The 1,134,185-nt window shown below is 40.1% G+C and overlaps 3 protein-coding genes across 8 annotated transcripts; 2 read left to right on the top strand and 1 right to left on the bottom strand.

The window, feature by feature from the left end:
• Positions 1-87,342: 87,342 nt before the first annotated feature.
• LOC124591170 (splicing factor U2AF 50 kDa subunit) lies at positions 87,343-111,776 on the top strand. The gene is made up of 11 exons (XM_047131713.1): positions 87,343-87,511; positions 96,147-96,291; positions 96,575-96,687; positions 96,763-96,890; positions 96,969-97,085; positions 97,242-97,380; positions 98,756-98,838; positions 101,386-101,508; positions 110,511-110,669; positions 110,881-111,045; positions 111,292-111,776. The coding sequence occupies exons 1-11, from the start codon at positions 87,490-87,492 to the stop codon at positions 111,421-111,423; spliced, it is 1,326 nt and encodes a 441-aa protein (XP_046987669.1). The 5' UTR covers positions 87,343-87,489; the 3' UTR covers positions 111,424-111,776.
• Positions 111,777-302,447: 190,671 nt separating this feature from the next.
• LOC124595114 (dual specificity mitogen-activated protein kinase kinase 6) lies at positions 302,448-351,851 on the top strand. The gene is made up of 8 exons (XM_047133712.1): positions 302,448-302,634; positions 302,727-302,849; positions 302,959-303,010; positions 304,221-304,386; positions 335,807-336,043; positions 347,844-348,023; positions 350,005-350,222; positions 350,877-351,851. The coding sequence occupies exons 2-8, from the start codon at positions 302,843-302,845 to the stop codon at positions 351,013-351,015; spliced, it is 999 nt and encodes a 332-aa protein (XP_046989668.1). The 5' UTR covers positions 302,448-302,634; positions 302,727-302,842; the 3' UTR covers positions 351,016-351,851.
• Positions 351,852-484,169: 132,318 nt separating this feature from the next.
• LOC124596296 (transmembrane protein 94) lies at positions 484,170-977,683 on the bottom strand. 6 transcript variants are annotated; one of them, XM_047135395.1, is made up of 28 exons: positions 977,438-977,571; positions 977,172-977,281; positions 899,738-899,864; positions 899,501-899,647; positions 899,273-899,409; positions 897,892-898,085; positions 884,880-885,131; positions 870,441-870,644; positions 854,620-854,784; positions 837,437-837,540; positions 825,775-825,878; positions 796,671-796,911; positions 789,850-789,943; positions 770,416-770,630; positions 738,667-738,884; positions 714,799-714,923; positions 685,004-685,152; positions 616,858-616,989; positions 589,019-589,159; positions 586,937-587,087; positions 577,912-578,120; positions 563,091-563,265; positions 550,624-550,744; positions 538,333-538,457; positions 520,798-521,044; positions 496,181-496,274; positions 491,772-491,939; positions 484,170-485,021 (listed from the first exon to the last, which is right to left on the bottom strand). In XM_047135395.1, the coding sequence occupies exons 3-28, from the start codon at positions 899,851-899,853 to the stop codon at positions 484,949-484,951; spliced, it is 4,101 nt and encodes a 1,366-aa protein (XP_046991351.1). In that variant the 5' UTR covers positions 899,854-899,864; positions 977,172-977,281; positions 977,438-977,571; the 3' UTR covers positions 484,170-484,948. The 6 variants fall into 6 exon arrangements, with proteins under 6 accessions (XP_046991351.1, XP_046991349.1, XP_046991347.1 ...); XM_047135393.1 differs by lacking the exon at positions 977,172-977,281 and adding an exon at positions 958,701-958,851 and having other exon boundaries at positions 589,019-589,156; positions 977,438-977,564; XM_047135391.1 differs by lacking the exon at positions 977,172-977,281 and adding an exon at positions 958,701-958,851 and having other exon boundaries at positions 977,438-977,563.
• Between the last annotated feature and the right edge of the window lie 156,502 nt (positions 977,684-1,134,185).

The following is a 1,134,185-nucleotide window of genomic DNA, read 5'->3' as shown; positions in this document are numbered from 1 at the left end:
GGTGTTGTGTTGTCTTCATCATTATTTCATCCCCAACTGGAGTGCAGATCGCCCAATGTGGCATCGAATGTAATAAGACCTGCACCAATGCGGCCAGACCTGCTCCGCAAGGGGCCTCCTGGCCAATGATGCCAAATGCTCATTTCCATTTCCGTATGTGTCCCAAAATGATATATTCAGATAACTTCTGAAAAATATCTTTGTATATTTTTTTATAATGTGGTAACGCTGACATGTATTTTGCAGACCTCTTGCTGATAATTTCATACATAGCACATATTTATCGAAGTATGATGCCAGACTTTTCATACATTGATGTGTAATTCAGAAAGCAAATAGGACTGCTACATTTTAAAATTAATAAAGAAAGTAATGCCCTAGTAAATCCTCCATTGACCACCCTAAAATGGTACAGAACGACTACCCCTCTGTAGTCATATTAAACATGTTACATGTTCAAATCTGCATAAAAATTGAATCTGAGTAATGTGTATATAAATATGAACTAAAAACATGAACAGTGCTCACTAATTTTATGTGGCTGGTTCATAAAACTTTGTCAACATAAAAATGGCTAATATTGTCAAACCATCAACTCTCAAGCTCACATGCTTAGCAGTTACTTACAATTCTGAGAATGTTTATGGAGCCATCAGCACTGCTCATCAAAATTTCTGGTATTGGCAATATGTGAATAGGCACTACAGACATTCAATATATTGACAGTTTGACAATATTATTGAATGTGTGAGGGACCCTTAATATCATCTGTAATAGCTGAATAATTGAAATGTTTTGGGACAAAATTAGAGAAAACCTGGTCTTACTAGAGGGCTGCCAACAGAAATAGACAGGTATGTTTTGTCCTCAAAATGTAGCTATTTAAGAGTAAACATGCTTCATTTAAAATTTATTTTACTTTGTGGTCTTACTGTAGCGTCTATTCTTGTTACACAAGTGAAGATTTAGCGTTCCTGTAGTGCTCTTTAGAAAAACATGAATCATTTAAAATCCCAATAGCCATGATAACAGGTCGAAATTTTGCATGATAGAAAAATTTAACATTCTGTTTAAATTTTTCTTAAGTGTGTAAAATTCTTTAAAAGAAGACAGCTAATAGTTTCAGTAGTCCCTGCTCTCTTCATAAAAGTCAATTAAACGCTTTTATGGACACATTTTAAATTACTTACCAGTTGGATAGATGCAATCAAGGCCTAAATTCTCTGAGCTATAAATTTTGAAAAACTTAACAAAACAATACCGGTAACATCCACTCTCTCAAAACATAGGAACTACTAATTCTTTCTTCTGTCGTTATATCCCTAAATCAGCTCAAAAACAGCGGCAAAGTACAAGACACTTTAGTATGGTTTTCGGTTACATAAGTCAAACTCATGTCCTTGACAAAGTAAATACATTCTTTAAATTTAAACTTACACCTTCTTTCGAAATTGATCGTGAGTGGAATTTGTGGAGGTGTAAAGGTTGCCAAACTTGTAAGTAATAAAATTTGGTGAGAACGACTCTCGCCTGTTATTGCAGAATATACAGCAGGAACATTTTGATTTGGTAGCCAAAAGGGAAAATTTGCGCCCTTCAGACACAGATGGAGGAAGTAAGGAAGGCACTGGTCAGGCCAATGGGAGACACATGGGAGAAGGGTGATTGAGAACGTGGCTGGCAGGAAGACAGGGAGAAATAGACTGTAAAATGACAGTTTCAACATCAACACAACAACTGGTATGTACTATCACTAGGGTGCAGTGGAGAAGAGCCTCAGGTAGAACTACAAGCATGTAATGTCCAGCACACTTAAGCTGAAATCAGGAAGTCGTGAAATATGTGAAGTATTGGGAAGAAGAAAGCAGTAGCCATAGGCGAGGTGTAAGCCCTCAGATCCAAGAAATTTAGGAGGCAACATACCAGGACACCAGTGTTTTCTGGCCAAATCCAGGGTTAAATCAAAGAAGAGAGGACTTTGTGTCTTTATATAAGGATTTTTCAAACCAGGGCTATTAGCGATAATGGATGGGGTGGGAAACAGTTAGGACAGGGATGATACATATGACAAATGTGGTGACGGAACCAAGATAGCTTTTCTAACTCATGATACCAATATATACTTTGCTGAGTTGTTTTGGCATCATGATCCTTAATGAAGTTGTGTAGCAGATTAATGTAGAGTTAGAGATGGCACTGATGACAGACAATATTGTGCATGTTGCTCTGGTACCAGTCAGGACTGTCAGTAGAAGTAGTTTCACTAGACAAGGCCAACACCAAAACATGACTGGGAACATTAGATTGATTTAGCTGATTCATCAATGTACAGTGGTTGGATTGTAGGCCATGCTTGGTCAAATACTTGTTGTCGTGGGTGGGAGAAGTAGATCTTTCTTTAGGGTAAATCCAGACAAAGTCTCCAGAAGTTCAAAGAACTGTACAATATGCACTCCCAAGACAGATTTTGATACATCAAATGACAGACATATTACAAGCTTCAATGAAACAGAAACCACTGGAAAAAGTAATATGGGATATTTCACAGACTTAAAAATCCTTCATCAAAACACGCAGCCAATAAAAAATAAAACGCTATGATTTGAAGTTGAGCTCCAGTCTTTGAATTGCACACTACTTTGTGTTATTGAGCACTGATGTGAAAGCACAGACATCTAACAAGTGGTGCTATTTTTATATGAAAGGATAGAGTCTTTTCACAAGACTATTTTATAGGTTGGGAGATCGTCCATTTATGTTAAAAAAGGAATACAGTTGACATCAAGACACGACAGTTTAGTAACTATAGACAAACTCTTTTTTCAATTATGAATGGAAGTTCTGGATATTCAAATGGCTCTGAGCACTATGGGACTTATCATCTATGGTCATCAGTCCCCTAGAACTTAGAACTACTTAAACCTAACTAACCTAAGGACATCACACAACACCCAGTCATCACGAGGCAAGGAAAATCCCTGACCCCGCCGGGAATCGAACCCGGGCGCGGCAAGCGAGAACGCTACCGCACGACCACGAGCTGTGGACAGTTCTGGATAAAATCTCAACTATGACAGTCAACATAATTTTTTTTGAGTGGAGACATGAACATAAACACAAATATAGTACATGGAACTAGTAGTACCCTTATAAACAAACTTCATAGTTCTGGCAAGTCCCTGTTGGTCAATAATGCAACAAGCCTTACCTCAGTGATTGCAACAGCAATTCCATTCCATATTGCTTTGCAACGTTATGCCCAGATATTTCATCGGCACCACTGTGTCAAGCAGCATAGCACTAATATTATATTCGAGCGGTACAGGATTGTTTTTCCTACTCATCCGCATTAACTTCATTTTTCTGCGTTTAGAAAAACCTGCCATTCATAACATCAACTAAAAATTCTGTCTAAGTCATCTTGTATCTTCCTCCAGTCAGTGAATAATGATTCTTTCCCATACACTACAGCATCATCACCAAACAGCTGTGAACTTCTATTCACCATATCCATCAGATCATTTACATATATAAAGAACAAGAGTGATCCTTCCACACTTGCCTGGAGCACTCCTGACGACACTCTTATCTCGCCATTGAGGACAATGTACTGGGTTGTAGTACTTAAGAAGTCTTTGAGCCACGCACGTATCTGTGAACCAATTCTCTATGCTCATATCTTCATTAACTGTTGGCAATGAGACACAGTATCAAACTCTTTCTCTGAATCTAGAAACTTGCCTGTTGCCCTGCTCCATGATTTGCAGGATAGTGTTCAAGAAAAGGGCAAGATGAGCTTCACACGAATTATGCTTTCTAAATTCATTCTGTTCTGTGAACAGTAACTTTTATATCTCAAGGAACTTTATAATATTCAAACTTAGAAAAAGTTCAAATGTTCTGCATCATGCTAATGTTAAGGACATTGATCTGTACTTTAGCACGCCCATACTTTTACACCTCTTACATACAGGAGTCACCTTGTAACGCCGGAAATGCATATCCTCCTATTTCCATCTATTGTACTATAAATTTTTTTCTTTATTTTGTTACCAGAAGATATGACATTTCTGTGTATTTATATATTGTAATTGTTTTACTACTTGTACACACACACACACACACACACACACACACACACACACACACACACACACACACATATATATATATATATATATATATATATGTATATATATATATATATATATATATATATATATATATATGCATTTATGTCGATGTATAATTGGTTTGTTTTGTGAATACTATTTGTATTTTTACGCTGGGTCTTGCCTAGGGAAAACTATGCTATCGAACGATTACATCGATAGGTCGTGTGGAGAACCAAAGTGTTTAGGATCTTTGGTAGTGTTAAGTCTGCCGCATGGAGCGCGGGCAGAGAGAGTCTGGCAGGAGTAGGGCAGTGGAGCAGGTGTGTTGTGTGACGTTCCCGCAAGCTGCCGCACTTTCAGGGTTTGGCAGCATGTAATTGCGCTCGACTTGCAATGATAGTTTCTGACATGGTGTCGCAGACGGGATGCATTAGCTGACGCACATCAAGAGCCCATTTCGCCTGGTGACCGTGTCGAGAAGAAGGCGCGCCAACATCCAGCTTCTGCAACAGTGACGGCCGACAATGAGTTACTGTCGCCACCTCCCCGATCGACAACTGCAAACCTTCGATCACCCAACAATGAAGACTAAAACCACATAAAGTTTTAGAACTGTATGGCAGACCTCAGCTTTTCAAACTGTTGCATCACAAAAGTACAGCAACTTAGCATGAACCTTTGTTGCTCATTGTCCCAATTGCATTACCAAGCAGGGTCCCTTCCTTTTCTGGATTGAACACGAGTCTCGTTGAAATTCATACGCTAGCATTAAAATAATATCATTCCATTTCACTGCTTTAATTTCAAAGTTCAGTTAAAGTATTCATAGCTGGCTACAATATTTAGATTACACAAGCAGAAATTAAGAGTGAGAGTTTTGTTACCATATTTTAGCTTACCTGTGACTGCAGCTCAGCTTGGTACATACTAAATTTTACTATTGTTAATTGTTCAGAATCATTTAATTCAAGTTCAAAGTTAAATCTCTTATTTCTAAATTGCGTAGATTCAAGCAGCTTTTGAAATGATTGTTGAGGTAGCCCAAGACTAATCTTATTTTATTGAATTTCGTAGTGCTTCAGAAATAAAGTTCACTATTAATTCCAGTCACTAAATTAACTTTCAATTTTCTAGTTTTATTAATTCTTTTGCTAAATTAAGTCAAAGTGTATCGAAATTTATTACTTCTGACAAACATTCAGTTTTCACACAACACGTGTCAACCTTCAGTGGTAATTATATGTGCATTAATCTTTCATTTTCAGTTATTATAGAAGTTGTCCATAGGACTGGCGACCATAATTTTCCCCAAATCTCAAATATCTAATTAACGCCAATTAATTTTTAACGTAATGACCGCATATTTACTTTCTTTATTAATTTTACCCTTTACTCAAAATTAATTTTCACCAATTTCATTTGCATTTTTCCTTTCATTTAGATGTAAACCTTTCCTCCCTCTTTACCGACAAATTAGCTTCGGTGACGATTGCTTTTCCCAAATTTCCATTAGGGGCAGGTGGTTTAATTTTTCACTGTCATTAAGGTTGATAAGTGAGGGGGAGGTTACAACCTGCACTTTTCCTATTCTCTTGGGACTTTGCGCTGGGCAAGTGATTCATACGAAATGCAAGCTAAGTAATCCCATGGAGTAATCTCTGTGGCTTTGTATGCGCATTTGATTAACAGTATGTTTCCAGGTGTTCTGTAGAACTGTGGTTTCCTTCTTATAGACAATATTTCGGCGACCAACCCAGCTGCCTTGTTCAGGTGCTGCGAATTTTGCTGTTATGTGATTTCGCTGCCTGGATTCCAACGAGACTTTGAATTATTGTTGGTCTCAGGCTGCAGTCTACAACAGAGTTTGGTTTCTTATATCCACTATGCCCCTTGATGCTCTTTTGTTTTTCAGAGCTAGTGCTGGTTTTCCGTGGAATCCAAAATTCTCTCAGTGCCCTCCAGTTCAGGTCGACTTGGAGGTCGGAGAGTTGTTAATACACACATCAAGTAAAGTTTTGCATCACCCCGGTTTCCACAACTCCTGAAGATAGACGTTGACTCTCTATATTGTATCACTAAAGCCGACCAAAGATGCAAACAACCATGCATGAGCAGCGTCTATTAGACGGAGGGGGTCCGACAGCCGATCAATTCCAGTCATTCCATCAGGAAGGAGGTACACAGCTCGTGTTGTCTGTAGTTCAACCATGCCTAGACGGTCAATACCGCCATTCAATCGCGTCCGCATTGTTACTTTGTGCCAGGAAGGGCTCTCAACAAGGGAAGTGTCCAGGCACCTTGGAGTGAACCAAAGTGATGTGGTTCAGACATGGAGAAGATACAGAGAGACAGTAACTGTAGATGACATGCCTCACTCAGGCTGCACAAGGAATGGCAGTGGATGACCACTACCTACAGATTATGGCTCGGAGGAAACCTAAAAGCAAAGTCACTATGTTTATATGCTTTTCGTGCAGCCACAGGACGTCGTGTTACGACTCAAACTGTGTGCAATAGGCTGCATGATGCGCAATTTCACTCCCAACGTCCATGGCAAGATCCATCTTAGAAACCAGGATACCATGCAGCGCGGTACAGATGGACCCAACAACATGCCAAATGAACCGCTCAGAATTGGAATCACGTTCTCTTCACTGATGAGTGTCGCATATGCCTGCAACCAATCGTCAGTGACGTGTTTGGAGGCAATCCAGTCAGGCTGAACGCCTTAGACACACTGTCCAGTAAGTGCAGCAAGGTGGAGGCTCCCTGCTGTTTTGGGGTGGCATTATGTGGGGCCGACGTCGCTGTTGGTCATGGAAGGCGCTGTAATGGCTGTACAATACATAAATCCCATCCTCTGACCTATAGTGCAACCATGTCGGTGGCATATTGGCGAGGCATTCGTCTTCATGGACGACAATTCGCGCCCCCATCGTGCACATCCTGTGAATGACTTCCTTCAGGATAACGATATCGCTCGACTAGAGTGGCCACCATGTTCCCAGACATGAATCCTATCGAACATGTCTTGGATCGATTAAAAAGGCCTGTTTATGGACGATGTGACCCACCAACCACTCTGAGGGATCTACGTCGAATCACCATTGAGGAGTGGGGCAAAATTGGACCAACTGTGTCTTGATGTATTTGTGGATAGTATGCCAAAACGAATACAGGCATGCATCAGTGAAAGAAGACGTCCTACTGGGTATTAGAGGTACCAGTGTGTACAGCAATATGCACCACGACCTCTGAAGGTCTCGCTGTATGGTGGTACAACATGCAATGTGCGGTTTTCATGAGCAATAAAAAGATCGGAAATGATATTTATGTTGATCTCAATTCCAGTTTTCTGTACAGGTTCTGGAACTCTCGGATCAGAGGTGATACAAAGCTTTTCTTGATGTGTGTAAATTGAGTGTCGGATCGCAAGTCATGTTTAAATTGAAACCTAAACCACATCATCTCACTCTAAGGAGAGGAGATATTGCACAGTATATGTAAGTTGGATAAGCTCCTCCAGAAGAAAGGTTGACTTCAAAGTGTGCTGACATTTCTAAAGGTGACGAGATGAATAGGTTGGACGTACATTCGCCAAAATCAAACATCACATTAATACATCAGCAGAAAACAGCATTAAGTGCCACGAAAGTCTGGCAATAGTACGAGATAGAATTCGTGACACTTGATAAATGCTAGATGACACTTCAAAAGAGTTCTTCATCTCCAACTTTACATTTCCGCTAAACGTTCTGCAGTTCTTGGAAATAGGATGGTAATTTGTGTGAATCTAGGGAGAGAATTCAGGCTTCATTCAGTCGTCTACTGAAAAACATACCAGTACATGGTTTATTGAGCTACAAGTATTTAGGGTTGGTAATATGAACAGTGTTGTAAGAATACTGTTACAATACATCAGAAAGTTAGCTGTATGTGAAGTATACTAGTGGGCTGTCAAATCAGTGGTTTGATGGGAGTAGACACTAATGAGGAAATGTGCATCAAATTAGCAACCGAGGACGCATGCAAAGCCTGAAATGGAAACATTAAAGAAGCAAGATACTGTGTGATCTTACACTACTTAAAAGATGTGTTATATACGAGTGCAAAAAAATTCCTGGAAAAGTTTTACAGAAAGTGGGATCATTTGTTATCTTACCGCCGGCCGAGGTGGCCGAGTGGTTCTAGGCGCTTCAGTCCGGAACCGCGCGACTGCTACAGTCGCAGGTTCGAATCCTGCCTCGGGCATGGATGTCTGTGATGTCCTTAGGTTAGTTAGGTTTAAGTAGTTCTAAGTTCTAGCGGACTGATGACCGCAGATGTTAAGTCCCATAGTGCTCAGAGCCATTTCTACATCTACATCTACATGACTACTCTGCAATTCACATTTAAGTGCTTGGCAGAGGGTTCATCGAACCACAATCATACTATCTCTCTACCATTCCACTCCCGAACAGCGCGCGGGAAAAACGAACACCTAAACCTTTCTGTTCTAGCTCTGATTTCTCTTATTTTATTTTGATGATCATTCCTACCTATGTAGGTTGGGCTCAACAAAATATTTCCGCATTCGGAAGAGAAAGTTGCTGACTGATATTTCGTAAGTAGATTTCGCCGCGATGAAAAACGTCTTTGCTGTAATGACTTCCATCCCAATTCGCGTATCATATCTGCCACACTCTCTCCCCTATTACGTGATAATACAAAACGAGCTGCCCTTTTTTGCACCCTTTCGATGTCCTCCGTCAATCCCACCTGGTAAGGATCCCACACCGCACAGCAACATTCTAACAGAGGACGAACGAGTGTAGTGTAAGCTGCCTCTTTAGCGGACTTGTTGCATCTTCTAAGTGTCCTGCCAATGAAACGCAACCTTTGGCTCGCCTTCCCGACAATATTATCTATGTGGTCTTTCCAACTGAAGTTGTTCGTGATTTTAACACCCAGGTACTTAGTTGAATTGACAGCCTTGAGAATTGTACTATTTATCGAGTAATCGAATTCCAACGGATTTCTTTTGGAACTCATGTGGATCACCTCACACTTTTCGTTATTTAGCGTCAACTGCCACCTGCCACACCATATAGCAATCTTTTCTAAATCGCTTTGCAACTGATACTGGTCTTCTTGAACCATTTTTTTTGTTATCGTACCTGTGTAGGCGTTTAGTGGATGGACCAGTGTAACAGAGGGGCAGAGAGGACGTGGGATGGAACACGTGTCTCGAACAAACATTCTGGCTCTCCTCCTGAGTAGTAGTGAAAAGAAACTGACCTGGTTAAAGGCTAGCTTGAAGATGTCCCTGTTTATGGCTTTTAGGGGCAAATAAGGATTGTATTGATTTGACTCCAGAAAGAATCTGGGCATTGTAGGACAGCTTGGCCAACATATGGTGTTGAACCCTTAAAAAGTACCCCCAGAGAATAGGTGACTGTAGTGTTCCCAAGTTAAGAAAGTTGCAAGTGGGAAAGCAGATGATGGCAGAGCGAAAACCTTGTAGTATTCTTTGGTTGGACTCTCTTTCAATAAGCTGCAAAAACTCAAATCCCAAAAAAGTTTGGAGTCAACAAGTTTCAGTTCACAACGAAGATGATGTGAGTACGAATACAATGGCGACTCTGGACCAAAAGTGGACTTGAACATAGTCACTGACCTTCAAGTTCATCATGTGACTCCCAAATGATGACAAAGTTCATGTATTACATTATCAATGACTGAACACACGGAATCATAGTCCTTATCAGTGGTGTCACCAATCAATGAAATTATAAAATAAAATGAATTAGAAACTACAAGTAGCTCAATTATGCTTTATGTTACCTTCCCTCCCCCTCCTCCTGCTCTCCCATCCCTTCTATCTCCAGTCAGTCACAGTGAAGCATTAAAAATCACAAAGCAGAAGGTGGCGGAACTAACCCAGTTAAGCTATTGGGAAATTAAAATCCCTCCCCCCTCCCCATCCCCCTCCCACTTGCCTCGCCGCTCCCTTCTCGCTATCTCCAGCCAGTCACAGACTAGTATTAAAATGGAGTACAAAAATGGTGTAAAATTAGATGATTACCTAAAGAGATTTTTACTTATACATCAAGCCATTCTCCTTCCCCACCTTCTCACCATCTCTGACCTGTCAGAGTGCTGAATTAAAATGAGGTGTAATAATGGCACCAGCTATGAAGAAGTGTATCTCCTTCGTATGTGGGGGCAGGAATTCGAATTTCAAGTATTGCTGCCTGAATTAAACATAAGTGCAGATGTATTTATCTCTGTTCTGGACAGAGTGCTAGGGTCCAGACTTTTGAGTAAGATAACAGTATACGTGGACGACCTGTTAGTCGCCACACCCACTTGGGTAGAACACTTAAGATTAGTTGAACAAGTATTGACCCACTTTTCTGAACATGGAGTAACAGCAAATCTCAAGAAATCTAATTTCAGACACGAAAAGGTAAAATTTTTAGGACACATAATCTCTTCGGAAGGCTTACTGCCAAATCCTAAAAAACAAGATGCCATTAGCAACTGTCCTGTTCCCTAAAACAAGAGGCATTTAAAGACATACTTAGGCCTAGTCTCATTTTTCGGGAACTTATGAACAGTGATGCTTTACTCGATTTTCTTAAGAAAAACAGACCTTGGTATGGGCAAGCAATGTGAAACCAATTTCGAAAACATCAAGCAAGTCATATTAAATGCTAATACTTTATGTCAACCAGACATGAAGAAGGATTTTTATTTATGCACCGACATGTCTTCTCAAGGTCTAGGTGTATGCCTTTTTCAAATGGTAGAAGAAGGGGGAAAACTCATCCCTAAGGTAATTGGCTTTGCCAGCCGCACCTTGTCCGAAGCTGAATGTTCATATTCATTTATGGAGTTGGAGGGTTTGACTGTAATTTTGACCTTTAAAAAGTATTCTGAGACCATCAGTCCCTATCGTTTTTGTTGGTTCGTAAATTGCTACACCAACAGATAGGCAGGTAGTGTATGTATCTTCAAGAATTCGACTTTGAAATAGTGTACATAAAGTGAAACCAGAACGTAATAGCTGGTGCTATTCCTCGATTACCACAAGGCTTAGAGCAATTGAACGATCTTTTAGAGGAGGAAGTTGAAATAAGAGCTATGTTGATGGTAGTCAAAACACTCCAACCACATTATGTCCACATGTGTAAACACGTGGTGTAATTACAGCAGAAAGACACTCGATGGAGTAAGATAAGAGTGTAACTTATGCAAATCTATGATGGAAAGTCATAAAGGTTTTTCACTATTCACAAAGGTGTTCTGTTCCATAGAAACCACCCCGAACAAGAACAATGGGGCGTGTGTTTGCTAGAGAAATATGTGGACGATTTTATCTTATACATACACAATATTTGTGGTCATTATGACAATGCAAAGTGCACAAAGAAAATAGATAAATATTGTTATTTCCGCAATCTTAGACAAAGAGTACTACAAGTGGTAAGAAAGTGCATTGTCTGCTCGAAAACACAATATTCTAATTTCTCCAAACAGATTGAACTACAATTCATTGTGGCTAAAAAAAACCTCTAGAAAAGGTATCTTTGGATGTGGGTGGACACTATTCCAGAGGTAAGGGAGCTATAAAGTACATAATAGGTCTGTATGATATTTTCACCAAATACATAAAATTGTATACTGTACAGAACGTTACAAGCAGTTCAATTAAAAGACGAAACAAAGAGGATTATTTTGCAAGAGTAGGAAAACCAGAAGTAATGTTGACAGAAAATGTCTCAAATTTTGTTGCATGTAAATGGAAAGGGTTTGTCGATTCTAACCAAGTCAAATACATTTTGCTATCCAAATGTCATCCTGAAGCATCCCCTACAGAAAGGATGTTTAGGGAATTCAACAAGTTTGTGAGGATTTATATACCTCCTAAACATACCAAGTGGATTGGAAATGTCACTTCCTTCTTACAAGTTGTTAACAACATTCCCGATACATCAATTGGACTTACACTAAATGACCTGGCGTCCAGAGTGGCCGTGCGGGTCTAGGCGCTACAGTCTGGAGCCGAGCGACCGCTCTGGTCGCAGGTTCGAATCCTGCCTCGCGCATGGATGTGTGTGATGTCCTTAGGTTAGTTAGGTTTAATTAGTTCTAAATTCTAGGCGACTGATGACCTCAGAAGTTAAGTCGCACAGTGCTCAGAGCCACTAAATGAGCTGATGTTCAATTGCAAACAAGTAGACTAGTCGGAGAAACCTTTGAACAAGATACGAATACAGGAATTTTCACTGGATGATAAAATGCGGCAGGCAGTAATCAACCTTGAAAGCTGGGCTATATACAGGAAAGGAATTTACGACAAAAAGCTGATATGTACAACACAATTTTACATAGGACAAAAGGTGTTACTTAGAACACTTCCCAAATCCACATAAATTGGAAAACTGAACTGTAAGTGTGTAAGGGATCCGTGATCCCACGAACATAGATGCTAGTATCCGACACCCAGGTCGATAGCAGACATGAGTCGATGGTCAAGCGCTGCAAGAGGCAGTGAAACTAGTGTCGAGTGAGCAGTAGTGCTGGAGAGACGGGCTCGAATGGTTGTCGAGTGAGTAGTAAATGGTAAATTCACCGGAGTGTGACAAATGAGCGCATCCCCTTGATCGTCGTGGGGTTGTCCCTCATCGATACCGATTCACGAGTGATATGAAACCAAAAGTGACAAGTGCTGAAATACGTGTTTCGCGTCAACCGCGTCGGCCAGCAACAACCATGGATTGCAGTGAAGATTGTTGAGAATGTTAACCATCATTGCATGTGACGAAGTATCTAAAATCAGCAACCAATAAAAGATATAACCGTAATTAGACGTGTAAGGCGAAGGTAGCAACTGCCTCAGAATTTGTGTGTTAGTAGAAAATACATGTACATCGCAACCTTTGTGGTCCTTAATAATAGACAAACTTTCAATCATTCCACTACACAGTCTCAGAACAGCCACACTCGGTTGAAATATCCCTGAAAGCACATGGTCATATAATCATAATAATTAACTGTTTGACAGCTTCAGTAAATCACACAAAACCCAATAAAGGGCATAAACTGGGGTGTTTCAAGTGTCAATTACTGTACCATAGACAATCGCTAAAATCCCTTACCCAGGAGCATACAGATTGGTACACATGATCACAGGTAAAGACAAGAGCCTTTACCCACACAAAGACTTGAGAACATTTATATAATGAAGAAGGGCTGTATATCCTCTAATTTATATATATGCATAATATTACATTTAGGCTGCTGAAAAGCCACATTCCGGAATTTATGTTGTTCGTTGTTATGGAAAATTTTGACTGTGTTTTTTTTATATGTCAAATGTGTAAACAATAAGATGGGTGTTTGTAGCAAGGGAGAATTTTATTTTTATGTGTCTGGAGACGACGATACTCTAAATACGATGCTTCACCTTGCGTGTAGCCCAGTTGTAGCAAATAAATGAACTTGTGAAATGCGCAGTAGCGTGCAATGCAATACACAACTCATCGCGACACAAGTAGTATCAGAGTGACACAATGCATGTGCGTTGGGGAGCAAGCTAGCCAACAAACCACAAGTGCGTGTGTGCCAGACAGGTACAGCTGGAAGTGTTGGAGCACCCAAAACAAACAAACCTGATGAGCTACAGCCTGCACTAGCATTTGTAAAGCCTATTGAATAAACAGAGACACAGAAAATTAAGGAGAGTCTATACAACAACTACGACTGTCTACACAATACACATGCACAGAAACAAGCTAAGGGATTATATACATAAGAAAGGAACGCTAAAATGCGCGATATTAACTTCAGCTAAGCTACTGTATACATTATATCCATATACATACAAAAGTAGTGAAAGTGCACACACTAATCATACTTGATAAACAAGAAAAGTCTTACTGAAGGTAAACAAGCAAGTACAGTATAAGTGTCAAACTGAATAAGAGGTCGCACCACTCCTCAAATACACACTATCTTTCAGATTTATAAGGTAAGTAGAAACGCACACATGATATGAAATACATTTTGTGATAACACAGCTGCACACTGAAGTGAATGAATACATAGTTGAATATATGAAGAAAGTATTAGTAGCCATGGAGCCACTATACACTTATCTGTGAAGATTTAGTTTTAAATTAGTACTAAGTCTTTTTTCCAGGGAATGATGCATCGACATGTCCTAAAGTGAAGAGTGTTAAATACCATATAAACATAAAAAAGGACTGCACTACAAGTGAACGTAGTTGCAAGTTTATGATGTGTATGAATGTGATAGTGTGAAAGTATGTGAAAATGCAATGTGTTACATATCACAATGCTGAAATAAGGTTGAGTACTGCAAAACAATCAAGGGGTAGAAACCTAACTTCTGTGAGCATCGACTACCCATGAAAGTGTCATTGTAACACGTCATCTGAAAGATACAACTCTGTAAACCTCAGCAAATTAAATGGTCATCCTTTATATAGTGAACACAACAAGGAAATATTGAGATGCAATTTAAACACTGAATAAGTATTTGATACAATTTGTCTCATCAGATTTGAATTGTGCTTAGAAGCAACAAACTCTTTTGTCCTTGGGATCCAAAATCGAAGTTTTGTCGTATTCCATTGAAAGTCCGTTAGTAATACAATGTTCCGCAACTGCAGACTTACTGGGTTGCAGTAGGCGAATGCAACGGTGATGTTCTGTACAACGCCCTTCCACTGTACGCATTGTCTGTCCTGTACATCAACGTTGTATTGACCTAATGCAACCCAGTAAGTCTGCAGTTGCGGAACATTGTATTACTAACGGACTTTCAATGGGGTACGACAAAACTTCGATTTTGGCCACAGAAACAACTTTTTGGGCCTCCATTATCAAAGAACCCGTTGAAATACGCATTGCGGGAAATCAAATGAACCGTGCCAGTGGTTACCAATTGAATAACGCATGGAATCCCGTCATCTCCGAAATTTTCTCGAGACGAAGAAGCCAGAAGACTTCGATAGTTCCGGCCAGAGACAATACCGACGGCAGCTGAGTATTGCAGTTCCACCAGCGAGGGCGCTGTTGATGGGTGGTGTGGCCCTTCTGTCTCCGCTACTGCAACGCATGCGAGGCACTACTATTAGCGCACTATATAAGACGGACTGGAGAACGTCTTCATTAGTGAGATTCCGCTGCTCGACTCGCTGCGACTCACTTCGTCACTGTCACGGCGCACGCAACGCCATGGCTGTACGGAAAGGGAAGCAGATTGCCGCGGCACTGGATGCTCTCATCCCTGCGATGGGGTTCAACGGCGGCCGCCAAAGCGCAAGCGCAAGCAGCAGAACAGCAAGAGCCTGCAGTGCTACAATAGCCAGCAGCTGGGGCATACTGCGCGCGAGTGCAAGAACGCCGTCGCGTGCTTGAAGTGCGCGGCGGCTCATGACACCCGCAGTTGCACGAAGCCTCGTGGGGTGGCCAGCAGCTGCGCGACACGCCGCCAACTCGCGTAGCTGCAGCTAACTCAGAGAGTCACGCCGTCTGCCCGCCGCACCACGCCCTGCGGCGGCATCAAGCGCCACGACGGCCGCCCTGCCTCCCCCCCCACCCCCCCGGTCCGGCGAGGGTTGCGAGCCGCGCCGCCTTGAAGCCGCCACCGACCATGCTATGGCCGGCTTCCAAGCCGCCTTTGCGGCCGAAAGGGCCGCACTGAAGGAGGAGCTCGCAGCTGTGCATCGCCAGCTCCAGCAGCTGCGCGATGAGCTGCGAGCTATCAAGAAGAAGCCGCCGGTTGCCGTCGTCGCCCCCCCCCCCCCCTCCCCTCTCCCGTGAGTCGACCGGTGGGGGTCGATGCAGCCACGCAGACAACCGCCGCTCCGCCCCCTGCAGCAATGCAGGAGGTGGCGCCTATGGAAATCGACGATGTGACGCCACAGTCGTCACACTCCGCCAAGGCAGCTGCAAGCAAAGGTGCTGTGGCAACGACCGACTCCTCCCATGTAGAGAAGTCTATCGCAAAGAAGTTGCAGCACCTGGAAATACCAGATTCACACGAGTTGCAGCCGTTCCTTAAGAACATTGCGGCGTCGCTACAGGACGGGTCCTACCCATTCTCTGAACAACCGTACCTCTTCTCAGTACCATGTGCTAGGCCTCCCCTCCCCCATCGCCCCAACCGCTTTAACCAGTCTCAGCTCAGGTGCCTAAATTTCATGACAAAGAAGGAGTTAACCCTAATTAACAAATATCCCGTCTTTACGCCAAACGACTGGCGCTTATTGGCATGCCTAGCAGAACTACACGTGACGGGCAATATACCTACCGACATGTATAGTCCCTGAACCTAGGTAGCAAAGCAGTGAGAGATCATCATAACTTGGCGTGAGTCATTCTAAACCTACCGGCCAGCCATTTAGGCCGTTCGTTTTCAGCGTCTCTTACTGTCTCTCTGACTATCCTTTCATCTTTCTTTTATTAAAAAAAAAAAAAAAACCAGCACAAAAGTCAAGCAAACATCTAACCGCCATGACATCCCACACCAATCTTCATGTAAGAAGGAGAAGCGCCTTAGTTGCGCTAGAACTTCGCCAACTGCAGATGGCACAACCCTCAGTCAAGTGCGTCTGCGTCGTCTTCGTTAGTCCTCGTTCGACTCAAGTGAAGATGGCTGGCAGTTGTCCAGCCGAAATATCGTGCAATGAAGTTTACGACGACCGGCTGCATGCCCGAAATCATTTTGAACAATTGATTCGCCGAGAAAATTTCAAATTTTACAAGAGTCATTGTACTGGAATGTTCTGTAACTGTATATATGCTATATGTGTTCTGGCCAGAGGCAGTTCGCTCCGCGCTCTTGTACTTGCAAGTGCTGAATAAACCTTCGTTAAGTGAAGTTAGTGTTCGTCATTCAACTAATTACACCTTCTTCTGCGTGGTATTATTCTGGTAGAGACGTTGGGTATTGGAACTTGTCATACAGTGGCTCCCATCAGGCCACGACAGAGCCGCCATTTATGTGGCGAGAAACCCGAGTTCGAGCCATATTCAACAGATCGCAATGTATAGGAGACAGAAGAAGAAGAGGACCATACGATGACTGCAGCTGTGTACCACCACATGAGACATCTTTCCGGGTTCTCTGGTGACGATGGCCAAGATCCAAACAAGTGGCTGAAGGTACGAGGGCAGTTCAATAAGTAATGCAACACATTTTTTTTCTGAAACAGGGCTTGTTTTATTCAGCATTGAAATACACCAGGTTATTCCCCAATCTTTTAGCTACACAACACTATTTTTCAACGTAATCTCCATTCAATGCTACGGCCTTACGCCACCTTGAAATGAGGGCTTGTATGCCTGCACGGTACCATTCCACTGGTCGATGTCGGAGCCAACGTCGTACTGCATCAATAACTTCTTCATCATCCGCGTAGTGCCTCTCACGGATTGCGTCCTTCATTGGGCCAAACATATGGAAATCCGACGGTGCGAGATCGGGGCTGTAGGGTGCATGAGGAAGAACAGTCCACTGAAGTTTTGTGAGCTCATCTCGGGTGCGAAGACTTGTGTGAGGTCTTGCGTTGTCATGAAGAAGGAGAAGTTCGTTCAGATGTTTGTGCCTACGAACACGCTGAAGTTGTTTCTTCAATTTCTGAAGAGTAGCACAATACACTTCAGAGTTGATCGTTTGACCATGGGGAAGGACATCGAACAGAATAACCCCTTCAGCGTCCCAGAAGACTGTAACCATGACTTTACCGGCTGAGGGTATGGCTTTAAACTTTTTCTTGGTAGGGGAGTGGGTGTGGCGCCACTCCATTGATTGTCGTTTTGTTTCAGGTTGGAAGTGTTGAACCCATGTTTCATCGCCTGTAACAATCTTTGACAAGAAATTGTCACGCTCAGCCACATGACGAGCAAGCAATTCCGCACAGATGGTTCTCCTTTGCTCTTTATGGTGTTCGGTTAGACAACGAGGGACCCAGCGGGAACAAACCTTTGAATATCCCAACTGGTGAACAATTGTGACAGCACTACCAACAGAGATGTCAAGTTGAGCACTGAGTTGTTTGATGGTGATCCGTCGATCATCTCGAACGAGTGTGTTCGCACGCTCCGCCATTGCAGGAGTCACAGCTGTGCACGGCCGGCACGCACGCGGGAGATCAGACAGTCTTGCTTGACCTTGCGGCGATGATGACACACGCTTTGCCCAACGACTCACCGTGCTTTTGTCCACTGCCAGATCACCGTAGACATTCTGCAAGCGCCTATGAATATCTGAGATGCCCTGGTTTTCCGCCAAAAGAAACTCGATCACTGCTCGTTGTTTGCAACGCACATCCGTTACAGACGCCATTTTAACAGCTCCGTACAGCGCTGCCACCTGTCGGAAGTCAATGAAACTATACGAGACGAAGCGGGAATGTTTGAAAATATTCCACAAGAAATTTCCGGTTTTTTCAACCAAAATTGGCCGAGAAAAAAAATGTGTTGCATTACTTATTGAACTGCACTCGTATATGAGCGTATAGTCAAATTTAACAAATGCGATTACACCGTGTGTTTGGCTAACGTATTTTTCTACTTGGAGGCAATGGTATGAGAACAACGAGGAAAAGTTCACAAACTGGGAAGTATTCCAGACGGAACTTCGAAGGTATTTCGGCGACACACAACGACAGAAGTGCAAGGCTGAAATTAAAGTGCAGGGCACAGCGTCCAGGGGAAACTACAACATCCTACATTCAAGAGGTCTTGGAACTGTGTAAAATAGTGGAGCCTAGAATGAAGGAGAAAGATAAGGTTGCACATTTGATGAAGGGTGTTGCTGAGGACATGTATCAAGCCCTACTCCCTACTCCTGAAGGAGGTTTCGAAAGCAGACAACCTCATAAAATGGTGCCAGTATATCGAGACAATGCATCAAAAAAGAATTATATGTAAGAAGTTTGAACGGCTTCCAAACGTCGTATCGATGTCTGTGATGGAGGAAGCAACTGATTTCACAAGCGTTCTTCGTCAAATAGTGAGAGAGGAAATTCAGAAGGCACTTGGATTGCGCGGCGAGCAAAAAACCGAGACACTTCAAGAGGTCATAAGGGAGGAAGTGGAAAAAACATTGAACCCAATCTCTCGTCCTCTATTTCCCTTTAAAACGGTGAAAAAGTCGCGAACCAGGCGGAGTTTTGTTCCTGCAATACCGCATGAGAAACCTGTTTGGGCTCCAAGGAAGACTGACGCCTGGAGGACCCAGGATAACCAACGTGTATGTTTCCACTGTGGACGACCAGGACGTGTGGTGCGCTATTGTCGAGAAGGGCGGCGGATATTTGATGACGCCCGCGCCAGAAGACAGCAGATTGATCTTATCCGACGCCAGTTCCGGAACGACGAAGATGAACAAGAAGATTTGGATGCAGGACGACGTAGGCCACCATCGCCGCAAGCCAGGCGCTCGAGAGGACGCTCCCCAACAAGCCGATCAAGGTCTCCATCGCCATTTGGAAGCTCCAGCCGATCACCTAGCCGCCACAACCTGGAAAGTTAAATGGTGCGACTTCCTTGGAGGTGAGGCCGCCAAAGAGAAAAATACTTCGCCGTCGATCACTACAAATATGATATGAAACTACGTCGATATCCTCATGAATGGCCGAACAGCCCAAGCTCTTGCATCATATTCAGTCATTTTGGAGAAGTACTGTCGCCAACTGCAGAAAACCGTATTCGTCGACAACAAAACATCTCTGCTGAAGGTGGCTGATGGGAAATATATAAAACCTACACCGAGATGTACCATTCGTGTGGGTATATGTGGCCTTACAAAGCCTTAGAATTCATCGTCTGGCAAGAGTATACTCATGGCATCATTCTGGAATGGGACTTTTTGAAAGCTTCTCCGGCAGTTATAGATCGTGGTCGCTCGGAGATTATGCTAGATGAGATGAGATACTGTGGACAGGAAGATAAGCACCCGAGTGTGCAGAGACTATGTGTGCTGGAGGAAGTGATCATTCCTGCAGTCAGCGCTAGAAAGGTAACTGTCAAGTGTCATGCCCTGCATCGCCCATGGATCTTGTAGTGGAATGTAAGAGAAGCATACCACTGAAGAATAACTTGTTCATCCCAGCCTCTGTCGTCTCGTTTAAGAACGGATTCGGTGAATTGTGGATAGTTAACTGTCGCCAAGAACCGCACATCCTTCTAAGACTCATGTGCATAGCAAACACTGAGCTGTTAAGTGAAGAACAGCTGAGCATCATAGAAACATCCCTTGCCGAGTCTGTGGGCGAAATTAGTGCTACCACTACGAGACAAGATCTTCTATCTGGACTATCACCAGACCTCACTAAGGAACAACAGAAGTAGCTACTTGCCATTCTTCAATAGTTCTCTGAATGCTTCAATCCACAGGTGAAGAGCAAATCAGACAAATCAACGGTGAAGCAATGGATTAGCACTCGAGACCATCAACCAATAAGCCAGAGAGCATACCGTGTGTCAGCAACGGAACGTCGAATAATTCGCGACGAGGTAGAGAAAATGAAGAAGAATGACTTAATTCAGCCTTCTCAGAGCCCATGGTCGTCACCAGTGGTCCTCATCAAGAAGATGGATAGCAGTTGGCGTTTTTGTGTTGATTACAGGAAGCTTAATAAGATAACTAAAAAGGACGTTAATCCTCTTCCACAAAATGACGATACACTAGATTGGCTGAAGGGGGTAAAGTTTTTCTCAACCATGGATATGTACTTGGGATACTGGCAAATCGAAGTAGATGAGGCTGATCGTGAGAAAAGTACATTCATCACCCCTGATGTCCTGTATGAGTTTACGGTAATGCCATTTGGTTTGTGTAATGCACCAGCAACTTTTGAAAGGATGATGGATAATCTTCTAAGGCACCTGAAGTGGAAGATGTCCCTTTGTTATTTAGATGACATTATAGTGTTCTCAGAGACGTTTCATGAACATATAAAAAGACTGAGGGCCTTTCGTAAGTGTCTCCAACAAGGCGGACTGAAACTTAATCCAAGGAAGTGTCTTTGGAGCAAAAGAAATCAAAGTAATTGGGCACCTTGTGTCGAACGAAGTTGTGCGGCCAGACCCAGAAAAGGTGAGATCTATAACGGAATTTCATATCCCTAAAAGTATTAGAGATGTGAGAAGCTTCCTCGGATTATGTGCCAAAAAACAGACACCATAACCATATAAGTATATAGTTCTGGCTATACCGGCCATGACCTTCTTCTTCCGTGCAGATGCACACATATTACCCGAACTCTTATGGGACTTGGTAAGAATGTCGTCCACGAGTAATGAGTGTGTTGGGTAGGGACACTACGAATGTAGTGTGTGGACATATCAGGTGAGGATGTGAGTCTCGCAGGAGGCATGCGCGAGATAGTCCCTTCAGTTGCACTATCATCTGTGCCCTCTGTGGCTCAGATGGATAGAGTGTCCACCATGTAAGCAGGAGATCCCGGGTTCGAGTCCCAGTCGGGACACACATTTTCACCTGTCCCCATTGATATACATCAATGCCCGCCAGCAGCTGAAGGTATTATATAATTCTAATTTTGTTCTAGACAGCTGAAGGTCATCAATGGTGTCTGTTCTTTCAGACATGTCCGAAAGAACAAAAAAGTGGTTCAAATGGCTCTGAGCACTATGCGACTTAACTTCTGAGGTCATCAGACGCCTAGAACTTAGAACTAATTAAACCTAACTAACCTAAGGACATCACATACATCCATGTCTGAGGCAGTATTCGAACCTGCTACCGGAGTCGAAAGAACAGACATGATATTCATATAAGTATATAGTTCTGCCAATACTAGCCATGACTTTCTTCTTCTATCTTGCGGCACTTGGTAAGAATCTCTTCCTTGAGTAATGAGTAATGAGTGGGTTGGGTAGGGACACTACAAATGTAGTGTGAGGACGTATCAGGTGAGAATATGGGTCTCGCGGGAGACATGCGTGAGATAGTCCCTTCAGTCACACTATCCTCTGTGCCCTCTGTGGTTCAGATGGATAGAGTGTCTGCCATGTAAGCAGGAGATCCCAGGTTTGAGTCCTGGTCAGGGCACACATTTTCGCCTGTCCTCCTTGATATATATCAACGCCCATCAGCAGTTGAAGGTATTAATATATAATTCCAATTTCGTTCCAGAAGGCTGCAGGTCTCCAATGGTGTCTGTTCTTCCGAACATGTCCATACAAGTATATAGAAAGAGAATTTCTTGCTGTGATCTGGGCCATGTGCAAATTTCGACAGTACCTCTATGGAAGGCCATTCAGAGTTGTTACAGACCATCATTCACTTTGTTGGTTGACAGGTCTTAAGGATCCAACAGGACGACTCGCCAGGTGGGCACTACGTCTTCAAGAGTATGACATTACCATAGTGTCCAAAAGTGGAAGAAAACACCAAGATGCCAGCTGTCTCTCAAGAAACCCTGTGCAAGACCATCAAGACTTTGATGAAGATGGTGACTGTCTCTCTGCACTCGAGGATTTCTCTGCTGAATAGAAGGAAGCCAAGATATCTCAAATTAAGCTTGCCTTAAATCGATTAGAGGATGTGAAAGGACAATTTAAGGTTGTTAATGGATTACTTTGCAAGAAAAACTTTGATCTGTTTGGAAAGAGGTGGCTACCAATGATTCCTAAAGACATGTGCTTAGATGTTCTACAGAAATTCCATGACACACCTCAGGCCGGACATCTAGGATTAATTAAGACATATGATAGAATCCGCAAGAGATTATTCTGGCCAGGTTTATTTAGGAGTGTCCGTCACTATGTGTCGCACTGCCCAGAGTGCCAGAGGAGAAAGGCAGTTCCTCAGAAACCACCTGGCCAACTCATACCAATTCCACCAGCCGAAACGCCTTTCCGTGTTGGGATTGACCTCCTCAGACGATTTCCAACGTCTGCCAGTGGCAATAGATGGATTATTGTTTGCTCTGATTGTCTGACACGCTATAGCATTACAAAAGCCGTGAAAACAGCGGAAGCATCCGAGGTAGCCAAATTCATCGTGGAAGACATTGTATTAAAACACGGTGCCCCAAGGTCGTTAATTGCGGATCGAGGGAAAGTTTTTCAGTCGCATCTTTTGACAGAGATAAACCGTCTGTGCAACATTACTCATCAGAAGACGACTGCCTACCATCCGCAAACTAACGGGCTTACTGAACGCCTCAATAAGACCTTAGCCGACATGCTATCAATGTTCGTCAATGTTAAGCAGGGCAACTTGGATGAGGTGCTATCTTTCGTGACGTTTGCCTACAACACCGCCAGACAAGATACCACGGGATTTACGCCATTTTTACTTGTGCATGGGCTTGAGGTGACTACGAAGATGGACACTGTGTTTCCGTTACATCCTGATGACGTGGACGACGACTACATCGGCTAGGTGTTAAACAGAGCTGAGGAAGCTCGGCAGTTAGCTCGACTGCGCACGCTGCAGGCTCAAGAAAGCGATCGCCGAAGATATAACGCGAGCCGCCGCCCTTTTGTCTACCAGCCTGGTGACCTAGTCTGGATCTTCACTCCTGTTCGGAAGGTTGGTCTCTCTGAGAAACTCCTCAGGCGCTACTTTGGACCTTATAAGGTTGTAAGACAGTTGTCTGATGTTACTTATGAAGTTGAAGATTTCGACCCCGACACAAGAAGAGGAAAGATCAGAGATACGGTACACGTCCTTCAAATGAAGCCCTATAAGGGATCCTGCACCCAAGGTAAATTCGAAGCTACAGTGGCAGGCAACAAGCGGAAAGGTGACGAAGAGCGTAGCGGCAAAAGACGTTATAAGAAGATCACCACCAGGGCGAGAATCAGTCATCAGGAGTCGGAGTATGCAGAACCAGTGACTCGTTCCTGGACTAGGACGTACACCGAGACGCTGTTCTCATCAGGAAGGAGCAATGTTGTGGAAGAAGCTGTGTAGGTCTGTGGTGTAGTGGTGATGATACTAAATTGTTGCATGGAGGGTCTTGAGTTCAAACCTCATCTGCACTGTACAGTTTTAATTTCTGTATTCGGTTCGAGTACATTCTAGAAGTATCCACAAATGTCAAGAATCATTGTACTGGAATGTTCTGTAGCTGTGTACATACTGTATGTGTTCTGCCCGGAGGCAGTTCTCTCCGCACTCATTTATGTGCAGGTGGCCAAAAAACCTTCGTTAAGTGAAGTTAGTGTTCGTCATTCGTCTAATTACACCTTCTTCTACGTGACATAAATGAAAAACAAAATCTGTTATTGTATGAATTTTATATGAAGCATGTATAACCAAACGAAAGTAAAATGTGTACTCATATTATTGTAATCGAATAATGTAACGAAATTGTAATGTGACAAAACGTACTAAAACCAAATGACGAATAATGATCCCATATATATGTAAAAACAGAAGAGAAAATGTAACATACAATAATGTATATGAGAGTCGATAACGGCATGTCAGCAAATGCTTAAGATAAGTGTATTTTGTAATTGTATTTGTATTTTATTATGTTATGTGTACAGTATGTGGAAAGGACACTACAGAAAAGTAATGCAACTGCATGAAAGACGCTCAGAAACAAAGAGCAAAAACATGAAACCTGACTGCAAATTGTTAAGTGTACGTATGCTAAAACAAAACGTGCTTGTGCGAGTGATAAACTAAAAATGACGATTCGTGTTACAAGAATTTTCCGTGATCGACAGCGTCGTAAGGGCAGCACGAAACTTGTTGACACATGTCAGATGTACGGCTGTTCTCCCCACTGAACAAGTGAGAACGACGAGATGAAATAAATTCCATGGGCCGGTGATATGGTAACCAGTTGTCACCACATTGAAGATTTCACAAAGGATCACGCCGCTGAACACGAGCTTCACGAATTTATGCAGTGACAGCCACTATAAATGCACGACACAGACACTCTGGCCTCGTACTGAACACGTGAGCGTGATCTGTGGTGATAATGGACGTTGGGTTGCTCTCCCATACGTTGCAAGTTAAACACTGTGCAGATGCTGACTGACAATATTGGGACTACATGGTTACAGCTTTAATTTTTTAGGAGAGAAAATGTATATAAGTATGTGTTAAAAGAAGCTGACATGCCCTTAACCTTTCAGGATAACTCCAATGGCCGAAAATAAAGGCTATGTCCATACTGGTCAGGATTATCAAACCTCATAAAGGGAAATAAGCTCAGACACTGTGCACCTCCATATGCCGTCAGTGCACAGTGGGGGGGGGGGGGGGGGGGGGGGCAATTGTATTGAATAATATTATTTTTCATTCTTTTCTTTTCTTATATATTAGCTGTATGTAAACTGAGTGAGTAAGAAATATGCTCTTCAGTTTATTAATTCATGTATCTTCGCAGTTTTGTTTTGAGAAGAGTTATCACATGGACATATGTTGAATCCATCATACCAGCATTATTAAAAATGTGTATTTTAACTGTTAATTAAAAATATTATAGTAAGTTATTAGAAAAGGAATATTTATTTGCACAGTTAAGAGTTCAAATCCTCTGTTCATCATTTCACTCGCCACAGAGATTCTGCATCAAGTTGTTCAGTGCAGACAAGAAAAATTTACACAGTATCTAGAGGAGCGTTCCTGCGTCGACATTGTCACAGCCGAGACTAAACACAATGGAATTAATGTAACGATATGCAATCCAAATATTGTTTATTGACCTAGAATTTATTGATATTAAAGGTCTGTTGATACTGGTAACAGTTAAATTTCACACAGATTTGTGCGCAGGTCCATAAATTATGTTGAAATTTCTTTCAACTATTCTTTCTAATCAAGTTTTCCAATTATGCAAGCAATTATTAATACATTTCCATCTCCACACATACCTATTCAACGCTGATTTGCCATTTTGTCTGGGGCAACTACTTTCACATGTAAAGTGTCGGGATTTTGGGCACCTTACATGTTGGGCGCCTCAGTTCCATGTGTCGTTCATAGTGTTGCAAGACACTGGTTTTGCAACATGGGACAGTTTTTTTGTATATATTTCACTTGTTTGAGATTTAATACACATGGCATTGAGGGTGACGAGATAACTGCTTTACATAAATTTGATTGTTTAAGTTAGTTAGAAATATGGTGGAAGCATCACTGGAGGGGAAGCAAGTTTTAGTTAGCCACACTGTGACACAATGGCCTGCAGAGCTGCAGCCTAGTCCAGGTCAAGCGCAGGTGATGGGTATGGCTGAGAACTGAGGGAAGATTGTGTATGCTACAGCTAACAATGATTTTAATGGGCAGAGCAACCACACTGTTGCAGTGTGAACTTCGAGAGCAGAAGAAAGCAGGCGTTTCTGCTGTACTTCCAGCTGACCAGTCTGGCAGAGAAAGAAAAGGTTGTTTCGGGTAACAGAACACAACATGGCACAACAGGCGAGTGAGCAAAAAACGAGCAAACGGACCACTGTTGAAGGTCGCGCGCATTGGCTAACTCACAGGCAATCAGGGCCCATTCTAGAAGTCGATCAAGGGGGGGGGGGGGGAGCTAATGAAGGGTAGATGGTTTTGGGGAATGGAATATGGCTTACCAAAAGGAGAGTTGAGGTCCTCTACTGACAAACCTGTAAAATTTGGTGTTGCTTAAAGTAGTTTTTAGTAAGTGTTTTAGAGTTCAGCGGAAAATGTGTATCAATAAATAATAAGACGCCTATTTTAAGTTAAATGATATTTATTGATTTAAGAAATTATTGAATCTGTTGGAGTAATATATTCGCTGATTTCTGAAGTCATTTTATCCAATGCAATATGATACTCCACGGGGGGGCTATAGTCCCCATAGACCCCCCCCCCTTTGCCACCGCCCCTGCAGGCAATGAACAAGGAGACAAAGCAGATGGAAGTTTTGAGTTGAGGCTGTCACAGGCCCAAGAATTGGCTGTCTATGGATGAAAGTGCTCATGCTGCATAGTGCTCCACAAAAATAATTAGACGAGAAACGGGAAACCAGCATTGATGAAATTTAATTTAATATTCTTACCAATACATTCCTGATAAATTAAATCATAATCCTTCTCATACCCGATCCAGAGAAGAGAACAAGATAGTCAAACTAGAAGGAAATAAGCAGAATATCGTGGATGAGACAAGATGGGCCTGAAGTGTTAGACTACCTTCCTATTCCATCCTAGAATGACCAAGAATTTTATAATCACTTTCAATGAAAATAAAATTCGCAATCTGCATTATCATATCACTGTTACGAACGCAATGTCTATATACGGCAAGCAAGAAAGCAGTTAATTACTGATCAGCAGTTGATTTGAGCATCACTGATGTGAACAAGCACTGCACCGAACCATTATATTGGCGAGAACCAGTCCCACACTAGAGCTAACCAACACACACTAATACGCACAGAGTCAATGGAGTAAATAATCTCTCACATTCTCTGCACCTCATCAGTGTGTGTCAATTTCATCACAAACACGACTTCAATGAAACTATGTGACATCTTTGCAATGTCACAGCAGGGTTGTGAAGAAAGACATGTGACTAGTCCACAAAAGAATTAAGAACAATTCATATAAATACAAACAAACTGAAACCCACTCATGGGAAAACCGATGGGCAAAAACATTAAAACTGTTTATGTCATCTTGATAAACATAATTTAAATAATTTCTACATACACACACACACACACACACACACACACACATATATATATATATATATATATATATATATATATATATATACACACAATACTTGAAATTACATCGTTAATTCCGTCTCTAATGACCTCGTTGTCGACGGGACGTTAAACACTAATCTCCTCCTCCTCCTACATCGTTAATTGAAAGAGATTCAAGCTAATAGAATTCAGCATTTTCTATTTCATTTCCAGTTAACTTATATTAGGTAAATGTAAAGATATTCAAGAAGTTAAGTATGCAGAATGGTTTTTCAAGAATTTTAATTTTTTAAATCGAAAGTCTTGCAAGGAGTAAATTTTGTAGAAGGATTGTAAAGGAATTTAAATTTATAAATATAAAATCAGTCAAAGACTTAATTTTAGAAGCAATGAGATTAAGTGTAGATATTTAGAATCACTCTGGACAATACATGAGTAGACACTTGATACCAGGACGAAACTGAAGCAGAAGGGGGCGGATATATAAGGTGTCGGGATTTTGGACACCTTGCATGTTGTGTGTTTCAGTTTTATGTGTCGTTTATAGAGTTGCAAGACACTGATTTTCCAACATGGGTTTTCGTTTGTATATTTCACTTGTTTGAGATTTAATACACGTGCCATTGAGAGTGACGAGAGTAACTCCCTTGCATAAATTTGCATGTTTAAATTAGGTAGAAACAGGGTGGAAGCGTCACTGGAGGGGAAGCCAGTTTCATGCTGTGACACAATAGCCCACAGAGCCACAGCCTAGTCAAGGTCAAGCGCAGATGATGGGCACGACACAGAACTGGGAGAAGAGTAGTATATCACATGAACAGTGCGTGAAGACGTAACTTATCACTCTTGTGGGTGATGGAGTGTTAATAAACGGGAGTAAAACACCTGGCTGTTCGCTTGAAAGCCAACCAATTATATGACACTATACTTATTAAGCCATTTGCAGATTGGGCAACCATGGCTACTAGAAATGAAAGAGCAACTGCCATTGGCTGTTCCATCCAGTGTCCAACCCCACTGTAGAAGAAATGGAAGCTAGGCTGAGAAGATGCACAACTGCCCAACATGACAGGCACTTTCCCTTTAGACGTCGTCAAGTGTGGTCGGAGGGCATCCCTCTCTGACGTGACAACAGGCAAAGGCGATATCTTGGTGTGAATACTTTGTTCACCTGGCTCCAAAATTCAGTCAAGAGCTAATGAATTCTTTTCCTAAATCTCCTGAGCAGAGAACGAAGATAGCCAACAAAGTTCTTGCAAGAACAGCGAGGACAGGGGAACACATGGCGCGCCAGCCTTGCGCATGTGCTTAGCCATTAAAAGCAGATTGGGGTGAAGTTAAGGTTTTTCGCTGTAGGGCAAGTCTGCTGATATCGAATCTGCCAGGCTCAGTATAGGATTCTGATAGATTTACATATATATCTAAATGGTACACAGCAGCAGCCAAGCCGACGATGCTCTGGAAAACAAGGTAAAGAAGGCAGTATACCATTAAATGTAAATGTTATGTCACAAGCAAGTTTTTACTCCAGTGATACGAAGCTCAAAGTAGGAAGAACTGTCCTCCTTGAACTATTTCCCGAAATTAACATATTTCCTTCATGCAATCGCTGGCCACGTTTGGTTAACATTTGTGGGGAAAGAATAAAATTTGTTGGAGCCAGTAACATTGTTCAGCTCGACATTAGGATAGTCTTCCACCAAAGAGTCTTTCTCTCAGTTAAAATAATTTACTATACTGAATTTTGTGATACTATTGATCTTTTATATTTCATTATTTGAGAAATTTAATACCAGGATCCCCTAGTCGGAACAGGCGATACCTGAAATTGCTCTTGTGTATTGTAATGACCCAACATCTGCAAACGTTATTTCAATAAATACAATTAGAGGGAGTAGTTGTTGTTTACTCTAAGACAGAGGTACCCTTCCCACCTCATTGCAGTATTTTAGGAACTTGATGACAGCTGTTCTTCTGAACTCTAAAACCTTTGTGAGTAGTAGCATGTTTCCTTACAGGTCGGGTTCAAATTGTGTTATGAGTGCTGAGTGGGATCGTGCACACAATGCAAATATAGCATTCATTTATTATCAACCAGAGGCTTGTTTCACATGAGGAGGCTCCAACCTAAAATTGATGACAACATTGGGGAATAAACGGAGATATGTTATTCATTATCGTAATCTCCAGCAGTGTCTCAGCTTGGGATGCAGCTGGTTAGAATCATCTGGGCTGTCTCCTTCAAGCAGTACCCCTGGTTGAAGGAGTATATTGATTTGAATACGAGACAGAGAGCTTCCACGTCATGCGACTTTGAGAAAGATTTTTATAAATTTATGAATAATTCAATTTTCGGTAAGACAATGAGGAATTTGAGAGAACGACGTAAAATTTTGATTAGAACAGAATGGGATGGGCGTTCTGACGTAAGAAAATGCATTGTCAGGCCAAATTTTAAGTGGGACAGCATATTCAATAAGAATTGTGTTGCTGTGGAGATGGCGGAGACTGCAGTACAGTTTAAGAAACTTATTTATGTGGGGATGTGCGTACTAGACCTATCCAAACTCCACATTTGATTATAACTTTGTGAAAACTCGTTTCGCAGATCATAAATTAATTTATATAGATACTGATAGCTTCATCTACTGGGAGAAAAATGCGATACATATGAAGTAATGAGGTACAATGGTAATGAATTTGACCCATCCTCATAGACAGCTGATAATCTTTATGTTATTGTTCCACAGAAAAAGAAGATTATCAGCCTCATGAAGGACTAGGCGAATGGATTGGCAATTGTGGAGTTTGTAGGTCTGTGATCAAAAATGTATGCGTATCGCACACTAGAAGGTGCCACCCAGGTGTGGGTTAAGGGTGTTCACTGTATGGCTATCGAAGACTATCTGTGGTGCCTGTACAGAGGTGTTCGCGGTGCTGCAGCACAGCCGCCACATATGGTATGGCAAACAAATAATCGATTGAGAGGACACGAGGTGTACACTGTACTGCAATCTAAAATCGGCCTTTTGCCTCATGATGATAAAAAGGTCATTTGTGGTGACAGGAGTAAAACTCTTCCATACTCACACACTCACTTGCAGCGACAGAGGGAGTGGGGTATTCTGATTGAGGGAGAGAATGAGAGAAAGAGAAAGAGAGAGAGAGAGAGAGAGAGAGAGAGAGAGGGTACGTCTGCAGTGTAGTAGTCTGACCCTGTTATCATAGGGCAAGTAATTTTGTGTATGTGTGTGTGTGTGTGTGTGTGTGTGTGTGTGTGTGTGTGTGTGTGTGTGCGTGTGTGTGTGTGTGAAAGAGAGAGAGAGAGAGAGTGCGCTGTAAATTGTACATGTGTATACAAACACACACACAGACAATGTGTGGGAAAAAAAGAAAAAAAAAGAAAAATGTATATATGTGTGCAGCATAATTGTGAAAAAAGTTGAAAAAAGTTAAAAAAAGAATAAATAAAAAATATATTCATTATAAAACCATAAACAGACAAAAATATATGTATATCTGTTTATTCTCACTTAATGTATGTGTGCCCTGTAAATATATATCTATGCAACATGTACATTTCGTAAATAGAATAGTTTTTAAGTTTTCACCTGCCAAAAGCCATTCAAGTCAGATTACTTTTTAAGCGTATATATATATGGAAAAATTGTAAACATTCTCATCCAGTGCTACTGCATATAAAAAAAAAATATTTCTCAACCAGTGTTACTGCTGTAGTATGCAAGTTAGAAGTATCTCTGCACTGGAACAGCAGAGTCAAATTGTACCTCAAGAACAATACTGTAATCTCAAGAACTAAAATGTGTTTGTGTGAACTGAATAAACGAAAAAAAATCCTTACCATATGTCTTCGTTGTTACTTATAAAAAAGAAAACGTATCCCGTATTCATTATGTATGTGTATATATAAAGGCTGTGCAGGTCCCAAATGAAATTATTTTTTCTGAAGATGAGCACTATTAAGGAGGCAAAGTTGAAGATGGAAGGTAAAAAAATATATAGAATGGTTGCATGGAATTACACCTATCGTGCAGCACGGATTGGGTTATGGGAGGAGAAGGCATGTGACTGTGTGGCTTCCAAAGTCGTATAATAAACGTACCTAAAATCATATCTCCTGTTGTGCATTTTCAACATCTCGTGGCGTAATGAACAGTCCTTTAAATTTTGGGCATGTAACCTGTGGTGGCTAATTTATTCATAGAAGACTTCAAGGACAAGGCACTGGACTCAGCAAGTTTTAAACTAATGGTCTTCTGGAGGTACGTGGACGACACATTTGTCGTATGGCCACACTGGATGGATGAATTACATCGATTTCTTGAGCATTTGAATTCTATCGATGCTAGTATCAAATTTACTATGAAAATAGAAGAAGATGGCTGCCTCCCCTTTTTGTATGTTGTCGTTCGCCATAAAGTTGATGGCACATTAGGACATGCCGTATATCGGAAACCAACACACACAGTTCTATATCTACATGCCAGTAGCTGCCATCACCCTTCACAGACCATAGGTGTCCTTAAGACTTTAGTGAATAGGGCACACTGTATACCGGATAAAGATAATTTGTAAGAAGAGCTCACATACATCAAGAGCATTTTTAAATCAAATGGATTTTCCCCGCAACAAATTCATAGAGCATTCAATGCAAAACCTAGAATGCAGGTATGTGATGGGGAAGGAGATAGTAATTCCTTCAGGCCTAGTACATTTTTGCTCTATGTGGGTGCTCATTCCTCGAAGATAGGCAGTATTCTTGAGAAACATTGTGCTACGGTGATCTTCCGGCCCCCCACGAAGATTGCATCTTTACTCTGCTCTGTGAAGGACGATTTACAGCTTCGTAACGATGGTGTGTATCAGATTCGTTGCGGAAATTATGAGAAGTCGTACACAGGTCAAACAACACACACCGTTCGTGAGAGATGTGTTGAGCATCGAAGATACACACACTTCTTACAGCCAGACAAGTCAGCTGCGGCCCAACATTCTATTGATACAGGGCATTCCATTAATTACAGTGATGTGAAGATTTCAACATCCACCTCTTCTTTGTGGGAATCTGTCTTCAAGGACGCTAGAGAAATTACTTTAGCTAATAATTTAATAAATGGAGATAATGGTTTTAATTCGGACAAAGCATGTAATCCTGCTCCTGGGGTAATTAAACTACAGAGAAGCTGACGATCATACATCGATAAGCGAATCGAATGTCTGTACGCCTTTGCCACAGGCGGCGCATCATTTCTTTGCCGCCGATCAGCATGTGTGACCCACATGCGCAGTACCGCCTCGGTGGATCATGTAAGTCCGCGCTTGGCATCTTGTCGTCAGTCCTGTGACTCAGTCTGAGGGTGGCCGAAAGATACGCGGCCGAAATATCAGTGGAGAAAATTTTTTTTGCGCTGCTGCATGCACGACATTTAATGGACTATAGCTCCTGTGATTGAACAAAACAACAGACATTGTATCTCGGTAAAACAGTCCATTGTCAAAGTGGGAAAAGGGTTGAAAAAGTTACACAGGGTTATGAGGTAAAAATCCATTTATTTCTTATCCAGCTTAAACGTAATTTTACATTTTCATAAGCAGACACAGCAACACTGTTTTCATATACGCTCTGCTTCCTGAATCGATGGAGAGCAGGACACCAGTAGAATTCCAGGTTTTGTTTTGCAGCAAACTTAAGGATTCGATTCATCCATGAGATATTCTTCCTCTTCGTGCAGATGATGGTACCTGTGTTCACCATATATTTATAGGGTATGCCAGGATAATGCCAGTGAATTTCATGGTAGAAATGTGTTAACCACTTTGTACTCTTCCGTGTTCTACTGCACTTCAGATGCTTGAAAGACCTCAGTGACGCAATGTTTGCTGAGAATGTCCCTCTTATTCCTGCATTTTCTGTGTACACTACGAATGCATCTTTAAATATGAGCTGCCTACACTCATCGTCATAGAAACACTGAGTGTCTACAATGATGTTCACACCTTGAGATGCCATTGTGAAGTGCTCTAGGTATGACGCAGCACCTATTCATTTATACATCTCGTTACACATCAGCAGTTAGCAGGCAGTAGTTGATCATATAGTCGCATAGAACTGGAGTATACAGTGCAGTGTGTTCTGGGGAATTTGCTGAAGATTCAAATCCAGTTCCTACATCTATTGGTCCAGACTTAATTATCTCGTTCTGTTTTGAGCAGTCTGTTACGATGATTGGTGATAGCTCCTTCGATTACCATGGACTGAGTAGCTACCTCCTCCATTTTCTTCTGCACTTCCATATCAAGAAACACGAAACGTCACATATGTGTCATATGCTAGACTGTTTACATTTTCATCCCTCTACAGGTGTAAATCGTCACATGGGTAGAATTCTGAATTCAGGTAGACTGACATTAGTTAACTTGCAGTTGAATTCAGTGAAATCATTTGCTATATTCCCTCTTCTATCTGTCTGAAACGTAAGTACGATGAATCTAGGTGTCTCTGGCTATGAAAAGGTTTCAATAGCCCGTGTTTGTCTGCTTGCAGTCGGTAGTGTGGTGTCACCGCCAGACACCACACTTGCTAGGTGGTAGCCTTTAAATCGGCCGCGGTCCGTTAGTATACGTCGGACCCGCGTGTCGCCACTATCAGTGATTGCAGACCGATCGCCGCCACACGGCAGGTCTAGAGAGACTTCCTAGCACTCGCCCCAGTTGTACAGCCGACTTTGCTAGCGATGGTTCACTCACAAAATACCCTCTCATTTGCCGAGACGATAGTTTGCATAGCCTTCAGCTACGTCATTTGCTACGACCTAGCAAGGCGCCATTACCAGTTACTATTGACGCTGTAAAACATGTACCGTCAAGAGCGATGTTCACCATTTATGGATTAAAGTTAAGTATTCCACAGCTACGTCCTTTTTTGCTAGTCTCATTTCCTTGACCTATTCCAGACCTCACGCCAGCCTGCGTGAGCTAAAACGCATGCCTTTTGGCTTCCTCTCATAGTGGGTTGGCTCTCTTGCCAATCCACAACATTTGGCGACGAGGCCAATTCGCGTTCGTATCGATATATCCCTGATTTACTTGTGTAATGGCTTCGCCACCATCTCCAGATGTACTGTCCGAATTTTATCGCTTACAGAATCAGCAGACGCAGGCCTTACTGGATGCCCTTGGACAGCTCGTCCAGGGTCAACGTGCAATGCAAAACGATGCGGCAGCCGCCGCTTCACCGCTACCGCAGCCACAACACGCAGTTGCACCAACTTTTCGTCCTTTTGATGCGGCACTGGAATGCTGGACGGAGTGGTCACGCCAATTTGGATTCCATCTCGCCGCCTACAGAATTCAAGGTAATGAGCGGTAGCCTTATCTCCTTTCGTCCGTCGGCGTCCACACATACCGTGTGATAGTCAAATTATTTCCCCGACGCGACGTAGCAACTCTGTCCTACGACGAAATTTTGTCTGCATTAGATGCCTATTTCAAAGAATCAGTCAATGTAGTTGCGAAACGGTATACCTTCTTTCGTACAAAACGTACGGCAGGTCAGACTAATCGGGAGTGGGTTGCAACCTTGCAAGGCCTTACTAGGGATTGTGCTTTTGAGTGTGAATGTGGACTCCCTTATTCAGATACTATGGTGCGTGATGCAATTGCACAGAACGTTTCTGATGTTCGTATACAGGAACAGATTTTGAAACTAGTCAGTCCTTCCCTTCAACAAGTGATGGATATATTGGATCAGTAGGACACACCTGACTTTGCTCAGGAATCATTTGAAACTTCGCCACGCGTGTGTCAGGTTAACCGGCCCGCCGTCCGAGCTGCACGGAACGGTAAACAGTCCTCGCGCCCGGCCGCACCAAAGCCGCCTGGCTCTCGGCCACGTGTACCGCGCCAGCAAGCAAATGCAGTGCTAAAATCATGCCCGCGGTGTGCTACTAAACATTCGCATGAGAATTGCCCATCACGTCAAGCCATTTGCTTTTTCTGTAATAAAAAAGGACATGTTCAAAGTGTTTGCCAGAAAAAGCTCAGCTCGGAAGCTCAAAACCATTCCAGGCCCTTTGCTTCGCGCCGGAATCGGAATCGAACCAAGGATACTCAGGCTCGTGACACTTCGCCCATGGAAATTCATGTAGTTCATTCCACTCCGCCCAGTGCTACTCTCTCTAACAGTGACTGTGTTCGTCCCGCAAAAAGTGTGCGTCGACATCGCAGGCACTCCCATCAAGTCGCAAGTGATTTTGTACCAGTGTCACTTCACGATGTACGAGACAGTCGCTCTTGTCGGCAAAGTGATACCATTCCAGCTCGATACCGGAGCTGCAGTTTCACTGATCAATCAAGACATGTACAAACAGCTGGGCACACCTCCGTTGCGTGCCGCAAATGTTAAGTACCTATTTAGGTCAAGAGATCCCTGTGTTAGGACAGTGCAGCCTTCTTGCAACATACAAAGGACAAACAAAACTTGTGTCATTTTACGTCCTTCGTTCTTCTGCTGCAGTGAACTTGTTTGGTTTCGATTTATTTCAGTTGTTTAACTTGTCTATAGTAAATCAGGTCCAATCAGTGAACCAGACTGTGCCTTCAGACAGTGTTTCTCGTCTATGTGACGAATTTGCAGACAATTTTGCATCGGGCCTCGGTTGCGCTAAGAACTATAAATCACAATTGGAACTGGAAGTCAACGGGCAACCGAAATTTTTCAGAGCGCGCAATGTTCCCCACGCATTGTGTGATGAGGTCGCAAGAACATTACACGATTTGGAATCACAAGGTGTAATTGAACGGGTGCAGGCTTCTCTCTGGGCATCAGCCTTAGTCATTTTGCCAAAACCTTCCGGAAAATTGAGACTTTGTGTGGACTTCAAGGCAACAGTGAATCCACAACTAGTGACTGCAACTTTTCCTTTACCCCACCCGGAAGATCATTTTGACAAACTGTGCCCAGGTAAATATTTCTCGAAGTTGGACCTAGCAGATGCGTACTTGCAAATACCGGTGGACGAAGAACCCCAGCGCGTTTTGGTGGTTAACGCGCATCTTGGTTTGTATCGATTCCAACGTCTGCCATTCGGGTGTGCATCCGCCCCTGCATTGTTTCAGCAATATCTACAGACTGTGCGTCGGTCCCTATTGCAGCAAACTATCTGGACAATATTGTGATCTCCGGAAAGACGGAAGAAGAACATTTAGCCAATCTCAGTACATTATTTCAGGTCTTACGACAAAATGGTCTTCGCCTGCGGAAGGACAAATGTGTGTTTTTTGCTCGTGACTTACCCTATCTGGGACATGTACTCAATGCTCAAGGCATACATCCCAGTCCAGAGCACCTCCGTGCCATACAAGACTTGCCCTCGCCGCAGAATTTGAAGCAGCTACAGAGTGTGCTGGGAAAAATAAATTACTATAACAAATATGTTCCCCATGCCTCTTCCATTTCAGCTTCGCTTCATTGCTTACGCCATAAAGGTGTTCCGTTCGTCTGGACGACGGAATGCGAACGCGCCTTTCGCCAGTTGAAATCGGCGTAGCTTTCCAATACTTGTCTTACACCATTCGATCCCCGGAAGACCCTTTTGTTGATGGTGGATGCATCGGATTTCGGGATCGGTGCTGTGCTTGCGCACAAAGATGGTTCGCACGATCGCCCTATTGCCTTTGCGTCCAAATTGCTCTCGTCTGCGCAAATATTTTATTCACAGATCTCGTATTTGGTGTTACAAAGTTTCGTGATTTCTTGTATGGTCGTCACTTTACCATCATCACCGACCACAAACCTTTGACACCGCTTTTTCATCCGACCAAGCCTGTACCTCCACGTACAGCGCAGAAGTTCATTCGCTGGTCTATTTTCCTCTCGCAGTACCGCTACGATATCTTGTATTGGTCCACTGCTAAGTACGGAAACGCCGAGGCGTTATCCCATTTGCCTGTTGTTGAGGATAGAGCATTCGATTCCTCCGAACTTGCTTGCATGTTCATTGTTTCGGAAACCGATGACGTGGTCGAATCGTTTCCGATTGATTTTCGTCGGGTAGCTACGGCCACAGCTGCCGACCCTGTCCTTGCTACCGTTCTGCGTTTTGTTGCTACGCAATGGCCCTTGTCAAAGTCACGGATCGGGGATCCGTTGGTTCGCCGATTTTTTGCTCACAAGCAGAGACTTTTTGTACAACGTGGTGTTTTGCTGTTGCGTTCTGATAATCAGTCCAGGGTCGTGGTCCCACGTTCGTTACAGTCCTCTGTCTTACGGCTTCTCCACCAAGGACATTGGGGTATAGTGAGAACGAAACAACTTGCTCGTCAGCACTGTACTTGGTTCGGAATCGATGCCGCGATTACGAATATGTGCTCTTCTTGCATGGCGTGTGCCGAACAACAATCCGCACCACCGCGGAAATTCTTTGCATGGCCAAAAGCCACTTCCCCTTGGCAACGCTTACACATCGATTTTGCTGGTCCATTCTGGAATGCTCGATGGTTGGTTGTGGTAGATTCATTCAGTAATATTCCTTTTGTTGTCCGGACGTCTTCCACGACGTCATCTGCCACCATCCAAGCGTTATCCGCTATCTTTTGCATTGAAGGTCTTCCACAGACTGTTGTGTCCCACAATGGCGCACAATTCATGTCCGCAGAATTTCAGTCATTCTGCAAGGCCAATGGTCTTCAACATCTGACGTCCGCGCCGTTTTCGCCACAGTCAAACGGTGCCGCTGAACGTTTGGTCAGGACTTTCAAGTCACAGATGTTGAAGTTGAAAGAGTCGCATTCTCGGGAGGACGCGTTATTGCTCTTTTTGTCCTCGTATCGCTCTCAGCCCCGAGATGGTCGCTCGCCGGCTGAATTGCTCCACAGTCGTCCTCATCGCACCTTGCTGTCTTTGCTACATCCGCCGCATCAGGTTCCTGTGCAGCGGCAGACACTTGCTCTTGCCCCAGGCGACGTTGTCTACTACCGCAACAATCGAGGCTCACGGCGTTGGCTCGAAGGGCGCATTCTTCGCTGCCTCGGCCGCGCTATGTATCTGGTTTTGGGGGCCTCTGGTGAGGTTTGTCGGCATCTCAATCAGCTGCGCCTCTGTCGTCGCACGGGATCTGCCGCTCCCCGTCTGCTTTCAGTGACGGTGCTGTCCGGTCAGAGCCCTGGGGACCCATCTACTGGCTCGCCTCAGCCCCAGGTGTTACCGACGCTACCTTCCATTTTGCCCCATGGCGACGCGCCGCCGCCGCCGCCTGTTCTCCCGCCGGCGACACCCGCAGTGTACGCGTCGCTGCAACCGCCGGGCGCCTCCCTGGGTCACGCGCCGCCGATCGCTTCCCGTGACCAGTTGTCCTCCTCCATGGAACTCTTGCCCGCTCCGGACCGTATGTCGTCTTCGCCCGTCGGGTGCCCCGGCCCGATGGAGGTCGACCCTTCGGCTCCTCCTGACTCTCTACGGGCGCGTACACCGCATGTTGGCGTGCACCCTGGAGCAGGTTTTCAGTCGTTTCCTAGCTCCCCTCGGTCCGAATGGCAGGGTGCGGGTGGCACAGCCTCGCCTGTAGTTAGGCTCCCCACCTCGTCGCATACGTCAACATGGGGTCCTCCCCACGGCGGGCGGAAGCCTTATGCCACAACCATCCGCCGATTTGCGGGGGAGGAATGTGGTGTCACCGCCAGACACCACACTTGCTAGGTGGTAGCCTTTAAATCGGCCGCGGTCCGTTAGTATACGTCGGACCCGCGTGTCGCCACTATCAGTGATTGCAGACCGATCGCCGCCACACGGCAGGTCTAGAGAGACTTCCTAGCACTCGCCCCAGTTGTACAGCCGACTTTGCTAGCGATGGTTCACTCACAAAATACCCTCTCATTTGCCGAGACGATAGTTTGCATAGCCTTCAGCTACGTCAATTGCTACGACCTAGCAAGGCGCCATTACCAGTTACTATTGACGCTGTAAAACATGTGCCATCAAGAGCGATGTTCACCATTTATGGATTAAAGTTAAGTATTCCACAGCTACGTCCTTTTTTGCTAGTCTCATTTCCTTGACCTGTTCCAGACCTCACGCCAGCCTGCGTGAGCTAAAACGCGTGCCTTTCGGCTTCCTCTCATGGTGGGTTGGCCCTCTTGCCAATCCACAACAGGTAGCACTGGGTATTCCAAAACCTACCAAGATGAAAATGTTAGTGACAGAAATGTACTGGAATTTAAGAGTATTGGTTAAAAACAGTCTTGGTTGCAATTTTAGTTTTTTATTTTTCAGCGACGCGTTTCGCCTTATTTAGGTATCTTCAGGTTATCTACATAGAAAACAGAGAACAAATACATCTATTTAAGAATCGCGATCGCGTTGTGCAGACTTGGATAACCTATAAGCATGTATAAGCATATCAAATATTGAAAGACCAAATACCTTAATTTGACATTTCTTAGAAGTATCCTTTAGTCAGTGTAGCCAAAGGGCATAGTCGAATATATCAGGCCAACATCGCCTTCGTTATATGCTAAAGTGTTACGTGTAAGCTTCGATCCCACTATAGCGCTGACGGTTTTCTTGAATTATCCCTTCAAATATCTGAAACCCTTGCATGGAATGTCAGTGAATTTTGGTGCTGGGTGACAATCCTAATTTCGTCATTCTTGTTAAATGTGGTTGAAGCATATGGTTTATGTGAAAAGTATTCCTGACGTATAAATCGCTCATCATCCTCTATTGGACTGGTTATATTGAGTATGGACGTCTTTTCGAGGTTTCAAGCCAACTGATTTAAGAAACTCATAGTTTGCACGTGTTATCACTTTGCCGTTTGGCAGCAAAGTGATGTAATGTGGGCTGCATGCACTCGTTTTTTACTGTATGCCCATCCTGCTTCATATGTAATCATTCAGTTATTTCCTCACCACGAAAGTCAACAGTTTGATTACTCTGGTCTACAATACACAACTCCAAATAGTGTAATGTCTGAACTGTCACCGGAAGATATATTGCACTTGTGGGAGTCTCAACAATCTTACCCCTGTTGCAGATGAGGGGAAGAATCCGTAAATAGTATGAGTTAGACTGTTGTTGAAATAGGAGTTCGTTGCAGTATTACACTCGACTCGGAATGTGCTGACAGACAGTATGCCCACAGTCTGATCTGACTCGTAAAATTTACTAGGATCCTTCTTCAAAACTAGTCCTTTTGTGAAACACAGTAGGCATCCTATTGAACCTTTCTGGTTAAAGTCAATCGTTGCATTCACAGTCGTTATTTGAGATTTAAGTGTATTGATGTTTGCACATAGCTCAATACCTCTCATATGCACCAGGTTCTATTTCCACAATATCTTTTTCACAATTAACATCTGGATGCAGTTTTTTGTTAGCCTCAGTGACATTCGGAATGCTGTTTTACGTCTCCAGTCCACTCAATGCAATACTCCATTCATCAATGCTCAAATGAATTAGCATGAAGTAATTTGCATGTAATACAGATGATAGCTCTTTTACAGTCAAAGTATACGACATTGCATCTGAACCTCAACTGATGAAGGAATGTTTAAAGCTCTTCCTTATATATTCTTCTTTGTAAACGTCAAGAGAAACACGATGCATAGATCTCTTCAGAGGTGTGTATTAAAGCCCTGATAGCGCCGAAAATTTTAGAACACACGTCTTCTGCGAGTGAAATATTGTTGTAATTCCTCTTGTGGTTGCAATTCACCAAATGAGTCGAAGTAGTAGACAGTGTCTGAATTTTTGACAACATGTGACACCCAGAGGGTGCTGGGACCTCCAGTAACATCTAAATCAGTAGTACCACATACACCAATTTCCTACGTAGTCTTCAGTAATGTATCCCACTTAACCACACCACAGAATCTTGGAATGTTGAAATTGTTTCCAGCAAACTTAAGAAGATCATTATTTGTGAGTGACCGATCTGGTTGGACTGCTAATGGCCTTATTTTTTCTTTATGAATATACCAAGCCCTTTCCTGTACAGTTTCAAATACAGTCCTTTTCCGATGGCTGTGGCTTCCATCATGCAGTTATGTCTTCTTGCTTTTTCAAACTGAGCTTGACAGTTTTACGCGTTCTTCACTGTTCGAGCAATAGCTGCAGCACCACCACCAAGGGACATTACCGCTGAGATAGCGGACAGGGCAGGGATGAGGAATGGAAGAAAACCACCAGACATCTTGGATACTGGTAGAACTCGAGGTGCTTTAACCGATCTTCTTCTTCTTGCACCCTTCTGCTTCAAAGCGTTTTTAGCTGTGTACATCGCTATCAGCATACAGTTCTTCGATCATCTCTGCTTCCCGCCCTTGTTCTTCTTGTTTAGAACACAATGTGCAGCAGTCACAACTCTCTTTAAATTCATTACTCCTAAACCGAACTTATTTTTTCCACACATGGTTATATCAGCTACAAATGCTGCAATTCAATGACCGAAACCAATATTCTTTCTTCTGCAAATCACCTTCGCCTTAGGCAATATCCTATCTGCAGTATGATGATTTTGGAGATCTTTATTAACAGTGTATGCAATGTCGTGTTCCATACACACTTTGTCGAGCAAATTGGACCCCTTATCACCTCATGCCAAGTGTTTCTGAAGCTTTGTTCCAGGTCCACAGTTGCTATACCCCACTGGCAGTTTGTCCACCTCCACTAATTTGTCTCCTAGAATGCATGTTACGCTACTGCGGTGGTTGGGGACTGCGCACCCCATTACGCAGCAAATCGTTAGCATGAATCATCGATTTGACTAGCGCTTTATTTCCCTGACGTCTTATGGTTGTCTCCACAAGAAATACATCCGGTTCTGATCTTTTCTGCAACTCCTCAGTGTAGCAGCAACCTGCCCCTTCTTCATCTTTACTACCCTTCAAGATATAAGTTCTACATTCACGATTCATTCATTGCACATTTGAAACTGTAAACATCTGTGTTGACCAATTCGGTAGGTATGATTTCGCAAATGCTGTCTTGAGTTTTAAGATACATACCAAATCACCTGCATTAAATTTCTGTTTACGTGGATCCAGCATTTTTGTGTGACGGTATACCGTATCTATGAGTCCATTAGCACGAACATCGATTGGCCTCATTTTTATTGTGCTATGTTTGGTTCAGTTATACTGAGCAGCTACTTCTGGGAGGATGTCTGTCCATTTGTATTAGTCTCAAGGTTAAAACACATCCCCATTAGAGCTTTTATTGTTCTGTTCAGACACTCTGTGATACTTGCCTTCAGGTGGGTGATTGTTGAGTAGTGATGTATTCCACACCGCTACATCATGATCTTGAAATATCTATTGTAAAACTCACCACTGTGTCGGTTGGGGGGTTTTTCCAGGCATCGATTCGTCCCTGTCTGTAGCAAATGCTCAAACACATCTGCAACATTTCTACCATTTTTGTTTCAACAGGTAATGCCCAGGAAAAATTTGGAGTATTTATCAATAACCGATAAAATATATTTGAATCCATTAGTCACATGTGAATATTCCCCCACATCTATAAGATCAGCCTGCCACAAGTCCCGGCTGGTCCCAGCGGAGGTTCGAGTCCTCCCTTGGGCATGGGTGTTTGTGTTTGTCCTTAGGATAATTTAGTTTAAGTAGTGTGTAAAATTAGGGACTGATGACCTTAGCAGTTAAGTCCCATAAGATTTCACACACATTTGAACATTTGCCATAAGTCATCCAAACCTTTATTTATAGCATGCCTACGAGGATATGTTTTGTGTGCTGCTTTGAACAATCCTTGAACTATCCTTGAACTATCCTTGAACAATCCTTGAACTACTGTCTGCATACTTATTCGATGGTACTTCTCTCTCTAAGCTCAGAGATTATTGAAACAGCCTCATTCGAATTAGCTGTATTACCTGGAGCAGACATTGTCGGTCTATTATATTAGCTTGCTGGGGTCGTCATAATATATATACTGCAGGATTTGATTGTTCACTGCTTTATGTTCAGTGTCAATACCATCGCCACTGCTGCTGTTGTTTTTGTTTTTACCATCAAGTATTGGTTTTGTATAAGTTGGTTACTTTCTTACCGATTTCATTAACTAACTCTCAGAAGAGTCTGGTAATACATCTTCAGCTCCCTCCACACACCTCCAACTTTATGCATGATGGCCTGAATTTTCGCATCAATGTAGATCCAAACGTTCTTTCCATGTACCCCCATCTCTCAGGTTGAGAGCTAGACACACGCGCAAGTTTGTCCATGGTGCAGCGTATACTGATGTACTCACCTCTCTTACGACGCTATATATACAGAAACTCTGGGACGTTTCGCCTGTACCTACCATCATTCACTTTTCTTGTGTTATCAATAACGAGAAATCCATACTGTGAATGGTACCAATCGGCACACATCTTTAAAAAATCATTAAACGACTCAGTTCCTACCTGTGCCTGGTAAATGTGTTTGAAATTCAGACTGTCTGGCTTGAAGGGTATAACGAGGTTTGCGTTATCCCTAACCAACTGTTTCGGGATTCTGGAATGTGTTTGGCTTAGATAAAATACGTCAGCACCCATATGACTTGCGAAACAGAATGTTTTCGAATTTTCTCTTGGTTTTGCACAGCAGCATCATCAAATATAAAGACAGTGTTTGCCTTTGTTTTTTCAGCTGGGCGGATATCCCTGCTTTCACTGAAAGTCATGTATGTAAAGCCTTTTACACCACTCAATATCTCCTCTAATAGCTGATACTTGGGCTGAAGCAGTGTTTTTGAGAATACACAAAACTGTTCAAATCGGACTCCATCTACATGTGTTAGCAGTATCATGAGGATATTAGTCTTGCCAAGGACCTACAATAATTGCTGGTATACTATCAGGAAGGAGTATTCCATCTTCTTCTTCAGGTCTTCTTATGCATCTTCACAGGACCAGTCACCGACAACAATGTCCTTGTGATGAGGATGTTTCCCCACCCTGCTGTGATACCAACTACGTCAGGAACTGACAAAGTAGTTGGCATATATAGAAAGATACACTTGTAAGGATGGTAATAGAAAATGTAGCCACTACAGCTCCATCACTTAACCAGCTGAACTATATTGGATACATAGAGAATTCAACCATATATTTTACCCATGAATAGTAACATCATCATTAATTTTGTTGATGACTGGTGAGGAGGTGTCTGAGGCAACTGTCTGCTGCTGCATAATTATAGGTGCAGAATTGAAAATTATGATATTAATAAATGTAATACTTGGATTATAATGACCGAGATATGAAATAAAACACACACACGCAGTTTGAGATTATATATTGTAATCTTATCCTCCCTCACATCACCAGTAGATTTTCATTCTCCTAAATAATGGATTCGTTTCATAAGCTTCGAGATGAGTAACATGTACAAATAACTTTTTTTACTTATCTTCATTTTCTAGTTGTTGGCTGCAGTTTGCCACATCTGGGGGTAGATTCTTGATGCTGAAATTTTTGCCTTTGTGGGTTCCTAACGATGATAACAGTTAAGTAAGTCTGCTGCGTAATTTCTGTTTCTATGAATTTTTTTATTTCATCCCATTTTTCTATGTCACACTGTCTTTACAATCCCCACATTAAAACGAAAATTTACATTGTTATTGTCAAACATCAAAACACATCCGATTCCATCAATGTCATGCTCACTACTACTTCTGTGATACTGACAATATTCCAAAGAGTTTACAAAACAAAAAGAGATTACAAACTTTCTTGACAAAAGAAGAATCATCACCAAGTTATATCATTATTTTATAAATGAGTCCAGAAGAAAATTTAATAAATATCATCAGATCGTGCAATTAACAATAGGTATCTTAAGTATGCCAGATATTTCGTAATTTCAAATGTTTCTAAAAGAAGAGTAATTTTAACTGTACATACAGAGTTAATACATACCGATTGTAATAAAGCAATTTCTTTTTATACATTTTAACCGAAAATATAATACATCATATGAAATTCATTTAGTTAAACAGCTAAGATTATCGAAAATATTCCTGGTATCGATTATTTCTGTTAAAGAAAGCTTATGTTAGAGGAGTGTGTCCCATTTCAATATACACACATTATTTACTTAAATTCCATACGTCAGATGCAGCATTAAAAAAAATCATCAGACTCTTTATCTTCTCCTTCACACGCATACAGTATTTCCCAAACAAAGCCTTTTGCTTGCAATAAATGCCGCACATACCTCCTTCAAACTGATGGGTGCCTCATAATTCATACTTTGATTTTTTACATGCACATTTAACCTGTTTCTCTTTTCATTCTGCGCTCATGTGCAAACAAAGGTATTGGTCCAAATCATCAACATGTACACTATGCTAATGTAGAAAGTTTACAATATCACTGCATGTGGAGTCTATGCTCAGGAACCAGTGACTCATTCTCTCCAATGTAAGATGTAATGCAGCGTCCACATTGTATAAGTTCATAACTGAGGCTTGACATAGATTAACACTCTTGTCACCTGATTTCACACATAATGCAGAGTCATCACACACTAGTCCAGGGGGATACGAGTTGGATAATACTATATAGTCATCTGCTAATTGATGTAGCACTCTGTGAAACATATTTCGTCCCAGGGAACCTCAGAAATAAGCGCTTTAACATCCTTTGATTCATTTTCCTCATGCAAACCCCAGTCATGATGTGCTTCTATACCCACACTTACACATTTCATTCCAGTAGGAGTTAAATTTAATATAGAACTGAAAAGCATAGGTACACTTGATACCTTTTTATCCACAGCATGTGCACTCTGAGCCTGCACTAGCATAGGAATGTTCTGCTGGGATGGGTCATACGTTGGTAACCAGTACTGTTCTCCATGTTGGTGTTGTTTAGGACCGCCAGCAGCATTTGATTTGTTGGGAGCAGGCTGCTTGTCCTCGCCACACAAATTGATGGGTGTGACAGACAAAACACAGCTCCATGTCCAGCTCCAGCAAGTGGGCTATGTGCACTATAGGATCCCACGTGGTCGCTACAGGTTCAGACACGCTGGAGGTTATTGCTGCCACAGGTCTAGAGGTCGGTGCAGGTCTCGACAAGATGGTGGCTGAGGTTGCTGCAGGTCCTGATGTAGTAGAGGCCGACATGTTGGCGCTCGTCCCTGCAGGCTTGGATGTATCAAAGCCTACTGCTGAACAAAGAGGAGCAAGCGTTACACACGGACCAAAACACGAGAACAACAAATAATAATGTGCTAACTACAGCTACAGATGTGATATGAGACATTTTCTTGAGCATTTCTTTCTGTTTCGCAGGGCTGTGATGGATCACAACTGCTGTCGACACATCAAGCTGCTTCTTCTTCTTCTTCTTCTTCTTCTGCTGCTGCTATATCCCCTCTGATGCAGTCACCAGATACTGCCATCCTATTGGCTGGAGCCTAACCTGCTTCAGATTTTCCATTGGTTCCCACGCTTTTTTTTCTGGACTGCTATCTTGGACTACATCACAGGAGGGGAGTGGTGGAGGGCCGACAAATGCACTCTGTTGGCGGTGGTATGGACAAGGACAGTTGGTCTCCAAGCCTCAAGGTGAACACCTATGGCTCATTGTGGAATAGGGAAAGTTGATGTGGGTTGTTAGGAAATTTCAAAAGCACAAGCATCTATCTGTGGGAGTACTGAATTGAGTGTTCACCCCATCCCACTGCACTGTCATTGTTTGTTGAAGAGTATTTGCTACACACTCGTCCATTATCTTTTCTTTCCACTGACTGACAGGACTCTACAGTTACAGCACACACATTTATCATTAAGAGCTACAAAGTATAGCTTAGTCCCATCCTACTGGATATCCACTACTTCATGAAACATATTCTTCTTCATAAAATATCACTGCTAACAACACAATTCTCACATGCATGGTTACAGTTAAAATACTCCTTCTCCAGCACAGACATCTCATCCACTGAACACAGTAAACAATTACGTCCATCCTCTCAGTCCAGCAGCTATAGGCAGATTGATCCATTTCCTGCCATTTTTTGCCCAGACCACCATCTCTGATTAGGTCACGGTAGGGGAGAGGGAGGAGACAGGAGGGGGTGACAGCACCAACTGGTGGCAGTATTGTCAACTAGATCAGTTGCACTCCAGACCTCAAGGTCGATTAAATAATACATACAAAATGAAGAATATGTCTTCCCTGTATGGCAGCCCAGTACAGACTAGGTCTTTTTCCCGCCAATATCCTGATGGGGAAGGGGCGGGGAAGGGGGATGGGAGGGGGCTAGGTTAGTGGAGGTAGCCCAATTGACCTATTTTCCTGACAAAATTTGAACTTCCTGCCATGACATCACTGCAACATTGTCATCTTAAATAAATTTGGCAACAATGCAACACGCTGTCTTTGTCCCTCTACTTGCATAATCTGACTTGCGGTTTGGTAAAAGAAACCAATTATTATTTTATTCTGGTTCTCAGGTATAATCTACACCCATACTACCTCATAGGAACGACTTACTTAGATATCACTACAAGGTAAACTATTTGTGGCCGCAATAAGCCCCCCCCCCCCATCACAAACTGTATTTAATCTGTCGTTTCTGAACACGGTTGGGTTCTTTCTAAGCATTTCAGCTTAACTTGTTGCCTGCTTTAGCTAGCTTTCCTCTCCTGTAACGATTTGAGCTTCAGTGCTTTCTATTAGCGCTTGGAGCTCCAGTTCTTTGCAGACACAGCTACGACATTTCACAGTTACAATACCTATTCTTGGTAGATCCACCTTCATTCTGTGTTTCCCTGCACCCTTTTAGACTGACGCCTTTTCTGTAGTTTTCCAAGACAGTGTAACCTAAAAATACGACCAGTCCCTGCCACACAGCCCCCGCTGCCTGTGTAGACGCTTCCACTGCCTAGTGGACGCCTGACATATCAAGGAGAATCCTGAAACCCACCACATTATGGCGCAAGTCCATCAAATCTGCAGCCTACATGGTTGCGCAACCATCTGAGCCTCTGATTCAGTCTATCCACTCAGTTTTGTTTAGGGTGCTCCACACTATCGCTAACTATGCTCTTCCTGTAGCTGTGTAATTTATTTCATGCTAACAACCACATTCAGTTCTGTTAACGATGCTACAGATAGATCTTCATCTCGCAATAAAGACTGACAGTCTTTATCACTTCAGCTAGTCTCCCAAAACTGGAGAGAATCTCTTCTGATCCAATGTGACACATATCATCTTACTAACATGAAACATCATCTGCAGTTGGCGGCACCCTGTGCTGTTCGTTGCATCTGGGAGCAACAATTCGACATCTAGAATGACTTCTCCTGGTATGAACACAGAGTGCACACTAGATTCCTTCCTCTCCTTGGCATTCATATTCCTAAGGGGCCCCATTACTCTTATAACGCTGTAGCTCCCAGCTATCAGTAATCCCATCCTCTGTGGAGTCCAGACCTTGCAGGCCAAGAGGCTTTCTCTGGAGCAGGGCGAATGACTGCATCTGGCTCAGGATCTTTGTTAGCCTCAGACAGTCCCCACAACTTATTCATCAGAAGAACCGGGGAGGCCACCAGAGAGATGACATTGTGGGTGGTATTTCAAAATGAGCATCTTACAATGCTAAAAATTCTCTAAAGTCGTGAATTACAAACTAAGTTCAATTGTTAGCATGTAAGCAATCTGGTTTTCCCACATACTAAAAATATTCTCTTAATCAATTAATAATGGTGTGAGGATTTGCTGACTTTATTGTGTACAGTTTTATGTGTTTGGACTAGCAATGTTTTTGATATAACAGGGTAAAATTTATATGTTATTTGACTGTTCTCTTGTTTAACTTACAGCATAAGTCACATATTCACACAATGCTCTTGACACTGCCACCTAAGTGTTTAAAATAATAACATTTAGTCATGTGTGAGCCGTGTGTGGCTCGTGTTCGTGCCATCTCTTATTTAACATCCTATTTTTACTGTACTACCACCTCGTTATGTTAATTTCAATTACTGATGTCACTGAGTTCCTGCCTTGCCTGCCCAAGAGCGGCAGCAGCAGCGCTTATCGATATAGGCCCTGCTGTTTTATCTTTGCTGGACTGCTATTACTTCCCAGTCATTGTTTGTCGTCGAGGGAGTTGCAACGCGCCAGCAGTGGAGTTCGTACCTGGCAGTCGGACAGCTGGGACATGGCAGAAGTTCTGTCGGGTTGGAGCGGCAGTGACGTTCCGATAGCCATGACTCGCCCGACCGTTGCCGGCACACACGGCTTGAGTGGGGATGGTCTTGGTTGATCGTCGGTTGATCGTCTTACCGGACAACGTGTATTTGCTCACCGATCGCTTATGGAAGGGCGGTGTGTGTCTCAATTCATGGTTCGTCTTTGTGATTGCACAGTCACTGCTTTAGCATTGGTCGCGTTCTTCGTCCAAGTGTTTGTGAAATTGTGTGTAGCCTGTGATGTTGACTGCCCAATTATTTTAGTGCTGTCTCCGTGCTGATATGTAGCAGTTGGTCAGTTGGCGCGGTCGCGTAGTAGCTAGAGATGGGGGATGCACTCTTGAACTAATTCATAGAGTTGAATCTTTCAAAGGAGTGAACAATCAGTGATTCAGAAAAAAAGAACGGTAGCTCCAAACGTTTCCGACGGCAGAGAGAGAGAGAGAGAGAGAGAGAGAGAGAGAGAGAGAGAGACGGAGCATATCAGCGGCGCCTCTGCTGGTCACAGCACAGTGTGCACGCCACACAACACAGCCAGCGCCGGCCTCTGCCCTGCTTCTACCTTGGCTGCCTGCATTGTGCAGTGCCCCATTGGATTTTGTGTTTCACATATGCCGTGCCGTCTCTGTGCGTCGTCTGCCGCGCGCAGTGTCTGGCGCAGCTTGACTTCGCATCGCACTCTGTCGGCGATCGTTTCAGTCGCACGTCCTGCCCTCTGGGCAGTTGATGCGAGCAACAGGACAGAGTGCCACCTAGCGGATAACATAGGAACTACTTGCAACAACCTGCTCGCAAGAGAACAGACGATTTGACTCGGAGCGGGTGAGCTCACCGCTCCCCCCACCCTCGGAACTCGCCCGCTCAACGCTCACTCCACCGTCTCGACTCTAGCCAGAGCGTTGAGCAAAGCGACTCAGGTGTCACTCTGGTCTCTGCGGTCTCGGCTCACGCAGTAATACAGCTCGCGGCTCGACCTGCTCGACTCAGCGGCTCTGCATCGGCGTTCGTCTCTACTGGATATTGTTCTTCGTAGTAATACCGCTACGTATATTACATTGTTATGTATACATCATTTGTTTTTATTTTATTTTTACTTGTTTAAACTGATTAGATTAGGTTCCTGACGACTCCTCTTACTATAGGATTTTTATTATGGACAATCGAATTTACGCTTTAATTACGAGCGAACCGATAAACGTATCGCAAAATGTGATACACCAATATTTTCCTAGTTTTATTCTGCGTAAGGCTATATGCAGCACTTTCGTTTTACAGTCAAATTTATAGTTTTTTTCTTATTCTGGTACGGATTTTGCGATTTTAGGCGTCTTCGGAAGGAAACGTTCACTTTAAAAATATATGGCTTGCGATGTATTTGTATGAGGTTAATGAAATTTTAATACATTGTAGCCAAATATATTGTTAATGTAAATCTGAAGTTACAACATTTTCCGATCACCCAAAAAACCACGATAGTACAAAATAAATCAATAATCAAAAACTTTGTCATATCGTGGAAATTTCAATAAACAATACAAAATTCTTACTCATTATCTGTGCTAGTTCAAAATAGGATCAAATAAGATCAAAATACAGGTATAGTAGTGGAATAAACCAAGTTTAAAGGGCAATGTGCCTTCCATTTATTTTCTATTGTAAATGAGTGGTGAGTCATGAAAAAGAGCTAATTCATTTCAGGGAGTGAACAGTTCTGATCCGATCTCTGAAAAGAACAGTTTTGCCCATCTCTAGTAGTAGCACCAGTGGGGCATGCAGCGTCAGGGAGGTGCGGATAGCCGTCACTAGCCGATGATTGCCGACACACATGATTTGAGTGGGGACGACTTTGGTTGATCGTCAGTCGGTCGTCTTGTTGGACGACATGTATTTGACCGGCGATAGCATATGGGTTGGTTGTGTGTGCCGACTCGTGATTTGTCCTTGTTATTGCACTGTCACTGCCGCTATGATCGTCTAGTTCGTGCAAACGTTCGTGAAACTGTATGTAGTTCATATGGATTTGACTGACAAGTTAATTTAAATGTTGTCGGCGTACTGGCTCTGTAATGGTCGGTTGGCATGGAGTAGCAAGGTAGGACAGGATAGGCATCACTCACCCAATGATTGCCGATAGACACATTTGAGTGGCAACGACCTTGCTTGGCCGTTTGGTCGGTCGTCTGATTAGACGACGTGTATTTGGGTCGTCCACCGCTTATGGATTGTCTGTGATCCATTTTTCTTGTTGTTCCAGTATCCACTGTTATCATCGTTTGAGTTTTGGTGCAAGTGTGGAGCGGAACTGATCTTGATCATTGGTCTGTTGACTGTTTGTCGGTTGGGCTGTCGTTGGATTGAGAATTGTTGGCCTGACTGCCTGTCCCACCTACGCCAGCGTTAGTGTTTGAATTCCAGGTCGACCCCCGAACTTCTGAGTGCCCTTGAGTGTACTACCCCTTTTCCTTATTTTTTCTTGTTGTTTGTACATGTGTGGCCGATTTTTTTAAAAATTAAGGTTGTTTTGCCTAAGAACTGTTTCACGTAAGACCTTTGGTATTTTAAAGGTTGTAATGTTTTTGGATTTTAAGTGTTGGGCCTTCAGCCGGTTTTGGGTTTTAATTGTTTTGCTCTTACGGTGTTCAGCCTAGATCAAAGAACTGTTTCACATAAGGCCTTTGGTATTTAAAAAATTAATGTTATGGGGTTTTAAGTGTTAGGACTTCGGCTGATTTGAATTTAACTTGTTTGCTCTTGAAGTATCTGATTCTTGGGCCTTCAGCCTAACTAAACAACTGTTTGAAGATAAGGCTTTGCCTTTTAAATTTCTGTTTTGGTTGAGTTTTGCGTACTTAAGAACTGTTTTACATAAGGCCTTTTTTTTTAAAAAAAGTTAATATTGCTTAGCCTTAAGTGTTGGGCTTTTGAATTCAAATTGTTTGCTCTGAAAATTCAGATTCTTTGGTCCTCCAGCCTAAATAAAGAAGTGTTGTAAGATAAGGCTTAACTTTTACATTTCTGATTGTGCTTGTGTTTTAAGTTATTGGCCTCAGCCATTTTTAAATTAAAGTGGCTTTCAGCCAATAATTAAGTTCCAAAGATCAAAGCTGTGTGACCCCTCAGTCTCCATGGCAAAACGCATCATATCCTTCTAAGAAAGTGTACGTTGCTTACATGAGATAAATATGTTAGTAAATTTACTGTCCATCTTTGTTTCTCCATATACTTTTCTTTCTAAAACACATATTTCATTCCTAATGTAAGTAACTGGCAGAAAATCAATTGCAAATATAAATAAGGGATATTCTGTTTTGGTTATTACATTCATACCTAATGTTAGCCTGGATAAATCATCTGGTACTACATTCTGTGTGACCTTCATGTAATTTATTTCTGTTTCAAATTCTTGTAAGAAAAGGAACTGTCACATTAACTTGCTGTGCAGTAGTATGCTTGTTGAAGACTTCTGGCAGCAAACCTTGTGGTAATATGTTACCCTTTTTTCTGGGTCCTACTCTGCTTGGAACAATTCTGCCCCTAGGTCTTACTCAGACACATCTGTGACCAATTTAAACAGTTTGTGCATCCTGGCATGACCTAAAATTTTTGCTTTTACCAGGGTGTGTTTTACAGTCCACCTCACCGAGCCCACTTTGATCATTCCTGTAATAGGGCTAGAAGACATGAATAATTCATTGATTGACTTTTTATTAATCGCCTGTAGAAGCCCACTATGCCTAGGAATGAACCTATCTGCTTTATGTTACGTGGTTACTTTCTTTGATTGGTCGAACTCGGTCTGGGTCAGGCTGTACTCCTTCTACTCCTAACACATGTGCAAAAGATTTCAACTCACATCGCCCAAAAGGTGATTTGGCTAAATTCATAGTCAATCCCTTCTTCAGCAGATTCTGTAATATTTTTATTAGTAGTGCACAATATTTCGGCCAGTTCTTTGAAACCAATAAGATGTCATCTGCATACATTATTAATTCCTGGCCCCAAATAATTGTGTACGGCTTGTGTAAAAATAGCTATTGATATCTTTAATCTGAATGGTAGCACCCTAAACTGATATGACTTGCTGTCAAACAAGAAGACCATATAGGTTCTAGATTCTTCATGCAGTGGAAGCTGCCAGTACGTGGCTGTAAGGTTCATTGAACTGAAAAATTGTGGTTGTTCAAACCATGGTAACTGCTCCCCAGTAGCTACTGAGCGATCCCTTTGTGTCTCAATATGCTTGTTTAAATTTCTCACTTGTAATCCTATGCAGATTCCACCCATCGATTTTCTTACTATTATACCCTTCTGCTACCTTCAGTGATACCTTTTTCAGTCATCTTATAGATTTCTTCATGGACGTCTATGTGTAGACTCATAGGATCTCTGGTCGATTTGAAAGTAAGAGGCTTGTCATGTTTAACTTTAAACTTAGAAACATAATCACCATTTACCCCTGGTTTGTCTGTAAAGACCTGTTTATACTTTTTTATAAGAGACATTGGCAAATTCCAATGAAATTCTATTCACGTCGAAATCCGAAGAAGGCTTTTAGTTCAACAACCTGTCCTGTCCCAACAATATGTTTAACTTTAAATCACGCAACACTAGTAAAGTTTAAGTGAAAACCTTAATTAATCTGCCTTACTCACTTTGATATCTACCACAAAAACTCCATTTACAGGAAATCAGGAGCATATATTTACGTTTTAGTATCGACATTAACTAGTGTAATGTTGCTGCATTAAGTTGTTCTGAAAGCGGTGCTGATATTCAAGACAATAAAAGCGGGTTAAAAGCTATGAGCTCTCTGGGGAAGTTAGCCTTGCATTACTGAGTAGCTGTTTCACCAGGTATCCAGTCTAGCTTACCAAATTCCCAACCAGACTAACATTAATTATAATCTTTTGATAGTCATCTTACGACAACTGGTGATATATATATATATATATATATATATATATATATATATATATATATATATATATATATAAGAGAATTTAAATAAAAAGAAATAAATCAGTTTATATTTGGACATTTATTTTAACATTGATCATTGTTCCGTTAAAATTCCAGCATATTAAACTTGATTCACAACTAAACTGGTGCCTTATTTAGGATTGTGAACATGTGAGTTTGCAGTCTTACGGAACACATCAAATATGGAGCCAAGATTGGGAGACTGCATTCAACACTGCATTCATAACATAACACACAAAGAACGTTGAAACATATTCAAGAGGAAATTAACCACAACCAACCGATTCAATTTTCTCCCAAAGAAGTTACGTTCGTAGCGCATTCCTGTCTGTCACGAAATTACCACAAACTGGTACACTAAATCCATACTAACTCTCTGTGAAATATTCCTGAAAAGAATAGCTGAGGGCTACTTTGAAGCTTACACCACATGCTTCACGTGGTCAACTTGGTTTACACAAAGAGTGTAACTCCACAATAATTTTGATAATTAAAATAAATTACATCGAAACGCAATTTACAAAAGAAAAACCTCGAACTGGTTACTATCGTCTTACTATTAAACTGATGGCTCAAACAATTGTATAAGCACATGGTACTGGTCTCACAAAGTACACCCCACGTGGGTTGAACATAAAGAAAAGATGCTATATTGAAAAATATTGTCAAGACGAGACGTTATAATCTCATGCACATTCGCATTTAAGATTGATGATCTTAGTTAGAATTACAGGTCATCAACACGTGGTTCCACTTTACTCACAAAGTAGTGACAAAGCAACTACTGGAAGATATTCTGAACTTCACACTTTAATTACACTGTGTTGCAATTTAAGATAACATAAGATATTTTAGATCTAAACCTGAAATAAAGGTGATTAAATTTTCAGTTAGGCTGAACTTAAGAAATCAATTGTCCTACGGACTTAGCAGAGACGCACTTAGCCGGAGATCTTACCACTTCAGACGCTCGCTGTGGACTGACTGCCGTGGGCTCCTACCGAGGGTGCTTCACAGATACAAACGGAAGTGACCAGAGAGGCAGCTTCCTCTACCAACATGACAAGGGACGGACAGGACCATACTAAGAATAGAAACCTCTTTGCTTTTAGAAAGCGTAGCTACCTGTTCCGACGTTGGTCCTATCGTTCTCTAGCAGATAGGCTTGTCTGCTACCATCAAGCACGCAATTAGAAATACATTTGCTCGTTCATCTTTCACACAGAAGGGAAGGAGGATGACAGTATCTTATAATATACAGTATATAAAAGAAAGCAGATGTAGGTTCCCTATGAGACAGTGTTTTAAAGTGTAGTAGTGTGACAGATCGTTCTTGTTTGTGTGCAAAAGTATCATGTTCCACTGCTCAGTCTCCTCCCAGATAGTCAGAAACACCACAGTAAATTTAGAAGTGGAATGTATGCCGTAAATGACAACAGTTATAAGGAATTAACATGAAAGGAATCCAACAGAGACCTTTCATAACCCCAACGCTCCGGGAAAAGACTGTGCAGGGAATTTTCTGGCCATGCTGGGACATTCCCAAGCAGGCTTCTCACACCCAACTTAAATCAAAAATGTAAAGGAAAGGCAAAAGGTCACCAGCTGTTTGCTAAAACACAATAATTTCAACACATCTTTAGAATCTACAAATTTCAAAGAGAAAAAAAAACAATCTGTGACACCTATTTAAAAGATAGTGTAGACCTAATTCGGTCAGCAAGTAAAAACAATGGTCCCTGTGTCATTAATATGAAAACAATTTCTGGTTGTTACCCTTATGGAGTTCACCAGTATTTGCTCATTGCAAGATCCAACTGATCATAGGAAAATTTATGACTTTATTAATTAGTAAAATTTACGAAAATAGCAAAGGTGCCACAGCAGTTTAAAAAAACATGAAAATAACATCAGTATTATAAAGCAGAACATTACAATGTACAATCTGCAGAAGTAAAAAAATGATAATAAGAGACAAAACATGTTTTACAAAGTGGTTACCGCAAAAAAATTCTATATCTTATGAAACTAATTTGTAAAATTAAAATAACTTTGGGGCAGTAATTTAATCACTCTACTATATTTCAGTTAGTTAGCAATCAATGATCACTGTATCGTTATACCAAAACTACAATTAATTATGTGATTGTTACCCTTATGGGGTTCCTTATTATAAATATGCCTCATGCAAAGGCTAATCGATCACAATTCAATGAGAATGAATAGCTGTCTGACTGATAAACGAAGCAATGCCACAGGAATGGATTTATGAAACAAAATATCACAAATCTAATACACCACACAAAAACAAACATTGATAAATAAAACAGCTCTGAAAGTTCAATAGTCAATGTTTAAAAAAAACACCAATAAATAAAATACCTGCAAAATACAAAAGTCAGAGTCTAAAAAAACAATATATATAACACTTGCAAAATACAAGGGTCAGTCTAATAAAAAACACCAATAAATCGAGCCCCTGCAAAATACACGAGACAAAGTTTCTCTGGAAGAAACATACGTATATGCATTGGACTAAGAACCGTATAATCACTGTTCACTGGCACACTCAGTAGATTCACTGTTCTGAGGCACAATATAAGGGGGGGGGGGGGGGCTCGTCACCGCAGCTGTCAGTAGGGATTTTTCTCCATCTGTTGCGTGCAATCCTGCCGTCTCTGCCCTCTCATGAAGTTTCTCTTAGTGGCTCGTGTTACGTACATCTCTATTTGGTTCCATGTCTGTGTTGTCAAATTCGTGCGGTATCCTCATTTGACTCGCCAGTTTGATATTCCTGGGCAAGGATGACACTTAGTGGCTCTTCTTTGTGCCACGCTTAGCAACCAGAGAACACCGACCATGATTTACTGTCACTTGACAATGGGCTTCCGCCGGGAAATGTTGACAGGCGTCGTTGACATCTGCAAGTTTCTCTGGACAGTACACGTAAATAGGCTCCACGCCCCTTTATCCCCTGTCTTCTGTCGTTTCACCGCGGCCGTCTCGTCACGGTCGTGTGCGTGTGGTGCGTTTCCAGCAGATGGATTTCCGTGTGGTGGACCGCTCTGCCATCTCAGGTCATCACCTCCATGAAGGGTCGCACTGGTGTGGCTGGCCATTAGCTCCGGCTGCAAGGGAAAGTGTTCAGCCCACACCCTTCTTTTGTTCTCGTGCGCACTCCATAAGTGGCCCGGCTGACAGGGTGTCCTGCTCGGAAACCCGACTGTTTACAACTAGTCCTCCTCCTCGCTGCTCCCGATGTCTCGTAAGAGTTTAGCCGGTTCGCTTTCACGTTCTCAACTGCATTCACAGAAATTGTTCATCATAGTTATGTGATTACAAAATGTCATACATAATACCACTTAGTATTGTCTTTCACAATTTTTAAGAACAAAAGTGAGACTTAATTTTTTTTGCAAATAAAAAAGTTACATTAATTGACAAAAAAAAGGTTAAATGACTTGACAATATAAAAAAATAAAAGTTAAATGACTTGACAGTATGAAAATAAAAATTAAATGAACTGACAATATAATATCTAAATCCACATCACTAATGTGGTATGCTTCAAATTTAAACAATTCACTTCTGCTTTTAATAAATCAAATGCTACTTATTAATACACTAAAATGAATAGAATTATGCCTTGTGCAAGTATAGGTCAGGACAGCATAGGGTTCACATTTTATTTACACACACACACATGCACACCTGTTATCTGTTCTACAAACTAACTACCCATATACATGAATTACTCAAAATTTTACTTCAATCCACTACTAGTTAATCCAACAAGCTACTTCAATGCAACTTCAACACAGTGTTTATACCACTACAACATTGTTCTAATTCGTCCTCTTCTTGACGCTCGCGGCATATGTCTTGTCACATGATAAATATGGAGAAACTTTCCTTAAACATACATAGTAAAAAGAACAATGGTTATTTACACGCCGAAACATTTATACCAGTTGACACACCTGATAAGAGACTCGCAATTATACACTAATCATACTCATATGTTTATACATAAAACAGTAAAAAATTATGGTATCACAAGAATTAATCACACAGATGACTCTGAGAAGGGTAAAAATACTTTCATCATACAGGTTATACTACATTGTCTTACCCATTTTGCTCCCATTTCGTTCCTTCTTTAAGTTACCTTTCGCTTCCAAATCAGTTATTTCACCTATGGTAGTTATTCTGGATTCACTTCTCGCAAATGGCAAAATTTTGGTCTCCTCTATTCTGTAAAACAGTTTCATCTTAACATCTTATTGAACTTACAACTGACACAAAAGATCTGATCCTCCTCTAGTTTCAATGACAAATGTTTTGCTTCGTCCTTATTACATTAAACCAAGCTTTCCTGCGGTCCCATAATGAAAATTATTTAATTTTCCTCTACCTTCAAGCGGGAAATTTCTTCAGTTCAATTCATATAGGCGGCAGTGCATCCTGCGCCAGCGAAAACAGTAAGCTGTAATGTTCACAGCATCAGCAAAACACATAAATTTCACTTTTCTAGGAGAAGAATTTATGCAGAATAATTTTTCAGGCTCTGGCTCAACATCAATCAAGACTACATAAAGGATCCATATTTCTGTTCCATTCTACATTTGCTGGAAAACTGCTCGTCATTTGACTACCGCAATAATATTTCAGGGCCATGTAAATTACACAAACCACAATTCTTCTTTCACCTTGAAAGGAATCAATCCACTTACGAAATCCACAGATAGCACTTTACGTACTCAGCTGTAAAGAACAAAAAGACATATACCATCAATATTAACATATCATCGCATATTGGGAAGCCATTGGTTAAACAATCGTATAATTGCATACTGTTTTCAAAACTCTAAACTTACTCATTCCTTTCTCAAGAGTTCTCTTATCTTAAAATATTCATACAGCACGCATACTATAGTAAGAGATCCTCATTTATACTGACAGATATAGAATAGTAATAGATAGATAGTAGCACTGAAAATCGGAAACAAGGCTACTAACAGCTGGGGACCTGGGTTTGCCAGACCTATAATACCCACAGATCGGATATTCCCCTGAGTTTTGCATTAAATCAACACAGATCTTGCTTCCCTCAGGAGCGACGCTTTTCAATCTACATAAAAAAACCATAAACAGCATTTCACTCGTTCACGAAGAAACCTTTCATCTTCACATTTGAGCCAACCTAAATCCTAATTGCACAAGGAAAGAAAAAAAACTACAAACATCACTTCAACCAATCACATAGAAACATCTTTATCATTATTTTTACAAACATATTATTCACAATGCATATGTCACAAATGTAAACTAATCAATTCATTCTCCTCTCTATGCACCCTATGTACTCATTTGCCATGTTACTCATTTGTTCCGATTGGGCGCCTTCTGCGCTGATGATTTGTCATGGCCGGTTTTGTTCATTTCCATTTGCTGAATTATGTCTTGGGTTAGCCGGCCGAATTTCAAAATCATGTGGTGCTCCGCCTACAATCCTATTCCCACCATGTTCACCGTAGTATCGATTCTGGTTGTCGTAACTGTTGCGTTCACGATCTTGTCCACGTCCTCGATCATTTCCGTTGTTCCACCTGTGTTCACGACTGTTACCCCAGTTCCTATACGGCCGGTCCCGATTATTGCCCCGTTCGCGTCGCGACGACCAGTCACGCCGTTGATTAGTACTACGGCCACGACTGCGGTCTCGCTGCTGTGCCCCGTAATAACTTTGTGCCTGATTAGGCTGGCATTCTCCTGTATTGTATTCCAACTCTTGGAGAAGTGTCTTAAACGTTTCCATGTCCTCTTTTCATCGTCCCGCAGGAATGACGTGGCGCAAGTGCATCGGTAATTTGGTGATGCATATCCTAATTAGTTCCGCAGGTCCGTATGGATCGTATAGAAATTGATTCGCCTGCAACATCTGGTCGAATAGGCGTGCTGGGCTGCCAAAACCAGACTGGTTCAAATTTTGCAGCACAATTATGCCATTCTTGACCCTATCTTGTGCCTCTTCCGACAAATAGGCGGACAGAAAGGCTTGTCGAAACTGCCGAGTGGTGTTGCAGTGTCGCGCTGCCGACCTCATGCGAATCGCCGGATCGCATTCCAAATAGCCACACATATATTCTATCTTATGTGAACTTGCCCATTCGGGGGAAAGACAGAATTCAAATTGCTCGAGCCATGCTCGTGGATGTATTCCTTTATGCGAATTTCGAAATATCTCAAACCTCCTCACCGTAAGGAAATGTTTGAAATCAAATCCCCACATTTCCTCCCGGCGAGGCCCTTGAATGTTTCTATTTTTGTCATGGCTGCCCCTCAAAATACATTCTTCCCTGTTGTCAAAATCTCCCTCGTGGCCGGAGTCCCTTTCTGCACTGTTCGTACGACTCTCTTTTGTGCTATTGGCGAGTTCGGAATCACACCCCATGCGGCTTTCCAGATGCGCCACGCGTTCTTGTAATTCGCCTGTTTCAGTTTTTTGCCGCCTGTTCACTTCGAACTGTCCTTCTGAAATCTAAGAACCGAACGCACTTCTTCAGTCTCTGCGACCGCAACCGGTGTAGTATTGTTATCGCTCTCCATCACCTTCATCGTGGCTATGATGTCCGCTAATGCCGCAATCTTATCGTGTAATTGTCTGTTGTCCTCCGCCCCAGTCTGCTTCAATTGTTCTACTTGCTGTTCGAGTGGATGAATTGCTTGACTGTTTCCGCTACTGTGTTGCTAATGGACGTGGGGCAATGCGTTTCCGCCTCCTGGACCCTGGAAAGTACCTGCTCGTGTTTCCTTTGGCATTCTTCTCTCAGCGCTTGGAAATTCCTAAGTAGCTGTTCCTTGCTCTCTTTCGATTCCGCATCGCGACTTCGCTTGCCCTATTCTAAGGCTTGCAGACGATCATCGATGTAAGGCCTACTTCTTTCATAATATCACTTTTTATTTCACTTGCCAGATTGTTTATTCTTTGTGAGATATCATCGAACACTCTCTGCATCGACTTGTCGACTTTATTTGTCTGCTGGATTAGTTTTTCGTCTATTTGTTCGCCTAGCTCGCGGATCGATTTTTTTGATGATTTTTTTTGTTCTCAGAACGATTTTTCTGATTTCTCTGCGTTTTCTTTATTTTCTGCCTAATCAATTTCGTTAGTTGGAGGCAAATTAATTTCTGGCTCTGCTGTGTGCCCGTTCATCCTATTTTGCATTTCCTCTGAAGTATTCCCCATTGCATTTTCGGAACCGTCCGACGTGTTAATATTCGAAATCAAATTATCCCCTTGCTCCATGTTGCTTAAGTTGTTGGACCGCCTACTTTTAGCTTGGTTACGTGTCTACATTAGTTCAATTTACATCCGGTACGCAACACACTAATCACAATAAATGTATCCCCCAAAAATTACGACAGTTACACGTAAAGTACCCAACTTAGTACGCACTTTTTCCCATACAAATCAAATTTATATTTTTGATTGAAGTCAGTGCAATTTACAAGCGAGAAAAAAAAACACACACATATAAAACACACAATAATAAAAAACAAAACAACAAGACAAACAACACAACGCCGCTCAACAATGCCATGAATCTTTTGAAAGTCTGCTCAGAAACAACGCAGAAGTTGTTTGAGAGCTGCAGGGAAAAAAAATTAAGATTATACAACGCTCTAGCTGTACCGCGGAACAGGGTCGCCATGTGTAATGTTGCTGCATTAAGTTGTTCTGAAAGCAGTGCTGATATTCAAGACAATAAAAGCGGGTTAAAAGCTGTGAGCTATTTGGGGATGTTAACCTTGCATTACTGAGTAGCTGTTTCACCAGTCCAGCTTACCAAATTCCCAACCAGACTAACATTAATTATAATATTTTAATAGTCATCTTACGACAACTGGTGATATATATATATATATATATATGTATATGTATATATATATACAGGGTGAGTCACCTCACGTTACCGCTGGATATATTTCGTAAACCACATCAAATACTGACGAACCGATTCCACAGACCGTACGTGAGGAGAGGGGCTAGTGTAATTGTTTAATACAAACCATACAAAAATGTACAGAAGTATGTTTTTTAACACAAACCTACGTTTTTTTAAGTGGAACCAGGCTAGTTTTGTTAGCACATCTGAACATATAAACAAATACGTAATCAGTGCCGTTTGTTGCATTGTAAAATGTTAATTACATCCGGAGATATTGTAACCTAAAGTTGACGCTTGAAACCTCCGACGTTCAGTTGCGTGTTGTAACAAACACGGGCCACGGTCGGCGAGCAGGATCTGCAGAGGCATGTTTACGATGACGACCGTGTTTACGAGTGTGGCTGTAGTTCACTGTTGTGGTTTGGTCTAGCTGTCGCAGTGTCCGCATGTAGCGCTTGCTGCTAGTGTTATTCTGCATTCGTCTCCGCACGCAAACCAACTGTAGTACACCGTGTTACCAGACGTCTGTGATAGTGTAGTGTTGTAGGAACTGTGACCATGGTGTATTCGAACTCTGAAAAGGCGGAGATGATACTCATCTATGGCGAGTGTCGACGAAATGCAGCTGAAGCCTGCAGGGTGTATGCAGAACGGTACCCGGACAGAGAGCATCCAACGTGCCGCACATTGCAAAACATCTACCGCCAACTGTATGCAACAGGTATGGTCGTAGCACGCAAACGGGTCCGTAACACGCCCGTCATAGGAGAAGCGGGTGCAGTTGATGTGTTAGCTGCTGTTGCCATGAACCCACACATGAGTACACGGGACATTGCGAGAGCCGGTGGACTGAGTCATGCGCATACTGCATCGTCGCCGCTTTCACCCGTTTCATGTGTCGCTACATCAGCAATTACATGGTGATGACTTTAATCATCGAGTGCAATTCTGGCAATGGGCATTAACAGAGAATGCGTTGCAGTTCTACCTGTTTACCGATGAAGCGGGTTTCACAAACCATGGGGCAGTGAATCTACGGAACATGCATTACTGGTCCGTGGACAATCCTCGCTGGCTCAGACAGGTAGAGCGACAGCGACCGTGGACTGTAAATGTATGGTGCGGAATCATTGGCGACCACCCCATTGGTCCTCACTTCATTGCAGGGGCCCAAACAGCTGCAACATACATCGCGTTTCTACAGAATGATCTGCCAACGTTGCTCGAAAATGTCCCACTGGAAACGCGTCGACTTATGTGGTATCAGCATGATGGTGCACCTGCACATTCCGCAATTAACACTAGGCTGACCCTTGACAGGATGTTCGACGGGCGTCTCATAGGACGTGGAGGACGCATAAATTGGCCATCCCGTTCTCCTGGTCTTACACCTCTGGACTTCCTTCTGTGGTGTACGTTAAAGGAGAATGTGTACCGTGATGTGCCTACAACCCCAGAAGATATGAAACAACGTATTGTGGCAGCCTGCGGCGACATTACACCAGATGTACTGCGGCGTGAACGACATTCATTACGCCAGAGATTGCAATTGTGTGCAGCAAATGAGGGCCACCACATTGAACATCTATTGGCCTGACGTGTCGGGACACACTCTATTCCACTCCGCAATTGAAAACGGAAACCACATGTGTACGTGTACCTGACCCCTCATGGTAATGTACATGTGCGTCAGTGAAAAAGACCAATAAAAGGTGTTAGCATGTGGACGTAATGTGCTGTTCCAGTCTCTTCTGTACCTAAGGTCCATCACCGTTCCCTTTGGATCCCTACGTAATTCGGTGCTCTCCAATACGCACGATCGAACAGCGGAGGAGTGGTACTCAAGCGTCAACTTTAGGTTACAATATCTCCGGATGTAATTAACATTTTACAATGCAACAAACGGCACTGATTACGTATTTGTTTATATGTTCAGATGTGCTAACAAAACTAACGTGGTTTCATTTAAAAAAACGTAGTTTTGTGTTAAAAAACATACTTCCACGCATTTTTTTATGGTTTGTATTAACCAATTTCACTAGCCCCTCTCCTCACGTTCGGTCTGTGGAATCGATTCGTCAGTATTTGATGTGGTTTACGAAATATATCCAGCGGTAACGTTAGGTGAGTCACTCTGTGTGTGTGTATATATATATATATATATATAATATATATATATATATATATACACAAGAGAATTTAAATAAAAAGAAATAAATCAGTTTATATTTGGACATTTATTTTCACATTGATCATTGATCCGTTAAAATTTCAGCATATTATCCTGATTCACAACTAAACTGGTGCCTTATTTAGGATTGTGAACATGTGAGTTTGTAATCTTACAGAACACATCAAATATGGAGCCAAGATTGGGAGACTGCATACAACACTGCATTCATAAAATAACACACAAAGAACGTTGAAACATATTCAAGAGGAAATTAACCACAACCAACCGATTCAATTTTCACCCACAGAAGTTACGTTCATAGCGCAATCCTGTCCGTCACGAAATTACCACACACTGGTATACTAAATTCATACTAACTCTCTGTGAAATCTTCCCAAAAAGAATAGCTGAGGGCTACTTTGATGCTTACACCACATGCTTCACGTGGTCAACTTGGTTTACACAAAGAGTGTAGCTCCACAATAATTTTGATAATTAAAATAAATTACATCGAAACGCAATTTACAAAAGAAAAACCTCGAACTGGTTACTGTCGTCTTACTATTAACCTGATGTGTCAAACAATTGTATAAGCACATGGCACTGGTCTCACAAAGTACACCCCACGTGGGTTGAACATAAAGAGAAGCTGCTATATTGAAAAATATTGTCAAGACGAGACGTTATAATCTCATGCACATTCGCATTTAAGACTGATGATCTTAGAATTACAGGTCATCAACACATGGTCCCACTTTACTCACAAAGTAGTGACAAAGCAACTACTGGAAGATATTCTGAACTTCATGCTCGAATTACACTGCGTTGCAATTTAAGATAACATAAGATATTTTAGATCTAAACCTGAAATAAAGGTGATTAAATTTTCAGTTAGGCTGAACTTAAGAAATCAATTGTCCTACGGACTTAGCAGAGACGCGCTTAGCCGGAGATCTTACCACTTCAGATGCTCGCTGTGGACTGACTGCCTTGTACTCCTACCGAGGGTGCTTCACAGATACAAACGGAAGTGACCAGAGAGGCAGCTTCCTCTACCAACATGACAAGGGACGGACAGGACCATACTAAGAATAGAAACCTCTTTGCTTTTAGAAAGCGTAGCTGCCTGTTCCGACGTTGGTCCTATCGTTCTCTAGCAGATAGGCTTGTCTGCTACCATCAAGCATGCAACTATAAATACATTTGCTCATTCATCTTTCACACAGAAGGGAAGGAGGATGACAGTATCTTATAATATACACTATATAAAAGAAAGCGGATGTAGGTTCCGTATGAGAATGTGTGACATGAGTTACACATAAACTGTGTTTTAAAGTGTAGTAGTGCGACAGATCGATCTTGTTTGTGTGTAAAAGTATCATGTTCCACTGCTCAGTCTCCTCCCAGATAGTCAGAAACACCACAGCAAATTTAGAAGTGGAATGTATGCCGTAAATGACAAAAGGTTTAAGAAATTAATGTGAAAGGAATGCATCAGACACCTTTCACTAGGTGATATAACTAAAATCTCAATTCCTGAATCTGTAATCTGTAATTCTGTAATGTAATGAATCAGTAATCAGTGATTATGTTTTGTCCTTAATTAATCTACCCTACTCCCTTTGATATTTACCACAAATACTTCATTTACAGGAAATCAGGAGCATATATATATATATATATATATATATATATATATATATATATATATATATATACGTTTTAGTATCGATATTAACTAGGTGATATAACTAAAATCTCAACTCCTGAATCTAAATGATTTCTGTTTCAAAAACTGTACCAAGACTTATAGGTTTAATTAATTCCTTCTGCCCTTTCTTGTCCTCCTCCAACAATCATTCCCTCTTATAAACTGAGTACACTATTGTTACCAACTTTTCAGTATGTGGCTCTACACTTGCAATTCCACATCTTGAAGCAAGGCCCAGGCCGTAGAATGATCATTTTTAACCTGTATCGGAATTGGCCTATTCTTTCGCTCATACATATCCTGGCTGTTAACGTTATAAGAAACAAACTCTTGTGACTGATTACTTCTTTAATCATTTCTACTACTAGATTCTTGCTTTCTTACATTATAGAATTTACTTGAATTCTTCCACTGAAATCAAGAATGGTAACAGTTACTTCCAGGATTTTCTGAAGCACTATTTGCCCCTTGTGCTCTTTGTTGAGCTTATCCAGTACCTCAACAAATGTTAGAAGATCCCGTGTACCACATCTCTCGTCACACATGGTATTGCAGAGCCACACAGCAGACAGGGTACAAAGGCTGGCCGGTGCTTTATGCAGGTGACACAGGTTTGCAATGAGCTTCGGTATGTGTGTACGTGCGTGGCAGCCATCAACAGTCAGAATGCAGCATTAACAAAATTATGATGGCGCGGGCCGCGTGTGGCGCAGTTGCTTTAGCCGACTCCTCGAGACTATTCTAATAAACACGGCGCCTCATAAACGGTGGACTCAGCTGCGGTCTGCATTATTTAATGGCATCAGAGGTGGGCAACGGCATCGGTTCGACCGCTTGGGCGTTCGGTCGCTGCTACGTCGTCGTCATCAGTGCCGCTGTGCCCGAGAACCGGCCCGCAGAGGACATTGCCCGCTGCTGCACCGGCGACTCCCGGCGTCGTCACGAGCCGCAGCATGTGCAGGAGGCGAGCTACGTCGGGCCTCGTGCTGCTAACCTCCTACCGCTTGCGCAGCCACTGACCGAGTATGGCATCGCATTCCCCAGGCTGCGCACATCAGCATGTCTCCACCACGACACGAGCGGTGGGGCTGAGCTACCAGAAAATGTATTGGAAGAACCGACAATAAAGAGGAAAATTGCTAAATACATCCACCTTCTTCTACCCAGCCACATCGCACAACCCCGACCACATCACCCGCTCTGGTCATTCTATTACAAGTGGTGTGTCAGGCAACCTGTACATCACAAACTCCTGTAACAATTGGTGACAGTAGTGGCCTTCTTCCTGGATTTGGAGGAAATTTTGGCTGGTAATCGAAGAGCATATGTAGCACCTGAGAAGGGCAACAATGGATCAGCAGTTGCTTCAACATGACAAGTAAGTGCCAATTTTTCGTTTGGTGGTTTGTCTGGACCTGTGGCATAGTCTGTCTTCCCTTCCTGTTCTTCTTTCTGGGCTTAATGTAGTCTTGATTCGATAGCTGGTAGTGATGGAGCAGTCTGTGTCAGTCAAGGTGGCTATTCAGCAGCTACTTGAGTGAGTGTCGGAATCAGAGATAGAGCTTGGTCGGTCTAAAGAAGCGAGCAAGGAACGGTTTCCTGTTAATGCAGTAATTATTGACACTAACGCTGTGTCTTTGGTCACTCCTTTCTCGGGAAAAGCTGGGGAGGATGTTATGATTTTTCGGGAGAACCTTAGCACGACCACTAAATTGGGAAACTGGGGTGCAGAAACACTTTTGCATGTGGCTAAGATGAAGGTAACTGGGGATGCCAGAGTATACGTTACATGCCATGAAGAATTAAGGGATGCTCGGACATTTGAAGTATTCAAAAATGGGTTGCTGGAAAGGTATTGGAGGAAAAATACGTCTAGATATTATCGGCAACAATTGAATAGAATGTGTCAAAGGAATGGGGAATCAATAGAAGCTTTTGTAGAACTAATTCGAAAAATTAATGTTAATACCTATGAGCTAACGGATTCCGATAGGGTTAATGAAGCCATTCTGTAGGAAGATGAGCAGAGGGCACTAGACGCACTTTTGCGGGGAATACAACCCAAAACCTCAAGCAAGATTATGATGGAATTCCCTAAGACTCTCAATCAGGCAGTCGGAATCGCTGTGGCGTTAGAGGAAGTTGAAGCAATAACAAAGATGTGGGACAGGAAAGCAGTGTTTAATGCAGAAATGCAATGTTTCAGATGTGGTCGGATGGGACACATTAGACGCGATTGCATGGAAGTGCAGAGCAGGAAATGTAGATGTCAGCTGATAGGTATTCCTGCTTAAGGGAAGTCTCTCTACCAAAGAAACCACTTTCGATGAAGCTTAGGTATCCGAGTAATGAGGGAATTAGTATATTTCATCAGAATATACAAGGTATTAGAGATAAAGTTAGTGAACTGCTTATAGATGTTGACTCTGAAATTATTGATATATTTGAACACTTCTTAAATAAGGAGATAATTCAGAGGCTTCCTTTACCAAGATACGTATTGGCTGGCAGCTTTTCTAGGAGCTCTTTGAGGTGTGGGGGAGTAGCCATGTATGTGAAAAACGGTATCCCATTTGAGTCAATTGATGTTTCAAAGTACTGCACTGAAAAGGTGTTTGAATGTTGTGCAGGTGTGGTTAAATTTAGTGGAGTTAATCTTCTAACTGTTGTTATTTATAGATCCCCAGACTCCAATTTCACAACATTTTTGCTAAAGCTAGAGGAGGTTCTTGGTTCACTTTATAGGAAATACAAAAAGTTAGTTATACCTGGTGACTTCAATATTAGTTGTATAAGTGATTGTGCAAGGAAAAGGATACTGGTAGACCTCCTTAATTCATATAATCTTATGCAAACCGTATTATTTCCAACGAGATTACAAGGGAATAGTAGAACAACCATAGACAACATTTTTGTTCATTCCTCATTACTAGAAGGGCATTCAATTAGCAAAAAAGAGAATGGCCTTTCAGATCATGATGCACAAGTTTTAACTCTAAAATATTTTTGTGCTGCAACACATGTTAAATATAGTTATCAACTTTTTAGGAAAGCTGATCCAGTTGCTGTAGAGACCATTGTAAACCTTATCAAGGAACAAGAGTGGCAAGATGTTTATAGTGCTGATACAGTAGACAATAAATATAATGCTTTTCTCAAGACTTTTCTCGTGCTCTTTGAAAGTTGCTTTCCGTTAGAACGTTCAAAACAGGGTACTAGCGCAAACAGGCAGCCTGGGTGGCTGACTAGAGGGATAAGAATATCCTGTAGAACAAAGTGGCAATTATATCAAAACGTTAGAAACAGTCAAAATCTAAATGCAGCAGCCCATTACAAACAGTATTGTAAGGTGCTTAAAAAAGTTATTAGGAAGGCAAAAAGTATGTGGTATGCATATGGTCAGTCATAAAGGAAGTGGCTGGTCTGCAGAGACAGGTCGAGGATATAGAATCAGTGCGTAGTGGGAATGTCTGTATTACTGATAAGTCGCATATATGTACAGTATTTAATAATCACTTTCTGAATATAGCAGGTGAATTAAATAGAAACCTAGTCCCAAAAGGGAATCATATAGCACTCGTAGAAAAAAGTGTTCCGAGACTCTTACCTGAAATGCTCCTCCATGATACTGACAAGAGGGAGATTGAGTTAATAATTAAATCACTAAAGACCAAGAACTCTCATGGATATGACGGGGTATCCAGCAGATTACTGAAGTATTGTTCTACGTACATTAGCCCAGTACTTAGCCATATCTGTAACTTTTCCTTTAGGAGTGGTCGGTTTCCTGACCGATTAAAGGACTCGGTAGTGAAGCCACTTTATAAAAAGGGAGACAGGGATAATGTTGACAATTATAGATCTGTTTCTATGCCATCGGTGTTTGCTAAAGTTATTGAGAAGGTTGTATATACAAGATTACTGGAACATTTAAATTGACGTAATTTGCTGCAAATGTACAGTTTGGTTTTAGAAATGGTTTAACAACTGAAAATGCTATATTCTCCTTTATCTGTGAGGTTTTGGACAGATTAAATAAAAGGTTACGAACGCTAGGTGTTTTCTTTGATTTAACGAAGGCTTTTGACTGTGTTGACCAAAAAATATTACTGCAGATGTTGGAGCATTATGGAGTAAGAGGAGTAACTTACAATTGGTTCGCCTCTTACTTTAAGAACAGAAAGCAGAATGTAATTTTCCCCAATATTGAGAGTGGTAGTGATGTTCAGTCCCAATGGGGCACTGTTAAGTGGGGCATTCCCCAAGGGTCGGTGCTGGGGCCACTCCTGCTTCTCATTTATATAAATGATATGCCTTCTAGTATTACAGGTGAGTCAAAAATATTTCTGTTTGCTGATGACACCAGCTTGGTAGTGAAGGATCTTGTGTATAATATTGAAACATTATCAAATAATGTAGTTCATGAAATAAGTTTGTGGCTTGTGGAAAATAATTGATGCTAAATCACAGTAAGACACGGTTTTTACAGTTTCTAACTCACAATTCGACAAGAACCGATATTTTGGTCAGACAGAATGGGCATATTATAAGCGAGATAGATAGTAAGCTGTTGTGGAAAGCCCATGTTCAGGATCTTGTTAAGAAACTAAATGCTGCTTTCTTTTCCATTAGAACAGTATCTGAAATAAGTGACAGTTCAACACGAAAAGTAGTCTACTTTGCATGTTTTCATACGCTTATGTCATATGGTATCATTTTTTGGGGTAATTCTTCTGATTCAAAAAGGGTGTTTTTGACTCAAAAACGAGCTGTTCGATCTATATGTGGTGAAAGTTCGAGAACCTCTTGTCGACCCCTATTCAATAGTCTGGGAATTCTGACATTGCACTCACAGTATATATTTTCTTTAATGTCGTTTGTTGTTAGCGATATTAGCTTATTCCCAAGAGTTAGCAGCTTTCACTCAGTTAATACTAGGCAGAAATCAAATCTGCGTGTGGAATGCACTTCCTTGACTCTTGTGCAGAAAGGAGTGCACTATTCCGCTGTATCCATTTTCAATAAGCTACCGCAAGAACTCAAAAATCTTAGCAGTAGCCCAACCGCTTTTAAGTCTAAACTGAAGAGTTTCCTCATGGCTCACTCCCTCTATTCTGTCGAGGAGCTTCTGGAAGAGCTGAAAAATGAAGCAAATTCCAGTGTTACATTGTTGATTTTCTTTATTTCAACTTACGAATTGTCGCCTGAATACGTTTCTCATATTTCATTTAATCTGTTTCTACTATCATGTTATAATTTCATGTATTGACTCGTTCCATGACCATGGAGACTTCTCCTTAATTTGGTCCCACGGAACAATAAATAAATAAATAAATAAATGGGTCCTGGCAGAAGCATGATAGGAAACCGCTAGGTGGGCCTCACCCACCTCAGTTAAACGGGGCAGGGGGTGGTGTGTCCACTGTGCAACACCCCCAGTAAGGATTAATGCTAGTGCAGAATCAGTGGCAGACTTTTTTCTGACCGGCTTGGTGAGGAGCAGACCGTGCAAATTTTTATTGGATACCAGGTCTCAGGTATCCATGGCGATTAGGAATGTACTCGGTAAAGTAGAATTAAAACCAACACGCTGGGCGTTAAGTGGCGTGATTGGGGGACAGGTGAAGTCACTCGGATCAGCGGTGTTAAACTTCCGAGTGGAAATGAGGAACTTCCAGGTTAAGGTAGAAGTTATTCCAGTTGTTGGCAGCAGCTATGATGTCATACTCGGATTGGATTTCATGGTTGTGCATCACGCAAAAGTTAACCTGGAACGGCGTACAGTATATACAATTTCCCCTAGGCTCTGCAGCCGAAAAACCATTACTGTCGCAAGAAACCGCCCAGACGTCGGGTTGGCCACCTAAACTGCGTACAAGGTCCCTTAGGGTTAACTCGCGAGATACTATACTGAAGGGTACAGGGAAAATAATCTGGGCAGATGTTGGAGCTAGCGTGCCGGTAAATTCGTTGTGTGGCGTTGAACCTTCGTGTGAGAATGAGCCGCTGGATAAAATGAAGTGTTTTACGCGCCATAGCGTGTCCTACGTGCAGGAGATAGAAGGAAAAAAGGTTGTGCCTGTCAGTATTGATAATTTTGGCCTTGAAGAGGTGCAGTTAGCACGGGGTACCGTAATAGCGAATCTGGAGATAATAGGGGAAGATGAACTGGATAAGAATTTCGCAGCAGATTACACAATGCTGGGAGAGTCTGTCAGCTGGTCCGCACTGAGGGGTAAAGTAGAACTTTTAGAAGGGCAAGACAGAGAAGTCATGGAGAACCTTTTGGCGGAATATAAAGAGTTATTTAATTCTCATGGTCCACTGCCCGCCACACCGTTAGTTCAGCATTACATCCCCACTGGGAATGAAGCACCAGTGTATAGACGTCCATACCGTGTTCCAAAATGTTTACAGCCTGTCATGGAAGAATTTATTAATCAACAGCTTAGGGATGGGATAACAGAAACCAGTAGTAGTCCCTGGTCCACTCCTATCGTAATAGTGGGTAAAAAAATCGCATGATGGGAGCAAGGCATACCGTTTTTGTTGTGATTATCGTTTCCTGAATCAAAAACCTGTATCGGACGCATACCCAATGCCTAATATCACTGAAACTCTGGATAATTTGGGTCAATGTCGGTACTTCACGACCTTGGATCTTCGAAACGGGTACCACCAGTTGGAGGTCGCCCCAGAAGACTGACCGAAGACAGCTTTCTCAACACCTACAGGTCATTTTCAGCATTGGCGAATGCCTTTCGGACTCAAAAATGCTCCGGCAATCTTCCAACGGTTTCTAGATAGCGTGTTATGAGGGCTGAAACCTAATCAGTGTATGGTATATTTGGACGACATAATTGTTTTCTCGAAGGACGTGCAAGAACATGTGCGCTGTTTGCGCGAAGTTTTCGATCATCTGAAAGCAGTGCGGTTAACTCTAAATATGGAAAAATGTCATTTTTTGTTGCAAGAAGTCCGTTCTTTAGGTCATATTATAGGACGGGAGGGTGTCTGCATGGCTCCAAAACTTGTAGAGGCAGTAATGAATTTTCCGACACCTACAAAAGTAAAAGAGTTGCAGTCTTATTTAGGTCTCGCCAAATTCTACAGGAGGTATATTCCAAAATTTGCGGAAATTGCAAAGCCCCTCACGCATTTGTTGAAAAAGGGAGCAAAATTTCACTGGTCAGCAGAATGCGAAGAGGCTTTTCAAAAGTTAAAAAATTTGTTAACATCTAGTCCGGTTTTGGCTTTTCCAGATTTTAGTAAACAGTTTCTATTATCTTGTGAATCTAGTAATCTTGCTTTGGGTATTGTATTATCTCAGGAAATAGATGGGCAGGAACACCCGATAGCACATGCTTCCATACAGCTAAACAATGCCGAAAAAAATTACTCAACAACCAGGAAGGAGTTATTGGCATTAATTTTCGGAATAACCTGTTTCAGGTGTTATCTGTATGGACGACGTTTCAAGGTGATTACTGACCATGCAGCACTTAAGTGGTTGTTAGAGCTTAAAGATTCAACGAGTAGATTAACTAAGTGGGCTTTGCGTCATAATGAGTACGATTTTGAAGCGTTTCATCAACCAGGTAAATCGCACGGAAACGCGCATGGTCTGAGTCGTAAAGTATGCGCCATAGAATGCACAGGAATAAATGAGAACGATTTGGAGGAGGCACAAACCGCCGACACAGATTGTCAACGATTTACCTCGCAGCGACAGTTTGTCGTGGAACACGGGATATGGTACCATAAAACTAGGAATGGTCCACACATAGTCGTACCAGAAAAATTGCGAAGCGAAATTTTAAGGCAAGCACATGATTCAATGTTTTCTGGTCATTCGGTTCGAAGAGCAACGGAAAGGAGGGTAGCACAGAGTTACTGGTGGTCAACGTGTAAGCAAGATGTCGATCAGTACATAAAGAATTGCATTCCGTATGCTCAACGGGCGGAATTGGGTCATCAGAAAATTGTGTTGCAACGACTACCGGAAGCGGTTAGATCTTTTCAATTACTTTGCTCAGACGTCTTGGGACCGTTTGTCCAAACACCAGTGAGTAATCGCTATGTTTTAACAATAATAGACCATTTTTCGTGCTATGTGTCTATGACCAGCGAGCTGAAACAGTGGCCCACGCCATGGTACATCAATGGATATTGAAATTAGGAACACCTGAAACTATAATTACAGATCAAGGGTCAAACTTTATGACAGATTTGATAAAACAGTTACGCATGTTGTTGCGTGTAAAGAAATTGAGAATGAGTGCGTTACACCCGCAGGCTAATGGTCGGACTGAGAGAGTTCATTGTACAATACCTAAGATAAGTTATTACATAAATTCGCAACACAACAATTGGGATACCCTATTGGCGTTTGTAACCACGGTGTATAACTCAAAAGTGCATGAAAGTACAAGATAGTCTCCGTTTAAATTTATGTTCGGTCAGAAGACGCCATCTCCGTTTGAATTGCTCAAGACCCCACCAGGAACCGATATTTCGGCTGTTAAGGATTTATCCACAAAGTTGAAAACAATCTGGCGGCAGGTGCAAAAAATTAACACTAAAGCATTGGAGAGACAGGACAAAGTTCACAATAGAAAGGCGGCTTTACTCAAATATCGTGTAGGACAATGACTGATGATGACTAATCTGTACGTGCCAAAAGGCAAAACGAAAAAAATTTGTATCCCGTTATCAAGGTCCTTTCCATGTGATCGAGATGACATCGCCGATGAATGTAAAATTACAACTTACAGCTCGCTCTACTATTGTGCATGTGAACCGAATTAGGCCTTTCAAGGGAAGTTTTGAGGAACTTCCCTCATTGTCTGCAGTAACTTCTGGTGGAGAGAAAGATGAATCTAAGAAAAAGAATAAGAAAAGAGTGGATAAACAAGAGAACCAAGTTAATTGTGGAAGCGATCAGACATGCTATTATGCTCTTAGGCCACTCGTAAGAAGGAAGAGTTAATGTGAGTTGTTTTAATTTTGTTTCTCAGGAGGCGTGACGTTCTGGTAAGACCAGCAGTTCTAGCGTCATGGGTTGCGCTGAAGAGGGAAGAGGGAAGGTGTGCTTTATCTCCCAGCATAATTATTCTGTTTTGCTGTTGCAACTTAGCTGAAGCCTTGAAGGTACGTCCTATATCAAGTGGTGTTTTTTTCTCACGACAAGCGGACGTAATTATGTCTGGACATCAATGGACCTTAAGGGTGGACTGTAATATTTGGGCGGTTGAAGACGAAATCTGTAAATCAGAGGATACATTTAATGAACTTCATTCCATGGTGACTAATCAGTCAAGGTTTAATGACACACAGGGTGTAACGTTCCCTGGCAACACACACACTATTAATAAACTAAAATTTAATTGTACTATATACACCGCTATGAAGCAATTTGTATATACTGTAATTATTTAACAAAAAATATTATTTAATTTTGTATAAAGGACATTCGTTATTATTGTAATATTTTCTGTAGTAATATTCTCGATGTATTTATGATTGTAATATCTCTATACTCATAATGTAATTACGAAATGTGTCAATATCTGCGATAACAAAAATGTAAAATACAGCCGCAGATTGCAAAGAGACATTAACGGTTGATAGTGATATAAATAAGGAGGAAGAGTGTGCATTCTTTGTCGTCTTCCTCGAGAGCTGAGAGAGAGAGGAACCTGTGACGTAGCATTTTATGAATGGGTAGACTTCATTTGTCTGTATCTAGGTTTAGCCGCCATTAGAGGAGAAATTACAAACTAATGTAAGTTGAATTATTGTTGTGGTCTAAATACATTATAATTTATCAAAAGTATGTATTACTAATGTAAATTAGCTTGCCCATGTCATCTATAATATTTCTTTAAAGAATTTTTAGCAATTATCGCTGGTATTGCTGGGCTGTGCCGCGACCGAGCGATTTGCAGCGGCGGCACATTTAAAAAATTGTTCCGCTAAGAAAAATTAACCAAACCCGTAAATCGGGAGCAGATAAAAATTAGCAGTGAATTAAGAAAATGTTTTTCTTTTACAACGATCCTGAGACTGACGGAATTTATTACTTGTTTCACATTTGTGCATTCATAGGCGGATAGTTAACGTTGAAATTTAACAATTTGTTGGTTCTTTCAAATAACTTAAATGTATTATGAAGTGTGTTTTATCAATGATAATTAAACATTCAGGTCGGCTTGGCAATATTTAACCATTTTCTGCTAATAGAGACAGTCTTGTGTTCCATAGCTAAGGCCGGGAAAGAATTCAGTAAATATTTAAAAAAAAAACACTGCATTTAGAAAATGTCTGCCAAGGCCGAATTATGTAAAAGATTTAATTCTCAACTAAATATTCTTAATCAGTTAATATGAATTTATCAGCATAAGAGGGTTGACTAAGTTCACGTAATTTTAAAGGTACTTAATTCTGTCTAAATGAATTTTCATTACCACACGTAAATAAGAGGTTCTACAACAAAGTTCGTACAAAAAGAAGGAAAAAGGCAAATTAACTAAAAACAAATTTTAAAAAATGTAACTATTTATTTTTTTTTAAATTTCATTAAAAGGAGGAATATCAGCTACTACGATCAGTTTTTGCACGCTTACAAGCTCAGTTGCGGCAAACTGCAGAGTTAATCCTGCACATCCATAGGTAAAGAGGATGGTTAGATGCAGGTGGCCATATCTTAAAAACTGTTTTTGGGGCTGTTGTGGGTTGAAAAGAGAGCCAATAACATGTTATTAGAGGAAGCCGAAAGGCACGTGTTTTAGCTCACACAGGCTGGCGTGAGGTCTGGAACAGGACAAGGAAATTAGAATTTAGAAAAACGGACGCAGCTGGTGGAATACTTAACTTTAATCCATTAATGATGAACGTCGCTCTTGACTGTACATTATTCACAATATCAGTAGTAACTGATAATGGCGCCTTGCTAGGTCATAGCAATTGATGTAGCTGAAGGCTATGCTAACTATCGTCTCGGCAAATGAGAGCGTATTTTGTCAGTGAACCATCGCTAGCAAAGTCGGTTGTACAACTGGGCCGAGTGCTAGGAAGTCTCTCTAGACCTGCCGTGTGGCGGCGCTCGGTCTGCAATCAGTGATAGTGGCGACACGCGGGTCCGACGTATACTAACGGACCGCGGCCGATTTAAAGGCTACCACCTAGCAAGTGTGGTGTCTGGCGGTGACACCACATTCCTCCCCCGCAAATCGGCGGACGGTTGTGGCATAAGGCTTCCGCCCACCGTGGGGAGGACTCCATGTTGACGTATGCGACGAGGTGGGGAGCCTAACAACAGGCGAGGCTGTGCCACCCACACCCTGCCATTCGGACTGTGGGGAGCTAGGAAACGCCTGAAAACCTGCTCCAGGGTGCACGCCAACATGCGGGGTATGCGCCCACAGAGAGACAGGAGGGGTCGAAGGGTCGACCTCCATCGGGCTGGGGCACCCGACGGGCGAAGACGACATACGGTCCGGAGCGGGCAAAAGTTCCATGGCGGAGGACAACTGGTCAAGGGTAGCGATCGGCGGCGCGTGACCCAGGGAGGCGCCCGGCGGTTGCAGCGACGCGTCCACTGCGGGCGTCGCCGGCGGGAGAACAGGCGGCGGCGGTGGCGCGTCGCCATGGGGCAAAATGGAAGGCAGTGTCGGTAACACCTGGGGCTGAGGCGAGCCAGTAGATGGGTCCCCTGGGCGCTGACCGGACGGCACCGTCGCTGAAAGCAGACGGGGAGCGGCAGATCCCGTGCGACGACAGAGGCGCGGCTGATTGAGATGCCGACGCACCTCACCAGAGGCCCCCAAAACCAGATACATAGCGCGGCCGAATCAGCAAAGAATGCGCCTTTCGAACGAACGCCGTGAACCTCGATAGTGGCGGTAGTAGACAACGTCGCCTGGGGCAAAAGCAGGTGTCTGCCGCTGCACAGGAACCTGATGCGGTGGATGTAGCAAAGACATCAAGGTTCGATGAGGGCGACCATGAAGCAACTCAGCCGGCGAACGATCATCTCGGGGCTGAGAGCGATACGAGGACAAAAAGAGCAATAACGCGTCCTCCCGAGAATGCGACTCTTTCAACTTCAACATCTGTGACTTGAAAGTCCTGACCAAACGTTCAGCGGCACCGTTTGACTGTGGCGAAAACGGCGCGGACGTCAGATGTTGAAGACCATTGGCCTTGCAGAATGACTGAAATTCTGCGGACATGAATTGTGCGCCATTGTGGGAAACACTAGTCTGTGGAAGACCTTCAACGCAAAAGATAGCAGATAACGCTTGGATGGTGGCAGATGACGTCTTGGAAGACATCCGGACAACAAAAGGAAAATTACTGAATGAATCTACCTCAACCAACCATCGAGCATTCCAGAATGGACCAGCAAAATTGATGTGTAAGCGTTGCCAAGGGGAAGTGGCTTTTGGCCATGCAAAGAATTTCCGCGGTGGTGCTGATTGTTGTTCGGCACACACCATGCAAGAAGAGCACATATTCGTAATCGCGGCATCGATTCCGAACCACATACAGTGCTGACGAGCAAGTTGTTTCGTTCTCAGTACACCCCAATGTCCTTGGTGGAGAAGCTGTAAGACAGAGGACTGTAACGAACGTGGGACCACGACCCTGGATTGATCATTATTAGAGGTACAGGCTTGGTCGGATGAAAAAGCGATGTCAAAGGTTTGTCGTCTGTGAGGATGGTAAAGTGACGACCATACAAGAAATCATGAAACTTTGTAACACCAAATACGAGAGCCAATGCTTCTTTCTCGATCTGTGAATAATTTCTTTGCGCAGGCGAGAGCAATTTGGACGCAAAGGCAATAGGGCACTTGTCCTGCCTTTTGGTAAGAGCGAGTCTAACTGACCCCTCTGTATTAGCCACACTGGTGGGAGTTAAATATTGGACTTGCAGTCTTATGGGGGAGGTAAAACGAAACTATATGTGTTTGTGTGTGAGGTTGGAGGTGTGGAAAATTTCGGGCACTTGTCCTACCTTTTGGTCACAGTGAGTCTGAATGGCCCTTCTATATTAGCCACACTGGTGGGAGATTAAATATTGCTACTAAGATTTTGATTCAGAGCTGTGTCTGCCATCTGCACAGCTATTGGTTGTGGGTAGGTAACAACATGGGCTACAGTTAACATTTTAGGAAACTTCAGAGTCATTATTTTGGAACATCTGGCTCGCAACTTCGATAGAGACACTTCCTATCATGATGCCGTTAGAGACTCTTTAACGATAACACTTCATGTTTGAGCATCTCCTTGAATGGAATAAGTTTCTGGTGAGCTGTAGCTAGCCAGGTCTAAAATCGTCATTTTCGCGGGGTAGAACACCGACTTCATCCAGCAGCAGCGATGATATGCAGAGGTGTACAGCATTAGGAAGCGATTTCCATATGTTGCTCGCTGACAAACTGAGGGCGCGGCTTATAGTCACAGTCTGTCGTCTGCTGCCACAGCTGCAGATCCATCCACGGTAAGAATGATGTGCACTACAAAGCACCGAGTGTAGCTTTGCGAAGTGATAGGTGAATTTCAGGGTAGGTAATGTGGTGTTAAGCAGTCAGTAATATGCCTATAGCAGAAGACAGGACTCGATGTGGTGCTACAGAAGAATATTGGAGATTAGTTGGGTAGATCATGTAACCAGTCAGGAAACACTGAATGGAATCGAGGAGAAAATACATTTGTGGCATAACCTGAATAAAAGAAGGATTGGTTAAGACACCTTCTGAGACATCGACAGACCACCAACTTAGTGCTGGAAGGAAGTGTAGGGGAAGAGAGAAAAGTAGAGTAATGGCAGTAAGCAGGTTCAAATGAATATGGGTCACAGTAACTATTTGGACATGAAGAGTCTTGCACAGGATAGAGTAGCGTGGACAGCTGCACCAAACCAGTCTTTGGACTGAAGACCACAACAACAATGACAACAACAAAATCCGTTTAGTTGTCAATAAGCTCACTGAAGTTATTGACATTAGTATGGTCCTATAACCACAACTTAGTACCATAGCCACAAGGATTTGCAGATCAGTTCCTAATGCATGCAGGTTTAGTAATCATTAAAATTTGTGGAGCCCCTGCAAAATAAGATCCAGACCGTCAGTGGATTGGTGCAAATGATAACTTGTGTACAGGTTTGAATGGATATACTAACAATATAAATAGGTCTGTGTGGAGCTCTTCACTGTTATAATATTTGTACACATCTATAGAACACTCAAATCAACTGTTGGCAATCAATGTCAACACTGAAGTACTGTATTTTGAGATTGTGTGCTTACTCCCACCCTCACAAGTGTTGCGTCACAACATACGTATATCAGTATCTGTATTCCATTTAACAGTCATATTAACATTCTTTTGCAGAGTTTCCTTGTGTATTTTATGGGGCACTAAAGTAGAAACTAAATGTTGAATAGATTTCTCTCCATCTGACAATTATTCATGTATCAAAATTGGCTAAATGTATTTTTAATAGATTTGGTTTTCCCATTGGAGTAGCCCAACAGAAAGATTTTAGTTCAGTCTTAAACTGCACTAAATTATGTACATGACATCAATGTTCTTTTGCTGGTTGTAGAATACATTTCCACCTATGCATTTTACTGCTTTCTCTATTAACCTTAGTTCCTCGAAGTCTCTGTAGATTTTTGGTTCGAGAGTTGTGCTTCCCTCAAAAATGATTCTGTAACTTATTAGCTAATGAAAATATTCAGAATAAAATATGAAGTTCTTAATTGTTGTATCACTCACAGCAGTAATCGTGTGTCACAAATATTGATGAACACAGACACTTGATTAATTCTAAGCTGTTATTTATTAAGTTTGTCACTTATCTGTAGTTCAAAAAAGTTAAGATTCTCTAATATTCATATTTCACTGTTTGAAATTAGTTACTGTTTTCCTTTCTTCTGCATAATATGAGGCGTATTGAATTGTGTGTACTGAGTCTTGTCAGTATGGCTTTTTTGGTGGTTATCCTCTCACAACAACTTAAAACTTTCTGATTTGTTAGTTATTTATTCTTGCAACATTACAGTAATTGAAGGTGGATTAATTTGGACAATAAACCCGACTGTTTTTTTTCCAAAGTATAAATGAACCTATTTATTCAAAAACAGTTATACAATATTCAGAAATACATTGGTTACTATTTTTTCTTTGACCTTTCTTTGTGCAGCTTGCATAGTGTACAAGAACCAATTATTTCTTTTAACTTGAACTAGCACTGAGAAAACATGGTAATAATACCATAATCGAAACGACACTGATAAAACATGGTAATGGTACCATGATTGAAACCATTGGAATTCCTAATGTAATTTCTCCTTATGCTGATGATATAAAGCCAGATTCACACACTCAACTAATGTGGTGCCACAGCTTGTGATTTTCTGTTGTTTCATCATGAGTTACTGTTCAGACAGGAGGCCATAAATTCCATGAAGCTGCACAGCTTTCAATATTGCGGCAACTGAAATTATATGAGCACATATTAATGGTATAGTGCAGGTTGTGGCACTACAGCTGTGACAACAGTTAAATATGCAGAAGACAAAACCCAAATGTTGGATCCAAAAATAGATTTTGCAGAGGTATAAGTCAAGGACCACAAATACGTCTATAAAATAAATAAAACATTGAGGCGAAAATGCCATCTGCAGTGGCAGACTATTGAACAGCTTGCATGTTAATATTATCTGCAGATATGCCACTCTTCCAAAATTTTACAGTCTTATTTTATTCATTCATATAGGCATTTCGAATAAATAATTTTTAGTTTAACAGCTGCCACATCAAATTTGGGAGTTATTTTCTGCATATAATCCACAATTTATACAATGTTTCATCCCGCAAATTACGAAGATTATACGACTCGCTTTTTTTGCTACATATATAAAGCTTCTTTATCCATTCATCCGAAAATCTTAAGATTGTGGTATGTCATTGGTACACACACACACACACACACTACTGCAAACATAGGTTGCTGTTCTTACTCTTCCAGAAGCTGTGAATGTGTGCCTGTCAACCACTGTTTTCACTTTTTTAAGGAATACAATGAAAACATACTGAGATTGAATGGAGTACAGCAGCAATTACTGCACTATTAATACGACAGAATACTTGTGTTTTGAAATACTGCCACCAGAGAGCAGTGGTGCCAACGGCCTCGCTGCAGTGGTAACATCAATTAGCGTCGGATCACCAAAGTGCTGTCAGGCTGAGCTAGTTCCTGGATGGGTGACCATGTGGTCTGCCAAGCGCTGTGGGTAAGGAGGGTGCACTCAGACATTGTGAGGCAAGCTGAGGAGCTACTTCATTGAGGAGTAGTGGCTCTGGTATCGTAAACTGACTTACGTCCGGGAGAGCAGTGTGCTGACCACATGCTCCTCCATATCAGCATCCAGTGATGCCTGTGGGCTGAGGATGATGCAGTGGCTGGTCAGTACCGTTGGGCCTTCGTGGCCTCTTCGAGTGGAGTTCTAAGGAGCAGTGGCGGAAGAAAAGTGGTGCAACAAAGTACAATCAAGTTGAACTTTTTGTGGTATAACAAAAGTGGCTTCTATTAATTTGCGCCACAGAAAACTGGTGTTCACATGTGCAACTGAAATATGCCACCACCCTTTTGTTACGTGTGTGAACTGTCGCAAGTAATTTTCTCATCTCAGATTTTTTTGCGCGTATTGTAGTATAGTTGCAGTGTTACTTTTGAGGAAAATGGCAGAAACGGTTCCCTCATCGGCTTCCTGGTAATGTAACTCATAGGGCCAGCTGTACAATCCCCGGTTAGAGTCGTTTAAGCTCTATTCCCTGAATAGCGCGAGAAATGCATTGTACAGACGCAGAATAACTGCTAACCAGAGAATAAACTCTGGATAACTTAACCGACGATTTCTCGCGAATTAGCGAACTTAACTGGGATATAAGTTTTCAAGATGGCAGGAATAGTGACATGCACTTGCAAACAGCAATGATGAGATTTTGTCAGAAGTATGAACAAGGGGAGAAAGTGAGACAATGCCGATTCTGAATTTATATCCAGATTTTGCTTATCAAAAGAAGCTGTAGTTCATCTTCTCAACCTTGTAAGTGAGAAACTGTTTTCTAAAGTAATACTGTTTATTTGTAACAATGAATTTGATTTCAGTACTTCTTGAGATTCGTTATGCTATTTATGTAATCTACACACATTAAAATGACGATTGGTGCCAAAATAGTCTTTATTTATGTGGCGTGTGTTACAGCTCTTGCTGTAGTGGAAAAGACTGTTTCCTTTAATTTAGCAGTGCCAGAATGGACTTAACCAAATCAAAAACCACACCACTTATGGGTACTATTTGTATTAACAGTTGTTTCAGTTTTAGAGATAACATTATGATGTTTCATGTTGCAAAACGTTTTGACAACACGGTAGTGTTCCAATTTGATCCAGTTACGTTACGTCAGTAAAAGAAAATATTGTTCTACTCTACTCTCGCCTTTTAGTGAAAATATTAGGATTAAGACCCATTAATGTTTAGAGCAACAACATTGTCTCCCACCTACCAATATTCACGGAAGCTTGTGAACTATTTGTGCTTACTCAAGCTAAGTTTAACACAGTAAGATTAACAGGAAAGGTGGTATTTAAAAGGAGGGTGTCGCCACCTCAGCTACAGAATATAGCAGTTGTATTTCTCAACAATCAGTATTATTCACGTAAGGCTATCCATATTTATCATAAAATAAAAGTTATATATGATAAGAGCAGAGCAGGGATCCAGATAATGAATCCACATAGTTGTAGTATGTGGAAGAAATGCCTGGAATGCTATGTTTTTATCTTTCTTTGAATATAAATGTATTTCCAGATCCGCTTTTATTTAAAACTGTAGCGAATTGAAGGTAACTTAAACAGAAATATGTTATATTGCAGTTATGTGAAGTACCATTTTTTCTGAAATTGGTGGCTTATTATAATCGTTTAACGTAACAAAAGATTTGATACAACCCTGATGTCTCGAGTTCACTGAGCCACATCTATAGCAGAAAATATTGTTCACTATTATCTCCGATTGGGACTACATGTAGATGTAGAACTTTCCATCTTTTAATGAATGCTTCAGAGTAGCAAAATTGTCCATCATCTAGCATTATTGCCATGAACATTTAAATTATTTTTGCTTACTCAAGCTAAGTTTAACACAGTAAATTAACAGGTATGGCTGTTGTGTTTTGCAATTATTAGTGTCATACACACAACTTCATCCATATTTATCATAAAGGAAACGTTATCTCTGTGTTATAAGAAGATAAGTACTTTTCATTCAACTAACAGGAATCTTTAGTTATTGGATGTACATAATCTTAACAGTGGCTGGCAAGTTATGTTTTTAAATTTCTCTTGAATTGTCACACAACTTCTCATGCCATTCTTTTCTTTCTTTCAGAAATTACTCTGTTCCATCAATGAACCACCTACTATCCACACTCATATATTTTGCCTCAGGTAATTTCCTTGTGTTGATCAGAGACTTCATGGGTATTAGCAAGGGTACAGCAAACCGGATTATTAAAAGGATGTGTATGACACTGGAATACATGCATAAGAGATAGTTTTATTAATTATTTCAGTTCTCTGATGAAATTAAATAAAAATGAAATGAAGAAATGTATACTGATTAATATATTTTAATTCTGAAATAATTCTTTCAATTTTCTTTTTCTGATCCTAATTTTGAGCTATATGCTCTTCTTTTAACCAGTACAGTTCTTCCTCCCTTCTTTGGTTCTTGACATGCTATTTTTGAAGCACCACCATCTGCAATTCTGCTAATTGTTTCACATTTGAGAACAGGTATTTTTATTGTAAAAACAAAACTGGCAGTTTAAGGTTGAGAACTGTAGAAAAGGTAGAACACAGTGAAAGTGTCATGCATCCAGTTACTTCCTCTTCCCTCCCTAATTACAAACAGCTGCTAAAGTTCATTGCAGAAGCCAAAATTATGTATGAAAATCGTCACTGACCCTCAAACTAAGGTGAGATACAGTAACAACAGCCTCCAGTATGGATACATGCCATATATATATTTCTACCCAGGATTATAAAAAAGATTGCGGCTTTTATTGTAAATGTTGGTATTTTATTCTTCACACATGTGCTTATATAATTATTAATAATGTCATGGAAGCATTGACACATATATATGCCTGAAAACTGCAAAAGTGAATGCACAATGTTCGATAATTCAGCAAAGATACTTTTTGTTGAACAACCCTTGCTACTATAATGTATTATCATTCTAAGATATAGATACAACAGCAAGCTATCCAGTGACACCTCATAAGATTGTCAGTCAAATCAATCTCAATAGTGACTCAGTTGTCACTGTCTGTTGGAGACTCTAAAAAGGCCAATTATTTCACAAAGCAGATGGCATTTCACAGTTGCTTTTATATTATATCCTACTTGGACTGCGGTGTCCTTCCCTTGACAACTTTATCAGTTCGTAAATTTCATTGTACGCAATTTGCAACTTACATTCCACATATGGGGTGCCACAGATCTGTAGCCTGTGCTACCTTTTCTATGCATAATATTTATGTGTTTCTTTCTTGGTAAAAAATCGTACTTGTTTTGTAGCTGCTTTATCGATCCATGTGAAGTTGTTTACCAATGGAAACTGTTGCATTTTTCTCAGTACCTTATTTGGAAACCTAGATAGATCTCTTATTAGTCAAACAACAAATACTTGATCCTTTAATTAATTTTACAATAGATCCTTGTACTGTTGTACATCCAAGTACTTTAAAAACATAGTTAAATGTTTGCACTAATGTTTTCATTGAATGAGACCGCAGCAGTTTTCGTGTTTTCTACTACACTCTTGAACTCGTTTACAGTATCCACCAGCTTCAAAATATTCTCAAACGAATAATTTTGCAATCTGGAACGCTTATCACTCACCAATGAGTTCAATACTGATTGAGCTCATTGGTTAGACACGCTATTCCTGCAGACGACGACTAATGTAAATATGAAATGACGTACGCGCACTTACCAAGTGTGCAGTTCAGCTATTCCGAGAGTAACCAACCAGGGAATGAAATGGTGTCCGTACAACGCGCAGTCCAAGTTAACTCGTGGTTAGTGTATTCCTCGGTTAGTTATCCCTGCATTTAGCCCTAGATTATCCATAGTCTTGTAGGCTAAATGATATGCTACAAATTTAAAATGTCGTCACTGTAGCTCTCTTAAGGAATCTCTCAGTGTAGAATGGACAGAAACACTATATTCTAAACTGTCTTTATCATTCGATACAGGATTTTTACGTTAAATTTCGACGTTTATGTTGTACGGCAATAGTGTGACTGGTTTGTTGAGCATCTGAGTGTTTCTGATTTCAGAGATAGCTGTTGAGAATACACAGGAAACAATTCGATCGAACTAGCCAAGTGGCGCCTCCAGCCATCTTATTTCCGGTTTCGTGCGTCCATTTGCCGGGTTGGAGGTCTTGGACGCTGAGGTAGCTCTTGTCGTTGGGAAGTGTAGTATGATTTCCCGCAGTCACATTTGAGCATCAATCTCTTTATTTGAGTAACCGTCTTTGAAAATGGGCGAAGAAAATAAAGGCGGTAAGTTTTTGCTATTAAATATGCTTCATCGTTTTTCATTTATAAAGATGGCTACTTGTTCCATGAATTACGCGTAAATTATCTGCTTGCTTTGTAGCTATGTTTTTAAGCAATAAGATTACGACTGCATACTGCCCCCCCTTTTTTTTTTTTTTAAAATGTGAACTGTTGACTTGAAATAGTCTTTGAAGGAAAGCTAATATGAAATGCCGTCGAAATGTGTGGGGATGATTGTGTTAGTTTAATTACCGCTAATACATAAAATTTGTGAAATTAATATTTTGGTATTTTATAGACCCATCCTGTTAAAATTGTATGTTGTGGAGGGACCCGAAAATTTTGATAAGTTATTGTTGAGACCTTGAGCTGGGGTTGTGCCGTAATCTAATATTAGATTCTATAAAATTCAAAACATAGTATGTTGGGATAATACGGTAACAGCTTTAAAGTTGCTTCTGCTGGTTTACCAAAATGTAGAATTCTTGCCTGTAGCATATAGTGTACCAAGAGAAGAAAGGTTCTTGAAATTGTAAAAAGGTCTGTTTCATGTTTTGGTATTTGTAAGGAAGTAGATTTATGTATTATTGTGGCATTTGCTGTAAAGCTTAAAGAATTTCTAGATGGTGACGGGGATTTTTCCATCGAGTTAAGTTTTACAGATTGCATCTCAATACTTTACCATTTCCCCAATCAACATTTTTTCCAGAATGTTGATTATAATAGAGGGAAAAATAAAGTTGATGTATAGAAACATGTTTGTTAGCTATCAGGCAACAAAGTAAGACCACGTGGACAATTCTTTCTCTGTAAGAGGAGTTCTAGATGTACACTGATTTAAATTTGTGGAGAGAGAAATCAGCAGTGCATAGACAAAGATGGGAAACTCCCAAGCAGGAATATGCTGTCTAGTGATGAACATTGGCACATGCGCGTCAACTGATCCATCATTGTTGTTTGGTGTTGGTTGCGTGTTCTACGTAGCTTTTGCCAAACATGGTGGAATGATCTCAAATGTGCATCTGATAAGACAGTAAGTTAGTGCCCCAAAATTAATGAAACTGTTGAATGCTTAACTATCTTGATACTTTCATTGTTATTGATGGCAAACTAATAGAAATGGTGAGGGTATTCAAGATAGAATTCTGCTATTTAGTGATGAAAAACTTAGTGTAATATTGGACCCACTGAGAAACTTAAATGCAAGACTGATGTGCATAGTAGCCTGATGTCTTGGTTCAGTTGAAAAGTGTCCCATGGATCATTTTGGTTAGCTAGGGTTTGGATTTTCATGCACTATCAAATGGTAAACCTTGTGAATTCATGCAGTATATCAGTGAACCCATGGAACGAGGCAGCAGAAACTATAAAAACTTGGTGTATCACAATTCAGTTATATATTTTCTTTGAAAACAATGCAAAACAACAAATTTCTCTAAACTTTCTTCCTTATTCATATGTTTTCAAGGCAAGCCACGCTAGTAACTCCAAAAGTGTCCACAACTCGAAACTTAAGGAGGGGGGAGAGATTAGGTGGCAATAACTTAAGGATTTGCAGCAGAAGGAAGTAAACAAATGTTAAACTTGTGTTAATTCATATTTTTTAACTCTTAAAGCTGGCAATATCGATCTAGGTATGCCAACTGGTTAAAATAGGTTGTCGTGGCAGAGCTACATCTGTAAATGAGGATTCATGGGTGGGTATTTCAAGAATACTTACCAGTGATAAGAAAGGAGGTCAGCATATGTTTATCAATATGCTGTCACAGTTATCAAACCCTTGGACTGAAGTTTACAATGGGCCACTCATATTCAGATGCTGACAACTCCTGTATGTGTATGGTTGGGTGAACATTTATACTCTACCCTTCTTTATTTAAATTTATTGGTGTGAAGTATATTGGCTTTTATAGTGAACTGAGCTAGGGTGCCTCAGCTAACATGTTTACGAACCAACAATTTGTGAAATTACTCGTATTCAGCATGTTTGGCATAATTCATATAACATAATAAAAGGTGCTCTCATGCAAATTATTGCGCTGTATGTGCTGAGGCCAGAAATAATTCTTTAAAATGTATGAATTCATTCAGTTACATTGATGAAATCAATGAAATATGCATATTCTCCCCAAGGGGTCAAAGCATGCATTTGTGTGGAAATCAAAGGTATGGGAATAATTTGAGTTGGTAAAGCAAATGAACTTGAAAGTCTCTTTGGGTTTGCTACCAGATCCTAAAATCAACTTGAGTGCTCTCCTGAAGATAGTGAACAGCAGGATCGCTGGGGACTAGTGCAGCAGGGGATACAACCCGTCGGCTTTGGACATTGACGTCACAAGTCGCCAATCGAGAAGCGATTCTTCTTAGTGTTGTAGCTCCCTTCAGTGGCTAATAAGTGTTTTTTGGCTTTAAAAAAAAAATCTCACGAGATAGAATAAACAGATCCACTTTATTAAGCAATCAGTAAAAAAAACGAAACTGAAACATAACAGCAAAAGCGAAAATGGTAAACTGCTATCTGGCGACTTGTGACGTCATTGTCCAAAGCCGACGGGTTGTATCCCCTGCTGCACTAGACCCGATCGCTGAAGTATTGAACAGTTGATTTTAGGATCTGGCAGCAAACCCAAAGAGACTGAAGACTTATTGCACCTTTGAAAGCCTGTGAAGAACTTGACTGCTACATAAAGATAGTGGTAACAGGTGTGTCTGCAGTATAGGCTTTGCTTACGTTCTAGCCATCTTTAATAAATACACTTTCTGTCATAACTAGAAATGCATTAAATTCGGTAAACTTTCGTTAGCTAATATATTTGAGGGTTTTGATACATTTCTGTACAGAAAAAGGGTGATCCACTACAAAACTTTTCTCTAGTATTGGAAACTAGGACTCTAGTACAGCCTATACAACAGGATAGCCAGATTCGGCATGCTGTTAGGTTCAGTCTGGCCGTGGAAGGAATTTGTGGCACCCACGTTGTACTCCGCCTATGACATTCACCATTCTGTTAATTTTATTCTAGTTTGGCTTTGTTTATAACAAATTTATAAGTTCAAGTAATTCAGACTTTTAAACTTTTTAAAGTGAAGAAAGAAATGGTGACTTCATTTTAGTGTCACAGAAGCAATTCGTGGCCATGTGATACATATTTCTGGACAAATATTTAAAAAAAAAAGTGCTAATAGTGTCTGTGAAAATTAACTTACTAAATTTTGAACACACTAAGGACCTGCTTATGGCCAAACATCACAAAGATACTCTTAAATTCCGCATCAATTGTGATTGCCTGTCTCATTGTTTCGTGTGTTAACATTAGCAAATAATTCTTGTCTATTGTCGGTGTATTGTAACCCTGCAACTGTTAATATTAAAACTATTTTATAATGTAATCGCTGCAGTGAGTTACTTTTATTGTTTATTTTTCCATGACATTTCAAGATGCATGGCACCCCATTTTCACATGTTTACACTTATTTGTGTGTGTTCCTTTACTAATGGCATTGCAGAATTTTGTAGTGGAAGTTTTTAAGGCTGCAATTGTGAAACATAAGGCAGTTCATGACCCGGGAATTAATGTAAATGTTGTCAGCTACTATAAGAGTTGGCTCCAATACAAACAAGGAAGGAGAGAAGTTATGGCTGGTTGCAGGAATCCAAAATGACTTGCACATAATACTTTAAAGTTAAGACTACTTTATTTCTAAAAAAAGAATATTAACTTATCCTTGTGAGATGGTTTGATGTTCTCCTTTGTCTCCGACGTGCAATTACATTTACGCTTTGTTACTATGTGCAGAACACAGGCGAAGTATCATCTTCCTATTACTCGGTATTGATGCTTTTGATGTCTGCAACCAAACTGGGCCCAACCAGTATGGGTGGCTGGTTAACTCTGGTTAAGCCAACTTTGGCGTGGGTTGCTGAAGAATCTTCCTGGAGGTATGGCACTGCGTGCTCTTTCCATTGGTGCATGGGTCAGCACCTTCTTGATTTCGTTTCATATCACTGTGCTGGTCGATTGGTGCATGGGTCAGCACCTTCTTGATTTCGTTTCATATCACTGTGCTGGTCGGCGTGCAGTCGATGCTTCATGACTGCACAGTAAACATTTGAAGATGCGGTGAACATAAAATGAATTTTGAAACACAATTTGTTGGCATTGTGTATCAGGGAAGGGGTGACATTTGCATTGTTTTGTAACTCCATAAATGTTGTCACGGGCGCCATAGCTTTAACTTTGAGCTAGGAGCACTGCTGTCATGTTACACTACGACCTGGCCCACAAACTCACATAAGTATGTGAATCAGGTTGCCCATGCCTGCTTTAATCCCTTGAAATTTTCTAAGATAGGGAGTTCTCTTTAATGAAGTGTTGCAGAAGTGTAGTTTAACATTTTTTACATATTGATAAGATTCTGGAGTACCTCTTCATCGGCATCAGTTTAAGGGCATTTCTTGTTTCCAGTCATTTAAAGGCATCTAATCAGATATCATCAAATATCTCTTGTAAAAAAGACATCCTGTAAAATCTTTGGTGTTCTGGGTACTCAGATCACATCTTGTACAAAAGACAGTGTGGTGCTAGCTGTTATAACAGATTAATGAAAGGACTTTGAAAGTATTACAAGAGCATTATGTTCTACGAGACAAATGATTGATATTGACAGATCACACAGGCAGATTAACAATGTTGCTGGTCTTGGCTTACGGCGTCACATGCCAGGCCACTATACTAAGGCTACAGACAAACCTCGACAACATGCCAGTTGTATTTAGTATTAAATATGCCAGAATAAGAGGTGTTTCGTTATTTTGTAGTAGAAGTGCAAACAATTTTTACAGTCTAGGAGAACATTCAGAATTTTTTGTTAAATATTTGCAGTAACTACCGTATTTACTCAAATCTAAGCCGCACCTGAAAAATGAGACTCGAAATCAAGAAAAAAAAAATCCCGAATCTAAGCTGCACCTGAAATTTGAGACTCGAAATTCAAGCAGAGGGATAAGTTTTAGGCCACACGTCCAAATCGAAACAAAGTTGGTCCATTGTAATATGAGACACAATTTAGGTCGAATAAATGACGATACAGCTACAGTAGTTTGGTTAGAGTCGTAAGCTTAGCAGTTAAGCTGTACCAGGTAGCCATTGCTACGCGTCAGGCGCTCTGTCTGTATTTATACGGGTACCCTTCCTTTTTCACGTGCTTCATCTGGTTTGAATTGACTGCTTATTTTTCTTTGATCTGATAAGTGCCGTTATCTTTGTTATTGGTGTTTGTCACTCTAAGCTGAAAATGCATTACTGTACTGTGTCCTGCATTGTTTGTCGCATTCTGATAATGAGTGTTTACGGCCTGTCACTGCTCACGGCATGGCTTGCTTTTGTGCGCGCTACCGCCACTTACAATTATTTTAAAAAGAGAGAGGAATCGTCTCATTAGCGAAACAATGGCAAGAGACTGCTATTTGTTGTTACTTACAGTGCTACTTTCTTTGATAATGATCAACAAATAATAGGCTGCATATGATAGAAGATGTTCTGAATGAGAGTTCAGCGAAAAATTTTCTCCGTTTGAAAATCTTTGCAGACGCCTCTTTAGTGCATTATGTTCTGCACAGAAATTAGTCATCTTAGATTTAAAAATCTAGTCAATTGGCGTGCTTCAATTCTGACTGTATCACTATTAGGCATAAGAATAATACAAATATAAACATGACATGATATGTATATTCTTCCGCGTTTGCTGTTGTCTCACTCTAGTTTCGTAGTTCATTAGGACGACAGGATTTAAATGAGATAGCAGCAAACATGAAAGAATACATGGCAAAATGTTTATATTTGTATTATTCTTATGGTGAAGAGAATACTGCATGTGATTCACAATTCATAAAAGTTCCTATTAGCAACCATCTCTTCTCACAGATAGGAAAAAATTCAGAATGTAGAGTTGGCCATATTGGCAAAAACCCCAAACAGTCTTGCCAGTCGGATTTTCGTAGTACATTGAAATGCTGCTACATTCGAAGATGAAAAATACGGAATTTGTATTTACTTCGTTGGATTATGTACGAAAATGGGGCGGAGAAAAAAAAGCTCGTCTTCCACCTTTTTTATTTAATTTTTTTACTGACGCAGAGGTTTTGGCGCCAGTATTTATCTTTGTGCCTGTAAAGCATGCCTGTGTAGCACTACATATATTAGACGCAGAAGTTAGTTGTGGTGGCACCTATCAACATTTTTCAGAACTTTCGCTTACTTTGCACTCGATTCTAAGCCACAGGCGGTTTTTTGGATTACAAAAATTGGAAAAAAAGTGCGGCTTAGATTCGAGTAAATACGGTAATTCTATAATTACAGGCTGATTGTCAGTATGTTTACAGTTATCTGGAAAGTACTTGCAATGAGATGACTGTCAGTCTGCTTTCAAATAGTTTTCTTCTGCACTGCTTCCTGTCATGTGTATAATTAAATTTCCCACTCATTCTCCCACAATGTCTGCATTTTCAGCTGCCTCAGTGATGACAGTTTCTGGTCTCACGGGTCACATTGACAGTTTCACAGTGGTGTAAGATTCACAAATAATCCTTTTCATTTTTGTTTGGAATAACATTAGTTATTTGCACCCATACACCTTCAGTTGTTGGGAAAAAAGTGAGATTCCATTCTTATGACTTTTAGGGAACTCATCAATTATATATGTTGAAGACCGTAATTTTCATGCCACAGTTTCAAGGAATTCAGCCTTCAAGTCTTCTGAGATCCACGTCTACTTTTCAGCTGCAGTTTGTGCTACCAAAGTTAGTGACCAGTTGTGAATAATGTGATACAGGGCATTATCCATAACAGGCACTGATCACCTTGTCAAATTTGTAATAAGCGATGTGTCTAACCACTTCTGAAAGACTATACTGCTCATATCGTCTTGGTCATCACCTGTCTTTTCCAAACAAATCATTAATGGACAGTTTGGCACAAAACTGTCATGCACGTGCATGTAAAACTGTAAATTCCCCACCATTTCCAGCAGGCACTGCCATTGTCTCCATGGGTGTTCATCACTCCAGCCTCTATATAATGAATGGCTGGCATTTGGCATTATTCAGTCTCATCTAGCCACATTACACTTTTCAATGTCACACTCATGATCTTGCACTGAAAATCAGTCATGCAGCACCATCTGTCCTTTCAATAAACATTTTACGTCTACTAAACACTGGATACATGAAGCCTGTCTTTGAGCACTGTACGCAGTGAAAATTTACTGCCTTTGGAAGATTCTTTCGGAAGTGATGAACAATTTAGTGTGGTGTGTTCTCCTTTGTTATAGTATATGAATGACAGTCTCTTTGGAAGTTGTCGCAAGCTGTCACTTGCATCATATTTGGCTGCTTATTTCCTGGTGTTCTTGGTATCAAACCTTCCTCTGCAACCTAACAGGAAATAATGGCTCATCTTTTGTTCTCTTTCTCATAGTGGTCCCTTACTGAACACACACATTCACAAGTCTGGCTGTATTTTTCTTCTTCAGTTTCACTTCATCTCAGGTTAGCACTAATTGATACACTGGATGAGGGTTGAAATGAAACAAAGTTAATAAACACCAAAAATGAAGTATACTACAAACTTAAGATGTCTAGCTAGACAAATGACAGCAGTGGTTACAAGCAAGACACTCATTACTACATTTCAGGCAAGTGCGTCAGGTTTGCAGTGTGGCATTGTGGTTCATGGTATCTGCTCAAGTGCTTTCAGCCATTGGCTGGCTTCCTGTGGTTGACAGGCAGCAAAACAATGTTGCTGAGCTGTCAGAACCAATGACTCGTCTAACAGATTGTAGGCGGGACATTAACTCTGTGGGTTTTATTTTGTATGTCTTATTGTAACTAATTTTCTTTCTGCACTCCAAAACAAGTCTTCTTGTTCCAGACAGAATGTAGTGCATTTGTCTTAAAATTTGATGTCCCAGCTTATTAGTGTTGCTCTAAGTATAATAGTAATTAGAGCATTCTCACTACTCATTTATGGTGGGCTTCGTGTTTGGCTTCGGAATGGTGGATAATTTGATATTATGATAGCCTGACTTTTAATAATTTGTCACAAGTACAGTGAACACTATTAAATTACTTATCACAATTTTTCAGAAGGTAATATTTACCTGAAATCAAAGAATTTGGAAGAAACTTGTAGAAACAACTTAAAAAACTATTTGCTTCTGTAGTCTTTCCCAAAACCTATGTATGAGGCCTTCATTTGTTCAGTCAGTCCTAACTACTTCAGTTACTATGGGATTAAATTTTATATTTCAGATAGGATATGCTTACACACACACACACACACACACACACACACACACACACACACACAGGTTTGAGTGCTGCATATCAGGAATTAAAGCTTTTGTCAGCGTGAAATTGTGTATATGATGATTATTCGCACATGCGCGTCATCTGATCCATCAGTATTGTTTGGTTTTGGGTGTGTGTTTTACATAACCATTACTAAATAAGATGGAATGATCTCATTGTGCATCTGATAAAGACAGCAAATCGGTACATGCATAAAAAGTGAAAACAAATTAAGTATATTTTTAAACTTTAAAGGAAATAGTTCATATGACTTGTGCTTATGCTTTTCAGAGAGAGACAGGGACAAAGACAGAGATAGAGATAAGGATAGACGAAGAAGATCAAGATCTAGAGAGCACCGAAAGAGGTCCCGATCAAGAAGCCGTGGTAGACGGTCTCGTAGCAGAGATAAACGTGACAGGGATAGACGGAGCAGGTATGCACCTTCTGTTACTTTAGTACTACTCCCATAGCTCAAATAAAATATAAATAAAATTCCCATTGTCTGTGGGGGAGGGGGAGTACAATATTGCTTGTGTGCAACCAGTCAAGCTTTAAAGGATGTGTATTCACCTACAAAACACGTTAACTCGAGGAGGACATAGTGTTCAGAACTGAAATTGCCTGGCCCAAACTAGTCTAATCATTGAAATATCTTATCAGTAATTTTAAGCAATGGGTATAGCTTAGCAGGTGATAATTAAATTGTTACTGCACAGGTCACCCAGCAAAAAAGAGAAACGATCAAGACGGAGGAAACCATCTTTATATTGGGATGTACCTCCACCAGGCTTTGAGCACATTACACCCCTCCAATACAAGGCGATGCAAGGTAAGCTTGGCTTAAAAATTGGGTCTGAAAGTATTATGTTAGCTCACTCTAAAAAATTTTAATTTTATTTTGTAGCTGCTGGCCAGATTCCAGCTAATATAGTAGCTGACACACCTCAAGCAGCAGTGCCTGTGGTTGGTTCAACAATTACTCGCCAAGCTCGTCGTCTGTATGTTGGCAATATTCCATTTGGGGTCACTGAGGTAATTTTAGTTGAAATTTCAAAATTTGGCTTTGCAGTGTCTTTGGTATTGTTGATTAATGCTTTTTTATGTTTGTAGGAAGAAATGATGGAATTTTTTAACCAGCAGATGCACCTTTCTGGTCTTGCTCAAGCAGCAGGAAATCCAGTTTTAGCTTGTCAGATTAACTTGGACAAGAATTTTGCATTTCTAGAGGTGAGTACTACTGTAATGAAGTCTGGTTAATTTATATTTTAAGATGATATTAATAGTAGTACTCTGTAGCAGATAGTAAATATTATATAACTGTATTAAATAATTTCCAAAATAATATAGTATTAAGTATAATTTTTTGCAATTCTTTTTTTACAGTTTCGGTCAATAGATGAGACCACACAGGCAATGGCCTTTGATGGAATAAATTTCAAAGGTCAAAGTTTAAAGATTAGAAGGCCCCATGACTACCAACCAATGCCAGGGATGTCAGAGAATCCATCAGTTAACGTTCCTGGTATGCTTGAGTTCTATGCTAAAATACATCTTCAGAGCTCACTAGCATTTCCTTTTAATAGTTTTCTTGTGCTTGAATACACAAGTATGTTTATAAAAGGTAACCTCTTTGCCACTGTGATTTTTGAGGAGTCACCATTTTAATTTAAAAAAGCAGTGGTTTTGCTGTTACTCATAGCCAGCAGTGGTACAGTGGTTAATAAAAGGACAGTGCTGTGAGCTGTACAGTAGGACAATCGTATTTGGATATAAAAATTCTGCTGAAGGTGAAACAAAACAAAGATAGTCTAAAGTACGTTAACTAATAATTGAGTGTTTGAAAGCTGAGAGACTTACTTAGAGATTACATATACAACTGATGTCTTCGAACAACATATTGTGTTTAACATCAGAACTTCATAAGTGTTTCATTTCATGTCCCTGCACTGCCCCCTCATAATATTTTTCTTCTGTACTGTATGTCCACAAATCTCTTTATTTCAGTCGTCAAATTGTTTTCCTTTACATTGGTCACTTCATCATCTATCTATTTAATAAAATTTCATCTGTGTTCTCTCACTTCAGTAGTCTTGTGTAATAGTGACTTGGATAAAATAGAAGTAAATATGAGAATTTTTTCTATTTCTTTTGGTGTCTTGTTAACACTTTCCCACTTTAATATATTGTAAATTGTATCCAAAAATAGAAATATTCATAAATAGCAGTATCCATATTCCTAAGCATGTTCCCATAAGGGTCGTTACAAATTTTACGTTATCAGGCCCTCACTTCATTATTTCTGTGTTCTCATTTGTTCATTTTTGAAGTGGTGTTTCAATCAATGTTGAGAAAATTGCAGCATATGTGATTTATGTATATTTTGGTAGAGGAAAGTCCTGTATGTTGTGTGATGTAATCTTTTTGTTTATTTACAATACATGGTCATGCTGTACTGCATTTTAGATTCTACTTAAATGTAAGATCAGTTCCCAGAGTTTCTTTTCATGTCCCTGCACTGCCACTTCGTAATATTTAAAACATTGATTTGCTAAGTTGAAACTCGTTGATACCATTTGTGACCTGAGGGTGAAATATATAATTTCGCAAGGCAGTCACAGTTCTTCTGCAAGGCAGTAAGTCTAGTCTGTGTAATGGAGGAAGCTTGTGATCCTTATTGCTGAAGTAGATAGATGTATGAAATTGCCGTGTAATGTTAACTGCTATTAATGTGGTTTTTAAATTTTTGTAACTAGTAATATTAGGTTAATAATTGTACTTTGTTTGTTTCACCTGTCCCAAATAAGATTGTTCTATTGTCACACTATATTTAGTGTAGTCTCTTGGTCAGCTATGAAGCAGTGTTTTGCCACTAAGGTGTTGTCTTGTGTATTGCTTAGCAGGCGTGATTAGCACGGTAGTCCCGGACTCACCGCACAAGATCTTCATTGGTGGCCTTCCCAATTACTTAAATGAGGATCAGGTATGGACAGACATTTTTGCTTTCCTGATAAATGTATCAACAAATATTCTTAAATTAGCTGAGCTTGAAATGTTTCTTTAATTTTAGTTGAAACCATAAATGTTAAGCTAACGAAAGCATATATAACAAGATATTAATTTTGATTCTTGAGTCTTTATGAAGGTTGATGAAAACCATTTCATGTAAATGCTAGTGTAAAGTATTTTAGAATTGTTTCTTAAAATGTTTACTTTTACTTTGTTTATGAGAATTTGAACTGTTATCAACCTTGTTGGAAGAGATTGTTTAAATTGCTTGTCTGTACAGTTGTCAGTTTTCAGCAAAATGGTTTTCTCTAATCTTTTTGTAAGTAGTTGGTCCTCTTCGAGTGTCACACTTCATTGAATGTATAACATTTGGATACTGTTTTGACAATGTTAAGTTTTAGACCCATGAAAGGACCATTGGAAGAGCAAACAGTTTTGCTGCAGAATTCTTGTTTGTTTTGTTGATGATCTATGCCGAGAGATGTTGGGTCTTCATAGTGCAGTGCCTTAATGAAGTTATGTGATGTATTAATTGATAGCTTGGGGCAGTGCATGTAATCTGGAGTTTTAAGATCATGTAGCTGCTAATTTCCTGTCTTCATGTGTGTAATTTTTTTTCTACCATCATTGAGTACTGTGTTGTGATCCCTCACTGCCCCAAGTTCATATATCCCAGGTGAGTACAAATTTACAGTACAGAATCCATTTTGCTTGACGTCATTATTGCCCAGCGTTGGTGAGACTTTTGTCATGCTGCTGTCTACATTTAGAGCAGTGTTGTGTACTGTTTCCATCACAATTCTTCGTGGGAAACCTTATCATTCGAAATCCATTTTGTTTGCTATTGAACTATGTAGTTGTGTATTGGTACATGGTAACACAGCAGCAGTTACTGGAGATAAGGAATGGAATAATATGGATTGCTGCTGGGCTCTTCATTCGTTTTAACTATTTTATCATGCTGATACTTCAAGCCCCTCAGTCTTTAACCTTGATCTTGGTCAGAAAAACTCTGCATCTTTTGCACAAGATTCTCATTATTTTGCAGGTTGATGAAAAACTGAACGAGAGGCAAAATACTTTTTCAGCAAAATGATATTGTAGCTCTCCAGATTTGTTTCATTTTTTTTCCAGGCCAGTGATGTTAAACCTAACATTTTCTTTCAGAACTGTTTTGTGGCCTATTACATTAATGAAATATAGGCCTTCCAGGTAAACACCTGTGGCAGTTTTCAGGATACTTTATTATTTGTATAAAGTTTTATGAATTTCAGCAGTACTTTTCTTCCCATTTTGACGTTGACACGTCTGCATTTTTTCCAGCAATTACATGTATGTGTTTGGTGCGTACTTAACAGTACAGTGATGTGGATGTTAAATTTTCCTGGTCTGTCAAGGATATAAATTTGTCACTTTCATAATGTAAATTTGTTTGATATTTTTCCTTCTGTATTAGGAATAATATTGAGGTTATATATTTCAGTTTAACAAACCTTGTATTATTCTTGGTACGAGAAAATTGGCCAGTATGTTACATCCATGTACCCATATGTCTAAGTAGCACTGAAACATTTACATGTATTAGTTCATATTATATAGATAATTATAATTTAAGAGTTTCGTCGATGTTTGAAGTTATTTTTGTAAAAAAAAACTCGGATACTCATCTATGCCTCTGCTTTCTTCCCCCCTTCTGTCGTAGCTAAGGTTTCGCGGGTAGTAAGACCCATCCTTTGCTTGTCGATAATATGAGAGAGCTACAAACACGCACAAACACATTATGGGATCATGAAAGGCAAGTTTTCTAAAACATTTTATGTTTTGGGGGAACTAGAATTTTCCAGCCCCCATTGTGGAACTCATGACAACATTATGGTATGTATGTTTAGTTTTGTGTGTGGTTCATTGTGACAAGTGTTTAGGTAAAAATAAAGTGATTGGTTGGAGAGGCACATGAAATGTGCCATAAGTTTGTCATTTAGCAGCTAGTACTTCATATGAAACCCATGTGGGCTACTAATAAAACTTGTCACAATGCAACCTTAAAATTTTATCTTTCAGTCCATGGCTGCAGCTGGTACAGGTGGGTGGTTTAGTTAATAAGTTTTTGTTATTGATTGCATTGTGTTTTATGGGAACATAATTTTATATGAAGTAGTTTTAATGAGTGAAGATCAATAAAAATAATAAAGCATGTTAACAGTTTGAGATTTACATTCATTTCTTATTCTTAAAATTTATTTTGATCATTTTACTATTTGCACTTCATGCAACTTTACTAAAAGCGATGGGGAAGGGATATCATTTTGAAAATTATTATTGTATTCAGTTCCAAATTTATTATATAATTGTAATATCACAAACATCCATGATTTTGTTAACTGTGAATTTATATTGCTATTTTCATTCAGAGGTCACTTGCTCAATGTAGTGTTAATTCAATATAAAATGTTTAATAATTCATGGGTGTTTAAAGTGTTGCAACAAATATTTTTGCTATTGTTAATATCTCCATTTTCAGGTTAAAGAGTTACTTATGTCCTTTGGACAGTTACGTGCTTTCAACCTTGTGAAGGACTCAGCCACAGGGTTAAGCAAAGGCTATGCCTTTTGTGAATATGCCGATGTGACGATGACTGACCAGGTATGTCTGCAGTGACATTGACATTTAATATCACTGTATCAAGTAACTGATAGTGATTTGCCATTGTTGTTTACTGTATGTGACACAGCTTTTAAGTGGAGTCTAACAGTTTAAGTTGGATTATACTAATTGCATAATAGATATTAGAAAAAACGTGACGCTTCAGTGCCACGTGGACATTAACCCTTTGCATCTAAACAAAAATAATTTTTTTTATTAAAAGATTTTGTGTTGACTTGCGGACAAATCCAACAATTTTATTATGAAATTCTACTAAATTTTGTGATCTCCAAAATCATTAGGTTGCTAAGAGAATTGAGATTTACTGTATAATATCATTATGCACTTGACTTGTGTGATTTATCACATGTTCAAATGTTATGAAGATAACACATCAATTTATCATGATCTACTCACATTTGCATCCAAGTAAATATATCTAAACTGATCTTTATGTTAATCTTTGGCTACAAATATATGTGGTGTGCCTACATGTTGTCAGAGACTGCTTTCCCACCTTTCATTAGGTCACTTTCTCGCTCTTCCCTTACCTTGGAACCCAGCTTCTTTAGCCCATCTGTTATACATTCTTCTGGCATCAGGACTTTCCAATCTTACTACCACAGTCGTCTTCTACTCTGGTTATTTACTTGGAATCCCTGCCTATTTTCAACATTTGACTCGGGAGGGGGGGGGCTGATATCACATTGTTGAAGCACCAAAGACACATTTTTGAATATTTCCCCCATATTGATGGTACACACTGATCGTAAACTTTACATTTCACACACTTTAAAAGCTTAGTTTGGAAAACTTATCAGAATCACTCCGGGCCATCAGGTATTTTACTTTCGCTGTCTATACAGTTCTCTGAAATACAAAACCTTAGTTGGTTCTGTAGTTTCATTGTCAATATTCAGATAGGGGGAATGACGTTTAATTCGTTTTAATAACATGTGTAAGTGTTGTTCTTCCATTTTCTATTATTTGAGCACATATTCCAGGGACACTTTAATGTAGCAGATCTAGGAAGCCTGGGATAGAGGAAGGGGGTGGGAGATTGAAAGGGTTGAACTACAGTTGTGTAAGATACCAGTACAAGTGGGCATGTGCTATCACGTTTTGACACTCCCAAATCTGGCAAGCAGTTGTGCAGTAGCTGTTGAAGACTTTGAGTATTCTACTTTGCTGTGTGTTGTGCGTTGATTTTTTGTGTCTTATTTTGTAATGAGTAGAGACTAGTCCTGGTCCATCACTGGGCTCGTGTGTGTCTCACCAGAAGGGATTGACGACCATTTTGATGGATTGAAGACCATTGTGACCATATGTCTGGCTGCATTTGCAATTCTCCTCTCCCATTTAAACTAGTGGCCAACTGCCACATTAGTGTTCGCATTTTACCAAACAATTTCTATCTGATCAAGGAGCTCTTGAAATAGTTTGTTGCTAATATACAGTTTTTCTAAAAATCTATTCTGGTAATATTACCTGTTATGTAAAGAAAATACATAAAACACATGGGTGACCTATATTTTGTCTTTGATTGAAAGAATATTGTCCCACAAGATATCCTAAGAAATACAAAATGTTACAGTAGCACCACAACTTTCTGACTTGGATCCAAATAGACCTTCAGCAAAGCAACAGTAGCTTTAAGAACATTGGATGCGGCATTCAGATATTGACCAACACAGTAAAACAGAGTTACCATTTGCAGACATTGTCTTCACATAGGATGATTGAAATAAGCAGCTCTGCACATGGTTGATGGCATAATTGACTTCTACTTGAAAAATTTATTAAATCTGTTTTCAGTACAATATCAAAATTCCATGTGATTTAATGAATTTATAACAGTTTGTTTCATTACACCAGTTGTCTTGCTTATTATTATAAAAGAAAGTTGCTCACTGGCTGTGTGCTACTTCTTGCACTTACGTCTCTTTCTTTGTAGAGCATTTGTGTAACCTGAACCAACTGATTTTTATAGAGTTTTGAGAACCCTGAACCTTTCAGATTGTAAGCAGTACTGAGAGATTGTGGATTTATTATTAATGCTCTGCACTCAAAAGTTAGCCTGCATGTGTCCCATTGGTCACTAATTGCTTTATCATGTGACAATCTTTATAAGGGTACTAGTCACCAAATCCAAGGTGTTCGATAAGTCACATGTACCCACCGGGTCATGCTAAATACTGAGAACCTCGGGGAGCTCATTTGTGTAAACACATGAGCTTGGTGAGTTTTCAGGAACTGGGGACTGGTCAGTGTTTCCAGACCTGTCACTGTATGCTCTGGGAATGCTTCAACAACCACCATACAGTGCTGCAGTGGGATGTTGTGTGCCACAGGTATGGAGGATTTTGGCTTAACTGCCTGGATCACAAGAATGATAAAAATCTCTATAAAACACTGCATGATCTCAAGGTGTGCTGTTGAAGAGGGACAGTCTTTGAGGGGTAACCTGTGAGCAGTCTGCTACACCTAACTTGTATAAGGCTTGCCCAGGCAGTTGGAACTCTATTGAGGTGGACCCTAGATGCCTGTGGGAACGCCAGGGCAAATATAATCAATACTTCCAGTCCCAACATGATGGGTGTGTTGTCTGGGAATTCTCACAATTACTCACCCAAATGAATGAGGGAGGCTAGTCCTGATAATCAAATTGTACTTAGTGCTGGGGCTCATTTTGTGATCAAGAGGAAGGAGGGGACATTTGAAAAAGTGCCCCCCTCCTGTATTCATTAAGTATTGGAAGGACTTGCTGGTATCTTGGCATATTAAATGTTTGCAAATTGGTTCCTTATTGATTGAGGGTAACAGGCAAAGCGGGTGCAACTTCTTAGGAAGTCATAAAATTGGGTTACAGTGATATAATTGTCCAGTTGTCTAACTCACAAGTCAAGCACGGGTGTGGTCACATGCTGTGATATTATGGACATAGACATCTCGGAACTCGATGCGGAGCAAATGATGCGAAGGCATAATGGCAAAATTCATTGTGATCTTCAATTCTCCAGCACTACCTAACACATAATGGCAGGGTTCCTCGGAGTTAAGGTTAAGCTTTATGTACCTAACCATAGACATACCAGCAATTTGACCCTAAAATGCCAAGTTGCTGAGGTTGAAGTGACCTTTAGGAAATGTGGAAAGGCAGCCCATGATTCTCTGTATCCAGCTGTGGGAGCCACCCCACCTGGAATCAAGACTGCCCCATTTTTGCTGAGGAATGCAAAATTCAGGAAGGTGGATGACATAAGCAGAAGCCAAGCTTCTGTGGAACCTGTTGAAAAGATGGACATTGAAATGCAAATGACATCCAGCAGCAGCTCCTTTTGCGTGCCAAAGCAAAGTGGGCATAGTGAACCATGCGATTATGACAGGAGAGACTGGTGACATTTTCAGTGAGCATTGAGAAGACACCCCCCCCCCCCCCCCCCAACAGCAAAGTACCTGTCAATGTCCCCTGTCCCCCAACATATTCGAAGAGAGTCACAACATTTGAGTCAAAAGCTGTCCCAGGCACCATTCTGACACATTTGACGGGTGAGGACATCATAGGAGGATGCCTTGTCACCAGACCCAGGCAGCCACTCCCGTCCCCCTCACTCTACAGGTTCCTCACCACTCAAGCACCAGGATACCAGTATATCAAAGGCACTCTGCTGAAGTGGCTCCCTTACTCCAGTAGAAAATGAATGACTACAGAATTTGTGTGGAGGAATTGAAATTCCTTATACAGGGTAGACCTTTGTGTGTCTTGTCTAAGAGACTCATTGTAAACAGACTAACATGACTATGCTTGCAGGCTGTTCTCACAACAGAGAAGACTACCTTGCTGGTGACAGGGTGAAAGGTGGGATAGTAATGTTTGGCACATTTTGCTCCTTGCCTGTGCCTTTAACCACATCACAACAAATTTCTGTTTGGATAGTCTTACCATGTTGTAAGAGTCTGTTGACAGTGAGACCCACATACACATTCTTGAACAACTGCCCTCTCCCATTCTCCTTGGAGGGTAGTGCACAGATTACTGTGGGGACTAACACATTTTGCCCCAGGTGTTGAATACTTGAGATTCTGTCACAAACTAGACAACATATTGATGGATGTGGGTCGAGCTATACATTTTAGCACTGTTGTGTTCTCTCTACAACCATGGACCTCTCCTTCTGCTCACCTGCCTTGCAGACAATGCTCAATAGGGAGTGGATGATGACCTTCATGGTAACAATCATTACCATGTCTGGATCCATCTGCCACGTGGAGCAGATCCTGACAGGAAGCTGCCAAGATGTTACTTTGGAAAGGCTGACTAGGTGCTGTACAAGCAGTTAGCTGTTTTCAAGCATGGTGGAGGTTTCTGGAATGAGTGGGTCGCATTACAGATTTGAATCGCCATACCACTGACACATCCATCCCAAAGTCCAAGGCAACACCTAGGAGGCAGCCTGTTGTTCGGTGGAATGATGAATGTCGTTTTGCAGTTGGGGGACAAGAGGGGGCCTATACGAAGCTTAAATTAGTGGCCTACAGACACGAATTCTTCAACTTTTCAAATGGCGAGGGCAAAGGTAAGCAGAATGGTTAGAGTAAGCAGAGGTCTTTAGCAAGAGTTCCTAAATTCAATCAGTAGGTCCACACCCACAAGTAAAGTATAGTGAAAATGAAATGTCGTGTGGCTAGGGCATCCCGTCGGGTAGAGCGTTCGCCTGGTGCAGGTCTTTTGAGCTGACGCCACTTCGGCGACCTGCGCATTGATGGAGATGAAATGATGACAACATAACACCCAGTCCCTGAGCGGAGAAAATCTCCAACCCAGCCGGGAATCGAACCTGAGACCTTAAGATTGACATTCTGTCACGCTGACCACTCAGCTACCGAGGGCGGACAGTAAAGTATAGCAAGCCATCAGGAGGATCTCAAGGTGGAACTCAGGTCTGCCAGTCCTGAGAGCAGGTGTGCCGTAACTTCAAGGAATGTTGCTCAGACAATTGCTGAATCTTATAAGACTATTAGGACCAATTCTACTCATGATCCAGCTTTTTGTCCTTGTCTGGAGATGCAAGAGAGGGTTGGCTGTGGTCTCCAACCCACCAAATTTAGGACTGTAGCCAGCCTTTCTCTTTGTGGGAACTGAAATTCCATCCATAGTGAGTAGTTTGTGGTAATGGACCCGGTCATCAGCTGACAGTGTGCAGAATAGTGTAACAGTTTGACTCACAGTTGGAGCAAATCCTCTTTCTGCTCTTTAATGATATTTGGACGACATGTGACTTTTCCAACTCATGGAAAGTGACTTAATCCAGATATTAAAACCAGGGAAGGATCAGACTAACCCATGTAGTGATCATAGCATTAGTCTTCTAAGCTGCATAGGAAAGACTGGTCAATTGGTGCCTATTATGGGTTCTCAAAACTAAGTCCCTACTATGTCACCCTCAGTGTGGTTTCAGGTGGTGTCACTCCACACTTGATAAAGTGACACTGCTCAAAGCAGCAATTCAATAAGCTTTCCTCTGTATGCAACACCTCATCAATGTCCAATTTAGTTTGAAAAAGGTTTGTGATACATCACTACCTGGAGGAAAGTTTATTTGTTGCAGCTCTATCAGTGTGTGTTCAGTGGATGACTACCCACTGTCATAAACTCATTCCTCTCAGACAGGTATTTTCAGTACAAAGTTGGGAATGTCCTACCGTACTGTTTTAAGGAACATTGTTCCTAGTTTGTGGATGACTTCTCCGTCTTCTGTGCATGCTCGAACCTTTCAAGCTACTCGGCAATTGCATTTGACAATAAAGTGAGTGGAGGAATGGTCTAACACTATAGGTTTTAAATTCCTGTTTATTGTAATGACTTCTGGAATTTTACCTGTTTTGAAACTGGGGATACTTTTCTCACTTTTAAGGAAAAAATGAAGTATCTTGGCCTCACTTAAAATGAGATGTTATTGTGGCTGCCACACAATAAAGAACTAACACTAAAATAATGTAAGGCTTTAAACATCTTAAAGGGGAGTGTGCAGAGCCTGTGCAGCTAATGTTTAGTTAGCAAAGTTTATGTATCTCAGTCTCTGGAGCCAGTGAAGATAAAACAATCTAAAAACATGTCCATGTTATTTTCTACTGAAGCAGAATTATAGAGATGGGATACAAAAGAACAAGGTATATAAATATTTAGAAGTATGCAACTCTTGTCATGAAAACATGTACATATAAGTCCATAGATTCACACCTATTCAAATTGCTACTGAGATTCTGCTTCAGTAGGTACAGTGTTATCATAAAACAAGCCACAAAGTTACATGTGGCTACCAAAGTAGTTTTCTATATATAAAGTACAAAAATTTCATTTTGAAAAATCGGCAGTTCCAAATGCCGATAACTGGCTTATATTTTTAAATTAAGGCCGAAAAACACCCAGTAGCATAATCAGGATCATCGTCTTTGCCAACCTCCTTCTCTAAAAGATTATTTGTTCAGGTTGATCTTGCTTCTTTCATGATGAACTCTGCTGCATGCTGTGTCTTGGCGAGTCTCTACTTGTCTTATAATTTCAACCCATTTATAGTAAAACAGCCTGGAATGTTTTAATAAGGGGTAAAATTTTTAATTTATTAAATTAATTTTAATTTAATAAGAGGTAAAATTGTCCCCATGTTTTCAACATTAAATGTTAATACAGAATCACTAACTCCCTCCTTCAGTGTATTTAACCCTACAAACACATTTTTTGTCCAGATAATATTATCAGGATTCTGAGTCTGTCCATGTATAAAAATCAGAGGTGGTATGAGTGTATTAGGTTCCCATAAATTTCAAACAATGTAAAACTCAGGATGGTATGTAGCAATATTATGAGAAGGAAAGTTGCTACTCGCCATATAGCAGGGTTGCTTCATCGCAGACAGGCACAAGTAAAAGCCACACAATTATAGCTTTCAGCCGTTAAGGCCTTTGTCAACAATAGACAAACATATGCACATACCCCGCACACTCATGCAAACGCAACTCTCACAAGACTGCAGTCTCAGTCAACTGGCGCACAACGAAGTTCTGCAGGGATGTAGCGGAAAAGGAGAAAAATAAAAAAACTGGGTGTGGTGTTGGAATAACGGCTGCGTAGTGCCAGGGTGGAAACGGGGGAAGGGCTGGATGGGTGAAGACAGTGACTAACAAAGGTTAGTCATGTGTGCGAGTCGTGTTTGTGTGTGTGGGTGTGTGCGTATGTCTGTCTATTGTTGACCTTCGTTAGTCACTGTCATCAACCATCCAGCCCCTTCTCTGTTCCCATCCAGCACTACCTCCCACCATACTATCCCTCCCCCTCTCCACTCCAAACCTCCTCTGTACTCCCACCCAGTCGTCACTCCCATCATGCACTGGTGCTGCTGCCCTCAGTCTGGTTTCAATTGCCTTAGGCTACAGTCGTGTGTGTGATTTGCGTGTGTGGGTGGGTGTGCGCATATGTCTGTCTATTGTTGACAAAGGCCTAAATGGCCGAATGTTATAATGATGTCTTTTTGTTGTGCCTATCTGTGACTCAGCATCCCTGATATATGGTGTGTAGCAATATTGTTCCCATAAATTTGTTTGATGGCTTCCATAACAGCTTCAGGAATGGAGTTCTAATGTTCAACACACACTTCCTGGAACTTTAGTCTATTGGAATTTACACTATGATTCATGTCCAGATGGGGAAAGTGAATGTATCAGTTTTCTGTCGGTTAAGAGTTTGTGAAAGTATGAAGCCAAGACTGCTTTCTTCATGCTTTCCAAATCATTTACATTATTCCTGAATGTTATTCTATAATACTGCTGAAGCTGATGTATTATTTTGTCAGTTGACCCTCAGTGACTTTTCCATCTGACAGTATGTTGGTGCAAAAAGTTTCTTTTAATTTTCTGAGGCCTGTTCCCATCCTCTTTTCTACATGTCCAACTCTCTCCAGTTTCTTTGTATTCACATTTTCTTACGGATTTGATTCAACAACTGTCTTACAGGCTTTAGAATTGTATTTAAAGAGAATTTAGCATGGGTAGGTGTAAACAGGTGGATTTTATTGGCTGCTGTGTCATGTTCTTTGGTATTGCCCTCAGGGTAGGGCTCCCAGAGCAGTTTTCAGTATATTATATGGTATTGTTTGCCATCCAAAGCAGATGAGATGATGCTGTGGCAAGAAATTCATCTCCTCAGATTCCTGAAGTGCCCTGCTTGCTATTCAGCAGGCCAGATGTTGCAAGAATTGCAGAACACTCACTTGCAAACATGGAAAAGAAAATAATTTTCTACTGGGTTCAAGGCTTATAGGAATCCAAGGAAATGAACTCACTTACGTGACCACCTAGAAGGCTCACGGATTGTGCTGCAGGGTTTTATATCCTTTGTGATCCAGAAGACCCTGTGTTGATGGCAGGCTCAGTGGCTGGAAGTGTAGAATAAGAAGCTACTTCCAGTCAAACCTTAAGAGCAACCCTGGCTTATCACCTTTGTACCACAAAGAGCTGAAGTAGTAACCCTTACTACACTTAAAGTAGCATATTGCTTTTGACAGTTAGCTTTCTTCTAAGTCGTGAGGAGCCCATAATGTGTCAGTCACCCAGCTACAATTTTTTCCCTTTTGTCTTTCATGGTGTCTTAGCCTTGATTTTTATCTGGTTATTATGCAGTGTTTTGTATGACTTAGATTGCTCATTCTAACTCTGTAATGATTATGTTTTCACTGATTGTGTGAGGATACCACATGGATTTATATTTTTTGTTTTTCACCTGCCTCATTATTCTAACCAGGTGTGACTAAGATTTACCATTTTCAGTTGGTTATTAAAATTATCAATAACCATTGAATTTGAAAACTAGTACTGTACTTGCACTGTTGAAATGCTTTCTTACACCGTTGTTAGCAGTGTTGGATGCTTCCATAAAAGTTTAAATGTTTCAAACACAGTTTTTATTTTAATTCTAATGGGAAACAATGTTGTTTCTTGTATTTCAGGCTATAGCTGGACTAAATGGCATGCAGTTAGGTGATAAGAAATTGATTGTGCAACGAGCAAGTGTAGGTGCAAAGAATGCACAGATAGGACAGCAAGCCCCTGTTCAAATCCAAGTTCCAGGTTTGACAATGGTAGGAGGTGCTGGACCTGCTACCGAAGTAAGTATCCTTGAGCATATTAGGAAATTAATTTTTGCTGTTGTAGAATAAAAAGTACAAATTAATTGATCATTTTTGTTTTGCCTTGGAAATGTGAAGTATTGCCATAGAGTTCATTAAATAGTGGTCGGTGAAATACATTAATTACTGGAGTAAATGAAACAGCTAGGTACATTATTTTCTGTAGCTAATGTTACATTTTGCTTTCTAGGTCCTCTGTCTGCTCAATATGGTCACTCCAGAAGAACTTCGGGATGAGGAAGAGTATGAAGATATTCTTGAGGATATAAAAGAAGAGTGTAACAAATATGGAGTTGTGAGATCGGTGGAAATTCCAAGGCCTATTGAAGGTGTAGATGTACCAGGATGTGGAAAGGTACATGTAATTGTTAGTTTTGTGAAAACAGTGAAGCATAATGTGTTATTTATTGCATGTTGTGATGACAGATATTGACAGAAAACTTTTTGCTGATTTAATTGGCTTAATCTTTTCTGAACATGCATAATTCCATGTTTACATTACATTAAACATGTGAAAATTTGATAACTATATGCTTCATTAGTGTGAAACCAAATTCTGATGTTATACTAATATCCTTTGTTACTCTGATTCTTGTTGCAGGTTTTTGTGGAATTCAATTCAATTATAGATTGTCAAAAGGCCCAGCAGTCACTGACTGGCCGAAAGTTCAACAACCGTGTTGTGGTGACGTCTTACTTTGACCCAGATAAATATCATCGCAGAGAATTTTAATGTAAACAAAACTAAATAGCCTCTCTTGATGTGTATGGCATTGGCTAGAATGTCCACATGGAATATTTACAGCCACTGCACTTGGGTAATCATACTTGGCTGCTGAAGCATAGTATCATGTTCTGTAACCATTACTATCAGAACTTTTTAAAGGGCAGCCTTGATTTGATATGGGGAAGTTGCAGTTATTTTTTGAAATCTGAGACATGTACACCAGTATTTCATTTTTGCGCATCTTCAGTTAAGACTATATGCTAAAATGAAATCTGTTTGTTCTTAATTTAGTAAGAACTGTCTGGCCTGCATTTTTTGTTACTTTCCCTTGTGTAAATAAAGAGTAATTTACCACCTCACTTTCTGTCTCTTTCCTTATTTGTCTGTCTACTAGGTTCTCATATGTTAGACTGAAACCAAATACAGTTTAACCTCACTTTTATGTTCCTGGAATCAATGTTTTCCCACCTTTACGACACTTTTTATCGTTCCATCACATTTCTGATGTCCACAATGTTTGTTTGCACCCAGTTTTGCGTCAACGTATTTATAATTTCCCACAATTTACACGTTACGAAAAAATATTCGTTGAGAAAAAAAATGGGCTGCCAAGCACAGCTTTTTTTTTTTTGGGGGAGTAACTAGGTTTGTTCGAATAGAGGTATCATGACCATTCACAATCATTTCCAAACTCTCTACCGTGCAAATGCTGTTTAGTGATTGTTGTGATCATCGTGACACCTTTGTTGAACCATGTTTAGCATGTTTCTGCGTTTGGCCTCTTGTAGCGCTAGTTGACACCATCATTCACTGTGTGTTGCTGAAATGTTTTTAGTTTAAACACAATGCTGGTTACATATTTTTGTATGCTGAACACAAGGTCTTTAGAGAATTCATTCTCGTGTCAAGTGCAGCATTTTTGTATTATTTTTTGTGATGTTACATAAACCGTGTGAATGATAGTTTGCGTGTGTGTGGTTTTCTACATAACTGAGGTGGCGCAGTACCTGGTAATCTCAAAAAGATGACTCCAGCGCATGTACATATTTGCACTTAACAAGAAATAATTCTCAAAGTGCGTCATTAAGCATGAAAAAATATGTAACTACTGCAGTATTTCATTATTTAAATAATGAATGACAGCTGCAGGCTTTCCAAAAACATTGTTTACGACGTTTGAAATTGTCAAATGTTTCTACTTCCCAGACAGTTACCAATTCCAGTAACATCAGTGGTTTTTATTAGATGATAAGTCCCTGACAAGTCTTTTGATACCTGTTATATACATATCATACATAAAGTGCGAAAAGGCAGGGGGAATCCAGTACGTAACTTTTATAGTTTAAAATGTTATCTCCCATATTTTACATTTTCCCACATTTTACACCATTTTTTTTTATATCGCTTGAAAAGTGTAAAAGTGGGCTTTCAATGTAGTACAAATGTGATTTAGTTCGACAATTCTTTCAAACTATGGGCATGTGTTTGTTGACTCTATAGTTAACAATGCACCACCAATTACATGAAGCACTAATTTTAAACTGAACTTTTGACAGTTAAACACTCTATGGTACATATTGCTGTCTGGTTTTTCTGAAAAGTTCGTTAGCCATTTTGCAATGGGATTAAAAATGTTATGGGACTATGCGCTACTCGATGAAACCTGTGTAGCAACTGAACTGTAGTTTCATAGTCTTCGTTAAAGGTCTGTTTCAGCTACATTGTATTGGCTACAAGTAAATCAATGAATAATTTACTTTTACAGTTTGAGGATTCTATTTCACTTTGCCATTCATGCTCAGAATATTGATGACAGTCCTAAAATTGAGCTCTGCCTGGGGCAATTTCAACATTTCAGCACTGTCATTTGCAGTCACAGAATAATAGGAATTTCTGTAGGCACAGTCAGCTTTGCCATATGTATGTACATTATTTCGTAGATAATATTCACTACCAATAACTCCTGGCATTGGTCATGTTTGGTGATGTGGGATGCTAGATAGTCCCACTTCTCAGTGATTTAAATTTCCTTGTACTGGGCTCTCATTACATTTGTGCCATTTTGAAAATATTGAGCCATTCACCTGTTGTAATATTGGTATTTATTGTAGATGTCAGAGTAAGGGATGCTAGAATAGTGGATTCGGTGGGCTGGTCAACATGCTGTAGTGTACTAGTGTTTTGTAAACCTGTGTGTGTGTGTGTGTGTGTGTGTGTGTGTGTGTGTGTGTGTGTGTCAGTCAGTGTCATTCTCATGAAGGTGAAAGTAAGACAGCAGTTGTTTATCAAGAATGAATAATCCTGCTTCATGTTCACTGTAATTTGAATGAAAGTTCAAAAATTAATGGAAGGAACACCTCCCCCCCTCCCCCTCCCAACATCTTGCAACAATTGGACATAGACCACACCCTCCAAACTGTATTACAAGTCTCATTGCTTTTGGGAGGGGGGAGTAAAGTCATGTGGTCCTGTATTCCCTGCAAACATTTTATCAGTGTGGTAACCTGCTGTAAAATCACTGTGGAGACATGACAGTAAGACATGTCATTGTCATAAGGTGCAGTCTCAAAATATGTTGTTCTGTGGGTTAGGTTTTCAGTGTTACTTTTGTAATGAAAACTGGGCTGCTGGCATAGCTCTACTGTCACTCATTACAATGATGTTTCTATTAAAATATAATGTTATGTTTACGATATTAGGATAAAGGTAACTAAAATATAATGTTATGTTTACGATATTAGGATAAAGGTAACTCTCTGTAAAGACCTTTAGAGCTGCAGGCAGGCACAACAAAAAGGCTGTCACATATTACAACTTTTGGGCAAAGCCTTCTCTAGCAAAGAAAACATTCACGCAAGCAAGCACACCTCATATACATGTGACTGGGTTCTTTGTAGGAGCTCACTATACTCTGAATAAAAAAACTACTTTGCAATTGAGTATGTCAAGTGGTGGGGCAGTCACCAGCCAGTTGTATGTCGTTCTTGAGTACCACATTCTCACTGTGTTGCTTGTTTTATTGGTTACGTCCTGTGCCACTGCAGTCTGTCAATTACAAAGTAACTGTAATCAGAGTATAATCATGTCGAAATCAGCACATTGTCTGTTTCCAAGCTGCAAATAGGCTATGGGCCCTCACGTGAAGTATCACATGAGAGCTCTCTCAATTATCAAATTCATTTTATTGAAATTGAGTACACACACCTCTTCCTCTAACTCTTAAGCTGCCTCATCCACATTTGGAGTGTTGAATTTCATGTCAAATGATACTTCTGTCTCATCAAATAATTGTATGCTTTGGGAGAAACCAATGCGAATTATGGAAATTCTCATTGCACTCAGGTATGCATCAATCCAGGTGCTAATTTAACTAGTAATTTGTGTTATAATAATGCAAAAGGCAGAAATGAAGCTAACTTGTTTCTAAATATTGCATTCAGTTGTTCAGTATGTCCCTATGAAGACATTGCAATCAGTGTATTGAAATACCTGACAGGATGCAGTGCCTTCAAATGCTAGAACATTCCAAGTTCACGTCGAGGTCAGAAATGAAATTGTCAGCCAACTATAAAAGATATCGTGGATCATGACTACATTATTTTGATTACCAAATCATATCTCACATCCCCATCACTAGAATGGCAGATAACTTTGGTTTACAACAAATAAAGTAAGCAGCAGTAATTTGAAAATATATTGGTTGAAAGTTATTATGATCTGCACAAAAAATAGACATAGCCTCATCATGATCACCACTTAACTCATTGTGATTTCTCGGCAGTGATGTCAGAACACTGGCCATTGGCAGTGTTATTAGCTTGCAATAGCCTACTTGTTATTTCTATCCACTTTAGCCTCAACAGCTTGTTGGTCTGGGTGTCCAGCATCCTGGAAAACTTGGAAATTTTTTGTTCTGGAAAACCCAGGCAATTTTTGCATTTTGCCTAAAAACCCTGGAAGAGCATGTTTCTTTCACTTAATTTTTTTTGGGGGGGGGGGGGGGGCGCAGACATTTTCTTGCCCTGTTTAACCTCAGCTCCATGCTGTGCAAACACCTACTACTGTTGTTTCCGTATCCTTCATCCCTACCCTCCACTTGAATGCAACGGCCACCCAAATTAACATGACTACAGCCGGCCAAGCTGAGCTGTGCCAACCATGCTGCTGTGCACAGGTTTGTCGTTGCAGGGTGCATGCAATCCGGGAAAAACCCGGGAATTTTTTAGAATTCCGGGAATTTTGCATTGTTTTACTTATCAGTTAAATGTTTGTGATTTTGATCGGTAAGAACCAATACCCTAACGAAGGATATTACTGTATCCCGCTTCTGTAGAATAATACTGTAGCAACAAAACAAACGAGAAGGAAAAAAACAACTTAAGTCGCAAAGGAAATGCGCCATATACAACAAGAAAATACAGTGCTCATACAAGTGTCTGCCAACAGCAAAGTGTGTCAAAGGCTTTAGGAAGAATATGCAATGCTTCCTAACAACAAATTGCCTCCGATGAGTGTGATGCGACAGCTGTTGTAAATAGATTCGTTTGAGCAGTTGCGGGCGGGCTCTTGCGTGTGCGCAGTTGAGTTGTGTATGAGCAATACCTTTTCCCGCTTCTGGCTAACAGATGTGTGGCTGGAGGCCACTGCCTAATAGTGCCCTGGTTCGGAAATATCGTAGATCTGGGGCTGACGCACAGGGCAGTCTTGAGTTGTAGTGAGGAGGTTGGTAGTCTCCATGTGACCTGTGTTTACGTTTAGTGATTGTGCTGTTTCCTCTGTTTATTGCTCTCACGTCAAATGAGAACAAAACGGATTTCTGTGGCCTGGAGCTACCAAGTGAATTAAAAAAACATTCACGTAATTACAGAAGCCTAAAATGTGTTATTAGTTTCAGATTTTATTTTATTTCCAACTTTCTGACTGTCAAGGATTAATCGCCTTGCAGAACAATGAAGTTATTTTTGTCGGTTTGCTGAAGAAATTTGGCTTTTATTAATCTTATCCGCAGAGTCTGTCAATTTATTATTAATTTCACACTGTTGGCTAGTTTCAACTGTTCGCTGCATTTCAAGTGCACATTTTCTAGCTCGTGTGGAATTATGCCATAATAAAGAATCAAACACGAGATAATACAGTCCCAGTACTCAAGAAAATTTACATCCGAATCTGGACATATGAATGTGCACTAAATAAGCCGAATTATGCATTTTAGTATGGTTCACGAAATTCCGATGCTCTTGAAGTATCCTCTGATGTCTTGTTTCTTTCATGACATAATGCAAGGTCTTTTAATGTTTTACACGTATGAACATACCGGCTTCCTGCTTCATGGTAACTATGCAAGTGCAGTGACGCCTGTTATCTGGTGCTCTGGCAACTGCTGAAGTGAACCAATTTCTAACAGGTCATGGGAAAATATTGCAAATGGTGGTTTGAAAAGTTACTTTCAAAGTAAATTTCCTTTTACGCAAGATGAACTGTGTGTGAGAACGTACAATGAATTTCTTAAATCACAAGAGCGTTTGACTCTCATTTAAAATTCAACTCTTTGAGGACGATCATCTAGAAGAATTTCGAGCCCAGATCAGACATTTACTTCGTTACTAAAATTTTACTGGCACAATTGTGTGATGTATTTTAAAGTGCAACACGCACAAAAAGATCAACATTATATGTGGAAGCTTCGATTGTCTTGTAGCTTAGTAATCTTAGAGATCAATATTATATGTTAATGCTTTGTTTTTCTTGTAGCAACACCATGTATATTAATTTAAACCATTAACTTTTCTTATTTGTGTGTTTGCACTACTTAAGACTGATCTTGCTATTGGTTGACTACATCAAGTGTCCTATGCTGTCATCAGCTGGTGTGATCACGTGATATGAGCTATGACTGGCTTACAAAAGCGCGTCGCAATATCGATTTCAATGCTTCGGAAAGTAACATGCAATGTTTGATGGAATTCGAATTTATATCTTCATAACGAAAAAATGCAGCGTATATGTTGCTGCACATCAAAGATCTTTCCAAAACGTGTTTGTTCCCCCCCGAGTTTTGTTTTCTCAAGTGCTGGGAAATTCTACGTTGATGTAGAAAACCATAAACATTCTAAGGAGTGATAAGTTTTACAGTGCCGAGGAAAAGTACACTGTCACTTAACATGGAAAAAGTGTATTTTCACGCTGGAAATCCGGGAATTTTTTCCCTTGTCCATCTATACACCCTGTGTTGACATGGAACATCTTGTGCACCTGTTGCTGCGGCCTGGCTGTTCTTCCCTTAACTATTGTTGTGCCATGGCTTTGTGCTTCTATGAAGTGATGTGACAACCAAGGAGATGTAAATAGTATTTAGTGTGATGTACGCCTGTTCAGATGTAAATATTGCTTTGTTTACTAACAGGATGTGTCATTTTAGGGCATTTGGGGGTCCATTTGAATCTGGGATACTGGGCATAAAAGGTTTGCATACGGTGTATTATTCTGGATGTATATAAAAAAAAGTCTGTTTTAGCATGCCAATAGCTTTTGATCTGATTGTTGTGTATGAATAAGACAAATTACAGAGCTTAAATACTGTAATTAGAACACTGACAGGCATGTAAGGCTTTGTTTTTGATGTGCGGTGTTTGCTTGAATTAATGTTCACTTAAAATTCCTGCAGTTGGGGCAGTAGGGTGACTTCATATCATTTCTTTCATCACAGGCAAAAATTTCCAATGGTACTCTTGAGGCTCAGTCCCCACACTCCATTACCAACTACTTGCATGAAAGTAATAAATTGTTTTCCTTTGCACTCAAGAAGGGATGTAGGAGACGGGGTAGAGCGGAGGTTATTCATAGAAAAGAAAGTAGCATTGGTTGAGGGATGTTTAGTGACTTCTGTTTTCATGAATTGTGCATGTCCCATTATATTGTCTTACGAAGAATCCTGTCAAAAGTAGAGGGTTCACCTGAAGAAATATAATTGTGCAGTCAACATTCAGTGGGGTAAGGATCCAGAATTTTGGTGGATCGCAAAGCATACTTCTTAAAAATTCAATGTTCGGTGCATGCTCTGTAAAATTAATTTCTCTCTCAATAATACGGGAGATCAAGGCCTGTCCTGTCATGCAAGGGATAAGGAGCACACTGGGCTCAAGGCTGCTAGGAAGGTTACAGTGTCTGTATCCACACTAATTGGTGCAAGCAGCTGTAACTCCAATGATACTCCTTCAGGCAGCACTTGCAGTACTGCCTGCCACTGCTGGATGCACTCAGCTGATCGTTAATTTTGGCGATGGAAAGAACAATCATAATGCTGCCCTCTGCTCTGTAATTGCACTAGAATGCAAATTACCAATATCAATAAAGAAAGGTAGGATATCTAACTAGTTTACATGTACATTTAGTCTGCTGCAGCACAGGCACGAAGTGTCTGGCAATCACATGATGTCCTAGCCCGAGGCAGTCACATCAGGCTGATAACTGCAGGGACATCTGGGTGATGGCCAGCGATGCTAGACTGCATGCAGAGGACTGCTGTGAAGAAGTCTGATATCCATTTGTCCCTGTAGGCTGCTGTGAGAAACCAATCTTTTAGGGACATTCACAGCCCAGTTACTCTCATACTGCATATGTTCCCAGGCAGTGACATTGCCTCCAAAGTGCAGCTTCAGATATCAAAAGTAAATTACAACACTGTTTGGACTGGGCCACTTTTCACTAATCTACAGGATACTTATAACTGCATGTGACACTGTTCCAATTGGACTTGATGCAAATTTGGATAATGTTAGCCAAAAACAGCTGTAGGATCTGTTTGTACATGTCCACGGTAGTGTGTTGGGCCAGGGTTTGAGCAGATACTTCATCAGTGTTTTTGAGAAAAAGTGCTGCAAAAGATTTAGTTGAAGGGTTTGAGGCAAGCAGAGCCCAGAGGCTAGAGCCTAATGTTAATAAGGCGTTCCTAACTGAAAAAGCAGCTTAAAGTTGTGGGTAACTCAGAACACTGTGTGGACTTCAGATCATGTGGCTTACATAACAGTGCATGGCCCCGTTAATATGGGTTTTACTAGTGTTTTTTGGAACCTTATTCAGTTTCTGAGAGGTTTATGTAATCTATTTAAAAATATTCCTTCCCACCGATGTGATATCACAAATATTACAGACACCTCTGTTTTCCCACAGCAGTTTTGCACCGTTTGGTTGGCGGAAAATAAAATTGTAGTAGCCTCCGCACAATAAATATTAACAGGGGTTGAAAAATAATGAAGAAAGTAGGGGGTTTAAGTAAAACTAGAGATTCTTTTCTTTCAATGCAGGTATTCTGTAGCAACAAACTAGATCTAAAATAGACCTGAGAGGCAACATAAATCTGTTGCTACCTCAAAAAGTGGACATCTGTTACAGAACCAAAAAACAAGATGTCATTGTGATGCATGAGAGAAAGATATAAAACTGCTGTATCATTGTCATTGTTTAAATTCGTTACTTCCGTGTTACTAACCTTGTTTGCAATAAAGTTCTCAGACAGTATTATCTGCATACGCCGCCAAATGCACCTACAAAATTATGTCGTGGTAAAATGTAGTTCATGAGATATGACGTAAACACTGAGATGTATGAAAAACTGCATCATGCATGATTTTTAAATTTCAAATGGTGCAAACAATATTATGAAAAGGAAAGCTGCCCCTCACCATGTAGTGGAGATGCCGAGTCGCAGATAGGCGCAACAGAAAGACTGTTGCAAATATAAAGTTTTTGGCCCATAAGGCCTCCGTCAATTACTACTTTGCTACTAACTCAGTTCACAACATTATCGTAGGCAGTATCCACATATGCTGCTGAATTTACCTACACGGATACTGTATGAGAGACAGTTAAAGATGTCATAAACACTGAGATGCATAAAAAAATGCCGTGTCATGCATGAAGTTTTAATACCTCTGTTCCTTAGTACTAAGATACTATAGTTGAGTCAACTTTTGGCGGTGCTTTTAACAGTTTTCAACTGCAAATGGCTGCAGGCAAAGACAATAGCTGTCTGTGTAGCTATGTAGAAGTGTTGCCATAGACAATTTTCAAAATTGCATTGTAGGCTTGGAGCAGCTGACCCAACCATGATATTATCGCATTGGGCCTCTTGTGGTCGCATGAAATGTTTTGACTGTCGCATACACTGTGGAAAACTGTACAGCTTCCCATGCAAGTTGTCTGGTTACTAGAACAGCAGAGCACATTCCGATCGGCATCAAGCACATAGGTCAGCACACGAGCCTACCTAAATGCTCTCACCCTCAGGTGCAATAATATTACGGCTGACTAATACGTATATATTTCGATGTTATGCACATTTCTTTGTAGGACTGTTTCATAATTTCAAAGGTGTTTTCGCAAGTATGTGGAAATTAATTTTTTTACATTACAGTACAAAAACACTTCAGTTTTTGTTGTTTGTTTCTTACAGAAAATTGGCAAAATTAACACTTGGGCAGTGCCGGGTTTGTCGGCCAGTTCTGGATAAATTGCCTCTCATACTACTTCACATAGGACGTCACATGTTTATGCCCATATATTGCAATTAATGCCAACCTCTTGAAAATTTGGTTAGCATAGCATTGAGGCACGGCACTACCTTAAATCTAATTGGTGCTCATGAGACTGATTCCATTACCCAGAAGTTCGAAAACATTTGAGATCGGGTCAGTAATGGAAATTCTTCATTGATAAGACCCAGATACAAATGAGTTTGGAGGATGGCCACTGGACATAAGAGCACTGTTGCAAATTTGAAGAGTTTTATTGTGCTTGCTTGAACCTCTTCTGTGGCAATGCCATTCTTGAAGCAGATTTCTGTGACAACTCCTTTCCAGTCAAAAATTTGAAGCCTCTCACAGTCCTATGTTGACAATACAGTCAACATTGCTGGAGGCGTTCGATGTCTAACCATTGTGGAGCAGTTAATACACGTTTCTGAAATATATGCTATAGGTACAATGAAACAGTACCAGAGGAAAGGGCAACAGAGAAGTCCTCGAAAGAGAATGAGGGCGAGGAGAGGAGAGGAGAGCGGAGCTACAAAGTAAGAAAACAAAACTCAATGTAAGTGCTGATAAAGGTGTGTGTGTGTGTGTTTGTGTGTGTGTGTGTGAGAGAGAGAGAGAGAGAGAGAGAGAGTTCTGTCACTAAAACCTATCTGCTTATGACTGCACTTAATGGTCATGTGTGTTATTACCAAGCTAGTCCTCCTGTAACTGTTGCTTATTATTTATTTGAAATTACTTCATAAATCTCTGTGTAAAAAAATGTAATTCTTTACTCGAGTATAAAAAGACTTAATTCGGTTTTGCAGTATATTTCAACAAATACACTGTTGAAAGATCCCAAGAGGCAGTAGTGTATTTTTAAAATATCTGGAATCACTGGATTACAACATGGTCACAGATTGCAAAATCATACACTGGATTGCAAGATGTACCCGGTAGCAGAGATAGACTTGTGAGGACCCAGCAAATGGATTTTTGTAATTTTTGACATTTATGGTAAAGAAGTTAAGAACTCGATATCAAAACGCCAAAGCAGATCAATGCAATTCAAGGAAATCGACGTAGAAGTTTTCCGAGGAACTCACTAAAATGAAGGCATTTTTCGTGCCAGGCACCATGGCTCCCAGTATTGTTGGAGAATGATAATAGACTGATCAAAGGACTGTTGGTTCGAATCTCGCTGTGGTCTTTTTTTCATTCATTCCGAATAACTACATCAATTAAAAGAAAATAATTGCATTTTGCAAACAAAATACCAGTTTTCATTGCAAATATGCATTCTTAAGTATCAGCATATACAAAAGATTGTTCATAAAGATGTTTAAAACAATTTTTATAGAGAAATCTAAACTGAGGTACAAGTCCTGGGATAGCAATATGCACGTATGCAGACAGTGGTAGTATCATGTACATAAGGTATAGAAGGGCAGTACATTGGCAGAGCTGTCATTTCTACTCAGATGATACGTTAAAAGGTTTCCAGCATGATTATGGTTGCTTGATGGGAATAACAGACCTGTGAATGCGGAATGGTAGTTGGAGTTAGATGCAAGGGATATTCTATTTTGGAAATCAGTAGAGAATCAATACTTTTGAGAGCCACAGGTAACGAGTGAGCCGAGAATGCCGAATTTCAAGCATTACCTCTCACCACAGACAATGTAGTGGCCAACAGCCTTCACTTAACAACTGAGAGCAGCGGAGTTAGCTTGGAGTTATTAGTGTTACTGTACAAGTGACTCTGTGTGAAACTACCACAGAAATCAATGTGGGACACACTCTGAACAGCCAAAGAAACTGATACACCTGCCTAATATCGTGTAGGCCCCCGTGAGCACAAAAAAGTGCCGCAACATGATGTGGCATCGACTCGACTACTGTCTGAAGTAGTGCTGGAGGGAATTGCCCTGAAACCTGTAGGCCTGTCAATTAATCCTTGGGATTACAAGGGGGTGGAGATCTCTTTTGAACAGCACATTGCAAGGCATCACATCTTGCTCAATGATCTTCATGTCTTAGGAGATTGGTGGCCACCAGGTGTGTTTAAACTCGGAAGAGTGTTTCTGGAGCCACTCTGTAGCAATTCTGGAGGTGTGAGGTATCACATTGTCCTGCTGGAATTGCCCAAGTCTGTCAGAATGCACAATCGGCGTGAATGGATGCGGATAAGGCAGGATGCTTACATATGTGTCACCTGTCAGGTTCGTACCTAGATGTATCAGCGGTCCCATATCACTCCAACTGCACATGCCCCACACCATTAAAGAGCCTCTACCAGCAGGGTCCATGGATTCATGAGGCTGTCTCCATACCTGTACACATCCATCCAGTTGATACAATGAAACGAAACTTCTCCGACCAGGCAACATGTTTCCAGTCATCAACAGTCCAATGCCTGTGTTGACAGTCCCAGGCGATGCATGAAGCTTTATATCGTACAGTCATCAAAGGTACATGAGTGGGCCTTCAGCTCTGAAAGCCCACATGGATAATGTTTTCGTTGAATGGTCCACATGCTGACACTTCTTGATGGCCAAGCATTGGAATCTGTAGCAATTTGCGGAAGGGTTGCACTTTGGTCATGTTGAACGATTCTCTTCAGTCATTGGTCCCATTCTTGCAGGATCTTTTTCCGGCAGCAGTGATGTTGGAGAGTTGATGTTTTACCGGATTCCTGATATTCACGATACACGCGTGACATGGCTGCATGAAAAAATCCCCACTTCATCGCTACCTTGGAAATGCTGCGTCCCATCACACCTGTCAGTGATCCGTATCCGGTTCACCCTTTCGTGCACCGGATCCAACGCTCTCTTCAGCAGCTGGTGGACGTTGGTTCTCCGGTTAGCTTTATGTGAGTTCCTGGCCATGTCGGTATCCCTGGGAATGAAGCTGCAGATGTCGCGGCCAAGGCTTCGGTCCTCCAGCCTCGGACAGCTTCTTGTTGTGTCCCTTCGTCAGATTGTAGCAGGGTCATTTGTCGGCGCATTTTATCGCTGTGGCATGCCGATTGGGCTGCACTTACGGACAACAAGCTTTGGGCCTTGAAACCTCTTCCCCCGGCTTGGACGTCCTCCTCCCGCCCTTCTCGACAGGAGGAGGTCGTTTTGGCCCGGTTACGAATTGGACACTGCTGGTTCAGCCATCGCCATCTGCTGACGGCTGCGCTGGCGCCGGCGCCGTTCTGTCCATGTGGGCAATTGCTGACGGTCCGCCACATTTTAACGTCCTGTCCGGATTTTAACACACTGCGTCTTGATCTTGGCCTGCCTTGTACTCTAGATGCTATTTTAGCAGATGACTCACGAGCAGCTGCTCGCATTCTTCGTTTTATCAACTTGACAAACCTCTCTAAGGACATTTGATTATGCTGTTTTTTTTTTTTAATCATATGCCTGTCAGTCTGTCTTTTATCGTGTTTTCCCTTTTAGTTGCTGTTTTAAACTTGTGCCTCGCGGTGCATTCCTAACGTAGTCTGGGCGCTAATGACCATTGAAGTTGTGCGCCCTAAAACCACAAAAAAAAAAAACAAAAAAAAAACCATCGCACCTGTGCCGACTATAACACCACGTTCGAGCTCACTTAAATCTTGATAACCTGCCATTGTAGCAGCAGTAACCAATGTAACAACTGCACCAGACACTTGTTGTCTTATGTAGGCGTTGCCGACTGCAGCACCGTATTCTGCCCATTTACATATCTCTGTTTGAATACACATGCCTATACCAGTTTCTTTGGCACTTCAGTGTTCAACAAATGCATCCATTAAGACAGTGCAGCAAAATTTGGCATTAATGGGCTATGGCGGCAGATAACTGATGTGAGTGCCTTTGTTAACAGCACATCATCGTCTGCAGTACCTCTCTTAGGCACGGGTGGACTCTAGATGATCAGATGAGTCCCAGTTTCAGCTGGTAGGATTTGAGTGTTGTGCAGATTCCACGAAATAATGGACCCAAATTCTCAATAAGGCACTGTGCAAATTGGTGGTGGGTTAATAATGGTGTGGACTGTGTTTACATGGAATAGAATGGACTGGGTCTTCTGGGCAAAGTGTACCAATCATTGACTGGAAATGGTTATGTTCAGCTACTTGGAGACTATTTGCAGCCATTTATGGACTTAGCACCCAAACAACAATGGAATATTTACAGATGACAATTGCACCACTCCACAATTGTTAATGACTGGTTTGAAGAACATTCTGGACAATTCAAGCGAGTGATTTTGCCACCCAGATCGCCTGACATGAATCCCATTGACATAATCATGAGGTCAGTTTATGCATAAAATCCTGCACTGGCAACATTTTTGCAATTACAGAGGGCTTTAGAAGCAGCATTACTCAGTATTCCTACATTGGACTTCCACCGACTTGTTGAATCCATGCCACATTGAGTTGTTGCACTTCACAGGGCAAAAAGAGATCCGTCAAGATATTAGGAGGTATTAAGAAGTCATATTTACAATGAAAATTTGAAATTTGCTTTTGATATGTAATTACAAAACAAGAGGACATGTGTCATAAACATAAAAATGAACTTTATATTTAAATGTGTAGGTATTTGAACTAAACGAAAAAATAAAATAGAAAAGGCTCACAGCAAGATCCCAACCAGTGACATATTGATGACCTGATTACTGTTCTCAAAAACTACAGAGTGAGCCATACTACCTGCCGTAAACAATAAACTTCATTTTAGAGACTTAAAGTTTGTCAGAGCACTTGAAAGTCGATTTCCAAGAGTTGCTTTGAAGTTCTTTGGTATTTTGAAATTTGAGTTCTGAAAGTTATGAGTAAGAAACATAAAAAAATTACAAAAATTTGATTGCTGGGTGGTCTCCTTGTCAGATCACAGTTTGGTAATGATAATAGTAGGCAGAAGCTTAAGAGAAATGTCTGGAATAATCAGAACAGAGATTGAGACTGATTTTTTTTGAAAATGTTTATTATTCCATTTCAATGTTTACATGATCTATTTCCAAGTACTGCCCTCCTACTTGAATGAACTTTTTATAGCATGACTGCCACTCCTCAAACACATGGTGCAGGCCAATCTTCATGAGGGCCTTGAGAATCACTTCACTTCTCTTAAGCACTGCTTCAGAGTTCTTAAATTGAATGCCCCAAAGCTTTGCCTTTAATGATAGGAAAAAAAACACAGGCTGCAGAATGGTGCTATAGGGCAGATGCGCTACACAGGTAATGTTAAATTGTGACAGAAACTGCAGGATTTAATTTGCGATGTGAGGCCATGCATTGTCATGATGAAGTTGCCACCCAGTCCGAGAAAGTTTTGGTCATTTCCTGGGAATGTGCTTGCTCAGTTTAATCAGTCTGACATGTAGTGTGCTGCTGTAACAGTAGCAGGAAGTGGGACTGCATGCTGGTAAGTCAAAAAATATGATCACAATCACTTTCACTGCAGATGGAACAATTTTTGCCTTTTTTGGTGTTTGAGAACCTGACAATTTCAACACTGCGCTGGCTCTCTTTCCCGCAGAATCACCATACGCTTGCTGCAGCTTTTCGTAATTTCAGTGGCTGTATGGTTTAAGATCACAGAATTTCATTGCACTGTACTGCTCCTCTCACGTCACCTACATTGTTTGGTAATCGAAATGCAAAGAGCTTCTACAAAATAGAGCATTGCTACCAACCAACCAATATGAGAGAGCTGCCATCTATGGACATTACACAGAGAAACCCATTCTTTACAAATATTCATGCTACTGGCAGGAAACAGTAACAGAAGTTAAAGGAAAAAATCAGACTGCCATCATTGATCAGCCCTCATATATGTACTATGACAGTAAATATCAGAATGGGCAGTTCATCAGAAGAGGATTGGGCATCTTTAATAAGGGCAGTCACTGATGAATACAAGTGCAAGAGAGGTAATTGCAAAGAAACTTTGAATGACATACAATCAAACTTAGGAAGAATATCGACACAATCACAAAGTTAGTAATGACAAATATGTGTCAGGAATATCACTATCATGCATCCAAGTTGCTGACAAGAATAATGTACCAGAAAATGGAAACGAAGACTGAGGACATGTTAGACGACAATCTGTTTGGGTTTAAGAAAGGTGTAGGGAGCAAAGACACGTTCATAGGATTTGTCGATCTAGCAAAAGCATTCAGCAATGTAAATAGATGTAAAATGTTTGAAATTCACAGGAAAAAGGGTGTAAGCTATAGGAAAAGATTGGTAATTTATATTAAGTTCTATAAGGAAAAGTAAGAAGACTGAATGAAGTGGAACTTCCTGGAAGATTAAAACTGTGTGCTGGACCGAGACTCGAACTAGGGAACTTTCGCAGGCAAAGGTCCCGAGTTCAAGTCTTGGTCCGGCACACAGTTTTAATCTGCCAGGAAGTTTCATATCAGCGCACACTTCGCTGCAGAGTGAAAATCTCATTCTTGAATGAAGTGCTTGAATTAGAAAGTGTTTAAGACAGGGGTGTAGTCATTCACCCTTATTGCAGAATCTACTTCTATGTGATTACTCTGCTATTCACAAGAAAGTGCCTACCAGAGGGTTCAATGAACCACCTTCATTCTGTCGCTCTACCGTTCCTCTCTCGAACGGTGCGCAGGAAAAACAAGCACTTAAATTTTTCTGTGTGAGCCCTGATTTCTCTTATTTTATCTTGATGACCATTTCTCCCTATGTAGGTGGGTGCCAACAGAATGTTTTCACAACCTGAGGAGGAAATTGCTGATTGAAATTTCATGAGATCTCGTCACAACAAAAAATGCCTTTGTTTTAATGATTGCCACTCCAATTCACATATCATGTCTGTGACACTATGTCCCCTATTTCGCGATAATACAAAACGCACTGCCCTTCTTTGAACTTTTTCCATGTCATCCTTCAATCCCATCTGATGCAGATCCCACACCGCACAGCAATACTCCAGGATAGGGTGGACAAGCGTGGTGTAAGCAGTCTCTTTAGTAAACCTGTTGGACCTTCTAAGTGTCCTGCCAATGAATTGCAGTCTTTCGTTTGCTCTACGCACAACATTATGTGATGGTTCCAGTTTATGTTATTTGTAATTGTAATCCCTAAGTATTTAGTTGAATTTACAATCTTCAGATTTGTGTGACTTATCGTGTAATCAAAATTTAGCAGACTTCTTTTAGTACTCATGTGAATTACTTCGCGGTTTTCTTTATTCAGTGTTAATTGCCACTTTTCACTCCATACAGATATCTTATCTTAAAGCATTTTGCAATTCGTTTTGATCATCTGAGGACTTGACGGCATCATCTGCAGACAATTTAGGAGGGCTATTTAGATTGTCTCCTATGTCCTTAATATAGATCATGAAAAGTAGAGGGCCTACAACACTTCCTTGGGGAACATCGGATACTACTTCTGTTTTATTCGACGACTTTCTGTCTAAACACGGAGGGGGGGGGGGGGGGGGATAATAATAATAATAATAACTGAAATGAAAAGAAGATGAAAGAATATCAGTGATAAGATTTGCTAATAACATTACTATCCTCAGAGGAAGTGAAGAAGAGTGCAGGACCTGTTTAATGGAATGAAGTGTGATGAGCATTTATTATAGATTCAGAGTTAACCAAAGAAGATGAAAATAATGAGGATAGGCAGAAATGAGACTAGCAGTAAGCTTAGCATATAACATGGGAACTACAGAGTAGATGAAGTAAAAAAATTCTGATTCCTTGGAGGCAAAATAACACATGATAGATAAAGAAAGGAGGAGATAAAAAGCAGATTAGTACAGGCAGAAATGTACTTGCATTGAACATTGTCTTTAATTTGAAAAAGAAATTTCTGAGAATGTGTGTTGTGGGCACAACATTGTATGAAAGTGAATCATGCACTGGGAAGACCAGAAAAGCAAGGGATTAAAGCATTTTGAGATGTGTAGCTGCAGAAAGGTGTTGAAAAATCAGGTATACAGATAAGATAGGAAATGAGGAAGTTCTTCACAGAATTGGGAAGGAGGGTAAAATGCAGTAACATTCACAAGAAGAAGGGACAAGGTGATTGGACATGTGTGAAGGCATCAAGGAAAAATATTCATGGTATTTGAGGAAGCTGTACAGGGTAAATACTGTAGAAGATAAGATTTGGAATATCTTATATATAAAAATTCAGCCTGGGTATGTTGTGCTTGCACAACTCAAAAAGTAGTTGGATCAGCTACTTGAAATTTTGACACAATGTTGCTTTCGAATAAGTGCATGGACCTTGTCATTGGTGAGGAGGCTTACGTGCCTCAGCGACACAGATAGCCGTACCGTACGTGCAACCACAACGGATGGGTATCTGTTGAGAGACCAGACAAACGTGTGGTTCCTGAAGAGGGGCAGCAGCCTTTTCAGTAGTTGCAGGGGCAACAGTCTGGATGATTGACTGATCTGGCCTTGTAACACTAACCAAAACGGCCTTGCTGTGCTGTGCTGGTACTGCGAACGGCTGAAAGCAAGGGGAAACTACAGCCGTAATTTTTCCCGAGGGCATGCAGCTTTACTGTATGGTTAAATGATGATGGTGTCCTCTTGGGTAAAATATTTCGGAGGTAAAATAGTCCCGGGCGGGGACTACTCAAGAGGACGTCGTTATCAGGAGAAAGAAAACTGGCATTCTATTGATCGGAGCATGGAATGTCAGATCCCTTAATCGGACAGGTAGGTTAGAAAATTTAAAAAGGGAAATGGATAGGTTAAACTTAGATATAGTGGGAATTAGTGAAGTTCGGTGACAGCAGGAACAAGACTTTCGGTCAGGTTAATACAGGGTTATAAATATAAAATCAAATAGAGGATATGCTGGAGTTGGTTTAATAATGAATAAAAAAATAGGAGTGCGGGTAAGCTACTACAAACAGCATAGTGAACGCATTATTGTGGCCAAGATATAAACGAAGCCCACACCTGCTACAGTAGTACAAGTTTATATGCCAACTATCTCTGCAGATGACAAAGAGATTGATGAAATGTATGATGACATAAAAGAAATTATTCAGATAGTGAAGGGATACGAAAATTAGACATGGGTGACTGGAATTCGACAGTAGGAAAAGGAAGAGAAGGAAACGTAGTAGGTGAATATGGATTGGGAGTAAGAAATGAAAGAGGAAGCTGCCTGGTAGAATTTTGCACAGAGCATAACTTAATAATAGCTAACACTTTGTTCAAGAATCATAAAAGAAGGTTGTATACATGGAAGAAGCCTGAAGATACTGACAGGGTTCAAATAGAATATAATGATAAGACAAGAGATTTGGAAACCAGGTTTTCAATTGTAAGACATTTCCAGGGGCAGATGTGGACTCTGACCACAATCTATTGGTTATGAACTGTAGATTAAAACTGAAGAAACTGCAAAAAGGTGGGAATTTAAGGAGATGGGACCTGGGTAAACTGACTAAACCGGAGGTTGTACAGAGTTTCAGGGAGAGCATAAAGGAACAATTGACGGGAATGGGGGAAAGAAATAAAGTAGAAGAAGAATGGGTAGCTTTGGGAGGTGAAGTAGTAAAGGCAGCAGAGGATCAAATAGGTAAAAAGATGTGGACTAGTAGAAATCCTTGGGTAACAGAGGAAATATTGAATTTAGTTGATGAAAGGAGAAAATATAAAAATGCAGTAAATGAAGCAGGCAAAAAGGAATACAAACGTCTCAAAAATGAGATCGACAGGAAATGCAAAATGGCTAAGCAGGGATGTCTAGAGGACAATTTTAAGGATGTAGAAGCATATATGACGAGGGGTAAGATAGACACTGCCTACAGGAAAATTAAAGAGACCTTTGGAGGAAAGAGAACCACTTGTATGAACATCAAGAGCTCAGATGGAAACCCAGTTCTAAGCAAAGAGGGGAAAGCAGAAAGGTGGAAGGAGTATACAGAGGGTCTATACAAGGGCGATGTACTTGAGATCAATATTATGGAAATGGAAGAGGGTGTAGAGGAAGGTGAAATGGGAGATATGGTACTGCGTGAAGAGTTTGACAGAGCGCTGAAAGACCTGAGTCGAAACAAGGCCCCGGGAGTAGACAACATTCCATTAGAACTACTGACAGCCATGGGAGAGCCAGCCGTGACAAAACTCTACCATCTGATGAGCAAGATGTATGAGACAGGCGAAATTCCCTCAGACTTCAAGAATAATGTAATAATTACAATCCCAATGAAAGCAGGTGTTGACAGATGTGAAAATTACCGAACTATCAGTTTAATAAGTCACAGCTGCAAAATACTAACGCGAATTATTTACAGATGAATGGAAAAACTGGTAGAAGCCGACCTCGGGGAAGATCAGTCTGGATTCCGTAGAAATGTTGGAACACATGAGGCAATACTGACCCTACGACTTATCTTAGAAGATACACTACTGGACATTAAAATTGCTACACCACGAAGATGCCGTGCTACAGATGCGAAATTTAACCGACAGGAAGATGATGCTGTGATTTGCAAATGATTATCTTCTCAGAGCATTCACACAAGGTTGGCGGCAGTGGCAACATCTACAACGTGCTGACATGAGGAAAGTTTCCAACTGGTTCCTCATACAGAAACAGCAGTTGACCAGGCGTTGCCTGGTGAAACGTTCTTTTGATGCCTCGTGTAAGCAGAAGAAATGCGTACCATCACATTTCCAACTTTGATAAAGGTCAGATTGTAGCCTATCATGAGTGCGGTTTATCGTATCGCGACATTGCTGCTCGCATTGTTCCAGATCCAATGACTGTTAGCAGAATATGGAATCGGTGGGTTCAGGAGGGTAATATGGAACGCCGTCCGGGATCCCAACGGTCTCATATCACTAGCAGTTGAGATGACAGGTATCTTATCCACATGGCTGTCACAGATCATGCAGCCATGATCCCTGAGTCAACAGATGGGGTTGTTTGCAAGACTACAACCATCTGCACGAACAGTTCGACAACGTTTGCAGCAGCATGGTCTATCAGCTCGGCGACAATGACTGCGGTTACCCTTGACGCTGCATCACAGACAGGAGCGCCTGCGATGGTGTACTCAACGATGAATCTGGGTGCACGAATGGCAAAACGTCATTTTTTCGGATTAACCCAGGTTCTGTCAATAAATCCTGTAGGCTTCTCTTGAACTGAATTTCATTGGTTGTTAAGCTTTTTATGGCTGCTGGCAAGTTATTGAAAATGTGTGTTCCTGAATAAAGCACACCTTTTTGTACAAGACTAAATGACTTTAAATCCTCGTGAAGATTATTCCTATTTCTGGTATTGATTCCATGAATTGAGCTGTTGGTTTGAAAAAGTGATTTTCATTAAGGAATAAATATATTGGGAAGCAGTAGTTAGTATCCCTAGTTCCCTAAACAGGCTTCTGCAAGATGTTCTTGAGTTCACACAACATATAACTCTTACTGCACATTTTTGTGACCAGAAAACTTTAGCTTGGCTAGATGAATTGCCCCAAAAAATAATCCCATATGACATTGTGGAATGAAAATAAGCATAGTATGCCAGCTTTTTCATTTTTATATCCCCTATGTCTGACACAATTCGCATTGCAAATAGAAATTTGTTAAGACGCTTCAGCAGTTCTGTGGTGTGCTCCTCCCAGATGAATTTCTTATCAAGCTGTAATCCCAAGAATTTAACACTGTCCACTTCTTATATCTGCATGTCATCGTGTTGTAGTTGTGGTGTTCAGTCCTGAGACTGGTTTGATGCAGTTCCCCATTCTACTCTATCCTGTGCAAGCTTCTTCATCTCCAAGTACCTACTGCAACCTACTTCTGAATCTGCTTAGTGTATTCATCTCTTGGTCTCCCTCTACGATTATTACCCTCCACGCTGCCCCCCAATACTAAATTGGTGATCCCTTGATGCCTCAGAACATGTTCTACCAACCGATCCCTTCTTCTAGTCAAGTTGTGCCACAAACTTCTCTTCTCCCCAATCCTATTCAGTACCTCCTCATTAGTTATCTGACCTACCCATCTAATCTTCAGCATTCTTCTGTAGCACCACATTTCGAAAGCTTCTATTCTCTTCTTGTCCAAACTGGTTATTGTCCATGTTTCACTTCCATACATGGCTACACTCCATACAAATACTTTCAGAAACGACTTCCTGACACTTAAATCTATACTCGATGTTAATAAATTTCTCTTCTTCAGAAACGCTTTCCTTGCCATTGCCAGTCTACATTTTATATCTTCTCTACTTCAACTATTATCAGTTATTTTGCTTCCCAAATAGCAAAACTCCTTTACTAATTTAAGTGTCTCATTTCCTAATCTAATACCCTCAACATCACCCAACGTAATTCGACTACATTCCATTATCCTCGATTTACTTTTGTTGATGTTCATCTTATATCCTCCTTTCATGACACTGTCCATTCCGTTCAACTGCTCTTCCAAGTCCTTTGCTGTCTCTGACAGAATTACAATGTCATCGGCGAACCTCAAAGTTTTTATTTCTTCTCCATGGGTTTTAATACCTACTCCAATTTTTTCTTTCGTTTCCTTCACTGCTTGCTCAATATACGGATTGAATAACATCGGGGATAGGCTACAACCCTGTCTCACTCCCTTCCCAACCACTGCTTCCCTTCACTCTTATAACTGCCATCAGGTTTCTGTACAAATTGTAAATAGACTTTCGCTCCCTGTATTTTACCCCTGCCACCTTCAGAATTTGAAAGAGAGTATTCCAGTCAACATTGTCAAAAGCTTTCTCTAAGTCTACAAATGCTAGAAACGTAGGTTTGCCTTTCCTTAATCTAGCTTCTAAGATAAGTTGTAGGGTCAAGTATTGCCTCACATGTTCCAATATTTCTACGGAATCCAAACTGATCTTCCCCGAGGTCGGGCTTCTACCAGTTTTTCCATTCGTCTGTAAATAATTCGCATTAGTATTTTGCATCCGTGACTTATTAAACTGACTGTTCAGTAATTTTCACATCTGTCAGCACCTGCCTTCTTTGGGATTGGAATTATTATATTCTTCTTCAAGTCTGAGGGTATTCCGCCTGTCTCATACATCTTGCTCACCAGATAAAAGAGTTTTGTCAAGGCTGGCTCTTCCAAGGCTATCAGTAGTTCTAATGGAATGTTGTTTACTCCCGGGGCCTTGTTTCGACTTAGATCTTTCAGTGCTCTGTCAAACTCTTCACGCAGAATTGTATCTCCCATTTCATCTTCATCTACATCCTCTTCCATTTCCATAATATTGTCCTCAAGTATACTGCCCTTGTATAGGCCCTCTATATACTCCTTCCACCTTTCTACTTCCCCATCTTTGCTTAGAACTGAGTTTCCATCTGAGCTCTTGATATTCATACAAGTGGTTCTCTTTTCTCCAAAGGTCTCTTTAATTTTCCTGTAGGCAGTATCTATCTTACCCCTAGTGATATATGCCTCTACACCCTTACATTTGTCCTGTAGCCATCCCTGCTTAGCCATTTTGCACTTCTGCCGATCTCATTTTTGAGACGTTTGTATTCCTTGTTGCCTGCTTCATTTACTGCATCTTATATTTTCTCCTTTCGTTAATTAAATTCAATATTTCTTCTGTTACCCAAGGATTTCTACTAGCCCTCGCCCTTTTACCTACTAGATCCTCTGCTGCCTTCACTACTTCATCTCTCAAAGCTACCCATTCTTCTTCTACTGTATTTCTTTCCCCCATTCCTGTCAGTTGTTCCATTATGCTCTCCCTGAAACTCTGTATAACCTCTGGTTTAGTCAGTTTATCCGGGTTCCATCTCCTTAAATTCCCACCTTTTTGCAGTTTCTTCAGTTTTGATCTACAGTTCATAACCAATAGATCGTGGTCAGAGTCCACATCTGCCCCTGGAAATGTCTTACAATTTAAAACCTAAATCTCTGTCTTACCATTATATAATCTATCAGAAACCTGTCAATATCTCCAGGCTTTTTCCTTGTATACAACCTTCTTTTATGATTCTTGAATCAAGTGTTAGCTATGATTAAGTTGTGCTTTGTGCAAAATTCTATCAGGCGGCTTCCTCTTTCATTTCTTACTCCCAATCCATATTCACCTACTACGTTTCCTTCCCTCCCTTTTCCTACTGTTGAATTCCAGTCACCCATGACTACTAAATTTTCATCTCCCTTCACTATCTGAATAATTTCTTTTATTTCATCATACATTTCTTCAATTTCTTCGTCATCTGCAGAGCTAGTTGGCATATAAACTTGTACTACTGTAGTAGGCATGGGTTTGGTGTCTATCTTGGCCACAATAATGTGTTCACTGTGCTGTTTGTAGTAGCTTATCTGCACTCCTATTTTTTTATTCATTATTAAACCGACTCCTGCATTACCCCTATTTGATTTTGTATTTATAACCCTGTATTCGCCTGACAAAAGGCTTGTTCCTCCTGCCACCGAACTTCACTAATTCCTACTATATCTAACTTTAACCTATCCATTTCCATTTTTAAATTTTCTAACATACCTGCTCGATTAAGGGATCTGACAGTCCACGCTCCGATCCGTAGAACACCAGTTTTCTTTCTCCTGATAACGACGTGCTCCTGAGCAGTCCCCGCCCGCAGATCCGAATGGGGGACTATTTTACCTCCGGAATATTTTACGCAAGAGGACACCATCATCATTTAACCATACAGTAAAGCTGCATGCCCTCGGGAAAAATTACGGCTGTAGTTTCCCCTTGCTTTCAGCCGTTCGCAGTACCAGCACAGCACAGCAAGGCCGTTTTGGTTAGTGTTACAAGGCCAGATCAGTCAATCATCCAGACTGTTGCCCCTGCAACTACTGAAAAGGCTGCTGCCCCTCTTCAGGAACCACATGTTTGTCTGGCCTCTCAACAGATACCCCTCCGTTGTGGTTGCACGTACGGTATGGCTATCTGTATCGCTGAGGCACGCAGGCCTCCCCACCAAAGGCAAGGTTCATGGTTCTTGGGGGGGCTTGTCATCGTATGTTAGGCATATACTCGTGGGACACCCCTTACAAGTTCTGAACTGCATGTAGTGTGTTTTTTCAAAGTTTAGTGACTAAGAATTGGCTAGGAGCCAGTGATTAATGTCCACAAATATTTTGTTAGCAGAACTTTCTAAGACTACACTTGATTTGCTATTAATTGCAATGTTTTTATCATCAGCAAACAAAATGAATTTGGCTTCTGGTAATGTTACTGATGAAAGGTTATTGAAATACACAAGAAAAAGTAAGGGCCCTAAAATGGAACCTTGTGTAACCCCACATGTAATTAGTTCCCAGTTGGATGATGCCTGATAGCTTGATACATGTCTCTTTCCTAATAATTCCCTTTGTTTCCTGCCAGAGATATAAGATTTGAACCATTTTGCAGCATTTCCTGTTACACTATAATATTCTAATTTACTTAAAAGGATATTGTGATTTACACAGTCAAATGCCTTTGACAGATCACAAAATATGCCAGTTGCCTGCAATTTTTTGTCTAATGAATTAAGCTAATTTTCACTGTAAGTATAGATAGCCCTCTCAATATCAGAACCCTTTAGAAATCCGAACTGTGACTTTGAAAGTATGTTATTTGAGATAAGGTGGTTATAAAGCCAATTGTACATTACTTTTTCTAAAATTTTTGAAAATACTGGCAAAAGTGAAATTGGACGGAAATTTGATGCTATTTCTTTATCTCCCTTCTTAAACAGTGGCTTAACTTCAGCATATTTCAACCATTCAGGAAATATTCCACTGATAAATAACTGGTTACAGAGATAGCTTAATATGTTACTTAACTCAGAATCACATTCTTTAATTAACTTTGTTGATATTTCATCATACCCACTAGATGTTTTTGATTTTAATGATTTTATGGTGGATATTATTTCTGCTGGGGTAGTGAGGGTCAAATTCATATTATGGAAGTTACTTGAAATGTCTGGTCTGAGGTATTCAATAGCAGCATCTACAGAACCTGACAACCCCCCCATCTTGTCAGTAACAGCTATAAAATGTTTGTTAAAAAGTTCTGCAACACTATACACATCTGTCACCAATCTATCATTTACTCTTAATGCTATATGCCCTTCTTCATGTTTGGTTCTACCGGTCTCCTCCTTCACTATATCCCATATAGTCTTTATTTTGTTATCTGACTATCTTTTCCTTGTAATATATTTGCTTTGATGTCCATATTACAGTCTTTAATATTTTGCAGTATTTCTTGTACTGTGCTATAGCATCAACATCGGAACTGTTTCGGATTGACAGATACAGTTTTCTTTTTGTTTTACAAGATACCCCTCTTCCTTGAGTAATCCATGGCTTCTTTGTAGATGTTGCTCTGACCTTGGTACGTTTTGGGGGAAAACAGTGTTCGAACAAGGAAAGCACTTTATTAGCAAAAGTGTTATATATTTCATTCATGCCATGAGCACTGTAGCAAAGGAGTTTTGCTATTTGGGGAGCAAAATAACTGATGAGGGTCAAAGTAGAGAGGATATAGAATGTAGACAGGAAATGGCAAGGAAAGCGTTTCTGAAGAAGAGAAATTTGTTAACATCGAATATAGATTTAAGTCTCAGGAAGTCGTTTCTGAAAGTATTTGTATGGAGTGCAGCCATCTATGGAAGTGAAACATGGACAATAAATAGTTTGGACAAGAAGAGAATAGGTGCTTTCAAAATGTGGTGCTACAGAAGAATGCTGAAGATTAGATGGGTAGATCACATAACTAATGAGGGGGTATTGACTAGAATTGGGGAGAAGAAAAGGTTGTGGCACAACTTGACTAGAAGAAGGGATCGGTTGGTAGGACATGTTCTGAGGCATCAAGGGATCACCAATTTAGTATTGGAGGGCAGCGTGGAGGGTAAAAATCGTAGAAGAAGACCAAGAGATGAGTACACGAAGCAGATTCAGAAGGAAGTAGGTTGCAGTAGGTACTGGGAGATGAAGAAGCTTGCACAGGATAGAGTAGCATGGAGAGCTGCATCAAACCAGTCTCTGGACTGAAGACCACAACAACAACATGTAAAGGGAAAATGTTGTTACCAAAAATCTGATTTACTTCAAATTTTAAAGGATACTCTGTAGATTTTCTGCTAAAGCTGACTCCAAAAAAGAAAATGCTCTGCTGTAAAACTGTGTACTTTTGTTTCCTTAGTCATAGGCAGTTTTAACTACGAGGGTGGGGCAATGAAACCATCAGAGAAATCGTTTCTCCCATATGTATTCTTTCTCATTATAAAGGGTGTCCCTGGAATGTTGTGTCAAACTGTGAGGGGTTATAGAGGTGTCTTGAGGAACAAATTGAGGATAGGAACCCATCTCTGTAAATGTCGTCAAAGATGCTACAGAGTTTTGAAGTTATAGTCCCCAGCACCTGCCATTAGGCCAACTCTTTGGCAACAAACATGAGTTCGTACATGAGGGACTGTAGGTGGAACATTTCGTGATGTTTGTTATTCAGTGATTGCCACAATCACCACTGGAGAAGAAGGAGCTAGCTGCTGTGTAGAAGGCCGTGCATCCTATGAATGTGGTGTTTGTGGCCTCAAAGGATGACCGTTTTGGACATGGTTTTCCATCTGCAGTTTATTTTTCTCCCGGGACCTTCTAAAATCTCCAATGTTTTCCAGAATACAGGAGAAAAATAAACTGCAGATGGAAACATGTCTGAAACCGTTATCACCAAGGCAACAGAGCATCGTATTCATAGGAGACAAGGCTTGTCTACAGACAGTTAGCTTCATCTTCTGTGCAAGATGTTCTGCCTGCAATGTGTCAGCATACAAAGTTACATTTGCTGCTGAAGGGGTGGCCTAGTGGCAGGCTGGCACCTGTAAGTTTGACAGCCTGTAGCATCATTGGATATTGTTTTCTTGACATGGGTTCCTATCCTTGATTTGTTGCTCAAGACATCCTCCACAACACAGCAACATTTCTGGGATATCCTGTGCATATTTTTAAACATAAATTGTATACAAAATAATGTACCATTTTGTTTTCTTTCTCACAGACCTTTTCACAGAAAACAGGAAAGTTATATTTATGGCTTATTTACACGTGAATGGAGTACTACTATACAGTCTGAATTTGTAATAACAATAAACAATGCTCGAGGTCAGATGGGGAGGGGGGGGGGGGGGGGAGATGAGTGAGAGGTAATGGACACAGAGAGTGGAAAGGAGAAGATGGACATAGAGAGGGCAGGGTGCCACATGTTCTGGAAATCAGAGAATTTCATACACGTCAGGGAAATATCAGTGAAATTTGAAAAAAAACACTGGAAAAATCTCATTTTCGTCTCAGTAGATGAAATGGTTTGTTTACTGAGGTGTCATGCATCATTGCTTGCTGGGTGCAACTAAGTACATGCACTGCTTCCCTAATCCCTCCTTGCCATTGCTTCTGCCGAGGAGAGGCAAGGAGGTGTGAGGAGTGGTTTGTTTGGATCTGATTCTCAGAGGCTTAGGGACAGTGGTCATGTGTGGATGATTGTGTCCGAGTGATTGTGTGAATGTGTGTGTGCTCTCGTTTTCTGACAAAAGCTGTGACTGAAGCTTTAGTTGTTGAGTGTGACTGTCTTTTCAACATGCCTGTTTGTGGCTCAGCAATAATCATTGTGGTGAGTTGCTACCTATCCTCATTATTGTTGATTCTCAGAGTATTTGAAAAAATTATCTGTTGCATGGACTGATCACTGTGGTCTCATTTCATCAACATACTGTCTGTGGCTCATGAATAAGTGGCCACACGGGTGGATTTCCATGACATGCCAAAGCCGATATGAAGCCATCCGGTTCCCATCATCATCTTGCACAGTCTTGCCCGTCGGATGTAGTCTCACTGATCTGCCTGCAGGAAAGGTCTGTTTGTGCGTGGTGTTACGCAGCTGATTTCTCCATGGACCCAGGGCTGCGGTGCTCCTCAACAGGCCAGAGACCATAGGCGATGGGTTTCAGGAATTGCAACTGTCTCACGGCAAGTGCAATTTACAGTGTGGCATTTTATTGACATTTTATTTGTTCTAGTACATTTTAGCACTTCAAAACTAGTTTGTATGTTAGAAAGTATGGACCATAAGAGGAAGAAAATTGTTCAGTCATTGGCAGTTGGTATGCTATGTACTTATACATTTCACGAAAGAAAAATTACACAATACCTGTAAAATAATAGATACAACACAGTGGATAATAACTGACAACAACGAACATAGTAGAACCAATAACACAGAGGGTAATAACTGCTTATAACAAACAGAGTAGAACCAAACTTTTGTTGGCGGTTGTCTACAATGTTGGTTTACACAATTCTTCCCCACCTTATACACTTCTTTCAAGTGGCCTTCTTTTTTCTGAGGTTAATTCTGAAATCAATGAAGGTATTTTAAATCCATTTTGTGACTCCAAGGAAATTTATATTTTTGTTACCAAATGTATTTCGTTTTATTGAAATAAAATAACGTCAGTGGTTGTAATGAAACATATGTACCACTTGACTTGCTTTCTCCACCTATAAACAGTTCATTACAAAAGATGTTGATATTAGTACTAAAGATTTTTGCTCACATCAGGAAACGCCATCTGCTTGCAAGTTTTTTAGGTATTTCCTCGTTTGCACTATTGCTCTTGTACTGTAGCTTCAAAGACAGATTGTCAACTTATGTCTTAACTTGCCCTTGAGATCTCAAAATTTGTCAGGGAAAAATGCTAAAATTTGTTTGGAAATCAAAGAATTTCACTTGTGGCAACCCTGGAGAGGCAGGAGGAGAGGGGGGGGGAAGGAGAAAATAATGAGAAGGTGTTGGACGCAGATAGGGGGAAGGAGGAGGAGACGTTCAGGGACAGGGGAGAGAAGGAGATTAGGACATGTATCCAAGTCTGATACATATTAGAAATGTGTACTTTCTCTCATTTCTGTTTAATCAGACTGAACCACAGCAACATATAGCTGGGCACAGCTAATATGCAATGAATGATTGAGGGCATTGGATGCAAGTGAGAGGAAGAGTTAGGCACAGGTAAGGAATTTGTGGCAGGCCTCCACATCATACCAGTCAGGAGACTGATAAGGAAGTTTTTTTATTGTACACATGCAGGAAACTAAAAGTACAAGCATCAAAACTAGTTGAACACCAGTAACACATAGTGTAATATCAGCCTGTTACCTTCATTCACAGCCATTTGTGCTGTGTTTTTAAAATGAATAGATAAAGGCAATTAAGAGCTAAACAATATCTAATGGGTACAAGAACTATGCTGTGATGTTTATGAAACAGCAGTTACCTTTTTCCAGATTTTGCAAGATTTTCTGTGAGGAAAATGTGTGTATGGATAGGGCACCGTTGTGTGGAATGAAATAAGGTTGGCAGCAATGCTTCATTGCCTTGGTCACTTTAGGTTGCTATGAACAGTTTAAGTTATTCCAAAGAGTATGTCTCTGCCTTCCTGAAGCTGAAGTACATAACTGATGGTCTTAGTGACTGGAGGTTAGTTGATGCTTATTACACTTACTATGGTGATTTGCTTTTGTATATTTAGTTGAAAAGTACAGAGTAATACAATAAAAATTGTATGTGTTTTCTTCATACCCTCCATGAAATGAGTGTTGTGTCTTTCAGCATCAAGACAGACATTGTTTTTCAACCTATTTCCCCACTGTTGCTGTTAAAAATTCAACTTTTGTATTGCAAATGTTTTGATTGCTAAATTTTTTGGCTGAAAAGTCCTAGAATCCTGAATATTCATTCATTGTTTATAAATTATTAGCTCCACTGTATTAGTTCAGATATCTTTCTTAATTCGTTTTCTTCCCTTTTGTTGACTCAACGGTTGCAGCACAAACAACCATTACTGGAATTATCCTTTCTTGTGTACCTCTTACTGCTTCCACTTGCATGATAATTAAGATTGTGTAATGTTTCAGCTTCCAATGTTTGTACTGGAGAGCTGTCAAAATTTAGTGCCCAGAGACCAATCGAAGCACTTTACTGTTGTACTTGATGACAGTTATTCATTTACTTATTGTAGTATGCGATGCAAGATAAAATTTCCAACATATTGTTCAAAAATACTGTGTTCAGAAAAAAAATTATCAAATTTTTTTAGGCAGAGCTGTTCTTACTATATGTTCTGCTGGCACAACCCTATTATTCCAGAATGTAATGAAACTGTTTGGTGTTGTTCTGGGAAAAGGTTTACCAAATGAGTACAGTTAAGACAACAGAGTTTGTCAGTTTATAGAAATGCTTAAAGTTTAATGATCTCTGTGTTTTGGACTTTTATACACTTACAGAAAAAATCGCAAGACCTAAATGGAGTTGTGCGACACTAACAAAAGTTGCTAGGCGTGTTTCTACATTTGAAAGATTATGTCTATTCAAGTTGTACACCAGTCGCATAAGAGTGGTACTGGTAGCACGACTATTAGGATGTGAATCATGTTTGCTTTAAATACACGATGTAATGGTCATGAGTTTTAGTTACATTTGAGATTAGATGTGGTGAGTTGATGTTAGTCAAGAATGCCATATGGTGACAAAGATGCTGAGTTTGAATGCAGTCATGTAATAGGGCTACGGGAAGCTGCGTGTTCCATCTGCAATATTGCAGAAAGACTTGGTAGGAATGTAGTCACTGCACATGACTGTTGGCAACAGGGGTCACAAGAAGACTGGGATCCAGATGGCGATGTGGCTCTACCAAGAAGGAAGACCATCATGTTTGGCGTATGGCTCTGATGCATCATACTGCATCTTCAGCAACAATTTGAGTAGCAGTTGGCACCACCGCAAGACAATGAATTGTTACAAATTGGTTACTTTAAGGACAGCTCCAAGCCAGATGCCCTGTAGTGTGCAGTCCACTGACCCTAAACAACCACGATTGGTGCAGTAGTGTCATGCGAGAGTTCATGGATGGAGGTCTATTGTGTTTTGTGACAAAAGCTGGTTCTGCTTTAGTGCCAGTGATGGCTGTGTGTTTGTTAGGAGGAGGCCAGTTGAGGGCCTCAACCAATGCCTCTGCGTGCTAGACATACTAGAGCTGTGGCCTGAGGAGTGATTTTGCATGACAGCAGGACAGCTCTTGTGGTCATCCCACACATACTAACTGCAAATTTGTACATCAATCAGGTGACTTGACCTGTTGTGCTGCCATTCGTGTACAGCACTCCGGGGGTGTTTTCCAACAGGATAACACAACATCCTCTACATAGTGTCATCATGTTGCCTTGTTCTGCTCGATCACCAGATCTGTCGCCATTCAAGCACATAGTGGACATCATCGGGCAACTCCAGCGTCATCCGCAAAAAACATTAATTGCCGCTGTATTCACCGACCAAGTGCAGCTGGCATGGAACTTTATCCCATAAACTGACATCCAGAATCTGTACAATACAATGCATGTATGTCTGCATGCACAAGAAGAAGGGACCGGTTGGTAGGACATGTTCTGAGGCATCAGGGGATCACAAATTTAGCATTGGAGGGCAGTGTGGAGGGTAAAAATCGTAGAGGGAGACCACAAGATGAATACACTAAGTAGATTCAGAAGGATGTAGGATGCAGTAGGTACAGGGAGATGAAGAAGCTTGCAGAGGATAGGCTAGCATGGAGGGCTGCATCAAACCAGTCTCAGGACTGAAGACTACAACAACAACAACAACAACAACAATACATTAAGTATTTTTTTGATGTTGTGATTTTTTTTCCAGTCAGTGTAGAAACTATGAAACAAAAAAGTGGAAAATGTTATTGGTGTGGCTTTGCGTTTATTTGTATAATTTTATTTACAGGTAATCAGCATAAATATGCTCCCTTCATCTTACTAGATACTGAGTGCAGTAGGTATAGGATCATAGAGAAACAGAACTATATGTGGATTAGGAAAGGAAAGTGATTGACAGTCAAGCATAGAAGGTATTTCCTGTGTTATCTGTGCACACACCATATTACTGTGGCATCAACAGCTGTGATATTCAGTACACTTATGTATTTCCCATTCATGTACATTACTGAGTTCATCTTGCAGGATCATAACAGATTTTTCACTTTTCAGTGCAGTTTTACTGCCAGTTTCAGGCATTCTGTTTTGTCAAATGAAAACTCTGCTGAGAGGTACCATGTCAAAAAATGACAGCAGAGCAGAACAGGTACATTATTGGTGGCAAGTGTCTGCATCTGACTGTTAATGGGACCTGAAGAAACAGAGTGATATGATAAAGGCTTAACCAGACACATTCTCTGGCTGGCTGCAGGTAATTGTTGCCGTGATAGCAGTGACCAAAGCAACTAACAGTCAAATCAGTTTGTTATTCTGATGAGGGTATAGGTCTGATGCCTGTATGAGGTACTCCTCCAAAATTTCCAGCTAATGTCAAAAAAATCAAACATGTTTTAAGAAGGGGTTGGTTCAGATGATAATCGGAAAGGTCTTTCTTCATGCACAGTGGCACCTTTCCTGAGAGCTGTGTCTCAAATTTATTTGTTCAAAGTAAGTGACTGCAGTAAGTGTGTGGAGTTTTCATGCCATGTTTGTGTTGTTGAATAATGAGAGTAGGGAGAAGGCTAAATTACCTGTGTCAATATACCCATTCAACAGATGGATCACTATCAACTCGCTTAACCAGCCTTGTCACACTCTGGACCCCAGGGTGGGACAAATCATGCAATGACAAGACTGTGTGCTGACAAAAGTTCCTTCTCAGAAATGGGCGTGTGTTATGTATGAACATCAGAATATAACATTACATTTTAGTGAGGCATCTGAATACAATGAAGCTGTAAACCAGATGGACATATTAGTCAACCACAATATTATTACACCTGGGGGTGAGGGTGCTTATTGTGAATTTTTGTTAGATGTCTATCCTGAGAGCTGTACATCACTGAAACATCATCAATATAGACAGAAGTCAAGATCGCATGTGACTTTGTTCATAAAACACTGGAAGGCTTACACAGCATTGCATAATCCAAAAGGTATCGTAGTGAACTGAAATAGGATGAATGGAGTACATGTGGCAGTTTTAGGTATGTCTTCCAAAACAATGAGTATTTGGTAGAAAGCATGTACCAACTCTGTTGTTGAGAGGACATGTTTACCCTGCATACAGAATGATAAATATCCTACATACAGAACAGGATATCAATCGGAGAGTACCATCTGTTGGTCTTCTTTGAAACTGCACGGGCAGGCAATGTCCAACAGTTGAGATCCCTCTTCCAAGCTTAAAAGGAAATTCAATCTTTGATTTATTAGGTGGCAGTCAAAGAGGTTAAACATGAATCGGTGGTTAGAATACAATGTATTATTGAGTTCTGCACAGGCACTAGTATGGGTAGCTGCTGAATGGCCTTTGGCAACTGTTTAAGGAGTTCTAAATCACAAGAAATACCAATGATCATGCTTACGGCAGTGTTATCTACACAGCATAAATGTCCACAAATAAATAAGTTATTAGTTGTATGAATACTTCGGCGGTGGTAGCAAATGTCCTGGAGCAGGCTATAAAATGATAAAGATGGGGTACATTACATGTGCCACAATGAATTACAACATAAAGTCACAACGAATGCTTAAGTACTGTGAGAGTGTAACATGCCCATTTGTCTTAATTATGGAACCATTGGCAGTCACTACTGCGGTGAGGTAGTTGAGAAAACTGGTATCCCAGCACCTGTGTCCACTAAAAACTGCATTTTTTTACACTGTTACGCGACTGATGTCTTTGCGAATACATAGAAAGAAGGATCCTTTATTGTATGATTATATGATAGCGGAACAAACACTGGTAGCAGTTACTTCTGTAAAATATCTGGGAGTATGCGTGCGGAACGATTTGAAGTGGAATGATCATATAAAATTAATTGTTGGTAAGGCGGGTACCAGGTTGAGATTCATTGGGAGAGTGCTTAGAAAATGTAGTCCATCAACAAAGGAGGTGGCTTACAAAACACTCGTTCGACCTATACTTGAGTATTGCTCATCAGTGTGGGATCCGTACCAGATCGGTCTGACGGAGGAGATAGAGAAGATCCAAAGAAGAGCGGCGCGTTTCGTCACAGGGTTATTTGGTAACCGTGATAGCGTTACGGAGATGTTTAATAAACTCAAGTGGCAGACTATGCAAGAGAGGCGCTCTGCATCGCTGTGTAGCTTGCTCGCCAGGTTTCGAGAGGGTGCGTTTCTGGATGAGGTATCGAATATATTGCTTCCCCCTACTTATACCTCCCGAGGAGATCACGAATGTAAAATTAGAGAGATTAGAGCGCGCACGGAGGCTTTCAGACAGTCGTTCTTCCCGCAAACCATACGCGACTGGAACAGGAAAGGGAGGTAATGACAGTGGCACGTAAAGTGCCCTCCGCCACACACCGTTGGGTGGCTTGCGGAGTATCAATGTAGATGTAGATGTAGATGTAGACACTCAACAGCTGCTACCTGGCAAGCCAGTTGCTGATATTACTGACTTATGGGCACATTTTCCAGCTCAGATGGGGAGCAGCAATTTTGAGCTTGAGAGTCAGGTCATCTGTGGTACCAGAATATCTTAGCAGCTGGAGGTGAATGGCAGCGACTCCATCATAAGTGTTGATGCTATGTCTGTCGAATGGAATGTTGTGTTTGAAGAGTGGCGACTTTACACTATGTCCAGCAATTTGTGCTTGAAATGAGTTGAGGGAATTGTCCAATTGTGATCATATGCCTGCATCACATGTGGACAAATACATCTCAACAATACAGTTGTTTGTGCTACAGCATCAAGATCACCGGCATGTTCCATATTTTCTGTGTGTCTGGTGGTGGGCATGACAGCCAGATGTTTTGTGAATCTCTTTATCAACTGCATTGCTTGCCAGGGTCTGTAAGCGAGACAGCAATGGTGAAAGGGTGTGATCCCCAAACTCTTCCGTCCAGAGTTACTTTTCTAATCGTTTGGCTAGAAATTGAAACAGGCACCTGATTAGAGCGTTTTTAATGGGAGGAGGAGGAGGAGGAGGTGGTTAGTGTTTGACATCCCATTGACAATGAGGTCATTAGAGATGGAGCTCAAGCTCAGAGGAGGGAATGGTGGGGAACTAAATCAGCTGTGTCCTTCCAAAGGAACCATTGCAGCATTTGCCTGAAGCAATTTTGGAAAATCACGGAAAACCAAAATCAGGATGATTGGATGTGGGTTTTAATGGGAGTGCCTTGGTCAGTGTTTCATGATGAGGCCAAAATATCCTGAACATCCATGGACATGTCCTTGTTCAGCGCAGTGACAATGTAACTGTGCTTGGTTTTGTTGAAGATTATGTGGGCTAACACTGACTGGCCTTCAAATTGTGTAAATCATAGAACAGGATTTTGTTTGCCAGAATGGTAGTGGTTTAATTGTGATATGGGTGAAGAGTACATTTGTTTGCACCTAAACAGTTGGTAGTGGATCCCACATGGTTGATGTGCAGTTGTTATATTTGTATATATGATGTGGCATTGGCTTGAGGCATTGGTCGTCACCAAAAATGTTGCAGTTTTAGAATGAATGTGTTATTAATATTTAATGCATACACACACACTTGAATACAGTACTTTTAGTACATATTGATTGCTACCAAATGGAAAATGTAGTTACTGCAAGGAAGCTACAAAGAACTCGAGACATACTGTTTATACTAAAAGCTGCACTTATAATGTACACATCATATTGTTCACCTTTTTTACGTAGTAATGAACAGTTGGAAAATGGGAAAAGTAGAGTATCACAGCATTTGAGATATAGTGCCATACAAAGATGTTGAAAATGAGATGGATGGGTAAGGTAATAAACAAGGACTTTCTACACAGTATGTGTGAAGAAAGGAACATATGAAGAACACTGACAAGAAGGCATGGAATGACAGGACATGTGTTAAGATATCAGAGAGCTGTAGAAAGTAAAAAATGTAGATGATGGGAGAGATCTGAATACATCCCACAAATAACTGAAGATATTGGGTGAAACTGCTGCTCTGAAATAAGGAAGTTGGCACATTAGAGGAAGTTGTGATTTGTGTCAAACCAGTCAGAAGACTGGTAAAAAAAATATTATTGTTAACTTGAAGTTTTGAATGGAGGAGGGAAAATAGGATAGTTCAAGGGAAAACTGACACACCGTTTTGCAATTTTATGGAAGTCGTCCTCTCTTCCACTCCTCTCGTCCTCCATCTCATTCACTGTGACAAAACCCCTCACCACAGGACAATATAGAGTGTATATTCTTGTTTGTTAAGTCAGTCAGTTGTGAGAAGGGAAATTTTCCGACAGCTTAGCAATGATTTCAATATTGTTTATGTGTTGCTAAAGATACATTAACTGGAATTGCCTTTATGTCATTTCTTTTTCTAAACAAACAATTTTTTCATATTAAAGATGAAGTCAAAGGAGATGTTCTGTGCCACGGTAGATAAATGGAAAATGTACTTTGTTTGAAGCAGCCCACCTGATGTGCTCCATTAGAATATTTCATACACATTAAGTGTACTGAATTCATGTAATGTCCTCAAGCACTATCCTCTTTCAAGATGCTTTGTGAGATTCTTGAGAATGTTGTCTATTTTGCTTGATGGAGTACTATTTTCGCAGAACACCTTGAATACTACAAAGTAAGTGCTATAGGTTTCACCTCTTCCTGTGAGATGGAAAATTTGCCAGTAAGACATGTCAGCAGCTATTGCTTTGAGGAAGAGAGAATTTTTATGTTACCTTAAATAGCGGTCAGCAGATCATGTAGGCTGTGAATAAATCAGAGTTTCCAGCTGGCTGACAGCCAGTTGTCTTCAGTACTACTGTAAGAAGCCACAAGCAATTTGAATAAAACCAGCCAGTGGATGTAAAGTTACTGATAGTGTTCTCTGAAGAGATATTTGTAGTACTGTCATGGGATGCTATAAGAAAATGGACACATTCTTTTAATGAAAAAGAGTGACTGGGTTTTACCACTGTCATTTATCACCTCTGGAAATGATTTTTTAATATGAAAATTTGCAGAGTTCTGCTATGGTATAAAATCAATGTTAACCCTTTCGTGAGCCGTGGTAAACATGCTTCCCACTACAATGAACTCGCCCCTAGTCCCATGGGATTCACAGTTCCCACCTCTGTCTGGAACTGCCACCTAGTGAACAGTATAGGGTACTACTTCCAGCTGGAAGTTCCCACCGTTTTTGCTGTACCGTTGCTCAGAGGCTTTGTATGGCTGAGTGTTGCACAGTGGAGGAGCTGTTTGCATGACATTTTGTGATTTTTTCCTCAAAGTTATAGTATAAGGTAAATACTTTTTGTTTTGCTATGGTTTCTTATTAATTGGTGTTCCTTGATTGTTGTAAAATGTGTTTTACTTACAGTCCTTGTGAACTTTATTTGTAGTATTTGATTTTGTTGGTGGTAAGAATCCTTCCCACCACCTCTTTGGTAGCCCGTTGTTTTACGTCTCTAGAACCAATATTTCTATATTTTGCCACATTTATTCGACATTTTTGACTTAGTGGGTTTCAGAAATAATGCACAGATCGTTACGTTACTAAAGAATGTCAGGTTTACCATACCAAACCAAGTGCTTGCTTCCGTTGAATCTGTCGTAGTATTTTTTACACTCTCCAGTTCTCTATTGCTTTACATTGCATGCCTTTCAGATGTCCAATTCCCTAGACCTCAGCAATCCTAAACATGTTGATGAAATTTACAACATATTATTTTCATTACCTGATGAAAGTGATTCAGAAACTGAAGGAGGTGAAGGTGCTGCAGACGAACTGAATGTTCTAGATAACACAGTCACCAGTGATTCAAGGCGTGTTTCTGTGGAACAAGACATTTATGGTGATGAACATGACAGTGAATCATTCATGCTTCCGAGTGTTGCCAGTAGTGATACGTTGGAATAGTGAAAGTGAAGAAGACTGGTATGGTGACTGTTCTTACTTCAACAATGTAAAGACAACTTTGAAACACAAATGGAAGGAAAACCAAAATTTCTCTGTAGTGCCAATGATTGGGAGCTCACTTATTTTTCTACATTCTTTGATGATGATGATGTTTTCACTCTCCTTGTAAATGAAACAAACTTGTATGGAAAACAAAATCATGGTAGTAGATGTCCGTCAAAAATCTGAGTGGACACAAATACTCAAGAAATGAGAGCTTATATTGGATGTAGCTGCATTTGACAGTTCTTCATCACCGTGAAATTGATGTCAACACTTTAGAAGATTGGTGTGTATGGATGTGGAACAGTGAAGACCAACAGGAAACATTTACCCAAATTTATGAAGGAAAACGTAAAATTGGAATGAGGAGAATTCCAGTTTGAAACAAAAGGAGCCATTTCTGCAGTAAAGTTGATGGATGACTGTCCAGTCACTTCCCTGTCCTCAATTCATGACCCAAGAGAAACAATCACAGTGAAGAGGAAAAACAAGGATGGTACTAGGACAGAGATTTCTTGACTGAAGTTGTGGCAGAATACAACAAAATAATGGGTGGTGTCGATAAGTTTGATCAATTGTGAGAAAGGTATGCTATTGGCAGACGTTCTGTAAAATGGTGCCGGCCGGTGTGGCCGAGCGGTTCTAGGCGCTTCAGTCTGGAACCACGCGACCGCTATGGTCGCAGGTTTGAATCCTGCCTCAGGCATGGATGTGTGTGATGTCCTTAGGTTAGTTACGTTTAAGTAGTTCTAAGATCTAGGGGACTGATGACCTCAGATGTTAAGTCCCATAGTGCTCAGAGCCATTTTGTAAAATGGTGGCACAGAATACTTTATTTCCTGGTGGACGTTGCTATAATGAACAGTTTTATCCTGTGGAAAATAAGTAAAAGAGAACGTGGACAGCATGATCGGCTCACATAGAGGATCCATCTAGCCAGACAACTGATCACTGGCCTCTCATCCTGAAAAAGGCGTGGACAAAAACCTGTCTTCCTGGTAAAAAGGGATAAAGTACCTGAAGATGTTTGTCATGTGGCTGTAGGGGAGCATCAACCCACTTTAGGAGAATCCTACAGGAGGTGTCGTCATTGTAGTACCAAAGCTGCAGAAAAGTGCACTTGTTGTGTTTGTAGATATTGTCAAATACCACTTTGCATAGACCCATGTTTCAGAAAATTTCATGGCAAGTAATTGAGAACAGTCATTGTAACAAAAGAAGTAAATTTAGTAAATAAATATATATAGAAAAAGTTGTTTTTATCATTTAACTCCAAGGAAGGGCAGTGGGAAGAATACTTCCCACCTTGTTGCGTGACCTCAACTTCACAGTTGTAGCAAATTTGACATTCTGTATGACAAATATACCTATCTGTTAACTACTATCTGCTCTCCATTCATTAAAAAAAATTGCTCAATAATTTTGCCCACAAAAGGGTTAATCAGTAGGTCTCCCTGCAAATGGCTGAGCAAGTCAGCTCTAAGGCTAGAGGAAGGCAAGGGTGTCCCACCTCTTATACACTACAAAGGTCACATGTAGGAGATGGCTGATGCATGTCTTCTACAGCACCTTGGAAAACCTGCAGTAAATGTCTAGGTCACCTACAAAACTCATAACACACAAGAAAATGGAAAGGAAAAAGTTCATACTTCAGCTGGAGAATGAACTCAAGGGAATGAAAGTGGAAGAGCAGGAAGAAATACAGACGAATGAAGAAGATAGGGAACCAAAAACATCTAAAAAGCAGTAGAAGCACCAAATGAGCCTTTGTAGAGCAACAAGACCAGTGAGAGCTACATAAACTGCCACAAAGCTGTCTGCAGAAAATGTGAACCTATAACAGAAATCACGTATACTAAATGTGCCCAGCAGATTCCCATTAGATTAAAACTGTGCGCCCGACCGAGACTCGGAACTCGGAACCTTTGCCTTTCGCGGGCAAGTGCTCTACCATCTGAGCTACTGAAGCACGACTCACGCCCGGTCCGCACAGCTTTACTTCTGCCAGTATCTTGTCTCCTACCTTCCAAACTTTACAGAAGCTCTCCTGTGAGCCTTGCAGAACTAGCACTCCTGAAAGAAAGGATACTGCGGAGACATGGCTTAGCCACAGCCTGGGGGATGTTTCCAGAATGAGATTTTCACTCTGCAGTGGAGTGTGCGCTGATATGAAACTTCCTGGCAGATTAAAACTGTGTGCCCGACCGAGACTCGAACTCGGGACCTTTGCCTTTTGCGGGCAAGTGCTCTACCATCTGAGCTACCGAAGCACGACTCACGCCCGGTCCTTACAGCTTTACTTCTGACAGTATCTCGTCTCCTACCTTCCAAACTTTACAGAAGCTCTCCTGCGAACCTTGCAGAACTAGCACTCATCCTTTCTTTCAGGAGTGTTGACAGCTGTGCCCTCTAATGATGCCTCCCCCATGCTCTGCATTCCCGGGGAGTGTGGGAGGGGGGCTCTGTGAGGCCTCACTGTCAGTAACACAAGTGCGAGTGAATAAGACCCTTTGGGCAGTGGGTTGCTCTCCTGCCCACTGAGTACCTTTGATGCTTTTAGTTTGCTATGAACAACTATCTAGTGTACAATTCAATTCAATTTATTAGCATCCTTGTAGTACATCATCAAAATGACATAGGACTTGTCAATAAACATTACAATTTAAAATACACTCCTGGAAATGGAAAAAAGAACACATTGACACCGGTGTGTCAGATCCACCATACTTGCTCCGGACACTGCGAGAGGGCTGTTCAAGCAATGATCACACGCACGGCACAGCGGACATACCAGGAACCGCGGTGTTGGCCGTCGAATGGCGCTAGCTGCGCAGCATTTGTGCACCGCCGCCGTCAGTGTCAGCCAGTTTGCCGTGGCATACGGAGCTCCATCGCAGTCTTTAACACTGGTAGCATGCCGCGACAGCGTGGACGTGAACCGTATGTACAGTTGACGGACTTTGAGCGAGGGCGTATAGTGGGCATGCGGGAGGCCGGGTGGACGTACCGCCGAATTGCTCAACACGTGGGGCGTGAGGTCTCCACAGTACATCGATGTTGTCGCCAGTGGTCGGCGGAAGGTGCACGTGCCCGTCGACCTGGGACCGGACCGCAGCGACGCACGGATGCACGCCAAGACCGTAGGATCCTACGCAGTGCCGTAGGGGACCGCACCGCCACTTCCCAGCAAATTAGGGACACTGTTGCTCCTGGGGTATCGGCGAGGACCATTCGCAACCGTCTCCATGAAGCTGGGCTACGGTCCCGCACACCGTTAGGCCGTCTTCCGCTCACGCCCCAACATCGTGCAGCCCGCCTCCAGTGGTGTCGCGACAGGCGTGAATGGAGGGACGAATGGAGACGTGTCGTCTTCAGCGATGAGAGTCGCTTCTGCCTTGGTGCCAATGATGGTCGTATGCGTGTTTGGCGCCGTGCAGGTGAGCGCCACAACCAGGACTGCATACGACCGAGGCACACAGGGCCAACACCCGGCATCATGGTGTGGGGAGCGATCTCCTACACTGGCCGTACACCACTGGTGATCGTTGAGGGGACACTGAATAGTGCACGGTACATCCAAACCGTCATCGAACCCACTGTTCTACCATTCCTAGACCGGCAAGGGAACTTGCTGTTCCAACAGGACAATGCACATCCGCATGTATCCCGTGCCACCCAACGTGCTCTAGAAGGTGTAAGTCAACTACCCTGGCCAGCAAGATCTCCGGATCTGTCCCCCATTGAGCATGTTTGGGACTGGATGAAGCGTCGTCTCACGCGGTCTGCACGTCCAGCACGAATGCTGGTCCAACTGAGGCGCCAGGTGGAAATGGCATGGCAAGCCGTTCCACAGGACTACATCCAGCATCTCTACGATCGTCTCCATGGGAGAATAGCAGCCTGCATTGCTGCGAAAGGTGGATATACACTGTACTAGTGCCGACATTGTGCATGCTCTGTTGCCTGTGTCTGTGTGCCTGTGGTTCTGTCAGTGTGATCATGTGATGTATCTGACCCCAGGAATGTGTCAATAAAGTTTCCCCTTCCTGGGACAATGAATTCACGGTGTTCTTATTTCAATTTCCAGGAGTGTACATGTAAATGAAAATTTATAATTGAATTTACTTGCCACTTAGACATTACAATTTTAATAGAACTATAAGAACATTAACATAAAAAATATACAAGTAGGATATCAATGTACAAAAAACAGCTAGTGATTCCCACATCAAAGATTATTTCCATTCTTACATTAACACTGTTTCACACTTTCATAGAAACAGCAAGTATTTAAATGTGAGCAATTACACATATTTATTATGTCAGGGAAATATTAACTGCGCTTTTATTGTCAACGATTCATAAACTCTTGAATACTGTAAAAACTATTGCTCAATAACATGTTTTTTAATTCTCTTTTAAATATGTGCAGTTTTGGTATTATTTTTAGTTCTTTGGGGAGAGCACTGTAGAGGATTTTGGGTTGGTATAGTACACTTTTGTGATACATAGCTGTTTTATGAATTTCTCTGTGGAAGTCATTCCTATTCCTTGTTTCGTAGTTGTGAAATTCTCTGTTTAATGTAGAAAATTCCTTGTGTTCTTTTAAGAAACATATGCTTTCATATATGTAAAAGGATGGTAGTGTCATGATTTTTAATTCTTTGAAAGCATGCCTACAAGAGTCTCTATATGCTATACCTTTTATTATTCTGACTGCCTTCTTTTGTAGTCTAAATGAATGTTTTGTTAGACTGATGTTCCCCCAAAACTGTACACCGTATCTTAATAAACTGTGCATGAATGAGAAATAAACACATAACACTGTTTTAATATTACATGACCTTTTCAGCATTCTAAGTATGTAACATGTTTGACTTAATTTTTTGTTCAATGATATAACATGCTTTTCCTATCTTAAGTGTTCATCAAACCATACTCCCAAGAATTTAGTGTATGATGCTTCTTCAATCTTACACTTACCCAGTTCTACTTTAAGGTTAGTTTTTATTTTATTTGTAATATGTCTGAAGTTGATCCACATTGTTTTTTTGGCATTCACAATGAGTCTGTTTTTATTAAACCATCTGTCTGCTTCGTCTGTTGCTAATGTGACTTTTTCCTGTAAGTCAGCTTCACTATTTGCTTTAACAGACAAACTTGTATCATCAGCAAACAGTACTGCCTCTGCTTCAGATAGTTGATTTGGTAGGTCATTGATAAATATTAAAAACAGTAATGGCCCTAATACAGATCCCTGGGGTACTCCGTACAAAGCTCTCTCTCGAATCTTGATGAAATTGTTCTATCTGCATGGCTTATCTCCACCTTCTGATACCTGTCCGACAGATATGATTCAAACCATTTGTGGGCAACTCCACGTATCCCATAGGCATATAACTTCCTAAGCAGTAACGTATGGTCGATGACATCAAAGGCCTTTGATAAGTCTAAAAACAATCCACAATTTAATTACTTTCTATTTATGGAATTTAGAACAAGTTGCAAAAAATTGAAGATAGCTGTTTCAGTTGATTTATTTTTATGGAAACCATTTTGCGCATTAACCAATGTTCTATTCTTAATAAGAAATTTGTATAGTCTATGATACATTATCCTTTCTATTATTTTTGAGAAACCTGACAAGATTGATAAAGGCCTAAATTTACTAATATCATATTTATCACCGTTCCTGTAAAGCAGCTTTATAGTTGACATTTTAAGTTTTGATGGAAACACCCCTGTCTTAAAAGATTCATTTATAATCTCAGTGAGATGTGAGGCTATGTTTCTTGCACTTTGCTTAATGACTTTGTCAGGAATCCCATCACACCCACATGACATTTTATTTTTTAACTTATTTATAGCATTTAGTACCTCTGATTCAGTTACTGGATAAAGGAACATTGTCATGTCATTCATGGGGATTTTTACCTTGCTATTGGAATTGCATTTAGTTTTAATTAAATTTGTGGCTATATTTGTGAAATGTTTGTTAAATATGTTGGCAATCTGAAGTGGGTCCTTAACAGTTTTACCCCCACTTTTAATGACAAAGCTGTTATCTTTTCTTTTGTGTCTACCTATATTTTTATTTATTACCTCCCAAGTTGACTTCATTTTGTTGTTACCTTTCTCAATATATGAATCACTATCAAGCTTCTTAGCTGCAATTATTACTTTCTTGTACAGGCCTCTATAACATTTCACATGTGCTTTCAGTGCTACATTCTTCCTGGCTGATTTATTTAACTTTCTGAGAGTGTCTGATGACTTTCTAATCCCCTTTGTAACCCATGTTTTGGTTTTATGTTTAGTTTTGACTCTTTTTATAGGAAAGGCAACCTCGAAGCAGTGTTTATAGCTTTCAAGGAATGAGTCAAACTTTGTGTTGACATCACCACTTGATTCACTACCCCAGTTATCATTTTCCAGAATGTAACTAAAAATTCTTATGCTGTCATCATTTATAAATCTCCTTTCTGTGTAACTGTTATTGATAACAGGGTCCTTGTAAGATGTGACATTTAAACTCAATTTGATATCCTTGTGATCCGAGAAACCAGTGTCAATTACTTCAGTGTTATATTCACACTTGTCCTTGCTTATAAATACTTGATCTATTATAGTTTCAGACACATTTCCGCATCTGGTAACTTCATTTACAGTTGCCATCATATTATGACACAAAAACAGATTGCACGGTTGCTGTTGTTTACTACAATCATTCTTAAAGTTAAAATTAAAATCACCAAGAACAATTACATTATGTTTAAGTTCATTCAGTAGTCCCTCAAGGTTTTCCATAATAATGGCAAAGTTGCCCAATGGTGATCGGTACAAATACACAATAGTAATTTTTAATTTGGTCAGCTCACATTTACTGTATTCAAAATCTTTTTCTATGCATTTTAGTTTACATTTAATTTCTTTTGATTCTACCCCTGTCCTAACATAAATGCATGTCCCACCCCCTTTATGGTTGATTCTACAAAATTTGCTAATCATTTCAAAATATGGAATAATTATGCTAGACGCTTGCATTTCTTTTACCCAGTGCTCACTTACGTATAGTATGTTAATGTCTTTTAGATAATCAGTTAATAGAACTTCTATTTCAGCTAATTTACTTTCTAGTCCCTGCACATTTTGGTATACAACTGTTAAAGTTTCATGTAGTGGATTTGCTGCACTATTTACCTTTGTACTTTCTTGTTGGTGACACTGTAAAGATTCTGCCTTTTCTTCTTCTTCTTCGAATTGCGAAGATCCCATAAAAAATAGTCACTACGCACAGCAGCTCTTCTTATCCTGAGGCTCTTCCTTTGAGATGTCTGCAGAGCAGCTGATGAGTTTCTGGATCTAGTAGAATGGTTCTTGGCTGTTGGTGTGGTTGCAGTCCTAGTTACAAGTGAGCATGAGGCATGAAGTGTGTCAAATGTGCTGACAGCTTCATCCTTGGAGGTCTCAGGTGCACATGAGTTTACACTAGGTTTGTAGGCTTTCTCATCTGAAGAAATTGTTTCCTCTTCAACTCTGATGGATGTTCCTGACATTTCTGCTGGTACCCCATATTCTACCACTCCTTCAGATACTGGTACCAGTATGCTAGGTATCTCTCTCATCTTAGGTGTTTCCTTGCAAATTTCCATTTGCTCAGTTACTGCTATGGTGAGGACACCAGGCAGTTTGTGTTGATCATTGAGATTATTCATTGTTTTCATAATTTGAGCACAGACATACAGTTGTCCTGCTCTATTTAGGAGATGGCATTGTTTATGAAATGTTGTTTTCTGAAATCTAGCTGGACAAATGTTGAATTTGGGTAGCACTTTGTTATTTTGTGAAGCAGTCTGTTAGTTTTTTTGATTTCTTCGTTAACCCGAGATTTCTTAAAGAAATCATATGGAATACTGGTTACCATCACATGTACATTTTTGAGCTTTTCTAGCGTCTCTCTTACCGCTCGTCTTGCTGATAATACATCATTGCAGCGGACATCTACTCCGCCCCCTAGGATTAGAACACAATCATTTTTCTTTATCTTGATACTCAGATTTTCGCAGTTATTGACAATCTCTTTCAGTGGAGCATCAGGTTTTATTACGCTAGTAACACTGCATCCTGAGTTATATAGGGTTTCTGCCAGTCTTTTTCCAAGACTGTCGGCATATATATATATATACAGTAAAAGCATTATTTGTTGTGCTCAAGTCTTCCAAAGTTTTGCAGTCTATTATACGATCTTATTTCTTTTCACAGTCTCCATTTGGCTTGTATCTTCATGAAGTGTTTTGATCAACATCACTCTGCCCTTCGCATTTCAGTACAAGAATTTCTTCAAGGAAATTCCACAACTCAAAAGACATGAAAGGGAAGCAGTAGTTGACAAAGGAGTGAGACAGTGTTGTTGACTATTCCTGATGTTATGCAATACATACATTGAACAAGTAGTAAAATAAACCAAGGATAAATGTTGAAAGTGTATTAAAGTTTATGTAGGAGAAGTAAAAAACTTTAAGGTTTGCTAATGACATTGTGATTCCACCAGAGACAACTAAGGATTTGGAAGATTAATTGAGCAGACTAGATAATATCTTGGAAATAGTTCATGAGATGAACATCAACAAAATAAAACCACAGTAATGGAATGAAGTTGATTTAAATCAGAAATTGCTGCGAGAATTAGACTAGGAAATGAGCTCTAAAATATTCACTTAGGTTAGCTATTTGTGCAGCAAAATAACTGATGATAGGCAAAGTAGAGGATATAAAATGCAGACACAATAGCAGAAAAGAATTTCTGGAAAGGAGAAATTCAGTATAAATTTAAGCGTCAGGAAGGACTCATCAGTTTGGTAATGGAAGCAAGTGTTTGTGTTTGTGTGTGCAGGTGGGTGGCGATAGAATGGATAAAAACTGTAGAGGGAGAAGAAGGTTTGGCTACAGCAAGCAGGTTCAAATGGGTGTAGGCTACAGGGGTTATGCAGTCATGTATTTATTTGCTTGTTCTATGACAACATTATCTGTCAGAAAAATAGTATCTCAGCATGGTCTATGCCAATGACATGACACTAATAACAGGTGAAAATTTACAAAGTATTCAAAATTATAGTGAAAAATAATTGAGGTGATTTATTACTTGTATATAGTAACCATCTGTCCCAAAAAAAAAAAGAAGAAGAAGAAGAAGAAGAAGAAGAAGAAGAACTTTATGTCATTCTCAAACAACTAAGTCTGTGAAATTATTTGGAATTACATCTGATAAAACTGATAAAAGGCTGTTTGGGACTGACAAATAAATTACTTAAGCAGCAAACTAAGGACAGTACTATTCTTGCTACATAAATTAAGACAAAATATCAGTAGAAAACTTATTATGGATTCTTCCACTCTCACCTACAGTGGGGAAATGCATCAGAGTCAGCTCACATTTTACAGTGGTAGAAGAAAGTTATTAGATCTTTTCTAGATTTGCCTCCCAGAGAGACTTGCAGAACTCAGTTCAGATCATTTTACATAATTACAATCCCAAGCCTTTATATCCATAGTTCATTAATTTATGCCAAAGAAGATTTACACAAATTTAGAATAAGAAATATGGTTAATTTGCAAAGTACAAGAAATAGTCACAAGATAAATTAGCTCTACTCCACACACACACACACACACACACACACACACACACACACACACACACACACACACACATACATTAATGTTATGTGAGCCTCACTGCCCTTTTTTTTTAACTAATTTGTGTCTGATTTTATTCTGAGAAGCTCAGTAATGTGTGTAAATACCGTAAATGTAAATTTGATTCAAAAAGTACTTGAAGTGAAATGAAGCGCAGCTGGGCAGCAACAAACTCTTTAGTGCGCAATCCCCGCAATGATAGTAGTTGTGAATCTTTGAGTATGAACTCTAAAAAAAAAAGTACAATTGATTTATTAAAAAAAAAAGAAAAAAAAGAGAACTGTTAATCTGTATCTTGTGGAACGAGGACGTGTTGCTAGGCCGTCACTCAGAACGTATTGTTTCATTTAATGAAAATTGATATTTTAGTGATAAAACCAAGTAAAGTATGCGTAAGAGTTGCCAAAGATTTATGTATACAAATTTTCTGGAAGTGAAGAATAGAAATACCTTGTTTTTGGAAAAGGAGGTGAACTTCATTGTCATTGCCATCTATCAATCAACAGAATTGTAAGTGTACAAAGTTCACTGAAATACAGGGGAAAAAATGAAGCATGACAACACACACACTAAAGCCATAAACACACGAGTCTGAATTTGTTCAACAAACTACCAAAAATAGCACACTTGATTCTGTTACAAAGGTTTTAAAAATTTTAGAAACTTGCCTAAAAGAGTATGACTGTTACTCAGTGGACAAGTTGATGGAGATTGATATACACGAATTTTGCTTGGAGTAACTGTAACTATTTGTAGATGTGCTTATATATACAATCCATCATATTTAAGCTTATATATGTGTACAAATCTGTATTATTTACTGTAGTTATTGACAAGGCAAATTGTGTGAAAACATACTAAGCAGCTGACAATAAACGTCCTAAACATCAAACATTCTAAATTATTAGCGGTCTGTGACAGCCCATTCAATGGAAGACCTGCAATGTGTGGCAAAATATTTGCAAAGCATCAATCTAAACTGTCAAGGCATGTGGATAGTGATGACTGCATATAGCCTTTCATGTTTTTATTGTATAAAATCATTAAAATATTGTACAAATCATGCTGTAAAGAATAAAGAACAGCAGAAATGGTATAATATTTCTTCAAATTTCCAAAATTTTTAATATATTTAATAAAGAACATCTTACAGTTGAGGGCTGATGTACAAAATGGTTAATTGTTATTCTCATTCAGTCTATAGTATAAGGAATTATTAGAACAATTGATTTAAACATCTATCTTGGAATTTAGTTTTTGCTAATTAGTGACATCATAAATAAAACTATATGCAGTATACTTTGAACCAAAATAATATATAATTGTGTAGTGATATATTTCTGACAGGTATTTTATTGTGTACAGACAAAATATTAATTTGAATATTCTATGATACATTTCCAGCTAAGTTAGAAACCTACAATTGGCTGCTACTCAAATATATGATAATCAAATTTATGAGATGAAGCTTTCACAAAAGTAATTTAAAAAAATAGTATTCATCTATCTTCTGAATATCAGAAAAATGCAAAAAAAGTCTGTTTAAAATAAACTGTTTACACAGATTAATGCTGTGAATAATGGCCCTTCCTCACAAAACATGCCCATACTCCCTGAACAACACAATCCAAAGAACAGCGAAATAGTTGAGTTTGTAAGTTATCTGTTCAGTAAGCAAAACTGGAACATTATTTACAATAGATTGTCTGTTCAGTAGGCAAAACTGGAACATTATTTACAATAGATTATTAAATGAATTTTATTGTATTATATCTAATTCCAAATGCAGTGCTGGGATGAGAAGCACTTTTGAAACTGAACTGAAATCCTCAATTGAATGAAATTCAATTTATTTTGATTCCTTGTGTCTAGCCTGAAAGAGAGAGACATGTATGATAATTACTGTAATTCTTTAGTGTATGTATTATACAGTTTCATGCTAAGTGTATGAATATAATTTTAATAACTCCTTAGTATAAGGCGTCTAACTAATGCTTTTTTAAATTACTTTTTATTTATTTTTTTCCCCAGTCATTTTATTATAAGGTAAACACTCAGTATCTGTTGCAACTTTCCAGTAAAGAAGGGCATATGTTTATTTGCATTGTGGTATCATCCAAATACCACATGCTATTTTTATGTAATCAATAACGAACACTAACTATTGTTATATATCTTGTAAAAATGGTGCTTATTACATGTTTCTGACATGTTATGAAAAAGCTACTCTCAATGAAAAAATAGTTCTGTTGCTGTACTTCATCAAAGTTTTCTGTAATCATTTCATTGAAATTGCAGTTCTGAAATATACAAATATCCAAGTACAGACGGACATAAGTTTGGAGGATGTCTTGAACAGAAGTTTTTAATAACTATCTGCATACATACTTTCTTTAGCATATTCTATTATGAGTTTGTAAAGAGAGAGCAAAAGATATGGAGTAGGAGTAAGAAACAAGACAGTCCACTACCAAAAACTACAGTATTTGTTCAAATTTTCAGTTGTTTATTTTTGTTTAAAACTGCCCTTTGACTTCAAGGAAATTAATCGCATGCCCATTGCAGTAACGTCATGTATCTGGTTTTACATAATGAGCTGGCCAACTTATAGATATATGAACTTACTGGAAATTTTTGTTGCAAGTGTTTCTTAAGATTCATTTACTGCAGTAGGAGAGTAATCTGTGTTACTGCTTCCTAGAACAATTTTCCTCATAATAGCATACAGCCCACCTCCTAAGACGAGCATGATTACTCCAACAATAACTATGATGGCCCATGCTGGTATGGCTGTACCCTCTGAAACAGAAATACTATGTTCACTATTGAAAGATTAAAAATCGAAAAACAACACACACATATAGTCTTGATATTACGTGGGATCCAATTTCTAGTATGAATTACTGATACTCAAAGCTGGTATTCCTGTGAATCAGAAACAAAATGTACTGAGAACTAGGAAGATGCTTTAGTGATACTAAATAAAGTAAAATTCCAAAGCTTGGGTTCAGTTGCACTCCACAGTTCTGTACTAGGATGATGCTGTTGGAGATAGTACACCTTTGCATTCATCTGACCTCCCCCATCCCCTCACATACACTAAAATTCAACTGAGGCTTGGAAAAAATTTGAGGATCATCCAGGGGTGCAGACACAGGCCTATGGATTTGTGGTCTGACAGCCAGTAACACACACTTAAAACTGACAACAAACCTTATGTTTGCTGTTATGGTGATAGGCAGACTGCTGTAAAAGCTTTAACCAGTGTCCGAAAAGAAATGACAAAAATTTTCTGTAATGAGAGGAGAAGTGCTCTCACACTCAACTTTTAGAGTTGGAGCTTGTGCAGTAGGAATCTCGGGATCCTGTTTAGGAGAGAGACAAATAGCTGTTGATCTCTTCTCACTTCGTCGTGTTTCAGGAAGATCATGTAATATAATGTGAGTTACATAAAGACCATAAGAGGAGGTGAAAATATGGATTATGACATCACTGATGTCATATCTTAGTAATACAGTGCAGGAGGATTTGAAACTACTATTACAGTAGACAATATTTTGCTTGTAAATAGTGTATATTAACTTTTTAATGACCTAGCACTTTGCCCCCAGGATTGTTCGCATATGCGACACATGTATATCATACAACTTATACTCTTCCCTCTTCATATCCACCTCTTCCTCACCCCATCTCTCCGTTCATCTCATCCTCCCACCTCTTTCTGTCCATCTCCTCATCCCCTCTCTCTGCTCATTTTCTCCTTCACCCTCTGTCTGTCCATTTTCTCCTCCCCTTCTCTCTGTCATCTCCTCCTCCCCCTCTTTTTCTGTCCTTGTGCTTCTCCCCCCCCCCCCCCTCTCTCTCTGTCCATGTCCTACTGCCCCTATCACTCTGTCATTTTGTCTTTCCCCTGTCACTATCCATCTCCTTCTCCCTCCTTCCAACCCTATACATCTCTTCTTCTTCGCCCCCCCCCCCCATTGTACATATGTCTTCCCCCCTCTCTGTGACTTTCTCCTCCTTCCCCCTCTCTTTGTTCATCCCTTCCTTTCCTACTCTCTTCCTATCCAACCCCTCCTGCCCCTCTCTCTGTCCTTACCCTCTTCTATCCATCTCTGCCGTCACCCAGCCATGCCCAACCACACATGTAGTCCCAGTAAAACAGCTCGATAAACAGGCTGGTACTACTACAACAAGGAGCTAGTTGTGCGGGGCAGCCTGTATGACGGGGGCTGGAAGACTCTTTTGCTCCCTGATGTGTAGGCTGTTTTGCAAAGCAGGTCGATTCACATGACATGCGTGTCGTGCAGGGCAGCCTATATGGTAAGGATTTAAAAAAATGCATTTTTCCTCCATCTCTCTGCTCCTACTGAAGATAGGAGGTTATAAGCTCCACAGTGAATTAGTAAGATATAAACAATTTAAATGCATTCCTGACTTGCAGTCTAACTAGCTTACTTCCTGTAAGTGACAACATGAACACGTAATGTAGGGACCTCACAATTGATTGTATGGGATCTGTATATGATGGTTAATCTTTTACATAAATACTTTCAGATTTTTAGGCCTTTTTCTAATTTTGGTTGTTGAATACAAAAATACTCCATTACTTACATAATGAGTACTACATGAACAGTAATTGTTCACAATCATTCAGCCTTTTACTGTCTGAAGGATTTAGGATCACAGATCATCAATCAGTTGTCGAGAGCAAAATATAATTGATCATTATGGGAGCAAATCAGGTAAAAGTGAGAAGGATTAAAAACGCACCACTGACCACACAAAAGTGATAATAGCTTTTGTGGAGAGAAAGGAACAAAAAAATGTGGGGAGAAATTAATAGTGAACAGAACAACAGGGAAGGCAGTGATTTGTACAAGAGGACATAGGTGGACTGAAGGGATGATAAAGCATGTGAGCACAAAAAGTATAGGGTAATTAGTAACAAAGTAATGGAATAGACAAATGAATCATATACAGGTTGAAGCAAAAGAATGCTGAAAGGCAAGTATGAGCTTTATTACTACAGAAAATGGTGTACGTAAATAGTTGTTAATTAACCTCTTTAAAAACATAGTTGTACTGTGGAGATCTCTAAAAGATCGGATTACACACAGTACTTTTTATTATGATACAATAAAAATTACCATACTACAAGCACACTACAATATCTGGAAATTGTGCTTTATTTCTATTGAACTTTTTGGTACTAGATTAAGTTGTCAAAGAAGAAAGACTACTGAACTTAGGAGGTGAGGCTCAGCATTACTTTACACATAAGGCAAGCTTAGTAGTTGCAGTAACATAATGTATGATCCTCGGTTTGACAACTTTTCCTGGTGCAGGTAGACCACAAGCTATAGTACAAATTAGATTTACTCTACCTGCTCACATCTTTTATGAAACCGAGAACTGATCTTATATAGGCAACAGAAAATTAAGATCAACTCCACAAGGATTTAACCAAAAATTATCAGATTATAATAGTTTTTGGAATGAAAAATCATTTGGCTGAGTATAGTATTATCCCTTTAAGATGTAAGAATATATGCAGCTTTTTATGTATGTATATACTCAGGAAAATATTTGGACCCAAGATTCAAGATGGTATCTGGATGCGCAAAAGCTCTGAAGAACTGTACTCAAGGACTGAATGTTTCATGTCAGTTGCACAGAAAAGGTGATTGAAATTCTACAGACATTTAGCAAGACTGGATGCCTCTAGAATGACCAAGAAAATCTTCCTTATCATCAAAGGAACTCGCCAAACCAGGGCACGCTGGCTAACAGAAACCCAAAATGGCCTCACTGAGCTCAGTATTGACCCGCTGGAAACCACACAGGCTGCATACAGACAGAAAATCAAATCTCATAAGTTCACAACCAAAAACCTGATGGAAAATAATCTGAAATTGAAAAACGCATGAACACAAGAAAGAAGACAGGCCCATAGTGAAAGGATGAGGAAGTTTTGGGAAGAAAAGAAGAACAAGAAAGCTAAGAAGACCAGTGCTAACTAATGGTTCCATGTGCTCCTTGGAAGGTGAAACAAATAAATAAATAAATAATAATAATATAAAATTGTTTTTCATTGATGTTTTGTGGTTCTACATCCAGCTCTGTGTCAGCTCTACTTTAAAGTGAGTTAACATGAAGTTGAGCATCCTCCTTTTTGAGCTACAAAATATCATACTGGTATTGTTTCAGTGGATTCTAAAAGTGTAATGGGGAGATACAATCAAATATAGGCAGATTCCAAATGTTGTTTGTGTGAAGATCTCATTTTCCTTATTTCTAGAAATGTAAAGTATTGAGGAATTGATGTTTCTGCTCCTTGCCTCTTCATTTATTGAGAGTTGCAAGAACTGTGGAAATGTAAGTAATACAGTTTGTATTTTGCACAGTTTGGTTAAAAAGGGGCATTCTGATTCTCAAACATCTTTACTGTATATCTTTGATATCTTCATTATTCTCCTCAAATATTATGAGACTAATTCAATAATTGGCTTCGGAATGGAAGTTGATTGGATTACATCTTTATTCTCACATGACTTGTCATGCAAAATCATTATATCAAGACAATGGTGATGCATCAGTTGTGTTTTACTTATGTTATGGCATACTTTAGTTTTTGCATTCAAACAACACAGAAAATAACAGATATACACATTTAGATAATAATATCAGCTTTTACAGTTTAATTTACAGTGATATTTCGATTCACAATGTTGAAAATTTGGAAATAATTAAAGAATTTTAATATGTGAACTCATCAGCCATGAGTTCTTCTGCACTATACTAACACTAAATTTTTAAAAAGTTTTTATGCTTGATTCTTCAAATATTGTAAATTTTTACACCTGTGCAAGAGACAACTATTCTCAAGTACTTTGTCACTGATTGGTGGTTTATAATCTGTTCTGTGTCTTTTTCAAAGGACTTTCATACAAATACTTGGGGATTCTGACTTGAAAAATTCAGTGTTTTATATGTTGCTGTGGTTGTTATCTTCAGTCTGAAGACTGGTTTGATGCAGCTCTCCACAGTACTGGATCCTGTGCATGCTTCTTCATCTCAGAATAACTACGGCAACCTACACCCATATGAATTTGCAGTTTTTCTATTCTTCTGTAAATAATTCATGTCAGTATTTTTCAACGATGATATATTAAAACTCATAGTTCAGTAATACTCACAAACGTCAGCACCTGCTTTATTTGGAATTAAAATAACTACATTCTTCTTTAAGTCTGAAGGTATTTTGCGTGTCTCATACACCATGCACAAAACATGAATTAGTTTTATCCTGTCTGGCTCTCCCAAGGATATCAATAGTTGTGAGGCAATTTTGTCTACTTCAGGGGCCTTATTTGGACTTATATCTTTCACTGCTCTGACAGATTCTTCTTGCACTATCATATCTCCAACATCATCTCCCTCCACTCCATCTTCCATTTCTACAATACTGCCACCAAGTTCACTTGTCTTTTATAGCCCCTCCATATATAGAGTGTACATAAAGTCCGGGAACACTTTCAGTTGTTTATTGCACAATAACTAAACATGGTACAGATGTCATACATATTGCATTTTGAAGAGGAACTGTGAAAGTTTATTTTGCAAACATTTGATATGTGAACCATGAGTGACCCGGCAGACGCCAGTACGGTAATGGAATTCTTGCCATACCTGTCCCAGCATGGCATCATAGACTTGACAGTTGCTTCTCATATTCTCTCTGGAGCTCTGCTACATCACATGGTAGATGCGGTACATGCACCAGATCTTTAATGTGTCCCCACAGAGAAAAGTCACAAATTACCCAACTACGCTGTGGTAGTATACATGGAAAAAAGCTTTCAGTGTATCTCTTTAAAATTATGCATGTATGATATCTGTACAATGTTTGGTTCTTGTGCAATAAATAATGGAATGTGTTCCTGGACTTTATGTACACCCTTCCACATTTCAATTTTTCTTTTTTTTCCCATATGAGCTCTTGATATTAATACAGTTGCTTCTCTTTTCTCCAAATATTTCTTTAATCTGCCTATAGACAGTGTCTATCTTTTCCCTAGTAACATATTTTTCTATATCCTTATATTTGTCCACTAGCCGTTCAGGCTTCGTCATTTTGCACTTTATATAATCTCATTTTTTAGATGACTGTATTTCCTCTCACCTGCTTCATTTGCTGCATTTTTATATTTCTTCTTTTATCACTTAAATTCAGTATCTACTGTGATATCCAAGGATTTCTAGGCCCTGTCTATTTGCCTATTTGATTCTATGCTGTATTCACTGTTTTGTCTCTCAAAGCTACCCATCCATCTTCTACTGTGTTACTTTCATCTGTTTCAGTTAATCATTGTGTATTGCTCCCACTGAAACTTACATCTTGCTTCTTCAGTTTATCCAGGTCTAATTCCTTAATTTCCTGCCTTTTTGCATTTATTCTATTTTAATCCACAGTTGTAACCAATAAATTACGATTAGAGTCTACATCTGCCCCTAGAAATGTCTTACAGTTTAAAATCTGGTTCCAAAATCTCTATCTTACCATTGTATAATCAATATGAAAACCTTCCAGTGTCTCTTGGCCTCTTCCGTGTATACAATCTACTTCCATGATTTTTAAATCAGGTGGTGGCGATAATTAACTTGGATTCTGTGCAAGATTCTACCATCCAGCTTCCCCTTTCTTTCCCCCGGTCCATGTTCTCGTACTATTTTTCCTTCTCTTCATTTTCCAACTAATGAATTCCAAATGTCAAATCACAGTTTAAATTTTCCTATGTTTTAAGCATCTGAATAATTTCTTTTACCTCATCATACATTCTTTCAATCTCTCCATCATCTGAGGAGCTAGTTTGTAAATAAACTTGGCACTAGTGTGGTCGGCGTTGGTTTCATGTCTATCGTGGCTGTATGATAATATGTCCACTATGCTGTTCACTGTAACTCACCCACTTTCCTCTTTTTTTTATTTATTGCACATATCTCCTCTTACCCCTACTCTCTCAGTCCATCTCCTCCCCCCTCCCTCAATCTGTCTGCTTCTACCCCTCTCTCTGACCACCTCCCCTCCCCTCACACTCTGTCCATCTTTTCCTCCCCCCTCTGTCCACCTCCTCATCCTTGTCCTCCTCCTGTTACTACTACTACTTCTACTACTACTATTACTCCTCCTCTTCTCTCTATGTCCATTTCCTCCTTCCTCCATTGTCTCTGTCCATCTCCCCTCCACCTACTTTCTGCCCATCTCTCCCTCCCCCTCTTTCTCTCTCTCTCTCTCTCTCTTTCTTTCTTTCTCCACCTCCTCCTTCCCTCCCCCCCCCCCTCTGGCATTCACCTCCTCCTCCCCATCTATGTCCATATCATCCTCGACCTTTTTCTGTCCATTTCTACCTACCCCTATCTCTGTCCAACTCCTACCCCTCTCTCTCTGTCTGCCCATCTCCTCCTCCACCTCTCTCTCTGTGTATCTCCTTTCCCCCATCCCCCTCTCTCTGTCCATCTCCTTTCCCCCTCCCCCTATCTCTGTCTGCAAACCCTAATTGGAACTAGGTGGTTCTTACCTCCACAGTACTTCTTTCCAACAATAAGTATTATAGTTTGTTTGAAACTGATACATTGGTTCAGGAGGAGATGTGGAACATAACACATTAACACATACATACATACAGCCTCCCTTTGCCCTCATATGCATATGTCACATATACTCCACACACATGTATGTCTTTTTTTCCCACTATGTGACCCCCAGAGAGGATATTAAATTTATCTGTGGTATTCAGCTATTGTGACATGATCTTTGGTCTCTAAATACACTGGCAAAAGTTATTGTCCATTCTTATGACCTGATTGACACAATAAGCAGCACAAATGAAAGATAAACAGCGTTTCATACTTTAATAGTGTTCCAAGTCAACTAAATACTGGACAGAAATACTGAAAGGTACTTTTAGAACAATTTTAGTTATCATCACCTTCTCATCCTCATTCCTATCCTTATTGATAGTAGAGATATCTTACAGCCACAACACTTCCACCTGCCTCCTCACACCTTTCCACTACCCCTCTCCATCGACCACCTGCCTCATAAACCTCCCCCTCCTCCCTCTTCTCTCTGTCCACCTCTTCTTCCCTCTTTCTCTGATCGTCTCCTCCCCTGTTTCTGTGTATCTCCTCATCCCCACTCTCTGACCAGCTTGTGTTCCCCCCTCTCTCTTTCTATCTCCTCTTCCCCCACTCTCTTTCCATCTCCTCTTCCACCCTCTCTCTGTCCATCTCCTCGTCCCTCCGTTTCCATCCATTTGATCATCACACATCTACCTGTCTATCTCCTCCTTCTTCCTCTCTCTGTCCATCTCCTCATCCTTCACCTCACTACTCATCTCCTTCTCCCCCTTCCCTCTGGTCAGCCATGCACATCTGCCTGTCTGCCACCTCAAATGCATTCTGATACTACCTGCATGATATGTTGATGCAGCAGTGATGTCAGGCAGTGCCAACCTTTTCACTCTTCCCCTGCTTCATATGGATTCTATCCAGACAATAAATGATATGTGTTGCAGGTCTAGTTGAAATCAATCTGGATTAGGAGGAGATATGGAACATATACACACAAACACCCTGCAGCCATTTTTATACAATGAAGCACCAAAGAAGCTGTTTTAGTCATGCGTATTCAAATACAGACATACAGAAACAGGCAGAATATGGTGCTGCAGCTGGCAACATCTATATAGGACAACAAGTGTCTGGTGCAGTTGTTAGATCAGTTACTGCTGCTACAATGGCAGGTTATCAAGATTTAACTGAGTTTGAATGTGGTGCTACAGTTGGCACACAAGCGATGGAACACAGCATCTCCGAGGGAATGACGAAGTGGGAATTTTACCATATGACCAATTCACGAGTGTACCGTGAATATCAGGAATCTGGTGAAACATCAAATCTCCAACATTGCTTCGGCCTGAAAAAGATCCTGCAAGAACGGGACCAGTGATGACTGGAGAGAATTGTTCAACATGACAGAAGAGCAACCATTCAGCAAATTGCTGCAGATTTCAATGCTGAGCCATCAACAAGTGTCAGCATATGACCATTCAACAAAACATCATCAATATGGGCTTTTGGAGCCAAAGGCCCACTCGGGTACTCTTGATGACTGCATGGCAGAATGCTTTACACCTCACCTGGGCCCACCAACACCAACATTGGACTGTTGATGACTGGAAACATGTTGCCTTGTTGGATGAGTCTCATTTCAAATTGTATCGAGCAGGTGGAATTGTACGGATATGGAGACAACCTCATGAATCCATGGACCCTGTATGTCAGTGGGGAACTGTTCAAGCAGGTGGAGACTCTGCAATGGTGTGGGGCATGTGCAGTTGAAGTGCTATGGGACCCCTGATACATCTAGGTATGACTTTGACAGGTGACATGCATGTAAGCATCCTGTCTGATTGTCTGATCACCTGCATCCATTCATGTCCATTGTGCATCCCAATGGATTTGGACAATTCCAGCAGGACAATGCAACATCCCACATATCCATAATTGATACAGAGTGGCTCCAGGAACACTCTTCTGAGTTTAAACACTTCCACTGGCCATCAGACTCCCTAGACATGAATGTTATTGAGCATATTTGGGATGCCTTGCAATGTGCTGTTCAAAAGAGATCTCCACCCCCTCGTACTCTTACGGATTTATGGACAGGATTGCAGTATTCATGGTGTCAATTCCCTCCAGCACTACTTCAGACATTAGTCGACTCCATGCCGTGTTGTGTTGCAGTGCTTCTGCATGCTCACAGGGGCTGTACATGACATTAGGCAGGTGTACCAGTTTCTTTGGCTCTTCTGTATGTATGTTTACAATTAGACCTACTCCTGCTTTATTCCTATTGATTTTGCATTCATAACACTGCAGTCCCCTGACCAGAAGTCCTTTTTGTCCTGCCACTGAAGCTAAGAATTCCCACTGTATATAATTTGAATCTATCCTGTTTCATTTTCAAATTCTCTAACATACCTAGCCAATAAATAAATCTGACATTTCATACTCTGACCTGTGGAATGTCAATTTTGTGGTTCCTCATGATGACATTCTCCTGAATAGTTCCTGCCTCGAGATCCAAATGGGGAGCTATTTTGCTTCTGGACTATTTTACCCAAGAGAATGCCATAATCATTTAACCATACATTATAGCTGCATGCTGTTCAAAAAATAATGATTCTAACAATAATGGAAATTTCAGGATAGAGTTATACATAAAATAATAGAAAGACAATCACTCACTTATAGTGCACTAACGAGGGGGCTTAGGAACATGTTGTAGGAAACATTATTAACACCTGGATGTTTTTATTTTTGTTTATTTCATCTTCAAGCATTTTGGCATGCCATTGATATTAATAGTTTGTACAAACTGAATAGTACATAATGGTACATACAATAATGAAGAAAACAGTTAAATAATGTAGATTTGTGTACAAACATACAATGAGTATATGTTAAAGTTTTAGATCCTCCTTTGAACAGTAAAAAAATTCCTCTATGACACAGAAAGCCTTCTTTGAAAACCAGTTTTGTAGAACATTTCTAAAGGTTTTTAATGAGGTATGTGTGCTGCTGGCAGCATTGCTTTGAACTGTTTTACTCCAAGGTATATATAGCTATTGTGAGTCTTGCTTAGTCATGTCAAAGACTGGTCAAACTTTTTCCTTCGTGATGTGTATTATGACAATGGAATTATTTCCTTAATCTGTAGCTCTTGTGGTTTTCTTTTGTGTAGGCTAGGCAACTAAGTGTAAATAATGATGGAACTATCATGACATCCAGTTTCTTGAAAAGTGCCCTATAAGATATGTTGTTTTTGAAAATACTCACTACACATCTGATAGCCTTTTTCTGCCATATAAAAACTCATTTTCTCATAGTGGAGCTGCTCCAAAGCAGTACGCAGTATACTATGTGGCTATGAAGAAATGCGTAATAGGCGATGAGCATCGTGTTTTCATTCACACACGTTCTAAGTTTGTGGCAGGTATATGACTCTTGACAATTTAGTGCATATAGAAATTTGTGGAGGTTCCAAGTTAATTAGAAATCCAAGTGTACATGAAGGTGTTAAACAACATAAGTCATTATTGGTTTTGCATAAACCAAATATTACATTCTCAGTTTTATTTTGATTTACAGTTAATTTATTGTCCTTAGACCAGTTACTAGAAATTCTTATGTTGGTTTTGCTTTGTTCCTTTAGATCCTCTACTACATTTTGCAAAATACTGGGAAATGATGTACACTAATAAACACCTGTCAAGCCTATGAAATTTCAATAATAGAAACTAATGCTACTTTTCCATTGAATGGGGCAAGTGAACAATCTAAAATTACCAGATGGCTTGTCTCCCAAGGGGAGCAGTTGTCCACCTTTGCATTTATGCTCTACTGAGCACATTATAATTTTATCAAGGAAGAGAGGTGAAGGGAAAGGACTGTAGAGATTTAGGAAAAGGGGCAGGGTTTGAAAAAGTCACCCAGAACCCCAGGTCAGGGGAGACTCACCAAATGGGATGCGAAGGAAAGACTCCCATCCGGAATGAGAAGGAAAGATTGAGTCTTTCCTTCGCATCCCATCCAGTAAGTCTTCCCTGACCTGGGGTTCTGGATGACTTTCCTGAACTCTGCCCCTTTTCCTAAACCTCTCCAGTCTTTTTCCTTCCTCCCTCTTTCTTACCCTTCAACCCTTCTGCTGGAAGAAGGATTCACTGGCTCCGAAAGCTTTCGTACCTAAAACCTTTTTTTATGTGTGTGTTCTCCTGCCACCACTTGATGAGTACATTTTTTATCTATCCAATTACTGTTATATTGTTTTTTTTATCATTACATTTCCAGAATATACATACACTAGTCAAGGGTCTTACTATATTTACAGCTTCCGTTTCCACACTGCATTATTCAAATGTTATTTTGTTGTTTTTAGTACCAATTTCTAACTTTTCATTCAAAACGCAGTCAAATCTGATATGGATTAAAGTAGAACTGTTTCACTATGGGTAACTTGCCTCGGCATTTATTTTTTCTAAATCACTTTTCTCTCTCACCAGAAAATTCTTGTCAAAATGTCCTTAGTACACATGTTCCAGCAGATTGTGCCACAGCTGTAATATGTATTATCATGCAACACTGCCCCATTATCTTTCATTTTCCAATTGCAATGAAAGTGGTTTCACCAGCCTGCAGAACCTATTTACATGGCTTTATAGTAGATAGGTTATTAATATGGATTGAAAACAATAAGGGCGTCAGTACAGAAACTAGAGGCACACCTCATTTAGGAACGCAGAGCTCATATTATTAAAGAGTACCTTCTGCTTCCTATTGTCAAGATACGATTCTATATGGGTGAGTTCTGTACCCTGAATGCCATAGCACCTCAGTTTATCTATTAGAATCTGATGAGTTGTAGTGTCATATGCCTTGCTAAGATCAATGAGCAGAGCATCAACAGCTGATTTTGCTTCAAAGGCTCTGAGTTTCATTGATACAACATTTCCAACAGTTTTCAGTGTTAGATGAATTTCCCTGAAGGCATACTTAGAGTTTGTCAGTATTATGTTGCAGGTGAAATATTTGTAAATTTGTTGATATATGCGATTGTCAGCTATTTTCAAAATTATTGGTACAATAGACATAGGACAGTAGTTATCAATGCATGATTTGTATCCTTTTTTATGTAGAAGGTTAATTATTGTTATCTTTAAGTAGGCTGGGAAATAACAACTCATAAAAATCCAATTCATTAGTACACAGAATGGTTGTAGTATAATGTCCACTATCTTTTTAGTAACAAAATTTGAAAGACCATACAAGTCTTCTAATTTTGAATTACTGAATTTTGCTATAGCTGCTGCAACATCATCAGTGGTGGATACATATGGAGGGTGCACACTCCCGCCCCTTGTGCCCTTGTGGGGCCACTTGCATTGCCACTTGCCACCCGTGCCACTCCTGCCAATCAGCCCACACACTATTCGTTCGTTTCTTTCATCAGTCGACTTGACTGAATTGAGTTATCAAGTAGTTTTACTTCCATTTGTAGCAAGCGCGTCTGCTTCATCGAATTTTATATGTTTCTGTCAAGCACATAGATAGCTAACACGTACCTAAGAGAAAAGCCATGGCCATTCTAGTGACCTCAATATGTTACTCTGTCTGGCATTTGTTCGAGAAAAGTCGTGAATATTCTACTGTTTTCTTGTACAGAGAACCTTTGATATGTAGTGTTATAATATGGACTATTCACTGAATAGGAAGCTAGTTTACATTCAGAAGCAGAAATATTAAGACTGAAGAACGAATAAGTAAAAAATCCTAGTTGTAGCAAGTGCAATTGTGGAGATCAGTCAAGAGTGAGAGTGATCAGTTGATTGTGAAGACAAAGACATGGCGAGGTTGACACTGAAGGAGGATTGACTTAATGGTGTACCTCTGTTGAACACTCACCCTGAAATTTATTGTCCTATTGACGATGTAATTAAACAATTTTCCAGGAAGAATAGGTGCATAGAATTCATCATTTAAGGAAGAGAACCACAACTGTAACTTTTTTATGTATATGTGTATAATCAGTTTAAATGAAACTCTTAATCTTTGCATGCGACTTGATTATTTTTTATTACGGTAAAAGTAAAGGTATCTCAAGATATCTTTAGTGCCCCCTCCTCGAGGTTTTTCTGTATCCACCATTGAACATCAGTGATAATAATTTGTGCCCACATGAATGGGGATGTTGCTGGTTTGTTGTGTGATATGAATGAATTCATTTTTTCTAAATGTTTATTACTGCTTGATTCATGGTTGCCATTTTGTTGAGTTGGGTGTCCTTTGTCACAAGAATTAATAAAGAAGTTGTTTATTTCATTGGGTGTGACAATGGTAGTGTCACAAGTGGCTCTATTAGTATTACCCAGTTCTGCTTTGATGATTCTCCAAGCAGTCTTGCATTTGTTTTGCAATTGCTAAATATAGTTATCATTGCCAACTGTTTCTATTTCATAATTTATGATCTGTACCTTCCCTTTAGTTGAAGATACTGAAGTCTATCTTCTTCAGTGTTCTTTGGTATGTTATAGGTATTGATGACCTGTGTTCTTAACTTTTGGGGTCATGTGTGAACCATCATTGTAAACTATGATTATTTTTGCTTGGTTTCCCCTTATGTCTTTTTAATACTTTATGACAGCACTTATTAAACATATGAGAAACAAGAGTGACAAAGTTGTCAAAAGCTTCATCAGCATTTGTAAAATGAGACAGGAAGTTGGACCATTCTATCATACAGAGCTGTGATCTGAAAGAATCGATACGAGAATCATTAACAATTCCAACACAATTGAGTTGTTCACTTTGCTCTCTGGGATTTTTTGTCAGCAATTTCATCCATATCCCCTCATGATCTGTTTGATACATGGTATTAAAAAGCCCTATTTCATGCATATTTCTTCCTACATTTGTTATAAGATTGTCCAGATATGATGGCTGTCTTGTTAGCTTGTTATCTGCACAAAACATATTGAGTGATCTGAGGACGTTAAGCAAGTGTAAGTTCTTTGTCATTGTAACCCTAATGTCAATGTTAATGTCCCCAATAGCTAAAATTTTATGTTGATTGTATTTCTGCAAGTGGGAGATTGTTCTGTCTAGTACCTCTATGAAGACTTCAATATTGCTGTCCTGGCTAATAGTATACAGACACTGCAGTCAGTTTGAGACCTGGAAATATTATAGCAGCTGCCTCAGATCACCACCACCTAAAGATAGGTTGTGGTGCTCAGATACACTTTCAGTGCAAAAATTACTTATGCCAAGATTAGCGCTTTCTGCCAAAACATCATTGCTGTCACATACTGAAGTACCTCCATAGTTGTCCACACTTCTACAAAAACTTGATACTAAAAATATCCTGATGGCTTGTACAAATATAGTCGATTCTCATGTAGCCAATGTTCATTAATACACAGAACAGAATTTTTACTTTCTTCTAGTAGAACACTGATGTCATCTACCTCACTTTTTAATGTCTTATGTTGACATGCAACAATACCATAGAGTTATTACAAGAATAGGGGAAAGTCTGTTCTGAATGAATGTAATTCACTTTGTACTTGTCTACACACTTAGTCTCTACACTTAAACTAAAAAAGAATTGTCATGAAATTGTTGATCCCATCCTAAGGTTATTCTCTGTGCTTTTAGTTCATGAGGCTTGTTTACTATTATACAAAGTGCTTTCTTGGTTACTAGATGTTTGCCCAGGCTATTCAGATGTAAAACATGGCAAATATGAAATCTGCATCCATTGACATTAATCACAGTAAAATTTTTGAAGTGTTTACATAGGTTTTATAACTGTTCATTTGCTGCAGTTATTTCCTGGTCAAGACAGGACCACCATAGCAGATCATAGTGGTGGGCAATGTTGAAAACTAGGACATTGTGTAGTGTTTTGAGAATTTGTGCGTAAATTCTAGAACCACTCGGCCTTCTACCATCTTGAACACATGATATTATAGATGTGAGAGTGGGATGCTAGAATCCTACCTACTGCGTGTCACATGTTTGTGTGTGCAGTTGTGAAATCAGTCATGAGCAGAAGGTAGACGTGGCAGACAAACAGTACTGACAAGTACTTGTCGGGCGATCCATGGAAGTCCTAGTGAAAGTATATCGAAGAACCATGGAATTTCTAGGTTATTCTGTGATAATTGTATCAGTGACCATTGTTATAAATAACAAGAACAATTGAGATTCTGAAGTCTAAAAAAAGAACTCTTATCTTGGGCTTGCTGGAGGCAAGACATAGTTTACAATTCATTTGTAATAGAGTTATGGTTGTTAAGCCAACTCTTTGCTAAATGTACTTAAATCTATTTCTAATGTGAGATAATACAAGTGACTTACAAAAAGTCTAATGTTTATGTCTGAAGTGTGAATTTTGTTCTTTATGAAGCTCAAATATACCAATAGTATTCTTCGGGTACCTAATTATTTTGCAAGTAGAGAGAGAATCTTTAAGGTTCCTGTAACTAGCATCATTCTTCAGAGAAGAAGTTTATAGAGATTCCAGAAGCTGGCTATCTATAGAAAAAGATCGCTGTGTACACCAAGTAAGTCAACTCGTATAAGAGAAGTGGGAAGTTTGCATACACACTTCACACACTCTTAGTCGTCAAATCGTTAAAGTTGGTATATGTTAGCAGATTCAAACATTTCTTCAGTTCCTGCATAGCAAAGAACATTTTGTTCTTATAAACATTTTTCACAACTCCAATGAACACAAAGAAATTGCTGGAAGAGAGCTCACCTATTTCTGACAATTGCTATTTTTCTAGCAACAGTACACACATTCACAGGTATAACCACACAGACACCCAAATGAACATTGCCATCGCCATGACATGAGAGAGAGAAAGAGAGAGATAAATACTTTCAGTAGACTTTTTCCTTCAAAAATCAGGAAGATGATTCCATATCTGACAATTGGTGTCAAATATACATTATATAAAGTCGTCTTTGTGACATCAAATTCAGTTACATTATTTATAATTTAAACAGACCTCCACATGAAAAGTCTGTGTCAAGTTTTTATTCATAAGAATATTAACAAATTTCTGTAGTTTGTAGTAATGAAATTTTTATTATTCTATTTTGTTTCTGATATGGATTCTAGATCTTTATTTGTATCAAATTACACAATTAGAGTTTTAGCAAAGTTTAATATCAGATTTTACCTTACTGAAAATCACAAATTCCCTAAGTGTATCTTTGAACAACTGCTTCATTGGTTTCATTGGAAACCAGTGATTTAAATCATTTGCATAAAGAATCATGTCTATGATTATCTTATGTGATATACCATCCAAAGAGGACAAGAAGTGGAATAGTAAAAGATAGCAAGCACAACGATTTTTCTGCGAAACCATAGGCAGCCATTTTGCAAATGGAGCAAGTCACAGTTTACCATATCAAATGCAATCGGAGTATAAAATTCCTGTTACATTGGTCTTATTATCAAGGCACAAGATTACTTTTGTGACCAGTTTCTTAATTACCTCTATCATAGTATGATCTTTCTGAATCCATATGGGTTATCCAGAATACTTTGTGTGTTTTATTATACCTTTCTATTTGTAGTGCAGACTTATTGAAGATTTTTAAAATATTGGCAAAAAAGAAATTTGCCAATAATTTCATTGAATTGAATTGAACTGAACGGTAAAAGTAGAAAACATTCATTATCACATACTTCCTATCCATTTTTCTTATATTTTAACATCATTGATTATAAGTAACAATATACATTTAAGTATTCTTTAACACTAAATTTTTGTTCCACCAGACAGTCTTTTGAGTTTCTTTGAAAACTTATTGTCATGTACATTGTCACACAGTTTTTAGGCAGACTTCTTAGTAATTTGACACCTGAGTACTGGAGCCCTTTCTCAAGCATTGTTAGTTGGTGGGGTATGCTTCATATGTCATTCTTCCTCCATGTGTTGTGGGTGTGTACACTCTGCACTATCTTTTGGGACATATATTATTGTTTTATATGTGTACAAGGATGTAAAAGTTAAGACACCTAGTCTTCTGAAGCAGTTTCTGCATGTTTCAGAAGTCTTTCCTCTTAATATGATCCTGGTTTTTTAAAATTTAATTTTTTTTATGTGAACACACTTTTTACTTCTTGAATGTCTGAGTTTCCCCACACTATCACTCCATACTGCAGGTATAGTTTGAAGAGTCCATGGTATACTGTGCACAGAAACTCTTTGTCTGCATACTGTGATAGTTGCCTCATTACAAATATGATAGAGGTGAGTTTCTTACAGACAGAATTAATATGTTGCTTCCATTTCAGCTAACTATCCACAGTAACACCTAAGAATCTAGTGGATTCTACTTATTCCAGTCATTTTATCCACCTCTAAACCCATGTGCACAGCCCTCTCTTTATTTCTGAACAATGCATACATAGTCTTTTTTAGGTTTATAATAATTCCATTTTTAAAGAGCCACTGAACAGTGGTGTTTGTAGATATGTAAGCTTTTCTCTCAAACTGTACATCACATTGGTCATTGTTCAATGTTGTCATGTCATCTGCATACAACATTTTCTTCTCCTTCTCTTCAACATCCATGTTATTAACAAACAGATCAAACAGCAGTGGCCCCATTGCAGATCCCTGCAGCCCTCCATATCTGATGGTTTGATTTCTGATTGATATGAATTCCCTATTGATAAATAGTGTTGCATAAGTATGATTCTATCTACTCACCTGCTTGTCCTTGAATACCTTAGTTTTCCAATTTTCTTGTAGTACATCATGGTCAGTAGTATCGAATGCTTTGGAAAGATCCAGAAACACTGCAGGTACAACTTGTTTTTTGTCTAAGGACTGTATAATATATTCTGTCAGACTGGCAACTGCTGATTCTGTAGATTTACTCTTTCTGAGAGCATGCTGTGATGATATAAGAATGTCGCATTTATCCAGACAATCAACTAATCTATTATACATAACCATTTCCAAGATTTTTAAGAATTTTTTAATCAATGAAACTGTCCTGTAGTTGTTGGGGTCATCCTTGGCTGTTTGCTATGTCCTGCAATGGTGAGATTATTTGCTCATTACTTTCTTTATTATATAATTTGATATTTCACCATCACCAGCTGATTACTTGGATGCAGTTTTTGTATAGTTTTCCTCAGTTCATCTTTTGTGACAGGCTTCAAGAACATTGTTCCACTTGATTTGTTGATAACTTATTAAGCTTCTTTTGCACACTATTTCTTTCCACTTTTAAGTTCCCTATGTACATATATTGAGTATGTTAGCTATATCTGTAACCACTGTGTTGTCTATTTTCATTGACTTGATATCTGTTTCTTTGTTCAAGCCAGTGTTTTTTCCTTTCTTTCATCATTAATAGCATTCCAGGGTGCCTTTACCCTGTTTTTTGATTACATTATGGTGGCATTAATTGCTCTTGCTTTCACCTGTCTTATTATTTTTCTATACTTCCTTCATAGCATTTTATAATTTTCAGGTTCAACCCTCTACCTCAGATCCTGCAGCTTCCTTCACAGTACTATTATTTCACTGGTAACCACTTTGTCTAATCCTGCAGCTTTTCTCGTCTCTTTACTTTGTGTCATGCTATGTTAAAATTGTGTTTAATTGTAATAAAGGAATCATACTTTTCATTTACATTCTGCATCTGTAGGGTTTCATTCCAGTTTTTCCTGCTTAATATTGTCCTAAATATGATAATATTTTTCACTAATGTTCCTGATTTCTTTGGTTGCCTGTTTTGGTTTTGATATTATGTTCTTACTTCTGCAGAAGCAGATATGCTGTCCATGATGATCAGATATTTCAGTTTGGTCTACATGTTACTGATAGTTACTCCTATTAATATTAGTAATGATGTTGTCAATAACTGTCTGACTTTGAGAAGTCACTCTTGTCGATGCAGATATTGTTGCCTCCATATTGGATTGTATGAACAATTCTTTAAAATCTCGGCTTTGATTCTTTTCTCATGTCAATACTGAAGTCTCCACAGATAACAATATTTTTCTTCTTTCTTAGTAAGTTGGCAATTTTTTTTCAGTAAGATGCTAATCTTGCACTTGGTGATCTGTATACACAAAACAATATAAAGTCATCAATCATTACACCAGTAATCACAAAGTCTTTTTCTCTAGCTGCAGGTAATCTCACACCCTTACTGTTTGCAGTCCTTAGGAGCTTTCCTGTCAGAATTACCTTATCAGTATGTTCGAAACTTCAGATTAGTCCACCACTATTCTAGGAAACATTACAAAGGTGGTAGAACTTGTATATACATAAGAAATAGCATTAGCTGTGAACCTTTCCATCCCTGTGAAGTGCATTCCTCAGACAAAGACATTGAAATAGCTGGGGTAGTACTTGCTGACCTAAATATGTATATAATGTGTGTATGAAATTTCCACAAATCTCCTAACCAACTCTTCAGATACTGTTCACTCTCCTCCCTCAAATCTCCTGACTAACTCTCCAAACATTGCACACTCTTGTTTCAAAAATAATACTCCTCTGAACTCCTTTTTCCTATCTCCTACAACACCGTATGAAATTGAAAATATTATTAAAAAAAGAGTCAAAAAGATTTATTCTGCAGGGCATGATCTGATACCCTGCTTCTTAATTCATAAGTGTTCAAATTATGTCAGTGGACCCCTGTCAAATATCATTTCTAGAGGGAACATTTCCAAACCAGCTAAAACTTACTAAAATTATACCTCTCTACAAGGAGGGAGAGAAAACGGACATGAAAAACTATAGGCCAATTGCTATCTTATCTGCCTTCTCAAAAATATTTGAATACTGTATGTTAACTAGATCAGAAATACACTCCTGGAAATGGAAAAAAGAACACATTGACACCGGTGTGTCAGACCCACCATACTTGCTCCGGACACTGCGAGAGGGCTGTACAAGCAATGATCACACGCACGGCACAGCGGACACACCAGGAACCGCGGTGTTGGCCGTCGAATGGTGCTAGCTGCGCAGCATTTGTGCACCGCCGCCGTCAGTGTCAGCCAGTTTGCCGTGGCATACGGAGCTCCATCGCAGTCTTTAACACTGGTAGCATGCCGCGACAGCGTGGACGTGAACCGTATGTGCAGTTGACGGACTTTGAGCGAGGGCGTATAGTGGGCATGCGGGAGGCCGGGTGGACGTACCGCCGAATTGCTCAACACGTGGGGCGTGAGGTCTCCGCAGTACCTCGATGTTGTCGCCAGTGGTCGGCGGAAGGTGCACGTGCCTGTCTACCTGGGACCGGACCGCAGCGACGCACGGATGCACGCCAAGACCGTAGGATCCTACGCAGTGCCGTAGGGGACCGCACCGCCACTTCCCAGCAAATTAGGGACACTGTTGCTCCTGGGGTATCGGCGAGGACCATTCGCAACCGTCTCCATGAAGCTGGGCTACGGTCCCGCACACCATTAGGCCGTCTTCCGCTCACGCCCCAACATCGTGCAGCCCGCCTCCAGTGGTGTCGCGACAGGCGTGAATGGAGGGACGAATGGAGACGTGTCGTCTTCAGCGATGAGAGTCGCTTCTGCCATGGTGCCAATGATGGTCGTATGCGTGGTTGGCACCGTGCAGGTGAGCGCCACAATCAGGACTGCATACGACCGAGGCACACAGGGCCAACACCCGGCATCATGGTGTGGGGAGCGATCTCCTACACTGGCCGTACACCACTGGTGATCGTCGAGGGGACACTGAATAGTGCACGGTACATCCAAACCGTCATCGAACCCATCGTTCTACCATTCCTAGACCGGCAAGGGAACTTGCTGTTCCAACAGGACAATGCACGTCCGCATGTATCCCATGCCACCCAACGTGCTCTAGAAGGTGTAAGTCAACTACCCTGGCCAGCAAGATCTCCGGATCTGTCCCCCATTGAGCATGTTTGGGACTGGATGAAGCGTCGTGTCACGCGGTCTGCACGTCCAGCACGAACGCTGGTCCAACTGAGGTGCCAGGTGGAAATGGTATGGCAAGCCGTTCCACAGGACTACATCCAGCATCTCTACGATCGTCTCCATGGGAGAATAGCAGCCTGCATTGCTGCGAAAGGTGGATATACACTGTACTAGTGCCGACATTGTGCATGCTCTGTTGCCTGTGTCTATGTGCCTGCGGTTCTGTCAGTGTGATCATGTGATGTATCTGACCCCAGGAATGTGTCAATAAAGTTTCCCCTTCCTGGGACAATGAATTCACGGTGTTCTTATTTCAATTTCCAGGAGTGTATGTTTAAATTCTAACAACATAATCATATCTTCCCAATATGGATTTCGGAAAAATAGGTCCACCACACATGCTCTGTATGCATTTATAGAAAAGTGCTCAAGTTTTGTTGACCATAAACAACCTGCTGTCGGTATATTTCTTGATCAGTCCAAGGCCTTTGACATGGTCGACCACAAGCTGCTGCTTATGAAACTCCATAAGCATGGGATTAGAGATGTAGCCCACAATCGGTTCCATAGCTACTTTAGTCAAAGAAAGCAATATGTAGGAATAAGAAAATCAGAGACATTCAGGCACTGCAGGTCAGATATACTACATACAACAAATGGCGTCCCTCAGGGATCTGTCCTTGGCCCTGTTCTTTTCATATTGTTCATAAATTATCTCCCAGAACACATACCAAATGCCAGCACCTTTCTGTATGCAGATGACACAAATATTCTGATAAGCAGTAGAGGTGACACACTGCAAGATGCAGTTAATGAAACTACTTGTCATTTACAATCATGGTTTGAAGCAAATAGACTACCCATAAATACTCAAAAAACTGTAAGGATGAACTTCCATACTAGACAAAATCTAACCCCCTTCAGTGCAGTTATAGTTATCGGCAAAGATGACATTACGAACAGGCAGGACACCAAATTTCTTGGACTTACCATCAGTAACACACTAAATTGGAAACCACATATTGAGGCATCGTCACAAAAGCTTAGTAAAACCTGCTATCTATTACGATCATTAAAAGACACACCCAGTGTAGATACCTTGAAGCTGGTGTACCATGCCCTGTTTGAGTCTGTCTTGAGCTATGGCCTAATCTTCTGGGCAAAGAGCTCTGATTCTCTCACAATTTTCAAGTTACAAAAATAAGTAGTAAGAATGATGAAATGTAAAAAAAGAACTGAACACTATAAACCACTATTTCAACAGCTAAAAATCCTGCCACTGCCATGCCTCTATATATTGGAACTAGCTTGTTTTACATACAGCACTTAGACGCCCTCAACAGAAATGCAGACCGCCTACACATGACATCAGAAACAAAACACAGTTACAAATTATAGCCCACAACACAAAATTATATGCGAGTGAGGTTAAATGTATGGGCATTAAAAGATCCAACCACCTCCCAACAGACATAAAAACAAGCAAAAACCCAAAAATAATGAGAATTAAATTAAAGGAATTGCTACTAAATCACTGTTTCTATTCTGTACATGAATTTCTTGAAACAAAATTTTAATTACTTGCAATAACCTGTTTATTCAGTTGTAGATATTTCTACTTAGTAAGATAATTTAATTATTGTATCTTATCTATATTCTGTCTGTATCTCATATATGTATTCTGCTATGTGAACTATGTACCACAATATTTTAATTACTTGTAATAAGCTGTATATTCACTTCTAGATATTTTTACTTAGTAAGATAATTTAATTATTGTTTGTTACTCATATTCTGTCTGTATCTCTTATATGTATTCTGCTATATGCAGTATGCCACCGTCATCTCTCATCACACACCACCTTTTTTATATTTTGTCTATATATCCTGTATGTATTCTGATATGTGAGTTATGTGCCACTACTGTCATCTCTCATCATATACCATCTTAACATAATTTTTCAAATTGACTTGTCCTATATCATGATGTGCTTTGATGTACAAATTGTATGATCTACAGGACCAATAATAAATCAATCAATCAAATCAAATATAAATGGAAACTCCACCACCTTTATATGCCTCGTGGTGTCTGCCACTTTGTTGTAACAGCCATACATCCATGTATCTTAGGGTATCAATAAAGGTACCTTTCTCATATGACCTAAAGATCAGGAGAGAGAGCAGGTATATTCTGCCATAACATCCGGCCTTTATTATTTTAGCTGATATATTATTTTAGCTGATATTTTATCCCATCCTACTGCATTAGGAAAAACAAAAGTGCTAATTTTTTTTTATTCTGAAGTTTTTTCACTGAAGGAGATTGCTTTATATATCTTTCTTTTAATTACTTGATGGGCACAAAAATTACAGACACCAATATAAATCATAGCAGAAGTGAAAAACAACTAAAGCCTCTCAACAGGAGAACGTAACTGGATACCTATTGTGTTCTACACTGATTTTGAAAATGTGTGGCTTCTCTTCTACCAGCTGTTTCTCATCAGTTTCTGGTACTGAATTGTTGTAATGTAAAAGTTAACGGTCAGTCTTTCTCCCAAACCAACAGCAGCTACAGAAGTAGTAAGGGTACAATTATGCTGGTACACTATGTATCTCCTACCACAAACAGTACAGTGGTCCACATGGTGCTGATATAGCTGTGGGTGTGGATGCAGCAGCCTTAATAGTTTCAGTCAAATTTCAGATTCAGAAAAAGAACTTCAATGCAAGAACAGAGAGAGGGAGAGAGAGCATTGAGATGAACATTATTGACAAAGATGTGTGCAAGGCCAGGAGTTCAAGGTAAACCTCTGGTTGATAGAGGCAAGTGTGTTGACATTTCACCCTTACTACATGTTTGTATGACAAAATGGTTTTCATGAAAGGGAAAGGCAAGGATGTGGTGCAAGTCCTTCCCCTCCTTACATTTTAATCTCCTAGAAAGATGCTCTCCTCAGATGAATATTAAAGAGAACTTGGGGTGAATGTATTTTCTACAAAAGTATATAATCCAATATTCTATAAACACTTTAGGAGTAAAGAAGACCACTCACCAAATAGCAGAAGCACTGAGTCATTGACAGGGCAGAGGAAAGGGAAATTATTGACTGGAGGGTGTGAGGACACTGGGTTGATGGAGATTGAGGCCAGGAGGGTCACAGGAGCAAAGAATGTGTTGCAGGGATAATTCCCATCTGTATAGTGTAGAAAAGCTGTTGTTAGAGGGGAGGGTCCAGATGATCCATGTTGTAAAGCAGCTATTGAAATTGAGCATGCTGTGCTTAGCTGTAAGCTGTGCCAGTCAGTAGTCAATTTTGTTCTTGGCCACAGTTTGGCAATAGCCATTCATTCTGGTGGACAGCTATTTGGTTGTAATACTGCCATGAAAAGCTGTACAGTGGTTGCAGCAGAATTGGTATGTGATATGACCGTTTTCACAGGTGGCCCTGCCTCTGATGTTTTAGGATAATCCTATGACAGGACTGGAGTAGGAAGTGCTGGATGGCTGGATTGGGCAGGTCTTGCACGTTGGTCTTCCACAGGGATATGATCCCTGTGGCAAGGGGTTGGGAGTGGGAGTGACATAGGGATGGACTGAAATGTTGTGTAAGCTGGATGGGTGATGGAATGCCACATTAGTAGGGGTGGGAATGATCTTGGGTAGGATATCCCTCATTTCAGGGCATGATGAGAGATAATGAAAGCCCAGACAAAGGATATGGTCCATTTGTTCCAGTCCAGGGTGATGAAGGCAGCATTCCTTTGTAGCTGATTCTTGGTGGTGGTGGGAGGATTAGGGGTATGTGAGGATATGGCACAGGAGATTTGCTTGGAGACTAGGTTTGAGGGATAGTGCCTTTCTGTGAAGGCCCTCATTAGACCTTCAGCATATTGGTCAAGCAAGTTCTCATCACTGCATATATGCTGGCCATAGGTGGTGAGGCTTTAGGGAGCAGCTTTTTGGTGTGGAGGATGACCAGGTAAAGCAGCGGATGAGAGAGAAGGTGTTGTGGTTGTGTAGGAATCAGGACACGATGTATTGGCCTTGAGTCTGGATCATGAAGATATCATTGATGAACCTGAACCAATCAAGGGGTTTGGGTCTTGGAAGGCTAGGAAGGTTTCCTTTAGATGGTCCAGAGAAAGGTTGAGAGTCACAGATATGATGTGCAAGTTGGTGTGGCAATCATTAAAACAAAGGTATTTTTCATTCCAGTGAGATCTTTTCATGAAATTTCAATCTTCAACATTGTCCTCCGAATGTGAAAATATTTTGTTGACACCAACCTACACAGGGAGAAATGATCTTTGAAATAAAATAAGAGAAATCAGAGCTTACATGGAAATATTTGTTCATTTTTCCTGCAAACTGTTCATGATTGGAATGGCAGAGAACAGTGTGAAAGTGGTTCAATGAACCTTTCACCAGGTAGTTCAGTGTGAATTGCAGAGTAGTAATCTAGAAGTAGATTTCAGTGTAAAGGTTGGCATAGGAAGGTACTGTGTGGGTGCCCATGGCTGTGCCACGGATTTGTTAATATATCTTCCCCTCAAAGTAGAAGTAGTTGTGTAATGGGATATATTTGGTAAGATATATAAAGAATGATATAATGGATTTGGAGTCTGAAGGATGTTGGGAGAGATAGTGTTTGATAGCGGCAAGGCCATGGACATGAGAGTGGTTGGTATATACGGAGGTGGCATCAACAGTGACAAGCAGGGACAGAGGAGATGAAGGGGTGAGGATGTGGAGAGTCAGTGAAGGAAGTGGTTAGTGTCTTTGATGTGGGAGGCTAGGTGCTGGGCAATCAGTTGGAGATGCTGGTCAACAAGAGCAAAAATCCTTTCAGTAGGAGCCAATAACCAGTTACAATTGGACACCCAGGGTTGTTAGGTTTGTGGATTTTGGGGAGCATGTAGGTTGTGAATGTGCAGGATGGACTCAGGGGAGAGTGTCTGGGATGGGTCTAAGGATTTCTGGAAGGGTTGGAGGTTATGCTGGACTTCTGGGATGGGATCACTCCAACAGAGCTAGTAGGCAAATGAATGAGACATTTGGCAGAGGCCTTCCATCAGCAGTTCATTGTAACAGTGGTGTAGTCTTTGTCTGCAGGGAGGATGAGTAGGTGAGGATCTGTTTTGGGGTTGTGAATAGCAGTCCTTTCTTCTGCTGAGACATTAGTGTTTTTAGTGAGGGAACTGGAGAAGGATGGTGAGGCCAAGTTAGGGTTCATCTCTAATATCCTGTATTAATGTAAACATCTCTCTAAGAATTGCAGAATAATGAAAAACAAATAAGCACAATTGATTTTTATGCCATAAATTTTATTTTTATGCTCGTAAGTTCCATGAATATAAAAAGTATTAATTATTTTAAAAGATATACTTACCATAATAGTATCTTGAAATAGTTCTGCGCCCTTTTAAAATTTTTCTCCTGCACTCAGCTTCATGTATCATAAGACCGAGGATCACTGCAATTAATTGGAAACAAAATTAAGTCAGTAATAAAAATTTGTAATAGGAGAAGTATTAAAATTTTCATATAACTAGAAGATAATTCAAAACTTTCAATAATTTCTTAAATAAGTGAAACTATTGTGCATGGCTGCAATATTTAAACTTAATGATGCTCAAGTGTAACATTTTCAAATGCTGTTGGGTTAGAAGCTCCAAGAGAAAAATTAATATTTCAGTAAAGTAATGATATTCCTGAAATAAGAGCAGGTTTTGCAGCCTTCTGCTGAATAAACAAGCTATCCACCCCACATGTTTAGCCAATAGGACGCACAGGAATGGGGTCATGTGGCAGCTCCTGATTGCACCGTGGCGAGCAAAGTGCAGTTGAGTCTCCCTCTTGTGATACAGCTTTCCAACAGAGTGGGCAGCTCCTTGCCACCAGCATCTTACTCAGCACTCAATAACCAGCCACTAGCAGAACTTGACATGGACCACATTCTCTCCCTCTTCCTATTCCCATATTACATGACCACCTAGGCTGGCACTTACCCTTTTCTCTCACTCCAGGCATGGCCATTGTATCCTTTACTATCACAATAAATTCCTATTTTTCTTTATTTCTCTCTTTTATTTCAAAAAACCTCCCTTCCAGTGCCATCCCCTCCCATCCTTGACACAGGCCACCTCCAGTACTGGTATGGCCTTTACACCATTTTTCAATAAGCTTTTATGTATTCTAGCTATTCCTTACTTCTTAACATATGTTTACTAATCTACAGATGTTAATTGAATTATTGGACTTATTTTCCACCAAAGATTTTCAATTATTGCATTACCTATTAATTATTGTTGTTATGTTGGTGATCTAACAGCTTATTTCATTTTGCTGTAACTCTTTGTGAGGCATTACTATCTTTGTGTTGTTCTTTTTTCATTTGTGTATATGATGTAACACTGATGTGTGAATACAGCTATTATGAAAAATGGACTTGGTATTTATCATATCATCACCAGCCTGTTCTAAAAGGTTATGGACCCAGGGCAGTAAATCTGTGCAGTGAATTATGTGTGTTGTACTGGCAGGAATATAAATAAGTGACCTGCTTTGTCAAACTTAGCACTGTTTAAACTTCTTTTTTGGAAGAAATCCTTTCCATTATTTAGTGCCTGTGAGTTAAGGTTTTCAAAAAATCCAGTGGCACACAATCTGAAGGACAAGGTTGATTACAACACATGAAAGTTCATGATGAACCTGAATTTATGTCTGAAAAATTATAGGACTATGCCCTGGAAGCAAGTGCTGTTATGAACACAAAGAAAGATACAGGTGTGTGGACACATACCCTTTTGCATGTGAAAAAATCTTTGTATACACATGTTGAAAGCATCAAATGCAAAGGAAGCTTTGGATGCCCGGGAAAACATGCTTACTATTAAGAACAAACCAGGTGGATAAATCTCTCGGAAGTTCATCTGGGAGACGTCAAGTCACAACAAGTATAGTAAGCACTTGTTGATATTCAAGCTGTACACTTTATTAAAACAAAATGAGAGATACACAAAACATTATAACAGAAATCACTCAAACTAAACATCTCAGTCAACACTGTGTGTTGTGACAGTGCCACGACATTTAACAGTGCCGCCACCACAGTACGCACAAACGGCGATAGAGGCGCTCCACAACTCGGCTGAGCGCGGGAGCGCCACCTAGCTACGAACGGCGCCGGCCGCATGTCATGGCATGGCAGTCGAATGAGAGATACTGAGTTGTTATCATGTAACCAGCTATTGTTTCTAAGTGCGTGTGTTTGAATATCCACACAATTATTGGTGATTAAAGATTATAACACTTTTTGGCGACAAGGTCGGATATTTTCACTGCATTGTGGATTTGTGTGTTCGTGACGGGACAGACATGGAACAGCTTATGCAAGCGCTCATTGAACAACAAGCACAGCTGACGGCTGCTATTCACGCGTTGTCGACGTCGCTTACTCATCGTCTGTCTTCCTCTTCTCCGCTTCCATTCCCTCCTTACGACGAGGCTGCTGAAGACTGGGAGGATTATGAGAAGCGTTTGTGGCAACACTTCTTGGCTTTCAGCGTTGTCGATGCTCCTATGTGTAAGTCGTTATTTCTATCTTGGATTTCCCCACGGATCTATCAGCTGCTATCTCAGTTAGCCCCTCTGCGGGAACCTGCCTCCCTGTCCTTCCAAGAAATGTGTGACTTATTGTCTAACTATTACCGCAAAAAAACACACGTCGTTGCCGCCCGCGTGGCGTACTACCGGTGTCGTAAACAGCCCCATCAATCTTACCGGGCTTGGGCGGCGGAACTACATGGTCTGAGTAGGAAATGTCAGTTTGTCACGGACACTCATCATGAGTCTTATGCTGATTCAATGGTTAGGGATGCTATTCTATGGCTTGCTCCTGATAAAGAAGTTCAGCAACGTGCCCTACAACTGCCAAACCCGTCGTTGTCGGAAGTTCTAAGCATCGCTCAATCCTTTGAAGTGTCTCACACTGCTGGCGCGCAAATAGACGCGTGGTGTGATGTAGGCACTGTACAGTCAACTTTCGACATGGACAATTTGCCTGTTTCACAGGAGAATGAAGATGTGGTGGCGGTTCACTCGCGTAAACAACGTCGCGTTTGGCCGCAACACTCGCAGCGAAAACAGCAACCACAGAAGCAGGTTCGTTCCGCACTTCCTTCTTGTCCACGTTGTTTCGTACAGCATGACAGGGCCGCGTGTCCAAAATGTTGGGCCATGTGTAGTTCATGTAGGAAAAAAGGCCACATTGCTTCTGTGTGTCAGTCCCCTAAAGTTCCTGTCGACGAGGACGAGGCATCGGACATGGATGTTAACTGTGTGCTTTCTCAAACAAATAAGTTGTTTGTTACCGTTCGTGTTCTGGATAAAGACATTCGCATGCAAGTGGACACTGGCTCTGCAGTAACTCTCATTAATTCTCGCACGTATTTGGAGTTGGGCTCCCCTCCCTTGTCTCCAGTTACGCGAAATCTGAGATCTTATAATAAACAGAAAATTCCTATCATTGGCCAGTTTGATGCTTCCACTGCCTACAAGTCTGTTGTTAGGCCCCCCACGTTTTATGTGGTGGATCATGCGGGCACTGAAAGCCTGTTCGGTTATGATGCTTTCCAGTTGTTCGGGTTCTCCATTGATGATGATGTGCACCTCATATCTGAGGATATTCTGTATCAACAGCTGGATGGATTGTGTTCTGAATTTTTGTCCGTGTTCTCTGCTGGTCTGGGTCATGCCAAGGATTTGGAAGCCCACATTACTCTTAAACCTACAGCTCGCCCTAAGTTTTTCCGGGCACGCCCTATTCCGGTGGCATTGCATGCACCTGTCAAGGCTGAGATAGACAGGTTAACAGCTTCAGGGATTCTCCTTCCTGTTACCTCCAGCAAATGGGCATCGCCAATCGTGGTGGTTTCTAAACCAAACGGGAGTCTGCGATTGTGTGGTGATTTTAAAGCCACCGTCAACGCTCAGAGCCTCATTGACACTTATCCTCTTCCCCGTCCTGAGGAGTTATTTACCAAGCTCGCTGGGGGCCAGTTCTTTTCCAAACCTGACTTATCGGAGGCGTACCATCAGTTGCCGTTGGATGCTTCTTCCAAGGAATTTCTCATCATCAACACTCCTTGTGGGTTGTATCAGTACCAGCGGTTACCATTTGGCGTCGCTAGTGCACCGGCCATTTTTCAGTGGTTTTTGGACCAGCTCACGGCTTCCATTCCCGGCTGCATAAATTATCTGGATGACATTGTTGTCACGGGGGCCTCCACTGAGGAGCACCTTCGCAATTTGCGTTCACTGTTTCGGTTTTTGCATTCGGTTGGGTTGAAGTGCAATCTGGACAAGTCACAGTTCTTCCAACCTTCCATTGTGTATCTTGGTTTCCACTTGTCCCGTGAGGGTATACGTCCTCTACGTCAGCACATTGCGGCCATTAACGCTCTACCACGGCTGTCTACGGTCAAAGAACTTCAGGCGTTTCTAGGCAAGATTGCTTATTATCACAAATTCATTCCATCCCCAGCGGCGATAGCTCATCCTCTGCATCAGCTGTTACGCAAAAACGTCCCTTTCTGTTGGTCCAACGAGTGTGAGCAGGCTTTTGTCCGCCTGAAGACTCATTTGCAGTCGGCGCCTTGTCTTGCCACTTTCCATCCGGGTCAGCACTTGGTACTGGCGACTGACGTGTCACAGTATGGCCTAGGGGCTGTTCTCGCCCATCGGTATGAGGATGGGTCGAAACGACCCATCGCCTATGCTTCCAAGACCCTCAACAATGCGCAATGGCGTTACTCTCAAATCGAAAAGGAGGCACTTGCTATCATTTATGCTCTAAAAAAGTTCAGCGTTTTTTTGTATGGTTCTAAGTTTCACCTCATCACTGACCACAAGCCGCTGGTCTCTCTGTTCAGCCCATTGGCGCCGCTTCCGGATAAGGCAGCTCACCGCCTGCAATGTTGGGCCTTATACTTGTCTCGTTTTCACTATGAGATTCACTATCGCCCCACGGCCCAGCACGCCAACGCTGACGCATTGTCGCGATTGCCGATGGGCCCCGACCCGGTTTTCGATCGTGGTGAACTACTCTGTTTCCACATTGATGAAGAAGAACGTCGTGCGGTCGAGGGTTTTCCACTTACAGGTTCGCAGGTCGCGTCGGCTACTGCGCGGGACCCGGTCCTGCGTCAGGTGATCGGTTTTGTTCAGCGGGGTTGGCCGGACAGGACCAAGGGCCAGGCATCGGATCCCCTTTGGAACTACCATGCCTTGCGCCTTTGTCTGTCTGTTCGTGATGGTGTTGTTCTTCTGGCCATGGATGGCGCATCTCCACGGGTCGTGGTGCCAGCCTCTCTTTGCAAAGATGTTCTCACACTGTTGCATGAAGGCCATTGGGGGATTTCTCGGACTAAGTCCCTGGCTCACAGGCACGTTTATTGGCCCGGTATTGATTCGGACATTGCCCACATGGTTGCTGCGTGTGGTCAGTGTGCTCAACAACTGGCTGCACCTTGTACAATGCCCTCTCCGTGGCCTGATTCGGCGCAGCCATGGGAACAGGTGCACGGTGACTTTGCCGGCCCCTTCCTTGGTACTTATTGGCTACTGTTGATTGACGCCTTCTCAAAGTTTCTGTTTGTTGTTCGATGTCTGTCGCCCACCACTGCGGCGACCACGCTGGCTTTGTCCAAAATCTGTGCGCTAGAAGGTCTTCCATCCACGATCGTCACGGACAATGGCCCTCAGTTCTCTTTGCAGGCCTTCCGTGATTTTTGTACTGGACAAGGGATTCATCATGTTACAGCACCGCCCTTCCATCCGCAGTCGAATGGGGAGGTTGAGCACCTTGTCCGCACTTTCAAAAGCCAGATGAAAAAATTCCTTAGTGATTTTTCCACAGATGACGCTCTGCTGCAATTTCTGAGTTCTTATCGCTTCACGCCTCTGGTTGATCGCAGCCCTGCTGAACTCTTGCATGGCCAAGGTCAAGGCTCTTCGCGGCCGCCGGCTTTGTGAAATACGTACGGACGATGGCATGGTTGTTCGCCATTATGACCAGATGTGCCCACGAGTGGTGGCCACGCCGGTGCCACCGCCCCTTCCTTCGCCTCCACCAGCCCGAGAACGAGAAGCCAGTCCTGTCGCTGCTGCCGATCTACCGTGCGTGTTGATGCAGCTGACGTCCCTACTGCTTCCGAGTACGCCGGAACCGGCCCCAGTCGCGACGCCGCCTTCTCCGGGACCCATCTCACTGGAGCACACCCCCAGGTCCACAACACCTATGGATCCTGCTCCGGAGTTTTCACCCATCATCTCGTCCAGGAGGCACGTTCCATGCACGAGCTTCCATCCTGGACATTTTCGATCATACTCTCGTGTCTCTCCGCGGGATCTTCTCAGGGCCTCACAAGAGGCCATGGATGTCTCCGCACTGTCCATATCTCCAAGGAAGTGAGTGTTTTTTTTTTTTCTTTCTTTTTCAAGGGGGGAAAAGTGTTGTGACAGTGCCATGAAATTTAACAGTGCCGCCACGACAGTATGCGCAAATGGCAATAGAGGCGCTCCGCAACTCGGCTGTGTGCGGGAGCGCCACCTAGCTACGAACGGCGCTGGCCGCATGTCACGGCACAGCAGTCAAATGAGAGATACTGAGTTGTTATCATGTAACCAGCTATTGTTTCTAAGTGAGTGTGTTTGAATATCTACGCAATTATTGGTGATTAAAGGTTATAACACTGTGGGAAGGCAGAGAACATAATAACAAAGATAATTTACACTTCACATCTTTAGCAATGATGATGATGATGCTGATGATGAGGTCCCATACTCCGACGAGCATAGGCAACGATGCAGGAGACCCGCACCGCTGACTAGGCATGGTCGTAGCAGAGGTGATTTGCCATTGCCTTTCTCTGACCATAATGGGGATGAATGATGATGATGAAGACAACACAACAACACCCAGTCATCTTGAGGCAGGGAAAATCCCTGACCCCACCAGGAATCAAACCCGGGTCCCCTTGTGCAGTAAGAGAAAACACTACCGCAAGACCACGAGCTGCGAACTCTTTAGCAATAGTTTTCGACTAATTGTGTCACCACATTTCCCCCCCCCCCCTCTTCCTCTCTGTAGAGTGGCACTCCTGGAACGAAGGGATATTTGATATTCGCAACTCTACCAGCTCCTGTGCAGGTTGGTATTAAAACAGATGAAGCTGGTTGAGTGTATGACAGAGATTTGTCTGTTGATGGTCTAGTCTCAGCAACGGCTGCAGGATGTGAGGTAGGCAACAGCTGATGATACATGACAGAACACAGAGTGTTGTTCTTTTGAAGTAGTTAGGCCATTAAGACACGTCCCAAGGACAGCGTAGTGGGCTTGCCATTAACCAATAATGAATGTTGTCGTAGTCTGTTTTTTCCATGCCAGTAGAGGCTAAGGACCTGTATAAGGTGTTTGCAATGAAGCTTTGACAGAGTCAGCACACAACATAACATGAGAATTCACATGTAGGTCTTCATGTACAAAGATATCCAGTTGTGCCTACTCCTGGTCACTGTTGTAATTTGAGTAGATGCACAGATGTGGTCATTTTGTTGCTTTAGAGGAGTCTTGTGTTCTCAGGTGACACCAGAATTTAAATGGAGGCTTATCACCAATAATCTCTTTTTAAAACTTACTAGATGTACAGGTCACTTGATTTGTGAACACTGTGGAGTACATGGCCTTTCAAGTGTGCATACTAATATACAGAGGGAACGTTATGAGCAATATCTGGCACTAACAAAAGTGTTTGAGTGTCTAGAGTACTGATGGTCAGGAAAAAAATTAGATTCTCATCACATACACCATATGCAGTAAATGAGAGTTAAAGTAGTTTGAACCACAGGTCCAGCTGCTGTGGCATGTATGGTGGTATGATGATTTTGCTACCAGCATGGAAGACACAATGCAGCTAATTGGTAATTTGTCCATGGGCTGCATATCTCATGAATTATCTGGTAATTGTCCATCTTGTGGGAGCACTGGAGGGAGATGGGTTGCAGAGACTTCCTCCAAATTTCATGTTAACTGTTCTGATGAGATGGTGTCTGTTGTTGTTATCATAGTATTCCTACAATTAATGTGTTTCTTATGGTCCTGGGCTTTCTGTAGGGTCACTACTTGAGGGACAAATCAATCCACAGTAAGTACACTAAGTACATGTTGATACTGAAGGTACTCACTTTATTAAAACACATTGAGAAATACATGAAACTCTACAACAGACCTCACTCAAACTAAACATGGATGGCAGATAACCTAAAAAGAAAGATATTTTACAGTTCACTTTTTCACTGATAGTTTTTGAGTAATTGTGTCACTGCACTCTGCTGAATGGCATGTTATCCAAATTTGCAGCAAATGATCAAAATTATGTCACTCACATTCTTGATGTAGCCAACAAACTGCAGAGCCTGGGCAAAAACAAATGATGATGCACAAATTGCACTCATTCTGCTGAGAGATTTACTAAAAGTTTATCTCTCTTACTAGGAGGTTATAGAGGCCAGTACTGTGGATGAAACTCTCACATATGAAAACATCAAAGTAAAGTTGCTAAGTGGATATGTGGAAGAATACCTCAAGTTGGACAAAGATGGTGGTGATAGTGCTTTATTCACAGAGCATTGTAAGAAATCACACAAGGGTTTTTCCAAAGAAAAGAAGAAAATAAAATGTTTCAATTGCTGGAAGAATGTCACTTCAAGTCCATTTATCACCAAAGACAAGAGTCATCAAAGAAGGATTCCAGGGGAGCAGACAAGTCATTGTTTCATGCAATTGGTGTGTGGAATTCAACTAGAATGACTGGATCATTTATTCCAGAACATCATCACTCATAAATTCAAAACAGGGATGGCTTCGAGATTTGGTACCAGAAAATTGCAAACAAAAAATTGTGAAGTGTGCTGATAATGTTGAATTAGTAAATGAATGGTTAGGAATTGTATTGTCAATTCTCCAGGTATATCTTCAATCAAAAATGTTATTCTTGTCCCTGCCTTAGCCATTAATTTGTTGTCAGTTTCTGCTTTGGTTAAAAGAGGCATAAACATTGTTTTTGACAAAGATGGAAATGTTGGGCCTGTGTCAACTGAGCATGCTCTAGCTGTTAGTAAAATTAGTTACTAGGAAGACTTATGGTATTGTAGACTTACTCATGTAGAAGTGGACACTGGATTTTAGTTATGTTTAAAGATAAGAGACATCGAGTGACATTATACTGAGTGCACTATCCGAAAATTACCTCGAGCAATTAAACAGAGAACCGACTCGTGGAGATAACATCTTGGACCTACTGATAGCAAACAGACCCGAACTTTTCGACTCTGTATGTACAGAACAGGGAATCAGTGATCATAAGGCCGTTGCAGCATCCCTGAATATGGAAGTTAATAGGAATATAAAAAAAGGAGGAAGGTTTATCTGTTTAGCAAGAGTAAAAGAAGGCAGATTTCAGACTACCTAACAGATCAAAACGAAAATTTCTGTTCCGACACAGACAATGTTGAGTGTTTATGGAAAAAGTTCAAGGTAATCGTAAAATATGTTTTAGACAGGTACGTGCCGAGTAAAACTGTGAGGGACGGGAAAAACCCACCGTGGTACAACAACAAAGTTAGGAAACTACTGCGAAAGCAAAGAGAGCTCCACTCCAAGTTTAAACGCAGCCAAAACCTCTCAGACAAACAGAAGCTGAATGATGTCAAAGTTAGCGTAAGGAGGGCTATGCGTGAAGCGTTCATTGAATTCGAAAGTAAAATTCTATGTACCGACTTGACAGAAAATCCTAGGAAGTTCTGGTCTTACGTTAAATCAGTAAGTGGCTCGAAACAGCATACCCAGACACTACGGGATGATGATGGCATTGAAACAGAGGATGACACACGTAAAGCTGAAATACTAAACACCTTTTTCCAAAGCTGTTTCACAGAGGAAGACTGCACTGCAGTTCCTTCTCTAAATCCTCGCACAAACGAAAAAATGGCTGACATCGAAATAAGTGTCCAAGGAATAGAAAAGCAACTGGAATCACTCAATAGAGGAAAGTCCACTGGACCTGACAGGATACCAATTCGATTCTACACAGAGTACGCGAAAGAACTTGCCCCCCTTCTAACAGCCGTGTACCGCAAGTCTCTAGAGGAACGGAGGGTTCCAAATGATTGGAAAAGAGCACAGGTAGTCCCAGTCTTCAAGAAGGGTCGTCGAGCAGATGCGCAAAACTATAGACCTATATCTCTGACATCGATCTCTTGTAGAATTTTAGAACATGTTTTTTGCTCGAGTATCATGTCATTTTTGGAAACCCAGAATCTACTATGTAGGAATCAACATGGATTCCGGAAACAGCGATCGTGTGAGACCCAACTCTCTTTATTTGTTCATGAGACCCAGAAAATATTAGATACAGGGTCCCAGGTAGATGCTATTTTTCTTGACTTCCGGAAGGCGTTCGATACAGTTCCGCACTGTCGCCTGATAAACAAAGTAAGAGCCTACGGAATATCAGACCAGCTGTGTGGCTGGATTGAAGAGTTTTTAGCAAACAGAACACAGCATGTTGTTATCAATGGAGAGACGTCTACAGACGTTAAAGTAACCTCTGGCGTGCCACAGGGGAGTGTTATGGGACCATTGCTTTTCACAATATATATAAATGACCTAGTAGATAGTGTCGGAAGTTCCATGCGGCTTTTTGCGGATGATGCTGTAGTATACAGAGAAGTTGCAGCATTAGAAAATTGTAGCGAAATGCAGGAAGATCTGCAGCGGATAGGCACTTGGTGCAGGGAGTGGCAACTGACCCTTAACATAGGCAAATGTAATGTATTGCGAATACATAGAAAGAAGGATCCTTTATTGTATGATTATATGATAGCGGAACAAACACTGGTAGCAGTTACTTCTGTAAAATATCTGGGAGTATGCGTGCGGAACGATTTGAAGTGGAATGATCATATAAAATTAATTGTTGGTAAGGCGGGTACCAGGTTGAGATTCATTGGGAGAGTGCTTAGAAAATGTAGTCCATCAACAAAGGAGGTGGCTTACAAAACACTCGTTCGACCTATACTTGAGTATTGCTTATCAGTGTGGGATCCGTACCAGATCGGTCTGACGGAGGAGATAGAGAAGATCCAAAGAAGAGCGGCGCCTTTCGTCACAGGGTTATTTGGTAACCGTGATAGCGTTACAGAGATGTTTAATAAACTCAAGTGGCAGACTCTGCAAGAGAGGCGCTCTGCATCGCGGTGTAGCTTGCTCGCCAGGTTTCGAGAGGGTGCGTTTCTGGATGAGGTATCGAATATATTGCTTCCTCCTACTTATACCTCCCGAGGAGATCACGAATGTAAAATTAGAGAGATTAGAGCGCGCACGGAGGCTTTCAGACAGTCGTTCTTCCCGCGAACCATACGCGACTGGAACAGGAAAGGGAGGTAATGACAGTGGCACGTAAAGTGCCCTCCGCCACACACCGTTGGGTGGCTTGCGGAGTATCAATGTAGATGTAGATGTAGAAAGTTAGAGTGCTGTGATTCTAAAGCTGTCAAGTGTAAATAGTATGTGCTAGGTAAGACGTCAAATTTTTCGCTTCCTAAGTGTGGAGGATGATGTGCATCTGAGGCGCTTGACTTGGTGTGTATGGATTTATATGGTCCCATTGAGCAGATATCACATGATATGGTTGAGCGCGTATGTACTAGTGGGTGATTATTTCACATTCTGTTATTTTCTCAAGGGTAAAAACAACATTTAATTTATCTAACAATGAAAATAATCAATTTTTGACATTATGATGTAACTGGATAGATAAAAAAAATCTACTCATGAAGCAGCAGCAAGAGAACATACACAAAACAGAAGGTTATACTTATGCAAGTTTTCAGAGCCAGTGGCTCCTTCTTCTGGCAGAGGGGTTGAAGGGGAAGGAAGGGGGTGAAGCAACAGGACAGGAGAGGTTTAGGACAAGGGGTATATTTTGAAAAAGTCACCCAGAACTGTGGGTCAGGGGAGACTTACTGGATGGGATGAGAAGGAAAGACTCATCCTGTCAGGTAAGTTTCCCCTGACCTGCAGTTCTGGGTGACTTTTCTGAACTCTACCCCTTTTCCTAAATCTCTCCAGTCTTTTTCCTTCACCCCTCTTCCTTTCCCTTCATCTCTTCTGCCAGAATAACGAGCCACTGACTTCAAAAGCTTGCATAATTATAACCTTCTTTTATGTGTGTTTTCTGCTGCTGCTTCCTATCCAATTAAATTACATTTAATTTTTTCTGTTTGTTTGAAAGTTTGGCAGGAACATCACAGCTATTAGATCAGACAATGGCACTGAATTTGTGGACTCTATGATTGATTCTACAGGTTAGAGCATCAGATTAGTGTTCCTCATAGCCCAGAACAAAATGGTGTTGTGGAAAGAACTAACAGATCAGTTTGTGAGATAGCACAGTGAATGTTGTTTGATTTTGGTTTCCTAAGTGATACTAGGCAGAGGCAAGCAGTATGGCTGTGTGCATAAAGAACTGTGTTCCTCGTATAAAACTTAATGATGCAGTCCACAGGAGTTCTGGGAAGGTAAAGTATCTCTTCTGAACCATTTAAAAGTGTTTGGTTCTCAAGCCCTTCTCTAAATACCAAGTTAAAATACAACACAGTGGAATGCCAAGGATAAGGAACTTGTATTTGTAGGTTATGGTGAACTGACTAAAGCTCACAGACCAATTGATCTACAGAAACCCAAGAAAATTATGAAAAGTAGGAGTGTTGTTTCTGTGATGAATGTTTGCAGAAATGACAGTACCAGGGCATCAACTATAAGTGAAAATTACTGAAAGTACAGCATGCCAAACAGGGTGAGACAGAGGAAGTAATGGAAGTCAGCAAGTGCTGGGAGTTACAGTGCAGACACTGATCAAAACCTGGAAAACATCATTGGTGCTCTATTTGTGATAAACATAGAGGAGACTGAGGTGCTGTCAGTGGATCCTGATGCTCCATAAGTAACCAGCCAGTCAATATGTCAGCCCATGTACACATTGATGCTTGGGGATATGGGCCCACCAAAGATTAAAAGTATCATATGTAACAAGTGGGTGCTCAGGTTGAAAAGGAATGGAAATGATGCAGCACACTATTTTGCTGGACTTGTTGCTAAGGGATTTGGTCAAAATTTTGATGTAGATAACAATGGCATCTTTTCACCAGTTGAACCATTTATGGTTTCTAATAGTCAGCTAGACAGTGGAATGAAAAGGCAAAAAGTGTACTTTTAGACATATCAACAATATTATGAAAAGGATAGAGTGCCACTCACCATAAAGATGAGAAGACGGTACACATTATATCTTTAGGACAAAGCTTTCTTCAGCAAACAAACTACATACACATTCACACAAGCAAACACACCTCAAGCATGCATGACTGCTACCACCAGCAGCTGCTCCAACCGAATGCAGTTTTTAGACATAGATTATTGTTGAGAATACAGGCCAGTTAAAAGCCTTGCAATTGTTGCTTCGTATGTTGTTGATTTTGATGCCTTTTGTAATAATGGTGTAAGGATAGAGAAGTTGTACCATGGTTTATCTGAGCATTTTGAAGTTAAAGTCCTATCTAGGCACACACACACACACACACACACACACACACACACACACACACACACACACACACACACACACACACACACACATATATATATATATATATATATATATATATATATATATATATATATAAAAACTGGGAGGCCACCTATGGTAAACTAACATACGCAAACAAGTGACAAACGTCAGCAAGCCCCTGCATATTAGCAACACTGACTGGTAACTACCAGCTGCTATTAGAGCCGACCAACAGGCCACAGCAGGGACACCGACGAGCTCACCCACAGATGCACAAACAATCTGCCAACATTCCCTCACACTGTGCTTCCGTTATATGACCTATTGGACACAAGATCGATAATAAACCTAACTGTTGCAGGTTGCTGACCCTGTACAAGGACTCTGCACCAGCACCCAACGCCAGCCGCCGAGCAGCACAACCGCACAACGTCAAGGTATCGACATGCATGATACCCACTACTAACAAAACCTATCCTTGCACGACCTATCACAGACAGCAAGACAACCGCTACTGCTCTTACCACCTGACCAACTGAAGGAAGAGAGGTGCATGAAAAGTACTAGAGAGGTTTAGGAAAAGGGGGTGAGTTTGGAAAAGTCACCTAGAACTCCAGGCCAGGGGAGACTTATCGAACAGGATGAGAAGGAAAGACTCCTTTAATGCGTTAATCTGCGCTCCTGAAGGAACACCAATAGAGACTGGATTAAAGCTTTGGGATGTACAGGCAGATGAGGTACAAATGCCATATCAGGAACTTGTGGGGTGTTTGCTGTATATCTATACTAATACAAAACTTGACATATCTTACGCAGCCAATATTTTAAGCCAATGTAATTATAAGTTTACTAGTGTGCATTTTGGAGGGGATGGGGCAGGAAAACAGTCCTTTTTTATGTTAAGGTTACTAAAAACTATAGCATTATGATTAACAAAGGGGATTTTAAAGTTTTGCATGTAACTTGTTTTCTTTACTTGAATTTTGTAGGTGATTTAACATTTAGGTTGCCACAATATGGAAGTGCTTTTCTGCTGGGAGGGGGTGGAACTGGATGATGTTCCTAGTCCAACTACCAAAGCTGAATATGCAGCTGTAAACCGCACAGCCAAAGATGCAATGTATTTGAGATGGCTGTCATGAGAATTGTTAATTTGCATCAGAGCCCTGTAATCATTTTTCATCACACCTAGAGTTCTATTAGACAGTCACAAAACATTTTGTTGTGTTCTAGATTGAAATGTGTTTGTACTGAATGATGTTTTATTAGCAATTGTGTGAGAAGAAGTGAGATTGCCATTGTGAGTCCTTGCAGTTAAAGGAAATGCCTGCTGTTGTATTAAATAAACCACTTGCTAGGGAGCCTTGTTCATAAGTTGAAATTGTCACCAGATTAAGTGGAAGTGTTGTTATAGAGCCAAAACAAAAATAATGGGCTAAAATCATACAAAGTACAAAATAAATTACATATTTCTCATTTACTAAAATAATTGTTCCTATTAAAATCATTAGCGGAGAAATACTCAATCCTCACCATGAAAAAACCAAAAATAAACTGAATTTGTGCTTCCATAACAAAAACTACTAGCTGTTCTAGGAATGCTTTATGAAGATTATACCATACTTTTATTAGGATGCCAACATCGAGATTTAGTGATAGTCTCTTCATAAAGAGAATGCGGCATACTGTAGTTGCATAAGCGAAAGGTCTATATTAATTCTGTGCTGAACAACAGCTGAGGTGACAATATTAAGAAAAAGTTACATATTTCATCAAGGTATAGGAACTACAGTCAGGGACAATATATGGAGATGTGTCCAAATAAATAAGATAATATGATATTAACATCCCCAGAGGGAGAGATGAGGAGGAATAGATAGCAAAACTTAGAGGGACTTAACACTTTCCTACAACAGGTGTAGACTTCCTTGGATATACTATACATAGCAGTCCATTTTCCAGAACATGCTCTGATACCTGGGATAGGGGGAAAATGCTGTCCTATGCTCGTCTGGTTCTCAGTCACAGATAATGAATGTTTGTGGTAAGGAGACTTACACAATTTTGAGAATATTGGGCTTCCAAATATCCTGTAATCTTTCTTGAGAACAATAGACTGCAGAAGGTGTCACTTGAAAGTAGAGTCTATGGGATCATATCTGATACGACCCAATCGATTTTGTCGCAGATGCAAACAACTCCAGTGACATCACTGGTGGGTTGGTGGAGGGAATATGATCTGTGTGAGGAAAAAATTTTTAAGCACTGTGCTGGACAAACAGCATTGGCTGGACAGAGCTGACAGTTGGCAAGTGGGCCATGATGTGGTGCGGAAGACCCTGGTGCTGGAAGCACCTCTGTGTGTGGCAGTCACAAGTGACCGGTGAAGATGACGGAGTGAGCAAGCACTGCAGGCTGGGTTAGATGCCTTGTTTAGATGAGATGCAATGTTCAGACATCTTGTGAGGTGTGAGGCATTCAGCAGCAACTTTGAATTTTGGGAGACTGTGTGGCATCACAGCTCATTAGACATGTTATACAGTGCTTTAGCTGCAGTCACTGGTTTTGAATTTATGTCCTTGTGGTCATTTAAGGCTTTAGTTGCTAGCGCTAATCTCACCTCACACTCTGTACAAGTGGCTGCTTGCATATTCCTTTGTTAAAGGTTGAAATTATGGAAGAAACTATTTTGGAAGAGTTGACATATCTTGCCACCTTGCATGACATTTCTGAAAGAACCATTTTTGGCTTGCTATGTTTTGTCAGTTGTGTACACTGCAACTGCTGATTAGGCTCACGTATGGAAGTGTACATTATTTAGATTAACTAGTTTCACTTCTCTGTTTGTTGCAGAAGGCTAATAATACTCTGTGCACTAATTTCCTATGCTACTGCAGGAGTGTTGGGTAATTACAAGTGGCCTGCAGCCAGTTTTTCCACTTTTGACCAGCCAACGGCATGGTGCATATTCCGGCTCTAATCCTGTAATGTTTAACTGAGCTGGATATCTTGGTATAGTGGTACACACATTTTGCAGGCTTAAGCGAACAAGGGTATTTTACTGCTTTGCTCTTACTTTGTGTTATTGCAACCAATTGCCAAGGATCAAAGTCATTTATCGTTAACAGCGTATTGTTCTTAGATTGGAAGTTATTTGATTTTATCTCTTGTAATGTGGTACTAAAAGGTGGTTAAACTGGCCTTATGCAGTCACCTAGAAATATCTGTTAATGGTAAAAAAATTTCCTGGTGAATATTTTAGAATTTTCTTTAATTACTTCTTTTTCTGGTGAATATTTTAGAATTTTCTTAAATAACTTCATATTTCAGGCAAGGACCTGTCAAGATTTGTTTCAGTGTTGCAATGTCTTATATTGTTTGGGCAAGGACCTGTCAAGATTTGTTTCAGTGTTGCAATGTCTTATATTGTTTGATGTACAATGCCTCAAACAAAATTGTATTCTTTTGAAACATGTCTGTAGATTAATAGCTTCTGTTTGATTCTATCATTCTGTTTTACATTAATGTTACACCTGCTGGGACTTGGGCCTTTGTGTTCTGGTTTTCAAAGAATAATATTTCTACTGATTAGCAGTGTTGAAGTTTTATCACTGTATCTTTTGAGTACCAAGGAATGAAAGCTTTTACTGTAATAAAGTTTGCATTAATAAGTCTAAGATCTTGAGTGAATGTTCAGCAGCTTTCCACTGAAGGGACCCTGTTTCCTAGCCAACCTGCTCAATTGGTGTAAAATCTTAATAGGGAGTGCTATCAGTATCCCCCTACAATTCATAAAAGTGTTCTTTGTTCCAGATTATAGTACGCATATCAACAAGAATTTCTTAGCTGACTCTGTAAGGTAATCAAACATGACATAACAAACATCTCATCGTGTGATGCCAGAACTACATATACAGATCACACAATTCATTTAGGTTATGATGATCTGCAGTCTGCAATTTACTATGTGTTTTAAATTGGGAAAGTTGCATCAGTGTGACATGGCACACTTGCTGCTGCTGCTCTTCAGATCACAAAACCAGAGTCTGCCCATTATAACTTAGCCATCACATTGAAGTGGAACTCCCACCCTCAATGTGTTGTTTGTAGAACTAGTCAGTTGATGTTTAAATAGTTATGATTCCCATTAATGAGTGTTGTTCACAACCAATAAATAGATCAGCCCTATTCAACAAATCAACACACACACACACACACACACACACACACACACACACACACACACACACACACAAAATGATGAGCCAGAACTGCTTAATAGCATGTTGGTCCAATAGGTTTCCACAGGTATGTGATACCAGATATCAGGTTATGTAGTTCCTGTGAATTATATGCCAGCAGTTTGTGGGTGTGAAGCTGACACCCAATAGTGTCTCAAAGTAGTTCCCATAGATTCAGATATAGGTGAATTTGGTGGACAAGATATCAACATGCTCTTCAAACCACTATAGAATGAATCTGGCCTTATGACATGGATAGTTATCCTGCTGGGAGATGCCATCACTGTTGGGAAAGACATCATGAAGCAATGTGCATCATCTGCAATGATATCCTTGAAGTCCACAGCTGACATGGCACCTTTGATTACTACCATAGATACCAAGGAAGCCCAGATGAATGCTCATACTATAATACTGCCCTGCCAGTCAGTGTCCGTGGTACGGGGCATGTTTTGAGCAGCTGTCCGTCTGAATGACATCATATCCAGACATAAACGTCTACTTGTTGTAACAAGAGATGTGAATCATCTGACCAGTCAACTCGTTTCCATTGATTCGTGGTCCAATCTCAGTGATCCCTTGCTCACTACAATTGTAACTGACAATGTCACTGGATCAACATAAGAACATGTAATTGCAGCATCTCATGTGTACTGAATGGTGTGCTCCAAAATGCCTGTTTCCTTCAAACACTTTCCATAGATGTTCATTATAGTAACATGCAAGCATCTGATTAGTTTTGCTGTTTCTGAGATGCTCTTTCCCAGCCAATAGGCTACAACAATCTGCCTTTGTTAAAGTAGCTTATGCTATGTATAGGCAATTTTCTATCTCTATCACCAACCCCTCTCCTCTCACGTCAGCGCATCATGTGAGTGGCCTATATGGCAAAGCCACTGGGGCCATACCTATAGGCAACAGTCAGAAGACCTCACATGCCTGCTAGGCTGACAGGCAGTAGGTGAGCAGCACCAGAGGTTGATGGCTCCATGGACATGCTTGCTTCCATAGAGTCATGTGGCCACAGATAGATCCAACTGTACCATGGCCCTACTAGGAGATTTAGGCTAGCACCGAGCTGTGCTAGGATATTTCATTCCTTTGAGTCCTCTGTTTTCCCTTAAATGAACCATGATAATGTCTCCACTAAATGATATATAGTATCGTTTCATACCTAACAGAGGTACTGATTTTCAAATGGAAGTATAGAAATTACTGTTACTAGTACCGTGGTTCTGAAAAAGACAAATTCATTGGCATTTTACTCTTCAGTATCCAGTTAGTAGTTTCAGGGAAATTAGAATGTCGATAACTTAGGATTTATGTTTTGAACCCAAAACTGATCGCTGTCTAATGTGGAATTTTATATTGTTGTAAGGAACTGTTGCATCACGCTGATGAGAAGCTCCAGATGGACACAGCTAAGAGAAAGGGAGTCTACTTGCAAAGCAGACAAATGGAGCAAAGTTTAATTTGAAACTTATACTAATCACCATTCGATAGGTGCATGTAGTTCGACTGACACACCAACCAGAATTCAAGTGATGTGGCTTCTAAGGATGATTTACCAATCAGCTATGGTAACAACTCTGGTCTTGTTTCTGCCAGGTCTTTGAAAGAAACATACATGTTAAAAATGGAATGGATTTGTAAAACTGGGCATCTCTACACACATAAAATGAAGTCACCTGCTTGCTACCGTCACTATATGCAGGTTAATACCAGGAATTTCCATAGGTATTTTGATCTGGTTTTGACTAATAAATACATTGATTCACAAGGAAGGTTTTAGTGCACAGTTTATAAATATTTCGTAGAACCTTTGTGAATTAAGACGAATTAAATTTTGTCACCTCTGTAAAAAGGTGCCAAAGCCAATGCCATCTAGCGAACAGCCACCGTAACTTGAGAGAACAGCAGTTTCTTGAGAGAGCAGCAAGCATAACCCAATTTGTATACATAGTAAAATGGAACGCCTGCAGCCATCTTTTCGATGTTATTTATTATATAGCCACCAGTTTCGGTGATTCAATACACTATATTCAGGCCTTAACTGATGCCGAGGAGGTTAAGTCCAGTCATATACAGGGTTATTACAAATGATTGAAGCGATTTCACAGCTCTACAATAACTTTATTATTTGAGATATTTTCACAAGGCTTTGCACACACATACAAAAACTCAAAAAGTTCTTTTAGGCATTCACAAATGTTCGATGTGTGCCCCTTTAGTGATTCGGCAGATATCAAGCCGATAATCAAGTTCCTCCACACTTGGCGCAGCATGTCCCCATCAATGAGTTCGAAACGGTAAGGCTTCTGCTTTAGCCTTTTCCGTAAGATTTTCCAAACTGTCGGCTGTGGTATGTTTAGCTCCCTGCTTGCTTTATTCGTCAACATCCGCAGGCTACGCGTGAAACTTGCCCGCACGCGTTCAACCGTTTCTTCGCTCACTGCAGGCCGACCCTTACAGAGGCATCCAGAAGCTTTAAACTGCGCATACCATCGCCGAATGGAGTTAGCAGTTGGTGGATCTTTGTTGAACTTCGTCCTGAAGTGTCGTTGCACTGTTATGACTGACTGATGTGAGTGCATTTCAAGCACAACATACGCTTTCTCGTCTCCTGTCGCCATTTTGTCTCACTGCGCTCTCGAGCGCTCTGGCGGCAGAAACTTGAAGTGCGGCTTCAGACGAACAAAACTTTATGAGTTTTTCTACGTATCTGTAGTGTGTCGCTACCATATGTCAATGAATGGAGCTACAGTGAATTTATGAAATCGCTTCAATCATTTGTAATAGCCCTTTATGATTCCATCAATAGTCAACATCTGTGAACTGACGTGAAATTTAAAATTTTCCCAGCAATTTAAATGTTCGAAGACATTTCGGCATTGCAGCCGGTCGTTGTCAACTTCACTCCCAGATATTCTGACTGGACACATGCCAGTCAACTTCAGGTGGGCCATAAAAGACTGACAAAGACGTTCTCTACTCCGCTCTATGTAGTGCGCTGAGAGTATTGCCGTGCAAGCATCAGAATCATGGTGACAAAGGACCGCATTGCCCAGCAGCAGTGCCCTCGCTGATGGAGCCTGTGAGGATCAGCTGTATTCAACGTCGCCATTGGAGTAGTCTGGCGTCTTTCTCTGGAGTAAATCTTGGAGATGATGGGATTGCACGCATTATACAGCTGGAAGCCCCTGTCACGGTTCATTAGATTTTCTGCTATGCATATTTCAACAGATTGTTTTATAATGGAGTCGCAAAAAGATATTGATGTGCCCAACATTAATATTCTGGGACTCCATTATAAAAGAATCCATTAAAATACGCGTTGTGGAAAATCTAATGAACCGCAATAGCGTCTACCAGGCGGATAACGCGTGGAATCCCGTCGTTTCCGAGACTTGCTCCAGACGAAGACACCAGAGTACTCCGATGGCTGCAGCGAGCAGCAGCGCCGAAGACAGCATCTTCTCAGTTCCACCAATGAGGACTCTGCCGCCACGTGGTGTGGTCCATCTGTCACCGTGACTCTGACGCATGTGCGGCAATACTCTCAGCACACTATATAGAGCGGAGTAGAGAACGTCTTCGTCAGTCTTCTATGGCTCACCTGAAGATGACTGATGGGTGTCCAGTCGAAATTCCGTGGAGTGAAATTGACGACGACTGGTAGCTATCATGAAATCTCTTTGAACATCTACAAACTGGTTTCTGTGGACTATAACAACGATGTTGTGTCTCCAATTCGCTGGTAATTGATTTTTGGAGACACATCATCATTGCTACAGTCTATGGAAACCAGTTCACAGATGTTGGCCACTGATGGAATCATGTATACGATTGGAGTTAATCCCCTCAGCGTCAATTAAGGACTGAAGATAAGGTACTGAACCACCGAAACTGGTAGCTATATAATAAATAACATCGAAAGGATGGCTGCTTGTGTTCTTTCCATTTTATTACGTATGTGAATGGCTGAAATCCCTCAATCCTTCAATCAGATGGATGGACATACAAAAACAATTTGTATGCGGCATGGTGGTCTAGTGGTAGAGTGTGTGGCTGGAAATTGAAAAGTTGTGGATTCGAATCCCTACTGGACCATTTTTTTCACCTACTGGACCATTTTTTTCATTCTCCCTTTTAACCTAGTATTCAACTCTCATAGATGTGGAGAATTGTCAGAGCCGGCCAATGTGGCCGAGCGGTTCTAGGCGCTACAGTCTGAACCGCGCGACCGCTACGGTCGCAGGTTCGAATCCTTCCTAGGGCGTGGATGTGTGTGATGTCCTTAGTCCTTATGTTAGCCACGGAACGTGGCTCGGATTCCACATTACATTGTACCTCCCCTTACCCCGGCCAGGATGCAGCTTTGCTTCGTTTATATAAAGAAAGTTTTGCAGTAACGCAGCAGATGACTCACCTTTAAGCTTTCTGCTTTCTTTGAGGCATACACAGATGCAAACACGATTCTTTGTGTAGTGGAGCGAAAAAGTCTGCCACAAAGAGTCCGCGACAAAAAATTGCGGCACTGAGCCCCAACATGAAACTGCGCTTACTGAGCTTCACAACAGGAGTGCCGTCACGGACTGAAAATCAACATCAAACTTTTTTCTCTTTTTTTTCCATCTTCGACTTATCCACTCGGCCAGCCTGCGATATATGAGCCCTTACGAATCTTCGCTAGATAAATAAATTGAAGTCTCCTGTTCGCTTCATTTTATATATTTGGCCAAATCTCAGGAACTACAGCAGAGATTTTGATACGATGTTTATTAATAGGTAGACTGATTTATGAGGAAGGTTTGTATATGTAATGGATGTCAACAGTCGCTGTGAAAACGATGCCGGAGGGCCCCCCCTCCCTACGGTGGGGGAGTCCCCCCGCCCCTACATACTGCATCTAGTAGTGCAGTGTGCACGCGCCTTAACATACTCAGATATTAATCGTCTGGAAACTTTCAATTTGTACAGAAGATGGGCAAACGAGTCTCCAGTGGCGAGAAAGAGATTTAATCCTTTTAAAGATCATGAAGACATGTGCAAAATTTTTTTAATGGGGTTCAGAAAATTTCTTGCGGTTGAGTACCAAATATTTCGAAATACTTCTACAGACAGCTGAGGGATGCATTTCGAAATATGACGACAATTTAAACTGCCAATTTCTGCTTCCCTCAGATTTGCAGTCACAATTCGCACTCTTAATTCACTGCAAATTCCTCGATCAACGGGCAGTGAGTTACTCAACTTTGAAGTACCGTAATAAATATTATTGAAAACGAAATGATAACCTCCTCGTCGTGAAGCTGTGATTGAATTGTTTGAGAACCGGCGACCTTCGGATTACGAACCCGAGCGCTTACCGCTGCGCCACGAGGCTGTAGAAAATTATTAATCGTAGAGAGTATTTCACCGCAACGGTTTCTTTTAACTGTCGATTTTCTCGACAACGGCTGAGAAGTGCATCTTGGTGCTTTGCCACATTACACCTCTGGTCATGAGCTTTTATTATGCGCAGTATGAATCGAATCTGAATTTCACAATTGGCGGCCTCCCCTTGTGAGTACGTCTGCATTCATGCGTCATCTGACAACCCAGCTACACTAAAGGGTAGGAGAAGTCTTAACATCCAGCAACTGTGGATTTGTCAAAGCATTGCAGGTGCTTGGAAAATAAGTCTGCCGCAAGTAACATTACAGTTTTCCTTGTCTTGTGTAATAAAACTCTGCCAGTAAAAGTACGTAACTTAGCATGCAACAGTATATCCAAACTAAAAAACGGAGTTTCCATGAGCAAATACCAAGTGAGCAGTGGATTCGCACATCCGTCTGGCGAAACTGATTGATTGAGGACAGGAAATGTAATGCTGACTGTACATTTTTAGTGTAATTGTAACAGGAATAGTGTTAAATTTTTCTCTATCTGCTCCCGCTTGTGCAAATTTATATTACAGTAAACATTACGAGTTTTGTTTTGTGTTGTTGTACTCTCTCAATATAAAGTTTCTATTTCTGCAATACGTAACACAGAAAAACCAGTGTGTTTCAGCAGCACAACGTTGTAACTGCACAGATTCAACGTTGTTCGTCCAGGAAAGTAAAAATGATGGTGCTAATTTTTCAAAGATAACATAAACAATTGTGTAATAACTGTTACGAAAATATGCGAAATAGCGATTTTCATCATACACACTGCCTGCATCAAGGAAGTGCAAATATGTAAGCCTAAAATAGATAAGCAAGTAGGTAAGCATAAAACATTCAGAATACAGAACACTTTAGATGCATGAATAGCAAAATACCATTACTCAATCATTGCTCGATCGAACGCAGGTCATTTGTTCGACAATATGTGAACGAAAATAGTTATTGAATGTTTCGTCAACGAAACCGTTGTTGTAGACAAGAAAATTTATGTATACAGTGTATACAAGAAGCTGAATCTCTCGCTGTATCTGTGATTGTCTATCTCTAGTTTTAAAATGAAAATAACTCTTAATGCAATATTAAATGACTTCATAAGCCATGCATGAAAGAGAAACACGGGCCACAAATTGGGAAACTATCTACAGAGACGGATGTAGCTTTGCTTCATCTAAGCAAAACAATTTTTTTAGGCACGCTGGATGTCTTCAGATTAATGAAAACAGCTGCAAGCCACTTGGACGTAGTATTCGCCACGCGTCGCTTCGGTGCGCTACTCGCGGCGTCCCCGCCGCTCCACCTCAGTGTGAATTGGGCCTTATATTGCAAAATTACATCAGTAACAACAACAAAAAGGAAATCACAAAAGAATGTGCTGTTATACACTTCCTCAAAATTCCATTTATGACATCAAGCGCCCACTGTCTACCGCATGGTCCACTACAATACACTTTACAGTCACTGGTGCAAGAACTTTGGACAAACTAAAGATATTCCTCCGATATCCTTGCACATGCCGCAACAATGCGATGCCTTGAATCATCTCAGGTTGTCCGAACTTGTGTGTAGACTTCGTCTTTGAGTTTACCCCGGAGATAAAGTCCAGCTGGATCAAATCTGGCGAACGTGCAGGCCAACTGATAACTCCTTCACATCCTATGTAGCGCCCAGGAAAGAGTTTGGTGACCGCTCACTAGCGAGCAGTGAGCCAGGTACTCATCGTAATGGTATCATATACCTCGTGTTTCTTCTAAGAGTCGTCAGGCGTATTTTCTCTCGTCTTTCGGCAGATATTTGCAGTTTCGGTTTTGCATTGTGTAGCTACAGTCAAGACCAAACAATTATTGCTCGTCGTGTCTTTCATGCGATGCCCAGAGTCAACAGAAAACGTCCGTTTGTTTCCCATTAGAAACAAAAATAATTTTTAAATCGGAATTTTACGTGCCCATTCGAGAGAGTGTTCCCAAATTAGGTTACTTCGATATTCGTTTGATCAGTATGTATTAACAGGGACAGTAAAACACGAAGGATAAACACCCATCCAGCAGCCATTCAACAGCGTTGCATACTTGGTGGTAGCAGTCAGCGCGCGTCATGGCGGCGAGTATACACGTAGTTTCAAATCGCTCGGTAATTTGTGATAGTATTTCGTCAGTGAAGTGTACCATATGCCATAAAATTGTGTTAAATGGATTAAGAATTTGCGCGTTCAATCATAAGTGGTGCCATACCCATAGTTTCTCACGATCGGAAGTTCTAAATAAGTGCGACTGCGGTATAGAATGCAACGGGCGGGACAAAGCCAGTGAAATGCACAGGGCAGGTTTGCAAGTGAATGTAGAGAACGAACTTAGGAAAGAACTCGATTATATTATAAAATACGCAAAAACGCTTGAAAACTTGGTAATAAGTGTGAGAAATTCCTCAAAATCTAGCCTACAAGAGTTCTCAAATACCAGTCAAATAAGCAGCACACGACCAAAAACAAAAACAGCGGAACTTACTTTAAAACTAAGTAATAGGTTTAGTGTGCTTGAAAATAGCACAGAGGAGAAAGAACAATCAAATTGTACCATCATCCACACGGACAGTTCAGTGATCAACGCTAAATTGCTCTCATAAAGCAAAACAAATCGGCCTGCTATTTGTAAACAAAACAAAAAACACACGTTGGGAAATAGACATGAAATCCTTATTCTAGCAGACAGCCATGGAGGAGGTGTAGCCGAAATTATGAGTTCTAAGAAAACAGGATTCAAGGCAACTGGCGTAATCAAACCAGGAGCGCCACTATGTGAAGTTTTAAATAGCTGTAATCAATCTATGACGAATGGCAGCACATGTGTGATAATTGGAGGCGCCAACGATGTATACCACAATGAAACTAGACGTGCTACAACAGTTTTAAAGCAGGTAATTTGTAAAATGCCTTAAGTGAAATTTTTTGTTGTCAGTATCCCTCATAGGTATGATCTCATGGAAAACTCTTGCGTGAATACTGAGATTATTACCGCCAACAGACTTTTCGCTAAGATATGTCGAGGTTATCCTAATGCTACATATGTTGGGATAAATAGTGATTGCAGAGAGCATTTTACAGAGCATGGACTTCACAGAAACATGAAAGGGAAAGAAGCCATGAGTGCTGAAATATCTAATGCTATTAAAGACTCTAAAGTAGAAGGAAACACTATTACACTGTCTGAAAACGGCCTTATTAAAGTATAAACATTAGCGGAAATAGGAAGAGCTGATGTCCCACAATCATTGGTAGCAACAGAAGATTCTTTGACGTTAGAAGAAGTAAAAAAATCTGAAGTGTCGTCCAGTACAGCAGCCACATCAGCCAAATTATCAGTAGTGTCGAAATCATCATAAACAGCTGAACCATTATCATCAGCAGCAGATGTACCACCCTCCCCAGCAGGTTCAAAATCAAGTCCAGAATCTGTGACTAGTCAGTCCATCAATCAGAAGAACAGAGGCAAGAACAGTGGTACAAAATGCCACTCAGATATCATCAACAGAAGAAAAATCAACACCATCAGAGCTTCATTTATCAGCTTCATACGCAGCTTCAACGTGCACAGTAACGTCAGTGCCAACTGTAGTTCAAGATTTAAACGAAAATACAGTTTCAGCAAAAGTTCCAGTTTCAATTGGAACATCACTTCCAGTATCAATTGGAACATCACTTACAAAACCAGACTCAGCATCAAAACTGGCAGCATCTCCAACATCCGTTGAATCATCAGCTTCAGAAACACCTCCAGCATCCACTGAAACAGCAGCTACAACTACAGATACAAGAAGTATGGTGGCACGTCCAGGGGTAAGAAATACAAGGAGCAGGAAACGTGTAATTCTTAAGGATTTTTGGTACCCAGCCTCGGCAAGGAACAGCCGGTAACATTGGGAAACATGAGTACAAACTCCTCTCAACCTAATTTCAATAACTTAAAAATAATGAGCCTTAACATACAATGCATTAAAAATAAAATATTAGAACTTGAGATTGCAGCCAGTGAAGCTAGTATAGATTGTATTTGCATTCAAGAACATTGGTGCATGAGTTATGAACTAGAAAATATTTGCTTTTCCCCATACAAATTAGTAAGCCATTTTTGCAGGAAGGAAACAAGACATGGCGGTGTTTGCATTTATGTAAAACCTGGAGTAAAGGTTAAAAATATGACTGTAACTGAATCCTTGAATGAAGAAAAACATTTTGAGGCTGCAGCAATACAGTTGAATATGCAAAAGAGTAAATTAATAATAATGTCAGTGTACAGATCACCATGCGGTGATCCTGAAATTTTTAGAAATAAGTTAGAGGCATTGCTCAAAATATTACATCATAAAAAATTAACAATAATTATAAGTGGAGATTTTAATGTCAACTTATTGACTGAAGGTGCATCCAAAGATCAGTTCCTGAATGTTTTACATAGCTTCAATTTGTATCCACATATAACTAACCCTACAAGAATAACAAACTCTTCAAAAAGTCTCATAGATAATATCTTTACAAATATGGATGCCATAGATATAGATGTAATAAATGTTGACCTAGGAATATCTGATCACAATGCACTTATCCTTAAATTTCCCATAGCCCCTGTGACCAAAAATAGTTCATACCAAATGTACAAAAGAACCTTCTCCACAAATAGTTACAGTCACTTCATAAATACACTGACTAACCAATCATGGGCAGAAGTACTGTTACAAACTAGCACAAACACTGCATACAATGTTTTTTCTTCCCTGTTTATGTTGAATTTTGAAATGTGTTTTCCTAAGAAACTTGTCAAAACAAACACATATGGGCATACACATGCTAACTCCTGGATCACAACAGGTATTAGAAATTCCTCCAGGACCATGAAAATGCTTAACTATAGACTGAAAAGTTGGACTGACCCCAAGAAAAGTAATTACAAAAGCAAAATCACTAAGTAATGATAAATTAATAAGAAAATCAGGCAATAAATCAAAAACTATTTGGGAAATTGTGAAAAGGGAAACAGGTAAGGGCCTCAAGGATCAGGAAATAATACTCAAAAATAGTGAAAATATTGAATTAAAAGATGAAACTCTGGCAAATTACATTAATAATTACTTTTTAAGTGTACCAGTGTCATTAAGTAAAAACTTTACTAAACATGAGAAATTAACAGCCCCAAAAGTAGACAGTAGTATGTTGTTAACTCCCACAAATGATAATGAAATATTAAAGGTGATAAAGAGTCTAAAATCAAAAATGTCTGCAGGTGTGGATGAAGTGCCTGCGTCAATAATAAAAAAAGTTGCCCAACAAATTATAAAGCCCCTGGTACATATTGCCAATTTGTCTTTCAGCGAAGGTGTGTTTCCTGAGAGGTTGAAAATCTCTAATGTTAGACCTCTGTTTAAAAAAGGAGATCCATACAAGGTAGAAAATTATAGACCAATATCCCTTCTCCAATCATTTTCAAAAATTAATGAAAACCGGACTCATAAATTACTTAGATGCTCACAAACTTCTGAACTGCAATCAACATGGCTTTCGCTCAGGCCACAGCACAGAATCAGCTATCCATGCCTATACCAAAGAGATTGTCAGGAGTCTCGACACTAAAAAATGTGTAGTGGGAATTAACGTAGATTTACCTAAAGCTTTTGATACAGTAAATCACAAAATTCTGTTAAACAAGATGGAGGCAATAGGTGTAAGGGGAGTTGTGAAGCAGTGGTTTGAATCTTACCTTCAAGACAGAACTCAGGTGGTAGAAATCATCACAGAGCATAAAAATCAGAAAATCAAGTGGGTCTCAGATGCACAGGGCAGTGTTCTCGGTCCCTTATTATTCTTGCTCTATATAAATGACATAAAAATCCTAATATTTCTACCAAAATAATGTTGTTTGCAGATGACACTAGCATAATTATAAGTGATGATAAAAAATCATTAACCACCACAACTGATATAGTCCTGAAATATATTCAACATTGGTTTAATGCTAATGAGTTAACACTTAATCTAAGTAAAACAAATTATATACAGTATGGCAAAGCAACTCAAGATATGGACCTCCAGTTAAAACTAATGGATAAGAAGATAGAGAGTGTACAATCCACAAAGTTTTTGGGCATGCACATTGATCAAAACTTAAGCTGGAAAGACCATCTCAAGTACTTATCCCACAGGCTCAATTTGGCATGTTTTGCATTGAGGATATTATCTAGAGTATGCAGCACAGACTGTACTAGACTAGTGTATTTTGCTTACTTTCAGTCCATCATGTCTTATGGCATAGTGTTCTGGGGTAAAACTAAATCAAGCTTAACAGATATCTTCAAATTTCAGAAAAGAGCTGTACGAATCATAACACATAACTCTCCAAGAACTCATTGTAGGCCCCTTTTCAAAGAACTGCAAATACTCACAATACCATCACTGTATATTTTTAAAAGCATTCTGTGTACAAGAGCACATATGAAAAATCTACGTACAAATGAGGACTGCCATAATTATAATACTAGAACTCGTAAGAATTTGTATGTAGAAAGGGTAAGGACAACACAAACCCAAAAGCATGTAAGTTATTTTGGAATAAAACTCTACAATGGTCTGCCAGTGTACATGAAGGCAATAATAGACGAAGTAAAATTTAAGACTGAACTCAAAAATTACCTTTTAAGCAAAACTTTCTATGACATAGATGAGTACTTTGACTGTGTGTAAATTTATTACCAAAAATTTTAATTTGTATGTCTAAACTTGTACTTTTAAAAAATGCCTTGAAAGTGATATTCCATTATTATGTCTGTAGTACTTGTACTAGTATGATAACTTTGTTGTGACAATTCCTACATCATGTAAATGATATACAGGAAGATAATAAAATGAAATGAAATGAAATGAGGGCAGCGCTGTCGCTGCATCAGTGATGGTTATTCTTCGAGTTTGTACTGTCTCTTTTAACAAGATCAAATGGCTCTGAGCACTATGGAACTTAACATCTTGAGGTCATCTGTCCCCCAGACTTAGAACTACTTAAACCTAACTAATCTAAGGACATCACACACATCCGTGTCCGAGGCAGGATTCGAACAGCGACAGCGCGGTTCCAGACTGAATCGTCTAGAACCTCTCGGTCACAAAGGCCGGCCCCCTTTTAACACATACCGATAAAACAACCCGCTCTATCGAATGGGCATGTAAAATTCCGTTTTGAAAATAATTTTGTTTGTACGGGAAACAAATCAATGCCTTTCGTCAACACTGGGCGTCGCCTAAAAAACGCGATGAGCACTATTTGTTTGGGCTGACTCCAGCTGTGCAACTGAAAAACTAAATTGCAAATATCTGCTGAAACATCAGAGAAAATGTGCATCACATCTCTTAGGAGAGACACCCAGCGTATAAGGGGTGATCAAAAAGTTTCCATTCGAAGCCGTACAGTACAGAATCGGTATGCAAATCAGGCAAAATCGCCGTGAGCATCGGGGTTATCATTCCAACTATGCATCGGGTTGAAGATACCCGTTTGGTAAAACAGCGTGTCCTACTGAGTGAACTGCCAGCTGCACATCCTCGCCTGACAGAAATCGTCAATCCATCAAGGCCTTTTTTAAGGGACCTAAGGCACGACGACTGCATGGGAAGAGATCAGAGGCCCTATTCTGTATCGTTCATACTGATCGGTGCAGTATGTTAGCCTCGATAGTGACGTCATTTTCGGTTCTTTATCCGAAGTTCCTATTCAGTAAGCTTCTGAAACCTGTTGCCAATCGGTCCTGCCACTTTTTCGACAACTGTACGAGAGGTTCGGTGTGGTTTATTTACAACTAGAATTTGTTATTTTAAACATATTGAGCGGTTTTAGCTTCGGATTTAGTGATTATGTTACTGAATAATGACCACGTAATTTATCCTGGGGGCGACTAGGAACACACGTCAAGGATTTACTGAACGATTAATTTGGGTCTGGGAAATGATGATGAGGAACCTCAGGCTAAAGAAGAAGAAAATGTGCATGCTGAACTGCCACGGTTGAAGGCGACAGTGAAGATGCTAGCCATTTTTGTTACTGTTTTTGTGGAATAAATTTTTTTTAAAAAAGTCGGTAAGGCAACGAATTGCCATGTCGAAGTTCATAGGTTCGCATACCACTAAACTTTAAAATATTTGTTTCCCTCTCCGTGTTTGTAGCATATTCTGAGACTTCGTTAATCGTTAAAGTTAAGCATTTTTCTGAAATATTCGTTGTTATTTACACGTAATAGGGCGCTTTCTCAGTACCGAATATCTCCGATTTCGTGACTTCCATATGTTTAAGAAATGAAAGGTGAAATTGCTGCGCGTGAAACAACTGACAATGATATTTTTACATTTTCTTGTTACAAATAATTCATCATTTTTTTCTGAATACGTAGCGATTTTCGAGAGTGTGGTCAGGCAGGAAACCAAGAGCACAATTTAATTACTGCGAATGAAACTAGCTGCAATCGTCATTGTACTTAGCTTGTCACAAGTACACTAGGTGATCAAAAGTACCCGGACACCCCCAAAAACATACGTTTCTCATATTAGGTGCATTGTGCTGCTACCTACTGCTAGGTACTCCATATCAGCGACCTCAGTAGTCATTAGACATCGTGAGAGAGCAGAATGGGGCGCTCTGCGGAACTCACGGACTTCGAACGTGGTCAGGTGATTGGGTGTCACTTGTGTCGTACGTCTGTAGGCGAGATTTTCACACTCCTAAACATCCATCCCTATGTCCACCGTTTCCGATGTGATAGTGAAGTGGAAACGTGAAGGGACACGTACAGCACAAAAGCGTGACCTCGTTTGTTGACTGTCAGAGACCGCCGACTGTTGAAGAGGGTCGTAATGTGTAATAGGGGGACATCTATCCAGACCATCACACAGGAATTCCAAACTGCATCAGAATACACTGCAAGTACCATGACCGTTAGGTGGGAGGTGAGAAAACTTGGATTTCACGGTCGAGTGGCTGCTCGTAAGATACACATCACGCTGGTAAATGCCAAACGACACCTCGCTTGGTGTAAGGAGCATAGACATTGGACGATTGAACAGTGGAAGAACGTTGTGTGGAGTGACGAATCACGGTACACAATGTGGCGATCCGATGGCAGGGTGTGGGTATGGCGAATGCCCGGTGAACGTCATCTGCCAGTGTGTGTAGTGCCAACAGTAAAATTCGGAGGCGGTGTTATGGTTTGGTCGTGTTTTTCATGGAGGGGGCTTACATCCCTTGTTGTTTTGCGCGGCACTATCACAGCACAGGCCTACATTGATGTTTTAAGCACTTCTTCCTTCCCACTGTTGAAGAGCAATTCGGGGATGGCGATTGTCTCACATGGAGCAAGATTCGCTGTAAGTTTCCTTGCAGGCTCGCACGACGGTTACCTTGCGGGCTCCATCGTCTGCTAGCGGGCTAGCTTGCTGGGAACCTTGTAAGATTTCCAGGATAGGTCCGGTGCTATTTTTCTTGTAAGGTTCCCTGCGTGCTACCTGCGTTGGCCAAGACGTTTAGTTTGTGACGTCAGACGCGGAAAGCTTGGGCGGGAAGCCTTTGTTGATAGTCACTTTTCTGCTGTTGTGAGGTGCGATAGGAAGTTCTTATAATTATTAAATAATGGCACCGCAGTGCTCCAAGGAAGCGATTGAAGCATTGATATGTACTTATAGGGAAGAACAGTGTCTGTACGTCGTGAAAAGCGCAAACTATTATAATAAACACTTGCGTGCAGAAGCACTCGAAAGAGTTGCAAGTGCCGTGTCTCTTGTTCGACCATATACGACGAGCACTGAGTGCTATAGCAAAATATATATATATATATATATATATATATATATATATATATATATATATATATATATATATATATATTGTATTTTTTTGCATGGAGACACCAACTGGTGCCTTTTGCAAACGTCATAGCATTTTGTTACAAATTTAGTACAGTCATATATACATATGTGATTACATATACATGATACAAATGTACCATTGTACCTAATAAGGCACAATATTGGGTGTTACATCGTACCTATTACAAATATTCAGATTTTACACAACTATACATACATACATATATATATATATATATATATATATATATATATATATATATACAATAATTTATTTTAGTTTAATATTAATATTCACTTAAAGAATATAAACACTTGTCAATCAAGAAATATTTCAGTTTCACTTTGAATAACTTCCCTTTGTGGCACCTTACAGAGCTCGGTAATCTGTTGTACCATATTTGACCACTAATGCATGGACTATGGTCTGTTGTTTTTCATTTTGTTCTTTGTCTATAGTAGCAGTCTTTATTTCTTGTATTATAGGCATGCATATCAGAGCACTTTGTTGCTTTGTTTTGATGTGTCACAAAAATATAATTAATTTGTAAAGTTGCAGTGACTAGACTGTGAGGTATTTATGATGAACAAAAATTTCCCTGCATGAATGCACAATTTACATACTCAATTTAAAGTAGAGTACGTCAAAATAAAATCATCGAAAAGCAGTGGTGCTGGGATGAATGATGTAAGTACAAAACTATGAATTTTGTGTTGAATGTAGAAACCTACTACATGCAAAAATCGGACACATTTAAGACTATTTCCTAGAACTATCACACTGAATGTTCACCCGATTTTTGAAAGCACATAATCTTGAATGGTAATGGATTACGATGTAGCTTTCCCATGTACATTTTACTATGTTAATATGAACTTACAATTTTGCAGATATATGCAGATTTATGGTATTATGATAAGTTACTGTTTTTGGCGGATCATTGCTTGCCAAGAAAAAGCACATCCATAGGCCTGACTCAACATTCCATGACTGAGGACAATGAAAGTGAAGAGGTAAGTTACCTATTTACTTACGACAAAAACTGAATTTCATGGGTGTTAGACACATTGCACGTACAGTTAGAATACTGTGCTCCACTGCCGTAGTTATTCATACAAAATCATGTAGTGGGTGGTAGTTTTGTAAAATTACTTTTGAAAATGAGGTTATTCTGTTCGAATCTATTTAAGAACCATAGTAAACCCTGAAGGAATTATTTTTTTAATTTTTTAACCTTTTAAAAACTGGAACAAAGTAGCCCTAGTGTGGATTAATTTGCTTGTGGATAGGTATCAGTTTTCTCTGTGGTTTTGATATGGTTTTATTTCTTCTGTATGATTCCCAGTCTTCATCTGAACTTTCTCATCTGCAATTTGTTCTTATGATAGGTCTTCATCACTAGAATAATCAAGCACTGCCTGGTTTCTTCCTTCTATCAGGTTGTTTACTAGTACCTTTCACTGATTCAGAAGCATTTTGTGACATTTTTAGCAAATGTTCCATTTGTTATGGATTACTGGAATTCTTTCAGATTTTGTGTGCATTGTAATTTGCATATTGGTGTGCTCTTGGCTTTTGTTTGCATTCATACCCACTGTAACAACATTAATCTCTTAAGCAGTACTCCTTTCAATGTGTTAAGATTCATCCCAAGTTGCTTCAGGTGTAAAAGACAGAAATGAAAATATGGTGGAGCTACTTTGATCAAATTTGTCAGTGGGAAAAAGTTGCCTCAATTTTTCTGAAATTGGGGCTAGGAACACCCCCCCCCCCCCCCACACACACACTTTTATAATAACAAAATGTGATTTAAATAGAAGTCACCCCTTATGTAGTAACTGTTTCTTACATTATTTACAAAACTTAAGTGTGCTCAACTGTTCATTGTGATGTTATGCATTTCATTCAGTACAGTATTGCAATAAATTTCAGACTGTTCTGCAATTTACAGACATGCAGTCGCTCATCTTCCCAAAGTGTGGATATGCAGCCATCTCCACATCAATACATGGAAGAATGTTATAGTTTTAGTGTGGATGTGCTGAATGATGTCTGCATTGTGGAACAATGTGCAGAAGTACCAGCACAAACAACGGCAACAACAACAACAGCATCACCATCACCACCACCACAACCCCGTACCCATGCCACTCAAAGCAGGGATAGAAGAAGGAAGAGGCCTGGTGATGGGTACATGAGTGCTGTTGAAGTAATAGCTGATAAAATATGTGCCACCCAAGACCGCCAACAACCCTCGGCAGAGTTAACAATGGATGGTTGCAAATGAGCCAACACCATATTGAATTTCAGCGTTACCGATGGAGGGCGCCACGAACATGTAAGTGATTTTCAGCCACGTGTCCGGATATTTTTGATCACATAGTGTATTTATCTGTGATTGAATCCTTAACAACAGTAGACGAGATGAATGATCCCTGCCACAATATTTTCAGACTATACTACAATATATGAAATATTTTATTTCATCAGATGCATGTTACAAACTGCAACGAACGTTTATAACTGCACTCGCCACATGCTCTCGAAAAGGCGTTTTCTTTTTTTAATTTTTGTTTTTATGAGTCAAATCATTGATGTATCATATAGAGAAGTAGGCTACTTCATAATCTGGATCTCTAGGAGCGAGCTACAACCACATTCTATGCATCTTCTTATTCTTTTACACTCTCTTAAACAATTTTTTGGGTTCGTGAAGATGTGTTTCTTCTGTGCAATCAACTGAAAGCAGTTTCGCATTTGTGACGCATCTTCACGAATAAAAAAAGCGAAACGTGTATATCAATCTTCACGAAAAAAAGAGTAAAATGCGTATGTCAAGAAAGAAGCTGCTCTCAATTAATTGCATAGATGGAACATACCTCGACGAATTCTGAAGCAACCAAGGAACGACAGAAAACAGAGAATGACGAATTTTTCGGGTGTTTCTACAGATGTATTTGCACAATGTGGTACTACACTCCATTCCTAGCTCATATTCTGAAACGTAAAATCCAAATCAAGACGCCGATGTGAACGAGAATAAAATGACATAATGTGAAATTTATGACAATTTCCAGAACACAGTCAATATTCTATCGTTATCATGAATTCATGGAAGCAAGCGGTCAGCGAAATTTAAACAGTATTACATACTCTAACCACACTTTTTGGTACTGTGAAGAATGGTGTGCCTTTGTCGGCTGCTAGCCGCTTCTAGTCCGTGCCGCTGTGGCGCTGCAGTGTGCATGTGCGAATCTGAGGCAGATTGCTTTTGTCTGGTTGGTGCCAGAAGTGACAAGAGCGTTCAGGTTCGCTAGGACCCTTCGACATCGCTTCCGAAATGCTTGCAGAATAATGTTGGGTCTCTCCTTCGAAAACAAGACCGTTTGGGGCGCTCTCGTACCGAACCGATCGGCAAAATGGCTGAATGATACAGAATAGGGCCCCAGGACTGTAGGCCGGGTACATATGTGTCTCCCACTCGAGTTGGCGTAACTTACGCAGCACGATATTTGCGGCATGTGGACGTGCGACCAACATGGAACTTGGCACACCATACCACAATAGTGGTCTTCGACAGACACATTGCCTCACACACATTCTTCATTCTCCAATGGATGTCTACTGGTGTTCGTCCTTTGGCAGAGAAGAAAGGAATAACAGCATGTTGGTCCTGTTTGGACACATTTGGTAGTAGCATTGCCACAGATCACATTTCCACATTTGCCATAGGCACACCAGAACGACACGAATGTTACACCGACCTCTTGCCTACATGTCTGTGTTTATGTACCCGCATTGGAGTCGAATATACGCTGCAGATACGCCCTCAAACGGAAACTTTTTGACTGTCCCTAATATCTAAGTATTTCAAGTGGTATCATCTCCAGGTGAACCAAGAGCACTTCTATAGGAAATTGTGCATGTTTTACCCATAGAGGTTTCTTCCTTTAAGTATGCGCCAATCAGTTAATCTCCAATAAATCCATACCAAAAGTTCACACTCCACTATCTCTGATGTTCAACTTGCCTCAGCCAGTGCTGATACTCAGCGGCCCAAAATGGGCATTTCTCACATTCAACTTTCTATGATATGTAAAGTTTGCTGCATCGATAGAGATAATTATTTGAAGGAAAAATGGGTCAAATGGCTCTGAGCACTATGGGACTCAACTGCTGAGGTCATTAGTCCCCTAGAACTTAGGACTAGTTAAACCTAACTAACCTAAGGACATCACAAACATCCATGCCCAAGGCAGGATTCGAACCTGCGACTGTAGAGGTCTTGCGGTTCCAGACTGCAGCGCCTTTAACCACACGGCCACTTCGGATTTGAAGGAAACACATATTGTCCTTATGTCGCACCATAACAGAGCAGTTGAATTCCATCTGTCTTTTGCAGTCCTGCTGGTTAATCTGCTGGGAAGTGTCTCACTATATGGATGGAAGCAGCGCGCAAAATACGAACAACGTTTGGCTGGCTAATGAGGTCAGAGCCGTTCACAATTTCTCTGGAGCTAACACATGGATTACGAATAACAGTTGTTCATCTATTTCGTTCGCACTATTCATTGCAGGCTTCTTTCTTACCTTCTGGGTAGCAGTAGAGTGCCCTTCTAACGACAATTTTTTCTACTTACATTCACTGAATTTTTATTTTTGTTGGACGCTTTCCGTCGGGTTACCTTTGTGACTACGACTCAGTTGTCTTCGAGTTTCTTGTGCATTCTTCGTAAAGAAGTAGCAGAGCAAATTATTTTTAGTTTCTTAAAGACTTTTATTTTTTGAAACTAACCAGCACTCGACATACGTGAACGATACAGACAGAATGAAAGACTGTGTGCCGCTTTTATATAGATTTCACTACGGTGCAACACTCTTTATTTCTTATCCGAGGTGAAGCATTCCCTTATTTGGGTATGCAATCACGAATTTTCGCAGTAAATTCATGTTCGAAACAGATAATGTCTCCACTGAAGCGCAAGACAAACTGGCATAGACATGCGTATTCAGATACCTGTGTAAGACAAGTGTCTGGCGCAGTTGTTAGATCGGTTACTGCTGCTACAATGGCAGGTTATCAAGATTTAAGTGAGTTTGAACATGGTGCTGTAGTCGGCGCATGAGCGTTGGGACACAGCACCTCCAAGGTAGCGATGAAGCGGGAATTTTCCCGTATGACCATTTCACGAGTCTACCGTGGATATCAGGAATCCCGTAAAACATCAAATCTCCGACATCGCTGGGGCCGGAAAAAATTCTGCAAGAACAATCAAGAACAGGACCAAAGACGATTGAAGAGAACTGTTCAATGCGGCAAAAGTGCAACCCTTCCGCAAATTGCTGCAGCTTTCAATGCTGGGCCATCAACAAGAGTCAGCGTGCGAATCATCCAACGAAACATCGTCAATATGAGCTTTTGGAGCCGGAGGCCCACTCATGTACCTTTGATGACTGCACGACATAAGGCTTTACGCATTGCCTGGGCCCGTCAACAGCGGCATTGGACTGTTGATGACTGGAAACATGTTCCCTGGTCGGACGAGTCTCGTTTCAAATTGTATCGAGCTGATGGATGTGTACGGTATGGAGACAACCTCATGAATCCATGGACACTGCATGTCAGCAGTGGGCTATTCAAGCTGATGGAGTTTCTGTAACGCTGTGGGGAGAGTGCAGTTGGAGTGATATGGGACCCCTGATACATCTAGATACGACTCTGGCAGGTGACACGTACGTAAACATCCTGTCTGATCACCTGTAGTCCGCAGCTCGTGGTCGTGCGTAGCGTTCTCGCTTCCCACGGCCGGGTTCCCGGGTTCGATTCCCGGCGGGGTCAGGGATTTTCTCTGCCTCGTGATGACTGGGTGTTGTGTGATGTCCTTAGGTTAGTTAGGTTTAAGTACTTCTAAGTTCTAGGGGACTGATGACCATAGATGTTAAGTCCCATAGTGCTCAGAGCCATCACCTGCATCCATTCACGCCCATTGTGCATTCCGACGGACTTGGGATTGGAATGCCTTGCAACGTGCTGTTCAAAAGAGATCTCCACCCCCTCGTACCCTTACAGATTTATGGACAGCCCTGCAGGATTCATGGAGTCAATTCCCTCCAGCACTACGTCAGTCATTAGTCGCGTCCATTCCACGTTGTGTTGCTGCACCTCTACGTGCTCGCTATGGCCCTACACGATATTAGGCAGGTGTGTCAGTTTCTTCGGCTCTTCACTGTATGCTCTAAATATTGTTCTTACTCCGAAACTACTAATCGGATTTTGAAAAGTGAAATACCATTGAATTCATCTCTATTGTAACTACGATATTAGTAGCAGAAATTACAGTAGTTTCATTTGGATAAGCGAAGCTGATAACGAAAGCTCTGTAATTTATGTAGGCATGAAATTCTCAATTCATTTGGGGCTGCAAACACAATTACAATGTATCAAATGATCCCGGAAATATTTGAGGGGCACAACTTGTCCGAGTCATCCTCTACATAAAGACGCAATATTTATATAGGAGGCATTTCTTTGCCTCTCAATTGCCGCTGGAATTAACAAAATCAAATATGGTGATGCTGAATAACTCCATTACCTGTACTTTGTAGTAAGGTGATTACAATTGCATCCGCTACACGTCTACGCCGTTAATCATCTCTAAACATGTTTCTCTATACAGTGCATCACCGAAAACTTTCATTTGCTTTAAAAACGTTTGTATAAGGTCTGTCAGCGTTTTGGGTCACGTACGGGAAAGATAATAATAGTAACAGTAATAATAATGATGCTTTTTTGTGTGGGTGAATGGATTCAGTCACCGTAATGTTCCTGGTTTATTCATTGAATCATTCCTCTTCATTCGTACCTACACGGGAACACATTCACTGTCGAACTCACACACATTCATTTGAAACTTGCACTGGGTCGCTGGTAAATGGTTGCACAACTTATATTGACTACTGTGAGCACCTTTCCCAGAAACTTGCTAAAATAACATAGAAAAACAATAAATGCGACAGTGTCAAGTTGAAACTTACCAAAAAGAAGACTTGTGTAGAGAAGAGAACGTCGACAACGGTACATTTCGGAAACGCAATGAATCAAACACTTCCGCGCAGAAATGCGATACCAAGCTGCGTTGTGCGTTGGAAGCCTAAGGCGTGACGTTTCCTTTATCTACTGTTATCGTATAGGTGTATCAGTCTTTATCTGTCGGTTCGTGGGTGCGTCGGATAAACCATGAGTCAGAAGCTGAGCTGGTATCAGCAATAAAAATGGGCTTACCCTTATGACGCCTCTTACGGAAGACCGCGAAAAATCTGTTGTTCGACGTGCAACACCACAGCTTTTCCTCGGATACGTTACACCTTTGTGATCATACACGAAACTGGAGACGTCGCTCTCTTAAAATGGGTCACGTCTGTTAGTTTATAAAAGACATAACAAGGATGAAAAAACAGTAAAGGCCATATATTTTGTACGTGTCTTTTACAATATATAGAATCCAAGTAGGTACCATGAGAGGGAGGGAGTGATTAAAAAGATAAACTTTTCCATGATTAACCTAATGTAATAAGTGTCCTTATAGAATACCACTTACAAGTTATTTTGCGACGAGAATATAGGTCCCATTCTGCTTCTTTATCTGCAGTTACATACTTTTCACTTATCCGAGGATAAACTAACTTCATTTAAAAATTTATTTTTCCATTGTCTCCCTGATACGGTACACATTACTCCGTACCGTCTCTCAAAATATTTCAGTATTTAGTAGGAAGGTTGACTTTAAAATATCTGTCTGGCTATTGCGGTTCGATTTTTTCCTAAGTCACTTAAATGAAAGTAAATACAGTTCCTTCAAAAAGATCCCTGTTCTGTCCTTTCCTGAGTTAATGCTCAACCTGTACTAAGGCGTCATCTACAGAAAGTTAAACTCTCATCTTTCTTCACGCACTTCAGTTCTCCAGATTTATATTTCTCGTGCAATGTGTAAAAATTACCGTTTGCTGAAATATGCCTCCCAAGTGCATAATTGCTCTGTTATGAAAATTTCAAAAAAGTCTCACAGTTCCACATCCGAAATGTACAAACAAATTGTACCTCATAGGGCCGGTTGCACAAACTCCAGTTAACAGGTAGTTATGCTCTAGTCTCGGTATAGCGTAAGAACCGCGGTGTACCAACCGGAGTATAAACTTGGGTCAAGTTAACTGGCGATTTGGGGCCGGATAAGCGAGATTATCTGGAGAATAAGTTTTCACAATCGAAGGAAAGAATGAGACAGTGATAACGAGATTTTGGCAGAATTGTTGTTAGAACCTAAAAAGGAGAAGAATGTGAGACTTTTCCTCAGTTATTACGAAGAATATGTTTTTTCCGAATTTGTATCTAGATTTCGTCTCTCGAAAGAAGCCATACTTTGTCTTTAAGATTTTATAAGTGAGAGGATGTAGCACACGACTAACAGGTGAGGCTATTTCAGTGTTTGCTGACATACGTGTACTGATTATTTGTAGACATATGCATTTGAAATCAGTACATCTTGTTATTTACATAGCTAGGTGCATAAAACATACTCTTTTATTAGGCGTTTGTTACTACTGATTCCACACTAGAAAGAAACATTTCGTTTTACTTAGACAATGCCAAAATGGACCAAATCAAGTGGAAAACCCACGCCGTTCTTGGACGCTGTTTGTATTACACCCATTTCAGTATTGGACGACAACATTATGATTTTCCATGTAGCAAAAAGTTTATAGAACACTATTGTCCCGAGTTCACTAGCTATATGTTATACACGGTAACGCAGTTAAAAGTAGCTCGCCTCCACTTTGAATACGAATGCAAAATTTCTACTTCTGAAATAGAGGAACCAGCAACAACAATGGACAGTTTCTTGCAAAATCGATTGTTAGCATTCTTCTGTCAGCATTTTAGTTTATTTCATCAGTGAAGCTAGACGTTTGTCTTTGCGGTTTGCAAAAAGACTTGCACGATAGAAGAAAGAATTCAAATTGTGGAAGCATATGTGAAAACGAGTTCGGTTAAGCGAACTCGCGAAATTTTCGGGGTTAAGTATCCGGACAGAAGACTACCAGCAAAGAGAGCAATACAAAGCCCGTAAAAAATTGATGCACCTACGGAGCAGTGAAAAATGTAAAGTGACGAAGAATTCCTTCAGTTCCCACACCAGAAGTTATTGCAGACAGTCTCCGAGGAATTATTCAGAGCCCTAAGAAGTCAACAAGTAAAAAATGGTTCAAATGGCTCTGAGCACTATGGGACTTAACTTCTAAGGTCATCAGTCCCCTAGAACTTAGAACTACTTAAACCTAACTAACCTAAGGACATCACACACATCCATGCCCGAGGCAGGATTCGAACCTGCGACCGTAGCGGCCGCGCGGTTCCAGACTGTAGCGCCTTTTTAACCGCTTGGCCACCACGACCGGCAGTCAACAAGTAAATTGGCCTAACAGGTGTATGTAAGCAGGACTTGCCAGAGGATATTGAACAGTCTTAATCTGAAGCCATATCGTATGACGGTTGTGCAAGAATACGGGAGGATGACAGAATCGTGTAGATTACTGCACGTAGCTTTTGAATAACATCAACGATGATTTGTTAGACTCTTTCCATTACATCATGAATGATGAAGTATGGTTTATTCTATCTGATCATGTGAACTCACAGAACACGAGGTACTGGGCAACTGACAACCCTAACATTGTGTGTCAGTAACCACTCCATGATGAAAAATTCTGCGGTTGTGGTGTGTAACAGGAACGCGCATCATTGGACGGATATTTTCTGAAATTACCCTCAACACGTTTGTGTACATGGAAATTTTTTACAATATTTCGTGCTCATCTCACTGAACATGAAAGTGAAAGATAATACTGCTTCTTCCAGCAAAATGGGGCTACATGCCACACATCTAAGGGATCCCAGGAAGGAGCCCATTATGTTTCACTGAGAACGAACTGTCAGCAAACATTTGTGGCCATCACATTTGCCGGACTTAACAACATGTGAGTTTTTTCCTGTGAGAACACCTAAAGATTAACGTCTATGAAACAAATCCACACACAGTACAGGAACTGAAAGGCAACACCAGCCATGAAGTTGCCGCATCGATATCCGGACTTCATGCCTAGTGTATCTGAATATGCTTAGATGTGCACAGCTGTGTACTGATGTTGCAGGGGGTTACTTTCAATATCTTCTACAAATGTATTTTTCATTGTGAATAAATAATAAGCCCATTTGAGCTTTTTGTTTGTGTTATTTCACCGCATTTCCTCTATACCTATATGGGCTCTTTTTATCTGCGCCATCCTGTATCTGTAGCAGAAAATATTGTTCACTCTGTCTCTAATTAGCAATGATCCTTTTTGTAGACACCACAGCAGTGTAAGAACAACTTTCCATATTTTCGTGGGAATATTAGGGCCACAGGTCCACTTAGTACTTCAGAGCAACAAAATTGTCTCCTGCCTAACATTTTTCTCACAAAAATGTAAACTATTTATGCTCACTCAGATTTAAGTTTAACGATAAAATTAACTGGAAAGTGAGTACAATCTATGGACATCAAAACTGAATACTGATCAGTTTCCTCGAGTAATGTCTACCGGTAAAAGGGAATTAGCCCCTTCTGCCATTGGCGGGTTGTCTTCTAGGTATTGTGATAGTATAGAACGATCATAAACATCGACAGAGTTATTTTTCCAATATTCTTCTGCTCTCGTCGAGACCCTTAAAGGATCAGATGCCAATTACAATTCAGCACAGAAGTCCCATGGTTGTTCTCTTTTCCTTACCCGCCATTGCCAGCACTCTATGATCCTTCCTCTGTGTTTTATTCATCTTTCTGTCCTAGCATAAATTTTTTCTAAAACTGTCTTTCTTAAAAGTTGCACATATGTACCATCTCGGTAACGGAAAAAAATGAGGGTTTTCCGACTGCCGACTCTTGAGCTTCTTCTTCACATGCCTCCATAAATATATTGGCGTAACTGCCGTTCGTAAACATCTTCTGAAGCACTGAAGCGTTCAGCGGAAATTTTGTTCCGAAGTTCTCCTGCGAGACTCTCCCGTACTTCGTTAGGGACTTCGAAGCCAGTACCAGGGACCCGTTCATGTCGGCCACACTCGCGTGCTGCAAGCCTTCTTTCTTCCTACCGCGCTTCCTTTAAGCGCCGCACATTGGACTGTGCACTAACAAGTCAGAGGTATCTCCCACTTACCTAGGGCACATTTTAAATCTTTTTTCGTCTCACAAAAAAGCAAACTATGTCGGATCTTTTCCAACCAAATAAAATTCCTTGTGCTGGGATATATCGGATCTCCTCAGCCTATCCCACCCAATAACCCGCAGCATAACTGCAGTACAAGCGGCGGAGTTGGCAGCTGATTCCGTCAGCATCATAGTCCTACTCACCACGTTTCAGTCGGCAGTGGCCTTGAGGGATCGGCAAATTGCCGACAAGCAGGAACTGATCGAACTGCTCGTGGAATGTGACTTTACGAAACACACACCACAAACACAAGCACCTGCCGCAACTACACTAGACATGCCCTCTATAACACCTCTGGCGACTCCCGCCCCAAAAGAGCAGGAGCCGGAGCCGACGGAGGACACACACGACACAGGAGACGGATCGTGGCAGCAGGTCGCTCCAAAACGCAGACAAGCCACTAATACACAAACAAGTGAGACCACAAGCTCGCGAGGCAACCACGAGTGTTGTTGCCAACTCCACCAACATCAAGCAGCAACACCAACAACACAGGGAACAACACAAACAAACCTGCGACTGCATCACACTCACACACACACACACACACACACACACACAGCTACGCAGAGGCCAAACATGTCGTCAGCTGTCTTCCCACCAGTCATTGTACGCAAATGCGGGGACGTAAGTCTCCTAAACAAAGAGTGTAACAAAACGCAAAATCCCACAACATATTACTCAAAGCTCACTGGGGAACACACCACGCTGTACGCGGCGAACAAAACAGTCTTCAGACTTCACGAATCTACTGAACTTTCTGAAAGAAAGGAAGGTAGAGCACTTCACGTACAGAACCGTATCTGAAAACACACAGCAATACGTAATCAAGGGATAGATGCAAAAACCCCGAGCGACACAGTACTGTGTGTGAAATCTTATGGGACTTAACTGATAAGGTCATCAGTCCCTAAGCTTACACACTACTTAAGCTAAATTATCCGAAGGACATACACACACACACCCATGCTCGAGGGATTACTCGAACCTCCGCCGGGACCAGCAGCACAGTCCATGACAGCAGCGCCTGAGACCGCTCGGCTAATCTCGCTCGGCTGACACAGTACTCAATTAACTCACTGCCCTAGGCTGGAATTGCATTCGCGGAAATCGAACGACTGAGTTCACCACTGTTACACTTTCACGCAACTACGTTGTGGAACTGGCTGACGCGGCCAAATCACGAGACCTGTTGAAGATGAAGTTCTTTATATGGTCGTGGATGTAGAGATTTACAACACGCCATGCACTCCCCAATAATGTCACAACTGCCAGCATTTTGTGCATGCGGGTATCGACGTGGTCTGGTTCCCTACCGCCGCAAATGCGCTGGTGACCACACAACATTACAGTGTAAGCTCCCCCTAACAGCACCACCCCATCCGGCCAACTACAGGGAGAGAATTGCCTAAAAGGAGGCTCTGAGTCATAAAACAGCAAAACACGCAAAACCTATCGCTGTCACAGCTCTAAACTCCGCTCTCGCCCTCCCCCCCCCTCCTCCACCCATGCCCAGGAAGGAATGGAAAATCATTTGCTAGAGTGGTTGCTGACAACCTCAACAACAGAGAATGGGCAGAGGAACCTCAGAGCTGTGCACCCACACAGCAAAATCCCCCACCAACAAAGACAGAGCCAACTCAGAGAACACCCAATACCTGACAGACCTCGGATTGCAGCCCACGACAAGCCACAAAAAACCCTCACAGGGACAGTAACAACCACAGAGAAGGTGGACGAAGGGAAACAACTGGAACAAAGGGAACACAACTACACCACAACAAGAACACAGGACACCAATATGCAGGTACACAATTCGGACACCACCCCAACGACTCACAGTACACATCCATCCACTACGGAGGCGACACAAGCGCCCACAACAACTCCACAAACAGCTGACTCACAAGCCAGACCAAACCCAATGCCAAGACAAGCACCAGCAGTTGTCAGCACCACCGATAACACACGGGCTGGCACATCCAACATCAACACTACATTCTGAAGAATAATGGTGACATTATTCCCAGGACTCACAGCCGCCAAAATGATAATGAAGATTATCACACAACTCTTCACGTAATTTGTGTAGGGCTCACTCAAATGGACTAACATACAAACTGCTCTCACTCCACTGTTAACACCAATTTATGGATAACACACTGCACCAGGCCCACAACACACATGTTAACACTACCACACAGATCCTGTTTTGGAATGCCAGTGGGATCTTACCCAAAATAACCATGGTTGTGTTCAGTGAGTGCAAAGGCATACGAATCACACTCATGAATTATACACTGCTGGAGCCTCACAAACAGCTGAACATTCCAGGTTATTGAGTCTATTGTCCCAACCAAGTGGGTGGCAGGCAGGGGGTGGCACAGCCATCACCATACACAAAGACATAGAACACATGATCATCAAGCTCCCTGCACTTGAGAGACTAGAGGCTACAGCCGTCAGTGTCAAGTGCAATGGAGCTAACACTACACTGGTATCGGTTTACAACCCACCTAAGAACATAGTAACACACGATATCGGAACAGTTCTCAAAATAACACCGCCAGTAGACATTTAAACGCAAAATGCCCCAACTAGAATTCACCAATATGTACCTCCAAAAGCAAGAAAATATATGAACACGCACTAGGCTGAAACCACATTATACTAGGGCTGGATGTCCCCATGTACATGTTCACACCGGCCCGACTCAGACCAGACATGTTACACATAGCCTTCATCAAGGGCACACTTAAACTTATGGTTGAAAACGATTTGGACTTATACTACAGGCCTGTAACACTTTACATGGAAGAAACATTGCAAGTCATGGAACCACAGGGGATACTGAACTACAAACACGGAAATTGGACTCTCTTCAAGGAAACGCTTGATAGTCGTATTCCTGATACTCACAAAATTAACAACACACAATAAATTGATGAGGCACTGGAGGTTCTCACTACTGCTGTCATGGACAGAATGTCTAATGCTATTCCGCATACACATCTCAACAACACTCGATGGCCCTGCCCCAGGAAATTCCGGACCTTATCTCAATGAGGAACCGCCTCAGGAGATACTGGCAGCATACCAGGCGTCCATTCTATAACCTGCACGTTAACAGACTCTAGGGTCTAATATGGGAGAAAATATAAACAATTAGAAACGAACAGTGGGGGAAAAAACTTGCAGGGCCAGATGCCACATGTCCTGGCGTGTGGAAGCTAGCCAGATACTTCACCAGGGAAAAACACTACATTCCTACTCTACAAGACCCAGACGGCCTGAAAACTCCACGAAGGAGAAGGCAGAGTTTATGGCAACACTTTCAGCGTCTTTAATGTCGATTCTGGTTCCATCAGACCTAGTTTCACACTTGAAACGCCCAAGGGTTACACTACTTGTAGCCCAGCCCACGCACAACGAGATTAGATGTACTAGCACAAACGACATCACATGGGCTATCAAATATACCAGTGCTAGGAAAGCTCCTGGTCACTCTGGTACTGAACGCTGCGGGTTTCGAATCCGCGCCAGACAGCATGGAACTCGATGACCAGTAGGTGTCCCTGCAACAGTCGCTCCGTAAGCCATGGCTGTGAGCACTCCTGGCCCCGATTCTAACGTGAGGGCGCCACTGTGGAGCATGTGGTCCCAGCGGAAAATAGCGACATGCCCTGCCATGTATTTAGGCGGCTGCCTCTCACTCAGCGAGGCAGTCTGGTATTCGCGTTGAGTCGGTTGATATCTCGCTTACAGACATCGTGTCTACATTGAGTGTGCTTACTTTCTGTTTATGAGTGGATGTTGTTTTGATTTCGTGAGGTTGTCTCTTGTGACCCCTTTGCTTAATAATTTGTTGTTGATCTTGGTGTCTTGCTCGGTTGTCTGTTGTCATGCTTGTCCTTCCATTCCCGTTCGTCCGTATTATTTGTTCGCGGGCCGCTCCCGTTCGGCCCCACCGCGTTTTCATTAGCAGCAACCCCACGACTGTTCCTGTCGCGGTTACAACAGTCATGATGCCATTCCAAACCCTGTCCTCCAGTTCATGGATAGAGCTGTGGAATGCCTTACACGCGTAACGAACGCCATTGTACAACACCAACACTTAGCTGACATTTGGAAGGCACCTAAGGTCCTGATGCTCAGGAAGCCAGGGAAAGATCATGCCCTCCCATAAAATTACCGACGCCTCAGTCTGTTGAGCTCGCTCAGAAATATTGCCAAGAAGGTAATACTAAAATGCATCATTAGGCACTGCATCACCAACGACACACTAAGGTTGGAGCAGTTCAGCTTTAGGAATCACCACTCAACAACAATTCCTCTGCATAGTTGAATACATAGCACATGGCAACAACATGAACAAAGACACAGGGTTTGTGTTCCTGGACATCACAAAAGCTTTTGACCATATCTGGTTGGTTTGAAGATTAAAGGGACCAAACTGCAGAGGTCATCGGTCCCGACCATATCTGGCACAATGGTCTTATACACAAGCCAAGTGATGCTGGTTTCCCCGAAAGGCTTGAACATCTCATACACTAATATCTCACCAACAGATGTTTCAGCAATGATGTGCAGTCGACACGATATGGTATTCAAGTCTGAGTACTCCTGGGTAATATATTGCGTCCAATCTTGTTCAACCTCTACATTAATGATCTCCCTGCAACACAGGGAGCTATCTGTGTGGATGACACAGCCAAACTTGTACAGGATTGGAAACCGTTGACGATTAATTCACGATTATAGACAGCACACAGAACTGCCAAGCCTTGGTTTGAATGATGGTACATTAAAGTAAACGTCGACAGCTGTGAAGCTGTACTGTTCACATGCAGACTGAAACTATTGGGCAAACATCGCAAACATCAACACTGTAGACAGGCAACACCCTAGTATGTTTCCAAAAGAAAGTTAGACACCTTGGTGTCAGGCTAGACCAGATACTTACATAGAGAGACCACCTAAAATAGTTTGCTAACAGTGTGCACATGAGGTTCAAACAACTCTATCCTATTCTCAACAGGAAAAGTACCCTAAACAGGAGGGTATTGAGGTCCATATACATGACACTAATCAGATCTCTGATGATGTACGCAGCTCCTGTCTGGGAGTGTGTGGCTCCTACACGTCTGCACCGCCTGCAGATCATACAGAACAAAGTCATTAGCAATGCTCCACGTTAGACTCGCGCTACGGATCTTCACACTCAATACCGCCTTGAAACTCTCAAGGAAATATTTAAAAAACTCGCCGCACGTTTATACAGGAACTCGAGACACTCAAACAATCCTTTCATTCTTATTCTGTGGAACTATGATCACAACCATAGGTGGAAGCATAAGGGACCAAGGACACTCTTAGCTAGGGCTTAACCACCTATGACGAGCTAACACACAAGCGACAACATGGGCGAGCCCCTGCACATTAGCAATATTCACTGGACATGCCAGCTGCCATCACAGCCCACCAATAGGCAACAGCAGGAAAGCCAATGAACTCGCACACTAACGCACAAACGATCTACACTACCATACACCAAGTATACATCAAGTATATGGTCTATCAGACACTAGCCGATGGTGAACTCAACTCTTACATGTATGCTGATGCTGGCCGAGAAGACGATGCTAGTACCCAACTGCAGCTGCCAAATGACAATGCGTCGGAGCCTCACAGTTATCTGCCTGTATGATACCCACTACTAACTTACCTAACGCTTGCATGATCTTTCACAGAGAGCAAGTAGTCCGCTACTGCCTTGGCACTTTTTTCCCTCTGCCTTTCAAACCGCTACCCTTCGTTCAGTTTTCGACACAATCTATCTCCAGATGAGCGAGCATTAACGATTAATCATAACCAGACGTACGCAAACATTGCAGTACCCACATCCCGCAAAGACCTCACTTAGTGAACACTAACCTCTATGCAGAGATGGCAGTAGACCTTTTGTGTTAGCCATCATGCCGATGTGAGGGCGGAGGGGCTCCACCCTATTAAAAAAAAAAAATTTAAAAATCTCGTGATAGTGGCCATCTCATCGCTATTCTGTGGGTTAATCTGTAGTAATTTCCGTCAAACAGTAACTAAGTTGACGAGAGAATGAATTCAAAGAGTTTCGTTAGTGACGGCCCGAACTTCTCTCCTATGAGGTTAAGATAGTCTATTAGAAGTACCCTAGTAAAACTAGGGAAACTACATCAAAGCTCACCATGAAGTCTTTCGGCCTATTTGGAAGTTCTGAATCTGCTACAGGAAGTGCTCCGAATCTACATCTAACGTACATGGGATATGTATTCATTGGGAGAATGTTCAGTGCTGCAGACCAATCCTCCAGTCCGACGTGCCAGTGGGCGCTACTTGGTAAAGGGCTTGGGTGCGCCTGTTGATGACCCTACACGTATGGGTAGGCGCCTGAAGGGTGTTTTGCGCCACAAGGGGAACAGCTCTGTGCCTTTTCCACCCTCTCCAAACCACGCCCACTCGAGGAAAAGCATCTGTGCCCCAGCTTCCTCTCTCAACTGAACCAGAGGTTACTTGTGACTACTTGCGATATCTCTCCTTGAAGGGGTAATTTCCTTCTCTTTACCTCTGGGGCCATATGATGGGACTATTTGCCTTTAAACAGCCAGTTAGCTAATAAATAATTACACTTAAAGAAGGGTACCTGACTGCTTTCTGAAACAGTCTGAAGTATTGTATATGTCCACCAATCTCCTTATGTATAGTGATGTCATCAATGACATCTTGCATTGTTGCCAAATATCCCCTCCCGTACTGCTCCAATATCAGAGGCCAATTGCCCTATGTAAAAGATGGCGGGAAATTCATAATAGCCCTATTCCCATATGTATACAATGGGGAGATTCAAATAATCCAAAATGAGCTATTGTACTCAATATAAAATCGAAGACTGCTGATCTTAGGGAGATCTAAAGTGCCATATACGTCAACAAATCTAAGATGGTTGAATCCAAGATGCCTCTGTGACTTCAGAATCCAAGACAACGATCCAACATAGCGACGTGTGCATTCTAGAAGAGTCAGTGTGATGTCAGACTCCAAAATGGTGACCTGAGCATACAAGGACAGTCTACATGGTTTCCAGATCATTTGTTCTAAGTGCAGAGTCCATGATAATCAAGAAGGTTTTCTCTGATGTCACAGACCACTTGTGCTAAGTTTAAAATTCAAACAGTCCAGTTTAAAATGACATCTAAACTATTTCCCCACGCCACATGCCAACAGCAAGAGCCCAGCTGCCCTAAGTTTAAAACTGTGCACTGTTTAAAAATTGCCATATTGCTGGTATAGGATAGGAATTGCATTTTCAGTTAAACAAATGCTGCACAAGGAAGAGCCACTGCCCCCACTGCCCTGATGCCCAATCACATGTGATCAACTATGGGACTGCATGACAAAGAGAGTGACATCGGACTGCACTGCTGCTGCCACCAGCCAGCTGCATACTAGCAGTCAAGTCTGACTCCTCTGGCACTGAAAGCACTACTGAATTGTACCTACCAACGATCTGGTGACAGGTGTGTGGAAGGTTCTTGGCAATCATATTTCAACCCAACAACACTTTAAATGAAGTGCAAGTATTTCTCTTCTTATATAAAAGACAAGTGTGCAGTGCAGATGTGCCTGCCCATTGTAAAATTGAACACTGTTAATGAAGTCTAAATGCATTCAATCTTGTACAAAAATTCGCATACCATGATGATGTAATTGCAATCTGATATCATATATAATTATGTGGTACAGTTGACACAGAAAGAAAGAAAGGAGATGGGTGACTAGAGTCTAACAAAGTAGATTTATAGATAATACTTTTTTCTTCAAAAGTATATTTTACGCTTTACAAATCAGTGTAATTTTTTTCTTCAAAATATAGAGGACCCAGGAAAATGTATGAGTAGACACTTTTTTATAGGTAATATCTTTGGAACAAAGCCACATATAAACTAGGCCCTCTTCCTACACATCAGTCAGGGGGCCTGAAGATGACTAACGCCAAAACTGACTGCTCAGTAAAATAATGACGGTTTGGAAACTTAGACGGCTAAAAGATGTTTTGATTTGACATTCTGAACTGACATATTGTTACAATTTTGCGTGGTAGCGTAGTGCAATTTTTTCTCAACAGATCTCGGCGCGCGTTTCCCAGCAGATAACTTCAGATTGTCTTTTGACGAACGCAAGACCGTATTGAAGCGGTACTAGAAGAACGAAAATACACTCCTGGAAATTGAAATAAGAACACCGTGAATTCATTGTCCCAGGAAGGGGAAACTTTATTGACACATTCCTGGGGTCAGATACATCACATGATCACACTGACAGAACCACAGGCACATAGGCACAAGCAACAGAGCATGCACAATGTCGGCACTAGTACAGTGTATATCCACCTTTCGCAGCAATGCAGGCTGCTATTCTCCCATGGAGACGATCGTAGAGATGCTGGATGTAGTCCTGTGGAACGGCTTGCCATGCCATTTCCACCTGGCGCCTCAGTTGGACCAGCGTTCGTGCTGGACGTGCAGACCGCGTGAGACGACGCTTTATCCAGTCCCAAACATGCTCAATGGGGGACAGATCTGGAGATCTTGCTGGCCAGGATAGTTGACCTACACCTTCTAGAGCACGTTGGGTGGCACGGGATACATGCGGACGTGCATCGTCCTGTTGGAACAGCGAGTTCCCTTGCCGGTCTAGGAATGGTAGAACGATGGGTTCGATGACGGTTTGGATGTACCGTGCACTATTCAGTGTCCCCTCGACGATCGCCAGTGGTGTACGGCCAGTGTAGCAGATCGCTCCCCACACCATGATGCCGGGTGTTGGCCCTGTGTGCCTCGGTCGTATGCAGTCCTGATTGTGGCGCTCACCTGCACGGTGCCAAACACGCATACGACCATCATTGGCACCAAGGCAGAAGTGACTCTCATCTCTGAAGACGACACGACTCCATTCGTCCCTCCATTCACGCCTGTCGCGACACCACTGGAGGCGGGCTGCACGATGTTGGGGCATGAGCGGAAGACGGCCTAACGGTGTGCGGGACCGTAGCCCAGCTTCATGCAGACGGTTGCGAATGGTCCTCGCCGATACCCCAGGAGCAACAGTGTCCCTAATTTGCTGGGAAGTGGCGGTGCGGTCCCCTACGGCACTGCGTAGGATCCTACGGTCTTGGCGTGCATCCGTGCGTCGCTGCGGTCCGGTCTCAGGTCGACGGGCACGTGCACCTTCCGCCGACCACTGGCGACAACATCGATGTACTGTGGAGACCTCACGCCCCACGTGTTGAGCAATTCGGCGGTATGTCCACCCGGCCTCCCGCATGCCCACTATACGCCCTCGCTCAAAGTCCGTCAACTGCACATACGGTTCACGTCCACGCTGTCGCGGCATGCTACCAGTGTTAAAGACTGCGATGGAGCTCCGTATGCCACGGCAAACTGGCTGACACTGACGCCGGCGGTGCACAAACGCTGCGCAGCTAGCGCCATTCGACGGCCAACACCGCGGTTCCTGGTGTGTCCGCTGTGCCGTGCGTGTGATCATTGCTTGTACAGCCCTCTCGCAGTGTCCGGAGCAAGTATGGTCAATGTGTTCTTTTTTCCATTTCCAGGAGTGTATGATTGAGGTACAACGTCAGTGACGTGATGTGTACCGAACTCAGCCACCAAAATATGCATCAATTTGAGATAAATTTGACGCCGACGGCACCGTTCAGGATTAGCATAAGGAAAGGTCTGGCCAAATAAAAACTTTAAGTTCAGACCCCAGAGCTGGTGTATTGCACGTTTTACTAGGTTACCTCAAAAATTTGTGAAGCTGGGTGTACGTGAAAGTAGGGTAAGCCGATCAAGCGTACAACGAATTCTGAACGCTGCAAAGTGGAAAATGTACATTCCATGATCGCTGGGAATGATCTGCATCGATGGATGGATTACTGTGACTGGTCTGAAGGCATGTTTCGTAAGGATGATCGATTTGCAGGGATGGTTATCTTGTCTGACGATGTGCGTTTCAAACTGAACAGTACTGTAAACTGCCACTACTGCATGCTCTGGGCTTCTGAAAATCCTCACGTTTACGTGGACAAACATGTTGATCTAGTGGGTGTTAGTGTGTGGTGTGGACTGTTGTTTCATGGTTTGATTGGCCCATTCTTTTTTGAAGATACCGTGACTGATGAGGTGCATCCTCATGTGCTGCAATCATCGCTTTTACCTGCCATCTGAGACGTGTTTGGAAATGAAAGATTTTACTTACAACAAGACGGCGCACCATCACACTACCACAGAGGAGTCAGAGCTTACTAGGATGAAAATCTACCTGACTGATGGATAGGTCAAAGGGGAGCTGTTGAGTATCTACCACACTCTCCAGTCCTTACACGTCTTGACTTCTACATACTGGAGACCTTGAAAAATAAAGCTTATCAGTACTAGCCAGCTAGAGATCATCAAGGTGTCCTGTGTGGCTATCGCAGTGGCAACACTGACACTTGTAGTTTGGCAACAGTTCGGGGGCATCGACGGTGTTTGGGTGTAATGGGGATCACTTTGAAGACATAAAATACCCTTCCCTTCTCCCTGTGCAAGAACTATAACGGTATGTCATTTTGACTATCAAAGAGTGTCTATATTTTTCAGGACCCTTTTATGTATGTCCCAGAAGTCTGTCATTTCATACAATCAGTTTTCAAAATGTGTGTCCCACAAGCTGGGCCAGTTCACACACTTGTGGGGACACCAACACTGGCAACATCAGTGACCAGAGAACTCACGCAGTGGAGTGGCACATCTGTGTGGTGGAAAGACTGGGTAGTTCAGTTTAGAAACTGACTGTGCGATTATGTTGCATGATGTACGTATAAATAAAGTATTACTGTCACACTATCATGTTGCTTTTGTTATCAGTCCGTTTCCTGCACTCAGTAGGCATAGTTACCTCACTGGAGACCTGCAACTATAAAGAAAACCTCACGACACTGACGTCTCTTTCTGTACCATGATTATACATGGTCACAATGCAGGCATCTTCCATTGGTTGCACCACATCACCAGCCACTCAAGACTGTGCCTCAGGTATTAACGCGAGCAATGTGTATCATCGTGGTTATCAGCATTAATAACAGTCAACCATTGCTCAAATACCAACTAAAAATGATTACAGATGTTGCTTCTCAAAACAACATATGCACTGACACGCGATGACAGTGACTGCACTGAATGATCTACTGTTGGACTTTGAACAGGATTTGACACCAAGTGCATCAGCTCAAGATCCAGCTGGACAAGTCGGACTGAGTATGAGCAGCAACATGACTCCTGTGCCAACATCATGAACGCTATCTGCAAATACGGTTGCTATATATCGTGGAATGCTATAGGCTCATACTACCTGAACACAATGTCTGAATCTGCAAACATGCTGCAGGTGTTCCACAGTACTTCAATGCTTATAATGTTTCACATGACAGCATGAATGCAACCACAACTGGGTCATATCCAATTCAGAGACTCGGAACACACTCCAAGCTGCCACCATTCTGCGCAGAACAATCAGCACTTTCGTTCAACACAGTGGAATTCATGTTTACTTCAATGGGCATCTTGGACGACAACTCTCGTTTCATGACTCTAATTTGCCACTTAAAAGAGCATGCTGACATTATTAGTGATGGCATCCTTGCACTGTCTTAACGAAACAAATAACAAGTGCTTAAATCTACTTTGTTCCAACGATTGTCACGCACCTCAGAACAATGACTGCAACAAGCAATCTATGATGAGCAAGTTGCTGACAAAATTCTGTCCCATAGACACTCCTCAATGTCAAATAGCTTTTTCAAATGGTTCAAGTGGCTCTAAATACTATGGGACTTAACATCTGAGGTCATCAGTCCCCTAGACTTAGAACTACTTAAACCTAACTAACTTAAGGACAACACCCACATCCATGCCCGAAGCAGGATTCGAATCTGCGACTGTAGCAGCAGTGTGGTTCAAGACTGAAGCGCCTAGAACCGCTGGCTTCTCGATGACACCTTCATGCCAGACACTACATTATGGACTCTATGAATTGTCAAGCTTCAGCTGCAGCTACAACTTGTCATGATCACTCAGGAGGCAGAGCTGTTAAAGAAGAAGCTCTCCCTGGCACACAGGATGTTCATCATGTTGCAGCATAGACAACACATCAATGCTGTGGACAGTGACCTAGTAGATAGTGTCGGAAGTTCCATGCGGCTTTTCGCGGATGATGCTGTAGTATACAGAGAAGTTGCAGCATTAGAAAATTGTAGCGAAATGCAGGAAGATCTGCAGCGGATAGGCACTTGGTGCAGGGAGTGGCAACTGACCCTTAACATAGACAAATGTAATGTATTGCGAATACATAGAAAGAAGGATCCTTTATTGTATGATTATATGATAGCGGAACAAACACTGGTAGCAGTTACTTCTGTAAAATATCTGGGAGTATGCATGCGGAACGATTTGAAGTGGAATGATCATATAAAATTAATTGTTGGTAAGGCGGGTACCAGGTTGAGATTCATTGGGAGAGTGCTTAGAAAATGTAGTCCATCAACAAAGGAGGTGGCTTACAAAACACTCGTTCGACCTATACTTGAGTATTGCTCATCAGTGTGGGATCCGTACCAGATCGGTCTGACGGAGGAGATAGAGAAGATCCAAAGAAGAGCGGCGCGTTTCGTCACAGGGTTATTTGGTAACCGTGATAGCGTTACGGAGATGTTTAATAAACTCAAGTGGCAGACTCTGCAAGAGAGGCGCTCTGCATCGCGGTGTAGCTTGCTCGCCAGGTTTAGAGAGGGTGCGTTTCTGGATGAGGTATCGAATATATTGCTTCCCCCTACTTATACCTCCCGAGGAGATCACGAATGTAAAATTAGAGAGATTAGAGCGCGCACGGAGGCTTTCAGACAGTTGTTCTTCCCGCGAACCATACGCGACTGGAACAGGAAAGGGAGGTAATGACAGTGGCACGTAAAGTGCCCTCCGCCACACACCGTTGGGTGGCTTGCGGAGTATCAATGTAGATGTAGATGTAGTAGCACACCACTCAGTGTTAGAACCCAGCTGAACACTGCATGTGCTGAACCACTCTGACTCATGCTGAAAATACACAATGGTGATATCACTGCCGCCTGCCATTATGCCAACCTACACAACACACACACACCACTGCCAGCCCAGCTTGCAATGATGTGCGTATCACTGCCACCACTACAAGGTCACTGAATTGTTGGTATAACACACAGTTTGCCAATACTGCACAGAACTATCAATCTCACTGCAGCTTCCCAAACCACACAAGTGGGCTTGCAATAGGTGTACTAGCTCATACCAACACATTAAGCCACCAATGCCCACTACATGTGGGTCAAACATCCTCTGCACTACTCACTGTCAGCTGGAAGGCCCTGTATATTTGATCAAAGCACACATGAATTCTTCCTCATTGATATGGAGTCAGACATTAGAATAATACAAAAGGACACAGCTGCTATACTGTTCAACACAACATCTCTACAACTCTGTGCCATATATAACACATGTTACTGTGTACTGAAATGTTAATTGTCCATTGGAACTAAGCCTGTTCCCATGAACCTTCTGTATTACAGACGTGAGCAAACCAGTGGTAGGAATCAACTTCCTACAGCACTTTCACCTCTCACCAGATTTAAAAAACGCAGCACTGCTATATCATGACACTGTATGACACATGAAATTACCTCATGCTCTGTTAGACATCAAAAGGATGCTAATGCGTATTCTAATGCATTATCAGAGAGCGTTAAAGTGATGGAGAGCCTAATGGTGAAACACCAGCTATGTGTAGACACCTGCAGAGCATCAGATGCCCTACATGCTCACAACATAGTGCTACAGCAATGCATGTATGATGTGTTCACTGCAGTCGTGAATGTGCACCAGCAATGCAAGAGCCTTATGCTTTTGCACCATACAGCCGATATTGGCCCTACCTCTGTCATGCCTACTTCAGTCAAGCATGCCTTATCGACTATATGAGCCACAGACATGCAGTCAATGACAAACTGACTAAACACAGATGGCATAGTCACTATCACGACCCCAAGAGAATCACGACAGTCACCACACAGACAGCCACATCACAGACAGCCGCAGATCTGTTAAGCTGTGCTAAATATCAGGTACTACCACCGCCATTTCCGTCAGAGTCAAGTGTATCCCGATATGGATGTCCATGTCTATCTCCTTCACATTTGGCACCATATCACATATACAGCACAAAAGCTGTGAGCCACTTCACAAAAATAAATGACTCAACTGTGGCTTGCTCTACAGCTGGCCACAGCACAGTTGGTCACTATCACCACATCGTCCCTGTGGTGTCACCGCCAGACACCACACTTGCTAGGTGGTAGCCTTTAAATCGGCCGCGGTCCGTTAGTAAACGTCGGACCCGCGTGTCGCCATTATCAGTGATTGCAGACCGAGCGCCGCCACACGGCAGGTCTAGAGAGACTTCCTAGCACTCGCCCCAGTTGTACAGCCGACTTTGCTAGCGATGGTTAACTGACAAATTACACTCTCATTTGCCGAGACGATAGTTAGCATAGCCTTCAGCTATGTCATTTGCTACGACCTAGCAAGGCGCCATTATCATTTGCTATTTATCTTGTGATACATGTACCGTCAGACCGATGTTCACCAATTATGGATTAAAGTTAAGTATTCCAGCAGCTACGTACTTTTTTTGCTAGTATAATTACTTTACCTGTTCCAGACCTCACGCCAGCCTGCGTGAGCTTAAACGCGTCCCTTTCGGCTACCTCCTAGTGGCTTGGCTGTCTTGCCAAGTCACAACAGTCCCTACACTGAGAAACGGCCCAGCCATGTATTACTCTGCAGTCGTCCATAACATAGCTGGTCAGGCACACCTGTACACAGTCATCCCATTCAATGATGCCAGTTGCCTAGCACCCACTGCACCACTCTAAACTAAAACTACACCTCCCAAACAGGCCATGAAGGCCTAATGGTACTGAGCAGCCACCGTGTCATCCTCAGCCCATAGGCATCACTGGATGCAGATATGGAGAGGGCATGTGATCAGCACAGAGACTGGATCTGCTACTTCTCAATCAAGTAGCTCGTCAGTTTGCTTCACAAGGGCTGAGTGCAGCCCACTTGCCAACAGCGTTTGACAGACCGGATGGCCAGCCCGACAGCAATTAACTTCAGTGATCTGATGGGAACCAGTGTTACCACTGCTGCATGGCCGTTGGCACTGCTCCTCTCAGTGCTCCACAATACAGAGGGTGGGGGGTGGCTCTGTGAGGACACCAGCCTCGGCAATGGTGTGACCAGAAAACTCATGTGGTGGAGTGGGATAGCTGTATGGAGGAGAGACTCTGGGCAGTTTGGCTTAGAACCTGTGACTATGCGGATCTGTTGTATGATGCGCGATATAAATAAGGTATTATTGTGACACGAGCGTGTTTTCTTTGCTACGTGTACATTCCCTGCATGCAGTGGGTGAAGCTACTGCACACTTTACATTTCAGATATGCTTTTTACAGAAAAACAAGAGACAAAAAGTGTATACTGACTTACAAAATAATTTAACAATCGTTGGAAGAGTTATATACAAAATAGCTCCAACAGGTTAATACGGCTTTCAAAGAATGTTGCATTTGATGTTTTTAAACATCTTGGAACACACTTTAAACACAGTTTACAGTGTCAAAATAGATTCAACAGTTGATGCACCTAGATATTTTCAATAGAATTAAATACTCTTTAACCATTGTTTACAACTGACATTGTAATACATGATATCGAACATTTACAGTTTGACTGTGAGACATAACGTAAATAAAATAAATACAATAATGATTAGTATGGCCAGCAGCAGTGTGCAACAATATATACAATATACTATCTAGTGCACCCACACACGTAGTGTGCACTCTAGCGAGTACATACACTGTATGCACTCAAACGCATGTGCCCTCTATCACACATATGCAGTATGGAGTCTCACATATGTAACATGTAAAGTATACAGTCTCTCTCTGTCTGTCTCTCTGTCTCTCTCTCTCTCACACACATATATATATATATATATATATATATATATATATATATATATATATATATATATATATATATTTCAAGATTTTAAACATGGCTGCAGCAGCAACTGTTAAAATTCTTCACAATAAAGGATGGCAGCCAAAAACAGTTGCAGGATAGAATTTTTTTATTAAAATTCTTGACCAAGGTTTCGGTACATATAAATATACCTTCATCAGAAGTAAACTTCCTGAATAGAAAGACACATTCATTAGAAAAGCCATATCAACGAAAGTGTTTTTTTTTTTTTTTTTTTTTACTTTATTGTTATTTGAAAACCTGTACAACTCAGGTAGGCTGGCAGCGGCACACTACGCCGCTCTTCAGCCATAGCGTTTTACAAGCGTATAAAACATGGGAATGACAATGAACAAAGTGACGGGCAAAAGAGAGAGGTCACAGAGACATAAAAAACACGGAGTCGTTCACATGTGACGATAACAACACTGAAAACACGTTGGCACGGCGCACAAAACACTGAGGAGTCCGACGGCACAAGTGAACGTAGGAGTGGGACGGCGGACACCAAAAACACTATACGATGTCACACACACGAGACACAAAAGGCGACGATCTCCGGCGCGCGAATGTTCACTATACGTGTGCGAGTCCGGGGACCTGCCAAGAGAGGAGGAGGAGGAAGGGGAGTGGGAGAGCGAGAGGGGAGAGCAGAGATGCCACGGGCAGGGGAGATAGGGGGGAGGGAGGAAGGGGGAGAGGAAGCCCGGGGGAAGAGGGGGAAGGGAGGGGACAGGGAGATGGAAAAAGAAGGGAAGAGAAGAGAAGGGAGGGAGGGTGCCGAAAGGAAAGGACACGGGAAGTGGGGGGGCGGGGCAGGGTCAAAGTTGATAGGAGGGGTAGATGGAGGGGACGAGGACATCATCAGGGAGAGGGAGCTGGCGGAAGCCACCTTGGGAGAGGGTATGGAGGGTGGAGAGCGGGTGGGTCGTGGGAATACAGGCGCGGCAGCAGGCGGGGGTGGGAGAGGATCGGGGAAATGAGCGGGTGAGGAGGATCAAGTTTACGTGAGGTGTACAGGATTCAACGAAAGTTTTTTTTTTTTTTTTTTTCCATTTATTGAATTTCAACTCCCCCCGAAGGGGGCGGGCTGGCAGCAGCTTAGTATGCCGCTCTTCAGCCGACAGATTTTGTGACAACGAAAGTGAGAAACAGAAGCTTAAATAACGGTGAAATTGCTAAAGTAATACAGGCACACAATCTTTAGTACTTACTAAAATTACATCATGCACTGGAGAATAATGAAACAATTATGCCAAAAGGCGTCGTCAGTAATTAAAATATCATCTCCATTTGTACAACATGTGTAATGGGCACAGGATCAAAGCGAACAGTTTAACAATGTTACTTCGCCTATGAACTGTTGAGACACGAGTGTGAAGGCACTAAGGTAGATTGTTTCGCCGAGAGAGGGCACTTGCATGTGCCAGACTCGCGCATATTACAATCCATAAATACATACATAAGCGCATCAAAAATTATTAAAGGTTGTGTTAATTCAAACTTTGTCTTAATAAATAAAGCGTATCATGCCAATTAAAGACATTTATGTAAACTAGAAATATAGAACCAAATTTACCTGTGTCTTAGTGTCAAACGGATAAAGCTTGCGCTTGGAACATCTAACGAGAGAGGGCACTACTGTAATGCGCGAGAGTCTCGCGTAACGTAGGCAGTGAAATACATACTAGCGAAACAACCAAAATGTTATAATAAAACGAAACCATCTGTCTGTATGAATAAAACATAGTAGTCATTTAACCACACATACACATTGAAGTTCATAATTAACAAACATCACAATATGTAGATCCCAACAAGATAGGAAAAGCGCATTTCACCGGCATCAACAAGCAAGAAAATAACTCCTAGTCAGCCAGACTATATTACATTAAGGTAATGAGGGGTTTGAAACTGTCTAAAAAATTTTTGTTTCGAAGCTGCACCTGTTCATTAAGAACAAAACCATCTTTTAGAGACAGATGCTTGAAAATCTCTAATTCTTCGAGCAAGTCTAGTTTGTCACCTTTATCAGCTTCATGAAGCAGCTCTACGTCGTCCAGTTATCTTGGCGTGTGCTGTAAGAGCCATAGATGTTCAGCAAAGGTGGAATTATATACGTTTTCCCCATTTTTACCTAACTTGTGTTCTTTATACCTAACTTTAATGGGTCTACCTGTCTGCCCTATGTAATAGTTTGGGCAGTCGTTACAAGTAATTTTGTATACACCGGACTTAGTGCTGAGTTCTTCTCGTGCTCCAATATTATGAATTACTCTACGTTTGAGGCTATTATTTACGGAAAAAGCAACTCTATAACCGTATTGTTTCTGTAAAAGTCTTTTAATCTTATATGAAACGTTCCCTAAAAATGGAATAGAAATAAAGTTATTACTCTCATAGTTTTTTGCCCTGTTATCTCCTAAAGTAGAAAATTTTACAGCTGTTTTTTTCTTAGCAATTTGGTCAATTAATTTAGGGTCGTATCCATTGTTAGTAGCTATTGATTTTAATAAAAATATTTCATTTTCAAAACAATTCTGTGCTAAAGGTGTGCTCACAGCGCGATGAACTGCAGAATGAAAAAAGGCGATCTTGTGAGCGACTGAAAATTAAAAATATTTGCATTTTATGTGTCTCGTAAACGGTTGGCCCTGACTAGTATTATTACGCAATCTGACTGCATAGAACAACATCAAAGAATGAAAGAAAATTTTCGTTAACACAACTAATTAATTAAGTCCCCAGCAACTATAAAACCTACGAAACCAAAGCACAAGTGTAATTGTTCTGTGTGTGGGAGTGTGACTCAACGTACACATCTGGCACGGTTTCTCTTCAACAAGACAAGAAATTTCAAATATCATTTATACTGACGTGATAAAAAAAATTAGAAATACTATAATTGCGCAAGAAAACCAGAATTACACTCTAATACAAGAACACACGCCAGATGCTTTGTTGACTGAACCTGTAATGACGCATTATTCAGGACACTGAAATAATGAGAGAGAAAAGAAAAAAATTTTTTTTTTTTTACCTTCGTTTATATTGATGAAAAGCACTCTAGACATTACAATCTCTCCACACCGACTCGCTACTATCACATCTCAACAAGAACTTTTCAGTATCACATCTCAGCAAGCACTGACTCCCACGAGTTCTCCCCAAGCACTCTCTGCTACGAGTTCTTAACAAGCACTGACTACTACGAGACCTCGACAGGCACTGCCAGTGGAGGCGGCTGAATAATACTCTTTGGCGCAATCTCTGGCGCTGTGGCTCAGTGTAGCCACCTTTCAATAGGTGTATAGTTTTGCACATGTGCTGGACGACCCTTCTAGAAGACTGGGACTACCTGTGCTGTTTTCCAATCATTTGGAACCTTCCGTTCCTCTAGAGACTTGCAGTACACGACTGTTAGAAGGGGAGCAAGTTCTTTCGCGTACTCTGTGTAGAATCGAATTGGTATCCCGTCAGGTCCAGTGGACTTTCCTCTGCTGAGTGATTCCAGTTGCTTTTCTATTCCTTGGACACTTATTTCGATGTCAGCCATTTTTTCGTTTGTGTGAGGATTTAGAGAAGGAACTGCAGTGCGGTCTTCCTCTGTGAAACAGCTTTGGAAAAAGGTGTTTAGTATTTAAGCTTTACACGTGTCATCCTCTGTTTCAATGCCATCATCATCCTGAAGTATCTGGATATGCTGTTTCGAGCCACTTACTGATTTAACGTAAGACCAGAACTTCCTAGGATTTTCTGTCAAGTCGGTACATAGAATTTTAATTTCGAAATCACTTAACGCTTCACGCATAGCCCTCCTTACGCTAACTTTGACATCGTTTAGCTTCTGTTTGTCTGAGAGGTTTTGGCTGCGTTTACACTTTGAGTGAAGCTCTCTTTGCTTTCGCAGTAGTTTCCTAACTTTGTTGTTGAACCACGGTGGGTTTTTCCCGTCCCTCACAGTTTTACTCAGCACGTACCTGTCTAAAACGCATATTACGATCGCCTTGAACTTTTTCCATAAACACTCAACACTGTCAGTGTCGGAATAGAAATTTTCGTTTTGATCTGTTAGATAGTCTGAAACCTGCTGTAGGGAAGCAGCCCACTCAAGCCTTATAAAATTCTCATCAGTCTTTCCACTGTGTGCCAGCCTAGTCCGCTGTAACTAGCTCTGACGTCATAAATGTTGTGCAATACTTTAAAAATCAACTAAATAACCTGAAACGTTTCTAGAGTGTCAGGAGTAATACTAAATCAATATGTGTTGAATGTCAGTTCAATAACTTTAACCATTTTTAAAATTTGGACGTTTTTCTGTAAAAATCATTAGCGCAACACAAAAGAGCTAGAGACTTAAAAATTTATATTTAGATTCCTTTTTCATAATAATTTAGTAGAAACAGTCTTCTGGATCTCACAAATTAAGATTTTAGTTGAAATTCATGATTTTCTGGTTTTTGTCTTAAGAATTAAGGAAGCAAGATAGATTAAGTAGGCGAATAAACAAGGCTAGGATGTTTAAATTTAAGTAGAAGGGAGATCCGCAATAATCATAATGATGTGAGAAGTTTCAATTGAATAACTATAAAACTATAGCGATAGCGTATCTCCAAAGGGCACGTTCAGAGCTCGTCTACTGCGTGTAGTGTAATTAAATTAATTCTCTCGCCCAAAATATTTGACTTAGCCACATCAGACTTTTATTATGATTGCTTACCTGTGTGCTGAATGCACATTTAAATTGAGAGCTTCATCGGCCATCAGCAAAGGAAGCGATGACTTATTCGATAACTTGAAGTGGTGCATTACTAGGCCAGCGGCTAGTCGGGAGAGCAATTTTGATCAGGCGTTCCCTTAGCCGTCCGCACCGGGGCTTTATATATAAGAACGCTGCGCGAGGAAGAAAGGCCCCAGTTCTCTCCAGACGCTGAATAGCACACAATCTGTGTCGGGAGTCGCGTCGCGTCGGTATCATTGCTATAAACAGCCTCGGATGCCGTAATAAGTTACTCGGGATACGCGTAACCATGAAATCGTTTTCGAGTGAAGTGTTAATTCTGGGATGACATTAATGATCTATCTTCAGTTTGCGTATGTCGTATTTTCACGTGCCGCCGTGGGACAGACATTCTACCATTATTTAGCGTGGCATTTGATGAACATTATCATCAAATTATGGCGAGATTCATTTAAACATTTAATTTGAACAGTTATAGTTGTATCAGCGCATTAGACTCTGAACTGCTCTGGTAGTTGGATTGTGTGGATTCTTCTTTTTTTTTTTTTTTTTATCTGTGACTTTCAGAATATAGCGAACGTTTTTACAGGATCGTTTTTGATTATGAATCCCAAACAATCTCCTAATTCCTCACAGCTATAAGCCGTAGCTATAAGTGTATTTCTCAGATGAAGTGGGCACTAGGAATTATAATTACAGGCTTCACGTTTTGCTAATCACTTTCTGGTTGCCAATATTGTAGTTAGAGAGCCAGTGTTGAGAACGGCAAAAGACAGCATAAATAATAGGAACATTTTAAATAACATCACTGCCACCCGCTGCCCCACAATTGGTGCATCGGCAGGGAAATGCATTCTTTACTACATTACAAATCAAACATTTATATAACAATAATAATTCCACCCGCAGCCCCACATATGGTACATCGGCCGGGAAATGCATCTTTTCTATATAACATTCTACATATATTTATAAACAGCAATAATTCCACCCGCCTTCTATTACTCTTGCTAAACAGATAAACCTTCCTCCCTTTTTTTATATTCCTATTAACTTCCATATTCAGGGATGATGCAACAGCCTTATGATCACTGATTCCCTGTTCTGCACTTACAGAGTCGAAAAGTTCGGGTCTGTTTGTTGTCAGTAGGTCCAAGATGTTATCTCCACGAGTCGGTTCTCTGTTTAATTGCTCGAGGTAATTTTCAGATAGTGCACTCAGTATAATGTCACTCGATGCTCTGTCCCGACCACCCATCCTAAACATCTGAGTGTCCCAGTCTGTATCTGGTAAATTGAAATCTCCACCTAAGACTATAAAATGCTGAGAAAATTTATGTGAAATGTATTCCAAATTTTCTCTCAGTTGTTCTGCCACTAATGCTGCTGAGTCGGGAGGTCGGTAAAAGGAGCCAACTATTAACCTAGCTCGGTTGTTGAGTGTAATCTCCACCCATAATAATTCACAGGAACTATCCACTTCTACTTCACTACAGGATAAACTACTACTAACAGCGACAAACACGCCACCACCAGTTGCATGCAATCTATCCTTTCTAAACACCGTCTGTGCCTTTGTAAAAATTTCGGCAGAATTTATCTCTGGCTTCAGTCAGCTTTCCGTACCTATAACCATTTCAGCTTCAGTGCTTTCTATCAGTGCTTGAAGTTCCGGTACTTTACCAATGCAGCTTCGACAGTTTACAAATACAATACCGATTGCTGCTTGGCCCCCGCATGTCCTGACTTTGTCCTGCACCCTTTGAGGCTGCTGCCCTTTCTGTACTTGCCCAAGGCCATCTAACCTAAAAAACCGCCCAGTCCACGCCACACAACCCCTGCTACCCGTGTAGCCGCTTGCTGCGTGTAGTGGACTCCTGACCTATCCAGCGGAACCCGAAACCCCACCACCCTATGGCGCAAGTCGAGGAATCTGCAGCCCACACGGTCGCAGAACCGTCTCAGCCTCTGATTCAGACCCTCCACTCGGCTCTGTACCTAAGGTCCACAGTCAGTCCTGTCGACGATGCTGCAGATGGTGAGCTCTGCTTTCATCCTGCTAGCGAGACTGGCAGGCTTCACCAAATCAGATAGCCGCCGGAAGCCAGAGAGGATTTCCTCCGATCCATAGCGACACACATCATTGGTGCCGACATGAGCGACCACCTGCAGATGGGTGCACCCTGTACCCTTCATGGCATCCGGATGGACCCTTTCCACATCTGGAATGACTCCCCCTGGTATGCACATGGAGTGCACATTGGTTTTCTTCCCCTCTCTTGCTGCCATATCCCTAGGGGGCCCCATTACGTGCCTGACGTTGGAGCTCCCGACTACCAGTAAGCCCACCCTCTGCGACCGCCCGGATCTTGCAGACTGAGGGGCACCCTCTGGAACAGGACAAGCAGCCATGTCCGGCCAAAGATCAGTATCAGCCTGAGACAAAGCCTGAAACCAGTTTGTCAGACAAACTGGAGAGGCCTTCCGTTCAGCCCTCCCGAATGTCTTTCGCCCCCTGCCACACCTCGAGACGACCTCCCACTCTACCACAGGTGAGGGATCAGCCTCAATGTGGGCAGTTTCCCGGTCAGCCACAGTCGTAGTCCGATCGGGGGATGCGTGGGACGAGCTGGCCATCCCCGACAAACCCCCATCCGGACCCCCACAGTGATGCCCATTGGCAACACCCTAAGCAGTGTGACCGAAGCCAACACTGCCTGAAGCTGGGAGCGAAGGGATGCCAACTCAGCCTGCATCCAAACACAGTCACGGCCATTGCCAAGAGTTCCACTAACATTCCATTACCGTAGAAACTAACTTCTGCTGTACAATGGGTACTCTAGTGTCAATCGTTAAACCCTACAATTACGACTCTCTTTAATGTCATGTTATTACTTTTCTGTACACGATTTCCTATCCTTAGTTTGTTCTTCAAGATACAAGCTGCAGTCCATTGCAGTTTGTCGGTATAATTTGGTTACACCTTGTATAGAATGCAATTTACGCCCTAATGCACGTATCTCCTTCAACCTGCAGCAGACAAATTTCACAGGAACAACTAGGGCAAAACGTATGCTACGGACACTATCGTCTGAGAGGCATGATGACATACAGAGTAGTTGGATATTAGAAAATAAGAGATGTGTGGCAGTGAACAAAAAATCGATGCACGAACATGCTGTTTAAGCACCTTCAAAATGTGGTAGACAAACACTCAACTACTTAGAAAATCGAAGTTTTTCTGATGTAAAAAAGAAAATATTAAAATGGTTACTTAGCAAGTAAGGTCTGGTCAAAAAATTCCGGAACATCCGTAATTTCTCACCAATGGTGGGTTGGAGCGAAATGCAGTTGGCATCCTTGCACACGCCTGTGTTTAATGTGTATGTCTGTTAGTTACTGTACAGTGCTGTACTGAGTAGAAGCTGTGTCGCACAGTTTTCAAATTTCTAGATGGCAGAGTTAGAGGAGCAAAGCGTCTGCCTTAAATTTTGCGTGAAACTTAAGGAAACCTTTACTGAGACACACCAAATGATGCAGGAAGCTTACGGTGATGAGTGCTTAAGCCGAACACGGAGTTACGAGTGTTTCACACTGTTTGAAAATGGCCGGACGGAAGTTAAAGATGACCCTCGTTCTGGATGCTCTTCGACAACTACCGAGGACGCTCATGTCAGTAACGTCAACGACATTGCGCATGCCATTCTGAAACTGACTGTCCGAGAGATTGCAGAAGAATGTAACATTATCAATTTGATCATGTCATGAAATCTTGACACATCATCTTGGAATGCATTGTGTTGCCGCCAAGTTCGGCCCATGGCACATGAGTCAAGACCAGAAAGACCTTCGCCTCGCAATCTGTGAAGAGCTTTTGGATAGCGCAAATGACAACAAGATGTTCCCTAACAGAACCATAACTGGTCGTGAGACGTGGGTCCACAGTTATGACGGTGAGATCAATGTTTAGTCTTCACAGTGGGTCGGGAAAGGTTCTCCAGCACCAAAGAAAGCTCATCAGGTCAGATCAAATGTCAAAGCTATGCTGATAGTTTTCTTTGATGTTGAAGGGTTACTTTATCATGATTTCGTGCCACAGGGACAAACTGTTGATCGATGGTACAATCTGGAAGTGTTGCGATGCCTGCGAGAAAATGTGAGACGGAAACGACATTAAGTGCGGAGGCTCGATTCGTGGCTCTCGCATCACGATAACGCACCCGCACGTTCATTCCCGTTGGTGCGTGACCATTGTACAAAAAACGAAATCACTGAGCTGCCATATCCTCCGTTCTCTCCAGACCTGGCCCCTGCGGACTTTGTTTTTATTTCCAAAGTTGAAAAACCCGTTGAAAGGACGAAGATTTGCAACGACAGACGAGAAAAAATAAAGTTCGCAGACGGCACTTCGTGTGATCCAGCAAGAGGTGTACCAAGGCTGCTTCCGGAGGTGAAAACAGCGTTGGGAGCAATGTATCAGTTGTGGAGCAGAGCATTTCGGAGGAGACCACGCACAAATGTAAAAGATAAGCATAGAAAAATTTTGTGGACATGGTTCCGGAAATTTTTAAAGAGACCTCGTATCTGTCTTTAAGAGAAAATATCGAGACGATACAACTATCTAAGGAAAGGACAGTGGAAGATAACTAATTCTGAAGTGAAAACGAAACGTAAACCTTTCACATGCACCTTCATATAGATACACCCAAGACGCCATGAATGGTTGTAGCTCAGCTCAATAATACAAAATCATATTTAACTGCTAAGTAAAATGTTAGAAAACTGGTAGTCAGTTTACACATATACAGGGTGATTCAAAAAGAATACCACAACTTTAAAAATGTGTATTTAATGAAAGAAACATAATATAACCTTCTATTATACATCATTACAAAGAGTATTTAAAAAGGTTTTTTTGCACTCAAAAACAAGTTCAGAGATGTTCAATATGGCCCCCTCCAGACACTCGAGCAATATCAACCCGATACTCCAACTCGTTCCACACTCTCTGTAGCATATCAGGCGTAACAGTTTGGATAGCTGCTGTTATTTCTCGTTTCAAATCATCAATGGTGGCTGGGAGAGGTGGCCGAAACACCATATCCTTAACATACCCCCATAAGAAAAAATCGCAGGGGTTAAGATCAGGGCTTCTTGGAGGCCAGTGATGAAGTGCTCTGTCACGGGCTGCCTGGCGGCCGATCCATCGCCTCGGGATAAGGTTTCATAACTAACCTTTTTCGTAGGACTCTCCATACAGTTGATTGTGGAATTTGCAGCTCTCTGCTAGCTCTGTGAGTCGATTTTCCTGGGCTGCGAACAAATGCTTGCTGGATGCGTGCTACATTTTCATCACTCGTTCTCAGCCGTCCAGAACTTTTCCCTTTGCACAAACACCCATTCTCTGTAAACTGTTTATACCAACGTTCAATACACCACCTATCAGGAGGTTTAACACCATACTTCGTTCGAAATGCACGCTGAACAACTGTCGTCGATTCACTTCTGCCGTACTCAATAACACAAAAAGCTTTCTGTTAAGCGGTCGCCATCTTAGCATCAACTGACGCTGACGCCTAGTCAACAGCGCCTCAAGCGAACAAATGTACAACTAAATGGGAGATTGATCTGAGACTGCAACAAGGAGATCTGTTACGATCTTTGAGAGGACTCGGTATGGATTTTCATAATGGAAGCTACCAGAATCATTACCACAAAAGTATCTGGCTGATCCCAGAATGTCCCACCGATGTTCAGAGATTAAGGCATCAATCAAGCAACTTCAGAGGTATGGGCCTTGAGATTTTCGATTTAAATATGAGGGGAATGTTCAGTACGACCTACAAAAATACAGAAACCAAATGAGAGAGTTTAAGAAACGCGCTGAAATACATTTGTTAGAAATGCATATGCGAGCTCAGTAGAATAATGTATCTGGACGACTATTGCTTATCCCATTGTGATGACCTCTTTCCTGTCAGCCACTACCATGGAGTGTACAATCTATAAGCTTTTATCATTAAACCAACTGCGATGGTTTCGGGCGCCACTGCAAAGCACTTTCAGTCTCGACTTTTACCCATTGAGAAACCGAGGTACTGCCCCTCCGTCTGATAACTCCAGATATCATATTTCAGGAAGGTATTGAGGGAGAATTCATGGAGAGCGGCATGCAGGCTTCTTCAGAGTATGACAGGCACCACTACTGACAATAACTTGTTCGTGATGCTCCTCCTGAACACTCTGTGGGGGTGGAACGGATACAGAGCGATTTTGACTCCATGCCACGGAGATCAAATACAGTTCTATGCTCCAAACCTGTTTGTGTGTTATCACGCATTTCATCTGTAGTATAACATTCCTTTCAGTTATATGTATCCTTCTTGGTACAGCAATATTTACATTATTTGGAGTGCACAGACGTTACTAAAATACATGATGAGATGTTCAGTGCAAAAAAAAAAAAAAAAAAAAAAAAAAAAAAAAAAAAAAAAAAATGGGAAGATTAGAGTTTAACATCCTGTCGCCGACGAGATGAAAGACTGAGGCAAGCTCGAATGTGAGAAAGACAGGGAAAGAAATCAGTCCGTGGGTGGCTATTCAGAAGTAGTTGGTCAACCAGCACTTCAATATTTTCATCTTACCACGCTTTAAAAACGTTTATTTATGTTACCAAGTTTTCTGGTTTTTACTCCAAACATATTTCTCAGAACTCTCTTGTAGCAGTTTGAGCGCGATTCTGAGAAGGCGAAATGAAGTAGGCTCTCCTTTCCCGCAGCTCAATCTCTTGGGGGGAACCACAGGCCCAGCGTAAAGCCTAGTTTACACGACGACACAAGGTTGCAGGCAACTGCGCTACCGGCCACTGCACATGCGTGCCGCGCGTTTCCTCAACTCGTCGGTGAAACTAAACAGTTTCTGCGTGTTCCAACATTGGCGACACTAGTTGGATGAGTTTTGAGGTTATGTGTGTTCATATAGTGTAGACAAAGTGAAATATGAAGTAGGGAACGGAGAATAATGTTCGCTTTTTGGATATCTATGCTTTGCATAGGTGTTTGTGGGATTTCAGTGATGTTGTTTACAAAAATAAGCAACATACTGCTGCTCCTGAGACGCTCATGTGCGATCAGAACATAGATAGTTTGACAATATCTGAGCCGCAGGACAAAATTTATTAAATTAGGAGCACATATACAACTGGATTATGAAAAATGCAAGCAAATATAATTCTAGTTGTAGAAATTCTCTCGTCTACAAAACTAAAATCCCGTCGCTCGAATTGGCCCACTCTTTTTTTTAAGGAATATTGTTGAGAGGAGGGAAGGCTGCGCAAGTCAAGGATCTACATTCTTTATTCAATATTAATCTATTTAAAACGACGCAGCAGTGCTCTCCATTCACATATGTTTAAATTTTGAAATTTTGCCACTGAACAGATCTATCTTCAAGAGAGTAGTTTGCAAACCATTCTCTTCTTAATGTAGCCTGCTTCGAATGATTACTGCTGTTAATGTTAATAATTATTACTGTTAATACCTATTGGTGTTAATGAAAAAGCGTCAGCACCAACTAAAACCGCATCTTATAGCATGCCGAGTGTTCTCGATTGCAATGCATGCAATGTGATATGTAATTTCAGTTCTGGCGACAGTGCTTCATGCATTACAGTATCTTTATTCCTTATCGCATAATTAACTCTATTTAGAAGAAATGTTAACAGTTCTGGTGACATTCTAAGATAATTAAAAGAATTTCTTGGATCTTCTGTTATAAATTATTTCAGCAAGGATGCTGAGCAACCGAGCTGACGTCTTCATCCAGTCACGAATCCAAACACGTTTCTAATTTTTTTCTTATGCAGCGATTCCACACAACAAGCTTTAACTCCATCACAACTCGTGCGACGTGCAGCTGCTAAACTTTCAATTCAGATACGACTCAGGAACCCACAAAACGACGAAACTGAAGTATAAACTGGTTTCGCCGTGTCTACAGTCAAATACGAAACCATTTGCGTGCAACTCATTCGATGCAACGAGTGGCGCAACCCAATGTCGTCGTGTAAACTAGGCTTAACTATATGGGTGCTATAGCGACAGCGACGTCACTTTTTTGCGTGTGTCTGTGGAGGGGGCATGCAGTGAGGTAGATTTAAACGTGAGGTAGATTTCAGCTTCCCAGCTCCTTCAGTTCCAGACTGTAAAGCAATGGTCGTTGGGTGCATAGAGCACGCTTCTGTCTGTAGCATAGTGCATTTAGTGCTGTATATTTTAGACATGATTATGATATGTTATGGAACAAGAGGAACGAACAGTATTTTTCTATTATCTTTCAAAAGACCGGCAAAATGACAGATATAGGTCTCTCAAGAACGTACAGTTCCTTCTATCAGTATGAATATGATCAAATGTATCGAATCTTGTATTACGGAATTCTAGCTCAGGTTTTGATGAAAATGAGTGAGAAATTTATCCATTATGAAAAAAATCATTTTGCTGCGTTACCAACGTCACAAAGTTTGAATATCACCACACGTCTTCTTCAAGTGCATTTAAAATCTTACAAACTTTGTTTGGGCCTGTATTCTCCAAGAAACAACGAATTCTCTATTTTGTATGCCTATGACAAAGAAAGATTTTCACCAGAAAGATGTTAGAAATGATAAGTGAGACTACGGACGTCTTTACAGATACTTACAAAGTGTTCTCCCCTATTCTGTCCCTCTTTTCTATTACAGCGTCTGTGTAACGATGTTTTTCTTGCTTGAAGCTTGTAAAAACATACCAGTACCTGAGGAATACAGTTTCAGAAGAGAGATGTCCTCCTTTAGCAAATATTTCAATTTAGGAAGAACTTACAGCACAGTCAGTAAAACACAGCCATTCTATTAAGACATCATCGAGAAGTTTATAGCCTTAACGTGAGGGGGGGGGGGGGTGGATGTAATGGATTTTGTTCGAAAAAATAAATTTTTCAAAAATATTTTTTTCTTGATCTACACAGTTTAATCTATGTTGTGGGTTAATTTTTTCGTGATAGCAGCTGTAGATATGACTTTAAATTGTTAAACTGATTAACTCTGCAGTGGCAGCCGCTTACCTCCACATTTTCCGACATTTGCGAAGCTGCTTGCTTCAGCGGAATTTTTGTCAGTGTGAGGGCCATGCTCTCCCAATATCTTTGGCTGACATCATATCTCTGGCTGATATCTTTGCCTGAAAACTTCGTCGCTTGCTGAAAGAGAAGAAAGGTGAAGTACTTGAGGATGGAAAAACACTAGGGGGAAAAGGCAGGCTTACTCTGAAGAAAACTGATTCTCTTCAGTTATTTTATGGGAGAGCTATCACGAAAAACACTTATCATTTAGAGCCTATAAGGCGTGCTGTGTTGACAACTTTTTTCCACAAACTGTCCACTGACCAAACACCAATGCACAATCTGTGTCTGAAAGACGATTAGTGTGAGTTCAAAAACGGAAGTGAGACGTATTCACATAAACACTCATTACCAGAACCTGTTAAAAAATACAGTTTAGCTCATATTCAGGTGTCACGGAAAGACACAAAAATCAAATGAAAGCCTCAATAATTTAATTTGGATTATATGTTCAAAAAGGACATTCTGTGGACTTTAAGTACTCAAAATAGGTGTCTGTGAAGAAGTTTTATGTTACAATAACGGAAATAATGGCAGAATAGAAGTGCTGAAGAGAGTAGGAACAGATCCTGGTGTGTGCACAACAAAAGCATTTTACACCATCGACGAGAGCAGGGTCAAGAAAGCTAACAGATCAGTGTCTTACCTGCAAATACAGACCTGGCAGATTCAGAGACGACAGAAGAGAAACCTGGAGGATGAGGAGTATCAGTATCGAGGATTTTAAAATTGAAGTAAGCTTATTACATGTGGAAGTATGAGAAGAAAATCTTTGAACCTAATTTCCCTATTTTACATTTTTTACGTTAATAGAAGCTTTTCCTCAAAAAGTATATGTGCTAATGCTATGAAATGTTTAGGACCTGTTTGCAACGTGTTGCTGTCTCCTTGGAACTAAAAAATACTAGATCCTGCAATGACATTCTGATTTTCATATGATTTTATGCAGAAAAAAGTTAATCTTGGATGTGCAAAATTAAAAACTACGTTAATGATACAATTTGTACCATTAATTAATAACTGTAATTCAGTGATCTTATAACCTTCTCAGGACACTACAATACAATTTTCAGATTAATTGCATGATTAAATTTGAGTTATGGCTTTTTATAAAAAGACAGTAAAAAATTAAAAATTCAAATTTGTGGCAAAATATTAATCTTGCATATTTTATTATATTTTTTCTGTTAAAACACAGCTCTTTTGTTTTACACATGCAAAATTTTAGATTTGTGCCTTAGTAAATATGGCTGTAATTATTTTTTAAATAAATGTTTACATTTTCCATTACATCCCCCCTTAAAAGATCGAAGGATTGATTGCGTGTGCAATAAATGATTATGTTCGATTATTAAGGTAAGCTTGTCCAAATATAGTTGTATCATTCTTTCCTGCTAGCTCTCCACGTAACTCCACAGCACGAATAACTACTGAATCAGCCATGTACTTTTAAAAGGAGCTACTCGTCTTTGGTCTTAAGAGATCTATGGAAGCCATGAAAGACCTAAATGTGGATGGCCGGACAGGGATTTGAAACATCGTCCTCCACCACCTCAGTAGAAAATACCAATAAACCCCCGATTCTTTAAACAATCGAACTCCGAGGTACATAACAGCTTCATACTTCTGATTATTTTGCAAAAGAGTTAATGTGCTAAATTTGTTGTGTCCCAGGTACAAACTACCAAATGGAAAGTCGTAATTGATTACAACTTAGAGGATTTATTTTGAAAACAAGGTGAAACATAACTCAGGGTAATTACTCGTGTTCAGTTCCGTAGCCAAAGTTCATCTCCAGTAAACACTACCACAATAACAGCGTCGCGACTCAGAGGAGACATGCTCCATACTCCAGGAGACCCACCAGACTACTCCCCTTCGGGGCGTGACCATGCGACTTAATTATTTGGGGCTGCATCCTGATTGGCTCCGTCGACTCCAGCAGTATGACTGCTGCATCTCTTGTGGCGCCTCCATTGTGAGCACTATGAAGCATGCCACGCTGCTGCCACTGGAGCGTTGGCACATGGTGCTCGAGAAGGCAGCGGTCGCGTCTTCCGTGCAGCGACCGCGCTGTATGGATGCACGGCACAACAAAATTTTTGACGTTAAGCATGTAAGCGAGCAAAGGGTTTAAAAGTTTTGAAATTATGTTGCAGTTGGTAAGTGCTCTCAGTACCAAACACTGGGTGACTATGGTCTAGGTAATTTCCGTGCCATTCTAAGCAAATGCTAGTTTTTCGCGCAGCTCAGTGTTTATGTCGTCATACATCCTGAACTATGTGTCATTCAATGTTAAAATGTTGCAGATATATTCAGCAGTATATTTGGATATTGTCTGCAAAATGCTTTTCGAATAGAGTTAGTAGTAAAGAAGTAATAAATTGAAATGTCAGGCCCAATGCGATAGTTGTACTGCACGAAAGCTAAAATGTAGCAAGCGATAAACTTCTGTGGGAGTGTCAGTGAGGAAAAATTTCATAAAAGTTTAAAATTATGTGTGAAGTTCGTTGGCAGTCACTCCCAAACACCGGGTGAATATTGTAGCCTGGGTGTTTGGGCACGATCAGTTACACTGCCTCGATATACATAAACAGTATATGTATAGATTCTGTCTGCAATACTTGCTTTACTGTATGAAAACATTAATATAAGATTATACCTCTTAATGAGTAGGTTATAACAGTATTTTAATGTTTTTAAATTCGGTTAATAGCTAAGTGAAATATTGAAAACAATTTTTTTCTGTTGCCCCTGGAAATTTTTAGATAGGGAACCTACAACTTGGGTTGAGATACCATGAATTGCGTTAGCCATGTAGTAGTATGTAAAGGGCAGTCAGACGAAAACGACTCAAATGCAACAAAGTCAGTAAAGAAACGTCATAACTGTTAATATATATATCCGACTGTGAGACAAGACGGTCAAAGCATTCGTGGAAAAAGTGTTTCCTGTTACCTATAAAGCAATGATTGCACACAGGCATGTACTTCCTCATCCAAAGTAAAGCGGTGGCCACATATCCCTTTCTTCAGGGTTCCAAAAATATGGAAATCGCATGATGAAAGATTAGGACTCTATGGAGGATATGTAAGGACTTCCCAGCGAAACTTCCGCAGCGAAGTCAAAGCAACCTGTCAACAAAGTGTCCCCCATAATGTTGCCTAGATTGTTTCAACTACGCTGCAGAAGTTGACTTCCATACTTTTCGAACCCTGAAGGAATTGTTTGTGGCCACTGATTTGCTTCAGACAAAGAGTTGCACTCCTGGATACAGTCGTAGTTCCATAGTTACACACCAGACACATTTTCCATGAAAGCAATGATCATCTTGGCTCACAGTGGGATAAATGCATTAACAGCTAAGGCGATCATTTTGAAATAATGAACAGTTTACTTACTTTTTCCATCTGCGTCATTTTCATTTGACCGAGTGGGGTAGCGCAGTAGTCGGTGTATTGCAGCTGCATTCGGGAACAGTTCAAACCCGCGTCCAGCCATCCTGATTTAGGTTTTCCGTGATTTCTCCAAATCGCTTAAGTAATAATAATGGCGTGTGACGAGGGCCTCCTGTCGGGTAGACCGCTCGCCTGATGCAAGTCTTTCGATTTGACGCCACTTCGGCGACTTGCGCGTCGATGCGGATGAAATGATGATGATTAGGATAACACAACACCCAGTCCCTGAGCGGAGAAAATCTCCGACAGAGCCACGAATCGAACCCGGGCCCTTAGTATTGACAGCCTGTCGCGCTGACCACCTTTTTTTTCATTTTGTTCATTATTGATCGATGTGTTTGGTCGTTGCGGATGTCACATGACATCCGGTCAAGTTCGTTTTGTTGATCCTTCCACTCAGTTTTGTTATTACACAGGCCAACCAGCTCTCTGACCAAACACGCTGAGCTACCGTGACGGCTGAACCACTCAGCTACCGGGGGGGGGGGGGGGGGGGGGAGGGGGGGGGCGTCAAATGCTGGGATGGTTCTTTCGAAAGGGCACGGCCGCTATTCTTCCTCATCCTTTCCTAATCCGAGCTTGTGCTCCATCTCTAATGACCTCGTTGTCGACGGACTGTTGAACACTAATCTTCTCCGCCACCTCGTTTTCATTTGACTTCACCTTACAGATTAGTAGTGGTACTGCATATACCGCTAAAGAGGATCGTCTGGTTCACATAGCTCAGCTAGTCTGCTTGTGTAATGAGATACACGATTTTACGGCAGTGTTATGTGACTGAGACGAACTATACATGTTTCGGTACCTGTATTTTCACAATTTTCAGTTGAGTGCAAAAAGCTGCCTTTCGAGAGACTCACAGTTTTCTTGAAAGATAAAGCTGAAGTGTACCCAGCAATCGCAAAAAAGGATTGCTCCTGGCTGCATACACAACACACAGAATTATTGACGGTGTAGGTCTGGATGACAAATAAAGTAACTTAAATCATTGTAATTTTTTGTTATTATTGTTGTTGTCAGCCGTGTACACAAAAACGATATCTGTAGCTATGACAGTCACACGCTCAATGTATATCGCTTGCAAGTGATCTTGGAAATTACCCAGCATCATCCGTGAACAACCTCACAGATCCTCCACGTTGTCTACTAGATCATAAATATAAATAGTAAATAGTAGTAGCCCTGTAACATTTCCTTTGGATACTCTCAAAATTAATTTTATATTTGTTGATTTTATCCTGTTGAGAATGACGAGGTAAGTTCTGTCTGCAAGGAAGTCCTACAAACAGTCACATGTTTGATCTGATGCTCAGTAAGATCGTATTTTGTTACTAAATGACAACGTGGAACTGTACTGAATGTTTTCCAAGGGTGAAAGGACACGACTTGAACACCTTCTCTATGGCGCTTTGGATCTCATGGACGAACAGGGCGAACTGAATTTTGCAAGACCTGAGAGAATACATACTGATTTTTATAGAGGAGCTTTTCGTTCTGCATAAACTTTATAATGAATTAGCATAAAGCATATCCCATTTCATCATGATGTAAACGATAAAAAGCATGGTTAATTTGTCTTAAATGTTTGTTCTGATTAGTCTGGAAGTAAATAAGACTTTGCCTGCAAAAATGGTAAGGGACAGTCAATGAGAAACGAAGTTATTTTATGTAAAACATGGTAAGTGATGTGCCGTATTCAAATTAGTTCTAACTTCCATGATAATCCGAGAAATGGTAGCTGTATCTCTGATTTCATGTCCTCGGTACTGGAAGCTTTGTCAGGATGTGTCCATGTAAACAGTAGTAAGTGCCAAAGACATATCTCCCAGTAGTAGTAATGGATTCAGTGTTTGTGCTACGAAAACGCTTTAGAGGAATGATTTATACAAATCTGAGGATGATGTGGACAATTAGTACTCACATAAAGATCCTGAATACATTCCTGAATGCAAACAATTTGCAAAAGACAAATATTTATTTAAGCAAGTATACTATGTTAAATTGTTACACTTAGCACTGTGTCTACATCTACTTCTACATCCACACTCTGCAAGCCACCCGACGGTGTGTCGCGGAGGGTACGTTGAGTACCCCTATCGGTTCTCCCTTCTATTCCAGTCTCATATTGTTCGTGGAAAGAAAGATTGTCGGTATGCCTCTGTGTGGGCTCTAATCTCTCTGATTTTATCCTCATGGTCTCTTCGCGAGATATATGAGGAGGGAGCAATATACTGCTTGACTCCTTGGTGAACGTATGTTGTCGAAACTTCAACAAAAGCCCGTACCGAGCTGCTGAGCATCTCTCTTGCAGAGTGTCCCACTGGAGTTTATCTACCATCTCTGTAACACTTCGCGATTACTAAATGATGCTTTAATGAAGCACACTGCTCTCCATTCGATTTCTCTATCTCCTCTATCAATCCTATCTGGTACTGATCCCACACTGGTGAGCAGTATTCAAGCAGTGGGCGAACAAGTGTACTGTAAGCTACACCCTTTGTTTTCAGATTGTATTTCCTGTGAGTTTACATGACAGTGAGATGTTAGAAATGTTAACATCCTTTGCATGCTGCATTAAGATGTTCCCTAAAATTAATTTTATGTTGTGCTAAATCATAGATTAATTTTTGAGGGTGTACTATGTTATTGCAAATTTGAATGAAAATCCTAGTGTCAAGGACTGAAACAACTTGGTCCTTTTTAATCTGTATTTGTGAGAGGTTATGTATTAATGTCTTGTCAATTCACCCAGCAAGTAAACAGTTGTAAAAGTCATTGCTAACCAATGCAAAGTGCACTCAGTTTGAAAGTAAACAATGTTACTGATGTTATGTTACTGACGAATTTCTTTAAAAAAAATGGCTCTAAGCACTACGGGACTTAACATCTGAGGTCATCAGTCCCCTAGACCTAGAACTACTCAAACCTAACTAACCTAATGACATCACACACATCCATGCCTGATGTAGGATTTGAATCTGTGACCATAGTAGCAGCACGGTGCCGGACTGAAGTGCGTAGAACCGCTCGGCCAAATCAGATGGCGAATTTTTAAGAATAAAATTTTGGACATAATTTACCATTTTAGAAATATGTCGTTACTGTACATATATTTGAAAACAATGATGTACCTGAATTAAAAAAATCACATTGCATGTGACTGAAATATTTTATTTATGAGATTTTATTGAAACTTAACTCCACAATTTATCAAAACAACCAGCACACTCCTTACTGTTGCTTACAGCCGAGGTTATCATAGAAGAGTATTTAAACTGTTTACTTGCAGACAAGATGACAGAAGTGGATCCTTCACAAATGTCCTGGCTGGCACTATATGCAGTCTTAGCATAATACCTCAGAGTACATGCCATTTGGCTCTAAGGCATTGCCAGTTTTTAATTTGGAAAGCAAGGGGAAACTACAGCCGTCACTTTTCCCGATGGCATACAGCTTTACTGTATGGTTAATGATGATGGCGTCCTCTTGGGTAAAATATTCCGGAGGTGAAATATTCCCCCATTCTGATCTCCAGGCGGGGACTACCCAAGAGGACGTCGTTATCAGGGGAAAGAAAACTGGCGTTCTACAGATCGGAGCGTGGAATGTCAGATCCCTTAATCGGGCAGGTAGGTTAGAAAATTTAAAAAGGGAAATGGATAGGTTAAAGTTAGATATAGTGGGAATTAGTGAAGTTCGGTGGCAGGAGGAACAAGACTTTTGATCGGGCGAATACAGGGTTATAAATACAAAGTAAAATAGGGGTAATGCAGGAGTAGGTTTAATAATGAATAAAAAAAATAGGATGGGAGTAAGCTACTACAAACAGCATAGTGAACGCATTATTGTGGCCAAGATCGACACGAAGCCCAAGCCCATGCCTACTACAGTAGTACAAGTTTATATGCCAACTAGCTCTGCAGATGACGAAGAACTTGAAGAAATGTATGATGAAATAAAAGAAATTATTCAGATAGTGAAGGGAGACGAAAATTTAATAGTCATGGGTGACTGGAATTCGGTAGTAGGAAAAGGGAGAGAAGGAAACGTAGTAGGTGAACATGGATTGGGGGTAAGAAATGAAAGACGAAGCCGCCTGGTAGAATTTTGCACAGAGAATAACTTAATCATAGCTAACACTTGGTTCAAGAATCATGAAAGAAGGTTGTATACATGGAAGAACCATGGAGATACTAGAAGGTTTCAGATAGATTATATAATGGTAAGACAGAGATTTAGGAACCAGGTTTTAAATTGTAAGACATTTCCAGGGGCAGATGTGGACTCTGACCACAATCTATTGGTTATGAACTGTAGACTAAAACTGAAGAAACTGCAAAAAGGTGGGAATTTAAAGAGATGGGACCTGGATAAACTGACTAAATCAGAGGTTGTACAGAGTTTCAGGGCGAGCGTAAGGGAACAAATGGCAGGAATAGGGGAAAGAAATACAGTAGAAGAAGAATGGGTAGCTTTGAGGGATGAAGTAGTGAAGGCAGCAGAGGATCAAGTAGGTAAAAAGACGAGGGCTAGTAGAAATCCTTGGATAACAGAAGAAATATTGAATTTAATTGATAAAAGGAGAAAATATAAAAATGCCGTAAATGAAGCAGGCGAAAAGGAATACAAATGTCTCAAAAATGAGATCGACAGGTAGTGCAAAATGGCTAAGCAGGGATGGCTAGAGGACAAATGTAAGGATGTAGAGGCTTATCTCACTAGGGGTAAGATAGATACTGCCTACAGGAAAATTAAAGAGACCTTTGGAGAAAAGAGAACCACTTGTATGAATATCAATAGCTCAGATGGACACCCAGTTCTAAGCAAAGAAGGGAGAGCAGAAAGTTGGAAGGAGTATATAGAGGGTCTACACAAGGGCGATGTACTTGAGGACAATATTATGGAAATGGAAGAGGATTTATATGAAGATGAAATGGGAGATACGATACTGTTGAAGAGTTTGACAGAGCACCGAAAGACCTGAGTCGAAACAAGGCTCCAGGAGTAGACAACATTCCATTAGAACTACTGACGGCCCTGGGAGAGCCAGTCCTGACACAACTCTACCATCTGGTGAGCAAGATGTACGAGACAGGCGAAATACCCTCAGACTTCAGGAAGAATGTAATAATTCCAATCCCAAAGAAAGCAGGTGTTGACAGATGTGAAAATTACCGAACTATCAGTTTAATAAGTCACGGCTGCAAAATACTAACGCGAATTCTTTACAGACGAATGGAAAAACTAGTAGAAGCTGACCTTGGGGAAGATCAGTTTGGATTCCGTAGAATTACTGGAACACGTGAGGCAATACTGACCCTACGGCTTATCTTAGAAGCTAGATTAAGGAAAGGCAAACCTACGTTTCTAGCATTTGTAGACTTAGAGAAAGCTTTTGACAATGTTAACTGGAATACTCTCTTTCAAATTCTGAAGGTGGCAGGGGTAAAAGTTAGGGAGCGAAAGGCTGTTTACAATTTGTATAGAATCCAAATGGCAGTTATAAGAGTTGAGGGGCATGAAAGGGAAGCATTGGTTGGGAAGGGTGTGAGACAGGGTTGTAGCCTCTCCCCGATGTCATTCAATCTGTATATTGAGCAAACAGTGAAGGAAACAAAAGAAAAATTCGGAGTAGGTATTAAAATCCATGGAGAAGAAATAAAAACTTTGTGGTTCGCCGATGACTTTGTAATTCTGTCAGAGACAGCAAAGAACTTGGAAGAGCAGTTGAACGGAATGGATAGTGTCTTGAAGGGAGGATATAAGATGAACATCAACAAAAGCAAAATGAGGATAATGGAATGTAGTCGAATTAAGTCAGGTGATGTTGAGGGTATTAGATTAGGAAATGAGACACTTAAAGTAGTAAAGGAGTTTTGCTATTTGGATAACAAAATAACTGATGATGGTCGAAGTAGAGAGGATATAAAATGTAGACTGGCAATGGCAAGAAAAGCGTTTCTGAAGAAGCGAAATTTATTAACATCGAGTATAGATTTAAGTGTCAGGAAGTCGTTTCTGAAAGTATTTGTATGGAGTGTAGCCATGTATGGAAGTGAAACATGGACGATAAATAGTTTGGACAGGAAGAGAATAGAAGCTTTCGAAATGTGGTGCTACAGAAGAATGCTGAAGATTAGATGGGTAGATCACATAACTAATGAGGAGGTACTAAATAGGATTGGGGAGAAGAGAAGTTTGTGGCACAACTTGAGTAGAAGAAGGGATCGGTTGGTAGGACATGTTCTGAGACATCGAGGGATCCCCAATTTAGTATTGGAGGGCAGTGTGGAGGGTAAAAATTGTAGAGGGAGACCAAGAGATGAATACACCAAGCAGATTCAGAAGGATGTAGGTTGTAGTAGGTACTGGGAGATGAAGAACCTTGCACAGGATAGAGTAGCATGGAGAGCAGCATCAAACCAGTCTCAGGACTGAAGACCACAACAACAACAACAATTTGGAAATTGCAACACTAACTTTCAAAGTGCAAATCACAACAGTAATAGCTGACGATCTTACTTGTTACCATCAACAGATGTTCTGCAGACTTCTTCCAGTCATTGCCTGTATGAATGGTTGTTATAACTGTAAGCCCTTTAACCTTTTCTATTGATTACTTATACAGTCTTTCCCAAATTTCCAGTTGGAGTTGTTGCCTAAGATATTTTCCTCTGTATAGTGGTTTAGATTCCTGGAGCAAGGTTATGTAGTGAACTTGACTGACTCATATTTGCAGAGCCTTGTCACTACTATTTTTTTTACCTCACCCTATGCCTCAGTATGGCCTGTGTCATGTCTCAAAGGATTGTACCCTAATGACTCCTCTTTATCTTGGGGTTAAATATTTGTGTTTTCTGACAGAGTTCTGTTAGAAGTTATATATTCAAGTCTACATGTACTAGCATGTTTTTATTCTAAAAGTTGTAATATAGACTATTAAACCATCACACTGCTTCCTGATATCCAAGTTTATATCACTTAACTTACATATCTCCCTGTAACATTATCACCTTCTGCTATCAGGTGGTAATGCAACCTGCTGCATTCTGGCTTACTGGAGTGTCTACCATACTACCGGTGGTTAGTATCAACATCCTCTTGTACTTCAAATGTATTCTCCTGAGGGTCTGCATTTAGATGATGTCTGACTCCAGTGTATGATTCTCAATTACTTCACATATTTGCCAGGTCAAAGAGGCGTTTGTTTGGAAGAGTTATTATCTGAGTCTCATTTTGATTCGGCAGGAGTCTTTTGGAATTATCGCATAGATGGCCATACCCTGTTAACATGCTGCTGTAGGGCAGGCAAACAGTATACACTGAATGTTGTGGATGGATCTGCCAGTCTCATTTAGGGCTCAGAGACTTCCCTCGAGTTTACTTTCCTTCAGGCATACTCCCAGGAGCATTAACAATATAGCAAGTTGTCCTAGCAGTAGGTACTACTGTCTAGTGAAAGACTGCTGATGAAAGAAGGCAATGGCCAGGGACAATGCCAGGTAGTCTGCTCCAGAGGATTATTGGCTGAAAGGACTGAGTGTTCAGACAGTTTTTCGAGAACCTGGAGTTTGCGAAATCTAGGGATCTGCTTGCAGTGCTACTGGGTGTGGAAGGCAGGCAAATAATGGGCCCACAGGGGAGGAGAAAGTGTTTAATGTCTTACCTGTTTATGAAATTGAGCCTTAATTAAACAGTGTGATCAATTAAGTTAGCTTCCCAGTGTGGAATACTAAGAGGAACTGGGATTTGCATTCTCTCACATGGGCGTGGAATCCCATTAGTAATTTTTCTTACTCATTGTAGCGTAAGACGCAATTTTATTGGCGAATCAGGAGGCATATGCCTTTGTGGTATGGTGTTCACAATGGCACAAGGCACATCCCAGGCGTCAGGAACGCCATCTAAACTGCATGCACACTCCCTTAGACTCGACTTGTGGTATAAAATACGAAAAGATATGCGGAAGCTGCCAGCCAGTGTGGCTGAGTGGTTCTAGGCACTTCAGTCTGGAACTGCGCGACCGCTACGGTTGCAGGTTCGAATCCTGCCTCGGGCATGGATGTATGTGATGTCCTTAGGTTAGTTAAGTCTAAGTAGTTCTAAGTTCTAGGGGAATGATGACCTCAGATGTTAATTCCCATAGTGCTCATAGCCATTTGAACCATTTTATGCAGAAGCTCATCTGCGCAGTGGTAGGAACAGATTCGAGGGTCAGTATGTTGAACCCCTGCAGAAAACGAGGAACTGGGTGAGGCACAATGGTTTATGTGCCATAGTTTGCTGTATGTGCAAGAGGATGACAGAATCTGGGTAGTTTCCATCAGCATAGATAATTCTGGGTCAACGGAAGTGGAGCTATGATGAGGTGCTCTGACAGTCAACCTAGAAGTGTTGGAGGAAGAAGAGTTATTCAGAGATCTCAGTACATGGGAAATAACCACTGGTATAAGGAAACCAAACCAAGTTCCACTTCATCTTCAACTGATGATGAAGGAATTTATAAATCAAAAAGTCCATGGTGGAACAAGAGAAGAGAGTATAGGTGCCAGTAGTTATTTTACCAGAGAAGAGCTCATTTGGCAGTAGGAACTACAGATTTTGTTCTGACTATTAATTTCAAATCAATGTAGTGTCACAGGTGCTCACCAAATACTAAACATCAGAGAATCTTTCGATAACCTGGGGCAATGCCATTATTTTATGACCATGGATTTGCAAAATGGATACCATCAGTTGGAGTCAGTCCCAGGGTGCTCACCTAAGACCTCATTTACAGTTCAGTATAGTCATAACCATCACTGCCAAATAGCATTTGCATAGAAAAATGAGCCAGCTACATTCCAATTTCTATTCAACCGGATGTTATGAGGCCAGAAACAGCAACAGTGTATGATGTACTTAGAAAGTATTATATCCTTCTTCCAATAACTAACCCATTATCAACAAGCAGTACTATAATGATGCTTCTGTCTTCATTATAGTACATACAAGGACCACTGTCAGTGTTAATAAATACTTATCACATCAGATAATTTGAGACTTTCTCATTCTCATTCTTTGGAGCTAGTTTTAGACTATAAACTCTTCGGCAGCTTGCAAACTCTATTTGTACAATCGTTTAATCCATCGGGTTAGTTCATGTAGATTTCCTCTTGCAGACCAAAAGTTGTTATTTTCATTTTATTTGTAGCCACAATGCCAAAAATCAGTCCAATTAATTCATAATGTACGACAGGACCAAAGGTTTCTGAATAGTCCAGCTCTTCCTCTTGTTCGAAACCTCTTGCAACTTGTCTGACTTTACAATCTTCGTGTTGCATTTTATGCAATACCCAGTGGCAGGTCTTACATTTCTTGGAAGTTCTACAAGGCTCCAAGTTTTCAATTTTATTAGGGATTTGTATTTATCAGACATTACTTTGTAACAATCTTTGTCTTTCAAGGCATTTGATATAGAAATGGCTTCAACTTCTCCTATCATTTCAAAGTTTGCATTCAAATGCATTGCACAACCATTTCGTAGTCTGTAAATCTCACAGGCTTTCAAAGATTTTGGGGGCAAGACCATTCTGTGTTATGTAACCAGATGACATGCTGTACTCTTCAGAGATCTCCAGTTTTCTTCTTCTTTTCTCTTGTGGAATTCTTTACTACAGCAGTTTTTTCTGTATTTTCTATTCTTTCATCAAAAAGACATTATCAGAGGTAATGATGTCCTTTTCATCAGGTAGGTATATTTCATACAAAGGCGAATCTAAATCATGTCTGACAAAGATTCCTTTCTTTGTTTTCTTTTCAGCCTTTCTTCGTTTGTGATGCTGAATCAAAACATAGCAGTCATAATCAAAACTTCTTAATTTATTGAGATCTATTTTTAATCCAAACCACAATTCAGCAGCACTTTTTTCATTGAATGTCTTCCAGTTTGATTTAACGTAAAACCTAGACAATTTATCGCTTCGGCGCACGGACTTCTGTTCAGTTTTCATGCATATATTGCTGGTCGCACTGACTCGACAACTGTGCACATTTCTCTTTGAGCTCTTCTCTGTTGTTAGGGTGTGTATGTTGATCCTGATGTGAAACACTTCCCAACTCATCTATAAAATTTTTAGTGTGAGTATTCTTGATTTCGGTCCCATTATCAGTCATTAAATATCTTACTTTCTTGTCAAACCGATTTACTACCATTTTCATGTGAGTTTATAATTTGGCAACAGCTTCAAATTTCGTCTTCAGAAAATAAACAGTTTGGAATCGAGAAAACTCATATTTAAACAATAAAAAATACTTCACTCCTACTAACGACATGAGATACACTTCACACAAGTCAACTTGAATTGCATCCAGGGAAATTTACAGCTTTATATTTGTTGGATAAGATTTGCGGTGTTCTTTGCTGTAGATACAGCTAGCACATACAAACTCATTTCAGTCATCAATATAATCAGTGCCATTTCTTTTTAGTATGTCTATAATGTATGTGATGTTTTAATGTGCGAACTATTCACACTTTAATTCAGATTGTTGTCATATATTTGTTGGATTCTTCTGTGTGAACCTACATTTTGCACAGTTACTGATCATGTCTGCCAAAGTAGTAGGGCAAAGGGAGTATCAGCACGTTGTGTTAGAGTGAGTTGCATTCAGTCAAGGGAAAACTTGAGTGATTTATGAGCGCCCCTCTCCTTAAACTGTTGTTCTGTTAATTTATTTATGAACCCCTGTGGGTTGATTTATTCTTGTTGCCATTTCAATAACAAATGCCTTAAAAGACAAAGACTGATACAAAACTATGTCTAATGAGTACAAATCCCTAATAAGATTGAAAAGTTGGAGTCCTGCAGGACTTCCAAAGAATGTAAGACCTTCAACTGGCCACTGGGTATTGCAAAAATGCAACACAGATGTTATGAAGCTAGACCAGTTGCAAGAGGTTTTGAAAAAGAGGGAGGACTAAACTATTCAGAAACCTTTGGTCCTGTCGTACATTATGGATTAATTGGACTGCTTTTTGGCTTTGTGGCTACAAATAAAATGAAAATAACAACTTTTGATGTAAAGATAGCATTTCTATACAGTGGTCTGCAAGAGGAAATCTACATGAACCAACTCGATGGATTAAATGATGGTATAAATAGGGTTTGCAAGCTGCTGAAGAGTTTGTGGTCTAAAACAAGCTCCAAGGAACTGGAATAAGAAATTCTCAAATTATCTGATGTGATTAGCATTTGTTAACACTGATGATGGTCCTTATATGTACCATAATGAAGACAGAATCATCATTATATTACTGATTATTGATAGTGCGTTAGTTATTGGAAGAATGATAGGCAGAACTGCTGAAGTTTTGAACAGGCTAAATCAGAAGTTTGAAATAACGCTTGACAGAGTATTTGGAAATCAAATGCCATATCTTGAGATGCAAATTAAAATAAGTTCAAAGAGAATTATTGTAAATCAGTCTATATATACAAAGAAAATCTTACAACAGTTTAAATGCAACAATTTTAAGCCAGTAGCTACACCTCTGGAGTGTGGAATGGTGACAGATGAAGAAAATCTTGTGAGTGATGCGCCATTAGAAAGGACTGAGGTCTAAGGAGACACAGCTGTGAGTCTGCTCTACCTTGCAACAACATCTTGCTCAGATATCAGTTTAGCTGTTAATCCCTCAGGGGAGTGACAATGTTCTATCCTGATAACGTTAAATTTAACATATTTGCACCTGTTTTCTCACAAACTATCCCAGGTAATAAGACTAAACTTTGCCATATAGAGTCATGTCTTATACACTCACTGATCTTATATCAAGTATCTATCTTTGGCAGGTATCAAGACACGATTTTTTTAATGAAGCTCTTAAAAAGTATGTAATTTTTTTACAAATATTTTTTATGATCAAACTATTACTGCTATCCCTACTGTTGTGGATCCACATACACATAATGCCTTTTGTCAATAAGAGGTAAATTTTTCAGAGCTATAGCTTCGGTATTTCCTGAGATAATGGAAAGCATTTGCAAAAATAGTAATTTTTTAGAAATAGCAATTGAAAGCTGAAGTAAAGGAAAACTCAGTATTCAATTAAGAGACAGTCTAAAACTCTTTGTCATATTTATCTTCTTGAGGATCAACCAAATGCACTCCCTTTCTCCATCTGAGGAATCTTACTGCTCATATTTTTGACCATAATTTCTACCTTGGAGATGCGCTGTCTATCCACTTCTTATAGGATTGCTTCTGTATTATGGCCAGACTTCAGTGCAAATTGCTTCAGAACTTGCGTGAATTTCTATCACTGGACGTGATCACAGCATCTTTGACACTGATCTTCAGTGTTTTCAAGACTACAAATACGTTTTTTGGCACACTGGTCCATACAACATTGTTGACAGGCTTATTTACATTTTGAGTTTTTCCTGTGAGATATTTCTTCAGAGTATCTAGACGTGATAGATCTCTAGATACTGGCTTTATTACTGCTCCATCAACTTCAGTGATTGTGTTTCTATAGGTGGGTGTATTCGGTTCCTGCTGCCTCAGCCTTGCAATATTTACACCAATTGAATGCAAGCTGTGTAGTGGATTCTCACCACTTGACATCTTGTGGAAAATGTTGCCCATAATGCTTTTCTCATTCCTTCATTGTTATTTGTACTGTTTCTAATGGATTGGCCATAGGATTCGTTTAGCTGATTGTTTTGTCAGTGAAACTCCTCTATTAGTCTTGCATTTTCAAGATTTTTTGGTAGATGAATTCTGCCCTATTTTACACAGTTGGAGTTTTGTGGTGTTAGATCATTAGTGTTGCTGCTGTCAGTTATTGATTTAAATGAACTGGAATCACCATGACCAATGAATTTAGGATAATGAACCCAACACCCTTGAGTGTGCTGAAAAATCTTCACAGCTGAGACACTTTTCATTCCTCCACTGGATCCCTCATATCTCTTCCGATAGTTGTGTTCATGCAGTTGTTTCTTTTCATTATTGGTACCCACTTCTGTGCATCTATGGCAATTTTTTGACAATACTTCAACATCAAGCACTTTCCTAGTATTGATACATATGGCAGCTGCACAAGAATGTTTAGATTGATAGCTCCTTTTCTGCCACGATCCGTCAAATGCTATGCAAATGCCATTGTTTCCATAATTTTCTACAACTGCTACCACTGTTGCAGATTTCATTGAGTCTTCTGGAATTATATTTACTGTTTTCCCTAATTCATCTGTGTATCTTAAAACATTAGTAGAGAGGCATGGCAGATTCATAAGAGCGCAACAAGTTTTTCCAGCCCTAGGTCCTTTCCTGATGCCCATAGAAATATGTGACGTTCATCTCAAAAAGACCATTGTTTTTACATTTTTCAGATGTCCAAAACTCTTTCATACTCTCACAACTCGAACAAGAGACCGTCAGACTAAAAACTAAACCATATCTCTTAAAGACATTTTCGGAAATTATTATCTCCACACCAAACAAATTACAACATGCAGTTTGATACAACATTGTTTTTAATACTGTTATACATAATATTACACTGATATCACTCACACTGGTTTCACTGTACACTTCATTACTGTTCACAAGCCTCTTCTTGGAAACACTAGGTGGTGAAGAACATTGTTCAGTGTTGGATGTCCTGACCTCATTCTCTGGATGTAAACTTCCAACAGGGCATGTTCTGCAGAATTTATTTCCCATATTTCTACTCCTCTTAAATACTCCCTTTGGTAGAGTTATATTAAAGAGATGAGCAACAAGTCCAAATATACACAATGAAAGGTGTAATGCACCTCACAAACTGTGGATGATGCCATGCATTATACAACAAACAGGAAGTAATGTGTGTGTGTGTGTGTGTGTGTGTGTGTGTGTGTGTGTGTGTGTGTGTGTGTGTGTGCATGTGTGCACTATACAGTATAAATGGAAATGCTATGAGCAAAACTGTAGAAAAGTTATTGAATGATTTACTTTAATTTTTTACACAGTACTGTAATAAGTGATCAGATGGTCATAGGCAAAGTATTTTTAATATATATGATATATCAAAACATACCTATGCATATAAAAGGCAATATCCTGACTGAATGACTCATCACTACCCAGCACAAACTGCTAAGGATAAAAATTCGAAATTCCTCCCCTAGAGGATAAAAGACTTTTTGAAAAATGTCGCTTTTAAGCTAATTTTGAAGTTAGAACTATGAAAATCGGTATTTGGATACTCAGTCAGAAATAAAAACATATGTGTTTCAGCATTTTTAGAAATTAAATCCTATGGGGGTGAAACAGTGAGAGACTTTTTTAAAAAAAATCATTATTAAAGAACTAATGAAGAATTTTTGAAGCTGCATCTACTAAATTGGCATTTGACTTCTCAATTACAAATAAAAAATATGTGTTTCGGTGTTTTTGGAAATTCAGTCCCTAAAGCAGAGAATAGGGGACGAAATATTTGATGAAACTATTTCATAATGAAAGTATTTTTAAAGCTAAAGGTATGAAAATGTTCATGTGGCTTCCAGATTAAAAATTTAAAAAATGCATTTTTCACTGTTTTTGGAAATTTACCCCTATGGGGGTGAAATAGAAAATGAAATATTTTATGAAAGAATTTCATTGTGAAAGTATCTTTAAAGCTAAATCTTTAAATCTAGTATTAGGCTTCTCAGCTATAAATGAAAAAATATGTATTTCACTGTTTCTGGTAATTCAGACCCTAAGGGGGTGAAACAGGGCCAGAAAGATTCACTGACTCATCACCCAATCCAAACTGCTCAGTATCGAAACTTGAAATTTGGAGGTGTTGAGGATCTTATACTGTAGTTATTGTTTAAGAACAGACTGTCCAAAATTCCACTCCAAAGGAAATGAAAAAGGGGATGAAAGTCTTTTTGAAAATATGTCGCTATTAAGGCAATTTTGAACCTACCATTTTTATAATTTCAACTATTAAGGGGGTAAAATAGTGCATGAAAGTTGTTTTGAAAATAAATAATTATTAAAGAACTACTGAAGAATTTTTAAACTTACATCTATGAAAACTACTTTTTGACATCTTGGTTAGAAATAAAAGTACGTGGACACAAGTTTCAGTGTTTTTGGAAATTTAATTCCCCTAAGGGAGTTAAATAGAGGATGAAAAGTTTTATAATGTTATCTCGTTATGAAAGCATTTTCGAAGCTAATTCTATGAAAGGTAGTATTTGGCTTCTCTGTAGCAATAAAAAATTATGTTTCACTGTTTTTGGAAATTCAGCCACTAACAAGGAGAAATAGGGGATAAATATATTTCGGAAAATATTTGTAATATTGAAAAAATTTTTCAATCTAAATCTGTGAACATTAGTATTTCACTTCATGATTAGATATAAAAAAATACGTGTTAGTGGATGGAAGTTACTATGGAAATATCACCACAGTCACCACTAGAATGCAAAAGGCACCATTAACAAAAACTTTCGACTTCATCTACCAGAATAGCTGTTTGGACAGAAACACAATCAGAAAAGATCATACTTCTATGGCCTTATAGGCGTCCTCCACAGGGTGAGTGTGGACCAGGGTGGACTCAGGGTGTTGTACCAATTTCTCCAACCAAAAGGTTTGTTGTGCTCTCTCTCACTGAATCTGAGCCAGTAGTACTCACTTCACCTGTTTTGCGGAAACCTGTTTTGTCTGATGTCAAGAGGAGGCAAACGCAAAAGGGTAAGGGTCTATTAATCATTGGAGGTTCAAAAGTATGCCAGGTGATGGGACCCCTTAGGGAAATGGCAGCAAGGGACAGGAAAGGACACTAGCTTCACTCAGTATGCCTTGGGTCCTCATTCACGATGTTGAAGGGGGTATTCCAGTAGACATTGAGGGCACTGGGTGCGACCAACTACAGGTTGTGGCACACATTAGAACAAATGATTCCATTTGTCTCTGCTCCAAGGCCATACTTGGATCATTCCGGCGACTGGCAGAGAACGTTAAGAAGACCAGCCTTGCACATGGAGTTTCAACAAAGCTCAGAATTTGCAGCATTTTACCCAAAGCTGATTGTGGCCATTTGGTTCTGAGTGGAGTGGAAGGACTGAACCAGAGGCTTTGAAGGTTCTGTGACAAGCTAGGCTGCGACTTCATGGACTTAAGCATAGGGTTGAGAATCGTAGGGCCCCCTAAACCTGTCTGGTGTGCACTACACATCAGAGGCTGCTACTAAGATAGATGACTGCGTGTGGGGGGGGGGGGGGGGCATGGGCACACACACAAAGGTTTTTTAGATTAGATGACTCTCATCCAGTCCAGATAACGATAGCTGTGGTAAACCCAAACGTATCTGTGTAAGATCGAAAGAAATGCCTTCCACAGGTGAGAGTATTAATATCTTTATGGTAAATTACTATCACATTCGCAAGAAAGTGCCAGAGTTTGAAGCGCTCATGAGAAACAGTGTAGCTCACATTATACTTGGTACAGAAAGCTGGTTGAAACCTCAAAATGATATCAGTGATATTTTTAGGGAAAATTTAAGTGTATATCGAAAGGATAGGCAAATGGGAAATGGAGGTGGTGTATTTGTCATAGTAGACACGAAAGTCCAATTTACCAAGACAGAAATTGAACCTTCATGTGAGATTGTTTGGGCAAGGCTCAATATCAGATTCAAAATGGCTCTGAGCGCTATGGGACTTAAATTCTGAGGTCATCAGTCCCAGAGAACTTAGAACTTCTTAAACCTAACTAACCTAAGGACATCACACCCAACCATGCCCAAGGCAGGATTCGAACCTATGACCATAGTGGTCGCGCGGTTCCAGACTGCAGCACCTAGAACCGCTCGGCCACACCAGCTGGCTTCAATATCAGGAATGGTCATAAAATGATGATTGGATCCTTCTGACAACCACCAGATTCGTCTCCTGACGTAACTGAAAACTTTATGGAAAACCTTAATTCACTTGTACATAAATCCCCCAATCATACTGCCATCATTGGTGGAGACATTAATCATCCAACAATTAATTAGGAATATTACAGTTTTATTAGTGGTGGACGTCATAAGACATCGTGGGAAACGTTACTAAACATATTCTCTAAGAACTACCTAGAACAGATAATTAGAAATCCCACTCATGCTGGAAACGTCTTGGATCTAACGGCAACAAAGAGACCTGACGTCTTTGAGGAAGTCCACATTGAAATTGATATCAGTGACCAGTGACCAGTGGCCAGTGACCAGTGACAATGATTACCAAAGTACAAAGGACACCTAAACCAAGTAACAAGGTATATATGTTCAGTAAACTAGATAAAAAATCAGTAGTGTCATATCTCAATGAGGAACTTGAAACTTTCAGCACAGGGTAGGAGTATCTAGAGGAAGTATGATTCAAGTTTAACAGAATAGTTGACCATGCACTGAACAGATGAGCATCCAGTAGAATAGTCCATAATGGCAGGGACACACCATGAGACACAGTCACTGTGAAGAAACTTCAAGAGAAACAGAGACTACTGTATAATAGGTGTAAAACAAAATGTAGGGCTATAGATAGAGAAATGTTGAATGAAACGCATTTGTCTGTCAAGTGAGCAATGTGTGATATCTTCAATGACTACCATAGCAGACTGTTGCCAAATGACCCTCGCAAAATCCAAAGACATTCTGGTCATATGTAAAAGCTGTTAGTGGGACCAAAGTTAGTGTCCAGTCCCTAGCGAATGAGACAGAAGCTGACATTGAGGGTAGGAAAACAAACACTGAAATGCTTAACTCCGTTTTCAAATGCTCCTTTATAAACCCAGGAGAACTGCCTCAATTTAATCCTTGTACCACTGAAAAGATGAGTAAAATAGGTATTAATGTCTATGGTGGTGTTGAGAAACAGCTGCAATCGTTAAAATTGAACAAAGTTGCTGAGCCCAATTGAACCCTTATCAGATTCTATACTGAATTTGTGTTTGAGTTAACCTCTCTTCTGACTATAATATATTGTAGATCTGTTGAACAAAACGGAGTTGTAGAGGTGATCTACAAAATTACCATCAAATATCCTTGACATCAACTTGTTGTAGAATCTTAGAACATATTCTGAGTTCAAATGTAATGAGGTATCTTGAACAGAATAACCTCCTCAATGCCAACCAGCGTCGACTCCGAAAACATCGATCATATGAAACCCAACTTGCACTTTTCTCACAAGACATACTGAAACCTTTGGGCCAAGGCAGTCAGGTAGATGCAGTATTTCTTGATTTACGAAAGGCATTTGACTCAGTACCACATCTATGCTTGTTGTCAAAAGTTCGATCATATGGTGTACCAAGAAAAATTTATGACTGGATTGAGGCCTTCTTGGTAGGGAGGACACAGCATGTTACCTTGGATGGAGAGACATTGTCAGAGATGGAAATAACTTCGGGTAACTGGCGTCAGGGAATTGTTTTGGGACCCTTGCTGTTCGTATTGTATATTAATGACCTTGCAGACAGTATTAATAGTAAAATCAGTCTTTTTGCATATGACACAGTTATCTATAACGAAGTACTATCTGAGAGAAGCTGCATAAATATTCAGTCAGATCTTGATAAAATTTCAGCATGGTGGTGAGATGTAAAATTTTGCGCTTCACAAAACAAAAAGCGTAATATCCTATGACTGTAATATCAATCATTCACTGTTGGAATCGGCCAACTCATACAAGTACCTGGTTGTAACACTTTGTAGGGATATGAAATGGAATGATCACACTGGCTCAGTCATGGGTAAGCAGGTGGTAGACCTTGGGTTATTGGTAGAATACTGGGGAAATGCAACCAGTCTACAAGGGAGATCACTTACAAATCACTCATGCGACCAGTTCCAGAGCTGCTGAAGGAACTGAACAGGAAGACTCTTTAAGATATACGTAAACCATCCCAAGAAAATCTATTTACAAAGTTTCAAGAACCAGCTTTAAATGATTAATCTAAGAATATACTACAGCCTCTTACATATCGCTCACAGAGGGACCATGAGAATAAGATTAGGATAATTACTGCATGCACAGAGGTAATCAAACAATCATGTTTCCCTCACTCCATATGTGAATGGAATAGGAAGAAACGTTAATAACTGGTACAGTGGGATGTGCCCTCTGCCATCCATTTTACAGTGGTTTGCAGAATATGGATGTAGATGTATATGTTTGGATTAATATATTTTTGTTTTATATGTATGTATACACATACATACATACACAAATACACACACATACATATACAGAGTGAGTCGCTAACTATTGCCACCTAGAATAACTCCGAAAGTATGATAGGAGCTGAAAAGTTAGTGGGACAAATGTTGCATACGAAAATGGGGGCCATAATATGACAGAGAAGAGCAGCATGAATGGTCACAGGTTTGTTTAATCTATGGGAGAATGTCACAGAGCTGCTGAAGGAACTGAACAGCAAGACTCTTTAAGATAGACATAAACCATCCCGAGAAAATCTATTTAAAAAGTTTCAAGAACCAGCTGTAGATGATTAATCTAAGAATATTTTTTGTTGCTAGGTGGGGTCGCTTCAGAGATATGGAGGTCAACTTTTTTTAAATTTTAATAGATGCTGTAGTTTGGTACTTATTTTCTGACAGTGGCTCTCGAGAAGAATCCAGTGACGTGTAACAGAGAGTCCTTTGAAGGTCAACGAAGGTCACAAAGGTGGCGTGAACGTCCATTTACAGAAGGTGTTGGAAGTGATGACCATTGGTATTAGTGCAGTGCTGCAATCTTATTATCATGGGTTCAGTGATATTCCTCATCACTTTGGCACTTATTGAAGCACTTGCTCTGAAATTGTCTCTCGTATATCGTTCAAATAGTAAATATTCGCCGAATACGTCGTATCCATGTAACGTGCCATTGACATGTAAACACCATTCGACGGTTTCGCAATATAACACTAATAGGACTGGTAAGACTAGTATTGTTGAATCAATCGAATGTGAATGATGTATTCCTTCGAAGAACAAGTCGATGTGCTTCTCATTTACAAAGAATGCCAACAAAATTCATTGAGGGCTGGACACTTACACCTTGAAAGATATCCTCAACGTACTCATGCTACATGTCGTACATTTAAATGTGTGTATGATAAATTGAGAACAACTGGATCTTTAATGCATCGGAAACATAACCGGCAAAGGAAAGTTACTAACGAGGAATCGCAAAATTGGTACTTTTGCCATAGTGGTTCGAGATCCTTGTGTTAGTTCGTGTCAAACAGTAAGGGAATCTGGCATGAGCCAGAGTAGTGTTGTTCATGTTCTGTATTGCCGTAAATATCATTCTTACCACATCAATCTCCATCAAGGATTAACTGTTACAGATTATATGCAATGCATTGAATTCTGCCGATGGGCTCAACTTCAGATTCAGAGGGATGACATATTTATTAATTTGATTTTATTTACTGATGAGGATACACTCAAGAACCATGGAAATGGTAATTTGCTTAACATGCATTATTGTGCAACTGAAAATCCATGTTGGCTGCAGCTAGTTGCACTCCAAAAACTGTGGTCAGTGATTCTGGAGGACAGAAGTATAGGGACCTATTTCATCGAAGGGAATCTTAATGGTAGGAAGTACACAACAGTCCTGCAAGAAACATTGGGTCTGTTATTGGAAGAAATACCTTTAGGAACAAGGAACAGAGTGTGGTACCAACACAATGGGCGTCTGGCACATTTTTCGTTGATGGCTAGAAATGAGTTGCAGAGACAATCCCCAAATCGTTGTATTGGATGCGGAGGAGATGTGTTGTGGAAGCTCGTTTGCCAGACTTGACGCTTCTGGATTGTTTTCTTGTGGGGATTCGTAAAAGACATTGTTTGTAAAGATATTTCCAACTACCCCTGAAGATATGTGAAAGAGAATTGTCAGAGCATGTGCATATATATATGTATATATATATCCCAGGGGACTCACACCTAGTAAGTATGTGACTGGCGACCACGGGGCCCCGAGCTGAGTCCTGGCATTGCTTCCACTTACTTATGCTTGGCTCCTCACTTTTATCTTTCCTATCTGGCTATACTCGGCCAAATCATGTTCTTTTCCAACCCAGACGTTATTAGGTTTCAAGCCTAAGGGTCTTTCATTTTCCAACCTATACTTCTCATGCCTAGGTGGCGTCTGTACTCCAGAGGAGCAGCCTGCCAAAGGCATCTGTACCTCATGTTAGGGGCGGCCTGGAAAGTTATATCGTCAACCATTCTGAAGCAAGCGAGGCGATTATGCTCCTCACCTTCGAGTCATGATGTGTGCCAGTAAGGTAAAATGTTCTGAAGTTAAAATAGCCCCACGTTCGGATCTCACGGATGGAGCTGCTTTAGTATTACAAAATCCCAAGGCTACAAAACAAGAGAAGCAATGCCTTCATATGTGTATATACAATTTTATACGCTAGTGGGGGATGACAGATTAACGGAAATGGAAGTGGAACTAGAGAAAATTAATTGGGACATTGTTTGTTTAAGTGAAGTGCGCCATAAAGTCGAAAACTGTTTTCGCTTGAATTCAGGGAATCTCTTATATTGCTGTGGAGAACCAAATGGAAAATTAAATAGAGTTGGATTTTTAGTAAACAAAACCATTATCGACAAAATAACAGTGTTAGAAGTAATTTCAAGCAGAATTGCACTCTTAGTCCTAAAAATATCAGACAGGTATAAGAGCCACTCAAATGAACAGATAGAATCTTTCTGCAAATGTCTGAAGGAAACCTATGAGAAAGACGGACATTGTTTTTTAAATTCATAATTGGAGACTTTAATGCCAAAGTTGGAACATACAAAGAAGGTGATTCAATTAATGGCAAATATGGAATAGACGAAAGAAATGATGGAGATGTGAGATTGATACAATTTGCAGATTGCATGAAAACACCTATTATGAATATGTTTCTCAAGAAGCACTCAAGTCGCAAATGGACTTGGAGGTGTCCTAACTTTGATGTGAAAAACGAGCCAGTTTCCAATGAGGATTTAGCACAGTTCACCATGTCTTCACACTTCGGGAAATAATTAGCAGAACAAATAAGTACCATCTGCCCCTTTGCCTTGCTTTTATAGACTTTGAAAAAGCCTCCGATTCGATCAGTCACCCAGACATGTTTGCGGCTCTAGAAGAACAAAGAGTAGAACAGGGTTATATCAAATCCTACATAACATTTACAAAACCTCCACAGCCTTTATGTCCATTGCGGAAGATATTGATGAATTTCCCATCGAAAAGGGTGTAAAGCAAAGTGATTCTATATCTTCCAAACTATTTTCAGCAGTCTTAGAAAAAGCCATGTCTAAACTGAATGGAGTAGAAAAGGGAATTCAATTTCTCACAAAAAGACTAAACAACTTGAGGTTTCCAGGTGATATTGTCCTATTTGCAATAGATACAGAAGAACTTCAAGTGTTAGTTGACAAACTTACATTAGTGTGCTCTGAAGTTGGACTAAAAATGAACATTCATAAAACCAAGATAACGATCAATGAATGGACACCTGAGGGAAGTATACCAGTTGGAAGTACACAACTCGAAAGAGTCACAGAAAATATCTATCTGGGTCCACTGATAAACATGAAAGGAGATTTAAAACCAGAAATATTAAGATGAATTAAACTGGGCTGGCTAGCTTATGGGAGATTTTGAAATCTAATATATCAGTTGAACTGAAGAAATCAAGTTTTGACCAATGTATATTGCCAGTAACAACTTATGGTTGCGAAACATTGACATTAAATGAGTTCATTGTTAGGAAGATAACAGTAGCCCAAAGACGAATGGAGAGACCAATGTTGGGTTACACGAAATAGACAGGAAGAGAGCAGTTGAAATAAGATGAACAACGAAGGCCACTGTCATGATGGAAAGAGTGAATACATAGAAATGGCAGTGGACTGGTCATGTTGCTCGAACAAAAGATGGTAGATTGTCTAAACAAGTCCTAGACTGGAGCGAAGTTTACCCTAAAAAGACCTAGAGGAAGACCACCATATAGATGGGACAGGGATATAAGGAAGACAGTGGGATTCAGTTGGTAATGGGAAGCTCCACATCATTAAGTGATAGAACTGGCTGATGATGATGATGATATATAAATGTCTGTGTGTGTGTGTGTGTGTGTGTGTGTGTGTGTGTGTGTGTGTGTGTGTGTGTGTGTGTGTGTGTTATGAAGGGATCGTTAGCAAAATATTCCGAAAAGTTCTTGACCACTTTACTTCATTACATAATACTCTAGTAAACAGTGGAAAACACATATCCCATATTTTTTTTAAATATATGGAACATATAGCTTCGCATTTCGTATAACAGGGAAATGTTAGCAAAAATCTCCAAAAGTTCTCAACCAATTTCCTTCAAATATTTAAACATTCAGTTGCACACTTTTTAATATATGTGGCGCATAAATACATATGTAATATACAAAGAGGAACTGTTAGCAAAAAATCTCGAAAAGCTCTTGATTGATGTACTTCAAATTTTTACATGACACTCTAATAAATATTCATACTGGTTTATTTTATATATGTTTTTAAATAACAATATACAAGATTTCTGTTAAAATCGACTACAAGAAAGAAAATGCTGTGGTGTGCTTTGCTGTGTGCTTTTCCATTCCTTTCTTACAGTCAATTTTTAACTACAACAGCAGGGTATCTATTAGACAAATCGCTTTTTCTCATATATCTTCTATCTCGTTATCTATAATTTTAAACAAAAATTGTATATATCTATTTGCTGTTTTGTTTCCTTCCCTGTAGTCGGTTTTAACAGCAGAAAGAAAGATGTGTTTGTGGCTTATCAGTTTATGATTAGAATTCTATTATGGAATCTGAATTGTCTGAAAATTTGTAATCCTACCCATTTGCAGATTAACACTGTGTGGAATACTGTCATTGAAGCTACTACCCTCATAGATCCAGCAGCAAGAAATATCTCTCGTACCAACTGCAACCATTTTATCTTTTCATTTTAAGTGACTTCAATTCCCAACCAAGAATTTGCTGGCAAGACAATAACTAAGGTTCAAATGTGAAAAATGGTAGGTGCCTGAACAGTCAAAAAGCTACACAGAGTTTTTCTTGAAGTCTGGGGAACAGAAGACCAAGCAGAAGACTGGAAAACAGTATTAATTCACCCAGCCCACAAAAAGAGATAAAACTGACCTTGACAACTACAGAGTAATTTGCCTCCTTCAAGTGATTTACAAAATTCTGTCAAAAGAATTACAACATAGCCTGGAAAGCCAACTGGATCAGCAGTCAGGGATACCAAGGATGGTTTAGAAGAGGAAAATCTTATACAGAACGAATTTAAATCTGAAATTCATAATCAGGTACAGAAGAATGAGATCCAAAATCATTTATATAACATTCATAGACATTAAAAAAGCATGTGATTCGAATGATATCAGAATATTACTCAACAGCTCAAAAGAGTTTTGAGCTGACAACAAATCAGTTGCAATCATAAAAGGCAAACTAAGGAAAACAAAACTCAAAATTAAATTTTTAGGTGAAACACTGAAGGCTTTTTAAAATCTAAACTGGGGTAATAGAAAGGGATGAATTGACTTCACTGCTTTGCAGTTTTATTCTAGAAAATGTAATAAGGGACTGGAGGAAAAGAATAGAAAAAGCGGAATTTTAAAAAATCACAGTTAGAAGAAAAGGGGATAATGTGAGTTTTGATTGTTTAGCTCTTGCAGATGACCTTGGCATCTTAGCTGACTCCATAGAAGATGCAACAATGTGGGGAACCTGGTACAGGAGACAGCATCAAAAGCAGGCCTACGTATATAATTAGAAAAAAAAACAGAGGTTTGCATATGCAGATGCAGAGGAGGTGTCAAAATACATGTTAAATGAATAGGGGAGAATAAAAAGACTATAAAATTTAAATATTTAGATGAAATAATACAAAAATACTTTGGACAAAGTAGCTAACTTAGCAAGAACAAGGAAAATGGAGGTGGCTTTTCAACTAACAAAAGACCTGTATAACAAGAAATCTAGTTTCATAAACACAAAACTCTGGCACAATAGCACTGTTGTTAAACCAGAACGGCTTAATGCTTCAGTACGCTTTTTGTTAAATACAGCTAGACAATTAGGTGAAACAGAAAAGAATGAAAGAAAAAAAAAATAATGGGGAAAGTATTGGGAGCAAAATATAAGAATGGAAAATGGAAATTAAGGAGTAACAAAGAAATTTATGGAAAAATAGAAACAATATCAGATACAATTACAAGAGAGGAGCTGTACTCTGTGAACATGGGTAGATGAAAAGAGGATAACAAATAGAACTTTTAACTTTTTTGACAGAAACATGAGTGACATAGGTCAGAGAAATTAAGGCCGACCAGAGAGAAATGTAAACAATGGAGTAAGAAATAGGAGGAGATAAATGTTCAGAGAAAAAGTAAAATTGTTTGAAGGGCTTACAGGAGAAAACAATGAAAAATTCAGGTACAGTAAGGACAGAAGAAAGAAGAATAAACATAGGGAAAAACTGAAAAACTACTGGAAAGAAAAGAGAAAATATAGAATATAAAATTCTTCAGGGTATCAGACCGCATCGTCATAATTTTAAATGCGCCAACGTTTCGGCCAGCGTTGCAGCTAGCGTTCATCAGGGCCTTACGTTAACTGCTAAATGAACACACTTGGTTCCTTAAATAGCTGCACGAGAAAACCGTGTCGTTACTTGATTGGCTGTAAAAGGAGGAGGAGGAGGGGTGAAAGGTATGCTTTATTGGTGTTTCCTTTATTATCTGTCATTGGCTGAAATAGCTGTTTTCTATTGGTCTTTATATTAATCCACCCCATTGGAGGAGACAGACGAATAGCGAACAGGTGATGGCTGTGATGTCACACTGTTTCCATGCTGTCCAGAAGCTGGCTGCGGCGTGCCATTGCTTTGTGTGCTCGCGACCACTACTGCGGCTCTCCGCGTGTCTGCATGGGCCGCCACGGCTCTGCCGCCGCTCCGTAGCCCTGCTATTGCAGGCAGCCAAGACCTCGGAAGCTTGAACCCGTCCTCTCTATTCATGTTGGCGGGTCTTTTGGCTATTTCTATCGCCTCTCTAATCTTTCTTTTGAAAGTGAGAGGCTGTTTCGCCAGGACGCGGGCTTCTTGAAAAAGTATTGGTTTCCCGCACTCGTCTCGGTGTTCCGCCACTGCTGACTTAGTGTGTTGTTTCAGGCGGATATATCTTTCATGTTCCGAGAGCCTTGTGCTAATCGGACGTCCCGTCTCACCTATGTAGACTAATCCACACGCACAACCAATTTCATACACGCCAGCTGCGTGTAGTTTGTCAAGTGCATCCTTGGTAGAACCGAGCATGTCTGATATTTTGTTTCTGCTTCGGAAAATTGGTTTGATGTCGGCTTTTCGTAGAATTTTGCCAATACGTTCGGTGACCCCTTGTACATATGGTAACACATCAATGCTCTGTGCCTCCTTCTCCTCTTCCCTATTAGTCTTCTCCCTTGTCGACATGGTGCTGTCTATCATCTGCTTCAGTGAAGTGTGGAAGTTAGGAGCTGAGGTACTGGTGGAATTAGAGCTGCAAAGATGGTTTCTGGGTCGTGGTTGGGTAGCTCACCTAGTAGAGCCTTTGCCTGCAAAAGGTGAAGGTTCTGAGTTCGAGTATCATACCAGCACACAGTTTCAATCTGGTGGGATGTTTCATATCAGTGGGCAATCCGCTGCACAGTCAGAATCTCATTCTGGAACCCCCCCCCCCCCAAGGCTGTGGCTAAGCCACGTCTCTGCAATATTCTTTCTTCCAGGAATGCTAGTCCCTCACATTCCACAGAACAGATTCTGTGAAGTTTGAAAGGTAGGCGATGAGGTACTGGCATAAGTAGAGCTGTGAGGATGGGTCATGAATCATGCTTGGCTAATTAAGTTGGTAGTACATTCTCCAGCTAAAGGGAACGAGCCCGAGTTCGAGTCTTGGTCTGACACATAGGTTGAATCTGCCAGCAAGTTTCATGTCAACACACAAACCATTGCAGAGTTATAATCGCATTCTGAATATTTATATACTTCTAGATGTGTTTTGGACTCCATATATTTTAATAAATTATAGGAGTGGTCAGTGAGGTACCTTTCATTTTGTTACTACATATATGGAAGTTTCAAATTCCCTGTCTGAAGTCTATCAACAATCTGTTATACTCTTTTACATCATAATACAGAACTGCATTCTGAGCTATAGATAAGGATTCATTGTTGTATGAAAAGTTTTAACATTGTGGTAGCAAACTGTACAGTTTACCTTTAATTAATTCTTGTTATGAACCACAATATTCCATTATGAAGTAAATGTATTGGCGCACATAAACAATAATTCCTCTGCCCTGAAGTGGCAGTACACTAGCAATCAAGGTCAACCTAGCAGGAGGGGTTTCTAAACATGAATGGCAGCACTAATACTTTTTGTTAGGTGTGCAACAATTTACTTCTTTTTGCTACAGTTTCCCTGTTTCCTCTATTAAGGGATTATGAGCAGCTGCATCCTTATCTCGATCGCTGTAACCCTTGGTCTTCACTTTCTACAAGTGTGTAGCTTCTATATACTGTATCTCAATAAATTCACTAATGAACTCCACAAACACTGAAGTGTATCAACCGTTTTAGAATTTGCTGCATACGCAAAGACAAGTAATACTGGACTGAATAAATAGCTGACTGAAACACGTTTTTTGCGCCAGATTTGCGATGACCTCCGATTTGTGTGCGCGCATGTGATTTGCGCCCAAAGGTTTGAGTAATTTCGCTCAGACCTCCATCCTGCAGGTTTGCGCACATCTCATATCTGGGAAAATCTGCTATCCATACGCTACGTTCTGTCTTCCCAGATGTGATATGAGCAGACAGATCGTTGCATGTGGTCCGGTCTTTATACAACAGACAAGATTGTATATCGTAAGTCGCTATCAATCTTAGAGAGCAGGTAACATTGTGTATAGTGGATTTAACATTTCAGTAAATAAGATAATTCCAAAACATACACAACCTTAAGCGATCATTACCTCAGCCTATCATTTCTACTCTAGTAGGTGTAAATGTACTAAACTGAATTGTGTTATCCCCTTATTCACGTTATCAGTGGCGAGAAATCATTTGATTTCTATGGATTCAAGTAGTCTCAACTTCCACTTTCCTGAAAGTCTTTTTGTTTTTGTAGTTTTCATATAGTACATGACAGTCAACAACTCAAAAATCAGAAAAGTGCTTAGGAAGTTATGGCTTCATTATATTCCAGATAATGAATTAGTGATACACGGTGCGAGGAATTTGATAACCCCAACAGTCAGGCTACACACCTTAGTCAAATTCACAGCAGAATGTCGAAGGCAGTATTGGAAGCCAGCGTGTACGAAAAGCCGCTTTTTCCCCGCATTTCTTTGTTGCGCGGCGTAGTAAATCTTTACTCCATTGTCAAGAATTTTGTATTGACTTTTATCCCTACTTCTTGTGTCTCCTATAAAATGTAGTTCTTATGGGTCAACAGAAGCGTCCGATCTTACCCGTCGGCTTTGACCCGTGACGTAAGCGTGTTGTGGTGTGTGACGTCATTACGGCGCGGAGTTTGATTTGCGATTGTGGCGTGTTTGTAGATGTCTTGTTTTTGTTTGTCGTGCTCTCTGGAAGAGTGTCCCAGAGGGCTATTGCATTCTTCGGGTTTTTTTAAGGGCTGTGGGTAAAATGTATAGACCGAAAGTGGTTAGTTAGGGTGGGCTGGGTAGGTGGGTGGGTGGTTTATTTTGTTGTATAGTGTTTGTGTGTTGTATTTTGGAGTTGTGGGGGAGGGGGTTGACGTTTGGGTGGGTTGGGTTTTTATTTTAGTTCAGTATTTTTTCGTTGGTGTGTGTGTGTGTGTGTTTTTGTATGTGTGTGTGTGTGTGTGTGTGTGTGTGCGTGCGTGCGTGTGTGCATTTGTGTGTGATTGTGGTGGCCAATCTAGTTTGTGGAGCTGGAACTTTTTTGAGGTAAGTTCCGTTTTTTTTTTGGTTATTTATGTATGTTTTGTGTATTGGGTATGGGTTGGAAACATCCGATCTCACGCGTCGGCTTTGACCCGTGACGTAAGGGACCTACACATTGATCTGTAGCGTAGCCCTGAATACGAGGTTAGGTTGGGAGTTTTTTTTTGGAATGCGGCCGCGGCAGCGGCCGCCTATGATTCGAAAATATTGATTTGACACTAATGAACATGTATACGTAATATGAAGCAATTTGATGAACATATTGATCTGTAGCGTAGCCCACTTGAGGTTAGGTTGGGAGTTTTTTTTTTGGAATGCGGCCGCGGCAGCGGCCGCCTATGATTCGAAAATATTGATTTGACACTAATGAACATGTATACGTAATATGAAGCAATTTGATGAACATATTGATCTGTAGCGTAGCCCACTTGAGGTTAGGTTGGGAGTTTTTTTTTGGAATGCGGCCGCGGCAGCGGCCGCCTATGATTCGAAAATATTGATTTGACACTAATGAAGCCTGTGGGGGGATGGGGGGGCACTGCAGACTCCCCCCACCGCATAACGACACATGATGATCAAATTTTGAAAAAAAATGAAAAATTTTTTCCGTACCTGCTAAACTGCATAAGTGCCGATGTATGTAGGTGTAAGGGAAGCTTTCGTTTCTTAGTTTTCTATTGGGGGATGTGATCGGTAGGTTCTGTTGAGCTATATAGGTTAAGGGAAGTGTCCGATTATGGATAGGAATGTGTTTTTTGGTATTTGGTCAGTTTTGTGATGTTGATTTATTTCGTTGTTTTGCGTGGTTTTGAATGGCGGTCGGTGGCTACATTTCTGTATATTTAGTTTCTCCGCACCCAAAAACCCCTAATTTCCCACGCTTGTCCCGTTACAGTCATTAGGCTTTCTGTGAAACTTGTGTATTTCAGTGTTTACAATACGTATGCGATGTTTTTATATCCGCCATATTGGAATTGTTTATAGTCGTTTCCGCGGTATTTGTGACGTCATGGGTCAAAGCCGACGGGTAAGATCGGACGCTTCTGTATTTCCGTTCTTATGGTACAATACTGTTAAAGGATTGTAAATAACATTGCAAGTTCATATTTTTTTCTGTTATATGTGTGCAAGTATCTTTGATGCAAAGGTAATGTTTGATGTATTTGTTCTTCGTATTAGAGATCTGTGAAGTTTTAAAAAATATATAGTTGTTCTATTGTTGGTCTTACGTTAAGTTCTGGCACTTTAAAAAATCTTTGTGAGATCATTTAGACGTCGGATGTATATTTTTTTATCCTAACATGGTAGCAAAGTTATTCGACGTGTTCGTAAGCGTAAACAGAAAATAAGGGCAAAATATTGTGACTGAAGAAAAACAACAGGTTGAAAAATTAAATGGCGAAGAAAATTGGGGTACCTGGCGTATTCTCATGAAGGCTGTCTTAGAATGTGGCCATGTTTACGATGTTGTAAGCGGATTTTTTGTGAAACCAGAAACAAATGTTGAAGATTGTGTAACGAAATTAAGTGCTTGGACGAAAGCGAATTCAAAAGCGAAGAAACGTCTAGTTTTGTCACTAGAAACAAAATCGCTACTTTGAGTAGCTATATCTGAAACTGCAAAAGATGTTTGGGATAAATTACACCAGATTTATGATATTTAGTCTGCCGAAAATATCGACTTGTTGCATTTAGCAAAATATGATGAAGTATGAATAAAGATGCCTATGCTAAATAAACCAACAGAGGAAGCTGATATGTTTGCACATTTGCTTCAGACACTGCCAAAAGAATTTGATCACATTTATTTAGCTTTGCATGATGTACCACAAGCTGACAAAACATGGCATAAACTACAGAAAAGGTGTTTGAAATATGGGCTGCGAATTCAAGACAGAGAAGAAACAAATGTAGCTGCTGCAATGTTCAAGAACCAAGGGAAGTGTATCTACACAGCAGCGAAGCAAAATTAAATTGGGTAATGTGAAAAAGGTGCAAAATTCAAGCTACCGCCATGTGAAGAAATGTTTTTCATGTGGTAAGATTGGACACATTTCGAAAGACTGCAAAACGGGCATAGTGTGTTTTAAATGCAAACGCAAAGGTCATATCTCCAGGAACTGTCCTAGTGCTGGTGGTGGTTCTGCAACGTTATCGGCTGTGAAAACAGTCACGAGAAATTCCAGAAGAAACTTTGTTTAAAGTACATAATTTACGTACCAATATAGATGTATCAGAATGTGACAAGTGATATATTGATAGTGGCGCGACACATCACGTTACAAATCGTCAAGACTGGTATGTTTTATACACTCCTTTTGATGTACCACAGAAAATGGACAGTGCTAAAAATGATGTGCATATCGAAGCACTTGGGAGTAGTCGTATTGAAGTTGAAACTTTTAATGGAAGAGAGTGGACCAGACGATATTTTGGAGATGTATGTTATTGTCCAGATGGTTCTTGTAATTTATTTTCTGTTAAAAAGGCTGGAGAAAAAGTTATTGATCAAAGTATCAAAAATGATGGTAAAATATGGCCATTTTACAGAGACAATATTGCAATTGCTATTGCTCTATCAAAAGCAAGAATGAACTTTATCGCTTGGCAGTGAAAGTGATTAAGCAAGGAAAGTCCTGTGTAGTAAAGGAAGCTTCTGATACTCTTCAATTGTGGCATGAAAGATTTGGGCTCCAGAACAAACAACATGTACAAACATTTTTGACTGCTCTTAATATCAATGTAAGGTTAGACAATGAAATATGTGAAGATTGTATGCTAGGTTAACATCATAGGCTAGTTTTTGGCTCATGAGTTGACAAGGTGAATTAATCTTCGCTGATGTCTGTGGTCCAATGGAAGAAAGTGATTTAGCTGGCCATCGATATTTTCTTGTTTTTAAAGATAACCTCTCAGCTTCAGATTGACATATCTTTTACAGAAAAAGGATGAGTTAAAGGAGAAGTTGCCAATATTTATTGAGATGGTGAAAACACAAGCTCAGTGTACCATTAAAGAACTGTGGACTGATGGTGGCAAGGAGTCTGATAATAAAGATGTGAGAAGATATACTGAGTCAATTGGATTAAGACATTCTTTGACTGTGCCATATACACCACAGCAAAATGGAGTTGCGAAGCGTGAAAACAGGATTATCTGCGAAATGGTACGTTCATGGCTTCAGTCAGCAAAGCATATTCCAACAGCTTTATGGGGAAAAGCTGTACTTGCAGCTACTGCTACTCTGAACCGTACTGGGCTAACAATGGTTAAAGAAAAGACACCAATAGATTAATTTTTGGGAAGGAACAGTCAGTTTAATCATCTAAAAGTATTTGAGACAGAATGTTTTGTCTGGATTCCAGCACAGAAAAAGTTTGATGCCAAATCTTTGAAAGGTTATATAGTTGGTTATGATGACTGCGGCTGTCGTGTATACCTTCCAGATAGGCATTCAGGTATTGTTAGCCAAGATGTAAAATTCAAGGATGTAATATTGAAGCAATCATTGAAGAGTGATGTTACGAAATTAGTTGACTTATCGACTATGAATGATACAGAAACATCTGATTCTAATGATGACGAAATATCAAAAGAAAACATTACAAGGCTGGATTATCAAGATCATGTAGAAGAGAATGAAAATGCACATGGTCATCAAGTTTTGAGGGACAGGAAACAATTTGAAGACCGATGCGTTATCTCGACGAACCTGAGCGACCCAAGATGATGATGCTGAGAGAAGTTCCAAGGAACTATGATGAAGCAGTGAAATACTCAGATGTAGAAAATTGGAAAGCTGCAATGGATGAACTCACATCAAAAGGTTGGTACTTGGAAATTAGTTGGTTTACCAGCTGTAAGGAAGGCTATTGGAAATCGATGGGTGTTTGCAATTAAATTGGATAATAACAATGACATTGTACAGCACAATGACATTGTACAGCACAAAGCAAGGCTAGTTCCAAAAGGGTTTAGCCAAAGGCCAGGGCTTGATTTTTCTGAAACTTTCAGCCCTGTCATTAGGTTCGAAAATCTGAGAGCTCTCTTGTGTGTTGTTGTGCAAAGAAATTGGAACATCAAACAATCTGACATTAAAACAGCATTCTTGAATGGTAAACTGGAGGAAGAAATTTACATGCAACAACCACAAGCTTATGATGATGGCACAGGCCGTTTTTGCAGATTGCTTCGAAGCAAGCAACAGAATATTGGTGTGAGTGTTTAAAGTTATATCTTAAGAAATCAAATTTGCGAGAGAGTAGTGCTGATCCTTGTTTGTATTTTAATGAAAATGTAATCGTTTTATTTCAAGTGGATAATGGATTGATAATAGGACCTGGTGAAATAGTTCATAATTACACAAAACAATTACATGACGAGTTTGATACGGTAGTATGTGAAGTGGATTGTTATCTTGGCTTGCAAGTCCAAAGATTTAATGATTGTATGAAGATTAATCAGACTGCATATGTGAAAAGTGTTAGCCAGCTATCATATGACTGATGCAAAGCCAATATCATTACCAACTGAGCCTGGATGGATACCTGGTAATTCACCACCAGCTACTGATACCGACACTTACCGAGAAATTATAGGCAGTCTCACATATTTAACACTGGGAACATGTCCAGATCTAGTTTATGCTGTAAATGTTGCTTCAAGAGCACAAGATTCGCCTACTGAAGCACACCTAAAATTAATTAAACGAATTCTTCGCTATTTGAAGGGTACAATAAATGATGGAATTCAGTATATGAAAACGAACAATTCTGCTATAGAAGGTTATAGCGATGCTGATTATGCAGGTGAAAAATTGACTAGACGTTTTTAATGAAGTTATATTGTGGAAAAAGTAATGTGGAAAAGTAAACTACAGAAATGTGTCGCACAATCATCAATGGAAGCTGAATTTGTTACTGCCAGTGAGGCAAGTAAATCTTTAGTATGGCTTGATCTTTTATTGAAAGAAATTGACATTGTCGAAAAGAGTTCAGTTCCTACTTCACACATTGACAATCAAAGTGCTATTAAATATATCAAAGGCGCAGGATTCTATGAATGCTCTGAGTATATTCAAACATGCTGTCAGTATGTATGACAGTTAGCCAATGAGAAGAAGATCAATGTCGAGTATGTTTCAACACAAGTTCAGGCAGCTGACATTCTTACTAAGGGCTATCAGCAAAGAAGCTATCAAGAATGAAAACTTTGATTGGGATGGAAGTAACTAATGAAAATAAAGATTGAGTTAAATTCTTGATTTTGTGATGAAATATGAACTTCTGGGAGAGTGTTAAGGGATTGTAAATAATATTACAAGTTCATGTCTGTTTCTGTTATATGTGTACAAGTATCTTTGATGTTTTCGTTCTTTGTATTAGAGATCCGTGAAGTTTTAAAAATTTTTAGTTCTGTTTTTGATCTTACGTTAAGTTCCGGCCCTTTAATGTATCTTTGCGCAATCATTTAGAGGTTGTATATATATATATATATATATATATATATATATATATATATATATATATATATATATATTTAACATAACAGATACATATCCAAATGTTCCAATTCTCCATATAAAGATAGCAACCTTTTATGTCCTTGCACACGCAATGATCAGCCTACGCAAATTTCTTTGCATGCTACAAATTGCTGCAAATGTCGTGTGTGCATACGACACTAATTCCAATCTACTGCTCGCCTGCCATCTGTCGGTCTAAGAAAGAAATTTCAGCGACAAGCGATTACATTCTCGCAGCCTCAGAGTGTAAATTCGTAATGGAGAAAATTTGTTGTGGTCTGTGTTTCACAAAAATGGAAACAAAATTGAAGAAACAAAAATACCGATCAAAATTATCTACACAGTGGCTGATTCAGTGAAGGTAATTTTCGCACATAAATTTACCTCTAGGGTTTCACGGCGTACCCGACGACTGACGTACTTATTTTCGGATGGACTGGGAAACGTATAATTATCTCTTAACCTTCACAATTTCTCGTATGATACGAAAAAATACTTCTTTGACGACGGCAATTTCTCCACCTGAGAGGCTGGCGATTACAAAGTTCCTGGTAGCCAGAGACACTCCAAGGATCTAGAATTTTGTAACGCACTTTCGAAACAAGTATGGAGTGAAATCATACCCAACATATGCGAAGCTATTTAGGCTGTTCTGAAAGAGGACTTTATGTAGCCATGTAAAGCACTTCAATCTCCTAATATATCAATTCGACATGTTACACATGATACTTTTACAATTTCAGACGTGTTTGAGACTTCGTATAATTCGCGTTCTTGTCTCGATCGCTGTAGTCCTTGCGTTTAATTTCCCGGAAACATGCGTGATTCGTAGACCTTTTACTCAGTTCACCAATAAACTCTCTAGAGCACTGACGTGTATCTGCCAATTTCAAATTCCCTGTGGAGACACAGACGAGAAACACTAGACTGAACAAACAGCTGACTCAAACTCGTTTCGCGCATCAGATTTGCGGGGATCTCCTGTCCACTCGCTACGATTTATCTGCGCAGATGTGATTGGTGCCCTAATATTTGGGTACTTTTGTTCAAATCTACAACGCCCACAGCCAGGTCTACGCGTCTCGTATATCTGAGCAAATCTTCTTTCCACATTTAACAATCTGTCTGTCAAGTTGTGATGTTTGCCTTCCTTGGATAAATTTCTGTGAACTCCCAAGGCTTTTAGCCATTTATTTAATTATCAACTATCATATGGTCTATTAGCCTAAGTAATCAGTTGATTATGAGAAATATGTTCTTAACATAAATCCAGGCTGGCAATATAGTTAGCTGTTCTTTGAGTTTCGAGGTATTCTGTAACATAAGTGAAAGAGTAAAGATTCCATACTTCACTGCTTTTCATTACCTCAGCGTTAGATTTGCAATGTGATTATTATTACTATAATAACTTACCATTTGTTTTTTAAAAGTGAAAAAATTCCTATTTTGGATTTGTGATTCCGACTTCAATTGGCACCAAGAAACTTGAAAATAATAAAAGACTATTCAAGAAATGTGCTGCCTTGTGATATGCCGCATTGCAAAAATGTTCTGCGCCACGGCTGCCTGGGCAGCTGGTCATGATTCCGCGCTAGAAGCTTATCTTTGGCCACAGATTTGACATTGAAATATAATAAGTGGAGGCTTGTTAATGGCGGTGAAAATAGTGGCGGTGTATATTCGTGTACCCTTATTTGTTGTTATTTGAGGATGTAGATGTAGGTGGTTGTTTAAGTTCTATGTTCGTGAGGGAATGACTGTGTATTTCTACTACTACATGCATGGAATGTTTGTCAAAATATTCTGGTAGTGAAAATTTGGCGTTTTTCTTTATATTTTACTGTGACTCGTTTGTTATGGTTGATTAGAAAACTTACTTGGTATTGACCAAAACGTAGGCAGGAGAGCTACGCATGTAGAAAATCGCAAAATTTACGAGAAATTTGAAGGTTGCTGTGTATAACGGAAGTAACGAGGCTCCAGTTTACGTCGCTGCCAGACGAAAAAATAAATCATGACAGGTGTAGTAATTTATCTAAATACATTTATAGATTTTAGTAACTTAGTATCGAAAAGACACATTTTCATAAAAAAGCTCTCATATTAAATTTATCTTGTTATTGTTTCTAGCTCGAAGAAAGACGGTTTTGAAAGTAGTTGTACCCGATTCACCGCCAGTATTGTAAGTGCCCTATATTTGTAAGGAAAATTTGTTTAGCCATACAGTTTTTAAGTTTAATGAATTTTTCGATGCATTAGTTTCGTATATCTCATCAATAAATTGTCACGTTTGTGATAATACATTGAGAACAAAAAGATGTGCTGATTGGCTTGACACTGACGATGCCTCTTTTAACAGTAGTGTTATCGTTGGCCGAATAACTGAATCTGATTTGATTTGATGGTAATGTCAGGTGCCCTCCCCCCCCCAATTCAGAATAATGTATGATGTTATCAAGATATCCTATAGCCTTAAATTTTTTGTCAGTCATTAATTTTTCCTTTCATGGCAGAGGTTAGGTTTAACTTCATTAAACTAGTGTTAAGTGTGAGCTGATATTAGGAATTAAGCTAGTCCAGTAATATATATGACTGTGAAGACTCCCTTAAATTGTCTGTCAGGGAATTGAAAACTTACTGACAGTAGCCTTCCCAACATGTTAATCTTGTGTGTAATACATGATACATTTCAGTTCATGTGAAATTATAATTTGTTTGAGACTGTTAGTTTTCTGATACAGTATTATAGCTCAAGAGTGCTCAGTCACCAAACTAGATCTTTTGCATAGTATTGATATCTGTGGAACACACATGCATTTATTTTTCAAAGTAAATGTGTATTGCGCCATGTGTACTGTTTTCAACAAATTCCTTTCGGAGACACAGCAGGCTATGTGTTATGCAGAACACAGTGCTTACTCCTAGTATTGAAATTCTGACGGCAGGTATTCTAAGACAGTTTAAAAAATCCCCTTTGTTTCATGTGTATATCATATATAATGACTGACATTTAAATGAGATTTTACTGCTCACACATGTAATAGAAGGGACTAGAAGATACTGATGTCTAATTTCTATCCTTTGACACAGACCTACATCATTTGATGGTTTAAGTACAAATGCAGATGCTTCCAATTAGGTGTATTCCTCAGTTGGATGCTTAATGTCCATGCAGGAATTTTCTAGAAATTCTTCATTAGACATTCAGCAGATTACTGTATGCTGTATACTTTCTCTTTTAGGTATTATTAAGGGCTTGCATTGTAGAGTTTCATGGAAGGCCCCAAATAAAATTTAACTACTTATTTGTTATGGTCAAATGTTTGTTCCTAGTTGATATGATGATTAAAAATATGACGAATGTATGGATGATTAGAGTTTTTATGATGTAGAACCCCGCCACGAAACCTTGATAAAAGAACAACAATTACTATTGGAGAGAAGACTTTTGTTGTAGAGGCTGATGATCTAGAGAAAATTTCTGACCTTGGCAGTGGTGCCTATGGTGTTGTTGAGAAAATGCGTCATATTCCTAGTGGAACAATCATGGCAGTAAAGGTAAGTCATAGTTCTGATTTTTCTGGAATTGTGTCTGAGACTGGGAAAATTTTTCGTGGGATGAATTATGCAATGTATGCGCCAAAATTTTCTGCAGTTTCCTTTATGCATCATATGCTTATAGATGTACAGTAAAATTGAGTAATTGAGTTGTTGAGGTGTGCACATTGTTTTATGTATAGAAATGATGATATGGTTATGAAGGAGAGTGAATGTATTACTAATAGCCCTATATTTTTAGTTTGCAAAATGTGTGTACCATTGAGTTTATGTTTACTGAGAAAATAACAATAATTGACACTGTTTATTGTGGATGGAGCTGGCTGATGAGCAAGATCCTGGCTAGTGTGTAGTAGTCTCCTCCTTCCCCCCCCCCCCCCCCCTCTCTCTCTCTCTCTCTCTCTCTCTCTGATATGTTGGTTTGTGGTGAGTGATTTGTAGTGTAGCCTGGTGTCATGTTATGCTGTGAAGTGAAAATGTGGTTAGTTGGCAAAGCCCATGAATGTGAGTGTGAAATGACAGTTGTAACTGGTCTGTAGTATTGGCTAATGTCTAAATTCATCCATATTTAACACACTTTTCAGTGTAAAAACCAAAACTACAGGATAATTAGCAATGTGTCTTACACAGTGAACAATTTTGATGCGCACTTTGTGTATGTCATTCATAAAGTATGAAAAATATGTGGAGTACACTATGTGTAGAACTTTTGCCAAGTACTGCTTACATATTAAGGAATGCATTTTTCATAACAGCTTGCAAAAAGTAAACATGTCACTGCCAGCACTAATAATCAATTAAACAGTCAGAGGAAAACGAAATCTTAAGACAGCCACCAGAACAAGCACAAATAGAACACGAAGTGACACACATGTTAGATATAGAAGGAAAATTTTCAGCTGACATATATAGAATACAAAGACACAAATACAGACATTAGACCATTCTTGCATAGACCGCCAAATAACCCACAAGTCGAAACAACAATAAAAACTATCAACACAATCATACACAACAAAATAAATGAAAACACTAATATGGAAGAGTTACAACTACTGTTTTATATAGGAGCACTCACTACACTAAATATACACACTGGGCAGAGATCAGAACCAACCAACACACAGAAGAAACCCACAAAACCAACATGGCAACACAGGCTACAGATCAGAATAGAAAAACTGAGAAAAGACATCGGACAGCTAACACAATTTATAACAAATGAAACGTCAGAAAAAAAAACGAAAAAAGGTTAGGTAAAATCTCACAACAAGAAGTGATAGAGCAATTAGATGAAAAGAAGCAGAAATTACAAGCATTGGCCAAACGACTTAGAAGATACAAAAAAAGTGAAAATAGAAGGAAACAAAACCAAACATTAAACACAAACCAAAAGAAATTTTAGCAGACAATAGATAACACACACATTAAAACAGACAATCCACCAAACATAACAGACATGGAACACTTCTGGAGCAACATATGGTCAGACCCGGTACAACATAACAGGTATGCACGGTGGATACAAGCAGAAACAGATACATACAAGATGATACCACAAACGCCTGAAGTGATAATTTTGCAACATGAAGTCGCCCAAGCAATTAATTCTACTCACAATTGGAAAGCCCCTAGAAAAGATAAAATAGCAAATTTCTGGCTAAAGAAATTCACCTCAACACATTCACATCTAACTAAATTATTTAACAGTTACATTGCAGACCCATACACATTCCCTGATACACTTACACATGGAATAACTTATCTGAAACCTAAAGATCAAGCAGACACAGCAAACCCAGCTAAATATCGCCCCATAACATGCCTACCAACAATATACAAAATATTAACTTCAGTCATTACACAGAAATTAATGACACATACAACACAGAACAAAATTATAAATGAGGAACAAAAAGGCTGTTGCAAAGGAGCACGAGGATGTAAAGAGCAACTGATAATAGATGCAGAGGTGACATATCAAGCTAAAACTAAACAAAGGTCGCTACACTATGCATACATTGATTACCAAAAAGCTTTTGATAGTGTACCCCACTCATGGTTACTACAAATATTGGAAATATACAAAGTAGATCCTTAATTGATACAGTTCCTAACAAAAAATTGGAAAACCACACTTAATATCCAAACAAATTCAAATAATATCACATCACAGCCAATACAGATTAAGCGTGGAATATAGCAAGGAGACTCATTAAGTCCTTTCTGGTTCTGCCTTGCTCTGAACCCACTATCCAACATGCTAAATAATACAAATTATGGATACAATATTACTGGAACATACCCACACAAAATCACACATCTGCTATACATGGATGATCTAAAACTACTGGCAGCAACAAATCAACAACTCAACCAATTACTAAAGATAAAAGAAGTATTCAGCAATGATATAAATATGGCTTTTGGACTGTAAGAAAAATAGCATAGTCAAGGGAAAACACACTAAACAAGAAGATTATATATTGGATAACCATAGCGACTGCATAGAAGCGATGGAAAAAACAGATGCCTATAAATATCTAGGATACAGACAAAAAATACGAATAGATAATACAAATATTAAAGAAGAACTAAAAGAAAAATATAGACAAAGACTAACAAAAATACTGAACACAGAATTGACCCCAAGAAACAAGACAAAAGCTATAAATACTTATGCTATACCAATATTGACCTACTCATTTGGAGTAGTGAAATGGAGTAACACAGATCTAGAAGCACTCAATACACTTACACGATCACAATGCCACAAATATAGAATACATCACATACATTCAGCAACTGAAAGATTCACACTAAGCAGAAAGGGAGGAGGAAGGGGATTTATCATCTCTACATTATGGACAGGTAGACAATTTAAGAAAATTCTTTATAGAACGAGCAGAAACTAGCAAAATACACAAAGCAATCACTCATATAAATACATCGGCTACACCACTGCAATTTCATAACCACTTCTACAACCCTTTAGATCACATAACTTAAACAGATATGAAGAAAGTAAATTGGAAAAAGAAAACACTACATGGCAAGCACCCGTATCATCTAACACAGCCACACATCGATCAAGAAGCATCCAAGACATGGCTAAGAAAAGGCAATATATACAGTGAGACGAAAGGATTCATGATTGCAATACAGGATCAAACAATAAACACCAGATATTACAGCAAGCATATTATTAAAGATCCCAATACCACAACAGATAAATGCAGACTTTGCAAACAACAAATAGAAACAGTAGATCACATCACAAGCGGATGTACAATACTAGCAAATCAGAATATCCCAGAAGACATGACAATGTAGCAAAAATAATACATCAACAGCTTGCCTTACAACATAAACTTATAAAACAACATGTTCCCACATACAAGTATGCACCATAAAATGTACTGGAGAACGATGAATACAAAATATACTGGAACAGAACCATTATAACAGATAAAACACCACCACATAACAAACCTGACGTCATACTCACCAATAAAAAGAAGAAATTAACACAACTAATCGAAATATCCATACCCAATACAACAAATATACAAAAGAAAACAGGAGAAAAAATTGAAAAATACATCCAACTGTCTGAGGAAGTCAAGGACACGTGGCATCAGGATAAAGTTGACATTATACCAATTATACTATCAACTACAGGAGTCATACCACACAATATCCACCAGTACATCAATGCAATACAGCTACATCCGAACTTATATATACAACTACAGAAATCTGTAATTATTGATGTGTGTTCAATTACCCGAAAGTTCCTAAATGCAATGTAACATATACCGTACAGTTAAAAGGAAGTCACGCTTGATCAAGGTCCACGTCACCTTCCATTTTTAACCAGGCATAACGTCTGAGACAAGAAAGAAATAATAATAATAATAAGTTTGTGTTAATAGACTGCTTTGTAGTGTAACATGAAGCCAGATTAGATTGGAAGGTGACAGTTCGCGAGATGGTGAAGCCAACAAATGTCATGAGACTAATTTTTAAAATACGTTTCACAGTCCTTAGTTACATTTATATCACTGATGAAAACTCCTATTTTCTCACAGTGGTTTGTTATTATCAAGTTTTTATTGTGCTTGAAAGCATTAACAAGACCATCCCTGCCCTTGTCCTCCATATTCCCATGGGAGTGGTGCTAGTTTGTTGGTTTTTGTTTTGCTATTGGTTTGCATGCTTTGATGTCATTCATTGGTAACATCTTGAAGTTTGTGTCGTACTATGTTAGTAATAGTATCACTTTGTTTACTAACCTCATCCTTCGATAATATCACAACTGATACTTTGCTTTCTTGTGTCAAAGTTGTTTTTCTTCAGAGTCTCTCTGATGTGTATGTAAATGACTTCTCTACAATCATTTCTGGACTCAGTCCAAAAGACATTTTGAACGGAGGAAATAAAATTGTATACATGATCCACTTAATCATTTTATGATACTACACTTCTGTCTCCTCCATAGGTTGTTTGGCCATTTGGTAATGGTATATGGGAACATAAATTGTAAAGAGTAGACCAGAATAATTGGAACAGCTTTCTCTTGCATGAGTAAAGTAAGCAAGGATGGTCAACCACGTTTACCTACCGCCTAGTTTTGTGTCTTTTGCGTAGTTAAATTTTCTAACCGTCTGCCGATGCCTTAGTAATGGTGATTTATAAAGTATGGAAGTAACTTCACAAAATTTGTGAAATTGAGTTAGAGTACCTTAAAGCATATGATCATAATTACTTACCAATCACTTTGTCAAAATTTTATGGAAACCTAATTAAAATGTTTTTAAATACCCTAGCACCTACCTCCTACTATGGAACCTGGAACACCCACTACTGAGTGGTAGGAACCAGGTTGACTACAACTGATGTACAGTACAGTCTCAAAGGTCTGATGTCACTATTAGGTCATTGACAAACTAGTGTCTGCACTCCCTATCTCCTCGCTGACCACTGAATTTTCTTAGTTGTTCTGGACTCCACCAATGCGATGTTGCACCAAAATTTCGTGAAACATTTTTGTCTGTCTGCAGATACAGTCTATTATGTGGAATTGCGCGTGCCAAATTAGTGCGGCTAGGAAATGGGGCGCTCATACATCCCATTGTTCCGTTAGCTGTGAGAAATTACATTCTCAGATCTTCTGACAGTTTTGGCTGGTCACAGATGACAGTGCTGACATATGTTTGGTGTTGGTTTCTGTCGCTAACACTTACCTGATTGGAATAATATTCCACAATTATCCTTCATGGCTCATTATTAGAGACTTGTTTTTACGTGACAACATAACTTATTGCAGTGAATTATATTTTCTACCATGTACAGAAAATGAATTAATAACTCGCAAAACCGTAGTTATTTATCTGTATTGTTAACAGTAAGTCTTGTATCACCACCCAAAAAGGAAAAGAAAGTAGATCTATTGCAATCAAACCCAAACCATCTAGGATCTGCAGTTGTAGTTGCTAAAGTGCAACTATTGAGAGCGAGCGAGCGCACTGTGATTTGGTGGAGACTCGTCTGTGCAAACTGAACTTTCTTTCTACCCAGGCAGACAAGTGTACCAGTTCAGTGTCAATATGAAGAAAGCCAGAACATTTTATGGGTACTGACCAGTAGAAGAGCATACCTAAAATCATTTCGTCAGAAAATCACAAAACTATTTTGTCATTCACTGCAAGACTTCGGTTAGTGGTGCCACTCCCCAGCCCCCTCTGCCCCTTTGCTCCACCTGTCGCCAACTGAGGTCCTGAGCGCACACTGGATGATGGTGGCTTGTTATCACAAGACAAGTGTGTCCTATAGATGTACAGATCCAAGATGCTAAAACTAAGGGCCGTTACAGGGTGTGTCACGAAAGACACCCAGGAGGGACCGCAAGTTGTGGAGCGCATTTGCTGGCTGTTGCTGCTGCATCTGCGTAGTTCTCGGATACAGATACTTAGCATGTGCCCCCTACACTGTGTGATTGAGTGTACTGGTGTTTTCTTTTGAGTTTTTTTGTCAACATTTCAAATATTGTTGCTAGACGTCATTATTGCAATTGCGTCGAATCTACATGCACATTGACATTCTGCAAGCCTCCATACAGTGTGTGGTGGAGAGTACCCTGTACCACTACCAGTTATTTCTCTTGAAAAGGCTATCTATATGCCTCCATATGAGCCCTAATTTCTTGTATCTTATCTTCATGGTCTTTGTGCACAAGATGTGTTCACAGCAATAGAATTGTTCGGCACTCGGCTCCAGATGCCTGTCTGTCTCTAAATTTTCTCAGTAGTATTTTTCGAAAGAAATGTTGCCTTTGATCCAGGGATTCCCATTTGATTCCTCTAGCATCTCCGTAAGACTTACATGTTGTTCAAACCTACAGGTAACAAATCTAGCAGCCTGCCTCTGAATTGCTTTGATGTCTTCCTTCAGTCCAACCTGGTATAAATCCCAAACACTTGAGCAGTACTCAAGAATAGGTTTCACCAACATCCTATATGCAGTGTCCTTTACAGGTGAACCAGTCGTTCCTAAAATTCTCCCAATAATCTGAAGTTGGCCATTCACCTTCCAACCACAGTTCCCTCATGCTCATTCCACCTCATATTGTCCTGCAGTGTTACACTCAGATATTTAAACGACTTGACTGTGTCGATGAAGACACTAGTAATACTGTATCCAAACATTACAGGTTTGATCTTTGTTCTCATCCACATTAACTTACATTTTTCCACATTTGCAGCTAGCAGCCATTCATCACACCAACTGGAAATTTTGTCTTGAGTTATCTTGTATCTTCTTAAGGTCATTCAGCTTCAACATTTTACTGTGCACCACGGCATCAGTAGCAAACAGCGACAGATAGCTGCCCAAATCATTTATGTGTATAGAGAACAACAGTAGTCCTACCACACTTCCCTGGGGCACTCTTGACGATACCCATGTCTCTGATGAGCATTCGCCTTAGAGGACAACATACTGGGTTTTATTATTTAACAAGTCTTAAAGTCGCTCACTCATCTCTGAACTTACTCCACATGCTCTTAACTTCATCAACAGCCTGCAATGCGGCATTGTCAAATGCTTTCTGGAAATATGGAATCTGTCCATTGCCTTTCATCCATAGTTTTCAGTACATCGTGAGAAAAGGGTAAGCTGAGTTTGCAGAAGTGATGCTTTCTAAAACATGCTGATTCATGGACATAAGCTTCTCTGTGTCAAGGAAGATTATTATATTTGATCAGAGAATATGTTAAAGTATTCTGCAGCAAACAGAAGTTAGGGGTATTGGTCTGTAATTTTGCTTGTCCGTTCTTTTACCCTTCTTTTATACTGGAGTCACCAGCACTTTCTTCCAGTTGATTGGGGTTTTGTGCTGGGCAAGAGACTGACAATAAATGCAAGCTGGATAATGGGACAGTGCTGTAGTGTACTCTTTGTGAAATCTGAGATTCTGTCTGAACATAGTGATTTATTTGCTTTCAGATATTTCAGTTGTTTAGCTATGCAAGGTATGCTTATTACTATGTTGTCCATACAGGAGTCTGTCCGGTGGTCAAATGGCAGTAGGTTTGTACAATTCTCCTGTGTGAACGATTTCTTGAATGTGCAATTGAAAACAACGGGGGACTGAATAGACGCCTTAGACCTGCCTAGCGATTTTACATAGTCTGGGACTTTCCTTGTCAGTGGGCCTAGTACTTGGACAGAAACACTGTGCGTGTCTTCTATGCTGTGCGAATGAATGTTCGGGTGTTCTGTATTGCGTTTCCTGTCAGCTTGAATTCATACAAAAATATCCTGGTGTGCAATGTCCCCCAATGATTCAGTGACACACAGATTAGTGAAGTAATTTCAAGAGACTGTATCTGTGTTACACAAACAAAGGCCTAGAAAACCTAGTGTTTTAAATGAAAATAAATTGATGAAATAGGGGAGGCCTTGAAAAGAAGTCGGAGAAAAATCACTGCACCTTTTGGCACTTCAGACTGGTGAGTCAAAAGCACCTGCTCACAGAGCTGTGCGCAAACTGAAATTGAAACCATACAAAATAACAGTAGTGCATCAACTGAGGAACTCGGATACTGCTGCTTGTCATCGTTATTGCAACTGGCTGTTAGTTAGTCTGTGTATGATGGGCAAGTTGGTCCTGACCTGCTTTATTTCTTCTGAAGAAGTATGGCTGCATTGTCAGGTTTTGCAAATTCTCAGAACAAATGATGTTGGAGCTCTGAAAATACTCATGAATTACATCAACCATCTCAGCATGATGTGAAAATGGGAGCATGGTGTGCAATTAGGGCAAGACAAATTATTGGACCACTCTTTTACCATGAAACAATTCATTCTGACAGGTATTCAATCAATCATTCTTTCCATGTTCCACATGTGAATGGAACAGGAAGAAACCCTAATAACTGTTACAACGGGGTGTACCCTTTGCCACACATCTCACGGGGGTTGCAGAGTTTAGTTGTAGATGTAACGAAAAGATATATGTTATTTCATGCAGGACAGTGCAAGACCACACACATCGCCAATGCTTCTATGAAAGCAATTCAAAGTAGTTTTGATGATAGAAGGGTTGTCAGGCCATCTCGTTCTCTAGATCTAAATACAAGTGATATTTATTTTTGGGGAATGTTAAAAGACAAGATATCTACAACCAATCCCCACACGCTTGAAGAGTTGGAAGACAGGGTTCGGCTAGTTATCCCAGATTTTGGCAGCCAAAATTTGTCGAGTGTTTGCTAATGTGTTCAGGAGATGTCAGGCTGCTCTTACATCTACATCTACATTTATACTCCGCAAGCCACCCAACTGTGTGTGGCGGAGGGCACTTTACGTGCCACTGTCATTAACTCCCTTTCCTGTTCCAGTCGCATATGGTTCACGGGAAGAACGACTATCTGAAAGCCCCCGTGCGCACTCTAATCTCTCTAATTTTACATTCGTGATATCCTCGGGAGGTATAAGTAGGGGGAAGCAATATATTCGATACCTCATCCAGAAATGCACGCTCTCGAAACCTGGCGAGCAAGCTACACCGCGATGCAGAGCGCCTCTCTTGCAGAGTCTGCCACTTGAGTTTGTTAAACATCTCCGTAACGCTATCACGGTTACCAAATAACCCTGTGACAAAACGCGCTGCTCTTCTTTGGATCTTCTCTATCTCCTCCGTCAACACGATCTGGTACGGATCCCACACTGTTGAGCAATACTCAAGTAGGTCGAACGAGTGTTTTGTAAGCCACCTCCTTTGTTGATGGACTACATTTTCTAAGCACTCTCCCAATGAATCTCAACCTGGTACCCGCCTTACCAACAATTAATTTTATATGATCATTCCACTTCAAATCGTTCCGCACGCATACTCCCAGATATTTTACAGAAGTAACTGCTACCAGTGTTTGTTCCGCTATCATATAATCATACAATAAAGGATCCTTCTTTCTATGTATTCGCAATGCATTACATTTGTCTATGTTAAGGGTCAGTTGCCACTCCCTGCACCAAGTGCCTATCCGCTGCAGATCTTCCTGCATTTCGCTACAATTTTCTAATGCTGCAACTTCTCTGTATACTACAGCATCATCCACGAAAAGCCGCATGGAACTTCCGACACTATTTCCTAGGTCATTTAGTAATATAGTGAAAAGCAATGGTCCCATAACACTTCCCTGTGGCACGCCAGAGGTTACTTTAACGTCTGTAGACGTCTCTCCATTGATAACAACATGCTGTGTTCTGTTTGCTAAAAACTCTTCAATCCAGCCACACAGCTGGTCTGATATTCCGTAGGCTCTTACTTTGTTTATCAGGCGACAGTGCGGAACTGTATCGAACGCATTCCGGAAGTCAAGGAAAATAGCATCTACCTGGGAGCCTGTATCTAATATTTTCTGGGTCTCATGAACAAATAAAGCGAGTTGGGTCTCACACGATCGCTGTTTCCGGAATCCATGTTGATTCCTACATAGTAGATTCTGGGTTTCCAAAACCGACATGATACTCGAGCAAAAAACATGTTCTAAGATTCTACAACACATCGACGTCAGAGATATAGGTCTATAGTTTTGCGCATCTGCTCGACGACCCTTCTTGAAGACTGGGACTACCTGTGCTCTTTTCCAATCATTTGGAACCTTGCGTTCCTCTAGAGACTTGCGGTACACAGCTGTTAGAAGGGGGGCAAGTTCTTTCGCGTACTCTATGTAGAATCGAATTGGTATCCCATCAGGTCCAGTGGACTTTCCTCTGTTGAGTGATTCCAGTTGCTTTTCTATTCCTTGGACACTTATTTCGATGTCAGCCATTTTTTCGTTTGTGCGAGGATTTAGAGAAGGAACTGCCCTCTAACCACAGAGGGACATCATTTTGAGCGCATACTGTAAATAAAGGTAAGCTTAAGTAACATTGTTTGTGCTTAACTCTGGGGAAGCCTACCTGCAGCTGACTACCAGTAGATTAGTGTCAGGTTATCGGGCGCAGTGGCGGTGGCCATGCCGCGAAGCCTGCGGACCCGTCCCCGGTGTCTTTTGCGAGACGCCCTGTGTATATACGTTGCTGACTAGAGGTCAATTTTGACTTTAGTTCAGAAATTGAGCTCTGTTCTCGGGTCCACTCTAATGTGTAACACTAAACGTGAATCCACTGAAGGAGTTTGTGTTGATCTAAAGTAGCACATAAAAAGCTTGGCAAAACCACAGAAATCGTCTAACATGACTTTCACACTTTGACCACAGATGGTAATGCAAAGGTGTCGTGTTATAATAGAGAAATGTAAGCAGAAAAAAGGGTAATCATCAAACTTCCCTTCAGCCACAGATGATTTACTGCTGGAACTCATATTTGGTCGGTATAAAGAATATTATAAGGTAAAAAATGGGTGGTTGCTATGGCCATCAAAGAAAAGTAGTGGAAAGAAGTTTCTGTTGACTTTAATTCACGGAACATAGGACAAATAGTGACCGAAAATGTTTGAAAATCTTCTAACAATGTTAAGAAGAGGAACAAGAAAGCATTCACACATGTCTGTATAATTGTAAGATGAAATTCACAATTATTACATTATATGGAGAAAAGAAAGTGTCAAAACGTTTGAGTGTTGAAACGCATGAAACTTGAAGCACTAATTTTATCAGGCTTAGTGTTACAGAAAATAGACAGATACTAATTGGATGCCTGAAACCACAATTTATGCCTATTTCAAACCTGTACGATGACAATAGATATTTATCCCGAAGTTGTATGCGGTGGTTTGTATAAATTTTAATGCGCTTAAATAATTTTTTAAAATGAATTTGCTGTGTAAATGGTAGTTTATAATATTTGTTACGTTCTTGTTCATTTCTTGTTCCAATACAGATTTAAATAACACTGAAGATAGCAGTTAATTCACATCATCAATGAGTAGACAACTGTAACTTCAAGTGAACAATATTGTTCACTTCGTTGATGACAAGAAAATGGAGGAAGAGAGAGTAGCTTATGTTAAGTTGGTAAGAACGATAGTGTTAAGTTAACTATGGCAGTAATACACCCTACTGGAATTTCTTCATAGACTCTTCTCCTAACAAACATAGTGTCATCCATTTTGTGCTCATTGTCTGACACACTGATAGCTATGCATTATTGGCAAGTAAAATGCTGCAACTATAACAACTGCCACACAATTTAGTTTTACTCTAAGTCTTGAACATTGCCAGAGGTGTGAGAAATGACAAGTGGGGAAAAAAATTTTGAGAACTGATTGGGATCAAACCTATGATCCTCCAGAGTATATTCTAGGCCACAACCACTGAGCTGCCACCTGTTTACTACAAATTCTCTTAAGTATACTTTTTACCAGTTCTCTTCGTCAGCATATGTGCAGTTGTCATAGCATTTTAAGGACTTGTTTTTTAGTTGAGAATTTAATATGAATTCTGTATTTATTGCTATTAAAGCCTATAGAAGATTATTTTTTTCTAAGTAGTGCTCAGTTGCTATTGCATGCTGTGAGACTCCACGTACGAAACTTTTAACTACAAATATTTAGAATTTACATTTCTTTCTCTACCGTTAAGTATCTGTAAAATGTTTTAAACTAATCACATTAATTAAGTTGTCACAATGAACTGTTGTGAAATCAGTTTTATCTGCACTCATTACATACATAGCTGATAATTGCCTTACGTTAAAGCTCAAAAATGCTATTTAGAGCTTCAGCAGCTTGAGAGTGGTGCATTCTTAACATTTTTTGTGTATTGTGGTGGGAGGTCAAAGTGGCTGATTGAGAGCAGGAAAGGCATCACAGGGCATTTTAATTTCCACTGCCAGTACCTTTCCGAATAAATTTATATTTTTTTCTCAGCACATCAGGAAGGATTCCATGTTCACACTCGTAGCAGTGAAAGTTCCGAAACCTAACAGATATTTTTTTCACCCTCAAGTAAAACTGTTCATTTTTTTCACTGACTTTTGGATGCACCTGATGATGTAGTTACCCTTCTCTTCATAAGTAAGAGTTTCTTCGATGTGTACAAAGCATACTTGTAGATGTTTGAAACTCTGGAATTTATTTAATTGATGAAGAAATAAATGAACACTTACATTTTAAGCTTGATGTTTAGAAAAAACTCAGAATTTGTTGTTAATTATTTCAATTTCTGCTACATTTTTAATAGATTCGGAAAATTCTATTTTGCATTTAGGAGGTTGGGTTTTGTAAGCATACCAAGTTTGGAAGTAATATGACTTATACTTTGTTATATGTACCTATATACACAAATTTGTTTTGCGGAAAATGCCCATTAAAGTTTCTGCTTGTGTTTTGGATTCTTTTAGAACCGTCCAGCACCATAAGCTGCTTCTCTTTTCACTTTGTGTAACAGTTTTCTTCCTTTTCACATTTCTATGAAACTCTTCTTGATTGTGTCACCCCCAAAAACTATGCCCTCTCTATCACACACAAAGCTTTCATATCATTCACTTCAGGCTTAGTTGTATTTTCTCTAAAAGATATTTTCTGCTTTGCACACCATCATTAAAAACATGAAACTGTATCATAAACACCAATAGCAACTGCATTTCTTCCCAGAAAAATGCTTTTTGGCAATCTTTCCCATACACATTGGTTAAAACTCGCATTTGGGTTTTGATATCACCATGAAGACATTTATTGAATAAGTTTTCATTTGAAAGGTCTGTGAATATATATTTGATGACTTCCGTTACAGCAATTGGTAGAGAATTCTTGTGATGATATTCATCATCTCCAGCAATTGACCTTTGGAAGCCGCACCATTATTAACTTCCCTTCAGGTACAAGTTGTGGATAGGATTATTGTCTGTGGACATTTTATCGAAATATAAGGCCCATGTTTTTCAGGTTCCCCGCATCCTTTCTTATAGCTAAGCAATGTATGTAACCCTCTTGTTTTATTCCTTTCATCAGATAATTTTTCCTGACAGATCTTGCGTCAGCTTCTTAACTCTAGGGCCAAGTCTTTCCCGTACATGTCCCACACATTCTAACTTCTGCACATTAGTGTCAGTTGCAAGTGGAGCACATTTTTGATCCTCAAGGAAAGGTTCACTGTCCCATGACCAGGGTACTTCCCTTATATCAGGAAACAGGAGGCAGCTGATATGGTAAACAGGCTGGCAACTCCCTGCACTTGATTCTCTATAGTTCATATTGCGTTTCATGATCTGGGATCCGTTTCACACAACTGTGACAAAATTTGCTCAAACCTTTGACATCTAGTACTTTACTATAGTTGAATTCTTTTATCTTGGCGGCTCGCGCATGCCCGCCCAGACGCTGGAGACTGCTGCGTTGCCAGTTGCACGCGCCAATAGAAGCAGCGCCATAGTATAGCATAGTGCGCAAGCTTACGTGTAGGGGGGAGCGCGCAGTTCATGAAATAAAGCCACCACGGCAGCATTAACCCTTTCGCTGCTACAAAGACGTGCTCCCTGCATTCCGCGCTGTGGGCGATTTTGTCACTGCACTGCTCGCCTGTGCAGACACATTGTGTTCCGACTGCTTTGACACTCTTTATCATTCGATTCCACAAAAACAATTGGGCTCAAAAATTAGATTTTTACCTATCTTCTTGACTGATACCTTCCCCCCCATAAATGACTTAATTTTGTTTCGATGTTCAACGCAGTTATTATGCAGCATTAAATATAGTAAACCTTTGCACGAAATTTTGAAGAGTTTGCAGAGGTAAAAGTCCATAGAGTATACTTTCCGTCTGGTCGATTTTAGTTGCCACAATGTTGAGAATGAAATGTGGACAAGATAGCTATATATTTTATTTAATTTAAGTACCACATAAGTGTCGTATGTAATATTGAGAAATATTCCACCTTTCGCTATTGTAACAAAAGTTTTACTTACACTGGGCACGTTTGACTTTATTTTAAAGCACTTCAGTCAATCAAAAGGAAGTAGACAAAATACATTAAACAAAACTGTGGACTTACAAAAACATTAGGACTTGAATATACCGTCTGTCAGTGAAGTGCTCAGAGCTATGTCAAATATAATTTTGTGTGTGGCACACACAAACAGCATTTATTTGCTAAAACACTGATGAGCCAACACAAACGTTGAATATTGTGCTACCGCAGCACAAAACTACGAAAGGTGACTTGGCACACAAAATACAGTCCTCTTATGATGCTTCAAAAGAGAGAAACGCATCTGGTGTAAATAAGTTGCTTATTACAGTTGCAGAAGAGGGATATATTTCAATACCATTGGTAAAACTGCGACTGTGGAACAAAAACAAGAAATAGAACATGAATACCATTGTGTATGTGCCATACCTTTCATCGATGGAAGTGCTTTAAAATAAAGCCAAACGCGCCGTGTGTATATAAAACTTTTATTACAGTCGCGAAAGACGGAATATTTCTCGATATTACATATGACACCTTTGTGGTACTTAAATTAAATGAGATGTTGTTATACAGTAAATATTATATGAAATTTAGGTATCTTGTCCACATTTCATTCTCAACATTGTGGCAACTAAAATCGTCCATACGGAAAGTATACGCTATGGACTTTAACCTCTGCAAACTCTTCAAAATTTCGTGCAATGGTTTACTACATTTAATGCTGCACATCCAAACAAAATTAAGTCATTTATGGGGGGAAGGTATCAGGCAAGAAAACGTGTAAAAATCAAATTTTTTGGCCAAATAGTTTTTGTGAAATCGAATGATAAGTGTGTCAAAGCAGTGGGAACACCATGTGTCTGCACAGGCGAGAAGTGCAGTGATGACAAAATCGCGCACAGCGCGGAATGCGGGGAGCACGTGTCTGCAGCAGCGAAAAAGTTAATGAAGAGGCAAAGCACTAGAAATTTCATTCAAACGAATAAAATTCGTGAAGTAAGGCACTCCAATATTGTTTTTAAATAAAGAAAATATTAAGCACCACACAAGGATTGAACTCGTAACCTCTCACTTGTCAGCCCAACACCTTAACCGTTCCGCTACCCCAGCTCATCGAGCAGTGTAACTTTATAAAGACTCTAACACCTCATGCAACTACTTATAAACACTGTTGGTATGACTATGAATTACTCACGCTTCGTCGAAGTACAATAGGAAATAAACAATTACCGCTGTTCTTTATTGCGAAAAAGCAGTTCGTGAGATTGGAACAAACACCTTTCCTTGCTATCGCCTGAATTAGGAGTCTTATTGCTTGTTTGGTTTAATTAATTAGTAGAATATGAAGCCATTGGTATAAAGAATGCTTTTTCCAAACTTTCTGTAAAAGAAAGTCTGCTATCAAGACATTGCTTTTGTTCTATTACTTTATTTATGACTGAACGTTTCTAAAACTGAAGACACTCGTCCGTGCTCTGCACTGCTGTCGAGATCTGGCAACGTCGGTCTCTGTTCATTGGCTGACTGTGTTTTGTGACGTCAGATGCGCAGAACGAACCTAAACTCGGCCGCCAAGATATGTGACGCGCACTTTAGTATCAACATGGGCCACTATGTCCGTGTCACCATAGTTTTCAGCAGTAGATTCTTTACCAGCAGTTTTCATTGATAATTCTGCAACTTCTCTTACTCCATTGAGTAGTAAGCTACATTATCTCTTAAATATTGCTGGAAGATGTGAAAGATTCGTAACAGCACAAAGCTTCCTTGGTGCCTTCTGTCCTCTACTGTTGGAATTTAGAATTGATGCCTCTGCTACATATTACCTTTGCTGCAGTTGCTACGGACATTTTTATAGATGTTCCTATTTATGTGTATGTGTTTTGCGTACCCTTGTTACATTCGTTGTGTGTGTGTTAATAAAAGCTTTTATGTTTACTTTCAAACTGTAAACCCGTGTTTATTTCAAGTTCAATAACAGGTTGTGGGCCCAGGCACAGTCACACAGCAGTTTATTTGAAGTGAATAAAAACTATGTTTTTTTCGTCACGTCAAGACACAGGTACAGAACGCCGATCTCATGAGTTCAGTCAGTGCTAATTCCTTGCCGTTAATTGAAAAAAAACTGAAAGGAAAAGAAAATTAAAATACATGGCAATTTGCAATGAAAACTTATTTACAGCACAAACAATTGTGGCAATGTATAACGGCGAGATCAAAGATGAAGTTAAGATATGCACCACAAGGGCCAAAATAATCTTATTAGTTGGTCCTGCTATTTATGTGCATCTGCAGAGCACGTCGTCTGCAAAAGAAGTGTGGGATAAATTAAAACAAACTGGCGAGGATTCAGGACTTTATCAAAGAATAGGCTTGTTGAGAATGCTTTTAACAACACGATTAGAGAACTGTTCATCTGTGGAAGAATGTGTGTCGAGAATAATTTCAACGTCAAATAAATTGACTGATCTTAACTTTGAAGTGAAAGACGAGTGGATAGGATGTCTCTTGTTACCTGGGCTACCTAATGTGTACAAACCAATGATAATGGGTTTAGAGAACTCCAACATGCCGATAATGGGCGATTCCATTAAAAACAAATTACTACTGGAAGTAAAGGATGAAGCATGTGGCAACTCGTATGTTAATGATGTGGCTCTCCAGGCGAATAAAAAAAAAGCGAATCAGCTCACACCACAATCCCAGAGGTCCAAGATGTTGAAACTGTAACAAATATGGACACACAGCGCAAAACTGTCACAGTAAAAACAAGACAAGCAAAAAATCAGTAACTAAAGAATCTGGTTACAAGGGATTCTTCATGATGCCACCATCAACTAAAGCTATATACAAAGACTGATTTGTGGATTGTGTTGCATCAGCTCACATGTCAAACCATCCATGTGATTTAAATTTCGTATCGTTAGTTCCCAGTTCACAAGTGGCTGTGACCAACAATGAAAATTTTCCCATTAAAGGAACAGGTTGCACATATATTAAAGCTGTGACAGGCAGAGAGAAAATAAATATTAAGGTGGCAGATGTATTTTATGTTCTTCAGTTGAGTACAAGTTTACTTTCTGTAAGCAAAATAGTGCAACAGGGTTACTCAGTCATTTTTGACAATAGAGGGTGTAGCATTTGAGATACAGGGAAGAAATTGATACCTACAGCATCGTCAATCAACAGAATGTATAGGCTGGACCAACCAAGTAATCAGTGTGCAGAAACAAAATATGCATCCTTGTCTATTGATGCGAATCTATGGCACAGAAGATTAGGCCACCTACACTCAGATGCGATAGAATAATTATGAAACGGTTTGGCTAATGGCATGAAATGTAAAGGAGCCGTCGACACTCCGTGCGTTACGTGCCTAGAAGGTAAGCGAATTAGATTTTCCTTTCCTCACTCCACTTCTAGAGATAAAAGAATTTTGGAGTTAGTGCAATCAGATTTGTGTGGTCCAATGCAAACCACATAGATTGGTGGAGCTAAATATTTTCTAACTCTGATTGATGATTGCTCTAGAAAGATTTTTGTACACTGTAAGCAATAAATACCAAATACCTGACATTATGCGCAATTTTATAAATTCATAGGGAATCAGTCAGGCGAAAGGCTTTGTATCTTGCGACTGATAATGGTAAAGAATATGTAAACGAAAGACTGATGAAATTTTTAAGGGAAGAAGGAGTTAAGCATGAAACCACTGTTCCCTACACTCCAGAACAAAATGGTGTTGCAGAAAGGTAAAATTACCTACGAATTTATGGGGAGAAGCAGTCTCCACCGCAGTTTCTCATCAACAGATCACTGACAATAGCTTTGAACAACATAACGCCAGAGGAAGCTTTCTCAGGAAAGAAACCTGACCTCTGATATTTAAGATTAATCGGCAGTAAGGCATCTGTCCACATACCAAAAACCATTAGGTGCAAATGGGACAAGAAATGTGTTCAGAGCATACTTGTCCGACACTGTGAAGACAGCAAGGCATACCGGTTGTTCCATCAGGTTCAACAAAGAATCATTAAATCCAGAGATGTGATATTTACAGAAGAAATAATCCGAGAGAGTAATAACAAGCCAGGAACATGTGATCGTTTGCTGGAACCAAATCATATATTTATTCCATTCACAAATAAGGAGGAGAACATTAGGATTCAAGATGACTCAAGGGACAAAAGATCAGATAACAGCATTTCAGAAGAAACAGGCTCAAGTGAAATAGAAGGAGAATCAGAACTGCCTCAAGTGCTAAGATGATCTTCCAGAATACCCATATCGAAGAAGATGGATGATTATGTGACCTGTTGTACTAAAGAAGATTCACAAGAATCAGAGCCATCAACTTTGGAAGAAGCTTTGCAAACCAAAGATTCAGATAAATGATTTCAAGCAATAGAAGAAGAATTGAAGTCGCATGCGGAAAATAAAACTTGGCAATGAGCTATCCTGCCTCAAGGCAAAAAAAGCAATTGATGCTAGGTGGGTCTGTAAGATAAAAAGATACTTAAAAGGACAGGTAATTTGCCATAAAGATCAGCTTGTAGTTAAGGGATGTTCACGAGTTAAAAGGTTTAGACTATGAAGAAACATACTCACCAGTGATACAATACAGTTCACTCAGATATTTGTTTTTATTCTAACTGCTAAATACTACTTGGACATTGAGCATTGTGGTGTGGTGACAGCATTTTTGCAAGATGAGTTGAAAGAAGAAATTTATGTTAAAATTCCCACAATTGACTACGTGACAAAAACAGTCAAATATGAAGGTATTAAGACTCAAGAAAGCAGTGTATGGACATAAACAGGGAAGTCACTGTTGGAATATCAAACTGGACGAAGTTCTACTAAGTTTAAATTTCAGCCGATCCACCACTGATCCATGTGTATCACAGAAACCAAGGAAGTGATATATGAAGTGTAGCTATTAACATAGATGGCATGCTGATATTTTGTAACGGTATGCAACAGAAAATTGCATTTAAAGAACAACTAAAGGAACAACTTAAACTAAAGGACCTTGGAGAAGTATCCAATTGTCTAGGGATCCGAGTGACAAGAGATCGTAAGTTTGGACTTTTATGGTTGGATCAGATTCATTACATAAATCAGATTTTATGAAAGTATAACATGGAAGACTGTAATCCAGTATCCACTCTGCTTGACAATAACAAAGTATTAACTCATGAAATGAGCCCAAAAACAGAGAGAAAAAGAGATACCACGAAGAAAGTCCCATATAAAGAAGCCATAGGTAGCCTGACTTTTGCACAGCTAGGTACTTTACCAGATCTAGTTACACAATTGGAGTTGAGTTGGTTTAATAATAACCCTGGAATATCCCACTGGCAAGCTGTAAAGCGAATCCTAAGGTATATAAAGAGAACTAAATACTTCAAGCTACAATTTTCCAAATAAGATCATGATATCACAGGATACACTGATGCTGACTGGGCTGGGGACATTGGAGATAGAAAATCAACCACTGGTTTTTTATTTATGTCACAAGGTGCAGTAATTTCATGGAATAGTGAAAAACAACCAGCAGTAGCTCTCTTGGTGATAGAAGCAGAAAACATAGTTTTAACTTCTGCATGTCAGGAAGCACTTCGGCTGCAAGGTCTGCAAAGAGAGATATCCCCTTTCCCAAAAGAGGGTCCGATAAGATTGTTTTGCGACAACAAAGGTGCACTTGATCTGTCAAAGACAAGTGGATGCAAAGGTCGCACTAAACACATTGACACCAGGCATCATTTCATCAGGGAAAAGAGAGATACAGGAGAAATCACAGTGGAGCAAATTTCCGCAAATGGAATGCCTGCAGATATGATGACAAAGCTATTGCCAAGAACCAGACGTCAGCAACCAACACAAGAATTTGGACTCGGAGAATGAAGTACTGAGAGACATCGCTTCTAATGGGGGCGTTGGAATTTAGAATTGATGCCCCTGCTACATATTTATCTTTGCCGCAGTTGCTACAGACGCTTATAGATGTTCCTATTAACATGGATGGGTTTTGTCTACCATTGTGTTACATTTGTTCTGTGCATGTTAATAAAAGCATTTATGTTCACTTTCGAACCGTAACCCCGTGTTTATTTCAAGTTCAATAACAACATCTACCAATACAGCACATGCCATGCACTATCCTCACATTTACATTGTATCCTTTGTTTATGATTGTAGATGTCATGCAAGATGCATCCCTGTATTCAGTGTGCTGCTACATATCAACATGTTTACATATCATAAAAGTTAATTTTTGATTTATTAAATAGCATGCAAATGAAATTTGCCCGAATGCTACCAAAATTAAATTGGCTGTTTGGATGAAAATGACTGCAACATTTTCTAACAGTTACTTATGATTAATAGAATATCATCTTTCCATTGAACTCAAAGGAGAAGCAGTTCTTTTCTTCCTAGAATAGTATTTCTGTTCAGTAAGCAAGCAAAATGAGAACTAATTTGTTACTGACAACTTTTGGCCTTTGCGCGCCATTTTGTGCAGTTGGTAAGCTCTCATTTGCAGTATTAGTTTTATGTAGGGAAAGGTAGTAAATAAAAAAGCGAAATTTTTTAAGAAGAAGCAAAAAATAGTTTGTGATGACGCTGATACCAAATGAAAGTGCTGGCATGTTGATAGACACACAAACATCACACAAAATTCAAGCTTTAGCAACCAACGGTTGCTTTTTCAGGAAAGAAGGAAGGAGAGGGAAAGACGAAAGGATGTGGGTTTTAAGGGAGAGGGTAAGGAGTCATTCCAATCCCGGGAGCGGAAAGACTTGCCTTAGGGGGGAAAAAAGGACAGTATACACTCGCGCATGTGTGCGTGAGCACGCACGCACGCGCGCACATCCATCCGCACATTGGTGTGTGTGTGTGTGTGTGTGTGTGTGTGTGTGTGTGTGTGTGTGTGTGTGTGTGTGTGTGTGTACGTACCTGTCCTTTTTTCCCCCTAAGGTAAGTCTTTCCGGTCCCGGGATTGGAATGACTCCTTACCTTCTCCCTTAAAACCCACATCCTTTCGTCTTTCCCTCTCCTTCCCTCTTTCCTGAAGAAGCAACTGTTGGTTGCGAAAGCTTGAATTTTGTGTGTATGTTTGTTTGTGTTTGTTTGTGTGTCTATCAACATCATCTTTGTTTTTAGATATATTTTTCCCACGTGGAATGTTTCCCTCTATTATATATAATGTAACTTACCAAACGAAAGCGCTGGCAGGTTGATAGACACACAAACATACACACAAAATTCAAGCTTTCGCAACCAACGATTGCTTCATCAGGAAAGAGGTAAGGAGAGGGAAAGATGAAAGGATGTGGGTTTTAAGGGAGAGGGTAAGGAGTCATTCCAATCCCGGGAGTGGAAATTAGTTCATACATCCACAGAATAGAAAGTTCAATTCAGTCAATTCTCCTACATTAAACTCCTTGTTAGGTACAAGTTCCCTGTAAAATAGAAGACACTTTTCATCCACAAAGTCCGTTATTAGTAATAAGTCTTCTCGTTTGCCACATTCAGGAATATTCTTCCCCTAAGGACTGCAAACTCTGAAGATTGATGATGGCCTTGATAACTGATAGCTTTTGAATATGTTATTCTTTCCATATTTCAAGCTGATTGAATGGCTGCCTCGCTTTAATCATAAGGAAATATTCTCTTGAAATTTGAATCCAGCTGAGAGTGCTTATCTTAAGAGAAGTCACATCCAGACATTTATCGGCTACAGTAGGAGAGTCAAAAAGTCTTCTAATGTTAGTATCATTACTTCATAGGGCTGGTGGAAGACTTTAGCACTGTGAATCATTTCATCTACTTCTCCTGGAATCATATTCCTACACTACTTTTTTGTCTTTTCAGTTATGTAAAAGTCCTGGTCAATGGGCACATGGAATTATTCAGAAACCCGGAATTTAAATATTTTTTGCAACAGCTTAAGTCATAACAATTGATATTATTTGATTCTTAGTCTGCCCAGCACATTATCACACATTATTTGCAAATTTCATTTCTCATTGATACTGGAAGAAAGAACTTTCAGCACACAAGAAGTGATCTCGTTCACACCACATTCAGCAATACTCCATGCCACAGCACATGAAATTTTGCCCTGTGTCATCAATGTGAAGGTGCAAGCTATAATTTGAAAGTTGCTGACAGTAAAAAAAGTTGGAATGTATTAGTATAGGAATGGAAATAACTTATTGCATGTCGACACTCAAAGTTGATGATGTACTCAAGGGCATACATGATTCGGTGTTATCAGAGTTGAGAGCTTTTGTAGCCTTTCCAGCTTTGTATGGATGTAGTTTTTGCCACAGTGTAGAAGAAAACTTTTCTGACCCAACTGCACATTTGATTTTCATCTTTTTCAGTCCCAAATCATACAAGTATCATCATGATACCTACGAAATAACAAGCTATGATCATTGTTTTTGTTGAGTTTGAACACCCTGTACATCCTGTAAATGTTGAGGCCATCACTAAACTAATGTTTTGAAGATTTAGGAGAGGAGTATAGCTTTCTTTTTACAAGTTTCAGTTTGAGTTTATTTCACTTTGTGACTGTGTGTGTTAGGTTTATTTCACTGGTGTTTCTGAAGACGTGTTCCCCCCCATCAGTTTTTCAATCGCAGTGAACACACATTTGTGTGTTAGTCCTAACATGTCTTTAAATGATATGCTGCACACCTCCAAGTTTTCATTGTCAGAGGGTAAACAGTAGGTTACCAAAACTTGCCTTTTACTTCACTCTTGATCATTGTGTTTCATGTTCAGTCTTCTCCGAATGGTAGAGATGTGCCTTCAACATTAGTCATTTGCCTCAAGAACTTAACATGGACTTTTCTTAAAGCCTTTTGAGTGAAACTGTGGCACTTTTAATGACATTTAAAGAGCAAAATATATGTTAGGTTATGTTTGTTTGCAAAGTAGTTCCTTATAACCCCATCTATAAAAACAGCAATAATAAAGTGATGATATAAATTTCCAAAATAATGCTATTTGAACTTACCATTTTAAAAGAAAAGGCCTTGGGCAAGGTTATTTGCAACAATACATTCATTATCACTTCCAAGCATCACACTGCCAGCTCCCATACCCAAACTTAAGAGATCGAGTTTCAGGCATCAGAGATGTACAGATTAAACAGCAATGGAGCAAGGACAGATCTCTGATGTAGTTTGCCATTTAATATCTTTGAAGAGCTTATCTTGTTGCCAGTGTGACCCTGAATGACCTGCCAGATAAGCTCTTCAAAGACACTAAATGATAGGCTACCTCATGGATTTGTCCTCACCCTATGTTTAACCTTTACATCTCCAGTATGCCTGAAATTAGATGTCGAAAATTTTGATACACCGGTGGATAGGTGCTGGCAGTGCGACATCAAATTTTGAAGAAATGGAAGCAGTCTTTACATGATCCGGCAATAAATGGGAACGCACTTTCCAGTATCGAGACAGAAATCAAACCCCACCAGATTTGTGAATAGTTGGCTCCATGTCTATTTTGGTGACACAGCGCTTCACCACAATCACTAGTCTCATTCTGACTGAATTGTGGTTGTCAGGTTTATGGCTCTGTGGCACCTTCAGCTTTGAAATTGTTTGACCCAGTCTACCATCACAGTGTTTAACTGGCCACTGGTCACTGGTGCCTTACAGATTAGTCCCGTAGACAGTTGCCTTGCTGAAGTGGAAGTCTTCTCTCTTCAGCTGATGGTACCAACTGTTGTTATATGCAACACCATCTGACAATTTCATCATCCAACGTATCATGTTCGTTTTGCATAAGAGGGGCATTGCCCCTGCCGTCTGCCCTCGACGGAGTCACCAGTTGGAATGCACCCTGCAGTCATCTGCCGAGATCTCTGCCTAAGCACCTTGAAATCTACTCCTTGCGTTTTTCCACACTACCCCCCTTGGTTGGTACCAAGGCCATGAATTAAGGCCTGCATATTCCACAGTCCTCAAATTCCGATCCCCCCCCTCGCGACCTTTAGACATGTGACCCTTTCAGTTCTCCTAGGCTAGCAAGGTGCTACCATCATTTACACAATGGCTCTAAAACCATGGATAAGGTGGAATATTTTTTTCTTTTACTTATCTCACTTGTCAGGTGCTGGAAACACACAGTGTTTGTATTGTGGAGATGATAGCCATTAACAAAGCCCTGCATTTTATTAAACAAGCTGCCATTGACTGCGTTTTAATTTGCAGTGACTCACTAAGCAATCTCAACATTGACCACTGTTTCTCTCATCACTCTGTGATATGTGCTACTCATGACCTCTGTCATTAGTTATACTGCCTGCTCAGCTGTTTTTTCTCTAGGTCACAGGTCATGTTGGTATTCCATAGGAATGAACTGACTGACCATTTGGCTAAATAGGTGATAATCCACCACACACTTGTTTCGATGATCACAGGTGTGGATGTGCGGGTGCAATTACGGCCTTTTCTCGTATAGAGGTGGAACATTATACAGTGGGCTACTGCCCTTCTAATAAAACTCTGTACTATCAAGGAGACTACTGTTGCATGGCGTTCCTCCTCCTGTTCCAAATGGAATCCACCTGCATTGGTCATACCAGACTAACCTGTAGTTTTATTATACCCAACAAACAATCTCCCACATACTTACAGACAGTAGCTCCTGTCCTAGTGGAATGCCCCCCCCCCCCCCCCCTCCCTCTGGCCCTCCATGCTGCCTCTTTCATCCCTTTTTTACTCTGTTTTAATTGCTTTCAGCTGTGGTTTGCCTCTTTCTGCTGCACACAGTTTCCCCTCTTAGGGATTGCTCTCTGTTGAATAGTGGGAGCTGTTAAATGCCTTGATTGTATGGATCAGGGATGGGACAGCTCTTGTCACATACAGAGCCCCAGGGTCATCCATCTGCTGCCATTGTTTTATTCTCGACAGTCCAACCTGATGTCCACTATATTTTTAGCTTCCTCACTGTTCTGAATGTCCCACCTAGAATGCAATCTATGCTATATTACTGCCTTAACCCGTAATTGGGTTGGTAGGAGTCAGATGCATATGGGGTTTCTCTCACCATAATTGAGTTCTGAAAAACACACACACACACCTACCTCCGCTCCTTCAATCGATGTATTAGCCCAGTACACATACATCTCTGTAAATTATTTCTCAGCCATGACATGAGTGTTGTCTTCAGTGCTTAGATTTTACTGCTCCTGTACATCAGAACATGACCCTGGTAGACGTCACAAAATCCAGATGAACTATCCCTGGTCCAAAGGAATGATGACCTCACTGTTTAGTCCCTTAATCCTCAACCAACCAACCAATCCAGATTAATGTTGGTCAAATACTTTATATATAGGTGGTATCAGTAGCTGCTGTGTCGATATCTATTAATATTAGTACTGTGTATGCAGCAACTGAAATGATTTTTCTCGATTCACTGTCCTCCAACCCTTGCAATAAATGTTGTTTTATTCAGTTAAATATAGGCTTTTGTCATTTATTTCTTGCTTGTAGTGTGTATATGATGTTTGCATGTACATTTTGCTAGACGTTTCCCCATTTCTAATTGCTGCTGTACATAAAAAAAGTCAACTGGGGGATCATAAATGACAGTGAAACCCAACAAGGCTGACATTGAAGTCTATTGGTAAGACAGTATATTCAGGATGGCCAGTAACACAGACCAATGGCAGCCACAGGGTGGAAGGGTGCGAGGGTAAGGAGTGTTTCTCCACTTCAGCCCTCACTGGCATATTTCTCAGCTGCCTACTGCTTTGATAATGAAGCTGTCACAAGTTAGAGTTCTTGCATATGGTGTTCAAATAGTATCTCACAATATTCTTCATGGATTATCATAAAAGGGGCAGAAAATATCAGTAGTTTCGATCCCATTGGCCCTCTGTTAGTCAAAGCATCTACTCATAAACACTCCATGTAGCTGCAAAGGATATGTTTAAATGTATGTGTGTACAAGTGTGTGCTTAAACTGGAAGAAGTGGTAGCTGAAAAGCTACTCTCTGTACTGCTTCACATCTCCATCTGCCATGTATCAAAAAGTTTAAGAGTGGTTGACTTGCTTAATATGTCATGGCCAAACTAACAATAGAATGAGGTGGTGCAATGAACCATTTCAGTGGCCCCATCATTGACACCATGTGTACCTGAATCTTTCTTCATTCCATTGCAATATTGACATTTTCTGTCATTGTTTCTGAGTAAATTTTAAGTCTGGTGTATTTTTGGAAAACTGCATTTAAGCTGTCCATTTGATGACAGTACATTATGACCATGTCAACCATGATTATTGCAGTATATTTCTTTACTCAAACTGGACTAGTGCTAAAGTGCAAGAATGTAATTATTATTTTTGTATCCAGGTCAGGAAAGTACAATTACATACAAATTCAAAACATATCTATAATAAATACACAAGACTTTGTACGTGTCAAATTGATTTCAGGGAACAGAATATGGCAGTCTTCATTGCTGGAACATTTGCTGAAACCATGTCATTCAGCATGCAGGCTTCAGGCAGACAAAGATATGCTCAGCATGCTCCCCATTTGCAAGTTGCGTCTCCACTATTGCAGCCGCACCACTTCAAGTTTCGTTTGCACCACATCACACCAGTTTGCAGTCTGTTCAGTGTCTTCTGCATGTGCTAGTTGTAATAGGAAACCAGCAGCAGACTCTTTCTTTAGGTTTTGGCTATTACTTCAAGTTGCATTATTCTGCCACAGTTGTATTTAGTTGTTCGAAGAAAGCTCTGTCTAGACTTCAGCCTAGAATGTGTGATGTGGTGCTTTGCTTCCAAATATGAAATGCCCGAAATAGTTTTCCCGTTTTTTCTCAACATCTGCCACTGTTATTCATCTAATATCCGAGGGTGCTAAGCCTGCAAGATGGTAAACTATGTCAACTGGAGTCGGTTGTAGGCAACGAGTTACGATGTCGCCTGTCTCATTAAGAATGGTGTCAATGAGCCTGGTGTGCTGTAGTGAGCGCGAGTATAATATTAGTGCAGACTTTGAACTTCATGTAACCACAATGGTAGTGGAAAGTAATTGTGCATTAGTTTTACTCAGAGGTATGAAGGGATGTCCCAGTGTTGTAGCTGTGTTCCCGTCCAAGTTACTTAGTTTTTTTCTTAGCTTATCTGTTTCTCAAGTGAAATGCACAGACGTGCTTTGGATGGTTTAGGCTTTAAATGGTTGTTGTCATAGTATTCTGCAGATCTTGAAGGACTGCGGTCATTTTCATTTTTACCTCCTGAAACAGTCTTCCTCGGACTGCAACTGCTATATTGTTGGCATAAATTATACTGTGCAGCAGTGATGACAGCACACTGCCTTGATGAAGACTGGCCTTCTTGATTCTCCATCAGCTTTTGTTGCTGTTCAGTGTGACAAAAAATGGCCTGTTTTGTAGTAGGCTTTGGAAGAACTGCATTAATTGGCTGTCCCTTGTGACTGTATACATCTTTGCGAGTTTGTGATGGTCTAGCCCCATCCGAATCACTTTGTGCAACTCGTAGGTCGTCTAGGCCTGTAGCTTTGTTATTCTTCATCCTCTAGTTCCACGAAAGTGAAAGGGCAGTCTTTTATTCGACGTATGTTTGTAGCTTCATCCTTTCAGATCGTATTTGGTTTTGCCATTTAGTAGCAAATAATGAGCTGCGATTGCATTATACATTTCGGCGGAAACTCCGGTGTGGTCATCACTGAGGGTTTTCGTGAGTTTCTGTGCTTGATGACTACTGTGCTTCGTGTCTGTGTCACTAGTTTGCACCGATTTTCTTTTGTGGAGGAAGATAATTGTTCACCTGTTTGAATTGTTTCTACAGAGGAGGGTCTTCATTGAATAGTTCATGTTTCTCCAGCAGTGCTTTTGCAACTTTGTCAAGTCCTGGGATGTATGTAGTTCTACAGACCCTACAGGTGAGATGTTTTTCACTAGGGTGGGAAATTGGACAAATTGATCATACCTTTCTGGGATAGTGTCCACACGGTTCAAGAATATATCACTGATCGTATATAAAAAGGAAAAGAAAAAGAAATGTGTATATGATATTTTTTCCCAGGAGTCCCCTTCTGGTCAGTTCGGCTGCCTGGTACAAGTCATTTTGACGCCATTTCGGCAATTTGGGTGCTGATGGTGAAATGATAACACATCCAGTTCTGAAAAAGAGAATTTCCTGCCCAGTTGGGAATCAAACTTGGAGTTTTGTGATTGAGAGTCAGCAGCAGTATCCCCCGACCATGGGCTTCTGATTGATCTAAACAGTGGTTGATAATACTGACTACTGCAATTATGTATGAAATCATTTTGAAGTGTTACAGATAGACGTTTATCTGAGCATACTGTCAGCAGAAGTATTAGTTATCCATGATAAAATGTGAAAATATTTCTTCCATGTCAAATAAAGTAATGTTTTTAGGCATTCTCTCATAGATTAAGAGTGTAGTGGAAAAATATTGTTTTTTAATTATTTTTTTATTACAATATACAGGTCTTTGCCTATTAAGTGCTTTTGGTGATAATGTTGACATAAGATGATATTCAGCAAAAACTCTAGATTTAGATTTAATGAATTAATAAAATCAACAGATACCACATTTCATTATGTACTCTACACCATTGACAGGGACTTGGTGCTTGTGAACTTGCATTTGGGAGGTGCGTGGTTCTTATTACTCCAGGGAATGCTGATTTAGCTTTTCCACTTTTTATCTGTAACCTATGTTTGATCACTACAGATGGCAACAGGTGCTCTCTAGAGATCTAGGGGCAGGGGAGTAGTCAAGAGTTTTTTATGAGCGTTTGTTTGGTGAACACGAGCCCAAAGTCCCTACAACATTTCTGTTTGTGTCTTGAAAGTCTAATTTCTGTCTATCCTTTATACTCCAACTAGGCGTTGAGCCAGTAATGGTTATGTAAAAGCATGGCAAACTTGGATTTCCTGAGCTGGAGGATACTAAGTGCTGTCAGTCCCCTACCACTGGGGTGTGGCAGTGGAATGTTGCATGTCTCGGACAAGAAGTTTTGGCTTAAATACCCAGACCATGGGAGGGTGCAATAAATGTCTTCGTGTGTTCTGAGCTGATGTGATGATTGTCTATTGAGTTCAAGTAGTGGTTGGCAGAAAATGTCTCTTGTACCATTTACACCAAAGTTATATTAGGCTTTTCAGGTATGCAGGACCTTAAGATCTTAGTATTGACTGTTGATGAAAGGTCAGCTGGACAGGTTTCATGCTTTCTCAAAGAGTGTGCCTTTTATTTAATGATAAGACAAGACAGTACTCAAGTTGGCAAGTGGGATGGTAGTGTAAGGGATACCTCCTACTGCATGTTGAGTCACGGGGGAACCTTTGACTGTGCCTAACCCACTTGCCAATTGTAGCTTAAAGAAGTTGTAAGCCTATGCAATATTTACCATCTTTTTAACAGATCTTTTGGGAAATACTTGCTGTATGAACCACAGCTTTTGGTCTCTCACTTTTTTGTGGATTGGATTTTGTATTACAAGTGAAATAAAGCATGTTAAAAGGGGGGGTAGGACGACAAATGGGCCAACTTAGAGCAGGAGAGGCACCACAGGACATTTTAATTTCCAGTGTCTATACTTTTACAAATAAATTCATAAAACTTTGTCAGGGTGACCAGGAAGGATTCAGGATTCACTCTCATAGAAGTGGAAGTTCAAAAACATAACAAAATAAATATTTTTAAGTGTGGAATTTCTTCATTTTTTTCACTTACTATTGGCTGCATTTGTTGCTACGGGTATACTTTTCTTTATAAGTAAGAGAAATTCTTCAATGAATATTGCATAGCATACAAGCCATACTTACAGGTGCATGAACTCTAGATTTATCCAAATCTGTTAAAAACTATGGTAAAAATTTAGATACTTAAATATAAAATTGGAGTTAATTCTAAAAGCAAAGTTTAAAATGTAGCAGCTCATTCATTTTTTCATAAATTCAATAAATTCTAGAGTTTCTTACACCTGTAAGGAAGGACACTCTTTCGTTCTCATCCTGTACGGTAAGTCTCTCCTGACCTGTGGTTCTGGGTGACTTTCCCAAAATCTACACCTTGTCCTAGACCTCTCAATTCCTTTTCCTTCACCCCTCTTCCTTCCCCTTCTGCCAGAAAAAGGAGCCACTGGCTCCGAAAGCTTGACAGTTACAACTGTCTTTTATGTGTGTCTTCTACCACCACTTGGTGAACTACTATTTTGCTTTATAAAACTGAAAATAAGAGTTTCCTTATCTTTGGTTGTAAAATTATTCTCGGTCTCTGTCTCCCGTTGTTTTGTGTAACTAAAGCAAAAAGTGCCCTGTGATTACTCTGCAATTCACATTTAAGTGCATGGCAGAGGATTCATCGAACCACAATCATACTGTCTCCCTGCCATTCCACTCCCGAACAGCGTGCTTTGTGAACATGGTGCTCCATTCCTGGCTAGAGGAAGGGGTTTTCGAGGTGCTGGGTGGGGGTGCCGGATGTATTATGGTTAAAGGAAATATGACTTTCCAAGGAGTAGGTGTGAAAGTTGCCCAGGAACCAATGGTATGACCAGACATGATGACACTGAACTATTAACAAGCATATAACCTGCAGGATCACACTGTTTTGTTCAGAGTCGTCTGGCTTATGCCAATTGAAGACTAGAGACAGAGGAAAATATGTTGCATGTAAATATTATTTGGCAATTTGAATAAGACTGGACATAAACTCCAATGATTTTTTTAATTGCAGTGAAAAAATATGAAAATCAAAATTTGCGTTAGATGCCTTTAAAAGTATTCTCCAGAAAATGAATTTATCTAGTTCTGATGTAAATGGAATTCTGTTCATAGCTTTGTGATTTTCCTTTAGACACTATTAATTTATTTAGATTTGAGATACATTACATGTATAAAAACAGTTAATTTGTTGTTAATTTAAGTCAAAATTTATTTACTTTTTGTGTCCGTTTTCCAGAGAATAGCTGCTACTGTGAATACCCAAGAACAGAAAAGACTGCTTATGGATCTAGATATCTCGATGCGCTCTTCTGATTGCCCATATACAGTTCAATTTTATGGTGCATTATTTCGAGAGGGTGACGTATGGATTTGCATGGAGGTTATGGACACAAGTCTTGACAAATTTTATGTCAAAGTATACAAGCATGATCGCACAATCCCAGAAGATATCCTTTGCAAGATAACATTTGCAGTAAGTATCTACATCTAAGTTTGTTTATAACCGTGTTTTGAAAACTAGTGGTTGCTTAAAAATGAACTGTTGAATCTGTATTTTATTTCATACTTACATGCACTGTCAATTGCAATGTAGGCAATGTTATCGGACTAGAGTACGCAAGTTACAAGGGAATACATAGGATAAAGTCTACTTACTGATGAAAACAGATTGACAAATGTGTATAGAAGTGGACAAGTGGATTGATAAATATGTATAGAATTGACCTTTTTATGTAACTTCGTGAACATGGTGCTCCATTCCTGGTTAGAGGAAGGGGTTTTGAAGGTGCTGGGGGAGGGGGGGGGGGGGTATTATGGTTAAAGGAGTAGGTGTGAAAGTTGCCCAGGAACCCATGGTATGACCTGACAGGATGGCACTGAAGTATTAACAACATAGAAGTATAGAAGAAACAGAAATGGGGAAATGAGGTTCTTTGCATGTTTGCATGCATGCAGGATACCTGAACCTTTTTCTGATTACTTATAATTAGTTACTTATAATTTGAAAGGGAAGAAAATTTGAAACATATCATTTGAGACTCTCCAGAGATCTATGCTACTTAATGCTGTGTTCCACTTTCTTCTATCTGCTTGATGATTTGGGAATGTAGTTGCCCATAATTTTGTAGTATGCACAACATTTCATCTGGGCATCTGCCAGACATCTTCGTATTAGCCGTCAGAGATGGTTTGGTAAGAAACAATTTGGTAATTCCCATTATTGAGATATAGCACACTACCTTTATTCATACATAATAGATGAGGAAATAAGCATTGAAGAGGCACAACCTTTGTAGCTTCAGTACTTGATCACTGCCTTTCTTATCAGGCATATCTAGGGGACAGTGGAAGTCCTCCTCCACCTCAAATAATAATGGTTAAAGCCAAACCTGATACATGCAAAATTCGTTGGTTGATGATGTCAAATATTTTAAGTGATCCCCTATTTACTTTGTCCACAGTACTTTAATAGTACCTAAATTTTTCATAACTTCAGCCTCAGAGATTCAAATTCACTAAAAATACTTTTTGTTTTTTTGTAGTTCCTCCTGTTTTATGTAATCGTCATGTTCCTGTTTGTCTTCAGTCCATTTCAATCGAGGTTCTGTTGTTGCATTTTTTTTCTGTTCTTGATGGAGAAGTTTATACTTACACACTTTTCAGTCACAAAATAGAAATTTAAAATATTTAGAGAAATGTTACACTGAAAGACTACCATAATGTCATTGTGTTGTGTAATTCTTGAGTACAGCTAATCAGTTACTGATGTCAGTGATACTAGTCATCTTCTCAGCATTTGGTTCTCCACACTTAGCAATATTCTTCATACCAAATAGTGGCATGTTGTAGAGGGAAACAAGTGAAAGATGGGATAATTTGTGGAAAAAACTGAGATGAAAATATAAAAGGGATTTATGTCAATAAGACTAGCAGCACCACAACTTCAAAAAATTTATTGTAGGGCCAGTTTTTTATCATTTTTGTTTTTGAATCCTCTACATTATTCAAGTTTATGTTCATAAATCTCATTAGATAGTGACAAATAGTAGGTGCAAGAAGTCCAGGAGAAATTAACCATGAATAATGTACAATTTTGCCCTCTGCAGCAAGCAAAACAATGAGACCAAAATGATATTTAATTTGGACACCATATAAAATTTGATATAAATAATGAGTTCATAAGATTTCTTTGAGGTTGTGTGAAAAAAAAGTCTGGGATCAAATTTCATGTCTTCAATTTGTAGACTTAGTTCTTACTGATTCTGTATGGGTCACACATTCCTCTCAATTTTCTGTCAACTCCAGTTTAGTTATTGTCTCCTGCTCTTGAAGTATTTGAGGCATTGGAATGTCACTTCTTTCACGTTACACCCCTTGATGACCCTTGGCCTCCTCAGCAAGATACCTACATACTTCACTCTTCTCTGGTTTTCTCTTTCATCCTTGAATTTTCATCTTTGTGAGATCAGCCAACACATTGTCCAGCCATCCAGCTCTTGGTTGGCCCTTCCTTCTGGTGGAATACAGTGTGCTTTTTATCAATCGTTTAGGAATCCTGTCATCTCTCATCTTCTCCACATGTCCTAACTGCTGTATTCTTAGAGATTCAACCAACTTCAGTATGTCCTTCACTTGCATAAGACCTTGTATTTCATGGTTGTAACTTCAAACATTCAGCATTTTATAAAGCCCTGAAAGGCTTGGGGACATGAGATGAGCAAAGGAGGGTAGGTGAATTTACATTGAAGGCCACAAAGGCAAAAGTAAAGGTGAACAACAAAATGACAGAGCTTTTAACGTTAAAGATGAGTGAAACAGGCTGATTGTCTCCCTGCAGTCCTGTTTAACTTACCACTGCTTGTCTGATAGGGGGAAAAAAAGAAAAATAGACGATAGGAACAGTAATGATGAAGTACAATCAGATATGTGCATATGCAGACAATATTGCAATTGTGGTAAGAGATGTAAAAATCTTTAGACACATTTATGAAATAATGGAAACCAAAGGCTTGTTGTTGTTGTTGTTGTTGTTGTTCTTGTTGTCTTCAGTCCAGAGACTGGTTTGATGCAGCTCTCCATGCTACTATATCCTGTGCAAGCTTCTTCATCTCCCAGTACCTACTGCAGCCTACATCCTTCCGAATTTGCTTAGTGTATTCATCTCTTGGTCTCCCTCTATGATTTTTACCCTCCACGCTGCCCTCCAATGCTAAATTTGTGATCCCTTGATGCCTCAGAATATGCTCTTCCAACCGATCCCTTCTTGTCAAGTTGTACCACAAATTTCTCTTCTTTCCAATTCTATTCAATACCTCCTCATTAGTTATGTGATCTACTCATTTAGTCTTCAGCATTCTTCTGTAGCACCACATTTTGAAAGCTTCCATTCTCTTCTTGTCCAAACTATTTATTGTCCACGTTTCACTTCCATACAAATACTTTCAGAAACGACTTACTGGCACATAAATCTATACACCATGTTAACAAATTTCTCTTCTTCAGAAACGCTTTCCTTGCCATTGCCAGTCTACATTTTATATCCTCTCTACTTCAACCATCATCAGTTATTTTGCTCCCCAAATAGCAAAACTCCTTTACTACTTTAAGTGACTCATTTCCTAATCTAATTCCCTCAGCATCATCTGATTTAATTTGACTACATTCCATTATCCTTGTTTTTCTTTTGTTGATGTTCATCTTACATCCTCCTATCAAGACACTGTCCATTCCGTTCAGCTGCTCTTCCAGGTCCTTTTCTGTCTCTGACATAATTACAATGTCGTCGACGAACCTGAGTTTTTATTTCTTCTCCAAGGAACACACATTTTTTTGTTTCCTCCAAAAACATTCTGCTCCGAGTTACAGCCCTCCAAAGGTAACACTGCGCATACCATTTTGAAGATGCGAATTTTGGTAAAATTTTTTAAATGCTGTGTCTCTGAGACAGTTCTAGATATTTTATTGTAAAGTTCTTTTACTATAGTGTTCCGAACTTTTTTATAATTTATGGAAAAATTTTAAAAATGCAAATCAATAAAATTTTGATTTTTTTTTTTTTTCTGTTGATTTGTAGTATATGGTTCTACATTCACTGAAAAGGAGAGCTTCCACTTTTAGGTTGAACAGGTTTTATAAACAATCGAATTTTTTGTCGTACATAAAACCTCTTTTACTACCACATTATCACATGACAGGCTCATAAAAAATCATAACCTAGCCTTATTTAACATAATTTTAGTTTTGAAAGATGAGTAAGGGACTCATTTTTAAAGCATTTTAAGTGGTTCCTAAATGTATTTGTGAAGGGTCCCAAGACTCAAAGGTTTCAATTTATACAACTTCTGTGCACTCTGTTTTGTACTGAAATTAGCCAGTCAATGAACTGAAAATGTGTTCCACTGCTTCAGTATCTTCCTTTGATATAGAGTGATGCTGTCCTATTGAACCATTAAGAACTGGAGCAATTATAGTCTTCAAAACATTGTAAGCAGGAATTGGATACTGATAGCATTGTTGCTGTCCTTCAGCTGGAAACCTATATCCAGCAGCTGATACCCATGGTAGCATAAAGTTCACTACAATTTCGTTTAACTGGTGTCTATAATCTCTGAAATCCACCAGTCATACACACGCACCACAAACATCCCCCTTCTCAGGTTGTGAATCAGAATATTATCCTGCTGTTTCTGAGATGTTGGCCAAATGAACGAAATTTCTTCTTTCTTGGTCTTTAAAGTACATGCAATATGAGTTTGCCCATCACTGTGAGTCCAAAAATGTCTTCTGAATTCCTTTCACAGGAGCTTGTTTGGACCATTCTTCTTTTTCCTGCTCACGAAATTCTTCGATTTCCTCTTTGTACAAAAGCATTAGGGCTGTGGATGTGTAAGATTTTACGACTCTTGTAAAATCCTCAGCATTCTGAATTGCAGCTGTATTTGGTCTTGAAAGATTATGTTTTGTAGCATGGTGCTTCAGCAGGCCTCCTACACCATCACAAGGCTCCTTTCTGTGACCAGTGGCACCGTACACCCAGTCAGTTAGCACAAGCGACTTAACTCAATTCAAACAGCTGGTAATGATTTTTAAAATGATTAGGAGCTCCATGAGAAATAATGATCTTCTCTGCCTCTGTTTGCAGTTGAATTTTGCGCATTTTTAGCAAAGCATGTGCCGAGTCATGTCGTGTGTCATCACCTGTAACTGCAACGCTTGGGGTCTTGTTTTGAAAATGTCAGTCACTCCTTTAAAAAATTGAAACCTGGTCATTACTCCAAAGATAACCTTGTACTTCTTGTGGCAGAATTACAGACATGTTCTCAGCAAAATCACAGTGAAGCACTAAACGTAGTTCTTCAGCCTGTACACACCCTTTCACTTCTGCAATGTGCTGTTGTTGCAATTTCTTCAGATGCTGGTGTGTTACTGCTTTCACTGACCATTTGCAAGTTGATCAATGAAACTGTCAAAGGCAACAGTTTTCTTAATTAGTTTATTTTCCTCCCATGCCACATATATAATTTCTGCAGAGTTATCTGCTATGTCTTCCAGGCCAAGTGTATGTAAAGACAGTCTTCCCTTTCCAAGACAGTCACCACATTCTTGAAACAAACAAGTCTCTCCAGCACTACATTCATGAAACAAACAAGTCTCTCTCTTTGCGTCACGGACTACTAATGACTTCACACGCCCAATCAGTGTTGGTCACTTGCTCCAGTGAGTTCTTCAAAATTACCACACACATTTCAAAATTAGCACAGTACACACACAAAAAATTTTCTCTAGGTGTGTGTGGAAATACCCACTTAGGTCGTAGTACACAACATTTTGATCTTCTAATATCTGAAGTTCTATAGTTGCTCTTATAAATTGCAAAAGTTTCTTTAATATTGCGAGTCATGTACTTCTTCACTTTCACAACTTTTTGACTATCAACTGTTACAGTTATTAGTGTCTTTTTGTTGGTGCTCTGGTGAGAGCAGTCCCATTTGTCTTCCAGATAAACTGACTGCACTATTTGAACGTGAGCTGCATTTGCAGAATGACAATAATAGGAATCTGGTCTTCCAAAGATTCCTTTTACAGACCTCACATTTCTTGATTTGTTTGCCATGTACTTTGATACTGATAGAATGTGTTTCAAAATTGTGTTCTTTGAAAATACCTCTGGAATAATAGTTAAAACTTGCACCTTTTAACTGTAGGATGCACAATATTCAACAGCTGAGTTGATATTTGTGAAAAATTCGTGGCAAGAGGTGCAAGAATGCTTTGGTTCATTTTCTTCTGAAGATGGAATTTCTACTTTGAAGAGTGTAGTCAGTTTTACTGTAGTGTATTCATCCATAGCTTTAGTAATTTCTCTGCACTGTCTTCAACACACAGAGCTTATGACTCGACTTTACTGACCACGGTTTCTTAACAGGACTAACACCTACCTCTGAGTTGACTGATAATGGGTATTTAATTCAGAGTCTTCAAATGAAAACACTTATTTCCAACCCGAACAAAGTCTGTTTTTTTGTTTGTATTATATATCACTCTTCTGTGGATATGTAAATAGTCAGCACACTTCACTGTCCTGTAGCCCCGGTCAGAAGACATTTCAAACAGTCTGTTTCACAAAACACACTGCAACTGTGTCAACTGGCAAATTCCTCACAAAACACAAAACTCGCTGGATGGTCTCAGATTTCTTAGAAGCCTCTTCACTAAACAAATCGGCACTGAATGGCTACAATACAGAAACCCGCAATGAACAACCCAGACAAAGAAACTGACAAGAAACTACAACAAAGTGTACGAAATATCTGCAACAATGAAAGTGAAAAGAAGTAACTGCAACAAAGACAGTAGAAACAAACATTGTAACAAAGAAATTAGTAAGAAACAACTTCCGTGAAGACATACTCTTAAAAGCTTTTTTAAAAAAAAAAATAAATAAATAAATAAATAAATAAACCTGTCCAACTTAAAAGTAGCTCTCCTTTACAGAGAATATAATACTACATAGTACTAATCAACAGAAAAAACTCTAACTTTTCTGGATTGGCATTAAAAAAATTTTCTGTAAATTATAAAAAAATTCAAAAGGTGGCAGTAAAAGAACTTTGACAGGTATGTCTAAACGGAGCATACCATTGTAATCATAAAGCAATTATCACTCAAATAAAAAAACTCTAACAAAATATCTAGATTTGTACAGATACAGCATTTAAAAATTTTTTCCAATATTCACATCTACTTAAACCTAACTAACCTAAGGACATCACACACATCCATGCCCAAGGCAGGATTCAAACCTGTGACCATAGTGGTCGTGCTGTTCCAGACTGAACTGCTTAGAACCGCTCAGCTATACCAGCCGGCTCGTGTGACTTCCAATTCTCTTATTGGCCTGGACTGGAAAGGGAGTTTCTTCTTGTATATTGTATTATCCAAATGCTCTGTCCAGCATTTGATTATCTCTGGTTTCTCCTCAACATCAATGATGACAAAAGGCGAAGGGTGTGTGCGTGAATTCTGTAAAACCAGACACCAGTCCTTTGGAATTTGACATTCCTGAGTTTGGTCTATCATACCAACATTTTTATCACATTCGAGGTACGGATGACCTCATATGGGGAATGTCATCTTTACATAGTCCAATCGGTTTTTCTGTATCGGCAGATGGTGAAGGAATCTGAACTCAGTGGCATTCTTGTTTTGCCCTCTGCTGAAGTCACAGAAGATCTCCAGATGTCTGACTTCTGGATTTAGAAAATTGCGCACAAAATAATGAAGGAATGATGAAACTTCGTCTGCTCCTTTTCGGTCTGTGCTCTCTGGATACATGTAAAAATAGCTGTCCCCTGTTGCCAAAACATGAACATTGAATATAAAGACAGAACGCTGTTGTTTATAATAAACTTCATTTGTCATCATATTTCGACAAGGGAAGTTCATCATAAGTGCAACCTTTGATGGATTTTTTGACATTCCATCTTTGACTTTTTTTCCTGTCATAGAACACTTTTTGTTTTCTGAGATGCAATTCATGGGCTGTTTCATTGGGTCGAAGTTCGGAATGAAGCCTTACTTTATTTTCAACAGATGATGTTAAAGTCTGTTCCTTCTCCACATTTTTCTTCTTGGCTGGATACTCCTCAGAGGAGCCACAAGTATCAGATCGTGGATATCCAAAACTTATATTGAAATCTGAATTGAATATAGTGCGGTATGTTCTGATCCTAATACGTCTCCTTGAACATATGGAACATTTTTTTTTTAAATATTCAAAGATTCTGGTAGATAAATTTTTTCTGACTTTGTCAAACTGTAGTGGCTGTTACGACCTTTAAATGATTTAATGTGCCCTGTTATTATTGCACATGTTTCATCTTTCAAAGCCTGTGGGTGGAATCTGTGTTTCCCTTGGCTGTCTCGTAGAGGTTGATCTCCGGATTTAAGTTTCTTCAGTAAATGATCTACACTGCCCTTCTTTATTCTATGTAATGACATAAATGCTTGCTTGCACACATGTACTTCTTGGACACTTCAATTAATGGTAATACAAACACTGAATTTATATGATGCATCACGAAACTTTGCTTCCTGCTCTTCTCTTCTAACAAGGGAACTTCCCCATCGCACCTCCCTCAGATTTAGTTATAAGTTGGCACAGTGGATAGGCCTTGAAAAACTGAATATAGATCAATCGAGAAAACAGGAAGAAGTTGTGTGGAACTATGAAAAAATAAGCAAAATATACAAACTGAATAGCCCATGCGCAAGATAGGCAACATAAAGGATAGTGTGAACTCAGGAGCGCCGTGGTCCTGTGGGTAGCGTGAGCAGCTGCGGAACGAAAGGTCCTTGGTTCAAGTCTTCCCTAAAGTGAAAAGTTTACTTTCTTTATTTTTGCAAAGTTATGATCTGTCCGTTCGTTCATTGACGTCTCTGTTCACTGTAATAAATTTAGTGTCTGTGTTTTGCAAGGCCTATCCACTGTGCCAAGTCATAACTAAATCTGAGGGGGGTGCGATGGGGAGGTTCCCTCGTAAGACGCCTGCACTGTACAGGGACCACTGTGATTAAACCACTTGAACAGAGGTTTAGTTAGTGATTTTGAAAGTGGTTCATGTTATTAATTATATTCCTTTTATTTTCATCACTGACAATATCAAAACAATTGTTTTTGCACTTTACATGGTTCTCCTGTTTCATATGACTGCAATTTTAAACATTTGGCGGCATCTCTAATGTGATCATGCTTCTTCCTTTTCTTTGTCAGTTTCTTTGATGACATTCTATGTTTTCTTTGCAAGTGGATGAGTCACTGTGTTCTTTATTCATTTTACACATACAGAAAAGAATGCTAGATCTAACTTCCTTCACTAGCTCCACAAAGCTAACAATAATTGTCAACTTATACGCAACAATGATAAAACGACGATAACATTAGTGAAAACAAACCTGCGCAGGCTGGGAATCATTGTCATAAAATTTTATTGTTGCGTTCTCTGGGGTTGTCAGGATATTCCCATTTTGCATGGACTTAAGTTTTTTGCCTGCATATGCTTAAAAGATATCAGAATATATCTTGACTCGTCAAGTTTTTGACCAGTTCTGTAAAACCAGCTGAAACTACACTGGCTGGTCTATTAAATTATGAAAAAAACCAAAATTTTGGAATTTTGGACTTATCAGGTTTTTCCCCTGGACTCTTCATATGCTAAGTTCAATAACATTGGAGACTATGAAGGTAACCCCCTGCCTGAAGTCATTATGCTACAAGAAGCCAAAATTGGACTTGCTGTAAATGAAAACAAGACAGAATACATCGTAATGACTGATTGTATGGCCAAAAAACCACCGCATGACCTGAAGGCATCTAATAAATGTTTCAAAGTTGTCAGTTGCTCCCATTATTGATCAGTGATAATAATGAAACAATGGATTGAAGAAAAGATAAAAGCAGGAAACAAAGCCTATAACAGTATTTGAACTTTTAGGTATTTAAGAATTGTCTACTTTCAAAAACAACCAAGTTACAAATATACTACTCCTTTGTTCAGACTGTTGTTGCATACAGGGCAGAAGTGTATATGAACAACCAAAGGGCATTCTCTTGGAAGAAATGTTATTAAATTCCACAGCAAAATATGCATTTGGCATCCGTACAATTTGCTGAAATCTGTAGTGTAGTTTGCACTGGTAGAAACTCTTCATTCACAATAAGAGGTAGCAAATGAAGTATCCAAGTCTTGTATCATAAGTTAATACTAAGACTTGAGTGTGAAGACAATTGCATTTACATCCAGAAAGCATTCAAAACAGCCTCAGATGGTTATAGTAAATGTCAGAGTACTGTGGAGGTTGATTGAAGATGTGGGCAGACTTTAGCATTGGCTGACATATCAACCTCCTCATGGACCAAATGGTTTTTGACGTCTGAGGCATATAAAAACGTTCATTTCATTTTGTGAACAAAAAATGGATTCACTATGGAGGTGAGGCAGTGAATGAAATATTGCTTAATTTGGACATGATTAAAATTGGTGTTGGTCATGGAGTGGTTTTCATAAGGTGAAGCATTTGTGCTATTTGTCTGAGGTGATCCAGTTGAATTTCAAGCAATCGGTCTCATTAGCCTTAGAGGAGTGTCAGCCCCAAATCCCACATATGATAGGGAGTGAAGCATCTGTTTCAAGGGTTGATAATGTGTTTGAATTTCGATGAATAGTCACTATGGCCCCACAAAACAGAAAAGTGTGATGTTATAATTTTATTAACAAGTGAATTACTTCTTTCAAATGAAACTGCCTTTTCAGTTCCAGAATAGTAATTCCATCCGGGCTCTTGGGATCTTCGCATATTCTCAATATATTACTACATAATTACCTAATTGTTCTTTAACTAAAGATCATTGTCATCCTAAAAACATTTACAGATTTATACTGCTAAGACACTAAATAGCTTATGAGCAGCATAAATTAGCTGAACTTCGGTATGTTGTCATGTCGTAACCACAGTCGCATCCAAATCAGAAAACTGGGTCATCAATGTTAAGTACAGCACTTAGCTCTTAAAGCACCTTTATTATGGATGCAAATATTCGGACAAAACAGCACTACCTCCTGGACATACACCACTGTTATTTATAGAAACATAAAATATTCCAAAATATGCAAACATTGCAAACGTAAGAAATCTTGGGTACCTTCAACAAATGATAAATGCTAAATAACAAGTAATTGCTCAGGATTGGATTTGAACTGGCAACTTGCACCGTGCCAGCCAGTGACACTAACCATTACTCGAACATTGCATGCAGCACAACTCGTGGCATTGCTGCTCCTTCTGGAGAAGCAGTGACCCAATGTTTCAGAAGTTCTCTCTGGAACTGACTACAGCATCCTAGATCTAGATCACGTCAGTTTCCTCTATGTGGCGCTGCTGTAAGATACTTGCATTTGAGGCTTGTCACATCCTCTTCACTATGGGTAGCATCAAATGTAGTCCCTCCCATCGAATCTTTGTGATTGTTGGATGAGCTGTCAGTTTCCTTAAACAAGATGCCACCATCATTAGTATGCTCATCAGGACTTTAATAGGGCCTCATACTGAGGTCATGGGTGATCTCTTTGCACTTTTGTCTTCTTGATGAAGGGTCATAACCTTAGATGGCTGTCATGGAAAATTCCACAGTCCATACTAGTGAACAAATCCATACCAAGTCTCCTGGACAGTACCTCAGTGGCAGGTGCTTAGCATTATAGTGCATTCAGTCCTTCTCCTGACTGTCCAGGATCCATCTTTGATCCTGATGATGTGGTGTTTCACATTGTCATCCTGAGTATTGCCCCGTTGAAATGGGGGCAGTATATCCAGTGTTGTCATTTCGGCTGCAGGATGGTGAATCAGAACGTGACACCTTTAGTGTCATTGATGGGCATTATTGTATTCCAACCTCTCCATATAACTTCAATGTACACTGAGAGAATATCTACACCAACATCTTGTGAAAGTATCTTGTGAGGCCAGTTGTCTGTGGATGGTAGACAGTTGTCAACCTGTGGGTGACATCATAACGATAAATTCTCTTATACTAGTCTTAGCTGGAAAAGTTTCCCGTGATCAGAGATCAGCGCATGGTGTACTCAGTGCTTCTGAATGATGTCTTCCACAAGAAACAATTAATAAATCATTTTAGTGTAAGTGAAATACTTTAGCATTATTGCTATTCATTTTAGTTTTGTTGTTTTCTAATTTGTTTATTTCCTTTTATTTAGGTTGTTAGTGCATTGCATTATCTGCACTCAAAGCTGCGTGTGATTCATCGTGATGTAAAACCATCAAACATTTTAATCAACAGGAAGGGCGAAGTGAAAATGTGTGACTTTGGAATTTCTGGTTACCTTGTTGATTCAGTTGCAAAGACTATTGATGCAGGATGTAAACCCTACATGGCTGTGAGTACAATGACCCTTACTGTATAAGTTGTCAATTCTTTATTTAGTGTTCAGAAATAGCTGGGCCTTGATCATTGAAAGCATAGTGCACTCCAAATTTTTTAGCCTTGAGATTTAGGTTATTTGTGACTTCAGTCAAGAGGACCACCCCTAATGCAGTTAATTCAACATTCATTAGAAGCTACACATTCTTCTCTATAGGATAACTAATTTCGTTTTGGTATGTTTTCAGATATACCAAGAATTATCTAAAATATGTACATGCAAAATTTTACAATTGAAGAAATTTGCAGTAATTATGTCTTATTTTCTGGAAAATCTAACTTTCATTTATCTCAAGGACATCCCATTCTTGAAAGCTAAATTTTACGTTTTCCACAGAGAAACCACCCCAAAACAAATACCCCAAATCAGAGCTTTCTACAATTACTTCAGGAAATAATTCTACCTGACCTTTGAACATTTTCCATTACAGTGTAACTTCCTGATAACTTTGAATGTTTTTGGTGCAGTGAATTCTTCTAAACCTTTTACAACCCACAATATTGAACTAGTATACCAATTATCAGGGATGTATGTTAGCCATTTTGTGACAGGCACCACCTGAAGAATGATGAAAACTTTTGCATCTTCTTCTGAAATTTCTACAGTTCTCATGTAAGCAGCCCCTAAGGACAAGTATGGCATAGTGAGAGCCAAGAATTTGTTTTAATTACCTATTACACGTTTAGGGAACTTGACACATTGTATAAACATAATCGGAGGTGGTAAGGTGGGGATTGTTCTAAAATCTGACCACTTCACATGGAATGCCCAATACATTTCTTTTGTCATTCACTCATTAGTTTGATTTGTGTGATCTGATGCTTTCATGGCACAGAGATTACTTGAAAATGCTCTTTGTAGTGTGTGAACGTGGAAATGTGTGATAGCAATATCCGCTTTGGTTGCTAGTCAGATGGGGGGCAAGTGCAGAGTTCATCAGAAGTATTGCAGCACAGGCGCAAAGGGACCAAATATTAATATTTTTGTTGCATAATACTTCCATTTTGTTTTATTTTGAAAATATTTTAACCTCAAAACAAGTTTCTAGTGTCCTCATTTGCTGTTATCTCATTCAAATTAGCCTAAATTTGATAATCACTATTTAAAGCACCACAGCTGGCACATCTCATATCTCATGGTGTCCTAAATTTTCTCAGTAAATAGAATAAAATCAAAATTACTTTTTTCCTAAGTAAAACTAGGCAAACAACTCTGATGGACGAGTTCTTTTGAGTGGAGATATAATGACTTAAAACACATGTAGTGTAGTGTAAACAGTTAAAAGAAAATTTCAGATTCTGTCAGTCAGATAGTTCCACTAATTACCCATGCAGCCCCACTCCCCTTTCCCTTGCTGCATTGAGAATCTTACGTGGTGTGGAACAATGTGGTTACTGCCAGGGTAAGAACATGATTGGCATGAGAGTATATCATTGACCTCCAAGCATGAAGTGTTAAAGCTGGTGGTTGTGTGGTATCATCCCATAGTCTCTAATTAAAACAGTAAATTTGATATATGCAAGTGCTGTTCATGAATACAGTTACCTGAATTTACTGATTATACTGAAGAATAACTGTAGTGTGTGATCTACAAGGATAATTTTTTCCAGTGTAAACAAATCGCGTGAATATTCATGTAATATGTAGAATTGTCCGGTAAAGTAAACTTATAATTTATTTTTGAATTTGTGGGTACTCTCAAATTCCTATCTGATGGCTGTGGGCTGCTTGTAAAGGACGTTTATGCCTAGAAAACATCGCTTTATACCTTAAACAAGAATACAGAATCTTTATAGAAGTTATTTTGTATCTTTATTGTGGGTGTATATAATACAGACTTTCGTATTAGTAATAAGTTCATTTGTGTGCAAATGTAAGAGTGCAAATTCCCTTAGGTTTTCTGCACGCATAAATAAATATTATTTTTCGTTTGCAGCCAGAGCGCATTGACCCAACAGGCAATCCTTCACAGTATGATATTCGCTCTGATGTTTGGAGCCTAGGCATCTCTCTTATTGAACTTGCCACAGGCAAATTTCCCTATAAAACATGGGGTACACCATTTGAACAATTGAAGCAAGTTGTGAAAGATGATGCACCAAGACTGCCTCCTGATACATTCTCACCAGAGTTCGAAGACTTCATCTGCCAGTGGTAAGAGAGAAGTTGTCACATTTTTATGTGTCAGGGAAAAATATTTATAAAAGTATTATTTCCTCTTTGAAAATAGTTATTTGTTATTAAATTGAAAATTTGCTTGAAAGATGTCTAGTTGTTGTATAATACAGAATTAAAATGCTTGTTTGAGAACCATAGACATTGTTAATAGTATGTGTGGATGCAACACAATGTTCATAAAGTGCACACAGGAGCACAGAGTGCATGCAGTGCTTTTCTCAGATCACAAATGAGTTGTCATTCCTCATGGATGCAGAAAAAGAAGAGAGTAGCTGCAAAGCTGTAAATTTGCAATAGCAAAAGATATAATACTATTAAGTTATGTAAAATGTAATAGTACATGTATTTGGAACACATTCCAAAATTGCTATATCCTTTCCACAAAAGGCACTTATGCCTTCATAAGTAAAGTATTCAGTGCTGCTGCTTTTTTTTTTCCATTGGTGTTTACATCATGCATAGAATAAATGGATTATTACATTCAGTATGCTTGGCAGCTATTTTTGTATATTTGCATTAGTTGAATAGCGCCACTATCCATTGTTTAGATATCTTAAGGTTGTGGGAGAACCATTTTGGTGCATACTAGTACAACCTTAAAGGTGAATGTGTTGTTTCATTGTGTTTCAGCTTGCAGAAAGACTTCACAGAGAGACCCAACTACGAAAAGTTGCTCAAGCATCCTTTCTTAACTCGGCATCAGAATGTGGACGTAAATGTTTCAGAGTTTGTGAGTGAGATTTTAGACCTGAAAGATGAGGAAGCATAGTAACTTCACTCAGGCACATGAAGTACAATATAGAAATACATTGTGCTCAGTATTCCTCAGTTTTTGGAAAACTGCATGTTGTTAAGTTTCTAGTATTGCACCACAGCAAAGATTCCAAAATTTTTCTACTGCCAGATGACACATTGGTGTTAACACTTTGTACATTTGATTCACCTTTGTTTAATAGCCTTGTAAATAATATAGAGGTATCTTACTGTGTAGAAGTGTGCCTTTTGAGTCCAAGCAATTTTAAACAGTGTTTGAACATCTAGAACGTAAAGTTGTCAGTGTTCTGATCTGTGTACTGTGATATGTGTAATTTAGGCCATTACTGATTTTCAGTACTTCTTCATAACAGGTGCCTTTGCACGGTGCATTCTGTTGTGGGTTTAAAGTATGTGTTACTATCCTGCAACTTCCTGTTGAATCACTGTAGTGATCAAAGACAGTTTGTAATGATCTATTGCAAATTCTTGAGGTTATCAAATTTTGTCTTGAACTTCGTAAAGCATCTATCTAAGAACATAAAATCCTAACTGTAAATGAGTATCACACTGCAGAAACCAGTATTATTATTGGTTATGTTGCAGGACAAAATTTAAGCATTTAGAAATTTGTTGTTGGAAGTGTGCAGTTTTGACACCAGACAACTGTCTCATTGATTTATCAAATTTGTTTTGTATACTAATATGTCAACTGTGGCAGCTGTGCCTGTCTGCAATGTACTAAGTGCAAAACATAAAGATGTATTTTCGTTGTTGTTGTTGACAAATAAACTGGCATAATTATTGTAGCCAACATAAGAAATATACCACTTGTGCCAGTCCATTAGCATGCGGTTTCTAATCTGTAAAAAAAAAATCAGCTTGTGCAGTTACTTGACTTATTAGACTTTTTTTTAATTGGAGCCAATTAAAGAAATGAATATCCATATTAAACATGGTTCAAATAACATACTACTATTTTTCATGTCTTACAATTTGAACTGATATACTTACTCGATCTTCAAAAGTTTTAACACTTCAGATCATTTTGATCAGCCAGAAACACAAAAAAGTCATGTGTCTATACAAATTAGATGAATGCCTACTGGGGCTCTCAGGTTAACAGTTAACAGTGAAAATACACGCCACAAATTACTTTGTTTGGGACACAACTGCACATCTGACTCTTCAGTTATCAACTGGGTGAAATTCTTTATAAACACTGTATGTTGCAGAAAGTTGTACAATGAATGGAAAATGAAAACCAGTAGGGGGATCGGTGAAAATATGTTGACTGTTCAGATTGCTAGACTGACAGTTGGAAGTAGGCTATTTTGCTGCTTTTCTTAGTTAACTGTGTGTCTTTGATTTTGTTCTTCCAATATAACATGCAAGTTTTTGGAATTTTGTCATATTTCATAGAGGTTTGAAGAGGTAGCACTATTTTCAGTGCCTTTATTTTGTTTGTGCTTAACAAAAGTAAAAATATCGTGACTTTTAAGCTCTTACAAAAGGGGTGCCTTATTTACTCTTTTTAGTTAAGGAGTCAGATTTAAATTAATTTATTAAAGACGAGTATCTCCTCCTTGGATGTATTATTCAGCTCATTCATTTTAAGCTTCAAACCAGTTATTTTTGCAACATTCTACATTGTCAACTTAACTGAATAATGCAAAAAGAAGCATTGTGGCACTACTGATACATTTAATCTATCTGTATGTATTATATTTTTTAGTTAATAAATCAACACATACAGTAATGTTCTTTTAAAATTAACAGAGACTTACCTGCCTTGAGTTGAGACAAACAAGCACAGCCTTTAACAATGAGACTCAAATTCTTAATCATGTCCTTTCAACCACGCCTTTGAACATGCATAAACAAAAAATGATTGGCTTCAAGTCAAAAGGACTAGTCTATTATTGATTTTTAAGTGTTGTTTTGTCTTGGATGCCTCTTATGTACTGAAGATAGGAATTCAGATCTTTTACAGTATATGATGCACATGCACTTGCATGCACCTCCCCCCCTCTCTCCCCTCCCAGTCCCCCTCCCAACTCGGAAGGCAGAGGAATAGGTGTGTGTGTGTGTGTGTGTGTGTGTGTGTGTGTGTGTGTGTGTGTGTGTGTGTGTCATTGGAGGTGTTCTACCATTACCTGCAGTCTCATTTTCATTTGCTCCTATAATAGAATGAATTCCTCATATTGTAATAAATTATTGTTGGATATGAAAATAAAAATTCTAAAATTATATATAAAAACAAAGATGAGGTGACTTACCGAACGAAAGCGCTGGCAGGTCGATAGACACACAAACAAACACAAACATACACACAAAATTCAAGCTTTCGCAACAAACTGTTGCCTCATCAGGAAAGAGGGAAGGAGAGGGGAAGACGAAAGGAAGTGGGTTTTAAGGGAGAGGGTAAGGAGTCATTCCAATCCCGGGAGTGGAAAGACTTACCTTAGGGGGAAAAAAGGACAGGTATACACTCGCACACATGCACATATCCATCCACACATACAGACACAAGCAGACATATTTAAAGACAAAGAGTTTGGGCACAGATGTCAGTCGAGGCAGAAGTGTAGAGGCAAAGAAGTTGTTGAAAGACAGGTGAGGTATGAGTGGCGGCAACTTGAAATTAGCGGAGATTGAGGCCTGGCGGATGACGAGAAGAGAGGATATACTGAAGGGCAAGTTCCCATCTCCGGAGTTCGGATAGGTTGGTGTTGGTGGGAAGTATCCAGATAACCCGGACGGTGTAACACTGTGCCAAGATGTGCTGGCTGTGCACCAAGGCATGTTTAGCCACAGGGTGATCCTCATTACCAACAAACACTGATTGCCTGTGTCCATTCATGCGAATGGACAGTTTGTTGCTGGTCATTCCCACATAGAATGCATCACAGTGTAGGCAGGTTAGTTGGTAAATCACGTGGGTGCTTTCACACGTGGCTCTGCCTTTGATCGTGTACACCTTCCGGGTTACAGGACTGGAGTAGGTGGTGGTGGGAGGATGCATGGGACAGGTTTTGCATCGGGGGTGGTTACAAGGATAGGAGCCAGAGGGTAGGGAAGGTGGTTTGGGGATTTCATAGGGATGAACTAACAGGTTACGAAGGTTAGGTGGACGGCGGAAAGACACTCTTGGCGGAGTGGGGAGGATTTCATGAAGGATGGATCTCATTTCAGGGCAGGATTTGAGGAAGTCGTATCCCTGCTGGAGAGCCACATTCAGAGTCTGGTCCAGTCCCGGAAAGTATCCTGTCACAAGTGGGGCACTTTTGTGGTTCTTCTGTGGGGGATTCTGGGTTTGAGGGGACGAGGAAGTGGCTCTGGTTATTTGCTTTTGTACCAGGTCGGGAGGGTAGTTGCAGGATGCGAAAGCTGTTTTCAGGTTGTTGGTGTAATGATTCAGGGATTCCGGACTGGAGCAGATTCGTTTGCCACGAAGACCTAGGCTGTAGGGAAGGGACCGTTTGATGTGGAATGGGTGGCAGCTGTCATAATGGAGGTACTGTTGCTTGTTGGTGGGTTTGATGTGGACGGACGTGTGAAGTTGGCCATTGGACAGGTGGAGGTCAACGTCAAGGAAAGTGGCATCGGATTTGGAGTAGGACCAGGTGAATCTGATGGAACCAAAGGAGTTGAGGTTGGAGAGGAAATTCTGGAGTTCTTCTTCACTGTGAGTCCAGATCATGAAGATGTCATCAATAAATGTGTACCAAACTTTGGGTTGGCAGGCCTGAGTAACCAAGAAGGCTTCCTCTAAGCGACCCATGAATAGGTTGGCGTACGAGGGGGCCATCCTGGTACCCATGGCTGTTCCCTTTAATTGTTGGTATGTCTGGCCTTCAAAAGTGAAGAAGTTGTGGGTCAGGATGAAGCTGGCTAAGGTAATGAGGAAAGAGGTTTTAGGTAGGGTGGCAGGTGATCAGCGTGAAAGGAAATGCTCCATCGCAGCGAGGCCCTGGACGTGCGGAATATTTGTGTATAAGGACGTGGCATCAATGGTTACAAGGATGGTTTCTGGGGGTAACAGATTGGGTAAGGATTCCAGGCGTCCAAGGAAGTGGTTGGGGTCTTTGATGAAGGATGGGAGACTGCATGTAATAGGTTGAAGGTGTTGATCTACGTAGGCAGAGATACGTTCTTTGGGGGCTTGGTAACCAGCTACAATGGGGCGGCCGGGATGATTGGGTTTGTGGATTTTAGGAAGAAGGTAGGGGTGCGGGGTGTCGGTGGGGTCAGGAGGTTGATGGAGTCAGGTGAAAGGTTTTGCAGGGGGCCTAAGGTTCTGAGGATTCCTTGAAGCTCCGCCTGGACCTCGGGAATGGGGTTACCTTGGCAAACTTTGTATGTGGTGTTGTCTGAAAGCTGACGCAGTCCCTCAGCCACATACTCCCGACGATCAAGTACCACGGTCGTGGAACCCTTGTCCGCCAGAAGAATGACGATGGATCGGTCAGCCTTCAGATCACGGATAGCCTGGGCTTCAGCAGTGGTGATGTTGGGTGTAGGATTAAGGTTTTTTAAGAAGGATTGAGATGCAAGGCTGGAAATCAGAAATTCCTGGAAGGTTTGGAGAGGGTGATTTTGAGGAAGAGGAGGTGGGTCCCGCTGTGATGGAGGACGGAACTGTTCCAGGCAGGGTTCAATTTGGATGGTGTCTTGAGGAGTCGGATCATTAGGAGTAGGATTAGGATCATTTTTCTTCGTGGCAAAGTGATACTTCCAGCAGAGAGTACGAGTGTAGGACAGTAAATCTTTGACGAGGGCTGTTTGGTTGAATCTGGGAGTGGGGCTGAAGGTGAGGCCTTTGGATAGGACAGAGGTTTCGGATTGGGAGAGAGGTTTGGAGGAAAGGTTAACTACTGAATTAGGGTGTTGTGGTTCCAGATTGTGTTGATCGGAATTTTGAGGTTTTGGAGGGAGTGGAGCTGGAAGTGGGAGATTGAGTAGGTGGGAGAGACTGTGTTTGTGTGCAATGAGAGGAGGTTGAGGTTTGCTGGAAAGGTTGTGAAGGGTGAGTGAGTTGCCTTTCCGGAGGTGGGAAACCGGGAGATTGGATAGTTTTTTGAGGTGGAGGGTGGCATGCTGTTCTAATTTACGGTTGGCCTGTAGGAGGATGCTCTGAACAGCCGGTGTGGATGTGGGAGAGGAAAGATTAAGGACTTTTATTAAGGATAGGAGTTGACGGGTGTGTTCATTGGCTGAGTTGATGTGTAGGTGAAGGATTAGGTGGGTGAGGGCAATGGATTGTTCAGTTTGGAACTGGTATAGGGACTGATGGAAGGAAGGGTTGCAGCCAGAGATGGGAACTTTAAGTGTGAGGCCTTTGGGGGTGATGCCAAATGTCAGACAAGCCTGAGAAAATAGAATATGGGAGCATAATCTGGCTAGGGTGAAGGCATGTTTGCGGAGGGAATGTAAATAAAACTTAATGGGGTCGTTGCGGGGGTGTTGTGAGGGTGACATGGTATTAGAAGGTGGAAAGTGTAACATGAGGTGAAATGAAATCTGGACTCACAGTGAAGAAGAACTCCAGAATTTCCTCTCCAACCTCAACTCCTTTGGTTCCATCAGATTCACCTGGTCCTACTCCAAATCCGATGCCACTTTCCTTGACGTTGACCTCCACCTGTCCAATGGCCAACTTCACACGTCCGTCCACATCAAACCCACCAACAAGCAACAGTACCTCCATTATGACAGCTGCCACCCATTCCACATCAAACGGTCCCTTCCCTACAGCCTAGGTCTTCGTGGCAAACGAATCTGCTCCAGTCCGGAATCCCTGAATCATTACACCAACAACCCGAAAACAGCTTTCGCATCCTGCAACTACCCTCCCGACCTGGTACAGAAGCAAATAACCAGAGCCACTTCCTCGTCCCCTCAAACCCAGAATCCCCCACAGAGGAACCTCAAAAGTGCCCCACTTGTGACAGGATACTTTCCGGGACTGGACCAGACTCTGAATGTGGCTCTCCAGCAGGGATACGACTTCCTCAAATCCTGCCCTGAAATGAGATCCATCCTTCATGAAATCCTCCCCACTCCACCAAGAGTGTCTTTCCGCCGTCCACCTAACCTTCGTAACCTGTTAGTTCATCCCTATGAAATCCCCAAACCACCTTCCCTACCCTCTGGCTCCTATCCTTGTAACCGCCCCCGATGCAAAACCTGTCCCATGCACCCTCCCACCACCACCTACTCCAGTCCTGTAACCCGGAAGGTGTACACGATCAAAGGCAGAGCCACGTGTGAAAGCACCCACGTGATTTACCAACTAACCTGCCTACACTGTGATGCATTCTATGTGGGAATGACCAGCAACAAACTGTCCATTCGCATGAATGGACACAGGCAATCAGTGTTTGTTGGTAATGAGGATCACCCTGTGGCTAAACATGCCTTGGTGCACAGCCAGCACATCTTGGCACAGTGTTACACCGTCCGGGTTATCTGGATACTTCCCACCAACACCAACCTATCCGAACTCCGGAGATGGGAACTTGCCCTTCAGTATATCCTCTCTTCTCATCATCCGCCAGGCCTCAATCTCCGCTAATTTCAAGTTGCCGCCACTCATACCTCACCTGTCTTTCAACAACTTCTTTGCCTCTACACTTCTGCCTCGACTGACATCTGTGCCCAAACTCTTTGTCTTTAAATATGTCTGCTTGTGTCTGTATGTGTGGATGTGCGAGTGTATACCTGTCCTTTTTTCCCCCTAAGGTAAGTCTTTCCGCTCCCGGGATTGGAATGACTCCTTACCCTCTCCCTTAAAACCCACTTCCTTTCGTCTTCCCCTCTCCTTCCCTCTTTCCTGATGAGGCAACAGTTTGTTGCGAAAGCTTGAATTTTGTGTGTATGTTTGTGTTTGTTTGTGTGTCTATCGACCTGCCAGCGCTTTCGTTCGGTAAGTCACCTCATCTTTGTTTTGATATATAATTTTTCCCACGTGGAATGTTTCCTTCTATTATAAAAATTCTAAAATTTATATATGGTGGTTTCCCAATTTGTCGTCATTTGAGAATAGTGCAGTCTGCTTTATTAAATCATGTATGCTCCCAAAGATGAGCGAGAATATCAAAATACTAGCCGTTAATTGCCATGGTATTCACAGCAGTCTCACAGTTCACATGTAGTCATTCTTGCATGTACTTTTAACTGCTAGAACATCATAATGTAGCAAAGGTGCTGTAAGATAATAGTGCTAAAGTGTCAAGTTTGTAGGTGTGATACCCTTACTTTAATAAACTTGTATTTCGTCAAAATTTTTTCTTATTCTGTTTCAGGTCATGACAGTCATAACAACATAGTACAGAAATTATGCACCAAGTGCCTTTTGGATCATACTTGGTGCAAAAAAAATATTTCATTTTAATTGTCAGAAAATAAGTTTTAGTTGGGTCATCAGTTCTACCAGTGCTGAGACACATACTGGATGTACATCATTTCAATGGCATTGAATCTTTCCTATTTGCATTGTATGTATTGAATCAGTCAGGGCATATGTAACTCAGTTCACCGTCATCTGAGATTGGTGGCCATGTGCCTTATTAAATTATGTATTTTCCCAAAGATGAGTGAGGATCTGAAAATATTAGTTATGTCAGGGTATTCACAGCAGCCCCAGAGCACTCACCTCATAGAAAGCTGTTGCTTCACTTCATACTAGGAACTGAGTTCATTGAAACCCAAAGTTGAGAGTAGAAATTTTCTACAATATTTGGAACATACACTGGAAAGATAGAGGAGATTCTCAAAGAGTAGTGCTTTAAAATAGCTTCAGGAATAGTAAGTATAGTGAGATCCAAATAAATCTGATTAAAAACTAATACAACAATAGTTGGGCTTGGTGGACTTTTTAAGTCATGAAATGTGTGTACTGATCACCAGATTCAGCTGCCTCGGTAATAGAGCTAAACACAATACTACAAAAATACTAGCACTGTACTGATGTAGTATGTGGTGACATTAACCTGCCAGCTCAACTGTGAAAACTACACATACATAACTGGTGGGTGTGAAGTAGTCTTGTGGAGTAGTACTAAGTATACTGGCTGATAAGTGCTCGAACAAGTAGTCTGATAATCCACAAAAAATTTGACATTTTAGACCCGATGGTTACAAACATATTTTTTTGAAGATGTCACCAATGAGCAAGGGGTTAGTGAACATGATGCTCTTAAAAGAACAAGAGTCACCAAAGGCAATAAGATCTCAAGAAATCTAAGAAACTTGGATTTGAAGAAACTAATGAGATTTTTTTTCTGTAAATCCATATAACACCCCTACCAACACAGTCAGCTGTGTGTATTAGTTTTATTTAATTGCAACTGGTTTCAGAGGTAAGATCTACCAAATTCAGGCTCTTCTGATACAGATTGATCACACTTTCAATGGGAATCATCACTATATTTGTAGTAATAGGACCAGAAACCATTGGCTTCTGTGGAACTTATCTTGTGTGGTGTGTCTGGTTAAAGCTCATTAACTCAACCCAGTTGAGTTGATGTTCTCGCCTCAATAAGCAAGCCGCTTTGCTCTCTCCCCCCTACGACTTGAGATTCCCCACCCTAACTGTTTCCTGTAACCTAGCAGCCAGCCCCTGGCTGCTTATGGCTCACATCAGTGGCCTGGCTGCTCTGCTGAGAGCCACGCCTAACTAACTTATTTCAGCCACAACATGACATCTTGCTGGCCACAAACCACTTAGCCAGATATTTTGTGCTCATACAATTCTTAGCAGGCTATTTGCTGTTCTTTGCATGAAGCTCTCATTTGTCACCCATACATTTGAACCCAACACCTGCCGTTCCAAACTGAAACCTTCATGGATGGAGGATTGAAGTCTGCCATACCAAGTAATCCCCATGGAGCTGTGGAGAGTAAGTTGTAAAGTTACAATGGCACACAGACACATACCGTGCTTAAATATATTATATATATTTATTCTGATTTTCAACACCGCAATACTGTACACAAAAGCAGACTTAACAACAGCTGCTACACCCCCCCCCACTCCTCCTTCCCTCCCTCACTGTGTTGTGTGTTTGTTAAATTGACAAAATATTTAGCAAGAATTAATAAAAGTCTTTAAATGTATTGTTTTGTAATGCGAAAAGTTTTCTGTTATAAATTTTGTAAAATAAATCGATTTTAAGTTAAGATACACACATGTAAGATTTCATAAAAAACTAATTATCATTCTAATAATTACAATAATACTAACTAGAATGCCAAATCTTTATTATTTTGTACAAAAAAAAAAAAAAATCTCCAACATGTACCTAATACTACACTGGTATGCTAAACTTCAGGACGCAAGAACTTGCACATGATGTGCCACTGCCAAGTAACACAGCTCAATGAAACTTGAACCATGCATTGCAGTACAGAAGGTAACTGAAACAAATACGCAGTGAGAGGAATATAAATGACACTTTCCTTCAAAGATAATAAAAACACCGAAGTCATCGTGATTTATAATGACCCCCTGGACCTAACAAAAGGAAGGACATAGTTCTTAACACGTTCACTGCCATCGGCGCACCAGCGCGTCCGGCCGATACTAGTGCATATGCCGTCGACGCGCCTGCGCGGCGAGACACTCAGCTGTTTCTCAGCGCCACAGTTTAGTCGGGCACAGCCATTCGGTGTGGTTCATTGCGCAGGCACTCTAAGAACGTATTGTTTTCAATTTTTGCGGGTGCGGTTCGTGTGTTTTCCCTACAGTTTTTCTCTGTTGTGGGACTGAAAATGGAAGACAATCGTGACACGGCGGGCCCTTCAGAACCTAAGAAACGTAAAACACAGGACACAAGAAACGTACAAAAACTAACGGATGCGGAATTATTACGAATATTAGAAGAAAGCGATTCGGAAACGGAACTGGCCAGTGAGGAGGACGGCGTGGAATCCAGTGAAGAGTCTGACGGAGCCGAGTTTGTTTTAGATGAGACTGTAGAAATGGCTGTGAATCCTAGCGACAGGGAAATGGCAGAAGGAGTGGTAACAAGAGATAACGCAGCTGATACAACTGTTGCGTGGGAAAGAGAGCCAGTTGGAATGATAAATTGCCCATTTATAAAAAATGAGGGACTGCTTATTCAACCGACGGAAAACACTCCCTTAGATTATTTTCGTCTTTTGCTGACGGACGAATTTCTATTGACAGTTGTAGAAGAAACAAATCGAAACGCGATTGAATTATTCCTTTCTGCGGGAACCAAAGGACAATCACGAATAAACTGTTGGAAAGATGTGACTGTTGGCGAATTGTTAGTGTTCTTGGGAGTTTTCCTGCACATGGGAAATGTAAAGATGAGGAATTTGCAGGACTATTGGAAAAAGGACGCTTTATTCAACGTGAAAGGAATTGCCGATAGTATTTCACGAAATCGTTTTCTGCTAATACTACGTGCATTACACTTTTCTGAAAATCCAAAACAGGGCAAACCAACACCATCCGACAGGTTGTATAAAATACGTCCCGTTATCAATTTTTTCAATGAAAGGATGTGCCAAGTTTACTACCCTGGACGGGAACTGTCTCTGGACGAATCAATGATCCTTTGGCGTGGACGATTACTTTTCCGCCAATACATCAAAAACAAAAAGCACAAATATGGCATAAAGCTATATATTTTGACAACTCCCACTGGAATGGTCCTAAAATTCGCGGTATACACTGGCATGCTGGACGATTTAGGAGGAAGAGGCCATGCGCAAAAAATTGTTCTTCATTTACTAGATGAAAAGTTGAATGCTGGTCACCATGTGTACATGGACAATTACTATAACAGCTTCGCATTGGCAAAGCTGCTCCTGGATAAGAAGACCCACTGCACGGGAACTCTGAGGGCGAATAGGAAGGATACACCCAAGGAAATACAGGAAGCAAAACTACGAAAAGGTGAAGCCGTTGCCAGATTTGCGGAAGGAGTTATGATAGGTAAGTGGCGTGATAAGAGGGAGGTTTGCTACATTTCTAATGCATTTACAAATGAAATGGTTGAGGTTGAAACCAAAAGAAAGGAGAAGAAATCTAAGCCCTTGGCCATTGTAAACTACAATAAATTTATGGCGGGAGTTGATCGGCACGATCAGATGTTATCATATTACCTCTCGGAACGCAAAACCATACGCTGGTACAAGAAACTTTTTATCCACGTTGTGGAAATGATACTGACAAACGCACATGCCCTACACAATAAATATTGTGGCACAAAAATGCCCCTCCAAGAATTTAGACTCAGTATTATAAGAGCACTATTGCCACGAAAGCAGGTAGAACGGCCAGTCCGAAATCCCCAACATGTTGTGGTAAAACGAGAATCAAATGGAAAATCAAAAACACCGCGAAAAAAGTGCAGATCATGCGCCAGCCGTGGACAACGAACAGACACGATTTACGAGTGCCTAGATTGCCCAAATAAAGCAGGATATTGTTTGAATTGTTGTGTTATTCACCACCTCTAAAGGCAGATAGCACTTTCGTTGCTCATTTATTTTTCGACAGTTATGTGTCGGTACTATTCGTAAACTTTGTATTTATTTTATTTGTTTGAGAGTGTAATGGATAAAGCTCTAGATTGTATTTTTCTTAGATTTGACATACATTTTATTTCAGAAGTTTCTTCGAGATCTTGTGTTTGTATTTGAATGTTTCTACTATATTTTTTGTCCAATAAATATGTCGTTTGTCAGTAGGATGTTTCGTTTCATTTATGAATATAAAATGAAATTGTAGTAACCTAAACTGTCACACTAACCAGGAACAATACACTAGACGCATTGGCGCGTCCACGGCCACCCGCTACAGAATATGGCCTGATATGCCACTGACGCCTTAGTGCGCCCCAAAACAACTTTGATTCACGAGAGTAAATTTGAGTGTGTACTTATAAAATAAATACATGTTATATTACTTTTAGCAATATATTTTCAGATTCTATTAAGAAAAATATTGGTTACGTGGCAAAGCAAGGCCAATTACAGTGGCAGTGAACGTGTTAATAGGATGTGTGATCACCATGGACAATAGTGCATGCTCTATTAGCTGCTGCCATCCTGACAACAAGGTTAGTAAAGCGTTCTTATGGTAGGGCATTCCATTATCCACCAACATGGTTTCCAACTCCAGGATGGTCATTGGTGCATGTGTACATACAGCAATACATCTCCCTAACGCATTGCACATGTGCTTGATGGGATTTAAGTCAGGGGATCGAGCAGGACAGTTACTTGCTAAATTTCCTCTTGTTCCAAGAGCTGCTCCACCTGCACTGCTAGGCACAGCTCCACATTGTCATTCATAAAAATAAAGCCATGGCAAAATGCAACCTTGAAAAATTTGTTATGGGGAAGTACAGTGTCATGATGTTGCACAGTCAGTGTACTGTGTTCAATGAATTGGTGTCGGTATGCCCATGCAACGTTAGGCCTCTTAACACCATAACAGTTGGACCACCAAAACCGTCATGTTCGACAACGTGCCTGGGTGTATTGTGTGTTCCCACCCCTTGCCATATGACAGTACATCCAACGCCACTGCTTGTACTGGATTTCTCTCATCCGAGAGCAGCACGCAACCCCGCTCTTTGGTGGTCTGTTCCTCACAAGTGACTCCTAATCGGACTGCGTGCCTTTGTAGTATAGCTTCAGTTGTGTGGCTGGATTCGTGAATTCCCGTCAGAAAGGCCACCACACATAGTAATCGATGGAAAATAGAATAAAACAGAAGTGATATCCAGTGTTCCCTAAGGAAGTGATAATAGACCCCCAGCTGTTCCTAATCAATATAAACAATATAGAAGACACTCTGAGCAGCCCTCCTACATTGTTTGCAGATGATGATGTCATATACTATCTAAACACATCGGTTCTGAGCGTTCCGGAAAGTGTATAGAAAATTGGAATAGAGATCAACATAAACATCATTTCCGCCCTTTTTATTGCTCATGAGAACCACATGTTGCATGTTGTACCACTATACAGAGAGACCTTCAGACGTGATGGTCCAGATTGCTGTACACATGGGTACCTCTAATACCCAGTAGCATGTTCTCTTGCATTGATGCATGCGTGTATTTGTTGTGGCATACTATCCACAAGTTCATCAAGGCACCGTTGGTCCAGATTGCCTCACTTCTCAATGGCGATTCAGCGTAGATCCCTCAAAGTGGTTGGTGGGTCCATAAACAGCACTTCTCAATCCATCCCAGGCTTGTTCGATAGTGTTCATGTCTGGAAAACATGCTGGCCACTCTAGTCGAGCGATGTCGTTATCCTGCAGGAAGTCATTCACAGGATGTGGACGCGAACTGTCGTCCATGAAGATGAGTGCTTCGCCAATATGCTGCCGATATGGTTGCACTATCGGTTGGAGGATGGCACTCACATATCGTACAGCCATTGGGGCAACTTGCATGACCACCAGCGACATATGTTGGCCCCACATAATGCCACACCAAAACAGCAGGGAACCTCCACCTTACTGCACTCGCTGGAAAGTGTGTCTAAGGCGTTCAGCCCGACCAGGTTGCCTCCAAACATGTCTCTGACGATTGTCTGGTTGAAGGCATATGTGACACCTATTGGTGAAGGGAACGTGATGCCAATTCTGAATGGCCCATTCGGCGTGTTGTTGGGCCCACCTGTACTGCACTGCATGCTGTCGTGGTTGCGAAGGTGGACCTCGCCATGGACATCGGGAGTGAAGTTGCACGTCACGCAGCATATAGCACGCAGTTTGAGTCATAACACGACATCCTGTGGCTGCATGAAAAGCATTATTCAACATGGTGGAGTTGCTGTCAGTGTTTCTCTGACCCATAATCTGTAGGTAGCGGCCATCCACTGCAGTAGTAGCCCTTGAGCTGCCCGAGCGAGGCATGTTATCAACAGTTCCTGTTTCTTTGTATCTCCTCCATGTCTCGACAACATTGCTTTGGTTCACTCAGAGGCGCCTGGACACTTCCCTTGTTGAGAGCCCTTTCTAGCACAAAGTAACAATGCGGACGTGATTTAACTGCGGTATTGACCGTGTAGGCATGGTTGAACTACAGACAACACGAGCTGTGTACCTCTTTCCTGGTGGAATGACTGGAACTGATCGGCTGTTGGGGTTTGGTCATCTGATGTTTTTAATACAAACTGATTACGCACGATACCTGTATGGTGCAAAAAGTGGCAATTGTCTCTGAATAAGGAAAAGAGTCCACCCCATGAACCATGGACCTTGACGTTGGTGGGGAGGCTTGCGTGCCTCAGCGATACAGATGGCCGTACCGTAGGTGCAACCACGACGGAGGGGTATCTGTTGAGGGGGCAGACAAACGTGTGGTTCCTGAAGAGGGTCAGCAGCCTTTTCAGTAGTTGCAGGGGCAACAGTCTGGATGATTGACTGATCTGGCCTTGTAACAATAACCAAAACGGCCTTGCTGTGCTGGTACTGCGAACGGCTGAAAGCAAGGGGAAACTACAGCCGTAATTTTTCCCGAGGGCATGCAGCTTTACTGTATGGTTAAATGATGATTACGTCCTCTTGGGTAAAATATTCCGGAGGTAAAATAGTCCCCCATTCGGATCTCCGGGTGGGGACTACTCAAGAGGACGTTGTTATCAGGAGAAAGAAAACTGGCGTTTTACGGATCAGAGCGTGGAATGTCAGATCCCTTAATCGAGCAGGTAGGTTAGAAAATTTAAAAAGGGAAATGGATAGGTTAAAGTTAGATATAGTGGGAATTAGTGAAGGTCGGTGGCAGGAGGAACAAGACTTTTGATCAGATGAATACAGGATTATAAATACAAAATCAAATAGAGGTAATGCAGGAGTAGGTTTAATGATGAATAAAAAAATAGACGTGCGGGTAAGCTACTACAAACAGCATAGTGAACGCATTATTGTGGCCAAGATAGACACGAAGCCCACACCTACTACAGTAGTACAAGTTTATATGCCAACTAGCTCTGCAGATGAAGAAGAAATTGATGAAATGTATGATGAGATAAAAGAAATTATTCAGATAGTGAAGGGAGACGAAAATTTAATAGTCATGGGTGACTGGAATTCGAGTGTAGGAAAAGGGAGAGAAGGAAACATAGTAGGTGAATATGGATTGGGGGTAAGAAATGAAAGAGGAAGCCGTCTGGTAGAATTTTGCACAGAGCATAACTTAATCATAGCTGACACTTGGTTCAAGAATCATAAAAGAAGGCTGTATACATGGAAGAATCCCTGAGATGCTAAAGGGTATCAGATAGATTATATAATGGTAAGACAGAGATTTAGGAACCAGATTTTAAATTGTAAGACATTTCCAGGGGTAGATGTGGACTCTGACCACAATCTATTGGTTATGAACTGCAGATTAAAATTGAAGAAACTGCAAAAAGGTGGGAATTTAAAGAGATGGGACCTGGATAAACTGAAAGAACCAGAGGTTGTACAGAGTTTCAGGGAGAGCATAAGGGAACAATTGACAGCAGTGGGGGAAAGAAGTACAGTAGAAGAAGAATGGGTAGCTCTGAGGGATGAAGTAGTGAAGGCAGCAGAGGATCAAGTAGGTAAAAAGACGAGGGCTAGTAGAAATCCTTGGGTAACAGAAGAAATATTGAATTTAATTGATGAAAGGAGAAAATATAAAAATGCAGTAAATGAAGCAGACAAAAAGGAATACAAACGTACCAAAATGAGATCGACAGGAAGTGCAAAATGGCTAAGCAGGGATAGCTAGAGGACAAATGTAAGGATGTAGAGGCTTATCTCACTAGGGGTAAGATAGATACTGCCTACAGGAAAATTAAAGAGACCTTTGGAGAAAAGAGAACAAATTGTATGAATATCAAGAGCTCAGATGGAAACCCAGTTCTAACCAAAGAAGGGAAAGCATTAAAATGGAAGGAGGATATAGAGGGTCTATACAAGGGCGATGTACTCGAGGACAATATTATAGAAATGGAAGAGAATGTAGATGAAGAGGAAATGGGAGATAAGATACTGCGTGAAGAGTTTGACAGAGCACTGAAAGACCTGAGTCGAAACAAGGCCCCGGGAGTAGACAACATTCCATTAGAACTACTGACAGCCTTGGGAGAGCAAGTCCTGACAAAACTCTATCATCTGGTGAGAAATATGTACGAGACAGGCGAAGTACCCTCAGACTTCAAGAAGAATATAATAATTCCAATCTCAAAGAAAGCAGGTGTTGACAGATGTGAAAATTACCGAACTATCAGTTTAATAACTCACAGCTGCAAAATACTAATGTGAATTCTTTACAGACGAATGGAAAAACTGGTAGAAGCCGACATCGGGGAAGATCAGTTTGGATTCCGTAGAAATATTGGAACACGTGAGGCAATACTGACCTTACGACTTATCTTAGAAGAAAGATTAAGGAAAGGCAAACCTACGTTTCCAGCATTTGTAGACTTAGAGAAAGCTTTTGACAATGTTGACTGGAATACTCTCTTTCAAATTCTAAAGGTGGCAGGGGTAAAGTACAGGAAGCGAAAGGCTATTTACAATTGGTACGGAAACCAGATGGCATTTGTAAGAGTCGAGGGGCATGAAAGGGAAGCAGTGGTTGGGAAGGGAGTGAGACGGGGTTGTAGCCTCTCCCCAATGTTATTCAATCTGTATATTGAGCAAGCAGTAAAGGAAACAAAATAAAAATTTGGAGTAGGTATTAAAATCCATGGAGAAGAAATAAAAACTTTGAGGTTCACCGATGACATTGTAATTCCGTCAGAGACAGCAAAGGACTTAGAAGAGCAGTTGAACGGAATGGACAGTGTCTTGAAAGGAGGATATAAGATGAACATCAACAAAAGCAAAACGAGGATAATGGAATGTAGTCAAATTAAGTCGGGTGGTGCTGAGGGAATTAGATTAGGAAATGAGACACTTAAAGTAGTAAAGGAGTTTTGCTATTTGGGAAGCAAAATAACTGATGATGGTCGAAGTAGAGAAGATATAAAATGTAGACTGGCAATGGCAAGGAAAGCGTTTCTGAAGAAGAGAAATTTGTTAACATCGAGTATAGATTTAAGTGTCAGGAAGTCGTTTCTGAAAGTATTTGTATGGAGTGTAGCCATGTATGGAAGTGAAACATGGACGACAAATTGTTTGGACAGGAAGAGAATAGAAGCTTTCGAAATGTGGTGCTGCAGAAGAATGCTGAAGATTAGATGGGTAGATCACATAACTAATGAGGAGGTATTGAATAGAATTGGGGAGAAGAGGAGCCTGTGGCACAACTTGACGAGAAGAAGAGACCGGTTGGTAGGACATGTTCTGAGGCATCAAGGGATCACAAATTTAGCATTGGAGGGCAGCGTGGAGGGTAAAAATCGTAGAGGGAGACCAAGAGATGAATACACTAAGCAGATTCAGAAGGATGTCAGTTGCAGTAGGTACTGGCAGGTGAAGAAACTTGCACAGGATAGGGTAGCATGGAGAGCTGCATCAACCCAGTCTCAGGACTGAAGACCACAACAACAACAACAACAAGGAAAAGAGTGAGGTCATCCGTATGATTATGAAAACAATTCCTTTAAATTTTGGTGCAACAATAAATTGCATAAATTTAAAGACTGTCAGTTCAACAAAATACCTAGGAATTGCAATTACCGCCAACTTAAACTGGAATGCTCACATTTGTAATGTTGTGAGGAAGGTAAATCTGAGGTTACGTTTTGTTGGCAGAACACTTAGAAGTTGCAACTTGTCTAGTACAGAGATTGCGTGCACTATGGTTGTTCATCCTGTGCTAGAGTATTGCTGTGCTGTATGGGACCCTCACCACATAGGACTGATGGAGGACAAAGACAGTCCAAAGAGGTGCACCTCATTTTGTGTTATTGCAAAATAGGGGAGAAAGTGTTATGGGAATGATAAGCAAACTGAGACGGCAATCATTAAGCAAAGAATTTTTGCATTGTCGCAAGATCCTTTCATGAAATTTCAATCACCAACTTCATCATCTAAATGTGAATATATTTTATTGTTGGCCATGTACGTAGGAAGAAATGAGAAATCACAGCTTGTACAAAAATATTTAAGTGTTAATTTTTCCTAGGTACTATGAGAGAGTGGAATGGCAGAGAAATAGAAGTTTGTCCGAAGAACCCTCTGCCAGGCACTTAATGTGAATTGCATAGTAGTGATGTGGAGAAGATGGTCTAGTCCTTATACTCTTGGCATCATTACAAACTGTGCCATTGATGTGTGAGTGAGAATGGAACACATGCTGGTTGTTGGGCAACGAGACCACCCCAAGCCAGTAAATATGGAGTATGAGATTTTGTGTTGTGCAGTCCTGTTAAATGTGGTTACAAATAAACACCATTTGTCATGGGTCCCTTCTTGCCTATTGCACAATATAGTGGCCATCTGGTGCTGTAGTTGACCATGGTCGACTGCGTCCTCTCCTTCAAGCAGCAGTGCCTGCAGTTTGGAACATTCCTCTCGCACATGTAACAATGCTGTGAGCAGTAGAGACGGGCAAACATATTCATATTTGGAAACTAGTTTATTGGTGATCATGCCTTTTTGGGAACTGTTAGTTTTTATTCACACACCAACCCTGTTTTATCTTGATTGTGCATGCTACATGGATTTTAGATAAATTCCAAGATAGAATGTATAACATTAATTACTTGACTCAACATGCCAGTGACTGCAGGCAGTAAAGAGAGGCCAGTACAGGCTGAATAGAAGTACGTATCGCAGAACCTGTTTATGACAACATGGACCACCACAGCCGTAATCCACTTTCGAAGCAAGCTTGTAATCGTAGAAAGTACAGTTTGTTTTTCATTCATTTACAGAAAATACTGTGTACTCACGTCTGCTTTACTAGCATGAAATAATTGAAAGTAAATTGGGTGTGACGTCATAAGCGCGTGACTGCGTGTGAGATTGCTCACTAAGTTTTCATCTATTTTTAGGTTGCAGATATATATTTTAACGGTTTTTGTGATAATATTTACTATATAAGTGACTTATTAGTGGGTTCTTCATTCACCTCTGCCTTTCTTGTGTTGTGACCTGATATTTGTGAGTGTTTCGTATCGAGCAACTTAACCTCTTACCCGTGTTTACATTCCGCGCTGACCAGTTGCAGCTGTAGCGGCGCATCAAAAGCTAAGTACTAATTAATTGTTTGTGTATAGTAGTTTATTTAGGAACTTTAGTAGTCTTCAACCGGTGTTCTTGGTGTTTTCCGGTGAAATAACTTCAGAAGAAATTTTTGCAAACTGCTTTCAGTTTCGTTAGTGTCATTAGACGTTTGATTTTCTTTCTGTGTTAGTATTTTGTTATATTCTCATTTGTTGTTGAGTAATACTGTCAATAATAGTAGTTACTTTCCTTGTAGAGCAAGTTTGTGATTATTGTAGTCAGTTCTTAACATCTTCTTATTGTAGTAGCGGAACTTAAATAAAGTTGTTTTCTTGTTTCAATAACTGTAAAATTTTACCATGAGTGAGAAGTGTGGGCTTTGCCGTAGGTTCGTGAGTAGTGGATTGCGGTGTGAGACTTGTTTGAAGTATTTTCACTGGGGGGGGAATGCAGTGGGGAAGCCAGTGGGCATTCTGGTGAGATCCTCTCCTGGAACTGCAGGTTATGTAGCAAGAGAAAGTTGATAGAGGAGCAGGAGTGTAAGATCTGTGCCCTTCAGGTGCAGTTGAAAAATGCACAGGAGGAGCTAGATAGGATGAGGAGGGAGAAGGGGGTTGGGGAATGGGAGCTGGGTGTTGGCAAGAGATCTGCTAGAAGGAGGAGATTTTCAGATAGTTTTGCTATTGGTGTTGGCAATAGATATGACCAACTGTCAGAGTCTAGTGGAGAGGAATCTCTAGTAGCTGTAGATGTAGGAAGTATGCAGCAGACCTCAGCAGTTACGGTGGCTAGGACAGTTGCAAAGTCTAAGAGAAAGAAGAAGGCTCTGCTGTTAGGTAGTTCTCATGGTAGAGGTGTAGGCCAGCAGTTGCAGGAAGTTTTGGGGAGTGAGTACCAGGTCACCGGCATTGTGAAGCCTAATGCAGGATTCGCTCAGGTGACTTTTAACATAGGGGGGTTATGTAGGGATTTTACAAAAGAGGATCAGGTAGTGATTATGGGTGGGGCTGGTAATAGTATTGATAGGGATGGGGAGTATGACATAGATGGTGACCTGGAAAAGATAGCCACTCAGACTGGCAACACGAATGTGCATTTCGTGGAACTGTTTCAGCGTCACGATCGGCCACATCTTAATACAGCCGTCAGGCGTAATAACATGAGACTTGGGGGTGCGCTAATGACCGAAGGCATGAGTCACATTTCAGTGGTGTCGGTGGAGTCTATCAGCAGGACGGGTTTCACTAGACGTGGCCTGCACCTCAACAGGTATGGAAAGGGGAGGTTGGCAAAGCTTATAGGTGACAGCATAGTTGGGGGTGGTGGGATCACTCATGGGAAAATTCCGGTAGTTGTGGGTGTTACAGCTGTATCTTTTTTAGATTGAAGTCAGCTGACAGGTTTTCCTGTTTAAGGGAAGTCTCTCTAACAAAGAAACCACTTTTGACAAAGCTTAGGTATCCGATTAATGAGGGAATTAGTATATTTCATCAAAACATACAAGACATTAGAGATACAGTTAGTGAACTGCTTATAGATGTTGACTCTGAAATTATTGGTATATCTGAACACTTCATAAATAAGGAAATAATTCAGAGGCTTCCTTTACCAGGATACAGGTTGGCTGGCAGCTTTTCTAGGAGCTCTTTGAGGTGTGGGGGAGTAGCCATGTATGTGAAAAACGGTATCCCATTTGAGTCAATTGATGTTTCAAAGTACTGCACTGAAAAGGTGTTTGAATGTTGTGCAGGTGTGGTTAAATTTAGTGGAGCTAAACTTCTTACTGTTGTTATTTATAGATCCCCAGACTCCGATTTCACAACATTTTTGTTAAAGCTAGAGGAGGTTCTTGGTTCACTTTATAGGAAATACAAAAAGTTAGTTATATGTGGTGACTTCAATATAAATTGTATAAGTGACTGTGCAAGGAAAAGGATGCTCGTAGACCTCCTTAATTCATATAATGTTATGCAAACCGTATTCTTTCCAACGAGAGTGCAAGGGAACAGTAGAACAACCATAGACAATATTTTTGTTCATTCGTCATTACTAGAAGGGCATTCTGTTAGCAAAATGGTGAATGGCCTTTCAGATCATGATGCACAAATTTTAAGTCTAAAAGATTTTTGTACTGCAACACATGTAAAATATAGTTACCAACTTTTTTAGGAAACCTGATCCAGTTGCTGTAGAGACCTTTGTAAACCTTATCAAGGAACAAGAGTGGCAAGATGTTTATAGTGGTGATACAGTAGACGATAAATATAATGCTTTCCTCAAGACTTTTCTCGTGCTCTTTGAAAGTTGCTTTCCGTTACAACGTTCAAAACAGGGTACTAGCACAAACAGGCAGCCTGGGTGGCTGACTAAAGGTATAAGAATAGCTTGTAGAACAAAGTGGCAATTATATCAAAATGTTAGAAACAGTCACAATCTAAATGCAGTAGCCCATTACAAACAGTATTGTAAGGTGCTTAAAAAGTTATTAGGAAGGCAAAAAGTATGTGGTATGTAGATAGAATAGGATAAAATTAAAACCATATGGTCAGTCGCAAAGGAAGTGGCTGGTCTGCAGAGACAGGTCGAGGATATAGAATCAGTGCGTAGTGGGAATGTCCGTGTTACTGATAAGTCGCATATATGTACAGTATTTAATAATCACTTTCTGAATATAGCAGGTGAACTAAATAGAAACCTAGTCCCAACAGGGAATCATATAGTGCTCGTAGAAAAAAGTGTTCCAAGACTGTTACCTGAAATGCTCCTCCATGATACTGACAAGAGGGAGAGTGAGTTAATAATTAAATCACTAAAGACCAAGAACTCTCATGGATATGACGGGGTATCTAGCAGAATACTGAAGTATTGTTCTATGTATGTTAGCCCAGTACTTTGCCATATCTGTAACTTTTCCTTTAGGAGTGGTCGGTTTCCTGACCGATTAAAGTACTCGGTAGTGAAGCCAATTTATAAAAAGGGAGACAGGGATAATGTTGATAATTATAGACCTATTTCTATGCCATCGGTGTTTGCTAAAGTTATCGAGAGGGTTGTATATACAAGGTTACTGCAGCATTTAAATTCACATAATTTGCTGTCAAATGTACAGTTTGGTTTTAGAAATGGCTTAACAACTGAAAATGCTATAGTCTCTTTTCTCTGTGAGGTTTTGGAGGGATTAAATAAAAGGTTGCGAACGTTAGGTGTTTTCTTTGATTTAACAAAGGCTTTTGACTGTGTTGACCACAAAATATTACTGCAGAAGTTGGAACATTGTGTAGTAAGGGGAGTAGCTTACAATTGGTTCGCCTCTTACTTTAAGAACAGAAAGCAGAAGGTAATTCTCCACAATATTGAGAGTGGTAATGATGTTCAGTCCCAATGGGGCACTGTTAAATGGGGCATTCCCCAAGGATCGGTGCTGGGGCCACTGCTGTTTCTTATTTATATAAATGATACGCCTTCTAGTATTACAGGTGACTCAAAAATATTTCTGTTTGCTGATGACACCAGCTTGGTAGTGAAGGATCTTGGGTGTAATATTGAAACAGTATCAAATAATGTAGTTCATGAAATAAGTTCGGGGCTTGTGGAAAATAATTTGACACTAAATCACAGTAAGACTCAGTTTTTAAAGTTTCTAACTCACAATTCAACAAGAACTGATATTTTAATCAGACAGAATGGGCATGTTATAAGTGAGACGGAACAGTTAAAGTTCCTAGGCATACGGATAGATAGTAAGCTGTTGTGGAAAGCCCATGTTCAGGATCTTGTTCAGAAACTAAATGCCGCTTTATTTACCATTAGAACAGTATCTGAAATAAGTGACATTTCAACACGAAAAGTAGTCTACTTCACATATTTTCATATGCTTATGTCATATGGTATTATTTTTTGGGGTAATTCTTCTGATTCAAAAAGGGTATTTTTGGCTCAAAAACGGGCTGTTTGAGCTATGTGTGGTGTAAGTTCGAAAACCTCTTGTCTACCCCTATTCAATAGTCTGGGAATTTTGACATTGCCCTCACAGTATATATTTTCTTTAATGTCGTTTGTTGTTAGCAATATTAGCTTATTCCCAAGAGTTAGCAGCTTTCACTCAGTTAATACTAGGCAGAAATCAAATCTGCATGTGGAATGCACTTCCTTGACTCTTGTGCAGAAAGGAGTGCAGTATTCTGCTGCATCCATTTTCAATAAGCTACCACAAGAACTCAAAAATCTTAGCAGTAGCCCAAACGCTTTTAAGTCTAAACTGAAGAGTTTCCTCATGGCTCACTCCTTCTATTCTGTCAAGGAGCTCCTGGAAGAGCTAAAAGATTAAGCAAATTCCAGTGTTACATTCTTGATTTTCTTTATTTAAACTAACAACGTGTCGCCTGAATGTTTCTTATATTTCATTTTATTTGTTTCTACAATTGTGTTATAATTTCATGTATTGACTCGTTCCATGACCATGGAGACTTCTCCTTAATGTGGTCCCACGGAAAAATAAATAAATAAAAATCCAACATTAATAGTTTTCTTTTACAATTAACTACACATCCCCTGCAGGGGGCTCACAACTTTTTTGTGAGCACGTGCTTGGCTACCACAGGGCCTCAGCCTTTGCAGCATTACTTCCTTTCCGTGCTGCAAGATTATACTTCCACTATCCTTTTCCCCTCTGCTCTCCATTGGATGGTTTCCTTGGTGCAGACCCTGCTTGGATGTGGTTTATGACTGGGACTAGTTTCCACTTCTGTCATTTGCTACAACTTTTCATTAAATAAATACGTGTCGTCCCCCCCCCTAACCCTCCCCCCTCCCCACCCCCAATGTTTATTTGACCTGCTGAGGCGAGGCGGGTTAAAATATATGTCTTCAACATTCGTCGTACTGTTCATATTAAATGTCCACCTACCTCAGTACGGCTTCCGCTCGATGTCTCGTCACTCTGCAATTGTAGGTACTTACTAGACAGTGAAAAAACAGCATTGAAGTAAACGTCACCTAATATCTACCCAGCAGAGTCCGCTTAACTCTAGTGGTGGAAACAATTCCTGAAAGTTCCTATTTATCAAGATTTCGAGTGGTAGTATGGTGTATTTTTGACTGAAATAAGCATCCTAAAATGTCAAGACCAGTAATGTTTGTTGCTTAATAACACACGTTTGTGGCTATCAAGTCCACATTTAGTGAGGTACTGTTCTATCATTCTCAGTTCCCAGTCAAACAACAAATTTCACATGCAAAGCAGCCAGAAGTGCGATCCGTTCATTTTGGGATCTCAGTCTCTGATTCACCACTGCTTGCGAGTTCTACATTTGGTCTCATTCAGTGGTCTTACATAAAAGACATGCTCGCCAAATACTCCATAAATGAATACAGAATATGCCATGTGAAATTTTCACTAAGGCTGAAAGTTCCCCCACTAGTGACTTTCCAACAAAACCGTCCAGAAACTTCATATTTTCATCAAAATGTTTGTAACTGCGACAGGTTTAGTCACGAATTGTACTAAATGCGAGAACTCAATATTTCTTCATTTTACACATAAAGAGCACCATGACATTTACCCTGACCTTTCGCGTCCGGTAGCTGGCGATCGACTCTCTCGATGCATTCCCACTCCCTGCATATCTAACTTTCGGTGTGCAGGAAGATGTTAATTCTGATTAACTGATAAGTCTGACTGACCAATCAGAATGATCCTTCTAGATCAGTGGTCGTCAAACTTTTTTGCTCAAGGGCCAAAAGTAACAATATGTTGTGGCACATCGGGTCGCAGATTTCCAGGTCTTTTTATTAACTGGCAAACCATGTAAATTGTGTGTTATGAACCTCCAATAGACTAGCTATAGTAATGAAGCGAGAGGTTTACCATTGACTTTCTAGCACATATCGTTAAAGTCTACACCATTCGGACCACTACGTGTAGAATGTTCTCGGTTTCAGATTGTAGCCACCCTCAATGACCCGTAAATTGTAATACTGTAATTGCACGACGAAATGTTGCTGCATTGTCGTTGTGAACAGATGGACTTATACTTAAATGTATTATGTAACATGAGACGTGATCACAACTGTTTTCTACATGTTTTGAAAGTCATTTTTCTTCAACTCACTTGACTGAACTACAACAGCCTTAATTTTATGTCATACTAGGTGAGGTACCTGGCATTGGCTAGATATGTATTTATTCCTATCTTATGTTCTTCTGTCTCTTCCTTCCCTCACTCTGTCGTCCATCTCGACTTTCCCCTCATTCACCATCTCTTCACCCCTTTATCTGTCCATTTCGCACTTCCCCTGTACGTGTCCATGTCATCCTAAATTTTCGTAATTTTGACTGGTAAGAACCCATACTCTAACAAAGGATATTACTATATCCTGCTACTGCAGAATAATACTGCAGGAATAACGGATTAAGGAGAGAAAATAAAATAAAAAATTGCTTCCGATGAATGTGATGTCACAACTGTTTACATTATAGAGTCGTTACAGCAGTTATGAGCAGGCTCATGCGCATGCGCTTCTGGCTACAGAAATTTGGCTATTGGCTGTGTAAGCAGTCGCAGTAAGCACCTAGATGCTACCAGAAAAATTTTACTGGCATGCCCAAGCTGCCAGCCTCACACATGCAGAGAATCTAGGAGGGGCGAGGGGGGCTCAAACCGTGGTATCTGAACCAGTTGGCAGTTTCGGGAGGGGGGGGGGGGGGGCATATTCATATTCTTGAGGAAAAAAACTTTGTTTTACAAAGAGCTTAGCATCCAGCGCACGTTGATCTACCGATTATTCATATGAATTTGAACGCATCGATGTTGGTTTTTTAACATTTTTGAACACCTTCTAACTTGATTTATGAATGAATCATAACTTGATTTTTCAATGCGTGCCTAGTGTGTGTGATGTCTGTCAGGGGAATTCTCGTCATACCTAGAAATAAACTTCCCTGCAGACAAAAGGGGACGGAGCTATGCGAGCTGAGCGGAATAAAGCCGAGCGAATGAATGCCAATCGCTGTCTGATTACGTGGTTGATTGGGTTTGGAAATGATCAGCGTTGTTATATTTACTAGCAAAATCCATAGATTGAGACTACCAGAGTGGAAATGAATGACTAACAGGTAAGAAAGATTACATATCATCTTCTCAGTGTATCCAAGAAAATGAAATTTTGACAGAAATTTTTTGGCCAGATCCCAGTTGTACCGTCCCAGGCTAGCAGCTGCGTATGTTCTGTTCTAGAAGCAGTGCGGAAAACGTGTCCTATGAACATTTAACAACCCCTGACCGGATAATAATCACGGGCTAACGAAATTGATGATTCTGTCAGGGTTAGTGAAGTTAACCAGCGAAAAAGTTTATACAATGGCAAGAATAGTTACAGAATTAGTGATAAGATTGTTTGTTAGAACGAGGAAGGAGAAGAAAAGGGGACATCACACAAATTATGGAAAAGTATCACGATTCCAAATTTATAGAAAAGTTTCATACTTCTGCTTTTCTATCTTATGCTCGAGAAACTGGAGCGTATAATGAAATGTGAAACTATTACCTTTTTGTTTGTAGTAGGCTAACAGGCATTTGATACTGGTACTTCGTGAATTATATTCTGTCGTGTTATAAAAATGACCATTTGTTTCAAAACAGTCCCAGTTATTTGATGTGTGTGAAAATTGCTGCAATATTACAAAGGCCTATTTTGTTTTATCAAGCAAACAATGACAAAATAGACATAATCAGATCGAGAAACCACAGAGAGTCTTGGGAGCTATTTCTATTATTTATTTTATTTATTTATTTATTTATTTACATGTCAAGTTCCATAGGACCAAATTGAGGAGAAAATCTCCAAGGTCATGGAACGTGTCAGTACATGAACTTACAACATAAATGTAATAACAGATAAAAATAAATGCTCATGAACCTGAAATAAAATCAGTCCATAAGTTTAAGCAGACGCTATCAGCATTACAATGAGAATCAGCTTAATTTTTCAAGGAACAGAGTAGAAGGAGTGACCCATGAGGAAACTCTTCAGTTTCGATTTGAAAGCGTGTGGATTACTGCTAAGATTTTTGAATTCGAGTGGCAGCTTATTGAAAATGGATGCAGCAGTATACTGCACACCTTTTTGCACAAGAGTTGAGGAATTCCGATCCAAATGGAGGTTTGATTTCTGCCGAGTATTAACCGAGTGAAAGCGGCTTATTGTTGGAAATAAACTAATACTGGTAACCAGAAACGACAATAAGGAATATACATATTGAGAGGCCAATGTCAAAATACCCAGACTCGTGAACAGAGGTCTACAAGAGGTTCGTGAACTCACACCACTTATTGCCCGAACCACCCGTTTCTGAGCCAAAAATATCCTTATAGAATGGGAAGAGTTACCCCAAAACATAAAACCATACGACATAAGTGAATGAAAATATGTAAAGTAGACTAATTTACGTGTCGAAGTATCACTCACTTTTGATACCATTCGAATAGTGAAAATGGCAGTATTAAGTCTTTGAACAAGATCCTGAACGTGGGCTTTCCACGACAGCCTACTATCTATCTGAACACCTAGGAATTTGAACTGCTCAGTTTCACTAATCATATGCCCGTTCTGAGAGATTAAAATGTCGGGTTTTGTTGAATTGTGTGTTAGAAACTGTAAAAACTGAGTCTTACTGTGATTTAATGTTAGTTTATTTTCTACAAGCCATGAACTGCACTACTTGAAACCGAGTGAATGTTACACACAACATCCTTTACTACCAAGTTAGTGTCATCAGCAAACAGAAATACTTTAGAGTTACCCATAATACTAGAGGGCATATCATTTATATAAATAAGGAACAGGAGCGGCCCCAACACTGATCCCTGTGGCACCCCCCACTTGACAGTACCCCACTCAGATCCCACATCACAGCCGTTATCAACATTGTGAATAATGACCTTTTGCTGCCTGTTGCCAAAGTAAGAGGTGAACCAATTGTGAGCTACTCCCCTTATTCTGTAATGATCCAACTTCTGGAGCAATATTGTGAGATCAACACAGTCAAATGCCTTTGTTAAATCAAAAAATACACCAAGCGTTCGAAACTTTTTGTTTAGCCCATCCAGTACCTCACAGAGAAAATAGAATATAGCATTTTCAGTTGTCAAACGACTTCTAAAGCCGAACTGTACATTTGATAGCAAATCGTGTGATATAAAATGATCAATTAACCTTACATACACAGCCTTTTCGATAACTTTTGCAAACACTGATGGCATAGAAATAGGTCTAAAATTATCTACATTATCCCTTTCTCCCTTTTTATAAAGCAGCTTTACTACTGAGTACTTTAATTGCTTAGGAAACTGACCATTCCTAAAGGAAAAATTACAAATATGGCTAAATACAGGGCTAACATGTGCAGCACAGTACTTTAATATTCTGCTAGACACTCCATCATAACCATGAGAGTCCTTAGTCTTAAGTGATTTAATTATTGACTCAATCTCCCTCTAGTCTGTATCACAGAGGAGTATTTCAGACGTCAATCTCAGAAAGGCATTTTCTAAGAAATTTATATGGTTTCCTGTAGAAACTAAATTTTTATTTAATTCACCAGCAATGCTCAGAAAATGGTTGTTAAATACTGTTCATATATCTGATTTATCAGTAACAGAAATATTATTACTGCGAACTGACTTTATATCATCAACCTTGTGCTGCTGACCAGACAGTTCCTTCACAACTGACCATATGGCTTTAATTTTATCCTGTGAATTAGCTGTTCTATTTGCATACCACATACAGGGTGTTTCAAAAATGACCGGTATATTTGAAACGGCAATAAAAACTAAACGAGCAGCGATAGAAATACACCGTTTGTTCCAATATGCTTGGGACAACAGTACATTTTCAGGCGGACAAACTTTCGAAATTACAGTAGTTACAATTTTCAACAACAGATGGCGCTGCAAGTGATGTGAAAGATATAGAAGACAACGCAGTCTGTGGGTGCGCCATTCTGTACGTCGTCTTTCTGCTGTAAGCGTGTGCTGTTCACAACGTGCAAGTGTGCTGTAGACAACATGGTTTATTCCTTAGAACAGAGGATTTTTCTGGTGTTGGAATTCCACCGCCTAGAACACAGTGTTGTTGGAACAAGACGAAGTTTTCAACGGAGGTTTAATGTAACCAAAGGACCGAAAAGCGATACAATAAAGGATCTGTTTGAAAAATTTCAACGGACTGGGAACTTGACAGATGAACGTGTTGGAAAGGTAGGGCGACCACGTACGGCAACCACAGAGGGCAATGTGCAGCTAGTGCAGCAGGTGATCCAACAGCGGCCTCGGGTTTTTGTTCGCCGTGTTGCAGCTGCGGTCCAAATGACGCCAACGTCCACGTATCGTCTCATGCACCAAAGTTTACACCTCTATCCATACAAAATTCAAACGCGGCAACCCCTCAGCGCCGCTACCATTGCTGCACAAGAGACATTCGCTAACGATATAGTGCACAGGATTGATGACGGCGATATGCATGTGGGCAGCATTTGGTTTACTGACGAAGCTTATTTTTACCTGGACGGCTTCGTCAATAAACAGAACTGGCGCATATGGGGAACCGAAAAGCCCCATGTTGCAGTCCCATCGTCCCTGCATCCTCAAAAAGCACTGGTCTGGGCCGCCATTTCTTCCAAAGGAATCATTGGCCCATTTTTCAGATCCGAAACGATTACTGCATCACGCTATCTGGACATTCTTCGTGAATTTGTGGTGGTACAAACTGCCTTAGACGACACTGCGAACACCTCGTGGTTTATGCAAGATGGTGCCCGGCCACATCGCACGGCCGACGTCTTTAATTTCCTGAATGAATATTTCGATGATCGTGTGATTGCTTTGGGCTATCCGAAACATACAGGAGGCGGCGTGGATTGGCCTCCCTATTTGCCAGACATGAACCCCTGTGACTTCTTTCTGTGGGGACACTTGAAAGACCAGGTGTACCGCCAGAATCCAGAAACAATTGAACAGCTGAAGTAGTACATCTCGTCAGCATGTGAAGCCATTCCGCCAGACACGTTGTCAAAGGTTTCGGGTAATTTCATTCAGAGACTACGCCATATTATTGCTACGCATGGTGGATATGTGGAAAATATCGTACTATAGAGTTTCCCAGACCGCAACGCCATCTGTTGTTGAAAATTGTAACTACTGTAATTTCGAAAGTTTGTCTGCCTGAAAATGTACTGTTGTCCCAAGCATATTGCAACAAACGGTGTATTTCTATCGCTGATCGTTTAGTTTTTATTGCCGTTTCAAATATAACGGTCATTTTTGAAACACCTTGTACTTTTTGCCTTGCTAATAACATTTTTAAGTACCTTACAATACTGTTTGTAATGGGCCACCGTAGCTTGGTTGTGACTACTTCTAACATTTTGATATAATTCCCGCTTTGTTCTACATGGTATCCTTATCCCACTAGTCAGCCAACCGGGCTGTCCATTACTGCTAGTACCCCGTTTAGAATGTTCTAATGGAAAGTAACTCTCAAAGAGCATGAGAAATGTGTTATGGAAAGCATTGTATTTATCATCTATATTATCGGTACTATAAACATCTTGCCACTCTTGTTCCTTGACAAGTTTTAAAAAACTCTCTATTGCTGTTGGATTAACTTTCCTACGTAGTTTGTAATTAAATACGACGTTGGTTTGAGTACAAAAACCTTTTAGTGTTAAAATTTGTGCATCATGGTCTGAACGGCCATTCACCCTTTTACTAACAGAATGCCCATCTAGTAATGAAGAATGAATAAAAATATTGTCTATGACTGTGCTACTATTCCCCTGCACCCTAGTTGGAAAAAACACAGTTTGCATCAGATCATATGAATTTAGGAGATCTACCAACATCCTTTTCCTTGCACAATCATGTACAAAATTAATATTGAAGTCACCACATATAACTAATTTCTGGTACTTCCTACAAAGTGAGTCAAGAACCCTCTCTAGCTTAAGCAAAAATGCTCTGAAGTCGGAGTTAGGGGACCTATAAACAACAGCAATTAGAAGTTTAGTTTCACTAAATTCAACTAATGCTGCACAACTTTCAAATATTTGTTCAATGGAGTGTCGTGATACGTCTATGTACTCAAATGAAATACTGTTTTTTATGTACAGAGCCACTCCCCCACCCCGCAAGGAACTCCTTGAGAAACAGCCAGCTAATCTGTAGCCTGGTAAAGGAAGCCTCTGAATTATCAAATTATTTAAGTGGTGCTCTGATATACCAATAATTTCAGAGTTAACATCTTTTAGCAGTTCACTAACTTTATCTCTAATACCTCTTATATTTTGATGAAATATGCTAATTCCTTCTCTACTTGGAAACATTACATCCTCTGGAGGTGAGCCCTTAGTTAGAGGCACTTCCTTTAAGCAGATGTACCTATCAGCTGATGTCAGTCTAAAAAAGGTGCAGCTCTAACACCAATTACTACAGGAATTTTTCTATGAGTGATATCACCACCACCACCACCACCACCACCACCACCACCACCCACTACACTGTCACCTATAAGCTTAGCCAGCCTCCCCTTCCCATACCTATTGAGGTGCAGGCCATGCCTAGTGAAACACCATCTACTGATAGACCCAACTGGCACAACTGAGATGTGATCCATGCCCTCCGCCATCAGTGCCCTCCCCAGCCCCACATTAACGTGCCTAACAGCCGCATTAAGGTGAGGCCGATCATGACACTGAAACACTTGCACGAAATGCACATTAGTGCCACCAGTTTGAGCAGCTATCTTAACCAAGTCACCACTGACATCGTATTCCCCGTCCCTATCGAGACTGTTCCCTGCTCCACCCACTATCACTTCTATTAACAGCTTTCTCAATATTAGACAATGACATTTCGATTTTCACGTAGAAAACGTTTGACGACCTTTGATGAGGTAACAGATTCTTTCACAGAAAGGAAAGCATGCCGTGTAAAGCTGTAGCAAGATTAGAAAGAAAAAAATGCTAGGAACTGAGGACTGAAGCAATGTGTACTGTCCTGCTTGTCTCGTCTTTACTGGTTTTATGTATCCTACATTTAATTTTATGTCACACAAAACAGCAAGTTACTAGCTAATAGGCAATAAAGAGTGCAGATTTTCTGAAGAGTTCTTGTCCTACTGTTTACAAATATTCCCATCCAATATTAATTGCGAGCTTCTTTAAAAAAAATGAAAAAGAGGGGCAGGATGTCAAACCGGCCAACTGGAAGCAGGAGAGGCACCACAGGGCATTTTAATTTCCACTTTCCTGAATATAGTTTGTTGGCATCCATTACAAAATATACACGTTTCAATTCCACAGAGCGAAATACAGTGACGTGTGATTGAAGAATGCTGTGTGAAGAGGCACGTTGGCGCACTGTCTTACATTTCCTCGAACACACGTTTTACGTATCAGATTCTTCAGAAAGATGTGTGATGCAAAACAAACATATATTTTTGAAAATTCCATTTTTTAAAATTTTTTTACCTCCTATCTCAATCGCTCGGGGGGGTGGAGGGTTGCTATCAACTATTGTCCCGGTTCAGAAATATCATTGATCCAGGGCTGATGCGCAGAGCAGTCAGAGTTATAGTGGGGAAGTGGGTAGTCTCCACGTGACCCGTGATTTTGCTGCTTCCTCTTCGTTTAATGATCTCACATCAAATGAAAACAAAACGAATTTCTGTGGCTGGAAGCTATCAAGTGAATTAAAATACATTCACATAATTACGGAAGGCAAAATTTGTTGTTAGTTTCAGATTTTATTTTATGTCCACCTTTCTGATAGTCAAGCATTAATCTCCTGGCAGAAAAATGAAGCTGTTTTTGTCGGTATGCTAAAGAAATTTGGCTTTTATTAATCTTTTCTGCTGAGGCAGTCAGTGTATTTGAAATGAAGTGTTTAATTCCACACTGTTGGCTAGGTTCAACTGTTCGCTGCATTTCAAGTGTACGTTTTCATCTTCTAGCACGTGTGGCGTTATGCCATAATAAAGAACCAAACATGAGATAATACAGTACTGGTACTCCAAGAAACTTTACATCCCGAAACACACTGAAAAGCTTATAATATCAGGTCAAGGACTATTTGATTGGGAATCTGGACTTAGAATGTGCACTTTAAGTATGCACTTTAAATGTGCACATTCCGATGCTTTTGGGGTATCCTCTGATGTCTTGTTTCTTTTATGACTTAATATAAGATCTTTTAATGTTTTACAATTACTGTCATGCAAGCTGAGATAGATGTATTATTAAAATATTATATTACATTACTCAAATGGCCACAAAAACTTTATTATAATTGCATTAATCTCAAACTTTCAAAAAATGTAGAAATAAATAAAAAATTTAAAAAATAAGAAAAGGACAGATACACTACACATGCAACAGGCTTCATAAGAAAGCTACAGGTCTCTTATTGAAGCTGGTTGATAATTCATTATAATTGCAAAACAAAAGTAAATAAAAATATATAATTTTTCATTAATGTGACTTGTGATGTTGAACTTTTTGGCTTTGTCATCTACATCTGCATCGTTTGGGCTGCATACAATCCTCATTGCATCTTCTAAATGACTGAACAACCGATTACGATATTTATTTTTCAGGTATTTCAGTTTTCAAAATGAAGCTTCACAAAGGTAAGTTGAAGGAAATAGTGTTAAAATGAACTGTGCACAGTCTTGTAAATTTTTATAATTGTTAGGCACACATTTCCAAAATTCAGTGTACTGTTGTGTTTCACAATGTTCTATAAACAGAGCTTTAAGCTGGGTGTCATGCTGAAGTTCGATTATTTCATTTGGCAAATTAGTTTCAGGAAATCCAAATTGGCTGAATAATTTGAGATCATTATGTCCAACATTCCAAGGGTTCTCTATGAGAATGAAACAGCTTCGTATATTTCTAACATCTGCAAATCTGTTTTTTATTTCTTCCAAATAGGCTTCAAAATATTCTTCCATATTTTGGTAAATAGTTTCAGCGATAGTACAGCCTGACTGGAACATAGCAACAGTCGGAAAATTAGACAGATCTTTTACTTAAAGCTCATTTATATATAATTGCAGTTTGGCTTCAAACGAAAATATTTTGTTAGTCATTTGCCCCATTATCTTGTTTGGTCCTTGGAATTCCAAGTTAAGTGTGTTGAATTTTTGTGTAATATAGGTAAAAAAAGCTGTAAGTATCCACCATTCATCATCATCAAGTTCAGGGTAATTTTTGCCACTTTGTTGTAAGAATAAAATAATTTCAGATTGACAAACCGTTCCAGCACTTTCCCTTTGCTCCATCTGACAGTAGTATGTAGGAGAACATCACTGTAATAAGCTTGGAATTCGTGCAGAAGTTCTTCAAATTTTCGGTGATTAAGTTCACGGGCACGAATGAAATTTATAACGCTTATAACCGTTTGCATAAAATTCTTCAATTTGGTATTCGAAACCAGAGGCTCAGACGACTCTGCGACTATAATGGTTGCAAATTCATCGACCTCCGTTATTGGGTGGAGAACTGTAGGGCCCCCCTAGACAGGTCAGGCGTGCACTACACACCGGAAGCAGCTACTAGGGTAGCAGAGTACGTGTGGCGTGCACACGGGGGTTTTTTAGGTTAGAGGGACCCCCCCTTGGGCGAAACGATAAAATACCTGACGGCTTACCAGAGAGGACATTATCATCGTTGATAAAGAACGTCCATCCTCAGAGACCAAAAACAGGAAAAGTCAACGTAATATTGGTAAACTGCAGGAGTATCCAGGGCAAGGTTCCTGAATTAGTATCTCTTATTGAAGGAAATAGTGCGCATATAGTATTAGGAACGGAAAGTTGGTTAAAACCGGAAGTGAACAGTAACGAAATCCTAGACACAGAATGGAATATATACCGCAAGGATAGGATAAACGCCAATGGTGGAGGAGTATTTATAGCAGTAAAGAATTCAATAATATCCAGTGAAGTTATTAGCGAATGCGAATGTGAAATAATCTGGGTTAAGTTAAGTATCAAAGGTGGGTCAGATATGATAGTCGGATGCTTCTATAGACCACCTGCATCAGCAACCGTAGTAGTTGAGCGCCTCAGAGAGAACCTGCAGAACGTCGTGAAGAAGTTTCGTGATCATACTATTGTAATAGGGGGAGACTTCAATCTACCAGGTATAGAATGGGATAGTCACACAATCAGAACTGGAGCCAGGGACAGAGACTCTTGTGACATTATCCTGACTGCCTTGTCCGAGAATTACTTCGAGCAGATAGTTAGAGAACCAACTCGTGAAGCTAACGTTTTAGACCTCATAGCAACAAATAGACCGGAACTTTTCGACTCCGTGAATGTAGAAGAGGGTATCAGTGATCATAAGTCAGTGGTTGCATCAATGACTACAAGTGTAATAAGAAATGCCAAGAAAGGAAGGAAAATATATTTGCTTAACAAGAGTGATAGGGCACAAATCGCAGAATACCTGAGTGACCACCATCAAACGTTCATTTCTGAGGAAGAGGATGTGGAACAAAAATGGAAAAAATTCAGAAACATCGTCCAGTACGCCTTAGATAAGTTCGTACCGACTAAGGTCCAAAGCGAGGGGAAAGATCCACCGTGGTATAACAATCATGTACGAAAGGTACTACGGAAACAAAGAAAGCTTCATCATAGGTTTAAGAGTAGTCGAATCATAGCTGATAAGGAAAAGCTGAACGAAGCGAAAAAAAAACGTAAAGAGAGCAATGAGAGAAGCATTCAACGAATTTGAACATAAAACATTGGCAAACAATCTAAACAAGAACCCTAAAAAGTTTTGGTCATATGTAAAATCGGTAAGCGGATCTAAATCCCCTATTCAGTCACTCGTTGACCACGATGGCACCGAAACAGAGGACGACCGAAGAAAGGCAGAAATACTGAATTCAGTGTTCCGAAACTGTTTCACTGCGGAAAATCGTAACACGGTCCCTGACTTCAGCCGTCGCACGGACGCCAAAATGGAAAATATTGAAATAAACGATATCGGAATTGAAAAACAACTGCTATCACTTAGTAGCGGAAAAGCATCCGGACCAGACGAGATACCCTTAAGATTCTACAGTGATTATGCTAAAGAACTTGCCCCCTTTCTATCAGCAATTTATCGTAGATCGCTGGAAGAACGTAAAGTACCTAGCGACTGGAAGAAAGCGCAGATCGTTCCCATTTTCAAGAAGGGTCATAAATCAGATGCGAATAATTATAGGCCTATTTCGCTTACGTCAATCTGTTGTAGAATAATGGAACATGTTTTGTGTTCTCGTATTATGACGTTCTTAGATAATACAAATCTCCTTCATCATAACCAACATGGATTCCGCAAACAGAGATCATGTGAAACTCAGCTCGCCCTATTTGCCCAAGAAATTCACAGTGCCGTAGACACTGGCGAGCAGATTGATGCCGTATTCCTGGACTTCAGGAAGGCATTTGATACGGTTCCGCACTTACGTTTAGTGAAAAAAATACGAGCTTACGGAATATTGGACCAGGTTTGTGATTGGATTCAGGATTTCCTAGAAGAAAGAACACAACATGTCATTCTTAACGGTTCAAAATCTGCAGATGTAGAGGTAATTTCGGGAGTACCGCAGGGAAGCGTGATAGGACCTTTATTGTTTACAATATACATAAATGACTTAGTTGACAACATCGGTAGCTCCGTGAGGCTATTTGCAGATGACACGGTTGTCTACAAGAAAGTAGCAACATCAGAAGACTCGTACGTACTCCAGGAGGACCTGCAGAGGATTAATGCATGGTGCGACAGCTGGCAGCTTTCCCTAAACGTAGATAAATGTAATATAATGCGCATACATAGGGGCAGAAATCCATTCCAGTACGATTATTCCATAGGTGGTAAATCATTGGAAGCGGTAACGACCGTAAAATACTTAGGAGTTACTATTCGGAGCGATCTGAAGTGGAATGATCACATAAAACAAATAGTGGGAAAAGCAGGCGCCAGGTTGAGATTCATAGGAAGAATTCTAAGAAAATGTGACTCATCGACGAAAGAAGTAGCTTACAAAACGCTTGTTCGTCCGATTCTTGAGTATTGCTCATCAGTATGGGACCCTTACCAGGTTGGATTAATAGAAGAGATAGACATGATCCAGCGAAAAGCAGCGCGATTCGTCATGGGGACATTTAGTCAGCGCGAGAGCGTTACGGAGATGCTGAACAAGCTCCAGTGGCGGACACTTCAAGAAAGGCGTTACGCAATACGGAGAGGTTTATTATCGAAATTACGAGAGAGCACATTCCGGGAAGAGATGGGCAACATATTACTACCGCCCACATATATCTCGCGTAATGATCACAACGAAAAGATCCGAGAAATTAGAGCAAATACGGAGACTTACAAGCAGTCGTTCTTCCCACGCACAATTCGTGAATGGAACAGGGAAGGGGGGATCAGATAGTGGTACAATAAGTACCCTCCGCCACACACCGTAAGGTGGCTCGCGGAGTATAGATGTAGATGTAGATTTGACATGCCAGACTTTCTTGATGCAATAAGCAGTGAATGGAGAGTAAATTTGGCAAATTCCATTCCTTCTTAATCAGTGCTATCAAACCATTGTTGACGCCCGTCATTGATGGGCACACATATGTACATACTGATATTAATTTGCTCATAGATAAGTCATTTTTGTTTACAAATTCTTTAATTGCATCCACAAAATCACATCCTTTTGTGTGACCTTTCATGGTTATAATTGCTGACAAATCTTCCTCTATTACCCCATCTTGTGCAGTAACACACAAATAATGAAAACTGAGCCATCGAAGCTAAATCTGTACTGGAATCACACGCAAGACTGAAGTATTTGCATAGTCTGACTTTATTAATTATTGCCTCAAACATATATTTTAAAATATCTTCTATACAATGTTGAAAGGTAGATCCTGAAAGTGTGAACTTATTTATTTCAGCTGATATTTGTTTACTGTTGGAGAAATTTTGAAACAAAGTTTCAGAAACAGCCATCATACATTGCTTCACTAATTCAGCATCAGTGAAAGCTTTCATATTTTTTGCCAGAATTGCTAACATAAAGTTTTGTTGACGACGAATGGTAGATTTTAGATGAGCATTTTTTTCCTTTCTTTCATTTGAACTCAAAGGAAAAGCTACTGTAAATGAATTGTGCTTGCTTGTGTAGTGGCGAATTAAATTGTATATCTTCAGTCTCACAATTGTATCCCGGCATATTAAGCAAGTAGTAGTACCTTCTGTGTGTCCACTTATAGAGCAAAACTCTTTTTCCCATATTTCTTCGTAACTTCATTTCTCTTCACATATTTTCATCTTAGTTACTGTCCTTGAGGGTACATCAGACATTATTTATTCCACTAATAATTATATCACCAAATATGAGCACAAATACACTTAATACGCGACGAACGCTCAGGAGCACCGAAACTTAGTTCACGGCTGACACACTGACACAACAAAGCTGACAATGAGGCGGCTGCGGGACAAGCCCGCTGCCGACAAACAAGCAGCAGTGGGCATGCGGTGCGTTTGATGCATGGCTCACATTGTTGGCCTGCAGGCCGCTCACACATTTAGCGCTGCAGAACACCGGCAATTGGCGCGTTAAATTAAAGTGGTGGATGGTTTTCAGTTACCTAATTACTACCCCGACTTTAATCACAATTTTACGCAGTTTCCATAAACAAAACACCACTATGCCAGACAAGCAGATAACTAATGCTACCCGCTCAAAGCCGAGGAGGGTCGTGGGCCGCACGAAAACATGATATGGGCTGCATGCGGCCCGCGGTCCACAGTTTGATGAACACTGTCTAGATAGTTCTAGCGGCAAAACTTGCCTTAGCCAATCCGTAAACAGAAAGTCATTGTCATTCTAAAATGCAAATATTAATATAATGTTTAAAAAAAAGACTGAGAAGAAAAATAATCTTGAAATTAATTTAGAAACCAATTACACTTTAAACTGATATTTTTGCTGCCTTCTTACAAAAGCAATCACACCTTGACATACGTCATCAGCAATGTGGGTACAATACAGCTTTCCCATGATCCAATTATGTAATGTTTTACAGAAAGTAATATCAAATTTTACCTATGTCCCACATACACACTCTCATTCATTCCCGTAACAACATAATAAACAAATATTAATTTTTCATGAATTTCATACTACCAAATGCGAAATAAGTTTTTGAGAATAAAAATCCCAATTAAATGATTCTACACATTGAGAACTCTGGTTATGATTTCAATTGATAACAAAAGACAAATGGTTATTGTTCCTAACTGAATTTTATACCATAAGTGTCGTTTTATGGTTTTTAGGCAATTTTCTCAATCTCTGAAACTGTAATAGTTAGAAAGCTGTAATTTGTATGAGATCTTCTACTGATCTGGGGGGGGGGGATCATCAAGTACCCGCAAGGTGGTAGCCCCCAGGCCATGCAGGTATCAAATTGTTGGTGCCTGAGCTGAAAACTCCCCATGTATGCCAAGGAGTATGTGCGCATCATGACTGGGGCACAGGGACTCTGAGCAACAGATTACTGGCCTGGCAGTTACTGCTGAGGCTTGGTGGCGCCCATAGAGGAAGCCCCCATTCCGAGTGGGTGGCATCATGGCAGATGGCTGCAAATGAAAGGGATGAAGTTATCTCCCGCTAGTGGCCATGTGGCTCCCGAAGTCTCTGTGGAACGAAAGTCCTCTTTCTTAATGCAGATTGAGATGATCCTAAAATGTTCCCTTCCCTGGCTGCGCCATGGGAGGAACACAGAGCAAAGCGAAAAGCAGAGAAATAGTCCCCCCAATACTTAGTTTGCGCAATGACTGATGGGGATTACTTCTCAGTCACAAAGCTCTTATTCTCTGTGGAGAACTTATAAGACAAATTTGAGGAAGTGGCAGCCATTTCTAAAATAAAACGTGGGTTAATTTTGACCAAAACAGCATCCCCAGCCAGTCACAGGTGCTGCTTGTTTGTAACAAGTTGGGTAACATAACGGTGACTGACACTCCCCATAGTATTCTAAATATGGTTCATGGCATCATTTTCCACCAAGACCTGCTCTTGCAGTCTGATGATGAGCTACGTGTCAACTTGGAGCAACAAGGTGTATATTTTGTCTGTCATGTACATAGGGGGCCAAAGGACAATGGGGTTGCCACTGGTGCCTTACTCTTGGCCTTTCAGGGTGATTCATTGCTTGAAATGCTCAAGGTGATGGTATATCGATATAGTGCTTCAAGTGTTTGAAATTCGGGCACATGTTTTCACATTGGAATGGTAGATCCATCTGTAGAGATTGTAGATGAGCGCTGCATGCGAGCACTCCATGTGCCCCTCCCCCCATCTTTGTAAAGCACCATTCTCCCTGCTCACCAGATTGCACTGTTTTTCAGAGAGAGAAGAAAATACAAGACTCTGGACAAGCTAACTTATCAAGTGGCCAAGCAGTAGCATGAGTGGTGGCAACCAGCTTGTCAAACATTGTCTTATGCTACAGCTAAAACGACGTCACCTCTTTTGGAGAGGGTAGTCATGCCTGTTTCACCTCCTAAAGTGGACTCTCTGGACTGCTCAACCATGCCTGCCATCCTCATGGTTGGGGACTCCCCTCTTGCTGCTCCCCCACACCTTCTTTGGGATCGATGGCTTCCCAACCACCAGAGCCATTGGTCCTCACCTCTCAGCTGGAGACAAATTCCTACAGCTTCTTTGGCAGGAAGGGGTCCGTAGGGACACTTCCTTCCAAGGTTTCTGTCAGTCTACAACCATACACCAGCCCAGTGATCAAAGGAGCCATCTTTGCCTGAAACTGAATCATCGAAATCCTCTAAGGAGAGGTAAGAGAAAAGAAAAAGTTATCCAGGAAGGACAGTCAGGTGGCTCCCATGCCAACAGATCCTGCCTTCCCACCGCCCCCCCCCCTTCCACTTTCTCTCTGGCAGAGATTCTGATGGCCCCTGTGGCCCTGGTTTGCACCACACAACAGAACTTGGAACCTATGTGTACTGATGCCATAACCCCCCAACCTGTGACAGCAGGTGACCAGTGGGCATAACCTGCCTGCTTAGTCCCTTCATGGCCTTGCAGTTCAGCGACAACATTATTCTCCATTGGGATTGTAGCCGTTTTCTATATCACCTGGCTGAGCTACGACATCTTTTGAGTGCTTCCCCAGCCTTCTGCATTGCCCTTCAGGAGACGTGCTTTCCAGCAATGTGGGCCCTGGCCCTTGGTGGACACCAGGGATCAGGGATGTTATAAGAATTGTGCTACGTATGACAGGGTGTTGGGTGGAGTTTGCTCATATGTTCTGGACACTCCATATAGCGAACTTGTGCCACTTAATATACCCCTGGAGGCTGTGGCTGTTTGGGTAAGGGCATTTCAGGATATTACCATTCGTAACATTTACCTCCCTCGATGCTGACATGTCTCAGAACATACTGTCTGCATCGGTTTCTCAGCTACCCCCACCTTTCCTAATCTTGGGTGATTTCAATGCCCATAACCATTTGTGGTGTGTAGCCAAAAACTTACTGGTACAACTTGACCTTTGCCTCTTGAATACTGGTACCCTATACACTTCAATGAAGCACACAGAGCTTTCTTGGCCAATGACCTTTCCGTTGGCAGCCCTTGTAATCTCCCATACATCCATTGGAGAGCCCAGTATGACCTGTGTGGTAGTGACCACTTCCTCATCTTCCTGTTTCTCCCTCAGCATCACTCCTTTGGACGCATGCCCAGATGGTTTCTCCGAAATGTTAACTGCAGTGCGTCTGCCTCTACTGTTGTCTTTGGCTCCCCATCACATGGAGGTATCAATGAGGCAGTCCAGAATAAAACTACAGCCATTCTGTTGGCAGCTTGATGATCCCCTGTTCCTTTGGCCCACCCCAATGCAAGACAGCACCTTGGTGGGCATCAGGAATTGCAAAGGACATTAGAGGTTGTAGGTGGGCTCTCCACTGCCACAAGTGGCACCCATTGATGGAACACCGCATTGCCTTTAAATGGCTTAATGTCCAGTTCCACCACCTAATAACATGACAGAAACAACAACATTTCAACCGTTAAACCATGTACCTCCCTTTGCGGGTTTCGCAAAAATCAAGTGTATGTACAGATACCAGACACCAGTAGATGTACCTGGTATTACTTTGAATGGAGCTGTTGTAGGGAAGCAGCCTACTCACGCTGTATAAAATTCACATCAGTCTTTCCATTATGTGTCAGCCTAGTCCGCTGTAACTAGCTCTGACATCATAAATGTTGTGCAATACTTTAAAAATCAAGTAAATAACCTGAAACGTTTCTAGCATGTCAGGAGCAATACTAAATCAATATGTGTTGAATGCCAGTTCAATAACTTTAACCATTTCGAAATTTGGATGTTTTTCTGTAAAAATCATTGGCGCAACAGAAAAGAGCTAGAAACTTAAAAATTTGTATTTAGATTCCTTTTGCATAATAATTTAGTAGTAACAGTATTCTGGATCTCACAAATTAAAATTTTAGTTGAAATTCATGATTTTCTGGTTTTTGTCTTAGAAATTAAGGAAGCAAGATAGATTAAGTAGGTGAATAAATAAGGCTAGGATATTTAAATTTAAGTAGAAGGGAGATCCGCTATAATCATAAAGATGTGAGAAGTTTCAATTGAATAACTGTAAAACTATAGCGATAGCTTATCTCCAAAGGGCAAGTTCAGAGCTCGTCTACTGCGTGTAGTGTAATTAAATTAATTCTCTCGCCCAAAATATTTGACTTAGCCACGTCAGACTTTTATTATGATTACTTACCTGTGTGCTGATTGCACATTTAAATTGAGAGCTTCATCGGCCATCAGCAAAGGAAGCGATGATTTATTCGATAACTTGAAGTGGTGCATTACTAGGCCAGCGGCTAGCCGGGAGAGCAATTTTGATCAGGTGTTCCCTTAGCCGTCCGCACCGGGGCTTTATATATAAGAATGCTGTGCGAGAAAGAAAGGCCCTAGTTCTCTCCAGACGCTGATTAGCACACCACCTGTGTCGGGAGTCGGTATCATTGCTATAAACAGCCTTGGATGCCGTAATAAGTTACTCGGGATACGCATAACCATGAAATCATTTTCGAGTGTAGTGTTAATTCTGGGATGACTTTAATGATCTATCTTCAGTTTGCGTATGTCGTATTTTCACGTGCCGCCGCGGGACAGACATTCTACCATTATTTAGCGTGGCGTTTGATGAACATTATCATCAAATTATGGCGAGCATTCACTTAAACATTTAGTTTGAACAGTTATAGTTGCATCAGCGCATTAGACTCTGAACTGCTCTGGTAGTTGGATTGTGTGGATTCTTTTTGGTCTGTGACTTTCAGAATATAGTGAACATTTTTAGAGAATCGTTTTTGATTTTGAATCCCAGACAATCTCCTAATTCCTCAGAGCTATAAGCTGTAGCTACAAGTGTATTTCTCAGATGAAGTGGGCACTAGGAATTCTAATTACAGGCTTTACGTTTTGCTAATCACTTTCTGGTTGCCAATATTGTAGTTAGTGAGACAGTGTTGAGAACGGTAAAAGACAGCATTAAATAAATAATAGAAACATTTATATGACAATTAATTCCACCCGCCGCCCCACATATGGTTAATCGGCCGGGAAGTGCATCTTTTCTACATTACACTCTACATTTAAATAACAACATATATTCCACCTGCCGCCCCACATGTGGTGCATCTGAGGAATGTAGAACATTAACATTCTCAATAATTCCACCAGCCGCCCCACATATGGTGCATCGGCCGGGAAAGACAAACAAAACATTTATTATTAACAATTAATTCCACCCGCTGCTCCACATATGGTGCATCGGCCGTGTAATGCATCTTTTCTACATTACATTCTACATTTATAAACCAATTAATTCCACCAGCCGCCCCACATATGGTGCATCGCCCGGGAAAGAAACTGAGTAAAAGTGAAAGTGATTTTTAAATATTCGGATTTGGGAGTGAAATGCGACACGCAACTGAGTAATAGAACAGTGATAGTGTTACGTGTGCATGTGGATGACGCAACTGGATTAACAACGCATCTGGATTGACAGAGCTGGCACTGAGTCTAGCAGCGCTGCCGGCATCGTGAGAAGCCAGTTTCGCCTCACTGCAGTCGTCTGCCGGAGCAACTGGAGTCGCGCCTGCAGTTGCGGGCCATGCAAACACATAGCAGCCGTCGAAGTGCCGTCTGCAGTTCAACGCACCGCGTCGCATCAGTAAGCCCGGTACGCCGCGCCAGCAATGCCATACGTCGTGCAGAAGGAACTAAGTTAAGTGAAAAGCTGTTAAAAATTTTACTAACCTGCACTAAAAGACTGTCGGCGATGGAACCGCCAGAAGAAACTGAGATTAAACTTAAATCAGAACCTATGTCTGTTGAGGGAACTGCAAATCCAGACAACGGTTCAAGTGTAAATATGCATGAAAATATTAATGTTAAAGTGAAATATGAAGTATTGTCTCCTGACAGTAGTGTGAAAAGGGGCAATGATTCAATAATAGAGACCCCTGTAGTAAAGCAGAAATTGTTAATTTATTGGATGATAGTTTCTCTGATGAATTAAAAATGAAACAATCATCAGAGATGGTAAAGTTTAAGAAGGAGAAGTTAGATATGGCTGATCAATCAGAAGTTTCATTTAGTTTTGATGATTCTGGTGTTGGTGTTAGCTTTTCGTCACCTGAGTGTGATAAAAAGCCAGCTAGTGAGCAACCCAAAGATACTGGGGCTATTGATTTAAATGTTATATTACAAGCAATAGCTACCAGTAATGCTGAATTAAAGTCTGAAATAACTGAGGTCATGAGCAGTAATGCAAAAATGTCAGCCAGTAATGCTAGAATGACAGCTGAGTTAAAATCTGATATAATTGAGGTAAATAACAGGATTGTGGCCAGCCAAACCAATTTTAATAAACGATTGGAGGTAATGGACAGTACCTTCAAGGCTGGTTGCATTAAGTTGAAAGAGGATCTGGACAGTTTGAATTATAAAATTGATTACAATCATGAGGATATTAAGAAAAAGGTTGCTCAACAATTTTCTGAAATGTATAAAACAGTAAAATCCGAAGTTGCTGAGGTTCGCAAAGCCTTCCAAATGGAAGATACGAAGCTGGAGCACAAGTTAACAGAAAAGATCAAGGCGGAATCTGAACTGTGCTCAGACAGGTTTAAAGATGTTAATATAAAAGTAAACATATGTCAAGCAGAAGTAGACGCAATCAAAACTGATATTACTCATATTGTGCAAAGAGTAGATAATGTTGAAATGAGAGTAGAAAATATTAGTACTAACATTGCTAACATTGAGAGTAAAGTAGCTTCAGTAACTTCTGGTAATGGTAGTATGCAACAAATTGTAGCTGCAACCGCCGCTTTTATCGGGTGTCGGCAGTTCTTGCGGTTCGATCCAGATAAAAATATCCACCCGCTAGATTTCTGGAACGATTTTGAAGATGTGATTCCACCAACTTGGTGTGAATGAGAGAAAATCTCATTTATTAGAAGCCATTTAGCAGGTGACACCATGCGTTGGTCAGCTGATGTTATGTTGAAGTGTAAAACATTAGCGGAATTTAAAACAGCTTTCATTAATGAGTATTGGTCTAAATAAGCAAAATGAAGTGTTGAGAGAATTTTGGAGTGGAAAACGCTTCAATGCAGGCAAGGAATCTATTAAAGAGTTTGCTAGGTCATGGATCTCACGTTTGTCACAATTGGCCGAAAAGCTAAAACCTGAAATGATAATACTAGGTCTTGAAGCCAAACTGCCATGGTATTGGCAAACTAGAATTATATCTGCCCCTAGAGACAATCTGGATCGTTTCATTGAATATTTGGAACGTGTAGAGTGTGTGGCTGCCAATGAGGAGCAAGCACGTAATAACAGAAATACTAATAACACTAGTAGTAATTTTAAGAACGAGCAGAATGGCAATGTAAACATCATAACAGTAGGTGTTCACCATCCTAAGAGAGGTAGGAATTGGAGAAACAATTGTCAGAACCAACAATGGCATCCAAATGATAGTAATTTTGTTCCAAACAAGATTATGCAGGTAAACAACAGTGCGGAAAGCAATGCTGTGCCAGTTAACTATAATGGAAATAAAGGAAACAGTAGTAGGCCGAGGCAGGAAAACTAGTTCCCGTCTATGAGGACACTGGCGCTCACCAGGCGGTTACTTTTCCTAAGCCGGTAATTACAGTAATTGGTAGGACAGATCAGAATACTCAAACTGAACATGTGGATGAAGGGTCGGTAGCATCTAAGGATACAGCAGAAATATTAGATCACTCACAGTATTTGATAGATACTGTGTTAGAGACGCTTTCTAAGTGGGAAGAGAAAGAGAAGGCGCAGCAGTGTAACGGTAGGGAAGAGCTACAAGATACTGAATTGTCAGGTGAAGAAGCAGAAGAAATTCATGCTTATATTTACGATGAGGATGATGTGCTCTTATCTAAAGTGCCTGTGCAGGATGTTGATACTGTACTAATAGATTTAGGACAGGAGGTAAGTGAGAATGTAGAGGATAGCCTGTTGGGGGTCGATGAACCCAGTAGCTGTGACCAGTTGTCACTTAAGAAGGAACCCGACGATAATAGTGAAAGTGGTTTAGCTGTAACTAGTGTTATGCCCGGTCTGGAGGTGCAGAATCGCTCAGACTACAGTAATTTGGGTCATGTTCAGCAAACTAAATGTAATGAAGTCGTGCGGTGTTTCGATTTAAAATTAATAGACCGACTGGAAAAGGCAGCTGAAAATGTAATTCAGGAAACCCCTACACACTTTGACCTAAATGTAATGAAGTCAGATGTCGATCACTTTAGTTGGAGACAAATCCAAAAGGAACTATTGGATGAGTTTGAGGAACCACCTGTACAACCTAGAATAAGCCACCCTATAATAACAGTGAATATGTTGGGTATCAATGTACGTTGTCTCTTTAGACAGTGGAAGTGAGGTGAGTGCGATATCTCAGTCCTTCTTTGATGCATTACCTGGTAAAGACAAGGTTACAGTAATGAGGAAGTCAGGACTAAGAATAATTGGTGCTACTGGCAAGGTGTCAAAAACGGTAAAGCAAGAAGCTTTGCTGCCCTTTAACATTAATGGTAATTTAACTGATCATCCATGTTTAATTGTAAACAATCTCAGTATTGAGGTTTTAATTGGCATAGATTTCTTGTCGAAATATCAGAGTGTTGTTGACTTTGAAAGAAGCCAGTTAAAATTGGTCTTGCCGATAACTGGAGTAATTACGGTACCTTTTATTGATAAACATGTAGTAACTAATGATCAAACTTGGGAGCTGCCTATACGAGTTCTGAAAAACAGGAGATATTGGGACGAAGGTGTTAATCTTAGTAAAAGTAAGCTAAACACAGAAGAAGAAGAAGCAATTATTTTGGACAAAATAAAAGCTAAATTGCAGGAAATCGATAAAATTTCAGATAATCAGAAGAAAGAACTGAGACAGGTTTTAAAATGGCATCATAAGGTATTTTCAAATCGACCTGGCGTGGTCAAAGATTATGAATGTCACTTAAAGGTGAAACCTGGCCAAGTGTTTTTCAGGAAGCCATACCAAATACATGTAGCTAGGAAGGAGACGGTTCGAAAGGAGATACAGAGAATGCTAGAGTGGGGTGTGATTGAAAAAGTGGTCAGTGAGTACAATAATCCTCTTGTTGTTGTACCAAAAAAAGACGGGAGTGTCAGATTGGTCTTGGACGCTCGTTGGCTGAATGAAATAGTGGTTAGGGAAAGTGATAGACCGCAGAACATGGACGAGTTATTGCAAAAGTTCCGGGGAGTAAAATTCTTAACTTCTATGGACATCACGTGTGGATATTGGAATTTGCCACTGGCGGAAAGTTCAAGGAAGTACACAGCTTTCTTGTACGAAGGAGTTTGTTACCAATACCGTGTGGTACCTTTTGGACTTAATATCTCTGTTTGTGCCTTCGTACGTGTGATGTGCCATGTTTTAGGACCAGCCTTAATTAATAAAATCACAGTTTACGTAGATGATCTGTTAATAGCAACTCCTACCTGGGAAGAACACATAGTTTTATTAGAGGAAGTGTTAGAGGCTACTGAGAGAGGTGGCATGAAACTAAAGATTGAAAAGACAGAGTGTGTTAAAGAGGAAATAGGTTTCTTGGGATACATGATAAGTGGAAAAGGTATTCTGCCTGACGCAGGCAAGCTAGCAGTCATTGAAAAATTTGAGGCTCCCAGAAACAAGAAGCAGTTGAGATCGATGTTCGGTCTTTTCGGCTTCTATAGGCTTTTAATGCGCCCTGTCTTCACCTCCTGCTGAAAAAGAATACCCCTTGGGTTTGGACAGCAGAATGTCAACAGGCGTTAGAGGTGCTTAAATAATCTTTAATTAATAGTCGTATTTTACATCATCCTGATTTTGAAAAACCATTCTGTATGTCTGTTGATGCTAGTGGCTATGGTATAGCTGTGGAGGTATTCCAAGTAGAAATAGAGAATGAACAAGAAGTGTACAAGACTATAGCTTTCGCAAGTCGATCTTTACAGGCAGCAGAGAGAAATTATGGCATCTCAGAACTGGAAGCATTGGCAATTGTATTTGGGGTACAGAAATTTGAGCAGTATCTATTAGGTCACAAGATAATTGTTTACAGTGACCATAAGGCGTTGACCTTTTTAAAGACCTGTAAGTTGAGGAATGCTCGTTTGGTAAGATGGTCATTGTATCTCCAGCAGTTTGACCTTGAGGTTAGATATATTCAAGTGAAAGATAATTTGGTAGCTGATGGGTTATCTAGAAGTGCGGAGCTCTGTAATGACGCGGGAATTACAGCAACACACCTAAGTGAAGTACGAATGTTTGCGTTGCACGAAGTAAAGGAAGAAAGTACATTGAAGAGGGTGATTAAGAACTTGAGACGTGCGCAGAATGCAGATGACCAGCTGAAATTAGTAAAGAGCTATTTGGGAGATGTGAACTATCATAAGGTTTCGCAATACTACTGTCTGCATAAAGGTTTTCTGTTTAGAAGGAAAAAGGTAGGTGTTTCTGAGCGGAAGCTGTGCTTTCCCTCAGAATATGTAGACTTACTAATCGACTATGTACACCTGAGGTATGGGCACCATGGGGCAAAGAAGTGCATTGCAAAATTAAAAGAGAAAGTTGTGTTTGACAACATGTACCGCCGTGTTGCCAAGCATCTAGCATCTTGTGTAGTGTGCCAGAAAGTCCGTGCTGCTAACACCAGAATACAAGGGGATATGCATTCAGTAGAGCCAACTGAAACCCTAGAATTACTGGCTTGTGTGTGTGTGTGTGTGTGTGTGTGTGTGTGTTTGAGATTTACGGGCGCTAAACAGCGGGGTCATCAGCGCCCAAACGCATAAAAACAGGAACACATGCAGTGAAGGGACTAAGACGAACAGCGAACAAGGGGAACAGCTAAAAGACACAGACCTGACGCAGTTCCAAATCCTCACATACAGAGGCAAAACAAGAGGAGAAGGAGTGCACTAAAAAAGGAAAGGAAACACAAGGAAGGGAGGACAGAAACCGAAGGGAAACAAGGAGGTATTCGTGACTGGCGGACCTCTTACCTAAAATCTGGGTGAGCCAGTCATCCAGCAGCACATTAAAACCCTCTCCCTAAAATCCGTGGCAACAAATTGGACAGGACACAAAACCGTAAGACCTTAACCACAGTTGTTGGGTCGTCTTGCAAAATAGAGGGTAAATCCGGTGGCAAAGAAACCACCGCCCTCTGGTCAGAGAATAAAAGACAGTCAAGTAAAATGTGGCGGACAGTAATCTGGACGCCACAAGCACTGCAGATTGGGGGATCCTCCCGCCGGAGTAAAAAACCATGCGTGAAGGGACTGTGCCCGATGCGGAGGCGAGTGAGGAGAACCTCATCCCGCCTGCATGACTGGTAGGACGTACGCCATGGCCGCGTGGTGGCCTTGACCAGACGCAGCTTATTTTCACCGACTGCCAGCCACTCCTCTTCCCACTGACGCATAACGCGAAAACGCAGGAGGGAGGTAACAGCATGGAGGGGGACGGCACATTCAACAACGTGAGGGAGGGAACATGCATCTTTGGCAGCCACATCCGCCAGCTCGTTTCCCCGAATACCCACGTGCCCCGGCACCCAGCAGAAGGAAACCGCCTTCCCCTGCCGCTGCAGGTGGAGTAGGGCATCATGGATGTTCTGGACGACCGTATCCGCTGGGTACAAGTGTTGCATGGTCTGAAGGGCACTCAGGGAGTCAGAACAGATGAGGAACTTACGACTGGGGGACACATCTCATCTGCTCCAATGCCCGCAAGATCGCAAACAATTCGGCATCAAAGATGGTAAACGCCGCAGGCAGCCGTAACTTGACGACTCGATCAACCAACAGAGTCCCCCTGTTTAGAGCCATCCGTAAATACTGGTACATGGTCGGGATGCTGGTTTAAAATATCGTAAAATAAGGAGGTAAAAACAAACGCAGGAGTGCAGCTCCTCCGGTACTCCGACAAGTCTAAAAGGACGCTGGGCCTCTGGAGCAACCAGGGAGGCCGGCGAGTAAAACCTTGTCTTTGGAGGGCCACACGCTCCACACCAAGGGACTCAAGCAAATGCTTGGCACGAATCCCAAATGGTCTCGTTGCCCTGGGACGACTGGAAAAGAGACGTTCCATAGGCGGTCGGGCAACGGTAGGGTACGCAGGGGAGGTAGGACAGGCAAGGAATTGACACACCCGTTGCACCATGAGGAGTTTCCGCCGGATGGCGAGCGACGGTTCCCCTGCCTCAGCACACAGGCTGGGGATGGGGCTAGTACGGAAGGCACCAGTGGCCAGCCTGATACCCTCATGGTGTACTGCGTCAAGAATCTTCAGATACGAAGGCCTTGCTGACCCATACACGGTGCAACCATAGTCAAGACACGATCGGACGAAAGCCCTATAAAACTGCAGCAGACGCGCCCTATCTGCTCCCCAGGACCGATGGCTCAGACACTTCAAAATATTCAGTGCCTTCAGGGCCCGCACCTTGAGGTCCTTAAGGTGAGGCAACCACGACAACTTTGAATCAAAAGTGAGGCCGAGGAACCGCACAGTGTCGCTAAAAGGAAGAATGGTGTCCCTCAGACGCAATTCAGGGGAGATAAAAAGATGTCGAGAACGATTAAAATGAACACACACACATTTGTCTGCAGAAAATGTAAAACCCGTCTTCGCAGTCCATGCCTCTAATCGCTGTATCGTAAGCTGCAACTGCCGACTAGCAGTGACAAGACTGGAGGAAGAACAGAAAACAGCAAAATCGTCCACAAACAAGGAGCATTGGGCAGGACTCCGGATAGTGGACGTGATACTGTTAATGGCGACAGCAAAGAGGGTGACACTTAAAACGCTTCCCTGAGGAACACCATTCTCCTGCACATACAAATCAGATACCACATTACCAACCCTATAGCGAAAGAGGCGGTGGGAAAGAAAGGACCGAATGAAGATGGGGAGACGGCCACGAAAGCCCCACTCATGGAGTTGATTGAGGATATGGCGGCGCGAAGTAGTGTCATACGCCTTATGAATGTCAAAGAAGACACCTAGACAATGCTGGTTACGCAGGAAGGCCTGCTGGATGGCCGCCTCAAGCAGGGTCAAGTTGTCTATAGTGGAACGACATCTCCGAAAGCCACACTGAGAGGGGCTAAGGAGCTGCCTGGTCTCAAGCAGCCAAACCAGGCGACGATTGACCATGCGTTCCAACGTCTTCCCGACACAGCTCGTCAAGGCGATACTTCGATAACTACTGGGATGCGTTCGGTCCTTCCCTGGTTTGAGGAGGGGTATCAAAATCGCCTCCCTCCACGAGTCAGGGTACGTGCCTGATAACCATATCATATTAAAACAATTCAGGAGAACTTCCTTGGAAGGCAGTAACAAGTGCTGCAGCATGCTATACCGGATTTGATTATGACCAGGCGCAGTATCATGAGCCACAGACAGCGCCGAATCCAGTTCCCACATTGTGAAGGGGCAGTTGTAGGGTTCAGAATTAGGAGACCGGAAGTCCAAGTGACCCCTCTCGATGGCAGTGCGGTAGCGGCAGAAATCTGGATCACAGTTAATAGTGGCGGTAGATTCGGCAGAATGCATGGCCAGTGTCTGGGCAATGTCTCTCGGTGCCATGAGGAGACTTCCCTGATGCAGCAATGCCGTGACAGGCAGCTGGCCGAGTTTCCCGGAAATCCTCCTGATGGCTTCCCATACTTTCGTAGAACTAGTGGAGCGGGAGATGGAGTTCAAGAACGATTGCCATGACCGTCGTTTGCTCTCTTTAATCACTCGCCGCGCCTTGGCCCTTGCCACCCGAAAGGCCACAAGATTGTCAGCTGAGGGACGGCACTTGAAGCAGCGCAGAGCTGCACGGCGGGCTCGGATAGCTGAGCGGCACTCAGTGGTCCACCAAGGGACAGGACGCCTCTTGGGATGACCGGATGACCGTGGGATTGACAATTCAGCAGCATGGGAGATCACGGCTGTAACATGGTCTACCCATTCGTGGACGCTGGCACGGTGTTCCAAAACAGCCAGTTGGCTGAAAAGTGTCCAGTCAGCCCTGTAGAGGTGCCACCGTGGCGGTACCGGAAATGCCATAGCCTCATCCAGGAGGCGAATCCAAAGGGGGAAGTGGTCACTAGAATGGAGGTCAGCAGCAACCTCCCACAGAGCAGAATCCGCGAGTGCTGGAGAGCAAAAGGAAAGGTCAATAGCTGATGACGACCCAGAAGCAGTACAGAAATGAGTGGGAGCACCAGAGTTGAGGATGCACAGTTCTTCAGACATCATAAGGCTGTCCAGAATGCGACCCCTGAGGCAAGTAGTCGAAGAGCCCCATAAGACATTATGAGCATTGAAGTCCCCCAGAAGAAGAAATGGGCGGGGAAGTTGGCTAATAAGGTCTGTGAGAGCCTCAGAGTCTATCGCATCCTGAGGGGGTAAGTAAAGTGAACAGACTGTCAGCCTCCGACCCACAACCCACAAGAAGGTCAACTGCAACTGCTTGCAAGTCTGTAACGAGAGGGAGCTCAGATGAGGGGTGCATGTCACGGACAAAAACCGCAACACCACCCTTTGCCCTTTCCCCTGTCAGATCATCTTTCCGATAGACGGTATAGCCCCGTAAAGAAGGAGCATCAGTGGCCCGAAAATGTGTCTCTTGGAGACATAAGCACAAAGGGAACTCACGTACAAGGAGTTGTAATTCGGCCACATGCGTCCTGAACCCATTCAGGTTCCACTGTAATATGGGAGCCAGTGATCAGGGTGGCTGAACTTTCACCCTGCCTCTGTGTTTTGGAGGAGAGCCCGTACTGGCCGGAGATTTATTCCTGGGGCGAGAAGATCGCCCCCGGTCGACATCAATGTCCATCAGCTCCGATGATGACCCACGGGAGATGTCAGACAGTACGATGGCCTCGTCATCGGACCGACCCTGACCAGTCTCCTCAGGTGGCAAAATCTTCACCTTCGGCGTCTTTGTCTTAGGGGGCTTAGAATGCAGAGCCTTGTCAGCAGTTGGAGCTTTACTCACCTGGGCAGAAGGCGCCATAGGGGAAGAGGCAGGAAGTACCCCAATGTCAGCAACCACGGCCTTGTCCGACGTTGCGGGGAGAGCCGCAGGTTGCAAAACAACCGCAGCAGCACAAGTGCACTGGCAAACGCAGGTATTAGTGCTAACACTAGCAACCTCCGTTTGCGTAGCAACAGTGGCCATTTGTACTGGTTTTTTCAGGGCGGAAGCGAAAGATGTCGTAAACACAGGAGGTTGCATGGCCTTAAAGAGCTTCTTGGCCTCACCATAGGGGATGCGCTTAGATGTTTTGATCTCCTGTATCTTCCGTTCCTCGAGATAGATGGGGCAGACCCGGCTCCAGACAGGGTGACTCCCAAAGCAATTCACGCACTTCACAGGCGATGAACAATCGGCTCCTTCATGGGCAGGCTGACCACATTTACCACAAGTGGCTATCCTATTGCACCCCAATGTAGTATGCCCAAAGCGCTGACATTTAAAACAGCACATTGGGTTGGGGAAATATGGCCGTACTGGCAAACGTAAGAACCCCGCTTTAACATGCTCTGGAAGTCTCGGGCACCTGAACGTGAGAATAAACGAGTCGGATTTGACTAGGTCCCCATCGACTCGCTTCATAATATTCTGCACGTCAACAATACCGTCGTCAGCCCACTCAGATTTCAACTCGTCTGTGGAGATATCTACCAAGTCCCTACATGTCACAACACCTTTACTATAGTTGAGTGTGGGGTGGAGCTCGGCCTCGATAGCGTACTCTCCGAGACTGGGTGCTTTCCGAAGAGAAGCGACTTGGCGGGAACTAGAAGTCTCAACTAAGAGAGTACCATTGCACAGTCGCTTAACAGATTTCAGTGTACCTGCAATTCCCTCAAGACCCTTGTGGATGTAAAAGGGAGAAACCTTCTCAAAGCTACCCTCCTTCCGTTTAATAATCAAAAACACATTCTGATTTTCAGCATGTGCTCTGTTACGACAGTCTGATAAATCTCTAGCAACACCAGGAGCTGGAGGACTCGCAGCATGAAGTCGCTTTTTTGATGGGGTGTGTTTTCCTACCAGTGGCCCACCCAATCCACTGGTAGGGGGAAATGTAGAGGTCGAAGGGTCCATTGCGGTCCCACGAGCAGCTAGGGAACTAAAGGTCTGCTCAGACAGAGCCCCGCGTGCCTGAGTAAGCCATATACAACTGGGGTGCGGCAGGTGCCCCAGAGGTTGCCCGCTTGCGACTGTTCCACCCCAACAGCCATGCATCTTATAGGCGCGCAGCACACCGTAAGATTGAGGGGTTTTTATAGAGGTTTACCTTCCTCGCAATCCAGGCGGTCAAGCCAAGATTACCATTCCCCGCAGCACACAACATTCCACCGCCGCACCATACGGTGGTCGCTGAAGCATGTCCGGGGGTTACGGTGACAGGAGACTGGCGGCGCTGACCAGTCCCCAGCTCAGGACCCCGGGGTCGCCAAGCCCGTACTCAGCAAATGAACGCTGAGCCCCTGGGGGCACTGGCTTGTGATTTGTTTGGCCCTCTTCCTGCTTCGACAGGTGGGTGCACCCATGTTTTTGTTGTTGTAGGTGGATTTAGTAAATATGTTAAGCTATACCCAATTAAAAGAGCAAATGCAAAAACGCTGGTAGAAAAGTTGGAAAAAGATTTCTTCGTTGGCGTTCCGAAGAATTTGCTGTCAGACAATGGGCCTCAATTTACTTTTGATAGATTTAAAGAATGTCTGGATAAGGCCAGAGTGAAACATCTGAAAATATCTGCGTATTTCCCCCAAGGAAATATGAGTGAACGTATTATGAGAGAATTGAATAGGCTTTGCAGGACTTATTGTGCTTGGAAACACTCAAGTTGGGCAGAGCACATGAAGTATTTTGAGAATGTAATTAACAACTTAAGGCATGATGCAACTGGTTTTGCGCCTTGCGACTTGATGTTTGGCCAAGAACCGCATAATGTGATTGCAGATATGGTAGAATTCCCTATTCTAACGCAAATATCCACAGACGAGAAGAAGTTAAAGGCTAGGGCAAATATAAGAAAAAGAGCATTGGAAAGGAAGAAGCGTCATGACGCAAAAGCTGTACCCACCAGTTTTGAAATAGGTCAGTTAGTCCTTGTCAAAACCAAGGAAAAATCAAAGGAAATAAATGCAGAAACAAAGAAATTCATGTTCGTATACCAAGGACCTTTCAGGATCATAGGAAAACCACATGCCAATGCATATAGGCTAGAGTACCCTAAGAGTAAAAAGCTATTAGGTCTCAGGAACGTGATCGACCTAAAGAAGTTCATAGGTAGTGAATGAATTCTGTAGGGAGGAAGTTGTTCTGTAACCTCTACACAGTGTGGCAGCTGTGCAGTCCCAGCTGTGTGAGATCTTCTTTCCTTTTCAGGTCTCACTCGCTCTTCATCTTTTCTATCCACCTAAAATTTTGACCCCTTCTTTCCAATACGAAAATTTTCTGAAACCAATGAATTCTGTAGGGAGGAGGTTGTTCTGTAACCTCTACACAGTGTGGCAGCTGTGCAGTCCCAGCTGTGTGAGATCTTCTTTCCTTTTCAGGTCTCACTCACTCTTCATCTTTTCTATCCACCTAAAATTTTGACCCCTTCTTTCCAATACGAAAATTTTCTGAAACCAATGAATTCTGTAGGGAGGAGGTTGTTCTGTAACCTCTACACAGTATGGCAGCTGTGCAGTCCCAGCTGTGTGAGATCTTCTTTCCTTTTCAGGTCTCACTCACTCTTCATCTTTTCTATCCACCTAAAATTTTGACCCCTTCTTTCCAATACGAAAATTTTCTGAAACCAATGAATTCTGTAGGGAGGAGGTTGTTCTGTAACCTCTACACAGTGTGGCAGCTGTGCAGTCCCAGCTGTGTGAGATCTTCTTTCCCATTTCAGATCTCACTCATTCTTCATCTTTTCTATCCACCAAAATTTCGGCTCTTACTCTTAAATACTAAAATCTTCCGGTATGACTATCAAGCCAGCTTTAAGCTAATGAATTCTGTAGGGAGGAGGTTGTTCTGTAACCTCTACACAGTGTGGCAGCTGTGCAGTCCCAGCTGTGTGAGATCTTCTTTCCCATTTCAGATTTCACTCTTTCTTCATCTTTCCCATCCACCAAAATTTCGACTCCTTCTCTGCAATACAAAAATTTTCCGTCATGGCTATCAAGCCATGAGTTCTGTAACCATTCTGTCCACCAATTAGTGAAGAAAATACCTAATGTGACATAAACAATAGAGAAGTATGATGTAATTATGATACAAATGTATTTGAGTAAAAAGTATGTATAGAACCCTGGTAATATTGTAAGTACAAAGTGTTGTTTTATTGGAAATGGTCCTGCAATAATATTTAAAAAAGATATACAAATTCGTGTACAAGCAGGATCTGAAGTGGCAGTGAAACCTATTGTATGCTGCAGAGCTAAGAGATTGCTTAGTGTTATGAAAAATATGCAGATAAGTTGTAAGAATGAACTCACCTTGTGTAGCAAGGAATGGCAGTGTAATAGAATTGAACAGTGTTTGTGGTTGAGACGTGAAGGACACGTCTTTAAAATATTTATAAGGTTGGAGCTGGCCGTTATTTGGTGTAGTGTGTGACAGGACACACCTACATGTATTGAGGTTATGAGTTGGAGGTGTGAATGCAACCGTAGGTACCCTTATGTTACATGAGACAGAGCAGCTCATAGTGTCCTATAGTTTTAAGGAATTTAGCATTACACTCGTCCATAATTACTTAATGCACTTTAGTGGTAGGTCGAGAGAGACTACCTATGGTTTCAGCGTCCGATCGAGTGGAAATGGATTGCCACGTGAGCAAACTGATCAGCTGCAATACACTATAGATATGAAATAAATGTGCTATCCTATGCTTTAAATGTTAATAGAGTGAGTGTTAAATAAGTACATACACTAGCAACATAATTGAGTAACATAATGGCAGACGTGAAACATTATTTATAGCTCAGCATAAATACACTTCGATGAAGTAAGTACATAATTGCAGATGTGGAACTGACACAGCAGCAGAGGAATAATAAGCTGATTTAGTAGTCAACTAAGCGTAGTGTGTTTTGAACACTCAGAACTGTACTATTACCACAAGTTACTCACATGTACAAAGAGGCTGAGAAGACAACTACTAATCAAATATACTCATACTATCTCTAAGAATAAGGTAATCGAAGATGAGTCAGCTAAGTAAATAAAATACAAATGTATCAGGAATGTACAGAGCATTGGTTCAGTGTTCCGGCACAGAAATAATAAATTGAAATTAAATAGGATTTATGATTGTATGCCTTGAGCATAAATTTTCTCTAGTACATGACTAACGGCATTTTGAGCCATTTGTTTATCGATTTTATGACAGTTAAGTAACCGCGAGAGTAAAATTGAAAAAGTTCTGTTGACTTTGTTCCAGTAACATATTGAAAGATAAAATGTATATATCCCCATTTCATTGTGACCCACCCTTAGATATTAAGTGAACAGAGTCTGAGGCGCTCCCTTTTTTTTTTTTTTTTTTTTTTTTTTTTTTTTTTTTTTTTTTTTTTTTTTTTTTTTGTTCTACAGGACAAACCAGATAATGGCAGCCTGGTAGCTGCGTGAAAGCGTGGAGTGACTTGGACACAACTCACAGTGACCCCTCCCCTTTCCCCATGTAATTTAGAGTGAACATGAAGGACGCACACCATAGCAACTTCCCCTCCTCTACCCTTGTGAATGGAAGTGTAGAATGCCAGCCAAAGCGGCTACAACCACGTGTGTAAAAATGAAATTGTCATGATTTGTGAAATTTTCTTTCAGGTTTAGAAAAGACTGCTAAGATATAATTATCTGTTTATGTATAATGAATAACTGTGTTATTTTCTTTGAATCTGTGTATGTAAAAATGTATTTAATGGATTTAAGATTTTCATAATTTTACATATTTTGTGTGTTTGTCTGTCTAAGGCAATATGTGTGCCAAAGTGTTTCATTGATTTTGTGTAAATTTTGAGTGATAATGCTGCTTAAGAGGCAGTGAACATGCCAGCAATTTAAATAATTGAAGTAGGTAATCAGTTTTCTTTTTAATATTTCTATATGTTTACATTTAAATCTTAATTTTTTATAGGGATTTAAGCTGTACTCTTGCTTCCCTTTTGTAATTAATTTTTTTCTCTTCTTTTTCTTTCCCATTTACATTCAAAAAAAAAAAAAAAAATAAATAAGTAGAGGGTGATATAGGGAAGCAGCCTACTCATGCCGTATAAAATTCACATCAGTCATTCCATTATGTGTCAGCCTAGTCCGCTGTAACTAGCTCTGACGTCATAAATGTTGCGCAATACTTTAAAAATCAAGTAAATAACCTGAAACGTTTCTAGCATGTCAGGAGTAATACTAAATCAATATGTGTTGAATGTAAGTTCAATAACTTTAACCATTTTCGAAATTTGTACGTTTTTCTGTAAAAATCATTGGCGCAACAGAAAAGAGCTAGAAACTTAAAAAATTTGTATTTAGATTCCTTTTGCATAATAATTTAGTAGAAACAGTATTCTGGATCTCACAAATTAAAATTTTAGTTGAAATTCATGATTTTCTGGTTTTTGTCTTAGAAATTAAGGAAGCAAGATAGATTAAGAAGGCGAATAAATAAGGCTAGGATATTTAAATTTACATAGAAGGGAGATCCACTATAATCATAAAGATGTGAGAAGTTTCAATTGAATAACTGTAAAACTATAGTGATAGCGTATCTCCAAAGGGCAAGTTCAGAGCTCGTCTACTGCGTGTAGTGTAATTAAATTAATTCTCTCGCCCAAAATATTTGACTTAGCCACGTCAGACTTTTATTATGATTACTTACCTGTGTGCTGAATGCACATTTAAATTGAGAGCTTCATCGGCCATCAGCAAAGGAAGCGACGATTTATTCGATAACTTGAAGTGGTGCATTACTAGGCCAGCGGCTAGCCGGGAGAGCAATTTTGATCAGGTGTTCCCTTATCCGTCCACACCGGGGCTTTATATATAAGAATGCTGTGCAAGAAAGAAAGGCCCCAGTTCTCTCCAGACGCTGATTAGCACACCGCCTGTGTCTGGAGTCGTGTCGCGTCGGTATCATTGCTATAAACAGCCTCGGATGCCGTAATAAGTTACTCGGGATACGCGTAACCATGAAATCATTTTCGAGTGTAGTGTTAATTCTGGGATGACTTTAATGATCTATCTTCAGTTTGCGTATGTCGTATTTTCACGTGCCGCCGCGGGACAGACATTCTACCATTATTTAGCGTGGCGTTTGATGAACATTATCATCAAATTATGGCGAGCATTCACTTAAACATTTAGTTTGAACAGTTATAGTTGCATCAGCGCATTAGACTCTGAACTGCTCTGGTAGTTGGATTGTGTGGATTCTTTTTGGTCTGTGACTTTCAGAATATAGTGAACATTTTTAGAGAATCGTTTTTGATTTTGAATCCCAGACAATCTCCTAATTCCTCAGAGCTATAAGCTGTAGCTACAAGTGTATTTCTCAGATGAAGTGGGCACTAGGAATTCTAATTACAGGCTTTACGTTTTGCTAATCACTTTCTGGTTGCCAATATTGTAGTTAGTGAGACAGTGTTGAGAACGGTAAAAGACAGCATTAAATAAATAATAGGAACATTTATATAACAATTCATTCCACCCGCCGCCCCACATATGGTTAATCGGCCGGGAAATGCATCTTTTCTACATTACACTCTACATTTAAATAACAACATATATTCCACCTGCCGCCCCACATATGGTGCATCTGAGGAACGTAGAACATTAACATTCTCAATAATTCCACCAGCCACCCCACATATGGTGCATCGTCCGGGAAAGACAAACAAAACATTTATTATTAACAATTAATTCCACTCGCCGCCCCACATATGGTGCATCAGCCGGGAAATGCATCTTTTCTACACTCTACATCTTCCTTATTATTAACAAAAATTCCACCCGCCGCCCCACATATGGTGCATCGGCTGGGAAATGCATCTTTTATACATTACATTCTACATTTATAAACCAATTTATTCCACCAGTCGCCCCACACTGTCTACACTGATACAGACGCTGTCGCTGAACATTGTGTGCTGTCTTACGGTTGAGTCTCTGCATCTTAGAATTAGCAACTTGCCCTTCGTTTCCTAAAGCAGCAGGTGGAGCAGAAGCAATTATCTTTTACTATATTCCACCTGAGCCATATTGTCACGTAGAGGAAGGTGCAAGTAGATGAATGACGAACACTAACTTCACTTAGCGAAGGTTTATTCAGCACTTGCACATACAAGAGCGCGGAGCAAACTGCCTCTGGCCAGAACACACATGGTATATATATATACAGCTACAGAACATTCAAGTACAATTATTCTTGCCATTTGTGGATACTTCTACAATATACTCGAACCGAAGATAGAAATTAAAATGTTTAACTTCAGGTGAGATTTGAACTCACGACCCTCCATGCAACAATCTAGTATCATAACCACTACACTACGACGACTTTGCTACTCAGCTTCTTCTGCGACATTGCTCCCTCCTTAAGAGAACAGCATCTCGGTGTTACATCCTCCTAGTCTGGTAACGAGTCATTGGTCCTGCATACTCCGACTCCCGATGACTGATATTCACCCTGGCGGTGATTTTCTTAGAACTCCCCTTCTGCTACATTCTTCATTACCTTTCCGCTTGTTGCCTATCACTGGCACTTCGAGTTTACCCTGGGTTGCAGGATCCTTATAGGGCTTCATTCGACGGACGTGGACCATATCTCTGATCTTTCGTCGTCTTGTGTTGGGGTCAAAATCTTCAACTTCATAAGTAACATCAGACAACTGTCTTACAACCTTATAAGGTCCAAAGTAGCGCCTGAGGAGCGTCTAGAGAGACCAACCTTCCAAACAGGAGTGAATATCCAGACGAGGTCACCTGGCTGGTAGACAAAAGGGCGGTGGCTCACATCGTACCTGCGGCGATCGTTTTCTTGAGCCAGCAGCGTGCGGAGTCGAGCTACTGCCGAGTTTCCTCAGCTCTGGTTCTTCTTCTGTAGTGGTCAATCCAAGGATTGGTTTGCAACAGCTACAATGGCAGCTTGTCTCCATTCTGTGCGTCTTTCAGCTTTTCTCTTCATTTCTTTATAGGTGTTACATCCCACATCTTTCACGATTTGATCCATGTACCTCAGTCGTGGTCTTCCTCTTGGTATTTTTCCCTTGACATATCCCTCTATGATTGTGTTCAGGAGTCCTCTGGTTAACACCTGGGTAATGTAGTCGTCATCCACGTCATCAGGATATAATAGAAACACAGTGTCCATCGTTGTTGTCGCTTCACGCCCATGCACCCAGGAAATATGGCGTAACTCCTCTGGTGTCTTGTTTGGCGGTTTTGTAGGCAAATGTCACGAAGGGTAGCACCTCACCCCAGTTGCTCTGCTCAACGTTGATGACATTGATAGCATGTCGGCCAAGATCTTATTAAGGCGTTCAGTAAGCAGGTTAGTTTGTGGATGGTAGGCAGTCGTCATGTGATGAGTAATGTTGCACCGACGGTTTATCTCTGTTACAAGATTCAATTGAAAAACTTTCCCTCGATCCATAATTAACGACCTAGGAGCACCGTGTTTTAATACAATGTCTTCCACGATGAATTTGGCTACATCAATGTTTCGACTGTTTTCACGGCTTTTGTAATGGCATAGCACGTCAGATAATCAGTGCAAACAATAATCTAGCTATTGCCACTAACAGACGTTGGAAATCATCTGAGGAGGTCAATCCCAATACGCTGGAAAGGCATTTCAGCTGGTGGAATTGGTATGAGTCGGCCAGGTGGTTTCTGAGGAACTGCCTTTCTCCTCTGGCACTCTCGACAGTGCGACACATAGTGAGGACAGTCCTAAATAAACCTGGCCAGAAAAATCTCTTGCTGATCCTATCGTATGTCTTAATAAATCCTAAATGTCCAGCCTCAGGTGTGTCATGGAATTTCTGTAGAACATCTAAGTGCATGTGTTTAGGAATCACTGGTAGCCACCTTTTTCCAAATGGATCAAAGTTTTTCTTTCAAAGTAATCCATTAACTACCTTAAATTGTCCTTTCACATCCTCTGACTGATTTAAGGCAACATAATTTGAGATACCTTGGTGTCCTCCTGCTCAGCAGAGAGATCCTGGAGTGCAGCGAGACAGTCACTATCTTCATCAAATCTTGATGGTCTTGCACAGGGTTTCTTGAGAGACAGTGGGCATCTTGGTGTCTTCTTCCACTTTTGTACACTATGGTAATATCATACTCTTGAAGACATAGTGCCCACCTGGCAAGTCGTCCTGTTGGATCCTTAAGACCTGTCAACCAACAAAGTGAATGATGGTCTGTAACAACTGTGAATGGCCTTCCCTAGAGATACTGTTGAAATTTGCACATGGCCCAAATCACAGCAAGACATACTCTTTCTGAATCTGAGTAGTTTCTCTTGGCTTTTGTAAGTGTCCTAGAAGCATAGCTATAACCTTCTCTTTTCCGTTCGAAATCTGCACCAGAACAGCACCAATCCCATACCCTCTGGCATCTGTGTGTAGTTCTGTAGTTGCTCTCTCTCATCATACAGACAAAGTACAGTGTCAGTCGTCAGAGCTTTTCGCAGCACATCGAAAGAATCTTGTTGAGCTCCACCCCAGATAAATTTAGCATCAGCTTTTAACAACTCTTGGAGTGGCCTGGCTTTGATACAAAAGTCTTTGATAAAACGATGGTAATCAGAACACAAGCCGAGGAAGCTTCTCACATCTCTAATACTTTTAGGAGCAGGAAATTCCGTTATAGCTTTCACCTTTTATGGGTCTGGCTGCATACCTTCGTTTGACACAAGGCGCCCAAGTATTTTGATTTCTTTCGCCGCAAAATGACACTTTCTTGGATTAAGTTTCAGTCTGGCTTGTTGGAGACACTTAAGAACGGCCCTCAGTCTTTTTATGTGTTAATCAAATGTCTCTGAGAACACTATAATGTCATCTAAATAACAAAGACACATTGTCCACTTCAGGTGCCTTAGAAGATTATCCATCATTCATTCAAAAGTTGCTGGTGCATTACACAAACAAATGGCATTACCTTAAACTCATATAGGCCCTCACGGGTGATGAATGCAGTTTTCTCATGATCAGCCTCATCTACTTCGACTTGCCAGTATCCCAAGTACATGTCCATGGCTGAGAAAAACTTAGCCCCCTTCAGACAATCTAGTGTATTGTCAATTTGTGGAAGAGGGTAAATGTCCTTTTTAGTTATCTTATTAAGCTTCCTGTAATCAACACAAAAGTGCCAACTGCCATCCTTCTTCCTGGCGAGAACCACTGGTGATGACCATGGGCTCTGCGAACGCTGAATGATGTCATTCTTCATCATTTTCTCTACCTTGTCACGAATTAATCAACGTTCCGTTGCTGACACATGGTATGCTCTCTGGCTTGTTGGTTGATGGTCTCCAGTGCTAATCCGGTGCTTCACCGTTCATTTGTCTAATTTGCTCTTCACTTGTGTATTGAAGCATTCAGAGAACTCTTGAAGAATGGCAAGTAGCTTCTTCTGTTGTTCCTTAGTGAGATCTGGTGGTAGTCGAGCTAGAAGACCTTGTCTCATAGTGGTGGCACTAATAACGCCCACAGTTCGGCATGGGAGGTTTCTATGACGCTCAGCTGTTCTGCAATTAATGGCTGAGTGTTTGCTATACACATGCACCTTGGAAGGATCTGCGGTTCTCGGCGACAGTTAACTATCCACAATTCACTGAATCCATTCTTAAACAAGATGACAGAGGCTGGGATGGCCAAGTTATTCTTCAGTGGTATGCTTCTCTTACATTCCACTGCAAAGATCCATGGGTTGATGCATGTTATGACACATGACATCTACCTTTCTAGTGCTGACTGCAGGAATGATCACTTCATCCAGCATGCATAGTCTCCACACACTCGGATGCGCATCTTCCTGTCCACAGTAGCTCATCTCATCTAGCATAATCTTCGAGCTACCACAATCTATAATTGCTTGAGAAGCTTTCAAAAAGTCCCATCGGAGAATAACATCATGACTACACTCTTGTAAGATGATGAATTCTAAGGGCTCTGTATGGCCACTTATACCCACACGAATGGTACATCTTCCTGTAGGTTTTACATATTTCCCACTAGCTACCTTCAGCAGAGATGTTTTGTTGTCGACGAATATGGTTTTCTGCAACTGGCAACAGTACTTCTCCAAAATGACTGAATATGGTGCTCCAGAGTCCACAATAGCTTGGGCTGGTTGGCCATCCATCAGGATATTTATGTAGTTTCCTATCATTTTTGTAGTGATCAACGACAGAGGATTTTTCTCTTCGTCGCCCTCACCTCCAAGAAAGGCTGCACCCTTTAATTTCCCAGGTTGCAGTGGCTAGGTGATCGGCTGGAGTTTCTAAACAGCAATGGAGTTGTGTTGGGTAGCATCCTCTCCAGCGGCTAGCTTGCAGCGATGGTGACCTACGTCGCCCTGTACCCACATCCTCTTGTTCATCTTCGCCGTCCCGGAGTTGGCATTGGCTAAGATTGGTCTGCTGTTTTCTGGCACGGGCGTCATCAAATATCCGCCGCCTTTCTTGACAGTAGCATACCACATGTCCCAGTCGTCTGCAGTGGAAATATACTGGTTGGTTATCCTGGATCTTCCAGACATCAGTCTTCCTTGGTGCCCAAACAGTTTCCTCATGCAGCATTGTAGGAACGTAACTTCACCTGGGTCTTGACTTTTTTACCATGTTAAAGGGAAATGAAGGACGAGAGATTGGGTTCAATGTCTGTTCCACTTCCTCCCTTATGACCTCTGGAAGCCTCTTGCTTTTTTGCTTGCTGTGCAATCCAAGTGCCTTCTGAACTTTCTCCCTCACTATCTGACGAAGAACACTTGTGAAATCATTTCCTTCCTCCATCACAGACATCGATACGATGTTTGGAAGCTGTTCAAGTTTCTTGCGTGTAATTCTATTTTGATGCATTGTCTCGATATACTGGCACCATTTTATGAAGTCGTCTGCTGTCAAAACCTCCTTATGGAGTAGGGCTTGATACATGTCCTCAGCAACACCCTTCATGAGATGTGCAACCTTATCTTCCTCCTTCATTTGAGGATCCACTGTTTTACTCGGCCCCAAGACGTCTTGAATGTAGGATGTTGTCGTTTCTCCTGCACGCTGTGCCCTGCACTTTAATTTATCTTCAGCTTTGCACTTCTGTTGTTGTATGTCACCGAAATACTTGCGCAGTTCCACTTGGAATACTTCCCAGCTTGTGAACATCTCCTCGTTGTTCTCATACCATTGCTTGGCAGTGCCTTCCAAGTAAAAAAAGACATTACCCAAATACACGGTGTCATCCCATTTGTTAAATTTGGCTATATGTTCATACACCTTCAGCCACTTGTTTGGATCTTGGCCATCGTCACCAGAAAACCCAGAAGGATGTCTCATGTGGTGGCACACAGTTGCTGTCATCGTGACGTCCTCTTCTTCTTCTGTCTCTGACAGATTGCGATCTCTTGAATATGGCTTGAAATCAGGTTTCTCGTCACGTAAACGGCAGCTCTGTCGTGGCCTGATGGGAGCTACTGTGTCATTGATAATGTAAGGAAGGTGTAAGTAGATGAATGACGAACACTGACTGCACTTAACAAAGGTTTATTCAGCACTTGCACAGACAAGAGCGCAGAGCGAACTGCCTCTGGCCAGAACACATATGGTATATACACTCCTGGAAATGGAAAAAAGAACACATTGACACCGGTGTGTCAGACCCACCATACTTGCTCCGGACTCTGCGAGAGGGCTGTACAAGCAATGATCACATACACGGCACAGCGGACACACCAAGAACCGCGATGTTGGCCGTCGAATGGCGCTAGCTGCGCAGCATTTGTGCACCGCCGCCGTCAGTGTCAGCCAGTTTGCCATGGCATACGGAGCTCCATCGCAGTCTTTAACACTGGTAGCATGCCGCGACAGCGTGGACGTGAACCGTATGTGCAGTTGACGGACTTTGAGCGAGGGCGTATAGTGGGCATGCAGGAGGCCGGGTGGACGTACCGCCGAATTGCTCAACACGTGGGGCGTGAGGTCTCCACAGTACATCGATGTTGTCGCCAGTGGTCGGCGGAAGGTGCGCGTGCCCGTCGACCTGGGACCGGACCGCAGCGACGCACGGATGCACGCCAAGACTGTAGGATTCTACGCAGTGCCGTAGGGGACCACACCGCCACTTCCCAGCAAATTAGGGACACTGTTGCTCCTGGGGTATCGGCGAGGACCATTCGCAACCGTCTCCATGAAGCTGGGCTACGGTCCCGCACACCGTTAGGCCGTCTTCCGCTCACGCCCCAACATCGTGCAGCCCGCCTCCAGTGGTGTCGCGACAGGCGTGAATGGAGGGACGAATGGAGACGTGTCGTCTTCAGCGATGAGAGTCGCTTCTGCCTTGGTGCCAATGATGGTCGTATGCGTGTTAGGCGCCGTGCAGGTGAGCGCCACAATCAGGACTGCATACGACCGAGGCACACAGGGCCAACACCCGGCATCATGGTGTGGGGAGCGATCTCCTACACTGGCCGTACACCACTGGTGATCGTCGAGGGGACACTGAATAGTGCACGGTACATCCAAACCGTCATCGAATCCATCGTTCTACCATTCCTAGACCGGCAAGGGAACTTGCTGTTCCAACAGGACAATGCACGTCCGCATGTATCCCGTGCCACCCAACGTGCTCTAGAAGGTGTAAGTCAACTACCCTGGCCAGCAAGATCTCCGGATCTGTCCCCCATTGAGCATGTTTGGGACTGGATGAAGCGTCGTCTCACGCGGTCTGCACGTCCAGCACGAACGCTGGTCCAACTGAGGCGCCAGGTGGAAATGGCATGGCAAGCCGTTCCACAGGACTACATCCAGCATCTCTACGATCGTCTCCATGGGAGAATAGCAGCCTGCATTGCTGCGAAAGGTGGATATGCACTGTGCTAGTGCCGACATTGTGCATGCTCTGTTGCCTGTGTCTATGTGCCTGTGGTTCTGTCAGTGTGATCATGTGATGTATCTGATCCCAGGAATGTGTCAATAAAGTTTCCCCTTCCTGGGACAATGAATTCACGGTGTTCTTATTTCAATTTCCAGGAGTGTATACAGCTACAGAACATTCCAGTACAATGATTCTTGCCATTTGTGGATACTTATAGAATGTACTCAAACTGAAGATAGAAATTAAAAAATTTCAGTTCAGGTGAGTTTTGAACTCACAGCCCTTCATGGAACACTCTAGTATCATAACCACTACACTACGGTGACTGCGCTACTCGGCTTTGTCTGCGACAATATAATGCTCCATTCAGCGAGTGAGAATTCATCAGTGACCTAGCCCACTGTTCTGATACAGCCTCAGTGCTGGACCACACCCACAATGAAATGATCAATTACCTATCAGTGGACTCTCAACCTTACCCTTTAATTACATCTGGTGTGAGGCGAGTTCCCACCACAGTGGCAAGAAAACATAATTTTCCAAGTACTGAAATCGGGTAAGCATCCTCTAGAGACGGAAAGTTTTTTCCCAATAAGTCTCTGTAAGCTGTTTGAATGCATGGTGAGCTGGAAAATGTGTTTTCTCCTCGAGTCTCAGGGTCTTCTGGCTCTGTCCCAGGGTGGTTGTCACCAAGACCATTCCACTACTTATAATCTGGTTTACCCGGAGACTGCCATCCAAATAGCTTTTGCCTGTCTTCTTCAACTTGTACAAGGCGTATGACACCACAATCTTGCTATCTTACATGACTGGGGTCTCCAGAGTCCACTTCAGATTTTTATCCAGAACTTCCTGTCACCTTGTACTTTCCGGGTTCAAGATAGTGCCTCCACAGTACCCCCATACCCAAAAGAATGGTATCATGCACAGTTTTGTACTGAGTGTCCCTTTCTTTCTAGTAGTCATGAATGGTCTAACAGTAGCTGTGGGGTCCTCAGAATTACCCTCCTTGTATGCTGATGATTTATCTCTACTATTGCTCCTCTAGTGTGGGTGTCACTGAACATCGACTGAAAGGCACAGGCTTGGGCCCTTGCACATGGCTTTTGGTTTTCAGCTGCCAAGACTCACGTCATGAATTTTATGTCAACGACCAACTACTGAATTTGGTGGGGACTTATTGATTGCTTTTTAGGACTGGTCTTCGATTCTCAGTTGACATGGAGACCCCATCTTCACCACCTTAAGCAAAAGTGCTGGTTGCACCGTAGTACACACCAGCTGGGGTGAAGGTTGCGTTACCCTTCTGCAGCTTTACAAAGCCCTGATACAGTCCTGTCTTGATTACGGGAGTCTGGTGTACAGTTCAGCATCACCCTCAGCATTGCAGATATTGGATCCAATACACAAGTGGGGCGTTTCGACTTGCGATAGCAGCCTTTTGGACTAGCCCTGTGAACAGCTTACTCATGGAGGCTGGGGTCCCGCCAATACGGATCAGGCACCAACAACAGCTTTTCAATTATGTTACCTATGTTTGAAGTTACCTAAGCTTCAGAATTACCATCTCCTCTTTCGAAACATGGAAATCTATCTCCCGCAATGGCGGCCCAGATCAGGGATAATGATCGCAATCTCCATCCGGTGCCTCTTCTCTGAACTCCAATTGTTTCCTCTTCCACTCCTCTGGGCCCACTCACATACACTTCTATGGTGTATCCCTTGGCCACAGCTTTGCCTCGACCTATCACGAGGTCCAAAAGACACAGTTCCTTTCAAGGCCCTCTGCCACCAATTTTTCTCCATCCTTAGCACATCTGAGGGTTTAGAAGTAGTCTGTATTGATGGCTTGCTGGTTGCTGGTCACATGGGCTTTGGTTATGCTTACATGGGACATGCTGAACTGCACTCCTTACCGGATGTCTGTAGTGTTTTCACTGATAGCCATCTCTCATGCTCTTGAACCTATCCACTCTTGCACTGGTGGATTGTTTCTCATCAGTGACTCCTTGAGCAACTTGCAAGTTCTCGACCAGTGTCACCCTTGCCTTTCCTTGGTCATTACCATCCAAGATTCCCTGTATGCCCTTGAACAATTAGGACGCTCAGTGACTTTTGTCTGGACCGCAGACCACATCAAGATCCCAGGGAATGAACTCGCTGATAGCCTGCCCAGACTCACTACCAGTAAACTGATTCTTGAGATCAGTATTCTGCAAACAGACCTCCAATTGGTATTATTTCATCAAGTTTGAGGAATCTGGAATATGGAGTGGCTCACACCGTCTTCAGCAAACTAATTACATGTGATACAGCAGACTACAAATCTGTGAAGGTGGTCCTTGCAGGCCTCTTGCAAGGACTCTAACATCCTTTGCCAACTCCTCATCAGCCATACTTAGAGTCTCACAGTCATCCCTGTCATGAGGACCCACCCCACTGTCATTGTGGTCCCCGTTTGTCAGTGGTCCACACTTTGTTGGAATGTCTCAACCTAGCTGCCCCATGGCAGACTCTTAATCTCCGTGACTTGCTACCCGTGGTGTTAGGAAACGATACCTCAATGATTGACATGGTTTTATGTTTTATTTATGAAGGGAGCTCTTTACGGAAAGGCCACTTAACCTTTCCGGCCCATTGAGGGTATTGTAGAACACACTGTTGCCTTCTGTGCCCAGACCAGGCTGCGGCTGCCCGGATTGGTGGTCCAGCCCAGCTCTGACCCTACCTGCTCTTTTACTCTTCTTCTACCCTCTCTCATGGTGCACTAGACTTGTTCATCTTTTGTCTCTCTGTGCTTCTATTGCCTATTCCGTATTGCTAGTCTTCCGCAGGCCATTTCTGAGTGGGGTACCTCTGGTAACTCACCTTTGTTGACCTTTCATAGACCTTGGGGTTTTCTTCCCCTGAGTTTCACGCAGTAGGCTATCTCTGATCTACAGTCATGTAGACCTGTCTGTTCAAGGAAAAAAAAGAGACTGATGGCTTAGTAGTTTGGTCCCTTTAATCAACCAGCCAACCAACCAACTACACATCAACTACACATCTTCGGACACAGAAGCAGAGAAATTGTGTACTAAAATTAGGAGCTTTATACAAGCAACTGGGGTGACAACATAAATATTCTTGGAGATAGTCAAAACTTACTAAGTGAAAAGAAACGTTTTTCAAAACCTTCTAGTGTAGCACACATCATTGTGTTGAAGATCTTTACAGTTGAAAAAGATGACCAGTTTTTGATCAGTCACCTGCTGAAAGGAGCGCCAAGGTTCATGCTTAAAATCAATCATCTGTTATTTTAGAAAGAGCAGGCCGCCATTAACAGACAAGAGTGAAACAAGTATGAAATTCAACAAATCATTAAATACATATTCATTATCACCAGTCATTGTGCTCATTGTTGAGCATCGTGACCCCATGAACTAAGCATTTCCCTCCAGGCCAGTTAACAGCTTCTCTAAGAACCTGTTTTAAGAGGTAGACGAAGATGATCTAGATCTGATCTGTCCACCTGGTCGCTGCTCCTCCCCTCGGTCTTCCCCTCTATGATCATTTTCTCTAGGTTTTCTCCATCTGTTCTCACAATATAGCCAAAGAAACTGGAGACATTTTGAAGAAGGGTGCCTGGAGATGTGCAGCATCCTATGCTGGCACCAAAGCTCAAATGTATCGATACGCCGCTTGTTTCTGGCCTTAAAGGTCCATGGTTCTCAACCATTAAGGAAGACTGAAATCACAAGTGTTTCAAGAAGCCAGACCTTTGTAGTGTTTGCTATTGCTCTGTTCTGCCAGATCTTGGTGAGGCACTTGCCCTGGTGTGATCCGTCTTATCTCATCTTCACTGCTTCCCATGTGGCAGGTGTTTGACCCAAGATAGATAAGAGAATTCCTGACTTCCAGTTCCTTTACTTGACCTGTGAGTTGAACGTGTGCTCCTCAATCAGTTATGATGAGTTTGGACTTGCTGATATTGAGGTCCAATCTATATGATAGACTAATGTCTGTTGTTTTTGTTAGAGGCTCGGTAGGTTCATCTTCACTGCTGGCTAAAAAGATAATGTCATCAGCAAATCGGTGGTTGTCAATAGTTCTTCCACCAACTGAGATGTCTTTATCCAACCATCGAGCATTCTTTAATGGCATGTTGTGCATAGAAGTTGTACAGTTGTGGGGTTAGAACACAATCCTGTATTACACCTTCTGACATACTGAAGAAAGCAGACATGCTAACACTTATCATCACAACTGTGAGATGATTACTGTATAGATTTCTATTTCTGATCTGTGCTGTCAGGTGTGGTTTTCTGAGACAACATAGTCAAAGACTTTCCTATAGCCAAGGAAGAAGATGAAGACAGCAACTCAGAACTCTCATGATTTATCAGTTATTTGTCAGAGGTTGAGAACCAGTTCATGAGTTCCTTTTCCTTCAACAAAAACTGCTAGTACGGTGGCCATGTGAGGCTGAATGTATGGCTTCAAATGCTGGTTCAAGATTTAGAGCAAAATTTTGTTGCATGGTGTATGGGAGCAGTAGTTTGGTAGCTGGAGCAGCTCCTGATTGACCTTTTCTTTTGTAGGGAGATGACAAAAGATTTCAACCAGTTTTCGTAATGTAAATAAAATATCAATTTTGCATATAAATGTGTGTGAAAATAAAAGAGAATTAAAGTTCACTACCAATTCAGCACTGACAATTTTACACATATTTTGGTCATTTCACTTCCTACAGAAAAGGACAGGGAAAAGTTGTCCACGAAACTTGTGCTGAATAGCTTTAGTTTCTTTCACAACAGCATAAAATAAACCACTTTTTAGTGGTGCATGTATTTTGATTAAAAACATTTTGTAAAAGGACCTCTTGTATTTACTTTCAGGTATAAGATGTGTGAGAGGATTGTATTTGTATTTTTTCAGCTAACTATGAATGAAGAAATATCTTATGGACTTAGTTTTTCATGCTCCAAGGGGATTCACCATGCAACATGGATGGCGAAAGACACATATGTATTGAAAAAGTTTGTTTTGTGATGAAGTTTAATTATGCCCACAATTTTCAATTTCCTTACCAGTATTAAGTCGAAGCATGATGTTGTGCTGCTTCAGAAGCCAAAACACCATATTTGGATTCCCAGAGTCTTTCAAAACTTTATATATGTACATCAGATCATTGGCAGTGATACCCAGTATATGGATTCACAAAAACTGAAAAATGATTTATGGTTCCTGTCTTCTGTTCTGTCGCCTTGAACTTCTGAGACAAAAATGAAAACAGTCACTACACTGAATCATTAAGCAGAACCGACAAATGAAATTATGTAAGAATTCAAGTAGGACAGATACCAAAATAATTGACTAAAGTGACTGAACAGTTCCTTTACAATAAAATATGGTATATTTTTAAACATTTGATTTGAGTGACATGATCCTTAACACAGGTTCTTCACAGTGACATGAAAAGGAAGATATCACACAGTACACCTAGTTACTAAACTAAAGATGGTAAATTATATGGCTCAGGCACCAACCTCATGGAACACTGCAGGCCAGCCCTGTTCGGTTCTGTAGCCATGTTGACCTCATGCCTTGTGACATCCAACTTTCTTTGCATGACTGGGAGATCTGCAGCAACATGCTCCCACACCAGTTTTCATTTTCACCAAGTATTTAATATATAGTGGCAGGAGGAACAGAACCTCTGGTCAGATGAATACAGAATTCTAAAGAGAAAATCAATAAGAGCTCTGCAGGTGATATAGTGATTGAAAAATGTATGATGAGGTTAAAGAAATTACTGAGTTCATTTTTTAAATTTTTGTTGTGATGGGGGACTGAAATTTGATTGTAGGCAAAGGAAGAGAAGGAAAAAATATTAGGATAATATTGACTGGGGAAAGGAATGCAAGAGGAAGATACCTGGTTGAGTTTTGCATAGAGCATAATCTAATCATTGCTATGACTTGTTTTAAGAACCACAAAAGGTTGTATACATGGAAGAGACCTGGAGACACTGGAAGGTTTCAGATTGGTTATATAATGGTAAGACAGACATTTAGGAATCAGATTTTAAATTGTAAAAGATTTACAGGGACAAATGTGGACTCTCATCACAATTTATAGGATATGAACTGTAGATTAAAACTGAATAAACCAGAAAAGGGTCACACATTAAGGAGATGGGATGTGGATAAGTTAAAAGAACAAGAGGAAGTTGCTGAGAGCTTCAGGGGGATTATTAGGCAATGGTTGACTAGAACAGGGAAAAGAAATACTGTGGAAGACGAGTGGTTAGCTTTAAAAGATGAAATAGTGAAGACAGCAGAGGATCAAATAGGTAAAAAGATAAGGCCTAGTAGAAATCCAGGGATAACACGAGAGATATTGAATTTAATTGATGAACGGAGAAAATATAAAAACGCAGTAAATGGACCAAGTGAAAGGGAATACAAACATTTAAAAAATCAGATTGACAGGAAGTGTAAAATAGCTAAACAGGAATGGCTAGAGGACAAATGTAAGGATTCAGAAGTATATTTCACTAGGGAAGAGACAAATACTGCCTAGAGGGAAATTAAAGAGGCCTTTGGGACAATGAGAAGCAGCTGTATGAATATTAAAAGCTCAGATGGAAAACGAGTTCTAAGTAAAGAAGGGAGAGGTGGAAGGAGTATACAGAGGGTCTGTACAACCAAGGTAAACTTGAAGACAACATTATAGAAAGGGAAGTGGGCAATGAATAAGATATGATATTGTGAGAAAAAGTTGAGAGAGCTGTGGAAGATCCAAGTCAAAATATAGCACCAGTAGTAGACAATATTCTGCCAGAACTACTGATAGCCTTTCGAGAAGCAACTGTGAGAAAATTCTTCCATTTGGCATGCAAAATGTATGAGGCAGGTGAAATACCCTCAGACTTCAAGAAGAATGTAGTAATTCCAATTCCAAAAAAAGCAGTTGCTGACAGCTGTGAAAATTACCGAACTATCAGTTTAATAAGTCATGGTCACAAAATACTAGCACAAATTCTTTACAGAAGAATGGAAAAACTAGTAAAAGCCAACCTTGGGGAAGATCAGTTTGGATTCTGGAGAAATATAGGAACAGGCAAGGCAATACTGACCCTACGACTTCTCTCAGAAGATCAGTTAAGTGAAGGCAAACCTATGATTATTCTAGCATTTGTAGACTTATAGATAGCTTTTGACTGAGTTGACTGGAATACTCTCTCTGAAATTTTGAATGTAGCACAGATAAAATACTGGGGCTAAAAGGGTATTTACAACTTGTACAGAAACCGGATGGCAGTTATAAGAGTCAAGGAGCATGAAAGGGAAGCAGTGTTTGAGAAGGCAGTGAGACAGAGTTGCAGCCTATCCCCAACATTATTCAGTCTATACAATTAACAAGCAGTAAAGGATACCAAAGAAAAATTTAGAGCAGGAATTAATGTTCAGCGAGAAGAAATAATAACTTTGGATGTTTACCTAAGACATTGCCTAATTGTGTCAGAGACAGCAAAGGACTTTGAAGAGATTGAATGGAATGGACATTGTCTCAAAAGGAGGATATGAGATGAACATCAACAAAAACAAATTAAATCAGATGAGGGAATTAGATCAGGAAATGAGACACTAAAAGTGAAATAACTAATGATGACCTTAGTAGAGAGGTTATAAAATGTAGACTGGCAATGGCGAGAGAAGCATTTCTGGAGAAGAGAAATATATTAACATTTAATATAGATTTAAGTGCTAGGAAGTCTTTTCTGTGCAGGTATTTATCTGGAGTGTAGCCATGCATCAATGTGAAATGGGTACTGAACAGTGTAGACAAAACAAGAATAGCAGAATGTGGTGCTACAGACGAATGTTGAAGATTACGTAAGTATATCACAGGAGATAATGAATAGAATTGGGGAGACAAGAAATCTGTGGCACAATTTGACCAAAAGCAGGTATCGGTTGATAGCACACATTCTGAGGCATCAAGGGATCACCAATTTAGTATTGGAGGGATCTGTGGGAGAGGGGGATTAAAAATCACCAAGAGATGAATACAGTAAGCAGATTCAGAAGGATGTAGCTTGCAATAGTTATTCAGAGATGATGAGCCTCACAGAGGGTCTACATCTACATCTACATATACATATGTACTCTGCTAGCCACAAAGCAGTGTGTGGTGCAAGGGCACTATTCATGCCTCTGTTCCACTCGTGGATCCCGCATGGAAAAAAACGACTGCTCTAATTTCCCTTATCTTTGAATGGTGATCATTGTATGACTTGAAAGATGGTGGTAATAATATATGCATCCTCAGCGAAGATCAGATTTTGGAATTTAGTGACCAGCCTCTTCCATTTAGCACCTCATCTATCTGTAAGTGTGTCTCAATTCAAACTTTCTACGAGATTTGTAATGCTCTCGTGATGGATAAATTTACCAGTCATGAATCTTGCCAATCTTCTTTGGACCTTCTCAATCTCTTGAATCAGACCCAACTGGTAAGGGTCCCATACAGACAACCAATACTCTAGACTGGACGAACTAACGTATTGTAAGCTATTTCTTTTGTCGAAGGAGTGCATTACTTCAGATTCTACTAATAAAATGCAATTTAGAGTTTGCCTTACCCGTTACTTGTGCAATCTGATCATTCCATTTGAGATCATTTCGAATAGTCACACCCAGATACTTGACAGATGTTACCGCTTCCAAAGACTGGGAATTTATCTTGTACTCTTACATTAATGGGGATTTTCACTTCATTATATGCAGGAGGTTACACTTACTAATATTGAGAGATAGCTGCCAGTCATTATACCACACATTTATTTTCTGCAAAAAAAAAAAAAAAAAAAAAAAAAATTAAGAGTTCAAATGTGTGTGAAATCTTATGGGACTTAACTGCTAAGGTCATCAGTCCCTAAGCTTACACACTACTTAACCTAAAGTATCCTATGGACAAACACACACACCCATGCCCGAGGGAGGACTCGAACCTCTGCCGGGACCAGCCGCACAGTCCATGACTGCAGCACCCTAGACCGCTCAGCTAATCCCGCGCGACTATTTTCTGCAAATCCTCATTGATTTGTTCACATCTTTCATGTGATACTACCTTCCTGTAAACAGCATCATCAGCAAACAGTCTAATGCCACTGTCAATACCATCAGCCAGATCATTTATGTAAATCATAAAAAGCAGTGGACCTATTACACTGCCCTGGGGCACACCTGATGTTACGCTTGTTGCTGTTGAAGTCTCCCCATTCAGGACGACATACTGCTCTCTGTCTGTTAGAAAACTTTCTATCCAACCATCTATGTCATTGGATAGAGTGTAAGCACGCACATTTGGAGCAAGCGGCAGTGCAGAACTGAGTCAAACGCCTTTCGAAAGTCGAGGAATATGGCATCAACCTTGGAGCCGCTATCTAGAGTCTGTCGTATATCATGCACAAAGAGGGCCAGCTGTGGCTTGCATGACTGCTGTTTCCTAAAACTGTGCTGGTTTCTGCAGATTAGCTTCTCAGTGTCTAGAAAGGTCATTATGTCTGAACACACAATATGTTCCACGATTCTACAACAAATCGATGTTCAGTGAAATTGGCGGGTAATTATGTGCATCTGATTTTCTACCATTTTTATAGATTGCTATGACGTGGGCCTTCTTCCAGTCAGTGGAACTTTCCACTGTTCCAATGATCTCTGATAGATGATGGATACGAATGGTGCTATATTTGTAGCATAGTCAACATAAAATCTTACGGGGACGCCGTCTGGCACAGGTGCCTTCCAGGCATCCAAGGAACTTAACTGTTTCACAATCCCAGATACACTAATCACTAGGTCAGCCATCCATGCGTTTGTTCGATAATTGAAAGGGGGAATGGTGCTGCAGTCCTCTACTGTAAACAAGTTTTTGAAAGCTAGGTTTAGAATTTCAGCCATCTGTTTATCACCATCCGTTACATTACCTGAACTGTTAGCAAGTGAAGGTATTGAATTATTTGTAGCATTCATAGATTTTATGTATGACCAAAATTTTTTTGGGTTATTTTTACAATCTGCAGACAAAATATTGCTTTCCAATTCATTAAAAGAATCTCTCATTGACCTTTTGACAGCTGCTTTCATTTCTCATAATTTCTGTTTGTTAGGGGGGCAGTGACTATGTTTAAAACAACGGTGCAAAATTATCTGCTTTCTCAGTAACTTCCTAATATGTTTGTTGAACCAAGGTGGATCCTTTCCCTCCCCTATACTTTTGCTAGGAACATATTTCTCTAGCACGTAATGGACAATGCCTTTAAATTCCAACCAAAGGTGCTCAATATCTTTGTGTCCCGGCGGTGAAAGCTTGGAGCTGACTATGAAGATATTCATTAATGATACTTTTATTTGCTTTCCCAAACAAGAAAACTCTATGCTGTTTCTTTGGTTTTTTTGCAACTTCCACTGACAGAAGCCACAATGACATTATTGTCGCTAATACCTTCTTCTAGGTTAACTTCCTTAAAAAGATCAGGTCTGTTTGTTGCCAAGATATCTAATATGTTCCATCTCGAGTTGGTTTTCCAACCAGTTGCTCAAGGTTGTATGATGATCAACTGCTCAAGGTTGTATGTTGAGAGCACTCCCCAGGGGCGCCGATTTATAAAAAATATAAAACATAAAATATTGTTGTTGCACAGTAGCAGCACTTTGATTAATAAGTGAAATAGCTAATTTAAGCTTACTTTGAATAAGGCTCAGGGTTCATAAATTAAAAACAATATCTCAAAGTTAATGCTTTAATAAAGTTGATACAGTATGCCTAATACTTTCAGTCAAAAATTATGTAAATAGCGGGTTTTAATTGGGTCTTACACCCTAAAAATATTTAAGTATTTGAAAATAACTAATACAGTACTAAACTAGTACTAATATTTCAAAACTGAAAATTTAACATTATGTACATATTTAATTCTCTATTTTATAAAGATTTTTAATATTGCTCTAAATTCCATTATTAGGGCCAGAGTGTCTTTATAAAGGTGCAAATGTCGACTGTCTGACTGGATTACTGTATATGAAGTTGCTGATGACTAGTCAGATATCCAGTTCACCCAAAACATCTCATTGGGATGAAGAACAGCCAAGTTGTTCAGAACAGCCAAGTTGTTCAATCACTTCTGTCCCATTGTTGACCGGATATATGACTTCAGACATCTAAGGGTGCTAAATGATCATTCTGCTGTTGCTGTCGTGATTGGAACTACTTGGAGAAGCTTAATGCAGTTCACTACTTCACACAACATTTCTCCAATGGCAGACTCTTGTGTAATGTACTTTCTTACACCATACATGTTTTTTAAGACCAGTTGTTTTTTATTAGTGATATTGACTAACATATTCAAGTACAAGTACAGACTCTCAATGTCTAGGTCATTTATGAAAAACTCAGTTGATTTTTCTAAATTTATTTCACCTCTGTTTACTAAAAGCAAGCACTCTTGTTCAACTGCAATGACCTGTGTGAGTCCAGTTGAAGCAAACCACTCAGTAATGCAAGATTGCACCGTTTCACAAACTTCAATTTAAATAGCTCTGTAGTATTCCTTTGGGGTTTTGAAAGTGTGTGATGAGCTGGCTTCATTGTTTTCATACTTCTTTGGTATACTTCGATTCCGAGGAAGCCAAGGATCATCAACTTGTGAAGGTTTTTCTTTTGAACACAATTCCCGAAAGAGTTCAAAACTATCACACCTTCCATTCAATATACAATCAAGCCCTCATATATTTTTTCCAGAACAGCAACACTTAGATGAGGGCATTGAATTTTTTCATTGACATCTTCTACTGGGTTCATTGCATGGTAATAAAGACGTAAAAAGAAATAAGTCTTGAATTGTAACATTGGCTCAATGTAGCCTGCACATTTGTAACCTGCCTCTGTTTTGTCCTGTGTAGAAAATGTTTCAAAAAACTCTAGAAGTTCTTCAAAGTTTTTCAATACTTCAAGATACTAGAAGCTCGCATAGTCCATCAAGTTGGGCAAAGGAGTCGCAGACCATCTTCGTCACTGGCCCTCTCACAGCGTATGCCTCTGAAAAGTCCCATCCTTTTGTTGGATTCCCTTATGGTGTTTAATAAGTCCTTGGCTAAAGCCGTAATATCCCTCACAGATGTAAGATGGTGGAGATTGTTTACAACTGCCAAGTCTAAACTGTGAGCAGTGCAGTGCACATAACGTGCTTTTAGTTGTATATCCAAAACTAACTTTCTTAGTCCTTTGAACTTACCTCTCATATTTGCGGCACCATCATAGTGCTGTCCTCTCAAGTTATCCATTGACAAATCAAGATGACTAAAAACGTCTTTTAAAATACTAAACAGAGTTTGTGATTCAGTGTTGGAGGTCTCGTATAAGCCAATAAAGTCTTCATTGATGATTAAGGAATATCACTATCTAACTGTTCATTCAATTGGGAGGCCACACTTTAGTTAGTGATAGAATTTGGTTTCAGAAAATTTTCTTTATGTATAAACGTATCTTCATGAAGATGGAATTTTTCCAAAGCCTTTTTCCAGTTAGAAAGCCCTACAAGAGTAAATGCATCTTCTTTTTCTGAAGGAAATTGTAATAGATTTTTAGCATCTGCCTCTATGCAGGTTTTGCAAACCACTTTTTTGGTAGATGCTTCATATTCTAGCCATGTATATTTGATCAACCAAGACTTCTGAAATGATCTTCCCTTACCGGATTGTCCAGGTTTTTGCTGTGAACAGTTCTCACCTGAAGACGCTGAAGCAATTGATGACACAATAATTGTTGGAGGTTGACTTGCAGTATCATCAGCTTCCTAGTGCACCTTTTTGGTAACAAATTTATCCATTGCAAACTTAATTCACAATACTCAAAGAGACTAAAATAAATGAATAAAATATAGTAATACAAAATAGTCCACTAGACACTACAGTCGGAACACTAAATATGTTTGCAGCGTGCACTGAACGAAACTATCCACACTGAATGACTGCAAGATGGGCTTTATATAGCCGCGGCATCGTACAGTCTCAAAGCGTCAGGGCGATGTAGGCAGAGGGTTCCAGGCACTTCTGCTCCAGTCCTTTTAATGTCGCCGCGACCGCAGTGCTGGCCTCAGACTGTACCCGAAGGTTTACACACCAGGACAAATTCTAAGTGTGCCTGCAGCACTGTAACATTATCATGATTCACACTACTCATTTTCAGTTAATCTGCGTACTACCATAATAATTATTTGTTTTAACTCATTACTGAATGTATTTTAAAAGGTAACTATCGTCAAACAAGGAAAATAAAAAATTCCAACATAATTTTGTGATTTTACAAAGCATAATATAACTAATACTTTCCTTAAATTATTGGGGTCTCTGCCCCCCCAAACGAATTTTTGAGGGGGCTCGGGCCCCCTCAGGCCCCATGGAGTCAGTGCCTGTGGCGTTCCCAGAATAACTTCACATGAGTCTTTGCTTCTGCCCCCTGTGATGAATGTGTAATTTTCCCAGTCAATGGACGCCAGATAAAAGTCTCCACCTATAACTAACGGATAATTTGGATATTTATTTCCTGTGTACTCAAGGCTTTCTCTGAAATGTTCTACAATGTTTGTTGCAGATGCTAGTGGTCTATAAAAACATCCTAATACAATGGTCACTCCTTTTCTGATTGCCAACTTTATACAGTCCGATCCAGTATCGATCTCAACTGCATTTAAACGGCTTTTAACTGCAATGAACACACCATGTCCCATAGCATCAGTCCTATCCTTCCTAATCATTGTCCAATCCAAGTTCAAAATTTCACTTATGTCTGGTTTCAACGAGCTTTCGGTAACTAATACAATATTGGCATTACAACTGCTTATTTTGGAGAGTAACTCGGGGATCTTGCTACAGGCGCTTCGACAATTTACTAACATGAGATTTGTTGTTGTTGTTGTGGTCTTCAGTCCTTAGACTGGTTTGATGCAGCTCTCCATGCTACTCTATCCTGTGCAAGCTTCTTCATCTCACAGTACCTACTGCAGCCTACATCCTTCTGAATCTGCTTAGTGTATTCATCTCTTGGTCTCCCTCTACAATTTTTATCCTCCATGCTGCCCTCCAGTACCAAACTGGTGATCCCTTGATGCCTCAGAACATGTCCTACCAACTGATCCATTCTTCTAGTCAAGTTGTGCCAGAAACTCCTCTTCTCCCCAATTCTATTCAGTACCTCCTCATTAGTTATGTGATCTACCCATCTAATCTTCAGCATTCTTCTGTAGCACCACATTTCGAAAGATTCTATTCTCTTCTTGTCTAAACTATTTATCGTCCATGTTTCACTTCCATACATGGCTACACTCCATACAAATACTTTCAGAAACGACTTCCTGACACTTAAATCTATACTCGATGTTAGCAAATTTCTCTTCTTCAGAAACGCTTTCCTTGCCATTGCCAGTCTACATTTTGTATCCTCTCTACTTCGACCATCATCAGTTATTTTGCTCCCCAAATAGCAAAACCCGTTTACTACTTTAAGTGTCTCATTTCCTAATCTAATTCCCTCAGCATCACCCGATTTAATTCGACTACATTCCATTATCCTCGTTTTGCTTTTGTTGATGTTCATCTTATACCCTCCTTTCAAGACACTGTCATTCTGTTCAACTGCTCTTCCAAGTCCTTTGCTGTCTCTGACAGAATTACAAACCTCAAAGTTTTTATTTCTTCTCCATGGATTTTAATACCTCCTCCGAACTTTTCTTTTGTTTCCTTTACTGCTTGCTCAGTATACAGATTGAATAGCATCGGGGAGAGGCTACAACACTGTCTCACTCCCTTCCCAACCACTGCTTTCCTTTCATGTCCCTCGACTCTTATAACTGCCATCTGGTTTCTATACAAATTGTAAATAGCCTTTCGCTCCCTGTATTTTACCCCTGACACCTTCAGGATTTGAAAGAGAGTATTCCAGTCAACGTTGTCAAAAGCTTTCTCTAAGTCTACAAATGCTAGAAACGTAGGTTTGCCTTTCCCTATCTTTCTTCTAAGTAAAGTCGTAGGGTCAGAATTGCCACACGTGTTCCAACATTTCTACGGAATCCAAACTGATCTTCCCCTAGGTCAGCTTCTACCAGTTTTTCCATTCGTCTGTAAAGAATTCGCGTTAGTATTTTGCAGCTGTGACTTATTAAACTGATAGTTCAGTAATTTTCACATCTGTCAACACCTGCTTTCTTTGGGATTGGAATTATTATATTCTTCTTGAAGTTTGAGGGAATTTCGCCTGTCTCATACATCTTGCTCACCAGATGGTAGAGTTTTGTTAGGCCTGGCTATCCCAAGGCTGTCAGTAGTTCTAATGAAATGTTGTCTACTCCCGGGGTCCTGTTTCGACTTAGGTCTTTCAGTGCTCTGTCAAACTCTTCACGCAGTATCATATCTCCCATTTCATCTTCATCTACCTCCTCTTCCATTTCCATAATATTGTCCTCAAGAACATCGCCCCTGTATAGACCCTCTATATACTCCGTCCACCTTTCTGCTGTCCCTTCTTTGCTTAGAACTTGGTTTCCATCTGAGCTCTTGATATTCATACAAGTGGTTCTCTTTTCTCCAAAGGTCTCTTTAATTTTCCTATAGGCAGTATCTATCTTGCCCTTCGTGAGACAAGCCTCTACATCCTTAGATTTGTCCTCTAGCCATCCCTGCTTAGCCATTTTGCACTTCCTTTCGATCTCATTTTTGAGACGTTTGTATTCCTTTTTGCCTGCTTCACTTACTGCATTTTTGTATTTTCTCCTTTCATCAATTAAATTCAGTATCTCTTCTGTTACCCAAGGATTTCTACTAGCCCTCGTGTTTTTACCTACTTGAACCTTTGCTGCCTTCACTATTTCATTCGTCAAAGCTACCCATTCTTCTTCTACTGTATTTCTTTCCCCCATTCCTGCCAACTGTTCCCTTATGCTCTCCCTGAAATTCTGTACAACCTCTGGTTCTTTCAGTTTATCCAGGTCCCATCTCCTTAAATTCCCACCTTTTTGCAGTTCCTTCAGTTTTAATCTACAGTTCATAACCAATAGATTGTGGTCAGAGTCCACATCTGCCCCTGGAAATGTCATACAATTTAAAACCTGGTTCCTAAATCTCTGTCTTGTCATTATATAATCTATCTGAAACCTTTTATTATCTCCAGGGTTCTTCCATCTATACAACCTTCTTTCATGATTCTTGAACCAAGTGTTACCTATGATTAAGTTATGCTCTGTGCAAAATTCGACCAGGCGGCTTCCTCTTTCATTCCTTGCCCTCATTCCATATTCACCTACTACATTTCCTTTTCTTCCTTTTCCTGCTATCGAATTCCATCACCCATGACTATTAAATTTTTGTCTCCCTTCACTATCTGAATAATTTCTCTTATCTCATCATACATTTCTTCAATCTCTTCGTCATCTGCAGAGCTAGTTGGTATACAAACTTTTCCTACTGTAGTAGGCGTGGGCTTCGTATCTATTTTGGCCACAATAAAGCATTCACTATGCTGTTTGGTTTGTAGCAGATTTTTATTCATTATTAAACCTACTCCTGCATTACCCCTATTTGATTTTGTATATATAACCCCGTTTTCACCTGACTGGAAGTCTTGTTCCTCCTGCCATCGACCTTCACTAATTCCCACTATACCTAACTTTAGCCTATCCATTTCCCTTTTAAAATTTTTTAACCTACCTGTCCGATTAACGGATCTGATATTCCATGCTCTGACCCCTAGAATGCCAGTTTTGTTTCTCCTGATAACAATGTCCTCCTGAGAAGTCCCCGCCTGGAGTTCCAAATGAGGGACTATTTTACCTCCAGAATGTTTTACCCAAGAGGACGTCATCTTCATTTAACCATACACTAAAGCTGCATGCCCTCGGGAAAAATTATGGCTGCAGTTTCCCCTTGCTTTCAGCCGTTCGCAGTACCAGCACAGCAATTCCATTTTGGTTAGTGTTACAAGGCCAGATCAGTCAATCAACCAGACTGTTGCCCCTGCAACGTATGAAAAGGCTGCTGCCCCTCTTCAGGAACCACACGTTTGTCTGGCCCTCCATTGTGGTTGCATCTATGGTACAGCTATCCGTATCACAGAGGCACACAAGCCTCCCCACCAATGGCAAGGTCCATGGTTCATGAGGGGGCCTACTACTACATTATGCAAGAAAATATCAGGGTTGGGGAGTACAACAGTGGGAGCAAGTTTTTATCATCAGTGAGTGAGTTGTGATTACCTGACAGTAGATGGTTTGTGGAACGTCTGGGGAAAGTTATTCCTCATGCACATTCCCACCCAGGATGATATCTGAAGGTAGTTCTCTGACGGTTTTGGGAAACTACAACGTAGTCCTTGCTATGAATTTTTTCACTTACTTAACACATGAAACTGTTTGTATACGATGTATTGTCTAGTGTAAATATGTATTGCAAATACTATGTTTAAATTATGTAATATTTAACACTGGCAAGTCAGGGCATATTTAGTTAACGTTGAAGTCAGAGAGATTGTTTTGTCATGCCACTGGGCACGGGAGCGCGCCAGCGGGTAGTAGTAGCAGTGACACCATGCTCGGAGTAAGACATACAGTTGAGTGCTGCTAGTCCTAGCTGTGTTACATCTAACGGCTAGTGTGTGGATCTAAGTACGACGGGAAAGTAATGGTCGGCATATATGGAAGCATGGCCGGGCAAGTTATTACGGATTAATGGGCATAGTGCTGAAGAAACGAGGACTTAAATGTGAAGCGCACTGTGGACCCAAGTCGCAACAGTAAAAGCCCGCTGCCACATTGTGTCGCCGCCGTGGACTTCCGTCGATCCACCGACAATGAGGGAAATAAGATCTACGTAATTTTCGTAGGATAAAATTGTAGAAGGTTTGCCAGTGACTGTGCTTTTCTCTGAAGTTGAACAATTAATAACAAGCACTTTATAATCGAAGTGTTGCAGTTACATTCCACACGACAATAACACCAAGTAGGTTCCTTCCGATCCTTACCTTATTGAACCGAGTGTGTCACGCCATTATCAAGAGAAAATTTGTTAACTATCAAATTATTTGCATAGATGGTGAAGAGTAAATTTCAGACCGGTTATCGTAGTTAATTGTTGCACTTAATAAGCTTATGCCAACCGTAATAACTTAATAATAGACTGAAGTAATAAATTTGATTATTAAGATTTATTTCAATGCATATTCAGCTGAAGTTAGTTCAAGGATATTTCATGAAACTATAAAGCTTATTCCACCTGACAATCCCCCAATTAATGAATCATTATCATTCAAAACATAGTTAATCAATTATTGGCAATATATTTCATTATCAGTAGATTAAACTGTGCAAAGTACCTAATTTTAAAGACAGAATGACAGTCCATTATTCAAAATCTTGATAGTTAATTATCTGTGTTGTCAGCATTGCACTTAGCAGACAAATTATGAACAAAATAATCATCAAAATACTTATTGAAAGTTAACCATTAATGTTTAAGTGTAGTTGGATTGTTATGACATTGTATTATATGACTACTGAGCCTGACACAGCATTTGCGTAAAAGTTCCCATTCCACCTGCTGCACTACAAACAGGTAAACTTTATTTTATTATTCACGTACTTAACAGTACTGTCGCTCATCAGTTGAACTGGCGACCGATTTTTTAATTGCTTTTACAACTTAATCATTTCTTTTGGCAAAATGTCCACTGGCAAAATTTATTTCCAAATTATTTCCAATATTTCATTTACCGATCATTATTGAATGAAATTACTCATTCAATAACGATCAAGTTATAACGTCTCCTGTTTCCCGTGGAATAATCATTATTTACTTCGGATTCGGATGCCTTATCCCGACGTGGGTCAAAATTCATAATTCACGGTCATTGTCAACTAGTAATTTCGCAAATCCCGGGAAGCAGCAGGGTGTTATAGTTTGTCTATGGAATGAGTATGGCTACAAAGACAGATGTGGTCTTCATGGAGCATGGGAGCTTACAGCTTATCAGTATGTAGAGGAGATCCTTTTTGACAGTGTTGTACCTCTTGCTCCATTTATTAGTGATGTTTCTATACTAAAGCATAACAATGCACGTGTACATGTTGCAAGAATTGTGGAAGAGTTCTTAAATGAAGCAGAGATTAATGTAATGGCTTGGCCTGCTTGAAGCCCTGATTTGAAGCCTATTGAGCATGTATGGGGCAATCTGAGGAGAAGGGTCCATCAGCAGCATTCAGGGATTGTATAGGACCTATGGGAGACTCTCATGAAAGTGTGTCCATGTCTGTGTATGTATGTGTGTGTGTGTGTGTGTGTGTGTGTGTGTGCGTGTGTGTGTGTGTGTTTGGTGCTCACAGGCACTCAATGGCAAGATTATCAGTGCCCTTACACATACTGAAAAGAACGAATGTGGATAAAAAGACAAAAATTGTTGTCACACAGTGAAGAGGAAACTATAAAATGAGACTGACTCATTCATTCACTAACATTGACCCACACAGTCTCTATTTCACCCACCGTGAGATAACGAAGAAAGGGTGAAAGATTTGATATAGCTTGGAGTAAAATTACAAGAGGAGCTACAAGAAAGGCACAGGGAAATGTGTCTGGCTGACCACTTACAAAAAGCATGGGTGAGCCAGTTGCCCTGTTAACACATTAAGAAAATCTCCCTAAAATTTTAGGAAACAGGTTGGACAAATCACAAAACTAAAATTCTCACTGCATTATTTTGAATGCTTCGTAAAATAGAGGGCAGATCTGTCTGCAAATTGCCACTGCCCTCTAGTCTGAAAATAAAACAGCGACACACATTGGAGGGTCCTCTTGCTGGAGCAAGAAGCTATGAGTCCTAGGTCTGTAGCCTACGTCAAGACGAGTAAGGAGAGTCTCATTCTATCCGTGGGGCTGGAAGGAGGTACACCACAGCCACATTGTGAGCCTTACAAGATGGAGCTTATTGTCTGTCAACTGCAGTCATTCATCTTCCCATTGATGCGTGACTCTACCTCAACAGTGAGATAATAGCATGCAGAGTGATGGCATACTGAACTAAATGAAGATCATGACATGCCTCCTTGGCTGCTACATCCGCCCTTCCATTCCTTGCAATACCCATGTGCCCTGGCACCCAGCAGAAAGACCCCTCCTTCCCCATACTTAGTAAGTGGAAAAGGGCATCTTAGATTACTTTATCAGCTGTATACAAGCATTGCAGAGACTGAAGGGCAGTCAGGGAGTCTGAACAGATGAGGGATTTAGCAGGTACCACACATCTTATCTGCTCTAGCACCCTCAAGACTGTCAATAATTTGGCATTAAATATAGTGAACTCTGGAGGGAACCGAATCTTGATGAAATAATCCAGGAAAGTCACAGATGGGATCCCCATGTCTAGTCCCATTGGTGAACTCAGCTACATAGTTGTGATGCTCAATTAAAATGTAGGAAAATACCATATTAAAAACAGAATCTGGAGTGCAGTCTCTCCTGTACTCCACTAAATCTAACATTACTGTAGACCTCTGCAGTAACCAAGGTGGCAGTCAGCTAAAATCCAAGATTTGAGCATGTACATGCCCCATGCCCCACAACAAGGGATTCCAACACACACTTCATGCAAATGCCACAAGGCATCATTGCCTGTGTACAATTAGTGAAGAGGTGTTTCGTAGCTGAATGAGCAACAGTATGGCATGCTCGCAAACTGGGAATAGTGAGGAGTGCACATACCTGACGCACCACAAGGAGCTGCTGTCAGATGGTAAGTGGCGGTTCACCAACCTCAACACAGAGACTCAGCATGGGGCTGGTCCCATAAGTGCCTGATGCCATCATGGTGTACAGCATCAGTTATCTTCAGGTAAGAAGGCTTCCCTAACCTCTTCCCTGTAAATTGTATCTAAAAACGTGTCTTGAGAGGGAGGACTGAATCAAGATGGGGAGATGATTATGAAAGCTCCATTGGTGTAGCTAACTGATAATATTGTGCCTCTATATAGCGTTGTATGCCTTACTGATGTCAAAAAATCCCTCTAGACAATGCTTGTTATGTAGGAAAGCCTGCTGGCCTTCCACCTCTAGCAGGGTCAGGTTAGCGACAGACTGAGGCGATGAAGGAGCTGCCTGGTTTCTAATATGGTTGACCATGTGCTCTAGGGTCTTTCCTATAAAGCTAATTAAGGTGATGTTCCGATAAATATTGGGATAGGTTTGGTTCTTTCCTGCTTTGAGGAGGGGGATTAAAATTGTCTCCTGCCATTAGTCGGGAAATTGGGGGCCTGTCATCCATACTGAATTAAAACATCGAAAGAGGATTTCCTTGGCATTGGCTGTAGTTGTTGCAAAATGCTCTGCCATTGTCTCAGAAATGTCTCTGGGTGTTGTTTGGAGACCCCTCTTTCAACACCACTGCTATAGCTAACCAATTGCTTTTATTGGAAATCCTCCTGAAGGCTTTCCACACTATTGTAGAACACGAGGAATGGTTCATGAGTCCAGGAACAATTGCCATACCCTTTTCCTGCACTCCATGACGATGCCCTGAGCCTTGGCCCTCAATAACCAAAAGGATGCAAGGTTTTCCACCACTGGTCAGCACCTAAACTGCCACAGAGCTGCACATCTGACCTGGACTACTGAACGACACTCGGCAGTCCACTAAGGGAAAGGTTGCCTTGCAAGATGATCTGAGGACTTCAGGATGGAGAAGTCAAGGGCCTGATGGATCATGTGATGTGGTCCACACATTCATGGATCACGAAATTCAAACACAACTAGCTGGCTGAACAGCATCCAGTCAGCTCTCCTGCTCATCCATTGTGTCTGCGTCCTTGCAGAGAGGGAAGTGGTCACTGAAATTAAGGTCATCAATGACTTCTCACTGAACAGAGACTGGGAGGGCTAGAGAACAGAAAGAGAGATGGATCGCTTACAATGACCCAGTAGCAGCACAGAAGTGAGTAGGAGTGCCGGTGTCGAAGTTGCACAGCTTGTGAGACACCATGAGGCTTTCCTAAACAAGGCCCTAATAGCAATTAGAGGTCAAGCCCCATAATACAAGATGAGCATTGATGGCTCCCAGTTTAAGAAATGAGGAGAGTTGTGTTATAAGATCTGTTAGAGCCTCTTGTGGAGGTAAATATACTGAGCAAACAGTGATCTGCCGACACACGTGAACTTCAAGTGCAACTGCTTGTAGGTCAGTAACCAAGGAGACAGCAGAGGATTGGTGTGTGTTAATAACAAAAACACAGCAATCCCTCCCTTGGCCTTATCCCCATCCAAATCATCCTTGTGATGAGTTTCAGTTCCTCTACATGTGTCCTGAACCCATAATGTTCCATTGTAATATAGGAGCCATTTGCCAAGGGGTGCACTTTCACCCTGTCTTTCCACAGGGAGGAGAGGCCATAGTGGGTAGGGGTTTGGATTTGGGGCGAGATGAGTGCTCTAGGCTGACATCAAGGTCCATTGGCTCTGAAGATGAAAGGTGATTGATGTAAGAGAGAGTGACATCAACTTTGTCAAACTGTCTACTTCCCATCTCTGTCACTGGCTAATTCTCTGATTTTAATTTTTTTGCCAGTGGGGGCTTCAGTGCCACAATGTGGAGGTTGTAGTGGCAATGGTGGGACAGAGCGAACTTTTTGAGAAACAGCGAACTCCACAACACGAGCTACCACAGCCTTGTCTGATATTCTGGGAGGAGTAACTGCAGCATTGACAGACACAGGTATTAGTGCTGGAACTAGCAACTTCCATTTGTGCAGCAGCATCAGTTTTCTGAACCTGCTTTTTAACAACAGAAGTAAAGGAGGTAGCAAATAAGGGGGGCTGCATGGCCTTGTAGATCTTTTTGGCCCCATAAAATAGGATGTGTTTTATTTTTTTATCTCCACTGTCATACCTGCCAGACAGGATGATTCCCAGAGTAGTTGACACACTTCAGTGGAGATGAACATCTGACTCCTTCATGGGCAAACTTATCACATTTGCCACAAGTGGCTTCTGCCTTACATCCTAGAGTGTTGTGCCCAAAGTGGTAGCATTTAAAAGAGCACGTTGGGTTGTAGACATTGGGCCATGCATTTAAGCAAAGAAAACCTACCTTGATATGCTCTGCCAGTTTTATGTTCAATGTGATGTGGAGCTCAGTTTCAATGGCATATTCCCCAAGGTTTTTGGCTTTTTGCAGGTTTGTCCCTTGTTGGGAACTTAAGTTTTCGACCACTATTGTCCTGTTTCACAATCACTTAACAAATTTTAATATACCTGCAATCCCCTCTAAACCATTTTTAATGTAAAAAAAGTGAGACTTTATCAGAGCTTCTGTTTTTCCTTTCAACTAATAAAAACTAATTCTGACTAGGAGCATGAATTCTGTTGTTAAAGATACCAGAATTCTGAAATATTCCTGAGTCTGTAGGACTGGTTACACGAGTCCTCTTGTTAAATTGTGTGTTAGCACCTACCAGTGGCCCACCTGTCCCACTGGAAGGAGGAGGAGCAAATTTCGAGGGTTCCATCTCAGTGCCACAAGCAGGTAGGGAAATAAAAGTCCACCTAGACAGAACTCCACATGCCTACTTAAGCCTTGTACACCTACATACGGTAGATTCCCCAGAGGTTGCTTGCTAACAGCTGTTCCACCTCAACAACCATGCATCTCATTGGCTCACGGCACACCTTAAGGTGTAGGGGTTTCTTATATTGTTTTTTTACCATCCTCACAGTCCGGTCGGTCAAGCCAAGACACCCATTCCCTGTGACACACAACAGGCAGGCAGCACACCTTGAGATTGAGGGGTTTCTTATAGAGGTTTGTACTATCCTCCGGTCAGGCTGTCAAGCCAAGACACTTGTTTCCTGTGACACACAACCTTCCACCAGCGCACCGCATGGTGTTTACTATGCATGTGCAGAGCTTACAGTGACAGATGACTAGCAATGCTTACCAGTCCCCAGCTGAGGAACCCTGGGGTTGCTAGGCCCATACCCAGCAAACAAATGCTGAGCTCCTGGGGGCCTGAAAGAATGGATGCCACGACTAACAGAAGAAAATGTAATACACACTTTGGAAGATGTGGACAGAGGCCCATGAAGCATAGAAAACCAAAATAGATGTGTTACCTTCATGAACATCATCAAAATTTGTTTGAAGTGTGATTCCATTTGTGTTACCTCTGAATTTATGACTTACTTTGTTTATAATCTTCTTTTTTATTGTTGGGTACTTGCTTGTGGTTGTACCACATAATTTTATCATAAAATATTAGGTTTGTGTTATAAAAATAAAAATTTTCTAATAAGTTGGAGTGTTGCATATTTTGTGCTGGTCAGTATGTTGATAATTGGAAATGAGTTTCACAGCTAAAACTACACACATACATATATACCAGTATAAGTAGAATGAAATCAATGTCCTAAGTAAGAAATTTATAACATTTGTTTCCATTAGTACTAGTCTACCCTAATTACTTGATTACTTAATTTATAAGTTACAAATACATCTATGCAAACTTTGAGTGGCATGTGAGTGTGTAAAAAAAAAATTGACAATGTGAACAGACAACTCACATTTTTTAAGAAAGATGTGCATATTATTTACAAAACATCACAGTGTTGAAAGCAGTACATACGTCTTACAAAAATAGCAAAGCTTCTTCTTAAATATTATCCAGGTTAATATGTTAGTTATGTTGCTCATTGTATGTGAAAATGGTTGATGCACATTCTACACATTTTACATCTACATCTACATTTATACTCTGCAAGCCACCCAATGGTGTGTGGCGGAGGGCACTTTACGAGCCACTGTCATTACCTCCCTTTTCTGTTCCAGTCGCGTATGGTTCGCGGGAAGAATGACTGAAAGCCTCCATGTGGACTCGAATCTTTCTAATTTTACATTCGTGATCTCCTCAGGAGCTATAAGTAGGGGGAAGCAATATATTCGATACCTCATCCAGAAACGCACCCTCTCTAAACCTGGCGAGCAAACTACACCACGATGCAGAGCGCCTCTCTAGCAGAGTCTGCCACTTGAGTTTGCTAAACATCTCTGTAACGCTATCACGGTTACCAAATAACCCTGTGAAGAAACGTGCCACTCTTATTTGGATCTTCTCTATCTCCTCCGTCAACCCGATCTGGTATGGATCCCACACTGATGAGCAATACTCAAGTATAGGTCGAACGAGTGTTTTGTAAGCCACCTCCTTTGTTGATGGACTACATTTTCTAAGGACTCTCCCAATGAATCTCAACCTGGTACCTGCCTTACCAACAATTAATTTTATATGATCATTCCACTTCAAATCGTTCCGTATGCATACTCCCAGATATTTTACCAAAGTAACTGCTACCAGTGTTTGTTCCGCTATCATATAATCATACAATAAAGGATCCTTCTTTCTATGTATTCGCAATACATTACATTTGTCTATGTTAAGGGTCAGTTGCCACTCCCTGCACCAAGTGCCTATCCGCTGCAGATCTTCCTGCATTTCGCTACAATTTTCTAATGCTGCAACTTCTCTGTATACTACAGCATCATCCGCGAAAAGCCGCATGGAACTTCCGACACTATCTACTAGGTCATTTATATATATTGTGAAAAGCAATAGTCCCATAACACTCCCCTGTGGCATGCCAGAGGTTACTTTAACGTCTGTAGACGTCTCTCCATTGATAACAACATGCTGTGTTCTGTTTGCTAAAAACTCTTCAATCCAGCCACACAGCTGGTCTGATATTCCGTAGGCTCTTACTTTGTTTATCAGGCGACAGTGCGGAACTGTATCGAACGCATTCCGGAAGTCAAGGAAAATAGCATCTACCTGGGAGCCTGTATCTAATATTTTCTGGGTCTCATGGACAAATAAAGCAAGTTGGGTCTCACACAATCGCTGTTTCCGGAATCCATGTTGATTCCTACAGAGTAGATTCTGGGTTCCCAAAAACGACATGATACATGAGCAAAAAACATGTTCTAAAATTCTACAACAGATCAACGTCAGATATATAGGTCTATAGTTTTGCGCATCTGCTCGATGACCCTTCTTGAAGACTGGGACTACCTGTGCTCTTTTCCAATCATTTGAAACCTTCCGTCCCTCTAGAGACTTGCGGTACACTGCTGTTAAAAGGGGGGCAAGTTCTTTCGCGTACTCTGTGTAGAATCGAATTGGTATCCCATCAGGTCCAGTGGACTTTCCTATGTTGAGTGATTCCAGTTGCTTTTCTATTCCTTGGACACTTATTTCGATGTCTGCCATTTTTTTGTTTGTGCAAGGATTTAGAGAAGGAACTGCAGTGCGGTCTTCCTCTGTGGAACAGCTTTGGAAAAAGGTGTTTAGTATTTCAGCTTTACGCGTGTCATCCTCTGTTTCAATGCCATCATCATCCTGGAGTGTCTGGATATGCTGTTTCGAGCCACTTACTGATTTAATGTAAGACCAGAACTTCCTAGGATTTTCTGTCAAGTCGGTACATAGAATTTTACTTTCGAATTCACTGAACGCTTCACGCATAGCCTCCTTACGCTGACTTTGACATCGTTTAGCTTCTGTTTGTCTGAGAGGTTTTGGCTGCATTTAAACTTGGAGTGAAGCTCTCTTTGCTTTCACAGTAGTTTCCTAACTTTGTTGTTGAACCACGGTGGGTTTTTCCTGTCCCTCACAGTTTTACTCGGCACGTACCTGTCTCAAACGCATTTTACGATTGCCTTGAACTTTTTCCATAAACACTCAACATTGTCAGTGTCGGAACAGAAATTTTCGTTTTGATCTGTTAGGTAGTCTGAAATCTGCCTTCTATTACTGTTGCTAAACAGATAAACCTTCCTCCCTTTTTTTATATTCCTATTAACTTCCACATTCAGGGATGCTGCAACGGCCTTATGATCACTGATTCCCTGTTCTGCACTTACAGAGTCGAAAAGTTCGGGTCTGTTTGTTATCAGTAGGTCCAAGATGTTATCTCCACGAGTCGGTTCTCTGTTTAATTACTCGAGGTAATTTTCGGATAGTGCACTCAGTATAATGTCACTCGATGCTCTGTCCCTACCACCCGTCCTAAACATCTGAGTGTCCCAGTCTATATCTGGTAAATTGAAATCTCCACCTAAGACTATAACACGCTGAGAAAATTTATGTGAAATGTATTCCAAATTTTCTCTCAGTTGTTCTGCCACTAATGCTGCTGAGTCGGGAGGTCGGTAAAAGAAGCCAATTATTAACCTAGCTTGGTTGTTGAGTGTAACCTCCACCCATAATAACTCACAGGAACTATCCACTTCTACTTCAATACAGGATAAACTACTACTAACAGCGACAAACACGCCACCACTGGTCGCATGCAAACTACCCTTTCTAAACACCGTCTGTGCCTTTGTAAAAATTTCGGCAGAATTTATCTCTGGCTTCAGCCAGCTTTCTGTACCTATAACGATTTCAGCTTTGGGTGCTTTCTATCAGCGCTTGAAGTTCTGGTACTTTACCAATGCAGCTTTGACAGTTTACAATTGCAATACAGATTGCTGCTTGGTCCCCGCATGTCCTGACTTTGCCCCACACCCTATGAGGCTGTTGCCCTTTCTGTACTTGCCCGAGGCCATCTAACCTAAAACACTGCCCAGTCCACACCACACAACCCCTGCTAACCGTGTAGCTGCTTGCTGCATGTAGTGGACTCCTGACCTATCCAGCGGAACCCGAAACCCCACCACCCTATGGCGCAAGTCGAGGAATCTGCAGCCCACATGGTCGCAGAACCGTCTCAGCATCTGATTCAGACCCTCCACTCGGCTCTGTACCAAAGGTCCGCAGTCAGTCCTGTCGACGATGCTGCAGATGGTGAGCTCTGCTTTCATCCCACTAGCGAGACTGGCAGTCTTCACCAAATCAGATAGCCGCCGGAAGCCAGAGAGGATTTCCTCTGATCCATAGCGACACACATCATTGGTGCCAACATGAGCGACCACCTGCAGATGGGTGCACCCTGTACCCTTCATGGCATCTGGAAGGACCCTTTCCACATCTGGAATGACTCCCCCCAGTATGCACACGGAGTGCACATTGGTTTTCTTCCCCTCTCTTGCTGCCATATCCCTAAGGGGCCCCATTACGTGCCTGATGTTGTAGCTCCCAACTATCAGTAAGCCCGCCCTCTGCGACCGCCCGGATCTTGCAGACTGAGGGGCAACCTCTGGAACAGGACAAGCAGCCATGTCCCGCCGAAGATCAGTATCAGCCGGAAACAGAGCCTGAAACCGGTTTGTCAGACAAACTGGAGAGGCCTTCCGTTCAGCCCTCCGGAATGTCTTTCGCCCCCTGCCCCACCTCGAGACGACCTCCCACTCTACCACAGGTGAGGGATCAGCCTCAATGTGGGCAGTATACCGGGCAGCCACAGTCGTAGTCCGATCGGGGGATGTGTGGGACGAGCTGGCCGTCCCCACAAACCCCCATCCGGACCCCCACAGAGATGCCCATTGGCAATAGCCTCAAGCTGTGTGACCGAAGCCAACACTGCCTGAAGCTGGGAGCGAAGGGATGCCAACTCAACTTGCATCCGAACACAGCAGTTGCAGTCCCTATCCATGCTAAATACTGTTGTGCAAAGAACGTCTGAACTAATCTACAGAGAGCACAAACAATTCGAAACAAAATTTAAATGGTTATTAAAATACAAGATTGCCTAATAAATGCAGTAATGCTGCTACTTGCGCACTGCTGACACACTGCTTGGCAGCGGAAAGAAACTACGTGATTTTACACTATTCAGGTACTAAAACGTGATGCTACAACTCTCAAATACTATAATACGCCCGAAATTTATGAATTAAACAATGCAAGTACCAAAAACACGCAAAGAAATTAAGAATTAAACTATGTATTTTGTTTCAGAGACACTTCTACATCTTTCATTATATAAACAATTTTGTTCTTCACAATACTGGTGAATAATAGGAGTCTCCACAACACAATGAAATAATTTCAACATTTCCATTTGTTTCTAATGTACATATTGTACAAGCAAACTGAATCACACTTATGAAAGGCTAATTCTAGAACTAGCAATTAGATACTAATATATACTGAATATGTAATCAAAAGGCAGCAATGTCTGAAATGTATCCTCATAATATGTGCTATAAAATGTATAATTACTTCATCTAAATTATTTCATGGGAGTCAGTCTTCCATATCATTCCAGTGATACTAGCCCTCCAGTACCCTTTTTACATTCTCCACAAACTGTAACACTTTTGTTTGGCAGGCCTTGTTTCTATTTTCTTTTTAGATGGTACTCACTATGAACAGCAATGTAGCATCTTGTCAATAACTATCCATCTAATCATCATTAACTCATTCTCCCATATTCTTATAATCATAATTAAGTTGGCAGTTGAAATCAAACACCTCTATTCATCATCTTGACAAAGTCAACAAATACAAAGATATCATTACATTTCATGTTGTCAGTAAACATACTTAATTATTGTCATAATGTTCTTCTACTGCATGCACTTTTTCATATGACTCAGCGAATACAATCAAATGCATTTTCATGATAATCAATTCCCAACCCCAACTTCTTCATACTCCTCATAATACTTCCAATTACAACATATCGCCGTCATCAACATTATTATTCACGTATAATCCTGTAGTGCCGATGAAATCGACACCAACATCGATATGCATTCATCTTTGGACTCTAAGCATTATCTTGGGCTGTTCCGCCTTGTTCAGTTCAGTTCTTTGTGATCCTTGTATGTGTTAAGGTTAATAAATGAACTATTGCTAAATGGGTGTGATTATTGGTGCAACCAACCCGGTAATCCTCCTCACTGGTGACCCCGAGTTGTAACATTTTCTGTTTTCGCCATTTTACTGTGTCCGCAACCTCTGCGTCGGTTATTTTTGCGTGTATTACATCGACACAGCATTCGAACAATGACTTCGGCCCAGCGCCTAATGCCGGATTTTGTGATCGACATGCATCGTGTTGCAGGCGATGTACACCCACCAGGACTGCAACACGATGCCTCTCACTCGATGATTCCGCCGATTTCGCCGGACGATTTCAAGCCTGTAACAATAAGTGAGGTTAAGGAGTGCGCATGGCTCCGGCTATCAAACGCCTTTGTTCCCACCGCATGTGCCCTCCCTCATCGACTGTGCAGTTACCTCTTACGGATCTCTGTGCAGTGCGGGACCGATGCCTATTTCTGCAAATGCTTCGTCGGACAACCTACTACTGCCAGGACAACGATTTGCCACACCACAATCCGTGCAGTACCACGCGGATACCTGCCACGTGGCCGGAACTGCTTCGTTCGCAGGTCTACCTCCTCAGCATCCGACCACGCCCGCGCCTGCCTCGATTCAGCATCAGCACATGCCTTCCTACTTCGATACCTCGACCTGCAACAGGAACAATAACTTGTTATCTGTGCCTGACCTCCACCTCCGTCCCACTGCTGTGCCTCAGTGTTTTGTGCCACAACATTCACCTTATCTGCACACTGTTTTGCATGGAGTGACTATGAACGGTGAACATTAACACATTCCGTCCCACTTTCGACATCTTTTTCCACACTGTGCTTCTGGACAGCCCACACCTCAGCAGCCTCCCTGCAACACAGGTGGCCCTGGCTCTGATCATACGTTGAGCTTTCCACAGACTAACACGCGTTCTCAAACCTTTTCTCAACTGTCGCCCCCACACTGGCTCCAGTCAAGCTTCCGCTACTGTTCTCGGCACATCTCGGTGCCTCATCCGCAACTGTCTTCCGCGACGCATCAATCCGAACACACCTACAATGTGTTGAGCTTCTGCAACTGCAATCGACACATTACGGTGTCTCACCTGCGTCGGCCTTCCACATTGCAACGGATCGCGCTCAACCACAACGTGTCACCTTCACGCTGTCACCTGAACAGCCGTCGTTGCCACATCCCCTGGAAGCACACTCTCCTGGAATACTACAGCACCAACAGCTCAATTCAGGCAGTGCCCTGACGAACTCAACTCAACCTGTTCTTCCGAACACTCTACAACGCTTACCAACGCTGCCGCCATTTAATCCCGACAGAGCAACAACCTGGTTCAAAGTTGTAGATGAAGTGTTCGACCATTACAAACTCGATGAGTCAACCAGACTTCTGTTCCTCATCACCACCTGTATGACCAGGAGGACTTGATTGCTGACCTGGTTGACGCCCCATACTCATCTACCTGGTACACTTTAGCCAAAAAGACAGTTCAACGCCTGACTTACACAATCGATCGAGTGGCTTCCAGCTTCAATCGTCGACCTCTCCTCCGACCTCGCCCTCTACGCCAGTCTCACACACTCCGTCGAGTGACTTCCAGCTCCAATAGTCGAGCTCTCCTCCGACTTCGCCCTCTACTCCGGTCTCACGCACTCTGTCGAGTGACCACATGCTCCTCACGCTGAGCTTACCTATGATCATGCCCACGCTGCTGGGCCCTTCACCGGTCCCTTCAACCTCTCCATCGTCGCCTGCCTCGCCGTGTCAAGGTTTCTCATGCCCCCCTCTCCCCCATCTTGAACGTGCCCTCGCTTGAGGTGTTTGTGCCTGTCCCCCCGGACATAATCCATGACATCTCAATAATACTGCATGATTATACACTGTTCGTCGTGTGTTTCTCTTCATCCAGTGCTCATGACACAACCTCCACCATTCCCTGCCACCTGGTGAAATGAGTTACCCTCCTGCCCGATGTTGACCTGGACATGCTTTGTGTGTTCACCACGCCCACCGGAGACATCGTCTTCGTCTCTCCGTTCCACCCGCAAACTGCCGACCTACCTGTAGCCGCATGACCAGCAAGCCCAGTACGACGCCCAGCTCGCTTCATGGACTTCCAGGTTTGGTGGCCGAACCTTCCTTCACGACATCTACCCAGACAGCTCCCCAATGACGCTGTCCAGCTGACCGTGGTCCGGCTCCCGTGGACCACCCCTGCCAACGCCATAGTCACCCCCCCCCCTCCCTCCGGTGTCTCACGAGTACTCCGTACTGCTGGGGGGAGGGGGGGGGGGGCTATGTGGTGCCAATGAAATCGACACCAACATCAATATGCATTCATCTTTGGACTCTAAGCATTAGCTTTGGCTGTTCCGCCCTGATCAGTTCAGTTCTTTGTGTTCCTTGTATGTGTTAAGGTTAATAAATGAACTATTGCTAAATGGGTGTTATTATTGATGCAACCAACCCGGTAATTCTCCTCAATCCTAACATATCATTATAATCATTTCAACTAATGATAACTCCCCTATACTTCACAATAAACTTCAATATTTCATCTCTTAGTTATCTCTCACCTAAGTGCAACATCATGAAAATAGTGCATTAATATCCATCTAAACAAGTTCTCATTAGAGGCAAAACACCATCAGCAGAGCATATTCAATAGTACTTTATTCTAATCATGATAAGGTTATTCATCATTTTATATGGTCTCTCTTTGCACAAAACTTTTCTCCTCTTTCAATATTTAATTCATACTTCAAAGTTTTAATGGAATAATTAGTAAAAACAGTGTTACATGTTAAATATTTCCCTTAAGTTGGACAACACACCTGCTCTAACAAATAAATGACCATTACATACTGACTTAATAACAATACCACAACTGTAGAAACAACATGGTATTGTGGTGCAATGTTTCTTAAGACATGCATGCATGTCCAAAGAAACAAGCAATGAAGTGACTACAGCCATTATGAAATACATGAAATGTTCTCACAGCTGCGAATCTGGACAACCATCAGCTGTATAATGGAAAGACAACAATGAAAATTTGTGCTGAATCAGGACTCGAACCCATATTTCCTGCTGATCTTGACAGGTTGCCTTACCATGAGCCTATCTGAACATGTATCATAGACAGACCCGAACTTCCATAAAGTCATCAACTATGTGTCTGCAACCTGCACTCGTACATCCATTATGTATATTCCCATACAGGGTAGACAGCTTAATTTAATGTTGATTGCCCGGTGTCAATGAATAAATATCATATGCATGCACGCATGCATGCATGCATGTCCGAAGGAGCATTGTATCATAATTGTGAAAATGCAGGCACCACAATACTGTATTTTTTCAATGAAACCAAGCAAGCAACTTCAAATTACTCTGTATCCCCTGAACAGGAATATACATACTGGATGTATGAGTGTAGGTTGTAAGCATGGTTGACTACATATGGAAGTTTGGGTCTGGTGGTGACACATGCTCAGATAGCCTAATGGTAAGACAACCACTCACAATAAGTGGGAAATCCTTGCTTGAATCCCAGTCTGGCACAAATTTTCATTGTTGTCATTCCTTTATACAGCTGATGTTGTCTCTATTCGCAAATGAAAATAAATTTCATGTAGAACCAACAAGTTTGACCCCCCTATCTTTGCAATTGTTGGCTGACACAGCCAATGAAACATAGCATAGTACTTGTTTCACTGTAACCCAGACAAGTAGCTAAATGTACTGGTAAGCCACACAAAGCATAAACACAGTGAAAAAATAATATAATAATTAAGAAACACTGGACTGACTGAAGTGGCCAAATTAACTTTCCAAGCTTTTTTTTAAAATTATTCAATATCTGTGAGGTTATACCATATTAAATCATGTAACATTAAAATGACTAACCCCTGACTCCAAATTAATAGAGAATGAACAGCAGTGACAGTTAAGTAACTTTGATATATGACATGATAGAAGAAGATATGGACATTTCAGTATACAAAATTGTATTAAGCACATGATAAAATATTACTACTTTAAGAATTGAAGTAGAGAAGTAAAGGAAGTTTTAAAAATGTGTGCATTATGTCAAAAGGCTAAAGAAGATTTCAGTCCAGTGACACCAAAACCTCTAAATGATTTAACAACAGCAGATTTATTCAGATCACTATCAAAGTGTAGAAGTGGAGTATCATATATATTTGTTGCAATAGAATCTTGGTCAAAATATGTTAAATTATACCCCATAAAAATGGCAAACTTGGCCACTGTAATAAATTGTTTAAGGGAGGAATTTATGGATTTAGGCAAGTGCAACAGATTGCTCACTGATAATGGAACCTAGTTCACAAGCAATAGTTTTAAGGAGTTTCTAGCATCTATTTCGAAGTATCATCCCAAATCAAATACCTCCAAGAAGATAATGAAACAGATTGGACGGCTTTGCTGTCCCTACTAGCTAATAGGCATACTACCTGGGCAGACCACAGAAAATGAAATTAGAAATGGTACTACAACAGCTTTAGGCTCTGTGCCTGCACATATACTGAGATGACAAAAGACATGGGGTACCTCCTAATTTTTGTTGGACCTCCTTTTCCCTGGAATAGTGCAGCAGTTTGTTGTGGAATGGACTCAGAAAGTTGTTGGAAGTCCCCTGCAAAATTACAGAGTGATGCTGCCTCTAAAACTGTTCATAATTGCAAAAGTGTTGCCAGTGCAGGATTTTGCGCATGAACTGACCTAACGATTAAGTCAGTGGGACTTACATTGGGCAACCTGGGTGGCCAAACCAATAGCTTGAATTACCCACAATGTTCTTCAAATCAATCATGAACAATAGTGAAATGGTGCATTTTCATCCATAAAAATTCCATCATTGTTTGGGAACATGAAATCCATGAATAGCTGTAAACGGTCTCCAAGTAGCCGAACACAACCATTTCTAGTGAATGATAAGTCTATTTCACATAAACACACTCCACACTGTTATGGAGCCACCACCAGCTTGCACAGTGCCCTATTGATAACCTGGGTCCATAGCATCATGTAGGAACTGATGACCTCAGCAGTTTGGTCCCATAAGACCTTACCACAAATTTCCAAATTTACATGGCATCATGTGTTCTGCATCACACTCGAATACTATCATCAGCTCTTACCAACCGAAATTGGGACTCATCTGACCAGACTACGGTTTTATAGTCATCTAGATTCCAACCAATATGGTCACAAGACCAGGAGAGGCACTCCAAGCGATGTCATGCTGTTAGCAAAGACACTCGCATCAGTCATCTGCTGCCGTAGTCCATTAATGACAAATTTCGCCACTCAGTCATGCGTACATTAACTGTCTGCCCTACATGGATTTCTGTGGTTATTTCACACAGTATTGCTTGTCTGTTAGCATTGGCAACTCCATGGAAAAGCTGCTGCTCTCTGTCATTAAGTGAAGGCCTTCAGCCACTGCGTTGCCTGTGGTGAGAGGTAATGCCTGAAATTTGGTATTCTCAGCTCACTCTTGACACTGTGGCTCTTAGAATACATAACACCTTAATGATTTCCAAAATGGAATGTCAATGCGTCTAGCTCCAACTACCATTCCACGATCAAAGTCTGTTAGTTCCCATTGTGTGACCATAGTCACGTCAGAAACCTTACCACATGAATCACCTGAATTCAAATGACAACTATGCCACTGCACTGCCCTATTATACCATGTGTATGCAGTACTACTGCCATCTGTATATGTGCATAGTGCTATCCCATGACTTTTGTCACCTTAGTGTATCATACCAAGTACAAGCCAAACACAGATTATTTCAGGCAAACCCTATCAAAATATGAAACAACATAATTATTAGGTCATGAAGTTGTCATACAGCAACACAATCCCTAGCACAAAATCATCCACAGCAATTTAATATGTCAGTCAGCATTAAATGTCATATCACAGACAAAGGAATTATTGTACGACATCAGTTCTAGTGTAATATTGTCTGACACATTGTATAATCATTAGGTGTTCATAATGTAACATAAATCTTAGCATAAACCATAATACATCAAAAATTGAAAGTTCTTTCAGTAAACAAGGCAAAGATAAAATCTTTCAATTCTCCATTTGTCTACATCACAGTTGTTTCTCTGCCACACACCAACCTATATGATGGTTCTGACACACTTAAATAATACGTTCTACAGTACCCTTTCCATCACAGTTCCATAACTATACATAATCTTACTTTCACATTTAGGAGCTAGTCTTACCCCTAAATTTAGTGTATATCTTTTGAACAGAGGTAAACATAACTATACTTTCATATATTTTAGTTACTCGTTACCTTGATGTTACTGATAAAAAATTATGAATTTTCTTTAATGATGTGCTTCCAGGTATTCTGCCAAGTTAATGTTCCCATTTTGTGCACAGTATTTTGACAACTGACCCAGCATCTCCTGCAGGTGCTGAGAATTTTGCTGTTACGTGTACTTGCTGCCTGGACTCCAACCAGACTGTAAACTGTTGATGGTCTTGTACTACTGTTTATAGCTAAGTTCAATTCCTGACACTCCCTGTGCTCTTTGATGCTCTTTTGTCTTTCAAAGCTCTCACTTATATTCCATGAAATGTAAATTCTCTCAGAATTTCTGTACTCTGATGGGTGTGATGGCTGGCAAGATTTTAATAAACTGAGTGCCAGACACCAAATGTTATTTAAATTGAAATCTCTACAGATGTTTATTAGTTTTTCTCAAATTGAGCTTCCTCATCTCTCCAGTCCTATGGAACACCTGAAAAGCAGGAGCTTGTCTGGATGATGTAGTGACAGTAAAAAAGTGCTCAGCTATAACCTGAGCCATGTGTTCTGGGGGTCCCCCGAGACCCCATCACTTGACAAGGCTGTAAGGGGACATGTACTGCCCTTGCCTGAAATCCAACTTATTGAGTCCCAGACTTGTGCAGTGGAAGTAGACTGATTAATGGAAGTCGTGAATTCCTTCCAGGAAGACTTCTTCCATTCTTTTATCACTTGCCTCACATGTGATCTCACAGACATGAAGGCATGAAGGTTTTCTGTAGTTGGACAATGTTCGAAGTTCTGCAGAGCTGTTCATCTGGCCCTGATTGCCAATCCCCAGTTGTCATTCCACCAAGGTACAGGCTATCATCTGAGGTGGTTACTAGACCGAGGGATGGACTCTGTGGTAACCCGTTGGATCTCACAAGTGATGTGGGTCACCATCTCCCACGCACAATCCTTTTGTTCAAAAATAGCCTGTCGACTGTACTGAAACAAATTTACCCTTTGCACCATGCATCTTTATGGTCTCCTGTCAGCCACCATCCTAGTCGGGAGATGGATCCACATTGTAAAGTGGTCAATAGAATGTAAATCTGTAGCCACTTCCCACTGAACTGTGTCTGTAATAGCTGGAAACAGAAACAAAGACCATATCCTCAAGAGCATAGTCACCATCAGAGAAGGAAAGAGCTGGCTGATCCAAAGGTTTAACTGACACTTTCTTTGATTTGGAACTACCACGTCTACTTACAGGAAGAGTTGGTTGCTTGGGTTGAGGGGACAGCTTAGCAGCTTCTGATGGTGGGCAGTGGTATGTGGCTTAGGTGGTATGCCTTTCTTCATGGCTTCTGAATGACTTCTGTTTCAAGTGTAGTGTTTTCTCCACAAGTACACTGACAAGTGCATGTGCTTGTACTTGAATCTGTGGTCTGAGTTTATGTGGAGGCACCACACTTGGCAGTTAGCATCTTAAGGGCAGATGCAAAAGACGTAGCTAAAACCAGAGGCTGCATAGCTTTCAAAGATTTTTCAGTTTCACCAAAGGGTATGCACCTCTTGACTTTCAACTCCTGAATTTTCTTTTCCTCATTGTAAACCTCCCACTTTCTGCTACACACTGGGTGATTCCTGGAGCATTTACACATTATGGAGGAAGTGTACAATAAATGCCTGATTCGTGAGCTAAGCCTCCACAATTGCCACAGTAGCCCTCCCATTACAACCCATAGTGGTATGGCCAAATATTTGACATTTGAAGCATCACATTGGGTTAGGAACAAATGGACGAACCTTAGGATGGATATAGCCTGCAAGGATATGTTCAGGTAATTCTGGAGTACTAAACTTTAGAATAAATGTTGCAGATTTTTCCAATTTGCCATTGACTTTCCTCATATAGTTCTGCACTTCCACGATACCCATATTTTTCCATTCTTCATTTAACTCTGCGTCTTCCATCTCCATTATATCGAAGCAGGTAACCATACCCTTACTAAAGTTAGGGGTAACGTGCAACTCAGCCTTGACTGGGTAGTCACTTAGGGCCTTACATCCCAGAAGCTTAGATACTTCTATTACAATGTCATTTGCCACTTTTTAGGGACTAAGAAATACCTTCCAATGCCTTGTAAATATAGAAATGGGAGACATTCTCTTGATTACAATGAAAGTGTTGTGACTTGGCAAGACAGCCAAGCCACTATGAGAGGAAGCCGAAAGGCACGCGTTTAAGCTCACGCAGGCTGGTGTGAGGTCTGGAACAGTTAAAGGAATAGAGACTAGCAAAAAAGGTACGTAGCTTCTGGAATACTTAACTTTAATCCATAATTGGTGAACATCGGTCTGACGGTACATGCATCACAAGATAAATAGCAAATGATAATGGCGCCTTGCTAGGTCGTAGCAAGCTAACTATGCTATGCTAACTATCGTCTCGGCAAATGAGAGCGTAATTTGTCAGTGAACCATCACTAGCAAAGTCGGCTGTACAACTGGGGCGAGTGCTAGGACGTCTCTCTAGACCTGCCGTGTGGTGGCGCTCGGTCTGCAATCACTGATAGTGGCGACACGCGGGTCCGACGTATACTACCGGACCACGGCCGATTTAAAGGCTACCACCTAGCAAGTGTGGTGTCTGGCGGTGACACCACAGAAAGTGTTATGGCACACTAAAACCTGTTACTATGATTCTGAGACTTCTTTTTGGAAGGACTCACCAATCAATCTCTCTTTGATGAGAGGATGTAGATACTACCTGACAGTACACCCGTCCTGTTGGGAGTAGTAGTTTGATGAGACCATTCAATAGGAACCCCATGAGACGCTAAGAAAACAACTACCAAGCCAGGCAGAGCCCTAAATGCCTCAGCAAACCCTATACAGCTGGAGGGGCAGCTGGTGCCCTGTAGGTTGCTTGCTAGATACTGTTTTATCTCAGCTGCCATTCATCTCATCAGCATGTAACACACCTTGAGGTTGAGTGTTTTTTTTTTATAGAGGTGTGTATCTTCCCCATAGTCCAGGAGATGAAGCCAATATTCCACTGCTGGACTGCACGGTGGTCACTGAAGATGCTCACAGCTTATGGCGACAGAGGAATGATTGCGCTTACCAGTCCCCAGCTCAGAAACCCGGGGTGACCAAACCTGTAACCAGAAATCAAATGTTGAGCCCGAGGGAGAGGGGGTGGGGTGGGGGGGGAGATTGCGTGGAGTTGGAAATAATCACAAAGATGAAGCTGAACCCAGGACAAAGAGACAACTGCATGAAATACACATAACAAATCTCAGATCTGATCTGCAGGGTATTGACTGGCATTCCATTCTCAATAGTTATCAGTTCTCTTGCGAAGCATCTTATATACTTTATTAGCCACCATTAATAAATCATGTTGTTGTTGTTGTTGTGCTCTTCAGTTCAAAGACTGGTTTGATGCAGCTCTCCATGCTACCCTGTCCTTTGAAAGTCTCTTCATCCCTGAGTAACTATTGCAACCTACATCCTTCTGAATCTGCTTACTGTATTCATCTCTTGCTCTCCTGCTACAATTTTTACCCCCATACTTCCTTCCAGTACTACATTGGTGATCCCTTGATACCACAGAATGTGATACCTTCTTGTAGTCAGGTTGTACCACAAATTTCTCTTCTCCTCAGTTCTGTTCAATACTTCTTCATTAGTTATGTGATCTATCCATTTACCCTTCAGCATTCTTCTGTAGCACCACATTTCAAACGCTTCTATTCTCTTCTTGTCTAAACCGTTTATCATTCATGTCTCACTTCCATACATGGCTACACACCATACAAATACTTTCAGAAAGGACTTCCTGACACTTAAATCTATGCCTGATATTAATAAATTTCTCTTCTTACCGTTGCCAATTTACATTTTATATCCTCCCTGCTTTGACACTTATCAGTTATTTTTCTTCCCAAATAGCAAAACTCCTTTGCTACTTTAATGTCTCATTTCCTAATCTAATTCCCTCAGCCTCACTTGATTTAATTCGGTTACATTCCACTATCCTTGTTCTGCTTTTTTTATGTTCATTTTATATCCTCCTGTCAATTACGTTCAACTGCTCTTCCAAGTCCTTTGCTGCCTCTGACAGAATTACAATGTCATCAGCGAACCTCAAAGTTTTTTTATTTTTTCTTCCTGGACTTTAATCCTACTACAAATTTTTCTTTTCTTTCCTTTACTGCTTGCTCAATATACAGTTTGAATAACATTGGGGATAGGCCACAACCCTGTCTCACTCCCTTCTCAACCACTGCGTACCTTTCATGCCACTCGACTCTTGTAACTTCCATCTGGTTTCTGTACAAATTGTAAATAGCCTTTTGCTCACTGCATTTTATCCCTGCCACCTTTAAAATTTGAAAGAGAGTTTTCCAGTCAACATTGTCAAAAGCCTTCTCTAAGTCTATGAATGCTGTAAATGTAGGTTTGTCTTTCCTTAACCTATATTCTATGAGAAGTTGCAGGGCCAGTATTGACTCGCATGGTCCTACATTTCTCTGGAATCCAAATTGATCTTCCCCAAGGTCAGCTTCTCCCAGTTTTTCCATTCTTCTGTGAAGGATTCATGTTAGTATTTTGCAGCCATGACTTATTACATTGATAGTTCAGCAATTTCCACATCTGTAAGCACCTGCTTTCTTTGCAGTTGGGATTATTATATTCTCCTTTAAGTCAGAGGGTATTTCGCCTATCTCACATATCTTGCTCACCAGATGGAAAAGTTTTGTCTTGACTGGCTCTCCCATGGCTATCAGTGGCTCTAATGGAATGTTGTCTACTCCCGGTGCCTTGTTTCGACTTAAGTCTTTCAGAGCTCTGTCAAACTCTTCACGCAGTATCATATCTCCCATTTCATCTTCATATACATCCTCTTCCATTTCCATAATATTGTCCTCAAGTACATCACCCTTGTACAGACCCTCTATATAATCCTTCCACCTTTCTGCTTTCTCTTCTTTGCTTAGAACTGGTTTTCCATCTGAGCTCTTGATAATCATACATGTGGTTCTCTTTTCTCCAAAAGTCTCTTTAATTTTCCTGTAGGCAGTATCTACCTTACCCCTAGTGATATATGCCTCTACATACTTACATTTGTCCTCTAGCCATCCCTGCTTAGCCATTTTGCACTTCCTGTCGATCTCATTTTTGAGACATTAGTATTCATTTTTGCCTGCTTCATATACTGAATTTTTACATTTTCTCCTTTCATGAATTAAATCCAATATATCTTCTGTCACCAAAGGATTTCCACTAATCCTTGTCTTTTTACCTACTTGATCCTCTGCTGCCTTCACTATTTCATGGTATCCTGCTACAAATACCAAGGGGCCGCATTCACAGATAAACAGGAAAGGATGTATTATTGAACGGTACACTACTTATCTATATAAACTAAACATGCAACTAAATTCATACTGTTAAATGTCATGTAACAATAGTAAATACAAGCCAATCTGTTTGAAACTGAAGTAGGATTACTGATGTAAATAAGTAGCTAATCAAAAAGCAAGCCAATGACAACTTCACATATCAGTCAAGTAACAAATGCAAGCCAGCATGGAATATAATAAAAAGCAGAATTTATAAATTTAGAGAAAAAAAGACTACCTATTCCCATTTGCTCAGATTTGTCTATTCAGGGAAACATGCTGCACATCATAATGAGACAGTAACCAATAATGGAAGTGAGCCAGCCACAGTTATCTCACTTGTTGTAGAATTTGAAACAAACCATCAGAGTAATAGTGTGTTTGAATGGAAATCTCTTCCCCCTTAGGATATAGTCAATGTAGTAACAAAACTCAGTAATTCACAAACTGAAGACAGTTATAGTCTTTCCGAATTTATTGTAAAACAGCTGTAATTATGTCTGTTCATAAAAAAGGAGGTAGGGAATCATCAGAAAACTGTAGACTCATCACTACAGTTCCAATATTATACAGGGCGCCACAGCATTCATAGCGTAATTTGACTATCATAGTACAATAATGTACTGCAGGAATGCGCGCCAGCTCATGCAGCATTTGTGTATTAATGAGCTGCCATTTCGAGTGTGGAGCGGTGGAGGGCACAGCATCGTGCCTTTGCCGTTGAAAGTTATTTCAAGAATAACAACTCTGTTATTGCTACCCAGCGTCTATTTCAGCAACATTTCAACTTGGGACATCATGGGAATGTTCCAGATGGACAGACTATTGTGAGGTGGGTACGTGCATTTCGAACAACAGGTTCTGTTTGCAATGGCAAACCGGGAAGAAGTGAAAGAACTGTGTGGACACCAGAAACCGTGGAAAATGTTCGTGCTGCACTATTGTGAAGCCCAAAAAGATCTGCTCGTTATCAAGTGCAAACTGTGCATATGTCTGACCACTCATTCAGGAGGGTTGCATGAGGATCTCCATTTTCACCCATATAAGCTGCAGATTGTTCAGGAAATTAGGTCACGCGATTGGATTTCATGCAAAAAATTCTGTTAATCCATGCGTGATCTCCTTTGCCAAAATCCACAAATGTTGCACACCATCCAGATGTGAGATGCACACCATCCAGATGTGAGATGAAGCTCATTTCGAGTTATGTGGTTCAATGAATAAACAGAATATGCATTATTGGATTGATGTAAACCCGCATGAACTGCACATCAAGCCCTTGCACAGTTCTCGCGTCACAGTGTGGTGTGGAGTTGCTTCCTTTGGGATTATTGGCTCACCTGACCTTTTATGTGCAGACTTTTTCCTTTGGGGCTACCTGAAGCAAGAAGTGTTCCAAACGCGTTGTGCCACCATTCCTGAGTTGAAGCACTGCATCAGAACTGCCGTCAGTAATGTCTCAAGGAATATGTTACGCCGAGTTATGGAAAGCTTCCAATGCCGCCTAGATGAATGTGCTGTGCAGAGAGGGCATCATTTGACCAGAGTCATATTCAAAAAGTAATCACGCAATGGACAATGACATACACATTACCAAATGGCATACCGTTAACTATTAATAGAGATAAAAGGTAAAAAAAAAAATTACAGTTAGTGTCTGATGGTGTGTTTCTACTATCCTACTATGAATGCTGCCACACCCTGTATAAAATCACTGAGATGATAGTGAAATAGCAACTAAATGAATGTTTTGAGAACAATCTCCTTTTAAATCAGGCACGTATTTGGATTTTGTTAAAGTAATCCATATCTGCAACTAAATATATACTCTATAAACCACTGTGAAGTTCATGACAGAGTCCACTGTTAAAGCAGTGCAGGATATTATTTGTATTTGTACATGTCTGGAAAATGTTTGCTGTGATAATGTTGGAATCATAGTGTTAATATTCTCTGGAATTTAACAAAAAAAGAAGGTTGTTACTCTATGGTCATTGTAATTATGTTTCATTGTTTGTGAGATAAGAAAAAAATAGAAAAATCCAAGTTAAATTGAGTCCTTAATGAATGAAGTGTGTTTATGACCCCAATGTCATTGGTGAGACAATGACACTTGCAACATAATTTGTAGCAAAAGTTTGAACATGACACATTTAACTGGAATTTGTCATACACTGTGTTTAAAAATATACAGAAAACGGACATGAATAAAATCATCCTTAATGTAAGCTGGAAATTGATAAGATAAGCGTTAAAGCTACTGCCATTTTGGACAGAGAAGACAGAAATCTGGTTTGTCCAGCCAAAGTGCACTTTACGATTGCTAGTATAGCTATGGAGGTGACTAAATTGAATGCTCATCTGGAGCCAAAATTTGTTGAAAAAATAGGGGACCCAATTAACAGTGACAAGAACAATGAATATTCTCTCTTAAAAGAGCAACTTTTGACCACACTTAAATGAAGTGAAGAGCATCAAATAAAAATTTTAAAAAATGAGTGGTTTAGAACTTGGCAGTACAGAGCCTATTAAGAAAAATGCAGGCCTAAGTATGGACAAATGTGCTGGACAAGATCCTAAAAACACTTTGTCTTGACTCCCCAGTTATATCTGACAAAAGAGTGGATAAGACACAAAAAAGTGGATAAGATAGCTCAAATGGCAGATCGTATGGCTGAAATGCACTCTTTGAAGAGGTTCAAACTGAATCAGTACAGTCCATTCCATCAGCACTATCATCATCTATGTCAGTCAAATACACTACTGACCATTAAAATTGCTACACCAAGAAGAAATGCAGATGATAAACGGGTGTTCATTGGACAAATATATTATACTAGAACTGACATGTGATTACATTTTCATGCAATTTGGGTGCATAGATCCTGAGAAATCAGTATCCAGAACAACCACCTCTGGCCGTAATAACGGCCTTGATATGCCTGGGCATTGAGTCAAACAGAGCTTGGATGGCGTGTACAGGTACAGCTGCCCACGCAGCTTCAACACGGTACCACAGTTCATCAAGAGTAGTGACTGGCATATTGTGACGAGCCAGCTGCTCGGCCACTATTGACCAGACGTTTTCAATTGGTGAGAGATCTGGAGAATGTGCTGGCCTGGGTAGCAATCGAACATTTTCTGTATCCAGAAAGGCCCGTACAGGACCTGCAACATGCGGTTATGCATTATCCTGCTGAAATGTAGTGTTTCACAGGGATCGAATGAAGGGTAGAGCCACAGTTCATAACACATCTGAAATGTAGCATCCACTGTTCAAAGTGCCGTCAATGCGAACAAGAGGTGACCGAGATGTGTAACCAATGGCACCCCATACCATCACAGCGGGTGATACGCCAGTATGGCGATGACGAATACACACTTCCAATGTGCATTCACCACGATGTTGCCAAACACGGATGCTGTAAACAGAACCTGGATTCATAAAAAAAAATTAAAAAAAAAAAAGACGTTTTGCCATTCGTGCACCCAGGTTCATCGTTGAGTACACCATTGCAGGCGCTCCTGTCTGTGATGCAGCGTCAAGGGTAACCGCAGTCATGGTCTCCAAGCTGATAGTCCACGCTGCTGCAAACGTCATTGAACTGTTCATGCAGATGGTTGTTGTCTTGCAAACATCCCCATCTGTTGACTCAGGTATCGAGACGTTGTTGCACGATCCGTTACAGCCATGCAGATGAGATGCCTGTCATCTCACCTGCTAGTAATATGAGGCCATTGGGATCCAGCACGGCATTCCGTATTACCCTCCTGAACCCAATGATTCCATATTCTGCTAACAGTCATTGGATCTCGACCAACGCGAGCAGCAATGTCGCGATATGATAAACTGCAACCGCGATAGGCTACAATCCGATCTTTATCAAAGTCAGAAACGTGATGGTAGACATTTCTCCTCCTTACACGAGGCATCACAACAACATTTTAGCAGGTAATGCCGGTCAACTGCTGTTTGTGTATGAGAAATCGGTGGGAAACTTTCCTCATGTCAGCATGTTGTAGGTGTCGCCACCAGTGCCAACCTTGGGTAAATGCTCTGAAAAGCTAATCATTTGCATATCACAGCATCATCTTCTTGTCGGTTAAATTTCGCATCTGTAGCACATCATCTTCGTGGTGTAGCAATTTTAATAGCCAGTAGTGTATCTTCCCTTGAGAGAAGATTTTCTCTTATGAGTTGAAGAATTGGAAAATGTGATTAAGATGCTTTGAAAACTAAATAAATTCAATAAAAACGGTAAATATTGCCATTACCATTTTAAAATTGGCACACAATGTAAGCCTGAAAAATGTGTTCAGCCTTACCACTGGCAAAACAAGGAAAAGTAGAAAGGGCACACAAAGCAGCAGCTGAGTGTTCTACCCCAGTACTCACATCAAGCTGCCAATATCACCTATTTGTTAAAGATCAAAATTGCATAGAAGACATTTTCTGATAGACAGCAGTGAAGATCTGACTGTTATAATAGTTTCAAAAGGCAAGAAAGTTAAACCTTCTGTTTTCAATCTTTATGCTGCAAATGATTTAGAAATAAAAACTTACATTTCAAAGCTGTTATCGTTGACTTGGGGCTCAAAAACAATTTTGAATGGCCATTTATTATAGCAGACCTATCAAAATTCAAATTGGGGGCTGATTTCCTTCATCATTATGGTTAACTCATTGACTTCAAAAATAAAAAGTTGAGTGACAACATTACTAAATGAAAAATTTCAGCAGAGATAACCCCAGAGTCAGTAATCTCATCCTATGCAACTGTCAGATTTCCAATCTTTTGGAAAAATTTAGTGAATGAACAAAACCATCCATAGTACCAAAGGTGTTGAAGCACAAAGTGCAGCATTATATCAGGACTATCTAGCTGTCCGCTAATAAACAATAAGGCTCTTAGATTGGCGAGACTGGTTTTAGGGTCAAGCCGCCACTTGGGGTACCTAGCTGAAATGGTTGCAAGAAGTGACACAACCATAAGATTTCTGTACAGGACGTATCACAATTGGTAGCGGCCACTTGCGGTGCCCCTGACACCCAAATGCAAGATCTCTATATTGTGCATATCACAATTAGTAGCAAAAATTGGCATGGGTGAGAACCTATGAGGGAAAAATGAGGGAGTGGATGCAACAAATGACGACTCACTTCTATGGGAAAGTGTTCTTGAATCAGTCCTGTAGATTGGACGCTGCAAATTGCTAGAAACAATTTCACTTTCTGTTAAATAATGGTATTACACATCTGTCACAATCACAATGAGCTAGTCCACTACACCTTGTTACGAAGCCAAATGGTCAGTGCTGAGTTTGTGGAGATAATTGCTGTCTAAATGACAGGAATTTTCCAGACTGATATCCAATGCCATGAGTTGATGATGCAAATTTTATGCTTCAAAATAAAAAGATATTCTCAAACACTGGCCTACTCAAAGCCTATTACCACATTCCATTAGCTGAAGATGATAAACCAAAATCTGCTATTATTAAACCTTTTTCTCTTCATGAATTTAATTATATGTCCTTTGGATTTTGTAATGCTCCTAGCACACTATACCGAGGTTCATACCTGAAATTGTAAGAGAACCAGATTTCTGTTTTCTGTATTTGGATTACATTTTAGTAGCATTTGAATCTCCAGAGAAACTTACTGAGCATCTGAATTTACTCCTTAAACAGGTGAATAAGTATGGTCTCACAATAAAAGTTGGAAAATCAGTATTTGGTGCACAATAGCTAATATTCTTAGGACATTAAATTACAACTGCAGAAGCAAAGCCTGAGCTACATCTACACCTGTATTCTGCAAACCACCATGAGGAATATGGTAGAGGGTACATCTTATTGTACCTGTTATTAACACTTCTTCCTGTTCCATTCATGTATGGAGTGTGAGAAGAATGATTGTTCAAATGCCTCTGTGTGTACAGTTTTAATTATTCTAATCTTATCTTGATGATGCCTGTGTGAGCGATACGTAGGGGGTTGTAGTATGTCCCTAGAGTAATCAATTAAAGCTAGTTCTTGAAACTTTGTCAATATACTTTCTCGGGATAGTTTTATGTCTGTCTTCAAGAGTCTGTCATTTCAGTTCCTTCAATATCTGTGAGACTCTCTGCCATGGATTAAACAAATGTGTGACCATTTGTGCTGCCCTTCTCTGTATACATTCAATATTCCCTGTTAGTCCTATATGGTACGGGTTCCACACACTTGAACAATATTCTAGAACCAGTCACATGAGTGATTTGTAAACAATTTTTTTGCAGATTGATTGCATTTCCCCAGTATTCTACCAATAAACCAAAGTCTACCACCTGCTTTACCCATGACTGAGCCTATGTGATCATTTCATTTCATATCCCTACAAAGTGTTACACCCAGGTACTTGTATGAGTTGACTGATTCTAACAGTGACTGACTGATATTATAGTCATAGGATACCACATTTTTTTCATTTTTTGAAGTGCAAAATTTTACATCTCTGCACCATGCTGAAATCTTATCGACATCTGACTGAATATTTATGCAGATTCTCTCAGATAATACTTCGTTATAGATAACTGCACTATATGCAAAAAACCTGATTTTACTATTAATATTGTCTGCAAAGTAATTATTATACAATATAAACAGCAAGGGTCCCAGCATACTTTCCTAGGGCACACCTGAAGTTACTTCTACAACTGACAATGACTCCCCACCTAAGATAACATGCTATGTACTTCCAACCAGAAAGTCCTCAATCCGGTCACAAATTTCACTTGATACTGCATATGATTGTACTTTTGGCAATAAGCATAGGTGCGGTACTGAGTCAAATGCTTTTTGGAAGTCAAGAAATACTGCAGCTACCTGGTTGCCTTCATCCAAAGCTTTCATTATGTCACATGAGAAAAGTGCGGGCTGGGTTTCAAATGATTGACGTTTTCGAAAACCATGCTGGTTGGCGTTGAGGAGGTCATTTTGTTCAAGATACCTCATTATGTTAGAGCTCAGAATATGTTCTAAGATTCAACAACAAATCGATGTCAAGGATGTAGTTTTGAGGATCACTCCTACTACCCTTCTTGTAGATGGGTGTGAACTGTGCCTTCTTCTAAGAACTGGGCACAATTTTTTATTCGAGGGATCTATGATAGAGTATAGTGGGAAGAGGAGCTAACTCAGCCACAAATTCACTATAGAATCTGACAGGGATTTCACTGGGGCCTGGAGCTTTGTTCAATTTTTATGATTTCAGCTGTTTCTCAACAACACTGACATTAATACTTATTTCATTTGTCTTTTCAGTGGTACAAGGATTAAATTGGGGCAATTCACCTGGGTTTTCTTTTGTAAAGGAGCATTTGAAAATGAAGTTAAAACATTGCAGCTTTTGCTTTGCTACCCTCAATTTCAATTCCTGTCTCATCCGATAGGGACTGGACACTAACTTTGGTGCTATTGACAGCCTTATATCAGACCAGAATTTCTTAGGATTTTGAGAAATGTCATTTGACAACATTCTACTACAGTAGTCGTTGAAGGCATCATGCATTGCTCCTTTGACAGCCACAATGTGTTTCAATCACCATCTTTCTATCTATAGCCCTACACTTTGTTTTTTACAGCTATTATGCAGTAATCTCTGTTTCTTTAAAGTTTCTTTAGAGTGACTGTATACCATGGAGGATCCCTCCCATTACGAACTGCTCTTCTGGGTACATATCTACCCATGCATGGTCAATTATTCCTTTAAACTTGAGCCAGAAAGGCTTGTGACAATAATGAACAACAAATAACATGAAACAGTTCATGAACTTGGAGCATTTTTGGGGACCATCAGTTTCTATTAGTGGCATTTGGAACATGCTGCTAAACACCAAGCTTTGCAGAATCACAACCCTAAAAGATACAAATAAAAGTGACAGAAGGTGTACTGACTGGACAGAAGCAATTGCTTAAATCCAAAAATGTAATGATCTCGCAAATCCTATGCTTCTGACATTTCTTGATTTGTGTTTTCAACTTCTATTGTGTGTGGATGCATGAGATTTTGCAGCAGGTGCTGCATTGCAGCAGTAGCAAGATAAACAAAGATGACACAGAAGTTGTATTCCACATATGACAGAGAGCTGCTTAGCATATACAGGGCTGTCAAATATTTCAAATATTTGTTAGAAGGAAGAGATTTCATTATTTATACTATCCACACTCCTCCAACCTATGCATTTAAGCAAAAGAATAAGAAAGCAATGGCAATCCAATTATGTGTTTTACAGATCAGTGACACATATCAGACAATGAAAATGTTGTTGCTGATAGCTTATCAAGGCTTGAAGAATTACTTCCAATGAACTGTGAAGATATAGCTTAAGCACAAGAAGATGAAGGAGAGCTTCATATCATACATTACTTAAAAATTAAAATCCCATTGACATGTGGAAGAAAACAATTGTGGTGTGATGGGTCAACACACATTATTCGCCCTTATAATTCTGAGGCACTTAGATAGCCTATTTTCTGACACTATCATAATTTGGCTCATCCAGGCGTTAAGGCTACTGTAAACATGAACTCATCAATATAAAGAAAAGAATATCTGAAATCAGGCAAAAACATGTACTGCTTGTCAGAAAAACAAAGTATCATGACATTCTCAAGTGCCATTAGGACACTTTATCAAGTTCTGATGAATGCTTCAAAATAATTCACTTTGTCTTGATGGGACTAATGCCTCGTCCTGACGAATATACCTCTTGTTTAACAAACTTCAAGACTTACAAATTGAACAGAGGTACCTTTTCAAGAAATACAAGTGGAAGTGATAACATGAGCATTTTTCATTTTTGGATCACTAGATTTGGAACACCATACCAAACAGTAACCGACTGTGGAACACACTTTAACATTGAACTAGACAAGCATTATCAAAACTATGTGGTTGTAACCAAACCCAAACTACAGCATATCATCCTCAATCAAATGGAAAAATTGGAAGTTTTCATCAGACACTGAAAGCACTCATCAAGTGCCCATGCAACTGCTAAATCAACTCAGATAATACCTGTAATTCTTGGTCTTCCATGCTCCACTTGTGAAGACACTAAGGCTGCAATCGCAGAAATTGTTTATGGCTGGCCCCTCATGATATCAGGTGATAATTTTCAAAAGTATGTCACAAAAAAGAATCCAGACTTACCTCATTTGTTTCAAAACAGTATATGAATCATCTGAAACCTGTACAATATCCCCACTAAACAAAGGAAACATCATTCATACATAAGGACCTCAGGAACCCGACACACATGTTTGAGAAGGCTCACAGAGTGAAGAAGGCCTTATAGCTTCTGTATGAAGGTCCATACGAAGTAATTGAAAGGACTGCAAAATTTTTTTGGACTTAAAGTGAAAGACCAGAAAAAGAATATCTCCATTGATCAATTAATACCCGCATACCTGTTGAATGAGAATGATAAAGAGCTTGAAGACACTCCAGCTGAACTGTCAGTCAAGGACCAACAACCAGACTCTACATGTGGTGAAAACCAGGACCAACAAAATCTGGTTGAGAAATTCAGTTTCAAGAAAGATTAGTCCAAGTTCTAAACTGACTATGGTGCTGAAAAGGGAGTGATGAGGAAACATGATGTGGAAGACACAGGATACTCTTAGCTGCTTAGCAGCACTAGTCATGTTGGTAGTTCGAGTGCACTTCTTTCTCTAAGCTGCTAACTTCTGGAACAAAATCTGTGACCAGCTTGGAGGCAGGAAGTGCCTGAACTTTCTGCAGGATCTGCCCAACATTTTGTATGACAATGCTTGGGTGCATATGGCACAAGTTGTGACACATTTGTCCAATTGATGGGGCTGGTAAGTGCTGTAATACCTATCACAATGGACCACTCCACTCAAATTATCAACACAACAGTGCTGCTAAGGGTATGCTAAAACTATCACATCACTGGTAACAGGTTACACATAAGGCTGATGATTACTTTGAAAAACAGTAAATCGTTAAAACATGTATCTATTTAGTATAAACCATAAATAAATAGTTGTCACTATTACAGTCCCAAACCTCATACCTAATGTGAATGGTGCCTTACACAACTTGAAAGCCGTATTCTTGTTGTTGTGGTCTTCAGTCCAGAGACTGGTTTGATGCAGCTCTCCATGCTACTCTATCCTGTGCAAGCTTCTTCATCTCCCAGTACCTACAGCAACCTACATCTTTCTGAATCTGCTTAGCATATACATCTCTTGGTCTCCCTCTACGATTTTTACCTTCCACGCTGCCCTCAAATACTAAATTGGTGATCCCTTGATGTCTCAGAACATGTCCAACCAACCGATCCCTTCTTCTAATCAAAGTGTGCCACAAATTTCTCTTCTCCCCAATTCTATTCAATACCTCCTCATTAGTTATGTGATCTACCTATCTAATCTTCAGCATTCTTCTGCAGCACCATATTTCGAAAGCTTCTATTCTCTTCTTGTCTAAACTATTTATCGTCCACGTTTCACTTCCATACATGGCTACACTCCATACAAATACTTTCAGAAACGACTTCCTGATACTTAAATCTATACTTGATGTTAACAAATTTCTCTTCTTCAGAAACACTTTCCTTGCCATTGCCAGTCTACATTTTATATCCTTTCTACATTGACCATCATGAGTCATTTTGCTCCCCAAATAGCAAAATTCATTTACTACTTTAAGTGTCTCATTTCCTAATCTAATACCCTCAGCACCACCCGATTTAATTTGACTACATTCCATTATCCTTGCTTTGCTTTTTTTGATGTTCATCTTATATCCTCCTTTCAAGATACTGTCCATTACGTTCAGCTGCTCTTTCAGGTCCTTTGCTGTCTCTGACAGAATTACAATGTCATCGGCGAACCTCAAAGTTTTTATTTCTTCTCCATGGATTTTAATTCCTACTCTAAATTTTTCTTTTGTTACCTTTACTGCTTGCTCAATATACAGATTGAATAACACCAAGGATAGGCTACAACCCTGTCTCACTCCCTTCCCAACCACTGCGTCCCTTTCATGCCCCTCTAATCTTGTAACTGCCATCTGGTTTCTGTACAAATTGTAAATAGCCTTCCGCTCCCTGTAATTTACCCCTGCCACCTTCAGAATTTGAAAAAGAGTACTCCAGTCAACATTATCAAAAGCTTTCTCTAAGTCTACAAATGCTAGAAATGTAGGTCTGCCTTTCCTTAATCTATTTTCTAAGATAAGTCATAGGGTCAGTATTGCCGCACGTGTTCCAACATTTCTATGGAATCCAAACTGATCTTCTCCCAATTTTTCCATTCATTTGTAAAGAATTTGTGTTAGTATTTTGCAGCCGTGGTTTATTAAACTGAAATTTTGGTAATTTTCACATCTGTCAACACCTGCTTTCTTTGGGATTGGAACTCTTCTCGAAGTCTGAGGGTATTTCGCCTGTCTCATACATCTTGCTCACCAGATGGTAGAGTTTTAACATGGCTGGCTCCCCCAAGGCTATAAGTAGTTCTAATGGAATGCTGTCTACTCCCAGGGCCTTGTTTTGGCTTAGGTCTTCCAGAGCTCTGTCAAACTCTTCAAACAGTATCATATCTCCCGTTTCATCTTCATATATATCCTCTTCCATTTCCATAATATTGTCCTCAAGTACATCAACCTTGTACAGACCCTCTATATAATCCTTCTACCTTTCTGCTTTCTCTTCTTTGCTTGGAACTGGTTTTCCATCTGAACTCTTGATAATCATACAACTGGTTCTCTTTTCTCCAAAGGTCTCTTTAATTTTCCTGTAGGCAGTATCTATCTTACCCCTAGTAAGATAAGCCTCTACATCCTTACATTTGTCCTCTAGCCATCCCTGCTTAGCCATTTTGCACTTCCTGTCGATCTCATTTTTGAGATGTTTGTATTCGTTTTTGCCTGCTTCATTTACTGCATTTTTTTTATTTTCTCCTTTCATGAATTAAATCCAATATACTTTCTGTTACCCAAGTATTTCCACTAGTCCTTGTCTTTTGACCTACTTGATCCTTTGCTGCCTTCACTATTTCATCCCTCAAAGCTACCCATTCTTCCTCTAATGTATTTCTTTCCCCCATTCCTGTCAGTTGTTCCCTAATGTTCTCCCCGAAACTCTGTACAACCTCTGGTTCTTTCAGTTTATCCAGATCCCATCTCCTTAAATTCCCACCTTTTTGCAGTTTCTTCAGTTTTAATCTACAGTTCATGACCAATAGATTGTGGTCAGAGTCCACATCTGCCCCTGGAAATCTCTTACAATTTAAAACCTGGTTCCTAAATCTCTGTCTCACCATTATATAATCTATCTGAAACCTTGGAGTATCTCCAGGTCTCTTCCGTGTATACAACCATCTTTTATGATTCTTGACCCAAGTGTCAGCTATGATTACGTTATGCTCTGTGCAAGATTCTGCCAGGCGGCTTCCTCTTTCATTTCTTACCCCAATTCCATATTCACATACTATGTTTCCTTCTCTTCCTTCTCCTACTATCGAATTTTGGTCACCCATGACTATTAAATTTTCATCTCCCTTCACTATCTGAATAATTTCTTTTCTCTCATCATACATTTCATCAATTTCTTCATCATCTGTGGAGCTAGTTGTAATGTAAACTTGTACTACTGTGGTAGGAGTAGGCTTCATGTCTATCTTGGCCACAATAATGCGTTCACTATGCTGTTTGTAGTAGCTTACCTGCACTCCTATTTTTTTATTCATTATTATACCTACTCCTGCATTACCCCTATTTGATTTTGTATTTATAACCCTGTATTCACCTGAACAGAAGTCTTGTTCCTCCTGCCACTGAACTTCACTAATTCCCACTATATCTAACTTTAACTTATCCATTTCCCTTTTTAAATTTTCTAAACTACCTGCCCGATTAAGGGATCTGACATTCCACACTCTGATCTGCAGAACGTGTTTTCTTTCTCCTGATGACGGTGTCCTCCTGAGTAGTCCGCACCGGAGATCCGAATGGGGGACTATTTTACCTCCAGAATATTTTACCCAAGAGGATGCCATCATCTTTTAACCATACAGTAAAGCTGGATGCCCTAGGGAAAAATTATGGTTGCAGTTTCCCCTTGCTTTCAGCTGTTCACAGTATCAGCACAGAAAGGCTGTTTTGGTTAGTGTTACAAGGCCAGATCAGTCAATCATCCAGACTGCTGCCCCTGCAACTACAGAAAAGGCTGCTGCCCCTCTTCAGGAACCACACGTATGTCTGGCCTCTCAACAGATACCCCTCTGTTGTGGTTGCACCTACGGTATGGCTATCTGTATCGCTGAGGCACGCAAGCCTCCCCACCAACAGCAAGGTCCATGCTTCTTGGGGGGGGGGGGGGGGGGGCAGCATGGTTGACAATGTCCTGAATGAAACAGATCATACACCTCTGAAACAACCTCAACACAAAAATTATATTATTTTGAAGGTATAGTTTTAACTGGCTTATGTAAGTCTCTTACAAATGCAGAGAAGTTATTACTGACTCCAAGGGCACTGTCTTCCATTACACTTTCTAGTCCTGTAACATTACTTACTTTAGATGGAAAGAAAACCAGGGTAGAACCATGGGTCCCCAAGTTTCCCACAAATCCAAAACATGTAGACTTTTAAGAGAGGCTGGCTCCTTTTTATGCAAGCTGCAGGCAAGCACTGCGAGATCCAAGGGCAACCTGAAGAAGTTTGGCTTTCTGATAGAGTGAAAGAGACCTACTCTGATGACAGTGCAAATGGTGAATGCCCAGATAGTTGTATATAAACTGATTTAGCAATGGGTAATGCTAGTACCATTAATATGGCAACATTTTGAGTTGACACAACATAAATAATAAGTATTGTCATAATTGTGACAACAGTTACAGCATTGATTCCCATGTCACAAAAAACACAAATATACAGGGTGAGGAATAAAGAATGGGTGTTTAATACCATCACTTGTGTGCCTAAATTTTTTTTTTATTTACAGAATAATAGTTAAACGATGTTGCCATTTTACAAAGTTAATGCTTGAAAACATCATCTCCCAGGCGACAGCCATTTTCAGTAATGCACTTCTCAAGCTGCTCTCGGAAATTGGCTTCCACTCTCTCCAACATTGCACTGTTAATTTGAACGACTTCCACATGATTTGCTTCCTTCATTTCTTCAAGTGTATGTGGCTTATGCTCATATACACATGACTTGAGGTAACACCACAAAAAGTTGTCGTACATGAACAGGTCTGGGGAATGAGGAGGCCAACTAATCACCAAACCGGGAAATGATGCGACCATAAAAAACAGTTCAAATAGCTATAATTGACATTCTTGTTGTGTGAGCTGTGGCCCCATCCTACTGAAACCAAACTTGCTGGATAGGAATATGTTTTCTTCTTAGTTGAGGTAGGAAGAATTCAGTGATCATCTGTCTACAACGTTCCAAAGTTACAGTAACAACGTTCCCATTATCATCTTGGAAATAGTACGGACCAATAACATCTGTATCTGTTACAGCACACCAGTTATCTTGGGACTGTGTAGTGGCCTCTCATGCAATAGTTTTGGATTTTCACTGGCCCAATAACGATAGTTCTGTTGATTTACCATGTTGTTCAAATGAAAATGTTGTCATTTTGTTAAGTATGGCTTCCATTTCTTGAGCAAAATTTAGCTGCTGTACATAATCTCTAGGTCTCAATTGTTGCACCATAGCCATTTTGAAGGGATGAAATTCTAGATAAATATGCAAAATACACATTACTGAACGATTACCGAGGTCCAGTTCAGGAGAATGTCTTCTAGCAGATTGACCAGGACCATGCAGTATGGCTTGCAGAACTCTTTCAACATTTTCTGCAGTACTGAGCGAGGAGCACCAGGAGGTTTTCTATTCATCACTGTCCTTCGTAAATGAAATGATTCACCCCAATGTGAAATGGTGTTACGAGTGAAAAACTATTGTGCCTCACAAGATTGAAATGGTGATGAACTTAAGCTGAACTGCAATGACAGACTCATTATTACGCACAAAACTATCCTAAGCAAATACACAATGTTGCACAGACCACGGCTCCATGATATCGACTAAAAAAAAAATGGCAGGAGCTACTAAACACATGACCACATCAGTCCCTTGCTCCTACCACCTGAGCACAGCCTGTCCTTTCTGCCTCCTGTATTTAATTTTCTATTTTTTGAGGCGAATCCATAATTCTTTCTGACGAAATTCTGGTAATTACTCAGTTAATCCTGTCTTACATATATCATTCTGTAAATGCTAACGCGAATCATTGTCTGAAATGAACAGTTTCTATCTGTTTGCTTTTTGGAGCAGTACAAAACATAATTATCATTTCTGTTATGTTTGTTACAAACATGAATAAAGAAAGAAATGTTCCAGATTTTACTGCTCTAATCTTCTTTCCTCATTATCACTGCAGTACTGGAGACTGTGTATTTAAAAATTCCTACAAGTGAATATTGTTACAAATCATCCACTACAGCTCAAAAGAAACAATTATGCACATAATTACAATACCAGATGGAAAAAATGACATTCATTACTCCATGTTATGTTGTCTTTACCACAAAATGGGGTGCACAATGCTGCAATAAAGATTTTTGATCTCTTACCAAGTTATGTAAAACGTCTGACAGAGAGCAAAGTAAAATTTGAAAACAAGCTGAGAGAGTTTCTCCTTGGTAACTCCTTCTATTACTGTAATGTGTAGAAGTTGGTGGGTAGGACTTATTGGAAAACAAAACTAACTAACTAACTCAGTTGAAGTGGCATGAACACATAAACATACTTGCAAACAGAATGTTATAAGCATGTTATGCCATTCAGAATCCTGTCATCACTGTGCAAAAGCCAGAGTCATTTAGTTACATACTATTCATACGTACACTCAATTTTTAGCTATGGAATGCTTTTTCTGGAGAACAAATAAAGGAAACATAACACAATTTTTAAACTGCAGAAAAGTACCATAAGAATAATGACCAAAAATAGTAGTTGAGCTCACTGTAAGTATCTGTTAAAAACACTGTGAATTTTTACATGTGCCTTGTGAATATATGCACCAATCAGTTGTACACATCAAAAATAACTGCATGAACAGCTTTGTCCACAAGATATCGACTGAACTTACATTTACCAAAAAAGAATAACATAAAGTGGAAAACTGCATTTTCTGCCATGCTACAAAATGATACAATAAATTACCAAAGGAGATTAAAAAAACTGCTAAAACAAACTGATTTATAACAGCAGTTAAAAAGTACCTATTAAGCAATACATTTTATATACTGAAGAATTACTGAGATAACCCAGAGTAGGGGTTTGGTATGTAACACAAATAAATAATAATATTAATAATGATGATAAAACATCTAACATCCCACATAACACTTTCACGCTATATTTTTTCCTTCTTTTACCTTTTCCTCCCAACACTATGAAATGTATGATACTATCACATCATCCTCTTTCTCAGCTCAGCAATTCACTCATTATAGTGGGATGCTGGCTCAGTTTTTCAGGTTAGGGAATGGGAAGTTGCAGTGCACAAAATGGATCTGACATAGCTGACAGCATGTGTAGTGTTATGAAACAATGTGTGTATAACGTGAGCAGTGACTGGGAGTGACGAATGAATGAACACTGTAGCATTAGCCTTTTTCATTATTAAATAACTTATTTGTAAAACAGTATTGAACACTAGGGGTAAGCCAAATGGGGCAGCACTGCTTTAAACAGGGTGGTCTTACATTTGGGAGGGTGAAGGTTCCTAACTTAATCCAGCCGTCTTTTCTGTGGTACCTCATAAATTATTTCAGGCAAATGCCAGGATAGTTGCTACTATGTGGCCACAGCAGACTACCTGTTTTGTCCTTGTCGTACTAGATCTGTAAGCTTATATGTGTGAATAACTTCATTTTTGTTGTTCTTAAATTGTAATAGCAAGACATGTCCATTATCCTCAAAAAGGAGACCAATGGATGAATAAAACTACTACTACTGACCATATCTGCTGGAACAATAATGATGTCTTCATCCATATTTACATCACTGTGAAGTTTCTTCACACTGTTCATTATGTATTTGTACGTTGGATCTTGGCTGATTCCAATTTTGATATCAAATCACAACATAGTCTGTAAGCATTCCAGAGAGTCCAACTGTGTCTACCCCCCCCCCCCCCCCCCCTCCCCCATGCTGAGTATTTGCACAACTAAGTGCTCAAGGTTTTTGTTTTTAATGAAGTAAACACCAGAAAAATTAACCACCTAGCTTCATACCTTCTGACAATGTGCCACACAGCAGAAATAAAATATTTGCCAGAGAAATGTGTCTGAAGACCATGAATGCCAACAGCTATGTGTCGCCAAGTATGCTGAGCACAATGCTGATCCATAATGCTGCATTCCCACAAAAAACAGACAGCACATGCTCACCTTAATCTCTTGGGAAGAATAGGTGAAAAAAGAAGTCAGGATAATAGAAAAAAATATCACTAGAAGCACTGCTGGCAAATAAAATTTTAGTGCCATGTAGGTAGCATGCAACAAACACAAAAATGGCGTGAACAGTACTGAGTGCTTGGATATGCAAATAAGTCAGTTTTCAGCATAAAGTAGATAGCAGTAATGCCATCTGTGTTCTATATGTAATTAAAGATTATGTAGTACATTTCTTGTTCAGAAATCACATTTGAACTTTGTTTGTTTGTCATATTATGGATCAAGTAAGAAGGAGAAAATCTACAAGTATGTGTCTGAATTTGTTAGGATTATTGTATACCAAGACTGCAGTTTATGATTCTACAATATTGCTGCCCACATTGGTCGATATCTCACAACGGCGAATATGAAATTTATGGCTTCAGGAGGGCCATACTCAATGCCATGCACGATCTTAATAGCCCCAGTGTAATAGAACTGGTTGGTTGGGTTGGGTTGTTTTGTGAGAAGAGACCAAACAGCGAGGTCATCGGTCTCTTTGGATTAGGGAAGGATGGGGAAGGAAGTCGGCTGTGCCCTTTCAAAGGAATCATCCCAGCATTTGCCTGGAGTGATTTAGGGAAATCACGGAAAACCTAAATCAGGATGGCTGGACGCGGAATTGAACCGTCGTCCTCCCGAATGCGAGTCCAGTGTGCTACCACTGTGCCACCTCACTCGAACTGGTTGGTACTTCTGTCTCCAATACATATTGTAGAATACAATACTTTCATTAAATTCATAATGCAATCCAACCGACTGAGACTCTAACATAATTCATTCTTATATTTTTTCATAAACAGAAATAATATATAAATTTGACACAATTTTTATTTCCAATTTAATGTGAGACTGTAATTATATTTTAAAATTATTGTCATTATTCCTATTTGTGTAATTTATTCTGAAAATATTTCTAAAATAAGTATTTAATTATAATGGAACTCTTTGAGTGTGAAGGATCAATGTAAGATAGTACTGATATAAAAGCAGTGCCTTGATTTCTAACATTAGACTTGTACTTGCTCCATTCCAGATCTCTACTGTGAGGTCCTCAACTCATTGAGACTGGACCCTCATCAAATTTCATAATGTTCCTTGTACGGCTGCTTGAGGCCAACTTTCTTCAAGGCTGTTGTCTAATTTTGTTGAGTTATCAGAGAAGTGATATTAGAAGAGCTGATGATGTGGTTGTTTGTCTTCTTCTTCTTTTGTGAGGAACCATAAAAAGGTGGTCACTTACAGGAGCACTTTTTGGGGATCCACTTGTTGTGAAGATCAGGAACAAATGACTGAATTACTGGGATAGTGTGGGACACACTACATATCACAGAAAAATGCTCTGAAGACCAACTTTTGCATCGCAAACCATGGCTATTAATAACAATAATATTACAATGAACATACAATGTCAGCATTAAAGAAATGTTTACACCATTCAAGTAATCCTCACTATCAGTCATTTGACACCCAGTGCTGAAAAAAAGCCTCATGCAAACTTTTCTATACATTAAAGTCTTATGCTGTATTCACCCATGTCACTCCAGTGCATTTTTTTAAAAGTCTTCTACTCATATTCTATAATTATGCCATTTTAGTCTTTTCTTATCTCTTGGAATACAGCAATAGAAATTCCTCGGTCCACCTACATGTATCTCATTTTTATTACAGCTATTATTATGTATTCCACTTCAATCTGTTCCATGAACATTTATCTCTCCATAGCTTACTTAGCAACTCCCATTGTCTTAATGGTCTTCAAATTCTAAGATCAAAGTTTATTTCAGATTCTTTTTCTATTAAGGATACATACTTCTCGCAAATGCAACTTTCTCTCTCTCTCTCTCTCTCTCTCTCTCTCTCTCTCTCTCTCTCTCTCACACACACACTCACACACACACACACACACACACACTTCAGTTGCCAGATTGCCAGAGACTGCAGTCATGTGCATGTGAGTTGCATTTGCATGAGAGTGAGTGTGTGTGTGTGTGTGTGTGTGTGTGTGTGTGTGTGTGTGTGTGTCTGTCATCTGTTATTGACGAAGGCCATACTGGCCGAAAGCTAATTTGTGACAGTCTTTTCGTTGTGCCTATCTGCAACTCAGCATCTCTGCTATATGGAGAGTAGCAAATACGGCGAGTAGCAAGGTGAGTGCAGGCTTTCTCGGTGAATTTCATATATGAAGTCTTCACGGGTTGTCAGCCGAGTAGTGTCGTCGTCTCGTAGCTCCGAGACGACGACGCTACTCAGCTGACAACCCATGAAGACTTCATATATGGTGAGTAGCAAATTTCCTTTTCATAATATTGTTACAGTCCATACTAAATTTTCCACTGTTTGAAAAGCAGATTTATCATGTTCCAGTTTTATTTGGCCAGAAGGCACTGACTCCTATGCATGTATGAGTTCACTTTTAATGGTCATTGACGAGTGATATATCATACAGTAGTTAACATATCATAGATATAATCAGTAAACTAATACCATCCACATAATTTATTTGCCAGTTTTTTTGGGTGGTAGTGGGGTATACTGTCTTTACTCCGTATATAATGTAGTCAACTAAACAAGACTCACACTTTGTGTCTTGTGTGGAGCATCTATTAAAGTTGATCTAATAACACATACGGCCTCTCCTAATGTGCTGCAAAATTACACCATCTTGTGGCAGGATTGACATGACTTATATCAGATCTATTATTTGAGAAGAATAGCTGATGTGTCTACGTGAAGTCTCACCTGCATTTCATTCCTGCCCATTTATAACAAAACCACATAGACTCATCACAAAAACAAGATACACATTTGACAGTTCATAATGTGTTTCCAGGAAGAACTTTACCCAGTAAAAGAGTGTGGAATTCATATGTTGTCCCCAATGCTTGTTGATTAATTCAGTACTATGACTCAGCCTTGTGAAATGCTTATCAATAGTGAGCCAACAGAATGATTAAAACTGTGCACCAGACCAGTTCTTAATTTTGAAACTTTCACCCAGCTATCTTAGCCACCTGTGTTTTAATCTGACAAGGATTTTCTCCTGCAGTTGCTAATTCCACACAAGGCCTTACACAATATTGTAGGAATAGTTCTTTCAGGAGTAGAACTAATGCGTGTTACATATGCTTCAGCTGCGTGGGGTACCTTGCATGGAGTAACACACTGCATCAGAAAAATCACTCATTAAAGTGAAAAATCACTCATTAAAAGCTGAATATCTGGGATGGAATCCTGAGAGGGGGCAGGCCAAAAAACAGTGAAGAAGGAAGGAAGATTTATTTGAGGATAAGAGAAAATGAGCCACAGGTGGATAAAAAAAATTAAGCAGAAGTATATGAAAGAATTATGGAGATATTAAATCTGCAAGAGGGGAAGGGAGTGAAAGAATAGGAACAGTGAGGGAAAAGGAGAATGTAGAGGGACTGGTTGGTGCACAGAAAATAAGTTTGGTAAAAACAATTGTGGACTGACAACAAGCACTACAGAAGATTCATGTTAGTGGTGTATTACTAAATTTATGATGTCTGATGTAGGAGAATGATTTCAACATGTGTGGTTCAGAGAAGTTTATTACAGAAGGAGTAGACAGATAGCCTCCTACCAAGACAGCAGAAGCCAAAACAAGTCTACGGTTTTTTCAAGGATAGTTTATTGCAGGAATATATCAAACACGTCAATTTCAAACTGAATAACATATTTCATCATCATTACATATATATAAAATTCAAACCATGTATAGGCTTACGTCACCAATTTCCATTTCAGTTCTCATAACATTGCTTTTAATACTTTTTATTAGGGGTCACAAGAACCTGGAAGAGACTAAAATATTAAATTTATGATTTTGAAAGAAGAAGACCAAAACACTTGAAATGGCAAAAAAACTTACGTTAGTGATTTGATGTTTGAGATACTGATTGCAAATTGAAGAAAGATATGTTAATATAGAAGTCTGGTTAAGCTGCTGTTCATTCTGGTCATCATCTTCTAACATGCAGATCCATATTGCAAATTGAAGAAAGATATGTTAATATAGAAGTCTGGTTAAGCTGCTGTTCATTCTGGTCATCATCTTCTAACATGCAGATCCATTTAATTTTTATTGTCATTCTGCATCTATTTCGTAGGATGATTCAAAAGCTTGAGACAGTGACTGTGATTCATGCGTTAAAGAAAATATTGTTCTTTAATGATCACTTGTGTATAATTGATTGTAGCAGTAATTCGGTCTTGCAGTGCATGTTGCCCGTCTTGATCAACAATCACCCCTTCAAACTTATTTTCTGTTTCTACAGATCTTGTCAGGTTGATAAGAGATTTCAAACAACATTCTTTTTGCAGAACTAATGAGCTGCAGCCATGTGGAATTTGAGGTTATGTTACTTTACATGTAATCAGAGAAACAAAAAGAAAGTTTAAGTCTCCCACACCATTTTTATTAAAAAGTTTTTGATGGTGCTGAGCCATAGTCACACAGTATTTTTTCAATGAATAATCCACCATTTGGCTGTGTAGTACCGTATTTTTCTTCTATACTATCTAGATTTTGGCTTTTATGTCATTACCGAACACAATGCTTAGAGTTCTTAGACCATTTATACAGCATATCTGGTAACACTGTATTTGATAATGGCACAAAAGCCAAAATCTGGATATTACAGAAGAAAAATACAGTAATATACAATCAAATGGCAGTTTATTCCAAAAAAAAGGACAATTTTTATTCATCCTCCAAATCTAAGTGTATAAAAATTAAGACAACTGACAAGACGCTTTCTCCCATCATATTTCACACATACATTTGGCCTAATATGGACCTGTCTAACAAAACTTCCAGGAAAATTATATTATACATCACAGAAAAATATCAGGAGAAAGTGTACTTGTTGAGTTTAGCATAACCTCATTAGGCAAATATAAAAGTTTCAGTTTCAGAGTTCAGAATATATTTTGCACATTGTTGTGTGTCTTGGATTTTATACTCCCCCCCGGTCTATCTGTTTGTCTGTCTGCCTGAAAAACCCAATAATAAAATATTAATAAGCTACCTTGAACGAAATGTGCAAAATTTAATTAAAGTAGCTTTTCCAGCTAGAATGGAAAATCCAGGATGGAATAAAATAAATATATGAAGACAGATAAGTGCTCAACAAATAAACACTATGTCATTTAACCAGTGCATATTATCTACAAATCAATAATAAAATAATGTCACAGAAAAAAAGAATCATTTTCCGTATCTGTTTGTTACAAACATGGAATAATCAATGAGCAGAAAATGTTCATGTTTATTGATGTATTTCATTATAAACGTCATTTCCAAAACCACAACATTCTCACCAGTTACAAGAGTTGTCTTACTGCATATAACAATTTAAAAAAACTTACTGTAGCATCAATTTTAGTTTGCGTTTGAATTTATTACACGTGTAAGACCAGTATGAAACACACATATAAAATTATCATCATTGGTGCAACATACATATTACTAAGACAAAGTCTTGTCATATCAGATAAAATATAATTATTGTATTATTTTAATCAAGCTGTGTTTGAACTTACTAAATGCTGTGGTAACATGTTGTTTTGTAACAATATAGCAGAGCAACCTCATCATATAAGTCAGTATAAGTAAACATTGAATGAATTGAGCTATCTGCATGTATTTTTTACTCAGTGACTTGGGTAAGGATGCACAAATGGTCAATAACAAAGCAATGTAGTTTGATAGCACCACATGTTTTTTCCAACGTATTCTTTGATTGACGGCATTGCTTTAAAAGGTAAATTAAGTCTCATGAAAGCAGCAAGGGCACTGTTCCTATAAACTCCAATCATATATACAATTAACAATTGATTTTTCTTCATTCTAAATTTTCCCATGTCCATTGTTGCACTAAACTATCTTTCCATCTACACAGTGCATTTTGTGTATGGGAAAAAGGGAAGAGGGGGGTGCTGTCTGTGCAAATAAACAGCTGACAGAAAAGATCTACATTGTGTTGAGAAATTCTGTCTTCCACGAAATTGGGCACAAAAATAATACAGTGGAAGTTTTGTGAGTTTCACTTCAGATTAATCATGAATATGAATCTTTGAAAATACATACATGACAGTCAGCAACTCAAGAACAGCAAGACAAATGGGGGAAACAATCTACAGATTAAATAAAAGGAATGGAATGCCAGAGAGATTTGAAGGATAGTAATAATGAGATAGGCAGAAAACGATCTTGACAGAAAGATCCAGAGAGTAACAAAATTCTGTACGCGACAGTGATTTTCCACTGGCTGACATAGTTCTTGCACCAGGTACACATGGGATCCACAAGCATTGGGGAAAAAAACATTCACTGCCTCATCCACAAACTGGTTTTCAATGTTAATGATTACTCTAACACATTTGTCATAAAACACATGACAGACATGAGAAATAGTGGACACTAACCATCCCATCTCCATACGAAATTTCTTGAAAACTCCTAGCCTTTTCATTTTCACACATTATTTTTTGCTATTAGTTTGATATTTCTGAATTTCATGATCTTGTTTAACTGCCCCAAGTTTTGTGTTTAGGAACCCCTATCACAGTGTGAAGTATTATTCTTTACTTGTATTCTTTGCATATTCAACAAACAATGCCTCTTTGTTTTGTACTGGCAACAGTTTCTATTGTATTCCTTGTCAGTCTACCCGATAGTCTGCTCACTAAAGTTTGTAACCTCTCCTTACATTCCTTATTCGTCCAGCTTTTAGTACAGTTATCCTTCATTCACTTCAATTATTCCAATGTAAATCTGTTCCTTCACTTTGACGTGTGAGGAAGCAAGATACAACTCTGCAATAACATAATACAAGTGTAAAAGGCAATAGCTACACTTTATGTATGTCTAGAATGGTGAATTCATTCCTAATTTTGTACCAAATTCAAGTCTTGCCCGTTTCTGATATCGAACATTGACCCTGAAAGAAAAAAAAAAGAAAATTGAGTGTTACAATTTTATACGAAAAATTAATTCTCCACAAAATAAAAATAATCTTAAGAGTGTGGCAACATGTGTTGTTAACAACACAGATTATTTTCTGTGTCCAGATTAATTCTAATGTAAATTTCATCTTGTGATAAACATCACTACAAAAAGGTGGCTCTTTAAGAAGGAAAGCTCTATATTTATTGTACACAGTAATTTGAGTCAGGAACAGCGTGAAAATCTTCCGCAGTTATTTTTGTGATGATACTACTGGCTCTGTGTGTTTACTGTTCCTAATTTAGTTAAATATGGTAGGGTAAATTCTGTCAGAAAATAAATAATTTACTAGTACAGGTGATAACTCACTGAACAGTAGAAGCACTGAGTCATCAACAGGCAACAAAAAAGAATGTAAACTTCAATAGCTTTTGGGACAAAGTCCTTTTTCTCCATTATTTCCTTTAGTAAAGCTAAGTAGTAGGTGGTTCCCCCAGTTCCTCACAAGTTAAACAAAATAATGACATAACTATATACTTCATCTATGTCTAAGGTGTTACAATTGAATATGATTTGCATGAGGGGAAAATGTAAAACAATGACATATGTGATCAACATAATAATTGGCAACCAATGCTGTACAATTGCAATGAAGACATGGGATGTTCAATTGACTCTTTTATTAGAACATGTTACGTGTTTCGGGATTACACCCACCTTCAGACATCACAAACTTCAACTCCTTCCTAACCACCCAGGCACACACCATTGACAACTCAAAGAAAGTGTCCAATAACATATGACTATAACTGCAACACAAGCAGTCTTGAGCGTATGTGCTCTGCTTCAAGACTGCTTGTGTCGTAGTTATAGTCACATCTTATTGGACACTTTCTTTGAGTTGTCACGGGTGTACGCCTGGTTGGTTAGGAAGGAGTTGAAGTTTGTGATGTCTGAAGATGGGTGTAATCCCAAAAGGCATAACATGTTCTAATAAAAGAGTCAATTGACCATCTCATGACTTTATTGTGATTGTACAGCATTGGTTGCCAATTATTAACATAAAAATGATCACAGGCCTGAGACTGGATTTTATGTCCTGTATATCATATGTGATCATACAATGTGGGCTTCCATGGCTGTGACTAAGTGTGTGTGTGAGTTGCACTTGCATGAAGAGAGAGAGAGCAAGTGAGAGAGAGAGAGAGAGAGAGAGAGAGAGAGAGCGAGTGTTTTGTCTTCTTAAAATCAAAGCCTTTTGGCCGAAAGCTCAAATGTATAGCAGTCTTTTTGTTGAGCCTCCCTGAGACTCAACATCTCCCCTATAGCATTGTCATTATTCAATTCTGGATTTTCCACTGTTTGATTTTAATGCACAAAAATGTGCACGATACGTATGGTTTGGTTATTGTTTGACTTTACGCAGAGTGACTGGAAATGATGGACTCAATTCTGTACTTCAGTGTTTTACAAAATATACATGGTATATTATGGATATAAGTTGCATTTAATTATGCTGACATGAAAGTTTATAAATGTTCACTGTGAACTCCCACCCCTGCTTCTCCCTCTCACAGCTACAAGGTTAACATACAGATAGTAGAAGAATTCATCCCACAGTCAATGAAGAAAGTGTTTTGTAACTGAGTTCACTGCAGCTGTGATACAGTGTTCTGGTTCATACAGTGCTGCTACTTCTTTTGTGGGACATTGCCTTAACAAAGGCTCTTTCAGGTCAGATGGAAGGGTTTCATGCTCAAATGAGAGCTGTAGTGTAGCTATGGCCATGGTCAACTGACCTGGACAGGCCTTGTTGCAGAAATCAAATAAAAATGTATCCCTCAAAGCATGGCAAGGAGGGGGCAGGGTTGTGGGAAAGGGGGGGGGGGTCTCTTTAGATGAGGTGTAGGCAGGCTCCATAAAAACATAAACCCTGTTGAGTGCAAATCATAATCCAACTAACCCAGAGTACTGTGAGGGTTCTCTCCTCCTTGATACGATCTTCTTTCTCATTTCAGAGGGACCCCACCTTCTACTAGACATCTCCTGTGAAATGACTACTATTATCTAGTAACAGGTGCTGGTAGGTTCACACACAAGGATTTAAATTCTGATCAACAAAATTACTTCAAAGGTCCATAACAAGAACAGAGTCTCATGGTGCTCCTGAGTCAAATCCAATTCTGTGTTTTCTAAAGGTCTCTATAGGTACCAAGTCCCATGATCATAGAACTTTGTCATGGATGGAGCTCCATCGCACACCACAGTGTTCTTTAGATTCCGAGCCCTGCCTGCTCTGACGTCACGAGCAGCCATTTGGTACCCCCAGACTATCTCCAGCATAAATTACCACACCAACCCAAACAGTATTTAATTTACTTTTACCTATCACTATTATTACTTAAACCTATTCTTTTGCAGTCCAGTTCTCACCCTTATATATGGTTCTGTAAACACACACACACACACATACACACACACACACACACACACACACTCACAATCTCAAATCAGCAGCAAGGGTGCATCTCACCAACTCCCATTGACAACCATGTGCATCTGCACTCTTACAGGGCAAATTATGACTCAAATGTTTGAAGGGGTGACAACCTGCCTTGGTAAAACCCAAAAAGTTGAGAAAATGCAATGAAAAGAAGGTAAATGTATTAGTGGAAGCAGACATGACCAAGGAAGAAGAAAAATAAATTCTGAAACCAGGTATTTATATAGAAACATGGCTTGTATGATCTTTGTTTTACCAGGGTACCTTAAAAGTAGTTTCAAATTAAAGAATCAAATTGAAGCCTGGGGTCATGTCCCTCCAAGATAAACTAGACTGGGAATACAATCCTAGAAAAGTGAAAGGCAATCTTATTTTATTGGAATCTAAGGAAAGACATGATCTGGGTACAGGATTCACTGTAAACAGCCACAATAAACACTTACTGATTGGTTTTCACAGGTTATTTTTCAATTATAGTATAACTAACCTTTCCCCTGTGGCTTTGCCTGTATGGTTCTCCAACATATATATTGAATTCACTCCTTTCTCCTCCTTTCTGTTTCCACCTCCTACCCCCTCAGTCTGGCCACTTCATTCTCATCTGTCTATCTCCCTCCCATCCACCATCTCTCTCTTCATTTTCTCCTCCCCCTCTCTTTGTCCATTTCCTTCATCCCCCCTCTTTCTCTGACCATATCTCCCTCCCTCTCTCTCTTTCCATCTGGGAAATCGTTTCTTGCCCAACATATAGGCTGCCCTGCAAAACAGTTCTCCCTCTTCCTTTATCAACTGCTCACCACCCCTCTATACCTTACACCTGCCTCATACATCTCCCCCACCTCCCTTGTCTGACCACTTCTTCCTCCCCCTCACCCTGTCCATACCCTCCTCTATCATCTCAACCTGCAATACAGTTCAATAAAGCAGGCTGATAATATTCCCTCACTATTCCTGTCATGCTGGGCAGGCTACACACCAGTGGCTTGAAAATCAGTTATTTGTCCCTGACATACAGGCTGCCATGCAAAACAGGTTGACAAAGCAGGCTGATATTATTCAAACATGACATATCTGTCATAGAGGACAGCCTACATGTCTGCGCCTGGGAAATCGTTTCTTGCCCAACATATAGGCTGCCCTGCAAAACAGTTTATCTGGCAGGCCAATACTGTTTTCACACAACATGCTTGTGCTGCAGTGCTGCCTGTAAGTGGGGGAGGGAAGGGGGAGCTGGAAAATACACTTCTTTGCCTGGATCTCTGCTTCTATCGGTGCTAGGAGGTTATAAACCCCACAGTGCTGGTACTTGTGAGGCCTGCTGTTTTGTGCTAAACTTGTTGAAATCCAGCCCGGGGTTTGGAAGAAGATCCCATACATACAAATATACACTTTGCTTTAAATATTAATGCTCATGTGCCAGGAGAGGAATCTAAGGTGGCTGAAAACGTTCTCCTCAATGAACTTTTTGGAAGAACGTACGATGACTGCCCAAATTATGATATCAAAATAACAACTGTACATCTCAATTCCCAAGTGCCAATAAAAACAAGAAGAAAAAGAAAGAAAAAAGAAATCAGTTCGACATTCTGATTACACAAGAAACATACAACCAGTACTCATACAATTAATTTAACTTTATTTGTAATATTCCAAAACATGATTGCTGGATCCACACTGTTCCCAAACAAAAATATCCACATGGAAACATGAAAATCAAGCTGAATGGGATCAGCATTAATAGATGCTAGACTCAAATGCAAGAAATCTCAGGGGCCCACAAAGACTTGGATCATTACCTGATATGGAGAAGAGTAAGTGCAAGGATATCTAAATCATAAAAATGAACTAGAACAAATTTTCAAAAATACAATGCAGCTGTCCTAGAAACAATTCAACCAATATACAGTATCTAATAGAGGCCTCAGGGAGCATACTGCATTAACATAATTGTTGTTGTGATATATGGCATTCAATTTCTAAGTGACTGACACCAACTGAAGACCTGTAGGAAATGGTTTGGATAACAATTAATATCACAGCAAATGAATGCTGAGAATGGAAAGTAGATTCAGAAGACATCTATGGTTTGAGGTTGAGTGCAAGACAGCAACTTAAAAACAGGGATACTGAAGAAACTGAACTGGTAGATTCCTTAACATGGATATAAATTATCATGAGGAAGTCTACTAACAAAGGTCCAAGAACATATACTACAGCTCACACAGGGATCGTGAGGATAAGATCAGAATAACTACAACAGGCACAGAGGCATTGAAACAATCATTGCTCCCACACTCCACAAGTGAATAGAACAGGAAAAACCTCAAACTGGTACAATGGGATGTACCCTCTGCTGTGTACTTTACGGTGGTTTGAAGAGTACACAGGTAGACGTAAATGCAGATGAATTAAAAGAATAAGGCATACAAAACTACATATAAAGAAACTGTACGAGAAGATTAAAGTAAGAATATGAAAAGAAGAGGAGAGATGAAAAGCATATGAACTGGGAGAGGGAGAGAGGGGAGAGGGGGCTGATATACGATTGTTGAATAAATGGAGTTACAGAGCAACTGCAACGAAATAAAAAAAAAAAATTCTTTAACAAAGTAATAAATGATGCACAGAAGCCATTTAGCTCTAAAAGCGGTCTAACCAATGGTGAAACTATAAAAGTAGTAAGGGAGGGGAAATGAATTTTCCAATGATGACTCAAGCTATTTACTCAATAAAGCTAGCACAAGAAGTCCCTAGGAATGGAGAACAACAAAAATGTTAAAAGGAAGAAAAATCGTCTTCTCCACAGTTGGAGAAGTGCCAAGTGCCCTGAAATGACTAAAAAACACCAGGCAGCTGCAACAGAGAAAATCTCTGCAAAATTGCTAGAGCAAGAGTGTGATAAATTGGAACAGACCCATGTAAAAAAAAATATGACATCAATATGTAAACATGAGGAAATGCAGCAACAATGTAAGGAAGGAATGATATACACTCTGTACAGGAAAGGAGTGTGTACAAATTATCAAGACGTAGACATTTATACTTGGGATGTATGGTTTTTTAAAATATTGTCCTCTTTGACTGCCTCCTCATCTCCTTGAGGGAGAGAGGGAATCAACTATAACTCAGATATCACACCTTCAGGCCTTCAGTCTTGGTTTATGGTTCTGGAAACACAGCCATTTGAAACTAAATCCACATTTTTAATCAATGTGTATGTTCTTGACATCAACAGTGAGTATTATAAACAAGCAACTTACAATAACAGATATGAGGAGTGTTCAAATAAGTACTGCAACTCATTTTTTTCCTCGGGTGATTTCAGTTGAAAGAATGTTGAATTTGTAGTTGGATGTCATGGAACATTTCCTCTTCAGCCCCGATAATTTCATGAAGTTGCAATATGTGGTGGTACTATTATGTAACGTCCAAAATGACGTCATAACAGAAATGGATTCCTAGCAGAGAGCTGTCATTGAGATTGAGGTTCTTTCTGTGGGATACCAGAGCATAGCAGATATTCATAAGCATTTGCAGAATTCTCTGGCGGTGAGCAAAAGCAAGATGAATCATTAGGTGAGGTGTCTGTCATCATCACAACAAGGCCACACAAACCTGTGTGATCTCCAGCCTGTTGGCCGGACACAAACGGCTGTCAGTCCTACAATGTTGGAACATCCAGATATTCTCAAAATGCTAACAAACTTCTTTTCTTCATGTCAATGCAAGGCCTCACACAAGTCTGCACACCTGAGAGGAGCTCACAAAATTTCACTTGATTATTCTTCCTCATCCATCCTAGGGCCTGGATCCTGTGCCTTCTAACTTCCATCTCTTGGGCCGAATGAAATATGCACTCCACAGGAAGCAATATGTGGATGATGGGAAGGTTATTGATGCAGAGAGATATTGACTCTGATACTAAGCAGTAGAGTGGTACCATGCAGGCATACAGGCCCTCTCAGTTATCTGGCATAAGGTCATCACAGCGTACAGAGATTACATTGAAAAATATGGTTTTGCAGTCAAAAGAATGGGGAATAATGTGATGTACTAGGATCCTGAATAAAACAAACTTGTTTTCAGAAAAAAATGTGTTGCATTACTTATTGAGCGTTATTTGTGTATTAGTAAGGATATGCATTTCAACAGTATGAAATAAATGGAACATCATAACAGAACATGTTTCATATATACAAATGAAAACATATTTCTACGAAAAATAATGGCATATATACTTACTTAATTTCTTCCCTTTTGATAAGTTCATTCACTGAAACTATTACAAAAGGAGAAATAATGCCAATAATGATGGCATTGTATGGCACTTGAATATCGGTCAAAATGGTGTCCGGATTTGACCACAACACAAAGAAACTTATACCAAAGAAAGACATCTGCAGCAGCAACCTACAACAGGAAATAGTAATACTGTACGACAAGAAAAACTAGTTCTGTACATCAATGGCCTCTTCTTGCTCAATACCAAAATGAAAGAAAAGTGGCATTTACACATGAAAGACAGTACAGATATAGATGCAGTGATTTTGCTAAATGGGGAAAAACTGCAGGAAGAAATCTCTGTGAGGACAAGGAGCAGAAATGATCATATGTACATATGGCCAGTGATGCATTCTGAGGGAAGTGCACACACTTGAAGTTGGAAATATAAGGTGTTGAACACTGTAGAATATGACACTGATATTGGGACCAGGCAGGTGGCTCACTGGCATGAGGAAACCAAATGACTGTGTGGAATGTTCTTGATGACAACTGCCACTATCCATAACACTCACAATGCTTATTAACTATGGACTTAACTTTGCAGTGAAGGTTCTGTCACTGTTTTGTGGCATAGGCCATCCTGCTCGCAGACGAGGCTACCTTCATGATGGGCACTATTGTCAACCTTTACAAGAAGCACCTGTGGAGTATGGAGAATTCCCATAGGGTGTTGGCAGTGAACCATCAGCACTGGTTCAGCCTCAATGTGCGAGGGATTATTAGCAACTTCCTCTTGAGTATGGTGCTAAAACACTACTACAGACGGAACATGCCCACCTCCTAGTGTTTCTTGTGTGATCTTTCAATCACTGAAACCTACGCTGCCAAAGATCTTTTATATCCACCTTCCAGTGGAAGTACCTTCTTACCACCTTCCAGTGGAAGTACCTTCTTAAGAACGCATTTCTTGCCACGTGCCGCATTTCTTGCCACATGTCCATATGACATTTTTTGCTTCGAATCCTCTCAGCAATCATTTCCTGCAGTTTGTCCCCATTTAGCAAAATCAATATATGACAAACATTGTACTTTCGATAAATTTTGGGTTCTGAATATGAGAGTCAGGAAAAAAGTTTAAACTACTGATTTTGTGAATTTTCAGTAGGCTTTTGGAAGAAGGAAAAAGACAGAATGAGAAATGGTTATTAAATATTACTGTTACTACAGTCCTTTACCTAGAAAAGAAGGAATCAAAGGGCAAGATTTTTTCCTTCAATAACAGATTTAAAGAATTCACTGTTCACACTGTTCAGTAATTTGGTGAAAGTTTTCAGTTTTCATACTTTGAAGGACAAAAGTAGCACTGATCTTCACAATGGGACTGAAGTGTGGAAAGGGACTGAAGTGTGGAAACTGCAGGATTTAGGTCCTAGAAATATCACAGTGATGGATATTTTCAGGAAGAAGAGTTTCTCTGGAACATACTGAAGGAATAGAGTCATGTGCAGTTAAGGAAGCTGTTGCTTCTTTCTTTACCAAAACTACTCTATTAAATGAAAAACATTATCTATTATGTCAAGATAAACAGAGATGTCCACCAGTATTTATGAGATGAAGGTGAAGAAAGAGTAACAGTGAATGAATTCACACAAAACTACTGTTCTATTTTGTAATCACCAATTCTGATGTCTACATTTATCACTAATCTCATTTCTGCTACTCGTTACTTTTATCTTTCTTAAGTTTACTCTCAATCCATGTTCTGTAGTCATTAGTCTTCATTCCAGTCAACAAGTCCTGTAATTATTCATCACTTTCACTCAGGATAGCAGTGCCATGAGCAAATCTTATCATCAATATCTTTTCACGCTGAATTTCAATCGCACTCTTGAACCTTTCTTGTGTTTCAGTCACTGCTTCTTCAATGCACAGAATGATTCCTGATTTTTCCTGACATTTTTGGATTTCCATCTTTCAACAATTAATTTCACAGTTACTTTCTTCGTACCTATGACTGTCTGTCCAAATTTTGTAATTACCCTTTTTAGTGAAGTCAGTCCCCCCCCGGCTGAACTGTCTACTGTGGTATTTAATATCACAATTAGGCAATGTAGCATCACATCATTCTGCAGTGTAGCGGAGCCCACTTCTCTGCACACTGTTTCTTCCATACAAGTCTCTCAAACTTTGGCCCACTCTTCATCATTATATCTTCTTCCGGTTATGCTTTACAAATCCAATACCTGATTTCTGAATCTCTGTCTGATCACAATGTAATAGAGCTGGAATCTTTCCGTATTTCTAGACCTTTTCCAAGTATTCCAAGTATAAATCCTCTCTTGTGATTCTGGAACAGTGTATTTGTATTAATAGCTCAAATTTATTCTAGAACTCAAGTCCTACTCTCTCATTCCTACTACCACTCCCACTTTCTGCCATAACTCTTTGTTCTATTCCTTTCCCTACAATGATGTTCCCATTACTCACAATTATTAGACTATCATGTCCTTTTACTCCTTTTACATACCATCATATACTTTCTCTATTTCTTTACATTCTGCTTGTGAGATCAGTATGTATATATATGAACTACTTTTGTTGATATTAATCTGCTGTCGATTCTAATGAGAACAACCTTATCACTGAAGTGTTTGCAATGACTCAGTTTCTGCCAAACTTTTTTGCGTTACACATGCTACTCCTGTTATGCCATTTCATGCTGCTGTTGATATTACCCAATATACACCTGACCAGAAATCCTTATCTTTTTTTCCATTTTACTTCACTGTCCCCCACTAGATCTAGACCTAGCCTTTGCATTTTCCTTTTCAGATCTTCCAACTTCCCTATCATGTTCAGTTTTCTGACATTCCATATTTCGACTTATAGTAGATTACCCTCTCATTGGTTATTCAGTCTTTTTCCCATGATTACCTTATCCTTGGCAGTCCCTCCTGGAGATACAAATGGTGGAGTAATATGGAACATTTTGCCAATGGAGAGCAGCATGATACATTTTCAATTACAGGCCACTTATCCTGCACATATGCAAAGGATTTCTTTAGAAATCGGTTTCTTTTGCCTTCTACAAGCTCATATTATTGATCACTGCTGATTCATATGCCTTTTAGGGGCAATTTCCCACCCCAAGAACAATAATGTGTCTTGAAACTCCACCCACTCCTCTACCCTCTTTAAAAGGGGTGACTCCTTATACTGACAGTCTTCAGCTGACATTGCTGGTTACTCGTATTCAAAATTTAAGCAGGGGCTGGCTTCCAACCGAGCACCCTGTATGTTTTGATTAAAAATCAAAGTCACTACTCCTAGACCATGGGTCCACACTGAAATACATATTGCACATGCTTGATGAAATACATACTGCATACGCTTGATAACAGCTACAAAACTGAAATTACATAGTAATGAACAAAATAAAATAAAAGGTAGTTTAATCCGAACAATAACACTCAGTTCGGTAATTTTATATCATTCAAGGATTCGAGTATATCAGAAGCACATGAGGTGAGTTTATCAACAGGATCTCATCTGGGCATGCGGTGTCAGTCTTCTCACATGGATATTGCTCACATGGGATGACGTGAAGCTTGATACAATTGATATCATCTCTCAGTAGTGAATGGTACAGGTGTCTACTGCACAATAATGTGCATCAGTTTGTTCATCTACAGTACCCAAAGGTGACCTCTACCATCAGCAGGTAATCTCTACCATCACCAAGACAATGAAGCACCTCATCATTTCCAAATTGAATCATAACGGATTTGATGAACACTCAATATACGAACCCAAACCCCAACCCCAATCCTCTCCTTCCTAAGGTCACCTGATTTCAACTTATTTAATAATATGGCACGTAATCAAATAATGAGATAAGTGCAACTTGGAATGAGCTATTACCATAGTCAAGAGTTTTTGGTAAATTTTGAGGGTACCTGGATCACGATGGCTAGTTAATACTTTTGAGATTCTTGTGGGGTTCACACTACAATATGTCATCACCATTAGGGTGAAAGGAGGTGCTACACACCACTAGAGAGGAGTCTCTAATTTAATTGTCATGAGTGTACTGCAATGTGGACCCAATGTCTAGGAGTAGCATCTTTGTCTCGTAATCAAAACATCCTGGGCTTTAAACCAGCCACTACTTAAATTTGCAATAATAGTAATAATAATAATAATAATATGCAGCTGGTAAGTGGGTAAGTGTGTAGGGTGGGCAGTGGGGTGGGGTGGGAGGGCTGGGGGGAGTTTGGTTGGAGACTGCTTAATTCTGCATGTTCCTTTTTTTGAGAGGTTTCATCTGCCTCTACATAAGCTGAGCATTTAAAATCTTTATTTTCAGAGATTGAATATTAGTGCTTGACCATTGCATTAAGTTATTTACAATAAAAATTAATACTCACGTGATCATTGTAGCCGCCAACCACACAATGTTACTGTGTGGACTTTTCACCCACAAAGAATACTCTCTGTGTACAAAGCAAGCAGATATCGTAACTGGAAAAGAATTTTGTGAATTTCATCAATTATTAGAGAATTTGAAAAAAAGTGAGACATAAAACTACAATTGTATACAAATGTAATCTGTGCTTTTAAAATTATGATCAGTCTTCTATACATCAACAATAAAGCAAATACGTTTAACAAACCATATAACACTTACAGATCTGAAAAACTTAGACAAGTCAGTGAGTCTTCTACAAAGAATGCTTGAATAATTTTGCAATACAACCCATTTATTTTACTCTTTCAAAATTTGTAAGCCCTCAGATTTCCTCATTGTCGTTGATTAATGGTGTCTTCTGTCTGTTCAACTGAGTTGTTGCTTCCATTAAAGTGGAATAATATGAACATGGAACACCTGAGGACATCCATTGCTACAGAAACTCTTGGGGGTGGTAGGATTTTGGGCTCTTGTCCTTGTGGTCTTACATGCCCATACTAAAATGCACTAAAGTAATGTGCGCATACTTGAAAGCTGTGGGCATTAGCAATGTGTTGTCACGCATGAGTGTGTGCCATGAAAGAGCAATACTGTAAACTTCAGATGGAGTCCACCATGGGCGAGTGCACATTTAACCCATGCTGCTCCAAACTTGTGCTCAGTTATCATGTTATTACTGCTTGCATACATTTGCCTTACCTTATTCTGTTCAGTGTGTGTTATGGTGATTGGTGTACATGCTACAGTCTAATAAAGTTGTGCTAACGTTCTTGGTGATGTTGTGTGTCCAAGTTACAATACAAGTGACAATGAGTGTGGGATTTTTCTCCACATGGTTTTCAGTCCTTGATTGGTCATCTGTGCATCTACCATGTCTGACAGCAACTGATGAGCTCTGATGTCAGCTGGTTGATCAGCTAGGGATTCTTACTGCGGCACTGCAGCATCTCAGTCAACAGCAGGAGGCTTTCGCCACAGCGCAACACAATCAAACCAAGGTAAGGCAAACACCTGCCTCTGTTCTGACCAGTTCGGGTCCATCCCAATCTACTTTGCCTGCCGTGTCACCCCTTGCACCTTCTGTTTTGCTTGTCACTACTCAGGTCATTCATCACCCACTGTTTCTGGCTTATAATGAGTCTGTCAAAGAATGGGAAGCCTATAAAAACAGTTGTGGCACAATTTCCATGTGTTTGGATTGACTGGTACTACCTTATGCTGTGTTTTCTTTTTGTCTTGGTTATCGCCTCACAGGTATCAACTCCTTTGCCAAATGGCCCCCATGCAGGATACATTTTCATTCTCTTTTGATGACGTGTGTGACCTTCTTTCGAAATACTACTGTATACAGACACATGTCATTGTCGCTCATGTTGAGTTCTATTGTTGTTGCAAGAAACCGGAACATTCCTATAAGACTTTGGCAGCTGAGCTTCACGGTTAAGCTGTCGTAATCACTTTTGTCACTGATGTACATACAGAATCATATGCTGACCAAATGGTTCAGGATGCAATCATTTGGTTGGCTCATGACTGTGATGTATGTGAGTGGGTCCTTCAATGTAAATACCCCTCCCTCTCCAACGTTCTCACTACTGCACAATCTCTTCAGGTTTCGAGGGCTGTGGGCACTCAAATTGAATCCCAGTGTGAGGTTGCAGAGGTTCAATCCACTTCACTTCACTTCACTTCACTTGCCCCCCCCCCCCCCCCCCCCCCCCCCCCCGCCCTCCCACTCAGTTTGTCGGAAGGTTCACAGGGGGACGATATGGTGACAGTGACCCACACACGGGCAAAACATCATGGCAACTGGCCCAACTCACTGTCTAACTGTGATAGTCACAGCTACAGCAGCAGCATAGTGAGCCCAGCAATGAGCAACAATGTAAGCACTCTATGCTTCCCTCTTGTCGTCATGTTGTCATTCATGATAGGCTGGACAGTCCTAAGTGACGGGCCATTTGCTGCCAGTGCAACAAAATGGGTAACATTGCTCCTCCTGGTAATGCAAAATTTCAACAGCCTATTGCAGATGCTGACATGGGTATCAGTTGTGTATCGCAATTACTGTTGCACCTAACAGGCTTTTAACTGATGTCAAGGTTTATCAGAAGGTTCGGCACATGCAAGTCCATAATGGTGTTGCCATGTCATTACTTGCATATGTACATGGACTTCGGCTCTCCCCTTTAGCACCAGTGTCACGTACATTAGTTATCTACAATAAACCTGCTGGTGAACAGTGCACGCACCTAAAATTTGTTTGATTTGGATGCCTTTAACCTTTTCAGGTTTACTGTTCCCAATTAAGTTAATCTTGTCTCTGATCAAGGGCCTTATACACAATTTGACTCTTTATGCTCTGAATTTTCCATCCTGTTTCATGTGGGTTTGGGTTGTGCCAATAATTTAAAAGCCCACATCACTATGAAACTTTTGGCCAGACTCTGTTTCTTACGGGCTCGCCCAGTGTTGATTGCGCTCCATGATCAAGTCAAGGTGGAGCTCAACTGGCTCACAGCCAGCGGGGTCATCCATATGATCACATCCAGTGAATGGGCTACTCCTTAGTCATAGTCAAGAAGCCATTGGGATGATTACGCCTTTGCAGCGATTTCAAAGTTTCTGTCAATGCACAGTCTATCACTGACACATATCCCTTGCCGCACCCTGACAAACTTTTTGCTAAGCTTACTGGTAGTCAGTATTTTTCCAAGATTGACCCCTCTGATGCATATTTGCAGCTTTGTGTTGATTCTGACTCTCAATGGCTCTTGGTCTTTAACACATATTTTGGCTTGTACCAATACTTGTGGTTACCATTTGGCGTGGCCAGCACCCTGGAAATTTTCAATGGTTTCTCGAACACCTCATGAAGTCTGTGCCTGGCTGTGCAAACTATCTTGATGATATTGTGGTCTCTGGCTCCTCCACTGCTGAACATCTCAACAACTTACATACACTCTTTTCATGTTACAGGCTGCCGGGTTAAAATACAATTTAGAAAAGTGCCACTTCTATCACCCATCTATTGTTTCTCTTGGGTTTGTCAGAATGTGCTCTCCCGTCTTCTGGCCGTCGGACCCAGTTTTTGATCGGGAGGAATTTCCACGTTGATGAACGTGCTCAACAAACTGTCAATGGTTTTAAAGTCACTAGTGCTTGGGTCACGGAGGCTAGTGCCACTGATCAGATTTTACAGAAAGTGATACATTATGTACAACATGGCTATCTGAGGTGCCTCGATCATGGGCATCCAACCCCTCTGTGACTACTATGTGTTTCAGCACCATTTCTCTGTCACTAGTGGTGTTCTGCTTCTTAATATGGACTATTCAGCTCCTCACATAGAGGTTCCCTTGGCTCTCCATTCAGAGATCTTGCAATTGCTGCTAACTAATCACTGGGGGTGTCACACATGAAGGCATTAGCCCACCGTGATTTTTTTGAGCTTGGTTTGGATGGCGACATCACTCATTTCATTATGGCATGTTCTCAATGTGCGTCACAGCAAGCTTGCTTCGCGAGCAGTGTTGCCTCTGTGGCTGCAACCTTCGCATGACTGGGGCTATCTCCATATTGATGTTACAAGCCAGTTTCTTAATGCACACTGGCTAATAGTAATTGATGCATTCTCACAGTTTCTATACGTTGTTCATAGCCCGTCAACTTTGACCTCTGCCACCATGGTCCTCATTGAAAAATTTTTCCATCAAAGGACGGGTGACACTGGTCTCTGATAATGACCCTCAGTTTGTGTCACAGGCATTTGCATCCCACTGCAACGCCCACAGGATTCAGCACATATTCACCCTGCCCTTCCAGCCACCCTGCCTTTCCACCCACAGTCCAATGGTGAGGCTTAAAGGTTAGTAAGAACATTCAAAATGCAAATGAAAAAGTATGTGACTTATGTGACTTTGTCCCTGTCCAATGTCGCCTTGGATCAGTTTCTGTCTTTCTATCAGTTCACACCGTTCGGCAACAACAGCCCTGCCAAACTGCTCCGTGGGCGTCAACCTCAGGCACTCCCGGGCAGAGATGCCAACCCATGCAGCTGTCATGCCGTTTCTGGCCATCTCGGCAAACCAATTTTCGCGCAAAATGAATTCCTGCTGTCATATCCCAATGCTGTGACCATCTCTCTGTGACACCCATACGGAGAAGTGCCTCTGTGCATGGCAGTATGACCAGTTGTTCCTACGCATGGATAACTGGACAACCCGGCCAGTACACAGATAATACCACACCTGTCGGTGTTGCTTGACTGATCACCTGATGTGTCTGGGTCCCTGCCACGACATACTAGGGGGCTCCATCACTGGTGGATGAACCTGGTACAGCTTCTCCAATACTGCTAGCTGTAGCAATTCAGCCGCCATCCACACCAGAGCCATCTCCTCCACCTCAGCTGCCAACTGCAGGGCGACCACCACCACCAGGCCCTCGAGCTAGAACTCGCGCCAATTTCATCCGTTCTACCATATGAGTTGATGTGAGAAGGCAGGCTGCAATGCTGCCCATGGCCCAAGTACTTCCAACTGTGCACTCCTCTGTCTGCACGTCATCTCAGTCAGAGCCTCACGGAGGGAGAAACTGCGGCCATCTCTTGAATCCAAGCTGTTCTCCAAGGGAAGAGGAATGAAGAAATGTGTGCATACTTGAAATCTGTGCACATTAGCAGTGTGTTGTCATTCACAAGAGTGCGCCATGAAAGAGCAACACTGTTAACTTGTTACAGAGCCTGCTACGGGCAAATGCCTATTTAAACCCTGCCGCATTGCGCGCACACTCAGTTATTGTGTTATTACTGCTTGCATACATTTGCCTTATCTCATTGTGTTCTTGTATGTTATGGTAATTGACATACATGCCACAGTCTAATAAAGTTGTACTAACATTATTGGTTGTGTTGTGTGTCGAAGTTACAACATACACGAAGGTAACGGTGGTTAAAATGCTAAAAATCTCCACTAAAGGAAAACATATATCTAAAATCCATTCAGCAGAGTCTTAACTTTCGAAAACATAGAAAAATCATATGGACGAATGTTACAGCTATGGGGAGAGCACTCATTTACTATGGATCACATTGCAGCTAAACTGTAGTAATAACTTTTGACCAGTTTGAAACTTTGTCAAAGTGAAAAAATAAACTTTCAGGGCTTCAATATACATGGATTGTTTTTCAGTACTTCCTTACAAAAAAATAGTAATTGTTTTAAGTGCTACTTCCCAATATATTTTTAAAGATTCAAGCACTATATGTTTCAACATTTTTTCATAGGTAAGAAAACAATTACGATGATTTTTGAAGTGTGACAATTGCACTTCATTTATTTCCTGACTTAGTTGGAACTTTGTAGCAATAAAGCCATTTTTTATCACCTGTAATAGTGCTATGCTATGGGGATTTGTACCAGTATGGTGAAGTACTTCCATAAATCATGAGAAATTAAGTGCAATCGGCTCTTAGGTTGAGAGAGGTACCTAACAGAAACAAGGCTATGTAGGTGTAAGATGACTCAGATTCTTCTGTCTGGTGGTATGGTACACACCGGTATAGTCCACGTAGAATGGGTGGCCAGTAGATGCACAGACGGCAGGAGACAAGTGGGGAGAGCATTAGTGGTGGAGGTTATGGACAGGTGTTGTACGGGAAATGCGAAGTGAAGGGAGGGGAAGTGCCATTCTAAACTGAAGCTTACACTCACGTGTTTTGTAAATATTAAAGGGGGAAAGGGGGGGGGGGGTCCACCCCACACTTGCATGGTGACCATACAAAAAGATGTACTGTCACCTCTGATTTTGTAGTGTCTAAAAAGAATTCAGTACAAAATGTAGCGATTTATTTTTACCTGGCTTGTTAACCATTTGTAACTTTCAGACAAGTGCCATGAGCGGCAAATTTTGAGAAAAACCTACTCATTTCTCTGGTTGCCATGTTGAAATTAGCTTTTTTCTTTTGCCAAAACACTGCAGGATTTACACATTCTCACATCACTAACCTGTTACGCAGATACAATTACGAGACAGTTCTGAAACAGTGGTTTATTAAGTTTACTATGTGAGAAACTGAGATAAAGTAAGGTCAGTAGTCAATAGTTTATGAAAAAGCACGTTCTCGGTACAAAAAAATGTGTAACTTCTTTACTTATGTTCTTCCTAAAGCCTTAGCATTTCTTCTTTCACCAGCTATTGATGGCCCTTAAAAATTACATTCTTTCATCGAAAAATTCTGTAGTTACAGGAATCACATGACAGATAATGAAGTTTTCCATAATAATCATATGGTAAAATAATCTCCTCTTTGGGAGCTATCATTTGCCAAAATCTCATTTCGATATCTGAAATCATTTATGAAATACGAGGAATGTTGCAGATATTTCACACTAGCTTTATCACTGGTGTGGTACGACTGCGAATGCGTTTGCTACATCAGATCAGTTCTCTTGAGATTGGTGGCAGATTGATAAGTCTGCCCAAGTCCAAAGAAAAATTCAATATGTTAGCTAAATTTCACCTGCAACAGCATATTACGCATTATACACCAAACTCAAAATCATAGACCTCTATTTTTCATTGCACACTTTTCTGAATTTCATGCTGTGTCTTACTTCCACATAAATACCATAATAACTATGATCATTAATGAAACAATGGGAATATCACCACGAACGTGACATATAAAGCTATAAGTGAAGCAAAACTGAAATTTTTTTACCGAATAATTTCTGTGGACGTGGATAAATTGAAAGAACCAGAGGTTGTAGAGAATTTCAGAGAGAACGTTAGGGAATGATTGACAAGAACGGAGGAAAGAAATACAGTAGAAGAAGAATGGGTAGCTTTGAGAGATGAAGTAGTGAAGACAGCGTAGGATCAAGTAAGTAAAAAGACAAGGGCTAGCAGAAATACGTGGGTAACAGAAGAGATATTGAATTTAATTGATGAAAGGAGAAACTGTAAAAATGCAGTAAATGAAGCAGACAAAAATGAATACAAAAGTCTCAAAAATGACATCGACAAGAAGTGCAAAATGGCTAAGCAGGAATGGCTAGCGGACAAATACAGATGCATATATCACTAAGGGTAAGATAGATACAGCCTACAGAAAAATTAGAGAGACCTTTGGTGAAAAGGGAACTACCTGTATGAATATCAAGAGCTGATTTGGAAAACCTGTTTTGAGCAAAGATAGAAATCAGAAAGGTGGAAAGAGTATATAGAGGGTCTATACAAAGGCGATGCAATTGAGGGCAATATTATTGAAATGGAAGAGGATGTAGATGAAGATGAAATGGGAAATATGATTCTGCGTGAAGAATTTGACAGAGCACTGAAAGATCTAAATCAAAACCAGGCCCTGTGAGTAGACAACATTCCATTAGAACTACTGATAGTTTTGGGAGAGGCAGCACTGACAAAACCACCATCTGATGAGTAAGAAGCATGAGACAGAGGAAATACCCTCAAACTTCAAGAAGAATATAATAATAGCAATCCCAAAGAAAGCAAGTGCTGACAGGTGCAAAAATTACTGAACTATCAGTTTAATAAGTCACAGCTGCAAAATACTAACACAAATTCTATATAGACGAATGGAAGAACTGGTAGAAGCCAGCCTTGGGGAAGATCAGTTTGGATCCTGTCGAAATGTTGGAACACATGAGGCAATACTGACCCTGCAACTTATCTTAGATGATAGGTTAAGGACAGGCAAACCTCCATTTCTAGCATTTGTAGACTTAGAGAAAGCTTTTGACAATGTTGACTGGAATAATCTCTTTCAAATTATGAAGGTGGCAGGGGTCAAATACAGGGAGCAGAAGGCTATTTACAATTTATAAAGGACCCAGTTGGCAATTATAAGAGTCGAGGAGCATGAAAGGGAAGCAGTGGTTGAGAAGGGAGTGAGACAGGGTTGTAGCCTATACCCAATGTTATTCAATAAGTATATATTGAGCAAGCAGTGAAGAAAAATTCGGAGTAGGAATTAAAATCCAGGGAGAAGAAATAAAAACTTTGAGGTTCGCCGATGACATTGTAATTAGACAGCGAAGGACCCGGAAGAGCAATTGAACAGAATGGACAGTGTCTTGAAAGGCAGATATAAGATGAACAACAACAAAAGCAAAACAAGGATAATGCAATGTAGTCGCATTAAGTCAGGTGAAGCTGAGGGAATTAGATTGGGAAATGAGGCACTTAAAGTAGTAGAAGAGTTTCACTATTTGGGGAGCAAAATAACTGATGATGGCCGAAGTAGAGAGGACATAAAATGTAGACTGGCAATGGCAAGGAAAGTGTTTCTGAAGAAGAGAAATTTGTTAACACCGAGTATAGATTTAAGTGTCAGGAAGTTGTTTCTGAAAGTATTTGAATGGAGTGTAGCCATGTATGGAAGTGAAATATGGATGATAAATAGTTTAGACAAGAAGAGAATAGAAGCTTTCGAAATGTGGTGCTACAGAAGAATGCTGAAGATTAGATAGGTAGATCACATAACTAATGAGGAGGTATTGAATAGAATTGGGGAGAAGAGAAATTTGTGGCACACTTTGATTAGAAGAAGGGATCGGTTGGTTGGACATGTTCTGAGACATCGAGGGATCACCAATTTAGTATTGGAGGGAAGTGTGGAGGGTAAAAATCGAAGAGGGAGACCGAGGGATGAATACACTAAGCAGGCCAAGCAGATTCAGAAGGATGTAGGTTGCAGTAGTTACTCACAGATGAAGAACCTTGCACAGGATAGGGTAGCATGGAGAGCTGCATCAAACCAGTCTTTGGACTGAAGACCATAATAACAACAATTTCTGTAAAATCATTTGAGAAAGATTACAGGGTGCGTGCCTCAATTCTATCATAGCTGATCGGCCAAAAGGTGGAAAAAATTTGCCAGCATCCCCTTACGAACAAACAAATGAACTCGCCCAGCACTTTGGATGAAAACTCTTCACTGCGCATCAGCCACCATATCCTGCGCAGGCTATTTTCTGTCACTACATTCAGTGGAATTGTGGTTTATTCTTTTCATGACATAATTTCCAGTCCATCTCGTCATTTGCCTGAAGCGATTTAGGGAAATCACGGAAAACCTAAATCAGGATGGCCGGAGATGGGATTGAACCGTCGTCCTCCCGAATTTATTCTAGCGGCAAAGAGAATAGCATACAGCTGCGGGCTAGCTGTGCTGAATGGCGAATGTCAGAGAGCTCCTTTGTTTGAACGAGTGTTTAATTTGTCCATTGTTGAGCTTCACTAACAGACAGAAGTCTTTGTTGGGCTTATACGCAGTTCATCTTCATCATTTTTGCAATCTGTGAATATTTTTAGTTAATGTAAATGCTTTGGACTTCGCTAAGTTTTGGACAATGACTGGAACTTGGAAACAAATAAAGTTGGAGACAAAAACAGAGGTTTTCAAAGATATTGATAATGAAATGAAACAAGTAGATGTGGCATGGAAGTATGGACTTGCACAATCAACAGCAACATTTCTTAAAAAAACGAAATGAAATTGAAGAAAGTTTTGTAGGTGACAAATTTAACCCTTCAAGAAAAAGAATGAAGATGGTTGCTGTTGATGATGTGGACAGTGCTACAAATGGTTCAAATGGCTCTGAGCACTATGGGACTTAACTTCTGAGGTCATCAGTTCCCTAGAACTTAGAACTACTTAAACCTAACTAACCTAAGGACATCACACACATCCATGCCCGAGGCAGGATTCGAACCTGGGACCATAGCAGTCGCGCAGTTCCAGACTGTACAGTGCTACACTGCGGTGGTTTAATGAGATGTGTCCGCAGGATGTACCAATTAACAGTCTGTTGATATGTCAAAAAGCCCTAGATTTCGCTAAGTTGCTTGGTGATTCTAATTTTAAGGCAAGTAACGGATGGTTGCAAAGATTTAAGGACAGGCATGGGATCATTTTTAAAGTGATTTCAGGAGAAGAAAAATCAGCATCTTTAATCGATGCAGAATTTTGGAAGAAAAACACCATGTGTAAAATGTTAGAAAAATACAGTCCTAAAATCTTGTACAACGCAGATGAGATAGAATTGTTTTGTCAACTGATGCCAGAGAAGATGGTGGCTTTTAGAGAAGCAAAGTGTAAAGGAGGAAAGCAGTCTAAAGTATGCTTAACTGTTATTCACTGCAGCAACGCGTCAGGGACACACAAATTGACACCACTGGTGATTGGCTGATCAGCAAACCCACAGTGCTTCAAAAATGTAAGAAGCTTACCAGGTAAGAGGGTGCGTACATTTTATTTTACCTTCCTTTAATTTATGAGTTAATTCAGTACAGTAAAGCTTCAGCTGTAATGTTTTACTACAGTAGTATCGTAAATGTGATTTCTTTTATTGCACTCATTTACAAGGCAAACTGAAAAGCATGTATGACGTCTCCTCGTTTTATTGAGTGACCGCTTTCGCTAGATAAAGAAATGTCAATGAAGAATAAGAAAATTGCATTGCTGGTGGGTAATCGTTGTGTGTGTAACAACATGCCAGCATTGAAGAACGTTAACTATGCTACTTCCCCCCCGAACTGTACTTTGATTCTTCAGCCACTAGATATGGGGATAATTAAGAATTTTACAACAAAATACCATTCACGTTTAGTTTAACACGTGATCACAAACACTGAAAGAAAGATGAGCAGTCCCTATAGTTTCAATGTGAAGCAGGCTTGTGACATGACTGTTAGTTCCTGGAACAGTGTACAGCCGAATGTGATTCTGACATTCTGGAAAAATGCAAGAATTTCCTAAAGTGAAGATGTTGCTGAGAATGTTGTGGTGGATGAAATAATGCAGGATGATATTCAAAGTGATATGCAGATTTATTCAGCAGTTACTGTAAAATCACAGATGCTTCAGTATTTGAATACTTGTCAATGGATGATGAGGTGTTGGTGTTTGAAGCATATACCGACGAATCTATCATCGAGGAGTTAATTGTTGATGAGTCTGATGATGACAGTGATGTGGCAAGTGCGAATTCCTCTCCTCTGATGCAGCTACATTTCTAGCATTTGTAGACTTAGAGAAAGCTTTTGGCAATGTTGACTGGAATACTCTCTTTCAAATTCTGTAGGTGGCAGGGGTAAAATACGGGGAGCAACATGCTATTTACAATTTGTACAGTAACCAGATTGTAGTAATAAGAGTCGAGGTGTATGAAAGGGAAGCAGTGGTTGGGAAGGGAGTGAGACAGGGTTGTAGCCTATCCCCGGTGTTATTCAATCCATGCAGAAGAAATAAAAACTTTCAGGTTTGCTGATGACACTGTAATTCTGTCGGAGAGCAAAGGACCTGGAACCTGGAAGAGCAGCTGAACAGAACGGACAGTATCTTGAAAGGAGGATATAAGATGAACATCAACAAAAGCAAAACGAGGATAATGGAATGTAGTCAAATTAAATCGTGTGATGCTGAGGGTATTAGATTAGGAAATGAGACGCTTAAAGTAGTAAATGAGTTTTGCTACAACGGCAAGGAAAGCGTTTTTAAAGAAGAGAAATTTGTTAACATCGAGAACAGATTTAAGTGTCAGGAAGTCGTTTCTGAAAGTATTTGTATGGAGTGTAGCCATGTATGGAAGTGAAACGTGGACGATAAATAGTTTGGACAAGAAGAGAATAGAAGCTTTTGAAACGTGATGCTACAGAAGAATGCTGAAGATTGGATGGCTACCTATCCAATCTTCAGCATTCTTCTGTACTCAGTCACATAACTGATGAGGAGGTATTGAATAGGATTAGGGAGAAGAGAAATTTGTGGCACAACTTGACTAGAAGAATGGATCGGTTGGTAGGACATGTTCCGAGGCATCAAGGGATCACCAATTTAGTATTGGAGGGCAGCGTGGAGGGTAAAAATCGTAGAGGGAGACCAAGAGATGAATCCACTAATCAGATTCAGAAGGATGTAGGTTGCAGTAGGTACTGGGAGATGAAGAAGCTTGCACAGGATAGAGTAGCATGGAGAGCTGCATCAAACCAGTCTCTGGACTGAAGACCACCAAACAATAACAACATCCACTAACATAACTTGTTATGCACAAAATAGCTATACATTAAGATGAATTTCCTGACAGTTCATTTACATAGCTACAGCAGCTGGCAGTTTGATACCTAATTTGTCTATTTTACAGTCTTCACTTGGCTATGAAAATTTGAACAAAAAACCATTGCGTACTTTACAGGGAGTCTTGTTTTCACACTGTACAAACAGCTGGGCAAAAAGGGGCTGTAACCTTTTTGAAGGGACCGTGCCATCATCTGCCTAAAGTGATTTAAGGAAGCAACCATCATGGGTCTGTCCGCGACATCCACAATGTTGGAACAGCAGTGAAATACAGTTACATGTCAGAGTATTATTACAAGGGTATTCAATACAATACACTCTAGAGATGCATATGTGCTTGTCATCAAGAACTGGAATTACCGCTGAATACTGGTCGAAAACATTTCCTGTTGCACTGGATGCACAAATCATTGATCATTTTTCGAATGAACTGCACATCAAAACATAAAAGCCATAATGGTTGAGTGAACATTTGATGGTGAACGAGAACTCTGGCATTCCTAGCATAGGACTATAGTAAACCAACAGCTAATGTAACACTTTGTGCTCTCAACACATGCTGTCTACATTCTTGTCCGATATATTATGCATTGGGATGCTCTACTAGTAAAGGTATTGGTCTCTCTTCAATGCTATCTTGATATAACACTCCAACAGGGTGAAGCGCAACCTTATGGCAGACAGCAATTCTTTCTGGGATTAGATGTAGACTTGGTATGTTTCTGAGTAACCAGAGAAGGGCACAATGAAACACCATCAACAAAGTTGTGAACTTTCATTGCAATTTCTGTGTCAGTTGCAGGTACTATTTGTCAGTTATTCCTGCCGCACATAGATATTTCATTCATTAGAATCATTACTTACTTTCTCAGGACATAATATAGTGAAGTTCTGAAAATAAAACAAATCATATTTTACATTGTTAGTAATCTGAAAAAGTTTTATTCTCCTGGTTTAATTTTTCATAGAAGTTTCAAGTTGGTTTACTGGGAAAGGAAACTGATGAATAAATCCATTGTTGTTGTTTTAGTGTGGTTTCATGCAACTCTCCACATCAGTCTATCTTGTGCAACACTCATCGTCACGGCACAACTACTGCAACCTATGTCCACCTTAATCCGCTTGCTGTATTCAAGCCTTGGATCCCTCTACAATGTTTATGTTTTACAAATCAAACATTACCTTGTTAATATTCTTTGATACATCATGATTAGCCTTCAACCTATCCTTTATTTCAGTCAAGTTGTGTCGCTTAGTTCTCCCCACCCCCCATGTGGTTCAATATCTCTTCACTGTTTACCTGATAAAGCTTCTATTTTATCCTTGTATATACTGTTTATCATCCATATTTTGCTTCCATACAAGGCTGTTATCCATACAAATATTTCAGTGAAAGTTTTTCCCAAATGTAAATTTATATTTGATGTTAACATACTTGTCTTTATCAGAAAAGATTTTTTTTAATCATTGCCAACCTGCACTTTATATTTTCCTTCCTTCTTCCACAATAAGTTATTTTGTGATTTAAACAGCAAAAATCAATCATCTACTGCTCTGTGTGTACCATTTCCTCATCTAATTCTCCCAGTATTATTGATTATTAATTATTATTTTTTTTTATTATTCTGGATTTACAATGTGAGTACATTTTTCCAGCACCTATTCTAGATTACAGTAAGTCACTAATTATTGTTCTCCACTCTTCTCTATTTGTCCATAAATCTTCAGGAATGTTGTTCTTCCTCATTGCTGACTGAACTCCCTGTATCCATGTATCAGGTGGTCGTCCCCTTTTTCTTCTTCCAATTGGTACCCAGTCGATTATGCATTTTGGTAGCCTCTCCTGTTCCATTCGTCTGATGTGTCCATACCATTTAAGTTGTTTGTGCTCGATGAAATCAATAATTGAATTTTTACATTTCATCTTGTCTCTGATTACTTCATTTCTTATTCTTTCTCGTCTTGATATTCTTGCTGAACGTCTCCAGAAATCCATTTCTGTGGCTAATAATTTTGATTTCAGTTGCCATTTTGTTGTCCACACTTCTGAACCATATGTAATAATGCTCCTAACTATTGTTTTAAAAATCCTTATTTTGTTATCAGTTGTTATGTGTTTGTCCCAGAGAATTCCATTCAATAAAGAGATTGTCGTCTTTCCAGAATTTATTCTTGATCTAATTTCTTTGTCCTGTTTCCCATCATTTGTAATTTTCACACCTAAATATTTATATTCCTCAGTAGCTGTTAGTGTTCCCATCCCTTCTTCTAATATTAAGTCTCCATTCACTCCACCAATTACCATGTACTTTGTTTTATTCATGTTTACATTTAGACCTGATTTTTTATATTCTTGAATCAATTTTCTGGTCATATACTCTATGTCCTCACAGTCTTGGGCTATAATCAGTTGGTCATCTGCAAATTGTAACGAGTATATTGTTCTATCATTTATTGGTATTCCCATAGCGTGACATTTTTTCTTCCAATTCTGTAAAGTTACTTCTGTTACTTCTGATTATTAATTTGTTTTAGTTGAATTACATTCATTTTATAACCCTTTTGAAGACATTGTCTAACAGAACTTCCAAGTGCTTTGCTGTATCTGACAGAATTATGGTTTCATCAGTAAACAGCTTTTATTTCTTCCAGCATGAGTTTTATTAATTTTCAAACTGTCTTCTTACTTCCCTTTACTATTTGCCTTATGTGTTGTCTGAATGCTATGAGAGATTCTGTCTTACTCTTTTCTCAGCTACTGCCTCACTTTCATGTCCTCCAACTTATTACTGTAGTCTGTACCAGTTGCATATAATCTTTCACTATCTGTATTTTATTCCTGACTCATTAAAACAGCTGGGAAGAATGGACAAGGGTGAGGATGCACTTATGCCAAGTATAGGGTACACAGTTACCAAAACTAGGAAATTTGTAATGATAATTAGGGGATTCATAGAGTCTAATGTTGACTTCTCTATTTCCACCTACAACTGTAAATTTGCAGCAATTTCAAAGAGTGGTATAAATGTGGTTTTATCTTTCTTTTTCAATGTATCTTCCAAAATAACTTATAAGGTCAGAATTGTCTCACATGTTCTCATACCTTTAAGAACTCACATTTATCTTCCCCATTTCTGTTTCTATCAGCTGTCCCTTTCTTCTTCAGTTTTTGGAACCATGACTTACTAAGCTGCTGGTTCAACAGTATACATACTTGTCAGTGTCTGACTTCTTTAGCATAGGGATCATTATATTATTCTTGAAGTCTGGGGGTATTCCATGCATGTCTCGTACCCTGCATATCAGGTGGAACAACTCTGTAAAGATTGGTTCTCTGAGCGAATTTTAGTAAAGGGTGTTCATTTGTAAAGGTTCAGTCAATAATGATAATAGAGATATTGTTCTCTTCATGTCTTAAAGTTCATGGAAAGACTATTTAGAGGCAAAGGAAATGTGTCAGCTCATTGCAAAATTTTTTGTACATTATATTTATACAGTATAGCACAAAATCAGCTACAGAGCCTGCTGGGCTGAAACTCTGGTATGCTGTATTACAAGGCTCTGAACAGAGTGAGTTATGATTGCTTATAGCTACTGGTGCCTTAAATTTTGACATCTGTTGTGCAAAACCCATAAATTGTCTTAAGTGAAATTAAGACTAAGTACATTCCTGTAAATAGTAGAAAAAGTAATCTCAATAATACCCACGCCCCCTCACTCCTCCTCCACCAGGGGCACTAGTCCATCATACTGCAAGGGAGTCTGTACAGAGTTTATTAAGCATGTGAAGGAACTAATGACAGACTGAGACTCTTTGAGATGGTTTGAATGTAAGACATGCTTGAATAACTCCATTGAAAGTGCATTGTTCTTGAAAGACAGAGGTCAAAGTATGAGTTGTGGTCCAGAAAACAATTTGAATTTCTCACAAATGTTTATCACAGGGTATACTTCACTAAGAATAGAAAAATAATTATCACAGTGTCAGAAGGAAGATGGTCAGTTAATAGGTAGAATCAACATGAACTCAAAAAATAAAGACTGAGGTATAAAAATTTTAGGGAAGAATGAAGAAAGTTGGGGATGCACATGCATGGTTACTAAATTAATTACATTCATGTAAAGTGTAATGATGATTAGACTGATCACAGTCTCTAAAGTTGACTTCTACATTTCCACCTACATTTGTAGAATTGCAGCAACTGGTGTAAAGAACAGACTCTCCACAAGGTGCTAGGTAAAAATAAACACAGAACATTTTTCTACTTACGTAGTTGCACTAGGTTGACACACATGAACTAAAGCTGTCAGAACACATGGGAAATACGAACAGATAGCTGGAGGCAATAAACTGTTTGAGTTTGGAAGAATATCATCTAGAAACTTAAGTCAGATAGCTTCTGGACAACAGCTTAATATTTCAGTTTCTTCTAACCTTTTCCCATCTTTATCTCAATGAAAAAGTGCCTGGTTCTGAAAGCTAGAGTTTCTATAAACTTTTACTTTTGGAAGTCTGATAGCAGCTACCCAGAAAAATCGTTAGTAAAAATGAAGTTGGAACAATTTATAAGACTGGGGACTGATTATTATATGAAATACTGTTAGTAAAAGAGAGGGAATCGGTTTTCAATAGGAAATGATACAATGGATAGTCCCCATAGTTTGAATCTGCGAGGGTAATCCCAAAAGTAAGGTCTCCTATTTTTTTTATAAGTACACAGACCTGTTAATTTCTACAATGGTTTACAGCTTGAACATTTAGCTATTTTCGACATAATGAGCATTTCTGTCGATGTATTTTTGTAGACATTGTGGCAGTTTTTGTATGCCCATGTCACACCAGCTTGCCACCATGCTGTTCAGAAAGTTATGAACCTCTTCTTTCACCTTGTCGTCAGAGTTGAATTGCTTTCTGGCCAAATGTTCTTTTAACCTAGGGAACAAGTGATAGTCAGTGGGTGTCAAGTCAGAACTATAGGGTGGGTGGGTGGATGATAATGTTCCACTGAAACTGTTGCAGAAGAGCAATGGTTTGCAGAGCGAGGTGTGGGTGAGCGTTGTCATGGAGAATGTGTAAGCCCTTGGTCAACATTCCTCCTCTCCGGTTCTGAATTGCCCGTTTGAGTTTTTTCAGAGTCTCACAGTACCTGCCAGTGTTAATTGTGGTCCCGGTGGGCATAAAGTTGACCAACAATACTCCTTTCTGATCCCAAAAAATGGTTCTCACGACTTTATACCAGCAGACTTGAATTTCATGAAGGTCTACCAAAATCAGTTTTTGTTTCGAAAAAATATTGATTGTTTTGCAACATGACTCAAGAGGATCAGCACGCTATTTACTGAGAGATAAAGGCACATTGAAGGCAGCAGTATATTACATTTGGCACTAACATCTAGCTGTAAACAAGATATGTTTACCATCGATTCCACACAATTTGACCAAAGTTCATAAACAGGCACTTGTCGATCGGTGAAGGAGAAACTAAAAAAGTTGACCAATGAATTGCAAAATCTGTAGACAACTTCATAACAGGAGATGAAACTTTGATATATTCTTACAAACTGGGACTAAGCAGGAATCAACTTTTTGAGTGTTTCAAAAGTGATTCATTTTTTTAAGCATGTCCAAGAAAACGATATATAGTTTTTGCAATTACACTGCTTGTGCCACAACCATTGCTTTAGACCAGAGCCAGCCACGGCATGCCAAACCACATGTGAGTTTGCTTTGCTTGGTCCTTCTCGGAAGTACCTGATACAAGGCAACATTTCATTTAATATTGCAGTGTGGCACTTTTCGGTTGGTACAATTCTCTTCAGTCTGGCAGAATTGTGGTGTCAGTGCTTTTTACCCTTCACTATTTGTTACACAGGATGTTCATAGGTCCACGGGCTGTTTGCACAAAAAGAGGCAGTCTAGTGATCTATTCTCACAAGCCTTCAAAAATGAATAAAAATGACAGAAGAGAAGGATGAGAAAATGACAGAAGAGAAGGATGAGAATTCTCAATACCTATCACACAGTCATATAATTGAGGGGTACTGCAAATTTGCTATGAAACATTATAATACCACGCAGAAAAAATTTAAGGATTTAGTTAATAATGAAAGACCAAAACATTGCAAAGAAAGATAGATGGGATTCATTCTTCTATCATCAAGAAGCACTTTGTTTTAAATTTGCAGATATGAAGTACTCAAAGAAATTGATGGCACAAACAGTAAAAATTCTTAAACCGCATGCATTAATCCACAGACAGTTGCAATAGTTTTCACTGGAACTGAACAAAGAATATGGAGACATTATATATTAGTGCAAAGTATGTTGGTTAAGTCAAGGGGCATGTCTGGAACAATTTTTCAATTTATAAACCACTTGGGTTGAATTTATACAGGAAAAAGAAGTGCAAGAATGGAAATTAGAAGTAGTTGACTGCATGCTACCCACAGTAAGACATTGCAAGGTGAGAAACAAGAAGTCACTGTGACCTTGAAAGACTTACAGGGATATTTTTCTAAACATTTTGAGGGCAAAGCCAATATTACATCTGTTTCTGACACCATTTGCCATTTCAATTGAAAGCATTCCTGTGCATGTGCAGATGTTGGTTCGTGAGTAGTGGATTGCGGTGTGAGACTTGTTCGAAGTATTTTCACTGGGGGGAATGCAGTGGGAAAGCCAGTGGGCATTCTGGTGAGATGCTCTCCTGGAACTGCAGGTTATGTAGCAAGAGTAAGTTGATAGAGGAGCAGGAGTGTAAGATCTGTGCCCTTCAGGTGCAGTTGAAAAATGCACAGGAGGAGCTAGAGGAGCTAGATAGGATGAGGAGGGAGAAGGGGGTTGGGGAATGGGAGCTGGGTGTTGGCAAGAGATCTGCTAGAAGGAGGAGATTTTCAGATAGTTTTGCTATTGGTGTTTGCAATAGATATGACCAACTGTCAGAGTCTAGTGGAGAGGAATCTCTAGTAGCTGTAGATGTAGGAAGTATGCAGCAGACCTCAGCAGTTATGGTGGCTAGGACAGTTGCAAAGTCTAAGAGAAAGAAGAAGGTTCTGCTGTTAGGTAGTTCTCATGGTAGAGGTGTAGGCCAGCAGTTGCAGGAAGTGTTGGGGAGTGAGTACCAGGTCACCAGCATTGTGAAGCCTAATGCAGAATTGGCTCAGGTGACTTAACATAGGGGGGTTATGTAGGGATTTTACTAACGAGGATCAGGTAGTGATTGTGGGTGGGGCTGGTAATAGTATTGACAGGGATGGGAAGTATGACATAGATGGTGACCTGGAAAAGATAGCCACTCAGACTGGCAACACGAATGTGCATTTCGTGGAACTGTTTCAGCGTCACGATCGGCCTCATCTTAATACAGCCGTCAGGCGTAATAATAACATGAGACTTGGGGGTGCACTGGCAGAAGGCATGAGTCACATTTCAGTGGTGTTGGTGGAGTCTATCAGCAGGACGGGTTTCACTAGACATGGCCTGCACCTCTACAGGTATGGAAAGGGGAGGTTGGCAAAGCTTATAGGTGACAGCATAGTTGGGGGTGGTGGGATCACTCATGGGAAAATTCCGGTAGTTGTGGGTGTTACAGCTGTATCTTTTTTAGATTGAAGTCAGCTGACAGGTTTTCCTGTTTAAGGGAAGTCTCTCTAACAAAGAAACCACTTTTGACAAAGCTTAGGTATCTGATTAATGAGGGAATTAGTATATTTCATCAAAACATACAAGACATTAGAGATACAGTTAGTGAACTGCTTATAGATGTTGACTCTGAAATTATTGGTATATCTGAACACTTCATAAATAAGGAAATAATTCAGAGGCTTCCTTTACCAGGATACAGGTTGGCTGGCAGCTTTTCTAGGAGCTCTTTGAGGTGTGGGGGAGTAGCCATGTATGTGAAAAACGGTATCCCATTTGAGTCAATTGATGTTTCAAAGTACTGCACTGAAAAGGTGTTTGAATGTTGTGCAGGTGTGGTTAAATTTAGTGGAGCTAAACTTCTTACTGTTGTTATTTATAGAGCCCCAGACTCCGATTTCACATTTTTGCTAAAGCTAGAGGAGGTTCTTGGTTCACTTTGAAGGAAATACAAAAAGTTAGTTATATGTGGTGACTTGAATATTAATTGTATAAGTGACTGTGCAAGGAAAAGGATGCTCGTAGACCTCCTTAATTCATATAATCTTATGTAAACCATATTCTTTCCAACGAGAGTGCAAGGGAACAGTAGAACAACCATAGACAATATTTTTGTTCATTCCTCATTACTAGAAGGGCATTCTGTTAGCAAAAAGGTGAATGGCCTTTCAGATCATGATGCACAAATTTTAACTCTAAAAGATTTTTGTGCTGCAACACATGTAAAATATAGATATCAACTTTTTAGGAAAGCTGATCCAGTTGCTGTAGAGACCTTCGTAAACCTTATCAAGGAACAAGAGTGGCAAGATGTTTATAGTGGTGATACAGTAGACGATAAATATAATGCTTTCCTCAAGACTTTTCTCATGCTCTTTGAAAGTTGCTTTCCATTAGAATGTTCAAAACAGGGTACTAGCACAAACAGGCAGCCTGGGTGGCTAACTAAAGCTTGTAGAACAAAGTGGCAATTATATCAAAACGTTAGAAGCAGTCACAATCTAAATGCAGCAGCCCATTACAAACAGTATTGTAAGGTGCTTAAAAAGTTATTAGGAAGGCAAAAAGTATATGGTATGCAGAGAGAATAGCTAAGTCTCAGGATAAAATTAAAACCATATGGTCAGTCGTAAAGGAAGTGGCTGGTCTGCAGAGACAAGTCGAGGATATAGAATCAGTGTGTAGTGGGAATGTCCGTGTTACTGATAAGTCGCATATATGTACAGTATTTAATAATCACTTTCTGAATATAGCAGGTGAACTAAATAGAAACCTAGTCCCAACAGGGAATCATATAGCGCTCGTAGAAAAAAGTGTTCCGAGACTGTTACCTGAAATGCTCCTCCATGATACTGACAAGAGGGAGATTGTGTTAATAATTAAATCACTAAAGACCAAGAACTCTCACGGATATGATGGGATATCTAGCAGAATACTGAAGTATTGTTCTATGTATGTTAGCCCAGTAATTAGCCATATCTGTAACTTTTCCTTTAGGAGTGGTCAGTTTCCTGACTGATTAAAGTACGCGGTAGTGAAGCCACTTTATAAAAAGGGAGACAGGGATAATTTTGACAATTATAGACCTATTTCTATACCATCAGTGTTTGCTAAAGTTATCGAGAGCGTTGTATATACAAAGTTACTGGAGCATTTAAATTCACATAATTTGCTGTCAAATGTACAGTTTGGTTTCAGAAATGGGTTAACAACTGAAAATGCTATATTCTCTTTTATCTGTGAGGTTCTGGACAGATTAAATAAAAGGTTGCGAATGTTAGGTGTTTTCTTTGATTTAAAGAAGGCTTTTGACTGTGTTGACCACAAAATATTACTGCAGAAGTTGGACCATTATGGAGTAAAGGGAGTAGCTTACAATTGGTTCGCCTCTTACTTTAAGAACAGAAAGCATAAGGTAATTCTCCACATTATTGAGAGTGGTAATGATGTTCTGTCCCAATGGGGCACTGTTAAGTGGGGCGTTCCCAAAGGGTCGGTACTGGGGCCACTGCTGTTTCTTATTTATGTAAATGATATGCCTTCTAGTATTACAGGTGACTCAAAAATATTTCTGTTTGCTGATGACACCAGCTTGGTAGTGAAAGATCTTGGGTGTAACATTGAAACAGTATCAAATAATGTAGTTCATGAAATAAGTTCGTGGCTTGTGGAAAATAATTTGATGCTAAATCACAGTTAGACTCAGTTTTTACAATTTCTAACCCACAATTCAACAAGAACCGATATTTTGATCAGACAGAATGGGCATATTATAAGCGTGACGGAACAGTTCAAGTTCCTAGGCACACGGATAGATAGTAAGCTGTTGTGGAAAGCCCATGTTAAGGATCTTGTTCAGAAACTAAATGCTGCTTTATTTACCATTACAACAGTATCTGAAATAAGTGACAGTTCAACACGAAAAATAGTCTACTTCGCATATTTTCATACGCTTATGTCATATTGGCATTATTTTTTGGGGCAATTCTTCTGATTCAAAAAGGTTATTTTTGGCTCAAAAACGGGCTGTTCAAGCTATGTGTGGTGTAAGTTCAAGAACCTCTTGTCGACCCCTATTCAATAGTCTGGGAATTCTGACATTTCCCTCACAGTATATATTTTCTTTAATGTCGTTTGTTGTTAGCAATATTAGCTTATTCCCAAGAGTTAGCAGCTTTCACTCAGTTAATACTAGGCAGAAATCAAATCTGCATGTGGAATGTACTTCCTTCAATCTTGTGCACAAAGGAGTGAAGTATTCTGCTGCATCCATTTTCAATAAGCTACCACAAGAACTCAAAAATCTTAGCAGTAGCCCAAACACTTTTAAGTCTAAACTGAAGAGTTTCCTCTTGGCTCACTCCTTCTATTCTGTCAAGGAGCTCCTGAAAGAGCTGAAAAATTAAGCAAATTCCAGTGTTACATTGTTGATTTTCTTTATTTAAACTTACGAATCGTCGCCTGAATGTGTTTCTTATATTTTATTTTATCTGTTTTCACTATCATGTTATAATTTCATGTATTGACTCGTTCCATGACCATGGAGACTTCTCCTTAATGTGGTCCCACGGAACAATAAATAAATAAAAAAAATAAAAAAATAAATAAATAAAAAATGTAACTGACTGGACTGCAATGTAATTCTCGTTTTAGAGACAAATTCTATTACATTACAACTAGTCAGTACATCCACATTGTTTTCCTCAGGTTGATTTTCCACAGCTCCATGATGAGGTTGCAAAAGTGCTACCACATTTCAATCAACATGTGTGTGTGTGTGTGTGTGTGTGTGTGTGAAACTAAACAAGTCACTATTATGCTGCAAACTGAATGCAAAAATCTGTGGAATTGTCTACATCTGTCAGTATGCCAACAGTTTGTACCAGATAAAAATTATGTTACGTTTTCAGTACGCCAAAAATAATTAAATAATAGAGAAAATTTGTCATCCATGTTGTTGAGAAATATGAAACTAAGTTGTATGCAGTGTGACTGCATTGCTATCTGAACAGGGCACATTCAAAGTTTCTCCCTCTTCCCCCTACTCCCAGTCAGACAGTGGCATGGTGGAGGCGGAAGTGTGCGGCCAGGCTGAGCACTACGGCACCTGAACAAGGGCATGGCCTGCAAGCCAGATTCTTGACCACCCCTGCTTTAGAGGATTGAAGAAAAGTTAATGTTGATGGTAAAAACAATTTGTTTGCTACAAGGCATCAATAAAATCAGGAGAAAAAAAACCAAAAGCATCACACCGATCTTCATAATGACAGTACCAACTGTCACACAGCACATCAAACAGTCAATTGTTTTAAAAAAATTGAATTAATTCCTCATTGCTCACATTCATCAGATTTATCACCTAATGCCATCTTCTCTTTTCAATTAAGTAAAACAAATCTCACCTTAAGAGGCTATCAAAACCTTCCAAACCCATGTTTCATAAGTAACAACATAAAAGTATCAAAAATATTTTCTAAAATGGTTGAAACTGCAAGTAAAAGCATATGTATTTTAAAGGTGAATACTTTGAGAGACAATATATCAAATTTTCCAAAACATAATTTTTAAAATTGTTTTTGGAAAAACTTACAAGGCAGGTCTTGTATTCTCCCTTTTTTCCTAGATTTTCCCCATTCCCTGAAAAATGAAGGTCCCGTGATCTAGTAATGTAATAGCCACCAACAATTGTTTTTTTAATGCTGCAAATTCCACATAAATCTGCCACTGATAGCTACAGGTTTTGACAAATGTAACATATTTATTTACCCTGTACTTCCATGTGTAAGAGTTTTTTGTCTTTTATTTTGATCTACAGATATTTCCAAAAGAATAGGTGTTTTCTCAAGAAAACTGATTGATGAAAACATTAACCAGACTAATATTATGTGTTTTGAACTAACAACACACACTTACTACTTTCACTATTGAGAAACTACCCCAATAACAGTTAAAACACACAAAAACCCTCTGACAATTAATATCTGAAACCCAAAGTAAGGAAGCAGCCAATGGCCACTGAGAAGAGGAAAAAAAGGGAGAAGGGGAAACACTATTGTCTCAGTATTGCACATCTAAATGAAATCATTCCACACAAAAGTAAATGAGGAAATATTATTTTTTAGGATTCTGTCACTAAGTTAGGTAAAATACATTTATAATTAAATACCATTAAATGAACATTTTAATTTTACACACAATAAAACAATTTAAATCAAATGCATTTTTAAATGATAATTAGTTAATTTGTCACAACAAATGGCAATCCTGATGTCATGAGGAGAAGCAGCCTCTAAGTGCATCATGCAATGAAGCTGTGGCAGAAGTATCATACCAAAGAAGAGGACAGCAGCAGAGAGTGCAGCATGCTGGGCAAAGAGCAAGCCATGACTGCGCTGATCCCAACCACCCCATTCTTCTTGTAATACAGGATACACAACTGTGCAAGTCATATTGCTTTCACCAGACAAAGCCGTCACAACATCACATTCTGACTTGAGCACTGTCACATAGACAAGCAGGACTGCCACACAGGAAAGGGCAAACTTGGCACCATAGCACCACAGTATGAAAATAGCCACCTGTAACATATTGACAAGGCATGCAAATCAATGTAGCCTTATTATCAAACTTCTAACCATTACCTTTTAAAATTAGTTGGGTCTGCAAGCCACTAAAAATGTAAACACATTAAAAGATGTATTATAAAGTTTTTTTTTCCTTCCTGGAAAGCACATGCAGTTGAAAGGTACAGACATAATGATGATGCCAGTATGTATCTGGTTAATTCTACAATTTGTTATCGTGGTCCCACAAAGCAACACTCATCTTGGTAACACCTAAAACTAATGTACAATACATAATACAACGAATTTAGTTTGTAGTTGACACTTAGACAACTTCATCATTAATATCTTTTATACCTTAATGTAAGAGATTAATATCTTAAACTAATTGTGAACATCAAAGAAAATAAAATTGAATGTGTTCCTTATGAGTATCAGCAATCACTAGCAGCTATTTATCATGTTGTTTCTTTGTACCACTTGTTCTGAATACAGGTGCCTTCCCCACAAATATTATGAGTATACTGATATGACTTTACATCAGAATTTTTCTTCTTACTAATGTACACTACTGGCCATTAAAATTGCTACACCAAGAAGAAATGCAGATGATAAACGGGTATTCACTGGACAAATATATTATACTAGAACTTACATGTGATTACATTTTCATGCAATTTGGGTGCATAGATACTGAGAAATCAGTACCCAGAACAACCACCTCTGGCTGTAATAAAGGCCTTGATACGCCTGGGCATTGAGTCAAACAGAACTTGGATGGAATGTACAGGTACAGCTGCCCATGCAGCTTCAGCACGATACCAGAGTTCATCAAGAGAAGTGACTGGCGTATTGTGACGAGCCAGTTGCTCGGCCACCAATGACCAGACGTTTTCAATTGGTGAGAGATCTGGAGAATGTGCTGGCCAGGGCACCAGTCGAACATTTTCTGTATCCAGAAAGGCCCGTACAGGACCTGCAACTAGTGGTCATGCACTATCCTGCTGAAATGTAGGGTTTTGCAGGGATCGAATGAAGGAAGGGTAGAAGCACGGGTCGTAACACATCTGAAATGTAACGTCCACTGTTCAAAGTGCCGTCAATGCGAACAAGAAGTGACCGAGACGTGTAACCAATGCAGGGTGTATACATGGACAAGGGAAAAAAAATTCCTGGATTTTTCCCCATTAAAAATACACTTTCTCCTGGGCGAAAGTACACTTTTTCTATGTTAAGTGGCAGTATACTCTTCCTCGGCACTGTAAAACTCATCAATCCTTTGAATGTTTATTGTTTTATATACCAACGTAGAATTTCCCAGCACTTTCGAAAATGAATCTCAGGAGGGAAAAACACCTTTGATGTGCAGCAACATGTACGCTGCATATTTTCATATTACGAAGGTATAAATTTGAATTCCACCAAACACCGCATGGCACTTCCCGAAGCACTGAAATCGAGATTGCGATACACTTTTCTAAGCGTAATCTCGCCAGCTGATGACAGCATAGGACATGTGATGTAATCAGCCAATAGCAATATCACTCTTAAGTATCGCGAACACACAAATAACGAAAGTTTATGGTTTAAATAAACATACATAGCACTCACATATAATATTGGTCTCGAAGCTTAATAAGCTGGAAGAGAAGCTAAGTTTCCACATATAATGTTGATCTTTTTTGCACGTGTTACACTTTAAGATACATCACACAAATGTCCCAGTAAAATTTTTAATAAGGACGTAAATGTCTGATCTTCTGGACTCTAAATTTTTCTAAATGGTCGTCCTGAAAGAGTTGACTTTTAATGAGAGTGAAACGCTTTGTGATTTAAGAAATTCATCGTACATTCTCACATATAGTTCATCTTGCATATAAGTAAATCTGCTTTGAATGTAGCGCTTTTCAAAACAACATTTGCAATATTTTCCCGCGACCTGTTAGACATAGGTTCGGTTCAGCAGTTGCAACAGAGCGCCAGATAATAGGCGTCATTGCGCTTGTGCATGGATTTTCTTGGCGTAAGCACTCCGTCTTCAGGCCACAAGTGGCCCATCGGGACCATCTGACTGCCGTGTCATCCTCAGGTGAGGATGCGGATAGGAGTTGCGTGTGGTCAGCACATCGCTCTCCCGGTCGTTATGATGGTTTTCTTTGACCGGAGCCACTACTATTCGGTCGAGTAGCTCCTCAGTTGGCATCACGAGGCTGAGTGCACCCCGAAAAATGGCAACAACACATGGCGGCTGGATGGTCACCCATCCAAGTGCCGGCCACGCCCAACAGCGCTTCGGTGATCGCACGGGAACCGGTGTATCCACTGTGGCAAGGCCGTTGTCCAAATTTTTTTGAAGTACCAGTACTATATTATCTCATGTTTGGTTCAATATGGCATAATGCCATACGTGCACTTGAAATGCAGCGAAAAGTTGAAACTAGCCAATAGTGTGAAATCAAACACTTCGTTTCAAATAAATTGACTGTCTCAGCAGAAAAGATTAATAAAAACCGGCAAAAATAACTTCACTGTTCTGTAAGGCGATTAATGCTTGACTGTCAGAAAGGTGGAAATAAAAATCTGAAACTAAAAACATATTTTAGCCTTCCGTAATTATGTGAACTATTTTACTTAATTTGATAGCTCACTGCCACAAAAATCCATTTTGTTATTGTTTAGCGTGAGAGCAATAAATGAAGAGGAAACAACAAAATCACTGAACGTGAACACAGGTCACGTCGCGACGACCCACGTCCCCACAACAACTCAGACTGCTCTGTGCATCAGCCCCAGATTTACTATATTTTCGAACGGGGCAATATTAAGAAGTGGCGCCCAGCCACACTTCTGTAACCAGAAGCGGGAGAAGGTACTACTCATACGCGATTCAACTGCAAATGCGCAAGATCCCGCCTGCAACTGCTCAAACGAATCTAATTTAAACAGTTATCACGTCACGCTTATCGGAGGCAATTTGTTGTTATAAAGCATTGCATGGTCTTCCTAAAGCGTCTGATAGACTTGCTGTTGGTAGACGCTTGTATGAGCACTGTTTTGTTGTATACGGCTCATTTCCTTTGTAACTTTTTTATTTTTGTTTTTTTTTCTCTCATTCATGTTTTGGTGCTGCACCATTATTCTGGAGTTGCGGGATGCAGTAATGTCCTTTGTTAGAATATTGGTTCTTACCAGTCAAAATCACAAAAATTTAAATGAAAACTAAAACAAAGAAAAATTCCCGGAATTCTAAACAATTCCCGGGTTTTTCCTGGTTTTCTCCCGGATGAAAAGATTCCCGGGTTTTTCCCGGATCTCCCGGTTGTCCCGGGTCATATACACCCTGCAATGGCACCCCATACCATCACGCCGGGTGATGGCGATGACGAATACACGCTTCCAATTTGCGTTCACCGCAATGTCACCAAACACAGATGCGACCATCATGATGCTGTAAACAGAACCTGGATTCATCCGAAAAAATGACGTTTTGCCATTCGTGCACCCAGGTTCGTCGTTGAGTACACCATTGCAGGCACTCCTGTCTGTGATGCAGCATCAAAGGTAACCGCAGCCATGGTCTCCGAGCTGATAGTCCATGCTGCTGCAAACGTCATCGAACTGTTCGTGCAGATGATTGTTGCCTTGCAAATGCCCCCATCTGTTGACTCAGGGATTGAGACGTGGCTGCACGATCCGTTACAGCCATATGGATAAGATGCCTGTCATCTCTACTGCTAGTGATACAAGGCTGTTGGGATCCAGCACGGCGTTCCATATTACCCTCCTGAACCCCCCCGATTTCATATTCTGCTAACAGTCATTGGATCTCGACCAACGTGAGCACCAATGTCGTGATACGATAAACTGCAATCACAACAGGATACAATCCGACCTATATCAAAGTCGGAAATGTGATTGTAGACATTTCTCCTCCTTACACGAGGCATCACAACAACGTTTCACCAGGCAACGCCGGTCAACTGCTGTTTGTGTATGAGAAATCGGTTGGAAACTTTCTTCATGTCAGCACGTTGTAGGTGTTGCCACCAGCGCCAACTTTGTGTGAATGCTCTGAAAAACTAATCATTTGCATATCACAGCATCTTCTTCCTGTCGGTTAAATTTTGCGTCTGTAGCAGGTCATCTTCGTGGTGTAGCAATTTTAATGGCCAGTAGTGTAGTATACTACAGTTAATGCTGTTGCTTTTGACATTAGTGTTTAATTTCAAAGACATCGTCAAATCAATGTGACTGTACAGAATCAGGGTTAATACAAAACTTCACAAGAGCCTTAACAGTTAGAGAAACTATGAAAAGCTAAATCTGGATGGCTTGACGAGAAGTTGAATGGTTGTCCCCTTGAATGTGCCACATTGCTCAGTGAGATACAAAAGAATTGAATTCCAGCAAGTGGCAATTTTTAGGAGCATGTATGTTGAGAGAAACCAGCTCTCAGCATTTGTGATGAAGAAGCCTGATAGTTCAATGGCGTCAACTATCAACATGTATTTTTTAGAGCCTGGTAGTTCAAAGTGGTCAACTTGCAGCAATGTAAATGAGAGACACTTAAGAAGATCCCATTAAACTTGCCATGCCTTGAGTATCCAGGAAGGAATGGGTCTTTAATTTTTTTGTTGGAGACATAATGAAGGAAGTAAAAGAGTAACGCAATGCAGAAAAAGTTTGTCAGGGACAGAAAATATGCATGATATGGGTCACTAACAACATAAGTAGTAATTTCCAAAGTGCACAGGAATGGAGTCAGGTGCTTGATGAAGTGGAACACATGCTAGCCAATAGAAAACAGAAAGCTAGACAATGATGTGTGTGACACAGATGGCTGTGTTGAATGGCTACATGTTAAACTTGGATAAGAGACCCTTTACAAGGTGGACAACTTTTGATATCTGTAACGTACAGTATAAGAAGAAGAAAGATGCAAGAAAGGATTGCACATGATAAAAGAGCTTCCTAAAATGAGAAAAAGCTCTTAACATAAAAAGATGAAGGCAAAGCTCTGCACAGGTACAAAACATGAACAATGGGGAAGATAGAAAAGAAATGATTAAAAGCCACTGAAATGTTTAGTGATACAGAAAACTGTCAAAGATCAGACTGAGTGATCAAGTAAGAAACGAAGACTTATTGCAAAGAATGAAGTGGGTGTATGTGGATATTTCAATATGGATTTCGTTTCAATAGTTCTAATTGAGGGCACATACTGGTGCTCAGCTTTGGTTTGACTGCCCACAGTAACATTCTCAACAAGTACAGAAAGACTGGGTGCAACAGTTACTGATACTTTATTTCTAATTATGTCTTTTATAAAATAATGTGAGCCTCATCACAAATAGTTCACCTGACCATGACAGTCAAATGGTGGCATTAAAAGATCCCCATCAGTGAATTTAACAACGAAATGAAAAGTAAAACCTCACAGAACTGTAATGTTGACTCAGTTACATTAATAAGCGAGAATTTATATGATGAAAAATAGGAAGAAAATAACCAAGGACAAGCAGTAGATAGGAATTTTAATTCTTTCATTAATGTATTCATACAACAATCCTGGATTTTCCATTTTTCTTACAACATAATGACTCCAGTTTTCCTTTAAAAGAGGTCAAGGACAATTACAGTGGAGAGGAGTAATTCTATACAAGACTTAAAAATATACTATAAACATTTGTAATGGCACAGATTAGTGTCAAATGTGATCCCATAACTTAAATGAAGAACTTGATCCAAATATCAGAATTTGTGTATTTATTTATATTTACTGTAAACTGTTGTCATGTGCAAGTTTCAGTGTTTTAGCAGTGAGCAAAAGTTGTTACACCAGATACTACGCAATCAGACATCAAAGTTGTTATTATCTTATTTAAAACTACTTTGTAGAACATATCAGAGGATATTGTAACAACTTGAAATTAGCTTAAAAATATTTAAGAAATTTTGACTGAATATTTGAGCGAATTGATTTGTAAACTTTGCGTCAAATATTCAGGAATAACATTAGTAATAAGACTCATGGAGTAATTAAAATGTAAATCAACTTCAAGTAAGTAAAATTTAAATTAACTTTTTTCTGTCTTAATTGTTTATGAAATGTATTTTTCTAATTTTCAATATAAAACAAATGTATTTCTGTATAAATTCGGCTTATATAAGGCTTGTAACCATATTGTACACTAGCAAATTCTGTATGAAAATTATTAAAGTTGTACAACTTTTAATTGTAATTCTGATTATGCAGTTGTCTTAACAATACTTTGTAAAATGCTGCTTGTTGGAGTACATTTATAGGGGCCATCAGCACTCACTAAACTAAGTGCTGTCCTAATCACAGCTGAGTGCAGTTATTGTCATGACGTTGTTGTGTAAAATTGTATTTTTTCTAGTGAAATGGGATTAAATTAAAGCAGAACAAGTGGAAATAGTTGTATGGTTATTAAATCACCTACAAAAACTAGCCTGATAAGTGAGTTATGCTTTCCAGAATTGAATATAAATTTAAAAACTTTACTTAGTTTTACATTTGCCATTCCAAATTTTACTGCACAGTTTTGTATATTGGCAATCATTCCAATAAAATTCCTGGTAGATCTTCAAATAATATTTTTATGGTACTGATTATGACTCTCTTGTTTCACAAATTTTCTGATGTTAAGATGTTACAAGTCTTCATAGTATCATAAAAAAGGCAAGGGCAATTTGGAGCATTATAAGACATGAAGTGAATGAAATCAGTAAGCCAAATGATACTTGACCCCCAGATGACAATACGAACAGGACAGACATAACAAGATTCAAATCATTAGCTACTACAAGGGCCCCCAAAAAGCTTCCATTCAAAGGCCGTACAGTCCAGAATTGGTGAGCCAATCAGGCAAAGTTCCCATCAGCAGTGAGGCAATCACTGAAGAAGTCCAAAATTGCGTGCTGTACATACTTGTCTGACAAGAACTGTCAACCCTTCGCGGCCTTTTTTAAGGGCCCTAAGGTGTGATAATTGCATGAGGAGAGATCAGGACTACAGCCAGGTACTCAAATGTCTCCCACTTGAGTTGGCGTAACTCCTGAGTTATGACATTTGCAATATGAGGACATGGATTATCATGAAGCAGCTGCACCCCACAATGGTGATTTTTGACGGACATGCTGCCACATACACATTCTTCATTCTCCAACGAATGTTTACTGGTGTTTGTTCTTCAGCAGCCAAGAAAAGAACAACAGCATGTGGTCCTGTTGGACACATTTAGTAATAATGTTACTGTAGTTCACAATGCTGCATTTACCACACGCACGTCTGAAAGACATGAATGTCCCACTAATCCATTGCCTTCATGTTGGTGCTTCAGATACATGCAACAGAGTCTTGCTACATTGCATATACACTGCAGCAACAACCTCAAATGGAAATCCTTCAGTCATCCTTTATATGTTCTTCCCGATAGTTGATGAAACCATGAGGACAAAAAATGGTCCCTCAAAAGCAGTTCCATTACACTTAATTAGAAAGGTAATGCATATGCCATCACCAGACATCAGTTTTGCTGAATCAATAAGTCACTCAAAAGCAGTAACTCTTCTGGCCAACATTTGTTTCCCCTCCTCGTTGCAACAGGTGGTCCCTCTTACCCTGGGGCCAGGGTGACCTGTCCCTCCTTTTTAATCTCCTCCTGTTTAACCCTCTCTGTTCCCTGAGGAAGTAACTGTTAGTTCCTAAAGTTAAGATAGAGTATGCTTTTTTATATGCATCAATCAGCAGTATATTCATATTTCTCTTTAAGGTAAGTACTGGGCAGCAATTCTGTTCCATAATTTTAAAGCTTCTTTTAAGGCAATTTTCCTTTGGAAACACTCAACTGTTATGGGCATAACATCATTTGTAGGTTGTGCTAAAAATTAAAAACTGTGAACTACAATTTTTACCATCACAGCAGACCAAAATTAATTTTGAAATTTTCTCGTTTTCACTTGTTAGCTTTGACTCTTGTTTCTGGACTAGGTTTCCTTATCTCAAAGTGATGATTTTGCCCTTTCCCATCATCCCTGAAAGTTTTACTCCCCTGTACATCCAGCAAACAGATGTATAACTGCATACTAAGTGAAGGAAAATGACTGCCCATCTGCCTCAGTACATGCTCTAATTTCTCTCTCATGATCCCTATACAACCCACAGTATATTATGGAGGTACCAGAACTGTTATACAGTCTTCATTGCAACTGGTTCGATAAACTCACATGACTAAGTTTCATACAAACATCACCACATTCCTTCCAAACATTCTCACTCAAATTTCCTGAGTGCGTCTGTTACACTTTGGTATATAGACATATATTGACCTGCTATGATTCCTGAATTCATTTGATGTTCACTGTTATGTCTGCTTGAGGCAATTCACACTGGCTCTGTCTCATTATTAGCAGATGATAATGCCTCTTACATTAATTAGAAACACACCTTTTGGCCATTTGACACATACAACATTTTCAACAATTTAGCTCAAGACAGGGAAACAACCTGTCACTCTGCAGTGCGTAATCAGGTGGTTCTCTGTAAATAACATCAGAAATAGGAGAAGCTGGCAAGATTTACAAGACATTTCTTGCAACAGGAAACAACCTTGCCACTTCACCAACGACTCATTCATAGCAGTCGTATGAAGCAATTTCACAGATGCTAGCACAGTACCAGTTCCTTTGTGGACAGTATTCGACTCCTTCATCAAGATCCTGGAAAAGCCACAACTTTCAGCAGTATCTAATGGTGAGAGTTACATGTATACCTATGTCTGTACAAACATTATATTGCAACTGTTGCAATTGATGCTGTTGGTAAATACTCCTGTTACTTATTTTAATTATTTTCATATCTTTACTTTCTGTTCTTACTCTTTGGTTCTGTTAAGTAAGGCAGTGTGAACAGTCTGAATTGTACTTTCATTCTCTTATGCATTTTTCTTATCTTCATCTTTTTTATTCCCCTGTCCTTTTCTCATATCTCCATACGGTTGACTTGTTAATTTTTGTATTTAGCAATGTTAGCAGTAGAGGTAGACCTGATGCCCTTTCCTGTCACCCCCCACCCACCCCCAATAGTATTTGTGCACACCTGACTATCTGTGTATTCTATGTGAAAGTGTGCAAACTTTTCTAAATGTGTATGAACAGTGTAACTGAGGGAGGATGTGAGTATCACCCAGTTATTCAGCTTGTCAGACACTGAAAACCACTTAAAAACCACATCTGGGGTGGTTGACACACCGGCCCTTGTCAGTAATCCATCGGGTGGATTCAATCCCATGCTGGTACGTCCCTCTGAATCCCAAAAGTGGAGTACTAACATATGCGGCTATACACACAGGTTCTGTTTATTTATCTTACGTGTTCCTTATACCCTGTGTCAACATCATTCTAGTCAATTCCTGTGTGCATTACATTGCACTTCTCACAGCAGAATGAACAGATACTTGATAGCTAGTATTTGACTGCCCTGATCAAGATTTTTGAATGTATTTTGGTACCAAATTATTTGCTTTTATAAGCTAGATATATCTAACATTTTTTATTAATACAGAAAAAGTGAAGCAACCAGAAGGGGAGAAGGAAATGAAATAAAGTTTCACTAGTTAAAAGGGTATGTGATGTTATTCAGTGTTTACAAAATTGTGTCAAATTTATGAAGAACTTGGCAGTATAAGCCCACTTAGCAGTGGCCTGGATGCAGATGCAGATTCGGTTGGAAAGGTTGTCATAAAGCCATTCATAGTATCCTCTCCATTTATAGTATCCTCTCCACAACTGTTGTAACTGATCCTGGACACTGGCACTGGGAATACCTCAAAATCACACAGGCGGTTTATAGAGCCATGTGCTATGTGTGGACGAGCAATGTCTTTTAAAATAGCACCAAAATAGTGTCACAAGATTAGAGGTACACATGAGGATACAAGACATCTGCAATGTACCACTGTGCTGACAGGATTCCCTCAGTCACTACTGGCCATGACCTGAAGACCTACCCAAAGGCTCCCCCCACTGTGATGTCAAGAATAACACTACCCTGCCTCTGTGAAACTGTTGATAAATGGGACCTCTCCCTAGGTCATTGCAATACTCACTGACGATGGTAGTGCAGAACTGCGACTCATTCTGAGCACAATGCGACTCCAATCATAAGCAGTCCGTGCTCCCAGTCACAGCAGCACTCCAGATACAGTTGCTCACATTGTGGCGCTAGTGGCAGTGTAGACATGGGACATTAATTTCCTAATCCAGTTGCTGCTAGTCTCTGCCCAATGATGCGGTATGACACACAATATTGCTGAGTGTCCAATAGTTTTTCTCAGATGGTTGGTACATATGCGAAACAGGTTACAGTGCACTTTGTGTACAATATGGTGATTCTCCCTTGTGGTTGTCAGATCTGGTTGACCAGAGTCTTTACAGTGAGTAAGCCACCTCTCATGTTCCCAGGCAGCCAATGTTGGGCCAATATCACATCTGTATGCCCCACACATGTAGATATTGCACAGTTCAACCAGCAGGCCAGATATGACCCACTGTAGGTGCCATTATAACTCTGCCTGGTACTGGGAATGCTGACTCTCATGAATATGCTGCATCTACACAGCCTTCATGTTGATCACTCAGTGTCTTGTAGTGTTCACACCCCTTATATTCTATTAGGCCAAGTAACAACACTAAACATGAACAAAACTAAACACGAAACAACACTAAACATGAAACAACACAAATGCACTCCAGTGGCCTATTCTACCTGTCTCAGGGAACTGCAACTCTAATTATTTATACACCCCTGGATGATGTGTACGTGTATGAATTATTTATTTATTTATTTATTTATTTTATTTATGTCTATGGACCATTCTGTACAATGGTATTTGACAAGTTCACATGAAGTTTGAAAAATTTCAAATTTCAAAAATACATAACTACATGCATACATCAGTAAAATAGCCTCTAAAATACAAGCATGTGAAAAACATCGATATGCCAAAGATTAAAGTCACTTTATGCATTCTGAAAGTTTTTTACATATTTGCACAGTCACAAACGAAGCCTTGCATCAGTTTTTAGTTTCAAGGTATTTTTGAACACTGAATGGATAAGTTTTACTCAAGTGATATTTTAGTTTATTTCTGAAAGCAGACCTATTATCTATTATCTTTATATAGTTTGGCAAACTGTTGTATACAACACATCCAGTTTTTAGTTTCTTTGTCAGTTAATTTGAGCCTATTTCTTACAATATGATAATCATTTTTATTTCTTGTGTTATAATTATGGATATCTGTGTAATAATGCAGCATGATTACTTTTCATACAAATAATTGTTTCACTACTGTTAATAAGCTTAGTTCCTCGAATTTATTTCTACAGAACACTGTTTTGTTATGCAACTTACAGCCTTCTTCTGTAGCTTTAGTACTCTTTGTGTGTTCACATTTGCAGAATTTCTGTATACCAGGATACCATATGAAATTTGTGAATGAACTAGCCCATAGTACATCATTCACAGTGTATGTTTGTTTACTGTCCTTGACATTTTTCTCATTAGAAATATATTTGAACTCACTTTGTGACAAATATTGTTTACATGCTTCTCTCATGTCAAGTACCCATCCACTGTCATGCCCAGAAATTTATATGTTTCTGTGTCTTTTACATCCAAGTCTCCTAGCTTGACAGTAATACTGTTCAAGTTAGGTGTTTTGTTTGCATGTATCTGCATATATGTGATTTTATTTAGTTTATAAAAAGAAATTCCTATGAAATAATTGTTTCCACTTTCCATATTTAAAGAAGCTTGTTTTGTATGCCATCTGTTGAAAGAAACTTAAAACGAATGAAGCGACATCTGCATACATGACACCATTTCCACCTACTGGTGTACTATTAATTGTTTGGTAATTTCTTGGATCTTCCTTACTGCCTCATTTGGGATCACTTTACTCTTTTTTAAACATGTCAGGAATATTCCTTCTTCCATGTCTAAGTTAATGAGAAAAGTCTGAGGCTTTGTAGCATTTAATTAGTCTAGTAGATATACCATCCAGCCCCCCAGTATTTTTTGTTTTTAATTGGTGTATTGTTTTTACTAATTCAGGTTCATTTACAGGTTCATTGTCACACAAGGAGCACTTTGTATACATTTTGTGTCAGGAGAGTTTTGCTTTATTAATTTCTCATCTTTAAGAAAGAAGGTCTTCACTGCCCAAAAATGTGCTGTAAGAATAATATGTGGTGTTCACCTGTGATCGTCTTGTACACATCTGTTTAAGGAGTTGGGCATTTTGACTACTGCTTCATAGTATATTTATTCACTCATGAAGTTTACTGTAAATAATCTGGTGCTCACCCGCGATCATCTTGTACACATCTGTTTAAGGAGTTGGGCATTCTGACTACTGCTTCATAGTATAATTATTCACTCACGAAGTTTACTGTAAATAATCCACTACAGTTCAAAAGGAACAATGAGGTACATAATTACAATACTAGAAGAAAAAATGGCATTCATTACTCAACATTAAGGTTGTCTTTAGCACAAAAAGGGGGTGCACAACGCTGCAACAAAAAATTTTGACCACTTTCCCAGTGACATAAAATGTCTAACAGACAGCAAGGTAAAATTTGAAAATAAATTGAAAAAGTTTCTCCTCGATTACTCCTTCTATCCCACAGAAGAATTTCTATATTTGTAATGTGTAAAAGATGGTGGGTAGGAATTGCTAACTCAATCTGTATACCTTGTTTTCATTTCAGGGGGGAAAAATTGTATGGTGATGTTCAGAGTACAAATAGATGTGCAAATTAATTTGCAATATCAATATAAAATGACTCAATCCACATCATGACAATTTATCATGCAAAATGATCCATGGAACATGAAAGTTACTAACTCTCCACAACCTCAACATAATGTTGATTTAAAATACTACTGACTACTTTAGGGTCCCTGACTTCCTTTCCATTTTTCTTTTTAGTTATTTTCCCACTGTTTTTCATGTCTACACTTTCCCTCTCTTTCTTCCTGTACGGCCGCAGGGTCTTTGTGATATTATTACAAGCTGTAATTTTGTTTACGAAGTAATCTGATTTGGTTTCTTTTATCAATTTATTATACGATCTCTTCTTGTCCGTATAGGCATCACAATTTGCTTGCATTGGATTTATCTGGGATTGTTCATACATAGTTTTTAGCTCTTCCCTCTTCGTTTTTACACCTGCTATGATCCAATTTTTATTGCACTTACCACTTATATCCATATATACTGATGGGCATGCAAGATCTACAAAACAGGATAATGTTTTAGAAAATGATTCCCAGCCCTTATTTACATTTGCTGTTTGGTCCAAATCACTCCAGTCTGTAGATTGCATTAATCTTTGTAGCCTCCGTAAATTATTTGTTGTGCAACTCTTTAAAGACATTTTCTGATTTCGTTCTCTAATCTGATACCTCTATTAATACCTCATAGTGGTCAACAGTGGCTGTGTTTATGACCTGTACTGTGATTTATTGGTAACTACATGATCTATTTATGTCTCTGTATTTTTACTGTACCTTGTGGGACTATTTCTACCAGATTTACATCATAAGTGTTGATTAGATCACTGAAATTCCTAGTACAACAGCTTTCTTTCCATGCGTTAATATTTAGATCACCTGCTGTTATTATGTATGTGAACTGCCTAACAGTCTCATCTAACAGAACTGCTAGCTGTTTTAGAAAACCATTTACCTGACTGTTTGTTGATCTGCATATCCCTAATATCAAACACTTTTCCCCTTTGAATGTTGTCTGTAGTGCTGTCAATTCAAATAGTATATCTGAACAGTTGTCCACTGTCCATGAACAGAATTCTTCATTTCACTGTGTGCATATACTAAACTCCTCACCTTCATGTTGACAGCTGCAGAAGTAACTCACTTTTTCATAGTATTTTATGTTGTAAACACTAATTTCATTTTCTTTTAACCCAAGTTCTGCCTTGGTAAATGTATGTGGTAGTTCTGCTGCTACTATGAGGGCGGTTTGAAAAGTTCTCAGAATCACCACGAGAGGTCAGCACTATCGCAACAAGTTGTTCACATGATATTCATTGGAGTGTTGTCTGTAAACACGTGCCATGTCAGTGCTCTTGGAAGAGAGCTGTGGCAGTGATGTGGCTTTGTTGGTGTTCCCATATAATGATTTGCGAGGGTGGAAAAAAATCAAGATTTGAGCAGTGAATGAAAGGTATGAAAGCAAAGGACATTCATGCTGTTTTCCAGAACACACTGGGGGACTCTGCTCCTTCATATTCAACTGCTGCCAAGTGGACAAATGAATTTAATTTTCGCCAGGAAAGCTTAGATGATGATCCATGCAGTGGTCGGCCAAGACATGTCACTACTCTGGAAATCATTGCAAAAGTGCACAAAATGGTCATGGAGGATTGCTGACTAAATGAGTGTGAAATTGCTTATGCTTGCCAGATGTCATCTGAAAGGGTATGTCAGATTTTAACTGAAGAATTAGAAATGAAAAAAATATCTGCAAGATGGGTACCATCTGGATCAAAAATGTGTGAGAATGGACATATTGGAACAATGTCTGGCCCATTTCAGGAGAAACAAACATGATTTTTTATGCCGGTTTGGACCACAGATAAAACTCGGGTGCACTGCTGTACCCCAGAGAGAAAACAACAGTCAAAGTAGTGGAAACATGCTGATTCTCCACCACCAAAGAAAGCAAAAGACAATTCTTTCAGTGGGAAGGCCATGGCTTCAGTGTTCTGGGATGTGAAGGGGATTCTGTTTGTGGATTATCTCCCCACTGGGCAAAAAATTACTGGAGAATACTATACTAAAATTGCAACAAAAGATAAGCGAAAAAAGGCAAGGAAGAAAGTCATCATCCATCACGAAAATGCGTGCCTGCACACATGTACTGTCGCCATGGCAAAATTACATGAACTAAGGTATGAATTGTTGCCACACCTGCCTTATTCAACTGATATGGCTCCATCAGACTTCCATCTCTTCCCAAAACTGAAAATTTTTCTTGGTGGACAAAGATTCACTTCAAATGAAGAACTGATAGGCAGAGGTGATAACAATTTTGCAGGCCTGGAGGAAACTCATTTTCAAGATGGGATCAAGGCACTGGAACATCGTTGGACCAAGTGCATTAATCTACAAGGAGACTACATTGAAAAATAAAACAAAATTCAATGATGGAAGTACTGTTTTTCCATTCCGTTCTGAGAACTATTCAAACCACCCTGATAGTACTTTTATCTCCTTTAATTTACTTGATGTGTACTCTACATTTTCACGTAGAATTCTTACAGCAGAAACGTTTATATCTGTTTCTAAATTTTTTATTTTACCTTTTTTTCCAGATTCTGTTGCATCTGGACTACATCTCTGAACACTATTTTGATTGTTATTTATCCTGCGTGAGTACAGAGAGATAATCTGGCTCGCCAAGTTGCTCGTGGAGAGGTTGGTTGTCTGCACATTTGTTGTAAGGGGTGAAGAATGTAATGCTTCTGTATTTACAATTTTGGTGTCACTGGCTGGGGCATGACCGTTCATAAAAAATCTTCATTTCAGTTGCTCATATCTCTGTTTCTGGCAGATGAACTAGTGTCAGCACTATCTTTCCTCTTAGCTGCTGATGTGGCTATATCTGCGGTTCTGTTGAAATCTGCTGAAGTGGTTGCTGCTGTTGGTTCAGTAGCAGGTTCTATATATGGTTCGTAACAGCCCATTTTACTGACTGTCTTTTGGATTTACTTTCAATTGCTTCACTTATTGACTTTCCTAACATGCACTTTCCTGTACTATTCAAGTGAAGTACGTTTGGTGAAATAGGCTCTATCAAGTGAGCTGACATCTATTAGTTTGACATTATTGAACATCTTACATAGTAATCTGTTACAACAGCTCTCGTCACTTCTTTGAAATCGGCACCTGGTCTAACCATACTTGTCATTGTCAATGTATTACTTTCCTGAGAAAGTCCTTTTGTGTAGTTGGCTCCATATACATCAATTTCTGCCCCCCCCCCCCCCCCCCCCTCCCCCTCAGTGCATAGCTCATTTTTATTTACACATAGCTCATTTTATGTCTGTTTGGGTCATTTTTCATAGAATTATTTGTATGATCTGTAATTGTACTGTTTATTTGTTGTGTTTTCATTCTACTGTTCACTTCTAGTGGAGGTAAAAACTCTTTTATCATTGTTCATTTCACTGGATTTTTTCTTTGGTCCCAAGAGCAGCAAATTTATTCATGATGCTTAATATGTTCACACTTTTAGTTTTGTTTCGCACAACATTTAGTGAGACACTATTTCTAGGTTGGTGCCATTTGTCACAGTTTACATTTGAATTGCTCAAACGACAACAATCTTTACAAGGCAGTTTCTTCTCTAAATTCGCACATTTTTCACTCAAAGCATTGTATTTCTTTTTTTTAAGGTGTCAAGTTCATTTTGCAGTCCTTTTATTAACTCATCTTTGTCCATCAAAACCTTTTCAATTTCTCGTTGGCATGTAATGCGCTCTTGACATAACCACACAAAACAATTTGTTATAAATTTTATAGATACCTTTGAGAACATCTCATGGAATACACTGACACCCAACCATGTATTCTGGATACTTCACTTTTTTTGACCAGGCAGAGTATGTTGTCTACTTGGTTTGTTCTTCATTTTATATCTTGATAAGCATTTTTTGTTGGTTTTCCTTGCTTTATTTTCTTAAGTTTCTTTGCCTGCACTGTCAGTGTATGTTTTAGTTAATGTGTTAGTATGGTTCCACTGATTATCCTATATTTTTAGGCAACTGGTTTCTTAATTCCTCAATTTGTTCAGTTTTCACAGTTGTTTCTTATTTCAGTTTTCACTGCTATCCATTTTATAACACATAAATCTTTTCTACAATAAATTACTAAATTTAATGTTAAAAAGGAAGATGTGGCACAAGCAAAAGGATATAAGTGACATTATAAATAAGAAGAATGGAAATGAAGACCACACGAGCAAGTACTTAGGAACATTTAGAGGAAGCCTCTACTTTGCCTTGGCATGCCATAATCTCTTTGCGTATATCATTTACAAAGTGAAATTTAACACAAGAAAAGACAATAATACTGGTAGCTAAATTTGCAAATACAACAATGTAATGAGAATTTATGAATTTTCAATATAGTGATTTGATGGAAAACCTATCCAAAAACAGGAATTTCATAAGTATTTGTCATTCTTTACCTGGGTATTGAAAACACATTCATTTTTCCCAGTGGCTCTGTGCATCACCTGAGGATCAGTCGGTTTTCCAACAAGGGACAGTGACAGAAGAGGAACTATAATGCAAACCAGCCACATTATATGCCCTGCAGATCAAAATGAAAAGATATCAGTTCAGATATACTCCTGGAATGTCACCATAACTTTACATATTAAAAAAAATGGAAACACAAGCCTGAAAATATCTTGGAAGAGGCATCTTATTCTAAAAATTTCTATTATAAGTTACATAAGGAACAGAGGAAATGGATGACGGGGTCCCGGTCTCGATTCTCAGCTGGGTTGGGAATTTTCTCTGCCCGGGGACTGAGAGTCTATATTTTCCTCATCATTTCATCGTCATTTGTGAAATTGGCTAGACTGGATTATGTAAAGTTTGGGACTTTGTATGGGTGTTGATGACCGCGTAGTTCAGCGCACCACAAACCAAACATCATCATCATCATCATCAACAGAGGAAATAGGAAATGTTGCATTTATCATGAATCTCTCAACTGGAAAAAAGCACTTATGACTCCTGTATACAAGAAGGGTAAAAGAACGGACCGCCAAAATTACAGACCAATATCCTGAACAACAGTTTACTTCAGAATTCTTGAACATATTCTGAGTTCGAATATAATAAATTTCCCACCGACCAAAAGGCTTATGTCCACAAACTAGTACAGTTTTAGAAAGCATCATTCATGTGAAACTCAGCTTTCCATTTTCTCACATGATATACTGCAAACCACTGATGAAGAGCTGGGAACCAAGGATGAAGAGCACCAGGCAAATTTGGTATTTATAGATTTCCAAAATGCATTTGACATGGTGCCCTTCTGCAGACTGTTAACAAAGGTACGAGTATATAGAATAGGTTTCAAGATATGCGAGTGGCTTGGAGACTTTTTAAATAATAGACTCCAGTATACTGTCCTCACTGGCGAGTGTTCCACAGAGACAAGAGTATCTTACAGTAGTGCCTCGTGAAAGTGTGATAGAACTGATATTTTCTATATACATAAATAATTTGACAGACAGGATTGGTAGCAATCTGCAGCTGTTTACTGGTGATGCTGAAGTGTATGGGATATGGGAAGTTGGCAGAACTATGTCACTGTAGAAGTACACAAGAGACTTAGACAACATTTCTAGTTGGTGTGACAAGCTAACTCTAAATGTATGAAAATGTAAGTTAATGCAGATGAGTAGGAAAAACAAACCTCTTGGATACAGCATTAGTAGTGCCATGCTTGACACAGTCACATGATTTAAATATCTGGATGTAATGTTGCAAAGCCAAATAAAATGGAACAAGCATCAGAGGATTGTGGTGGGGAAGGCCAATGGTTGACTTCAGCTTATTAGGAGAATTTTGGGAAAGTGTGGGAAATCTGCAAAGGAGACTGCACATACGACACTAGTGCAACCTGTTCCTAAGCCCTGCTAAGTGTCTGGGGTCAGCACCAGGTCAGATTAAAGGAAGACATTCAAGCAATTCTGAGGTGGTCTGCTAGGTTTGTTACCGGTAGGTTCGAGCAACACGCAAGTACTACAGAGATGCTTCAAGAACACAAAAGGGAATCCCTGGAGGGGTGGCAATGTTCTTTTCAAGGAACACTTCTAAGAAAAGTTAGAGAACCAGCATTTGAAGCTGACTGCCATTCTATGTGAGGGCAACGAAAATAAGATACAAGAAATTAGGGCTCATACGGAGACATTTAGACAGCGTTTTTCCCTTGCTCTATTTGTGAGTGGAACAGGACAGGAATGACTATTAGTGGTGCATGATACCCTCTGCCATACACTGCGTGGTGGCTTGTGGAATATGGATGTAGATGTAGATGTACACTGAAGAGTCAAAGAAACTGGTACACCTGCCTAATATCGTGCAGTGCCCACATGAGCATGCAGAAGTGCCGCAACACGACACGGCATGGACTCACTAATGTCTGAAGTAGTGCCAGGGGAACTCATTCCAAGGATCCTGTAAGGCTGTCCATAAATCTGTAAGAGTACAAGGGGGTGGAGATATCTTCTGAACAGCACGTTGCAAGACATCCCAGATATGCTCAATAATGTTCATGTCTGAGGAGTTTGGTGGCCAGTGGAAGAGTTAAACTCAGAAGAGTGCTCCTGGAGCTACTCTGTAGCAATTCTAGATGGGTAGTGTGTCGCATTGTCCTGCTGGAATTGCCCAAGTCCATTGGAATGCGTAATGGACATGAATGGCTGCAGGTTATCAGATAGGATGGTTACGTATGCGTCACCTGTCAGAGTCATATCTAGACATATCAGGGGTCCCATATCACTCCAACTGCACATGCCTTACACCACTGCAGAGCCTCCACCAGCTGGAACAGTCCCTGCTGACATGCGGGATCCGTGGATTCATGAGGTCTCCATACCTATACACGTCCATCAATTAGTTACAATTTGAAATGAGAATCATCTGACCAGGCAACATGTTTCCCATCATCAACAGTCCAATGTCAGTGTTGATGGGCCCAGGTGAGGTGTACAGCTTTGTGTCATGCAGTTATGAAGAGTACATGAGTGGGTCTTCAGCTTCAAAAGCCCACATCAATGTTGTTTTGTTGAATGGTTCACACACTGACACTTGTTGATGGCCCACCATTGAAATCTGCAGCAATTTGTGGAAGTGTTGCACTTCTGTCGTGCTGAATGATTCTCTTCAGTCATCATTCGTCCTGTTCTTGCAGGATCTTTCTCCGGCCACAGCGATGTCAAAGATTTTATGTTTTACTGGATTCCTGATATTCCCGGCACACTTGTGAGATGGTCATATGAGAAAATCCCCACTTTATTGCTGCCTCAGAGATGCTGTGTCCCATCGCTTGCGCGCCGACTATACCAGCATGTTCAAACTCACTTAAATCTTGATAACCTGCCATTGTAGCTGGAGTGACCGATCCAACAACCGCTCCAGACATTTGTCTTATATAGGCGTTGCCAACTGCAGTGCTGTATTCTTCCTGTTTACATATCTCTGTATTTGAGTACACATACCTACACCAGTTTCTTTGGCACTTCAGTGTAGATATGCCACTAGATCCTATTCCTACGAATAACACCAAACTTAAATCCTCATCATAGTGACACAGTGGACACTATAGAAGGTCAACTTACATGGACCAAATGACTGCTTGTATAAATTGACTCTTTCCTCATGACCACCATGTGCCCTGGAGTTGAGAAATTGACACTAAAGGTGAGTGAATGAATCTCACTGAAAATCAATGACAGATTAATGCAGAAGTCAAGGAGAAACTACCTCATTAAAAATTCTTAAGGATATCTCATGCTCTGAAGCCAGACTGGACAGAAAACAGTAAATAAATCAGACCACTGATCATGGGAATCACATCCTAGAAGCCGGCAGAAAAAGGAATCACAGTAACACTACTCAGGTCATTATATAGCAAAATCTTTCCAAAAGCACAACTAACACAAATTTGTAAATTGCAACATGGAATAAAAGAACATTAAGCTGGGAAACTACAAGGACTGAAAGAAATCATAATCATGCTGAACTACATGTGCTAGATGCATCAGAAACTAAACAGAAATGCAACTTATCAAAAGATACAAAGTTATTTTTACTGGCAAAGAAAAACCAGGATCAAGTGGCATGACATTTGTTTCAAGAAAAAAAAAAATGGAAGAACACTGTGATTAATAGCTACCATGTTAATGATCGACTTCTGATGGTAAAGCTAAAAGCTTCTGCAGTAGTTGTATGCATAATGCAAGTTTACATCCCAGCAACAAACAGTGGAGATGAAGGAACTGAAGATATTTATGAAGAATTGCTAGGAATTTCATGTTCACTCATGAAATCTTATCAGCAGTAAATAAAAAATAGCACTGATTGGCATTACAATTTTTTTGTGTTCACAGGAAGCATTTACTGAACAAAAGAATACAGATTATATCACAGGTATTCCCCACCTATGTCTATGCACTTTCACCACTGTTCTGGCAGCTTTTGTATTTGCATAGCAAACCATTCTTTGGGGCACCTCTGATGGACAACTGCATAAAGTTTGTCATTGGTAGTGAACTTCTTAGCCTGCATGACCTCTTCATTGCTTTGAATAGTGCATACCGTATTTACTCGAATCTAAGCCGCACTCCAATCTAAGCTGCACCTGAGAAATGAGGCTCGAAATCAAGGAAAAAACATTTCCCGAATCTAAGCCGCACCTGAAATTTGGGACTCACAATTCAAGGGGAGAGAAAACTTTTAGGCCGCACTTCCAAATCGAAACAAAGTTGTTGGTCCATTGTAATATGAGACACAATTTAGGTCGAATGAATGACAATATAGCTACAGTAGTTTGGTTCAAGTCGTAAGCTTAGCAGTTACCTTTTTCACGTGCTTCGTCTGGTTGGCATTGATTGCTTATTTTTCTTTGATCTAGTAAGTGCCGTTCTTTTTGTTATAGGTGTTTACGTCACTCTTAAGCTGAAAATGCATTAATGTACTGTGTCATGCATTGTTTGTCGCATTCTGATAATGAGTGTTTACGGCCTGTCGCCACTCGCGGCGTGGCTTGCTTTTTTGCACGCTACCGCCGCTTACAACTAAAAAAAAAAAAAGAGGGGAATCGTCTTATTAGCGAAACAATGGCAAGAGACTGCTATTTGTTGTTACTTACACTGCTGCTTTCTTTGATAATGGTCAACAAGAACCAAACAATAGACTGCGTATGATAGATGTTCTGACCAAGAGTTTAGCGAAAATTTTTCTCCGTTTGAAAATCATTGCAGATGCCTCTTTAGTACATTACATTCTGCACAGAAATTAATGTCATCTTAGATTTAAAAATCTAGTCGATTGCCATGCTTCATTTCTGACTGTATTATTATTAGGCATAAGAATAATAAGAATATAAACATGACATGATATGTATATTCTTCCGCGTTTGCTGTTGCTCACTCTAGTTTCGTAGTTTATTAGGCAGACAGGATTTAAATGAGATAGCAGCAAACACGAAAGAATACATGGCAAAATGTTTATACTCGTATTATTCTTATGGCAAAGAGAATATTGCATGTGATTCACAATTCATAAAAGTTCCTATTAGCAACCATCACTTCTCACAGGTAGGAAAAAATTCGGAACATAGAGTTGGCCATATTAACAAACATCCCAAACAGTCTTGCCAGTAGGATTTTCGTAGAACATTGAAATGCTGCTACATTTGAAGATGAACAATATGGAATTTGTATTTACTTCGTCGGGTAATGTATGAAAATGCAGTAGTCGAAACTCGGGGTGGAGAAAAAAGCTCATCTTCCTTTTTTTTTTATTTTATTTACTGACGCAGAGGTTTTGGCGCCAGTATTTATCTTTGTGCCTGCAAAGCATGCCTGTGTAGCGCTACATATATTCGACGACAGAAGTTAGTTGTGGCGGCACCTACCAACATTTTTCAGAACTTCCGCTTACTTTGCACTCGATTCTAAGCCGTAGGCCGTTTTTTGGATTACAAAAATCGGACAAAAAGTGCAGCTTAGATTCGAGTAAATATGGTAGTCACCAGCAGCCAGATCCAGTGCATATGGAGGATATGGCAGCACTGTAAGCCCAAGTTCATCCACAATGGCAATGATCTGCTGACTGGCATATGGCCAAGCATTGTCATGTTGGAGACAAACAATGTGGCCCCACTTTCTGTGGCAACAGAGATGGTGCAGTGAACTGCAATTCCAGCTGCTGTTGATGGTCGTACTGGGAGGGATCCAATCCTCCAGCAGTATCCGTTCCTGATACCAGTACACAGTCACCATTTGTTCCTGTGTGAAAAGTCCCATCCATGACTTCTTTGGAAAAGGGCTCCCAGTATGTCTTCACAGCACAGACTGGTGTTTCATTTCTGAAGCCTCGTGGAAGAACCATAACTCATTGATGGTGACCAGATGCTCAAAGAACTCCATTGGACCTGCACTGACCTGTTGCACCAACTGTTGATGTATCTTCACACATTTCTGTTTCTGTGCAACAGAGAGGGAATGGGGTACCCATTGTGCACATATCTTCTTAATCTTCAAATCCTCATGGGTAATGGTGTGGAGGGTTTTTACCATGACAGATCTGTTGCCTTCTCCAGCTTATGAAATGTGACTTGCCTATGCCCCCTTATCAGATAATTGACGTGCTGAGCATTGTTTAATTTCTGTGCAGTTGCTGGACACTCAATACTTTTGGGATAATCAGAACAGTCTCTGAACTCTGATACCCTATGAAAAACAGATCTGCAACTTGGTGCTGTTTCCCCAGTGTATGGGTACCAGCCTCTTGTGGAAGTCTGAAGCAGTCACTCCTTACCTCTGGAGAAACCCCTACAGAGAAACCTCACTGTCCGCTATTTTTGCCCATGTTTGGCTGATTCCATGTAGTCTTATCTACGTCCAGCAGCATACTCGCAAGCTGGAGCAAGTGCTGCTGCAATGCACCACTTACGGGAAGCAGCAACACTGCATGGTGGTAGTAGACAGCACTGTAGTCCATCTTCACGCAGACATCAACACAAACTTCAACCTGCTACTTTGCAGGAGTTATAAGGGGATTCTGAACGAACTAAATACTTTCTGTGACTTACCTAAGGCAGCTGACTGTGTGAACCACAATATCCTCTTACATGAAGTGAGGTTATATGGAATTGATAGTATAGCCAATCAATGGATGGTCTTATATCTAATCAAAAGAATGCAGAAAATTGTACTTAATAATTCAACCACTTTAATCAGGGAGATTCCTGTGGCTGGAGAGGCAAAGCTCATATGGAGCCCCCAAGGCTCATTCTTAGCTACCCCATAATATACAACATGCAGAATTAGTTCTTTTTGCAGATGACTCTAGTAATTTAATCAATCAAAACAATACATACAGCAACAGAAGAAATGGTAAAGAATTTTCTTAACATTATCACTGACTGATTCTTTTGTGAATGGTCTCACTCTCATTTTTAAAAAGACACAATCAAATAATGGAAACTTCAGGTTGGAATATTGTTGATATTCAAACCTAAATGGACACTGAAACAACATTTGTAGGTCACACAGTTGTTGCTCCCATGTGGCCTTGGTAGTTAGCAAGTCATCTAAATAGCAAAAATAGTTGAAGATACCTTCAATGAGTTGTTCTAAGTTATCTCTGAAATATCACAGGAGTGCTACATAACAGGAGCACTAACATCTACATCTACATCCATACTCCGCAAGCCACCTGACGGTGTGTGGCGGAGGGTACCCTGAGTACCTCTATCGCTTCTCCCTTCTATTCCAGTCTCGTATTGTTCGTGGAAAGAAGGATTGTCGGTATGCTTCTGTGTGGGCTCTAATTTATCTGATTTTGTCCTCATGGTCTCTTCGGGAGATATATGTAGGAGGGAGCAATATACTGCGTGACTCTTCGGTGAAGGCATGTTCTCGAAACTTTAACAAAAGCCCGTACCGAGCTACTGAGTGTCTCTCCTGCAGAGTCTTCCACTGGAGATTATCCATCATCTCCGTAACGTTTTCGCGATTACTAAATGATCCTGTAACGAAGCGCGCTGCTCTCCGTTGGATCTTCTTTATCTCTTCTATCAACCCTATCTGGTACGGATCCCACACTGTGGTGGTGGTGGTGGTGGTGGTGGTGGTTAGTGTTTAACGTCCCGTCGACAACGAGGTCATTAGAGACGGAGCGCAAGCTCGGGTTAGGGAAGGATTGCGAAGGAAATCGGCCGTGCCCTTTCAAAGGAACCATCTCGGCATTCGCCTGAAACGATTTAGGACCCACACTGTTGAGCAGTATTCAAGCAGTGGGCGAACAAGCGTACTGTAACCTACTTCCTTTGTTTTCGGATTGCATTTCCTTAGGATTCTTCCAATGAATCTCAGTCTGGCATCTGCTTTACCGACGATCAACTTTATATGATCATTCCATTTTAAATCACTTCTAATGCGTACTCCCAGATAGTTTATGGAATTAACTGCTTCCAGTTGCTGACCTGCTATTTTGTAACTAAATGATAAGGGAACTATCTTTCTATGTATTCGCAGCACATTACACTTGTCTACATTGAGATTCCAAGACCCCAAATGGCAGCCTGTTATGACAATATGTGTCAAACTGTTTATTAATCACTAAAAATGTTTTTGTTTGATCATCTACACGCAACTGAGAGTAGGTGTCAGTGAGATCTATCTTTGAAAAATAATGCTCCCCACCAATTTTGCCAACTATTCCTCAGCCTTAGAATTGGATACAGATTGACATTTGCCTAAGCATGAATGGTAGACTTAAAATAACGACAGTTCTAAGTAATTGATTCAGCTTCTTAACTGCCAATGGGCATTAATGACAGGCTAGATGATACTGGAGATATCACTTCCATAGTTTTCAGTCTATCTAGTTCTGTTTTAAATTGATTGCGCATAGCAAAAGGCACTACATGTGCTCCGCAAAAAGTAGGTATTGCTGACTACTTTAAGAATATATGGGCTTGAAACCGATTGCGCACATAATATATCAAGTTCTGTGAACGCTATTGTAGATGAAACAAGTTTCACTTGGGCTTGAATTTGGAAATCAAAAAGCACAAAAGTGTCGAAGCCACGAATGTTAGTTGGCACCAAGGAGTTGACTACTAACAGGGTCAGTTGCCGGGCTACTTTTTTACACTTGGATGATGATCTGACCCTGTGATGAGAATGACTGGCCACTGTATGTCACCACCCAGTGCTGAGGGTAATGCAGCTGTGGGAAGCCAATGTGCCAGTACGTGTCTACATTAATCAGACAAAGAGCCATGCCTGTGTCCAACTGGAAATCCACCATGGCTCCATTAATTTCCAGCTGCAAAAGAAGTCTCTGCATCCCATCTGTAGCTGCTATGGACGTCAGCAAGATAGTGTGTATAATGCTGATGGCCATTGTTGTTGTCTCACACTGGCCCAGGAAGACAACTGCAGATGCTGCGATTTCGGGCAGTCAGAACATATGACGTCATAGAGAGGGAAGTGATGTCTTTGACCTCACAGGCCACGATCTGGACAGAATTTAATGGCATGAACTTTTATGGGACCCTTTGACAATGCTGGGAAGGAAACTTGTATGAGCCTCCACTTGCTTTGAAGCACACTGAAGGCAAACAAAGTGCTTCCATATTTGCATATCTTACCAACAATTAAGGTGGTGGATCACTAACTACTTCCATAACTACTGAATCCCACGTTGGTGAAGAACCAAATGAACAGGTGCTTTGTGAATTGGATGATGACATCAACAGGAAATCATCAGTTGATTGTAGAGCACAACAGTGACCAATACCATTAACAATGTTCACACTGATGCAGTTACTTTGTGAGCTTTGTCAAGTTTAAGCATAGTCTGCAAAAAATGTTAGATGAGGCTAACGCCTTTGCACTAACTTTTTATTTAAGGAGAAAGAGATCACAGATTAATGAGTCCACATACATTGTTTACAGGGAAAATCACACCTGCACGCTAAGATATGCAAAATAGTAGTCCATGTTACTACTACAGAGAGGCCGAGTGGAGACATCTCTGCATGAAGTCAGGATAGCAGTTAGGTGCCTGTGAAGCATCTCTGCTGCTAGTAAAACATTGTCAAAGTACAGTTATTTATTAACCATGTTTACAATCATCTTGTTCCACACCAGACTTGTAGCCGATGCCTCATTCAGCTGTGTGTTGGATTCCCGCTGACTGCTGCTCAGTCAGCTCATTGTCTGCAGGCCCAGACAATGAATGAGTGACCTTGTGCCAAAGCATACTGCTAGCATGCCTATGGTCCAGCACGAATGGTCTTGAACTAGCTGCTGGAGCGTGCTCGTTCCGCTGCGAATTCTATGTTGACCTTGATGACCCATCTGCGATATGGTGTTTTCAGAAGTCGTGTTATCAATCGATCTCCTTCCTTGTGGCCAGGTAGGTTTCAGTACCCAGGGGTGCTTAAATGTTGAGCAGAAACATGGACCACACGAGACCCTGCTGCAGGTTTCTGCACTGAAGTTCAGTGCTGTCAGCACTCCACGATGTGGTGTTGTCGGAAGACAGTCAGCTTCTCCATAAGCAATGGTAGACAGTGAACGGCATGAAGTTCATCAGGCAAAGACTGTCATTTCAAGTACATTTTCGGCTGGTTCGTAGACTGTTCTGGAGTATCTAGGACATAGACTTGCTATAGTATCATAATCATGGAATAGAGTGCTAGTACTGTGAACAGTGTCAATCCCAATTATCAACTCCTTGAGAGCTTGAGAGCTCAAGCATTTAAAGGGAGCTGTGATGCTCAATCTGTAATGAACCGAAGTGTCCTTATTCTGCTATATTTGCTTAACGAGCTCTTAACTGCTGATACTGGTTCTTATGAAATAGGTACAGTTTCTTTCGACATCTCTTATGAGCTACAAATATGCATGTCACATTTCTGTTAGTTTTCTGTCATGTACTATTTTCTGCTGAGCTCATCCTCTCTCTCGGTAGGGTGTTGTAAAGTGCCGAGGCCTGACCCACTTGCAACATACTGCTTATTTCCTCATCCTATCTCTGCCCCTGGCATGACTGCACCTTGTTTGTTGCAAGATGAATGAGTTTTAAGCAAATTTTCTAATTTTCAACCCTTACTATTCTATGCCGTAATAATACATTTGCTTACACTGCTCAAAAAATTGGTTACATTTAAGCTTAGTTGCAACTACATGAGTTTGGTGACTAGTACTCCATCAGCAAACCACAAACATCAGAAAAGCTCAACTACTGCAGTCCAAGAGTGGATTTAGTTTCTGCACCACTTCCTAGAGTTTATTACAAGAAGGCAGTAAGAGTACAAACTGGTGTTCTGGGTCAGTTACTAGCCTTGCAGTGAAGAATAAAATTATATAAATAGTCATCCTAACTCTCGTTTGCCTCATCAAAGCAAGTGAATGGTGGAGGGGGAGGTGAGGAAACTGCAGCTGCAGACTATTCTTGATTGTGTGGCAGTTGTAACAGCAATTTCTGCTGCTGCTGATGGAGGTCCCACTGCTGTTTGTGCTGCTACTGCTGCTGGAGGTCCCATTGTTTATTGAACTGCTGTTGCAGCTGTTGTTGTTGTTGTTGCTGCTGATGCTACTACTGCAGAATGTGAGTGACCGTGATTGCTTTGGTGGATCATGTATTGTGCTGTGAGATGACCTAATGTTGCCAGGGCATAATGACCTCCAAATCTTTGAATGCGATACATTCACCAATCACTGTTATTGTGACACTGTATTCCTTCCCCATGCGTATCTTTTCAGGGCTGCATTTGGTCCTGACTTCCTTTTTCGTGGTCAACAATCCAGGACTGCAACGAACAGTGTGGGTTGAGGAGCTTTTGGAGCAAGAGGATAATGGAGTGGCTTGCCCATTTCCCTGACTTAAATCCTATCAAGCACATATGGGATGTGTTGGAGAAGCATTGCAGCATGTTCACTTGCACCAACAGCCATCTAGCAGTTATCAACTGCGCTGGTGCAGAAATGGAATGATCTACCACATGAACTCCTTACCATAACCCTACTGACCAGCATATGAGCACATTTCAGAGCAAGTACTGCCGTCCATGGTGATCAAACACCCTATTAAGAACCATGCCTTGCCTTTTGTAATGTCCGAGGTACCATCATTAACTGCAGTGACTACAGCATAATTATTGTCTTTAAATAAAAGTGTCATTTCTATTTGTCACATTGAACATTTCTTTCAGTTGCCTTTTGTACTAAACTGTAGCAGTTCTTTCTCTGTATGGTCCAAGTTTCTTTGAGCTACATTACTTGGCAGTGACACACTGTGCAAAATTTATTTTTGTCCTTAACTTTTGCACACCAGTGAACATTATGAACCACTGCCTTTACTATAATTCCTCAGATTTCTTTTATCTCTTACCTTCCAGATATGTGTCATAATAGTATGTATCATAAGAGCAGTATTATGTCTCATACTGTCTGAAATTTCATCTGCTTAACTTCACAGCAAACTCATTAACTTGGTCAATTGGTGATCTTTCAGATCCACTAAGCTTAATAATCCCATATGCAAAATTTCTCAATCCTATGTTTGGTATGGACTGTAAGTTTCATACCAATCCCCCACATCTTCGTGCCATGAACAGGAGTAATTGAGAAAAGTAACGGTAGCATGAAAACATCTCTCTTTAACATAAATTTTCAGTAACAAAATACGTTCTGTTGATATCCGCAAATACTGACCTGTAGAGAAGATTGGAGGCAGCATGAAGATAATGGCCAGAACCTGCACTACTGATATACTGGCCACACAACACATCCAAAACTGGACACTGTTGGTTACTGACTGCATAAAGTGACGAGCCTAGAACACATACACATCATATGATTAATTTAATTAATTTATACTTACAGAGGCTGCATTGCCTACACAGATGATATTCTAATATATAGCAGCTGCCAACACAAGGGCAAAATTAGAAAAACACAAGGTAATTGTGCACAGATAATAAATTAAGTACCACATCACATGAAACAGTTTAAGAAGTTGCTAAAAGAACATTAACAGAAGCAAGAAACCCCACAATTGGAGTAAAAGGTTGACCAGTGAAGAGAAAAGGGTATAGATACATTAGTATAAACAAAATGGCATCAATTGGCCAAAGAAACTTTCAACTACCTCAAGATGTAATAAGAATATGCCACAACACGAATCCTGATTGTTATTTTGGGCAAAGAATGAAGTGTATGGACTCACACAGTGAGAAATATAAAAACAGCACAGACCCTTCAGCCAGTGTGACACGCATACCCTTGCACTTTCCAGGTCTGTGTGGAACTACATCAACTGGTGATACTATGTCTGCAATAAGTAGATCAAACAATATAAGAGAGAAATGTGTACAGAAATGGCTCAAAAAGGCAAATACGACAATGTGCGCAATAGAAACATCAAAAAAGGAAGTACAATAGAAGAAAATGCGCAACAGTGCAAAAAAAAAATTGTGAGGACTCTCCTGTATATAAGAGCAAAGGTGCAATACACTCCATGATGGGGCATGGGTCATTTCCATCATTACTAAAGATATTCAATCTTTTGTGACACAAAATTGTTGAGACTGACAGCTGTACCCTACCACTTGTGCTTCACAGGTATGCAAAATTCATTGTGTTTTGTACTTCAATATTTTATTAAGTTAATAGATTCTGTATTTTAATATGTTCTAGTTTTTATTTTTTCAATTTCATTTTCATAATAATTGATTTTTTTTCCAGTTTTCATGTGGAGTGAACGAGTGTCACAGTAAACTGAAGTTCATCCATTACACACCATGAACTAGTGACTATTATGACTGCCACACTAACCTAAAATCCTGAGAATATGAACATTGAACTAGTGACTATTATGACTGCCACGCTAACCTAAAATCCTGAGAATATGAACATCAGGATGTCATGCTTAAAACAATAGTAAACATCTGACTACTTTACAAATGAGTTAATGTGATAAGGTCATTTTTAAAGAATCAATTTGTAATGGAGTATGAGAAACTTTATTTAAGAACTTAAATTGTATCACAAACTACAATATGCACATTTTTTCACTTTTCAACAAGTTCAGCATGAACATTTAAACATCTGTCAAGTTGTGGCACCAGCTTTTGGATTCCAGCATCAAAGAACTCTGCTGCCTGATTGTTAAACCAGTTAGTAACAGTTTCTTTCGACAGTCATCATTTTCCAAGAGCTTTCAACCACAAAATTCCTTCAATTTTGTAAACAGATGGAAGTCTGGTGGTGCTAAGTCAGGGCTGTAAGGTAGGAAATGCAGTAATTCCCAATGAAACTTCTCCACTTGCGTCTTTGTTCTTGCTGAAACATGAGGCCGAGCAATGTTGTGAAACAGAACGATGCCGGTAGAGAGCAGTCCCTGTCAGCAATTTTGAATATCACACCTAAATTTTAATGTTATTTATTGTCATTCCTCTTCGCAAAAAGTCTGACAGAAGAATGCATTTCTGGCCCCAAAACACCATGGCAAATTTTCCATGTTGAATGTTCTTGTTTGAGTTTTCGTAGTTTTTTTGAGGAGTCTGAATGTCGCCACTCACTGGATTGACGTTTATTCTCTGGGGTGTAGTGTGCAATCCACATTTCATCACTGGTCACAATGTAACTCAAGAACTCGCCACCATCCTTATGATAGTACTCCATAACGTACAAAAAATGTGCTATTTGCTTTGTTTTGCTTTCTTCTGACAACATTTTTAGCACCCAGCTTGTACATATTTTTTGTAGCGAAGTTTGTCACTAATAATGTGATAAACTATTGTTTTTGAAACTTGTGGAAATTTCTGATGCAGCTCATAAATAGTGAAGCCCCTCTCTTGGCAAAATGCCTCATCAGCTTTTTGTGTCAATTCTTCATTCATGACAGTAGGCCATCCATATCACTCTTCATCATCAACATTAGTCCTTCCTTCATTAAAGCGCCTACACCATTTCTGCACAATTTCCATCATTCATTACACTTGCACCATAAACTTCAACAAGCCACCGGTGAATTTCAGCAGGGCAAACTTGTTTAGCATTTAACAATTGAAAAACCAAGCACACTTCACAGTTGGTGGGATCACTGATTGGCATGGCAACAAACGAAGCAGTATAACCATTCAACCATCACTGGCAGATACGTGAAACGTAATGATGGCATAGTGAGACACTGGCCAAGAGTGGCCACGCATTAACAGATGTCATGTGACAGGATGCTTGTACAATGCCCTATTAGTTCTTACTTTAAAAAAGATGCTCGTGTTTGACATTAAGCATTTAAGCTAGTAAAAATTACGAAAATATTTGAAATTATGCTTGTTTGTTAGAAGTGCTCTAAATATGAAACACTGGATGACTGTAATCTGGGTAATTTGTACTCCATTTCAAGCAAAGGCTAGTTTGTAACACATCTCAATTTTCAAGACATCACATCTCCTTAACTATTTGTCATTTATAACAACGTAATTTTCCAGGTATATTGAGATATATGAACAGATGTTGTCTGCAAACTGTGTTGTGAGTAGAGTTGGAAGAAATGAAGTAATAAATGAAAAGCTTCATCAAAAGAGAATAAATAAACAAAAAATAAAAAAAAGTTTTGTACCGATTTGAAATTACATGTAAAATTTGTTGGAAGTCACTAAAAGCTCTCATTCTCAAATACTGGGTGAATAAAGTCAAAGTATTTGTGCACCATCAGATACATCGCCTCACTGCCTAAGTTTTACACTTTTAACGTAAGGTTATACATCTTAATGAGTAGATTATGATAGAGTTTTTAATTTTTAAATTCATTGAGTAATTATGTGAAATAACAAAAGTCAGTTTTTTGTGCCTCTGGAAGCTATTAGATATACAACCTGCTACTAGAATCAGGTGCTGGAATAGTCGCTTAGTATAAAGGTTAACTCCCGCCTCCAACCCCATCCCACAACAAAAAATGTTTGAAGTAAAGTGAATGTTCGGGTGTTCATTAGCTCTGTAGACAAAATGCAGTACTGCTGAAACTAAGATATTTATTTATCAGTGAAACAATGTGGACTTCATTTTACACCTCATTGACAACAAAAAGTCATCTTTAATCTTTTTTCCAAGGTACCCTTTGTTTTGAAAATGTTTTTCGTATCTTCTATCAAAAATGTTAAAAAATATGAATTACAATTGACACCGGTGAATGTGTAGAAAAGACATTTCAGAGCCCATCATCTGGTAGTGTTCCAATAGGCAAAATGTTACATACCATTACAGGAGTCTGTTTGATGCTAAAACAGTCTCAGTAAAACAAGAGACAAGGATCTGCAGTAGAACCAGGCAGAATATCAAACTATGAACTGCAATTCAAGAAAGAGACTACATGAAGCTACATATCATAACACTTGAGATGAACCAAGACAACACCCAACTCCACCACCTTCTGAAAGCAACAAAGAGATGAGCCTTAATGAGACCAGAAAGGATTTCTGGAGACCCCAATGGCCATTCCTCTCTCAATCATTGCAGATACGGAAGAATAAGCTGCCATGGCAACACAGCCCTTGTGCTCCTTGTGCTCAATCTGGAACAAATGAGAAAAACAAGTTTTGCTCCTAACTTCCAGTTGTGTAATATAGTGTTGTGTAGTGGTGAAGGACTAATAAAGGAAAGTATTTCTTCTCTCTCTCTCTCTCTCTCTCTCTCTCTCTCTCTCTCTCTCTCTCTCTCTCTCTCCTCCCTCCCTCTTTCGCCCCCCCCCCCCCCTTCTTTCACATCTATTTTACTTTTCTCCATAAAATAGCACAAAGTCGAAATATACTGCTGCCACATTTTAAATTTCATATTATGTGTTACGCACACGATTCTAAATGCAACATAAGGGCTGTTTTTGAACATAAATAATGGACTGTGGTAAGGAGATGCTACTGATCACAAATAAGTTGTGGATGATGAAGCTGAGTGCTGACTCTATAAAGATTGTGGTACTGCTACTTCTGTAAGAGTCAGTGGCTGCTAAGTATTGACCTAAATTATTTCAAATGCTTTTGCTATTGACAACACTTCAGGAAAAGTAAGACAGGTGAATTTGGAGGTCTGCAGAAGATATCATCCACCTATTGCAAATCTGACAATTGTACTGCAAATTTATTTCTTTATTTATTTAGCATATGACTACCAACAAATCACAGAAGGAAACAGTTCTTCTTTAGCTATATACATATAAAACACAGGGAAAAAACATTATTATAAGTTAATTAAATTTAAAATGTGTGAAAGACTGCTGCTCACCATATAAAGGAGATGTTCAGTCACAGACAGGAACAAGAGAAAGACTGTGGATCGTTGTACCTGTCTGCGACTCAACAACTTCTTTATATGGTGAACATCAATCTACCCTTTCATAATACTGTCATTATTCCAGCCTCAATTTTCCATTATTTAATTCAATTCACAGAATTTACAAAGCACAGAAGGTCACAGATATACTGTATATCCAATTGCTGAAGATACACAACTGATGTATTTTGCCAAATGGAACTCCTCTGGAGCATGAGGGAAGGATTGCTTTGGGCACATATGCATGCTGAACAGTCTGTTGTTCCGCACCATAATCAAAGCTGGGCAATGTTGTTAATCCTTATTTACACATTGAGTCAGCACATATTTCACTACTTGTCCTCATTCTATTGAGTGCAGTTGAGTGCGATGTTCTTCAAAACCTGGTCGAGATGCAGGGCATCATTATCTTTTATGGGGTAGCATTATTCTGTCATACTTCTGTCCCTCAGTCTGTTGTTGCTCTACTGCCCACCGGAGATTTTGACCTCTTAGAGGTGGATGACAGGAGCAAAGAGTCTTTTTATTCAATGCAGAAATTCCTCATGCACACAGAGGTAAGAATCACTAGTTATTTTTGTAAACTCCTGCTTGAGAGCAGATTCTCACTGCAAAATGGGGGAACTATGTGGCTGAGAATAAACACCAGAATGATGGAGTGTTTCTGATTGTTCCTATGAACAGCCTGGTGTATGGACTGTTGATCCAGACAGCAGTGCAATATTCTGTCACAAAGTACACCAGTCCAGGGAGCAGATGTTCTTAGCATTAGAGCTGATGATCCCCAAGCCAAGCCACAAAGTTTCTGCAAGATGATCTTTCTGTTATTGTGAAAGATATGAGTCTAAAAGTGTTTGCATCACATCTATGAACACAAAAATGGGGATAACAACAAGCAAAGTAGAAAGCCGGTTGTAGCATCCAAATTATTGTCTATGTTTAAATGATGTACTTATTGAAGGTTCAAATATGTATTACACCAACTGAAGATAGGTGAAAGCCCAAAACATGTATTGGCATCAATTAAAATATATAAAAAAAGTGGTTGGTTACTGTATTTCTTAAAATAATATAATCCATAGCAATAGAACTTGGCAATCACTACAATGGATAAATTAATATTACGCGTAGCCAGTTTCAAGTTGTCCAATGTAGTACACATGAAATGTCCTTAACACTTTGTTGTCACTTTCCTAGCTTTCTCACCCGGGCTTTATTAATACTAATGATGTAACCTCCTTGAGTCAGGCATCCTGATGTGGAGTAGTGCAGTGTACCAGTGAGAACGCTGAATGATGTTCAGTGTTACAGCAGGACAGAAGATGTAAAGAGATCTGTGAAAACTCTTATTAGTCTGCTTACTAATGTCAAACTGAACAGAGGAGCAATGCTTCCTCTTACCAACTGTTGTAATATTGTACACTGGGTTAAAATGCAAGCACTTGTTAAAATAAGAAGTAAACTGTCTTACTTTACAGGAAGATGAACCACTTGGAAAATTCTCAGATCCTAGTACAGAGACAACTACAGTATTGACGAAGTTGAAACAAGCCGCACCAATGCGGTCCACAAAGACTATTACAGGTAAACCAGTTCAGAGTTTCAAGATAAGGTATTATTTATTTACTCAAAAACCAACTGTCAACTTACTAGCCCATCATCAGATAACAACTTATGATGGCATAAGAAGCAAAACACCAGTTTGTGGGTAGGTAAAGATTAACTGCAGAGTATCACAAAAGTTTCCTTTTTATGTTAAGGAATTTTTCTTTTGTAAACTTGATTTTTTTAACTTTTCCAAAGACAAGAAAAGACAGAACAGTTGTATGGGAAAGTATTGGTCTTACAGAGAATGATTGTATGGAAGGTTATTGTTCTTACACATCCATCCAAAGATAATTCTGCAGTCTGTTTTTCTGTATCACTGATGTGGAATGGCAGTTCTGTTTTAGGCACTTATTCATGCACATATACCTACATCTAAAGGTGATGCTCCAGGCGAACAGTTGAGGTTGTTGGACAGGCCTCACTGACAGTCAGAATTGTTCTGCATTTCTCCATTCAAAATTCAGGTCTCATGAAAGCCTATATTCTATAACTAAAAGCGTTTTACACCTAAATTTTCATATGTAGGATTTAAGGATCAGGTATGGATACATTGTTCTATCTTCACAATATGTATGCATGTTGTAGGTTGAATCTACTGGCTTAATTTCTATATTGTGTACTATGATTTTCTACTACGAGAAATAAGGTATTTATTTTGTGAGATTAATAAATTCATATGCATACCATCGTTTCTGAAGAAGAGAAATTTGTTAACATCGAGTATAGATTTAAGTGTCAGGAAGTCGTTTCTGAAAGTATTTGTATGGAATGTAGCGATGTATGGAAGTGAAATGTGGATGATAAATAGTTTAGACAAGAAGAGAATAGAAGCTTTCGAAATGTGGTGCTACAGAAGAATGCTGAAGATTAGATGGATAGATCACATAACTAATGAGGAGGTATTGAATAGAATTGGAGGGAAGAGAAATTTGTGGCACAACTTGACTGGGCGAAGGGATTGGTTGGTAGGGCATATTCTGAGGCATCAAGGCATTACCAATTTAGTATTGGAGGGCAGCGTGGAGGGTACAAATTGTAGAGGGAGATCAAGAGATGAATACACTAAGCAGATTCAGAAGGATGTAGGTTGCAGTAGGTACTGGAAGATGAAGAAGCTTGCACAGGATAGAGTAGCATGGAGAGCTGTGTCAAACCAGTCTCTGGACTGAAGACCACAACAACAGCAACATGCATAGCATGTAAGGGCACCTAATAGACTATCATTTATTTTTTCTTATTTTCTACTCTTGTATTCACTGCCTCCTCAGAAGCACACAGTCCTCACAAAACTTGATATACTGCTAGTGGTCCAGGCAGTGTTTGGCTTTGGTGCTGTAGTAGTTGCATAAAGTATCCATATTCCAACAAGCATGTCCTGCTAGGCCAATCAGTATCACGAACTTATATGCAGTCACACTCATACTGAACTTCATCCATGCAAACTGTGTAACGAGCATTTATGACAGATTTTGCTGACAGGACCAGATCACATGTTGTATTGTATAGGTAATTAAATTGTTCAGAGATAAAAACATTGGCATTAACAGTATATAACAGACCAGCTTTTATACAAGGCAGCATATGAGATATTGATAAATGAATTGTAACGTGTAATTTGATAACGTCATATGTGCCACACAGCGACAGTACCTGTTTGCACAAGGGGGGAATTGGTTTAATGCATAGACTGAAGTTGTGGCTATGCCCAGGTAAAAAGTGAATTGTAGTGAGCAGGAGGGGTCAGCAGAGTGAAATAAAAGAGGCAAGTGGATAACCTATGGAGGAGGTGGGAGTTACAATGCAACACAAGTTTTCCCTCGGCAATGACACTAACAATGGTCAACGTCAATTTCCTGTCTTCTCATAGTCACAACTACAAAACCTGTCAAAGTTGTTGCAGTTTTAATAATGCATAATTTTGACAAAATACATAAATTCACTCAAAACCATCATGCTAAGAAATATTGTGAAGTGTCCAACAAAAGGTACCAATTACATTTTATAATGTAAATGGATAGATAAAAAATCTACTCACCAAATGGCAATAGGGGAAAACACACACAAAAGGATTTACAAGCTTTCGGACTCAGTGGCTCCTTCTTCTGGCAGAAGAAGATAAGAGTTATGCCATACATATTTCTTGAGCTGATCAAAGATGTATTTTGACAGTTTGAAAGGCATCAGAAAATAACAATGCTCTATATGAAAACTAAGAATTAAGTCAGTAAAATAAATTCCAAAACACACACACACACACACACACACACACACACACACACACACATACACACACACACACAGCCATATCAATATCAGATTTTATTATCTTACTTATCAAAAATTTAGATATAAAATGTTTTAAGTTATAAAATAAATGTTTCTATAAAACGGCAAGGAACAAACAATGATGTCATTCAAAAGTGGTGCAAGCTATGAAATTTCTGTCACTAACACCATGTAAAGCACAAAAACCTAAATCAAACCTACATCTACATCTACATCTATACTCCGCGAGCCACCTTACGGTGTGTGGCGGAGGGTACTTATTGTACCACTATCTGATCCCCCCTTCCCTGTTCCATTCGCGAATTGTGCGTGGGAAGAACGACTGCTTGTAAGTCTCCGTATTTGCTCTAATTTCTCGGATCTTTTCGTTGTGATCATTACGCGAGATATATGTGGGCGGTAGTAATATGTTGCCCATCTCTTCCCGGAATGTGCTCTCTCGTAATTTCGATAATAAACCTCTCCGTATTGCGTAACGCCTTTCTTGAAGTGTCCGCCACTGGAGCTTCTTCAGCATCTCCGTAACGCTCTCGCGCTGACTAAATGTCCCCATGACGAATCGCGCTGCTTTTCGCTGGATCATGTCTATCTCTTCTATTAATCCAACCTGGTAAGGGTCCCATACTGATGAGCAATACTCAAGAATCGGACGAACAAGCGTTTTGTAAGCTACTTCTTTCATCGATGAGTCACATTTTCTTAGAATTCTTCCTATGAATCTCAACCTGGCGCCTGCTTTTCCCACTATTTGTTTTATGTGATCATTCCACTTCAGATCGCTCCGGATAGTAACTCCTAAGTATTTTACGGTCGTTACCGCTTCCAATGATTTACCACCTATGGCATAATCGTACTGGAATGGATTTCTGCCCCTATGTATGCGCATTATATTACATTTATCTACGTTTAGGGAAAGCTGCCAGCTGTCGCACCATGCATTAATCCTCTGCAGGTCCTCCTGGAGTACGTACGAGTCTTCTGATGTTGCTACTTTCTTGTAGACAACCGTGTCATCTGCAAATAGCCTCACGGAGCTACCGATGCTGTCAACTAAGTCATTTATGTATATTGTAAACAATAAAGGTCCTATCACGCTTCCCTGCGGTACTCCCGAAATTACCTCTACATCTGCAGATTTTGAACCGTTAAGAATGACATGTTGTGTTCTTTCTTCTAGGAAATCCTGAATCCAATCACAAACCTGGTCCGATATTCCGTAAGCTCGTATTTTTTTCACTAAACGTAAGTGCGGAACCGTATCAAATGCCTTCCTGAAGTCCAGGAATACGGCATCAATCTGCTCGCCAGTGTCTACGGCACTGTGAATTTCTTGGGCAAATAGGGCGAGCTGAGTTTCACATGATCTCTGTTTGCGGAATCCATGTTGGTTATGATGAAGGAGATTTGTATTATCTAAGAACGTCATAATACGAGAACACAAAACATGTTCCATTATTCTACAACAGATTGACGTAAGCGAAATAGGCCTATAATTATTCGCATCTGATTTATGACCCTTCTTGAAAATGGGAACGACCTGCGCTTTCTTCCAGTCGCTAGGTACTTTACGTTCTTCCAGCGATCTACGATAAATTGCTGATAGAAAGGGGGCAAGTTCTTTAGCATAATCATTGTAGAATCTTAAGGGTATCTCGTCTGGTCCGGATGCTTTTCCGCTACTAAGTGATAGCAGTTGTTTTTCAATTCCGATATCGTTTATTTCAATATTTTCCATTTTGGCGTCCGTGCGACGGCTGAAGTCAGGGACCGTGTTACGATTTTCCGCAGTGAAACAGTTTCGGAACACTGAATTCAGTATTTCTGCCTTTCTTCGGTCGTCCTCTGTTTCGGTGCCATCGTGGTCAACGAGTGACTGAATAGGGGATTTAGATCCGCTTACCGATTTTACATATGACCAAAACTTTTTAGGGTTCTTGTTTAGATTGTTTGCCAATGTTTTATGTTCGAATTCGTTGAATGCTTCTCTCATTGCTCTCTTTACGCTCTTTTTCGCTTCGTTCAGCTTTTCCTTATCAGCTATGATTCGACTACTCTTAAACCTATGATGAAGCTTTCTTTGTTTCCGTAGTACCTTTCGTACATGATTGTTATACCACGGTGGATCTTTCCCCTCGCTTTGGACCTTAGTCGGTACGAACTTATCTAAGGCGTACTGGACGATGTTTCTGAATTTTTTCCATTTTTGTTCCACATCCTCTTCCTCAGAAATGAACGTTTGATGGTGGTCACTCAGATATTCTGCGATTTGTGCCCTATCACTCTTGTTAAGCAAATATATTTTCCTTCCTTTCTTGGCATTTCTTATTACACTTGTAGTCATTGATGCAACCACTGACTTATGATCACTGATACCCTCTTCTACATTCACGGAGTCGAAAAGTTCCGGTCTATTTGTTGCTATGAGGTCTAAAACGTTAGCTTCACGAGTTGGTTCTCTAACTATCTGCTCGAAGTAATTCTCGGACAAGGCAGTCAGGATAATGTCACAAGAGTCTCTGTCCCTGGCTCCAGTTCTGATTGTGTGACTATCCCATTCTATACCTGGTAGATTGAAGTCTCCCCCTATTACAATAGTATGATCACGAAACTTCTTCACGACATTCTGCAGGTTCTCTCTGAGGCGCTCAACTACTACGGTTGCTGATGCAGGTGGTCTATAGAAGCATCCGACTATCATATCTGGCCCACCTTTGATATTTAACTTAACCCAGATTATTTCACATTCGCATTCGCTAATAACTTCACTGGATATTATTGAATTCTTTACTGCTATAAATACTCCTCCACCATTGGCGTTTATCCTATCCTTGCGGTATATATTCCATTCTGTGTCTAGGATTTCGTTACTGTTCACTTCCGGTTTTAACCAACTTTCCGTTCCTAATACTATATGCGCACTATTTCCTTCAATAAGAGATACTAATTCAGGAACCTTGCCCTGGATACTCCTGCAGTTTACCAATATTACGTTAACTTTTCCTGTTTTTGGTCTCTGAGGACGGACGTTCTTTATCAACGATGATAATGTCCTCTCTGGTAAGCCGTCAGGTATTTTATCGTTTCGCCCAAGGGGGGGTCCCTCTAACCTAAAAAACCCCCGTGTGCACGCCACACGTACTCTGCTACCCTAGTAGCTGCTTCCGGTGTGTAGTGCACGCCTGACCTGTCTATGAGTAGTGTAATTACAAAGCATGTTTTTATTGTCATAAGCATTTCTCAAACATTGATGCCTTCCATCTATTTTTATAGTCTTAATGACACCTAATATGGGCACAATGATTTGTGAGGCATCAGAATGACTGGTGTAATCTTTCTCCACTATTTCATAATTTCAACTGTATAATCATTTTCAAGTCTATGGTGCAACTAACCTGCCAAAGAAAACATATTTGGGTTACAGTAAAAATCAACAATGGTCAAATAATGTTGAAATGCAGTTGGGTAGATGACTCTAAAACAAACAACATGACACTTCCCCATGAAAGGCAACGGTCCCAAGTCCGAGTCTCGGTCCGGCACACAGTTTTAATCTGCCAGGAAGTTTCTTAACATGACATCAAGTTTCTTGAACAGCTGTGGTGTATTATACCACTTACAAGTATAATAATGTACTTAGGAAATAAAAGATAAATATGAAAGAGAGTGCCATGTGCAGACACTTGTACAATTGAGTTCTTGACTACATCATGATGTTCAGGTATTCAGATTTGGTAGTAGTTTGAGACACTGTTTTTGGGTAATATGTAGGGAAATCTCTGTAAAATTTAGAAAATTTCATGAGCTACAAGTATATGCTCGTAGAACATCAGCATTTTGCTGGACCTTAAATTCTGCAAGTTTATCTTGAAACCTGCCATGGTTTTGTGAATAATTTTCATTCGTGTAGACTACGGCTGCAACACTGATAAATCTTACCTAACCAGTATCCTTACCTCCAATATTAAGTGAAAGATGGAGACTGGATCCTCCCTATGGAAGGTAATTGAGCAAGCAATTGAATTGAGCATACGATTTAACTCCACAGGAGAAACTCCTTGAGCTGCTTTTGTAGGCATAAATGCAGGTATTTTCTGGCAGACCTGAGGGTACAGAGGCTCCACAGCGAAACTAGAAAAGAAAATATCAATTCAGCATATAAACAGCGAAAGTAAACTGAGATAAAGATATATTATATAGTTTTACATTGTAATTTGATTACTTGAGGTAATACAATTTGCTGTTTTGGAATTGGAATATTTGAAGTCAACTATCTTTCATGATACTATTTCTTTTTAATTTATTGTAGACTACATTTCATATTTTTATTGGTGTCCACCAGGAAATGTACATTTACTGATTGACATTACAGAAAAATGATACCCTGAAGGAATGGTTATACCTCAGAGAGGTTTCTTTCACACATTATACATAGCAAATTATCATTAACCCAGGGCTATCCTTCTATATACAGATTGTCCTGAAATTCAGTTTCTCTAGCCTATCTTATACAGCCTCCAGTAGTCTTTTGTAAATGTAATTATAGATGTCTCGGAGACAACTACACGAGGTAATGGACCATTCCACATCCACCTGTTACTGGTCATGAGATGTCACTGATAGCGAAGTTCAGGCCAGGCACCATGTCATCATGCTCCACACATACTCAAACGAGAAAAAGTTTGATGTAAATAAACATCTGAGATAGCATATGACAGCATAAGATGTGTGTATAAGGTCACTGTCTTGCTGACGACAATCTCTCTCTTGCATATGTACGACAACAATATACTAAACGATGTTCCTGATTTGTCTTGCCCTGTTCAGTGTTGATGAAGACTGACACCTTCAGCTGTAGTCCAGTTGGTAGCTAACATTTTTTCTGATGGTCTTAGCTGACACTCTGGGTACAACACTGGTGCTAATTCATGCTGCAATCTCCATGCAACCAGTAATGGTTCCTCATCTGATGAAGCAGTCCAGGCATGAATTTGCACATCACTGCCATCTGGAACCATACTCACTTCTGGAAGCATACTCACTTCCGTGCAAACTGCTAACCATTCAGCTGATGCCTAACATCCTATGTGTTGGCAAATCTTAATAAAGTTGAACTAGTCTCCTTCAAGTCTAACTGAAATTCAGTTAACTGCACAAACTGTTTTTGCTGATACCATACAGGCACACCTGCAATATCTATTAACATAGTGTGCCACTTTAAGCAAGAGATCATTCTTTCAGTTAGTCAAATACAGCTGTTATGTGCTCACTATTTTCATGCACAATGTGTGGTTCCTATTCCATAAATACAACACATGATTCTGATACCGCTTTCATTTCCCTCATTTATTGTTCCATGGAAATACGGTGTTTCTATTGTACAGTGGGGGGCATTACTGAGTGGATGTAATATTATAAAAAATTAATTTTTTATATTTCAACTGATGTTCGCCAGTGCCTTCTGCCTGGTGGCTAGTGACAGCTCGTAAGTCACGTTGCATTATACTGTACAGAACAACTTCGAAACTCACGTGTTGAACCATCAGCAGCTAAACTCATGTGTTGCTGACGAGGTAACGCTACTGAACCATATGTCCACAATTTGGCTGTCCAATAGGGAGGTTTGGAGGTGGTCATGTGGAAATGGAGCCGTGGCCAGCTGCCGGGAGCGGACACACCCAGGTAGATGCTCTCCTCTCCTGCTCTCTTGGGCAACAGCCCATTCAGTTTCAACGGCTTCTCTAGGCCAGCCTTCAACTACTTTTTACTGAAATAAACAATCATGTCTATCAAAAAATGTTTAACTTCGTCACCTCAACGGGTGCCTACTGCTTTCCATTCCTCACCAACCCTGACACATTAACATATGGTGCCAGCAGTGGGATCGCTCACCATTAGGCCCGTCTTATCAACCTAACTGAAGTTCAGCAAGCCATATCCAATGAAGCTGCCAGTAGTACTTCGCACTTGACATGCCAGGTGTGACATGCAATAACAAGAGCACACATTCGTGGTTCGCCACGCAGCCTTCCGCAGTTTCAGCGTTCTCTCCTAAGAGCTGCCGCAGTGAATGCCAGGCCACTTGTGTGGCCAGGCGCCTAGCCGCGCCACACAGCCAGCTGCTGCCCCTGCCGTTCCCAGACAGTCTGGTGGTACGCCACGCCGTGGGTAGCCATCTTCCACGCTGCTCTGATGCAGCACGGTGGCATGTTCCGGCCGCATGCTGCCATCCAGGGAATGCGCATGTTCCAGCTGACTAGCTGAGGCACGTTGCACAGCCGTCGACACTGCCGACCATCATCATCTTCGTTACTGTTTCCTGCCGCCATCGTCCAACGGGATGCAGTCATCGACAACCCACCACTGCCCCAACTACAGCTTCTGTAAGTTCATTAATCAATTTTTTCTTCGCAACCACCTCCGCCTTGCTGCCATCTATTCCGTCATCTTGTCGAGTGTAGGCCCCCTTTTTTTTTTTTGTGCTCTGTCGAGTGTAGGCCCTTTTTTTTGGTGCTCTAACTGTAAAGTTTTCGGCGAGCACTAGGTGTCCTAATATTGTAACCATGCCTCAAACCCATAGTACCGCCAGTGGCAAAGGGAATCCCCCACCCACGGAAATACCAGACCCAGTAGCTGCCCTTCAAGTATAAGTTGATAAATTAATGCTGAGAAAGACAAACTAAGTGCATCAGTAACACACCATGCTGCACTGCAAATGACGGTTGCAACCACCTTAAGTCGCACAGTACCCCAGCCATCCATTGTAACTTTGGCTAACAGTTTCCCTGCAGTCAATTTCAATCTGACGTTTTCCGGGAAACCTAACAAACAAATAAATTCCTTTCTACAAACTGTCTGAAATGAAGGCCACACTTACACTTGGCCAAACAATTTCCTATTAAATGACTCCGCCTTAAATTGTCAGGTGACGCCCGTAAATATATCGAATCAGTTCACACCCTTAGCAACACCACCTCTTTTGCCACATTAGAGGCAGGGTTAAGAGAGGTAATTGGATGGGCGTGACGCCAGCTATTAAAGGGACAAATTGTCCACCCTCCACCAGAAGCAAGGGGAGGATGTAGAGACATTTGCTGACTGAATCCGTACAGTGGCTTGCCGCACTTACACACTGGGTTCGGATTCTACCCATAACGAGGTGTTAATTAAGCAGGGGAAGCATGCTCAAATGATGTATTTATGCATGGAATCGACCCGTATGTTGGAGGAGAGGTAAAAATAGCATCACCCGCCTCATTGCATGATGCCACATAACTCGCAATGATGCGAGAGGAGGTAGAGTATTTTATTGCCAGTTTGGTGCACCCAAATGAACAATAGCATCTAAGTTTTAAATATGAGCAGACATGCCAATGCTGCCGAAGGGAGGTAATACTGCCGTGCACCTTATTGTTCTCGGTGTGGGACCATAGGGCATAAGAGTAGAAACTACAAGCAGAATCCACGAAACGGGGGCCCCTCGCACAATCAGCAGAGGGAACAAGTCACCAACAATTCACCATGACCCCAAAATCGCCCAGGAAACGGTCGAGGAGGTAAGTCACACTGCCTGACAATGCCCCCTGCAAAATTCACACACTCAGTCCATCATGGTGTCGTAAATGAGGCAGCGAATATCCTCCTCAACAGCAAAGTTTGAGGAAAAGTTGTAAGAGTTCTTGTCAACACTGGAGCGCAAACCAGTGTACTATTCATAGGACATGCAGATAGACAAGTGTTAAAACTGCCCTGTTACCACATTAGCGGTTTGGGTGAAGAAATAATCATACCTGCTGGGTGTTGCCAAAATAGGGAAAGTTAATATACATAGTGCAGCTACAAGAAAAGAAAAGCTTTCAGATATAGTATTGGTCTCTAAGGTTAGTAAACTGCAAGAGAAGCTAAGCTTTCACATATAATGTTGATCTTTTTTGTGAGCTTTACGCTTTAAGATACATCACACAAATGTGCCAATAAAATGTTTAATACCATCTCTGATCTGGGCTCGAAATTCTTCCAAATGGATTGTCATCAAAGAGCTGATTTCTAATGAGATTCAAACGCTCTGTGATTTAAGAAATTCATCGTACATTCTCGCACATAATTCATCTTGCGTAAAAGGAAATTTACTTTGAAAATACCGCTTTTCAAACCACAATTCGCAATTTTTCCCGCAATCTGTTAGAAATAGATTTGTTCCATCAGTTGCTAGAGAGCAGCAGATAAGAGGCGTCACCACACTTGCGCGACGACGTAGCAAGCCTGTATGTGTAAAACATTAAAAGATCTTACATTATGTCATAAAATAAACAAGACATCAGAGGATACTCCAAAAGCATCGGAATTTCGTGAACTATACTGAAATGAATAATTCCGCTTAAGGTACACATTCATATGTCCAGATTGCCAAAGAAGTAGGTCTCAACCTGATGCTCTTCAGTGTGGTTTTCAGGATGTTAAATTTTCTTGGAGTACTAGTACTGTATTTTCTCTTGTTGAGTTCTTTATTATGGCATAATGTCATACGTGCCAGAAATGTAAATGTGCATTTGAAACGCAACGAACGGTTGAAACTAACCAATAGTGTGGTAAACACTTCGTTTCAAACAAATTGGCTGCCTCAGCAGAAAAGATAGCAAAGCGATAAAAGTAACTTCATTATTCTGCAAGGCGATTAATGCTTGGCTGTCATTAAGGTGGAAATAAAATAAAATCTGAAACTAACAACATATTTTAGCCTTCTGTAATTACGTGAATGTATTTTAATTCACTTGATAGCTTCCAGCCATAGAAATCAATTTGACGTGAGAGCAGTAAACGAAGAGGAAACAGAAAAATTACTAAATGTAAACACGGATCACGTGGAGACTAACGATCCCCCCCGTCCACCACTATAGCTCAGACTCCTCTGCGCATCAACCCTGGATCTACGATATTTCGAACCGAGGCAATAGTAGATGGTGGTGTGGTTTCTCGATCTGCTAGATAAAAGAAAACAGGCCTTTCTAATATTGCAGGAATTTTAACGCACACCAAATAAGTGAGACTGTTTTAGTAATAATGGTCATTTTTATAATACGACAGAATATAATTCATGAAGTATCAATAACAAAAATTTTCTGTCAAAATTTCATTTTCTTAGATACATCGAGAAGATAATACGTAATCTTTCTTACTTGTTATTCTGTTAGTCGCTTATTTCCACTCTGGTAGTCTGAATCTATGGACTTCGCTAGTAATTAAAACAACGCTGATCATTCGCATACCCAAACTATCTCATTCGCATACCCAATCAATCACATAAACAGCAGTTGGTATTCACCTGTTCGGCTTTATTCCGCTCAACTCATATAGCCCCATCCCTTTTTGTCTGCAGGAAAGTTTACTTCTAGATGCGACGAGGATTCCCTGGCAGAGACATCAACGTACACTATGCACACATTCAAAAATCAATTTATGATTCATTCAGAAATCAACTGAGAATGTGTTCAAAAATTTTCAAAAACCAACACGGATGTGTTTCAAAATCATTTGAATAATGGATAGACCAATGTGCACTAGATGCTAGGCGCTTGGTGACAAGGTTTTCTTCCTCAAGAATATGAATTTGTGCCCCAAAATTTCCGCCCGGTTCAGATAGGCCTACCACAGTTGCTGCTTACACAGCCAACAGCGACATTTTTGTATCCAGAAGCTGGAGAAGGTACTACTCATATGCGATTCAACTGCGCATACACTTGAGCCTGCTCTTAACTGCTTAAATGAATGTAATGTAAACAGTTGTGAAATCACGCTCATCAGAGGTGACTCATTGTTACAAAGCATTACATAGTCTCCCTAAAGCTTTTCACACATTCTGGATTTTGCTGCTGGCAGACGCTTGTATGAACTCTGTGTTTTTTTTTCCCCTATATGGTGCATTTCCTTTGCAATTTAAGTTTTATTCTCTCGTTCATGTTTTGTTGTTGCAGTGTTATTCTCCAGTAGCGGGATACAGTAATATCCTTTGTTAGAGTATCGGTTCTTGTTGTTGTTGTTGTTGTGGTCTTAAGTCCTGAGACTGGTTTGATGCAGCTCTCCATACTACCCTATCCTGTGCAAGCTTCTTCATCTCCCAGTACTTACTGCAACCCACATCCTTCTGAATCTGCTTAGTGTATTCATCTCTTGGTCTCCCTCTATGATTTTTACCCTCCACGCTGCCCTCCAATGATAAATTTGTGATCCCTTGATGCCTCAGAACATGTTCTACTAACCGGTCCCTTCTTTTTGTCAAGTTGTGCCGCATACTCCTCTTCTCCCCAATTCTATTCAATACTCCATCATTAGTTATGTGATCTACCCATCTAATCTTCAGCATTCTTCTGTAGTACCACATTTTGAAAGCTTCTATTCTCTTCTTATCCAAACTATTTATCGTCCATGTTTCACTTCCATACATGGCTACACTCCATACAAATACTTTCAGAAACGACTTCCTGACACTTAAATCTATACTCGATGTCAACAAATTTCTCTTCTTCAGAAACACTTTCCTTGCCATTGCCAGTCTACATTTTATATCTTCACTATTTCGACCATCATCAGTTATTTTGCTCCCCAAATAGCAAAACTCCTTTGCTACTTTAAGTGTCTCATTTCCTAATCTAATTCCCTCAGCATCACCTGACTTAATTCGACTACATTCCATTATCCTCATTTTGCTTTTGTTGATGTTCATCTTATATCCTCTTTTCAAGACACTGTCCATTCCGTTCAATTGCTCTTCCAAGTTCTTTGCTGTCTCTGATAGAATTACAATGTCATCGGCGAACCTCAAAGTTTTTATTTCTTCTCCATGGATTTTAATACCTACTCCGAATTTTTCTCTTGTTTCCTTTACTGCTTGCTCAATATACAGATTGAATAACATCAGGGAGAGGCTACAACCCTGTCTCAATCCCTTCCCAACCACTACTTCCCTTTCATGCCCCTCAACTCTTATAACTGCCATCTGCTTTCTGTACAAATTGTAAATAGCCTTTCGCTCCCTGTATTTTACCCCTGCCACCTTTAGAATGTGAAAAAGAGTATTCCAGTCAACATTGTCAAAAGCTTTCTCTAAGTCTACAAATGCTAGAAACGTAGGTTTGCCTTTCCTTAATCTTTCTTCTAAGACAAGTCATAGGATCAGTATTGCCTCACGTGTTCCAATATTTCTACGGAATCCAAACTGATCTTCCCCGAGGTCGGCTTCTACTAGTTTTTCGATTCGTCTGTAAAGAATTCGTGTTAGTATTTTGCAGGCGTGACTTATTAAACTGATAGTTCGATAATTTTCACATCTGTCAACACCTGCTTTCTTTGGGATTGGAATTATTATATTCTTCTTGAAGTCTGAGGGTATTTCGCCTGTCTCGTACATCTTGCTCACCAGATGGTAGAGTTGTGTCAGGACTGGCTCTCCTTAAGGCCATCAGTAGTTCTAATGGAATGTTGTCTACTCCCGGGGCCTTGTTTCGACTCAGGTCTTTCAGTGCTCTGTCAAACTCTTCACACAGTATCGTATCTCCCATTTCATCTTCATCTACATCCTATTCCATTTCCATAATATTGTCCTCAAGTACATCACCCTTGTATAGACCCTCTATATACTCCTTCCACCTTTCTGCTTTCCCTTCTTTGCTTAGAACTGGGTTTCCATCTGAGCTCTTGATATTCATACAAGTGGTACTCTTTAATCAAAAGGTCTCTTTAATTTTCCTGTAGGCAGTATCTATCGTACCCCTAGTGAGATAAGCCTGTACATCCTTACATTTGTTCTCTAGCCAACCCTGTTTAGCCATTTTGCACTTCCTGTCGATCTCATTTTTGAGACGTCTGTATTCCTTTTTGCCTGCTTCATTTACTGCATTTTTATATTTTCTCCTTTTGTCAATTAAGTTCAATATTTCTTCTGTTACCCAAGGAGTTCTACTAACCCTCATCTTTTACGTACTTGATCCTCTGCTGCCTTCACTACTTCATCCCTCAGAGCTACCCATTCTTCTTCTACTGTACTTCTTTCCCCCATTCCTGTCAATTGTTCCCTTATGCTCTCCCTGAAACTCTGTACAACCTCTGTTTCTTTCAATTTATCCAGGTCCCATCTCCTTAAATTCCCACCTTTTTGTAGTTTCTTCAGTTTTAATCTACAGTTCATAACCAATAGATTGTGGTCAGAGTCCACACCTGCCCCTGGAAATGTCTTACAATTTAAAACCTGGTTCCTAAATCTCTGTCTTACCATTATATAATCTATCTGACACCTTCTAGTATCTCCAGGATTCTTCCAAGTTCTTACCAGTCAAAATTACAAAAAATTAACTGAAAACTAAAATAATGAAAAATTCCTGGAATTCTAAATAATTCCCGGGTTTTTCCCGGTTTTCTCCCGGATGAAACAAATCTCAGGTATTTCCTGGATCTCCCAGTTGTCCCGGGTTGTATACACCCTGTACAACATAAAAAGTAAGACCAAAGCAGTTTGGTCCATTGTCAAATCAGAGTTAGGTGTTCCAGTTAGTAGTACTGAAATATCTAGGATTAAAGTAGATCACAGCTTTATTGTAAACCTAGCTCAAATATCAGAGTGTTTAAATTAATACTTTATAAATGTGGCATAGTCAGATGTTGATGTAGCGGAGTATCTTATACATTCAAAAAAAGTCACAATAAAGGATGTGGAGAATGTTACATTACCATTAAAAAATAAAACCTCAGGTGGGTGGGATGGGATACCCACTAAACTGATTAAAATAGTGTGTGGCATAAGAGCACCTCTTGTAACTAAAATATTCAACCAATCTTTACAATGGGGATGGTTTCCTGATGTTTAGAAGTATGCCGAAGTAAGTCATTTGTTCAAGAAAGGGTCAATGGAAGACATGGGAAACTATCACCCTATTTCTATTCTTCCAGGTCTGTCAAAAGTGTTAGAGAAAGTAGCTGCAAACTAGATCAAAAATTTTATTGTAAAAAGTGATATTATTATAAGTAACCAATTTGGATTTCAACCAGGAAAAAATCACTCTGGATGCAAGTCATTGCATCAGAGGAGTAAAGTTGTAGGTATCTTCTGTGATCTCTCAAAATCATTTGACTCCATGAACTAAGACCTGGTTATCTACAAATTAGACAAATAATGTTTTAAGAACAATGCTCTAAATTGGCTCACATTGTACTTACACATCAGAAAACAAAGGGTAACTATCACTTTAGATGCAGTGAATTTTGTTCAAAGGTCCCAATCTTGGGATCAGTTCTGTTCCTATTCTAAAAAAATGACTTACCCATAAATATAAATTCCCCAGCAGTTCTGTTTGGAGACAACACTTATGTTTTAATTGAAGATGACAATGCAGAAAAAAATCCAAGATACATCGTAAGCACACTGGATACCTTAGAAAACTAGTTCCAGTTAAATGGGTTGAAACTGAATTTTGCAAAAACCCATGTAGTACATTTCAAAACAAAACATTCAAAATATGAGGAACTTAAAATACAACTTAACAATCAGCTTATGGAAGAAGTTGACATGGTCAAATTCCTAGGACTAGATGTGGACAAGAACGTAAGCTTGAACATACATATTGATTTCCTATCAAATAAACTATGTGTTTTGCATTTGCAATGCAAACACTAGCAAATTCCACTGACTTTACTACACAACAAATTGCTTACCACAGTTATTTTGAATCTGTTATTAGATAGAGTCTAATTTTCTGTGGAAGTACAAACAGTATATTTTGAATACTGAAACTGTGAAAGAAAATTGTCAGATACATGTATACTGCACAGCAGAAGCTTGTCACCCATTATTTCAGAAATTGCAAATCCAAACTGTTCCCTCCATATACACTTATGAAATTATAATCTTCCTACACAGTGGACAAAAATTATTTGAGAAGAACAATTTTAATCACACATATAAAACGAGCAATAAAAATAATTTTATGCTACCAACAAACAACTGAAATTATGTGCATAGACTCCACAGTATATGGGGATGACAATACGTAACAAGTTAAAGGGCAAAAACATATTTAATATGAAGTCAGAAATTTAAAACAAGCCTACAGCAGATTCTGTGGGAGAAATACTACAATTCAATAGAAGAATTCATAGAGGATGAAATGATAATTTGAGCAAGGGGTAATTAAGCATTAATATTTTATTGTGTGTAATTTTATTGTATGTATATATAAAAAGTTTGTATCGTTATTATAATACCGTTTGTTAAAATCAGCTGTTCTGTTTTTATGGTGACATTCTACCGCAATTTCGATGTGTCTACCGTACATGAATCAAATGATTTAGATTATGTACATTATGAGATTACCACAATTCACGCAGCCTCACTACAAATGATTATCAGTGTTTTTTTTTCTTTTATCACTTCTTTTATTTTTCCAATATTTGTCTTCAAGGCTGTAGTCAATAATGTATTCTAGTGCATCAGAACTTGAAATGAAAAATTCAGAAGCTCTGTTTGCGTGTAATGTTTCAATAATTCAGCCATTATTTACAGAAATAGCTGTTTCGAATTCTAGTAGTACAAGACATTTCTGCCACCAGTATTTGGCCATCAAAAGGGGGGAGAAATTGTGGTTTAATGTTCCCAATTATGCAACAGATCATGATTTTTCCTGGATTAAATCTCTAACCTTCCCTAATTGTCTCATGAAGTGAGGGCATGAAAAGTTGTGGCAAAAACTCTCCCTTGGATGTGACTCCTATGTACAGCAGACCTCTTGGTGCTATTCTAGAGGAACAGTGTTCTGTTTGTGGTAAACAGACATTTAATAAACACAAGGACACTGACCACACTGTGGTATACAATTAGAAAGCTACAATAAGGTAAAGGCACTGCCAGATATGTCTCTCTTCCAGGTGGTGAATAGAGGGTAGTTAGAACAAATGTACAACCTGCTGAAGTTTTGAGATGGACCAACTCCCAGAAAACTGGCAGTATTCTTTTGTGATGATGTCCAGCCTACATGGTCAAGATAGAAATTGGGGGAGTCTGAGTTCATGACCAGTCTTGGTGGATTTCTGGCAGATCATGGCTTGTCAGTATCTAACGGCCATTGCCAGGCAACTGAGTTTTTAACAGGACTGGTAGGAGGGGCAAAGGACCTAGTTGGGTAGTGTCATGAAAGCCTCAACCATTTATAGGTATTATGTTACCATTTCAAGCATGGCAGGCCATCACAGAATTTGTTTGCAGGTATTGAAATAAACAGCAAATCAAGTGTAGTCGCAAAAGATCAGTCAATAAAATTTCCTTTGACATGAACGAATAGCTCCTAACCGATTCCTTGTCACGAAACTTTGTGGGGGTGGGAGGGGGGGGCACTACATAGAGTGCACTGCTTGTAAAAGGGTTACCACCAATATATGGCAAAAATATGACGAAAACAGATAGAAGATAGAAAAAGTGTTAAATTCTTGGTATTACAACTTGGTAACACATTCAACAGGCAGGAGCACACCACAGAACTGCTGAAGTGGCTAAACAGATCTCTATTTGCAATGTGAATGTGCTGTCAGACATAGGTGGTATATTCGTACTTTCATTCCATAATGTAATATGGGGTTATTTTCTGGGGTAGCCCTCATCAGTCCAAGCTTGAGTTTTCCAGGTCCGAAAACACTTCATAAGAATTACACAGGCCAACGAAATTTTTTTTTTTAAAAAACTCTTTTTTTTTTTTTACTTTGATAACTGATCTTTATAGATTTTTATAAGCCGAATCCAAATCTAGCCTTAGTTTTTTGTATCGCCCATAGTTTTCGAGCAATATACTTTTTCTTATACAGCATAAAAATCCTAAGCTATACAGTAAACGGGGAAATTAATGAAACACTTTGTCACAACATAAGCATGGTTTGTATTTACAGTAAGCTACTTAAAACAACAATATGTGTTAATAGAGGTTACACTTGTCACCTAGAATTGGTTTGTATTTCCTTTCTCTTTTTTCTCTGAAGCTTCTTGTGTAGCTTTTTCTACAATGAATCACTTGCTGAACTTCTCTGTGAAGTGACCAACTTTTTCCATCACTTTAACATCCTGCTGAAAATGCTCTCCTTGCTCCTCACTAACATCTCCCATATTGTCCAGGAAGTAATCAAGGTGACTGTTCAAAAAGTGAACTTTCAGACTCATTAAACATCATAAAGTTTTAAACTTCTTTAACATTGTTGCTATAACAGAAACATATTCTGGGTCTTTTTCATGTCCTAAAAATTTTGTAATGAATTACTTGAATGATACCCATGCTTCTTTCTCATTTAAGGTCACTGTGGATTCAAAGTCAACATCAAACATCAATTTTCTAATGTCAGGTCCTACAAAGACGCCTTTTTTTAGTTTAGCTTCTGAAAGGTGTGGAAACTTTTGGCAGAGATACTTAAAACATGGTCCATCATTAGGCAAAGCCTTTACAAACTGTTTCATTACGCCTAACTTTATATGTTGAGGTGGTAGGAGTATGTTTTTTTGGATCTGCAAGATTTAGCGTAAAATGCTCTTCTCACCAGGTTTTAAAGACTCCCTCACAGGCCAGTTCTTTCTGTGCCACCTTTGATCCCTAGCCCTACTGTCCCATTGACACAAGGAACATAGACATTTGGTAAAGCCGCATTGCTGACCAAGGAGCATGTATGTTACTTTTAGATTGCCACATATCATCCAACCATGAGCAGACTAGCCTATTTCATTTAGCACTATTTCTAGGTTTTGATGGCTTTCTTTCATATGCACAGAATGTCCAACAGGTATAGATGCATACATGTTACCATTGTGTAATGAAACAGCCTTTAAACTAGTTTTGGATGAATCAATGAACAGCCTCATGTCTTCCTTTTTGTATTCAAAACCAAACTCATTCACCAGACCTGGAATGTCTGAGCAGTACATTAAATCACCTTCTTGTTGATAAAACTTGGAAATTTGCTGCTCTCTCTTTCTACACATGTATATGCTGTTTCCAATTGCCAATAAGTTGCTTTCTTTTAATCTAGAGCCAAGAAATTCAGCTTTTTCTTTCGTTAAGCCCAGATCCCTAACCAAATAAATTAAGCTCAGTCTGAGTAAACAATTTGAGCTCTAGACTTTCCGTGTTACAATGGAATTCATCACCATCTGGTTCATGTAAATCAGATTGTACACATCAGAAAATACTTCTGTTGGAATAGAATTTAAATCATCTTTGGCTCAGGGACCAGCAATTCTACACCATTTCCTACTGGTCGGATGGCAGACGGAAGTTTAGGGTAGCTTATTACCTTCTTATTTTTATGAATTATGACCAGTAATATCAACACTGCAAAAGTAACAATCATTGTAATGATTTCTTGGCTCCCTTCATATCATAGGAACAGCAAATCTAAAGGCTTTTTTTCTGTTTTTTGGACAATTTTCTCAGATCTTCAACACACACATAACATACTTTATGTGGCATCCAAGATTTATCTTAAACACCAGGTTTAGATCCAAAGTATGATAGATAAACCTTTTTCACAAAGTATGTAATGTTTCTTTGGTGTTTTTTAATCACAAATTCACTACAAATACAACAAAAACTGTCAGCAGAATTTTTACAACCACAATTAGACAATGTACTGAGCACATGTACAGGAAACGGGAAAGTGAAGTTAGATTTCCCATCGTAAAAAAAAAAAAAAAAAAAAAAAAAAAAAAACCCATAAGAAGGTATTTTCAGCAAAAAAGTTTTTCCATCATTGGCCTGTGTTATTTGTGGTGTGAACTCAAGAAAATCCTACAGAGAGCTGTGCAAGGACATAGTGATATTAACTACTACTTCCCAATATATTGTTCCTTAATGAAATTTATCATTAAAATATATATCTCTTTTTCAAACCAGTGTTATATAAATACTTACGTATAAAGTGTATTATTGTAACCTTAAATATGTATGCCTTGAAATGACTTTCAGCTTGTATATTTATAACTTGACTTGTCCAAAGTCTTATGCATAAGCTGCTATGTAGACAACAGGACCAATAAAAAATACAATACAATACAATAGCTCAATTCATGGAAACAATACTAGAAATAAGAATGCTCATATAGATTTAGTCACGCACTTTGGTCCAAAAAGTTTCCATTATTGAGAAAAACACATTTTCAGTAACTTTCCAACATCCATAAAAGTTTAACTACCAATAAAGTTCAGTTTAAAAGCAGCCTAAAGTATTTATTGGTGGTCATCTCCTTTTACTTCTTAGCAGAACCAACTGATGTATACCTTACGCCTAATATCAGATGATGTGAGTATTGGCACAATCTAACTTCTGTACAAATTCAGTGCAGTAATGTGATCATCATAAATAATGGTTGAAAAGTGATTTTTCAATTTAGTATTTATTATCATTTGAATAAAAATAGGTTTAATTTTTTTGACTCATTCTATATAAATGACAATATTTCACTTGGAGTCTGTGGAAAGTACATTAATATATTTGTTTTTCATTGTAAATATTCACTGTATATTTTTGTTTTCCTGACACATTCTACATCCTGGAGAATTTCCTCACTATGCATCAATTGGAATGAAAGGTACACCTGATCTAATATAATGAAGTTGTCATCCTTAAAATTAGTGACAACATATCTTTGTTATAAAGAAAGTAATAAATTGCAAGCCTCACTGTGAGGTTTCTTCATGAATTAATACTGCTGCAAAACACCTATAAAATCAAATGTAAGTAGAATGTTGCTTTATATCATACCTTGCATCAGCTTGTAAAAAAATGGGCATGTTATCAGCATTTGCTGCAGATCCCAAAACACATACCACTTCTTTGTACTCTTGCATAATATGCAACATTTCACATGTTGTTAATGGCGTACAGTCTGTGAACAACGAAACGAGTAGCGGAACATTGTCAATCTGCTCTAAGTGTGGACGGATTTTGTCTATGCCACGAGGTAGCTTTGCCTGTAACATACAGTTCACAAAAAATGCAGATAAAATCAAAGCCAGTTAATAATCAAATTGAACTAAAACATAAGATGAATAATTTAAACATCAAACAGAAGTGTGTTCAAAACCATATTTCTGATGTTCCTTTTATTTTTTGTTAATGTAAGTATTAACAGTTATTTTTCAGTTTCTCTTACTACACCCATAACAACACTGTCATGTTTATAATATCCCAAGAAAGTATAACACTTACAGACAGAGGCAACAAGATTTCCCCCTTCGATGGAGCTATTTCAACCAAAGCTGCATGGAATTAGTCACTATATACATGGCTGTCTCTCTCTCTCTCTCTCTCTGTGTGTGTGTGTGTGTGGGGGGGGGGGGGGGGGGGGGGACATGTTATAATATATACAATAGTTTACTACATTGCAATGAAATGGTTTACAGGATTTACCATTATAAAGGAAATTCTGTACAGTGAGCCAAAGCGAAGGCTTTCAGCTGACATCTGAATACCTCAGGTGCCTGAGTCATATTTTTTAAATTAACAATGAAAGCTTACTGAAAATGACATCTGAATGTCTGAGGTGTACCAGTCACTTTCTTTTTTTAATTTACAATGAAAGCATATTAAAAGTGGAATCTACAGAAAAGCATACATCTTTCTGTTCACTGATCGTGGAAGAGTTATTGATGTACACATTATCTTCCTCTGTGTAGTGTAGGTGCATGAGTCATATTTTTTTAAATTAACAATGAAAGCTTACTGAAAATGACATTTGAATGTCTGAGGTGTGCCAGCCACTTTCTTTTTTTAATTTACAATGAAAGTACATTAAAAGTGGAATCTACAGAAAAGCATACATCTTTCTGTGCACTGATCATGGAAGAGTTATTGATGTACAAATTATCTTTCTCTGTGTAGTGTTTGATGTGTGATGCAGCAACTGCTTTGGAATGATCCAAGGCAGACCTATTATGACTCCCTCAGGACATTAATATGGAAAACACATTTTCAAACTGTTTAACTGCTACAATATCCAGCTTGGATGATGCAATATGCCAGGTATAGTAAAGTCTAAGGCAACATACCATGTGAGTCGGGTGCTAGAGTCATTAGCAGGACTGCCATTGGCCACATCAGTGTTTACATGCACCAGCATTTTACAATGATCTCAGCTGTCCTTTATAGCAAACCTTGGGATTCTATCAACTGTGATGGTTTTGCTACTTGGATGTTGCTCGTACCTGCTGTCACTGGAGTCATGTTTGGATTGGGAATGTGATGGGTTTTTTTTCTGAAAAATTGCCTGCTTAGCCAATGATAAATTTGTGAATTTCCCAGTTTCTGATGTCATACCTGTCTGTATCAAGTTTTATGTGGAAATAAATCACGCATGCTTTTTACAGCAATGTGACAAAAATGCAATTGAACGCCTGCTCCACTGAACAATCTGACTGGACAGATGATGACGTACTGCTCAAAACCCTCAGTTGAACTTATTAAAATGGACAGACACTGTAAACACTGCAGTACCTGACATCCAACATAAAAAGTCCATCAACAGCATCAATTTAAGATATCCCAGGATTTCTACTGTTTGAAGAAGCCAAAGAGGAATGGAACATTTACAGCAAGTGATTAGCACTTAATTTCCACGAAAGTTAAATCACTGGATCGTTGAGAGAATGTGCATTTTTTGCAGTCCATACACCCTCATTTCTACAATTTAGTGCAGGTACTAGTGTCATTATGCGACACTGTGAGTGGTGAGTCCACTAAGAATTTGGCTGAGTGGTGTGTGACTGGCAATTGCCACGAAGTGGATGGGCCAGGTTAGTCTGAGTTGATGCTGGGCAGAGTACCCAGGCTGTTGCAGTGAGCTGTGAATGGACATGGGAGGTTGCACCCAGTAGTTATAGCGGCCAAGGGGACATCATGCCATCACAGAAGGCAAAATGGTAGGAACCAATTATGCTAAAACTGCAATCTAAAATATTCACTGAAAACACTAAACCTAATTCCACAAATATTACGAAAAATACAAAGAAAGTGTCAAATTCGCGGTAGTAAGACGAGCTCACTAAAGTTATTACTATATGTATAAAATTGTTATTAACAAAGCTAGTAACATTTAAACCAAAAATTGTTTGTAAAGTCAATGAAAATCAATACAGCCGCACAATATATGCATGTGACAGACAGTTAGGTAGATCTTGATGTCAGCTAGGCAAGGACCACATTTCTATTATTGTTAAACAATTATACATATAGTTCTAAATTATTTAATGATGGTTCACACGAGAGCTTCTGTAAAGTTTGGAAGTTAGGAGACAGGTACTGGCAGAAGTAAAGTTGTGAGGACGGGGCGTGAGTCGTGCTTGGGTAGCTCAGATGGTAGAGCAATTGCCCGTGAAAGGCAAAGGTCCCGAGTTCGAGTCTTGGTCCGGCACACAGTTTTAACCTGCCAGGAAGTTTTGATTTATTGATTAATTTGAACAATGTACATAGATGACTATCACCAATATGAGAGGACTGTTCCATTATCCTACCAATCCATAAGTTTATTAATAAAATTTTTTTTAGGTGCCATCAAAAAGTAACGGGAATTTTTTAATTTTGCAGGCTTGTACATCCGATCCTCAAAATGTTTTTTTTTATCTTGTTGGTATGTTCCTGATGTATGTCTGCATTTTAAGCAGTTTTGAATATTACGTTTATTGTTTACAGTCACAAAGATTAACCATGATTTCTACAGTTCAGCAAATTTTAACTTTCGAAAAGGTGGATCTAAGAATTTGAATTAAATAGTGTTCAGGAAATAGAATAAAGTGCAGCACCACATTCAAAATAATGACTTTGTCTTTTGGTGAATCTACTATGACGAAGACAAGAGTTTACGAGTGGTATAAATATTCCAAAGAGGCAACAACATAGCCAAGATTTTGTCAAAGGGGGGATATGATTTGCTAAGGAAGACATCAAAAAAGTTCATGTTTTTATTTATCTGAAAACAATTTTTTAAATTTATGTACATAATTTGCTTTTGGGAAGCCTTCATACAAATAGTATTTGACTTTAAAAGTAAGCAAGAGAAACTTTTCTTCAACAAGTACAAGATGTATTCTCAACAGTATATAAGAGAAATACCCAGACGCACAATTAAATATTTTTTACTTGGTAATAATATAGCTTCACTTTATTGCCAAACAAATTAAAACTTTGATATAATGTATTGCCCCTTTGTTAACAAAACACAGCTCAGTCTTCTAATATAAGGTTCACTACCTCAGAACAGAAGAATCTTAATGTTGGGTTGAATAACTTATAATGTTAGAGTGTTCAAACCTCTTTTCACAATATCTATATTTCTCCTACTGCACTGTTGTATTTAAACTTCTCATTTATCTGAAACCAAATTAGAGTTTCTTCATCACTTCAAAGCATTCAAAGTTCCTCAATTGAATCTCAAATTTTATTAAAGAATCTTACATTTCATGAAAATTCTTAAATTTCCTCATCTGATCACGAACTTCTTTTAAATTATTATTTCAACTGTGAAATTGAAACTATAGCAATTAGATTAATTTACAAAACAGAACGGGATACACAAATAATATGAGCTACACTTCTGAGATCTTAACATTAATCCATGCATTGATTTCAACCATATTTGTAATGTATGTGAACTCACAAATGAGTTTTTGTTTATCCTCGATAATATGGTTATACAGGGTGAGTCACTAACTATTGCCACCAAGAATAACTCCAAAAGTATGATAGTAGCTGAAAAGTTTGTGGGACAAATATTGCATGGGGCAATGGGAGCCATAATATGAGTTGGTTTTTCTTGCTAGGTGGGATTGCATCAGAGATATGAAGGTAAACTTTTTTTAAGGGATGCTATAGTTTAGTGCTTATTTTCTGATAGCGGCTATCAAGATGAATTCAATGACGTGTAATGTCCATTTACAGAAAGTGTTCGAAGTGATGACCATTGGTATCAATGCAGTGCTGCAATCTTCTTTTCATGGATTGAATGGTATTCCTTACACTTTGGCACTTATCGAAGCACATGCTCTGATGATTCTTGGTGGCAATAGTTAGTGACTCATCATGTATAATTCAGTCTCTGATGCTACCAAACTCCTCTGTGAAGCACAACAGAAGTAGTTACTTACACGACGTTTATTTACAAATGCAGTAGAGTTGTGACAATTGGACTGACTGTTCCAAGGGTATTACAAATATTAAATTTTACAATAGAATATCTTTCTTATAGCAAAACCTGAAGGCATGCAAGAAATAAATAACTATTCCCCAAATTAAAATAAGTACTGTTACAAGAGTAAAAAAAATTATTTTTATATAATTGTTTATACAACTTAAAAACATTATAGTTTGAAGATAATCATAGAAAATCTGAAAAAAAAACCCCTCCAGTTATTAAAGAGTTACAAAAGTATGAATAAATTATGGAGGAAAGAAAAAGGGAGGGGGAGGGAGGGGGGGGTGAGGTCGGGGATGCAGGGCACAGTCAACTGAGAGGGAGTCAAGCAACCAGCTGAAAAATATCTTTTAGAAACAAATGAATTATGCTGTCTTTACATACCCTGTCCACTCTCCACAAACCCCTCCCTGTCATTCTGTACTCGAAATGGTTTTCATAATTTAGTACCGCCCAGGTGACCAGATGGGTGATACTTTGCCATTTGGGCACTACTGATAGAATTGAGCAGATCACTATCTGGGTAATATTTTTGTTGATCAATTCAATTTTTGGGTGACACATGCAAATCCAAATGTATTTTTATGCACTGAGTTTAATGTAATGTTATTTGTAGTTATGTTTATTGCTCTGCTGCCTTGTGAAATACTGAAATATTAAATATTGCAACCCCAAAGTTCTATCAGTCTCCAGATAACAAATCCAGTACTAACATTAAAATGCTTTGGATAGGTAATTAGGCTCTTATAGTAAAGCATACATATTTTTAATTTACCAAAATGCTAATGGACAAATTAGAATTTGTTTTCGTCTTCTTTCTTGTTACAAACTTATGTATAATTAGAAACTATCACACCAGAACACAGAACAAAAGTAATAAATGGTAGCACTTATATTAAAATCAAGTGCAAGCAAGAATTGAAGTGATTAACAAAACAATAACTAAGGTCAAGCAAGGCCAACAACGTGCAGTAGTAGGTCTTGGCCAAAGTATGAATGGGCAATAGCTGACAGTGCTATCAATATATCAATAATTGAAATCTATCGATGGCCTTGTTGACTATAGACAGGGCATAACCCTTTTTCATGGTATGACTGAAAATGAAAATATCTTTCAATTTCACTATGCGGCAACTATGATGTGTGTAATTTCATTTAGGTGACAGGGAGGTCTGGACCCCCTGGACCTTCCCATTTGGCTATATCCTTGAAAGAGGGTCGAAGAGTCGAGGCCAAAACAACTTAACAAGTTTGATCACACGTGAAGGTTCTTACCAATGTTTTCTTTGATTACAGTGGATTTTTGCCATCATGAGTTGCTGCCTTATGGTTGTACAGTCAATAAGGAATGCTACCTGGAAGTTATGCACCATTTTCATGAAGCAATGTAAAGGAAACAACTAGAATTGTGGCAAAACCACTTTTGGAAATTGCATCATGATAGTGCTCACACTCACACCTCAATATTTGTTCAGATTTTTTTGGCAAAGAACAAAAACATAATGTTGCATCAGCCACCGTATTCACCAGACGTGGCCTCCTGCAATTTCTTTCTATTCCTGAGGCTCCAGACAACCATGAAAGGATGTCATTTTGCCACCATTGATGAAATAAAAACAGAAACACTGAACACTATAACGAAAAATAAGTTCCGGAAGTGCTTCCAAGATTGGAAAAAACACTGATACAAGTGTATTGTATCTGAGGAGGATTACTTTGAAAGGGACAAAGTTGATGTTGATGCATAAATAAGGATTCTTTAAGCAAACGAAAATTTCCACTTCTTTTTGATCACTCTGCTTTGTAAGATTTCATCTGGCTAACACAGAACTGCAGCACCAAGATGAATGAAGTTGTCAAGCTCACTAGGTTTTCTGTAGTTCTGTTTGTGGTGTATAAAATTGATATAGTCAGCTATTTCACTTTGTTTAAACTTAAATATGTGATATACTGTTGCTCAAGAGTGGTGGTCAAGTCGTAAGAAGACAGTGGGTCATGTCACTAAGTCTTTAAATAGGCATGCGGAGCAGGGTTTGTGGGCTTTTGGTCTTCATCTCTTGGTCAGTTAGGTTGCTTTTTGTACGGTCTGTATGCCCAGAGCCACATGGGATTAAGTGTTACTCAGGAATCAGAAAGATTTCAATGCGCACCAGTTCGGCACTTAAGAAATAATTTGGAACTCTGAGTGCTAGTCGACACAGACTCATAGTCAGGCTAACAGTATTGAACACTTCAAAGGCAGTGAATTTTTCACTGTATGACGACTTATATGCAAGGTTGAACTCTTGAGATTTTGTTGCAGCTTTAGTGATTTCATACTGGGCTCAATGCCTTTAGTTCATATTCGTTACTGCCTATGAATGCTCTGCCAGTACTGCAAAATTAGTCATTTTTGTTTATTGTATTTATATTATGTTCAGTACAAACCAATGGGAGATCACCATTTGAATAAAGTTGTGTGTGATTTTGAATAAACGAATAAACAAATAATCAAAGATTAATCCTTTGGTTGTACCTACCTTGTTATGCTATGGGATCATATTCTTAATGTTTCCTCCTTTACAACCACAACCCATTTCTTGACTTGTTCAATCATATTGCTACTTTGCCTCTTCAGGGCTTAAAGCAACAGAGCATGACCCAACCCATTTTGATCAGATGAGCTGTATTCAAGTCTAACTATAACATTAAAAATATAATGAAAGCAGTCTAGATTGCATGAAATATTTTATTTAAAAAAAATAACAGTGACTCATTTTGATCATTGTGCGATCATCCTCAGACTGTTACATACCCTGTAAATGGAGTAACATAACAGTTACTACAGGACACATGAAGACGAACAACAGTAAAAAAAAAACACCCACGATATAAGTAAAAGAAGAGATAATCCTGCTGACTGCTGCTGGCATGGAGCACTAATTGTTCTAGGCTGGTATGAAGAGCAGCAGCTGCATGACATGCAATTATCATCACACAAATAGCGACGGATTTGCCCACCGCCATCTCCCACATTGCACCAATGATAGCTAATGGCCATCAAATACGAATAAAATCAGTAAAATTACAACAGCGGTATGACATATTTGTATCATGATAACAGTTATGTAAATATAAAAATAGGCTTGCATAAGATATAATTAAAGAACATTTGAAAGAAGTGTGATAAAGAAATAAACCCTTAACATTCAAACTTGACCCACAGTGCTGACTGGGGGGGATTTGTGTATGGCATATGTTGTGCAAAAAACACTTAAAAGGACGCCACTAGTAACCATAGTAATGGTATGAATATTGATATCTTCCTAGTTAAAGTCAAAGATATAGAAGTGTGACTTACAATTTTTAACTTGAACATAATCATCATCGTGTACAAAAGAGGTAATAAGTACATTAGGTACAATAGAAAGAGTACTGATGACACTAAAAGTATGAAGGAAGTAGCACAAACAATAAACCATTAGCCTTACAATTAGACATTAAGTGGCGTCTATGGTGACTTGCATGTAACATCTGTAGATCAAGGATGGCTTAAAAGTTCAACACGTAAAATAGTTGTAGGCAAAGTCCATTAAGGTTATGAAAACAGAAGAGCACGCAGTTTCAGAACAAATCATCAAATAGATTGAAAAAGAATTTCTCTATGACATCCAACTGCGCGTTAAGCAAAGATAATGGTTTCTTTTTATGGTAAAACACCAGCCAAGAGCGGTTAGCACTCAATGCCATCAGCTCCAGCAGTTTATTTATATTATAGATACATAATGTTTTACAGTTGCAATTATATTCATGTGTCCTCTAATAAAACTTTCACATTATTCAACTTAACATAGCATGTAACAATCTGAGGATGATCAGACGATGACTGAAACCGCTCACCGTTTCTGCCGCTGCTGGCTCCGAAAGCTTGCAAATTACAACTGTCTTTTATGTGTGTGTTCTGCCACCACTTGGTGCGTAGCTTTTTATTTATACATATTAAATACTAAAAATAATGAGTAGGTTGCCAATATTTGCTACACATTCCTTTTAAACTGCACATCACAAATAGCTAAACATTTTATGATTCCTGAAAAGCTACTGAGAATGGATACATTTTTGTAAACCAAAGTAATCACTTTAAAATTTTTATGAAGCTTATTTTATGATAAATTTCATTAAGGAAAAGACAAAGCATGAAACAACAGTAAGTATACTCAATTCTTTAAACAGGTTTCTGCAAAATATTTTTGAATTCATCTCACAAATAATTCATATTACATATTTTAGGACTCACAAACCTTTTATGCAACTTGAAGAGTTAAACCGAAATGGGCTGCCATGTGACATTTTGAATAGTTCTATTTAACTTTTGAGTTGCTTATGGCTACCAACATTTGAACTACTGCTACACATATGTTCGAGCATTTAAACAGGTCTGTGTTTACTTCTAAAAAAAAAAAAAAAAAAAAAAAAAAAAAAAATAATAATAATAAAAAAAAATACTATCTTGTTGCAACCCCAAGAATTTAACACAGTCAACATCTTACATACCACTCAATATATAGAAATTTTCTCCATCTAAAACATCTCTTGCTAAAATGTATAACTATGCAAACTCACACGATTTGATATGTCAATGTTGAGGCCACTCTGCTCAGTGCTATCAGTAAGACAGCTAAGGGAACGCCAGACTTCTGTCTGCGAACTTAGGTCTACACTGTGCACTAGCATGCTGTCCTGGCTAGTCACTCGTTCATCATTTATACTGCTTCTGAAAGAAAGAAAAAGTTACACAAGAAAAACCTTCATATACACAGCAGCTGAAAGGAAATTGAGACACAAATGGAGAAAAGACAAGCACCAATTAAGACCAGAAAGATAACATGAGGGAAATATCTGTTACAGACCCAGTTAACATATCTAACATTTTGTAATGTAAGTGTTGGCAGGTAGCTCGAGATACCTCTGTAAGTAAAAAAAAGGTTATTGTGAAAATAAAATAAAAAATAAAAATAAAAAAAACTGAATATTGTGAACTGTGAATTCTTACTGATAATTTAATAGTGGGCATGAAGATTCAAAATTCTGGATAAACCTTATCATGAGTTGATGTATGAGACATATGTTCTCACAGATCACTCTTCACTTCATTACATTTATTCTGCCATCGAGTACGAGGTACTGGTCACATGCATATACCTGGGTTAACAGTAATACTGGTAATCTGGCAAATAGAAATTGGGATGAGTCAGCCAAAGAAATATTTTAAGAAGGGAACAGGAAAGGGAGAACGGTATTATGTTGTGCTTTGGGAATGGAGGGGATTTATTTTGCCCTCATTCAGGACGTTAACTAATGTAGTCACTATGTTGCAACTCTAATTTGTAGAGTTATCTCCAGCGTGTTGTTCTATAAACATGAGTAGCAACATTAGCCATTTGACATCTACTGTTGGATAAGTCCTCCTCTAGACTTTTTCATGCATCAGGATCTTCAGTGACACACATCCAGATTGCTCTTGCATGGTTTCCAAACGCATCTACCTAGCTTAGTTGCTTAAGACAGTTTCAGAGAAAATATTGAGAACTTCTTAGCAAGATTGTCTGACCACACTGCTGCAGAGTGAAAATATCATTCTGGAAACATCCCCCAGGCTGTGGCTAAGCTATGTCTTCGCAATGTCCTTTCTTTCAGGAGTGCTAGTTCTGCAAGGTTCACAGGAGAGCTTCTGTAAAGTTTGGAAGGCAGGAGACGAAATACTGGCAGAAGTGAAGCTGTGAGGATGGGGCGCGAGTCGTGCTTGGTAGAGCACTTGCCCACGAAAGGCAAAGGTCCCGAGTTCGAGTCTCGGTCCGGCACACAGTTTTAATCTGCCAGGAAGTTTCATATCAGCGCACACTCCGCTGCAGAGTGAAAATCTCATTCTGGAAACATCCCCCAGGCTGTGGCTAAGCCATGTCTTCGCAATGTCCTTTCTTTCAGGAGTGCTAGTTCTGCAAGGTTCGCAGGAGAGCTTCTGTAAAGTTTGGAAGGCAGGAGACGAGATACTGGCAGAAGTGAAGATGTGAGGACGGGGCGTGAGTCGTGCTTGGTAGAGCACTTGCCCGCGAGAGGCAAAGGTCCCGAGTTCGAGTCTCGGTCCGGCACACAGTTTTAATCTGCCAGGAAGTTTCATATCAGCGCACACTCCACTGCAGAGTGAAAATCTTATTTTGGTATAATAATCTTTGTTTATTTATATACTTCATCTACTTATTAAATCATCAGTCTCTTCAAATCGTTCCATGTTGTCAATTTCTTCCCCTCTTGTACATGTTTTTCATGTAGGGACATGTAATATATCCAGTACCGCTCAATAATCTGTTTCACAAAATCTAACCAGTGTCTGTGTTTATGGCTTTTCCCTTCTAATGTTGCATCTAGTGGAAGATTAACGATACTTGGATGTTTTAGCTATGTCCTTTTCCATGTACTCATACTTGTTTGTTCAGATATTGTCTCTGGTAGTAGTTCATTTTGAAATCTCTAAAAGGCACATGAAAAATATGAGATTGCAGCTTTTGCAAAGCTGGTGCATCCTACACTCCCAGGATGGATGTGACTAACAAACTAAGTGAATAATATGATACATTACATAGTGTTAATTCTTAATATGACTCCTTCACAGGAAAAATGTGTAAGTTTCAAAAAACAGTTACTCACCGTGTAAGTGCTTCAGGCTGAGGAATAGAAGATTCATCACACATATCATGTGTTTCATCCTCAAATTTAACTTGCGAGAAATCCAAATTGATCGCACTAGGAGCAGAGAAGCTAAGCGCCTTAGAATTCCCCACAGCACTGCTGCAAGAATATATGTATCTTAATTTAAAATGCAATATTTACTGCCATTAACTGTTGTTATCAGAGAAAAGAGAGTAGTTAACAGTTTAATGTATCAGACAAATGAAATGGGGCAAAGTAAGATTGATATTACCAACAAGAAGACATTGAAACACAAACAGTCAACATTATCTTGTAACAGTTGAACTGAATAGACTAAATATATAACCATAATGCAGAGATGAAGTTTTATATTGATATACTGAATAGTACTCTAGCCTATACAATGCAGTAACATTAATGTTTCAGTTAACGAAACTAAATTGGGTGAGCAAGCGAGATCTGCACAAGATAAAAGTAGGTAGCAAAATATAATATTAGTCCCCTTTCTGATATGGAATGTTTCTTAAACCATTTTGGCTTTGGTTACAAACAGAAGTGGACCTTGAAGCAGATCGAGGTAATCTAAGCATCAATTCCACTTTCTGTTCCCTGCATTACCGAGGTTATTGCAAATGATATATTTTCAGAATTAAAGTATCTGTTTTCTGAGTGTTGGCAAGACATCTGGAAACTACACACACAACCCTACCTCAATTCTGTAGAATATATTCTGCTCACAGAAAGACTGAAGAATTACAGTTGAGCACAAAAAGCATACTGTAGACAATGTGTATCTCTACAATACAATTTATAAACGTTTTGCACTAACTGGAAAATAACAATATTTTCATAACACAAAGTATTCAATAGATGTAATGTTGTTTGGAGTAGATAACTGCATCATAAGAGTGCATCATAAGTGAACAGTGTCTTGTTTGAGTAATGGCACTAGTTAGTGATCAACAGAAAGGCTCAAGTGCAGTGTCTTGTCTAGACACAACAATTACATTTATCAGTTCACAAAATTACTACTGAATTATGCACAGACAGTAAAATATTTGTTGATGAATCAGTAATAAGTCATACTGAGACAAGCAATTGGTCATTCTATTTCAATGCTCACTCATTCCTAACTACTTAGTGCCTTTCACTTCACCAGTCTTCTCGCATCTCTTTTATCTCAATATCCACAACATCTTCACTTGTCACAATGTTTCCTGATGTTCTGAGTACACTGTAAGTTTCCTGGAAATACACATGTCTTAACATAAAGAGTGCAGTTATACTAATTGGTGATCAATACTTGTGTTCCACTCACTTTCTGAAGCATTTTCATTATAGAAGGAGGATGTCTATTTTCAAATGTTCTCTATTTTATTTTAACCACAATCACATTCTGGCACAATGGAAATGTTCTATTAACCCCATTATACATAAATTTCATTGGGAACATTAAGGGTAGCTATCAACCTCCCCCCCACCAATACCAAGCAGTTCACAAGTATAAGCATTTTTGTGGTGACCTACAAATTCTTCAAAACGGACACAGCCGGTTGTTTAAGTTACTGGAGCCAGTTATGTTCAATAACAAGTCGGGGAGCTATAAATCAACCAGTCGGGGAGCTATAAATCCATTCAGACAGTGACTCATGTATCACAGTAGACCGAGGTTTGAAGCGTGTCACCAAAGTCGGACGCTAATGAATGGTGGTGCTGGTGTTGGTGATATGTTGATCTTTAATGCCTATATTAAAATATCTTATGTAGTGAGAATGATTAAAGTCATAAAACATTTAAAAATCAGCAAGAATTAAAATAATATAAGAACTGCCTGAAACCCATTACCGATCTGTTCAGATTAGGCAGAATTATCGTGACGAGTTTCTAGAATGAAGTATACCAAGCAGATAAAAAGTACACCATGGTAAGAAATGGGAACAAGTGTGGGAAAATGGCTCACTCTCACACCCTGCCTCTGTTGTGCATTGTTGAGACCTTCGTAGTGTCTGAAGTCGGTGCATTGCCAGTTGGCTCGCAAAGTGCTTTGTTAATGAATGGTGATGAGCCTTTTAGTGTGAGTACGGGTTGGTTGGACAGATTCAAAAAATGTCATGGAATCTGTCAGCTAACAATTACTGGAGAGAAGCTTTCTTCTGATCATGATGCAGAGAAAGAGTACTTGGGTGAGTTCGAAAAAATGATAAGAGAGGGAAAGTATTCTCCCCAACAAATTTATAACGCTGACGAGACTGGCCTTAATTTTAGGGCATTGGCAACAAAAAGCCTGGCATCAAAAGCAGAAGACCATGATCCTGGTTTTAAAATGCGCAAAGATCGTGTGACTTTATTAGCATGCACCAACGCTGCTGGTAATCACAAGCTGCCTTTAATGCTGATCGGCGAATCTGCTAGGCTCAGAGCTTTTAAAAACTGTAACATGAAGTCCCTGCCCATATATTATCGCAACCAGAACAAAACATGGATGGATGGTAAGCTGTTCAAAGAATGGTTTCACAGCCAGTTTGCTCCCTCTGTTTGACTGTTTTCTAAGGAAATCAATCTTTTTGATTGATAATGTGCCATCTCACCCCAGCACTGAGTAATTATGGATGGAGAAATTGTGGCGAAGTTTTTGCCGCCAAATGTTACACCACTTCTACAGCTGATGGACCAGGGTGTACTGCAAACATCAAAATTGATTTACAGAAAACAATTTTTAAGAATATTGATCCAAGATGATAGCATTCCTTCAGTGGACAAAATAAAAAAGACCAATGTGAAGGATGTTGTTTATTGGGCCGCTGAGGCATGAAAGAATATTTCAGGAAATACTCTGAGAAAATTGTGGAGACAACTGTGGACATCTCTTGAATTTCAGGGCAACCTAGTTGAAAATGAAGAGGAAAATCTACTACAAATGATACAGACAATCCCTGGATATTAAGGAGACACAGATGAGTGGATGGCAGGGGATGGGGCACGTGTGGAGAACCTTACTGACGCTGATTTAGTTGCTGCTGTGACTCAAGACCAGGAAGAAGTGGACTGCTGCGATGGAAGTGACAATGAGCCTGACGGCGACAAAGGAGACCTGGTGCCACACTGTGATGCAGCAGAAGCCCTTGACCTTCCACTACGTTATTTGGAGCAACAGCCCCCCACTACACCTGTTGATTTGATGTTTACGAGATGATGGTGCAACTATGTGTCACATAACAGACTGTCTTCATTACACCAAAAAACAATGACTGTGTTTTTGTCATCTAAAAAGTAGGGATAAAATTTCCGCTGTATTTTAGTAAGTTTTACAGTTATTCTTTCATTGTTTGTTTAAACCTAATGTTTTCTTGTGAATTTTTCTAATACATGTTTACCGTACTGTGTAAATTAAAATAGTGTGTATGTACAGAAGTATTTTACCACACAGTTGTCCATACTTAGACTAACATTTTTCATGTTCGTATTAACCGAACGTTCGGATTATCGTGGTTTGGTTTAGTGGGACTCTGCTGTATAAGGATGGCACGGCTCACACAAAGTTCATGAACCTACACTGAAGATCAATCTGGCCACACTTTTCTGAGCTAAGAACATTCTCAGTGTGTGCACAGAGCTGCCCCAAAATACAGGGTGTACATAAAGTCCGGGAATACTTTCAATTATTTATTGCACAAGAGATAAACATTGTACAAATGTCATACATATTGTATTTTTAAGATAAACTCTGAAAGTTTTTTACAAACATTCAATATGTGAACCATGAGTGACCCAGCAGGCGTCAATACGGTAATCGATTTCTTGCCATACCCGTTCCAGCATGCCATCATCGACTGTGGCAGTCGCTTCCCATATTCTCTCCCTCAGCTCTGCTACATCACATGGTAGAGGTGGTACATACTCCAGATCTTTAATGTGTTCCCACAGAAAAAGAGTCACACGGAGTGAGATCTGGTGAGCGGGGAGGACATTTCATGAAACAGCTGTCCCCTTCTGTAGCATGGTCGATCCATCGATGTGGCAGCTCCATGTTCAGGTACCCACGAACTTCACGATGAAAATGGGGAGGAGCCCCATCCTACTGAAAGATGAACGCAGAGTCCAATTGCAATTGAGGCATCAGCCATTGCTGCAAAATTTTCAAGTGGTGCTCTCGGTGAAGAAGAATGGCTCGTTCATGCTCCACATTCACTTCACTCATACTGGGATGTCCGCTTCTCTTTGCCGGGCGCAAGTAAACTGTCATAATCAATTTGTTGTGCCAGTGGTAAATGACCTTTCTTGATGGTGGCTTCTTACCATACTTGGTTCTAAACATCTGTTGGACAGCTGTAGCACACTTGTTTTTGTTGAACTCCAACACACAGAAAGCTCACTCCACACCTGAACTCACCATGTTTGTGATCAGCACTGACTATCAGCAAATTACCAAACTATGCTGCGGTATCATACATATGATGTAAAACAGAACGAAAGTGAGCAAAGCAAATAAAGCCTTCATGTTGCTTGTCAGAGATGGTAGAGGTCATTCTTATAGTAAAGAAAGCAGCATTCAGTTTCTGCACAAGATCTTGAACATGGCACTTCCATGAAAGCCTTCCACCTACTCTCTGTCCTAAAATTTAAAATGGTTCATTTCACTGACTGTTTGACCACTTTTGAACAAAAAAATTTCACTTTTACAAGAGTTCTATATCAAAATTGTATGAAGTGCATTTTATTACAGTGAAGCGTTAATACGTTCTCTGAAAGCCATGTACCTGTGTTTCTGACTACCTTATTAGCCACAACATTTATATTACATTCCACATCTTTCACAATGGTAGTTGCATAATCAGTAAAGCAAACATTTTTTGTGTTAACTGTCACGTTTGATGGCAGAACATTGCTATGTATGGAGAGAAGCAATGAGCCCAGAACAGGACCATTTGACATCCAAACCCCCTGAAGAGTGACATGACTTCTTCATGAAATGATATGTCCCACTTATAGGCTTTCATGACAACGAAAGATGTTTGCAATGTTTTGCTATAAATAAGTGTTGGGATGTCTAACTGCGCGATAGCATTATGATACAGGCAGATGGGAGAACATCTTGAACCCATCACATCTACAAGGCAGGATGGCAAGTGAGTGTCTCCACCGGCTGTGTGGGGCTGCTTGTTGCTTGGCATTACAGTTTGAAAAGTTTAGAAGACAAGCCTAAAAAGCAAAAAAGGTCATGGCTACAATGGATGCTATGACAAATGACTGTCCAAATGGTTTATGTAGAGAATACTTCTTGTCTTGATCTTGTCCAAGTTCCAGCAATTTAAAAAAAAAAAAGTCTGTGTTATACAACAGACTGTAAATTGAGAGATGATATTTTGTAAGAGAAAGTGTCAATACAGAAGGTTTAAAGTTCAGTTGTTCACATCCTCAAGTAGCATGAAAGAAAATTAACATTCTCTTTCAGCACCCATCCATGCTCTCAAGGAGACTGTTGCAACACAGTTAAGTGGAACCGCAGCGAACATTAAGAATGGCAACCAGGAGAAAATTTAAAGAATACATCTACTGACATCTAACACAGAAGGGTTACAGATCACACACAGGAAGTGTAACATTGATGTCACACTGATAACCATCTATGTTGCATTGCACCCCACTTAAATTATGTGACTCCAGTCACATTCAGCTTAAAACCTCTTTCCTGTTTGTTGACACTGGAGGACAACCTCCTTCTCCCTACTTTCCAGATGGGAAGTGAATCACTGTTGAGCTTTCCCCCTAATCCCATAATGTTTCGGTTCATGCAGAAATATTGCATGGTCCACACAATTAAATTCTTTTGTTCAAACAACGAAAATGTTCACTTTTCGCTGTCCTCAACTTACTGTTTAGCTCTAATAGTGTCTCACACAGAGAATACTGCTTTCCTGAAACCAAACAGTAAGCCTGACAGTAAAACATGTCTGCTGAAGTATGCTACCACTCTTCTATACATCTCTTTCTCAAAAACATTTGAAAACCTAGCTAACAAAGAAACTGGTCAGTAATTCAGAATGAGATTTTCACTCTGCAGCGGAGTGTGCGCTGATATGAAACTTCCTGGCAGATTAAAACTGTGTGCCCGACCGAGACTCGAACTCGGGACCTTTGCCTTTCGCGGGCAAGTGCTCTACCAACTGAGCTACCGAAGCACGACTCACGTCCGGTACTCACAGCTTTACTTCTGCCAGTACCTCGTCTCCTACCTTGTTCTGCAAGGTTCGCAGGAGAGCTTCTGTAAAGTTTGGAAGGTAGGAGACGAGGTACTGGCAGAAGTAAAGCTGTGAGTACCGGACGTGAGTCGTGCTTCGGTAGCTCAGTTGGTAGAGCACTTGCCCGCGAAAGGCAAAGGTCCCGAGTTCGAGTCTCGGTCGGGCACACAGTTTTAATCTGCCAGGAAGTTTCATATCAGCACACACTCCGCTGCAGAGTGAAAATCTCATTCTGGAAACATCCCCCAGGCTGTGGCTAAGCCATGTCTCCGCAATATCCTTTCTTTCAGGAGTGCTAGTTCTGCAAGGTTCGCAGGAGAGCTTCTGTAAAGTTTGGAAGGTAGGAGACGAGGTACTGGCAGAAGTAAAGCTGTGAGTACCGGACGTGAGTCGTGCTTCGGTAGCTCAGTTGGTAGAGCACTTGCCCGCGAAAGGCAAAGGTCCCGAGTTCGAGTCTCGGTCGGGCACACAGTTTTAATCTGCCAGGAAGTTTCATATCAGCGCACACTCCGCTGCAGAGTGAAAATCTCATTCTGGAAACATCCCCCAGGCTGTGGCTAAGCCATGTCTCCGCAATATCCTTTCTTTCAGGAGTGCTAGTTCTGCAAGGTTCGCAGGAGAGCTTCTGTAAAGTTTGGAAGGTAGGAGACGAGGTACTGGCAGAAGTAAAGCTGTGAGTACCGGACGTGAGTCGTGCTTCGGTAGCTCAGTTGGTAGAGCACTTGCCCGCGAAAGGCAAAGGTCCCGAGTTCGAGTCTCGGTCGGGCACACAGTTTTAATCTGCCAGGAAGTTTCATGGTCAGTAATTGTCCACTATCACTATCACTATCACTCTCTCTCTCTCTCCTCTCTCTCTCTCTCTTCCACCCCATCCCTTTCTCATCAAAATATAAGAAATATTAGAGATAAAGTTAGTGAACTGCTTATAGACGTTGACTCTGAAGTTACTGGTATATCAGAGCACTACTTGAACACTGCGAAAATACAGTCTGATACATACAGTCAAAACATTGGCTGGTGCAAAAGTTTTTACCATTTTACAGCTGTGTGACACTAGCTCCAAGTGTTGAGAAAGCAATCAATCACTTGTCTCATAAGTCTAATGTTTGTTCTTAATCTGTTCTTTTGGACATGGCCAAAAGAACTGATACCATGCAGAATCCGCAGTTGTGATAAACATTATGTAAACTGAAGATGGAGGGGGAGAGAAAGGAAAGGGAAGAGAAGCGAAGGGACGAAACTATTGATGTGAGCCGCCTCAGGACTTTAGGTGGAACCATTGGCAACAAGTGAAAATGTGTGCTGGGCCGGGATTCAAATCCATGATGTCCTGCTTACTAGGCAGCTGCATTAACCACTGCACCACCCAGACACAGTGTTCATCACAATTGCACAGACTATCTCGGCACGCCTCCTGATCAACCCACATTCCCAACTAGTGCCACTTCTCTGCCACCCGTCCATGTCTCCATGCCCACTACTTTGAGATTCTTGCACGAGTTCGAATGTAATTGTGCATCTACAGTGAAGGTGGTGGATTCATTGCCCATCAAGGCAAATCAATTATACGAATGAGTGATGTCTGTTCTTTCAGATGCACAATTACATTAGAGCTACTGCAGAAATCTCAAAGTAGCAAGCATGGACGACATGGAAGGCGACTGAAGATAAGTGGCACTAGGTGGGAATGTGGGTCAGCCAGGAAGCATGTCCAGATAGTCCACAAAATTGTGATGAACACTGTGTCCAGGTGCTGCAGTGGTTAATGCAACTCCCTAGTAAGCAGGAGATCCCAGTTTCAAATCCGGTCTGGCCCACATTTTCACTGGTTGCTGCTGATTCTGCATAAAGTACTGATACAGCTGAAATAAACCGTTCCTTTCCTTCCCTTTCCTTTCTCCCCCTCCACCTTCAATTTACATTTAAATTATTTTCTACTTAATTAACAAAACAGTTGGTATATTTTTGTATTCCATATGTTAGTAAATTACTAAGATACAGGAAATATCACAAAATACATGTAGAAACAGCGGAATCACAATGATTCAATGACATATGTTACATCTACATCTACACCTACATTTATACTCCGCAAGCCAACCAACGGTGTGTGGCGGAGGACACTTTACGTGCCACTGTCATTACCTCCCTTTCCTGTTCCAGTCGCGTATGGTTCGCGGGAAGAACGACTGTCTGAAAGCCTCCGTGCACGCTCCAATCTCTCTACTTTTACATTCGTGATCTCCACGGGAGGTATAAGTAGGGGGAAGCAATATATTCGATACCTCATCCAGAAACGCACCCTCTCGAAACGTGGACAGCAAGCTACACCGCGATGCAGAGCACCTCTCTTGCAGAGACTGCCACTTGAGTTTGTTAAACATCTCCGTAACGCTATCACGGTTACCAAATAACCCTGTGACGAAATGCGCCGCTCTTCTTTGGATCTTCTCTATCTCCTCCGTCAACCCGATCTGGTACGGATCCCACACTGATGAGCAATACTCAAGTATAGGTCGAACGAGTGTTTTGTAAGCCACCTCCTTTGTTGATGGACTACATTTTCTAAGGACTCTCCCAATGAATCCCAACCTGGCACCCGCCTTATCAACAGTTAATTTTATATGATCATTCCACTTCAAATCGTTCTGCACGCATACTCCCAGATATTTTACAGAAGTAACTGCTACCAGTGTTTGTTCCACTATCATATAATCATACAATAAAGGATCCTTCTTTCTATGTATTCGCAATACATTACATTTGTCTATGTTAAGGGTCAGTTGCCACTCCCTGCACCAAGTGCCTATCCACTGCAGATCTTCCTGCATTTCGCTACAATTTTCTAATGCTGCAACTTCTCTGTATACTACAGCATCATCCGCGAAAAGCCGCATGGAACTTCTGACACTATCTACTAGGTCATTTATTAATATAGTGAAAAGCAATGGTCCCATAACACTCCCCTGTGGCACGCCAGAGGTTACTTTAACGTCTGTAGACGTCTCTCCATTGATAACAACATGCTGTGTTCTGTTTGCTAAAAACTCTTCAATCCAGCCACACAGCTGGTCTGATATTCCGTAGGCTCTTACTTAGTTTATCAGGCGACAGTGCGGAACTGTATCGAACGCCTTCCGGAAGTCAAGAAAAATAGCATCTACCTGGGAGCCTGTATCTAATATTTTCTGGGTCTCATGAACAAATAAAGCGAGTTGGGTCTCACACGATCGCTGTTTCCGGAATCCATGTTGATTCCTACATAGTAGATTCTGGGTTTCCAAAAACGACATGATACTCGAGCAAAAAACATGTTCTAAAATTCTACAACAGATCGACATCAGAGATATAGGTCTATAGTTTTGCGCATCTGCTCGATGACCCATCTTGAAGACTGGGACTACCTGTGCTCTTTTCCAATCATTTGGAACTTTCTGTTCCTCTAGAGACTTGCGGTACACGGCTGTTAGAAGGGGGGCAAGTTCTTTCGCGTACTCTGTGTAGAATCGAATTGGTATCCCGTCAGGTCCAGTGGACTTTCCTCTGTTGAGTGATTCCAGTTGCTTTTCTATTCCTTGGACACTTATTTCGATGTCAGCCATTTTTTTCATTTGTGCGAGGATTTAGAGAAGGAACTGCAGTGTGGTCTTCCTCTGTGAAACAGCTTTGGAAAAAGGTGTTTAGTATTTCAGCTTTACGCGTGTCATCCTCTGCTTCAATGCCATCATCATCCCGGAGTGTCTGGATATGCTGTTTCGAGCCACTTACTGATTTAACGTAAGACCAGAACTTCCTAGGATTTTCTGTCAAGTCGGTACATAGAATTTTACTTTCGAATTCACTGAAAGCTTCACGCATAGCCCTCCTTACGCTAACTTTGAAATCGTTTAGCTTCTGTTTGTCTGAGAGTTTTTGGCTGCGTTTAAACTTGGAGTGAAGCTCTCTTTGCTTTCGCAGTAGTTTCCTAACTTTGTTGTTGTACCACGGTGGGTTTTTCCTGTCCCTCACAGTTTTACTCAGCACGTACCTGTCTAAAACGCATTTTACGATTGCCTTGAACTTTTTCCATAAACACTCAACATTGTCAGTGTCGGAACAGAAATTTTCGTTTTGATCTGTTAGGTAGTCTGAAATCTGCCTTCTATTACTCTTGCTAAACAGATAACGTATTAATAAAAATTACTTTAAAATGTGTGTATATTTAAAGCTTTTTGTGCTGAAAGCAAGTGTAAACACATATTTCATGCATGAGAAGCATATATTTCTGTTACCGTCTGTTGTTATTATCGTAGGCACTTTCCTTGACACTTACAACTTTTTATAAAAGACTAATGATTCACCCAATAACACACGAATACTTTTGTAAATTTCATTACTTTTGCTTCAAAAGTGAAAGTGTTGAAGATTCTTGCCATTTGTGGCTCAGATTTAGCAACAATTGTGGAACCGGTTTCTTCTGTGTTGGGAAACAGTTTTAATGCTTTTGACAATTTATTATAATGTCTTTGTGGTTTTCCCTCAAACTACAGCTGTGGTTGCATAAGTGGTACATTAAAGCAGCTATTATATTCCATACATGTTTCCTACATTCCACATTCACTAATTTAGCTGAAAGTGTAGCGAATAAAATTCTTGCTTTGTTGGGTACATGGAAGACATCTTTCTGCAAAAGGTTACGTCTTTTGGCGTTTACTACCAATTTGTTTGTTGTTATTAAAGAAAAACAACACTGTTCGGTAAATGTCTGTACATTACATGAGAATAGTAAATAAACTGTCCTGTAATGTACCTCCCAGAGTCCTTAGGAAACTAAATAATGACAAATGTGCTGTTAGTTGTCATCAATTTTTATGGCACTGCAAAAACTCCCTATTGTAAAAACTGTGTTACAAATCATTATACACACTAGAATTTACGCTCATTCGATATTATATTCAGAAGTGTCACTTTCTGGCCACTTAGGGTGCTGCTACCACTGTGGGTAATAAAAACGGGATGGAGTGTCACAACTGTTATGTTAGGTTGTGGTAACAAATCAGTGGCTTTCTATAGGGGATACAGATTAAGTGCTTATTTTTTATGGAGCTCTTTGGCTCTTTGTAGAGCATGGGTGTGACCAAGTATGTGAGAAACAGTATTCCATTTGAATCCTCCAACATATCGAAGCACTGTTCTGAAGGAGTCACTGAATGTCGTGCAGGAGCAGCTGAATTTAGTGAAACTAAACTTCATAATTGTAGTTGCCTATAGGTGCCCTAGCTCTGGTTTCAGGACATTTCTGTTCATGCTGTAGTAATATCTTGGTCCACTCAATAGAAAGTACCAAAAATTAATTGTATGTGCTGACTTTAATATTAGAAGATCTCCTAAATTCTCATCATTGTATTTTTTCTAACCAAAGTGTAAGTGAACGGTAGCACAACTATAGACTACTTATTGATGATTCTTTATTATTAAAGGTCTTTTGTTAGTAAAAAGGTAAATGCCCTTTTGAATTTGTGCTAGTGGCAACACACATTTTTTTAAGCCTCATTAAAGAACAAGTGTGGTAGGATGTCTATAGTGCTGATAACAGACAATAAATATAATGCTGTATCCAACATATTTCTCTTGCTCTTTGAAAGTTGCTTTGGTACCAGGACTAACAGGCAATCTAGGTGGCTGATTAGTGGCATAAGGAAATCATGTAGAACAAAGTGGAATTACGAGGGCTATCTAGAAAGTAATAGACATATCAATATAAAAAAATGCAGAAAAACCAAATTTTATTACATACATTTGAAAGGCACACTTTTAAGCTATTTTTCTACATAATCACCATTCAAATTGAGGTACTAATCACACCGTGGCACAAAGTTTTAAGTACTGTCTCTGTAGAAATCTGCTGCCTGCAATTGCAACCATTGGTTTATACTGGCACGCAGTTCAGTGTCATTATTAAAGTGTTGTGTAGTGAGCCATGTTTCCATTGGTGGGAGGGGGTGATAATCGCTCAGGCCCAGATCCGCGATGTATAGTGGATAATTGAACATATCCCACCTAAAACCCCTTAGTAGCTCTTGCGTATGATTGGCTGTGTGTAAAGGTGCGTTGCCTTGAAATAACACAATTTTTGCACTAAGTTTTCTCTAATACTTGTTTTGTATCTTTTAGGAAATCAACAAGACTCACTCTCTTAGAGTCCCAAACCACAATAGCTATGATTTTTCTTGCTGATAGCATTTGCAAACACTACCTTTGTTTCTTGGTAGAATTTGTGTGTCACCATTCCACTGACTGCCTTTTTCTTTCACAACTGACATATTTCACCCAAATCTCTTCCTCAGTTACAATATGATCGACAACTTTGTTACCACTTTTCTCATAATCTTTGAGGAAGGTCAGTGTTGCAGCCACACTCTGTTTTTCGTGGTTTTCAGATTTTGGAAACCTACCTAGCCCAAATTTGTTGTAACCAAGCTTCTCTGCCAAAATTTAATGCACTAATCCCTGTGAAATTTGGGAGAAATGTTGTGAAAATTCCATAATTGTGGAATGATGATTTTCACTACTTTTGTCATTGATTTTCATTAGCAGGTCGTTATTAACAAAGCTAGGCCTACCACTGTGGTCCTCACTGTGAACCATGGTACAGTAATTTTTAAAATCAATGCACGATTGCCTCACTCAGCTTTCACTCACTATTTCTTTTCCATACACATCACACATATCATGACAAATTTTAACTGATATGCAATTTTGTCCAAAAAAAGCTAATCAAAGAATGCACCTTACATGTGGCTGGCTTTTCTATTGCAGCGCACATTTTAACATGTCACAGAAAGCAAAGAAGCAGTGACACAGGCCACACACTGCCACCACTGGATGCGTACTGGTGTAGGAACATTAAAGCACCAAGATGGCAGCTGTAGCCCTGCCCACAGCTGCAACAGACCACAAGTTTCCAACTTTCTGGATAGTTCTTGTGTATCAAAACATTACAAACAGCCACAACAGAGCTGTAGTTGCCTTTTACAATCAGTGCTGCAAAGTGCTTAAAATGTTAGTAGGAAGGCAAAAAGCACGTGGTATGTGGTATTAAAACAATATGATCATTTGTGAAGGAGATGTCTGGCCCCAGTAGCACGCCATGGAGGATATAAAGTCAGTAGTAGTAACTTTTTCTGTTACTTGTAAGTCAGATATATTTACAGTATTATCACCTTCTGAATATAGCAGATGAGTTAAAAACTTAGTTTCTACAGGAAATCACATAAATATCTTAGACAATGGCTTTCCCACATCAGTATCCAAAATACATTTCTGTGATACTGAAAAGGGGGAGATGGAGTTGATAATTAAATCATTGAAGACTAAAGATTCTCATGGATATGTATACTAAAGTACTGTGCTGTAAATGTTAGCCCAATACTTAGTCACATTTGTAATTTTTCTTTTAGGGCTGGTCAGTTTCACAAACGATTAAAGCACTCAGTAGTGAAATCGTTCATAAAAAAGGAGAAAGGGATAACAAAGACAATTTTAGACCTACTTCTAAGCTACTGGCATCTGCTAAATTTATTGAAAAGTTCTTTGATTTAAATAAGGCATTTGATTGTGTTGATTACAAAGTATTACAACAGAAGTGTACTGTTATGGAATAAAGAAGAGTAGCTCACAACTGGTTCCTCTCATACTTTTAGAACAGACAGCAAACAGTCACTCTCCACAGTAATGAGAATGACCATGACATGGAGTCTCATTGGGGCATGGCTAAGTGGGTGATGCCTGATGGGTCAGTGCTGAAACCACTACTGTTTCTATTTTTTGTTTAGTTTGGGCCTGCAGCATGAAACACATTGTAATATGACATTTTAAATTGAATCTTACAAGTTAGTTGCTAATGCTTTTATTAGATTTCAGACAATAGGCCTATTTTCATGAAACTGCCATTGTCAAGTATATAAGTGAATATTACAATTTGTAAATTTAATTTACTTTTGCAACATTTGTATGTGGAGTTAATTGACTTATGTCTAGCTGACTGATACATTCATCAGTATTCAGGAATATACAAAATTACGTGTGACAGTTGTAACAAATTTTACATTGGACAAACAGGGCAAAATTTTAAAATCAGATGTTGACACCATACTACACATAGCGACAGCAATCAGTTGAGTCTCTTCACGCATTTAAAAAACCAAAATCATAAAGTCAACAGAATCGAAACTGCAGTTCAAATATTAAAAATAATAACAAATTGACTTGCTGGAAAATATTGGAAGAATTGAAAATTTATATAAACATTAAAACTTATCTCCATGACATATTAAATGAATAGAGTGACTTCAAACATATATATTGCTAGAAAATTTTACTGACATTCTCAAGTATGACAATGGAAAAAAATATACAACCAAAGAATACACAAACACCTAAATTATCTGTAACTCAAACTATATTCCTGACTAAGCTACAACCATTTTGTAAACATACAGCATTGTCAAAAACTGTCAGCTACATTCAAATTACTAAATAACTTTATTTTATTGACAAATAGATTCATCAATGATGGAACATGTATGTCTTTCCCAGCTAGACGTTAGTATACTTGTACAATTAACTTGACATACATATATTGCAAAAGTAAATGAAATTTACAAACTGTAATATTCACAAGTGTACTTGGCAATGGTAATTCCACTGAAATAGGCCTATTGTATCAAATATAATGAACCTATTAGCAGCTAACTTGGAAGATTCAACCCAAAATGTCATACTACTGTGTGTGTCTACACAGAATCAACATATGATTAGTGAGTCTGAACAGTCCAAATTCCAAGGTGTTCAAATACATGATAAGCAGTCAGGGAAAATGCATGTTCAACATCTTGTTCAAAAACTGAATGCTGCTATACTCACCATTAGAACAGCATCTGCAAGAAGTGACAGTCTAGCATGAAAATAGTGTACTTTGCTGTTTTTCTTACACTTACGCCATACGGATTATATTTTTGGGTAACTCATCCCATTCACAAAGCATATTTTTAGCTCAGAAACAGACAGTTTGAATAAAATGTTGTGTAAGTTCATGAACCCCTTATCGACCCATGTTCAGAACTTCGTGTGTGTGTGTGTGTGTGTGTGTGTGTGTGTGTGTGTGTGTCCACATGTATATAAAACAGGTTTCATTAATGTGCATTTTAGTGTCAGGAATCGGGCACACTTGAAAGGTACATAGCACAGATGACTGACAATGAGCCCAGAACTAATGTACGGTGCACAGTCCTACTTGAAATCTCATCACACTCATGACAGGCTTTACTCTTGAATCTGTTTCATACATAAATCAGAGTGTATATGTGTATGTCCAGGATCTCCTCCCAAACCCTGGGATCGATTTCAACCAAATTAGTCACAAAAACAGCAGGCCTCATAAGTATCAGCATCATGCAGTTTACAACCTCCTAGCTACAATATGAGCATAGATTCAGACAAAAACATGTTTTTTCCAGCCCCTGGCATAAAGTTTACCCTGCACAACAGGCACACTGTGTGAGAACCTGCCAAATGAACCTGCTTTGCAGGGCAGCCTGCATGTCAGGAGGCAAGACAACCTGCTTTGCTGGCAGGCAGTTCGTCAGGGGCAAATAAATGATTTTCAAACCCCCAAGCCCCTGATGTGTAGCCTGCTCTGCATGACAAACATGTTATAAGAGTAATATCAGCCTGCTTTACTTAACTGTATTGCAGGGGCTACACGTGCTAATGAGCATGTCTGGGGACAGGTTGAGATAGATATAGGAGGGGATGGAGAGAGAGAGAGAGAGAGAGAGAGAGAGAGAGAGAGAGAGAGAGAGAGAGAGAGAAAGGGGGGGAGAAGGAGGGGAGATGCATGAGGCAGGTGAAAGGTGTAGAGGTGGGTAATGGGCAGATGGAAAAGACAGAGAGGAGGAAGAGACAGAAAGAGAGAGAGAGGGGAAGGAGGATGTGGTCAGAGGGAGGATGAGGAAGATATTTTCAGATGGACAGTGAAGGAGAAACCAAAGAGGGGTTGGCAGGAATGTAGAGAGAGAGGGGAGGAAACTTACAGAGAGAGGGGAGGAAACTTACAGAGAGAGAGGGAGGAGGAGATGAAGAGACGGAGATAGACAGATAGATGTGTCTGGATGATGCGGACAGACAGAGGGAGGGAAAGGTGGAGGTGTGTTAAATATATGTTTAGAATGCACATGCAGGTGAAACTGTAGGGAAAAGGCTGGTGATGTAATAATTGACTCAATTTCACCTTTGTTTGTTTCTTGTAGCTACATGTGATGTAGCTGTCTCAGAACACCAGCAATCCAGAGTTCTGTATATTTACCTGTGCCCATAAAGTTTTCATTTAACTTGTAGATTATTTACAAGAAGTGATTATTAAATATTTTACACAGCTCTGGTGGTGCACTTACAGTTTCATTTGCATACAAGAGACATATAATATGTTGAGCACCCACATTATGCCCTGAAACCTCTTTCAAAACTGACAATATAACTTTAATTATTTTCTCAGAGCAATTTATTCTCTGGGCATAATGCATTGTTGTAGCCTGCCTGATGACATTCCCCAGCACTTTGCAGTATACTCTACAGGCAAATTCTGTTACTGGGTTCTTACTGTCCTTCATATTATTACATTGCTCCCATTTCTCCTATATGATTTTCTAATGCTATTAGTTATCCAAATCAGTTGCTTATTAATACTGCATGTCTGCAATTCTCTTATGTGAAAGAGTTATGAAAGAACGTGATTAAGATTTGAAGAAATGTAATATTTATCATTCAAATTGTCTGTACTGAAGACTTCTTGCCAAGTTCCCCCTTTGAGATTGGTTTTGAATATCAGCATTGCAAGTGGACTCATTACTCAAAATGTTTTGTTCACTACTTTGAGATATGACTCTTCCTTGATTTCATTTAGTATTACTACTGTGGATCATGTGACAGGGCATAATTAATTTTTCTCAGCCCTTCCATAAGAGACTATCTATGAAGATGCTGTCTATGATTGCACTGCTGTTTCCTTGAACTCTAGTTGGAAATTACGCTGTCTATACCAGGTTACAAGATTTAATTAAGTCCATTACATTCGTTTCTCTAGGGAATCAGCCAGCGAGTTTATATTGAAATCACACACAAAATCAGTTCCATGTCTTTCTTAAGGACTGAGCCTAGCACAGCATCAAGCCTGGAAAGGAAAATCCTGTAGCCTGAATTGGGTTATCTGTAACGGTCTATGATGATAAGTTCTTTATTTGAAAATTCAAACTATCCTGCAAAGCCTTGCAATATTTGGTCTTACAATGTTTTGATATGTTAACTCTGTTAAATGAAACATTAAACTTGACATAAATGACCACTCAGCCCTTCTGTAATGAACTCCTAGCATACAAATCGGATAAGGTGTACCCCACCAAAGGAAACCTCAGTATTTCTTCACTGCTTAAATGATGCTTGAGATATGAATAATGTCACAGTGTCAAGATCTATTTGCAATTTGTCTACTTTATTCTTAATTCCCCCTATATTTTGATGAAATAAGCTTACTGTGCCTTCTGACACATTCATCAGAGTAACTATGAGCATTAAAGGAACTTTCCTCAAGCAGGCATACTGAAGTTTGTTTCTTGTTGATTTAAGGTTTTATATAGCCGCTATAGCTCTCTCTTTGTAGCTGAAGCTGAATCAGAGCACTTCATGAGATCTTTCACCTGAAGTAACATTTGACGAATGCACCTTCTGCTTTTAATTCAGTCGCCATAGTTGACTCACTTCTACTCATATCATGAGAAAGCACATCCACTACTTTCCTTTTACAAACATATATTTCCTAGAATGGGTGTACAGAACATTAGTGTCACTTGTGAATTTGAGCAGGACATAATTTTGCATACAATATATGCCTTGAAGGCTCAACATGACAATCAAGATTATAATATATTTCATTTGTCACAAAACCAACTTGTCTTTTATTTTCATCCTTGGAGAGTGTGTTTGCTCTTTGATGGTCAGCCACCACCAAACTACAGGTGGAGGATTTATTTGTCACCATATCTTGCTGTTTTCTCATATTCCACACCTTCCATTTAATGTCTGCATATACAAAAACAAACACCCGTGCACAATATATGTTCCACAATGTACTCTCTACTTAGTATTATTCTGTCAGGATCACCTTTCCTTGTATTACACAAGGAGAGCGAAATATCATTTGCTTAAATGGCATGTAACACTTCAGTATCTCCCACCTGACCTTATCCTAAAAATGTCTAGCCATTCTACACATTATCACCAAAACCGGCCAGTGGGGCATAGCAAGTGGCAGATCATGAATCTACAAGAATATGAACTGTCCAAACACAAAACATCTGCTGTCTAATTGGGCACAGATGGTCTCAAAGTATTGCCAAATGAAATTATGCAATGCAGGTGCTTGGAAAGCCCAAGAACATTGTTGTAGTTCTGTTTTAGTTGGTTGTAGATTGATTTTCTTAGTTGAGCTCTGTGTTCATTTGGGCAATACACGCCTTTATAACTCAGACACTATGTATCTGATGTCATAAAAATAATCAAATTTGCATATCAGGTCAATATTAACTCTTCAAGCTGGTAGTTTTCATGCTCACGCCTAGCCAACTGGTGGTAGTCTATTGAGGCGGCTGACACAGGAATGCAGCATCTATCTTCTATACATGAATGTAGCATCAATCTTTTATCTTCTATCTAACTTCTACCTTCTACACATAGATAAATTAAAAGTCCCTAGCTGCGGTTTCTGTCTATATTTTCAGTTGTGCCTCCTGATAAGTTTCCTGGCTTGCATTGCCTAAGTTGTTTAAGTTACATGAAACTGACGATACAGTCACCAAACATTGTTCTTTGAATTTTAATCATGTCTCTATGTCACTACATTAGACAAGTCATTGGGCTGTAGATATTTAGTGCTACCCAAGAGAAGCTGACACACATTACTAGTTTTACATAAAATGCTCTAGTGCAGAAATTATTTGTAGAAAATTAATGAAATATTGCAAAAATTGTTAATAGACATTTAAACTATACATTGTCACTTAAAATGAACTTTCACTGTGGTCTACTTTGAAGCAGTCTTTGAAATAAAGTCCTGAACCACAGTATCTTCTTCGTGTTTGCACCTATCTAATTATGATACACAATTTGGAATTTACATGTGCATATTTCTTTGACTTTTCAGTCACCTGATAAACAATAAATGCATTGTTCACTAAAATATATAGCAGCTTCCTAAATATTTTTATGTATCACTTTAACTTTTTTTTCATGATGACAATTAGTAGTTCCTAATTTTTCCATCTCACTTACTTCCCAACAATAATCTTAATTGTGTGTCAGCACTAATATCTCTACATTTAAATGACGAAGTAATGCTGTGAGACTGAAACTGGGGTGAGTACACAGTGCAGACACACAATGCCTGTAAGCACATAATTGGACTCCCACTTGAAAGGTTGACTTGAAAAAAGTTCAGCAAATGACTTCACTTATTTATTACTGTGGAAGATAATTTGAAACCTTTAGACAGCTATAAGAAGAAGAAAAAGCAGGAATGTTCCCAATGTAGGAAAATGACAGGTAAAAATGCAGTTGAGAGAAAAGTACCGATAACTGTACAGTGCTTTTCGAGACACTGCAAAAGTCCCTATAGCGTGGCAATCAAATAAACTAAAAAACAAATGTGAGGCCAAGAAAACTCATTGTTTCTTTAAAACTAATTGCTTTGTCGCTTTTGTTGAGTTGAAAATTAAAAACAGAATGACAATGGTTGGAACACAGGTTTCTCAGTTGAAAAATTAAAACATTTCTTCCCGGAAATTTCTCCAACTTTCTAATTTTTGACTGTGATTGATGAGTTTTATGGGTTAAGGTTGCAAGGCTGGAGGAGAAACAAAAGACAGAGGACTCATCTACACAGAATGAACACTGAAGATGACTTCTTATCATTGACATTATACACACATCAAAAATAGTTTTGCATCACCCTGGTTTCCAGAACTCCTGAAGATAGACATTGACTGTGGATATTGTATCACAGACACAGTCCCTTTGACTGTTCAGATATGTCACTAAAACTGCCCAAAGATGTAAACAACCATGCATGAGCAGCGCTTGTTAGATGGAGGGGGTCCGTCAGCCAATCAGTTCCAGTCATTCCACCAGGAAGGAGGTACATGGCTCATGCTGTCTGTAGTTCAACCATGCCTAGATGGTCAATACCGTGGTTTGATTGCATCCACATTGTTGCTTTGTGCCAGTAATGGCTCTCAACAAGGGAAGTGTCCAGATGTTTCGGAGTGAACCAAAGCAATGTTGTGTCGAACATGGAGGAGATACAGAGAGACAGGAACTGTCGATGACATGCCTCGCTCAAGCCGCCCAAGGACTACTACTGCAGTGGATGACCGCTACCTGCGGATTATGGCTTGGAGGAACCCTGACAGCAACACCATCATGTTGAATAATGTTTATCGTGCAGCCACAGGACTTCGTGTTACCACTCAAACTGTGCGCAACAGGCTGCATGATATTCAATTTCACTCTCGATGTCCATGGCGAGGTCCATCTCTGCAATCACACCACCATGCAGCACGGTACAGATGGGCCCAACAACATGCTGAATGGACTGCTCAGGATTGGCATCACGTTCTCTTCACCGATAAGTGTGACATATGTCATCAACCAGACAATAGTCAGAGATGTGTTTGGAGGCAACCTGGTCAGGCTGAACAAGTTAGACACACTGTCCAATGAGTGCAGCAAGGGAGAGGTTCCCTGATCTTTTGGGTTGTCATTATGTGGGGCAAACGTACATCGCTGGTGGCTATGGAAGGCATTGTAACAGCTGTACAATACATGAATGCCATCCTCCAACCAATAGTGCAATTAAATCGGCAGCATATTGGTGAGGCATTTTTCTTCATGGATGACAATTTGCGCCCCCATCGTGCACATCTTGTGAATGACTTCCTTCAGGATAACAACATCACTCGACTAGAGTGGCCAGCATGTTCTCCAGATACGAACCCTACCAAACATGCCTGGTATAGATTGAAAAGGGCTGTTTATGGACGAAGTGACCCACCAATCACTCTGAGGGATCTATGCCAAATCACCGAGGAGTGGGACAATCTAGACCAACAGTGCCCTCTGAGGGATCTATGCCAAATCACCGAGGAGTGGGACAATCTAGACCAACAGTACCTTGATGAACTTGCGGATAGTATGCCACGACGAATACAGGTATGCATCAATGCGAGACGATGTGCTGCTGGTTATTAGAGGTACCGGTGTGTACAGTAATGTGTGGTTTTCATGAGTAATAAAAAGGGCGGAAATGGTGTTTATGTTTATCTCTATTCCAATTCTCTGTAGAGATTCCAGAACTCTCGAAACCGAGGTGGTGTAAAACCTTTTCTTAATGTGTGTATTACTACTAGTTACAGCAAGGTGACTGTCTCTTGTTCTAAGTGTACAAAGAGGACACACTAACTTGATATTTAATTTAGCTTGTGGACAGGAATGACCATGGGAAAATGTCCTTAGAAGCTCCATTCATGGAGCTGTCCAAGGATATAAATTCAGGGCTTCATCATTAGACGATGCCTGCACAGGCCTTCCAATAGGACCATGTTATCAAAGGTGAAGCAAAACCTCTTGAACCCACACCAAAAGCGACTGTAGAGCTGTCTGAATTCCAAGGTCCAGTGGTCAGTCTCCCACTCCAAGGTCTCTCATACAGCAAGTGAGGGTCAGAATACAATAATAACTTGGGCATACACAGTCCTCCCCAGATTTCAGAAGAGTGATTAAAACAGCTTTGCAATAACTATTTGGTCTTGTAATGTCTTTCCCAGGTTTCAAGAAAGGGATTAAAATAATTTTCTCCCATGGACTGGATAACTGTTCTATCAAACAGATAAAATTAAAGGAAACTACTTTACTCCTCTATCTGAGATGCCACAACATGTTGCGATCTACCATCTCATCATCAGGTAATGTATAGCATGCCACACAAGGCAGAATTTAGCCCTCGCATGAGAAAGTGGCAGGTCTACACTTCATCACTGGTGAAACTGTAGTCCCAACCATCACTCTCAGTGTATATACTTTGTGATGTTAGAAACCTGGAACATGACTGTCAGCATTGGTAAATCTAGATAAATGTTTTTCCATCATCTGTGCCCTGTCTTTTGGGTTGGTCTGGAGATTTCTGTTCTGCATTATAGCAGCAAAAAGGCACTTATTACCTTTCCCCCCTCCAAACGATCTCCAATACAAGTACACTCTTAGTTGAATAATTCATAGAGTTCAAGGATTGTTGCAATCATCTCTTCTTAAATTTTCAATTAATTTAACCAGATTTTTGCCCCCTTTACCTGAAAAGCTGTGAGGCTCTGTTGTTGGCTGGCTCCTGAACCTGTAAAGAGCTGCCTGCCTCCTCCTCCTCCTTGTGGAACTGTATTTGTTGCTCCACCAAGCAGTATTTCACATTGGCCTGAAGACTGTGCTATGGAGGTTTCATTGGCATGGTGTAACATGTTTGTAGTATGATCCACTCATTCCTTGAGCCTGTTGTGCTGTTCCATTCACAGTAAGTTGACAGCAGAGCATCCAGTTTGCCTGGTTGGGCACCCAATATGGTAGCTTTCTTTTAGGCATTTCTCTGTCTGGCCAATGAATTCAGACTGAGAGGGTGTCAACAGTGTGCACGTCGCTGGTCACTTCCCGTTGGGCAATGTGTGTGAGGGTGGACAGCACACTGAGATATCATTAGCAGTGGACAATCCTCTCGCAGTGTTGAAGTACTATTCAATATGAATGCATTTGGCAACATTAACAGGCTGGCTCTCTACTGCTCTACTGATCAAGCAGGTAGTTGCTGAAGTTCACAGTTCACAGCGTGAATTGAATGCCCTACATAGGAGGACTAGTTGAGGGTACTGAATAACGGGTTTAGTGAGAACCTCTTTCTCTCAAACTTCATGTGGGGGCATTGAGAGGGAAACTATGGTTCTTCTATGATACACATGAACCGAAGCAGTGATGTCTTGTAAACTGGAGGTGATAGCAAGAAGTGAGGAGCTGTAAGCACTGTTTACTCCTCCTTTTGCTCTCTCCATACTAAGCCCATTCTATTTGTGATGCCTGTAAACACATAGCACAGGGCCATCATAAAGTTTCAAGTCTGTATCTTGGAGATATATAGACATTGGTCTTATATGTATTAGAAGTTTTAGCTCTTACACACGTGTCCTGAACCCAATGATATTCTACTGAACTTGGGGAGCCATCATAGTGTTAAGGTTTCCCTCTCTCTCTGTTGTTTGGTAGATGAACGGAGTTGGCAAAAAGGAGGAGAGGGTTACTGGAGGAACTAACTGGTTCCCTCAAACATATGTCGACATCCTTATCACTAAATAAATGCTCATCATCAGACGTGTCACACAATATCTAAGTCACATGGCCTGTTGTTGTTCATCTTTTTCTTGGATTTTTGGGATGCAGATAAAGCTGTTTTACTGGAATCATTTTTTCTTCAATTTATTTGCCTGGTATGAGGGTGCTTTGTTCTTCTCAACATTATGTTTTACTGCTATTATTGTGACAGTTGAAGGCATACGTCCTAGTTTAGTCAGTAGTGAAACTCACAACTTTTTTTCAGGTGGAGTTTGTTATGCTTTCATCAGCTGTCGCTGTCTGGATGGTGATTTTATTCTCTGATAACAGTACTTCATAGATGAGGTGAATTAATTCATAAAAGTAAATATGTAGATTACCTTATGCCTTTTTGCCTCAGATTACAAGAAACACTGGGTGATCTTGATCTCCCATTATCATTCTCCCTCTTTGAAGACAAGTATTCTCTGCTTCACACAGGATGTACATAGAAACAAATCAAACACTTGGGTGGAGTCATACTTCATGGGTAGCTAAATACCATTTGCCTCATGCTATGTACATCTACATGACTATGCTGCAATTCACACTTACAGTTAAGAGCCTGGGAGAGAGTTCACTGAACCACTTTCACACTTTCTCTACCGTTCCTACTCTCAAAGAGTGCACGAGAAATGCAAACACTTAAATCTTTCATGCAAGCTCCAATTTCTATTATTTTATTATGATGATCACTTCTCACTTATAGGTGAGCATCAACAAAATATTTTTTTCATTTTGAGGAGAAGATCTGCGTTTGAAATTTACCAAAATGATTTGCAATGGAAAACAGATTTGTTTTAATGACCACAGTTCTAACTTGCATATCATATCTGTGATAATATATCAAATATTTCATGATAATACAAAACAAGCTGCCATTCTTGGAACTCTTCTGATACCCTCCATCAATCCTATATGTTAAGGATCCCACACCACATAGCAATAACCCAGCACAGGACAGACAAGCATAGTGCAGGCAGTCTCTTCAGTCATCTGACCTTTGCATCCCAACATGATAAACCTTGGTATTTACAACACTCCCTTTAAGCACATGAAACTGCTATAATATTCTCAGGTAATTTAGGTACATTAAATGTCAGAATAAATGCTGCATCTTCTCAGCATTTTCTCTTTTTATAGTATTTCAACTTCAGTCACACCTTAATCTTCCCACTGTTGTTGTAGTTCTTTGGGCTTTAGTTGCGTTTTGTCCCTGCAGCTGATCACACTTTTTATTATAATTTACATATGTATGCACCTCATGATAATGAGTGGTTTTTTCTTTCTTTTTTTTTTCCCCAGAAAAGCAATCTATCTTATTGGGAAACTTTCAATCTCATGGTCTAGGCAACAAAGGTAGCATTCTTGCTGGAAGAATGTATACTGACAACAAGAAATAATAAAAGTTACATATTATAGGTCTTGTAGAAATGACCTACAGCTTGAGATATTGGCAATGGCTGAGCTCCAAAGAACACTTGCTGTACAGTAGGATCTCAGAAGATTAATCAATGCTATAAATGGGACATGTTTTAACTCAAGGATTCCTTTCAAACTATCTGTATTCATGTTACTGAGGCTTCAAAGCTTATTAAACGAACTGTCATCCACAGGTTAAGCAATCATTAAAAATAAACAAAATAAAGAGACAATATAAACATATCTGGATCAAAAGAGACAACTCACTGAAAATCAGAAGTGTTGAGTTGTCCATTCACACACAAACAAAAGAAAGGAAACTTGCTAGCTTTCACAAGTTATCCTTTGATGAGCTAGAGTAAAAAACACACACACGTGCATGCGCACATGCTCATACACACCCCCCTACCCCTACATGGTGCCAGATGGACTAACAGTGCAAATGCTTTGTTTTCGAGCAGGTCGACTGATGGTGGTGGGGGTAGTGTTAGATGGGGTAGGAAGAGGGAAAAGGACTGGTGGTGAATGGCTAGCGGCTTGGAGGGAGGCAGTCAATTTGCTGGCTAGGAATGTGGGAGGTAATGCACAACTGTACGGGCCAGCGGAGAGCAACATTCACTGAAAGCAGTGTGGAGACATGAAATGGGTGGGGGGTAACAGTACAGAGAAAAGGGGAAACTGATGGGTGGAGGGTGTGGGGACAGTGGATTACCTGAAACTGAGGCCAGGACGATTATAGGAGTGGAGGATGTTTTGTATGGATAACTCCCATCTAAAAAGTTCAGAGAAGCTGGTGGTGGAGGAAAGGATCCATATGGCCCAGGTTATGAAGCAATGCCATTGAAATTGAACATGTTATGCTCAGCTGCATGTTGTGCCACTTTGTTCTTGGCAACAGTTTGGTGGTGGCCGTTCATCCTGGTGGACAACTGGTTGGTAGTTATACCAACACAAAAGGCTGTGCAGTGCTTGCAGCAGAACTGGTGTATGTTAATGCTGCTTTCACAGGAGGCCCGGCCTCTGATGGGGCAGGATTAGCCTGTGACGGGACTGCAGCAGGAGGTGCTGGGCAGGTGGATTGGGCAGACCTTGTACCTCAGTCTGCTGTACAGAAATGACCCCTGTGGTAAGGGGTCAGGAGTGGGAGTCGCATAAGGATGGACTAGGCTATTGTGTAGGTTAGAAGGACAATGGAACACCACTTTAGGAGTTGTGGGAAGGATCTTGGGTAGCATAGCCCTCATTTCAGGGCAGGATGAGATATAATCAAAGCACACGCAAATGATATGGTTCAGTTGTTTCAGTCCAGGATCATACTGGGTGACATACAGCCTTGCCACTTGTGGACGATATATCTTTAGTGATGAGAAATCCCTTGCCTAGTATGCTGAAGGCCTCACGAAGGTCAAAACTAGTCTATGAACAGATCTCCCATATCATATCCTCACACATCCCCAATCTTCCCACCACCTACAAAGAAGCACTACACTCATCACCCAATATCACCCTGGACTGGAATAACTGAATCATATTCTTTGCCAGGACTTTCATTCTCTCTCATTCTGCTCTGAAATGAGGGTCATCCTCCCAAGATCCTCCCCACACCTCCTAAAGGGATATTCCATTGCCAACCCAACCTACAAAACATTATAGTCCATCCCTATGCCACTCCTACTCTGAATCCCTAGCCACAGGAATTGTGTCCTTGTGGCAGACCAAGGTGCAATATCTGCCCAATCCACCCATCCAGCACATCCTACTCCAGCCCTGTCACAGGCTAATACTACCCCACCAAGGCCGCACCACCTGTGAAACTAGCAGTCATATACCAACTCTGCTGCAAACACGTCGAAGTCTGCTGTGTTGGTATGACTACCAACCAGCCATCCACCAGACTGTTGCCACGTACAAAGTTATCACACAATGACACAACATGTATCTGAGTAAAACATGCTCAATTTCAGTGGCTGCTTCACAACCCAGGCTATGTGGATCTTTTCTCCCACCACCAGCTTCTCTGACCCATGCAGATATAAATTATACTTATAACACACCCTCCATTCCCATACTCATCCTGGACTAAACCTCAGGTAACCCACTATCCCGCCACCCACCATTCATCAGCTTCTCCTTTCTCTGTTCTGTCACCCCCTCCCAATTCATGTCCCCACACTGCCTTCAGTGAGCACCGCTCCCCACCACCTCCTACAATCATTTATTATGTGCCTAGCCCTTATACCTGTAACTCCTCCCTACTGAATTCATAGCTGGCAAATTGACTGCTTTCCTCCAGGCTGCCAGCCAACCACCCCAGTGCCATTTCATGTGTGTGTACCATATATTACTCCATCTTGTCAAAGGATTACTCTGAAAGCTAGCAAGTTTTCTTGCTTTTTTGCATGTGTACTCAATGCTTCTAGTTCTCGGTGAGCAGTCTCCTTTAATTCAAAATTATTTACATTCTACAAGAACTTTCCACAGCAAAGAAAGTATTTCCCATTATTATTTGTGCAAAGACAGTCTCGCATTCTGCCCTTATACTTGATCTACCTCGTTATTCAGTTTATCTGAAAAATAATAACTGAAACATTCTTTAAGACAGAGTGATTATGATTTTACAAATCTATACATATTAATCACAGATTAGTTTAGCTTTGAAACATCAAAAGTAATTAGACATACCGAGTACTGAGTAAACCAGCAGCTTCATCTGCATGCTCATCATTTGGCAGGGTGCAGCACTTGGGAAGAGATGAAGGAGAAGACAGTCGAAAACCCACATTAGGCCATGAGTCTGACTGACCGCTGTCGGATCTGTGGGATGTGGTACATCAGGGGTGCATTCAGTTAGCTCACACACAGAATTTATTAAAAAAGCAATGAAGCCAACAATAAGTCAGTTTCAAATAAAAAACAATATGTTAAAGCTCATTTATGGTTTTGTGTAAAATAAAAGGAGGAAACACCTACAATATAATACATACAAGGTCTGTTCACAAAATTTTGGAACATTCGTAATTTTGTGCCAATGGTGTGTTGGAGTGAAATATGGTTGACATCCCTCCACACGCCTGTGTTTAAAGTGTAACTGCCGGAAGATTCATTGTCACATGTCTTATTTATTGTTCAGTGCTGTATTGAGCAAAACATTGTGTCACACAGTTCGTAAATTTTGAGATGGCAGAGTTAGAGGAGCAATATGTCTGCATTAAATTTTGTTGGAAACTCAAGAAAACTTTTATGGAGAAACACCAAATGATGCAGGAAGCCTATGGTGATGAGTGCTTAAGCCTTATTCACTGTTATGAATGGTTGACATGGTTTAAAAATGACCAGACAGAAGTTACATATGACTCTCATTCAGATCACCATTCAACGTCTACTGCCAATGCTTAAGTGAGGAACGTCACTGAAATTGTGCATGACAATCGAAGACTGACTGTCCAAGTGATTGCAGAAGAATATAACATTTCAGTTGGATAATGTCATGAAATTCTGACACAGCATCTTGGAATGCATCATGTTGTCGCTATGTTCGTCCCACGTCTCATGATTCAAGACCAGAAAGACCTTCACCTCACAATCATTGAAGAGCTTTTGGATCATGTAATTGAGAATGAGATGTTCCTTAAGAGAACATAACTGATGATGAGAATGTGGGTCTACAGTTATCATATTGAGACCAAGGTTCGGTCTTCACAGTGGGTCAGGAAAAGTTCTCCAAGACCAAAAAAAGCTCATCAGATCAGGTCAAATGTCAAAGCCATGCTGATACTTGTCTTTGATTCTGAAGGATTAGTTCATTATGAACTCATGGCACAGGGTCAAACTGTTAAGCGATGGTACTATCGGGATGTGTTGCAACACTTGCAAGTAAATGTGAGAAGGAAATAGCCTGAAAGATGGCGAGATAATTCAAAGCTCCTGCATCACAGTGACATACCTGCACATTCATTTCTGTTGGTGCAAGACTATTGCACAAAAAGCGATATCACTGTACTGCCTCATCCTTCATACTCTCCAGACCTGGCCCCCACAGACTTTTTTTTGTTTTTTTGTTTCCACAGCAGAAAATCATGTTGCAAGGTTGAAGACTTGCAACAATAGGCAAGATACAAGAATATTCGCAGACAGCATTTTGTGCAATCCAGTACGAGGCATACAAAGACTGCTTCTGGAAGTGAAACAGCATTGGGAATGGTGTATCAATTGTGGCGGAGATTATTTTGAAGGAGACTTTGCACAATAAGTAAAAGGTAAGTGTAGAAAAATTTTGTGGACAATGTTCCAAAATTTTTTGAACATACTTCGTACTCCTGAAGAACCTGGTTATGACTCACAACTAGGATAAAGAGTGAACTCTAAATAATACAAAGACATTTAAGAACCCATGGTAAATACTTTCTGCTCAAAAACTGTGATGATGACAAACTATTGATTGTCGTTTTCTGTACCTCCATAATTAAGTTCATACTGAGTGTCTTGAATTGCATGTTTATGTATTTAGCACACTCAATGTTATTAGCATCTGTTATTTACAATATATGGTCTGAAGATATTTGAAGTGAAGAGGAGAAGGAAAATAAAGCGGAGTAGTACTTGAAATTTTTTATTGGAATGAGAAGATATGATTGTCTGAGTGGAGCAATACTGGGAGAAATACAAAAAAGGAACAACACCGGAGTTAACAGTAAATAAATATCAAATGAAGTAATGAAGGTCTAAAGAAAGAAACACAATAAAAATGTAGAGTAAAGAATGTGTTGTGCAATCATAACAAATTGTGAAATGGAGGGCACAAAATAAGGGAAGAAAAAAGTTTGCAAGTGGGACAAGCTAATCACAAAAAAGGGAGGGGGGGACAAGCTAATCACAAAAAAAGAGATTGGGGGGGGGGGGGGGGGGGAGGGGAGGTGAGAATGAGAGAAGGGTGGAGTAGCACGAAGAGAAGAAGAGAGTTGTTAACAGAAAGATTCAAGTCAAATGGTCTGTAGTGGAAGGGGGAGAGATATAGATGAGGTTTCTCTCAGGAAAGGGGATGTTTGTACTGAGAGAGTGGGGGAAAAAAAGGAATCCTATGATCTGGTTGAAAAATTTAAAAGCAAGCAGATTATGTAAATCCAAAGAGGTATTAGAAAGTTAAATTCTTACTCTCTAAATTCTGGTACTCAGAAGGCTTCAAAAATCTGACCCAACAGCCCTCTTTGTAGGTCTTTACATTAGTTCTGATTATTTATTTATCGTTCAAATTTGAACTTTCAGGTCTAATTATTTTCCATTCTTCTAAAATGTTCTCTCTCTCTTCTCTTAATTCATCTTGGTTACAATCCCAGACTGATGAGCTATACTGAAGAATCACTCAAACAAATATTTCATAAGTTACTTCATTCATGAATGAACTACATTTCCTTAAGATTCTCCAAAATAATCAGTCTGTCATCTGCTTTACCTGTAATTTCTTTTGTGTAATCATTCCACTTTCAACGGTTGTAAGTTTTACAGTAGTTATTTTTTAACGATAATGTAATCAAATATTAATTGCTCTCTCTGTTTTTTATGAGTAATATGTTACATTTATTTACATTCTTTGGAAACTATCAATCTTTGCACCAGTCACTGATCCTTTGCAAGTCTTCTTGCATTTCATTACAGTCTTCTGAAATTGTAACCTACCTACAGAGAAAAATCATCATCTGCTTATGGCCTTACTGTTAATCCAGTGGTATTCACTAGGGCATTTCTACATACTGTATACAGTAACAACCCATAACACTCCCTTGGGGTCCACCCAAAATTACATTTGTTGATTCTGTTCTGTTAAGAATGACATGAGTTCTGTCTGCAAGGAAGTCCTGAACACAGTCACAAATCAGGACTGATACTCAGCCAGTTCATATTATGTTCATTAAACAACAGTGGGGAACTGTGTTGAATGCCTTGGGGAAGTTCTATTACATAATCTCTGTAAAATCTCAAAGGTATCTCATCTAGTCCAGAAGCCTTTCCACTGCTGAGTAATTTCTGTTGATTTTCTATTTGTGATTGCTTCTCAATATCTACCACTTCAGGGCACAACATACAAATATTATTCATCTCATCATACTTCAATTCTTTGCATAGAAACACACAAGCAATAACTCTTTCTGCACTCTATCTGTGAATGAAATGGGGAGAAATCTTAATATGCAGCAAAATAATAAGAATTATTTTCTGTACAATTTATAGACCAGAAATGTAAATGCAGAATGCTAGAATTTCTAAAATTTATATTTTTAAAGAAGTACTTTTTGCTGTTGATGGCTTGCTCTGTTAACAACTATTATAAAACAACTATTATAAAACTATTATAAAAACAAATCTGTAATGGCAAATCATGAAAAAGTTGGCACATGAACAAAATATTTACTACTTCATCACTGAATAATGTCTTCCATAGATTTAAAAATGAGTTAAGTCTTATGACATAAATTAGTGAGACTAAATTACAGACTTATCCAGATACTGTCAGCTCCATGATATTGTTTTCACAAGACATGTTGTCTTTTCATACGTAGGCAGTCACAGATGAAAAAAATTAGCCTTTACACTTCTAGGTCACTATAAATTCAGGAAGATGTAGATGGAATGAAGTCAGCTTTACACTGTCATATGCAGATCACTCGAGAATGGGACATTAGGAAGTTTCTTCAATTATATAAACTCCTGCCAAAACAGTGGATGAAGGAAGGTTACATTAGACAGAATTACAGCAGATGAAACAAGATGAGGTCTGGGAAAAAAGAAAGGGTGGGAGAGGAGAGGAGGTGCAGTAAGATGGTAAGAGGTGAATAGGGAAGAGTAGTGGGACAGAAAAGGAGGAGAAGGGTTAAGAAGGACATATCAGTGTATCCAACGACCCAGAGTAACTAATGATGATGAGTGATTAATGTTTCCAGACCACACAGGCAATGTTAACTGTGGAATCAATCCAATGGCACAGAATGATCTTAAGTACAGTAGAATTCCATGGCAGTAATAAGACATATTATGTGAAGTAAGGATGGAGGATTATACAAAGGTGGTGGTTAAAAAAATCCCATGAATTATATGCCCAACACTGTTACATTTGTTGTATATGAAAATACTGGAAACCCTGATAAGAAACAGAATACCAAAATTTTATAAAAAGGAATAATCTCTCAAATTACGCTCAGATTTAGATAGAGATCTTCTAATACAATAATAGTGCATTTTTTTATCCATTAATTCAGATATTATACGTCAGACTACAGAGCCAAATGTTCAGCATTCTCTACTTGGCCACCCTGTTCTGTCACATACTGTTTCATCTTCGAAAGCAAGACTGTAGGGAAGAAAACAAGGGCATGACTAAAAAAACCTATTTAAAAAATATGATCAGTGAGATGGGAGCTCTTCAAACATGGAGATGAAGAGGACTGCTGAAGAGAGGAAGCTGTGACTGCAGAGACAATTCTTAGCCATTTGAATGAAGACTGCTTCTTGTAACTCTGGCAATTATTTGTTAATGTCAAAAATTTCAAACTGCACTGTAACTTGGAGACCATGTTAAAACTTTAGGTTGCCCTACAACTTCCTGGTTATGCCAGTTGAAAGGTCGGAGGAAGGCAGGTATTGAATGCTGAACATTTTGCTTTTTGACCTGTAGTCTGACACTCCCACTGGAGCACACCTACAAAAGCCCTCTGAAACCAACCTCCCACTCGAGGACAGCTTCACTTATGAATGAAGAAAAATCTGTGGTATATTCCATAACATTTCAATGGTACTAGACTAAGTATGGTACAATGATGTAATACGTTGCTATGTAATCATAAAACCATTACAAGAAAAATGTGAACAGTGTACACAAGTAAAGCATAAAATGGTCAGTGCTATAGCTAAAAAAGTAGGGCATACACCTGGGATCAGTGGTGGAACTTCTTATTTTCATTCTATACGTAAATTACATGTTGTCAGCTTTAGGTGAAAATATAATGATGTATTGAGATGACACTACTATCAATAGAAGACTGGAATAAATAGTTTCTTTAAGTAATGGAGAGACTACTATGGTATTTTAGTGAGAATAACCAGTCAGTAGGTGCACAGAGGGCAACTTACGTACATATAGCCAAACAGTATAATACAACAAAATGACACGCCTTACCAGTAGAAATTAATTATTAATGGAGGTAAATAGTTACAAATATGTGGGTGTCTCAGTTAATTAGCAAATAATGTGGGAGAACCCCTTAAATGCAATCTATCTGAAAAATTCCAAAACATTTAATTCTGAAAAACATCAAGAAGATTATATACACAGTTACAAGTATACAGTGACCTAATCTAGCTACTTACTACACTGCTTGGAAATGCAAGCAAATGCTATATTTGTGTATAAGGCTAACAAAGCCAATGAAAAAGTTTTGCTGTGTTGTAAGTTTATCCATGATTAAATCATGCAAACATGAATTCCAAAAATTTGTTAAGCAACTTTTGCCTCTGCTGGTATGCTTGATACAGTTATGAACTAAAAAATATTTTAAACTGAAACATACAATTACAACTTATGAACTGGTATGAAACTGCTGCAATTAACTGAATAACATTATGCATATGCTGAATATATTTGATACAACAAAAGATTTAAGAAACAGAAATTCCAGGATGGAAGAAATAAATAAAAATGAGGCTAAATAATGCGTGGAGCACAGACACATGTAACAGCCCAGAGACTTTACTTGTCAATGCTTTTAATCTATTTTAAGCACACTCTCACCACACACAACCCTGTCATCGTGTAGCTGTGGGTAGGTAGAATTGGGTGTTTGTGTGGCTGTGTGTGGGAAGTGAGTACTTAAATGAAAGAAAAGTGGTAGCTTGAAGATTAGTACAGTTTGTGTATTGTTATTTTTGTTTATGTGGCACATATCCATCAGCTACAGATGAGTGGCTGTCATTCCTCACTATATATATAAAAAACCCCATAGAAACAGAAAAGTTCTGGGAAAATTTGGAGAATATAATGGCCAAGGTTCCAAAAGATGATACAAAAGTTCTACTCGGCGATTTTAATGCCCAAATTGGTAGAGAGAAAATCCACCAAAAAACCGTAGGCAAATATCCTGCACATAAATTTACCAATAAAAATGGTACAAGGCTCGTCGAACTATGTAAGCAGAATAACCTGAAGATAATGTCAACATCTCTAAGAAAATGTCCAAGAAAACAAAAGACATGGAGATCTCCTATACAACAAATTGGCGAGTTTCAAATAGATCATGTGGCGATTTCATACCCAGTACAAAAAGAAATTTACGACGTCCAAGTACGCAGAGGAGCAAACATTGATTCAGACCATTACGTAACTAGAATTAAAATCAAGTTTACAGCACGAAGAAGTCATCAGAAGAAAACAGAAATACAGAAATATGACACCAAGAAGATTAAAGAATCTAAAGTAAAAGAAGAATGGGAGAAGGAAAAGGCAAACACATGGGAAGAATTTCATTCTAAAATCACGCGAATAGCTAAGGAAACTATTCCCTTGAAAAAGATATTCAAACACCCTTGGTGGGATTCAGACTGTGAAAATGCATTGGAAAGGAGAAAAAAGGCATTTCAAGAATATAACAGTAAAAAATCACAAGAAAGTCTACATTTATTTAACGAGGTTAGAAAACAGGTTTCAAAATCTATTAGGCAAGCAAAAAGGAAGTACACAAAGGCACAACTGGATGCCATAGAAGAAAATTTCCAAAACTATAATACAAGAGACTTCTACAGAACTTTCGCAGATAAAATACGAGGATATATCCCTCAAAATTTATGTTTCAGAAAACCAGATGGTAAATAAGCCGTAACAAACCAGGAAAACTGTCAAGTATTGGCTCAATATTTTTCTAACCTACTAAATTGCCCAGAACCTAGTTTAAGGTTTCCCAAAGAAATCAGTGCCAACGCTCAACCGGATTCATTACCACCAACACAGGAAGAAATCAAATGTCACATTAAAAACTTAAAAAATAATAGAACATCTGGCGAAGATGGCATTGTTGCAGAGCTATTAAAAAACCTAGGACCAAAGACGTTGCAAGAGCTGACAAAAATAATAACAAAAATATGGGAAACAGAAAAATTACCAGAGGATTGGAAATGTGCCCTTATTCACCCGTTACATAAAAAAGGAGACAGAACAAATGTCAATAACTACAGGGGAATCTCACTTTTACAAGTCACCTACAAAATTCTCTCAACATGCCAGCTGAAAAGAACACAAGAGCAGCTGGAACGCCAAATTGGTGATTATCAAGCAGGCTTCCGCCCCGGTCGCTCATGCATAGAACACATATATCCATCCACACATATACAGACACAATCAGACATATACAGAGGCAAAGTATATGCCTCTGTATATGTCTGCTTGTGTCTGTATATGTGTGGATGGATATGTGTGTGTGTGCGAGTGTATACCCGTCCTTTTTTTCCCCCTAAGGTAAGTCTTTCCGCTCCCGGGATTGGAATGACTCCTTACCCTCTCCCTTAAAACCCAAATCCTTTCGTCTTTCCCTCTCCTTCCCTCTTTCCTGACGAAGCAACCGTTGGTTGCGAAAGCTAGTATTTTGTGTGTATGTTTGTGTTTGTTTGTGTGTCTATCGACGTGCCAGCGCTTTCGTTTGGTAAGTCACATCATCTTTATTTTTAGATATATTTTTCCCATGTGGAATGTTTCCCTCTATATATATATATATATATATATATATACACACAAAGATGATGTGAGTTACCAAATGAAAGTGCTGGCAGGTCGATAGACACACAAACAAACACAAACATACACATAAAATTCAAGCTTTCGCAACCAACGGTTGCTTCATCAGGAAAGAAGGAAGGAGAGGGAAAGATGAAAGGATGTGGGTTTTAAGGGAGAGGGTAAGGAGTCATTCCAGTTCCAGGAGCGGGAAGACTTACCTTAGGGGATAAAAGGGCAAGTATACTCTCGCACACACACCCATATCCAACTGCACATACACAGACACAATCAGACATTTGTAAAGGCAAAGAGTTTCGGCAGAGATGTCAGTCGAGGCAGAAGTACAGAGGCAAAGATGTTGTTGAAAGACAGGTGAGGTATGAGCGGCGGCAACTTGAAATTAGCGGAGGCTGAGGCCTGCCGGATAACGAGAAGAGAGGATATACTGAAGGGCAAGTTCCCATCTCCGGAGTTCTGACAGGTTGGTGTTAGCGGGAAGTATCCAGATAACCCGGACGGTGTAACACTGTGCCAAGATGTGCTGGCCGTGCACCAAGGCATGTTTAGCCACAGGGTGATCCTCATTACCAACAAACACTGTCTGCCTGTGTCCATTCATGCGAATGGACAGTTTGTTGCTGGTCATTCCTACATAGAAAGTTTCACAGTGCAGGCAGGTCAGTTGGTAAATCACGTGGGTGCTTTCACACGTGGCTCTGCCTTTGATTGCATACACCTTCCGGGTTACAGGACTGGAGTAGGTGGTGGTGGGAGAGTGCATGGGACAGGTTTTACACCGGGGGCAGCATCTTTGTTTTTAGATATATTTTTCCCACGTGGAATGTTTCCCTCTATATATATATATATATATATATATATATAGGGAAACATTCCACGTGGGAAAAATATATCTAAAATCAAAGATGATGCCCCCGGTGTAAAACCTGTCCCATGCACTCTCCCACCACCACCTACTCCAGTCCTGTATATATATATATATATATATATATATATATATATATATATATATATATATATAGGGAAACATTCCACGTGGGAAAAATATATCTAAAAATCAAAGATGATGCCCCCGGTGTAAAACCTGTCCCATGCACTCTCCCACCACCACCTACTCCAGTCCTGTATATATATATATATATATATATATATATATATATATATATATATATATATGATATGGTTATAATAGAGGGAAACATTCCACGTAGGAAAAATATATCTAAAAACAAAGATGATGTGTCTTACCAAATGAAAGTGCCGGCAGGTTGACAGACACACAAACAAACACAAACATACACACGAAATTCAAGCTTTCGCAACAAACTGTTGCCTCATCAGGAAAGAGGGAAGGAGAGGGAAAGACGAAAGGATGTGGGTTTTAAGGGAGAGGGTAAGGAGTCATTCCAATCCCGGGAGCGGAAAGACTTACCTTAGGGGGAAAAAAGGACGGGTATACACTCGCACACACACACACATATCCATCCACACATATACAGACACAAGCAGACATATTTAAAGACAAAGAGTTGTCTTTGTCTTTAAATATCCTTACCCTCTCCCTTAAAACCCACATCCTTTCGTCTTTCCCTCTCCTTCCCTCTTTCCTGGTGAGGCAACAGTTTGTTGCGAAAGCTTGAATTTTGTGTGTATGTTTGTGGGTCTGTCGACCTGCCGGCACTTTCATTTGGTAAGTCACATCATCTTCGTTTATATATATATATATATATATATATATATATATATATATATATATACACACACACCTGTGAGTGGTTTGATGCAGCTCTCCATGCTACTCTATCCCGTGCAAGCTTCTTCATCTCACAGTACCTACTGCAACCTACATCCTTCTGAATCTGTTTAGTGTATTCATCTCTTGGTCTCCCTCTACGATTTTTACACCCCACGCTGCCCTCCAATACTAAATTGGTGATCCCTTGATGCCTCACAATATGTCCTACCAAGGGATCCCTTCTTCTAGTCAAGCTGTGCCACAAATTTCTCTTCTCCACAATTCTATTCAATACTTCCTCGTTAGTTATGTGATCTGCCCATCTAATCTTCAGCATTCTTCTGTAGCACCACATTTCGAAAGCATCTATTCTCTTCTTGTCTAAACTATTTATCGTCAACGTTTCACTTCCATACATGGCTACACTTCATACAAATTCTTTCAGTAATGACTTCCTGACACTTAAGTCTATATTCGATGTTAACAAATTTCTCTTCTTCAGAAATGCTTTCCTTGCCATTGCTAATCTACATTTTATATCCTCTCTACTTCAACCATCGTCAGTTATTTTGCTCCCCAAATAGCGAAAGTCATTTACTACTTTAAGTGTCTCATTTCCTAATCTAATTCCCGCAGCATCACCCGATTTAATTCAAGTGATTTAAAACCTGGTTCCTGAATCTCTGTCTTACCATTATATAATCTATCTGAGACCTTCCAGTATCTCCAGGCTTCTTCCATGTATACAACCTTCTTTTATGATTCTTGAACCAAGTGTTAGCTATGATTAAGTTATGCTTTTTGCAAAATTCTACCAGGCAGCTTCCTCTTTCATTCCTTATTTTGATTCCATATTTACCTGCTACGTGTCCTTCTCTTCCTTTTCCTACTATCAAGTTCCAGTCACCCATGACTATTAAATTTTCGTCTCCCTTCACTATCTGAATAATTTCTTTTATCTCATCATACAGTTCATTAATCTCTTCATCATCTGCGGAGCTAGTTGGTACATAAACTTGTACTACTGTCTTAGGCGTGGGCTTCATATTTATGTTGGCCACAATAATGTGTTCACTATGCTGTTTGTAGTAGCTTACCTGCATTCCTATTTTACTATTCATTATTAAACCTACTCCTGCGTTACTCTTATTTGATTTTGTATTAATAACCCTGTATTTACCTGACCAGAAGTCTTGTTCCTCCTGCCACCGAACTTCACTAATTCCCACTATATCTAACTTTAACCTATCCATTTCCCTTTTTAAATTTTTTAACCTACCTGCCCGATTAAGGGATCTGAGATTCCATGCTCCAACCCGTAGAACGCCAGTTTTCTTTCTCCTGATGACAACATCCTCCTGAGTAGTTCCCACCTTGAGATCCAAATGGGGGACTACTTTACCTCTGGAATATTTTACCCAAAAGGACGCCATCATCATTTAACCATACAGTAAAGCTGCATGCCCTCGGGAAAAATTACGGCTGTAGTTTTCCCTTGCTTTCAGCTGTTTGCAGTACCAGTACAGCAAGGTTGTTTTGGTTAGTGTTACAAGGCAGATCACTCAATCATCCAGACTGTTGCCCCTGCAACTACTGAAAAGGCTGCTGCCCCTCTTTAGGAACCACACGTTTGTCTGGCCTCTCAACAGATACCCCTCTGTTGTGGTTGCACCTACGGTAAAACTATCTGTATCGCTGAGGCACGCAAGGTTGCCCACCAACGGCAAAGTCCATGGTTCATGGGTGGGGATGATACTATGGAAAGTATAACAACGAATTCAGAAAGGATAGATTGTTGCTCACCACATGGAGGAGGCATTGAACCAAAGACAGGCACAATAAAAAGCTTGCTAAAATATTAAAGCTCTTGTACAAAGTCCTTCTTCTGCAGTAGGAAAAAAAAACACACACACACACACACACACACACACACACACACACACACACATGACCACTATCTCAGGGCACTAGAGCCCAACTGCAACGGCATCTGATGGAGCAGCAATCAGGGACGGGTAGTGCCAGCAACAAGGTGGGATAAGGTGGGGAGGGCGAGTGACAACTGGATATGGGTAGGGGAATATGACAGTGCTGTCCAGAGGAGCTTCCAGGGTCTTAATGCAAGGTGAGACTGTTAGGTACAGTGATGGGATGCTATGCTGGAAGAGAGTGGTCGGGGACTTCCAACCCCCCCTCCCGCTTCTTATCTTCTAGCACAGCATTCACTGGCTGCCGCCGACAAGAAAAAGAATACTATCAAATCTGTCGCTGCACACGCTCTACTGGATGGACCTGCAGTCTTTTGTGGATGCAGACTGAACTTCAGCATCGACATCAATGATTCGTTTACCCACGGAAATGGATGGCTAACAGTCGCTGTTGTACGTGGTGGAACAGGCGTACCCAATGTATCCGGACTGGAAAGCTTTGTTGATCGTGACATCATAGCATACCGAACATATCATGTTACTGAAAATGCTAATAAAGACTTCGGCAAATCAACATATATGTCACCCTCACCCTTTTCCTTGTATACACGTAATAGACGTAAGTTATCTGTTAATGAAACTGTTTTTATATGGATTAAAGGTAAAGGTACTTGTGAATATGTTAAATTTGTAGGAGATTGTACATTGTATTTTCACAAATAAATCGATTTGTAGCGTAGCCCTGTATTCTGTAGCGTAGCTGAGAACCTGTAAGCGTACATCTCGAATCTGTCGACATAGAGTATGCAACAGCATGTTACGTCAGCTCTCTGAGCGCTTGACCTTTGAGGGGGGAGGGGGAAAGGGAGAGGAGAGAGTAGTTAAGCAAAAAGGGGAAAGGACTTGCAAGTGTGTTGGCAGGATACATGTATGTAGTACTAGAGTGGGAGCAGGGAAGGGGATAGGTAGGTGGGAGACTGGAATGCAAAACATCCCCAATGTTCATGGCCTTGCCACTCTGAAAACTATCTCATCTAATGCCCAACTGAATCTAAACCTATCACTTGTTCCTGGTCACAAGATCAAAAATACCCTCACCCACAATTACTTCTACAATTAAGTCATCTTTTACAAACAAATCTGGGGAACAACACTGAGCATGCACATAGCACCATCCTGTGTCAACTAATCCATGAGTCATCTACAGAAACTCTTGCTGACCACCCAAACCCCTCATCTGGATCACATTCACTGATGACATGTTCGTGATATGGCAAGGGGTGAGGATGGCCCACCCACATTTGTACAGAACCTCAACACCTTCTCCCCAATTCACTTCCACTGGTCCTCCTCCACCCAACAAGCCATCTCCCTCAATGTTGAACTACACCTCAAGGATAGCTACATCAGTACCTCCATCTATATCAAACCTAGCAATGAACAACAATACCCCCACTTTGACATCTACTGCACACTCCATGCCAAGAAGTTCCTTCCATACAGCCTTGTCACCCACAGTACACAAGTCTGTAGTGATGAGCAATCCCTTTCCAAACATGCCAAGGGTCTCACGGAGGTCTTCACAGATCAAAATTACCCTTCCAACCTTATCCAGAAACAGATGTCCCATACCTTGTCTCTCCATTCACCTACCACCTCCAGCATAGCCACTGCCTGGCTACAAAGAGGCAGTCCTCTTTTGACCCAGTACCATAAAGGAAGGAAACAACTGAATCACATTCTCTGCCTGGGTTTCAACTACCCGTCATCATGCCAAATGAGGAATATCCTCCCTAAACCTCCCACAGTAACATTTCGCCATCCACTGAACCTACACAATATCCCTGTCCCTTGCTATTCCACCCTTGCTCCCAATCCTTTGCCTCATATCCTTGCAATAGGTCTAGATGCAAGATCTGTCCCATACATCTTCCCATCACCAACTAGGTGTCCTGTCCTGTCCTGTCCTGTGAAAGGCACTGTAGTGCCTCGAGACTTTCGGCATAAATTCTAGAGGCACTCAGTCTTCCACCTTCTCGAACACTCAATATTTTAAATATGAGTGTGAGAGAGTGGAGATGTTTCTACCGCACTACCAGTTTTTGTGTGTGTGCAGGATGGACGTGTATCAGGAGAATACTGCAACCGTGGTGGTCGATTGGCACAGACAAGCGTTTGCAGCTCGTGCCACAGAAGCTGTATGTTATGTACAAGGAGCAAGCATGTGTTATTCTTTGACAGTGTAATGACTGTAATTGTTATGAACAAATGAAATGATTTGACTAGAGACTCTTAATTCGGGTGTTAGACTTGCTAGAAGCAAGAACTGTCTTTGAATTTCGGGTGGTTATTTAACTCACCACATTGTAAATATACTTAATTGTACCTGATGGTTAAAGACACAATTGACTTGCAAGAATTTGGAAATCGAAATATACCAGAATTGAACTGACAGTAATATGAGAGTACCTAGTTATTTCAAGAGCAGAGAGAGAGAGAGAGAGAGAGAGAGAGAGAGAGAGAGAGAGAGAGAGAGAGAGAGAGTTTTTCTTTTAATCCCTCTAACCAGAATTATTTCTTCAGAGAAGAAGTTGTGGAGATCGACAGAGCCGCGTATCCAGAGAAGAGGATTGGCTGAACGTTTCAAGTTAAGTCAATTGTAATAAGAGAAAAGGAGAGTGCGCAATCCAGTGTTGCACAACCTCTCTTTTTGCCAAACCGTTAGAATGTGGCGACCGTCGTGATCAGGACTCAAACAAAGAGAAATTTTAAAACGTAATGAAGATAAGAAGATATTGTGAGTTGCCATAGCAACCAACAGTAACAAGACAGAGAAATTGTTTCGTAGAGTTGGATTCTGCATAAACAGCAAAAAGGGTGGAAGTTGATGAATACCAGACAAAAGAAAAAGTAAGGAAAATCTCAACAGTTTAGACTAGGAAGAGTTGCAACAAGATCTATTCGACGACGAGGAGCCGGTGTGGAGAGTAAGCAGCCCTCATACAGATCACGGGGATGTGGACGCATTAACCAGCAACCAGCGCCAACGTCGCCAGCTGCTGCTCACCAGTACTGACTACAAATCTGTTCACCAATACCAATACTGAAGCTAACCTTCGACGCTGCCGGCACCCGTGCTGTTCCCCGGAGCCAATTTCACACCTGCTCACCGACACAGCCTAAGACTAAGCCAGGTGAGCATAAGACAATAATTATTTGAATGTAAAGTTAAGGACACTGTTCAAAAATAGACTGTTAGTATAGTTATTATACTCAGGGGTGAATTATTTTTTAATGATCACAAGATTGAAAAGTAGAAAGACTATGGATCAAGAACAGCAACTAGCAGAACCAGCCACAGCTATTAAAGTGACTAGGGAAATGCCAGACTGATCTGAAATAGTGAATTTAATTAAAGCCCAGTGGGCAGATTCAGCAACTGTTAACGCGCAAATTACTGTTTTAAGTAAAAATCTAGAAGCTCAGAGTTTACAATTAAATTCTAGATTAGATGCAAAAAATAAAGAATTTATTGCTCAAAATATTTCTTTAAGAAAGGAACTAAATACAACACTAAATGCTCAAAGTCTTAAATTAGATTCAGCAAATACTAAATTAAATAATAAATTGGATGTTCAGAATGAGACTTTAGAATTGTTAAGTGCTACAGTAGATGAACAAAGTAAAGAATTTAGTCAGTTATGTGAAGGCATGGAAAATTTGAAGATTGAATTTGACACTTTAACTACTAAAGTAGAGAATATTAAAATACATTTGAGAGAGGAGTTATCTAGTTCGTTAAGTACTCATGTAAACCAACTGTTAGCTGACTTTAGTCAGACACAGAGTAACCAATTTCAGGATTTGGCAAAGAAACTAGAATTTGTTATTGAAGATAAATGTAATAATGTAGAATCTGAACTGAGCGAAAAACTAGGATCATTTCAGAGTGTGTGTAAAGTAGTCCAATCGCAAACTGCAGGCATTAACAAGTGAGTTGATAACATGAAAGAAGTCTTAATGAGAAACTAGCCGCTTCAGATATAATAAATATCAATAATCTGGAGGAACAGGTAGAACAGACAATAAGACAGAAAAGTTGCCGCGAGAGTAACCTCCAACAACGTATCTTCAATTTTATCTTCTGAACTTAGTAATACCAAGAAATATGTAGATGAACTGTGGAAGGAATTCAAACTTATGCAGGACAAAGTAGATAATAGAATTACTTCTCCAAACATAGTATTAACTAGTGAAGTGATGACAGATTTACAATGACCAACTATATCCTCACTCACAATTACTTCTCCTTTGAAACAAATCCACGGTACGGCTATGGGCACCCGCATGGCACCATCCTACACTAACCTATTCATGGGCCTAAAACACCAGAATCCTAAACCCCTCACCTGGTACAGATTCACTGATGACATCTTTGCTATCTGGATTGAAGGTGAGGACACCTTATCCACATTCCTCCAGAACCTCAATAACTTCTTCCCCATTTGCTTCACTTGGTCCTACTCAACCCAACAAGCCACCGTCCTAGATGTTGACCTCCGCCTCGGAGATGGCTACATTAGTACCTCCATCCATATCATACCTACTAACCACCAGCAATATCTCCACTTCTATAGCGGCCACCCATTTCATACCAAGAAGTCCCTTCCGTACAGCCCAGCCACCTGTGGTCGTCGCAACTGCAGTGATGAGCAGTCCCTCTCTAAATATACCGAGGGTCTCACTAAAGCCTTCACTGACCATAATTATCCTCCCATCCTTGTACAAAAACAAATCTCCCGTGCCTTATCTTTCCAGTCTCCCACCACATCACAAAGTCCCACAGTCCAGCCACAGAGGAGCATTCCCCTCATAACTCAGTACCATCTGGGACTGGAGCAACTGAATTACATTCTCCGCCAGGGTTTTGACTACCTCTTGTCGTGTCCTGAAATGAAAAATGTCCTACCCACTATCCTTCCCACCCCTCCTACCGTGGTATTCCGCCATCCACTGAACCTACACAATATACTCGTCCATCCTTACACAACCCCTGCTCCCAATCCCTTACCTTATGGCTCATACTCCTGTAATAGACCTAGATGCAAGACCTGTCCCATACATCCTCCTACCACCACCTACTCCAGTCCGGTCACTAACATTACCTATCACATCAAAGGCAGGGCTACCTGTGAAACCAGTCATGTGATCTACAGGCTAAGCTGCAACCACTGTGCTGCATTCTATGTAGGCATGACAACCAACAAGCTCTCTGTCCGCATGAACGGTCACCGACAAACTGTGGCCAAAAAACAAATGGGCCACCCTGTAGCTGAACACGCTGTCAAACATGACACTGCTCATCTCAATGACTGCTTCACAGCCTGTGCAGTATGGATCCTTCCCACCAACACCAGCTTTTCTGAATTGCACAGGTGGGAACTTTCCATGCAACACATCCTACATTCCCGTAACCCTCCTGGCCTCAACCTTCGTTAGTCACTGTCCTCACCCATCCATCCCCCTCCCTGTTCCCATTCCAGCACTACACAGCTGTCATTTTGCCGTCACACCTAGTCTTTTAATTTCTTTTATTTTTATTTCTCTCCTTTCAGATACTTACCCCCTCCCCCCTCCACACCACTCTCCTACCCTCCATCTAAACTGCAACACTTCACTGTCCACCACTCCCACCATACTATCCCTCCCCCTCCCCGCCCCAGCCTCCTCCTTACCCCCACCAAGTGGCCACTCCCATCATGCACTGGTACTGCTGATCGCAGTGTAGTTTCAGCTCTCTGAGACTGCAGATGTGTGTTCAAGTTGCGCTTGTGCTTGCGTGTGTGTGTGTGTGTGTGTGTGTGTGTGTGTGTGTGTGTGTGTGTGTGTGTGTGTACTGCTAACAAAGCCCTTAATGGCTGAAAGCTATGATTGTGTGAACTTTTTATTGTGCTTATCACGGCTCAGCATCTCCACTATATGGTGAGTAGCAACTTTCCTTCTCTTGTATTGTTACATTCCATCCTGGATTTTCCATTGTTTGACATAATTAAGTGTCTATGACATCTGGAGTTTGTGACTGGAAATCAAAAATGTTGCCCGCACGATTCTTGAATATAAAAGTACTAACTCCAATAGTGGGTGAAATGCTCAGATAGTTATCATCAAAACGAAGAAAGAAGAGCAAGGTATTAAGTACACAATTACTAGAAGAAATATAATGTATACTGATTAAAATGTGAATTAGCATTATGGGAGATATAAATGTACATAATGAATATGTATAAAATATCGTGTGTTCGAGTTAACGGGAGGGATATGTAGTGCCTCAAGAATTTCAGGGTACTCACTCAGTCTTCCACCATCTCGAAAACTCGATATTTTAAGTATGAGCGTAAGAGAGTGGAGATGTGTCTACCACACCACTGGGTTTTGTGTGTGCAGGATGGACATGTATCAGGAGAATACTGCAATCATGACAGTCGATCGGCTCAGACAAGTGTTTGCCGCTCATGCCGTAGAAGCTGTATGTGATGTACAAGGAGCAAGCACATGTTATTCTTTGACAGTGTAATGATTGTAATTGTTATGAACAAATGAAATATGATTTGACTAGAGACTCTTAATTTGGGTGTTAGACTTGCTAGAAGCAAGAACTGTCTTTGAATCTCTGTTGGTTATTAAACTCACCACATTGTAAATATACTTAATTGTATCTGACAGTTAAAGATGCAATTGACTTGCTAGAATTTGTATACTTATGTGAGACTTGTGGAAATGGAAATATACCAGAACTGAACTGAAAGTATTATGAGAGTACTCAGTTATTTCAAGAGCAGAGAGAGAGAGAGAGAGAGAGAGAGAGAGAGAGAGAGAGAGAGAGAGAGAGAGAGAGAGAGAGGGAGAGAGAGAGAGAGAGAGAGAGAGAGAGAGAGAGAGAGTTTTTTTTCTTTTAATCCCTCTAACTAGAATTATTTCGGAGAAGAAGTTGTGGAGATCGACGCAGCTGCGTATCCAGAGAAGAGGATCGACTGAACGTTTCAAGTAAGTCAATTGTAATAAGAGATAAGGAGAGTGCACAATCCAGTTTTGCACTGATTCTCTTGTCACCAAACCGTTAGAACACCTCCTATCCAATCAAGGGTAGGGCCACCTACAAAAGCAGCCATGTGATCCACAAACTAAGCGGCAACCACTGTGTCACTTTCTACATAGACATGACAACTAATGAGCGCTCTGTTTGCATGAACGGCCACTGCCAAACTGTGGCCAAGAGACAGATGGGACAACCAGTTGCTGAACATGCCACCCAGAAAGATGTGTTTCACTTTAATAATTGTTTCACAACCAGTACCATCTGGATTCTTCCTACGAGCACTGGATTTTCTGAATTGCATAGGTGGGGACTCTCCCTGCAACATATATTTCATTCCATTCCCTTAACCTCCCCCCCCCCCCCCTTGCCCCGCCTATTCTACATCCACTCTAGTACTGCACATGTTGTTTACCCAGCCAACACATCTACAAGTCCTTTCTCCTCGACTTCTTCACTCCTCCTTCACCAGTATAGCCACACGAAGCTGCATCTAACGGCCTCTCACCTGTACCCTGCTATTCTTCCCCTCCCCACCTCAGGTCTCCTCCTTACTCCCACCATCCACTCCCAATTGGTACTCGGTGAGACACACTTCCAGTCAGGCTCTAGCACTGCAAAACAGTGGGCATGTGTGTGCAGTCGTGCTCGTGTGAATGTGTGTTCTCTACTGCAGATGAAGGACTATGTCTGAAAGCTTTTCATTGTGCATGTCTGCAACTGAATGCCTCCTTTACGTGGTGAATTGTAGTTTCTTTCTCAGAAAAAAAGGAAAAATAGGTAGGAGAAAGTTGAAAAAGATGTCAGTTATACCCTAGACTGAGACAGGGCGACATGTAATGAAGATAGGGGGGAAAATTTCAAGTAGATCAATAACTGATTTATCTTTTACCTAACATCACTCTTTGAACTTATCCAACTTGGATGCAATTTTTGAAACACTGCCAGAAATCCAGGTCTATCTAGATGAGAATAATATCTCAAAATAAAAAGTTGTAGTGTGATAGATACTGGAATATTCATACTACAGTACTTCCCACCTACATAAAAGCAGCTGAGAAGCTGTTTGGGTAATTTAATAGAAGCTAAAAAGGTTTAATGTGAATTCAAATGATTTTATTTGTGTAATACAATATCATATGAAAATATAGATAGATACTGTGTACAGGAAAATTAAAGAGACCTTTGGAGAAAAGAGAACCACCTGTATGAATACCAAGAGCTCAGATGGAAAACCAGCCCTAAGCAAAGAAGGGAAATCAGAAAGGTGGAAGGAGTACATAGAGGGTCTATAAAATGGTGATGTACTTGAGGGCAATATTATGGAAGTTGAAGAGGACGTAGATGAAGATGAGATGGGAGATATGATACTGTGTGAAGAATTTGATAGAGCACTGAAAGACCTAAGTCAAAACAAGGCCCTGTGAATAGACAACATTCAATTAGAACTACTGATAGCCTCCATCTCTACTATCTTGTGAGCAAGATGTATGTGATGGGTGAAATACTCTCAGACTTCAAGAAGTGTATAATCATTCCAATCCCAAAGAAAGCAAGTTTTGTTAGGTGAGAAAATTACCAAACTATCAGTTTAATAAGTCACAGATGCAAAATACTAACACGAATTCTAAGTTGAAACAAAGCCCTGGGAATAGACAACATTCCATTAGAACTACTGATAGGTTCAGGAGTGCTAGCCATGACAAAACTCTACTATCTTGTGATGGGTGAAATACTCTCAGACTTCAAGAAGAGTATAATCATTCCAATCCCAAAGAAAGCAAGTTTTGACAGGTGAGAAAATTAACCAAACTATCAGTTTAATAAGTCACGGCTGCAAAATACAAACACAAATTCTTTACAGACAAATGGAAAAACTGGTAGAAGCCGACCTCAGGGAATATCAGTTTGCATTCCGTGGAAATGCTGGAACACGTGAGGCAATACTAACCCTACAACTAATCTTAGAAGATAGATTACATTTCTAGCATTTGTAGACTTAGAGAAAGCTTTTGACAATGTTGACTGGAATACTCTCTATCAAATTCTGAAGGTGGCAGGGGTAAAATACGGGGAGCAAAAGTCTATTTACAATTAGTACAGAAACCAGATGGCAGTTATAAGAGTCAAGAGGCACGAAAGGCAAGCAGTGGTTGGGACACAGATTCAGAAGGATGTGGGTTGCAGTAGTTACTTGGAGAGGAAGAAGCTTGCACAGGATAGAGTAGCATGGACAGCTGCATCCAACCAGTCTCTGGACTGAAGACCACAACAACAACAACAACAACAACAAAAATAATGTCTATGTTGCTCTGTTTTAAGCTGAGAACACAAGCATTAATCATCCAACAATTAATTAGAAAAATTGCAGATTTGTTAGTGGTTGGTGTGATAAGACATCCTGTGAAACATTACTAAATCCCTTCACTGAAAACTACCTAGAACAGACAGTTAGGAACCCCACTCATGATGAAAATATATTGGATTTGATGGCAACAAATAAACCTGACCTCTTTGAAGATGTCTACATCAAAACTAGTAACAATGACCATAACTTGGTAGTGGCAACAATGATTACGAAAGTTCAGAGGATAACTAAAACAAACAAAAAGATATATATGTTCAATAAACTAGATAAAAAATTAGTAGTGTCGTATCTCAGTGAGAAATTGAACATTCAGCACAGGGTAGGAGCATGTACAGGAACTATGGATCAAGTTTAAAAGAATAGTTGACAACATACACAATATAACAGTTCATAATGGAAGAGAACCTCCATGGTATACAGTCACTGTAAAGAAACTTCTAAAGAAACAAAGATTAATGAATAATAGGTGTAAAACAAAGCATAGGGTTATAGATGTAGGGATGCTGAATGAAATGCATCCGGCTGCCAAGAGAGTTGTGAGTGATGTCTTCAATGACTACCATAGCAGAATATTGTCAAATAATACTTCACAAAAGGCAAAGAAATTCTGGTCATAAGTAAAGGCTGTTAGTAGCACCATAATTAGTTTCCCATCCCTACCAAATGAGATAGGAACTGAAACTGAGGGTAGCAAAGCAAAAGCTGAAATGCTTAACTCCATTTTCAAATGCTTATTTACAAAGGTAAACCTAGGAGAACTGCCCCACTTTAATCCTCACACCACTGAAAAGATGATTGAAAGAAGTATTAATGTTAGTGGTGTTGAGAAAAAGCTGAAATTGTTAAAATTGGACAAAGCTCCAGGACCCGATGCAATCCCTGTCAGATTCTATACTGACCTCATGGATCAGTTGCCCCTCTTAACTATAATCTGTCATAGATTCTTGAACAAAAAACCATGCCCAGTTCTTGGAAAAAATCACTGGTTACACCTGTCTGCAAAAAGGGTAATAGAAGCGATCCACAAAACTACCATACAATATCCTTGACATCGATTTGTTGCAGAATCTTATAACAAATTATGAGCTCAAACATAATGAGGTATCTTGAATAGAATGATCTCTTCAATGCCAACCAGCATGTATTCCGAAAACATCAGTCAAGTGAAACCCAACCCACACTTTTCTCATTACATACTGAAAGCTTTGCATCAAGACAGTCAGGTAGATTTCTAAAAGCATATGACTCAGTACCAAACTTACACTTATTGCCAAACATACAATCGTATGGGGTCTCCAGTGGAATTTGTGATTGGATTGAGGGCCTTTTGGCAGGGAGGATGCAGTATGTTATCTTGGATGAAGAGTCATCATCATATGTAGCAGTAACTTCAGCTGTGCCTCAGGGAAGTGTGTTGGGACCCTTGCCATTCATGTTGTATATTAGTGACCTCGCAAATAATAATAATAGCAAACCAGGTTCGCAGGAGAGGTTCTGCGAAGTTTGGAAGGTAGGAGGCGAGGTACTGCAGAATTAAAACTGTGAGGACAGACCGTGGGTCGTGCTTTGGTAGCTCAAATGGTAGATCACTTGCCCGTGAAAAGCAAAGGTCCTGGGTTCGAGTCTTGCTCCAGCACACAGTTTTAATCGGCCAGGAAGTTTTAATACTAATAGCAACATTGGATTTTTTGCAGATGATGCAGTTATCTATAATTAAGTACTATCTGAAAGAAGCTGCATAAATATTCAGTCAGATCTCAATAAGATTTCAAAGTCGTGTGAGATTGGCAACTTGCTTTAAATTTTCAGAAATTTAAAACTGTGCACTTCACAAAACAAAAAAAACAAAAAATAAAGCATTTTATAATATCAATGACTCACTGCTGGAATTGGTCAATTTAAACAATTACCTGGGTGTAACACTTCGTAGGGATATGAAATAGAATGACTACACAGGCTCAGTCATGGGTAAAGCAAGTGATAGACCTTGGTTTATTGGCAGAATACTGGGAAAGTGCAATCAGCTGACAATGGACACTGCTTAAACAGGGTATATACACGGACAAGGAAAAATAAAATTCCCGGAGTTCCCGGTTAACAATACACTTTCTCCCGGACGAAATTACACTTTTTCCTTGTTAAATAACAGGATACTTTCCCTCGGAGCTGTAAAACTTTTCAATCCTTTGAAGCGTTAATGTTTCATGCACCAGCTTGAAATCACCGGCACATTAGTAAACGACCGCGAGCGGGGGAAAAAAAACAACACATGCAGCCAAAAGTACGCTGCATATTTTCATATTACAAAAGTATAAATTGGAATTCCACCAAACTCGGCAAGTTAGTTTCTGAAGCATTGAAATCGAGTTTGCGACGCGCTTTTGTTAAGTCATCATAGCTCATGCCACGTGATCTCGCCAGCCAATGAAAGCAGGTATTCGGAGCATAGAACACGTGGTGTAGTCAGTCAACAGCAACATCATTGCTGAATAGCGCAAACACACAAGTAGGAAAATTAATGGTTTAAATTAATATACAAGTGTAGCTGCAAGTGAAGCTACGCTTTCACATATAATACTGGTCTCGAAGATCAATTAACCACCAGAAAAAGCTAAGGGTTCACATATAGATTGGTCTTTTTTTACTCATGTTACACTTTAAGATACATCACACAAATCCGCCAGTAAAGTTTTAAGTTTAAAACGAGAGTCAAACAGTATTTGATTTAAGAAATTCGCCGCACATTCTCATACGCAACATAATTCATCTTGCGTAAAAGGATATTTACATTGACAGTGATGCTTTTCAAACCACCATTCGCAATATTTTCCCGAGAGCTATTAGAAACAGGTTCATTTCATCAGTTGCCATTGACCGCTAGAAAACAGTTGTTACTGCCCGTGCTCAGCCTGTATGTTCGTATGTTTAAAGCATCAAGAGAACTAAAATAACGTAATAACAGAAACGGACATCAAACGATAATCCAACAGCATCAGAATTTCGTAAATCATACTAAAATACCTAATTCAGCTTAATTTGTACATTCGTATGTCCAGATTCACAATGAAGTAGGCCCCATCCCGATATTATGTGTCGGTACCGGTTTGAATTACCGCGATCGACGGTTTAACATCTGCGTGTGCTTGTAGGCTGAATAAGGGAAGTAGGATTGTCTCAGCTTGATGTAATAACTTATTAACGAAACCCTGTGGTTGGAACAGACAATAATACACTGCAACGGATAACTTGTGCGAAGGCGTGAGAAAAGTTCAGTACGGTAAATTATTCCCTATCTAACACACCTTGGATTCACACTTTCGCCCAAGGAGTAGAGCATGTAACAGAAATCAACAACCAAAGAATAAAACACAGAACAAATGTTGCTTGTGTATGGCGTCTCTGGCGTCCAGCGGGAAAGTTTCGCAACACTGTACTTACAAACACCCAAGCATGTCACGCTGCTGGACAATGACAGAAGACGCCACATTAAGCTTTTCAGTGCGGTTTCTGGTATGCAAATTTTCCTGGAATACCAATACTGCATTATATCGTGTTTGCTTCTTTATTATCGTAGCGTCGAATGAAATGAAGACTTGCACCTGGTGGCCGAACTTCCCCGAATAGGGGCCTCGCGGCCAGCGATGCCATACGCTCATTTCAGTTTATCAATAATGAAACTCGTTCCAGAAGATGAAAACGTGCACTTGAAATCCAGTAAACAGTTGAAATTAGCCAATAGTATGGAACAAAAGAATTCGTTACAAATAAGTTGACTGCCTCAGCGGAAAAGATTAACTACAACCAAATTTCTTTAGCAAACCGCCGAAAATAACTTCACCATTCTGCAAGGCAGATTAATGCTTGACTGTTAAAAACCTGGAAATAAAATAAAACAAAAAAACTAAAACGAATAACGTATTTTAGCCCTACATAATTATGCGAATCTATTTTATCTGAAATATATGAATTGATGGCTCCCAGCTACAGAACTCCATTTTGTTTTCATTTGACATGAGATCTGTAAACGAAGAGAAAACAGCAAAATAACTAAATGCAAACAATGCGTGTCAGAAAAAATTTTCCGGGTAGCATCTGGCTGCTTGCTACAGCCACACTTCCAAGAAGCCAGAAGCGGGAGAATTTGGTGTTCATAAGCGACTGGCATCTTCTCTAACGAAGACGAACATCATGCTCATCGCAAGCAGTTTGCTGTTATGATTTATTGCAGTCTTTCGTCTTAATGCCTTTAACACGTTTTGTTGTTGGCAGACGTTTGCGTGTGCCGTTTGTTTTGTTGTAAATGGCGCATTTCCTTTGCAACTTAAGTTTTACTTAATTTTTCTCTCTCGTTTATGTTCTACTATAGCAATATAATTCTGTAGTAGTGAGGCAGAGTAATATTGTTTGCTAGACAATCAGTTGTTAGCAATCAAAATTACAAAAATTTAATTGAAAACTAAAACTCTGAAAAATTCCCGGATTTCTAAAAAATTCCGTGTTTTTCCCGGAGCGTATACACCCTGTTAAATACTACTCGTGAGACTGGTTCTTGAATATTGCAGGCCTGTACCAGATAGGACTAATAGGGGATATTGAGTATATACGGAGAAGGGCAGTACAACTAGTCACCAGTTTTTTTGATCCATGGGAGAGTGTCACATGGATACTGAAGGAACTGTAGTGGATGACTCTTGAACATGAACGGAAACTATCCCAAGAAAGTCTGTTAAAGTTTCAAGAGCTGGCTTTTAAGTGGCGACTGTAAGAATATACTGCAATCCCCTACATGTCACTCATAAAGGGATCGTGAGGATAAGATTAGAATAATGACTACATGCACAAAGGCATTCAAACAATCATTCTTCTAGTGCTCTATATGTGATTGGAATGGGAAGAAATCCTAATAACTGGTACAGTGGGACATACCCTCTGCCATGCACCTCATGATGGTTTGCAGAGTGTAGATGAAGATGTACATGTAGATGCTGATGACATAATCTTCATTGCAGCAGACATACATGCTGAGATGGCCACCACAACAGCTAGTAATCGCAAAAAGAGCCAGCTGTTCACTGTTGTCCACCACTGAATTCATTGTGAAGGAGAATAATTTATTGTACTAATTTTAAAAAAAGTGAAGGAGAAATATTTATCTGTAATGTAACATGTCATATTGTAATGTTCACCTTCATCAAGCTCACATGCTTTCTTATTATGTGCTATATCATATATGTCGTATCTGTATCTGTGATTAAAATTATACTACACAGAGAAATTTTTTTATCCAAAACCAATATTTCCAAAGAAAACAAAAATTATTTTAAATGATGAATGAATTTTCACAATGAATTATCTTAGCTTAAACTAAATATTAAGGAAAAATATCCAGAAGGTAATGGATATTTTCAAAATGCACTGTCATAATGAATATTTTTGAACAATTAAGTATACATGTTCAGTAAAATAAATAAATGAATAAATAAACACACCAAATTTAAGGGAATCTGCTACGTTTCAACTTTGTGTAAACGAACCATCAGCTAAAAGAAAATATATTTCATTCCAAATCTAGAGGATTAATATGGCTTACTCTAGTGGGTATCATTCCAAGCACTGTCCAAGTCACAAGCAAAAGTCTTTGGAACCACATTGTAATGCCACACAGTTCATATTACAAAATATTAAAGAAGTCTGCTATTAGCTTCCATAATATACATATCAACACAATGATCATTCACCTAATGAATGTATTTGATGCTCATCTCCCTCTCAGAATATCACAATTTCCACATTTTCCCTAAATATCTGGAGGTGAATATCAGCAATTTACTACAATCAGGTGCAAATAACACTTTTATCCATCCTTCTTCATCTTAATTCAGTGCCTTTTATTAGTGCAACTTCAATCTATGTTAAATTGCAAAAAATAAATAAATAAAAATAAAAATTGTAACACAAGGTGCTCGGAACGAGCATGGAAGGCAGAAAAAGACAAAAAATTAAAGCTTTAGTACAGTACACCTGACATAAACTGCTACCACAAAATATGCATTACATTAAAGTATTAATCACCAGATAATCATTATTTTCTGTAAATTAAAGAGAAATGTAGATTACAGAGCCTGAAGGATTAACTATACACCTCTCACTTGTCCTATCTCAGAACTCCAGAATTTCTTCCTGATGTCAGTTACATTTTGCTCTGTTATTACAGCAATCCAATCTACTCCACTCCACTCCATCATATTTCATATGAGACTGATTCAAATGGCTCTGAGCACTATGGGACTTAACTTCTGAGGTCATCAGTCCCCTAGAACTTAGAACTACTTAAACCTAACTAACCTGAGGACATTACACACATCCATGCCCGAGGCAGGATTCGAACCTGCGACCGTAGTGCTCGCGCAATTCCAGACTGAAGCGCCTAGAACCGCTCGGCCACTCCGGCCGGCTGAGACTGATTCGATCTCACTTTTACTGATTTCAAAAATTAGCAATCATACATAAGTACACATGTCCGTAAACATATCTTGCTTGATTTATTGCCTATCTACAAAAGACTTGCTTATGCTTCTGCCAAAATCACATCTCAGCCTCCAACTTGTGATCCACTTGTGACTTACTCACATCTCACTTGCTTCCAGTAGTTTTAAATTTGGTCACGTTTTTTATTCCCATATTTATCTTGCTCTATGAATAAATCCATTATGGAAAGGTTTACACATCATTGGCACAAGTAGCCATTTCATAAGGCATAATATACGGTAACTCCTAGCTGTGATTAATGTATCAACAAATTTTTTCCTGGTTCTGGATAATTAACAATTGCAATTCACTGCCAGCATGCTTTTTTTTCTCATGTCAAAATACACATTTCAAATTATTATTACCATTTGCCCATATTTTTCTGTGCAATTTTTCTGTACTCCAGTATCCTTTTATTGGTCCAATAAATGCCATCTCTTTCAGATGCTTGGAGGAACATTTGTACAGGGAATTATATTTTCTGAACTTGATGTCTGTTTTCTTCCCTGTACAGCCAGTTTGTGGTGGTATGTAAACACTAAAAGAACATCATTTGCAGATAGAGGAATATCTGACAAGTTCCTGTAGTTAAATTTTATTTATGTAACTCAATTAAGAAGTGAGACCTCCTAAAAACAAGAAAATAAAATAAAAACTTGTCAATACTTGTCATGTCCCCTGGCAAGACATTCACAAAATCGTTGTACTATATGTGAAAAAAAGAAACATCTATCTGTATTATTATTATTATTATTATTTCATTTCTGTATGAACGGTTGTCGATTATGTAGAATAAAAAGAAAAAAACCTTTTTCATTTTACTTTTATGTTTGTGCAATAATTATGTATCTATATTTTGCAAATAACGTCTGTGGATGGCGAGTGTACAAATCAAAGCAGACAATGATAATTAAAAAAGATAACAACAAATCAAATTAAATTGCCTATAAATAGTGGAGGTTAAAAAAATTACTCTCTCTGTCTTCTTGTAGCCATCAAAGTTGTAAGAGCCTGTAATGCTCGAGTGAATACTTGGTTAGCTATCTTTTGTTCCTTGTTCGAGAAAGATGCCATTCGAGGCTGATGATGAAAAAGGTGTGTTCTTTAAATTAATGTTGATTTTTGAATGTAGAAATTGTTAAAAATACTTGCAATAATTTATTGCTATCTTGCATAGTATTTCATCCCACATTTTTGGCTGTTTTCAGCATATTTAGAATTTTCCATGACACAGAGCTGTGCACAGATCGCGGGAGCCGCTGCCACGGCAAATTCAAATTAAATTGAAAGCAGTTTCCCCGCAGTTAAGTGGGCAGGTAACGGTACATTAAAATTATTTCTTTCTGCTTCCTGGAGACCTCAGAGGTGGATGGTGGATTTTTTAATGTGATTTTCAGGTGGAAATAGGAAACTACTATTATAATATCAGTGATGTAAATAATTTAAGTAAATCAGAGCAATAAAATTTTACTTGTGTGATATCAAAGACTGCTGTGATGAAACTTGTTCTGGCTAATAATACAAAAATCAAATTTCATTTTTAGTTTCATGCTCTCGTGTTAATCATGGCAATCAATAGTGTTCATATATTAAAAAATCCACTGCAGCATTTACGTTTAGTGAACATAGTATACTGTAACTTCTGAATGTACAATAAGAGTAATTTTCAGTGCACTTCAGAGATGAAAGTAGAGAACGCCATGTTTGATCTCATAATTAGTTACAGTAATGATACTGTGTTCCATTTCTAACAAGCCAGATGAGGGTTATATAAAATAGTTTGCAAATTAGAGATCATACGTGCACAGCAGGAAATGTGTTAGTGTTGTGCGAATTCCCACGTAACAGATCAAGGTGCACAAAGTTAAAATATTTTCAACTGCAGAAACTAATAGTGAGAACTGCATTTTATCTGTTGTGCTCACAACAATAAGCAATATACAGTTAATTAAAATATTATGTCATATAAACTGCATATAAAGTCAAAAGCGTGGTGGGGATTACATGACAATATGGCGCCCAGAAGCGCGGAACCCGAATGAGCAGTGGCCACAAAAATGTAGTAACAATTTTGTGTATTTTTCTTTCAGAATAGTTAGTGTATATATGTTTACTGATAAATGTACCTATGTATTGTGTAACAAATGATATGTATTTAAAAACAAAGATGATGTGACTTACCATACGAAAGCGCTGGCAGATCGATAGAAACACAATAAATATATTTTTCCTGCGTGGAATGTTTCCCTATTATATTCATATCATTAAATGCTATGTATTAATGCATGTGAAATTCTCTCATGAAAACTACACCACTGTGTGCAAACCTAATGAGTAAAACCCGATTTTACAGAGAAACTGTAACAACAACATAGTTCTGGCGCAGCCAAACTCAGAACCATACAAATTAAAGGTAAGTCTACAGTGTAGTTGTCATGTCAATAGAGCATGAATTTCAGTGAAGTCATCTCATGTCACTAGTGGTGTGTGTGTGTAGCTTAAGGATAGTTGATTGCGACAGGACAGATTTTGAGTGTAGATCGAATTTTTCATTGTGTGGTGTATTGTGTATACATTCATATATTTTGTGTGCAATGAGTAAGTTGATGGATACTGTATCCAAGTTTGTAAACCATAAATACTGCCAAACTGTGTAGGCAATGCACAGGCAACATGGATACTGAGGAACTTCAACCAACCAGTGCAGTAAACGTAGAGGCAAGTGCTTTAGATAGCACAAGCAATCTGTTTGAGGAAATTCCTTGTGAAACTGTGGGGGCAGGGCCACAGGAAGTAGTGCCACTGTCCATCAGTGCCCAAGCAGGTATAGAAAAAGAAATAGTACAACCACCAGCAGAGCAGGAACCAGATATTGGTAATCTGCCTGGTGGATATTTGATTCAGGCCATGTTATAGCGCATGCTAAATTATCAGGCGAAGTTAGCGTAACATCAGGCTGAGCAGGACTGCCAGCAAGTTGAGCGGGACCACCAGCAGTCGCAAAAGGATGAAAAAATAGAAAGTTTTCTTGCACAGCAAGCAAAGCGGGACCGACAGGTAGAACAGTCCTTAGAATCCATGCAAAAGGAGATAGCAAATATGGAATAAACCTATGAGTCAATACCTAAAGCTGTACAGGACTTAACTGCGCAGGTAAATAATCTGCAGTTAGCAAATGCTACCATTGTAGATGGAATGGGCATTTTAGCTAACTGAATCGAAAACTAGAACCAGATTCTACACAGCTTGTTGAACACAAACGGAACAAATAAGCTACTAAAATTGAGACTGAATTTAATTCTGGGTGAAAGCAGCTTTTGACGATAAGGACTCTGAATCTTATAGTGCTGTAATAAAGAGCCATCCGCCCCCGGTAGCTGAGTGGTCAGCGCAACAGACTGTTAATCCAAAGGGCCCAGGTTTGATTCCCGGCTGGGTCGGAGATTTTCTCCGCTCAGGGACTGGGTGTTGAGTTGTCCTCATCATCATCATTTCATCCCCATTGACGCGCAAGTCGCCGAAGTGGCGTCAAATCGAAAGACTTGCACCAGGCGAACGGTCTACCCGACGGGAGGCCCTCGTCACACGACATTTCCATTTTCCAATAAAGAGACAGGTATAGAGTGATGTTCAGACTATCAAACAAATACTAAGTGATGATATTCCGCATTGGCAGATGAATATAGCTAAGCAGATATCTGACATGGAAAAAGGTTTAGCCGATAGTAGCAAACGTGCAGAAAATGAAAGTGTGTCGCCAGTAACCAATGTTTTTGGTAATGCACAGACGTATGCGTGACGTAATAATGAGGAGTCTTCGTGTGATAATGGAAAAAGCTGCAGCTCCAGGTCAGAGCAGGCAGCCTATGCACCACGCATGAATGTGTACAATTCAAAAATATTAGTTGGGGAAGGTTTAATTAAGAATAGACAATTCCAGACTTTCACTACCGGATGAAAAACAGTACACCTGGTGGGGTTTATAAAAGTTCCAGAAAAATCTTGCCAAGCGCATGGAATGAAGTGCAGAAAATACAATATGTCATGTCCTATATTCAGGGTGATGCAGCATTATGGGCTACTGAAGTAGCGGACAGCTGCATGTTTTTATGTGCAATTTGAGAAGGCATTTTTAGCAAAATATTGGTCGCCTTGCATCCAAGAGTGGCTTAGGAAAGAGTTCCATAATCCGGAACCTTATTCGGCTCGTCTTGGAAACCAAAGACGATATTTTGAAAAATACATTAACCAGACGCGCTATTGGGAAGAGCCAATATCATCGAGAGACATTATTAGGCTACTTTAACCTCATTTGCATACCCACATTAAGGAAAAGCTGATACACATTCCCGAAAATGACATGGAACATTTCCTGTCAGTACTACACTCCTGGAAATTGAAATAAGAACACCGTGAATTCATTGTCCCAGGAAGGGGAAACTTTATTGACACATTCCTGGGGTCAGATACATCACACGATCACACTGACAGAACCACAGGCACATAGACACAGTCAACAGAGCATGCACAATGTCGGCACTAGTACAGTGTATATCCACCTTTCGCGGCAATGCAGGCTGCTATTCTCCCATGGAGACGATCGTAGAGATGCTGGATGTAGTCCTGTGGAATGGCTTGCCATGCTATTTCCACCTGGCGCCTCAGTTGGACCAGCGTTCGTGCTGGACGTGCAGACCGCGTGAGACGACGCTTCATCCAGTCCCAAACATGCTCAATGGGGGACAGATCCGGAGATCTTGCTGGCCAGGGTAGTTGACTTACACCTTCTAGAGCACGTTAGGTGGCACGGGATACATGCGGACGTGCATTGTCCTGTTGGAACAGCAAGTTCCCTTGCCGGTCTAGGAATGGTAGAACGATGGGTTCGATGACGGTTTGGATGTACCGTGCACTATTCAGTGTTCCCTCGACGATCACCAGTGGTGTACGGCCAGTGTAGGAGATCGCTCCCCACACCATGATGCCGGGTGTTGGCCCTGTGTGCCTCGGTCGTATGCAGTCCTGATTGTGGCGCTCACCTGCACGGCGCCAAACACGCATACAACCATCATTGGCACCAAGGCAGAAGCGACTCTCATCGCTGAAGATGACACGTCTCCATTCGTCCCTCCATTCACGCCTGTCACGACACCACTGGAGGCGGGCTGCACGATGTTGGGGCGTGAGCGGAAGACGGCCTAACGGTGTGCGGGACCGTAGCCCAGCTTCATGGAGACGGTTGCAAATGGTCCTCGCCGATACCCCAGGAGCAACAGTGTCCCTAATTTGTTGGGAAGTGGCGGTGCGGTCCCCTACGGCACTGCGTAGGATCCTACGGTCTTGGCGTGCATCCGTGCATCGCTGCGGTCCGGTCTCAGGTCGACGGGCACGTGCACCTTCCGCCGACCACTGGCGACAACATCGATGTACTGTGGAGACCTCACGCCCCACGTGTTGAGCAATTCGGCGGTACGTCCACCTGGCCTCCCGCATGCCCACTATACGCCCTCGCTCAAAGTCCGTCAACTGCACATACGGTTCACGTCCACGCTGTCGCAGCATGCTACCAGTGTTAAAGACTGCGATGGAGCTCCGTATGCCACGGCAAACTGGCTGACACTGACGGCGGCGGTGCACAAATGCTGCGCAGCTAGCGCCATTCGACGGCCAACACCGCGGTTCCTGGTGTGTCCGCTGTGCCGTGCGTGTGATCATTGCTTGTACAGCCCTCTCGCAGTGTCCGGAGCAAGTATGGTGGGTCTGACACACCGGTGTCAATGTGTTCTTTTTTCCATTTCCAGGAGTGTAGATTCGATTGACCAAATCTAGGAAGATGTGAAGTCAACATGTGAACACGCAAGAAACAATGGCTCAGAATGCACAAATGGTAGAAATAGTAATGCACCGAACCAAAACCACGAAAATGGTGTGGGCGATGGTAAACGGCATGAATATCCACCGAGTAGTGGCAACAACTGAGATCAAAATGGTTATGGTCATCTATCAAATAATAAAAAACCTAGATTTGATGATCGATATGATTCCGGACCAGCCAGGGCCAACTGCTGGAAAAATGCACGAAGTCAATGGCGCGATAACTACAATGAAAACAACCATAACTGGAATCATAATCACCAACTGAACCAAGACCAGTAAAATAATGAGAAGTATGATAACAGCAGGCCAATGCAGCAAAACGCACCTATCACACAGCTGTGGTGGCCTGCAAATCAAAATGTGCATATTATAGCGGTCACAGATAACAACCGTCCAAGCACCTCGCACGAAAATAGTTTGACAAACTAGAATCGGACATGGTATGCTCTTCATCAATGGTTGTGGGGTGGAGTAAGAGCACCACAAATGATAGTAAACCTGGAATCGACATGCTGCATTACAATGACGGAATCAGTACGGAGCATGACCTCCTAACAGAACCACATGAGCGTGCAAAGAATAACAACGAAGGCATACAAGCAATCTTAAAAGCAAAAATCTATGCTATTACTGTAAAATAATCATTGACACAGGTGCCTCGGTCAGAGTGGAGAGTGCAGAACTATTTAAAGCATTTGGAAAGGGACGAAGTATACTGACGGACACAGTGAACAACTGAAAGTTGTCTGGAGCCATAATCGCACAGAGCCAGTTAATTAAGCACCAGGTGCAGGTAGAAATTTGTAAAGAGGGCGAAGCCACAGTGAGCTTGTTCCTCATTGTTAAGAGGTTAAGGGTAGCCTGCATTCTGGGAGTAGATTTTCTCTGGGAGAGGGACGCACTGATCGACCTCTCCACAGTAAAGCTAATTAGTATAATTAATAAAGGTATAATTAATAAAGGCAGAAGAGTTGAACTGTCAATGATGAGATCGAAAGAGGTACTTGTGACATGTTGTAACAGGATAAATATCAGGTGTAGGAACCCGTGTGTACTGCACTTAGATAATAATTCACCAACAATGGATCTTTACTATCCCAACAAGGAAAGTAATGATTTTGAAGTAAATGTAAATGCATTCCGGAATAAAGTTTGGGAATCTGAAAGTTAAAGTACTATATAAAAACAACAGCTAACGCAGCTGCTGTCAAAATATGCAATGGTATTTTTTGTACGACCAGGAGTAATTAGGTTGGGGTTGTTTGGGGAAGGAGACCAGACAGCGAGGTCATCTGTCTCCTCGGATTAGGGAAGGATGGGGAAGGAAGTTGGCCATGCCCTTTCAGAGGAACCATCCCGGAATTTGCCTGGAGTGATTGAGGGAAATAACAGAAAACCTAAATCAGGATGGCTGGATGCGGGATTGAACCGTCGTCCTCCCGAATTCGAGTCCAGTGTCTAACCACTGCGCCACCTCGCTCGGTGGAGTAATTTGGGATTACAACTATCATATAGAGAAGACGACCCACAAAACTTATTGTCGAGCGTCTTATCCCATCCCATGGTCGAGAAGGGAGGCAGTGGCAAAAGGTAACCACCTCAAATCGTCAGCCATGCTGAAACAGAACAGTAAGTGGCAATTAATATATTCAGGACCCTTTCTAGTGGGTAAGGTGCCTCATGGCTGTAGTTATCTATTGGCACATCCTCAAACTGGAAAAATCAAAGGACTATACCCACGCAAAGACATGAAACTATTTGTACAATAATTTGTAAATAGTAGCTGTAAGAAAATTTCATATTTCTGTCTTGTATGAATTTGTGTATATTCAGTTTTGAAAGTCAAGATAGTTAAGGAATATTTATGGTGTGAGTAAAGAGTCAATAGAAAGTGTAATAATGTGCTAGATGAAGACTTGCTTACAGACAAATTTGTGTCAGTAAAAAATATTTCATGCTCATCGAGCAGAGAACAATTTCTTGTTTAGAAAGTATAAAACAATTTCTTGGGTCATTTTTATTACTGTGTGTATAGATAATTGATGATTAATTTGCATATAATACTATAATCGATTTAATTGTGTTCGGTTAAAGTACGCTCTGAGAGGGTCTTTATTTAAATGAAAGTAACTCTGAGTCATAGGATGATTATGTATACCAGTGAGAGCGACACTTGAATAAATTCAGTCTGAACCGAACCCATTTTATACTATGTACACTTTGTATGTACCAATGCTTCAATTGAAGCCAGTGTATTTCGTAAACATCTTTGAACATTGACTGCACATTATGCAAATTAATTCATTCTACTGTAAAGGATGAGCCAGACAGTCGGAGATATTACTTTATTATATGAGCCTCCAAACGGTAACTTCATTTTTCCATTGCGGCCATGCCATGGCCGGCAGTGTTAGCTGCCTGTAAATTCTCCCGTCCCACGGTTTAGTAACAGGAAGTCAGCACCGAGGAAGGGCAGCTTGATCACGCGCTTCTCTCATGTGCTTACGAGGTAACGCCGCCCCAGGTGTCGCTTAGCAGGCAACGCTCTGGAAAGTTCCATGCCGCGTGGTGCGTCGAATATACCCGGCTGCCCGTCGCCGGGCCCGCTCTCTTGTATTCTTGCTCACCCGCGAGTCGGATGCGCGCCCTGTAGCATTGAACATCTCCCGCTTCCCCCGGTGCTGCGGCACTGTGGACTTAGTTTTGGCAGACAACCACTTTCGGTAGCTTCGCGAACAATGTTCGCCAAATTGTAAGCTCTGGCTCACCCTCACCTCCCTAGGCCTATGTATCCCCTTTCAACAAGCTTTAGCCAATAAATGGCCTTTCTCTAAAAATTACTCTATTATTCCATAACGCCCACCGCCTGCACATACCCGCCATCCTGTACAATTGGTGTCAGGAGTGTGGATGCGTTCCCGTACTGACTTTGTCGCTACACAAAATTTTTCCCGGCGAGACGGCGTGAACTTCGCGCATGGAATGCGCCAACCGGCCGCCACGTTTGCTCCACGTAGGCCGTGGCTGCTCCACTAAACACGCACAGGGCGCGCGCTGCAGCGACGCAGCCCACGCTAGTCAGCCACGTGAGCCGGACGCCGCCGCGCTGCCCGCTGCCAGAGTTCGAGGGGCCTGCGCTGCGCCATCGCCGACCGGCCGAGCCAGCGCCGTCCGCCGCCGACACATCTGCCGCCGCCCGGGGGTCCGGACGCCGCCACCGCCGCCGACCACCGCCCGCCGCAGCCACTGCACCACGCCGTCGCCGCCACCAATGCGTCGCACCACCTCCACCGCCATGTAAGTCGCCGCGATGCTTTCAGCAATAGCTTCGACGATCTTCCGCCACTGGATTGAGAATCTTTGTGGCCGTCCTTTTTTTTGTAACAATCATTACTTTTTTCTGGTCACTAGCGTCCCATAAATTTGTAAACATGCCGATGGGAACACAAGCGACGGAACGGGATACCACCGCAGAGGCACCTGCCTCGCAAGACCCGCTCGAGGCCATAAATGCACAAATGCGCCAGTTATTCGCACAAAATCAGGAGCTACTTGAGCAAAACCGCGTCTTGAAACAGACGCTGGAAGCTAGTGCGCGAACTTCCATACCTGTGGCTAGCTCCACCCCTGTAACAAATGCTCAAACAGAGGCAACTAACACTATTTCTGTCTCTAATACAAACACCACAATTTCTGCTAACATGGCGACTGTAAGCAATTTTCCTGCGGCTGATTGCATCCCCACCTTTTCTGGGAAGTCCCACGAAAATGTGGCTATGTTCTTACAAAATATTCGTGATGTGGGTCGCACGTGTGCCTGGCCGGATGATCTATTGGTCAATGTAGCCAGAATGAAGTTGACAGGGGAAGCCCGAATGTTTATAGAAACGGTGGACGAATTGCGTGACACGCATGAATTTGTATTGGCCCGCGGATTGACTACGCGTTATTCCGATGCCAGAGGTACCGGATATTACAGAGATCAATTATCAACCCTTAGGCAGAAGCCTAATGAGGATTTTGATGCCTTTGCAGATCGCATACGAGCAGTATCTTGTCGTACCTACAAGCTAGGTGAAAATGCCAGTGAAAACAGAATTTTGCGCTCAGAAGCCGAAGCGCGTGCAATTGATGCATTTGTTCGCGGTAATGACCCCCGCATCGGAGGAGAAGTCAAAGCTGCCTCCCCCACCTCTCTGTTTGAAGCTGTTCGTTTGGCAATGTTACACGAAGAGGTACGCGTTTTTGCGCTGCGGCACCACGCCCGCCGGACGCAGTACCGGTCCCGGCAAAAGAAGTATTTTGTCAGCGTTGTGGGAAGCCCAACCATACGGCAATGCGCTGTCGCGCGCCGTATTGCACTATTTGTCAGACAGTAGGTCATGCTAATAATGTTTGCCCCACAAAGTCACCATTTTCTAATCAGATGCGCGGCCACCGCCGCAACGCGGGGTCGAATCAGGGAAACGCTTGGGGGGCAGGATCCGCCACCCACCCGCGCCCCCGACAAAAATAATACACCCGGTTAGGACCGAAAAATGTAAAGAGGTGGAACACGTTAGTCTAGTTGGCGTACTCGGGAACAAATCAGTTAGAATTTTAGTTGATACTGGTGCTCAAGTTAGTGTACTGTTTGTGGAGAAAAATGATCGAAGGGCGTTACAGCCACCCCAGTACCGTATCAGTGGCCTTGGAGAGGAAGTAATTGTCCCTGCAGGTTCGTGTGTAGTGAATCTGCAAATAGACGATGGTAAACACAGTCAGAGGATGAAAGTAGTAAGGCTAAAGAAGGGTGAATTTGACATCATACTAGGGAATGACTTCCTGCACCGTTATCAGGGGATAGTGGATTATCGAACGCGAACAGTGCAGTTCGGCGAAGCAATTCACCGATTTGGCAGTGCGCACCCCCGTCAGACGCGAGGGAGCTGCGAAAGGCGCCGTTCACAGTCTCCCATAAAACCGCAGATGTGGGCGATAAAAACCACTCATCCTGTGAGGATAAAAGGCGGAAGTGGAATGATTCTCTGGATAGATGTCAAAAGTCAAGAACAGCCTAAGACAGACATTCTGGTTGACCCGCTCACCCACAATGATGTTTTAGATCGTCAGTCAGTCCATACAAAGATAAGTATCTGCCGACCGGAAAGGAGACAGAAGGGTTTTGCGATACCCATAAGTATAGATAATTTTGGTGTAAAAGAAGTTGTGATACCGAAGGGTACTATTGTTGCCAGTGGACAAGAAATTTTTGAGGAAATAAGAGGAGCTGAGAAGCAGCGAGATAAAGATGAGAAAGGAACGAGAAGAAAGAAACGTTCAGTTAGAGAAGTGCGATATGTCGCGTCAACGATAAGGAGTCAGTTAGCGGAGAAGTTAGGTCATTTAAATAGTGAGGAGAAAAGGATGCTGCAGCCCGTATTAGAGGAATTTTCGTGGTTGTTTGAAGAGAGGCAGTTTCTACCGGCTACGGATTTGCTTCAGCACGAAATTCCGACCGGAGAAGCCGGGCCTATTGCGCCAGTAGTTCCACCCAAAAAAGCAAGAAAAAAGGTAATACAACCGCCTAGACAGCAACGTAGATATGCTCTAACGTCAGACCCCTATGACTTGCGTTCCAGAAAGTAGGTCTGAAATGGTATGTAAACAGTTGGAAAAGTCCTGCATGCAGCAAGAGAATCAATTGACGGAAAACACCGTCGTTACTATACATTTAATTAAGTTGTGCATGTTAGTTATAAGTAGACATAAGAATTGGCAACCACTGGTAACTGGTAATAGAATTTATGACGTCACATGTTAATGGAAGAGATGAAAGTTATGTAATCATTTTGTCTTGCGTCACTTAACGTCCCCAGCAATGTTATCGTAGCAGTTGAGAAGTAGGAACACAAACATTCTTTAATCATGGAATTAAGGGGAACGTTGTCCTTGTCAAAAGAACACGTAGAGAATGAATCAGTTACTCTTGTATAATTAATTTAGTGGATAGTGCACGAACACAGGTATTAAAGCTTGGCCATAAAAACATGATAGTAACACGCCTTCGTAACTACCAGTAGATCAATGACTACATGCTGCCGTCTACCTGTCCTTTGAAATACGCCCTATTAAATGTATGTTTTGCTAAATGATCACACAACGATAATGACATGAATAAATACGTCCAAGTTAAACAACCAATATGTTACGCTAAAGTAAAAGGTGTCTTCCTCAAGTGCTATTTTATTGTTTTCATGATGCGATTTTGAACACACAACAAAGTAAGTTTTTTGGTACCACGTATTTCTGTATATCAAATACCACGGAAGGAGTCGCGTAAATACTGCCGCTGTTGTCTACAGCTATTCACATGTGCCGAGCCCCGCGCCTCCCGGTCAGCTGGCGACGCGGCCCCCTTCCCTTCCCTTTCCTTCCCTCTCCCATATACAGCCTGCAGAGAGAGAGAGAGAGAGAGAGAGAGAGAGAGAGAGAGAGAGAGCGGCCATTGCAGTCCACTCTTTCCCCACCCACCGCCTGTCTTTGGCGCGTGCAGCATCTGCACCTTTCCCCTCGCTCCTCCGCCCAACCCACCCTTCGCCCTGCACGCCACGTGCGTCAGCCACGCACACCTTCGTACAAACAGCAAACCTGATAGTTATAGGAATAAATTCGCCAGCTTAATATTGCCCTACAGATTTTATTAGTCTTATCTAAAGACGGGAATCTATCTGTGTTGTCTGTGTTTTCAGTAAGGAACAAAATCGTGAGAGAGAACTTTTTCCTGGTACGCATTGTCTAAACCATCAGGATTAGTAAACGTTGGAATTTCAGATCGATCTCCGGCTATCTTGTATCACCACCACGGTTAATAAACGGATCTATATGGCGTCAAGAAAGCCGGCACTTGTCGCTATCTGTCCTGTAAACGACGCTGTGTGGGAAACACGTTAGCCGAGGAGTTGGGTTTGGAATGCCATCGCAAAATACAGTTTATCTAGAAGCCTAACACCTGCCAGTTACCTAAATTTTAGAAGAACAGAGTGTTTAAGTAAAATAATTGGAACTCGATAGTTTTGTGACCTCTAACGATTGAAGTTATTAGAGTCCCTTAGAAAAGAACATCCTCCATGCATAACTGTCGTGAACAACATAAGATAACTCTGGAAGGAAATTTTGTGACTGTACCGAGAGATTAACTCCACGCGTAGCAAGAGGACGGACCCAGCGTGAACGCCAGTTCTGCCGCCGAGCCAGTGAAACCGGACGCAGCCGTACTGTCTGCCAGCTGTGCTGTCGGCAACTTACAATCTCACGAGCGCGACGCGTGTCGCACCTTAGCACCTCAAGCTGCACTGAATCTCAACACAGAAATTCTTAACCATTATATAACGAACCCTTTGAATAACTTTGCGCACATTTTCAATAGTAAGGAACATACTTTGCTCCCTACACACTCTTTATATGACAAATGAACTCTAATTTTATTAAAAATCAAAGCACCGACAGGTAAGTCATATCGACGTCTTCGAGATGCAACCAGCTTCGTCGAGCCGCCACTATTGATTATATGGAAGCAGGTAAGTGAGGGAATGAACCAAAAAGGAACAACAAATACACACCGGAACGATTGGTTGGGTGACTGATGATCGTCAATATTTGCAAATACAAATCAAAACAGGAAACGGTTTATCACACGTTTAATAATTATTGGTCTGTTCATTGAAGGAGACATAAAATCATTTTTCATCAGAATCTTGCTAAAGGAAGTATTAACGTGACATTACACTATTCCACAGCATTACACACAACATTGCCATTGCTTAATGACAGTTTTCTTGTAGGTAGTAGTACCAAAGACTATTAGTTGGTATGGAAACACAAACGAGAGCATAAAGGAATACAAAGGGATGCTTACATTCATTTTGCTACAAAATGTAACAGGAGGATAAGGAAGTTTTGTTTGAAGGAAATATTATTTTGAACTTTTGCTTTTGTTGCGGTTGTGCAACCGCTTGTATCACTATGATGAGTTGCCAATTACTTATGTCAAATTGCTTGTGTCTAATTGATTATGTCCAATTACTTACATCCAATTAGTTATGTCCAATTACTTTCGTCGATGTATTATTTTTACTATTGTTCATTTTGTCCATGTCTCATTTATGCTATTATCAAATGTTTAGAGTGTTTTAGCTAGTCTGCCAGCACCAGTAATTTAGTATTTGTATCTACCTAGTGTTTCCATGTGTCACTGTGCTACTAGACTGACGAGGATAATCATTTTGTAGGATTTCGAGTATGCTAGAGTAAGTTCCCGAGTACTGCCAATTATTTGTTTAGTAATGATGTCTTGGGTAATAAATTGTTTTGGAAGGGTAATTTAGGATGTAACCATGCTTTATTTTCATTTGTATTCGAATGTTTATCTGGAGGAACATACAACATGCCTACCCCGTGATAGATAAGGTAAACAGAGTGAATCGCACCCACAGAAAGAGCAAGCTTTGGCTATATACCTAGTCTGTTGGATGAACCAGAGAACCGCGCGGTCCCTTAGCTGTCTGTGTCGTTTCTTCACTTTTCCATTTCGCGACATAGTCCGTCCTATCCACTTTCATCTGACAAATTTCAACCGAACAACGCCTTTTGCAGTCTATTACCCTCGCGTATCCTAACACAAAACTATTCAGCCCAGACTTTGATCTTCCATCTCGAAGAAGAGTTCACGAGAACAGTGTTCCGTGCTCTGACGGCAGCTGATCAGGCAACGTCAGACGCGAACCGCAGCTAAACGCCAGTAAGCGGAAATCTCTGTTCAAAACCTTGAGCCTTCTTTGTTTTCCCATTGTATTTTCCGAAGGAATACCGACTATTGAAGTAGTAGCATTTAACTGTACGACGTGTCCCAGGACACTGCGATATAACCAAGGATAGACGGAGTTTTAAGCAACCAGCTGGGCCCGAGGAGGTTACAGAGACGGCGAGTTTAGTCGCAAAATGTTGAGAGGATGAAGACGGCGAATTTGGTTGCAAAGTAAAGTTAGTCGCAAGATGTTGAGAGGATAAGGACGGTGAATATTGTCGCACGGTAAAGTTTTGTTTTAAGTGAGAGAAGTCGTGTTTTCGGAAGAAGTAAGTAGCAGCTATCTTACAGTCGCAGAATTGTCATTTACACAGTTAAGTTGGCGATAATGTCGTGTCAACGATGCGCCGTGCACTAAACCTTCATAAAGGGAAAGTCCTTCAGAAATTACGCTCAACTTAGTTGTCTCTAATTCAAATCCTTAAACTTTCTGTTCCCACTATGGAAATCTCTAGATTCTTGTCGAGTTTTGTTTTTCTCCTCTTGTTAGCAACAGCGTTGACATCCTACGACACAATCTATGTCCCACCTGCACCAAACTGGTGTCACTTTTCTTTGTCGCTCTCACTTTATGGTGTTTTGCAAATATATTGATGCATGAGAAACTTCCTCTCACAATGTGAATGTTATTGCATTTGGATGGTTAGCTCAAAGAGGCATTTAACCTTGTTTGTTTAGTGATATGGAATATGCAGTAAATTTAATGTGATATTTGAATGCTTCGTTTTTATATTTTCATGTTTTTATAACAATTATGTCTGGGCTAAAATGGATTTCATAGGACCTGTATTACGGGGTTGTGACGTATCTGTCACTTATGAACCAATTTACTATGGCATAATGTAATTTTTAACAGAACCCACTGTAACAAATCATCTAGCTTGTTGTCACGAGTAATCCCGCTTCTATTTTGTTGGTCATCGGTGAATAAACTATATCGATTACGCATATCTATTCCCCTTTATTCAGTAATGCTATACCCCTTTTTGTGACATTAATATTAGTCACTTTGAAGCACATAAATACGCTCATCTGGCGCAGGAGCCCCAGAACATGTGGAGAGAGCGCAAAATACAGACAGCGCAGTGAACAGCGTCGGTAAGCTTCATCGCTCTCTCTCGCTCTTACACCTGACGCTTGCTTCCTGCACGTAGCCGCCTCAGCTTCGCTCCTCTGCTGCCGCGTGCTGCTCTGACGCGGCGCTGCCCTTGGAAGTTAAGTTATCTGCCGCGCGCTTTTCTGACTTAGCGCGAGATTCGGCCTTGCAGTCAGCTGCCACTATGACGTAGGCTCCACGCAGATCTTCCGCAAACGGTTCCTGTTGGAACACCACTTACAACCTTTTATGCCTCTACGGCTTACTCACTTGGTATTCGCGCCACTTATGTTTTTTATACCTGGGAGCTTTTTCGTGATTCCCTGCTCTATCTAAGAAATCAAATAATCACCTCCTATCGTCAATTGATGACTTGCTAGATCACGAAAAAGGACAAATTTCTTACGTTCGCCTGTTAGCACACCTAAATTAATGGCAAACCGCCACTGAACGCCATACAACCATCATACCCAGTGCCAAGATAACCCCGGTCACTATTATTCTTATTATTATTATTATTATTATTATTATTTATTGTTATTATTATACTAATATGGACCTAAAAAAAGAGAAAACAAAAACCTATCAGGCATGTGCCCTCCCTTAGTTTTAAGAGTGAAACTGAGATGTCAACTAATGTGGAAAAACTAGTGTAGTGTAGTGAAGTGTTCCCTTAGTGATAACTCCCTTTTCAACTGTGTTTTGAAACATGTGGACCTCCCCTCATACCCCCTACCCTGCGCTGAGTTCCAGTGCACGGACCCGGCCACGGCCACGCCCCGCCCCCTTCCCGCCGGCAGCCTGCGCGCTGCCCGCTGTGGACAACACACCACGCCGCCTCGCACCAGGCGCCCCCGCAGTGACTCACCAGTGGTGATATTTTCAACTTATTCAAACAAAAGCAAAAAAAGACATTTTTACCTCATCTTAGCAACAAGAACACTTAGCATGTTTACCTAATTCACACTGTTATGTTTTGTTCTAATTTTGTTTTGATATTCTATGATATTTTATGATCTGATGTTTTACGATGTTTTGATGTTTTATGATTCTTGTATACACACAATATTGTTGACATGCGCAAGTCCCCTTGCAACCCTTAGGAGGTCTTTAGTCTCTATACCCTCCCATAGATTAAGACCCCTGCCGTCTTCCGTGAGGGCCATTCTTAATCAAGTAATGTTTACTTTGTTTTACAAGCTAAATTTGTTTACATTCAAACAATAATTACATTGAGCGAATTCACGTACGTTCTCCGCTCCCACGGAAGGGGGAGGAGTGTAAAGGACGAGCCAGACAGTAGGAGATTTTACTTTATTATATGAGCCTCCAAACGGTAACTTCATTTTTCCATTGCGGCCAAGCCACGGCCGGCAGTGTTAGCTGCCTGTAAATTCTCCCGTCCCACGGTTTAGTAACAGGAAGTCAGCACCGAGGAAGGGCAGCTTGATCACGCGCTTCTCTCATGTGCTTACGAGGTAATGCCGCCCCAGGCGTCGCTTAGCAGGCAACGCTCTGGAAAGTTCCATGCCACCCGCACGGTTTGCTCGGTCCTGACCAATCAGGGTGGAGGAAGCCGCGTGGTGCGTCGAATATACCCGGCCGCCCGTCGCCGGGCCCGCTCTCTTGTATTCTTGCTCACCCGCGAGTCGGATGCGCGCCCTGTAGCATTGAACATCTCCCCCTTCTCCCGGTGCTGCGGCACTGTGGACTTAGTTTTGGCAGACAACCACTTTCGGTAGCTTCGCGAACAATGTTCGCCAAATTGTAAGCTCTGGCTCACCCTCACCTCCCTAGGCCTATGTATCCCCTTTCAACATGCTCTAGCCAATAAATGGCCTTTCTCTAAAAATTACTCCACTATTCCATAACGCCCACCGCCTGCCCATACCCCCCATCCTGTACACTACTGTAGTCCCGTGGGACAGATTATTCATGCAAATTTCTGTCACCAAATGAAGTATTTATTGAACAATATGCCCAAGTTCAGCTGAGATGCATATGATAAGGTATGTTCACTGCAGGAGTGAAATAAAATAAATAAATATTGTACAAAGTCACACACCATCATGTAATTGTAAAAAAGGTCATTTATGCATTGTAACAACATTATTGAAAGTGCAATGGACACTATAAATATAATAGACTCACCACAGGTGCAGGCAATTGTGTAAAGAAGGGACAATATGCCTTCCAGATAGACTGTGTGTACATATGAAATCTTGTACACAAGTGGAATATTGTGTAGAAGGGACAGAGAATGACTGTTGGAACTGCACCAATATACATGTCAAAGTAAGTTGAATGTCTAGTTACAAACTGTCATAATGCAGTGCTCAAACAATAACACTTACCATTTGTAGGGGAATAGGTAATAATCCGTTCAAAGATGATAACAATAAACATCGCTCGACGGAATCAATTAGTGTATTTGTGTGTGTGTGTGTGTGTGTGTGTGTGTGTGTGTGTGTGTGTGTGTGTGTGTGTGTTTGTGTGAACTAAAATGATTTCACGTGTTCAGAGACGCTCTGACAGCGCATCGACCGCAAGAACAATGTGAAAGTGTGTAGTGCAATTTGCGTGTGATAAACTCTTATAGCAGTGTCACAGTGCAATTCAGTTACCAGGCCATTAAAACTATTATCACACCAACATATTCTGTGCAAACCTGCAAAATGACGGCTTACTGGACAATAAATGCTGATTAATCAAATTGCATTCTATTCCCACAGCTTATAATGTGTACCCTTAAAGATAGTATACTCTGGTGGAATGTTTGTTACATGTCTTTTGACAGATCCGTGCAGAGGAGCAGCAAGGGGATGCAGAGCCACCCCCAGTCAGCCGATCACAGGCGAAATAACTGCTACACGCTCAACAATGGAACGGTCCTGCTCAGCTCGCGACTGCACTGACTCCACGACCACCGCACTGTCGCTACTTCTTCGGGTACGCGCCGTCAATCCCAATGGTTGCTGAGACATTGTGTTCCAGCTGACGCTCCGGGACACAACACTGACCCCACCCCACCGCACGCGCTGTCCAATGTCATTGTTAACATTTCGTCGGACATAAACCTCAATGTCAAAGAACTAAACATCAGAACGATTTTTGTAATATGAACTTATATCAAGTGATGAACACTTTAATTGTTTCCAGTAATGAACTCAAACTATGAACCTGTTAGACACTATATGTTAAATGTTTTCCTCATATTAGCAATATAAACTGACATGAATAAATTGTCCTGGTAGAATGTCTATAATGAACCTTTACGAGGCAATGTCATAACACTACTTTGAATTATTTAATGAAAAATATTGTACTTTCCCTAAAACATAAACTTGAACATTTCCACTGATGTGGAATTTCATAAACATACAGTGTCGAAAAGGACCCAATTTTAACATTTTTGACAGATAATTCTCATGTTTTATGCTTTAATTGTGAACACTTGACAAGTGTCGAACTTCGTTCGTGAACCTAGAGATGACCATGCCTCCGGTGCAGTTTTCCCAGGTTTCCTTAAAGCACATAGCCCGAATGTGGGAGCCAAAAACTGCAATGATCCTGGGACCCTGTAACGCTCGACTGAGTGCTTGGTTAGCTTTCTTTTGTTCCTTGTTTGAGAAAGATGCCAATGAAGGCTGATGAATGAAAAAGGTGTGTTCTTTAAATTTATGTTGATTTTTGAATGTAGAAATTGTTAAAAATACTTGCAATAATTTATTGCTAGCTTGCATAGAATTTCATCCCACATTTTTGGCTGTTTTCAGCATATTTAGAATTTTTCATGACGCACAGCTGTGCAGAGATCGCGGAAGCCGTTGCCACGGCAAATTCAAATTAAATTGAATGAAAGCAGTTTTCCCCCGCAGCTAAATGGGTAGGTAACGGTACATTAAAATTATTTCTTTCAACTTCCCGGAGACCTCAGAGGTGAATGGTGAATTTTTCATGTCATTTTCAGGTAGAAATAGGCAACTGCTATTACAATATCAGTGACATAAATAATTTTAAGTAAATCAAAGCAATAAAATTTTACATGTGTGATATCAAAGACTGCTGCAATGAAGCCTGTTCTGGCTAATAATACAGAAACCAAATTTCATTTTTAGTTTCATGATCTTGTGTTAGTTGTGGCAATCAATAGTGTTTAGATATTAAAAAATCCACTGCAGCTTTTATGTTTAGCGAACATAGTATACTGTAACTTCTGTACATATAATAAGAGTAATTTTCAGTGCATTTCAGAGATGAAAGTAGAGAAGGCCATGTTTGATCTCATAATTAGTTACAGTAATGATACTGTGTTCCATTTCTAACAAGCCAGATGAGGGTTATATAAAAATAGTTTGCAAATTAAAGATCATATGTGCACAGCACAAAATGTTTTAGTCTTGTGCGAATCCTCAGGTAATACTTCAAGGTGCACAAACTTTAAACATTTTCATCTGCAGAAATTAATAGTGAGAATCGTATTTTATCTGTTGGGCTCACAACAATAAGCAATATACAGTTAATTAAAATATTATGCCATATAATGTGGATATAAAGTCAAAAGCGCGGTGGGGATTTCGCGACATACTGTATATCTTTTTATTTGTTTAATTAACCAACTTCCAATATTTTAGAACATATTAGTTGCTTCTTACATAACCTACACTTATTGTACTGCTAATTAAAAATTTATAATTGTTACAGGTATCTGACGCTTTGATTATACACAAAATCAAAGAGAGTGGAAAATTTTTCTATGACCATGCAGCAGTTTATGTTATTCCAAGTAGTTTGTGGTACAATCATCATGACAAAATAATTTAACTGGACAGATAAAAAATCTATTCCCCAAGTAGCGGTAGAACACGTACATAAAGGAGGGTTGTAATTAGTCTAACTTTCGGAGACAGTGGCTCCTTCTTCAGGCAGAAGGGTTGAAGGGAAAGGAGGACTGATGAAGGGAAAGGATTGGAGAGGATGATAAAAAGGGGTAGATTTCAGGAAAGTCACGCAGAACCATGGGTCAGGGGAGTCTTGCTGCACATGATGAGAAGGAAAGACTGATTGTTGGGGGCTGCATTGGATGAGATCTGAAAACCTGAGAGCTTAAAGCTGGAAGACAGAGATTACTGTTTTAACGTCATACATGATGTTCTTTAAGCTCTCAGGTTTTCAAATCTCATCATGCAGTCCCCAACAATTGGTCTTTCCTTCCCATCCCATGCAGTAAGCCTCCTCTGACCTGCAATCTGGGTGACTTTCCACTAAATCTACCCCTTTTCCTAGAGCTTTCCAGTACTTTCTTCGGCCCTCTTCCTTTTCCTTCAACCCTTCTGCCTGAAGGAGTAACTGGCTCTGAAAGTTTACTTAATTACAAACATCTTTTATGTGTATGTCCTGCCACCACTTGGTTAGAAGATTTTTTTATCTACACAATTAAATTATTTTGTCAAAAATTGATTGTTTTTGTTGGAACAATTATCATGAGTATGATAAGCCAACAGTTCTTGCACAACCTGTGTGTTGCCCTTAAAATTTAATGAAAATAATTAGGATATGTACTATAAATAATGCCAAATAATAAATGAATTATAGAAATCAACCAATTATAAAATTTGAAGAGACTGTTGCTATCAGTGTCAATGAAATGAAATCTTTCAGTGAAACAAAGATACACAGTGAGATGGAAAGAGTGCAAACACCACATACCCCAAAGACATACACACAATAAAAAAATAAATAAATTGTACAGGATGGACACACGAAGCCAGGATTGCAGTTCAACATGTCGACTGGGTTGCGGATTGTGTCAGGTGGGGTCAGTAGAGGAAGAAAGGGGCAGGAAGTAGGACAGGTTTTGGTTGGGCAATGAGTGGTTTGGAGGGAGACAGTATAGCAATGTGGGAGGGAGGGGCAGTAGATACATGTGACACAGAGGCAGTTGATGAGTTCAAACTTGGCATAATGAAGATGATATGGAGGCATGTCCTCAGGGAACACCGCCTTAACATAGCACTGTCCATGTGGGTGAGGTGGTTTGCTTCTGAGGCTCCATGTAATATGACATTGTTTTCCATTTCTGTAGCTCCGGTTTCTGTTCACCTTGTCTCTTGCAGAGCTGGATCCAGAGGCCTATACTGCCGGCAATGATCTATCACTCCGCTTTCGTACCCCAAACCTGTCCTCACCATTTCCTTTTCCTGTCATTCCCTGGTATATGTACAAAAGGGCAGAACGACCTCAATAGGCATGGAAAAGCCTATCTTTCTATGTGATAAAACCCTAAATGAAAAATCCTGGTCCTCCAGGTTGGAGGTTGGCGATGGACAACCAACCCGTTCTGGATACGACTGATCTCTGTAAAATGATCTAAGCACGAACAAGGACTACGGAAGGAAATACAACTAGGAACCTGGAATGTCAGAAGCCTGTACCAGCGTGGGAGCAGCAAAATCTGTAGCAAAGGAAGCAGATGAGTATCAAATAGATCTATTGGCTCTGCAAGAGACAAAGTGAACAGAAACTGGAGCTACAGAAATGGAAAACTGTCATATTACATGGAGCCTCAGAAGCAAACCACTCACTAGGAAATGGTTTTGTCGTGAAGAAATCACTCTGTACCACTCTCATAGATTTTAAATCAATCAACCCCAGAATCTCAGTCCTAATTGTAGACACAGGAAAACACAAACTCACGTATATAAATTGTCATGCCCCAACCGAAGAAAGTGATAACATCAAAAAAGATATTTTCTATGAGGAATTAGAAATGGTTTTAGACAATGTACCAAATGAACATTACAAAATTATCCTTGGTGATTTTGATGCAAAAATAGGGAAAGAAGCAGCCTTCATGGGGACCATCTGAAAGCACAGTTTACATTACGTGCACAGTGGTAACGGCACTAGGCTGGTTAGCTTTGTGACTGCAAAAGGCTTGTTTATAAGTAGTACTGATTTCAACAGGAAGAAAATATATAAAGCAACCTGGGTGCCTCAGGATGGGAAGACAATGAACCAAATTGATCACTTAATTGTAGAGACAAGAATAAAGAAGTAGATACAAAATGTCAAAACGGCAAGAGGTGCGGAATGTGGATCAGACCACTTCCTTGTCAGGGGAAGGATGAAAACAATATGGCGAGCCAGGAAGTACAAAAGAATGCAGAGTCACTCAATATGAACAAGAGAGTCTGATTAAAGATAATATAAGAAGAATTTTCAAGACAGCACTGACAAACCGTTTTGAGGCTTTGAATGAAGAGGAAGGAGATACTGTGGTAAATCAGAACTGGAAGGCAATTGCAGAGATTATTAAAGAAACAGCCCAAGAAGTAATCCCAAAATGAACTAAGGGAAAAAGAGTGTGGTTCAATGAGAAGTGTGAGGAAGCTATCAGGGAGAGAGAACAGGCCAAACTTCTGTGGATACAAAGTAGTACAAAGGAAGAAGAAAAATGAAAGTTCGAAGAAATATGACAGCAGACACAAGCCACATTGATGAAAGCAAAGAGAAAATATGTAAAAAGCATCCTGGAGGAAGCTCAATAAGACTTTCATGGAAATAGGTATAAAGAACTTTACAGAAAAGTGAAAAATTCATAAAAGATGCCACTGGAAGAATGTTAACAGAAGATCAAAAATTTGGGAGAAGATGGGTGGAATTTTTCAGAGAATTATTAAACTCTGATGAACAAAACAAACTACTCGAGTTTGATGACCCAGTAACAGTAGACCCAGAAAATCCTGGAGTGGATGGAACTCCCACTGAACTTCTCATGGTCGGAGACAAAATCCTCTGTTCCAAAATCCACAAGCTAATCAAGCAAATTTGGGCAAAACATGAAATACCATAGAAATGGAAGGTAGCTGTGATATGCCCCATACATAAAAAGAAAGACAAATCAGTATATGACAATTATTGGGCATAGTGCTACTCGACATCTGTTATAAGATCTTCTCCAACTGCCTATTAGAAGAATAAAACCTCTAGTAACAGACATAATTGGAGAATACCAAGGAGGTTTTCAAGCAGGATGATCAACTGTGGACCAGATTTTTGTCCTAAAACAGGTCTGTGAAAAAATATAAGAATACGGCCGAGAGATATGTCTCCTGTTTGTAGACTTCAAGGCGGCTTATGACAGCATACATAGACCTAGCCTGATTAGAACTATGACAGAGTTGGGTATGCCAAAGAAATTGGTCAAACTAGTAGAGGTATACCTAAATGACACAAAACTTAAGGTTAAGGTAGGCAATAAAATAACAGAAAGCTTCCAAGTTGTAACAGGATTATGCCAAGAAGACGGGCTGTCACCTGTTCTCTTCAACCTGGCACTTGATTTGATTTGATTTGATTTATTTCGTGTTCCATAGGTCCAACTGTGTTGGATACACAAGGACGTGGAACGAGTCAGTTTTTTTACAAATACAATCTGATAATCTTATAGCATATACAGAAATTTGAGAGCAGAATTATATAAAAATTTATACAGTAAATTCTTTGGGCAGCAATACAGAAAAAGAAAATACATATTTTCTTAGAATCATTAAAACACTACAGAAAACCGATACAGAGCACACACAGATACAGAGCTCAGGTTAAATAACATTCTTAGTGGCATTATGTCAACTTGTATTATATAATATTAAAATATTACAATTTATTTAGTTAAAAATTCATCTAAACTGTAAAAAGCTTTTCTAGCAGAAATATTTTTAGTGATTTCTTAACCTTACTCTCGTTATGAATCTCTGTCTTTATTTCGGGAGGAAGAGCATTGAAGAGTTTTGCTCCAGTGTGGTGGACACCCTTTTGTGCCAAGCTCAAATTTCTAAGTTCACTGTGTATGTCATTCTTCCTCCGTGTGTTATGCTCATGATAATTACTGTTTGGTTGAAATATCTCTATATTTTTATAAACAAAACACATGAGAGAAAAAATATATTGGCATGTAGTTGTGTATATTTTAAGTTTATGAAAACTATTTCTACACGAGTCTCTTGGGCGCAATCCACATATAATTCTTAAAGCTCACTTCTGTGCAATGAACACTTTCCTTGCGAATGGCTGGTTGCCCCAAAAAATAATTCCGTACTCAATGAGAGAATGAAAATAGCCATAGTATGCCACTTTTGCAGTGTTAGGTTCAACACATGTAGTGACAACCCGTAAAGCATAGGTAGCAGAGCTAAGTCTCTTACAGAGATCAATAATATGTGAAGACCAGTTCATTTTCTTGTCAATGTGCACTCCAAGAAATGTTGTTGTTTCCATTCTAACTATTGGTTGATTACCACATGTCACACATATCTCTCTCTCTTTTTCTGTTACTGTACAGAATTGAATAAAGCTGGTCTTATTGGAATTTAATGAGAGACCATTCACTTTGAACCAATAAACCACATCTTAGAGTATGTGATTAATGAGTTCCTCAAGATTGTTGTCTGTTCTACTGCTCATAAAAATTGTGGTATCATCAGCAAATAACGTAAATTTACACGGCAAGCTTGTACATGATGGTAGATCATTTATAAAAATCAGGAATAATAGTGGCCCAAGAATTGAGCCCTGAGGCACTCCACATGTAATGGAACTCCATTCAGAATCTGAGGAAGTGTCACATACTCCACCCGAGCTATTCAAGACAACTTTTTGTTTTCTGTCTTGGAGGTACGACTGTAGCCAATTGCCTGCAACACCACTTATTCCTACTAATTTTGCTTTTTGCAAGAGAATCTGGTGATGAACGCAGTCAAACACTTTGAATAAATCACAGAAGACACCAAGTGCTAGCATTTTTTCATTAAGGGTTTCTAGGACTTCACTTGCAAGTGCGTAGACTGCGTCTTCTGTTGAATGGCCCTTTTGAAAGCCAAATTGGCTCTTGCTGAGAACTCCATTCTTCATGAGATGATCAGCAATTCTTACATGTATTAGCTTTTCTAGAATTTTGGAGAAAGCTGTCAGCAAAGAGATAGGTCGATAGTTAGTTAGTTCAGCTTTATCGCCCCAGGGGCTTCACAATGGCATACTTAAGTCTACTGGGAAAGTCTACTGGGAACAACACCTTTCTGAAGGGAAGCATTGAAAATATGACAGAGAATGTCCCTTATCCACACACAAGAATATTTCAATAAATTACTAGATATATTATCAACCCCTGCAGAGTTCGTACTTTTTAGAGACGTGATGAGTTTTTGAATTTCTTCTACAGTGACAGGATTAAGGTGCATTTCTGAAATTGTGCTTAAATATACTGCTTGACAAAGAGTTACAGCTTCATCAACACTGGGCTTGCAACCAATCTGTTGAGTTACTGATAGGAAGTGTTTATTAAAAATCTCAGCCACCATTTTGGGGTTATCTGCTAGGGTACCTTCATATCTGATATTATTTACATCTTCTTTACTTGTTGTATCTCTTCCTGTTTCTTTTTTTTTTTTACAATGCTCCAAATTGTTTTTATTATATTACTAGAATTATCTATTTTCTTCTCATAATAAAGGGCTTTTGATTTCCGTATTAGTTTCTTCAAAATTTTACAGTATATTCTATAGTGTTCCCATTTTTCTACATCTTTACAGAATCTTATTGCAGCATAAGTTTCCCTTTTGGTTTTACATTACTGTTTTATACCTTTTGTAATCCAAGGCTTACTTACAGAATTGGAAGCACTGTTTCTGACCCATTTCTTGGGAAATATTTCCTCAAAAAGAGCACAGAATTCATTTATAAAACAGTTAAATTTAGTATCAACATCATCATTGCTATATACTAAAGACCAATCCATTTGCTGCAACCTGTGGTTGAAAGTTCCTTTTGCCTCTTCATTCATTACTCTTATGAATTTCCATTGACGAAATTCTTTTTTGAACAGATTAACGTCATAAAGAGTGAGAATTTGTCCATCATGATCTGAAAGCCCACTTATAACCTGCCTGACAATATAATTCTGATGTCTACTTACATCTAAAAAATATGTTGTCTATCATAGTTTGGCACTCGGATGTAATTCTTGTTGGGAAGTTTATTACTGATGTCAGATTATGTAAGGTCATCACAATCTCAAAGTCTATTTTATTCGTATTTTCTGTCATAAAGTTTATATTGAAATCACCTAAAACTACAATATCCTTCACTTTTGAAAGTAACCCTGACAGAAGGAGTTCCATTGAATGCAGAAAAGTTTTATGTCACCTGAAGGAGCCCTGTAGACAGCCAACACAATTATTGGGTAGAATTTAGTTATTATTTCCGTGGCACATGCCTCAAATTGTTGTTCCACACAATATTTCTCAATATCTATAGCTTTGTATGCTACACTATCCTTAACATAAATTGCTACTCCACCTTTATCTTTACTTTCCCTACAGTAGTATGTTTCTAAACTATAGCTTACTATAGATGGCAAGGCACATTTATCAGTAATATGGTGCTCAGTTAAGCACAAAATCTGGGCATTATTTATACTGTCCTTTTCACTAATGTTAATGAGAAGTTGATCCGTTTTGTTTAAGATGCCTTCCTCTTGCTTTTTTATATTAGTGCTGTTACCTGACTGAGAATCCATTGGAGTCTGTCTTGAGACAGGAGAGAGGAGACACCTGACACTACCTACTGTTGTCTCTTCTTTTTCTTCAGGCCCACACACAAAAAATCATTGAGATGAGAAGGAGGCTCAGCATTTCTTCTGTCCAACAGCCTTCTATTTGTTGTTGTTGATGGTGATGCTGTTTCTGACGCTTCCAATGTTGGTTCTATCACTACTGCTGTATTTCCTTGTGAACTTGGAGTCTTCTCGTTTTTGTTATTTTCATCTAAAATAATATTTGGCTGATGAGGAACAGTAGTTCTTCTGTTGTTGAAATCGATGTCCACTGTTCTTTCTGTTAAAATTTCATATTTTTTTACATGTTTTGCTGGTGCTGATGATGTTTCTAATGAATTTTTTTGAAGTGTTTTGGTTATGGAGTCAGGCAATGACGATGCAATTATCGTTTTGGTTTTGAATTTATTTTGGTGGTTTTTTATTACCTTGGTTATCAGGCTTGCCAGATATTCTTTCCCCAAGCCATTCAGGTGAAGTCCGTGTTGCGTGTGGAATCTACGTCCAATACTGCTTATATCAACGCATTTCACGTTTTTAAAATGTCTGTACATTTTTGCAAACTGACTGTTGGCACTTTTTATTTCCCTGTTAACACATGACCATCTTACAAGATCATAGCGATGCGGAATATTGACAAGTATTACATTAGTGTGAGTGAGGTTCCTCAGACACTGTTTAAGATCGCGCATTGCACTCACAGTTTCATTTTTGTAGATGTCATTTTGCGCCTCCCAGAAGTACAACGAAATCTTTATCATGCAGATTTTTTGCCTCTGCGGATACGGTCATTTTTTAAATTTCACTAAGTGGGGCTCCCGGTTTCACTATACCACACAAAAATGTTTTAGTTGTTTCTTTTAGTTTACTCGCAAGTCCACGACCATGGCTGTCTGAAAACACAAACAGTTTGCTGTTATTGGAGTTCGCAATGTGCGGATCGTTTTGTATTGTTTTACTAAACACTTTGGCACAATTTTTGGTCGGCACATTTATATTGACCTCATTCGCAGTTGTTTGTGTCAGTAAATTTTCTTCTCTTACCTTATTCCCCACAATGCCTTTTCGCTTTTCCCATCGTTCATGCGAACTGTAAGTTGCATTTTCACTGCGATCGAAAGTACTTGAAATGTGTTTTCATGCACAAAGCTGGCGTAACTTTTGCAGGTTTTCCGAATTTGCACTTTGGTCTTGCTGTTTTTGCACTTTACATTTGACCACTTTTCCGTAACGGACAAACTATGTCGCGCAAGTTTTAGCATGTTCAGTTCACTATTTTCTTCTAGTATTTTCGAAATGTCCGTTTTCAAACTGCCGATTATGAACTGTAAGCTCGTTATGTGTTCATTCAGTTTCTTGATTTCGTCTTTACAATTTTCACATGATTTCTGTTTTACAGCAAAATTTATGTTTTTCTGGAAGGACACTTGCCTAACTTTTATTGTAGCCGCCATTCTTTCTGAGTTGTGGGAAGGTAATGCGGGATTTCAATAAAGAAAACTCCCAGGGCATTCAAATTGGCAATGAGCACATTACATATATGGCCTATGCAGATGACACTGCACTATTAGCATGCACACAAGAAGATCTGAAAAAAAAAATCCAGACACTAGAGTTATTGGCAGCTAGGATCGGTCTACAAATTAGCTCTGAAAAGACTGTATATGGCCATAGGAAGAAAGATCCAAAATGTTCAAGATTTACTTGTGAACCATACCAGGTATAAACATGTGAAAGAGTTCAACTATCTTGGATCAGACATAAAAGCACGACTGTAGGCAGGAAACAGATGCTATCACTCTCTAAACCCTATATTAAAGTGTAGAAGTGTTTCTCAACAACTAAAGCTACAGTTATGTAAGACATTAATAATACCAGTAGTATTTTATGGTTTCTCAAACCTGGAGCACTCGAAAACAAGACCTCAACTGACTGCTTACATTTGAAAGGAAGGTCCCCACGAAAATATTTGGACCAGTCTGGGATCAGACTTCTGGAGAATGGAGATGCCGTAACACAGAATTAGAAGAGCTGTACAAGGAGCCTAACATCTTGGGAGTGATGAGAAGCAAAAGACTGCAAAGGGCTGGACATTTAGTTAGAATGGAGGAAACAAGGTGGCCCAAAATTGGAATCCACTGGATCCCATCAGGCAGCAGACCAGTGTGAAGACCTCGAAAGAGGTGGATTGATGGAGTGAGAGAAGACTTGTTGTAGCTGGGAGTCACGGAAAACTGGAGACAGATAGTAGAAGACAGAGACAGATGGAGAGCTCTAATTGTGGTGGCGCGCGGTCCACTGGACCTGATTGCGTGAATGAATGTATGATGATGTATTTAGGAAATGTTCTGAACTCATTCCGATGTTTGGTACACTTTCAGTTGATGATGTTGAGAAAATATTCAGCATTCTTGGTGACTCTTATGTTTCACTTTCTAATGGAGAAGAATTAATTGATGCAGATGACCCAGAATATAACACATCCATTATTTCTGACAGTCCAGTTCCCATAGACAAAAGTGATGTCAAAGAAGATGATATACCTCTCACTGCATTAACACCACCACCACCGCCACCTAACCAACAGCCAACACCACCAACATCAGCTGCTTCTTGATTAAAATGGAGGGGGAAGAGACATTTTTCACCTGAACATAAAGAGTTTTCCCAACAAACATTACCTCCAATAGACACAAATGAATTCAGCTACTTGCAATATTTTGAACAGTATACTGATGACACAATTTTGGAGTTAATGGTTGAAAAATCAAATCAATGATACTTGTTGCAGAAAGGCCACTCTCTTGAGTTAAACCTCAAAGAACTTAAAGTTATCATTGGCATTAGTACGGCAGTGAGATGCTTACAGTATCCCACAATAGGAATGTACTGGGAGAACAGATGGTGTATTCCAGTAATTAATGACAACACATCACATAAAAGATTTTTCACACTACGAACAACTCTGACAGTGATGTTTGATGAAACAGTTCAATAGAAAGAACATAAAACATATCACCTTTGGAAACTATGACCACTTATTGACAGAATCAGGAATGGATGCCTGACGGAAACGAGGAAAAAATGTGTGTGTATAGATGAGATGATGGTGCCTTTTTCAAGTGAGTGCAAATCTCGAATAATATGTTCTTAACAAACCCAATCCAGTTTGGCCCGAAAGTATCTGTTTTAGCCAATCCAAATGGAATTGTCCTAGATTCTATTTTATGCCAAGGTGAAAGTACTTTCCCTGAATTAATAGCTTCTGGGTTTTCAATGGGAGAGTCTTCTCCACTCAAAAATGATGAAAGTCTTACACTTGGTCACAGTATTTACAATGATCGGTACTTCACAAATGAGAAGCTAGTCAATGAGCTTCTGAATCGGGGATTTCTATCTATTGGTACAATAAACAATCTTCGAGTTCCAAAAAAAGCATGACTAAAAGGTGATAAGGAAATAAGAAAAGAAGGACGACGTTCATGTGATATGTTAGTTTGACAACATGAGATAATTTGCATTTAGAAGTGGCTGTGCAGAAAAAACATGACCATGATGTCATCAATTTGTAGCACTAAACACTTTCATTCTTGCAAATGATATAATAAGAAAGGGAAGCAAAAAAATTGAGTTAAAACAACAGCTATTGTCAAAGAATATAATAAAAGCATTGGCATAGTGGACTTTGCTGACAGAATGATGTCTTATTGTCTCTATGAGTGAGAACTAAAAAATTGACAATATGTCCTAGTTCATGAACCACGGGCAACGTATGAGTGGCCAAGTAAGTGGTCCCGACAGTCGGGATACCAGTTACTTGGGAAGAAGGCTGCGCATCTCGGACATATTCTGAGTCGTGGTCACCTTTGTGCTCAAACGGCAAAGACTACCAAATCCACCGGTTAGTCCCTCAACCGTTAGGGGTAAAACCCAATGGGACTCGGGGCAAGTAAGGTTAGCAACCTGCTTCCCTAGTACTTTAAATATGATGCTGGCAACAATCAGAGCAAAATGCCTTGGACCTTTGGAGGTGACGGAGTCCCACCTCTAGCTGACAAACCAGGGACTCCTAAGATACGACTTGGCAAACAAATGGTAATGAGATGGGGAGCTATTAATATCAATGGGGGCTACTCTGGGAAGAAGGTAGAACTGGCAGAGGCTGCAAGTAAGATGGGGCAGGACGTTTTAGCTGTTAGTGACATTTGGGTAAGGGGTGAGAAAGAAGAGGTAGTGGGAGAATACAAGGTCTACCTGTCAGGAGTCAAAGCAGGAATAGCACAATGGGGTGTAGGGCTTTACATCAGGAAAGAAATGGAACCCAGCGTAGTTGCAATAAGGTATGTAAACGAACGACTGATGTGGATAGATTTGACAGTGTCTAGCAAGAAAATTAGGATTGTGTCAGTATATTCGCATTGTGAAGGGACAGATCAAGATAAGATGGATAGTTTTTATGAGGCACTCAGTGATGTAGTTGTTAGAGTAAAGGACAAGGACAGTGTTCTGCTCATGGGTGATTTTAACGCCAGGATTGGAAATCGAACAGAAGGGTATGAAAAGGTTATGGGTAAATTTGGAGAGGATATGAAGGCCAACAGGAACGGGAAACAACTCTTGGATTTCTGTGCCAGTATGGGCTTAGTAATCACAAACTCCTTTTCTAAACATAAGAACATTCACCGGTATACTTGGGAAGGCAGGGGAACCAGATCTGTCATTGACTATATAATAACAGATCAGGAATTCAGGAAGGCTGTGAGGGACACGCGTGTATTCAGGGGATTCTTTGATGACACTGATCATTATTTAATCTGCAGTGAAATTGGGATTGTGAGGCCGAAAGTGCAGGAGGTCAGGTCCATATGTAGGAGGATAAGAGTGGAGAAACTTCAGGATAAGGAAATCAGGCACAAGTACATAACAGCGATCTCAGAAAGGTACCAGTTAGTTGAATGTAGTCAATTACAGTCATTGGAAAAGGAATGGACAAGGTACAGGGACACAGTACTAGAAGTGGATAAAGAATGTCTTGGAACAGTAGTGTGTAAAAGTAGGATGAAGCAAACAGTTTGGTGGAATGATACAGTCAAGGCAGCCTGTAAAAGGAAAAAGAAGGCGTATCAAAAATGGCTACATACCAGAACCCATGTAGACAGAGAAAGTTATGTTGAAGAAAGAAACAAAGCCAAACAGATAATTGCAGCATCCAAGAAGAAATCGTGGGAAGACTTTGGAAACAGGTTGGAGACTATGGGTCAAGCTGCTGGAAAACCATTCTGGAGTGTAATTAGCAGTCTTCGAAAGGGAGGTAAGAAGGAAATGACAAGTATTTTGGACAGGTCAGGAAAACTGCTGGTGAATCCTGTGTTTGCCTTGGGCAGATGGAGGGAATATTTTGAAGAGTTGCTCAATGTAGGTGAAAATGCGATCAGTAATGTTTCAGATTTCGAGGTAGAATGGGATAGGAATGATGATGGAAATAGGATCACATTGAGGAAGCGGAAAAAATGGTCAATAGATTGCAGTGCAATAAAGCGGCTGGGCTGGATGAAATTAAGTCGGAACTCATCAAATACAGTGGAATGTCAGGTCTTAAATGGCTACACAAGATAATTGAAATGGCCTGGGAGTCGGGACAGGTTCCATCAGACTGGACAAAAGCAGTAATTACACCAATCTTTAAACATGGAAACAGAAAAGATTGTAACAACTACAGAGGTATCTCTTTAATCAGTGTTGTGGGTAAAATCTTCTCAGGTATTGTTGAAAGGAAAGTGCGAGTATTAGTTGAGGACCAATTGGATGAAAATCAGTGTGGGTTTAGGCCTCTTAGAGCTTGTCAGGACCAGATCTTTAGCTTACGGCAAATAATGGAGAAGTGTTATGAGTGGAACAGGGAATTGTATCTATGCTTTATAGATCTAGAAAAGGCATATGACCGGGTTCCTAGGAGGAAGTTATTGTCTGTTCTACAAGATTATGGAATAGGAGGCAAACTTTTGCAAGCAATTAAAGGTCTTTACATGGATAGTCAGGCAGCAGTTAGAGTTGACGGTAAATTGAGTTCATGGTTCAGAGTAGTTTCAGGGGTAAGACAAGGCTGCAACCTGTCTCCCCTCTTGTTCATATTATTTATGGATCATATGTTGAAAACAATAGACTTGCTGGGTGAGATTAAGATATGTGAACACAAAATAAGCAGTCTTGCATATGCGGATGACTTAGTTGTGATGGCAGATTCGATTGAAAGTTTGCAAAGTAATATTTCAGAGCTAGATCAGAAATGTAAGGACTATGGTATGAAGATTAGCATCTCCAAAACGAAAGTAATGTCAGTGAGAAAGAAATATAAACGGATTGAGTGCCAAATAGGAGGAACAAAGTTAGAACAGGTGGACGGTTTCAAGTACTTAGGATGCATATTCTCACAGGATGGCAACATAGTGAAAGAACTAGAAGCGAGGTGTAGCAAAGCTAATGCAGTGAGCGCTCAGCTACGGTCTACTCTCTTCTGCAAGAAGGAAGTCAGTACCAAGACTAAGTTATCTGTGCACCGTTCAATCTTTCGACCAACTTTGTTGTATGGGAGCGAAAGCTGGGTGGATTCAGGTTACCTTATCAACAAGGTTGAGGTTACGGATATGAAAGTAGCTAGGATGATTGCAGGTACTAGTAGATGGGAACAATGGCAGGAGGGTGTCCACAATGAGGAAATCAAAGAAAAACTGGGAATGAACTGTATACATGTAGCAGTCAGGGCGAACAGGCTTAGATGGTGGGGTCATGTTACTCACATGGGAGAAGCAAGGTTACCCAAGAGACTCATGGATTCAGCAGTAGAGGGTAGGAAGAGTCGGGGCAGACCGAGGAGAAGGTACCTGGATTCGGTTAAGAATGATTTTGAAGTAATAGGTTTAACATCAGAAGAGGCACCAATGTTAGCACTGAATAGGGGATCATGGAGGAACTGTATAAGGGGGGGCTATGCTCCAGACTGAACGCTGAAAGGCATAATCAGTCTTAAATGATGATGATGATGACCATTTTACATCTTCTAGATCTAAGTGTTGCCAAAGTGTTCCTAGTAGGAAGATGCCTCAAATGCAAAAATATAAGCTTTCTTTAACAGAAATGCTTATCAACAGTAATGAAGAAAACTCCCCGAAATCAAATGAAGATCCAGAAAATGAAAATGGACTTCAAGAACCATCTGGCAAAAAGAAGTGTAATCCAATTTCCATGCCATTTAACAGCACAAGGAGAAGCAATGTGGCTTATATGCCAGAAATAGCTGGCAACAGACTGGAAAAAATGCAGAAAACCAGGCTGTAATGGAAAAAACCAGAACTTCATGCCACAGGTGCAAAGTTTTCCTGTGTCTGGTTCTGAATTGAAACTGTTTTACCGAATTCCACTAGCATAATTGAGTCTGATTTGAACTGCAAATGCAGTGCCAATAGTTTATATTGTATTAACTTTTTTCTTTCTACGACTACATTTGTTCATGCAATACAAGGGTTGTACCAAAAGTAAGGTTCCCTTATTTTTTAGAAATATAAAACATTGTTTATCGTTATTAATTTATACATCGTTGAAAAGTTTACACTTTTGTCTATTTTTCAACACAGTCTCCATTTTTTTTGACAAACTTTTGAAGATGGTGCGCCAGCATTTGTATTCCTAAGTCGAGTAAGTCTCCCGCCAACCCGTTGAGGAGGCATGTAACCTCTGCTTGGACTTCATCATCGCTCTTGAAGCGTTTGCCACCTAAGTGTTCCTTTAGCTTGGGGAAGAGGTGATAATCACTGGGGGCTAAGTCCAGGCTGTATGAGGGATGGGGCACAACAGTCCACCCAGATTTCTTCAGAAGCTCCTGTGTTTGACGAGCGATGTGGGGCTGAGCATTGTAGTGAAAAAGCACTACTCCCTCCGTCAGTCTTACTCTCTGGCGATTCTGGATTGCTCGCTGGAGTTTGGTCAATTTTCACAATATTTGTCCGAGTTTATTGTCAACCCAGGTTACATAAAATTGATGAGGAGTACCCCCTTCCGATCCCAAAACACAGTCACCATAACCTTTCTTGTAGACTGCGTTTGTTTGAACTTCTTTGGCGATGGTGAACCAGAGTGACGCCACTGATGAGATTGTTGTTTTGTTTAGAGGGTGTAATGAAACACCCACATTTCATCTCCCATGGTGATGGAGTCAAACAACTTCTCCTCGTTGCCTCCCCCCTCACACTGTTCAAGAAACTCGCGAGGACAGTCAAGGCGTTGCTCCTTCTGTCCATCAGTTAGCATCCAGGGGACCCAGCAAGCATGCACCTTGCAATAACCCAATTTTTCTGTTAAAGTTCTTCCAATTGTGCCATGGGAAGCCTCAAGAATGCGTTCAACAAGTTCACGGACAACGACCCTCCGATCTTTGAGCAGCTCACAATTGATCTTCCAGACAATCGCATTCGAAAGTGGCGGTCTTCCACTCTATTCTTCATCATGAACTTCCGTGTGACCCTCAGCAAAAACCCTGCAACATTTGCGGACATGCTGAATGGACATGTACTCTTCACCATAGACCTCAGTCAGTTGCCGATGAATCTCCACAGGCGGTAACTTCCTTGCGTGGAGAAACTGGATTACTGCTCAAACCTAGCACTTGGTGGGAGCAGTGATCAACACTTCCATCTCTGATGGCCGCCAAGCCAACATTGAGCGTCGTAGTGGAATTGCAGACGGGTAGGATCGAGAGTGGGGGAACTGTTGTCAGATTTAGCCTTGCACCTTCCCCCGAGGCTGTAACTCATTGGGAACCTTACTTTTTGTACAGCCCTCAAATTTAGATAGTTTTGATTAATTTAGGCTCTAATATGGAATATGTTTAAAAACTGTGATATTTACAGGGTGTTTCAAAAATGACCGGTATATTTGAAACGGCAATAAAAACTAAACGAGCAGCGATAGAAATACACCGTTTGTTGCAATATGCTTGGGACAACAGTACATTTTCAGGCGGACAAACTTTCGAAATTACAGTAGTTACAATTTTAAACAACAGATGGCGCTGCAAGTGATGTGAAAGATATAGAAGACAACGCAGTCTGTGGGTGCGCCATTCTGTACGTCGTCTTTCTGCTGTAAGCGTGTGCTGTTCACAACGTGCAAGTGTGCTGTAGACAACATGGTTTATTCCTTAGAACAGAGGATTTTTCTGGTGTTGGAATTCCACCACCTAGAACACAGTGTTGTTGCAACAAGACGAAGTTTTCAACGGAGGTTTAATGTAACCAAAGGACCGAAAAGCAATACAATAAAGGATCTGTTTGAAAAATTTCAACGGACTGGGAACGTGACGGATGAACGTGCTGGAAAGGTAGGGCGACCGCGTACAGCAACCACAGAGGGCAACGCGCAGCTAGTGCAGCAGGTGATCCAACAGCGGCCACGGGTTTCCGTTCGCCGTGTTGCAGCTGCGGTCCAAATGACGCCAACGTCCACTTATCGTCCCATGCGCCAGAGTTTACACCTCTATCCATACAAAATTCAAACGTGGCAACCCCTCAGCGCCGCTACCATTGCTGCACGAGAGACATTCGCTAACAATATAGTGCACAGGATTGATGACGGCGATATGCATGTGGGCAGCATTTGGTTTACTGACGAAGCTTATTTTTACCTGGACGGCTTCGTCAATAAACAGAACTGGCGCATATGGGGAACCGAAAAGCCCCATGTTGCAGTCCCATCGTCCCTGCATCCTCAAAAAGTACTGGTCTGGGCTGCCATTTCTTCCAAAGGAATCATTGGCCCATTTTTCAGATCCGAAACGATTACTGCATCACGCTATCTGGACATTCTTCGTGAATTTGTGGCGGTACAAACTGCCTTAGACGACACTGCGAACACCTCGTGGTTTATGCAAGATGGTGCCCGGCCACATCGCACGGCCGACGTCTTTAATTTCCTGAATGAATATTTCGATGATCGTGTGATTGCTTTGGGCTATCCGAAACATACAGGAGGCGGCGTGGATTGGCCTCCCTATTCGCCATACATGAACCCCTGTGACTTCTTTCTGTGGGGACACTTGAAAGACCAGGTGTACCGCCAGAATCCAGAAACAATTGAACAGCTGAAGCAGTACATCTCATCTGCATGTGAAGCCATTCCGCCAGACACGTTGTCAAAGGTTTCGGGTAATTTCATTCAGAGACTACGCCATATTATTGCTACGCATGGTGGATATGTGGAAAATATCGTACTATAGAGTTTCCCAGACCGCAGCGCCATCTGTTGTTGAAAATTGTAACTACTGTAATTTCGAAAGTTTGTCTGCCTGAAAATGTACTGTTGTCCCAAGCATATTGCAACAAACGGTGTATTTCTATCGCTGCTCATTTAGTTTTTATTGCCGTTTCAAATATACCGGTCATTTTTGAAACACCCTGTATGTGTATAACATATACACATATAACATATTCTGATCACATAAAAAAATTTAAATATGATTTAATAATTTACTAGTAGAAAAACAATGCTTTAGACTCGAAGTCCACTATACTGTACCAATTATTCTGGAAAAAGCAATATTGGAAAAAATTTCTTGTTTTAATATGTACTGTAGGTATATTTGGTTACATGAAGAGAGTATCTGCAATAAAATCAGATAAAAATACCTCTGGACCTCAGGATGTTAAGGCCAGGAGAATTCCAGGAGTGAAGGATAAGTTCTAAGAGTTCACATCTATGTAGTTTAGAAAAGCTGGTGCTGGACAGAGGGTTCCATTGGCACATGTTGTAAAGCACCGATTGAACTCAAGGATATTATGCTCAGCAGCATTTTGTGCCATTTAGTGGTCAACTCTATTCTTTGCCACAATTTGATTGTGGCCATTCATTCTGGTGGGTAGCTGGTTGGTGGTCATACCAACATAAAATGCTGTGCAGAAATTGCAGTAGAGTTGGTATCTGGCATGAGGGCTTTCACAGGTGTCCTGGTTCCCTGCCTCTTAATGGGATATTATAAGCCTGTGACAAGACTGGAGCAGGGTGTGCAAGGTTGGTGAATTGGGCAGGTATTGCACCTGCCACAGGGATATGACCCCTGTGGCAAGGAGTTGGGAGTGGGGGTAGCATGTGGATGAACTATAATTTTGTGTAAGGTAACTGGGCAACTCTGCCACTACTTTCATACTACAAATATCTATAATAATATTTAAATGTGGAATACTATAGCAGCTGTCATGAAAACAGGCATCTCAAAGTCATCTCACCATCTTTTAGTCATAATTTCAAATGTTAGTCAAAATTTCTAAAAAAAACATTAGACATCTCAATTTTTAGTCTAGAATATGATGGAGTACCTTCTAAAAGAATCCTTTCCAGCTTATATATATTCTAGACAAAAAATTTTTAGTCTAGAATATGATACGATGAAGTACTTTCTAAAAGAAAATTCTTTCCAGCTTCTACACAAATACATAATTAACATTATAAGAAATTTTTAAGAAAAATAGTTTTTCACTTCAGCCTGCTGAAAAAAATAAATGTATATTCTGAAAGTTTATAGATGCATGTGATACACATTTCATCATTAAAACATAAAAGTATCACAAGACAAAAAATAAAATACCATACGGGGTGTGAAACTGTTCTGCTGCGTATCAAAAAACGTCATTGCTGCTGAAGTTGTCTTCTGTTGGATCTTATAAAAACTTTGAGAGAGAAGGTTATTAAGAAAACTATAAAATTAATTTTGGTAACACCTGAGGCATCGTTATTGTATTGTGTCTCCTATTAATCCATTTTATTTGCGAGAGGCTCTGTGTGTGGCAGCACGCAAGTACCTGTATGCTGCTGTCAGGATTTTTGTTCCAATAGCTCGCCTTGTTATAATTGCTAATATTCCATGCCTTCCAAATTTTTTTATTTGCAGCTCTTACTTACCCTTCTCCACTGCACCCGCCATCCAAATCACTGATACATGCTATAAAAAAGTAACTGTAAGTACTTTCAGGCCACTACTTCCGGTGAAGTCTATCAAAATACATTTGTGCTTATTGTTTTATGAAAGTAACACTTGTGCTTATGGGTTTATGAAAGTATACTACCAGGCTACTGACATCAGCAAGCAATAAGTGCTTTGTACACAAAAGTTTGTTCTAGTGGCTGCAATGTCTCTGCATTCCATTAAAAATTTATGTCTGCCATTGTACTTTCTGAGTCAAAAACCAAGTGAGCACAGAATTCTGAGCCAGAATAATTTTTTTCACCATCATCATCCTGTATTTTTCTAGCCTTCGGATACTCCCATCTGTTGCTGTAAGCTTATCTAAGTACAGTTCTATGTACTAACCTTTTTATCAAAATTGTCTAAGTCCACAGATTTCTGTTTTCAATCGCCTTCGTTGGAGAATCAAAACACATGCTCAGATCTAGAGATTCTGCTGACATTACTGTTCTGTTAATAGAGAATACAGTCGATTCTGAAATACCACAATGTTTTATTGTCATCATATGTACTTGTGCAAAAGTTAAATTATTCCTGGTTACTTCATTGTTAGCAGTCAGTAGAAAAGTTCAGTACATTTGATACGATAGTTTCAGATTGTTTTCGAAAAGACACATCAATGCACTGTCCCAGGGAGGACTGAAACCACACAAGAACATATATTGGAATGAAACACTGAGCATTCAACTGGTGCTGACATACCGCACAGCCAACAGTGTGGCAACAAATCTATGAGGCAGGTGAATCACAGCACTATGGACTTTAAGCAGCGTGTGTGACCTTGAGGTGTCTAATTTCGTGACAGCCACCATAGTCGGGAAACAACAACATTAGCATTACTACAGTGACATACAAAATCAAATGTTTGACACAACAATATTTGTGACACAAAATGATGTAAGTTATTTTGACTGTCCAGGAAGTTTGCATGTTAATACTACAAATTATTTTTTTCTTGTGTATTACCTGTTACGCTCACTCAGCAAAGATATATGGCAGTTCCAACCGCTCTCCAGGCCCATTTTTTCTGAGAAAACACGTGAACGAAGTTCATTCTCTTTACTGAAGTGTACAAATCGGATACAAGCTCTTTCTAACTGCTCTATAAGTTGAACCTGTTGACAAAATCAAATGCTTATCAGAATAAACAAGCACAACCACAATCACTGGAGAATTGTTAAAATTAAGACAAAAGTACAAAAGGATGGATTCATTTTCTGAGAAACTTGATTGTATTAGAATACACAGAATTAACGAATTTGATAGTTCATCTCCTACTGTGTAAAATATCACTGATGCTCAATCAAAGTAGCAGGAAATTCACTCTTATAAAAGTTTAAGTTACAAACATGAGAATGAAAGGGCTGGCTGATATGTTAAGCACCCAAGGGAAGGACAGACAAATGCTGAGAGTGTATAAAATAGCCAAATGTAGCTGAGGATAACACAAGTCTCTGGGCCAAAGAGAAGACGCATAGATCAGGGGAGAAACAGAAGGCAGATCTGGACATCCACTTTTTCCACTACTATCCAAACAATGAAATAGAATCTGCTCTTGATAATTATTTCTGCTAGATTTATTAACACAAGGAATTAGTGCACTGTGACGGCATGATATAGCATGTTGACAGCTGCTGTCTATATGCTGTGGAGCAAGAGATGTATGTTCCTTGACAACGTAGAAGGCAAATTTTGGCTTCAAAACAATTTAAAAAAGGTATGTGCATTTTTCAGCAGCATCAGACCTGAAATTCAACTAAACCAGTTTTCTGAGAATCATTTTGTTATAACAAGCAGCATTAAGGAAACTGAAAGATTATCTTCAATTGTGAGAGATGTTGTCAATCGACTATTTAGAAACATTCACAGTTTTCAAATTTTAGTTTATCCACACACACTCACAGTAGGAAGACACTTGATAGATAATTTATATCTGTGACTTTAGCCCAACACCCATAAACTATCATTACCATACACCACTATACAGTTATTATAGGAGGTTCAAATGAAATTGAGGAAAACCAGGCAGATGCTGTTTAAAAAAAGTGCTTTTGAAGATGTCTCATGCAGGAGTAGTAGTGGTAGTGAAATCAGTTGCTTGTTAACCCTTGAGTGGGCGCACTTATATATCATGTGTACCAATCACACATAACATTGTCTAGTAACATTCCATTGTTGTTTTACAATTACGATCCCATACCTATCTCTTTATTGTGTTGCCACATGTCCAAGACAGTGCAATAATATAAAACAAACAGTGAGTTAGGGAGGGAGAACCTTAGAATCTGTGCAAGAAAATGACCCAGCTTCTAAGCTAACAACACAGTGCCACAATGACGTAGTTGGTAATCAAATAATTGGTAGGCAGGGATTTGATGCAACAGCAGTGTTTAATGGGGGTCATTACTGTGGGGTAACAATTGTATGCAGCAACAGAGTAATATAACGAAAGTTTATTTAATTATTGTTTACTTAAAAAGTGATTTAGCACATATAATTGAAATTTATTTTATGAGTGTTTAATTCAACAAAGTTTGAACAGTGATTTTACTCATACAGTTTACCTTAAAAACATAAAGGCAGCTATTCCTTACATGTGAACGAAATATGCCAAGTGCATGCTCAAGGGTTAAAAAATTACTTTACACAGCCGTTGTTGTTGTGGTCTTCAGTCCTGAGACTGGTTTGATGCAGCTCTCCATGCTACTCTATCCTGTGCAAGTTTCTTCATCTCCCAGTACCTACTGCAGCCTACATCCTTCTGAATCTGCTTAGTGTATTCGTCTCTGGTCTCCCTCTATGATTTTTACCTTCCACGCTGCCCTCCAGTACTATATTGGTGATACCTTGATGCCCCAGAACATGTCCTAACCTTGATGCCCCAGAACATGTCCTACCAACCGATGCCTTCTTCTTGTCAAGTTGTGGCACAAACTCCTCTTCTCCCCAATTCTATTCAATACCTCTTCATTAGTTATGTGATCTACCCATCTAAACTTCAGCATTCTTCTGTAGCACCACATTTTGAAAGCTTCTATTCTCTTCTTGTCCAAACTAGTTATCGTCCATGCTTCATTTCCATACATGGCTGCACTCAATACAAATACTTTCAGAAACGACTTCCTGACACTTAAATCAATACTCAATGTTAACAAATTTCTCTTCTTCAGAAACGCTTTCCAAGCCATTGCCAGTCTACATTTGATATCCTCTCTACTTCGACCATCATTAGTTATTTTGCTCCCCAAATAGCAAAACTCCTTTACTACTTTAACTGTCTCATTTCCTAATCTAATTCCCTAAGCATAACCAGACTCAATTCGACTACATTCAATTATCCTTGTTATGCATTTGTTGATGTTCATCTTATACCCTCCTTTCAAGACACTGTCCACTCCGTTCAACCGCTCTTCCAAGTCCTTTGCTGTCTCTGACAGAATTACAATGTCATCAGCAAACCTCAAAATTTTTATTTCTTCTCCGTGGATTTTAATACCTACTCTGAACTTTTCTTTTGATTCCTTTACTGCTTGCTCAACATACAGATTGAATAGCATCGGGGAGAGGCTACAACCCTGTCTCACTCCCTTCTCAACCACTGCTTTCCTTTCATGTCCCTCGACTCTTATAACAGCCATCTGCTTTCTGTACAAATTGTAAATAGCCTCTTGCTCCCTGTATTTTACCCCTGCCACCTCCAGAATTTGAAAGAGAGTATTCCAGTCAACATTGTCAAAAGCTTTCTCTAAGTCTACAAATGCTAGAAAAGTGGGTTTGCCTTTCCTTAACCTTTCTTCTAAGATAAGTTGTAGGGTCAGTATTGCCTCACGTGTTCCAACATTTCTATGGAATCCAAACGGATCTTCCCCGAGGTCGGCTTCTACCAGTTATTCCATTCATCTGTAAAGAATTTATGTTAGTATTTTGCAGCTGTGACTTATTAAACTGATAGTTCGGTAATTTTCACATCTGTCAACACCTGCTTTCTTTGGGATTGGAATTATTATATTCTTCTTGAAGTCTGAGGGAATTTCGCCTGTCTCTTACATCTTGCTCACCAGATGGTAGAGTTTTGTCGGTGCTGGCTCTCCCAAGGCTATCAGTAGTTCTAATGGAATGTTGTCTACTCCCGGGGCCTTGGTTCGACTTAGGTCTTTCAGTGCTCTGTCAAATTCTTCACGCAGTATTGTATCTCTCATTTCATCTTCATCTACATCCTCTTCCATTTCCATAACACTGTCCTCAAGTACATCGCCCTTGTATAGACCCTCTATATACTCCTTCCACCTTTCTGCTTTCCCTTCTTTGCTTAGAATTGGGTTTCCATCTGAGCTCATGATATTCATGCAAGTGGTTGTCTCTTCTCCAAAGGTCTATTTAATTTTCCTGTAGGCAGTATCTATCTTACCCCTCATGAGATAAGCCTCTACATCCTTACATTTGTCCTCTAGCCATCCCTGCTTAGCCATTTTGCACTTCCTGTCGATCTCATTTTTGAGACGTTTGTATTCCTTTTTGCCTGCTTCACTTACTGCATTTTTGTATTTTCTCCTTTCATCAATTAAATTCAGTATCTCTTCTGTTACCCAAGCATTTCTACTAGCCCTCGTCTTTTTACCTACTTGATCCTCTGCTGCTTTCACTATTTCAACCCTCAAAGCTTCCCATTCTTCTTCTACTGTATTTCTTTCCCCCATTCCTGTCAATTGTTCACTTATGCTCTTCCTGAAACACTGTACAGCCTCTGGTTCTTTCAGTTTATCCAGGTCCCATCTCCTTAAATTCCCACCTTTTTGCAGTTTCTTCAGTTTTACTCTACAGTTCATAACCAATAGATTGTGGTCAGAGTCCACATCTGCCCCTGGAAATGACTTACAATTCAAAACCTGGTTCCTAAATCTCTGTCTTACCATTATATAATCTATCTGAAACCTTCTAGTATCTCCAGGGTGCTTCCATGTATACAACCTTCTTTCATGATTCTTGAACAAAGTGTTAGCTATGATTAAGTTATGCTCTGTGCAAAATTCTACCAGGCGGCTTCCTCTTGCATTTCTTAGCCCCGATCCATATTGAACTACTACGTTTTCCTCTATTCCTTTTCCTACTGTCAAATTCCAGTCACTCATGACTATTAAATTTTCGTCTCCCTTCACTATCTGAATAATTTCTTTTATCGCATCATACATTTCATTAATCTCTTCATCATCTGCGGAGCTAGTTGGTACATAAACTTGTATTACTGTCTTAGGCGTGGGCTTCATATCTATGTTGGCCACAATAATGTGTTCACTATGCTGTTTGTAGTAGCTTACCCGCATTCCTATTTTACTATTCATTATTAAACCTACTCCGGCATTACTCTTATTTGATTTTGTATTAATAACCCTGTATTTATCTGACCAGAAGTCTTGTTCCTCCTGCCACCGAACTTCACTAATTCCCACTATATCTAACTTTAACCTATCCATTTCCCTTTTTAAATTTTCTAACCTACCTGCCCGATTAAGGGATCTAACATTCCACGCTCCGATCCGTAGAACGCCAGTTTTCTTTCTCCTTTACACAGCTATTTACATTAAATAAACAAGTATGTGGAAACATGTCAATGTCTGTGTGTGTGTGTGTGTGTGTGTGTGTGTGTGTGTGTGTGTGTGTGCGTTGTAGAGAGAGAGAAAGAGAGGGGGTGGGGGGTGGATCGGTTTTTAAAATTCAGGAATTGTGAATGTGACTGATCTATAAAGAAGACTTCACATAGCACGGGAACTTCATTTGAACATTTGAATAAAGGAAGGAAGAGCTCCAACTGTGCCATAATAGAAGGAGCAACAAGGAATCTTCATGTAAGTGATTGGAAGTGCACAGAGATCTTCTTGTTCACACTTGGAAAAATCCTATGGAGCAAAATATATTCCACGCGGGAAAAATATATTTAAAAACAAAGATGATGTGACTTACCATACGAAAGCGCTGGCAGGTCGATAGAAACACAAACAAACACATGCATACACACAAAATTCTAGCTTTCGCAACCAATGGTTGCTTCGTCAGGAAAGAGGGACGAAGCAACCATTGGTTGTGAAAGCTAGAATTTTGTGTGTATGTATGTGTTTGTTTGTGTTTCTATCAACCTGCCAGCACTTTCGTATGGTAAGTCACATCATCTTTGTTTTTATATACAAAGTTGATGTGACTTACCAAACGAAAGTGCTGGCATGTCGATAGACACACAAACAAACACAAACACACACACAAAATTCAAGCTTTCGCAACAAACGGTTGCTTCATCAGGAAAGAGGGAAGGAGAGGGAAAGACGAAAGGATGTGGGTTTTAAGGGAGAGGGTCTGCTTGTGTCTGTGTATGTGCGGATGGATATGTGTGTGTGCGCGAGTGTATACCTGTCCTTTTTTCCCCCCAAGGTAAGTCTTTCCACTCCCGGGATTGGAATGACTCCTTACCCTCTCCCTTAAAACCCACATCCTTTTGTCTTTCCCTCTCCTTCCCTCTTTCCTGATGAAGCAACCGTTTGTTGCGAAAGCTTGAATTTTGTGTGTATATTTGTGTGTCTGTCGACCTGCCAGCACTTTCGTTTGGTAAGTCACATCATCTTTGTTCAGATTCTCCCATCAGCAGATCTGAGAGATAATCAATCAAGTGTCTGTTGACACTACAGTAAAATAATCAGTGTCCAAAAACAGAAACACTATAGCAACACACTATTTTCTACTCAAAAATGGAAAGGAAGGAAGATTGGTGTCTGACATTCTGTCATTTACAAGGTTATTAAAGACAGAGCAAAAGCTTGGACTGGGGAAGAATGAGGAAGGAAATGAACTGTGTCTTATACAAAGGAAACATCGCAGCAGTTGTCCTGAATGATTTAGGATAATCATAGAAAACCTAAATCTAGATGGCCAGACAGGGATCCAGCAAAGAACTCTATTTTCACAATGAAAGTGCATGTCATATCAGAATCCCATAAAAGTCAAAATTAGTAATACAAACTGTAAACTTTCCATTTCATACACATGGAATCTTTATTTTGGAACCCTATTCAGGTGATCACAAGCACTCTAGGCCAGTTTTACTCTTCTGTTCGTATCTTTCTCATTTAGCTGTCATCTTTGGCTGACTTAACCACACAACAACATGAACTTCTTCTATGAAGACACTGTTAATTACCACAATTTTTTCAAAGTATTAATTACAATTTATCTTATTATAAGGAGGACACACATATAAAGGTACTGAAATTTGCTAGCTTTCAGAGCCAGTGGCTCTTTCTTCTGGTAGAAGCATTGAAAGGGAAGGAAGAGGGGTGAAGGGAAAGAACTGGTGAGGTTTGGGATATACGGAGAGTTTTGAAAAGTTGCCCAAACTCTTGGTCAGGGGAGACTTATAAGACCGGACGAGAAGGAAAGACTGAGTGTTAGGGACTGTACTGGATGAGATTTGAAAACCTTGGAGTTTAAAGGTGGAAGATAAAGTAATTGGCAAGAGAGAGATTGTTGACAAAATATTTTCCATTACTTAATAAGAGTGAAAAACTAAGTGCACTGTATGTGGTGGTGATGGTGGTGGTGGTGGTGGTGGTGGTGGTGTTGGAGGGAATAGACAACTAAAGGGGAGAGAAGAAAGAAATAGTTACTGAGAAGAAATGATTACATTCAATAAACTAATGTAAATTAAGGCCAGGTGGGTGGCATGGAAGAAGAAAATGTTGTAACAGCAGATCCCGTCTGTGGAGTTCTGAGAATCCTGATGGGACATTTAATGAAACTGGCATAGAAGTCAAGATTTTCATGTTGAAGAACATGTTCCGCAACAGGATATTGTGTGTTGCCAATACTCACCCTCTGCCTATGCCCTTTCCCTCTCATGACTTGGTGGTAGTCGAGTAAATTTAAAAGGCCGAAGTGTTTACATAACAACTGGTATACAACTTGTGTCATTTCACAGGTGGCTCTTATTTTGATAGTATGTTTTGCCAGTTCAATGGGAAATCACCACTGGAATCACTTCCCTAGACGCTCATGTGGTGGATATCTCTGATGAGGCTTCCCCCATGACAAGACCTGCCGTAAGGCAGAACACAAAGTTCTTTTTAAGTTTGCCAGTTACATGGTTGGTAAAGGTGGTGACAGGAGGGTGGTTGGTTGGTTGGTTTGGGGAAGGAGACCAGACAGCGTGGTCATCGGTCTCATCGGATTAGGGAAGGATTGGGAAGGAAGTCGGCCGTGCCCTTTCAGAGGAACCATCCCGGCATTTAGGGAAATCACGGAAAACCTAAATCAGGATGGCCGGACGCGGGATTGAACCGTCGTCCTCCCGAATGCGAGTCCAGTGTCTAACCACTGCGCCACCCCGCTCGGTCTAGGAGGGTGCAATGGGCAAGTCTTACAAGGGGGTACCATCACTGGTGCATGAGCCATTGAGTAAGGAAATAGGTGCAGAAGGAGCATAGGGTCTGACAAGGATAGTATGGAGATTGGGAGGGCTATGGAAAGTTATTCTAGGTGTGATGGGCAAAATGTTGGATAGAATGGATCCTATTTCAGGACATGTTTTAGGAAGTCATAGCCATGTCGAAGTACCTGATTGATACATTCAAGACCAGGTAAACACATCCAGTGAACGCTGAGTTAAGAATGGTGGTATACTGCTGCAAAGATTCTGCATGTGAACAAATACATGCACGAGAGGGAATGTTTAACATGGAAAGTATGGCAACTGTCAAAACGTAAGTACTGTTGTTTGTTAGTAGGTCTCATCTCAGCCTTCACTGGAAATGATTACCCCACCAGCAAAGTTAAAATGAAGATTTCCAGGGCCATCACATCCAATCATCGTACAGCTGATCCCTCCAAAAAATAACTGAAGAGTACACCTTTTGTCACTCATTACTATCCTGGTATAGGATGTATCAATCAGCTACTTCAATGAGGTTTTGACTCTCTAAAATCATGCCCTGGAGTAGGATCCATTCTGTCTGACATTTCACCCATCATACCTAGAATAGCTTTTCATAACCCTCCCAATCTCTGCGTTATCTTTGTCAGACCCTACACTCCTTCGCCCATTTCCTTACTCAATAGATCCTACCCCAGAGATGGTCCCCACTGTAAGACTTGGCCTGTGCACCCTCTTACCACCACCTATACCAGCCCTGCAACTGCAAAACATACTACCAACGGAAGAGCCATCTGTGAAGCAACACACGTCATGTGACAGCTGTTATGTAAACACTGTTTAGTGTTTTACATTTAAATGACTACGACCAAGTTATCAATTAGCATGAATGAGCATAGGCAGAGGGTGTATACTGGCAACATATAATAATCCAGTGTACAGCACGCTTTACTGTATGACAGCTGCGGCCTCGGTGTGTGTTTCACCACATGTGCCATTTGGATTCTTCTCCATGACAGAAGTTTCTAAGACCTTTGTACGTGGGAATTGGCATTACTATGAGGTGCATTCAAGTTCTAAGGCCTCCGATTTTTTTTCTAATTAACTATTCACCCGAAATCGATGAAACTGGCGTTACTTCTCGACGTAATCGCCCTGCAGACGTACACATTTTTCACAACGCTGATGCCATGATTCCATGGCAGCGGCGAAGGCTTCTTTAGGAGTCTGTTTTGACCACTGGAAAATCGCTGAGGCAATAGCAGCAGGGCTGGTGAACGTGCGGCCACGGAGAGTGTCTTTCATTGTTGGAAAAAGCCAAAAGTCACTAGGACCCAGGTTAGGTGAGTAGGGAGCATGAGGAATCACTTCAAAGTTGTTATCACGAAGAAACTGTTGCGTAACGTTAGCTCGATGTGCGGGTGCGTTGTCTTGGTGAAACAGCACACGCGCAGCCCTTCCCGGACGTTTTTGTTGCAGTGCAGGAAGGAATTTGTTCTTCAAAACATTTTCGTAGGATGCACCTGTTACCGTAGTGCCCTTTGGAATGCAATGGATAAGGATTACGCCCTCGCTGTCCCAGAACATGGACACCATCATTTTTTCAGCACTGGTGGTTACCCAAAATTTTTTTTGGTGGCGTTGAATCTGTGTGCTTCCATTGAGCTGACTGGCGCTTTGTTTCTGGATTGAAAAATGGCATCCACGTCTCATCCATTGTCACAACCGACGAAAAGAAAGTCCCATTCATGCTGTCGTTGCACGTCAACATTGCTTGGCAACATGCCACACGGGCAGCCATGTGGTCATCCGTCAGCATTCGTGGCACCCACCTGGATGACACTTCTCGCATTTTCAGGTCGTCCTGCAGGATTGTGTGCACAGAACCCACAGAAATGCCAACTCTGGAGGCGATCTATTCAACAGTCATTCGGCGATCCCCCAAAACAATTCTCTCCACTTTCTCGATCATGTCGTCAGACCGGCTTGTGCGAGCCCAAGGTTGTTTCGGTTTGTTGTCACACGACGTTCTGCCTTCATTAAACTGTCACACCCACAAACGCACTTTCGACACATCCATAACTCCATCACCACATGTCTCCTTCAACTGTCGATGAATTTCAATTGGTTTCACATCACGCAAATTCAGAAAACAAATGATTGCACGCTGTTCAAGTAAGGAAAACGTCGCCATTTTAAGTATTTAAAACAGTTCTCATTCTCGCCGCTGGCGGTAAAATTCCATCTGCCATACGGTGCTGCCATCTCTGGGACGTATAGACAATGAACGTGGCCTCATTTTAAAACAATGCGCATGTTTCTATCTCTTTCCAGTCCGGAGAAAAAAAAATCGGAGGCCTTAGAACTTGAATGCACCTCGTACATGTCCTTGGTTCTCGAGACCCATCTAGCCTTAATTTACATTAATTTCTTGGATTTCAGCATTTATTGTCAGTAACTATTCCTTTCTTCACTGCTTTTTAGTTTTCTATATCTTTTATTTTTTGACCTGATTATTTCTGCCCCCCTTTACCACCACCCCACCACCACACAATGAACTCAGCTTTCCACTCTTATTTACTCATTCACAATGTTTTGTCAGTAATCTCCTCCTTGCGTATTATCTTACTGCTTCCCCTATAAGCTCTCAGGTTTTCAAATCTTGTCTGGTGCAGTCCCCAAAAACAAGTCTTTCCTTCTCATCCTGTCCGTTAAATCTCCCCTGAACTGGGGTTCTTTCTGAGCTCTCCCTACTTCCTAAACCTCACCAGTCCTTTTTCTTCATCCCTCTTCCTTCCCCTTCAACACTTCTGGCAGAAGAAAGAGTCACTGGCTCCGAAAGATTGCACATTTCAATATGTCTGCTTGTGTCTGTTATGTGTGGATGGATATGTGTGTGTGTGTGCGCGAGTGTATACCTGTCCCTTTTTTCCCCCCAAGGTAAGTCTTTCCGCTCCCAGGATTGGAATGACTCCTTACCCTCTCCCTTAAAACCCACATCCTTTCGTCTTTCCCTCTCCTTTCCTCTTTCCTGATGAAGCAACCATGGGTTGCGAAAGCTTGAAATTTGTGTGTGTGTTTGTGTTGTTATTGTTTCTATCAACGTACCAACACTTTCGTTTAGTAAGTTACAGAATCTTTGTTTTTGATATATTTTTCCCATGTGGAATGTTTCCCTCTATTATTTATATATATGTGTGTGTGTGTGTGTGTGTGTGTGTGTGTGTGTGTGTGTGTGTTCTCTTGCTGTTGCTTGACAAGTAGACTTTTCATAAATCCAATTACATTATATTTTCAGAAATTGTTTTGTTTATGTTAATCTTACGATAAATAATTTACAGAATAAAGGTAATAACTCGCTGAATAGTGAAGCTGCTGAGTTGCCAAAAGGCATATAAAAAGACTAAGAATGTTGTTAGCTTTGAGATGAATCCTTCTTCAGGGCTATAGACTGCTAGCCCTTACCCCACCAGCACCACAAATCCTGCCCCATATATACCTCCCCATAACTGCCCCTTAATCCTAACTTCACTTTTCCTATACTCACACCCTCTTCTCTAAAGTTTTCCTCTTCATCTGTTCTTCTCCCTGCCTACACCCACCCTCAACCTGCCTGTCTACTCCTCCATATCATTGTACCCTGCATACAACTCCCCTTTCCCAAAACCAGGAGGAGTTCACAAGTTCACTATCCTATCCTGGTGCCATACTGCCACAAAACTGCTATTAATAATGTTAACACTCCTACTGCTGACACAAACATAGGTGACCCTAAATTTAGCTACACTTTGTAGCTCAGTACGTAAGGTGTTTTTAAAGCACTATATTTTTTAATATTTTAAATTTTGCTTTTATAAGAATTTTAATGACGGATTCTGACCCCCCCCCCCCCCCCCTTCCTCTCCACTATGTGAAGGATATGCGGCTGATGGAAGTTCATCTACTGTGGATGGTAAACTGGCTACTATTACCCCAAAGACTGCTTATTGTTACATCCAAAGAACAAAGGAAGGAAGATTGAGAGTTTTAACATTGTGTCGACAGTTTGGTCATTAAAGAGGGAGTACAAGCTCAAATTACTAAAGGATGGGGAAGGAAATTAGCTGTGCCCTTTTCGAAGGAACCATCCTGGCCTGGATTGATTTAGGGAAATCATGGAAAACCTTAACCTGAATGACCAGATGGGGATTTGAACTGTTGTCCTCCCGAATGCGAGTCTAGTGTGCTAACCACTGTGTCACCTTGCACGGTACTATTACACCTTCTGCTCAAGCCAATGATATTAAGAAGATGAACTCCATGAGGCTGTGTGTGTGCTATTCTTTTTTGTTTCTTTAGTAAAGCTTTGGAAGAAAATGACTTAATGCATATTAATTAGCTCCACTGAACAGAATGTAATAGCAATGAAAGAAAAATACATATTCATTTACAGCAAAACTAACTGGACTGCATTTTAAGTCATAAGAAGAAAAATAATTAAATTATTCCCATGTTAGCTGCCTTTTATAAAAATGGTCATTGAACTTGAAACTTGACGAAAAACTACTAAGAGAGGACCAAGACACTGTGTCTTCCTCCTAGCTGTCAGCAACATTTCCCCAATCCTCTCTCTCAGTTCCCACCTCCTTTCTTCGCTCAGTCTATCCACCTGAGACAATCACTCACCCCAGTTGAGCAGCAGTGGCGGCACTATGTACTCAGATGGGACAATTTAGCCATACAAATGCAAATGTACTGTATCTCTCTGAAGAAAAGCCTGTAAAAAAAACCTAGCAATTTTCTTGGTCTTGTTATATGCCTACTGACACTCAGCCCCTCAATTATTTCATTAGTTGTTATCTTTACTACTTTATTTATAATCCACCTTGGACTTCCTATTAAAATATTTATAATCTTACTATAAACGATTTTCAGGCCTACTTGTAAACTTTCTCTAATACATTCTTGCATGCATCACAGAAATTTACATGAACATGTGGCAAACATACACGATTAACAAAACAACAGTGGCTTACAAACGTTTGATTGACACAATACTACTACTTCATTTTCCTGTTTTAAAGATCACAAAACTTTCTCTAAGACTGAAATATTTAGTTGAATGGAATCTCCTTGCGCAACTCCTCTTTCAGTCCTAGATACCTATTACCTTCATAAAGTCCACTGGAAGCTGTAGCACAGATGCACACTTTCTTCCACATGCTAACACAGCTTGAAGCAATGCCGTGTTTCACAAGGACTGTTACTACAGATTTTGTTGCAATGAGTCAAAAGCTATCTCAAAATGCATAAACTCCAAGCAATGTGGTAATTTATACTCATTGATCCAATGCACAAATTTGTTCGTAGCTTGTAAATGGTCCATTCCACTTTATTGATTTCTAAAGCCTTCTTATTCCTTTGGATGAGGAAACTGATGATAATTTTAGCCAATGTCTTGTTCAATATGAAGAGGGTGGCCTACTACGTCAACAATTTTGTTGTGACTCATTTCCCTCCTTCCTTGAGAAATATAACATCTGCAGAATTTTATCTATGCTGCACAGCTGTCCTCATTCATAGACATTCTATAAATAATTTTGCAGGTTGTATAAACTGCTTCCAGCTTTAGCAATTTCAATTCTAGACAATTACTATGCTCTAATGTAACCAAAAGGAAAATTACAAGGAGATAGAATGGCTGGTCACTAAATGCTTTCATGAGATTAAATTCTGAGTACTGCTGAGAGATCCATATTAAAGCACAAAAAAATTGAAAACTATTCTAATTTCACAACCATTAGTTTCTTCTTTGGGGATGAAAGAGATGGAGACTGAGGAAAACTAGAAAAGAAAGGGAGGTCACTCAGATTCTAGGAACCAACACAGGACAAGAGGAAACACAGATGGAGGGCGAGGTGAGAGTAGGCGATCAAATAATTTAATGCACTGGTAAGCACTGTGCCAGCTTCAGTTCAGAGACGATAGATGGACATTTTTAATGGGTTAGGAGGAAGGGAATTAGAAGTGATATGAATAGTACAATTATGAACTAGAAGGAAAGTGGAAAGTGAGACGAGGAAAAACCACAGTGGAAAATGAGACAGAGAAAAACTAAGGGTGGCAGGTGGGGGAGTGGGGGGTGTGAAAAGTAAAAAATAATGAAGAAAATAATTGGACAAATAAAAAACAAATATAAAAATAAAAAATATAAACAAGAGGTGGTATTGTTCACTAATGAAAGTTAAGTCGAGGAAGGCGATGGGGTGTGAGGATATGTTGGAAAAGTTTTCTTTTAGAAAGTTTATGGCAACTAGTAATGGGTGGATGAATCCAGATGGTCCCTGTCATGTAGCAGGCATTCAAGTTTCTTGCATCATGCAGTACAGCAGGCTCAGCAAGAGGTACTGGGTGCCACTAAGTTTCCAAGGCTAGAAGAGAAAAAGACAGACGTCTCCAGGGTTTTGATCACTTTAGTCCAAGCGGACATCATGTGTACAAAATAAAAACTGCAGTTATTGGTACTCTCTGCCTTGGTGTCCCCAAGGCAGAGAGTTCTTCTTTGTCCATTCTTGCACTCATCCACTTTACTGGTGATCATTCTAATAAAATAATTCTAATTCTAATAAAAACACGTTTGTTGGTTAACAATATGCTTAGTTTCACATGCTGCTCTGACTTAAGTGTTATAGAATTTACTAATGGTGGGGATATAGTAAGTTACTGTAGGCAGGACCATGGGAAAGTCTTACAGGGAAAGTGAATGCAGCAGTAGGAACGTTACAGCAGGGATAATGGTCTGGGAATGTCAAATGATGTGAGAAGGACGTTATGGAGGTTAGGAGAGCAATGGATGGTGACAGTAGGTGTTGTGGGGATAATGTTGAGAGAGATACCCTGCTTCAGTGCTAGACTTGAAAAAGTCATAGCTTTGATGGAATAATGAATTGAGGCATTAGTGGCTTAAGAGGTAGCAACTTCTAAGTATTTTGGAAGTGGCAGCTGTATTTGTCAGTGAGTGGGAGGAGTAAACTGCTGAGGAAATTTGTTTGTGGACTTGATTTGTGGAGCAGTTTCAGGGGAGCAGTTTCAGAATCAAAAGCCTGAAAGAGGTTATTGGTTTAAGTGATGAGAGATTAGGTGGTGGAAAAGATATATTTGCCACAGATGTATAGGCTGTACAGAAGAGAGCATTTGAGGTGAAAGAAATCACACCTATCAAAATGAAGATATTATTATTTATTGGTTGGTTTTCTGTAGACTGGAGTTTGGATATGAACATCAATGAGACAAATGTCAGCATCAAGGAATGTGGCTTTGGATTTGGTAAAGAACAAGGGGAAAGGAATTACGTAGTTGTAAAAAGGAGAGGAGTTCTTCTTCACTAAGAGTCCACACCATAAAGATGTCATAGAAAAATTTATACCAAGCCAGGATGGTCAGATCCTGTGTCCTGCAAAATGCCTCTTCCATTCACCGCAAAAGGCCTCTTTGTAATTCCCATCACAGTCCCCCTCATCTGTTGGCAGGTCTGGCCCTAACAAAATTAACACAAGTACTTCACACTGGTTCATCTGTGAAAATGAAATAAAATATGAAGGATACAGCACCGTGGTGCAGGCTATGCATGTTTGGGAAAGTGCAATAAAGGACACAGCCAAGATTGGAGTTGTGGATAATTTAATTAATAGAAATTGAGGCTTTATCTTAAACACAGTGTGGGATTTGGTATAAATCATGTAGAGAAACATGACAATATGCTCTCTCTCTCTCTCTCTCTCTCTCTCTCTCTCTCTCTCCCCCCCCCCCCCCCCCCCTCCCCATTATCTCTCTCTCTGTTCGAAGACAACTGCTTCTTAATTTCTTTGGTGAAACATGTTGTCTTACTCTTACTACATTTTCCTTGCTTATAACTTTCTAATGTTTTTGTAGTCTTTTGGCTGGTTTTAAATTTCTGTTGTCTGTTTTATTATTTAACTGCACTGGGAAATTATAGTTAGGACAGCATGCAGCATGTCCCGTTAACAGTTTGGTTGTAGTCCAGACAACGAGCAATAGAGTCCACACTCTACATCTGATGAAGATAATTAGGGAAGCTGTCAAAATACCACATAAATAGGAATTGACAACTTGGCTGTACATCCAAAAACTTTTGAAACATCAGTTTCACCAAGAATGCTTGAGACGTTTGGAATTCTAATACTTGTCATCCAAGAAAGATGTTTACAGGATTCTGATCACTTTAGTCCAGGTGGGTATCATGTATACAAAAGAAAAAGTGCAGTTTAACTCACAAACAGCAATTTAAATGAGTTGGACGCTTCATTCCTGATCCATAATAATATCCAATGCTGTGATAGACTTCACATCACCTGTAGCGTACCTCTCTTCTCTCTCTACCCCAGACCACATGCTGATGAAGGTACACACTCCAGTGAACATTGCTGCTGAATGACAAACTTTCAACTAATGTACACCACTGTAGGAAATCTGAATTAAAAATGACAAGCTGGAAATCAGTTAACAAGAACAAATACCAGATTGACCATGTAATAGAAAATTCTCTTACAACCAATAAAAAGACACGAGATGCTCTCTTAAGACAATTCAAAAATCAGCAACAAAACTCAGCTCTCAGCTCACATCCATTAAAGCATAAATACAGGCACAAAGAATGCAGAATTTTCGAATTTCATTTAATGCTGGAAAAATTGGCATAACCGACAAACTTCAGATAATTGGCACAATCTTCAGAAAATAGGTGCAAACAAGCAAAACACTAAGATGGATTAAAAGCATCTAGCACTTTTATAACTGATTACAGGAAATTGATGACTTGAAACAGAATAACACAAAAACTTTTTATGTGACTAGTAGGGAAGAACTAATGAACTACAAATAAGCCAATAATTTTTTTGGTCACCCAGACGGAGCACTTGAGAAAAACACATGGACAGGTAGCTTGTGGTCGTCATGCTCATACAGGACATAGCACGAAGGTTGCAGCTTACCTTGAAGATCACATGACTGGTTTCACAAGTAGCCCTGCCTCTGATGGGATAGGTGGTGCTTGTGAATGGACTGGAGTAGATGGTTGAGGGAAGATGTATGGAACAGATCTCGCATCTAGATCTATTACAGGGATATGAGCCATGAGGCACAGGGTTACGAGCAGGGGTTGTGTCAGAATGGACAAGGATATTGTGTAGGTTTGGTAGGCAGTGGAATACCTTTATGGGAGATGTGGGAAGGATAGCGAGAAGGACATTCCTCACTTCAGTGCACGACGAGATATAGTCGACAAACGCAGCTCACACATACGCGGCAGCAATCTCAGGCTGCCGAGGCCAGAGAGTCAGCAGCAGCACATGATAGGAGGGTGGTGGGGCAAGGAGGAGGCTGGTGTGGGGAGTGGGAGGGGTAGCAGGGTAAGACTGAGGGACAGTAAAGGACTGCTTGTGGGAGCATACAGGGATGAGGTGGAGAGAGGGTAGGGCAGGCATGTGGAGTTGGTAGGTTAGACAGCAGGTGGGAGAGGAGAGGGGAGGATCAGCATATACAATTATAAAGTTGGGATTAGTTTTTAGGTGGTGGATTGCGGTTCTTTCTGCAGATGTAAGGTTAGTTAGCCATGTTGAGGAAAGTTAATGGGATGATTTGAGGGCAGTGGAGGTCGATCATGGTTGGACGCAGGAGTGAAATGAGCCAGGCAGGCTTCACTATTGGTCTTTGGTTGAGTCTGGTTGGTAAGGTTGATGATGAAAAAGTGTTTCCATTGCAGGGACCAGAAAAGGAGAGAAGGTCTTTAACAAGTCCTGAAGATTTGATCTGGGAAGTGGGGCAAAAGACGAGGCCTTTGGAAAGAACTGATACTTCTGTGGGGCTAAAGCTTTTGGAGGAAAGGTTCGTGACTGAATTTGGGTCTGTTTAGGGTCTGGATTCCATATGTTGGTGGGAGGGAGTTTTGACGGTGGGGTAAATGTAATATGTCTGTGAGACAGGGTTTATCAGCTATGAGGGGATGCCGGGGAGGTTAGGAGGTAATTGTAGAAGTGGTGGATAGTGGTAGTCCAAGGCGGGATAAGGAGGTGAACAAGTTGAAGAGTTTTTTGAGGTGGTGTTGCACATGCTGTTCTAGTCCCTGGAGGACAAGAGTTTCAACTTGTGATATGGGATCCAGGAATTTGGGATTGCACAGCAGGAAAATTTTATGAAGAGAGAGAGGGTACTGCATGGAGGTTTGGACCTGATTGACATGATTTCACAGGACTATTTGAGGGTTAAGGTCAGGTGGAATCTGAGCAGACGGAGGTCATTGTGGAAGGAGGGGTTGCAGGCAGAAATGGATAATTGGATGGTAAGGCCATTTTTTGGGAAGGGTGGGGATTCCACGAGCCAAGCAACAACACAGGAACAGGTATGTGGGACTGGGTTTTGGATGGGGATAAGGAAACTTTTCTGTTCTGCCACAGAGGGAAGGAGCAAGGATCCATGGTATAGAATAAAAACACACAAAAATACATGCATAATGTAGAAATATGCATGAAAAAATTTGCAAAAATACACTAAAGTATATGGGAAAAGTCACGAAAAGGACAAAATGAGTGAAGTATGGGGAAACAAGTTGAAACCTGAGAGATAGGCAGTTAGTGAAAGGAAAACACCAACTGAAATCAATATGGAAACATAACGAGATCAAAGAAAAAATAAATAAAAAGATTGGAATGTGGGTTGCAGGTCTGTGGGCAGATAAGTGTGAAGAAGGGGGACAGCAGATGTGACTTGTTTAGGTAAAGTTAGTATGTACAAACTGGAATAAGAGAGGAGAAAGAGTGGGGGGGGGGGTGAAGAGGGGATGGTAAGATGATGTACAAGTATGGAAAATACCATGTGAAAACACGCGAGAGTGAGGCAAGAAGAGTGATCAGTCTGAAGGTCTAGGATTAATGATATCTGTAGGAATAATGGGGGCAAGAGATGCTGCACCAACAATCAGTGCAGGCTACAAGACTTGTACGTGGACGAGACAACTGACACAGTGGGGCTCATAAGCAGCACATGCAGCACAGACTGGAAAGTAACAACTGAAATACAGGAAAGAATAGAAGGAGGGATGGATACTGAGTATAGTTAAGTGTTAGAAAACAGTAACAAATGAAAACAGCACTGATTTGAGGGATGGAAGAAAAGCCATTAGGCAAAATTGACAATGGAAAATTTTGGATGGAATAATGATAATATAATGAAAAGGGTGGATTGCTACTCACCATAAAGCAGAGATTCTGAGTCGCTGATAGACATGACAGAAAGATTGTCAAACAAGTAAGCTTTCAGCCAAAACGGCTTTCAACCAAGTTAAACACAAACACACACACACACACACACACACACACACACACACACACACACACACACACACACGTGTGACCATGGTCTCTGGCTGCCAAGACCACACTAAGAGCAGCAGCCCAGGATGGGAGAAGCAATCTGGATAGTGTGGGTAAAAAGGAGGCTGGGGGAGAGGGGAGGGTGAGGGACAGTGGGGTGGAGTGGGGGACAGTAAAGTGCTGCTTGTGGGAGTGTACAGGGAAAAAGTGCAGGGAGGCTAGAGCAGCTAGACGCAGCTGGTAGGTTAGACGGTAGTGGAGGAAGGAGAGCAGGGGGGGGGGGGGGGGGGGAGGAGCAGGCAGGGAAAGGAAGAAGTAAAAAGACTGTGGACGTGTTGGTGGAATAGAGGGCTCTACAGTGCTTGAGTAGGAACAGGGAAGGGGATATGTGGGTGTAGCACAATGACTAACAAAGGCTGAGGCCAGGAGGGATACAAGAACATAGGATATTTTGTAGGGAGAGTTCCCAAATGCACAATTCAGAAAAGCTGGTGTTGGTAGGAACGATCCAGATGGCACACACAGTGAAGCAGTTAAAGTTGTGCTGTGCAGCGTTCTCAGCAACTGGTTGGTTGGGCATGTTTCCTGGCTACAGTTTGTAGATGGCCATTAGGCAGCTTGTTGGTTTTCATGCCCATGTAGAATGCAGTGCGGTGGTTTTAGCTTAGCTTGTAGATCACATAACTGGTTTCACAGGACATTCTGCCTCTGATGGGATAGGTGACGCTTGTGACCGTATTGCAGTAGGTGGTTGTGGAAGGATGTATATAACAGATATTGCATCTGGGTCTATTACAGGGATATGAGCCATGAGGTAAGTGGTTGGAAGAAGGAGTTGTGTAGGGATGGACGAGGATATTGTGTAGGTTCATTGGGTGGTGGAATAGCACAGTAGGAGGGGTGGGAACAAGAGTCCGTAGGGCATTACTCATAAAAGGGCACCACGAGCAAAAGCCAAACTCCTGGTGGAGAATATGATTCAATTGCTCCAGTCCTGAGTGGAACTGAATCACAAGAGGAATCCTACTCTGTGACCAGATGATGGGATTTTGGGAGGTGGGGAGTGACTGGAGAGACAATGCTCAGTTCACCTGTTTTTGTGCAAGGTTGGGAGGGAAATTACAGTCTGTGAAGGGCTCAGTGAGACCCTTAGTATATTTCGAGATGGACTGCTCATCACTACGCTATCCACCACCTCTACAATTACCTCCAAACCTTCACCACATTCTTTCATAGGTGACAAACCCTGCCTCGCAGATATACTACATTTACCCCCCCTCAAAAAATAAACTCACAGCAGCATACAGTATCCAGACCCAAACACACCTGAACACAGTCACAAATCTTTCTTCTAAAGTTTTAACCTCACAGAAATATCAGTCCTTTACAAAGCCCTCACCTTTTCCCTCACTCCCAAATTCAAACATAAAGGAGTTGTTAAAAATCTTCTCTCCATCTCCCGGTCCCAACAGTGTAAAATACTTTTCTGCCACCAACTCTACCAGCTACCAGTTAGACTCACATGAAGACCAATCTTGAATCCTGGCTGACTCCGTTCACTCCTCTGTCCAACCATGATCCACCCCCAAATCACCACCTGTTAACTTTCCAGAAATCCCTCAGCATTCAAGCTAACCTTACATCTGCAGAAAGAACCACAATCTACCACCTAAAAACTGATCCCGACCTTCTAATCCTACCTACTGACAAAGGATCCATCACTGTTGTTTTGAACAGTAAAGATTACCTAGCAGGAGGACTCTACCGGCCATCAGATTCATCCACCTACAAATCCTGCTACAGAGACTCCATTTCAGAAATCCAGCAGGATCTCCAGTCTATCCTCAAATCCTTAGGCCCATTGCATAACATCTCCCCAGAGTCTCTCTCTCTCCTCACCCCTACCACTCCCTGCACTCCTATCTTCCACAAGCTTTCTTAAGTCCATAAACGCAACGACCCAGGACACCCATTGCCCATTGTAGCTGCTTCACAGCCTGCACCATCTGGATCCTTCCTATGGACACCAGCTTTCCTGAACTGTACAGATGGAAACTCTCGCTACAGTATGTCCCATGTTCCCTTAACTCTTCTGGCCCCAACCTTCATTAGCCACTGTGCTACAACCACCTATCCCCTTCCCTGTTCCCACTGCAGCACTGCACAGCCCTCTATTCCACCTATGCACCCACAGTCTTTTTACTTCTCTCCTTTTGCACTGCTGCCGCCCCCCCCCCCCCCACCCTTCCACCTTCCCCTGCTGTCTGTCTAACCTCCCCACTGCACCTAGCTACCCTTCCCTCTCTACACCTCATCCCTTTAAGCTCCCACAAGCAGTACTTTACCCTCCCCTGACCCCTATTCCTGCAATCCCTCCCTCTCGCCGCCCCAGCCTCCTCCTCATCCTCTCCCATCATGTGCTGCTGCTCGCAGTCTGGCCTTGGCAGGCAGAGACAGTGGTAATGTGTGTAATAGTTGTGGTTGCGTGAGTGTGTGTGTGTGTATGTTGTATATTGATGATATTAGATAAGCCGAAAGGAATCTGATTGAACTTAATACAGATTCCAGTCAGTAAAAAGCATGATCACCTGCCTGGACTCCTCATCAAGCAGTATCTGATACCATCTACTGGGGCAGCAGTCTTATCTCGTCTGTCAGACTGTGTGTTGGGTGATATCAAGATTAGTGGCCTGTGTAACTACCTTGACAACATTCTCATCTATAATAACTCTTTTGACCAGCATCTGTGTGATATTCAGGGGGTGTTATCACAGGTTTGGGCAGCTGCGTTAACAGTTGAACCATCACCATAGCCAGACATCAGATCTCCTTCCCGGGGCATCTTGTTTCAGAGGACCAGGATTGACCAAGAGTGTAACTTTGCCTTACAATGGTCCCCCCCCCGCCCCCCCACCCCCACCCCCGGAATAAAAAGGGAATAGCTGAAAATTTGTTCCCAATGTCACCCAGCTTGCTGCCCCTTTAATAGTTTACATAAAAATGGGGAGGCCTTCATCTGGGAAGAGTGTCAGCAGTCTGCCTTTGAGCCATTAAAACTGCCTAGAGTAACCCTCTAGTCTTGGCCATCCCAGACTTTCAAAAGGCCTTTATCATCCAGACTGATGCCTTCAACGCTGGTGTTGCCACTGCTCTACCGCAAAAACATTTTGGGGAGAGGCACCATGTTGCCTGCACTTCTATGAGCTTGACACCAAGTGAATTAAAATGCTCCATTTACATGTGTAAGGCTTTGGCCATACTCTTCACACTCAAAAAATTTAAATTCTACATAGACCATAGAGGATCTTGAAACTGACAATCAGGTGTTAAGCTGGATCCTCGGCCATCCCAGGAAAACTGGCAGAATTGGTAGGTGGGCGGTGCGCATATCCACGTTCCGCTTTTGGGTGTGGCATATAAGAGGGGCTGATAAACAGGTGGCCACTGCACTTAGCCAGATGTTTCGGGAGGACAGTGAGGAAATAACTAATTGTGACAAAGCATTCGAGGAATTGGCTGGTGCCATCTTAACCGAGGTGCTGGAGCTCTTTGCTGGTCTCCAAGGTGCTGGAGCTCTTTGCTAGCCATGGCTTTAAGCAGGATTGGGACCCTCAAGCTGAGGACTATTAGGAAGCGTCTGTTTTCAAGGGCCTCCTCCAGTTGGAGAGAGAACAACACCCTCTGGACAAGTTATTTACAGATTATGTGTGTTTGTCGTGGATGGCTTTTCCCGATTCAACTGGCTTATTTCCTGTAGGTGGATTACAGCCGTAATTACTATCTACTATCTTCCTAAGGTGTTGTCTATATTTGGTCCACCCAAGGCTTTAGTTAGTGACAATGCTCCAGCCTTTGTTTCAAAAGAATTTAAGTGCTTTTGTTTTCAGAAAGCCATTAAGACATATTACAACAATGCCCTACTATCCCCACATCTCATTTGCTGCGTGAGTAAATAGGAACCTTTAGGCTGCTCTCCTCATCTATCATAATACGACCTGTATTAAGTGGGATTCCTCGCTCCCATGGATCAACCCTGCCTTTCATTCTACCCAACATGGGGCTATGAAGGCCACTCCTGCTACAATAATGTTTGCTTACCCACTCAATTCTCTCGTTTCCAATATGTGGAACATTAACGACCTTTTGCCACAATATCCAGTTCACTCTCCATCGACAAGCCAATTGTTACAATCAGGGGAGGCAGCCTGCTCAAGTGAAAGTTGGGGATCGAATTTTTGTTCATAATTTCGGCTCTGGGGGCGGTAGCGATGCTGATATTTCTAGGAACCTTGTGCCACATTTTCTAGGATGTTATAACGTCCTCTGAGAGCTATGTCCTGTTAATCTTTTAGTCCATAATCTAGCTAACAGTAGGACCACTTGAGTACGCATCAGACAGATTAAACAAGCCAAGTAGAGCCCCTCTGTTCTCCAACTCCCCTGTCAGGAATAGGCTTGGAAGAGGGGGGAGGGTTTATTGTTTCAGTGGGGGAAGTTGAGCTGTGTCGGCTTGTATCGATCTCTCTTTTGGGCAATCTCTTCCGTTTGGTTTCTCCTCTGGTTGTCTGGTGGTGCTGCCTCTGTGCTGTGGCCAGTGGGCCAAATTTTCATGGCACGCAAGCCTCGTTTGGACAACACTGGGAGGAAGTTAGGCTCCGAGCTGATGCAGTCAGTGAGAGGCTGATAGCTATTGGTTTTCTATTGAAAGTGTGTTGTCACCACCGCCCACTGTGTTGCTGTCTGTCGAAGTGACCTCTTGGTAGCAAGCTTCAGTTGGCAATTCACTCGCAAACTTTTCATTGAGGACAACTGTGGGTTAGTTGGTCTGTTGTCTCAGCACACGACGTGTATTGAGTCTTTTGGTTGCTTCTGGATTCTATGTATTCCTGATAACTTTCAATTCATCCCTGTCAATGCACAGTGACTGGTTTCAGTATTGTTTGAGTTATTTGTGGTATTGGTTTTTGGTGGATCTGTGAAGAGGTCCAACTAACAGCAGTCCTACTGGGATAAACAGGGCAATTTGGCCATTCAGTGAGATGTCCATTAGCCCTAGCCACACAAGGAAATGGCTGTCATATACTGTGAACCATAGATGAATGCCCTATTTTGGTAAGGTGCAGTATTTGTATCTAGTGAAATTTTTGAATGAGTTGTCAATCTTAATGCTGTCTGAGTATTGGATCTGTGGAAGCAACTTGCTGTAATTACCTCTAAATATTTCCCTCTCGTTTAACTGTTTGTCAGTGTGTGTGTGTGTGTGTGTGTGTGTGTGTGTGTGTGTTTTAGAGTTCTGGGGAAAAATAATAGTTTTATTGCAGTTGTCTTTGATTATTTCTTGGGCTAAAGTGTTTTAATCTTATCTAAGCGTTTGAACCATGGACCTTGCCATTGGTGGGGAGGCTTGCGTGCCTCAGCGATACAGATAGCCATACCGTAGGTGCAATCACAACGGAGGGGTATCTGTTGAGAGGCCAGACAAACATGTGGTTCCTGAAGAGGGGCAGCAGCCATTTCAGTAGTTGCAGGGGCAACAGTCTGGATGATTGACTGATCTGGCCTTGTAACACTAACCAAAATGGCCTTGCTGTTCTGGTACTGCGAATGGCTGAAAGCAAGAGGAAACTACAGCCGTAATTTTTCCCGAGGGCATGCAGCTTTACTGTATGATTAAATGATGATGGCGTCCTCTTGGGTAAAATATTCCGGAGGTAAAATAGTCCCCCATTCAGATCTCCAGGCGGGGACTCCTCAAGAGGACGTCAATACCAGGAGAAAGAATACTGGCGTACTACGGATCGGAGCGTGGAATGTCAGATCCCTTAATCGGGCAGGTAGGTTAGAAAATTTAAAAAGGGAAATGGATAGGTTAAAGTTAGATATAGTGGGAATTAGTGAAGTTCGGTGGCAGGAGGAACAAGACTTTTGGTCAGGTGAATACAGAGTTATAAATACAAAATCAAATAGGGGTAATGCAGGAGTAGGTTTAATAATGAATAAAAACTAGGAGTACGGGTAAGCTACTACAAACAGCGTAGTGAACACATTATTATGGCCAAGATAGACACGAAGCCCACGTCTACTACAGTACTACAAGTTTATATGCCAACTAGCTCTGCAGATGACGAAGAAATTGATGAAATGTATGATGAGCTAATAACAGAAATTATTTAGGTAGTGAAGGGAGACGAAAATTTAATAGTCATGGGTGACTGGAATTCAAGAGTAGGAAAAGGGAGAGAAGGAAACATAGTAGGTGAATATTGATTGGGGCTAAGAAATTAAAGAGGAAGCCGCCTGGTAGACTTTTGCACAGAGCATAACTTAATCATATCTAACACTTGGTTCAAGAATCATGAAAGAAGGTTGTATACATGGAAGCACCCTGGAGATACTAGAAGGTATCAGATAGATTATATAATGGTAAGACAGAGATTTAGGAACTAGGTTTTAAGTTGTAAGACATTTCCAGGGGCAGATGGGGACTCTGACTACAATCTATTTGTTATGAACTGTAGATTAAAACTGAAGAAACTGCAAAAAGGTGGGAATTTAAGGAGATGGGACCTGGATAAACTGAAAGAACCAGAGGTTGTACAGAGTTTCAGGGAGAGCATAAGGGAACAATTGACAGGAATGGGGGAAAGAACTACAGTAGAAGAAGAATGGGTAGCTTTGAGGGATGAAATAGTGAAGAGCAGGGCTGGCTAGAGGACAAATGTATGGATGTAGAGGCTTATCTCACTAGGGGTAAGATAAATGCTGCCTACTGGAAAATTAAATAGACCTTTGGAGAAAAGAGAACCACTTGTATGAATATCAAGAGCTCAGATGGAAACCCAGTTCTAAACAAAGAAGGGAAAGCAGAAAGGTGGAACTAGTATGTAGAGGGTTTATAAAAGGGTGATGTACTTGAGGACAATATTATGGAAATGGAAGAGAATGTAGATGAAGATAAAATAGGAGATATGACACTGCATGAAGATTTTGACAGTGCATTGAAAGGCCTAAGTCGAAACAAGGCCCCGGGAGTACACAACATTCCATTAGAACTATTGACAGCCTTGGGAGAGCCAGGCCTAAGAAAACTCTACCATCTGGTGAGCAAGGTGTATGAGAGAGGCGAAATACCCTCAGACTTCAAGCAGAATATAATAATTCCAATCCCAAAGAAAGCAGGTGTTGACAGATGTGAAAATTACTGAACTATCAATTTAATAAGCCACGGCTGCAAAATACTAACACGAATTCTTTACAGACAAATGGAAAAACTGGTAGAAGCTGACCTCAGAGAAGATCAGTTTGGATTCCGTAGAAATATTGGAACACGTGAGGCAATACTGACCCTACGACTTATCTTAAGAAAATAGATTAAGGAAAGGCAAACCTACGTTTCTAGCATTTGTAGACTTAGAGGAAGCTTTTGACAGTGTTGACTGGAATACTCTCTCAAATTCTGAAGGTGACAGGGGTCAAATACAGGGAGAGAAAAACTATTTACAGTTTGTACAGAAAGCAGATGGCAGAGTCGAGGGGTATGAAAGGGAAGCAGTGGTTGGGAAGGGAGTGAGACAGGGTTGTAGCCTATCCCCGATGTTATTCAGTCTGTATATTGAGCAAGCAATAAAGGAAACAAAAGAAAAGCTCGGAGTAGGTATTAAAATCCATGGAGAAGAAATAAAAACTTTGAGGTTCACCGATGACATTGTAATTCTGTCAGACACAGCAAAGGACTTGGAAAAGCAGTTGAACGGAATGGACAGTGCCTTGAAAGGAGGGTATAAGATGAACATCCACAAAAGCAGAACGACGATAATGGAATGTAGTCGAATTAAGTCGGGTTATGCTGAGGGAATTAGATTAGGAAATGAGACACTTATAGTAGTAAAGGAGTTTTGCTATTTGGGGAGCAAAATAACTGATGATGGTCGAAGTAGAGAAGATATAAAATGTAGACTGGCAATGGCAAGGAAAGCGTTTCTGAAGAAGAGAAATTTGTTAACATCGAGGATAGATTTAAGTGTCAGAAAGTCATTTTTGAAAGTAGTAGCCATGTATGGAAGTGAAACATGGACAATAAATAGTTTGGACAAGAAGAGAATAGAAGCTTTCGAAATATGGTGCTAGAGAAGAATGTTGAAGATTAGGTGGGTAGATCACATAACTAATGAGGAGGTATTGAATAGAATTGGGGAGAAGAGGAGCTTGTGGCACAACTTGAGTAGAAGAAGGAATCGGTTGGTAGGACATGTTCTGAGACATCGAGGGATCCCCAATTTAGTATTGGTGGGCAGCGTGGAGGGTAAAAATCGTAGAGGGAGACCAAGAGATGAATACACTATGCAGATTCAGAAGGATGTATGCTGCAGTAAGTACTGGGAGACGAAGAAGCTTGCACAGGATAGAGTAGCATGGAGAGCTGCATCAAACCAGTCTCAGGACTGAAGACCACAACAACAACAACAACAACAAGCGTTTGTCATTTTTTAAAAAAAGAAAAAGGGAACAAATTTGCAGAAGGTTAAGTGGTGAGTTATTCTTGTGTGTTACTTGGTTACTGTCTAAGTTGATCTAACACTAATATCAGTTTGTTAGTTCTGTAGCCTGGGCTAGTTAGCAATACTGTATGTTGACCCAACTTCTGGTTGTCCAAATGGCCAACAAATTGTTCCAGTGTGCCTCACCAGCCAGCTGACTTGATGACGGGAGAGGAAACAGGCATGGTTCTGGGCGGAAGCTGGTACTAGGACCTCATTGGGACCACTATTCTGTGCTGAGTTGCTGTTGTGGGTCGTCGGTCACTTAAGTTCTTACGCTTAATGCAATACTCTGTCCTAGTGATCTTCTTAATGTTCCATTCTTTGTTAAATTTGCTCTTGCCTGCCTTCCCCTTCCAGAATCAAGCCTCAAAATTGTGCAAACAGAAAGGTGTAAAGCCTTCAGACAGTTACTAAATTTCACCAAGTTAAACTCTACTGAAAGTTTAGTTCACCTTGGATAGATATATTGTTTAGGAATAATTGTAAAATATCTTTTTATCTTTCTGTTAAAGGGTATTTTAAACTTTTTTTTAAAGAGAATATTTCTAAGCCTTCTGGGGCTCTGTAATGATCTTGACCTTGTTGTGATACTTAAAAATTTCAAGACAATTTCAAAGCCTTCTGGCACATGATGATTATTGATTTTGTTCTTGTTGTAAATTTTTTAAAGTAAATTCTAAGCCTTCTGGCACTCTGTGATTATTGATGTTGACCTTGCTGTAACTTTTTTTTAATAGATAAATTTCAAAGCAAATTTTAAGCCTTTCTGGTACTCTGCGATTATTAGTAATTATTAACTGGCTTTTTGCTTCATTCCACTGTGACAGAAGATTTTAAATGTTTTCACAAAATAAATCTAGATGTTGTCAACCACAAGTGATGCTGAACCTGGGGCTTGGCCCTTCAATGAATTCCTGCCATCACCAATGACAGGCCATTTCAAGTGTCTCAGTAATCTAATGCTATTCTTTGCTTCCTGCAAATAAATTACCATATGATTTGCCTAATTAGTGATGAAGTTTCTTTAAACCAAGTGTCAGGACGAAATTCCACAATAATAGCTTCAAGGATGCTGTAACATTGATGAACATTCACAGAAATGACATGCAAAATTAACCTCAAATACTCCAACACACCAGTACAAAGCAGCTCTGATAATGTTCTGATATTCAGTTAAAAGAATGAGATTCTCACTCTGCAGCGGAGTGTGCGCTGATATGAGACTTCCTGGCAGATTAAAACTGTGTGCCCGACCGAGACTCGAACTCGGGACCTTTGCCTTTCGCGGGCAAGTGCTCTATCATCTGAGCTACCGAAGCACGACTCACGCCCAGTCCTCACAGCACTACTGGCAGAAGTAAAGCTGTGAGGACTGGGCATGAGTCGTGCTTCGGTAGCTCAAATGGTAGGGCACTTGCCCACGAAACGCAAAGGTCCCGAGTTCGAGTCTCGGTCAGGCACACAGTTTTAATCTGCCAGGAAGTTTCATTCAGTTAAAACTTGTAGATTTGTCAGTTAATGCCTAAGTGACATACATCATGAACATTAATAAGACCAACAAACTGCAGGGACAAATTCTTGACTGGAAATGGAGGAAAAAAGGTCCTATGAATAAGTGTCCAAAAATGCATCATTATTGTGGTAGATGGCGCTGGCGAATGACAATTCCTCTGACCACGTGCCATGTGTTCCTTGTGTGTTGCAGATTGAGTGATTAACACATCATACTGTAAGCAGCAGAATGGTCTGGTATTTGTGTTGAGAACAAGCCAAGATTGTGTTTTTGTATTACCATGCAAATGAAATGGCCGAGATGCAGCTATACCAAAAGTACACTCACACACGCCAACAACATCACACAACATTTCAAGCCCTTTTTGGAAGTTTGTTTGATTATACATCCTTTCAGACAGATGAATGTGCAGGGAGCCAGTGGACTATGCGTACACCAGATCTGGAGAATCAGTTTCTACAGGTTATTAATATGAACCCAGCAAACTGGTGTAAGCCCACGTAAGATTATGTGTATCCTGTATGACAACCACTACTATCCCTATTACCTACAGCCACATTACACCACATGGAGGCCACTTTGGACATCTGTTGTTATGTGGATGTGATGCAGCTCTTTACTGTGCTCTGGGACAATCTGCCATCGTTGCACACACACACACACACACACACACACACACACACACACACACACAGTCCATTTCCGGACACATTTTTGTAGGATCTTTCTTCCTCCATTTCCATTCAGGAATCTGTCTTTGCTGTTCATTGGTTTTATTATTAGATTGGAAATAAGTTTTTCATTTTGTGAAATTATTACAAATTTCTGAAGGCAATCCAAGGGCCAGAATTTTTTTTTAGTTTTAATGATACTCTGTGCACAGCCAATATTTGTCTTAAATGAAAAAGCAAAGCAGCATATATTTTACATACCATATCAATCTGAGCTTGATACTGCATTGTTACCATTCCAATAAATACTTGGTTGCACTGCAGCTCAAAACAACCCTCAACATCATCAACATCATCCTCATGGCCTTCATTACCCAACAGTGAATCTGTGAGGAGAATGATAATGCCAATTACACTGACTTATAATTATGAAGAGGATAAAAGGCAATGACAAATTAAATAATAGCAATATCATGTAGTGAAACATCTCAGTGGCTTCTTTTTTAAATAGGTAAATAATAGCAAAACTAGATAGATAGATAGAAAAATGTAAACACTACATTGCTTAGAATTAACTACGATGGAAGAGTAAATTTATTTTTCTTCCACTTCCTCCATTCAACTGTACCAGACTTAATAAATTTTTATATTTCATAAACATTAGTTTTATGTTTCAATAATTCCTAAACACAACAGAAAAAAGAAATAAATAATTACTTAAATAAAAACTTTTTGATATAATATGTATTTAAAATGGGCTTAAAAGTATAAAATAATTTCTCCCAGCCCCATACAGATCACTAGCCCTGCACAGATAGTACTGAAAATTTTGTAAAATTTAAAGCTAAAAACATGGGGTGCGTGCAATAGATAAGTGATGCATGAATAGTTCACATAAGTCACTACCAGTTATATTGTAGAGAAATGGTATGAAATGTTCTGTGATTTTACTCAAAGACAGCTACTCTCTACATCTCTTTCTATTGTCTATTGCATGCATCCCACATTTTTCATTTTAAACTTTACAAGTAAAGAAAAAAAAAGAAAAAAAAATCACAAGCACAGATTTTCAGGACTATCTGTATGGTGTTACAAATCTATATGGTGCTAGGTGATAATATTTCATACTTTTTTAGTCTGTTTTAGAAAGTGTTATATTCACAAGTTTTTTATTTAAATAATTATTTTCTGATTTTTAGTCTTGTATGAGACAAATTTTTCAATTTATTTCAAACATTTTGATGATATTACAACAGACACACACAGTAAGTTTCTGGTATATTTAAGTTTCTCTTTCCCAGAGTCAACCAATGTACTTCTTTCTTCTACCTCTTGAAAGGACTGTGAAGGCAAAAATTAGAAAGATTTGAGCCCATAGAGAGAGTTACTAGCAATGATTCTTACCATGAATCATTTGCGACTGGAACATGGAAAGAGGGAAATTGCAGTGGTACACAAAGTATCCTCTGCTACACATCAGACAAGGAAACTAGTTAATATTGCAATACAGAGAGACAGAATAACAAAGTACCTCCACCACACACCAAACGTGAGTGAATTACTACAGCATTATCATCTAGTTCTGAGCTATGTACAAACTTTCAAGTATCTAGTTCATGAGAGAGTTAGTTTGAACTGCAAAATCTGCACTGAACAGAAAAACAGACAAGATAGTAATCTAATAAAAAGAATTAAAAATGGGAATAATGTCATAATTTCATAAGTAATAATCAAAAATAGGTAAAACGAAAGTTATACAAATGTGTTTAATTTTAAAATAAGTTATTATGATTACAAAATATGTAATTTTCTGATTAATAATAAAGCCCCCCAACCACACAAGTCATGGACCATGCCAATGTGGGGTGGCTTATATGCATCAACAATACAGACAGCCATACCACAGGTGCTACTACAATGGAGGAGTACTTGTAGGAAGGATAGGGAAACATGTGGTTTGTGTAGAGGGGCAGCAGCCTTTTCAGTAGTTGCGGAGGTAGCAATGTGGGTATCTGGCTGATCTGGCCTTGTAACATCAGTCAACATGGCCTTGCTGTGTTGATACTGTGAATACATTAAATGGCTGAAAGCAAGGGGAAATTGCAGCCATTACTTTTCTGGAGGGCATGCAGCTCTACTGTATGGTTAAATGATGATGGCACACTCTTGGGTAAAATGTTCCAGAGGTAAAATCCCCCCCCCCCCCCCCATTTGCATCTCAGGGTGGGGACTACGCAGAATAATTTCATCAGGGGAAAAACAAGATTGGCATTCTATGGGTCAGTGTGTGTAATGTTAGATCCCTTAATAGGATGGGTAGGTTATAAAATTTAAAAAGGGAAATGGACAGGTTGAAGTCAGATATAGTAGAAGTTATTGATGTCAGCGGCAGGATGAACAGGACTTGTGGTCATGTGAGTACAGGGTTATAAACACAAAATGAAATAAGGGAAATGGAAGAGAATAGGTCTAATAATGAATAAGGAATGCAGTTAAGCTACTGGATACCGAACCCATTTTACAGCCAAGGTAAAACATGAAGCTCACACCCACCACAGTAATACAAGTTTACATACCAACTAGCTCTGCCGATGATGAAGAGATTGAAATAATATGTGATTACATAACTGAAATTATTCAGATAGTTAAGGAAGAAGAAAATTTAATCATTATGTGAGACTGGAATTCGACTGCAGGAAAAGGACAAAAAGGAAAATTAGGAGAAGAGTAGAAGAATATGGTTTGGAGGAAAGGAATGAGAGAGTATGATTTAATCATCACTAGCACTTAGTTTAAGAATCATGAAAGAAGGTCATATAAGTGGAAGAAATCAGGACACATTGATAGGTTTCAGTTTCACTGTATAATGGTAAGAGCGAGATTTTGGAACAAGATTTTAAACTGTAAGACATTTCAAGGGCTAGATGTGTACTCTGACCATAATTTATTGGTTTTGAACTGTAGATTAAAACTGAATAAACAGCAAAAAGATAGGAAACAAAGGAAATATGACCAAAATAACTGGAAAGATCCAGAGGTAAAAGACAAATGCGACAGAAGAGACACCATGCATATCTATAATTCTATGGGCGCAACAGCTGTTTGGTGAGAAAGTTTCAATGCGAATGCATAACCAATGTCTGAACTCCTACAGGAACTGGAAATCTGTATGTAGGGGGTTAACTGGTGGGGAGTGTGAGAAACAGAGTATCCAGGTTGGAGTTCCAGTCCAGCACACATTTTCAACTATCATCACTGCATTCCACAATGTTCTGTGTGGATGGAAGTCATTATTTTCTTCCTTTTTTTTCCATCCCATTTCCTTTCCATTCCTTTCACTCCAATTATGCATGAGTCAGAATTCTTCTTTGACAGGCTCTTCACGGCCTTCAGTAACAGTGGATGTTCCCTTTGTTTGGCTGCAATGTTTGTTAATGGAGTGTTGGCTGGCAAGTGTTGATGTTCTCCCAACGGATTCAGCAAAGCATCCATTTTTGTTTTCCTTAAGACACAGTACCATCTTGCCAGTCATCCTGATCAATGGAGAGGAATTTTCTCAAGTTTAGGTGAAGACCTATGCCATCACATAATCAAGCTCAGTTAAGTGGCATAGATGCTCTTCCAACGACTTTCTTTTGTTTGCATCAGACAGTCTAAGGTTTCACCAATTCTTGGCAATGGATACACATCCTTTATCGCAGATGTGTTTAGCCGATGGTAATCAATGCCAAAATGCCTTGCACCATCTCTCTTCTTCATAATTAACACAGGAGAGGACTAAGGATTTTCTGATGGTTGAAAGATGGTGTTTCACAGAGTATTCTCCACTTTCTTCTCGTTATCTGTTGTTCAATTGAAAACACTGTAAGTGAGCGCCAAATGGCAAGAGTGGGGTGATCCCCAGTGTTGTTATGTTTCACATAGGGTAGTCTAGTGTACTTGTCTCCACTCTGGATTCGAATGCAATCAAAAATTGATGTAGAACGGCCAACACTTGCCAACATTGTTCTTTGATCAAGAAAGGACCTATTGTTGGATGGATAAATGTTCCTTGAGTGGGTAGATGGTAAAGGTAATGGTAGTGCACTTGCATTTTTCATGGATAGCACTGAGCTGACCTTCATGAACTGATTCAGTTGTCCCTATGCACAAACACTTAGTTATGAGTTGTGGCTTTTAGAGGTAACTAGTGGCCATGATGCACTTTGTACATTTATGATGGTAGTGATCACTGCTGGCATACAGATTTCTATTGTGAGGCTGGTTACGTTTTTGTACTTGGCCAGAGATTACAGTTAAACTGAAAGTCCAAACTGGTCTTGCTGATCATAGGATTAGGATGTCATCAACTGTAGATAATTACACAGAATAATCATTCTTATGTGAACTTGGGGGAGTGGCTTTGTCAGTCTGAAGCATCAGTCTTCCATAGTCAATGATAATGTCTCCAACAAGTCACCTCCAAGGAAATCATTAAAACAACAAACTCAAACTACTGTGCTCTGACACTGATACGTTATCCTCACAACACAGTTTCCTGTCAGCTAGATGTATTTGTAACCTTCAACACAATAGCCTCTGAAACTCTAAACATAATTTTGTTCAGGTGGTCAATGTAAGTATCCAATACCATAAAAATGATGATGATGATGATATACTGGTGGCTTAGTTTTGTTTTAGGGCACCAAAATAACTAAGGTCATACACACCCACGTCAGAACCGTAGATCATGAAGATGAAAATGGAGTTAAAAGAGACTACACATTAAGCCCATTCGACAGAAGTACAGACAGCTAAAAACAGGGACTTCCTCTTGGAGAAATATCCATAAAATATAGAGATAGCAGAGTCCCTGAACTAAACATTAAATGTCCTTTATCATATTGCTATGATGAATAAAAAATGAAATGTGATGGCTAAAATGAGAGGATATGAGACCTTGCTTGAATGATTTCCTCACATTGAGAGGGCCGAGAAGAAGTCGGCCAAGCCGGTGGGAGATGTTTAGTTCCCTGGAGCCTGTTCCCATGAAGGGAAGACCAGTGGTGATGCCATAGTAACACTACCTCCTGGCAGACAGCAGAGCAGAGATCACAAAAGGGAATGGAAGAACTAGATGGCCAAGGTACAAGGATTGCAGCCTTGGCAGCAGCATCAGGGCTTCGAATCCCATCAGACCAATGTGACCAGTGACCCATATAAATATCACAGTGGCTCCACCAAGAGTGAGCAAGTGAAATCTTTCCTGGATCAGTTGCACTAATGGATGGGTGGGTGGTGTACAGCACTCAGAGGCTCTGAAGGGCACTGAGAGAGTCAGAGCAAATGACGCAATTGAAAAGCCTGTGTCACTGGGTGTACTCCGTGGCCTAACACAGGGCGAGGAGCTCTGCTGTAAATACTGAACAGTGTTCTGGAAGCCAAAGTATGATTTAGATCCCTCATAGTGAAAGCGGCATTGTAGTACTCATGATTCTAAGAAGAGAAGCATATTGCCTGAGTCTCCTCAACTCGTTACTGATGGAGGAAGGCAGGGTAGTAGATAGCAATAAGGTCCACTATGACATCATCTGTTATGGTCAAGCCATAAAGTGAGGAATGGACCCTGGTCCCAGAGAGCCGGCAGAGATTGGCCCACACAATGGAAGAGGGCATGGAACTATTAAAAGAACTTGTAAATGAAACCCAGCAAGCTTTATTGCTGTCCCGAAGAATGTGACGACACTGCGCCTGCAACTGTTTACAATGAATACAGTTTAGCATCGTAGGATTATGGTTAAAAACACAGAGAGCACTTCCCCATGCATGAATTGCATCGCAGCATGCCTCAGTCCACAAAGGACCGCGACACGGTGTGGTACAGATGAAGTGTAAGGAATGGAACGCTCTGTGGTGGTAAAGATAAAGTTTGTAAGGTATTCTACCTGGTCATCACAACTGGGAAAATGGTGTTCATTGAAGACTGTCAGAGAGGAGTAAAGCCTCCAGTCAGCCTTAGAAAGCTACCATTTGGATTTGAACGTAGGCGTGGTAGGAGTCAGCAAACAAGATGACGGGCAAACTGGGCAGTGCAAGCAGAAAGGTCTACATGGGAATAGGTGTGTGTGTGGAGTCTAAATGGAACATGAGTGCTCCAGTGTTAAGGCAGATGAGGCTTAGTTGATTGAGGTCAGCCAAGAGGGCACCTCTCTGACAGGCTCTGGGAGAGCCTGAAAGGGAATGGTGCACATTAAAGTCACAGTGCAGCAAAAAGGGGTGAGGGAGTTCCCCAATAAGCTGGAGGAAGTATGCCTTGGTGACACTGATTGACGGAGGGATGTAAACAGTACAAAGGGATAACATGAAGCAAGGAAGGAAAATGTGAATTGTAACAGCTTGCAGTTGGGTGTTCAGGGAGATGGGTTGACTATGAACGTCATCCTGGATGACTCCCCCAGGAGATGGAATGCTATCCTCAAGGGGAAGGTCAAACAGGACCAGAAAGAAATGCGAGACGTCAAAGCAGTTGTGAGAAAGCAATTTTGTTTCTTGGAGGCAGAGAACAATTGGATGCTGCATTTCCAAGTGCAGATGTAATTCCTTCTCGTTGGATCTAAGGCTTCAAATGTTCCATTGGAGGAGAGACATGACAGGGAAAGGGGAGAAAGTAAAAAATTGAGGGGTGTCACCTCAGTGGCTGCCAAGTGCCAGCCTTTGAAGAGGATCTCCGAGTCAGTGAAGGAGAAGACTGTTTGCTTTGCTTGATTTCTTGGAGCCTTTGAGGTTGGCAGATGACGATTCAGATGCTTGTTGGTTGGAAGGACATAAAAAGTATTTGTGGGAGTATTCCTTCTGTACATTCTGGCCTGCTGGTTGTGTAGCATGTGATTTCATCACGTGAGGTGAAAATTTGGTGGCTTGTTGCACAGTTGGAGGAGAAGGAGAAAGGGATGCTACCATTACACTGAGCAATTTTAAAACCACGATGCTGAATTTGAGGTTGCATGCCTCCATGGCCATGTCCTTCATCGAGCGAGATTTAGCAAGAACAGTACTTTAAGTGCTGGATGGTAAAATGCTGAGTTTCTGACTAGCCAGCAACTTGTGAGCAACAGGGTAAGGCACTTTTTCCTTCACCTGGACCTCCTGGACTGCCCAGTCACCTGTTATGTGTGGGCCAGCCTTCAGGATTGCACAGGGAGAAAGAAGTAAGAGAGGAACCCCAAACACCGAAGTGGAGGAAGGATAGGATAAGGAGAATGAAGAAAGAAAAAAAGAATGAGAAAAAAGTGGAGGGACTGTTCTGAAGTCAGGCTACTGAAAATTTAGGATGTATTCCCAAATGTACACTCCTGGAAATTGAAATAAGAACACCGTGAATTCATTGTCCCAGGAAGGGAAAACTTTATTGACACAGTCCTGGGGTCAGATACATCACATGATCACACTGACAGAACCACAGGCACATAGACACAGGCAACAGAGCATGCACAATGTCGGCACTAGTACAGTGTATATCCACCTTTCACAGCAATGCAGGCTGCTATTCTCCCATGGAGACGATCGTAGAGATGCTGGATGTAGTCCTGTGGAATGGCTTGCCATGCCATTTCCACCTGGCGCCTCAGTTGGACCGGCGTTTGTGCTGGACGTGCAGACCGCGTGAGACGACGCTTCATCCAGTCCCAAACATGCTCAATGGGGGACAGATCCGGAGATCTTGCTGGCCAGGAAAGTTGACTTACACCTTCTAGAGCACGTTGGGTGGCACGGGATACATGCGGACGTGCATTGTCCTGTTGGAACAGCAAGTTCCCTTGCCGGTCTAGGAATGGTAGAACGATGGGTTCGATGACGGTTTGGATGTACCGTGCACTATTCAGTGTCCCCTCGACGATCACCAGTGGTGTACGGCCAGTGTAGGAGATCGCTACCCACACCATGATGCCGGGTGTTGGCCCTGTGTGCCTCGGTCGTATGCAGTCCTGATTGTGGCGCTCACCTGCACGGCGCCAAACACGCATACGATCACCATTGGCACCAAGGCAGAAGCGACTCTCATCGCTGAAGACGACACGTCTCCATTCGTCCCTCCATTCACGCCTGTCGCGACACCACTGGAGGCGGACTGCACGATGTTGGGGCGTGAGCGGAAGACGGCCTAACGGTGTGCGGGACCGTAGCCCAGCTTCATGGAGACGGTTGCGAATGGTCCTCGCCGATACCCCAGGAGCAACAGTGTCCCTAATTTGCTGGGAAGTGGCGGTGCGGTCCCCTACGGCACTGCGTAGGATCCTACGGTCTTGGCGTGCATCCGTGCGTCGCTGCGGTCCGGTCCCAGGTCGACGGGCACGTGCACCTTCCGCCGACCACTGGCGACAACATCGATATACTGTGGAGACCTCACGCCCCATGTGTTGAGCAATTCGGCGGTACGTCCACCCGGCCTCCCGCATGCCCACTATACGCCCTCGCTCAAAGTCCGTCAACTGCACATACGGTTCACGTCCACGCTGTCGCGGCATGCTGCCAGTGTTAAAGACTGCGATGGAGCTCCGTATGCCATGGCAAACTGGCTGACACTGACGGCGGCGGTGCACAAATGCTGCGCAGCTAGCGCCATTCGACGGCCAACACCGCGGTTCCTGGTGTGTCCGCTGTGCCGTGCGTGTGATCATTGCTTGTACAGCCCTCTCGCAGTGTCCGGAGCAAGTATGGTGGGTCTGACACACCGGTGTCAATGTGTTCTGTTTTCCATTTCCAGGAGTGTATATGTTCCCCAAGGGAGAGGAAAAATAGTAGCAGGACGGTAGACATGCAGCACAGAAGGGAGAAGTGCAGCAAAGGTAAGTGCCTTGTGGCAGCCAAGCTTGAACTCCAAGTGGTGGTGTGTGCACGACAGCAAGGTCTTAAAGTGTTTGTATTAAAATGAAATGAGACAAGTGTGGATGCAGACTGCGAAATTATTAAAATTGGAACTGTAAATAAAAACATAAAAACATAAAAACATCCTAAAACAGTCACTAACATAAACAACAAAAGTAATGTTGTCAGATCTAACACACAGTAAGGAGTGAAAAAGAAGTGAAGGAATTAAAAGACATCAGATAGCTGTGGTTGGCTGATTGTCAAAATAGAAGGGACAAGCTAGCTACTCCGAAACATCTCCAACCTAAAAGATTAGGACAGAGTCCAGATGTATTGCAAAATATTGAAAGCTTGATCTCACTATTCTAATCATCAGCTAAACTAGAGGGCAGATATCCACTTAAATTTTCTTCTGACCACTTCTCACAAAGTAAAATGTATCCAGTTAAAATGTGGCATACATTGATTTAAATGCCACAGGTCTCTCAGACTGGGAGCTGGAGGTTTACCAGGGCACTTCATCCCACCAGAGACCTAGGCATGAGGATCTCCACCTCCACATAGTTGGCTTCACGAACCTCAGCTTACTGTCCCTCTTCCCACAACAGCATGGATCTCCAAATGACCAGAAAAATGACAGCTGGCAGTGAAATGTCACACTGACACTGTGTTATGCAAGCTCCTTAGAAGCATCCTTGGCAGTTAGGTCTGCTCATTCCTTTCCCCAGATCTCTACATGTCCCAGTACCTAGTAAAATGATACCAGCTTCCAATTGAAGGAAGTACAATTGGTCATGTGTTAATTGGACCATTTTTTGAATGTGCTGAAAAGACTGAGGGGTACTAAGGGGATAGGAACACATGAGAACCTGTTTGATCTGAAGACACCTCAGTTGCTCCAGTGCCTTCAAGATCACATGGAGTTTGGCAGTAAACAGTTATTTAAGGGGAAGGTGAATCCTGAAGACATATCTGGGTATCCATCAATTTACATGACTTTTAAAAGTTGATGCCTATTTGGAAAAAAAAATGATAAAAAGCAAAAACTGAAATTCAAAATCTGAAGTGTGATCTTTCTTATAATGTGTCAAGTCTAAAATAATTCTGGGCCTCTGTAGGAGCCAATGTGGAGATCTGTTCCAACCTTCGTGTAAAATGGTAAAGCCAGCCACACTCATCTCTAAAAGGCAATCCTTTATGAAATCCTGTAGAGCTTAGCTGCTTGTTGTCAGTTATGAAAAAGTCCTTTCATTGGTGGCAGAGCAGTGGTATGGAATGCAAGTGTCTACGGCACGGGCATTGTTTTATAGGTCCGCCTCACCAGAGAGCTCATTAGAAAGACCCCAATGGCCATCCAAATGCCTTCATGGTACATCACATCCAAAATTTTTTAATAAGAGGGTGGTGCAGAGCAATACACCATGCACCTACAATCAAACCATGATCGAATGAAAGCTCTGTAAAACTGGAGCAGACAAGTTCAGTCTGCTCCCCATAAACTGTGATTAAGACATTTTAAAAAAATGAGTGCTTTAGTGACCATATTTTTAGGTCCATAAGGTGTGGCAATCAAATAATTTTCGAATCAAATGTGAGGCCCAAAGACCTCACTTTGTCATTAAAATGAAGAACAGTGTGTCCTAGTCTCAACTCAGAAAAGTTTAAAAACAGAATATGAATGGTTAAAAAGAACACACACAGACTTCTCAGTGAAGAAATTAAAACCTCTCATACCTGCTCATTCCTCCAAGCATCAAACAGTCAATTGCAAATGATGAGTAGTTGTTGCAAGATACGAGCAGGAACAAAAGACAGAGAAGTTGTAAACAAACAAACACCACAAGACAGGACATTTGACAACCAACATAATGCTATAATAGCTTTGGCAAAGACCGTCTGCTTAAAACACTTCCTTGAGGGACACAATACTCCTGTTCAAGGTGACGAGACAGGACGTCACTGATTCAGTATCTAAAATAGCATGCTGAGAAGAAGGACCATATAAAGATGGGAAGACATCCTCAAAAACACCATTCATGAAATTGCCCAAGAGTATTATGCCTCCGAGTAGTATTACGGGCCTTATCAATGTCAAAATATATACTCAGTAGGTGTTTGTAGCACAGGAAAGCCCATTCTATTTGGAAAATGCTGAAGTAGCAAAGACTGTTGCATTCTCACTTCAACAGAGAATGTGGATATGAGGATATGTGAAACTTAGTAGAGACTTGTGCATCCATAAAAAGATAGATGCACAAAGCATATAACAACAACCAATGGTCTCCTTAGCAAAAGATCGTGCTGAGAACCCAAGAAAATTTGGGTCCTACATAAAATCACTAAGTAGGTTGAAGGCTTCTATCCAGTCACTCAATAATCAATCTGGTGTGGCAGTAGAAGATAGAAAAAGGAAAGCTGAAGTTTTAAATTTCATTTGTAAGAAATTGCTTGCACAGGATCATCATGCAAACACATGTCATTTGACCACTGCACAGACTCACATATGGAGGATGTAGTAATAGGTGTCTCTGGCATAGAGGAGCAACTGAGAGTACTGTATGGTATTAGCCTCTTATTTATTTATCATGAATCTCTCACCTAGTCCAGAGTCCCAAGTGGCTGGAAAAAAGTGCAGGCGACTCCTGCATATAAGAAAGGTAAAAGAACGGACATGCATAATTACAGACCAATATCCTTAATACTGATTAGCTGCAGAATTCTTGAACACAGTCCGAGTTAGAATATAACAAATTTCCTTGAGACAGAAATGCTTTTGTCCACAAATCAGCAAGGATTTAGAAAGCATTGCTCATGCAAAACTCAGCATAGCTCTTTTCTCACTTCATATCCCGCAAACTATGGAAAAGGTCAACAGGCAGATAACATATTCCTAGATTTCTGAGAAGCATTTGACATGGTGCCCCATTGCAGACTGTTAATGAAGGTATGAACTTACGGAATACATTCCTGGATGTGAGAGTAGTTTGAAGACTTTTTAAGTGATAGAACCCTCAAGAGTGCCCCAGAGAATTGTGATAGGGCTGCTCTTATTCTCTATACACATAAATGATCTGATGGACAGGGTGAGCAACAATCTGCAGCTGTTTGCTAATGAAATTGCGGTGTACAGGAGGATGTTATCGTTGAGTGACTGTAGGACAATACATTGTGGCTTAGACAAGATTTCTACTTGATGTGATGAATGAAAGCTAGCTCTAAATTTAGAAAAAATGTAAGTTTATGCAGATGAATATGAAAAATAATCCCATAATGTTCAAATACAACATTAGTAATGTGCTGCTTTACACAGTCACGTTGATTAAATATCTAGGCATAATGTTGCAAAACCATATGAAATGGAATGAGTACGCAAGGATTGTAGTGGAGAAAGTGAATGGTTGACTTCAGTTTATACACTGAAGCACCAAAGAACTGGTATAGGCATGTAAAAAGACAGAATATGGCACTGCAGTTGGCAACACCTATATAAGACAGCAAGGGTCTGGCGCAGTTGTTAGATTGGTTACTGCTGCTATAATGGCAGGTTATCAAAATTTAAATGTGTTTGAATGTGGTGTTATAGTTGGCGCACGAGTGATAGAACACAGGATATCTGAGGTAGCGATAGAGTGGGGATTTTCCCATATGACCATTTCACAAGTGTACTGTGAATATCAGGAATCTGATAAAATATCAAATCTCTGACATTGCTGCAGCTGGAAAAAGATCCTGCAAGAACGAGACCAGCTACAACTGAAGAGAATTGTTCAATGTGACAGAAGTGCAACCCTTCTGCAAACTGCTGCAGACTTCAATGCTGGGCCATCAACAAGTGTCAGTGTGTGAACTATTCAATGAAACATCATTGATATGGGCTTTCAGAGCCGAAAGCCCACTCATACAGCATTGATGACTGCATGACATAAAGGCTTACACCTCGCCTGGGCCCATCAACATTGATATTGGACTGTTGATGACTGGAAACAAGTTGCCTGCTCAGACGAGTCTTGTTTCAAATTGTATCGAGCAGATGGACGTATACGGGTATGGAGACAACCTCATCAATCCATGGACCCTGCATGTCAGCAGAAGACTGTTCAAGCGGGTGGAGGCTGTGTAATGCTGTGAGGTGCGTGCAGTGGGAGTGATATGGGACCCCAACACATCTACATACGACTCTGACAGGAGACATGTACGTAAGCATCCAGTCTCATCACCTGCATCCATTCATGTCCATTGTGCATTCCGAAGGACTTGGGCAGTTACAGCAGAACAATGCGACATCCCACATGTCCAGAATTGCTACAGAGTGGCTCCAGGAACACTCTTCTGAGTTTGAACACTTCCTCCGACCACCAAATTGCCCAGACATGAACATTATTCAGCATATTAAGGATGCCTAGCAATGTGCTGTCAGAAGACATCTCCAACCCCTCGTACTCTTACAGATTTATGGGCAGCCTTGCAGGATTCATGGTGCCAATTCCCTCCAGCAATACTTCAGACATTATTCGAGTCCACGGTATGTCATGTTGCAGCACTTATGCATGCTCAGAGGGGCCCTACACAATATTAGGCAGGTCCACCAGTTTCTTTCGCTGTTCAGTGTAGAACACTAGTGCAAACCATTCTTGAGTACTGATCGAGTATTTGGGATTAGATTTGTTACCAGCAGGTTCAATCAACACCAAATATTACAGAAATGCCTCAGAACCTCAAATGGGAATCTGAGGAGGAAAAGGAGACATTCTTTTCAAGGAACAGATTTGAGAATATTTAGAGAAGCAACATTTGAAACTGACTGCAGAACAATTCTACGGCTGCCAATGTACATTTCACACAAGGAGCATGTGGCATCGATAGTTTGTATCGAGCACGAAACTTAATATCTGTGAACTCTAAGTGCTCTGTCGAGCCTCCATCTTAACTTTACTTCATTCTGTATGGACACAGTGTCAAGCATAAATATGTATGAGCTACGACATATATGAGAATTAAGTTTTCTATATCCCGATTACAGAACCCGTTCCCATAGTGGCGACCCCGCAGTTCGTTCATGTTTCGCGTCTTCCGCACCGGTGTTTATGCAACAGGTTATATGCACTATGCAATGACCACGCCAAACAATGTCTTGTTCGAAAATGTGGAATCATAACTCCACTCATCGAGTTTCGTCATTTCTTTGCCAATGGCGTATTCATCATTTACGCAGTGATTCGTGTTCTCAACCAACAAAGTGTGCTAACCTATTAATTTTCAACAGTCGACAACTACATCGTTCGAGCAAACAATGGACTCAGACTTCATGTCACCGGATTATGCCCATCTGACAGTGAAATGTGAACTGAATAATATTCTGAATTATGTCTCTTCTAATCGAATGTTTCAAGAACAAAGTGATCTCCATTTGAACACGTGTTTAGCCACCCACCGGCATGCTACATCAGTTACTGTCGGGCCACGTGCAACGCCGACATTACTACAAACCGCGCCGGATCCATCCCACACACGTGGTGTTCCAGTTGTGTCTAATTTACATGCACAATTCAGTGTTTCGCGTAACATGGACCCCTTACTTCGCCTCAGTGGCGCGCCACATGCATCACAGGCATGTTATACATCAGATAGTTTTCACGTGGGTGGCGGTCTCAACCCCCGCCCCCCTTCACTTGCGGGGGTCCCCTTTCTGGTCACTCAACCGCCTGCCGCTCCCACAGCACCGTCTGTGTCTGCAGCGCCGGTCTCTCACCCTGTTCCGGAAGCGGGTCGTTTCCATCCAGCACTCATCACTCACGGCCTAGTTTCTGGGCCCCCCTCGTGTGCCGTCTATCCGCCCATTTCGACAGTACCGTCTGTGTCTGCTGCGCCGTGTTTTCGTTACACAACACAGTCAACTATGCCAGCTGCTGCTACTATGGATTCGCTCGTGTAGTTTCAATCCGGGCCTACCGTGCTGGCCTCTGACTTAACCTCAGTTCAGCCGCTACCCCACAAGACACTGAAGCCGCCGCTATCACACCCTCTTAGCCACCTGCTATAATAGCTTTCATTCGATCATGGTTTGATTATAGGTGCATGGTGTATTGCTCTGCACCACCTGCCGAAGCTACCGCCCTTATACGAGAACAACCCAGCATCGTGGTTCGCGCTCATCGAGCTTCTGTTCGAGTTACATCATGTGTCTGATGACAACTCAATATTTCTCTGCCTCGTCACACACCTGCACGACCACTCGGATTTGATTTGTGACCTGCTCATTTCCCACCACTGCCTGCACCAAAATACGAATTTGCAAAGAAGACTACAATGGAATGACTTGGCTGCTCGCCACAAGATTTAATAATCAATATTCTCTATGAGGAGCGCCTGGGGAAATGCACCCCCTCACAACTCTGGCGCCACCTTCGACTGCTCCTGAACAAGCATACCATGCCTATTTACCAGAACAAATCAATGAGGACAAGCAGCCCCTGGCGTCGTCGTCTCCACCTCCTCCTCCTCTTGCTCACCCTTTCTGCTGGTATCACAAAATGTTAGGCGATGATGCCAAGAAGTGCAGGTTGCTATGCCAACACCCAAATGCTGACCGCAGGAAGTAAGAGACGCCGAGTCCTGCGGGGAACCTAACAGGCATCCTCTTACATTACACTCCGTTCACTCGTCCACCCAGCCGAGTGGTCGTCTATGTGACTGACATTGCGTCAGGTCTAGCTTTCCTGGTCAACACTGGTGCTGAAGTGTTGATCATACCAACTTCGATGGCTCCAAACGCTTCTTCACAGATGAAGTCACTTCTACGAGCTGTCAACGCGTCGACGTTACCTACCTCAGGCTCAGTGAAGGTTACGGTGACCCCAACTCCTTATCTATGTTTTCCGTGGACGTTCTACATTGCCAACATCGATGAACCGATCCTTGGTATGGATATTTTGTCTCATTACAAACTATCTCCGAACGTTGTACAGGGTTCAGTGCTCCCCCATCCTACGAACACTCACATACCGTGCACACGCACCTATTTCCAACGCTATGTTTCCAACGCATCATACAATATCATACGCGAGTGCTCCGCCCTTTGCTGGCAACATTGTGACCTGCGTTACAGACCTACTGCCAGAATACGACTCATTCTGGAAACATCCCCCAGGCTGTGGCTAAGCCATATCTCCGCAGTATCCTTTCTTTCAGGAGTGCTAGTTCTGCAAGGTTCGCAGGAGAGCTTCTGTAAAGTTTGGAAGGTAGGAGACGAGATACTGGCAGAAGTAAAGCTGTGAGACCGGGCGTGAGTCGTGTTTCGGTAGCTCAGATGGTAGAGCACTTGCCCGCGAAAGGCAAAGGTCTCGAGTTTGAGTCTCGGTCGGGCACACAGTTTAAATCTGCCAGGAAGTTTCATATCAGCGCACACTCCGCTGCAGAGTGAAAATCTCATTCTGGAAACATCCCCCAGGCTGTGTTTACAAATGTCTGCTTGTGTCTGTGTTTGTGCGGATGGATATGTGTGTGTGTGTGTGTGCGAGTGTATACCTGTCCTTTTTTCCCCCTAAGGTAAGTCTTTCCGCTCCCGGGATTGGAATGACTCCTTACCCTCTCCCTTAAAAGCCACATCCTTTCGTCTTTCCCTCTCCTTCCCTCTTTCCTGATGAAGCAACCGTTTGTTGTGAAAGCTTGAATTTTGTGTGTATGTTGGTGTTTGTTTGTGTGTCTATCGACCTGCCAGCGCTTTTGTTTGGTAAGTCTGATCATCTTTGTTTTTAGATATATTGTTAAATAATTTAGTTAGATATGAATGTGTTGAGGTAAACTTCTTTAGCAAGAAATTTGCTATTTTATCATTTCCAGGGGCTTTCCAATTGTGCATAGAATTAATTGCTCGGGTGATTTCATGTTGCAAGATTATCACTTCAGGCATTTGTGGTATCATCTTGTATGTGTCTGTTTCTGCTTGTATCCACCATGCATGTCTGTTATGTTGTACCGGGTTTGACCATATGTTGCTCCAGAAGTGTTCCATGTCTGTTATGTTTGATGGATTGTCTATTTTAATATGTGTGTCTGATAAAATTTCTTTTGGTTTGTGCTGAGTGTTTGGTTTTGTTTCCTTCTATTTTCACTTTTTTGTATCTTCTAAGTTGTTTGGCAAATGCTTGTAATTTCTGCTTCTTTTCATCTAATTGCTCTATTGCTTCTTGTTGTGAGATTTTACGTAACCTTTTTCGTTTTTTGTCTGATATTTCATTTCTTATAAATTGTGTTAGCTGTCCGATGTCTTTTCTCAGTTTTTCTATTCTGATCTGTAGCCTGTGTTGCCATGCTGGTTTTGTGGGTTTCTTCTGTGTGTTTGTTGGTTCTGATCTCTGCCTAGTGTGTATATTTAGTGTAGTGAGTGCTCCTATATAAACCAGTAGTTATAACTCTTCCACAGTTGTATTTTCATTTATTTTGTTGCGTATGATTGTGTTGATAGTTGTTATTGTTGTTTCGACTTGTGGGTTATTTGGGGGTCTATGCAAGAATTGTCTAATGTCTGTATTTGTGTCTTTGTATTCTATATATGTCAGCTTAAATTTTTCTTCTATATCTAACATGTGTGTCACTTCGTGTTCTATTTGTGCTTGTTCTGGTGGCTGTCTTAAGATTTCGTTTTCCTCTGGTTGTTTAATTGATGCGTGTTGTTCTTTGTTTGTTTGCTCTGGGATGTTTGAGTCCATTACTGCATTTTCCTCTTCTTCTGATTGCACATTATTTTGTTCCAGTATTTGTTGTACTTGTTGTTTGATGTTTTCTAATTCTGACTGGGATATCCTGTTATTTTTTATTATTACACGAATCTGATCAGTTAGTCATTGTTCTGTTAAAAATTTTAATTCTGGGTATCTGGTAATAAATGTTGTGTATACTTGTGATCTGTATCCAGTTGTGATGGTTCCTAATTTTGTTGCTTGGTAATAAAAGAACATGAGGTGTCGGTTAACTTCATCTGACTGTCTCATCCTCTGTTTTTGTTTTCCTTCTAGAGTGGTTGCAGGAGGCATATCCTGCAAAACACCTCTATTTGGATATAAATCATTTTTCGTGTGGCTAGCAGTGTCGTTACCATTGTGGACGGGCATACGGTTCAAGCGTCGTCCCCAACCATGACAGCGCTTGTCCGAGGCTTCATTAGCTCTGACCTGAACCAACTAATCACACTAAAAGGGCGGTTAGCCCTATTAGTGGTTTGTTCTTTTCGTCGCCTTTTATGACTGGCAGAACATACCGGAGGCCTATTCTCTTCCCGGGCCTCCATGGTTTTTTTTATTACTATTATTATTCTTTACTTTCTCAGATGTTATGTCTGGTTAAAAATGGAAAGTGGCACGCACCTTGATCAAGCGTGACTTCCTTTTAACTGTATGGTATATGTTACATTGCATTTAGGAACTTTTGGGTAATTGAACATGTATCAATAATTACAGATTTCTGTAGTTGTATACATAAGTTTGGATGTAGCTGTATTGCGTTGATGTACTGGTGGATATTGTGTGGTATGACTCCTGTAGTTGATAGTATAATTGGTATAATGTCAACTTTATCCTGATGCCACATGTCCTTGACTTCCTCAGACAGTTGGATGTATTTTTCAATTTTTTCTCCTGTTTTCTTCTGTGTATTTGTTGTATTGGGTATGGATATTTCGATTAGTTGTGTTAATTTCTTCTTTTTATTGGTGAGTATGATGTCAGGTTTGTTATGTGGTGTTGTTTTATCTGTTATAATGGTTCTGTTCCAGTATAATTTGTATTCATCATTCTCCAGAACATTTTGTGGTGCATACTTGTATGTGGGAACGTGTTGTTTTATTAGTTTATGTCGTATGGCAAGTTGTTGATGTATTATTTTTGCTACATTGCCATGTCTTCTGGGGTATTCTGTATTTGCTAGTATTGTACATCCGCTTGTGATGTGATCTACTGTTTCTATTTGTTGTTTGCAAAGTCTGCATTTATCCGTTGTGGTATTGGGATCTTTAATAATATGGTTGCTGTAATATCTGGTGTTTATTGTTTGATCCTGTATTGCAATCATGACTCTTTCTGTCTCACTGTATATATTGCCTTTTCTTAGTCATGTGTTGGATGCGTCTTGATCGATGTGTGGCTGTGTTAGATGATACGGGTGCTTGCCATGTAGTGTTTTCTTTTTCCAATTTATTCGCATCTGTTGATGTTATGTGATCTAAAGGGTTGTAGAAGTGGTTATGAAATTGCAGTGGTGTAGCCGATGTATTTATACGAGTGACTGCTTTGTATATTTTGCTAGTTTGTGCTCGTTCTATAAAGAATTTTCTTGAATTGTCTACCTGTCCATAATGTAGGTTTTTTTATGTCGATAAATCCCCTTCCTCCCTCCTTTCTGCTTAATGTGAATCTTTCTGTTGCTGAATGTATGTGATGTATTCTATATTTGTGGCATTGTGATCGTGTAAGTGTATTGAGCGCTTCTAGGTCTGTGTTACTCTGTTTCACTACTCCAAATGAGTAGGTCAATATTGGTATAGCATAAGTATTTATAGCTTTTGTCTTGTTTCTTGGGGTCAATTCTGTTTTCAGTATTTTTGTTAGTCTTTGTCTATATTTTTCTTTTAGTTCTTCTTTAATATTTGTATTACCTATTCCTATTTTTTGTCTGTATCCTAGATATTTATAGGCATCTGTTTTTTCCATCTCTTCTATGCGGTCGCTGTGGTTATCCAATATCTAATCTTCTTGTTTAGTGTGTTATCCCTTGACTTATTATTATTATTATTATTACATCTTGTATAATTCTGATTTTTCACTTTGGTGTAGGTTCTTATTGTGGTCTTTGTTTAAGGCATCGAGAGTGTCTACAAAGGATAATAATTCTTCTACGGTTTTCCATCCACTACATAATATATCTTTCCTAGCGCAGATGGGTAATCGTCTAATTAAAATTCGAACTAACCCCTCTTCCTCCACGGGCATGTCTAAGTACTTCACCCGTGTCAAATGCCAGTCGAAATACTTTCGCACCATACCCCACAAACTGCTGCAATACTTTGGGTCCCACAAGTTGGATATTAGATTTTCCTGGGTGCTAGCTGAACATTACTTCTCTTAAACTTCTTCTGGAAGTGTGCCCAAGACGAAAAGTTTTCGATGTTTACTGTACCCCACTCTGAGGCCTCTCCTAATAGATACCCCACCGCAAATTCAGTCTTTTTTTGAATTTTCCCAAGTCTTGGGCAAGGCTTGATTGAACCTCTTCAAAAAATGAGTAGGATGTACTTCCCCATCCACAGAGTATTAGGCTGTCTCGGCGAGCATGTGTGGAATCAGCAATAGTGAACAGCATGGACGCTGGTGACGTCGAATGTTGGTTTCAGCACCGGCAACTGCTGCAATGTGTGTGAGAGCTGTGTACTATCCACACCAAATCATCTTAGTTGAGGTATTCTCGGCATAACTCTTCTTAGTCTAAAGGCTGAGGTCTTCTCTCTGTTCTTTTGACGTTAGTACTTTCTTACGTCTTTTAATGTGTTGCATTCGCAACTTTCTTCCATTTAGTTTCTTGGACTCAATTCAGTTACACGAAACAGTTCTCGTATCTTGTTATGCCTGGTTGCTATGGCAACTCAAAATATTTTCTTCCCTTTTCCATCTCAAAATTCCAATTTTCTTCAGGCCCTGTCACTTAGGTGGCCACGTTCTAACGGTTTCGGAAACAAGAGCAGCGGTGCAAAACTGGATTGCAAATTTCACACTTCTCTTACTACAGCTGACTTACTTGAAACGTTTAGCCAATCTTCTTCTCTGAATATGCGGCTGTGTCAATCTCCACAACTTCTTCTCCGAAGAAATAATGCTGGTTAGAGGAACTAAAAATACTATCCCTCTCACTTTAAATAACTCGGTACTCTCATACTCTCAGTTAAGTTCAGGCATATTTTCATGTCCACTAGTTTCCCATAAACTTACAAATTCTTGCAAGGCAACTATGCCAATACCCATCAGATACAATTCTCAACTTTTCCTACTATTATTGGTTGTGGATTATCGATAGTCAAGCTTGGTTCTTCTAGCAACAACCATTCTTTTGTTGGTATTTTATGCATGAAATTAACATATGTATTATAAACCAGGCCATAATCACATTGTGGTGAGTTTCGTAACTGCCAGAAATTCAAAAACAGGTCTTCCCTCTCGCATGTCTAACAGCAAGATTAATTAAGAGTCTCTAGACAAATCATTTTTCATTTGTTCATAACAATTACTATCATTACACCATTAAAGAATAAAGTGTGCTTGCTCCTTGTATATCACACACAGCTTCTATGGCGCGAGCAGCAAACACTTGTCCGTGTCGATTGACAGCCACAATTGCAGTATTCTCCCAATACACATCCATCCTGCACACATAAAATCCAGAGGTGCGGTAGACACATCTCCACTCTCTCACACTCATACTTGAAATATCGAGTGTTCGAGACAGTGGAAGACCGAGTGTCTCTAGAATTTACCCCGAAATTCTCGAGGCACTACAATAGGTAGAACAACTACCATGGTACATTGTTCATTTACAGTTTGGTTAATATCCTAAGGGGCATGAATACCATCAGATGATGAGTGTTTACTGTCAAGGCCATGTAGAAGCCATGCACTCATGTGAGCCAGTGTTATCTGTGCCTGACAGAGAATGTGAATGTTCATTTGGCTAGCTGGTCAAATCACGCAACATCCAGATTTGTGTGGCATTTGGGATTTACAGTGGGCTAATATTGGAGTGCATTGGAATGTGAAGGAAGACATACTCATTACCAAGGTTCCGGTCGAACATGCCTGACCACCACAAGACAGGATTACCATAATGTGCACCAGGCACACCATAAACCCCCCTTCAAATCTGTGCCTGTCATACAAGAACACAAAATGGACTCCCTGCTACATTATTTGTCATTTTGCATCACTGATCGCAGACCATCAGCAGCATGACTAGATAATTACTGTTCCATGTGTAGGCTACCATTAACACCATGACACTAACGGCTGCACTTCAAGCAGTGCCATGACAGGAAAGCTGAACTGCTGATGAATGGCATTGCATTGTGTTCATTGATGAATCACAGTTCTGTACTACCCTGGATGACCATTGTTGGTGAATATGGCAGAGACCTGGGAGAGGAGGGTGGGGGTGGGGGTGAGGGTGGGGGTGAGGGTGGGGGTGGGGGTGAGGGTGGGGGTGGAGGTGAGAGTGGGGGTGGGGTTGAGTGTGGGGTTGAGGGTGGGGATGGGGGTGGGGTACCATTCTTCTAATGTTTTGGAGAGTCACAGCGGTGTTATCCCAGCACCATGGTATGGAGCGCCATTGCGTATGACTTCGGATCATAGTTGATAGTAACTGAGGAAAATCTGATGGCACAATACTACATTCACAGATATCATACATCCTCATGTGGTACCTCTCATACGATAGTATCATGATCCCAGTTTTCATACAGGACAGTTCTCATCCACAAAAGCTAAACGTCTCCATGAACTGTTTGAATGACGTTTGAGGTATTCCCATGGCTGGAAAGACCTCCAGATCTGTCCACAATAGAACACATGTGGGATAAGCTTGGATGTCAGCTCTGTCCCAGTATCAGTATCCAGTATGTTAAGTGCCAGTTAGAATAAAAATGTGCCAGCTTACATCATGAAAGGATACACCAGCTTTATGACATCGTTCACAGTGGAAGTGGTGCAAACATCCTTACCAAGGGACTGCAACTTTATACTGATAAGTGGGATCATGCTGATAAGGTGTTTGTTAATTTGACTCATTTTTATAACCACTGAAATAACATCAGATACCCTCTCAACCTGAAAAAATTCATTTTATTTCCCTCTCCATTTCTGGGAGCTTCACTTTTTTTCCTTGTAACAGCACATTAGTTTAATGTGATGTTCAGTTCAAAAGATTTGTATCAAAACCGAAGAACCAGTACTTCAGCCACAACTGAGAAGTGAAGCTATATGGTGGTAGCACATATACAGAGCAACGAACTCAGGCACACAAGACAGGGCAAGCTGGGCAATGAAGAAGTGGCAAACACACACTTCCTCAACTTTCATTGTCTTTTGTTATAATTGATTCTATCAGAGACTGACTGAGAGCCAGTCACACAGTCACAGCGCTAATAGAGACTAATATTGTATTACTGTCAAGACATTTGCACAACAGTCTAGAGTTGCAGTTTCAATTTGTCTAACATGATAATATCTATTTCTTTTACTAAACAAAAAATGCAGAAATGGAGGAAATACCAATAAATGAGCTTAGTTACTCAATTACTACATCGTAAGACAGTACCTTAACAATGATCTGCCCAGATGGTTCTGCACATTAAAGAACCACTGTTGGACCATGGAAGTGCACAGGTCCAAGATTGAACTGGCCTGGTGGATTAATGATAAGCACCAGTGTGCTGATCAGCAAGGATGTGGTTTGTAAGTGGTTTCCCACATCCTACAAAGTGAATAGTGGATTGGAACCCAACTCCCACCTCAGCTAACGATTTGTTAATAGAAATTAGAAAACTTTCACTCACTTCCACATGAATCATACAACAAGCAGACTGATGCGTACACATATTCTGTCTCACGGGGCAACAGTACTGTGAAAGGAAGGGCAAATGACCACCCCTTTAACTAACTATGCCAAATCTGTAAATAACCATGCTGACCTGTGCTGATGTGGGACAAAAATCAGATGTTAAAGAAAGAAGAAGAAGAAGGCAATAGTTTTACATTGCAATTCCTGACCAACTAAAAAGCTTACTCCAGGTATAATGCAATGGATTCTAAATTCCTGGATGGGGGAAAAATAAATAACATTCCAACTTTTCTATGAAAAATTGAAGCATGATTCTGGCGCCTGTAAGTACAAACCAAATATAGCAACTGATCAAATCAGTTTTTAACCAGTATGTTTCTCTATTAAAGTACATATCAAGTCACTCCCTAAGCACTTCTTCAAGAGGAGGTCTATTTAAACGTGCTAAGTGAATAAATCTGTTAAAACTTGTTATTATGTGACACTCTTTTTTGCTCAGATGATAATTGGTAAGATGCAAGATAAATAAATACTGTATTAATTTCTAGTTATCAGTTCATAACACAAAATATTTATTTTAAATGAAGGAAAATTTCTGTGTAAAAGATAAAGTGACAGTTATGTACTATTTGTTATTAATATACAAACAAAAAAACTTAACCAAGTCCATGTCGCATTCTAGTACAGTACCTGTAGAATGGAAACGACTAAGAATGCCTCTGCAACGAGGATCCCATGCAAGTGGTGTAGGGCTTCGATGTGGCGCATACAGGTGCTTACTGTCAGCTGGCAGTTCCAAATAAACATTTGAAAGCTTGCTATTCACAGATCGGGTCAAAGGACGATATGCAAAAGCTGTGCAGTAAGCAGTCAGACTTGTGCGCTGGTAGAAGTCTTGGATTTTCTTCCTAAATGAAAAGAATATATATGATATGATATTCTGAAGAATTAAAATACCTTTATTCTATATGTTGGTATGTGGGGTCATAAACAGTAGTGTTCAGAGCAGTCAGTACAAGACTTTGCTGGAGTAGTGCAGAAAGAATGTCAATATCTATCAAATCCACAAATAAAGCTGACTACAATGTCTGTTTGTTTTGAAGCTCTTAATTGTTCAGTTTTTATTATTATCACAAAATTTTGATCCTTTTAGTTATCATGCCATGCATTTGAGCCTAAAAACGATTTTATAAATTAAGTGAAAATTAGGTAGAGAATAAGTCTTTAACAACAGTCGTGAACGAGGGGGGAAAAATAATTATGGCATGTACATGTGAAGGAAAACTACTTCTTGAATGTGTTTCTACTCTGAGAGTTTCAATAGGTTTCAAACTTTATACTCTACATACTAATTATGCTTACACAGTACGAAATTAAGATAACAAAATTAACAAGAATGAAAAGTAAAAGGCTGTCACTTCTTCAGTTATAGTAAGTGGCTGCTGTTTATCTACTACTGTCTGATTACCTATCTCCATTACTACATCATTGGCAATTATAAAGAATAACAGCTGTATATACGTTGTAATGAGAGAATTTATGTAACACTACACAACAACATAAATTTCTTTCCCTGCTACTGGGTTGAAAATACAGTTCCTGTAGTAATTCGTAAGCACTGAATACAAAACTGCAGTTGGATTTGCTCTGGTATGTCAGGAAAAGAGTTACGTAGATGTAAAGGTTATTAAGGATAATGACATTAACAACATTGAATTGCAAATGTGAGAAATTTTACAGAAATTAATGTGCATACTTTGGGATGAAAACACTAAATATTATAATTAAGAAGTGAATTATAATGCTTATTTACCTCAGAAATGAGTCAAGGACCCTTAGATACACTAAGACTGACAATGGCTTGGTTTACCCCTTTAACTGCTCTGAATGTGTTAACGCATGTGCCTTTGTACCTGTCGCTGTGTGCTCTGAACATGTTTAGTGTGCCATCAGTCCATCTACCTGGTACTCTGAATGTGTCTACGTGTAGACACATTCAGAGTACCAGGTAGAAGGACCGGTGGCACACATAAACACGTTCAGAGCACACAGGGACAGGTACAAAGGCACGCATGTTAACATGTCAAGAGCAGTTAAAGGGTTAAAAGTGTTTAGAGCTTCTTGATTTCCACCTGTGAACACCTGTTGCTCTCTGCAAAAACCAACAGTAAATCCCCCATCATGTTCAGATTGAAGATTGGTATCTTGGTTCCATGGTGGACAACTCCTGGTAGAACCTTTCACCATGCTTGTCATTCACGGCTCCCATAGCTGATGCAAAGAAGATGAGATGCGAATGCAGGAAATGCATCCTTAGTGACATTCGGCAACCAAGATGCTGGAAGGCAGTTAGCAACTTGTCCACAATTACTGCATAGCTACCTGCTCTGTGATTCTCAAGAAAGCTGTGCATGACAAGCACAAATGCATTCCAAGATGCTAGTTCTCGTTCTGTGAGCTCCAATCTGAATTTTGGATCTCGAATCAACTTTTGTATTTCTGGTCCAACGAAAACTCCTGCTTTCAATTTTGCGTCAGTTTTCATCTTTCCGAACTCGCCTTTTAGGTACTGAAAAGCTTGATTTGTTTTACCCACTGCTGCAACTAACTGTTTCATAAGACCAAGTTTGATGTGGAGTGGAGGTAGGTAAATCTTATTACGTTGTGCTGTGCGACTACAGTTAAATTTCTGGGTGGCCGGTTTTTCACTGTGTAGTGATTCCCGTCATCATGACTATTCAACAGGCAAAGAAAGCACATGTGCTTTGTACACCCAGCCTGCATTCCTAACAGAAGGGATACAACCCTCAGATTGCCGCAAATATTACAATTATGCTCAGAGTACTTAATCAGCATCAAGCTGTAGATGTAGGTAACATGCAGCAGTCCTCTGCAGTTAGGAGGCCTAGGTCAGTTGCAAAGCCTACCAGAAAGAAAAAGGTTCTGCTGCTATGTAGTTCACATGGTAGAGGTGTGGGTCAGCAGTTGCAGTGAGTGTTGGGGAGTGAGTACCAGGTCACCAGTATTGTGAAGCCTATTGCAGGGTTGGCTCAAGTGACTGACAGCACAAGGGAATTATGTAGGAATTTCACGAAGGAGTATCAGGTAGTGATAGTGGGTGGAGCAGGGAACAGTCTTGACAGGGACGGGGAATATGATGTAAGTGGTGACCTGGTAAAGATGCTACTCAAACTGATGGCACTAATGTGGATTTCATGCAACCGTTTTAGCGTCATGCTCAGCCTCATCTTAATGTAGCTGTTAGGTGTGTTAACATGGGGCTGGGGAGGGCACTGATCGCAGAGGGCATGGGTCACATCTCGGTGGTGCCAGTTGGGTCTATCAGTAGATCAGGTTTCACTAGGCATGGCCTGCACCTCAATAGGTATGGGGAGGGGAGGCTGATAAAGCTTATAGGTGACAGTGTAGTGGGTAGTGGGTAGTGGTGGTGGTGGTGGTGGTGGTGGTGGTGGTGTTGGGATCACTCATGGAAAAATTCCTGTAGTAGTTCGTATTAGAGCTGCACCTTTTTAGATTGAAGTCAGCTGATAGGTATACCTGCTTAAAGGAAGCCCTGTTAATTAAGGACTCATCATCAGAGGATGTAATGTTTCCTAGTAGAGAAGGAATTAGCATATTTCATCAAAACATAAGACATATTAAAAATAATGTTAGTGTACTGCTTATAGATGTTGACTCTGAAATTATTGGTATAACAGAGCACCACTTAAATAATTTGACAATTCAGAGGCTTCCTTTACCAGGATACAGATTAGCTGGATGTTTTTTCAAGGAGTTCCTTGCGGGGTGGGAGAGTGGCTATGCATGTAAAAAAACAGTATTCGATTTGAGTCCATATACGTATCACGGCACTTGTTCAAAGACGTAATGCTGTCATTTTTACTATTCGAATGGTATCTGAAGGGAGTGATCGTTTGACACTAAAATTAGTCTACTTTGCTTATTTTCATTCACTTATGTTGTATAGTGCTATATTTTGGGGTAACTCTTTCCATTATAAACGGATACTTTTGGATCAGAAACAAGTGGTTCAGGCAATAAGTGGTGTAAGTTCACGAACCTCTTGTCGATCCCTGTACACGAGTCTGGATATTTTGACATTGGCCTCTCAATATATATATTCCTTACTGTCATTTCTTGTTAACAATATTAGCTTTTTCCAAAGAATAAGCAGCTTTCACTCAGTTAATACTCGGCAGAAATCAAACCTGCATTTGGATCGGACTTCCTTAACTCTTGTGCAGAAAGGTGTGCAGTATACTGTTGCATCCATTTTCAATAAGCTACCACTCGAATTCAAAAATCTTAGCAGTAATCCACGTGCTTTCAAATTGAAACTGAAGAGTTTCCTCATGGGTCACTCCTTCTATTCTGTCAAGCAGTTTCTTGAAAAATAACGCTGATTTTTGTTGTATTGTTGATTGTGTTTACTTAAACTTATGAACTGACGTTTTTTGGGTTCATAAACATTTATTTTTATCTGGTATTACTTTTATATTGTAATTTCATGTACTGACATGTTCCATGACCTTGGAGATTTGCTCCTCAATTTGGTCCTACGGAAATTGATGTGTAAATAAATAAATACTGTTCATTGTTTTGTAGGTTTCCTTCATTTCCATGGCACAAGCAATAGCAATTGATGGTTTCTGGTTGTCATTGTGTAGTAATGCAGCTCTTAAACTGCTTCAGCTAGAGTCAATGAAAAGTCTCCACTCTTCTGCTACGTATTTGCTATCTAGTTCCTTTATGAGTGCTGTCCCATCATGACAGAAGCAAACACCACGTTCAGCAGCATAGTATGCTGTGAATTTCATGTGGCAATCTTGAAAATCCATAACTGTAGCACCTCTCTCACGAAGTTCCACTCCTTCAGCCTGGAGTCCAACAGTTCAGACTTTTATTTTAACAGGGACAAATCATGAACCAGATCATCCAGTTCAGTCTGGCTGATGAAACACGACTTTTTAATGTCATTGTCAAGATCATTCATGTATTCCATAGCTACAGCATCACTGTCATTATCTTCAGTATTACTTTCTTCATTACTCATTGCATCGAACGAAGGAGGAATTGGGACTGGGTAACATGTACCATGGGCCACAGGCTTTAGAGCAGACTGCCAATCCAGATACACAATTTCTGACTTCTTGTTCTTGCTGTACCCGGATATATTAGTCAAGCAGAAATAGCAATCCAAGCGATGATCTTTCTGCTCCCACCAAATCATGGGAACAGCAAAAGGCATTTGTTTTCTCTTATTTTTTAACCACTCGGTCAGGCCAGAGTAGCAGACAGTGCAACTGAGATGAGGAGTCCAGGATATTGTTTGATTCACATCCGACATAATGTTTGTAAGCTATACATAGCTCTCTGGTGATGTTCTTGTGCTGCTCTGATGTTGTATAAATTTATCTTTTGTTTACTGATTCACCATATACCACATTACCGAACCATCTTATACAAAATCACTTAAAAGCACGTTACTGTGACAATTGAATAATAAAACACAGAACCACACTAGCATGAACACACTCTCCAGACACCTCCAAATCAGGCTGATGGACAAACAGGAGAAATTGCACATAAACTAATTTTATGAAACATGTTGAAATCTGCCTGCATGCTGTAGCTTGCGGACAAGTTAGAACCTGTCGTGGACTAGTTAGAACTTGTCCAAGTCTTCCTGTTTGGTTTTACTACTGCACATTTATCTTTCCACAGACGCATAAAGCAGAGTAACCTTGATAATATACATACATTCACACACACACACATACACACACACACACACACAAAATCGTATATCAAACAAGGCTCGTTGATGAAGCTACATAGTAACCCATGTACAGACTTTTAATGTCGTATGACTTTCAGCTGTAACTTTAAATCCAGATATCCTACAACATTTATGATTGCAAAATCAGAATCAGCACACCCTTTTATATGACACCAGTGTTTTATTTTCATCCAGCAGCAAATTCACTGTTGCACAGTGATTATAATCAAAAATTTGTAAAAAAAAAGTGTTCAGCTCCAAATTTCCTGATTTAAGTCTGCTAAATGCTTCTTTAACACCTCAGCACCAGAATACAAACAGCACTCTAAAACTTACAAAATGTGCCAAAAATCTTCCACAGCTTAAAAAAGTAACTCAGTCCAAAATTTATATACAGCAGATCAAACCTGAAAAAGTATCAGTTTCTCTCATTCACAGCAGCTTTATCAATCCACACTTTTCTTATCATTATCACCATCATCATTATTATTATTATTATTATCATTATTATTATGAACACAAAATTTATTTTTTACTTTAATCGGACACATATACATTTTATGTATAATATTTAGTATGTTGTCTGGCAATTACTATTTATCTGTAATAACAGTAGGTCAAAAATTTGTTTGGTGCCACATTATACAACTATTGGTTGGAATGAGTCATAACACTGTTTGTTTTTAACTAATTCAGCTGTCATCCATGTTGTGTCTGCTATGGTCGCATTTGGGTACTTGATTAGTATGCTTGTATCATCACCAAGGATTACAGATTTTGGGTAATTCTTGCCATTCCTAGGAAGGTCACTTATACAGTTATTTTATGTGCTCCTATTCTGAGTTAACTTTTCTTCAGTTTTGCTGTTTGCATATGTGATCATATGTTTTCTGCTGTGAAAACAGGTAAGCATCAATGCAAGGGGGAGGGGAAGGGGAGGGCTATAATGCCACATTCTAATTTTCCAAGTGGATTTTTTTGACTCACACAATTAAGGGAAATGGTATTGTCACAGAATATACTAATAGGGTCCTTGTTCTTATTCAGCTCTCCTAAGATGTCATTTTTAAGGTCTTACATAGAATTTTCTGCAGAGGATCCTTGGCAAAAACCAAACTGAGAGGCCATTGCAGGTTCTGCACAGGACTATGGGTGAGGTATTCTACTGCATGCCATTGCTCAATTGAAAAAAACAAAGGAAGACTGGAAAGTGTCAAAAGTGTCAGTAGTTAGATATTCTTCATTTACCTTTATGTTCACAGATGTGTGTTAATACTGGGTAACTAAATTAGCTATGTAGCATGCCTTAGTCATCAACTGATTTAAACGGCAACTGCTCTCTCTCTCTCTCTCTCTCTCTCTCTCTCTCTCTCTCTCTCTCTCACACACACACACACACACACACACACACACACACTCTCTCTCTCTCACTCACAAACTAACTAACTAATGTCTGTTGTTGTTGTATATGATATCTGCTAGAGTATATTTAAGATCGTTTATTAAGAGGTACAGTGTTTGCTACCACTGTAATGTTATGACATAATTATTAAATTTGGTTCCCAATAATTTTACTGTGCTACTATTTCTGTAACAGCTGTCGGCTGAAAACGCAGTTTTCCTTCCCCTCGCATTGGTTTTGTAATTACTTTTTACTAATATTCCAGTTCATTTCTGTTTTATTTTTGGAGTTTTATATATTCTATACATGTCTTTCCTCTTTTAATAACTATAAGAATGTACGTTAATAGAGGTATGTTTTAATTTTTGATTGTAGTCTTTTATCTGAAAAAGGCAGAACATTCTCTTCTTGAAGAAATATATTTTAATTTAATCCCAAGTGTTATCTATCTACTGTCCTTTTTTCTGTTTAATTTTACCCACACACACTGTGGCGAAGAACTTTCATGGTCTTTGATGCAGCACTCTTTCTATAACTTTTATGTAAACATGCAACAAATGCCTCTATATATGCTCAAAAGTCTCTTGAAAAGCTATAATTATAACGAACACGAAAAAGTAAAAATATTGCATTTGTTTACACATACTTTTACGACACCAACTGCACAATTTTCACACGTATTTTCTGTTTATATCGGATTTATTATTAACAATTAATCTGTCCATAACAATAGCACTGGTTTCAAGAAACAACACTGGCACACTTTCTTTTGCCAAAAATGAAGAATTTTGCAGGCATGGCCATCCACCTAGGTGTGAAAGTTGTTTTGTTTCCCAAAAGGTTTTAAAATATTATCTTAGTAATACTTCAAAAATAAATAATGACTGAATATAAAACTGTACTGGAAGGAGAAAAAGATAACACCTCACTGGATAGCTGAGCTAATGAGTGGCCAACAGAAATATAAATGAGACCGAAAATGTAGCTAAAACTTCAATGTCCTTATTTAGGCCTAATTACATAATAACATACGTACATTTGTCCCTGCTGACTATAATGCCAACATAAAATCTAGCTCACATATTATATGCCTGACCAACTAGATCCTAAACCTCAACTTCTTCTCCTTTGAGGGGTAGACATATAAGCAAATCCATAGCATGGTCCACCAGATCACAAACAGCACCTTCATAACTATCCCAGAAGTCCAGCACAGCCTCTATCTCTACTCAAATTCCTAGGCCTGCTCCAAAGTATCTCCCACAAATCTATCTCCCTCCTCACCCCAATTATTTGCTCACAATCGTATTCCACATCCATCCTAAAATCTATAAACCTAAAGCACCCTAGATGCCCCATTGCAACAAGTTACTGTGCTCTCATGAATAGAATCAGCACTAGTTGACCAGTATCGCCATGGAATTGCCCCCTAGTTACGTTCCTGTATCAAGAACATATATGCTGATTTCACTGCATCTTCATCATCCCCATACATTCATCATCTTGCTTTGCACTGTTGACACAATCACACTTTATACCAACATCTCACATAGCCGTGGGGTTGACTCAATGACTTGCTGACTCCAAAACCACCACAATCCTTATATATCTGACCAACTACGTATTACCCACAACTACTTCAATGGAAGATACGCAAACAACTCCATAGCACAGTTAATGGACACCAGTACAGCACCCTCCTATGTCAATGTCTTCATGGGCTATCTGGAGGAAACATCACAAGTACTTCCACTGCCCCTGTCCACACACTGAACAGAACAATACCAAGCTCCTCTGCCTCTGAGGGAAAAGAAGGGAGTCCTATGCAGTGTCATGACAGTGTTGACACTAGCACCCATACTTCTACCCCAAGTACAATCAGAGGTAATGTCTCATTTGGCTATGCTTTGTAATACAAGGTGTGATCAAAAAGCAAAGGAAATTTTTTAATTTCCCAGGCTTTATGCATCCAATTTTCAATCTTCCTTTTTTTTATCTTGTTGATACACATGTTCCTGAACAGGCGCGGCTCGTAATTAAAGGCTCTGAGGCGGAGCCGCCCCAAAATATATGTTAAAGTAAATTTCGCAAGAACGTATTACATAATTTAAATTATCAGGACGAATTTCGCATATTTCCCGTTCCGATTAAAATAACGACGGTCAACATTTTTGGAACTGTTTGTATCGATAGATGTTTTCCGAATGGTTAGTAGTGTTTAGGCTGCGCCTTGAAACGTCCGTAAGCTGCATGTAGTAGCGGTTTGGGGGCGTGGCTTCTACAAAGTACTGCTCTTTATGGGCGACCCGAAGGCTCAGAGCTTGCAGCCTAAGGGTGTCGTACCAACCACCACATATTTTTCAGGTTCCACTATCGATGTAATAAAGGAATGTAGAGTGGCCGAAACTTCGCTATCCAATCTCTGTCTCTGCATATCTCTACTACGCTTCGATGCGTCATTAATCGACATTTAGTATTATTGTTTTGATAATGTTTTACATAGTTGTTTTGTTTCTGCTATTGGCTATTTTATCCACATTTAGAATAAGTTTGCAAATATCCCGCCAGAGTGCACTACACTACAGTAACGTACCAGTACTGCCATCTAGCGAGAGTTTCATAAGTGGTTAGAGGACAAAAAATTTGTCCCGTTACTTTACCTTCCTTGCTTGCTGATGCTGACTGCTTTTGTTGATACCGTGTGATATTAGCAAGTTTCTTTTTTGGAGTATATTTTGCAGGATTTTAGTGAGTTTTACTTGCTGGTGAATACCTACAACATACCGCGAGTGTGAAACAAGCGCAATATGAATTCAGTGTGCAAATTAATAGGTAAAAACTTGGAACACGGCCATAGGATGAAAGTGAAAGAACTTGGTGCTTCCAGACCCGCATTAAAGATCTCTCCGAAACGCGTCTTTTCATATGATTTGCTGCAAAGTGTCAGAAAATGCAATAATGACGTATAAAAACACTAACCAAAGATTTTAACACGAAGTTAGCTTCTAATGATATTTAATACCTGATTATAGAAGATACAGTACGTAAAATTATGGGTAGAGCGTGATCTGCCCACCCCCTCCCCCTGAATTCTTAGTTGTTTACGTCAGACTAATCTGTAGCGTAACCCGAGGTCTATGTTGGCTCTGATCAATAAATGCCACAGCCTTCCCCCGTATAGAAACCACGAGCCGCGCCTGTTCCTGATGTATGTTTGCATTTTAGAACTTTTGAATATTTAGTTTATTGTTGACAGTTGAAAAGGTTATACAGGTTTTTGAGTGCTTGGCAACTTTTTTACTTTAGAGAAAGATGGACCAAAGAATTTGCATCAAATTTTGCTTTAAAAATGGAATAAAGTGCAGCACTACATTTAAAATCTTGACTGTGGCTTTTGGCACATCTACTATGAGGAAGACAATAGTTTACGAGAGGTATAAAATTTTCAAAGAGGGTCAAGAAGACAATGAAGATGACTGCCCCGAGTGCCCTAGCACATCAATTACTGGTGATAATGTGGAAGCAGTAAAGCAAATGGTCCTGGAAAATCAGTGAATCACCATCAGAGAGCAGAGAGGTTGCTGATGATGTCAGCATATCCTTTGGCTCACGCCAAGCAATTTTTAAGGATGTTTTGGGCATGAAGAATGTACTAGCAAAGTCTGTTCAAAAATTGTTGAATTTCAACAATAAATGACTTAGCTTAGCCATTGCTCAGGAATTCCTGAATGAAGTCGACAATGATCCAGAACTTCTAAAGTAGATTATAACAGGTAACAAAACATGGGTGTATGGGTATGGCATTGAAATCAAAGCAAAAAAAATTGACAAGTTCGATCACATGTGGGGTTTTTTCTCACAGTCTCCTTCTATTACAATGGGACAGTGCATCATGAGTTCCTGCCTTATTGTCATATGGTCAATACGGAATTCTACCTGGGAATTAGGCGCCATTTATGTGAAGTGATCCAAAGAAAATGACCAGAACTGTGGCAAAAACACGTGTGGAAATTGTATCGTGACAATGCTCCAACTCATACCTCAATCCATGTTCATGTTTTTTGGCAAAAGATAAAACCATTATATTGCCTCAGCCACTCTATTCACCGGATATGGCCATATGGCCAACTGTAACTTCTTACTATTCCCCAGGCTGAAGACAACCATGAAAGGACCTCACTTTCCCGCCATTGATGAGATAAAATAGAATCGCTGAAGGAGATGAACACCGTAACAACAAGTGAGTTCCAGAAGTACTTTCAAGATTGGTAAATGTGCTGGCACAAGTGAATTGTATCTGAGGAGGATTACTTTGAAGGGGACAAAGGTGACGTTGACGAACAAATAAAGACTCTTTAAGAAAAAAAATTCCAGTTACTTTTTGATCACACCTTGTACGTATATGCTAAAGTTGACCAACACTGTGTTTTAATTTACTGTTATTTAATACTTTTATCTTTCCTGTCGCAAGGATTTTGTCCTGATTTTATTTTCTTTATTTCATGTGAGACAAGTGAGTGTTGCGGCCAACTGAGTTTCATCTGCTGCATATATTAAACTGGCTGCTGCTGGGCCTACAGCATTTCAGAGAATGAGGTCCATGACACCTCACAGAAGCTGTTCTTTGTTTTTTCACAATAATTATTTTTAACTGCTTTTCTTGTGTGATGGAGAGACGTTCATTAGAAATGAATACACACATGTAAATTAGCTTCGATGTTTTACTTACATGAAGAGAATATATTTACATTAGAAAAAACTGGACTGTATTTTTACATAATAGTGATGAAAGAGAGGTCGCTATTATATTTGTTTTCAAGTTTTTTGTCTTTTCTGAAAAACAGACTGAACCTGGTATTTGACAAAAAGAGAGAGAAAGTCTGTATTTTGCTGTATGCTGGGCAAAAGTACTGAAAAGGTTTGAAGGAGAACTCAGGGAGTCAGAGGAGATGAGAGATTTTGTTGTTTGAATACAATTCATTTGTTCTAGTGCCCTCACCATCACCTAAACGTCTGCTTCATAAAGTGTACTTTTATATCCATACATACTGCAACATAGTTGAGATGATCACTTAAAATAAAATAAGAAATTTGATTTTAAAAAAGTAGTCTGCTTGATGACCTTCTTGTTGATCCACAAACAGAGCAATAATAATCAAGCTGGAATAGCTCAAAATCTTTTTAGAGTTCAAACACATGGGCTCTATGTGCAGCTCATAATCAAAGGCTAAAGCACTTTAAAATGTTCAGTGACTTTAGACCTTTCGCTTTTAGACTCCTGAGGTGCAGCAACCATTTTAGTCTATAATCTAAAGTGAAACCTGCAAACCTCAATGAGTTTCTTTCATAATTCTAATGAATAAAAAGCTTTTAAGAATGGTTAAAGTCCTCAAAAAATGTTCTCTCTGGAGAGAACTTAAAATATATACTATCCTTCCCCTCTCTACCTTCTTTAACAGTCAACTGCTACCAACAGGCAGTGAATGTTAGAATAAAGATGTGGCACAAAATAGCAAAACAATAACCACATATTTATCACTGCACAGGAATCCTCACCACGGACATTATGTCACTGATTGCTATATTAATTGTGTGTGTACTTGAGGAATTAGAGCAGTTTACAGCCGGGTAATTAATAATATTTTCATATTTTTTCACCACAGTCACATAATAATGTTGAATGATATTTCCGTCATTTGTCAATACAACTTCTTCATTTTATATTATTACCATGATTTCTGCCTTAAGCCATTATCAAGTACAGCAATGTTGGGTATAATTTGACTATGTTAACTGAAGTCAATGACAAGATCTATAGAATTGGCTCAGTTGTTTTATAGCTGGAAAACATGTTTCCTACCTGTCCCCCATATATTTCATTTATCTACATGCTGGGACACCCAGTTCAATAGATCTCGGCGATGACTTCACTTAACCAAGTTTAATTATACACAACACTGTTGTTCTTGGTAATAGCTTATGGCCAAAATCACAATAGTAAACTAAAATCAAGAAATTGTACAGTCAAATGGCAGAAATATCATTCAAACAATGTAATTAACACTTTTCCTAAAATAGTGTGAGACAAAATTGGTTAAACACAGTAAAACCAAATATGCACGAAATACAAACTCACTTAAAATTGCAACCATTCTCTCCTATTTTCACATTCACCTTTCTAGTCACACCAAAACATGGGTAATACAAAACTGTGAACATTTTTCGTGTCAAAACGCGTAAATGAACTATAGAATAACAGCTAAAATGATAACCCAGAGAATATGGCTGTTGTTGTTGTTGTGGTCTTCAGTCCTGAGACTGGTTTGATGCAGCTCTCCATGCTACTCTATCCTGTGCAAGCTTCTTCATCTCCCAGTACCTACTGCAACCTACATCCTTCTGAATCTGCTTAGTGTATTCATCTCTTGGTCTCCCTCTACAATTTTTACCCTCCACGCTGCCCTCCAATGCTAAATTTGTGATCCCTTGATGCTTCAAAACATGTCCTACCAACCGATCCCTTCTTCTAGTCAAGTTGGGCCACAAACTTCTCTTCTCCCCAATCCTATTCAATACCTCCTCATTAGTTACGTGATCTACCCACCTTATCTTCAGCATTCTTCTGTAGCACCACATTTCGAAAGCTTCTATTCTCTTCTTGTCCAAACTAGTTATCGTCCATGTTTCACTTCCATACATGGCTACACTCCATACAATATGGCTAGTTTATCAAATTACATCCACATCTACATTTACATGGATACTCTGCAATCACATTTAAGTGCCTGGCAGAGGGTTCATCGAGCCACCTTCACAATTCTTTATTATTCCAATCTCGTACAGCGCAAAGAAGAATGAACACCTATATCTTTCTGTACGAGCTCTGATTTCCCTTATTTTATCTTTGTGATCGTTCCTCCCTATGTAAGTTGGTGCCAACAAAATATTTTCGCATTCAGAGGAGAAAGTTGGTGACTGGAATTTTGTGAGAAGATTCTGTCGCAACGAAAAACGCCTTTCTTTTAATGATGTCCATCCCAAATCCTGTATCATTTCTGTGACTCTATCCCATATTTCGCGATAATACAAAACGTGCTGCCTTTCCTCGAACTTTAACTATGTACTCAGTCAGTTCTATCTGGTAAGCATCCCACACTGCGCAACAGTATAAAAAAGGATGGACAAGCATAGTGCAGGCAGTCTCCTTAGTAGGTCTGTTACATTTTCTAAGTGTCCTGCCAATGAAACACACTCTTTGGCTAGCCTTCCCCACAACATTTTCTGTGTGTTCCTTCCAATTTAAATTGTTCGTAATTGTCATTCCTAGGTATTTAGTTGAATTTACAGCTTTTAGATTAGACTGATTTATCGTGTAATCGAAGTTTAACATGTTCCTTTTAGCACTCATGTGGATGACCTCACACTTTTCGTTATTTAAGGTCAACTGCCAAAAGACAAAAAAGGGGGAAAAAAAAAAGAACTGGGTCATCCAGTCACCCTGATTAAAACTTATAAATAATATTTTTATAATCTTGAAAGTAAGACTGACAACTGCCAAAATTTTAAAAGTCATAAAACATCCATCTCATTGTCTGCTAAAATAAACAGATCAGTTTCACAACTAGCCTCTACCCTCTTGTCTGAATATAAAATGCATTCTTTTAAAATTCAGTGTAATAAACCTGTACATCATAAACACCACATATAGTCATGTCTTCCACTAAAGTAGGTAGCCTTGTGTTACTGGGCTGTGCCCTACCTGTGGTTGAGAGAGAGGACTTTATCTTCCCTTAGTTGCTAGAAAAAGGTAAGTCAGGTCCAAGTTGTTGATCTTACCGCCACAGCTCAGGCACAGTTGTCTCCAACCACTCTTATTCCCACTGACACATGAATCTACACCTCAACAGCAAGAATAGGTCGGGGGAAAGCGCATTGGTCACAGGAATTTCAGAACAAGCTCCCTTAGCTGCCACATCTGCTAATTCATTTTCTTGAATTCTCATGCACTTTAGTATTGAGCAGAATGACACTTTCTTCCCCAACCTTTGCAGTCACAGATGGTATCCATGGATGTTCTGGGCACATTTTTCAGCTGGGTACACGAGTCATATAGACTGAAGAGCATTCAGAGAGCCCAGGATTATAAAGAATTTCTAGGCACAAATATGTCTCATTTGCTACAGTGCCCTAAAATCGGCATGTAATTCCATATCAAATACAGTGAATTCATTTAGTAAATCGATCTTGAAAACATGCTCACAGAAAACCACTCAGAAGCCAACAGACTCCCTCTGCTTAGATTCAACAGTAAGCACAGCTATATACCAGGTGGTTGTAATTAAACTTTTCCTATTTAACACATTATAACACTGAAAATAATTACCGTACATGTACCAAACTTGCCACAGTGCCACCATCCAGTTCCAACTATGGCCACCAGGTGCCGTGATCAGTCATCGTGATTCATAATCTCACACACCTGACCAATCGCAGTTGATGTGTCAACATGAGCATGGACAAAAGGAGTAGGCCCTTATGGGTGAAGCTCTGTTATCAAAACAACAGTAATGCTGCAGCTGCACTTCAAAAATATCACTGGCTGAAAGGATTACAGAAGGGTCAGCTTTCTCCACCCGCCCTCTCCGAGGGACATCACCTTGACAAAGCACTGTCCGTGCGGGTGGAGGGGCTTGCATATCTGCGGGAACCTGAGGGCTATGCCAAAGGATCAGACTAAGAGTGTCCCACAACGTCCCATCTTCCCTATCCACTCCTAGTCCTATCCTATTCCCTGACCCAACCCAAGGCGTGATGCGATCCATGCTAAGGGATGCGTGGCACATGGGAAGATGGGTTGCAAACGGAGCCTCGGGGATACCGGGCGACCTCCCTGAGTAATTAGCCTTACACCACGCGGGGTATTTGTAGTGTGGACCTTCTAGATCCCCAAATCTCGTGGGACGAACATGGAAAAAGAAAAAGAAACTGAGGGGCAAATTCAGACGTCAGATACCAAAACATCGGAGACTGAACTGATGGAAGGCATTTCCACTACTGAATCAGGGTCTAGACCTGAGCCAGAAGTGGGAACTGTAACCGAGAAGCTAGACCAGATTAAGATCAAAGGCTTGTCTGGGGCCCAAAGGAGGTAGCTACTCAGGGAACAGAGGAAAGAGGAAGGAAAAGAATGGCTTCCTAAACACAAATGGAGGAAAGTTAAGGGACTAGAACCCAAGACACCCAGGAAAAACTGTCTCTGGTTGAAGGGGACATGCAGACCCCAACAACGTCAGACAGGTAGTAAGCGGATAAGGGAGGAACCAAGGACTCCCTTCTCCCTGGATAAGCGAGTCCATAAAAAACCGAGGCAAGAAATAGGGAAACAGACCTATAGTACTGCAGTCTCGGTTTTTAGGACGGCAGTTATCCAGGAAGGTTATCCACTGGTGGCCATCACCTCACAGCAGGAGGAACTAGTACAGAGGGCCCTCTTTGAATAGATTGGGGGGGATGCTGGCCCAGGTCCCAACTTCAGGAGGGTCTATCTAGATTGTGGTGCACTCATTTTTGTCTGTGAAGGGATGCACACAGTAGAATGGCTCAAGGACAAGGTGCCCATGATATCCCTGTGGGAAGATGCGAAGCTGCTGGTCAAGACGGCAGCGGAGCTTCTTAAGACCGCAAAGATATCACTACGGGTACCCAAGATCCTTAAGGAAGTCTCTCCCAAGACTCTGTTTAGGAAAATAGGGGCCAGAACCCAAAGGTCCCGACAGAAGACTGGAGAGTGATTAACCAGAAGGTTGCTCCGGAAGGACGAACCCTGATAGTGGAAGTTGGTGAGAAGTCCCTGAAGGCGATGCAACAACAGGACCTGAAACTGTTTTTAGGGTTCTAGCAGGTCACCGTCAGGATTCTCAAAGACCTCACAGATGGCAGAAGACAGAGCCTGGAGGTGCTGCAGATTAATCTGCAGCACAGTAAAGGGGCCTCTGCTGCTCTGAGCTGCTGCCTGGGGAGACAAGAAGTGGACTTGACCCTGATACAAGAACCCTATTTATACAAAGGGGGTGTATTGGGCCTCAGAGGCACTGGAGGTAAGCTGATCTATGCCATGAATCTAAGAAACTCCAGAACATGCATCTATGTTAAAAATGGCATTTCTTCTCTAGGGACTTAGTGACCATCAAAATGCAGCAATGTGAGGAAGGTATCACGAGGGAAATTATGTTGGCCTCAGCATACCTTCCTTATGAAGACAGTTCTCCCCCTGCCTTGGAGGTGAGGAGATTGGTAGAGACTTGCCATCAGCAATGTGACCAACTGCTGGTGGGGAGCGACGCCAATGCCCACAACTTAGTGTGGGGCAGCAAGGACACCAACAGTAGAGGTGAGTACCTTCTTGAATTCCTCTCAGCTAACAACTTAGAGGTCCTGAATAGGGGCACTGAACCTACATTCAGGAATAGCAGAAGGGAAGAAGTAATTGACATAACATTTGGTTTCATGACGATGGGTAGCTATGTTATACAATGGCATGTGGTGTTGGAGCCATCCTCATCAAACCACATGTACATTAAATTCAAGGTTGAAATGGGAATCAGACCGACCATGACTTACAGAAATCGCAGGAAAACAGACTGGGAGACATATAGGAGGGACCTTTACTTAGGCTTATCGGAAATTAAAACCACGATAAGGAAGCCAGTAGAATTTGAGGAAGTAGCAGAGGCTGTTACCTCTTCCATAGTGACCTCATATCAGGACAACTGCACAATCACCAGGAAGTGCACAAATATGAGTGTTCCTTGGTGGAATAACTAATTGGAAATGCAAAGAAAACAGGTACGGAGACTGTTTAATATTGCAAGACGTAAAGAACAATGGGCTAAATATCGTGAGGCCCTTGTCAATCACAATCTTGCAATAAGACAAGCAAAGGAGGCATCCGGGAAGGCATTCTGTAAGGAAGTGGAAGGCAAGGCTGCACAAGCCAGACTTCACAAGATTCTCACTAGAGTACCAACTAATCCAGGAGGTACATTGAGGAAGGAGGATGGGGAATATAAAAAGACAGCACATGAGATGCTGGAATTGCTCCTCAAAATTCACTTGCCTCAATATGCTCTGCTGGATAACACAGACCAGTATGTGACCCCAGAGAGGCAACGGTTCTCAGGCACTCAAAGAGAGGACTGGGAATCAGTCAAGGAGTGTGTGAACTTCAACAAAATCCAGTGGGCGGAGGGATCATTCCAACCATTCAAGTCACCTGGCCCAGATGGAATTTTTCCAGCTCTCCTGCAACAGGCAGGGTTAGCTTAACAGTAGGAATCATTCCCAATGTTTGGAGGGCAGTGGAGGTTGTCTTCATTCCAAAGCCAGGCAGAATTGATCATACCAAGGCCAAGGATAAGAGACCAATCAATCTGTCCTCCTTCATTCTCAAAACATTGGAAAAACTGGTTAATGTATACATTGGGGAGAGGAGGCTAAGTAGGGTCCCTCTACACCTGAACCAACATGCATACCAACCAGGTAAATCATGTGAGACAGCTCTCCACCAACTCGTTGGGAAGGTGGAAAAAGCACTTCATTTCCAAGAAATAGCCCTCTGCGTTTTCCTGGATATTGAGGGGGCCTTTAATAACACGACCTTCGATTCCATGGTAAGGGCAGCAGAGGTGCATGACCTGGGGACCACTATATGTAGGTGGACCAGAGCCATGCTTAGTGGAAGGAAGGTAGAGGCTACCATGATGAATGAAAAGATGGTAATTAAGACCACTAGAGGCTGCACACAAGGAGGAGTTTTGTCTCCTCTATTGTGGAACCTAGTGGTGAATGAACTCATTGAGGAACTAAACTCCAGACAATGCTTCTGCCAAGGATAGGCAGATGAACTTGTCATAGTAATACTTGGCAAATTCACTGACACAGTCAGGAATATGGCACAAGGAGGGTTGGACATTGTGCAAAAATGGTGCATTAAACAGGATCTGAGAGTTAATCCTAAGAAGACTGTTGTGGTTCCCTTTACGAAGAGACATATTCAGCATGCAAGTTGGAATCTAAGGCTCTTCAATGAAACTCTACCTGTGAAGGGGACAGTAAAATATCTAGGGGTAGCCTTGGATGAGAAGCTAACTTGGACCCCTCATATTAAGAGTATCTACTCCAAGGCAAAAAGTACTTTAGTGAGCACTAGGAGGGCTTGTGGCAAAAACTGGGGCCTAAGCCCCAGGGGTATGCACTGGATATACACCACGGTCATTAGACCTGGGATTTCCTATGGGGCCGTAGTGTGGTAGAAGAAGGTAGAACAGCGGATTGCTGCTAAAGAGCTTGCTAAGGTGCAGAGATTGGCCTGCTTAGCCATAACGGGTGGAATTAGCAGCACACCAACCGCTGGAATGGAAGCCATGCTGGATATGCCTCCACTTCACCTTTGGGTTAAGATGGAGGCAGCAGCTGGGGTATACAGACTTAAAACTGGCCAAAACTGGGTCTCGTTAGGATATTCAGAATCACACACTAACATAGTGAGTGAGGTAAATATAGGTATGGCTGGGGAAATGCCTGCCGACTATATAATAACTCCCAACTGCTTTGACAAGCCTTACAAGATAATAATTGGAAGTAGGGAGCAGTGGGAGAAAACAGTTCAACACCGTAAGGGGGGACATCATTTGGTTCACCGATGGGTCGAAAACAGATCAAGGCATTGGGGAAGGGTTTATAGGGTTCAGCCAAGACTGGAGAGCAGCATCTCTCTAGAGAAACTGGTCTCTGTATTCCAAGCCAAAATTACTGCAATCAGGGCATGTGTGGAGGAGAATATGAGTAGGTGCTACAATGACCATAGCATCTACATCTATTCAGACAGCCAGGCAGCCCTGAAATCATTGGCAGCTCCTGCAACAAGATCTAAGATTGTTGCAGATTGCCACAGGGCTCTGGTGGAGCTAGGGGGAAGTAATAGGGTGTACCTAGTGTGGGTCCCTGGCCACTCAGGGATCTGTGGCAATGAACAAGTCGATAGATTGGCTAGGATGGGGGCAACAACTCCATTTATTGGACCAGAACCTGTCTTGACAATCACCAAGGCTATGATCAAATTAGAACTATGGAACTGGCTTAGGAAACAGCACGTAGGATATTGGAGTCCATAACAAAAACACGGTAAGGTAATGATGCCCAAGCCATGTTTTAAAAGAATCTCTGTAATCCTGGGATTGAACAGGAAAGAGATCAAACTCATGACTGGACTGATGACCGGCCATGGGATCTTCAAGAAACACCTACACATAATGGGTATAACGGAAGAGGACCCTAAATGTAGGATCTGTGATGAGGGTGAAGAAACTGCATCACACCTAATCTTTGAATGCATGGCATTGGAGAGTAAAAGATACAGAATCTCCGAGACAACTAGACCTGAAGAAATTGTGTCTAACAAAAAACTGGTAGAGGGACTCCTTGCACTATTTAAGGGCACTGGTTGGCTTTACTAGATATACAGAGAGTGATGCCACACAATAAACCTAGTTTCGGTGCGGGCAGTGGCGGGTCAGGCCTAAGCTGTTTTAGCTCTCATGTTAAAACCAATCAATCAATCTGCACCCACTGTAAGGAGCATGATGAAGTTCAAATCAACAGGAGATCTGGGTGTTGCTCTGAGAAGAGGCCGACGACCAGTTGCACCATAGGTGGTTGATAAAATCGCTGTTGCTATGGCAGACAACGATGCACAAAATTCCCGATCATCAGGCAGTGTGCATGCTGTGTCACGATAGTTGAACATCCCATGGTCCCCATGATGGAAGGTGCTTTGAACCATTCTCAAATCGTATCTGTACAAGATCCATATTGTACAGCAGCTTTCACCGTAGAACGCACAACGATGTGTTGACTTTGCTCTCCACTTTCTCGCAAGGATCAAAGTTGATGCGGGCTGCTCCTGGACCATCCTATGGAGAGACAAGGCTCATTTTTCTGTGACAGGTGAGGTGAACACACAGAACTGCCAAGTGTGGGGATCTTCACCTCCAGTCACTGTGCACGAAGCTCCTCTGTATGGTGAACGTGTCACCATATGGTGTGACTTCACTGCTACGTTCATCATTGGCCCATTCTTTTCTGAACAGGTTGGCACTCAAGGACCAAAGACATGTAGTGTGACTGGCCAGTATTATGGTGAAATGCTTCACCAGCACGTCATACCTGTCCTACAGGAGAGAGACGCACTGTACTCAACAGTTTTCATGGAAGATGGGGCCCCACTGCACATCACTAGTAAAGTTCACCTCGTTCTCCGAAACACATTTGGAAATGATCAAATGATCAGCTGATCATTTCCAAATTCTTGGACAGCACAATCACCTGATCCCACTCCCTGTGACTTCTGGATGTAGGCTACCTGAAGGACAGGATTTACCAGGGGAACATTCACACATGTGCTGATATGAAGTGCAACATATCAGAGAGGTAGCCAGCATAACTACGGACATGCTTCGTTCTGCTGTGCAGAATGCAATTATGCGCCTTCTCTTCTGGACACTAAGGGGCGTCATATTTAGCCCATTTTGTAGCAGTAATGATACTGGTGTGTAATTGTATGATGTACCGTAGCAGTACATTAAAAGTGTTTCAATTGAATTGGTTCTGCATTATTTCTCTTCCCCATGTCCTTGACATTAATGCTACCAAGTTATTAGTTTCCATGTTATAATGTGTTAAAAGGAAAGTTTTTACTATAGCCAGCTGGTACTTATTGTGTGCATTTAAATATCAATTATAAATCTAATTAAAGATACTCTAATAAGATACGTAGGAGAGAAGTTGCTCTTGTACCTTACCAAATCTAAAAAGAATCTGGGCCTTGAAACATAGTTAGGTAGAATAGTTCCACTTATCCTGATAACACTTTAATGTAAGTACAATTTTTTTCTTTCTCTTCATTCTTATCTGTACCTGATAAATACCTCTTCTATGTAAAATACCTAAATTATTTGTGAAACTGTATGTTTATTGTTGTTCAGAGTTAAATTTTGAAGTGGCTGGTTATTATTTCATAAGTATTTCATGCAGAAACAACATGGAAAGGTTAGATTGCTACTCACCATATAGAGGAAATGTGAGTCAGAGACAGGTACAATGTGAACAAAGTCTTTCTTCCACAACAGAAAACACACACACGGCCATTGTCTCTATGCGCTGAGACCCCAGCACCTGAACTTTAACTGTGCTCCTCACCACAGCCAAAATTTACAGCAGTATTACTCTTCATTACATCAGGGCACAAGTGGTCTTCGTATGTAGGCTGAAGATTTGGGGTGGATGCATCAGCATTATGTTGAATAACAGTTGTAAAATGATCCATCTGTTCTTAGAAGCTTTCTCAATGTTTAAACACTGTCAGCTGACTGTATAGAATATACTTTGATGCCTGACTTCAGGGCAATGCTTGGTCTGTCAAGATATTTCCAGATACAGAGGTGGACACTGGGGTGCAAAATACTGACCACCTCCCATTAAGTAGTGTCTATGAGGACAGGTGAACATATCGAGAAATTTATAGCAGAGAATGGTACCATAGCAGAGCTGAAGTGTGTGCTCTGATAAATGTTCAGAACACACAAAAATTCTTAATAAATCTGGTTCTCAATAGTTCAAACTCAATAGACTGGTGCTGGTAGAGCCCTATAGCACATTACGTCCCAAAGTCCCCATAGAGGAATAATGGACAATCCAGATCAGCAATAAAATACCTGAGAACCTCATGAACTAAATCTTCATTAGGGGGCAGGTACAGAGAGCATAGTGTTACCCTACAAATACATGACTCATGCACGATTTCAGCAACTGCTAGCAAGTTGGAGTTGAAAAGAAGAAGAGAGAATGCTATTCATCAAAGGTAAAAATCACCATGGCATCTGCAGCCCTATCCCTACAGAGGTTATGTTGAGGAGAGCATCATTGGTTCCCCCATAAGATTTCATTACCTCTATGGATGGGACCTCTTCAGACTCATGTCAACACAAATGTGGGATAGCCTGATGAACTTTGAATTGTCCTTCTGTAGTTTTGTTTATTTGCGTGACACCTCTCTTTTAACACTGATGTTGGGAGTGACAGGCATTCTGGAAAGTTACTTCTTGTACTTCAGGATACTTCTGGAGAAGACTGGTTGTTTTGTGCCCCAGTACTCTATGAAACTTATTGGATTGTTAACATAATTGGAGCTACACTTTCTGGAGCATGTATTTGTGCTCATCTTGCTGCCATGCATTTCTGTAGAGGCATCAACTTCGGAAACTGGATTCTTAGCCATTAAAGTGAATGAAGGCTGTCATAAATGGTGGCTGCATTGATTTGTACAATTGTTTTGCCTGAACATAAAGTGCACAGCTGTTGACTATAACTGCCTGTGCCTTCCCTTCCATCTGAAATATTTTGCAGAGTGACAATGGGACCTCACTGCATCTGCCACAGGATGCCTGCTCATTACATGCAAGTGTTGTGTGCCAATACGGAAGATACTTAAATAACTACAGAGAATTTGACATGTAGATGCATACTTTTAAATGGGGATCCCTGCCTTAAAGCAAAAACATATTTAAATGCTATAACAGAGGCAACAGACTTCTCAACTTCACTGTTAATCCACTTCACAGCGATTCTGATGCACATTGCAGCTACCTCAGACCATTCCTTAGCAATTTTTTGCATAAATGTTCACAATGTCACAGCAAGAGTCTACACCATTGCTTGAGTTAAAAGAATTATGCTTTGAGAATTTCCCTAACTTTTGAATTTAAGCAGCTGGTCATCTTATTCTGTTGTGATCATTTCTATATGTAGCACACATACCTAATCCATTTGACTGATTTTAGTGGCATAATCCAATGTCTTCTTCTATTTTTAGATGTGTTAATGTTTAAAACATCAAAAGTTAAAAGTTCATTGCAATATGAGTGACCAATGTGAAGATTCATCTGAGTCAGGTTAATAGCCTTTCTAGATATTTGTTTATTTGCTGATTAAAAAATATTTTAAAAAACTCTTCAGCTAATCCAGTTGGGATTTCTTAGATGCTGCTTTATTTGGAGATGGGCATGATAGTGATACAGATCCCCATTTTGTTCCCAGAAGTGATAATGAAACTAAAAGTGAAAGGGATGAAAGTTGTACCCTGATATTCAGAGGTTAGTTTTGATTTACAGGCCTTTGATATGAAAAATTCATAATGAATATGTATTTTATTTTACAAGCATACTTTGGTTTATTCATAGCCCGACTCTAACCTAATGTAACTCCTTGCCTAACTTAACCCAGACTTCTTACTCTAAACGTAACTCACTTTTATATCCTTCTATCTTCCTTTTTAGCTGGAATACTAGAAGCTGAAATGGCTGGGGGAATTATCGTGGATTTACCGGACAATGCAATACCACCACCAATGCAACATGGCTCGAAATATCATGCATCTAAGGAGAGTACAACCACAACTGTCATTTTAAGTGTAATGAAAATATTCCACACGAGCAAAGGCAAGTCATATTTGAGGCATAATGGAACCTAGCTGATTGGGAACTGCAAATGCCCTACATCCACATTGCTGTAGAATTGAATCCTATCAAAAGGCGAAAAAAATTAGCTGTAAGTAGAAAAGACAGGTCAGTTACGCACAACCTTTAAGGCTACAGAATTTGCAGAGCTTTTTTTCTAAGATCCCGTGATGTATCAAACAAAAGAGTAAGAAATAATATTCTGAAAAAGAAAGAAAACCCATCTGGTGCGGCTCTGCGAGACAAAGGAGGTAAAATGGAACCTGCAAACAAAATTTCAGCAGAAAGAGTGGCAGTTACTGATGAACACATTAGAAGCTTCCCTAAGTACTCAAGTCACTACCGCAGATCAAAAGCTGTCAACAAAAAGTTCCTTAACCCAGACTTAAACCTAACAATTATGTACAAGCTGTACAAAGAATCATGTGAGGAAAGAGGAATCATGCCTGAAAAAGAAAGCTTCTGCCGAAAAATTTTCAAACAAAGTTTAATTTGGGTTTTCATAGGTCTCAGACAGATAGCTGTGTCACTTGTGACAAGTTCCAAATACAAATTTTGCATGGCACAGAAAAAGAAAAAAAGTTGGCGATGAAACAAAAAGAATTACACTTGAGAAAGATGGAAGCTATAAAAGAACTAAAAGAAAAAAGCATCAAAAACAAGGCAAAAGATACAGCATCAATTTGTTTAGACCTTCAAAGAATGATGCCAACACCTGCAGTTTAAAACTCCAAAGCCTATCATATGCGACAAATGTGGACATATAACTTAGATGTCCATAATCTCAAAGACGATATCGGAAACATGTACATGTGGCATGAGGGGCAAGCGAACAGGGGGTGTCGGGAAATAATGAGCTGCCTTCTAAAATACATTAAGACCCTCCCTAGCTACATCAAACACATTGAGGCATTTGCCAACAATTGTGGACGCCAGAACAAGAGCCACTTGACATCAAAATTTTGGTTGTACATAGTAAGAAACACAGGCATTGAGACAATCACTCAGCATTACTTTGTACCTGACCACATGTACAATGAATGTGACTGAGACTTTGGGCACACAGAGATCAAAAAGAAAAAAAAGCAACAGAGACATGTATGTTCTGGACGACTGAGTGAGCCTAGTAGCGTCAGCCAATTGGAAGTTTATTGTAACTAAAATGAGAGATGAAGACTTTGTTGATATTGATGCCCTGAACAATGCTTTCCCCAGTAAAAGGCATTAGAAAAATTCAAATTCTTAAATTTAAGAAGAGTACTCCAGGCATCCTACACAACAAGTATTCGGCTCTAGAGCCATACAGTCAACTTAGCCTGAAACAAAACTATCTGCAAAGCTCCCAACTCTACAACCAACAACAACAACAACAACAACAACAAAGCATAAACTACAACCACAAAAAGTAAAAGACCTGACTGAGCTGCTCCAGTTTGTATTACCTATCCATCATCCCTTTTATTTGGAGTTAAAAAATGTAACCACTCGGCCTCAAGCCCAAGCAGCAAGTTGGCATGATGAAGAGGCAGAACTAAGCGACAGAGATAAAGAAGATGAAGCTCTGGACAATGTTTATAGAACTGATGAGGATGAATGAAAATGAAAATTTGTATTTTGTTTCACCTTTTAGATTGTATGTTTTTTGATTGAGCTTTATTTTCTGTAATACCAATTTTTAGGTCTTGAAAATAAAGATAACTGCTCTTCTACTTACAAAATAGTTTCATTATTGTCCTACATTCAGAAGGCAAGGGGTCCAAGTGCAGGTGTACAAGAGATCCAAGTGCAGTGTGCAAAACATGGTGAACTTTCAGTATATAAAAACATGTTTCTATATAATTAAAATAATGTTTTAATATGCTTTTATGATGAACTATATCCTTGAGATATATGGCAATGTAAACAAAACTACCTAACTCCAAACATGACCTACTGGAATTTTTTTGAACTTTTACTTCAATTATCTCAAAATAATGTTTTTTATACTTGGACCCCATGGCTTCTAGCGCCACATATCCTAGTAACACTGGAGAACTGAGCACAAACATGAAAGCAGCTGTTTTTCCAGATCTAATCACTTAATTATGTTTTGCACTCTGTTATTCCATCATCTTTGTATTCCTCAGAAGCCCATTTATGTCGACTGACATTATGTCATAACTGTAATAACTCCATTCAATTTGATTAATTGTTTTTCACACTGCAACATGTAATCCCAGAAGGTAATCTTGCACTAGCTATTTTGTCTGACATACCATTGCTGTTTCAGGTAGAAGAGCATCACAGCAAACCATTTTGGCCAATTTCAAGGGATATCCTACAGTGGTTCTCGGAAGCACAATAACCAGATCTTTTCATGCGTATCTTCCACTATCTACATGAGGTTAAATACATTCTGGAATGCAATTCTCCTGATACTTTTCCTCTTTAATGTTGATAACTTATCAATGGGAGGACTCAGTACTTGGTCCCCTTAGGCATCATAAGCATTGGTGTTTTCTAGCAGTCCACTAAAACTGTGCAAGATGGCAGGACCTCTGGTCTCTTCATACACTTATTAAAGGCACTTATTACCTTATTGCACTTATTACCAGCAAGCCAGCCTATCTTGCATTTCTAAAATCTGAATTTTCAAACATGTAAATTAATGTCATTTCACAACCATATTACAATGTCGTGCAAAGTAGGTAATTGAGTGCTGTGTACTGGCAAACACAAGATTCAGAGTAGGACATATGCATATCAGAATGCTGTTCATTTTATGCTGGAGATGAGTGGGAACTTTTGGACTGTGAGGAGGCCAGCCACCCACAATAGCAGGAGGGGTGGTGTGTGGAGAAGGGGGGGGGGGGGATAAAGATTGTGGACAGAGGCCTGTCCCATGGCTGGTGGCTTTCTCTTTGGATGCTGGGTCTCAGAGGCCAGAGTGACAGACAATCACTATTTTTACGGTGGTTGGTGGTGGTTTGCAAGTGAAAGCCACAAGTTTTGGGCAGAAACATGCCAGCTCAGCGCCACAGTTGTGCTATTGTTTGGGACGCTTTAGTGAAACAGTCTCCGAGCTTCACGGGATAGCCAGCAGAATGACACCATATATAGCATCCCAGTTATCATGTTCCGTTGGCAGCCTTAGCCAGAAAGTATCCTGTGCAAAGTCATGGCAGAAGCTGTGATAGGCTGCTCGACTGTTATGTCAGCATACATTTGTGGTCACAATAGGGAGTTGATGGGAAGGAGTGGTATTGGCACCTAGGTTGATGGAGTGTGGTAGTTGCGTTTGTTGTAAGAACATAATTAGCAAAAGCTTTGTTAATCAGCCACAATTGGCCATGTACTGGCACAGCAAAGCAGTCCCTCTCTACATCTACATCTACATCTACATTGATACTCCGCAAGCCACCCAACGATGTGTGGCGGAGGGCACTTTACGTGCCACTGTCATTACCTCCCTTTCCTGTTCCAGTCGCGTATGGTTCGCGGGAAGAACGACTGTCTGAAAGCCTCCGTGCGCGCTCTAATCTCTCTAATTTTACATTCGTGATCTCCTCGGGAAGTATAAGTAGGGGGAAGCAATATATTCGATACCTCATCCAGAAACGCACCCTCTCGAAACCTGGCGAGCAAGCTACACCGCGATGCAGAGCGCCTCTCTTGCAGAGTCTGCCACTTGAGTTTATTAAACATCTCCGTAACGCTATCACGGTTACCAAATAACCCAGTGACGAAACGCGCCGCTCTTCTTTGGATCTTCTCTATCCCCTCCGTCAACCCGACCTGGTACGGATCCCACACTGATGAGCAATACTCAAGTATTGAGTGCAGGGTAGAAGAGAATGTGAGGTTATTGGTTCCTGGCCACCGTAGGAGTCGGTCGTGTACTTTGCCACCATTGCCACAGAGTAACTTCATTTGCAGTGCCACTTGTCTGGCCACACGGACAAACACTTATGACTGTTCTCATGCCCATGCTTTCGTCGGGCTCCAAAGTAGAGACACTGTCCATACAGTGGAACCAACTATGAGCAGCGGTAGTCATCAGTACACCACCTTGCACTGTACTGTCAGTAAAATACACAGCTCCAGCCAGTAGGGTTTGATTTTTCAGCCACCCAAAATTCGAAATGAGGTTTTTCAGCAGTTGTATCCTACAACCACTTTGCCTCCTTAAGGTGATATTGTGGCACTGTACATTATCACCCACTTGCTTATCAATGCTATACATTTTCCCTGTCCTCTTTGCTCCCCCTTCTCATATCATAGAAGCACACTAGATTCCATGCAGTGTCGTTTGTACTAGATTTTTGGCAACACCTCTATCAGATGAGGATTATTTACACATTTGGTTATGTTCATGTACATGATTGTTCCTTGTACAAATTCGTGAAGAATTTTGTGTTCCATTTGTAGAAAATAAATGTGATTATAATTTTTTTATGATGGCGTTTATCTATTAAACAGTCACACTTACCAGAACCCTTTTCCATCATATTTTTTGGAGGGGAACTATTATCAATTAATCTAATAAATAAATTATATGAGAGATCAGCCATCTCGTATAGGATTTATATAAGGGCCATTGTATGAGTGTGCCACACACCCCGTGCAGTTTTAATACAAACCCACTTGGGTCTGATTTGCGTAGCATCGTGAATCTGTCCCCTAATTTGTGTAACTGTTAATGGTCTTACAATAGCAAACATTTGGCTAATTTCCAACTGCTGGGATTTTTTTACTTGAATCTGAGAGTTCCTTTTTTGTCTTACAAGATGTCAGGGAAATACAAATGAACTCAGGTGCAGTATGTAGTATTTCGTTCATCATTTCCATGGCACACAACTCCACATAGACTCAGTTCAAGGTGTCCATTGAAGCAAGTACACAGAGCTTATGGTTATAGCTACACTCCTCATCCCCCCTCCCCATATGGACCAGTAAATAGTGGAAGGACAACACTTAAGATGTATTTCAGCTGTAAAATATAGTCAAACCTATTCTTCCTGTTTTTTGTTTATTTATTCTTTGTAGAAAATGTCAAAAATATGCAGTACAAGCACAGTTTTACTCAAATGTATCCTAGAAAAGTTCCAGATGAAAATAATCCAAAATCTAACACACCAGCTTATTTGATTATATATAATGATCACAAGTGGTTGTTATTGTGTAATACTGATAATTCATATACCTGAGATTTATTTTTTATTCATCTGAGGTTAACTTTTATACCTCACAGTACGTCGTGTATGTGGCCACATAGTCATACCACGGTTTCATGGTTTGAATAACATACGAGGCTCAATGGACAAGAAATTAGTCATCCCTAGACAAATCATTACAAGTGTAATTTAATAATATATTACTTGTATTCCGCCCCTGGACTTGATAACCATCTGGGTTTAGTTAGGGAGTTCAGAAGGTTGTGCGGGTATGTCACATCATATTAAGCTACTCACTGAGGATTTTATTGTGCAATTCCACCAAATTGCAGGAAGGCTGATGTTGGCAAGCTACACACTGTTCCAACATGTTCAAAAATGTCCCACAGATCTTCCATGAGGTTCAACCGAGGTTATTTTGCAGGCCAACCACATTGTAATTGGGTGGGGGACTGTTCAGAAAACCAGTCACAAATTCTTTCAGTCTGGTGAGCTTCGCTGATGGCACCTTTATCTTCCTTAGTGAGCAATGGCTTCTTGCAAGGTGACTGACACCAAATGTTCATTGCATGCAGTTTCTGCTGCAATGTTCTCCCACTAACAAGTGGGGCTGGACCTTCATTCACCATCTGCAGCAATCCTGTTGGGTTTGGAAGTGATTCTGATTAACAAGCTGCAAAAAGCATCTCTAGGCCCTCTCAATCAGGATCTTTTTCCGGCCACAGTTCTGATGTCGTGTTTCATGGCCGTATGTGTTACATCACCAGTGGTTGTAAACACGATGAGCAGTCCGCCCAAAATACCAACAAATGCAGCAGCTTCACACACCGTATCAACACTCGCATGGCCAAACACATTGCCTATTTTTGCTACTCTGCCACGTTCTTATGCTTACCCATTTTTATTTACAATGTCCCCCTGAAGCATAAATGTCTCACTGATTGCTACTGCCTTATGTTCAGTAAGAGGCAGTGCAAAACGTGGCTGAGCACGTGACTTGATCGCTGCACCATATGTAAAGGCTCAACAATTTGTCTGCATGTGTGCACTGGTGTGACTAATTTTTTGTCTGGTGAGATTGACATATAATGTACTCTCCCTTAAACCAGAATGGACAGACATCTGTTGGTGAGAGGAAAACAACAACGTGACATTTCCAAAGAACCATGATATTTAAGCTCTTTAGTATCTGAGGACCACAATGGGAACCATTTATCTAGTGAATTTATATAGAAAACACCTTGTTAAGCTCATTCTCGAATTTCATTAGAGATGACATTTGTTACATTGGTCAGTCTGATAGGCTGACTTGTATTAATTACATTTGTTAACTATAAAAATTTGCACTTGACTGCGACATTTTCAATCAATACAAAATAAAATGAATAAGTCCACATGTTGCAGGAATGTATTTTGCATATATTTCAAGGATTTTTACTTTTATAAAATTTATCTGATTGCGGAAATAGCTAAACTGATTGCTGTTACCCTTTACAAAATCTATTCTGAAATGAACAATATCTCTCCACCAAACACTTCATTTAAGAAGAGAGAGAGAGAGAGAGAGAGAGAGAGAGAGAGAGAGAGAGAGAGAGAGAGAGAGAGAAGAACAAGAACAAAAAGAGTAGAAAGGGAAAAGGAAAACAATAATTTGCTCATTATGTTATTGCATTGAGAGAAATCGAACATTGCAGGTGGACATTTCCCTGAGTGTGTTACTTCATGTCAGTACCAGCTGGTCACTGGCCTGTGGGTGACATTAGCTGTTGCACAATGTTCATGATATGTTTCAGAGATAGGCAGCCATTTGGTGTCACCGGGATCAAGTGTTGTAGTGGCTGAATGGGGCTGAGATATGGGTCTAATGGCTGTGATTCTTACTGAGAATCATCATGTGTGTACATAACCAATGCAGAATTGCCACTTTACATAAGATTAGTCAGTGCACATTTTTCATCTAGTGAGTCAAATTATTTTTTTAGCAACTTTTATTGCCATCAGACAAAATGCTCTTTTCACATTCTACCAAAACATGTACTCAACAAGAATTTTCCTCTCTAAAAGTGTTCCTGCATTACTTTGAGTAACATATAGTTTGCTGAGATCTGCAAAAATTATGTCTTCTTGGGTCACAAATTTTCTTGTTCTCTTTGAATAGGACCTCCAATGTGTTTCAGATGCTGAAGGTTAAGAATAATATGTTGCAAACCCTGCAGGCCAACAATGTGTCTGGACCTACAACAGGTCTCCTGGAGTGTCACTCTCTATGGAAAATGTTTTCTCCTATCTCCAGAAAGTTTAAGATGCCCTCAGAGGGACACATCACAAATGCTTTACTGCAATAAGCAATAGTAATCTCTCAGTCTGTGGAACTCTTGATAATCATAACATGAAATCTCATTCTATACACAGAAGTAAATGTGAAATATATTGTGGGGTACTTAATTTGTACACAACAAAAGTGACATGCTCTCAAGTAAGTTACGTCATCAATCTATAAGAACTGATGCTTACCTGTCACTTGCAGTTAGTGGACATAAATCATAACCATCCCAGAACTCAATGCATGCGTCTAGTATGATGTCTGCAGTGCCCTGAGCCATGAGCTGCAAATTTCTTCTACTGTGTTCTCGAACTACAACAGCAACCATGTGAGGAAAAGGGAACTTCAACTTTGCTATCGGTAAAGATCTAGCAAACTTGATATCACGGCGCACCAACTCTGGTTGCTGTGGAGAATTGCAATCCTGAGTAACTCGCTAATAGAACAAAGACTTAATACAATTCAAGCAAAGACTAACAATAAAACTAAACAAAATGAAAGAATAAATGTACTCACAACAAAATAAACAACGACAGATGGCAATATTTTCCACCTTCAATTACAATTATTACATATGTTTGACTACTGGCCACTTTTGACTATTATGCCATTTTCAATGTGCAATGTGATATCTGCTCATCACTAGATGACACGGAAAAACAAAACTTATGACAAGTATTAAAAAGTAGAATAATAACTCTTAAAACACTCAGTTTCCTCAATAACAGCTATTACAAATGTATGGGAGGACAAAGACATGAACACAGTGGCACTAACACAAGCAATGACAACACTTAAAATACCAGATGAAGAGGAATAGAGGAGACACAATAAGGACACAGAGACAAACAATGAAATGCAACCATCATTCATCATATGAAAGTAAGCAATAATGTTTTGAAAGCATGTAAAATAGTAGCTTTTAACAAAATATGATTTCAAACTACACTGGAAATTACTTTTAAATGATCAAATATGTATACAGAAAATATGAAAAAAGTGGAGAGAAAACTGAAATGTTAATGATAATACCAAAACCTTGTTATAAGTAAATACTGCATGCCCAAAATAATAACACCTATCAAAAGAGGTATATTGTTTTTGTTACCAAGAAGATTCCCACACACACACACACACACACACACACACACACACACACACAGAGCCTCTGGAGATCTTTTACCCAAGAGGATGCCATCCTCATATCCTATTAAACCATGCAGTAGAGCTGCATGCCATTGGGAAAAATAAATTACGTTTGTATTATTGTCTTGCTTTCAGCCATTTGTAGTACCAGCACAGCAAGGCCGTTTTGGTTGATGTTACAAGGCCAGATCAGTCAATCATCCAGACTGTTGCCCCTGCAACTACTGAAAAGGCTGCTGCCCCTCTTCAGGAACCACATTTTTATCTGGCCTTTCAACTGATACCCCTCCTTTGTGGTGTCATCTGTGGTAGGCTATCTGTATCGTTAAGGCACCAAGCCATCCCACTGATGGCAAGGTCCATGGTGCATGGGGATGAAATATTCTTAGTAACCAGGGAAAAATATTGTTAGTAATCATATTCTTCCATTCATCACATGTTGGTATGTAACAGTGCCAACCTCCCCCCCAACCCACCCCCACCCCTCTCCCCACCACCACCACCTCTCTCTCTCTCTCTCTCTCTCTCTCTCTCTCTCTCTCTCTCTCTCTCTCTCTGTCTGGCTATTCTGTTCTGAAGTGTGTGGAGTGATCATTTTCAGCTGGATTCCAAAGTTTCTGAGAAGCTCCCTTCGTGTCATAGTTAACACACCTAGTACCATTATCCACACACAACATCTGTTCAATACAAGAGTGTTGAATTCACAGAATTTATGAATGGCATCAGATTTGTGACTGGGAAAATAAGCAGTCCTGTATCCAGATCAGTCATCTTTAAATTTGACAAGAAAATTTGCACCGCCAACTGATTGAATTGACATAAGACTGCAGACATCTGATCAGCATTTGTGATTCGCAGTTGCTGCCGAAGAATAGATCACCGCAAACTTCACTGTATAACAATGCCAATAAATGTACATTTTTGACAATGTCAGGAATTTAACATTGATTTTGCATAAACTAATCCATTGTAAATGAGCATTTATGATTTAGTTACTGTAACACACATTGTAATTAACATACCGTGTTAAGTCTAGTTTTCCCTTTCAACAGGAATATATATTATCAACATTCATCATAAATTATACTCTATTTTTCAGTTTCCTAGTTACTATAACCTCAAAAAGTTTTAGGAAATTTGTAATTTTTACCACAGTGTTTTTTTTTTCTGCCTTCATAGAAATCTAATTTTGTGTAATTGCTTCAGTTCTTATATGCCTAGTCCTTGGAAAAAAAGTAGTAGACGTGATCAACAAAACTACCCTCCAATATCCTTGACATTGATTTGTTGTATAAACTGGGAACAGTTTCTGAGCTCAAGCATAATGAGCTATTTTAAACAAAATACCTCCTCCATGCCAACCAGCACAGATTCCGAAAACATCGATCGTGCGAAACCCAACTCACTCTTTTCACACCCAACAAACTGAAAGCTTTGGATCAAGGCAGTTAGATAGATGCAGTATTTCTCGATTTCCAAAAGGCATTTGACTCAGAACCAAATCTATGCTTATTATCAAAAGTATGATCTACATCTACATCTACATGATTGGAAAAGAGCACAGATAGTCCCAGTCTTCAAGAAGGGTCGTCGAGCAGATGCGCAAAACTATAGACCTATATCTCTTACGTCGATCTCTTGTAGAATTTTAGAACATGTTTTTTGCTCACGTATCATGTCATTTCTGGAAACCCAGAATCTACTATGTAGGAATCAACATGGATTCCGGAAACAGCGATCGTGTGAGACCCAACTCGCCTTATTTGTTCATGAGACCCAGAAAATATTAGATAAAGGCTCCCAGGTAGATGCTATTTTTCTTGACTTCCGGAAGGCGTTCGATACAGTTCCGCACTGTCGCCTGATAAACAAAGTAAGAGCCTACGGAATATCAGACCAGCTGTGTGGCTGGATTGAAGAGTTTTTAGCAAACAGAACACAGCATGTTGTTATCAATGGAGAGACGTCTACAGACGTTAAAGTAACCTCTGGCGTGCCACAGGGGAGTGTTATGGGACCATTGCTTTTCACAATATATATAAATGACCTAGTAGATAGTGTCGGAAGTTCCATGCGGCTTTTCGCGGATGATGCTGTAGTATACAGAGAAGTTGCTGCATTAGAAAATTGTAGCGAAATACAGGAAGATCTGCAGCGGATAGGCACTTGGTGCAGGGAGTGGCAACTGACCCTTAACATAGACAAATTTAATGTATTGCGAATACATAGAAAGAAGGATCCTTTATTGTATGATTATATGATAGCGGAACAAACACTGGTAGCAGTTACTTCTGTAAAATATCTGGGAGTATGCGTACGGGACGATTTGAAGTGGAATGATCATATAAAATTAATTGTTGGTAAGGCGGGTACCAGGTTGAGATTCATTGGGAGAGTGCTTAGAAAATGTAGTCCATCAACAAAGGAGGTGGCTTACAAAACACTCGTTCGACCTATACTTGAGTATTGCTCATCAGTGTGGGATCCGTACCAGGTCGGGTTGACGGAGGAGATAGAAAAGATCCAAAGAAGAGCGGCGCGTTTCGTCACCGGGTTATTTGGTAACCGTGATAGCGTTACGGAGATGTTTAATAAACTCAAGTGGCAGACTCTGCAAGAGAGGCGCTCTGCATCGCGGTGTAGCTTGCTGTCCAGGTTTCGAGAGGGTGCGTTTCTGGATGAGGTATCGAATATATTGCTTCCCCCTACTTATACCTCCCGAGGAGATCACGAATGTAAAATTAGAGAGATTAGAGCGCGCACGGAGGCTTTCAGACAGTCGTTCTTCCCGCGAACCATACGCGACTGGAACAGGAAAGGGAGGTAATGACAGTGGCACGTAAAGTGCCCTCCGCCACACACCGTTGGGTGGCTTGCGGAGTATCAATGTAGATGTAGATGTATATAGCTAATGTGCAAATCACACTGAGGCTCCTCATAAAGGTTTTATTTTTTTATTTGCTGTCTGTGTAACAATCAATTTTTGGACACAATTGTAGATTTTAGGTTTCAAAACAATTCTCTGTTATTCCACTCTTGAACAGCGTAATGAAAAAAATGAACACCTATATCTGTCCGTGCGGGACAGATTATTTTATTATGATTATCCTTTCACCCAATGTCATCAGCATCAACAATATATTTTCTCATTTGGAGGAGAAAGTTGGTGATTGAAATTTTGTGAGAAGACCCCACTGCAGTCAGAAACACCTTTGTTTTAATGATGTCCACTCCAAATCCTGTATCATGTTATGACACTCTCTCTCCTACTTCTTGATCATGCAAAACATCCTGCCCTTCTTTGAACTTCCTTGATGTAATCCATTGATCCTATCTAGTAAGGATCCCACATCATGCAGCAGTACTCCAAATGAGGATGGACAAGCACAGTGTAGGCATTTGTTGCATCTTCTAAGTGTTCTGCCAATAAAATGTAGTCTTTGGTTCACCTTCCCTACAACATTTTCTATGGGTCCTTTCCAATTTAACTTGTTCATAATTGTAACTCCTAGGTATTTAGTTGAATTTAGGGTCTTTAGAATGGGTTGATTAATCATGTAACTGAAGTTTAACAGATTCCTTTTAGCACTCACATGGATGACCACACACTTTTAATTTTTTGGAGTCAATTGCCAATTTTTGCATCATACAGGTGCCTTATATAAATCATTTTGCTATTGATTTTGATCATCAGATGACTTTACTAGATGATAAACACCAGCATCACCAGCAAACAACCTAAGATGGCAGCTCAGATTCTCTCCTAAATCATTTATATAGATAAGGAATAGCTGAGGGCCTGTAACATTATCTTGGGGAACACCACAAATCACTTCTGTTTTACTCAACAACTTTCTGTCGATTACTACAAATTGTGATCTCTCTGACAGGAAATAATGAATCCAGTCACGTAACTGAGATGATATTCCATAAGCTTGCAATTTGATTACAAGTCGCTTGTGAAATAAGGGGTTGAAAGCCTTCTGGGAATCTAGAAATACAGAATCAATTTGAAATCCCTTGTTGATAGCACTCAACACACTGAGTGAGTAAATAGCTAGTTGTATTTTACAAGAATAATATTTTCTAAATCCGTATTTACTGTGTGCTGATAGACCGTCCTCTTCAAGGTAATTCATAATGTTCAAGCACAATATGTGTTCCAAAATCCTGCTGCAGACTGACGTTAATGATATGCACCTGTAATTTAGTGAATTACTCCTACTGCCTTCCTTGAATATTGATGTGACATGTGCAAGTTTCCAGTCTTTCAATAAGGGTCTTTCGTTGAGGGAGCATATGATACACGCTTATTAAGTACGGGGCTAGTACATCAGCATACTCTGAATGGAACCTAATTGGTATACAAACTTGACCAGAAGACTTGGTATTATGAAGTGATTTGAAAGTTGCTTCACTACTCCAAGAACACCTACTTTTAAGTTACTCATGTTGTCAACCATTCTTGATTCAAATTCTGGAATATGTATTTCATTTTCTTTGGTGAAGGAATTTTGGAAGGCTATGCTTAGTAACTCTGCTTTAACAGCACTGTCATCGATAGTATTTCCATTGATATCACGCAAAGAGGGCATTGATTGTGTCTTGCCCCCAGCATACTTAACATATGACCAGAATTTCTTTGGATTTTCTGTCAGGTTTCATTGTGAAAACTATTACAAGCATCTCCTAATGAAGTCTGAGCTAAATTTCAAACTTCTGTAAAAGATCATCAATCTTGGGGGGTTTTGTTCTTTTAAATTTGGCATGCTTTTTTACATTGTTTCTGCAACAATTTTCTGACCTGTTTTGTGTACCTGGGGCTATCAGCTCCATAATTTGTTAATTTATTTGGTATAAATCTCTGAACTGCTGCTGATATTATTTCTCTGAATTCAAGCCACAACTGGTCTACACTTACATTATGAAGTAAGGAGTAGTAGCGAAATTTGTGAATGAAATGAGCATATTTTGGTAGAGAGGACACAGCATGTTACCTTGGAGTGTCATAAATAGGGGTAAATGTAACTTGCTGTTCACACTGTATATCAGTGACTGTGCTGAGAGTATTAGTGTTACCCTCAGACTGTTACCTATAACAAAGTGCTGTCTGAAAGAAGCTGCAAAGATAGTCGGTCAGATCTTGATAAACTTTCAAAGTTGTGTAAAGATTGCTAACTTCCTTCAAATGTCCACAAATGTAAAATTGCACATTTCACAAAAAGAAAAAAATGTTGTATATTATGACTATAGCATAGTTAGAATCGACCAAATCATCCACCATTCACCTCCTCTTGCCACCACCTTCATATTGTGTGCCTATGTGAATGTGAAACTGAATTATCACGTATGTTCCATCATGGGAAAAGCAGGTGATAGATTTGAGTTTCTTTGTAGAATACTGGTGAAATTCAATAAGTCTACAAACAAGATTTCTTACAAATCACTCATGCATCCCATCCTAGAATACTGCATGTAATTGCGACTCATATCAAGTAGGGCTAATGGAGGATATTGAATGTGTACAGAGAAGGGCACTATTAATGGTTACAGCTTTGCTTGATCCATGGGAGACTGTTGCAGAGATACTGAAGAAACTGAACTATAAGACTCTTGAGTACAGACAAACTATCCTGAGAAAGCCCACTTACAAGGTTTCTAGAACAGGCTTTAAATGATGACTTTAGGAATATAATGTAACTCCTGCACATCACTCCCATAGGGATCATGACAACACGATAAGATTAATTACAGCATTTGAACAATCACTCTTCCTGCACTCCGAGATATACCCTCTGCCATGCACTTCATTGTGGTTTGCAGACTATAGATGTAGATGTACATGTAGATACATAAATTCACCTGTGTTTGTAGTTGTTGCTGAACTTAAGCTGATGCACCTTGCCTAGATGACAGGGTTCACAGAAAGATCTTGTTTTATTACAGTAAGTCTTTCAACAATTACCCTAGCTAACATTTGTTAGAGTATCCATGTACTGGCATGCCCCCATTGTTCATGCAGCTGTTTCAAGTCATTCACTGCAGATGTTTACTTCATCACTTGCAAGAGTGTATTTATTTTGTCACAAAAAAAACAGTCATAAGATTGAAAATCAACTCGAAAATATCTTTCAAAAAAATCACCCACAGGGATGTGGAAAGCAAAACTCCGTTTCTAAAAAAGAAAACACCATCTGGGTAGGATGAAACACTGACATCTGTAATCCAGAGAGCATACAGCATCATTTCACAACCACTGTCAGCAATCACAAATCAATCTTTTGAGCAGGGATGTTTTGCAAATGTATTAAAAAGGTTAGGTTAGGTTAGGTTAGGTTAGGTTAGGTTAGGTTAGCTGAGATAAAACACCTATTCAAAAAGGGATTGACAGAAGATGGGGAATACCGTCCTATCTCTCTTCTGCTGGTACTTTCTAAAATGTTCAAAGATTCCAACAAAACAAATTCAAAATTTTCTTACTGTAAATGAAATAATTTTTAAATACTAGTTCAGATTCCAACAAGGAAAAGGCACTGTAAATGCAGTCAATCAGTTTACTCAAAAAACACGCTCCTCGTTAGATAAGGGTAGAAAAGTCACAGGAATATTCTGTGATCTGACAAAAGCTTTTGCAGTGAACCACTCATTACTCAAATGTATATCGCATATATACTGAATCAGAGACACTGCTTTAACTCGTACTTGACTGACAGAAAACAAAGAACAATAACTTCAAAGTCAAGAAATTACTCCTAAAACTTGAAAATAACTGGCCAAGGAGTTCTGCAAATTTTGAGATTGGGTCCCTACCAGTTCCTTTCCTACATAAATGACCTAAAGAAAAAAGAATTACATGCAAGAAGTTTGAACAGCTTCCAAATGTCGTATCGATGTCCGTGATGGAGGAAGGAACTGATTTCACAAGTATTCTTCGTCAGATAGTGAGAGAGGAAGTTCAGAAGGCACTTGGATTGCACGGCGAGCAAAAAACTGAGATGCTTCAAGAGGTCATAAGGGAGGAAATGGGACAGACATTGAACCCAGTCTCTTGTCCTTCATTTCCCTTTAAAATGGTGAAAAAGTCAAGACCCAAGCGAAATTACATTCCTACAATACTGCATGGGGAACCTGTTTGGGCAGCAAGGAAGACTGAGGCTGGAGGACCCAGTATAACCAATCAGTACGTTTCCACTGCAGACGACCGGGACACGTGGTGTGCTATTGTCAAGAAAGGCAGCAAATATTTGATGACACCTGCACCAGAAGACAGAAGATCGATCTTAGCCGATGCCAACTCCGTGACAACGAAGATGAACAAGAAGATGTGGGTGCAGGACGACGTAGGTCACCATCGCCGCAAGCTAGCCGCTGGAGAGGATGCTCTCCAACACGTCGATCAAGGTCTCCATTGCTGTTTAGAAGCTCCAGCTAATCACCTAGCCTCCGCAATCTGGAAAATTAAAGGATGCAACCTTTCTTGGAGGTGAGGCGGCCGAAGAGAAAAATCCTCTGCCGTCTATCACTACAAAAATGATAGGAAACTACATCGATATCCTCACGGATGGCCGACCAGCCCAAGCTCTTGTGGACTCTGGAGCATCATATTCAGTCATTTTGGAGAAGTACCATTGTCAGTTGCAGAAAATCGTATTCGTCGATAACAAAACATCTCTGCTGATGGTGGCTAATGGGAAATATGTAAAACCTACAGGAAGATGTGTCAATCGTGTGGGTATAGGTGGCCATACACAGCCCTTAGAATTCAGCGTCTTACAAGAGTGTAGTCATGACGTCATTCTCGGATGGGACTTTTTGAAAGCTTCTCAGGAAATTATAGATTGTGGTCGCTCGAAGATTATGTTAGACGAGATGAGATACTGCAGACAGGAAGATGCGCATCAGAGTGCGTGGAAAGTATGTGTGCTGGATGAAGTGATCATTCCTGCAGTCAGCACTAGAAAGGTAACTGTCATGTGTCATACCATGCATCACTCCATGGATCTTGTAGTGGAATGTAAGGGAAGCATACAACCGAAGAATAACTTGGTCATCCCAACCTCTGTCGTCTCGTTTAAGAACAGATTCAGTGAACTGTGGATAGTTAACTGTCGCCGAGAACCGCAGATCCTTCCAAGATGCATATGCATAGCAAATGCTGAGCCGTTAATTGCAGAACAGCTGAGCGTCATAGAAACCTCCCATGCCGAGTCTGTGAACGAAATTGACGCTACCACTATGAAACAAGATCTTCTAGCTCGATTATCACCAGATCCCACCAAGGAACAACAGAAGAAGCTACTTGCCATTCTTCAATAGTTCTCTGAATGCTTCAATCCGCAGGTGAAGAGCAAATTAGACAAGTCGATGGTGAAGCACCGGATTAGTACTGGAGACCGTCAACCAATAAGCCACAGAGTATACCGTGTGTCAGCAACAGAACGCCAAATAATTCGCAACGAGGTAGAGAAAATGAAGAAGAATGACATCATTCAGCCTTCGCAGAGCCCATGGTCATCACCAGTGGTTCTCGTCAGGAAGAAGGATGGCAATTGGTGCTTTTGTGTTGATTACAGGAAGCTTCATAAGACAACTAAAAAGGACGTTAACCACCTTCCACGAATTGACGATACACTAGATTGTCTGAAGGGGGCTAAGTTTTTCTCAACCATGGACATGTACTTGGGATACTGGCAAATCGAAGTAGATGAGGCTAATTGTGAGAAAACTGCATTCATCACCCCTGAGGGCCTGTATGAGTTTAAGGTAATGCCGTTTGGTTTGTGTAATGCACCAGCAACTTTTGAATGGATGATGGATAATCTTCTATGTTACCTGAACTGGATGATGTGTCTTGTTATTTAGATGACATAATAGTGTTCTCAGACACATTTGATGAAAATATAAAAAGACTGAGGGCCGTTCTTAAGTGTCTCCAACAAGACGGACTGAAACTTAATCCAAGAAAGTGTCTCTTTGGAGCAAAAGAAATCAAAATACTTGGACACATTGTGTTAAATAAAGGTGAGCAGCCCGACCCAGAAAAGGTGAGATCTGTAACGGAATTTCCTGTTCCTTAGAGTATTAGAGATGTGAGAAGCTTCCTCGGATTATGTTCTTATTACCGTTGCTTTATCAAAGACTTTTGTATCAAAGCCAGGCCACTCGAAGAATTGTTAAAAGCCGGTGCTAAATTTATCTGAGGTGGTGCTCAACAAGATTCTTTTGATGTGCTGCGAAATCTCTGATGACTGAAACTGTACTTGGTCTGTATGATGAGAGAGCGCCTACAGAACTACACACAGATGGCAGTGGGTATGGGATCTGTGCTGGGTGCAATTTTCGGATGGAAAAGAGAAGGTTATAGCCTATGCTTCTAGAACACTTACAAAAGCCGAGAGAAACTACTCAACTACAGAAAGAGAATGTCTTGCTGTGATCTGGGCCATGTGCAAATTTTGGCAGTATCTCTATGGAAGGCCATTCACAGTTGTTACAGACCATCATTCAGTTTGTTGGTTGACAGGTCTTAAGGATCCAACAGGATGACTCGCCAGGTGGGCACTACGTCTTCAAGAGTATGACATTACCATAGTGCACAAAAGTGGAAGAAAACATCAAGATGCCGACTGTCTCTCAAGAAACCCTGTGCAAGACCATCAAGACTTTGATGAAGATTGTGACTGTCTCGCTACACTCCATGATCTCCCTGCTGAGCAGAAGAAGGACGCCAAGATGTCTCAAATTACGCTTGCCTTAAATCGGTCAGAGGATGTGAAAGGACAATTTAAGGTAGTTAATGGATTATTTTCCAAGTAAAACTTTGATTTGTTTGGAAAGAGGTGGCTACCAGTCATTCCTTAACACATGCGCTTAGACGTTCTACAGAAATTCCATGACATAGATGAAGCCATACATTTAGGATTTATTAAGACGTACGATAGGATCCGCAAGAGATTTTTCTGGCCAGGTTTATTTAGGAGTGTCTGTCACTATGTGTCACACTGCCGAGAGTGCCAGAGGAGAAAGGCAGTTCCTCAGAAACCACCTGGCCAACTCATACCAATTCCACTAGCCAAAATGCCTTTCCAGCATGTTGGGATTGACCTCCTCGGACAATTTCCAGCATCTGCTAGTGGCAGTAGATAGATTATTGTTTGCACTGATTATCTGACATGCTATGCCATTACAAAAGCCATGAAAACAGCCAAAGTATTTGAGGTAGCCAAATTCATCATGGAAGACATTGTATTAAAACATGGTGCCCCAAGGTCATTAATTACAGATCAAGGGAAAGTTTTTCAATTGAATCTTGTGACACCGATAAACTGTCGGTGCAACATTACTCATCACATGACGAGTGCCTACCATCCGCACACTAACGGGCTTACTGAACACCTAAATAAGACCTTGGCTGACATGCTATGAATGTTCGTCAATGTTGAGCAGAGCAACTGGGATGAGGTGCTACCTTTTGTGACGTTTGCCTACAACACCGCCAAACAAGACACCACAGGATTTATGCCATTTTTGCTGGTGTATGGGCGTTAGGCGACTACGACAATGGACGTTGTGTTTCCGTTACATCCTGAGGACGTGGACGATGACTACATCGGCCAGGTGTTAACCAGAGCTGAGGAAGCTCAGCAGTTAGCTCGACTTCGCACGCTGCAGGCTCAAGAAAACGATCGCCAAAGGTATGACGTGAGCAACCACCCTGTTGTCTGCCAGCCTGGTGATCTCGTCTGGATATTCACTCCTGTCCGGAAGGTTGGTCTCTCTGAGAAGCTCCTCAGGCGCTACTTTGGACCTTGTAAGGTTGTAAGACAGTTGTCTGAGGTTACTTATGAAGTTGAAGATTTCGACCCCGACACAAGACAACGAAAGATCAGAGATATAGTCCACATCATTCGAATGAAGCCCTATAAGGATCCTGCAACCCAGGGTAAATTCGAAGTTCGAGCAACAGGCAACAATCGGAAAGGTGACGAAGAGCATAGCGGCAAAGGAGGTTCTAAGATCACTGCCAGGGTGAACATCAGTCATCGGGAGTCGAAGTATGCGGGACCAATGACTCATTCCTGGACTAGGATGCCGTAACACTGAGACGCTGTTCTGTTAAGGAGGGAGCAATGTCGCAGAACAAACTGAGTAGCACCGTCAGTGTGGTATAGCAGTTATGATACTAGACTGTTGCATGGAGGGATGTGAGTTCAAAACTCACCTGAATTGTAAAATTTTAATTTCTATATTCGGTTCAAGTATGCCCTATAAGTATCCAGAAATGTCAAGAATCATTGAACTGGAGTGTTCTGTAACTGTATACATACCGTATGTGTTATGGCTGGAGGCAGTTCGCTCCGCGCCCTTGTATGTACAAGTGCTGAATAAACCTTCATTAAGTGAAGTTAGTGTTCATCATTCATCTAATTACACCTTCTTCTACATGGCAATATAATAAGATTCATTATAAATGTTGAAGTACGAAGATATTTGTAAACATGATACGTTAATGAAAGCTTGTGCTGTGAGAAGCTCTGTTTTAAAGGAAGTGGCACTATGATTGACTTGGGTGAGAGGTTGTCTTCAATGAAATGAAAGGATGGAACATGGAGGCAATGGTAATGAAGGAGTGGAGGATTGGATGAGGGAGGGATAGAAGGAGAAGAGGGATATGTGGCAGACAATCTTTGCCCAGGAACAGGGAGAGATAGCTTACATTACAAATAGGTGCACAGAATGAAGGTGGTGGACAAGTGGAGGTGAATTGAGTACAGGGGGAAAGTTCTGATCAAACAGTGTAATTGCAGATACATCTCTGCAAATATCTAAATGAAGTAGAGGAGAAAGATAGAGCAGGAAATGAAGTGGAAATAGGAACTGATGAATCTTCAAGATAGAGACTTGAGAATGATTCCTAGAGCTTCTATTTCCATCAGCAAATTTCATATATGACCCTGTGATTCATTCAGCTCTCCCCTTACCAGTCCTGTAACTGCTATTTCATATCACATCAGAGGCAGGGCCATATGCAAAAACAATTTATCTCCTATACAGTCTTCACGGCAAGCACCACATGGCTTTCTGTATGGTCACAACTGCTACACATCTGTCCAGTGATTTGAATGGCCATCTCCAAATCACAGGCAAGGGCAAGTTTTACTGTCTAATGACAGCAGAAAATGAACAAAGAGGAGGGTCTGAGTCAGAGGGTCAGATGGTCCTGCAATTGTATAGGCTGCAAATTCCTTGACTTGCACCATAGAATGGTGGGGTATCAGGTTCCTTAATAAATCAGGGTTCCATTACACCCACGAGGCAGCTACACAGTCAGCCACCACCTTCCTTTATTCTCCCAGAAGCAGCCTGACACCTTTCCCCACCTCTACCTTGCTATCCTCCCCTGCCCCTGCCCCAGCTTCCTCCTTACCCCCTACACCCACAGATTGCTTTTCCCATCAAGCACTGTTGGTGTATACGGTCTGGCATCAGTGGCCAGACACAGTGGTCACGTGTGTGTGTGTGTGTGTGTGTGTGTGTGTGTGTGTGTGTGTGTGTGTGTGTTTTCTATGTTAGAAGAAGGCCTTTTGGCCAAAAGCTCTATCATGTAGCAGTCTTTTTGTTCTGACTGACTGCAACTGAACGTCTCCTCTACATGGTGAACAACAATCTGTCCTTTTCATAATATATCTGCTATTCCATCCTGGATGTTCTGTTGTTTTATAATAGGTTCTTTTCACCAACCCCCGCAACTCAAACAAAACAGTTGCTGAAAGGTTCAAAGAAAGTTTAAGTATTGCCTCAAATAGGTACCCCACTCTCACACTTATTATTGGTAACGACTTCAATTTATTCTCAATATGTTGATGAAAATACATGTTCCAAGCCGGCAGCAGGTATAAAACATTGACCAAAATTGTAGTAAGTGCTTCCTCCAAAATTTATTTTGAGCAGTTATTTCATGAGTCCACTCAAAGTGTATATGGCCATGAAAACATACTTGATTTCTTAGCAACAAATAACCCAGGCATTAAGATGGATATTCGGATTAGTGACTACAAGCTCATCTTGTTGTTGTTATTGTGGTCTTCAGTCCTGAGACTGGTTTGATGCAGCTCTCCGTGCTACTCTATCCCGTGCAAGCTTCTTCATCTTCCAGTACTTACTGCAATCTACATCCTTCTGAATCTGTTTAGTGTATTCATCTCTTGGTCTCCCTCTGCGATTTTTACCCTCCACACTGCCCTCCATTGTTAAATTTGTGATCCCTTGATGCCTCAGAACACGTCCTACCAACCGGTCCCTTCTACTTGTCAAGTTGTGCCACAAACTCATCTTTTCCACAATTCTATTCAATACCTCCTCATTAGTTATACGATCTACCCATCTAATCTTCAGCATTCTTCTGTAGCACAGCATTTCAAAATCTTCTATCCTCTTCTTGTCCAAACTATTTATCGTCCATGTTTCACTTCCATACATGGCTACACTCCATACAAATACTTTCAGAAACGCCTTCCTGACATTTAAATCTATACTCAATGTTAACAAATTTCTCTTCTTCAGAAACGCTTTCCTTGCCATTGCCAGTCTACATTTTATATCCTCTCTACTTCGAGCATCATCAGTTATTTTGATCCCCAAATAGAAAAACTCCTTTACTACTTTAAGTGTCTCATTTCCTAATCTAATTCCTTCAGCATCACCCGACTTAATTCGACTACATTCCATTATCCTCATTTTGCTTTTGTTGATGTTCATCTTATACCCTCCTTTCAAGACACTGTCCATTCCGTTCAACTGCTCTTCCAAGTCCTTTGCTGTGTCTGACAGAATTACAATGTCATCGGCAAACCTCAAAGTTTTTATTTCTTCTCCATGGATTTTAATACCTACTTAGAATTTTTCTTTCGTTTCCTTTACTGCTTGCTCAATATACAGATTGAATAATATCGGGGAGAGGCTACAACCCTGTCTCACTCCCTTCCCAACCACTGCTTCCCTTTCATACCCCTCAACTTTTATAACTGCCATATGGTTTCTGTACAAATTGTAAATAGCCTTTCGCTCCCTGTATTTTATCCCAGGCACCTTTAGAATTTGAAAGAGAGTATTCCAGTCAACATTGTCAAAAGCTTTCTCTAAGTCTACAAATGCTAGATACATAGGTTTGCCTTTCCTTAATCTATTTTCTAACAAGGGAACATCCCCATCGCACCCCCCTCAGATTTAGATTTAGTTATAAGTTGGCACAGTGGATAAGCCTTGAAAAACTGAACACAGATCAATCGAGAAAACAGGAAGAAGTTGTGTGGAACTACGAAAAAATAAGCAAAATATACAAACTGGGTTGTCCATGCCTAAGATAGGCAATATTAAGGGCAATGTGAGCCGAGGAGCGCCGTGGTCCCGTGGTTAGCGTGAACAGCTGCGGAACGAGAGGTCTTTAGTTCGAATCTGCCCTCGGCTGAAAATTTTGCTTTCTTTATTTTCGCAAAGTTATAATCTGTCCGTTCGTTCATTGACGTCTCTGTTCACTGTAATAAGTTTAGTGTTTGTGTTTTGCGACAGCACCGCAAAACTGTGCGATTAGTTGACGAAAGGACGTGTCTCTCCAATGGGAACCGAAAACATTTGATCGCAAGGTCATAGGTCAACCGATTCCTCCACAGGAAAACACGTCTGATATATTCTATACGACACTGGTGACAGCATGTGCGTCACATGACAGGAATATGTTGTCGACCCACCTAACTAGTACACTTGGCGAATGGGTAAAAAGATTCTTCTACCTTGCCCGATTTAGGTTTTCTTGTGGATGTAATAATCACTCCAAAAAAAGTGATGAAAACATAAGGGTTTGTCACATAAACTGAAAATAAAAAGTTAAAATTTTAGGTCGAGGGAAGATTTGAACCAAAGACCTCTAGTTCCGCAGCTGTTCACGCTAACCACGGGACCACGGCTCTCCTCGTCTCACACTGCCCTTAATATTGCCTATATTGCACATGGACGACACAGTTTGTATATTTTGCTTATTTTTTCATAGTTCCACACAATTTCTTCCTGTTTTCTCGATCGATCTGTGTTCAGTTTTTCGAGGCCTATCCACTGTGCCAACTTATAACTAAATCTGAGGGGGGTGCGATGGGGAGGTTCCCTTGTAAGATAAGTCATAGGGTCAGTATTGCCTCACGTGTTTCAACATTTCTACGGAATCCAAACTGATCTTCCCAGAGGTCAGCTTCTACCAGTTTTTCCATTCGTCTGTATAGAATTCGCATTAGTATTTTGCAGCTGTGACTTATTAAACTGATAGTTTGGTAATTTTCACATCTGTCAACGCCTACTTTCTTTGGGATTGGAATCATTATATTCTTCTTGAAGTCTGAGGGTATTTTGCCTGTCTCATACATCTTGCTCACCAGATGGTAGAGTTTTGTCAGGACTGGCTCTCCCAAGGCCATCAGTAGTTCTAATGGAATGTTGTCTAATCCTGGGGCCTTGTTTCAACTCAAGTCTTTCAATGCTCTGTCAAACTCTTCACGCAGTGTCATATCTCCCATTTCATCTTCATCTACATCCTCTTCCATTTCCATAATATTGTCCTGTAGTACATCACCCTTGTATAGACCCTCCATATACTCCTTCCACCTTTCTGCTTTCCCTTCTTTGCTTAGAACCGGGTTTCCATCTGAGCTCTTGATACTCATACAAGTGGCTCTCTTTTCTCCAAACGTCTCTTTAATTTTCCTGTAGGCAGTATCTATCTTACCCCTAGTGAGATAAGCCTATACATCCTTACATTTGTCCTCTAGCCATTCCTGCTTAGCCATTTTGCACTTCCTGTCAATCTCATTTTTGAGACGTTTGTATTCCTTTTTGCCTGCTTCATTTACTGCATTTTTATATTTTCTCCTTTCATCAATTAAATTCAATATTTCTTCTGTTGCCCAAGGATTTCTACTAGCCCTCGTCTTTTTACCTACTTGATCCTCTGCTGCCTTCACTACTTCATCCCTCAGAGCTACCCATTCTTCTTCTACTGTATTTCTTTCCCCCATTCCTGTCAATTGTGCCCTTATGCTCTCACTGAAACTCTGTACAACCTCTGGTTTGGTCAGTTTATCCAGGTCCCATCTCCTTAAGCTCCCACCTTTTTGCAGTTTCTTCAGTTTTAATCTACAGTTCATAACCAATAGATTGTGGTCAGAGTCCACATCTGCCCCTGGAAATGTCTTACAATTTAAAACCTAGTTCCTAAATTTCTGTCTTACCATTACATAATCTATCTGATACCTTAGTGAAACTGAATCCTGTGACATCCAAATCTACCACAAATAAGTTCAAAATGTATCTACTTAAAAAAATAAGATAAAAATCAGCTTGATGCCTTCCTAAAAAAAATCTTCCTTCCTTCCAAACCAATTGTGTAAGTACAGACCTGAGGTGGCTTAAATTTAAAGAAACAGTATTGACAGCAACTGAAAGCTTTATACCAAATAAATTAATAAGAGATAGAACTGGTCCCCGATGGTACATGCAGGTCACAACACTGTTCAGAAGCAACAAAAGAAATGCAAAATTCTCAAGATTGGCAAAGTATTAAAGAAGCTCAAAATTTAGTGCACATTTAAATACGAGATGCTTTTAACAGTTTCCACAATGAAACTATGTCTCAAAATCTGGCACAAAATTTAAAGAGATTTTAGCCATATGTAAAGTATACCAACAGCAAGACACAATCAGTACCTCTACTGTGCGACAGTAATTATAATGTAACTGATGAAAGTGTCAGGGGGGGAGTTAGTAAATAAGCTTTTTGAAGTTTCTCCACCGAGGAAGACAAAGTAAATATTCTAGAATATAAATCAAGAACTGCTGCCAACTTAGAAGCAGATATCCTCAATGTAGTGAAGCAACTCTCATCACTTAATAACAGCAAGTTTTCTGGTGCAGACTGTACACCAATTACATTCCTTTCAGACCACTCTGATTTAAAAGCCCCATACTTCACAATCACATGCAACCATTTACTCATCGAAAGATCCATGACTGGTTTGTTGCATAGGTCACATCAATACTCAAGACGGGAAGAATTACCTCAAAGAAAATGACATATTAACACACAGTCAGCACAGATTCTAAAAATACTGTTCAAACAATGGCTTCTAATAAAACATACCATTATGGAGCATCATCTTAGCTCTGCGACTGGATTCCTGGTTTCCTATCAGAAAGGTCACAGTTTGTTGTAACTGACAGAAATTCATGGAGAAAAGCAGAAAAGCAATCTGGGGCTCCCCAAGGAATCTGGCAGCCCTCTGCTGTCCCTAATCTATATAAATGATTCAGGAGACAATCTGAGCAGCCCTCTTAGGTTGTTTGCAGATGATCAGTCATTTACAATCTAGTTAAGTCATCAGAAAAGCAAAACCAATTGCAAAATGATTTAGACACGATATCTAAGATTGCAAAAACTAGCAAGTGACACTAAGTAATGAAATGTCTGAAGCTATCCATACAAGTTCTAAGAAGAATCCATTAAATTTCAGTTACATGATAAATCATAAAAATCTAAAGGCTGTCAATTCAACTAAATACCTCAAGATAACAATAGTGAACAACTTAAATTGAAATATTCACATAAATAACAGTGTGGGGAAGGCAAACCAAAGACTGTGTTCTATTGGTGGAACACAAGATACAACAAATCCACAAAAGAGACAGCCTACACAACACTTGTTCATCCTCTGCTACAGTTCAGTATGTGACCCTTACCAGATAGAGTTGGCAGAGGATGTCTAGAAAGTTCAAGGGGGCAGCTCATTTTGTACTGTCAAGGGGAGGGAAAGTCACAGATACGATATGCAAGTTGCTGTGATAATCATTAAAAGAAAGGCATTTTTCGATGCAGTGAGATCTTTTCACAAATTTTCAATCTCCAACTTTCTCCTCTGAATGTAAAAATATTTTGCTAACACACATCTACAAAGGGGAACTGATAATGATAATAAAATAAGAAAAATCAGAGCATGCACAGAGAGATCTAAGTGTTAATTTTCAGCACCATGTTCAAGAGCGGAATGGTGAAGAAATAGTGTGAAAGTGCCAGGCGCTTAGCTCTGAATTGCAGAGTAGCAACGCTTAGGCAGATGGACTGCTTCATAATCTGTATATCTTTCTTCATATATTCTATTCTTAAGAATTGGTAACAACTTCTACAATGCAGTCAACAACATTCATTAGTGCTGAAACACTGTCTTAGCTGAACTGGTATGTGGAAGGAAATTGTATGTTTCCCTCCCAAAGGAAAAAGAATAACAATTTACACAGCTGTTTAAAAAAACAGTAGAAAATCGTTATGGTTTCATCACAATGTCACCCAATTCCTTCTAAATGTTTGTCCTAATATTCAAACCATTAAAAAATTTAAAAAAACTGACGATGGAATCAATGTACAATTTACAAAAATTACTTACAACATGCCTGAAAGTTGATAATTGCTCCTCTAGTTTGAATATGTCCTGAGCTTGGTCAACAAATCCTATTTGTTTGGCTAGTTCACACAGACATCTGTAAGTAAAACACAATGATTTTATATATTGAAAAAAGCCAGTAACTAAAATAAGTTTAAAATGTCATGTATTAATGCAATAAAACAGTGAAAAATTTAATACAATGTCAATGCAAAGGTATTTCACAGTTACAGAAATCCTGCCTGTTCCACGTGATCTAGTCCCATTCCTATCAAAAATGTTAAATCTTGCATTTGTAATCTGTGTGATCAACAGCAAGCTGTCATTCAGAATGCATAGCTGTAGACAAACTGTTTTCAACAGCAACATCCAATATCATAGTGTCAAGTATGCTGTGAAACTTAACAGCACAAACTATGCCACCAATTTATCCATGCTGGACATCCAGATCTTCCACCCCGGAAACAAAACATCTGCATTCCAGAGTTGGGCACTTGCTCTCCAATACAAACTGAACTCTTACCTTCCACCTGGACTTCAAGTATGCTGGTCTCCACAGTATTTGTCCTCCCTCCTCTTCACCATTTATAATTTGTAATGTCATTATTTCTCTTCCACAATACCTACGTCTCTCTCATTACTTCTTTCCAGTTTGTCTTTGTATATTGAACTATTTTCATCATTCTACTTTTTCCTCCTCTTCTCACTTCTAATTTTTTCCTCCTGTATGACCCTTCTTCATCCGTAATTTTTTTTAATTCACTTTACTTTTGTTTAGATTTGCACCTTTATTTATATCCAATTTATTACAAAGTTCTATCCTGCTGTTCATGGACCAAAGGAAACAGAAAGATTACCAAATCAGCTGTGGACTACAAAATGTTTTATGGTCAGTATGGGATAACTGACTTATCTCCGTGTGGCAGAAAAATTATTTTCACATATTAAATGAGCTTTCCAATTTTGAAGAAAACAAGGTATTGAAACACATACAGATATACAGTGGTTTGGAAAGTTGATGTGCACTAGAGGAGGAGGATATTGGTGTTTTAACGTCCCATCGACAATGAGGTCATTAGAGACGGAGCACAAGCTCGGATTAGGGAAGGATGGGGAAGGAAGTCGGCTGTGCCCTTTCAAAGGAACCCTCCCGGCATTTGCCTAGAGTGATCTAGGGAAATCACGGAAAACCTAAATCAGGATGGCCGGACGCGGGATTGAACCGTCGTCCTCCCGAATGCGAGTCCAGCGTCCTACCACTGAACCACCTCGCTCGGTGATGATGTGCACTAGACTATGGTCTACAGATGTAGATTACATTGGACGTTCAAAAGCCTCATTGTAATGCAGTTCATGAACTTATTCTGAAATTTTAAGAGAAATGTTCAGTGTTAGATGCCAAACGAACTGCAAGACCACCTAAACAAAAGGAAGAGAAGTTGCTAGATATTTCTGATTCTATATTGCAGTGCCCAGGAAAATCATTGCACAAGAAAAAGATACCACGTTTGTAACCACACATAAAGTAGTTAGACAAACCCTGAAATTCTTTATGTATAAAGTGACTGCAGTGCAAGAACTGAAAGATGTGGCCATGAAAAGCGAATCTGTTATTGTAAATGGTTTACATCTTTTACTGAGAGGAGTACCACTGATAGTTTTGATGTCATCTCGCATGCAGACGAGGCCTGGTTTCACCTCTCTGGTCATGTTAACACATAAAACACACGATTATGGTCAATGCAGAATTCTTGTTCTGTACTTGGAGTGCCACTGCATGATCATAAAATTGGAGTGTTTTGAAGAAACCATATGCAGTGAACATTAATGTTCAATGATTCATAATTTCATCAACCAGCTAAAGCAAGCCTGGCCAACATTTGTGCTCCCGGAATGCACTCACACTCTGTGAGTGCAGTCAAGTCCGCTGAGCACTCCAGCTTCCCCCAGCACTACACTATTCTGAGCAGCTGCAAGTGACATAGCTATATGCTGAAGGCTACAGACACAGGAAACTTACTTAGGCAAACATGTTTGCAACACAGTGTAGCTACTTCTAAGAGGTGAATACAGCAGCTACTTTTATAAGCAGGAGTATATCATGTGTGTCTATTTTCAACTTTTTTATTTTTCTGCCAAAGTAGTAACTTTTAATAATTGATTAAATAAACACATTATATAGTGCTAACATTGTAAGAAGAACTACAAAAAGCATTACACACAGCCGTTTAACATTATATTGTGAAGTATACAGATTTAGAATATGTAATATTTCTGGAACTATGGTTTGTGTTACAGTCAAATATATGCAGTTATGCAGATTAAATTCTGTTAAACCGGAATGTCAGCAGGACTTCATTAATTTCACAAGAGGAGAAAAAACAATGGCATAAATTGTTGAACCATACACTGAAATAACTTTAGCGGTTTGTCTGTGCAGTTGAGGATATTGCTAACGAGGTAACATTTTATAAAAGTCTTGTAAACTTATGAACTGGACAAACAAATCATTGAGTTGGGCGCTCCACTGTACACAAATCACATCAAGTCAGAAGTAAGGGGAACATTAGCAGCAAGAATCGAAAGTGTTCTTACAAATAAATCAAAATCTGCCTTCAGTTGCAGAATGTCTTGGAATCTCTTTGAGCACTAGTGACAAAATATTTCAATTACTGAGCAATATTCAATCATGTCTAATCCACAAATGACTGCTTTGAATTATGGGAAATGTTTCATGTCAAACTTGAAACGGATTTTTCCACAGGATTAATTTTTGTTTGATAGCATCAATATTGTCCCCCCATATGTTGCCAAATGATTCTCAGACTTGCATTAAGATACTTAATGAATTCAAATAATCTGTGATGTCTACAACAAAGATTTTGTCACCATTCTACCTACATTGGGTTCAGTTTTATTCCGTAATAGCTCCCATCAGTTCAGCCAGAATTTACCATTGTTTGTCAGGAAACAAGTGCATTGTATCATCTTTGTGGCTGGTGTTGTAATGGCATGTGTATGTTTTTCCACCTCCTAACAGTGTGATGGCATATTAAGCCATTTGCTTGGCCTTTAAATGACACAAAAAAATAGAGCAATTCCTATTCGGCATTGAACGAGTGGCTTCTCCACTTTTTATATTTTGGACAAGAGCACATACACAGAACATAAATCTAATTTAACACAAGTTAGTCATCAAACTGCTTGGTGTCTGACACAGCAACTGTCCAGCTCTAGCAGCATCCACCTGCAGCCTTCATTGGTTGTCCTCCTTGGCCCTCAGCCCCACTCACCACTGCACTGAGCGCGCTAAGCAGGAGCACTTGAACTCATTGAGTGCTGTCTGAGCAAGCCTGAGCTAAAGTACAATTAAATCAACTATTCATGGTCTCACAAAATGATGCTACTGTGCACAAAGCTAACAAACAACAATATGCCTTTTTTTGGGAATGTGTTATCTAAAAATACATATGGCCCCCTCGCTCTCCACACGTTACCCCATCAGACTTTTTTCTTTGGAGTGCAGCACAATCTGCAGTGTGTCGCAATTACCCATACACGCTTCATGACTTAAAAACTGGAGTAACTGCTTATGTGAGAACTATATCATTATAAAAACTGCAGAAAGTGTTTTCCAATAAAATTACACAGGTTGAGATTTGTATAGTCACTCGTGGAATTCATTTCCAGCATATGTTGTAGCTGCACATCAATTTCTTGAACATCCTGTACATCCTATAAAATAGCACAACAATTATGTAACTGGACACCAAGATAGTGGATGACACTGTAGGCTTACACAGGTTCACATTAGTAATTTATCATGCACAAAATTGACTACACAAGACTGTTGTTACATTAATTTGTGTGGCATATTACTTTACCAGACACAAGAACATTTTTACAAAATTCATTAATTGCTGTTACAAAGTATCTAGTTATACAATGTTACAATAGTTGGTTGCGGCTTGTTCAGTCATCAATTCAGTAAAAAATGTTATAGTATTATTTTCATATAATAAAGCTAATCACTTCATTGAGCTGATTGTACTACAAACATCCCATTCCCATAACTCACATAGAACTTCTGTCATACCAAGTTTCCTCTGCTGGCAATTTTTAAGCTTGCATCTACTCATAAAGGAGAAGTATTTTGAATGTCATTGGATAGTGAAATATTCCACGTGAATGGAAAAATGAGGCAATGGTGAAAATAGGCTTTTCAACTGGTGAATTCTACTCCATTAAAAATTTGATAAGACCAGCACGGAATGTAGTACTTGCTTAATAGGTATGACTCACGAAGTATTATTTTAATAGTTAATAAAACATTTCCCATTTCTATATAGGATCATTAATGTTTACAATTTATATAAAAGACTTAGTGGATAATGTATATAAAACTATGATCCCTCTTCTCTATGATGTTGTTATATAAAGAGAAGCTCCAAAATTGTAGTGAATGCAAGAGATGAGCAAACACTCAACATCTGATCCAGGTATTGGTCCCATAACATAAACAAATGTTATGTATTGCACATAAATAGATGGAAAGATCCACTTTTGTATGATAAAACAATTGCCTAACAATCAATTCCTTTAGCCACAACCACTATCAGCCACAACCACTAAATATCTGGAAGTTTGTGTACAGAGTTATTTAAAATATAATCACCACATAAACTAAGTGTAGGAAAAACAGATGCCAGACTGATTTATTGGTAGAATCCTCAGAAAATGCATACCACCTACAAAGAAGGCAGCTTGCAATGACCCCAATAAGTCCTTAATCTGACACCCTTAGTAGAATTGATAGGGAAAATAGAGAAGATCCAAAGACAAGCAGTGTGTTTTGTCAAGTGTCCATATCATAAGTGTGAATGCATTACAGAGATTTTCACCTCACTCCAGAGGTAGATGCTACATGAGAAATCTTGTGCATCATGACGTGGTTTACCATTAAAAATTCCTAGAAGAGTCACCAACATATTGCTTTATCGTACATATATCTCAAGAGAGAGTCAAGTTCACACGGAGGCTTGCCAACTGTTGTTCTTCCCTGCACAATTCACATTTGTAACATGAAAGGAGGGAAGTGACAGTGATACTTGCAGCACTCTCTGTCACACAAGTAAGGTGACACATGCAGTATAGATGTAAAAGATGCAGACACAGACGTAAATGTTATTACTCCACAGCAGCTATTGTATAAGACTAAGATAACACTATACACTTTCCAGTCACATTAATGTGACCATCTGTCAAAAGACTGAGTAAACGAACTTTGCAGTGTGGACTGCTTCAAAACATGCAGGAAGATAGTCAATGAGATTGTAGAAGGTACCAACAGGGATGTGAAGCCATGCCCACTCCAATGCCACGGCCAGTTGTGCTAGGTTTCTCAGTTCAGAATCCACAGCACAAACAGCCAGATTCACACTGACAAAGAAATTCATAGAATCTACTTCTACACTCCACAAGCCACCTTACAGTGTGGCAGAGGATACTTTGTGTGCCAGTGTACTTATCCTTTTTCCTTTTCCAGTCGTGTACGGTTCATGGCAAGAGCGATTGCTAGTAAGCCTATGAGTGGGCTTGAATATCTCTAACTTTATCGTGACGGTCTTTTTGCGAGATATAGATAGGAGGAAGCAATGTAATGCTTGGCTCTACTAGGAACGTATGCTCTCGGAACTTTAACAGTACACCATACCATCATGCACAACACCTCTCCTGCAATGTCTGTCACTGGAGTAGGCTCAGCATCTCTGCAACACCTTCACACTATTTAATGAAGCTGAAACAAAGCATGCTGCTCTCGCTGGTATCGTCTCTATTTCCTCAATCACTTCTATCTGGTATGTATTCCATCTTGAAGAGTAATATTCGAGTATTGGTTGAATTAGTGTTTTGTAAGTTACTTCATTTGTTGATGGACTACATTTCCTGAGGATTCTTTCAATGGATCTCAGTCTGGCATCTGCCTTATTCACAATCAATTTTATGTGGTTATTCCACTTCAAATCACTCTGTACACATACTCTTAGATACTTTATGGAAGCATTGTGTGTTATAAACTTTTGTGGCTAGCTGCCAACCATTTCTTAATAATCCAATAACCAGTGTTATCCACTGTTCTACTTATGAAATTGTTTGCACTGCAATCCACAGTGCAGCTTGTGTCATCTATAAATACAATTTTGTTTTACAAAGAATCTGTCATCTTTAGTGGTGATAATCAATATATGAGAAGAAAAGTTGTGGACCTAGAACAGAAACCTGCAGTACTCATCCACCCTTTTACAATATCCCGTTCAGATTTGTTACATGTTTGTTGACAGTGAAGAACGACCTTCAGCTTCCTATCCAACAGATACAAAAGGAATCATTAATGATCATTACACCTGTTCTATTACAATATGAATTATACAATAGTATTGCATGGTCCACACAATCAAATGCTTTAAGTAACACAGATGTTTTACTACGGTTTTATTTATAGACTTTGAAATCACAACATTTTATTTTCCCCAATTTAATTTATTTCTGGGAGTACTGTACTGTGTGATGAGAAAAAGTTTCCTTTAATAAAGTAGCACTGTTCGTATGCAACTGTTGATGATGTTTCAGGAAGACAGTCATAATATTTTCTTCACAACATTCTCATTAAAACATGCACAGGTTAGCAGAGCATATTTAGTGTAATCATGACAGGAAATCAGTAAGCAACATTTTTTTCTTGCCTTTTGAGAGTCAATGAAATAAATAATTTCACAGAATTAACAGCCCTATACAATGCTGGTATAAAAATGACAAGTACATACCTACGATTGGTTACTGGCACAAGGTTCTCCGAGTGCAGAGCTTCACATGTGACATGGGCACAGAATTGTGAATAATGCTCCTGAGTCTCCATATTGCATGTGTTCAGGAGTATAGCTAAACCCAGAGGTTTCAAAGAATTTAAATGTTGCTTCCAAGTGTGATCATCAAATTGTAATCGAAAAGCACTGGTATGATCATGTGTGAGATCCAAAACTTCTGCAACTGTCTGCACATGAGTATCTGAAATGGAAAAGGTCACTTCACACATTTGTCTAAATATTTACTGAGATCTTGCAATAAATGTTATTAAAATCACTTTAAATCTGTAATGAAGTGCATATGTAATAATGACAATCTCACACCCGTTAACAAAAAAGTAAAATTACAGTTTCATTTTATCATCTCCTCACAGATTCTACAATATTCAGAGCAGTACATAGGTAACTTGATCTGTGCTCAAAAGCAACCAAATTGTTTATTCTCACATTCTGATCATTTTCTTATAATAGTTTCAGGTAGATTTTTCAGTTCTAAATTTGTGTGTGTGTGTGTGTGTGTGTGTGTGTGTGTGTGTGTGTGTTTGTGTGTGAGTGTGTGTATGTGTGTGTGTGTCCCAGCTCATGTTGCTTCAATATCAACAGTAAGATTGCTAGTGACAGAGATCAGGGCACCTGACATCCTTTTCAAGGTGAATCTTGAAAAATTTCATCTTCTACATCAGCTGAATTCAGTTGCCTATTGGAGCACAAAAAGGCAAATACGCTCCTTTTTTTAAAAAACGACTCTGAAAAGTGGAGTACCAGCCACCTCATTCTACCTCCCTCACCACCTTTAAAAATTTTCCCAAAAATTCTGGTATCCAAACATATTTACACTCTTTTTTACAGGCAACTTTCCTCTCACTCCCAAAAACTCCTCTAACTGTAACTCGTTCCTACCCACCAGTCCATCTCTAAGTTGCTAAATACCCATCCACTCCCACTTGCCCATTCTCACTCACTCATTCAGCCCAACTCATTGTCATTATTTCTTTGTGTCTCTCTGTCACTGTCTCCTGTCTCACTGCCATAGTCCACTTCATTCTGTCCTACTACTGCTATCTACTGCCACTGCCTCCCTCTTGCTCTCTCTTACTGCTAATTCATTCATTCCTTCCCACTGCTGCTATCCCCTCTCTCAGTCAGTATCTATCCCTTCCTCACTGTCACTGTCAGACTCATTATCACTGGCTCTCACCCACTTCCACTTTCTCTGTCTCTTTATTCCTCTCCCACTGGCACTGTCTCCTTCACTCTTTCCTAGCACTGTTCTGTAACTGCAACTATGTTCCACTGCCACTGTGTCCCTCTCTTTCCTCCTACTCCCACTGTCTCCTTTGCTCTTTCTATACCACAACCAATGCCTACTTTCTTCTAGTATATATTACTTGTCCATGTCTTTCCCACTGCCACTGTCTCCTTCTCTCTCAGTATAAACAATTGTGAATACTTTCACATGCCAAAATTTTTGGGAAAATTTTAAAGGTGCTTAGGAAAGTAGAATGAGGCAGCTGGCACCCCATTTTTCAGTCAGAGCCGTTTAAACAGGAACATATTCACCTTTTTTGTGCTCTAATAGAAGCATTTTTCCACTCGTCCCCTTCTCAGCCTTGTCACAGCAGGGCATGTCACTCATATGAAAAGATTTTTAGGTCAGTAAAATTCTTATAATTTACTTATGTGAAATTGAAATAACGTAAAACTAATTTTACATCCAAGACTATATTTTATGTGTAAAAAAATTTTGCTGGTGGTTTATTACAACATGGGGTTGCAAGAACCCTTCTGATGATAACAGAGACACTTTAAAGCATTTTTATCCATGCTATGTCAACACTTTATAAACCACATTTTCACCTCACACTGGATTTCACATGAGTATTTTACATGCACAGGTAGGATACCTTTGAACCTCTGTATCTCAGAAAAGGATAAAGATACCCAGAAAATTTTCAAGGCTGTTTGAAATCAGGATCTTAGGAATACATCATCAAAATTTCAGCCAGTTGTTGTGCATAGCTGTCTTGGAATTCACAACTCGCTTCTAGTTTGAAAAAATTGTCAAAAAACAACTTTTTTGGAGTTCTGAGCTAATAACTTTGAACCTCTATATCTCAGAAATGGGTAAAGGTATCAATTAAATTTTCAGGGATTGTATGAGATTGCTATATTACGAATGTATCGTCAAAGTTTCGTCCATCTGCTGTACACAGCCATCTTGCAATCCATGCCTGGTTTTGGTATGAAAAAATGGTAATAAAGGCTTTTGGGGGATTTTCTAAGAAACTGTCCATTAGTAATGGCCCTCCATAAGCCACTTAAAGCTCACCGTAGACTACATCAAATGCAAAATCACCAACTGATGTGCTCCATTTGCCTAAGCAGAAGGAACTGTGTAATATTCATATCTTGACCCCATACTGTAGGACAATAACAATGAGATGATCCTTCTGCTGGGTACAAATATGGTCCCTAGTTCAAGGGCTATCCAAAACACTTGATCCTACCATTCTACCACCAACAAAACCTTTGGTATGAGCCCTGTAAGAATACCATTTTTATGCACAGCATTTTGGAACACATTATGATTGCATGCCATCACATGCATACCAATTCATTTGAATATACCTCAGGCTATGAATAGTCAGGACACAATCAGAGCTTCTGTGATTGTTATGGGAAGTGATTTGTCACTAGGATAAAACATATGGAGCCAGACAGTTTGTCAATTTTCTCTGTCTCAACAATAATACAAATTGTAATTTCTACAATATTATGAAAATGATAGATTGCTACTCCCTGCCGAAATAATATGACCAATTAGATATATGTGACCAATTAGATAATTAACAATATTATGAAAAGGAAAGTTACTACTCATCATATAATGAAGATGCTGAGTTGTAGATAGGTACAACAAAAAGACTGCCACAATATAAGCTTTTGGCCAACAAGGCCTTTGTCAAAAATGGATGACACACACACACACACACACACACACACACACACACACACACACAACAGTGAAGTGATGCTGGGGTTCATGCAAGGATGAGGTGGAGAGAGGGTAGGGCAGCTAGATGCAGTCGGGGGATTACACGGAGGACAGGGGAGATGTGGTGGGGAGGAGGGGGTAGCAAAAAAGAAGAGAAGTAAAAAGACTGGGTGCGCAGGTGGGGGCAGTGTAGTGCTGGAATGGTAAGAGGGATAGGGCTGGATGGGTGAGAAAAATGACTAACGATGGTTGAGGCCAGTAAGGTTACGGGAACGTAGGACATACTGCACGGAGAGTTTCCACCTGCACAATTCAGAAAAGCTGGTGTTGGTGGGAAGGACACTCTCCCTGCAATATATCCTTTTAATTACCGTAACCCTACTGGCCTCAACCTTCATTAGTCATTCTTCTCACCCCTCCAGCCCCTTTCCTGTTCCCATTCCAGCACTACACAGCCCTAATTCCACCAATGCAACCAGACTTACTTTTCGCCTTTTCCGCTACAACCTCCCCCCCCCCCCTCCCCCTCCCAAAAAATAAATAAATAAATAAATAAAAAAATCACTCCCCCCCGTCTAACCTCCCGACTGCACCTAGCTGCTCTGCTGTCTCTCCAGCTCATCCTTGCGAGCTCGTCAGCAGAACTTCACTGTCTCCCACCCTACCCTGGTACCCCTCCCTCTCTTCCTGGTAGGACATTAAACAGCTCCTTTCCAGTTTCCTCTTCATCACTGGGCAGTTCTGGGTTGGGAATTCTTTCATGACTCCCATTGTACTATTTAACATTTTCTTTGGTGAATTCTCCTTCATCATCATCTTTGTGTTCCCTCTCTGATGATACCTGTATAGGTTCTGAAATCTAGTCTTCAGTCAGTGCACTTTCAAAGTCAAATCTTCCTTTGTAGAATACAATGTTCCTTCCTGTGACTATTTTTCCTTTCTCTGGACACCAACATCTCTAGCCACTAGGACTGTAGTAGAGAAGTAGTGCTTCAAGGACTTGCTGTCAAACTTCCCTGTTCTCAATTCTTTTGGTACCAGTGGACAAGCAATACATCCAAACAGTCTCAGCTTACTCAAGTTATGTTTCTCATGGTACCAAAAAGCTGCAGAAATCTTTCCTTCCAAAGTTACAGTAGGACTTCTGTTAAGTGGGTATACATCAGTACCAACAGCTTCTGACATGAACGTCTTACTTAATTTACAATGAAGTATCAAACAGGAAGTTTTCTCAACAAGAGTTTCATTCCTTCACTCCAAGACACCATTTTGCTGCGGAATATATCTGATTGTAAATTAAAATTATATTTCTTGTTCTTCAAAACACTGCTTCAACTCATTCAACACGTATTCATGACTACTTTCACAGCAAACTCTGCTGTTCATCAAACTGAAACAAGCTGTAGCCAGGGCGTGAAACATCTTCAGGTAGTGAGTTACCTCCGACTTCGATTCTAGTGTGTAAACCACTGTGAAATACAAAAAGTTGCTGACTAATGTGAGCACATATTTCTTTCTGTTGAACAATTTTGGTGAGATTGGCCCACTCAAGTCACTGTGGATCAACTCAACAGGTCTGGTGGCACATTTCCTAGAGTGATTATATGGCAGCTGTGATTGTTTCCCTTCAACACAATCTGAGCATCATTCCACGGAAATTGTTGAAATGCCCAGTTCCGTGCCATTGCAATGGCAATAGTTTCTTCTCCTTTTTTAATCAAATCTTGAACTTTTTCAAACATGATACTATAATCAGTCAATTTCAACTTCCTCACAGACAGCAAATTATAATTGGGATCAGGTGCAGATAAAACATCTTTAACAGTTATTTGATTTCCTTTCCTTTTACAACACTAGTGATTTAAATTTCTCCTTTTACTTTAGCCTCAAGAAAAATGCCTGACTTAGCTACCTTGAGTTTAATTGGTTATTCCACTTTCATCTGTGTTGTTTGCTGACTAATCTTTATTTGATGCTGCAAAACAAAAACTATCTTCCTCTACTACATTAGCTGCGATCACTAAGTTGAAATTTGTTCCATCGAATAAATGAATACAATATTTTTCCACTTCAGCTGTCATCTCAAAAAACTTTTAGGTGAGAGTCTACTTGTGCCCAGGTATTTTATTACAAATTCTATTTTAAAACAAACCTGGGCTCATAACCTGATAAATTTTCAGTTTCTCACACTCAAAAATGTTAAAACTATTTATCTTATCAAATTGAAAATAATAATAATAATAATAATAATAATAATAATAACTGTTCAATTACCCGAAAGTTCCTAAATGCAATGTAACATATACCATACAGTTAAAAGGAAGTCACGCTTGATCAAGGTCCGTGTCACTTTCCATTTTTAACCAGACCTAAGGTCTGAGAAAGGAAAGAAGATAATAATAATGTTTTTGTTGTTGTTGTCTTCAGTTCTGAGACTGGTTTGATGCAGCTCTCCATGCTACTCTATCCCGTGCAAGCTTCTTCATCTCCCAGTACCTACTGCAGCCTACATTCTTCTGAATCTGCTTAGTGTATTCATCTCTTGGTCTCCCTCTATGATTTTTACCCCCCACGCTGCCCTCCAATGCTAAATTTGTGATCCCTTGATGCCTCAGAACATGTCCTACCAACCGATCCCTTCTTCTGGTCAAGTTGTGCCACAAACTCCTCTTCTCCCCAATTCTATTCAATACCTCCTCATTAGTTATATGATCTACCCATCTAATCTTCAGCATTCTTCTGTAGCATCACATTTCAAAAGCTTCTATTCTCTTCTTGTCCAAACTATTTATCGTCCATGTTTCACTTCCATACATGGCTACACTCCAAATACTTTCAGGAACGACTTCCTGACACTGAAATCTACCGTATTTACTCGAATGTAAGCCGCACTTTTTTTCCGGTTTTTGTAATCCAAAAAACCCCTCTGCGGCTCAGAATCGAGTGCAAAGTAAGCGAAAGTTCTGAAAAATGTTGGTAGGTGCCACCACAACTAACTTCTCCCATCGAATATATGTAGCGCTACACAGGCTTGCTTTGCAGGCACAAAGATAAATACTGGCACCAAAACCTTTGCGTCAGTAAAAAAAAAAAAAAAGAGGAAGACGAGCTTTTTCCTCCGTCCCGAGTTTCGACCACTGCATTTTCATACATTATCCAACGAAGTAAATACAAATTCCGTATTGTTCATCTTCGAATGTAGCAGCATTTCAATGTACTACGAAAATCCGACTGGCAATACTGTTTGGGGTTTTTGTCAATATGGCCAACTCTACATTCTGAATTTTTTCCTATCTGTGAGAAGAGATGGTTGCTAATAGGAACTTTCATGAATTGTGAATCACATGCAATTTTCTCTTCACCACAAGAATAATATGAATATAAACATTTTGCCATGTATTCTTTCGTGTTGGCTGCTACCTCATTTAAATCCTGTCTGCCTAATAAACTATGAAACTAGAGTGAGACAACAGCAAATGCGGAAGAACATACATATCATGTCATGTTTATATTCATATTATTCTTGTACCTAATAGTGATACAGTCAGAGGTGAAGCACGGCAATTGACCAGATTTTTTAATCTAAGATGGTTCTAATTTCTGTGCAGAATGTAATGTACTAAAGAGGCGTCTGCAAAGATTTTCAAACGGAGAAAAATTTTCGCTAAACTCTCGTTCAAAACATCTTGTATCATATACAGTCTATTATTTGGTTCTTGTTGATCATTATCAAAGAAAGCAGCAGTGTAAGTAACAAGCAGTCTCTTGCCATTGTTTCGCTGAGATGATTCCTCTTTTTTTTAATTTTTTTAAAATTGAATGCGGCAGTAGCGCACACAAAAGCAAGCCATGCCGCGAGCGGCGACAGGCCGTAAACACTCATTATCTTATTGCAACAAACAATGCATGACACAGTACAGTAATGCATTTTCAGCTTAGAGTGACATAAACACCTATAAGAAAGAGAACGGCGCTTATGAGATCAAAGAAAAATAAGCAATCAATTCAAACCAGACGAAGCACGAGAAAAAGGAAGGGTACCTGTATAAATACCGCCGGAGCGCCTGAGGCATAGCAATGGCTACATGGTAAAGCTTAACTGCAAAGCTTACGACTCGAACCAAACTACTGTAGCTGCATCGTCATTCATTCGACCTAAATTGTGTCTCATATTAAAATGAACCAACTTTGTTTCGATTTGGAGGTGCGGCCTAAAACTTTTCTCTCCCATTGAATTTCGAGTCTCAAATTTCACGTGCGGCTTAGATTTGGGAAATTTTTTTTTCCTTCATTTCGAGTCTCATTTTTCAGGTGTGGCTTAGATTCGAGTGCAGCTTAGATTCGAGTAGATACGGTATACTCAATGTTAACAAATTTCTCTTCTTCAGAAACACTTTCCTTGCCATTGCCAGTCTACATTTCATATCCTCTCTACTTCGACCATCATCAGTTATTTTGCTCCCCAAATAGCAAAACTCCTTTACTACTTTAAGTCTCTCATTTCCTAGTCTAATTCCCTCAGCATCACCCGACTTAATTCGACTACATTCCATTAACCTTGTTTTGCTTTTGTTGATGTTCATCTTATACCCTCCTTTCAAGACACTGTCCATTCCATTCAACTGATGATAATAATAATAATAATAATAACAATAATAACTGAAACAACTGAGCCATAAAAAACGGCAACAAGCATGGTTTTAAATCTCTGAAGTTCTTTAACGAAAGTCACAGATATAATCATTAAATTGCAATCTCAACAACATTGAATAAATTTATTTTATCTATACACCATAATGTTTACTAACAAATGTTCTGGAGTAAAATAAAGTAGAAAAAACTGATAGCTCTATTAGTTTTGATGAAGTGAAGATTGCTGCACTTTTGAAATTGTTCACTAGAAAGAGCATGAAGTTTGAACAGTCTTCTTTACTAAATTGCAGAAAATGTTAAAAATATTTTTTTGCATTGAAAAATCACCTGCATTCTGGTACATAGAAGATTTGAAGCGAATTCTTTCATAATGAGCTTTATTGTTTTTTTATACAAACTTACTCGATTCATTTGTCTTCGAATTTGTACTTTTATGTAATCTGTGCATGGAGCTAATGAAGTGCCAATCATACACAGAGTTAGATATGCAGGTCACCAATAATGATCAAAAAATGTAACATACACTGAATGGCGTGAAAAACACAATACATAATAAATTATGTATGAAAATAGTGAAGCAGTAATTATTTATTGCACTAGCCTTGATCTTTTTTTTTTCTCTCTCTCTCCCCCTCCCCTCCCCCCCCCCCCCCCCATTCAACCAGAAACACACATCACCAGATGTGAGACAAAAATGTTCTCCTGCACTTGTAGCACTTATTTTAGTCACGTATGTTTATACGATCACTTTGTGATTACCCATAATCAGCTACAGAGAGTAAACATGCTGTTAACCACTGAAGAAGCTGCAAAAGGCACTGATTTGGTGGATGAAGGTTGCAGCATGTGTTGTGTTGCAGAAATTTTGAAACTACACTCTCCAAGATTTCCAGAACTGTACAAAAGGTACAGGAAAACTGGGCGCTATGCAAGGAGACCAGGATCAGGCCTGAGAAGAAGAATATCAGTTACAAATAACCATTTTTCGCATCAAGTTTTCCACAACCCTCGCACTTGCTTTATAAGCACAAATTCATCTATACGTGCAATTATATCTATACACTGCAAATCACTGTGAAGAACGCTGGGAGAGGGTACATACAACTGTGCCAATTATTACAGCTTCATTCCCTTCCATATGTGGATCGCAGAAGGAATAATCACTTAAATGTCTCTGTGTGTGTTGTAATTAATGTAATTTACTGTTTGCAATCCCTATGGGAGCAATACGAAGGGGGCTGAATTGATCATTTAAATTTGGTTCTAGAAACTTTCTAAGCACATTTTTATCGGATAGTTTGCTTCTGTCTTCACATGTCTGTCAGTTCAGATCTTTCAACAGCTTCATGACATTCTCCCATTGGCTGAACAAACCTGTGACCATTAAGGCTGCACTTCTCTGGTTCTGTTCAACATCCCCTGTATGTCTTATTTGGTATAGATCTCACACTCTTGAGCAATATTCTAGGAAGGGTTGTATGAATGTTTTGTATGCGGTCTCCTTTCTAGGCTGATAGCATATCCCTAGTATTCTACCGATGAACTGCATCTAGCACCTTCTTTACCTACGACTGGAACTACATCACTGTTACATTTCAAATCCCTACTAATTGTTACATCCAGGTATTTTTCGGAGTTAACCGATTCCAGCTCCAAGTTGTTGATCACTGATATTATCGTCACAGGATACTACATTTTTTTCATTCTGTGATGTGCAGAATTTTATATTTTTGAACAACTAAAGTATGGTGCCAATCTATGCACCAATTTGAAAGCTTATTAAGACCTGACTGAATATTTGCACAGCTTCTTTTAGACAACACTTCCTTGGAGGTGATTGTATTGTCTGCAAAATGTCTGAGGTTACTACTAATATTGTCTGCAAGGTCATTACCATACAACACGACAAGCAAGGGTACCAACACATTTCCCTGGAAAACATCTGTTGTTGATTCTCCATCCAAGATAAACTAACTGTGTCCTCACATCCAGTAGGTCTTCAATCCAGTCACAAATTTCACTTGATAACCAATACAACTGTACTTTGATAATAAGTGTAGATGTGGTACTGAGTCAACTGCCTTTTGGAAATCTGGAATACTGTATCTACCTGCCTGACTGTCTTGATCCCTGGTTTTTAATATGTTATGTGAGAAAAGTGCGACTTAGCTTCACATCATCTATGTTTTCGGAATCTACACTAGTTTGGATGGAGGTGGTTCGACATACCTCATTCCACTTGAGCTCAGGACCCCTCTTGTAGACAAGTGTGACCTGTGCTTTCTTCTAACTCCTGGGCATGGTATTTTGTTTGAGGTATCCACACTAGATTATAGTTAAAAGAGGTGCTAACTTGGCCACAAATTCAGTATAGAATTTATTAGGCATTCCGCTGGGCTCTGGAGCTCTATTAACTTTTAACGATTTCAGCTGTGTCTCAGTACCACTGATGATAATATCTATGTCACTCACATTTTCTGTGGTACACGAATTAAACTGAGTTTTTCCTTTGCAAAATTACATTAGAAAATGAGACTAAGCATTTCTGCTTTTGCTTTGCTACCCTCAATTTCATGGAAACTGGTGTAGGCATGCATATTCTAATACAGAGGTATGTAAACAGGCAGAATCTGGCGCTCTGTTTAGCAATGCCTACATAAGACAACAAGTGTCTGACGCAGTTGTCAGATTGGTTACTGCTGCTACAAAGGCAAGTTATCAAGATTTACGTGAGTTTGACCGTGGTATTATAGTTGGTGCACAAGCGATGGGACACAGCTTTCCAAGGTAGTGATGAAGTGGGGATTTTCCCGTACGACCATTTCACGAATGTACCGTGAATATCAGGTATCCAGTAAAACATCAAATTTCCAACATTGCTGCGGGCAGAATAAGATCTCACAAGAATGGGACAAACAATGACTGAAGAGAATCTTTCAATGTGACGGAAGTGCAACCCTTCCACAAATGCTGCACATTTCAATGCTCGGCCATCAACAAGTGTCAATGTGCGAAACATTCAATGAAACATCACTGATATGGGCTGGGCTTTTGGAGGTTAAGAGGGACTCAAGTTGTATGAAAAGAGAATGTGAAGATGCAGGAAAATGTGTAGAGTGTGTAGCAAAACTATCTAAGGAAGAGGAATAAAGGAAAAGGACTAGATAGGTCTAGGAAAAGGAAGGAAAGATTGATTGTTGGGTTGTTGGTTTCCTTCTCATCCCGTACAGTAAGTCTCCCCTGACCCATGATTCTGAGTGACTTTCCCGAAATCTAACCCTTTTCCTAGACCTCTCCAGACCTTTTCCTTCACCCCCTCCCCATTTCCTTGCCCTTCCTTCAACCCTTCTGCCTGAAGAAGGAGCCACTGACTTCAAAAGCTTGGCAATTATAATCGTCTTTCATATGTGTGTTCTGCCACCACTTGGTGAGTAGATTTTTTATCTATCCAATTAAATAATTTACATCTAAAAACAAAGATGATGCGACTCACCAAACGAAAGTGCCGGCACGCTGACAGACACACAAACAAACACAAACATACACACAAAATTCGAGCCTTCGCAGCCTAAGGCCGCTTCATCAGGAAAGAGCATGTGCTGGCACTTTCGTTTGGTGAGTCGCATCATCATTGTTTTTAGATGTATTTTTCCCATGTGGAATGTTTCCCTGCATTATATTCACACAATCAAATAATTCTGTCAATAACAGAGTGTGTAGCGAGTCATAGATGTTACACTAAGAAGCACTGTGTCAGCTTCATTCAAGGATGGGTGAAGATTTAGTTTTACATTAGTATTAATTTTTTTTCTTCCAGGGAACGATGCAGCGACACATCCTAAAGTGAAGAAAAATAAATACTTGTAGAGTGTTAGGTACCATATAAATATAAGGAAGGACCACAACTCAAGTAAAAATTTTTTTTAAGTTTATGATATGTATGAATGTGATAGTGCGAAAGTATGTGAAGAAGAAAACAGTTGCAGTATGTCACATATCAGGATGCTGAACTAAGGTTGAGTGCTATCAAATAATCAAGGGTACAAAACCTAACTACTGTGAGCATTGACTACCCGTCATAGCATCAAACTCCTGAACTACACTGAAATTTTTATGCACGTTTGTTACTTATGTAAACAGAGTTTTAAGCTCATTATATGTAAAATATTTTATTTATGATACAACTCTGTAATCCTCGGCATATGAAATGGTTATCCTTTATACAATGAACAAAGCAAGTAACTATTGAGATGCACTTTTAAACACTGAATAAATATTGAATACAATTGGTATTGTCAGATTTGAGTTGTGCTTATAAACAACAAACTATCTTGTTCTTGGGATCACAGTTAAGTCTATTAACTAGATGTAACTGTGCACATAAATGCCTTTCTGTGGAATTTCCACAACCCTGTAGTGTGTAGATCCTTCCTAGACAATGCTAGAGAGGCGAGGCCACGCATAGTTATCAGAGTGGTGTTTAGTATCTATTGTAGTACTATTGTTTATTTCTTTGATTCTTTTTGAATCGATAAATATGTTCCAACAAGAAATCATTGTAAATTGAAATGAAATGTTTGTCAATTTATGCTATAAATGCAAGCAGTATCTATTATTGTATGAATGTTATATGAAGCATTTATAACCAAACAAGAGTAAAATGTGTACTCAAATAATTGGAATCAAATAATGTAACGAAAACGTATATGAGTGACAATAATGGCATGTCAGCAAATGAATAAGATAAGTGTATTTTGTAATTGTATTTAAATGATTAATGGAAAATCTCATATAAAGATGTGAAACAAATACTAACAAAGAGATAGAGGGGCTGGCCAGTACTTACCTCAGCTCAGTACAGCCGATAGATACACATAAAACAGAACTGAAAATTTACGTTCCTAGCTTTCGGGACAAATGTTCCTTCATCGTGGAGGAGAGAGGGGAAAGAAAGGGAAGAAGGGAAAGGAGATTCAGTTACTCACAACCCAGGTTATGAAGCAACAGGGAAAGGAAAATAGGGAGGGTAGCAAGGATGGAGGCATGGTTGTCAGAGGGAAGCCAAAGATATTCTACTGTAAGTACTGTGCCAGCTTCAAACCAAAGAGGATGCATACAGAAGTAAAGAGGTACATAGTATAAAGATAAACACAACTATGTAGGATGAAAACATGTGTGAATGGCTAAAGAGGAAAGGGAAAGAGGAGAAGACTGAAGAGTGAATGGGAGTGAGGTTGTTTAACGTAGGTTCAGTCCAGGAGGATGGCGGGATGAAAGGATGTGTTGAAGTGCAAGTTCCCATCTCCGCAGTTCAGAGGGACTGGTGTTGGGTGGGAGAAGCCAAATGGCACATACGGTGTAGCAGGTTCCTAGGTCCCTAGAATTATGCTGGAGGGCATGCTCAGCTACTGGGTATTGGGCATCTCCTAGGCAGACAGTTCGTCTGTGTCCGTTCATGCGCTCAGCCAGTTTAGTTGTTGTCATGCCGATGTAAAAGGCTGTGCAGTGCAGGCATGTCAGTTGATAAATGACATGTGTAGTTTCACACATAGCCCTGCCTTGAATTGTGTATGTTTTACCAGTAGCGGGGCTGGAGTAGGTGGTTGTGGGGAGATGCATGGGGCAGGTTTTGCAGCGGGGTCGGTTACAGGGGTAGGAACCGCTGGGTAGAGAAGGTAGTCTGGGAATATTGTAGGGTTTAACAAGGATGTTACAGAGGTTAGGGGGGCGACGAAAGGCAACTCTGGGTGGTATGGGGAGAATTTTGTCAAGGGATGATCTCAATTCAGGGGTTGACTTAAGAAAGTCATATCCCTAGCAGAGTAATTTGTTGATGTTTTCGATGCCAGGATAATATTGGGTGACAAGGGGGATGCTTCTGTGTGGTCTGGGGGTAGAAACATTGTTGTTGGATGGGGAGGAATGTATTGCTCGGTAAATCTGTTTGTGGACGAGGTCTGCAGGATAGTTGCGGGAGACGAAAGCACTGGTCAGGTTATTGGTGTAATTGTTAAGGGATTCGTCACTGGAGCAGATACGTTTGCCACGAATACCTAGGCTGTAGGGAAGGGAGTGTTTGATGTGGAAAGGATGGCAGCTATCAAAGTGAAGGTACTGTTGTTTGTTTGTGGATTTGATATGGACAGAGGTGTGGATGTGAGCTTCAACAAGATGAAGGTCAACATCCAGGAAGGTGGCTTGGGTTTTGGAGAAGGACCAGGTGAAATTCAGATTCGAAAAGGAGTTGAGGTTATGGAGGAAATTAAGGAGTGTTTCTTCACCATGAGTCCAGACCACAAAGATGTCATCTATAAACCTATACCAGGCCAGGGGAAGCAGCTGTTGGGTCTTCAGGAAAGCCTCCTCCATGCGGCCCATGAAGAGGTTGGCATAGGACGGAGCCATCCTGGTTCCCATGGCCGTTCCCCTGATTATGTTCGTAGGTCTGGCCTTCAAAAGTGAAGTAATTATGGGTGAGGATGAAGTTGGTAAGTGTGATAAGGAACGAGGTTTTTGGAAGATCATCGGGTGGGCGTTGGGAGAGGTAGTGCTCAAGGGCAGAGAGACCATGGGTATGTGGGATGTTTGTGTAAAGGGATGTAGCATCTATGGTGACAAGAAAGGTTTCAGGTGGGAGAGGAGTGGGAATGGATTTGAGGCGTTCTAGGAAGTGGTTTGTGTCTTTGATGTAGGATGGGAGTCTGCGGGTGATAGGTTGTAGGTGCTGGTCTACCAGAGCTGAGACACGTTCGGTTGGGGCTTTGAAGCCTGCTACAATGGGACGGCCAGGATGGTTCTCTTTGTGGATTTTGGGTAATAAGTAGAAGGTAGGGGTACGTGGCTCAGGTGGAGTGAGTAAGTCTATGGAAGCCGTTGTGAGGCCTTGTGAGGGACCTTGGATTTTTAGGATTTTTTGCAGCTCAGTCTGGATGGAGGGAATGGGGTCCTGGGTAATAGCTTTGTAGGTTGAGGTGTCAGAGAGTTGACGCAGTCCTTCTGCCACATACTCCACACGGTCAAGTACGACAGTTTTGGAGCCTTTATCCGCCGGGAGGATGACAATAGAGCGGTCTATTTTCAGCTCCTTAATGGCACGGGATTCAGCTGGGGTGATGTTGGGGGTTGTCGGGATGTTCTTCAAGAAGGACTGGGAGGCAACACTGGATGTGAGGATCTGGACACACTTGCTTGGTCTGGTCAACTTTTTCTGTATTTTTCTTATTTAGTGGTCTTCCTTTGGTACTGAACATTACCAACACAGTTTCTTTCCTTCTCGTCCTTCCCTCCGTGTTTTATTCCTTCTTATGATTACTATTTCAACTTTGGTTATTTAATTTCCCTACCCACCAGTTACCCACATGTACCCTAATCCTATACCATATTATTTACATTCATTCCGGAAACATGCATTCACTGTAGCCAAACTGCAATCCCACATACTTTTCCTTCGGTCCTGCTTAACCTTTGGAATTACCCCTAAAGGGCTTACCTTAAAAGTTCCCATCTCCGGGTCCAATTCCTCCTTCCACCAGTCTCTCCTGGACTTCCAGAACCCTCAATCCTTAGCCCTTACCCAACTTGTCCTGAATCTCTACACTACTTCATGTAACCACCACTCCCAACAGCTCCTATCTCTCTTCAAAGTCCTCCACCTCTCTAACCCTTGCTTGGAGAACACACTCAGGAACATCATCCTAGAGGCCAGCTGCAAACTTGAGTTCCATGACACACACCGCCTGAAAAAACTATCCACAGTGCTAGTGCAACACCTAAGAAGTGGGGTCCCTCTCCCTATCCCTCACAAACACCAACTACAACAGAACCTTCAACAAACCCCCCTCATAGCCAACAAACCTAGTCTAGCCACCCTACTCAATCTCCCCATCCTAGCACATACCCCACACAGACCAAATCTCAACTATAACCACAGTCAAATGCCACATATCACCAGTCCCAATTCAATCCTAAACCTCTCATCCAGATCCCTCTCTCCTCCAGAGACATCTGTTCTATCAAAAGGCTTAACCTTTAGCCCCACACCTAAATTCAACCACACTGCCCTGGTTAAAGATCTCCTCTCATTCACCCGGAACCTCAACTGGAAATATCACTTCACTACCCAAACACAGCCCCCAAATACTAGACCCAGTGTTGAACCCTGTCTAGAACAGTTCCGACTGCCTTCTCAAAGGGATCCTCCTCCCCTCCCCCAAAACCATCCCTTGCAGACATTTCAGGGATTCCTCACATCCAGTGTTGCCTCCCAGTCCTTCTTGAAGAACATCCCGACAACCCCCAACATCACCCCAGCTGAATCCCGCGCCATTAAGGAGCTGAAAATAGACCGCTCTATTGTCATCCTCCCGGCGGATAAAGGCTCCACAACTGTCGTACTTGACCGTGTGGAGTATGTGGCAGAAGGACTGCGTCAACTCTCTGACACCTCAACCTACAAAGCTATTACCCAGGACCCCATTCCCTCCATCCAGACTGAGCTGCAAAAAATCCTAAAAATCCAAGGTCCCTCACAAGGCCTCACAACGGCTTCCATAGACTTACTCACTCCACCTGAGCCACGTACCCCTACCTTCTACTTATTACCCAAAATCCACAAAGAGAACCATCCTGGCCGTCCCATTGTAGCAGGCTTCAAAGCCCCAACCGAACGTGTCTCAGCTCTGGTAGACCAGCACCTACAACCTATCACCCGCAGACTCCCATCCTACATCAAAGACACAAACCACTTCCTAGAACGCCTCAAATCCATTCCCACTCCTCTCCCACCTGAAACCTTTCTTGTCACCATAGATGCTACATCCCTTTACACAAACATCCCACATACCCATGGTCTCTCTGCCCTTGAGCACTACCTCTCCCAACGCCCACCCGAAGATCTTCCAAAAACCTCGTTCCTTATCACACTTACCAACTTCATCCTCACCCATAATTACTTCACTTTTGAAAGCCAGACCTACAAACAAATCAGGGGAACAGCCATGGGAACCAGGATGGCTCCGTCCTATGCCAACCTCTTCATGGGCCGCACGGAGGAGGCTTTCCTGAAGACCCAACAGCTGCTTCCCCTGGTCTGGTATAGGTTTATAGATGACATCTTTGTGGTCTGGACTTATGGTGAAGAAACACTCCTTAATTTCCTCCATAACCTCAACTCCTTTTCGAATCTGAATTTCACCTGGTCCTTCTCCAAAACCCAAGCCACCTTCCTGGATGTTGACCTTCATCTTGTTGAAGCTCACATCCACACCTCTGTCCATATCAAACCCACAAACAAACAACAGTACCTTCACTTTGATAGCTGCCATCCTTTCCACATCAAACGCTCCCTTCCCTACAGCCTAGGTATTCGTGGCAAACGTATCTGCTGCAGTAATGAATCCCTCAACAATTACACCAATAACCTGACCAGTGCTTTCGTCTCCCGCAACTATCCTGCAGACCTCGTCCACAAATAGATTTACCGAGCAATACATTCCTCCCCATCCAACAACAATGTTCCTACCCCCAGACCACACAGAAGCATCCCCCTTGTCACCCAATATTATCCTGGCCTCGAAAACATCAACAAATTACTCCGCCAGGGATATGACTTTCTCAAGTCAACCCCTGAAATGAGATCATCCCTTGACAAAATTCACCCCACACCACCCAGAGTTGCCTTTCGTCGCCCCCCTAACCTCCGTAACATCCTTGTTAAACCCTACAATATTCCCAGACTACCTTCTCTACCCAGCGGTTCCTACCCCTATAACCGACCCCGCTGCAAAACCTGCCCCATGCATCTCCCCACAACCACCTACTCCAGCCCCGCTACTGGTAAAACATACACAATTCAAGGCAGGGCTATGTGTGAAACTACACATGTCATTTATCAACTGACATGCCTGCACTGCACAGCCTTTTACATCGGCATGACAACAACTAAACTGGCTGAGCGCATGAACGGACACAGACGAACTGTCTGCCTAGGAGATGCCCAATACCCAGTAGCTGAGCATGCCCTCCAGCATAATTCTAGGGAACTAGGAACCTGCTACACCGTATGTGCCATTTGGCTTCTCCCACCCAACACCAGTCCCTCTGAACTGCGGAGATGGGAACTTGCACTTCAACACATCCTTTCATCCCGCCATCCCCCTGGACTGAACCTACGTTAAACAACCTCACTCCCATTCACTCTTCAGTCTTCTCCTCTTTCCCTTTCCTCTTTAGCCATTCACGAATGTTTTCATCCTTCATAGTTGTGTTTATCTTTATACTATATACCTCTTTACTTCTGTATGCATCCTCTTTGGTTTGAAGCTGGCACAGTACTTACAGTAGAATATCTTTGGCTTCCCTCTGACAACCATGCCTCCATCCTTGCTACCCTCCCTATTTTCCTTTCCCTGTTGCTTCATAACCCGGGTTGTGAGTAACTGAATCTCCTTTCCCTTCTTCCCTTTCTTTCCCCTCTCTCCTCCACGATGAAGGAACATTTGTCCCGAAAGCTAGGAACGTAAATTTTCAGTTCTGTTTTACGTGTATCTATCGGCTGTACTGAGCTGAGGTAAGTACTGGCCAGCCCGTCTATCTCTTTGTAATTGTATTTGTATTTTATTATGTATTGTTGGAGTATGTGGAATGGACACTACAGAAACTTTATGCAATGCAACTGTATGAAAGACGCTCAAAAATAAAGCGCAAAGTGTTATGTGTAAGCATGTTATGACCGTACGTGGGTGTGCACATGGTAAATTAAAAATGGCAATACCTCGTGCAACATGAATTCACTGTGTACGATAACATCATAAAAGCAACACAGAACCTATCTTGTCGATGGATGTCAGTTATACAGCTGGTCTATCTACTGAATACATGAGAGCAACGATGTGAAATAAACTCTTTGGCCCCCTGATATGGAAACTAGTTGTCACCACATCGAAGATTTCACAAAGGATCAAGCCACTGTAAACACACAACAAAGACACTATAGGCTCGTACTGAACATGTGAGTGCGAACTGTGATGATAACAGACGCAGGGCTGTGCGCACATACTTCACAAGCTAAACACTGTGCAGATGATGACTGACCTGACAATAATGGGACTATGCAGTTACAGCATGCACTTTGTTAGGAGAGAAAACTTATATACGTATGTGTTAAAAGAAGCTGACATGCCCAAATAAATTGTTAACCATTCAAAGTAACTCCAAATACTGATTTATTTCCCCAAACCACATTCACTTCTTTATGAGATGGGTTACTTGGGGTTTGCAGCCATTCTTCTTTACTGAATAGCTGGCTGCTGGAAACTCTCTTGATTTATTCTCCATCGAATAATGCTAGGTACAGGAACTTTCAAGCCTCCTTCTACTAGTGAAATAAGCAGCCATACAAACTTTATGTTTTGTCAATCAATGATGTATTTGACTTTCAAGTACAATAAAAATTCTCACTTTCAACATAATATGTAACTTCAGTAAGTCTCTCTTACAGTCATACGTTAGAAACAAATTGATTTAAATTTGAAAGAAAGTCTGCTTAGACACCATGACTTTCAGAAAAGGAGATCAGAAAAACGTCTTGCCTCTAACAAGGCTGAGTCAAGAGTCTATATGAGTACTTTTTCAACTGTTATTGTTTCACATAAAAATAGTCAGTGACACAATAAGCACAAAGCTGCATATGGATTCCATGGTTCTTCCATACACACTCACTAACACATTTATGGATTGCCCGACAGGTACTTGTCGGTGCTATTTGACCGTCGCGTCTCCGTTCTTCCCCGCGACTGATTTTAAACCTGCACACACACACATATGTGATGCGCAGTAAGCAGTAGGTAGGATTTTACCATCCCACACTCGTATCTAGAATATCATGTGTTCGAGATGGTAGATGGCTACATACCCCCCCCCCCCCCCCCTTTCAGACCGAACACGCGATATTTTACACATAATCATTATTCACATGATATCACTCATAATAGTATTTCATATCTTAACAGTATAAATTTCTTACATATATTTATATACATATCTTTCCTTTGAGTAACAATTATCTGTCCTTTCTTGAACAATCTTTCGCTTATTTTTTCTCTATTCTTTTCTTATTTTACTTTGTTATTAAGACAGGAGCATTTATTCGTTGCTTTGGTCAGCTTAACTAATATTTATTAATTGTGAGGACACTCTTTCTTTTATTTATTTATTTATTTTTGCAATCATAAACTTCAGGTGTTTAGGACACATGAGCAATCTTTTTTTCTATTCTTGTAGTGTGTACTATTTTCATTATTAATAGCTTGGAGGAGCTCTGGGCGAAGTGAAAGTGTACTTTTGACACTCATTTACTTCCACGAAACATAATAATGCTAGTCGTTCATAAAATTTACACTTCCCAGAATAATTCCTATTACTTTTGTCACAATACTATCCACTTCTTCTGCTATCAGCATATATTCCTTGCTTGTGGGTTGACCTTATAAGAGCACTTCCTCTTTCCATTCTGGCAGGTACACCCCTTACAAAACATCGCTATTTTTTAGGTCACAGATTGTCCTATCTCTATGTAGGTACGTCTGCCCCTTATACTTAGTAAATGCCGGGTACGCCTCCCTCATCCTTTCTGTGTAGGCCTCACGGTTCATTACCCTAATATACATTTCTATGTATTCCATAACTAAGTATCTTCTGGTAAATCTATAAATCTATTTTAAACTTCGCATTCATTGTTTAATATATCATTCATTCGTTAGAGTCCTCCTTTACTTATCAACTTCTATGCTTTCAATAGATATTATGTCTATATATACTACTTACGTCTCACTATCCTTCAGTTCATCAGAGTTTTTATTGCATTGATGTTGCTTAGTAATTAACCTGACTAATTCTACCCCTCCTTTCATTTTCTTTCTTTGCTCATGCTTCTCTCTCTTATTAATCCATTACTCATTACTACTTTATAGTGGTTCATCATGTATGTGCACCTCTTCTTATGTATATTCAATGTAGAACCATCATAACTCCCCATATATGTGCACATAATTCCCTATGTACACACCTTTTCTCCTACAACACCTGGTGGTTCTCACATTGTGACAGGCTTTGTCTTATATAATTTAATATTTGTGTAGAAGTGTATATTTGTGTATATGTGGATGTGTGTTCGTGTAGTCTGATTCTTCGGCCTTCTTATCTAAAGATAAGATGTTGGTTTTTAGTAAGCACGGAAATAAGGAAGGACTTCAGCGTTAGAAGTTTATGAATACGGAAGGAGGTAAAAGTTAGACAGGTCCTCAAGATGAGAAGTAAGAAAGGAAAAAACAAATGTGGTTGTTGGGATCAAAGAATAGAAAGAAGATAGCCCCACAGACAGGAAACCCTTACCACCCCCCTTTCTCACGATCCCTACCTCTCAGGTACTCGAGTGAGATGCCGCAGGAGGTTTGGTGTTAAATCGTCTCCTACAGATCAGACTTGTCCCACCTTCACCCTTTGAGGTCCCCGAAGGAAATCCTAGCACCCTTATGGGAACGGCAAATGAAGAAAAATCAGGCACACTTGTTTGTGCAGGTTGTTTGAAAGGTGTGATGTGTGTTTTGTGTTTGTCATTGTTTATCTGTTCTTGTAAATCAAGCTTTTAGCAATAATAACTACACCTTTCAAAATTTATACAAACCCTCCCATCTATATCACATATCAAAAAAGGTATAAAATACCCTATACAAAACAGAAAAGCTGTACACTTCAGTATAACAATTGTTAAATTAGTCACATCATATTATATTTTACACAAACATAATACTCTGTTCAATTTATTTCGTCTAGACATCACTTGTTCTGTGATTCTCTTAAGTTGTTCTCTATTTTATGGTCATATTCTTTTTTTTCTTTTAAGCAATAAGATTATAGGATAGTTTTAGATTTTAAAGGAATTCGGTGCAGGAAAACTATTTTGGAAGAAACACCGAAAACAACTCAGGATCCAATGGTTGTCACGCCATCCGTTAATTTAGAATGTTAACGTCCCTGGGGGATATACAATTTTTATCCTTTGCATTGTATTTCCCCTTTTCTAATCCAGTTGTGTGATCTACTAAAAATAACATCTTAGGGTGGACCACTGTTTGTACCCAGTATGGTCCCTCATATTTCTGAAAAAACTTATGAGTCTCTTTCTTCAGAGTTGAGCTGGGAAGATGCTGTTTTATAAGAACGAGGTCATGGACTTGGTAATGAGGTTCCACAACCTTTTCACTATGCTTATTTACTGTTTGTTGCGCCTTTTAAATCATATTTTTAGAAATTATTTCCTGATCTACTTCATAACTGACACTAGGTTGTTCAGGCCAATTAAAATACTTAATTAAAGACACTCCTACAAAAGGTTTGCCTATAACATCTGAAGGTGTCAACCCAGTCGATTAATGGGGTAATTCATTTAGGATAAGTTCAAAGTCCTTAATTTTTGTTGCCCATGAAGTATGTTTTTCATGGCAGTATGTACGACATAATTTCCCAATTTCCTTCATTACCCATTCACGCAGATTTGATGATGGGTTATAATTGGATATTAACACTTGTTGAATACTTTCCCACACTAAGAATTCTCTAAATTCATTGCTCACAAATTGTGGTCCGTTATCTGTAAGAAACCGTTTTGGTTTACCTACTTCTGGAAAGTATTGTTGTAAACAGTGTACAACTGTCTGCATATTTGCTCTCTTAATAGGATATAGTTTAACATATTTTGACCAGCATTCTATGATAACCAAAATATATGATACTCCTCCCTTTCCTTGTGGAATTGTTCCAAAGAAATCCGCTGCTGTAATGTCGTGTAATGATTTAGGGTTAATAGGATACATTCTGTATTTCACGTATTACTCTTTTTCACTTACTGGCAAGTTTCATAAGTTCTAATCAAAGAGATATGCATTTTTTGATTCCGAAGTGTCCATACCCTGTGTGAACATACCATACAAGTTCATCTTCCATTACCTTCAGAATACATAAACGCCAATGCTGTGATGTTACACTGTCTCTCCAAAACAAGTTATGATCTACAATTTTCCATTTTCCCAACTGATTAGGAGGTAACGAGTTCTGGATATACATAAAAAATATTTCAGTGAAATAAGGATAATGATGGATATTCTCTGTTATTCTTTGAACCATCCCTTTTACCCTGATGTTTGCATATTCTGCTGACATAAAATTAATAGCAAAAATAAAGTCAGGCCCTTCAGTACATTCCAAGTCTTCCATTCCTATGGGTAGTCTCAATAATGCATCAGGTACTATATTTTTGGAACCTTTTACACATCGTATCTTGATATCGGATGCCTGTAGTAACATCCAGTGCATTAACCTACTGTGTAGTAATTGACTACTCATCAGAAAGGTTTAAATATAGATTTCTGATCCCCATACTAGTGTTTGAAACTTTTGAATACTCCACACAATTGCCAATAGTTCTTTTTCGGTAGCTGTGTAATTTAGTTCGTACTTATTTAGCTACGGCTAGCAAAAGCTATGGTTCTGTGTTCTACATTACTCGGATCACATTCTCTTTGGAAAAGTTCGGCAGCAATATCATAATCAGATGCATCTGTCGAAATTTTGAACGGTTCGCCCATAACTGGAGGATGTAACATGGGTGCCTCAACAAGTGCTCTTTTAATGTTTTCAAATGCATCATTTGCACCTTATGCCCAAGTCCACGGTACTTCCTTTTTTAATAAATGTAAAATTCTGGGGTCATTTAACTCCTGCCCTCGTACGTACCAATGATAGTATCCAGCCATACCTTTAAATCCTTTTAATTGTCTTACATTTCTGGGTTGCGGACATTCTTTGATAGCTTTTATGCATTCAGGGTCTCGTCTAATTTCCTCTACCCGTACAATATGCCCGAAGAACTTAAGTTCTTTGTGAGCAAAAAAAAAAAAAAAAAAAAAAAAAAAAGAGATTTTGGCAGCTTCACCGTAATACCCTTCTCTTTAATTTTATTTCAGAGTCTTGCACAAAGTCAGACAATGTTCCTCCCAAGTAACTGATATTATTAGGATATCATCTACATATATTATCAAATCCTTCAGTAAGTGTCTCCCTAGTGCTTCATCTAACGCACATATAAATACGGACATAAATATGGACACAGAGGTATTAAGTCCAAATGGCAATACATTGAAATGATATGATTTTCCATCAAACAAAAAGGCTGTATACTTTTTGGATTCTGGATGTAATTTTATCTGCCAATATCCCGCGGTCAAATCCATCGTGCTAAAGAATCTTGCATTTTCAAATTTGGATAGCAATTTGTTGATATTAATTGGCCGGTTCCTCTCCATCTCTATATGTCAATTCAATGTACGAGCTTCTAAGGCTAATCGTACTCCGCCTGTAGCTTTCTTCACCACTACTAGAGGATTATTCATTATGCTTAAACTTTGTTCTATAATATTATTATCAATCATTTTGTTAATCTCATCTCGAACTGCTTCCTTCAAACTCACTGGTATTGGATATGGTTTGCAAAAGAATGGAGTGTCATCTTTTATTTTGAACTTACAAATATAGTCGCTGATATTACCTGGACAATCAGAAAATACCACTTCATACTCCATTAAAATTTTACACTAATCTCATCTTTGTTGATTGGTTAATATTAGGGATTCATTAACTTTGTCTTTTACATCAGTTTGATGTGTTCCTTGATCAACATTATTGATTTTTGGTGATAATTGTGCTGTAGCTGTTAATTGCAGACACTGGCACCCCGTTGCTTGTTCCTCCACGTGACTATTTGTCACAAAAGGTGTCCAGCATCTAATGTCCCCTTTACCAAAACAAAGAAGATGTTCATCAGAGTTTAAGATGACTTTAAACTCTAACAACCAATCTAAATCAAACAGTATGTCTCTATTAATATTCTCTGCTATCAAAAATGTTTGACAACTAACATATTTCCAATACTGCAGTTCACCTGAGTTTCGTATTTTACAAGTTTACCTTTTGTTCCCATTATCCCGATTATGTATACTCCAGTCACTGGCAATAACGGTAAGTGCTGTTTATTCTGTATTGAGTTAAAAAATGCGTTTGAGATGAGTGATACCTCACTTTCTGAATCTATAAATATGTTAACCTCGGAATTTTCCACTGTCCCTGCTATTATAGGTTGTGGGTTATTAGTAGCTAAGCTTGGTTCTTCAAGCAACAACCATTCCTTTGTGGGTATCTTGTGTGTAAAGTTAACATATTTATATGGAATACAACCTCCTAATGTATTTCCACGACCTGGGCCCTGGCCCGGGATCGAGGTCAAACAATGTTTTCCTCATTACTACTAATTATGGGTTGGTTACCGTAATGAGGTACTGCATTCCTATTTTGTGCTTTTTGTTTATTCGGTACAAATTCTTGAGAAGTTACCAGATCTAAATTTGAATGTGGGTGTGTGAGGGTACTGGTGTGTAGTATCTGTAAGTGCTTGTTCTTTGGAGGGCGACAGTGCCCAGTGGTGCAGAGAGTCACAAGCAGGGGCAGTTGTTGAGAGGCTAAGGAAGGTGTAGGCTGCGTGAGCCAAAGGCGGTTGCATAGTGAAGGATTTATCTCTATGTTTAATAGTAGTGGCACACAGTTTGAATAAGAGTGTGTTTATGTTTGTGCAGTGTGACACAGGCAATAAATTAAATTTTACCAGTTCTTAATGCATCTCCATCAGTTAGTACCACACCATTGCATTTAACAATGAACGAAGTCTCGATTTACACGGTCAACTAAAACAAGAGGAATGTAACATAATAATCATTAATTAACCCACATAATCTCCAAGGAGACGGGAGCTTGTAGGTGCTTCTTTTGATAATTACTGTTACAACTTTTCTTATTGCACTGGTGTACTTTTGCTAAGTTAGCCTCATGCCTTTTAAAATTATTCCCGCTATTCTTTTTATAGTTTGAACTTTCACTTTGGTGTTAAGTTTCATTGCAGTCCTTATTTACTGCATCAAGTGCATCAACAAAAGACAATCCTCACATAGATGGGCAATCACCTAATTAAAATATGTACCAATCCCTCTTCTTCCATTGGCTTATCTAAGTACTTTGCTCGTGTTAAATGCCAATTCAAATATTTCCTCATAGTATCCCAAGTATTATTGTAATATTTTGGGTCCCAGAGATCTGATATAAACTTTTCTTGAGACCAGTATTTCTTTTTAAGTTTCTTTTGAAAGTCCTCCCATGAGAAAAAATTCTCAATATTTACTGTACCTCAATCTGGGGCTTCTCCTAGAAGGTACCCCACAGCAAATCTGATCTTCTTAGAATCTTCCCAATTTTTTGGTAATGCTTGGTTAAACCTTTTTAAGAAATGGGTCAGATGTACATCTCCGTCCGGCTTGAATTTTGGGAATTGTCTAGATAACCCTGAATTAGCTCCCCATTGTAAATCATTCACCACTTCACTGGTTAATACCACATTAGGTGAAGTTACCCTATTTTCTACTTTGTCTTGAATATGCTTAAAGTCTCTCCACAGGTCTTCTATACCCTTCCTGGCATCAGTGAGTTCGGAAGAAGGAATAGGCGATACGTTCATGCATGTTATTCTCTCGTAATTTTTCGATCAATAATTCACCCAAACTGTTCCTCCAAATTAATTACATTTATAATATCACAGTTAGTTATTTTCTCTTTGAAATTTCTTTCTACATTATCTATCCGTCTACTGACACCTGTAATTTGCAATTGAATGACTGGCATTAACTCATTCTGCTTATTTACACTCTCCTGCAAAGATACAACCCATGCCTTACATCATTATACTTAATACTGTACACTTTTTCAAAGGATCCTAACTTTTCAATAAGTTCCGATTCCACACTATTACATTTGTTCTCAATCTTAAATTCTAACCTTTTTGACAAATCCTGAAAGGTATCACTGTTTCTGACTAAGGTCGGTAAACATATGATTTATGTGAGTAGTCAAAGAGTTTGTCAACTCATTCTTTAGATCTACTTTTAAATTCTCTACTTTAGTACTTATAGCGTCGAACTCAGTCTTCAAAGCACTCATACCTTCGTGCAGATTACTAAATTCTTCGCTTTGAGAGTCGACCTTGGCACTTAACAAACCTAAATTTGTTGTTTGAATATTTAGAGTTTTCCTCTGAGTATTTAAAGCTTCACTTTGGGTATTTAATTGAGAATCTACTAAGCCTAGTTCCTTACTTAGAGTCACACTTTGAACTTTGATTAAATTTACCAACTCAGCCCAGTGAGACACTTCTTTGTTAATTTTCATGGCCATAGTCCAACCTGTTGTATATTTTCCATACTCTTGTATGCTTTAGCTCTTGTAAGCATTTAAAACTAACTTTAAATATGATAACTACACAAATAAAGTTCATTCAACAGTATCTGGTACTACTTCGTACTAAAGTAATGAAGTTTTGTTTCACCCTCACATGACGTAGAATTCTCGTAGCGTAGATGAACGGATGTGGAGGCATGCCAGCACCAGTGAACATCAGTTGGTTCTGGTGGCTTCAGATGTATGTTGGTTTCCACGTCTACGTCCCCGCGACATGTGAGAGAGCTGTGTACTCCCCACACTGGCTCTTCTTGGTTGAAATGTTCTATGCGTATTTCTTCTTAGACAAATACATCGAAATCTTCTTTGCTGTTTTATCGTTGTGAATTTTTCATGTCTTCGCCATTTTTCATTCAAATTTTGCTCCATTAGATACATGAACATATTCCAATGTCTCAGAGTAAATCCCTCGTCATATTATGTTTGGTTGCTATGGAAACACATAACAGCAGCTTTTCTCGTTTTTGATTGAAAATTCCTGTTTTTTCGGTCCTTTCACACAGGTCGCCACGTTCTATCATTTTGATGACTTAAAGTGTGAGTGTGGGTCTGGGTTATACTGATTTATTTCCCCAAACCAGATTCCACTTCTTCACGAGATGACTTACTTGGGGTTTGCAGCCACTCTTCTTTACTGGATAGCTGGCTGCTGGAAACTCTCTTGACTTCTTCTCCATCGAATAACACTAGATACAGGAACTTTCAAGCCTCTTTCTACTAGTGAAATAAGTAGCCATACAAACTTTACGTTTTGTCAATCAACAGATGTATTTGACTTTCAAGTACAATAAAAATTCTCACTTTCAACATAATATGGAACTTCAGTAAGGCTCTCGTATAGTCGTATGTTAGAAACAAATTGATTTACATTCAAAAGAAAGTCTGCTTGGACACCATGACTTCCAGAAAAGGAGATTGGAAAAACGTCTTGCCTCTAACAAGGCTGAGTCAAGAGTCTATATGAGTTCTTTTTCAACTGTTCTTGTTTCACATAACAATAGTCAGTGACACAATAAGCACAAAGCTGCATATGGATTCCATGGTTTTTCCATACACACTCACTAACACATTTATAGATTGCCCGACGGGTACTTGTCAGTGCTGTTTGACCGTCGCGTCTCCGTTCTTCCACAGCGACTGATTTTAAACCTGCACACACAAACAAGTGATGCGCAGTAAGCAGTAGGTAGGATTTTACCATCCCACACTCGTATCTAGAATATCGTGTGGTCGAGATGGCAGAAGGGGGAGGGGGGGCGGGTGCAACTGTATTGAATCTTGTTTCTTTTTATACTTTTCTTATATACAAGCTATATGTAAACTGAATGACTTATAAACACTGCCAAAGGTAAATTAATGAGATGTTTTGTGGCAAGGATAATGTTTTCATACTGTTTAATATCTGTATGAAACAAAGTAAGAAATACGCTCTCCGATTTATTAATTCATGTATCTTCACCTTTTGGTTTCGTTTCGGAAAGTGGTAGTGCATGGACGTATGCTAGGATCTGTCGTACCAGCATTATTAAAAATGTGTATTTTTATGTTTCATTAAAAGCGTTATAACAGGTTATCATAAAAAGGAACATTTATTCAGACGGTTAAGACGTCAACTCCCTTCTGTTCATCATTTCATTCACCATCAAGATCCTGCATCAAGAGGTTCGGTGCAGACAAGAAGAATTTATGCAGTATATGGAGGAGCATTCCTGCATTGACATCGTCACAGTCAAGACTAAATATAATGAAATTAATGTGAAGCAGTACATAATGCAAATTATTTTTATTGACCTTGAATGTATTGATATTAAAGGTCAATTGATATTGATATCAGTTAAAGTTCACCAAGGATTGTGCACAGATTCATAAATTACCTTCAAATTTCTTTCAACTATTGTTTCCAATCAATTTTTTCCAATTATTCAAGAAATTATTAATACATTTCCATTGCACATACCTATTCATGTGGTATGCCACTAAAGTAAGTAACAATGGAAAACATGGTAGGAATATCAGAGGTTCGCTTACCATGTTTTAACTGACTAGACTTTGAAAGTTTTTCTTCTTCAGCAGAATCCTGGTTCACAATTTGTTGCTTCTGTTCTCCTTGTCCAGTCGCTACACTCTCATGACTGAAAAACACACAATAGAAGAAAAGAACATTAATTTTGGATACTTTCTTAAAACACATGGCATGAAATTCGTGTGTGTGTGTGTGTGTGTGTGTGTGTGTGTGTGTGTGTGTTGTAGGTTTTTGCTAAACTAATGGACAGAAAGTAACACAGACGAGGAGACAGTACGAAATAAGGAGGGCTAGAGTGGTGAAAGTTTATCTCAAGCTGCTTTTAGATCACACCATTGCATAAATAAAATAAAGCTTACTAATAGTGAGAAATGAGTGCTTAAGCATGATTTGATGGAACCAAAAATACAAACGATATACTCAAAAATTAGTGAAACTAACAATTTTATACACAGAATGAGTAAGGTTCTGTCTCATCATTCCTAGAAATGTTTTACATAGTAAACCCATTCAATTGTTACCAATGGTTCTGAGCACTATGGGACTTAACTGCTGTGGACATCAGTCCCCTAGAACTTAGAACTACTTAAACCTAACTAACCTAAGGACATCACACACATCCATGCCTGAGGCAGGATTCGAACCTACGACCGTAGCGGTCGCGCGGTACCAGACTGTAGCGCCTAGAACCACTCGGCCACTCTGGCTGGCGACCAATAACAAAATTAATGTACACAAAATAATTGAAATTTCATAATTACTGAGAAAATCTAGCTGAACAAGCTCTATTGCTGCCACCAATTCTGTTCCAAAATGTCCCTCAACAGCCTGGTCAACCATGGGCACTACAAATGGAGTGACAGGTAGTTTCTCTCGCAGAATATTAAAGATCTTGGAAAGACCTTCATCAGCAGAAAATATCCTCCCAACCTTTTCTAAAAAGAGCTCCCCATATCATATCTCTATGATTAACTAAGACTTCTCACACATGTATCAACCAGCCACAAAGTAGCATCTCCTCCATCAGTCAGTAACATCCACAATAGAAACAGCTACCTTTGTCACCACTCTGAAAGTGGAATATTCCCACCAACTCCACATACCTAATATCCTTTTTTGTCCTTCACCCCCTCCTGTTCTATTTTAGTATCAGATCTATAGATCAGTTAATCCTTGTCACTATCCTATCCTACCAAAGGCTGACCCACCTGTGAAAGCACTGCACAGTGTTCTATGTGGACATGATTATGAACAGTTCATCCAATGGATAAATGGACACCATGAAACTGAGGCCAAGGGAAAACTAGACCACCCTATAGTGGAGCATGCTGCCTAACATACTGTGGTCAAATTGAATGGCTACTTCATAACTCAGCTCTAACACCAGTTTCCCTCAATTACATAGCTGTGAAATCTAGCAAAAGAGATACTTCATCCCTACAGTACCTTTAGTGTTCATCTACCTTTCATGTTCATCACTACTAGCCCCTATCTTCCATCTCTGTGCGTTCTCGCTCTCACTCCCCCTTCTTATCCCTACACCAGTCTCACAATTCCCAGTTTATACATTGTAAATTTCTCTCTTATGTTTTTTCCTTCTTTTCTGTATCATTTTAATCTGTATCCTACACCCCCTGCTCTTTTTTCTTCCACTCAAAAAATCTCTTAGCAGTCTCCAACCTTGAGCCTGGATGCAACTAAATATTGCACACCAGGACAGTCTTTCATAAATGCTCTCATCCCCTCAAGCCTCATGAATTTCAGTACTAACTGCCCCACTTAAGTTTGGTCCTCAAACCAATCAGGTTGCAGTGTGTGTGTGTGTGTGTGTGTGTGTGTTGTCGTTATGGATTTTTCATTGATGTAAATATCTTACTACAAATACAAGAAGTGTTGAGTAACTGATTGGTACAAAAACAAAACTGAGAACAATGCTAAGCTTTCAGTCAAATCTCCCTGCACAGCTAGGAGAATAAACAAACATATATGTATATCTGCATGGCCACATTGTCCTAGTCAATTACATTGGAGCAGCACTGCAGTTTGACTGGGATAAAAGTTTGTATTGGGTGGAGACACAAAGGGAGAAAGGTGACTGGGGAACAAGACAGTGGGATGGAGTCAAGCTTGGCATGCAGATAGAAAGAGAGGTAGCAATCACACAGCATAGCAATGTGGCACTGCTGAGTTCACTCTGGTACAAGGAGAGAAAGTTACGTGTGGCACATAATGATGTGGAGGAGTATATTTTGATGGGGAGAGAGAACATCAGAAGAGGGAGACTATGGTAAGGATGGTGTAAGTGCAGAGTGAGTGAAGTGCAGAGCACAACAGGGGTGAAGCTCCATATGGGACAGGGACTATCAGAGATTTAGGCCGTGATGTCAGGTCCAAACATGTGTTGTAAGGACAATTCCTATTTATGTAATTCAGAAAAGCTGATATTGGAGGAAGCCAGATGACAAGGTGGTGTTAAGCAGCCAATGAAGTTGAACATTATCCGATCGGCAGTGTTTTCAAACAGTGGGTGGCCAACTCTGTTCTTGGCCACAGTTTGCCGGTGCCCATTCATTCTGGTGGTCAGTGGTAGGTGTCATATTCATACACAGGCTGTGCAAAATTTACAGCAGAGCTGGTTAATGATGTGACTGCTTTTGGAGGTGGTGGTACTTCTGACAGGATACAATATGCCATGATGGGGCTGGAATAGGATGTGCTGGGTGGATGCTTAAGGCAGGTCTTGTACCTTGCCCTTCCACAGAAGTATGACCCACATTATAAGGGGCCGGAAGGAGGTGCAACATATGGATACACAAGGATGGACAAGGGTATTTTGTAAATTGGATGAATTGTGAAATATGACTTTAGGAAGGGAGAATGGGAGGAGGAAGTGTTGCATGTAGGACGTTCCTTTGGGAGTGGAATGAACAGTAGTTAAAGCCATGACAAAAAGTATGGTTAAGTTGTTGCACCCCGGGTTGATACTTTTGCGGATATGGTATAGGAAATCTGTTTGCAAACCAGGTTTGTGTGGTGATGCCTGTTTGTGAAGGCTTTAATTTCGCAGCATCCATGGATGGCTAGGTTGCATGGTAGTGATTTTATAGTGTCAAAGGGGTGACAGTATCAAACAGGGAGTATTTTTGATGGTTAGTAATCTCGATATAGAGAGATTTTTATGCAGCCATCAAAGAGATACATCTACACCCACATACCTACTCTGCAAGCTACTATACAGCGCATGGCAGAGAGTGACACATTCCACTACTAATCATCTCCTTTCCTGTTCCACTCATATATAGAGTGAGGAAAACACAACTGACTAAAAGCCTCCATGTCAGCTCCAATTTCTCGCATCTTATCACATCTTTGGAAAGTCACTCAATAAAATGAAGCTGAGTATTCACCTTCCCTACTATCAACCTGATGTGGTCATTCCATTTCATATCACTTTGCAACATTACACCTAGATATTTAATAGATGTGATAATGTCATTTAGCACTCTGCTAATGCTGTATTAAAACATTATAGGATTGTTTTTCATACTCATATGCATTAACTTGCATTTCTCTATATTTAGAGCAAGCTGCCAGTCATCACACCAACTAGAAATCCTGACTAAGTCATCTTGTACACTCATACAGTGACTCCATGATGACACCTTCCCTACACCTTAGTGAAATCAGCAAACATCTGTAAATTGCTGCTCACCTTGTCTGTCAGATCATTAATGCATACAAAGAATAAGAGCACTCCTATCACACACTTCCCTGGTCATGTATACTTGCCATCAAGGACAACATACTGATTCTATTGCTTTAAAAGTCTTTGAGCCACTAATGTATCTGCAGACCTAAACCATATGCCCGGACCTTCATCAATAGTCTTAGTGGGTCACTGTTTCAAATGCTTCCCGGAAATCTAGGAATCTGCCTGTTGATTTGTAGCATATTGCGTGGGAAAATGGCAAGCTGAATTTTGCATGAGCGATGCTTTCTAAACCTGTGTTGACTTGTGAACAGAAGCTTTCCTGCCACAAACAAATTTGTTACATTTGACCTCAAAATGTGTTCAAGAATTCTGCAGCAAACCAGAGTTAAGAATATTGGTCTGTAATTACGCAAGTCCGTTTCTTATATATGGGAGTTATCTGAACTTTTTTCCAGTCACTTGGGACTTTGCACTGGATGAGAGATTCACGACAAACGCAAGCTAAGTAAGGGGCTAATGTTGCAGAACACTATGTGTAAAACTGAATTGGGATTCTATGTGGACCTGGTGACTTATTTGTTTTCAACTTTTTCAGTTTCTCCTCTATGCCACATATGCCTAACTCCATGTTCTCCATGCTGGAGGCTGTACAACAGTCAGACAACATTATGTTTGTATGATCCCCCCGCATGAATGATTTCTAAAATCTGAAATTTAAAACTCCAGCTTCCCTTTTACTGTCTTCTATTGCCGCCCTAGACTGGTCAATGAGTGACTGGACAGAAGTCTTCAGTCCACTTAGTGATTTTACATATGACGAGAACTATCTCAATTTTTCTACAAAATCTTTTGTCAAAGTATGTTGGTGGAAGTCATCAGATGCTTTGTGGATTGATCTTCTTATGGATGCAACAATTTCTACTATATTTTGTCTGTCAAAATGTACACATTCTTTTAACTGATAGTGCAATGATCTCTGTTTGCTCAGCATTTTCCAAACTGGTTATTAAACCACAGAGGGTCCTTTCCATCCTTACATGTCACATACATCCCCAGAGCATGATTTACATTCAGTTTAAACTTTCTCTGTAATTCCTCTACATCTGTCATATCAGAACTAAATGATGTTCATTGATTGTCCAAGTGGGATGCTAGCAACTGCTTAACTACTTTTTCTAGCATAAACACATGCATTTATTAACTTTAGTAACCATTGTCACTATAATGACATCATGATCACTAATCCTGGTCTCTATCCTGACACTGCCAATATGGTCAGACTTCTTTGTAGCTGCCAGTTTTAAAATAATTCCTTTGTGTGTGGATTGTCTAACTAGTTGTTCAAGGCAGTTTTCAGAAAATGTGTTCAAAAGTATTTCAGAAGACTGCCTGTACCATCTGCAGTGAATCCATTGGCATGTCAGTCTACACTCAGCAGATTAAAGTCGTCTCCAACTAATACTGCATGATATGAGTATTTCCACACTACTAAAGATTGACCCTCCTTGAATGATTCTATAACTGTTGTGGCTAAATCTGGTAGCCAGTAAAAACATCTGACAAGTAACTTGAGTTCACCAAGGCCTGCTACTTCTGTCCACTTAACTTCACAGTCAGACTCAATTTCAGCTTCGATGGACACAATATTTTGTAGACAGCAATGAACACTCCCTTTCCCCTATCATGGTATCTAATCTGTCTTTTTGATGTACGTTCCATGCCACGCTAAATATTTCAGAGCTTTCTACTTCGGGTTTCAGCCAGCTCTCGCTTCCGAGAATAATTTCAGCATGACAACTTTCCTGGAGGGCAAGAAGTTCAGGAAATCAGATATAAATACTTTTACAACTTACTGTTAAGATTTTTACAATCAAAGTGTCTCTATATTGTATGGATCTGATGTTGCTCTCTGCATATTGACTAGTGAGCGTTTGTCAGAGGACCTGAAACTACCACCTAGCCTAAAAAAATCCCCATGCACTCTTCACAAGTAATCCACTATTTAAGTAGCTGCTTCCTCTGTATAGTGCACTGCTGACCTATCAAGAGGAGTCCTACACCTCTCCACCCCATAATGCAGGTAGGTTGACAAATCTACAGCCACAATCAGCAAAGAATCAACGGATTCTCTGGTTGAGACCCTTCACTTGGTTCCAAACCAAAGGGCCCCGATCAACTCTGTGTACAAAGCTGCAAACTGTGAGCTCTACTTACAACCCACGAGTGAAGCCAGCAGCCTTCACCACTTCTGACAGCTGCCCGTAGGAAATGAAAGTGCCCTCAGAACCTAAGTGACAGGCATCACTAGTACCGACATGAGCAAAAACTTGCAGACTACTGCACCCTGCACCCCAGATAGCCATAGGCAGGGACCCCTCCACATCTTGGATGAGGCTTACCCACAGACATGTTAAGTGCACACTGGAATTCTTTCTGGCCCCGGATACTAATTGCTTTAGGAGCTCCATAATGTACCTAATGTTGGAGCTCCTAATCCTAATAATTAGTGACTCCCCCCATGTGCTTGCCCAGACCCTGCTGAAGGGAAGGCCATCTGTCCACTCACAGGGTGAACGGGCAAGGCCAGACGACCAGCCTCTACATTGACACTCTGACTCAAGCAACATGTCCGTGTAACAGCCCTCCACTCACCCTGCAGTAAGTGTCGATCCCCAATGTTGGGTATGCTGGAAGGTGTCTTGGCAGCAGAACCCAGGGACGAAACAAGTGACACCCGAGTTGTCTCACGTGACGCACCAGTTCCTCTGGTGCCACAACACCCCGAGGCAGCAGCCAGCAAATGGCTGACCAAGGCCGTATGCATCTTCAGCTGTCCGTGAATTATGGCCAGCTCCTCCTGCATCCGCACACAGCATGCATACACCCTATCCGTGGTACTACCACCAACTTGAGAATTTAACTATGAGAAAAACAGAAAAAGGTAAATATGTGACTAGCTTGTCTCCTGCTTTTTCACCAAAGGAGGCTGGCAGCTTAATGAGCTGTGGCCAACAGTTATGGTAATAGAAAACAAATGACTACCGCACTACAGATTGCATGAAAGTACACACTACCATTACTAAAACGTGACACTATACCTCTCAAATACAAGAATAAGCAATGAATTTAAGAATTAAACATAGAAAGTACACAAAAACTCGCAAATAATTTAACAATCAAAATGTTAACACAAACAGAAAAGCTAAATATGTGACTTGCTGGCCTCCTGGTGCTTCACCAATTAAGGGTGATGGTTGATTGGCCGTGATCAACAGCTACTTGCCATCCAAAACAAACAAACAAATGCCTAATGCACTACAAACTTCATGACTGAATCCATTACTGTACCTAAACACAGTATTATACTTCTCAAATACAAAAATATGCAATGAATTTAAGCATTAAACTGTGAACACAAGTAGAAAAGCTAAACTTGATAATCTATTGGTGCTTCACCAATGAAGGGTTATGGCTGATGGAAGGTCAATTTCCACAAACATGACATGCTGGGCAGAGGTGGTCTAGATGAAGTGGATGGGAGAGATGACATCAAGGTCACGCAGGAACGAAAATGTTGTGGCCGCGCATTAAGATCACCAAGATATCATTAATAAACATGAACCAGACCATAGAATAGGGTTCATGGGCTGCTAGGAAAGTTTCCTCTAAATGACCAAAAAGCAAGTTGACTTAGGAGGGGACTGATGACCACAGCAGTTAAGTCCCATAGTGCTCAGAGCCAAGACTTAGGAGGGTGCCATGCTGGTGTCCATGGCCGTGCCGCAGATCTGCTTGAATATCTTCCCCCAAAAAGGAAAAATAGTCGTGGGAAAGAATGTAGTTTTTTGCCTGACAAAGCTGTGAGACTTCACAAAGAAAGTTGTCGTGCTGTCATTTTCTGCAATCCTGCCAATACCTTTGATTGTGTAGAGCATGAAAGTATACAAGGGAAACTTAAAAAGTATAGCGTAAAAGGTGTTCCTTTGCTTGAATAGAACCATGTCTTAACAATAAAACAGACACATACATTAATAATGATACAACAGGGAAAACAGAAATTTCGGAGTGGGAAAACATTAAATATGGCATATTCACGGACATGCTCTCCTTCCTGTACTACAATAGTACATTTTATTTTGTCACCTCATCATTACTGTAGGAATATCCCTTACTTTATTCGACTATGTGACACACAAAGCTACACACACATATTGGTCAGGCTGGAGCAACACAAACAGCTCCATGTTTAAAATGTAAATCAGTCACCCAGTTGAGACGTGAATGCACTAGTTGGGCAAGGTGCAGTAGAACAGCGGAGTAAGAGAAATCGTTGCCTCAGCCCAGTGTTCACTGCATGGTATGAACACTTACGATACATACATTAAGATACGTGTGCCAGGTGTAAAGACAGCATGGATGGGAGTCTTGCAGTGTCATGAAAGCACCAGCATCAGATGTGTCGCCAAGTGGCCAGTTACCCATGATGCAAGCTTGGGGCAGCAACCAAAGTTGGTGTTACATGGACAGACTGGTGAAGCTCAGTTGATGGAAGCCTCAGTAGGGGCAGCTACTGTTCCATACCGGTAGGCAGTGACCGTAGCAGCGAAGTGTCCTGTCGCACAGCTAGATCGACAGCTGTGAACGGAAGTACTGCATGAGGGGTGAAACTCACTGTCTTAGCAGATGGCTGTAGTGAGTTGGGAGCATAGGGAACTACTAAGACAACTGTGCAGCAAAAGACCACCACACACTTGGCAAAAGGCCACCACACAGTCCCCCTCACCCCCTCCCTTCCGCGAGAGAGGAGCTGTGGTGTTGAATGTGGTGGCGGCAGCAAAGGCTGATACTGGTGAAGGGTTGTGTTGTGCCACTGGTGAGGTTAGGGGCAGTGGCATTGATGTTGCGGCTGTCAGCTCTGCAGGAGGGGCAGGCACTGCATGTCAAGGGGTCGGGCATGTGGAGGGAGGGGCGGCTAGCTGCCACTACAGTCAGTCTGCTGCATGACAGCGTGCAGTGGCATGTGGGTTGGGGTGCTGTGTCAGCATGGTGTCAGCCCATGTTCAGTGCTGCGCACACAGATGTGGGCAGACACAGGGCACAGTTGCCAGCAAGGAACTGTGGAGGTCAGGGTGCAGCAGCTTTGCAAGGTGGTGCTGACAAGGTGGTCACATTTTACAACTGAAAGCACATGCATCAGGTACAGTGAGCATCACAGAGCCTCCAGTGTTAGGATGGGTGCGCATGAAACAACGCTGGTCTGCAAGTGTTAGAGGCTATGAAGCGGTGTTGGGGGCATACCCAGCAGTTGATGGTGGTGGAGGGGAACTGCTGGGTCAGTCGTATGCTGCGAGAAGGGTGGAGAAGCACGGACATGAGCATCCTGAGCATCTGTGTTGATAGAGACAAAGGCGGCTGCTATTGCGGTGGCAGTAATTTTGGGTGTTGGCAATGCCTCAGGGCAGCGGATGAACCTGTCCTGTAAGAAGGTAGCAGCAACTGTCAGATGAAGGTAGGAGGCCCATTAAGTCCACATGAACGATGCCTGATATCTGGGAAAGCTGTGAAGGGGGCTCATACGTGACAGCTGACACTGGCGTGCTGACAGGCGAGGCAGGTGCGGGACCAGGTCCTGCAGTCCTTCTGAATATCTGGCCACACATAACACTCCATCACTAGAGCAGTGGACAACATATGCCAGAGTGCACCAGGCTGTGTAATCCGTTGAAAGTGGCCATGCAGATGGCCGCAGATACGAAGTGGCACGGTGAGCTAGTGGATACGTCACACCAGATACTGCTGTCGGAGCCAGGAGCCAGCGTGCATTGAAGGTGGACGCCCGAGGTAATATTCTGAGAGAGTCAGTTACGTTTTGGGTCATTCTCCTGGATGGAGTTAACTGCCTTGTAGTCGAGTGACAAAAGAATGGCACAGGTGCAGCTAAGACAGTCACTAACAACATTGTCAGTTCAAGCAATGTGATGTATATTGGTTGCAAATTTTAAGATGAACAACAGCTGCCGGAATTGACATGGGGAGCACTGATCTATGTCTTTGATAAGGGCAACCGTTATCAGTTTGTGGTCAGTGAAAACCATGAAAAGTGACGGGCCTCGACTGACAGCCAAAAGTATTTGGCAGCCTTGTATATGGCGAGGAGCTCTCTGTCGTATGCGCTCCAGCACTGTTGAGGGGGGAGAGAGCTTGCTGGAAAAGAAAGTGAGCAACTGCCAGTGTTGCCCAGGTGCTGCTGCAGGACAGCGCCAATGGCTGTCTGGCTGGCACTGGCCATGACGGCAAGGGGAACGCTGAGGTAGGGATGGGCGAGCAGCGTGGCACCTGCTAAGTCACACTTGGCAGCCAAGAAGCTGTCCTCCATAGCTTGGCACAGTCGATCATGCTGAAGATTGTAGCCCCAGCCAGCCTGTCACTGAAGCTACATAGGAGCAGCACTGGGTATGGGTCAGGGATAGTGCAGGTGTTTTCTTCCGGTAATCCTCGTATGGATGCCAGGATACTCTTCGTCCTTGGCGAGATGAAGGGCAGACACATACAGGCTCTTCGTAGGATGCAGTACACCAGCAGTGATGAGCTCATCAAACTTGGCCTTGGCGATCTTCAGTTTATGAAGTGCCAGGGGGCATGGTCAGCAGAAGACAGGTGGTCAGGTGCTCATATCGATGTAGTGAACAGTTGAAAGGCAGACCTCCCAAGGCACCAAGGCACGCAGGATGGGTGTGTGAGATCAGGGAATTGTGCCAGGAGGTCAGCATATGGACCAGAACATTGAAGAGAACAGCGAAATGAGTGGTGCACTTTGTTGATCTCCCATGTCGCCATCAATGATGTGCTGGCCAACATCAGGAAGCAGGTGGTAGTGTCCAATGAAGTTTGCTCTGATAATGGAGTCAGTGACGTCAGAGACAGTGAAGATCCAGGGCGGGTCCTCTTGCAGCCGAATTTGAGGCTACGATGATGAATGCCATATGTAGCGATGGTGGAATTATTTGCTGCCATCAGGAAAATGGTTGAGGTGGTGTAAGCATTCCATATGAGCGGCTGTGGGATGATAAACTACTTGGAACCAATGTCTATGAGGAATGGCATGGCACAACAGGTATCGTGAATGAACTTGCGCTGAGATACAGTGGAGCCAATGGGGACGCCTAATCCCAGCGGTCATTGGCATTTGGGTGCCAAGAGCAGAGTTCTCCGCAGGTTTTGGTGTTGGGACAAAATGCTTGTGATACCTGCATAGGCCAACCCCACTGCAAGGGCTATCAGCACAGTGGCTGGAAATGCAGCGCCAGTTGCAGTCTTCATCCCAGTGGCTGGGGCTGTGCAGTCAAAGAGTCTGCAGTCAAGAGTCTGAGTCAGGCGTTGCCATGTTGGCATGCATTTTTGTATCTATTGATCTCACTTTTAACATACCTGACATGTAAAGAAAGAAGGAAGATTAGAATTTAGTGTCACATCATCAATCATCTCATTAGGCAGGGGAGAAGCTTGGAGTCCTTTCCAGAAGGACCATTCTGGCATTTGATTTAAGTGATTTCCAATGCAAGTCCAAGGTCTCCTAACTGTACATCCCAGGTCTTTCCACTGCAACAACTCACTCAGTTATGTAAAATCTGCTCCTTTTTTATTATTTTATCTTACGAAAATGTATGTTTCATAATATACATAACTATTAATAATGCAGATAAATAACACCAAAGTATATTTCATGGTGAACATTCACATGGCATAGACTCAATCTTTCTCTCGTCGTATGTTATTGCCAAACAAATACTGTGGTGAAAAATTCAGCATATTCACTGCAAACTATCTCTAGCTCTTTAGAGAAATTCAGAAAGGCACTGCAAATAGGGAAGTGCAATCACAGCTAACATTAATATAATATAAAGAAAATAGTAGCACAAGAAAGAGAGCAAAAACAAACATTAAAAAAAACTAACCTCAAAGATTTTGTAGGACGGGAAGTATTTCGAAGAAAAAATACCTTCTCTGCTGTAGGATTGGGCCATGACAATATCCCCTTCTTGTCAACACAGCACAATGCCTGCAATCAAAAACTGAACTACTTTTTGCACTTGCTGAGAGTAAAAATAATCAAAAAGCCTTCAGTACACAGTATAAAGAGGTGTCAAAAGCAAAAAGTATAATTAGAATTACTTTCTAGCAACTTCCATTCCAGATGCTCATTCATTCACACATCTTGTTCTGTAAATCCTACTGTGCAGTAGGGCCTTCGGTGATGTGGAATTAGTCAAGTTACACATTAACAGGCAGACACAGTAACTGCTGACTACCTAGGTAAAGTATATTAATAACAATTTATGACTAGTGCCAATTTACTAACACTGATAACACTGTGCAGCCATGAAAATGTAAATTGAATGGAAATAGCCAATTCCTATCAATTCTAATGTGCTGATTATGAATATCACAAAGACAATTCAAAATTAGCTCTAGTTTTCATTTTACACTGTTTTATTACGGTGAGTTAATTATATACGGAGTTTTGTGTTAAATTTAAAATCAAATATTATAATGGTTTGTCAGTCACAATAACTAGTAACAATGGATTATATTATTGTCCCTGGTATTAATCGTGTGCAATATTTTGGATGTAAACGTTTTGATACCAATTTCAGTGATCTTTTTGTCTCCCTCCTCTTCAACTTCAGTGACTTTATTAATGCATGTGTAAGGGGCATTCAAAAAGAAATGAGCCGGAGGCATAATTACAGAAACCAATACCTGTATGTTAGAAGTACTAACCCTGGCTGTTGAGACACCTGTCCCACTGTGCCACAAGGTGGTGAATGGCTGCCTCACAAAATTCCCGGGTCTGCAATGTTAACCAGTTCCGCATGTACAGCTGGACATCGTCATCCGAGCTGAATCATTTGCCACTCAGAGCCTTTCTAAGAGGACCAAAAATGGCATAATCACAGGGATAACAATGAAAGCCCAGCGTTACTTGCAAACCTTGACCACCCTTCGCCAAGTGGTCAAATCAAAATGACCAGGCAATCTCACCCGTGGGGTCATTCTGCTCCACGACAATGCAAAGCCTCATACGGCCAATACAGTTGCGGCACTCCTGCAAACTCATATGGGAGGTTAACGGCCACCCTCCATACAGTCCGGACCTCTCTCCCTGTGATTATGCGATTTTTGGTCCCCTTAGAAAGGCTCTAAGGGGGCAAACGATTCACCTCGGACGACGACATCCAGCTGTAAGTGTGGAACATCATGGCCCTGGGAATTTTATGGGACAGCCATTCACCGCCTTAAGTCACAGTGGGACAAGTACTTCTAATATACAGGTAATGGTTTCTGAAATTATGCCTCCGGCTCATTTCTTTTTGAATGGCCCTTATAATAATTTTTGCACATTTGTTTCCAGATTAGCTACCAGTTGTTCAAGTTGACTGATACTGAAGTGAACAAAAATGCCACGAGTTTGTGTTAACAGTGCTGACACATTTTGCTGTGTGTGTGTGAAGAAGTGACATTTGCTTAGGGAAAAAAACACAGCAAATAACTCCATTGATTGAAAAAGCTTACAGTTGTTATTTTGGGTGCAAAATATGTGATCAGGATAAACCCTGGGCTCCACCTGTGATCTGCAACACTTGTGCCAGCAACCTCAGGAACTGGATGCATGGGAAAGGACATTCAATGCCCTTTGCAGTGCCCATGATCTGGCGTGAACCATGTGCATCACAAGATCCGGAGTTTCTTCCAAATATATCATCAACTGATGATGCACAAAAATTGTCTCAAAATGAGTTAAGTGATCTCATTAGAGATTTGGTGCTCTCAGAAGCTAAGGCTGAGATATTAGCATCAAGACTGCAGCAGTGCAGTTTTCTGGAAAGCAATGTAAATGTTTCAATCTGCCACAGAAGAGAGCAACAGTTAACTCCTTTTTTTAACATGCAAGATAGTCTTGTGGCATGTGTAGACATAAATGGTCTAATGAAGGCTCTCAGAATTAATTACAACCCTGATGAGTGGAGACCCTCTATTGATTCGTCAAAGTTTGTGGTGTCACCGCCAGACACCACACTTGCTAGGTGGTAGCCTTTAAATCGGCCGCGGTCCGGTAGTACATGTCGGACCCGCGTGTCGCCACTGTCGGTGATCGCAGACTGAGCGCCACCACACGGCAGGTCTCGAGAGACTTACTAGCACTCGTCCCAGTTGTACAGCCGACTTTGCTAGCGAAGCTACACTGACCGATACGCTCTCATTTGCCGAGACGATAGTTAGCATAGCCTTCAGCTACGTCATTTGCTACGACCTAGCAAGGCGCCGTATTCAATTGATTTTTATTATGTGAAGCATGTATCATCAAGACAGATGTTCTACAATTGTGGATTAAAGTTAAGTATTACATCATCTATGTACTTTATTTGCAATTCTCAAGATATTGTCCTGTTCCAGACCTCACGCCAGTCAGCATGTAATTAAACGCATGCATTTCGGCCTCCTCTAGAAACACAGTGTTGGCTCTTCTGCCAACACTACAAATTGGCGACAAGTCTTAAAAGGGTCTTCTTTTTTCTACTTGCTTAATTTACTTGTGTCATGGCTTCGCCACAATCTCCAGATGTACTGTCCGAATTTTATCGCTTGCAGAATCAGCAGACGCAGGCCTTATTGGATGCCCTTGGACAGCTCGTCCAGGGTCAACGTGCAATGCAAAACAATGCGGCAGCCGCCGCTCCACCGCTACCGCAGCCACAACATGCAGTTGCACCACCTTTTTGTCCATTTGATGCGGCACTAGAAAGCTGGACGGAGTGGTCACGCCAATTTGGATTCCATCTCGACGCCTACAGAATTCAAGGTAATGAGCGGCAACCTCACTTATTATCATGTGTCAGCGTCCAGACGTGTCCGACGCGACGTAGCAACTCTGTCCTACGACAAAATTTTGTCTGCATTAGATGCATATTTCAAGGAATCAGTCAATGTAGTTGCAAAAAGGTATACTTTCTTTCGTACAAAACGTACGGCCGGTCAAACTAATCAGGAGTGGGTTGCAACTTTGCAAGGCCTTACTACGGATTGTGCTTTTGAGTGTGAATGTGGACTCCCTTATTCAGATACTATGGTGCGTGATGCAATTGCACAGAACGTTTCTGATGTTCATATACGGGAGCAAATTTTGAAACTAGTCAATCCCTCCCTTCAACAAGTGATGGACATATTGGATAGGCAAGACACACTTGACTTTGCTCAGGAATCATTTGAAACTTCGCCAGCCGTGTGTCACATTAACCGGCCCGCCGGGCGCGCTGCACAGAACAGTAAACAGCCCTCGCGCTCGCCCGCGCAGCTGCCACCAAGATCTCAACCACGTGTCCCGCGGCAGCAAGCAAATGCAGTGAAATCATGCCCGCGGTGTGCTACTAGACATTCGCGTGAGAATTGCCCGTCACGCCAAGCTATTTGCTTTTTCTGTAATAAAAGAGGACATGTTCAGAGTGTTTGCCAGTAAAAGCTCCGATCGGACACTCACAACGATTCCAGGCCCTTTGCTTCGCGCCGGAATCGAACCAAGAATACTCAGGCTCGTGAACCTTCGCCCATGGACATTCATGTAGTTAATTCCACTCCGCCCAGTGCCACTTTGTCTACCAGTGACTGTGTTCGTCCCACAAATAGTGTGCGTCGCCGTCGACGGGAATCCCGTCAAGTCGCGAGTGCTTCTGTTCTAGTGTCAGTTCAAATTGCACGAGACAGTCGCTCTTGTCATCAGCAGGACAATAAACTTTTTGTAGATTTGGACATTCATGGCAACGTGATCCCATTCCAGCTCGATACCGGAGCTGCAGTTTCATTGCTCAATAAAGACACGTACAAACAACTGGGCACACCTCCCTTGCATGCTGCAAATGTTAAGTTAAATAGTTATTCCGGTCAGAATATCCCTGTGTTAGGACAGTGCAGCCTTCTTGCAACATACAAGGGACAAACAAAACTTGTGTCTTTTTACGTCCTTCGTTCTTCTTCTGCAGTAAACTTGTTTGGTTTAGATTTATTTCAGTTGTTTAACTTGTCTATAGTAAATCAGGTCCTATCAGTGAACCAGACTGTGCCTTCAGCCAGTGTTTCTAGTCTATGTGAAGAATTTGCAGACATTTTTGCGCCGGGCCTTGGTTGCGCTAAGAACTATAAAGCACATTTGGAACTGAAAGTAAACGCGCAACCGAAATTTTTCAGAGCGCGCAATGTTCCCCACGCATTGCGTGATGAGGTCGCAAGAACATTACACGAATTGGAATCACAAGGTGTGATTGAACGTGTGCAGGCTTCTCTCTGGGCATCACCCTTAGTAATTTTCCCGAAACCTTCCGGAAAACTGAGACTTTGTATGGACTTCAAGGCAACAGTGAATCCACAATTAGTGATTGCAACTTATCCTTTACCCCGCCCGGAAGATCTTTTTGACAAACTGTGCCCAGGTAAATATTTTTCGAAATTGGACCTCGCAGATGCGTACTTGCAAATTCCAGTGTACGACGAATCCCAGCGCGTCTTGGTGGTTAACACGCATCTTGGTTTGTACCGATTCAAAAGACTGCCATTCGGGTGTGCATCCGCCCCTGCATTGTTTCAGCAATATCTGCAAACTGTTTGTGCCTCGGTCCCTACTGCAGCAAACTATATGGACGATATAGTGATCTCCGGAAAGATGGCAGAAGAACATTTAGCCAATCTCAGAACATTATTTCAGGTCTTGCGACAAAATGGTCTTCGCTTGCGGAAGGACAAATGTGTGTTTTTTGCTCGTGACTTACCCTCTTTGGGACATGTAATCAATGCACAAGACATACATCCCAGTCCCGAGCACCTCCGTGCCATACAAGACTTGCCTTTGCCGCAAAATTTGAAGCAGCTACAGAGTGTGTTGGGAAAAATTAATTATTATCTTCACTATGTTCCCCATGCCTCTTCCATTTCAGCTCCGCTTCATCGCTTACGCCGTAAAGGTGTTCCGTTCGACTGGACGACGGAATGCGAACGCGCCTTTCGCCAGTTGAAATCGGTGTTGCTTTCAAATACTTGCCTTACGCCATTCGATCCCCAGAAACCCCTTTTGATGATGGTAGATGCATTGGATTTCGGGATCGGTGCTGTGCTTGCGCACAAAGATGGATCGCATGATCGCCCTATTGCCTTTGCGTCAAAATTGCTCTCGTCTGCGCAAAGAAATTAGTCACAGATTGAGAAAGATGCTTTGGCTCTCGTATTTGGTGTTACTAAGTTTCATGATTTCTTGTATGGTCGTCACTTTACCATCATCACAGACCACAAACCTTTGACATCGCTTTTTCATCCGAACAAGCCTGTACCTCCACGTACAGCGCAGAAATTCATTCGCTGGTCTCTTTTCCTCTCGCAGTACCGCTACGATATCTTGTATCGGTCCACTGCTAAGCACAGAAACGCCGATGCGTTGTCCCGTTTGCCTGTTGCTGAGGATAGAGCATTCGATTCTTCCGAACTTGCTTGCATGTTCACTGATGCGGAAACCAATGACATGGTCGAATCGTTTCCGATCGATTTTCGTCGTGTAGCTACAGCCACAGCTGCTGACCCTGTCCTTGCTACCATTTTGCGTTTTGTTGCTACACAATGGCCCCTGTCAAAGTCACGGATCGAGGATCCGTTGGTTCGCCGATTTTTTGCTCACAAGGAGAGACTTTTTGTGCGACGTGGTGTTTTACTGTTGCGTTCTGATAATGATCAGTCCCGGGTCGTGGTCCCACGTTCGTTACAGTCCTCTGTCTTACGGCTTCTCCACCAAGGACATTGGGGTATAGTGCGAACGAAACAACTTGCTCGTCAGCACTGTACTTGGTTCGGAATCGATGCTGCGATTACGAATATGTGCTCTTCTTGCATGGCGTGTGCCGAACAACAATTCGCACCGCCGCGGAAATTCTTTGCATGGCCGAAAGCCACTTCCCTTTGGCAATGCTTACACATCGATTTTGCTGGTCCATTCTGGAAATCTCGATCGTTGGTTGTGGTCGATTCTTTCAGTAATTTTCTTTTTGTTGTCCGGATGTCTGCCACGACGTCATCTGCCACCATCCAAGCGTTATCTGCTATCTTTTGCATTGAAGGTATTCCACAGACTATTGTTTCCGACAATGGCCCACAATTCATGTCCGCAGAATTTCGGTCATTCTGCAAGGCCAATGATAGTCAACATCTGACATCCGCGCCGTTTTCGCCTCAGTCAAACGGTGCAGCTGAACGTTTGGTCCGGACTTTCAAGTCACAGATGTTGAAGTTGAAAGAGTCGCATTCTCAGGAGGACGCGTTGTTGCTCTTTTTGTCTTCGTATCGCTCTCAGCCCCGAGATGGTCGCTCGCCGGCTGAGTTGCTCCACGGTCATCCTCATCAAACCTTGATGTCTTTGCTGCATCCGCCGCATCAGGTTCCTGTGCAGCGGCAGCCACCTGCTTTTGCTCCAGGCGACGTTGTATATTATCGCAACTATCGAGGCTCACGGCGTTGGCTCGCAGGGAGCATTCTTCGCTGCCTCGGCCGCGCTATGTATCTGGTTTTGGGGGCCTCTGGTGAGGTGCGTTGGCATCTCAATCAGCTGCGCCTCTGTCGTCGCACGGGTTCTGCCGCTCCCCGTATGCTTTCAGCAACGGTGCCGTCCGGTCAGCACCCTGGGGACCCATCTACTGGCTCGCCTCATCCCCAGGTGTTACCGACGTTGCATTCCATTTTGCCCCATGGCGACGCACCGCCGCCGCCGCCTCCGCCGCCTTTTCTCCCACCGGCGCCGCCCGCAGTGGACGCTTCACTGCAGCTGCCGGGCGCCTTCCTGGGTCACGCGCCGCCTATCGCTTCCCGTGACCAGCTGTCCTCCGACATGGAACTCTTGCCCGCTCCGGACCAGATGTGTCTTCGCCCGTCAGGTGCCCCGTTCTGATGGAGGTCGACCCTTCGGCCCCTCCTGTCTCTTTACGGGCGCATACACCGCATGTTGGCGTGCACCCTGGGCTAGGTTTTCAGGCGTTTCCTAGCTCCCCTCGGACCAAATGGCCGGGTGTGGGTGGCACAGCCTCGCCTGTTGTTAGGCTCCCCACCTCGTCGCATACGTCAACATGGGGTCCTCCCCACGGCGGGCGGAAGCCTTATAACACAACCGTTCACCGATTTGCGGGGGAGGAATGTGGTGTCACCGCCAGACACCACACTTGCTAGGTAGTAGCCTTTAAATCGGCCGCGGTCCGGTAGTACATGTCGGACCCGCGTGTCGCCACTGTCGGTGATCGCAGACCGAGTGCCACCACACGGCAGGTCTCGAGAGACTTACTAGCACTCGTCCCAGTTGTACAGCCGACTTTGCTAGCGAAGCTACACTGACTGATACGCTCTCATTTGCCGAGACGATAGTTAGCATAGCCTTCAGCTACGTCATTTGCTACGACCTAGCAAGGCGCCGTATTCAATTGATTTTTATTATGTGAAGCATGTATCATCAAGACAGATGTTCTACAATTGTGGATTAAAGTTAAGTATTACATCATCTACGTACTTTATTTGCAATTCTCAAGATATTGTCCTGTTCCAGACCTCACGCCAGTCAGCGTGTAATTAAACGCGTGCATTTCGGCCTCCTCTAGAAACACAGTGTTGGCTCTTCTGCCAACACTACAAAGTTGATCTTGAAAGCAGTGCTTTTTGATATTGGTAACGAGCTTCCTTCTAGTCCAGTTGGGCATAGTGTGCATATGAAAGAGTCATACCAAAATGTAAAAATTTTACTACAAGCCCTCAAGTATAATTACTCGCAATGGCACATTTGTAGTGACTTTAAAGTGGTTGCACTGCTATTAGGTATGAAGTTAGGGTATACTAAATATTGCTGCTTTTCCTGTGAATGGGATAGCCAAGTTCATACATCTCATTGCAGTAAACATGAATGGCCCACCAGAAAATCTCTTCAAGCAGGTATAAAGAACATTAAGAGTGAAGCTCTAGTAGACCCTAAAAAGATTCTGCTCCCGCCCTTGCGCATCAAGTTGGGTCTCATGAAAAACTTTGTTAAGGGAATTAACAAAGATGGTGATGCGTTTAAGTACTTAAGGCAGAAATTCCCTTACTTAAGTGATGCCAAAGTAAAGGAGGGCATCTTTGTAGGCCCAAAGATTCTAGAGCTTTTTGGAAACCATACTTTTGATGCAATCATAGAAGGTGGTGATAAGCATGAACGGGAATGTTTTAAGACAGTATGTTTGCAGTTCTCAGGGAACAAATGAGCAATAAATTACAAGGAGATTGTAGACAACATGTTGTCATCGTATGAAAAATTTGGTTGCAACATGTTGATAAAAATGCACTTCTTACATAGTCACCCTGACTTCTTCCCCAAAGATTGTGGTGCAGTAAGTGATGAACATGGGGAGTGATTTCATCAAAATACTGCCACATTTGAAAAGAGGTATGCCGGAAAGTGAAGCCCTATTATTTTAGCAGATTACTGCTGGACTGTCATACGGGATGTTCCCGAGTGTGTGTATAAACATCAAGCCAAGCGAAAACAGTCATCTTCTGAATTTATCTCTGAACAAAATATGTAATTGTATATACTGTACATATGGACATTTAACAATCGTAATCCTTTATATACATTTGTGACCAGTTAATTTATATATTTTCTTTTGTGCTTTACATAGTTCTGGTACAAAGTAGACTTACAAAATATTTTCATTCATGTAATATTATCTCTTCATTTTTTCTTAATATTTTATTTTTGTACTTCCAGAATGGCACTGAAATTTATCAATGCATAACACATAACATAATTCAAGTAATTATTCACTTAAAATTTGTTATGCTGAATCTTGGAACATGAATGTATATTTAGTTTTTATACTGAAATAAACATACCTAACTCAAAATCATGCAATTTACACACTTTCACTTCAAATTTGTTGTTCAGTGTAATTATAGGAATTACTTCTGCATTGGTTCACATATTTATAGTAAGAGGAAAAAAGGCATTTTGAAGGGGAAAAAATTCTGATGAATTGTAATATACAGATCCATAGTCTATGTGGAAATTATTTTTACTTTTCATATGTGGTAGCGAAATGCACAGTTCATCCTGTAGTCATTCTTCTTATTCACTATAAATATCGTTAAGAAATATAAGTATTGGCACATAAGTGTACCTTGATCGCAAAAGGGGCTTCTGCAAGGTGTTATGTTATCGACATTACACAATAGTCCTATTGTATGCTTCTGTGGAATAAATACTTTTTTGGCCTTATCTATATTGCCCCTGCAGATGGTGCAACAGGACACTATTAAAAGTAAGTTTGCAAAGTATGCTAGAAGCCCTGTTTGTACGTCAACACAATGAGAGAGATTTCTATGAGCAAAAGAGACAGACTGTGCTCTTAAGTTAATTTATGCATATGCCAGTGCCAGCACAGTAGTTCCTAGATGAAAAATGAAATATCATACAGTGTAAGTGGTTTGATCTCCACTTCTAGTACCTAAAAGTCATTTCTACTGGCTTGGGATTTCATAATATGAGTTTTTGTAAATTATGAGTTAAGTTGTTGGCTGTGAACAACATGTAAGCCTATTCCATTATATTCTAGCTGTGTCTGCTGAGGGTACGTTTGGTCTCTTTATTAATATATTTATGATATCAGCAAACTTACAGTTTTTGTCCTCAGTAAATCATTTATATAGGCCAAGAATAAAAGTGGGTCAAGTGGCAAACAATGTGTGTTGTTATACTTAATATTTCTCCAATCTTAATTTCTTCTTATTTCCATCATATCATTTTCTAATGTGACCCTCTATTTCTGTTGTTATGATAGGACTCCATCCTTCAGGCCATTAATGCTGCACCATGTTAATTCCCCTAGAAATTTTTTTTGATGTACATAATCTGGTACCGTGTGCCACAGAATTTGAATCCCCGCCAGACATCATGGATGTTGAAGACCCATAGAGGTCTCTGAACTATCATGCCATAAGCTGTGGCAGCACACGCATCTTGGCCCGCATTTAGTGTGAAGGTGTCGCTGTGGAACATGTGGTTCCAGCGGCCAATAGTGGCACCCTCGATAGAGTATTTAAGTGCCTGCCTCTCGCTCAGCCAGAGAGTCTAATCGTTGCACGAGTCTCGACACATCGCCTCGACAACAGACAGCATGTTTACTATTCTTTGTTTTCATTACTAGTGAACGTCTTGGATTAGTTTGGTTGTCTCTGTCACTCCGTTTCTTCTTGCGTGTTGTCGTTGTAAGGTCTCTCTCCATCATCCGTCACTGTTTCGTGTCCATCCTTTCTATTCGTTTGTTTGTTCGCAGGCCACTCTCCGTTTGGTCCCGCTGCGCTTTCTCGGCCACCCCAAGACCGATACGGTCACGGTTACAATTGGTTACAATACATAATCAAAGACTTCAGTAAGAGCACAGAAAATGCCAACAGAGTAATTTTTGTTTGGTTCTACCAGAACTAAATTTATGAGATTATGTATTGTGTTCTCAATATATTCTTTAAAGGAGGCAAGCTAAGCTATGGTTAGAAGATTATTCTCAGAAAATTAGAACTGCCATATGCTACTGTCTCAAAAAATTTGAGAATGCGAGGAGAGTGGGAGGTGACTCCAAATTAGAAGTCTGTTGCTTATTACACTTTTATAAATAGCATTACTAGTCTGTTATTTAGTCTCAAGAAATGCATAATGATTTATTGACTAGTTACAAAGATAGCACAAGGGTGGCGGAGTCAAGTCGACACAAGATTTTAAATTTGGTTTAAGTACCATTGCAGCCAGAAACACTACCTAATGATTTTTGGGATTTTTCCAACACACGATATGGCAAAACTGATGTTTGGTGGTGGAGTATGCAATGCCTTTCTAATTAAATCTGATGGATGTGCCTTTGTTGTATCATTTTTTGATCCTGTGTTTTCAGCCAATGCAAGAAGGAATTCAATAAACTTAGTGGCAAATGAATTAAATTTAATATTATCTGTGTCACTGCTTGTGACATCAGGGATATGAAAATCATTTGTCCTAAAGAGTTTATTTGTTTCACACCTAATAAAGCTCCAAATTGTCCTTGCCTTGATCTTAGAATTTTCACATTTTTCGTGCATAGTTTTTGTCTTTTTGATGACACAGTTAAGAATTTTGCAGTAGTGCTTGGGAGAACATGAGGCTTGATTGAAGCTAGTCCTCCCCAAAAAATAAAGCCCTCTCTTCCTAACACAAGCACACCGACATTAGCCATTCTTTGTGTCAGCTTCTGACAAAATTGCTCCAGAACCATTCTGAAGAAAAACTGGATTCATAACATTGAGAGAATACTTTTACAAAAGGATTTAATTTTTGCTCTGGTGCCATGAACCATGGACCTTGCCGTTGGTGGGGAGGCTTGCGTGTCTCAGCGATACAGATAGCCGTACCGTAGGTGCAACCACAACGGAGGGGTATCTGTTGAGAGGCCAGACAAACGTGTGGTTCCTGAAGAGGGGCAGCAGCCTTTTCAGTAGTTGCAAGGGCAACAGTCTGGATGATTGACTGATCTGGCCTTGCAACAATAACCGAAACGGCCTTGCTGTGCTGGTACTGCGAACGGCTGAAAGCAAGGGGAAACTACAGCCGTAATTTCTCCCGAGGACATGCAGCTTTACTGTATGATTAAATGGTGATGGCGTCCTCTTGGGTAAAATATTCCGGAGGTAAAATAGTCCCCTATTCGGATCTCCGGCTGGGGACTACTCAAGAGGACGTCGTTATCAGGAGAAAGAAAACTGGCGTTCTACGGATCGGAGCGTGGAATGTCAGATCCCTTAATCGGGCAGGTAGGTTAGAAAATTTAAAAAGGGAAATGGATAGGTTAAAGTTAGATATAGTGGGAATTAGTGAAGTTTGGTGGCAGGAGGAACAGGACTTCTGGTCAGGTGACTACAGGGTTATAAACACAAAATCAAATAGGGGTAATGCAGGAGTAGGTTTAGTAATGAATAGGAAAATAGTAATGCGGGTAAGCTACTACAAACAGCATAGTGAACACATTATTGTGGCCAAGATAGATACGAAGCCCACACCTACTACAGTAGTACAAGTTTATATGCCAACTAGCTCTGCAGATGACGAAGAAATTGAAGAAATGTATGATGAATTAAAAGAAATTATTCAGATAGTGAAGGGAGACGAAAATTTAATAGTCATGGGTGACTGGAATTCGAGTGTAGGAAAAGGGAGAGAAGGAGACGTAGTAGGTGAATATGGATTGGGGCTAAGAAATGAATGAGGAAGCCGCCTGGTAGAATTTTGCACAGAGCACAACATAATCATAGCTAGCACTTGGTTTAAGAATCATGAAAGATAGCTGTATACATGGAAGAACCCTGGAGATACTAAAAGGTATCAGATAGATTATATAATGGTAAGACAGAGATTTAGGAACCAGGTTTTAAAGTGTAAGACATTTCCAGGGGCAGATGTGGACTCTGACCACAATCTATTGGTTATGACCTGTAGATTAAAAACGAAGAAACTGCAAAAAGGTGGGAATTTAAGGAGATGGGACCTGGATAAACTGAAAGAATCAGAGGTTGTACAGAGTTTCAGGGAGAGCATAAGGGAACAATTGACAGGAATGGGGGAAAGAAATACAGTAGAAGAAGAATGGGTAGCTCTGAGGGATGAAGTAGTGAAGGCAGCAGAGGATCAAGTAGGTAAAAAGACGAGGGCTAGTAGAAATCCTTGGGTAACAGAAGAAATATTGAATATAATTGATGAAAGGAGAAAATATAAAAATGCAGTAAATGAAGCAGGCAAAAAGGAATACAAACGTCTCAAAAATGAGATTGACAGGAAGTGCAAAATGGCTAAGCAGGGATGGCTACAGGACAAATGTAAGGATGTAGAGGCTTATCTCACTAGGGGTAAGATAGATACTGCCTACAGGAAAATTAAAGAGACCTTTGGAGAAAAGAGAACCACTTGTATGAATATCAAGAGCTCAGATGGAAACCTAGTTCTAAGCAAAGAAGGGAAAGCAGAAAGGTGGAAGGAGTATATAGAGGGTCTATACAAGGGTGATGTACTTGAGGGCAATATTAAGGAAATGGAAGAGGATGTAGATGAAGATGAAATGGGAGATACGATACTGCATGAAGAGTTTGACAGAGCTCTGAAAGACATGAGTCAAAACAAGGCCCCGGGAGTAGACAACATTCCATTGGAACTACTGACGACCTTGGGAGAGCCAGTCCTGACAAAACTCTACCATCTGGAGAGCAAGATGTATGAAACAGGCAAAATACCCTCAGACTTCAAGAAGAATATAATAATTCCAATCCCAAAGAAAGCAGGTGTTGACAGATGTGAAAATTACCGAACAATCAGTTTAATAAGTCACAGCTGCAAAATACTAACACGAATTCTTTACAGACGAATGGAAAAACTAGTAGAAGCCGACCTCGGGGAAGATCAGGTTGGATTCCGTAGAAACACTGGAACACATGAGGCAATACTGACCTTACGACTTATCTTAGAAGAAAGATTAAGGAAAGGCAAACCTACGTTTCTAGCATTTGTAGACTTAGAGAAAGCTTTTGACAATGTTGACTGGAATACTCTCTTTCAAATTCTAAAGGTGGCAGGGGTAAAATACAGGGAGCGAAAGGCTATTTACAATTTGTACAGATACCAGATGGCAGTTATAAGAGTCGAGGGACATGAAAGGGAAGCAGTGGTTGGGAAGGGAGTGAGACAGGGTTGTAGCCTCTCCCCGATGTTATTCAATCTGTATATTGGGCAAGCAGTAAAGGAAACAAAAGAAAAATTCAGAGTAGGTATTAAAATCCATGGAGAAGAAATAAAAACTTTGAGGTTCGCCGATGACATTGTAATTCTGTCAGAGACAGCAAAGGACTTGGAAGAGCAGTTGAATGGAATAGACAGTGTCTTGAAAGGAGGATATAAGATGAACATCAACAAAAGCAAAACAAGGATAATGGAATGTAGTCGAATTAAGTCGGGTGATGCTGAGGGAATTAGATTAGGAAATGAGACACTTAAAGTAGTAAAGGAGTTTTGCTATTTGGGGAGCAAAATAACTGATGATGGTCGAAGTAGAGAGGATATAAAATGTAGACTGGCAATGGCAAGGAAAGTGTTTCTGAAGAAGAGAAATTTGTTGACATCGAGTATAGATTTAAGTGTCAGGAAGTCGTTTCTGAAAGTATTTGTATGGAGTGTAGCCATGTATGGAAGTGAAACATGGACGATAAATAGTTTGGACAAGAAGAGAATAGAAGCTTTTGAAATGTGGTGCTACAGAAGAATGCTGAAGATTAGATGGGTGGATCACATAACTAATGAGAAAGTATTGAATAGGATTGGGGAGAAGAGAAGTTTGTGGCACAACTTGACCAGAAGAAGGGATCGGTTGGTAGGACATGTTCTGAGGCATCAAGGGATCTCCAATTTAGTATTGGAGGGCAGCGTGGAGGGTAAAAATCGTAGAGGGAGACCAAGAGATCAATACACTAAGCAGATTCAGAAGGATGTAGGTTGCAGTAGGTACTGGGAGATGAAGAGGCTTGCACAGGATAGAGCAGCATGGAGAGCTGCATCAAACCAGTCTCAGGACTGAAGACCACAACAACAACAACTGGTGCCATTCTAAAGGAAAACTTGATTCATATTGATGTAAGACTATTTTAACAAGAGAACAAAATTTATCATATACTGTGTGACTTTTGTAGACTTCTTCCCATTTTTCATCCAGTAAATTCTCCCTGAATAGTGCAAAAATCAGCATTTACAATTCTATGAAATCTCCCTCTTTCTTTCTTACACAAACCTGACTGATGGTGATATTTTATTGCTGATGCTGACACTTGCCCAACATTTTCATATAAATATTTAAATAAGAGGCGCACACAGCTAGTTCATTAAAGATTTAAAAATAAAATTTGGTTTGATTCCCATGATAAAACAATTTAGAAATAAAGTTTTAAGTTGTAGTTGTACTATGATTTCCTATACTTCTTTCGGATGTTACTGTGGGGATCAAACCACTTCTGTAACTCTGTGCCTTGCCATTCAGAGTCCCCCCCCCTGCACACACACACACACACACACACACACACTGTTGGTCCTCATTGGTTAACTATGTATCCAAATTAGTTCACATGGAAGAGTGACTGCCACTCATTACTCTCTTGCAGTATACACACTGTAACACGATAATCATGTTTTTCATGTGTGTGCTATACCTTTTTAAAACTTGTTAATTTCTTTTATGCTTCTCTATCAAGCCTATTTGGTGGCTTGGTAGTGACAGTTCCAACTACGTCTGTCTTGATCACTATCTTCTCTTCTACTTCCACATTATCAGGTTTTCAAATTGCATCCATTAGCAAAAATACATTTTCCACTCTCATTCTTTTGGCTATGTCTCCCTTCAACAGAGACCTCTGTGCAGTTTTAACCGTTATTAGTCTCGATTTTTCTCTTTCCCTGTCAGAAACAGGAGGCCTTGATTTAAAAAGCTAGCAATTTATGTCTTCCTGCATGTTTCCATTTGCTGCCCCTTGGTAAATAAATTTTCTCTGTTCATTCTGTAAATATCATCAAAACATATTTGTCATCAAGGAAATCAGTTGTAAACACTTTGGAGAATTCGTGATGATGAGCATTGAAACATGCAAAGTATTATCAAACTTTCTCTAATTAAAGTGGTCAATGATGGCTGAGACTTGCTCATATTAATCAAACAATGAAAAATCCAGGTTGAAATATCAACACTTCTGAAAAGGATAGATTGCTACTCATCCTAATTATGATAAACTGATTTGCAGATAGGCACAATGAAAAGACTGTTACACACTGAGCTTTTGACCAAAGCATTCCTCAGAAAAAAAAGAAAAACACATACACATTCACACAAGCAGGCACACCTCACGCACACATTACTGCTATCTCCAGTCAGTATGACCAGACTTATTATTCAATCAGTCACATTTTCAATATCTCGTAAAGTCACGAAATGTAACTAGTTGCAAAAATGAATAAGTTGTCATGCAAAATTATTTCTATTTGTGTTCAAATTTATTCTTAAAGTCTGTTATCACCTTTCATTCACTTGGGAGATGGATAAATAATTTATGACTATATAACATGTACATGAAACAGACAAAGATGTCGAAAGGATCCAATATGAGGCCATGTAATAATCATAGTACACAAAAAATGTTTAGTAATTATTATGATTTCCTGTAGTCATACAAAGGAACTTCAAATGATGATTTGAAAGTAAAATGAGTTTGTACAAAATTGTGATTAGTCAAGCTCGTAACATCATGCATCATTGTCATGATGAATTTCCACATTTATTTTAGTTCTTCATACACAATTCCTCATCACTAAACACTCAAAGATGAACAGGGTGCCAACCACTCATATAGTTATGATTAAACATAAGACTTAATGCTCTGATGAACACAGAGCCATCCATTCAAGATTGTGTCACAAACCAAAATAATGAACTTTTCTGAAGAGTTGCAAATAAACAAATAGAGTGAATGTCCTGAACTAAAACAAAACTCTCATGACCAGAGCCTCAACTATTAAAGGGTGTACCTGTAACTAAAAGAACACTCATCAATTTACCTGGTATGTTGATAATCCCTTATTACAATGAACCATGGTGTTATACATACAATTCAGAAAGCAGGAAACAAATGAGCTAATGGAAAGCTGCTTTTTCAAAAGTTCAAGAAATTAAAATATATGTTAAAGTGAATAGTTTTCACGGACTAACACTGCAAGCACTGTACAACCACAGTTTTGGACAAGTTTTGAAATATTTTCCAACTGGGAGTCAGATGTTTTGATAGGTGCATTATGCCCAATGGGTTTTATTTTGAAGGCATTTATTTTCAAAATTTGTATTAAATACAAAAATTTTAATAGAACAGATCCTTATTGCTTTTAGCCAATGGCCTTACTTAACTCTTGTGCAGATTTATAAAAAGGTAAAGTGATGTCAAATGCAAGATATGAAGTTGGTCAAATTATCACAAATTGATAAAATTAACTTACTGTCACGGATCCCAAAACATGCAACAAATTTGCTGATCGAGATGGTATTTCTCCACTACCCCACAGCACTTTCAGGAAATACTCTTTCACGCTTTTCCAGCTCACATCTACAGCACCATGTTTGGGTTCTGTGAGGTCAGTGTCTTCAAATGGGTCCACAGGAACCTAAAATAAATAAATAAATATTCTACTATAACACAGGCAAAAATTGGTATGAATGTACTCAAGATTTTCTACATCTACAGAAAAACTAATGATGAAAAACACAATTCTGCAGCAGAAAAACTTCCTCATTTGTCCTACTATTTTAAAATAAAACAAATTATGTGACTTATAATGCTTCATTTCCTGCTGCCCAGCCTAAATCAGTATGGCAATGTTGTCAAACAGTTCTAAACCACTGCAAAGTCCTGGATTAATCTATGAATCCTTATTCATGCCTTGAAAGTATTATGACTTTACAGAAGTTAACATTTAATGTCACAGTGACACACTAATTTCTCATCATATATTAAAATGTCATGTTCACAACATGTAAAATTATCACCCTAGCTATAACATTAAGTAATCAGCATCCTTGTGATTTGCAGTTCAAATACCTTGATGTGAGGCATGACACCTGAATAGAGCTATTAAAAGAAATAGGTTCAGTACTAAAAAAAATGCCATGATAGCTACATGATAAAAACATGAAGTGTATTTGCAGTTGCAAATAGAAACAACCATCAGATGTATGAGGAAATGGCAACAACGAAAATTTGTGCCAGACTGGGACTCAAATCTGCATTTCCCACTTTACACAAGCAGTTGCCTTATCCACTTTGGTTGTCTGTGCAAGACCCATGGCAAGACCCAGTCAAGACCCATGTCATCATTCCTGAACACAACCTGTACTCGTACACACATTATGTAATTCCTGTACAGAAAGGGCATTTTAATTGAAAGTCGCTGCCTGGTGTTGGCAAATAAATATTATATTGGAGTGTCTGTGATGTTTAAGAGAACAATGAAATATTCCATCAGACATGCACACACGTCCAAAGGAACAGGCACTGTGGCAACTACAGGCGAAGAAACATTGCATTGTTCTTCTTCACAACACAGGCACTGCGAGATCGTATTTATCCACTGATACCAGGTAGCAACGTTCAATTAAAATGTACTCCCCTGTACAAGAACTACATAATGTGTGTGAGAGCACACGTTGTGATGCAGGAATGGTGACATATGTGAGTTTGAGTCTGGCCATGGGTTATCCACAGATATCCAAAGCAGTTAAGGTGACTGCTCGTATAAGATGGAAAATCTGAGTGTGAATACACTTAAGGTATTTCATAAAATTGCAACTTTCTTGTTAACAACACAAACACTGCAATATCATTTGTGATAAGTATTCTCCACTAATGAGTATGAAGAAGCCACATGACCTCATTTCGCATTAGGAAAGACTCTTTTTTGCTTACACCCCAATGGTAAAGTAGTTTCATCCATAATTTAGAAGGAATCAAGGTGGCCAACTCATATCATCACTCATACACCAGATACATGTAAGAAAAAGGCTACATTGGAAAATTCAAAAGTTTTGTGAAAATAGGGTACAAAAATATAAACACAACAAAACTGAAAAAAAAACAAGCAAATCTGCGATTGTAATACATTGTTATTCAATTATCATCATTTACACAAGCAATCACAGGTGAAATTTTTTGGGCACATTAGTGGTGTATGGTGACTGCCTCAACAGCAAAAGTGTTCTACGCAGTCTACTACTACTATCCACCACAACCCCACCAATGGAAAGATTTACTGCAAACTGTGGTGATATTGCTCCTTTTTATGTGGTTTTCTTATATTTCAGTTCTCTACTTGTTACTTAAATTTGAATAATATTAAGAAACATTTGTTATTTGTTTCTTGGCAATGTAAAAATTACCTGATATTTTTATAAATACACTCCTGGAAATTGAAATAAGAACACCGTGAATTCATTGTCCCAGGAAGGGGAAACTTTATTGACACATTCCTGGGGTCAGATACATCACATGATCACACTGACAGAACCACAGGCACATAGACACAGGCAACAGAGCATGCACAATGTCGGCACTAGTACAGTGTGTATCCACCTTTCGCAGCAATGCAGGCTGCTATATTCCCATGGAGACGATCGTAGAGATGCTGGATGTAGTCCTGTGGAACGGCTTGCCATGCCATTTCCACCTGGCGCCTCAGTTGGACCAGCGTTCGTGCTGGACGTGCAGACCGCGTGAGACGACGCTTCATTCAGTCCCAAACATGCTCAATGGGGGACAGATCCGGAGATCTTGCTGGCCAGGGTAGTTGACTTACACCTTCTAGAGCACGTTGGGTGGCACGTGATACATGCGGACGTGCATTGTCCTGTTGGAACAGCATGTTCCCTTGCCGGTCTAGGAATGGTAGAACGATGGGTTCGATGACGGTTTGGATGTACCGTGCACTATTCAGTGTCCCCTCGACGATCACCAGTGGTGTACGGCCAGTGTAGGAGATCGCTCCCCACACCATGATGCCGGGTGTTGGCCCTGTGTGCCTCAGTCGTATACAGTCCTGATTGTGGCGCTCACCTGCACGGCGCCAAACACGCATACGACCACCATTGGCACCAAGGCAGAAGCGACTCTCATCACTGAAGACGACACGTCTCCATTCGTCCCTCCATTCACGCCTGTCGCGACACCACTGAAGGCGGGCTGCACGATGTTGGGGCGTGAGCGGAAGATGGCCTAACGGTGTGCGGGACCGTAGCCCAGCTTCATGGAGACGGTTGCGAATGGTCCTCGCCGATACCCCAGGAGTAACAGTGTCCCTAATTTGCTGGGAAGTGGTGGTGCGGTCCCCCGCGGCACTGCGTAGGATCCTACGGTCTTGGCGTGCATCCGTGCGTCGCTGCGGCCCGGTCCCAGGTCGACGGGCACGTGCACCATCCGCCGACCACTGGCGACAACATCGATGTACTGTGGAGACCTCACGCCCCACGTGTTGAGCAATTCGGCGGTACGTCCACCCGGCCTCCCGCATGCCCACTATACGCCCTCGCTCAAAGTCCGTCAACTGCACATACGGTTCACGTCCACGCTGTCGCGGCATGCTACCAGTGTTAAAGACTGCGATGGAGCTCCGTATGCCACGGCAAACTGGCTGACACTGACGGCGGCGGTGCACAAATGCTGCGCAGCTAGCGCCATTCGACGACCAACACCACGGTTCCTGGTGTGTCCGCTGTGCTGTGCGTGTGATCATTGCTTGTACAGCCCTCTCGCAGTGTCCGGAGCAAGTATGGTGGGTCTGACACACCGGTGTCAATGTGTTCTTTTTTCCATTTCCAGGAGTGTAAAATATGTGTACACACTGAGGTGATTTTTGTTCACATGATAAATACTGTGTTTATAGGAGACTCAAGAAAATATTAACAATCACCATTTCAAATTCTATTGAATAAAATACAAAAACCGCAAGCACAGGATAGTGACACTTCAAAAAAAATGGCTCTGAGCACTATGGGACTCAACTGCTGTGGTCATCAGTCCCCTAGAACTTAGAACTACTTAAACCTAACTAACCTAAGGACATCACACACATCCATGCCCGAGGCAGGATTCGAACCTGCGATCGTAGCAGTCGCACGGTTCCGGACTGCGCGCCTAGAACCGCGAGACCACCGTGGCCGGCTAGTGACACTTCAGTTCAAAAAGTCAAACCTGTCAATAAGTGAAACATTTGCAAGAGAAAAACGGAGAAGAGGGGGAGGGAGGGTAGTCAATTAACAGTACATTTTTGTGTCATAACCAACAGCCAATCCTAATTTCTCTTGTTGACTGTCTACCTCCTTTCAGTATTCATTATCATAGTTTTTACCATCATGTTCCCTCTTACTCATATTTCAATTTTGTATTTTTCTTTTTATGTTCACAATAATTTGTTTCCCTATTTCTGGATATTTTACATTCTCATTTTTTGTTCTAGTTTTGGCCTATAGCATCCATATCTCTGTGATGCTGATTTCCATATGTGTTGATTCTAAATTGTCATATTCTTAAATTTCATGAGTTAATTCAGAGTGAGAGGACCTAATAAACAGATGTTGCTACCTGACAGGTTACACGTGAAAGCTAAGCTGAAATAAATTCACTTGGATCAAATGTGGGAAAAAATTGACCTAAGTCCATAGCAGAATGATAAAACGCATAGGCTGGGAAGGAAGAAGGGGCCAACACAACAATAAAAAGGCAATATGCTTGTGTGGGCAAGAAATAATATGAATAATATGGAGGGTACGAGAGAATGATAATGTATGATTATGAGTGGCCACTGACTTCATTATGGAATATCATCCTAGTTAGTACAAATGTATTTGAAATGTAAGCTTTTCAATTAAGTCTTTATCTAACTGTGCTTAAATTTCACCCAGGGTCTACCTTACCCTGCTCAGAATTGGTGAATACGTTATATGTATGAGCCATGCTGCAGCTTGCGTTGGTGCTATTTGTCGGTTTCCACCCTCTCTTGGAGGCCAGACAATATCGTTTAGTTCACATGGTTGCAGTTGTTTGTCTTCTCCTCGTGTTGACTGGTGCCACTCGGTTTCGCAAACATGTCCTGTCCGCTAGTGGCAGCAGCGGCGGTTATCGGTATGTAGTAACTGTTGCCCTATCTTTGGGGCGACATCGTCGTTTTTCCGGGTCGTGTGAGTATGCCAGTTCGGTTGGGGACTCAGGAGGACCTAGGTCCGTGCAGTGCCAGAACGTGCAGGGACTGCTGGCGGCACACATGGATTGCCATATGGAGGGCTGTGGTCATGAGGGTGGACGACCTCGTCGTAAGCCGCATCCAGCAAGCTCTAAGATGAGTGCATTTCAATCCACATAGAGAAACCTCCACCATTGTGATATCTAGTGATTCTCCAGTGACTTGGGTTCATGTTGCTGCTCGTACTGTCGCTGAGGCGAAGAGCAGCGAGTGGAGTGCTTGGGGAAGGAGGATCTGATTAGCTTTCCTTGACTTCTTATCACTATTTACTGCTTTCAACTTGTTATGTTCAACCAGCGGTAATTTATCTTGCCTGATGGCCGCTAACGCCCCAGTTACCTGCCCTGGGGGGTAAGTGTATGTAGAGGCAGTGTACGTTTGCTCGCCTTGCCACTGCTGTCCAGTAAGGTGTGTAGTTTTGACAGCTCTCTTGATTGTAGGCCGGTTGGTGATTCTTCAACTCTGGTGGTAGTGACTAGTGATTCCTTTCTCGTTCTGAGTGCTCTAAGCACAGTATTCTGGGGAGTGCAGACCACCGATTCCGGTTTTGGCGTATTGTTCCATCATTGCATTTGGTTTATCGGATGTCAGGTAGCTTTGGCAAGATTATCATTAGTCATTTGTTAGACTGCCACTAGTCTGAATTACCATCTTGTGAAGTGAATGCAACTCTTGGTTGCCTATCTCATTGCTTGCGAAAGTGTTTGTTGTCGAACCTTCTCAGAGGTCGATTCTTGGAGCACCATCTGTGGCCCTTTGGTTCTTGTAAGACGTGTGTTCTAAAAGGAGGTCTGATGGCCAGTAGCTCAGCATAACGCTCCTTCAGTCCACACCTTCTGCAGGTATAATCTGCCTCAGTACCCTTTAAGAAACTTATGTACTGGTCCTTGTGTTTTATTATTGTATTATTTATTACAATACCTTGTAATGCCTACATTAAAGATTATATATGTCTAGTTCATAGTTCTAGTCACCTTCTGGAATAAATCTAACAGTGTAATGTTCAGTGGGTGTTAAGGGTGGATGTTACAAAGTTTACCATCATCTTACTTCACCTGTTTGGTGATCAGTTGCTTGTTTTTTGTTTTTTTTTTTTTTATGTTTGCTATTGTATATGCTATTTTACAGCAGGTTTCTAAATTTTTTATACTATTACTGTTCCTGACATGTAAGGCCTTCACTCATGATTGTGGTCACTTGCTTTAAAATTCTAATTTGGTATTTGTATTTACACAGTAAGCCTTTAAAACCTTATTACTGCCATTTTCTGCTGTGTTTGTGGCAACTTGCCTTTAATATTTAAATGCCTGTAATTTGTAAGTTGCACCAAGTTTTACACAATTCTTAATTTATTGCCATTCCTGGTGTGTAAGGCCTTCCGTCCAGATCACAGTGGCTTGCTTTTAAAACATTATTTGCTGTATCTGTATTTAACGGTGATTTGCTAAATTGTAACTCTCTGAAAACACTATTATTTACACAGCTGTTTATTCCTTCATTAATAACATGTGGTATTTTTATTTATTGCTGAGTCTGGAATTACTGGTTTAAAATAAATTGTGTGTGACTATAAAACCAATAGTAACTGATTACGGCCCCATCCACAATCGTAACCGAATCCTGCCTTCCCTTGACTACCAGGTTTCAATGTATTATAGGGCACAGGAACATTTTGCAGCTGATATAAGATGACATCTAGGTACCAATAGCGTTGAAGACAAATGTAGCCTGTACCTTGGCCTCCGAGGTCACCTAACCTCAATCCTTTGGAATTTTCTGTCTCGAGTCATCTCAAAAGTTAAGTTTACAGCACTCTCATTGACACAGTTGAAGAACTCGGACAGCAGATTGTACAGTCTTTTAAGATTTACAGAATGATACAGGGATGTTTGAAATAAATCATAAATCTGCAGAGACGAGTACAGTTTTGCATCCAAATGTGAAGATGACACATGGAGCACCTTCTTTAGAAGGTAGGAGTTTACAGCAATTTGTAACATGTAACATGCCAAAGTGGTAATGTATTTCTTGAGAATATATACCTTAAGTGAAATCTGAGCCTAATGACATAGAGACTTAATCAGACACCTCTGGCACCCCACTCAGCTTGATGCCCCAAGTGGCCACTCAGGCCCTTGGACCTTAAATCAGTCCTGTCCCTACCTCCTTTCATGAAAAATATGTGGGAGGCCAAACTGTTAGTTAAGCACTATTTAAGATTGAATTTCCCCAATTGCAGTGTCATCATCATTTCATGACATGCATGTAAGAGAAAGTAATATACTACTTGACCCTTCTTGGAACATTTGCTCTCCAGAACTCTTACAGTTTACCCTCTAATTTTTCAAATATTTATCTTCCAGATTCTTCTGGGAAGGGGTGGGGAGGTGAACTGAATTACTTAGTCAGTAACACATTCCCTAGATCATCTGAACAATTTTTATTGAAATTATGTGGAGCAAGTCAGTTTATATGATATTGTACATGTGTGTTAATATTAATGAACATATTTTTTAGTCCAACTCAGGCTATTACATTTAAAAATTAATTGTCTTTTTTTATAGGATTCTAATTTTTAAATAAAAACTTGGCCATGGAATTCAAGTAGTTGTCCAGGAGATATGATTTTACATTAGATTTGTGATATGAATTGAGGTATTTAGATTTGTGATAGGAATTGAGGTATTTAATTTATATGCCTTTCATTTCTACTCAGACTGTTCCTGTTCTTTCAGCTGCTATGTGATACCACTGTTCTGCCTCAAATACTGATTGTATTCATGAATGATTTTCATTTGTGATTGTATTGTTATCAACACAAAAGGAAAGGGGAGTGCTTGTATTCCCATGGAAAGTATTTGTCATGGTGTATAAGTGCACAGCTAAATTTTTTACCTTGAACTATTCTAAACAATATGACAGGATTAATCAAAATTATAAACTCTGTGTGAATGGTTGGGCAATTTACTACAGATGTGTTCTTGTGTGCCAGCAGAAGATAAAAATGGTATGTAGCCTCACAGAAAATAACATGTGAAATGCTACGAGCAATAGAAGGAATAAGAGTAGATGTGCGCGTGGACTCAAATGTTGACCATCACTAATTGAACATATCTGGTAAGCTGCCAGCATCAGTTTCATTTCACATGTGTCAGATCTCGCACGACATTTTCTGGTGGAGCACAAAACATGTCTCTAGTAAGCAGCTAGACCACAGCCCCTAACTTGATCAATTTCTGTAAAACATACTAGTTTGTAAGTTTTAAGTTTCCTGTTGAAAAAGAGTTGCATACTAATACACAAAAGTCAATAGTTCTTTAGTAATGCAAGCAGCCTTGTTTCTTTCACATTGACATGGTACAACATGATGTGTATTGCGATGTAATAACCATTAACGGGGAGCAAAAAACACATCTACATTTTCTACAAAAACTTTTACGTTTTAATGATAAATATTAATTACATTTTCCCAATAGTAACTGTAACATAACATGAGGTAACAAACCACTACCTTAAGTAATAGCTTTAATACTACAGTAGAAACCTAACCCATGAAATGTATTATATATAACACGGAACAAAAGTGAAAAAAAAAGTTGTTACGCGTTCTTGACATTTTGATATCAAATACACAGACAAATGAGTGAAATAAGTAAAGAAGCTTATGAACAGACAGTAAAATTGTGCTAGATCAGGTCTTGAACTTTGCAACATTCTTGTAGACAACATTTTTACCAACTTTAGGCCTCACTTTGTCAGTACTTCCACCTAATCTTGCAAACTCTACAACAACTCTCCTACATATAATCCTTGAAAAAGGGATGTGTCTGATTGTTTTTCAATAATGATTAAGTTGCTTCACAATGAAGTGTTCACTATGATGAAACTTTGTAACAAGTGAAAAGTGTGTCATACCAATCCTTTACTTTCCACATGCAACAATCTTGGCAACGGGGCATCTAAGCATGGCCATAGCTCACTCAGTTCCATTATAGCACACTCTCTGCTGCAGAGTAAAAAATTATTCTTGAATAATTCCAGCCAAGCATGGATGACAGCTGCGAAACTTGGAAGAGTAGGAAAGAGGTTCTAGCAGACTGAAGCTTTGAGTCAGGCTGTTAATAGTTTCCTTGGTAAGAGCAATGCCTTTGAAAATTAAATTTCTGGGAATCCCTATCTAGTACACAATTTTAATTTGTTGGGGATATGCTTTACAATGGACACTTCACTGGAAGTAAGATTCATTTCAATAAGGGGAAAAAATGCTAGAATATCATGACACACCACATATACGAAAGGAACAATGTGAAAATAAATATCTGTCATGCTTTAACGGGGAGCTATGGGAAATAAGAGAGCAACTGACCATACCCCAACTCACTTAACCTCACTTATTCATTTCTCATCAACCTCAAGTTAATAAGTTAAAGAACAGTACTCCTAAAAAATTTTATGTTACCCTCGTGAGAAACAGATGAAAGTAAAGTCATAATCCTTAGACATATAAAATTATCCTAAAGAAGCAAGAAAATGTGCCTTACTGAATACAGAAGACAGTCAATACATAGAGTAAAAGAAACTTCCAGTAGAATCTTTGTTTTTATCTCCAAGAGAGACATGAAAATTTAATGTATGTCTTAGTACACAACTGCAGCTGCAAACCACTATTCTGGAAACTTATTAATTTATAATCTGTTGTACTGCTTTATTAATTAATGTTCAACTTTTTACAGCATTACACAATGGAAAACCCAGGACAGAATAATGGCAATATTATGAAGAAGATAGATTGCTACTCACAATATAGCAGAGATGTTAAGTCACAGACAGCCACAACAAAAAGACTGTCAAACAAGTAAGCTTTTGGCCAGAAAGGCCTTCATCTGAATTGGACAACATATGCATACTCTCAGGAGTCTGGTCTCGGCAGCCAAAGACTGCGTTCTTGTGTGTGTGTGTGTGTGTGTGTGTGTGTGTGTGTGTGTGTCTGCGCGGGTGCACGCGCATGCGTGCGTACCTGTGAGTGTGTTGTCTAATTCTGATGAAGGCCTTTTTGGTCAAAGGCTTACTTGTTTGACAGTCTTTTTGTTATGCCTCTTTGCTACTCAACATCTCCAATATATGGTGAGTAGCACTCTTATCTTCCACATAATATTTTTTACAGCAGTATATATTTTTGCCTCTCTTCTCTTTAAATTTCCACAATAAACCTCAAGTTCCAAAAGATCAACTACAAATTCATTTGTATCTCTACTGCATTTGTCCTGTTAGTTACTTCTGCATGCAAGATTAATTTGAAAAACTTTATATAATTTAAAATCATTTTTGACACCAAGTACACAAACATTGCACTAGAATTAAGATTTTTTTCGTAATTCTACAAATATATTGTGGAAGAATGACTGTTTATTGTCACTGATTAAGCTGATATTGGTGAAATTATATCTGTATGATACCTACAACAGGCATAGTATGATGATGATGATGATGATGATGATGATGAGGTCCCATACTCCAAGGAGCATAGGGGACGGGCACTGCCGACTAGGCAAGGTCCTAGTGTAGATGGTTTGCCATTGCCTTCCTCTGACCATAATGGGGATGAATGATGATGAGCTGATGATGATGATGATGAACACAACACAACAACACCCAGTCATCTCGAGGCAGGGAAAATCCCTAACTCCGCTGTGAATCGAACCCAGGACCCCGTGCGCGGGAAGTGAGAATGCTACCGCAAGACTACGAGCTGTGAACACAGGTATAGTATGTAGGGGACCAAAGAACAGGAACATCAGGAACCTAGTTCCTGGAATTTTAACCTTTGAGCAAGCACGCTGTTTTTCATAGCAAGAGCAGGCACAGAGTATACTTTGTACACATGTAAAAAAAAAATAGCTGTCTTTATGTTGTCAAGATAAATATGTATGAGACAAATCACAGTTTACACTTAGTTTAATTGGACAATGATAAAATAAACTTAAATTACAAGGTCTAAATCCTGTTTAATTAAACAATAATAAAATAAACTTTCATTATATCACTCTGTTGACATGTACAAGTGTTAACCCACAGTAATAACCCACTCTAAGCATTAAACAACACATTTGTGTTAGATCCCTGCCAACCGCTTATTTATATCACAGGTAACTTCCTCATTGTGGGATTGTGCTGTTAGCTCAGAATCTGGGTCATTTTCTTGCACAGACTGAAAATTTTTTCTCACCAAGCTTGCTGTTCATTTTATATTACTGTTGCTCACTTGGATGTATGATGACACAACTTATCACTGTGTTAGTCGAATCAGTAATGAAAGAATAGGTATGGACTCGGAACTGTGAAACAACTATGGAATGTTATAAGACAATGTTATTTATGATTGGCACTCTTTATACACAAGTGCACCTGCTCGAGGGTTAAAGCAGATTTTCACATGGTTTGAAGTATTCAGTACTAACCCAGATTTTTCAGCACACCTGTGTGAGTAAAACAAGCCTATGAAAGCCCTTCTATATTTGTATGTGATGTTCCCTGTTAATTTAACATGATGTGGATCGCACACATCGTAGCAATTTTTCAGTGCTCCATAGCCACTCACTCTGATAGAGAAATACTCCTAATATAGAAGTAAATATCCTTGGTATCGCAAAACAGCTTAAATCACTTAATAAGGGCAAGGCTTCTGGTCCAGATTGTATACCAGTCAGGTTCCTCTCAGAGTATGCTGATACAATAGCTCCATATTTAACAGTTATATACAACTTTTCACTCCCAGAAAGATCCGTACCTACGGAAAGGAAAATTGCTCAAGTCACACCAATACCCAAAAAGGGAAGTAGGAGTAATCCATTGAATTACAAGGCCATATCACTAACGTCAATTTGCTGTAGGGTTTTGGAACATATGCTGTATTTGAAGTACCTCGAAGAAAACAATTTATTACCACATAGTCAGCACGGATTCAGAAAATATCGTTTTTGCGAAACACAACTAGCTCTTTATACTCATGAAGTAATGAGTGTTATTGACAGGGGATTTCAAATTGATTCCATGTTTTTAGATTTCCAGAAGGCTTTTGACACCATTCCTCACAAGCGTCTTCCTTCCAAACTGTGTGCCTATGGAATATCGCCTCAGCTGTGCAACTGGATTCATGAGTTCCTGTCAGAAAGGTCACAGTTCATAGTAATAGACGTAAAGTCACTGAGTAAAACAGAAGTAATATACAGCATTCCCCAAAGAAGGGTTATAGGCCCTCTATTGTTCATTATCTATATTAACGATATAGGAGACAATGTTAGGAGCCATCTTAGATTGTTTGCAGATGATGCTGTCATTTACTGTCTTGTAAAGTCATCAGATGACCAAAACAAATTGAAAAATAATTTAGATAAGATATTTGTATGGTGTGAAAAGTGGCAATTGACCCTGAATAAAGAAAAGTGTTAAGTTATTCAAATGAGTACTAAAAGAAATCCACTAAATTTCAATTATGTGATAAGTCACACAAACCTGAAGGCTGTAAATTCAACTAAATACTTAGGGATTACAATTACAAATAACCTAAATTGGAACGATCACATAGATAATGTTGTGGGTAGAGCAAACCAAAGACTGCAATTCACTGGCAGGACACTTAGAAGGTGCAACAGGTCTACTAAAGAGATTGCTTACACCACACTTGTCTACCCTATTCTGGAGTATTGCTCTGTGGTGTGGGATCCACATCAGATGGGACTGACGGATGACATCAAAAAAGTAAAAAAAAGGGCAGCTCATTTTGTATTATCATGAAATAAGGGAGATAGTGCCAAAGACATGATACGTGAATTGGAGTGGAAGTCATTAAAACAAAGGCATTTTTCATTGCGACGGGATCTTCTCATGAAATTTCAATCACCAGTTTTCCCATCCGATTGTGAAAACTTTCTGTTGGCACCCACCTACATAGGGAGAAATGATCATCACAATAAAATAAGAGAAATCAGGGCTCACACAGAAAAATTTAAGTGCTCGTTTTTACCACGCACCATTTGAGCGTGGGATGGCAGAGAAAGAGCTTGAAGGTGGTTCATTGAACCCTCTGCCAGGCACTTTATTGTGAATGGCAGAGTAATCACATAGATGTAGATGTAGAATTTATGCCCTGTTGTTAACATGAAGTGTTACGAAAATAATGGTTGCAGAAAGAGAGAGGGGGGTGGGTGGGGGGGGGGAGAAGAAGAAAAGTAAATAAGTTATTACCAGTATTAGTTATTAATTTTTCATTATTTATTTAGTTCACCTTTGTCATCATCGATAGGATATTGGGAAAATGCAATATACAAATAAGTGAAATACAAAAGGTCACACATCTGTTTGATCCATAGGGGAGTGTCTAGGAAATGCAGAACAACTTTAACTGTTTGATGCTTCAAGATAGATGCAAACAGTCCCATGGCAGCCCAGTTACAAAGTTTCAAGAACCACCTTTAAGTGAGGAATCCAAAAAATACTGCAACCATCTATGTATTGTTCCCATAGGGACTCGAAGACAGAAGTAGCCTAATTATAGCACACACTGAGTTATTAAAGATCCATTTTTCCAGCACTCTATACATGAATAGAACAGGAAGAAGCCCTTGAAAAGTGGCACAATGGGAAGTGCCCTCTGTCACATTCTTCATGATGGTTTGCAGAGTATGGATGTATGTGTCAGTGTAGCGGTAGATATAGATCAGTCATCTAGCATCTGTTGCTGGATGAAGGCCTCCCACATGGTATTCCTGCATGCTTCCTTATGTCATGAATCTGCCTTTCATTAGGGTGTCATCTCAGTTTCCTATTTTCTCCAGGAATTCATCACAGAACATACTGGCCCACCTACCATCCATTTACCTGGTTACATGAGCTGCCAACTTCCATTTCCAACTGCATCACATTCATTTTTACATCTTCCACTCCGTTCTGCTTGTCTGTCTCCTAATAACTCCCAAAATGTTTCTCCTCATTAGTTGCTAAGTCTCCACAGTTTTTTAATTGTTTTTACATTACACGTATATGTTTCTCTGTCAGAAGTTCAAATCTGTTAATACAAACTGAATGTAATTCTTCCATTTCAGACATTATTTTTTCCTTTATTTTCACTGTATACTGTGAGTGTTCTCTTACAGATAAAATCTATGGCCACAGAAAATGCAGTTTATTGACACTCAGTTTAAAATGTTGGAATAAGGTATTTGACTGTTTTGTGGAAAACATTTTAAATGTTTAATTATGTCATTTTATGCACATAACATGCTTATTTCCTCACGAATTTCAGTACTAAAAAAATACAGAAATGAAATTCATTGAAGGCCCACTAAAATGATCCATTTGAGTCATGTGTTGCCTGTGATGTCATCAGCTAGCACACTACTTCTACAGTCATAAAGCTCATTCACAGTGATATGTTGCTTCGGAATTTACTTTTCAGAAAATGGGTTATAAATGTTATGAAGTACGATACTGTACAAATACATCTACAAAAACTAAAAAAAAATTGGTTTTGAATGTTCAAAAAAGTGAAAATATGCGTAAAATGTGGTTTCAGCTCAATTGTAGAGGCCCAAATGAGACAAGCATTACAATTTGTGTGTACAATTACAGTACTAAATCTGACAACATCGGCTAGTAACACAAAAACAGTTTAAAGAAACTGAAAGTGTCTTCTTGGTGATTAATGAAATAAGAAAGAAGAGAAGTTTTTGTAAAACCTTTCACTGTCTTCTATAAATTTTGAGAACAGTAGCACCACAACTATATTTATTTAAAAAGACAGACAGGTATTTTATAGATCCATTAGCTTATATTGGCACAAACATGTGGAATGAATCAAAACATGTTATTTACTTTTAAATGAGTGTCATGTACAGTCACATATAGAGATAAAAAAAGGAACCTTATTTTCAGTTACAGAACATAGTTCGGATACTGCATAACATTAGGTTTATTTAATCAACCAAAGAGAATCTTTCATAAATTGTTTTCAATGCATATAATTTTGTAAAAAAAAAATGCAGACTTAAAGACCCAAAAGTTTCAGCATATATATATCCAAAATGATCGGATCAAATTAAAGTAAGCCATAAATGGGGGGGGGGGGGGGGGGGGGGGGGGGCATGAATTTATAAGACTAAACTAGTCAATGAATGAATGCAAGTTTTATGTTCTGGCTAGATGAATATATAAAACACTAGAAAATATGGAATCAAAAATGGCTCATTGTTTACAGAAGACTAAATTATAGGGGAAAGTGTGGTACGATATAATGATTAATCTGGATACTCAGTCTTTTTAGAATGAATAAAATAAAAATCATTTTAAAAAGAGATATACATTCATCTTGATATGGAAATTCAAACAGTGATAATCAGTTTAAAATAATACACAAGCCAAAAGCACAGAATGAATAGGTTGCACAGGGGAAATCTTCACATTCACAAACTTGAAGAGAAGGAAGCAGAGAGCAGAGTTATACCTCCCCCCCCCCCCCCCCCCCCCCCCCCCGCCCCCCCTCGTTCACAAGCTGATCCAACTACATCCAATGTCATTTTCATCCAACCATATTCAGTGCTATTTTTCACAAGGCAAGTACGGACTACAAGTCATACCAGTCTTCTACAGAGTCTATAAGAGGGAATACTAGTAGCCACAATTTATGTGAGGAACATGAAGAAATGTCACACTATCAGTACTTCCACCATTCATCTGGACCATGAGAACAGTTTACCTGCAGGTAATTGACTTCAAACACTGTAAGACACAATACGCCACATATCAATAAACACGCACCAACCTTGTCACTTACTTTCTTGTTGTATATATCCTCCACAAAATTATACTTAGTAAAACTGATTTCATCATTAAATATGCTGAACATTCAGTGCTAAATACATACAAAGGCCCTCACATGGCCTCAAATCACATCACTGTGATGGTATGTCAACTTAGTACACGGGGTGGTACATAAAACAAAGATTAAAAATGAACATGTTTTTGTCTTCAAAACGTACCTGTTTGATATTTGCATGGAGTATGGCATGGATGCGAGCAGTGCCGACACACGTAAGCAACACCCATGCTGCTGGGAAAACCAGTGGCAAAAATGGGAGAGAGACACTCACGAGTTGAGTAAGGAACATTTCTGGCCATGGGCCTGCTCCTGCCCAAGGATGTAGATAAACATATCGAAGACAACTGACCGCCAATGTGCATCCCTGAAATATTCCAGATTATATCATTGCTATAACAAAAATTGAAACTGTATGATGAAAATAGAAATATGTAATACATACTGTAATTTTGGGTATTATATGAATCATGGATAAATGTTTTCACCCAACAAAAAGGAGTGATTAAAATACATATGATAAGAAAAATATGATTGGGTGATCTACAGATAAATCAATTACAATTATGCGAATCTAAAATTATGAAGTTTAAAAATTTGGGAAATGAAATAATTTCTTTTACTCCAAATAAGAGTATTTGCAATAGGGAAACATTAGTACCAAGACATAAGAAATTTTATACTGGTTCACATATCTTGATGTCCAGCATGCATTCCTCATATACAAACTTAGCTTGATAGCATCCCCTACCTCTCCTGCCAACATCTACAAAAATTATTCTGGCAAATCCACAGAACTTGGTAGCTATCAAGGAGCACACTGATGACAAGTTAAGATACGATACATGTCATGACCTGAAAGTGAATACTTGTCTTCAATATCAACTGTTATGGTAAATTCGACATCTCTTAACACAGAGCTGCTAGCTTTCCATGGTAAACAGAAGATACTCAATGAAGTTTGTAAAGGAAAGAAGATAGCATTAGTACACACTCTGAAAACACCTGCCTTATGAACAAAAAATTAAAACAAAGAAATCAAAAGTTGGACCATCTGGTCTTACACATATCTATACATTGTACAATGACCACGCATGGAAAGTGATTAAACATTATGGAGGGACAACATTAAGTAGTTTTGTTTTTCTCAATCCACCATCCATTTTGGGGGATTATAAGGAGTATTTTGTTGATAATTTACATTTTTTTTTCTTGATGGTGATTTTGCTGACAATATCTGGCACGCTTTCATGTGACCTACATGCAAAACCAGCCTATACTTCAGGACAGAGATGTTTAAATCTAGTAAAGGTTGCTGACCGGGGTAAACTTTTCATGTAACACCTGTAGGCAACCAATAAAAAGGACGGGAACAGGACAGAATCACGTGCTATACACAGAGACACAGCTAGCGCAGCAAGTATGATACACGCTCTCTCTCTCTCTCTCTCTCTCTCTCTCTCTCTCTCTCTCTCTCTCTCTCTATTGCTTACTTGCTGCCTGGTGCTCACTGCATCAACACATACCACTTTGAGCACTGAGCAAAGTCCACTATACCACGCCGTACAAAGCTGCGCACTATCCAGACGCACACAGCGTGGGCATTGTGTCGTGAGTTTTCCATGTCATGGAATCTGCAGCTTGCTGATCATATGTGCATTACATGTAGCCTGCACCTGCTATGATGGACCAAGCTCAAAGCTATGCTGTTTACGGTCGGTGTGTCCTGCTGCTACCCAGAGGTTCCGACATACCATCAACTGCCACAGCCTGTTTCCTAGGCAAGCTCTCAACACTGTTGGACATGTTGGTTGTTTCCAACCTGCAGGCTGCAGTCACTGATCATACGCCACCCATTCATAAGTGCACTCCCCACTTGTGGCTGCCTTATCTAGCCATTCCGAGTTCAAATGTGGGGGCCATAGTGCACCTTGCTGCCACTGCAGCCAGCAGTTACTACTGGTCACACGCCGCCTCCAGATGGGTGCCACTTGCCACTGGCCCCAGCTGCCTGCATGCTCTGTTGCTGCCACCGCCCTTCGCATGTCGCGTCACACTGTGCCGATAAGTATATTTGAATTTTTTTAATGCACGAAATGCCCTCCACATATTTGTAGGCAACGAATGGAGCAGAAGGTGGTGGTAGGGACTCCGTTCAGGCTTAGTGGGAGCAACTAGAACTCTTTATGTTATGAAATCAGGAATTAGAGGAATGATTATGAGCAAGACAAGAGTTGCCGCCTGTTTACAACGTTGACCTGAGTATGCAAACGACCACTGATGGGCTAATACTTTCAGGGAAGTTCTTCCTGTTGTTTCACAAACAAATCTGATGAGCATTCCCTCTTTCTTCGCAAAACCCACTGAAAATGTGAACAACTTTACAAATGTTCACGATGTTGGTCAAATGGGTTCATGGCGAGATGAGTTTCAGTTAAGCTGTCGGGAGCCTCCCATACATAGATGGACTCAATGGAAAATTTAAAGAGTGATAACAGGTTTGAGGTATTAGCTAATAAGTTAACAGAGTGATATTCAGACAAGAGAGGTGTACAACGAGATAACAAAAGTCATGGGATAGTGACATGCACATATACAGATGGTGGTGATATCGCGTACACAAGGCATAAAAGGCAGTGCATTGGCAGAGCTGCCATTTATTCTCTGGTGATTCACGTGAAAAGATTTCCGATATTGTTGTGGCAGCACAATGGGAATTAACAGACTCTGAATGTGGATTGGTAGTTGGAGCTAGATGCATGGGACTTTCCATTTCAGAAAATGTTAGGGAATTCAATATTCTAAGACCCACAGGGTCAAGAGTGTACCAAGAAAACCAGATTTCATGCATTATTTCTCACCACCAACAATGCAGCGTCCTTCACTGAACAACTGAGAGCAGCGGCATTTGCATACAGTTGTCAATGGTAATGGCAAGCAAAACTGCATGAAACAACCTCAGAAAACAATGTGGGCCATATGATGAATTTATCCATTAGGCCAGTGTGAAGAAATATGGCGTTCACGGGCTATGGCAGCAGAAGAATGACGTGAGTGTATTAGCTAACAGCATATCACCTGTGGTGCCGCTTCTGGACTCGTGACAATGCTGGTTGGACCCTAGATAACTGCAAAACTGTGGTCTGCTCAGACGAGTCTTGATTTCAGCTGGTGAGGCTGATGGTAGGATTTGAGCGTGGCGCAGACCCCATGAAACCACAGGCCCACGTTGTCAATGAGTCATTGTGGAAGCTAGTATTGGATCCATAATAGTATGGGCTGTGTTTACATGGAATGGAATGGAATGGAGTGGGTCCTCTGGTCTAACTAACTTGATCATTGACTGGAAGTGGTTACACTCAGCTACTTGGAGACAATTTGCAGCCATTCATGGATTTCACATTCCCAAGCAACGATGGTATTTTTATGGGGCCATGATTGTTCATGATAGGTTTGAAGAACATTCTGGATAATTACAGCAAATGATTTGGTGACCAAGATTGCTCAACATGGATCACACCGAACATATATGGGACATAATCAGGAGGTCAGTCTGTGCATAAAGTCCTGCACCAGCAACACTTTCGCAATTATGGACGACTACAGAGGCAGCATGGCTCAACATTTATGCAGGGGACTCCCAACAACTTGTTGAGTCCATGCCACATCAAGTTGCTGCACTACACCGGGTAAAGGGATGTGCAACACGTTATTAAGAGGTACCTATGACTTTTGTCTCTTCCACGTAGTTTACTACAGGTACAAGAATTCTATCCTGAGACAGAATCAAGGTGAAGATCTTGAAATGTTCGTTGATAGGAACTGCACCATTTTGTGCTGTAGGTGTATACTCTGGAGTCAAGTTAAGGAAGAAATGATGCATTAAGACAGGAGGCAGAGGTGAGCGCAATAGATGTATGCGTCAACCTACAATTGGAGGTGATGTCAAGGTGTCACCTTTGTCTGTGCATGAGACAGTTCAACTTGCGCTATTACAGGAGGAAGCTGGACAATTTGTTTCAATACACTCACACATTATTGACTCCCACCATGTGTCTGCAGCCAAGATGAACTGAAGATGAGGCAAGTGGCTGGGTCACATTGCAGACACTGGGATGTCAATTGCAACCATCATTTGGCAGATCAAGCTGTGGCAGGAGGTGATTCCAGAATTGATACAATTTTCAGGTGCTCTCCAGCTCCTTGTAACTAACAAGTTGTTGATTAGTGAGAACAGAGTTCAGAGTCTTTCATGACATTTTCGTCAGTTTCACTTTCATGCACTAGTCTATGTTATCTTCTTTCATCTTCCCTATCAGTATCATAAGTTTCATGTGCACCCTAACAGGAGTAAGTTTTTGGCCTAAGGGCATCTTGTTGTGCACCAGTGTGAGGACTTAACGGCTTGCGTAACCCTTCTTGCTCCAAACCAAATTTAGCATACACAACCAAAACTATCAGCGCACTATGAAGGAGCTCTGTTCACATGAATCTTGACAGGAGCGACTTTTTTGTTTCAAGGCAAGACACAAATGCAGCACCAACATCTGTGCATAGAAAAGGAAAGCCACATGCCAAAAGATTCCTAAATCCTGATAGTGCCTGTCCAATCACAGGTGGAAACAGATGACTAACGGCTCCAAGTGCAGACAGCCATAAGTCTTCAACTAGTGCCTGTGTTGCAGAAAAGCTAGGAAGCTAGGGACATAACAGACTGCAGAATGAAAGGATTAAATTTTACCCCTTCATCTTCTTTGTACCTTTCTTTTCTTATATGGTTGGGGAATGAGATGCATTTTGTCCCGTAACTGGATAAGAATGTCTGCCTAGAATCACCATGAACCACAAGCCCACTGGCCAGAGAAGTGTCTGACATCCAAGGACAACGTGCTTGCCAAGACAGACAGTGCAGCCTATTCCATGAAGTAAAAAGGATTATGATGAACTAGATAACTCTGTGCTTGCAGTAAAATGTGTTTATGAAAGATTAATGTATTTGGAAGTTGTAGTCACGACACGACATGCCCCTACATGCAATGCATGAAGTTACATTAATATCATGAGATAGGCGATGATATTCCGCTGTTGTCTTCAGAGAGCAGCAAAGTGAAGGATGATATGATGTATATTGACGATAATATGATTAACAATGTGAAGATGAAGTGCATTTGTATTGAATACTGAAGGTACAATGTCAGGGGTAAGAAAACCCAGTCTTTATCAGGCCTACATAGCGAATTTCCAGTACAACAGAGCAAAGTTTGAATCATTACGTGTTCCCTGCCGCCTATGAACAATATTCTACAAACAACAAACTAAATGGTGAAACTGCATAGCCTCATACACAGCTGTTGTATATGTGATAAGCACAGACACATAAAGGTGTCCTGCTGCTCCTCTTTCCCCTCTCTTCCGTCATCACGTGCAAGGCAGCCATTACTGAGGATGAGTTCATTAACTCTGCCTCGCTATCTTCTACACGTGGCTCCCTACTGTTAAATTTAAATGACTGCAGGATAGTTGTGCCAGCTGACAACACTGCTAGGCCGTGCCTCTTGACTCAATGCAGTAGAAGCTATGGTAAATGTTCTGGAAGTACCATAACTGCCATTTCAGCAGCCCCATTTGACATTAAACGTGACATATCACACAATGCTTAAGATTGTGCCCATTAATTTCTTGTAACTCTTACCTTCAAGGTTTAGGAAGCTTCCCATTTAGTAAGACCTAAATATACACTTACTTTTGTTATCGTATTATGTGAAACTTCAATTATCTCAGCTGTATGTACTGGTAGGAAGTGGTGTGCCAGAAATCTTTCAAACACATTTGACATAATACAAACATAACAAATTATTGTAGGGTTATTTACCTTGTTAATGGTTCACCATTTCTTATTTGCCATATGGATTTGTGTAGTTTTAGATTATAAGCCACAGTTTTCCCTTACTAGTGCTGTTAGACTATACAGTTCAGTAGGCTCATTGGTATGTCAACAATCCTTAGCAGAATTTTGACTACATTGTTTACATCATTGAAGTTTCAGTATTATTGTAATTTCATCTTCTCCCTCCTACAGCAAGTACAGAATGCTTCTGAACATTTTATTATAATGTATGTTTTCTTCATTCTACGGAGAGGGTGGGACAACAACTGCCCAGGCTGCTGAACTGATTTGTGATTTTATACTGATGGCCAATTCCTTTTCACCGATAATTTTGAAGCACTGAGCTTTCCTTCTATTTGAGTTCAGTTAGCTCCAGTTTCTGAAGTGTGGCAGCTTACTGCTGTGCCATCTACAATTTGCAACTCTTTCTCTGTAGTTGCACACCGACTTCACTTCATAGTTCCACTCCCATTCACATTTACACTTTCACTCTCATCACCACAACCATCCATACTCCCTCTCTCATTCCTACTCCCACTCCCAACACTGCCATTTCCACCATGATTACATCTCACATTCTTACTCTCACTATATCTACTCCGAGTTCCAACACTGCTCAATTTTGTGTGTGTTTGCGTGGAGGTGGGGAGAGGGGGGGGTTGCTTCTTTTGTTGGTTCTAAGGAAGGATACTATCCAAAGACTTAGCAATGATTCCAGTCTTGTTTACATGGCTGTAGAATGCAATGCCTTGGCTATACAGTAATTGGTTACTTCTAATCTGAGACAAGGAGAAAAAGCATATGGTAAAATGTTACAAATATGGAGTGCTCTACTCTGTGAAGTCAAAACTTAAACATTACCATGAGTAGACCATAACACAAATAAAGAATAAAATGCAAAACATAGCTACTGACTACCATCAAACGCAGAAAAAATGTGTATCTGGGGACCATGCCACCCAACAGGAAGTGTTACTTGGAAAACAAGACCACAAAAGAACAGGGAACATCTCACACTGAACTGTCATCAAAAACAATGAGCAACTTTACTTCCGAAGATCAACAATCATATGCCACACAGATCATCAATGTCCACAAAAATGCACAAGGACACACATGAAGAAGAAGAAGAAGAAGAAGAGGAGGAGGAGGAGGAGGATGACAATCTTTTTAAAATTATTGATCACCCAGTGTATGTTTTGGATCCATAAGGAAATTTGTGGCTAAAATAGCATCTGTTTTCTACAGATGAAGAATTATTGTGACTCTAAGACAATTAATGTAAAAATCTGTGTTTGAAAACAATGAAGAGTTTGAGTAAACTCTTCTCAAGCTTCCAGCCATGTGAAAAGATTATACATTCATAATCTTTTGGCCAAATGGTACACACTGTAATCAGCTACAATATGCTGTCTTTATTGACAGTGCTTTAGATATTTCATCTCTGCAGCTTCATTTATTAAGTTATCCAGGAACTGTTAGCTCTTGTGATGATAAGAGGATTTGTCAAATACAATGCTGTGACCATTTTCCAAAACACATTCAGCTATTGCTGATCTCTCTCAATAGTGTAGTTGCAAACCTCTCACTTGTTCAATCTGGGACTGTTGCATATAGTTTGCCCAATGTATTACTATCTGCACTAACACGGCATTGTGCAAACACAGAAACCCTGGAGAGTACACCATTTTTTTAGCTGGAAGCCTGAGGACTGATTCTGTCTTCTCAGAAGCCAGCTGATCTTCCTTGTCAATGAACTACAAAATCACAAAGTTGCAAGCTTCTCACTCTCCTCCTCAGTAGTGTCCTGCTTGCAGATATCTCCCAAAACCGTTTTCGATATTTGTTGGTTGTTGTAGTCGCTGTCACGGAAGATTTTTACCAAGTGTTTCAGTTATTATGGAAGTTTTTGGCATCAGAGGTGACCTCTGCTCAACAAATTACGTTCCTTAGTACAATATGCTTTTGGCCCAAGAAGTTGTGGTTGAAAGCAAGCAAATACCAATCTGTATGAGAGGGTTTTTTGTTTACAGATTGGCTAAAAATATCGCTGAATTTTTGGCAGATGAGGACATAAAGGATTGAGGTGTGAAGCGCTCCACGAACTCTCTCCCAAATAAATAAATAAAAACTTTTGTCAATCAAAACCCGAGCTGTTATGCTCTCTCTCTCTCTCTCTCTCTCTCTCTCTCACACACACACACACACACACACACACACACACACACACACAAACACAAAAGGAAGGAGTCTGTTACTCTGCACAGTGGTCAATGTTTATTAGTTGCCTGTGTTGCAATGTGCTAAAAAATAATTACTCTACTTATATGTTCAAAAATAGAAATGTAATTTCCTTTTGCATCTAGTCACATATGTATACTTGCATATCTTTGAAACAAATTACTGCAAAACTAACAGAGTGCAGTTAAGAACACAGCAGTTTTTTTATTTTTTATTTATTTTTTTAAACTCCTGGAAACAGGCAAAAACAGTTTAATAAATCTGTGCCAAAGTTAACACGGATGTAGGGGGGGAAAACTTAATATACAGCAACTGGAACACAACGATGTCTTTTCTGAAAGAAAGAAAAGAAAACACATGGATGTGACTGGGAACACCAACTATAAATATGTCTCAGGAGACTGTGAACTAGCTAATAATCAGCATTCCGAGTACCATAAAACAATGAAACTCAACATCTGTTCATTCATTCATTCGCAAGTTGTTTTTTACACATCACAGGGTAACTCTGAGGGCTGTATTAACTTGCAACTATAACTAAACTGCTATATGCTATTTTTGATTACATAATATATAAGACGATATAGTAAAATTAGCAGGAAAACGACAGCTTTGAAACCAACTGAGGCATTCTCAATTATTTTTAGTAGTTTGCAGTGCTACATACCACTCCAAAGGTGTGATGTGTATCCCTACATCAACTTATTAATGAATGATACTGACAGCTAAAAAAAATTACAAAATAAGATACAAAATGTAAAGGTACAAGTATTTTGTAGGATTGTTATTTTTATTTGCATTTGGAGAGCTATGTCGATGGCCGACACATGTCCTTAACATGGGACGGCGATTGCAGCAATTTTGTAAGAGGAAATACCTACTTAGACACAAATACAGAAGTTCTATGGATCACCAAACAGCTCTGAAGACACACCACAGGCTAACATAATAGTCACAACACTCCATCTCATTTTTGTTACCTCCAACAATAGCAGCACCGCAATTGGCCACCAAGCCATGATTCTGTACAATATTGGATGAGTGCGAATACTAGCGCTTATATTGATTTGTTATATAATTCTTACAATAGGGAGTGTATGTAGTGCCATATCGACAATAAGAAGAAAATTACACCACATTTGGGATTCTCTAGGGTTCTAAGGACCCTGAGAGACTTGAAACCATGCATTACAGGGCAGTTTATTTACGATTCTCTTCTGACGTCTGAGTAATGTTGTTTCCCTTTAATAACAAAAAAATGCTAGTAAACACCAGAAAATCTTATGTACATCTGTCCAACAATGCAGAGTTTTGTTTGCTACACTTTCAGCCAAATCAGTGAATGTGGAATGTAGGAAACCTATATGGAATGTAATACCTACATTAATTAACATGTCAAATAAGCCACCAAAACTGTAGCTTCAGGGAAAACCACACAAACATGGTAGTAAATCGTCAAAAGCAATAAAACTATTTTCCAATGCAGGAGAAACTAATTATACAATTGTTGCTAAATCTGAGCCAAAACAGCAAGAGTTTTCAACACATTCACTTCTGAAGCAAAAGTAATTACATTTGCAACAATATTTGTGTATTACAAAGTCAATGGAATAAGTTGCAAATATAGACATATTTGAAGTATTTCTTCATGAACGAGTTGCAGCTTATTGAGTAAGTGTGATTTGGCTATTTTTATTGGTATTTCACAATAATTCATATCTCTTGGTAACTTAATAATGCATGGAAAACAAAAATCTAACAACTATTCTGTTAATTAAGCAGGAAATAACTAAAAACGAGCATTATCCTTACAACACTTGTGACTGCTTTTTCACCACTTGGAGCACTAGTGTAGCTCCAGCTGTCAAATAGTAACAACTTTTGCACCAAAGAGTGTCATGACGGTACTTATTAGACTGTGAATACACTGAGTTCTAAGAATAAATATACAGACAATGGGTATTAGGCTAGAAACATTATTTGAGATTCATTCTACAGCTGATTCTGAATGTTGATGGAAGGTACTGATGTAATTTGATTAATGTTATATTTAATAGACAATATGTGACCCCATGTACTAATAGGCAGGAACCGTTGAGCACTGCTAAGGGTGGTTACGAAAAATCGCATGAAATCAGTGGAAGGAATCACTCATGAGTTTCAAAGTGCTTCCAGCAGTTCAGCTAACACAATTAGCGTTCATGGATTTACAAACATTGGGGTATAATGGTCTAACAGCTGTTCATATGCCACACATTTTTGTAGTCAATGGTAAGCACTGTTGGAGGTGGTGTTAAGAGGAATGCCACTGGAAAGCAGATGACTGAAACAAGTGATTTGGAGAGATGAATCATGTATATCCTCTGGCAATCCGATGGAAGGATTTGAGTTTGGCAAATGCCTGGAGAACATTATCTGTCATCATGTGTAGTCCCAACATTCAAGTACGGAAGAGGGAGGGGGGAGTGTTTTTCAGTGTTAGGGAGTGGTCCTCTTGTTGCACTCTAGAAAACGCTGAATGCTGAAGTATATGAACACATTTTACAGTGTAGAGTACTGTGTACAGTAGGGAAACAAAGACAATGACTGACTGTATCAGCATGAGAATGCACCTGTCACAAAGTAGAATCTGTGATCCAATTAATGAGGACAATAGCATTCCTAAAATGGACTGGCCTGCCCAGAGTCCCTTTCTGAACCCAAAAGAACATCTTTCATATGAGTTAGAACATCAACTTCACTCCAGACCCCAACATCCAACGTCACTGCCATTTTTCCACAGATATTCAGACACCTCACTAAAAGTGGGAATTTAAGGAGATGGGACCTGGATAAACTGACTAAACCAGAGGTTGTACAGAGTTTCAGGGAGAGTATAAGGGAACAATTGACAGGAATGGGGGAAAGAAATACAGTAGAAGAAGAATGGTAGCTCTGAGGGATGAAGTAGTGAAGGCAGCAGAGGATCAAGTAGGTAAAAAGACGAGGGCTAGTAGAAATCCTTGGGTGACAGAAGAAATACTGAATTTAATTGATGAAAGGAGAAAATATAAAAATACAGTAAATGAGGCAGGCAAAAAGAAGTACAAACGTCTCAAAAATGAGATCGACAGGAAGTGCAAAATGGCTAAGCAGGCATGGCTAGAGAACAAATGTAAGTATGTAGAGGCTTATCTCACTAGGGGTAAGATAGATACAGCCTACACGAAAATTAAAGAGACCTTTGGAGATAAGAGAACGACTTGTATGAATATCAAGAGCTCAGATGGAAACCCAGTTCTAAGCAAAGAAGGGAAAGTAGAAAGGTGGAAGGAGTATATAGAGGGTCTATACAAGGGCAATGTACTTGAGAACAATATTATGGAAATGGAAGAGGATGTAGATGAAGATGAAATGGGAGATACGATACTGCATGAAGAGTTTGACAGAGCACTGAAAGACCTGAGTCAAAACAATTCCCCGGGAGTAGACAACATTCCATTAGAACTACTGACAGCCTTGGGAGAGCCAGTCCTGACGAAACTCTACCATCTGGTGAGCAAGATGTATGAAACAGGCGAAATACCCTCAAACTTTAAGAAGAGTATGATAATTCCAATCCCAAAGAATGCAGGTGTTGACAGGTGTGAAAATTACCGAACTATCAGTTTAATAAGTCACAGCTGCAAAATACTAATGCGAATTCTTTACAGATGAATGGAAAAACTAGTAGAAGCCGACCTCGGGGAAGATCAGTTTGGATTCCGTAGAAATCTTGGAACACGTGAGGCAATACTGACCCTACGACTTATCTTAGAAGCTAGATTAAGAAAAGGCAAACCTACGTTTCTAGCACTTGTAGACTTGGAGAAAGCTTTTGACAGTGTTGACTGGAATACGCTCTTTCAAATTCCGAAGGTGGCAGAGGTAAAATACAGGGAGCGAAAGGCTATTTACAATTTGTACAGAAACCAGATGGCAGTTATAAGAGTCGAGGGACCTGAAAGGGAAGCAGTGGTTGGGAAGGGAGTGAGACAGGGTTGTAGTCTCTCCCCGATGTTATTCAATCTGTATATTGAGCAAGCAGTGAAGGAAACAAAAGAAAAATTCGGAGTAGGTATTAAAATCCATGGAGAAGAAATAAAAACTTTGAGGTTCGCCGAGGACATTGTAATTCTGTCAGAGACAGCAAAGGACCTGGAAGAGCGGTTGAATGGAATGGATAATGTCTTGAAAGGAGGGTATACGATGAACATCAACAAAAGCAAAACGGGGATAATGGAATGTAGTCGAATTAAGTCGAGTGATGCTGAGGGAATTAGATTAGGAAATGTGACACTTAAAGTAGTAAAGGAGTTTTGCTATTTGCGGAGCAAAATAACTGATGATGGTTGAAGTAGAGAGGACATGAAATGTAGACTGGCAATGGCAAGGAAAGCGTTTCTGAAGAAGAGAAATTTGTTAACATCGAATATAGATTTAAGTGTCAGGAAGTCGTTTCTGAAAGTATTTGTATGGAGTGTAGCTATGTATGGAAGTGAAACATGGACGATAAATAGTTTGGACAAGAAGAGAATAGAAGCTTTCGAAATGTGGTGCTACAGAAGAATGCTGAAGATTAGATGGGTAGATCACATAACTTATGAGGAAGTATTGAATAGGATTGGGGAGAAGAGAAGTTTGTGGCACAACTTGACCAGAAGAAGGGATCGGTTGGTAGGACATGTTCTGAGGCATCAAGGGATCACCAATTTAGTATTGGAGGGCAGCGTGGAGGGTAAAAATCGTAGAGGGAGACCAAGAGATAAATACACTAAGCAGATTCAGAAGGCTGCAGGTTGCAGTAGGTACTGGGAAATGAAGAAACTTGCACAGGATAGAGTAGCATGGAGAGCTGCATCAAACCAGTCTCAGGACTGAAGACCACAACAACAACAACACTAAAAGTGTCCCCTGAAGAGTTCAAGTTGTCACATAGGCAAAGGGTCAACATATCCCGTATTAATGTCCACTAACAGGTGTCCCGTTATTTTTGACCAGATAGTGTATAGTGATAATAGTGAAATGTCTAGATGAAAAAATACAGTGCCCGCTGCAATGACTCTTGTTGGCCCTCATCAAAAGTTAGGCCACACAATCTAGTCGACAGTCACACTGACTGCTAGTAACATAGTGAAGCTGTGATTTGCTCCCATGTTCCTGTTCATAAACATCTAAATTCTATAGAAATTAAGGCCTATTTATAATGAACACTTTTACTTGTTTGCCTGCAAACTGAAGTTTTCAGTCTTTGAATCTAAAGTACCATATAAGTTTTCAAGAAAAAGATGCTGGAGACTGCAGTCCTGTGTGCATGATGAGTTCTTGCCTGTGTATATGAATGGTGTATGTTTCTCTTTTGCTGACGTAGGCTGTGGCCGAAAGCTTTATGTAAGTGTCTTTTAGTTGTGCCTGTCTGGAAGTTAACATGTCTTCTTTCTGGAAAGCAGCAATCTGTCTTTTCTACACTGCTGACATTCTTACTGGACTTTCGATTGTCTAGTTTGTTAGCTGTTCCGGAGATATCTTCACATCAATTTTTTGTCGATGGCAAATGTGTCAGTTCATAGATATGCACACGTAAAAAGTTTGTGATCATGGCTACATGTTAACCATTTACTGACTGCTAGATAACATACTGGCTTAATTGTAATAAAAATGAATATCTCTCTCTCTCTCTCTCTCTCTCTCTCTCTCTCTCTCTCTCTCTCTCTCTCTCTCTCACACACACACACACACACACACACACACTTGCTACGAGTTCTTCATAAATGTTTGTGTATGGAATAGAAAGTGTTGTTCGAAAGCCAGGATTATACACTAGTTAAGATTTAATCTGTTTGTTTCCATACCAGCAATTATATGAAGGGCAAAAGCTGCTGAACATAGTTGCCTGAGCATCTCAGTAATACATATCTTTTCGCTCAAATTGTAATCAATATATGCTACAAAATAATTGGAACATTCTATCCTATTCATGTGCTACACTAAATGTTTCTGTTGTTACATTTGTCGTGCAGAACTGAATACACAGTGTTTTTATTCTCCATAATTACAGTTAAAGACCCCTGCTACACAATACAGAACCTCATTCTAAAGTAAGTGAAAAAACTCTTACATTTTTGAAAACAGCTCTGTAAGACGGCTGTTTATTTACATCACACAGTATTATTATTGGTTGTTTTTGCTGAATTAAAATGTTACTGCCTTTCCACACAGTTTTTGGTTTGTACTGTTTACACTCATAAATAGGTTCTTTTTCATGAACTATCACAAACATAAGATTAATGGTGCAATATAAATCCCTCAATTACAGAATGTATTCAATGAGGTCATGTTACTGTTTCAATTTTTGCCGGCAATTAGACTTTTAAATGGCAATTTCATTTATTTGACACAAACAAAAATCAATTTATATTATGAAGCACATGTGAAAAAGCATATGAGAAAACTTACCAAAATGGCAGGTAGCAGCCTCCGTTCATAAAATGATATTGTGAGCAAATAACGATACTGATTGAAACGAGTTACAGGTCTGTCAAGTGAACGGTCCAGCACAAGCTTTAGATTTCTCAAATATGGGGTTTCACGCATTATATAGTATTTATTTGATAGTGGATTCCTTGCTACAGGTGTGCTTGGAGGAGGATCTCTGTCATTGTGTGGACTATAAAACTGATGTGCATCAAGCTCCGGTGCATCTGGGTCCTGGAACATGGTAACCATCTATATAGAAGAGATAGAGGCTCTAAGTGCCATAATACCATTAATTCACTCACACACTAAGCTACTAAGTAGTGCAGTGAGATAGTACCTTAAAGGGTAACGTTGACACTAATTAAATTTATAGGTCATACATTTTACTTTTTGCTAATGTACAAAAAACAAGAATGAACTTTTACTGTAACAATTAGTTTAGTACCTGTAAACTGATGGAAATACAAATAAAATTTTAAAGTATAGTTTTCTCAAATCACTTTTTTACAGAAAAGTGCAGCTTCACTTCACGGCAGCCAGACTGTAATGCAGCAGAATTCCCACATGTGTTTACAACATCCTTTCAATGTATCTGGCAGTGATAAGAGAATTTCACTTGCAGAAATTATAAACACAGTTGAACTTCCTTATAACGACACCAATTACAATGACAACTTGGCTATAATATAGTGATTGATGTGGTACAGCCATATTCTTTGTAAGGAACATAGTTCTCATGCATGCTTAATAAGACAAAGGTATACATGTGTACCCCGTATATAACGCCATTTTCAGCCTCAGTTAGCAACAAGATTTTCCAAGAATCAATGTAATGTGGAAGGAAATATGTTGTTGCAATATGGCAAACTGACATATTCTTCTCTGTGTCCTTCCAACAACAACAGGTGCAGTGCAGACTGCTCACCTCATTGTTACTGTAGTGCACTCATACTACAGCAGTGGTGACAGTCACAGAACTTGTCAACAGTACACGTGACGTCAGTTTCCATAATGATTTGCTATGAAGTGCATGCATTTTAGAATCGCATGGTCAGTAAAAGAAAAATTTTAAAAATGGAAGAAAAAGTGAAAGTGACTCATGAAACTGGGACTGTAGCTAAAAAAAAAAAAGGTTGACGTGTGTCATCAATTTGGCCTCACAAATTCCACAATCCTAACAATTTGGAAGAACAAGAATTAAATTGTTACTGTATTTGAACAAAATGAATCTAAAAGTAAGCGATTACGGAAAGCTTAATATAGCAATGTGAAACCAAAAGAATTTACCACGAAATTAAAAGATGAGGGTTTTGTGTGCAGCAGTGGCTGGATTGACAGATTCAAGGAATCTCATGGCATTACTTTTGACAAAGTGAGCAGTGAAGCCAACAATGCGAATACTGAAACAATCCAACAATGGCTCACTACCGTGTAGCCTACAATTCATTAAGGATATGCAGACTGCAGCACCTTTAATGCATCTTTCTAAAGAAAATGCCAGTCTGACACCTGACAAAACTCTGACATTCAAGAGAAAAAAAATATTTTGGTGGTATGTTATCTTAAAAACAAGTAACAGTTCTGTGCTAACACATGGAACCGAGAAGACAAAATTGTTCGTGATAGATAAACCAAAAAATCCTATGTGTTTAAGCATGTAAAAATCTACCAATGCACAAAAATGCTAATAAGAAGTCCTGGATGACCTCTGAACTCTTTGAAGCTGAAATAAGGAGTTGGGATCGGGAGCTTAGAAGTCAGAAAAGGAAGATACAGGTTCTTGTTGACAACTATTCAGCACATTCTGCACTCTCTGATCTGGAGAATATTCAGCTTGTTTCTCTGCCTGCAAATACACCAAGATTATTGCAGCCCATGGACCAAGGAGTAATTAGGAGTCTGAAATGCCCCTATCGTAAGCTCATATTACTGAAAATGTTACAATGCACTAAGAGAAAGCAGGATTATTCTGTTACACTGCTGGATGTGATCACATGCATTACCAAAGCATGGAGCGGGGTGACAGCCCAAACAATCAAGAACAGTTTCTGCCATATGGGAATCACAACTGACGGAAAAAATGTCGCCGAAACTGGAGACACATTCGATGACAGACACTAACAATCTGTACCACTGCTACAAATCAACTGTGATATTCTCAATCAATGCAACTATGAAATGTATGCAACAATAGACGACAACCTTGTACAACCTAAGCCCGAACTGAAGACAAAATTGCAAATGAAGTGAACAGTCAGGCCCGCAGTGACCATGAACTGAGTGAGGGAAATGAAGAAGAAGAGGAAGAAAAAGGAATAAAGTGCCCAACCCTACTGTGAGTGGCACTTTAGAAGCCATTAGAATTGTGATCATTTTCTGTGAAACTATGGGAGGGAGCAGGGAAATTGCAGATGAAGTAACAAACATAGAATGTAGTTTAGAAAGTGTTTATTGTGCAAATAGACAGCCGAATAAAAAGACTGGTTACTTCACTCCTAAATAAAGACGTTAAGTGAGTACTCAACATCATGCTTTTTATGCTGTATTCTTGTAAGATTTAGCGTGAATACTGTATATAAAATAAAACAAGGCTAAATAAATTTGTTCTTTTCCTTCTGGCACCACAATAGACTTAAAATATGAATCTTGGTTACAACAATGTTCATTTATAACAACATAATTTTCATGGTCCTTTGAATGTTGTTACAGTCAGTTTCCACTGTATGTCTGCCCATTTACTAACTTCAGTTATCATTAAAGGGTTACTGCCCAAACATTTACCAAATATCTTTCCTACTGGTCATGCTCTTGAAATAGATTTGTCCACAAACACAAAGAAGTAGGGTGAAATTCACATTGCTATGACACCACCACTGCCTTGACCTATACACAGTTGATTTATTTTCCAATCACAGAATAAGTAAACTTCAAAAAATGTAGTTTTGTGGAGCTTATAAAGAAACAACTGGCACTGTACATATCAAGGATTTTTTCTTTTTTTTTTTTGTTACAGAATTATATATACATAGCTACAAAAAAGTATGCAAAACATTATCATGAATTAACATAAACACACATTTTTAAACAATTTAATGAAAAAAATAATTAATCAAATATCATTATCACATTTACTGATTAAAATGTGAGTCTTAGTAAAACTGATGACAACATACAATTATAAAATGTTTATTTGAATGGTTGTGGCAGTGTGATGAACACAAAAGCAGAGAGTAACACAGAGAGGTGCACTGCAATTAATAATATCGGCTATATTGAAGTATTTTTTTCCCACCTGCATCATCCATACAGATGCACACTGTGCAGTGTTTTATTTTTGCAGATGGTACAAGCTAACAAAAATATCTTCTTGAGACACAAAGTTGGCTTGGTGTTTTTCACAGATACTGATGTCTTGGAGAACATAGGTGGTCTGTTCAAAAATTTCTGGAACTTTGTCCACAAAATTCTTCTACCTTACCATTTACTCTTGTGCATGGTCTCCTTTGAAATACTCTCCTCCACAATTGATATACCGCTCACAGCGGAGTTTCCACTTCAGGAAGCAGTCTTTGTATGCCTCTTGTCAAGCGCGTGAAGCGATGTTTGCAAATTTTCTTTTGTCTTGTCTATCACCGCAAATCTTCATCCTTTCAATAGGGTTTCCAACTTTGGAAATTAAAAAAAAATCTCCACAGGGCCCAGGTCTGGAGAGTATGGAGGATGAAGAAAGCCAGTGATTTTGTTTTTTGTGCAATAGTCACACACCAACAGCGACAAATGTGTGGGTGCACGATCATGACACAAGAGCCACACATTATCTCGCTACATTTCAGGCCATTTCCTTCTCACATTTTCTCGCAGGCATAGCAACATGTCCTGATAGTTCCATCAATTAACAGTTTGTCCCTGTGACTCGAGTTCATGATGAACTAACCCTTCAAAATCAAAGAAAACTACCCGCATGGCTTTGAGTGTCATGGGACCGTTGTTGTTCTGGTGGATGACATCGGAAGTTCACTGAGGCTTTATGCAGATGATGCTGTGGTGTATCGAGAGGTTGTAACAATGGAAAATTGTACTGAAATGCAGGAGGATCTGCAGCGAATTGACGCATGGTGCAGGGAATGGCAATTGAATCTCAATGTAGACAAGTGTAATGTGCTGCGAATACATAGAAAGATAAATCCCTTATCATTTAGCTACAAAATAGCAGGTCAGCAATTGGAAGCAGTTAATTCCATAAATTATCTGGGAGTACACATTAGGAGTGATTCAAAATGGAATGATCATATAAAGTTGATTGTCGGTAAAGCAGATGCCAGACTGAGATTCATTGGAAGAATCCTAAGGAAAAGCAATCCGAAAACAAAGGAAGTAGGTTACAGTACGCTTGTTCGCCCACTGCTTGAATACTGCTCAGCGGTGTGGGATCCGTACCAGATAGGGTTGATAGAAGAGATAGAGAAGATCCAATGGAGAGCAGCGTGCTTCGTTACAGGATCATTTAGTAATCGCAAAAGCGTTACGGAGATGATAGATAAACTCCAGTGGAAGACTCTGCAGGAGAGACGCTCAGTAGCTCGGTACGGGCTTTTGTTAAAGTTTCGAGAACATACCTTCACCGAAGTGTCCAGCAGTATATTGCTCCCTCCTACATATATCTCGCGAACAGACCATGGGGATAAAATCAGAGAGATTAGAGCCCACACAGAAGCATACAGACAATCCTTCTTTCCACGAACAATACGAGACTGGAATAGAAGGGAGAACCGATAGAGGTACTCGGGGTACCCTCCGCCACACACCGTCAAGTGGCTTGTGGAGTATGGATGAAGATGTAGATGTAGATGTAGACATTTGACCTGACCTGACGAGCTTTTTTTGGTCTTGTGAAACCCTTTCTGGCCCATTGTGAAGGCTGAACCTTGGTCTCAGCATCATAACTACAGACCCATGTCTCATCACCAGTTGTGATTCTTTCAAAACACCTCTTGCTCTAATCTGTGTGATCGAAACGCTCTCTGCCGATTGCGAGGCGAAGGTCTTTTTGGTCTTGACTCTGGAGTTGTGGGACAAACTTGGCAGCAACATGATGCATTCCAAGATGCTGTGTCAGGATTTCATGACATGAGCCAACTGAAATGTTACACTCTTTTGCAATCTCCAAATTGTCGGTCTTCAATTGGCCTGCACAATTTTGCTGATGCATGTGTCGTTGGCCATTTTTAAACCGTGTGAAAAATTTGTAACACAGGCTACAGCTTAAGCACTCATCACTGTAGGCTTCCTGCATCATTTGATGTTTCTCTGTAGAGTTTCATGCAAAATTTAATGCAGATGTATTGCTGCTCTAGCTCTGCCTCGAAATTCGCAAACTGTGCGACACAACATTCTACTCAGTACAACACTGAACAATAACTAACACATATAACAATGAAACTTCTGGCAGTTACACATTAAACACAGACGTGTGCAGGAATGCCAACCGCATTTTGCTCTAATGCACCACTGGCGCGAAATTATGAATTTTCTGAACAGACCTTGTACACAATTGTAGCACTTTTCAACAGTTATCTCTGTTATTTGCGGACTCCACAGCAAAAATTTCTCTTTCTCACCACACTTTTAACAGAGAATATATGAAATTCACAAACTAATTTCCAAAAGATAGATTGCAGAGGTAAACCTGTGTCAATAGCATTTTAGATTTACAGAAAACTTTTGATAATGTTAACTGGGATACATTTACTGAAATTCTGAAGGTAGCACGGATAAAATATGGTGATGAAAGGTTATCTAAGACTGTACAGACATCTAACCACCACTGTAAGAGTTGTAGGAGATTAAAAGGAAGTGAGACTGGGTTGTAGTCTATCCCTGATGTTGCTGAATCTGTGGACTGAGGAAGCTATGAAGGAAACCAATCACAAATTTGGAAAAGAAAGATATTAAAGTTTGTGGGGAAGTAATTAAGATTCTGATATTTGCCACTGACAGGGTAATTCTGATAGACATGGCAAATGACTTGGCAGAGCAGATGAATGGAGTGGATAGTGTCTTGAAAGGACGTTATAAGGTGGACACCAACAAAAGTAAAAAGTGTATTGAAACAGAGTCAAATTGAATCAGGTAATGGTGAGGTAATCAGATTATGAAGTAAACAAAAAAATAGTAGATGAGTTGTATTGCTTGGGTAGCAAATACTATGGTTAGATTACATGACGTAGAACAACATCAGTGGTGATGGTCAATGTAGAGAGGACATCAAATGCATACTGGCAATAGCAAGATAAATGTTCCTGAAAATATAGGCAGAATCTATATCTCCCATTATCATGCATGCTTCTAAAGCTTTGCATTTCTCCTCTAACCACTCTTCCTTTGTCATTTCACACTTTCTATCATTCTTATTTTTAAGGTGACTGTACCCCTTTCCGCCTACTTCTTTTTTTATATTTTCTTCCTTCTTCAACTAAATATTATATGTGTGGTGTCTGTTCTCTTATATGCGGATGGATGTGTGTGTGTGTGTGTGTGTGTGTGTGTGTGTGTGTGTGTGTGTGTGTGTGTGCGCGCGAGTGTATACCTGTCCCTTTTTCCCCCCAAGGTAAGTCTTTCCGCTCCCGGGATTGGAATGACTCCTTACCCTCTCCCTTAAAACCCACATCCTTTCGTCTTTCCCTCTCCTTTCCTCTTTCCTGATGAAGCAACCGTGGGTTGCGAAAGCTTGAAATTTGTGTGTGTGTGTGTGTGTGTGTGTGTGTGTGTGTGTTTGTGTTTGTTATTGTCTCTATCAACGTACCAACGCTTTTGTTTGGTAAGTTACAGAATCTTTGTTTTGCAGATATCTGAACATTTCGCGGTAATCAGGTAAAGTTACAAACAATGAGGATAATGGACTGTTGATGCTAAATGTGTAGTGTGCGACAAATTGGAAATTCTGATTGGACAGAAAGTGTGTCCAGACAGCCAACATTGTTCCAACGCAATGATAAGTGACGGCACGAAGGTGAAGAACTCAAGAGCAAAGAAGGCTGTGAGACAACATTAGCCAATAGCCCGCTGACAAGGACCACACCATGACAGGTGCGCCCTCAAGCCAAAGAAAATATAAGCGCTGCTCCTACCAACCTCAGCTGCACGGTACTAGATGCACAGTAATAGCACACTACCAGACCAGGACTCACAGACCAGCACAGTATTAGACCCAGCCTACAAGAGAGTGCTATGATAACAGTTATTAGTGATCCATATTCACTGCTTTTATACACATTGTCTATAGCAAAAGACATTACTGTTTGCATGTTGCCCATCACTTGCGACACCACTGAAAATTCAAAGTTAAGTATTGTCAATCTTCTTTATTGTAATAAAAACTATTAATGTGATTTGCTTGAATTGTTGTATAGCATTCTGAAAATGCAGCATCATTTAAGCACCCTATACAAGATGAGTAGGCAGGACCCCACAAACACGGTTAAGGCAACCACTAGCGTAAAGCAGGAAATCTGGGTTCAAGTCCCAGTCCAGCACAAATATTCACTTGTCGCCAATGATTTTAACTCACTGCACATTATCCAAGGATCTCTACTATGTCTAGCCATTTTGTCTGTTTGATCCTTTGCTGCCTTGACTATTTCATCTTTCAAAGCTAGCCATTCATCCTCTATTGAGTTTCTTTTCCCTGTTTGAATCCCTTCTTGTGTAATGCTCCCTTTAGTAATTACCAACAAACATTTGTAGCTTCAAATTTTCCTAGATTTCTGCAATTTCTTCCATTTTAATCTGCAATTCATAATCAACAAATTCTGTTCACAGTCTACATCTGACTCTGGAAATCTTTTGTAGTTTAAAATCAGGCTTTGAAATCTCTATCTCTCTGTAACGTAATATGTCTGAAACTCTCCTGTAGCTCTAGTTTTCTTCCAAGAACAGAACCTTCTTCATGAGTCTTAAACCAAGTTATAGCACCGCTTAACTTGTGCTCTGTACAAAATTCTACCAAGCAGCTTGCCCTTTCGTTCCTTTCCCCAGTCCAAGTTCTTTTACTATTTTTCCTTGTCTTACTTTTCCTACTATTGAATTCCAGTCCCCCATCATAATTAAATTTTCCTCTCTTTTAACTATCTGAATAATTTCTTTTGTTTCATCATAATTTCTTACAAATCTGTGGAGCTAATATGCATATAAAGTAGCACTAGGTGGTGTCTTTTGGTTTTGTATTTATCTTGGCTACAACAATACATTCACTATACTGTTGATAGCATGTTACCCACATTCTTATTTTCTTCATCATTATGAGTCTTACTCCCTATTTCATTTTGTGTTGATCACTCTGTAGGCACTTGACCAGAAGTCTTGTTCTTCCAGCCATCACACTTCATTACTTTCCACTACATGTAATTTCAACCTATCCATTTAATTTCTTTCTCTAACATACCTATCCAAGTAACAGATATTACATTCCATTCTCTGACCCTTAAAATACCAGATTTATCTTTCCCGATGACAAACATTCTATTGAGCAGTCCCTACCTGAAGGTCCAAATGGGGGCTCTTTTTCCTCCAGAATATCTTATCCAAGTGGATGCCATCATCAATAAGCCACATTGCCACTGTAGATCTACATGTCCTACCGAAATTTAACGGCTGTAGTTTCCTCTTGCTCTCAGCCATTTGCAGTACCAATATAGCAGGCCTTCATTGTTGGCTAACATTACAAGGCCAGATCAGTTAATCATCGAGACTGTCACTCCTGCATCTGCTGAAACAGCTACTGTCCCTCTTCAGGACCCTTATGTTAATCTAACTTGTCCAGATACTTCTCTGATGTGGCTGCCCTTACAGTACAGCTATCTGTATTGCTGGGTGTGCTAGTCAGTTCATTGTGGCAAGGTCCAGGGTTTATCAGGATAGTTAACACATGAGCAGATAGCCTCTGGTGTTCCAGGCACTCGCCCACCCATGAACTAACTGGGACCAATTTTTCTTAACTTTGGTGATCAGATGAAACCAATTTACTCAATGCAGTATGGCTTTTGGTAGACACATTCAGAAGTACAAAAACTCATCCTTGCTTTCAGAATTATTAGTTCCTTTCCTCAGGGAAGAAACAGGGATGAGTTGGTAAAGGTTAGAAAGGAGAAGCAGCTCACTCAGTACCACACACATTAGGTTCGTATCCTAAACTTTTATATGATACAGTAATACAACAGAAACTCTTACTTAGCAGATGTAATAAAACTCCAGTAAAGTAAACGTATAAAACTCTTATCAATATTTTCATTGCCTTTCCCGTACAATCGAAAACCAAAGAATGTAAACGTATTTCAGTTGAATTCTAAATAATTATTTGTTAATTTATGCACCAATCTTTTATTAATGAGATTAAGTTATTTTAAATTACATTCAAAAGTTGACAACGTTACACCTCTCATTTCCACCCAAAATAACACAGCTCAATATAACCCTTCACAACTTTGAATTCATACCATCCTCATACTTGTACAGATTTAATATTCTGCAGAGCTACCTCATTATGTCATGTGTACTTACGTGTTTGTTTAAATTTATTATGCAGCTATGTGTTAGTATTCTTGTTATACTATTTCTGATTAGAAAACATACTTCAAACCCCACAGACATTTAAAAACAATTATTAAATGGTCATTTAAATAAAATACTGTTCAATTGGCAACTAGAACAGTGTTGTTTATATAAGTCGACTCTCTGTGAAGGACCAGAATACCATAATGTGGAATATTTGATATTTAGGCTCCCGAAATATTTTCAGTCAGAGACATAATATACATCAGTTTAATACAAATGAGTTACTGCATTGAGCTGAGTGCTGATTTCCTGATAATTTATTATTAATACTTTCTATGGCTCGTATTTGACGTCCTGTTTAGGAATGAGGCAGCAGTGAGAGGCAAGTTCTATTTAAATTATTGGTGAGAAAGAGTACAGTAGTTGTCATGACAGTAGTTGTCATCCAGAGGGTGAGACAAATGAACGAATTTGGAGATGCTATGAAAAAGTGTATTTAATGTATTACTAGAGTAACATATTTTGTCAGTCTTACACCAAAGTTGTGTGCTGAGTGCCATTAATGCAGTCTGGGTCCTGTTCAGAACTAAAAGAATAATCAGCTATTTAACTTTTTTGAATAATTTGATATTTTATCAAACAAGGGAAAATCCAGGATGGAATATACATACTCAGCTTGCAAGCAGAAGAATAACTTTAATATTTAAAAAGATTGTAACAATCAGAAAAAAGACATCTGCAGACAGCAGCTTGCTCATTTCAATGGTCTGCTAATAATATGGAAAATCTCGTCTGCTGACTAAAGAATATTTGACATGTTGCCTGGTATCTGAGAGGCATTAAAAATAAAGCACTTCTACCAACAAACAAAATAACGCAATGTCTCACTAGTCACAGGCCTTGTCCAACTTACTAACGAAGATAACTGTTTATTTGCTGTCATAGTTCCACAAAACATTTATAAGATGATTAATTTCAATCTATACAACCATCACTGCCAATATACAATAACCAAAAGAAAACCACAAGAGAACAGCTACCCAATCTGTACTATTATATAAAGACAAGTCATTGTTAACATTGTTATCAAACATCTCAAAAAGTTTTCAACCAGTTCAGTTCACATATTTACATGATACTTTAATAATCATTCAGACGATCATGGACTACATATATTTTTTTACCACAACAGTGTGCAAGTTTTCTGTTCAAACCAACAGCAAAACAATAAAATGTTGTGCTATGCTGCGGGGTGAAAATTTGCGGTTTAAATTTTTTTCCCCCTCACTGTCTGTTTTAACTATGACAGCAGAGCATTTTAATTATTAGACAGACTGTTTTTCCCATTCATATTGTTTCTCCTTGTACCTAATTTTAAATAAAAATTGTATACACAACCATGTGTTGTATTGTTTTGTAACTCACAGTCAGTTTTAACAGACAACATGAAAGTTGTATTCATGGCTTATCAGCTTATGATTAGAGTATTATTATGGAATCTGAATCTTTCAAAACTTTCTGATTCCTCCTGTTTGCAGATTAAAACTATGTGAAATACTGTCATTTAAGCTACTACCCTCACAGATACAGTGGCAGGAGTGGTCTCTTATACCCCATGTATTAATGATGCCAACCAAATTACCCATTCATTTTAAGTGACTTCAATTCGCAATCCATGTTTCATCGTCAATAACAATAAACAAGTCTGACAGTCAGAGAAAGGGAGAGGGAAGGAGAGTTGAAGAGTAGGTGGAGGGAAGTAGGGGCAACAAGGAATAAATGGACGGGAGGGGGGGGGGGGGGGTGGAGCAGACGTCCAGAGAGAGGGAGGAGGAAATGGAAGGAGAGAGGGGGGAGAAGGATTCCCCTACATGTTTAGCAATTGCAAATTATTGCCAGGTTCACTAGTATAAACATAATTAACTGTCACAAGTTTTAAATACCTTTTGTCATTACAAAGTGAACTGTTATGATAAAATCACAAAACTGGAATAGCTTAACAAACATATATCCAAAAACTACAAGTCATATAGATAATGGATTTTGCTATTATTGGTGATTGCACTCAGAATATCATTCTCAGTACCAGGAAAAGGGTCCTTTCATATTGTCAAAAGGAATGGTAGTAATAATGGACAAAAATACATTAACAGAATACTAAGAAAGACAGAGAATTTCTGTGATACAATTTTAATTTCTCAAAATTAAAAATGAAGCACTTTACCATCACATTAAATATCTGTGACTCAATTTGCTTTGAAAAGATACAACAACATTCAAATAAAGGTAAGGAGCATCTTTCTGTTTTGAGAGCTGCTCCCCGGAACATCATCAAGTCCCATACTGTACACAAAATTTTATTATCTGTCTTATTAAAATTTTTAACAAACTTGAAGAGAGTCACTTAGCAATTTTTATGCTTTTTCTATGCTCTTTTGAGACTTCCCAGAAATAGTTTCATAAACAAAACTTCATCACACTATAAATAAAAATAAATTTCTTGAGCCTCGGGACTCCAACAGTAGAAGTATAACATTTTAAAGCTTTATATATATGACAAGGAAGGTTATGGCAGAAATCACACACACACACACACACACACACACACACACACACACACACACACAAGACTGCCGAGACCAGACCGCAAGCGCGCAGAGGCATTGTATGTTTGTAGTTGTCATTCTTTTCTGTGTGTCTGTGTGTGACTCAACACTTCAGCAATTTGGTGAGTTGCCTCCTTTACTCCTAAATTATTCACATTTTGAAAGTTTTCATGTTGTTTGGAAAACACCGCCGTGATTAATAATAATAATAATAATAATAATACTTGAGACAGACAAGTGTCATATTTTTCCTCGCTGATGTAGCTTTCAGTCTGCATAATGTACAACACTATTCAAAATAATTGTGCTTAAATATCACCAAAAACTGCTTTGAGATGTATAGATTGTCTGATATCTTGTAACGTGGACAGCAGGTCTTAAAGTGAGCTGAAAATATCAAAATTTGTATTGAATTGTGGAAAAAAAGGGTTGACAGCTGGATGTCTGATTTCAATTTCGTAATGCGTGGAAAGCTTAAAAATATTTATGACCTTCAGAATTCTAAATTAGTGAAATGAGGAGTCTGTACTGAAAACTGTTGACATCGCTAATTGCCAGAGCACGCATGATCGCATTAACAGCCACAAAATGTTGTTTATAACGGGAGAAAATGATAGAGCTCGTCAAAAGAAAAGCAGATCCCTTTCAGTGAAACAATATAAAATTGAAAAATCTCTGAACAGGTATACAGATAAACGGTAAATGAGAGTGAAGACTGAATGATAGACATATTAAGAAACTGGATGGCAATCATTTAATACATAATATAGTCAAGCTCACATTTTTTACCATATGAAGTATATCTGCTCATCAATGCAATTAGCATGAAGACTTACATTGAGCGGAGAACATCGCCCAGGAGCCTGTTGTCCAGGTCTGATGACGACAATATCATCACGCACAAGGAGTGCCCATGGCAAGTTCACCAGTTTTCCATCACGATAAGTCCATTGCAGAGTAATGCAAGGTGAGACTGGTGAGCACAAGTGTGGGTAATTTTCTGGATACCACTGACACGTCTCCGAAGCATCTGGTCAAATTGTCCATTTTAAAAAATGTATTTCTGCACTGAGTTTTATAGCTTCATTATGATTAAAGAAAACATTAAGAGTGACATAAATATTTCTTTTCATAAAACAAATTCATACACTGATTTCAGAACCTCTTATCACTTCAAAACTTTAAATGGCTAATGTACATTGAAGTTGTTCACAACCCAAACAGGCAATTTTGCTATCACACACTGTATTCATAAATACATATTACTGCTAAAACTAACTGCTATATTATTCATAAAATAGGCACTAAAACATTCAGTCTTGATGAGAAAAAATTAATCAAAGTTTCTTGACAAAATACCAAAAAAATGTGGATGACAGCACTGAGAGGCGCACACCATATGCATGTACACACGAGAGAGAGATAAGAAAGATAAGAAAGCATCAAATACTTTCATCGTAATAGTGTTTTAAACATTCAACAATCATCTTCACAGTTTTGACTTGCTGTGGCATGTGCTGAACAAGTATCTGGAATTAGAGGACATCAGTGTCCTACCACATAATCTAACCTACTGTAGCTTGCACAATTCCTTGAGCACAGTGGTCATCATGCAATCCCCACCCTCCACCCCCTCTCTCTCTGCCTCACACACACACACACACACACACACACACACACACACACACACCTACCTTCCCTGAAGGCTTATTGTAGTTCACACTGAATATTGTCATCTACAGGCAGCGACAATGTTCATTGGATCAGATAACATACTTCCAGTGTTCTACAGTCAGCTCTTGATGTGAACATTGTGTGTTCAAATGAGAAACAGTGTCTCAGAAGCAAGCAGTATTCCCAAACACTCTGTCTTTCCTTCTCATCCCATCCGGTAATTCTCCTCTGACCCAGGGCTTTAGGTGACTTTTCTGAACTGTACCCCTATCTCTAAATCTCTCCTGACCTTTTCCTTCACCCCTCTACCTTCCCCTTCAACTCTTCTGCCAGGAGGAGGAGCCACTGGCTCCAAAAGCTTGTAAAAGTTGAACCCTTTTGTGTGTGTGGGTTCCCCTGAAGCCACTTGGTGAATAGATTTTTTTATCTATCCATTTACGTTATATAGTCAATAATTGAAAAGTATGATTAGTTATGCTTGAAATAACATTATGCTGCTGTACATGATACTTCCAAAATATTGTAACATTAATGACAAAAAACCTTTTAACTGATGAAGAATTTCAAGAATTCTTGTAGTCATTTCAGAGTGCCGCAATTTGTTCTCTCTCAAAACCAAATATACATTGATCACCAATAGTAGAAGAAGCAGTATTCCTTGTGTGAGTAGACAGCATAACCTAAAAAAAAAAATATTAAGATGAGAATCTCCTGGAGATATAAAATAAATATAAATATAAAAAGTGATGCTGTGTAATTATTGTGTAGTACCTGTCACTTTTATCTACAATATATGCAAAAAACAGCGCAAAACTGCAAGCAAGAATGGCAACTGCAGATGTCCAACAAAAGGTTGTGTATCGACTTTCATGGTGTAGTGCATCTCTCAACCATTGCTTATGCCATATGTTACTGAACCTGTAAAAAATAAACAAACAAAAAAATTATTGCAACTGAACTCTGATTAAGACTCATGAAAAGGACTAATGACACACAGTGATTAAATACCTTTTCTTATGGCACAACTGATGTTCCTTGAGAACAGATTCTATATCTTGGTGCAATCGAGTAAGTGCCTCTGCAGTGGACAGGCCTTCTTTACTGTAAACTGGTTCATGATCCATGTCAGTGAGATCTAAAATTAAAAAAGGAGGAGACACATAAAAAGGTTGAAAATTAATAACAAAATGTAAAAGCTCCTAATTTTTCTCTTACGATACGAAATTTGCATCAACTATGTGTTTTGATTTTAATGAGCACCACTATGTATATTTTAAATACAAAAAAATTCAAGCACGAATTCAATTATGGTATCTCAGCCACAATTCTGCAACAGATTTCTCCAAGGAAACCACAATTAAAGCCATCTCTGCTATTTTAACAATCATTGAAACATATGACAGCTGGCAGAATCAATTTCTAACAATAAAGACATATCCATGGGGTGTTCAAGTAAAAAACGGGTTTAGGCACTGAAGATTTAACATTAGCTTGTGTCTGTAACCAATTTTATTACTGTTCCCAATATTGTGAAAAGGATAGATTGCTACTCACCACACGGTGGAGGCGTTGAGCCACAGCCAGTACTATGAAAAGACTGCTAAACATTTAAGCTTTCAGCCAAAAGGTCTTCTTTGGAAATAAGAAACACACACAAGCACAGCTCATACACACATGGCCACGGTCTCATTCATGATCTGAGTTGGGCCACAGCAGCCAGAGCCGAGTTGTGCTTGTTTGAATCTGTGTGTGTGCAACTCAACAGCTCCTCCCTATGTGGTGAGCAGCAGTCAATCCTTTTCATAATACTGTCGGTATTCCATCTTGGACTTTTGATTGTTTAATTCTTACTGTTAAACGTCATATGCTCAGCAATGCTCTTTGTTAACAATGTGACAAACACAAAGAAGAGCCAATATCTGGAGGGATGAAAAAAACGCTGCTAGACATCTGTCACATCAATGGTCCTACTTTTTTTTAGTCACAACACAGCACTGACTCTTAAAAACTCAGTGAATCTTAAGATACTGCAAAAAAAGTAAACACTCTGGATTGCACACAAAAACTATTTACACATACTATGATTAATTCTGACTTTAATACACCGATTCAGTCAGTTATTTTGACAACAACATTGACAAATCCAATAAGTAACATGCTGACTCCATGAGGATACAGGATAAGACCAGGAAAAAGAAGAAACTGGTTATTTTGGGCTGCTACTGCATGTCTTGCTCTTTCCAAAAGTGAAAGTAACCATTCATACACGGCCATCTTTTAGAGCCTTTGAAAGCATTTTTGTGTGTGCCTACAAAGAATTACTGTATAAGCCTCTCAAGGTTTATTGTGGAGCTTTTCAATATGATTTCCCACATCTTCCTTGAAAACGCCCACTCACTAACTATATTATATGTAACTTGATCAATATGTTATTACTCCTGATTTATTTTCTAGGTACCACAACCTGCTCTTAAACATACCCTCTTGGTTTTCAGTACTCTTTGTATGTACAGTTTATTTACTCATCTATAATTTTTTGTTGTATGTCCTTGTTGGAATAGCTATTATTTTGTAGAATTTTATCCAAAATTTTGTTTCTCAAAATTCTATTTATAGTGCTACATCTATCATTTTCACACATATGTTGAGTAATTGTGAAGTAACTTCCATTATTATAATGAAAGTAGATTAGCACTAGTCATAATTTGTGGTTAGCATATTTCACAGAAGCAGACTTCAGCAGCTGCTTTCGCATATTAATGTATAACTTGGCTTGATCCACATTCATGAAACTTCTCTTTCAAGACAGCAATCACACAATACACTGTGTGGTGTGAGTGTGTGTGTGTGTGTGTGTGTGTGTGTGTGTGTGTGTGTGTGTGTGTGTGTCTGACTCAGTGAATCAATGTCCATAACTGTGCAGAAGCCTAGGAGCGCAAAATGTGACATTTGATCTATACTCACTGATAATGTAATATCCTGGAATATACTGAATGTTTTCCTCCAAAATGCACAACTTTTATTTCTTTTAAGGGATTCTGAAATTAGTTCTTACATATGACTTGAGCAATGCAGTGTGTATCCAATGTGTTAAATTTATTTACAGACATTTGTTGTGCAGCAATTGATGCAACAAATTAACCCTTGCTTACAATTAATTGTTAAAAATAGCATATATACTTCAAACTTTCTACTATTAAAAAAGGCTAGAACTAGCTTTATGGTAAGCAGCCATTCTTTTCTGTCCACAGCTGTCCGCCATGGATAAGTAAAAAGAATGGAAGTGTGTGTCAAATGGGGTGGGAAAACAAGGACAGTATTACAAGGTATTTAGATTTTTAAAAAATTCAAAAGTTATATTAGTCAAGACCATATCAATGACAGAATCTTAGAAATCTGAGGCTAGTTACCTCATGCAAAATTGTCACTGTAGGTACTAGGAAAGAATGTGTGATGTTGCCTGTCTGTAAAGTTAATATGTACACAGTTATCACAAGCATGAAAAATAAAAAACTTTGTTCAATTTCTAACATTCTGAAAGCTGGGAAACTAGTGTCACACTTTTTTTAATTTCATCCAAATCTAAGCTTCAGAAAAATTACTTCAGACTGTAAAGGTTTCACCTGCTTTATTTCTTCATTTGTTGTCCTCGGTGTCAACGTACTGCATTGCTACACTGGGTGAACAATGGGTTTTGTAATTTGGACACTGACAACGGTAAATAATGTAGCCAACATATGCACAGTTGCGTTACACAGTCTTTTACTTTCACTGTTTACACAACCCCCCCAATAATACACAATCATAGGGCCAGTGCACTATTGTTTAATCTTTCCATAAGCCTCATTAATAGATTGCAGGCGAACCTCCACATAATGCTACAATAGTTTCCTGTTGAACATCTATGAGCAGTAAAACCTAACCGCAAAGTTCACAGTTCTTGAAGAATAATCAGGTACGTATGGAGCAGACACTGTCACTGGTTTTACACATGGCCTAATTGTTTAACATTTATTCCACAGTTAATTTGAAGCATTGTTGTTGTGGTTCTGACCACCACAGGTTACTCGTCTGAAACTCAGCCATGGACTGCCTGTCCCGTGACCAAAAATTGGACCCTTATATATCTTCACAATAATAGGGACTGAAACTACGCGCACTGTTCGAAGTCTAATTTACAAAAATTTCAATTAAAACTTAAATCATTAAATTAACTGAATACATCAAAAAGTTCTGTCTTTTTAACAGTTTCTTCTATTACAAGCACTAAGCTAAAATATTTGTTTAAATAATGAAATTAACATATATTGTTATGCAAACAATACTTTTGACAAAAGTGTTAATTTCTTTGGAATTAATTATGAGCTGGCTCTGCTAACATGTTTTCAAATAGAGTCAAATAGATACTGTAAGATTACTAGCATTTCATCTTCCAAATGCTTATAATTAGTACAGAATTTATATTTGTTTATATGTCAACAATAGAATTTAAGTTACGAAACAATCACTGATTTCACCCTATAACAAAAGATACCAACTAGGAATAGTCAAAATAAATTAGAAAATCAATTACAAACATAAAACTAAGCACAAAATTAGATCTGATGTTATATTCTTTACACAAAATAAAACTATGGATTAACTTGGTATGACCGATGCAGAGACAACAAAGCACTGTGGATTCCTTCTATGAAAAGTGGAAGTTCCCTGGGATACCCATATGACTTGTAACTCAGGGAAAGACAACTGGGCAGGCAGCACAATGAAGGTCACCGAGAAGGTCACCAATACAGGAGAGCAAACTGTGACAAGAACAGTTATTGGTCAATAGACTAGAGACTGCTCACTGACACAGTACATATTAAACGCTGTCAAGAGAAGCCCATTTAATAAAATAGAGGGCTCTGCTAATGGCTGTCAGCTCTACAATAAACACTTTACATTTTTTCAGCAGCAAATGATGTTTGATACTGGCAGAAGATGTAAAATCATATCCTGTTTGACCTACAGTTTTAGAGCCATCAGTGTAAAAGAAGATAGCACCCTGGATCAGTCCTAATCTGTGGCCTGGGCAGCAGATACTGGAGACTGTACAAGAAAACACAGGAGGCACAGTCTAGGGAGGGGAGATGGAGGTCTTGGCACAGAGAAGCAAGGTGCATTCCCACTAGTAATCCCACCTGAGGATATGTACCACAAGGATGACATCTCTCATATGCAAAGAGAATGGGATAAGTGGGATGATCAAAGAATTGTTGAATGGCAATTGCACAGGAGACCATAAGATGGTACCATCAAATCTGAAGAGGGAAGATCCCTGCTTCAGCACGTAGACTGTCTACAGGACTGTACAAGAAAACACAGGAGGCACAGTCTAGGGAGGGGAGATGGAGGTCTTGGCACAGAGAAGCAAGGTGCATTCCCACTAGTAATCCCACCTGAGGATATGTACCACAAGGATGACATCTCTCATATGCAAAGAGAATGGGATAAGTGGGATGATCAAAGAATTGTTGAATGGCAATTGCACAGGAGACCATAAGATGGTACCATCAAATCTGAAGAGGGAAGATCCCTGCTTCAGCACGTAGACTGTCTACAGGACTAGTCCGAAAGGCACAGTTGCTACATGATGGTGGACTGGATCTAACAGTTTCAAAGCTGAAGCAGCTGCCAAACCATAAACCTGGCAACCACTATCCAGTACAGATGAAAGTAGGGTCCAGTAGATAGAGGTAAGAATAGCGTGATCCGCATCTCTAGATACATGGGTAAGGAAGCAGCCAGTCTTCAGGTGATGAATACAGGGCAGCCAAGTCAGACTTTTATCAAAAGGGAGGCCGAACAAACAGGACTGTGCTACAACATCCAGATGCTGGGTATCTAAGTAGAGTTCCGGGTCAGGATGGACCATGGTACAATGGCAGAAATGCATTACCTGCATTTCTGTAGGAGAGATTTGAAACTGTTGGAAAGGGAGCATGCAGAGGACCATCCAGAGGACCACTGGATGGCCGCTTGGAGGTGGTTTTCAGCAGAGGCTACAGTGTGGGAGCTGCGCCATACAGAAAAATCAGAGGTGACCAGCAACCCAACAGATGTCACTAGTCATTGATGGCTATGAGGAAGAGAGTGACTTTCAACACTGAGCCCTGTGGTACAGCGTTCTATTGGATCTGTGTGGAGCTGAGTGAAGTGTCAACTCTAACCCAGTCACCTGTGGGACAAAAACTGCTGAATAAAAAATGGAAGGTGGCCTCAAAAGCTCCAGTCATGGAGAGTAAGTAAAACAACGTTACATCGGCCTATGCCGGTCAAAAAAGGCTGCAACAAGATGATAACATTTACAAAAAGCCCGTCAGATTGCTGCTTCCAACCACACCAGATGGTCGATTGTGGATCATACCTCCCGGAAACCACACCGACAAGTGGACAAGAGGCCTCGAGATTTGAGAAACCACTATAATCTGAAAGCAACCATCCTTTCAGGCAGCTTACAGAGTATGTTGCTCAGGCTAATCTGCCAGTAACTGTTGGGAGACATTGGGTTCTGCAGCCAGATAGGAAGAGAACACTGATGCAGTTACAAAGTGGATCACAAGGTGTTCTGTAAAAACCAATGAATCAGTACAAAGGACCCCTTTCAACCAAGACTAAGAACAGCTGTTGATCGCTGGTGGCCCATAAGATCACGAGGCTTGGCTCACGCTTGAGATAAGAGGCACACGTCTTCAGGGAGGAGACATAGCTTTCCGAGAATTCATTCCTACTGTGTTTTAATAGATAGTGAGCCTTAGAACAAAGCCCCTTAAAAGTGATAAGCTGAAACATCCTGGCATACTAAAATGGTGTGCCGGACCGAGACTCTGACTCAGGATCTTTGCATTTCACGGGCAAGTGCTCTACGAACCGAGCTGCCCATGCATGCCTCATGGCCCATCCTCAACAGCCTTACTTCTGCCAGTACTTTGTCTCCCACCTTCCCAAGTTCACAGAAGCTCTCCTGCAAAACTTCCAAGACTAGCACTACTGAGAGAAAGGACACTGCAAAGACATGGCTTAGCCACAGCCTGGGGGATGTTTCCAGAATGAAATTTTCACTGTGCAGCAGAGTGTGCACTGAAATGAAACTTTGTTGCAAATTTAAATGGTGTGCCAGACCAAGTCTCAGTTCAGCACACCATTTTAACTTGCCAGAAAGTTTCCTATTAGCACACACTCCGCTGCAGAGTGAAAATTTCATTTTGTGATAAAGTCGGTCTGCGAAGGATGTCATTTGAATCATTGCAAGGCTCAGCAGGAATCCTGAATATATTGCATTGTCTTTGATACACTATGGGACCAGCCAATTGGGAGGGGGGGGGGGGGGGGGGAGAAGACTGTACAAAGGGGAATAACAGTTCCCAGTGTGGATGAACACATCTGAGATACCTTGCAAAAACTAATCAATATAATCTGACAGGAGGCAGAGAACATAGCAGTAGAGGCTTCCAAATGTCTGTTGCCCCTGTGAAGTACTCAACATGGTAGATGGTCTGTTTGGAGGCAGCAAGGAAATGACAGGATCACCAGAAAGTGCCAATGTCACAAATGTCATCATGTAGTGAGCAATGTAGTAAAACCACACGACTATGGGAAAGAGATCGTCAGATCAATAGCTAAAATGGGAAGGTTACCATGGATGGCACTATGGTGCATTGGAGAACCACCACTGAGGAGACACATATCATGGTCTCTGAGTAGCTGATCAATCAGGAGGCCCCTAACAGACAAACTGGTGCTCTCCCACAAGGGACTGTGTGTTGAAGTCCTAAGCAGGAGAAAAGGGGGTGGGGAGTTATTGGATTAAAGTGGCAATTCAACATAAGGAAGTGGCCTGCTTGGAGGAATATAAATACTGCAAATGTTGTTTGCTGAGGCACCACTATTGCCTCCAATGAAGTACAAGGGGGAGCCCAATCGCTGATGACATCTGTACGAACCAATGTTTTAACCCCTCCAAATGCCCTTTCAGAACCAGAACCATTCCAACAGAATGCATGATAGCCTTGGAGCATTGGAAAATGGTCATCAGTGAAATCTGTTTCTTAGAGAGCAATGCAAACGATAGTAGAAGAGGAGGAAATATGGTGCTGTAGTTCTGGCAGATGACAGAAATACCCATTAAAATTCCACTGGACGATTACACATGGCCAAGTCAGGCATGGAGGGACAAGGACCACCAATCACACCTCAGGATCACTGCCTCTCACCAGTGGGGATATAACCACACACACAAACATTAGCTCAGAATCCAACTGCATGGGGGGATCAGAGGAGCCATGTCCTGATTCTTCTTCTTCTTCTTTTCCTCCATAAATGTGGGTGGGCTAGGTTAATTCAAGGGGCTATAGACAGTGAGTACAGAACAGATGAAGAGCTGACAGGCCATGTCTCCTGCAGCCACTGTTTGGCATTGGTCCTCCAGCCTGGAGGTTGCCGAGAGAGGGATTGCGAGAGGGGAAACCCTGTCACTGGTTGGTTGGTTTAAAAGAGGGGGGGGGGGGGGGGTGGAAGGGACCAAATTGCAAGGTCATCAGTCCCTTGTTCCCAGTAAAATAATTACACACAGGACAGAAGAAAAGAAAGTAGACGTGCAGCACAATAACAGGAGAAAGGAAGAACAACAGAAGGACAACCAACACTACTATGGACAAAACAGGAAAGAAAACCAAAGGGAGAAGCAAAAACAGGTAGAAGGGGTAAAAACAAGAGAGCAGATGACCGTGGCTGGCTGACAATGAGAACAAAAAGGAAAAGCCAGCCACTCCGTGACACATTAAAACATCCACCTTAAAAGTATTAGAGCGCAGAACACAAAGGGACAAAGGACATACACTAAAACATATAGAAAATCCATTGTCACGAATAAAATGTAAAACTAAATTAGCTGATGAGGCGTTGTCAGCTAAAGTTAATGCCAACGAATCCGGTAAATGAAGAGTCCATCGCAGGGCAGTCAAAGAAGGACAGCTCACCAAGATATGGGCCACTGTCAGCCGCGTGCCGCACCAACACCGAGGTGGGTCATCACAGCACAGGAGGTAGCCATGTGTCACACAAGTGTGGCCAATGCAGAGCTGGCAGAGAACTACAGAGTCCCTGCAAGAGGCCCGCGTGGAGGACTGCCACACATTCGTAGTCTCCTTAATGGCACACAGTTTGTTGTGCATGCTGAGGTTATGCCATTCCGTCTCCCAAAGCCACAAAACCTTGCGGCATAGTACTGAACGGAAGTCAGTTGCAGAGAAGTCGACCTCCATAAGCAGTTTCTGCATAGCCAGTTTGGCCAGTCTGTCAGAAAGTTCGTTGCCTGGGATTCTGACATGACCGGGGATCCAGACAAACCCCACTGAATGACTGGACCGTTCCAGGGCATAGGTAGACTCCTGGATGGTCGCTACCAAAGGATGACTAGGGTAGCACTGGTCGATAGCGTGTATGCTGCTCAAGGAGTCAGTACACAGAAGAAATGTCTCCCCAGGGCCTGAAGGGATGTGCTCAAGAGCACGAGATATAGCCACCAGCTCAACCATGAAAACACTGCAGCCATCAGGCAAGGAATGATGTTCAATATGTCCTCCATGGACATATGTGAAGCCAACGTGAGCATCAGCCATAGACCCATCAATGAAAACCACTTTGTGGCCTCGGTATATGTCAAGAATCGAGAGGAAGTGGCAGCGGAGAGTCGCGGGGTTAACTGAGTCCTTAGGGCCATGTGAAAGGTCGAGGTGAAGCCGCAGCCTAGGTGGACACCATGGAGGTGTACATGAATGGACCTCAAGTATAGGTGGTAAAGGCAAGGACTCTAGTTTGGAAAGAATGGATCGGACACGAACTGCAATTGGAAGATCTGACCTGGGCCGCTGATGAGGGAGATGAACCACTGTAGGTGGATAACGGAGACAGTGATTCAGACACGCTGGAGAACTATGAATGTGTGCAACGTAACTGGCCAGCAGTTGTGCACACCTAATTTTCAATGGAGGGACTCCGGCTTCCACAAGGACGCTGGTCACCGGACTCATCCTAAAAGCTCCAGTCGCTAGGCGACCACCACAGTGATACACTGGGTCAAGTAAACGCAATTCTGAGGACACTGCCGAACCAAAAACCACACCCGATAGTAAAGGCAGGATTTAACAAGGGCTCTGTGGAGCTGCAGCAGCATAGAGCAATCTGCACCCTATTTGGTGTTGCTCAGGCAGTGGAGGGCATTGAGGTACTGCCAGCACTTCTGCTTAAGTTGATGAAGGTGAGGAAGCCAAGTCAATCGGGCGTCAAAAACCAGTCATAAGAATCGATATGTCTCCACTACACTGAGTGGATCATCATTAAGGTAAAATTGTGGTTCTGGATGAACGGTACGACACTGACAGAAGTGCATAACACATGACTTTGTGGCCGTAAACTGGGAACCTTGGGCTAGAGCTCATGACTGCGCTTTGTGGATGGCTTCCTGTAGGTGCCACTCAGCAACACCAGTACTGGTGGAGCAGTACAATATGCAGAAGTCATCTTCGTACAGAGAAGGTGAGACGGACAGCCCTACAGCTGCTGCAAGACCATCAATGGCCATTAAAAATAGACACACTCAATACAGAGCACTATGGGACCCCATTCTCCTGGATATGGGGGGAGGGTGGGGGGGGGGGGGGAGGAACTTTGGGAAGCACCAACTTGGACACGGAAAGTACGAAGCGACAAGAAATTTTGGATAAAAATCAGATGCAGGCCTCGGAGACCCCACTCATATAATGTGGCAAGGATATGATGTTGCCAGGTGGTGTCATACACTTTTCGTAAATCAAAACAGATGGCAACCAGGTGTTGGCATCTGGAAATGGCTGTTCGGATGGCAGCCTCGAAGGACACAAGATTATCAGTGGTAGAGTGACCCTGGCAGAAGCCAGTAGGCCACTTGTCTCCAGGACCCAACCCAACTGCTGACACAACATACATTCCAGCAGCTTACAAAGAATGTTGGTGAGGCTGATGGGCCAATAGCTATCCACATCAAATGGGTTTTTACCAGGTTTGAGCACCAGAATGATGGTGCTCTCCCGCCACTGCGATGGAAAGACGCCGTCCCACCAGATCCTTTTGAAGATGACAATGAGATGTCGCTTGTAATCAGATGAGAGATGTTTAATCATCTGACTGTGAAACCGATCTGGCCCAGGAGCAGTGTCGGGGCAATGTGCAAGGGCACTGAGGAGCTCCCACTCTGTAAATGGGGCATCATAGTATTCACTGTGGTGTGTAGTGAATGTAAGGACTTTCCCTTCCAGCTGCTGCTTGAGAGTTCGAAAGGCTAGGGGGATAATTCTGTAATGCAGACACTAGAGCACAGTGCTCACCAAAGTGCTCGGCAATCGCATTTGCATCAGTAGGTAACACGCCATTTATGTTAACACCAGGAACACCTGTTGTGGTCTGGCACCCAAAAAAATGTTTGATCTTTGCCCAGACTTGGGAAGGGGACATATGGCACACAATGGTTGAGACATATCTCTCCCAACACTCCTGCTTGCGTCATTTGATATGTTGGCAAACTCGGGCACAGACCCATTGAAAGGATATGAGGTGCCCCAGGGAAGGCTGCTGCTTATGCCGCTGTAGAGCTCATTGACACTCCTTAATTGCTTCAGAGACTTCCGGCAACCACCATGGGAGTGCCTTTCGCCGGGGGCACCCTAAAGAGCGAGGGATCGTGTTTTCTGCCACAGAAACGATTGTTTTAGTCCCCTGCTCAACCATCACATCAATGTTATTGTGAGGGAGAGATTCAATGGTGACAGCAGAGGTTAAAGTTTCCCAGTTCACCTTGTTTAAAGCCCATCTGGACAGGCATCCCTGGGCCTGACACCAGGGCAGTGACAGGAAAATGGGGAAGTGGTCACTACCACACAGGTCGTCATGTGCTCTCCAGTGTTTAGATGGTAGAAGTCCTGGGCTGCAAATTGATAAATCAGTGGCCAAGCAATTACCATGAGCCACACCGAAATGTGTGGCGGCCCCAGTATTTAAGAGGCAGAGGTTGAACTGAGACAGCAGAGTTTCGACATCTTTGCCTCGCCCAGTAAGAATGGTGCCACCCCACAAGGGGTTACGGGTGTTAAAATCTCCCAAAAGTAGAAAAGGTTTAGGGAGCTGATCAATCCTTGCAGTTAAGACATTCAGGGATATTGCACCATCTGGAGCAAGATATACATTGCAGACAGTTATTTCCTGCATCGTCCTTATTCTGACAGCCACTTGAAGGGGCACATTTTCACTACAGACTGAGTTCAGGACCTAAACGCAAACTCCACCTGACACTCAATTATATCGCTACGGTTCCTGTGATATCTCTCATAGCTGCGGTGGGCAGGGGTCCGCATTGCCGAGAACCAGGTTTCCTGGAGGGCAATGCAGAAAGCAGGTGTAAGGCTTAACAGTTGCCGTAGCTCAGTCAGGCGGTGGAAAAAACCGTCGCAATTCTACTGGAAGATGACATCATCGTGAGACTGGGAATGCATGAAACATTCAATGAAGCAGTTTACGCCACAGGATCACCTGCTGCCACTGACTTTTTACCTGAGCAGTCTATATTATCCATTGTGTCTGAGGGTCCAGTGAGATCTAGGTCCTCAGTGGACGCCAGAATCTCCACCTTATCCACAGACACAGAGCTTGTAGGTAGCAGTGGTGTGGGTGCCACAGCAATTCCTTTGGTCTTGGGGACCTTCTTTTTGGATTTCTCTTCGTAGAAGAGCTTCTGTGAAGTTTGGAAAGTACGAGGCGAGGTAGTGGCAGAATTGAAGCTGTGAGGACGAGTCGTGAGTAGTGGTTGGGTAGCTCAGATGGTAGAGCACTTGCCGGCGAAAGGCAAAGGTCCCGAGTTCGAGTCTCAGTCCTGCACACAATTTTAATCTGCCAGAAAGTTTTTTAACCTGATTATCCCTCGCACCCCGATGGACACGCCGTACAAAATGAACACCTCGCACAGCTCGTCGTCAGACTGCAAAAGAAGGTCCCTGTGTAATATAATACACTGAACCATATTTAAGCTCTTATGGGGCGTGTTGGTAACAGAAACATCCCCCAACTTGTCACAAGTGAGCAATGTCCGTGACTGGGCAGAGGATGCCGTTTTTATCGAAACTGACCCAGAGCACATTTTGGACAAGCCCTCCACCTTCCCAAACTTGTCCTCCAAATGCTCCACAAAAAACTGAGGCTTCTCGGACATGAAAGGTTCCCCATCAACTCTCGTACATACAACGTACCAGAGCGATAAGCTTCACTGCCATCCTTGGCCTGGCATTCCTCCTGTGGTGTGGCCAGGGAGGGGAATGATTTGGGGTCATATTTCTTAGCATTGAAGTTAGACTTTGCCCGCTTAGGGAATGCGGACAGCAGACCACCGGCAAGAGATGACGTACCATGCTTCATGGTGTGTCATCCGCCCTGACGCCGCCCACTCCGACCAGAGGCCCTCACCATGGGCACCAGAGGGCCTCCCCATTGGAACCACCCAGTCTCAGCTAGGGCCACCTGGCAGGATGGCCATTGCCAGGAGTCCCGATGCCCCAGGGAGATGGGCATTTACTCCACAGCATACGTGGGGAGTTAATGGCACAGGCATCAGCAGAGCGATCCCTGTGTTGTCGGGGGATACAACCAACAGGGTACATGGTGGCACCACTACAAGGTATTGGCTACTGTGCTGTGTATGAGGTGCAAAAAATTCCATGATCCTCTTCGGTGCAGAAAATGACACTGCATAGTGGATGGAAGAAAATGCACCCAGGAAGGTGTCCTCGCTCAAGAGATGAGGATGAGCGGGACTGCAGTGCCACGATGAGAAAGTGGGCTAAAGATCTCAATGCACAATGGACATAATGCACCATGTAAGGTGCCCTTCCCCAATTGGCTCTCTTTTCAGGAAAATTTTGAAAACTGGTCAAACCCTACAGGGGACCATCACATAAAGACCGAAAGCTGTGATACTCCTTTTAGTCGCCTCTTACGACAGGCAGGAATACCTCGATCCTATTCAAGCCCCCAGGCCCGCAGGGGAGCCTGTTACTGGTTGATGGTGAAGAAGGAGAACGCTTCTCCGGGAGGGTGTGTGAAATGGTTCCTGAAGACGATACTGCGAGAAACATGGCAGAGGAGTGTAGTGAGAGATCTGGTTTGGGGAAGGTTGAGGTAGCAAGGGTAACGATCATAATATTACTGTAACTGATTATCATATCCACAAGATGTGTGTGTTCATATTTCTTCCTTGCCTCAGTATACAACAGGTGGTCAACAGATTTGTATTCCTGGATCTTCTGTTCTTTCTTGGAAACTGGGCAAACTGGTGAAAGTGGGGGCTGTCGTTCCATGCAGTTGACATACAAAGGTGGATGTTCATGTGGGCTATATTTGTGGAGTGTTCATCCACAGCTGCCACATTTTGGGTCCACCATACAGTGGGATGACAAGTGCAAACATCTGGAGGACCTCACAGATGGTGGGATATACGGTTTCACAATACACCTGTAAATCATGACCTCAACTATGTGTCTGATAAAATGCACTTCTCACTGCTGGAGTTTAGTCTGGAGCTTCTCATCTGTTTGGAGTGTAAGATCTCTGTGGAAGATGATTCCTTGCACTATGTTCAAGATTTTGTGTGGCGCAATGGTAACAGGTATCTCACCCAGATGATCATATGACTGAAAAGCTCTAGACTGGGCATCAGAGGAAGTTTTAATTAGCGACAAACCATTGCACATTTTTCCCAGAGGCTCAATGTTGCCAAATTTATCTTCGATGTTTTTGACAAAAAATAATGGTTTCATTGCAGTAAAAGTATTCCTATCAGTACTGGGTGAAGCGTTTTGCTCCCAGATGTCTAGCTTGTTCCTCTTCCCATAGTATAGCCAGGCAAGGAAATACTGTGTGTTTGTATCTCTCTGCATTGTAATAATCTTTTCCACTTGAAGAGATGGCTGGGGCCTTGTGGCCACCAGCACATGAAAGTGAGTCATTTCATGGTGTTCCAGGAGTGGCTAGGGATGGAATGCGCATCCAGACAGAGCCTAGCTTGCCTTTGTAAGCCGTATGCAACTGAGGTGCAGCAAGGTCCCCCAGAGGTTGCTCGCTAATGACTGCTCCACCTCAACAGCCTCTACAGACATGCATCTCATTGGCACACATAACATCTTGAGATTCAGAGAGTTCTTTTTGAGATCCAAGCCAAGATCCCCATTTCCTGTGACAAAAAACATTCCACTGTTGCACCACACATTCATTGTCCAAGCCCACAGCTTATGGTGACAAGGGACTGGTGGCCCCCTCCAGTCCCCAGCTCAGGAAACCCAAGTGTCCAAAACCAGAGACCAAATCTAAGCAGGTTCGGCATCAAGAAAACTGTCCAATGGAAAGGCAAGGATAAAAGGAATAGTAGAAGGATGGACATGTAGCATTGAAAAGTAAGTAGCACTGCAAGGGTTGGCACTCTGTGTTCACCAAGCACATAATCAGAAAAATGATGTGAGCCCCCTGGGGGAAGGAGGTGGGGGATCTAGTGACAATATGGTGCCTAACAAACATAATTCAAGAAAACTGGGAAACAAACATACCTACCTGCCGAATGGATGCCTGCAATAATACACCTCTTACATAAAAAGGGAGATAAAACAGATCCTAACAATTATATACAAACCTCTCTCTTGCCAATGACCTACAAGATCCGGTCACAGGGATTTTTAAGCAGAGCTGAAGGAATAACTGATCCACAGCTAGGGAAGTATGATGCAGGGTTCAGGAAGAGCAGATCATGTGTAGAACAAGTCATAAACTTAAAGCACATCCTAAAAATTAGGAAAATCAGAGTCGTGAAATATGTGGTAACATTTGTAGATTTTACAAAGTTGTATACTATTTACAGAAATATATTAGTTGACATTTTCAGCCAGGACTACATAACAAAAAAAACATCAAATGTAACATTTATGGGAGAACTGTCAGAAAATTTTGAAATAAAATCAGGAGTAAGACAAAAAGAGGTTATGAGACTGGAGGAAGACCATAAATACTAAAGGAGTACAAGTAGGAAGAAAGCCAAACAAGTATTTGCAAATGACGTGGCAATTATAACAGACTCACTTGAAAGTGCACAAGAACAATTTAAGAAACTACAATGTCAAGCAGCAAAAGGAGGACTGCAAATATCATTTGAAAACACACAGTTCATAGCACATATCAACATTGCCCCTCAAAAGCTTAAAATAAATAACAACACAATACCTAAAGTAGACTGTTTTATGTATTTAAGAGAACAGATCTCAAACAACATAATGAAAAAGACAGCAATAGAAACTAGAATAAATAAAATGGAGCGGGCCTTTCAAATAACAAGAAATAATATATATTAAAAATCTTTATACTAGAATACAAAACTGAAGTACTAAAAAACAGTGGTAAGACTAGAAATACTCTATGCAGCAGAAACTCTTTAAACTGACTATGAAGAGAGAGCACAAAAGATTAGAAAAGAAACTGAAAGAAGAATCATGAGAAAAATGCTAGGACCCAAAAGCAGCAGTGAATCAGGATACAGATTAAGATACAATACAGAACTATGTCTGAAAGTTTAAAAGATAACAGATGCAATGAGAAAAAGGAGATTTAAGTTCTATGGACACACATGTTGGGTGAACAATGCAAGAATAAATAACTAAACAAATCCTTTGACTTATTAAACAATTAAAATTCTAAAATCATATGGCTGAGAGAAATAGTAAGAGATATCAAAAATGTAGGAGTCAACTCGGACACAACAGAAACAGAACACATTTTAAAGAAGCAACAGAAAAGAGATTTTCAGGACATAAGAAAACCAAGAACTGGAAAAAGTCGACAAGATAAAAAGGAACAACATCTTCAAAGAAGTAAGAAGTGTGGACACAAAAGAAACTGCTGCTGAAAGCAAAAGAGCAAAAACATTGTTGATTTATCACACCGTCCAAATGGTTACTTGGAATAAATAAAAAAAGAAAAAAAATGAATAATGTGTCTCACTAAGATACTCTTTCACTGATATGCTGATTTCGATGAAACTTTGCATTTAATAATAGATACTATTTTTTCTGCTTACTTATTGTTAGCTTACAGTAATTGGTATGCAAAAAACGAACTTCTCTCGTGACTATTTGGCTGTAGCTAACTCAAGATTTATCACTAGTTTGCATTACAGCATTAAGGCCTCTGAGAACATGTTCCTCTCATTATTACGTGTAGTATCCCAAATAAGTTCACGCACGCACGCGTGTATGTGTGTATGTATGTGTGTGTGTGTGTGTGTGTGTGTGTGTAACCATACTGAAATCTTCTCAGGATCTAACTAGTTGTTGTCATTGTGGTCTTCAGTCCAGAGAATGGTTTGATGCTGCTCTCCATGCTACTCTATCCTGTGCAAGCTTCTTCAACTCCAAGTACCTACTGCAACTTACATCCTTCTGAATCTGCTTAGTATATTCATCTCTTGGTCTCTCTCTATAATTTTTACCTTCCACGCTGCCCTCCAGTACTACATTGACGATCGCTTGATGTCTCAGAACATGTCTCACCAACAGATTCCTTCTTCTAGTCAAGTTGTGCCACAAATTTCTCTTCCCGCCAATTCTATTCAGTACTTCATCATTCGTTATGTGATCTACCCATTTAATCTTCAGCATTCTTCTGCAACAACATATTTCGAAAGCTTGTATTCAATACATGTCTAAACTATTTATCTTCCATCTTTCACTTCCATACATGGCTACATTCTATACAAATACTTTCAGAAACAACTTCCTGACACTTCAATCTTTACTTGATGTTAACAAATTTTTCTTTTTCTGGAACGCTTTCCTTGCGATTGCCAGTCTACATTTTATACCCTCTCTACTTCGACCACCATTAGTCATTTTTCTCCCCAAATAGCAAAACTCATCTACTGCTTTAAGTGTCTCATTTCCTACTCTAATCCTCTCAGCATCACCCAACTTCATTTGACTAGTTTTGCTTTTGTTGATGTTCATCTTATATCCTCCTTTCAAGACACTGTCCATTCCATTCAACTGCCCTTCCAGGTCCTTTACTGTCTAATTACAATGTCGTCGGCAAACCTCAAAGTTTTTATTTCTTCTCCATACATTTTAATTCCTGCTCCAAATTTTTCTTTTATTTCCTTTACTGCTTGCTCAATATACAGGTTAAATAACATCAGAGATAGACTAAAATCCTGTCTCACTCTCTTCTCAACCACTGCTTCCCTCTCATGCCCCTCGACTCTTATAACTGCCATCTGGTTTCCGTACAAATTGTAAATAGCCTTTTGCTCCCTGTATTTGAGCCTCTACTACCTTCAGAATTTGAAAGAGAGTATTCCAGTTAACATTGTCGAAAGTTTTCTCTAAGTCTACAAATGCTAGAAATGTAGGTTTGCCTTTCCTTGATCTATCTTCTAAGGTAAGATGTAGGGTCAGTATTGCTTCATGTGTTCCAACATTTCTATGGAATCCAAACTGATCTTTCCCAAGGTTGGCTTCTACCAGTTTTTCCATTAGTCTGTACACAATTTGTGTTAGTATTTTGCAGCTGTGACTTATTAAGCTAATAGTTTGATAATATTCACACCTGTCAACACCCGATTTCATTGGGATTGATATTAATATATTCTTCTTGAAGTCTGAGGGTATTTCGCCTGTCTCATACATCTTGCTCACCAGATGGTATAGTTTTGTCAGTGCTGGCTCTCCCAAGGCTATCAGTAGTTCTAATGGAATGTTGTCTACTCCTGGGGTCTTGTTTCGACTTACGTCTTTCAGTGCTCTGTCAATTTCTTCATGCAATATCATATCTTCCATTTCATCTTCATCTACATCCTCTTCCATTTCCATAATATTGTCCTCAAGTACATCACCTTTGTATAGACCCTCTATGTACTCCTTCCACCTTTCTGCTTTCCCATCCTTGCTTAGAACTGGTTTTCCATCTGAGCTCTTGATATTCATACAAGTGGTTCTCTTTTCTCCAAAGGTCTCTTTAATTTTCCTTTAGGCAGTATATATCTTACCCATAGTGATACATGCCTCTACTACTTACATTTGTCCTCCAGCCATCACTGCTTAGCCATTTTGTGCTTCCTGTCGATCTCATTTTTGAGACGTTTATATTCCTTTTTGCCTGCTTCATTTACTGCATTTTTATATTTTCTCCTTTCATCAATTAAATTCAATATTTCTTCTGTTACCCAATGATTTCTAGTAGCCCTATTCTTTTTACCTACTTGATACTCTACTGCCTTCACTATTTCATCTCTCAAACTAGTATTCTGACAAATTATGTAATGAGGTGAACAAGGAGCCTGATGAATAGTATAGCTACTTGTAACCTAGCTTCCAGAAAACACCTCCTGCTGGCTTGCTGGCTCCAGCTATGGTCCTAAATAGTGCTGTAGTTTCTGTGTGTGATTAGTAATGGCTAATGTTATTGTAAATCATAACACCAATGACATTTAGAAGCAGAACATTAGGTCACACACCTTTACAGAGGTCCTAGAACCAATCTTGATAAATTGCATACACTAGAATTTTATATACTTAAAAAATATAAATTGCATTTTACAAGTAATAAAAATCAGCTGATCAAGTAACTTCTGTGCTTTTATTGTTGTTGTGGTCTTCGGTCCAGAGAGTGGTTTGATCCAGCTCTCCCTGCTACTCCATCCTGTGCAAGTTTCTTCATCTCCCAGTACCTACTGCAACCTACATCCTTCTGAATCTGTTTAGTGTATTCATCTCTTGGTCTCTCTCTACGATTTTTACCCTCCATGCTGGCCTCTAATACTAAACTGATGATCCCTTGATGCCTCAGAATATGCCCTACCAAGCGATCCCTTCTTCTAGTCAAGTTGTGCCACAAATTTCTCTTCTCCCCAATTCTATTCAGTTCCTCCTCATTAGTTATGTGATCTACCCATCTAATCTTCAGCATTCTTCTGTAGCACCACATTCCGAAAGCTTCCATTCTCTTCTTGTCTAAACTATTTATTGTCCACGTTTCACTTCCATACAAATACTTTCAGAAGACTTACTGACACGTAAATCTATACTCCATGTTAACAAATTTCTCTTCTTCAGAAACGCTTTCCTTGCCACTGCCAGTCTACATTTTATATCCTCTCTACTTCAACCATCATCAGTTATTTTGCTCCCCAAATAGCAAAACTCCTTTACTACTTTAAGTGACTCATTTCCTAATCAATCAGCATCATCCAATTTAATTTCACTACATTCCATTATCCTTGTTTTTCTTTTGTTGATGTTCATCTTATATCCTCCTATCAAGACACTGTCCATTCCGTTCAGCTGCTCTTCCAGGTCCTTTGCTGTCTCTGACAGAATTACAACGTCATCCGTGAACCTCAAAGTTTTTATTTCTTCTTCGTGGATTTTACTACTTACTCCGAATTTTTCTTTTGTTTCCTTTACTGCTTGCTCAATATACAGATTGAATAACATCGGGGATAGGCTACAACCCTGTCTCACTCCCTTCCCAACCACTGCTTCCCTTTCATGCCCCTCACCTCTTATAACTGCCACCTGGTTTCTGTACAAACTGTAACTTTTATGTAACCAAATAATTTCACACACACACACACACACACACACACACACACACACACACACACACACTTGTCTCTCTCTCTCTCTCACCCCCCCCCCCCCCTCCCCACCCCTTCCACCCCCCCCTCCCCAAGAAACTGCATTTTCTAGTGCTATAAGATAAATCTATTGTTTTCTTTACTTTTACAACATCCCTCTGTTCCATGTTATATATCAACAATTTCTTAGTAAAAGCTGAATTAAACACTGAGAATTTCAATTTTGCCATAAATACTGTCAATTTTTAAAAACAGACGGGAGGATAACTGTGTAGAAAAAACAACGTTCTATAGCTTTCATCGCACTTTACATACACTCACTCATTTTCTAGATGGTTCACCATTTCTGGTTTTTAGGGCATATAGTGAGACAGACATACATAAAGAAAGCAACCGTTATGAGGTAATGCCCGATAGGTACGCAACACACCTAACACACAGGTAATGATCTTAACTGACCAAACCTACTAGGAAAACTACTGTAGTCTACAGTTACTTATGGTAGCCTATGGTAGTTTCACAACTCTAGCAGACACCTAACACATAGCATGTTTGGCAATTTTTCGGAAGAGCCATACAAACATCTCAAATAGGGTCACTAAAATACAATTAATTGCACGAAGTGTATCCGTTCACATCACCCTGGCACGTCTGCAGTATTTACTAACTCAATGTGATTTCGGAAATAATAAAGCTCACTCGTTCATGAAGCCAAATACAGCTGCTATAGAGTCTGTATTTTCATTCTCTATACGTGGCTCTTAATATGACCATGACATGTTTCTTCGAGTCACTATATTACCCTTTATCAGTGCCGAATACAAAAATGATCTTTCCCCAGAACATACTTATACATCTGCCTCACAAATAAAGTGAAGCACCTAGAAGGTATGCTGAGATGTCAATGCACCTTCATACATGTACACGCCATCAGCAGTTACATAATAGATTAGAGTTGCAGTTTCATGTTTTTATCCTCTGCTGTGAACATTCATGACAGGATAAACCTCAGTGATGTCTCATTTGGTCGCCATCATCCTCAGCAACGTTTGCATGCCTGTGTTAGAGGCTACTTGCATCCAGTCTGAACAAAGCAATATCCATCTTACCTCGGTGATTTCCAGAGTGTTCCCTAGCCTTTTTAAGAGTAAATTAATGTGAACAGCAGAGCTGCTGTCAAAATATAGTTATAGATGAAACAGCTAATAGCAAAACAAAATAGTGCAAATATGCACCCACCCAAGGCCACTGAAGGAAATGAATTTAGCGTCTTCCATCTGAACACCAGAAGCCTCATTAAAATAAAGGATTGGCTTCTCATATCCATACAAGAAAATGAAAAGATACATCGAATTTCAGTAGATTTGTTGTGCATGTCAAAACATCACATGGCAATCAATGAAACTGCAGATTCATCTTGATAGACACAAGCTAGTGTAGTACTAGTGTGGAACTAATAAGAAGAAAGGAAGATTGGCTATTTATGCAAATGGAGTTAGGCAGGAGGCACTTTAAACACAACAACCTGCTGTGATTTGGTTGAACATGATGGTCAAATGTCAATAATAAAATATACTCACCAGTACAGAATAACAGACAATGATTCTATGACAGTCTTCAGTGAAATATAAAGGGAAGAAGGATGAGAACAGACTTATAATACAGGCAGTGTAACTCTTTCTTAAACATTTCCCTACAGCACCTGGAGCCTTGCTTTTCCTTAAAATAAATATAGCTCCTGGGATTAAAGTGCCTTGCTCAAGAGAGAGAGAGAGAGAGAGAGAGAGAGAGAGAGAAAACACTATGTCATTCTGAGAACAAGGTGTAGTCAAGAATTAAAACTTCATGTCTAGCAATAATGTATAGTCTGTAATGAAAAATCCAAAACTTATTTACTATGCTCAGAAAAATAGAACACTTCAGAAACATGACAAATGCTATTTGGAACACTGTTAAACAAGAAACAAACAAAAAAAGTACCCAAAACGAAATTGAGCCCCCATAAAACAGCTCTGACAGAAACGGTGACACTTTCAAATCATTGGCCACCATATCCAATGATCACATCCTCACAGTGGCAGCCAAGGATTTTATTCAGTTGAAGCAAGCAGTAAGAATACTGTGTACACTAGGTAACTACTAAAAGATCTAGGAATTCTTACACTTACTTCTCAATTTGTTTACTTTTCAGTGGTTTTTGTTGTTGATAATAAAAAATCAGTTTTAGCTGAACTGTGTTTTACACAATCACAATAAGAGACAAAAATAACTTTTGCAGAGGTTTTGCCTCCTCGTTCAGGGTCATAACAGATTTACATACTCTAGCAGACACTCAAGGACTCTACATTTCACATATAGTGCACATCTAAATAAGTTGCCTGGAAGTGTCTCATTGTCTGGCTCACAGTTTCAACCAGAAACCTAAATCTCTGTCATTTTAAACACTACAGGTGTCTGCCAACTAACATTTCAAGACACGTACATGGTTGTTAACAGATTTAAACCTTGTACAACATTCATACTACAGATACTACAATATTTGAATGGTATATATACTTGTTGAGTGAAAATAATGAACCAACAGTTTTTGTAGTGGTTTGCTTACACACAGTTTTGTTTATAGTCATGTCCTCTCACCCCTATCCTTCACTCTCTCTTTCACCTTCTATTCAAGAAACTCATACTCATCATGATTCATACCATACCCACAATACCAGGAGGAACATGGACCTCCATTATGAATCAAAAAACCTTACTATTGTACAAGAAGGAGTCCATTACGTGAGCTGCAAGGTGTTCAATGCTCTCCCACCATCACTGAAATTACTTATCCACAAGCTTCCCAAATTTAAACAACAGCTCAAACAGTATTTATTACATAATTCCTTCTATTCGTTAGAAGAATATTTCAGTAGAGTTAACTGTAATTGATTCTTTCATTACTAAGTTGATGTGCTATTGTGCATTACGATACGCACAGTCACTGTTAACATTACTGTGTCTTTCATTTAGCTATTAAGATCTACCATATTTTTAATGTAAATTTTTCTATACCTATTAATGTGTATTTTGTCCTATACCAGATATCCTCTTGCAAGAGGTACTTTTATGTATTCCTTTTGTATTATTTGTAATAATTCTGACACGTCCTACATCTATCTGAATGCCTCGCAGTATTGGATTTATGGGATGTAAATAAATAAATAAATAAATTAAGGTAGCTTTTACACAGGTAGTGTATTAGAGCAATATTGCCTTTGGCGATTGCTAGAAGGCAAGTTAACTGATGAATACAAGTTTAAATTACAACACCTGAGAGAATGTCATGTCCGAGTATCTTGACTGAAAGGAACTGTATTAGATTATAAATGCAGCTGACTGTATCACGCTAAATGTGAATAATTCCATGTAGTTACCAAATGAAAATCTTAACTTACTCTTGACAATAGAATGAAAAAGAAAGATTGCTATTCACCATTCAGAGATGTCAAGTTGTAGACAGGCACAACAAAAAGATTGCCATATAAGTTGAGCTTTTGGCCAAAAGGCCCTCTTCTAAAGTAGAAACCAGACACACATTCACACAAGCACAACTTATATACACATGTCCACTGTCTGGCCAGGGAGGCCGGACTGCGAGCAACTGTGCCTAATAGGAGAAGCAATCCATGGGTGGTAGGGGCAAGGAGGAGGATGGGGCAAGGAGGAGGATGGGGCAAGGAAGAGGATGGGGCAAGGAAGAGGATGGGGCAAGGGGGAGGATAGGGCAAGGTGGAGGATAGGGCAAGGTGGAGGATGGGGTAAGGAAGAGGAGGGGCACTAGGGTGGGTGTGAGGTGTGGAACAGTGTAGGATGGGATAAGGAAGAGGAAGGATAATACAGTGGGGGTGGGGAAGCATGTAGTGCTGTTTGTAGGAGCATCAAGGGATGTGGTGGAGACAGGGTTTGGTTACTGGGTGCAGTTGATATGTTTGAGCAGGGCAGGGGCAGGGGCAGGGGGGGAGGGAGTGTGGGAAGGAGGGGTAGGGGAAAGGGGGGGGAGAGAGAGAGAGAGGGGGGGGAAGGGGGGGGGGGGAGAGAGAGAGAGAGAGAGAGAGAGAGAGAGAGAGAGAGAGAGAGAGAGATGCAGAGGGGGGGGGGGGGGTGGAGATTAATGGATGCATAGGTGGAATAGAAGGCTGGATAGTACTACAGTGCGAGTGGGGATGGGGATAGGTGGGTGAAGGACAGGGACTAGCAAAGGCTGAGGCCAGAGGGGTTACGAGGATGTAGGAGATATTGCAGGGAGAGTTCTCACCTGCATAATTCAGAAAAGCTGGTGTTGGTAGGCCGTACTTCACTTCAATGTCTGCTTCACAGTTTATGCTATCAGAATCCTTCCTACAACAGCTGCTTTTCTCAGTTATGTGAGTGTGAACTCTTGCTGCAATACCCCCTACGTTCCTTCCTTTAAACCTGTGGTCTCAACCTTTGCTGGTTCCTGTCCTTCACACAACTACCTCCATCCCTGTTCCCACTCTAGCACTACACAGCTTTCTATTCCACCAATGTACCCATTAGTCTTTTTTCCCCTCCTCTACTTCTCTCTTTTCCATTCCTCCCACCCCTCCCCCTTTTTCGAACATCAAACTGCACCTAGCTGCCCAACATTGTCCTACCACATACCTACATGCTCCCACAAGCAGCACTTTACTTTCCCCCACTCCTACTCTACTATTGCTCACCCTCCCTATCCCAGCCTCCTCTTTACCTCCACGGCCCAGATCGCTCCTCTCGTCAGGAGCACTTGTTTGCCGTCTGGCCTCAGTGGCCAGGACAGTCATCATGTGTGTGTACAAGTTGTGCTTGTGTGAATTTGTGTGCCTAGTCTAATTTACAAAAAGGCCTTTTGATCAAAAGCTCAGCACGTACAGTAGCCTCTCTGTTGTGTCTGTCTGCAACTCAACATCTCCTCTATACGATGAGCACCAATCTTTCCCTTTCATAACATTGACATTATTCCATCCTGGATTTTCCATTGTTTTATTTAATTTACTTTTGCATAGGAATGTTCTCCTCAGTGATTTCATGTCAATTACCAAAATCCAAACTGTGTAGGAATTCAAATATCATCACTTCAAACAAAACATATGATTCATTATACCTTCATACTCTTATAAAAATTGCATCTGGTCATATTTTCCATGTTTCTTTTTCTTTTTTGGTGTCAAAATCTTTATTGTTGTGAAACAAAAAAAACACCCCAATAGGAAAACCTTGTTCAAAGTACACACAGATGGATAGAGCAAGACAAAATCAAGTCATAAAGCAGAATTTTTCCTTCTTTTCTGAAGGGATTTAGCATTTATGTATTTGAATAGCACACTACAAATTCCACTTGCTCCTTCCTTCTCTTTCCTTTCATGGTACACAAAGTAACAGACCTAAGTAAATAGGTGATGTCTTGAAAGTGAAATTTTGGCAAAAGAAGATTCTGCATGAAGTCAAATATGAAACCATAAATGTCATTATGTTCTAAGCACAATTCAGTTGACTGGTTTAGTTTTCCACAAAACTTCTTTGCTTGTCTTTTGTGAAATAACCATGTGGCATTATTGGCTGGAAAACCACATTTGGGGTTGTTTGTCCACCCAGTGCACATCTCTGTATTTGATTCCACTTTGGCAACTTGCCAGTAGGTGATGCTGAAATGAAATAATGAGGACAACACAAACTCGGTTCGCCAGCAAAGAAAATCTCTGACCCCCTCCTGGAATCTAAGCCGAGACACCGTGATGTAGATGCACTAACGTTAACCACTAGACCACGAGCTGTGGGCGTTCCTCCTTTTGGGTCATTCCATGTCAAGTCACCCAGGCCTTGACACCAACCATGTCAGATTTTGATGAAACTTGGTACAATTACTTCTTTTATCATCCTGAAAGCACTTGTAAAATTTTTTTGCTCTATCTCTTATAGTTTTTTTTATAAACTTTTAAAGTTTTTAGATTTGGCGTTGTTTCAGCAGTCGGAAATCGTAACTTAAACGTGTCCTCACAACTATAAAAATTTGTATATTAAAGAATACTCAAGATATCAGTATGAAATTTTGGAATAAGTTTGTGTATTATATCTAAATGTTAAAAAAAATTACCATAAAGATATATTAAAACCTTCCAAATGAATAAAAATTTACAAGTTTTTTTTTTTTTTAGCTAACGGATGTTTAGTTTTCCAAAAACTGCAATATCTAGAGTCTCAGACCTGATAGAAAGCTCAAATTTGTTTTAAAATACTCTTAATTGTATAGGCTATTAGATAAAAGAAAAATTATGTTGGCTTTTTAACCTGTTTAATAGTTATCTAATTTTTAAAATAATATTAATTATATTTTAAAAATAAAAAGTACCAAGTGACTTAGACACCGAAAATAAGTTTTTGTCTTCTTCGAGTAACAATGTACGCTTGGATTTTGTTTTGTTACTCCTGTGTTTTGAAGTAAAAAATTATTACAGTGTTAAATAGTGCTTGGATAGTATTTTATTAAGTTTATTCGAACTTTCAGTAAGTACTGTTACTTAGTTTACAGAGATTCTTTTCCAATATCCTATAAAAGTAACCAGAACAGTAATCAGACCAAAAGTGAAATCAGTATGTCAGATATTCAAACCTGTAGCGTAGGGTTATTTAAAAAATCTGACTGTTTCCAAACAACCTACACACCTTCAAAACAGTTACAGCCAGTATCTGAATTGAGCGAGGAAGAAAAAGATTTGATCCACTTACGATCTGGAATTAATCTGTGTGAATTTAAGAATATATGTTCATACCACAGCTACTACTTTCTAAACGTTTTTGAAAAGTATCAAACAACATGTGTAGACCCACTAAAAAAACACAAAAAGCCCATCAAAAAATCATTGAGAAGTGTAGGCTTGGATCTTTCTAAACAATTACTGACAAAAAATATTAGCATAAAACCTGGACAAAAGTTTTGCTCAACATGCCGTAACTTTTGTGAGGAAAAATAAAGAGTTGAAGTCAATGAAAGTGAAACAGATGATGAAGTCATGGTTGAATTAGAATCACAGGAATCCAGAAATGAATCCCTCGTACAAACAAACATTGCTCTTGATAATTTAGGTTTAACACCGATAGAGCTTCATGGCTTGTCAGAACAAAGTAAAGGGTCTTATTTTAAAAGGAAGGTTAGCAGTATTGAAAAGACTGCAAAAAAGGCGGTTTCAAAAGCATTAAAATATGATGCACCAAGTTCTGATGATGACGAAGAAGCTACAAGTGTGGTTGAGAAAGCAAAGGATTTTGATGTAATGATTTCTCTTATGAAAGAGAAGATTTCATCTGTTGGGAGGTCTAGAAAAATCCAGATTCTGACCTTGGCTCCAGATTCTTGGAGTCAAAATAAAGTGATGAAAGAATTTTATGTAAGTGAGTACATGGTGCGACAAGCTAGAAAGCTAAAATCCGAAAAGGGTATTTTGGAAACTCCTGGTCCAAAAAAAGGTAAAACTCTTTCTGAAAATACAGTAAGACTTGTAACAGATTTTTATGAAAAGGATGAAAGTTCCAGAGTGCTACCTGGAACAAAAGGCAAAGTAAGTGTTCAAAAAAATGTGTACATGCAAAAAAGACTCATTTTGTGTAACTAGAGAGAACTCTATTATTCTTTCTAATGGGAGAATCCCGAGGTAGAAGTAGGATTTTCAAAATTTTGTTTCTTGAGACCTAAATGGTGTATCCTTGCTGGTGCTGCAGGCACGCACACTGTATGTGTATGCAGTATCCACCAGAATGTTAAACTATTACTGGATGCTGTGAAAATTGAAGAATCTTATAAAGACCTAATTAAGATGCTTGTGTGCAACACGGAAAACCAAAACTGCATGCTACGTCATTGTGACAGCTGTACTGCAAATACTGCACTAACTGAGTACTTATCTGAAAAACTAAGTGAAGATTATGATTTAGAAGAAGAAATTGTAATCAGTCAGTGGGTTAACACAGACAGGGCAGAAATGATCAAACAGTCGTATCAGTGTTGAAGACTACATTTCTTTATTGGTTAGGTCATTGGAAAAGCTCACCCCGCACTCGTTTATAGCAAAATCCCAATCAGCAGCCTTTAAAAGATTGAAAGAAGACCCACCACCCAAAACAGCAATTATTGTGATGGGTTTCAGTGAAAATTATTCCTTCGTTAAACAAAATGAGATCCAAAGTTACCACTGGAATAGAGGTGGTTGTACTCCACACCCAGTTGGAGTTTTTCTAAGAAATGAGGAAAACAATGTTTTTGTTTCCAACCAATGTTTTATTAGTGATGACCAAGAACGTGATACTGCTTTTGTTAACTTTGTACAAAGAGAAATTACAAAGTGGCTGTCATCACATCATGCTGACATTTACTCAGTTCACTACTTTACAGATGGTTGTGCTGGGCAGTACAAAAATAGAAACAGTTTTAAAAATTTGACTTAACACTTGAGAGACTTTAATTTGAAGGCCCAACACTCTTTTTTTGCAACAAGTCATGGGAAGTCAATTTGTGATGGCCTAGGAGGAACTATTAAAAGAATTTTAAGGAAAGCTAGTCTACAGCTTTCAGACAAAGAACAAATAATGACAGTAATCCATGGGTGTTCATTTTCACTTTATTGACAAAAAAGAAGCTGATTAGCTACGGTTAAAACTAGAAAACCGTTTTTCAGCAACCCGAACCATTCCTGGAACAACAAGTTTTCATAACTTCAAACCACTTCCAACAAACAACCTACAGATAGTGTAAAACCCTCCTTACTCTTTTCTTTCCATTCATCTTCTGATTGGGTTCGTGTTGAACCATCCATAAACAGCTATGTGGCTGTAAATTATGATGGTAACTGGTACTTTAGACTGGTAAAAACAATATTCAATGATGAAGAAGATGCAGAAATTCTATTTCTACATCCTTCAGGACCAGCTGCATCATTTTATTGGCCTGAAAGAGAAGATTCTTGCATAGTGCCTTTGGAGCACATAGTCTGTGTAGTAGACGCACCTCAATCAAGCGGCACTGGAAGAATGTATTACTTCAATAAAGACTGTATCAAAAGAACTGAAAGCTCTTGGATGAAGTGGAAAAACAAGTTGAATCAGCATTAATGTTTATTAAAAAGAGAAAATTACTCAAAAAATTCAATGTTTCAAGCAATCAGTTGGGTTATACATATGTGTCGTAAGTAAACTATCTTTGTACATAATTCTAATGTAATCTACTATAATTAATAAACATGTTAAAAAGCCATCATTATTTTTGTTTTATCAAGTAGCCTATACGTTTAAGAGTAAATTAAAACAAATTTGAGCATTCTATCAGGTCTGAGACTCTAGATATTGCAATTCTTATAAAACAAAACATCTGTTAAAAAAAAAGAAAAGAAAAAAATACATATATATATTTTTTTCATAGAAAATATTAATATATTTAATAGTATCATTTTTATCTTCAAATATGTATAATAAATAAACTTGCTGCAAAAATTCATGATGTTATCTAGAAGAGTTTTTAAGATAAGCAATTTTAAAGTTTTGAATACAAATTAAATTTACCATTTCGGAAGGTTCGGAAAACACAAAACATAAAAACTTAAAAAATTTATTAAAAAAAACTATAAGAGATACAGCAAAAAAATTTTGCAGGTGTTGTCAGGATGGTATTAGAACCATTTGAGCCAAATTTCATGAAAATCTAAGGAGGTGGGTGTAAAATTATTTTTTATTGGGTGATTTGATGTGGAATGACCCTTTTGTGAGCCAGCTACTTTACTCAAAAAGTCTGAGAATGAAAGTTCTTCACATTTGGTAAGGATTTCTTCACATTTCATGTAGGCATCAGCTTGAGTTCAACAATGCTGAGATTGAAGATTTCATTAAAATAATGGAGGTAAAATTCAAATTTCACCTTTGAGTTCAGGTACAAAGAAACACTGAATGATTTTTATGTACATCTAATCTGTCACAAAATAATTTAGCAGTAAAGGAGACCACTCACTGTAGAACTGTTGAGTCGTTGACAGGCATCCACAAAAAGGAAAATAAACTTGATAGCTTTCGGAATAAATTCTTTGTCAAACTATAGCCACTTGAGCAGTGCTATTCCTCTTGCTTGTGTGCCATAGCTCTCTCACTTGTCTGGAAAATCCCCCCACCCAAATACAGTGAATAGTGTTTTATTCGTCTCCTAACATACAATTTCTAATCATATGATTAGTGTACAGGAAACACGTCAAAAAAATGGATAACACAACTTTAGGCCTAATTGGTACAAAGAATTTTAACATTAACATAAACTTTTATTTTTCTTCCCTCCCTTTTGTGAAGGACAGCTACATTTACACACAAGACTATATGTAAATTTATCCTGCTCAAATGTTCAGTTCATCCTTCATGAACTCCTCAACAGTGTAGTAGCAGCATTTGACAAGTATATCATATAGCTTTGTTTCCAGTGTCTCTAGGTTCATACTCAGAACATTCTTTCCTTTTAGCTTGTTATGAATTTTCATTGCCATATACTGAGAAGACTGCGCATATAGGTTTAAGCGATGAGTGGGAAGCATAAAATTGTCTCTGTTTCTCGTGTTATACGTGTGATTGAAACAGTTTTTCTCAAATAACTCTAAATTGCTGTGTAGAAAGATGATAATATTATAGATGTATAAGGAGGGAATTGTTAATAACTGTTGTCCTTCAAACAGTGGGCGACATGATGTCCTTGGATGAGCAGTACACATGTTCCTTATTATTCTTTTCTGTAACTTTAGTATGCGCAATATATTGCACATGGCAATGCAGTACCACTGAATATCACTTCATTTCATATTTCTCAACAACACACGTCACAAACAAAATAAACCTTCAGCATTTAGTTTTGGTGCACTGATGACATAATTTTTATCTAGTACAAATTGTTGGCATATGGGCAGACGCAGATTTTCACACTCTGGTTGCCACATAATCATGATTTATTCAGTTTCATAATAAAAAATAGCGTTTTGCACACATACAGTAGGTTGATCAAAATATTTTGTCATGTTTGCAGCCACATTATGGAGATGTGGAAACTCTTCTCGAGGAAAACCACACAGGTCAAACACATAGATCTCCTGGACAGTTCTAACGTAAAAGAATTTTTCTTTTGCGCGGGAATTACAATGCAGATCAATCAGTTCCATCTGCACATGCACAGGAGCACTTCCGCCTGAAACGCCAAACACTCTCGACAACGGCTCCAGTAAAGGTGTAAGACTGGCAGTGCCCTCAAAACGTTTACAATACTATCCTTGTAATCAATGGCCACGAGGAATTCTGCAAACCTTCCATTTTCATTAACACCTGTGTGAGCTTAGGGATATGCACGGTGTTTTGTTTTCTTTCTTTGTCAGAATTTGTCCCATCCACAATGCGATTTTATTTTGAAGTGGATCCCCACCAAATGAGAAATAAGTTGCTGCTCACCTTGCAGTGTCTTACTATGGGCAGTGTGCAGTCACGTCCACTTAAAATGCAAGATCTGCAATACATTCCGAACGTTCTAATTTTTGTTCCTGCCCTCCTTTTTCCTTCATAGATTCAATAAAGGTCTGTTTTAAATCAAAAACTCATTCCATGAATGCCCCTTGAATTAACCAATATACTTCGCAGTAGAGTCTCCATACTCTTACATTCAGTCCCATCGAAAACTGTTACAACTGACAGTAGAATAATGCATGCAATTTTAAACAACTTACTTTTCTTTCCATCACTTTCATCACATTGTCCATGCCCGCAAATTTAGCACAAAGTACTTCTTGATGTACAGAACAATGAAACGCATCTATTGTACATTTTAATTTTTTTCTGTTTCATTGTCAACTAAATCCTTAAATTCTTTGTGTGTGGTGTTTTAATGTCATTCCATAGCAAATATGATATCCATCAGCTACGCAAATGTGATAGCTAGAATTATTATCCTTCTTTTCTGTGATTTCCATTCATTTTTAAATGCTTGTGACAACAGATCACTAGACTACCTCTTTTTGTACTAACAGCCACTGGAAGTGCGAACTACGTTTATATCACAAACAAACAGTGAATTGTAAACAGGGTCAATAAAACGATTCTGCCAAACTGAAGAAAGTTGTGTTAATCAGAAAGGCAAATGAAATGTCATATTGTACTAAGTACTTCCAAGGAGGACTAAGCAAAGACGAAACAGGTACGCCCAGGCCTGCACATCGTGCTCGCTTGTTGTGTGGCACCCCATACCTGACACTGATGTAGGGTTCCAGGTGTGTGTGTGTGTGTGTGTGGGGGGGGGGGGGGGGGGGATGAATTGTTTCATGTTTTACGTCCTTTACATTTCAAAATTCAGTGTCTGGCCATACAAAGAAGGTCAATTCAGCCAAGACAAACATCTAGGAGTGCCTATTTTAGCCTCAAAACAAATCCAATACCTCGTTCCACAAAGAAACTGACAAGTATAGTTCCACTACCATAATCAATACAAGACCTAAACAAAACCATTATCTGCTAGTTATGTTTTTAAAATGATGATTACATCTAATTTGGTTTACGGCAATAGTTTTCATACAGGGGATGGACAAAAACATGGAAACACCAAAAACACAACACATTACCATGCCAAATGTGGTACAGGAAATCCATTGGCACTCAAAGCAGCATACATCTATGAATGAATATATACAGATCCTGTATACTTTTCAAGGGAATCTTGTACCATTCTCCCTGCAAAATAATGTCAAGTTAAGGTAACAATGATGGACGTACATGGTGACCACACGCCCTTCTCTCCAAAGTAGACCACAAAAGCTCAATAACATTAAGACTGTGGTGGTTAGGGGAAATGTGACAATTCATCCTCGTGCTCACATTATCATCCTGGGCAATGCTAGCTGCATGAACACGGCGACCTGTCGTCTTGGAACACAGCATCACCATTGGGGAACAAACAATGTGCCATGAGATGAACCTGATCAGCCAAAAAAGCATCACCACTGGGGAACAAACAATGTACCATGGGATGAAGCTGATCAGCCAAAATGGTCACATAATCCTTGGCAGTAATCACAGGGCCCATGGAATACAATGATGTGGATGTCCAAATCATCATCAAATCCCTTAGATGTATACTTCGCCCAAAGTTGCGAGTAGTGTGAAACAAGACCCACACGACCAAATGACTTCCTTCCATTGCTACACAGTCCAAGTTTTATGGCCTCAGCATCATATTTTCCTGTTACAGGCATTGGTGTTTGGAATTCCAGCTCGCTCTGCTCGTCAAACTCCCACAGTGTTGTCTTGTTACTGACAGTGTTTTTGAGTGAAGCATTCATTTTGCACTGGCTTTTGAAGCTGTCCTCCTGTAATTTTTCGTCACAATCCTCTTCAATGACCATCTGTCATGATCACTCAACACACACTTATGTCTGTGTAGTGACTTTGGGGATGATATTTTCCCACTTTCCCAATACAGTGCCTCTTGAAACATTAAACACTTTGGCTTCTTGGATATGAAAGTAACAACCATAAGAGCACCTACACTTTGCCAGTATTCAAATTCGCTATCTCCAATACAATGCACTCACTATCACACACGACACTATTATGACCACAACTGGCACCTGCAACGTATTGAAGACACTGTACAGGTGCCATTCATCGTCAAACACAACAGCACAACGTGCACACTTGGCTCGCATTTGCATTTATATTCAAGTAAGCGTTTCTCGTGGTGTTTCCATATTTTCATCCAATTCTTTTTATAATATTGAACAGCAGCTCACAGGTGGAATTAATCTGTTGTTTCAGGATGAGAGAGAGAGAAAGATGTTCATGTGATGAGAACAGGATACAACTTTTACTTGTTGAAAATAATGTTTCTAAAAACTGACATATAGTGACACTGACTTGCACATCTGTATGATCATGTGGCATTAATGGCCAGGAGGCTCCATCGGGATAAGTTTGGCCACGGGTTGCACGTCTTATTTCAGGTGATGCCACATTTGGTGACATGCACATCGGTGATGATGAATAATGATGAGGACAACACAACACCCAGTCCCCGAATGGAGAAAGTCTCCAACCCAGCCACGAATCGAACCCAGGCCCACTGCGTGGTATGCAAGCACTTTACCACTCAGCTAAGCAGGCAGACTGTCACCACAAAAATGCAAGGCAAGTTATTAAAAGACCATAGTTTCCCAAACACATAAAGAAAACAATAGATTCTGCAGTACTGCTGCATATGCATTACACTGGTTTCCAGATTCATAGTTCAATGTCTAGGCTTCACACCAGCTCAAACACTTTTAAAACCATTTTTAAACAAAGCTTACAGAAAATAAATTTGTATGCACACAACTCAAAAGTTTTAAGAACAATAGGATCTTCGTCTATTATTGAACTTCCAAGAAAGGCATGAAAGTAGTATCACAAATGACCTACATTTGCAATATTCAATTCCATGTGACTATTAGAAGCTTGTTATAGTCTTCACTTAACACAATCATTGACAACTACTCAATTAAATGAAAACAAATTCACGTTTTATGTGGGCAGTACATCGTGGCAGTCGGCCACGACCGTAAACAAACAAGAACTTAGACTGCCCAAGTGGAGAGGAGTGGTGCAGTGGAATAAGCCTCGCCTCCCTCTGGAAGGACTGCGATCCTATGTCCACATTCTTTGCTTCCATGAAAGCAGAACTGATATAATAGTCACTGGGCTCACTGATTCCTTTGGATGGGGTGAGTCACATTCCAATCCTTTTATGCACCAGGACTGGTCTTCACTCATTTAAAAAAACAATCCTAACACAAAGTAACTAAGAGTACACAAAGCATTTGGTAGTGTCTGCAGTGCAATTGTTTGCTGGGGTGGCAGCGGTAATTCAGGCACGACCTCTACTATTACCCTACGCAACTGTAATTAAAAACACTTCCCACCTAAAAGTGCCATTATTAGTGTCAGCATAATACTTTCAAGGTAAGATTGAGTTAGAATCATTGGCTTGAATAAGAGTATACGGTGATCTCTCCCCTTACATGGGATTTAATTGGTTCAATGAAGCCTCTCAAACATGAGAAACTCAGCAGATTAAAACTGTGTACTGGACCGAAATCTGAATTTGAGATCTTTGTCTTTTGTGGGCACATGCTTACCAAGTGAGTTACCCAAGCATGATTCAACACATCCTCACAGCTCTACTTCCACCAGTTACTCATCTCCTACATTCCATATTTCTTAGGAGTTCTCCTGCAAAACCTGCAGGACCAGCACTCCTGGAAGAAAGAATTAGCCACAGCCTCGGGGGTGTTTCCAGAATAAATTTTCACTCTGCAGCAGAAAATGCATTGACCTGGCAGATTAAATCTATGTACTGGACTAGGACTCAGTCCCAGTGTCGAGTCTGGTCTTGCATACAGTTTTAATCTAATAGGAAGTTTCATATCAGTGCACAGTGTGCTGAAGAGTGAAAATCCCTTCTGGAAACATTGTCCAGGCTGTGGCTAAGGCATGGCTCCACAATACCCTTTCTTTCAGGAGTACTAGTCCTTCAAGTTTCGTAGGGGAACTTCTGCGAAAGTGTGGACGGTAAGAGATGAGGAACTGGCAGAAGTAGAGCTGTGAGGACAGGTTATGAATTGTGCTTGGGTACCTCAGTTGGTGAACACTTGCCCATGAAAGGCAAAGATAACGAGTTCAAGTCTCGGTCCAGCACACAGTTTTAATCTGTCAGGAAGTTTCATATCAGTGCACACACTGCTGCAGAGTGAAAATTCATTCATGAAAGTCAGCAGTCATGTACCGGGACTTCCATAATGATGTTCATCCAATAAAAGAGAATAGAGATGACAGTATGGACAAAGTATGAGGTTTCAGCTCCTCTATGCTGCAAATAACGTGGACATATCACTACATTCACAACTGTATGTGATAGGACAATAGCTACAGACTTGTATGATAGAATATGCCTTCCAATTTTGAAGCAGCCTAAAGCAGAATATGCTCTCCAATCTTGGAGCAGCCTAAAGCAAGAGTGTGATTTCTCATGTTATGAGTTTGCACACAGGTGGTATTCTAGAGAAATCCCAATTACAAATACCTGCCTAGATCTTGCTCTTCTAAAAATTGTTCCTTGGTCACTGTTTGAGTTATGTGCCCAACACCCTACTGAGCAGCCATTCTAAGTGGGTCTACTATGGGGCGATCACAATGTGTTTTGAGAGGATTCATTCATGAAGACACCTTGAGAATGAGTGCTCCAAAAGTTGTAAAGGTGATTCAAAGAAGAAGGAACCTTACAGAAAAATCAAAAGGGGGCTTGCAATGTATTCTTTTCCACTATACAGGTAGATTTAAACTTGCCAGAAGTGGGGTGGGACACATTTGTTATTAAAACATGTGGTGTGGACAAATATTCATCAAATATTGCAGTAAATGTTTTAACTGAAAATTACATTCAGAAATGAGTACAGACCCAGCTTCCTTGGGTAACTTCTTCGCTCTCCTAATGATGAAAACACCTGAACTTTTTAAGTCAGCTAGTGTCAAGAAGGGAACCCATCAGTGCATAGCTGTTATATTTATTTATTGGTCTTGTGAATCTGTATAGCTTTAGTGACTAGCATTGTTACAAGAGATGTTAAAGTAGGTAAGAAACTATTTCTTCTACAAAAATTTCATATTACCTCCACTGAAATTAAACATTCATCGCTGTCACTGAAGTTATGGAACCTCAAAGGATAAAATTCGATTGTAATGTATAAAACACATACATCTTCAATAGCCATATTAGGAATTTGATACAAAAACAGAGAGGGATTTAACAAAATCTCAACAAATGAAAAAAAAACATAACAACAGTAATAAAACAAATTTTCAAGAAACTCTAAAACTAGAATTTTATCTTTCATGAGGAAAAAAATCTAAGAAATTTTGGTCTTACATAATGGCAGTAAATAGATCAGTTGCTATAAAGTTTACTCAAGACAAAACTGACAATGAGATGAAGGAAGACCCAAATACTGAACTCCATCTTTCAAACTTGTATCAGTGAAGAGACCATAATACGGATCTTCTATACAGTCATCACAATAATGTTCAAATGACATACGTGATAACATAATAAAAATGCAACTGAAAACATATAAAAGAAGAATGAGAACTATAACCAAAGGAAAACCTGTACCGGTCTATAGACTATGCAAAGGAAGATCAGTATATCACTGGTCAGTGGAACATTGATGCACTTCAAATAACTGGAAAAGATGCAGACATTTTTAGTTTTTCAAGACAGGGCTTTGGACAGTATGCTATATTGTTGACATAAATTTGTTGTCAACACATGGAAAACATTTTATGCGTGTGTTCTACGACCTTTTTAGATACTGAAAATCTCTTTGTAGGTATCAACATTGATTCCATAAACAACAATTTTGTAAAACACAGGTCACTCTCTCTCTGCATATCCAAGACAAAAAGAAGACATTGTATAGTGCCATCTTTGTTGATACTGTGTTTATTGACTTCCAAAAGGCATTCTTATATAGTACTGCAATGTCACACCGTGAAGAAAAAGCAAGCTTGCAGAATATTAGACCAACTTCATTACCAGAGTGAAAACTTCTTGGGACATATAATTCAGCACATATTATGTAGAGGGGAGACTGGTTATATGTAATAATAGCTCTGGGAGAACTTCAAAGTGATTTTGTAAGTCAATTACTATTCATATTACACATTAATGGAGTCTGGAAGATAATGGAGGATCCACAAATTAGTTTTCAGATGATGCTGTCGTATCCAGAGAAGTCACAATTCCAGCAGACTGCATTAATATGGAGAAGAGCTACAGATGACTGGAAGTTGAGTCTCAATAGGAACACATGCAACATAATGTAGTTAAATAAATGGAATGATATTACTGTCTGATTGAACTTTTGGTTATCAGTCACTGGAAATAATCACAACCAATAGAAATGTATAAGTGTGTGTCCCATTTGATTTAATGTGGAATGACCATGTGAAACTTACTGTGAAAGATAAATGCTAGGCAGATTATTTGAAAGAATCCTAAATGTAACTGACCCCATAGTTTACAAAACCCTTGTTTGACAGTCTTCGAGTTATTGCTCTTTAGCAGGTAGGATCAATGAAGCCGATAGGAGTCAAGGACAGGCAACATGTTTTCTCATGGGTACATTTAGCAAGCACAATAGCGTATGGAGAGGCTCAGGAATTCCAGTAGCACACACAGCAAATCATGTTGTATATTGTGGAGTAACTTAAGGATAATCTTTCAAGACAGTCTGTTAAAAGAAGTTGTGCAATAAATTATTTTCTTCCACAAATATTCCACTAGATGACCATGATGGTAAAATAAGAATAACCTGAGCTCATATGGAGTCTTACCTACAGTTTTCTCGCACACACCATTCACATATAGCACAAAAATGTGTGGAAAACGTGGGACGCGTACACACTGTTGTTCATCATGATGCGGTTCGTGTAATACAGACATAGATGTATACGCAACATGAACATTTTGATATGTTTAGTATTTTATCCATCTTCAGCAACTGTATTTGTATATAATGAAATAATAAGCAACTGGTTGCTTGTTATTTCATTATATTTTGATATGTGAATGTAGGATTCAGGAAAGCAAAAAATTTGCATTTTTTTTTAACCGCAATGTCTATCTTCATATATAATTCTTCTAAAAACTAATTAAATACATAAGCTAAAAAATTTTACTGAGTGTTTGCAAAGCACTATAATGTAAAAAGTTCATTTACTTTCCTTTTTTTGTGAGAAAATCTATGAGTATGCTTATATTCAAGATGACTTTAAAAAGTAAGTTACGCACATTGTGGGAGATCAAATAACTTTTACTAAATGCTGCACTACACACTGAAGTGACACTGATATGTGGAACTATTTTTCAAAAGTCACAAATTCTCTGTAAACAACAGATGTCCTCTGTGGTCAATGTTGACTGCCTTCCTTACTGATCACTATCATCCATGTCTGTGAAGCCTCAGTCAAATTATTGGCAACATTTCATTACAACTGAATGTAACATTGCATTTGGTCCATACACTACCAGAATTTAATGATTTATCTGTGTGCAAATATACATGTTTTGCCCACATGAACCGCACTGTGCCATGTTTCCAGCTACCACACCACTTCCCTCCCACACCGTGATGTGCTTGTTATCTATACCACAGCAAAAATTTGCCTGCAGGAAACCTGGAACATGTAGTCTCTTCTGACAATGTGCCACTCTTGTTGCGCAATGACTTTAGCATGGGACAACATGTGTACATTACTTCCAGAACTTCCTACGTAACTAATACCAAAGCACTATAGCAAACATAAATAAGGCTTAGAACTTTGAGTGTTTTCTGTAAAATACCTGAATCCCTCTCAACTTGTGTAATTCTTGCAGATAAATTTTTAAATCGAGAACAGAATACAAACTCCTTCATATGCATGGTGTGTCATCAGAGTCATTGCTGAAATTAAAATCTAGAATAATGAAGAAAATAAGGCTGTCCATAATAAAAATAACACCATCTATTACACATGGAATTCATTTATAGTAAGGGTTTACTAAATAAAAAACATTTTTATCATTCAAGTCCAGATTCACTGAACTATTACCTCTGCACCACAAATGAATCATACTTGTTCTGCAACCAAGTATCACATCTCATGTGTAGCCTAACCATCCATTAAATGAGGTTTCACATGACAACCAAAATCACAACAGGACTCCAGTTCCCTCTCACAAAGTGACTCCACAACAACATAAGTTACCCATAACAATAGTGCAGTGACAAAAAAAAAAAAAAAAAAAAAAACAACAACAGGACAAACTATAAAGTGAAGTGTGCGCTGAATATCATTTAGTTTGAAGTTTACCTGACACAAACATCAACATATGTAATAATATAATACCACCATTGCCTTTTCACAACTCACAGAGGTTGACAAGGTTATACTATGGAATACAAGAAGAAAACCTGATAACATCAGAAAATTTGGACTTCCAACCTCTCCTCTCCTTTCCTGGAGATATGCATAGTTATGTAGGATGATTGCTTACATTAATCTGTTTTTGAAAATCAGTGGAATACTGCTCAAAAAACTCAAATTTTTATGTTATTGTAACCAAATGGATTGTGTTTAAATTTATATGACATAATTGAAAAAATGTATTCTGCCTCTGAGGCATCCAGACTTCTCGGATTTAGCAAGTTACCTCCAGCAATATGGATTCCGCAATAAAAATTGGATTCTTCAATGGCAGCAGCCCAGGAGGAGCGAGAATAAGCCTGAAGCTGCATTTACACTTGTGCACCTTGAACTTGAGTCATGTGCCTGTGCTAGCCCACAAGCCCGTAGAGCCATGTGCGTAAATGCTTGCCTCTTTCTCACTATGTGTGCACAAGTGACTGCATTCACACCAAGAGAGAAAAGTGCACGCTACTCCAGCGATCAACCTGTACCTGAAGGTTACGTGCACCACTGCAGCTAGCCAGTAGGCAGTCAGTCGGTTTATCAGAGCCAGCCAGCTGTGCTACCACTGTGCACCAGTAAGGCTGCAGCTTAAGCATATCCTGCAAAGGAAGACTGACGACTACCAAACACTACTTGTAATGCTTACTGTGAGGAAACAAACATTTTCTAAATTCTTAACACTTACAATGAGCAGGCCAAGAACATCAAAGCATGTAATAATATTATGAGAAGGAAAGAAGCTACTCACACTGTAGTTTCAGTTGCCTGAGACTGCAGTTGTGTGTGTGTGTGTGTGTGTGTGTGTGTGTGTGTGTGTGTGTGTGTGTGTGTGTGTACTGTTGATGAAGGCTAATGGCCGTAAGCTTTAAGTGGAAGAGCCTTTTTGTTGAGCCTACCTGCGACTCAGCACCTCCGCTATATGGTGAGTATTTATTTATTTATTTACATGTCAAGTTCCGTAGGACCAAATTGAGGAGGAAATCTCGAAGGTCATGGAATGTGTCATTACATGAACTTACAACATAAAAGAAATAACAGATAAAAATAAATTTTCATGAACCTGAAAAAAAGTCAGTCCATAAGTTTAAGTAAACACTATCAGCAATACAATGAGAATCAGCTTAATTTTTCAAGGAACTCCTCGACAGAATAGGAGTGACCCATGAGGAAACTCTTCAGTTTCGATTTGAAAGCGCAGTCATTACTGCTAAGATTTTTTAATTCGAGTGGCAGCTTATTGAAAATGGATGCAGCAGTATACTGCACACCTTTTTGCACAAGAGTTAAGGAAGTCCGATCCAAATGGAGGTTTGATTTCTGCCGAGTATTAATCGAGTGAAAGCTGCTTATTCTTGGAAATAAACTAATATTGGTAACAAGAAACAACAATAAGGAATATATATATATATTGAGAGGCCAATGTCAAAATACCCAGACTCGTGAACAGAGGTCGACAAGAGGTTCGTGAACTCACACCACTTATTGCCCGAACCGACTGTTTCTGAGCCAAAAATATCCTTCTAGAATGGGAAGAGTTACCCTAAAACATAATACCATACGACATAAGTGAATGAAAATAAGCAAAGTAGACTAATTTACGTGTCGAAGTATCACTCACTTTCGATACCGTTCGAATAGTGAAAATGGCAGTATTAAGTCTTTGAACAAGATCCTGAACGTGGGCTTTCCACGACAGCTTACTATCTATCTGAACACCTAGGAATTTGAACTGTTCAGTTTCACTAATCATATGCCCGTCCTGTGAGATTAAAACGTCAGGTTGTGTTGAACTGTGAGTTAGAAACTGTAAAAAGTGAGTCTTACTGTGATTTAACATTAGTTTATTTTCTACAACCCATGAACTGAGGTCATGTACTTCACTACTTGAAACTGAGTCAATGTTGCACACATCATCCTTTACTACCAAGATAGTGTCATCAGCAAACAGAAACATTTTGGAGTTACCATAATACTAGAGGGCATATCATCTATATAAATAAGGAACAGCAGTGGCCCCAACACTTGATACCTGGGGGACCCCCCATTTGACAGTACCCCACTCAGATCCCACATAACAGCCATTATCAACATTGTGAATAATGACCTTTTGCTGCCTGTTGCTAAAGTAAGAGGTGAACCAATTGTGAGCTACTCCCCTTATTCCGTAATGGTCCAACTTCTGGAGCAATATTGTGAGATCAACACAGTCAAGTGCCTTTGTTAAATCAAAAAATACGCCAAGCATTCGAAACGTTTTGTTTAGGCCATCCAGTACCTCACAGAGAAAATAGAATATAGCATTTTCAGTTGTCAAACAACTTCTAAAACCGAACTGTACATCTGATAGCAAATCGTGTGATATAAAATGATCAATTAACCTTACATACACAGCCTTTTCGATAACTTTTGCAAACACTGATGGCATAGAAATAGGTCTAAAATTATCTACATTATCCCTTTCTCCCTTTTTATAAAGCAGCTTTACTACAGAGTACTTTAATCGCTCAGGAAACTGACCATTCCTAAAGGAAAAATTACAAATATGGCTAAATACAGGGCTAACATGTGCAGCACAGTACTTTAATATTCTACTAGACACTCCATAATAACCATGAGAGTCCTTAGTTTTCAGTGATTTAATTATTGATTCAATCTCCCTCTTGTCTGTATCACAGAGGAGTATTTCAGACGTCAATCTCGGAAAGGCATTTGCTAAGAAATTTATATGATTTCCTGTAGAAACTAAATTTTTATTTAATTCACCAGCAATGCTCAGAAAATGATTGTTAAATACTGTACATATATCTGATTTATCACTAACAGAAATATTATTACTGCGAACTGACTTTATATCATCGACCTTGTGCTGCTGACCAGACACTTCCTTCACAACTGACCATATGGCTTTAATTTTATCCTGTGAATTAGCTATTCTATTTGCATACCACATACTTCTTGCCTTGCTAATAACATTTTTAAGCACCTTACAATACTGTTTGTAATGGGCTACTGTAACTTGATTGTGACTACTTCTAACATTTTCATATAATTCCCACTTTGTTCTACATGATATCCTTATCCCACTAGTTAGCCAACCGGGCTGTCCATTACTGCTAGTACTCCGATTAGAATGTTCTAATGGAAAGCAACTCTCAAAGAGCATGAGAAATGTGTTATGGAAAGCATTGTATTTATCATCTATATTATCGGCACTATAAACATCTTGCCACTCTTGTTCCTTGACATTTGAAAACCTCTCTATTGCTGTTGGATTAACTTTCCTACGTAGTTTGTAATTAAATACGACATTGGTTTGAGTACAAAAACCTTTTAGTGTTAAAATTTGTGCATCATGGTCTGAAAGGCCATTCACCCTTTTACTAACAGAATGCCCATCTAGTAATGAAGAATGAATAAAAATATTGTCTATGACTGTGCTACTGTTCCCCTGCACCCTAGTTGGAAAAAAACACAATTTGCATCAGATCATATGAATTTAGGAGATCTACCAACATCCTTTTTCTTGCACTATTATGTACAAAATTAATATCGAAGTCACCACATATAACTAATTTCTGGTACTTCCTACAAAGTGAATCAAGAACCCTCTCTAGCTTAAGCAAAAATGCTCTGAAGTCGGAGTTAGAGGACCTATAAACAACAGCAATTAGAAGTTTAGTTTCACTAAATTCAACTAATGCTGCACAACTTTCAAATATCTGTTCAGTGCAGTGTCGTGATACGTCTATGGACTCAAATGAAATACTGTTTTTTACGTACATAGCCACTCCCCCACCCCGCAAGGAACTCCTTGAGAAACAGCCAGCTAATCTGTAGCCTGGTAAAGGAAGCCTCTGAATTATCAAATTATTTAAGTGGTGCTCTGATATACCAATAATTTCAGAGTTAACATCTATTAGCACTTTACTAACTTTATCTCTAATACCTCTTATATTTTGATGAAATATGCTAATTCCTTCTCTACTTGGAAACATTACATCCTCTGGAGGTGAGCCCTTAATTAGAGGCACTTCCTTTAACGGGTATACCTATCAGCTGACTTCAGTCTAAGAAAGGTGCAGCTCTAACACCAACTACTACAGGAATTTTTCCATGAGTGATACCACCACCACCACCACCACCACCACCACCACCACCACCACCCACTACACTGTCACCTATAAGCTTAGCCAGCCTCCCCTTCCCATACCTAATGAGGTGCAGGTCATGCCTAATAGCAACTTTTCTTCTCGTAATATTGTTACATTCCATCCTGGACTTTCCATTATTTGATACATGCAAGTATGTGTAATTTATTTATCTTGCAAATTTTTTATAACACACTGAAGAGCCAAAGCAGCTGGTACACCTGCCTAATATCATGTAGGTCCCCAGCGAGCATGCCTAAGAGCTGCAACACAACGTGGCATAGATGCGACTTATGTCTGAAGTACGGCTGGAGGAAATTGACACCATGAATCCTGTAGGGCTGTAGGTAAATCTGTAAGAATACAAGGGGTTGAAGATCTCTCCTGAACAGCATGTTGCTAGGCATCCAGATATGCTCAATAATGTTCATTTTCTGGGCAATTTGGCAGCCAGTGGAAGTGTTTAAACTCAGAAGAGTGTTCCTGGAGCCACTCTGTAGCAATTCTGGACGCGTGGGTGTTGCATTGTCCTGATGGAATTGTCGAAGTCCGTCAAAATGTGCAATGAACTTGAATGGATGCAGGTAATCAGACAGGACGCTTACTTACGTGTCACCTGTCAAGAGTCACATGTAGACATCTCAGGGTTCCGTATCACTCCAACTGCATATTCCCCACACCATTAAAGAGCCTCCACCAACTTGAACAGTCACCTGCTGACATGCAGGGTCCATAGATTCATGGGGTTGTCTCCATACCCGTACATGTCCATCTGCTCTACACTTTAAACGAGACTCGTCCGACCAGGCAACATATTTCCAGTCATCAACAGTCCGATGAGGTGTTGACGGGTCCAGGCAGGGCATAAAGCTTTGTGTTGTGTTGTCATCAAGGGTACACGAGTGGACCTTCGGCTCCAAAAGCCCATATCGATGATGTTTTGATGACCCAGCATTGAAATCTGCAGCAATTTGCAGAAGGGTTGCACTTCTGCCACGTTGAATAATTCTCTTCAGTTATTGTTGGTCCCAGTCTTGAAGGACCTTTTTCTGGCCACAGCGATGTCGGAGATTGATCTTTTGTCAGATTTCTGATATGGTCGAATGGGAAAGTCCCCACTTCATCGCTACCTCATATGATCTGATGTAAATTGTGTTTTGTCCCATTGCTCGTGCGCCAACAATAACACCACATTCAAACTCTCTTAAATCTTGGTAATCTGCCATTGTAGCAGCATTAACTGATCTAACAACTGTGCCAGACACTCGTTGTCTTATTTCAGCAGTCGACCGCAGCACTGTATTCTGCCTGTTTACACATCTCTGTATTTGAATACGCCTGCCTATCCCAGTTTCTTTGGCACTTCAGAGTAATGATGAATTCTAAAAGCTAGAAAACTTTAAATTATGAAAAAAGTAGCTATCATCAAATCACTATGCCTTTAAAGTGCTTCAGATTATATTATGAATGTACATATTTTCTTCGCTTGGAAAGCTCATAGACAGAAGCATTAGAAAGAGCCCAAAATGTCTAAACATTTTGTTGATGCTATGAAGAATTCAGTTCACTGGCTAACCAGATGGATTGGGAGCTAAAATTTGTGAAGCATAGAGGAGAGCAGTTTCAGCAGTATATGGATCTGCAACATGAAGGGACTGGCTGGCAGATAATGGAGAAATATTAGATATTAGATGTTGGGTGTCCAATTGCATTTGAAGATCAAAAAGTACTTAACAGATAGCATTTCTGCTAGTGACTGGACACATGCACTGAGTCTAAGGATTTTTTTTTTTTTTTTTTTCAGAAATATATTCTCCAAGGAAATAAGGTGATCACTGTCTGTGAACCTTTGATTCTCCAAGTCCAGCAGGGTAAGGTCCTCATAATTTGCACACAGTGTGTCATCAGTTACACTGAGCTCGTACTTTGAACAATCCTGACAATTTGTAGCTGTGTTTTTCATCATTTCTTTTCCACGAATAAATCAGAAAACTTCCTCTAGTACATCAGACCATTGACAGCACAGGAAAATTCAAAATGGTGACAAAGTTAGCAATGAAAATTTCAAATTCCTGCTACAAGGAAGAATTAGAATTTTGATGTTCCAATTCAAGGCATATACTGCACAAAGATCTAATAGCATCCCAGAATTTTGCCGGGCTCTTGTGAAATGTTTATGACCAAGACAGGTGCATACAAGGGGGGCACGTGGCTGCCCCCCACCCCCTCCTCCCATAATACAGAGTTTTTATTCACATTCATTAATTCTCTGGCATATATGGAGTTTTCTATGTCATCTATAAAATTTAGTTCTTATGGGATGACATTTTTCAAACTGACTAACTCATTTATATAACAATATAAAAAACAGCAATTTTAGAGTCTTGAACCCTCCCCCCCCCCCCCCCTCCACACACACACACAAACACACACACACACACACACAAACAGTGTGGGAGCCTGAAAAATTTCAGTGGGTGCCTAACAATGACAACTTTGTTTACCTTTCTCTGAAAAATGTTAACACTTATTTTAGCTTAACGATTACAGTCAATAGTCCCAGAATACGGGAATGTGCGTTAATTTCTGAATATGCTCATGTGTGTGCATTTGGAATGGCATGTGTGAGGGTATTATTTTTTCAAATCATTTAATTAAGTGTTCAGGTTTGTTTTCTGTATACTTTCTTTCTAAAACCTTCAGAAAAGACCAGATGGATACTGCTTAGGATTTAGAACTGAGGTGGAATTTCCCATTCTGTTTAGGAACTTCAATAGCTAACAATGGATCTGCAGCAGCCAAACAACAGTGGAAGATACTATTTCAATAAGAAGCACAATATCAGTGTTCTTTTATTTGCTCTTGTAAATATAAACTATTTTTGAATCAAAACAGCTCATAAAGGAAACAGGATGGCTTCAGCATATCAAGGGCCCCAGAATAATTTCTCTTCATCAACATATATTCATTAGAAGTACAAACAAAAGCTTTTTGTTTAGTTCAGATTTGCCCTGGTTGTTTTGTGATTGTATTTGTGAGGAACTGTAGAGAGCTATTTTATTTCACACAGTCTTTATGATTCACGACAATACTCTTCACATTCAATGTCTCTATCTTTAGACCACATGGCCAAGTTGTTAATGCAAAGGCAAATTAGAATGTGTGTGAGAAACTGAATCTTTTAACAGTGAGACATAGTAAAACAAGGCACCAGATGGAGAGAACCGCAGACAATTGCATGACAGTTGCAGTTGGCTCCTCATCTGTGATGGGGAGACTCCTACACCGTACACGGTGGCCTGTGCATGCAAATCAGAGTCCTGCATGACTTTGCTCAGGTGTTGGACCTCCTTGCCTCTTTATGTAGAAGCTGCATGCACCTAGCGTCCACAGAAAGATGCAAAGGTGCAAATTCACCTTTATAGTTACAAGGACCATTTCACAAAACGTAAAACTGCTTCAAGGATGTACAATTTCTCAACTGATCAATATGATACTAATTTCCTCTCTCTAACTACACTGCAAACATTTAGGGGATGTACAAAGGTATGCATCAGCAGTATCCAGCTTTAATCTGTTGGCACAGTATGAATGTATGCAAATTGGTCCACATTCCTGCAAATAACTTTTGCAATCAGAATTAAAAACATTTATAATGATATAGTAAAGTGAGTGGCAATAAATGACAACATCAACACTCAAGTACAATACACTATTGTTTTTGTATGAAGTTTACTTAATTCAAGCATCCATAAACACTGTTATACAAGGTTTAATATAATGGAAGGAAACATTCCACGTGGGAAAAATTATATATAAAAACAAAGATGAGGTGACTTACCGAACAAAAGCGCTGGCAGGTCGATAGACACACAAACAAACACAAACATACACACAAAATTCAAGCTTTCGCAACAAACTGTTGCCTCATCAGGAAAGAGGGAAGGAGAGGGGAAGACGAAAGGAAGTGGGTTTTAAGGGAGAGGGTAAGGAGTCATTCCAATCCCGGGAGCGGAAAGACTTACCTTAGGGGGAAAAAAGGACAGGTATACACTCGCACACACGCACATATCCATCCACACATACAGACACAAGCAGACATATTTAAAGACAAAGAGTTTGGGCAGAGATGTCAGTCGAGGCAGAAGTGTAGAGGCAAAGAAGTTGTTGAAAGACAGGTGAGGTATGAGTGGCGGCAACTTGAAATTAGTGGAGATTGAGGCCTGGCGGATGACGAGAAGAGAGGATATACTGAAGGGCAAGTTCCCATCTCCGGAGTTCGGATAGGTTGGTGTTGGTGGGAAGTATCCAGATAACCCGGACGGTATAACACTGTGCCAAGATGTGCTGGCTGTGCACCAAGGCATGTTTAGCCACAGGGTGATCCTCATTACCAACAAACACTGTCTGCCTGTGTCCATTCATGCGAATGGACAGTTTGTTGCTGGTCATTCCCACATAGAATGCATCACAGTGTAGGCAGGTCAGTTGGTAAATCACGTGGGTGCTTTCACACGTGGCTCTGCCTCTGATCGTGTACACCTTCCGGGTTACAGGACTGGAGTAGGTGGTGGTGGGAGGGTGCATGGGACAGGTTTTGCATCGGGGGCGGTTACAAGGATAGGAGCCAGAGGGTAGGGAAGGTGGTTTGGGGATTTCATAGGGATGAACTAACAGGTTACGAAGGTTAGGTGGACGGCGGAAAGACACTCTTGGCGGAGTGGGGAGGATTTTCCGCCGTCCACCTAACCTTCGTAACCTGTTAGTTCATCCCTATGAAATCCCCAAACCACCTTCCCTACCCTCTGGCTCCTATCCTTGTAACCGCCCCCGATGCAAAACCTGTCCCATGCACCCTCCCACCACCACCTACTCCAGTCCTGTAACCCGGAAGGTGTACACGATCAGAGGCAGAGCCACGTGTGAAAGCACCCACGTGATTTACCAACTGACCTGCCTACACTGTGATGCATTCTATGTGGGAATGACCAGCAACAAACTGTCCATTCGCATGAATGGACACAGGCAGACAGTGTTTGTTGGTAATGAGGATCACCCTGTGGCTAAACATGCCTTGGTGCACAGCCAGCACATCTTGGCACAGTGTTACACCGTCCGGGTTATCTGGATACTTCCCACCAACACCAACCTATCCGAACTCCGGAGATGGGAACTTGCCCTTCAGTATATCCTCTCTTCTCGTCATCCGCCAGGCCTCAATCTCCGCTAATTTCAAGTTGCCGCCACTCATACCTCACCTGTCTTTCAACAACTTCTTTGCCTCTACACTTCTGCCTCGACTGACATCTCTGCCCAAACTCTTTGTCTTTAAATATGTCTGCTTGTGTCTGTATGTGTGGATGGATATGTGCGTGTGTGCGAGTGTATACCTGTCCTTTTTTCCCCCTAAGGTAAGTCTTTCCGCTCCCGGGATTGGAATGACTCCTTACCCTCTCCCTTAAAACCCACTTCCTTTCGTCTTCCCCTCTCCTTCCCTCTTTCCTGATAAGGCAACAGTTTGTTGCGTAAGCTTGAATTTTGTGTGAATGTTTGTGTTTGTTTGTGTGTCTATCGACCTGCCAGCGCTTTTGTTCGGTAAGTCACCTCATCTTTGTTGTTATACAAGGTTTGTTCAACAAAATTTTTCTATGCTTAACTTTTACTTATTGTGTATTGTCTCCTTCAAAATAATCTCCTTCACAATTGAGATTCTGCTCGCAACACCGTTTCCACTTCCAGAAGCAGTCTTGGTACGTGATGTCTGGATCACGTGGAGCACCGTCTGTGACTTTTCTTTTATCTCATCTATCATTGCAAATCTTCATCCTTTTGACAGATGTTTTCAATGTTGGGAATAAAAAAAAGTTCGCAGGGGTCAGATCTGGAGAGTACAGAGGATGAGGCAGCATGGTGACTTTGTTTTTTTGTGCAAGAGTCACGCACCAACAGGGATGAAAAATCAGGTGCATTGTTGTGATGCAGGAGCCACAAACTGTCTCGCTACACTTCAGGCCATTTTCCACTCACATTTTCTCACAGGCGTCACAGATGTTGCCAAAACACCATTGATTAAAAGTTTGTTCCTGTGTCACCAAGTCATGATGAACCAATATTTCAAAGTCAAAGAAAACTATCAGCATGGCTTTGACATTTGAACTGACCTTATGAGCAATTTATGGTCTTCAAGAACCCTTCCCGACCCATTGCGAAGAATGAGCCTAAGTCTCAACCTCATAACTGTGGACACATGTCTCATCACCAGTTATGAGTCACTTAAGGAGCATCTCATTCTCATTTGCGCAGGCCAAAAGCTCTTCACCGACTGTGAGGTGAAGGTCTTTCTGGTCACAGACAGTCTTTGACTGGTGCGCACAATTTCGTTGACGTTCCTGACATAAGCATTGTCGGTAGATGTTAAAGGGCATCCAGAATGTGGGTCACCTTTAACTTACATCTGGTCATTTTAAACCGTATTAATCACTCATAACACCAAGTCCTGATTAAGCACTCATCACCATAGGCTTCTTGCATCATTTGACGTGTCTCTGTTAAAAGTTTTCTCGAGTTTCATGCAACATTTAATGCAGAAGCATTGCTCCTCTAACTCTGCAATCTCGAAATTCGCAAACTGTGCGACACAATGTTCTACTCAATACAGCACTGACCACTAACTAACAGACGAACAACAATGAAACTTCCGGCAGTTACACATTAAACTGTGTGTGTGCAGGGAATGCCAACCGAATTTCACTCCAATACACCATTGGCGCGAAATTACAAATGTTCTGGAATTTTATGAACAGACCTCGTATAACAACACCAATGCCTCCCTTAAATATACAGTGGTTGTATTGTGGAACCTGAGAAGAATAGGGGTAAGTATCTAATAGGCTACCAACACTGCTTAATTTGTACATACATCTTGACAATATCCGGCAAATGAAGAATTTTAACACACTGTTGTAAATAGTCTTCCTTATCTTTATTCATTTTTATTCCCTGACTTATAAGCTTTATGAACACTTGTACAAATTTGTTTTGCACCTCAGGTAATCATTTAATTTTAAGAGAGTGAATAAAGACCAGTTCCCCACAGTTAAACTCTCACTATTCAGTTTCTGCAACTCTGTCCTGTCTGGCTGCCATTGGAACACAATCAAAAACCCTCTCAATTAGTACTTTGTCCAGTACACTACTCCATTAGAACTTTGTCCAGGACACCGATGGATAATTCTTGTGCTGTTAGCAATTGTTACTGTCAGAGTACAAAAGTAATTTCAGTCCCTTAAAGAATTCACTAAACATGTGCCGGAGGACTGTTAATGAAATAAAATTGACATTCTTTCATGAATTGTTATTAAAGCTACAAACTAAAATGGTAATAACAGACTTGCTAAGAATAACAACTGTCTTCTTCCGTAAAAATGTCACATTTTAAAAAGCAATCATAACCATTTTCCAACTATCCAATGATACAATCTAATTTATGGGTAATGAGAACATACTCACATCTGTACATATAATCTGCAAACCATTGTGAAGTGCAGAGCAGAGATAACCTAGGATTGCTGCATGTTGATATCCCTTCCCATTCCATTTGCATATATGGCACGAGAACAACAAATGCTTAAATATAAGGGACAATCAAAAAGTTTCCATTTGAGGGTGTTGCTGCAGCATGTATGTAACGCAGCTCAACTCCGATGTTGTATGAAAGTACAGACATGTAGGCATGTATGTGTGGTAACTGCAGAAATATGAGTTATGGTGACATAATTACCAAATGCATCCAAACTTGACCGAAGTGCTGTTATTCTTTTCTTGGCTGCTGAAGGACAAACACCAGTAGACATACATCGGAGAATGAAGAATGTGTATGCAACAAAATGTCTGTCGAAAACCACTATTGTAGAACGGTGCGATAAGATCCGTGCTGATTGCAATTCGACACAATGTGCTGGTCAATCTCGGAGACCAGCAGAACTGACGCCAACTCAAGTGGGAGAACTCAAGCACCCGCCCTATAGTCCTGATCTCTTACCATGCAATTATCCATCTTCAGTCCCTTAAAAAAAGGCCATGAAAAGTCGACAGTTCCTATCGGATGAAGGTGTCCAGCAGGCAGTTACAGACTTCTTCACGCAGCAGGACATGGTGCTTTACCAAACAGGTATCTTCAACCCAGCGCATCAGTGGGATGAATGTCTCAATGTTCATGGTGATTTTGCCATATAGTCATTCTAGTTCTGGACTGCATAGATACTTTCCGATCACCCCCCTACACCTCTGCACGTGTTGTAATATTATCTAATCTTATCTTTGCAGTCGCAACAAGCTACGATACGCAGAGGATGAAATATATTCCTAGCTTCTTATTCAATGCTGATTTGTGAACCTCATGTTGGGTTGTTTGGGGGAGGAGACCAGACAGCGGGTCATAGGTCTCATTGGATTAGGGATGGATGGGGAAGGAAGTCGGCCATGCCCTTTCAAAGGAACCATCCTGGCATTTTCCTGAAGCGATTTAGGGAAATCATGCAAAACCTAAATCAGGATGGTCGGATGCGGGATTGAACCATCGTCCTCCTGAATGCAAGTCCAGTGTGCTAGCCACTGCGCCACCTCGCTCAGTGAACCTCTATGTCTTTGCAAGATTATTGGTGTCCATCTCTAAGTATCTGCCAGTTCAAGTTTTCCAGCATTTCCAGTATGATGAGAAAAATAAACCAGTAACAATTTATGTTGTCCTTTGCTGCATATGTTCAACATCCCTCCTTAGTCCTATGTGGTATAAGTACAACATGCTTCAGCAGAATTATATCATGGGATGAAAAAGTGTTTTGTAAGCCATCTACGTAGAACAATTGCCTTTTCCCAGTAAACCACCAACAAACCAAAGTCTGTCATCTGTTTTTCTATGACTGAGCCTTATGTGATTATTTTCTTTTATATCATCACAAACAGTTACACCCAATGAGTTGTATGAGTTTACTGACTCCAACTGAGTCCCACTGATTTTTCAGTAATAGGATACCACTTTTCTGAGTTTTGTGACATGCACATTTCTGTACATTCAAAGGAAGGCGCCAGTCTTTGCATCTTATCCAGATCTGCAAAGACACTAAAGAAAGGTATAGGCAACTGAATCATAAGTATATTAATATTGTCTCCTAACTCATTAATATAGACTACAAATAGAAAGGATCTCAATGCTTCATTGAAAAACATCTGAAGCCATTTCTACTTCTGCGAGGACTTCTCATCCAAGATAATATGCTGAATTATCCCAGCCAAAAATTCCTCTATCATGTCACAAATTGCATCTGATATCCCATATGATGCCAACAGGCTATCCAAGATTAATGTATGATTTAATTCTCAGAGACAAAAGACAAAGAGGAAGACTGAGACTCAGGTAGAAGGATATGGTGAAATCTCACATAGAGTGGAGAGGACATACCTGGGAGAGCATTGAAGAAAGAGAGAAGTTTAAGAGTCGTAACTGCTGGAAAAGTCTTGTTTGCCCACCTACTGAATACAATGGAAAGATGTGGAAGACGACGATGACCCCATATGATTGTACTTTCTTTAGTAAATGTTGGTGTGGTACTGAGCGAAATTCTGTTTAGAAGTTGAGAAATACACTACCTATCTGATTACCTTGATCCATGGCTTTCAGAATGTCACGTGAGAAAAGCCCAAGTTGGGTTTCACATAATTAATGTTTTTGGGATCTGAGGTGGGTGGCATCAATGTCATAATTCAGTTTGAGGTACCTCAATATGTTTGAGTTCAGAATATGTTCTCAAATTCTACAACACACAGAGATGATTGAAATTGGATAGTAGTTTTGTGAATCACCTCTGCTACCCTTCTTGTAGACAGGTGTGACTTGCACTTTCTACCAACCACTGGGCACAGTTTTTGGTTCAAGCGATCTACTGTATTTCAGTGTTAAAATGGGGAGTTAAACTCAGCTGCAAATTCTGTGCAGAATCTGATAGCAACTCCATCAGACTGTGGAGTCTCATTTAATTTTAAGAAATCTAGCTGTTTCTCAAAGAACACTGACACTGATATCTGCATCAGTCATCATTGCAGTGGTGGGAGAATTAAACTGGAGCAGTACTTCAATATTTTTCTTTGTCAAGGAACATTTTAAAATGGAGTTCAGGATTTCTGCTTCTGCTTTCTAGAGTCCAGTTCTGGTACTGAGCGCCGCTGGTTCCGAATCCGCACCAGATGGCAACGACCTTGATTACCACCAGAAGTCTCTGCAGCCGTCGCACCATAAGCTGTGGCTGCGCACGCTCCTGTCCTGCGTATAATGTGAGGGCACCACTGTAGAGCACGTGGTCCCAGCGGCCAATAGCGACATACCCTATCATGTATTGAAGCACCCGCCTGTCACTCAGTGAGGCAGTCTGATACTCACGTGAGTCTCTCGATATTTCACTTAAAGACATCGTGTTTACTTTGCTTATTTCCGTGTACGAGTGGACTTTGTTGATTTTGTGAGGTTTTTGCTTGTGACCCCAATGCTTCTTGCATGTTGTTGTTCTTGGTGTCTTGCTCGGTCGTCTGTTGTTGTGCGTGTCCATCCTTTCCCGTTCATCCGTCTTGTTTGTTCGCAGGCCACGCCCGTTTGGTCTCGACGCACTTTCGTTCACGGCCACCCCGTGACCGAAATGGTCGCGGTTACAACATCAACCATGAGCGCCTGGACAAAAACTCGGACACCACTGACAGCCTTTACATACCATTAGAATTTAAGTGCATTTTGTGAGAGAACTTTCAATAAGACTGCAACTATTTTTTCAAACTTGAGCCACAGTTCCTAAACATGCTCCTGCCCACAGGTAAATGTTTTGAGCTCTTCTTTTAGATATGACATGACTGCCTCTTGATCTACTTTACTGGACATGTAAATCCTTCTACATGTATTAGTTACCCTTTATAATATACTTTGTAGGGGAAAAAAATGAATATTTTGAATTACAAAAACAATGTGAAGAACCAAGATAATTACTGATACTGATGCCATCTATGTAAATCAAGTAATAACTGTGAAATGCAATGACATTATAGAAAAATTCTTTTGTGAGACATACATGAATTAAATTATGACAAAATGTGAATGATACCACAGTGCAGATTTCAAGACAGGACTAAAACAAAAAGAAACACATTTTGTAATTATAGCCAACATCTTTGATCATAAATGACTTCTTTCAGCATTGAATACAGCATGTGGTAATGCACAGTTAAATGGAAGATGTTAATACATTTCCAACAAAAAACTAAAGCCACCTCTCCACACGAGAAAATGGTACAAAATTGGGCAAATTACAAAAAGCAACTACACACATTAAATTTCTACAATGACATCAGTGTAAAGTACACAGTAAAAGTAACTCCTTGCATGAAGAATAGAATACTGGGAATTCCTGTGCAGAAAGCAATGGAAGGAGTTGATGTGGGCCTCAACTCTAGTAAGTGGATATTAACTACTTCTATTTTCACAAGATAACTTCTATAGCATGATAATAACAGCACAACAAATATAATTAAAAAAAAACTTAACATGGTAAAAGGACAACTTGATGAATAAGGCATAAGACGAAAGGACAACTTAACGAATAAGGCACAAGAGTATGTGAAATAAAGATGCACATATTCAATGTGCTATACTTGGGAGACAACACGTCCCAAAGAAAGCAATGCAACGGAAAAAAGCAAAGCTCGATTACAAGCAAGCAAAAAGCGCTAACTATACACTGGTTAAAAATATTAAGTAAGAAAATTCCATGACAGTTAAATAGCTCATCAGCTACTTGTTCCAGAAACAGTTCCTTATTATATTGTGGCAATGCACAATAAACCTGTTTGCAGGCTATTAAATAACTGCAGAGGACAGGGAATTTAATAGAAAGTGAAAGACAGGGAAGAAGGAAGGCAAGATGATGTGGACAGTAAAATTTTTTGTGGCAATCCCACACAGACACAGAAACAAGAGATGAATGATAGCTAACACTGTTTTTCTTGCTCCAGTCAACTGTCCCTTAAGAAGTTTAAAATGTGTCTACAAAATTATATTAATGTCCTATACTATTAGGAAACTACCCTTTTGGAGTATTGCAGCAGTATCTCCATTAAATCTTATTTTATTTAATCTGTTTTCACATACAGATGAACCTCAAATAGCAAGCATAATTCGTTCCAGAATCTTACTCGTAGTGGAAAACACTTGTTAAGCAAAACAATTTATCCCATACAAATTAATGTAAAATATGATAATGTTTTCCATGCAGAAAAAGTACTAAAAGTTTTATCTTAGTTGTGCCATTTATTCAAAGAAAATTATACATTCAGTATTATGTACTTATTATTCACAATACAGAACTAATTCTTTTTTACTAGGAAGCTACCTATAGTCATTTGTTTCTGCCGACACTTCAACACTTGACAGAAATGAGACACAACATTACTGTCAAATAAATTTGTAGCGTGTTTAGCCACTGCTTTATTGGGGTGCTGATTTTCAATGTACCATGCAACCAATTCCCATGCTTTCAGCATTTCTCTTATTACACCAGAAGATTGCTGCTTTACTGTTATCACCACCTCCTCTTCCTCCTGCTCTGAAGATCTCCTCTCCACAACTTCCTGCTGTGAAACACACTGCAACTCCATAAGCTCTTCAATGGTCATTACTTGGCTGTGATCTTCCACAGGCTCATCAATATCACTGTTCTCCACTTCTAGTCTCATGCTCTAGTCCAAAGACATAATCTCGTTGACTACAGGCTTCACAGGTACTGAGTCAAATGCCTCAGAGTCATTCAATAATGCACTCCAGCCAAACTACTTCCAAGCAGAAGTGAGAGTTCTCTTGGTAACCTGTTCCCACATCTTTTCGACCATCTTCATGCATGTAACGATGTCGAAGTGATACTTCCAAAAGTCTCTGAGCGTGAGATTGGCAGCTTCAATTAACTCAAAGCAATGCTCGAAGAGTGTTTTGGAGCAGAGCTTCCTAAAGTTAGAAATAATCTGCTGGTCCATATGCTGGAGTAATGTAGTAGTAATGTTGGGAGGCAGAAAAGGGAGCTTGATTAATTTAAATTCTTCAAGTAGGTGATCTTGTAGAGCTGGAGAACTGGCAGGAGCATTTTCCATAACAAGGAAGACATGTGGAGTGGCACACTCACCTCAAGCGAGGACCAAACAATTCACTGATCCAATCGCAAAGAAGACCATGTGTCACCCAAACCTTGTTGTTGGACCTCCACATCACATTAAACCTGTCTGGACTTTACACTTCTTGAAGGCTCATGGAGTTTTTGAGTGGTTAACAAGCGGCGTTTTAATTTTCAAATCACCGCTTGCATGGGCACAAAATAGCAGTGTGAGACGGTCTTTCATTGGCTTGTGATTAAAAATCGCATTCTCTTCTGCAGCTATAAAGGTACACTTCAGCAGTTATAAAGGCACATTTCAGCATCTTTCTCCAGAATGACCCATCTTGTCACAATTTAAAACATGTTGCGGCAGATAACCCTCAGAATCTACAGGCCGCTGAGGTAGTTCTCTGCTGCCTTTGTGTCAGAGCTGGCTGCTTCACCGTGCCTCTCAATGCTGTGGATGCCAGTTCTTCTCTTAAACTTCTTGAACAACCCACAGCTTCCCTTAAACACTTCTTTGGCCACTGATGATCCTGGCATCTTCTTAACAAGGTCAGAAAAAATCATTCTCGCCTTTTCACAAATGATGTTCTTGTTAATAGCACCACCTTGCAATTCCTTTTCATTTATCCATTTAAGGAGCAACCTTTCAACAGCATCCAGAATACGAAACCATTATTTAGATACTCTTGTCACCTCCTTTGAATCACTTATCTCCTTAATCTTGTCCTTGTTCTTGAGGATAGTACAAGTAGTTGATGTACATCGATTGTATGTGCATGCTAAATCAGCAATGCCCACACCACGTTCGCATTTTGCAATGATTTTATATTTCATTTCTAAGGTCATTTTCTTTCTCTTATGGTCATCTTCTTGTGGCTTTACCTTTGAGAACATTTCTACGAAGGTTATTAAAATTTGCACACAAAAAGACACTGGGTGAACACAAATTTTAAAAATGTGTGACCCCAAGCTGCACTAAGATAGTAGCAGAAAGAGCACTAAACCGAGACTGCAGTACATACTAAAGACTTTGTTCATACGCCACTGCCAACAATGAAAGGTGTTCATACTGCTGAACATTTCCCCCACCACGCACAAAGGCTGGTGACGTCACACTAAATCATAGTCATTCATTATGCGAAACATCGCTTGTTAAGCAAGTCATTTTTTTTTACAATTTGTTTTGCTCATTATGTAACTTGTGCATTATGGGAGGTGTTCGTTAAGTGAGGTTCCACTGTACTGACATATTGTAAGTAACTCACCTTTTGATACTTCACTGTTCTTCCCTTTGAACTGTCTCATGCAGAGAACAAAAAATTTTGGTTTCAACTCTAAAAGAGTGTAAAAATAGTGCAGATACTAGTTCAACTATCATTATCATCAAATAATCCTACTGCAACAATCAGGAGATCTGAAAGCTGAAAATGGTACTTAAAATGGTGGCTTTGAATCAGTCTTATTTGTTCCTGCTGTTTTCAATTTCCTGGGCTTGTATTTCTCTCTGTATCAGTAACAAAAAGAATCAAAGGAAACCAATGGCTTCGGCTCACACAGCTCTCCATTTTCTCTTCCCTGTATTAAAGTTTTGATCTTTATTTGTGATCGCCAAGCAATAGATTTGTGCTTGACTGCTCCATAACATATCACTTAGCATTTTAGTAAGATATTTAATTGCACAACCTATGCCCTGATAGAGAAATTAGAGTAAGCAATTAATGGAGTCGTGTCAGTCTTTTCAAATTCTGAATTGGTGACACTGAGCTCCCAAACCACAGGAGAAAAGTGTGAATGTCTTTACTGATATTAACTGTAAACATTATAACCATAAATACCTTCTGCAGGGAGCCAAAATGCATGCACTTCCCACAACTGCCTTGACATTTCTCTCATGTAAACATGGAGGTTTATTTCTCTACACAATTTCCAGTGTACATGATAATGGGCACCTAGACCCAGATAAGTTATTCTAAGCATCCAGTGCATCTATAATAAAATATTTAAGAAATATATATTCATACAAGTTATTATATTTAAATAATGGCAATAAATCACAGAATATATTTCTCAAATCAATATTTATTATTTTTTAATTGTACTTATGAGCACATTACATGTAACTTTTTTTGTTAATGATGGCAATGTTTTCTAAGACTACACAGAACATTTTTTACAGATAAAAATAAAGCTATTTTTCGTCACTTTTTGACAGTCTAAAATAAATCTTCAACAAAAGTAAATGTAAATCACGATGTCCAGCAGAATGGCTGTTTCCGTGAAAGTACAAGGTTAAACTACGAGGGCATTTCGAAAAGTAAAGAAACAATGGCTCGCAGTCCTTAAATAGAACATTTATTTAGAAGATGTTAGTTACATCTTATTAACTGGATTATTTGTTATTTTTCGACATAATAACCCCCATTATCCAAACATTTGTTAAGTCGGTGCCCAGGTTTTTGTATCCCACAGTCATAGAAGGTTGCCGCCTGTTGTCGGAATCACATTTCAACTTCGTCTTTGATCTCTTCATCGTCGTGGAATGATTTTCCACCAAGATGTGACTTCAGGTAACGGAAGACATGGAAGTCTGTGGGCACAAGGTCCGGGCTGTATGGCGGATGGTCCAATACATCCCGTTTGAATTGTTTGGGTAGTGCTTTGGTTATGAGCGCTGTGTGAGGCCCAGCGTTCTCATGAAGCAAGCGGACTCCACTTGTCAGCATTCCCTTTCAAAGACGTTTCAAAGTCTGGCAATATGCAGCAGCATTAATTGTCGTTGCAGGAGGCATAAATTCCAACAGAAGAATGCCATGTCTGTCCCAAAAAACAGAAGCCATGATTTCCTTTGCTGAAATCGACATTTTGCATTTTTTGGGTTTTGGTGAATTCGAATGGCGCCATTGCATTGATTGCTGCTTGGATTCAGGTGTGTGGTGATAAGCCCACGTCTTGTCACCTGTCACAATGTAATCTAGGAACTCATCACCTGCTTCAGCATAGCGTGTGAGGAAGTCGAATGCAAAGCCCATCCTTTTCTATTTCTGTTCTTCCATTAACAGTTCTGGAACCCAGCGCACACACAATTTCCTGTACCCTAACTTGACAGTCACAATGTCATAAAGAGTTGTCATTGACATGGCCGGTGTGATCTGAAACAATTCTTTCAATGTGAGACGTCTATTCGCACGAATAGCTTCCTCTGTTCTCCGAAGAAGGCCATCAGAGATCACAGATGGCCGACCTGTTAGTTCGTCATGAACATCGGTCCTACCTTCAGAGGAATGACGACACCATTTCGTTAAATTTTGTCGATTCACAATGTTCCCATAAACAGAAATAATTTCTTTGTGAATATCCGCTGGTCGGTGACCTTTTGCATGAAGAAAACGTATGACAGAGCACACTTCTCTTTTGGCGGGATACTGAATCGGCACAGCCATTTTAAACACAACCTACTCCAACCAGAAGCAACATTCAACTGCTGAACGACCGTGAGGAGAAAGCTAACGGTTCTAGGTTAACACCAGTGTTGCCAACTTGCTCGCCAAAACTCTTCTGTTTCTCTGGCGTACGGTGTATCTTTACTTTCCGAAATACCCTCGTATATTAGGTTCAAGTACCTGCATCGTCTCCTAAATGTCAATATTTACATGATACTTGTGTAGTACAAGAGACATTAGGTACTTGCTTTAGACTGAAATTTTGTACAGAAATTTCTTAAATATTTAACACTATAATATGTATTGCACGGCAATTGTGTGATGAAGGTAACATGTGACAGTGGCAGTAACTACAAATAAAGCAAGTAAATCGAGTACTTCATATCGAAATATGTGATACTCTATGGAAAATGATTCACTGCTAAATGTATAGCTACCTTATGCTACAGTAAAAAACCGAACAGTAGCTGCTCGTTGAATCCCGAAAATTCCATCATTCTGTCATAAAAAATTAAGAAAAAATTTCCTTAACAGCCCACTTAGCACACTAAGACTGATTACATAACCAGGATGAAAATATAACCAGTTAGCACCCAATTCAAACATAATTAGTTAAGTCAAATACAGCATGAAACTTAGATTCACTTGTACTACTGGATCACTCACTGACAAGTAGTCTACCAGTTCCCACATTCTGATGAAATTTTGTATAAACATTTGCACACATTCCCAATAAACATTGATAAAGTTTCAATACTTTGGGAGATACAGTCATTTGTTTAACCCCCATTATGCAGCTATCAATATTGCACCTGTGAATTTTTGGCAACTTTGAGACATAATATCTATAGAAATATTTTCTTAAAAGGAACAACACTAGGCATCTTGTACAATATTTTGCGCTCTCTTCAATGAAATAATTAAAAAAACTATTTCCTGAGCAATTTTTATTTGGATAATTTGAAGTAAAATTGTCCAAAAAATAGATGCATGGAAAAAATGTGAAGTTTCACTTTTTATAACTTTGAAAGTAAGTGCAGGATAAACCTGAAACTTGACACTATAAACTTACCAATACAAGGTCTTAAAATAAAAGGTTTCATTCTCCTACTTGTTTCCAATAGTATATAAACTGAGGGCAAATTGACGATTTTTTCTAAAAACACGAAAATAGGCATTTTGGGCCACTTTTACAAAAAAAGAGCTGTCCGCATTGAAAATGGGTCTACCTTCTAGTGGTAATCAAATTAAGTCTGACATCTTTTATTATATTCTGCAATTCTTTTGTACTATCTTGGGAAGGCAATATCATAAGTATTGATGACTAGCAAAACTTCAAAAAAAGGGGTGTCTTGTCATGATTCATCATGGCATTTTTATGTCTGTTTTTCTGCTATAACTACGTAATCAAACTGGTTATAAAATTCACAATTTAACTGTGCATTACCAAGGCAGTGGGGGTCATGGTAGAAAAACTTTGCTTAAAAGCTGCAGAAAACATTGTATAAATAGCCTTCATGTTTTATACCATTATCACATTCTGTAAATTTTGGTGAAGTTCATAGCAGTCTTCCCGACACTTTTTTGAATGGATTCATGTTACAGAGAATTATTAGTACTTCTTTTTAATGTGTAATTCTATTGGTGTGCTAGTTCAATTCCAGTTTAAGGTATAGTGTACTTTGTGTTAGCACAGTTTGCAGTTCATGTGGCACATTAGCGTGCTGATGAAAAATTGTATAACTGTGTCACTATGGTAGATGATGGCTTAACCACAGCTGGTTCCTTTTAAAGCAACAAGATTAGCATCATCACTGCCATAGAGGCCACGTCAGATACCTGTGCAACAGCAGCCATGGGTGGATTTGTTAACCACAGATTCCCAAGCCTGATAAGGGTTTCTTTACACAGCATCCCAAGCTGATGAAGCATAAGTTGGACAAGATGTCTTTTAGGATCATAAGCTTATGTTTGGTTCTAGTTACTTGAAATTTTTACAGGTTTCATTAAGTTGTTGTAGAATGTCATAAGGAAAACTGTGCTGCCGGCCACATGACATCAGAAAGATATCAGTGACAGGATTGTTTGGGAAGAAATTTTGGTAAGACAGAAACCAAAAATATTACACTTTTCAAATGTGATTATGTCAAATTAGTGAGGCCACAAAAAATGAGAAGAATATTCTTTTTATTGGATACCTTGTTCAATTTCACTTTTTACAAAAGGAATTTTGTAGAGCTCAATGCTGTAGAAATGTAAATACGAAGAAAAAAAAAGACTGCTTATTTGCAGTTTTTCTGAGTCACGCTTATTTCCTAGTCATTAGTACTTTTGATATTATCTTCCACAGAGAGTACTCAACATTTGTAAAACACAATAAAAGTAGATTTGGGTACTTTTGGAACGAGCCATTTTCAATGGGCCTGCAACTTGCCGTCATCTTTTAGGGTCTTATATGCTTGCACTGCAAAACCAAATCTAGTTTTTTTGGTGATTTAGAACAGGGTCTTCTTAATGAAAGGAGTTTGAAAGAGTTTGCAGATCAACAAAGTAGGCAAAAAAAAGCCAGTTTTTATGTTTTTAGAAAAATTATCAACTTTGCCCTCCATTAGTAAACTATTGAAAACAAGTAGCACAATGAAATTTTATATTCTAAGCCCTCGTATTGGTAAGCTCATACATTTCATGTTTCAGATTTATCTTGCAGTTACTTTTGGAGATATAAAAAGCTAAACTTTACATTTTTTCAAGTGTCTACTTTTTCATCGGCTTTGCCAGAAGTGATCCATATGCAAAATGCTCAGGAATTTAATTTTTTTTTTTAAATTATCTCACTTAAGACAGTGCACAAGTTGTACAAGATGGCCTAATTTTGTTCCTTTCAAGAAAATATTGCCAGAAAACTCAAAGGTGCACTGTTAATAGTTGGACTGTGGGGTCGAACAAATGGCTACATCTGTGCAAGTATCAAACTGACGGAAGAAAAACTTTACCAACGTTCTTTGGGAATGTGTGCAAATGTTCACACAAAATTTCAGCAAAATCAGTGATGATCATGAGGAAATTTTTCCAAAATTTGACCACTTGACATGGAATGGCCCTACTTGCAATGTAACAGTAAGTGTCCTGCACAGTCTGTGTGCCACAGCAAAAACTATAAAGCCAAAAACAGATCAGTCGTCGTCGAAGAAGAGCTCCTTAGAATGCAGCATGGAAAGCAGAAAGACATAAAACTAGTGCAACAGAAGCCTTTGCAAAGGAAAAGTGCTCAATCTCCAAAAAATGCTTTCTAAAGCAGTGTGGTACTGGTACTCAGAAAATACCCTGTTTCACTTTCATTCCACCTACTAGGGTGCCATCAACATTATAAGAAGAGAGGTGAGACAATTACAGATCACACTTAGTTCCGAATGACATTCAGTAAGGTTAGCAGCTGAGCTGACTAGGACTATAGAAAGATACTACAAACTTAATAGCTGAAGCAACATTAAGTTACATACATTAAGGAAGCAATGCTTACTGAAAAACGAGAAGTTAACAATCCAGGGCTAGCACAAGGAATTCTGCAGGACAGTGGTGAGAGAACCAAGCCAGTATGATTGCTTGTACAGTATGTTATTAGTCATGTAGGTGTTTATCAGGTTGATCTATATATCCCCTTTCTGGTATTCCCTCTTACCATAATTTTATTGCATTTCAGACTTATTTACTTGCTTGTCAAGTGCCCAATGCCATAACTGTGTTGTGGGCAGTTACCTTTTTACTACCTCCACTGACTGCATTCCGCAAAGGTTTTTCCAAAGAGACTTATTTTCACTTGATTATGAAATGTGAAAAGACAAACCCTATTTATGAAAATAATTATATCCTCACAAAAGACCTGCTGCTCTGTCTGCAACAGCAGCATCATTCCTCGTAGTTGGCAAAGAGGCACATATCTTGAAGTGTTGCTAAAAGAAACCTCTCTCTTTTACCGTCCCAAACTCTGCACGTCTCCTGCAAATACCTCTGGTCTAGTTCAGTAAGAAGCCTTGGAACTGGGCTTTGTAGCATGGATGGCTCTGCTGCAACGACTGTTCCCCATGGACCAAAGTAATCGACTTTAAATGTTTGTGAAGATTAACTGTCTTTCAAGTACTGATTCCATCAACCAAGCCACAGATGTCAGAGAGATATATTATTTACGACATTCCTCATCAAGGGAAAAAAAATATATTGTGAAGCAGTGGTGAGTCTCCCCAGTTCCTTGAACAGTCCTCTGCAGTGCGTTCTTCAGTATTTACATGGCTAGTTATTTATATTAAACAATTTTGGGCAAAAAAAAAAACACACATGCACCTATGTCTGACAATGTCCACATTGTCAATAAAGATTTGTTTAGGTACTTTAGTAACTCTCTCGTATGTTCTTCCCAACTGAATTTATTATCAAGCTATAATCGCAACAATTTAACACTGTCAACCTCTTCTAGCTGTTTATTCTCAAAAATTGATTATTTTTGTTGTTACCTTCTACTTTTTTGTCATTTTATTTTAGATATACACTGTGAACACTCTTACAAGTTCTGAACTGAGTATTCACTGCATTATCAGAGTTTAATGACTAAAAATTGGCTATTAACCGTTCATTAATGCCCATGAAAATTGCATTCACTACTCTTTCTATAACACAGATAAACAAATTTTATTTCTGGTAACATAACATGTGAAGGGTCATTAACATTCAGAAGAAAGAGAAAAGGACTTCCAAAACCTTGTGGGACAGCAGATGTAATCAGTTGTCAGTTGAATGGTGGCTAATGTTGTAATACAGGACTCTTTCCTGTTGAATTCTTTGTTTCCTTCAGAGAGATATGATTTGAACCATTTTGGGACATTCCCTGTTACACTATTGTCAGGATTTGATAAACAAAATACTTTTTATGCAGTGAGTTAACATGTATAGACCTCTCTGCCCATAATATGTATTCTTAGGTATCTAGACTAAATGTTGTGTCATTTATGCCTTGTGTAGTATGCTTTTGTAAATTGCCGGAGACACATTAAATATACTAAAATATATATTCCTAAATAGTCTCTCTTCACCATTATTTTACTGTGCAAACATAAAATCCAACAGGTTATGGGCCTAGGAAGATTCAACTGAATAAGTTTGACCAGTGAAAGGTGGAAAACTTAATATTGTTTGTGAGCAGTTCATAATCTACAGTAATTGAATTCTAACTGAACAAATGGCTTCTGCCCATATACCACAGATTGATAAGCTCACGCACTGAGAAAATTATGCACCTATAAAGTTAGCAGTAGATGCTTATCTACAGTTGGACTACCTCGGGGACATCACTGATGGAATGTTAACGTTCACAGATTCAGATACTCAGAAGAACAACTGTACAGCAAAATTCAAATTAATTCTTCTAGTTGATCCTGTAAATTATGTTCATATAAGAAAGGCCAGTGCAGCAAAGGAAGTATCGGACACTCTTTTGAAGACAAGAGGTTTAACTGGGAAAGTGGTTTTGCTAAGAGAGCTTATCAAAAGGTCTGATGAATGTAAAAATGTTGATGAATGTGTAAACAATATCATCTCCACTTCAAATTGTATAAGATATATCAGATTCAACATTGCTGAAGAATGGATTGGTACCTCATTACTAATGGGACTACCTGATAATTACTCCCCCTTGATAATGGGCTTAGAAGTTCAGGGATATCAATTGCAGGTGGCAGTGTGAAAGTCAAGATAGCACCACGATGCGAAGAATGTACACAAATATCCTATCCATGACAAAGAAACGGCTTTGTATTAGAACAAACGTGTTCGATGTTATGAATGCCAAAGAATGGAACACTCTGCATCGCACTGCAAGGAAAAACAAGTGCACAAGGAAAAAGTCAAATTCCAAAGCAATAAAGATAACACACTGCATATTATTCTTATGGTAAAAGTGGAAGTAAGCAAACATATTGTTTCCTGGAATCTGGAGCATCTGTGCATATCAGTAATCAGTTTTATAAGATGTTCTTCCTAAAACACACATTGGTGTTTCATCAGCTACAATGTGAACTGACAGGAAAGATAGCTACTAATTTGCTTTCAGAGAGTGTAACAGTGATTAAGGGCAACAAGGTAATTTTTTATTTAAATGCTGCAGAAATAACTGATCAGAGCAACACTGTGATGGCCACAGCAAGGAAAAGGGGTATCTATAAGTTAGATGTTCTTCAAGTGCGAAATAGTTATAGAGTACATTCTGCAAAAAGTTTTTTATGGTGAAAGCAAGCCAGATTACCGTTGAAAACAAGTAAAAATAGATCTACTGAGCTTTTATAGTTCACTCACACACACACCCACACACACACACACACACACACACACACACACACACACACACACACACCTTTGCGGGCATATGGAAAGAGAATCTATAGGAGGTAGTTGTCATTTCCTTACCTTGAGTAACGATTTTTGAAGATAAACAAAAATTTATTTCCCGACAACCAAGGGCAAAGTGGGCAAAATATTTTACAGTTTTCACATCATGGTTGACAGACAGACCGGTAAGAAAGTAAAAGTTCTCAAACAGACAATGGTAGTGAATATGTTAATAAACAGTTTAGACAACAACTCAAAGAATTTGGAATCAGAAATCAAACTAGAATTCACTATAGTTCTGCTTGAAACAGAGTAGCAAAATGTGCTAACAGAAAAATTGTAGAAAAAGCAAGGAGCACGTTAAAGTATGCAGGATTACCAACAAGTTATTGGGCAGAAGCAGCATCATCTGCAGTGTATCTAAATAACAGATTGCCTACTAAAGCTGTACCAAATAAGACTATATGCAAAGTTTGTCTGGAAAGAAACCTGATCTGGATCATCTAAGAATTTATGGGTGTAAGGCCATGGCAAAAACTGGGACTCTAAACATGAAAACTATATTTTACTGGACACTGCGAAGATTCCAAAGGTTACAGATTTACAAAAAATAGTAATAACTAGCAGAGATAAAATATTTTTAGAATCTGGTGAAAATGAAACAAATCGTGAAAAAGTATGTGTAGATCTTAATCTTGAAGATTATGTCCAAGAACATGCAAAGACAACTGTAAATTTAAAGGAATGACCTGAAGAAGTTGTTCAGGAGCAATGAGGTATTATTCAAGATGAAATGGATAATGAAATACAGGAAACTCCTGCAGCAGAGGACATAAATTTATTGCATTCATCACATACAATACTACCCAAACTGTGTCTGGATAACGAGATGTATATGGCTGCTCAAACATTCAACAATGAATCTGTACCCAGCCCAATAGCAGATAATTGGAAGAAAGCTAAAAGTAAGATGGGTCTTCAGTATCAAAAACCTTTGAAGATTGAATACCAAAGTTTAAAGATCACTTGGCAGTTAAAGGCTGCTTTCAAATAGAGGGCAATGTCTAACACAGAACAGGCCCCTTGCTGGTACCTCGTTTGTTCCCAAATGCTAGCGGCGGTCGATCGTAGGTGCAACTGACTGCCCCACGAAGTCACGCCGCCTGTTCTTCAGTGATAGAAGATCCTACCAGAACTACCTAACAGATACTGGCTATGATTTGAGCATCTTACCAGAAACTTCGTGCAGTACGGCAAACTGCCACTAGCATTCTGTTTATCCACCACAAATAACTTGTCCATACCAACGTATGCAGTGGCTTGAATCACTGTTGTGGAAGCAATAATAGGAGCTGATCTCTTCGCCATTACCAATTCTTAACGGATGCAGCCAATGCTCACCTGGTTGGCAGCATTACAGGACTGACAGCTGCAGGGTTTCACGGCAATGCAAATGTGCACAGTGCTGAAATGATACAGGAGTGTGATGCAGAGCATACGCCTCACTGCTAAGACAATTCCCAGCTTTGACTAGATCTCCAGGCACACCTACGCAAGTGCCACACAATACGGTGGATCATACAGAAACCACAGATGATCCCCCAGTATCTAGGAGACCTAGGCATTTGGCACCTGAGTGCATAGCCACTTCTAAGGATGAATTCAACACAATACTTAGGGAAGGAACAATCCAACTATGAAGTAGTCTGTGGTCATCTGCTTTACACCTTGTTCCAAAGAAAGGAGGAGCCTGGTGTCCATGCGGTGATTATCACATGCTCAATTCTAGAACTGTACTCAATTGCTATGTAGTACCCTTGCTGCAAGATTACAATTTTGTATTACATGCAGCTACAATATTCAGCATTTTGACTGTGCCCAAGCTTATATGCAGATTCTTGTAGCAGAGAATGACATCACAAACACGGCAATTATTACTCCAAATGGACTTTCCGAGAGCAAGTTCATGCCTTTTGGTTTATGGAATGCTGTCCAAACTTGGCAAATGGTCATCCAGTCCATCCTACAGGGCCTGCCATTTTGCTCTGCCTACCTCTATGACATACTCAAGTATTCAGCCACTAAGGAGTAACATCACCAGCACCTTAAGGAAGTACTCAAATGTTTCAAACAGTACAGTGTGATGTTAAACAAAGTCAACTGCAAATTTGAGCAGTGGTAGTATCCTAGTGCAGTGGACTGAGGAAACACGCTCCGCTTTCGAGGCTGGGAAGCAAAATATGACACACACAGCTCTCCTCATGCACCCAAGTTCGATGCAACCTTTATGTTGGTGGTGGACACAAACCAAATAGCTATCAGTGCAGCACTGCAGCAACTGTTGGACGGTTCGTGGCAACTGCTTGCGTATTTTTTCTGTAAATGTCACTGTGACAATGGAAGTGGAGTGTTTATCGCATGAACTCCTGGCCACATACATGGAAGGTAATATTGCCACCCATATGTAGAAACAAGAGAATATACAGTCTACAGAGACCACAGGGCATTAATTTACACCTTCAAGAGGAACAGCAGCAACTGCTCTCCTCAACAATACAATCTCCTTGAGTTTGTACATCAATTTACTACAGACACTTAAAACATTTCTGGCGTTAATGATGTGGAGGCCAACTGTCTCTTATGTGTCAGCAGTGTGTTGAAGCTTATTAATTTTCTGGAACTGGCAAAGCCTCGGCAGGATGACCAAGAGCTCAGTATTGAAGTTAGAACTGGTCAACATTCTCAGCGATCATGTCCAACTATATTGTCATGTTTCACAAGGAAGTCGCACCAATACCTCCCGGCTGTGTTCCCATGGCACGTTTTCAATGGTCTCCACTATCTAATCCAGCTTAGATCCCATCCAACTTTCCATCTGGAGTCGCAAATTTTCATCTGGCATGAGATGGAGAGAGACTGCTGGAAAAGGACACAGACATGACCACAATGTCAGCACCATGTGCAATTGTCAGTCAGCAATTTTTCAGATGCAACTTTAAGTTTTGCACATATGCACCTCAATGTGGTAGGGCCACTTCCTCCATCAGAAGGCAAGCAATATTCGTTCACAATGATAGATCACTTTACTTGCTGGCCGGAGGCAGTGCAGGTGGACAACATCTTCACAGAAACTTTAGCCTCTGTATTTCCATCAATGGGCTCGCAAGGTTCAGCTGCACACACCTACTGACCACACCTGACAGTTTGATTCAGATCCGTTCATCCAGTTGAAAAAGTTCTGTGGATATGTACATCATAAGATGACCAGTTACCATTGCGCTAACAAGGGCATGATTGAGCAAAGGCATCATTCCCTGAAGGTGGTGCTCATGTGCCATGGAACTTAAGGACATCTGCCCATCCAATAGTTTCCCTTGGCCTATGAACCACTTATATGACAGACACTGACTCCTCGGCTGTGGAACTGGTGTATGGCAAAATATTTGCCTTCCAGAAGAATTTGTTGATTCCAATTCTCTACAGATACCAATACACGACCAACCAGATTTTCTCCATCAGTTGAGAGACAATGCCACTCAGATACCAACTGGCAAGGCCCCAGACATTGTACGCTGACCACTTATGTGCATTATGACTTACACAGCCACTCGCACTTAACACTCCTGACTGATGACAGCGTTAAGCCACCATTGCAACCACCTTACACTGGCCCATACCATGTCTTATATGAAGAGGTATGAATACAAAGGATTCAGTAAACGGCAAGCCCACAACTGCTTCACTCAGCTACATTAAGCTTGCATGCATTTTTTACAAATGGATACCATCTACAACAGCATCAAGGCCTCAACACCTTCCATCACCAGTGCCACAACCTCAAGTGCAGATGCAGCAACAGGCCGACGAGGAGCAACGACGAGTAAGTATGATCCGCTCTGCTTCTACTGAGGGGGCTGATGTAGAATTTGCTACACATGTCTGCCGCGCAGACCGTGACAAGACGCCTCAGACCATTTGGCGAAAGTCTTTTACATTTAGCTAGCACTTCCAAGGGAAAATATTGCCTTTGCTACTAACATTGTGAACAAGTTTTGCAAAGACTCTCTACTTAAACATTGGGTTGCAATGGGCCCCCAAAGGGTGCGCCATTTTTTATTACAAAATTAAACAAAAATAAAATAAATTTTCATTGTATCAGTCTGTTACCTCGTACAAGTGTTAGTCCACAGTAATGACCCACTCAAAGCACTAAATAGCGTAGTTGCAACAGATTCCAGCCCACAGCTTATTCAACTGCTAATTATCTCAAAGACAACTGCCTCTTTGTGGACTGTACTGCTAGCTTGGAACCTGGGTCATTTTCTTGCATGGATCGTAATTTTTTTCTCATCTATGTCACTGTTTATTTTAAACTATGAATGCTCACTTGAACATGTGACAGTATAACTTACCACTGGGCAAGCTGCAGTGATTTTACTGATTCGCAATCTTGAAACAATGGAATGGTACATGACAGCTATTTATGGCTGGCGCACTTTATACATAGGTGCACCCACTCGAAGGTTAAAAGAATATTTAGATGTTTAAAAGGAACAGTTGATTACAAATTAAGAATCTGTAAGACAGAAAACAGGAATTTTATAGTGATGCAGACTGGGGAAACAGAATGTGTAACAGACATTCCATTATAGGTAGCGGTTTCAAACTGATGGAAGGATCAATATCCTTGTCTTGGATGAAACAAAGAACAGTAGCTTTGAGTATCGTCAAGGCTGAATACAGGGCGTTGGCTTTCACTCCAAAAGGTGAAATTGAGCAGCACACAACTGTCGAGCTAACTGGATGATTTTGTGACAACATGAGAGTTATCAAGTTAGCTCAGAACCAAATAACAACTGTGTGATCCACACACACTGATATTAGGCAATGTTTTATTCTGTACCATTTGAAACAGCAGGATATTACTATAAACTATTTGTGTACATAGAGGGAATGCTTTCTGGTTAACTGACCGAGCCTCTCAGTAAAGACAAACTCCAGAAATTGGTAAAATTGTAGGGTTTAACAACAAAGTTCTATGCACAGTGTTTGGGGAAGGTGTAATGTTCAAGATTATTGTGAGCACATAAACATATTTGCACAAGGGCAGGTCTGCCTATTATATATATTCTTAGGTATCCGGACTACTTTTTCTGTGTTATATGCCTTGTGCAAACATGCCTTCGCAAACTGCCTTCCAAACAGTGTTTCTCTATTAGTATTATTTTACTGTGCAAATATATAATCCAACTACCATAATACCCTAACTTATTTAAAAGGATATTATGATTCAGAGATATCTTTGACAGATCACGGAATATACCAGCAGCCTACAAGTTTAACATTATTTTATTTGTTATCAGATGGTTAAGAATCCGCTTGTAATTTTTATTTTCTCTACAATTATTGAGAATCTTGCCAAAAGACGACTTGGCCACAAGTATGATGGTATTTTTATATCTTATTTCTTATATAAGGCATAACTTCAGAATATTTTAGTCAATCGGGAAATCTGTCAATTGTACACAACTGGCTAAATGAGTAACTCAACATGTTACTAAATGCAGAAAAACAGTACGTAATTAACTTCGTTGATATTTTATTGAATAACAGGTTTTTTTTTAATTTTATTTTTGAAGATTTTATGATGCACATTATTTCTACTTGTTTAGTGAGAGTAATGTTAATGACGTTATTAGTAATGGGTGGTCAGAGAAATTTCAGGACAGCATATACTGAGTCAGACAGCCTCATATTTTCAAAAAGTTATGAAATGCCTGTTTTGCAGCACTGCATACATCTGCTACAATCGTATCACTTGCTCTTAAACCTATGCTCAACGTCACAACTCTGGTTCTAACAGTCTCTTGTATCACTTAATACCGTAGGGCCTATTGTCTCCCACATCTGTCTGCATAGGGAGCTTGTGAATCCCGCTCTTTGTGATTTCAGCTTTCACCCAGCCTTATTATGCAATTTGCCTTCATCTCTCTTGCAATTTAGCTTCACTCCAAGGCAAATGGATTAGCTTAGGCCATATCAGGCTGGCTCTCTTGTGAGTTGGTCTGCCTTATGCAGATGCCTTAGTAAATCTGCCTCAGTCTCTCGCTTATTCCACATTCACCCAGAAACATCACTGTCCATTTTGAATTAATTCTAACTGCTGCCAACCATCCCAACTGCCTATGAGACTGGCACATTGTACAATCCATCCTCCCTGGAAGATCAGGTTGTAAACTAAAAATACGATAAATTTAGACAATATTTTCATCATATTTATGACTTCCTATCATCCCAGACATGCTGCTTACATCTGACTCAGCATCCTGTACATTATAGTTGCCCTCACATTGGAAAATAACATGCACTTCATTAAAACCTGCAAAATAATGTCACAGAGCAGTAAAGGTAGCTCACCCTGCTTCAATACAGTAACATTTCTATATACAAAAATGAGAGACTAAAGTTCTCTAACTTATAAAGGAATTCAGACACACAGAAGTAAATTTCTTTATCCCAATTTGTAGATGAAATATTTGTGACTTGGCCACATAGAAATGACATGATTTCTACAACATGCTAACCCAAAACATGCACTGCTGTCATGGAAGGAACAGTTCTAAAGTGAATAGCCACAAGAAAAACCAGTGAAAGCTAAACAGTGATGAGAATATCACTCGCAGAGTATTGCAACTGTGGTTATAGTATCCTTGCAATTAGTGGTGCTTTACACTGAAAATGTGTGCAACTGAACTGATGCTTTTAGTTTGTTTGGTGCAGCAGAGTAGTGGTGATGGTGACGGGGGGGGGGGGGGGGGGGGGGGGGGGGGGGGGGGGGGGGGATTGGCATGCTCATGTAGCAATCAAGATGCTTTCAACTGCAGAAAAAGAAGGAATATGCTGATATACTTGGGAGGAGGACGACATTTCCAATTTCAGTTATACAAATATGGAACATTTTAATTTGAGTAGGAAAACGCTTTCCACAGTAGGCTGTACAGTTATCCTTTATTTGCTGTGAAACTGGCAAATTTCAACACTAAGCCATTTTCAAGCACTTATACATACGCAGTATGCAATACGTCATATATGTTTTTGAATACAATCAAAACACATTCCATTTGCAAAGCCATATGCAGAAGCACATAACCATGTCATCTCAGCTATGAACAAAAGAAGTTCCACATGCAGATAGTCTGTACGTGGAAGTCTTGCAATTCACACATCAGATGACTTGGTTATATGCTTCTAGGAAACAATGTTTTCATTCTTATATTGTAATGTAGATGAACTATCTCAGATACGGAAGGTGTTTTGATTTACGCCAAAACACATATGGCATACTGCGTAATGCTTGTGTGTAACTATAAGTGCTTGAAAATGACTTAGTGCCAAAACTGGCCAGTCGCACAATGAATACAGGAGAATTGCACAGCCTACTGTAGACAATAGTTTCTTTCACAAAATTCTTTGAGGCAATGGATTCGGGTATGAACAATATATTCAAGGCATTTAAAATTATCTTTGCTCACATTTGTAACACAAATGAATAGAGTGAGTTTACTCCCACAACAATCCTCTTCCAGCAACATTCAACACTCAGGCCACAGCTTTCCTCCTCTGGTACCACCCACGCTCTACTCAAACAAAAGTGTGAACTTATGAACTGTAAACCACACAATATTATGAGGCAGCCATCTGTGACATGAGGCATAGGCAATGTGATCGTGCGAAATATAAAATACCATTACTTATTCTATGACAATAAAGATTAAAACAATCCTACAAACGAATGCCTATTCTACGAAATATTGTAGCTTATGAACTTAATGCTTAATCCCTTACTAACCATTGCTAATACTAGTTGATAAAAGCACTGCAGTGAAACTGGACAAATTGCAGCTACCATTACAGTCAATCAAAATTACTCTGGAGAAAAATCATTAGCTAGGTGTTGTAATGGGACACCCTTTTCTAAAATATCTTTTTTTTATGGAAGTAGCTGATACCAGGATTAATCCTGAATCTGGTATAGGTGAACATTCTCGGCATTTCACTAAAAGAATTTCATATGATTTTGTGTATGATGTATTATATTTCAGGCGAAAATGTATGAAAAGCAATTAATTTGTTGCAATCAATATGTACTAATGGTTGAAATTACTCTTCTTTTAGAAAGACCTGAAATTATAAAATTTCTGGCATACTTAAAATTCACACTATTAATTGCACAATCGAACGCAAATTATAAAATTTATTTCCGGACTCATTTAAAAAATAACAATATAACCTGGTGAGAATTCTTCTTTCATCATGAAAGTTTGTAAACTCTTGTTTTGTAAACTCTTTGGAATATTGTGAGTAACGTGGAATGTAAGCAGTAGAGTGCATGACTCTGACAACGTCCGTAGATTTTAATTTTGTTTACAACAAAATGTAACTGATGGTTTTATGAAGAAGGAGATTGTGAAATCAGTGTGATATAGAAGAATAGGATTAAATAAATCATAGCAACCGACAGTACTTCTGGAACCCAGTAGGTCAAAATTTCAGCCTCAAGAATGTACCCTAGACACAAGCATTCGAGCCAACAACATGAAAAAATAAAGATAAGTAAAAAGATTTTTTGTAACATTACACCTCACGAAGCTTTCAAAACTTGTGCAGAGACAGAATTTTATTGGTGATGTATGGGAGAGTAAGATTACTACAGTATATCGAAAGGTATCAAATCTAAACCTGTCTTCAAAAACCATCACTTATTAAAAAAAATACAGCAAACCAAAATCATCTCTTAAAATCCAATTGTATAACTACAGAGTAAAATAATAGCCTACATGAAATGTATCAGGCATGGTGATGAGCAATACAGGCACGGAACGTCACCTCAGAAGTGCCACTAAAAATTGAGCACTCATGACAGTACACAAATTGTTTCATAAAATCTTATACCAAGTGGAAGATTTCCCATTAACAAGAGTAAAACAAAACAGGAAGAAAGAGTGATAGTTCACTCACACTTACTCCACCTGCAGGCAAGGGAATAAACAACAAACCAGAAAATTGCCAAGTAATCAGACCACACATATGTGTGCTGTAAGTGGGCTACTACACAGCGTGTCCAAAAAATATGTAAGCTTTAGCACACTTTAAGACTACTTTAAACTCTATAGACAGTATGTATCGAGAACATAAGATTACTTATGTCAATGTAGGACTATCAGTACAAAATTATGATAGATCTGAAAATGAATGGCATTTAGTCTAGAAGTGAGAAGTGAAAGACAAACTGAATGCATAAAGCAGAAAGCAATGACACAATCCTACATGCAATAGTACAGCACACATGCAATATTCTTAAAATGAACTGAAAACATTGAAAACAGAAGAAATAATATAGATTTATAAATGTAAAGAAATGACAAGTGGTTTTGGTACAATACAAAAGACCATCATGCGGTCATTCAATACAAGTTCCCCCCTACAAGAAAGTAACTTATTTCACAAAGTATACAGCCATATAAGCACTAATAGCAATATATAGGATCTAAAAAAACTATGTATGAAAACTTTTAGTGTGTTTAGAGGAGATAAAATGAAACCTTATAATGTGACAAAAATAAAGTGCTTCCTTTCCTCACTAGGAATGTTCATACACAATGTTCGTATTGACGTGTTATGAATATTGCCACAGACTGTCCGTTTAGCTGAAGCTGGAGTCATTAGGGCCTATCTGTGAAACAAGTGATTGCATGGGGGGAAGGGGGGTAAATTATAATAATAATAATTATTATTATTATTACTAACATGCAGGTGGGAGTTGTACATCAAACTCACGACACACCCAGCATCTGCACAACAATATTCATCATATGACAGCTGAGCACCATCTCTGAACACAAATGGTATCAAAAACTACATTTGACTCATTGTGGAGAAGCGGTGTACATAAAAGGTTGTTCTTTATCACCTTTACACACTCAAATATTTTGCACACATGGCTTTTTCCATATTAAATGTAGAAGATGCGTAAGGAAGCATAGTCGGTAGTTCCATCTACAGCTCATGGACAGAACACACCCTATATCTATCTACCCTTCCTGCATAATTATGGTGTACGAGAGCATCAAACACAAGAAACGGTACTATGAAGTAATCATTTAATACTGTACATCTTTAGAACAACAAGTAACTGTGAATAGGTATACTATTCGGAAAGCAGTAATGCGGTAGCGCTTCATCGTATTAACACGTTGACACAGGGAAAACTATTACAAAGGTATCTACCAACAAAGTTACACTCTCATTAACCATACATAATTACCTAAGGAACCACAACCATTAAAACTGGGCAAACGCTAGTCATCATAACTACTGTGCTGCAATTAAAAACACCTGCATACTAATTAAGAAGCAATTACACGATACAGAATACGAAAAACACAAAATAACTGTTTCACAAACACCGAGAAATCAAATGCTTAAACATACAAGAAAAAACATTAGTGCTGGGGATCCCCTTGCACGCGCAGACTTGGAACACTTATCCACACTGACAGATAACTCAACATAGTCTGTGATGATTCTAGTGTTACATACAGCTGAAAGACAGAAGCACTTGTCTGTTATAAGGCTATATTTTGTTTTAGTGTGAAAACACGGCTACGTGCAAATATGTTATCGAATAAGGTGCAAAAACTTGCACAAATTATCGCTACCATCACCACAACACAGTCACACATTAGGAAGCCACGCACTTTCATTTCTTCTGTTATTACATTTCCGCTCTTGCAGCTATAACACCGCCCATTGTTAGTAAGCGTTTGTTGTCACTATAAACTTATCTAAGCACCTGCAAAAAACTAACATAACACGCTCACTATGCTTTCAAAGACATTCTACCTCGTACCTCCGATGCGATTTTGGCGCCAACAATAAAGCCGGGTTCACACATGCAACGGAAGTGTCGTCGCAACTAGTAGCATATTGCAGTTACATGTGAGAACCCCCAGTTGCGTGGTGCAACATACGAGACGCAACTAGTGTAATGCCACAAAAAGTTTTTTTTTAACTTATTGGCTTTTGCCCATATAGCCAACTTAAAGCTTAGTTTACACGACGACACTGGGTTGCACCACTCGTTGCGTGGAATTAGTTGCACGCAAATGGCTTCATATTTGACTGTAGACAAGGAGAAACCAGTATATACTCCAATTTCGTCGTTTTGTGGTTTCCTGAGTCGTGTCTGAAATGAAAGTTTTGGCAGCTGCACGTCGCACGAGTTGTGATGGAGTTAAAGCTTGTTGCGTGGAATTGCTGCATAAGAAAAAAAAAGAAACGTTCTTAGATTCGTGACTGGATGAAGAAAAGACGTCAGCTCGGTTGCTCAGCATCCTTGCTGAAATAATTTGTAATGGAAGACCCAAGAAGTTCTTTTAATTATCTTAGATTGTCACCAGAACTGTTAAAGTTTCTTCTAAATAGAGTTAATTATGTGATAAGGAATAAATATATTATAACTAATGAAGCACTGTAGCCAGAACTGAAATTACGTATCACATTGCATGCAATATAATCGAGAACACTTGGCATGCTATGAGATGCGATTTTAGTTGGTGATGACGCTTTTTCATTAACACCAGTAATTATTAACAGTAACAATTATTAACATTAACAGCAGTAATTATTCGAAGCCGGTCGCAATAAGAAGAGAATGGTTTGTAAACTATTGTCTTAAAGATAGTTCTGTACAGTGGCAATACTTCAAAATTCAACTATACGTGAATGGTGAGTACTGCTGTGACGCTTTAAATAGATGAATATTGAATAAAGAATGTAGCTTCTTGATCTGTGTAGTCTTCCAACCTGTCAACAACACTCCTTTTAAAAAGAGTTGGCCAATTCGAACGATGGGATTTTAATTTGTAGATAAGAGCCGGCTAGAATTAGGCCTACATTTGCTTGTATTTTTCTTAATTCAGTTGTATATGTGCTCCTAATTCAATAAATTTTGCCCTGCAGCTCAGATATTATCAAACTATCTGTTCTGATCTCACGTGACGTTCTCAGAAACAGCAATATGTTGTTTATTTTTGTAATCAGCATCACTGAAATCCCACAAAAACCTATGCAAAGTATAGATATCCGAAAAGCGAACATTATTCTCCGTTCCCCACTCCATATTTCAGTTTGTCTTCACTCTATGAATACACATAATCTCAAAACCCATGCAACAGTGTCACCAAAATTGGAACATGCCGAAACTGTTTAGTTTCACTGACGAGTTGCGCAAACGTACGGCGCGCATGCGCAGTGGGCGGTAACGCAATTGCCAGCAACCTAGTGTCGTCGTGTAAACTAGGCGTTAGAGCAGAATGTCATTTCTAACGATATGAACATGTACACAGCACAACACTCAGCCCCCCGAGCGAAGAAAATCTCCGACTCCACTGGGAATCGAATCCGGCAACGACTCCTAGAAGGCATAGAACCAGCTCCACTCGTTTAGCAATGCACTGTGGTCACCACGCAGCTACAGAAGCGGATGACACAAAAAGTTCAACTGTGAAAATTGTTACCATCTGCCTCTTGCTGCGACACTAGGCACAAGCGGCAAGAAAGTAAGCGTAAAATTAAAGATTGTTTTTAATCAGTTTTCTATATAATTAGTGAAAAAGTTCAATTTGTGCGTTGCTAGCATTATAAAATTATCACGAGAGAAGAATCTCCTTAGTTAGTTCAGTGACATAAGCTACACCATAAGGAATAGAATGGAATGTAAGTTCATTGTCCACTGACTTAAATTTACAGGACACTCGTCGAAACATAATAAAGGTTTATATTTTTTCTTATATCATTAATATAATATACTGTACTGGATATGTCACTAATGGGTCATTCCACATCAAATCAACAAATGAAACCATCGTTTTCAACCTTACCCTCTTGGATTTAAATGAAATTAAGTATGCCTATAGTACTCATAAATAGTACCACAAATTAATTTTTTTTACATTTTTCTGATAAAAAGTTACTGAGTAATGGACTTTCAAAAATTGAAAAAATGACAAATTTTTGACTTACGGAACAATGTTGTTTTCTTTATAACTCGTGTTCTAAGTAAGCTAGAACAATAAAATTTACTTCATTGGAAAGCTCTTTTAAAGAGCTTTTATGTGATACCAAACATCATTAGTTTAATATATAGATACACATTGTTTATAAAAACAACATTGTTGAATTTATCGAATTTTGAAATACTGTATTTTTAAAATTCTCAAAAAATATATGTGAAAGATACACTTTACATCTACATATTCTGAAAGTTTCAATTTGGGATGAGCATAGGATCACTATCAAAAGCAATTTTACGTTAAGGGTGGTGCTTGCTCAGTCACCAGATCTCTGTGATATCAGTAGACAGAGGGTTTATCAGAATCTGACGTCGAGCAACTAGTGATAAAGACCCCTGTTTCTGCTGCAGTGTTGCCGAATCAGTAATTCTTCCATCTTCTTCGTCAGTAAATCAATTTAGAGAACAGCCTGTTGCAACCAGCCCATGTTACCAAGGTCGACGATAAGCTGTAGCACGCTACCACCACTACACTCTCTGCTCCAGGCTTTATAGAAAAAAATATTTTGTCAGTTAACTCCGCTACAACATCTAAAGGCAAGCCAGTTTGTGACGCAATAATAGCTTTTTCGTGGGGTGGCAGGCACTTACTCTTCAGTGTGTGCCAAAGACTATCAGACACAGTTCCCACATCTATCTTACTCCACAGGTGTCGTAAGTATTGTGAGGATCTTTTGTCAGCAATGTGCTTTTGGGATGGGATTTGTCTGATGCGTTCTACCTGCGAAATAAAAACCCATTGCATCAGTTCCATTTTTATCTTCTCATATGCATTGATTGTAGCCAGACTGGCGATCACATCTCCGAGCTCCATTACATATTTCCGATCCAGCTGGCTCTCTGCGATTGCAAATTTGGTTGCATCCACCTGAATCCCAACATAGAGAAAACTCGCTTCCATTTGTGCAAACCATAACGCCGGTTTATGTCCCCGAAAGTTTGGCAAATGAACAGCTATTCGTGATACTGAAGGCAACGGCTTTGTTGATGCATCCATCATATCGATTTGCGGACCCTTCCGGGTGACGTAGTGAAACTAATTATATCATGTCGGTGTCACCAATGTTCGTGTGGCCTTGTGTCTGCAGCCGTCTGAATAAAATTATTGCATGCATACTACAGCTGCCAATATAGACTCTTCATAACAGAATCAGTAACACTTTATTCAAATGCACAGGGAGTTGGTTAATGATGAACGCTACATTGAGGCATTTTACATGGAAGCAGAAGCAGCCCAACAACTAGATTATGCAATAGTCAAAAACAGCTCTGTAACTAATTAACAACAGAGTATGAAAGAGTAAGCACACAAGCGTCATAGAACACAGTGCTCTGGTGTCTAGTGTGAAAACACTTTCACAGTGTTACAAAATTACCCGCTAAAACCACACGACTTAGACTGCACTGTAGTGTCACTTCTCTCTGCTACAGAGTGGCACATCTAGTGATGAATTTACCTGCCAGCTATTGGTTAGTTTTCCATAGCAGACAGCATTATCGTCTTTGAGCACAGTTATGTGCTGACAGAAAAAGATTTTTAATTTTCTTTAACTGCCTTGTCAGACTCTGACATGCTGATGCTGAATGTGTATGGATATCATACTGGAAATCACCAGGCTTTCAAGTGTACCTTTGCTTAAGAAGGAGTGATGCAGAACACATAGAAAATTACTGGCCCATTTCTCTGCTGTCACCATTCTGAAAAATAATAGAAGCAATTATGAAAGACAGATAATGAAATACCTGAATAATACAATGTTTTATTGGTTTACAAAGTGGCAAAAATGTGGAGTCAGCCACAGAAGAATTCACAAAGGTTGTATTTATTGCTCTTGACAAAGATGAGTGTGTCACAGGCATATTTTTGGATCTTTCTAAGGTTTTTGATACAACTGACCACAAGATTCTATTAAATAAATTAGAAGCATTCGGAATAGGAGGGGTAGCTAATGACTGGTTTCGATCATACCTAGCAGATAGGGTACAAAGAGTACAGATAATACATACTTCAAATAGATCTAAACATAGTAAAACACTTATCAGAACCAAAATACATTGTTATCGGAATTCTGCAAGGAAGCATATTAGGACCAATACTATTCCTGACATACAGCAATGACTTTCGCAGTAGTGTTACTCATGGGGAAAAATTCTCTTCGAAGGTGACAGCAATATTATAGTCACTGAGAATACAAGAGAACTCCTTTCAGAGAAAGCAAATGAAGCTCTCAAGTAAGTTTACAGTTGGTCAATAACAGTGGTGTAGCGTGTTTGTAAAGGTTGGGGAGACTCTTCAGTTATTATAGGGAGACAAAATAGAATAATAAACAATAATTTAAACAAATGAAATACAATGTATCAAATAAAACAACAACAACTACTACTATTACTACTACTACCATTACCACCACCACTAATAATAATAATAATAATAATAATAACTAACTTGTTCAAGAAACGGTGACAAATTTGTAGAACTCCAGCAGCAAGAGAAGAACCACTTATATTTTTTGTACACAAGTGCAATGCGCCAGTCTTTTTTTTATGAATAAGTCTATAACTCAGTCTACAAAGATCTGCTCACTGGATAGCTCCCCAAGCAGTGTCTTTTGTATTGCTAATGTTCCCAAATACGACAGTCGGGTGTTGGACATTGAAGTCCTTAAATAACTCTTCACTCATTTAAGAGCACTCATGCTTCATTCACTTCTTGCTGTAGTTGCGGATAGGGTCAAAACCAAATGCAGGAACTTCGTTCTTTCTTCATAAACAGAGTCTAAATCATTGTTGGAAATGTACTTTAAGAGGATTCTTGGAGATGAGTGTTTTTTCTCATCAGTGTTTATGTTACACAGTTCATTTTCAAGTTGTTCTTGTTTGAAAAAAGGGCACTGTTCTAATAACTGAAGCAGTTTTAACTCTGGGAATTCTTTTTGATAGTTTGGGAACACTTTTCGTTCAAAAGTTCTACAAACTGAATTTGGGGAAAGTCTTGAAACCTTTTTTCCATCTGAACAATTTGCAAATCCAGTATCTTGTAAGTTAGTGCCCTGAGAGGTGTATTTTGACTATCACAGAATGATAAGTTGCAATACAAATACAAGCTGAACTTAAAGCATTCATCAATGAATGTTTCATTCTTAATTGTCGTAAGTTTCTCAAAACAGTTCTTATTTCGTCGTGGCAAGCAATTATACTGACAGATTCTAACTTAAGAACATTAAAGAGATGATCAACAGAAACAAAGCATCCTCACTAGAAGCAAAGCAAGTAGGCAAATGTAGGATCATCCAGCCGTCGTTCCATTTCCACAGCACAGCTCGAAGATCCTGGGTCCCACTGAGAGTCTGTATCATCAATTATATAATTAAAAACACTATATAGCCCTGAGAAATGACTAGATTTTGTCGAAACTGCCCTGGAACGAAAGTTCCAGCAAGTGTTGCTTGCATGTGGCAGTTTAAATCCTTTCTCAATTAGCAAAACAGACTCAAACTGATCTGGATATTCAGCAATGTACGCACAGTTACTGATACCTCACTGCCTACTGAACTCTGCCCCCTCCTTCTTCGAAGGCATCCACCCTCTTCAAAAATGGCTCTGAGCACTATGGGACTTAACTGCTAAGGTCATCAGTCCCCTAGAACTTAGAACTACTTAAACCTAACTAACCTAAGGACATCACACACATCCATGCCCGAGGCAGGATTCTAACCTGCGACCGTAGCGGCCGCGCGGTTCCAGACTGTAGTGCCCTTAACCGCTTGGCCACCATGGCCGGCATCCACCCTCTTCAAAATGTGCCTGGACGTGCAATGTTCCTGCCCTGAGGAACTCCAGCTCACTGTTGATGGAGGTTGTCTTGAAGTGACGCACACAGGCTGCAAGTCTTCAAATAAATCTGATGAACACCACCTTCTTGAGACATTTCCACTACCCACAAACGTCGATACTTCAACCTCCTCTACTGGTCACCTCACCATCATCACATCATGCTTGCTCCTTGCCTCAATGTGCCTGCTGCCATGTCCTCTTCTCTACCAACCACTATGATTTCTTGCGTGGGACGCTCCATTTGTGTGCCTATCCACCTGCACAACTATGAACAGTATACCTTATGTTATATGGCTAGTACTTGTGGCAATGTCCCTCCATGTGTTAGCACTCCACCATGCTCCAACAGAGTTCTATTAACAATATTTACTCTCAAATCAATTAATAAATCTTTATCTGATTGGTTATATTAATTATTCTTTTAGTTGTATGTGGTAGCACTTGCTGCTTTGTAGAAAGCTGAACAGCATATTGCTAATATTTTGCAGTTATGTACATGTGCAAGATGATTACTATGTTCTCACATAATTAAGTGAGAAGAAGTATATGCAGGTGAATGACCTTCCAAACTGTCCCCTTATCTGCCACAATATACGTTGAGTGCACAATGCACAGGGAATGTTTACCTTTTCAGATAGTATTACAAATATAAATTCTCTTACAAATTAATTCCTTTCAAGTCATCTTACTTATCTTACTTTACATTGTATTTACACCCCAATCTATATACAAGTATGTGTTTTGCATGTGGTTCCTTCACTTTCTTATCTTATACACAAGTCGCAAATGTGTGTCATAAATGTCATCCTAACAATAATTTGTGCTTTTTTTGTTCAGCTCCATATTTCGCCTTCTTATGTGATTTGGACATGACTCTTTCTCCTAACCGTATTCTGTGTAATGTTTGAGGTCCTTGAACTCTGTATTATTGTATAAATTCCTTAAGATCTTTATACAGGAACAATGAATGCATTTTTCCGGTTTTTGGATAACTTAGTAAGCAACGTCCTGGGTGTGGTAATTTTTGTATGACGTAGGGTCCTACACACACTAATCGCCATTTTTGGTTCAGTTTCCTATGTTTTATTGCTAGTGGATATGTTTGTAATATCACTTCTTGCCCAACATGAAAGGTAATAATATGGTCAACCTTCTTATCGTATTGCACCTTCCTGGATTGTGCGGTTTGTTCTATAGCTATCAATGCTTCTCGTACCTGTTCATCCAAAGGTAAAGTTTTTTCGGAAAATTTTGCTAAAGGCTTGACTTGTTTGTCACTTTCAAGCTTGTCAGGCATTAATTGGGAAGGTGTGTATACTGTATATAAATGAGGCATGTTGTTTTTTACTATTGGTTTGATATGTGTTGCATACTCTCTCCATTTGCTGTGTTTAGGGGAATGTATGTTCTGATGAATCTATTACATTCTCAAATACCCATTTAATAGGGTTTGCTTCTGGGCGGAATTGAGATGTAAAATATGTTTTATACCATGAGAGTTAACAAATTCTTCCTACTGGAGCCTGTAAAATTGATAACATTGTCACTGGTTATGGCTTCTGGCTTGCTGACTCGAACAAAACAATTTCCTACTTTTTCTTTATTATGGATCCCGCTGCAAGAGATTTGGTAGCATACATTTTTAAGTGTTTTGAAAATGTATCATATAAGGTGATTACGTATTTTGCAGCTCCTCTGGCGATTGAAAACGTTATAGCTACGTCAATAGGCATGAGGTCTCTCTGGGTTTTGTTGGTATGATTGCATGCTGTTCATTAAGACGTGATTTATGTGGATGTTTTTTATATACAATGCATTTCCTAATCACATGCAACACCCTTTTTCTAATATTTGGGAAATAACAGTGGGTTGTGATTTTACTAGTGCACTTTGTCACTCCATAATGTCCCCATACACTGTGTGCTGTATACAGCCGTCGATGCATTTTTCTGGCAAACAGACAGATCAGTTATGAGAATCAGGCATTCTCTGGTAAAATAATACTCCATTGTGCAATTTGTGTCGTGTCTCTGGTTTAGTGTTGTTATTGTGCACAAACTGCTGCCTTACCTTACATCACCATTCGTCCTCTTCTTGTACCCGGGACATATTCCTGCCCATCTTAAGGTAATAACGTCTAAAAGAACCATCGTGCATAAGGTGTACTCAGAAATCTCAGATCTACTCTGTGAGTTCCGCATACTCGCTCCACCCTTCCAAAAGTCTAGCCATGGCATCTACCACCGAGCGAGGTGGCGCAGTGGTTAGACACTGGACTCGCATTCGGGAGGACGACGGTTCAATCCCGCGTCCGGCCATCCTGATTTAGGTTTTCCGTGATTTCCCTAAATCGCTCCAGGCAAATGCCGGGATGGTTCCTTTCGAAGGGCACGGCCGACTTCCTTCCCCGTCCTTCCCTAATCCGATGAGACCGATGACCTCGCTGTCTGGTCTCCTTCCCCAAACCAACCAACCAACCATCTACCAAAATATTCTGTTAACCCTTGACATAAATTACTTCCATATCGAACCCTTGTAAGAACTGGCACCACCTGGCTAACCGTTTCTGTAGTAATTTGCATGTGATTAGGAATGAAAGCGCTTCATGATCGCAAGATACCTTAGTGTGCAGAATGAGATTTTCACTCTGCAGCGGAGTGTGCGCTGATATGAAACTTCCAGGCAGATTATAACTGTGTGCCCGACTGAGACTCGAACTCGGGTCCTTTGCCTTTCGCGGGCAAGTGCTCTACCATCTGAGCTACCAAAGCACGACTCACGCGTGATCCTCACAGCTTTACTTCTGCCAGTATCTCGTCTCCTACCTTCCAAACTTTACAGAAGCTTTCCTGCGAACCTTGCATTCTGATAACATCCCCCAGGCTGTGGCTAAGCCATGTCTCGCCAGTATCCTTTCTTTCAGGAGTGCGAGTTGTGCAAGGTTCGCAGGAGAACGTCTGTAAAGTTTGGAAGGTAGGAGACGAGATACTGGCAGAAGTAAAGCTGTGAGGACCTGGCGTTAGTCGTGCTTCGGTAGCTCAGATGGTAGAGCACTTGCCCCTGAAAGGTAAAGGTCCCAAGTTCGAGTCTCGGTCGGGCACACAGTTTTAATCTGCCAGGAAGTTTCATACCTTAGAGTGATTTCCCCAAAAGAAATACTGAAATTTTAGAAAAGCCCATATTATTCCTGATGCCTCGATTTCTGTAACTGAATAAGCTCGTTCACTTTCTGTAAGGAGCTGATGATGTCTATGTTTTGATGTCCCTGTTCTGTTGTGATTTGAAAAAGTATTCTCCCCAGTCATTGTGATCAGGCAGCAGTACTAAGACAGAATTCTTTCCTCGGGTCTAGGCATGCAGAAATGTCTCAGTCTATTAAAACTTGTGTAACTCCCTCAAAATTATCTTGGCACTTGGGTGTCCACAACCATATGTGATTTTTCCCCAATAAATTCAGAAGAGCATCGCTATTTAATAGCAGACTGGGCATGAATTTTCGAAAAAATGATGCTATCCCTAGAAATGTTTTTGGTTGTTTCTTTTTCTGTTGCTAGGAAAATGTTTAATTGCGTCTAGCTTGTTGGGACCAGGTCTAACACCAGTAGGAGAGATGATGTGGCCTAAAAATGTTATCTCTTCCCGCGTGAACTCTGATTTTTTTCAAGTTAGATGCAACTTCATATTCAGAGAACCTTCCTAACACTTCTAAGTATTTGCTCATGAGCTTCCCGCTTGGGGGTGGCGACAAGAAGTCATCCACATATACAATGACTTGACTCAGAAGTTTTGGCCTAAGCACTATACCTAAAGCTGCAATAAATAAGCCGGCACTTATGTTAACGCCAAGTGGCACATTGCAGAATTGGTAACTTATACTGTTGGACACAAAGGCATTACACGAGTGTATTTCAGGGTGAAGTAAAATTTGGAAGTATGAGGCCCTGAGGTCAATTGAGGTCAAATACTTAACACTAGCTCTTCAGTATTGTCTTGTCTGTTTCTTATTGGTATGACGATTTATTTCCCTGGCATCTATCACAAGGCGAACAGTACCTTTAAGTTTGGCTACTGCTAAAATTGGAGTGCATTATGGCAAGTGTGATGGTTCAATCACATTCCACTTAATCTCTTTTTTGACAGTCTCTTTTTTTAGTCAAATTAATTTGCGTATGACGTGTGACAAGAAGTTTCATGTGTATATACCTTCATTTGATACATGTTCCCCTTTATTACATTCAATTTTCCTCCAAACACATGTGAGAATTGTTTCAATGGGGCATGTAATCACTTTTATGCTCTTGTGTTAAGCGTGGTTGAGTCTTCAACTATTTGGTGTATATTTATGGGGTGGTCACCTTCTCCACATTTTGATCGTTAACTGTTTCAGGTACATACAAATTTTCAGGAAACATCAACTGAATATTAACCTTGCTTGTCAAATGCCTGTGGACCTTTACCTTTGTTTTCAACAAATCAACTGAAATAGGTTTTTCGTCAACATATAAATGGCACTTAGCTTTCCCTAGGTCAATCTTTACCTGATACTTCTTGAAAAAGTCCATGCTTAACAGGCTGTTAACAATTAATTTTTCGACTACTAAAAATGTGTGTGTAAATATGTTTTTATTTATTTTAGTAGGTAAACAAGTCTGCAGCCTGACAAATTTTTATTAACTACCCAGTGCAGCTATAATGTGATAATTTTGTACTATTGAAGTAGGTAAATTGAATTTGTTCTGCAGCTTGTCAAACAGATTTTGCGAAATTAAATTCGCCACTGCGCCAGCGTCTAGCACAACCTACGTGTCTGTGTTGCCAATTTTGGCATTTATAATATCTTGTACCTAGACCACTGATCCTTTAATATTACACATATTATATCTGTATAAAGATCATCCCTTGTGTCATTTTTCTGGTCATATCTAATGAAGTAGCTATTGAAAAGTCTTATGCTCCAGTTCCTGTCAAGATCGTTGGCAGGGAACTTGGCCCGACCGATGTGGCGGAGGTGGGGGGGTTAATCCCACCATCTTCACATCAACAATGTGTACTGTGGGTTCAGAATTGTTCCACATATGGCCTTGTATTTGATCAGGGGCAGCATAATCCTGTTCTGTATTTCTCCAGCCCCAATAACCACTGTTATTACTGTAGTTACTCGGTCGTTTATTGTTACTATTACTGAAATTTTGTTGTGCGTTGCCGTTGGGTAATACGCATTTTCCATCCACTGTGGTTATTATGCTGTTGAGAACCGCGATTTAATTGCATCCCCAGTCGTTATGGCCTCTGCTACCGTTTCTTCGGTTGTTTCCGAAATTGTGGTTCTCACTATACCCCTGGGCTTGTGCATATGGATGATACGCTTGTTGTGCATTACCATATTGGTTGCAGTGGTTGCTACCATTATTGTTGTTGTAGCTGCCCCCACTGTCATTATTGCCATTGTTGTTGTAGTTGTTAAAATTTATTTTCGGACGCGCCTGAGTGATTTTACGATTGTAATCGGTTGTCTTAGGGCTGCGGTCATATTTGAGATCAGTGGAATCGACTATGGATAAGAAAGAGTCTAAGTCGTAAGCCAGAACTGCGACCACTTTTTCACATGTGTGTGTGGGTAACTATCCTTTTAATTTTCTTAACATGTCAACATGTGACATCGGGTTACTCCAAAAGCTTGTCATGTTTAAATATTTTCGCATTGAAAGGTTGCGGCTCAAAGACCTACACTCGAAATCTCTCTTGTATTCCCTACGACAAGTATTTCGCTAAAAAGGCTTTTCGAATTCTTCGTATGTACGACAATTGTTGCCTTCTTTCCCTGCCCGTTGATGGGCGTCATCCTGAATCCATCCTACAACGAATTGGATTTTTTTGTTGTTCGGACCAATGTCGGGGTAACACGTCTCTAAATGTTCGCACAAATACCATTTGGTGTCTTTTGTGGTTCCTGCGAAAAGATCGGGAATTGTCTGTGAATGAGCAAACCTTCATCAATGAGGACTGATGATATCCCTTGTGCTATTTCATTTGACTGTGATGTCTTTCTCCGCCACTTTGTTGATGGCGTGGCGGTATTCGACAACGCTGGCATTTTCGCATTATTATTTGCAATTGTTCCGGTTCACCTGTATCATTCTCTCATCGTGGCGAAGCGGTGTTCGTGCGATTATTTTCTATAGCTGACCGACTATGTTTAGTAGCTACAGACTGAACGTTTGAACTATACTTTTCGCTTATTACCTCAGACCGAATTTCATCTTTGATCGTTTTCATGTCATTGTCAATTTTAGAAAACATTTTCGTTTCATAATTACTAATTATTTCCTTTACGGCCTCGACGCTAGTCCTCTGTTCTTGGATACACTTTTCTGCGAGCATGATGTCACTCGGATATTTTTGCTTCGGTTCCTTTGTTTAATTTATTTACATCCTTCATAAGCCCTTCATGTTCTGATGTTAGAAACATATGATCCAGTTTTAAAAGGCCAACATCTTACGTGAGTTTGCATATGGTCTCTGGCAATTCTCCAAAAGTCGACACAAATTCTGCTACGTTTTGTTTGCACAGTCGTGACCAGTTCGGTCAGATTTATGAGCTAGTTTTTCAAGGCTTCTTGTGCCTATACTACCGTTTGAACTTGGTCTGCATCTTTTTTCTGTTTCTTTGTGATGTCTGGCAACTATTGTTTTAACCGCATATTCATACTAGAAAACTTCATGTCAAGTTCGTTAGTGGTCCCTGTTAGATCTGTACTCCAATTGTTATGCAAAGTTTCAAGATGATCAACTAATGTATTGACTTTTTGTTCTACCAAGCTAATACGCTTAGAAAGATTCTGATCGAGATTGCTCATTTCTGTTGCATCAGTCTCAATTTTTGAAGAAGCAACCACTTTCATTCGCAAATTCGTATTATCTGACTGTACCATGGCAATTTCAGTACTTATTTTCGTGTACCAGCAATTTATGAACGTATGTTGGTCAATTCCATATGCATGCTAGACAGCTCTGAACTCATTTTCAAGATGATTACTCTCGATCTCAATCCTAACATTAGGCACTCATCTACCAAATTACTCATTCTTGCGAGCCCACCTCATTCGCTCAAAACTGAGTTGTGAAGATTGTCATTGCCAGTTTCATTATTTCTTTCACCATTACTATAAAAAACTGCAACCTCCGACATTGACTGAGACCCTGTCTCATCAAGCGTGAGCCACATATAATTCCCAAATTAACGTGTGATTTACTAATAATAATAGAGTTTAACTGAATATTCTCATTATTTGGCTGATTACCAACTTGTTGGGATTCATTATTGTCATCTCTTATTGCCAGATTTGTAGATACTTCATTTTCACGATTACTCATAATTATTTGTTGTTTGTTGTTGTATTCCATTTTTGACAAACACATGTAATATTTGAATATATATAATTTTTAAAATTCTGATAGAATTTTTTTTTTGTATTTTTAGAAATTACTTTTTGCTTGTAATATGATGCTACATAATTGTGGTAGTACTACGTAACAAACACTACAAGAATAATCATTACAAGGTTGGACTTTGTTACCTGCTATGAAGGTTGGTATATTGAACAGAGGGTAGGATAATGGTGGAATTGCTCTCACATGCATAAAATTCATCAATACTCTTGACCCTACCTTGAATGAAGTCTTCTTCACATTTTCTTATAATACAGAATTTTGCAATTTCCAGTATATTTGGATGATTGAAATGTTTCTTATTCCCAGTAATTATTAATTGGCTTTCCCATCTTCCTTCCTCATATACCATAACTATGCAACAAAAAATAACTATTAGCACACTGTTAATCTCCAATAATGCATCCTAATTTTTATTGTACTTACACATAAAATTTTTGGAGATCAAGGTCACTGTTCAACCGCCATTTTCAGAAAAATTATTGGAAAAAAGGATTTGGAAATGATAATGGAATATTATTTAAAGGTTAATTGATTTTTAAGATTGTTTTGGAATATATTATTGAACAAAGGACGGGTTTTGGCTATTGGAACAGTCACCATAGCTAATGAAGAAAAAAATGTAATGATAAGATTTTGTTGTGAATACATAGATATAAAAATTAAAAATTCTTTTATGTCCCTTCTTGAAATAATTTCTTATACCTCTTTAACACTGCAGTGACACATTCGTGTTTTCCTCTTTTATTACTGGTATCCTTGCAGGTTCTCATGATCATTTGTTACAATGTCCTTTCAAGGACTGATAAATAAATGTTGAAACAAATTTTTGGAACTGTCCTGAATTTATTGTCACACACAACGTTTACGTAAAAATTCACAAGGTTAAAATCAAACAATGGAAAATCCAGGATGGAATGTAATAATACCAGAGAAGGAAAGTTGCTACTCACCAACAGTGGAGATGCTGAGTCGGGCCAGGCACAACAAAGAGATTCACACAATTATAGCTTTGGGCCATTAAGGACTTTGTCAGCAGTAGATACACACACACACACACACACACACACACACACACACAAACGCAACTTGCACACACGTCTGCAGTCTCAGAGAGCATCATGCACTGGTGCTGCTGCTCACAGTGTGGTTTCAGCTCTCTGAGACTGCAGACGTGTGTGCAAGTTGCGTTTGAGTGAGTGAGTGAGTGTGTGTGTGTGTGTGTGTGTGTGTGTGTGTGTGTGTGTGTGTGTGTGTCTCCTGCTGACAAAGGCCTTAATGGCGGAAAGCTATAATTGTGTGAATCTTTTTGTTGTGCCTGTCGCGACTCAGCATCTCTGCTGTATGGTGAGTAGCAACTTTCCTTCTTTGGTATTATTACATTCACAAGGTTGGCATGCGCACATTTTTTACACATGCATCTAGTCTCCTTCAGATCTCAACATAGACGGGCAGATGGCTACTAATTAATTAGTGCACAATGGATTGCTCATTAATAATCATCTATGGCCTCGATATCTTTTATCATCGTCACTGATGTTATCACTATCTAGTGGTCAGAAAGCGCGACTTTTTGTCAGTTTAAAAATCACTGCCACATGATACTGGGCTACATGAACTCATGTGATGTGACGTGAGATGACGGACAGTGTGAATACGCCAGTGTCAACTGACCTTAACCTGTAACCTTGGACTTGGGGTATTTTCTACCCCAGCCTCGCACACGTGCTACAATAATTCCTTTATCCATCACCCAACACAGCAGCTCCTCTCACTATCTTTGTATCAGTTGGTTATTAATTGTTATGAGTTACAGTTATATTCTTGGAGGTGAGTAATGACAAATTATACTCCTTTGAGTATGGTCTGGGCTAGAATGTATCCCACATCCAATACTGGGTTACTGCTTTCAAATTGTGTTATTTTTCTTTTTTAATAACTATGGCATCCTGGTCGATGTGGGTTAATGTTCCAAAATCTGGTGGCCACTTACAGGATGCTATAGATGTAGAAGAAAGTAAATGTAGTGATAATGATCATTTAAGTGCAGATTTGATCTGTGATTTTGATAGTAATGCTGAAACTGAAGATGATGAGAGTAATTAAGTAAATAAGGAGGTATGAGAGAAGAGTCGCTTTTCTCTGAAAATAGAGCATGATCCACCAATGGAAAATAACGAATGTGCATTTTATTACTATGCAAAAAAATGGACATAAATGGTATAAGAAGAGAGCAGCAAGAAACATCTGAAGAAGGAGACCAAATACAATTACGCTTTGGCCAAGCATAGTTGGTGCAGGGAGAAGGCTTTCTCCACATAAGACAGAGAAAAATAACTGGAAAGTAATTTTCACAAATGTAATATGAACAGAGGTAGTGGTGCATACCAACAGTAAGCTGCAACAAGTGAAAGACAGGCTAAAGCAGCAAAACGAGATTGAATATCAAGAATTAAATCTTGGTGACCTGAAACCATTCATAGGGAATTTGTTTTTTCATCTATATTTATATCAAACAATGAACATTTAGAAGCAATGTTTGCAATAGGTGGTACTGGTTGGTTGATATTCAAATGTATAATCTTCTTGAAATATGTAAGTTTGTTTTTAGCTTACCTTCATTTCGATGATAACAGTGCAAGGACAAGTAAAGAATTCTAAAGAACAGTGGCATTTTATGGATATTCTAGAAGTTTGTAGAGAACTGCAAATAATGTATTTAAATGACGAATATGCATGCATAGATGAAATATACATAGGATTTCGACAGAAGGTGTAAATTTAGGATGTAAATGCCAAAAAGCCTAAAGAGCATGGTCTTAAAATGATAATTTTGAATGATACATGAGCAAACTATTTTTTAAATGTATACACATACAGTGGAAAAGGTAACTATGAAGAAACTCTTAACTACAGAAGAAAACAATCTATTGAAGAATGGGATACAACTCGTCGGTTTTGACCAATGATGTCAGAATTTGCCAGAAATCATTTATTACACAGATCTAGCATCTGAGAGAAGTGTGTAGACCCAAAAAGTCTGACAGTGCTCAGATAGTTTACTGATTCCACACCTGTCGACATCTACTAGATCTAAGTTAAAAGTGCTGTCAAACTCGGTTGGAAAGATAGTTTAATGATTCCACACCTGTGGAAGTCTAATAGATATGAGTTAAAAGTGCTGTCAAACTCGGTTGGAAATACTTTGTCATCCAGGAAGAAATTTTCTTGGCAGTTTTTCGAGAAGGTGTGGGAAAGGTAAACATTTGAGGGCATAAGATGATAAGAACAAGTGCATGATGCATGACTTCTGAAACAAATTTCTGGATAGTTTTATTTGTGAAATCAGTAGAGTGCGTTATCGAGTGGTAGCAACATATGATGGACTTTTGTCGGTAATATTTCTTACAATTTGATCGAAAAGGGTCTCATGTTATTGGCAGCAAATACCATATCTGCTGAACTCAAGTCTGGGGAGAAGTTTGTAGCGCGCAGTACTCTTTTTGAGCCACCAGATACAAAGTATTGTTTCTCACTGCCCTTTGCTCGAGTATACGTCTTTCGTTGGGGTTCGACCATTAATTTATTTTTAAGAAGTTAATATAAAAGCATCATAGCTCGTCACCACTAACAATATGCAGGGGAATGCTCAGTAGGCGAACTGACGACGTTCAAGCAAAAATGCAGTAACAGTCACTCGTTTGATTTTTGCTGCTTTGAATTAGAACATGCAGTACTCCTGTTCCCGACTTCTGAATCTTCCCTATTATTGCAAATGTCACACAACGCTTAAATCGGTCACGATTCATCATATTTGTCAGTTATTGTGTATTCCTCCATGTGTAAAATCACTCATACTAGAACGATTCGTGAAACAAGAAAATATCGTTTTCTGACGTATTTTGCACAAAAGCACTCGCCCCACACAGAATAACAAGGTTTAGAGTTGCCTTCACTGCCTTTTGTTAAACCCAAAGAGAAGACAATTTTAGAGCTTTTTCCACTTGCAAATCTATTTTACAGCTCTTGAACCATATTCATCTACATCCATACTCCGCAAGCCACCTGACGGTGTGTGGCTGAGGGTACATTGAGTACCTCTATCGGTTCTCCCTTCTATTCTAGTCTCGTATTGTTCGTGGAAAGAAAGATTGTCGGTATGCCTCTGAGTGGGCTCTAATCTCTCTGATTTTATCCTCATGATCTCTCCGCGAGATATACGTAGGAGGGAGCAATATACTGCTTGACTCCTCTGTGAAGGTATGTTCTCGAAACTTCAACAAAAGCCCATACCGAGCTACTGAGCGTCTCTCCTGCAGAGTCTTCCTTTGGAGTATGTCTGTCATCTCTGTAACGCTTTCGCGATTACTGAATGATCCTGTAATGAAGTGCGCTGCTCACGGTGGGTCTTCTCTATCTCTTCTATTAACCCTATCTGGTATGAATCCCACACTGGTGAGCAATATTCAAGCAGTGGGCGAACAAGTGTACTGTAGCCTACTTCCTTTGTTTTCGGATTGCATTTCCTTAGGATTCTTCCAATGAATCTCAGTCTGGCATCTGATTTACCAACGATCAACTTTATATGACCATTACATTTTAAATCACTCCTAATGCCTACTCCCAGATAATTTATGGAATTAACTGCTTCCAGCTGCTGACCTGCTATATTGTAGCTAAATGATAAATGATCTTTCTTTCTATGTATTTGCAGCACATTACACTTGTCTACATTGAGATTCAATTGCCATTTCCTGCACCATGAGTCAATTCGTTGCAGATCCTCCTGCATTTCACTACAATTTTCCTTTCTTACAACCTCTTGATATACAACAGCATCATCTGCAAAAAGCCTCAGTGAACTTCCAATGTTATCCACAAGGTCATTTATGTATATTGTGAGTAGCAACGGTCCTACGACACTCCCCTGCGGCACACCTGAAATCACACTTACTTCGGAAGACTTCTCTCCATTGAGAATGACATGCTGCGTTCTGTTATGTAGGAACTCTTCAATCCAATCACACAATTGGTCTGATAGTCCATATGCTCTTACTTTGTTCACTAAACAAGTGTGGGGAAGTATGCAAACTCCAATACGTAACTGCAGGATGCATACTACAGCTTTAAATAAGAAAATGACAGTTTATAAATACACTGATAGCGCCGCGCCGCTGTCGCCTACTCGGACCGCGCCTGACGTCCAGGGGGCGATTTGCGTGTGGGTTGTAGTCGGTAGCTGGTAGCCAGTAGGCGGTGGCCGCCGTAGAGCGAGGAACCTCTCGAGCATACACTGATCTCGATGCTGTCTCAAGGTGTTTTGCAGAGTTGTTTATGGACGCTGTTTCTTTGACAGGTGGGTTAGAGAGTGAAGCGAATAATTTTTGTGGTTCCATCACATTGGTAACTTAAGCTATTTGGCGAAATGTGATTTAAAAATATAGGGAATGGAGAGGACTAGAACTCGAGTCTTTATATCTACATTGCACGACGTTTACCTCTAGCTTAATTGCATATAAACCACTGTGACAATTCGTGGAGAATGACAGCACTTCCTCCATACACAACCACAACCATATCCTACAGTTTTGCCAGATGGTACATGTGCTGGGACTACGGCAAGTTATACTGGCCTTAAGTCAACGACTTTTACCTAGTCTCTACGGTGGCCAGGCGGTGGTTGGGTTTTATGTCTCAGACTGTATACATTAAAGTGTGTGGGTGATAAACTATACCTTCTTGAAACCATTAGTTTATAGGTATATCCTCTGATATAGTTGGCTTAGTATTTACTTTCTTTTTTTACCTCTTTAACATTTATTATTTGCTGAGAGTCTCTGTTCTTGTCTAATATGTTCCACAAAATTTTTCTACCTATAGCGTCAAAGACCTTCTCTTAAGTCTACAAACGTGACGTGTGTTTCCCCATTGAACTCTCTCTGTTTCTCTATCAGGCGATTAAGTGTGAAAACATTTTCAGTACCGGATTCCACTGTTATGAAACCATCTTGTTGATCAGATAATAGATCTTCAGCAATAATTTGTAGATGATTATTTAATATCTTGGTGTAAATCTTAAATGCTGTGTCTGTTAACGTTATACCACAGAAATTATTGTATTCCTTCCATTTACCTTTTTTGACGACTGATATGAGGTCTGCAACTGTCCATGATTTTTGAATTTAGCATCGTTTCCAACACATATTGTATAAATGAAGAAGTTTAACCTTGAAATATAATCCACCATATTTAAGTAACTCTTCAGTTATGTTGTCAGTTCCTGTTGCTTTCTTCTTTTATTCAGTGCCTTGTTTAGTTGTTGGATCATTATCAGGACATCATATTGTTTATCACTTTCAAAGGAGTTTTCCTCTTATGATTGGTCTTGATTATACCAGACCTTTTGACATTATGCTATCCATTTATCCTCTGGTATTATCTTTACGTTCAGTGTATCTTTTCCAATTTTATCTAAATGCTTTATCATCTTGTAATTTACAGTCTGTCTTCTATGCATATCATGTACAATGCTATTCACAAAGTTATTCTACAGTTCTTCAGTTGTTTCCCTAACAATGGTTTTAGTTTATTTCTTTTCTTTTTATATTTTTCTTTCACATAATCTATTTTCGCCTGTAAATACATCTGTTATGTTCATTTCTTTTCCTCAACTGCTTTTGTTTTATCTTCTTTCCACACTCTGTCTCCTCTTACTTAGTCTCTTATTCTTTTTTCATAGTGACTCATACATGGCCTGTTCAATATACAGCACTGTATTTTGTCATCTCCTCTTCATAAAAAAAAGAATTAATAATTACTTGAGGCAAAAATATATAAGAGAAATCCCATTATCTTTTATGTGTTGTTCACCAAAAGTTCCCACTGTTAGAGCCACTGGATTACTTCCTTTTCTTGCATTTAAATCTCTGCACATTAATGGTAGGTCCATTTTGTTATATTTATCTACTTTTCCTTGTAAGGTTTCACAACAAGTTTCGTCTCACTTTTTCCATCTTCAGGGGCATAAAGCCATATAACTATTAGGTACCCTTGACCTTTTTGCCATTTTATGTAACTGTAATCTTCGATTTGGGATTTCTGTATATTATCTACTAATATTGCAGCTCCATTACTAGCTCTTTTGTCATTACCTTGTAAACATTGACTATCTATTTAAATCTACAGCTTCTCTCAGATTTTTCTTTTTTCTGTAATCGTTGCAAAATTAATGTTTTTTGTTTCAGTTCTTTAGATACCTCTCCTCCAATTAAATGTAGGCTTCTCACATTCCAAATCCACGTAGTGGCATCATCCTCATTCACCACAAAAGAGGAAATACAAGACAGCCCCCTCTGCTGGAAATGTCATGGTAATAGTCTTCTGGGATTGTGATGGCGTCATTCTTGTGGATGTGATGCCAAGAGGATCAACCATCAATTCAGACACATACGTGAAGACTCTGAATAAACTCAAGAACTGTTTCCGACGTGTTCGATCGGAGAAGAATCCAGCAGAAATTTTTCTCCAACACGAAAATGCACGCTCACACACAAGTCTGAAAACCTGGGAACACATCGCCAAATTGTATTGGACATCATTGCCTCATCCACAGTCTAGACCTGATACCCTTGGACTTCCATCTCTTTGGGCCGCTTAAAGATTCTCTATGGGAACACACTCTGAAGATGGCGAGAGTGTCAGTCATACAGTGAAGACATGGCTACACCTACAGGACAAGACCTTTTACCAGCAGCGAACACATGCTCTTCCACGACGTTGGTGAACGGCCATAGAACGCGATGGAGACTACGTAGAAAAATAGGACATGGACAAGACATGTTGATCCATATTGTCACCAAATTCAGACTCTTAAGAATAAATGTATTCTGAGAAAAAAGTGAGGCATTACTTATTGAATGACCCTTGTATGTAATCCCTCTAGCTGGTTTCTTTGTAGATTAAAACTAAATTCAAGTCTCTGCAACAGAATGCCACCCCAAAGCCAGGCTAGACATATGGTGGGACTGCTGGCTTTTGACCTCATGACTTGCCAGTAGTATTTGGTCAAAGTTTACTTCCTCTAGCTTGCAGCAGTCCAGTCACCTAACTGAGAATCACCAGCTCCTTAATTTTTCGTTAAGTTTATTTCCACTAGGAAGGTTGCCTTCATCATGCCTAAGAGCCCTTTCTGCTCAATGTCTGAGCACTCCTGAAGGCGTCTAATCTGAAGCTTTCAGATGCCTCGTTGTGAATTAGTCTTCACCTGGTCCCAACCCACCGACTTGTCTGGTCGGATGTGCCTGCCAGGAGCTTAAGCTCCTAACAGCGTAGCTCTCAGGTTATAATAGGACACCCAAACATACTCACCATGGTAAGATGGGAGTCCTCAAGAGGTGCCACGAACATAAGAGGACAGTTTAAAACTTGTGCCGATGATACAAGCAGAAATCATATTTCGAGTCTTACTTGTCAGAAATACTTTGCTGTTTATTCCGAATATGTCGCAATGTGTGGTTAGGTAAGAGCACAGTTTAAATTGCTGTGAGTGAAATGTGGCTGACCAGCTAATGTACATTTCAGAAATGCTATCTGCAAATGCACAGTCATTGGGTATGCCTCATTAATATTACTAAATGTATTTATAGGTTTTACACCAGTGGATAAGTCATATCTTGCCTCATCTTATTCGATTTCAGCTGTTTATCGACTTCGTTTTAATTGATCATTTGTTCATTGGAGGATCATATACAAAGTGTAATATCGTCTATTTACAAATACAAAATTATACGTGGTTTGCACACCTGTATAACAAATATAGTGTTATCATAACACTCTTCTGAAAGTGTGAAAACATTGTAAATGTGGAATATCATTGCAACTATTGTAGCCATTCTTGTCACGAATTAAAGGTGACTTCGCACTTGACGGAACGCCACAGTCACGTCCGACACGTTAAAATATTCTTCTCTGTAGCTCAAATTGTGGCATTCACACACGCCATCAACGGAACGTCATTGACACTTCACGTCACGTCAAGGTTTGTTGGGAGGAATGTTTCGACGGGCCAGAGTGTAGCGTACTTCGCGAGAAACTGTTACATTAATTACACAGTATGAACTAATACGAAAGTATTCCCCACTGACTGCTGTTGCTGAAAGGTGTTTATGTGTACTGGAAGAGAATACTAGGTTGAAGTATTTTATTTTGTACACTGAAGGAATACGTTGCAAAATAAACGATACATGTCTTGTTTGGTGTGCTTTACGACGATTTTTTCGGTAGAATAGCTAAAAGAAAAACCTGGATGAAGCTGATGCAACATGCAGAAGCTTAAAATAAAATTCGTAATAAATTAGAGACAAAACAGCAAGTAGCAGAAGTATATGTACATATAGTTCAAGTACACTAAAACGTCCCAGACAGACACAAACCATCAGCTTGTGTTGAGGTGATGTTGGACGCCTAAATCTTGAATTTCTCTTCGTAATTTATATTTGTGTCTTACCTAACAGGTAAAAAACGGCTGTTTACATATTCTGAAATATTTATAGAACGATGACTCCTCCTCTTCCAGCTCCTTGTTAAGTGTGGAACTCTTTTCACAGTCTCGATTTTTTAACATTTATCTAACCCAGACTCTGTTTGCTCTCTGTTCCTCGACATCAAATGCAATAGCAATCATTGAAAACTGCTGTAAATTAAATTTCGGGATTTTATGGTGATCTACCACGAACTACGAAATAGCGCGTCTGGTGTGTATTTTATGAACCAGCTGTAAGATCACGACGATCTTTCGACGTTGAAGCACCGTGTAGTGTGAACGCTCAGTTAATTCCTCTGCCCTTCGACGTTCAGAAACGTGACAGTTACATGACGGTGACGTTCCAGCAACTGTGAATCCACCTTGAAGCAGCAACTTCATCGTAATTTTCGAAGCTATTGCTGCTTTTCCTGTCTTTGAAAGTGAGAACCTGCCAACTTCACACTCATTATTTACACATATATTGGTAAAAGTACTTAACAGTAGACTCCCACTAATAGTGTGCTGGCTGTTTAATCTATGTTCTAATTTGTGAGGCAAATTGCAATTCTCTGCGAGAAAAATGAACTTCTTCCCCTGCACCCGAAAGCAACAAATAACGATTAAACAAGCAGAGGCACATTCCCTGTATCTGTACCAGGCTACATTTCGTCTCCATATGTACTTTTATTGAAGACAGTCTGTTTTGGGGAAGAGGTCTCCTAAAATAAATAACTTTCAAAATTTTCTTTTAACTTTATAAACGGCTGAGAATAAATTACTTTTGAATTCTTATTCAAATGCATCAGTATTTTCTGGGCTTGTTATTGTTAGTGGAACTTAGTTTGTTTCATTAGATGATCAACACGTTCCAAATATTTACTGGCATTTGTATGTTTCAAGCTCAATTTGTTAATTATTGACAATAACAACTCACTTCTGGGAGAGAGCGCTCTTATTTGTACATAACATCGAATATTATAGGTTATACTTTTCTTAAGTCTATGAGAAGGAGAAAACCGATGGTTACAAAAAGTTAGAAATGGCAGGATGTGAACTAGCACCAGCTACACTTCTCTCCCGAGCTTGGCATCCCAACCCCTTATGCTATCATAGACACTCACAGTTTGTGAGTCTGTTTCGCTATTCAGACCCTTGTAGCTTTTCGACCGAATCTCTGTATTTGAAGTAGCAATTATCTTTAGGACATGCATTGTATTTCAAAACTATCAAATGTGAGCTTCAAGTACGATGACGAAAATCATTATGGGTTCTCCCACTTCTCAGAACTTGATACTAGTACGAAAATCGATAAAATCACAAACGATCGTTATTTGGCATGTACACAACATTAAGACTCCTATAATATGGAGCTCTGCACACCATAATCACATCACAGAGAAGTATCGCGTAGGTAAGCCTAACATCTCCCCTGAAATTTAGTCACACTTCCAGATGTGAGCACATTCCTTTATTTTTGTATACTGTGAGTTTCACTCCTTTCAAAGATATACTTCAGCTTTTTCGAAGAATCAGTAGATGTCTCTGTTCTTAAAGCATCTTCGTGACTGCGGCAACATTCTGGCAGACGAATTAAAGCAGCAGCTCATTATATGTTCATCAGGTTCATTCATTGCAAACTTAGAAACTACTGCTGTCTTTTCTTTCTTTGAAAGTGGGAGCCTGCCACTTCCATGCACGTTAAAAAGTAGTTGAGGAGAAGCTCCCCCAATACTAACACAGATAAATGTGATGTTTGTATGCAGTATCCCGTAATTTGTAGGAAAAATTACAACTAATGCTGTCTTTTCTTTTTTTGAAAGTGAGAGCCTGCTAAATTCATACTTGTTATACAATATACATACAGCGGTAATATTATGAAAAGTACTATAGGAGAAGCTCCTCCACTGCTAAAAAAATGTGCTGGATGTGTGTAATACGTTCAAATTTCTAAGAAAAATTGCAATTCATTACCAGGAAAGTAAACATCTTCCTTTGCATTTGGATGTAACTAAAAGAAAGGCAACGAACACCAGCACGAATATTCCTATACCAATACCAGAATTTATTCCGTCTGTATATGTAATTTAGTGAAAACATTCTTGTTTGGAAGTTAATTCTCCTAAAACAACTAGCTGGTACATTTTCTTTTATACTTTATGGACGGCTGACACTCAGTCTAAGACACCTTTAAATTCTTTTTCACATGCATCAATCTTTTCTATGCTTTTTTTATTCTTATGACAGTTTTTTTACCAGATAATCTGCATTTCTGTGTTTCCAATTCATAACACCATCTCTTTACCCACTACACCACAGTGATAATGTAGAAATTGTGTCTCTGTTCTGTGTCACACATCACATGAAACCCTTAACCGCTGGTAACTCATTATCTTATGGAAATTGAAGGTCGAAGTTGAGAGGGGAAAGGGCAGGAAAGAAAAGAGAAGGAACTAATGATACCAGCTGCATCAAGACTTCGTGCAATCAGCGACTATGAGTGAAAATGTGTGCCAGTCCAGGATTCGAACTCGGGATCTCTTGCTTATTTGGCAGTTGCATCAACCACTGCACCACCTGGACAAAGTGTTTATCGCAAATTCGCGGAATATCTTCAGATACTCCCTGGCCGGCCCACATTTCCACCTAGCAGCCACATATCCGCAGTCCCCTTCCGTCTTTCTCTATGCTCTCTAATTCCTAGATTCCCACTGGAGGACGAACGTAAATGTGCTACCACACTATAGGTTGTGGAGTCATTGTCTATTGAGGGAATCAGTTGTATGAGTGGGTGGTGTCTGTTCTTTCAGACATGTCAATACTTCTGCAGGGCACTTCCAAAGACATGTCATGTCGAGTTGCTGCACAACACCACATAAAACGAGGTCCGCCATGATATTAGGAGCCATCACATGCCTTTTGTCACCTCAGTGAACAGCTTAGTCTCCACAGGTATGAATTTCTGACACATGCATCCTCCCATCAATAATCTAATATGCCCATTAACATCTTCACATGCATGAGTTGGAAAATGCTGCTGACACGAATTTCAAGATGGTGACAACTGAAATTATTCGTATTTTGAGTTGTGGTACTTGTAGCTGAAAAGCTTATAGCGCCATCGATGAAGAAAACACCGAGTCATTGATATTGGGTATGGAAATGGAAATCTCATAGCAATCATTTGGGAACATCAGATATGATAATAATGGACTTATCTGATGAGGACGACGATCTGTTCGACAATCATTTTCGAATGCGTACGGTCAATTTTGAAACTTTTTGTCTCTGTATAAAAGTCTAATACAAGTATTCAAGACGCTGTGCCAGCTCCCATTCACTTACAAGTGACATTGAAATATCTGGCAACTGGAATCATTAAAATGCAAGTATTGCGTTTGAAACCTACACTACACTGAAGGCACATCAGAAAGTAAGGTTTTTGTCTCAACAGTTCAGCTTTGTTTTTATTTTCAAGATTCTGGTAGGTCACAGGTGCTGTAAATATACTTTTTTAGCCTATATGGTATTTAATTTTGTAACCAAACTTTGTATAATTGAGCAGAACCGTCATTACTCTCTGATGGCGACAATTCAAACACTGTTACATTTACTAATGATTTAATGATGGTCAATATTATTTTAAATGTCTAAAACCACACATAAATTTTCATGTCACGGTAATATTTACATGCAAAGATTAAAGGAAAAGATAATTATCATTATATTAAATTAAAAAGCACCTTTGCAGTACTAACTGTTCTGCAGTAAAATGATCGTCAGAGGTCAATAGAAACTCAGTTTCAATACTTTTTAATTCACGTCATCACTTCAAACGATGGTATGTTAATCTATCGCAAATATTGATTCTAAAGAGTTACTAAACGCTAGAATGATATTACTATCGCAGTGTTTAAGAACATTTTGCCACTTTCGAAAATATTTATTTGCTTAGTTGTGACTAAGCCCATAATTTTGGCATGATGCTGTATTTCCACGTTGTAAGAGGTCCGAGCAGATGTAATATCGATGTATTGCTCATGCGCTGCCTGCGATATGCAAGGTATAAGAGAATCGCTGACCAGAGAGCAGTGTTGACTCAGTAGGAACTGTCAACTGTGTAGCTGTAGCAGTAAGTTGTTGCTAGTCTGTGCTTGTCTGGAGTCTGCTCTGGTCTGGTATGGTGTATCGTGTTGGCTGGCCGGTCATGGTGCAGCGATGCCGGCAGCCTCACGCATATCTAGTAATGTATCTGTACTCCCATGTAAATGTTTTAAAAATGTCCTAATAATAATCTTGGTCATATAAAGTAATTTCTAACAAGCACTCATTTCAATTTAAAGAATTTACTAATTTCTCCAATCCATGATCATTCCGATTGTTGCAAAAGAAAAATCAGTTGCTTCCTTTCATAAATGACCAATCTATCGGCCAGCATTGCACAGAGCTGTGCCGGAAAAAGTTATTGTAAGAGCAGATATATTCAGCAATTTTATTGAGGTAAGAAGTTTTCCTATATTTATTCAGAATGATCTTACAGGGCCATGACGCAGCACTGCTGTCGTCCAAAATTTACCAGGTTATGGAATTTATTTTTTATTGCGGGTTTAGGAATTTTTCTGTTTCGAGCTTACATTAAATGGGAAACAAATTTTGTGTGGAGGTTAAATGTGACTGAATTTCTGTAGGGAGGTTATAAATGGGAACCAATTTGGTTCTGAGGTTATACTAAAATAGGAATCATAATCATATTATTATATACACAATTTTTTGTGGGGAGGTTACAACGTACATAAACAAATAATTTTACATCCGTGCTGTCAACCAAACCAGAGCAGAATGAGAGCAGACACACGTATCAGCAGTTGCTAAAGCTCGTAGGTGATGGTAGGAGACATGACATCATCCAAGAAAGTAGAACGCCTTTCAACTTTCATAACTTACGCATAAGTTGCCATCACATTTGCAAGTGCAGTGTTTCCACATGTAAACTGACTTACACAAGTGATGATCAGGTGGTGTGTAAGAATGATTGGAGAATATGCCTGTGCAAATCTGATTTAAAAGTCGCATGGTGTGGACACTGAATGAAAAATATCGATATTTTGGGCCGATATGATACCAAATTTAATAACCACTTGTAAAGCATCAATTCGTTTTTAAATTTAAAGGAAAATATTGGAGAGCATGCTCCAGTTGTTTCAGCAAATTCTGACAGATTTTTTTTTTGCTACAAACTTGTTGTTTTACAACAGATATTCCATTATTTTCGAGTACCTCTGCACTAGATTAGATTAGATTTACTTTCATTCCAATTGATCCGTAGTGAGGAGGTCCTCCAGGATGTGGAACATGTCAGAAAAACAACAATACATGACAAATATTTACAACTAAAACAAATAAGCTAATGCACCATTCCACAGATCCCAAGTGGAATTATCCTCATTTTTTTAATGAACACTATATGAAAGAGTCATTTTACAAATACTAATGCACTGAATTTAAAATAAAAAAGTTTTTTATTTACTTATAAGGTAATAAACATGTAATACAACTACTATAATACATATTTACAATGAACACATTACTGCACTGAAATGGTGCAGAAGTTAGATTGTACTTACACACACTATAATATAATAAAATAATGGAATAGATGATAATACAATGTTGAAATGCGTGGCTTTTTAAAATGTATTGAATTAATGAGATTAATTTTTCAACATGAATGACAAGCACAATAAGCTGAGCTATGCCTGGAAATAAGTTCGTATTAGTTCATATTATTTTGCAGGGCGAAGTAGTTTCTTTCTCCGCTGTAGATTTGTGCTTACCATTCTTTATAATGCTACGTTTGGTCGCCATGTTCGTGTTCACCTTTGAAGTCTTGACCGTGTTCCCATTAAGCTTATCGGATCTTCGTAATTTTCCAAAGTACACAGGTGGGCTTCAGTTCTTGTAATTATTGTACTATTTGAAATAACAACTCACACGACCTTTCTGTTAATAAAACAATACTGTATTTTTCTAAACGGTGCACATATGAAATACATACTCCTCACTTATTCTTAGCGACCCCAAAATGGCGGTCTACAATTACTCGCTAAAAATGGCGTGCTTCTCACTCGTTCACTAGCTGAGCGCGAATCCTTCCTTCCTCCTACTGGTACCAGAAAAAAATCCTCTGTTTTTTAACAACTGAAAGTCAAAAAATACATGACGGTAGGCATAGGCTCTATGATGTGCTACCGCTCCATCTTCTCTCTTTGCCTTTAAAGAAGACGAAAACATAAAGGAAATGCAAAAGGTTTATCACAAATGCCCCCCTACTGTATACTGTCGGAAATAAGTCTCTTTATTTAGGGAGACAGTATACAGTAGCCTTATTAACCTTGGGGCTCATAGTTCAGTCACTTGGTGCACGTCAATGGAGTTTTAATACCCTTATGCTACTACAAGTATATCTACAAAGCCCATTTTCTCGGCCATTACAAATTCATACATATAAATACATTCACATATACTTATATCACGTAATTACATTCACATATATTCATATTACATATCGCACGCCCATGGCGTGCTAACGTCGTAGTCTCTTATTTCTTCTTACATTTGTTAAGCAGTATTATTTCACTATATTTTAATAATTATTTTTCTCCTTGGCATTTGGTTCATTAGCCATTCTGAGAAGCTGTCCTTTCGGCACACGTTATCTCATTGTTCGCTGCATTTATGGCCAGCAGCAGCTCATTGTTTAACGCGCCCTACTCAGTGACGCAAGCGCCACGTGAGCAGCAGCACTGCCCGCGCACACACTGTAATGTCGCTCCGGGCTCATGAAGTCAGTGTTGTATATGCCCTCCAGTCCGGAGACTGGATACGACGGATTCAGCTCCAACGCTCAATCCGAAGAACACCAATACCTCATCTCGCGCCTGGGCGAGGTTTTCGGCCAGTGACATTGAAGGTAAGAGCCGCACTGCAGGATTTGGCATTATCTTCCGTCGTGCGTTATAGTTCAGCGGTTCTCACACCTCAACTCATCGTTATACGGATTTTCTCTGATATCTCCGTCGCACACGCATCACATTCTCTGTATTCACTTTGCTAGACTGTAGCGTTTACTCATATTACAGCTCAGCCGTTATTTTCAATATTATTAGGCCTTAATATTTTTGTATCACTTCACACGTGCGCGTATTTTACTCGTCCGTCGCGTTGCACTTCACATACATACATAAGTTGTTCTTCTTCAAGTATAAAATCTCACATAAAATTGATAATAGTGCATACATAGACATAAACATTGACAATAATAGAGTTGACACATAAATTTACAATTCACATTCACTTTTCATATACGGACCCCATGACATGCACCCTCTTACACACTAATACATAAATCAGGAGGTATCTTTCATTTATTCTGAATATTGGCATTTTCTATTCTTGTCTTGCAGGACCGACCTCTTGCGCGTTTTTACGTCCACAACTACACACAGAAAAGAAGAAAAGTACATACATACATTTTACATAGACATCGACATTAACAATAATATAGTTGGCAAATAAATGTCCAATTCACATTCACATTTCGTATATGGACTCTATGTTAAGCATCATCTGACACAGCAATAAGTAAATTAGAAGGAACCTTGCACTTGTTCTGAATGTTTGCTCTTTCTTGTTATTGTCTTGCAGGATCGACCTCCTGCGCGTTTTTACATCCAAAACTACAATAGAAAATACTACACACATATTTTCATAGACATCGACATTGGCAACAGTAAAGTTGACACATAAATGTACAAGTCACATTCACATTTCCTATATGGGTTCCATGTTAGGCATCATCCATCTTACACACTAATAAGTAAATTAAAAGGAATCTCTCATTTGTTCTGAATTTTTGCTTTTCTCTTGACTTGCAGGCCCAACCTCCTGCGCCTTTTTACCATCACAAATACACATAGAAAATACGTTCCAGCACTACTCACTACATGGAAAACAGGATTCGCTAAGGTCTGCTTCAGAGATCAAGCTACTTCTAGGATTGCTATTTGTAGTGCGTCGTTAGTGTACTTATTCTATCCTTGGCATTTGATAAATCTTCATACTTTGTATAATATTTACAAGTGCTCGTTTGTGAGCGAGTGTGGGGGACGTTTTATCCCTTGACAATCCTGACTTCATCACTGCTTGTTAATCGTCGTAATATTCCACATTCATGAACACATATTCGAAGCCATATTTCTGCCTTATTGATGCGATGACATGTACATGTTTACCTTTGTGCCGTATGACCGATAATGTTACAGTATTTTTGTCATGTGTAGCTCCACTCATAATTCATTATCGCTAAATAGGAACGCGCATGTGCTAAAATAATGCTTTCGCTCCTGCATGTGTCAAGAACTCAGTGTAGAAAATATTTTTTCACTGCATTTTGTGGTATTTCCTCATACGAATCGTGTATCATATTTTCATTTATATTAACCTTATAGTTTCTCGAGCTGTAACAGTTAGTCGCTAAGGAAACATTTTTCATACTAGGTTGTTTTACTTTCTGATGTCTGTGTAGCAAATCACTGTGCTATGGTGTGTTTTAAATGTTATCATGTACCATTGTTACTATCGACTTCACTGTTTCTTCTATACTCCTCATTGCTTCTTCGTGATGTTCGTTTTCATAATTACTTACCGTACATGCATCATCATACTTTGCTTTCCACACTCATACAACCATTCATTCTAAGACTTAAAACTATATAGTGTATGTATTCTTTCTTACGTCGGCTTCGTGGCCCTTTCCTAGGTACCCTTGTAATATTAATCTTCATATTCATCACCGTATACCCATATAATTATTCATTAAAAATATTCCACATAAATCGCCATTTATACACATGTACTACCTACAGGGTTCTCACACTCACTATTTATTTCTTCCCACAAATATAAATAAACTCGTATTACTCTAATACACTTTCATTCCCTTCCTAGATTGACTCCATGCATGGTACGTCACCACAAACGTAGATTAACTAATTAATACCTTCAATCGAATCTAATAAAACCTTTCACTCTCTCTACTTCAAAATATTATCCAGCAGTGAAATTTCATTTATTTCTCCATATTGCTTTTGTAAACATACAGTACTTACCTCAGTTCTTTTGTTTTAAGTTCATGTAATTACGTTGTGTGCATATTGGTTGGTTTTTGTATTTAATTAGCTTATCTCCCGCGTGTTGTTCAATTCATGTTTACAGCTTTATTTTGCTGCTTATACTATAAGGTATCGTGTAATTAATAGCAACTAACATAGGTGAGTTCTGTAATAACATATTTGTGGATTTGTATTCTCCCTGTACATTAAGCTCACTACTTCTAATGTTGTCTGTAAGGAAGTGTAGTTCTACGATATGTTATTTTATAGTTTACGTCTCAGTTACAAGCATGTCTCAGTCACACGCATTTTTCTATGTTTATATCTCATTCTACCTTTCACATCGTCGCTCACTTATGTGTTGTATGTAAGTCGCTTAGTTCTTAAGTTATGTGCTAATCGCGTTCTTTCAAGTGTACATGTTGTTACTTCCTTTTTCAACTTGTCTTAATCCTGTTGTATATAGTCGGATAGGTCGTTTCCTGTGTTTATTCTCTTCTACGTTGAATACTGAGAAATAAGTATAACTATGTACGTTCAATGGATTGTGTTTAGTACACAAATTTAGCGTATTCTACTCTCCTTATAGTTTACTTGCGTCAATGCGCTCATTTTCTAAAAGCTTCATATGCTTAACTTAATGATATATCCTTAAAATTAGTGCTCTTTACAGTATAGTCACCGACTTAAGAATAAATGTCTCTATTCGTTTAGTTTGTGTTGCTCATCTACGTCAGAGTAACTAGCTGATGGGTACCCCACTTCGTGTCGCTTCCGTTTTGTCCAGCTGGTTGCGCGGTGTGGATGCCGATTCGCTTAAATTCTAGAATGGTTTCCGTCGCGGTGCGCAGTGTGTCTTTGCACATCGTACAGGGGACACTAAACTCAACCTTGCTTTTTGCCTACTTGGCCCCTACGATTAGCTGTTAGCCGCTTCGTATATAATTGTTGAAGTACGCTCTGCTTTAAGTGCGGCAGCACGGCTCAGTATACCTCATCGCTCATGCCTCTCGCTTAAAGCTCACGCGCTGTGAAGTAAGTCTTAACAAAGTACAATATAAAGAAACAATGGAAATTTATTTTCACTAGGCTGCATCTCACTCTCTGCATGTTAGACAGTAAAAGAAAATTGAACATTCCTTATTGATTATGTAGGATAGTAGAAGAGGGAGAGGGCACCGGAAATATAAATATTGTACCCCCTAGCTGGAGAGGAACCGAGCGCCAGTCGGTTTATTCGTCAAAGAGTGACAAACCACCTTCTTGACACCTTCATACCAAGTGTGCAGTAAAATAATAATGAACGGTTCACTATAAGTTTATCTACCAACAAGAAAAGACACTGCAAAATCACACCACATATGTTAATGGGTATGCTGGCCTGTAATTTTATAACTTTAGATTTACTTCCCATCGCCGTTACGATCTTACAGTTCTCTTCAGGTAGTGTGGGAACGTTTACTTCCCTCGCTATCTCTTTGAACAAGCTAGTAGACATTAGGCTTGTCGACACGCCAGTATCCAGAACAACTAGTACATCTATGTTTCCCACCTTCACCTTTATTGTGGCTTGAATAATTTCACTTACCTTGCGTGTTGTTTCTTTCTCTTCGATAAACAAGTCTTCTTTCATTTCTGCGTCCTTATCATACCTTAAAAATAGATTCCGGATATGCTGTATTAATTTTTGGACATGAATGACAAGCACAATAAGCTGAGCTATGCCTGGAAATAAGTTCGTATTAGTTCATATTATTTTGTAGGGCGAAGTAGTTTCTTTCTCCGCTGTAGATTTGTGCTTACCATTCTTTATAATGCTACGTTTGGTCGCCGTGTTCGTGTTCACCTTTGAAGTCTTGACCGTGTTCCCATTAAGCTTATCGGATCTTCGTAATTTTCCAAAGTACACAGGTGGGCTTCAGTTCTTGTAATTATTGTACTATTTGAAATAACAACTCACACGACCTTTCTGTTAATAAAACAATACTGTATTTTTCTAAACGGTGCACATATGAAATACATACTCCTCACTTATTCATAGCGACCCCAAAATGGCGGTCTACAATTACTCGCTAAAAATGGCGTGCTTTTCACTCGTTCACTAGCTGAGCGCGAATCCTTCCTTCCTCCTACTGGTACCAGAAAAAAATCCTCTGTTTTTTAACAACTGAAAGTCAAAAAATACATGACGGTAGGCATAGGCTCTATGATGTGCTACCGCTTCATCTTCTCTCTTTGCCTTTAAAGAAGACGAAAACATAAAGGAAATGCAAAAGGTTTATCACAACACACACACACACACACTCACACACACACACACACACACACACACACACACTTGCCATACGCTTCAATAGCTCTAAGATGGTTATATAACAAATTTTGTACATCTTCATAGAATAAGATTTGAAAAGAAAAGAATAGCGATTTTAAATTAATTACCCTTTTTGTGAGTTCACTTCAAACCTTCTATAGAAAGTTTTTCATTATTCTGGGTCATCTCATAACTCACTTTATACATGATTCATATTATTTTCAGATCATTTTGATAATTTTCCGTATATTTGAGATCATAAAAAAATCCAGTCAGTGGTTATAGGTCCTTTTTTATATTCGTAAACTATTTCAGTTCTCACAGGGAATATTTCCCTCCCCCCTCCCACACAACCTTCCTGCCCCCTGCAGGTGCTGCTGGAAAAATGTGATATCTCTTCATGACGTCATTACGACATGTCTTTGGTCGGCTTTGACTTTCCTGGGTGTGTCGATTCTGAGAAGTGTGAGACTGCATTTTGAATTTCTTTAATTTATAATTTGTTGCGTTATATAATATAAAGTCTTTATTATAAAGGCACTTCGGTGATTAAACTGTAAAGTGCTCGATTACAAATCCAAAGATCTCAGCCTTGAGCCACAGTCAGTCATAGGATTCTTGTCTGTCACTTATCGCTTCTTTCACCTCTAGCAATGTTTGGTGATGTTAAAAATTTTGAGTTTGGTCTCGGTTTGAATCCACGTTGCACTGCAGGTCCCCTTACAGAAGGCTTGGTTAGTCTGTTCGGACTGCATCTTGCGGATAGCTTTCTCATGTCCAAATGTTTGTGTAAAATATCATGTACCGATTCATTTGAGATGCCCACAGCACTAGCAATCTCGTGCACCTTAACTCTTCTGTCATCCACCACCATATCATGGACTTTATCAATGATTTCTGGAGTCTTAACCTCCGCAGGGAGTCCAGGACGTTCAGCATCACTTGTGCCCATATGGCCACTCCGAAAAGTTTGAAACCACTTATAAACTGTTCTAATTCTAATCGAAGTTGCAGAGTTACCGTAATGTTTATCAAGCTTTTCTTTAGTCTCCTGAGGCGTTTTGCCTTTCAGAAACTAATGTTTAATCACCACACGAAATTCTTTTTCGTCCATTTTTTGATAATCACTAGACTTCCTTAATTCACTCGAATGCCAAACACAAAGAAATAGTCCAATATGGCGGCAACTTGGTGTGCATTCTTTCCAAAGATGCTACTAACTAAAAATGACCTCGATACGCGTCGGTGGTGCCATCTCTGGGACTTTGCATGGACTTTTCAAACGCCCCTCGTACTTGTTCACAGTAGCATAGTGACCAGAGATACAGAATTATAAAGTGAGATACAGCTGGTTTGCGTCCTGTTACTATTCATATTTTCTAAATGACTCTGGCATTTTTTGTTGATTTAGTAAAAGTATATTCTGCAATATTCGACGTTACTTGCATATAACAGCGCTCTCTCCCAGGAGGAATGCCATTTTCAATAATTGAAAAATTATAGTGGGTTTAAAATTACATTTTTTGTTGATTTAGTAAAAGTATATTCTGCAATATTCGACGTTACTTGCATATAACAGCGCTCTCTCCCAGGAGGAATGCCATTTTCAATAATTGAAAAATTATAGTGGGTTTAAAATTAGCTGCGACTTTTGACAGTTCTGTACGGTGTGAGTGGAGGGAAGCGTAGTTGCCAGTGTGCGCCAGACGCATCAGCAGGTGGCGATAATGCCAGACTACTTGGCGCGGAAACTGCCAAGCTCGCGTAAACAGCCAGCCGCAAAAGCTAGCCAATCTGCAGTCTTTGTCAAACAATTTGAAAGAAACCATTTAGTAATAAACTCTGGTTACTGCACGTGTTATAGCTTAATTCGTCAGCTTCATTGTGAACTGCTTATCACCTCATTAATCGTCATAGTTATTGTGATATTTCGATTTAGGTCAACTACTCCAAGAAATTCTTAACGTTTGCAGTGATAAATATGGCTCGTTATGAATTTGCGTTTGGTGCGTGTTGGGTCACATTTACTGCGTATGAAATTTAGATAACATATTGAATTATTCTTTAAACATGCAAGGATATCGTTAGTTGCCTCCAATGTCGAAAAAATGGAATGTATGCAAAGCGCTCCATCACCAATGCAAGCGCCAGTGAAAAATCCAGAATGGAACAGTCATAAATCTCTCTTATATCGTAAAAGGTCTGAGATATCTATACAAGATTTTGACAAATGATAGCACACCGAGAGGAGTATTTTGCCACATGATCAATATTTGGAACTTCCATATCTACCATGTTATTCAAGCAACTACAGTTTTTAAATGAAATAATGGAATTTTTATGCGCACCAATAGCAGTAGAAATGAGAAATGCTGTGGGTTCTGCAGCGGTACATGTGATGAAGTTACACGTTTATTATTATACTGAGAATAGGCTTTTTCGTAACAATTGAGCTTTCTTGCTCTCAGTTGCTAGTTTAACAACACACTGTTTCAGGATTCTGTCAATTTCAACAGCATTAGAATCTTAGTGAGATGAGTATTTGTAAACTTTGCTGTGTTTTGGAAAAAGAAGCGGTTTTTAATATGGCAACAAGAGAGTCATGTATCGCTCAAAACGCTTCACAGTCCTTCACGTATCCATGTCCCCTCAGCTACCTTCTTGGAATGGCTGACAACTCGAGGCCATTCCTGTGGTGTAACATTTGCATTGGCTTCTTTTGTCAGCATTTCAAACTTACTCATCTTATATGTCTCAAGGTTTTTTGCCACATTGCTTTTCACCTAGGTCCTTTGATTCTCAGTCGGATTTTTATTAGTATCATATGGAGGAAACTCGAATACAGTGTGCCCTTCAGCGTCAGCCACTTCGTAGACCTGGCATCGTGGATTTTTTGGCTTATACAGCTTTACAAGTTCCATTAACTACCCTTTATGCGTGTTGGGTTCAACTTTATCCAATGGAAAATTTCCCTGGTACCCACAGCAAAATATCAGCTTTCCTCCACTGCATTGTTGTAGCTTTACCCATCACTACAGAGTGGTATGGCGCATTGTCCATTGCAGTTGTCAAATTCGGAGGAATATTTTGCTGCAGAACTTCATCTTTACAGCCGGTGAACGTGTTCTTGGGCGACCACTTTTACTGCGAATCCCGTGTTCAGATGTGCTGCACTGTTGTTATTAATGCAGCACGAATACAAAACACTTGTTCACAATACCTGACGACTGCAGAACACTTCAACACTAGAAAATACTACTTTACAACGAGAGCTAATGAACTTACAAGCAACAGTGCTCGAAACCATGTTGTACTGTTTTTTCACGGCGTGGCAACAGGGGCAGTTATACTAACCGAACTGCTAGAGGCGTGGTAGGGAAAACCGGCTCATCATTGGTGTTACCTGGGCAACGACGTCACGTCCCTCACTCTTGAACCAAACTCAACAGTCGCAACAGATTTTAAACGCACTATAAGCACGAAATAAGCAAATGTCAGGAAATATCCAAAACACGTGACAATCTAGTAAAACAAACTACTGCTCGGGATAAAAAGCACAGAGGAGACACTGACACATTTGAAAAGAAATTAAATGGTAGCTTAGTCTCAGTCATCTATAACGTCTAAAAGAAAATTTAAAAGCTAGGTATTTTAGGGGATTTTTTCCCAAAACTGAACATCTTCGATTAAAGTACAAATGCAGGTGAAATGTATTCTGGTACCAGTACAAGAATGTTCCTGACACTGTTTTTTCTCGTTGTTTCAATTACTTTCAGATGTAAACGGAGAAGTTTATTTTTCTTGCACTGCGATTCGCTGTTATGAATGTTATGAAAGTTTTGTAAGCCACAAGTCACTAACCAGAGTGGAGCTTGCCGGTCTCCCATCAGGCGCATCCCCAGGTGGTGGATAGGGGAAAGCTCATCACATATGATGGGTACTGAGTATATAAAATACTCGGAGTGGACCAAAATCAGCACTGCTGCCTTGGAGGAATCTACTAAGGCTAAGGGAGGTACACCCCTACAGAAAAAGACCCGGTCCCCCAGGTTGGGGGGTTGTACGGACGGCCAATATAACCCAGCTGTGGAAAACAGCAATATTATGAATATCTCACATATGCCTCGGATGAAAAATGGACCCAAAAATATGATGACCCTGCATGAGAGTTGGAACACGGTATGTACGGAGTATGTTTCAAACAGGATCCCTCCGAAGACTCTGCAGACCACTAGACATTAACAATGTAGCAATAGCAGCAATACAGGAAACACGACTATTAGGTCGGAATATACAAGATATGGATAAGTACACAATATTCAACAGTTATCACGAATTTGGAATGGCCTTCTGTGTACTAAATGATATTCTACCTACAGTATTAAAGTTTGAAGCCATCGATGAAAGACTGCTATCTTAGAATCAGGTCCAAGAGGTTCATCTTGTCACTAATAAACTGTTGTGCACCAACTAATGACAAAGATGATGCAATAAAGGGTAACTTCCATGAAAACTTACAAGACCTGTGGAACAAACAACCAAAACATGATATCAAGATAGTAATAGGCGATTTTAATGCAAAAATAGGAAAAGGGGATATTTTCAGACCAAAAGAAAGTCTGCATGAGGAAAGCAATGACAATGCCATTCGGCTGATAAATTTCACTGGATCAAAAAATATGATCATTAGCAGTACTACCTCCCCCATAAAAGAATCACAAACAAACATGGTACTCAAGTGATAAGAAAACAGCAAATCAGATTGATCATGTTCTCATAGACAGCAAAAACAGAAAAACAATTAGTGATGTACGATCTTTCTGAGGAACTGAAATGGGGCCAGACCACAATCAAGTAATAAGCACCATGAAAATCAAGCTGCAGGCAGCACCAAAAGTGAAATCTAGAAACTTGAACAGATTTTATTTGCAAAATGTGATAGGGACAGATGGAATAATGAAGTACAAAGTTGAAGTTTCAAATCGGTTTTAGGCCTTAAGTAATATGGAAGAAAGACTTGAAATGACCAGTGATGAATACTGGAACAATGTAAAAGAAGTCATCTCACAGCTGCAAATAAAAGCCTGGAGAGAGCTAAGAAAGGCAGGAAGAAATGGTTCAATGAAGAGTGTGAAGAAGCTGAAGACAAGGTTATGAAACTATGGAAAAAATGGTTGCAAACATATAAGAATCCTGAAATAGAACTTGGTTATTGGCAGGCCCAAATGCAAGCAAACAAAATTAACCAAAAGAAAAAGAAACAATTCCTAAAACAACAGATTGAACCTGTTCATGAATATCATCAAAGTAACAACATATTGAAAATGTATGGTACAATCAAGAAAATTAGAAAAGGTTTAAATTACAAAACCAAGGTGAAGAAGGATTTAAATGTCAACAAGAAAAATTTTAGCAACAAGTGAGGAGTATTTTGACAACCTACTGAATTGTTCTGATCCAGAAGCACCAATTACTAGTTCCAGCAACAGTCACAACTGTGAGGAAATTCCAAAACCCACATATGAAGAGGTGGTAGAGTATATCAAACGCCTATAAAATGGTAAAGCAACTGGCAGTGACTGCATGCCAGCTGAGATACTAAAATATGGAGGAGAGCATTGCACAGATGTTTATTTCATCTTACATAGTTAATCTGAGAAACAGAGAACATTCCAACAGAGTGGAGAGAATCATTAATAGTCCTATACATAGAAAAGGAGACAGGAAAGACTTCAGAAACTATAGAGGGATATCATTAGTCAATACAGGTTATAAGATCTTATCTTGTTTATTGCTATGCCACCTAAAACCATATGCAGAAAATATAATTGGGGATTATAAAAATGGCTTCTGCAAAAACAGATCCACCACTGACAACATATTTGGAATCAAATCAATAAATGAAAAAGTTTGGGAATATAAAAAAAATACATTATCTGTTCATCAAGTTCATGAAAGTGTATGACTCCATCCATAGGCAAAGCTTGTGGGATGTAATGACTGAATTTGGTTTCCTAATTAAATTGATAAATCTCTGCAAAGTATGTGTGGATGAAAATACAAGCAGGGTTTTTACTGTGACCATTTTAAAAATAAAAATGGGTTAAGACAAGGAGATGCTTTGTCCTCTCTTCTCTTCAATGTAGCTTTAGATAGAGTTGTGAGGAAACTCAAACTGGAACCTGCTGGGATCCAAAATTAATGTGTTAGCATACGCAGATGACATAGTGCTCATTGGAAACAGTGAAATAGAGATTGGGCAATTATTTGTGGAGCATGCAACAGAAGCATCAAGACTTCGCCTGAAAGTAAGATTAGATTAGATCAGTTTAATACTAGTTCCATGGATCATGAATACGATATTTTGTAATGATGTGGAACGAGTCAAATTTTCCAATATATGACATAATTAAGTTAATTTAACAACATAATTAAGTTAATATAACAACTGTTTTTTCTTAATTTATATCTAAAAATTCCTCTATGGAGTAGGAGGAGTTGTCATTCAGAAATTCTTTTAATTTCTTCTTAAATACTTTTTGGTTATCTGTCAGACTTTTGATACTATTTGGTAAGTGACCAAAGACTTTAGTGGCAGTATAATTCACCCCTTTCTGTGCCAAAGTTAGATTTAATCTTGAATAGTGAAGGTCATCCTTTCTCCTAGTATTGTAGTTATGCACACTGCTATTACTTTTGAATTGGGTTTGGTTGTTAATAACAAATTTCATAAGAGAGTATATATACTGAGAAGCTACTGTGAATATCCCTAGATCCTTAAATAAATGTCTGCAGGATGATCTTGGGTGGACTCCAGCTATTATTCTGATTACACGCTTTTGTGCAATACATACTTTATTCCTCAGTGATGAATTACCCCAAAATATGATGCCATATGCAAGCAATGAGTGAAAATAGGCGTAGTAAGCTAATTTACTAAGATGTTTACCACTAAAATTTGCAATGACCCTTATTGCATAAGTAGCTGAACTCAAACGTTTCAGCAGATCATCAATGTGTTTCTTCCAATTTAATCTCTCATCAATGGACACACCTAAAAATTTTGAATATTCTACCTTTGCTATATGCTTCTGATTAAGGACTATATTCATTAATGGTGTCATACCATTTACTGTTTGGAACTGAATGTACTATGTCTTATCAAAATTCAGTGAGAGTCCGTTTACAAGGAACCACTTAGTAATTTTCTGAAAGACATTATTGACAATTTCATCAGTTAATTCTTGTTTGTCAGGTGTGATTACTATACTTGTATCATCAGCAAAGAGAATGACAAGAAAACGAAATATATGATAGTTCAAAGATGTAGAGATAAATGGGATAACCAATCACATCTAATAGTTGAATACAAATTCAAGCGTGTCGAACAATTCAAATTTATGGGATCAGTGAAAGATGAACAGAATCAGAGACAGGTAGAAATAAAAGTGATACTGCAAAATGGTAACCGAGCCTATTATGCAATACAAAATGTCTTAGGGTCCAAACTGCAGACTAGGAAAACTGAAATAAAGTTATATAATACAATCATCAGACCAGTTCTAATGTATGGGGCAGAAACATGGAGCCTAATGAAAACAGAACACCACCATTTACAATTGTTTGAGAATAAAGTTTATAGAAAAATCTATGGTCCATATTATGAGAATGAATCGCAATGTTGGAAGAGAAGACGCAACATAGAAATTCAAGGGCTGTCATAACAACCAACGATAGTAAACATAATAAATGCTGGAAGACTGCAATGGGCTGGACATCTGATGAGAATGAAAGAAGATCAAATTGTGTTAAGAATGCTCGAGGGAGAAGCCATATGGCAAAAGACCAAGGGGGAGACACAGGAGTACTTGGCACAAAGAAATTGATTGCATATGTGAAAGACTGGGAATAAATAACTGGAAAGAGGCAGCACAAGACAGGAGCATCTGGAGGAATCATGTGAGATCAGAACGGGAGCTTCAAGTCCCTTAGAAGCCTACTACTACTGCTACTGCTACCACAACTACAACTACTACTACAGTCACAAATCACAAATATTCGTTTATTCAATTACCGGTTTTGATCATTTTAATTATCTTCAGATTGGTCTACACACAGAAATGTGCACATGCTATAAAAATGTAAATAACAACTTAAATAAACAGTGTCATAATATACATAGACTGGAAACTTAGCAAACATACCTGTCTTCATGAAATTAAAAGAGAAAGCAATTACAATATGTAGCCATAAGTAGCACTGTCACATAGATAAGATCATGATAAAATAAGAACCACACATGCCTCATAATTTTGGGTTATCGCTTGCACACTGTGCTTACAACACCAGTGCAAACAGCTGAGGGTGGGCATGGCCACTAGATGTCATTGGCCAAATAAAGTTTGCAATGGCATAATATGAAGTTAGAAATGTAATTTTAGACTACATCTGCATACAACTATATTAAATAAATAAAATGCATTTTAAAGGGAGCTAAGATTTAAGATGAGACAAAAGAGAAATATTAATTTAAATTCTGAAGGGTAGCTGCAAGTAAGTATGTGACACAGGCCTGCTGCTCCCTCTACTGTCCACATTTTTATTGCTTTGGTGTCAACAAACTTATTGCATCCATAACCATCTTATCATGTTTTGATATGAATCTTTCAGGTGACTTATTTGTGTGTTGTACAAGTCACAGACTACCTCTAGGTACTATCTTTGATAATTTTAATGATAGGTCATTACTATACTTTTGCTTAGCATTCAAGCTTTTGTTGATTTATTGATTTTATTCCTCATTCTGTTCATTTTTGTTCTCTTGGTCTCCTGCCATCAACAGTTCCTCAGATCCATTTCTGGTATGCCTGTCATGCCCATTAATTTTTTATTGTTTGATAAGCTGTCATCAATTAACTTCATTGTACTGCATATGGCTTATACACTTACTTGCAGCTACCCTCTTGGCACTTCATTTTCTAATGCCCACAGCTCCACTCACTTTCTCCAAATGACAAAATGACAATATGTGAACTCAAACAGCACCAGTGAACCAGAAATAAAAAATGACAATCAATAAATAAATCCATAGCAATCAGAATACCAACATGCAAAACAAAGTGGCCACTAACTTATGCATCAACCTAATATCAATGTCCAGAATACTGATAAGGAGGATGTATTTTTTGCACGGTCACTTCTGGCTTGTTGTGCAAATTATGAGAAAAATGCACTTTATATGACTATGTACCAAACATCTTACATCCATGACCCTTATAAATTCACTAGCATCTCATTCCCTGGTAAACTCCAGGGCCTATCAAAATCTGAGAGGCTTAATCTGGACTATTCATTTCGTGTTTACAGTTTGCACATAGATAAAAAAATCAAACCAGAAGAAGAAAAAGAAGAAGAAGGCAAAGAGCACACTGTGCAGAACATGAAAGCTGTAAAAAGTTAAGTTGATGGAGTCCTCTATGTGCCTAAAGTAGGACGCCAGCACAACAAACATGTAGATTTGTTAATATGTGATCTGAAGCTTTCCCAGCGCATATGCTGTTTGTAGGATTCTCGGGTGTCCAGCCGGATATGATGTTCGAACACTCTTGATATTCTGGCGAATAATCGTTCTGCGATTATCAGTTGGTGCTGATGTAATGGTATGTCTGCTCTCTGCCACTAGTATTTATCCCCCGCAAGCCCAGGTGTGATTCCATTTGTCAATGATGTGCAGGGTGTCCGGTGGTGGGGCAAGCACAGGCTGCGGTAGGTGGTGGCAGAGGTGGGGGTGGGGATGGGACACAGTATCTCTTCAGAGGCCTTGAGGGAATGATCTCATGTCCGCTCGCATTGTTGCTCCTGGATAGAGCTTAGTATTGGTTTCCAGGCCTCACGGAGTTGATAACCAGTGTCCCTGTTGATGAAGTTGACTGTTACACAAATGTCTAAGGCCTCTTTCTAGATGTAATCCCACTAGTTATGTGTGGAGGCCAGTACTTCTGTCTCGTTATAAATCACTGTGTGTCCAGAGTTTATGCAATGTTCTGCTCGGGCAGATTGGCTTGTTTGGCTTTAGCGGGTGTAGTGATGGTGTTTTTTGCATCAGTCTTCCACTGCACGAGTGTTTGCCCAGTATAGGACTTGCCAAAGCCACATGGAATTTTGTATACACCCGCTTTCTGGAGGCTGACATCGTCTTTCACCATTCCTAGTAAGGCATGCATCTTAGGCAGTGGTTGGAAGACTACGTCGACCATATGTTGCCTCAATGGTCTCCCTATTTTGAATGACACATTGCCTGCAAAAGATAGAAACACCAGGCCTTTTTTCTCTTTTTCCATTTATTCTTCATCTTGGTCCCCACTGCGCCTCTGTTGTCGGAAGGTCCTTTGGATTTGGCGGTTGCCATATCCATTCTTGTGGAACACAATCTTCAGGTGTTTGAGTTTCGTTGATAGATTCCATTTGTCCGAGATCATATGTGCACTGTATACCAAGGTGTTAAGCACTCCATTTATCTGAGCTATGGTAGCAAGTGGAAGCTTGTAGGTACAGGTCAGCGTGTGTGGCCTTGCGGTACACACTGTAACCTAGCGAACCATCTGACCTACACTGCACCAGGACATCAAAAAAGGGCAAATGTCCATCTTTCTCTATTTCCATGGTGAACTTTATGTTATTATGGATGGAATTCAGATATTGTAGAAATATTTGTAGTTGATCCTTTCCATGTGGCTGGATTACAAATGTGTCGTCAACATATTGGAAGAAACATACAGGCTTCAGTTTGGCAGTTTCCAGGGCTACTTCTTCGAAACTCTCCATGAATAAGTTGGCTACCACCGGAGAGAGAGAGCTCCCCATGGCCACTCCATTGATTTATTCACAGTACTGGCTGTTGAATATAAAGTAGGTCAGTATTAACACATGCCTGAAAAGTTGTCTCAGTTCTGCCCTGAATTTCTCACTGATTAAGTTGATGGGATCTTCCAGGGGACTCATGTAAATAGTGATACAACATCAAAGCTGACCATGATGTTTGATTCTTGCAAGTTATCTCCTTTAGGAGGCCAATGAAGTCTGTAGAATTCCAGATGTGGTGTGCACTTTTTTCCATGAGGGGTCGTTGCAGGCCTGTCAGGCGCTGTGCCGGGGGTACGTCAGTGTCCCTACATTGGTAGCTATCGGTCACATCCTACTTTTGTGCATCTTCTGAGGGCCGTGTATCCTCAGTGTTATCACCAAAAATTTGTGAAGTCTCTTAATGTCCTTATCCTGGAGTGTGCCATTCTTCAGCACGTTGGAGGTGCTTTGTTGTATCTTCTTAGTTGGGTCTGTTTAAATTTTCTGATGTGCTGGATCATATAGCAATTGCAGCATTTTCTGTTCATAGTCACATCTCTCAAAAATGACCGTATCATTCCCCTTGTCTGCCCTAGCAGAACATTGCATAAGCTCTAAACACACAGCTAATTATGATGAGACAGAAGTAAGCTCTATAATGGCGCAATGGTGCAAGCAGACATGAGATCATTCCGCCACGGCCGCCAAAGAGATACCATGGTCACCCCTGACCACCACCTACTGCAGCCTCTGCTTCCTCCAACACCGACATGCCACACATTGTTGGCCCACAGAATTGCACCTGGGCCTGCAAGGGATAAATACTAGTGACAGAGAGCGAAGATACCACTGCAGCAGCACCACCTGAGGATGGCAAAATTGTTATTTGCTGAAATACGGTGGGCATTCGATGATCGTATCCAGCTGGGCACCCAAGAATCCTTCACACATGTAGATTTGTTGCTATTCTTGGAGGGTGAGGTGCGACACTATGGCTGGAATAATAGTATGTCTTGCCTACTTTCCAGAAAACTGAGTAAAGGTCATAAACAGTATTTTTGTTATATATACCTAAACTCATGTAGAAAGAGTGAGTATTTACAGCAGCATTTGGCCGAATACACTAGCCATGAACCAGTATGTGTGTAAATGCTTACTGAGGCAAACAAGTTCTTAAAGTTTAAGAGTGCCCAACATCAGGAGAGCTGCCCATTTGTTGTTTATGCAGATTTCGAGTGCCTACCAGTTCCTGTGGAATGCTGCGAAGGCAACCCCATTGGTTCTCATACTACCTTCACAGAATGATACTTACCTTAGGCAGGTGTGTATCAGGCTGTATGCTTGTACAAATCCAGTCTTAATCAGTCCTAATCATATGTCAGGCATAATCCTGCAACACTGTTGCTCCATGAGCTAGAAAAACTTGTACTGAATGTTGATTGGATTCGTCGCAACAACATTCCCATGACCAAATTGCAAGAGAATGATGTCTTATTCAAGCAGGCAGTTGATTGTTTTATTTGTGGGTTGTTGTTGGACAGAAGTGTGTGAACTCCATATAGAGGTCATTGACATCTGATAGGGAAAGTCCTCAGTGCAGCCCACAATGTGTGCAACTTGAAATACCAACTGCCACGACACATACCCATTTTCTTTCACAGTTTGAGAAAATGTGATGACCACTTTCTTGTTGAGCACTTGTGTGATTATGATTTGGTAGCGGATAAGGTTGATACCCTGCCTGATAGCGTCAAATAATACAATGTGGCTGTAATTAAACTTTTGCTACTTGAGCCAGCGTACACAGAAAACTGTTTATCATATTGATACCGAACTTTGTAGGAATGAGTTTCAGACTATGTTGCAGGATTTGCATTTTTATTAGTGTCATGGATTGCCATCAGGCACCAATACTGGTACGGCAATATATGGTTGAAACAAAAGCATCAGTGTGCATCACAGTTGCAACAGTCAACATGGATTTGGACAAGGTAAGCAAGCCTTTACTCGTTAGACTGTTTTGTCAAACCAACAGCAATAGTGCTGCTGCTCTTCATGAGTATCGATCCACTAAAGGAATGTGGGTAGGCTCTCTCTCTGCAACAGAGCTGAAGAACATGATTCAAGAGTTTGAATAGATTTGAGAAATGTACCTGGGAGAGGCTGACTGTCAACTGAGACACAATTTTTTGAAGAATTTACTGTTGCCATGGCTGAGAATGCCGAATGCAATGTTCAATCTTCAAGTAACACATGAGCTGTTGAAGATGCACACGCTGAGGGAGGCAGCCAATAGCCCACTTGAGATGTTTCAAGCAGCAATAGAGCAATCTTTAGTACAGTTTGGGCTGCTGTGGATGCAGATTGTCATCATTGAGCAATGTTTGTAATATGGAATGTAAACATGGCATGCAATTAACAAATGTTATCCTCTTATGTGGTCATTAAAATATGTATACTTCTTTCAATGGTTTATTTATTATTTGGTTCAAAGTGGTTCAAATGGCTCTGAGCACTATGGGTCATAATTTATTATTTCTCTTCTGCATATCCTAACAAATGTTTCCACGAATTTCATAGTTCTAAGCTCACTCATTTTTCACAGAGGCTCTCTAAATAGTGAAAGTTAAATTATAACCACCCTGAACATCTCATTCTCCAAATGAATCACTCCAAAAATATCGTTCCACTTCCTGAATTCCCTGCATTTCATGTATGCACCTCTTCAGAAACTTGCTGAGACAGTGGATCAGGAGGACATGCACATCATGAGAACTGCACGTCCTAATTATACAAAGTTTCAGCTGGTGACAAAGAAGATTTACAGATAGCTGGATCCAAAATAGAAACGTGACAAAATCACTTTGCTGGCACAGCTGCTTTGACCAGTAAACTTACAGGCACTGCCATAGCGGATGAGGAGTATGGGCATGCAGTGATTATTTGGGAGAAAATTCAGCATCACTGCTTTAGAGAAATGTGCTTAACTATACATGGACACTGACAGATACCTGCTCGTAGGTTCAAGAAATTCCTGAGTATTCGACACACACATTCTCGATCCTGCCTTTATTACACTGCACCAGGGCTTTCATGGGACACAGTGTTAAGAAGAAAATGTGTCAAAATCAAACTGTGGACCAATGTTGATGTGCTGGTCTCTTTTGAACATGAGATTCATGGAGAACTTTGCTGGTATATGCGTACGTATGCTATGGTAAATGAGTGAGGAAGAGTGCAAGCCATCTGTGAGATTTTCTTTATGTCCTATACATAGGTGTAAACAATCTATATGGGCATGCTATACAGAAATATCTGCTGACTCTAGGATACCAATGGTTGTCCAAAAAGACAATCACCAGACTCGATAAGTTCCAAGATGTTGTTGTGGATTCTGGTGATGGATGTGTGATGGAGACAGACTTTTATACTACATACACAGTGACTTGCTGCTATGCCCAGAATGACTAGTCCCATGGTATGGTACCAACCCCAAGGTGACCATGATGCTGGGGACCAAATAGGCTACAACATGTACTACAGAAAACTCCAGCAGTGCCTCAATATGTGAATGGAACTTACTGAATGACCCGTGTCATCTCCCTCCAACAGTCATACCAGCTGAAGGAGTATACAGATGTAAGTACTGAAAAGAGGGCTCTTGCAAAGTGTCATTTCAAAAGGGACTTTTTAAAATGAATGAACAATTTAATTTTCGGAAAAACTATGAAATATTTAGTTTACCGTTTGGAGGGGCATTATGGTGGAAGAGATTACATCACCAGGCCCAATTTTAAGTGGGCCACCATCTACAGGACTAGTCACGCTGGAGATGGACATAGTTTTGGTGGCATTGATGAAATGTTTCTGCGGTGGTATGTATCTAATGGACCTTCTCAAACTCTACATTTATCACTTCCACTATGAGTTTGTGAAACAAAATTTGCTGATCCAAAATTACTTTATATGGATACAGGCAGTTTCATCTACTGGGTGAAAGCCAGCGATCTATATGAAGTAATAAGGTATCATCCAGAGGCATTCGACATATCTGTATATGTGAGTCATAACTCTTATGGTCCTCCCCCCATGAACCATGGACCTTGCCGTTGGTGGGGAGGCTTGCGTGCCTCAACGATACAGATATCCCTACTGTAGGGGCAACCACAATGGAGGGGTATCTGTTGAGAGGCCAGTCAAATGCGTGGTTCCTGAAGAGGGGCAGCAGCCTTTTCAGTAGTTGCAGGGGCAACAGTCTGGATGATTGACTGATCTGGCCTTGTAAAGTTAACCAAAACAGCCTTGCTGTTGTGGTGCTGCGAACAGCTGGAAGCAAGGGGAAACTACAACCGTAATTTTTCCCGAGGGCATGCAGCTTTACTGTATGGTTAAATGATGATGGCGTCCTCTTGGGTAAAATATTCCGGAGGTAAAATAGTCCCCCATTCGGATCTCCGGGCGGGGACTACTCAAGAGGATGTCGTTATCAGGAGAAATAAAACTGGCATTCTACGGATCGGAGCATGGAATGTCAGATCCCTTAATCGCGCAGGTAGGTTAGAAAATTTAAAAAGGGAAATGGATAGGTTAAAGTTAGATATAGTGGGAATTAGTGAAGTTCAGTGGCAAGAGGAACAAGACTTCTGGTCAGGTGAATACAGGGTTATAAATACAAAATCAAATAGGGGTAATGCAGGAGTAGGCTTAATAATGAATAAAAAAATAGGAGTGCGGGTAAGCTACTACAAACAGCATAGTGAACGTATTATAGTGGCCAAGATAGACACGAAGCCCATGCCTACTACAGTAGTACAAGTTTATATGCCAACTAGCTCTGCAGATGATGAAGAAATTGAACAAATGTATGATGAGATAAAAGAAATTATTCAGGTAGTGAAGGGAGATGAAAATTTAATAGTCATGGGTGACTGGAATTTGACAGTAGGAAAAGGGAGAGAAGGAAACATAGTAGGTGAATATGGATTGGGGCTAAGAAATGAAAGAGGAAGCCGTCTGTTAGAATTTTGCGCAGAGCATAACTTAATCATAGCTAACACTTGGTTTAAGAATCATGAAAGAAGGTTGTATATATGGAAGAACCCTGGAGATACTAGAAGGTATCAGATAGATTATATAATGGTAAGACAGTGATTTAGGAACCAGGTTTTAAATTGTAGGACATTTCCAGGGGCAGATGTGGACTCCGACCACAATCAATTGGTTATGAACTGTAGCTTAAAACTGAAGAAATTGCAAAAAGGTGGGAATTTAAGGAGATGGGTCCTGGATAAACTGACTAAACCAGAGGTTGTTCAGAGTTTCAGGGACAGCATAAGGGAACAATTGACAGGAATGGGGGAAAGAAATACAGTAGAAGACGAATGGGTAGCTCTGAGGGATGAAGTAATGAAGGCAGCAGAGGATCAAGTAGGTAAAAAGACAAGGGCTATTAGAAATCCTTGGGTAACAGAAGAAATATTGAATTTAATTGATGAAAGGAGAAAATATAAAAATGCAGTAAATGAAGCAGGCAAAAAGGAATACAAATGTCTCAAAAATGAAATCGACAGGAAGTGCAAAATGACTAAGCAGGCATGGCTAGAGGACAAATGTAAGGATGTAGAGGCTTATCTCACCAGGGGTAAGATAGATACAGCCTACAGGAAAATTAAAGAGACCTTTGGAGAAAAGAGAGCCACTTGTATGAATATCAAGAGCTCAGATGGAAACCCAGTTCTAAGCAAAGAGGGGAAAGCAGAAAGATGGAAGGAGTATATAGAGGGTCTATACAAGGGCTATGTACTTGAGGACAATATTATGGAAATGGAAGAGGATGTAGATGAAGATGAAATGGGAGATATGATACTGCGTGAAGAGTTTGACAGAGCACTGAAAGACCTGAGTTGAAACAAGGCCCCGGGAGTAGACAACATTCCATTAGAACTACTGACGGCCTTGGGAGAGCCAGTCCTGACAAAACTCTACCATCTGGTGAGCAAGATGTACGAGACAGGCGAAATACCCTCAGACTTCAAGAGGAATATAATAATTCCAATCCCAAAGAAAGCAGGTATTGACAGATGTGAAAATTACCGAACTATCAGTTTAATAAGTCACAGCTGCAAAATACTAACACGAATTCTTTACAGACAAATGGAAAAACTGGTAGAAGCCGACCTCGGGGAAGATCAGTTTGGATTCCATAGAAATGTTGGAACACGTGAGGCAATACTGACCTTATGACTTATCTTAGAAGAAAGATTAAGGAAAGGCAAACCTACGTTTCTAGCATTTGTAGACTTAGAGAAAGCTTTTGACAATGTTGACTAGAATACTCTCTTTCAAATTCTAAAGGTGGCAGGAGTAAAATACAGAGAGCGAAAGGCTATTTACAATTGTACAGAAACCAGGTGGCAGTTATAAGAGTCGAGGGACATGAAAGGGAAGCAGTGGTTGGGAAGGGAGTGAGACAGGATTGTAGCCTGTCCCCGATGTTATTCAATCTGTATATTGAGCAAACAGTAAAGGAAACAAAAGAAAAATTTGGAGTAGGTATTAAAATCCAGGGAGAAGAAATAAAAACTTTGAGGTTCGCCGATGACATTGTAATTCTGTCAGACACAGCAAAGGACTTGGAAGAGCAGTTGAACGGAATGGACAGTGTCTTGAAAGGAGGATATAAGATGAACATCAACAAAAGCAAAACGAGGATAATGGAATGTAGTCCAATTAAATCGGGTGATGCTGAGGGGATTAGATTAGGAAATGAGACACTTAAAGTAGTAAAGGAGTTTTGCTATTTAGGGAGCAAAATAACTGATGATGGTCGAGGTAGAGAGGATATAAAATGTAGACTGGCAATGGCAAGGAAATCGTTTCTGAAGAAGAGAAATTTGTTAACATCGAGTATAGATTTAAGTGTAAGGAAGTCGTTTCTGAAAGTATTTGTATGGAGTGTAGCCATGTATGGAAGTGAAACATGGACGATAACCAGTTTGGACAAGAAGAGAATAGAAGCTATCGAAATGTGGTGCTAGAGAAGAATGTTGAAGATTAGGTGGGTCACGTAACTAATGAGGAGGTATTGAATAGGATTGGGGAGAAGCGAAGTTTGTGGCACAACTTAACTAGAAGAAGGGATCAGTTGGTAGGACATGTTTTGAGGCATCAAGGGATCACAAATTTAGCATTGGAGGGCAGCGTGGAGGGTAAAAATCGTAGAGGGAGACCAAGAGGTGAATACACTAAGCAGATTCAGAAGGATGTAGGTTGCAGTAGGTACTGGGAGATGAAGAAGCTTGCACAGGATGGAGTAGCATAGAGAGCTGCATCAAACCAGTCTCAGGACTGAAGACCACAACAACAACTCTTACGGTATTACATCTCAAAATTAGAAGGACAAGGTGAATGGTATGTGTACTGTGGAACTGAGGGGACTCTGGTCAAAAATGTACATAGACCACACATATACAAGTGCCATCCAAAGACAGATTCATGTGTGCAACATGTTGCCTCAGTTGCTCTAATGACCAAAGATTACAAGGAGTGTGTATATGAGGGCTGATGTTTCTCCATCTCAAACTACACACATGGTGCTCCAAGTAGTCTTTTGATCACAAGGCCATGAAGTGCATATTGCACTACAGCCTAAAGTCAGCCTGTTGTGCCATGACGAACTGTTCATCTGTGAGGATGGGGTCGGCATCCTCCTGTTCGCACACTTTTCACTTGTATGATACTGAGAGAGAGGATGTATTTGTTTATTTGTACAGAGTGGGTGTGCAGAAAGCAGTAGTATGAACTGTTTATCATAGATTTGTGTATGCATGTGTATATGTTGTATACTATGTACACATCTGTGTGATTGTGTTTTTTTCTTCACCTATACTATATATATATATATTGCATAAAAATATGTAAATAATCAGTAGGAAACATAGCAGTATTTGTCTGATGTATCTCTATTTGAAGTTTTCTGCTAGAGTAAAAAAACTGTTGTTTCTTAAAGTACCTCTGAAGTGGTGTTTTGTAAAAAAAATTATTCTTAATACACCAGATTTCTGTTATATGCCTATTATTATTTACAATATATGGGGTATATAACATGTATAACAAATTGCTCTAAAGAGAGAATAGGAGGAAGGAAAAGGATGAATATCACTGTTAATAATAAACCTAATTTGAATTTGTTATTATTATTCATCCTTTCATGATTGAGTACAAATTCCAAATAAATAATGTTGGGATTCTAAAAAGGTGGAGGGGGAACCTGATTCCTATTGATCCAGGGAGGGGGTAGGGATGTGGTCCAATACCTTGGTATACTAAAACAAAAGGTGGTCCAATGACCTTGGTATACTAAAACAATGAGTCCCTTTCTTCCAGAACTGTCGCTGTTGCTCGGTGACCTCACCACACATTGGAGTCACTTGGGGGAAGAGGTGTACCTTTACCTTGGCATACTAGGAATTTGGGCCCTTTGATCCGGGGCTGGTACTGACACTATAATGTGGCAAACTGGTATTGCAATTTGTGATCTTTACCTTTTGTCGGAAAGACCGCTGAAGTATCATAACTCAACTCAGAACCCACTCTCACAGCATTAGTTGGACCAGTACCTCATCTCCTACCTTCAAAACTTCACAATAGTTCTATGGCATATCTTGCATGACTTGCATTCCTGGAGGAACAGATACGGCAGAGACATTGCTTAGAGATACTTGGGAGTTGTACCCAGAATGAATTTTCACTCTGCAGCAGAATGTGCAATGATATGACATTTCCTGGCAGATTAAAACTGTGTGTGAGTGTGAGACTCAAACCTAGGACCTTGTCCACTCATGGCAAATGCTGTTCTGGCTGAGCTGTTCAAGCACAATTTACAACTCACCCAAACAGTTTTTTTCCACCAGTAAGTCATCTACCTTCCAAACATCACAGAAGTTCTCCCACACAGCTTGTGGGAGTAGAACTCCTGGAATAAAGGATACTGCACATACATGGCTTAGTCACAAACCGCACGATTGATTACAAAAGGAATTTTCATTCTTCAGCGGAGTGTGCTCTTATAACAATATTCCTGACAACTTAAAATTCTGTGATGGATAGGATTTGAAATTAAGAACTCTACCTTTCATGTCCAAGTTCCCAACTGACTGACCTATCCAAGCACAACTCATGACCAACCTTCACAACTTTGCTTCCGCTGGTATCCCGTCTCTTACTTTACAAATTTCCTAGTTCTCTTCCATACTTTGCACACTCACGGAGGTTCGATATTGTGGAGACATGGCTGAAAGTGGATGATAGTTTCCCTGAATGAATTTTGATTCTGTAGGGGTGTATGTGCTGATGTAAGACTTCTTAGAAGATTCAAAATGTTTTCAATTCAGGGATTCAAACCTGGGAATTTTGCCTTTCACAGGTAAGTGCCCTAATGACTGACCTATCCAAGGATGACTCCTGACACATCCACACAACATTAAATTTCAAAGTTTCCCTGCCACATCTGGAAGAAAAGATATTTTTGAGACATTGCTTAGCGTGAGGGATTAATTTCCTGAATGATTTTTCAACCTGCAACAGAGTATTCACTGATACGGAACTCCTTGGCAGATCAAAACTGTGTACCAGTCCACAACTCAGAGTTAATCCTTTCACCTTTGTGGGAACTGATCTCCTGATGCATGATTCATTACACACACTCACAGCTTTACTTCTGCCAGATCACATCTCTCAAATTCCAAACTTCACATCAGTTCTCCTGCATACCTCGTGGAGGAATGGCTTAGCCACGACGTGGGTGGTTGTTTCCAGAATGAATTTTCACTTTGAAGTGGATTATGTGTAGTTACAGAACTTCCTGGTAGATTAAAACTGTGTGCTAGATGGAGACACGAAACTAGGGCATCAGCCTTTTGCAGGCAAGTGCTCTACCGATTGTGCAACCTAAGCATAACTCACGATCCACCCTCAAAGGTTTACTTCTGCCAATACCTCTTCTCTTACTTTCCAAACTTCCCAGAATAACTCTTGCATACCATGCGGAACTAGTAGTTCTGGAAGAAAGAATATTGCAGAGACCTAGCTTAACAACTGTCTGGGAGACTGTTTCCTGAATGAATTTTCACTCTACACTGTTATGAAACACCCTATCATGTTAAAACTGCATGCTAGACATGGACTCATACCTGTGAATGTTGCGTTCCTCGGGCGAATGGTCTGCCGAGAGAGCTATCCAGTTCATTTTGGAAACAGTCCCTTAGACTGTGTTTAAGCCATTTCATGCTAACTCTGCAAGGTTGGAGATCAGGTACTGGGGGGGGGGGGGGGCAGTAAGGCTGTGAGTTATGCTTGGATAGATCACTTGCTGGGACATTTCTCTGTGATTGGCAGTATCTCAAGTTTCGGGCTGGCTCACAGATTTAATCTGCCTGTGTGTTTCATATCAGTGTACACTTTGTGGCAGAATGAAAATTCAATCTGGTATCTGTCCCTCAGGCTGTGGAAAAGTCATGTTTCTGCAGTGCACTTAGTTCCCGAATTGCTAGGTATTCAGAAAAACTTCTGCGAAGTTTGGAAGAGATGAGATGAGGTACTGGCTGGGAGGTCAGGTCTTGTGCATAGATAGTGCACTAGTTATTCATGCATTTGTTTTAAAGAGCCAGGGGTCGTTCGTTTTGAGTCTACTGTGCATTCGTCAGGCTCCTACTGCCATCAGTTACACACCTGAATAGGGCAAGTTACGTATTTAAATTCTTCTGCATTTTCGTAGTAGCACATTTCTTAAATTTTGTATGTGTTTTTGTATATTTATTTATTTATTTACAAGTCAAATTCCATAGGACCAAATTGAGGAGCAAATCTCCAAGGTCATGGAACATGTCAGTACATGAAATTACAATGTACAAGTAATGACAAATAAAAATAAAATGTTTATGAACCCAAAAAAAGTCAAGCCATAAGTTTAAGTAAAGACAATCAACAATACAACAAGACTCAGCTTAAATTTTCAAGGAGCACCTCGACAGAACAGAAGGAGTGACCCCTGAGGAAACTCTTCAGTTTCAATTTGAAAGCACATGGATTACTGCTAAGATTTTTGAATTCTTGTGGTAGCTCTTTGAAAATGGATGCAGCAGTAAACTGCACACCTTTCTGCATACAAGTCAAGGAAGTCCGATCCAAATGCACGTTTGATTTCTGGTGAGTATTAACTGAGTGAAAGCCGCTTATTCTTGGGAATAAGCTGATATTGTTAAAAAGAAATGACAGTAAAGAATATATATATTGAGAGGCCAAAGTCAAAATACCCAGGCTAGTGAACAGAGGTCGACAAGAGGCTTGCACTTACACCACTTATTACCCGAACCGCCCATTTCTGAGCCAAATATATCCTTTTAGAATGGGAAGAGTTACTCCAAAATATAATAGCATATGACATAAGCAAATAAACATAAGCAAAGTAGGCTAATTTTCATGTCAAATGATCACTTACTTCAGAAACTGTTCGAATAGTAATAATGGCTGCAGTAAGTCTTTCAACAAGATGGGCTTTCCATGACAATTTACTATCCATCTGAACATCTAGAAATCTGAACTGTTGAGTCTCACCAACCATATGCCCATTCTGTGAAATTAAAACATTGGGTTTTGTTGAATTGTGTGTTAGAAACTGTAAAAACTGAGTCTTACTGTGATTTAGCGTTAATTTATTTTCTACAAGCCATGAACTTAGGTCATGAACTGCACTATTTGAAACCGAGCCAATTTTGCACCAAGCTAGTATCATCAGCAAATATAAATATTTTAGAGTTACCCGTAATAATAGAGGGCATGTCGTTTATATAAATAAGGAACAGGAGTGGCCCAAACACTGGTCCCTGGGGTTCCCCCTATTTGACTGTACCTCACTCAGACCAAACACCACAGCCATTCTCAACACTGTGAATAATGACCTTTTGCTGCCTGTTGCTAAAGTAAGAGGTGAACCAATTTGAGTTACTGCCCGTATTCCGTAATGGTCCAACTTCTAGAGCAATATTTTGTTATCAACACAATCAAATGCCTTAGTTAAATCCAAAAATATGTCTAGCATTCGAAACCTTTTGTTTAACCCATCCAGTACCTCACAGAGAAAAGAGAATGTAGCATTTTCAGTTGTTAAATGACTTCTAAAGCTGAACTGTACATTTCATAGCAAATTGTGTAATATAAAATGATCGATTATCCTTGCATACACAGCCTGTTCAATAACTTTAGCAAACACTGATGGCATAGAAATAGGTCTAAAATTATCTACATTATCCCTTTCTCCCTTTTTATAAAGCAGCTTTGCTACTGAGCACTTTAATCGATCAGGAAAGTGACCATTCCTAGAGGAAAAATTACAAATATGGTTAAATACAGGACTAACGTATGCAGCATACTTTAATATTCTGCTAGGCACTCCAGTATACCCATGAGAGTCCTTAGTCTTCTGTGATTTGATTATTGACTCAATCTTCCCCTTGTCTGTGTCACAGAGGAGTATTTCAGACATTAATCTCAGAAAGGAATTAGCCAAGAGAGTTATATGATTCACCATAGAGACTAAATTTTTATTTAATGACCAGAAACGTTCAGAGAGTGATTGTTAAATACTGTACATATATCTGATTTATCACTAACAGAAATGTTTTTAATTTATTTATTTAGCATCCGTGTCATCGTACAAACGATATTGGACTTGTCATACTTAGAAATTAACAATATAGAATATACAAAATGAAATTGTCTACAATTGGATTTGTCATACAAAGAAATTAAAATATAGAATGTACAAAATGAAATTGTCTATAATAAATGACAGCAAACTTACAGTTTCCTTCCACATACATGGTTTATAGTAATTTGTTTCTCAGTAACAATATATAACTAATAATATAAATGGTAAATTATAATTTTTCTGTATGTTTTTACATAGTCTACAAACTGTGGATCTGAGCAAGTTTTAATTTCTTGGTTCAGTCTTTTCATGGTTACACTGGAAATCCTAATGCTTGCAGTTTTCCAAGGTTTGTGTGCTTTTTGTTCTGAAGACTTGGACCTCACTAGCTTCTTATGGAAACACATTTCAAATTGTGACATGAATATAGAAGAAAAGGTATTATATGCATTATCTGCACTTGATTCTGATCTCACATCTGTCCAGCTTTCATTGGTTAGACAGTTAACAAAATGTGTGCAGTTTTCTTTAAAAAAAATCTTTTATAAGTGTGGCAAGATGTTTTTTTCACAGGCGTTGGGGGAACAGTAAGCACAAGAGCATTGTGATCAGATAAACCAAGATCAGTGTTATTTCCTCCACTTCACTGGAATCCATGTTTGAGAATATATTATCTATGAGGGTCTATGATGTGTGTGTTATTCGGGTAGGACCTATTACATGGGGTAACATGTTAAAACTCTGTAAAATATTCAGAAATTTATCTTTAACCATATTATTGCACATAAGATTTATGTTAAAATCCCCACAAAGAAGCACAGTAGCTTTGTCATTATACCCAATGTTTAACATAACTTCTAGTTTTAAAAAAAAAGTATCTACATCTCCAAATGGTGACCTGTACACAATCATTACTATCAACTTCCTTTGCTTACCATACAACTCAATAGCAGCTGCTTCAAAATGCTTTTCTACACTTAACTTTTCAATATCACATCTCCTTTTGAATTTTATCCCTGTTTTTGTATAAATACAGACACCACCACTTCTGGCATTCTAGTCTAAAAGGGTGTATAATGATGTTGTTTAATTCATATTCCCTACACCAATGCTCCGAAAGACACAAGCACTCAGTGTTAAACTCATCTACAGCAACTTCTAGTTCAAGGTATTTATTTCTCAGAGACTGAATATTTAGATTCATAACTGAAAATGAATTTGATGGGAGCCTAGATTTAGTTACACTTACAGTTGGTTTTATCGAACTGGTCATAGAGAAGTTGCTTGCCTGCACATTTGTTGAAAGTTCTGTACTGCAACTTTTCCTGTTCTGGGGTAGTAAAATCCTGGTTCATTCTTGAGGATCGTTTTGGTCTTAAGCTCATTTTTCCATTCTTTGGTGTGTCGGTTGTCACTATAGGCTGCACTGATCTTGTTTTTCCATTATCCTTGCTACTACTTGGAATAGTGGAGTGTTTCCCTGAATTATTGATCTTGCTTTCAGACTTCTGTGTGCTTGTTCCAGCAGGAGTGAGCTGTACTGCATTTGTTATTACATTGGTTCTTGAAGCTGTTGGAGTACATAATTTGTTTTGGACTATTCATTTAGGCACAGCTTTCACAGTCAGAGAAGGTGCCCTGGTTGTTACCTTCGTATCTATATACATATTGTGTTGGGTCTTCTGCTTCCATTTGTAATATAATAGGATCATCATCTTTCTTGTCAATAAATTTCCAGATGAGCTCTTTTATTTGTATACAGACATATTGCTTTCCTATATTATTCAAATGCATACCATGTCTGGTATAATGCACTCTTTCTAAGCCATCAAGTTAAAAAAAAAATGTATTTGGGAAGGCTTTGGTAATCTTTTCCAGTTTTCTGTTCGTGACTTCAATTTCCTTGTTTACACATGAACTTGGAACTAGATCTTTTCTGAGTGGTATGCTTGATAACACTACATTTGGATTTTTAAAATTATTCAGGGCCCTTCTAGCAAATCTGATGTCTTCTCTGGTGTTGTTTTGGTAGATATCATTTGCACCACCAAATATTAAAACAATGTCCTTTTTAGTTAGTGGGCCTGCTAGTGTTTTGCAGTCCTGTGTGACTTCATTCATTGGAGCACCTGGCTTAACTATGCCTGTTGCATTAGCTTGTAGTTCTTTCAAAATTTCTGCTATTTTTCGTACATGACTGTCAGCAAGAATAAGTATTTCTCCTTGAAATCCAATGTGTCCAGTTGTATTGTATTTGTGTTCTGGTCTGTCACTTTTTTTCATAATGTTCACCTTTATTTGCGCTGTTGCTTATATCAACACATTCCATAACACACACACTTGAGTCTTTTGCTGTCGTATTTAGGCTTCTGAACCCTTCATTCTGCATTTCTTTTTCACTGTTTACAGTTTTTGTTGGTTTTGTTTTGGATGACCCATGGAATTTCAGGTAACTAAGCAGTTCAGTATTTTCCTTTCAAAGTTTTATTATATCCCTCTTTAAAGAATGAATTTCTGATTGAATATTTATGATACATTCTTTTAGATGTTCAATATCAGCTACACATTTAGTACATAGCATATTTTTACCTCCAATAGCTGTACTTTCGTTCTGAGAAACATCCCACACTTCCTGCACAGGAACTACTTTCTTTCGCTTCTTAAGTCATACTACTACACACAATAAATTTCTAATCACAATAGACACAGAATCTTTCGCATATTACACTTTTTTCACACTTTACGTTTATATTTTCAGGCTAACACACTCGCGATTTCCTACTGACCGCCACTAATACGAATTGACTGTATATCGTCAAACTTGTGTTGCTGACCAGACACTTCCTTCACAACTAACCATATGGTTTTAATTTTATCCTGTGAATTAGCTATTCTACTTGCATACCACATACTCTTTGCCTCCCTAATAACATTTTCAAGCACTAACAGTACTGCTTGTAATGGGCTACTGTAGCTTGATTGTGACTACTTCTTACTTTTTGATATAATTCCCACTTTGTTCTACATGATATCCTTATCCCACTAGTCAGCCACCCAGGCTGCCTTTTACTGCTAGTACCCTGTTTAGAGCGTTCTACTGGAAAGCAACTCTCAAAGATCATCACTCTTGTTCCTTGACGAGGTTTAAAAAACTCTCTATTGTCACTGGATTAACTTTCCTACACAGTTTGTAATTATATGTGACATTTGTTTGGGTACAAAAGCCTTTTAGTTTTAAAATGTGTGCATAATGGTCTGAAAGGCCATTCACCCTTTTACTAACAGAATGCCCATCTAGTTATGAAGAATGAATAAAAAATTTTTGTCTATGTCTGTGCTACTGTTCCACTGCATCCTAGTTGAAAAAAACTCCAGCCCCATGTTAAGGTGTCTAACAACCACATTAAGATGACACTGATCATGCTGCTGAAACAGTTGCATGAAATCCACATTAGTGCCACCAGTTTGAGTAGCTACCTTTACCAGGTCACCACCTAAATCATTTTCCCCGTCCCTATCAAGACTATTCTTTGCTCCACCCACTATCACTGCCTGATTCTCTTTTGTAAAATTACTACATAACTTCCCTATGCTGTCAGTCACCTGAGCCAACCCTGCACTAGGCTTCACTATGCTGGTGACCTGGTACTCACTCCCCAATGCTTCTTGCAACTGCTGGGCTACGCCTCTACCATGCGAAATATCTAGCAACAGAACCTTCTTCTTTCTGTTAGACTTTGCAACTGACCTAGGCCTCCTAACAGCTAAGGACTGCTGCATGTTACCTACACCTACAACAGGCTCCTCTCCACTCTGACAGTTGGTCAAATCTATTGCATAAAGGCAAAGTACAACTGTCTGAATACCTCCTCCTCCTAGCTGCCTTCTTGTCAACTGGCAGTTCCCATTCCCCAGCACCCATCACCCTCCTCAACTTAGCTCTATTTAAGAGCTTTATTTTCTCGTTTTTGTGACAGCAAAGTGTTGTCAGGCCCTCTGTTGCACGGTTTTCATTTCTGCTGAAAAACCAGCTTCACAGCTCATAAGGTGTCACTCTCCACTGGAAACATGTCAGGAGGTTAGCAAGTTGCATATCTAGGTTTCTGACTGTGCTCTTACAGTCAATTCTTAAGTTAGTAATTCTTGAATGGGTAGGATGTGTGCATGCTGTGTGCAGACACAGGAGGAGCTGGCCACAGTTTGCGAACAGATGAATGTGGTTTTGGCTATGGTCAGTCATCTTCAGATGTTTGCCTCAGGGTGTAGTGGTGGCAGAGACCCTGGCACGTTACATGAGATACCTCAAGTGTCACTTGTTTCACCCACAGGCTCTGCTGTTGAGGCACCTTCCACTGATACACTGGATACGCCCTCACAGGGGGATGAGTGGCAGGTGGTAACACATTTATGTCACTTGCAGAATAGGGTCAATTTGGAGGCTGGCCATCTCGCCTCACACATTCACCCTGCGAGTGGACAGGTAACCACTGCTTCAGCAGGGTCCGAGTAGGCACACAGGGGGAGGGGTGTACTAGTCATCAGGAGTGCCAGTTTTAGGCATGTTATGGAGCCCCTTGGGCAGATAGTGTTCAAGACTGGAAAGAAAGCCATTGTGCTCTCCGTATGATTGCTAGGGGGCCTGATCTGAGATGAGGTGGAGGCCTTGCCTGCGGTTATCAAGCGTGCAGGCTGCAAGTTGTGGCTCACATCAGCACCAATGATGCCTGTCACATGGATTTTGATTCCGAGGCCATCCTCATTCATACAGGCGGTTGGCAGAGGTGGTGAAGGCTGCTGACCTTGCATGTGGGTGCAAGCAGAACTCACAATTTGCAAAATTTCTCCCAGAGCTGATCAAGGGCCCTTGCTTTGGAGCCATGTAGAGGGTCTCAGCCAAAAGCTTGTTTGACTCTGTAATGGCCTTGGCTGCAGATTTCTAGACCTGCATTATCAGCTGGGGACCTGTAGGATTCCTCTTGATAGGTCAGGTGTGCAAAGGAAGCATCTACTTGGTAGCAGAGTACTTGTAGAGTGTACACAGGGTCTTTTTTTGGGTTGGCGGTAGGTTAAAGTTCTCTGACGAAAACTTTCCAGACTTGCAAATAGTAAAATCAGACCACATTCAGAGTCAAGGCACTTCAACAGTCAACATTTTTTCTGTAAATTATCAAAGTATTTGTAACAAAGTTCCCTAATTCACAGATCTCCAGGAAACTTCTTGCACTAAAATTATTCTCAGGAATGAGAGCTGGCTGAAACCAGGAGTAGGAAGGTCTGAGATATTTACTGCTTCATGGATCATATATTGAAAAAGACCGATTAGATGCCAAAAGAAGAGGGGGGGGGGGTGTTCAATGAAGTTGACAAATATGTTACATTTACCGAGGTCGAATCTGACTGTGTGACAGTGAAGTTATCTGGTTGCATATAAAAGGTCTGGGTCAAATCAAGTTAATTGTTGGATGTTTTTAATGGCCACCTATTCTTTTGTGATTGTTTTAGAGTACTGACACGAAGTCTACCCAGATAGTGTAATATAAGTTGGAGGCGACTTTAACCTACCAAGTATAGGTGGGGACATTTATGGATTCATTGCAGAGGATATGGACAGACACGCTTGCGAAGTTCTTTAGAATACTGGAATGTTATGCAGATATAGGTGAGTGATTTCACCAACTTGAGATGGTAGGATATAAGGTAAATTTGCTTTGAGGGCCTGGGGCTCAGGGTGCATTGTGGTTGCCTCAGCCAAAATGCCGCCGGTATGCAAGACGCAGCAACTGGTACAGCAAGCCAGGTAACAAAGGTAAGCAGTGTCACCAGAAATGGCTGAACTCCAAAGATGGCAATTTCAGCAATGGTCACCTCATTTAGCAGAATGCAGAATGACCAGGTATGGTGGGTTTTGAAATAAAATGAAAGACGACTTGTTACAGCTCTTTCAGAATCTGTGATAATTAAATAAAATCTGAATACATTTGTGATCTCAGAAAAATGAAGTGCATCCAATGCCACAACAATGTTTTCAAGATGTTTAGAACTACAGAAGTTAATAATTCATAGTGAATAAACACTTTAACAAAGAACCTATGAATTAACAACTTCTAGCACACTTCATGCGATTTCAACAAATGATATCTCAGATGATAGTACTGCACAATAGCTATCATCCCACAAAGCCAGTCATCAGTATCTATTTTATTTATTGACTGAAGTCTGTTATATCTTTTTTATTACGAAAATGTTTGGCAGATCATCGTATTCTCCATAGTCACACAGCAAATGAATACAATATGAATACCTCACATATTATCATACTTATGTAGTTATTTAGTGAACAGTTTACTACTCTGCCAGTAACTTTATTTAAGTGTTGCTGTGCTAATTTCAAAGTGGTCAGTCACATGTGTCAGCTGACACTGCAACTGAAAGGAGATCCAAAAGACGCTTCTGTTAAGAAAGAGTAAACAATTGCTTAAACAATATTTAATGACAATCAGTTGTCATTTATCAACAGCACACTTGCACTAAAATGCTGCCTTATTCATTTATGAACCAACTATTACTTACATTTATTGTAAATGATCTAAGTGTAACCAAATGTTTATGACATTTCTTTATTTAAAGATTGTTGTAATATATTAGTTTAGTCCAGGAAATGGTCGATTTGAAACAAATCATATCTGCAGAATGTGAAAGCAATGTACATTTGGTGGGGACAGTCTTCAGCCAATGGTAAAGCAGTCAGTAGCAGAACACTACAGGAGTCAAATGGAGATTGGGACTTTTTTGAGTGAGGGGCTCAAGGGAGTGATTCTGGACATTTTTAAATTTGCGCTGGAAGAAGACAGACTTGCCTGTGGTAACATACTTGATTTGGTCATATAGGTAATATATTCTGGGCAGTGAACAACCACTATGAGACTCTAACTTTTGAGGATACTTTCTGATTAGATCTTGAAGGGGACACTTGGATGTTCATTCTGGAAGAAGGCAGACTTCCCTGTGGTATTGTGTGGTTTTTTATGGGGTGAGTGATAATTTCTGGGCACTGAATGGCTGCCACCATACTTTAACTTCTGAATGGACTTTATATTTGGAAAGGTTTAAATGTGCTCCAGCGTAGGACTCTAACATTTCCACTTGTGTTATCAAACTGAGGACAGACAGAGTATGAGTTACTGTTGTTTGTATCATATGTGTCAATTTGTAAATCATGTTGAACTGTGAATTGTTTTGATCTGATAAATATTTTGTGTATTGTGATCATGTAATGAACTTAGTTTCTGTGTATCTTTCATAACAATTCAGTTTGGGTATTTTGTTACTATTCTCATAAGGCTCTTAATGTAACTTCACTGTGTTTGATAAGGATATTTCACGTCTGTATTTAAACTGAATATCATAGGACCTCTGCTCATATGGGGTGCTGTTTAGAAGAGCAACCACTCAGCAGAAATTGTTAGATGCTGCCCCAACATGTTTGCCAAAAATTATTGTGAGCCACTAGTTCGATAATTCACATGCAATGCAAATATTTTAGACCTTGTAGCTACAAAGAGACCTGACCTAATCAACAGCATCAGTATAGAGACAGGTGTTAGTGAACATGATGGCATCGTAGAAAACTTTTATTACCATCCAACTTAGAAAATGAATTGACACCACTTAGCTCCAGTACAATGGATGCACAGTAAGTTTTAACAGACTGCAACTCATAATATGGAGAAGTATTTGCCGAGTATGCAGATGATGGGGGGGAAAAGAACCACTATCATTTAACAACGAAATTCGAAAAACGCTGAGGAAGGAAAGATCGTTGCACTCTCGGTTCAGAAGAGAATGCGCAAATGATGACAGGCAAAAGTTAACAGAAATTCATGCATCTGTAAAACTATCAATGCATGAAGCTTACAAATGACTCTGAGCACTATGGGACTTAACATCTGAAGCTTACAACAGCTCACCATTGCCATACCTTAGCAATAGATCTTGCCGAGAACCCGAGAAAATTCTCATCCTACGTAAAATCTCGAATTGCATTTAAGGCTTCAATCCAGTCACTTGTTGACCAATCTGGTGTGATAGTAGAAGATGGCAAATTTAAAGCTGAATTTTTAAATTTCACATTTATGAAATTGTTCATGCAGGGGAATCATACAAACATACTGTTGTTCGATCATCACACAGGCCCCCTTACGTTAAATCCCAATTTTGTTTTACAAAGAGTAATCTACGGCATTGCCCCCTTACTTGGCTTGCATTTATCGTGAATCTCTCGCCCAGGGCAAAGTCCAAAGCTACTGAAAAAAGTAATGTTATACCTGTACATAAGATTGGTAAAAGAACAGACCCACAAAATTACAGATCAATATATTTAACACCAGTTTGCTGCAGAATCTTTGAACTTATTCTCATTTTGAACACAATATATTTCCTTGAGAGAGAAAAGCTTTTGTTTGGGAATCAGCCCGGTTGTAGAAAGCATTGCCCATGGGAAACTCAGCTTGCCCTTTTCTCATATGCAATACTGCGAGCTATGTATGAAGAGCAACAGGCAGGTTCCATATTTCTAGATTTCTGTAAAGCATTTGACATGGAGCCACACTGCCAACTGTTAACGAATACTGAAGCACACAGCATAGGTTCCAAGGTTGTAGTGCTTCAAGAATTTTGGGGTAAATTCTAGAAACATTTGGCTCTCCACCATCTCGAACACCCGATATTTTAATGACGAGGGTGAGAGAGCCTTTTTACTGCGCCACACATATCTGTGTGTGCAGGAGCGACAGCTGTCACGAGAAGCCAGGTGCCACATCAGACTAGTGGCCCCAACATGTGGTTACCAACAGCGCCTTGGAATTTACATCAAAAAGTCAAAGAGTGTTTGTATAATGTTCCATGGTTTGAAGTGTCATGAGGATTGTTACAGAGACAGATAAAGTGTGTATTGTATAGAGACTCTTACTTCATGTCTTGGCTCTGTATAAGGCAGAACTTATGTAATTGTATGAGTGTTTAGTCGATTCTGACATTTATCTTGGAACCAGCTGGCTTGCTGGAGTTTGAACAGAATAATTGTTACTTTGGGATGAGAGTTGAAAATATATTGTTGTTGAACTGACAAGGTTCTATGAGTACATGATTTATTTCAAGAATAGAGAGTTGGTTAATGTTATTCCCTTTAACCTGATACAGTCTTCGGAGAAGAATTAAACGGTGAAAACGACTGAGCAGATGAGCCAAAGAAGAGGATCGGCTGCACGCACAATGTATGAGTCAACTGGAACAGAAATATGAGTTGTGTAACCCAAAACAGCACTGTCTCTTGTTGTCCAAGAAAGTGTTCGAAGGTATGTGAATGGCTGAAAGACTTCTTAAGTAACAGAACCCAGCATGTTGTAGTCAGAGACGAGTGTTAATTAGAGACAAGGGTATTGTCAGGAGTGCCTCAAGGAAGTGTGATAGGACCACTGTTATCTTCTATATACATAAATGTTCTGGCAGGTTATGAAAGCAGAAATCTGGGTCTGTTTGTTGATGATGCTGTCTGGAAGGTCTGTAGGAGGATATTAGATGACTTGGACAAAGTTTCTATTTCATGTGATGAATGGCAGCTAGCTCTAAATGTAGAACCTATTATGTCTGAATTCTGTATTAATGGTGTGCTGCTTGACACAGTTGCATTGATTAAATATCCAGGGTACTGTTGAAAGTAATATGAAATGGAATGAGCAAGTAAGTACTGTAGTTGAGAAGATGAATGGTCGACTTCGGTTCCTACGGAGAATTTTAGAGGTGTGTGGTTCATCTGCAAAGGAGATTGAATATAGGACACCAGTGTGATCCATTGTTGAGTACTGTTAAAGTGTTTAGGATCCACACCAGGCAGATTAAAGGGAGACATTGAAGGAGTTCAGAGGCAGAAAGTTTGAACAACATTCAAGTATTATGGAGATGCTTTGGGAACTCAAACAGGAATCACCCAAGTGATGTGGACTTTCTTTTTGAGGAGCACTATTGAGAAAATTTAGAGAACCAGCATTTGAGGCTGACTGCAGAGCGATTCCACTGCCATTAACGTACATTTTGTGCAAAGACCAAGAAGATAAGATTAGAGAAATTAGGGCTCATATGGAGGTATAAAGACAATCATTTTTCCCTCGCTGTACCTGCGACTGGAACAGAAAAGGAAATGACTCGTAGTCATACAGGGTAACCTCTGCCACCCACCATACATTGGGTTGCAGAGTATATAATTATGCAGATGTAGATCAGACACTAGAAAAGGTGACACTAGAAAGACTGAACCTGTTCTGGCACACAATTTTAATCTTGTAGGAAGTTTCATATCAGCATGCTCTCCACTGCAGAGTGACACATTTTGGAAACAATCAACCAGGCTGTGACTAAGCCATGGTTTCCCCCAATATCATTTCTTTGAGGAGTGCTAGTTTCACAAGACATGTAGGAGAACTTTTGTGAAGTTTGAAAGGTAGGAAATGAGGTACTAGTGGGAGTAAAAATGTGAGGGCAGTTCATCAGTAGTGCTTGGATGGAGGTCTGAACAGCACATGACCATGACATGCTAAGTTCTCTTGTTTGAGTTCCAAATGGAATCCCAGGAGGGAAGGTGATTTTCTTTTTGAGAAACACTATTGACAAAATTTAGAAAACCAACATTTGAAGCTGACTGCAGAAACGATTCTAATGGTGCCAACATTTATTTCACATAAGGACCACAAGGATTAGATACTAGAAAATAGAGCTGATTCAGAGGCATATAGACAATAGTTTTTTCCTCAGTCTGCAAGTGGAACAGGAAAGGAAATAACTAGTAGTGGCACAGGATACCCTCCACAGAGTATATATGTAGATGTAGATGGCAGAGCGATGGGGGGAAGGAGCAGATGGCCAGTGTGAGGGAGGAGGTGACGGACCAAGAGTGGGTAAAGAGGAGATATGTGCAATTTATGTGTTGAACACACACATGGATAAAGCCATGGCAAAAAGGCTAGCTTAGACATAGATTTAGATGACAGAGCTATGGGGGAAGGAGCAGATGGTCAGGGTGGGAGGGAGGAGGTGATAGAGTAAGAGTGGGGAAGGAGGCGGCATGTGCAACATATGTTTTGAATACATATGTGAGTGAAGCCATGGAAAAAAGTCTAGTAGCGTGTATGTGTCTATGCCCAGGATATCCTCCCAAACCCCTGGATCGATTTCAACCAAATATGGCATACAAACAGCGAACTTTTCGAATATCAGCACTACAGCATTTATAATGTCCAAGCTCCAATAGGATCAGAGATGTGGACAAAGAAGGTTTTTTGTAGCCCCTGCTGTAAATGTTGCCCTGAGCAACAGATGTGTAGAGTGTTAATAGTATGACCTGTTTTGCATGGCAGCCTATATGTCGGGGAGAAGAAATAGTTTTTCAGCCGCTGACATGCAAGCTGGCCTGCACGACAGGCATGTTGTGTTGGAATAGTATCCAGGTGCTTTATCACTCTGTTTTGCAAGGACACACATGTGAATTGGCACAGATGTGAGAAGTTTGAGATGGATAGAGGACAGGACGGAATGACAGAGCAAGGGTGTAGGAAAGGATGCATATGGAGAAAGAGGGCAGGGGAGGTATATAGAAAAAGAGTGTAGTATGAGGGGATGGACAAATAGAAGGGAGAAGTAGGTGGGGGGCAGAGATAAGGGAGGAGGTGAACAGCGAGAGGGGGAGGAGGAAGAGGTAGATAGGGATAGGAGGCAGGAGATGAATAGAGAGGAGAGGAGAGTAAGATGAGATGGATAGGGTGAGTGGACACAACAACATAGAATGAGAGTTGTGTGCAGGAGGAGATGGACAGACAGTGACGGGAAGGTGAAGGACACAGATGGATGGGGGAGGATATGGACAATCAAAGAGGGGCGGCGAAGAACATGGACAGAGAGAGGGGAAGAGGATATGGACAGAGAGAGGGGGCAGATAGAGGTAAGAAGATGAGGTGGACAGAGAGATGGGAGGACAAACAGGTGGCCACAGATATGATAAAAGCCTGTATTGATTTTAATTGAATTTGGCACAACACATAGCAAACTTCATTAGTGTCACCAATGTGTGGTTTACATCTCTTATGGGAGCAGATGTGCAGGCTGCCCTACATAAAAAGAGTGTTGTGTGGGAGTAATATCACCTGTTTTGCAAGGCACCTAAATGTCAGGGGCAAGATATTGTTTTCCAGCCCCTGATGTGCAGGCTGTGCTGCATAGCTTGCATGTTGTGTTGGAGTAGTATCAGCCTGCTCTATTGACCTGCTTTGTGTGACAGCCTGTATGTCAGATGCAAAAAGTGGTTTTCAGTCGGCTGATGTGTAGCCTGCTCAGCACAACAAGCATGTTGTCGGATATTGGCCTGCTTTATCAACCGGTTTTGCAGGCACAACTTATATAGGTGGGCACGGGTGGGGCCAGATTGCGATGGACAGAGGACTTTATGCACAAGGAGAGGAGGTAGGAGGGAATGGACAGGGAGAGAGGGAGTGGGCGTTGTGCTCAGTGAGTGGAGGAAGGAGGGGAGGTACAGAGGGGAGGAAAGGGATAGCAACAGGAGGAGGAGGAGGACGAGGAGGAGGAGGAGGAGACAGGGGGGAGGAAATGCATAGGGAAAGGTGTGCACTAGAAGATGGATAGGGATAGGGGGCAAGAGGGGATGGAAACAAAGAGGAGCCCAGGAGGAGAAACAAAGAGACATGGGGTGAGAAGGAGATGGAAAACAGGGAAGGGAGGACAAGATGAATAGAGGTGGAGGGGAAATAGAGAGTGGGGCACAGGAGCATACAAACTAGAAGAGAGGGGGAGGAGGAGATTGGCAGAGAGAGGGGAGGAGGGGAGATGGAGGAGGCAGGTGGAAGGTCCAGAGCTGAGGGATAGTGAGCAAGTGGCAAAGGAAGAGGGGGGAGTGGGAGGTGGACAGAGTGTGGGAGAGGAAGATATGGACAGAGGAAGGGGGTGGAGACATGGTCAAAAAGAGAGGGTAGAGAAGATGGCCAGAGCTGGGTAAGGAGGAGATCGACAGAGAGAGAGAGAGAGAGAGAGAGAGAGAGAGAGAGAGAGAGAGAGAGGGAGGGAGGGAGGGAGGGAGGGTGGGAGGGAGGGAGAGAGAGAGAGAGAGAGAGAGAGAGAGAGAGAGAGAGAGAGAGAGAGAGAGAACAGAGAATGGGACAGAAAGAGAGTGAGGGGAGGAGGACATAGAGAGAGAGTTTGGAGGAGGATGAAGTGGACACACAGATGGGGAGGAACAGCTGGACCCAGAAAAGGGGAAGAGGAGATGTGTGACACACATACACTAGGAAAGCCACAGGAAAAAGGCTAGTATATATAAAAAATAGGATGTATCTACATCTATATCCATATTTTGCAAACCACCATGAAGTGCAAGGCAGAGGGCATGTCCAATATACTGGTTATTAGGGTTTCTAACCATTCCATACAAGTATGGGGCACAGAAAGAATGATTGTTTGAATGCCACTGGTGTGCTCTGCGGAACTCATGGACTTTGAATGTGGTCAGGTGATTGGGTGTCACTTGTGTCATACATCTGTATGCAAGATTTCCACACTCCTAACAATCCCTAGGTGCACTGTTTCCGATGTGTTAGTAAAGTGGAAACGTGAAGAGACAAGTACAGCACAAAAGCGTACAGGTCGACTTCGTCTGTTGACTGACAGAGACTTCCGACAGTTGAAGAGGATCGTAATGTGTAACAGGAAGACATCTATCCAGATCATCCCACAGCAATTCCAAACTGCATCAGGATCCACTGCAAGTACTATGACAGTTAGGCAGGAGGTGAGAAAATATGGATTTCATGTGCGAGCAGCTGTTCATAAGCCACACATCACGCCGGTAAATGTCAAATGACACTTTGCTTGGTGTAAGGAGTGTAAACATTGGTCAATTGAACAGTGGAAAAACGTTGTGTGGAGTGATGAATCATGGTACACAATGTGGTGATCCAATGACACGATATGGATATGGTGAATGCCCAGTGAGCTTCATCTGCCAGCGTGTGTAGTGCCGACAGTAAAATTAGGAGGCGGTGGTGTTATGGTGTAGTCGTGTTTTTCATGGATGGGGATTGCATCCCTTGTTGTTTTGCATGGCACTATCACAGCATAGGCCTACATTGATGTTTTAAGCACCTTCTTCAGGGCATATACGCGGACAAGGAAAAGAAATTCCTGGATTTTTCCCAGATATCCTGGTTAAAAATACACTTTCTCCTGGGTGAAAACACACTTTCTCCACGTAAGTGACAGTATATTTTCCCTGCAAAACATATCAATCCTTTGAATGGTTATGGTTCTAGACACGGGCGTTGAATTTCCCGGCACTTTAGAAAACGAAACTCAGGGACAAAGACACGTTTTGGAAATATCTTTGATGTGCAGCAACATTTACGCTGCGTATTTTCGTATTACGAAAGTATACATTGTAATTCCACCAAACACCGCATGTTACTTTCCGAATCACTGAAATCGAGATTGCGATATGCTTTTGTAAGCCAGTCATAGCTCATGTCACGTGATCTCGCCAGTCGATGACAGCGGATATTCAGAGTTAGGACACGTGATGCAGTCAGCCAACCGCAACTCCACCGTTAAGTAGCACGAACACACAAACAGGGAAAGTTAATAGTTTAAATTAATATACATAGTGCTGCTACAAGAAAAGCAAAGCTTTCACATATAATATTGATCTCTAAGATTAATGCGCTGAGAAGCTAAGCTTTCACATATAAAGTTGATCTTTTTTGTGCGTGTTACACTTTAAGATTTATCACACAAATATGCCAGTAAAATTTTTAATAATGACATAAATGTCTGATCTTCAGGGTTCAAAATTCTAAATGGCTTGTCATCAAAGAGCTGATTTTTAAATGAGAGTCAAACGCTCTGTGATTTAAGAAATCATGGTACATTCTCCCACATACTTTAACTTATGTAAAAGGATATTTACTTTGAAAGTAACGCTTTTCAAACCACCATTCGCAATATTTTCCCGCGACCTGTTAGAAATAGGTTCGTTTCAGCAGTTGCCAGAGCGCGCAGATAACGGCGACAACGCGCTTGCGCGGCTACCATGACGTAGGAAGCCCGTATGTACGTACGTGTAAACCACTGAAAGATCATACATTATGTCATAAAAGAAACAAGACATCAGACGATACTCCAAGAGCATCGGAATTTCATGAACCATACTAAAATGTGCACATTTAAAGTACGTACTTAAAGTGCACATTAGCATGTCCAGATTCCCAATGAAGTAGACCTCGACCTGATATTAAACTTTTCAGTGTAGTTTTCGGGATGTAAATTTTCTTGGAGCACCAGTACTGTATTATATCATGCTTGGTTCTTTATTATGGCATACTGCCATACGTACTAGAAGATGAAAACGTGCACTTGAAATGCAGCGAACAGCTGAAACTAGCCAGTACTGTGGAATTAAACATTTTATTTCAAATACATTGACTGCCTCTACAGAAAAGGTTAATAAAAGTCAAGTTTCTTTAGCACACAGACAAAAATAACTTCATTGTTCTGCAAGGCGATTAAAGCTTGACGTTAGAAAGGTGGAAATAAAATAAAATCTGAAACTAATAACATATTTTGGCCTTCTGTAATTATGAATGTATTTTAATTCACTTGATAGCTCCCAGCCACACATATCCTTTTTGTTTTCATTTGATGTGAGAGTAATCGAAGGAGAAACAACAAAATCACTAAATGTAAAGATGGGTCACATGGAGAATACCCACTATAACTCAGACTGCTCGGCGCATCTGCCCCGGATACACGGTATCTGCTAACCGGGTCAATACTAAAAAACAAATCAAATTTTCTAAAATACGTTCATCTTGTAGTGCCCGTCTTTTTGAAAAGTCTGAAACAGAAAACATATATGTTCGAGGAAATGTAAGACATGTTGTTTGGTCTTAAGTGTGGCACAGTACAGTGCCACACCTCTTCATACATCATTCTTCTATTGCACGTCGCTGTATTTCACTCTGTGGTATTGAAACGTGTATATTTTGTAATGGATGCCATCAAACTATATTCAGGACAGTGGAAATGTCCTGTGGTGCCTCTCCTACTCCCAGTCAGCCGGTTTGACAGCCGGACCCTCTTAAAAAAATCTCGCAATTAATAGCGAATGGGATTTTTTGTAATCGGGAGCACAAGAACTCTTCAGAAAATTAGCACTCTTTATTGCCTATTAGCTAATAACTTTCCGTTTTGTGTTACATAAAATTAAATGTAGGACACACAAAACCAATAAAGACAAGAGACAAGCAAGAAAGTACAGATTTCTTCAATCCTTAGCTCTTAGCAATTTTTTCTCTCTAATCACACTACAGCTTTCTGCGAAAGAATCTATTACCTCATCGAAGTTCGTCAAACGTTCTGCTATATGTCGTTATCTAATACTGAAAAAGCTCTTAATACAAATAATACCCAAGACTGGTGTGGTTTCTCTATCTGATTACATCTATTTTGTCACTGTCTGCCAGATAAAACAAAATAGGTCTTTATAATATTGCAGCACTTTTGTAAAACACACCAAATAAACGAGACTGTTTTGGCACAAATGGTCATTTTTATAACACGACAGAATATAATTCACGAAGTACCAATAACAAATGCCTATTAGGCCTACAACAAACAAAAAGCTTTATGTTAGGAAATAGTTTCACATTTCATTCATACGCACCTGTTTCTCAAGGATGAGATCGAAAAGTAGTATTATGAAATTTTTATAAAAATTTGGAATCGTCTTATTCTTCCATAATGTTTGTGATGTCCCCATTTCTTCTCCTTCCTCTTTCTAACAAACAATCTTGTCATCACCAATTCCGAAGCAATTCCTGCCATTGTCAAAATTTGTTCGCCGATTAACTTCACTAACCCTGCCAGAATCACAGGTTTAGGTATCCCACGATTATTCTCCGGTTACGCATTGTTACATGTTCGTACAACACGTTTTCCACGTTACTTCCAGAATAGATCTTACGTGGCCGCTAGCTGGGGAATGTACAACTGATACTAACTAGTGTAGCGATCTGGCCAAAACTTTTCTGTAAAAATTTCATTTTCTTGGATAAACCGAGAAGGTAATACATAATCTTTCTCCACTGTTATTCCTGTTAGTCATTTATTTCCATTCTGGTAGTCTGAATCTATGTTAATTATAACAATGCTGATCATCTGAAAACCCAATCAATCTCTTGACAGAGACATCATGTACACAATGCATGCATTCAAAAATCAACTTATGATTCATTCAGAAATCAACTTAAAATGTGCTCAAAAATTTTCAAAAACCAACAGGGATGCGTTTCAAAACCATATGAATAATCGATAGACCAACGTGCGCTGGATGCTAAGCGCTTTGTGAAACAAGTTTTTTTTCCTCTAGAATATGAATTTGGAGCCCCCTTTTCCCGGTAGCATCTAGCTGCTTGCTGTGACTGCTTGCACAGCCAACAGCCACATTCCATGGAGAACCTACCACTACTCAAACGCTACACAACTGCACATGCGCATGAGCCCGCTCGCAACTGCTAAAACGAAATAATATGTAAACGGTTGTGACTTCACGCTCATCGGAGGCAATTTGTTGTTATGAAGCATTGCATAGTCTTCCTAAAGCCTTTGACACATTTTGCTGTTGGCACAAGCTTGCATGAGCACTGTGTGTCGTTGTATATGGCGCATTTTCTTTGCAGTTTAAGTTATTTTCGTTTTTTTCTCTCGTTTATGTTTTATTGTTGAAGTGTTATTCTGCAGTAACAGGATACAGTAATATCCTTTGTTCGAGTATCGGTTCTTACCAGTCAAAATTACAAAAATTTAACAGAAAACTAAAACAATGAAAAATTCCCCAAATTCCACAAAATTCCCCGGTTTTTCATGGTTTTCTCCCGGATGAAAAAATTCACGGATCTCCCGCTTGTCCCGGGTCGTATACACTCTGTTCTTGCTTCCTACTGTTGAAGAGCAATTTGGGTATGGCGACTGCATCTTTCAACATGATTGAGCACCTGTTCATAATGCATGGCCTGTGGCAGGCTGGTAGGACGACAATAACATCCCTTTAATGGACTGGCCTGCACAGAGTCCTGACCTGAATCCTATAGCACACCTCTGGGATGTTTTGGAATGTCAACTTCGTGCCAGGCCTCACTGACCAACGTCAATACCTCTCCTCAGTGCAGCAATCCGTGAAGAATGGGTTGCCATATCCCAAGAAACCTACCAGTACCTGATTGAACATATGCCCGTGAGAGTGGATGCTATCATCAAGGCTAAGGGTGGGCTAACACAATATTGAATTCCAACATTACCGATGGAGGGCACCACAAACTAGTAAGTCATTTTCAGCCAGGTGTCCAGATATTTTTGATCACATAGTGTACCTTCCCATGGATTAAACAAACCTGTGACCATTCATGCTGCCCTTGTTTGTATATGTTCAATATCCCATTAGTCTTATCTGACACGGGTCCCATACATTTGAGCAATATTCTAGAACCAGTCGCACAAGTAAGCAGTCTGTCGACTGACTGCACTTCCTCAGAATTCTATCAATAAACCAAAGTCTACCTTCCAGTTTACCCACAACAGAGTCTATATCATCATTCCATTTCATATTCCTACAAAGTGTTACACCCAGGTATTTGTATGGGTTGGCCGATTCCAGCAGTTACTCACTGATGTTATAGTCATAGGCTGCTATGTTTTTGTTTTGTTTTGAGAAGTGCACAATTTTACAGTTTTGAACATTTAAAGCAAGTTGTGAGTCTTTGCACAACTTTGAAATATTATCAATATCTGACTGAATATTTATGCAGCTGTTCCACAGATACTTCATTATAGATAAATGCCCCATCTGCAAAAAGCCAGAGATTACTATTAATACTGTCTACAATGTATTTAATACACAACATGAACAACAAGGGTACCAACACGCTTCCCTGGTGTGCACCCGAAGTTACTTCTATATCTCACGATGACTCTCCATCCGAGGTAACATGCTGCATCCTCCACAGCAAAAAGTCCTTGGTCCAGTCACAAATTTCACTTGATACGCCATATGATTATACTTTTGACAATAAGTGTAGGAGTGGTACTGAGTCAATGCTTTTCAGAAATCAAGAAATGCTGCATCTACCTGCATCCCTTGATCCAAAGTTTTCTGTATGTCATGTGAGAAAAGTGTGAGTTGGGTTTCGCATGTTAGATGTTTTCAGAATCCATGCAAGCTGGCATAAGGGGTTCATTCTGTTCGAGATAACTCGTTATGTTTGAGTTCAGAATATGTTCTACGATTCTAAACAAATCATTGTCAAGGATATTGGACGGTAGTTCTGTGGATCACTTCTACTACCCTTCTTTCAGATTTCTTGCAGAAACTGGGCACAGTTTTTTGTTCAAGGGATCTTTGATAGATTATAGTTAGAACAGGGGCTAACTCAGCTGCAAATTCAGTATAGAATCTGATAGGGATTCCATTGTGCCCTGGAGCTTTGTTCACTAACAAAGATTTCAGCTGTTTCTCAACACCACTGACATTAATACTTATTTTGATCATCTTTTGAGGGGTACAAGGATTAAGTTGGGACCATTCTCCTGGGTTTTCCTGTGTAAAGGAACATTTGAAAATGGAATTAAGTATTTTGGCTTTTGCTTTGCTACCCACAGTTTCAGTTGCTGTCTCATTCGCATATGGGCTAGACCCCCAACTTTGGTAAGCCAAAAATTGATTATTTTAGGACACTCCTCAGAGACATTCACTGGACTGATGTTTACAGTGCTCATGGCATGAATGAAGAATATGACACTTTTGTTAATAAAATGCTTACCTTATTTGAACACTGTTTTCCCCCAAAACAAACCAATGTTAGAGCAAAGTCTACAAAGAAGAAAGTGGATTACTCAATGAATAGGGGTATCTTGTAAAACAAAAAGAAAACTGTATCTGTCAATCCGAAACAGTTCTGATGTTGATGCTATAGCACATTACAAGAAATACTGCAATATATTAAAGACTACAGTACAGACATCAAAGCAAATATATTACAAGGAAAAGATAGTCAAATCAGATAGCAAAATAAAGATATGAAGAGGGACAGATAACATTAAGAGTAAATGATACATTGGTGACAGATGTGTATTGTGTTGCAGAACATTTTAACAAACATTTTATAACTGTTACTGAAAATCTGGGATTGTCAGATTCTGTAGATGCTGCTATGGAATACCTAAGACCAGACATTTCAAGTACCTTCCATAATATGAATTTGACCCTAACTACATCAGCAGAAATAATGTCCATCATAAAGTCTTTAAAATCAAAAACATCTAGTGGGTATGATGAAACATCAACAAAGTTAATTAAAGAATGTGATTCTGAGTTAAGTAACATATTAAGCTATCTGTGTAACCTGTCGTTTATCAGTGGAATATTTCCTGAATGGTTGAAATATGCTGAAGTTAAGCCATTGTTTAAGAAGGAAGATAAAGAAATAGCATCAAATTTCAGTCCAATTTCACTTTTTCCAGCATTTCCAAAAATTTTACAAAAAGTAATATACAATCGGTTTGATAACCATCTTATCTCAAATAACATACGGTCAAAGTCACAGTTCGGATTTCTAAAGGGTTGTGATATTGAGAAGGCTATCTACACTTACTATGAAAATGTCCTTAATTCATTAGACAAAAAATTGCAGGCAGCTGGTATATTTTGTGATCTGTCAAAGGCGTTTGACTGTGTAAATCACAATATCCTTTTAAGTAAATTAGAATATTATGGTGTAATAGGAAATGCTTCAAAATTGTTCAAATCTTATATCTCTGGTAGGAAACAAATGGTGTTATTAAGAAAGAAACATGTATTAAGCTATCAGGCATCATCCAACTGGGAACTAATTACATGTGGGGTCCCACAAGGTTCCATCTTTTGGCCCTTACTTTTTCTTGTGTATATCAATAACTTTTCCTCAGTAACATTACCCGATGCCAAGTTTGTTTCGTTTGCTGATGATAAAAACATTGCAATAAATAGCAAATCAGTGTAGTCTTAGGAAGAAATAAAATATTTGTGGAAATTAATCACTGGTTCCTAGCCAATTCTTTGTCACTAAACTTTGAAAAAACTCACTACATGCAGTTCAGAACTTGTAAGGGGTGTCCCACGAGTATATGCCTAACATACAATGACAAGCAGATAGAAGAAGTGGACAGTGTTCAATTCTTGGGATTACAGCTTGATAACAAATTCAACTGGGAGGAGCACACCACAGAACTGGTGAAGTGTCTTAACAAATCTCTATTTGCAATGCGAATTGTGTCAGACATAGGGGGTATAAAAATGAAAAAGCTGGCGTACTATGCTTACTTTCATTCCATAATGTCATATACTATTATATTTTGGGATAACACATCAAGCCAAGCTAAAGTTTTCCAGGCACAAGAATGTGCAATAAGAGTTATATGTAGTGTGATCTCAAGAACATCCTGCAGAAGCCTGTTTAGGGAACTAGGAATTCTAACTACTGCTTCACAATATAGTTATTCATTAATGAAATTTGTCATTAAAAATATATCACTTTTTCAAACCAACACCTCAATTCATGGAATCAGTACTAGGAATAAGAATAATCTTCACTAGGATTTAAAGTAACTTCCTCTTGTACAAAAAGGTGTGTGTTATTCAGGAACACACATTTTCAATAACCTGCCAGCAGCCATAAAATGCTTAACAACCAATGAAATTCAGATTAACAGAAGTCTTTATTGGTGGCCAACTCCATTGATGAATTTCTCAGTAGAACCAACTGATTTACACACACACACACACACACACACACACACATACACACACACACACACACTTATTTATAATTACTGCACTGAAATTATATGATATATATATATACTTATTTACAAAGAACACATTACTGCACTGAAATGGTGCAGAAGTTAGATTGTACCTACTTACACACACACACAATCTAACTTCTGCACCATTTCAGTGCAGTAATGTGTTCATTGTAAATAAGTATTATAGTTGTTCTATTACATGTTTATTACCTTATACATAAAAAAACTTTTTTATTTTAAATTCAGTGCATTAGTGTTTGTAAAATGATTCTTTCATATAGTGTTCATTAAAAGAATGACGATCATTCCACTTGAGACCTGTGGAATGGTACATTAGCTCATTGTTTTTCAGTTTTAAATATTTGTCATGGGGGACTGATGACCTGAGAAGTTAAGTCCCATAGTGCTCAGAGCCATTATTTATTTGTCATGTATTATTGTTTTTCCGACATGTTGTACATTCTGGAGGACCTCCTCACTACGGATCAATTGGAATGAAAGTAAATCTAATCTAATCTAATCTAGTGTTGTGACACTGTCCGCCATTTTCTTCTGCAGACGGCCAAATCGCGAGACTTTCAGCAGCAAAACTATTTTTTACAGATCGAAAAAGAAACATATAGCAGACATATCGCACTGACAGCTAAACCCTGCAGAAGTGGTGTACAGGTCATGAAATACGAAAATTGTCACAAAAGAGACTTCCTCAATTACACTGCTCTGCTACTGTCGAGGAAAACTTGAATTTTTCAGTGCGAAACCGGTCTCCAACGAGGCAATATCACCACACAATTCATATCCTATACCATACAAAATCATCACTTCTGCATTCTGCATATAGCTATTGATCACCAGATCACCGCAAAGAAAGACAGATAAAAAAAAAGCGCATACACATATAGTCGCAGAACTAGATATTTCCTGAGAGGTCGGTCGGTCATCCAGGGGACTAACAGTCATGAGTCAACTGCCCACACACACACTCGCTGCCCTGGTACGCGATCAGACAGCCCTCAATTGGCGGTGGGCGCTGTCCAAACTGTTGTACAAAGGCTTGGTGATTCCCCCTGGCACAGAGACGTTACCTGCTTGCTTGCTGCCGTGCTTTCTACACCCATCTTCATACTCTGATATTACAAGAACGCATGAAGTGTAATTTCACATGTCAAACACCACTGCTATGCATTTGTCTCTTTCTTGTAAGACACAGTCTCCTTTACTAACGATCAGTTAACAGGACTGATGTGAACATAGTATAATTTCTGAACCATCATCGGATGTGAACAGTGGACGCTATACATCTGTGGAAAGCTCTATTGTGCATGTATCTCAAAGACTATGTTTTAAGGAAGTAGTTTTTCATTTCACATTTTGCCACTATAGTTTATTGTAGGGATACTTCCAAAGAGAATATATTTCATATGCTGGAAATATATTTCTTGCAATGAAATATTAACAGCGTTGCATTCCACATGACTAATAGGTCGGAAACAGCAACGATCTAACATTATAGCGTGTTTTAAGTGCAGAAACCGGTAGCCTTAGGAGTGCATTTGTTTATGTTCTCCCTTACCAGTACCTTCTTGGTACTGACTCCAGACACTAGAATGATACGTTAGAATTGATAGCACAGTTGATTTACGTAGACTGCGTCAAACTCCGTCCATCTAGAGCTCTATCGTGCATAAAAACCACATGTTTCTTCTTCTTAACCGCCTGTTATATCATCCCAACGCTTTCACATCTACTATAAACCGATATGGGGTGCTAACGTCCTCGACATGCGCGCATCTGGAGAAATCTTTTACACTTGAATGGGTACCGTAAGATTTGTGCGGAACAGCGGTTACGGATTCGGCTCACTGTGTTCCTTCATGAGACGTGGAATGTAATAGGCTGGTTCTGGTCAGTTGCAAATTTAATCTGTGGCAGTGTTACAGGGAGTGTTGGTCAGGGACAATGCAAGGATATCTTTCAACCTCTAACTTCATCCACAGAATGTGAGAATGTTCTGTGGCATCCGTCTGAAAAGGGAAAGATGGGCAATCGTAATCGTAAATTACGCACTATGATCGAAGTGCTATAAATATGTAGAACGCTGTCTGGTATGCTTTGGTGTATGTGTTCGAGAATTAACGTCCATTCATCTATCTACATGCACAATTGACTCTGTAAGGGCAGAACAGGGAATCAGTGATCATAAGGCCGTTGCAGCATCCCTGAATATGAAAGTAAATAGGAATATAAAAAAAGGGAGGAAGGTTTATATGTTTAGCAAGAGTAATAGGAGGCAGATTTCAGACTACCTAAAAGATCAAAACGAACATTTCTGTTCCGACACTGACAATGTTGAGTGTTTATGGAAAAAGTTCAAGGCAATCTTAAAATGCGTTTTAGACAGGTACGTGCCGAGTAAAACTGTGAGGGACGGGAAAAACCCACCGTGGTTCAACAACAAAGTTAGGAAACTACTGCGACAGCAAAGAGAGCTTCACTGCAAATTTAAACGCAACCAAAACCTCTCAGACAAACAGAAGCTAAACGATGTCAAAGTTAGCGTACGGAAGGCTGTGCGTGAAGCGTTCAGGGAATTCGAAAGTAAAATTCTATGTACCGACCTGACAGAAACTCCTAGGACGTTCTGGTCCTACGATAAATCAGTAAGTGGATCGAAACAGCATATCCAGACACTCTGGGATGATGATGACATTGAAACAGAGGATGGCACGCGTAAATCTGAAATACTAAACACCTTTTTTCAAAGCTGTTTCATAGAGGAAGGCCGCACTGCAGTTCCTTCTCTAAATCCTCGCACGAACGAAAAAATGGCTAACATCGAAATAAGTGTCCAAGGATTAGAAAAGCAACTGAAATCACTCAATCGAAGAAAGTCCACTGGACATAACGGGATACCAATTCGATTCTACACAGAGTACGCGATCGATCTTGCCCCCTTCTAACAGCCGTGTACCGCAAGTCTCTAGAGGAACGGAAGGTTCCAAATGATTGGGAAGGAGCACAAGTAGTTCCAGTTTTCAAGAAGGGTCGTCAACCAGATGCGCAAAACTATAGGCCTATATCTCTGGCATCGATCTGTTGCAGAATTTTAGAACATGTTTTTTGCTCCCGTAGCATTTCTGGAAACGCAGAATCTACTCTGTAGGAACCAACATCGATTCCAGAAACAGCGATCGTGTGAGACCCAACTCGCTTTATTTGTTCACGAGACCCAGAAAATATTAGATACAGGCTCCCAGGTAGATGCCATTTTCCTTGACTTCCGACTTGTAGATAGAGTCGGAAGTTACATGCGGCTTTTCGCGGATGATGCTGTAGTATACTGAGAAGTTTCAACATTAGAAAATTGCAGCGACATGCAGGAAGATCTGCAGCGGATAGGCACTTGGTGCAGGGAGTGGCAACTGACCCTTAACATAGACAAGTGTAATGTATTGCGAATACATAGAAAGAAGAATCCTTTATTGTATGATTATATGATAGCAGAGTAAACTCTGGTAGCAGTTACTTCTGTAAAATATCTGGGTGTATGTGTTCGGATCGATGTGAAATCGAATGATCATATCAAATTAACTGTTGGTAAGGCGAGTGCCAGGTTGAGATTCATTGGGAGAGTCATTAGAAAATGTAGTCCATCAACAAAGGAGGTGGCTTACAAAACACTCGTTCTACCTATACCTGAGTATTGCTCATCAGTGTGGGATCCGTACCAGATCGGGTTGACAGAGGAGATAGAGAAGATCCAAAGAAGAGTGGCGCGTTTCGTCTCAAGGTTATTTGGTAAGCGTGACAGCGTTACGGAGATGTTTAGCAAATTCAAGTGGCAGGCTCTGCAGGAGAGGCGCTCTGCATCACGGTGTAGCTTGCTGTCCAGGTTTCGAGAGGGTGCTTTTCTGGATGAGGTATCGAATATATTGCTTCCCCCTGCTAATGCATCGCGAGATCACGAATGTAAAATTAGAGAGATTCGAGCGCGCACGAGGGCTTTCTGGCAGTCGTTCTTCCTGCGAACTATACGCGATTGGAACAGGAAAGGGAGGTAATGACAGTAGCACGTAAAGTGCCCTCCGCCACACACCGTTGGGTGGCTTGCGGAGTATAAATATAGATGTAGATGTAGGATCTAGTATATGGTAACCGCAAAGTAGAGGGGGGATGGTTTTAGCGATGATATAGAAATTTGGATGGATGCTGCCACGTCATTGGTCAGCATTGAAATTATGGTAAAATTTCTAAAACTGATCGCACTATCAACTTTGATGCTTATTACAGTACATCGACGTTGTCTTTGCCATCCCATCCATCCACTGGTATACTGTTGATTACCTCATAATGATTGACTGACATCACTTGTTTGAGATGAAGAAAGAGTCTTGGTGGAGGGGCAACATCTTCTGGGGATGGTTAGCACCGAAATAGAGATCGCATACATGACTCCAATATGAGGAATCCATGCAAATGTAACACTGTGCCATCTGCTACCCCAGCATTGTGAAAGATGAGTTTAAATGTAGAGGTCACCTTCAGACAGCTGTTTGGGAAAGTTCCACAATGCAGTAAAACTCTTCAAATTTCTGTAGCTGTGATTGTCTTTTATTTAAAATCATCCTGTGTGTATGTTGTGGGAGCGGCAGCAACATAATTTACACCATGTTATGTCTAGTTCTATGTGAGAATCAATGAATCGAAATATGTTAATGTCAGTTGAGAACCTGACACAGACCTCGATGTCGTGATGGAAAAAACAAAATGTATGGTGGTGTAGAAAGCTGTATCCTACCCAGTTTGGATGAGATAGAGCAGAAAGAAACACTGTATCAAGAAACAACACAGGGACCCTCTCTTGCGACTGATAGTCTGTGGGATATGGTCCTCCTACAGTACAGGCGATGAAACTTTACACTGTCTGTGCATGTGCATGTGACTTCGATCACTGAGTGGATCAATACCTGTATATTTAATAGGGTTGCGGACACTGTAATAACTTCTCAAGTTCTCTACCAGATATTGTTAGCTGAGTTTTTATAGTTTGTAGCTTTTTGTTCTCTGTTGGATGTTAGATGACAGGGAGAAAGTTTGCCTGAAGACGTGGATGCACCCTGAGGGATGCAAATCTCCTTTGGACTGCAGTGCCTGTATGTAGTATGTAATATGTAGTTTAGAGACGTATCACAATGCAGCAGCAAAATCTCATCGTTCTCCCAGTTCCCGTAACTGCTTGTACTGTGCAGAAAGTTTCGTTTTGTGCTGACCTTACTCATCGTACATGGCTGGCAGAGCTATGACAAAATGTTCCCATTTCCACTGAATAGTCAAAACATGGTTCCGTCGCGTTAACTGAGCTCACCCTGTTTCTACACGGGCTGCAGAAGGTGGCAGATACAGCGCTCTCCGACTTCTGCTCAGTTCCAAAATAAATTGGAACGATCACATGCACAAAGCTACAGGGAGAGCTGGGCAGAGACTGAGGATCAGTTCCAAGATGCATAGGGGTTGCCGAAAAAAATATGTTGGAGTTTTAGCGTAGCAAATGGTTCAAATGGCTCTGAGCACTATGGGACTTAACATCTCAGGTCATCAGTCCGCTAGAACTTAGAACTACTTAAACCTAACTAACCTAAGGACATCACACACATCCATGCCAGAGGCAGGATTCGAACCTGCGACCGTAGCGGTCGCGCGGTTCCAGGCTGAAGCGCCTAGAACCACTCGGCCACCAACGGCCGGCTTAGCGTAGCAAATAGGATCGAAAATGGTGACTCGTTTTGAGATATAAGAGTGCTATGGATATGATTGACTAGTGCCTGTAATCATTAAAAGACATCTCCACAGGATCCAATGCAAGTATGTGGCTGAATGTAATGATTTGATTCCAAATCGCAGACAGCATATATCTATCAGAAAGCACAACATTATAGATCTGAAAAACCAGTGTACATTTTACATAACCTCAACCTAGTGGTGTACGTTTTATGTGATTCGCCGCATAGCATACCATTTACTGTACGTGATCATTCTCAATCAACCATCGCCTATAACCCAGTGTATGTATCACAGAACCTAGGACATGGCATCGAGTAATAATGCATTACAAATACTGGAGAATACCTAGTGGCAGCATGAGGGAGTCGCAAATATCGCCTTAATACCACATTCATTAGACGAATCACTTTCTTGATTCGGTGATTTTATTACGAGCTTACACCATTAGCAACGTGCATCCGCACTTTCGATCTGTTAATACATACCTCGCTATCACCGTCTATATTCAATGTCTTGGGATTTGTGTGGATGACCGCTTCATTCAGAAGGAACAGCATACTTCGACTTATAAAGCATGTACAGGTTTTAATATGGATATTGTTACCCATAGGTAGAACCAAGACCACTTGTGAGAGTAACATAGCCATTTGCAATCGTGTTTTCTTAATGGCTGGTCGCTTGGAACATGATTAAATCTCTCTTCCTAAGACACACTGGCACCTCTCACAAGAAAAAAACAAATGAGACATATCCATCCATCGTGGATTTTTGCTCAATATTGTTTGCTATCATCAGCGCTCAGTTATCGGCGAAGTATTATTCTTAGTTGGGCATGCATGATAGATTCGCTGTGATCAACAGCCTTATAAAGTATGTCCATGTTCTGACATGTGCAAATAAATCTCCTGTCCTAAGGAAGATATGGATTTGACTAAGAAAACTGCGATAGCTGTAAGGGGGATGAACGATTTTTTAAGTGGAAAATTATGTCCAGTCATAATAAGGATATAGATATTTGTATTTACAGAGCTACAATCGTCAGGAGGGGGCATTGCCGATACTTCGCTCAGTGTCGAATGTCGTCAGATTGAGACTGCAATCGTACTATTTAATTGTAAGTACTGTGATAAAATATATGTCGCTGGTTTCCTAGGGCGATTCTGTCTGGGGTGTGGGAGCGTGTGTTGCGGTGTTGGCCTGTGGCTGGAACGACTGACATTTCTGGCTGGCTGGTGGAGGCCATCCAAACTGGACAGGCAGGAGCATAAGAATGTAGCCGATCTAACTGTATCGCCTTCTACAAGGCTGAATAGCTAACTACAACTCAGTATGTATTGGGCAGCCTTTATGATTTGTGTGTGTTTACCATGGAAATTTGAGAAGATTCATATGGCATGTGTTTGTGCTGGATAGTTATTCCCTCCCATGTAAGCCGTCTGGCTGACTGCTTCTGCCCATTTCCTACTTTTATTTGGCTGAGAGAACGCCGATTGTGGTGTGCATTGTATGCATCTAGATGGGGAAAGACAGGTAGAGGAGATGCTTGCTGGTTCTCTGGACATGAGATACACCTAAGTTGATTTTGTAAAGTAGGACGATTTATATATATACTAGTGGAACTACCAGTTTCCTCTATTTTTTTCCGAGTTTTCACCTAAAGATCTTCACAGGCGAGATAAGTTTGTAGTTACTCAGTGGTTTGCAGCATATTCGACATCGCTGCAACTCGCTAAAGTTTCGGGTTTCTAGAGAAATGATTTCCACTTTTTATCTTTGGAATTATACTGTGCAAGAGATACTGTTATGCAAGTGAGACTGCTATGTGCTTGATATCGAGAACTATCGTGTAAATGGTATGATATTCCGGAAAACCAAGTGAAAATACACATCTTCTTGTAATCCCAGAGTATGGAGATGGGTGTAGAAAACATGACAGCAAGCAAGCAGGTCGGGGCGGAAACAGTAACATCTTCATGCCAGGGGGACCAGCCCAGCCTTTGTATAACATTTCAGAGGGTGCCCACAGTTCGCAGAGGGCGCTCTGATCGCGCGTGACGTCAACTTGTGTGCGGGGCCAGTTGAATTGTGACTGCTGGCAGCACTGGATGACCGACCGACCTCGTGGAAAATATCTAGTGCTGCTAGCACATGTACAGAGCATGTGCTTTTTTGGGAGGGAGGGGGGGGGGGAGGGTATCTGTCTGTCTTTGTGGTATATGTACAAGTGTCTGGAGACCAAAAGCTATATGCAAGATGTACAAGTGATGATTTTGTATGGTCCAGGATACGAATTGTAGTTACTACATCTATATGGTATGCGGTGACATAGCCCAGTTGGATACCGATTTCACGCCGAAAAATTCAGGCTTTCCTTGACAGTAGCAGAGCAGTGTAGTTGAGGAAGTGTCTTTGGCGACAGTTTCCACATTTCACGATCTGTAGACCACTTTTCCAGGGTGTAGCTATCAGTGCAATATGGCTGCTGTATGTGTCTTTTTCATCTGTACAAAATAGTTATCTCGCTGAAAGTCACGTAAGTAGTCTGTCTACAGAAAATGCCAGATAGTGCTTCCACACCAGCACCAGTGTGAATTCAGTAAGAACCAATCAGAATGCTCCATTCACAAGGTATCCTTTGTGTAGAGCATAGGAACCTCTACAGACTGGTTCAGACAAGAAAGGGGCCCACATATCTATGGAAAATTCTGTGACGTCTTAGAGTAACGCGATGTCGTCTCCTCCAAGTGTTCACAGACACGTCCAAGCAGACCATCCACCTATGGCGTGCTGGCCCTCATCGGCTATTGTGGCTTTAGAGCATCTCCAAATCAGCAGCAGTAAGACACCGAAAATTCATTGAAAATTCCAGCCATTTTTCTTGTTTGTAGAACAGTGCTTCATATTCTGTTTATGTACTTGTTCTGATTTTCCCGTCTGTGCTTGGACGCCAGTGTGTGCTTCGAGAAGTGCGGAAAATAACATCCCTGACTTCAGCAGCAGTAAATGTAAACTAAGCTCACTCACCATTTCAGCAAGGTGATGAACACGACAGCAGCTGTAGGACTCGTAAGTTTTTCCCTCTCTCTGGCAGTGCCTTCAAACAAGCAGCTAAAACTCTAATAGTAGTCAGCGTCCTGTTTGGAGTTACAGAGATATTTATTCCGACTTCCAAATGTTGTCATTTTGGCATGTAAAATCAGATATTGCACCTGATATCAGTTTCGGGGTCTGTTTCCCACAAAAGCATGTCAAGTGCCTCAGGGAGGTTTCACAAGCATGTCGCAATCTTTTCTTTTCGAGTCTGTGTTCAAGTGCGGAAGTGGTGGTTTTCCTCTGAAAAAACGTGTATTTGTTTAAATATTCTCATGTCATCTGCAAAACTGACTCTCCCTCCCTCTCCCTCTCTCTCTTTGTGCAGTCGTACATTTAGTTCCTGTGACATCTTCATGTTATGTATGTGACAGTATTCCGCACATTGCTGAAATGCCAATTTAACAATTCCCGAGGCAGTTCGTATTCAGTCAGAAAGGGTGTGCGCTGGGAGTGGGAAGGAAGAATGCTGTGGGTATTTCTGCTTAGCGGGTGCTGCCGCCCTGTAGCTGTTGCATGTCCTCTTCTAGCCGACATGGAGACTCTTGGGGCAGGGACACCAGCACATGGCCATTCTTCCAGTGGAACACACGCGCTGGAGTGGATGTCTTGCCTCTTGCGCTTTGGAAGACTGCACCTTTATCGAATGATCTATAGTTACAGCACATGCATTTATCAGCATGAGTTGCTGAATCTTCATTATTTCATGAAGCATACTCGTCTTCACCAGATATCATTGCTATTGACACAGTCCTCAGTTTCAGTTACAGCTAACTCCTCCTTCTCCAGCACAGATCTCTCACCGATTTTACACAGCAAACAATTACGTCCGTCCTCCCAGCCCAGCAGCAGGATATAGACTGGGTCTTTTCCCGGCTTTTTCCCATGCCGCCATCTTGGATTACGTGTAGTGAGCTCAGTTAGTTGGAGTCCGGACCTCATGGTGAACACATTTGATGGAGCTACTGTCTATGACAAATCAAATTTTTTAAATAAACAATGCATACTTACATCCCTCCTACCTGGCAGGCCAGCATAGACTGAATCCCTTTCTCGACAGTTTCCAGATGAGGGAGGGGTAGGGAGGGGAACAATGGATACAAAAAAAGACTTACATCCAACCTATCTGGCAACTGAGCACAGACTAAACCCTTTTCCTACCAATTTCTATATGGGGATGGGAGGGGAGAGGTGGTGGGAGGGGGTGGTAGCGGGGTTAGGTTAGTGGAAGCAGACCAATTAACCTATTTTCCGACAAAAATTTCAACTTCCCACCATGACGTCAATGCGACATTGCCACACTTATGGCCGCCATCTTGGATGCGCCACAATGAATAAATTTGGCAATAATGGAACATGGGATTGGTGCTCTCTTTGTCCCACAACTGTTGCAATCTTTATGTAAAGATTTACTGGGATAAATAATTGAGCTGTTGGTAAAATTGAGTAATTTAGATTTAGACACTGTTGTTGTTGTTGTGATCTTCAGTCCAGATACTGGTTTGATGCAGCTCTCCATGCTACTCTATCCTGTGCAAGCTTCTTCATCTCCCAGTTCCTACTGCAACCTCCATCCTTCTGATTCTGCTTAGTGTATTTATCCCTTGGTCTCCCTCTACGATTTTTACCCTCCACGCTGCACTCCAGTACTAAATTGGTGATCCCTTAATGCCTCAGAACATGTTCTACCAACCGAACCCTTCTTGCGGTCAAGTTGTGGCACAAATTTCTCTTCTCCCAAATTCTATTCAATACCTCCTTATTAGTTATGTGGTCTACCCATCTAATCTTCAGTATTCTTCTGTAGCACCACATTTCGAAAGCTTCTATTCTCTGCTTGTCTAAACTATTTATCATCCATGTTTCACTTCCATACATGGCTACCCACAACACAAATACTTTCAGAAACGACTTCCTGACACTTAAATCTATACTCGATGTTAACAAATTTCTCTTCTTCAGAAACGCTTTTCTTGCCATTGCCAGTCTACATTTTATATCCTCTCTACTTTGACCATCATCAATTATTTTGCTCCCCAAATAGCAAAACTCATTTACTAATTTGAGTGTCTCATTTCCTAATCTAATTCCCTCAGCAACACCCGATTTCATTTAGCTACATTCCATTACCCTTGTTTTGCTTTTGTTGATATTTACCTAATATCCTACTATCAAGACACTGTCCATTCCATTCTACTGCTCTTCCAGGTCCTTTGCTGTCTCTGACAAAATTACAATGTTATCGGCGAACTTCAAAGTTTTTATTTGTTTTCCACGCATTTTAATTCCTACTCCGAATAAAAATTTTCTTTTGTTTCCTTTACTGCTTGTTCAATATACAGATTGAATAACATCAAAGACAAGCTACAAACCTGTCTCACTCCCTTCCCAACCACTGCTTCCCTTTCATGCCACTCGACTCTTATAAATGCCATCTGGTTTCTGTACAAATTGTAAATAGCCTTTCGCTCCCTGTATTTTACCCCTGCTACCTCAGAATTTGAAGGAGAGTATTCCAGTCAACATTGTCAAAAGCTTTTTCTAAGTCTACAAAAGCCAGAAACGTAGTTATCCTTTCCTTATCTATCTTCTAAGATAAGTTGTAGGGTCAGTATTCCCTCACATGTTCCAACATTTCTATGGAATCGAAACCGATCTTCCCCGAGGTCGGATCCTACCAGTTTTTCCATTCGTCTGTAAAGAATCTGCGTTAGCATTTTGCAGCTGTGACTTATTAAACTGATAGTTCGGTAATTTTCACACCTGTCAACACCTGCTTTCTTTGGGATTGGAATTATTATATTCTTCTTGAAGTCTGAGGGTATTTCGCCTGTCTCATACATCTTGCTCACCAGATGGTACAGTTTTGTCAGGGCTGGCTCTCCCAAGGCTATCAGTAGTTATAATGGAATGTTGTCTACTCCCAGGGCCTTGTTTCTACTTAGATCTTTCAGTGTTCTGTCAAACTCTTCATGCAGTATCATATCTTTCATTTCATCTTCCTCTACATGAACTTCCATTTCCATAATGTTGACAGATCATCAAATACCGTTTTAGAAATGAATCATTTATTAAGCATCACATAGTACGACAATATGACACGAAACACCAACTGCACATTTCAAAACATAGCCAGAGATCATCACAACTACCCAAAAATGAACTAAAGAATTTTGAGACATTTAACAGATAACCTTCAAAGAATATGAACAATACATACGTATACATATATATATAACAACATTGAAGCATTAATACTTTCACACTCTCCTGCAATGATTTATATATATATATATATATATATATATATATATATATATATATATATATATATATATATATATATATATTGAAGTAGACACTACACCAACAAGTTCCTTCATCATTTATAATTTTGTGTATGGTACCCCATTTGTCAGAAAGTCTGCTGTCTGGTCACCAGTTGGTATGGCATTCACATCAATCTTCCTCTCTGTAACCAGTTGATGAATGTAATGATACTCTGTCTATGTGTTTTGATTGTTCATAAACTTTGATCTATTAATAAATTTGATAGCACTTTGGTTATCAATTTGTAAAACAGGAACTGATGACTCACCAACAGCTCCAGCTTATTTCAGAAGTTGGTCTAACCATACAAGTGATTTGCAAGCTTCACTTGCAGCCACATAATCTGCTTCCATTTAGGAAAGAGCGACACACTGCTATAATTTACTTTTCCACACAACTGGCCCCCTATGGAACTTGAGCAGGATGCCACTTGTTGATCGTCTAGTGCCTCTGTCCCCACCATGGTCAGCATCACTATAGGCTTTAATACTACAGTTTTTATCCTTCATACACTTAATGCCATCTGTAATTGTTGATTTAAGATACCTAAATATTCGTTTGAGTAATGAAACGTGCACCTGTGTTGGTGAGTCTTGAACTCTTGAGGCAACATTAACAGCAAATGATAAATCTGGTCTTGTGTTAAATACATCAAACTTCCAACCATTTCTCAATACAGTCCAGTATTATTAAAAGGAGATGACTCACCTGGTTCAATGGGTAAAGACAATGGTTTTGCATTCATCACATCATATTTCTCCAAAATCCTCTTCACATGTGCAGATTGATGTATTTGAATACAGTTGTCAAACCTCTTGATTTTTAAAGCCAAGAAGTAATCAACTTTTTCGACACTGATTTGAAAACGTTTCCCCAACTGTTCAATGAACTTAGCAGTGGCATCAGTAGAGCACATAGCCAATCCATCATCAACACAAAACAACAATACCAGGTTTTCATCATAAAACATACATGGAACCGAATTACTCTCCTGTAAGTTACATTCAGTAAGGACATTGATACCAGCATTTTGAGGCTTGCTTTAAACCATATAGACTCTTCAGTAACTTACACGCCCATCCTGTACCATCATCAAATCCCTCTAGTTGACTCATGTAGATTTCTTCCTTCAAAATACCATTGAGAAATGCTGTCCTCACATCAAATTGCCTCATACACCAATCATGTTAAATTGCAACACTCAAAAGGCATCTCATTGTCTCAAATCTTGCAAGAGGGTTAAACATGTCAATATAATCTGCTCCAAACCGTTGAGTATATCCTCTTGCCACCGGTCGAGCTTTATATCGAACAACATCATTATTTGCATTTAATTTTGTAGCAAAGACCCATCGAGTTCTAATCCCATTGTTTGGTTTAATTTTGTAAACTAATTCCCATGTTCCATTTTTCTTTAGAGCATCCATCTCTTCCTCCATTGCATTCTTCCACTCTTCAGAATTCTCTGACTGCAATGCTTCTTTATAGCTTCTTGGTCTCTCACAAAGAAACATCATTTTTGGTTGATGAAATGAATCTTCACAGTAATAAGATGGTTTCTTCAGATTTCCCCATTCATGTGAATTGTGGCTTCCTCTTTCCTCTTTTTTGATCCATGTTATTTCCAACTTCTCCCTCAGTGTCATATGACTGGCCGTTAACACTTCCATCGCTTGTAGCAACATCTTGGTTCATGCAATCCTCTTCAAAATCACCATTTTCATGCTCAGTCTCCAAAACATCTGCATTCTTATCTACAGCTGATATTTCAACAACCCTTTTAGACTTTTGAGTACCGATAAGAGGTTTCTGTAATGGCTTGCAATTCAACTTTACATCTCTACAAACACACACATACCTTTTTTCAATAAAATAAACACAGTATACACAATCATCATAACCAACTACATATCCTTTCGAAGATTTAGCATCAAACTTCTTCCGTTTCTGTGTGGGAATCCAAGCATAGCATTCCGTTCCAAATATCACAGATTATCAAAACTACCTTCTTTCTTCAAAAATATTTCAATTGGAGTTTTACCTTTAATTTTTGTGGGACCCGTCCAATTCAAAGTGTATGTTGCAGCCAGAACAGCTTAACCCCACAATGCTTTTGGCAGATGTTCAGCAGAGTAATGCTAAGAATGTGCCATCTCACTCAGGATTCCATTCAGCAATTCCATTCTGTTGAGGCGTATATGGTGCTGTGATTAAATGTTTCAGTCCAACTGAGCCAAAAAAATTTTGCACATCTTTATTATGGAACTCCTTGCCACCATCTGTTCGTAATTCTTTCACAGTAACACCTGCCTAAGTGTTTATCATTTTAATGAACAGTGGCAGCTTTTCTTTAATTTCATGTTTGTGTTGCAAAAGGTATGTTACTCTAAAACTGGAAAAATCATCCTTAAAAAGAGCAAAGTATCGATGACCCTGCAGATCATATTCTTCCATCGGACCACAAACATCTGCACACACTAAATCTCCAGGTTTAGTGGGTTTCTGCACTCTTTCATCAAACGGCATCCAGTGATGTTTACCATAGACACACCCTGCACAAAAACTGTTATCAGTTGTTGCCTCTACACCACGATCCTTCAAAAACTGGTGCACATAGCGTTTATTTTGATGACCCATTTTGTCATGCCAGCTCTGTAAAGCGTCATCAGTTTCAGTAACAACACAAGACTTTTCTTGACGAACAACCTTCACAGCCAAACGATAAAGCTCATTTTCACACTAGGATGTGGCAATAGCTATTGCAATATTATATGAAGATAGTAACTGTTCTTGAAAGACCAGATACCATTGATGACCATGCAGCTTTTCTAGAATAAATGATAATTAATTGAAACCCTCAGCTGCCGACAGCAGCAGTTATACCTCGATGAGGACAGCTGAAAATGTGTGCCCCGACCGGGACTCGAACCCGGGCTCTCCTGCTTACATGGCAGGCGCTCTATGCATCTGAGCCACTGAGGACACATATGAATAGCGCGACTGCAGGGACTTATCCCTTGCACGCTTCCCATGAAACCCATATTCCCAACTGTCCACAATCTACATACGTAAAGTTCCTAATAAATTTTTTCCCACCACTTACAACACCAAAGATTTCATCACACTCTAAAATAACTCTCATAATAATTCTCCAGCTTCCCCAGTTTTCTGGGCTGGTGAGTTTATCTAGTTGTTGTCTTTCGTCGGCCATTGTCTCATCTTTGCACTTCTGTATCGTCGAGTAATTCCTTTCCGAAATCGGCAGAACTATCACACTTCATACAAACTTATCAACTGCACGCGTCTGCTACCATGTTTACAAATCATCAAATGCCGTTTTAGAAATGAATCATTTATTAAGCTTCACACAGTACCACAATATGATACGAAACACCAACTGCACATTTCAAAACATAGCTAGAGACCATCACAACTGCCCAAAAATGAATCAAAGAATTTATGAGACATGTACAAACAACCTTCAAAGAATATGAACGATATATATATATATATATATATATATATATATATATATATATATATATATATATAACAACACTGAAACATTAATACTTTCAGAAATAATATTGTCCTCAAGTACCTCGCCCTTGTATAGAACCTCTATATACTCCTCCCACCTTTCTGCTTTCCCTTCTTTGCTTAGAACTGGGTTTCCATCTGAGCTCTTGATATTCACACAAGTGGTTCTCTTTTCTCCAAGGGCCTCTTTAATTTTGCTGTAGGCAGTATCTATCTTACTCCTAATGATATATGCCTCTACAGCCTTACATTTGTCTTCTAGCCATCCCTGCTTAGCCATTTTCCACTTGCTGCCAGCCTCATTTGTATTCCTTTTCGCCTGCTTCATTGAGTGCATTTTTGTATTTTCTCCATTCATCAATTAAATTAAACATCTCTTATGTTACCTAAGGATTTCTACTAGCCCTCGTCTTTTACCTACTTGATCCTCTGCTGTCTTCACTATTTCATCTCTCAAAGCTACCCATTTTTCATTTACTGTATTTCTTTCCCCCTTTTTTTTCAATCATTCCGTAATGCTCTCTCTGAAACTCTCTACAACCTCTGGTTCTGTCAGTTTATCCACGTCCCATCTCCTTAAATTCCCACCTTTTTGCAATTTCTTCAGTTTTAATCTATAGTTCACAACCAATAGATTGTGGTCAGAGTCCACCTCTGCCCCTCGAAATGTCTTAGAATTCAAAACCTGGTTCCTAAATCTCTGTGTTACCATTATTTAATCCATCCGAAACCTTCCAGTATCTCCAGGCCTCTTCCATGTATACAACCTTCTTTCATGATTCTTGAACCAAGTGTTAACTATGATTAAGTAATGCTCTGTTCAAAATTCTACCAGGCAGCTTCCTCTTTCATTCCTTACCCCCATTCCATATTCACCTACTATGTTTCCTTCTCTTCCTTTTCCTGCTATCGAATTCCAGTCACCCATGGCTATTAAATTTTCGTCTACCTTCACTATCTGAATAATTTCTTTTACCTCATCATACATTTAATCAATCTCTTCGTCATCTGCGGAGCTAGTTGGTACATAAACTTGTACTACTGTGGTAGGCTTGGGCTTCGTGTCTATCTTGGCCACAATAATGCGTTCACTATGCTGTTTGTAGTAGTTTACTTGCACTACTATATTTTTATTCATTATTAAACCTACTCCTGCTTCACTCTTATTTGATTCTGTATTTATAAATCTGTATTCATGTGACCAGAAGTCTCGTTCCTCCTGCCACCAAACTTCACTAATTCCCAATATATCTAACTTTAACCTATCCATTTCCCTCTTTAAGTTTTCTAACCAACCTTCCTGATTAAGGGATCTGACATTCCACACTCTGATCCATAGAACGTCAGTTTTCTTTCTCCTGATAATGTCGTCCTACTGAGTAGTCCCCGCCTGGAGATCCAAATGGGGGACTATTTTACCTCCAGAACATTTTATCCAAGGGGACGCCATCATCATTTAACCATACGGTAAAGGTGCATGCCTCGGGAAAAATTACGGCTGTAGTTTCCCCTTGCTTTCAGCCGTTCGCAGTACCAGCATAGGAAGGCCATTTAGGTTAGTGTTTAGACATTAATTTCATAAAAATAGCACAAGAAAAAATCGAAAAGGAGGTATAGAAGTTAAAGGACAGAGCCAAAGCAGGAATGTTAGATAAGGGTACGACCCTCACACAGAAGGTCGTGCAAGAGTGTAAGACCTATGGCGAAGCAGTTGAACGTGTAGTAAAGGAAAGGGAAAGCGAATTGATTGCTAGGGTTTGGCAAAGCTTAAAGGCAATGAAAGAGAAGTTGTAGAGGGGTCTAATTAATGTTGCAGATGTCACAAAAAAAGACGTCAATCAGGTGCAGTGGGGCAGGATGGATAATGGTAATACTTATCAATCATTTGCTACCAGCCCTTCAGACAGAGAAGAAAGGAACTACAAAACGCAACAGTCACGCCAGTATCAACACCAGTTATGCAAACACAACCAGAGTATAATCATGTGCATCTAAACAATACCACATGGCAGCAACAGATATTACTGCATGTTTGTCTACTTTACTAATGGACGAGGGTTTGCTCTGTTGTAGGCAATTTCCGATTTTTTCAATGGAGGGTAAGAGAACGAAGCCCGTATTGTTTATCAGAGCTTTCTGCAACATGTTACCCTACAACTTGACAAGAGCACAGAAGATCTGGTTCATTATGGGGTACAGAGGGCGATATTTTATTGTGGGCGACAGATATAACTGAGATATGCAATTTGAATGGGCTTTCATGGACATATGTTTGTCCACAGCTGTCCAAAAAGGCTAGGTCGAGAGGTTTCCAGCCCTACACCATTCAATAGTAAACATGGGATACTGAGAAATCATCTCGAAAAATACTTAAATAATACCAGATATCGGTCAAACCCAGTTCCCCACATGGACACAATGAAAATCCTGAAAAGTCTCCTGCCCACCCCTATCAGGGTACAGCTGATCACCACACCTAAAAATGATAGAGAGTATTTCTTATCTGAACGCAACTCGATTGACCTCATATAAGAAGATGGGCCATCGCAACCACAGAACATTACTATGCAGTATTCACTTCTGAAAAATAGTCAATGGCAGAATGGTGGTAGTGGTGGCATGGTTGCCCCATGCAACAACAATAATATAAGAAATAATTACAGTAACACAGGAAATGAAAAGTACAAACGAAATGTAGAAAATTACAATAGACCAGCTTATACAGAACAGAAGAACTGTGATCAGCAGGTTCACAATGCAACCTCAAGTGGCAATAACCAATACAGGAATTGCCAGGAACCAACCGCAAATAGACCATCTGGCAGTTCTTCACCTGACAGTTACAAACAATGGAATAACAATTACATATCCAGGGGGGGTCAAGGTCCAGGAGAATTTAATTCCAGGGCAATGTAGGACACAACTGGAGAGGTCAAACCTAGAAAGAACAGATAATTGAAGTTACTCACAATGAAGAGGCTTACTACCGACCGATCAGGAAAACTTGAAGGGGTCGCGATAAGCCTCCATTTGCAGAGCAATAAAAGGGGTGGGGCATGCAGTTTATTCCAAATTACTTTTTCAGATAGACATAGGATTAGCTATGAAAGAATAACTGTGTCAGGAAGATATAAGCAACTTAGACGAGGATAATGAGGAGTCAGTGGAAGTTGTAATTAGTACCTGCATATGAGATCTAGATGTACCTGTGGTACTTGACATGGGTGCAACAACAAATGTAATATCACAAAGTCTGTTTAAAGAGCTGCAGCGATGTTATGCACCAAGATTTCCAGTGCAATGTGGAGCAAGTCAAAAGGATTTTAACGTCAAGCATTAGTACCGATAACGATCAGCAATTTTTCCTTAAAGTTTATTTTTCTGTTAGAGGAAAAAGTCTTATAAACTGCCTTATTGGAGTGGATACCTTTAGACAGCGCAAAGTATGAATTAACATATAGCAAGGAAAATGCTACTTTACAATCAACGAAACGAGGTTATCAGTAAATTTAATATAAACCAGCACAACTGAAAATATACTCAAACTCAGTACTGAAATCGGAGTACAATTTTCATATCCAAACGAACTGTTTCTTGATACATAAAAGGGTGAGCAGCTGTCTGAAGAAGACATGAACCCACAGACAGTCCCAACCAAAGTAAGTGAATCTACATGTTTATCAGAGGATCAGAAGGAGGAATTACAAGAATTAAAATTTCGCTATGCATAAGGCGCCCCTGGGTAATAAAGCCCAGCGGTAGTGTCAGGATGGTGCTTGACCCCTGAAGTATAAACAAAATATTTGTTCCTGTCAGGACACGCCCTAACAACCTTAAAGAACAGTTGCTGAAATTTCACAGTGTTGAATACCATACTGTAATTGATTTAAAGGTATTGTATTGACAAACAGCATCACACTAAGATATTATGAAGTACACAGCCTTGGTGTGTGGGGACAGATACATGAATTTAGTGTTTTTGCTGTTTGGTTTGAAAGTGAGTGCAGATGTTTTCATTTCCAAATTGGACAAGGTCTTAGGGCCTGAACTCCTCAGTGGAGTTACTCTCTATGTTAATGACCCGTTAATGGATGCTCCCACATGGAAAGAACACGTGAGGCTTTTGACACAGGTATTGTACAGAATATGGGATCGTAGCTAATTTAATGAAGTCAGAGTTTGGAACAGAAAAGGTCAAATTCCTGGGCCATACTATCTCACCACAGGTTATACTACCAAATCCAGGAAAACTTGATGTGAACAAACATTTCCCACCACCACAGAATAAAAAACAAATCAAGAAATCTGGAATTGGTTTCATTTATTAGGAAATCATACCAGATTAGTTATTGAATAGCGACACACTGCGGAATCTTTTGAGGTAAAACAATCCATGGATCAATATCAAGCTGACTTCAACAAAATTAAAGAAGCATTACTATATGCAAACATACTACTTAACCCTGTCATGTCACAGACTTTTTGCTTGATTACAGATGCATCTTCACAGGGACTAGGAGCATGCTAATTTCAAATCACTGAAATTGATGGTGAAACGATATCTAAGATAATCAGTTTTGCCGGTGGAACATTTTCTGAATCCGAGCAGTCATATTTCATAACAGAGGTCGAAGGTATCAGTATTACATGGGCATTTAAGAAATCTGAGTACTACTAATGGGGCAAGCACACCAAAGTCTACTGTAACCATCAAAAACTTTCTTTTCTGTTGACATGCGAATTATTACATCGATGGCCAGCAGGATTTCAGCTTTGAAACATTATACATCAAGGCTAAAGAAAATATAATCATGGACGCCTAACCAAGGTTACCTCAAGGGTTCAATGAGTTCTTGGAATTCACAGAACAGAATTCTGACATTAGTGTTCTATTTATGCAAGGCAGGAGACAACAACCATATTATGTGTGAGAGTTTGGAATAATTGCTCGATGGAGGCCTGCAATGGAGAAAGGTAAGATCGGAACTGTCTGAAAATAACGACTAGAATGTGAAGAAATTCTATACTATTTACAAGGGACCCCTGTTTCTTCGGCACACACTGAACTATGAACCAGAACGTCACTTACATGATTTCATGTTGTACACTCACAATGTATGGGGTCACTATGGGGTTTCCAATTCTACCAACAAGATAAATACATACTGCTATTTTCCCAAACTGCAGAGAAGAGATCTCCAAGTAATTTGAAAGTGCATTACTTGCCAAAGGACAAAGCACTCAGACAAGTCCAAGTTGATTGTACTGTGTCCTGTAGTGCCCATAAAACCTTTAGAATTAGTGTCCTTGGATGCTGCTGGACCACATCCACAAGGAAAGGGAGGTGTCAAAAATGTTATTGCCTTAAATGATGTTTTCATAAAATATGTTTAGTTGTACTCGGGGCAGTCTGTGACTACAGGTTCTGGTAATAGGAGGATTATGGAAGATTATCTCCAGAGAGTGGGGGAAGCTGCAGATATTGTCACTGGAAAATGCATCATAGGCAACAGATGGGATGAATTTACTAACACATACAGGATAATCATATATTAGTATTCAGATTTCACCCAGACACATCTTGAGCTTGGATCGTTCACTGTTCCTATATTGCTTGTTTTTTCACAGTCAACACATCTTCTTTGTGTTTTCATACTTGATCTTTGTTCAGTTTTTTATGGGCTGTCCACTAGGCCACTTTACTACTAAATCTGAGAGAGGTGTGATGGGAGTTTCCTTTGTTAGTCAAATTTGTCATTAAAATTTATATTTCAAAACATATAATATTCAATACTAGTAATAGTAGTATTTCAAGAGTCACTTATCTTAGTTCACAAAGGTGTCCATTATTCAGGAACACACATTTTCAATAGCTTGCCAGCTGCCACAAAAAATTTAACTATTCACAGAGTTGTGGTTAAGAGACGCCTAAAGGATTTATTGGTGGCTAACTCGTGCTATTCCATTGATGAATTTCTTAGCAGACTCAACTGATGCGTATAGAATACAAATAATTAAGTATTATGTACACTCTGACTTCTGTGCAGATTCAGTACAATAATGCAACCACTGTAAATAAGTGTTGTAAAATGGTTTTTCTTTTTGATGATGTGTGGCTACAACAGCCTGAGACTAATTATATGCTCCTTAGTGTATTGGACATGTTTTGTGACAAGTTTGCAATTACCTTGTAAATGAAAATATGCTTACGAAATTTTTTTGAGTTATTCCACTTCCACGAGGACCATTTCATTTAAGATCTGTGGAAAGTACGTTAGAATCTTCGCTCTTCCCTGCAAATATTTATTCTTTATTCACTTTTTGATTAAAAGAGGTAACCACTCATCGAAAAGCAGAAGTTTTGAGTTGTCTATTGCCACACACAAGAAGAAAGAAAACTTGCTATCATTCAAAGTAATGCTTTTATGAGGCAAAATAAATTGTTCTGAACTTTTTCCTGAGTCAGTAGGCCTATGCTGTAAGGATCCAACAAGATGCTATTACCGTATATATGCGAATAATCTGCACACCCTAATTTTGTGGCAGGAAAAAAAAGGAGGAAATACTGCATTTAATTTGTGTATTACTTACAAAAAATTTATTCCAACATAATGATCCTACACATCATCATCATCACCATCATCATCGCTAGCGAAAGCGTCTTTGTTGGTATCGCCATCTTCGCATAGAGGATCATCCTTTATTCTGTCTAGTGAATTTGAAACATCACATTTTTGAAGGATTTTTCCACTAGTGGTAGTGGAAAGGAGCCATATGCGTATTTCAACTACTCAAAAATATGGGACAAAACCAGCTGTTTGATTTTTCTACTTCACATAAACTTGTGGTATTCATCAGCTATCCATTTACACAGCTATGTAAATGCACTTTGAATGGTTGATTTATATACACATCTAGTGGTTGCAAGATGGACGTTAGGTCTCCAAGGATAGTAACTAAGTGCCTATGCCCGTCAAGTGCCAGCTAGCCATATATTGGCACAGCCATATGTGTGACTGTGAGTTAATTCAAAAGTATTTACATCCTATTAGAACTTTCCTACAACATTTATACTGTATTCTTGTTTCCTGACATGTTCTACATTCTGGAGGATGTTGTTATAGACTTACTGGAATGAAATCAACACAGTATTTTATCCTTAAGAAGTGTATATTTTTGTTGCTGATTGTTCTTACGTTTGGCACTTTCTTTAACATATAACAGTTTTAGAGAGGATATAAAATGTAGACTGGCAATGGCAAGGAAAGTGTTTCTGAAGAAGAGAAATTTGTTAACATCGAGTATTGATTTAAGTGTTAGGAAGTCGTTTCTGAAAGTATTTGTATGGAGTGTAGCCTTGTATGGAAGTGAAAAATGGACGATAAATAGTTTAGACAAGAAGAGAATAAAAGCTTTTGAAATGTGGTGCTACAGAAGAATGCTGAAGATTAGATGGATAGATCACACAACTAATGAGGAGGTATTGAATAGAATTGGGGAGAAGAGGAGTTTGTGGCACAACTTGACTAGAAGAAGGGATCGGTTGGTAGGACATGTTCTGAGGCATCAAGGTATCACCAATTTGGTACTGGAGGGCAGCGTGGAGGGTAAAAATCGTAGAGGGAGACCAAGAGATGAATACACTAAGCAGATTCAGAAGGATGTAGGCTGCAGTAGGTACTGGGAGATGAAGAAGCTTGCGCAGGATAGAGTAGCACGGAGAGCTGCATCAAACCAGTCTGAAGACCACAACAACAACAACAACATAACAGTTTTGCACTAATTCTAAAGATTCGCTCATTCTTGCACATCATCCAACCTCCCAATTTACAAAAGTTTGTTTAATGTACTTTCTTCTTCTTCTTCAAAAAGAGGGCTATGGTGAAAACTTCTGACTTTCTGGCTCTGCCATAGCAACAGTAGTGGAAACGGTTTCTTTTGAGTTGGGGAACATTTTATTCTTTATATCACTTTTATCGAGCTTATGTGGTAGTTTTCTATTCAGCTATAGTTATGGTGGCCTATCCGGTATCAGAGATGTTAAATAATGTAGGTACTGAATTCTGTACCAGTTCCCCACTTCCGTCATAAATCAGTTTGTTTCGAAGCGTAATGAATGAAACTTAACATTACTGCCTTTCTGCAATTTGTCAAGACTTCTGCTGTTGACTATCTATTTCTTGTTATAAAAAGAAACATTGTTCTTCAGTAAATGTCTGCAGGTTCCAAAAATATCATAACTAAATGGCTCTGAGTAAAGTGCTGTTTCATAATTCTTGTTTTCCTTAGAAAAGTTATAGAATGACAATTTTGCTGTCTTTTTTTGTTTCCAGTACAATTTCGTGTACTACGTGCACTTTCCTTTGTACAAACCATGCAAAAAACCAATATAAATGATAATATGAACATTCATAGGGCACTGTATCCAACAGAGCAGCTTACTGTCCATTTGGCGCGCTGCTGCTACAGTGTTAGATTGTGATGTCACCACTGTACAGTATTTCACAATTCATGCTTTTGTTTAGGAATAAAAATGCAAACTACTGAAAAAAAGGCCTAACAATGCCGAAAAAGTTGCTCTCCGGAGACATAATTGTACAGAACATGCCAACTTGTTTCTTCTCCTTCTTGAATTGATAGCTAGAGTAGGCAGAAGATGTGGTTTGTCGGTGCTGCATATTTTAGCGATTTTAATCGAGATAAACTTACGCTTCAGTGTTCTCCTTCGCACGCCACTGTAAAGTGTGCACAGAATCAGCTAAGTCAAAAATCCGTGCAATTCTCATGTTTATTTATACCAATATATAACAGCCCACTTAGGAATTATACCTTGTGTGGGACCGCTTGTGTCGATTTATTTAGTTCTATATTCCCATATTTTATTGTTCACTTCGTTTCTTCTGCGTAATTTTTCATTGATTGTATCGATACCCGTTTGTAAAATGATATTCTGTGAAATTTTGAACATTCGCGAGTGTCGAGATAAACTAGTATTGTTATCGTAGACTTAAACTAAATTGTGCGCTTTTAAAATTTTAAGGACAGTAGGCATATCCTCATTCAAAACAATCTTTCTTTACTTTCATTACCCAATTACATGAGAAATAGGTTACTTTCAGAATTTTCGTACACTTATTGAACTACATGTTCATAAGTTACTGGTACGAGTGTTTTATATACGTAATTTAATTTGAAACAAATCAGCGTTTGTGGATCACACTTTAGCCAAAGTATACATCACCCCTGAATTTCATTGTGCGTTTTTGAGAAATTTCGGAAGGTACAATTCTTCTTTGCATAATCTACGAGCAATCAGGCTTTGTGATTTAGTTACTTAGCAGATTTTCTAACCTTTTGTGTCACATCCAGTTTTCCCTGAAAGAGTAGACCTATATATTATTTGAATTTATCGTAAATTAACTCGGTTTTCGAGTTTGCTAACAACTATAACGTCAAAACGTTTTGAGAAACCAGTAATTTCTACAACAGGTTTTTGTGTTGCCTTAATAGAAATCTCGTTTTGTATATCTACCTTACACATTGCTCCAACCAAAATGCAGTCACACAGTCAATGCTGTTCTCAAACACGGTATGAGGTGGTTGAGGTTCAAATACAGCTGGAAATCGCCAAAAAGATTGACAGCTGCTGTGAATCGGTGTGTTGGAAGAGCTCCCGAGAGTTGTTAACCTGTGACACCTGCACCAGAGGTACTTCAAGTACTGTCCTCTCCCTTATTTATTGTTTTTTATTTACACGCCAAGTTCCGTAGGACCAGATTGTGGAGCAAAACTCCAAGGTCATGGAAAGTGTCAATACATGAAATTAAAACATAAAAGTAATAACAGATAAAAATAAAATGATTATGAAGCCGAAAAAATCGATTCTAAGTAAACGCAGTAAACAAGACAACAAGAATCAGCTTAATTTTTCAAGGAACTCCTCGACAGAATAGGAGGAGTGACCTATGAGAAAACTCTTCAGTTTCGATTTGAAAGCGTGTGGAATACTGCTAAGATTTTTGAATTCCAGTGGCAGCTTTTTGAAACTGGATGCAGCAGTATACTGCACACCTTTCTGCACCAGAGTTAAGAAAGTCTGATCCAAATGCAGGTTTGATATTTGCCGAGTATTGACTGAGTGAAAGCCACTTAGTCTTGGGAATAAGCTAATATTGTTAACAAGAAATTGCAGTAAGGAATATATATAATGAGAGGCCAATGTCAAAATACCCAGACTCATGAACAGGGGTCGACAAGAGGTTTGGGAACTTATACACCTATTGCGCGAACCACCCGTTTCTGACCCAAAAATTACCTTTTAGAATTGGAAGAGTTACCCCAAAATGTAATACCATACGACATAAGTGAATGAAAATAAGCAAAGTAGACTAATTTTCGTGTCGAACGATCACACACTTCAGATACCGTTCGAATAGTAAAAATGGCAGCATTAAGTCTTCAACAAGAGCCGGAATGTGGGCTTTTCACGACAGTTTACTATCTATCTGAACACCTAGAAATTCGAACTGTTCAGTTTCGCTAATCATATGCCCACTTTGTGAAATTAAAATGTCGGTTTTTGTTGAATTATGTGTTAGAAATTGTAAAAACTGAGTCTTACTGTAATTTAGTGTTAGTTTATTTTCTACAAGCCATGAAATTATGTCATGAACTGCTCCGATTGAAACTGAGCCAATGCTGCACACAACATCCTTTACTACCAAGCTAGTGTCATCAGCAAACAGAAATATTTTAGAGTTACCTGTAATACTAGAGAGCATATCAGTTATATAAAGAAGGAGTGGCCCGAACACTGATCCCTGGGGCACCCCCCCCCCCCCCCCCATTTGACCATACCCCACTCAGACCCCACATTACAGACATTCTCAACACTGTGAATAATTACCTTTTGCTGTCTGTTGTTAAAGTAGGAGGTGAATCAATTGTGAGCTACTCCCCGTATTTTGTAATGCTCCAACTCATGGAGCAACACTTTGTGATCAACTCAATCAAACACCTTAGTTAAATCAAAAAATATGCATAGCATTCGAAACCTTTTGTTTAAGCCATCCAGTACCTGACAGAGAAAACAGAATATAACATTTTCAGTTGTTAAATGGCTTCTAAAGCTGAACTGTATGTTTGATAGCAAATCGTGTGACATAAAATAATCAATAATCCTTACATACACAGCCTTTTCAATAACTTTAGCAAACACTGATGGCATAGAAATAGGTCTAAAATTATATACATTATCCCTTTCTACAAAGCAGCTTTACTACTGAGTACTTTAATCACCCAGGAAACTGACCATTCCTAAAGCAAAAATTACAAATATGGCTAAATACAGGGCCAACATTTGCAGCACCGTACTATAATATTCTGCTAGGCACTCCATCATATCCATGAGAGCCCTTAGTCTTCAGTGATTTAATTACTGACTCAATCTCCCCATTGTCTGTATCACACAGGAGCATTTCAGACATCAATCTCGGAAAGGCATTTGCCAAGAGAGTTACATGATTCCCTGCAGAAACTAAATTTTTATTTAATTCACCAGCAATGCTCAGAAAATGATTGTTAAATGCTCTACATATAACTGACCTACCAGTAACAGAAATATTTTTACTGCGATCTGACTTTGCATCGTCGACCATGTGCTGCTGACTAGAAATTTCCCTCACAAGTGACCATATGGTTTTAATTTTATCCTACGAATTTAGCTATTCTATTTACGTACCACATACTCATACACTTTGCCTTCCTCATAACATTTTTAAGCACGTTACAGTACTGTTTGTAATGGTCTACTGTAGCATGATTGTGACTACCTCCAACATGTTGATATAATTGCCACTTTGTTCTACATGATATCCTTATCCCACTAGTCAGCCGCCCAGGCTGCCTTTTACTGCTAGTACCTATTTTAGTGACTCTCAAAGAGCATGAGAAATGTGTTATGGAAAGCATTATATTTGTCATCTGTGTTACTGGCACTATAAACATCCTGCCACTCTTGTTCCTTGATGAGGTTTAAGAAACTCTCTATTGCTATTGAACTAACATAGTTTGTAATTATATGTGCATCATGGTCTGAAAGGCCATCACCCATTTACTAACAGAATGCCCATCTAGTGATGAAGAATGAATAAACATGTTGTCTATGGCTGTGTTGTCTATAGCCTGCACCCTAGTTGGAAAAAACACAATCTGCATCAGATCATATGAATTTAGGAGATCTACCAACATCCTTTTTCTTGCACCATCGTATACAAAATTAATATTGAAGTCATCACACATAACTAATTTCTGGTACTTCCTATAAAGTGAATAAAGGACCTTCTCTAGCTGGAGCAGTAATGCTCTGAAGTCAGAGTTAGGGGTTGTATAAACAAAAATAATGAGAAGTTTAGTTTCACTAAATTCAACTGCCCCAGGACAACATTCAAATATCTGTAGTGCCGTGATACCTATATGGACTTAAATGGAATCCTGTTTTTTACGTACGTGGCCACTTCCCCACCCTGCAAGGAACTCCTTGAAAAACAGCCAGATAATCTGTATCCTGGTAAAGGAAGCCTCTGAATTGACAAAGTTTTTGACTGATGGTCCGATATACCAATAATTTCAGAGTCAACATCTAAAAGTAGTTCATAACCTTTATCTCTAATACCATATTTTGATGAAACATGCTAATTCCTAATCTACTTGGAAACATGACATCCTCTGAAGGTGAGCCCTTAGAGATACTTCCTTTAAGCATGTATACCTTCAATCTAAAAAAGGAGCAGCTCTAACACCAACTACTACAAGAATTTTTCCATGAGTGATCTCATGACCACCCATTAGATTGTCACCTATAAGATTTGCCAGCTTTCCTTTCCCATACCTATTGAGGTGCAGGCCATGCCTAGTGAAATCTGTTCTATTGATAGACTCAGCTGGCACCACTGCAATGTGACCCATGCCCTCTGCTATCAGTGCCTTCTCCAGCCCCATGTTAACGCATCTAACAGTTGCATTAAGATTAGGCCAATCATGATGCTGAACCATCTGCACGAACTGCACATTAGTACCACTAATTTCAGTAGCTATCTGTACCAGGTCACCACCTACATCATATTCCATGTCCCTATCAAGACTATTCCCCGCTCCACCCACTATCACTACCTGATCGTAACATTCCTACATAACTGCCCTATACTGTCAGCCACCTGAGCCAACTCTGCACTAGGCTTCACATTGCTAGTGACCTGGTACTCAATCTCCAACACTTTCTTCAACTGCTGAGACACATCTACTGTGCGAACTAGTTAGACTTTGCAACTGACCTAGGCCTCCTAACTGCTGACGACTGCTGCATGTTCCCTACACCCACACCTACAAGAGGCTCCGCTCCTCTCAACTCTGAGAGTTGGTCAAATCTATTGCATATAAGCAAAGTATAACTGTCTGAATACCTCCTCCTCCTAGCTGCCAACTGCCATTTCCCATTCCCCAACACCCTTCATCGTCCTCAACCTGTCTAGTTCCTCCCTTGCCTGTTGTAACTTCACCTGAAGGGCACAGATCTTACTCTCCTGCTTCTCTATCAACTTATTTCTACTACAGATTCTGCATTCCCAAGAGATGATCTCGCTAGAATGTCCACTGGTTTCCCCACTATATTCTCCCCAATGAAAATACTTTTAACAACTCCCACACCATAACCCACTACTCACAAATCTACGACAGAGCCCACACTTCTCACTCATGCAAAAAATTTAAAGTTACTGAAAAAAACTAGACGTTTACATTACCTGAGTTCAGCTACACCAGTAGAATACCATAGGTTAAAAACTATAAGGGAAGCCAGAGATTTGAACTATCGTACAATTATTGAGCACATTGGGTCAGTCTGATATTCTGAGATGAAGAGGTTGGTTCACGGTAGGAATTCGTGTTGGACCACATCATATCAGTCAAAAGACTGAAGAAACAGACATACAAATAGACAATCCACCGTCTCCACATCATCTATGTTTCTGATTCCAATCCTTGCATTTGGTAGCAGAAGTAAGACTAACCAATCGTACAGTGACGGTGGTGGTTTGGGCAATGAAACTGACAGACGTTAAAGGTAGTGAGAATTGATAGCTAGAGAGGAAGCCATCCTGTTAGGGAGGTTTGGAACGCCGAGAACATCGGGTGTGGAGTACGCCATTTTTGGTAGGATGTTCCAGGCCGGCTGAGAAGGAAGACGTCTCCACACTAGAAGTCACGATGCTAAGAAATGTCAGGTAGCGTCAGACACAGAAGGAGCGGCAGACGCATCAGACGCAAGTGGGGGAGAGTCGGCGTCTGGAGGCTGATGCTGACTCGAGATGGAGGCGGGAAGGACGTCGCGTCGTCAGACGTCAGGGTGTCAGAGGGCAGAGCATCATCAGTAGCAGGGTCGTCATCCTGTTCACACAGTCGTTGTAGGTAGTCATCAACGACCATTGCTTTCTGACATGGTGTTCCGTGTCGGATGGCAGGCGGCTGCCGTCCGACATGTGGTCAGGTGGCAGGAAAGCGGAGGGCATCTGAACCAGTCTACGTCGGAGACATTCAGAACAGATATGGTCTTCCCGGCCACAATGTGAACATGTGCGTGGCTGGCCATCGCACAAAACGACAGCCCTGGAGCCAGCAATAACCGACCAGGAAAGTACGTGTTTCCGTAATTTAATTTTGATATGATGGACACCACTGAGGACACGGTATTTTTTGAACATCTTGCACGTTTCAGCAACGTGACTGACGACATTTCTGTAAGTTCTAAAGGCAGCCATCGCAATGTCCGACGGTACCTCGAACGGGAGTTCAAAAAGCGGCAACGTCAGAGGCCACAACCAGCGCGATCAGCCACGACAGATCCCTGTATGTCCGTCAGAGAATCGGAACTTGAGGACGTTAGCATGGCACCGTATAACGTCGGCGCACAGCTCTTCATTCGCCAGCTGTATGTACACAGTAATACTGAGGATCGAAAAATGAATTCCGAGAACGCATTTTATACCCTATAAAACATTCTACTTCATACGCCTTCGGTCGTTCATGATCCAAAGAAGAAGTTAATTTAATCGTGATTTGGCATTAAGAAAACGCCATGATGGTCGTTGAAGTCGGACTCTGAGACAAGCTTCTACGCGGAAGTAAACAAACGAGCGCTCACTCGCAAGCAGCAAAAAAGGCGATACGCAAGCACGGGGTGCGCGCCTCACCACTGCCGAGAGCAGACTGCCATTTGACCACAATGACTTCTGGCGACAGGTCCCCTTCGCAGAGATACATTTCACATAATAGACGAGTGAAACTTCTCTTGCGATTTTCTCGGAATTGCCAGAGTAGTGCACATTATTTTATTTTAATGGCCCACTAAAGGTGTATGAAGTTTCAATTAAATCCGTGATTCCAACGCCGTGGCCTCCCCTTGTGAGTTTTTCTGTGCTAAATACTTTATTGAGTGCTAAAACAATTTATTGAGCATTATTCTGCCGGATTCTGCTTGCTTGGCTAACCCATTAACTATCATTTTATAATTGCAATACCTTGAATTAGCGTGCGGCTTTCGTGCCTGTGTGTTGAGTCTGAAACAATTTCTTTCACATGATTACGTATGCCCCTTGATTCTTTTATAGTATGACACCTTTAATTAAAGATTAGGAAGTGATATCGCCTGCCACGCAGGGGGCCTTGGTTCGGTTCCCAGCAGGGGACTGGGTGTTGTGTGTCCTTCATCATCAGTTTCATCATCATTGACTCGCAAGTCGGCGATGTGGCTTCATCTAAAAAGGACTTGCAATACAGCGGCCGAACTCCCCCAAATGGGGCCTCCCGGCCAACAATGGCATACGATCATTCAATTTCATTTCAAGGATTAGGAGACCCATTGACAATAGACCCAAAGTAGCGAACCATTTATTTTGCATATATAGCAAGTGAATTGAACACGCCGGCGGTGGTGGTCTAGCGGATCTAGGCGCTCAGTCCGGAACCGCGCGACTGCTACGGTCGCAGGTTCAAATCCTGCCTCGGGCATGGATGTGTGTGATGTTCTTAGGTTAGTTAGGTTTAAGTAGTTCTAAGTTCTAGGGGACTGATGACCACCGATGTTATGTCCCATAGTGCTCAGAGCCATTTTTTTGAATTGAACACGAGGAATGTTTTTAAAACAGAAACTAAATTATGATTACATCCGAATCTCCCTTAGCGGTCCATTACCTATGATATACCTCCTAAGAGTGGTATAAATCAGTTGTCAAGTCACAATTTAAGAGAAATTTGAGATCTAAGTTAAAATAGTTCATTAAAGAATAAAGTAAATGGGCAAATGCAAAAACTTCACACTACTTCTGGACTGCTGGCTCTGAATGTAGGCAAGTGCAAAGAGCATTATCCGTTGCGTACACTTTTCGAGCCTTAACAAGAAACAGAGTTGTCATTTGCATGTCGGGCCATTAATAAAGAAATGCCATGTTGCCCAACATTCACAACGCGCAGAGAGATTTAGTCTCCAAAATCAGATCAAATAGTATTATGCAAATACTAAACGAATTTTTATAAGAGGCATTAGAACATTCTTTGCATGTTTCCCTTGCGTTATCGAGGAACTCGTGTTTCAGTAACTGTTGTTCAACATTGATTAGAATGGACAGGGACTGTGATTGCTTTGTTCGGATGAGGGCTGAGTTGGCATCCCTTCGCTCACAGCTGCAGGCGGCGCTGACTTCGGTCGTGCAGCTTGAGACTGTTGCCAATGGGCACCACTGTGGGGAGCCGGACCTGGGTATCACAGGGATGTCAACCTCATCCCGTCTATCCCCAGATTGGTCTGCCGCTGTGGTTGCCCCGGTTGCTGCCCGCAGTGGGGCTGAGCCCTCGCCTCTGGTTGATTGGGAGGTCGTTCCAAGGCGTGGCAGGCAGCAAAAGACGTCCCCGGAGGCTGATCAGAAAGCCTCCCCGGCGCGTCTGACAAACAGGTTTCAGGCACTGTCTCTGGCTGAGCCAGATGCAGCTGCCTGCCCTGTTTCTGAGGATGATTCTCAGCCTTCAAGGTCCGGGCAATCGCAGAAGGTGGCCTTATTGATAGTTGGGAGCTCCAATATTAGGCGCGTAATGGGGCCCCTTAGGGATATGGCGGCTAAGGAGGGGAAGAAATCCAGTGTGCACTCCGTGTGCATTCCGGGTGGAGTCATTCCTGATGTGGAAAGGGTCCTTCCGGATGCCATGAAGAGCACAGGGTGCAGCCAGCTGCCCTTGGTGGCACATGTTGGCACTAATGACGTGTGTCGCTTTGGATCTGAGGAAATTCTCTCTGGATTCCAGTGGCTATCTGATTTGGTGAAGGCTGTTGGTCTTGCTTACGAGATGAAGGCAGAGTTCACCATGTGCAGCACCGTTGACAGAACCAACTGCGGACCTTTGGTGCAGGGCCAGGTGGAGGGTCTGAATCAGAGGCTCAGACAGTTTTGCGACCGTGTTGGCTGCAGATTCCTTGACTTGCGCCATAGGGTGGTGGGGTTTCGGGTTCCGCTGAATAGGTCAGGAGTTCACTACACTCAGCTGGCGGCTACATGGGTAGCAGAGGCTGTGTGGCGTGGACTGGGCGGTTTTTTAGGTTAGAAGGCCTCGGGAAAGTACCGGGTGGGCTGCAATCTCAAAGGGTGCATGGTAAATACAGGACGTGCTTGGATCAAGGAACAGTCGGAATTGTAGTTGTAAATTGTTGTAGTTGTGTTGGAAAAGTCCCTGAGCTTCAAGCGCTAATAGAAAGCACAGAAGCTGAAATCGTTATAGGTACAGAAAGCTGGCTAAAGGCTGAAATAAGTTCTGCAGAAATTTTTACGAAGTCTCAGATGATGTTCAGGAAAGATAGATTAGGCAGAATTGGTGGTGGAGTGTTTGTGTCTGTCAGTAGTGGTTTGTCTTGTAGTGAAGTCGAAGTAGATACTCCATGCAAATTGGTATGGGTGGAGGTTATACTTAACAGCCGAACTAAGTTAATAATTGGCTCCTTCTACCGACCCCCAGACTCTGATGATATAGTTGCTGAACAGTTCAGAGAAAATTTGAGTCTTGTAACAAATAAATACCCCACTCATACGGTTATAGTTGGCGGAGACTTTAACCTTCAATCGATATGTTGGGAAAAATACTTGTTCAGAACCGGTGGTAGGCAGAAAACAATCTCCAAGATTGTCCTAAATGCTTTCTCCAAAAATTATTTCGAGCAGTTAGTCCACGAACCCACGCGAATTGTAAATGGTTGCGAAAACACACTTGACCTCTTAGCCACAAACAATCCAGAGCTAATAGAGAGCATCATGACTATACAGGGATTAGTGATCACAAGGTCATTGTAGCTAGGCTCAATACCGTTTCTTCCAAATCCACCAGAAACAAATGCAAAATAATTTTATTTAAAAAAGCGGATAAAGTGTCACTAGAAGCTTTCCTAAGAGACAATCTCCATTCCTTCTAAACTGACTATGCAAATGTAGACGAGATGTGGCTCAAATTCAAAGATACAGTAGCAACAGCAATTGAGAGATTCATATCTCATAAACTGGTAAGAGATGGAACTGATCCCCCATGGTACACAAAACAGGTCCGAACGCTGTTGCAGAGGCAACGGAAAAAGCATGCAAAGTTCAGAAGAACGCGAAATCCCGAAGACTGGCTAAAATTTACAGACGCGCGAAATTTGGCATGGACTTCAATGCGAGATGTCTTTAATAGGTTCCACAACGAAACATTGTCTCGAAATTTGGTAGAAAATCCAAAGAAATTCTGGTCGTATGTAAAGTACACAAGCGGCAAGACGCAGTCAATACCTTCGCTGCGCAGTGCCGATGGTACTGTTACCGACTACTGTGCCGCTAAAGCGGAGTTATTGAACGCAGTTTTCCGAAATTCCTTCACTAGGGAAGAGGAATGGAATATTCCAGAATTTGAAACACGAACAGCTTCTAGCATGAGTTTCTTAGAAGTAGATACCTTAGGGGTTGCGAAACAACTCAAATCGCTTGGATCGGACAAGTCTTCAGGTCCACATTGTATACTGATTAGGTTCCTTTCAGATTACGCTGACACAATTGCTCCCTACTTAGCAATCATATACAACCGCTCGCTCACTGATAGATCTATACCTACAGATTGGAAAATTGCGCAGGTCGCACCTGTGTTTAAGAAGGGTAGTAGGAGTAATCCATCGAACTACAGACCTATATCATTGACGTCGGTTTGCATTAGGGTTTTGGAGCATATACTTTATTGAAACATTATGAATCACCTCAAAGGGAACGATCTATTGATACGTAATCAGCATGGTTTCAGAAAACATCGTTCTTGTGCAACGCAGCTAGCTCTTTATTCACACAAAGTAATGGCCACTATCGACAGGGGATCTCAAGTTGATTCTGTATTTCTAGATTTCCGGAAAACTTTTAACACCGTTCCTCACAAGCGACTTCTAATCAAGCTGCGGGCCTACGGGGTATCGTCTCAGTTGTGCGACTGGATTCGTGATTTCCTGTCAGGAAGGTCGCAGTTCATAGTAATAGACGGCAAATCATCGAGTAAAACTGAAGTGATATCAGGTGTTCCCCAGGGAAGTGTCCTGGAACCTCTGCTGTTCCTGATCTATATAAATGACCTGGGTGACAATCTGAGCAGTTCTTCTAGGTTGTTCGCAGATGATGCTGTAATTTACCGTCTAGTAAGGTCATCCGAAGACCAGTATCAGTTGCAAAGTGATTTAGAAAAGATTGCTGCATGGCGTGGCAGGTGGCAGTTGACGCTAAATAACGAAAAGTGTGAGGTGATCCACATGAGTTCCAAAAGAAATCCGTTCGAATTCGATTACTCGATAAATAGTACAATTCTCAAGGCTGTCAATTCAACTAAGTACCTTCTTATAAAGGTACATGATGACAGACCCTCAGGATAACGTAAATTTGAAATTTATTAAAAAAAGAAAATGAAACATTGATCAAGCATAAGCATTGGCAAAGACATTAATGCACGGTAAGGCGCACACAAATGAAAAAAACCATCATACATTTTTTGTACATGATTTTTGTTTCTCATTATCTTCTATGTAGAAGTTCTGTTACGAAGTGCCATTCGGAGGATGACAGGCTATGAGTGTTCTGTATCATACATGTATTGAAATAAGAAACAATTTGATACCAGCATTAAGTATTTTTTATTCAAGAGAAGTGAGACCAAGTAAGAAGGATTTTCTTCATAATGACGCACACTGGTGTACTTGAAGTCTGCTGCCTGCATCTACAATTGAAATGTAAGAGAAGAAGTCTGATAGCCTAAAAATTCGTACAAGTGCAGAACATTTCTAACAGCGGAGTTGTATTATCCTTTTATATGTTTTTCATATGTATATTATTTTAGTTATTTATTTTTATTTTTTTACAACACAGTCTTCAGTGATTTAATTATTGACTCAGTCTCCCCCTTGTCTGCATCACAGAGGAGTATTTCAGACATCAATCTCGGAAAGGCATTTGCCAAGAAACTATATGATTCCCTGTAGAAACTAAATTTTGCCACCAATGCTCAGAAAATGATCGTTAAATACTGTACATATATCTGATTTGTCAGTAACAGAAATATTTTTACTATGAACTGACTGTATATTGTCGATCTTGTGCGGCTGACCAGACACTTCCTTCACAACTGACCATAAGGTATCAATTTTATTCTGTGAATTAGCTATTCTACTTTCTTACCACATACTCTCCGCATTCCTAATAATATTTTGAAGCAGCGTACAATACTGTTTGTAATGGTCTACTGTCGCTTGATTGTGACTACTTCTAACATTTTGATATAATTCCCACTTTGTTCTACATGATATCCTTATCCCACTAGTCAGCCACCAGGGCTGCCTATTACTGCTAGTACCCCGTTTAGAACATTCTAATGGAAAGCAGCTCTCAAAGAGCATGAGAAATATGTTAAGGAAAGCGTTATATTTATCATTTATGTTATTGGCACTACAAACATCCTGCCACTCTTGTTCCTTGGCAAGGTTTAAAAAAACTCTCTATTGCTGTCGCATTTGCTTTCCTATATAGTCTGTAATTATATGTGGTATTTGTTTGAGTACAAAAGCCTTTTAGTGTTAAATTTTGTGCATCATGTTCTGAAAGGACATTCACCCATTTACTAACAGAATGCCCATCTAGTAATGAAGAATGAATAAAAATATTGTCTATGGCTGTGCTTCTGTACCCCTACACCCTAGTTGGAAAAATCACAGTCTGCATCGGATTATATGAATTTAGGAGATCTACCAACATCCTTTTCCTTGCACCACCGTATACAAAATTTATATTGAAGTCACCACATCCAACTAATTTCTGGTACTTCCTGCAAAGTGAATCAAGAACCCTCTCTAGCTTGAGCAGAAATGCTTTGAAGTCAGAGTTAGGGGACCAATAAACAACAACAATTAGAAGTTTAGTTTCAGGTAAGATGGCGGCGCGTGTAGACGTACTAATAAACCGATCCGCGGAAAATTACGAGTTTTTAAATCCTGTGTGTGTAAAATGCAGTAAGAAGGTGAAATATGGTGTTAAATTATGTTCGTGGTCACAGAAATGGATCCATCGTCAATGTTTAAATGTCTTAGAGGAAAAAAACATGACCTGTGACTGTGGAAATGTGCACTGTAACTATCGTCATATCGTGTGTTTACAAACGGAATGCGAAGAAGAATGCACGACTTCTTCATTAAAATATGATCTTATGTTAGCTTAACTATATGTAGAGAAGCTTGAATCAGTGATAGATAGTGTACAGAAGCTGGAAGAAGTGATAGACCATTCAAAGGGTAGTGAAACGGTAGTAAACGAACAAAACGGTAACTTTATTAGGCCTAAAAAGTTTTGTCGTGTTAATCGTAACGAAAACAACTTTCGTCTCCCACAAGCAAATAAGTTTGAATTTTTAACGTGTGATGAATATGAAATATGTGAAAAGAGCCAAAGAAAGGAAGTACTTTCATCAAATGCAGCGACCACAAATCATTTCAGTAGGCCTACGAAGTCCTGTAATAACAAGAAAGGAAATACCAGAAAATCCATGGAACATACTTATCATGCAAACAAGATATCTACCAATACAGGTAAGAAGAAAAAAGAAGATATTTTCATACTTTCAGACAGTCATGGAAAGGGCTTAGCCGACATTTTGTGTAACATGCAAACTATATTCAAGGTTAGTGGAATAACGAAACCGGGTGCCCCTTTGCGCGAAGTTTTAAAAGACTGTGAACATTCTTTGAAGCTGGGAAGCAACTGTCTAATAATAGGAGGTGCTAATGATGTTTATAGGAACGAGGGCAAACTCGCCACAAGAGTTCTAAGAAGTACATTACAGAAAATTACAGATGTTAACTTCTTCATTGCCAGTATCCCACAAAGACATGATCTTATAGAAGAATCCTGTGTCAACAAAGAAATCACAGTTACTAATAGGAAATTTGAGAAAATCTGCCGAAGCCTCCCAAATGCCACATATGTGGACGTACCATCGACAGAGAGAAGTCATTTTACAAGGCATGGGCTTCACAGAAATAAACTCGGAAAATCATTCATTAGTCGAGAAATCCTTAATGCAGTGAAGGCAGTTAAGGACAAGAATAGCACGACCATACCACTTCCACCACCAAACACAGCAACTGAAAATTTCCAACAAGAAAATTAAACTGAATCACTGACAACAGGTCCAGCACTAGAATCTCCACTTTCTTAAAAAACAGCTGAGATAAATGATTCAACTAGGATAGAAGTTTCCATGCAGTGAAGGCAGTTAAGGACAAGAATAGCACGACCATACCACTTCCACCACCAAACACAGCAACTGAAAATTTCCAACAAGAAAATTAAACTGAATCACTGACAACAGGTCCAGCACTAGAATCTCCACTTTCTTAAAAAACAGCTGAGATAAATGATTCAACTAGGATAGAAGTTTCCAAAGCAGCTTCAGCAGAAGCAGCTACATACGACGCAACTGCATCATTAACAAGAAAAAAAACGCCTGATGTGACAACAGCCAATGACCTTTCATCGGTATTGGCCGCTCCTCAGTCTTCAACAGTGAAAGACTTTTCACCAGCTTCACCATCATCAGCAGTAACAGAAGCAAACAGAAGAAGCACAAGAACCAGGAAACTTTCAACTCTGCAGGATTTTTGGTACCCGGCCTCAGTTACAAGACTAACATAAGGCAGATACCTTCAGATACACCAACTTCCAAGTCAAACCGGCAACAGACTCACCTCCACTGTCATCAACAGAAGAATAACCATGCCACCAGCTCATCTAAAGGATTTTTTAGCATCAGGTCTAAAGGGAAAGGCGCCACCAAGATAAGTGAAAACAAATGCCTAACAGTGTTTCACCAAAACATTCAAGCCATAAAGAACAAAGCACAACAGCTAGAAGTAGAATTGGAAAAATTTGATAGCCAAATTTTGTGTATCACTGAACACTGGTGCAAAGGGAAGCAAATTGAACACATTGCATTAGCCTCATTTGACCTTGCATGTTACTATAGCAGCATCTCAATGAATGGTGGAGGTTCATGTATCTATGTAAAAAAAGGTATGTCATTTAAAGTAAGATATGATCTTTTAGATCTAGGTGAGGACAAACATTTCGAACTTTCCGCTGTTGAAATAATAGGACCTGGCATAGCAAAAAAATTAGTCATATTGTGTGTGTACCGCTCTCCCAGTGGAGGCTTTGATATATTCATCTCAAAACTGAATCAAAGCTTAGAGAAGGTTTCTGGACCAAAAGCAAATGTAATTATCTGTGGTGACTTAAACATTAATATGATGAAGCCTGATAAAGCTAGCAAAATATATGTGAATATTCTAAGCTGTTATGGAATATCCTCCCTTGTTAATTGTCCAACTAGAATAACGAAAGAATCCTCCTCATCTATAGATCATGTAGCTACAGATATTGATAGTAAAAAATGTCATATTGTTGTCCAAAACCTGGGCCTAGCAGACCACCTCTGCCAGATCTTAAAAACTAACATTCATGTAGAAACTCCTCCTAAACTTTGTACATACAAAAGAATGTTTTCCAAATCAGCCCTGCATCAGTTTAAATCCGAGCTAGAATATGAAGATTGGAGGGAAGTCTATGCAGAAACCAACGCAAATCCGAAATTTATCAAGTTCATGTCAATTTTTAAACTCAGATTTGAAGAGATGTTTCCCAAAACTCTTTATCAAATTAAAACTACAAAGAGAAATCAGTGGGTGACTACAGGTATCAAAAAATCCTCAGAAACTCTTAGATATCTCAACTCCATAAAAAATAATCAATCTAACCCAGAAGTTCTGCAATCCTACAAAAAGTACAGGAAAATTTACAGAAAGGTGTTGCTAGCCGCAAAAAAAACTTTCAAACAACAAAATATTACTTGAAGCTGAAAACAAGAGCAAAGCAGCCTGGAACATTGTCAAACAGGAAACATCTAACTCTGCTAAAAAGGACCTCAATTCATATATTAAAAACAAAGATGTACCAGTAGATAACCCTAAAAAAATTAGCTGATTTTGTAAACTCATATTTCAGTAGTATTGCAAAAAAATTACAGCAGAAATTTCCAGATACGTATGATTTACCTACTCAGAACCAGCCAACAAACTCAATGGTGCTATTGCCAACTACAGAAAGGGAAGTGGCGCTAGCAGTACACCAACAAAAAAAATAAAACTTCAGTGGGAGTTGATGAAATCCCAGTCTGTGTAATTAAAGATTGTATAGACTCCATAAAGGGCCCATTAACAGACATAATTAATGAATCTTTCGAATCTGGATACTTTCCGGAGTACCTAAAACAAGCAAAAGTTATACCTATCCTTAAAAACGGAGATGTGGAAAATGTAGAGAACTACAGGCCGATCTCTATACTGTCTATCATTTCTAAAATAATAGAAATGGTAGTCAAAAAGAGACTGCTAAATTACCTGAATAAATATAATCTTCTTTCCAATGACCAATTTGGTTTTAGGCCCGGAAAAGGCACACAATATGCTATAGCACAGTTTACTAAAGTAATTTTAGAAGCACTGGACAAAGGTGAAAATGTAAGTGGTATCTTTTTAGACTTGTCCAAGGGCTTTGATACAGTTGACCACAAAATCTTACTTCATAAATTAGGGCAAATAGGAATAAGAGGTGTGACAAAGAAGTGGTTCAAATCATACTTGGAAAACAGAGTTCAACAAGTTGAGATATCACAAGTTTCAAACAATTCCCTTATAAAACACCTGTCTGACCCAGAAAATGTGTATATAGGCGTCCCACAGGGAAGTGTATTAGGCCCAATATTGTTTCTTATATGCATTAACGACTTCCCACAAAGTATCAGACATGGCGAAAAAATACCTTTTGCTGATGACAGCAACATAGTAATAACAGGTGAAAATCCAACAAAACTGTCATAAAGAGCAAACGAGGCTCTCAATGATGTCCACAACTGGTCATTAAAAAATAAAGTAACCCTAAATGTAAAGAAAACTAACTATATTAACTTCCAATTGAACAAAAAACACAATGCCACTAGAATAAAAGTTAATAATAATGAATTAGAATGTGTAACAAGTACCAAATTCTTAGGGATGAATGTAGACAGCCAACTGAAATGGACAAACCATGTCAACATTTTGGCACAGAAATTATCCACAGCATGCTATGCTCTTAGAATCCTTGCACCGGTATGCAATAATACCTGTCTTAAAATAACATATTACGGATATCTACACTCAGTCCTCAGCTATGGGATCATGTTTTGGGGAACAAGTGCCAGTAACATACAAACTGTGTTCAAAGTACAAAAAAGAGCCATAAGGATAATAACAAATAGCAACAACAGGGCCCATTGTCTAGAATTATTTAGAAAGCTAGGAATTCTAACTGTTTCTTGTGAGTATATCTTTCAGAACATAATGTTCATTAAGAAAAATCTCAACATGCACAACACAAACAGCCTAATACATGACCATGAAACAAGAGCTTGTCACCACCTCCATCTAGATAGAAAGAACAAGGCAAAGACGCAAAAAAGTATATTTTACAATGGGATAAAACTGTACAACAAATTACCACAAGAAATTAAAGAAATAAATGAGCCCCTCACTTTCAGACAAAAGCTTAAAACCTTTTTAGAAAGTAAAAGTTGTTATACTGTAAAAGAATATTTAACATTGATGTAGATTATTAGCAACATATGACATCATCACCAAAATATTATGTAATTATAAATATGTGTATGACTAGTATAAAAACTACACAAAATATGAGAAACCTGTTTAATTGTAAATATAAATGTGTGCTCATGTGTTGTAATCTGACGACATCCATACAATATTTATTGTTCCACAGATGAATAAATAAATAAATAAATAAAAATAAATAAATTCAACTGCACCTGCTGTAATGTAATTAACTGTCGGAGATGAAGTTTATCTCATGCGAAAAGTACAATGCCCACAGTAAAGAGTTAAGGTAACTTCATTATGTTGCCAGAAAATGTGTTTAATTTATTTAATTATGAATATTTTATTTTATGATAAATAATGCATTCGTTTGAGATGTTAAATGTTGTATATTTATATGTATTTATTTATATGTATCTTTGGAGTTTATTGAGGTCAGTAGACCAAAGAATCTGGAATGCAGGAATGTCTGCAACTTCCGGGCACATGTTGACTTGCCCGCCGCTTCTTTGTCTGTATTGGAAGGAGATGGACGTGTTTATATGACAAGTGTAGCATAATGCATTTAGAGTATCAATGTTCATAGTGAAAAAGGTGTAGTTACTAACAAAAAGTACGAATAAATATAATTTTTAGCTGAAAGTATTTCAGATCCGGTGGTGTTTATTTCAAACAAGAAGAAAGCCCATGCCATGCTTGTTGGAATGATTATTATGCAGACAAAACTTCGAGAACCCCTAGACAAACGAGATCTGCAGTGTGTAATCTTTCAGCAGCTACTAATAAATAAGTCTTGCTGAAAGTGTGCTGGAACTACTCGTATTATTCTCATTCATAAACACGTGGTGAGAGTGTGGTCCTACCACAATATACCGCGTAAGATTCCACAATTTTTCAGTTATCTAATAAACGAGATAGGTAACAACCAGTGCAATATGGTGGCGTCATCCAGGATTATTGGAAACGTTACCGAAATAAGTTACCACCGAGATTGCGAAGAAAACGACAGAATTCGTACATCCTGGATGAAAATGTTCAAGGAAGTCGTATGCTGATACCTTCAAGACAAAGGAAGTCGTATGCTGATAGCTTCAAGACAACGGAATGCAGTTACTGGAACAAGAATAACGGCGTAAGAAGTCAAGAAAGAAGAAAAAATTGTAGTAAAGTGTTGTGGAACAAAAAAGCAATATTCATATAAGTGTAGTGTTTCAGTGTTGTGAATTCCATCACGCACCAATCAACAAAGAAGACGTTATGAGATAAGAAAATCTGTAAACTGTGAGTAAGATAATTTAGTATCCTTTAGAAAAGATCAATTTACTGTATTTTGTTTATTCCTGTGTAGAAAGGTGACTATTGTAAAAGAGGAAATTATTGACGACGGTGTCGCCAACGCTAGTACCGATGTAAATTTATCATACGAAAGTTAATGCAACAGTAATAGTCTGGATCCTGTAGACAAAGTTGAAACTCGTATGGAAAGACAGGATGAAGTTAAAGACATGTTATCGACAATAATGAATTATAAGGAGGGAAAATTTAAGGCAATTGATGACACTAACAGACAAAACGGGCGGTGGTTAGGAAATATTAAAGACAGACTCGATGCTAATGAGATTCGTTTGGAAAAAATGGAGCAAAACAACGCTGCTCAGTTAGACCAGAATCTGAAGCTCATCAGTGATATATTTGAGAAACAGTTCAAAGAATACGAAAAGAAAAATGACGATCACTTTAAAAAAGTGGAAGCAAAAATTTCCAGTTTGAGTCTTAATATGGTTAAGATCACGGCTAAGATCAATTATGTCGGGAGAAAAGTAAAAATGTAGATGCAAAAGTAAAAAATCTGAAAACTGAAGTTAGTACAGGTAGAGAGAAAATCCGTAATGCATTTAAAGTTGTGCATTCAAATATCAAACATGTAGAAGAAACAGTATCTGGTCGTATATCTATTGTAGACGATAAAATTGTTCAAGTAGAAAGCAAATTTGAAGAAAAGATAGGAATTATTACTGAAAAAAATAGATGTAAATAACCAGATAAGCAAAAAGTAAGTCAAGAGTTTAGAAAGTAGTATTAATGAGATGACTAAGAAACTTGAAGGTGTTAGTAGCAATATGGTCACCAATAGTTTCCCGAACAATATTGTCACTTTGTGGTGCAACATTCCAGTAAAAAACTTTACAGATGAGAGCAGTATGCATCCGGTAGATTTCCTGCAGCATTGCAAAGATAACTTTTTTCCAAATATGAACGATAATTTGAAAATTAAATTTGTGAAAAGATTTCTAGAAGGTGAAGCATTGTCATGGACTAATCATTATTGTACGGAGGGAATGGCTTTTTCAGAGTTTGAGGAGAGGTTCTTAAGTAAATTCTGGTCAGAGACAGAACAAGCAAGAATAAAAAGCGAATTCTTGAATGGACCTGTTTATAAACATGAGTTTGGTAACATGAAGCAATTTTGCAGAAATCAGTTAAGGAAACTCACTCACCTAAGCAAACCTTTTTATGAACTCACTCAGATCGATGCACTTAAAAGGAGGCTACCGTATGAACTACAGTGGGACTTAGCTTATGGTCCAGTTGACACAATAAATCAGTTTTTGAAATATGTTGACAAACTAGACAGAATTATTGAGAAAACAGGTAAACCACCACACCATAGTCAAAACCATTTTCAAAAGACAGGCCATACAAATTGGGGAAACACACAACACGATAAAATGGAACCACACAATTTTGGAAGTAGTGATTCTCATCAGAGAAATCACCAGTACAACTTCAAGGGATCACAAGGACACAATTTCCATTACAAGGGTCAATATGGAAATAATCATAATCAATTTGGTAACAGACGCATTGGAAATAAACCAAAGGAGTGGAATAGTCATAATGGTACGGGGAGAACTGGACAGGAGTTAAAAAACCGTATTGGGCTCCATTTGCAGTCCGCAAGGTAGGAGCTAATTATACACAAATGGAAAGGGCCAACCCAAACTGTCAAACCAAACAGAAAGATACCAGTGACATAATGAGTAATTATTTTAAAGAGAAGTGTTATCCCATTACTGTAGTATCTGTTACAAATAATATATGTCATACAAATAAACCAGGCACAAAAGGTAAGTTATTTAAATATACTGATTGCTTAGAAAATTGTGAAGAATTAATCTTAGATTCATTCTATGAGTGGGCTGAGAGGGACACATTGCTGGAAAATAGTGGTTCAAATGATCAAAGTGTATTAGGAATTAGAGAACTTATGAAAGAGTCTGCTGGGCTAGGAATGAAAAGAGCACCTAGTAAAGATGATTTAAATGTGTATCTACATACTTGAAGGTAAGGGTGCAGAAGATCAAGAGGATAATTTTTGTGATGTTGATTGGGAAGAGAAGGAGATTGAGGATAGTATTGAAGAAAGATGTTTTACTGGTGTAAGTGAGGAGTTGGAAGCTTTAGGGATTACTAATATAAAAGAGGATAGTAATGAAATTAGCGAGGTACACATGAACACAGTTGAAAATTTGAATGATAAGGATGCCAGAATTTTAGTCAATGAGTTGTTTGATCTTGATACATGTAAGAAAAACGAGGAGGAATTGACAGCAAGTAATCTTAACACCATTAGGGGAGTAGATGATGAAATGTAAGATAGTGAGCACCAGTACAACTTCAAGGGATCACAAGGACACAATTTCCATTACAAGGGTCAATATGGAAATAATCATAATCAATTTGGTAACAGACGCATTGGAAATAAATGCTGCACTTACTTTTGTTATCCAAGACATGCCTAGGATAAAATCCTCTGTGAGATCAGGAATGACAAGACACCCATGTGACCATGATACTCCTTCAATTTCAAAAGAATCATTAAGTAAAAAACTGAAAACTAATAAGGATTATGTTGAGTTACCTGTAGTAGGAATTAAAATAAGAGGTGCTACTGGGAAGCACAGTAAATCAATAATGAGTCAGGCTTTTATTACTTTTGAAAGGTAAGTACTTTGAAAGCCGTGTCACAGATTTTGATACAGATAAGATAGAGTTTGAAAAGTTGGTAAATGAAAAAGTAGCCGAAGCTAGAGAACTAATTGAGAACCAAAAACAAGATCTGAAATTATTTTTGTGGGAATATAGTGATGTATTTAGCAATATACCAGGTCAAGTAATTGGATAGCATTGTACTTTACAGTTTAAGCCACATGAACCTTTCTTTACAAAACCATACAGTATTCCAATCTCGAAAAGGGTAGTAGTGGAGAAAGAATTACAAAGGATGATGAAAATTTCAGAAAGGTAACACTTGATATACGTGAAACTTTGTATCCAGAATGGTGGCATAGAATTAAGTATCACATTGCTCAGATGTTAAGAGATAAATATAAAGGAGAGACACACAATAGCACAAATGAATGTAGTTGGATTAATGAAATATTCAGGAATAGTAATCAGGCCAAAGAAAATGCAATTAGGGTGATAACAGCATATAACTCTGGTAGTAATGATACAGGTAAGGACACTGGAAAGGGATATGGATTCAGTGAAATTGAAGATGACTTATTACATGAGAATATTAACAAAAAAATTGACTTTGATGTAAGCAGTCCATTTATTGATGTACAGATAGGATCATGGAAAGGAAAGTGTTTAGTGGACACAGGAAGTCGAGTATCTGGGATATCAGAATCATTAAGTAAAAAACTGAAAACTAATAAGGATTATGTTGAGTTACCTGTAGTAGGAATTAAAATAAGAGGTGCTACTGGGAAGCACAGTAAATCAATAATGAGTCAGGCTTTTATTACTTTTGAAATTGAAGGAGTATCATGGTCACATGGGTGTCTTGTCATTCCTGATCTCACAGAGGATTTTATCCTTGGCATGTCTTGGATAACAAAAGTAAGTGCAGCATTTGATTGGGTTTGACAGAAATTAATGATGACTATACCAAGTGGTGAAGTCATCGCTACAAAACTTCTTACATCAAATATGTTGTGTATGAATAAGACTGTGAACAGTATTGTGTTTACAAAAGAAGGTAAGTACTTTGAAAGCCATGTCACAGATTTTGATACAGATAAGATAGAGTTTGAAAAGCTGGTAAATGAAAAAGTAGCCGAAGCTAGAGAACTAATTGAGAACCAAAAACAAGATTTGAAATTATTTTTGTGGGAATATAGTGATGTATTTAGCAATATACCAGGTCAAGTAATTGGATACCATCGTACTTTACAGTTTAAGCCACATGAACCTTTCTTTACAAAACCATACAGTATTCCAATCTCGAAAAGGGTAGTAGTGGAGAAAGAATTACAAAAGATGGAAGTGTGTGAAATCATTGAGAGGAGTATAAGCCCTTATAATAATCCCTTATTCATTGTAAATAAACCTAATGGGCAAGTCAGATTAGTACTAGATTCCAGACAGTTAAACAAATGTTTATACAGAGAAACTGACCACCCAGAGCACATTGATGAGTTGTTATACAAATTTAAAAATATCCAAATTATGTCAAGCCTTGACCTAACTTCAGGTTTTCATCAAGTACCTCTTGCAATTAGTTCTAGAAAGTACACTGCTTTCTTATATAATGGAAGATGTTACCAGTATTGTGTAGTGCCTTTCGGATTAAACTCATCAATTGCCGAATTTATAAGGGTACTAGACTATGTACTTGGCCAAGAAGTTGTCAAAATTAACGATTTATGTAGACGGTATGTGTGTCAAATCAAAGTTGGGAGGATCATTTGAAGTTATTGAAAAAGGTGTGTGAGAAACTCAGAAGAGAGGGAATGACATTAAAACTGGAAAAATGTAGATTTGGTGTGTCAGAAGTCAAATTTTTGGGTCATGTCATTACTAAGGAAGGGATAAGTGCAGATCCTGAGAAAATAAAATCTATCATAAACTTTCCATCTCCTAGAAACCGAAAACAATTAAAATCTATCTACGGACTCTGTGGATTCTATCGAAAATATATAAATGGACAATGCCTTAATATAATGTGTTTAAGCAACTTACTTAGAAAAAATGCTACATGGAATTGGTCTGAAGAGTGTCAAAAAGCATTCGATAAAATTAAGAATGAACTTTGTAAGAACAGTCTTTTACACAGACCAGATTTTAGTTTGCCATTTTGTCTTCACACTGACAGTAGTGATTATGGACTAGGAGCAGAACTATTTCAGGAGAAAGTTGTGAATGGAAAAAATCTTCATTGTACTATTGCATTTGCCAGCAGAATGTTACTTAAACATGAGAGAACGTACACAGTCACAGAAAAAAGAATCACTCACAGTACACTGGGCATTTAAAAAATTTAAAACATACCTGTTAGGCCACAAGATAAAAGTGTATTCAGACCACAAAGCTTTAAGTTACTTGCAGGAGTGTAGACTGTATCACAGTAGATTAACCAGGTGGGCAATGTTCATGCAACAGTTTGACTACGAAATTGTGTATATTAAGGGGTCAGAAAATGTAGTAGCTGATGCTTTATCCAGGTTACCAGTAGGAGGAGATCAGGAAATGTTTGATCAAGAGGAAGAAAGGAAATTTAAAATAAGATACATGAAGGGAATCCAAGATGAAAAGCTCATAAGGACACTTTGCAATAACATCAGGAGGGGACAAAATAACGATCCTAATTGGAAATTGGTTAAGGACTGTTTAGGCAAAAGAGGGTATGATAAACTTGACAAATACTGTAAGGTCTTTAAGGGAATACTCTTTAGAAGAACAGATGTGGACTTTGACAATTGGAAGCTATGTTGGCCAGAGTGTGAGGCAGACAAGTTAATAAAGTACACCCATGAGAGTTATGGTCACTGTGGAATACAGAAATGTGTAAAAAAGTTACAAGAAAATATCTGCTTTTATAACATGGTAAAGAAGGTGAGGAACGAAATATCAATATGCGACAAATGTCAAAGAGTAAAAGTAAGCAACAGAACATGTCAGGGAGAAATGCAGAACATTATTCCAGATAAGCTATTAGATTTAGTAGCTGTAGACTTTTATGGTCCTTTACCTAAAAGCAAAGGTGGCCATTGTTTTATATTCGTCATGGTTGATGTATTTTCCAAACTAATTAAACTTTATCCTGTTCAAAAAGCTACAAGTAAAGAGATCATTACAAAGATTGAGAGAGATTACTTCAAGAGTGTAGGGAAACCTAAAGCTATACTATCTGATAATGGTTCACAATTTATTTCAAAAAACTGGAAAGCATTCATGGAAAAAACTAACACAGAACACATCTTGATATCCGTGTACAACCCAGCAGAAAGGTACATGAGAGAAATAGGGAGACTTTGCAGGACATACTGCAGTCATAAGCACCCTAGTTGGTCCGACCATGTAAACAACTTTGAGGACATCATGAATAGCTTGCAGCATAGCTCTACTGGGTTTTCACCATCGAAATTATGTTTCATCTCAGACCAGCGAATCTTATTTCTGAATTAATAGACTTTCCACAATGTAGCTTAGTATCAATGAAAGAACGTGAAGAGATAGTAAAGAAAACCATGAAGAAACTAGGTGAAGCTAGGAAAACAGACATGATAGGAAAATAAAGGCTACCACATTCAGAGTAGGCGACCATGTCTTAGTGAAATCCCAAGAACGATCGAAGTTACTAACAGCAGAACTCAAGAAGTTCTTTGATATTTACATTGGGCCATTTGAGATTATTGAGAACCCCCACCCAAATGCGTACCAATTAGTATATCCCAAGTCGAGAAAGCTGTTTGGTCTTAGGAATGTTGTTTCTTTGAAGCCATATATTGAGAAAAGAGCAAATTGAGCCTAGAAACATGCCTTCATCTGGAAAGAATTTTACTGGAAGAAAAAAAAATCAAAATGCTGTGAGATAAAGTCACAGGAACAAATTGCAGTCACCAAACTACGCCATGTAACATGTCTCATGCAAAATGATGTTGTATCTAGACTGACTGTCACTTAATTCTATTATAAGATTAAATTTCATGATTCCTTTGTGCTTGTTTAAGTAATTGTACAGTATTTAATGACTTGCAAAATATATAAACTTGATAAATGAGGGATTTTATTTTACTGATGATGCTAGGAGACAAGACATGTCACCCACCCCCACAGTTTGATAATAGCAAATCTCATAAATTTTGAAATCTTGTTCATTCACTTAAATAGACCATAATGTATATAAAAATGTTCTATAGTTAATAGACTATACTTTCTTGTAGATGCAAGTGTGCTTTTGTTTTACATCATGCTCACCATGATAACTGTTTTTATTCAGCTAACACAGATACTTTATGTTGGCTCATTTTGCCTCTTAATTTTGATATCACATAATCTACAAGGCTCATGAGAGAATAGTGTTGTTGAATTGAAATACTTTTGCAACCTCACTGATGATATAGGAGTTAGTACTATGTTTGTTCTAATATGAGAAAATGTTTTAACTTTAGTATTATTTTATAGTAAATTTCTGGGTAACAAACCGATATGTGTGTTTATGTAATTTATGTTGTGAGACAAAGTAGGAACTCAACAGTTGATGAAAGAATAAACAGGTGAGCTCTTAGTTAGAGGGACTTCCTTTAAGCAGGTATACTTGTCAGCCAACTTCAATCTAAAAAAGGTGTAGCTCTAACACCAACTACTACAGGAATTTTTCCATGAGTGATACCACCACCACCCACTACACTGTCACCTACAAGATTTGCCAGCCTCTCCTTCCCATACCTATTGAGGTGCAGCCAATGCCTAGTGAAATCCGATCTACTGATAGACCCATCTGGCACCACTGAAAGGTGACACATGCCCTCTGCCATCAGCACCCTCCCCGGCCCCATGTTAATGCGCTTAACAGCCACATTAAGATGAGGCCGATCATGACGCTGAAACAGATGCACGAAATGTACTTTAGTGCCACCAGTTTGAGTGGCTATCTTTACCAAATCACCACTTACATAATATTCCCTATCCCTATCAACACTGTTTCCTGCTACACCCACTATCACTACCTGATCCTCCATAAAATTCCTACATAACTCTATGCTGTCAGTCACCTGAGCCAATCCTACACTAGGCTTCAAAATGCTGATGACCTGGTACTGACTCCCCAACACTTCCTGCAAATGCTGGCTGACACCTCTACTGTGCAAACTGCCTGGCAGCTGAACCTTCTTCTTTCTGTTAGACTTTGCAACTGTCACAGGCCTCCTAACTGCTGAGGACTGCTGCATGTTCCCTACGTCTAAAGCTACAAGAGGCTCCTCTCCACTCAACTCTGACAGTTGGTCACACCTATTACATATAAGCAAAGTATAACTATCTGAATTCCACCTCCTCCTAGCTGCCTTCTTGCCAACTGCCAGTTCCCATTCCCCACCACCCTTCACCCTCCTCAACCTATCCACAAAGGTCGTTCAAAAAGTTTTGCACAGTCGTCTCTAATTTTTTTATTTTCTGCAGGAAGAGAATGAAATTTTTTGTGAATATACTTGGAACATTCTGCTATAAGTTGGTATATAAAAGTATTTTCTTTAATTTACAGGTGAGCCATAATGGACTGTGAAGTAGATGTCAGGTTGTGACAACGGTTGGTGAAGGAGTTCCTCTTCAAGACCAACGATGACTCTGCCACATCGATTCACAGGAAGTTGCTCCCTGTTTACGGGAAAGACACAGTGGATTTCAGCAGTATCCAGCGGTGGCTGCAGAGGTTTAAAGAGGGTGATTTCTCTCTACTGGACAATCCACGATGCGGTAGACTGTTGACAGCAGTGAGTGATGTGAATAAGATCATTGATCAAATTATCCGAAATGACAGATATGTGATGACACAATAGTGTGCTGAAATGACTTGTTTGTCATTGGGTAGTGTGGTAGCACTGGTACAGTCACTAGGGTACAGAAAAATCTGTGCACGTTGGGAGCCTAGGTTATTGACAAGAGAAATGAAAACGATGAGGAAGAATGTGTGTGTGTGAGGGTCTCATGATGATCTTTACTGAAGAGTGGAAACAATGTTTTGACGGCGTCATATGAAACATTGTTGTTTTTGTCCGAAGCTGAGAGCAAAACCCAATCCATGGAGTGCCATCATCCAGGTTCCCCTCAGAAGAAGAAACAAAGACTTTCACGAACAGCAGGCCGAAAGGTGATGGCCTCCTCCTTTTGGGAGCAATGTGGTGTCATTTTCATTGACTTTTTGGAACCTGGCTCCACAATTAACCTGGACCATTACTGTTTGTCATTGGGCAAGCTGCGACATGCCATCAAGACGACAGCTTCAGGGGCAGTTCATCAGACTACATCGTGACAATACCAAGCCCTATACAGCCCTTATGATGAAGAAGAAAATCAGGAAAATGGGTTGGAAAATTGTTCCTCATCCTCCCTACAGTCCGGACTTAGCTCTGTCTGATCTTTACCTCTTTGGTCATCTGAAGTCCCACCTGCATGGTAAAACATTTGATAGTGAGAAATACCTTATTTTGTCAAGCGATGGTGTAAAAGTCAATCCCCAGAATTTTACCAAAGTGCATTTAAATCATGAAAGGAATGTTGGGCCAGATGCGTCACAGCTGATGGAGGCTAGATTGAGTAGGCTCAATGTATAACTAAATGTTCCAAACTGTTCACAAAAAATTTAATTCTCCTCCTGCAAAAAATAAAAAAATTAGGGAAGACTGTGCAAAACCTTTTGAATGCACTTTGTAGCTCCTCCTTTGCATGTTGTAACTGCACCTGAAGGGCACAGATCTTATGCTCCTGCTCCTGCTCCTCTATAAACTTATTTCTACTACAGATTCTGCATTCCCAGGAGCGGATCTCACTAGAATGCGCACTGGCTTCCCCACTGCATTCCCTCCAATGAAAATACTTTGAACAAATCCCACACTGTAACCCACTACTCACAAATCTACGAGAGAACCCACACTTCTCGCTCATGGTAAAATTTTACAGTAACTGAAAAAAAAAACTGTAAGTTCAGTTACACCAGCAGAACTATTTATAGAACTAACAATAGCAGTCTCGAAATTCTCTGTCTACTAAGAAAGCAACTACTTGTATTAATACCACTACAACACAGCTAGTACCAATACCAACAAAACTTCACAAAATTACTAGCTAAAACCAAAAATTCAAGCAGCCACTGTAACACTCAACAAAGTTAAAACACTGAATCAAAATTTTACTGAAATATTTCACTAGAAACAATAAGAAACGTGAGCTGAAAACTAAAGCACGAAGTTTACTAAACGACTTCAACGCACAGAAAAAACACTGAGCGAACTTTACTGTTAGACTTTGCAACTGACCTAGGCCTCCTAACTGCTGCATGTTCGCTACATCTACAGCTACGAGAAGCTCCTCTCGACTCAGCTGTTGACAGAGTGGTGTGTCAATGGCACCAAGCAAGGTGGCGCAGCAATTAGTACACTGGACTAGCATTTGGGAGGATGACGGTTCAAACCCGCGTCTGGCCATCTTGATTTAGGTTTTCTGTGATTTTCCTAAATCATTTCAGGCAAATGTCGGGATGGTTCCTTTGAAAGGGCATGGTTAGTTTCCTTCCCCATCCTTCACTAATCCGAGCTTGCACTCTGTCTCTAATGACCTCATTGTCAATAGGATGTTAAACACTAATCTCCTCCTCCTCCTCCTCCTGTGTCAATGGCAGACCTATGTGTCCTGTGCAGAGTGGATGGGGACAAGGGAGGACTCAGGGTGTTGTACCGATCTGCCTAACCAACAAGTTTGTGGTGCTGCCTTTCACTGAAACTGAGCCAGTGGGACTCACTTAACCTGTTTTGAGGAAACATGTTTTGTCTGGTGTCAGAAGGAGGCAAATGCAAAAGGGTCTATTAATCGTCAGCAGTTCAGATGTAAGGCGAATGGTACCCCTTATGGAAATGGTAGGGGATAGCAAAGGACACCAGATGCAATCATGTGTATGCCTGGGCACCTCATTCAACATGTTGAAGAGGTTATTCCAGCAGCCATAAAGGGAACAGGGTGCAACCAACTGCAGATTGTGACAAACATTGGAAGAAATGGTGCCCGTTGTCTGGGCTCCAAAGTCATTCTTGGGTCATTCCAGCAATGGCAGAGAAGGTTGAGAAGACCAGCCTTGTACATGGTCTTTTCAACGAGGCTCACAATTTGCAGTTGTCCCCAGGACTGATTGTGGCCCTTTGGTTCTGAGCTGAGTGGAAGGCTTGAACCAGATACTTTGAAAGTTCAGTGACAAGCTAGGCTGCGACTTCCTGAACTTGTGCCATAGGACTGAGAACTGTAGGGTCCCCCTAGGTGTGCACTACTCACAGAGCTGCTACTCAGGTAGCTGACTATGTGCGGGGTGCACACAATTTTTTTTTTTTTTGATTAGGTGACTCTCCATCATCCAGTTCAGGTAACGGTGGCTGTAAGAAACCCAGAAGTATCAGCATAAGTTCGAAAGAAATGCCTTCCATAGGTGAGAGCATTAAAATCCTAATAGTAAGCTGCTAAGGCATTCATAACAAAGAGCAAGAGTTTGAAGCACCCATGAAAAACAGTGAAACTCACAAAATGCTAGGTACAGAAAGCTGGTTGAACCCTAAAATTGATAGCAGTGAAATTTTTGGGGAAAACGTAAGTCCATATCAAACGGATAGGAAAATGGGAAAATAGAGGTGGTTTATTTGTTGCGGTAGACAAAAAACTCAAATCCACCGAGATAGAAACTGAAGCTGCATGTAAGATTGACTGGGCAAGGTTCAGTATCAGGGGTGGGCATAAAATTATAACTGGATCCTTCTATCGCCCACCAGACTCATCTCCTGATGTAACTGAAAACTTCAGAGTAAATCTCAGTTCACTTGTATGTAAGTTCCCCAATCATACTGTAATCATTGGTGGACACTAATCATCCAACAGTTAATTGGGAAAATTACAATTCTGTAAGTGGTGGGCATGATAAGACACCCTATGGAACTTTACTAAATGCCTTCTTTGAAAACTACCTAGAACAGATAGTTAGGAACACCACTCATGATGGAAATACAGGGCTATTACAAATGATTGAAGCGATTTCATAAATTCACTGTAGCTCCATTCATTGACATATGGTCATGACACACTACAGATACATAGAAAAACTCATAAAGTTTTGTTCAGCTGAAGCCGCAATTCAGGTTTCTCCCACCAGAGCGCTCAAGAGCGCAGTAAGACAAAATGGCGACAGGAGCCGAGAAAGCGTATGTCGTGCTTGAAATGCACTCACATCAGTCAGTCATAACAGTGCAACGACATTTCAGGACGAAGTTCAACAAAGATCCACCAACTGCTAACTCCATTCGGCGATGGTATGCGCAGTTTAAAGCTTCTGGACGCCCCTGTAAGGGGAAATCAACGGGTTGGCCTGCAGTGAGCGAAGAAACGGTTGAACTCGTGCGGGCAAGTTTCACGCGTAGCCCGCGGAAGTCGACGAAGCAGGGAGCTAAACGTACCGCAGCCGGCGGTTTGGAAAATCTTACGGAAAAGGCTGAAGCAGAAGCCTTACCGTTTAAATTGCTACAAGCCCTGACACCCGATGACAAAGTCAAACGCTTTGAATTTTCGGCGCAGTTGCAACAGCTCATGGAAGAGGATGCGTTCAGTGCGAAACTTGTTTTCAGTGATGGAGCAACATTTTTTCTTAATGGTGAAGTGAACAGACACAATGTGCGAATCTGGGCGGTAGAGAATCCTCACGCATTCGTGCAGCAAATTCTCAATTCACCAAAAGTTAATGTGTTTTGTGCAATATCACTGTTTAAAGTTTTCGGCCCCTTTTTCTTCTGCGAAAAAAACGTTACAGGACACGTGTATCTGGACATGCTGGAAAATTGGCTCATGCCACAACTGGAGACCGACAGCGCCGACTTCATCTTTCAACAGGATGGTGCCCCACCGCACTTCCATCATGATGTTCGGCATTTCTTAAACAGGAGATTGGAAAACCGATGGATCGGTCGTGGTGGAGATCATGATCAGCAATTCATGTCATGGCCTCCACGCTCTCCCGACTTAATCCCATGCGATTTCTCTCTGTGGGGTTATGTGAAAGATTCAGTGTTTAAACCTCCTCTACCAAGAAATGTGTCAGAACTGCGAGCTCGCATCAACGATGCTTTCGAACTCATTGATGAGGACATGCTGCGCCGAGTGTGGGAGGAACTTGATTATCGGCTTGATCCCTGCCGAATCACTGAAAGGGCACATATCAAACATTTGTGAATGCCTAAAAAAACTTTTTGAGTTTTTGTATGTGTGTGCAAAGCATTGTGAAAATATCTCAAATAATGAAGTTATTGTAGAGTTGTGAAATCGCTTCAATCATTTGTAATAACCCTGTAGTTGGCAATACACTAGGCATATCAAATAGTTCACATGGTAAATCACAATGTGTGGCATTCAAGATTAATCCACTATCATTCAATTTGAGTGTAAAGGGTAGCTCAGGTGTAACATAATTTTTTCATGTAAATGTGATATCAAGGGTGGAGTAAAATGAGAAAATTATACCTTCAGAACATCGTTTAAGAAATGGTTGATAGAGATGCATTAAAATTCTAGGGCAATCATCTCTTGGGGGATGATTCATAAACAATTCTTTCTCACAGCTGTACGCTTTACTATCTTAGAACACTGCCAATTCAGGGCAAATTAACTTATGACTATGTTTACACACATGGAAATCATTTTCATTTAGGAACAGAAAATAACTTCGGTCCTTGCTGATCAGTAGATAAACATTCAGTACGTACTTTACATTAATACCTGCCAAGCTCCATTTCACAGGGTAAGTATAAATCTTATACATTTCAAAATTATGCTTTGATCTAGCAATGGGTATAGAAACAATAACAGTTAATTCATCTTCAATCATTAAAGAGTGTGTGGTGGTCAACTTGTAGTAAGCATATAAATTGTAAGAGTTAACAGGGTAAATCATAGTATATGTTGCATCTAGCTTTCGTTGAATTGATAGTAGGATCTGTGAATATTATTCTGGATGTAGCAGTACACTGCTCAAACAATCATTTGAAGTACTTTCTAAGGCTGTTCGTAAGTTAACTGCATCGATTCTGGCATTTGATAAACTATCAGTAATCCTTAACAAAAGAGTGTTTAGATATAAGTATGCACTCACAGCATTGAACCTTTGGAATAGTTTCATTACGAATCACGTGGAAGTGTGAGATAAATTCCTTTACAAATGTTTCAATGAAAACTGTGTGGTTAGTAATGGTCCTTTGCATATTCTTTAATACAATAATTTCATTAGAGAGATTAGTTGAATCTGTACTGGACTGTGGTTCAAGAGCTAATATTTTGCCTTTAACTTCCAGTAGATCTCATCTAGTTGAAATACCAAATACAGTACGAACGATACTCCCTCCAAAATCAAACCAGGCGCATTACACCTAATTAAAGTTTTATGTGGAAAAAGCTTTAAAAAACAGTAAATCTCTTGTTCATATTTAGCAAATGTAGACTCTACCTGCATTTTGACTGTGATCCAGATATAATACCAAGATGTACCCATTTCCAAAATTGGATCATCACCCTTAACGGAACGAATTAGATCAATTTGCTTCTTTACAGAATTGAACTGTTGCTGGATTTCACTCACAAGGGAACCTCCGCATCGCACCCCCCTCATATTTAGTTATAAGTTGGCACAGTGGATAGGCCTTGAAAAACTGAACACAGATCAATCGAGAAAACAGGAAGAAGTTGTGTGGAACTATGAAAAAAATAAGCAAAATATACAAACTGAGTAGTCCATGTGGGAGATAGGCAACATCAACGATAGTGTGAGCTCAGGAGCGCCGTGGACCCGTGGTTAGCGTGAGCAGCTGTGGAACGAGAGGTCCTTGGTTCAAGTCTTACCTCGAGTGAAAACTTTAATTTTTTATTTTCAGACGATTATTATCTGTCCGTCCGATGCGAGGTAACTACGCCATAGTATGGGGACGCTACACCTAAACAAACATCGAAACCCACGACGTCAGTCGACTACAGTGCGCGGAAGAATGAGTATTCTTGCTAACGAGGCTCCCTGGCTGGCAGTTGATTGTTCGCTACTTTGGAGGAGAGTGCATTAAACACGTGAGATGTATTCCATGGGCAATACGAATCCAGCAAATATAGCTCGCGACTTCAATAACAAGGTCAATGAATATTTTCTGAACTGCAAGTTTGCGGTGCGGTCGCAAAACACAGACACTAAAGTTATTACAGTGAACAGAGATGTCAATGAACGAACGGACAGATCATAACTTTGTGAAAATAAAGAATGTAAACTTTTCACTCGAGGGAAGACCTGAACCAAGGACCTCTCGTTCCGCAGCTGCTCACGCTAACCACGGGACCACAGCGCTCCTGAGCTCACATTCTCCTTGATGTTGTCTATCTCCCACATGGACTACTCAGTTTGTATATTTTGCTTATGTTTTTCATAGTTTCACACAACTTCTTCCTGTTTTCTCGATTGATCTGTGTTCAGTTTTTCAAGGCCTATCCACTGTACCAACTTATAACTAAATCTGAGGGGGGTGTGATGGGGAGGTTCCGTAAATAAGTGTGTGTGTGTGTGTAAGTAATTCAGTGCATTAATGTTTGTAAAATGATTCTTTCATATAGTATTCATTAAAAAAAATTATGATCATTCCACTTGGGACCTGTGGAAGTTACATTAGCTTATTTGTTTCAGTTGTAAATATTTGTCATGTATTATTGTTTTTCTGGCATGTTCCACATCCTGGAGGACCTCCTCACTATGGATCAACTGGAATGAAAGTAAATCTAATCTGAACATGGTTAACAATGAACATAAAATAAATAAGTTTTTGTGGTAACCTGTGGAATAAAAGGTTTAGTTTCACTGTGCACTCGTGCAATAGCTTCAATACTAAATTTCCACAACACATTCACATAAGCACATGGCTGAAATAAACACATGCATTGCACTCTCACACACTACACTCATTTACGCAGATTGTAGGAGTGTCTGGAACAGGATCGCTTGGAACGTGGCGATGCCTCAGTCTCGAAGTCTGGACTGCGAGCTCGTGATACTCGCTTCCTAGGTTTGAGAACAGCAGGTCTGCCTTTCGGTCGGTCCTCATAGTCTTGCTATACTACAGGAAATCTACCCAGAAATGGCTTTACACGATTGACATGGATGACAATCGAACGAAAGGGCAGTTGGAGCTTAAGAGTGACTGGCGACAACACCTCCAAGATTGGATATGGTCCTTTCCAAAACTTCTTAAACTTTTTGACTTGTCTCTCCTTTAACACCACTTTGCTCAGATACACAAGATGTCCAACTCGATAGTATGGCACTGCTGCTTGGCGATTGTGTTGTGTTGCATGCTGAAGAAAGTATTGAAGATTTGGCTGTTTCACTCCCCTCCATGCTTCCTTTAGTTTGCATGCTAGATCCCTTACATGTTCATTGCTGATTCCAGCAGTCGTTTGTGCAAAGTCTAAGGGTGAATGCATTCATCTTCCATAGATGATCTCACATGGACCTAGGCCAGTTGAGCTGTGCATTTTGGCATTGTAACAACTTACCAAGTGCGGTAAAATGGCTCTGAGCACTATGGGACTTAACATCTATGGTCATCAGTCCCCTAGAACTTAGAACTACTTAAACCCAACTGACCTAAGGACATCACACACATCCATGCCCGAGGCAGGATTCGAACCTGCGACCGTATCAGTCGGGCGGTTCCGGACTGAGCGCCTAGAACCGCTAGACCACCGCGGGCGGCCCAAGTGCGGTAAACAGACATCCCAATTGTAGTGTTCGCTGCTCACATTAGGGCAGATTCCGTGTCAATGTGGCAAGTCGTATATTGGTCAGACGATGTGTACCGTCGAGGATCGATGCCGTGAACACCAGAGGCACACTCGACTGATGTATCCGAGCAAGTCGGCAGTCGCTGAACATTGTTTGTCGGAAAATCACGCTATGGGGTATGAACGCATGAGGATTCTGGTACAGACGTCGAGATACTGGGACAGCGTTGTTAGAGAGGCCATCGAAATTTGCATCAATGACGACCTCATAAACCGTGACTGTGCCTATAATCTTAGCAAGGCTTGGGAATCAGCGATTGGGTTGATCAAGAGTAAATCGAGCAAACGTATAGTTGTGACGACCACAGCGGACAGAGCCATCACTCCGACGTCATCTCAGACGCCGTCGCAATCCGTTCCACCGCGCGACCGTGGCGCGGGGCGCGGACAGCAGAGGGAGCACGCCGCGGGTGGAGGGTATTTAAATCGGCCGCCGCCGCGACCGAACCCAGTTCCCTCTGAGCAGCCATAGCGTATGGGTCTCCGTGCCGGCACGTTCACAGGAGTTCAGTCCGTCAGTTCACCTGATGATGGCGATATGTGTGATCGCCGAAATATTGTGCCCGTTGGACACTATAGACCGGCAGTACACCCGTGGATATTTTGATTTTCATAATCGTTCTGTGGACTTGCTCGACTCTTCCATTTCCTTCAGGTTGTGCTGGTGTAGTCCTTAACTGAGTTATTTGCATGAGCTTACAAGACTGTTTAAGTAATTTACTCTAAAAATTCGTTCCTTGATCACTAATTGTACTTAATGGTGATCCAAACTTAAGAATCTATTCTTTTAGAAAAACTTTATCTATAGTCTCAGTGCTCTGATCAGCTATTGGTATCATGAGAAGGTATCTAGAGAAATGATCTAACATTGTCTATAGGTATTTGTTTCCATCTCTGGTCTTAGGCAATGGCCCTACAACATCTAGTCCTACTTGTTCAAATGGTTCACTTGTCTCTGGCCATTCTTGCAATAGTGCTTTACTTTTTCCTACATTATTCCGTTTGTTACAGAAATCACATTGTCAAACAAACTCGAAAACGTCAGCTTTACAGCTCGGCCACCAAAACATTTCAGCTATTCTAATGTTTGTATCTTTTTTACCACAATGTACTGATAATAAATAATCATGTTGCTCTCTCATGATTTGCTCTTTCATGCTTTCTGGAATAACTAGGCGGTTTCCTTTACTAGTGATTTTGTAAAATAATCCATCTATTTCGACGAAACGTTGATCATTTTTCCATAGTTTGCATTGTGGATCTTTTTCTTGAGTTGCCTTTAACTCTTCTTCTCGACTTATTGTATCACAAACACTGACTTTTCGACTCTTTGCATCAGCATTCACATGCTGTTCACCAGGTCGGTGGATAACCTTAAATTGGTACTCACTCAGTCTTAATGCCCATCTTGTTAATCTGGAACTTGGAGCCTTTAACATCAATAACCATTGAAGTGTGGCATGATCTGTAACAACTGTAAATTCTCTTCATGTTAAGAAATATCTTTTATGTGTTATACCAAAAACCAAAGCACAAAGCTCCTTCTCAGTAGTAGTATAACTACATTCTGCTTTGTTTAATTGTCTGGAAGCAAATGAGATTGGATGTTCACTACCATCAACTTCTTGAGACAAAATTGTGCCTATGGCAAAATTGGATGCATCTGTTGAAAAAATAAAAGATTCACTGAAATCCGGATAGGCTAACACTGGGGCTGTGGTTAGAGCAATTTTAAGTTCTTCCATTGCCTTTTAGCACTATGTGGACCAATTAAATGTGGCTCCTTTCTTCAGTAACTGTGTCATTGGTTGTGCTTTATTCGCATAACCAGCTATAAATCGTCTAGAAATTTGAAAATCCCAAGAATGATTGTAATTCTTTCAAATTCTGTGGTTCAGGAAAATTCTTTACATCTTCAATTAATTTTGGATCAGGTCGAACACCTTCACTGGTAATAACATGACCAAGATAGTTGACTTTACTTTGTGTAAAATCTCATTTATCTATTGATAAAGACAGGTTTGCACTTCTTATATGCTCAAAAACAGCTTGTAGTCTCTAAGTATGCTGCTTCATGTTTTCACCAAAAATTATTACATCATCAAGGTAAACAAGTGCTTGTGTTGGGGTGAGCCTTTGTAAAACTGAATCCATCAGGCACTGAAATGTAGCTGGAGCATTACAAAGTCCAAACAGCATACGAAGATACTTGTATACTACTGTTGCTGTTACAAATGAAGTTTTTGCTTGATCATCTGGATGCACTGATAACTGGTGATAAGCACTTGTTAAATCTCATACTGAAAAATGTCGACATCTGCCCAAGTAACCCAAGGTTTCCACTAAATTTGGTAAGGGGTAAATGTCGGGTGTGGTCACAGCATTCAAAGATCGGTGATCAACACAAAAACTGAACTGTAGTTCTCCAGAAATTGATTTCTTCTTTACAATTACAACAGGCGAACACCACTGTGGGTCTGAAGGATCTCTTGGTTTTATAATCCGGCTTCTAATTGTTCTTTAACCATGTCTTCTACCAACTCTCTTTGACTGTCTGTGTGATTGGGGCTGCGTTGCCTGTATGAATACGATGCTGAACTAAGTGGGTAACAGGTAAATTTGCACGTTCTCTGAATAAATCTGCATACTCCGACAAAACAGGCGCTAAAATCTTCTGTTCATCAGCTGCCAAAGGTCCTATCTTCTTCCAAATCTTGCGCTTCAGTTCATTATTAACTTCGTCTCTGTTTCAAAAATTTGTGTCTATAACTGCAGCGTTTGTTACCTCATCTGGAATCTGTATTACGTCACTTTTACTTACGCTCGACACTTCAGTAACTTTCGTTCCTTGCGGCAAAACAGCATCCTCATTGCTCATATTTGTCATTGTAACCGGGACTTTTGCGACATTCTGACTCACCATTATAGCGACAGCTACACTTCTAGCAACATAACAGTGCATTGTATCAAGTAACTCACTTTTCTCGGATCGCTCAATTAATAACAAAGTTCATTCCTTGCACCGGGGTGACTTAACTTCAACGTAGATTGTCTTTCCTGCTACCTTGGGAATTTGCTGAGGCTGACCAATTTGAACATCGACTCGGACGGTTTGAACTTATGCATCATTTGGGGAGTCCATTCCCATGACGTCAGTATTGCTGCTCCTTTGAGTACGATCTGAAGAACGATTTCCTAGGTTGCAGTTACTACAGCCTAGTCTGATCTTTCTTTCTGCGACAAATATCTCTGCCTCATTAGCGGACAAGAAATCGAATCCAAGTACAAAATTACAACTCGTTTCGTTATTTGAAACTAATTGCACCCTTGCAGTGTATTTATCTTTATTTTCACCTTCATCTTGGCTTTGGCCAAAAATTAATTCTATGTCAACTTCTCCAGAATTATGTAGCTTTCCTCTGTTTAACCCTCGCACTTTTAATAACGGCGGTTTCAATTTATCCCGCTTATCTATGCAACACCACATTAATGAGGTCTGTGCTCCTGTGTCAATAAGTAGTTTGATGTTTTTCCCACGATATACAGCACCTATCGCAAAGTCATTTTCGGTCCGATTTTCACTGGAACTAACAGGAATCGCTGTCTCTGGGAAGGGGCGGACGGAATGGAAGCCTGTACGTCCCCATACTAGGTTGCAGTTTTAAAGGTCTGGCAGATTGTCTGTTGTTCACATTACCTTTCTTCTTGTTGCAACAATCTCTCGAAGCACGACCCTGCATCCCACAATGATAGCAGATTCGATTCTCTTTACAATCCTTACACTTGTGACCCAGCTTATTGCATCTGTAGCGTTGTACTGTTGTGTTGAAACTCTGCGTTCTTGTTTCTACATTTCATTCGGTCGTCATAGTGCTTCAACGAAACCAACAGCTGATTCTACTGCTTCCTGAAACATTTTTCATCGCGCCAATCTAACAGCTTTGCTTACTTCCTCTCCGTGCAACCTATGAATGAATGTGTCCAAGGCTCTCTGGTCGGCTTCGAACAACTGAATGCGATTCTCATTTCTATCTTCTACTAACTCGTACGTGATGTTTCGAATTCTGACGGCGAACTGCTCGATAGATCCGTCTCGTCGCATTCGCAAACTGTAAAGCTGCTCTCTGTAAAATCTGATCGCGTTTTTACATTTAAATCTCTGAACAACAATCGTTCTAAATTCATTGTAATCTTCTGTTTGCAACCCACGATTTCTACCATCATAAGACTCCGTTTCAATCATCCCTCTTTCCCACAACATCTACATCGGATCAACGTTTACAGTTCACATGCATGTGAGTGTGATCCTGAGTCAGAAGCTGATGTCAACCACATCTTATTTATGTGCCCCAAATTTGACCGTGAAAGGTTGGTCTTTCTGAAGGCATTGCTGAGTATGGGCTACCATCTTCCTCAATCAGCTTCTTCTTTTTTGTGTACTAAAGACGTTCGTCTATATAAAGTGATAGTTAACTTCATCAAGAGTACTGGTTACAATCTGTAGGTTTTAATGGTGTACATAAATTATACATATGTCTTGCTGATGAAGATATTTCAAAAGTGGTGTGAATTGTAAGCCAAGACATTTTAATTATTTTCCAATTCAATTCAATTTTTAAAACATTATGTACAAAAGTGTTACAGTTAAGCTTTTTATTCTTGTAAATATGCATTTCTGTATTTGTTTATTCAATTATGTGTACATTGTCACTATGTGTTGCCGATGGCTAAATTGAGTACACACTCAAAGGCCAAATAAAAAAATAATAATAAAAAAAACTCCGTGCTAATGAAATCTTGTGCTGCTCCCTGAATTCTTAATTTGGCAACTACTAGCTTATCGGAATATGTGCAAGATCCTAACAAGGCGGCACCTTCAAGTTTACGAAAAAACACCTTCACATTATCTTCGGGTTTCCCGCTAAACACTGGTTGTTGTTGTTGTTGTGGTCTTCAGTCCTGAGACTGGTTTGATGCAGCTCTCCATGCAACTCTATCCTGTGCAAGCTTCTTCATCTCCCAGTAACTACTGCAGACTACATCCTTCCGAATCTGCTTTGTGTTTTCAACTCTTGGTCTCCCTCTACGCCTTTTGCCCTCCACGCTGCCCTCCAATACACTGGTACTGATGGCAATAATGAAAAATTCTTGATTGTAGCTGTACCTCTACTGTATGAACTATCATTTGACAAGTCTTTCGGAATGTTACACTCGCTTTTTTCTGCTTTTAACTGCCGAATCTCTTCTTGCAGTTCATTAATAACAGTTTGTTGACTGACAATGCTACTCTGGATTACGACATTTATTCTAATTTAACGTCAATGAGTCACTCAAATGTAAAATAAAAAATCCATCACTGCCTTTCTTATTCTAGCCAAACTGGTGTAGACCAACCTGAATTCCAGCGTTGGATGTCCCTGCGCAGCCGGAAGATGTTCATGCTGCTGCTGTTCGAAGTTTACGTTGTGCTGCACCTCTTCAGGACTGTAGATTTTCCATGATTATCCCACTTCTGACACCACTTCTATAAGGAGGTTATTTGTGTTGTTGCACCGGAGATAATTACACGAATATTTTGTCAGGATTTGTAAACAGTGGGTCCTTGAGGTACGGCAATACGCGAACACCGAGAAGTAAATTTAAACAGTTCTATTAACAGAGGCGGATTATAAAAGACACACGCTACGCGCACCCATCATCACAGTGTCTGACACCCTAATTACGGTCGCATCGAAAGACTCCATAATGAGCTGAAAAGAGACATATTCGCGCCCATGGCCGCGCTAGTTAATACGACGCGCTGTGGACAGCGGCCAGTGGCGTAGTCTGTGTCGCAGTGCGGCCGGACGAGCGTCTACTGACCAAGCAAATTGTAAACATTTCAGACAGGTCGGCTGGCGAGCGCGTGTTACATACTATACGGCTGCGCACCATCTATAAACCCTTACATAACATACAGAAACTCATAGTCAGTGGAAAGAAACAAGGCAATAACGTTTTTTCTTCCTACTCACACCACAGTCTTACTTCAAATGCCTGACAGCGAACCAGATCTATCTCGTTAATAATGTACTGCTTGGAAGCAGTTTCTAATGCTTCAAGGAGTTCTGGCTCAAATATGAATTGAAATTACTTGCCAAGTTTAAAGCAATCAGAAGTTTATGTTTGTAAAAGGAGAGAAATTTAATGTAACTCATAAAAAATTAAACGAAGTTTATCAGATTCATAAAATGCTGGACATTTTATGAAGTTTAAAATGCCTGCCAGACACAACCAAATTACGAAAATAAAATTTGTTCTCCTTTTGGCAAATGGATGATACCCCAACACTTGAGTAACATTCTAGATTGACTCATAAGAGTCTTTTGTGTGCATTTTCCTTTCTACACCCACTGCATTTTTACAGTACCAATGACTCTGCCAGTTGCTTTGCTATGATTGAACCTACACGGTCATTCCATTTCACGTACTTCCTTTTTACCTTTTATGAATTGCCTAAATGTTTTTTGAACTTCTAAAGCAAGTTGCCAATTTTTGTACTGCCCAAAATCTTATTAAGACCATACAGAATATTTTGCAGCCTTTTTCAGACAGTGCTTCATGATAGACAACTGTACCATCTGTGAAAAACCTAAGATTAGTCTTAACATTGTCTGCAATGTCATTAATACACTTTATGGACGGCAAGGGTCCCAGCACTATTCCCTGGGTACAGCTGAAGTTACTTCTACATATTCATTCATTTATTCATTCTTTTCTTTGTGTGCATATTGTCATTAAACTTTCACTAAATTTAAAATTATGCATCTTTCCTGTCAAGAAATCCTCAGTCCAGATATAAATTTCGCGTAGACTCCATATGATCGTTCTTTCGTTAATAAGCCTTTATTAAAATGCTTCTCGGAAGTCAAGAAGTACTGCCTTCATCTGATTGCGTTGATGCATGGCTCTCAAGGCGTCATATGATGAAAGCGCGAATTGGGATTCACATTACTGATGTGTATGACGTACTTCGTTAAATCTGTGGTCCGGATATACTATAGGTTTCTACAACAGATGGATATCGAACTTATTGGTCCAGTTTTTTTGTGGATCACCTCTGCCGCATGTGTGTGCTTTTTTCCCGCAGTGCGAGAGGCCTATGGCATGTTGTGGTTAAAAGAATAGATAACCCAGCCACAAGTTTGCACAGAATCTGACAGGTATTCCATCTCAAACAACACGCACAACGCATTTGTGCAGCAAATTCGCAATTCACCAAAAGTTAACGTGTTTTGTGCAATCTCACGGTTTAAAGTTTACAGCCCCTTATTCTTCTGCGAAAAAAACGTTACAGGACACGTGTATCTGGACATTCTGGAAAATTGGCTCATGCCACAACTGGAGACTGACAGCGCCGACTTCATCTTTCAACAGGATGGTGCTCCACCGCACTTCCATCATGATGTTCGGCATTTCTTAAATAGGAGATTGGAAAACCTATGGATCGGTCGTGGTGGAGATCATGATCAGCAATTCATGTCATGGCCTCCACGCTCTCCCGACTTAACCCCATGCGATTTCTTTCTGTGGGGTTATGTGAAAGATTCAGTGTTTAAACCTCCTCTACCAAGAAACGTGCCAGAACTGCGAGCTCGCATCAACGATGCTTTCGAACTCATTGATGGGGACATGCTGCGCCGAGTGTGGGAGGAACTTGATTATCAGCTTGATGTCTGCCGAATCACTAAAGGGGCACATATCGAACATTTGTGAATGCCTAAAAAAACTTTTTGAGTTTTTGTATGTGTGCAAAGCATTGTGAAAATATCTCAAATAATGAAGTTATTGTAGGGTTGTGAAATCGCTTCAATCATTTGTAATAACCCTGTATATTGGATCTAATGGCAACATATAGACCTGACTTCTTTGAGGATGTCCACATCGAAACTTGTACCAATAGCCAAGACGTGGCTGTGGCAGCAATGATTACCAAAGTACAACTAAAACAAGCAGAAAGATATATATGTTCAGTAAACCAGATAAAAAATCAGTAATATCTTATCTCAATGAGGAACTTGAACTTTCAGCACAGGTCAGGAGCATGTAGGGGAACTCTGGCTCAAGTTTGAAAGAATAGTTGACCACACACTGGACAGTATTGTACAATAAACTGGATAGTACTGTACCATGTACAGCAGTTCATAATGGGAGAGAACCTCCATGGACACAGTCACAGTAAAGAAACTTCTTATGAAACAGAGATTACTGCATAATAAGTGTAATACATAAGGTAGGGCTATAGAGAGATGCTGAATGAAACATGCTTGGTTGTCAAGAGAGCACTACATGATGCCTTCAATGAATACCATAGCAGAATATTATCAAATGACATTTCACAAAATCCAAAGAAATTCTGGTCATGTGTAAAGGCTATTAGTAACACCAAAGTTAGTGTCCAGTCCCTAGCGAATGAACAGGAACTGAAACTGAGGGTAGCAAAGCCAAAGCTGAAATGCGTAACTCCATTTTCAAATGTTCGTTTAGAATTGCCCCAATTAAATCTTAGAACCACTGAAAACATGAATGAAATACACATTAGAGCCTGAGGTGCTGAGAAACAGATGAAATTGTTCAAATTGAACAAAGCTCCAGGCCCCGATGGAATCCCTGTCAGATTCTATACTGAATTTGCAGCTGTGTTAGCCCTCTTCTCACTATAATCTATTGTAGATCCCTCAAACAAAAAGCCATGCTCAGTTCTTGGAAAAAGTCACAGGTTACACCTGTCTACAAGAAGGGTAGTAGAAGTGACCTGCTAAACTACCGTCCAATATCTTTGGCATCGATCTGTTGTAGAATCTTAGACATATTCTGAGCTCCAATATAATGAGGTATCTTGACCAGAATGACCTCCTAAGTGCCAATCAGCATGTTTTTTGAAAACATCGATCTAGTGAAATCCAGTTCGCACCTTTCTCACATGACATACTGAAAACTTTGGATTAACGCAACCTAGTAGATGCCGTGTTTCTTGATTTTCAAAAAACATTTGACTCAGTACTGCACCTAAGCTTATTGTCAAAAGTACGACCATATAGGATATCAAGTGAAATTTGTATCTGGATTGAGGACTTTTTGGTAAGGAGGATGCAGCATGTTATCTTAGATGGAGAGTCATTGTCAGATGTAGAAGTAACTTTGGGTGTGACCCAGGGAAGTGTGAGGGACCCTTGCTGTTTATTTTGTTTATTAATGACCTTGCAAACAATGTTAATTGTAAAATCAGGCTTTTTGCAGATGATGCAGTTCTCTATATTGAAGTGCTATATGACAGAAGCTGTATAAATATTCAGTCAGATCTTGATAAGATTTCAATATGGTGCAGAGATTGGCAATTTGCTCTAAATGTTCAGAAGTGCAAAGCAGTGCACTTGACAAAATAATAAAATGTAGTATCCTATGACTGTAACATCAAAGAGTTTCTGATGGAATCGGCCGATTCATACAAATACTTGGATTTAAAACTCTGTAGAGATATGAAATGGAATGATCACACAGGTTCAGTCATGGCTAAAGCGTGTGGTAGGCTTTGGTTTATTGGTGGAATACTGGGCAAGAGATTGCTTATGAATCACTTGTGTGACCCGTCCTCAAGTGTGTGTGGGACCCGAACCAGATAGGACTAAAAGCGGATATTGACAAATACAGAGAAGGGCAGCATAAATGGTTTGTTTAGTTCATGTGAGAGTGTCACAGAGATTCCGAAAGAACTGAATTGGCAGACTACTGAAGATACAGAAAGTTTGTTAACAAAGTTTCAAAAACTGGCTTTAAATGAGCTCTCCAGGGATATGCTACAACACCGCCTCCCCCTAGGTATCACTCACACAGGGATCATGAGGATAAGATTAGAACAGTTACTGCACGCATAGAGGCAAACAGTCATTCTTCCCACACTCCACATGTGAATAGAGCAGGAAGAAACACTAATAACCGGTACAGTGGGATGTACCCTCTACCATGCATCTCACAGTGCTTTGTACAGTAAAGATGTAGATGTTAATGGCACTTTCTGATGTTCTCGCAGCAGCAGTATTTTTATAGCAGAAGATACTACTCCATCCCATTTACAAGTCATATTTTCAGCAAACGGCTCAAAAGTGTGAGAACAACTTTGTCGTATTGCATAAAAATATTAAACAACACGCTCAGTAATGTTGAAAAGAAACAAAATTGTTCCTTACCTATCATTATTTACGTGATTTTACTGTTAGGGATAAGATTTTTTAAGAAAAAACCAGCTGAAGCACAAATTCTTTCTATCAAAAATTCCTTTCCATCACTATTTGTTAACACACATTGTTCCTTATAAATATGAAGACCTAGGTTGGTGAAATTGTAGTTTAATTTACAGTACATACAATGCTATGTATTTGATGTCATGTACTGCAGTCATTCTTTGGTGCAGCTTAATTAATTACACATACTTAATTCTGAAGTAACATAGTCACTTGAGGAGTAAAACCATATCCATGAGAAAATGTTTACTGCTTGTTCCCTTAAGCAAAAGGCACTACATACAGCTTGCAGTTGTAACTGAATAATTCCTTAATTATTTGAAAATCTACTGTGCCTTTTAATAGCTTACAAGAAACAGGTCCCAGAAGGTTTAGGATATTGAGAGAGTGCCAGGTGAGAAACCCATAAAAATTCTTGATGTATATTTGATTTGATTTAAACACGTAGACAAAGTGACAATGGTCTTAGCCGCCTGTTGCCCACATCAAAATTAAGTTTATTGTGCGGTATCTCTTCCCTGTCATTCTAGTAAAGCCAGCCAATAACCTTGAAGTGTAGTAGGAATCTCTTTGCTAGGTCTCTATTAGACACAATCTCTCCAGGAATTAGTGCAATTTCAAACCCCACACAATACAGTAAACACTTGGGTGCTTCTTTCTCTATTCCCATGAATAGAGTTTCTTGACGGTCCAATGTTCTGCTCTTTCAATATACATGATGATTATAATTAAGGTTAAACTTTCAAACCGCTATAGAAATAACACCACTGTTCAGAATGATGCCAAATTGCAATGGAATATTATTGGAGATGGGGAAAACATGTAGCAACAGATGGCGCTGTAAGCATCATAATTTAATAGTGGTCGACTACAAATGACAAATGAATCATACAACAATGCCTAAGGTGTACATTTGATGTTAAACAAACTGTACTACTCAGTGTGCATGGGTGTACAGGTGTGATACTGTTAGTTACGTAAGCCCAACCACCATGGCAAGGTCTTATCACATCGGATGGGAAAACTCAGAGGCCAAAAAACGCGTGAAAAGCATCAATCACATCGATTTTTAATTATCCTTAGGCCAGAAACTGCATAAAAAGCACCAATAAAAATCAAATCAGATTATTAATTTCCGTGTGACTGGCGCAGAACGTGTTCAATATGCTGTCCACTGCTTTTTGCAACAAGTTGAAGTCGAGAAACAGCATGTTCCACAACTGACTGAAGTGTTTCCCGGGTCATGTTCAGAATGTGATGGGCAATGCGTGCATTCAGTGCAGCTATGTTTGCAATCAGCACACTGAACACATCTTTCAGATAGCCCCACAGCCAGAAGTCACACAGATTAAGATCAGGTGATTGGGACGGCCAGGCTCTAGGGAAATTGAAGATGATAATTCTAGCATTTCTGAAATGGCGCTTCACCAGCTGCTTAACCGGATTTGCAATTTGCAGAGGTGCACCATCTTGCATAAACATGATCCCATCCACACTGTTGGAGAGCTGGAATGTCATGGTTGCGCAAAAGACACTCACAGTGCTTACCAGTGATGGTACGGATAACAGGACATTGACATTAATGTTAATAGTATTAATGGGCAGTTGTTTTTGCATAGCCCTTCTGTCTCTTCGAAAAAATATGACCCTATGATAAATAATGCCATTAACTTGCACCACGTAGTGACCTTTTTGGGATAAAGTTGTACTAATTCATTTGCATGTGGGTTTTCCATTGCCCATATTCGACAATTCTGTGTATAGACATATCCTGTCAGATGGAAGTGGACTTCGTCTGTCCACAAAATGTTCCACGGCCAATCATTGTCCACTTCCATGCGAGCAAAAAATTCTAAGGCAAATGTCTCTCTTGCTGGCAGGTCAACAGGAAGCAACTCGTGTGCACGGGTAATTTTGAATGGATAGCAAAGAAGGGCGTTTCGTAAGATTTTAAGCACGGTGCTCATGGGTATGTCCAGTGTTTGGGCAATTCTCCGTGCACTACATGTTTGCATACCACCACTCATCTCCTTCTGCATTGCTTTGGCCACTGCTTCCACTGACATCGAATCAATTTGTTTCCTCCCTCTATCAGGTTGCACCCGTCTTTTCGAATTTCCGAATCATTTTCTCCAGACCTATGACAGTCATCAGACCAATGCCTTTTTTCAAACCCTTCAGTGTTCAGAACTTCTGCAGAGTGACGTGTGCACAGTCACTATTCTTGTAATGCAGCTTTACAAGCAGAGTGCGATCCAGCATTGAGACAGTCATGAAGAACGTCGCAGACATGAAAGTACGAAAAGCTGTGTACGCACAATGTTTATACCAACTTCATTGGGTCGTGTGCATGACAGGTGGTTTCATTTACATGTTCTGATACATACAGCGCCACCAATTGTCAATTTTCACAATATTTTTTTTCTTCTGCCATACATCCCCCCCCCCCTCTTCTCTGATAAGATTTAGTTGCAATTTGACATCATTTTGACTGGTGGTGTTATTTCTAAAGCATTTTGAATGTTTAACTTTAATTATACTCACACTGTAAATCTGTAACAAACTTCAAATATTATATCTGAATGCACAATGACTTCTCCTATTTCAAGCCTTACATTATAGAGAACATTACTTGAATGAACATCCCGAGTTAAAATTTAAGACCACGGTTGCAACAGGTTCTGGAATTCAGCGAAATCAGTGAATTTCTAACAGCCAGGGAAATATCAGGAAATTTGAAAAATTTCATTTTTGTCTCAGTAGATAAAATGTTTTGTTTACGTCACTGCTGGCTGGGTGCAGCAGAGTACTTTTGCTGCTTCCCTACTCTCTCATTACTGCTGCTTCTCCCCTTCCTACCACTATCCTCAGTGTGCAGTCAGTGCTGCCACCACCTCTTCCCGCTAGCCTAGCAGCTGCCGATGAAGGCAGAGAGGGATGAGGAGTCATTTGTTTGGATTTGATTCTCAAAGACTGTAGATGCAGTGGCCGGAGGCGTCGGTCATGTGTGCACGAGTTGTGTATGAATGATTGTGTGCTCTCGTTTTCTGACAAAAGCTATGACTGAAAATTTAGTTGTGAGAGTGATTACCTATGTGCATGTCTGTAGCACTCATCTTTATGGTGAGTTGCTACCTATCCTCATTATTACTGATTTTCAGAGTATTCGAACAAGTTATCTGTTGCATGGATTGAGCTCCGTTGTCTCATTTCATCAACATGCTGTCTGTGGCTCGTGAATATCTGGCTGCACGAGTGGATTTCCATGATGGGCCAAAATCCCAGGCCGTTTCTGCCGGTATCTGTAATTGATTGGGCCTGTCAGTCTGAAGCCTTTCATTTTCCAGCAATGCATGCTCTGACATTCGGATCTAGTCTCACTGATCTGCCTGCAGGCCAGGTCTGTTTGTGTGTGGCGTAACGCAGCAGATCTCCATGGTTTATCAATGGGCCCAGGACTGCAGTGCTCCTCAGCAGCCCAGAGGTCATGGGCGATGGATTTCAAGAATGGCGACTGTCTCACCACAAGTACATCGTACAGTGTCGTGTTTTACAGACATTTTATTTGTTTTAGTACATTTGCCACCCCCATGAACCATGGACCTCGCCGTTGGTGGGGAGGCTTGCGTGCCTCAGTGATACAGATGGCTGTAACGTAGGTGCAACCACAACGGGGGGGGGGGGGGGGGGGGGTGTATCTGTTGAGAGGCCAGACAACGTGTGGTTCCAGAAGAGGGGCAGCAGCCTTTTCAGTAGTTGCAGGGGCAACAATCTGGATGATTGACTGATCTGGCCTTGTAACACTAACCAAAACGGCCCTGCTGTGCTGGTACTGTGAACGGCTGAAAGCAAGGGGAAACTACAGCCGTAATTTTTCCTGATGGCATGCAGCTTTACTGTATGGTTAAATGATGATGGCGTCCTCTTGGGTAAAATATTCCGGAAGTAACATAGTACCCCATTCGGATTTCCGGGCGGGGACTACTCAAGAGGACGTCGTTATCAAGAGAAAGAAAACTGGCGTTCTACGGATCGGAGCGTGGAATGTCCGATCCCTTAACCGGGCAGGTAGGTTAGAAAATTTAAAAAGGGAAAGGGATAGGTTAAAGTTAGATATGGTGGGAATTAGTGAAGTTTGGTGGCAGGAGGAACAAGACTTTTGGTCAGGTGAATACAGGGTTATAAATACAAAATCAAATAGGGGTAATGCAGGAATAGGTTTAATAATGAATAAAGAAATAGGAGTGTGGGTAAGCTACTATGAACAGCATAGTGAACACATTATTGTGGCCAAGATAGACACGAAGCCAACACCTACTACAGTAGTACAGGTTTATATGCCAACTAGCTCTGCAGATGACGAAGAAATTGATGAAATGTATGATGAGATAAAAGAAATTATTCAGGTCGTGAAGGGAGATGAAAATTTAATGGTCATGGGTGACTGGAATTCGACAGTAGGAAAAGGGAGAGAAGGAAACATAGTAGGTGAATATGGATTGGGGGTAAGAAATTAAAGTGGAAGCCGTCTGGTAGAATTTTGCACAGAGCATAACTTAATCATAGCTAACACTTGGTTTAAGAATCATAAAAGAACGTTATATACATGGAAGAATCCTGGAGATACTAGAAGGTATCCGATAGACTATATATAAAGGTAAGACAGAGATTTAGGAACCAGGTTTTAAATTGTAAGACATTTCCAGTGGGCAGATGTGGACTCTGACCACAATCTATTGGTTGTGAACTGTAGATTAAAACTGAAGAAACTGCAAAAAGGTGGGAGTTTAAAGAGATGGGACCTGGATAAACTGACTAAACCAGCGGTTGTACAGAGTTTCAGGGAGAGCATGGGGGAACAATTGTTACGAATGGGGGAAAGAAATACAGTAGAAGAAGAATGGGTAGCTCTGAGGGATGAAGTAGTGAAGGCAGCAGAGGATCAAGTAGGTAAAAAGGCGAGGGCTAGTGGAAATCCTTGGGTAACAGAAGAGATATTGAATTTAATCGATGAAAAGAGAAAATATAAAAATGCAGTAAATGAAGCAGGCAAAAAGGAATACAAACGTCTCAAAAATGAGATCGACAGGAAGTGCAAAATGGCTAAGCAGGGATGGCTAGAGGACAAATGTAAGGATGTAGGGGCTTATCTCACTGGGGGTAAGATAGATACTGCCTACAGGAAAATTAAAGAGACCTTTGGAGAAAAGAGAACCACTTGTATGAATATCAAGAGCTCAGATGGAAACCTAGTTCTAAGCAAAGAAGGGAAAGCAGAAAGGTGGAAGGAGTATATAGAGGGTCTATACAAGGGTGATGTACTTGAGGGCAATATTAAGGAAATGGAAGAGGATGTAGATGAATATGAAATGGGAGATATGATACTGCATGAAGAGTTTGACAGAGCACTGAAAGACCCGAGTCGAAACAAGGCCCCAGGAGTAGACAACATTCCATTAGAACTACTGATGGCCTTGGGAGAGCCAGTCCTGACAAAACTCTGCCATCTGGTGAGCCAGATGTATGAGACAGGTGAAATACCCTCAGACTTCAAGAAGAATATTATAATTCCAATCCCAAAGAAAGCTGGTGTTGACAGATGTGAAAATTACCGAACTATCAGTTTAGTAAGCCATGGCTGCAAAATACTAACATGATTTCTTTACAGGCAAATGGAAAAGCTGGTAGAAGCCGACCTCGGGGAAGATCAGTTTGGATTCCGTAGAAATATTGGAACACGTGAGGCAATACTGACTCTACGACTTATCTTAGAAGAAAGATTAAGGAAAGACAAACCTACATTTCTAGCATTTGTACACTTAAAGAAAGGTTTTGACAATGTTGACTGGAATACTCTCAAATTCTAAAGGTGGCAGGGGTAAAATACAGGGAGCGAAAGGCTATTTACAATTTGTACAGAAATCAGATGGGCATGAAAGGGTAGCAGTGGTTGGGAAGGGAGTGAGACAGGGTTGTAGCCTCTCCCCGATGTTATTCAATCTGCATATTGAGCAAGCAGTAAAGGAAACAAAAGAAAATTTGAGTAGGTATTAGAATCCATGGAGAAGAAATAAAAACTTTGAGGTTCGCCGATGACATTGTAATTCTGTCAGAGACAGAAAAGGACTTGGAAGAGCAGTTGAACGGAATAGGCAGTGTCTTGAAAGGAGGATATAAGATGAACATCAACAAAAGCAAAACGAGGATAATGGAATGTAGTCGAATTAAGTCAGGTGATGCTGAGGGAATTAAATTAGGAAATGAGAGACTTAAAGTAGTAAAGGAGTTTTGCTATTTGGGGAGCAAAATGACTGATGATGGCCGAAGTAGAGGGGATATTAAATGTAGACTGGCAATGGCAAGGAAAACGTTTCTGAGGAA

The sequence above is a fragment of the Schistocerca americana genome, chromosome 2 (assembly GCF_021461395.2).
Source record: "Schistocerca americana isolate TAMUIC-IGC-003095 chromosome 2, iqSchAmer2.1, whole genome shotgun sequence".
Classification (NCBI taxonomy): Eukaryota; Metazoa; Arthropoda; class Insecta; order Orthoptera; family Acrididae; genus Schistocerca; species Schistocerca americana.
The sequence above is the reverse complement of the archived record's forward strand: the minus strand, read 5'-3'. Positions and strand labels throughout refer to the sequence as shown.

Excerpts from the sequence above, each read along its gene's own strand:
- LOC124591170 (XM_047131713.1), top strand. The coding sequence starts at position 87,490 with ATGGGCGAAGAAAATAAAGGCG. Across the intron at positions 87,512-96,146 it reads GGGCGAAGAAAATAAAGGCG|AGAGAGACAGGGACAAAGAC; the intron begins GTAAGTTTTTGC and ends TATGCTTTTCAG. Across the intron at positions 111,046-111,291 it reads ATGTACCAGGATGTGGAAAG|GTTTTTGTGGAATTCAATTC; the intron begins GTACATGTAATT and ends TTCTTGTTGCAG.
- LOC124595114 (XM_047133712.1), top strand. Across the intron at positions 336,044-347,843 it reads TTTGCAAGATAACATTTGCA|GTTGTTAGTGCATTGCATTA; the intron begins GTAAGTATCTAC and ends CCTTTTATTTAG. Across the intron at positions 350,223-350,876 it reads GAAGACTTCATCTGCCAGTG|CTTGCAGAAAGACTTCACAG; the intron begins GTAAGAGAGAAG and ends ATTGTGTTTCAG.
- LOC124596296 (XM_047135391.1), bottom strand. Across the intron at positions 738,885-770,415 it reads CCACTAACTGCAAGTGACAG|GAAGAAAATCCAAGACTTCT; the intron begins GTAAGCATCAGT and ends CTTTTCATTTAG. Across the intron at positions 550,745-563,090 it reads TCTTTCACTTAATATTGGAG|GCTCGTCACTTTATGCAGTC; the intron begins GTAAGGATACTG and ends TATGTGTTCTAG.